Source organism: Macaca thibetana, chromosome 3 (genome assembly GCF_024542745.1).
Source record: "Macaca thibetana thibetana isolate TM-01 chromosome 3, ASM2454274v1, whole genome shotgun sequence".
Taxonomy (NCBI): Eukaryota; Metazoa; Chordata; class Mammalia; order Primates; family Cercopithecidae; genus Macaca; species Macaca thibetana.
This window is the reverse complement of record NC_065580.1, coordinates 126,281,132-127,434,564: the sequence shown is the minus strand read 5'-3', so window position 1 is coordinate 127,434,564 and position 1,153,433 is coordinate 126,281,132. Positions and strand designations below refer to the sequence as shown.

At 44.8% G+C, this 1,153,433-nt stretch overlaps 17 protein-coding genes, 8 long non-coding RNA genes, 4 other non-coding genes and 13 pseudogenes across 66 annotated transcripts; 26 read left to right on the top strand and 16 right to left on the bottom strand.

Moving 5' to 3' along the window:
• The first annotated feature begins 1,740 nt into the window (after positions 1-1,740).
• LOC126950277 (uncharacterized) lies at positions 1,741-11,357 on the top strand. 2 transcript variants are annotated; one of them, XR_007724135.1, is made up of 3 exons: positions 1,741-2,651; positions 8,001-8,461; positions 10,965-11,357. It is a non-coding gene; the product is annotated as an uncharacterized LOC126950277 (long non-coding RNA). The 2 variants fall into 2 exon arrangements; XR_007724134.1 differs by having other exon boundaries at positions 7,996-8,461.
• Positions 11,358-82,983: 71,626 nt separating this feature from the next.
• LOC126950235 (serine/threonine-protein phosphatase 2A 56 kDa regulatory subunit epsilon isoform-like) lies at positions 82,984-83,813 on the top strand (annotated as a pseudogene).
• Positions 83,814-97,114: 13,301 nt separating this feature from the next.
• Positions 97,115-97,871, bottom strand: LOC126950238 (exportin-T-like; annotated as a pseudogene).
• A 24,290-nt stretch (positions 97,872-122,161) lies between these two features.
• Positions 122,162-123,640, top strand: LOC126950224 (mesoderm-specific transcript homolog protein-like; annotated as a pseudogene). Its single transcript, XR_007724080.1, has 2 exons — positions 122,162-122,221; positions 122,345-123,640. The product of XR_007724080.1 is annotated as a mesoderm-specific transcript homolog protein-like (transcript).
• An 18,199-nt stretch (positions 123,641-141,839) lies between these two features.
• LOC126950904 (putative inactive beta-glucuronidase-like protein SMA3) lies at positions 141,840-165,677 on the bottom strand (annotated as a pseudogene).
• Positions 165,678-169,006: 3,329 nt separating this feature from the next.
• On the top strand, positions 169,007-181,747 carry LOC126950273 (uncharacterized). The gene is made up of 7 exons (XR_007724128.1): positions 169,007-169,371; positions 173,299-173,409; positions 174,482-174,612; positions 177,928-178,143; positions 179,027-179,203; positions 181,308-181,370; positions 181,602-181,747. It is a non-coding gene; the product is annotated as an uncharacterized LOC126950273 (long non-coding RNA).
• Positions 181,748-197,100: 15,353 nt separating this feature from the next.
• Positions 197,101-215,030, top strand: LOC126950263 (putative uncharacterized protein encoded by LINC00269; annotated as a pseudogene). The gene is made up of 8 exons (XR_007724084.1): positions 197,101-197,341; positions 204,107-204,225; positions 206,043-206,156; positions 206,550-206,690; positions 206,912-206,968; positions 207,564-207,628; positions 212,076-212,198; positions 212,947-215,030. The product of XR_007724084.1 is annotated as a putative uncharacterized protein encoded by LINC00269 (transcript).
• Positions 214,654-216,895, top strand: LOC126950903 (uncharacterized). The gene is given in 4 exon segments (XM_050784843.1): positions 214,654-214,772; positions 215,423-215,693; positions 215,887-216,662; positions 216,664-216,895. Coding segments are annotated over 4 exon segments (1,242 nt in total). The 3' UTR covers positions 216,740-216,895.
• A 2,166-nt stretch (positions 216,896-219,061) lies between these two features.
• On the top strand, positions 219,062-221,592 carry LOC126950902 (proline-rich protein 36-like; annotated as a pseudogene).
• Positions 221,593-225,138: 3,546 nt separating this feature from the next.
• LOC126950901 (SH3 and multiple ankyrin repeat domains protein 1-like) lies at positions 225,139-281,231 on the top strand. Its single transcript, XM_050784842.1, has 6 exons — positions 225,139-225,154; positions 232,527-233,149; positions 247,909-248,070; positions 265,712-265,808; positions 279,060-279,160; positions 281,173-281,231. The coding sequence occupies exons 1-6, from the start codon at positions 225,139-225,141 to the stop codon at positions 281,185-281,187; spliced, it is 1,014 nt and encodes a 337-aa protein (XP_050640799.1). The 3' UTR covers positions 281,188-281,231.
• A 12,078-nt stretch (positions 281,232-293,309) lies between these two features.
• LOC126950265 (uncharacterized) lies at positions 293,310-337,705 on the top strand. 16 transcript variants are annotated; one of them, XR_007724102.1, is made up of 7 exons: positions 293,310-293,963; positions 295,891-296,076; positions 298,231-299,622; positions 299,992-300,168; positions 301,554-301,634; positions 335,164-335,283; positions 335,469-337,705. It is a non-coding gene; the product is annotated as an uncharacterized LOC126950265 (long non-coding RNA). The 16 variants fall into 16 exon arrangements; XR_007724091.1 differs by lacking the exons at positions 335,164-335,283; positions 335,469-337,705 and adding an exon at positions 321,693-325,313 and having other exon boundaries at positions 298,231-298,481; positions 298,607-299,622; XR_007724089.1 differs by lacking the exons at positions 335,164-335,283; positions 335,469-337,705 and adding an exon at positions 321,693-325,313 and having other exon boundaries at positions 298,231-299,394; positions 299,529-299,622.
• LOC126950274 (uncharacterized) lies at positions 303,763-308,538 on the top strand. The gene is made up of 3 exons (XR_007724129.1): positions 303,763-303,925; positions 307,385-307,578; positions 308,411-308,538. It is a non-coding gene; the product is annotated as an uncharacterized LOC126950274 (long non-coding RNA).
• Positions 304,959-306,140, top strand: LOC126950285 (uncharacterized). The gene is made up of 3 exons (XR_007724145.1): positions 304,959-305,018; positions 305,707-305,797; positions 306,006-306,140. It is a non-coding gene; the product is annotated as an uncharacterized LOC126950285 (long non-coding RNA).
• Positions 337,706-407,027: 69,322 nt separating the features above from the next.
• Positions 407,028-864,403, top strand: MRPS17 (mitochondrial ribosomal protein S17). Of its 4 annotated transcripts, none has more exons than XM_050783547.1 (4): positions 407,028-407,032; positions 859,713-859,761; positions 860,725-860,865; positions 863,975-864,403. In XM_050783547.1, exons 3-4 carry the CDS (start codon positions 860,743-860,745, stop codon positions 864,242-864,244), a joined length of 393 nt encoding a protein of 130 aa, XP_050639504.1. In that variant the 5' UTR covers positions 407,028-407,032; positions 859,713-859,761; positions 860,725-860,742; the 3' UTR covers positions 864,245-864,403. The 4 variants fall into 4 exon arrangements, with proteins under 4 accessions (XP_050639504.1, XP_050639503.1, XP_050639505.1 ...); XM_050783546.1 differs by lacking the exon at positions 407,028-407,032 and adding an exon at positions 661,146-661,150; XM_050783548.1 differs by lacking the exon at positions 407,028-407,032 and adding an exon at positions 695,042-695,046 and having other exon boundaries at positions 859,692-859,761.
• Positions 431,839-434,655, bottom strand: LOC126950236 (60S ribosomal export protein NMD3-like; annotated as a pseudogene). Its single transcript, XR_007724081.1, has one exon. The product of XR_007724081.1 is annotated as a 60S ribosomal export protein NMD3-like (transcript).
• On the bottom strand, positions 435,040-435,151 carry LOC126951769 (U6 spliceosomal RNA). Its single transcript, XR_007724634.1, has one exon. It is a non-coding gene; the product is annotated as a U6 spliceosomal RNA (small nuclear RNA).
• Positions 451,751-459,236, top strand: LOC126950248 (intraflagellar transport protein 22 homolog). Its single transcript, XM_050783535.1, has 4 exons — positions 451,751-451,963; positions 454,296-454,372; positions 455,876-456,078; positions 458,264-459,236. The coding sequence occupies exons 1-4, from the start codon at positions 451,841-451,843 to the stop codon at positions 458,392-458,394; spliced, it is 534 nt and encodes a 177-aa protein (XP_050639492.1). The 5' UTR covers positions 451,751-451,840; the 3' UTR covers positions 458,395-459,236.
• On the bottom strand, positions 540,632-563,541 carry LOC126950900 (uncharacterized). Its single transcript, XM_050784841.1, has 3 exons — positions 563,536-563,541; positions 555,555-556,112; positions 540,632-540,793 (listed from the first exon to the last, which is right to left on the bottom strand). Exons 1-3 carry the CDS (start codon positions 563,539-563,541, stop codon positions 540,632-540,634), a joined length of 726 nt encoding a protein of 241 aa, XP_050640798.1.
• LOC126950899 (basic proline-rich protein-like) lies at positions 578,241-579,848 on the bottom strand (annotated as a pseudogene).
• Positions 583,222-600,899, bottom strand: LOC126950287 (uncharacterized). The gene is made up of 3 exons (XR_007724147.1): positions 600,847-600,899; positions 599,368-599,454; positions 583,222-583,248 (listed from the first exon to the last, which is right to left on the bottom strand). It is a non-coding gene; the product is annotated as an uncharacterized LOC126950287 (long non-coding RNA).
• Positions 600,966-601,065, bottom strand: LOC126951781 (uncharacterized; annotated as a pseudogene).
• On the bottom strand, positions 609,614-616,597 carry LOC126950282 (uncharacterized). 2 transcript variants are annotated; one of them, XR_007724141.1, is made up of 5 exons: positions 616,499-616,597; positions 615,438-615,614; positions 613,328-613,386; positions 610,992-611,474; positions 609,614-609,672 (listed from the first exon to the last, which is right to left on the bottom strand). It is a non-coding gene; the product is annotated as an uncharacterized LOC126950282 (long non-coding RNA). The 2 variants fall into 2 exon arrangements; XR_007724142.1 differs by having other exon boundaries at positions 610,992-611,203.
• On the top strand, positions 674,964-681,950 carry LOC126950898 (phosphoserine phosphatase-like). The gene is made up of 6 exons (XM_050784839.1): positions 674,964-675,133; positions 675,276-675,434; positions 676,688-676,822; positions 678,851-678,996; positions 681,054-681,276; positions 681,944-681,950. Exons 1-6 carry the CDS (start codon positions 675,126-675,128, stop codon positions 681,948-681,950), a joined length of 678 nt encoding a protein of 225 aa, XP_050640796.1. The 5' UTR covers positions 674,964-675,125.
• Positions 693,104-693,210, top strand: LOC126951765 (U6 spliceosomal RNA). The gene has a single exon (XR_007724631.1). It is a non-coding gene; the product is annotated as a U6 spliceosomal RNA (small nuclear RNA).
• SEPTIN14 (septin 14) lies at positions 697,296-768,720 on the bottom strand. Its single transcript, XM_050783501.1, has 10 exons — positions 768,575-768,720; positions 767,803-767,871; positions 753,645-753,765; positions 751,981-752,176; positions 750,400-750,586; positions 742,472-742,633; positions 725,132-725,228; positions 713,388-713,556; positions 711,558-711,690; positions 697,296-699,857 (listed from the first exon to the last, which is right to left on the bottom strand). Exons 2-10 carry the CDS (start codon positions 767,854-767,856, stop codon positions 699,678-699,680), a joined length of 1,299 nt encoding a protein of 432 aa, XP_050639458.1. The 5' UTR covers positions 767,857-767,871; positions 768,575-768,720; the 3' UTR covers positions 697,296-699,677.
• On the bottom strand, positions 714,121-720,228 carry LOC126949769 (borealin-like; annotated as a pseudogene).
• LOC126950245 (cell division control protein 42 homolog) lies at positions 778,393-779,175 on the top strand (annotated as a pseudogene).
• Positions 794,304-853,575, top strand: ZNF713 (zinc finger protein 713). 4 transcript variants are annotated; one of them, XM_050783495.1, is made up of 8 exons: positions 794,304-794,677; positions 813,545-813,673; positions 818,801-819,252; positions 819,830-819,886; positions 825,486-825,741; positions 829,263-829,389; positions 829,712-829,804; positions 846,397-847,575. In XM_050783495.1, the coding sequence occupies exons 5-8, from the start codon at positions 825,574-825,576 to the stop codon at positions 847,419-847,421; spliced, it is 1,413 nt and encodes a 470-aa protein (XP_050639452.1). In that variant the 5' UTR covers positions 794,304-794,677; positions 813,545-813,673; positions 818,801-819,252; positions 819,830-819,886; positions 825,486-825,573; the 3' UTR covers positions 847,422-847,575. The 4 variants fall into 4 exon arrangements, with proteins under 4 accessions (XP_050639452.1, XP_050639454.1, XP_050639455.1 ...); XM_050783497.1 differs by lacking the exon at positions 825,486-825,741 and having other exon boundaries at positions 846,397-853,575; XM_050783498.1 differs by lacking the exon at positions 825,486-825,741 and having other exon boundaries at positions 794,531-794,677; positions 819,812-819,886; positions 846,397-853,575.
• A 9,797-nt stretch (positions 864,404-874,200) lies between the features above and the next one.
• NIPSNAP2 (nipsnap homolog 2) lies at positions 874,201-913,118 on the top strand. 2 transcript variants are annotated; one of them, XM_050783516.1, is made up of 10 exons: positions 874,201-874,351; positions 887,047-887,186; positions 887,271-887,316; positions 890,986-891,080; positions 891,727-891,797; positions 893,568-893,708; positions 894,993-895,024; positions 906,841-906,935; positions 909,322-909,405; positions 911,949-913,118. In XM_050783516.1, the coding sequence occupies exons 1-10, from the start codon at positions 874,260-874,262 to the stop codon at positions 912,011-912,013; spliced, it is 861 nt and encodes a 286-aa protein (XP_050639473.1). In that variant the 5' UTR covers positions 874,201-874,259; the 3' UTR covers positions 912,014-913,118. The 2 variants fall into 2 exon arrangements, with proteins under 2 accessions (XP_050639473.1, XP_050639474.1); XM_050783517.1 differs by lacking the exon at positions 893,568-893,708.
• A 10,581-nt stretch (positions 913,119-923,699) lies between these two features.
• Positions 923,700-967,034, bottom strand: PSPH (phosphoserine phosphatase). Of its 7 annotated transcripts, none has more exons than XM_050783530.1 (9): positions 966,433-967,034; positions 959,504-959,576; positions 948,867-949,047; positions 944,907-945,038; positions 934,497-934,655; positions 933,110-933,244; positions 930,602-930,747; positions 928,398-928,546; positions 923,700-924,196 (listed from the first exon to the last, which is right to left on the bottom strand). In XM_050783530.1, the coding sequence occupies exons 5-9, from the start codon at positions 934,634-934,636 to the stop codon at positions 924,089-924,091; spliced, it is 678 nt and encodes a 225-aa protein (XP_050639487.1). In that variant the 5' UTR covers positions 934,637-934,655; positions 944,907-945,038; positions 948,867-949,047; positions 959,504-959,576; positions 966,433-967,034; the 3' UTR covers positions 923,700-924,088. The 7 variants fall into 7 exon arrangements, with proteins under 7 accessions (XP_050639487.1, XP_050639485.1, XP_050639483.1 ...); XM_050783528.1 differs by lacking the exon at positions 959,504-959,576 and adding an exon at positions 953,891-953,988; XM_050783526.1 differs by lacking the exon at positions 959,504-959,576.
• Positions 967,035-967,065: 31 nt separating this feature from the next.
• Positions 967,066-979,433, top strand: CCT6A (chaperonin containing TCP1 subunit 6A). Its single transcript, XM_050783493.1, has 14 exons — positions 967,066-967,418; positions 967,852-967,915; positions 969,780-969,914; positions 971,038-971,211; positions 971,720-971,823; positions 973,414-973,524; positions 973,785-973,944; positions 974,043-974,125; positions 974,972-975,068; positions 975,648-975,795; positions 976,193-976,326; positions 977,163-977,265; positions 978,120-978,192; positions 978,452-979,433. The coding sequence occupies exons 1-14, from the start codon at positions 967,282-967,284 to the stop codon at positions 978,522-978,524; spliced, it is 1,596 nt and encodes a 531-aa protein (XP_050639450.1). The 5' UTR covers positions 967,066-967,281; the 3' UTR covers positions 978,525-979,433.
• On the top strand, positions 970,786-970,919 carry LOC126951843 (small nucleolar RNA SNORA22). Its single transcript, XR_007724690.1, has one exon. It is a non-coding gene; the product is annotated as a small nucleolar RNA SNORA22 (small nucleolar RNA).
• LOC126951835 (small nucleolar RNA SNORA15) lies at positions 975,849-975,983 on the top strand. The gene has a single exon (XR_007724682.1). It is a non-coding gene; the product is annotated as a small nucleolar RNA SNORA15 (small nucleolar RNA).
• Positions 979,434-979,451: 18 nt separating the features above from the next.
• Positions 979,452-995,134, top strand: SUMF2 (sulfatase modifying factor 2). 3 transcript variants are annotated; one of them, XM_050783512.1, is made up of 9 exons: positions 979,452-979,831; positions 982,948-983,104; positions 988,067-988,181; positions 989,251-989,295; positions 989,645-989,795; positions 991,286-991,341; positions 992,574-992,658; positions 992,834-992,978; positions 993,996-995,134. In XM_050783512.1, exons 1-9 carry the CDS (start codon positions 979,768-979,770, stop codon positions 994,078-994,080), a joined length of 903 nt encoding a protein of 300 aa, XP_050639469.1. In that variant the 5' UTR covers positions 979,452-979,767; the 3' UTR covers positions 994,081-995,134. The 3 variants fall into 3 exon arrangements, with proteins under 3 accessions (XP_050639469.1, XP_050639468.1, XP_050639470.1); XM_050783511.1 differs by having other exon boundaries at positions 989,236-989,295; XM_050783513.1 differs by lacking the exon at positions 989,251-989,295.
• PHKG1 (phosphorylase kinase catalytic subunit gamma 1) lies at positions 994,723-1,007,559 on the bottom strand. 3 transcript variants are annotated; one of them, XM_050783507.1, is made up of 11 exons: positions 1,007,396-1,007,540; positions 1,003,307-1,003,423; positions 1,002,051-1,002,229; positions 1,001,443-1,001,497; positions 998,636-998,737; positions 998,125-998,190; positions 997,736-997,899; positions 996,616-996,706; positions 996,346-996,499; positions 996,083-996,208; positions 994,723-995,752 (listed from the first exon to the last, which is right to left on the bottom strand). In XM_050783507.1, the coding sequence occupies exons 2-11, from the start codon at positions 1,003,387-1,003,389 to the stop codon at positions 995,507-995,509; spliced, it is 1,266 nt and encodes a 421-aa protein (XP_050639464.1). In that variant the 5' UTR covers positions 1,003,390-1,003,423; positions 1,007,396-1,007,540; the 3' UTR covers positions 994,723-995,506. The 3 variants fall into 3 exon arrangements, with proteins under 3 accessions (XP_050639464.1, XP_050639462.1, XP_050639463.1); XM_050783505.1 differs by lacking the exon at positions 998,636-998,737 and having other exon boundaries at positions 1,007,396-1,007,559; XM_050783506.1 differs by lacking the exons at positions 998,636-998,737; positions 1,007,396-1,007,540 and having other exon boundaries at positions 1,002,091-1,002,229; positions 1,003,307-1,003,405.
• Positions 1,007,560-1,014,933: 7,374 nt separating this feature from the next.
• On the top strand, positions 1,014,934-1,015,025 carry LOC126951884 (uncharacterized; annotated as a pseudogene).
• A 1,134-nt stretch (positions 1,015,026-1,016,159) lies between these two features.
• On the bottom strand, positions 1,016,160-1,152,805 carry CHCHD2 (coiled-coil-helix-coiled-coil-helix domain containing 2). Its single transcript, XM_050783541.1, has 5 exons — positions 1,152,796-1,152,805; positions 1,020,902-1,021,033; positions 1,019,063-1,019,312; positions 1,017,436-1,017,580; positions 1,016,160-1,016,442 (listed from the first exon to the last, which is right to left on the bottom strand). The coding sequence occupies exons 2-5, from the start codon at positions 1,020,949-1,020,951 to the stop codon at positions 1,016,432-1,016,434; spliced, it is 456 nt and encodes a 151-aa protein (XP_050639498.1). The 5' UTR covers positions 1,020,952-1,021,033; positions 1,152,796-1,152,805; the 3' UTR covers positions 1,016,160-1,016,431.
• LOC126950279 (uncharacterized) lies at positions 1,021,119-1,023,876 on the top strand. Its single transcript, XR_007724137.1, has 3 exons — positions 1,021,119-1,021,487; positions 1,021,933-1,022,031; positions 1,023,210-1,023,876. It is a non-coding gene; the product is annotated as an uncharacterized LOC126950279 (long non-coding RNA).
• LOC126950258 (NADH dehydrogenase [ubiquinone] 1 alpha subcomplex subunit 2-like) lies at positions 1,029,792-1,030,249 on the bottom strand. Its single transcript, XM_050783551.1, has one exon. The coding sequence runs from the start codon at positions 1,030,229-1,030,231 to the stop codon at positions 1,029,932-1,029,934; it is 300 nt and encodes a 99-aa protein (XP_050639508.1). The 5' UTR covers positions 1,030,232-1,030,249; the 3' UTR covers positions 1,029,792-1,029,931.
• NUPR2 (nuclear protein 2, transcriptional regulator) lies at positions 1,030,333-1,032,114 on the bottom strand. Its single transcript, XM_050783545.1, has 2 exons — positions 1,031,601-1,032,114; positions 1,030,333-1,030,544 (listed from the first exon to the last, which is right to left on the bottom strand). The coding sequence occupies exon 1, from the start codon at positions 1,032,036-1,032,038 to the stop codon at positions 1,031,607-1,031,609; it is 432 nt and encodes a 143-aa protein (XP_050639502.1). The 5' UTR covers positions 1,032,039-1,032,114; the 3' UTR covers positions 1,030,333-1,030,544; positions 1,031,601-1,031,606.
• On the top strand, positions 1,070,066-1,071,102 carry LOC126950242 (ribonuclease T2-like; annotated as a pseudogene).
• Positions 1,102,989-1,104,283, top strand: LOC126950232 (nucleophosmin-like). Its single transcript, XM_050783515.1, has one exon. The coding sequence runs from the start codon at positions 1,103,098-1,103,100 to the stop codon at positions 1,103,965-1,103,967; it is 870 nt and encodes a 289-aa protein (XP_050639472.1). The 5' UTR covers positions 1,102,989-1,103,097; the 3' UTR covers positions 1,103,968-1,104,283.
• Positions 1,152,806-1,153,433: the final 628 nt, after the last annotated feature.

Here is a 1,153,433-nt window from a genome sequence, read left to right as displayed (position 1 = left end):
TGCAGCCCTGCAAGGGCCAGATGGGCTGGGTGGAAAAGTTGACCAAGTCTTCCTTCCTTCCAGCCAAATCTGGAAGAAAAGCCCCTTGCCTGAGCTGTGTTCCTGGTACCCAGGCCTCTGTGGGCATCCCTTGGCACAAAGACCCTCTCCAAGGGGGATGGGCCAGCCCTTCCAGGACCGCCGGCCCAGCTCCAGAAACCCATGGGTCACCCCCACCGTCACCTGACTGGGCTGGGGCCTAGCAGCATGAAGGGACTTCCACAGAAACCAGGGCAGTAGGCTGCTCTCTGGCGGCACTGGGGGCGCAGGGTCTGGCCAGCATGTCCCTGGCTCAGGACACATGCCTGGAAATTAGGATTTTCTCCTCTGCTCATCTCCTGAGTAAATCAATAATTACCCTCCCTCATGTCTCAAAATTCACATCCATGTAAAAGGCGCTGGTGGGGGTGACATTTCCAGGAAGCCAAAGGCCATGTCACCCCCCTGCAAAACGGCAGAGTTCTCCCAAAAGCGGGTGAACTGGCGCTCTGGCTGGAGGACGTGGAGGGCAGCAGCACAATGGACAGCGTCTGGGGCCTCAGGCCAGTTCCACAGCAGTTTAGGAAAGCAGGCGGCTCCCTGGGCCGAAGGAGGCGCGACGCTTTGGAGGGAAACCGAGCTGAGCAGCGGGAGGTGGAGTGAGGCTGAGACCCGCCCGATTTGGGCAAAGGCGAGGTGCACTTCGCAGCGTCACAACCACCTCACTACTCAGCTCAGACCTGCCTCTCAAGTCCCTCTCCGGACTCACTTCCCTTAGGTAGGGTGGCACAGAATCAGTGGCCAGCATAGGTTTGTAAGCAGACAGGCCCACACAGCCCTGCTCCTCCCTCTGGGGCTGCACACCACCCGCTAGCCCGGCGATTGCTGGGACTGTGGGCCGGTAGCCCCGCGACCAATGGCCGAAAGCGGTTAAAAAACTACTCCTCCCAGCATGCCTGACGAGGCGCGCACCGCCCTCCCCTTCCCGCCAAGTATCATCACAAACCCTACTCCCGTTGCATGCTGGGATTGTAGTCCCGCAGCCCTGCGAACAAAGGCCAAAAGCAGTTAAGAAACTACTTCTCCCAGCATGCCTCCCTCCAGGTGTCCTTACCAACCCCACTCCCGTTGCATGCTGGGATTGTAGTCCCGCAGCCCTGCGAACAAAGGCCAAAAGCAGTTAAGAAACTACTTCTCCCAGCATGCCTCCCTCCAGGTGTCCTTACCAACCCCACTCCCGTTGCATGCTGGGATTGTAGTCCCGCAGCCCTGCGACCAACGGCCGAGAGCGGCTAAGACACTACTCTTGCCAGCATGTCCTGCAGTAGGGCACCGCGCTATGTCTCCCTCCAGGGATCTGCACCACCTACAATCCCGTTTCACGCTGGGACTGTAGTCCTGCAAGCCTACAACTAACAGCTGGGTGCGGATAAGGGACTACAGTTCCCCTCATTCCCAGCAAAGGTCCCGCCGCCACCGAGCTCCTCCAGGATTCCAGTGCAGTTCCGCCGTGCGGAGGGAAGCTTGGCTGTTCACAAACCTCTCCTGCCCTCGAGGAGACAGCTTGGCAGAAGCGGCCGATCTCACCTTGTCATTGTGACACGGTGTCTCCCCAAAGTGCCGACTTCATGACTTGTTGTGCCCAAAGTTTAATTTCCCACAGAACAGGTAGAGGCCAAGAGCTTCTCGCAGCCTCCGCCGCAGGGTTGCCATGGTAACGTTCGTTTCTTCCCTCCCCGCCCCCCACCCGCCACTGGCCGTCTGGACCCCACCCCGTCCCTCTGAGGGGCCTCTCCTTTTAACCCCGCCGTCTATTGTCCCTCCCCTCGCTACATGCGCAGTGCTGCCACTTGGTCCCGCGAGGGAAGCTCCCTTTTGAGTGTCCGAAACCGTTAGTTTGCTGCCTCATGTGAAGGTACCCAGTCTCTGGTAACCTGGCACTTCACTTTTGAAAACCACCTTTTTTCCTGCACCTCTTTGCTCCCCAGATGCACCTACTGGACCCCGGGCTGGCTGTATGGCCCGCGTCTGGGTCAGGCCTCGCACGCAGACGCTCCTGCCACCGTGATGAAGAGGAGAAAATGTCCCAGGGGAAAGGCCTGACCTTGCTGCATTCAGTCAGGAAACAGCCATGGGGAAGGGACCCCCTTAAACTACTTTGGGAGCCACATCCACCACTTCTCTGCCCCCTACCCAGGCTGGTTCCCAGGCCTTGGGGTCCTAGTGTGGACCTCCCTGCTGTAATTAACGCAGGTGCAGGACCAGAGAGCGCCTTGGTCCCTCCGAACACATGAGGAAAGTTTGTGTGGTGAGGTTTGGACAGTGTCTGTGTTTCTGCCCTGAATAGGGTTCCCTAGAAAATCTTTATCCATTTTTAAATACTCTCTTTGGTACCACTTTTAAGACTTTGCCGGTGGAAATTAACAGTGATCATTTTTTTGAATCCATTTTTCTATTTGCTTTTTAAGATTAACTCTTAAGTACTCCACAGCTACACGCTTCTGAAACTGGCGGAGACACAGCGTCAGTTCTGTACAGGGCGGACGCAGCAGGACAGAATCTCCCTGGGCATCTTTCTGGAGCATCAAATTTACTGCAAGATTTTAAAGAAACATATTTAGTTGATTTCCAAGGTAAGAAATTAAACCTTGAAAACTAGATTAAAAAGTCATCTGCGCCTGACGTATCGGACTTTCTGCAGGAAGAAAACTCTAAGGGGAGCATATTGTCCATTATTATAAATAGTGAAAATGAGAAATCATAACAAGTCCCTTGAAAACCCTGCCCTGCCAGCCTTCTAATAGGGCCTTGGTGTGGTTTTATGTGGATTTTCTTTTTGAAGTGTGCTCACCTTTTGAATATACAAATTTGGGGGTTTGACTAAATTTTGCAAGTTTTCGGCTATTGTGTATTTGCTTTTGTATCATATTTAATTTTTCTGTCCTCCCTCTCCTCAGACTCAGTCATTCCACAGGTCTCTAAGGCACTTTTCATTTTCTTCAAACTTGTTTCACTCTTCAGATTGGATAATTTCTATTGCTGTCTTCTGTTTCTACTCTGTTTATAAACTCAACAGTCTTTTTAGTTTTTCGTTTCATTATCTCTCTATTCCATTCTTTTTATCATTTCCATTTCTCTGCTGAGGCTCCACGTGAGTTAATTCATTATGAGGATATTTTCTTTTATCCCCATGAACATACTTATAATAGCTGCTCTCAAACCCTTGTCTGCTGATGACATCGTCTTGGACATCTTAGAATTAGCTTCTGCTGCCTGCTTTTTATCTTGCGTATAGATTACATTTTAACATTTCTTCACACATTTCATGAATTTTGATATTGTGTACTAGAAATTATAAGTAGTAGTTATAGAGACTCTAAATTCTGTTGTATTCCTTTGAAGAGGATTGTTATTTGAAGAGGGGTTAATCTGATTGGATTCAAACAGCAATACCTACCTCACCTACAGTGGACACAGTTGAAATCCTCATTCTGTTACCGCACACACATACATGTATTATATATGGTTGTGCATTCCTATGTAACTGTACCTAATATTTTATCCAGATTTTATCATTGTTACCTGTGAGAGTGTTTAACAAGCAACTCTAGCATTACTGAAAGTCAGAACCTCACTTTTGTTTGCTTATTGGATTTGAACACGTAATACCTTTGTTTTCTTTTGTAACATTTTTCAATTTGAAGTCTTATTTGGTCTGATATTAATATAGCCAACGCAGATCTCTTTTGCTTATTATTTGCTTGAAGTACTGTTTTTCTCTTTTCACTTTCAACCTAGTTGTGTCTTTCAATCTAATGTGAGTCTTGCACAAACATGATAGTTGATCATGTTTTTGTTGTTGTTGTTGTTGTTGTTGTTGTTTTTTGAGACGGAGTCTGGCTCTGTAGCCCAGGCTGGAGTGCAGTGGCCGGATCTCAGCTCACTGCAAGCTCCGCCTCCCGGGTTCCCGCCATTCTCCTGTCTCAGCCTCCGGAGTAGCTGGGACTACAGGCGCCCGCCACCTCGCCCGGCTAGTTTTTTGTATTTTTTAGTAGAGACGGGGTTTCACCATGTTAGCCAGGATGGTCTCGATCTCCTGACCTCGTGATCCACCCGTCTCGGCCTTCCAAAGTGCTGGGATTACAGGCTTGAGCCACCGTGCCCGGCCGGATCATGTTTTTTAGTCTGTTCTGCTGATCTCTGCCTTTTAATTCGATAGTTCAATCCATTTACATTTAGAAGAATTATTCATAAGTAGACTTCTGTCATTATGTTATTTGTTTTCTGTATACTTTGTCTTTTTGTTTAACATTTTCTACATTATTTTCTTCTAATGTATTGGGTTGATTTTTTTTAGTAAAATATTTTAACTTTTTATTTTCCTTTGTGTATATTCTATAGCTTCTTTTTGTGATTACCATTATGGTGATGACATTTAACATCTGAATTTATTTATTTTAATTGCTGCATAGTAGTATATTCAATTATATGAACATAGTATAATTTTTAAATCTATTCTACTTTTGATAGTCATCATTGGGATATTTAATATGCTTTTTTTTTAGGTGAGTATTGAGTTTACATAAACATTGAGTGGAACTTACAGAGTTCCCATATATCCTCTCCCTACACCCAGCTTCTCCTCTATTATTAACACCTTACATTAGTGTAGCATATTTGTTACTCTTAATGAACTAATATAGAAGAGTTATTATTAACTAAAATCTAAAGTTTTCATTCAAATTCATGTTTTCTGTTTTACATTCTGTGGATTTTGACAAATGCATAATGACATGACACGTATCCATTATTGCATTATACAAAATAGTTTTATTGTCTTAAAATATCCACTGTACCCCATCTATTCATCTCACCCCTTTTTCCCCCAAACTTTTAGAAAGCACAGATCTTCTTACTGTGTCCATGGTTTTGCCTTTTACAAAATGTCATACGGTTGGAATCCTGTAGTATGTAGCCTTTTCAGACTGTCTTCTTTCACAGCCGTATGTATTTAAGGTTCCTCATGTCTTTTCAAGCCTTGAAATCTCATTTTTTAAAAATCAGTGGATAATGTTGTATGGTTGCACCACAACTAGTTTATTTATTTACCTATTGAAGAACATTATTTACCTATTAAGAACATTATTTACCTATTGAAGACCATCTTGTTTTGTTCCATGTTTTGGCAATTATGTATAAAACTGCTCTAAACAGTCACCTGCAGAGTTTTGTGCAGATGAAAGTTTTCACCTCTTGGATTAAGGCCAAAGAGTGTGATTGCTGGATTGTGTGTAAGTGTATATTTAGCTCTGTAAGAAACTGGCAAACTGTCTTCCAAACTAGTCATAAACTTTGCATTTTCACCAACAATAAATGAGAGCTCTTGTTACTCTATATCCTCACCAGCATTTAGTGTAGCCGCTGTTTTGGATTTTAGCCATTCTAATATGTGTGTGGCAGTATGCCGTTGTTCTTTTCAATTTCCCAATGATATATGCTGTTGAGCATATTTTCATGTGCTTATTTGCCATGCTTATATGTTCTTTAGTAAGGATCTGTATCATTTGCCATTTTATAATTGGGTTGTTCATTTCTTATTCTTGAGTTTTAAGAACTCTGGGATTTTTTTGCATATTTTTGATACCAGTCTTTTATCAGTTATGTGTTTGGCAAATATTTTCTCCCATTCTGCGGCTTGTCTTTTTATTTTTTAGCAGTGTCTTTGGCAGTGCAGAAATGTTATTTTTAATATGGCAATATTAAATACAACTAAGCTACTGGGTGAGCTCTATCAATGTGTTTTGAGGCAATCTTGACGTTAAGGACTCACGCTATCACATATTCAGCAGCTTAGACTAAAGGGAGGAAAGCAAGGTGCTTGAGAGGGCTCTCTTGCAAGTTCACTTATGTGTTAGGTCAAGTGCTTGGCTCTGGGATGGCAGGGGACATGGAGCATGACAACTGCAATTCTGTCTCCAGATGGGAAAGTAGAAGGGAGGATTTCTTCCCAACCTTCAAATTCTTCCAAGAGAGAATGCTGATTTGGAATCTTGTCTTTCTTTACCATTTATTTCAGAAAGGTTGGATCTCTAGGAAGCGTGGGTCATGCTCTTAGTTTTCTGGGTTTTTTTTTTTTTTTTTTTTTTTTTTTTTTTTTTTTTTTTTTTTTTTTTTTGAGACGGAGTCTCGCTCTGTCACCCAGGCTGGAGTGCAGTGGCCGGATCTCAGATCACTGCAAGCTCTGCCTCCTGGGTTCACGCCATTCTCCTGCCTCAGCCTCCCGAGTAGCTGGGACTATAGGCGCCCACCACCTCGCCCGGCTAGTTTTTTGTATTTTTTAGTAGAGACGGGGTTTCACCGTGTTAGCCAGGATGGTCTCGATCTCCTGACCTCGTGATCCGCCCATCTCAGCCTCCCAAAGTGCTGGGATTACAGGCGTGAGCCACCGCGCCCGGCCAATTTTCTGGGTATTGTCTTTTGTACATATCACATGCAGTTGGTGCTACTGATGGGGCCTGGACATTACCTAGCTCTGCTGAGCTCCTAGCTCAATGTACTAGACCATTGTATTGTATTGTATTGTATTTTTTGTTTCCAGCATTTTCTTTTCAAAGCTGGTGAATCCCAGGTTATGCAAACTTTCATTTAACAACATTCACATAATCCCTAAATTCAGCATGGTTTAGAACTTGTTAGGTCCGTTTGCTATATACAAATGCCATGCCTCCAGTTGGTACTGAGGAATGGTTCCCCACTCCTGGTTTAAAGGCATTAACACTGAGAATGGTGGAAAGAGAGCGTATTTCCCAACACTGCTTTGCAACATCTAAATCTTTCATAGTGGCCTAATCCACTCATTGCATGTTGGTTCTCAGTGTGGGGACAATGAGGGCATTACTGATTTTAGACTTGTTTTCATCAACTAGCTCATCTGTGTGGAGTTGAGTTTAGAAAAAAAACAAAACAAAACAAAACAAAACATAAAAGTTAATGCAACATGTGACACCCTCTGTGGAGGATACATTGAAAATACATCTTGGCTGGGCGTGGTGGCTCGTGGAAATGCAGTGGAATGGAAATGCTCAAGAGAGGGCTCCCAAGGGCTTCATCAGTAATAAATGTGCAGCCACAGACTGCTCTCGGAGGTGTCTTTCCCTTCAAAGCACACAGTGTCCAGGATCCTAGACCCCTGAGAGACAGGGACAGCCTCGTTTGTCTTCCAGGGCAGGACTGGGGTGGGCCAGGGTCTGAGAGGGGTCACCAGGACAGGCTTTGTTCCAGCCACAGCCCAGACCTCTGCCCTCCAGGGTGGGATGTAGAAGGCCTTCTTGTACCCTACCCATTGGCTGCATCTGGCCCCAGATTTGAGGCCCTGATAATGAAAGCCCCTGGATGGCTTCCTCTCCCCTCGTGGGGGGCAACTCCCCGATGGGGTTAATGAAGATGTCAGAAATGCAGCAGAGGCTGGAAGATGGGAGGACAGAGATTGCCCCAGGCTGTGACCCCTGGTAGGAGCTGGGGCTCACCCTGCTGGCCTGTCACCTGTATTGCAGAGCATTTGTGGGAGGACCCTCTTGTGGGAGGACCCTCATCTGCTGTCAGAGAGCCTGCAGTCTGGAAAGGACAATCTGAGAAGCATTGTCTTAGAGCAGACCCAAGACAAGCGTTCAGGGTCCTAAAGTTTTCCTGGGAGCTGATCCCGGGAGACACTTTCAGGGGAACCACTGAAACAAGGGAGGTATTTTGGACTAAATTGTGTCCCTGTTCAAATTTATATGTTGAAGCCCTAATCGCCAATAAGACTGTATTTGGAGATAGGGCTTTTAAGGAGATCATTAAGGTTAAGTGAGGTTATAAGGGTAGGTCCCTAATCTCATAGGTCTGATGTCCTTATAATAAGAGGAAGAGACACCAGAATCTCTCTCCCTCTCTCTCAATCTCTCTCTTTCTCTCTCTCTCTCTCTCTCTCCTTGAAAGCACAGAGGAAAGGCCATGTGAAGATGCAGCTAGAAGGTGGCCATCTGCAGGCCGGAAAGCAAGCCCTCACCAGGAACCAACCCTGACAGCACCTTGATCTAGACATCCAGCCTGCAGAACTGTGAGAAAATAAACTGCTGCTGCTTAACCACCCAATCTATGGCAGCCCTAGCCAAGTCATACAGGAGGGAAGGTGGCCAATAAAGAGTGTATTGTTAAGCCAGCTACCCCTGTAGGCAATGAAGGTTGGCCTACTGCAGAACTCTCTGGAACGTGTCATAAATGCTTCAGAGTTACCCACCCAAGAGGGCAGACTCATGCATTTATCAACTAACTCCTGAAAGTCACTAAGGATGACTTTCAGGAGGCGATAATGCCCTAGATGTGGAACAGCTTCAGAGAAAGCCCTAGGGCAAGGTGATGTGGCTACTGGCAGCGGGATATCAGGCCGGTGTGCAGTGAGAAGGTAAGTCCCAGGGAATATGGGCAGGCAGCAGTGAAATCTGCATGTGGCAGCCTAGCTGAGGTGGGAGCCTGGTGAAAAACGCAATGCACACTCAGAGGGCCCAGCTGAAAAGAGGTGGAGGAAAGGGCTGAGTACAGAGGTTTGAGTGGAGTTCATGGATAGTGAACACCCAGGATTTAGCATAAGTCAAAAGCTGTTACAACCTAGTGATAGGACAGGGCTGCCAGTCAATAGGAGAGTGTCAGAACCATGGCCAGGCAGGCAGGTAGGCAGTGGGGCAATATATACCCTAACCTTTCCTCCCACGTTGCCCAGGCTGGAGTGCAGTGTTGTGACCTCAGCACACTGCAACCTCTGCCTCCCAGGTTCAAACAATTCTCCCACCTTGGCCTCTGGAGTAGCTGGGATTACAGGCATGCACCACCATGCCCAGCTAATTTTTGTATTTTTTGTTAGAGGCGAGGTTTCACCATATTAGCCAGGCTGGTCTCAAAATCATGACCTCAGGTGATCCACCTGCCTTGGCCTCCCAAAGTGCTGGGATCACAGGTGTGTACTGCACCGGCCTATGCAAAAATTCCTAGAGAAGGGGTAGTAACTCGGGTCGTTGAGTCATTGTCATGGAAAGGGGCAGAAACTCCCAGGTGTTACCATGTCAGTGGTAAACTGACATGGCACACTGGTGGGTGTGTCTTATGGAAAGCTGCTTCTACCCTGTGCTTGTTTTTTGTTTTTTGGGTGTTTTTTTTGGCGGGAGACAGAATCTTACTCTGTCACCCAGGCTGGAATGCAGTGGTGCAATCTTGGCTCACTGCAACCTCAGCCTCCCAGGTTCAAGAAGTTCTTCCACCTCAGCCTCCCAAGTAGCTGGGATTACAGCTACTACTTAACCGGCCACCATGCCCAGTTAATTTTTGTATGTTTAGTAGAGATGGAGATTCACCATGTTGGCCAGGTTGGTCTCGAACTCCTGACCTCTGGTAATCCACCCGCCTCGGCCTCGCAAAGTGCTGGGATTACAGGTGTGAGCCAGCATGCCAGGCCCTGTCCCTGTTTTAACTAGTCCTCAGTTTGGTCTGGTGTCCAAGCCCCACCTCTCGAGTCAAGTCCCGCCTCCTACCTCTCTTTGAGAGGGTAGAGCAATGGCCTTTCCCCAAAACTGCCCTAATTCTGGCTGACAAGATCTTACAGTGTGCAAGGGGAGGGACGGAGAAGGATGGGGTTGCATGGAGAGGGTTTCTATTACAGCCATAAATCCTTTGTCTCTCGGAAATGTGGACACTCTTCCCGATAATAGGCATTTTTTCGGAACAGCATTTCTTTGAGAAGGTTTCTTTTCACAAGGCCAAGGCATGTCTCAGACGCTGTCTCCCCAGGCACTACAAGGCCATAAAGTTTCCAGTCTCCTCTCCCACTCTGTGAATTACAGCCTCTTCCTGCTCATTCATTATTCATTATTACGGTGACATATCCCGCCATCTAATTCATTGTCTCCAAATGCTGACTTCATCTCCTTCCTTAAAAGCTCATCCAGCTGGAATTTCTTCTGAGAAACTCCTGGGCCTCACACTGGTATTATCCTTTCCCGAACAGGCATGATTCACTTAGAACTTTATTGGAGATCGTGTGAAAGAGCCCTTCAGAAACAATCAGGGTCTTCATGTGTCACCAATCACTTAGCCCGCAGAGAGGACAAACAAATGCTAAATGCAATTGCTGGTTGCCGCGGCACTGTAGAGAAAATTGAAGGTGTCATCCTGCAGCTTCCCCAGGGTCAAGAAGGCTCCAAACACCACCACCCTCCCCCCACCACTCCAGATCCTAAGAGTCCATCCTGACCACCAAGGTCATGGGCTGCCTGGGGACAGTGGAGGATGGGTCAACATGTTGAATTCCCACAAGTAGGGAAGAGGCTGTCCACCAGCTGAGAAGTGACATGGAACATGAACGTCTTTTTAGGGGCCTGTGGATCCCACAGAATGGAAATTAAGGAAAATTCTGGTTTTTTCCAGGGAAATTCCAGGTATCTTGCTAGCCCCAGAAGTAAATAAGTCAATTGTTAAAACCAAAGGTAATAGTAGGGCTGGGCACAGTGGCTCATGCCTGTAATCCCAGCACTTTGGGAGGCCAAGGCGGGTGGATCACCTGAGGTCAGGAGTTCGAGACCAGCCTGGCCAACATGGTGAAACCCTGTCTCTACTAAAAATACAAAATTAGCTGGGCGTGGTGGTGCATGCCTATAATCCCAGCTACTTGGGAGGCTGAAGCAGAAGAATTGCTTGAACCCGGAAGGCAGAGATTGCCGTGAGCCAGTATCACACCGTTGCACTCCAGTCTGGGCAACAAGAGCAAAACTCTCTCAGGAAAAAAAAAAAAAAAGTAATAGTAGCCTAAAGCAATAAGCCAAGAAAGAAAGAAAGTTGGAGTTCCAGAGATGTTTGCTTTCCCTATAGAAACTAAAGATAACATCTTACCATACATATGTCCCTGTGTTGTGTTTCAGAAATTCGGACCTCCACTGAAGGCCTGAGATAAGAGGTAACTGAAGACTGAATTCTGAGCACTGTTCTTTAGTTAACATTTTTCTCTGCTGACCCCAAAGTTTTAAACAAAATTTCTCCTCCCTAACCAATTGCAAATCAGAAAATCTCTGAGTCTATGTATGACCAGTAAGCCCTCACCTCAAGATATCACACCCTTTTAGGCCTAAACCAATGTGTAATCTCCATGTATTCATTCACAATTTTGCCTGTAGCTTCTGCTTTTCTGAAATTTATCTCTGCCTTTAAAAACTTTTGCCTGTAAGCCATTGGTGAGGTCAGAATTTGAGCAAGTTGCTACCTGGTCCTTCTTGCTTGGGACCCTGCAAATAAATGCCCGCCTCCCTCCCTCCCTCCCTCCCTCCCTCCCTCCCCTTCCTTCCTTCCTTCCTTCCTTCCTTCCTTCCTTCCTTCCTTCCTTCCTTCCTTCCTTCCTCTCTTCCGTTGTTCCCTCTCCTTTCTTCCTTCCTTTTCTTTCTTTCCTTCTTTCTTTTTTCCTTCCTTCCTTCTCTCTTTATTTCTTTCCTTCTTTCTTCCCCTCTCTATCTCTCTTTCCTTCTTTTCTTTGACAGGGTCTCACTCTGTTGCCCAGGTTGGAGTACAGTGGTATGATCTCAGCTCACTGAAGCATCAACCTCTCCAGCTCGGGCAATCCTCCCACCTCAACCTCCCGGGTAGCTGGAACTACAAACACACACCACCACGCTAGCTAATTTTTTGTATTTTTTGTAGAAATGGGATTTTGCCGTGTTGCCCAGGCTGGTCTCGAACTCCTGACCTCAAGTGATTCACCCGCCTAGGCCTCCCAAAGTGCTGGGGTTACAGGCGTGAGCCACCTCGCTCAGCCTTTTTTTTTTTTTTTTAAGACAGAGTCTCACTCTGTTGCCCACACTGGAGTGCAGTGGTGCTATCTCAGCTCACTGCAGCCTCCATCCACCTCCCAGGTTCAAGGGATTCTCCTGCCTCAGCCTCCAAAGTAGCTGGGACTCCAAATACAAACCACCAAGCCTGGCTAATTTTATGTATTTTTTAGTGGAGTTAGGGTTTCACTATGTTGATGAGGCTGGTCTCAAATGCCTGACCTCAAGTGATCTGCCTGCCTAGGCCTCCCGAAGTGTTGTGATTGCAGGCATGAGTCACTGCACCCAGCCAATATATTTAGATACACAAATACTTACCATTGTGTTGCAATTGCATGCAGTATTCAGTGCAGTCACACACTGTGCAGGTTTGTAGCTTAGGAGCAATAGGCTACATCATCCAGCCTAGGTGTGTAGTAGACCACACGATCTAGGTTTATATCAATACACTCTATGATTTCACACAACCATGAAATCGTATAGCAATGCATTTCTCAGAAACTATTCTTGTCATTGAGCAACACATGACTCTCTACATGAGTTACTAAATATGTTAAAACTGATCAAATTGTATACATTTTTTTTTCCAAGATGGAGTTTCACTCTTGTTGCCCAGGCTGGAGTGCAATGGTGACATCTCAGCTCATTGCAACCTCCACTTCCCGGGTTCAAGAGATTCTCCTGCCTCAGCCTCTAGAGTAGCTGGGATTACAGGCACTCGCCACCACACCTGGCTAATCTTTAAAAAATATTTCCGGTATTACATACCGCAATTATACCTGAATCAAATTGGAGGAAAATAAAGTCAACTCAAGGAACTAGAATAAAACATTTTGAGAAGGAGAGCTTCACCTCCCCACTGGCCCTGAATTTCCATGTGTTTTAACCCATCTTCTAATTTTAGATAGAAAAGAAAGGAAAGGAAAAGAAAAAAAGACACCAAAGTGAGACATCACTTTAGAAAAGTGTTGAAAATACATTAAACACTGGGGTATTACCATAATAAATGAAATGAATAATTCCAGATGTCTTATCAAATATTTAAAAATATTTAAAATTAGCAAGTACAGAGAAAATTAATGTTGAGTAAATAATTTTAATGAATATATCCTATTGTGTTCTAAAGACGGTTTTTTAAATTTTGATTTTATTTTTGTAACAGAAGCTTTTCTTTCCAAGTCTTCTTAAAGGGACTTTATTATTCCATATGTTTAAGACACAATTTAAAGAGAGTGAATCAGTTTTAAACTAGATAATGAAGTTCCCACAGGGCACAGATATGTGCTCTGACTTGTCTCGTGTACAGACTTCTTACAAGGTCTTTCAGTTGATTCCCAGTCTCTCTCTTTCCTTCTTTCCTTCTTTCTTCTTTTCTTTTGTTCTTTCTTTTCTTTCTTTCGAGACAGGGTCTCACTCTATCACCCAGGCTGGAATACAGTGGTGCAATTACAGCTCACTGCAGCCTCAACCTCCCAGGCTCAAGTGATCCTCCCACCTAAACCTCCCAAGTAGCTGGGACTACAGGTGCATACCACCATGTTTGGCTAATTTTTTTGTATTTTTTGTAGAGATGGGGGTCTCACTATGTTGCCCAGGCTGGTCTTGAACTCCTGAGCTCAAGCAATCCCCCTGCCTCGGCCTCCCAAAATGCTGGGATTACAGGTGTGAGCCACCTCGCCTGGCCCTGTTTCTTTTCTGTTTTGAGGCCTTACACAAGTCACACTGCCACTCCGAGCCTCAGTTTCCCCATTTGTCACATGGAGACAATAATCCCTCAACCCCAAGTAGCCCGATGCATGGCACACACTATAGAGATGAAAGAGAGATTTCCTTCCTGTATAGCAAAAGCTGATACTTATTTGATGTGATATTCAATTAGCCCTAAAACTGTTATCTCCCAAAAGGATATCTGAAGGGAGAAAATGATCATGCTTGTTGCCTTCATTCAAGACTGAGTGCTGTTTACACAATAAACTAGGTACTTCTGGATGCAACATAAAACATTCTTAAAATAATCCCACCTTTCATTCCTCACCTGCCAGACAGCTGAACCACAGCTTTATGAAATATGAAGGGAGCCCACTTCTATGGCCAGGCATTCATCTTCAGGCTCCTTAGCATACAAGTCCCTTGGAGTTATTTTATTATTTCCAAGAAACTGTAATTGAGCCTTTTTATATACCTTCTGTTGTCGTAAGAGTGATCACACATCAAGTGCGTCAACCGAATCAGAGAAAGGCATTCTTCACCTGGTTTACTGTTTCCTTGAGACAGCTGCTCTTTGGGCTTGGTCGGTTGACAGCTTCGATAGGATTATTGAGCACAGCTTTTCATGCAAAAGAAACCTGGAGACCGAGGCAGTCCTCCATTGGTTGGTCCAGCCAAGGGGCTGGAGTTGACAGGAGGGTCTTCTCAGCAGACGGGGGTCCGGTGAGCCTGACCCAGAGGCCCCAAAGCTGCTCCTGGGTGCAGCCAACATGCTGGGCTTGGAGTAAATGCTTAACCACTGAGAGAGCAGTGAGGGTCTCAGCCACGCTTCCCTCTGTGTCTCCTGCCTTCCTCTGCTTCCAGCACAGCCTCCACTCCCGGTTGGGGTCAGTCATCTTGCCCCTTTTCAGCCAAAGGACCAGGTAAGATGTGTCTTCACAAGCAACAAGTCAGGGTACAAGTCTGTGCCCTGTAGTAACTTCATCATATAATTATTCAAATCTGATTTGTTCTCTCTTGCTCTCTTTTTTTTCTTTCTCTCTCTTTTTTTTTTTTTTTTTTAACAGACAGGGTTTCGCTCTGTCACCCAGGCTGGAATGCAGTGGTGCCATCTCAGCTCACTGCAACCTCTGCCTCCTGGGTTAAGCGATTCTCCTGCCTCAGCCTCCAAAGTAGCTGGGATTACAGACACGTGCCACCACACCCAACTAATGTTTTACTTTTGTAGAGACGGGGCCCCACTAAGTTGCCCAGGCTGGTCTCGAGCTTTTGGGCTCAAGCAATCCTCCTCCCTTGGCCTCCCAAAGTGCTGGGATAATAGGCATGAGCCACAGCACCCAGCCTTGTTCTCTTTAAATTGTGCTTTAAACATATGCAATAGTAAAGTCCCTTTAAGAAGACATGGAAATAAGAGCTTCTGTTACAAAAACAAAATCAAATTTTAAAAAGCCCCTCACTGAAACATAATAGGATATATTCATTAAAATTATTTACTCAATATTCATTTTCTCTGTACTTGCTAATTTTAAATATGTTTAACTATCTGATAAGACAGATCTAAAATGAGGCAGATCTGGCTCCAACTTGCCTCACTGGGCCTCAGTTTCCCAGTCTTTAAGATGGGGACAGAAAAAATGCTTTCAAAAAAAAGGATCAAATTAGACAGTGGCAGTGAACATGCTTTGTAAATTAGCCCAAGGCCTTGGTGGTTTACACCTGTAATCTTAGCACTTTGGAGGCCAAGGCGGGTGGATCACTTCAGATCAGGAGGTCGAGACCAGCCTGACCAACATGGTGAAACCCTGTCTGTATTAAAAATACAAAAATTGGGCCGGGCGCGGTGGCTCAAGCCTGTAATCCCAGCACTTTGGGAGGCCGAGACGGGCGGATCACGAGGTCAGGAGATCAAGACCATCCTGGCTAACGCGGTGAAACCCCGTCTCTACTAAAAGGTACAAAAAACTAGCCGGGCGTGGTGGCGGGCGCCTGTAGTCCCAGCTACTCGGGAGGCTGAGGCAGGAGAATGGCGTGAACCCGGGAGGCGGAGCTTGCAGTGAGCCGAGATCCGGCCACTGCACTCCAGCCTGGGCGACAGAGCAAGACTCCGTCTCAAAAAAAAAAAAAAAAAAAAAAAATACAAAAATTAGCCAGGCATGGTGGCATGCGCCTGTAATTCCAGCTACTTGGGAGGCTGAGACAGGAAAATCAGGTGAACCCAGGAGGCAGAGGTTGCAGTGAGCCGAGATCATGCCACCGCACTCCAGCCTGGGTGACAGAGCAAGACTATGTCTACAAAAACAAAAACAAAACAAAACAAAAAAACTTCCTCAGACTGGGTAATTTATAAAGGAAAGAGGTTTAATTGACTCACAGTTCTGCATGGCTGGGAGGCCTCAGGAAACTTACAATCATGGTGGAAGGTGAAAGAGAAGCAAATACCTTCTTCACAAGGCAGCAGAGAGAAAGAGCACACGGGGAAACTGCCACTTTTAAACCATCAGATCTTGGGGGAACTCCCTTAGTATCACAAGAACATCATGGAGGAAACCTCCCCCATGATCCAATCACCTCCTACCAGGTCCCTCCCTCACCACATGGGAATTACAATTCAATGAGATTTGGTTGGGGACACAGAGCCAAACCATATGAGCCCTCCAGCAAATTCCCCAAAATCAGGTCATAGGGGATGTCCCACAGGCAGTCCAGGAAAGAGAAGAGACTCATAGAAGGGGTTGGGCTCAATATCCCTCCAGTGGGTTCAGCTTTGGAACACAAAATAAGAAAGCCCCTAGGTTTCAGATGCCCCTTTCTCTATATCAGGCTCAGAGTGTGGGGTTTTGGGTGCACATACATGTAACATGGGCTCTTGTCCCCTTAAGATGTGTGCTTCCCTCTTGCAGTGTGGACTTGTGCTGCCCAACCAGGGACAACTATCTCCCAACCTCCCCTGCAGGTGGGTGTGGCCACATGGTCATATGACTGAGTTCCGACCAATGGAATGAGAGGACCTGGTCCAGGCAAATCTCCGCGTCCATCCTCCCATCTCTGACACATTGTCAGATGGGTAGTGATGACCATGGTGACCTTGGAGTGAGCTGGTGGCATTGGCAGAGACTCAGGAGCTCAAACCAACCACCCACACTGCAGCTCCAATTTGAGAAAGAAAAACACTTCTACTGTGTTTGGCCACAGAGCCTGTGGGGTTTGTCCTTAGCCTGGTCCTGCCCTCAAGGGGTTGCCAGTCTGGTGTCAACAGCAGTTGGCCATTCAGTGATAACAGTGAAACACTGAAGAAGGTGAATTCGGCCTCTTCCAGGATCATGAGAGTTATCAGGACAGTGGGAGGGGATTGTGGGGGAGAGAAAAGAAGAAGAGCATGAGCTGGGTGGGTGGCTCAGCCTGTAATCCCAGCACTTTGGGAGGCCAAAGTGGGTGGAACACTTGAGGTCAGGAGTTCGAGACCAGCCTGGCCAACATGGTGAAACCCCATCTCTACTAAAAATACAAAAATTAGCCAGGTGTGGTAGTGGGCACCTGTAATCCCAGCTACTTGGGAGGCTGAGGCAGGAGAATTGCTTGAACCTGAGAGGTGAAGGTAGCAGTGAGCTGATATCATGCCACTGCACTCCAATCTAGGTGACAGAGCAAGACTCTTTCTCAAAAAAAAGAAAAAGAAAAAAGAAAAAGAGCATGCCAGATGGAGGGAACAGCATATGCCAAGGGTTTCCCCCCAAAATGTGTCCCCTCAAAATGTCATATGTTGAAATCCCACACCAGAATGGGACCTTACTTGGAAATAGGGTTGATGCAGATGTCATTAGTCAAGATGAAGTTATAAGGGTGAGCCCTAATCCAATATGATGGGTGTCCTTAGAGAAAGAGAAAGTTTGGATACAGAGGTATGGATGCTAGAAGAACATTTCATCATTTCGTGAAGAGATACAGGGAGAAGATGGCCGTGTACAAGCCAAGGAAAGAAGCCTAGTATAGATGAGCCCAGCCGGCCAGGCGCAGTGGCTCACGCCTGTAATTCCAGCACTTTGGGAGGCCGAGGCGGGTGAATCACCTGAGGTTAGGAGCTCAAGACCAGCCTGCCCAACATGGCGAAACCTGGTCTCTACCAAAAATACAAAAATTAGCCAGGTGTGATGGCATGTGCCTGTAATCCCAGCTACTCGGGAGGCTGAGGCAGGAGAACCACTTGAACCTGGGAGGTGGAGGTTGCAGTAAGCTGAGATCACGCCACTGCACTCCAGCCTGGGTGAGAGTGAGACTCTGTCTCAAAAAATAAAATAAAATAAATAAAATAAAATAAAATAGCTGCTCCCAGCCCACAGGAGTGTCCCGTCCCGCAGGATCGTCAAAGCAGGCCCTGGAAGAGGGGGTGGGAATTTGGGGAGCAAGAGACACGAGAAATGGAGACAAGACAGTGTCCTGATCAAGTCTCATTTATTGGCGGCAATACAATGCCTTATATACGTTAGGAGGGGCAGGGGTTGGGCTAAGGCGGTGATGATCTCTCCGCGGTGGGCGTGGCCAGGTAGGTTTCGGTTTCTTCGGTCAGACGTCATGTTGCGCCTGCGCTGTCAAATAGTGATTTTCGCGGGCGCGGGAAAAATGGGTGAAGAAGCAGCAGGAAGAGCGCCATCTTTTTTATGGGATAATAGTACAGGGAAGAAGGTAGAACTAGGGAGGAGGTATAGAGTGGAAATGTATTTAGCTCAGGCGTCAATCGTCAATTATTACTCGCTATGGCCGGGGCACGCGGCTCCGGACAGGTCCCCCTTTTTATTGTTTTATGATAAGAAATGACCCCTCGGGAACTGTGCCTGTCTTAGGTTGGGTCAACTCATCCCCACCTTCTAAGCCCGTCATGGGATAAGGCAGCAGCAAGGGCGGCCCTCCTGTCTTAGGCTCTGATGGAGATAGTGTCCTCTTACCTGTCATTGACTGTCCAGTTCAGCTCACAGGGGAGGTGGTCTCATTAGGGCAAATAAGACTCACCATTTTCAGACATCTCAAGGCGATAATGGACCTGTATAGGTTTGGCCTGGAAGGCCTCGATTTGTCGCCTGACGAATGCCATAAGCTTATTAAGGATCATAGGCCCGAGAGTGAGGAAGAGTAGAAGAGTAAGTAAAGGACCAAGAAAAGGCAGGAGATAGGGGAGAAGTCCATCGAGTCCAGTCCACAATGGATTGGCGGCCAGGTCTTTTCTGCGCTTCTCTAGTTCTTCTTGTAAAGTCTTTATTTTATTTCTGACGATTCCGGATTTGTTAGCGTAAAAACAACATTTTTCCTGTAGGGCCAAACAGATCCCTCCCTGTTCTGCTGTTAGTAAGTCTAGACCTCTTCTATTTTGGAGAACTACTTCAGCTAATGAGTCTACTTGATCTTGTAGATCTTGTATAGTACTGGATAAGGTTTGTACATCTGAAATTAATTGATTGGATAATTTAGTATATTGGGTTAGTGAGACTCCTAGGCCTGTGGCTCCTGTAGTAAAAGCAGTGGTGATTCCTAGTCCAGCCAACAAGGGAATAAATTGTATGGCTCGTTTCGGCCTATATAAAAAATGTTCAATAGCAGGGATGGGGACAGGTTCATCTCCAGGGATGATATCAATATCGGGGAGAAGAGTGGCCAGAACACAAAGCCCTGTCCAATTTGTGGGTAGATAAGTATATGCCATGATGTTTCCACAGACAAAAACCGAGCCATTTACAGCACACAAAGGGCTGGTGGCATTGATTATGGAGGTGCAGTTGGTGAATACAACGTAACCTAGATCGATTTCTTCAGTGCTATTATATGACGGTGAAAAGAGGCAAGAAGAATTAGAAAACGTCATTGGTTGAACCAAGAGGGGAGAGATAATTGGACAGGAGTTATTGACTAAGGACTCACCCGAGTAATTGACATAGGATAATGAAAGGTTAGGTATAGCTAGAGGAGTAGGGGGACCCATTTTTAGACAAAGCCAACAATCATGGGCAAGGCTTGTATTGGACATTTGGAGTAAATTGTAAGTGGCATTAAGGATATCAAAAGTCTGAGCATCGATCATAAGGTTATCTCTAACTTTAGGCAGGGCCAAAGGGTGATATCGAAGTTCAGGATACAGGGCTTTATGAATTTCTTCTAATTTTTTCTGAACAGTTTTAATTCTTGCAGTATCTAATGGACCTCCTCCATCAGAGATGTGAATGGGGGCGGTAGTGCTCCAACAAACAGGCTGTCCTTTTTGGCCGTTACAAGGAGATTGTACAAGTTTATTGGTGGATCCTAATACTTGTACGTCATTGGTACCTCCAGTTTGTTTTTTAAGTAACATGGCCGTATAGTATGTTTTGTTGCCTGATTTGCATTGTTGATATGAGGTATAGCAAGAACTATGTACTGAGGACTGGAAAGAACTACAGGGGCATTCTTGGAGCGGCCCGCTAGGGGAGGTGTCTCTTGGGGTTGACTTACATTTCCATAGCTGGTTTGGCATTAAGTAAGCTGTCTTGCCCGAGCAAGTCACTTGGAAGATTCTGTCTGACGGAGGTTCAGATACTTGTCCTCCACTGCAGTCACAAGGCTGGCCGTGTTGTTTTCGTATTAGTTCGATTGCTTTACGAGGGTCATCAAAACCTGCATAGACTGTCACTATGTTATACAAAATGATTGTTTTCTAAAAGAATTTCATGTTAGGCTTCATTTTCTGAAAAACAAAAAGGAAGAAACTTCTCAGGGAGATTTATCTTCCCTGGATTGACAATGGTTATGATTCATTTGTCTTACCAATCTTTCAGGCAGCCATCTGGCTGCATCATTTTTTTGTGAGAAGATACATACTGAGCCTCTTCCCCAAATTAAAACTGGATCAGGGCCATGCCATGAATTATCAAGTGGATCTTTCCATTTTACCATTGCAAACTGTTTTTGAGATTCAGGATGCCAGAAACGGTCGGCAGCAGATTTTCCATGACTGTCCAAATTTAAAAAATTAAGGATAAAGAGGGCATGATTGAGTATGTTTCTGGGGGTACCCTTCACGGGGTATCAGCTCCCCCCTTTTAATTTTTTGATAGCAGTTTTTAATGACAGATGGGCCCTTTCTATTATACCTTGTTCTTGGGGATTGTAGGGAATGCCTGTGGTATGTTTAATTTGTAGAGTATTGTAGAATTGTAAGAAAGTTTTGGCTATGTAACCAGGGCCATTATCTGTCTTGATTTGTTTAGGTATTCCTAAGATGGAAAAGCAATGTAATAAATGAGTTATGACATGTTTGGTGGCCTCTCCTGTTTGGAGAGTTGCAATAATGAACCCACTATAGGTGTCTATGTATACATGAATATATTTTAGTTGATTAAATTCTAAGTGATGTGTAACGTCCATTTGCCAAATTTCGTTGGGGATGAGTTCTCGAGGGTTAACTCCTAGATGGGGAACGGGTAAACACGTTATGTAGTTGGCACATTGTTTAACTATTTGTTGAGCTTGTTCTCTGGTAAGTTTGAACATAAGTCTTAAGGTTTGGGCATTTAAATGATGTAGGGTATGTGCTTTTTGTGCTTGTTGTAAGTTGTCTGTAGTGACTGTGGCTATGGTTTTTGTTGTCGTGTCGGCTGTTGAGTTACCTTGTGCTAAAGGTTCTGGTAATCTTGAATGTGCTCTAATATGTCCAAGGAAGAAGGGAGTAGTTCTTTTTTGGATAAGTTGTTGACATTGTAGAAATAGGTTAGCTGTGTCTGAAATATGTTTAATTTGAGGCACGGTTTCTAAGAGGGGTATTGAATGAGCCAGGTAGGCGCTGTCTGTGTGTAATATTAAGCGGCTGACAAGGAAAAGCTGATAATACTGCAATTATGGCTTGCAACTCGACCAGCTGAGCTGATGTATAAGTGGTTTGGAATTTAACAATTGTACTATTGTAGGTGTAAGCAGCGAGTCTTGTGGAAGACCTATCAGTGAAAATTAGTAATGCGTCATTGAGAGGTTCTTTACTGGTAATATGAGGAAACACAAACGCATGAAGCTTGCAAAATTGAATGAGTTTATTGGTGGGTAATGGTTGTCAATTGTACCAGTGTAAGAAGCAAAAGCAATTGGCCAGGCTTCTGTATTTTGCAATAGCCAATGGATGTGTGATTGAGTGTAGGGTTGTATAATAGTAGAGGGTTCTATTCCAAAGTATTTTCTACTGTTTTCTCTTCCTAGGATAATGAGATCAGCTATGGCATTATAATAAGGCAACAAAACCTTTTTTGGAGAGGAGGGCAGGTGTACCCACATAATGGGATTGTTTTGCCAGACTAACCCCGTAGGGGTTATTGCTGTGTTAAAAATAATGAATATTAATGGCTGAGAATAGTTAATACTAGTAACAAATTGTGTTGCGATGGCATTTTTTACCTGTTGGAGTGCTGTTAATGCTTCTTTTGTAATGGACTTGGGGGATTTTGGATTAGAGTCTCCTTTTAATATATCGAAAAGAGGTTTTAACTCTCCTGTGGTAAGTTTTAATATGGTCGAAGCCAATTTATGTCTCCCAGTAATTTTTGGAAATCATTTAAGGTTTTTAAGTGATCACGACGTATGACAGCCTTTTGATTAATGATTTTGGGTCCATTAATTTGAAAACTAAGATAGGTGTATGGATCTTGTAGTTGTACTTTTTTTGGGGCTATTTGCAGTCCGGCTGTTGTTAACTCTTGTTTGAGTTGGGCAAAATACTGTAAGACTTGTTCGCCAATTTCTCCGGCTATTAAAATGTCATCCATATAATGTATAATATACATCTGTGTCCATGTTTTTCTGACTGGCTCTATAGCGGCAGCTACATATTTTTGACATAAGGTAGGACTATTGGCCATACCCTGAGGTAAGACTCTCCATTGATAACGTTTTATTGGCTGTCTAAAATTTGTAGATGGAAGACTAAAGGCAAATCTTTTTTGGTCAGCAGGATGAAGGGGAATTGTAAAAAAGCAGTCTTTAAGGTCAATAATGATTTTAAAATATTTTTGAGGAATCGTAACTGGTGAGGGCAATCTTGGTTGTAAGGCACCCATAAGGACCATAGTGATATTCACTGCCCTTAAATCTTGTAAGTCTCCATTTGCCAGACTTTTTCTTAATAACAAAAATAGGTGTATTCCAGGGGGAATTATTTTCTGTAATATGTCCTGCTACTAGTTGTTCCTGCACTAACTGTTGGGCAGCACTTAGCTTGTCATTGAGTAAAGGCCACTGATCAACCCAAATGGGCTCATCTGACTTCCAAGTAATGGGGTCAGCGCACCTTTGGGGTGCAGGTATGTCAGTGGCCTGAGCTAAAAATTTCCAAACCCCTTTTTATCAAGTTGTCCTGAGACTGGTATGGGTTGTGAAATACCATTTTCCTTTTTTCCAAGACCTTTGCCAGGGGTGTATTCCTGAGTTAACATTTGTGCCGTGACTATATCATTTGGACTGCACATTATAATTTTCATTTGAGAGAGTAGGTCTCGCCCCCAAAGGTTAACAGGTAGGTGAGGGATGATAAATGGCTTAATGAGGCCTGAATTGTTTTCTTTATCTGTCCATGTTAGGTATTTGGAACTTTGTTTAGGATTACTACTTTGTCCAATTCCTCTCAAGTGAGTTAAAGTCTCCGTAGTGGGCCAATGAGAGGGCCAATCTTCTTGTTTAATGATAGTTACATCGGCCCCTGTGTCTATTAGCCCAGTAAATGCCTTACCATCTAACCATAAGGTTAGAGAGGGTTTTTGATTTGTAATTGGTTGCACCCAATATATATCTGATGATCCAAAACCTTTGGTATTTCTGTTGGAATGTTGGATATTATTATTTGTTTTAACTAAGGGTAGCAGAATTAACTGAGCTATTCGAACTCCTTGAAGGACAGTAATAATGCTATCAATGGCTCTAGCCATGATTTTAATTTCTCTTTCATAATCATTATCGATAACTCCAGGGAGGACTTGTAGACCTTTCATAGTGACACTACTTCTTCCTAAGAGTAGTCCAAAAGTGTTAGGTGGTAAAGGCCCATATATTCCTGTATTTAAGGCTTGCGGTCCCATTTCAGGTGTTAGTACTGTGTGGGTGGTGGAACTGAGGTCCAGTCCTGCACTTCCTGGGGTTGCTCTACTAAGTTTTGAAATGGATTGTTGCTGCTGGCTGGAACAAAGCTGACTGCCCCATATGCTTGTTTCGGGGCCTGGGGCTGGCCCCTCACTCCGTTTCCCTGCCGGGGCGATAAGGGGTTTCCTTGATTATCAGTTTTAGATTTACATTCGTTTGCCCAGTGCCTTCCCCTCTTACACCTTGGGCAAAGGCCTGGAATTTTTGTTTCTGGATTTTTATTTTGGTTTTCATGGCAATCTTTTGCGAAGTGTCCTCTTTTACCGCATTTAAAACATCTTCCTTTATCTTTATTTTTGTTAGTGAGGAAGTCTCTTACTGTTTGACCGCTGAAGGCGGCAGCCATTGCTAGACCTTGTTGGTATGAAGGCCCAATATCTGAACAAAGGCGAATATATCCTGTTAAATCTGTTTTCTTTCGATAAGGTCTGATTGCCGCTTGGCAGGCGGGGTTGGCGTTTTCATATGCTAACTGTTTAACGTAATCTACACCCGTTTCTGCATTTCTAAAGATTCTACCTGCCGTGGTCATAAGTCTATGCACAAAGTCTGAAAATGGCTCATCGGGTCCTTGTTTAACTGCTGTGAGTGAGGCCCCTGGATCTCCTTTAACGGGGAGTTTTCTCCAGGCTTTTGTAGCAGCAGCCTGGATTTGTGAGAACAATCCAGGATCGTATTGCATTTGGGCTTCAGTGTCTGTATAGTTGCCTGAACCAGTTAACATATCAAAATCCCAGCCGTTTCCTGCCTGTTGATTTCTTTTAGCTGTGTCTCTACAATTTTTAAAAAACTCTGACTTCTAAATTAAGTGATCTCCTCCAGAAAGAACTGCCCTAACTAAGGTATTCCAGTCTGTAGGGGTGAGCCAATTATCGGCTACAGATTCCACTATAGCAAGAGTATATGGAGCAGTAGCCCCATACTGAGAGGCAGCAGTCTTTAACTCTTTTATGATAGTAAAGTTAAACCCAGTATGATGTCTCCAAGCCTGTCCTTGCCTATCTGTGGTTTCAGTGACCGGAAAAACGTCTTTGGGGGAGGAGTCTTCTCTGTGTCAGCTAGCAACTAACCCCCCTCTTGGAACATGTTGTCCAGGCCGCTGAGGTGGGTGGGGGGAACCCTCCATAACATCTGAGTTAGGTATTTTTTCATTTCCTGTTTTTAGTTTTTGGAGCCTAATTATCAATGATTGATGCAACTTTTCAAGTTTAATTTGTTCTTCTAGTTGAGCAATCTTTTGTTTTAATTCTTCTTTGGGATCTATTGCTGCCATAACAATGGGCGCAGAAGCCTCATTATGTGTCTTATTATATGGGGGCGGGCATGAAGTAAAGGGAGGCAAATCAGGGTTATGATATTTATCTGCCTCTTCCTCTAAATCATCCCAATTTATGTCTGATTGATCAGGCTTATTAGTTTCCTCCTCTTTTTGAAGCGTTTGTAAAACTGGGTATTTTTTTGTTTTATTTTTGTGCAGCATTTCTTTATCTGTTACTGAAGGAGACTTAATTTCGTCATTATCGCTCTCAAGGGAAATGAGATCCTCCTCCGTATCTTGCGGAGGCTTTGTGAGGTTAGAACGGGAGCTAACCTTTAAAATATGTTCTGTCTGAGTGACCGCAGCCATGACTTGTGGATCGACCTCCTTTTTATCTATTAAATCTTTGATAAGATTCCAATAAGAGAAGGCGGTCACAGGAATTTTTTCTGGGCCAAAAGTATTATAATAATCTTGAAAACAATCCCCTACTCTACGCCATCTTTTAATATCAATAGTTCCTTCCTGTGGAAACCAAGGGCAAGTGTCTTTTACAAAATCAAAAAATTTAAACAAATCATTACCTTTAACCTTTACTCCTCGTATCTTTAAAGCCTCTTTTAATTGTCCTACATAGATTTGATGTTGACTTAATTCTTGTCCCATTTCGGACGCGTCACTTACCTTCGATTCTGACGCGGCAGGTTCCCACGGTAATCGGAGGAGTTTAATTCCTTTTGTCTTTGTTAATGGTCGACCGTTCTTTTGCGTCCTCTTCCTCACGGAGTCCCTCATTTCCAAGCCCCACGTTGGGCGCCACGTGTCCCGTCCCGCGGGATCGTCAAAGCAGGCCCTGGAAGAGGGGGTGGGAATTTGGGGAGCAAGAGACACGAGAAATGGAGACAAGACAGTGTCCTGATCAAGTCTCATTTATTGGCGGCAATACAATGCCTTATATACGTTAGGAGGGGCAGGGGTTGGGCTAAGGCGGTGATGATCTCTCCGCGGTGGGCGTGGCCAGGTAGGTTTCGGTTTCTTCGGTCAGACGTCATGTTGCGCCTGCGCTGTCAAATAGTGATTTTCGCGGGCGCGGGAAAAATGGGTGAAGAAGAAGCAGGAAGAGCGCCATCTTTTATGGGATAATAGTACAGGGAAGAAGGTAGAACTAGGGAGGAGGTATAGAGTGGAAATGTATTTAGCTCAGGCGTCAATCGTCAATTATTACTCGCTATGGCCGGGGCGCGCAGCTCCGGACACAGGAGGAATCAACTGTGCTGACACCTCGATCTTGGACTTTTGGTCTCCTGAACTGTGAGAGAATAAATTTCTGTTGTTGAAGCCACCCAGTCTGTGGTACTTTGTTATGATAGTCCTGGTAAATGAATTCACCAAGTAAGTCACGGAGGTTGAAGTTGCACGCAGGTTGGGGGTGTGGGGTGGTCGGGGGACTGTAGACAATCTGTAGCAAAGTAGGAGGTGGCAGTGAGGGCAGATGAGGTAGGGAAGAGGGGAGTTCAGTGCCATGTTCAGGAGTTTGAGGTTTTTCTTTGGTTAATGGGGAGGCAGAGAGGTCTTCGAGCCAGGAGGGAAGGTGGTTGGTTTGAGCTTTATAAAAACCCACCCGGGCCAGGCGCAGCGGCTCACGCCTGTAATCCCAGCACTTTGGGGAACCAAGACAGGAGTGAGTATCACTTGAGCCCAGGAGTTCAAGACCAGCCTGGGCAACACAGTGAGACCCCATCTCTACAAAAAGTTTTTTAAATTAGCGAGGCGTGGTGGTGCACCTGTAGTCTCAACTGCTCAGGAGGATGAACATTGCTTGAGCCAGAGAGGTCAAGGCTGTAGTGAGCTGTGATCACACCACTGCACTCCAGCCTGGGCAACAGAGCAAGACCCTGTCTCAAAAAACAAAACACAAAAAACAAAAAAAAAAAAAAAAAAAAAAAGAGAGAGAGAAAAGAAAATAAGCCCAATGAGGCTTCAGAGTGAAGGAAGCTGCTATGCCCATCTAGGCGAGAGAAAGAGTTCTAGGGCAAAAGGGTGGAGAGAAGAGGGCAGCTCTGGGGTATTTGGGCAGTGACATTAACAGGATTCCACAGCAGTCTGTGGGGGCTAAAGGTGATACCCACCCACGCTTCTGTTGCTCATTATCATCCATGGGTGGATCACTTGAGGTCAGGAGTTTGAGACCAACCTGGCCAACATGGTGAAACCGTGCCTCTACTAAAAATATAAAATTTAGCCAGGCATGGTGGCACACACCTGTAATCCCAGCTACTCAGGAAGCTGAGGCAGGAGAATTGCTTGGACTCGGGAGGCGGAGGTTGCAGTGATCTGAGATCACACCATTGCATTCCAGCCTGAGTGAAAGAGTGAGACTCTGTCTCAAAAACAAAACAAAACAAAAAACAGAAAAGATGGCTGGGCGTGGTGGCTCACACCTGTAATTCCAGCACTTTCAGAGGCTGAGGTGGGGCAATCACTTGAGGTCAGAAGTTCAAGACTAGCCTGGCCAACATGGGGAAAACCCGTCTCTACTAAAAACATAAAAATTAGCCAGACGAGGTGACGCACACCTGTAATCCCAGGTATTCAGGAGGCTGAGGCACAAGAATCACTTGAACCTGGGAAGCAGGGGTTGCAGTGAGCCAAGATCGCACCACTGCACTCCAGCCTGGGCGGTAGAGTGAGACTCAAAACAAACAAGCAAACAAACAAAACACTGGAAGCCTTGTGCACTGCTAGTGGGAGAGCAAAATGGTGCCGCTGCTGTGGAAGACAGTATGGCGCTTCCGCAAACAAATTAAAGCAGAATTACCATATGATTCAGCAGTTCCACTTCTGGGTATATAAGCAAAAGAATGCAAGCAGGGTGTCAAAGAGATATTTGTACACTTTGTGTGTACTGGCGTTATTTACAATAGCCAAAAGGTAGAAGCATTCAAGCATGGATGGATGGATGAATGAATGAATGAATGAATGAATGAATGAACAAAATGTGGTCTCATCCATACAATGGAAGATTATTCAACCTTAAAAAGGAAGGAAGCTGGACACAGTGGCACTCACCTGTAATCCCAGCTACTCAGGAGGCTGAGGCAGGAGGATCCCTACAGCCCAGGGGTTCAAGGCTGCAATGAGCTGTGATTGTGCCACTGCACTGCAACCGGGCAACAGAGCAAGACCTCATCTCTAAGAGAAAGAAAAAGGAAGGAAGGAAGGAAGGAATTCTGACACATGCTACGATATGGATGAACTTTGAGGACATTATGCTAAATGAAATAGGTCAGTCACACAATACTGTATAATTCAATTTATTTATTTATTTATTTAGAGACAGAGTTGCACTCTGTTGCCCAGGCTGGAGTGCAGGGGTGTGATCTCAGCTCACTGCAACCTCAGCCTCTGGATTCAAGCAATTCTCCTGTCTCAGACTCCCGAGTAGCTGGGATTACAGGCACACACCACCAGGCTCGGCTAATTTTTGTATTTTTAGTTGAGATGGGGTTTTGCCATGCTGGTCGGGCTGGTCTCAAACTCCCGACCTCAGGTAATCCACCCACCTCGGCCTCCCAAAGTGCTGGGAGTACAGGCAAAAGCCACTGTGCCCAGCCTGTATAATTCAATTTACATGAGGTCTCTAGAGCAGTCAGACTCACAGAGACAGAAAGTTGAATGGTGGTTGCCAGGGGCTAGGGGAGGAGGAATGGGGAATTTTTAATGGGGACAAAGTTTCAGTGTGGCCAGATGACAACAATGTGAATATGTTTAACGCTGCTGAACTGCACACTTAAAAGTGGTTCGGGCCAGGTGCAGTGGCTCACATCTGTAATCCCAGCATTTTGGGAGGCCAAGGCAGGAGAATCACTTGAGGACAATTGAAGACTAGCCTGGGAAATATAGCAAGACCCCATCTCTACATATCATTTAAAAATTAGCCAGGTGTGGTGGCACGTGCCTGTAGTCCCAGCTACTCAGGGGGCTGAGGCGGGAGGATCATTGAGCTCAGGAATTGGAGGCTTCAGTGAGCTATGATTGCACCACTGCACTCCAGCCTGGGCAAAGAGTGAGACCCTGTCTTAAATAAATAAATAAACAGTCTAAATAAATATTCATTATATTATATATTTTTAATAGTGTAGATGATAAACTTCCTGTTATGTGTCTTTTACTATAGTTTTAAAGAAAAGACTACAAGACAGGGTAAAAGGAGAAGCCAGGGAATTTCTCCTGCCCTCTCTCCCTCTGGGTAAAGCCTCTGGCCATGCCTTAACCACAGCCCCTGCTGCACAATCCCTCCCTCCGTGGTCCCAGCTCCCTATGGTCAGCCCCTGCCATAGCTCCGCCCCCAACCCCATTGCCCAGATTCTTGGCTCCAGTCAATCCACTTCCGCCCTGGGTCTTACCAACCCTAGGGGTGCTTGCGGCTTCCTGTGTTGCTAATCTCTGGCTTGCCTCATTTTACCCTTTTTGTTTCTTAACTCCCTACTCTACCAGGGTAAGCAACAAGTTCACTCTGAAATACCCACAGTGGTTTCTCTTTTCCTGACTGGGCCTTGTGTGTTACACACCTTCATGAATGGCTCCCTGGCAGAAGCCCCTCTTAGCCCAGTGGCCAGTGTGGGCAAAGGGGTCCCTGGCAGCAGGCGTCTGAACCTTGCTGGTCCCTAAAGGAAGCCCACCCCGGCCACTCCCCTGAGAAGGAAGTCGAGCTCCCGCCTTGGTTCCTAAAATAGGAACTTCTGCCTCCCCAGCAGATACTCCTGTGGGGGTGACAACCTAGCTCTCTTTCCTTTTCCATTCCTGTCACGTTCAGTGAGTGACCACTGTGATTGTGAGATTGGCAAGGGCTGGTACTACCAGGAGACCAGAGACTGCTGCACCTGTTCTCTAGGCAGAGACCTCAGGGATCAGGAAGAAAAGACAGTCCTTCTTGCCTCCCTCCTCTTCCAGCCCATGGACATGTGAGGCAGGATCCACTGGCTCTCCACTCAGCCCCAGAAACATACTGTCTTACAGTCCCGGAGGCTGGAAGTCCAAGGTCTCAGCAAGTTGGTTCCTCCTGAGGCCTCTCTCCTTGGTTTGCAGACGGCTGTCTTCTTGCTGGATCTTCCCATGGTTCTCCCTCTGTACTTCTATGTCCTAATCTCTTCTTCTTAGAACAGTTTATATTGGGTTAGTGCCCATGTTAATGATCTCATTTTAACTTAAACACCTCTTTGGAGGTCTCCAAATATAGTTACTGGGGGTGATGGCTTCAGTGAATGAATATGGGGAGAGAGTGACACAGTTCAACCCGCAACAGATTGGCTCAGTAGGCAGCTCAGTTGGCGTCAGCCCTTCAGCATAGCCTGTTCCCAGTCTATGGTCATTACTGTCCGGCCAGGTGGACCTCAGGACTCATTCTTGACATCCTGGGCCAGAGTGTCTCCCTGTTTACCCAGATGGTGTGGTATGAAGTTGTGGTGACACAGATGATTTGGACCCAGGAAGAGGAGCCATCCTGGGGATAAAGCTTTGATCACAGAAAGCAAAGCAGAGATAGGAAGAAACCCTCATGACACTGGACTTACCAAATGAAACCCATGCTGGCACCCACCCTGCCTCTGGTCTTTCAGTCAAAAAATCTCCTCTAAAGTTTGAGCCAGAGTGAATGCAAACAGCTGAACTTATTTTGATGAATGTGGCTGTGTCTTTGCGGTTCCTATCAAATATCATTCCCAGGCACCGCCATGCTCCCTGGGGAGGTATTGGGCCAATAGTCATAGGGGAACAGCTATTCCACCCCCTTGGGTTTCTTTCCTGGAAACTTATCATATCCTGATGGACATTCAAAACATTATCTTTTTACAAATCTATATAGAGCTTCTCTGAGCATCCTTTGGAGTTTACACAACAGGACATCCCAGAGCAACAACTGCTAGACCTTTATTCCCTTGCGTAACCTGTATATATCTGGCTGTTCTCATGGACCAGTCTTTGCAATGTATACTCAACTCATGTAAATCTTTCATATTAGCTTCATCAAAAGGGAGGCCCAGGGGCTTTAGACAAATTCTTTCATGGACATTTTCTGAAAATCCTCACCGGACATCTCTTTCTCTCTCCAAATTTTCACTACTGGCATCTGCTAAAATAGCTCTACAGCTTATTCATGCAGCACCCTGGCTACCATTTATTTCTCCCCCCTCCTCTCTGGGGCCCTCAATCCACCCTGCATTTCTGAATTTCTGCCCTGTGACTCTCCTCTAATATGTCCTCTTTCTATTGTTCCTATTCTTGAGAACTAGCTCTTTCTTAAGGAATAGTAAATCAGGATCTCACCCATGCTCTCAATCCACGCACACCACCTCACACGTTCAAGCATACACTCACACATACACACATACTTACAAATGCACACACTCAAAGTTCACGTACACGTATATTCATATATCCCACACATTCCCTCATGCACTCACACAGACTCACACAAATGCATGCACACGTATACACAATGCACACATTCAAACATATGTGTACCCATTATGTGCACATGTTCAAAAATGCATGTATCCATTATATGCATGAATTCAAACATATATGTACCCATTATATGCACACATCAAACATACATGTACCCACTCACACTCACAATACACCCACGCCCCTTCATACAAGGCTCACATTAGTCACTCGCACTCACACCTACACACACACTGCTGCCTGCACACATATACTTATATGTACTCACACACATATACACTGACACACACAACTTACTCACACTCAAGCTCACACACATTTACACACTGGTACAGAGTGAATGTGTCCCCCAAAATGCATATGTTTAAACCTTAATCTCCAATGTGATGGTTTTAAGAGAGGGGCCCTTTGATAGGTCAATAGGTCATGAGGGAAGAGTCCCCATGAATAGGATTAGTGCCCTTATAAACAAGGCCCCAAAGAAACTCTCACCCCTTCTGCCACATAAGAACATCGCAAGAAGGGGGCTGTCTATGAACCAGAAAGTGGGTCCTCACAAACCAACGAATCTGCCAGTGTCTTGATCTTAGACATTCAGCCTCAGTAACTGTGGGTAATAAACTTCTATTGTTCAGAAGCCACCCAGTCTGTGGCATTGTGTTATAGCAGACTCAATGGACTAAGACAGAAACTCACAGTTATGTATCCCTACACTCACATAGACACACACATCCTACTCACACACAGACACCTAGACACACTCATGTGCACATTTGCCCTTCCTCTCAGGGGCCTCTAGAATGCCACCAAACTCCATCAGGGTGGCTTCATATATCCCACACCTTCCCTCATGCACTCACACAGACTCACACAAATGCACACACATATATACACAATGCACACATTCAAACATGTGTACTCATTATGTGCACATATCCAAACATGCATGTATCCATTATATGCATTTCCTCCCAGAAGGTGGCGAGTTTGGCATCTCAGGGGATGCCAGTCCCTTGGTGTCAACACTCCTTCTCCAGCCCCCAGGATCTGTGCCCGGGTAAAGAGGAAGATGCTTCATACAGCTCTCCTTTCCCTGGTGGGGACTGTCAGCCATGGGATGTTTCTTGCTTCCAGACCTGAAAAAAGTATGCCCGGATTTTTGAACAGCCCCTGAGCGGTCACTAAGTCTGTCTCATTCATGGTGGGTCTGTGAAACACCAGAGGATGGGAGAACAGACCATCCAGTGATGCTGCTGCTGATGCCCCCACCACCCCGGAAGCATGCTGGGGACATGGCAACTCCCTCTAGCCCCAACAGGTTCTAGGAGGATTTCTGTCTGCCCCCACCCACTGGCACTGGCTTGTAGAGGTTGCCTTCAGAGCTTGGGTACACCTGCATCATTCCCGGCTCCCCAGGCCTGCCCACTGCACTTTAGTCATTGATCCTGGGGGCTGCTGGAAGGGTTATTTTTCTTCCCCAGTTTGTGACTCTAACAGTGAGAATTCGGGACAAACTACATTTTGTTATTTTGTTTTGTTTTGTTTTGTTTTTTGAGATGGAGTCTCGCTCTGTCTCCCAGGCTGGAGTACAGTGGTACAATCTCGGCTCACCGCAAGCTCCGCCTCCCGGTTCACGCCATTCTCCTGCATCAGCCTCCCAAGGAGCTGGGACTACAGGTGCCTGCCACCATGCCTGGCTAATTGTTTGTATTTTTAGTAGAGACGGGGTTTCACCATGTTAGCCAGGATGGTCTTGTTCTCCTGACCTTGTGATCCGCCTGCCTCAGCCTCCCAAAGTGCTGGGATTACAGGCATGAGCCACTGTGCCCAGCCAGGACCAACTCCATCTTGCAACAAAATCCTGATTTACCCAGCCATTCTTGCTTCCAAGGGGTTCTGACAAGCACCTGGCCCACCATGTCTGAATGTTCAGACTTAATTCAACCATTACCAATGGGTGGGCCTCGGGGATCCATTTTCCCCTTCTATTGAGATGCTCTTTAACAAATGAAGGCCAGCCAGATGCTCATCTTGGCAGTGAAACTGTCCACCTCAGAAATGGAGGCAGTGGCCAGACACATGGCTCATGCCTGTAATCCCAGCACTTCGGGAGGCCCAGGTGGGAGGCTTCTCACTTGAGACCAGGAGTTTGAAAACGGCCTGGGCAACAAAGCCAGATCCCATGTCTAGAAAACAATAAAAAATTAAATTAGCCAAGCATGGCCAGGAGCGGTGGCTAACACCTGTAATCCCAGCACTCTGGGAGGCCGAGGCGGGTGGATCGCACAGTGAGGAGTTCGAGACCAGCCTGGCCAACATGGTGAAATCCTGTCTCTACTAAAACAAAATACAAAAATTAGCCGGGTGTGATGGTGCATGCCTATAGTGCCAGCTACCCGGGAGGCTGAGGTAGGAGAATCGCTTGAACCCGGGAGGTGGAGGTTGCAGTGAGCTATGACCATGCCACTCCATTACAGCAAGGGGGACAGAGCAAGACCCTGTCAAAAAAAGAAGAAAGAAAGAATTGAAAGAATTAAAAAAAAGAAAAGGAAGAAGGAAGAAGAAAGAAAGAAAGAAGGAAGAAGGAGAAAGAAAGAAAGAAAAGAAAGAAAGAAAGAAAGAAAGAAAGAAAGAAAGAAAGAAAGAAAGAAAGAAAGAAAGAAAGAAAGAAAGAAAGAGAGAAAGAGAGAAAGAAAGAAAGAGAAAATAAAGAAAGGAAGAGAGCAACGAAGACCAAAGAAAGAAAAAGAAGAGATTTCCCAAGCCCAAGTTGGATTTTATTTTTATTTTTTGTTGTTGTTTTTTCCTTTTTTTTTTTTTTTTTTTTGGGATGGAGTCTAGCTCTGTCACCCAGGCTGGAGTGTAGTGGTGCGATCTTGGCTCACTGCAACCTCTACCTTCCAGGTTCAAGCAATTCTCCTGTCTCAGCCTCCAGAGCAGCTGGGATTATAGGTGTGTGCTACCACACTTGGCTGATTTTGTATTTTTAGAGATGGGGTTTTACCATGTTAGCCAGGCTGGTCTCAAACTCCTGACCTCAGGTGATCCACCTGCCTCAGCCTCCCAAAGTGCTGGGATTACAGACATGAGCAACCGTGCCTGGCCTAACCTGGATTTTAGAAGACATTTGTTCCTGTCTCCTCTGACACCCTCCCACCTGGTTGGTAACAGTAATCCATACTTGCGCAGTGATATGAAAATCAAAGTGAGAACACAGATCATCTCATTTAATGTGAGCTTTACGTGCCCCTGAATGGTCCATAAAGCAAATGCCACTCACTCCCGCCATTACAGAGGGAAAGCATTGTAGCTTCACAACAGGGACTTGCCTGAAGTCCCACGGCAGAGAGATGTCAGAGCCAGACTCTAGCCCGGATCTTCTGACCCTGAGACTGGACATATCCAAAAGACCAGGTTGAGAAGTCACGTGTAAAACCTGTCCCGGAAGGATCCTCAATTCTTCAAGCCAAAATGCAACCACATTTATTCTACTCCGTAGACATTCTTGTTATTTTTTAGTATAAATCTGAAAGTTTCAACCAGGGGGGTGCTCCTGATGATCTCTCAACTAATGAGAACCAGACACCCAGTACTCCCCCTACCCACCCATCCCCTGAGCCCTCTGCATCTTGGGAGTAATAAGTATGAATTCCAGTTTCTAGCCAATTCTGTTTTCAAAAAACATTTTTTTTTTTTTTGAGACAGAGTTTTCATTCTTGTTGCCCAGGCTGGAGTGCAATGGCACTATCTCAACTCACTGCAACCTCTGCCTCCCAGGTTCAAGTGATTCTCCTGCCTCAGCCTCCCAAGTAGCTGGGATTACAGGTGCACGCCACCACACCTGGCTAATTTTTGTGTTTTTAGTAGGGACAGGGTTTCACCTTGTTGGCCAGGCTGATCTCAAACTCCTGACCTTGTGATCCGCCCGCCTCAGCCTCCCAAAGTGCTGGGATTACAGGTATGAGCCACTGTTCCCATCCTGTTTTCCAAATTTCTAACGAATCCAGGCACCCATGATTTGGAATGAAGGGCAGATAGACTATGTGCCTGCCTGGCTTGATTGTAAACTGCAGCCCTCAGACTGCAGAAGAAGAAACTTCTAGATTTTCTGGGTCATTCTCCTCCACAATTTAACTAACCTGAAAAGAGATGCAGACCAGTCATGGTGACTCATGCCTATAACACTAGCACTTTGGGAGGCTGAGGTGGGAGGACTGCTTGAAACCCAGAATTCAAGACCAACCTGACCAAGACGAGAGCCCATCTCTTAAAAAAAAACAAAAAAAAAAAAGGAAAAAAAGGCCGGGCGCGGTGGCTCAAGCCTGTAGTCCCAGCGCTTTGGGAAGCCAAGACGGGCGGATCACGAGGTCAGGAGATCGAGACCATCCTGGCTAACCCGGTGAAACCCCGTCTCTACTAAAAAATACAAAAAACTAGCCGGGCAAGGTGGCGGGTGCCTGTAGTCCCAGCTACTCAGGAGACTGAGGCAGGAGAAGGGCGTAAACCCGGGAGGTGGAGCTTGCAGTGAGCTGAGATCCGGCCACTGCACTCCAGCCTGGGTGACAGAGTGAGACTCCGTCTCAAAAAAAAAAAAAAAAGAGAGAGAGAGAGATGCAGCAAAGGGTGCCCTTTCCTACACAGGGGCCTCTGTTGCCCAGGCTGGAGTGTACTGGCAAGATAGTGATCATAGTTCACTGCCGTCTCAAACTCCTGGGCTCAGGTGATCCTCCTTCCTTGGCCTCCTTAGTAGCTGAGACTACAGGTGCACACCACCACCTAGCTAATTTTTTTTTTTAAGAGACAAGGTATCAGTATGTTTCCCGAACTGGTGTTAAACTCCTGGCCTCAAGCAATCTTCCCATCTCAGCCTCCCAAAGTGCTGGGATTATAGGCATGAGCCACCATGCCTGGCCTCTCCGGTATATTTTTCTTTTTTCTTTTTTTTCAAAATAGAGTCTCTCTTGTCTCCAGGGCTGGAGTGCAATGACCCAATCTCAGCTCACTGCAACCTCCGCCTCCCAGGTTCAAGCTATTCTCCTGCCTCAGCCTCGCAAGTAGCTGGGATTACAGGCAACTGCCAGCACGCCCAGCTAATTTTTTGTGATTTTAGTAGAGACGGGGTTTCACCATGTTGACCAGGCTGATCTTGAACTCCCGACCTCAGGTGACCCACCCGCCTCGGCCTCCCAAAGTGCTGGGATGACAGGCATTAGCCATCGTGCCTGGCCCCTGGTATATTTTTCAACAGCACTTTTCTGCCTTTGAAAGGGGCTGAATGCACAGTTTCTCTCGGAAAAGCAGACATAAAGGCAGTATGACAAGTGGAAATCCAATCTCCACAACTCACTGGGTAATCAGAGATGAGTGCTGGGTCTTGCTGAGCTGTTTCTCTGCCCCTAAATTGGAGGCCAGGACAATTCCTTTGCCCAATCCCATTCTTTGGGCTGCTGTGAGAATCCCGTGTGGCCACGCAGGCAAAGGGCCATCAATGCAGCCTCTGGTTTTCCTCAGGAATTCTCCTTGCAGCAGATTCCACAGCTTCCAGGACTGCGTGTGGTGGCTCACACCTGTAATCCCAGCACTTTGGGAGACCGAGGCAGGCGGATAACCTGAGGTCAGGAGTTTCAGAACAGCCTGGCCAACATGGCAAAACCTCATCTCTACTAAAAATACAAAAAATTAACCAGGCATGATGGCAGACACCTGTAATCCCAGTTACTCAGGAGGCTGAGGCAGGAGAATCGCTTGAACCCGGGAGGTGGAAGTTGCAGTGAGCTGAGCTTTTGCCACTGCACTCCAGCCTAGACAACAGGAATGAAACTCTGTCTCCAAAATAAATAAATAAATACAATTTTTAAAAAATACAAAAATTAGCCAGGTGTGGTCACATGCCTGTAGTCTCAGCTACTTGGAAGGCTGAGGCAGAAGAATCGCCTGAACCTGGGAAGTGGAGGTTGCAGTGAGCCGAGATCGTGCCACTGCACACCAGCCTGGGCAACAGAGAGAGAGACTCTGTCTGATTGTTAAAAATTAAAAAAATTTTTAAAAAGACTCCACAGTCTCTAGATGTCAATTTGTTGTGCTCCTGACAGCCCTGGGAGCCCTTCCGGGAAGGGTTGAGGGCCTACACGCCACCCCTCAACCCAGCAAGCACCCACAGGCCATGGGGCCAGCCGCCATTGCTCCTACCAGCAGCTCAGGCCAAAGCCAGCAGAGACAAGCTCTTCACAACCCTCACTCCCTCCTCTGTGGGGACAGACAGGGCCTGTGAAAGACTCCAATCACTCCAGCTTCCAGTGATCCTACAAGCCTTTCTGCTATACCCAATCTCTAAAGGAGAGCTGAGAAATACAACATATGCATTCTTTCAACCCCAGTGCCCCTACCCTGGGATGGGATGCTAAGGGGCAGCCGGGCCACTCAGATGTCCAGCTGGGATCAAACTGGCAGAGCCCATCAACAGATGAGTGGATAAAGAAAAATGTGGTGTGTATATATTATGGAATACTACTCAGCCATTAAAAAAATAATAAAGAGGTCGGGCGCAGTGTAATCCCAGCACTTTGGGAGGCTGAGATGGTGGATCACTTGAGGCCAGGAGTTTGAGACTAGCCTGACTAACATGGTGAAACCCCATCGCTACTAAAACTACAAAAATTAGCCAGGCATGGTGGTATGTGCCTGTAGTCCCAGCTACTAGGGAGGCTGAGGTGGGAGGATTACTTAAACCCAGGAGACGGAGGTTGCAGTGAGCCAAGATCGTGCCACTGCACTCCAGCCTGGGTGACAGAGCAAGATTCCATTGCAAAAAAAAGAAAACATGAAATAGGGGCAGGGTGAGGTGGTTCATGCCTGAAGGTCTAGCCCTTTAGGAGGCCAAGACAGGAGGATTGTTTGAGGCTAGGAGTTTGACACTAGCCTGGGCAACATAGTGAGACCCCCACCTCTACAAAAAATTTAAAAAGTATTCGGGCATGGTGGTGCACACCTGTAGTCCCAGCTACTTGGGAGGCTGAGGTGGGAGGATTGCTTGAACCTGGGAGGTCAAGGCTGCAGTGAGCCGTGTATTGCTGCACTTCAGCCTGGATGACAGAGAAAGACCCTGCCTCAAAAAAAAAAAAAAAAAAAAAAAAAAGAAAGAAAGGAAAGAAAAGAAAAAGAAATAATGTCTTTTACAGCAACTTGGATGAAACTGGAGGCCATGATCCTTAGTGAAGTACTCAGGAACAGAAAACCAAATACTGCATATTCTCACCAGTAAGTGGGAGTTAAGCTATAGCTACACAAAGACTTACAGAGTAGAGACAATGGAGACTAAGAAGCAGGATGATGTTAGGGGGCGATGGATGAAAAACTACTTATTGAGTACAAAGTACACTACTCAGGTGACAGATACACTAAAATCCTAGACTTTACCACCATACAATTCTTCCATGTCTCCAAAAACCACTTGTACCCCTCAAGCTATTGAAATGAAAAAACTTACAAATAAATTTTTGGCTAGGTGTGGTGGCTCATGCCTGTAATCCTAACACTTTGGGAGGCCGAGGCAGGTGGATCACCTGGTGTATGGAATTCGAGACCAGCCTGGCCAACATGGCAAAACCCCATCTCTACTAAAAATACAAAACTTAGCCAGGTGTGGTGGCACGCGCCTGTAATTTCAGCTACAGTGGAGGTTGAGGCAAGAGAATCGCTTGAATCTGGGAGGCAGAGGTTGCAGTGAGCCAAGATTGCGACACTGCACTCCAGCCTGGGCGACAGAAAGTGACTCCATCTCAAAAATAAATAAATAAATAAATTTTTTTGAGACAGAGTCTTGCTCTGTTTCCAAATTGAAGGGCAGTGGTGCTATCATGTCTTACTGCAGCCTCAACCTCCTGGGCTTAAATGATCCTCTCACCTCAGCCTCCTGAATACCTTGGAATACAGGCTTGTGCCATCACACCTCGCTATTTTTTGTAATTTTTGCAGGCATGGGGTCTCATTATGTTTCCTAAACTGGTCTTGAATTCCAGGCTCAAGGGACCCTCCTGCCTCGGCCTCCCAGCTAACTGAGACTACAGGCACGCACCAGCACACCTGGCTAATTTTTTTATTTGTTGTAGAGATGGAGTGTCACTATATTGCCCAGGCTGGTCTCAAACACCTGGCCTCAAACAATCCTCCCACCTCGGTCTCCCAAAGTGCTGGGATTATGGGCATGAGCCACCATACCTGGCCAAAAGTTTTTTTAAAAAGAAAAAATAGGCCGGGCGCGGTGGCTCAAGCCTGTAATCCCAGCACTTTGGGAGGCCGAGGCGGGTGGATCACGAGGTCAGGCGAGACCATGGCTAATCCCCGTACTTTGGGAGGCCAAGGCTAGTGGATCACCTGAGGTCAGTGAGCCGAGATTGAGCACTCAGCCACAGCCAACAGGGGAAAACCCTTTGGGAGGCCGAGACTCTACTAAAAAAACCCCGACTACAAAAAAATTAGCCTAGCGTGGTGGCGCTCACCTGTAATCCCAGCTACTCAGGAGACTGAGGCAGGAGAATCGCTTGAACCCAGAGGGGCAGAGGTTGCAGTGAGCTGAGATAGTGCCACTACACTTTAGCTTGGGCGTCAGAGAGAGACTCTGTCTCAAAAATAAATAGATAGATAGATAGAAAAATAAATTGACAGAGTCACATCGAGTATAAGAAATTCATCAGATCTCTTCAGCTAGAAAACCAATTTTGCACAATTGTGTCCATTTTCCCCCCAAGGAGTTTCACACCTTGATGCAAACGGGGAGATTGTGGGAAAGTGGAATTAATGTTAATTTGCATTTCTGACCTTGGAGGCGTAGGTGAAATGCGCCTTCTTTTCTATGGCATAGATAAGACAGTGGCACTCTGAGAGGCTCAAAAGGAAGCTTCCTCCCCCAAAAGCCATCCCCAGCATAACCTGTAAAACAAAAATGGCGCATCTCAGAAGGACCTTGGTGGTGTCGTTGGAAGGTTGATCAACAAGAATGACACATGCAAGCTGTAATTGCACTTGCATTCCCTGACATACGGTAGGTGCCCCATAAACATCTGATGGGATGAATTAATAAGCGAATGAGCTCTTTACTCAATGGTCCAACCCCAAACCAGCATCCCTCAACCAGTCTTTCCATAACCATCTAGGTGAGGGGGGGTTGTTGATGGAAAAAGGCAGAACCAAATTTGCAAACTCCCCTGTTGGCTTCACAATAATTCATGCTCATCTGCATCTAATAAAATATGGAAGCAATTTTACAGGAACATTTTGTGCTTTAGCGATTCATTTAACTCTTTCCTCCAGGGGGCAAGTCATATATCCTCATCCAGATATGTGGGCAGTTCCATGAATACATCTGCAAATATCTTATGATGAGATGCTCTTCTCCTCGCTGGAAGCCTGACTCTAATGAAGGAAAACTTGAAGGTGAACACCAACAGGGCTTATGCTGACCTCCTCTCCTACCCATGGTTTCGTGCCCCTGTGTCTGTCCCACTGCCAAAGTAACCTGAAATTACTAGAGGAGGTGAGCGCTGAAGTCAATGTCCTCAGAGCCAAGGACATTGTCCTCTAGAGCCAAGTTCACCCCTTTACTTGGCAGGGCCTCCAAGAGATGAGTTGCTGTCCACCCCATCAGCCCTCACCACCAGACCACCAGGAAGGACAGACGCTCAGGTGCCAGAGCTGCTGCCACCGTCCCCCAAGACACCACAAACAGTCCCTTCACTGTTTCCAACTGTGTCCGCCTCTGCGCGCTGCCCCCAAACTCCTTGCAGATTTGAGAACTGATGAAAAAAAATGAGTAACACCTGCCCCGAGCCGCCTGTTGCTCCATTCACGTCCTGATCTTCTGGGAAACCAGTATTTTTAAATTGAACTTTTCATTTTCAGATGATTGTAGATTCATATGCGGTTGTAAGAAATAATACAGAGAGCTCATGAACTCCCTTACCTGGTTTCCCCACAGTGGTAGCATCTTGCAAAACTGTAGTACAAATTGAGTCACTTTTTTTTTTTTTTGAGACAGAGTCTCGCCCTGTCTGGAGGCTGGAGTGCAGTGGCATGATCTCAGCTCACTGTAACCTCCACCTCCCAGGTTCAAGTGATTCTCCTGCCTCAGCCTCCCAGTTAGCTGGGATTACAGGTGCCCACCACCACCCCTGGCTAATGTTTTTATATTTTTAGAAGAGATGGGGTTTCACCATGTTGGCCAGGCTGGTTTCAAACTTCTGATCTCAGGTGATCCACCTGCCTCAGCCTTCCAAAGTGCTAAAATTACAGGTGTGAGTCGCCGCACCTGGCCCAATTTTTTTTTTTTTTTTTTTTTTTTTTTTTTTTTTTTTTAGGAGACAGGACCTTACTCTGTGGCCCAGGCTGGAGTGCAGCAGCATAATCATAGCTCACTGCAACCTATACCTCCTGGGCTTAAGCAGTCCTCCCCAGCTTCAGCCTTCCAGGTAGCTGGGACTACAGGTACGCACCACTATGCTCGGCTAATTTTTAAATATTTTTTGTAGAGATGGGGTCTTGCTATGTTGCCCAGGCTGGTCTCAAACTCCCGGCCTCAAGCGATCCTCCCACCTTGGCTTTCCAAAATGTTGGGATTACAGGCATGAGCCACCACACCTGGCTAGTCAGCAATTTTTTAAAAATGTAATATCCTATCCTTATTTTATAATATTTGGTAGGAAGCTTATTTTCGCCAAACAGATTCTTGACCCCACCTGCCCACTCTAAAATCTGCTTGACTTGTTTACCCGATGTTTCCCATCTGGATAAAGGGCGCTCGTTGCGCAAGTCCCAGCCCACATGCAGGAGTGATTCCTCTCTTCCCTGCTTTCTCCCACTCAAATCCCAAATATCAGCCAGTCTTACGGATCCTAGCCAAAAAGTCCGGAATTCACCCACTTCTCACATCCTCTTCCACGATGACCCTGACGTTACCCACTGGCCCCGCCCTTCAGCAGAACTCCCTGTGGAACTTCTGGGGCCCAGTGAAAAACCAACACAGGGAGCCCCCTGTACAAAAATTATTAAGAATTTTAAGCCAGGCATGGTGGCCTCAACCCAGGAGTTCAAGACCAGCCTGGGCAACATAGCAAGACCCCCACCTCTAAAAAGAAATTATTTTAATTAACTGGGCGTGGTGGCCGCACCTGTAGTCCCAACTACTCAGGAAGCTGAGGCAGGGGATTCATTGGAGCCCAGGAGCTTGAGGCTGCAGTGAGCTGTGATCACGTCACTGCAGTCCAGCCTGGGCAACAGAGAAAGAGACCCTGTCTGTAAAAAAATTAAAAGAATTCAATATGGTGGCATCCAAGCATTAATCTGGTCCAGGGATTAATCCTTCTACATCCCTGACTCTGTGGATTGCACAGGTCCACACACATGAAGCTGGCCCTGCCCCTCCAAGACCACCAGGAACACACTGACAGCTGAACAAAGTGGGTTTATTGATGCCATACAAGAAGTGCACACAGACCATGGACACCCCTAGGGCACCTCAGTAAGGATGTATTTAGGATTCATGCTGGTGTTGTATGTTTTGGAAAATAGCTCAAGGAAGCAAGGCTTTGCTCTGGATTGTGTGCTCTTAAGAACCAGGTCATTCCACAATTGAGCACCTTTTTTTTTCTTTTTTTAAATTTAATTTTATTTTGTGTTCCAGGATACATGTGCAAAACATGCAGGTTTGTTACGTAGGGAAATGTGTGCCATGGTGGTTTGCTGCACCTATGGAACCATAGGTATTAAGCCTCACAAGCATTAGCTGTCTATCCTGTGCTCTCCCTCCCCTGCCCCTCCAACAGGCCCTAGTGTATGGTGTTCCCCTCCCTGTGCCCATGTGTTCTCATTGTTCAGCTCTCACTTATAAGTGAGAAATACAGTGTTTGGTTTTCTGTTCCTGCATTAGTTTGCTGAGGATAATGGCTTCCAGTTCCATCCATATCTCTGCAAAGGACATGATCTCATTCCTTTTTATGGCTGTGTAGTATTCCATGGTGCATATGTACCACATTTTCTTTATCCAGTCTGTCATTGATGGGCATTTGCGTTGATTCCATGTCTTTGCTATTGTGAAGAGTGCTGCAATGAACATAACGTGTGCATGTATCTTTATAATAGAATGATTTCTATTTCTTTGGGAATATACCCAGTAATGGGATTGCTGGGTCAAATGGTATTTCTGCTTCTAGGTCTTTGAGGATTCGCCACACTGTCTTCTACAATGGTTGAACTAAGTTACATGCCCACCAATGGTGTGAAAGTGTTCCTATTTCTCCACAGCCTCACCAGCATCTGTTGTTTCTTGACTTTTTAATAATTGCCATTCTGACTAGTATGAGATGGTATCCACAATTGAGTATCTTGGTAATTTTTTTTTCTTTTTTAGACTGAGTCTTGCTCTGTTGCCCAGGCTGGAGTGCAGTGGCACAACTACAACTGTAGCTCTCTGCAGTCTCAACCTCCTGGGCTCAAGTGATCCTCCTGCCTCAGCCTCCCAGAGTACTGATATTACATGTACTATCAGTACATGTAATAGTACTAATACCACCACACATGACCATCTTGATCATTCTCATCTAGAAGATGAGAATAATGGAGCAAGGCTAGAATTGTGAGTATTTCTTTCTTTCTTTGTTTGTTTATTTATTTATTTATTTTCGAGACAGAATCTCACTCTGTTGCCCAGCCTGAAGTGCAGTGGCACAATCTCAGCTCACTGCAACATCCACCTCCTGGGTTCAAGCAATTCTCCCACCTCAGCCTCCCAAGTAGCTGGGATTACAGGAGTGCACCACCATGCCAGGCTAATTTTTGTATTTTTAGTAGAGACAGGATTTCATCATGTTGGCCAGGCTGGTCTCAAACTCCTGACCTCAAGTGATCCACCTTCTTCGGCCTCCCAAAGTGCTGAGATTATAGGCATGAGCCACCACGCCCAGCCCATTTTTATTTTTTTGATACAGGGTCTCATTCTGTAATCCAGGCTAGAGTGCAGAGGCATGATCATGGCTCACCGTAGCCACTTGACTTCCTGGGTTCAAGCGGTCCTCCCATCTCAGCCTCATGAGTAGCTGGGATTACAGACACAGGCCCCCATGCCCAGGTAATTGTTTATATCTTTTGTAGAAATGAGACGGGGTCTCGCCATGTTGCTTAGGCTTGATTGATTTAGAAAAAAAAAGAGGCTGGGCATGGTGGCTCACGCCTTTAATCCCAGTACTTTGGGAGGCTGAGGTGGGTGGATCACCTGAGGTCAGGTGTTCAAGACCAGCCTGGCCAACATGGCAAAACCCCATCTCTACTAAAAATACAAAAATTAGCCGGGCGTGGTGGTGCGCGCCTGTAGTCCCGGCTACTCAGGAGGCTGAGGCAGGAGAATCACTTGAACCTGGGAGGCAGAGGTTGCAGTGAGCTGAGATTAGACCACTGCACTGCAGCCTGGCAACAGAGCGAGACTCCATCTCAAAAAAAAAAAAAAAAAAAAAGGAAAATTCCAAGGTTCAGTCTCTGCTGCTAGCCTCGATGAGGCATGTTTGGTCAATGCTGTGGCTCAGACACTGTCCACATTTTGTTGGTTTTCAGACATGATTTCAGAGGGGGTCTGACTACTACCTCGATTCGTCATGGCCACAGAGTGGCCTTCCCTGACACTGATGATCTGTGAAATCATTTACATCTAACGGAAGAATACCCAGGCCCAGCCGTGAGAGTCCATGAGTCTGTGACACTTTTCTCTTTCTCACCATCATCCCTGGCCCAGCTTCCTGCAATGGCCCCATCTCCCACCTCCCCCCTTTAGCCTAATCGCCATACAGCAGCCAGTGAGATCTGTTCTATCAGCAATGAGATCATGCCAGTCCTCTTCATAAATTACCAGTACCTTCTGTTGCAGATTGAATTGTGCCTCCCAAAAAGATATGGTCAAGACTTGACCTCTGGTATCTGTGAATGTGACCTTATTTGGAAATAGGGTCTTTGCAGATATAATTAAGTTAAACATCTTGAGATGATATCATATTGGATTTGGGCCCTACATCCAAAGATTGTTTGTTTGTTTGTTTTGTTTTGTTTTGTTTTTTGACACAGAGTCTCTCTGTGTCACTCTGGCTGGAGAGTACAGTGGCATGATCTCAGCTCACTGCAATCTCTGCCTCCTGAGTTCAAGTGATTCTCCTGCCTCAGCCTCCCAAGTAGCTGGGATTACAGGCTACTGCCACCACACCCGGCTAATTTTTGTATTTTTAGTAAAGACAAGGTTTTGCCAAGTTGGCCAGGCTGGTGTCAAACTCCTGACCTGTGGTGATCCACACGCCTTGGCCTCCCAAAGTGCTGGAATTACAGGTGTGAGCCACCACGCCCAGCCTAGTGTCTTTTTAAGAAGAGAAGATGGGCCAGGTGTGATGGCTCACATCTGTAATTCCAGCACTTTGGGAGACTGAGGTGGATGGATCACCTGAGGTCAGGAGTTCGAGACCAGCCTGGCCAATATAGCAAAACGCCATCTGTACTAAAAATAAAAAAAGTCAGCTGGGCGTGGTGCTCCACACCTGTAATCCCAGCTACTCTGGAGGCTGAGACAGGAGAATCGCTTGAACCCAGGAGGCAGAGGTTGCAGTGAGCTGAGATCACACCATTGCACTCCAGCCTGGGCATCAGAAGCAAGACTCCATAAAAAAAAAAAAAAAAAAAAAAAAAAAAAAAAAAAAACAGAGAAGATGGCTGGGCTCAGGTGGTGTCTCAGGCCTATAATCCCAGCACTTTGGGAGGATGAGGCAGGAGGATTGCTTGAGGCCAGGAGTTTGAGACCAGCCTGGGCAACATAGTGAGACCCCATTCCTACAAGAAAAAAAAAATCTTTTTAAAAGAAGAGAAAACTGAGACACACAGCGAGAAGTCCATGTGATGATAAAGACAGAGATTGGAGTGACACAGTCACAAGTCATGGGATGCCTGGGGGCACCAGAAACTGGAAGAGGCAGGAAATATCCTCTCCTAGAGTCTTTAGAGGGACCATAGTCCATCCAACACCATGATCTTAGAATTCTGGGCTCCAGAATGATGAGATAATGCATTTCTGTTGTTCGAAGCCACCAAGTTTGTGGTCACTTGCTGCTGCAGACCTGGGGGGCTAACACAGTCTCCTGTTGTAATTGGAAAAGAAGCTCAGTTTCTTGTTGGGATCCTTGGGTTCCATGGGACCTGGGCCTGCTTCTCTTTGTCTCTCTGTCCTGCACTCACCCCAGGCCCCTGCCCTGTCTTCCAATCCACAAGCTGTTGCACAAGCTGTTCTTGCTGCCTGGAATTTGCCTTTCTAATCTTTATTTTTACTTTTAATTTTTTTGAGACAGGGTCATGCTGTGTTGCCCAGGCTGGAGTACAGCGGTGCAATCACAGCTCACTGTAGCCTCAAACTCCAGGGCTCAAACAATCCTCCTGCCTCAGCCTCCTGAGTAGCTGGAACTACAGGCACATGCCACCACACCTGGCTAATTTTTTAACATTTTGTAGAGACAGGTGGGATCTCACTATGTTGCAAATGCTGGTCTCAAACTCCTGGGCTCAAGCAATTCTCTCGCCTTGGCCTCCCAAAGTGCTGGAATTACAGATGTGAGCCACTGCACCTGGCCCATTCTGGTCTTTCTACAGCTGATCGTTGTCATCATTTAGGGCTCTGTGTAGTCCCTCCCCAGCCCTGTAAGACCTTCCCTGACTTCCTTGGTTAAAATAACACTCCTCCACCCCAGCCTCCCCCTGCTACGTACACTTTATCCTATTGCTGGTTCAATGTTCCTCATGACTCTTCAATTTGATCTTTTTTTTTTTTTTTTTTTTTTTTTTGAGACAGAGTCTTGCTCTGTTGTCCAGGCTGGAGTGCAATGGCATGATCTCAGCTCACTGCAACCTCCACCCCCGGGGTTCAAGCAATTCTCCTCCCTCAGTCTCCCAAATAACTGGGATTACAGATATGCACCACCACGCCCTGTTAATTTTTTTTGTATTTTTAGTAGAGACGGGGTTTCACCGTGTTGGCCAGGCTGGTTTTGAACTCGTGACCTCAAGTGATCTGCCCACTTTGGCCTCCCAAAGTACTGCGATTACAGGCATGAGCCACCACACCTGGCCTTGATCATTTATTTGTTCACATGTTTATTGTTTGTCTCTGCCCCTCTACATGAAGCCTCTGTCGAGTCCGGGACATCCCTGTTTTTCTCAGCACCTAAAACAGCGTATTTTCATTGAACAAACACCCATATCATGTCTACTGTATGCCAGGCACTCCTATAAATGCTTTACAAGATTACCTCATTTAATCTTCATGAATAAGATATTACTATTGCTATTCTCACTTCACAGAGAGAACCGAAGCACAGAGAGGTTAAGTCACTTGCCTGAAGTCACTCAGCTTGTAAGTGGTGAAGCCAGGGTTTGAACCCAGACAGTCTGCCCCAGAGTCGGTGGGCTTAAATGATCTGCTTGATACACAGAAGGGTGAGAAGGAATATCCCCTGAATGAATGAATGAATGAATGAGCACATGCCCCTTGAAGGGAACCTATCAGGCTGGAGTGAAGAGGACCCCAGAGTTTCTCCTAGATCCGTGGCTCACCGACTGAGCCTCCCCAAAGCTTCCCATCAAGGCTTGGGGGATAAATGGAGGAGGAGAGAGCAACAAAGAAATAAGGGTGGTACTTACTGCAGAGGGTTCTAGAATAACTGCAAGCACCCCAGGTACGAGCCAGCTCCCAAGGTGTCCAGCTCCTCTCTGTCCCCACCCCTCCTCATGCCTCTCTGCAAAGAACAAGGTGTGCACCCACCTCCCGGTGTGCCCTGAGCTTCTAGGCATGAGGGGCTCGATGCTGACCAGGGGTTCCCTCGTGCTGGGACCTCTCCATGCCCTCTGACTCCTGCTGAGCCAGCCCACCAGGACCTGAGCTGCCCCGACACCCAAGCACCCACAGGGGCCTTCAGGGGCTTAGGCCACAGTCCACCTTCCTGTAGCCACAGATCCTGGGGCTGCTGAGTACAGGGGACAGGGGATCTTCTCTGTTTTCTGGCAACTTTGCTATAACATTAGCATTTCATTGTGTCAGTAAACAATCCCAGGATGCAAAAGTGAAGGGAGTGGATCAAGAAATCAACTTTCTAAGCCAGGTGTTGTGGTGTGTACCTGTGGTCCCAGCTGCATGGGAGGCTGAGGTGGGAGGATTGCTTGAGCCCAGGAGGTTGAGGCTGCATTGAGCTAGGATCGCACCACTGCACTCCAATCTGAATAACAGAGCGAGGCCTTGTCTATTAAAAACAAACTTTTAAAATTACAAATTACAAAAGGAGGCTGGGCACGGAGGCTCATACCCATAATTCTTGCACTTCACGAAGCTAAGGCAGGAGGATCTCTCTCTTTTTTTTTTTGACACAGAGTCTCGCTCTGTCACCCAGGCTGCAGTGCAGTGGCCCCATCTCTGCTCACTGCAACCTCTGCCTCCTGGGTTCACACCATTCTCCTGCCTCAGCCTCCCAAGTAGCTGGGACTACAGGTGCCCACCACCACACCCAGCTAATTTTTTTTTTTTTTGTATTTTCAGTAGAGACGGGGTTTCACCATGTTAGCCAGGATGGTCTCGACCTCCTGACCTCATGATCTGTCTGCCTTGGCCTCCCAAAGTGCTGGGATTACAGGTGTGAGCCACCGCACCCGGCTAGGAGGATCTATTGAGACCAGGAATTTGAGACCAGCCTGGGCAACACAGCAAGACCCCGTCTCTACCACCCTCAAAATAGAAAAATTAGCCGGGCATGATAGCGCACACCTATACTCCCAGTTACTCAGGAGGCTGACATGGGAGGATCACCTGAGCCCAGGAGAGTGAGGCTGCAGTGAGCCATGATCATGCCACTACACTCTAGCCTGGGTGACACAGCAAGACCCTGCCTAAAATAAATAAAAATAAAATTTTAAAAGGAAATTAAATTTCTAAAAAGGAAAGGAAGTTATCAGAATGAATTAGAATCAGAAAAGACAGCAGGGTACAACAGCTCACACCTGTAATTCCAACACTTTGGGAGGCTGAGACAGGAGGATCACTTGAGGCCAGGAGTTCAAGATCAGCCTGGGCAACATTGTAAGACCCCATCTCTACAATTAAAAAAAAAAAAAGATTAGCCAGGCATGGTGGTGCACACTTGTAGTCCCAGCTACTTGGGAGGCTGAAGTGGGAGGATCATTTGAGCCCAGGAGGTGGAGACTGCAGTGAGCTGTGACTGAGCCACTGCACTGCGGCCCGAGCAACAGACCCTCCGGAGTAGCTGTTTCAAAAAAAAAAAAAAAAGGAAGGATCAGAAAAGAGAATATGAGCAGCTGAGCATGGTGGCTCATGCCTGTAATCCCAGCACTTTGGGAGGCTGAGGCAGGTGAATCACCTGAGGTCAGGAGTTCAAGACCAGCCTGACTAACATGGTGAAACGCAGTCTCTACTAAAATTACAAAGTTAGCTGGGTGTGGTGGCACATGCCTGTTGTCCCAGCTACTCAGGGAGCTGAGGCAGGAGAATTGCTTGAACCCAGGAGGTGGGGTTTCAGTGAGCCGAGATTGCACCACTGCACTCCAGCCTGGGGAACAAGAGTGAAACTACCTCTCAAAACAAAACAAAAAAAAAGAGAGTGAGAGAGAGAGAGAGAACATTAGAAATGCTCAGAAAGAAATTGGAGATAGGCAAGATTGAAAATGAATGAGAAAAGGGAAAATAAACTTCTCCACCAACGAAGCTGGAGGCCTGGCCTGGAAGGGCCCATAATGACCCCGCGATCTCCAAACCTCCCCTCTCCTCCTCCTGGTGGAAGACAGGACCTTGTGGTCAGTACAGGCTTAGGATTTTTACATCAGCAGTGATTTTCTGTTTTCAAGTTTAAAAAAAAAAGGAAAAGAAAATAGAATAGAATAACTCTGGTTTATTTGGCAACCCTCTTCTCCTCCGTGGTCCTCTCATCCCCTAGAATGCTTTAAATGGAGTTTATGGCTGCAACTGGCTTCTCTCTCAAGCCTTAGGAGGTTGTATTTCTGTTTGTTGCTAGGTAGCGGCGAAGGTGAGATTTTGGATCCAGAGCAGCCTCTGCCCCAGAGGCATCAGACGCAGCTGGTTCAATGCCAACTGGGAGGACCTTTTAGAAAAATTCTTCCATCTGCCCGGTCCATAGAAACAACGATTTGGGAAAAACATCTACCAGCTTGTTGTTGATGTGAAAGAAGGTCTTTCTCAAATCTCACAATTAGGCAGGGCACAGTGGCTCTGGCCTGTAATCCCAGCACTTTGGGAGGCTGAGGCAGGCAGATCAGCTGAAGTCAGGAATTTGAGACCAGCCTGGGCAACATGGTGAAACCCGGTCTCTACTGAAAATAAAATAAAAAATTAGCTGGGTATGGTGGCGCATACCTGTAATCCCAGCTTCTCAGGAGGCTGAGGTGGGAGAATCGCTTGAACCTGGTAGGTAGACATTGCAGTGAGCCCAGATCGCACCACTGCACTCTAGCCTGGGTGACAGAGCAAGACTCTCTCAAAAAAAAAAGAAAAGAAAAGAAAAATCTCACAATTAGCACCTGCCCTAAAAAGTCAGCATCCAGTAAAGCAAGATGTGACTGATGAACCCTCCCTAAGGTTGGAATTAACCCTCCCTGGGGCCTTAGAATTAAGGCCTCTCCTCCCATCTCTTTTATTTATTTATTTTTTTACTTTTAAGTTCAGTGGTACAAGTGCAAGTTTTTTACCTAGGTAAACTTGTGTCATGAAGTTTTGTTGTACAGATTATTTTATCACCCATGTATTAAGCCTATACCCATTTGTTATTTTTCCTGATCCTGCCCCTCTTCCCAACCTCCACCCTCCAATGGACCCCAGTGCATGTTGGTCCCCTCTTTCTGTCCATGTATTCTCATTATTTAGCTTCCACTTCTTTTTTTTTTTTTCTTTTTTTTTGAGATGGAGTCTTGCTCTGTCACCCGGGCTGGAGTGCAGTGGCTGGATCTCAGCTCACTGCAAGCTCCGCCTCCCGGGTTTACGCCATTCTCCTGCTTCAGCCTCCCAAGTAGCTGGGATTACAGGCACCTGCCATCATGCCTGGCTAATTTTTGTATTTTTAGTAGAGACGGGGTTTCACCATGTTGGCCAGGCTGGTCTTGAACTCCTGACCTTGTGATCTGCCCACCTCGGCCTCCCAAAGTGCTGGGATTACAGGCTTGAGCCACCGCGCCCGGCCAGCTTCCACTTCTAAGTGAGAACATGTGGTATTTGGTTTTCTGTTCCCATATTAGTTTGCTGAGGATAATGGCCTCCAGCTCCATCCATGTCCCTGCAAAGGACATGATCTCATGATTTTCTGTGACTGCATAGTATTCCACGATGTATATGGACCACATTTTCTTTTCCAGTCTATCATTGATGGGTGCTTAGGTGGATTCTATGATATAGGAAATGTTTTACTATTTCTTTCTTTTTGAGATAGTCTCATTCTGTCGACCCGGCTGGAGTGCAGTGGTGTGATCTCGGCTCACTGCAACCTCCACCTCACAGATTCAAGTGATTCTCCTGCCTTGGCCTCCCAAGTAGCTTATATTACAAGCATGCGCCACCACATCCAGCTAATTTTTGTATTTTTAGTAGAGACAGGCTTTCACCATGTTGGCCAGACTAGTCTTGAACTCCTGACCTTAGTAATCCACCCGCCTTGGCCTCCCAAAGTGCTGGGATTACAGGTGTGAGCCACCGTGCCCAGCCAGACGTTTTAGTATTTACAAAGCAGTTTTGCAAACACGGTTTTCACTACAGTCTCCTAGGGTGAAAACTCACTCATGAATCTTCCCTAACATGACCCCAGCCCTGTGTGTGTGAGGGGAGAGGTTGCTGCGTGGAGTTGGTCTGGTTTGGGGCTCATTTGCTAGTGCATAGGTGCCTGTGCCTCAGAGGGCTCTCGTGTTTTCCATATATTCTGCTCTCTTTTGACATAAGTTCCTACTGTATTTTAGCAGCAGGTGGGGACAATGTAGGGATGATGGCACACAGGTCACACAGGCCATGCCTCCTCATCAGCCTCTGGAGCCAGCCCCTCCACTTTGCTCTCTTTTCTCTCAAGGGGCAGCCAGGCTGGCAGACCAGGCCATTAGGTCTTAGGTACTGGGCACCAGTATTATTCTGTCTCGCTCTCTTCCTCTCTGTTTGCATCCTCTGGGGCAGGTGGATTTGAATCATGAGGCTTTTATCCCCAATTCCTGAACCTGAGGAAGGAGGGGGCTCTGTAGGATCCAGCCTGCATCACAGACTTTCAGCACTGGGATTTGGGACCCCAGGCTAGAGACACTTTCTTCCTTAGGGGCTGTATCAGAGAGGGGGAGATTCATGAGGCCAGATGAGGGCATTGCTCTATTTCCTGATGTATCAGTCAGGAAAGGTTAGGTTATGCTGCAGTAACACATAGCCCCAGAAATCTCAGTGGGGAAAGAGGGAAGGAAGCAGGAAATGAAAGAAAGAAGAAAGAAAGGGAGGCAGGGAGGAAGGAGAAAACTAAGTAGGGAGGAAAGGAAGGAGGAATAGAAGGAGGAAATAAAGAGGAAAGAAAAAAGGAAGAAAGAAAGGAAAGGAAGAAGGAAGGAAAGAAGAAAAGAAAGAAAGAAAAAAGCAAGAGAAAGAGAGAGAAGAGAGAGAAAGAAAGAAAGATGGAAGGAGGGAGGGAGGGAAGGAAAGATGAGGGAAGGAAGGAAATAAGGAAAGAAGGAACGAAGCAAAGCTGGAAGGAAGGATGGAAAAAAGGAAGGAAGGAATGGGAGGAGGAAGATAGGCAGGGAGGTGTGTTTCTCACCACCATAGTTGTCAATTGCAGATCAGCAGTGAATTTTCTCCCTGTAATCCTTATTCTACAACCAGGACTAAAGGGGCGGCCCTGATCTAGAATGTGCTGGTTTCACGGCAGAGGAGAAGGGCTCATGGCAGGATGAGAAAATGGCTTGTGAAGTTTCTACTCTAACACAGCACAAATCACCTCTGCTCTCATCTCACAGCTGATCCTGACGTTGGTGGACTGGGAGGTACAGTAACCTCTCAGTGACAGGGCTATAGAGAGATGACATTATGATGATTAAACAGCCTGAGATGTGAGACAAACAGACCTTGATTCTCTCCAGGTACTGAGAGCCTAACACATTCCAGAGACCCAGGAAATCGGGCCACACAGCAGGGCAGTGGTGATGCTGGGAGGGGACCCCCCAGTGTCCCAGTGTGAGTTCCCCCAACCGTAGAGCCTGTGACAAGGATCGGGTGCGATTAATTCACCTGCAAGGAAAGAGGGCTGTGATAAATGTTATTTGCATTGCTCTAAAGGAATACCTGAGGCCAGGTCATTAATAAAGAAAAGCAGTTTAATGGGCTCAAGATTCTGCAAGCTGTACAGGAAAAATGTCAGGCACATCTGCTTATGTGGGGGGCCTCAGGAAGCTTCCAATCATGGCAGAAGACAACGGGGAGATATTGTTTTTTGTTGTTGTTGTTTTGAGATGGAGTCTCAAAAAAAAAATGGAGTCAGGAGTTCAAAACCAGCCTGGCCAGCATGGTGAAAACCCATCTCTACTAAAAATACAAGTATTAGTCAGCCATGTTGGCAAGCACCTATAATCCCAGCTACTTGGGAGGCTGAGGCAGGAGAATCGTTTGAACCCAGGAAGTAGAAGTAGCAGTGAGCCAAGATGATGCCACCACACTCCAGCATGGGCAACAGAGTGAGACTCTGTCTCAAAAAAAAAGTTAAAATGGACAGAATTTCTAGAAGGTTCTATAAGGATCCATCACCTCCACACCCCCCAGTCTTCCTCTTCGGCCACCAAGGCCGCCTGGCCACTTTCAGCACAAAGCTGCCATGTAACATTCATTTTTGCTCTTTTTAAGGCCAATTCACATCTTTCTCACTTAGCGGGCATAATTTTTCTTTTTGCAACTAAAAATTCCTCATTTTTTACAAGATTTTTTTCCCTCCTTCCTCTCAGCTTGTCATCAGTATTCTGTAAAGAGCCCAAGGCAGAAAGCGATTAATTCACCTGCAAGAAACAGGAAATTCCTATTCAAAGATTAGACTTTTGCCCTCTTTTCTAACTAGAAAGTTCTGTAGAGAACCACCCGGGCTTCATTTGTATAAAAATGACAGTGATTTTCCAAATTTCAGATTAATCCCATGAAAGGGTCTGACATTTGTCCCCTGGCTGTGAAAACTAAAGTTCTCACCTGCAAACAGAAGCCCATCCTGTTTAAACTACAGTCTAATGAGAATGTCACATCCCAGTGGGTTTTTCTACATAAAAGGAGAGAAAACTTCAACTTTCCTCATGAGGGTCAGAGAACACAGCTTTCTCTCTAAGCATTTTCCTCCAGTCTAGCTTTTGTTTTGTCCTTTTAGAGTTGGGCTATGTTGCTCAGGCTAGTCTTGAACTCCTGGTCTCAAGTGACCCTCAAGTGCTGGGATTACAGGTATGAGCCACTGCAACCAGCTTTTTATGTTTGTTTTGTTTTGTTTTGTTTTGTTTTGTTTGAGACAGGGTCTTCCTCTGTTCACCCTGGTTGGAGTGGAGTGATGCCATCATAGCTCGCTGCAGCCTCAAACTCCTGGGCTCAAGCAATCCTCCCACCTCCGCCTCTCAAAGTGCTGTGACCACAGGTGTGAGCCACCACACCCAGCCAAGTGTAGCCTAAATGAGAGTCACTCTAACAAGAAATAACCTGGCCAGAGCTTCTGGGGAGGTGCAGCCCACCTCTCCCTTCTTCACCATCCAGTACCCTCTGCTCCTGCCACCTTCAGCAGGCCATGGGTGGGGCAGTAGCCCACCAATACCCCAAAAGCCAACTGCATGCATCTCTTCCCAGATGCCCATTTGGTGGAACCGTGTGGGTGGCTTGGAGCCAGCGTGATGGGAGAATTAACAAGGCAGAGTCAGTGGGCCAGGCACAGTGGCTCATGCCTGTAATCCCAGCACTTTGGGAGGACAAGGCAGGCAGGTCACTTGAGTTCAGGAGTTCGAGACCAGCCTGGCCAACATGGTGAAACCCTGTCTCTAATAAAAATACAAAAAAAATCAGCCAGGCATGGTGGTGGGCACCTGTATTCCCAGCTACTCAGCAGGCTGAGGAGGGAGAATCACTTGAATTCGGGAGGTGGAGGTTGCAGTGAGCCAAGATCATACCACTTCACTCCAGCCTGGGTGACAGAGGGAGACTCTGACTCAAAAAAAGAAAAAAAAGAAGCCAGCAGCATGCTACAAGTTGGCATTTTGGGGTGACAAGCAGGTGCGGGTTCACCAGCACATCACTCTTCTGGGGAAGCTCTTTGGTGCAGACCACAAGGGACCACCAACAAGAAGAATCAAGCTGCCCCCAGACTCTGCCAGGCCCAGCTCTCACTATCTTTGGGGCTCCGGGCAGTAAGAAACCACCCCTTCTCGGTCCCACGTCACAGGCAGGTGGGCCCCATCCTTCTCCTAAAGAGTGTCCTCACCCACACTGGACCCGGCTAGCCCATCTGGCTCCACAAGAGCGGGCTAACCAGACCTTAGGAATTCAGGAACCAAGCCAGGGTCTCTGTGTCTAGAGGTAGGATGGTCCCAAATGTTACCAGAAGGAAATGGGGAAATATCCAAATAGGCAGTAATGAGGAGTGGGAGACCAGGGCCGTGTCTTTTCTTTGTAATGGTTGAGACTTCAGGTGTGGTCCCAATAAAGAATGGCCTCTTGGCTTTTTTTTTTTTTTTTTTTTTTTTTGAGATGACGTCTCGCACTGTCATCTGGGCTGGAGTGCAATGGTGCGATCTCTGCTCACTGAAACCTCCATCTGCTGGGTTCATGCAATTCTCCTGCCTCAGTCTCCTGAGTAGCTGGGATTACAGGCACACGTCACCACAACAGCTAGTTGTTTTGTATTTTTAATAGAGTTTAGTGTTTTACTATGTTGGCCAGTCTGGTCTCGAATTACTGACCTCGTGATCCACCCCCTTCAGCCTCCCAAAGTGCTGGGATTACAGGCATGAGCCACCGTGCACGGCCTGGCCTCTTGGCTTTTACCAAATAATGTTTGCTTCTGAGGAAGCTGGAAGCTGCAGCCACGATGGGCCTTTGCAGGGGAGCATGAGAGCCACAGGTAAGGACAACTGAGATAGACAGGATTGATGGGGCCTAGGGGGAGGACAGGGTACATCACATTCTCCCACCTAGACCCACAGGCCACAGCATCATGGCCTCATGCAAGGCCCCACTCCTGTCTGTCTGTCTGTCTGTCTGATTGTGTGATTCCCAGTTATTCCCATTCCTCCAACAGATAACATTCCAATGGGTTCAATGCATACACTTTTATTAAATCTCACTCTGTCACCCAGGCTGGAGTGCAGTGATGCAATCATAGCTCACTGCAGCCTCCAACTCCCAGGCTCAAGTAATCCTTCCACCTCAGCCTCCTGAGTAGCTGGGACCATAGGTGTCCACCACCATACTCCGCTAAATTTTAATTTTTTGTAGGGACAGGGCCTTGCTATATTGCCCAGGCTGGTCTCAAACTCCCAGCCTCAAGCGATCCTCCCACCTCAGCCTCCCGCAGTACTGTGATTACAGGGATGAGCCACTGCCCTTGGCCTAAATGTGTTCTTAAACACCTGTGTTGTTATTTTGTACATGAGTATTTTAATGTACACAAATGGCAATGAGCTGTGGCCTTATGGCATTGCTTTCTGTTTTCAGGCAGTGCTAGGCTTTTTTTGTTTTGTTTTGTTTTGTTTTGTTTTGTTTTGTTTTGTTTTTTTGAGATGGAGTTTCACTCTGTCACCCAGGCTGGAGTGCAGTGGCATGATCTCGGCTCACTGCAACCTCTGCCTCATAGGTTCAAGCAATTCTCAGCCTCCTGAGTAGCTGGAACTACAGGCATGCACCACCAGGCCTGGCTAATGTTTTTGTATTTTTAGTAGAAATGGGGTTTCACCATGTTGGTAAGGCTGATCATGAACTCCTGACCTTAAATGATCCACCTGCCTCAGCCTCCCAAAGTGCTGGGGTTACAGGTGTGAGGCCAACACTAGATTTTTTTAATGATGCTATGTGTTCATCTAGCCTGTCACGTCTCACTGCTGTACCACCTTCCATGTTTCTACCCAGCTCACCTGCCCACGATCCTAGTGAGGAACCCCAGGGCACCTCCACCTCCCAGAGCACAAATGTCATTAAGATGAGCAGCTTGGGACATGGTATGGGCCTATGCGGAGGTGTCCCTAGATAATGATGGCATCAGAGTGAGAGGCTGGATGAGGATGTGGCTGGGGGAGCTTCGAGGTGCTGTGATGTGTAAGAGATCATTAATTCCAGGATGTCACCCCAAGGTGAATATGCGTGGACCAAAGATGCGGGGTCCCCAGACTCCATCCCTAGTCAGGCTCCCTGCTAAGTGGCAATTAGAAAAATTCCTCTTTACAGAAAACAAAATGCCAATTAGGTCCCCAACTACAGAGCCAGTCCTCTACCCTCTAGTGAAAGCTTCTGGTAGACAAGAAAAGCTTGGGAAAGCCACAAGGAGTAGGAACCACAGCTGAGGCCGGGCAGCAGCTTCATAAATCGAAAGGACAATTCTTTTTGTTTTTTTAAGAGATAAGGTCTCACTCCATTGCCCAGGCTGGTGTGCAGTGACCCAATCATGGCTCACTGCAGCCTTGAACTCCTGGGCTCAAGTGATCCTCCCAGCTCAGCCTCCTGAGTAGCTGGGACCACCGGCGCACACCACCACGCCTTACTAACTTTTATTTTTATTTTTTTAATTTTTTAAAAAATGTTTTGAGATGCAGTCTTGCTCTGTCACCCAGGCTGGAGTGCAATGGCATGATCTCGGTTCACTGCAACCTCTGCCTCCCGAATTCAAGTGATCCTCCTGCCTCAGCTTCCCAAGTAGCTGGAATTATAGGCACACACCACCAAGCCCTGCTAATTTTTGTATTTTTGTAGAGACAGGGTTTCACCATGTTGGCCAGCATGGTCTTGAACTCCTGACCTCAGGTGATTCGCCCGCCTCAGCCTCCCAAAGTGCTAGGACTACAGGTGTGAGCCACCGCACACACACCCTTGCTAATTTTTAAACTTTTTTTGTGGAGATGGAGTCTCACTATGTTGCCCAGGCTGGTCTCAAGCTCTCGGTCTCAAGCAGTCCTCCCACCTCAGCCTCCCAAAGTGCTGGGATTACAGGAATGAGCCACCATGCCCAGCCCCAGAAGGTCAATTATTACACAGTGACAGTGGAAGGAACAGAGACACAGTCGGTGGGTGGTGGGAAGATAAGAATATCCACTCTGAAGCCTTCTAATAATGTGAGAGAAGTGAGCTTCAGCTGAGCAGAAGGGAGGGCGGGAAGCAAGCCCAGGAGGTTTGAGGAGAGAGAGAGAGAGGAAGTATGAAACCGCTGTTGCACACCTCCTGGGGGAATGTAGAGGGGTTGCCAGGCAGCCCACTTGAAGTCTGAATTTAAAGTGAAAGTCCAGCCAGGCTGGGGACAGTGACTCACGCCTGTAATCCCAGCACTTTGAGAGGCCGAGGTGGGTGAATCACCCGAGGCCAGGAGTTCAAGACCAGCCTGACCAACATGGTGAAACCCCATCTCTACTTAAAATATAAAAGTTAGCCAGGCATGGTTGTGGTCGCCTGTAATCCCACCTACTCAGGACGCTGAGGTGGGAGCATCACTTGAACACAGGAGGCAGAGATTGCAGTGAGCGGAGATCACGCCACTGCACTCCAGCCTGGGCAGTACAGCCAGACGTGGTGGCTCACACCTGTAATCCCAGCACTTTGGGGGGTTGAGGTGAGGAGCATTGCTTGAGGCCAGGAGTTCAAGAGCAGCCTGGGCAACATGGTGAGACCTCATCTCTACAGAAAATTAGAAAATTAGCTGGGTGTGGTGTGGTGCACGTCTGCGATCCTAGCTCCCAGCAAGGCTGAGGTGGGAGGATCGCTTGAACCCAGGAGGTAGAGGCTACAGTGAGCTCTGATCACACCACTGCACTCCAGCCTGCATGACAGAGTGGGAAGCTGTCTCTAAAATAAATAAATAAATAAATAAATAAATAAATAAATAAATAAATAAAAGTAAAAGTTCAGCTGAGTGTGTGCTTTCCCAGTGATGCTTGGCTGTCCAGGTGCAGATGCAAAAGATCCAGCCCGTTCATGTCACCCTTGCTGAGGGGAACAAAGTCAGGAGAGAGAGAGACAAAGGAGTTGAATTTTTTTTTTTTTTTTTTTTTTTTTGAGATGGAGTCTCCCTCTGTCACCCAGGCTGGAGTGCAGTGGTGTGATCTCAGCTCACTGCAACCTCCTCCTCCCGGATTCAAGCGATTCTTCTGCCTCAGCCTCCCCAGTAGCTGGGATTACAGGTGCCCACCGCCACACCTGGTTAATTCTTGTATTTTCAGTAAAGACGGGTGTTTCACCATGTTGGTCAGGCTGGTCTCGAACTCCTGACCTCAAGTGATCCACCCACTTTGGCATCCCAAAGTGCTGGGATTACAGGCGTGAACCACCTTGCCTTCCAGGAGTTGATTTTAATTATGAACCATGATTAAGGAAGGCAGTGGCTACAGAGAGAGTGACAGTGAGGTGGTGAGGCCAAGTGGAGAGTTCTGGAACAAGAGAGGAGAGGTCAGCGGGGAGGTCTGAAGTCTCCTTTCTGGGTGATGGAGGGTCCTAGGTGTGACCACAGACAGGGAGAGGTGGCTGAGAGGCACGCTGGAAAAGCTCACTGGAGCTGTAGCAGTCCTGGTGCCCAGAGAGGTGGGGAGTAGCCTGGCCTGTCCATGTGGGTGACATCACCCTTGGGGAGTAGCCTGGCGTGTCCACTTGGGTGACGATGCCAACATCTTGTATGAAATTGCTGTTGCAAACCTCCTGGGGGAATGTTGCCAAGGAGCAACCCCTCTACGAGACGGCAAGAAGGATGGAAAACACAGTCAACAGGGAGCCCAAGTCCTCAATGCATGAGGAGGTGCAAGCAGAAGACCAGCAGACAGCAGTCACCGAGAGGGACAGCAAGTGACTCCGCTGCCTTTGGAAGAGAAATGTCTTGGATGTGACCACAGGAAACATGGAGGATATAGACCTTACTTTAGATTCCGTGGTACGTGCAGTATAGGAGAAAAAAGAGTCCCTGCACCAGACGGTGCCAGCGGAATTGGGATCCTGAGGGGCCAGCAGGGTTGGAGGGAGGGGACCCTCCTGCAAGAGGCTGAGTGGCGGCTCCAGAGCCAGTGATGTCATCAGAGGAGCTGGGTCAGGATGTGGGATGAGGAGGAGAATCCAGTCATATTAGGCAATGCATAGATCTGGGGGAAGGGCTCATGGCACAGAGGCTCTGTCCTTTGAGGGTGACTGAACCAACAGGGGAAAGCGAGGCATGATGAAAATAGCCATGGATGGCCAGCAGAGGTGATTCACACCTGTAATCTTAGCACTTTGGAAGGCGGAGGAGGGTGGATCACCTGAGGTCAGGAGTTCGAGACCAGCCTGGCCAACATGGGGCAGCCCTGTCTCTACTAAAAATACAAAAATTAGCCAGGCATGATGGCAGGCACCTGTAATCCCAGCTACTTGGGAGGCTGAGGCAGGAGAATCGCTTGAACCCAGGAGGCAGAGGTTGCAGTGAGCCAAGATTGCACTATGGCACTCCAGCCTGGGCAACAAAAGCAAAACTCTGTTTGGAAGGGGAGAAGAGGGGAGAGAAGGGGATCCCCCCCCCCCCCCCCCCCCCCCCCCCCCCCCCCCCCCCCCCCCCCCCCCCCCCCCCCCCCCCCCCCCCCCCCCCCCCCCCCCCCCCCCCCCCCCCCCCCCCCCCCCCCCCCCCCCCCCCCCCCCCCCCCCCCCCCCCCCCCCCCCCCCCCCCCCCCCCCCCCCCCCCCCCCCCCCCCCCCCCCCCCCCCCCCCCCCCCCCCCCCCCCCCCCCCCCCCCCCCCCCCCCCCCCCCCCCCCCCCCCCCCCCCCCCCCCCCCCCCCCCCCCCCCCCCCCCCCCCCCCCCCCCCCCCCCCCCCCCCCCCCCCCCCCCCCCCCCCCCCCCCCCCCCCCCCCCCCCCCCCCCCCCCCCCCCCCCCCCCCCCCCCCCCCCCCCCCCCCCCCCCCCCCCCCCCCCCCCCCCCCCCCCCCCCCCCCCCCCCCCCCCCCCCCCCCCCCCCCCCCCCCCCCCCCCCCCCCCCCCCCCCCCCCCCCCCCCCCCCCCCCCCCCCCCCCCCCCCCCCCCCCCCCCCCCCCCCCCCCCCCCCCCCCCCCCCCCCCCCCCCCCCCCCCCCCCCCCCCCCCCCCCCCCCCCCCCCCCCCCCCCCCCCCCCCCCCCCCCCCCCCCCCCCCCCCCCCCCCCCCCCCCCCCCCCCCCCCCCCCCCCCCCCCCCCCCCCCCCCCCCCCCCCCCCCCCCCCCCCCCCCCCCCCCCCCCCCCCCCCCCCCCCCCCCCCCCCCCCCCCCCCCCCCCCCCCCCCCCCCCCCCCCCCCCTAAGAAGGAAGGATAGAAGGAAAGACGGAAAGAAGGAAGGAAGGAAGAAAGAGGAAAGAAGGGAGAGAGGGAGGGAGGGAAGAAGGAAGGAAGGAGCAAAGGAGAAAAAGAAAGGAAGGAAGGAAGGAAGGAAGGAAGGAAGGAAGGAAGGAAGGAAGGAAGGAAGGAAGGAAGGAAGGGAGGGAGGGAGGGAGGGAGGAAGGAAGGAAGGAAAGAAAAAAGAAAAAGAAAAGAAGGAAAGAAAGAAAATGAAAGAAAGAAGAAAGAAAGAAGGAAGGAAGAAGGAAAGAGAATGAAAGGAAAGAAAGAAAGAAGGAAAGAGAAAGAAAGAAAAGAAAGGAAGAAAGAAAGAAAAGAAAGAAAAGAAAGAAAAAGAAAGAAAGAAAGAAAGAAAGAAAGAAAGAAAGAAAGAAAGAAAGAAAGAAAGAAAGAAAGAGAAAGAAAGAAAGAAAGAGAGAGAAAATAACTGTGGGTGACCTCAGATGGCCACAGGTGACATTTCAAGCTGTGAGTTTGAAGAGTGTGGGCGCTCCAGGCAACTGTGTGGTGACTTCTCTCCCTGGTGGCCATATATGGCTAAAGCACATACAAGTCCAGACAGCTGGAGAACAGGTGCCATCGCCTGAAAGCAACAGTAACCACGACAACAAGGCCAGGTGCAGAACCCAGGTCTCTCCCCCACCATTATTAGAACCTGTGGAGAGATCATGAATGTATTCCTCGATAAGTTCATTTTCAGGGGTAAAAAAAAAAAAAAAAAAAAAAACCAATCTCCCATAGTGTCACTTCTCCCAGGAATATGTCTACGTGAATGGCTTAACAACTGCTGCCCTTGACAAGAAATGTTATCAATTTCCAATGATAGAATATTTAATTGAGGAAAGATCCCATTAACACATGTGAGTGTAGGGTCTCAGCATCAGAATCTCCCTTCAATGTTTTATTATAAAAATGCCTGCGGTGTGGGGCTTACACCTGTAATCCTAACACTTTGGGAGGATGAGATGGGAGGCTCACTTGAGGACAAGAGTTTGAGACGAGCCTGGGGAATTAGCCAAATGCGGCGGAGCACACTTGTGGTCCCAGCTTCCTGGGAGCTGAGAAGGGAGCATCCCTTGAGCCCAGGAGTTCAAGGCTGCAGTGAGCTAGGATCACATCACTGCACTCCAGCCTGGGAAACAGAGCAAGACCCTGTCTCTAAAAAATAAATTAATTAACATTTTAAAGAAATGTTCAAACTTAATGAAAAGTTGAAAGAATTTTGCAGTGAACATCCATACCCACCCCTGAAGTCTACAATTAACATTTCATTATGCTCAGTTTATCATATAATCTATTCAACTATCCATCCCTCAAACCATTCTATTTGGAGGCATTTCAAAATGAATTGTGGCATTAGTACATTTTACCCCTAAACACTTCAGCACACATATTATAACAAGACTCTCATATTTATTTATAGTCGTTTTTTCTTTGGACATAAAATACGCATATAAGTCAGGTGCGGTGGCTCACGCCTGTAATCCCAACTCTATGGGAGGCCGAGGCGGGTGGATCACTTGAGCTCAGGAGTCCAAGAACAGCCTGGGCAATATGGTGAAACCCCGTTTCTACTAAAAATACAAAAATTAGCTGGGCATGGTGGCACACGCCTGTAATCCCAGCTACTCGGGAGGCTGAGGTGGGAAAATCACTCAAACCCAGGAGGCAGAGATTGAAGTGAGCCGAGATGGCACCACTGCACTCCAGCCTGGGTGACAGAGCGAGACTCTGTCTCCAACAAAGAAGAGAGAAGGCACATAAGTCTCTTCCTTTTTGCTTCAATGTGTTGCTGAGGATCATGTTGCAATGTAGATCATACTTTTCCAATGAATAAACTTGCATCCCAGACCAGAGACAGAGCATCTTCTAAATCATGGCTTTAAATAATAACATAGCACGAAAGAAAATAATCAAATATTCTGGGCTGGGCATGGTGGCTCATGAAATCCCAGCACTTTGGGAGGCCAAGGCGGAAGCCCAGGAGTTCAAGACCAGCCTGGGCAACATAGTGAGACCCCAGTCTCTACAAAAAAATGTTTTGATGCATATAGTAAAATGTAAAAATCTTATGTGTACCACTCAATAAATTGTAACAAATGCATGCACCCATGTAACCCATATTCCCCTCAAGACAGAACATCACAATCATCCCAAAAAAACTTCCCCTTTATACCTTCTCAGTCGATCCACTCCCACCCTCCCCCCAGGCAACCACTGATCTGATTTTTCCCATTATAAATTAGTTTTGGCCTATTCTACAACTTAATATAAATTGAATCATAAAGGATGGACTCTGGAGTAGCAGCATCAGAATTCAAAAAGCTACCCAGAGGCCGAGTGCAGTGGCTCACACCTGTAATCCCAGCATTTTGGGAGGCCATGATGGGCGGATCACTTGAGGTCAAGAGTTTGAGACCAACTTGGCCAACATGTCGAAACCCTGTCTCTACTAGAAATACAAAAATTAGCCAGGTGTAGTGATGTGTGCCTGTAGTCCCTGCTACTCAGGAGGCTGAGGTGAAAGAATTACTTGAACCTGGGAGTCAGAGGTTGTGGTGAGCTGAGATCGCACCCCTGCACTACAGCCTGGGTAACAGAGTGAGACCCTGCCTCAAAAATGAATGAATAAATAAATAAATAAATAAAAAGGTTCTCAGGTGATTAAAGGCTGGGAACTTTTGCTCAGATCCAGGCCTTTTCCCCTGTTCCAGGTGACAGCAACTTGGCTCTGGTCTGAGGTCACAGCTAATTGGCTACAGATCTGTGAGTAGATCTCAGGTTTCCTTGCTGTTCACCCTCTGTTTACTATACAACAACAGGGTTTCTTTTAGAACAGTGGTTCTCAGTGTTCGCACCCATTATAATCTCTGGAGGACCATACCTCCGGGATAGGGCTCAAGAGTCTGCATTTTTGGCCAGGTACAGTGGCTTACACCTGTAATCCCAGCACTTTGGGAGGCCGAGGTGGGAGGATTGCTTGAGCCCAGAAGTTCGAGACCAGCCTGACCAGTAGAAACCCCGTCTCTACTGAAAATACAAATTTAGCCAGGCATGGTGGTGCATGCCTCTAATCCCAGCTACTCGAGAGGTTGAGGCAGGAGAATCACTTGCATCCAGGAGGCAGTGGTTGCAGTGAGCCGAGATCGTGCCTCTGCACTCCAGCCTTCGCAACAGAGCAAGACTCTACCTCAAAAAAATAAAAATAAAAATAATAAAATAAAAGCCAATTGCAGTTACTGTTGGATTTCTATTGGAATGACTGTTGGAAACGAACCTGTCATTTCTACATCACAACAAGAAAGAATTGGGGTGAGCTATTAGCTAATGGTGACCATGTGACAGTGAGGAGTCCTCACCCCAAGCTTCCTGAAGATCTTTCTTAACATCCTTGCTCAGCAATCATTCAACAAGACTTTCTTGCATATGTTTCAGCAAAAGTGTTCCCACCTTGCCTCATTTTCTTTTTATTTTTAAAATTTTTATTTATTTATGTTCTGAGACAGAGTTTCACTCTTGTTGCCCAGGCTGGAGTGCAATGGTGTGATCTCGGCTCACTGTAGCCTCTGCCTCCTGGGTTCAAGCAATTCTCCTGCCTCGGCCTCCCAAGTAGCTGGGATCACAGGTGTGCGCAACCACACCTGGCTGATTTTCTATTTTCAGTGGATACGGGGTTTCACCATGTTCGCCAGGCTAGTCTAAAACTCCTGACCTCAGGTGATCTGCCTGCCTCAGCCTCCCAAAGTGCTGGAATTACCAGCGTGAGCCACCACACCCAGCCAGCCTCATTTTCTCTTTAACTGGGGGGAGTCTTCCTCCTCTCCCTGCTGATCCATTGACAAGCATATCTCGCTGTGGCCAGGTTTCCTCTCCCATTCAGCCTAGTTAATCTACTTCCAAGGGCTGGGAGCAGCCCAGTGCAGACTCATCGCCCAGGAAAGAGCACCCCACCACTGCTCCATGGGCAACATGGGGTGAAAGAGAGAGTTTTTGGGTAACACACTATACTTTTTTTTTTTAGTTGGAGTCTCGCTCTGTTGCCCAGGCTGCAGTGCGGTGGTATGATCTCATCTGGCTGCATCCACCACCTCCTGGATTCAAGCAATTTTCACATCTCATCCTCCTGAGCAGCTGGGACTACAGGCACACACCACCATATCCAGCTAATTTTTGTATTTTTAGTAGAGATGGGGTTTCGCCCTGTTGGCCAGGCTAATCTCAAACTCTTGACCTCAGGTGATCCTCCTGCCTCAGCCTCCCAAAGTGCTGGGATTACAGGTGTGAGCCACTGTGCCCAGTTCCATACTATTTTTTTAAATACTTTTGAATTGATTTTAATGCACCTTAGGAAAATAGCAAACACATGAATTCACACACACTGTATATTATTTAAACTGTTTCCTCTCTAAATAAATTTAAGTTTTAAAAAGAAATTGATTGGAAATACCAATATTGATGGACGTATAACAACAGGAGCCTGAGTTGGGCCCAGTGGCTCACACCTGTAATCTAGGATCTCTGACAGGCTGAGACAGGAAGATTGCTTGAGACCAGGAGTTTGAGACCATCCTGGGCAACATAGCAAGACCCCATTTCTTCCAAAAGACATAAAATAATTAGCTGGGCATGGTTGCTTATGTCTAGTCCCAGCTGCTCAGGAGGCTGAGGAGGGAGGATTCCTTGAGCCCAGGAGGTCGAGGCTGCAGTGGGTTATGATTTCACCACTGCACTCCAGCCTGGGCAACACAGCAAGACCCTGTCTCAAAAACAAACAACAACAACAACATCAGAGACTTGCAGGGATGTCAAAAAGTGAAAGGATAAGTTTGCCCATGATCTGAGAATTCCCGCCTCAGTGGATTCCAGGGAAAGGTGAACATGGAGACTCAAAGAGTGGTGTCTCCTGTTAGGAAAACTCATGTTCTTTTCCTGCAAGGCTGCAAGCTTTAAGTCATTTCATGAAGACATAAAAGCAATTCTAATTATTTTGCATTTGTATTTTGTGACTTCCTTTGCATATTATTCTCAATAACTCACAATAGCATACTTATTTGCCTTAAAATATGTGAATTTACATAGATGCTGCAATTTTAAAGTATAATTTTTATAACATTTTGGGACTAGAACTCTTTTTCCTGAAGGGACACATTTTCTGTTTTATAATGAAAGTCAGCTGGAATATAAGATTCTGCACACAACAGATTACTTAACAGACAAATTTTCAGTATCTTTTCACCTATAAATGAGTTATGTTGTTATTAAAAAGCAACTTTATTCAATTATGTTTATTTCTTTATTTTGTACTCTGCCTCATTTCGTGTCGATCTGAGACAACTTAGAGTGAGACTACATATGATAAAATAAAAATTAGAAAACAAAAACTGGGAGTTAAAAGTAAGAAGTCAAGGTAAGGCAAAATAAAACCAACACAAACTCTCCAGACCCAAGTGGTTAAGAGTTGAGTTTCAGGAAGGGGGCAGTGGCTCATGCCTGTAATCCCAGCAGTTTGGGAGGCTGAGGTGGGCAGATCACAAGGTCAGGAGATCAAGACCATCCTGGCCAACATGATGAAACCCCGTCTCTACTAAAAATAAAGAAATTAGCTGGGCGTAGCGGCACATGCCTGTAATCCCAGCTACTTCGGAAGCTGAGGCAGGAGAATCGCTTGAACCCAGGAGTCGGAGGTTGCAGTGAGCCGAGATCATGCCACCGCACTCCGGCCTGGCTACAGATCAAAACTCCGTCTCAAAAAAAAAAAAAAGAAAAAGTTTATAAAGAGAACAATGGGTGTTTTGTTTTATTTTGTTTTGTTTCATTTTGTTTTGTTTTGTTTTGTTTGAGACAGAGTTTCACTCTTGTTGCCCAGGCTGGAGTGCAGTGGCATGATCTGGTCTCAAACTCCTGACCTTGTGATCCACCCGCCCTGGCCTCCCAAAGTGCTGGGATTGCAGGTGTGAGCCACCACGCCCAGCTCCATCGGTATAATTTTTAAAATATTTATTCATGTTGTAGCATGTATCAGTAATTCTTTTTTTTTCCTATCTATAAGTAAAGAAGCATAGGCTCTGAGAAGTGATACTTTCTGCCCAGGACACAGAGCTTTACGTGCAGGACCTGGGTTGCATGGAGAAGCCATCTGGCTCTTTAAGCCACAGCTACACATAGCCCTAAACTCCATGAGGCCTTTGAAAAAAATACAAAGAGTTCTGTACTCCTACCTTTAAATACAAACTCACTGCTTTCAGACCCAATTAGGAGCAGGCAATTACCCGTGGGAAGTGGGGAGCTGGGCTGTCTGCTGGATCCACACAGAGAGTTCGTGAGCTAGAGTCCGTGAGCTAGTCTTTTCTCTTTATCAATAAAATGCTACAACAAAATCCTTAGTTGGCAACGTGTTCATTTAATGGTCCGTCCCACAGGCCCAGGATGGAAAGCAGCCACGATCGACCCTCTGCAACACCACGTTGCATTGCGGGGGTTGCCATTGCTGCCCATTTGGAGTAGAGATGTGTCCTGTTAGAGGATGATCCAATTTTCCTTGACTTCTGAACAATCTTATAGCCCTGGGTCCCTCTTGCCTGGAGTTCCTAGTCCCTTATTTATAGTCTCAGTGTTGATTGGGCCCTGAAATGACCTTAAGCAAGGCATGTGGATGTCCCCTGCCTGAGTGAGGGACAGGGGGCATTCGTGGAGTTACTGGCCCCACGCGTCAGATATACCGGCATGAACCCCCTGTCATCCCGGTGCTCAATAGATTTCATGAGTTCAGTATACCTGGGCTTCCAGCTCAGCTTTCCTGCCCAGCCCTACAGGTGCCTTCCAGGAATATATGCTCTGCCTGGATTGCAGTCTGCTTAATGATGAGGTCTGCTAGACATACTTTGACTCTCCCAGAGAACTGGAGTCTGCTCTCAGCCCACCTTCAACAATCATGATTCTGAGTATTGTCTGTCTCCTGGTCACAGACACCGGCCAGAACCACACCTGAGCTTGCTGAACCTCTTATCTCCAGGCACCAGCTGCTTGGCTGAACACATAAGTGCCAAGCCATAAATGAGTCACTTAGTCCTGCCTTCCTCCCAAGACACAGGCCTGAGCCACAGGGTTCCAGTATGCTTAATTGCAAGAGCCAGAGCATCCTCCCTGCATCTTCCCCCTGCTTAGCTAGAGTGGCATGACTGCCTGCTTGAAGTACATTTGAAAGTCACTGAGTGAGCAAGGAATGCTTTGATGTTGCTTGCTCCTTTCTGCCCTGGGGCCCTTTCAGTCCGGGCAACTTCCCACCATTTAACTTGTTCCATGAAACAGAAATATAATAGCAGTGCCCAGGTGGGCTGACACAATGGCAGAGTCCGCGGTATCACATGAGACAGCTGGCTCCCTCTATTTACTCTGGTTGGGGAAAGAGCCAGAATGTGGTTTGCCATTAGCAGAGAGTTTTCCATTTGGGGAACCACCATAATGAGCTGCAAGAAACGATGGACTAGGGGAAGGCGTTGCCACCCCTGGCTATCACACATTCCTCAGGCTTCATTTCTCATTCAAATGGAAGCATGAATCACACTTACTCAATAGCAGGCTCCGTGTGAGGGATGAGATAAGGAGACTGACAAGGTCCTCGTACTCCCAGCTCGGGGAGTGCCCTTGATACTCCAGCCTTCTGTCTTGACTTTAACCAACTACAACCATCAATTCTCCTTTTGTCTTCAGTCTAGACCAGTACTAGCAAAGCCAGAGCTCTCTAAATTCAACGCGAATGTATGTCAAAGCAAAGGAATGGATTCCACAGATGCTCCAATGAGTCACATGCTCCAAGAACTCAAGGGGACTTCTTAGGAAACCAGTAAAGAGACTGGAACATTTGCTAATTCTATCAGATCATCCCTTTATTGTAGATTACTCTGGATCCATACTATTTCCGTCAAGAGAATTTTTTTTTTTTTTTTTTTTTTTGCATAATGTCCCAATGACTAATCAAATTTGGTGTGGTGTAGAACCTTCGTGGAACCTTGTATTAGTTCATTCTAACACTGCTATAAAGAAATACCCAAGACTGGGTAATTTATAAAAGAAAGAGGTTTAATTGACTCACAGTTCTGACTGGCTGTGGAGGCCTCCGGAAACTTACAATAATGGCGGAAGGCGAAGGAGAAGCAAGTACCTTCTTCTCATGGTGCAGGAAAGAGAACAAGAGCAAAGTGGGAAGAGCCCATTAGAAAACCATCAGATCTCTTAAGAACTTACTCACCATAACAAGAACAGCAGGGGGGAACTGCCCCCATGATCCGATCACCTCCCACCAGGTGTCTCCCTCAACACGTGGGGATTACAAATTGAGATGAGATTTGGGTGGAGACACAGAGTCAAACCATCTCAAGCGTCAAGCCCAGAAATTCTACTGCAGGCACTGGATGTCTTGATTCTTTGCCCAATAATTGATTGGAAAACACAAAATCAAATTTCCTTCTTTTCCATGGTCTAACCAAAATCTTGGTATGACCCAAACTACAGAACTAGTGTTTCTTGAGACTCATACTATTAGAATGCCCTAATAGGCTATCTAATTTTACTTTACAGTGAGGGCAGGAACCTGAGAATGATACATCTATCTGGTTGGAATACCTCTTGTAATAGGAAGCTCACTCCGAAGTGTCAGCCCGTTCCACTGTGGAGTTCTTCCACGTGCCAGAAAGCTCTTCTTCATCATGGGCTGAAATCTGCTTCCTGGGAACATTTACCCAGTTGATTCGGCACCACACACCACATGAAGTGAGTCCTGATTCCTCTTCCTTATGAAAGCTGTTAAACTGTCTAAAGACGGCCATTCTGTCCCTTTGAGTCACTTCATCTGATACAGAGCTCCAGTTTCTCTACCTGTTCATTCCCAGGCAAAGCTTCCAGCACTCAGCACTTCACTGGCTAGGCTTTCATGTTTGCAAAGGCGCTGACGCATCTCATCTTTCTATGTCCATGAAAGAAAATAGACAGTTCAGAGCGGACCTGCAGTTACAAAGAGGAACGAGGCCTGTTTGCGGTGGATATGATTGTACGGCCAGGACAGGCAGCCAGGACCTGGAAGAAAAGCAAACAAAATGAGTTTTTCAAAAAGTTAGATGACAGTGGAACAATGCAGAGATCAAAAACAGTGCAACAGGTAACTAGGAAAGCAGAAAACAGAAATAGTGTAATTTTAGAACATTAACAGGGGTAACATGACATTAGTGACATTTCACAGGGGATATTGGTCAGTGCCTGCAGCAAAATGTTTGAATGCCTTTTAATTGCAAAATTAATGCTTGCATAAGTTTTCTTTGTTAAAAAATGAAAACAATTCAGTTAAGTCTAAAATGTCCCTAGTCCCTACTGTCCTTCCTTCCCTACCCAATTCCAGAAGTGTGTGTGTACGTGCAAGTGCATGGGTGAGCATTTGTGTGTGTGTATATTTGTGTGTGTGTGTGTGTGTATATATATGTGTGTGCATATATATACACATATATATGTATTTATGTGTCTATATACATGATGTACACATATGGTAAGGAATATGTGTGTATACATAGATTTATGTATGTATATGTACAAGTATATATCTCTCTATATGTATACACATGTATACAGGTGTATAGACACGTATATACACGTGTATATATACACCTATATACATATATACATATATGTGTAGATACGCATATATGTGTACATAAATATATGTATGTATACATATCTACATATACATATCTCTATATATGTATGTATACATACACAGACATATAGAGAGAGACAGACAGAGAAAGAAAGAGAGAGAATAGAGAGAGATTTATTGTAAGGAATTGGTAAGGAATATGTGTGTATACATAAATTTATGTATGTATACATACATGTATTTATCTATATATATTTATATGTGTGTGTGTGTATATATAGAGAGAGAGAAGGACAGAAAGAGAGAGAAGAGAGAGAGATTTATTGTAAGGAATTGGTAAGGAATATGTGTGTATACATAAATTTGTGTATGTATACATACATGTATATATCTATATATATTTGTGTGTGTGTGTGTGTATATATAGAGAGAGAGAGAAAGAGAGAGAAGGACAGAAAGAGAGAGAAGAGAGAGAGATTTATCGTAAGGAATTGGGTCACACAATTGTGGAAGCTGGCAAGTCCAAAATATGCAGACAGGGTAGCTCCCCCCATCAGTGTGGAGACCCAGGGAAGAAGTGATGTTGCACCTTGAGTCCAAAGAAAGCCTGAAGGCATAATTCCTCATTCCTTGGGGGAGGTCAACCTTATTTCTTTTAAGGCCTTCAGCTAATTAAGTGAGGCCCACCCCAGTATGGAAAATAATCTGTTTTACTCAAAGTACACTGATCTAAATGTTAGTCTCAACTAAATAATGCCTTTACAGCAACATGTAAGATAGTATTCAGCCATGGCCTAGCCATGTGATATTTAAAATTAACTGTTGCAATATGGAATGCATATAAACATTCCTATATAATTAACATATGCTATATTTCGTGTGCATTATTTAAATGTTATTATAGCATAGAACCTGCTTTTATCACTCTGCATTATGATTAGAGTTATTTCTTTAATAGGAAATAAAGGAATACCTCATTCTTTCTCAATGTTATGCTTAGAGGTATTTCCTTAAGAAGAAATAAAGGAATACTTCATTCTTTCTCGCTTTCTACATAGTATTCTGTTCTATGGCTATATCCTGATTTATATACCCATTACTCCAAAAATTGGCATTATATTATTCCCAGCTGGTGAGCTGCTTGATCATGAATTCAAGCACACTTCTCGAATTCTTTTAAAATAACAGTCAATATTCTGTTCCTGGGCAGGTGTGATGGCTCATGCCTGTAATCCCAGCACTTTGGGAGGCCAAGGTGTAAGGATCACTTTAGGCCAGGGGTTTGAGACTGGACTAGGCAACGTGGTGAAATCCTGTTTCTACAAAAAATACAAAAATTAGCTGGGCATGGTGGCATGTACCTGTAGTCCCTGATACTGGGAGGCTGAGGTTGGAGGATTGCTTGAGCTTAGGAGGTCAAGGCTGCAGTAAGCCATGTTCACTGCACTGCACTCCAGTCTGGACACTGGAGTGAGACCTTGAAAAAAAAAAAAAGGAAAGAAGGAAGGCAGGAAGGAAGGAAGGAGGAAGGAAGGAAGGAAGGAAGGAAGGAAGGAAGGAAGGAAGGAAGGAAGGAAGGAAAGGAAAGGAAAGGAAGGGAGGGAGGGAGGGAGGAAGGAAGAAGGAAGGAAGGAAGGGAGGAAGGAGAGAGAGAAAGAGAAAGAAAAGGAAGGAAGAAAGAAAGAAAGAAGAAAGAAAGACAGACAGAAAGAAAGAAAGAAAAAGAAAGATTGATTGATTTTGTCTCAGGAAGAGGGCTGGCCTGATGTAGGCCAGTAAACTGACACAGGCCAAAGTGTGCATGTTACAAAGAAGAAGATTGGGAGGGTGTCAGGACTTTCAAAAATCCTGGAGCAGATTCTGGACGCCCACCTGTTGCCAGTGATGTGGCAGATCCCAGCATATCAGGAGCACAGGAGAGATGATCTTCTTCTGGCTCTGAGAGTCCATAATGCTTTGAGGAAGATTTAGCAACAGGTACGTTCTCACATTTATTCAATCTTTAACACCCCTACTGCCTAGGTATTCTTAACTGCATATCACGAATGAAGGACCCAAGGCCAGAGAACTAAAGGCTATGCCTGGCCTAATACCTTTTCCACTACAGTGCTCCCTGATGGTGGACTTTCATATCAACAAAGCACAAGTAGTATAAGCAGTAGCAGTAATAGAAGTAAAAATGATGGCAATAGGCCGGGCGCGGTGGCTCACACTTGTAATCCTAGCACTTTGGGAGGCCAAGACGGGCAGATCACAAGGTCAGGAGATCGAGACCATCCTGGCTAACAAGGTGAAACCCCATCTCTAGTAAAAGTACAAAAATTATCCAGGCGTGGTGGCGGGTGCCTGTAGTTCCAGCTATTCGGGAGACTGAGGCAGGAGAATGGCATGAACCTGGGAGGCGGAGCTTGCAGCGAGTGGAGACTGCACCACTGCACTTCAGCCTGGGCAACAGAGCAAGACTCCATCTCAAAAAAAAAAAAAAAAGATGACAATAATGCCATGCAATAAAATGCTTATTATATGCCCAGCTGGGTTCTCAGTGATTTGCGTGTAGCAACTCAATGAATTTCTGCAACAGCCTCATCAAGTAAGTACTATTATTAATTCCATTTTGCAGATTAAGAAACTAAGTGTGGCTGAGAATATAGATGGCGGGCATTTCCTTCAGATCTTACAACTTATAAGGACTCTGGATAATTTACAATAGCTAGTACCTGTGTCTCTTTTCCTGGGGGCCTTTACTGATGCCAGGAGGGTTGCTCTACCAGGCAAAGAGAAGTATTACTATTCCCTGTGAATAACCTCAGGCAGTGTCCAATGTGAGTTAGATACATTTCCAACTTCCTTGCCTCTTGGGAGAGAAAGCTTTTATTTTCTTTTTTTCTTGAGATGGAGTTTCACTCTTGCTGCCCAGGCTGGAGTGCAATGACACGATCTCAGTTCATGGAAACCTCTGCCTCCTGGGTTCAAGGGATTCTCCTGCCTCAGCCTCCCGAGTAGCTGGGATTACAGGCATGCGCCACCATGCCCGGCTAATTTTGTGTTTTTAGTAGAGACGGGGTTTCTCCATGTTGGTCAGCTAGGTCTCGAACTCCCGACCTCAGATGATCTCCCCGCCGTGGCCTCCTGAAGTGCTGGGATTACGGGCATCAGCCACCGCACCAGGCCTGGGAGAGAAAGCTTTTAAGTGAACTTGCATTAGTCCATTCTCACACTGCTATAAAAACATTACTGAGTCTGGGTAATTTGTAAAGAAAAGAGGTTTAATTGGCTTGAGGTTCCCAACTGAAGACATTAAGGCTTACAGGCTTCTGCTTCTGGAGAGGCCTCAGAAAATTTACAATCATGGCAGAAGGTGAAGGGGAAGGAGGGATATCTTCACATGGCCGCAGGAGGGAAAGAGAGTGAAGGGGGAGGTGCTACACACTTTCAAACAACCAGATCTCGTGAGAACTCTATCACGAGAACAGCAAGGAGAAAAGTCTGCCCCCATGATTCAATCACCTCCCTCCAGGTCCTTCCTCCCACACCGGAGGTACAGTTAGACATGAGATTTGGGTGGGGACACAGAGAATTCTATATCAGAATTTCTCCACCATTACCCAGCACTCCCTGGTAGGCTCCACAGTGGTAAGTGGCTTTATTAGTATACTTTCCTTCTCTGCCTAGTCTTCTACTGGTGTTTCCTGTATTTTTCTGTGCTAAAATACTTGTCTCCGAGTCTACTTCTGGGAGAACTCAACAGAAGACATTAAGGCATAGAGAAGCTAAATAAATTGTGCAAGTCACCCTGATGTAAATGGAGACACCTCATAACTTTGAGTTACATTGTAACTTTACTTACAATGCTGCCTTCTACTCAACCCCAGCCTGAGACTACCCTCAGGGTACTTTGTCTAAGGGGACATTTATCCTCTGGCTGAACATAAAGCAGTAAGACAATGTTAGGCCTTGCTGTCTGTTTCTATGCTCACCTCAGGCTGGGCCTGTGGGAATTCTCTACCGAAGGATGTTTGCAAAGCTGCTTCTGTTCAGTCCTGAACATCAGTATAGAGGCATGAGGGGAATATGGGAAAACACAAAATTCTGCACGACAGGAAATCATGTTAGAAAACTGTGAAAATCATGTATCCTTTTGAGGCATAATGGTTTTAATTTTCTTAGGCCCTGATCTTCCTGGCAACAATTTAGAAGTGCGTAAGCATTCATGAATCAGAGTGGGGCACGTCTGCATATTTAATTTCATGTCACTGGGTGGAAACTTTCCTTTTGATCTTAGCATTTAAGGGGATTTACACTTTAACAATTACATTTTTTTTTCCTCCTCAAAAGTCAGTGTGAGTTATCGAATAGTGTCAGCATACTTGGGGGTAGGGGAAGGATGCTGAGAAAGCCAAGAGGATTTCGCTTCTGTCTTGGATGTAGTGTCACACTGTCTACATGCTCCTATTCTTGAGAAAGGGGGAAGCTGTGAGGGTCTCACCAAGCAGGCCCCTTACCCACTCTGGAAGAGGTTGGGCCAGTAAACACCAGGACTTAGATAGAAGACAGGCTGCAGTTTCTTTACCTTGTTCAACAGTGAGCCCTGATGATCCTCCAAGCCTTTGCGTAGACAGATTAATGCTACATTCGGAATGAGTATCAGTGGTTGTCAGAGACAAATGGAAGATTCTCTACCCTCAATAGAATTTGAATTGCTTTTCCTTCCTTTTCTAAACCTTCTCTTTTCTCCTTTCCTTCACCTCCACGTCTTCCATCTTCTCCCCCTATTATCAGAAAGGGGTCTCGATCCAGACCCCCGGAGAGAATTATTGGATCTCACATGAGAAAGAATTCAGCGTGAGTCCACAGAGTAAAGGGAAAGCAAGTTTATTAAGAAAGTAAAGGAATAGGCCGGGTGCGGTGGCTCACGCCTGTAATTCCAAGACTTTGGGAGGCCGAGGCGGGTGGATCACAAGGTCAGGAGATTAAGACCAGCTTGGATAACACGGTGAGACCCCGTTTCTACTAAAAATACAAAAAAATAGCCAGGCATGGTGGCGGGCGCCTGTAGTCCCAGCTACTCGGGAGGCTGAGGCAGGAGAATAGTGTGAACCCAGGAGCCAGAGCTTGCAGTGAGCTGAGATGGTGCCACTGCACTCCAGACTGGGCAAAGGAGCAATACTCCGTAAAAAAAAAAACAAACCTGAAGGAATAAAAGAATGGCTGCTCCACAGACAGAGCAGGACATTCCCAAAAGCAAAAGGAAGAACGCGCCCACCTTAGTTACAATGTTTGCTCAAATATAAGATAAAAATGTCAAAAACTCACGGGGTGGTGGCTCTACTACAAGGTGCTGGGATAAAGGTTTCTCGTCTTTCTGTAACTACTGTTTTCTGCAAGATCTGTATTACTATATTTAAAGCAAAACTCATTCTGTTCTTCTTATTATTATTATTTTGAGACAGGGTCTTGCTCTGTCACGCAGGCTGGAGTGCAGTGGTGTGATCAAACTCACTACAGCCTCAACCTCTTGAGCTCAAGCGATCCTCCCATCTCAGCCTCCCAAGTAGTTAGGACTACAAGGTGCACCATCATGCCGGACTAATTTTTTTATTTTTCACAGGGACAGGGTTTCCTAGGCTGGTCTCAAACTACCGGGCTCAAGCAATCCGCCCACCTCTGTCTCCCAAAGTGCTGGGATTGCAGGCCAAGCTGCAAAACTTATTCTTAAACAAATCATGCTTTTGATATCAAGACATCAGGCCATTTCCTGGGTCTGTTAAATCCTCAGTCTGTTTAGCAAACAATATTAACCTGTTCCCTTAACCATAAACATCCTGTGACTAAGAATGCCTAGCCTGCTGGGAATGCAGTCTAGCAGCTCTCAGCCTCATTTTACCCAGCCCCTGTTCAAAATGGAGTCACTCTTGGTTCGAACGCCTGACACCCCACCCCACTTACTTATTTTCTTCCTTCCTCTTTCCCACACATAATGTATTTCAGTGATTTTTCTGAGCCATCCATTAGGGATACATATGTAAAAGACTTGTCAGGAACTCGTAAGGTCCGGATGGCGGAAATGTCTAACCCTTTCCATGAGGAATCATTTGTGTCCAGAAGTATATACCACTGATTCAAGGATTGTTACTATCCATGTTCCTTCCTCATAAGAACTGACCAGACCTGAGCAGTTATTCAGCTCTGTATTCACTCAGACAGGTACTCTTCTATTGAACATTATTTAACACAGTTTTAATGCCAATGTCATAAGGCTGTAAGGCCAGGATATTTGGGTTTTCTCCTGACCCCACTGTGTACAAATTTTTTGCCTTCACTATGCCTCAGTTTTCTATCTGTAAAATGGGCATGATCAACCCTCAGTGAGTTAAACTGATGATTAAAACAGATTCAATAGGGTAGGTTCGGTGGCTCACGCCTATAATCCCAGCATTTTGGGAGGCCGAGGCAGGTGGATCATCTGAGGTCAGGAGTTCCAGACCAGCCTGGCCAACATGGCAAAGCCCCATCTCTACTGAATACATAAAAATTAGCTGGACGTGGTGGCATATGCCTATGATCCCAGCTACTCGAGAGGCAGAGGCAGGAGAATCGCTTGAACCCAGGAGGTGGAGGTTGTGACAAGCCAAGATCATTCCACTGCATTCCAGCCTGGGAGGCAGAGTGAGATCCATCTCAAAATAGTAATAATAATAATAATAAAACAGATAATAATTTGAAGTACATGGTTTAGTTCCTGGACATAACAAGCCACTCCCACACTTAGTGACTTAAAGCAAGGTTTGCAAGCTTTTTTTGTGAAGAGACAGAAAGTCAATATTTTAAGCTTTGCAGGCCATATGGTGTTCATTGCAACTATTTAGATCTGTTATCATATGAAAGCAACTATAGATAATACATAAAGGAAGAGTGAGGCTCTGTTCCAACAAAATAATATTGACAAAAACAGGAGACAGGCCAGATGTGGTCCACAGGCCATAGTTTGCCAACTCTTGACTTAAAACAACAACTATTTATTTGCCTTTTGTTGGTTTATAATTTGGATGAGGCTCAGCTAGGCTGGCTTACGTGTCTGAAGTCAGCTGCTGGGCCAGTTGGGCTGGTTGATCTTGGATGACCTCAAGCTGGAAGGACATGGCTCTGCTCCATGTGGGCTTTCATCCTCCAGTAAGCTAGTTGGGGCTTGCTCAAATGGAGACTGCTCAGGGTTCCAGGAAACTGTAGAAATATGCAAGGTTTCAGGGCTGGGTGTGGTGGCTCACGCCTGTAATCCCAGCACTTTGGGAGGCCGAGGCGGGTGGATCACCTGAGGTCAGGAGTTTGAGACCAGCCTGGCCAACACGGTGAAATCCCGTCTCTACTAAAAATATTGAAAACTAGCCAGGCATGGTGGCGGGCGCCTGTAATCTCAGCTACTCAGGAGGCTGAGGAAGGAGAATTTCTTGAACCTGGGAGGCAGAGGTTGCAGTGAACTGAGATAGCACCACCACACTCCAGCCTGGGCAACAAGAGCTTAATTCCATCTAGAAATACAAAAGAAAAGAAAAGAAAAGAGAAGAGAAGAGAAAAAAAAAGAAAAGTAAAGAAAAGAAAAAGAAAAGAAATATGCAAGGATTCTTGAGGTCTAGGCATAATGTCTGTCACATGCTCTTGGTCAGACTAAGCCACAAGGCCATCCTAGATGCCATGGTTGGGGAAACTGACTCCATTACTTGGGGAAAATGCTGCAGATTCATACTGCAAAGGAAAATGCATAAAGGGAGGGAAATTAGCACAACCGTGTTTGCAAACCACTTACACATTAGCGCATAAGAAGTGCTCCCTAAATGTTAACTAGCAGCCTGGACCTACTCTGTAGCTTGTAGAAATAGAAGAGATGATAAAGCTTTAAAATCTAAGGTTTGAGATGCTTACAGTCCAAAATGTGAAATAAGCTTTGTCCACAAATAACTATAACAAAGAATAAAAACAAGAAATTCTTAATTTCTGAATTCTTCAGTTTGGAATTCAGAGCTTAAGAAATATTAGCAACTACGATGTAGGAGATAAAAAGTTCTGATAAGTTTGCTGAGAGTGGTGGCCTCCAGCTTCATCCATGTCCCTGCAAGGGACATGAACTCAGAAAACCAAACACCGCATGTTCTCACTCGTAAGTGAGAGTTGAACAATGAGAACACATGGACACAGAGAGAGGAACATCACCCATCGGGGCCTGTTGGGGCGTGGCAGGCAAGGGGAGGGAGAGCATTAGAACGAATACCTAATGCATGCGGGGCTTAAAACCTAGATGATGGGTTGATAGGAACAGCAATCCACCATGACACATGTATACCTATGTAACAAACCTGCATGTTCCACACAGGTATCCCAGAACTTAGAGTAAAATAAATTTTAAAAAAGTTCTGGGCTGAGTGCAGTGGCTCATGACTGTAACCCAGCACTTTGGGAGGCCGAGGCGGGCAGATCACAAGGTCATGAGATCAAGATCATCCTGGCCAAAATGATGAAACCTTGTCTCTACTAAAAAAAATAAATTAAAAATAAAATCAGCCAGGCGTGGTGGTGGGTGCCTGTAATCCCAGATACTTGGGAAGCTGAGGCAGGAGAATCACTTGAACCCAGGAGGCAGAGACTGCAGTGAGCTGAGATTGCACCACTGCACTCCAGCCTGGTGACAGAATGAGACTCCACCTCAAAAAAAAAAAAAAAAAAAAAAGAAGTTCTGTTAAGTTTATGGGCCACATAGGGACTATGTCTCAAAACTCTTCATGACAAAATAGACTTATATAGTTTTCTAGGTCCCAGATGCCTCCATGGATAGTGATATAGCCCTCAATCTCATGATGGCAGACTCCCCACCAGGGTCGCCTTCCACAGTCACCCCTGTTTTATTTCATTTGGCTGTTATACTAAAGTAACATAGACTTGGTGGCTTACAAGCAAGGGAAATTTATTTCTTACAGTGTCGGAAGCTTGAAGTCCAAGATCAAGGTGTCTGGCCTCTCTTCTGATTTATCAAAAGAAATCAAGAATTTATTTTTGGCATAAGATATCTGTTAATGTAAGTGGTAAGGGTGAGATCTGGTGGTGCTGAGATCTTTGAGGCTGGTGGTGCCACTGGAGATAGGGTAGACTAGGGAAGGAGTTAAGTTTGGGGAAAGAAATCAAGAATTTACTTTTGGCATAAGATACCTGTTAATGTAAGTGGTAAGGTGAGATCTGGTGTCTAGTGAGAGCCAATTCCTGATTTATATTAATAGAAAACTGTATTTTTGCTATGTACTCACATGGCAGAAGGAATGAGAGGATACTTTGCATTAATTTGTGTGGGTACATAATAGGTATATATATTTATGGGGTACATGAGATGTTTTGATGCAGGCATGCAATGTGTAATAATTACATCATGGAGAGCGCGGTATTCATCCCCTCAAGCATTTTTCTTTTTTATTACTTTTTGAGATAGAGTCTCGCTCTTGTCACCCAGGCAACCTCCACCTCCTGGGCTCAAGTGATTCTCCTGCCTCATCCTCCTTGGTAGCTGGGATTACAGGCAAGTACCATCACACCTGGCTAATTTTTGTATTTTTAGTAGAGACGGGGTTTCACCATGTTGGCCAGGCTGGTCTCAAACTCCTGACCTCAAGTGATCTGCCCACTTCGGCCTCTCAAAGTTCTGGAATTACAGGCATGAACCACTGCACCTGGCCCCTCAAGCATTTTTGATGAGGGCACTTATCCCACTCACTACAGCTCCGCCTTCATGACCTAATCACTTCCCAAAGGCCCTGCCTCCAAATACTATCCCCTTAGGGATTCAGTTTCTACCTATGAATTTTGCGGAGGCATAAACATAAGTCTTTGGCACCTCCCCATATCTGGAGGAGAGCCCCAGCATTCTCCCTGCCATTAATTTTCTTATCTCTACTACAGCAGAAGGAAGCAAGGGTGTCCAAGGGAGAAAATACTGTTATGGGTTCTTAGTTTCTGTTTCTTGTGGGGTCACTAAAACCCCTTCCTTATCCCTCTTTTCCACTTATCACTAGAGACAGAAACTAAAAATCATGACTTCAGGCTACCAAAAGCCTAAAACAAAACAGAACAACAACAACAACAAAATAATGTGAGTTAGACAAGCTTGGCAAGGAAGCCGTAAGGTGAGAACCATGAAAATGGAAGTGATCACCTGCAACTCAACAGCATTTCAGATGGAGAGGCATTTCAAAGACCTCAAGGTGAACGCACGCTTGGCTTGTCCCAGGAACAATTAAGATATGAGTGCAGCTGGATCGGAGTGAGAGAGTAGGACAGCAGTGACAGACACAGTTAGAGAATAGATAGGACCAGATCATGCAATGAGGGGTTAGACTATGGGAAGACAGACGTAAAAGCAGGAAGATCAATTAGAAGAGGTGATAGGCCGGGTGCGGTGGCTCATACCTGTAACCTCAGCACTTTAGAAGGCTGAGGCAGGCGGATCACGAGGTCAAGAGATCAAGACCATCCCGGCCAACATGGTGAAACCCTGTCTCTTCTAAAAAAGCTGGGCGTGGTGGCACACGCCTATAGTCCCAGCTACTCGGGAAGCTGAGGCAGGAGAATCACTTGAACCTGGGAGGCGGAGGTTGCAGTGAGCCGAGATAGTGCCACTGCACTCCAGTCTGGTGACAGAGTGAGACTCTGTCTCAAAAAAAAAAAAAAAAAAAAAAAAAAAAAAAGAGATGCTGATGGCTTGGTCTAGGATGGTTGAGATGGGATGGGGAGACATTGTTGGATTCTGGATACATTTCACGTGTAATAATAGGTAGGATTTGCTCACGCCTTTGTTCTACAGAGTGAGAGAGAAGAATTTAGAACATCTCCAAGGTTGGTCTGAGCAACTTTAAGGCTGGAGGTGCCATTGAAGATAAGATAGACTAGGGCAGGAGTTAAGTTTGGGGAAAGAAATCAAGAATTTATTTTTGGAATAAGATACCTGTTAATGGGCTGGGTGCAGTGGCTCACGCCTGTAATACCAGCACTTTGGGAGGCCGAGGCAGGCAGGTCACGAAGTCAGGAGTTCGAAACCAGTCTGGCCAACATAGTGAAACCCGATCTCTATTAAAAATACAAAAATGGTATTTAGAATATCAGTAGGTAGTATAGTGCAGTGGTTGAGATCATGGACTTTTGGCGTTAACTGCTGGGGTTCAAATTCTAGCTTTACCACCTATTAGCTGTGAGACCATGGGCACATTCATTAACCCTTATGTGCCCCAGTTTCCTCTTCTGTAAAAGGGGGACAAAACTACACCTCCTCGGGAGGATTAATAAGTAGATTGCTTGGAAAATTGCCTGATGATCTCACTTCTGGAGCTATTTGACAGCGAAGACCCTCGGGAATGGGACTACTTTAAAAACAGTCTTAACATAGAATTTATGGCAAATTTCTCAGTCTTAGAGCATTCATCTGAAAACAGATTAACAATATTTTCCTAAGGTTTGTTTATGAAACGGAACACTTCAATGGTGTAGCTGAACTGCTGGAAATACTAGAAAGTATTATCAATGGCTTTGCTTTACCTCTTAAGGCAGAACACAGTTTCCGGTGAAAGTATTGGTCCCCTTACACACTGTCAGGAGCTTCTCACTCTGCCATGCACAGCTGGCATATTGTATAGTGCAGTTTCTGGAGAAAGATCCTTCACTCACAGAACCAGTTATCAGGGGGTTAATGAAGTTTTGGTCTAAAACATGTAGTCAGAAAGAGGTCATGTTCCTTAGGGAACTGGAAGAAATACTGGATGTGATTGAACCTTCACAATGTGTTAAAATCCAAGAACCTTTGTTCAAACAAATCACCAAGTGTGGATCCAGCCCTCATTTTCAGGTGGCAGGAAGAGCACTCTAGTATTGGAATAATGAATACATCATGAGTTTGATAGAAGAAAACCCTAACGTCATCCTTCGCATCATGTTTTCCAGGCTTTACAGGATTTCGAAAGAACGTTAGAATCCGGCTATTGTGGCGTTGGTGTACAATGTGTTGAAGGCATTTATAGAAATGAACAGCACCGTGTTTGACGAGCTGACAGCCACATACAAGTCAGATCGTCAGCGTGAGAAAAAGAAAGAAAAGGAGCTGAAGAATTGTGGAAAAAATGGGAAGATCTGGAGTTAAAGAGAGGTCTTAGATGTGATGGAATAATTCCAACTTAACAAAAACAATGACAGCAACATTGCTAATTGGTGGAGTCACACATTTATGTAGCAGAAGATGGAGCAACAGTTTTCTGTATTGTGCAACTTTACGGTAGATTTTGCATTTGTTTCATTATTACAACAGCACTGTATATACCTGTCTCTAAGTAAAGGAAAAAAAATAAGGACTTCAATCCACAGTTTGGACAGCAGATGGACTTCTCAAAACTTTGCAAACATAATCACTGTTCTAACCCTCTTAAAAAAATCGGGCTTCAAAGATTTGTTAATGAAATTGCTATGTTAAAATTCCATTATTGGGAGTTCTTTATCACTCGCAGAGAGTATGATACAATTTTCAAATGTGAACAGTCTTAAATTTAGCTTGTCTTTCTGCTAAGCTGTTAAATGTATTTATAGTAAAGGAAGAAAAAAAGACTGTCATTTCCTTATAAGTTTGTGTAACATCCTCCTCTGGATAACTTGACTGTAATTTGACATCTTTTTCTTTTGCACATCTTCCTGAGTTGAATGTCCACGTGGAATGGGGTCATGAATTATAAAGGTCCCTGATAAAAGTTCTGTTTACTGGGGTGAACATCTTTCCAGTAACCAGGTAGTCCTGGTACTCCTTTAGTTTTAAAATTAGGAGTTAAAAGAGAAGAGGTGATAAACATAGTAGGGAAGGGAATTTTGAATTCATGCATCAGTTTATGGTGAATCCAAATCAATGGCTTGAATCCTTTGAAAACAGGCACTGGGACATCACAGATTTCAGTACCTACCAGTATTAGCTGCATGTATCATTGAACACATATACCAGAGATGTTCTAGGGTAGGTAAAGTGCTAATAAAACTTGTGTACAGTATGTACTTACCTAATGCAGTTGCATTATTGCATACTGAAAGATATATGTTTGAGTTATTTCCAGGATGCATTTGCTTGTTATGGACATGGCAGCAGTGAGCTGGTAATCCTAAACCATCACTTCCAGCAGTATTCATGGTATAGAGCTGATTCTGTGTTCATGCGTTGAAATACAATATAAATATGGGCTTGTATATTTTCTTCCTTACATTTAAATATAAAGTAGAATGTGAAGTTTTATTGTTTTCAAGAAAAAGGAAAAAAAGCTGCTGACTTTCTCTCCCATAAAGTTTTTCAGGATTATCAGGTCACAGTGTGTACATAAGAGTCAGCTATTTATGGATATTGTTATCTCAGTAACTTTGTAAAATAAAAAAAACAAAAACAAAAACAAAACTGGCATCGTTAATTCCTTAAAAAAAAAAAAAAAAAAAAAACCAGCAGTAAAAAAAAAGTCATACGCAACACTAGACACAACATGGTTTAATGGAATTAATAGATTTTTTTTTAAAAAAGAACATTGATGGGGATTCACTGTAAGGTTGGCAGAGGCTGCCAAAGACAAAACAACTGACTTTAAAAATGCTGGAACAAAGTGATAAAAAATAAATTTGTAACGAATCTTCTTCTTTTTAGTCCTTGTCATTTTAGCCCTTTAGGTTCAACTCCGCGTTATATCTATTTTTGATGGTGTAAACTTTTGTTTGCTGTTAATTCATCTTTTTCGGTAGAAGACATTAAAATCACAGGTTTATGAAGAATCTCTGTCCATTGGGAGGAAATGCAGTCATTTGAAATGAGAAAGGCCGGGATCCTTTTTTGCACCTTACCCTGTCTTCGAGAGTAAAGGTGAACACTTACAGCTCTCCTCCCTGATATCAATTTTGTATGTTGATCATTCCAAACTGAGAAGAATAAAGCCAAATTTTAGACATATTTAAAGAATCAATTAAAGCTATATGTCTAAAATTCATAGGGCAACTTCTGTGAAGGAACATTGTCTTTTTCTTTTTTAATGGAAAGTGACAGCCTGACATTAGTCATGTTGTGTGCGGTGACACAGAGTAACTGAGGTAATCTGACTGTTGCACTATGTGACATATTTCAGGACTTACTTGCTGCATTTGCAGCAGCCCTCTCTCTCTGCCCATTCCCACAATTCTGCTGTTGCTGCAACTTGAGTTAATTGTGACAAATGCATCTTTGTGTTATATTTTGTTTGCTTCATAATTTCCAGAACTATATATAAACATAAGTTTTAAAATAGCAAATACTGTAGTTAGCGAGTGATGATCACTCCAACCTTATCCTTACCATATGGGTTTCAGGGATAGGATTAAGAGTGTCTTTGGAAGAGAAAAATACACACAACCCTGTGGTTTAGAAGGATGCTGAGGCCTTAGGCTGTGGGCCTAGAACAATTATGTGAGTGAATTCTCCCATCTCATGCTTTGAATCAAGCATGCATTTCTTTTTCTCATTGTGCAAGTATCCTCAGTTGTTTTCCTTCAGTGTTGAGTTTTTGTCCTTTTGAATTTTATTATATGTTGCTCTCCCTAACATTTGACTGCTTTTTATAAGAGAAAAGAAAAAATAAAAAAATAAGAAATAAATAATACCCTCGATGCCACTGGACACTCACAAGCAGGGTTATGCTCCTTCGTCTTGGGCTTGTTTGCCCAAATGAAAGGGTTTAATTTATTTTGTACCTCCTATGCGTGGGATAGTCCAGGGTGCAGAGCCAGGACTTGCTTGTAATTGCACCTGCTATACTTAAATGTATAGGCTTAGGCTCAACCACACTATGCAAAGAAACAACAAAAAAAGTATATTTAGAGCTTTAAAAGCTTTTTTATTTTTTGTGGGGATGAGGGTGGGATGGGAAAGGGATGTATGGATGTTACTGGCATTTTTAAGTGTTTAGAGTTTTGGGAGGTTTGGGGTGTTTTTTTTCCCTCGTTTTCCTTTTTTCCTTTTAATTGGATGCACTGACCTGCCCAGGAAATGAAGAGATTCTCTTTTGATGCTATTACCAATGTTATCATAAGGTGACAGTCACCTGTAACAAAACGGTGGCACCAGACATGATCACTGATGTTTTATTTGCACATCAATATTTTTATTTTCGTATTCTGGCTCAGCTGCTTCTCTGAGTGGAGTTAAGAAATGAGCCACAAAGGATTTTTGTAGTAGGTATATTGGCATTGCATTTTATATTCCTCTATATTTAATTTTGAAAATCTAAAAGAAGAATTGTGCATCTTGAGAGAAAGTTGAGCAAATTGTGATCTAGCGGAATGTGAATTCGTGCTGCTTCTTGTGCACGATAGCAGCAATAGTATCTCTCTTGGAAATAAACATCCCATATTATGATGTCTACGAATATAGATTTCCTTTTCTTCCTTCCCTCCCTCCTTTCTTCCCCCACCTTTCTCTTTTTCTCTCTCTCTCTGAGCTTCTCTTTTCCTCCGTCCCTCTTCCCTTCCTCTTTCTTTACTTTTTTTGAACTCACTTATTGTAAATAAATTGTAATCCAAACCTCATGAATCAATGATGAACTTTCTTTTTTTTTTTTTTTTTTTTTTTTTGAGACGGAGTCTGGCTCTGTCACCCAGGCTGGAGTGCAGTGGCCGGATCTCGGCTCACTGCAAGCTCCGCCTCCCGGGTTCACGCCATTCTCCTGCCTCAGCCTCCCGAGTAGCTGGGACTACAGGCGCCCGCCACCTCGCCCGGCTAGTTTTTTGTATTTTTTAGTAGAGACGGGGTTTCACCATGTTAGCCAGGATGGTCTCGATCTCCTGACCTCGTGATCCGCCCGTCTCGGCCTCCCAAAGTGCTGGAATTACAGGCTTGAGCCACCGCGCCCGGCCTGAACTTTCAAATATATATATTACCAATGCATTTTCTGGTTGTTGTCTGATTTTTTACTGAAGTATAATGAGAATGACATGTCTGTTGCTATTGGTTTGAGGACTTCACTTTAGCTTCATAAATCTTTTGGTATTTTAGTATTTCATTGTTTTAGCAGGAAAGGGCAGCGAAAGTTCATTTTCTGTGTTAGTAATGCTGTGGTTCATGATCGGTTTTAAATTTAGCTGTGCGTGTGTGTGTGTGTGTGTGTGTGTGTGTGTGTGTGTGTGTGTTTTTAAACAGCATCTCTTTGTGAGTAGAGGTAAAAATGAAACATTTATTTATTTATTTATTTATTTTTGAGACAGAGTCTCGCTCTGTTGCCCAGGCTGTAGTGCAGTGATGTGATCTCAGCTCACTGCAAGCTCTGCCTCCCAGGTTAAAAGTGAAACAGTTTTGACATGAAAAATTGCATATGAAAATTATAGACCTGTTCAACCAGACAGTGAAGACTTCTGATCCACATCAAACTTAAGATGTCACAAAACTATCTTCCACCTCTGGCTAAAACATGCTACGTCCTTTTCAAACACAACAAAATGCAAGCTGAGTCTTAAGCACTTGGAATTTAAAATGTTCTTCTTTGGAAATGATTTGCTTTCTTCAAGGTGGTAACAGAAACAAAAATGAAGGTGCTCCCCAAAAAGAAATGTAACCTTCCCCTTTCACGGATGTGTGAGAAGTTCTGTACTGTGGGTACATCATAATAAAGAAGCAGTGAAGAGTCAAAAAAAAAAAAATACAAGAATTAGCCGGATGTGGTGGTGCGCACCTGTAGTCCCAGATACTTGGGAGGCTGAGGCAGGAGAATTGCTTGAATCTGGAAGGTGGAGGATGCAGTGAGCCGAGATCACACCACTGTACTCCAGCCTGCATGACAGAGTGAGACTTTGCCTCAAAAATAAATAAATAAATAAAATAAAATAAAGCTACCTGTTAATATAAGTGGTAACATTAAGTACTTGCAGTTTTGGGGAGAGGTTGGGTATTAATTTAGAATCCATCAATGAATATATATGACATTGAAAGCCTTAGGGTGTATGAAATCTCCTGTGTGGAAGTGAATATAAAAGAGAGAAGGCAGGTGGGGACTGAGCCCTGGGCACTATGGTGTTGAAAAATCTGAAGAGGCCAGGCAAGGTGGCTCACGCCTGTAATCCTAGCACTTTGGGAGGCTGAGGTGGGTGTATCACTTGGGTTCAGGAGTTTGAGACCATCCTGGACAAGATGGGAAACCCCATTTCTACAAAAAATACAAAAATTGGCCTGGTGTGGTGGTGCACGTCTGTAGTCCCAGCTACTTGGGAGGCTTGAGCCTAGGAGGTCGAGGCTGCAGTAAGCCAAAATTGTGCCATGTCACTCTAACTTGGACAACAGAGCAAGCCTCTATCTCAAAAAAAAAAAAAAAAAAAAAAAAAATCAGGAAGACTACAAGAATGTAACAAAAAGTCTAAGAAGGAGTAGCCTCCGAATTAGGTAGGAGGGGTAGAACTGAGAAAGTGGTATTCTGGAATCCAAGGGAAGAAAGTTAAGAAGGAGAGAGGGATCAGCTGCATCAAGCATTGTTAAGTAAGATGGGAACTGAGACTTCTATTACATTTAGCAACGTGAAGCCACTGTTGACCTTAACAATAGAAGTTTCGGTTCAGTTGTGGAGAAGAAAGTCCACATGGTGGGTCCAAGAGAGAATAATATGGAGACTAATTGGAGGTACACAGAAAGTTACTGAGGATTTTGCTCTGAAGGAAAAGCAGAGAAATTAATTGGCAGCTAAATAAATACGTGAGATCAAGTGAGGAGTTTCCCCAAAGAGGAGATATTGCAGGATGTTTGCATGTTTAGGAGAAAAAAACAAAAGGGCAATTGCAAAAGCACGGTTCTTATCTTGTAGGCAAGAAGGGATAAGACAAATGCACAGGAAGATTGGCCGTGGGTTGGAGCAGAGATCCACCACCATTGTAATAAGGGAGAATGTGGGTGGACATAAAGATAATGCGTACACTTGCGTACGCATAGTAGTAATGCATAGTAGGAAGATGATGTGGTCCTTTTCAGTTTGTTTCTTATTTCCCAATGAAATGTGAGGTTAGGTTAGTACAGTGGTTCTCAAAGCGTGGTCCTCAGACCAGCAGTATCAGCATCACCTGAGAATTTGTTAGAAATACGAATTCCTGGGCCCCACTGCAGGTCTACCCAACCACAACCACAACCTGGAAAGAGGTTCCAGAATCTGCATTTGAATGAGCCTTCCAAGGCCAGGTGCAGTGGCTCATGCCTGTAATCCCAGCATTTTGGGAGGCCGGGGCAGGAGGATCACCTGAGGACAGGAGTTCGAGACCAGCCTAGCCAAGATGGTGAACCCCCAGGTCTACTAAAAATACAAAATTAGCCAGGTGTGGTGACGAGTGCATATAATCCCAGCTCCCCAGAGGCTGAGACAGGAGAATCATTTGAACCTGGGAGGCAGAGGTTGACGTGAGCTGATATCCCACCACTGCACTCTAGCCTGGGGAAGACAGAGCAGAACTCCATCTCAAAAAAAGAAAAAGAAAAAAGAAAAAAAAAAGAATGAGCCTTCCAAGTGATGATGATGTGTGCTCAAGCTAGAGAACCACCGGATTAGTGTGAAGAGGAAGAAAGTGGGGTGAATCAGAGGTTTGAGAAAATACAAGATGAAATAGTTTTTCCAGATCATGGAGGAGTGTGTTGACTAGGGAATTGTTATGGGATTGCTAAGCAGGGTGGAGGACTCACTTTTGTGGTCATTAATTTTAAAAATGAGACCAACTAGCAAGATTGGTTTTGTTTACTCTTTCTATATTCAGCTTTTCAGGGTCAAGAGTGGAGTATGCAGAGCTGGATTTTCATCAGGCTTGGTGTTTTACTGGACAATTGTGACAAAGGAAAGGAGAAAAAATGGTGGAATACTTGGGCCTAAAAGTTGAGAGTGCATGCAAAAGAGTGTCTCTGGAGATGAGCCAGAGAACACAAGGAGGGTGGTCTGTGTGTGAGGATCAATGGATTGGATGTCTGGGTGGAGTAGAAGGACTCTTAGAGGGTTGGTTTTAGAAAGAATGGGTCAAAAAGGTGGGATGTGGTGGTCAGACCCAGATTTTGGAGAATTACAGTGAGTGACAATGGCATCTTGGCTATCCCTGAGGCTGCAAGTTGCATAGGTGGGTCAAAAGCAACCATGAGAGATGAGAAAACCAAGGAACTGTAAGGTCAAATGATTAGAAGGATCATTTGCATAGTTGCAGAAACAACCAAAAAACGCAATGGGACTATTGGTGGAGAGGAAGGTGTCAATCCAGAAACTAAACTCTTCCAAGAGCGAAGAAGAAGGGAAGCCTGCAGAGCTGTAGATGGTCACAACAACAGTGTGGTCTTATAGAATAAGCTCCCCAAAAGATGGAGACTTTATGGAGAGGCTGAAAGGAGTAACCTAGAAGCAGTGATCATGATTGGGTACAGCTGGGCGCGGTGGCACACGCCTGTAATCCTAGCACTTTGAAAGGCCAAAGTGGGCATATCATTTGAGGTCAAGAGTTTGAGACGAGCCTGGCCAACATGGTGAAACGACGTCTCTACTAAAAGTACAAAAATTAGCTGGGCATGGTGGCATGTGCCTATAATCCCAGCTATCCAGGAGGCTGAGGCAGGAGAATCACTGGGACCTGGGAGGCAGAGGCTGCAGTGAGCTGAGATCGCGCCACTGCATTCCAGCCTGGGTGACAGAGCAAGACTCCGTCTCAAAATAATAATAATAATAATAATTTGGTAGGATGTTGGGTGGGGAGAAAGCATTGTTGTTTGATAGGGTTGCACAGGCATCTCTCAGGCGACGGTTTAAATTTAGTAAGACCAAGAGGCTAAAAAAAACATTGGCAGACAGCTTTAACACGAAGGGGTTTTGGCTGATGCCACATTGTTTCAGAGAAAACAGTGGAAGGATTTGGAAGGTCAGGGGAATGTAGGGGTTTGCATCACATAAAGAGATGAGAGGCCGGGTGTGGTGGCTCATGCCTGTAATCCCAGCACTTTGGGAGGCTGAGGTGGGTGGATCACAAGGTCAGGAGATTGAGGCCATCCTTGTTAACATGGTGAAACCCTGTCTCTGCTAAAAATACAAAAAATTAGCCAGGCTTGGTGGCACGCGCCTATTATCCCAGCTACTTGGGAGGCCGAGGCAGGAGAATTGCTTGAACCCAGGAGGCGCAGGTTGCAGTGAGCTGAGATTACTCTATAGCACTCCAGGCTGCGCAAGAGAGTGAGATTCCGTCTAAAAAAAAAAAAAAAAAAAAAAAAAAGATGAGAGTCCACTGCTGATATTGTCATGCATATCTTTGGTTCTCCTAGTGGCAAAAGTAAACAGAGAAGAAAGACATGATAACATGGACTCTGATGATATTGGTATCTTAGGAATAAAGAATTGATTCTAATATAGCCTCCTTCTTGAGATTAGTTGTTTTGCCACATTGTGGGGTTAAGACCACAGTAAGGGCATAGGAGTATGGGCATGGTGGCTTATGCCTGCAACCTCAGCATTTTGGGAGACTGAGGCAGGAGGATCCCTTGATTTCAGGAGTTTGAGACCAGCCTGGCCAACATGGTAAAACCGTGTCTCTAATAAAAGTACAAAAATTAGCCAGGTGTGGTGGTACACTTCTGTAATCCCAGCTACTCGGGAGGCTGAGGAATGAGAATTGCTTGAACCCAGGAGGTGGAGGTTGCAGTGAGCCAAGATCCAAGACTCTGCAGCACTGAAAACCAGCAGCCCCTCCTCTCTTCTGCATCTCAGGGCAGATTCAGGGGTGCCCTAGTCTAAACAGTTCCCCCTGTGCATTTCCTCTGTAGCACTTTCCATAGTGTGTCCTTAAATTTTCAGCTAATTATTTTCTCTTCTGTCTCTTCCATAGCAAAGTCAACTCCAAGACAACAGGAACCATATTTACTCTTTAATCGTTGTATGGTCACTAAATATTTGCTGAACAAGTGAACAAAAAACCTGGTGGTGGGGAAATTAGACTAACTCTTAATGTCACCAGGAGGTGCAGGTAAGTTGAAGGAATAGAATGGACCTAAGAAAAGGGCTGGGTGGTGGCTTATGCCTGTAATTCCAGCACATTGAGAGGCTGAGGTGGGTGGATGACGAGGTCAGGAGATGGAGACCATCCTGACTAACATGGGGAAACCCCTTCTCTACTAAAAAATACAAAAAATTAGCCAGGGGTGGTGGTGGGCACCTGTAGTCCCAACTACTCAGGAGGCTGAGGCAGGAGAATGGCATGAACCCGGGAGGAGGAGCTTGCAGTGAACAGAGATCGCACCACTGCACTGCAGCCTGGGCGACAGAGCAGGATTCCATCTAAAAAAAGAAAAGAATGGACCTAAGAATAATTTGCTAATCATTACACTGGTATAGTCACAGGACTATCTGCCTCCTAGGGAAGGAGCTCTCACTTTGCCACAGTTTTAAACCAGAGCTGTGTGTTCAGGCTGCTGGTCATGTGATTTCCTGCATCAAGCCAAAAGTTGGGTAAGATGAATCATCAAAGGCCTTGACAGTTCTAGAATTCAATGAAATGAAAGCATTCGCATATTACTTGTGAGTGGTGTCATATCTTTATTCTTCATGAAAAAAGTCCAATGAAATACTCATTCCCTGGTGTTACTCACAAGAGCTTGAATTCAATCATTCACCCACCACACATCCATTCATCCATCCTCCTTCATCCATCCATCCACCACTCATCCATTTATCTATCCTCCTTCATTCATTCATACTCTTTTATCCATCTATCTCTCCATTCATCTGTCCATCTATCCATCCATTAAACTATCCATCCATTCATTCATCTATTCATCCATCCATCCATTCATCCATCCAACCATCATCAAACAACATTAATATGTCACTCCTCAAAGCCATGTCCTATGGAACAACAGATCAAACATATGTGGTCTTTGAAGAATTTGCATATCCATGGGGGAGAAATACATGCTAATAGAAATAATAACAATAATATCCAATACCTATATAGTACTTTCTATATGACAGGCACTGTTCTAAGAGTTCTACAAATATTAATTCGTCTGTCTCCAGAAGAATCCTAAGAGGTAGGTACTATTATTGTTGTCAATTCATATGTGAGAAAAGTGTGCTTAGAATTTGCACTAAATTTAGAATTTGGGATGCTATAAAAACAGCCCTGGTTTAGCCTACGCCATGTGGATGTGAAACAAATGCTTTTAAGAATGAACTTGCTGCTGTGGTGGAGGTGGCTGTTTTGAGTGACAATATCCTTTCCAGCCATCATTGTAGAGAGGAAAGAATATTGTTCTAAAATTCAAGAATCTGGATGTTAGTCTTGTTCTGCGGTTAGCTGTGTGGCTTTGAACAACTTGCTTTGCTCTTCTGGGCCTCCCTTTCCTCCTCTGTAAAAGGATCCTAGATCTGTGTGTGAGGAAGGGCAAGGGTAGTAATGACTAGATTCAGCAGAATCCCCGCATACAGTTGTATAAGGTGCGCACTGCACAATCCCAGGGGCCGCCACGTACATAGGCTAAATGTGAATGGAGCCACCTGGAATTGTTCTACATGGTGACCTGTCTCTCATGTGCCTTCTGCCTCTAATGATTTTGCAATTCACTGATGGTTTTCTTTTATCCAGATATGAAACACTATTCTTTGTTTGAAGGATGGAACCACATTTACCTCCCCAATATTTTCTAGCCTATCTGGTTTTGAGTACAACTTAATTGCACCCGGAACTGTCCATGTAAAAATCAATCTTCTCCAAACTCCTCTAGCATCTCCATTTGCTTTCAGCTTTTCCCTAGAGAACCCTCCCTGCTGTGTTGATGTCTGTGCATAGGCAGGCAAATCTGAAATTCTGTGTCTTCACAGATGGATAATTTCAAGACAGGTCCAAAGTACATTGCAGAGGAATGGGGAAGAAATCTACAAGGAAGCCATGTAAGCAGCCTTAAGCAAGAGAAAAGTAGGTGATTCTGATAATGCTACAAGTTCCAGGAACCCAAAAAGAATCAGAATGATTAAAAGTATATATTTAATCAAATTAAGTTTTTCCTATTATAAAAGTCTGATATGCTCATTTTAAAAATAAAAGTTTTAACATAGTGTATTTTACCTCCTTTTGACTTTTCCATTCTTCTTTATTTATTTATTTTTTTTTGAGATGGAGTCTCACTCTGTTGCCCAGGCTGGAGTGCAGTGGCACAATCTTGGCTCACTGCAACCTCCACCTCCTGGGTTCAAGCAATTCTCCTGCCTCAGCCTCCTGAGTAGCTGGGACTGCAGGTGCCCGCCACCACGTCCAGCTAATTTTTGTATTTTTAGTACAGACATTCACCATTTTGGCCAGGCTGGTCTTGAACTCCTGACCTTGTGATCCTCCCACCTTGGCCTCCCAAAGTGCTGGGATTACAGGCGTGAGCCACCATGTGTGGCATTTGTTTTTTTTTTTTTTTTATTTATTTATTTTTTTGAGACAAAGTCTTACTCTGTTGCCCAGGCTGGAGTGCAGTGGCCTGATCTCCGCTCACTGCAACCTCCACCCCCCGGGTTCAAGCTATTCTCTTGCCTCAGCCTCTGGAGTAGCTGGGATTACAGGTGCCTGCCACTGTACCTGGCAAATTTTTGTATTTTTAGTAGAGACAGGGTTTCACCATCTTGGCCAGGCTGGTCTGGAACTCCTGACCTCGTGATCCACCCGCCTCAGCCTCCCAAAGTGCTGGCATTACAGGCTTGAGCCACTACGCCCAGCCTCTTCCTTTAATTTTACGTTTTTGTTGTTGTTGTTGTTGTTGTTGCTGTTGTTTTTGAGATGGAGTTTTGCTCTTGTTGCCTAGGCTGGAGTGCAATGGCACAATCTCGGCTCACTGCAATAACCTCCGCCTCCCAGGTTCAAGCGATTCTCCTGTCTCAGCCTCCCAAGTAGGTGGGATTACAGGCACCTGCCACCACGCCCCAGCTAATTTTTGTATTTTTAGTAGAGACAGGGTTTCAACATTTTGGCCAAGGTAGTCTTGAACTCTTGACCTCAGGTGATTCACCTGCCTCAGCCTCCCAAAGTACTAGGATTACAGGAGTGAGCCACCGTGCCCCAGCCTAATTTTACATTTTATACCCTTTGTATTTTGCTTTATTTGAATCTGTTTAATGTAAGTATAATCATGCTGTAGGTAAATTTCACGAATATTTTAGCGTTTTAAGCTTACGGCTATTTTACAAACAATTTATCTCATACTATCACAACCACTTTTTAAACATAATGTTTAGTTAAGTTTTTTTTGGCCAGGCGCGGTGGCTCATGTCTGTAATCCCAGAACTTTGGGAGGCCAACGTGGGCGGATCGCAAGGTCAGGAGATCCAGATCAGCCTGGCTAATACGGTGAAACCCCGTCTCTATTGAAAATACAAAACATTAGCCGGGCGTGGAGGCGGGCGCCTGTAGTCCCAGCTACTGGGGAGACTGAGGCAGGAGAATCACTTGAACCCGGGAGGCGGAGGTTGCAGTGAGCCAAGATGGCGCTATTGCACTCCAGCCTGGGCACAGAACAAGACTCCCTCTCAAAAAAAAGAAAAAAATAAAAGTTTTGTTTTTTGGTTTTTGGGAATTTTTTAGATTTCACTACGTAAAATGTATGTGTATATATATATTTTACAAAGTGTAACACTGGAGCCTAAAACCACTCTCTTTTGTAGAATACATATTGGCATCGAAACAGTTTAAAACAATGAAATGGCTATCTACGAAAGGCTAATTTTGATTGTTGTATTCCCCCCATACTTCATGTGTCTTCACACATAAAGAAAATTTTCAAACATTTTATATTCAGTAATTTTTTTAAAAGTGCACTGTTTTCTACTGCCATGGTCTTTACAAAGGACTTGACTTAAAATTTCAAATAAAAAAGAATTAAGGTTCTAAGATAACTCTGTGTCTTTCAAGGGCATCTTTATACAGAACAATTTGGACCAGCATGCAGGCAACTTCTTTTGTTGCTACATACCTGTATTAGGAAAATTACACCCATTTTACAGAAAAATCCCCAAACTTATACTGCAATAAGCTCAAAACAATGTGAAAAAGACCAGTGTGAATGGCACACTAAAATCGCTTTTTTTTTTTTTTTTTTGAGACGGAATCTCGCTCTGTCACCCAGGCAGGAGTGCAATGGCGTGATCTCGGCTCACTGCAAGCTCCGCCTCCCGAGTTCACACCATTCTCCTGCCTCAGCCTCCTGAATAGCTGGGACTACAGGCACCCACCACCACACCTGGCTAATTTTTTGTATTTTCGGTAGAGATGGGGTTTCACTGTGTTAGTCAGGATGGTCTCGATCTCCTGACCTCATGATCTGCCTGCCTCGGCCTCCCAAAGTGCTGGGATTACAAGTGTGAGCCACCATGCCCAGCCAAAATCACTTCTTTATAAACTAACTGGAATTCCTGATCTTAGTAGGCACAGGGAAATCCAGTCCTTAGGGTTTTGCTCTCTGGAAGAACACCTTTAAGTAATTTTTTAAAACTTTAGCATCAGGCTGCTGAAGTGCTTGATAAAACTCTTGAATTATTTCTGGAGCTACTCGCAAGGAGGGCAGGTATTCTTGTTGAAGATACTGAACACATTCTGGGCCCCATTTGAGATGAATTGTTTTCAGTGTCGCTGCACACTCAGATAAAGACAATACTGTTTGTGCATCTGCCAGGTCAAAGGTTTATTTTAAAGGTGCTAGGAAACGTGGGGACAATGTGCTTATAAACAAAATCAACAAATCCCACTGGTCCATCTTTACCTCTCCAGAGTTCTACCAACTTTGAGTGGATGATAAAACATGTTTTCTGTGCAATTGGATCTGCATATTCAAGTACTCCTTGGATAACAGTAACCAGCACTCTTTCTACATTTTCTGCACCTTGATTTGCTATAGCTTCGCTCATCCCACTGCCTGTGACTGTTCGCAGGAAAGCAAAGTAACTCCTTCGCAACATCTGCTTCTCTAAAGCAGCAGACTAGTCATTTTCTTCCGCTGGCCAGAGAAGCACTTCAAACATTGCATGAAGCAGGGGCATAAATATCTGTGGTGAAAACGGGGATACCTGTGTCTTCAATTTGGCCGTAATCTGGGTGGTAAGAGGAATGAACTCCTGGAGGTCTTTTGCTTCACAATCTTTGAGCATATGTTCTGAAGCAGATGGGATGAACGGAAGAACTTCTTCCTCCAGGCAAATAATCATTCAATGCTTCATGGATTTTAATGCTCTGTTCTTTGGTCCATACACATTTGGGATCAGTAAGTCTTCCTTGAGAATTGATCTGTTTACCGTATATAATAATGATATGTCTCTCTTTGTAGTAATTTCCTTTGCTATGAGTCTACTTTAACAGAGAGTACTATAGCCACCCTTGATTTTCTTTTATTATTTCCTGTATATTTTCCATCCTTTTACTTTTGACCTACCTATGTCTGGATTTGATGTGAGTTTCTTGTAAACATCATATAGTTGTGTCACAATGTTTTTATCTACCCTACCAATGTCTACATTTTGTTGATGATATGTTAAGGCCACTTTCAGTGAAAGTAATTATTGACTCATTAGTGCTTAAATATATCTTTTTTTCCTGATTGTTCCCTCTGTTTTTCTTTTCTTGTCTTACTTTCCTGAGGACCACTTGAATGTTTTTTTAAATATCCCATCTCAGTTAATTTATAATGTTTTTGACTGTATTTCTTTGTATAGTGTTTTTGTTTGTTTGTTTTGATGGAGTCTCATTCTGTTGCCAGGCTGGAGTGTAGTGGTGCAAGCTCAGCTCACTGCAACCTCTGACTCCCTGGTTCGAGCAATTCTCCTGCCTCAGCCTCCTGTGTAGCTGGGATTATAGGCACACACCACCACGTCTAGCTCATTTTTGTATTTACAGTAGAGATGGGGTTTCACCATGTTGGCGAGGATGGTCTCCATCTCCTGACCTCATGTTCCACTCACTTTGGCCTCCCAAAGTGCTGGGATATGTGAGCCACGGCACTTAGCTGTGTATAGTATTTTAAGTGGTTGCTATGGAAATTAAAATATATATAATGTGACTTATCATGGTCTAAGGGTACCAGAATTTCACTAATTTAAGTGAAGGATGAAAATCTTACTTTCAGTTGGGTCCCTCTACCTTCTCTACCTTTTAACATGTCAGTCCTGAGTATCAGATGGTTTCATGATTTTTGTTGCAGTCATCAAATATAATTTACAAAGCTCATGAGGAAAACAATAGTCTATTGCATATACCCAGATTTGCTCTTTCCATTGTTCTTTTTTCCATCCTGATGTTCTAAGATTTCTTCTTTTACCATTTTCTTTAGTATGAAGAACTTCTTTTAGCCAGTTCTTTAAGTCAGGGACTATTTTAAAAAGTTTTCTTTACTATGAGAATGTTATTTCTCCTTCCTTGCCAAAGAATACTTTTGCGGGATATAGAATTTTTGACTGTTACTTCTATTCTTTCAGCACTCAAAAAATATTCTGCCACTTTTTTCTGGCCTCCAGGGGTTCTGATGTGAAATTCAATTATTATAGTTGGTATTCTCTTATAGGTAATGTGTTGTTTCTATCAGGCTTTTTTCAAGATATTTTGTCTTTAGTTTGCAGAAGATTATTTATGATGTGTCTTGGCATGATTTTTTTTGTGTGTGTATTTATGCTGTTTGGGGCTCTCTCAGTTCCATGAATCTGTAAGTTTTTCTTTGTGCCAGATTTTGAAAGTTTTTATTCATTGTTTTTGCAAATGGTTCTTTAGTCTTACTGTGTTTTCCCTCTCTTTCTAAGACTCTGATGGTATGAATAACAAATCTTGTGTTAGTGTTCCATAGGTCTCTGAGGCCCTGGCTCTTTTCATTTTTTTCAGTCTGTTTTCTGTATATTGTTCAAACTGAACAAATTTCATTCGCTTATCCTTAAACCCAAATGATTCTATGCTTTGTCCAACTTTCTATGGTTTATCAACTCCTCTATTGAGCCCACTGAGCAAATTATTTTCTGTTGTATTTTTAAGTTCTATAATTTCCGTTTGATTCTGATACGGTTTGACTGTGTCCCCACTTAAATCTCATCTTGAATTGTAGCTCCCATAATCCCCATGTGTCATGGGAGGGACCCAGTGGGAAGAAATTGAATCATGGGGGCAGGTTTTTCCCATGCTGTTCTTGTGACAGTAAATAAGTCTCATGAGATCTCATGGTTTTATATAGGGCAGTTCCCCTGCACACTCTCTCTCGCCTGCTGCCATGTAGGACGTGCCTTTCTCCTCCTTGCCTTCCAACATGATTGTGAGGCCCCCCCAAGCCATGCGGAACTGTGAGTCCATTAAACCTCTTTCCTTTATAAATTACCCAGTCTCAGGTATTTCTTCATAGTAGTATGAAAATGAACTAATACATATTCCTTTTCATAACTTCCATTTCTTTGCTGAGAATTTATATTTCTTCATTTGTTTCAAGAAAATTTGTCACTGGTAACTGAACATTTTTTATGACAACAGCTATAGAATCCTTATCAGATAATTGAAACAGTGGATTCACATCACTATTGTTATCAGTTAACTGTATTTTCTCATTCAGGTTGCATTTTTTCTAATAGTTCTTAATGTAATGAGTGATTTTCTATAATATCCTAGCCAGTTTGTCTGTTATACTGGAAAACTCTGGGGTCTAGCTTTAATCTTTCATTTTAGCAGGATACCACCTTATTGAGGTTTAGACATGGGTCCTGGCCTACTTTTGTGGGCTGTGGTTCCAATGACATTTTGAGTTTTAGAGCTTTTGTGGTATTATTTTATTCTTTTTGCTTTATCTGGTGCTGCTGAGATCCTCTTGTTCTTGCCAGTGTTGCCTGAGGGGATGAAAAGGGCTTCCTCAGGATGGACTACTCAGTGTCTCTTGGTAGAAGAGTCTCAGGCCTTGGGCATGAAGAAGCTTCCCTGGCTGAGTACTGCACTGGTGGCATGTCCCCTTCTCATGAGGGTCCAGGAATGCTTCCTGGACCAGAGACACTTCTTGTGGTTAGATTCCTCCTTCTGTTTCCCCACAGTTCCCCAACATCTCTAAGTGGTGAAGGATAGTCTCACGTCCAGGAGGCAAAAGAGCTTCCTGAGCTGGGTTGTTTATTATGAAGGGTCTCTTCTTCCAGTGCCACCTCTCTGTCCCAATATCTCTCAATGGGGAGGGGGAGTCTCTAGCCCAAGGCAAAAGTCAGTTATTTCCTTGGCCATTTATTAGCAGGTCACTTGATCAGCCCCCCTGCAGTCATGCCATCCTCACCTGGTGTGGCCCGTAGGACTTCAGTTCAATCCCAGGAAAGAATCAGTCTACCCAGGCTGCCATCTGATGTTTGGTTGGAGGTTGAGAAATACAGGTCTAAGTTGCCTTGTACTGGGTTGGGGGACATAAGACACCCTGCTACTGTGATTTACCTTCAGTGCTGGGATACTAAATCAGTTTGCTTTCCTCTTTCCACCTTTTAGAGTTTTTCTTTGGTTGCCTCTTACATTGTTTTCAGAGTTTACAGTTGTACTTAATGGGGAGGAACAGAAAGCTATGAATATGTCATTTGTCCAGACCAGAAATCCTAGAGCATATATATATATATATATATATATATATATATATTTTTTTTTTTTTTTTTTTTAATGGCATCATCATAGCTCATTATATGGCTTTAGAATGGGTTTGTGGTACAAATATAGAGAAACTTTTTTTCCCAATATTTTATTGTTAAAAAATCTCTATAAAACAATTTTTTCCAAATTTTGGGTTCTATATTATAGGATGTATGACCAGAACAGAAACAGTGTTCAAAGAGCACAAACATTCTTAAAGTATCTTTAATAGTGCATCTTGATAGTGTGATGATTTCCTACAGCTGTGTCACAAACCACCATACACTTTGTGGCATACAACAGCAGTGATTCTGTTTCATAATCTCCCATGTTGCTGGGCTCAGCTGGGCAGTTTTCACTCAGGGTCTCTCATGGAGTTGTAGTCAAACCATAGCTGAGGCTTCCTTACTCCCATGCCTGATGGGTGATGCTAGTTGTGGTCTGAGCCATGCTTTGGTCAGATCACTGATGAGTTTTTTCTATGTGGCCTGAGATCCAGGATGGTGGCTGGGTTCTGAGAACAAAGGTTCCAAATGATTCCAAGCTGATGCTGTATTGTCTTTTATGATTTAGTTCTGAATGTCATGCATCACTTCTGCAATATTTTATTTTTGAGAAGTGATTCATTAAGATCAGCTCATGTTCCGGACCTGATGGCTAGAAACGTCAACGAATTTGGATACCTGTCTTAAGACCACTACATATGAAAAGGAAAAGAGGGATGAATGTCTGGTCAGATATGAGAAACCCATGTCAGCTGGAGCTATTATAAGTTGTCAGTGGCCAACTCTGTATACAAGATAAGAAAAGGAATGATACATCTCATCTACTGCAGGAGAGGGCTTGGCAGGGGAGCTGTGGGAGTAACTCTCTGCCATTTGTACATGACATTCAGGAATTATAAAATCTCTTGACATGAAAAAGTGGCTTATTTCAACCAAATGCAGAATTCTGCATTTGTTTTTAAATAGGCAGACTATGTTTCTCCAGAAATTTGAGGGTATGAGAAAGAAAATATATGGCTACAGTATGTTTTTCTGCACACCAGTGCTTTCACTAGCTATAAAACCGTATTATATTTCTTAAAGAAATCAGTGACAGGGTATTGAATGTAACACTCTGAACAGAACATTTCCAGTGTTATGTAACATTATAAGAGTACAACAGGGACATTGTGAGATTGAGACTAAGATGGCCTAAGTGTTAGAATATTTTACCCCTTCAGTGACTCATGAGAATGTTTTTAGGTGGCAGGAAGCAGGCATGACAGTTTGTGCTAACAGTTTTCCCATATGTAAAAACTCAGGCCGGGTGTGGTGGCTCATGCCTGTAATCCCAGCACTTTGGGAGGCTGCCTACTCTAGACATAGAGGCCATTCTGACAGAGCTCCTTCTCTGACTGACAGCCAGGTGTGAGACTGCAAGCCCCTTTCTGCAGCTCAGTAACAAGCGAGTCAGATGCCTGGTTCCCTATGGTGTTCCAACCCCCGAGCCACACAGAATACCCCCAGATGGCTTTCTTCTAGCCCCCTCTTTTGCCCTGAGGCTCCCATAGGGAGCGGAGATATGGCATACTAACAAGTCTCTCCAGAGAAATCCTCCATACCCTTCTTAATCCATTCCTATATAAGCAGCCTGTCACAGGACCAGTGCTGGCTGAAGTGGTTTGGCATCTCTTAGCATGTCCTGAGCATGGTCTGGGCCCTTAATTAAGGATGTTTGTGTCTTTGACAGATTTCATGCTGTCTTGGCCTTTGTGATCTCTGCCAAAACTCTGAGCACACAGTAGCATCTATTTAAGCAAAATTGTTATTTAACACTTCATTTTACTGGCATTTTTTTTTTTTTTTGAGACAAAGTCTCACTCTTGTCACCCAGGCTGGAGTGCAATGGCGCAGTCTCAGCTTACTGCAACCTCCACCTCCTGGGTTCAAGCGATTTTCCTGCCTCAGCCTCCTGAATAGCTGGGATTACAGGTGCCCGCAACCATACCTGGCTAATTTTTGTACTTTTAGTAGAGACAAAGTTTTGCCATGTTGGCCAGGCTGGTCTTGAACTCCTGACCTCAGGTGATCCGCCTGCCTCAACCTCCCAAAGTGCTGGGATTACAGGCATGAGCCACCATGCCTGGCCTTTACTGTCAATATTAACTAGGAAACTAGAGAAAGATTAAATGTCAGGATGTTAATGAAACCTTACTACCTCTTTCAAGCCTCAGACATATCATTTCATACTATGATCTTTTTGTTTCTTTTTTTGTTTGTTTTTTGAGATGGAGTCTCACTCTGTCGCCCAGGCTGGAGAACAGTGGTGCAATCTGGCCTCCCTGCAAGCTCCTCCTCCAGGGTTCACGCCATTCTTCTGTCTCAGCCTCGTGAGTAGCTGGGACTACAGGCGCCCGCCACCATGCCCAACTAATTTTCTTTTGTATTTTTAGTGGAGACGGGGTTTCACCATGTTAGCCAGGATGGTCTCAATCTCCTGACCTTGTGATCCACCCGTCTCGGCCTCCCAAAGTGCTGGGATTACAGGCGTGAGCCACCACGCCTGGCCTGTTTCTTGGTTTTTGAGATGGAGTCTCGCCCTGTCGCCTAGGCCGAGTGCAGTGGCGCTATCTCGGCTCACTGCAATCACTGTCTCTGGGGCTCAAGTGATTCTTGTGCCTCAGTCTCCTAAGTAGCCGGGACTACAGGCATGTGCCACCAAGCCTGGCTAATTTTTGTGTTTTTAGTAGATACAGGGTTTCACCATATCAGCCAAACTGATCTCAAACTCCTGACCTCAAGTGATTCAACCACCTTAGCCTCTCAAAGTGTTGGGATTACAGGTATGAGCCACCATGCTCAGCCTGTGCAATGATCTTAAACATCCAAGGAAGTGTGAGCTCATTGCAGAACTCATCTGCCTCCTGAGATCTAGCACTGCAAATGACCAAGAACTGATAGATTCTGCAGCTTTCATTTGTAGCTAGGACACAGGTAAGGTCTCTGCCACACACGTCAGAGCTGAATCACAATTGCAGTTCCTTTCATTATAAATATTTAAACATGGACATAGAGTGTAGAATGATAGAAAATGGAGACTGAGAAGGGTGAGAGGGTGAGACGAAGGGCAGATAATGGATACGATGTATGTTATTTGAGTGATGGATACCCAAAAAGCTCTGACCTTACTATGCAATCTATGCATGTAACAAAATCACATTTGTACCCCATGAATCTGTACAAATAAAAAAATTAATAAAAAGTTAAAAAAAAACCCACAAATATTAAATAAATTACTTTTACAAGTGTGTATCAAGGACTCTGCTTTCCAGCCAAATGAATTCCAGCTGGGGAAAACTTACATTGACTGTCCCATGGAAATAACTGGAATTTCAAATAACTCCTGGCAGCTCTCTACTAGGATATTATTTTGTAAATGCCTTTAATAAGGAAACTTTCAGAGGCTGCAACCTAGAAACTCAGCCTAGTGTTGGCAACAGGCAGGCACTTAATCAAGTTGTAAAATGCATTCTAGGCCGGGCGCGGTGGCTCAAGCCTGTAATCCCAGCACTTTGGGAGGCCGAGGCGGGCGGATCACAAGGTCAGGAAATCGAGACCACAGTGAAACCCCGTCTCTACTAAAAATACAAAAAATTAGCCGGGCGCGGTGGCGGGCGCCTGTAGTCCTAGCTACTCAGGAGGCTGAGGCAGGAGAATGGCGTGAACCCAGGAGGCGGAGCTTGCAGTGAGCCGAGATCGCGCCACTGCACTCCAGCCTGGGCAACAGCGTGAGACTCCGTCTCAAAAAAAAAAAAAAAAAAAAAAAAAATGCATTCTAATGTAAAAGGAGAAGAATCGGTGGACAGCTGGCAGGGACTCAGTCCCCTGGCCAGGCTCTGGAAGGCCCTGCTGGGCATCTTTAACAGGTTGCAGCCAAGAAACAAAAAATGGGCCAGCGGTTCCTAGGAGAAGTGCTTGGGTAAACAGAATTCTGGTCCTACCCACCTCTTCGTGACATCTTTTCAGCAGATGCAGTTTCAAATGGAGTGATTGATTCTACCTTTTCGTCCCCACTCCACCCACTTCAGGCAGAGCCAGCCAACTAGTTTAGACATTTCTATTAAATTAGGAGCCAGGAAATGAGAAAAATCCTGTCTCACAAGGGAGCTCTTCTCAGGTCACATGGCTGCTTGGCAGAAATGCAGAGAAAGCCAGGCGCGTTGGCTCACGCCTGTAATCTCAGCACTTTGGCAGGCCCAGGCGGGTGGATGGCCTGAGGTCAGGAGTTCGAGAGCAGCCTGGCCAACATGGTGAAACCCTGACTCTACTGAAAACACAAAAAATTAGCTGGAAGTGGTGGTGCGTGCCAGTAATCCCAGCTACTCGGGAGGCTGAGGCAAGAGAATCACTGCAACCTGGGAGGCAGAAATTGCAGTGAGCCAAAATCATGCCACTGTACTCCAGTCTGAGTGACAGAACAAGACTGTCGAAAGAAAGAAAGAAAAGAAAAGGAAGGAAAGAAGGGAGGGAGGGAGGGAGGGAGAATGTTTCATTTGGGGGGCAGGGGACCCAATGACTGACCACTTTTGTAATTTCTTTGTTCCTTCTACCACCTCATAGTCTCTGTCCCCCTTTGCAACGTTTCTATTCCTGCACAGCCATTCTATGCAGTCTGTGAACACTGCAACTTTAGAATCATTCACAGGGGCTGGGCATGGTGGCTCACACCTATGATCTCAGCACTTTGGAAGGCTGAGGTGGGTAGATTACCTGAGGTCAGGAGTTCAAGACCACTTTGGCCAACATTGCAAAACTCCATCTCTACCAAAAATCCAAAAATTAGCTGGGTATGGTGGCGTGTGCCTGTAATCCCAGCTACTTAGGAGGCTGAGGCAGGAGAATCACTTGAACCCGAGAGGCAGAGGTTACAGTGAGATGTAGCGCCACTGCACTCCAGCCTGGGTATCAGTGATACTCCGTCTCAAAAAAAAAAAAAAAAAAAAAAGAATCATTTATAGGACCATTAAAGCAAAGAATCTTAGAATCACAGAATGTGACATGCTTGATGTTATAGAATTGAATTGAGCAGAAAGAAGATATGCTGTTCATTAGCTGCGTGAGTAGGAAAACTGCCTAGCCTCTCAAAGCCCTGGTTTCCTTGTCTGTGAAATGGGAACAATGACCAGAATGATCAAACTGGAGAACATAGCCACAGCATCATATACTATAGTGCTTAGAATATGGTAGGAATTCGACAACCCCAAGCCCCTTTATTTTTTATTTCTATTTTATTAATTTATTTATTTACAGACAGGATCTTGCTTGTTGCCCAGGCTGGGGTGCAGTGGCATGATCATAACTCACTGCAGCCTCCAACCCCTGGGGTCAAGTGATCCTCCTGCTTCAGCCTCCTGAGTAGCTGGGATACAGGTGCACACCACCAGGCCTAGCTATTTTTAAAAAATTTTTGTAGCGATGAGGTCTTGCTATGTGCCCAGGCTGGTCTTGAACTCCTGGGCTCAAGTGATCTTCCAACCTTAGCCCCCCAGAGCACTGGGGTTACAGGTATGAGCCACTATGCCAGGCCCCACATTCCTTTAAGCTATATTTTCACAAACTTGAAATCCTGGAATATTAAAGATTAAAAAACTAGTCACTTGCTAGTTCAATTTCCTATACCATTTATTAATGTCCTCTAAACAATATGTAAGCTGCCTGTGTTCCTTTTAAATATAGTATTTAAATCTGAACTTTTCTGGCCCATGGACAATAAGGCAGGTCTCTACACAACTAAACATCAGAATAAAAAACCTTTGTTGAGCCAGTCAAAACCAATGAGTCAAAGCTGAGTTCCCTGTTTGATATTTGTGCAATTGTTTTTAGAACTAAAGTGAAGAAGTTTGCATTTATATCTACTACATTCCATATCATCAGGCTTGGCCCATGAGCTCAGGCTGGAGGGACACTATTTCATTCCCCTTTATACCCTTCCACATTCAGAGTAGGGGAAGAATCTCAGGGAATTGCATTGCAACCCGCTGACCGGCCACATTTGCTGAAGAAAGTTGCTTTATGTGGCCCGTCTCTTGTTTCTTGGCTGCAACCTGTTAAATGTGCCCAGCAGGGCCTTCCAGAGCACAGCCAGGGCACAGCGTACCTGCCAGCTGTCCACCTATTCTTCTCCTTTTGCATTAGAATGCATTTTACAACTTGATGAAGTGTCTGCCTGTTGCCAACCCTAGGTTGTGTTTCTAGGTTGCAGCCTCTGAATGTCTCCTTATTATTTTTATTTTTTTGAGGTGGAGTCTCACTCTATTGCCCAGGCTAAAGTGCAGTGGTGCATCTTGGCTCACTGCAACCTCCAACTCCCGGATTCAAGTGATTCTCCTGCCTCAGCCTCCCAAGTAGCTGGGATTACAGACATGCACCACCATGCCCAGCTAATTTTTCTGTATTTTAGTATAGATAGGGTTTCACCATGTTGGCCAAGATGGTCTTGATCTCCTGACCTCGTGATGCGCCCGCCTCGGCTTTCCAAAATGCTGGAATTATAGGTATGAGCCACCGCACCCAGCCAAATTTTTGTATTTTTAGTAGAGACAGGGTTTCACTATGTTGGCCAGGCTGGTCTTGAACTCCTGACCTCAGGTAAGCCACCTGCCTCGGCCTCTCAAAGTGCTTGGACTACAGATATGAGCCACTGCACCTGGCCAGCACTGACAATCTTTTTTTTTTTTTGAGACAGAGTCCCGCTCTGTCGCCCAGGCTAGAGTGCAGTGACACGATCTCATCTCAGCTCACTGTAGCCTCTGCTTCCCAGGTTCAAGAAATTCTCCTGCTTCAGCCTCCCAAGTAGCTGGCACTACAGACGTGCTCCATCTTACTTGGCTAATTTTTTTTGTATTTTTAGTAGAGATGGGGTTTCACCATGTTGGCCAGGCTGGTCTTGATCTCCTGACCTCGTGATCCACCCGCCTCGGCCTCCCAAAGTGCTGGCATTACAGGCATGAGCCATTGCGCCCGGCCAGCACTGACAATCTTCATGAATATGTCCTCTGATTCTCCATTGGGACTGGCAGGTATAGGAAATTGGGCTCTAATGTGAAGAAGTTAATACCTAAGAATTTAGGAAAAATGTTTTAACTTGTTCAATAGAGCTTATCCGAGCTCTGAATTGGGGTCTAGGACCTAGGTCCAGCTATTCTTAGTCATGTTGTTTTTGTTTTTTTCTTCTTTTTTTTCTTTTCTTTTTTTTGGCTTTGCCCCTCAAGTGAGGACATCTCCTTCTGAAACTCACCATTGAAGCAGCGTTGTTGTCTGGAGTAAATACCTGCGGTTTGTCGTCTTGCACCAAGAAATTTAGGACATGGACACACACGAGGAGTTTAGGAGCAGAGGTTTTATAGGAAGAGGAGGCCGGGCATGGTGGCTCATGCCTGTAATCCTAGCACTTTGGGAGACCAAGGTAAGCAGATCACAAGGTCAGGAGATCAAGACCATCCTGGCTAACATGGTGAAACCCCATCTCTACTAAAAATACAAAAAAATTAGCCAGGTGTGGTAGCAGGTGCCTGTAATCCCAGCTACTCAGGAGGCTGAGGCAGGAGAATCGCTTGAACCTCAGAGGTGGAGGTTGCAGTGAGCCCAGATCGCACCACTGCACTCCAGCTGGGTGACAGTGAGACTCCATCTCAAAAAAAAAAAAAAAAAAAAAAAAAAAATTTTGATGCTGCTTTTCATTAAAAAGGAAAACCTTATCAAGGACTCCTGTACCTTTATTATCTGCCTAAGTAATTTCTTCTTAACTTCTTTTTTTTTTTTTTTTTTTTTTTTTTTGAGACGGAGTCTCGCTCTGTCGCCCAGGCTGGAGTGCAGTGGCGCGATCTCGGCTCACTGCAAGCTCCGCCTCCCGGGTTCACGCCATTCTCCTGCCTCAGCCTCCCGAGTAGCTGGGACTACAGGCGCCCACAACCGCGCCCGGCTAATTTTTTGTATTTTTAGTAGAGACGGGGTTTCACCGTGGTCTCGATCTCCTGACCTTGTGATCCGCCTGCCTCGGCCTCCCAAAGTGCTGGGATTACAGGCGTGAGCCACCGCGCCCGGCAATTTCTTCTTAACTTCTATATCACCATGATGAGTGATTAGGGCATTGGACAAAATTAGAGCATTCTTAGACCCTAAACACACTATCACTATCACATTATCCTGGTATTGGCTGGGTGCAGTGGCTCATGTCAGTAATCCCAGCACTTTGGGAGGCCAAAGTGGGTGGATCACTTGAGGTCAGGAGTTCGGGACCATCCCAGCCCAAACCAACATGGTGAAACCCATCTCTACCAAAAAATACAAAAATTAGCCAGGCATGGTGGCACATGCCTGAAATCCCAGCTACTCAGGAAGCTGAGGCACAAGAATTACTTGAACCCAGGAAAGGGAGGTTGCAGTGAGCCGAGATCACGCCACTGCACTCCAGCCTGGGTGACAGAGTGAGACTCTGTCTCCAAAAAAGAAAAAATGATCTTGGTATTTCAACTCGTTAAGAATGGTCAAAGTCTTTACCAATGGTTGAACAAGGTAGTGTAAGTTTAGTTCCTATAGAATATAGCCAAAGAATGACCCTTTTCCCCTTATAATTATGGAAACTTTGTTTTGGAAGAGACTTTTCCAGAAACTGACCTTTACCGCCCTTGAGTAATATTCTGTTCAGGTGATCATTCACCATCTACTTGGATATGGCTAATTGTAGAAAGATCACTATTTCGTAGAAATTCCCATAACATCTCACTAATAGCTAAATTCTACTTTAAATAGAAAAAGGGTCCATATTCCCATAATTAGGAGTGTTAGATAATGCCTTCGCTGCACGGAGTCACTTTGCATTTGAACTACTCCCTGCTGTGTAGTAGATGACTTTAATGTGCATAACAGATGCTCAGTAAATATGTGTTTAATCTATAAATTCAGTAGTGTTGAGTATTGCCCAGAAGTCATGGTGAGTAAGATTTATATAATGGGCCAGTCATGTCAGGAGTTTTGAAAGATGTATTAAGTCAACATAAGCAAACTCTTTTTTCTTTTAGTTTTCTGAATGTTAAAAAAAAGCAGGCCAGGCGCGGTGGCTCAAGCCTGTAATCCCAGCACTTTGGGAGGCCGAGACGGGCGGATCACGAGGTCAGGAGATCGAGACCATCCTGGCTAACACGGTGAAACCCCGTCTCTACTAAAAATACAAAAAAACTAGCCGGGCGAGGTGGCGGGCGTCTGTAGTCCCAGCTACTTGGGAGGCTGAGGCAGGAGAATGGCGTGAACCCGGGAGGTGGAGCTTGCAGTGAGCTGAGATCCGGCCACTGCACTCCAGCCTGGGTGACAGAGCAAGACTCCGTCTCAAAAAAAAAAAAAAAAAAAAAAAAAAAAAAAAAAACCCTTCCTCCTAGGCATTACAAAATATGCTGGAACAAAATAAGATTAATAAATGTCCCTTGATGTTGAGGATCCTAAATTCTCAAGGAAAGAGAAGTGATATATACACAGTTAGTTATTTTGACAACATAACTGAGTTATACAGAGCAATGTACCAAGTGTATACACCGCAGGAGAGTGGGAAGCAGAGAAAATTTCAATACCTACGCATAGAACTGACTCAGAACACAGAGGACGAGGACGTTGATATCAACTCAATGTTGCAATAACTATAGCCACGTGTGCTCACTTTATTATCACTCTGTTTCTGTCCTCAACCATTGGTCTAAGTTGGCTCAATGGTTAAAACCATGGAGCACCCTGATCGCCAACTCCTTGTTCTCCTTGGTGTGGGTAGATACAGTGCCCAGGGCTATGGTCAGGAAACCTCAACCTTGCACGTTCTGGCCATTAGCAAACATGGGACACCTCCAGTGTTTCAAGCATGAAGCCACAGGGAGAGGTGGGGGGCAAAGGGATGTCATCAACAAAGTCCTTGTCCTCAGAGGACAGAGTCTGATCCTGAAAACTCACATAGAATTAAACATGTCAGACACAGAGTAATAAAACCAAAGCAGAGACATAATGCCTAAATTTATGTTTTCCCAACTGTCAGTTTAATTATATGAAAAGTATATAGTCGACACTATTTATTACCTCACCTATAGCCAATCCTCACTTTTTTTCCTAATGAAATCTCCATGTTGAGTGCAGGTAGTAGGATCTCATCCTTTGATCTCAAGAAGGAATGTCGCTCATCCACAATGTGGTATGAATCATAATTTGTCTATGCCAGTCATGGTGTGGTAGAGACGCAAGCTGCAACCAAACTCTTCTACACATCTATTGCTATAGTTGTAGCAGACCTGTGTCCAGCTTGGGACTGCATTTTCCAGCCCTGTTTCACTAGGCTGACCTGCTGGTGGAACTGGAAACAAAGTAATATGTGCAATTTCTGCCTCATTTACTGAAAAGGAAATTCGGGGGTCTAAACTTCCATACTTTCCATCTTCCCACTGGCAGGAAAGGTGACACTCAGAGTAACTTTTGAGGCCATCAGCCTGAATTCCGGAGCTACTACATGGAGTAAAGCTTCCTGTTACCCTGAAATGCATGCCTGGAAACTTCTACTTTATTTATTTATTTATTTATTTGTTTGTTTGTTTGTTTGTTTATTTTTGAGATGGAGTTTCGCTCTTGTTGCCCAGGCTGGAGTGCACTGGTGCGATCTCAGCTCACTGCAACCTCTGCCTCCCAGATTCAAGCAATTGTCCTGCCTCAGCCTCCCAAGTAGCTGGGATTACAGGTGTCTATCACCATGTCTGGCTAATTTTTTGTATTTTTAGTAGAGACGGGGTTTCACCATGTTGGCCAGGCTGGTCTCAAACTCCTGACCTCAGGTTATCTACCCACTTCGGCCTCCCAAAGTGTTGAGATTACAGGCGTGAGCCACCACACCAGGCTGAAATCACCTGAGGTCAGGAGTTTTAGACCAGTCTGGCCAACATGGTGAAACCCCGTCTCTACTAAAAATACAAAAAATTAGCTGAGCGTGGTGGCAGGCACCTGTAATCCCAGCAACTCAGGAGGCTGAGGCAGGAGAATTGCTTGAACCCAGGAGGTGGAGGTTGCAGTGAGCCAAGATCACTCCATTGCACTGCAGCCTAAGCAACAAGAGTGAAACTCCATCTCGAAGAAGAAGAAGAAGGAGAAGGAGAAGGAGAAGGAGAAGGAGAAGAAAGGGGGGGAGGAGGAGGAGGAGGAGGAGGAGGAGGAGGAAGAAGAAGAAGAAGAAGAAGAAGAAGAAGAAGAAGAAGAAGAAGAAGAGGAAGAGGAAGAGGAAGAGGAAGAGGAAGAGGAAGAAGAAGAAGAAGAAGAAGAAGAAGAAGAAGAAGAAGAAGAAATTTATATGTATTTAATAATGAAACCTTTAGATTATTTAGGTTACTTTATGTTGGAGTCCTTTTGATAGCAGCTTGACACAACCAACAAGTATATATAGAACTTCTCTTTGCTAGTGATATGATTTAGCTCTGTGTCTCCACCCGAATCTCATCTTGAATTGTAATCCCCATGTGTAGAAGGGGGGATCTGGTGGGAGGTGATTGGATCATGGAGGTGGTTTCCCCCATCCTATTCTTGTGACAGTGAGTGAGTTCTCACAAGATCTGATGGTTTAAAAGTGGCACTTCCCCTTTCACTCTCTCTTTCTCCTGCCGCCATGTAAGATGTGCGTTGCTTCCCCTTCACTTTCCACCATGACTGTAAGTGTCCTGAGGCCTCCCCAGCCAGGCAGAACTGTGAGTCAATTAAAACTCTTTCCTTTGTAAATTACCCAGTCTCAGGTAGTTCTTTAGAGTAATACGAAGATGGACTAATACAGCTAGATTCTAACTTTCTAACTTTCCCTTGTCACATGGACATGTGACACGAATCTACCAAATGAAGTCAAAAAGGAAAACTTGAAAATGTTTCCTTCTCTGCCTTTCAAGGAAAAGGTGTGTAAAAGGAACCTGCTGAAGAAAATTCAGTTTTGCTTTAGATACTTTCTTTCAGTTTAAGATTCCTGTGTGTGATGTTGATGACTGGAGCTGCAGCAACTGTCTTGTGACTGTGAGGAAAAACCAAGAGAAAGCAGAGAAGTCCTGGTTGTTCCGGAGGCTAAGGCAGGAGGATTGCTTGCAATGCACTGTAGCCTGGGCAGTAGAGCAAGACCAAGGAAGGAAGGAAGGAAGGGAAGGAAGGAAAGGAACAGAAGGAAGGGAGGAGGGGAGGAGGGAAGGAGAGAGGGAGTGAGAGAAGGAGAGAGGGAGGGAGGGAGGGAAAGAGAAAGAGAGAGAGAGGGAGGGAGGGAGGGAGGGAGGAAGGAAGGAAGGAAGGAAGGAAGGAAGGAAGGAAGGAAGGAAGGAGGAAGGAAGGAAGGAAGGAAGGAAGGAAAGAAGGAAGGAAGGAAGGAAGGAAAGAAGGAAGGAAGGAAGGAAGGAAGGAAGGAAGGAAAGAAGGAAGGAAGGAAGGAACAGAGATGGGGAGGGAGGGAGGAAAGGAAGGAAGAAAGGAAGGATTAAGAAGGAAGAAAGGCCAGCACCCTGATGCCACTGAGCTGATGAACCCACCCTGGAAGAATCTACCTACAACTTTTTGGTATGTGAAAAGTGTAATGGCTTTCTTGCTTTGGCTACCATTAGTTTGATTTCACGTTACATGTAGTCAAAAGCATTATTAAATGATTCCAAAGTCTTAGATGTAAACATAAAATTTCTTTCTGGTCAGACGTGGTGGCTCACGCCTGTAATCCCAGCACTTTGGGAGGCCAAGGCGGGCGGATCACCTGAGGTCAGGAGATTGAGACCAGTCTGGCCAACATGGTGAAACCCCGTCTCTAGTAAAAATACAAACATTCACTGGGCATGGTGATGGGTGCCTGTAGTCCCAGCTACTCGGGAGGCTGAGGCAGGAGATTTCCTTGAGCCTGGGAGGCAGAGGTGGCAGTCAGCCAAAATCACGCCACTGTACTCCAGCCTGGGCGACAGAGCAAGACTCCATCTTAAAAAAAAAAAAATCTTTTTATGTTATCTATTATATTATCTGTTATACAAAATTACATGGAAAAAGTCAAATTTGCTGTACATATAAATAAGAAATGTACATGGTCCCTTTCATCATTCACATCTACAGAGGACAGGAGGCACCATTACACTCCTTTTTTGGAAAATCTCAGCTTGTTCACTTGTTAGTTTTGTAGACTAGATTGACTAAGTCATTATTTCCAGAAATACAGAATTTCTAATATAGTAGCAGTATATAAGAAAATGTAGGTTGAGTGCAGTGACTCATGCCTATAAACCCTACACTTTGGAACCCCAGGGCAGAAGAATCACTTGAGGTCGGAAATTTGAGGCCAGCCTGGGTAACATAATGAGACCCCTCATCTCTACACAAAATAAAAAAAATAAAAAAAATAAAAAAAAAAAAAAAAACAAGCCATGCATGTGTGGCAGACCTCTAGTCCCAGCTACTTGGGAAGGTGAGGCAGGAGGATTGCTTGAGCCCAGGAGTTCAAGGCTCCAGTGAGCTACCATCACACTACTGCTCTCCTGCCTGAGGGACAGAGTAAGACCCTTGTTGCAAAGAAGGGAAGAAAGAGAAAAAGAGAAAGAGGAAGAGAGAGAGAGCCAGAAGGACAGAGGGAGAAAGAAACAGGGGAAGGAAGGGGGGAAGGAAGGGAGGAAGGAAGGAAGGAAGGAAGGAAGGAAGGAAGGAAGGACGGAGAGGAGGAAGAGGAAGAAGAAGAAGGGGAGAGGGAGGGGGAGGGGGGAGGGGGGATGGGAGGGAAGGAGAGGAAGGGGAGAAGGAGGAAGGGGGGGAAGAGAAGAGAAGGGAAGGGAAAGGAAGGGAAGGGAAGAGAGAAAGAAGAAAGAAAGAAAATGTAATTGAGTATAACACTGCACTGAAACATCCGGATTACAAAGCACATTCTATGTAGAACGTGTGTATTTTGCATTACACATGTGGTTGTCTAGCTCACCTGCAATGATGTATGAATTTCCATGTCAGTGACTGCTCATGGAGAATTCAAATGCCTCCTGCCCCCACCGCACTGCTGAAGCAGCAGTCACAGCATAAAACTTCTGACAGATAACAGACCTTCCTTAAAGAGCACTAGGCAAGTTTGGCCGGGTGCAGTGGCTCACGCCTGTAATCCCAGCACTTTAGAGGCCAAGGCAGGCGGATCACCCGAGGTCCAGAGTTTGAGACCAGCCTGGCCAACATGGCGAACCAAAAATACAAAAATTAGCTGGACTGGGATCCCCACCTGTAATCCCAGCTACTCAGGAGGCTGAGGCAGGAGAATCATTTCAACACAAGAGGTGGAGGTTGCAGTGAGCCAAGATTGCACCACTGCACTCCAGCCTGGGTGACAGAGTGACCAAAAAAAAAAAAAAGTGATATAGTCATATGCATCAAGGCAAGCAGTAATAGCTTTCCCGTTACTTAGAATCTCTAGGGGCCAGGCACAGTGGCTCATGCATGTAATCCTAGCACTTTGGGAGGCCGAGGTAGGCAGATCACTTAAGGTCAGAAGTTCGAGACCAGCCTGGCCAACATAGTGAAAACCTGTCTCTACTATAAAACAAACAAACAAAAATTTAGCTAAGCTTGGTGGCTTGTGCCTACAGTGTTTTTAGGATTTTTAGTATCAAAAAGTGTTATGGGCTAGGCGCAGTGGCTCATGCCTGTAATCCCAGCACTTTGGGAGGCCAAGATAGGCAGATCACTTGAGGTCAGGAGTTCGAGACCAGCCTAGCCAACGTGGCAAAATCCTGTCGCTACAAAAAATTCAAAAAATAGCCAGGCGTGGTGGTGTGCACCTGTAATCCCAGCTACTCAGGAGGCTAATACAGGAGGAATGCTTGAGCTCAGGAGTTGGAGGCTGCAGTGAGCTATCATCGTACCACTGCACTCCAGCCTGAATGACAGAGCATCAAAAAAAAAGAGTATCTTATATTGGTGATATTGCTCTCTGTACGCCTTTGTTTCACCATGATTTGAAAGTATTCGTTAGTCCTCTAAGAGCTAGTTTTTCTTAGTGCTATTTAATAGTATGGATTTTTTCATTTACTGGAGTGCAGAAAAGGGATTTACTTTTTTTCCCAAATAAAAAATGCCTCTCTCCATGAATCAAGTGCATTCTTGCTACTTGACAACAGTTTCAGGTGCAAGCCTTCCATCAAGGATTCGCAATAAATTTTGTGACAGGCATAATCATCCGCCCTTGCCAGGAAAGTCCTGAGTAACCCTTTGGAGGAAGCAGCCACTGGTGTCGGAAGTGCTGCCCTTCTGTAGGGTCAGGCGGAGAGAGGTGCCTGCATCAGGCTGCCTGGCACTGACTGGCAGAAGCTGAAATTCTCAGTAAGTGACATCTTGATGTGCTGGAAAGCAGGTTAGCTGTGAGAACACAGGAACAAACAGTGGGGGATTCAGGAGGGCCTTAGAAGACAGCCTTCAGGACTGGGCAAAGTGGCTCATGTCTGTAATCCTAGCACTGTGGGAGGCCGAGGTGGGTGGATCAACTGAGGTCAAGAGTTCGAGCGCAGCCTGGCCAACATGGTGAAACCTTGTCTCTACTGAAAATACAAAAAAAATTAGGGGGACGTGGTGGCAGGTGCCTGTGATCCCAGCTACTTAGGAGGCTGAGGCATGAGAATTGCTTGAACCCAGGAGGTGGGGAGGTTGCAGTGAGCTGAGATAATACCATTGCATTCCAGCCTGGGCAACAGAGCAAAAACTTCATCTGAAAAAAAAAAAAAAAAGAAGAAGAAGAGGGAGGAAACAATGAAAGACAACCGAGGCTGGGTTCCAGCCCCAAGGTTCAGCTGTGATGACAATTTCTTGATGCCAGGTTTGCTGGGGCACCTGATAGGGGTAGAGTAAGAAGGTGAAACCTAGGACCAGAATGAGGAGGTGGTGAGCCAGGTCAGATTTAGGAGATCAGCAGGGAACAGCAAAAGATGTTGCAGGAGGGTGAACACTTAATATTTTTATTTTATTTTATTTTATTTTATTTTATTTTATTTTATTTTATTTTTTGAGACAGGGCCTTCCTCTGTCGCCCAGGCTGGTGCACAGTGGTACAAGTGCTACCTGGGAGGCTGAGTGAGGCTGGAGGATGGTTTAAGCCCAGGAGTTCCAGGCTGCATGGCTCACTGCTGGCTCACTACAGCCTGGAATTCCTGGGCTCAAGCCATCCTCCAGCCTCACCCTCCCACGTAACTGTGAATACAGGCATGCACCACCACACCCAGCTAGTATTTTTATTTTTTGTAGACCTGGGGATCTTACTATGTTGCCCCAGCTGGTCTTAAACTCCTGGCCTCAGGCAATCCTCCTGCCTAGGCCTCCCGAAGTGTTGGGATTACAGGTGTGAGCCACTGTGCCCAGCTGAATATTTAATTAAAAAGCCCAAGTCTGAATATACATTGGTAAGGCAGGAATGGGTGGACATTAAATGGCCCAGTTAGAGGCAGGAACAGGATCCAATGGTGGGACATACTGAGGCCTAAATCAAAGTGTGAACGCAGGCATAGGATGACACTATACTAAACAATCAGGTTGACAGGAGAAGGTTATGGAAAGACAGTCTGGCGCAGGAATGCTTGCTCAGCTCAGAACCCAGGCAGCGATCCTCAGCACGTGCTGGGTTGGTCATATCTTCCCTTTATACCTGAGCCAGCCTGCAGAACCATGAGTTCGATTATTATTATTATTATTATTATTTTTGTAGTGAGTCTCCCTCTGTCTCTCAGACTGGAATGCACTCTCAGTTCACTGCAACTTCTGCCTCAGCGCTAGTTTATTCCTTTTTTCCTGGATCCTCTAAGTCTTCCTCTGGTGTTGTGTCCCTAGCCTTTGCTATGTAACAAGCCACCCAAACATTAGTGCTTTAAAACAATTACACTTCTATGCATTGGGTGCAAGTTTACTTTACTGATTTTTCCTGGGCTCTTTCATCTGGCTATAATTATTTTTTCTTTTTTAAAATTGTGCTAAAATAAAATATAAAATTTACCATCTAATAGGATTTGGATGTGTGTCTCCTCCAATTTCATGGTGAAATGTGATCTCCATTGTTGGAAGTGAGGTCTGGCAGGAGGTGTTTGGGTCATGTGGGTGGATCCTTTGTGAATGACTTGGTGCCCTCCCCATGGTGATGAGAGAGTTCTCATTCTGTTAGTTCACACAAGAGCTGGGTGTTTCAAGGAGCTGGCACCTCCTTCTCTCTCTTTCTCTCTCTCTTCCTCCCTCTCTCTCCGTCTCTCTCCATGTGATGTGCCTGCCTGTTCTCTTTTCACCTTCTACCATGAGTAAGTTTCCTGAGGCCTCACCAGAAGCCTAGCAGATGCTAGTGTCATGCATGTAAAATCTGCATGTACAACCTGTAGAACCTTGAGCCAAATAAACCTCTTTTTTTTTTTTTTTTAAGACAAGGCCTGGCTCTATCACCCATGATAGAGTGCTGCAGTGGTGTGATTATAGCTCACTGCAGCCTCAAACTCCCAGGTTCAAGCCATCCTCCCACCTCAGCCTCCCAGGTAGCTGGGACTACAGGCATGCACCACCACACTTGGCTAATATTTGTCTTTTTTGAAAAGACAGGGTTTCACCATGTTGCCAGGCTGGTCTCAAACTCATGAGCTCAAGCAATCCTCCAGCCCCAGTCTCCCAAAGCACTGGGATTACAGGTGTGAGCCTCTTTTCTTTGTAAGTTACCAGCCTCAGGTATTCCTTTACAGCATGGCAAAACAGACTAACTCACCCGTTCTTAAGTGTACATTTTGGTAGCATTAAATACACTTATAATGTACAACCTTTATTACCGCCCACTTCCATAATTCTTTTCATCTTTAGAAACTTAAATTTTATATACATTAAACAAGAATTCCCCATTTTCCTGTCTCCCCTGTCCCTGGAAATTGCCAATCAACTCTCTGTCTATATGATTGCGACTACTCTAAGTACCTCATATAAATGGAATTATACAGTATTTGCCTTTTAGGGGCTGGCTTATTTCACTTAGCATGATGTCCTTAAGTTTCATCCAGGTTATATATAGCATGTGTCAGAATTTTCCTTATTTTTAAAGCTGAATGGTATTTCATTGTGTTAAATGAACATTGTGTTTATTCATTCATGTGCAATGGACACTTGGGTTGTTTCCATGTATTAGCCATTGTAAATAATTCCACTCTGAATGTGGCTGCACAAGGATCTCTGAGTCCCTGCTTTCAATTTTTTTGGGTATATAACCAGAAGTAGAATTGCTGCATCATATGGTAATTTTATTTATTTATTTATTTTTTTGATGGAGTCTCTCTCTGTGGCCCAGGTTGGAGTGCAGTGGCATGATCTCGGCTCACTGCAACCTCCGTCTCCCAGGTTCAAGCGATTCTCCTGCCTCAGCCTCCCGAGTAGCTGGGATCACAGGCACCTGCCACTACGCCCAGCTAATTTTTGTATTTTTTAGTAGAGACGGTTTCACCATGTTGGCCAGGCTGGTCTTGAACTCCTGACCTCAGGTGATCCGCCCGCCTCAGCCTCTCAAAATGCTGGGATTACAGGCATGAGCCACTGTGCCTGGCCAATTGTACTTCTAATGTTTCGAGGAACCACCACACTGTTTTCCACAATGGCTGTACTGTGTTACATTCCTACCAATATTCACAAGGGCTTCAATATCTCACATGACTGTAATTTATGGGCATATCAATTGCACAAGAAGGTCCAAGCTGGCCTTACTCAAAGGTCCAACAGTTAGTGCTGGCCATTAGCTGGGCACCTACAGTTCCTCAATGGTGCCTGTGTCAATCCTGGTATTCCAAGCAGATGCTAAGTCTGGATTTATTTGAGAAAACTCTAACAAGAGTGTAAGTAATTTATTAGGGAAAGTTCTGCAAGAGAAAATGGGAAGGGAGCCAGCAAAGTCCAGGAGAGTCATCAGACCTCAGTGCATGTCTAGCACCAGTGGAGAAGGGAAAGATGGGAACACAGTGCAGGGCAAGACTTCACACGAGGTTCTGCAGAAGCTTCTGCAAAGCTAATGGGGAGCCCATGACAGGAGTGGTGCATTTCCCAGGAGTGGGCTTGCCTGAGAATCCTGCCATGCTCAATCACTGCCTGGGAGCAGTCGGGAAAGCTTGGCTTCCATGGAAACACGGTGATTGGTAGATTTCTGAGCACAGCAGCTGGGTCAATTCATCCCCTGTGCTCCAACATCTGAGGAAGATAAGTGGGAAAAGGATTGGTATAAAGAACTGCACCTGCTTTGTAACTTCATCCCATTCACATGAAGGCAGAACAGCTTCTCTTTACATGGAAATTATTGCAGTGTATTGCAGTAGGCCTCTGGCAGGGCCTACTTCAATAGTGATACTTCTTCCCTGGACCTCTGCTGCAGCCTCCAGCACCACTCAAGGTCTCTATTCAAATGCCATCCTCTGCATAGGTTCTTCCCTGATGACCCATTTAAAATCTGAAACACCTCTACCCCAGTTACATTTCTTGCCCTACTTCCCTGCCTTATTTCCTTCTATGGCGGGTGTTGCCTTCTATATATTATGATTCATGTTTGGCTCCTTCACTAGAATATCAGTTCTACAACTGCAGGGGTTTGTCGGTTTTATTCAGTGTTATATCCTTAGCATTTACAAGTGGGATGGCCAAAGAATGTGCTCAGTGAAACAGACTTTTACTGAATAAAGAATAGTGGCTCATGTCTGTAATCCTAGCACTTTGAGAGACCAAAGCGTGAGGATCACTGGAGGCCAGAAGTTTGAGACCAGCCTGGGCAGCATGGCAAGACGCTATCTCTACAAAATTTTTTTTTTAAAAATCTAAGCATGATGACAAATACCTGCTTGAGCCCAAGAATTCCAGGCTGCAATGAACTATGATCACACCAGTGCACTCCAGCTTGGGTGACAAAGTGAGACTTCATCACTAAAAAAGAAAAAACAAAAAAAGAATGAAAAAAGTCTTTGACCTATTATGCAATGTCTTGCAGACTCTATTCATCTATGTATCATCTATCTATCCATCCATCCATCCATCCATCCATCCATCCATTTATCCATCTACATATCTGTATATCATCTATCCATTCATCCATCCATTTATCCATTCATCCATCCAACTATCCATCAAGCTACCTATTCATTCATCCATTTATTCATTCATCCATCTATCCATCCATCCATCCATCCATTTATCCATCCATCCATTTATCCATCCATTTATCCATCGATCTAGCCATCCATCCATCCATTTATATATAATCTTATACAATTTATATAAAATTTAATCCATTTATATATAATCTTATATAATTTTTCTCTACTTTGTTGTTATCCTTCAGTTACTAAGAGCTAGAACACTCACATAATGTGTATGGGGTCACTCAATTGTGAGTGCTGGACCTTGGATGGGAACCCACGCCTGTCTCCAAATCTACTATATTTCCCAGTAACATGCATGGCCTCATTACAGAGATACAGACAGAGAAAATGAGGAAGGAAGTGAGGGAGGAGGAAGGAAGTGACAACATCCACATATACCTAAACCCTGCTAAATTCAAGTAGAGTATTCCAAGTCCCGTAACTAGAAAACCATCTTGACTGTTTATATTGTTTTGTTTATCCACTGAAATGTCCAACACTTTAGCATAGCTTCAACAAAGTGCTTTTAACGATGTGCCTCCATTATAAGGGCAGAGGGAGAATCTTCATGAATTTGAGTGATTTCTGCTTTGGAATCACACATCCGCATCTGGGTGGCTTCTCTGAGCTATAAATAGATGAAAGAACTGCAAGATTCTGCACTTGCTAGTCCACCTGAGGAGAAAGCTTCCCAGCAAATTGAAGCTCTTTAGAATCCTTCTTGAGAAAATGCAGGCAACGGGTTCTCCCAAACATGGAGTCCTGTAGCCCAGGTCTTACCTGAATCAGGTAAGAGGCGGGGAGGAAGGAGTGATCTCCCCGTGCACCCTCGCAGCCCGCTTCAGGACTGGAACTAGCGCTCCTTGGTGGGTGTGGCTCGTGTGCGTGGGCCACACCAGTCCTGGGGGGCAGGATGAGGGAGTGGTGGGTCCAGGTGGGGCTGTTGGTTGTGCCCCTGCTTGCTGCGTACCTGCACATCCCACCCCCTCAGCTCTCCCCTGCCCTTCACTCATGGAAGTCTTCAGGTAAGTTTTTCACTTACAAGGGACTGTGTATCTTCTACCAAGACTCTGTGGGTGTGGTTGGAAGTCCAGAGATAGTTGTGCTTTTACACGGTTTTCCAACATCCAGCTACGATTGGTACAAGATTTGGGAAGGTCTGACCTTGAGGTTTCATCGGGTGATTGCCCTTGATTTCTTAGGCTTTGGCTTCAGTGACAAACCGAGACCACATCACTATTCCATATTTGAGCAGGCCAGCATCGTGGAAGCACTTTTGCGGCATCTGGGGCTCCAGAACCGCAGGATCAACCTTCTTTCTCATGACTATGGAGATACGGTTGCTCAGGAGCTTCTCTACAGGTACAAGCAGAATCGATCTGGTCGGCTTACCATAAAGAGTCTCTGTCTGTCAAATGGAGGTATCTTTCCTGAGACTCACCGTCCACTCCTTCTCCAAAAGCTACTCAAAGACGGAGGTGTGCTGTCACCCATCCTCACACGACTGATGAACTTCTTCGTGTTCTCTCGAGGTCTCACCCCAGTCTTTGGGCTGTATACTCGGCCCTCTGAGAGTGAGCTGTGGGACATGTGGGCAGGGATCCGCAACAATGACGGGAACTTAGTCATTGACAGTCTCTTAGGGTACATCAATCAGCGGAAGAAGTTCAGAAGGCGCTGGGTGGGAGCTCTTGCCTCTAACTATCCCCATTCATTTTATCTATGGGCCATTGGATCCTGTAAATTCCTATCCAGAGTTTTTGGAGCTGTACAGGAAAATGCTAATGTGGTCCACAGTGTCGATTCTGGATGACCACATTAGCCACTATCCACAGCTAGAGGATCCCATGGGCTTCTTGAATGCATATATGGGCTTCATCAACTCCTTCTGAGCTGGAAAGAGTAGCTTCCCTGTATTACCTCCCCTACTCCCTTATCTGTTGTGTATTCCACTTAGGAAGAAATGCCCAAGAGAGGTCCTGGCCATCAAACATTATTCTCTCACAAAGTCCACTACTCAAATTGGTGAACAGTGTATTGGAAGAAGCCAGCAGGAGCTCTGACTAAGGTTGACATAATAGTCCACCTCCCATTACTTTGACATCTGATCAAATGTATCTTGGCTTTGTTTTTGTGTTATTAGGAAATTCTGATGAGCATTACTATTCACTGATGCAGAAAGACGTTCTTTTGCATAAAATACTTTTTAACACTTTGGATTTCTCTGAAATATTTAGAAGTGCTCATTTCTGGCCCAGCACCAACCGGAATTCTATAGTAAGGAGGAGTCTCCTTGAGTGACTTTATGGGCACATGCCTTTTAAAAGTTCTTTAAGCAACACAGAGCTGAGTCCTCTTTGTCATACCTTTGGATTTAGTTTCATCAGCTGTTTTTAGTTATAAACATTTTGTTAAAATAGATATTGGTTTAAATAATATAGTATTCTAGGTATTTGATTTAAGACTATGATTTACCTATACATTATATATATTTTATAAAGACAGTAAACCAGCATACCCTTACTCTGCCAGAGTAGCGAAGCTAATTAAACATGTTTGATTTCTGAATAAATTGAACTAAATCCAAACTACTTCCTAAAATCACAGGACATTAAGGACCAATAGCATCTGTGCCAGATATTTACTGTTATTAGCTGGGAAGACCAATTCTAACAGCAAATAACAGTCTGAGACTCCTCATACCTCAGAGCTTAGAAGCATGTTTCTCTTGAGCTACTATAGAGGGGAAGGGATTGTTGTGTAGTCCAAGTCACCATGCTGAATGTACACTGATTCCTTTATGATGACTGCTTAACTCCCCATTGCCTGTCCCAGAGAGGCTTTCCAATGGAGCTCAGTAATTCCTATACTTTACAGACAGGAAAGTTCCAGAAACTTTAAGAACAAACTCTGAAAGACCTATGAGCAAATGGTGCTGAATGCTTTTTTTTTAAGCCATATTTCATTGTCTTAGTCAAAGCAGGATTAAGTGATTATTTAAAATTCATTTTTTATTTTTATTTTTATTATTTTTTTTTATTTTTTATTATTATTTTTATTATTTTTTTTTGGAGACGGAGTCTCGCTCTGTTGCCCAGGCTGGAATACAGTGGCCGGATCTCAGCTCACTGCAAGCTCTGCCTTCCGGGTTTACGCCATTCTCCTGCCTCAGCCTCCCGAGTAGCTGGGACTACAGGCACCCGCCACCTCGCCCGGCTAATTTTTTGTATTTTTTTAGTAGAGACGGGGTTTCACCGTGTTCACCAGGATGGTCTCGATCTCCTGACCTCGTGATCCGCCCGTCTCGGCCTCCCAAAGTGCTGGGATTACAGGCTTGAGCCACCGTGCCCGGCCTTAAAATTCATTTTTTAAAATTAGCAACTTGAAGTATAACAGCTTTGAAACTGGAATAAGTGTTTATTTTCTATTAATAAAAATGAATTGTGACCAAAAAAAAGAGAACATACATGATTAATGAGCCATGTAGAACACATGCCAGAATCCACATGCTTTCTAAGTGCGTTCTGCATAGAAGCAGGGATTGTTGGTATCCAAGATATAAGGGCCTCTGTACACAGGATTCCTCTTGTTCCAGAAAAGAGAGGAGATGAAAAAATGCATCTAAGGCTAAAGAGGCCTGGAAAACAGAGGTTGCTTTGAGAGAAGTATGATGTAACTGTGAAAGGAAAATAAATCTGGGGGCCCCAAATCATTAAGCTAAAGGGAAAAGTCAAGCTGGAAACTGCTTAGGGCAAACCTGCCTCCCATTCTGTCCAAAGTCAGTCCTCTGCTCACTGAGATAGAAGCATATCTGATTGCATCATTTGAAACAAAGGCTCATCAGGAACTCAAAAAAAACCAACCATTTGTCTCTTACCTACCTATGACCCGAGTCGCCTGGCCTTTGCCTCCAGCCATCCCACCTTTCTGGACTGAACTAATGTACATCTTACACATATTGATTGATGCCTCATGTCTCCCTAAAATGTGTGAAATCAAGCTGTACCCTGACCACCTTGGGCACATGTCGTCGGGACCTCCTGAGGCTGGGTCACGGGTGTGCACTCTCAACACTGGCAAAATCAACTTTCTCAATTAACTAAGACCTGTCTCACATTTTCAGGTTCACATAACCTTCCTGCAAAAGAATTTGAATGCCTCTAGTTTGACAGTTTTCATGTTTAGCAGCATAACTAACACTTCTGTTAGCACTATGAACAAGGAACTCCTTATTGAAAATAGAAAGCTAACTGAGATTCTGAAGGGCTTGTTTAGTTTACAGACAAAAGCAAATACCCCATCAACACAAGATTGACAGCACCTGAAGGCCCACTGTGTGCTGCTTTGAAATCCACCTCATCTCTGAGTGATAAAGCACACTCTGAAGAGACTGCAAGACCAGCTTTTCCGTAAGTGGACTGTGGGTTATTTATAGTCACTCTGCACATGTGCTAATGAGCCATGGCCGCCTGGCAGACATAATTTAACTTTCTATGGTTCTTTGTTTTCTCATCTGTAAAATTACAAGGTCGGACAAGTTTAATTCTAAGAACTGTTGAACTGACCGGGCATGGTGGCTCATGCCTGTAATCCCAGCACTTTGGGAGGCTGCAGATCACGAGGTCAGGAGTTCGAGACCAACCTGACCAACATGGTGAAACCCCGTGTCTATTAAAAATGCAAAAATTAGCCGGGCGTGGTGGCATGTGCCTGCAATCCCAGCTACTCGGGAGGCTGAGGCAGGAGAATCATTTGAACTCGGGAGACAGAGGTTGCAGTGAGCCGAGATTGTACCATCGCACTCCAGCCTGTGTGACAGAGCTAGACGCTGTCTCAAAAAATAAATAGATAAATAAATAAAAACTAAGAACCGTTGAACTAAAACATTCCCTGCTCTCAGGACACTGTGGTTAAAATAGTAAGTTATTCTGACTTCTTCGTAACCCTGACTGTCCTTCTTCCCTATTGATTCTCAACAGAGATTTTCTGCCTGCTCTAACTTACCCAAAACATTAGCGCAGCTGATGATCTGACACGCTGAACAATGACTAAACAGTGACTGAGAAAAGGCCACTTGCTAAATGTATGTAGGTAAGTGTTCTAACCTCTCTAGGTCTCAATGCTAGTGTACGGAAGACATACTTGATAGCAATAACTTAAGCCTGAAAATAATGCTATGGTCTAAGGAAATGTGTGTTCAAAGTTCCAAGCTAAGGAATCCAGAAGTGGCCAACCTGAAGATTCACTCCTTATCTGTGAAGCACATCAGAAGCCCTGGCCCATCCCCTTGAAATGCAGGCTCTACAGGGGCTCGAGGCCCTTTGTTTTGGGTTACATACAGGTTGCTAGGTGGGGGTTGCCAAGTGAAAAAACGTTATAACCTGCATACATTTTTGTAAAAGGTAGGGAGTCTCCTGTCCAGCCTGCCACTCCTGGACTGCACCATTTGTAAGTCCTCAATAAACCCTTTTGTCACAGGACTCTTTGGGTGCCGCTTCGCCAGCTGGAAACCTCTGTGGCTGGCAGCACCTCTGCCTGAGCTTTGCTTATGACCGCTGGGTTGGCTCTGCCCACTCAGCCCAGCAGGCTGTGCTGAGCTGGCTGTGCTCGGCTCTCAATACCGGCCCAGATCCCACACTCGCTGTGAGTGAGCCAGGTGCAGAGTGGCGAGGGGTGTGTGAGCGAGTAAGCATGGGGCACAGCCATGGCGTAGTCAAGTGCACCGCCTGCTAAGGTGGGGTGGGCAGCTCCAGGCACCAGGCATAAGCTCTGTACAAGGCTGTGGCTGGACCAGATGTGCCTCAAGTGGCTTCCGCCTTGGGTGCTGGCATCTGGATAAGGGGAATATGTTGGTGCCTGAAAATTCAGAGACACCACCAACCACAGAGGCCTAAGTGCATGTTACACCATGTCACAGCTCTGGATCAGGGAGTCCCAAGACCTGGGCCCCCAGAAGGTTTACCGCTCTTCCCTTGTAGTCCAGCAAATGAGTGTGTCACCACCCACTTCTTGGCTGGCCAGCCAGGAACTTGCTACAGCCCTTTTCGCTCCTGCCATTTAGCAAGCTCTGGGTTCTTGTCCCATGACCGAGAATAAGGTTATGTGGACAACCGGAGAGAGCAAGGTGGAGAAGAGTTTTATGGAGCAACATAACAGCTCTCAACATGAGAGGGGAACCTGAAGTGTAGCCCCTTCCCCAAGGCAGGTAGTCCCAGTGTGTGGCTGAGTCTGGGGTTTTATGGGCTCAGAATGGGGGAGTGCGTGCTGATTGATTCATGGGTGGGCCTGGAAAAAGCATCATTTGATTGTCTAAAAAGGCATAGCGGAAGTTCTCACTCTAGCCCTGGGCTGTAATAGCTATGTTTTCAGGCTTTGAGCTGTCTTTGGTTTGAAGGTCAGACTTCACCAGGGACCTGCCTCTGGCTGCCTAGGAATTTGTCTTCCTCCTGCCACTGACATTATGTCACCTTCACTGGCTCCGGGTCTTCTCTTTGGCTTCTGGGACATGGTGCCATCTCTACTGGAGTCAACAAGGGTCCGGCGCAATAGCTGGAAATTTGCAGAAGAAAAGAAAAGTTGCTCAAGGATGGGTGATGAAACAAATAACAAGGATGAAGCTAACAAATAGCATTCTATTTCTCAAGATTATAACAGCCCAAGATTATTGAAAGGAAATCACATTTGGATCTGTCTCTCTGGGCTAGTTTGCTGGCAGATCTGCATGGTGGACCACACTGTCACCTGTCTTTTGTGTCCTTCAGCATGATGAACTCTGCTGTACGCGTCCTGGTGCTGGATCTGCTATTACCAACAAGCTAATTGAGTTTGCTGGCCTTGAAAATGCATCCCTGTAGGTAATGTGATGATGTAATGCTGTGTTCCTGCCCTCTGGATTTCCTCCTGCCATTACGGAGGCCTTATTTATAAGAATGGAAAGAAAATCAAAAACAAAAAAAACAGGATCACCTTTTGATGTGACTTAAACAAGGCTGGAACAGAGCCTGAGGCTTAGCTTTCCACATGCCCCTGAGATGCCAGGACTCAAGTGAAGCAGGAAAATCCCAGAAAGTAGGTGGGGGTCCATGAGAGTCTGGTGGACACAGGTCTGAGGAGGACAGGAACATAGGTGCAGGGAGGATGCCTGGAAGAAGGGTGAGCAAATGGCAAATGCTGGATGCACAAGCACCACTTATGAACAGAAGGAGGATGGAGCTAGGTCAAATAATCCAGCAGACACTGAGATGAGTTTGGAGGGAAGGCAGGACCCCTCTGAAGTCTAAGGAAAAAGAGCATGACAGACTGCCCAGGGCAGGTGGTATGCCCAACACAGGACAAGCTGGAGACAGACGGGGAAGTCCATCTGGGCTGTGCAAGGGAAAGCTAGAAACTATCACAGCTGGTCAGCTACTGGAAATTCAGTGAGCCCCTCTGTGCCAGAGGTGGGGCTGTGGAAAGCCAGGCAAGCCACCTGCCCTCATGGAACTAACCTTCTAGTGCTGTAAATCAACCGATAGGGCAAGAAGACAGACACACAGACCAGTGGAATAGAATCAAGTCCAGAAATAAACCCTTGTATATGTAGTCAAATGACTTAGAACCAAAAGCATTCAGTGCTGAAAGGACTTTTTTTTTTTTTTTTTTTTTTTTTTTTTACTTTTTTGAGATGGAGTCTCACTCTGTCACCTCGGCTGAAGTGCAATGGCACGATCTGCAACCTCCGCCTCCTGAGTTCAAGTGATTCTCCTGCCTCCACCTCCCAAGTAGCTGGGGTTACAGGTGCCCACCACAATGCCCAGCTGTTTTTTGTATTTTTGGTAGAGACAGGGTTTCACAATGTTGGCCGCTGGTCTTGAGCTCCTGACCTCAGGTGATCTGCCTGGCTTGGCCTCCTAAAGTACTGGGATTACATGTCTGAGCCACTGGACCAGTCCTTGAGCTATACAACTTTCTGAAAGCTGCTCAATTGTAAATTTAGGTGCTCAATTGCTATAAACTTAGGTCCCTTAATCAGTCTGCTTTTTTTTTTTTTTTTGAGACAGGGTTTTACTCTGTCACACAGGCTGAAGTATAATGGTGCAATCATGGCTTACCACAGCCTGAAACTTCGGGGCTCCAAGGATTCTCCTGCCTTAGCCTCCTGAGTAGCTGTGGCTACAGGTGTGCACCACCACACCTGGCTATTTTTTTTTTTAATCTTTTGTAGAGATGGGGTTTTGCTATGTTGCCCAGGCTGGTCTCAAACTGCTGGCCTCAAGTGATCCTCCCAATTTGGCCTCCCAAAGTGCTGGGATTACTGGTATGAGCCACTGCACCTTGCTACTAAGGCTGCTTGAAGCGGAACAGAGACAATGAAATAAAGTGGTTATTACCTGGCAGACACAGTGCGTCCGAGAAGATATTCGTGTTACTTCAGTCTCTTTTGTCAAAAAGCTTTCTGATAAAAGTCAAAATGAATTATGAATTTTCATCATGAATCCTCTCCTCCTTTCTCCCGGTGCAGTGAACAGAGCCTCTAAAGTTGCCCTTGGGGTATCTCTTATCATACCGTTTTGCTCTTCAACATTCCCACCATAATTAACTACTTTTTGTGTTGCCTTTCATTTAGAGCTACGCCCAGTGCAATGACTGCCTCCTAGCAAATACTTCATGTCCTCAGCAGCACAATGAAGTTAGAAAAAAATGCAAAAATACTTCCTGAGTGAGTAAATGACTATGTTTTTTGTAATGCAATGCACACACAGACACACACCACTTCCAATGAAGGGAATCATTAAAATATTTTTAACCCCTTTCACATCAATATTGTCCATGTTAACTGAATCACTACTTGGCAAAATGAATATATATATATCACTAAATTGGACTGTGAGAGCTGAGCATAAACACGTTGCAGAAGAAAAGTCCTGGTTTGTGATGACAGGTGAAAGGAAATAGTGCTTGCCTCCTAATGGAAGAGAAATTTCCCAGGAAGGGAAAGAATAAAAGCAACCTGGAACAAAAGCAACATGAATCAATTTCATTCTGAAAGGAACACAGTGAAACAATGTTGCTAAATGAGACACAATTTCCGACAAAGATCTTCTCTGTTCTCCAAGAACTTTTATTGTGCTGTGCTTACCAAGAAGTATGTGTTTTCTTCCCAAAAAGAGACAATGTACTTTATTTTATGCGTGGTACCTCTCTTTGTCTCTTCTCCCCACTTGCTGCAATTTAAGCTGTCTATTGTAGTGCTCTATCTCTAATCAGCCCTAAATATCTGAAAAGTCCTGAGTTTGCAAGAATTAAAAAAAAAAAAAAAAATAGGGCCTCAGGTTTGACAGCAATAGATCCTACTGTCCCCTCGGGATGACATTCCCGCACTGTGAAGACCACAGATCCTCCAGTAACAAACAGTAGCTCCTGGTTGCCTCATGTCTTTGTGTAGAGGTCACAATACCTGCAAGGGAAAGGGCATTGCTGGGAGAGCCTGGGCTACTTTTACGAAACACAGCAGGGGCAGCTTCATGTTAGAGGCAACGTTTGGGTGAGAGGGAAGGTAGAGATACAGTCCTTGAACTCAAGGACGTCACAATGGAAAGCAAACTTTACGATGCAAAAATGACCCTTTAAACTTAACCCCAAATTGCTATAAGCGACTTTCTTTATTTTTGGAGACAGGGTCTCACTGTGTTGCCCAGGCTGAAGTGTGGGCAATGGCGTGATCATAGCTCACTGAAGCCTCAAACTCCTGGGCTCAAGTGATCCTCCTGCCTCAGCCTCTGAGCAGCTGGTACGTAGGCGTGTGCCACCAGGCCCAGCTAATTTTGTAAATATTTATTTTTTGTAGAGATGTTTCCCAGGCTGGTCTGGAACTCCTGGCCTCAAGTGATCCTCTCTTCTCGGCCTCTTGAAGTGCTGGGATTACAGGCGTGAGCCACCGTGCCCAACTGCTATTCAGCTACTTTCAAGCACTGTGCCCTTGCCTCCTTAAACCTCGGTTTCCTCATCTCTAAAATGGGATAACAGTAACATCAGCTGCAAAGGATTGCTGTAGGGAGCAAATCATATCATACACGCAAGGCTAGTATCACTGTGGTAAGAGCTGGAGAAATACCACTTCTTGTTGTTATTATTTGTATAGTGAGCTTTTTATACCTTAGCATTCCTTGGTGTAGTGAGTGATTAATACCGTCTTATTTTTAATGAATGAACAATTAGAACCCAATTAAGCAAAGAGAATTGCATTACTTTTCTGATTAAAAGCCTGATACCAAAGGATGAAATTTGAACTCTGTCGCGTGGCTTTCCATCTGGCGCCACGCTCACCCACTGGCCTCTTCCCTGTCAGTACAAGCTCTGCTGAGCCACCTGAAATTACACACACTCACTGAACATTCACCGCATTTGAACTTGACTTGTGCCTGTGGGTCCGAACATAGCATGTGCTCAGTCCTTTCCTCTATGACCAACAAATGGCAGATGGGAGTGGGTCGGAGAATTCCTATGTGATCTTCAATGCCCAACCCAGATGCCCCTTTCCCTGTGAAGCCATCCCTTGGCGCCCTCCTCCGGGTTCACACCATATTTGATGCCAGTGCTTCTCAAATTGTGGTCCCTGGACCAGAAGCAGCAGCATCATCTGGGCACATATTAGGCCAGTATCACTCTAATAGAGGCTGGAGAAATACCACTTGTTGTTGTTGTTATTATTATAGTGAGCTTTTTGTACCTTAACATGTGTTAGAAATGCAAATTACTTGGCTCCATCGTGGACCCACTGAACCAGAAACTCTGGGGCTGGGACTCAGCAACCTGCGCTTTAAGGAGCCTTTCCCATGATTCTGATGCACACTCACATTAGAGAACCATAGCTCGATGCAAACTTCCACTTTACCATACCTCCTGCACTTTCAAAATCACGTGCTTAAACATATGACTCTGTCCTACAAGAGTTAGCTTTTAGCCAACTTCTTTTACTTTCCTGCGTCCTAATTTTCCTCATCTTTTAAAAGTAGGAATGATCATTTTACTTTACAGGAATGCTTAAAATTAGCATTAATATATATAAACTGTGATCTATAATATCTCAAACAGTAGTGTCCTCCAGATCCCTCCACCCTCACCTCTCAACTGTTTATTCATGATTGCCTAGTGTAATGGTCTGCATATAAAACTGCCCATTGCTTTGCCAAAGAGACCCACCCAAGAGGTATAATTCCAGGTGGAGAGTCTGCTAGGCTTTGGGAACTGAGCGATCTATCGCAAACATCAACAAAAATGACTGAACTATTACAAATGAGTGAACCATGAGTAAACTCTTCAGCATGAGGTAGAGATGGCAGGAAAGGGAAGAAAGATTTATGGCTAGCTCCTAGAGAGGATGAATCAAGCCAGGGCCAAGAAAGGATAAGTTAGAGGGATGGATATAGAACTTTGCAATCAACTTACTGTGATTGTGCCCTTGGGGTGGCTGCGTTGTATGTGAGTTGAGTTTTCTCTCCGTTGCAAAATGAGTATGCATAAAGATCCCAGAAATTGCACCATTTTGCCCATGAGCCTGGTTCTATACACATGGAAGGGCCTGCATGATGGATAACTGAAGGAGGCGTGGTGGCCACAGTGACATCACCTATGTGGCTCACGTACCAGATAAAAATGTGTCAGAGGCTCCATGCAGCTTTCCTGGCTGGAAGAGTTCTACAGATTTGGTGAACACATACTAAATGTTTTAGGAGTCAGGCAGGGCTTGCAGTCATCAGGGAAGGCTTCCCAGAAGTGAGCCATGGGTTTAAAGAGATCTGGGGTTCAGATTGGCAGACAGCGTTCAATGAATATTTCAGCCAAGGGAATAGCTGAGCACCCCCCACTAAGTGCTCTCATAAAACACCATTTGTTTATCTCATAGCACTTTTCACAATTTGTAATTATTGTTCATTTATTTAGGGTTGGTTTCATCCTTCTCCTATACATGCTAGTTGGGCAAGGGCCACATCTAACCTTTTTTTTAAAATTATTTTATCCTGAGCATCTTAGAACTGGACCTAGTATGGGGTAGGTTCTCAATATATGTTTTTAATGTTCATCTCAATGAACACTGTTTAAATGAATGAATGAGTCAGGCCAGCTGACCAGGTAAGGCAGTGCCTAGTTCCAGAAGGCTCTGACATCTTTGCTGGAAAATCTGCTCTTAATATCATAGTCAGTAGACAATTGTGAGCTCCTGGAAAACAAAAATTATTGGCCAGGCATAGTGGCTCATGCCTATAATCCCAGCACTTTGGGAGGCTGAGGCAGGTGGATCACTCGAGGTCAGGAGTTCAAGACCAGCCTGTCCAACAGGGTGAAACCTTGTCTCTACTGAAAAATACAAAAATTAGCCAGGAATGGTGGTGGGCGCCTGGAATCCCAGCTATTCGGTAGGCTGAGGCAGCAGAATCGCTTGAACCCAGGAGGGAGAGGTTGCAGTGAGCTGGGGTTGTGCCACTGCACTCTAGCCTGGGCAACAGAGTAAGACAATGTCTCAAACAAACAAACCAACCAACCAAGATTTCCCAATAATCATTAATTCAGTGAATTTATTCAGTAGTAGACTGTGCCAGACACCATATAAAGTTTAATCAGAGAGCACCCCTACATTAAAGGAGACCAGACTCTGAATGTGGGCAGGGATTGGCTGTGTACATGAGCAGCAATAACACAGAACAGGAAGGATGCCTGCTGCATGGGAGAGGTAGGAGTTCAGTGTGGAGAGATGGAAGGACAGAGAGCTTCAAGTCTGTCTAGAGACAGCTTGTTGATGTGGAGCTGGGGAGACCGGGAGAGAGACCGGGAGAGAGCAGGTGGTTGAGTTTGGCTACATCCTCTTTGCCTCCCGCACAATGTTTAGCATACTGCATTGCACACTGCTGGCATTTAATGACAGTAATGTCTGTTGCATTATTACTTACTTCCTTGATCAAGGACGTGACAGAAGGCAACTGCGAATATTTTAAATGCAACTTTATCCAAACGGGAACTTGTTTTTTTTCACTAACCAAATTAACATTCAATTTAAAACAGGTCCTAAAGGTTCATCCATCAAAGGGGGATAGAAAGGATGATTTGTGTGTGTGTGGAGTATTGAGTCGTTTATCATTGCCTGAGAATTTGTAAGAGTTATGCAAGTAGGCAAAGACGGCCCATGTATGGCTCACATTCTGTCAAGGGCTTCATCCTAAAAGCAGCCTTTGGACAGTTTTAAAACTGGGGCATTTGGTCAGAACCTGCGTTTTAGGAAGATCACCTGTATGGTTTTCTTTGTTTTGTTTTTGAGATGGAGTCTCACTCTGCCACCCAGACTGGAGTACAGTGGCACAATCTTGGCTCACTGCAACCTCCACCTCCCAAGTTCAAGCGTTTCTTCTGCCTCAGCCTCCTGAGTAGCTGGGATTATAGGTGTGCGCCAACATGCCTGGCTAATTTTTTGTATTTTTAGTAGAGACAGTGTTTCACCATATTGGCCAGGCTGGTCCTAAACACGTGACCTCGTGATCCACCCGCCTCAGCCTCCCAAAGTGCTGGGATCACAAGCATGAGCCACCATGCCCGGCCTCACTTGCAAGGTTTTTGAGGGATGGGTTGGTGGTAGGAATGGCTAGTCTTCCTCCCTGCTCCAATAGTAACTACACTTCTCCCCTCTCTCATTGCAAGCCTCTCATGGAATAGGATTGTAATTATTGGCTCATGTGTCCTTCCTCCCACCAGAGAGAAGGGCAAGTTTTTGAGGTCATGGAGTGGGGCCTTATTCTTAGCAATCTCTCAGTATTGCATTAGCTAGCAAATTGTCAGGAGGGAAAACAAATGACAAACAATTTCAGTAATTCTGGCAATAAATGAGGCTAGCCTGAACTAAGGTAACATTTGTAAAACATGGAGGGCAGGCACAGTGGCTTACGCCTGTAATCCCAGCACTTTGGGAGGCCATGGTGGGAGGCTCACAAGGTCAGGAGATCGAGACCATCCTGGCCAACATTGTGAATCCTTGTCTCCACTAAAACTACAAAAATTAGCTGGGCATGGTGGCACGTGCCTGTAATCCCAGCTACTCGGGAGGCTGAGGCAGGAGAATTGGTTGAACCAGGGAGTCAAAAGTTGCAGTGAGCTGAGATCATGCCACAGCACTCCAGCCTGGCGACAGAACAAGACTCTGTCTCAAAAAAAAGAATGGAATGTGGGCATCAGATGTCTGCTACGCTTTAGCTGGAAGATATACAGGACTTTGTCACAGACGGTGGGGGTGAAGGAGGAGGAGTCAGGGATTTAAATGACTTAGGTAGAGAATGATGGGTGGCTCTTTGGGACAGGGCACAGAGGAGGAGAAACACATTTAGAGAAGCATAGCACAGGTTCAGTTTGGGACATGTTGTATTTAACAAACCAATGGATCTTTGAAGCAGAGATGTCTAAAATGGGTTGGATTTGCATGTATAAGGTTCAGAAACAAAGTTGAGCTAAGGAATTCGATGACTCCAAAAATCAATAGAGTGATAAAGACAGAGAAAGACATGAAGTCAGTCATCTGCTGTACAATATTTGGTATTGTCTAATTTTTGCCAACTGGGCCATTATAAGACAGCATCTCAATGCTGTTCTACTTTTCATTTATGTATTTATCTATATTATTTTTTGCCTACCAGAGCTCCTTCTTCCGCGAATTGCCTTGAAATATCTTTGGCCTATTTTTCTACTTTTTTTCTGTCCTTTTGTCATTGGAGGATTTCTTTGTATACTCTAGAAATTATTCCCTTGACTGTTTTAGGCACTGGGAATATCTTCCCATACTCTGCGGTCTATTTAATTTGTATTTGCAGTTTCTAGCTTATGCCAGGGGAAGTAATGCATTAACTGAGCCCCAGAAATACAGTGGAAGAAGCACATTTCAGAGTAAGGTAAGGTTGGAGAGTAGACATATTGATTGAAGAGTGTAGGAATTTGACAGGCAAAGCCAAATATGTACCAACTGATGGGAATGGCATGTTTTTATGGGCTGTAATGTGGTTTGGATGTGTGTTCCCACCCAAATCTCATGTTCAATTGTAATTCCCCGTGTTGGATGTGGGGCATGGTAGGAGGTGATTGAGTCATGGGGGTGGATTTCTCATGAATGGTTTAACACTAAACTTGGTGCTGTTCTCATGATCATGAGTTATTTCGAGATCTGGTGGTTTAAAAGTGTGTAGCACCGCCCCCACCCTCCTCCCCCGCTCTTGCTCCTTCTCCAGCCATGTGAAGTGCCTGCGTCCCCCTTTGCTTCCCGCCATTATTGAAAGCTCCCTCAAACCTTCCCAAAAGCAGATTCCTCCATGCTTCCTATACTTCCTGCAGAACCAGGAGCTCTTCTTTATAAATTACCCAGTCTCAGGTATTTCTTTATAGCAAAGCGAGAATGGCCTAACACAGGGCACAGTTACAGAAAAGCCCAGGTGTGGGGGTGTGATAGGGTGGAGAGCCGCAGGGAGGAAGAGTGAGCACGAATGAGATGTTCATGTTGACAGAAAGCCAGGGGAGAGGGATAGGGGGAGCTTGAACCACAGTCTATAAAGAGCAGCAGATGTCAGTCTAAACATCTGGGGGTGGTGGAAGTTAAGCAGAGACCTGGCCAGAGATTTCCTTTAGTAAGCTTAGCCTGGAAGTGGCACAGAAGGCGCTCAGAACAGGGGAGACTAGAATTGGGATGCCAATTTAGGGAACCTGGCAACAGGGTAGGGTGGTGAGTTTTATGTGTCAACCTGGTTAGGCTGTGGTACCCACTTATGGAATCAAACACTAATCTAGGTGTTTCTGTGAAGGTGTCTTGTGGATGTGATTAACAGCTTCAATCCGTTGACTACTTCTTATTTTTGAGACGGAGTCTTGCTCTGTTGCCCAGGCTGGAGTGCAGTGGCATGATCTCGGCTCACTGCAACCTCCGCCTCCCAGGTTCAAGCGATTCCCTGCCCCAGGTGATCCCCCGCCTTGGTCTCCCAAAGTGCTGGGATTACAGGTGTGAGCCACCACACCTGAATAATCCATAGACTTTAAAGTAGCTTTAAGTGAAGGGGGCTTAAGTAAAGTCTGTGAAATGGGTGGATTCCTCTTCCCACCCATGGATTCTTCTTTCAGTTGAAGGCCTGAAGAGTAAAACTGAGGGCCAGGCACAGTAGCTCACACCTATAATCCCAGCACTTTGGGAGGCCAAAGCAGGCAGATCACCAGAGGTCAGGAGTTCAAGACCAGCCTGGCCAACATGGCGAAACACCATCTCTACTAAAAATACAAAAATTAGCTGGGCGTGGTGGCGGGCACCTGTAATCCCAGCTACTCAGGAGGCTGAGACAAAAGAATCACTTGAACCGGGGAGGCAGAGGTTGCAGTAAGCTGAGATCGTGTCATTGTACTCCAGCTCAGGCAACAAGAGTGAAACTCCATCTCTGAGGTTTTCTGGAGAAGAACAAACTCTACCTCAAGACTGTGACAGACTAATTCTGCCCCAGTTTCCAGCCTGCCCTTATACATTTTGGACTTACCAGTCCCTACAATCATATAAGCCAATTTCTTCAACTCTCTTTCTCTCTCTCTCATAACACTCATCCCTAGGGGAGAGAGAAAAGATAAATAAATCCTATCAGTTCTCTTTCTCTGGAGAACTGACTGACACAGGAGGTAGGTTATTGGCCTTTGAAGCTTTCTGTTGTTGCACGCCATCAACTGAAAATTAAATTTTAAAAGACACACACAATTCAATATATGTATATTTTTATTTAGAAATTATTTACATGTACCCAAGTACTAATATGTTGTATATATTACAAAACAGGAAAATAGAAGAATTTTAAAGAATGAACTACGGGTCGTGCATGGTGGCTCACGCCTGTAACCCCAACACTTTGGGAGGCTGAGGCGGGGTGGTCTCAAACTCCTGACCTCTTGATCTGCCTGCCTTGACCTCCCAAAGTGCTGGGATTATAGGCATGAACCACCATGCCCGGCCTCACCTGCATAGTTTTTGAGGGATGGGTTGGTGGTAGAATTGGCTAGTCTTCCTCCATGATCCCATAGTAACTATGCTTCTCCCCTCTCTCATTGCAAGCCTCTCATGGGATACGATTGTAATTATTTGCTCATGTGTTCTTCCCTCCCACCAGAGAGAAGGGTAAGTTTTTTGAGGTCATGGAGTGGGCCTTATACTTAGAAATCTCTCAGTAGTATATTAGCTAGCAAAATTGTCAGGAGGCAAAACAAATGACAAACAATTTCAGTGATTCAGGCAAGACATGAGGCTGACCTGAGGCAAGGTAACATTTGTGAAAAATGGAAGCCAGGCACAGTGGCTCACTCCTGTAATCCCAGCACTTGGGGAGACCATGGCGGGAGGATCACGAGGTCAGGAGATCGAGACCATCCTGGCCAACATGGTGAAACCCTGTCTCTACTAAAACTACAAAAATTAGCTGGGCGTGGTGGCATGTGCCTGTAATCCCAGCTACTCGGGAGGCTGAGGCAGGAGAACTGCTTGAACCAGAGAGTCGAAGGTTGCAGTGAGCCGAGACTGAGCCACAGCACTCCGCATGGTGACACAGCGAGACTCTGTCTCAAAAAAAAAAAAAAAAAAAAAAAAAAAAAGGAATGGAACGTGGGGAACAGTTGTCTCAAAATATACGGGACTTTGACACAGACAGTGGGGTGATAAAGGAGAAGGAGTAGTCAGGGATTTGAATGACTTAGGTAGAGAATGATGGGTGGCTCTTTGGGACAGAGCACAGAGGAGGAGAAACGCGTTTAGAGAAGCTGAGGCAGGAGGATCACTTGAGTCCAGGAGATTGAGACTGCAGTGAGCTATAGTTGTGCCACTGCACTCCAGCCTGGGCAACAGAGCAAGACACAGTCTCAAAAAAAAAAAAAAAAAAAAAAAGAATTATCAAGATACTCAATTGTGGATACCATCTCAGGCCAGTCAGGATGGAATTATTAAAAAGAAACAACAGATGCTGGTGAGGCTGTGGAGAAATAGCAATGCTTTTACACTGTTGATGGGAAGGTAAATTAGTTCAACCATTGTGGAAGATAGTGTGGCGATTCCTCAAAGACCTAGAACCAGAAATACCATTTGATCCAGCAATCCCATTACTGGGTATATTCCCAAAGAAACAGAAATCATTCTATTATAAAGATACATGCACACGTATGTTCATTGCAGCACTCTTCACAATAGCAAAGACATGGAATCAACCTAAATGCCCATCAATGATAGACTGGATAAAGAAAATGTGGTACATATGCACCACGGAATACTACACAGCCATAAAAAGGAATGAGATCATGTCCTTTGCAGAGATATGGATGGAGCTAAGCCATTATCCTCAGCAAGGAACAGAAAACCAAACACCGCATTTCTCACTTTTATGTAGGAGCTGAACAATGAGAACACATGGACACAGGGAGGGGAACATCACACACTGGGGCCTGTTGGAGGGGCAGGGGAGGGAGAGCACCAGATAGACAGCTAATGCATGCGGGGCTTAATACCTATGGTTCCATAGGTGCAGCAAACCACCATGGCACATATTTAACCTGCATGTTCTGCACATGTATCCCAGAACGTAAAATAAAATTAAATTAAAAAAAAAAAAAAAAAAAAAAGATGCTCAGTTGTGGAATGACCTGGTTCTTAATAACATGCAATCCAGAGCAAAGCCTTGCTTCCTTGTGCTATTTTCCAAAGCATACAACACCAGCATGAATCCTAAATACATCCTTACCGATGTGCCCTAGGGTTTTCCATGATCTGTGTGCTCTTCTTGCATCGCATCACTTTGTTCAGCTGTCAGTGTGTTCCTGGTGGTCTTGGAGGGGCAGGGCCAGCTTCATGTGTGTGGACCTGTGCAATCCACAGAGTCCTGGGCTTAGAAGCATTAATCCCTTGACCAGATTAATGCTTGGCTGCTGCCATATTGAATTCTTTTAAATATTTTAGAGACAAGGTCTCTTTCTCTGTTCCCCAGGCTAAACTGCAGTGACGTGATCACAGCTCACTGCAGACTCAAGCTCCTGAGCTCAAGCGATCCTCCTGCCTCAGCCTCCTGAGTAGTTGGGACTACAGGTGCGGCCACCATGCCCAGTTAATTAAAATAATTTCTTTTTAGAGGTGGGGGTCTTGCTATGTTGCCCAGGCTGGTCTTGAACTCCTGGGTTGAGGCCACCATGCCTGGCTTGAAATTCTTAGTAATTTTTGTACAGGGGGCTCCCTGTGTTGGTTTTTCACTGGGCCCCAGAAGTTCCACAGGGAGTTCTGCTGAAGGGCAGGGCCAGTGGGTAACGTCAGGGTCATTGTGGAAGAGGATGTGAGAAGTGGGTGAATTCCGGACTTTTTGGCTAGGATCCGTAAGACTGGCTGATATTTGGGATTTGGGTGGGAGAAAGCAGGGAAGAGAGAGGAATCACTCCTGCATGTGGGCTGGGACTTGCGCAATGAGCGCCCTTTATCCAGATGGGAAATATCGGGTAAACAAGTCAAGCAGATTTTAAGAGTGGGCAGGTGGGGTCAAGAATCTGTTTGGTGAAAATAAGCTTCCTACCAAATACTATAAAATAAGGATGGGATATTACATTTTAAAAAAATTGCAGACCAGCCAGAAGTGGTGGCTCATGCCTGTAATCCCAATACTTTGGGAAACCAAGGTGGGAGGATCCTTTGAGGCTAGGAGTTTGAGACCAGCCTGGGCAACATAGCAAGACCCCATCTCTACAAAAAATTTTTAAACAGTAGCCGAACATAGTGGTGCGTACCTGTAGTCCCAGCTACCTGGAAGGCTGAAGCTGGGGAGGACTGCTTGAGACCAGGAGGTAGACGTTGCAGTGAGCTATGATTGTGCCACTACACTCCAGCCTGGGTGACAGAGTAAGGCCCTCTACCAAAAAAAAAAAAAAAAAAAAAATTGGGCCAGGCACAGTGATTCACGCCTGTAATCCTACACTTTGGGAGGCCAAAGCGGGCAGATCACCTGAGGTCAGCAGTTTGAAACCTGCCTGGCCAACATGGTGAAACCCCGTCTCTACTAAAAATACAAAAACATTAGCCAGGTGTGGTGGCGGGCACCTGTAATCCCAGCTCCCTGGGATTATGACGCAGGAGAATTGCTTGAACCTGGGAGGTGGAGGTTGCAGTGAGCTGAGATCATGCCACTGCACCCCAGCCTCCAGACAGGGCGAGACTCCATCTCATAGCAAAACAAAACAAAACAACCACAAAAAGATAACCCAATATTGTACTATAGTTTTGCAAGATGCTACCACTGCAGGGGAAGCAGGGAAGACAGTTCAAGAGCTCTCTGTAGTACCTCTTACAACCACATGTGAATCTACAATCATCTGAAAATGAAAAGTTTAATTTAAAAAAACTGGAAAATTGGTGACCCAGAAAATCAGGATGTGAATGGAGCAATAGGCGGCTCAGGGCAAGCGTTGCTCATTTTTATTCCTCAGTTTTCAAATCTGCAAGGAGTTTGGGGGCAGCGCGCAGAGGCGGACACAACTGGAAGCAGTGAAGGGACTGTTTGTGGTGTCTTGGGGGACGGTGGCAGCAGCTCTGGCACCTGAGCGTCTGTCCTTCCTGGTGGTCTGGTGGTGAGGGCTGATGGGGTGGACAGCAGCTCATCTCTTGGAGGCCCTGCCAAGTAAAGGGGTGAACTTGGCTCTAGAGGACAATATCCTTGGCTCTGAGGACATTGACTTCAGCGCTCACCTCCTCTAGTAATTTCAGGTTACTTTGGCAGTGGGACAGACACGGGCACGAAACCATGGGTAGGAGAGGAGGTCAGCGTAAGCCCGGTTGGTGTTCACTTTCAAGCTTCCCTTCACTACAGTCAGGCGCCCGGCGGGGAGAAGAGCATCTCATCATAAGATATTTGCAGATGTATTCACGGAACTTCCCACATATCTGGATGAGGATATACGACTTGCCCCCTGGAGGAAAGAGTTAAATGAATCGCTAAAGCACAAAATGTTCCTGTAAAATTGCTTCCATATTTTATTAGATGCAGATGAGCATGAATTATTGTGACGCTAACAGGGGAGTTTGAAAATTTTGTTCTTACCTTTTTCCATCAACAACCCCCCCTCACCTAGATGGTTATGGAAGGACTGGTTGAGGGATGCTGGTTTGGGGTTGGACCATTGAGTAAAGAGCTCATTCGCTTATTAATTCATCCCATCAGATGTTTATGGGGCACCTACCGTATTTCAAGGAATGCAAGTGCAATTACAGCTTGCAGGTGTCATTCTTGTTGATCAACCTTCCAACGACACCACCAAGGTCCTTCTGAGATGCGCCATTTTTGTTTTGCGGTTATGCTGGGGATGGCTTTTGGGGGAGGAAGCTTCCTTTTGAGCCTCTCAGAGTGCCACTGTCTTATCTATGCCATAGAAAAGAAGGCGCATTTCACCTACCCCTCCAAGGTCAGAAATGCAAATTAACATTAATTCCACTTTCCCACAATCTCCCCGTTTGCATCAAGGTGTGAAACTCCATGGGGGGAAAATAGACACAGTTGTGCAAAACTGTTTTTCCAGCTGAACAGATCTGATTAGTTTCTTACACTCTGTGTGGCTCTGCCAATTTATTTTTTCTATTTATTTATGGGACAGAGTCTTACTCTGACACCCAGGCTAAAGAGCAGTGGCACGATCTCGGCTCACTGAAACCACTGTCCCCCAAATTCAAGCGATTCTCCTGCCTCAGCCTCCTGAGTAGCTGGGATTACAGGCAAGAGCTACCACACTTGGCTAAGTTTTGTATTTTTAGTAGAGACGGGGGTTACCATGTTGGCCAGGCTGGTCTCGAACTCCTGACCTCAGGAGATCCACCTGCCTCGGTCTCCCAAAGTGCTGGGATTACAGGTGTGAGCCACCATTCCCGGCCACTAGTTTTTCTTTTTTAAAAAAAATTTTTGGCCAGATGCGGTGGCTCACACCTGTAATCCCAGCATTTTGGGAGACCAAGGTAGGAGGACTGCTTGAGGCCAGGAGTTTGAGACTAGCCTGGGCAATATAGTGACAGCCCACCTCTACAACAAATAAAAAATTAGCCAGGTATGGTGGTATGTGCCTGTAATCCCAGTTAGCTGGGAGGCCAAGGCAGGAGGGTCACTTGAGCCTGGAGTTCAAGACCAGCTTAGGCAACATAGTAAGACCCCATCCCTGCAAAAATTACAAAAATTAGCCAGGTGTGATGGCACGAGCCTGTAGTCCAAGGTATTCAGGAAGCTGAGGTGAGAGGATCACTTGAGCCCAGGAGGTTGATAGCACCGCTGCCCTTCAACTTGGGAAACTGAGCAAGACTGTCTCAAAAATTTTTTTTTTTTTTTTTGAGACGGAGTCTCGCTCTGCCACCCAGGCTGGAGTGCAGTGGCCGGATCTCAGCTCACTGCAAGCTCCGCCTCCCAGGTTCACGCCATTCTCCTGCCTCAGCCTCCCGAGTAGCTGGGACTACAGGCGCCCGCCACCTCGCCCGGCTAGTTTTTTGTATTTTTTAGTAGAGACGGGGTTTCACCGTGTCAGCCAGGATGGTCTCGATCTCCTGACCTCGTGATCCGCCCGTCTCGGCCTCCCAAAGTGCTGGGATTACAGGCTTGAGCCACCGCGCCTGGCCTAAAAATTTATTTATTTATTTATTTTTGAGATGGAGTCTCGCTCTGTTACCCAGACTGGAGTGCAGTAGCACAATCTTGGCTCACTGCAACCTCCATCTCCCAGCAATTCTCCTGCCTCAGCCCCTACAGTAGCTGAAATTGCAGGCGCATGCCACCGTGCCCAGCTAAGTTTTTAGTAGAGACAGGGTTTCGCCATGTTGGCCAGGCTGATCTCGAACTCCTGACCCCAGGTGATCCACCTGCCTCAGTCTCCCAAAGTGTTAGGATTACAGGCATGAGCCACTGTGCCCTGGCAAAAATTTACTTATTTATTTTTATTTTTTGAAATGGAGTCTCGCTCTGTCCCCCAGGCTGGAGTGCAGTGGCACTATCTCGGCTCACTGCAAGCTCCGCCTCCCAGGTTCACACCATTCTCCTGCCTCAGCCTCCCAAGTAACTGGGACTATAGGCACCTGCCAAACCTGGCTAATTTTTTGTATTTTTAGTAGAGTGTTTCACCGTGTTAGCCAGGATAGTCTCGATCTCCTGACCTCGTGATCTGACCGCCTCGGCCTCCCAAAGTGCTGGGATTACAGGCGTGAGATACCGTGCCCAGCCGCAAAAATTTATTTTTAAGTTTTTCCATTTCAATAGCTTGAAGGGTACAAGTGGTTTTTGGAGACATGGAAGAATTCTATCGTGGTGAAGTCTAGGATTTTACAGCATCTGTCACCTGAGTAGCGTACTTTGTATCCAATAAGTAGTTTTTCATCCGTCACCACCTAACATCATCCTCCTTCTGAATCTCCAATGTCCCCACTCTGTATGTCTTCTTTGCGTACCCATAGCTTAACCGCCACTTACTGGTGAAGAATGTGCAGCATTTGGTTTTCTGTTCCTGAGTTACTTCACTAAGGACAATGGCCTCCAGTTTCATCCAAATTGCTGCCAAAGACATCATTCTTTCTGTTTTGGAGACAGGATCTTTCTCTGTCACCCAGGCTGGAGTGCAGCAGTACATGATTCACTGCAGCCTTGGCCTCCCAGGTTCAAGCAATCCTCCCACCTCAGCCTCCCAAGTAGTCCCAAGACTACAGGTGTGCAACACCACACCCGGCTAATTTTTAAATTTTTCGTAGAGATGGGGGTCTCATTATGTTGCCCAGGCTGGTGTTGAATTCCTGGCCTCCCAAAGTGCTGGGACTTCAGACATGAACCACCTCACCCTGCCTCTATTTCATTCATTCATTCATGCATTCATTTATAGATGAAATCTTGTTCTGTCACCCAGGCTAGAATGCAGTGGCATGATCTTGGCTCACTACAACCTCTGTCTCCTGGGTTCAAGTGATCCTCCCACCTCAGCCTCCCTAGTAGCTGGGACTACAGGCATGTGCCACCACGCCTGGCTAATTTTTGTAATTTTAGTAGAGATGGGGTTTCACCATGTTCATCAGGCTGGTCTCAAACTCCTGGCCTCAAGTGATCCACCTGCCTTAGCCTCCCAAAGTGCTGGGATTACAGGTGTGAGCCACCACACCCGGCCTCATTTTTTTTTTTTTTTTTTTAGGCTGAGTAGTATTCCATAATATATACACACTACATTTTTCTTTATCCACTCATCTGTTGATGGGCTCTGCCAGTTTGATCCCAGCTGGACATGTGAGGGGCCTGGCTGCCCCTTAGCACCCCATCCCAGGGTAGGGGCACTGGGGATGAGAAAATGCATATGTTGTATTTCTCAGCTCTCCTTTAGAGATTGGGTATAGCAGAAAGGCTTGTAGGATCACTGGAAGCTGGAGTGATTGGAGTCTTTCACAGGCCCTGTCTGTCCCCACAGAGGAGGGAGTGAGGGTTGTAAAGAGCTTGTCTCTGCTGGCTTTGGCCTGAGCTGCTGGTAGGAGCAATGGCAGCTGGTCCCATGGCCTGTGGGTGCTGGCTCAGTTGAGGGGTGGGGGGTAGGCCCTAAATGCACCTAGGAGGGCTTCCAGGGCTGTCAGGAGCACAACAAATTGATATCTAGAGACTGCGGAATCTTTTTTTTTTTTTTTTTTTAAACAATCAGACGGAGCCTCTCTCGGTCGCACAGGCTGGAGGGCAGTGGCACGATCTCAGCTCACTGCAACCTCCACCTCCGAGGTTCAGGCGATTCTCCTGCCTCAGACTTCCGAGCAGCTGAGACTACAGGCGTGTGACCATGCCTGGCTAATTTTTGTGGGTTTTTAAAAAATTTTATTTATTTTTTTGGAGACAGTTTCACTCTTATTGCCCAGGCTGGAGGGCAGTGGCATGATCTTGGCTCACTGCAAACTCCACCTCTCAGGTTCAAGTGATTCTCCTGCCTCAGCCTCCTGAGTAGCTGGGATTACAGGCATCTGCCACCATGCCCAGCTAATTTTTTGCATTTTTAGTAGAGATGAGATTTCGCCATGTTGGCCAGGCTGTCTCATACTGCTAACCTCAGGTGACCCACCTGCTTTGGCCTCCAGAAGTGCTGGGATTATAGGCATAAGCCACCACACGCGGCCGTGGAAGCTGTGGAATCTGCCACGAGGAGAATTCCTGAGGAAAACCAGAGGCCACATTGATGGCCCTTCACCTGCGTGGCCACATGGGATTCTCACAGCAGCCCAAAGTAGGGCCTTGAGCAAGGGAGTTCTCCTGGCCCCCAATTTAGGGGCAGAGAAACAACTCAGCAAGACCCAGAACTTACCTCTGATTACCCAGTGAGTTGTGGAGATTGGATTTCCACTTGTCATACTGCCTTTACATCTTGGCTTTTCAGCGAGAAGCTGTGCATTCAGTCCCTTTCAAAGGCAGAAAAGTGTTGCCGAAAAATGTACCAGGGGCCAGGCACAGTGGCTCACGCCTGGAATCCCAGCACTTTGGGAGCCTGAGGCGGTTGAATCACCTGAGGTCGGGAGTTCAAGACCAGTCTGGCCAACATGGTGAAACCCGTCTCTGTAAAGACAAAAAATTAGCCAGGCTTGGTGGCAGGTGCCTGTAATCCCAGCTACTCAGGAGGCTGAGGCAGGAGAATCACTTGAACCTGGCAGGCGGAGGTTGCAGTGAGCTGAGACTGGGTCATTGCACTCCAGCCCTGGAGACAAGAGAGACTCCATCTCAAAAAAAAAAAAAAAAAAAAAAGATAACTATACCACAGTGGCTCATGCCTATAATTCCAGCACTTTGGGAGGCTGAGATAGGAGGATTGCTTGAGGCCAGGAGTTTAACACCAGCTTGGGAAATATACTGAGACCCTGTCTTGTAAAAAGAAAAAAAAAATTAGCTAGGTGGTGGTGTGCACCTGTAGTCTCAGCTACTCAGGAGGCCAAGGAAGGAGGATGACCTGAGCCCAGCAGTTTGAGGCTGCAGTGAACTGTGATCACTATCATGCCAGTACACTCCAGCCTGGGCAACAGAGGCCCCTGTGTAGAAAAGGGCACCCTTTGCTGCATCTCTCTCACTCTCTCTTTTTTTTTTTTTTTTAAGATATGCAGTCTCGTTGTGTTGGCCAGGTTGGTCTCGAACTCTTGGTCTCCAGCAGTCCTCTCACCTCAGCCTCCCAAAGTGCTAGTGTTGCAGGCATAAGTCACCATGACTGGCCTGCATCTCTTTTTGTGTTAAATGGTGGAGAATGACCCAGAAAATCTACAAGTTTCTTCTTCTGCAGTCTGAGGGCTGCAGTTTATGATCAAGCCAGGCAGGCACACAGGCTATCTGCCCTTCATTCCAAATTGTGGGTGCCTGGATTGCTCAGAAATTTGGAAAACACGCTGGGAACAGTGGCTCACACCTGTAATCCCAGCACTTTGGGAGGCTGAGGCGGGCGGATCACAAGGTCAGGAGTTTGAGATCAGCCTGGCCAACATGGTGAAACCCCGTCTCTACTAAAAACACAAAAATTAGCCAGATGTGGTGGCGTGCACCTGTAATCCCAGCTAGTCAGGAGGTTGAGGCAGGAGAATCACTTGAACCCGGGAGGCGGAGGTTGCATTGAGCCGAGATAGTGCCACTGCACTCCAGCCTGGGCAAATGAAAACTTCACCTCAAAAAAAAAAAAAAAAAAATTGGAAAACAGAATTGGCTAGAAACTGGAATTCACACTAATTACCCCCAGGATGCAGAGGGCTCAGGGAATCGGTGGGCAGGGGGAGTACTGGGTGTCTGGTTCTCATTAGTTGAGAGATCATCAGGAGCACCCCCCTGGTTGAAACTTTCAGATTTATACTAAAAAAAATACCCAGAATGTCCATGGAGTAGAATAAAGGTGGCTGCGTCGTGGCTGGACGAAATGAGGATCTTTCTGGGGCAGGGTTTTACACGTGACTTCTCAACAGAAGACCCGTGCTAGAGTCTGGCTCTGACATCTCTCTGCCGTGGGACTTCAGGCAAGTCCCTGTTGTGAAGCTACAATGTTTTCCCTCTGTAATGGCGGGAGAGAGTGGCATTTGCTTTATGGACCATTCAGGGACATGTAAAGCTCACATTAAATGAGATGATCTGTCTTCTCACTTTGATTCTCACATCACTGTGCAAGCACACATTACCATTACCAACCAGGTGGAAGGGTGTCCGAGAATACAGGAACAAATGTCTTCTAAAATCCAGGTTAGGCCAGGTGCGGTGGCTCACATCTGTAATTCCAGCATTTTGGGAGGCTGAGGCAGGTGGATCACCTGAAATCCGGAGTTTGAGACCAGCCTGGCTAACATAGTAAAACCCTGTCTCTACTAAAAATAGAATATCAGCCAAGCGTGGTAGCACACTCCTATAATCCCAGCTGCTCGGGAGGCTGAGACAGGAGAATTGCTTGAACCTGGAAGGTAGAGGCTGCAGTGAGCTGAGATGGCACCATTGCACTCCAGCCTAGGCAACAGAGCTAGACTCCGTCTCAAAAAAAAAAAGGAAAAGAAAAACAAAACCTAAAAATAAAATCCAGTTCAGGCTTAGGAAGTCTCTTATTTTCTCTTTATATGTCTCTTTCTTTCTTCTTTTTTTTGACAGGGTCTTGGTCTGTCCCCCATGCTGGAGTGCAGTGGTGCAATCACAGCTCACTGCAGCCTCGACCTCTAGGGCTCAAGAGATCCTCCCGCCTCAGCCTCCTGAATAGCTGGAACCACAGGAACATGCTACCATGCCTGGCTAATTTAAATTTTTTTTTTTTTTAGAGACAAGGTCTCCCCCTAATGTTGCCCAGGCTGGTCTTGAACTCCTGGCCTCAAGCCATCCTCCCACCATGACTTCCTAAAGATCTGGGATTACAGGTGTGAGCCACTATGCCTGGCCTGGTCTCCTCTTTTCATCTGTGAGTTGGAGGCACAGTCTTTGGTAGCTCAGCTCCCTGGGAGAGGGAATGAAACACTGAGCATGCCTGGGGCCTGGGTTAGGGCAGAATTCTTGGTGGATGTGGGAGGAAGGGGGTGAAGTGAGGAATCTGGGCAGCTGTCAAGATGAGGAATTCAAAGTGTCAAAGGATAGAGAAAGATCTACAAGAAGCACTAACATGTAATCTTTTTTTTTTTCTTTTGAGATGGAGTTTTGCTCTTATTGCCCAGGCTGGAGTGCAATGGCGTGATCTTGGCTCACTGCAACCTCCGCCTCCCACTTTCAAGGGATTCTCCTGTCTCAGCCTCCTGAGTAGCTGGGATTACAGGCGCCCACCACTACACCCAGCTAATTTTTGGTATTTTTAGTAGAGACAGGGTTTCACCATGTTGGCCAGGCTGGTCTCGAACTTCTGACCTCAGGTGATCTATCTGGCTCGGCCTCCCAAAGTGCTGGGATTACAGGCGTGAGCACCCAGCCTAACGTGTAATCTTAATTGAGAGCCATAAGCATTCATTCATCAGATAACATTTGGTTTTTATTTAACGAGTATATTTCTTTGAAGGTGATGCCTCATTGGAACTGGGTCCCATGGGATTAATTTGGGTTATATTTAGGGATTCATCATCAGAATTCTGGAACTCAGCTGTTGTGTTCAGTTGAATCACTTATTAACATAACCACCCAAAGCTAGGTGCAGTGGCTCATACCTATAATCTCAGCACTTTGGGAGGCCAAGGCAGGAGGATCATTTGAGCCCAGGAGTTAGAGACCAGCCTGAGCAACATAGTGAGAACCCATCTCTACCAAAAAAAAAAAAAAAAAAAAAAAAAAATTAGCCAGTCCGGGTGTGGTGGCTTGCATCTGTAGTCCCAGTTATGCAGGAGGCTGAGAGGGGAGGATGGCTTGAGTCTGGGAAGTTGAGGCTGCAGTAAGCCATGATCACACCACTGCACTCCAGCCTGGGTAAAGAGCAAGACCCCAACTCAATAAAATAAAATAATCATGCAAGATCTGAGCTGTTGTATAATTAAAAATTTGTTCTAGAATGGGCCAGGCACAGTGGCTCACATCTGTAATTCCAGCACTTTGGGAGGCCAAGGCAGGCGGATCATGAGGTCAGGAGATCAAGGAGATCAAGACCATCCCGGCTAACATGGTGAAACCCCATCTCTACTAAAAATACAAAAAAATTAGCTGGGCATGGTGGCGGGCACCTGTAGTCCCAGCTACTCTATGTCCTCCAAATAGAGAGAGAGAGAGAAAAAAAAAAAATGAGAATAAAAACTGGAATAGTTGGAGAAATCTATGTGGAAAAGGCAATCCTAAATCACGTATTAAAAATAAGGGCCAAGCGCGGTGGCGGCTAACACCTGTAATCCCGGCACATTGGAAGGATGAGGCGGGCAGATCATGAGTTCAGGAGATCGAGACCATCATGGCTAACACGGTGAAACCCCATCTCTACTAAAAATACAAAAAATTAGCCAGGCATGATGGCACACGCCTGTAGTCTCGCTACTCAGGAGGCTGAGATAGGTGAATCGCTTGAACCCAGGAGGTGGAGGTTGCAGTGAGCCGAGATCACGCCACTGAACTCCAGCCTGGGCAACAGAGCAAGACTCTGCCCCCCGCCAAAAAAAGATTTCCATTTCTAGCCATGAAAGTAAAACAGGGATCAGAGTTCCACTCCAACCTTAAATGCCTAGAACATCAGATAAACGGAAGAATCAAGGGTTTTCAGATACTGAACAATAGACAACACAGGACATTGATCCCTGAAAGAAGACCAGCAAATTATGTGAGCTGTAGGAGTGCCCCAACTCACCACCTTCTGAGAGGTGCCATGGCTAATCCCAATGGACAGGGAGCACAGCAAAGCCAGGTGGCCTTGCAGAATCGAGGGGACAGAGTGTGGTTCTAAGGCAGGAGGCTGGAGTTGGCATGGATGCTTCCTGGAGATAAGGAGGCCAAGCCAGAGACAGAGAGAGTGATTCATAGACCAGCCTGAACACGGCGAAACCGTCTCTACTAAAAATTAGCTGGGCATGGTGGTGCACACCTGTAATTCCTACTACTCAGGAGGCTGAGGCAGGAGAACTGCTTGAACCCTGAGGGGAGTGGAGGTTGCAGTGAGCTGAGATCGCGTCACTGCACTCCAGCCTGAGTGACAGAAGGAATGAGTCTCTGCCTGAATCTTTGAACACTGCTTTGTGCATGTGTATAAAGAAACTACTCAAACTGGGGGGTGGGGAGTGGGCATCCCTATCCTTCCCAACCTGGTTCACTGTTCTAATGGTAGGGGTGGAGGATCATTCTAGGTAAACATTGAAGTGGTGATCAAAGTCTTCCCTAAAGTGTTCCCCTTCAGTGATATCCAACTGTCCCCCTACTCACTGGCAAATCTGTATTTACCTGGAACACCAACCCCAGATCTTTTTTTCTTTTCAGGCAGCATCTCCCTCTGTCACCCAGGCTGGAGTGCAGTGGCATGATCAGAGATCACTGCAGCCTTGACCTCCTGGGTTCAAGTGATCCTCTTACCTCAGCCTCCTGAGTAACTGGGACCACAGGCATGCCTCGCCATGTCCAGCTCATTTTAAAAAATTACTTTTTGTAGAGATGGGGTCACCCTATATTGAGAAAGCAAGTCAGGGTCTTGCTCTCTCACCCAAGCTGGAATACAATTGTGCAAATATAGCTCACTGCAGCCTCCAGCTCCTGAGCTCAAGCAATTCTCCTGCCTCAGCCTTTCAAGTAGCTAAGACGACAGGTGTGCACACTATGCCTTGTTATGCCCAGACTGTTTGTTCCCCAAAGAAGACCACCAGAGTCCAGAGTCAAAGCCAAGCGGCAAGGATCTTTACTACAAGTTCGAACTTGGTCCCTCCTTTACACAGTATACAAGAGGGCCCCGAACAATGCGAGCGTTTGCTTTTTATAGCCCGAAAGTTGTAGGGGAACAAAGAAATTCTTTTGGCTCCTGCGCTTTCAGTAACCTTGAACGGCTGTCTCCTTATCGGAGACTTTCCAGGTGGTGTTTGTACTGGGCTCAGGGAGTTTGAGAGATATATGGTGGTGGGATGGGAGGATGGGATGTGTTTGTGCTAGGCTCAGGGAGTTTTGAGCCCGGGGCTGAGGAATGTGCCCAGCTCCTTTCATTCCCCCCTTCTTTTCAGGTATCTTTAGAGCCAATCTTGGGTCTTATAAGTCTGATTCTGTTTCAGCGTTTACAGGTTGGTATTGGGCTCTGAGGACCATGAGTTGTACGGTGTCAAATCTCTCCCTAACAAATTGTAAAATTCTGTTAACAACACAAGGTCCTACGGTAAGCAGAAATAGTAGACTTAGCAGGGGTCCAAGGAAGGGGGCTAACAGAGAAAACATAGAGGAATTCCACCATTGGTCTGCAGCTGAAGCAAACTGCCGTGTTTTTACTTCAGTGCTTAACTTGCGTAACTGTTGGACCCGGTCCTCTACAAGTCCTGATTCATTTATGTAGAAACAACAGTCTTCTTTTAGAAATATACATGTACCACCTTTTTCTGCAGTGAGTAGGTCTAGGGCCCTCCGGTTTTGCAAGGTTACCTGAGCTAGGGACGTGAGCTGCCGCTGAAGGGAGGCAAGGGACTCAGCCGACTCCTCCATAGCAACGGCAAATTGTTGGTATAACTTGTTACTTTCTATGAGGGTGTGACCTAGGGCTCCCCCCGCCAGTCCGGCCGCAATGAAGGATGCGGTGAGGGAGATTCCTGCAATGAGGGGGAGAAATATGGCTCGTGCAGGTCTTGGTCTAGGGTCTGGGTGAATAACAGCACTAGTCCAGTTACCGGTATACCCTAGGAACTCGCCAGCAGTTAGTAGAGTCAACCGGGGAACTAATGTGACAGGGAGACATAGTAGGTTATTAACAGAAGGACTAGGTAGGTTTTTAGATAAGGTTCCATTACACCAGAATATGCCTGATGGAGCCCTTAAGGTGATATTAGGGGGCGTTGCAGTGATGCTGCAGAGGCTGGAATTGGTTCCTGAGAAACAGTAGGGAAACTTCTCCTGACTGGGGTTTAGGTATAGGGGCACGTTCAGGATAGGAGCATACGAGAGGTTTCGGAGGTTGTTAGCTTGGGCAAAGGTAGAGGATCCCCATGGCAGAAGGACAGTGGTTAGCGGTGGACGTCCTAGAGTGGCGCACAGGAAGCAGCCAGACAGGCTATGAAGTCCTGTAAGGTTAGCAAGTTCTAGTCCTTCTTGTAATAACTTTAACCAGGAGAAAGGACGTAAGTCTTGTGTTAGTCTGTTTTCCTGTCGTTGGATATTCCCGTGGACCAGGGGCAGTACTTGCACTAGGCCTCGCCACAGATAGAGGTGACTGCTAGGCCATGTGGAGGAGGGGGAGTAGTATACAGCCCCATGTTGAGGTGTGGTCCAGCGGGAGTTCCAGGGGTCTCTAACTATCCAGGTATATGGAAAGTCTCTATCCCGTCTACGATAGAAGGGCCATTTAGGGTCTAACTGTTTTCTCTCTCCCCAATAACGGGGTCTGTGGATGTTACAATAGTTATAAGGACAGCCAGCATTTTGGTGCCACCAATAGTGTTTACAATTGTATTTAGTCCGATCAAACTCAAAGCATATTATTGGTGTCATAGGTTTGGCTATTTGAAAACCAGTAAAATTTAGTAGAATTGGGCTGTTGCACCCTGAGGAAGGGCAATCAGCACTGGCCAATAATTTTCCGGGCTTATGAGGTTGCCCAGGGTGGGTTCGGTTTTCATAAAGCCAGAATCTCCAGACAAAGGGATTATGAGCTGGTTTTGTGATTTCTCCAGCGGCCACTAGGGCGACTAACGTTAGGGTTAGACTACCTAACTGCATGTTTGCAGTGAGCTATGCTGCCGGCGCAGGGTGAGTTTTAAGGGGTTGTTCCTAGCTCTGTCCACAGTCCACGTGTCCGGTGCTTCAGCCGCCGCCGTGATTGGTCCCAGAAGATCGGAGGTTGGGTCCACTGGCTTGACGTGGGTGTAGTGGATCCACGATGCGATGCCTTCTACCTTCAGGGCGGTGGGTGTGGTTAGGAGTACCTGGAGTGGTCCTTTCCACCTGGGTTCTAGGGTCTCTTGTCGGTGTCGCTTGACCAGGACCCAGTCTCCCGGCTGGTACGGATGGGGTGTCGGCGGGGGACCGGTCTCATATAGTTCCTTCAGCTTGGGCCAGATTTCTTGATGAATTTTCTGCAAGGCTTGTAGGGAAAACAAGAGTTCAGAGACATTTTCTGTTTCGGACTTGAGCAGATCATCTTTTAGGCCGGGAACTAAGGGTGGGGGGTCTGCCATACATAATTTCATAAGGAGTAAGGCCCAGTCTGTAAGGGGTGTTACGGGCCCGGAACAGAGTGTAGGGGAGAAGGACCACCCAATTAGCGCCAGTCTCCATAGTTAATTTAGTTAAGGTCTCTTTTAAGGTCCGATTCATTCTCTCTACCTGTCCTGAACTCTGGGGCCTGTAAGTGCAATGTAGTTTCCAATTTGCCCCAAGGATGGAAGCCAAATCCTGACTTACCTTAGCAACGAAGGCCGGCCTATTATCTGACCTTATCTGGACAGGGAAGCCATACCTGGGGAGGATATCTTCCAGGATTTTCTTTGCTACAACCTGAGCAGTCTCTTTCTTGGTGGGGAATGCTTCAGTCCACCCTGAAAAAGTATCTACAAAGACAAGTAAGTACCGATACCCGTATTTTCCTGGCTTTATCTCAGTAAAATCTACTTCCCAGTAGATACCGGGCCTGGTTCCCCTAAGCCTTGTTCCCGTTGTAGCCTGGGATTGGGGGTAGGCGTTGTTAAGCTGGCAGACTTTGCAACTTGTCACGATGTTGCTGGCCATCTCGGCTGTATGTCTGAATTTGAGCTTAGAGCGTCTGATCAGGTCTATCATCCGCCGAGCACCCAGGTGGGTGGTTCGGTGGATGTGTTTCTAACATTTGTTGTCCTAATTTTTCTGGTAGGATGGTTTGGTCATTAGTATCAGTCCACCACCCATTCTGGATCTGTTTCAGGGGAAGCTTGTCAATCCACTGGAGATCTTGTTCTGAATAATCAGGGAAATATGGCAAGTCCCGGGGGCCCGGGTCAGGGAGCTGGAGTGCAAGGAGTTGGCTGGGAGCTTCGCCACCTTTCTTGCAGTTTGGTCCGCCAGAAAGTTGCCTTGAGCAGTTGGAGTAGTTAGTTTCTGATGCCCTGGGCAATGCATAATGGCTAACTTTTCTGGCCTCCATAAGGCTGTTAGCAGGGCTAGGATTTCTTGCTTGTTTTTTATTTCTTTTCCTTCAGCCGTCAGTAACCCCCGCTCCCTGTAAATGGCCCCATGTATATGCGCTGTTGCAAAAGCATATCGGCTGTCTGTATATACCGTCAGCTTTTTCCCCGCCCCTAAGGTAAGAGCTTGGGTGAGCGCTATTAATTCGGCCTTCTGGGCCGATGTCCCCGGGGGCAGGGGTTCCGCCCAGATTACCTCAGTCTCTGGTTACTGCCGCTCCAGCGTATCTCTGGCCCTGATGCATGAAGCTGCTCTTATCAGTGAACCAGACGAGGTCGGCGTCAGGAAGTGGGCGATCCTGCAGGTCTTCTCGAACTCCGTGCACCTGAGCTAGTACCTCGGTGCAGTCGTGGAGTGGGGCGTCCAGGTCCGGGTTGGGCAGTAGTGAGGCAGTCTCTTACCCAGTGGCCAGCCTCCTTGCAGTAGGCACATTGGTCTTTTTTCAGATTATCATGCCTGGGGGGCCGCCTAGGTTGGGTGTACTCTGGCTGTAGATGTTCTTTCTGTACTACTGCTGCCAGGACCTTGGTCATTTTTTCAGTGGCCTTAAATTGCCTTTCTTCTGGAGTATCTCTGTTATTGTAAACCCGCTGGGCTATCTGAAGGAGGTCCTGAATCCGCTTTCCTTCCAAGTCTTCTAATTTCTGGAGTTTTCTTTTAATATCTGGGGCTGCCTGATTTACGAATGACATTACAACAGCTGTCTGACTTTCTGGAGCCTCTGGATCTATGGGGGTGTACTGTCTAAAAGTTTCTATTAATTTTTTTAAGTAGGTGGCTGGGCTCTCTGTCTTTTCTTGCCGAATAGAATATATTTTAGCCAAATTAGTGGGCTTGCAAGCAGCTGCCCGGAGACCTGCCATTAGAGTCTGGCGATAAAGGTGTAGCCGTCCCCTACCTTCTGCCGTGTTGTAGTCCTACGCCGGCCTGGTCAGAGGAAAGGTCGCGTTTATGAGGTCAGGGTTGGCAGTCGGTTGACCGTCGTCCCCCGGGACCAGCTTTCCAGCTTTTACCTGTATTCCCTCTTGCTCCTCCGTGGTAAACAAGATTCGGAGGAGCTGCTGACAATCATCTCAAATGGGCTGGTGGGTGAACATGACACTATCCAGTAAAGCCAGTAAATCTTTGGGGTTGTCTGAAAACCGAGCACTCTGAGTCTTCCAGTTATACAGATCACTGGTGGAGAATGGCCAGTACTGGAGCTTGGGGATTCCTGTGTCATCTGGGGGTTTTATTTCCCGAAGGGGTAAAGCCACCGTGGAGTCAGGCGGCTGGGGGGGGGGGGGGGCTAGTCCGCGAAGTGCGCCCTCGCGTCCGCCCCCCCAGCCTTTTAAAGTTACTTTCCCTTTCAGCGAGCCCGCCTCCCCTCCGCCTGCTCCCTCCCTCTATCTCTCTCTCTAATCTTTCCGTTTCTGTCTAAATCTTTGATTGACATACTTACAGGGTCTTTTCTTTAAGTTTCTATCTCATTCGCGCGCACTTTCTCTCTCTCTGTCTCTCTGTCATCCCGTGTCCTTTCTCCTTTATACTCAGTCTCTTTCTCTGACTCTCCATGTCTGCCGTTTTCTCCCCTTTCTCTTTCTGATTTCCCTTCTCACTTTCTCCCTTTCCCGTCTCTATGGTCTCTCTCTCACTTATTTTCTCTTCTCCCCAGTCTCACTTTCTGTGTCTCTTTTTGTAAAGGAATGTGGCTTAGAATTAGGTTGTGGGTTGGAATCCCTGTAAAGGAAATCCGCGCTGGAAGCCGGGAGCCCGGGGACCGGGGCCGCGGGCGCGGCGCCGAAAGCGCGCGCCAGAAGCCGGGAGCCCGGGGACCGGGCGCGGCGCCGGAAGCCAGGAGCCCGGGGACCGGGCCGGGAGCGCGGCGCCGGAAGCCGGGAGCCCGGGGACCGGGCCGGGAGCGCGCGCCGGAAGCCGGGAGCCCGGGGACCGGGGCCGGGAGCGCGGCGCCGGAAGCTGGGAGCCCGGGGACCGGGCCAGGGAGCGCGGCGCCGGGGCAAGCCGGGAGCCCGGGGACCAGGGCAATTCAGACAGTGAGCGCGCACCCGGGGACCGGGGCAATTCAGACAGCGAGCGCGCGCACCGGGGTCAGATTCAGACTGCGACCGGGGCAATTCAGACAGCGAGCGCGCGCACCCGGGGACCGGGGCCAGATTCAGACAGCGAGCGCGCACCCGGGGACCGGGGTCAGATTCAGACTGCGAGCGCGCACCCGGGGACCGGGGTCAGATTCAGACTGTTGCCCGGATCGCGAACCCGCTCCGGCAACTCAGATCGCAATTTAAATCAGAAGAGAGCCAGGGGACGTCTCCCACCGGTCTCCACTGGCCGTCCTATAGCGCGTCCGCCAGGACTGTGCCAGCCTCAGTTTCAGACCTCGCGAGTCAGAGATTCAGATTCAGAACAGACACACAGACACAGACAGACAAACGGAGACGAGCCAGCTCACCTATCAGTAGATCGATCCTAGCAGATCCGTTGACCAGGGGTCTGGTGGGCTTGGGGAATCCCGGACGGGCCCCCAGATGTTATGCCCAGACTGTTTGTTCCCCAAAGAAGACCACCAGAGTCCAGAGTCAAAGCCAAGCGGCAAGGATCTTTACTACAAGTTCGAACTTGGTCCCTCCTTTACACAGTATACAAGAGGGCCCAGAACAATGTGAGCGTTTGCTTTTTATAGCCCGAAAGTTGTAGGGGAACAAAGAAATTCTTTTGGCTCCTGCGCTTTCAGTAACCTTGAACGGCTGTCTCCTTATCGGAGACTTTCCAGGTGGTGTTTGTACTGGGCTCAGGGAGTTTGAGAGATATATGGTGGTGGGATGGGAGGATGGGATGTGTTTGTGCTAGGCTCAGGGAGTTTTGAGCCCGGGGCTGAGGAATGTGCCCAGCTCCTTTCAGCCTGGCTTATTTTGTTTTCCTGTGTGTGTATGTAGAGATGGGGTCTTGTTATGTTGCCCAGGTTGATCTCAAACTCCTGGCCTCAAGAAATCCTCTCACCTAGGCCTCCCAAAGTGCTGGGATCACAGGCATGAGGCACCACACCCAGTCTGAGCCCGAATCTTCCTATGTCTATACTGCTTTCCCTACAAATGCAAGAACCTAAAAATACATTCAGCCCAAAGCTATATCCTGACCACAAATACATAAAAACCACCATAAACACAACTATGGCCTTCTCCATTCAGTATTGGGGACTGAAATATTTGTTGTTGTTGTACACATAATATTTTATTCGTTCCTAATAATGATGCTGTGAATGCAGGATGGTAAATGTTGCCTACTTTAAGAAACCCAGTACCCAGAGACATTATTAACTTTCCAAATTCGCACAGCAAGATAATGGGAGAAGTGGAACCAGAATTCCACTTCTCTTAAGTAGTACTTAAGTTGATTCTTCCCATGAAATCTAAAATAAACTTGTAGGCTGGGTGCAGTGGCTCACACCTGTAATCCCAGCACTTTGGGAGGCCAAGGTGGGTGGATCACTTGAGGTCAGGAATTTGAGACTAGCCTGGCCAACATGGTGAAACCCCGTCTCTACTAAAAATACAAAAATTAGCCAGGTGTAGTGGTGCACTCCCAGCTACTATTATTTAGCACGTGCTGTGTCAGACATCGCAGAGTACCTGGGAAGCAACAATAAATAGAACTCTTTCTCTCTCCTGAGCCCACAGTCCAGTCAAATAGAGGCAAAGAAATAATGACAGTGCCTGGCGAGAACGCTGGGAGAGCCAGGTTCGGGCTGCAACAGGGGCAGAGCACGGGGAAGCCTCCCTCAGCCTGGAGCAGGCGGGGTAAACCTCCCCACAGCGGGACAGCTGTGAGGAGACTCGGCCAGTGAACAGAAATCTTTTCAGTCATGCATCGTGTGACTCACGCTCGTATTCCCAGTACTTTGAGAGTCCGAGGTGAGAATCACTAAGGCCAGGAGCTCAAGATCAGCTTGAGAGCGAGACTCCATCTCTACAAAAAAAAAAAAAATTTTTTTTGAGACGGAGTCTCGCCCTGTCACCCAGGCTGGAGTGCAATCGCGCAATTTCGGCTAACTGCAACCTCTGTCCGGCTAATTGTTTGTATCTTTAGTAGAGACGGGCTTTCACCATGTTAGCCAGGCCAGTCTCGAACTCCTGACATCGTGATCTGCCCACCTCAGCCTCCCAAAGTGCTAGGACTACAGGTGTGAGTCATGGCGCCTGGCCCCCAAAATTTTAAAAATAGGCTGCCCATGGTGGTTCATGTCTGTTGTCCCAGCTACTCAGGAGGCTGAGGTGGGGGAATCACTTCAGCCCAGGGGTTTAAGGCCGCAGTGAGCTATGATGACACCACTGCACTCCAGCCTGGACAACAGAATAAGATCCTGTCAAAAACCAAAAAAAAAGGCTAGCACAGTGGATCACACCTCTAACCTCAGCACTTTGGGAGGCCAAGGCAGGAAGATCAATTGAGTCCAGGAATTCGAGACCAGCCTGGGCAACATAGTAAGAACCTATCTCCAAAAACATAAACAAAAAGAAAAGGATATTTTAGTTGGTGATTATTGTGTGGAAAAGAAAGAGAGATCAGACTGTTACCGTGTCTATGTAGAAAGAAGTAGACATAAGAGACTCCATTTTGTTCTGCATTTGAGATGCTGTTAATCAGTGACCCTACCGCCAACCTTGTCCTTACAAGAGACACGTGCTGTGGTGACTCAAGGTTTAAAGGATTTTGGGCTGTGCAGGGTGTGCTTTGTTAAACAAGTGCCTGAAGGCAGCTTGCTGGTTAAAAGTCATCACCATTCTCTTAATCTCAAGTACCCAGGGACACGTACACTGCCAAAGTTCGCAGGGACCTCTGCCTAGGAAAGCTAGGTATTGTCCAAGGTTTCTCCCCATGTGATAGTCTGAAATATGGCCTCATGGGAAGGGAAAGACCTAATCGTCCCCCAGCCTGACACCCGTGAAGGGTCTGTGCTGAGGAGGACTAGTATAAGAGGAAAGAAGGCCTCTTGGCAGTTGAGATAGAGAAAAGCATCTGTCTCCTGCCCGACCCTGGGCAATGGAACATCTTGGTGTAAAACCCGATTGTATGTTCTGTTTACTGAGAAAGGAGAAAACCGCCTTAGGGCGAAAGGTGGGACTTGCTAACCAATGCTGCTCTTTATCCACTAAAAAGGTTTATGGAGATGTTTGCATATGCCTATCAAGGCACAGCACTTTTCCTTAAACTTATGTCAGAGATCTTTATTCATATGTCTTACTGTTGACCTTCTCCCTATGATGATCCTATTATCCTGCCACTTCCCTTTTTCTAAGATGGTAAAGATAATTATCAATAAATACTAAGGGAACTCAGAGACCGGTGCCAGCGTGGGTCCTCTGTATGCTGAGCGCCGGTCCCCTGGGCCCACTTTTTCTTTCTCTATACTTTGTCTCTGTGTCTCATTTCTTTTCTCAAGTCTCTCATTCCACCTAATAAGAAACGCCCACAGGTGTGGAGGGGCAGGCCACCCCTTCAATTATGGTGCCAACATGGGCATTCCAGGCAGAAGAAACAGCTTAAGCAAGAGCAGGAGAGCAACGAGGGCAGTGGAAACAGATCAGTGGCTGGGAGTGAGGAGAGAAGAGGATGAAAATCCAGGAGAGAGCAGGGGACACTGAGTGTCCTGACCAGGGATTACGGCTTTGTCCTGTGGGCCTGGGGGAGCCAATCACAGGACTCCCAAATTTTAATCTGTGGCCGGGCACAGTGGCTCACACCTGTAATCCCAGTGCTCTGTGAGGGTGAGACAGGAGGAACACTTGAGCCCAGGAATCAAGATCAGCCTGGGCAACACAGCAAGACCCCATCTCTATGAAAGTAAAAAAATTAGCCAGGCATGTTGGCATGTGCCTATGATCCCCGCTACTCAGAGGCTGAGGTGGCAGCATCGCTTGGGCCCAGGAAGTTTAGGTTGCAGTAGCAGTGATCATACCACCACACTCCAGCCTGGGTGACAGAGAGAGACCCGGTCTCAAAAGCAAACAAATACAAATTTGGATTTTTTAGAAAGGCCACTTGGGCATGGGTGATAGGAGGCTGTCTGGAAACAAGGCTGGTAAGGAGGCCACCTCTGAGGACCAAGCGAGTGGGGCAGAGGCCTGGCTGCTGGCAGGAAGGGAATATGGATGGGACAGAGGGAGGTGAGCCCAAAGCTGAAGTGAGGGGAACAGTGCAGTGGGCGCAGGGCAGGCCGGGGGAGGCGAGTGACATCTCTGTCCCGAGATAACACATAAGCAGAAAGTTCAATAGCACTTACCTAATGAAACCCTGCAATCATTTCCGCTCTGTACTTGCTCTGAATAATGGGTTTCTGAAACATCTTTCACCACTTCTCAAACTGGGTGGCCAGCTGCAGCTGAATCAACTCCAGGTGCCTGTAGTCATGATACCAAGAGTAGCAGCTGTTCACACAGATCACATCCACATACGGAGCCTAGGACCAGAGCAGGAGAGCCCGTTCAGCACCCAGAAGACTGCATGATTCAGAACTCACATGCTTTGGGGGCTCTTCTGGCAGAGAAGGTAAGAAGAGGATGTAATCGAGGCACTCAGGGAGGCTGAGGCAGGAGGATGGCTTGAGGCCAGGAGTTCGAGACCAGCCTGAGCAACACATCAAGACCTCAGCTCTAAAAGTATAGTAGTAAGACAATTAATAGGGCACAGTAGCTCATGCCTGTAATCCCAGCACACTGGGAGGCCAAGGTGGGAGGATCGCTTCAGCACGGAAGTTTGAGACCAGCCTGGGCAACATCGCATGACCCCATTTCTACAAAACATACAAACAAAAAAACTAGAAGAGGAAGAGCTGCCTCTCGGGACTGAGAACATCCAAGTTCGCCAATTTAGATCCTGAAATTACCCTGCCCCACAGGCAGGAAACGGTCACAAAGTAGCTCAAAGGAGGCAGGCCTGTGACTCTGCACTGACGTGCGCAGCTGAAAAGGACTGTGAGAGGCAGAGCAGCTGCCAATGCGCAGTCCTCAGCCAAAGCCGAGGGCCCCCGCCACTGGAGCTGACTCCTCTCCAGGCAGCAGTCCCATCACTGGGACTTGCCCTGGACTTACCTTGCCCTGGAGAAGCGCTCCAACCTGAGGGGCCGATGCAGTCATTCTCACAGAAAATCTTTTTCTGTTTTGTTTTGGATACAGAGTCTCACTCTGTTGCCCAGGCTAGAATGTAGTGTCATCATCTCGGCTCACTGCAACCTCTGCCTCCCACAATCAAGTGCTTCTCATGCCTCAGCCTCCCAGGTAGCTGGGATTACAGGTGCGTGCCACCACATCCAGCTAATTTTTTGTATTTTTTGTAGAAACAAGGTTTCACCAGCTGGCTGGTCTGGTCTCTAACTCCTGACCTCAAGTGATCCACCCGCCTTGACCTCCCAAAATGTTGGGATTGCAGGTGTAAGCCACTATGCCCGGCCATCACAGAGAATCTTTTTTTCTTTTTTTTGAGACAGACTCTTGCTCTGTCGCCCAGGCTGGAGTGCAGTGGCCGGATCTCAGCTCACTGCAAGCTCCGCCTCCTGGGTTTACGCCATTCTCCTGCCTCAGCCTCCTGAGTAGCTGAGACTACAGGCGCCCGCTGCCTTGCCCGGTTAGTTTTTTGTATTTTTTAGTAGAGATGGGGTTTCATCGTGTTATCCAGGATGGTCTCGATCTCCTGACTTGGTGATCTGCCCATCTCAGCCTCCCAAAGTGCTGGGATTACAGGCTTGAGCCACTGCGCCCGGCCCATCACAGAGAATCTTGAGGCAGCTTTCATAAGGCGGCACTGTGGGCTGCAGAGGGCCTGAAAGAGTCCCACCTAGGAGCGGGGCAGAGATGACCAAGTAGGACCACCATCAGCTTCAGCAAACTGGTGCTCAGGGCTGAGCAGCAGATGCTTCTGTGTCCAACTGGCTAGTTTCTAATGCGTCCTGAACACACTACTTTCTAGTAAGAATGCTGGCTGGGTGCGGTGGCTCATGCCTGTAATCCCAGCACTTTAGAAGGCCAAGGTGGGTGGATCACCTGAGGTCAGGAGTTCGAGACAAGCCTGGCCAACATGGCAAAATCCTGTCTCTACTAAAAAATATAAAAATTAGGCAGGCGTGGTATCGTGTGCCTGTAATCCCAGCTACACTGGAGGCCGAGGCAGGAGAATTGCTTGAACTCGGGCAGAGGAAGTTGCAGTAAGCCAAGATTGCACCATTGCACTACAGCCTGGGCAACAGAGCAAGACTCCATCTCCAAGAAAAAAAAAAAAAAGAATGCTAATGTCAGCCAGGCATGGCAGCTTGTGTCTGTAATCCCACCACTTTGGGAGGCCAAGGCTGGAGGATCACTTGAGCTCAAGAGTTTGAGACCAGCCTGGGCAATATAGTGCAATCCCATCTCTGCAAAAAGATCTAAAATTAGCCCAGCACACCTGAAGTCCCAGTTACTCGGGAGGATGAGGCGGGAGGATGAGGCAGGAGTATCTCTTGGGCCCAGTAATTCAAGGCTACAGTGAGCTGTGATTGCACCACTGCACTCCAGCCAGGGCAACAGAGTAAGACCTTGCCTCTACAGAAGAAAAAGAAAAATGCAGGCTCCAACTTTGGAGTTACTGAATCAGGATCTCAGAATGCAGAGATCTGCCATTTCGAAAAAAATTCCCCTAGAGATTCTGAACATCCAGGTGTGGGCCAGATGAACTCTAAGCCCCCTTAAACCTTTGACATTCTATGACTCTATTAAATCAAAGTGCAAAAAACGCTGAGTCCAAACTGAGCAAACAAATCCCATCTCCCTATGCCCAGCCTCCCTGAATTCAGAAAGCCACCTGCCTGGCGAGTAAGCAGGGAGAGAATTCTCATTAACCCAAAGACCATCTATGAAAAAAGACTGGCTGCAGCTGAGTGCGGTGGCCGACACCTGTAACCCCAGCCCTTTGGGAGGTTGAGGCAGGAGGATCGCTTGAGCCCAGGAGTTCGAGACCAGTCTGGGCAACATGGCAAGACCTTGTCTCTATCTTTTCAAGTAAAAAAACAAAATAAAAAATCCCTGGCTGGCAGCTCATGGTCCTTTCCAGCTGTTCCCATGAGCAGACTTCAGGACAAGCCCAGGCAAAGGTGGGGAAAAATGGGGTAGGGACCCCCAGGCTCACCCCTTTGTCCGCTGCATAGTTGGAGTTGGTCACAAAGGTCACAGGCCGGGAGGGGTCCAAGGCTTTGGCGTGAGCAATCACCATCCTGTCCACAGAAGGCAGAAGACACAGGTTCCGTCAGTCCAGGAAGGGCTCGAACACCCTCCCATCCTCCCCCATCAGAACACAACACGGGGCCAGGCACGATGGCTCACACCTTTAATCTCAGCAGTTCGGGAGGCCAAGGCGGGTAGATCACTTGAGGTTGGGAGTTCAAGATCAGCCTGGCCAACATGGCAAAACCCTGTCTCTACTACAAATACAAAAATTAGCCAGGCATGGTGGCACATATCTGTTTAACACCAGCTACTTGGGAGGCTGAGGCATAAGAATTGCTTGAACCCAGGAGGTGAAGGTTGCTGTGAGCCAGGATCACACTGCAGTCCAGCCTGATCCATAGAGCCGGGTCCATAGAGCCCTGTCTCAAAACACACACACACACACACACACACACACACACACACACACCCCCCCACCATAAAGCCACTGCTTTCTTTCTACACACACACACACACACACACACACACACACACACCATAAAGCCACTGCTTTCTTCCCTAACTTGAAATGTATTTTACATAAGGGCACATGATCCTCTAGAACCCAGGAGGTGAAGGTTGCTGTGAGCCAGGATCACACTGCAGTCCAGCCTGATCCATAGAGCCGGGTCCATAGAGCCCTGTCTCAAAACAAACAAACAAACACACACACACACACAGCCGGGTCCATAGAGCCCTGTCTCAAAACACACACACACACACACACACACACACACACACAGCCGGGTCCATAGAGCCCTGTCTCAAAACACACACACACACACACACACACACACACACACACACACACAGCCGGGTCCATAGAGCCCTGTCTCAAAACACACACACACACACAGCCGGGTCCATAGAGCCCTGTCTCAAAACACACACACACACACACACACACACACACACACCCCCCATAAAGCCACTGCTTTCTTCCCTAACTTGAGATGTATTTTACATAAGGGCACATGATCCTCTAGTCCTAGACCAAGCTCTCTAACATCACTCTTTCTCCCCCCGCCTCCGAATCCTATCCCCCCAGAGGAGAGCCACCCTTCGAGGCACACAGAGCTGAGGTCAGTGGGCTGGACACTGCCATAAATGAGGTTGACTCCCTGAAACAGCTCTTGAACACAGGAGTGGATGGGTGCAGATTTGGGTGGGATATTTATTAATGCATCAAGCAAACAGGGAGTGCAGACTCTCAGATGGGAAGTTTCAAAGCCTTGTGACAGCCTGGCTGAACCTCTCCAGGCTGGGCGGCTCCCTCCAATTCCTGCCCCAGCAAACAGACATCTCCTCTGGCCACCTCCCAAAGAAGCCTGTCTGTCAGGCACCTGCTCCTGGAAGCCTGTGCTCTTCACCTTCGCAACAAAGGTCCTGTCCACCCAGTCCTGCTGAGCACACCCCTGTGCCCCAGAGCTCTGAACTGTTCTTTGTCCAGGCTGGGACGACTTCTCAGAGCCTTCTGCCTACTGCAGACTTGGCTCAGCCCAAAGCACTCCATGAAATCGGGGTGTAGTGTCTGCCTCAAGGAGCATTTCCAAAACCTCTACTGCCTCTGCTGCAAGTGAAAAATCTACCTCTGGGCCAGGCGCGGTGGCTCAAGCCTGTAATCCCAGCACTTTGGGAGGCCGAGATGGGCGGATCACGAGGTCAGGAGATCGAGACCACTCTGGCTAACACGGTGAAACCCCGTCTCTACTAAGAAATACAAAAAATAGCCGGGCGAGGTGGCAGCGCCTGTAGTCCCAGCTACTCGGGAGGCTGAGGCAGGAGAATGGCGTGAACCCGGGAGGCGGAGCTTGCAGTGAGCTGAGATCCGGCCACTGCACTCCAGCCTGGGCTACAGAGCGAGACTCCGTCTCAAAAAAAAAAAAAAAAAAAAAAAATCTACCTCTGAATGCTGAGTTAGAACTGCATGATTGTAAGGAATAAAGGGGGCCCGGGCACGGTGGCACACACCTGTAGTCTCAGCACTTTGGGAGGCTGAGGCAGGTGGATCACTTAAGGCCAGGAGTTCAACGCCAGTCTGGCTAACATGGTGAAACCCCGCCTCTACTAAAAATACAAAAATTAGCCGGGCACAGTGCCTCATGCCTGTAATCCTAGCACTTTGGGAGGCCAAGGCAGGTGGATAACCTGAGGTCAGGAGTCCAAGACCAGCCTTGCCAACATGGTGAAACACAGTCTCTACTAAAAAAAATGCTAAAGTTAGCTGGGCATGTTGGCATTAGTGTTGTGGTGCGATCTCGGCTCACTACAACCTCTGCCTGCTGGGTTCAAGCGATTCTCCTGCCTCAGCCTTCTGTGTAGCTGGGATTAGAGGCATGCATGAGCCACTGCACCTGGCCTGTGCAACAGAGCAACACCCTGTCTCAAAGAAGAAAACACACACATACACACACACAAACAGAAAACAAAACAGAATAGCATCATTTCCTTATCATTAGCTTGAAGGAAGTGAATTGCCTGTAAAAGTTTCCATTTTCAAAAAAAGCATTAAAATACAGTGTAATCCCCGCACTTTGGGAGGCTGAAAAGGATTGCCTGAGCCCAGGAGGTGCAGCCTCCACCTCCTGGACTCAAGCGATCCTCCCACCTCAGCCCTGCAAGCAGCAGAGACTACTACAAGCGCGTGCTAATTTTTTGTATTTTTGTAGGGACAGGGTTTCACCATGTTGCCCAAGCTAGTCTGGAACCCCTGAGCTCAAGCGATCCACCGCCACGGACTCCCAAAGTATGGGATTACGGGCGTGAGCCACTGGGCCCGGTCCAATTACTTTCTTCAGTCTGAGCATGAGCGCTGGAAGAAAAGCTCTCACTTGCATGTAAGTTTTGAGACACAGAGTATCCTTCTGTCACACAGGCTGGAGTGCAACGGCGCAATCTCATCTGATTGTAACCTCAACCTCCCGTGCTTGATCTTTTATACAATCTCGGCTCACTGTAATCTCAACCTCCCGGGCTCGATCGCATACTCGCATGCGCGCGCGCGCGCGCGCGCGCGCACACACACACACACACACACACACACACACACACACACACACACTTGTTTAGACAAAGTCTCGGTCTGTCGCGCGCGCGCGCGCGCGCGCACACACACACACACACACACACACACACACACACACACTTGTTTAGACAAAGTCTCGGTCTGTCGCCCAGGCTGGAGTGCAGTGGTGTGATCTGGGCACACTTCAACCTCCGCCTCCCGGGTTCCGGGTTCAAACAATTCTCTGCCTCAGCCTCCCGAGTAACTGCAATTACAGGCGCCCGCCACCACGCCCGGCTAATTTTTGTACTTTTAGTAGAGATGGGGTTTCACCATGCTGGCCAGGCTGGTCTTGAACTCCTGACCTCGTGATCCACCCGCCTCGACCTCCCAAAGTGCTGGGATTACAGGCGTGGGCCACCGCGCCCGACCGATCGCTTATATTTTTAAAAAGATGTTTTCTTCGTTTTCTAGCCCCTTTTACACCGCTACAAAGTTTCAAAGGCTTAATGCGATTACAACGGCCCCTGAGAGGTCGAGCTCGGCGATGCAGCTCCCTAATGCGGGGCAACCTCAGAGGGGGCCTACCCTGCCCAGGATGAGCCGCGCCAGGTGGCGGGGGACGCTCCCGGGGGTCCTCGGGCCCTGGCTGGGGGAGGTGTTGTGGGATGCACGTACCCGGGATCAGGTAAGACGAGTGCACGGCGGAGGCTGCAGCTGCCGCTGGCCATTGAGGAGCTTCTCCGCAACGGGCCCGCCAGGAGCCGGCCGGTTGGGGCGCAGCGCCTGCTCGTGACGCGTCTGGTCCTTGCTACGCCCGGCCCTGCAGGCGGGGAAGTCGTAAAGCTCCTCCCGGTAGCTTATGGGCGGCGGCAGCCGGGCCGAAGCTTGCAGACACAAAAATGCCAGCTCAGCTGCCGGTTATATCCCCCCGGCGGCCTGTGGCCAGCCGTCCGCGCACAAGCGCTCCTGGAAAACCCGCAGCCCCGTCGCCAGTTCCGATCGGCTCCGCGTGAGTAGCGGGCTTCTGCGACGTCACAAGCGCGCGCCTTCGGTGACGTCACAAGGATGGGCCTTGGGGCGACGTCACAGGCTGGGGTGTTCGGCGGTGTCACGGAGTTGGTAGTGTCAGTAGCTGAGCAGTTTTCTCCTGAGAGTGGAGCCTGGTAACCGCGACCTCCCCTCCAGGTCCTGTGTGTTGCTGGCTGGAGAAGGGTAGTTGACAAACTCTGACCCAGCGCAGTGTTTATGTCGGTCAAAAATACAAAAATATGTCCAGGCGCGACCAAGGCGGGAGGATCCCTTCAGGCCACGAGCAGTCTAGCAACATGGCGCGACCCTGTCTCAGTAGTCCTACCTCAGCCCCCCAGCTACTTGAACCCCAAGGTTCAAGGCTCCAATGAGCTATGGTCCCACCACAGCATTCCAGCCTGCGAGACTGAGGTAAACCCTGTCTAAAAACGTAAAAAAAAAAACCTAAGTGTGCAACAGGGAGGGACTGCCAAATAAAACTGCCATCCCAGTACTTTGGGAGGCCGAGGCGGGAGGAGTTCTAGACCAGGCTGGGCAACATGAAGAAACCTCGTCTCTACAAAAGATACAAAAATTGGCCGGGGGCGGTGCTCACGTGCCTAATTTTTGTAGAGATGGGGGTCTCGCTGTGTTGCCCAGGCCAGTTTCGAGCTCCTGGGTTCAAGCGGTCTTCTCACCTTGGCCATCAGAGTCGTCAGGATTACAGGCGTGAGGGACTGTGCCCCGCCTGGGTTAGGCTGTTTAATAACAAGAAAGTGCTTGGCCAGGCTCGGTGGCTCAAGCCTGTAATCCCAGCACTTTGGGAGGCCGAGGTGGGTGGATCACCTGAGGTCAAGAGTTTGAGACCAACCTGGCCATGGTGAAACTCAGTCTCTACAAAAAGTACAAAAATTAGCCGGGTGTGGTGGCACATGCCTGTAGTCCCAGCTACTCCTTGAACCCAGAAGGCGGAGGTTACAGTGAGCCGAGATTGCACCACTGCACCCCAGCCTAGGCAACACAGCGAGACTCCAAAGTATGACACCAGCCTGGGCAATGTAGTGAAACCCTGTCTCTACAAAACAAAAAACCCAGGTGTAACTGTGTCCACCTGTGGCCCAGGCTACTTAGGAGGCTGAGGCAGGAGGACCACTTGAGGCCAGGAATGAAAGCATGTCTCTAGATAGTTAACTAGCTAGCTAGCTATATATGTAGTTTTCAATTTTTTCCCCTAGATTTGAACATGTTTTTCTAAAGTAGCATTCAACACATCAGCATTTTACAGTGTTATTAGTTGTTAATATGATTCTGTTTTTCTGAAATACAGTATCCTTCACAAGCAGTTTTGTCTTTCAAAGTACATAGATAGGTCCTTAAGTGAATTTGTCTGATGTTGGCGACCTTGGTACCATTTTCTCCAGTTGACTGGAATAGTCAGTCAATAATTTCAGGTTACTGTTGGCCTGAGAAGAAGAGCCCAAAGGCAACAAGCAAATGTGCTGGTGTCCAATCACCTTCTAGAAACATTTTCACTTTCCTGTAAGGTTTCCCTTGATGAACATAGAAGTAGTGTATGTAGAACTGACCCAGTGCTGCTGTGGCAACTTCGTATATTAGGCCAAATTTACATTTCTTACCTTTGCGAGAGGCACCCTGGTAGGCTAGTGGAGTTACACATGAAGTCTGATCTCAGCTGCACTGTCCAGAGATACAACATGGTCCAATCAAATAACATTCTCTGAGCCTGTTTCTAAAGCTGTAAAATAAGAATAACAATTAATATGTGTCTAAAAAGACAGCTTACTGTATTTGAGTGGTCTTTTATTTTCTACGAAGCTGTGTTTAACACGGTAATTATTTTTATTTCCGTACCACATTTGTGTTTTGTTTTGCTTTTCTTTTTGTTTTGAAATTGGGTCTGTTTTTGTTTTTTTTTGAGATGGAGTTTTGCTGTTGTCTCCCAGGCTGGAGTGCAGTGGCAAGATCTCCGCTCACTGCAACCTCCACCTCCCAGGGTCAAGCGATTCTCCTGCCTCAGCCTCCTGAGAAGCTGGGATTACAGGTGCCCACCACCACACCCAGCTAAATTTTTTTATATATATATATATATCTTAGTAGAGATGGGGTTACATCATGTTGCCCAGGCTTGTCTCAAACTACTGATGTCAAGTGATCCACCGGCCTCTGCTTCCCAAAGTGCTGGGATTATAGGCGTGAGCCACCACACCTGGCTTGTTTTTAAATAAGGGTTTCTTGGCCAGGTGCGGTGGCTCACGCTTGTAATCCCAGCACTTTGGGAGGCCAAGGTGGGTGGATCACCTGAGGTCGGGAGTTGAAGACCAGCCTGACCAACGTGGAGAAACCCTGTCTCTACTAAAACTACAAAATTAGCCGGGCATGGTGGTGCATGCCTTCTATCCCAGCTACTCGGGAAGCTGAGACAGGAGAATTGCTTGAACCCAGGAAGTGGAGGTTGCAGTGAGCCGAGATCGCACCGTTGCACTCCAGCCTGGGCAACAAGAGCAAAAGTCCCGTCTCAAAATAAAAAAAAAAAGATTTTTTAAAATGATATTTTCAGTATTTTATAGATATGTGAGCAGCAATCTTAATAGGACGTTACCTGACACTTTGCGGGACTAGACGATGACAGAGGCAGCTGATTTGATCCAGATGTCTAATTTATTTTTTTTTCTTTCTTTCTTTTTTTTTTTTTTTTTTTTGAGACAGTCTTGCTCTGTCACCCAGGCTGGAGTGCAGTGGCACGATTTTGGCTCACTGCTACCTCCATCTCCCAGGTTCAACCGATTTTTCTCCCTCAGGATCCCGAGTAGCTGGGATTACAGGCACATGCCACCAGGCCAGGCTAATTTTTGTATTTTTGATAGAGACAGCAGTTCACCATGTTGGCCAGTCTGGTCTCGAACTCCTGACCTCAGGTAATCTACCTGCCTCAGCCTCCCAAAGTGTTGGGATTACAGGCATGAGCCACTGTGCCTGGCCCAGATGTCTCTAATTTTAACAAGAGATGTATTGCAGGATCATAGCAGATTGAGTTGCTGGTGTATCCAGAAGGAAGTAAGCATGGAACTCAGGATAGCTGTCCTGAGTAGTGTGTGTGTGCTGTGCTTGAATATCTCACTGCTCATTTATACACAGACTTTCTTGTGACCGAGTCAACAGTATCTGTTTCATAAATAATGTAGCTTGCTTGCTTTCTTGCTTGCTTTCTCTCTTTCTTTCTTTTTTTTTTTTGAGACAGGGTTTTACTCTGTTACCCAGGCTGAAGCGTAGTGGTGCGATCACAGCTCACCGCAACTTCAGCCTCCCAGGTTCAAGCAATTCTCCTGCCTCAGCCTCCCAAGTAGCTGGGATTACATGTGCCACCACTCTTGGCTAATTTTTGTTCTCTTTTTTTTTTTTTTGAGACGGAGTTTCACTCTTGTTGCCCAGGCTGGAGTGCAATGGTGCGATCTTGACTCACCGCAACCTTTGCCTTTCGGGTTCAAGCGATTCTCCTGCCTCAGCCTCCCAAGTATCTGGGTTTACAGGCATGCGTCACCATGCCCAGGTAATGTATTTTTTAGTAGAGACAAGGTTTCTCTATGTTGGTCAGGCTGGTCTCAAACTCCTGACCTCAGGTGATGTACCTGCCTTGGCCTCTCAAAGTGCCGGCATCACAGGTGTGAGCCACCGCTCCTGGCCTAATTTTTGTATTTTTGGTAGAGATGGGGTTTCACCATGTTGGCAAGGCTGGTCTCGAATTCCTGACCTCAAGTAATCAGCCTGCCTCGGCCTCCCAAAGTGTTGGAATTATAGGCGTGAACCACCATGCCTGGCCAGCCCTATTTCTTTAAGCCTCCACATTTTGCACTTGTTAAAATTATTTTGAACTTACAATTACCCAGCTTCCCTTGTTTATGTGTGCTTGAATTTTGTACAATCTTAAATATTTTTTTCCAATCTAAGCTTTATTTTACCCCGTTTCTTCTATATTTGTGTAACTTTAGGTGGCTGTCTTCATTGGAAGTTTTTTCTCAAAAGCCTTAAAATAGATTATTGTTCTTGGCAGCAAGTTGAAAGCTATTTGAGGAGGAGACTTATGATGATTCAAATGAAGCAAACTAAAAAGTAATGAAGCAAGACAGAAGAAAAAGCAGTATTCACTTGCGCACATCCCAAAAGAATAACATTTCAAATATAACTAGAAAAAAGTATGCTGAAGTTCGCAATACAGAAATAATTATTAATACTCAAAATAGCTTTAAAGCCCTGCTCAGATTTTGAATGTTGGGAATTGACCCGGAGGTGGCTGTAACCTAAGAAAGTTCCTTCAGTAATGAGCATATGTTCTTTTTCAAGATGATGATGATTCTCCACCTTCTAAGAGACCAAAGACCATTGAGACACCACAGCCACCAGTCCCGTAACCTGCCAATGCTGGGCAACAGAGAGTGAGGGAGTTCAACTCTGGTAAGTTCTCAGTGAAATCCACTACCTTTTCCTTCATCTTCTGGACTCTCAGTGTGACTGATGAAAGTTACAACATTCTCTGCAGGGGGAAATGTTTTAGCATGTATTACTACATTTTAATCACATCTTTGTAAAGCCAGGAGCATTTTGAAAGTCACATTACAGACATTGTTTAAACATAGTTTGTATTTGCCAAAACATAGGACACTGTGTCATCTCATATTAATTAGTTAGTTGGCTCAAAATTAGTGCTAATGACTTAGTAATTCAATGATTTCTCTTAGCTTTAAAACCCTTTTTATTTCAGAACTAATTCACCTCTTGGTTTTCATTTTTTCTATGTGTCACTGCCTGCCAGCTGCTAATTTATTAACTCCCAGTGAATCATGTGTCCTGTGAAGGGACTGAATGAGATGTTAGTGGCAAATTATGTTGATGATTTGTATTTTGAATAGTTTGAATAAATAGAACATTAAGCTTGTATACATTTTGAAAATAGTATTTTAATATTCTACTGTCATAGTCACAATGATTGGATATATATTGAATTTATATGTACTTTAGGATATATTTTGAATTTGCATGTATATCTGTGAAGTTTTTTTTTTTCTCCACGAAAATTAGACTCTGATTTATTGAGGCATCTGTTTGATGCCACGTTAGGTGGCCCAGGCTCTGTGTAGGGGGTGAGGTTAAAGCAAGAAGAAGGGTGGTGAGAGGCAGGGGTGCCAGGTTTAGGTTGGAATACCTGGGGGTACTCTGAGGCTCCCAAAGTTTCCTTGGTCCTGGCCGGCTGTGCTGCTGGCCTGGGTATCTGATGAGCCTGCAAGGGTGACTCCCAAGAGGTGAGTGATCCAGGTAGGGCAGGGACTTTCGAGTCATGCTGTTTGTTGGCTTTGAATCCAGACTCATACACTTGATAGCTGTGAACTCTCCATGCCTCAGGGACCTGCAGAACTGAGCTCTGTCTGAGCCAGGTTCCATCCAGGCACTGCAGATCCATCCAGAGGGAAACCGCCCCAAGTTGCTCACTATTCAGTGCCTTCTCAAGCAGACCCTTGTCTCCTTCTAGGCCCTCACAATCCAGTGGAGGAGACGAAACTCATCTGCCTCTGTCCCTCTGGGCGCACCTCATGCCGGTGCATCTGTGGACCTGGGCCATGCTCCTGGGCTTCCGAAGTTGGAGAAAGCTGCCAGGCTCAGGTGGGTACCTCAGAGCAGCTGCTGCCCTCTGGACACAGTGACAAAAGAACCCTGTGGGTCTGGAGCCCTGGTCTGGGGCATTGGGCATTGGGCAAGGCTCTTGCACTTCTCTGAGCCCATTTCCCCATCTGGATAGTGTGCTGATTCTATCTCCCTGTGGGCACTGAGGGCTCAGTGTTAGAGAGTCAGGATCTGGGGTTTGGGCTGTAATTCCCCTTCAGCCCCGTAGCTGGGGGGAGCCAGGGACTTTATCGGGATTAACCTAGGTGTCATTCTAGCTTCCTGCCCCTGGCTTGGGTTCAGCATATGAAGTAGTCTAGGCGGCAGGTGGTCCTGGTGGGGGTTGGGGCTTTTCCCCATTCTGAGGTCACACCCAGAGCCAGAAATGTTGGTGCCTGCTCTGGGCAAAAGTGGCAGCCTGTGCGACAAGAGCGAAACTCCGTCTCAAAAAAAAAAAAAACAAAAAAACCTTCCACCATTTCAAGGGGCTCACATCTCCCTAAGGGCCCGGTAATTGGCCTGATCTGGCCTGCACTTGGCCCCCAGGGTGCAGGTAACACCCCACCTTACCTGGTTTCTTTCTGCCAGGGCCAATCTTCAGACCTCAGGACTTTCCAGCCTATCCCACCTCCCTCTCTGGCCAGCCTTGAGCCCTTGTGGGTCCAGCACATTTTCCAGGCTGTCTCCTGGTTGTCCTTCTGCCTCAAGGTCTGGATCATGCTGCTCCCCCTCCCATTCACCAAGACCCACAAGGACCACTCCACACCCAGCTCAGCCCCATCCCCTTGGATAGTCCTTTCTCTTTCCTCAGGTGGCCAGGTGCATATCTTGGTGTCAGGACCTTCACTGCACCTGGGAATGCCTACTGGTCACCTCGGTGACAGAGACCAAGGCATTTACTTGATATGACTACCCTGGTTCACTGTCTACATGGCCAGGGAAGAAGTCAGTAATAGGCTTTTGACTTGCTGAAAGGATCAGTTCTCCTGGCCCCATGGTCTAGGGATGGAGGATGCTGCAGGAGATGCACCCCTCACTTCCCAGCTGAGGACTGTGGGTCATCTCAGGGCAATTTCACAGTCCCCACGTGCCCCACCCCCTCAGCTCTGCAAATACCAAGCAGTGCAGCCTGCCTAGGGGACAGTGGGCTCAGGGGTGCCCAGGTAGTCCCCAGAATGCCCTTGGCAGGCCCCTCACCTAGGTGCTCCCACAGCTCTGTAGCAAGAGTTCTAACCTTTTCTGACTGTGGAGCCTGCTGAGAATAAGCTGTGGACTGTTTTCCAGAAAGGCATGTACATGCTCTCCATGCAAAACCTTGCATTGTGGCCAAGCGTAGTGGCTCACGCCTGTGATCCCAGAACTTTGGGAGGCCGAGCCGGTCGGATCACCTGAGGTCAGGAGTTCGAGACCAGCATGCCCAACATGGTGAAACCCCATCTCTACTAAAAATGCAAAAAATTAGGCGTGGTGGCAGCCACCTTACTGGTGGCCTTACACCTTACAGCCTACTCTGGAGGCTAAGGCAGGAGATTCACTTGAACCCGGGAGGCAGAGGTTGCAGTGAGGTGAGATTGTACCACTGCACTCCAGCCTTGGTGACAAGAGCGAAACTCCATCTCCAAAAAAAAAAACTTGCATCCTTTCAGGGGGCTCACACTTCCCTAAGGGTCCGGTAGTTGAACCCCTTGGACCTGAGGGTGAGAAACCTTGCTTCAGTTCTTCCCTGGGTGATCAGCCCAGGGTAAAGAAGGAGAAGCCAAAAAGGAGGACCCATGAGAAGGGCCCCCTCCAGGAGTTTGAGGCCCACTCCCTCCTCCCCTGCCTGTCCTCTGTCCAGGTCTCCTCCCTGCTGTGCCCCACTCCTGGGGCCATAACCATTTGGAGCTGTGTTTTTCTACAGGCTTCTGGGCACAAAGTGGGCAGGCTCACCTGGAGGGGATCAGAGTAACATGGCAGGAAATGAGGGGGAAAGCTGCCCTGGAACCGCGCCTCTCTTCCCCCTCATGTCACTGGGGTGCACTCCTCCCTCACCTCACTCAGGCAGTGACATGGGTTCCATGTGAGTGCTGTCCTGCTTCCTCTGCTGCCTCTTTTTTTCCTTAGGGCTATCATAAAACTTTCTCTTTCCCAGCTCTGCCAATCTGGTGGGACATTGGGCTTCCCTCTCACAGGGTCCTGGGGATAGGCCCATCCTGTATCATACCTGCAGAGAGACCCTGTTTTTCTCCAGGGCCTGGGGAGCAGCCAGGTTCCATGAGTGAAACGCAGATCTGAACCATACCAAGCTGGGGTTGGGGTCCACACTCCTCTACTGAGAAGGAGCTAGGGATTCCAGCTAGATGAGAGGGAGAGTGGGCAGAGCCAGACCAGACCAGGACTGATCCCCTGGAAAAAGCCTGCCTTGGTGAGTGCTGGGTGCGGTGGCTCACTCCTGTAATCCCAGCAGTTTGGGAGGCTGAGACAGGTGGATCACTTGAGGTAAGGCGTTCAAGTCTAGCCTGGGCAACATGGCAAAACCCCATCTCTACTAAAAATACAAAAATTAGCTAGGCGTACTATGTTCCTGTAATCCCAGCTTCTCAAGAGGCTGAGGCAGGAGAATTGCTTAAACTGGGGAGGCAGAGGTCGAAGTGAGCCGAAATTGTGCCACTGCACTCCAGTCTGGGAGACAGAGTGAAACTGTGTCTCAAACAAAAACAAAAACAAAAAACACCATAATATGGCTTTGGCAGAGAGCCTGGCCCGGCAGTGCCTTCCCTTGGGTTTCTCCTGGGTAGGCCTCTGCCAGGAGGAGGTGCTTCGTTTTGCCTGTCCATGGCCCACAGCAATGGAATGTCTGCTTCTGAGGGTTGGGTGGGGGACTCCTGGCAGAACTGGAAACTTCTTCAGGTGGGTTTTTTGTTTTGTTTTGTTTTTGTTTTCGAGATGGAGCCTTGGTCTGTCACCCAGGCTGGAGTGCAGTGGTGCAATCTCAGCTCATTGCAGCCTCCACCCCCCAACCCCGGGTGCAAACAATTCTCATGTCTCAGCCTCCTGAGTAGCTGAGATTACAGGTATGTGCCACCATTCCCGGCTAATTTTTGTATTTTTTGTAGAGACAGCATTTCACCACGTTGGCCAGGCTGGTCTCGAACTCCTGACCTCAAGTGATCTGCCCTCCTCAGCCTCCCAAAGTGTTGGGATTACAGACATGAGCCACCGAGCCCAGCCCCTTCAGATGGGTTTTGAGGCTTCACTACAATACTAGTTTCCCGTGGCTGCTGCAGCAAATTACCACACAGTGACTTAAAACAACACGAATGTATTCCCTTACAGTTCTGAAGACCAGAATTCTAAAGTAAGTCCCACTGAAGCAAGGTGGGAGCAGGGTTGTTGCCTTCCGAGGCTCTGCAGGAGATTCTGTCTCCTGGCCCTGGAGGCGGCCTGCACTTCTCAGCTTGTGCTGCACGTCCTGAATGACTGGAGTTTCCTGCTTCCGTCACTACACCTCCCACCCTCTCCATCACCTTCTCTGCTCTTATAAGGATCCGGGTGAGTACATTAACCCCGCCAGTACAAGCCAGCCAAAGACCCTTAACTTCATTATATCTGCAAAGCCCCTTTTGCCATACAAGGTCATGTTCACCAGTTCGCGGGATTAGGATATGGGCATCTTGGGGGCATCAGCCTGCTACAGCTAGGCTGCAAAACTGTTACACCCTCCTGGTGTTGCAAAGATTGAGAGAAAAAGGGTTGGCATTTTTTGCTTAGGGGTCCCTCTTAAACTTGTACCTTTAAGGTCTGGGGTCCCTTTTAACCTTGTTTTTGTTTTTGTTTTTTCTTTTTTGAGGTGGAGTGTTGCTCTGTCGTCCAGGCTGGCAGTGGCATGGTCTCGGCTCACTGCAACGTCTGCTTCCTGGGTTCAAGTGATTCTCCTGCCTCAGCCTCCTGAGTAGATGGGACTATAGGCGCCCACCACCATGCCTGGCTGTTTTGTATTTTTGGTAGAGATGGGTGGGGGTGGGGAGGGGGGTTTTGGCTATGTTACCCTGAGCTCAAAGCCATCTGCCTGCCTCTGCTGCCGAAGTGCTAGGATTACAGGCCTGCACCACCACACCCGGCTGCTGTAAAGACTTATTTCCACACAGTTGAGACATGTTTTAGGAAGTTTGCTAAAAGACCCCTGGAGACCTCCTCTTTGTGGCCTCCCTGTTACCGTGTTTAATTTGATTGAACTTTTCTGCCCTCCTGCTTTTCAACTTCTCTAATAGTCTCTCATTAAACCAATTCTAAGAACCACCAAAAAAGGGAAAAAATTTTTTGAAAGCAGTAAAATGATGTGGACTGTTAGAATGTAAAATATATGAAATAAGTTCTTACATGTTAGTGCTGCTCTGACATAGGGACATATTATTGAGAATCAGCTTTTGCTCAGTTTTCAGAGAAATGGAATAATCATATTGCTGATCTACATAAGCAAGTTGAAGAATTGTCTGAAAGAAAATATGGTATGTCTAAACTGGAAAATTCCTGTAATCCTGTGTTCATGAGCATTTACACAGTGGAGTTACTCTTCATCATGGGGGTACCATGGACAGGCCCAGGGCTGCTGGTGAGTCATGCCTCCTTACATGTTTCTCCTTGTCAGGTGCTTTGTAGTGTCTAAATATTGGAAACATTCTCTGTTTCTAAATTGCTGCAAAGCTAAGGAAAAGTTGTGTTTCTTTAATTATTAGCATTTCTTTTAAACTTTCAGCATGGAGATTGGGAATTTATTTACATATTTATTGCAAAGCCTTTCATCTTAGGGATTTCATTGAATTATTATTATTATTATTATTTTTTGAGACAGAGCCTCACTCTGTCGCCCAGGCTGGAGTGCAGTGGTGTGATCTCTGCTCACTGCAACCTCTGCCTCCCGGGTTCAAGCAGTTCTCTGCCTCAGCCTCCTGAGCAGCTGGGATTACAGGCGCCAGCCACCACGCCTGGCTGATTTTTGTATTTTTAATAGAGATGGTATCATGATCTTGGCCAGGCTGGTCTTGAACTCCTGACCTCCTGATCCACCTGCCTCAGCCTCCCAAAGTGCTGGGATTACAGGTGTGAGCCACCGTGCCTGGCCAAATGTTATTTTTTTAAATGAATTGTTTCTCTTAGTCTGCTTCATTAAATTTGGTATTCATCCAGGTGTGGTGGCTCACACCTGTAATCCCAGCATTTTGGGAGGTCGAGACAGGCAGATACTTGAGATCGGGAGTTCAAGACCAGCCTGACCAACATGGAGAAACCCCATCTCTACTAAAAATACAAAATTATATGGGCGTGGTGGCACATGTCTGTAATCCCAGCTACTCGGGAGGCTGAGGCAGGAGGATCGCTTGAACCCGTGAGGCAGAGGTTGTGGTGAGCCGAGATTGCACCATTGCACTCTAGCTTGGGCTAAAGGAGCAAAACTCCATCTCCAAATAAATAAATAAATAAATAAAAATTCAGTACTCACCAAGGTGCCCCTATTGTCTCTACCTTTATCTTGCTGCATCACTGAGTTGACATTAGATTTCAAATTCGTCATTGCACTTATACTATTCTATCCTGAAGCCACCTTTATATAATGATGAAAGAAATTAGCAATTTGTTATTATCCTCTGTCTGTTGGTATATATCAAGTGCTTACCTAAAAAGAGCAATAACCAAAGTGCTTACCTAAAAAGAGCAATAACCAGTGGAAAACATCATGTGTTTTACTGTTTTTATTTGGATGACTACTTGTAACCTACTAGCAAACTATAAAATTGTATGAGATGCAGAATTTTAACTGAATTGCTTTAAGTGAACGTTTAAACATGATAAACCATATTGATGGTATTTATGTTAATATACTTAAAGTGAACATTTTTTTCTTCATCATGAATAATATAACCTACTCCTCAATGAAAATCTAGAATTAAATTTGCTAGTGAATTCAGTAACATTTCCATAATATTTTTAGTTATGTGCTTAAGGTTCTCTTAGTGTTTCTCCCACTTTTTAATAGCTTATGCCTTTTTTGCGTTTGTTTTTTTTTGGTTCATTTTAAAGTAAAAATCTCACAACATGTGATACCTGGAAGCAGTGTAACGGTCTCACCTGGTGGTAAGACTGTAGGCTCTGGGGGCACAGGCTGGCCATGTCTCTTCTCCTGTCTGAGCTTTAGTGTCCTCTTTTGTGGTCATGAGAACTGAAGATCTATCCTGAAGATTTGATAAGACACTAAAGTGCTTCATATAATACCAGGCATATACATGCACAGTAAATGCTTCTTCCTTACATTTTTATTGATTGATTGATTGAGACAGAATCTTGCTGTTTCACCCAGGCTGGAATGCTGTGGTGTGATTGTTGTTTCTGCAACATCTGCCTCCTGGGTTCAGGCAATTCTCCTGTCTCAGCCTCCTGAGTAGCTGGGCTTACAGGTGCCTGCCACCATGCGTGGTTAATGTTTGTATTTTTAGTAGAGACAGGATTTCACCATGTTGGCCAGGCTGGCCTCGAACTCCTGACCTCGTGATCTGCCTGCCTCAGCCTTCCAAAGTGCTGGGATTAAAGGCATCAGCCGCCGTGTCCAGCCTGTCTTTTCTTATCAAAACCACCCTTGGTGATGAAATGTTAAATAAGTACTAGTGGATATTATTTTGCTTAATGTTGCCTAGTGAATATTAAGTATTCTTACCTTTCAGAAATGAACTTATGAATTCAACAGGTGAAGATTTACAACTTGATTAAACAGCTTCAGGAGGTAGGTCTTCAATCTTAAGTCAGATTAGAAGATTATGTGAAATAATTATTTAAGGTTTAACATTGAATTCTTTTAATGGTACCCTCCACATGAAATAATATGCCTCTAAGTATTAATTATGTGCCAGGACAAGAGAATTCCTGTTGTCAAAATTCTCATACTCTCTAGAACAGTGAACTCATTTTCTTTTTGTTAACCCATTACAAATACATGTAAATATTGCATTTACAGGTAGACAGAACTGGAAGAACAGTATTTGTCCTACTTTTGAGATGCAAGATTTATCTGGCGTAATGCATTGAACAGATTATTATTGAAGTCTACACCGGTCAACTGAACAAGCATTCGTCAAATGTCCATGATACGTAGGACAGAAGGTTTTTTTTTTTTTTTTTTTTGAGACGGGGTCTCGCTCTGTCACCCAGGCTGGAGTGCAGTGGCCGGATCTCAGCTCACTGCAAGCTCCGCCTCCCGGGTTTACGCCATTCTCCGGCCTCAGCCAGCCTCCCGAGTAGCTGGGACTACAGGCGCCCGCCACCTCGCCCGGCTAGTTTTTTGTATTTCTTAATAGAGACGGGGTTTCACCGTGTTAGCCAGGATGGTCTCGATCTCCTGACCTCGTGATCCGTCCGTCTTGGCCTCCCAAAGTGCTGGGATTACAGGCTTGAGCCACCGCGCCCGGCCAGAAGGTTTTCTTTTAGGGTGTGGAGCCATGCATATTATCTTTTAATTAGATTTAGTTGATATGTTTTTAAAGAAATAGAAGTATAATTGATTTTCTTGTTTTGGCTCTGGAGTGGGGACGAAACAGAATGGAATGACACTGTTTAGATTTACTAAAATGGAAGGCTAACCAGTGAGATCATATCCCATCTCCCTGGACCTTTGGCTTTTACAGGTTGAGCTATAAGAACAATTAGAAAAATGGATATCATTTAAACACAGTATGTAGAAAAGAATAATTTCTACATATTGTGAATAATTGCACCTGCTAGCAGTTCTTTTTATTTTATTTTTTTTTTAGATGGAGTTTTGTTTTGTTGCCCTTGCAGTGCAGTAGTGTGATCTCAGCTCATGGCAAGTTCTACCTTCTGGGTTTAAGCAATTCTACCTGCCTCAGCCTCCCAAGTAGCTGGGATTACAGGCACCTGCCACATGCCTTCCTAATTTTTGTAATTGTAGTAGAGTTGAGGTTTCACCGTGTTGACCAGGCTGGTCTTGAACTCCTGACCTCATGTGATTTATTCACATTGGCCTCACAAAGCGCTGGGATTATAGGCATGAGCCACTGGGCTTGGCCATAATTTTTTTAATAATGTTGTTTTATTTTAGGAAAGTAAATACAATGAGTAGGACTTAGCTCCAGTTTTCTCTTACTGTTTTTTGTTTGTCTGTTTTGTTTTGTTTTGAGATAGAGTTTAGCTCTTGTTGCCTGGGCTGGCGTGCAATTCCGTGATCTTGGCTCACTGCAGCCTCCGCCTCAAGCGATTCTCCTTCTTCAGCCTCCTGAGTAGCTGGGATTACAGGCGCCCTCCCCAATGTCTGGCTACTTTTTGTATTTTTACTAGAGATGGGTTTTCACTATTGGCCAGGCTGGTCTCGAACTCCTGATCTCAGGTGATTCACCCACCTTGGCCTCTCAAACTGCTGGGATTACGGGTGTGAGTCACTACAACCGGCTTTAATGGGATATTTCACTACAGACTTTGATAAACAGAATATTAGCATTTTTGCTGTTGTTTTTATTTCAGTCATTATTTAAGGTTTAACATTGAATTCTTTTAATGGTACCCTCCACATGAAATAATATGCCTCTAAGCATTAATTATGTGCCAGGACAAGAGAATTCATGTTGTCAAAGTTATCATACTCTCTAGAACAATGAACTCATTTTCTTTTTATTAACCCATTACGAATACATGTAAATATTGCATTTACGGGTAGACAGAACTGGAAGAACAGTATGTGTCCTACTTTTGAGATGCAAGATTTATGTGGCGTAATGCATTGAACAGAGTATTGTTCAATGTTTTGAACAATAATATTTTTATTTTATTGCTATTTTTCTTTAGACTCAATTATATTAACAGAAGTAAAGATAAAAGTATAAAAGTTAAAGACCAATACAAATTTAATAGTTATTCTATTCTACATATTGTGTTTAAATGATATCCCTTTTTCTTTTTGTCGTTATAACTCAAGCTGTAAAAGCAAAGGTCCAGTGATGATCCCATACCCTTTTTTCCAGTGTCATGTTGAAGATCTTTATGTAGAAGGCCGTTCCAAAGGAACTCTTTTTGTGTGGTGGGGGATGGGGTTTTCATTCTTCTTGCTCAGGCTGGAGTTCAATGGCGTTATCTTGGCTCACTGCAACCTCTGCCTCTTGGGTTCGTGTGATTCTCCTACCTCAGCCTCCCGAGTAGGTGGGATTACAGGCGCCCACCATCATGCCAGCCTGATTTTTGTAATTTTAGTAGAGGCGGGGTTTCAGCATGTTGGCCAGGCTGGTCTTGAACTCCTGACCTCAGATGATCCTCCTGCGTCAGCCTCCCAAAGTGCTGGGATTACAGATGTGAACCACCATGCCCTGCCAGAAATTTTTTTTAAGAAGACTGTCTACTAATGGAATTCTTGGCCTGGAGAGGATATTGCTGTCAAAGGAATGGATTCATTTTTTTATTAAAAGGTAAGACTCTTGGATTCTTATTGGACTCTCCTCTCTGTTCTGAGTAATAAATTTTTTTATTGTTGACAAATATTTATTCACCACCAGGGTTATATTTAATTAAGTTTGAGTTATTTTATGGTTTTTTTTTTTTTTTTTTGAGATGGAGTTTTGCTGTCCTTGCCCAGGCTGGAATGCAGTGGTGCGATCTCGATTCCATGCAATGTCTGCCTCCTGGGTTCAAGCGATTCTCCTGCCTCAGCCTCCCGAGGAGCTGGGATTACAGGCATGTGCCACTATGCCTGTCTAATTTTGTATTTTTAGTAGAGTTGGGGTTTGTCTATGTTTGTCAGACTGGTCTTGAACTCCCGACCTCGGGTGATCTCAGCCTCCCAAAGTGCTGGGATTACAGGCTTGAGCCACTGCACCTGGCCTATTTTAGGTATTTTTATCTTCTACTTTTTAATTTATCTGGGTCCAACATTGAGTAAGTCATGCCGGTGTTAGCTTTTAAAATGTGAAGACTGCCCTCACCTGACTGGCACGCAATTGACATTTTCTTTCACAGTTTTCTGCTACTTTTGCTAAAGAAAATAGTATCCATGTCTTGTTTTTAAGCCTGAGATTTTAAAGCCTATGTGGGAATAAATGATTTTTATAGATGTGTAGAGAAAGATAGTCTTGAATGCAATGTGATATTAAAGGATCCCATTTAAGATTATTGTAATATGTTTCAAAGACCTGTGGGTTGCAAAGTTACCAGTTTACTTGTGAGGACACATCCTCCACGAAGTACCTGATGAGACCATTTGCAATTATTATTTTGTTTGGTTACTGTATAGAAACCTCAAAAGAAGATTTAGTTGTGCTCAAGCATCCCGATTGTCTTTTCTTTTCTTAATTAAGTAATTAATTATTTTTTTCCCTCCTGAGATGGAGACTTGATCTTTCACTTAGGCTTAGAGTTCAGTGGCATGATGTTGGCTCCCTGCAATCTCTGCCTCCTGGGTTCAGGCAATTCTCCTGCCTCAGCCTCCTGAGTATCTAGGATTACAGGCATCTGCCACCACACTTGGCAAATTTTTGTATTTTTAGTAGAGACGGGGTTTGACCATGTTGGTCAGGCTGGTCTCGAACTCCTGACCTCAAGATCTGCCTACCTCGGCCTCCCAAAGTGTGAGCCACTGTGCCCAGTCTGTCTTTTCTTTTCACACCCACCCTTGGTGATGAAATGTTAAATATGTACTAGTGGATATTACTTTGCTGAATATTGCCTAGTGAATTATTCTTATCTTTCAGAGATGAACTTATGAATTCAACAGGTGAAGATTTACAACTTGATAAATCAGCTTTGTGAGGTAGGTCTTCAGTCTTTAGTCAGGTTAGAAGATTATGTGAAGTAACGTTTAACATTAATTTCTTTTAATGGTAGCTTTCACATGAAATAATATGCCTCTAAGTATTAATTATGTGCCAGGACAGGAGAATTCATGTTTTCAAAATTCTCATACTCTCTAGAACAAACTCATTTTCTTTTTATTAACCCATTTTTAAATACGTGTAAATACTACATTTTGGGTAGACAAAACTGAAAAAACAATATTTGTCCTACTTTTGAGATGCAAGATTAATGTGGCGTAATGCATCGAACAGGTTATTATTGAAGTCTACACCAGTCAACTGAACAAGCATTCATCAAATGTCCATGATACTCAGGACATAAGAAGTTTTTATTACTAGTATGGAGCCGTGCATATTATCTTTTAATTAGATGATTTAGTTAGATATGTTTTTAAAGAAATAGAAATATAATTGATTTTCTTGTTTTGGCTCTGGAGTGGAGTGGGGACAAAACAGAATGGAATCACACTGTTTGCAATTATTAAAATGGAAGGATTGCAGCAAGATCATATCCCTAGTCTCCCCATAGCAAATGTCATGTGCTAGCTGTTTTGTGTATGTGTGTGTGTGTGTGTGTGTGTGTGTGTTTTTTTTAAGATGGAGTTTTGTTCTGTCGCCCATGCTAGAGTGCAGTGGTGTGATCTCAGCTCATGGCAAGCTCACCTCCTGAGTCCAAGCAATTCTCCCTGCCTTAGTCTCCTGAGTAGCTGGGATTACAGGCCCCTGCCACCACGCCTGCCTAATTTTTGTATTTGTAGTAGCGTTGGGGTTTCACCATGTTGACCAGGCTGGCCTCGAACTCCTGACCTCAGGAGATTCACCCGTCTCAGCCTCCCAAAGTTCTGGGATTATGGGTGTGAGTCACTGCACTTGGATTTAATGGGATATTTCACTGCAGACTTTGATAAACAGAATATTAGCATTTATGGTGTTCTTTTTATTTTACTCATACTATTTTTCTTTGGACTCAATTACAATAACATAATTAAAGATCAAAGTATAAAAGTTAAAGACCAATACAGATTTAATAATTATTCTTTTCTACATATTGTGTTTAAATGACATCCTTTTTTCTTTTTGTTCTTACAGCTCCAACTGTAAAAGCCAACGGTCCGGGGATGATCCCATACTGTTTTTTCCAGTCTCATGTTGAAGATTTTTATGTAGAAGTTCTTCCCAAAGGAATTTTTTTTTTTTTTGGAGACAGAGTTTTCACTCTTGTCGCCCAGGCTGGAGTGCAATGACGCGACCTTGGCTCACTGTAACCTCTGCCTCCTGGGTTCAAGTGATTCTTCTGCCTTAGCCTCCCGAGTTGCTGGGATTATAGGTGCCCAGCACCATGCCAGGCTAATTTTTGTATTTTTAGTGGAGATGGGGTTTCGCCATGTTGGCCAGGCCGGTCTTGAACTCCTGACCTCAGGTAATCTTCCTGCCTCAGCCTCCCAAAGTGCTGGGATTAGAGGCGTGAACCCATGCCCGGCCAGAAATGTTTTTTTTAAGAAGGCTGTCTACTAGTGGAGTTCCTGGCCTGAGAGGATATTACTTTCCAAGGAAAGGATTTCTTTCATTATTTAAGGGTAAGATTCCTGGATTCTTACTGGACTCTTAATCTCTGTTCTGAGTAATCCATCTTTTTTATTGTTGACCAGTAGTCATTCACCACTAGGGTTGTATTTAATGAAATCTGAGTTATTTTATGGCTTTTTTTTTTCTTTTGAGACCGAGTTTTGCTCTCATTACCCTGGCTTGAGGGCAATGGTGTGATCTCAGGTCATCACATTCTCTGCCTTCTGGGTTCAAGCTGTTCTCCTGCCCGGCCTCCTGAGTAGCTGGGTTTACAGGCATGCGCCACAATGCCCAGCTAAGTTTTTGTATTTTTAGTAGAGCTGGTGTTTCACCAGGTTGACCAGGCTGGTCTCGAACTCCTGACCTTGGGTGATCCACCCGCCTCATCCTCCCAAAGTGCTAGGATTACGGCACTTTAATCCTAGCACCGTGCCCGGCCTGGGCCTGCTTCTTTCATTCTCTTTTTCTTTTTTTTTTCATTAGCAGTTTAAAATTGGTGACTTATTCAGACACAAGCAAAAGAATATTGGCCCAGCTTTGGAAAAGGTGTGAGCCCATGTATGATTTTCCTAGTTTCTCCTCCCCCTTCGCTTTTTGCTCTCTTGTTAGTATGTTAATTGTTTTCTCTCTCTCAATCTTTTTTCCCCATTTCTTTGGCAGACATTTTTACTTGTCTTGGAAGAGTAGGCGAAGAGCTGTTTTTAGGACTCTTTGAAAGGGTACAGTATGGATGACAGTCTTGGCTAATGGCAACCAGATCCAGGGAGCCGGGGTCAGTGTGAGCTGGAATCAGTTCAAATTAGCAAAGCACTGGTACTCAGTGGCAGGAATACAAGCGACCGCAAATTGTTTAACACATCTGGAAAGGGATACTGACATCATCCTCAGAATCTGTGGGGAATACACATAGCCTGTAAGACACATTCCTCTTTGACCCTAAAAAGATTCTTTGAAGAATAATACCCTTAGCAATTTTCTAGCCGGCTTGCCTGCTTATTTATCTTTGAGGACAACATGCCTCGTGGAGCTCCACAGGCCCCAGAGGATTCTGCATTTGAAAGTGCTGAAGCTGAGAGACTGGGTCTTGGTGGACCCCAAGAGGTCTGCTTTTCCTCTACTCATTGTTCCTTTTTTTTCCCAGCAACTGGCATTGCTGTTTAAATGGGTTGTTCTTTGCCGTTTAATTTGTTTGGTAGTGGTGTGTCAGGATTTGAGTTTTCTGGATAGTTTCCCAGCTGGTGACTTGAGTGGTGGTTAGGGAGGAGCTGTTTTAGGGCTGTTCTGGAGCTATTGAGTTAGGTGTATGGATACTCACAGCTCGTCTGTTGAGGAGAATGCTGTTCTCATTGTGCTGCCTTTGGTGGTGCTGTGTGTGGCCCTTTAGATGTGGGTGGAGGTGAGTTGGGGCAGTTAATGAGATCTTTTTTAGGTGCTTTTGATAAAGTAGCCTGCACTACAGGATTCACTGTGACTTTTTTCCTTAACTTGTGCGTATTTCTCTCCTAGCCTTTGCTGTCTTTCTCATGCCTTTGATTTTCCCAGCTCCTCGTGGTTGAAATTACATAAGTCCTCTGCTGTGGTTTAAGTGTGTCCCCCAAAGTTTATGTGCTGGAAACTCAATCCTCAATGCAACAGTTGGGATGTGGGGCCTAATAAGAGAGCCTTCATGAATGAGTTAATGTTGTTATTATGGTAATAGATAAGTAATCACAGAGTGGTCTTATTATAAAAGAGAGTTCAGCCCCTTTTGCCCTCTTGCTGTCTTGCACTCTCTTGTCCTTCTGCCTTCTGTCGTGGGATGATGCAGCAAGAAGATCCCTACTAGATGCAGGCCCCTCAACCTTGGATTTCATAGCATCCAGAACTACAAGAAATAGTTTCTTCCTTTCACCTTTTCCTTTCCTTTCCTTTCTGTTCCGTTCCGTTCTGTTCTGTTCCATTCCATTCCTTTCCGTTCCCTTCGCTTCCCTTCCCTTCCCTTCCCTGTTTTTCCGTTCTCTTCCCTTCCCCTCCCTTCCTCTCTCTCCGCCTCCCACCTTCCTTCCCTTCCTCCTTCCCTCTTTCCCTCTTTCCCTTCCTTCTCTTCCTTCCCTTCCCTTCCTTCCCTTCCTTCCCTTCCTCCCCTTCCTCCTTCCCGCCTTCCCTTTTTCCCTCCTTCCTTCCCTTCCCTTCCCTTCCCTTCCCTTCCCTTCCCTTCCCTTCCCTTCCTCCCTTCCTCCCTTCCTCCCTTCCTTCCTTCCTTTTTTCCTTCTCGTAAATTATGCAGTCTGTGGCATTCTTTTATAGCAGCATGAAATGGACAAAGACCAACTCCATTTTCAAGAGCAAGCCCTTTTGTAGTTTCTGAGCCAATTATGACTACAAAGGAAGTTCTGTAGGTAGCCTCAGATCTACCACCTAGGAAGCATGGTACCAAGCAGTCCTAGCATCTAGGATTCGATCAAGTGCTGGGCAACATGATACCTCTGCAATTTAGCACCTCCCTATATACCTCCAGTTAGCTCAGCCCATCAGGGCTAAAACTACCCCTCATATCCTAGTGTCTCTTGTAGGCAGAAGCCTTGCCTAAACCCTAAGCTGCTTGGCTCACATTCTGTCTTGTGCTTTTTTTGTAGGGGGTTCAAACATACACAAAAGAAATAGGATGAACCTCCATGTACCCAACCCTCCGATTAAGCATTTACCTCCATTTTTCCAGATTTGTTTCATCTACTTTAATCTCCCTAAAAATTTATGTTTGTAAGGGAAAAACTGAATAAATAGCTCCACACTACCTCTCATTTTAAGTCACTTTTCAGAGTAGTAAGTTAGTGACCTAGTAACCTTCCCTTTAGTGACTAATAGCTTTTTTTTCTGAATATCATCATGAACTCATAGATTATTGTTTGCATTTGATGTATTTCAGGCCATTGTTGTCTTTATTGTTTTGGATGCTTACATTGTCTCATCGAGGTTAATAATTATCTCTTCAAGTTGACTCTCCTGTCTTTTTGATGTGATGCTGTTGCACTTTGATGACTTCCTTGCTTTCTGGCAAAAAAGATGTTCCAGGATCAATATACTGTACCATACATGGAGTCAGCCATTTCTCTAGGGGGCCTTAATTCCTGTTATTAGAGAACACAGTTTGGGGTCTTGGACTGAATGACTTTTCTGAACCTCCTCTTCTGAGACTACAGCCTGCGTCCCTGCATATAACCCATTTGGAGCTCTTGCTGGGCACCAGCAGATCTCCTGAAACTGCTATATAGTTCTGCCTCACTCTTACAAAGATTCATCTCTTGAGAGTTTTGTGCTCTGTCCCCAGATATAGTCTTTCTGGTTCTGAAGCTTTTGTTTCAGTCCCCCTGAATTCCACCAGCCCTATGCATGCCATACCTTGGATTGCTAACCCAACCCCAGTGGAGCCTCTTTGGTTCTTTGGTTAGAATAGTTGCCACACCCCGTGCCTAGTACTCTAGTAAACAAGGTTCTACCTGGGCTTAGGTTAAATTTTGCTCCTTTGGGCCCTGTGTTCTACCAGCATTTCATTTATCTGAAACTCCCCCCTCACCTCCAGACCTTAATTGTTCTTTAATGGTTTACTGCTGCTTCCTGGGTTCTCAAGAACCCAGTTCAGGAGTTTCTGTTTTAGTTTGAGATCTTACAGGCCTGTCTTATCACGTTGGTGTCAGTCCAGCTAGGATTAGGCAGAATTGGGTGGGGGTTGTAGTGCATTTTTGGCCCAGCATGTACCTGTCTGACTAATTATCTGTCTTTTCTTTCCTGTTGCAATTCATGGGCCTTAGCATCTTCTAAATGGTGTTTAGTAGGTCATCCTGTTGATTTCCTGCTAGGGAGTAGCATACTCTGGCTCTGTACCATTGGCCAAGGGACTTAAGGATAGATGACAGGCTGCAGTTTTGTTAAATGGAACAATATGAAGAGATGGCATTTTGGCAGCAGGGCCTATTTGAATGGTTGGTCCTTTGTCCCTGTGTTGATATAGGCAGATCCTTGACGGGAATTTGGAATGATCCCAAATATTGTAGATCACTGGTACATCAAGTTATCCTCAAGGCTGTCTTTCTAACAGTCTTGAATGATATTTTGTGAATTTTTGGAGATTCTCTGTGTAGGGTTTAATCGTTTAGTTTTTTTAGTCGTGCCTGTTTAGTTTCTTTGCAAAGAAATAAGAAATCTGAAAGAGATGGCAGGCATTAGGGAAAAAAGCCAGGAGCCTTGTTCCCCCACCCTCTACTTAGGTTCTGGAACTGTACTCATAGGTGAGTAGTGAGGAGCTGGGCCCAAGCACATTAATCCTAGATGTAGCTCTGCTTTGCGCTCGCTCCAGTACTTGTATCAAATTCACTTCAAGTCACCCAGAGTAATATGTAGAGGAGTCATTCAGGAGCATGCTTATACTTCATTATATCAAATGGGAGATCCTGTAATTTATAGCCTATTATTTCTGGAGTCTGGAGATGGCTCTGCATAAGCTTTGCTGAAGCAGATTTTATTACATTAGAAGAGAACCTAGCTGGCTGCATCCTACACTGGAAGCTTTTAGATGCTAATAAGGAGGTCACAGAACGTAAAGGTCACAGAATGACTCTGGAATCCATTCCCTGCCAAGAAAGAATAATGACGCTCTAGGTTGGCCTCTTTTCATTTCCCTTTGATTTTGAGTAATACATTATCTCCTCACTTCCCAGCTGAACAGTTTGGGAGTCTCTATTCCCTAGAAAGACTCTGGTCACATGCCCATCAGATTAAATTAGGTGACAACTCTTTGACCTTAATGAATGTTGAAGGATTTCAAAGGGCTAATGGAAATTCTTCTAGAAGTAATTGCAACCTCCGCCTTCTGGGTTCAAGCGATTTTCCTGCCTCAGCCTCTGAAGTAGCTGGGATTACAGGCGTCCACCACCATGCCCAGCTAATTTTTGTAGTTTTAGTAGAGGCGGGGTTTCACCATGTTGGCCAGGTTTGACCTCAGATGATCCATCCGCCTCGGCCTCCCAAAGTGCTGAGATTACAGGCGTGAGCCACTGCGCCTGGTTAAACTCCAGTTTTTCGTGTTCCCTGCATAGGTCAAGGTCTTAGGGAGTGATTCATTCTAGCAGAACTCCCTGGATTTTAAGGCAGGTGTTCCATTTATTAATTGACAAAGGAGGCATATTTCTCCCCTGGTAACCTAAAGATTTAGGTTGTTTTCCCAGGGACTCTGTTTTCACTGTGAGGGTTCTTGGAAACTAAGCAGAGGATGAGGAAAAGGCTGTGAACAAGCTTGCTGGTCTCTCCCTGTCCTATAAAAGAGCATACTTCTTCTGTAACCAGAAGACCCTTTTGATTAGTCAAGGCTGGACAGACTGAGATGAGGGGGTGTGTGTGTGTGTGTGTGTGTGTGTGTGTGTGTGTGTGTGTGTGTGTGTGTGTGTGTGTGTGTCTGTGTGAGACAGGGTCTCACTCTGTCACCCAGGCTGGAGTTCTGTGGTGAGATCAGAGCTCACTGCAGCTTCTACTTCCTGGGCTCAAGGGTTCCTCCTATTTCAGCCTCCAGAGTAGCATGGAGTATAGGAATGTGTTACCACACCCAGCTCATTTCGTAATTTTTTGTAGAGATGAGGTTTCACTGTGTTGCCCAGGCTGGTCTTGAACTCCTGGCCTCACGGGATCCTCCTGCCTTTGTCTCCCAGTGGCTGGCATTATAGGTATGAGCCACCTCACCTGACCTGCAATGATTTTTCAACAATATACTTTCTCTTTTACAGAGCCACTTAAGCTAAAGATTCCCTTGAGAACAAGTACTGTCCTGTGGTTTCATGGCCTTTCTTCCATTTGTGGTTCTTGCCAAGTGGTATTTCAATGACCTCTTATCAAGATGGATAAACCCAAGTTTCCCAGTGCTGGAATAGAGAAAATGGATGGACAAGTAAGTCCCACTCAGCACCCATAGCCCAGGCATGGGGACCTCAACACACCTGAGCCCCAGACGTCACCTTTCATTGTGAGTAGCTCTGAGATGACACTTCTGGTTGGTAAATGCCTACTGGCAATAGTTTATGTAACGGCAAGTGAAGGAATAAATAGTCACCAAAACGTTTTCTGTCCCCAACTCCAGCATTAATTGGATTAGATAGTTATTTTATGAAAAATTTTCCTATGCCGCAGTCCTGACCATATCTTCAAGTGAACAGAAAAATTCTATTAAAAAGTGAACCTTCTGTCTCACTCTGTTGCCCAGACTGGACTGCAGTAGTGCAATTATGGCTCACTGCAGCCTCAACCTCCTGGGTTCAAGCAGTCCTCCTGCCTCAACCTCACAGGTAGCTGGGACTACAGGTGCTTGTCACCGCACCTCACTAATTTTCCCATTTTTTAAATATTTGGATTCCACAGGACTGACTTCAAAAACTTGAGTACGCATGGATTTTGGTATACACAGAAATGGGGTAGCTGGAACTAATTCCCCCATATACCAAGGGACAAATTGTATCTGTTTTTACAATTATAGTGTAGGATACATTATGTTCCATGACAATGGTAATTTTTAATGACAATTTTTAATTGAGTGAAATTACCATAAAAATAATAATTTGCTGAGCTGTTACTAGGTGCCTATAAGTACCACAGATTTTTTTAAATTCCCCATATCTCTTCCTTATTTCACTTAACCACTCTATCTTAAATTACTCATGCTTGCTTCAGTGGCACATGTACTTAAGTTGGAACAATAGGCCTCTGTGAAAGAATGATATGCAAATTTGTGAAGCATTCCATATTTTTTAAAAAATGAGAAAAAAATTACTCCCAGATTTTCACTGTGTTTGTGCATATCACCTTTCGTTTAGGTTGAATTATATCCAAAGATGATATTTCCGGAAGTGAGATTACTGTGAGTGACAGGGTATGAGCATTCTTATTACCCTTGATGTAAATTGCCAAGCTTTCAGGCATGGTGGCTGTCAGCCTATAATTCCAGCACTTTGGGAGGCTGAGGTGGGAGGATTGCTTGAGGCCAGGAGTTGGAGGAGGCAGTATAATGAGTAACTGTCTGTATTATTTTAAAAAAATGTCCAAGCTTTATCCTGGAAGGTTTATATACAATGTAAACACCACTGATAGTACAAGAAAATGGCCATTTCACTGCACTTTCACTGGCACAGGTATTATAATTTAACAAGTTACTTTCTGTGTGATAAATAAAAGAATTCATATTACTTTGTCACCTTTTTTTTTTTTTTTTTTTTTTTTTTTTGAGACACAGTCTCGCTCTGTCACCCAGGCTCTAGTGTAGTGGTATGATCTTGGTTCACTGCAACCTCTGCCTCCCAGGTTCAAGCAATTCTGCCTCAGCCTCCTGAGTAGCTGAGATTACAGGCACACACCACCATGCTTGGCTAATTTTTGTATTTTTAGTAGAGATGGGGTTTCACCGTATTGATCAGGCTGGTCGCAAACTCCTGACCTCGTGATCTACCCGCCTCGACCTCCCAAAGTGCTGGATTACAGGCGTGAGCCACGTACCCGGCCTATTTGTCACACGTTTTATCTTTCCTTGTGTTAGCTTCTTAGCTTTATTTCTTTATTGTCCTTTTTTTTTTTTTTTTTTTTTTTTTTGAGATGAAGTCTCGCTCTGTCTCCCAGGCTTGAGTGTAGTGGCACAGTCTCAACTCACTGCAGTCTTGACCTCCTGGTCTCAGGTGATCCTTCCACCTCAGTACTTGGGTTTATGGGCACATGCCACTATGCCTGGCCAGTTTTTTTTTTAATTTTTAGTAGAGACGAGGTCTTGCTTTGTTTCTTAGGCTGGTCTGGGACTCCTGGCCTCAAGCGATCCCCCCACCACCCCCTCCCAAAATACTAGTATTATAAGCGTGAGCCACCATGCCTGAGCTGTCCATGTCTTTTCCATTTATTTATGGAATTAATTTGTCTTTTACTAATGCGATGATCTGTTTAATCTTTTATTAAATTATAAAAATAGTAAATACTTTTAAATAAATAAGTGAAAAATTTCCTTCAGTCTTTAGACCCATAATCTTATCTCAGGAAATAATTGCTATTGAGAAAATGGGCCATATCCTTCAAGACACATACATGGTGATTGAACATCACTTCACATTTTCATATTTCGTGGACATTTGTGCCAATACCTATTGATCTATCTTAATCCTTTTCATGGTTGCATAATATTTTGTTATATAGATGTATCACAGTTTACTCATCAGCTGCTGTAGGCATTTAGGCTCCTTCTAATATTTGCTTTGAGTTCTTTATATAATTAAAAATTAACCCCCTCAGCCAGGTGTGAGGTCACACCTCTGTGGTGTTACAGGCAGGTCACACCTGTAATCCCAGCACTTTGGAAGGTTGAGGTGGGAGAACTGCCTGAGTGTGGGAGATCACCACCAGCCTGGTCACCATAGCGACACTTTGTCTCTACTAAAAATTAAAAAAATATTGAGCTACACATTGCACTGTACACCTATAGTCCCAGCTACTGGGGAGGCTAAGACTGGAGGATCACTTGAGCCTAGAATGTTGAGGCTGCAGTAAGCTATGATCACACCACTGCACTTTAGCTTTGGTAAGAGCAAGACTGTTTCTTAAATAAAATAAAAATTAGATGGGAATATTGCTCGAGCCCTGGAGGTTGAGGCTTCAGTTAACTGTGATTGCACCACTGCAGTCCAGCCTAGGCGATAGAGCAAGACCCTTTTTCTAAAAATAAAATAAAAAGTAACCTTCTGTTATATTTCCCAGTAACACTTTCCCTCCTATGTTTCTGCTGGAAGCCCTTGCATTTTGTTTGTTTTTCACATACCATTTAAAACTTTTAAGTACTGATGTATGTCTGTGTCATCCCTCTTTTTTCTTTTCTTTTTTTTTTTTTTTTTTTTTTTTTTTTTTTAGAATGTGTTTTTGTCACTCCAGCTGGATCTACCATGAAAGACTTCTGAATCCAGGAAGAGAGACTGACTGGGCAACATGTTATTCAGGTACAAAAAGACTTGGACTATAACTCAAAAATGATCAAATAATAGTGCGTGCATCAAGTGCAATGGGAAGCTCTTCTGGAGGGTGAGAGAAGCTTCCAGTTAAGGTGACATTGAAGCCAGGTCCTGAAAGATGAGGAAGAGTTGTATGAGAGTGGGGAGGGAAGAGGGACGTGGAGGGATGAGGAATGGGCTGGGATGGGATGGAGTGAGCAGCCCAGGCAGGGAAACCAGCACTGTACAGACCTGGACAATGAAGATGGCACATTTTGTTCAGGGAATGGTGAATTAAGTGTGGCAGGAATGCTTTGTAGAGACAGTAATTTGCTTGTATGGAATTTTGCCCGAGACCTCATTACAGTTTCTAAATTTTTGTGTTATCATGCATCACTGTCCTTGTCAAACAGTGTGATGATCACAATAACATCAAGCATAGTATTTCATTAATTCTCACAAAAACAGGTAGGTGCCACAGTTATCCCCATTTTATGCATGAAATGATGAAGACTTGGGGTTAATGAGCGATTTGCCCAAGCTCACATGGATATTAAGACTGAGTCAAATGTTAGGTCTGGTCAGACTTTAATGCTTGCCTTGTTCATGAGCACCATGCATTGTCTCTCCTATGCAGTTAAGCAGGTAGACAGGTGAGAGAATAACTCATGTTTTTCTCTACTCAAACACTTCTAACCAAATGTATGTGTGGAGTTTCTACACCGGTTCTCCAACTCTCTGGATACCAACTGCGTATTCCACAATTCCATTCCAACACTACCTGGGGTTAGTGCAGACCTCACAGGTTAGGGGCTCAGTCCCACAAGACCACCCTTACTTCAGATGCCAATCGCAAGTCCTAGGTTGTCACCTGTATTTCGACCAACCAGTTAGAAATCAGGGTTTCCCATGACTCTCTTCTTCAGTTTAGTTATTTGCTAGAACAACTCACAGAACTTAGAAAAACAGGTTTTTCCTTTTCTTTCTTTTTTTTTTTTTTTTAAAAAAGACAGGGCCTTGCTCTGTTGTCCAGGCTGGCGTGCAGTGGTGCAATCATAGCTCATTGAAGCCTCAACCTCCAGGGCTCAAGTGATTCTCCTGTCTCAGCTTCTCAAGTAGCTGGAATTACAGGGTTCCCACCACCACATCTGGCTAATTTCTTTTATTTTTTGTATAGATGGGGTCTTGTTATGTTGCCCAAGCTGGTCTCAAATTCCTAGACTCAAGTGATTTCCCCCCACCTCTGCCTCCCAAAGTGCTAGGATTACAGGCATGAGCCACCTCATCTGGCCAGCTTATTTTCTGTTACTGGCTCAATGTAAAGGCTCCATCTCAGGAACAGCCAGTGAAAGAGACGCACAGGGCAAGGTAAGTGGGGAGAGGCACAGAGCTTCCATGCCCTCTGTTGAGCACACTACCCTCCCAGCACCTCCTTGTGTTCAGCGACACAGAAGTTCTCCAAACCCTGTTGTTTGGGTTTTTATGGAGGCATGATTGATTGACCATTGGTAGCTAAGTCAATCTCCAGTCCCTTTTGCCTCCTGGAGTTCGGCAGGTGAGGCTGAAAGTTCCAAGCCTCAAGAAATGTGGTTGGGACTGGGTGCAGTGGCTCATGCTGTAATCCTAGCACTTTGGGAGGCCGAGGCGAGCAGATCACTTGAGGTCAGGATTTTGAAACCAGCCTGACCAACATGGTGAAAACCCATCTCTACTAAAAATACAAAAATTAGCTGGGCATTGTGGCACATCCCTATAATTCCAGCTACTCAGGAGGCCGAGGTAGGAAAATTGCTTGAATCTGGGAGGTGGAGGTTGCAGTGAGCTGAGATTGTGCCATTGCACTCCAGCCTGGACTACAAGAGCCAAACTCTGTTCAAAAAAAAAATGTGGTTGGTTCCTCTGGCAGCCAGCCCTCCTCCTGAAGCAGTCTGGGAGCTTGCAGCCACTCTGTCAGCTCAACAGCATCCCACATGCATTCTTACCATGCTGCAGATCTGAAAGACCTCAGAGGCCCTTGTGTCAGGAACCTGGGACTAAGACTGAATATTAAAACAGAAAATGCTCCTATTACCTCCGTCACTAAGGACTTTATAAGAGCTTTAGAAGTTCTATGCCAGGAACCAGGGGCAGAGACCAAATGTATATTTCTTTTCTTATATTTGAGATAGAGTCTCGCTCTGCCACTGAGGCTGGAGTACAGTGATGTGATCATAGCTCACTGCAGCCTTGACCTCCTAGGCTAAAGCGATCCTCCACCTTAGCCTGTCCAGTAGCTGGAACTACAGGCGTGCATCACCATGTCCAGCTGATTTTAATTTGAATTTTATAAAGGTGGGGTCTTCTTATGTTCCCCAGGCTGGTCTTGAACTCTTGGCCTCAAGCGTTCCTTTCTCTTTGGCCTCCCAAAGTGTTGGGATTACAGATGGGAGCCCCCATGCCCACCAATCAAGGATCTTTATAAGAGAAAGGAGGAGGTAGGAGAGTCAGAATTAGAGAAGGAGATGTGGTGATGGAAGAAGAGGTCAGAGAGGGAGATTTGAAGATGCTGCACTTCTGGCCTTGAATATGGAGTCAGGGGCCATCTTCAAGATGAGTCAAGGAATGGGGGTGGCTTCTAGAAGCTGGAAAAGGCAAGGGAGCACATTCTCTCTAGAGCCTTCAGAAGGAATGCAGCCCTTCTGACACCTGACTTTAGCCTTAATAGACCTAGTTGGGCTTCTGGACCCCAGAACTGTAAGGTGGTAGATTTGTGGTGTTTCAAGCCACTAAATATAGGGTAGTTTGTTGTAGCAGCAAGAAAAAGTGAACATGAAGCTGGGGCTTTATGTTACAGTTGCTCATGCCTGTAATCCCAGCACTTTGGGAGGCTGAAGTAGGAGGATCTCTTGAGCCCAGGAGCTTAAGACCAGCCTGGACAACATAATGAGACCTCATGTCTAAAAAAGTTTTTTTTAAAAAAGGCTGGGCGCGGTGGCTCACATTTGTGATCCCAGCACTTTTAGGAGGCTGAGGGGGTTGGATCATGAGGTCAGAAGTTCAAGACCAGCCTGGCCAAGATGGTGAACCCCCATCTCTACTAAAAATACAAAAATTAACCAGGTGTGGTGCCTGTAATCCCAGCTACTCGGGAAGCTGAGGCAGAGAATCACTTGAACCTGAAAGGCAGACTTTGCAGTGAGCCGAGATCGCGTTGTTACACTTCAGCCTGGATGACTGAGACTCTGTCTCAAAAAAAAAAAAAAAGCCAGACATTGTGGCATGCAGCTGTAGTCTCAGTTCCTAGGGAGGCTGAGGTGGGAGGATTGTTTAAGCCCGGGAGGTTGAGGTTGCTGTGAGCTATGATTGCACCACTGTACTCCAGCCTGGGCAATAGAGCAAGACCTTGTTTCAAAAAGAAAGAAAGAAATGAGCATGATGGGAATGGGGACAAAGGGCAATGTTGAGTAGAGTGGTCAGTGTTGGCCTCATAAGTGAATATTGAGCAAAAGTTTGAGGCAGATGATGGAGCTGGCCAAGGTGCTGAGGGAAGAGCTCTGTAGGCTGAGTCAACAGGATAAAGGCATTAGGAGGAAACTCCCTGGTGTGTCTGAGGCTCTGGAAGGAGGCCAGTGGAGCAAAGAGAGAGAGGGAGCGAAGTTGGTGAGGAGGCCAGGAAGTTGCTGGGCTGGGATCGGTACAGATCGTGTAAGCCCTGGGACGCTATTCCTGGGGCTTTGGCTTTTACTCTGACTAAAATGGGAACCACCGAGGGGTTCTGAGCAGAGAGGCGACATGATCTGTCTCCTGATTTAAAGCACGCCCTGGCTGCCAAGTTGAGAAAGACTCTGGGAAGATTTGTGTAGAAGCATGGGGGCCAAGCTGTGGCAACATCCCAGTGAGAGATGATAGTGGTCCTGACCTGGTGCACAGTGGTAGTGAGAGATGGTCAGAGCCTGGATACATGTTGAAGTCAGTCAATAGGATTTCCTGACAGACTGGATGTGAGCTGTGAGAGAAGGCAGGGGTCAAGGTTGAGTTTGATTCTAATTGAATTATTAAGTAATTAAAAAAAAAAAAAACCCTACTGCCTTTCCCAATCCTACGAAGTAAAGGATGCTAGATAAAAAAAATCCTAAGTCAGGCCAGGGGCAGTGGCTCACACGTATAGTTCCAACAGTTTGAGAGGCAGAGATGGGAGTATGTTTTAAGGCCATGAGTTTGAGAGCAGCCTGGGCAACATAGTAAGACCTCCTCTCTCCAAAAATAAAAGAAAGAAATTTGATAAAATAAAATAAATATAGCGGCGCATGGTGGTGTATACCTACTCAGGAGGCTGAGGTGGGCAGATCTCTTGAGGCTAGGAGTTTGAGGCCAGCTTGGGCCACATATTAAGACTTCTCTCTCTAAAAAAATTAATAATGATTTTAAAAAGCCTGACATGGTGGTACTTGCCTGTATTTCCAGGTATTGGGGCAGCTGAAGCAGGAGCATCTCTTGAGCCCAGTTGGTCAAGGCTGCAGTGAGCTATGATTATACCACTGCACTCCATCCTGGGTGACACAGTGGGACCCTGTCTCAAAATACAAATACAAATGAAATGAAATCCCAAGTCAGACCAGTCCCTTCTAGGCTATGTAGGCCTTGCAACCCCAGAGTGGCATGATCGGGTTTGTGTGGCTGTGGATGAGGAGACCCCTGCCCAACTGTTGTTGGCTTTATAATCAGTTTATTTTTCAGTATAGTAATCAAATATATTTCATCATATTTGATGGTCTCAGATATGTGTGGGTTTTGGAATTCCCCTTGGAACAGGTTGTAACATCTTATTTGCCCCATCATTCCATAATTTTAAAAATCTGATCATTGTTTAATAAGATCGGAATTGATATTAGACTACCTAGTCAGTTTTGATTATTGAGAAAATGAAATTGTATTGTTTGTACTTTATCCAAGATTGGTGTCATATTGGGTAAATCTAATCAATACTTGAACAAATGCAAAATTAGAGCTTTATCATGAAAAACTATGTCATTCTTGAAGAAGATGCCATTTCTTTTTTTCTTTTTTTTTTGTTTAAGATAGAGTCTTGCTCCTGTCGCCCAGGCTGGAGTGCAGTGGTGCAATTTTAGCTCACTGTAACCCTTGCCTTCTGGGTTGAAGCAGTTCTCCTGCCTCAGCCTCCCGAGTAGCTGGGATTATGGGTGTCCGCCACCATACCCAGCTAATTTTTGTATTTTTAGTAGAGACACGGTTTCACCATGTTGGCCAGGCTCATCTTGGACTCCTGACCTCAGGTGATCTGCCTGCCTCAGCCTCCCAAAGTGCAGGGATTACAGACGTGAGCCACCAGGCCCAGCCTCCATTTCTTTTTCGTAGTCTTTAATAAATAGCTGGTATTGTTGCAGACTTGCTATTTAGGCACTTAGGAATTTTTCACTAGAAGGCATGTAAAGAAAGACCATGGGCATTTGTAATGAATTTAGCATTCATTCTTTGCATGACTGTCCCCAGAGCTGTAACTTTACTAATGAATTGTTTACAAACCACTTAGCTAGCAACGGAGCCTAACCAGCCACTCACCCTCCTTATTCAGTGCTCTTTTGTTCTTGTCTGTTTCTCCTCCAACTTGGCTGCACTCACAAAGTGATACAAACTTGCATTTGTTTTCCTTCCTTTTTAGAGACAGGGTCTTGCTCTGTTGCTCAGTATGCAGTACAATGACATGGTCATGGTTCACTGTAGCCTCAAACTCCTGGACTCAAGCAGTTCTCCCACTTCAGTCTCCGAAATAGCTGGGACTCCAGGCATGTGCCACCATGCCCAGCTAATTTTTTCATTTTTTATCATAGAGATGGGATCTTGCCAGGTTGCTCACACTAGGCTCAAAACTCCTGACCTCAAGTGATCCTCCTGACTAAGCCTCCCAAACTGCTGGGATTACAGGCAGGCATGACTACCTGTGCTATTATTTTAAATAATAGCTTTATTAAAATATTATTCACATGCCATTCACTTTATTTATTGAAATCTGCAATTCAGTAGGTTTTAGAATACTCAGAGAGCTGTGCATCGATCACCACAGTCACTTTTAGAATCTTTTATTACCCTATAGAGAAATCCATACCCCTTAGCCACTACCTCCTACTCCCCCCACCTGCCTTGGCCCCCAGCCTTAGGCAACCATTGATTCATTTTTTTGTCGCTATAGATTTGCCTAATCTGGACAAATAGAATTGTACAATATGTGATCTTTTGTGGCTTTTTTTCCCTCTTAGCACAATGTTTTCAAAGTTCCTTTATGTCATAGTGTGTATCAACATTTCATCGTCCTATTGCTGAGTAATACTCCGTGGTAGAGACACGCTGCATTTTGTTTATCTGTTCATCAGTTGGTGGACATTTGGGTTGTCTTCATGTTTTGGCCATTATGAATAATGCTGCTCTGAAGATTGTTGTACAATATATATTTGTGTGGATATGTATTTTTATTTCTCTGGGATATATGCCTAGGAGTGAAGTTGTTGCATTATATGATGACTGTACATTTTGAGAAACTGCCAGACTGTTTTCTTAAGTGGCTACACCAGTTGGGTGTGATGGCTCACACCTGTAATCCCAGCTACTCAGGAGGCTCCGATGGGAGGAATTGAGCCCATGAATTCAAGACCAGCCTGGGCAAGATAGTGAAACCCTGTCTTGATTAAAAAAAAAAAAAAAAACAAAAACAAAAACCAATTGAAATGACAGGAAAAGAAATACCCAAAGTGTTTACACGCTTTTATGTTCCCACCAGTAATGTATGTGGGTTCCAATTCCTCCACATCTTCACTGACATTATTTTTTTTTTAGATAGGGGCTTCTGTGTCTCTTAGGCTGCAGCCCAATGACACCATCACAGTTCACTGCAGCCTTGACCTCCCAGGCACAAGTGATTCTCTCATCTCAATGCCTGGCTAATTTTTATATTTTTTTGGAGTGATCGGATTTTACCGTGTCACCCAGGCTGGTCTCATACTCCTGGCCTTGAGTGATCTACCGACCTCAGCCTCCCAAAGTTCTGGAATTACAGGCTGAGCCACCATGCCTGGCCTTCACCAACATTTGTCATTATGTTTTGTTTTTTCTTTTATACCTTAAAGCAGTATAAGAACAAGTGTCTTCAATTACAGGAAACAATATAATCCCAGGGCATTGGGAGGCTAAGACAGGAAGATGTGTTGATGCCAGGAGTTTGTTTTCTGTTTTTTTTTTCAGACAGAGTCTCACTCTGTGGCCCAGAGTGGAGTGCAGTGGTGCGATCTTGGCCCACTGCAACCTCCGCCTCCCAGGTTCAAGTGATTCTCCTGACTCAGCCTCCCAAGTAGCTGAGACTACAGGTACACGCCACTACTGCCTGGCTAATTTCGTATTTTCAGTAGAGTCGGAGTTTCACCATGTTGGCCAGGCTGGTCTCGAACTCCTGACTTCAGGTGATTTGCCTGCCTCAGCCTCCCAAAGTGCTGGGATTACAAGCATGAGCCCCCATGCCCAGCCTGATGCCAGGAGTTTTAGACCAGCCTGGGCAACCTAGCAAGACCTTGTCTCTACAGAATATTTAAAAATTAGCCAAATGTGGTGGTGCCTGCCTATAGTCTCTCTCTCTCTCTCTTTTTTTTTTTTTTTTTTTTTTTTTAACTTTTTGAGACATGGTCTGGCTCTGTCTGAAACTCCTGGGATCAAGTGATCAGTCCTCCCACCTCATCCTACCAAGTAATAGGGACCACAGGTGCATGCCACCGAGGTCTTGCTATGTTGCACAGGCTGGTCTTGAGCTCCTGGCCTCAAACAATCCTCTCACCTTGGCCTCCCACAGTACAAGGATTACAGGTATGAGCCACCATGCCTGGCCCCTACCCTGCCTGTTGAGAACCAAAAGAAGGATCCAAATTCTCCTTAGCTCAACTCGAGCCATTTCCTGATTGCATCATCAGCAAGGAGCTGGTTATTGGGCTGTCCAGACCTCCCAAGTGGCACAGAAATGAGGTGAGGGAGTTTTCCTGCTCCTCCACTCTGTGAGGAGTTGGAAGATGATGTTTACTCGTTTGCAGAGAGAGATGCCTTGTAGGCACCTTAGGATGGAGGGGACCCTGATTCCAATGTCATTTTTTTCTTTAGAAACAGGACCTTGCCTTGTCACTCAGGATGGAGTTCAGTGGTCCAATCACGGCTCACTGTAGCCTCAAACTCAAGCAATCCTGCCACATCAGCCTTCCCAGTAGCTGGGACCACAGGTGAGCACCATGACACTCTGTGAATCTTGTTGTGATTTTTTTTGTAGAGATGGGGCCTCAAGTGTGTTGCCAGAGCTGACCTTGAACTCCTGCACTCAAGGGATTTTCCTGCCTTGGCCTCCCAAAGTATTGGTATTACAGGCATGAGCCATTGTGCCCACTATCTCTGGTTCTTAACCTTCTGCCTCCCTCTTCCACTTTTAAAGAATGCTTGTAATTACATGGACTCTTCTAGATATTCCAGGATAATCTTGTTTTAAGGTCAGCTGATTTTCAACATTAATTTTATCTGCACTCTTAATTCCCCCTTCCTATGTAATTGTGCTGTGTAACATAGGACATGAACAATTGGTGGGGGTGGGGGTTATTACTTTGGCCACCACAGTAACTGTTTTGTGCTAGGTACTGAGCTAAGCACTGGTGAATTAAGCATGAATAACACACTCTCCCTAATCTCCATCCATTCACGGGAGGAGCACCTCACCTGCCATGCTCCTGAGAATCTGGGGAGTCAAGGAAGTCTTCCGTGAGGAGGTGATGCCAAAGCGGACAAGTGACAGAGGAGCTGAAGCTAGCCAGGAAGAGAGTAGAGGTTTAAGGGGAAGCGTATTATAAGCAGAGGGTATCACCCACTTCAGAGAGTCCCAGAGGAGAAAGATGAGGCTCAGCTGGACTCCATAGTAGGTGAAATGGAGAGGGGCAAGCAGTGAGGCTGCCTTGCAAGGCAGGGCAGAGCAGGGGCTGTTAAGGAGTCTGGACTTAATCCCGGAGGCAAGGAGAAGTGATGTAAATGGGGGAGTAACGTGATGAGATTCACGGATTAGAGACATGGTTCAGGCTGCTATAGCGAAGGCACCAGGAGGAGCAGATGGCTCAGTGGGTGTGCAGGAGACCTCTCACTGAGTTTAGGAAGAGGTTTTTAAAATAGAAGAAGTTTGAGTAATTTAAATGATGGTGGGAAGGAGCTAAAAGTGGGGGATAGGTTAAAGATACAGGAAAGTGGGAGGAAGAACTGACAAGTGAGGTTCCTGAGAGGGCAGGAGAAGAGGAGATTCCCATAGGGGGATTAATACTTTCTTTTCTTTTTCTAAGACAGGGTCTTACTCTGTCACCTAGGCTGGAGTTCAGTGGCATGATCTTGGCTCACTGTAGTGTAGACTTCCCAGGCTCAAGGGATCCTCCCACCCCAGACTCCCAAGTAGCTGGAACTACAGGTGTACACCACCACCACACCTGGCTAATATTGTTCTTTTTTTTGGGTAGACACAGCGTCTCACTATGTTGCTCTGACTGGTCTCCAACTCCTGGCCTCAAGCGATCCTGCTGTCTAGGCTTCCGAAATTGCTGGGATTACAGGCATGAGCCATAATGCCTGACCTCTGCTAGTTCTGTATTCTCTAGAGATGTCTTTACTTCGTGCTAGTGTGTCCCTCATTATGCTGATCCTCTGTTAAAATTAATACCTTTTTTTCTTTTGAGATGGAGTTTCACTCTTGTTGCCCAGGCTGGAGTGCAATGGCGCTATCTCGACTCACCGCAATCTCCGCCTGCCGGGTTCAAGTGATTCTCCTGCCTCAGCCTCCTGAGTAACTGGGATGACAGCCATGTGCCACCATGCCCAGCTAATTTTGTATTTTTGGTAGAGACTGGGTTTCTCCGCGTTGGTCAGGCTGGTCTCGAACTCCTGACCTCAGGTGATCTGCCTGCCTTGGCCTCCCAAAGTGCTGGGATTACAGGCATGAGCCATTTCGCCTGGCCAAAATCAATACTTTTATATTAAATTGACATATATGTATTTTTTTCTTTTTGATACCGGGTCTTCACGCTGTCACCCAGGCTGGAGTGCAGTGGCACAACCTCTGCTCATCGCAGCCTCCACCTGCCAAGCTCAAGCAATTCTCCTGCCTCAGCCTCCCACGTTGCTGGGATTACAGGTAAGTCCCACCACGTAGCTAATTTTTGTGTTTTTTGTAGAGATGGGATTTCACCATATTTCCCAGACTGGTCTCGAACTCCTGAGCTCAAGGCAATCCACCCACCTTGGCCTTCCAAAGTGCTGAGATTACAGGTGTGATCCACCTTGCTCATTCCAGTTTAAACTTTTGAGTTGTTTGTGTCTCCTGATTGGACTCCTACAAATACAGAATTGATGCTAGGAAGGGTACCAGGAGATAGACCCACACAGATAGGATTTGGGAATAGGTTTGGTTATCCAAGGAGCAGTGCTGAACTCCTTCCTAATGGGATATAGGATGCTGGTGATTTCCAGGAAGTGACCTCACAATGACTCAAGCTACCACTTACTGTTGATTGTGGTGAAATGCCAGGTGAAGCGTATGCCCTGTGAGCTTAGGGGTGCTACAGTTGACCACTGCCACAGTAAAGATGACTCTGAAGAATGGCATGGGATGGATCCTTTCGAATGCACTTGAGCAGCGGTCTCCAACCAAAGGGCCATAGAACCGGAGGTGAGCAGCAGGCGAGTGAGGGGAAACTTCATCTGTATTTCTAGCCCCTCCTATCGCTTGTATGACCACCGGAGCTCCGTGTCCTGTCAGATGAGCAGCAGCATTCGATTCTCATAGAAGCACGAACCCTGTTGTGAAGCATGCATGCGAGGGATCTAGGTTGTGCACTCCTTATGAGAATCTAATGCCTGATGTTCTGTCACTGTCTCCCATCACCCTAGATGGACAGTGTCGTTGCAGGAAAACAAGCTCAGAGATCCCACTGAGTCTACATTATGGTGAGTTGTAGAATTATTTCGTTATATATTACAATGTAGTAATAATAGAAATAAAGTGCACAGTATATGTAATGCATTTGAATCATCCTGAAATTATTCCCTCCACTCCCAGTCTGTGGAAAAATTGTCTTCCACACATTCACTCTGTTTTTTGGTAGAGACAGGGTCTTAATATATTGCTCAGGCTGATCTCAAATTCCTGGCCTCAAGTAATATACCTCTCGGCCTCCCAAAGTGCTGAGATTACAGGCGTAAGCCACCACCCTCAACCAAGACTTATTCCTTAAACCAAATAAAAATTAAGTGAGATGACTTGAGACCAGGTGGTCGAGGCTGCAGCGAGCCCTAATTGCACCACTGCACTCCAGCCTAGGTGACAGAAAATAAAAAATAAAATAAAAATAATGTCTCAAAAAATAAAATAAAATACAAATTAACCTTTTATGACATTCCCAGTAACTTTCCCTCCTAAATGTTCCCCACAAGTCTTTGAATTTTGTTTAATTTTCACACGCATACCATTTAAGACGTTTAAAACTTCCGTCTATCTGTGTCATCCCTTTATTTCAAAAGAATGTCTTTTTGTCACTTCCAGCAGGATCTACCATGAAAGACTTCTGAATCCAGGAAGAGAGACTGACTGGGCAACATGTTATTCAGGTACAAAAATACTTGCACTGTAACTCAAAAATGATCAAATAATAGTGCATGCATCAAGTGCAGTGGGAAGCTCTTCTGGACAGTGAGAGAAGCTTCCAATTAAGGTGACCCTTGAAGCCAAGTCCTGAAAGATGAGGAAGAGTTGTATGAGAGTGGGGAGGGAAGGGGGAGGTGGAGGGATGAAGAATGGGCTGGGATGGGATGAAGTGAGCTGCTCAGGCAGGAAGACCAGCACTGTACAGACCTGGACAATGAAGATGTCACATTTTGTTCAGGGAATGATGAATTAAGTGTGGCAGGAATGCTTTGTAGAGACAGTAGTCTGCTTGTATGGAATTTTGCCTGAGAGACCTGACTACAGTTTCTAATTTTTTGATGTTATCATCCATCACAGTCCTTGTCAGATAGTTTGGAATAGGTATAATGATCACAATAACACCAAGCATAGTATTTCAGTAATTCTCACAGAATCACAGGTAGGTGCCACAGTTATCCCCATTTTATGAATGAAGTGATCAAGACGTAGGAATAATGAGTGATTTGCTCAAGCTCACCTGGATATTAAGACTGAGTCAAATGTTGGGTCTGGTCGGACTTTAATGCTTGCTTTGTTCATGAGCACCACATATTGCCTCTCCTATGCATTTAAGCAGGTAGACAGGTGACAGAAAAGCCCGTGTTTGTCTCTACTCACACACTTCTGACTGAATGTATGTATGGAGTTTCTACACCAAATTCTCCAGTGCTCTGGATATTAACTGGGTATCCCATGATTTTATTCTGATACTACCTGGACTTAGCACAGACTCCACAAATTAGGGGCTCAGTCCCACGAGACTGTCCTCACTTCAGATGCCAGTGGCAAGTCCTAGGTTGTCACCTGTACTTTTGACCAACCTGTTACAAATCAGGGGTTCCCATAACTCTCTTCTTGGGTTTAATAATTTGCTAGAACAGTTTACAGAACTCAGAGAAACAGTTTATTTTCTTTTTTTCTGAGAGAGACGGTCTTATTTTGTTGCCCAGGCTGGTGTGCTATATTTCTTTTCTTTTTCTTTTGAGACAGAATCTCCCTGTGTCATCCAGGCTGGGGTGCGATGATGTATCATAGCTTAGTATAGCTTTGACCTCCTGAGATCAAGCGATTCTCCCACCTCAGCCTCCGAAGTAGCTGGGACTACACATGCATGTCACCCATGCCTAGCTCATTTTTGTAGTCGGTGTTTCACCATGTTGGCCAGATGGGGTCTTGTTGTGTTGCCCAGGCTGGCCACAAATTCCTGGGCTCAAGTGATCCTCCCACCTCATCCTTGTAGAGATGGGATTTAGTTTATGTCGCCCAGGCTGATGTCAAACTCCTGGGCTAAATCGATTGTCTCACCTCAGCTTGTCAAGTAGCTGGGACTACAGGCACACACCACCATGTCGGGCTAATATTTATTTTTATTTTTTTCTAGAGGTGGGTCTCACTATGTTGTTCATGCTAGTTTCAAACTTCGGGCCTCAAGTGTTCCTCCTGCCTTGACCTCCCAAAGTGTTGGGATTATGGGTGGTAGCCACCATGCCCAGCAATCGCAGGGTCTTTATGAAAGAAAGAGGGTAGGAGATTCAGAAGTGGAGCAGGAGATGTGGTGATGGAAGCAGAGGTAAGAGAGGGAGATTTGAAGATGCTTCACTTCTGGCTTTGAAGATGGAGTCGGGGCCATGATCCAAGGAATGGGAGTGGCTTCTAGAAGGTGAAAAAGCCAAGGGAGCACTTCAGAGTCTCCAGAAGGAATGCAGCCCTGCTGACACCTTGACTTTAGCCTTAATAGACCTAGTTTATGTTTCTGGCCCCCAGAACTGTAAGATGGTACATTTGTGGTGTTTTAAGCCACTGAATGTAGAAAACTGCAAACTATATTGCAGCAGCAAGAAGAAATGAACATGAAGCCAGGCATGATGGCTCATGCCAGTAATCCCAGCACTTTAGGAATTTAGGCAGGAGGATTACTTGAGGCCAGGAGTTCAAGACCAGCCTGGGCAACATAGTAAGACCCTGTCTCTACAAAAAATGAAAAAATTGGCCAGGCATGGTGGCTCACGCCTGTAATTCCAGCACTTTGGGAGACCGAAGTGGGCAGATCACCTGAGGTCAGGAGTTCGAGAGCAGCCTGGCCACATTGCGAAACCCTGTCTCTACTAAAAATACAAAAATTAGCTGGGCATGGTGGCACGCACCTGTAATCCCAGCTACTTGGGAGGCTGAGGCAGGAGAATCACGTGAATCTGGGAGGTGGAGGTGGCAGTGAGCTGGGATTCCACCATTGCACTCCAGCCTGGGCAAGAAGAGTGAAACTCTGTCTCAAAATAAAATAAAATAAAATAAAATACTAAAAAAATTAGCCAGGCATGATGGCATGAACCTGTAGTCTCAGCTACTCGGGAGGCTGAGGTGGGAGGATTGCTTGAGCCTGGAAATTTGAGGTTGCAGTGAGCTGTGATTGTGTCAGTGCACTCCAACCTTGGTGACAGTGAGATCTTGAAAAAAAGAAGGCAGAAAGTAAAGAAGAAATGAGCATGGTGGGCATGGGGACAGATGGCAATGTTAAATATTACGGTCAGGGGTGGCCTTCTAAATGAAAATTGAGCAAAGACTTGGAGGGGAAGGAGCTGGCCAAGGTGCTGAGGGAAGAGGATTGTAGGCAGAAACAACAGAATAAAGTGTCCGAGGTGTGTCTGAGGCTCTGGAAGGAGGCCAGTGGAGCAGAAGGAGAGAGGGAGAGAATTAGGGGACGGGGCCAGGGAGTTGCTGGGTGGGGATCAGTACAGATCACGTAAGCCCTGGGAGGTTATTGCTGGGGCTTTGGCTTTGACTCTGACTCAGATGGGAACTGCAGGAGGGTTCTAAGCAGAGAGGCGACATGATCTGTCTCCCAGTTTAAAAGCATTCTCTGGCTGCTGAGTTGAGAAAGACTGTGGGAAGATTTGGGTAGAAGCATGGGGGCCAAGTTATGGCAACATCCAGGTGGGAGATGATTTTGGTCCTGACCAGGGTCATGGTGGTGTAGAGAGATGGTCAGAGGGGAGAAGTAGGGGAGGAGGCCAGGGAGTTGCTGGGTGGGGATCTTTAGTGTGTGTTGAAGACAGTCAACAGGATTTCCTGACAGACTGGATGTGAGAGAAGGCAGAGGTCAAGGTTGAGTTTGATTCTTACTGAATTATTAAGTAATTAAAAAAAACACTACTGCCTTTCCCAATCCTAGCAAGTACGGGATGCTAGATTAAAGAAATCTCTTCAAGTTCATTTCAGTGGCTCATGTCTGTAGTCCCAGCTGTTTGGGAAGCAGAGATGGGAGTATCTTTGAAGGGCAGGAGTTCAAGACCAGCCTGGGCAACACAGCAAGATCTGCTCTTTACAAAAATATTTTTCAAAATTAAATAAATGTAGCCAGGCATGGTGATGTGTACTTGTAGTTTCAGCTACTCAGGAGGCTGAGGTGGGCAGATCTCTTGAGGTCAGGAGTTTGAGGCCAGCTTGGGAAACATAACAAGACCCTCACTCTACAACAAAATTAAAAAAATAGCCAGGCATGGTGGCACTCAACTGTAGTACCAGCTGCTGGGGAGCTGAGGCAGGGAGATGGCTTGAAGCCAGGAGGTTGAGGCTGCAGTGAGCTGTAAGTGCACAGCTGCACTCTAGTCTGGGTGACAGAGCAGAACCTGTATCACAGTACAAATAAAAAAATGAAATCTCAAGTCAGAGCCTTTCAGCTCTACAACCCTTGCAAACCCTGAGCCATGCAGTAGGGTTTGCATCGCTGGGAATGAGGAGACCCTTGCCCAGTGTTGTTGCCTGACTAATCAGTGTTTTAAGCATTTATTAATCAGGGTGGGCGCGGTGGCTCACGCCTGTAATCCCAGCACTTCAGGAGACCCAGGCGGGTGGATCACCTGAGGTCAGGAGTTCAAGACCAGCCTTGCCAACATGGCTAAACCCTGTCTCTACTGACAAAATACAATAATTAGCCGGGCATGGTAGTGGGCGCCTGTAATCCCAGCTACTTGGGAGGCTGAGGTAGGAGAATCGCTTGAGCCTGGGAGGCGGAGGTTGCAGTGAGCTGAGATTACGCCACTTCACTCCAGCCTGGGCGAAAGAGCGAGTATTATATCAACATGTAATGGTTTTATTATTAATATGTAATGAATGTTAAATATTTTAAGAATCTTGTATTGTATCAACATGTAATGGCTTTATATGTGAATATTTTTAAAATTCTGTCTTATTTTCTAGTTTTAATATACTTATTTATATAAAGAAATAGTCTTAGAGGTCTTTAATAAAGTTAAAAAATGTAAAGACATCCTAGACCCCAAAAGATTGAGAACTTCTAGTTTAGAAATATTCAGAATAAGCCACATACAACTTGCTACTTGAACTATTTTTTTTCTTTGTTTTTTATTTTAGGAGATGAGGTCTCACCCTGTCACCCAGGCTGGAGTACAGTAGTACTATCACAACTCACTGCAGTCTTGAGCTCCTGGGCTAAGGATCCTCCTGCCTGAGCCTCCTGAGTAGCTGGGACTATAGGTATACATGACGACACTTGGCTAATTTTTAAATTGTTTTGTGGACATGGGGTCTCACTTTGTTGGCCTGGCTGGTGTCAAACTTCTGGCCTTAAGTAACCCTTTCACCCCTGCCTCCCATCCTAGAGGTATGAGCTGCCACAACGAGCACTTGTTCAATTTTCTAAACAAATAAAACATTTCTAAAGTAAGGCTGTAGGATGATGGCAGGAAGATAAAAATAGAAAAACAGAAGAATAAGTTCAGATGACTTACACATATTCTTTTGACAGCAAGAAGAACTTTTAGTATATACATTCCTTGCAAACAAACATAAGGCAAATAAACAGTGTTGTATAGGAACGTCAACACACACTACAATATTCCCACTTTGCTGACATGAGTTATGGAAATTTTGTGGTTTACTTGAGTATCGCTATCAGTATTTTGCTTCTCTGATCATTTTTATGAACTTCCTCATCTGTTAACTTCTCTCCAAGGTATGTCATATCGTGACATACTGCTGCTGCACAAACATGGCCAGTGTCTTCCTCTTAAACATGTTGAATGCTTTCTTAATTTCTTTTACCCTCTGTCTCTGTGTTTTGCATTTTTCTTACCTTTATTGTCAGAAACTCGAGAAAGTCAGTCATACTAATTTATCGCCATTTGCTTTATTAATTTATACTTTTCTTATACGGAATTTTGCCCAACAGGCCTCATTACAATTTCTAACCTGTTTTGTTTTATTTTGTTTTTTTCTGAGGCAGAGTCTCGTTCTGTTGTCCAGTCTGGAGTGTAGTAGTGCTATCACAGTTGACTGCAGCCTCAACCTCCCAGGCTCAAGCAATCCTCCCGTCTCAGCCTCCCACGTGGCTGAGACTATAGGTGCTTGCCACTATGCCCAACTAATATTTGGAATTTTCCTATACGTGGGTTCCAGAGGGATGACGACGAAACGTGAGTCAGCATGGATTTTGGTATATGCAGAGATGGGGGGCTGGAACTAATTCTGTCTGTATACCGAGGGACGACTGTATATGTTTTTACAATTATGCTGTAGGACACATAGTATTACATAGCCTTGAAAATAATAATTTTTAACTGAGTGGAGTAATGATAATATTGATAAAAGTAGCAGCTGGCCAGGTGTGGTGGCTTACACCAGTAATCACAACACTTTGGGAGGCTGAGGCAGGAGGATGGCTTGAGGCCAAGAGTTTGAGACAGGCCTTGGAAACAAAGGGAGTCACCATCCCTACAGAAAAATACATGAATTAACCTAGTGTGGTGGCATGTTCCTGTAGTCCCAGCTACTTGGGAGGCTGAGGTGGGAGGATCGCTTGAGCCCAGGGAGGCTGAGACTGCAGTGAGTCATGATCAGGCCTCTGCACTCCAGCCTGGGTGACAGAGTGAGATACTGTCTCAAAACAACAAAAAAGTAGCAGCTAACATCAACTGAGCTTTTACCAGTTGCCTGTTAATACCATGGTTTAATTTCTTATAACTGTTTCTTATTTCACTTAACCACTCTGTCTTCCGTTACTCCCAGATTTTCACTGTGTTTGTACAGATGACCTTTGTTTAGATTGAATTGTCTCCCCAAGGTATTTGCAGAAGTAAGATTACTGTGAGTCATGGTGAATGGACATTCTCATTACCCTTGATGTCAATTGACAAGGTTTTGGGTGCCTCCCAGCTATAATCTCAGCACTTTGGGAGGCTAAGACAGGAGGATTGCTTGATGCCAAGAGTTGGAGGAGGCAGTTTGGCAGTATGGTGAGACCCTGTCTCTATTATTTTAAAAAATTGTCAAGCTTTACCCTGGAAGGCTTATATACAATTTAAACACCCCTCATAGTATAAGAAAGTGCCCATTTCACTGCATCTTTGCCAGCACAGGGTATTAAAATTTAATGTCATTTTTTGTTTTTTTAAATTGGTAAAAGACCTCATATTACTTTACTTGTCACATTTCTACATCTTTCCTTAGCTTATTAGCTCTATTTCTTTTCTGTCTGTAAATGGTTGTTGTTGTTTTGTTCTTTGAGACAGGGTCTTGCTCTGTCACCCAGGCTTGACTGTAGTGGCATAATCATGACTCACTGCAGCCTTGATCTCCCAGGATCAAACTTCAGCTTCCTGAGTAGCTGAGACTACAAGTGTGCACCACCACTCCCAGCTAATTTTTTTCTTTTTTTGAATAGAGACAGGGTCTCACTGTGTTGTCCAGACCGGTCTCTAGCTCCTGGCCTTAAGCAGTCCTCCTGTGTTAGCTTCTCAAATTGCTGGAATTTTGGGTATGAGCCACCATGCCTGGCCTGGGCTAGTCCTGATTTCTCTAGAGTTCTCTTTACTTTGTGCTAGCCAATCTCTCATTATGCTGTTCCCCTGTTACAATGAATAATTCTCTGGATTAAATTTTACCACTTTAAACTTTTGAGTGGTTTATGTCTCCTGATTGGACTCTGACTAATATGCTCGGAAGGGTCCCAGGAGAGAAACTCACACAGATGGGATTTGGGCATAGGTTTGATTTTCCAAGGGACAGTGCTGAGTTCCTTGCCAATGGGAAATGGGATGCTGGTGATTTCCGGTAAGTGACCTCACAGTGACTCAAGCTACCACTTACTGTTGATTGTGATGAAATGCCAACTGAGGCACATGCCTTGGGAGCTAAGTGGTTGCTGCAGTTGACCACTATGAAGACTGGTGTGGGAAGGGTCCTTTTGGATGCACTTGAGCGGGGGTCCCCAACCCCTGAGCCATGGAGCTGTAAGGAGCCACACAACAGGAGGTGAGTGGTGTCGAGTGAGGGAAGCTTCATCTGTATTTACAGCCACTCCCCTTTGCTCACATTCCCGCCTGAGCTCCACCTTCTCTCAGGTCAGCAGCAGCATTAGATTCTCATAGGAGCACGCACCCTGTTGTGAACCGTGCATGCGAGGCATCTAGGTTTTGCTGTCCCTATGAGAATCTAATGCCTAATGATCTGTCACTTTCTCCCGTCACGCTCAGATGGGACCATCTAGTCGCAGGAAAACAAGCTTAACATGCCCACTGATTCTACATTATGGTGAGTTCTATAATTACTTTCCTATATATCACCATTTAATAATGGAAATAAAGTACCTAATAAATGTAACATACTTGAATCTTTTGGCCCAGGTCTTGCCTCCCGGCAGCCTCTGCAGCCTCTCCAGGCCCCAAACTTTCTCCAGTCGGCCTCTACAGACCAAGCTCATGACTCACAGTGGTCTATTTAGGCCCGTACCCTACCTCACAGCGGTCTCCGCGGATAAGGCTACTGCCTCACAACAGCCTCCACAGGCCCAGCTCCATCGTTACCACGGCCTCTTTAGAGCCAGCTCCTGCCTCCCAGTCTTCTCTCCAGGCCCAGAACTTTCTCAAGTCGACCTCACCAGACCTAGCTCCTGCCTCTCATTGCCCTCCCAAGGGCCAGCTTTTGCCTCACGGCCACCTTCCGAGACCCAGCTCCTGTTTTACAGTGGCCTCATGAGGCCCATCTTCTGACTCCCGGCAGCCTGTACAGGCCCAGCTCCTGCCTCTTTGCAGGAGGCCCAAATGTCCTCAACTCCAGGCCACAAAATCCAGGCCCAAAATGTCCACAAGTCGGCCTCTGAAGGCCCCGCTCCTGCCTTTCGTTGGCCTCTCCAGGCCCAGCTGCTGTCCCCAGGTGACCTCTACAGGCTGCGCTTTTACTTCTGGCTGTGCCTGGAGGCCCAACTCCTGCCTCAGAACAACCTCTTTTGGCTCAGCTCCTGCCCAGTTCCTGGTGGCCTTTGAAGGCCCAAAAGTGCCTCAAGTCAAGCTTTCCAGGCCCACCCTCTGCCTCCCAATGGCCTGGACAGGCCCAGCTTTTGCCTCACGGACATGTTCTCCAAACAAGCTCCTACCTGCCTCCCGGCCAGCTCGATGGGCCCAGATCCTGCCTCACACTAACCTCGTTAGGCCCAGCTCATGCCTCACTGTGGCCTGTCCAGGCCCAGGTCCTGCCCCCCGACAGGCTGTCTGTGCCCAAAACTTCCTCAAGTCAGCCTCTCCAGTCACAGCTCCTGCCCAACATTGGCCTCTTTAGGCAGGACTCATGCCTTGATGGCCTCTCCAGGCCTCTCCAGGCCCAGCTCCTGCATCCTGGCAGCTTCTCTAGACCAAGAACTTTCTCAGGTCTGCCATTCCAGGCCCAACTCCTGCCTCCCGTCAGCCTCCATAGGCTCAACCTCTGCCTCGCAGGAGACTTTCCTGGCCACCTAGGCCAAGCTCCTGCCTTTCAGCAGCCTCTACAGGCCCAGCTCCTGCCTCTCAATGACCTCTCTAGAGCAAGCTCATGCCTCACAGCGGCCATTCTGGCTCGACTTTTGCCTGTCGGCAGCATCTCCAGGCCCAGAACTTCCTCAAGTGGGCCTCTTCAGGCTCAGCTCTTCCTCCTGACTGCATCTCCAGGCCCGTCTCCTACGTCACAACAACCTCTTTCAGCTCAGCTCTTGCCCAGCTCCTGGCAGCCTTTATAGGCCCAAAGCTTTCTCACATCAGGTTCTCTAGCACAACCTGCCTCCCAGCAGCTTAAATAGGTCCAGCTCCTGCGTGACCATGGCCTCTCCAGGCTCAGCTCTTGCTTAACGGGGTCCGTCCTTGGCCAAGTTCCTGCCTGCCTCCCAGCAGGCTCGAAAGGCCCAGCTCCTGCCCCCGACAGTCTCTCCAGACCAAAATCTTCCTCAAGTCAGCCTCTACAGGCTGGTCTCTTGCCTCACACTGGCCTCTCCAGGCCCAGCTCTTGCCTCGTGGCAGCTGCCCCAGGCCAAGTTTCTGACTGCCTGCCAGCAGCCTCAACAGGCACAGCTCCTCCCTCACACTGGCCTGTTTAGGTCCAACTCCTGACTGTCAGGCCCTATCCAGGCCCAGTGCCTGCCTTCTGACTGACTCTTGAAGCCCAAAACGTCCTCAAATCAGCCTTTTTAGGCCCACCTTCTGTCTACTGTCGGACTCTATAGGCCAGCCTCTGCCTCACAGTGGACTCTCCAGACCCAGATCATGTCTTACTGTGGCATCCTCAGGTGAAGATCCTGCCCTTTGGCAGCTTCTACAGGGCCATCTCCTGCCTTGCAATGGCCTCTTTAGGCCAAGCTCATGCCCCATGGTGACTTTTCCAGGCACAGATTTTGCTTTTTGCAGCCTGTCCAGGCCCAGAATATCCTGAACTTGGCATCTCTGGGACGAGCTCATTCTCCCGGCTGCACCTACAGGCCCATTTCCTGCCTCAAAACAACTTCCTTTGGCCCAACTCCTGCCGAGCTGCTGGCAGCCTCTGTAGGCCACAGACTTCTTAATGTAAAGCTTTCCAGGCCCACCTTCGGCCTCCCGGCAGCCTCAGCAATCAAAGTATTCCCTCATGGCAGCTACAAAAAGCCAAGTTTCTCCCTGCCTCACGGAATCCTCCAAAAACAGCATTTGCCTCATGGCAGCCTCCTCAGGCCACAAATCTGCCTGTCTCCCAGCAGTCTTGACAAGTCCAGCTGATGCCTCACAATGGCCCCTTTAGGCCCAGCTCATGCCAAAAGGTGGACTCTCCAGGCATAGCTCTTGCCTCCTGGCAGCCTCTGCAGGCCCCAATTCTCTAAAAGTTGCCCTCTCCCAACCCAGCTCCTGCCTCACGAGGTCAGCCTACAGAGGCCCAAACTCTACCACACAGTGGCCCTTCCAGGCCCACCAGATCATGGCCTCCTCAGGTGAAACTCCTGCCTCACAATGGCCTCTGTAGGCCAAGCTCACATCTCCCGGTGGCCTTTCCTAGCTTAACTTTTGCTTTTTGACGCATACTCCAGGCCCAAAACTTCCTCCATTCAGCCTGTCCAGGCCAAGGTCTTCCTCCCAAAGGCCTCTGCAGTCCCAAATCGTCCTGAAGTCAGCCTCTGCAGGCCCAGGTCCTGCCTCCCAGTGCTGTGTAGGTCAAGCTAATGCCTCACAGCGGACTTTCCAGGCCAAGCGTTTGCTTTTGTGCATCGTCTCCATGCCCTTAAATTACTCCAGTCGGTCTTTCCAGGCCCAGCTCTTCCTCCCAGCAGCCAAATTGTCCTCAATTTGCCCTCTCCAGGACCAACTCCTGTCTTCTGGTGGCTTCTGCAGGCTAAAATTGACCTCACGTCAGCCTCTCTAGGCCCGGCTCTTGCCTCTAAGTAGACTCTCCCAGGTGCACAACTGCCTGAAGTTAGCCTCTCCAGGCCCAACTCCTGCCTCCCAGTGGACTCTTCAGGACCAGCTCATTCTACATAATGGATTTTACAGGCCCAGTTTTTCCCTGTTGATGGCTTCCCAAGGCCCAGAACGTCCTCAAATCGGACTCTCCAGACCCATTTGCTGCCACATGGTGGTCTCTCCTGGCCCAGATCTTCTTCCCGGCTGTGTTTATACGCTCAATCCAACCAGACAACAACCTCTGTGGATGTCCCTTTTGCCAAGCTCCTGACGGCCTATATAGGCCCAAAACTTCCTCAACGCAAGCTCACCAGGACAAATTCCACCCACATGGGGGACTCTGCAGGCCCAAACCATCCTGAAGTTGGGTCGTCCAGGTCTAGCTACTGCCTCCTGACGACCTTTGCAGGCCCAGACTCTGTCTCATGGCAACCTCGACAGGCCAAGGTCTTCCACCGGCTGCATATACAGGCCCAACTCCTGCCTCTGAAAACACAACTTTTGTCTCAGCTCCTGCATATATCCTGCCAGCGTCTTTAGGCCAGATACTGTTTCCAATCAAGCTCTTTCGGCCTCCGCAGTCCAGAGGTGCTCCTGACTTGCGGCAGTTTCGACAGGCACCACTCCTGCCTTCCAGTGGCCGCTTTAGGCCCCGCTCATTCCTCTCGGGGAATGGCCTTTCCAGGCCCACTCTTTGCCTTCTGGCGGCCTCTCCAGGCCCGAAACTTCCTCAGGCCGGCCTCTCCAGGCCAAGTTGCGGCCTCCCGGCCTCCCGTCCAGGCCCAGCTCCTCCTGCTCCCGGCAGCGGCCGCGGGCCCTACCCCGGCCTCACGACAACCTCTTTGGACTCGGCTCCGGCCCAGCTCCCGCTCCGCGGCCTTTGTAGGCCCCAAACGTCCTGAAGCCGGGCCCCACGGTGGACTCTCCGGGCCCGGCTCCTGCCCTCCGTCGTCATCTCCGCGCACCAGACTTCCTCCAGCCAGCCTCTCCAGGCCCAGCTCCTCCTCCCGGCGGCCTCTGCAGGCCCACGCTGGCCTCGAGTCGGCCTCTCCAGGGCTCGCTCCTGCTCCCGGCGGCCCCTACTGGCCCAACTCGTCGCCCAGTCGGCCTCCGCCAGCCCAGCTCCTGTCTCTCCGCGGCCTCTCCAGCTGCCAGACTTCCTCAGTTCAGCCTCTCCAGGCCCAGCTCCTCCTGCCTGCCACTGGCCTCTTGAGACCCAGCCCCGCTCACGCCTCTGGGCGGCCTCCTCAGGCCCAGGAGTTGACCTCCAGTCGGCCTCGCCAGGCCCAGCCTCCTGCCTCCCGAAGGCCTGCACGGGCCCAGCCTCTTCCTCCCAGCGAACTCTCCACGCCCAGCTCTCACCTGACTGCGGCCTCCCAAGGCCAGAGCTCCTCCTGCCTTTCGGCAGCTCTGCCGAGCCCCGCTCCTGCCTCCCAGTGGCCTCCTTAGGCCCGGCTCATTCGTCACGGGGAACGGCCTTTCCAGGCCCAGCCTTTGCCTTTTGTCGGCCTCTCCAGGCCCCGAACTTCCTCAGGTCGGGCTCTCCAGGTCCCGTTGCGGCCTCCCGGCCTCCCGTCCAGGCCCAGGTCTAGCTGGTTCCGGCTGCGGCCGCAGGCCCAGCCCCAGCCTCACGACAACCTCTTTGGACTCGGCTCCGGTCCAGCTCCCGCTCCGCGGCCTTTGTAGGACCCAAACGTCCTGAAGCCGGGCCCCACGGTGGCCTTTCCGGGCCCGGCTCCTGCCCTCCGACTGCGTCTCCACGTCCCAGAGTTCCTCCAGGCAGCCTCTCCAGGCCCAGCTCCTCCTCCCGGCGGCCTCTGCAGGCCCACGCTGGCCTCGAGTCGGCCTCTCCAGGGCTCGCTCCTGCTCCCGGCGGCCCCTGCGGGCCCAACTCGTCGCCCAGTCGGCCTCCGCCGGCCCAGCTCCTGCCTCTCCGCAGCCTCTCCAGCGGCCAGACTTCCTCAGGTCAGCCTCTCCAGGCCCAGCTCCTCCTGCCTGCCACTGGCCTCTTGAGGCCCAGCCCCGCTCACGCCTCTGGGCGGCCTCCTCAGGCCCAGGACTTGACCTCCAGTGGGCCTCGCCAGGCCCAGCCTCCTGCCTCCCGAAGGCCTGCACGGGCCCAGCCTCTGCCTCACAGCGGACTCTCCATGCCCAGCTCTCGCCTGACTGCGGCCTCCCCAGGCCAGAGCTCCTCCTGCCTTTCGGCAGCTCCGCCGGGCCCCGCTCCTGCCTCCCAGTGGCCTCACTAGGCCCCGCGCATTCGTCACGCTGAACGGCCTTTCCAGGCCCAGCCTTTGCCTTTTGGCGGCCTCTCCAGGCCCCGTTGCAGCCTCCCGGATTCCCGTCCAGGCCCAGCTCCTCCTGCTCCCGGCTGCGGCCGCGGGCCCAGCCCCGGCCTCACAACAACCTCTTTGGACTCGGCTCCGGCCCAGCTCCCGCTCCGCGGCCTTTGTAGGCCCCAAACGGCCTGAAGCCCGGCCCCAGGGTGGCCTCTCCGGGCCCGGCTCCTGCCTTCCGACAGCGTCTCCTCGCCCCCGAACTTGCTCCAGCCAGCCTCTGCAGGCCCAGCTCCTCCTGCCGGCGGCCTCTGCAGGCCTATGCTGGCCTCGAGTCAGCCTCTCCAGGGCTCGCTCCTGCTCCCGGCGGCCCCTGCGGGCCCAACTCGTCGCCCAGTCGGCCTCCGCCGGCCCAGCTCCTGCCTCTCCGCGGCCTCTCCAGCTGCCAGACTTCCTCAGGTCAGCCTCTCCAGGCCCAGCTCCTCCTGCCTGCCACTGGCCTCTTGAGGCCCAGCCCCGCTCACGCCTCTGGGCGGCCTCCTCAGGCCCAGGACTTGACCTCCAGTGGGCCTCGCCAGGCCCAGCCTCCTGCCTCCCGAAGGCCTGCACAGGCCCAGCCTCTGCCTCCCAGCGGACTCTCCACGCCCAGCTCTCGCCTGACTGCGGCCTCCCCAGGCCAGAGCTCCTCCTGCCTTTCGGCAGCTCCGCCGGCCCCACTCCTGCCTCCCAGTGGCCTCACTAGGCCCCGCGCATTCGTCACGGGTAACGGCCTTTCCAGGCCTAGCCTCTGCCTTTTGGCGGCCTCTCCAGGCCCCGAACTTCCTCAGGCCGGCCTCTCCCGGTCCCATTGCGGCCTCCCGGTCTCCCGTCCATGCTCAGCTCCTCTTGCTCCCGGCTGCAGCCGTGGGCCCTACCCCGGCCTCACGACAACCTCTTTAGACTCAGCTCCGGCCCAGCTCCCGCTCTGCGGCCTTTGTAGGCCCCAAATGTCCTGAAGCTGGGCCCCACGGTGGCCTCTCCGGCCGGATCGGATCCTGCCTCTCCGACGGCGTCTCCACGCGCCAGACTTCCTCCAGCCAGCCTCTCCAGGCCCAGCTCCTTCTCCCGAGGGCCTCTGCAGGCCCACGCTGGCCTCGAGTCGGCCTCTCCAGGGCTCGCTCCTGCTTCCGGCGGCCCCTGCGGGCCCAACTCGTCGCCCAGTCGGCCTCCGCCGGCCCAGCTCCTGCCTGTCCGTGGCCTCTCCAGCTGCCAGACTTCCTCAGGTCAGCCTCTCCAGGACCAGCTCTTCCTGCCTGTCACTGGCCTCTTGAGGCCCAGCCCCGCTCACGCCTCTGGGCGGCCTCCTCAAGCCCAGGACTTCACTTCCAGTCCGCCTCACCAGGCCCAGCCTCCTGCCTCCCGAAGGCCTGCACAGACCCGGCCTCTGCCTCCCAGCGGGCTCTCCACGCCCAGCTCTCGCCTGACTGCGGCCTGCCCAGGCCAGAGCTCCTCCAGCCTTTTGGCATCTCCGCCAGGCCCCGCTCCTGCCTCCCAGTGGCCTCATTAGGCCCAGCTCATTCTTCACGGGGAACCGCCTTTCCAGGCCCAGCCTTTGCCTTTTGTGGCCTCTCCAGGCCCAGAACTTTCTCAGGCCGGCCTCTCCAGGCCCAGTTACGGCCTCCCAGCCTCCTGTCCAGGCCCAGCTCCTCATGCTCCCGGCTGCGGCCGCAGGCCCTGCTCCGGACTCCCAACAACTTCTTTGGACTCGGCTGCAGCCCAGCTCATGCTCAGCGGCCTTTTTAGGCCCCAAACGTCCTGAAGCCGGGCCCCATGGTGGCCTCTCCGGGCCCGGCTCCTGCCCTCCGATGACGTCTCCATGCCCCAGACTTCCTCCAGCCAGCCTCTCCAGGCCCATCTATTCCTCCTGTCGGCCTGTGCTGGCCCGTACTGTCCTCGAGTCGGCCTCTCCGGGGCTCGCTCCTACCCCTGGCGGCCCCTGCAGGCCCAACTCGTCCTCCAGTCGGCCTCCGACGGCCCAGCTCCTGCCTCTCCATGGCCTCTCCAGCTGCTAGACTTCCTCAGGTTAGCCTCTCCAGGCCCAGCTCCTCCTGCCTGCCACTGGCCTCTTGAGGCCCAGCCCCGCTCACGCCTCTCGGCGGCCTCCTCCGTCCCTGGACTTGACCTCCAGTCGGCCTCTCCAAGACCAGCCTCCTGCCTCCCGAAGGGCTGCACAGGCCCAGCCTCTGTCTCCCAGCGGACTCTCCACCCCTAGCTCTCTCCTCACTGCGGCCACCACAGGCTAGAGTGCCTCCTGCTTCTCCGCTGCTCCGACCGGCCCTGCTCCTGCCTCCCAGTGGCCTCTTTTTACCGAGCTCATTTTTCACGGGGAATAGCCTCTCCAGCCCCCGTCTTTGCCTTTTGGTGGCCTCTCCAGGGCCAGACGTTTTTTAAGCCGGCCTCTCCAGACCCAGTTGCTGCGTCTCATCATCCCCTTCTTGCCCAGGTCTTCCTCCCAGTTTTGGCTGGTGCTTAAATTTTTCCTCACCACAATCTGTTTGGACTCAACTCCTGTCCAGCTCCTCGTGGCCATTTAGACCGAGAAGTTTCTCAAGTCCAGCCCTCCAATTTCACTACCTTACTTGTGGCAGCATGAGCTGTCACAGCTTTTGCCTATTTCTTCTCCAAGCTGCCTTAGCATTCTCACATTGGTGTTTCTAGGCCCAGATGCTGCATTTTGCTTTTTTCACGTTGCCCGTCTCTTTCCTTGTGCCTGCCTCCCAAGTCCCAGCTCCTGTCTTATTGTGTTGTGTGTTATACTAGCTCCTGTCTCACGATGGCCTCTTCTGGCCCACCTTCGGCGTTATAGTGGACAGTCAAGCCCATCCTCTGCCTCTTCGTGGCCTTTTCTCCCTTTCCTCTTGCCCCACAGTCACCTCTTCTGGATCCATCTTTTTAATCTTTGGTGGTCCAGAGTATCAAGGAACCTAAAGCTTCTCTGGACTCTTATTTATTGGTAACTTTAAAGCAGAGTGCTTTAGCAAAACACCTGCCTCTTCTTTTAACCTTGACAATGGATTTGTGACAAATTTATAATAAATTCTACCTGCGTGGTTTCATACTGAGTTTTGTTTTATTTAGTGTCTCATCATTTTTCTTTTCTTTTTTTGGTGGGAATGGGAATGAGCCTCTGCTCGGGCCCTTTTTCTTCACTCTGGACATGGTAGCTTCTCACTTCATGTCTTCTGTATTTATGTTGTTTACAGTTACTTTTTTTTAGGGTCTTGCTCTGTCACCCAGGCTGGAGTGGAGTCGTGTGATCATGGCTCACTGCAGCCTTGGCCTTTTGGCCTGAAGTAATTCTCCCAACTCAGCATCTTGAGTAGCTGATACTACAGGCACATGCCACCATGCCTGGCTAATTTCTGATTTTTTCTGAGAGATTGGTTCTCACTATGTTGCTCAGGCTGTTCCCAGACTTTTGGACACAAGCAATCCTTTTGCCTGAGCCTCCCAAAGTGCTGAGATTACAAGCATAAACTACCATACCTGGCTTGCTATTTGCTTGTCATGAACTATTAAGAGTTTGCTTTTTGATTAATATACTATTTCTGTATAGATTTATGTAGATATAGACAGTTTAAATTTTTCATGGATACCAATTTTTTCCCTTTCTTTGAGGCAAAGTACCACTTTTCCTTCAGGATGGAGTGCAGTGGTATAATCCTGGCTCACCACAACCTCTTCTTTCTTGGCTTAAGTGATCCTCCCCCCTCAGCCTGCTGAGTAGCTGGGATCCCAGGTTCGAGCTGCCATAGCCAGGTAATTTGTATATTTCTTGTAGAGAGGGGGTCTCACCGTGTTTCCCAGGCTGGTTTCAAACTCCTGGACTCAAGCGATCCTCCCCCCTCAGCCTCTTACAGTGCTGGGATCACAGGTGGGAGCCACCACTCCTGGCCTACCATTTTCTTTTCATGGATCATTAAGAATTTACTTTATGCCAGCACAGTGACTCACGCCTATAATCCCAGCACCTTAGGAGGATGAGGTGTGTGGATTACGAGGTCAGGAGTTCAAGACCAGCCTGTCCAAGGTGGTGAAACCCCATCTCTACCAAAAGTTAGCCAGGTGTGGTGGCAGGTGCCTATAATCCCAGCTACTCCAGAGGGTGAGGCAGGAGAATTGCTTGAATCTGGGATGCGGAGGTGGCAGTGAGCTGAGATTATGCCACTGCACTCCAGCCTGGGTGACAGAGTGAGACTCTATCTCAAAAAAAAAAAATTACTTTTTTTTAGTATAATGTAAATATATAAATATGTGTGTGTATGTATTCGTATGTGAATATATGTGTGTATATATTTTCATAGCATACACACATGCACATATACAGTGTGAAATAGATATTTGAATACCTAGAAATTGATAAGCTTCTTCCTGGTTTTGAAACCACCTTTAGCACAAACACGAAAGAAGTACAAACTATCATTATTAATGACAATGGACCAAGATGACCGTGAGTCAATAGTACTTTGCACCTCAACCACCTTCCAGCAGAGCATCTCAAAGGGCTGGGTATATCTGAAAATCACACCCTTTCACATAGACTAGGATGATTTGTAATTCTAACTTATTTTAAGACCTCATTGTGATCCTTGTCAGAATGAAATCAAACCATTTCTCAAATCACAGAGATACTGAATAACAGGTTTGGTCAGGAAATAGGTATTGCATTTGGTTTGTCATGACAAGCTCCTGGCCTAGGCAGATGGAATATAGCAGAAATGTGTGTGTGTGAACATTCTTGCTCACAGATGTGGCTGAGGAAGTGGGGGGTAGAATTTGATAAAACCAGCAGGGAGCAGGCTTCTGGGAAGAGGGCACTTGTTTTGGCAGCAGCTGTGTAACTCTAGAATGAACAAAGGCTTGTAATCCACAGTTTTTCCTCCTGGAAAATAAAGATTATAATTCTTGCCTTGATATGTGGACTATGTGATTTGCTATATGCAAAATATCTAGTATATAATAGGTGCTGAATTAATATTACTTTCTGTGGCTCATTCTTAATCACTGCTTAATTTTAAAAAGTTTAGAATGACTATTGCTTTTGTAAAAATTGTTTGTAGTTATTATATAAAATCTAAGTCCTATAGAAAAGTACAAAGCAGGCCGGGTGCTATACCTTACACCTGTCATCCCAACACTTTTGAAAGGCAGGGTAGAAGGATTGCTCAAGGCCAGGAGTATGAGACCAGCATGAGGAACATAGCAAGATCTCATCTCTATAAAAAATTAAAACCCAGTTATAATATGCACCTGTAGTCTCAGGTACTCGGGAGGCTGAGGCATGTGGATCACTAGAACCCAGGAGTTTGAGACTGCAGCCTACGTAACAGAGTGAGACCCTGTCAGAGAGAGGGAGGGGGAGAGAGAGAGAAGAGAGAGAGAGAAAAAAAAAAGTACAAAGAAGCCAGTAATAAATCATGAAATTTTCAGCCACCAAGAAATAACTCAACATTAAGTGATATCGCCAGGCCTGGTAGCCCATGCCTGGCTGAGGCACAAGAATCACTTGAGCCTCGGAGGCAGAGGTTGCAGTGAGTCAAGATTACATCATTCCACTCCAGCCTGGGCAACAGAGACAGACTCTGTCTCGGAAAAAAAAAAAAAAAAAAGTTGATAATTTATACCCCTTTTTTTGCAAATAGGCAGTTAGGTAAGTTGATATATTAATGCATTAAAAATAACTTTGCCTGGTGTGGTGGCTCAGGCCTGTAATCTCAGCACTTTGGGAGGCCAAGGTGGGCAGATCATGAGGTCAGGAGTTAGAGATAATCCTGGCCAACATAGTGAAACACTGACTCTACTAAAAATACAAAAATTAGCTGGACATGGTGATGGGTGCCTGTAATCCCATCTTCTTGGGAGGGTGAGGCAGGAGAATCGCTTGAACCTGGGAGGCGTAGGTTAGATTGAGCTGAGATCACACCACTACACTCCAGCCTGGCAATAGAGCGACACTCTAAAAAAAAACAAATAACTTTACGTATTTTGTATGTGTTTTAGTTCAAATATATATAACTTTCATTTTGCTTGATACAACAGAAGCTGAAGAAACTAAAGTAAGAAGCTGAAGAAACTAAAGTAAGGTGGGAGAAATTCTGAACTTCAGATAAATGCCTATGTGAAAGTGATATCTTTTTATTCAACATTCATTAAAATTATGAAAAAAGATAATAAAAGTATCATGATTCTTTTTAATCTGCAGTTTCTATTTTTACCTACAGCTGCTGTATTTTTTGAATTGGTGCATGTTTGAGAGTTTCTGTTTAATGCGTTTGTACTTGGATAGCTATTTCTTTTTATTTTTATTATTTATTTATTTATTTATTTATTTATTTTTTGAGACAGAATCTTGCTCTGTCGCCCAGGCTGGAGTACACTGGGGCGATCTCGTCTCAGTGTAACCTCCGCCTCCCGGGTTCAAGCGATTCTCCTGCCTCAGCCTCCTGAGTAGCTGGGATTACAGGTGCACACTACCACGCTTGGAAATTTTTGTTTTTTAGTAGAGATGATGCTTCACCATCTTGACCAGGCTGGTCTCGAACTCCTGACCTCAGGTGATCTGCCCGCCTCGGCCTCTCAAAGTGCTGGGATTGCAGGCGTTCAGCCATCGCGCCTGGCCTGGGAGAATATTCTTGATTCATTTTCCTTTTCTTCAGTTTTTCCTTTAACTTCTGACTTTATTGTCATCTAGCTTTGGCTGGGGTTATGGGAAGCTCTGAGGCTGGCTGGAGGTTCTTCCCACATGTACTTATGTTTTCCTGCCCAAAGGCCACTGGAATACTTTCTTTATCATTGAAATTCAATAGTTTAGCCAGGGTTGGCTCCAGGCCAGTCATTCTGTACTAGTTTTTCCAGGTATACGGTTTGCCCTTTGATTACTATGTACTTCTCTATCTCTGCACACAATCTTCTCTCTCTTTCTTTCTTTCTTTCTTTCTTTCTCTCTCTTTCTTTCTTTCTTTTTCTTTCTTTCTTTCTCTTTCTTTCTTTCTTTCTTTCTTTTTTCTTTCTTTCCTTCCTTCCTTCCTTCCTTCCTTCCTTCCTTCCTTCCTTCCTTCCTTCCTTCCTTCCTTCTTCCTTTCTTTCTTTCCTTCCTTCTTTCTTTTTTCTTTCTTTTCTTTTTTTCTTTCTTTCTTTCTTTCTTTCTTTCTTTCTTTCTTTCTTTCTTTCTTTCTTTCTTTCTTTCTTTCTTTCTCTTTCTTTTCTTTCTTTCTCCTTCTTTCCTTTTCCTTCCTTCCTTCCTTTCATTGTTTTTTTCTCTCTCAACAGGAAAAAAAAAATCTAATAATCTGATTTTAAAATGGACAAAAGATCAGAATAGACATTTCTCAAAAGAAGACATACAAATGACAAATGGGTATTTGAAAATGTGCTCAACATCATTGATCATCAGAGAAACAGAAATCAAAACTACAATGAGCTATCATCCCACCCCAGTTAAAAATGCTTTATATCCAAAAGACAGGCAATAACAAATTCTATTGAGGATGTGGAGAAAAGGGAACCCTGGTACACTGTTGGTGGGAATGTACATTAGTACAACCACTACAGAGAACGGTTTGGAGTGTCCTCAAAAGGCTAAAAGTAGAGCTACTTTATAATCCAGTAATCCTACTGCTAAGTATATATCCCAAAGAAAGAAAATCAGTATATTGAAGAAATATCTGCATTTCTGCATTTATTGCAACACTATTCACAATAGCTAAGACTGGAAGCAATCTAAGTGTATATCAACAGGTAAATGGATAGAGAAGATGTGTTACATACACACAATGGAGTATTATTCAGCCATGAGAAAGAATAGAATCCTGTTATTTGCGGCAACGTGGGTAGAACTGAAGATCATTATGTTAATTAAAATAAGCCAGACACAGAAATGCAAATTTTGCATGTTCCCAGTCATTTGTGGGTGCTACAAATTAAAACAATTGAACTCAAAAATAGAGAGTAGAATGATGATTACCAGAATCTGGGAAGGGTAGTGGGCTGGAGGGGGTGCACAGGAATCATTAATGGGTACAAAAATACAGTTAGAATGAATAAGATGTAGTATTTGGTAGTACAACAGGGTGACTGTAGTAAACAATAATTTATTGCATATTTAAAAATAGCTAAAAGAGGTCAGATGTGGTGGCTTATGTTTGTAATCCCAGCACTTTGGGACGCCAAGGCAGGGGGATCACCTGAGGTCAGGAGTTCGAGACCAGCGTGACCAACATGGCAAAACCCAGTCTCCACTAAAAATACAAAAATTGGCCAAGTGTGATGGCACACACCTGTAGTCCCAGCTACGCAGGAGGCTGAGGCAGGAGAATCGCTTAAACCTGGATGAGGGGGGTGGAGGTTGCAGTGAGCCAAGATCACACCACTGCACTCCAACCCAGGTGACAGAGATAGACTCCATCTCAAAACAAAACAAACAAAACAAAGCAAAAAAGCGATAAGAGCGTAATTGGATTGTTTGTAAAGCAAAGAAAGGACAAACGCTTAAGGTGATGGGTATCCCAGTAACCCTCCTGTGATTATTACACATTACATGCCTGTATCAAAACATCTCATGCACCCCATAAATATATATACCTACTAAGTACCCACAAAAATTAAAAGTAAAGCATTTAAAACTCCCTATCTTGGCCAGATGTGGGACATCCACCTGTAATGCCAGTGTTTTTTGGGGCCAGGATGGGATGATCACTTGAGTCTGGGAGTTTGAGACCGAGACCCACCTAGGCAACATAACAAGACTCCTGTCTCTAATAATAAAAAACTTAGCCAGGCATGGTGGGGCTCATGCCAGTAGTCCCAGCTCCTTGGGAGGCTGAGACAACAGGATCCCTTGAACCCGGGAGGTTGAGGCTGCAGTGAGCTATGATTGCCCCACTGCACTCCAGCCTGGGTGATAGAGCGAGACCATGTCTCTTAAAAAAACAAACCAATCCTAGCATGATCTGACCCTGCCTGCCACCCTCTATTCTTTTCCTCTTGCTCATTGTGCAGCAGGCATCTGGGCTGCTTTTCTACTCCTGTAAATGCCAAGTGGTTTCCCTCTTCAGGACCTTTGCACATGCTCTCCCCTGCCCGAAATGGACTTCCCATACCTCCTGCTGAAGCTGGATATTTCTCATGTTTCAGACCTCAGCTCCCATATCACCTTGGCAGAGAAATCCTCCCTCATCCTGTGGAGGGGGAATCATCCTGCTTTTCATTGCCTCCACCTGCCGGGTTTTCCCAAAGCAGATATCACACTCAAAATTCAGCTTGCTATTTATTGAATTGCTTGTCTGTATGTCCTCCTCCCAAACTCACACCAAATCAGAACAGAGGCTCCCTGCGGCAGGAGTCCCATCTTATTCACTCTCAGAACCTAATACAGTACTTGGCACATAGTAGGCACACAATAAATGTCATTAGAATGAATAAGTATCAAGGGGCCGGCTGTAGTGGTTCATGCCTGTAACCCCAGCATTTTGAGAGGCCGAGGCAGGTGGATCACCTCGGGTTAGGAGTTCGAGACCAGCCTGGCCAACATGGTGAAACCTCGTCTCTGCTAAAAATACAAAAATTAGCTGGGCATGGTGGTGCACACTTGTAATCCCAACTACTGGGGAGGCGGAGGCAGGAGAACCACTTGAATCTGGGAGGTGGATATTGCAGTGAGCTAAGATTGTGCAACTACACTCCAGCCTGAGTGACAGAGTGAGACTCCATCTCAAAAAATAAATAAATAAAAAGAACAAAAAAAGAATGAATAAGTATCAAGGAAGGAAGATTTTGTGATTTGCCATCTTTACATGGAAATCCTGCTTAACATTGACATTTTCTATTTGATGGTATTTCTATAATAAGAAATTGAAACTGAGCTAATTGAAAGAGAATGAGTTTGGGCACGGTGACTCATGCCTCGAATTCTAGCACTTTGGGAGGCTGAAGGGGTAGGATCATGTGAGGGTAACATTTCGAGACCAGCCTGGGCAACGTACAGAGAACCCTGTCTCTGCAAAAATAACATTTAAAAACTGAACCAGGTGTGCCAGGTGCAGTGGCTCATGCCTGTAATCCCAGCACTTTGGGAGGTTGAGGCTGGTGGATCACCTGAGGTCAGGAGTTCAAGACCAGTCAGGCCAACATAGTGAAACCCCATCCCTACTTAAAATACAAAAATTAGCCAGTGTGATGGCGAATGCCTGTATTTCCAGCTATTTGGGAGGCTGAGACAGGAGAATTGCTTGAACCTGGGAGGCAGAATTTGTAGTGAGCTGAGATCAGGCCATTGCACTCCAGCCTGCATAGCAAGAGAAAACCTTCATCAGATGTGGTGGCACGAGCCTGTAGTGCCAGTTCTCAGGAGGCTGAGAGGGGAGAATCACTTGAGCCCAGGAGATAGAGGCTGCAGTGAGCCATGGTTGCACCACTGCACTCCAGCCTGAGGGACAGAACTAGACCTTATAGCAAAAAACAAAAAACAAAATAATCAAATGAAAAAAACCAGGCACGGTGGCTCATGCCTGTAATTCCAGGACTTTGGGAGGCCAAGGCGGGTGAATCACCTGAGGTAAGGAGTTCAAGTCCAGCCTGGCCAACATGGTGAAACACTGGATGTCTCCAGCCCACAGCCAGAGAGAACCTGAGGCCTGCCAGCAGCCGCGGAAGGGGGTTTGAAAGAGGATTCTGAAGCCTTGAGAGAGCTGCAGCCCTGGCTGACAGCTCGATTGTATCCTGGTGAGAGCCTGAGCCAGAGGACACAGCTAACCTCACCCAGATTCCTAGCCCATGGAAACTGTGAGAAAAAAAAAAGTTTATTGTTTATTAAGCTGCTGAATTGGGAGCAATTTTTACCCAACAAGAGATAACGATTACAAGGATATTGCTTATTACTCAAAATCACTATATAAAGCCCCTGAAAAATTGAAAGCTGCAACCAGGGAAACACTGAAAATCTCCAAGAACACTGTGTTTCTTCTTGAAGACAGTGAGAAAGCATATACATTTGTTTCCCTTTTAGTTTTGGCCACCAGGAAGCTCAGAGCCAAATTTACGACGCAATTTTAATAATTTTGTAAGCCCCTATAGCCTGCTTATCTGTGTTCTGATTCCTGGCCTTTCATTTTATTCTGACTTTTGGTTTTCTTTGTCCTGATTGTATTAGCTCATCTTTATATTTTTCTATATGATTTGAATTATGGCAAACCACCTCAAATTCAGCTTATAGAGAAGCAAGGCATTCGTAAGTTGTTGTTGTTGTTGTTGAGTCTTTCACTCTATCACCCAGACTGGAGTGCAGTGGCACGATCTCTGCCTCCTGGGTTGCAGCAATTCTCATGCCTCAGCCTCCCGAGTAGCTGGGATTACAGGCGCCCACCACTACACTCGGCTTTTTTTTTTTTTTTTTTTTTTTTTTTTAATTAGAGATGGGGGTTTCACTATGTAGACCAGGCTGGTCTCGAACTCCTGACCTCAAGTGATCCACCTGCCTCGGCCTCCCAAAGCGTTGGGATTACAGGCTGTGAGCCACCCCGCCAGCCCATAAATCATTTTGTAAAAACAGTTTTTTAATTCAAAACATACTTTTGCACATTAAAAAAAAAAAGTTTTGCACAGGTTGAACACAGAGTGCCCAGAGTTGGTAGTGGGAAGATGAGGTCATAGGAGTGTGGCTCTAAATTTCCCAGCATTGCCAGGGTTGATTTGGATTGGGTCAGAAATATCAACTGATAACGACGAAAAAGGGAAAAAGGATGACAATCCAGAGGGAGGGGCCGAGGTCTCCCCCAGTCACCCACAGTAGCATCCTTGCAATGTGTTCCTTGCACCGGTCCCCTAAGTCCCTCCCGCGCTAGCCGCCCGGTCCCGCCCGGCCCCGCCCCACCGGGGCCCTGCCCCTCCAGACCCCGCCCTTCACCGCCCCGCCCCTCTCTCGCCCGGGCCCCACCCCTTCCCGGGCCCCACTCCTGGAGCGCACCTTTCCCGCGCGCCCGCCTCAGTCTTTGCCGGCCATCCGGCCTCCCGGGGGTTGCGTGCTCCGCCCCCTCCCTCCGCGACGGCGCTCGCCTTCCCCGCCCCGCAGGCCTCACTTGGTTCAGGGCGGTTGGCCGCACGCCTGTCGGGGCGGGGCTGGAATGGGCGACCGAACCAATGGGGCGCGGCGGCGGCGGCGGTGGCTGTTGCGGTGGCGGCTGTGTGGGACCCAGACGGGCTGAGATGGAGGCAGAGGGAGGCGGAGGGAGGCGGCGTCGGCGGCAGCGGCGGAGGGAGGAAGGTGGCGGCGCCCGTCCTGCTGAGAGTGTCGGTGCGGCGGTGGGAGAGAGTAACCGACATGCAGTGTGCCTCGCCGCCGGGATCCTGCTCTCCATCTGCGCCTACCATGTGGAGCTGGAGAAGAAGCGGGACCACGGGCCCTCTGCGACCTGGGACCGTGGATGAAGTGCTCCGCTGCGCTTGCCTCCAGGTAGCCGGCGTTGGGGAGTGGGGCCGGGAGCGGCCGAGCGGGGCGAGCGCGGAGGCCGAGGCCGGGGAGCGCGCGGCTGGAGCTCGGGACTGGAGGCCGCGGGGACCGGGCCGCGCGGGGGACTGACGTGGTCGGGCCGGGCGGGGGGCCACCCGAGCCCAGGTCGCGGGGAGGAGGTGGCGGTGCCGCGAGGCAGCCGGGGAGGAATGAGGTGGCAGAGTGCAGCCGGGAGGCCAGGGGCAGAAGGGGAGCGGTCGGGCGGGCTGGGGCCGGGCTGGGCAGGAGCGCGAGGGGGCTGCGGAGGGTGGGTCTCGGCCGGCTTGACAGGTTTCCTGGTTCTCGGGAGGCGGCCGGGGGTGTGGGACCCTGTCCGCCGCACCCGCGAGACCAGCGGCCACCTCTTGTCCCCACCATCGCTGCAGCCGATGCTCTGGGGCCGGCTCCGACCCAAGGAGGGTTGCATTTCCCACTGTCTTCGTGATGCTGGGTCAGGTGTTTCCGTGGTCAGGCCTCTTTGTACTCCAGCGCTGGTGAGAATTTGCAGACTTACTGGGACGGTGACATTTGCGGATAAACACGAATTTGACCCTATTCTGGAAGAAGTTTCCGGCACTTAACATATCTGATTTCTTGGATTCCCCCTCGTATATTTCAGTGTGCCAGGAAGGGGGAAATGGTCTGAGTTCGAGTCTAGTTTAAGCTTCATTGGAGTAAAGGACAAGTATGTTATGTTTATGGCGGTGTTTTAGGCATTGGGATGACTTTTAAACATTGTTGCTTATTAATATAATAGGATACCCATAACGGATTAAAAACACACGCTTTGCTATACTGGAGCTATTGGTTTGGTTACTGATCATTTTAGTTTTTTTTTTTTTTAATGTTGTAATTGGTTTGTCTGTTAGGTTTTATTTTAATGCATTAAATTTCCCTAGGCAAGTTACTTTGAAAAAGGGGGGAATTTACATTTTAAAAGAGGCTGCTTTTTTTTGTTTTATGGGGTGATTAAAAACATAACAAAAGGGGGGGGCGGAGCAAGATGGCCGAATAGGAGCAGCTCCAGTCTCCAACTCCCAGCGCGAGGGACACAGAAGACCGGTGATTTCTGCATTTTCAACTGAGGTACTGGGTTCATCTCACTGGGGAGTGCCGGATGATCCGTGCTGGTCAGCTGCTGCAGCCCGACCAGCGAGAGCTGAAGCAGGGCGAGGCATTGCCTCACCTGGGAAGCGCAAGGGGGAAGGGAGTCCCTTTTCCTAGCCAGGGGAACTGAGACACACAACACCTGGAAAATCGGGTAACTCCCACCCCAATACTGCGCTTTAAGCAAACAGGCACACCAGGAGATCATATCCCACACCTGGCCGGGAGGGTCCCACACCCACGGAGCCTCCCTCATTGCTAGCACAGCAGTCTGTGATCTACAGGCAAGGCAGCAGCGAGGCTGGGGGAGGGGCGCCCGCCATTGCTGAGGCTTAAGTAGGTAAACAAAGCTGCTGGGAAGCTCGAACTGGGTGGAGCTCACAGCAGCTCAAGGAAACCTGCCTGTCTCTGTAGATTCCACCTCTGGGGACAGGGCACAGTAAACTAAACAAATGCAGCCGAAACCTCTGCAGACACAAACGACTCTGTCTGACAGCTTTGAAGAGAGCAGTGGATCTCCCAACACGGAGGTTGAGATCTGAGAAGGGACAGACTCCCTGCTCAAGTGGGTCCCTGACCCCTGAGTAGCCTAACTGGGAGACATCCCCCACTAGGGGCAGTCTGACACCCCACACCTCACAGGGAGGAGTACACCCCTGAGAGGAAGCTTCCAAAGCAAGAATCAGACAGGTACACTCGCTATTTAGAAATATTCTATCTTCTGCAGCCTCTGCTGCTGATACCCAGGCAAACAGGGTCTGGAGTGGACCTCAAGCAATCTCCAACAGACCTACAGCTGAGGGTCCTGACTGTTAGAAGGAAAACTATCAAACAGGAAGGACACCTACACCAAAACCCCATCAGTACATCACCATCATCAAAGACCAGAGGCAGATAAAACCACAAAGATGGGGAAAAAGCAGGACAGAAAAGCTGGAAATTCAAAAAATAAGAGCGCATCTCCCCCGGCAAAGGAGCGCAGCTCATCGCCAGCAACGGATCAAAGCTGGACGGAGAATGACTTTGACGAGATGAGAGAAGAAGGCTTCAGTCCATCAAATTTCTCAGAGCTAAAGGAGGAATTACGTACCCAGCGCAAAGAAACTAAAAATCTTGAAAAAAAAGTGGAAGAATTGATGGCTAGAGTAATTAATGCAGAGAAGGTCCTAAACGAAATGAAAGAGATGAAAACCATGACACGAGAAATACGTGACAAATGCACAAGCTTCAGTAACCGACTCGATCAACTGGAAGAAAGAGTATCAGCGATTGAGGATCAAATGAATGAAATGAAGCGAGAAGAGAAACCAAAAGAAAAAAGAAGAAAAAGAAATGAACAAAGCCTGCAAGAAGTATGGGATTATGTAAAAAGACCAAATCTACGTCTGATTGGGGTGCCTGAAAGTGAGGGGGAAAATGGAACCAAGTTGGAAAACACTCTTCAGGATATCATCCAGGAGAACTTCCCCAACCTAGTAGGGCAGGCCAACATTCAAATCCAGGAAATACAGAGAACGCCACAAAGATACTCCTCGAGAAGAGCAACTCCAAGACACATAATTGCCAGATTCACCAAAGTTGAAATGAAGGAAAAAATCTTAAGGGCAGCCAGAGAGAAAGGTCGGGTTACCCACAAAGGGAAGCCCATCAGACTAACAGCAGATCTCTCAGCAGAAACTCTCCAAGCCAGAAGAGAGTGGGGGCCAATATTCAACATTCTTAAAGAAAAGAATTTTCAACCCAGAATTTCATATCCAGCCAAACTAAGTTTCATAAGTGAAGGAGAAATAAAATCCTTTACAGATAAGCAAATGCTTAGAGATTTTGTCACCACTAGGCCTGCCTTACAAGAGACCCTGAAGGAAGCACTAAACATGGAAAGGAACAACCGGTACCAGCCATTGCAAAAACATGCCAAAATGTAAAGACCATCGAGGCTAGGAAGAAACTGCATCAACTAACGAGCAAAATAACCAGTTAATATCATAATGGCAGGATCAAGTTCACACATAACAATATTAACCTTAAATGTAAATGGACTAAATGCTCCAATTAAAAGACACAGACTGGCAAACTGGATAAAGAGTCAAGACCCATCAGTCTGCTGTATTCAGGAGACCCATCTCACACGCAGAGACATACATAGGCTCAAAATAAAGGGATGGAGGAAGATTTACCAAGCAAATGGAGAACAAAAAAAAGCAGGGGTTGCAATCCTAGTCTCTGATAAAACAGACTTTAAACCATCAAAGATCAAAAGAGACAAAGAAGGCCATTACATAATGGTAAAGGGATCAATTCAACAGGAAGAGCTAACTATCCTAAATATATATGCACCCAATACAGGAGCACCCAGATTCATAAAGCAAGTCCTTAGAGACTTACAAAGAGACTTAGACTCCCATACAATAATAATGGGAGACTTCAACACTCCACTGTCAACATTAGACAGATCAACGAGACAGAAAGTTAACAAGGATATCCAGGAATTGAACTCATCTCTGCAGCAAGCAGACCTAATAGACATCTATAGAACTCTCCACCCCAAATCAACAGAATATACATTCTTCTCAGCACCACATCATACTTGCTCCAAAATTGACCACGTAATTGGAAGTAAAGCACTCCTCAGCAAATGTACAAGAACAGAAATTATAACAAACTGTCAGACCACAGTGCAATCAAACTAGAACTCAGGACTAAGAAACTCAATCAAAACCGCTCAACTACATGGAAACTGAACAACCTGCTCCTGAATGACTACTGGGTACATAACGAAATGAAGGCAGAAATAAAGATGTTCTTTGAAACCAATGAGAACAAAGATACAACATACCAGAATCTCTGGGACACATTTAAAGCAGTGTGTAGAAGGAAATTTATAGCACTAAATGCCCACAAGAGAAAGCAGGAAAGATCTAAAATTGACACTCTAACATCGCAGTTAAAAGAACTAGAGAAGCAAGAGCAAACACATTCGAAAGCTAGCAGAAGGTAAGAAATAACTAAGATCAGAGCAGAACTGAAGGAGATAGAGACACAAAAAACCCTCCAAAAAATCAATGAATCCAGGAGTTGGTTTTTTGAAAAGATCAACAAAATTGACAGATCACTAGCCAGACTAATAAAGAAGAAAAGAGAGAAGAATCAAATCGACGCAATTAAAAATGATAAAGGGGATATCACCACCGACCCCACAGAAATACAAACTACCATCAGAGAATACTATAAACACCTCTACGCAAATAAACTGGAAAATCTAGAAGAAATGGATAATTTCCTGGACACTTACACTCTTCCAAGACTAAACCAGGAAGAAGTTGAATCCCTGAATAGACCAATAGCAGGCTCTGAAACTGAGGCAACAATTAATAGCCTACCAACCAAAAAAGTCCAGGACCAGATGGATTCACAGCTGAATTCTACCAGAGGTACAAGGAGGAGTTGGTACCATTCCTTCTGAAACTATTCCAATCAATAGAAAAAGAGGGAATCCTCCCTAACTCATTTTATGGGGCCAACATCATCCTGATACCAAAGCCCGGCAGAGACACAACAAAAAAAGAGAATTTTAGACCAATATCCCTGATGAACATCGATGCAAAAATCCTCAATAAAATACTGGCAAACCGGATTCAGCAACACATCAAAAAGCTTATCCACCATGATCAAGTGGGCTTCATCCCTGGGATGCAAGGCTGGTTCAACATTCGCAAATCAATAAACATAATCCAGCATATAAACAGAACCAAAGACAAGAACCACATGATTATCTCAATTGATGCAGAAAAGGCTTTTGACAAAATTCAACAGCCCTTCATGCTAAAAACGCTCAATAAATTCGGTATTGATGGAACGTACCTCAAAATAATAAGAGCTATTTATGACAAACCCACAGCCAATATCATACTGAATGGGCAAAAACTGGAAAAATTCCCTTTGAAAACTGGCACAAGACAGGGATGCCCTCTCTCACCACTCCTATTCAATATAGTGTTGGAAGTTCTGGCTAGGGCAATCAGGCAAGAGAAAGAAATCAAGGGTATTCAGTTAGGAAAAGAAGAAGTCAAATTGCCCCTGTTTGCAGATGACATGATTGTATATTTAGAAAACCCCATTGTCTCAGCCCAAAATCTCCTTAAGCTGATAAGCAACTTCAGCAAAGTCTCAGGATACAAAATTAATGTGCAAAAATCACAAGCATTCTTATACACCAGTAACAGACAAACAGAGAGCCAAATCAGGAATGAACTTCCATTCACAATTGCTTCAAAGAGAATCAAATACCTAGGAATCCAACTTACAAGGGATGTAAAGGACCTCTTCAAGGAGAACTACAAACCACTGCTCAGTGAAATAAAAGAGGACACAAACAAATGGAAGAACATACCATGCTCATGGATAGGAAGAATCAATATCGTGAAAATGGCCATACTGCCCAAGGTAATTTATAGATTCAATGCCATCCCCATCAAGCTACCAATGAGTTTCTTCACAGAATTGGAAAAAACTGCTTTAAAGTTCATATGGAACCAAAAAAGAGCCCGCATCTCCAAGACAATCCTAAGTCAAAAGAACAAAGCTGGAGGCATCACGCTACCTGACTTCAAACTATACTACAAGGCTACAGTAACCAAAACAGCATGGTACTGGTACCAAAACAGAGATATAGACCAATGGAACAGAACAGAGTCCTAAGAAATAATACCACACATCTACAGCCATTTGATCTTTGACAAACCTGAGAGAAACAAGAAATGGGGAAAGGATTCCCTATTTAATAAATGATGCTGGGAAAATTGGCTAGCCATAAGTAGAAAGCTGAAACTGGATCCTTTCCTTACTCCTTATACGAAAATTAATTCAAGATGGATTAGAGACTTAAATGTTAGACCTAATACCATAAAAATCCTAGAGGAAAACCTAGGTAGTACCATTCAGGACATAGGCATGGGCAAAGATTTCATGTCTAAAACACCAAAAGCAATGGCAGCAAAAGCCAAAATTGACAAATGGGATCTCATTAAACTAAAGAGCTTCTGCACAGCAAAAGAAACTACCATCAGAGTGAACAGGCAACCTACAGAATGGGAGAAAATTTTTGCAATCTACTCATCTGACAAAGGGCTAATATCCAGAACCTACAAAGAACTCAAACAAATTTACAAGAAAAAAACAAACAACCCCATCAGAAAGTGGGCAAAGGATATGAACAGACATTTCTCAAAAGAAGACATTCATACAGCCAACAGACACATGAAAAAATGCTCATCATCACTGGCCATCAGGAAATGCAAATCAAAACCACAATGAGATACCATCTCACACCAGTTAGAATGGCAATCATTAAAAAGTCAGGAAACAACAGGTGCTGGAGAGGATGTGGAGAAATAGGAACACTTATACACTGTTGGTGGGATTGTAAACTAGTTCAACCATTATGGAAAACAGTATGGCGATTCCTCAAGGATCTAGAAGTAGAAGTACCATATGACCCAGCCATCCCATTACTGGGTATATACCCAAAGGATTATAAATTATGCTGCTATAAAGACACATGCACACGTATGTTTATTGCAGCACTATTCACAATAGCAAAGACTTGGAATCAACCCAAATGTCCATCAGTGACAGATTGGATTAAGAAAATGTGGCACATATACACCATGGAATACTATGCAGCCATAAAAAAGGATGAGTTTGAGTCCTTTGTAGGGACTTGGATGCAGCTGGAATCCATCATTCTTAGCAAACTATCACAAGAACAGAAAACCAAACACCGCATGTTCTCACTCATAGGTGGGAACTGAATAATGAGATCACTTGGACTCAGGAAGGGGAACATCACACACCGGGGCCTATCATGGGGAGGGGGGAGGGGGGAGGGATTGCATTGGGAGTTATACCTGATGTAAATGACGAGTTGATGGGTGCAGCACAGCAACATGGCACAAGTATACATATGTAACAAACCTGCACGTTATGCACATGTACCCTACAACTTAAAGTATAATAATAAATAAATAAATTAAAAAAAAAAACATAACAAAAGTCGAAGGAATGATTTCAAAATTGGTAGGTTAGGATTTTAATAGAGACTATGTCTGATATTTAGATGTTTGTTAACAGTAGTCACATTTGAGCGATTTCTTCCCCTCCTGTTGATTGGTAAATTGGTATGTATCAGAAATGTATAGCTCACTAGTTTATTTCGACTCACATATTGTTGATTACATAACAAGGTAGCATTGGTGTCTTGTTATTGGTTACAAACTTTAGGGAGCTGATCTTTCCACTTAGCTTTTTTCATAGACCAGATACTCTCTCGTTTGCTCTTAAACAAAAATCGTGTCGCTTTTTACAGGGGAAATAATTATCTTAGGGCCAAATGAAACATTTTAAAAATGCATTTAAAATGTAGGTATCAGGTTACAGGGGAAAATACACGGATGTGACAAAAAGCTCACATTTGTTGTTGGTTATTTAGACCAAGGTTAATAGGCTGATTAGACTCTCAGATACTCTTTGAGAACCATTGAGTGTCTTTTATGCAAATGTTTTTATGTTATTTCCACTGTCAGAAAGGACTTTTAAACTTTAAGTACCTTACACCCAAAGTTAGTTGAATGAATAAATACATAAGAAAAACATGTAGCAACACATTTCAAGTATTTAAGAAACAAGAAGAGCTAAAAATAACTTTTGATCCTAGTTTAATATGGAATTTAAGCAGAATTTTTACCAATTTTTGATTTTTTTTTCAAACAAGTAGTCTATATTAGATGGACCTTTTAACATTGGGGCATGGAAAGAATACTTTACTGTATGCTTAAGTTGTTTTATTTTTTGAGAGGGAGTCTTGCTCTTGTCGCCCAGGCTGGAGTGCAATGGCGCGATCTTGGCTCGCTGCAAACCTCCGCCTCCAGGATTCAAGCGATTCTCCTGCCTCAGCCTCCCCAATAGCTGGGATTACAGACTCCCGCCATCATGCCAGGCTAATTTTTGTATTTTTAGTATAGAGGGGGTTTCTCCATGTTGGCCAGGCTGGTCTCAAACTCCTGACTTCGGTTGATCCGCCTGCCTCCGCCTCCCAAAGTGTGGGGTTACCACGGTGAGCCACTGCGCCCGGCCTTAAGAATTTTAAGTTCTTAAAATTGCCGTTTCTTGGCTGGGCACGGTGGCTCACGCCACAATCCCTGCCCTCTGGGAGGCTGAGGCAGGCGGATCAACTGAGGTCAGGAGTTTGAGACAGGCCTGGCCAACGTAGTGAAACCCCATCTCTAGTAAAAAATACAAAAATTAGCCGGGCGTGGTGGCGCATGTCTGTAGTCCCAGCTTCTCGGTAGGCTAAGGCAGGAGAATATCTTGAACCCAGGAGGCAGAGGTTGCAGTGAGCCGGGATCGCGCCATTGCACTGCAGCCTGGGCGACAAGAGTGACTCCATCTCAAAAAATAAAAAAATAAATAAAAAAAAATAAGAATGAACTTTTCTTTAAAAAAGAGAGTTTCGAACCATTTAATAAGCATACACTCTTAAGTATTCTCATAGTTATATATCCTGCAAGAGCTCTGTGTTTGTGCACCATAAAACATCAAGTAGTATATTAAAAGTATATATAAGTACATGTAAGACTAAAGGTAACTGGATCTCTTCATAGTTTTCAATAGTTTTAATATGTTGTGACTGAAAGTGATGTTTCGTTGTATAGCTGTGGACATAAAATAGTTTAACTTAGATGCTTGCTAAAGGAGGACGGGTAAAAATAAGATACGCTAATAAGAAGAGTAAATAACTTATTTGCCAGCTATACAGTGAAATTATTTTAAGAAATTTGTTCAATTTGATGAGCCTGTTTATAAACTACTTGCAAAAATCAAGTAGTTTATAAACTAATGATTTCATAAATGAATTTACAAATCAACTTGTTTTTCAAGTAGTTTATAAACAGGCTGATCAAAATCACATGTGTGTATATACATATATAATCACATATATTTGTACATGTATAGACTCATTTTCTTTTGGAAGTTGGTAGACAAAATATTGAAAGTTTTTATTTTGTCAACCTGAAAGAGACTTTAGATGAAAGCTGATTATTGGAGACCTCAAGTTAGTTTATTATGATAGTGATTGCCATGTAGCAGTACTATTCCAAATGTGACTGTTTTAGGAAAAGACAGTTTGAGCCCAGAGGAAAGTTAACAGATGAAAAAGATTCCGAAGAAAGTAATCTTCGAGGATCTAGAGTCAGCACGTGGTTTTGGATTGCTTAAACTCACTTTATTCTCACTTCACAATCCCTAAATGTCTTAACCCAAACAGAATAAGGTAGAGATTAATGAGAGAATCTTGAGGGGCATCTGTGTTTTAAGTAAAGTCCTCTATTATTCTGGGGAGGCATAATGATGGGAAGTTCCAGACTTTTAGATTTCTAAAGAAATATTTTCCCCAAATTAGGAGGCTACAATAGAAATGCTGATTTTTTAATTCTACCAGGTACAGCCAATAAAAAGAGTAACACACCACTATCTCCTATCACCATCATTTCATTTAACAAGAGGATATTTCCATTCAAACAATTTGAAAGAACAGAATCTCTCAGAATAAAAGATCTTTAAATGGGGAATCATTTAGCTCTATGGAAAAGTTTACTTTCAGACCAGCCTGGCCAACATGCTGAAAGCCCGTCTCTAGTAAAAATACAAAATTATCTGAGCGTGGTGGCATACACCTGTAATCCCAGCTACTCCAGAGGCTGAGGCAGGAGAATCACTGAAACCCTGGAGGCCGAAGTTGCGGTAAGCTGAGATCGCACCATTGCACGCCACCCTGCGTGACACAGCGAGACTCGGTCTCAAAAAAAAAAAAAAAAAAAAAGTTTACTTTCATGTTCTTACTATTTCCCATAAATCATTGAAAACTCTGCTGCAAACCTGCACCAGCCTGCCAGCTAACATTAAGTTAGCACTCCCTGCCCCCTTGGTTTGGTACACTGAGCTCAAATCTAAGGAATCTGTGTGGGCTTCCAGCCCTCCCAGTTCTTAGACTTGTAGCCTTATCTTCATGATGCCTCAGTTTCTTATCTTAATTAGGGATTTTAACATCTACTTAGGGCCTGGTGCAGTGGTTCACACCCATAATCCCAGCACTTTGGGAGGCTGACACCTGGCAGACCTCTTGAGCTTAGGTTTCAGACCAGCCTGGGCAACAGGGCAAAACCCTGCCTGTGCAAAAAATACAAAAGTTAACCAGGCATGGTGGCGCATGCCTGTATTTCCAGCTTCTTGGGAGGCTGAGGTGTGAGGATCACTTGAGCTTGGGAGGCCGAGGTCCATAGTGAGCTGTGATGGTGCCACTGCACTCCTGCCTGGTTGGTAGAGAGAGACCCTGTCTCAAAAAAGAAACAAATAAACCAAAAGAACCTACTTTGCTAGATGAGTGTTAGGATGAAAAGTGATACATGTATGTTCCTGAAATAAAGTTTGTCCTCAGTTGTAGCTGTCACCATTGATTGGAGATGTTCCTTTTTTTTTTCAGTGTTTGATAATAAGTGCCTTTAAGTATAATAAGTTTCTTGTATATACTTGTTTATATATTTGGATATTAATTGTTTTAATGTAGCTTATTGCTGACATAAAGACGTGTTCATTTAAAACAATTTTGAAGTTGTTTTTGAAGAGAAAGTAATATGCGGAATTTTTTTTTTTTTTAGATGGAATCTTGCTCTGTCACCCAGGCTGGAGTGCAGTGGTGCGATCTCAGTTCACCTCAACCTCTGCCTCGTGCGTTCAAGTGATTCTCCCATCTCAGCCTCCCGAGTAGCTGGGATTTCAGGCACCTGCCACTATGCTTGGGTAAGTTTTGTATTTTCAGTGGAGACAGGGTCTCGCCATGTTGGCCAGGCTGGTCTTGAACTCCCGACCTCAGGTGATCCACCTGCCTCAGCCTCCCAAAGTGCTGAGATTACAAGCGGCATCCACTGTGCCCGGTTTTAATATGCAAAATATTCTATGTAAGTATTTCCTGTATATTAGACCCCCTCTACGAAGGGTTTCTATGTAAGCATAGTACAAATGATCTGGAAAGGCTCATAGACTTGGCAAATCTATGTTTCTTAAAACTATAAAAATAGTCCGTTGTCCTATGGTATATGTATTAGACATATACTATAGGGGATTGGTTCCAGGACCCCTGTTTTTACCAAAATCCTGGCATAGTCAAGCCCCCACTGTGGGCCCTGCAGAACCTGGGTATATGAAAAGTTGGGCCTCCATATATGCAGGTTTCATTCTGCATTTGGTTGAAAAAGATCCACATGTAAGTGGGCCCATGCAGCTTAAACCTGTGTTGTTCAAGGGTGTACTGCATTTGAAAATCAAGTCCACAAAAAAGTTGCCATGTTTTACAAAATGTTGAATTTTACTATCTCCCCCATATCAAAATGTTGGATTATTACCTCTCCTGTATCTTAAAGTGCAATCTATTTACTACCCCATTGAGATAATGAGACTTTTAGAATTAGAATAGAACCTTGAGCCGGACATGTTGGTTCACACCTGTAATCCCAGCTGATGTGGGTGGGTCACTTGAGTTTAGGAGTTTGAGACCAGCCTGGCCAACACAGTGAAACCCTCTCTCTACTAAAATTGCAAAAAAATTAGCTGGGTATGGTCGTGGGTGCCTGTAATCCCAGCTACTCAGGAGGCTGAGGCAGGAGAATCACTTGAACCTAGGAGACAGAGGTTGCAGCGAGCTGAGATCACACCACTACACTCTAGCCTGGGCAACAAGAGCCTTAAAATAAAAAAGCCGGGTATGGTGGCAGGCACCTGTAATGCCAGACAGGAAAATCACTTGAACCTGGGAGGAAGAGGCTGCAGTTAGCCGAGATCGCGCCATTGGACTCTAGCCTGGGCAACAAGAGAAAACTCCATCTCCAGAAAAAAGAACGTAGAAGTATTTACTGCTCCTTGCTTTGTCTGAGATTCACAGGTTAAGTGACTTGCCCAACACAGGTTGTTGTTATCTTGGGCAGGATATCTTGGACAAATTGAGACTTGACACCTGGCTTCCAGAGTCCCCTTTGCACCCTACTGCCTGAGCCTGGAAGTTCTAGATGAGTTTGAACAACATAGTGAGGCCCTGTCTCTACAAAAAATAGCCAGGCATGGTAGCATGTACTTGTAGTTCTAGCTACTCAGGAGGCTGAGGTGGGAGGATCGCTTCAGCCTGGGAGGTTGAGGCTGCAGTGAGTTGTGATCACGCTACTGCACTGCAGAGAGGGCCACAGAGCAAGACCCTCTCTCTCTCAAAAAAAAGAAAGGGTTAAAAGTATGTCTTCTTTTTAAAAAATAGAAGGCCAGTATAGATATAACAGAAATTGTCATATTGTCAGATTCTTTTCTGTACTCAGCCCTAACAAAACATGCTGTCTTCAACTTTACTTAGTTGAAGACAACTTTAGTTGAAGACAGAAAAGGTTCTAATTTGGGTTCCCTTTATCCAAGGAGTCTCCACTTTTGCTGTGTATTGTTCAAACTGAAAAGAGACTTTGTATTTAATCTCAGATGTCATTAAGTACTTGAAATAAATTAGATTTCTAGTTAAATTAAGAGCTGCTTCAGGTTCTTAATTAGTAGTACATTCAATAGTCAGGAATACACACCGTTGTTGTTGAGACGAAGTTTCGCTCTTGTTGCCCAGGCTGGAGTGCAGTGGCATGAACAAGGCTCACAGCAGCCTCGACCTTTCAGGCTCAAGGGATCCTCCCACCTCAGCCTCAAGTTTCTCGGACCACAGGTGTGTGACCACACGCCTGGCTCATTTTTAGTTTTTTGTAGAGACGGGGGTCTTGCCATATTACCTGGATGGGTCCGGAACTCCTGGGCTCAAGTAATCTGCTGGCCTCAGCCTTCTAAAGTGCTGGGATTAAAGGCATGGGCCACCGTGCCCTGCTTGTCTTCTTTTTCAAGTTGGTCAGTTCTCCTTGCAATGAATGCCTTTCCCCTTAAATTTGAAAACCTGAGGAATTACTGACATAGAAAATTTCCGTTTCTTTCTCTCTCTCTCTTTTTTTTTTTTTTTCCTGAGATGGAGTCTCACTCTGTCACCCAGGCTGAAGTGCAGTGGCTCGATCTCAGCTCACTGCCACCTCGGCCTCCTGGGTTCAAGCGATTCTCCTTCCTCAGTCTTCCGAGTAGCTGGGACTATAGGTGCCCACCACCATGCCCAGCTAATTTTTGTATTTTTTAGTAGAAACAGGGTTTTCACCATATAGGCCAGGCTGGTCTCGAACTCCTGACCTCAGGTGATCCACCTGCCTCAGCCTCCCAAAGTGCTGGGATTATAGACTATGAGCCACCGTGCCTGGCCTGTCCATGGATTTTTTTAAAAAATGTGCTTTGAGCAATCTAAAACGAAAGCAGTCTGCCTAAAATTTATATTCATATATTTCTACTATATTACAGATATTGATTTTGTGGAGCTATGATTTAATAAGATATTTTAACAGTAATGAAACATTTTATAATTTTATATATTGTTATTTTCTAAAAAGTTTAGTTATTTAAGTGCAAATGCAAAGGACAGGAGTGATCATATTGAAGCACTAGGAGAAGACTGTGGGTAAAAATTCAACCTCAAATATGCAAATATTTAACTTCCTATGTGGAAATAATGTCGTTTTACAAAAGAAAAATGAACATATTTGTTTGCAGGGTGTTCTTATACACACACACACACACATATACACACACACACACGTGCGCGCCTTTAGAAATGGTAACCAGGCCGGGTGCAGCGGCTCACGCCCGTAATCCTAGCACTTTGGGAGGCCAAGGTGGGTGGATCACCTGAGGTTAGGAGTTTGAGACCAGCCTGGCCAACATTGTGAAACCCTGTCTCTACTAAAAATACAGAAATCAGCTGGGTGTGGTGGCATGCGCCTGTAATCCCAGCTACTCGGGAGGCTGAGACAGGAAATTGCTTGAACCTGGGAGGCGGAGGTTGCAGTGAGCCTAGATTGCACCATTCTACTCCAGCCTGGGCCACAGAGCAAGATTCTATCTCAAAAAAAAAAAAAAAAAAAAAAAAAGAATATGGTAACCAATCTATATTCTTTTTAGGTGATCTTTGAAAAACAAAAGCAAAGCAAATCTATCTGCAAACACATCTAGGTGGGGCAAGAGTGTGTGAAAATGGGACATTAATTAAGACTGATTGATGGAATAAGTGATGTAGAAAGCAGACAAAGTCCCTTCCACAATTTTGATGAAAGTTCTTTCAATTTGTCTCATCACTCAGCTTAATAAGAAATAAAATCGAAAATAATTTACATTGTCCTACTATTTACATTTTACTAACTCCGTATCTGTAGAGGTATAAGGGATTTTTAGAAGAGAAACAAGGTTGAGACTTTTAAATGTGAATTTGGATAAAAGATGAATCTTCAAAAGTATTGATAATTTTGGAAAATAATTTTTAAGAAAGGCATGACAGCCAGTGATTATCTAGTTAGGCAATTTGTTGCCAGGGATTGTGAAGCTTTACTATAAAAACTGTAGGATGAACAATGAATCCTTGATGCTGAGATTTTATTTGTCTTCTTTTTTAATAGGTGGACATTATACCACTGATTACCAAAGCAGACACAATTTCTAAACATGATTTACAGATGTTTAAGAGTAAGATAATGAGTGAATTGATTAGCAGTGGCATCCAGATATATCAGCTCCCAACAGATGAAGAAACTGCTGCTCAAGCAAACTCCTCAATTAATGTAAGTTTCAGTAACAATATCTGACAAAGAGGCTATAAATGAGTGTTTATTTTATCCAGAATCTAGTGTGAGAAGTTTTACATTTTCTTCATTTTGAAAAGTGTCTGCTGAGAATTGATTCTTTGTAAGCAGATTTATTTAGATTTAATTCAAACACCGTGTTCCTCAAGGATACTGGCCTATAATTTTCTTCTTGGAAGTATACTTTCTTGCTTTGATATCAAGGGGATGCTGCCTCATAAAATGACTCTGAAGGTGTTACCTCTTTTTTCTATTTTTTCAAAGAATTTGAGGATGTTTTATATTAAAATTTCTTTGAGTGTTTGGTAGAATTTACCCATGAAGTAATCTGGTCCTACGCTATATTTTGGAGTTTTGAAAAATTACTTCTTTAGGTTCTCTATTTGTTATTGGTCTCTTTAAGCTCTCTATTTATTCTCCATTCAGTCTTGGTAGGTTATATGTTTCTAGTCATTTCACCATTTCTTCCAAGTTGTCAAATTGGTTGATTTATAATTGTTCATAATTGTCCAGTATAATTCTGTTTATTTCTGTAAGAAATAAATTTCTGTAATAAGTTGTAATATCTTCTCTTTCATTTCTTATTTTATTAACATGTTCTCTATTTTTGCCCTTAGTCAAGGTAAGGGCTTTGATTTTGATTTTTTTTCCCCAAAATCAACTCTTAGCTTAATTGCTTAATGTTTTTGTTTTATTTTTTGAGACAGAGTCTCACTGTGTTGCCCAGGCTGGAGTGCAGTGGCACAATCTTGGCACACTGTAACCTCCATCTCCTGGATTCAAGCGATTCTCCTGCTTCAGCCTCCTGAGTAGCTGGGATTACAGGAGCATGCCACCACGCCTGGCTAATTTTTGTATTTTTAGTTCAGACAGGGTTTCACCATGTTGGCTGGGCTGGTCTCGAACTCCTGGCCTCAAGAGATCTCCTAGGATTACAGGCGTGAGCCACCGTGCCTGGCCGATTAAAACTTTTTAAATTCTCTATTTCATTTATTTATGCTCTAATCTTTATTATTTCTTTCCTTCTGCTAATTTTTTTTTTTTTTTTTTTTTTTTTTTGTAAGGTTAGGGTGTTTATTTGAGATCTTTTTGGTTTTTTTTGAGACAGAGGCTCCCTCTGTCGCCCAGGCTGGAGTGCAGTGATGCAATCTTGGCTCACTGCAATCTCCACCTGCCAGGTTCAAGCAATTCTCCTCCCTCAGCCTCCCGAGTAGCTGGGACTACAGGCATGTACCACCATACCCAGCTAATTTTTTTTTTGTATTTTTGGTAGAGACGGTGTTTCACCATGTTAGCCAGGCTGGTCTTGAACTCCTGACCTCAGGCAATCCACCTGCCTCGGCCTCCCAAAGTGCTGGAATTACAGGCATGAGCCACCATGCACAGGCGAGATCTTTTTTTAAGAGATGTAGGTGTTTACTACTATAAACTTCTTTTGTTTTTTATTTTAGATTCAGAGGGTGTAAGTGCGTATTTGTCAAATAGATATATTGCATAATGGTGAGGTTTGGCTTCTAGTGTAACTATCCTGAGATAGTAAACTTTGTACCCAACAGATCTTTTTTTTTTTTTTTTTTTTTGAGACATGGTCTCACTCTGTTGTCCCAGCTGGTGTGTAGTGCCGTGATCACATCTCATTACCAGTAGATAATTTTTTGACCATCAACCTCCTTCCAATCTCTGCCTTTTGGAGTCTTGTTATCTGTTGTTTCCATCTTTATGTCCTTGTGTACTCATTGTTTAACTCCTGCTTATGAGAACATGTGGTACTTGATTTTCTGTTTCTGAGTGATTTCACTTAGGATTATGGCCCCCAACTCCATCCATGTTACTGCACAGAGCATGATTTCTTTTTTTTATGGCTGCATAGTATTTCATGGTGTAGATGCACTACATTTAAAAATTCCAGTCAACTGTTAATGGACATTTAGGTTAATTCCATGACTTTACTATTATAAGTAGGAATGTAATACACATATGAGTGAAAGTGACTTTTGTATATAAGGTTTACTTTCAGGTAGATGCCTAGTATAATCACTGGGTCGAATGGTAGCTCTGTTTTTAGTGCTTTGAGAAATCTCTATATTGTTTTTCATAGAGTTTGTGCTAATTTATGGTCCCACCAATAGTGAATAAGCATTCATTATTCTCTGCATCCACACCAACATCTGTTGTGTTTGCAGTAATAGCCATTCTGACTATGTAAGATGATATTGTGTGTGCGTGTGTGTGTGTGTGTGTGTTTGAGTGTTTGAGAGAGTCTCGCTCTGTCACTCAGGCTGGAGTGCAGTGAAATGATTTCAGCTCATTGCAACCTCCGCCTCCTGGGTTCAAGCGATTCTCCTGCCTCAGCTTCCGGGGTAGCTGGGATTACAGGTGCTCACAACCAAGCCCAGCTAATTTTTGTGTTTTTAGTAGAGTTGGGGTTTAACCTTATTGGTCAGGCTGTTCTGAAACTCCTGACCTCAGGTGATCCACTCGCCTTGGCCTCCCAAAGTGCTGGGATTACAGGTGTGAACCACTGTGCCCAGCCTTTATTGTGGCTTTAATTTGCATTTCTCTGATGATTGGTGATGTTGAGCAAGTTTTCATATGTTTGGTGGCCACTTGTATGTCTTCTTTTGAGAAATGTCTGTTCATATCCTTTGTGGTCTTTTTATTTTATTTTTTTTATTTATTTATTTTTTTGAGACGGAGTCTCACGCTGTTGCCCAGGCTGGAGTGCAGTGGCGTGATCTCGGCTCACTGCAAGCTCCGCCTCCCGGGTTCCCGCCATTCTCCTGCCTCAGCCTCCTGAGTAGCTGGGACTACAGGCGCCCGCCACCGCGCCCGGCTAATTTTTTGTATTTTTAGTAGAGACGGGGTTTCACTGTGGTCTCGATCTCCTGACCTTGTGATCCGCCCGCCTCGGCCTCCCAAAGTGCTGGGATTACAGGCTTGAGCCACCGCGCCCGGCCCCTTTGTGGTCTTTTTAATGGGGTTGTTTATTCTTGGCTGTTGTTGAGTTGTTTGTGTTCTTTGTAGATTCTGTGTATTAGTCCTTTTTCAGATGCAAAGTTTGCAAATATTTTTTGTTTCTATTGTGTAGATTGTCTGTTTACTCTGTTGATCATTTCTTTTGCTGCGCTCTTTAGTTTCAGTCCCATTTGTGTATATTTGGTTTTGTTGCATATGCTTTTCAGGACTAATTTATGAATTATTTGCCTAGGCCAATATCTAGAAGAGTTTTTCCTACATTTTCTTCTAGGATTTTTATAGCATCTGGTGTTTCATTTAAGTCATTAATGCATCTTGGGTTAAAGTTTGCATATGGTAAGAGATGGGGATTCAGTTTCATTCTTTTGCCTATGGGTAGCCAATTTTCCCAGCACGATTTATTAAATAGAATGCCCTTTCCCCATTGTTTATTTTTGCCAACTTTGTCAAAGATCACTTGTATGTAGGCATGTGGCTTTATTACTGGTTCTTTATTCTCTTTTCTTTCACAATTTTTTTCTCCCTTTTTTAGCTGTATCCTTCCTAGCAACGGACTGTTTATTCTGTTCTATTAATCAGTCCGTTTTTGTACCAATGCCATACTGGTTTATTTAGTATTGCATTATAGTATAATTTGAAGTCAGACACATGGTGCCTCTGGCTTAGTTCTTTTTGCTTAGGATTACTTTGGCTATTTAGATGCATTTTTTGTTCCATATGATATTTAGGATCATTTTTTTTCTAATCCTGTAAAAAATGTTATTGGTAATTTGATAGGCATTGTGGTGAATCTTTAGGTTGCTTTAGTTAATATGGTCTCGGTAATGTTATTGATTCTTCCAATCGAAAAATTCCATAAATTTTTGGAATAGTTTCAGTAAGATTGATACCAGCTCTTCATTGTACTTCTGGCAAAATTTGGCTGTAAACCCATTTGTTCTTGTTTTTTTTGTTTGTTTGTTTGTTTGAAATTATTTTATTACTGAATCTATTTCATTACTTGTTATTGGGCTATTTAGGATATCTATTTTTTTCCTGGTTCAGTCTTAAGAGGTTGTATGTTTCCAGGAATTTATCCATTTTCTTTCTTTCTTTTTTTTTTTTTTTAAGGAATATAAAACCATTATTGACAGCTGTTCACCAGTATTTACAATAAGGTAAACAACATACATTGGATAACATTCTCGTTACCACAAAGTTGTTTATCCTGGCTTTTACTAAACCAGTAAAGCAAATGCTGAAAAGATTGAGTCTACATGTAAGGAATGAGTTGGGGTAAAGAAAAACATGTATGTCTTTTAGTTTACTTTTGTAATTTAAGCCATGAAGAGGCTTTTTTTTTTTTTTTTTTTTTTTTTTTTTTTTTTTGAGACAGAGTCTCGCTCTGTTGTCCAGACTGGAGAGCAGTGGTGCCATCTCAGCTCACTGAAATATCTGCCTCCCGGGTTCAAACAATTCTCTAGAAGAGGCCATTTTTTATTGCAGACTTGAAGAGCTATTATTCACTGGCTCCAAGCTGCTCTGGGTTGAAGGTCTGCGGCATCTCGCCCTGTGTGCCTCCAGCTCGAGCCACATCTGAGCAGGGAGGGATAAATTTAACGATTTTATCTAGGTTCTCTAGTTTGTATGCATAGAGATATTTTATTAGTTTCTGATGATCTTTTGTTTTCTGTGGTATCAGTTGTAATGTCAATTTTATCACTTCTGATTGTGCTTGTGCTTACTTGAATCTTCTTTTTTCCTGGTTAATCTAGCACCACATCAATTTTCTTTCTTTTCTTTTCTTTTTTTTTTCTGAGACAGAGTTTCACTTTGTTGTCCAGGCTGGGTGCACTGGCATGATCTTGACTCACTACAACCTCTGCCTCCCAGGTTTGAGCAATTCTCATGCCTCAGCCTCCTGAAGCTGGGATTACAGACACCTGCCCCCATGTCCAGCTGATTTTTTGTATTTTAGTAGAGACAGGGTTTCCCCATCTTGCCCAGGCTGGTCTTGAACTTCCTGAGCTCAGGCGATTCACCTGTCTCATCCTCCCGAAGTGGTAAGATTACAGGCATGAGCCACTGTGCCTGGCCTAACACCATATCAATTTTCTTATCTTTTTCAAAAAACAAAACAGGTCTTTTGAACTAACACAGGTAAAAAATAAAGAAAATTTAAATAAATAAGAGGTCAAGAAATAGGAAATTATGTAAAGCAACCCAACTTATGAGTTGTAGGCATTCCTGAGAGAGAAGAGGAAAAGGTAAAAAGATTTGAAACATATTTGAGGGAATAATCAGAAAAACTCTCTTGGCGTTGCTAGAAAGGTACACATTCAGATGCAAGAAGCTCAGAGAATACCTGGAAATACTTTGCAAAATGAACTTCACCAGACTGTCTAAAGTCAACTAGAAGGAAAATACTCTGAAAGAAGCAGGAGAGAAATTTCAAATCACCTATAAAGGAAATCACATTAGACTAACTACAGACTTCACAGAAGAAATTTTACAAGCCAGAAGTCAGTGGGATTCTATTTTCTGTCTGTCTTCTGCTTAGTCTAGCCTATTGTTAAAGCTTTCAACTGTAAATCGGTCCTTCAGTGTGTTTTTCGTTTCTAGAAATTCCGTTCTTTTAATTTATAGATATCTGTATTTAATTCACATTCTGCATTGCTCTGATATCTTTGTGATGATTTTCAATGTTCTCTTGGATCTCATTGAGCTTCCTTATAATCCATATTTTGAATTCATTATCTTTCATTTCAGAATTGTCATTTTGGTCAGTTAGGATCCATTGCCAGAGAGCTAGTGCGTCCTTTGGTAGCGTCAAAACATTCTGCTTTCTTTTTTTTTTTTTTTTAAATTCATGATGCCAAAGTTCTTATGATGGTTTCTTCTCATCTGGGAAAGTTGTCACTTCTTGTTTTTGAATTTACTTTAATTTAGATGGGGCTTTCCCCCCTTGTGGGTGTAACTATAGCATCTATTGGGTAGGGGGCTTTGGCTTTGTTTCTTTAGCCCTGTGCCCTTCTGTCAGTAGACTTTTTATTGGTTTGTGCCCTTTAACCTTCATGCCAGTAAGTGGCACTCATGAGTAAGAGCCAGCTATGGCAGAAGCAGATGGTGTGTGTTTGATCTTTGTTTACTGTGATTTCGTCTCTGTTGTTTCAGGTGATAGGCTGGTCTATGTAATGCCTAGACTCTGAGTTGCCTGTTCACTCCAGAGGGGAAGACAAAGCTGGGCAGAACTGGACTACAAAGCTTACTCACCAACATCTCAAGATGAACGTGAACAGTAGCCTTTACGGGGGTGGCTGGGGCAGCTCCTGTTGAAATGCTCACAGGTCTCTGTAGGGAGGGAGGAGCTGTACCAGCTCTGCCTCCTATGTAGGTAGGAACATGATCTGTTTCCCTATCCTACCCCTGTCCCACAGAGCTCATGACTGTTAGTTCAGACAGACACTGTCATCTACCTCCAGGTCATAATGTAGCCAAGAGCCATTGAAAATGCCTGTCTGATGACTCTTCATAGTAGCAACCTCAGGGTAGGAGGTTGCTCAGCCCAATACAGACAGCCCTGTGGCTTGCCTGTTCTCTCATGCAGGAACGCTGCTACTTTGTGTACACAGGGGAAGCAGCTTCACCTTTCAGCACAGGAGGGTGGGTTTCAGCTGCTGTAGTGTCGGCCGCCTGGGTCAGCACAGCCTTAGTCTCCAGAGGGAGTGATCAGGTGCCAGTGGTGGACTGGGCTAGCCATTTTCTTGATTCTCAGATCCCAAATGGTGTTCTGGATGGTATGCATAAGTACTGGAGGGACTGGATCAGAAACAGGCTGGCATATGTGTCCTCAGGTACCCAGGGTTCAGATGCTGGCTGTGATAGAGAGGGGCAGGCTGGCCCCCACACAACTGGCAGAAAACTTAGGCAGGGGCAGGAAGAATGCTCAGGCAACTGCAGAATGCTAAAGCGACAGCAGTGCCAGGGCTGATTGCAAGTACCTGGGGCTGGGCTCTCAGAAGAGTGCCAGGCCACAGCTGAAATGATCAGATGGGAACATTGTTCTTAATTCTTTTTCTTTGAGACAGAGTTTTGCTCTTGGTGCCCAGGCTGGAGTGCAATGATGGGGCCTCAGCTCACTGCAGCCTCTGCCTCCAGGGTTCAAACAATTCTCCTCCCTCAGCCTCCTGAGCAGCTGGCATTACAGGCACCTGCCATCACACCAGCTCATTTTTGTATTTTTAGTAGAGACGGGGTTTTGCCACATTTTCCAGGCTGGTCTTGAACTCCTGACCTCAGGTGATTTGCCTTCCTCAGCCTCCCAGAGTGCTGGGATTACAGGCGTGAGCCACTGCACCCAGCCTGTCCTTTATTCTTAAAGGACAGTTTTTGGGGGGTAAAGTATTCATTTTGGTCTTTCTCTTTCTTCCAGTACATTGAATCATCCCACTGTTTCTTGACCTGCAAGGTTTCTGTGGAGATATCCATTGATAGTCTTATGCAGGCTCCCTTATATGGGACAAGATGTTTTTCTCTTGCTGCTTTCAGAATTCTCTTTGTGATATAGGTCAGAGTATACAAAGATTCAGTTTGCAAAATGAGTAATTTCTTTTTCTTTCTTTTCTTTTTTTTTTTTTTTTTGAGATGTATTCTCACTATGTTGTCCAGGGTGGGGTGCAGTGGCAGTGATCTTGGCTCACTGCAAGCTCTGCCTCGTTCTGAGATTTCTATAATGCGTACATTGGTTTTCTTGATGATTTTCTGTAAGTTCCATATGCTCTCTTCACTTTTTCCATCCTTTTTGTTTTTGTTTATCTAATGATAATTTCAAATACTTTGTTTTAGAGTTCACTCGTTCTTTCTTCTGCTTGATTGAGTCTTGCCTTGAAGCTGTCCACTAAAATTCTCAGTGCAATTATTTTACTTTGTAGAGCCAGAATTTTTGTGTGTTTTTTTCTTTCTTTATTGAACTTCTAATTTTGTTCATGTATTGTTTTCCTGATTTCATTTTGTCATTTATCTGTATTTGCTTGAAGCTTATTTAGCTTTTTTTTTTTTTTAGACAATGATTTTGAATTTTGCTGGGTGTGGTGGCTCACACCTGTAATTCCAGCACTTTGGGAAGCCGAGATGGGTGGATCACCTGAGGTCAGGAGTTTGAGGCTAGCCTGGCCAACATGGTGACACCCCGTCTCTACTAAAGTACAAAAACTAGCTGAGCATGGTGGTGCGTGCCTGTAGTTCCAGCTACTCGGGAGGCTGAGGCAGAATCGCTTGAACTTGGGAAGTGGAGGTTGCAGTGAGTTGAGATCACACCACTGTACTCCAGCCTGGGTGACAGAACGAGACAAACAAACAAACAAACAAACATAATTATTTTGAATTCTTTTCAAGTAGCTTCATGGATCTTCATTATTTTAGGGCCTGTTAATGGCTCCGTATTGGGGATTTTTTTTCTCTTTTTTTTTTTTTTTTTGTGGGGTCATGTTTGACTTATTCCTCATGATCTTCATAGTCTTGCATTGGTCTTTGCTTATTTAAAGGAGCAATCTTGTCTTCTTGTCTTTAAAGACTCATTTTATTAGGTAAAGACACTCTCATCTTAGGCTCCCAACTGGTGTAACTACCTTAGGGACCATAGTTATGTAGGATTGATCGGGTCCTGGTCTTCTGTGGGTTCTGTAGTCAGTCTGTATGTGGGTGAAGCTCATGGAAGGAATTTGGACAAGGAGCTTCAGTGCTTCGGGCATGTGGGGTTGGAGCCAAGTCCACAGAGAAATGCGGATGCTTATAGGTCTGCTGAGTCTGCATTTAGTGTGTTTGCTTCTAAGGTGTGAGCCTGTCTTCTTAAAGCGGCTTTCCTTGGTCTTCAAATGTACTAGAATATCATAATCTGCTATCTGGATCCCAAAGCTCCCACAATGGCACTTTTGTCCATAGATATTGCCAAATTAGCATTTTCTCGGGAGATAAGAACTGGGATCTCCTAGTCTCTTATCTTGCAGATGTCACTCTCCTTTAATTCTTTAATGTTGGCTTCTCTTATATCTGTGGACCTAATTATAATGACTATTAGAAATAAAATATTTTTTGGATAAATCCAACATCTGTGAACAGTCTCAGAGCCAGTTTCTGTTGACCACTTTGTTTCTTTTTTTTTTTTTTTTTTTTTTTTTTGAGATGGAGTCTCGCTCTGTCGCCCAGGCTGGAGTGCAGTGGCCGGATCTCAGCTCACTGCAAGCTCTGCCTCTCGGTTTTATGCCATTCTCCTTCCTCAGCCTCCCGAGTAGCTGGGACTACAGGCACCTGCCACCTTGCCCAGCTAGTCCTTTGTATTTTTTCGTAGAGATGGGGTTTCACCGTGTTAGGATGGTCTCGATTTCTTGACCTCGTGATCCACCCGTCTCGGCCTCCCAAAGTGCTGGGATTACAGGCTTGAGCCACCGTGCCCGGCCTGTTTCTTTTTTTAAGGGTATATTTTGTTTTATACATTGCATGTAATATTTTGTTACAAATGGGGTATTTTAGATACTGCATTGTGACAACTTGGGATGCGAGTTCTATCTCTTCCCCTAGAGCTTGTTATGTATTTGTTCAGTAACTGGCAGAATTGTTTGAGTAAAGTCTGTTTCTCCTCCTACAATGTTAAGCCTCTGATGTTGCTCCTCGTTAAGGTGCAGTTTTAGGCAGGCCCATAGACACACTGAATGAAGTGGTTTTGGTTGCCCTCTCTCTTTTCCCATGATTGTACCCAGCTGATAAGCTCCACTAATTGCCAGCTGATTGCTCAATTGTTTGCAGCACTGCCTTGTTAACGATATTGTTCTCTAAATGAATTCTATCAAATTGTCTCCTTTTAAGGAATGATTTCTGAAGTCAGTGTTTGACGTTTATTGCAACCCAAGGATGCCTCCTCCCAGCTTTCTTATTATTTGTTTCTGTCTTGCAAACTAGTTGGACTACAATTTAGCCTTTATTGGAATCTCCTTATAATTTTATTTCACCCCAACCTCCATCCTTCTTTTGTGTGTGTGTGTGTGTGTGTGTGTGTGTGTGTGTGATGGAGTCTCATTCTGTTGCCCAGGCTGTAGTGCAGTGGCATGATCTCGGCTCACTGCAACCTCTGCCTCTGAGGTTCAAGCAATTCTCCTGCCTCCGCTTCCTGAGTAGCTGGGATTACAGGCGCCCACCACCACGCCTGGCTAATTTTTGTATTTTTAGTAGAGACAGGGTCTCACCACATTGGCCAAACTGGTCTCAAACTCCTGAGCTCAAATGATCCACCCACCTCGGCCTCCCAAAGTGCTGGGATTACAGGTGTGAGCCACAAGCCCGGCCCCATCCTTCTTTTTAAATGTAAAATATTTTTTTTTTTGAGTAGTTGTACATTTGTAGAAAAATTGAGCAGATAGAACAGAGAGATCTTAAGGCCCTCCCTTGATTTTCTTCTATTATTAACATCCTGCCTGAAGTGTGGTACATTTGTTACACTTAATGAGGCAATACTGGTAAGTTGTAAACTAAAGTTCGTATCTGACAAGTCTTCAGTGTTCGTGTTGAACATTGTATGGGTTTGAACAGATGTCTAGTGACCTCTATCCCATACTACAGTAACATTCACCGTAGTTTCACTGCCCTAAATATCACCTGTACTTGACCTATTCATTTCTGTCTCCTTCTCTTCCCTTTACCCTTGGCAACTATTGATCTTTTTACTCCATAATTTTCCATTTTGGGAATATCATATAGGTGGAATCATAGTTCGTGTAGAACTTTCAGATTGGCTTCACTCTACTTAGAAATAAGTATTTAAGGTTTCTCTGTGTCTTTTTTTGTGGCTTGATAGCTGATTTCTTGTTGTCATTGAATAATATTTCATGTTTAGGTACGCCACAGATTGTTTATCCACTCACCGATTGAAGGACATCTTGGATGCTTTCAAGTTTAGCAATTATGAACAAAGTTGCTATAAACATTTGTGTGCGGGCTTTTGTACAGACGCAAGTTTTCAACTTATTTGGATAAATACTGATGAGTGCACTTCTGGATCATATGGTAAAAGTACGTTTAATTTTGAAAGAAACTGCCCAAGAGTCTTACAATGTGGCTATGCCATTTTGCATTCCCACAGGCAATGAGTGATAGTTCCTGCTGCTCTCTATCTTTCCCAGGATTCTGTGTTGTCAGTGTTTTGGATTTTGGAAATTAAAAAAAAAATTTTTTTCTTCTTGAGATGGAGTCTCATTCTTGTCACCCAGGCTGGAGTGCAGTGGTGTGATCTTGACTCACTGCAACCTCCACCTCCCGGGTTGAAATGATTCTCCTGCCTCAGCCTCCCAAGTATCTGGGATTACAGGTGTGCACCACCACAGCTGGCTACTTTTTTGTGTGTGTTTTTAGTAGAGATGGGGTTTCACCACGTTGGCCAGACTGATCTCGAACACCTCACCTCAGGTGATCCAACCACCTCAGCCTTTCAAAGTGCTGGGATTAACAGTGGGGAGCCACTGTGCCTGACCTAAAAATTTTTTTTAACTTTTATTTTAGATTCAGTGGGTGGAAATTTAATAATTGTGTAGTATCATGTATTTTTCTTTTAATTTGCAGTTCCTTGAGGATGTATGATGTTGATCATCTTTTTTACATGCTGATTTGTTATCTGAATATCTTTTCTGTTGACGTGGCTGTTTGGATCTTATGCCCATTCTTAATTGGGTTGTTCATTTTCTTGTTGAGTTTTAAGAGTTCTTTGTATATTTTGGACATCAGTCCTTTATCAAGTGTGTGTTGTGTAAAGATTTTCTCTCAGTCTGTGGCTTATCTTGTTATCTTTAAAGGTGTCTTTTGCTAGCAGAAGTTCTAGTTTTAATGAAGTCCAACTCATCAATTCTTTCCATTCATTGATGATGTCTTCAGTATTATATCGATGAAGTCATTGCTAAACCCAAAGTCACCTACATTTCCTTTTATGTTATCTGTTGCGAGGGAGTGATGACTATCTGGACTGGTGTAGGCATAAAAGAATTTACTGGCCGGGCTTGGTGGCTCATGCCTGTAATCCCAGCACTTTGGGAGGCCGAGGTGGGTGGATCACCTGAGGTCGGGAGTTTGAGACTAGTCTGACCAACATCGTGAAACCCTGCCTCTACTAAAAATGCAAAATTACTGGGCGTGGTGCTGCATGCCTGTAATCCCAGCTACTTGGGAGGCTGAGGCAGGATAATCACTTGAACCTGGGAGGCGGAGATTGCTGTGAGCCGAGATCACTCCATTGCAGTCCAGCCTGGTTAACAGGAGCGAAACTCCATCTCTAAAAAAAAAAAAAAAAAAAAAGAATTTACCTCATTGAGGCAAAGGTTGCAGTGAGCCAAGATTGCACCACTGCCCTCCAGCCTGGGTGACAGAGTGAGAGTCTCTCAAAGAAAAGGAAAAAAAAAAAGGAAAATTTTAGCTTGTTATAGGTAGGGAAGGTAGACTTATTAAAGAAAGTAGGAAAATACATTGCTAGGGAGGCAATGGGCGGCTTGCAACAAAGAAGCTGACTGCAAACAAAGGATTGCCCGAGATTTTATAGGCTAATTCTTAGGCTCTATGCTGAAGAGGGCTTTGTGTAGCGCTGATAATGCCAAGGTTGTGATGCAAGATTCTTAGTCATTTTGCCAGCCAAAGACCTCTGGCCAGTGACACCGCCACCTGGGCCTTGCTTGGGCATGCTACCTGCCACACAGGAGGCTCCCCATCCACTTGGCCCAGTCTGGCTTGCACAGCAACTCAGCCTGCGGCTGGACCAGCATGCTCCAGCCTGCCTGTGTTATAGCTTCTACCTGAGATGGGGGGTTCACCAGCTCTTTTCTCACATCCAAGAAGAATGAGGATGCCCTGACAATTGAAGGATTAGGAAGGTAGAGAGAATTTTATTGAGTGATGGAACAGCTTTCAGTGGAGAGAGGACCTGGGGGCAGTTTCTCTCCTTGTGTGGCTAAGCCCAGGGCTTTTATGGGCTCAGAACAGGGGAGTGCATGCTGATTGGTTTGTGCATGTGCAAAAAGGTTAAAACAAAGGCACCACCCAAAGGTGGGCACAGCATTGTGAAAAAAAACAATTAGGAAGTGTAGGTGTATGTAAACCAGGTGAAGGGCGGGGATCAGTCAGAGGAAAGAGCACCAGGCAGGGAGTCAGCTTCTCAGTTCAGTCCGTGGATTTGACTCGTAGCTTGGCTTTTAGGCTTTAAATTGTCCTTGGCTTGGAGGTGGGATTTCCCTGGGGACTTGGCCCTATCTTTCTAGGCATTTGTCTGCCTCCTGCCACTATCAGTGCAGTGAGCTAACTTGCAATTTTTTTTTTTTTTTTTTTTTTTTTTTTTTTTTTTTGAGGCGGAGTCTCGCTCTGTCGCCCAGGCTGGAGTGCAGTGGCGATCTCCGCTCACTGCAAGCTCCGCCTCCCGGGTTCCCGCCATTCTCCTGCCTCAGCCTCCCGAGTAGCTGGGACTACAGGCGCCGCCACCACGCCCGGCTAATTTTTTTGTATTTTTAGTGGAGACGGAGTTTCATTGTGTTAGCCAGGATGGTCTCGATCTCCTGACCTCGTGAACCGCCCGTCTCGGCCTCCCAAAGTGCTGGGATTACAGGCTTGAGCCACCGCACCCGGCCGGCAACTTGCAATTTTTTATGTCAACCGAGGGTCTGCTGGTAGCCAGGCACAGGAAGATTATGAGTTGTTTGTGCAGTAGGGCTGTGTGTTCCAGATTATGAAGAAAGGCAGACTTGTAGCTTATCTGCTTCCCTTTTTTTTCGGTTTCCCCTGCTCCCACGAGTCTGACTCCCCTTCCCTAATTAGGACTCTACATTATCTTCTAGGAATGATCTGGTTTGAGTTAATTTTGTGAAATATGTAAGGTCTATTTATAGATTCTTATTTTTGCATGTAAATACCCAGTTCCAGCACCATTTATTGAAAAGAATATCTTTTCTCCATTGAATTCCCATCGCTTCTTTGTCAAATATCAATTGACTATATTTGTGTAGGCATATTTCTGGGCTCTCTATTCTGTTCTATTGATCTGTTTGTCTATCATTTTGCCTATGCCATGCTGTTTTGATTACTATGGATTTGTAGTAAATCCTGAGGTTGAATAGTATGTCTTCCAACTTGGTTCTTCCTCAATATTGTGTTGGCTATTCTAGTTCTTTTGCCTTTTCATATAAATTTTGGAGTTAGTTTATTATTCACAAAATAATTTGGTGAAATTTTGATTGGGATTGTGGTGAATCCATAGGTTAAGTTATAGAAAATTGACGTGTTGACAATAGTGAGTCTTTCTATCCAGGTACGTGGAATGGCTCCCCATTTATTTAGATAGTCCCTGAGTTTTTCTTTTCTTTTCTTTCTTTCTTTTTCTTCCTTTTTAAAAAAATTTTTTGATTTTTGTATTTTTGGTAGAGATGGGGTTGGCCATGTCAGCTGGCCATGTTGGCCAGGCTGGTTTTGAACTCCTGACCTCAGGTGATCCACCCCTTTTGGCCTCCCAAAGGACTGGGATTACAGGCGTGAGCCACCACGCCCAGCCTGTCTCTGATTTTTTCAATAGAGTTTTATAGTTTTTCTCATGTAGAACCGCTACGAATAACAATATGGTGGTGGAATGGTTTGGCTGTGTCTCCACCCAAATCTGAACTTGAATTGTATCACCCAGAATTCCCCCATGTTTTGGGAGGAACCCAGGGGAAGGTAATTGAATTATGGGGACCGGTCTTTCCCGTGCTATTCTCGTGATAGTGAATAAGTCTCACAAGTTCTGATGCATTAATCAAGGGTTTCTGCTTTTGCTTCTTCCTAATTTTCTCTTGCTGCTGCCATGTAAGAAGTGCCTTTCGCCTCCCACCATGCTTCTAAGGCCTCCCCAGCCATGTGGAAGTGTAAGTCCAGTTAAACCTCTTTTTCTTCTCAGTCTCGGATATATCTTTATCAGCAGTGTGAAAACAGACTAATACAGGTGGTTTCTCCAAAATTGAAAATAAAATTACTATATGATCTCACAATCCTGTTTCTGGGTATATATCTGAAAGAATTGAAAGCAGGGTCTTAGATATTTGCAAAGCCATATAAATTGTGTTATTATTCACAGTAGCTGAGAGCTGGAAGCAACCCAAATGTCTATCAACAGAAGAATAGGTAAGGGAGGATTAACTCTGGGCTCTGTATATGATTCCATTGGTCTAAATGTCTGTCTTTATGCTACTTCCAAACTATTTTGATTACTGTAGCTTTGTAATATGTTTTGAATTCTAGAAGTGTGAGGCCTCTAACTTTGGTCTTTCTTTTCAATATTTTTTTGGCTATTCAGGTCCCTTGGGATGACATTTAAATTTTTGGATGGGTTTTCTCGTTTCATGGCCTGTTTCCCCTCCAAGGCAAAATCTCTGAGGCAGTGTTCTGTAATGGTGGGTGGAAACAATGACAGGTTACCCAGCCCCCCCACCCCACCTTGAAACTTCAGGCACCCACTGGTAACTAACTGAGAGCTCATTGTGGAGGAGCAGCAGTCTGAGGTTCTTTGGATTGCTTCCCCACATAATGAGCCACTGCCTCATGAACTCGGCAAGGATGGTCAGGGCCCCCATCTTCTCCGTTTGCTGCATCTAAGGCAGGGCCCCTATTTCACAAGTAGGTCTTGAGTGTTAAAAGGGAGCCTCCAACTCTCAAATGCACTTGCCTCAAAACAAATAGATGGGGGTTGGATGCGGAATGCTGTGTTGTCTCTGGTTTTAGAATCAGGGCAGTAGTAAAGATGACTAAACTCTTTATTTGTATAAACCTTTTGTGGTAGTAAATACCTAAAATATTAGCTTAAACTTTGAAAGGTGATAATTTTTTTTTTTTTTTTTTTTTTTTTTTTTGATGGAGTCTTGCTCTTGTTGTTCAGGCCAGAGTGCAATGGCACAATCTCAGCTCACTGCAAGCTCTGCCTCCTGGATTCAAGCAATTCTCCTGCCTCAGCCTTCTGAGTAGCTGGGATTATACATGCCCATCACCACACCCAACTCATTTCTGTGTTTTTAATAGAGATGGGGTTTCACCATGTTGACAGGGCTGGTCTTGAACTCCTGGCCTCAGGTGATCTGCCCACCACGGCCTGTCAAAGCGCTGGGATTATAGGCATGAGCCACCATGCCCGGCTGAAAGATGATAAATTTTGAAAGTATGTAGATTTAGATTTCCATCCTATCTTCTCTACTTAAAAGTCAAGAGATCCTGCACAATTCACTCATCTTCCCTGAGACTGTTAACTTATCTATGCTATGGGACCAATGACACTTCCTTTTTTTTTTTTTTTTTTTTTTTTTTTTTTGGAGACGGAGTCTCGCTCTGTCGCCCAGGCTGGAGTGCAGTGGCCGGATCTCAGCTCACTGCAAGCTCCGCCTCCCGGGTCTACGCCATTCTCCTGCCTCAGCCTCCCGAGTAGCTGGGACTACAGGCGCCCGCCACCTCGCCCGGCTAGTTTTTTGTATTTTTTAGTAGAGACGGGGTTTCACTGTGTTAGCCAGGATGGTCTCGATCTCCTGACCTCGTGATCCACCCGTCTCGGCTTCCCAAAGTGCTGGGATTACAAGCTTGAGCCACCGCGCCCGGCCGACACTTCTTTTAAGGCTTCTTTTTTTTTTTTTTTTTTTTTTTTTTTTGAGGTGTAAGTGCCAAAATCTTTGTGAAGGATCTGAAACACAGAATCTAAACTGATAACTGTTAATTCCATTTCTTCCATTTCTCTTTTCTTATTATTTATACCTCTTTTATTTATTTTTTTTGTGAAATACCTCCTTTATTTTAAGATACTGCAAACAGTAAATAGATTTCTGAATTGAAATGCTAAGTACTGTAAAATGTAAAAAATTATTTTTGCTGGGCATGGTGGCTCATGCCTGTAATCCCAGCACTTTGGGAGGCTGACGTGGGTGGATCACCTGAGGTCAGGAGTTCAAGACCAGCCTGGCTAACATGGTGAAACTCAGTGTCTACTAAACAATACAAAAATTAGCCAGGCATGGTGGCGGGTGCCTGTAATCCCAGCTACTAGGGAGACTGAGGTAGGAGAATTGCTCAAAACTGGAAGGTGGAGGTTGCAGTGAGCCAAGCAGATACCACTGCACTCCAGCCTGGGTGACAGAGCCAGACTCTGTCTGAAAAAAACAAACGTAATTTATTGAGATATATACAGTATTGCTTATTAATACATTTTATATTGTATCCATTAATTATTCTAATAGTTGTAGTTATTTTTAATATTTTTGTCTTTTGACTTTATACTAGAGTTAAAAGTTATTTGTATGTTATTTCTTCAACATTCAGGGTAAAGATGGTTCAGGGTAAAGATAGTGGGAGAAAAATTATGTCTACTAAAAATCTTTTTACTTTGTGTTTCCCACAGCAGGATACCTTGCTTTAGGCTCTGCTCAGTAGACAGTGTCCAACTGTGTGCACAGCCTGAGGCTGAAGCTGACAGAAACCAATTAGTGCATATTGTTAAGTCTTAAAATGAGATGCAGGGTAGATCCCTAATTAAATATACTACAATATCATCATCACTGTCATTTTTATAACAGGATTGAGAGTAATAGAGTAAGCTCTATTGGTGCTAGAGAATTCAATTGATATCATTCTTGTTCTCTAGATGCTGTTACCCTTTGCTGTGGTGGGGAGTATGGGTGAAGTGAAAGTTGCAGAAAGGATGGTCAGAGGCCATCACTACCCTTGGGGAGTTTTGCAAGGTAAAAATGAAAGAGGGCAGGCTTTGGAATGATTAAGTTAAAGATATGTGTATCATTCATAGTCTCAAAGTAACATTTTAACTTGGGCTAATATTGGTAACTCTGGTAATGTGTAAGTTAACAGTTACTAATGAGGAACATAAACTCTGTTTTATTTAAACTAATGCTTACTCTAACCGTGATTCATTCTCATAGAAGTTTGCTGAACGCTGCTTTAAGCCAAAATCTACAGAGTCTGGGAAGAACCTCTTTGTTTATCCCAGTGTTCCCAATGCGCCATGTACATATTATCTGTCTCTGTATCAATCATGATATTGAGAATGCTGGAAAGCTCTTTAAACAAAATGGAAGCAAAAATACTAGTGTGTAGACATGTTACATAAACTCATTACTACCTAATGTAGAAACCATTTTAAACTGGTCACTAGAAAAAAGAGTGATAAACTTTTTAAAACAAGAAAGTACATTTTACCTTTGGCTAAAGATTATACCTTTGACATTTATATAATTATTTAGCGTCATACTAAGTTAGAATAGTGTAGTAAGCAGTAATTTATTGTCTGATTCATATACTTGTGGTACTAATTATTGGAGAATGGAAAATTTCTACTTGTACTGGTTTCCAAATGATATGGTTTTTTTTGTTTGTTTGTTTTTTGAGACAGAGTTTTGCTCTTGTCACCCAGGCTGGAGTGCAGTGGCACGATTTTGGCCCACTGCAACCTCCACTTCCTGGGTTCAAGTGATTCTCCTGCCTCAGCCTTCCTAGTAGCTGGGATTACATGCACCTGCCACCACACCTGGCTAATTTTTGTATTTTTAGTAGAGACAGGGTTTCACCATATTAGGCTGATCTTGAACTCCTGATCTCAGGTGATCCACCTGCCTCAGTCTCCCAAAGTGCTGGGATAAGGCATGAGCCACCGTGCCCAGCCCCAAATGATGTTTTTAGTAAATTGACATATTAGAGATTTAAAAATTTGTTAAACATACTTAAAACTTAATGTTTTAATATTTGTTGTATCATGTTGTATTACATATTAGTATATGTTATAAAATATATAACTACACTATGTGGATGTATAAAATTTGGTCACAGTATTAATCACAATAAACCATACATTGTAGTCAGTTTTCTGGACATGATAAATACAGGAGAGAGCCATATAAATTATTTTTCTTTAATCTTCATTGACAAAACTGTATGTACTTTTCATGTACAACATATTGTTTTGAAATACATATACATTGTGGAATGGTTACACTGATTTAATTAACATATGTGTTATCTCAATTATTTTGTGATGAAAACTTAACATCTATCTTAGCAATTTTCAAGAATATAAAATATTTTTATTAATATGGTCACTATGTTGTACAATAGATCTCTTTAACTTTTTCTTATCTAACTAAAATTTTGTAGCTTTTGACTAACATCTCTCCTACCATACCCTCTACCTAACTCACATAACCACCATTCTACTCTCTGTTTGTACAAGTTTAACTTTTAAAAATTTGATCTATTAGTGAGATCATTTACTATTTGTCTTTCTGTGCTTGGCGTATTCACGTAGTGTAAAGTCCTCCAGTTCCATCCATGTTGCTGCAAATGATAGGATTTCCTGACTTTTAAGGCTGAATAGTATTCCATTGCATATGTATGCCACAGTTTTTTCTTCATGCATCTATTCATGGACACTTAGATTGCTTCCATATCTTGGCTCTTGTGAATAATGGTAGTGTAGGTATCTCTCTGACATACTGACTTCATTTTTGGGAGGTAATATATCCAGTAGTGAGATGGCTGGATCATATGGTCGTTGTTTTATTTTTAATTTTTTGAAGAAACTCCATACTGTTTTTCTATCCTAAGTTACTGCTATCCTAATTTACATTGCCACGAACAGTGTACAAGGGTTCTCTTTTTTCCACGTCCTCACCAGCACTTGTCTTATTGATAATAGCCATTTTAGCATGGGTGAAGTAACAGCTTATTGTGTTTTTTTTTTTTTTTTTTTTTTTTTTTTTTTTTTGAGATGGAGTTTAGCTCTTGTTGCCCAGGCTGGAGTGAAATGGTGTGATCTTGGCTCACTGCAACCTCTGCCTCCTGGGTTCAAGCAATTCTCCTTCCTCAGTCTCCCAAGTAGCTGGGATTTTTTTTTTTTTTTTTTTTTTTTTTTTTTTTGTATTTTTAATAGCGACAGGGTTTTGGCATGTTGGTCACACTAATCTTGAACTCCTGACCTCAGGTAATCCACCTGCCTCAGCCTCCCAAAATGCTAGGATTATACGCATGAGCCACCACACTGGGCCTGTGTTTTTTAATTTTTAATTTTTATGGATACATAGTAGGTGTATATATTTATAGGGTGCATGAGACATTTGATACTGGCATTCAATGTGCAGTAATCACATCAGGGTAAATAGAGTACCCGTCAACTTAAGCATTTATCCTTTCTTTGTGTTATAAACAATCCAATTATACTCTTAGTTATTCTAAAATGTACAGTAAATTATTGTTGACTGTAGTCACCCTTTTGTGCTATCAAATACTAGATCTTATTCATTCTATTTATGTATTTGTACCCATCAACCATCCCCACTTCTCTCCCTCCCAATCGTTTGCTAGTTACTGGTGATTAACATTCCACTCTTTATCCCCATGGGTTCAATTGTTTTAATTTTTAGCTCCACAAATGAGTGAGGACATGTCTTCCTGTGTCTTGCTTATTTCACTTAACATCATGTCCTCGGTTCCATCCATGTTGTTGCAAATGACAGGATCTCATTATTTTTTATGACTGAATAGTACTCCATCATGTATATGTACCGCATTTACTTTATTCATTCATCTGATGATGGATACTTAGGTTGCTTTCAAATCTTGGCTATTGTGAATAGTGCTGTAACAAACACGGGAGTGGAGCTATCTCTTTGATATACTACTTTCCTTTCTTCTGGGTATACTCCTACTAGTGGGATTGCTGGGTCATATGGTAGTTCTATTTTTGTTTTTTTTTTTTTTTTTTTTTTAGGAAACTCCATACTGTTTTCCATAGAGACTGTACTGATTGACATTCCAACCAACAGTGTACAGGGATTCCTTTTTCTCCACATCCTCACCAGCATTTGTTATTGCCTGTCTTTTGGATAAAAGCTTTTTTAACTGGGGTGAGATGATATCTCATTGTAGTTTTTATTTGCCTTTCTCTGGTAATGAGTGATGTTGAAAACCTGTTCATTTGCTTGTTTGGCATTTTAAAAAACCCACAATGAGCAGTTACTTCACACATGTTAAAATGGCTGTTGTCAATAAGACAAAAGAAGACATTTGTATGTCTTCTTTGGAGAAATGTCTATTCAGATCTTTTGCCCATTTTAAATTGGATTATTAGATTTTTTCCTATTGAGTTGTTTGAGCTTCTTAAATATATTCTGGTTATTAATCTCTTGTCAGATAAATTGTTTGGAAATATTTTCTCATTGTGTAGGTTATCTCTTCACTTTGTTGATTGTTTCCTTTGTTTTGCAGAAGGTTTTTAACTTGAGATGGTCCCATTTGTCTATGTTTGCTTTGATTGCCTGTGCTCATAGGGTATTACTCAATAAATGTCCTAAAGAGTTTCCCCATTGTTTTTTGTAGTAGTTTCATAGTTTGGGGTCTTAAATTTAAGTCTTTAATCCTTTTGATTTGATTTTTATATGTGGTGAGAGATAAAAGTCTAGTTTCTTTCTTCTGCATATGGATATCCAGTTTTCCCAACACCATTTATTGAAGAGCTTATCCTTTCCCCAATGTATGTGCTTGGCACCTTTGTTGAAAATGAGTTCTCTGTGGCTGTATGGATTTATTTCTGTGTTCTCTATTCTGTTCAATGGGTCTATGTGTCTGTTTTTATACTGATACCATGCTGTTTCACTTATAGCTTTGTAGTATAATTTGAAGTCAGGTAATGCGATTCCCTCCAGTATTGTTATTTTTGCTCAGAATTGCTTTAAGTATTTTTTTTTTTGGTTCCATATACATCTTAGGATTGTTTTTTCTTTTTCTATGAAGAATGTCATTGGTATTTTGATAGGGATTGCATTTAATCTATAGATTGCTTTGGGTAGTATGGACATTTAACAATATTATTGACTCTTCCAATCCATGAACATGTTTTATGTCCTCTTGCATCAGTGTTTTATAGTTTTCATTGTAGAGATTTTTCATTTTTTTGTTCATGTTTATTTCTAGGTATTTTATTTTATTTATAGCTACTGTAAATTGGATCAGTTTTTATTTCTTTTTCAGATTGTTCACTTTTGGGTATAAAAATGCTACTGATTTTTGTAGGTTGATTTTTGTGTGTTGTAACTTATTAATTTTGTTTATCAGTTCTAATAGTTTTTTTTTGGTGGAGTCTTTAGGTTTTTCTGAATAGGAGATCAAATCATCTGCAAACAAGGATAATTTGACTTCTTCCTTTCCAGTTTGGATACCCTTTATATCTTCTCTTGTCTTATTGCTCTAGCTAGGACTTCCAGTTTAATAACGGCAATGAAAGTGGACATCCTTGTCATTTTCCAGACCTTAGAGGAAAAGCTTTTAGGTTTCTTTCCATTCAGTATGATACTAGCTGTGGGTCTGCGATACATGGCTTTTATTATGTGGAAGTATGTTCCTTCTATCCCCAGGTTTTTGAAATTTTTTATGATGAAGGGATATTGAATTTTATCAAATGCCCTTTCAGCATCAATTAAAATGATCATATGTTTTTTGTCTTTCATTCTGTTGATATGATGTACGATATTGATTGACTTTTGTGTGTTGAAGCATCATTGCATCCCTGGGATAAAGCCACTTGGTCATGAGGAATGGTTTTTAATGTGTTGTTGAGTTCAGTTTGCTAGTATTTTTTTGAGGGGTTTTTCATCAATGTTCCTCGGAGATATTGGCCTGGAGTTTTCTTGTTTTAATGTATCTTTATATGGTTTTGGTATCAGGGTAATACTGGCCTCGTTGAATGAGTTCTGATGCATTCCCTCCTCCTGTATGTTTTAGAATAGTTTGAGTAGAATTAATATTAGTTCTTTAAATGTTTGGTGAAATTCAGCAGTGAAGCCATCATATCCTGGACTTGTCTTTGCTGGGAGACTTCTTCTTATATCGGTTTTGATCTCATTACTTGTTATTGGTCCATTCAGGTTTAGAATTTCTTCATGGTTCAATCTTGATAGGTTGTATGCATCTAGGAATTCATCCATTTCTTCTACGTTTTTTAATTTATTGGCATATAATAGCTCATAGTAGCCTCTAATGAGCCTTTGGATTTCTGCGGCATCAGTTGTAATGCTTCCTTTTTCTTTTCTTTTTTTTTTTTAATTTTTTATTTTCAGAGATGGGGGTATCACAATGTTTCCCAGGTTGGTCTCAAACTCCTGGCTCAAGCAATCCTCCTGTCTCAGCCTCCCAAAGTTCTGAGATTACAGGCGTGAGCCACTGCACCTGGCCATAATGTCTCCTTTTTCATCTCTGAGTTTATTTATTTGGGTCTACTCTTTTTTTTTCCCCTAGTCTGGCTAAAGGTTTGTAGATTTTGTTTATGTTTTCAAAAAATAAACTTTTCGTTTCATTGATCTTTGGTATTTTTTCATTTTAATTTCATTTATTTCTGCTCTGATTTTTATTCTTTCTTTTCTTATACTAATTTTGGTGGTTGGTTTCCTCTTGCTTTTCTAGTTCTTTAATATGCATTGTTAGGTTGTTTATTTGATGTTTTTCTGCTTTTTTTGATGTAGGAACTTGTTACTATCAACTTTGTTCTTAGTACGGCTTTTGCTGTATCCCATAGGTTTTGGTATGTTATATTTCCATTTTCATTTGTTTCAATAAATTTTAAAATTACCTTCTTTATTTCCTCATTGACCCACTGGTCATCCAGGAACACATTACTTAATTTTCATGTGTTTGTGTAGTTTCCAAAGTTCCTCTTGTTATTGATCTATACCTTTATTCCTTTGTAGTCAGGGATAATACTTGATTTCATATTTTGAATTGTTTGAGACTTGTTTTGTGGCCTAACATATTCTGTATCCTTGAGAATATGCTACATGCTGAGGAGATGAATGTGCATTCTGTAGCCATTGTATGAAATGTCCTGTAACTGTCTTTTAGGTCCATTTGGTCCATACTGCAGATTAAGTCTAATGTTTTTGCTGTTTTTCTGTCTGGATGATCTGTCCAATGCCAAAAGTGGAGTGTTGAAGTCTCCAGCTATTATTGTATTATAATCTTTCTCTTTCTTTAGCTCTAATAATATTTCCTTCATATATCTAAGTGCTCCAATGTTGGGTACATACATATTTATATTGTTTATGGTCTCTTGCTGAATAGATTCTTTTATCAATAAGTAATGAATCTTCCTTGTCTGTTTTTACAGTTTTTGTCTTGAAATGTATTTTATCTGATATAAGTATACATTTTCGTGTTCTTTTTTGGTTTCCATTGGCATGGAATTATCTTCCCGTTCCTTTCTTTTTAGTCTATGTGTGTCTTTTTAGGTGAAGTGTGTTCTAGTAGGTAACAGATCGTTGTTGTTGTTTTTTTCTTTTTGGAAATCCAATCAGCTACTCTGTCTTTTCTTTTCTCTTTTTTTTTTTTTTTTTTTTTTTTGAGACAGAGTCTTGCTCTGTCACCCAGGCTGGAGTGCAATGGCACAATCTCGGCTCACAGCAACCTCCAACCTCCACTTCCTGGGTTCAAGTGATTCTCCTGCCTCAGCCAGCTGAGTAACTGGGATTACAGGCGCCCACCACCATGCCTGGCTAATCACTCTATATCTCTTGATTGGAGAGTTTAATCCATTTACATTCAATGTTGTTATTGATAAGTAAGGACTTACTCTTGTCATTTTGTTATTTGTTTTCTGGTGGGTTTGTGGTCTTCTCTTCCTTTTTACCTACTTTCTTGTCTTCTTTTTAGTCAAGGTGATTTTCTCTGATGGTATGCTTTAATTTCTATTTTTGTGTATCTTTGTACGTTTTTTGATTTGAGGTTACCATGGGGCTTGTATATAACATCTTATAATCCATTATTTTAAACTGATTACAACTTACCCCGATTGCATAAATGAACAAAGAAACTAACAAACAAGCAAAAACTAATAAAAACTTTACACTTCAATTTCATCCCTCCACTTTATTAACATTTTTAAAATTTCTATTTATATCTTATACTGTCTATGTCTTGAAAAGTTGTCATACTTATTATTTTTGATACATTTACTTTTTAGTATTTCTACTCCAGATATGAGTGCTTTACCCATCACAATAATCTTGTTTTAACATTCCATGTGTATCTGTATACTTACTATTAGGTTGGTGCAAAAGTAGTTGCAGTTTTTGCTATTAAAAGTTATGGCATTAAAAGTAATGGCAAAAAACACAGTTCCTCTTTTTTTCTTTGAGACGGAGTCTAGCTCTGTCGGCCAGGCTGGAGTGCAATGGCGTGATCTCAGCTCACTGCAACCTCCGCCTCCCGGGTTCAAGCAATTCTCCTGCCTCAGCCTTCTAAGTAGCTGGGATTACTTAGGTACTTAGGTGGGTGCCCACCACCATGCCCAGCTAATTTTTGTGTTTTTAGTAGAGATGGGGTTTCACTATGTTGACCAGGCTGGTCTCGAACTCCTGACCTCGTGAGCCTCAGCCTCTCAAAGTGCTGGGATTACAAGCACGAGCCACCGTACCTGGCCTGCAGTTCCTCTTGAATCAACCTAATATTACCAGTGAGTCTTGTACCTTCAAATGGTTTCATATATATATATGAATTCTCTTTAGTATTTATTTTAGGACAGTTTTGGTGTTAATGAAATCCTTCGACTTCTATTTGTCTAGGAAAGTCTTCATTTCTCCTTCATGTTTGTAGGATATTTTTGCTGGTTATACCATTCTTGGCTAAAAGGTTTTCTTCTTCAGCATTTTACATATGTCATGCCACTCTCTCTTGGCCTGTAAGGTTTTCACTGAAAAGTGTGCTGCCAGACACGTTGAAGCTCCATCGTATGTTGTTTGTTTGTTTTCTCTTGCTGCTTTTAGGATCCTTTCTTTATCCTTGACCTTCGGGAGTTTGATTATCACATGCATTGAGGTAGTCTTCTATGGGTTAAATCTGCTTGGTGTTCTATAACCTTCTTGTACTTGAACATTGATATTTTTCTCTAGGTTTGAGATGTTCCCTGATATTATCCCTTTGTCTCTCTGCCTCCTTTTTAAGGCCAATAACTCTTAGATTTGCCATTTTGAGGCTATTTTTAGATCTCGTAGGCACACCTTATTTTTAGTTTCATTTTTCTTTTCTTTTTTTTCTTTTTTTTTTTGAGATGGAGTCTCACTCTGTCGCCCAGGCTGGAGTGCAGTGGCACAATCTCGGCTTACTGCAAGCTCCGACTCCTGGGGTCGCGCCATTCTCCTGCCTCAGCCTCCCGAGTAGCTGGGACTACAGGCGCCCATCACCATGCCCAGCTAATTTTTTGTATGTTTTTTAGTAGAGATGGGGTTTCACCGTGTTAGCCAGGATGTTCTCGATCTCCTGACCTCGTGATCTGCCCATCTTGGCCTCCCAAAGTGCTGAGATTACAGGCGTGAGCCACCACATACGACCTCATTTGTCTTTTGTCTGCTCTAACTGTATTTTCAAATAGCTTTCTTCAAGTTCACTAATATTTTCTTCTGCCTGACCAGTTCTGCTGTTGAGAGACTCTGATGCATTCTTCAGTATGTCAATTAAATTTTTCAGTTTCATTATTTCTGCTTGATTTTTAAAATTATTTTAATCTCTTTGGTAAATTTGTCTAATGTAATTCTGGATTTCTTCTCTCTGTTATCTTGAATTTCATTGAGCTCTTCTAAAACAGCTATTTTGAGTTCTCTGAAAGGTTACATATCTCTGTCCTGAGATGTGTGATTGGGATTGGTCATTAGTGCCTTACATGGTTCATTTGGTGAGGTCATGTTTTCTGGGATGGCCTTGATGCTTGTCATTGTTCATCTATGTCTGGGCATTGAAGAGTTAGATATTTATTGTAGTCTTTGCCATCTGGGCTCAGTTGTGCCTGTTCTTCTTGAGAAGGTTTTCTAAGTATTCAAAGGGAATTTACTAGGGAGTACCCTAAGCCAAGTAGCACTGTGATTCTAGCAGACTCATACTGCCTCAGTGGTCTTGGATAATATCTGGGAGAATTCCTTGGATTATTAGGCAGAATCTCTCAAACTGCTTTCTTGCTTTCTCCCAAACTGAAGGAGTCTCTCTGTCTGTACTAGGTTACTTGGAGTGAGGGAGGGGTGACATAGTTGCTCCTGTGAACACCACAGCTGCTACTGTGCTGGGTCACATGTGAAGCCAGCAAATTACTAGGTCCTGCCCAAGGCCCATGGCAACTACTGCCTTGCTACTACTGATGTTTAAGGCCCAAGGGCTCTTTAGTCAGCAGGTGGTGAGTCCTGCCGGGCTGGGTCCGTCTCTTCAGTGCAGCAAGTTCCCTTCTGTCCCAGAGTGGGTCTAGAAATGTCCAGGAAGTAGGGCCTGGAATTGGGGGCTTCAGGAATCAGTTTAGTGGTGTATTTTCCTGTGGCTGAGCTGCTACTCAAGTTGTAAGACACAGTTCTCTTCTAATCTTCCTTCTCTTTCCCACAAGTGGAAGGAGTCTCTCTTTGAGCTGCACTGCCTGGAGTTGGGGGAGGTGTGATACAAGCACTTCTTGGCCACCAAAACTGATATCTCATTGGGTCATGCGCATTCCCATTCCACTGGCTCTGAGCAAGTTCAGCACCTGAATTTGCCCAAGGACTGCAGACCTGCAGACCTTGTGGTCTGACTGCCTTTCAAATTTATTCAGGACCTCAGGGCACTTTAATTAACTAGTGGTGGAGGCAGCTGGAACTGAAGTTCCTATCTGTCTCTGGCATGGGAGATTCCTCTTTAGTGGGAGCTAGGTTAAATGCTCCCTTTGGCCGGGCGTGGTGGCTCACACCTGTAGTCCCAGCACTTTGGGAGGCCAAGGCGGGCAGATCACCTGAGGTCAGGAGTTCGAGACCAGCCTGACCAATGTGGTGAAACCCTGTCTCAACTAAAAATACAAAAATTAGCTGAGCATGGTGTTGTGCAGCTGTAGTCCCAGCTACTCGAGAGGCTGAGACAGGAGAATCACTTGAATCTGGGAAGTGGAGGGTGCAGTAAGCCGAGATCATGCCACTGCACTCCAGCCTGGTTGAAAGAGCAAGACTCCATCTAAAAAAAAAAAAAATGCTCCCTTTGTGGGCACTAGCAGAATTCTGTCTGTGTTGTGTTCCACTGTGACAGGGCAGTCACTCAGTTCCAATGCAAAGTCCCATAATCACTTCACTCTCCCTCCCCAAAGCACACAGATTCTCTCTCTGTTCAGTATGGTGCTGCTGGGGGATGAATGTCAGATGGTATAGGCTATGCAAGACTCTCTTTACTGCAATCTTCAGTGCCTCTTTTCTTGATATAATATTAAAACCAGGTACTGAGATTGCTCACCTGATTTTTCGTTCTTACGAAGGTGCTTTTTTGCATGGATAATTGTTTAATTTGGTGTTTATGTAGGGGAATGATTGATGAGAGATTCTATTCAGCCATCTTGCTCCACCCCACTCCCCATTTTAGCAATTTTGAAATATATAGTGGCTTATTATTAACTATGGACACCATGCAATGCAATAGATCACTGAAGCTTATTCCTCCAGTCTAACTACAACTTTGTACCGTTTGATCAATATTTTCTGTTTCCCCATCCCTCTGTCTCCCTACTTTCCTCCACTCACCACCTGTCTACTCTCTATTTCTGTGAGACTTTTAGTTACCACATGTAAGTGAGATTATACAGTATTTGTCCTTCTGTGCCTGGTCTATTTCTCTTAGCATAATGTCCTACGGTTTCATTCATGTTTTACACATGACAGGATTTCATTCTTTTTAAAAGCTTTATAGTATTTTATTGTGTACCTTGTTGATGGGCACTTAGATTGTTTCCATATCTTGGCTATTGTGAATAATGCTGAAAAATAAAATGCTTAAGAATAAATCTAACCAAGGAAGTAAAATATCTGCACACTAAGAACAGTAAAACTTGGCCAGGCGCAGTGGCTCATACCTGCAATCCCAGCATTTCGGGAGGCTGAGGTGGGTGGATCACTTGAGGCCAGGAGCCTGAGACCAGCCTGGCCCACATGGCAAAACCACTTCTCTACTAAAAATACAAAAACTTAGCCATATGTGGTGGCGGACACCTGTAATCCCAGCTACTCAGGAGGCTGAGGCAGAAGAATCACTTGAACCTGGGAGGTGGACGTTGCAGTGAGCCGAGATTGCACTACTGCACTCCAGCCTGGACAACAGAATGAGTCTCTGTCTCAAAAAAAAAAAAAATGCTGGGTGCAGTGGCTCACACCTGTAATCCCAGCACTTTAGGTGACTTCCTACTGAGCAGCCTTCAGCCCTGAGGATGGACAGCAATAGGAGACCTTGGCATCCCACTGCTCCCTTATGCAGCTTCCTCCATCAGCAAAGCTTTTCCCATGTCCCTGCTCCTTACTGGAATCAAGGGACACCTGGTCAGCCAAGACCATGACCACAGCATCTCAATTCCAAGGAGCCTGGGATGTGTGGGAAATGGTGCCTTCAGGAGCAAGGGCTAGAAGACAGCCCAGGAGTGCCTCATGCACACTGCAGAGGGTTCTCCAAGGGGGGCAGCTGGAGCAAGAGCCTCAACAGGGCCTGCTCTACCCACCAGCGTCAGGGGGCTCTGTGTGCTGAAAAGCCCAGCTGGTTCCTGTTTGGCACCTACAAGAAACCATGAATCCAGCTCTTGGGATGAAGGTAGGGCCTGGAAAACCATCTGGATGGGCCCCTGGATAGACAGTGGGCACAGGCAGGCAGGGGAAGATGGGTGACCTGCATCACCACACACTCTCAGCATCCAGTTTATCAGCATGTCATCTACTGTCATCTCAAAAAACACCCCTGCCAGCCAATGACAGCAAGTGTCCACTTCCTAATGCACAGTATATAAACTGCAGAGACACACATCAAACCCAGGGGGTCTGACTGGATATTCAAAGACTGCCCAGGGTGACCTCATACTGGTAAGCCCCCAGGAACTACTCTATAGGGAACTTGACAGTGGCTTCCCTGAACCCGTTAGGTTAAAATGCAAAGTTGGCTTTAAAAACAAATAGAAGGCGTGGATGACAAGATTCTAGATAATGGTCCTGCCTAGGACCCGAGGCCCCCTTTGCAACACAAGTGGTCAGCTCAACTTGGTGCTGTTTTTCTCTTATGAGCTTGGATTTCCAGAAGTAGAACTCCTGCTGGCTTCCTTTAAAAATGCACACCCTCCTTTAAAAATGCACACCCTCCTTTAAAATGCACACCCTCCTTTAAAAATGCACACCCTCCTTTAAAAATGCACACTGTCTTGCGACACGTGTCAGGCATAGCTCCCACTACCGGAAGAAGTGACCTACTCTTTGGCTGAGAGAGCTTAGGCCATGGTCCTCACACTCCACTATGGGCCAGAAAGAAATTATTGCTCATTTTTAGGTGGGATAATAATATTATGGTTTTGTCTTTAAAAAGGCTCCCTTATGTTTTAGATTGGGGGACCTGTCTATGGATGAAATAATTTAATGTCTGGGATTTGATTCAAAATAATACTGGGGACAGTGAGTAGGAGTAGAGATGCAACAAGATTGGCCATCTATGGGTAACTGTTGAAGCCGGGCTGTGGGTGTATAGGGTTCATTTTACTATCCTGTCTACTTTTGTATATGTTTAAAGTTTTCTATAATAAAAGCAGAATGAGGAGGAGGAAGAAACACACAGCAAGGTGAAAACACAGCTCTTCAGGTTCTGGCACAGGAGTGCGAATGAAGGCTGAGGGCCCGTGAATCTGCTTTTCTCAGGCTCACTGCAGGCCAGTGAGAAACCTCAGCTTCAGGGTCCCAAAGCCTGCAGAGGCCAAGAGTCTGAGGCCAGAGGTCTGCTGGAGCAGCCCCTGAAAGGGTCCCTGTCTATAGTCAGCCATCATTTAGGCTGCAGTGGGCTCATCAGTGCCAGGAATATGAATGGCCTCACAGTCTATTTATTCTTGCCCAGCATCACTGTCAAGATCACAGTAAGCAGTGTGTCAGGATCTACGCACGGAGCTGGCTGAATCTTTATTAAAATCTTTTTTTTTTTTTTTCCCACAGTGTTCCCAATTTGTTTCTTTGTTCCTGGTATCTGGAGTCATGCAGTTTCTGATATTTGTCTTGGAGATGGAGGAAGTTTGACAAGTCATGGTGGTGGAAAGGTAGTATTTATATCCTGAAAAACCTTTTCCATCCAGCGAGAAATACCACCCCATAGTCCAGGCTGCTGTGTCCGAGCCGCCTCCAAGGCTCGTCATTTTGGAGGCCCTGGTGAGGTTCTCAGCATGGCTGGCAGGTGCTGTGGCCCAGAACGTAAGTGAAAGTCCAATCTGACTCACGTTTATCACCTAGAGCGGGTGTTCTACATGTATGTGTTCTTAGGACCCCAGGGCCGGAAGAGGTGACCCAGGGCCTCAGGCGCCACACACCTCCTACAACCCTTTGGCCAAAGCATCTGTCTCCTTACACGCTTTACTCACTAGGGGTCTAGGGATGGCCTTTTTTTTTTTTTTTTTTTTAAGGTTTCTGCTTCTTAAAAAACAAAACAAAACAAAAGATATTGGGAGGCCAAGACAGACAAATCTCTTGAGGCCAGGAGTTTGAAATCAACCTGGGAAACATGACAAAACCCCATCGCTACTAAAAATACAAAAATTAGCCAGGGATGGTGGTGTGCACACCTGTAGTCCCAGCTACTCCAGAGACTGAGGTGGGAGAACCTTGAGCCTGGAAGGTGGAGGCTTCAGTGAGCTGAGATCATGCCACTGCATTCCAGCCTGGATGATAGATCAAGACCCTGTCTCAAAAACAAACCCAAATTTTTTAAAGTTTGAAAAGCACTAATTTTGATATATGGGGAAGAAATGAAAATGTGGCAAGAGAGTATGTAGAACTAGAACCAGTGGGAATGTAAAATGGTACCACCACATAAAAGAGCTTAAAAATTCAATAGATGCCTACCCTTTGATCCAGCCATTCCACTCCTAGATATTTGTCAGGATAAATGAAGGCATGTGTTCATATAATGAGTTATACACAAATGTTCATAGCAACTTTATTTGTAAAATCCCCAAACTGGACCCAAACAACCCAAATGTCCACAGATGAACTGATAGATAGTGGCATATTCATGACAGGGAGCACGATTCAGCAGTGAAACAGAACAAACTATTGATATACACAACAACAGATGAATCTCAAAGTCATTCTCTTGAGTGAAAGAAGGCAGACAAAAAAATACAAACCATACAACTCCATCAACATATGATTTTAGAAAATACACATTCAACTGTCGTGACAGGAAGCTGATCTGTTTTGGAGTTTGTCGGGGAAAGGGAGGTAGAGATGACAAAGGGGCGTGGGCACCACTCAGGGGTGAAGAACATGTTCACTCTCTCGATTGTGGGGCGGCTTTACAGGTGTATACATATCTCACAATTCATCCAATTGCACACCTTAAATCAATTATACCTCAACACATTTGTGGGAAAAAATTTAGTAGGAAAAATAGCTTTAATAAAATGTGGTCAGGAAAAGAAAAACCCTCTCCAGGGCTGAGACAGAAATTCATTCCAAACCAGGTTTTTCCAGCGATCTATGTCTCCTGAGCCCCACAATGTGAATGGCACCCTGCTAGGTGCTGGAAGAGGCACAAAGCTAATGGTTTAATTGGGAAGATAAGATCTTGACACATCGGCCGGGCGCGGTGGCTCAAGCCTGTAATCCCAGCACTTTGGGAGGCCGAGACGGGTGGATCACGAGGTCAGGAGATCGAGACCATCCTGGCTAACACAGTGAAACCCCGTCTCTACTAAAAAATACAAAAAAAAACTAGCCGGGCGAGGTGGCGGGCGCCTGTAGTCCCAGCTACTCGGGAGGCTGAGGCAGGAGAATGGCCTGAACCCGGGAGGCGGAGCTTGCAGTGAGCTGAGATCCGGCCACTGCACTCCAGCAAGGGGGACAGAGTGAGACTCCGTCTCAAAAAAAAAAAAAAAAAAAAGATCTTGACACATCAACCGCCACAGGGCGACGTGACAGGTGTCTCATGCTTAAATCCGCAAAAGGGCGACGTACAGGTGTCTCATGCAGCGAGAGCTGCAGGTGTTATGACTTGAGATGATCAAAGAAGGCTCCTTGGGAGAAGCAACATTTGAGTTATGTCTTGAATATATAGAGTTTTGAAAGATGAAGATGGAGAAAGCCGTGTTCCAGGCGGAGAGACCAGCATGAAGAGATGTACAGATGGAGAAGGGCCACTGTTTTAAAAAAAAAAAAAAAAAAAAAAGGTAAATTCAGCAGCAGTGTTTTTCATCGAGAGGAATAATGGGAGGACATTATGGAGGCTGGATGATGGAAGTCCTTGAGTGCCAGATGACAGAGCCTGGATTTATAAGGCAGCCATGGAGGGCAGAGGAGAAACATGGCTCATTCATTAATGAAGCCTTTACTGCGAACCTGCCATGTGTCACGTCCAATGTGGGGGGCCTTGGGATACAAAGATGACCCCTGCCAGCAGAGCATGCATCTGGTGAGAGATCTTGATACGTAAACACATAAACAAAACCAGATGGTGTTGGTACCTCAAGCAGAGCCTCCAAGGGCACGTATTATCCAAGATTCTTTTACTTGAAGTGATAGACATTGAACTCCAATTGGCTTAAGTAAAAAGGAAAATTTACTGGCTCACATACATGAAAGTTCCTGGGGGCATCAGGTACAGTTGGATCCAGGAATTCCATCCATGTCATCAGCACTGCTCCTTGTCTCTCAGCCTTGCTTTCCTCTAGGTTGGAACCATCTCAGGTCAGCTTTCTTTAAGGGGTAGCCTGAGGATCTCAGCAGTTTATGCTATGCTTAAATCCAAACAAAAGATCTCTTTCCCAGTAGTCTCAACTGAAGTCCTGGAATTGAGTCTCATCATCTCTTAATTTCCCTAGCTTAGTCACATGCCCTTTCATGAAACAATCCCTGTGGCAAGAGCGATATCATGCTCTGATTGGTCATCAGTGACATGCCTGGAGTGGGGCGTCAAGCGAGGCTGTCCGCGGATGCCCCCACGCCCCCACCGCCGGACTCGGTTTTGGGAAATAGACAACCCCAAAGATTGCCATACTGGTCAAGTCTGCCGCATGTGCTGAGACTGGGGAGAAGTTTTCTATAGTAGACAGCATTGGCTGCATAACCCCACACCCTCGAGCTCCTTTTCTCTTTATCTCCATTTTGGAGGCTAGAAAAATGAAATGCTAGCCTTCCTCATCTCCTTTGCAGCTAGAGAGAATCTTAACACAGCTCTAGCTAATGAGATATAAATGGAAGTATGCTGGGGGCAACTGGAAAAACTTTGGCTTTTCTCATTAAAAAAAAAAAAAAAAAACAAATGCAAATTGTGCTTCCTTCCTCCATTCCTTCATCCTGCTTTGAGTGCTGATGTGATGCCTGGAGCTGCGAGCATGAGGATAGAAAGGCTGAATCAAAGCAGGCAACCACCTATCTTCAGACTTAGTGCTATGTGAATGAAATAAATCCTTATGTTGCAGCCACTCTGCGTCAGCTTTCTTATTTGCAGCTGAATGCATTCCTAACTTATCCATCCCCATATGAAAGTCTGGGTGCTGTCATCTGAGGAATGAGGAACTGGGGCTGGAGAGACAAAAACAATTTCAGGGAGGGTGCAGAAGAGGGCAAAGCCAGAGGAGGCTGCAGGCAGGTAGGAAGACGCAACTGTCTCTAGAAAAGAGGGACACATTCAAGAGAACCTGAGAAAGAAGAATTGTTAGGTAGAGGGAAAAAGCTAGGAAGGAGGTAATGACAAGGAAGGTTTGAGTCTGGACACCTAAACCATCCTCAGAATCCCTGGTCATGCAATAGAAGCATGAGCCATGAGCCGTTCCTAGGGCTGTAGATACACACAGAGACAGGATGACTTAGACCCAGCTCTTGTGCAACCAGGTGGGCATCACCTTCTCCCAATCTTCACACGTGGACTGGCAACCGCCCAGCCAGAGGGTAGTCTAACCCTAACGTTAGTCGCCCCTAGTGGCCGCTAGAGAAATCACAAAACCAGCTCATAATCCCTTTGTCTGGAGATTCTGGCTTTATGAAAACCGAACCCACCCTGGGCAACTCATAAGCCCGGAAAATTATTGGCCAGTGCTGATTGCCCTTCCTCAGGGTGCAACAGCCCAATTCTACTAAATTTTACTGGTTTTCAAATAGCCAAACCTATGATACCAATAATATGCTTTGAGTTTGATCAGACTAAATACAATTGTAAACACTATTGGTGGCACCAAAATGGGCTCCTGGCACCAATTGTAATGATGAGTAACATCCACAGACCCCGTTATTGGGGAGAGAGAAAACAGTTAGACCCTGGCCCTTCTATCGTAGACATAGAGACTTTCCATATACCTGGATAGTTAGAGACCCCTGGAACTCCCGCTGGAGGGGCTGTATACTACTCCCCCTCCTCCACATGGCCTAGCAGTCACCTCTATCTGTGGCGAGGCCTAGTGCAAGTACTGACCAAGAAGGACTAGATGAGTGCCAGTCTGACTCCCATCTTCATGATGGGCAACCGAGAGAGGTGGGGGAATCCCGATAGTCACATCTTCATGGACAAGAGAACTATCACAGGACAAGTCCTGCCATGAAATAACTTGCTTCCTCAGTTGTAAATCATAAGCTGTAAGGTAGCTCGTAATAAGAGCATTTATAGGCTGGGTGTGGCGGCTCATGCCTGTAATCCCAACACTTTGGGAGGCCGAGGCAGATGGATCATCTGAGATCAGGAGTTTGAGACCAGTCTGGCCAACATGGTGAAACCCTATCTCTACTAAAAATACAAAAATTAGCCATGCTTGGTGGCAGGCACCTGTAATCCCAGCTACTTGGGAGGCTGAGGCAGGAGAATCACTTGAACCCAGGAAGAGGAGGTTGCAGTGAGCCAAGACTGCACCATCACACTTCAGCCTGGGGGACAAGAGCAAGACTTCGTCTCAAAAAAAAAAAAAAGCATTTATAATAAACATAATAATGAGCATAATGATTGGCTTTTACTGAGCCTTCACCTGGTTCCAAAAACTTGTTAGGCATTCTACAGATACCACCTGATTAATAACCACAACAACCCTATAAAATAGTATCATTCCCATTGACAGATGAGGAAACTAAGGCTCAGAGAGATTAAGTAACTGGCCCTTTTTATACAGCTGGTAAGTGGCAGTTGGAGGACAGCACACACTCTTTTAGTTATTGGCATCACACGAGAGAAGTTGCTTCACTGCTGCCTTTGATGTAGTCGAAGAGATTAATCAAATTCTCTAGGTCAAGTTCCCCATTTTGGCTTGCTATTTCATAAAAGCACAGGCCTGGTTATCCTTCCATCAGCACCTTCCTGAAGAAGCATCGCTCCTCCCCTTTATACTTGTCACCACGTCCCTGGCAAGGCCACCTAGGTGGAGAATGGGAATTTGATAGATTTGTTAAAACGTTGCTGGGAAACAGGGAAGCTGTCCATCGAGCCTGGGCTTCCTCCATCTATGAAGTCCAATATGCATGGTCATTGCCACTCTTATCATAATAGTTAATACCCCTTGAGTGTTTTCTCTTTTTAAAAATGTATTAATTAACCTTCACACAATTCCTTGAGATTGATGCTATTATTATCTCATCTTACAAATGAGAACTAAGGCCTGGAGAGCTTAAATAACCTGCCAAAGATCACACAGCAAAGACAAAAGTTCTCAGGTAGAAGGGTCTCCTGCTCTAGTTACACACAGATCCTGTGTAGGCCTGGGCTAGTGTGTGTGTTTATGTCTTTGTTTTTTACAAAAAATTTTAAGCCAGACATGGATTACACCTGTAATCCAAGGCTTTGGGAAGCCAAGGCAGGAGACTACTTATGCCCAGGAGTTGGAGACCAGCCTGGGTAACATAGTGAGAGACCTTATCTCTACAAAAAATTTAAAAAATTAGCCAGGTGTGGTTGCGCACGACTGTGGTCCCAGCTACTTGGGAGGTTGAGACAGGAAGATTGCTAGAAAAAAAAATTTATTTTAAAGAACCAACCAAGGAAAAGTACATATGCAACGAAGCAAATGATGGCCCTCCAAAGAAATGAAAGGGGCACTCTCTAAATCTGGCCAGCATTTCCTTCCTTGAATGGAAATAGTGGTAGAGGGGATAGAAATCATGCAGCTTTTGATTGAATTTAGGAGAGAAAACACTTGGTAAAAATAATGGTATGAAAAGTAACCACTAGGACCCAAGCACCCCAGTACACCTACATGAAATAAATCATAGCTCACAGCTGCACGAGATTTGCAAGGTACCACAGAATGGGATGTGTTGGTAGCTTTGACCTGTGCTTGGTCAAGTGTTTCATGGCATGTCATGTGTCATCTTCCCTATGAGGATGGTGTGTGGGGATGTAGGAAATACAGTCAGAGCAGCGGCCAGCCTGTGAGTCCCCAGATGTCCATCCAGTTCCAGCAGAGCACAGCTCTTCCTTAGGGAGAGAGGTCCAAGCCTGCAGCAAGCTCACAAAATGCAAAGAAGGCACTTGATTAGAGTTTGACTTAGAAATGTCCCCAATCTAAAAGTCCTTGTCCCCTTTGGGGACAGCCATGTCTCCCATCACACAATGAATGCCAGAAAGCAGCTCTGGAATTCTCCTCCACATTCTTCTTTTCATGAAGACTGGAACTAGCTAGGCCAGATTATCAAGAGCTCCCAGCAGATGAAGCTCAGGGCTTGCTCAGACCTGGATGGGGCAAACGCGCCCACTGTACTGCAGTCACTGTCCTCCAGGCTGCCAGTAAGCCCCATACTCGGATCACCATGCAGAAGTTATGTGAGGCCCAACCCACTTGAATGAGTCTTGAAAAATAACCGTCAGCATTGTGGAGAAGATGTGATGAAAGATACTAATTAAAGGCGGGCGGGGGGGAGGTAATACTCTCCCAATCCGTCTCAGGAGCCCAGAGCAGAGAAGGTAGAGAATATCCTTTCAGAGAGGGGAGCTGGGGCAGACCCATGGGCTCCAGTCCCCCAACCCCTGACCACACAGCCCCAGTGTGTTGACTTACTAAACAGCTAACTGCAAGCACAGCTGTGGAGCTTCAGAAGAGCCACACGGGGCTGGTGACACGCATGCTCAGTCCCTACCTGAGTGAAGTCAGGGGGCCACATACAGCCACTGCCTTACTTGCTGGGGTTGTGCCCAGGCTCTAATCTTTCCAGGTCCATGAGGAACCACACTCTGAAATGGACATGGTTGGTCTGACTGGAAAGAAACGGGAAAATGAAGTCCACTTCCAGGTCTAGCTTAGCTGCCCAAGCATCCCAGGGTCCAGGAGCCCCATTAATGGTTCTAGGACTTTGTTGTAGAAACGGAAAAGCCCCCTAAAGAAAACACTGTCCTGAGGAAGAAAATGCCAAAAATATCGTCATCCCCTTCTGCCCCATATTCCTAAGAAGCCTCCCAAATTGAAGCCAATAGGCATTTGGCTAACACTGCCTGATGCCATTGGCCAGGCCCCTCCCGGCTCAGGGTCAAGGAGTCCAGGAAGGGAGGATGGCTGTCTCTGATCTCCCTCACCCCCACCACTTAGCCATGAGACCATAGAGCTCCAATATATACCCATAAACACACAAACCCCTAGCATCTAGGAAGGGAAATTCTGTCTCTTGCTTCTAACCGAGTTACTCCACTTTCTGACCTTAAAAAAGAACAGCAGGTTTCCTTCAAAGGATTCGGACCTCATTAGCCACAGTGGGAAATGATGCTTTAATGGGCCTGTGATGGTCTCAGCTTCAGGTGTCTGTGTTGCAACCATATTACTTAGCAACACCGTAGCCATTTAGGTTTAATTTCCTAGCTTGCCTGATAAGGAGGCTGCAAGTGTAATTTGTGATGCTGCAAGCTGGGCGAACTCACAGGGCTATTAGATGAGTCACTGGGTGATCCAGGCCGCTGGTCCCAGCTCTGCAGAAGAGAAATTAACTCTGACTCGTGGGGCTGATCACAATTTTCTAAGTGTCTGTGAGCTGTGCTTCCATCTCTCCTGCTTTCTGGTTTGGTGCCATTATTGATTAAGGGAAGCTTCACTCACCTCTCAACCCCTGTTAGTATCATCTTCCAGCTTTCTGAAATTCTCACGCAAACTCAAAGCCTGGCAAGGTAATAATAATAACAATATCAATAATAACAGCAATAACAATAATAGCTCACATTTCTGAATGCTATTTGAGTGCTACTCATAAGTTATCTCTGTTAATTTTCCTTACAGCCCCAGGAGGTAGGAACTACTCTTACTCCTATTTTCAAATGAGGAAATCAGGGCACAGACAGGATAGCAGTTGGCTGTAAGACAATGAGAGAGTAGGGGACTGAGCACGGCACACTTTACCGAAGAGCCGCACTGTTATTCATCACCACCCAGCATTGCCATATCTTTCACTTTTCCAAAAGATGCCGTAAATCCAGATTTTGATATAAACTCCCTAGAGTTTTAAACATCAACAACTAATTTCATTGTTTAATAAATATTGTGAGAACCAAACCAAACAGATTGGCCAGCCAGATTTGGCTCCTGAGCCACCAGTTTGCAAGCTCCACTTCATTCAAACAAGTAAGCATGTTCATCAATAAATACTCTCCAATTGTATAGCTTGGCTTCTGTGAGTTGCTGGTGGCCCAGCCCTTTGTTCCTCCCTCCCTCCAGCTGCATTCCCCCCAGAGCCTCCGTGAGAGCTCTATTCTTCCAGTTGCTCAGGCTAAAAATCTTAGGGTCATCTATGGCTCCTTTCCATCTCTCACACTTCAAATAATCTGTCAACAGATCCTGTCTGCTCTACTTTTAAAATTTATTCACAAGCCCTCCACTTTTCATACCCCTACCACGACCACTCTGGTTTCAAGCCACCAGCATCTCTTGCCTGGATATCATGAGCCGCCAGCTGACGTCACTTTCTCCCTTACCGTGTTCTCACCAGAGGAACTGGGGTATCTGTGTAAAACCTAAGTCAGATCCTGCGCTTCTCTGCTCAGCCCCTCCAACGGTTCCCATCTCACTCAGTGAAAGTCAGCATCCTAAATGACCCACAAAACCCTTCATGACCTGGCCCCTTCCCACCTCTCTCTGCTTCCCTCCCTGCACTACAGGCACGTGGCTTCCTCCTTGCTGTTGCTCAAATACACCAAATGTGCTCCAACCTCAGGCCTTAGGTACTCACAGCTCCCTCGGAAACTCTCCCCTCCGCTGTCTTCTTGACTTCTGCTCTCTTTTGCTCTGTTCAGTCTCTACCAAAGTAGAAACATCTTCCTGGACAACTTATCCAAACTGGTAATCTCCCAGTCACACCCCCTCCCCTTTCCCTTACCAAGCATCTCTGCTGCACAGCATACATTTATCTATTTCTGGTCCTCTCTCCTCCAACTGGAATGTATGCTCCGTAAAAGTAGGGAATGTGTTGAAAAAAAAAAAAAAAAAAAGCTGGGAATTTGTTTGCTTCTCTGCTCTATCCCTGGTATCTAGAACTGTGCCTGGTACATAGCCAAAATTCATTATAAATGTTTGTTAAAGAAAGAATGGTCCACATAATAGTGCCTTATGATAGACAGCTCCATTCTCCAAATGTTGCACACACTTTGCCCTCACTATTTCCTCTGCATTCCATCTGCACCTGAGAGAGAGGAGCACTCCCCACTAGCTATTATCACCTGCACCATGGCCATGGCCTAACAATGTGAGTGCAGTATCATGCCATGTTGATCACTGGCTGAAAAATGACAAGGAGGCAATCATTTCTCTCACCCACCTGCTATGTCAAATAGTAGCTTATGATTTGTGGGTGTCTTGCCCTTGATGGATACACAACAGCTCAATCATGAGGCTGATGAATTTTATAATTAGTCTTGCTGGCAGAGGTGGCAGATTTTATGTGAGGGTGAACCATTTTAATCCTTAATTATAAGGCTGGATGTAGCTGGGTGTGGTGGCATACGCCTGTAATCCCAGCTACTCGGGAGGTTGAGGCAGAAGAACTGCTTGAACTTGGGAGGCAGAGGTTGCAGTGAGCTGATATCACACCACTGCCCTCCAGCCTGGGCAACAGAGTGAGACTCTTTCTATAAATAAATAAATAAACAAATAAATAAGACTGAATAAAAGTGCTTTACTCATTTATCTGCAGATTTTGTGTATTTACTCTTTGACCTTATTTATTTATTTATTTTTGAGACCGGGTCTCGCTCTGTGACCCAGGCTGGAATGCAGTAGCACAATCACAGCTCACTGCAGCCTCAACCTCCTGGGCACACACCATGCCCCTGTTTCAGCTTCCCAAGAAGCTGGGACTACAGGCTCACACCATCACGTGTGCCTAATTTTTGAATTTTTTGTAGAGACGATCCCACTGTGTTGCCCAGGCTGGTCTCGAACTCATGGGCTCAAGCGATGCCCCCAATTCAGCTTCCCAAAGTGCTGGGATTAAAGGTGTGGGCCACTATACCAGGCAATTTTTATTTCTGTATTTATTTGAAAGCACATATATCCTAGGAAGGTAGATATGGTTCAGTCCTTCCTATTTTTTTCACATAGAGAAATATTGGCTAGATCTCAACTCCATCCAGGTCCTGCATAAAATCTGGACAAAGCTGCAATAATTTAGTGCAAGATCCCTCCATGGATACCATGGGTCTCTCGCATCCAGCACAGTATGATCAGCTCTTAGTGAGATCCAGACACACCTCGCTCTAGGGCAGGTCCTGCCTGATTAGCCACAGGTGATTCCCTGGATGCTTGTCCTTTCTTAGCCACCAAATGCTGTAGCTCAAAAAAGAGGGTAAACTAGGATGCCAGGATGCCCCTTTCTAACGCTGAATACTCAGGAAGGGAGGACGGCCACATCCAAGGGAGGGAAAAGCATCCAACTATCACTAAATTTGATAGAAGAGGCTCTAGGAAGATATTCAGAGGTATGGTCCACTTCTATGCAAGGGGCAGGGAATGCAGCTGGGCCACTTTTCTTTTTTTTTTCTTTTTTTTTTTTTTTTTTTTTTTTGAGACAGAGTCTCATTCTGTGACCCAGGCGGAAGTGTAGTGATGTGATCTCGGCTCACTGCAACCTCTGCCTCCTGGGTTCAAGCAATTCTCATGCCTCAGCCTCCCGAGTAGGTGGGGTTACAGGTGTGCACCACCACACCTGGCTAAGTTATTTTTAATTTTTAGTAGAGACAGGGTTCCACCATGTTGGCCAGGCTGGTCTCGAACTCTTGGTCTCATATGATCTGCCTACCTCAGCCTCCCAAAGTGCTGGGATTACAGGCGTGAACCATCGTGCCCAGCCAGCATTCAATCTTAATTATTAAATTGATTAATTAAGCTCTGCACTGTCAGTTGTATCCGCAGCTTCTATAGTGATCTGACAGCAGAATGGTTACACATATTTAAAAGGTTATAGGAGGATCTGTGAATATTCATGAAGGCGGTCCTGACACAGGTGTATTGAATCAATGAATATGCATGTAATACAGGATCCATGTTCATTTTGGGATGCAAACTTAACATTTAAATGTACAGTTAGATTTTATCTGTCAAAAGGTCTTTTCAGTACACAAAGGCATGCAGATGTGTAATTTCTGTCATTCAGCCAGAACTAGTGCATGGTCAGTGGGCGTTTATCAGGAGAAAGTTACTAGAGTCTCTTGTCTCATTAAAATTGTCATTATGGCTGGTGGGATAGGAAATGGGGATCAGTTGGTCAGCCTCTAGTGAAGCCATAAATTGTTTTTTTAGTTCATTTGTGTTTTTGTTTTGTTTTGTTTTGTTTTTTTGAGATGGAGTCCGGCTCTGTTGCCCAGGCTGGAGTGCAGTGGTGCAATCTCAGCTCACTGCAACATCCACTGCCCAGGTTCAGGCAATTCTTCTGCCTCAGCCAGGATTACAGGTGGTTGCCACCACGCCTGGCTAATTTTTGTATTTTTAGTCAAGATGGGGTTTCACCACCTTGGCCAGGCTGGTCTCGAACTCCTGACCTCACGTGATCCACCTGCCTTGGCCTCCCAAAGTGCTGGAATTATAGGCACAAGTCACTGCACCCGGACTTTGATCAGGCTTTCACCAAATACACAATGTACATCTGGGGGAATGGTCACTTATGCCTTTTTTGTTTTTTTGTTTTGTTTTGTTTTGTTTTGAGACAGAGTTTCACTCTTGTTGCCCAGGCTGGAGTGCAATGGTGCAACATCAGCTCATTGCAAACCTCTGCCTTCCACGTTCAAGTAGTACTCCTGCCTCAGACTCCTAAGTAGCTGGGATTGCAGGCACATTCCACCAAACCTGGCTAATTTTTACAGGCGTGGTGGCTTACGCCTGTAATCCTAGCACTTTGGAAAGCTGAGGCAGGTGGATCACCTGAGGTCAGGACTTTGAGACCAGACTGGCCAAGATGCTTCAAGATATCCCGCCTTTTGGGGCCAAACCATTTTATGGATTGATTGATGACTTTGCCTGTAACCTCAGCCTCCCTGCCTTTAAAAATCTTTCCATATGGGCTGGTGGGTCCCGTAATCCCAGCACTTTGGAGAGGCCTATAATCCCAGTACTTTTCAAAGGCCGAGGCAGGCAGATCACTTGAGGTCAGGAGTTCAAGACCAGCCTGGCCAACATGGTGAAGCCCCAACTCTTAAAAAAAAAAAAAAAAAAAAAAAACCTACAAAATTAGCCAGGTGTGGTGGTGCACATTTGTAGTCCCAGCTACTTGGGAGGCTGAGAAATTGCTTGAACCCAGGAGGCAGAGGCTGCAGTGTGCCACTGTACTACAGCCTAGGCAACAGAGCAAGACTCCATTTCCAGTATTAAGGTCCATTTTCAGAAGGTTGATTTGGTGAGCATTAAAAAAGGGAGTGGGGGAGTAATCGTACAAACAATTGTGTCCAGGCCAGGTTCCTAGGACCTGAGCGCCCCCTCTTTATGGCAGAGGCACCTGACATCCGTAACTAATGTGGACCCTGAGAATGACTTTATGGTCTAAGAAAAATGTGTGTTCAGAGCCCCAAGCTAAGGAATCAGGAGTGGCAAGATCCAGGAAGAATGCCAACCTATGAAACCCTGAGTCAAGAGGTTAAGCTGGGCACTTGGTTTCTCTGGTCGCCCACTTGGCCCTCTTCCAAGTTTTACTTTCTCTCTTTCCTATCCTTCCTGTTCTAAAGTTTTTTAATAAACTTTTTTTTTTTTTTTTTTTTTTGAAATGTTGTCTCACTCTTTAGCCCAGGCTCGAGTACAGTGGTGCGATCTCAGCTCATGCTACCTCTGCCTTCCAAGTTCAAGTGATTCTCCTGCCTCAGCCTCCCAAGTAGCTGGGATTACAGGCGCTGACCACCACGTCCAGCTAATTTTTGTATTTTTAGTAGAGATAGGGTTTCACCATGTTGGCCAGGCTGTTCTCAAACTCCTGACCTCAGGTAATCCACCCGGCTCAGCCTCCTGAAGTGCTGGGATTACAGGCTTGAACCACTGTGCCCGGCCTACGTTTTAACAAACTTTTACTCCTGCTCTGCAACTTGCCTCCATTTGGGTTTCTGCCTTATGACCCTCAGTCTGATTCTTTCTTCTGAGGAGGCAAGAATTGAGGTAGTTGCAGATGTGTACGGATTCATCACCAGGAACTTGGACACCTACCACCAGTAATGGGTAGAGGATGCTAGGTGAAAATGTTATGTAAGTTGCATGCTTTTTACAAATGGTAGTGCTTCTCATGTCCAGCCATGGCCACGGCACCTTCCCTGTATGAAAGTCCCCTCCATAAACCTACGTCTCCTTTGCCGTCTCCAGATCTCCTCCTCTACCCTCTTCCACACGGTGCCTTCCCTACTGGAGTAGGGTGGGGTCTCGCAGGAAACCCTCTCCCTGCAATGTTTTTTTTTTTTTTTTTTTTTGTTTTTTTTGTTTTTTGTGACAGAGTCTCGTTCTTTCGCCCAGAGCTGGAGTGCAGTGGTGTGATCTCGGTTCACTGAAACCTTCGCCTCCCGTATTCAAGCGATTCTCCAGCCTCAGCCTCCCTAGTAGCTGGAATTACAGGCACCCACCACCACGGCCATTTTTTTTCTTTTCTTTTCTTTTCTTTTCTTTTCTGTTTTTGTAGTAGAAACGGGGTTTCCACATTTTGTTCAGGCTGCTCTTGAACTCCTGGCCTCAAGTGATCCGCTTCGCTCGGGTTCCCAAAGTGCTGGTTACAGGCGTGAGCCACTGCGCCAGGCCCTCTCCCTGCATCCTTACGTGCCTGCAATGCCAGAGGGAGCTCTTGGCCCCCGGGTTAGGATCAGGGCCCCAGAGGCCCAGGGTCAAGGCTACGGGCCGCATCCCAAGGACGTGCATCCCTCCAAGAGGCTGCGTCCAACAGGCATAGAAGAGGCTCTGCTGGAGCCTGCTCGGAGTCCGGCTGGGGAAAGCCAGTGGAAGTGCTTCCTGAAGAAAGAGGGGAATCCCGCCTATCTCAGGGGTTCTGTCCTGGCCTGCAGCCCTGGATCGTCAGGACTGGGCCGAGGTGGGGAGCAGACTTCACCCTTCTTGGCTGGGGCTGAGGGTGAGGGTCCTGCTTGAAGGGCCTAGCCCTGGGTTCCCAGCCACCGACTCCACTCTGTAGCGCCTGGCCCCGCCCAGCCCCTCAAGGCCTGGCAGTCGCCCTCAACAAAGATGGCGAGGATGGCCTCAGGCGCGCCGGGCGTCGCGTCGCGCGAGATGCAGGGCTCCTCCCGCGCTGCTCTTAGACCCGTAGACGGCGGCCCAGGGAGGAGCGGAAAGTGTGGTCTGTGGGGCTGCCTGACACCTGGTAGGCGCTCGGGCCGCTCTTGTGGGGCTGCGCCGCAGGGCTGAATGTTATACCCCCGAGAGAGGCCATTGCGGGAGCGCAACGAGCTGGAGGCCTCTGGAGCTTCGGCGCCGACTTCTTCGACATCAGGTGCGGTGGTTTCTAGGAGCGGTGTTATCGGTGTCCCTTGCGAGAGGTGCGTGCTTGGGGCAGGGCCGGGAGGTCCCCGGAAGCCCGGGGGTGGGAGTGGAGGAGCCCGGGCCCCCCGGCAGGCTCCTTCACCTGGGCGTCCGGAGCTGGGAGCCCGGAGGAGGTTAAAGGTCAACGGGCTTGGGTGCGCCGGGTTGGGGGACAGGTGGACGGGGGGACCCAGGATGGCCGAGGAGGAGGAGGAAGCGCTTCTGCGAAATCCCCTCCGTGGGCGAAGGCTGAGACCGGGCAGTATCTATCTTTTTAGTGTTTATTTTTAATTTAAAAAAAATTTTTGAGACTGGGTTTGGCCCTGTCACCCATGTTGGAGCGCAGTGGTGCAATCCTAACTTCTGAGCTCAAGCGATCCTCCCACCCCAGCCTTGCAAGTTAGCTGGAGCCACCATCCCTGGCTAATTAAAAAAAAAGCCGAGGCCCGTCGCAGTGGCTCACACCTGTAATCCCAGCACTTTGGGAGGCCGAGACGGGCGGATCACGAGGTCAGGAGATTGAGACCATCCTGGCTAACACGGTGAAACCCTGTCTCTGCTTAAAAAAAAAGAAAAAAAAAAAAAGAAAAAAAGAAAATTAGCCGGGTGTGGTGGCGGGGCCTGTAGTTTCAGCTACTCGGGAGGCTGAGGTAGGAGAATGGCATGAACCCGGGAGGCGGAGCTTGCACTGAGCAGAGATCGCGCCACTGCACTCCAGCCTGGGCTACAGAGTGAGACTCTTGTCTCAAAAAAAAAAAAAAAAAAGAAAAGAAAAAATGTACCCGTGCTTGATGGCGCACGCCTGTAATGCCAGCACTTTGGGAGGCTGAGACGGGTAAATCACCTGAGGCCAGGAGTTCAAGACCAGCCTGGCCAACATGGTGAAACCCCATCTCCACTGAAAATAGAAAAACTAGCTGGGTGTGGTGGTGCATACCTGTAATTCCAGCTACTTGGGAAGCTAAGCCAGGAGAATCACTTGAACCCAGGAGGCAGAGGTTGCAGTGAGCTGAGATCACCCCACTGCACTCCAGCCTTGGTGACAGAGTGAGACTCTTGTCTTAAAAATAATATAACTTTTTTTTTTTTTTTTTAAGATATAGAGTCTCACTACGTTGCCCAGGCTGGTCTCGAACTTCTGGCCTCAAGCCATCCTCCCACGTTAACCTTCCAAAGCGCTGATTACAGGCATGAGCCACCCAGACACTGGGGGGCCAGAGCGGCAGGCGCTGCACAGAGCTGGGCCCAGGGATCGGGAGGAGGGGACAGTTTAGATGTCCTGAGGTCAGCTCTGCCAAGGCAGGAAGGTCCTTTGGTTTTCAAGGTTCAGATACAGGACAGGATGTGACAGGCCAAGGACGCCACCCCTGTTCCCCTCCTGACTTGGATGTGGCCAGGAGAGAAGTGGGACCGGGTAAGGTCTGGGCCACTTTTGCCTGGTCTGCATCCTCTTTTTCTGACTTTGTGGCATTCAGTACAGGAGGAAGAGAGGAGAGAACCGGGTGCTAGTGTGCGCCCCACTCAGTGTCCTAAGGAAAGCCCCCTCAAACCCCCCAACCACAGGGAGGAAGCTCCCTGTGACAGGCAGTGGGTCATCTACCTCTTAGTCACCAGTCTAAACCTTCTTGCCTCGAGCTGGGATGCGGCCCTGGGCTCACTCGTGTCTCGAGAGATATTGGGCCCCATCCACTCCGAGGATGGACTCCTGGCCCCGCTGGCCCAGGTGCACAAACCGCCCTGACAGTTGACCTGTCCTCAGCAAGTTATCTGTCTGTTTTGCTAAGATTCCCTGCTATGTGTCAGGGCTTGCGCTAGGCCTGGGGGCACAGCTGGTGCAGCACACTGGTCCTGGATCCCTTTGGGGGCCTAGGAGCTGAGACTGGCCCTTCTTTCCACAGTCGGGCCCCACCCTGGACATGCCGGTTCCTTCCAGCTTCAACGACATTGGCCAGGACTGGCGGCTGCGGCATTTTGTCAGCCAGGTGTAGTATGAACAGGAGGTGACTCTGCCGGAGCAATGAACCCAGGACCTGCGCACAAGAGTGGTGCTGAGGCTTGGCGGTGCCCACTCCTATGCCATCGTGGTCAGTGCAGCCAGGAGCAGGCAGGGCGGGTGGGTGGGCATGGCTGCTGAACAGCCTTTCTCCTGGGGTGGGACTGTGGGGGGCCCTGCCCTGCCCTGGGGGCTGTGCCCTGTGTAGGGGGATAGGTGGCCTGATCTACCCCATTGGGATGCCATTCTTCCCGTCTGACTGGCAGGCCCCTGAGCTCCATGCTGTAGTTTATGTGAGGGAGTGCCCAATAGCAGGGCCCCTCCTCATGCCCTGACCTGCCCCCCACCCTCCCCATATCCCCTGTGTCTACAGTGGGTAAATGGGGTCAATGCACTAGAGCATGAGGGGTCTACCTCCCCTTCAAGGCCGACATCAGCAGCCTTTTCAGGAGATGCCTGTTGCCTGTTTTCCCCGGGGCAGGAATTGAAGGGAGCCGTCCAGGCTGGAGTGGTTCAGCCGGGCTGTCACAAGCCTTTGAAGCTTCCCATCTTCAAGCCTGGCTGTTGGAGAGTGTGGGTTTGGAACTTGAGGATAGGGGGTTCTGTTCTGTCCTGTGCCAGCCACAGCCAGCTTTGAATGGGCAGAGCAATGATGGGGGGAGGGTGTAAAAGAAGAAATGAACTTAGGAAAGAGGAAAAGAGGCTTCAACAACAGTCTAGGCCGAACATGATGGCTCATGTCTGTAATCCCAGCACTTTGGGAGGCCCAGGTGGGTGGATCACTTGAGGTCAGGAGTTCAAGACCAGCCTGACCAACAGATAGTGAAACCCCATCTCTGCTAAAAATACAAAGATAAGCCGGGCATGGTGGTGTGCGCCTGTAATCCCAGCTACTCGGGAGGCTGAAGCAGGAGAATCACTTAAAACCAGGAAGGGGAGGTTGTACTCCAGCCTGGGCTACAGAATGAGACCCTGTCTCTAAAAAAAAAATAACTGTGGAGGCCTGGGGCGGGTGCTGGAAGCTCTGACCACAGGCTCGTCCCTCTGTTGGGTTTTTCTTCCGTTTATCCCTCCTGGTTAACTTGACCTGGCATAAAGGCTGTTTCTTCTAAGAGGCTGTCCCTGACTCTCCAGTCCAAGTTATGTTTATTGTCTTGCAGAGCCCAATTCCTGCCACCACTTGTCATTTCCATTTGCAACATTTCTTTCATTGTTTCTTTTTCAGAGTCAGAGTCTTGCTCTGTTGCCCAGGATGGAGTGCAGTGGTGCAGTCATGGCTTGTTGCCACCTCAACCTCCTGGGCTTAAGCTATCCTCCCCCTCAACCTCCCAAAGAGCTGGGAACACAGATGTGTGCCACCATGCCAGGCTAAGTTTAAATTTATTTTTTTCCCACTGAGAAAAAGTTTCTTGCTCTGTTGCCCAGACTGGAGAGCAGTGGTGCAATCTCGACTCACTGCAACCTCTACCTCCTGGGTTCAAGCAATTCTCTTGCCTCAGCCTCCCGAGTAGCTAGGATTACGGGCAGGTGCTACCAGGCCCAGCCAGTTGTTTTTTTCTTGTATTTTTTTGTAGAGATGGGGTTTCACCATGTTGGCCAGTCTGGTCTTGAACTCTTGACCTCGTGATCTACCTGCCTTGGCCTCCCAAAGTGCTGGGATTATAGGTGTGAGCCACCATGCCCCACCCTAATTTATACATTTGTTGTAGAAACGGTCTTGCTATGTTGCCCAGGCTGGTCTCGAACTCCTGGTCTCTAGTAAGCCTCCTGAAGTGCTGGGATTCTAGGCGTGAGCCACCTTGCCCGGCACTTGCACCATTTCTCTGTGCATGTTTCTCCATTCCCACTGCCCAGGACCTGTGGCCTTCGATTTGAGCCACTACTGAGCACCTCGCACCAAGCCCCATGCCTACCTCCCAGCCTGCACTCCCTGTTTGCTTGATGCATTAATAAATATCCCTCCTGAATCTGCACCCATCCGTTCCTGTGTTCAAGAGCTGTTTCAGGGAGTCAACCTCATTTTTGGCAGTGTCCAGCCCACTGACCTCAGCTCTGTGTGCCTGGAAGGGTGACTGCTCCTCTGGGGGGATAGGATTCGGAGGCAGGGGGAGAAAGAGTGATGTTAGAGAGCTCGGTCTAGGACTAGAGGATCATGTGCCCTTATGTAAAATACATCTCAAGTTAGGGAAGAAAGCAGTGGCTGCATGTTTTTTTTCTTTTTGTTTGTTTGTTTGTTTTGAGACAGGGTCTTCTTCTGTGGAGCAGGCTAGAGTGCAGTGGCGTGATCTTGGCTCACTGCAGCCTCCATGTCCCGGGTTCAAGCGAGTCTCGTGCCTCAGCTTCCGAGTATCTGGTGATACAGACGTGCCACCATGACCGGCTAATTTTTGTATTTGTAATAGAGACGGGGTTTTGCCATGTTGGCCACGCTGATCTTCAACCCCCGACCTCAAGTGATCTACCCTCTTTCGGCCTCCCAAAGTGCTGAGATTAAAGGTATGAGCCATCGTGCCTGGCCCCGTGTTGTGTTCTGATGGGGGAAGATGGGACAGAAAGGATGGGAGCGTGTCTGAGCCCTTCCTGGACTGACGGAACCTGTGCCTTCTGCCTTTTGTGGACAGGATGGTGATCGCTCACACCAGAGCCTTGGACCCTTCCCGGCCTGTGACCTTTGTGACCAACTCCAACTATGTAGCAGACAAGAGGGTGAGCCTGGGGGTCCCCACCCCATTTTTCCCCACCTTTGCCTGGCCTTGTCCTGAAGTCTGCTCATGGGAACAGCTGGAAAGAACCATGAGCTGCCAGTGTGGGATTTTTTATTTTGTTTTTTTACTTGAAAAAATAGAGACAGGGTCTTGCCATGTTTCCCAGGCTGATCTCGAACTCCTGGGCTCAAGCGATCCTCCTGCCTCAGCCTCCCAAAGGGCTGGGGTTACAGGTGTGGGCCACCGCACTCAGCTGCAGCCAGTCTGTTTTCAAAGATGGTCTTTGGGTTAATGAGAATTCTCTCCCTGCTTACTCGCCAGGCAGTGTGGCTTTCTGAATCCAGGGAGGCTGCACATAGGGAGATGGGATTTGTTTGCTCAGTTTGGACTCAGCGTTTTTTGCACTTTGATTTAATAGACTCATAGAATGTCAAAGGTTTAAGGGGGCTTAGAGTTCATCTGGCCCACACCTGGCTGATCAGAATCTCTAGGGGAAGTTTTTTTGAAATGGCAGATCTCTGCATTCTGAGATCCTGATTCAGTAAGTCCTGGGTTGGAACCTGAGTTTTCTTTTTCTTCTGTAGAGGCAAGGTCTTACTCTGTTGCCCTAGCTGGAGTGCAGTGGTGCAATCACAGCTCATTGCAGCCTTGAGGACTGTGGGCTCAGGAGAGAGAAGGAAGTCCTGTTTATTGTTGCTTCCAAGGTACTCTGCAATATCTGACACAGCATGCGGTAAATAATACCTATTGAGGGCATGGGTGAGATCTTAGAGCCACGTTTAATCACTCACTTTGTCCTGTTTTGTTTTTTTTTTTTTTTTTTTTTTTTGAGATGCAGTCTTGCTCTGTCACCCAGGCTGTAGTCCAGTGGTGTGCTCTCAGGGCTTCTCACCAAGGCCGAGATGGACCGGATACTACATGGCCTAGACAAGGTACTTGCCGTGGCCCAAGCCCCACCTGAGACCCCCTCCCTGTGGCCACAGGCTCCCACCAAATCCCTGAGCAAATAGTGCAGTGTTGCCAGTCTGTGGTTTCACTTTGAACTAAGTATATTCTCATGTGCTGTTTAACTGGGTGCCTTGATGACCACCTCTCTCCATCCTTTAATGACCCCTGTGGCCCATATGGCTCATGGGTAAAGGTGTGCAGGGCCCCAGATGCACCTTCTCAGGGTGCGCTTTCAGGACTCAGCTCCTGGACAGGAACAGTCAGTCATCACGGAGGGTGGGACCAGGGCAGGGGCCCTCTTGGCTGCTGATGCCTGCTCACCTGACCCCTGGCATTGCTGCTACCCGCTATAGGTGGCTGAGGAGTGGGCCCAGGGCACCTTCAAACTCAACTCCAATGATGAGGACATCCACACAGCCAATGAGCGCCGCCTGAAGGTACGACCCATGGAGCCCCACCGCTTTCCTGGCCTGCCCTCTCCACCTTGCCCGGGGCATCATTCTGTTTACTTCGTCATTGGCAGACAGCAGGTGAGACCTCAGGACATGGGCCAGGCGCGGTGGCTCATGTCTGTAATCCTAGCCACTTTGGGAGGCTGAGGTGGGAGGATCGCTTGAACTGGGGAGATGGAGATTACAGTGAGCGGAGATCACGCCATTGCACTCCAGCCTGTGTGACAGAGCAATACTTTATCTAAAAACAAAGGGAAAAAAACTGTTTCTTGAAACTAGTCAACTAGCAGCACCAGCATCACCTCAGAACTCCTGAGAAATGTGATGTGAGGCCCCACTCTAGATGGTTGAATCAGAGACTCTGGGGGTGGTCCCCAGGGATGTATATTTATTTTATTTATTTATTTTTTTGAGATGGAGTTTCACTCTTGTTGCCCAGGCTGGAGTGCAATGGCGTGATCTTGACTCACCGCAACCTCCGCCTCCCAGGTTCAAGCGATTGCCTCAGCCTCCCGAGTAGCTGTGATTACAGGCACGCACTACCATGCCTGGCTAATTTTGTATTATTAGTAGGGACGGGGTTTCACCATGTTGGCCACGCTGCTCTCAAACTCCCGACCTTAGGTGATCCGCCCGCCTCAGCCTCCCGAAATGCTGGGATTACAGGTGTGGGCCACCATGGCTGTCCAGTAATTTGTATTTTTCATAAATTCTCCAGTCACTATGCCTGGTGGCTCACGCGTGTAATCCCACCACTTTGAGAGGTTGAGGCAGGAGCATCGCTTGAGCCCAGGAGTTCAAAACCAGCCTGAGCAACATAGCGAGACCCTGTCTCTAAAATCAAAAAAATTAAATTAGCCAGTCATGATGGCGTGTACCTGTGGTCCTAGCCACTCTGGAGACTGATGTGGGAGGATCTCTTGAGCCCAGGAGGTCAAGGATGCAGAGAGCCATGATTGTGCCATTGCACTCCAACCTGGGTGACAGAGCAAGACCCTGTCTCAAAAAAGCCCAAATCAGCAACAACAACAAATTAGCTGGGTATGGTGCCGTGCGCACTTGTAGTCCCAGCTATTCAGGAGGCCAAGGCTGGAAGATCCCTTGAGTCCAGGCTGCAATGAGCTGTGATGGCCACTGCACTCCAGCCTGGGCAACAGAGCAAGACCCTGTCTCCTACAACAGAAAACAAATCCTCCAGGAACATCTGGTGCATGCTAAAGATAAGGACTCTTTGAAAACATAAAGGCCAGTAAAACCTACAGGCCAGTAAGCGTTAATAGTGTATGTAAATATTACCAGTAATTATGGAGAAGATGGTTCAAGCTGAGAGTGAGACAGAGCCGAGTGGGTAAGAGAGGATCTGCCCAAGGCAGGGACATCCTGGCAGAGGGACAGGTCCTGGGTTTGACAGCTTCAGACCCCAGGGTGCCCAGGGCTCACCACTTGCCCACCTGTGCCCCCAGGTTCACTGAGAGAACATAGGACAGGCCCTCAACCCTGACATACTGGCCACTGACCTCACCTACTACCTGGTCTGCAAAGAGGTGAGTGTGTATCAGCCAGGGGGAGGTTGAGGAGATGGGGTGCCCCTCAGAGGGTAGGGGAGCTCAGGGTGCAGGTTCCCTGGCCTGGTGGCTCACACCTGTAATCCCAGCACTTTGGGAGGCCTAGGTGGGTGGGTAAGTTGAGGTCAGGAGTTCGAGACCAGCCTGGTCAACATGGTGAAACCCCGTCTCTACTAAAAATACAACAGTTAACTGGGCGTGGTGGCACAGTCATATAATCCCAGCTTCTCAGGAGGCTAAGGCAGGAGAATCGCTTGAACCTGGGAGGTGGAGGTTGAAGTGAGGTGAGGTCGGGACACCACTCCAGCCTGGGCGACAGAGTGAGACTTTGTATCAAAAAAAAAAAAAAAAAAAAGGAAGAGGCGCAGGCAATGGAGGCAGATCAGGGCGTGGAGGAAGCTGCCTCAGTGCCACCTTCCTCCCCAGCACCCAGATGCCATTCTGCCAGGCCCACAAGGCCTCTGGGAAAGCCGTGTTCATGGCTGAGTCCAAGGGGGTTGCCCTCAACCAGCTGTCATTACAGGAGCTGCACATCATCAGGTGCGGCACACCCTTTTCCCGACACTGCCTTCTAAGAGGTGAGCTTGGGTGCCTGGAGGCCAGGGTAGCCTGGTGGCCTGGCCCACCTCTTCCTCTCTCCCCAGCCCCCTGTTCTCAGGTGACATGAGCCACGTGTGGGACTATGGGCACAGTGTGGGGCAGTATCGTGCCCTAGGTGGCACTGCGTGCTCCGGCATCAACAGGCAGATCTGCCAGGTGCGGGCACTATTGCAGGCACAGCAGGCTTAGGTCCTCCCATGCCTGGCCCCATATAAAGTGAGCACAAGAGGACGCTGCTGCGTGTTTCTTGCCCCAGCCTGGCTCCCTCATTGCTGCGCTTTCCAGGGCTGGCCAGTGGGGACAGTCAGAGACTGGAGAGGCAGGGCGGGGTGGCCTGTAATCCTAGCACTTTGGAAGGGCAAGGTGCAAGGATGCTGGAGGACAGGAATTTGAGACCAGCCTGGACAACACAGGGAGACTCCTGTGTTATTACCTGTACCTAATAATAAAACAAATAATTAGTCCAGCATGTGGGGCATGCCTGTAAGTCCCAGCTACTTGTAAGACTGCGGTGAGAGGATCATTTACGTTCAGGAGTGGAGCTGCAGTGAGCTATGATCATGCCGCTGCATTCCAGCCTGGACAACACAGTGAGACCCTGTCTCTAAAAGAAAAACTTAAAAAAATAAAATGGAAGCAGAGAAAACTGGGCAAAGGCAATGAGAATCATAGATAGGAAGGGAAGAAGGGGCTCCTGTCATAGCCTCCACCTGGTCCAGGCCCCATCCGCTTCAAACAGGGTATCACAGTGACCTCAGGCCAGGATCAGTGGCTCATGCCTGTAATTCTAGCACTTTGGGAGGCCTGGGCAACATAGCAAGACCTCAGCTAACACATTAAAAAAAAAAAATACCCAAGCGGGCGTGGTGGCTCACACCTATAATCTCAGCACTGTAGGAGGCTGAGGCTGGTGGATCATTTGAGGTCAGGAGTTCGAGACCAGCCTGGCCAACATGGTGAAACCCCGTTTGTACTAAAAATACAACAATTAGCTGGGTGTGCTGGTAGGATCCTGTAATCCCAGCTACTGGGGAGGCTGAGGCAGAATTGCTTGAACCCAGGAGGTGAAGGTTGCAGTGAGCCAAGATCGCGCCATTGCACTCTAGCCTGGGTGAAAAGAGCAAGCCTCTCTCTTAAAAAAATGAAGAAGACGAAGAAGAAACAGCCAGACGTGGTGGCTCACTCCTGTAAAGGAGGAGGAGACGGGAGGAGGAGGATGAAACAGCTAGGCATGGTGGCTTACGCCTGTAAAGGAGGAAGAGGAGGAAGAAACAGCCAGGAGCAGTGGCTCACACCTTTAAATGAGAAAGAGGAGGAGGAGGAAAAGAAAGAACCTTGTGAGGTGACTCACGCCTGTGGAGGAGGAAACACCCAGCTGCGATGACTCATACCTATAAAGGAAGAAGAGGAAACAGCCAGGCCTGGTGGCTCACACGCCTGTAAAAGAGGAGGAGGAGGAGGAAACAGCCAGGCGGGTGACTCACACACCTGTAAAAGAGGAGGAGGAGGAGGAGGAAACACCCAGGCGACCTGGCTCATGCTTGTAGAGGCAGAGGAGGAGGAGGAAACACCCATGTGCAATGGCTCACACCTGTTGAGGAGGAAGGAACAGCCAGGCGAGGTGACTCACACACCTGTAAAAGAGGAGGAGGAGGAAACAGCCAGGCGAGGTGACTCACACACCTGTAAAAGAGGAGGAGGAGGAAACAGCCAGGCGAGGTGGCTCACACACCTGTAAAAGAGGAGGAGGAGGAGGAAACAGCCAGGCGGGTGGCTCACGCCTGTAAAAGAGGAGGAGGAAACAGCCAGGCGGGTGGCTCACGCCTGTAAAAGAGGAGGAGGAGGAGGAAACAGCCAGGCGGGTGGCTCACGCCTGTAAAAGAGGAGGAGGAGGAGGAAAACAGCCAGGCGGGTGGCTCACGCCTGTAAAAGAGGAGGAGGAGGAGGAAAACAGCCAGGCGGGTGGCTCACGCCTGTAAAAGAGGAGGAGGAGGAGGACACAGCCAGGTGGGTGGCTCACGCCTGTAAAAGAGGAGGAGGAGGAGGAAAAGAGCCAGGCGGGTGGCTCACGCTTGTAAAAGAGGAGGAGGAGGAGGAAACAGCCAGGCGACCTGGCTCATGCTTGTAGAGGCAGAGGAGGAGGAGGAAACACCCATGTGCAATGGCTCACACCTGTTGAGGAGGAGGAAACAGCCAGGCGAGGTGGCTCACACGCTTATAAAAGAGGAGGAGGAGGAGGAAACAGCCAGGCGGGTGGCTCATGGCTGTAAAAGAGGAGGAGGAGGAGGAAACAGCCAGGCGGGTGGCTCACGCCTGTAAAAGAGGAGGAGGAGGAGGAGGAAACAGCCAGGCGGGTGGCTCACGCCTGTAAAAGAGGAGGAGGAGGAGGAAACAGCCAGGCGGGTGACTCACACACCTGTAAAAGAGGAGGAGGAGGAGGAAAAACACCCAGGCGACCTGGCTCATGCTTGTAGAGGCAGAGGAGGAGGAGGAAACACCCATGTGCAATGGCTCACACCTGTTGAGGAAGGAACAGCCAGGCGAGGTGACTCACACACCTGTAAAAGAGGAGGAGGGAGGAAACAGCCAGGCGGGTGACTCACACACCTGTAAAAGAGGAGGAGGAGGAAACAGCCAGGCGTGGTGGCTCACGCCTGTAAAAGAGGAGAAGGAGGAGGAAATAGCCAGGCGGGTGGCTCACGCCTGTAAAAGAGGAGGAGGAGGAGGAAACAGCCAGGCGGGTGGCTCACGCCTGTAAAAGAGGTGGAGGAGGAGGAAAGAGCCAGGCGGGTGGCTCACGCTTGTAAAAGAGGAGGAGGAGGCGGAAACAGCCAGGCGACCTGGCTCATGCTTGTAGAGGCAGAGGAGGAGGAGGAAACACCCATGTGCAATGGCTCACACCTGTTGAGGAGGAAACAGCCAGGCGAGGTGGCTCACACGCTTGTAAAAGAGGAGGAGGAGGAGGAAACAGCCAGGGTGGTGGCTCATGGCTGTAAGAGAGGAGGAGGAGGAGGAAACAGCCAGGCGGGTGGCTCACTCCTGTAAAAGAGGAGGAGGAGGAGGAAAGAGCCAGGCGTGGTGGCTCATGGCTGTAAAAGAGGAGGAGGAGGAGGAAACAGCCAGGTGAGTGGCTCACGCCTGTAAAAGGAGGAGGAGGAGGAGGAAACAGCCAGGCGTGGTGGCTCACACGCCTGTAAAAGAGGAGGAGGAGGAGGAAACAGCCAGGCGTGGTGGCTCATGGCTGTAAAAGAGGAGGAGGAGGAGGAAACAGCCAGGCGGGTGGCTCACGCCTGTAAAAGAGGAGGAGGAGGAGGAGGAAACAGCCAGGCGGGTGGCTCACGCCTGTAAAAGAGGAGGAGGAGGAGGACACAGCCAGGTGGGTGGCTCACGCCTGTAAAAGAGGAGGAGGAGGAGGAAAGAGCCAGGCGGGTGGCTCACGCTTGTAAAAGAGGAGGAGGAGGAGGAAACAGCCAGGCGACCTGGCTCATGCTTGTAGAGGCAGAGGAGGAGGAGGAAACACCCATGTGCAATGGCTCACACCTGTTGAGGAGGAGGAAACAGCCAGGCGAGGTGGCTCACACGCTTATAAAAGAGGAGGAGGAGGAGGAAACAGCCAGGCGGGTGGCTCATGGCTGTAAAAGAGAGGAGGAGGAGGAGGAAACAGCCAGGCGGGTGGCTCACGCCTGTAAAAGAGGAGGAGGAGGAGGAGGAAAACAGCCAGGCGGGTGGCTCACGCCTGTAAAAGAGGAGGAGGAGGAGGAGGAAACAGCCAGGCGGGTGACTCACACACCTGTAAAAGAGGAGGAGGAGGAGGAAACACCCAGGCGACCTGGCTCATGCTTGTAGAGGCAGAGGAGGAGGAGGAAACACCCATGTGCAATGGCTCACACCTGTTGAGGAAGGAACAGCCAGGCGAGGTGACTCACACACCTGTAAAAGAGGAGGAGGAGGAAACAGCCAGGCGGGTGACTCACACACCTGTAAAAGAGGAGGAGGAGGAAACAGCCAGGCGTGGTGGCTCACGCCTGTAAAAGAGGGGAAGGAGGAGGAAATAGCCAGGCGGGTGGCTCACGCCTGTAAAAGAGGAGGAGGAGGAGGAAACAGCCAGGCGGGTGGCTCACGCCTGTAAAAGAGGTGGAGGAGGAGGAAAGAGCCAGGCGGGTGGCTCACGCTTGTAAAAGAGGAGGAGGAGGCGGAAACAGCCAGGCGACCTGGCTCATGCTTGTAGAGGCAGAGGAGGAGGTGGAAACACCCATGTGCAATGGCTCACACCTGTTGAGGAGGAGGAAACAGCCAGGCGAGGTGGCTCACACGCTTGTAAAAGAGGAGGAGGAGGAGGAAACAGCCAGGCGTGGTGGCTCATGGCTGTAAGAGAGGAGGAGGAGGAGGAAACAGCCAGGCGGGTGGCTCACTCCTGTAAAAGAGGAGGAGGAGGAGGAAAGAGCCAGGCGTGGTGGCTCATGGCTGTAAAAGAGGAGGAGGAGGAGGAAACAGCCAGGTGAGTGGCTCACGCCTGTAAAAGAGGAGGAGGAGGAGGAAACAGCCAGGCGTGGTGGCTCACACGCCTGTAAAAGAGGAGGAGGAGGAGGAAACAGCCAGGCGTGGTGGCTCATGGCTGTAAAAGAGGAGGAGGAGGAGGAAACAGCCAGGCGGGTGGCTCACGCCTGTAAAAGAGGAGGAGGAGGAGGACAGCCAGGCGACCTGGCTCATGCTTGTAGAGGCAGAGGAGGAGGAGGAAACACCCATGTGCAATGGCTCACACCTGTTGAGGAGGAAGGAATAGCCAGGTGAGGTGACTCACACACCTGTAAAAGAGGAGGAGGAGGAAACAGCCAGGCGAGGTGGCTCACACGCCTGTAAAGGAGGAGGAGGAGTAGGAAACAGCCAGGCGGGTGGCTCACGCCTGTAAAAGAGGAGGAGGAGGACGAAACAGCCAGGCGGGTGACTCACGCCTGTAAAAGAGGAGGAGGAGGAGGAAAGCCACGCGACCTGGCTCATGCTTGTAGAGGCAGAGGAGGAGGAGGAAATACCCATGTGCAATGGCTCACACCTGTTGAGGAGGAAGGAATAGCCAGGTGAGGTGACTCACACACCTGTAAAAGAGGAGGAGGAGGAAACAGCCAGGCGAGGTGGCTCACACGCCTGTAAAAGAGGAGGAGGAGGAGGAAACAGCCAGGCGTGGTGGCTCATGGCTGTAAAAGAGGAGGAGGAGGAGGAAACAGCCAGGCGGGTGGCTCACGCCTGTAAAAGAGGAGGAGGAGGAGGACAGCCAGGCGACCTGGCTCATGCTTGTAGAGGCAGAGGAGGAGGAGGAAACACCCATGTGCAATGGCTCACACCCTTTGAGGAGGAAGGAACAGCCAGGCGAGGTGACTCACACACCTGTAAAAGAGGAGGAGGAGGAAACAGCCAGGCGAGGTGGCTCACACGCCTGTAAAAGAGGAGGAGGAGGAGGAGGAAACAGCCAGGCGTGGTGGCTCACGCCTGTAAAAGAGGAGGAGGAGGAGGAAACAGCCAGGCGTGGTGGCTCATGGCTGTAAAAGAGGAGGAGGAGGAGGAGGAAACAGCCAGGCGGGTGGCTCATGCCTGTAAAAGAGGAGGAGGAGGAAACAGCCAGGCTGGTGGCTCACGCCTGTAAAAGAGGAGGAGGAGGAGGAAACAACCAGGCGACCTGGCTCATGCTTGTAGAGGCAGAGGAGGAGGAGGAAACACCCATGTGCAATGGCTCACACCTGTTGAGGAGGAAGGAACAGCCAGGCGAGGTGACTCACACACCTGTAAAAGAGGAGGAGGAGGAGGAAACAGCCAGGCGGGTGACTCACACACCTGTAAATGAGGAGGAGGAGGAAACAGCCAGGCGAGGTGGCTCACACGCCTGTAAAAGAGGAGGAGGAGGAGGAAACGGCCAGGCGGGTGGCTCACGCCTGTAAAAGAGGAGGAGGAGGAGGAAACGGCCAGGCGGGTGGCTCACGCCTGTAAAAGAGGAGGAGGAGGAGGAAACGGCCAGGCGGGTGGCTCACGCCTGTAAAAGAGGAGGAGGAGGAGGAAACGGCCAGGCGGGTGGCTCATGCCTGTAAAAGAGGAGGAGGAGGAGGAAACAGCCAGGCGTGGTGGCTCATGGCTGTAAAAGAGGAGGAGGAGGAGGAAACAGCCAGGCGGGTGGCTCACGCCTGTAAAAGAGGAGGAGAAGGAAGAAACAGCCAGGCGACCTGGCTCATGCTTGTAGAGGCAGAGGAGGAGGAGGAAACACCCATGTGCAATGGCTCACACCTGTTGAGGAGGAAAGACCGCCAGGCGGGTGACTCACATGCCTGTAAAAGAGGAGGAAACAGCCAGGCGAGGTGACTCACACGCCTATAAAAGAGGAGGAGGAAACAGCCAGGCGAGGTGACTCACACCTGTAAAGGAGGAAGAGGAGAAAGAAATAGCCAGGCAGTGGCTCCTGCATTTAAATGCCGAGGAGGAAGAAAAGAAAGAACCAGTCAAGGTGGTTCAATCAAATGCGCATTTGTCTCAGATGAGCAGAGGAATGACTTAGAGTTCAGTAAAGTTTTCGGGGCTCACAAGGAATTTCCTAGCAGGCAAATTTGGTAGGAGGTATGTAGTGTTTTGTTTTGGTTTTTTCTTTTTTTGAGACAACCTAACTCTGTGGACCAGGCTGGAGTGCAGTGGCATGATCTCAGCTCTCTGCAACCTCCTCCTCCCAGCTTCAGGCGATTCTCCTGCCTCAGCCTCCCGAGTAACTAGGATTACAGGCAAGCACCACCATGCCCAGTTAATTTTTTATATTTTCAGTAGAGACAGGTGTATCACCAGGTTGGCTAACCTGGTCTCCAACTCCTGACTTCAGGTTATCCGCCCACCTCAGCCTCCCAAAGTGGGATGAGCCACTGCATTTGGCCCCTCTCCCTGTATCTTCATATGCCTGCAACCCCAAGAGAGGGCTCCTGGCTCCTTGGTTAGGGTCCGGGCCCCAGAGGCCCAGGGTCAAGGCTATGGCACCATCCCAAGAACATTCTTCTCTTCAAGTGGCTGCATCTGACAGGCATGGATGCTACAGGCTGGGGCCTGCTCGAATTCCTGCTGTGGAAGGCAAGAGAAGGTGCTCCTTGATGAACGAGAGATCCCACTGATCTCAGGAGTTCTGTCCTGGCCTGCAGCCCATCTTCGTCCAGTGGGTTCTGGGGTGGGGAGCCGACCTTGCCCTTCTTGGCTGGGGTTGAGGGTTCCGCTTACCCAAAGGTATAGCCTGGGGTTACAGCTGCAGTTCCCACTGGGCAGCACCGGGCCCCGCCCTGCCCCTGCAGGCCTGGCACTTGTCCTCAGCAAAGATGGCTTGGATGGCCCTAGGCGCCTAACGCAACCCTTCCGCTGGGCTCCTCCCGTGCTGCTCTTAGCCCCGCTGCTCTTAGCCCCATAGACGGCGGCCTAGCCGTGGAGCGGAAAGTGTGACCCGGTGGACAGGGTGGCCTGGACGGCGCTCTGGCCACTGTTGTATGGCTGCGCTTTGGCGCTGCAAGGCGGGATGCTGTACCCCTGGGAGAGCATGTTGCGGGAGCGCAAGGAGCTGGGTGGCCTCTGGAGCTTCTGCTCCGACTTGGACAACCGAAGCGGGGCATTAAGGAGCAGTGGTACCCCTGGCAGCTGCAGGAGGTGAGGACTCCGGGCAGGGCCGGGAGGCACTTCGTTGACTACCTACCCTGCCTTAAGATGTAGTTTGCTGTAGCCCCAAACTCCTGGCTCAAGCAATCCTTCCACTTCAGCCTCCCAAGTAGCTGGGGCTGCTGGGGCTGCAGGCAAGCACCACCAGACTTGGCTCATTTTTTGTATTTTTAGGGAAGAAGTGGTTTCCCTATGTTACCCAGGCTGGTCTTGAACTCCTGGGCTCAAGCGATCCTTCCATCTCAGCCTCCCCAAGTGTTAGGATTACAGGTGTGACCACTGCGCCTGGCCAAAAAAATCTTTTTTTCAATTAAAAAAAAAGTACTGGACACGGCGGCTAACGCCTGTAATCCCAGCACTTTGGGAGGCCGAGTCGAGTGGATTACCTGAGGGAGTAGGTGCGACTTCTACAATTGGTTTGGTGGAAATCAAATCCAAGTACAACTACAGCCGATGGCAAGGGGACCAGACCTTCTGCGATGGTGAGTGATAGCATCCCCAAAAGTTAAACATGCCAGTTGCATGACAGTGCTCCCGTGACTGGTTAATAGGGTGATAGTCACTAGTCTATCGAGGTGTCTTATTTAAGGGGAACGTGTGGACGATCTTAGTTTTATGACCCTGAGGTAAGAACCAGATGCCAGGTATAGTTTCCGTACAGTCACCCGCAAGTATTCCGAGCCCAGAGCGAGGAGGGTAACACGCCCGAGTGGGATGATGATTTCTCAGAGGTTGGTAGATTAAGAGACCAAAATTTGGTAGGAGATATCCATGTTGGTGAGGGTGGTTTTAACTGAAATATGCTATGTCCAATGAACAAATGAATGTACTATGTAATATTAAGAATTTTGAGTACTGGTCGATATCCATGTAGAACTAGTTCTGTGTGTAAGTGTAGTATTAAGTATGATAGTTAAGAAATTGTGAACACTTGCTTATATGCATGTGGAGCAAGCTTGTAATGTCATCTAATCTGTGAATGTACTGTGCACAATCAAGCATTAGCAGTACTATATATTCATGGGGACTAGCAGTAATGCACAAAGTACATAAAAGTATTAATGTATTAGTGCTGATGGTCAGTACTTACATAGAAATTAAAATGGGTGCTGAAAAGAATACAGAGAATAGTTTAATTAGAATCTCAGCTTTGGGTGTTGATGGTGAAGTGGGAATGCTTTTTCTCTGAGTTGCCCTGGGGAGGGACTCTCCATTTCTGGTTTACAAGACTGGCGTATTGGATTATACTACAAGGGCAGTTTCATTCAAGTAGTTTATTCTTGATTAGGGCAGTGAGTGGTATGAGAACAAGAATAATAGAGAAATATCTCATAGATGCTGTCTGTCCGATGGTAATGAAAGGATGTTCTTGGCTGTCCTCCGATCCATGTGAGTGTGAGTAGGTCGGTGACTGAGATTCAGAACAGATATTGCCTTAATGGGCAGAATATTATGCTTTGTTGTTTGGATGTGTAGAGTGCAGGAATAACTGCTAGAAGGAGAGTGGATAATAGAAGGGCCAGTACACCTCCTAGTTTATTGGGGATGGACCGTAAGATTGTGTATGCAAATAAAAAGTATCACTCTGGTTTAATGTGGGGCAGGGTATTTAGGGGGTTGACTAAGGTGTAATTATCTGTGTCACTCAGGAGGTCAGGTGAGAAACGATACTAGAATTATTAAAAGGAGGAGGAGAAAAATTAAACATAGAATAGCTTTGGTTGTATAGTAAGGGTGGAAGGTGATTTTGTTGGAATGTGATGGAATTTCTGAAGGGTTATTAGACCCTGTTTCGTGTAGGAATAAAAGGTGGAGAATTGTTAGGGCTATGATGATGAAAGGTAAGATGAAATGGAAGGTGAAGAATTGTGTAAGAGGGGCTTTGTCAACTGAAAATCCACCTCCGATTCATTGGACAAGGTCAGTTCCAGTGTATAGGATGGCTGATAGGTTTGTGATTACTGTAGCGCCTCAGAATGATATTTGGCCTCATGGAAGCACATAGCCTATAAATGCTGTTGCTGTGGTTGTGAGTAGGAGGATAATGCCAATATTTCTGGTTTCTAAATATCTGAATAACCCATAATATAAGCCTCCACCAACGTGTAGGAAGAGGCAGACGAAGAATGTTGAAGAGCTGTTAGTGTGAAAATAGCGGACTCTTCAGCTGTAGTCCACATCTTGGTTAATATGGGCAACAGAAGAGAAAGCAATTGAGGTATCGGGTGTGTAGTGTATGGCCAGAAATAACGCTGTGATGATCTGGAGGATTAAGCAGGTACCAAGAAGTGAGCCGAAGTTTCATCATATAGAGATATTAGATGGTGTGGGGAGATCAATGAATGAGTAATTAATGATTTTTATTAGTGGGCTTGTTTTACATATAATGGTCATTAGTGTTCTTATAGTTGAAGTACAGTGATGGCTTTTCATATCAGTCATGGCTATAATCCATGTGGGATAGTGACATAGGCTTTTTTCTTACTAAGTGTTCTTTTGTTATGGGATTTGTGGTTTTTTTCTAAACCTTCTCCTATTTATGGGGGCTTAGGGTTCATTCTTAGTGCTGCTGTAGGTTGTGTTATTGTGTTGAACCATGGTGGGGCTTTTATGGGATTAATAGTCTTTTTGATTTATTTGGGGGGGATGATGGTTGTTTTTGGTTATACTGTGGCAATGGCTATTGAGGAATACCCTGAGTAATGAGGATCAAGTATTGAAGTTTTAGAAACTTTATTATTGGGGCTACTAATAGAGTTGGTGTTACTTTGATGAATAGTGAGTATGATGGGGTGGTGATCATAGTTAATTTTGTGAGTGTGGGAAGTTGAATAATCTTTGAGGGTGAGGGCCCAGGGCTGATTCATGAGGATTCTGCGGGTGCGGGTGCTTTATATAATTATGGATGTTGATTGGTGGTAGTTGCTGGTTGAACATTGTTTGTTAGTATTTATGTTGCAATTGAAATTACTCAGGGTAATAGATAATTAAGAGCAAAGTTAGAAAGGATGGAATAAAAAAAGAGAGGAAATAAAATGTAATTAGGCCTCTTTGAGTAGTTATGGTAATGGAGGCTGTGATTTGGGTCTGTGAAATTGTCTTTGGTAAGGACTTTTCTAGTCAAATTAGGTCTAGCAGAAGTGCTGGCAGGTTTTGGCTTGTAGATAGGTTTGAGTGAGGGGTTGTGTGGTGAACTGTGATTGAGTAGAATCATAATATATTGGAGAAGCTGAATGTTTGTAATGGATATTTTATCTTAAGATTATTAGTTATAAAACTAAGTTCCATTGCCAGTAAGAGTCCTAGGATGGTTACCCCTTGGGCTGTGAGTTTTAGGGGAGGTGGTATTGTTGTTTGCAGGGGATGAAGTAGGGATTATGCTCTTGGTAATGAGAAAATCAGTGAAGATACTGCTGACTGTAAGGCATTTAATTGGGTTTATTAGGGAAGAGTTATTTACATCAATGCTGATTAGGGTTGGGAAATGGGGTTGTCCTATTAGAGCAAGGAAAATAATTTGGATACTACAGACACTTGTTAGGGAGGTGGCAATAAGAGTAGTAGAGAGGGCTCAGGCATTGGTATATGATGTGTTTGTGGTTTTGATAATGAGATCTTTAGAGTAAAATCCTGTGAGGAAAGGCATACCTGTAAATGCCAGGCTGCCAATAATAAGGGAGGAGGAAGTAAGGGGTAAAGTCTTAAATAGTCCTCCTATTTTTCGGATATCTTGTTCATCATTGAGGTTATGGATGATGGATCCTGAACATATAAATAATATAGGTTTAAAAAAGGCGTGGGTGTAGATGTGTAGGAATGCCAGGTGTGGTTGATTCATGCCAGTTGTAACTATTATAAGGCCTAGTTGACTTGAGATGGGGAATGCTACGATTTTGTTGATACCATTTTGTGTTAGAGCACAGATTGCTGTAAATAAGGTGGTAATAGCCCCTAAACACAGGGTAAGGGTTTGGATTAATATACTATTTTCTATTAAGGAGTAGAAGCGGATAAGCAGGAAAACTCCTGCTACAGCTGTAGTGCTACAGTGGAGTAGGGCTGAGACTGGGGTTGGGCCTTCCATGGTCAAAGGAAGTCAGGGATGGAGGCCAAATTGAGCTGATTTTCCTGCTGCTGCTAAGAGAAGGCCAATTAATGGAAGAAGATCGGGGGTAGGATTTAGGATAAATGCTTGTTGAGGTTCTCATATATTGGAGGAGAGAAATCATGCTATAGCTAAAATGAAGCCAATATCGCCAATGCGGTTATGCAGAATCGCTTGGAGGGCTGCTGTATTAGCATCTGCTCAGCTCTGTCATCAGCCAATTAGTAAAAAAGACTAATTCCTATGCCTTCGCATCCAATAAAAAGTTGAAAAAGATTGTTGGCGATAACTAGAATTAATATTTTGGTGAGGAAAATAAGTAAATATTTGAAAAATTGATGTTAGGATCTGATTTTATGTATCATATTGAGAATTCTCTAATAGATCAGGTGACAAATAGTGCTACTGAGATAAATATTATGGAGAAGTAGCCTAGTTTGAAGCTTAATGAGAGTTTGAGGGTTTGGATTGTTACTGGATGTCAGTTTGAGATGATGGCTTCTGGGTCTATATACACAAACATTGTGGGAATGAGGCTAATGGTGAAGGTGCATGAGATAGATATTTTCACATAATATGGGTACAAGTTCTTGTGAGGGTTGATTAAGATAGTAATAATTGGTAAGGTTAAGGAGATTAAGGTTATAGTAATGGAAAAATACATGATTATTACTTTTATTTGGAGTTGCACCAGTATTTTTGGTTCCTAAGACCTGTGGATAGCTCTTATCCTCTAAAACTTGAGAACGCCATGTTGTTAGGCATGGGGCCAGGAGTTAGCAGTTCTTGCATAATTTCTCAGTAAATAAGAAGTTGCAGACTTCTATCAGTAGACCCACAATCTAATGTTTTGATTAAAGTATCTTTACAGGGTATAAAACCTATAATAATCTTAAGGTTTAGGGATAATAGAATAGGTGCAAGGTGTGTAAGTATTAGTATATTTTCTCATGTAAAGGAAGTTTAATACTGTTAATGTAATATGTAAGTGTTCCTCGTTGTGTTGTGATAAGCATGTGTAGGGAATAAAGGGCTGTGATTAATATATTAAGTCCTATAAACATAATGGTGATGTTTGATCAGGAGAATGAAGCCACTATTACAAAGAGTTCTCCTATTAGATTAATGTTAGGGCCTAAGGCAAAGTCAGTAAGATTTGCTACAAGTCATCAAATTGTAGCAATTTGCGGGAGTTATGTGGGAGCGATTAGTGGGAGTAGTGTTTGAAGCCCTCGAGAGAGTAATATGATTCGGCTATGGATTCACTTGTAGTTTGAATTTGCTAGGCAGAATAGTAAGGACAAAGGAAGTCCATTGGCAATTATGAGGGTAATTGCACCGGTAAAGCTTCAGGGAGTTTGAATGAGAATAGCCATAATAACAAGTGCTACATGGCTTATGGAGGAATATGCAATAAGTGATTTTAGATCAGTTTGTCATAGAGAAATAGAGCTTATCATAACTATACCTCATAAGGATAACATGAGGAAGGGGTAGGCTGTATATTCTGTTGGGTGCTGAGGATAAGGGTAAGCGTATTATGCCATAGCTGCCTAGTTTTAGGAGAACCGCTACAAGTACTATTGTGCTGGCAATAGGAACTTCTGCGTGGGCTTTAGGAAGTCATAGGTGAAGTCCATATAGGGATAATTTTACTATACAACCCATAATACATGCTAATCATGTAAGGTTATTGGATCAGGAAATTAATAGTTCTTGGGTATTAAATATTATTATGTTCAGTAAACTGAGGGCATTTTGAGTATAAATAAGTATAATAAGTAGGGGGAGAGATCCCACTAGTGTATAAAATAAGAAATATGAACTTGCATTGAGGCATTCTGGTTGGTTACCCCAGAGGATGATGATAATTAAGGTAGGGATAGTGTAGCTTCAAAGAGAATATAAAATATAATTAGTTGTCTGGCTGTGAATGCCATAATTTTAAAAAATTGTAGGGAAATCAATAAGGAAATATAGAGCTTTTTCCATGGGGGTGACTCGTTGGAGAGGTGGTACTGGCTTGCTATACTTGCAAGAGGTAGTAGTCAGGCTGTTAAGATTAGAAGGGGTGATGTCAGCGATCAGAAGAGAAGGTTAATGAGAAGTTGAATAGATTGTCATTGAATTGATTAAAAAATAATAGGGCAATGAAGCTGATGATTAGGCTGTGAATAGTCTTATTGATTCAGATTATAGAGTTTTTAGAGAGTCATGTTATTGGTAGCAGTATAATTGTTGGAATAATAATTTTTAGCATTGAAGTAAATTTAGGTTATATACATAGTCTAGGCCATACGTGTTGGAGATTGAAACTGGTAAGGCAAAGCCCACTGCGGCTTCACAGGCAGCAAATACTAGGAGGGTAATAGGTATTATGAATGCTAGGGTGAAATGGATATTTAAGGTTATAAGGGTATTTATGATGAATAATCATAATAATATTCCTTCTAAGTGTAATCTCATAATCTAATGAGTCGAAATCATTTATTTTGGCTTAAACTATCTACCAATTCAGTTCAATCTAATCCTTTTTGAACTCATTCATAAGTTAACCCTAGGACTAAAATGATGACTAGTATAAGGGCTGTGCTGATTATTAGTGTCAGGTTGCTTGTTTGAAGGGCTCATGGCAAGAGTAGTAGTAGGGCAATTTCTAAGTCAAATAGGAATGTGATGGCTACTAGAACAAATTTTACGGAGAAAGGAATGCGGGTGGGTCAAATCTACATTCGTAGGGGCTGGATTTTTCTATATAAATATTAAATTGTGGGAGCCAAAATGTAATAACTGTTAGTGATAGGGCTGATAGGGTGTTGATTACTAGGGCTAGTATTAGGTTAATTACTCTTTTTCAGATGTCAAAACTAATTGATTGGAAGTCAATGGTACTGTTTATATTAAAAGAGTAAGATCCTCATCAGTAAATAGAAATATACAAGAATAGTCATACTACATCTACAGAGTGTCAGTATCAGGCAGCGGCTTCAAAGCCAACTTGATGGCTAGATGTAAAGTGGTATTTTAATTGGCAGAGGAGACAGATAGTGAGGAATGTTGATCCAATAATGACATGAAGTCCGTGAAAGCTTGTAGCTATAAAGAATGTTGAGCCATAAATTCCATCAGAAATAGCAAAGGGAGCCTCAAAGTATTCTGAGACTTGTAGGAGGGTGAAGTAAATCTAAGGTAATTGTGGTAAGTAATGCTTGAATTATTTGTTTTCGATTATTTTCTGTTAGGCTGTGATGGGCTCAAGTAATTGAAACCCCTGATTCAAGTAATACAGATGTATTCAGGAGAGGTACTTCCAGAGGGTCGACGGGAGAAATGCCTGTTGGGGGTCAGTGTCCTTCTAATTCTGGAGTAGGGGCTAGACTAGAATGGTAGAATGCCAGAAGAACCCAGCAAAGAACAATGCTTCTGAGATAACAAATAGGACTATTCCATATCGGAGGCCTTTTTGAACAATTGTATGGTGACCTTGAAATGTACTTTCTCAGATAGTGTCACATCACCATTGATATATAGTCAGTGTATTGGTTAGTAGGCCTAAGGTTAAAAGAGTAAAAAAGTTAAAGTGAAATCGTATAGCTAGGCTGGATGTTATTAGGAGAGCTGAGAGAGGCCCTGTTAAGGCCAAGGACTGGGTTTGATTAAATGATAGGTGTGTGTTTGGTGGGTCATTATGTGTTGTCATATAAATAAAGGCTTACTAATAGCATAAAGACATAAGCTTGGATAAGGGCCACAGCGAAGATAGAATTAGAATAATAAGGGTGACTGAAGCTGTGGGAAGGTTAATAGTTGATACTAGTGCAGCTCCTCCAATTAAGTGTATGTGTGACTGGCTGTAATGTTGACTGTTAAACGTACAGCTAGTGCCATTGGTTAAATAAGTAGACTAATGGTTCCGATGATTACTAGTATAGGGACAAGTGGTCTGGGTGTGCCTGATGGTAGGAAGTGAGCTAAGGAGTTTTTAGTTTTAAAGTAGAAGCCTGTGATTACTGTGCCTGCTCATAAGGGGATTGCTATACCTAGGTTTATTGATAGTTGGGTAGTTGGTGTAAATGAGTGGGGTAGAAGCCCAAGGAGATTGATTAAGGTAATAAAGAGAATTAGGGATATTAGTATAAGGGATCAGGTTCGTCCTTTAATATTATGTGTAATTATTACTTGTTTTAGAACAAGTTGAACTAGTCATTGTTGAATAGAAATCAATTGGTTATTGATTAGATAGTTGGAGGTTGGAAGGAGTGTGGTGAGAAACAAGATGATTAGTGCTGCTGTGTGTAAACCTAGGATTATCAGGGCAGTAAATGAGGTGAACAGATTTTCATTCATTTTAGTTCTCAAGCATTGTTACATTTTTGTGTTTTAATTATTTTTGGTGTGGGGGTGTATGGCAAATGAACTTTGATAGTTTTAATTGAATAATGGAGAATAAAGTTATGATTGTTGATATAATAATAATAGATCATGTGGAAAGTACCTAGTTGAGGCATTCACTGTAGAGAAGTGTGATTTCTCTCGGCCTTTAACTGAAAAGGTTAACGCTGGGGTAGCTTTACAGTGAGATTATAGTGTGGATATAGACCGAGTTTTGAACGTTTTTAATGGGACTAATTCTAGAACAACAGGTATAAAAACTGTGGTTAGATCCACAAATTTCTGAGCATTGTCCATAGTAGAGGCCTGGTCGTATAGCGGTTAAGGCAAATTGGTTTAAGTGTCCAGGTATTGCATCTGCTTTGAACCCTAATGAGGGAATAGTTCATGAGTGCAGGACATCTTCGGAGATTAACATGCGGATGGGAGTTTCTATTGAGAGGATTGTTTGGTTATTGAATTCGAGGAGTTGAAGTTCATCTGGTTTTAAGTTGGCTGTTGGAAGTATATAAGAATTGAAGCTTAATTCTTCATAATCTGTATACTCGTAGCTTCAATACCATTGATGTCCAATTGTTTTAACAGTGAGAGAAGGGTTATTGATTTCATCTGTTATATACAGGCTGTGTAGGGATGGGAGGGCAATTAAGATTAAGATGATAGCAGGCAAGATAGTTCAGACAGTCTCTATTTCTTAGGCATCTATGGTGCTAGTATGAATCAATTTTGTTGTGAGTATTAGAGAAATAATGTATAGAACCAGGGAGCTAATTAGGAAAATAATTATAAGAGTGTGATCATGGAAGGTAAGTAGTTCTTCTGTAATAGGGAATGAAGCGTCTTGAAGACCTAATTGAATTGGATGGGCCATTAAGATATATAGGGCTTAACCTACAACTTAACTTTGACAAAGTTATGAAATAACTTTACTAATAGGTTATTGAGAAAGTCATAGAGGTTGTGGGATTGGCTTGAAACAGTCTGTGGAGGTTCAATTCCTTCCTTTTTCGCTCAGGTCTTCATGTAGGTTGGTTGTTCAAATGCTTTATATTTTTGGAAAACCTGATAGGAGATAAAAGTAGGTCCCCAGTGAATTACCCATTTTATTATGATATAATATCCTTTTTTGTCTCGTGTGTTTTGACTTAAACTATATATTATAAAATATGACAGCTTTTGACTTAATATAATTCTCCACCTCTCATTTGGTTAACATTTGCATGGAATGTCTTTTTCCATCCTGCCACTTTCAGTCTATTTTCATCATTAGATCTGAGGTGAGTCTCTTGGAGACATGACATAGGTGGATTTTGTTTTCTAAATTAAAAAAAAAAAATCCCTTTATGTAATATTTGCCTTTTGATTGGGAAGTTTAGTCCATGCGTATTTTAATACTTTTCTGAAAGGAAATGACTTACAATTACCATTTTATTGTTTTATTTGACTGTTGTACCTATTTTGTCCCTATTCACTTTGTATTCCTTTGTGTCTTGTTGATATTTGTAGTGACATGCTTTGTTCTTTTATTTTCTGTTGTGTAGCTGCATTTTCTTGATGGTTCCCATGTAAATTACATAAAAATCTCTTAAAGTTACAACTGTATATTTTAAACTGGTAACAACTTGCCCTCAGTTGCATACAAAAATGCTTGCTCATTATATCTGCCCTTAACTTATAATGTCACTAAGTATATTATATATTAATGGGTGTTTTAATTTTCATGATGTCTTTCAGATTTTAAAGCACAATTGTTTTCTGCCTAATTATCATAATACTACAAAGTTTTACTTTTGTGTACGTGCATATCTTTCCCAGAGGGTCGTGTATTTTTATATGATTTGGTTTGTTTTCTATTATTTTAAATTTTGAATGGGAAAGACTTCTTTTTGCATTTCTTGTAGGACAGTTATATTGCTGATGTACTTTCTCAGCATTTAGTTATCTTGGAAAATCTTTATTTTAAAAAATTTTGTAGGACAGTTTTGCTAAAAGTTTTTTTTTTTTTTTTTACTTCAGCACTTGGAATATGTAACTCAACTCTCTTCTGCAGGGTTTTTGTTCAAAAATTCACTGATAATCTTGCAGGAGCATGCATATAGGTGATTCATCTCTTTTGTCTTTCTGCATTCAAGATTCTTTTCTGTGACTTTCAAAACTTTGCTCATATTATAGTGTCTTGTTATGTGTCTCTTTATCCCAGTTGGAGTTTGTTGAGCTTCAGTTTTTAATATTTTTTTCTTACATTAGATAATTTCTCAGTCATTTTTTGTATGTCTTCTCTAAAACTTGTTTCTTTTTGTCATTTTGTTGATATTCTTGTTTTTCTAGTTAACACTTAGTTGTCTGTGTTCCCATGTTAAACACTGAGCATAATTGAGATGGTTGTGTTGATTTTTTCAGATAATTTATACAGCTTAATTTCTTTACGGTTGATTTCTGCATACTTGTTTCTTTGATTGGGCCATCTTAGTCTGATACTTTGTATACATTCTAACATTTGGTTGAGAAATGAGCCAGACTCCATCTCAAAAATAAATAAATAAATAAATAAATAACCACCTATCACAGTCTGTATAAAGTGGCTTTCTTTCCTGCAGTGTCTGACACCAATTTACCAGGATAGATATTGAGAATTTCTCAAACCTGTTCTTAAGATGTCTCTTCCCTAGATTTGTGTTCCCTTTATTGGGTTCTATGGATTTGCCCATGTTTCTGCTTAAGAGCCTGTAATTAGCTGGTACCGGCTGTTTCTCTGTGGTCCTACAGTCTCTCTGCTGCTTTAAAATCATTTACCTTTTCTCTCACAGACACTACCCTGTCATTCAAAGTATAGCACCATTTCTTTCAGCACTCTGTGTCCCTGTAAACAGAAACCAGTCTTTGGAAAGACCCCACAAAGCCGGAAGTATGGACCCATGTGCCACTATTTTTTTTTTTTTTTGCTTTTTAGAGAGAAGCCAGGAGTTGAGAGTTTACACTTAAAGGCATTATTCTCTATTGGGGAGGAGGTGGGTAAATGTAACAAATGTTCCATTGTCTTTTATGTGGCTCTTAGCATAATTCTCATCTATGGCACTGCAATCTCTTAACTGGTTTTTAGAACTCTTACAAAGGCATTTTGGTTAATATATTTTTGTTATGTTTGCATGTCTATTAAGGAATTTGGGCATGTGGTATTATGCCATCTTATTGTGCTTGGTATAATTTTATATTTTGTATTTGTAAAGTGTATTCTCCTGAGTCTAATCAGTGGTACAATTCATTTTTATTTCTTTTAGCTGTATCCTCTCATTTTACTCCAGACCTTTTGCCTGAGCAAAGCATAAAACATTTATTCCCAAAAGTGATACTGAGAAGATATGAAAGCTATGGCACTGAAAATTTAAACTTAAGAAAAGACTGGACAAGTGTGGGTGAGTGTAAGGGACAGAAAAAAAGTTATAATGGACTTAACCAGTATTTATCAACTACTCTTAGCAAAATCTTCCAAAGCGATGAATGTAGCAAAGCTTTTAACTGGTGCTCAATCCTTAAGAGAATTTTCATACAGGAGAGAAACCATACAAATGTGAGGAATGTGGCAAAGCCGTTAGCTGGTTCTCAAACCTTACTCAAAATAAGATAATTCATACTGTAGGGAAACCCTACAAATGTGAAGAATATGGCAAAGCCTTTAATCAGTGCTGACACCTTATTGGACATAAAAGAATTCATACTGGAGAGAAACCTTACACATGTGAAGAATGTGGCAAAGCCTTCACCCAGGGCTTACATCTCACTGGACACAAGGCAACTCATACTGAAGGAAACCCTACGCATGTGAAGAATACGGCAGAACTTTTAGCTGGTTCTCATACTTTTCTCAATGTAAGGGAATTCATACTGAAGAGAAACACTACAATTGTGAAGAATGTGGAAAAGCTTTTATGCATGGCTCAATCATGACTAATAAACAAGAGGATTCATACTGTAGAGAAATGCTACAATGGTGAAGAATGTGGCAAAACCTTTAACCAGAGCTCACATCTTATTGGACATAAGAGAATTCATACTGGAAGAAAACCCTACAATGGTGAATAATGTGGAAAAGCTTTTATGCATGGCTCAATCCTTATTAAACATAAAAGAATTCATACTGGAGAGAAATGCTACAGATATGAAGAATGTGGCAAAGCCTTTAACCAGAGCTCACATCTTATTGGACACAAGATAATTCATACTGGAGAGCAACGCTATAAATGTGAAAAATGTGGCAAAGCCTTTAACTGGTTCTCAAACCTTACTAAACGTAAGAGAATTCATACTGGAGAGAACCCCTAGAATTGTAAAGAATGGGGTAAGTCTTTGACCAATGCTCAGTCCTTACTGAATATAAGATAATTCACATGATAGAGAACCCCTACAATTGTAGGGAATGTAGCAATAGTTTTAATTTGTGCTCAACTTTTACTGTAAGTGAATTCATTCTGGAGAGAAACCCTACCAAGGTAAAAAATGTGGCAAAACCATTAATGAATGCTGACATCACAATCTACAGCAATGATTTCATCCTAAATAAAAGTGGTATTAATGTAATGACTGTTGAAGGATCTTTCACAAAATAGAACCCTTAATGTGCATGAGATTATTTTGGTGAAGGAAAGCACTGCAAATATAAAGAAAGGCACAATACCTTACTTATACCACAGATTGTATTGTACACTGGAAAATTTATACTGAAGGGAAACTCTCCGGTAGTTCCTCAGACTTTCTGTTGGGGAGAAACCCTATGGATGTAATAAATGTGGAAAAACTTCTGTTCCATACATATACCTTAGAAAACACTGGAGAGTTTCTACTAGAATATATTATACAGATTTAGGAACTGTGAAAAATACATTAGAAACCAAGCCTAAGTAAACGTTATAGATTGACAGTAGAAAGCACCAAGGCAGTAAGAATTTGAGACATTGCTCTAATCAGTGTTGATTATAGATAATAATTTAAAATAGGTTGCTTACTTGTATGTAAGTTTAAATGGAGAAGGAGATTGATTTTCTCTTTGGACAGTTATAAATTACATTCAAATTATACTTTTGGGGATTGCAATAATTACAATTACTTTGAAAAGCAAATATTTATGTCAAGTAAACTCACAAATTTCTTGATGTTATATTGTCATTTCTAGTGCTCATGTGAAAGCACGTGGTTAATGGTTTCTGCATCAGAGCTCGGAGACATCTGCACCATTAATACACTTTTCCGTGGAACACTAAGGACACTTGAATATAAGACGCATGAAGAAAATCTAGGCGGAGAGGCCCTTTATAACAGTGTAGTAAGTGATTTGTGAGGTAGTTGTTCAGGATAATATGATTATGCATTGTAGGAGAAGAGAAACATTTTGAATCTTAGAAGTAAATTGTTTTACTAGTTACACATAAAAATAATGAAATACTGTGGAGTTTAAAATGCTTTTTGACATATTATTTGAACTTAATTTATTTTAATGGAACAAAGTTGTTTTTAATGTCTTAAGACTATTTTCCATTGAATGAAATGCATCTTACCACCAACATTAACCTATCCCACCTTATCCCATGTTGTAGGTAACTGATGGTCACAATATACTATTGGATAGCATAGTGGAGGGTAGCATAGTACAATGACATCTTTTGTAATCCCTCCTCTCAGTGGAATATTGTTACCAGAGGTAATATTTTTATTTTTTTCTTGTTTTTGTAACTATAGGATCATTATGATGGTTACAATAAAGATTACATAAGACTATAATAAAATATATTCACATATTTCTGAATTCTGATTATTTTAAAATTTTATTCTTTATTTTTTCTGAGTGTGCCCACTCTAGTCTGCAAAACACAGATTTTTAGTTTTGATTTACATGGGTTTACATATACAAATATATCACTTTATAGATAAACTTCAGGTGTAAGAGATTTGTGGTGAATGTAGTTATGTTTGTGTGTAAGTGTGTACCTATTTTGAGAAGAAAAACATCAGATCAATACAGATAAATTTTAAAAGTGTTGATAATTTACTAGGCAGGTCAAAACCTCAAAGATTCTGAAAACAAATCTGTTTTCTCTGCTTTGTATTGAATTCATTTATCTAAAATCTTATGGCCCCTTGGCTCAGAATCTCTTTGGAAATCCTTTGTGTTTTTCTTGCCTGTTTCTTATGCTGGACCTAGTATATAATTTTCTCATTCCAAGGTTCATGTAGTATTCTTTATATGATGTCCTCTGTGATTGTAAGAATGACTTTTATGAAATTTAATAGTGCTCAGAAATAACTTTTAGACGTTAGTGTTTCTACAGCGAGTGTTTTTAAGTTACATTCATTCTTTTTCTTTTCATTGGAGAACTCCATTTAAGCCACTTTTTCTTTTGTAATTGTTCTTTTTGTAATTGACATAATCAAGTTTATTGAGCTAATTTGTTTATGTAAACAATAGGAGGCTTCCTACACCATGAGGTTGTTTTGGCACATAAATGAACATACACAGGGCAGTGCTCGCTGTGTAATAGAAGCTCCATAATTAGCAGTAAACATGCAGAGGCCCAGGGACTGTCATTTGTTCACTGAATTATGCCAGGCATCTAGAAAACTGACTTTACACATTGTGCTGAAAGTATATGTCTTTAATAAACAAACCTCAACAAGAACCTCCTCAGATAGCTGAGTTGGGTAGGGACTCCTCTTTCAGCATCCTAGAAAGTTTGTCTTTCTGTGTCAAGGACAAAATCCAGCTAGAAAGAATCTCAAATGTGGTTTAACAATGCAAAAACAGCTTTGCTTTTTATGTGCATTTTCCAAATGTTGAGGGACACAGACCAATGAGGCAGAGGACTTCTTGGGCAAAAAGACAGGAAAAAAAAAAAAAAAAATATATATATATATATATATATATAAGCAACCAGAGCATCCTAAGTAGTCTTTGTACGGAGCCAGGCACCAGGCATCTGCTTACTGTGTCTTATGCCGTTTAGTCCCTATAATAACTCTGAGGTTCATCTTTCCGCTTTTCAGAGGCGTAGACAGGCTCAGAGAGCTGCAGTTATATCCTTAATACCCACCTGGTAGCTTGCAGAGTCACCACTGTTTCTTGGAGGAGACAGACACCTACTAAATAGCTGGCCTGGGAACTGTGCATTGGTGGTGAGGTCCTGGTAGGAGCCCAGGAAGGTGGTAAAGGAGAATATGGCTCAACCTGGAAGTCTAGTACCAGAGGCTCATTTAGCTTCTCCCTTGTACCTGGCTGGGAGTATCTGGATTATTCTCAAGGTTTCGGGTAGACTTATTTTTATATGGAGGGGAACAAGAAGAGGCATATGGTCAATGACAGCACTGTGAACCACTGGCCGTTTGGGGGCTGCGGCTTATACCAAGAAGGTCCTATTTTTCAGAGACTTGTGCATGTGGAGGACACAGGTGTCCGTGGTGAAGAAGGTTCTAGGCTTCCAAAGTTTTATGTGGGCCAGGTGCAGTGGCTCATGCTTGTAATACCAGCACTTTGGGAGTCCAATGTGTGTGGATCACCTGAGGTCAAGAGATCAAGACCAGCCTGATCAACACGGTGAAACCCTGCCTCTACTAATAATACAAAAAATTAGCCAGGTGTGGTGGCAGGCACCTGTAATCCCAGCTACTCAGGAGGCTGAGGCAGGAGAATCACTTGAACCCAGGAGGTAGAGGTTGCAGTGAGCCAAGATCGCACCATTGCCCTCCAGCCTGGGTGACAAGAGTGAAACTCCATCTGAAAATCAAAGAAACAAAGACAAGAAAGTTTTATGTGGCGGTGTTAAGCCATTAACACTGTCAAGGCATCTTCATGATACTTTGTCCTCTGTGGAGCACCAGCACCCACCTATATTAACAGCCTGTACAAAGAGAATTATCCCAGAGAGTCCTCAAAAAACGTCATTCTTATAGAGTTGGGAAAACACAGGTTCAACAGCACATGGGTCAGAACTGAGAATTGTAAACAGTGAGGCCTGCAAGAAATTTCCCTCAAGCTTCTGGAGACTGTCTGCTCCTCACGTGGATGGAAATGGCCTCAAGAAGCCTCATTTTTTATTTTAGAAACAGTGCACAGGGCAAGACAGCCTAGGAATACTTTTTTGACTTTAGCAATACAGTTTTTTAACATTAAAAGGAACTTTGCCAAACAACTACAATTCCAGACATGACAAGGGGGCATATGCTGGCAGAGTCCAGGATGGGAGAAAGCCCATTTAAAGGGCCAAGAATCGAAGCAGATGACTCAGGGAAAACACATATATATGAAGCAATTCAAAGATGACTCAAAAATTTCGGTCGGAAAACTGGAAATCAACATGATTTTATTTGCCACATGGATACCAGATTGGCAACAAATTAAAAGAAAGTGAACATCCGAGAGAATCTAGATTCAGGGAAGCAGCTACATTCAGACATTGCTGGTGGCAGTGTACCTTCCAAAGCCCTTTTGGAAAGTGATCGGTCTATAGCTATTACAATTTTACATGTGCATATCCTTCCACCGAGTAATCTCCTGGGAGTTTGTCATCTACAAGGGAATAATATGTCCAGTGGGCTGAGTGGTGTCCCCTCCCCAAAGTTCACGTTCTCACACTCAGTGCCTCAGAATGTCACTAGTTTTGAGTTTATTGGAGTGGACCCAAATCCAATATGACTGGAGTCCTTATTAGAAGAGACAGTAAGGACGCAGAGATAGAAGTCAGCTATCTACAAGCCAAGAAGAGAGTTCGCAGAGAAACCATCCCAGCTAACAGCTTGTTGGATTTCTATTCTCCAGAATTGTGGAAAACTAAGTTTCTGCTGTTAAAGTCCTTCAGTCTGCAGTGGTGTGTATGGACGCTCTACCAGATGGTTATAGACTACTGGGGCACATATAGGATGTTTCCTGAAGAGTGGCCGAAATTGAAACAGAAGATCATCATGTCCAGGCTCCACCTGCATTGCAAGGCTGAACTGCTGAGGGAAATGGCCTCCTTTATGGAATATTATGAAGCCATGTGAGGTTGCAGCTCCAGCCCTGATGGGGCTACAGGAATGAGTTCTGTGGGATAACCAATACATAGAGCAGCTTAACCATCCTTCCTCCCCCTTTTGGCTCCCTTTTTGTGTAAAAAGCATACTAGAGTGTGGACTTTTAAATCTTAAAGTTCTGGCAGGGCAGGGGGGTTGCCTGCTACAGGAAATACATGGGGTGGGTGTTTAAAACAATATAAATAGGCTGGGCATTGTGTTTCATGCTTGTAATCCTAGCACTTTGGAAGGCTGAGGCAGGCAGATCACCTGAAGTCAAGAGTCAGGACCAGCCTGGCTAACATGGTGAAACCCTGTCTCTCCTAAAAATACAAAAATTAGTTGGGTGTGGTGGCACCTGCCTGCAATCTCAGCTGCCTGGGAGGCTGAGGCAGTAGAATTGCTGGAACCTGGGAGGCAGAGGTTGCAGTGAGCAGAGATCGGGCCACTGCACTCCAACCTGGGTGACAGAGTGAGACCTCTGTCTCAAAAAAAAAAAAAAAAAAAAAAAAAACTATGTAGGTAGCAACATAAAAAGGCACTCACGGCCTAGTGTAAAAAAGACAAAACTATTTCTCTCCTCTTACTACAACTATGTGAGCAAGAACTTAGCATCAAACCAAATTTCTGTTGGAGACGAATGAAGGTCCAGTTCTTTTGGGCGGGAACTGTGGGTCACTTAGGTGTGAAAGCACTGAGGCAGAGGCAATGGAGTTTCCATATTTGAGTCTGGGTCCTGGGCCTGCCCTGATTTTCTTGGATTCCTGTCTGAGATGACCCCTCTGTTCCTACTGTCGCCCCCCAGCAGTGCTGGCCATGGGTGGTGGCATGGTGCTCCTGCCCTTTGTCCAAGGAGATGGAGTGGTTGAACCTATTACTTATTTTTACTGATCTGCGTGAAGCTGTGCAAGGAGAGTGCCCAGCAGCTGGGCCAAAAGGTGTCAGTAACCTGCCTGGCTATTTCTGCAGGGAGAAAGCCCAATTAAAAATTCTGCTCCCTAGATCAGACACATAAGAGCATCTGCATAGACTTCCAGCCAGAGAGAAAACCAGATTACAGTGTGAAGTCTTGGGGTTAGCATCTGAGTGGACAAACTTATTCCCCAACACTCACTTCTTATCCTGCCAGCCATGACCTGGAATGTGATCTTGGTAGACCCATCAGATTCCCAACACCTGACAGCCTGCTCCTGTCCAGGGAGGGAAGCCTCATCTCTGGCTCCCCTAACACATGGTGATGGGCAGGAATGTGGGGTTGCCCAGGTGGGATCTTAGGCGAGGTCTGGCCTGGATGAGTCTGCCCTGAGCTGCCCTGTGTTACCTATGGGTGCCCCCTGTCAAGTGACGCCCTCACTTCAAGCCTTCCACAGATGAGAGCCTCAGGAAGTCAGGATATAGCAGGAGAACATCTTGCTCTTGAGCGTCTCCATGAAATTAGCTTGATACAGGGCTGTGTCTAGAATAAGGGCTTCTGGTTACCAGAGTTTGAAGTTCTGGTGGGTCTGTCACCAAGGACATGAGGTTACTTGAAAGTTCCATCACCTGGGCCCCTTCCTTCAGTACGACCTGCTCACAGGCTCTGCTGGGGTCCTGACTACTCAGCCTCCTTAACCATATCAACTTCTAGAACTGTCTTAATTGCAAATGACATAATCTGTTATATAAAAACGTGTAAGAGTTTCACTAAAATACCACTAGAATTAATAAGTTAATCAGTGTCAGAAGATACAAGATACACATAAAAAATTATACTTAAAGCAACCAACAATGAAAATAAAATATATACATTTGATTTATAATAGCTTCAAAAATAATTAGAAAAAGTAATGTAAGTGCAACAATTTTACACTTTTTTTTTTTTTTTTTTTTGTGGACAAGATCTTGCTCTGTTGCCCAGGATGGAGTGCAGTGGTGTGATCACAGCTCACTGCAGTCTCGACCTCCTGGACTCAATTGATCCACCTGCCTCAGCCTCAGCAGTAGCTGGGACTACAGGTGTGTGCCACCATGCCTGACTAATTTTGTATTTCTTGTAGAGACAGGTTTCTCCATGTTCCCCACTCTGGTCTCCAACTAGGCTCAAGCAATCTGCCTGCTTCTGCCTACTATAGTGTTGGGATTATAGTCGGGAGCCACCATGCCTGGCCTACACTTAATTTTTATTAATGCTGAAAGAAATCAAGATCTGAAATAATTGAAAGGTGTCTAATTTTTAAGGATGAAAATACTTAATATTTCCAAGATAACAGTATCCCACAAATGGACCGAGAAATTCGATATAATCCCTTCAAATTCCCAACTATGTTTTTATGTAGAAATTGACAACTCTCTCCCCAGCAAAACCGATATAGATATGCACAGGAAACCAAATACAGGAAATGATCTTGAAGAACAAATGACTTCGACTTCCCAATACAAATTCTTATTGCAGGCCAGGCGTGGTAGGTCACACCTGTAATCCCAGGAATTTGGGAGGCCGAGGGGGGCGGATCACTTGAGGTCAGGAGCTTCAAATCAGTCTGGTCAACATGGTGAAACTCTGTCTCTACTAAAAATATAAAAATTAGGTGGGCGTGGTCGTGGGCGCCTGTAATCCCAGCTACTTGGCAGGCTGAGGCAGAAGAATTGCTTGAACCCAGGAGGAGGAGGTTGCTGTGAGCTGAGATCACAGCAATACACTGCATCATGGGTGACAGAGTGGGACTCCATCTCAAAAAAAAAAGAGAAAATCTTACTGCAAAGAATAATGGCTGTTACCTCACTTCCTCCCCACTTTTTTTCCTCTGTGAAGACAGTATTACAGAGTAACTTGAACACTCTTGTGATATGACCAGCTTCAGCTTCAGGTTTTTCCCTGCAGGCTTCAACCCAAGCCAGGGTCTGGACCATTCCCAGGTGCTGATAAAAATGTTTAGGATGTTGCCCACAGCATCGAAAGAAACTAGCCCTGGCCCGAGGCCAAATTCCTTAAACCTTCATGTGAACTCCATAACCAGACCCATCATTGCAGACATACTTGGATAGAATATCTCTGATTCGTGTCTTGCAAGGATACGCTGCAGCCCCCTCTGTGTTGGTTCCTCTAATGCATGCTTTGGACAGACCGCTCTGGGCTTCAGGGCTTCTTTCTTTGGAATTCCAACTGCCCCATTTCAGGATGGTTTGGGGTAGTGTCTTGTGGGAATTCCGCTTCTGTCACTTTTGGGGCAACTCCAGCCACTGGTTCAGCCTGAGGGAAGAGCTGGTGTAGTCGGCATTACTCTAAAGAATGGGCTGGGAGGCCGGGCATGGTGACTCACGCCTGTAATCCGAGCACTTTGGGAGGCTGAGGTGGGCAGATCAGGAGGTCAGGAGTTCGAGACCAGCCTGGCCAACATGGTGAAAGCCTATCTCTACTAAAAATACAAAAATTACCCAGGTGTGGTGATGGGTGCCTGTAATCCTAGCTACTGGGGAGGCTGTGGCAGCAAAATTGCTTGAACCTGGGAGGTGGAGTTTGCAGTGAGCCAAGGCCACTGTACTCCAGCCTGGGTCAGAGACTGTCTCAAAAAAAAAAAAAAAAAAAAAAAGAAAGAAAAGGGCTAGGGAAAACAGGACCCTTCTGGGGAGATCCCAGGATGCCTGCAAGTGCCTATGTGAGGCTCTGTCAGCCGCTGCCTGATGCCTGCAGGCTGCCCTGCCCTGTGAGTGCCAAGATGCTGTGAAAGCTCCAGCAGGCTAGAGGAGGCTGATGGGTTAAAAATTGCCAAGGAGCCCAGACCTCAGCGGGTGGAAAGGGGTTAGGTTGGCCTCTCCCATGGGCAGGCCACCTAAGAACAAAGGCTCTGCTGGGGGCCGAGAGCAAAGTCCCTGAGTTAGAGGAGGAGGAATTGCGCCTGGAGAAAGACCTGCCCACTGTCGCCCACTGTTAGTTGCCCCTGTGGAGGTTAAATGGAAGAAAGACTCTGTGGAGACGTGCTGGGGAGCCTGCAGCCTCAGGCCTACTTCTGAGGGTGGCTTTTGATGGTAGTGGCAGCAGGGGCTCTGAGTCCCGTTTTCTGTGGCAGGCAGAGAAAAAAGAGAAGCTGCACCACCTGCCCCACACTCACCTCAAGCTCACTGTGGCTCTAGGTGGTCTGAGGCGGTAGCTGGGCCAGGCCTTGAGGGGCAGGGCTGAGGGCCACAGCAGTGGCTGTTTTGGTGTAGACAGCAGGCATGGCTGATACTGGGACCCGTGCAGGCCAGGAGTAGAATTTTTGTGGCTGGGGATGGAGTGTGGGTGCCAGTGTGAGGAGCAGGCTGGTCTCGCCGCCTCTTCCCTCTCCCAGGAGGGGAGCAAACTCTGCAGCCCCCAACATGACAGGAAGGCCAATGTTCTCAATGTTGGGCCATTGAAGGGGACCAGAGGCCCCATGTGGCTAGAATGAGTCACTGGCCCCTTCAGAGCAAGCAATGAGATTTGTCTCTGAAGGGTCTACATCTTCCCAATACCCGAGCACATGCTGGAGACAAACATTCTCCTGAGAACTGTCCTTGAGGCAACCTTAGACAAGTTCTGTCTTTAGGTGAGGGTCGCAGAAGCCATGCTCTGAGGGGAAGCCAAAAGGAAACCAGTGACATTATCCTGCACAAGAGGAGTGGTGTGCATCAAACAATGTCACCTCCCAGGAGGGCACAGGAGATCATGGTTTTTTCTTTTTTTTTTTTTTTTTTTTTTTTTGACAGAGTCCCTCTGTCACCCAGGCTGGAGTGTATGGCATGATTTTGGCTCATTGCAGCCTTCACTTCTCAGGTTCAAGTGATTCTCTTGCCTCAGATCCCCAGTAGCTGGGATTACAGGCAAGCACCATGATGCCGGTAAGTTTTGTATTTTTAGTAGAGATAGAGTTTCACCATTTTGACCAGGCTGCTCTCAACCTCCTGACCTCAAGTGATCTGCCCACCTCAGCTTCCCAAAGTGCTGGGATTGCAGGCGTGAGCCACTGTGCTTGGCTTGAGATCATGGCTTCTGTTCAGGACTTCATAAGGATGGGGATTGCATGTCTGCACAGAGCCCATAAAACAGGTTTGTGTGGTTGGTGCCAAAGCCTGATGGCACCTGGAGTATGATAGTTGATTCTTGGGATATTATGACAGTTGATCATTGATTATTTGGAACTGAATAAGGTGACTGGCCATGCATGCTGCTGTCCCCCAAATGGCTCAAATCCTGGAAAAACTAAACACTTGCTCAGGTCCATGGCATACTGTCCTGAATTTGGCAAATGCTTTCTGCAGCATACCCTTAGACCCAAAGTCCCAGGACCATTTTGCCTTCAGCTGAGAGGACCAACAGTGTACCTTTTGGTTGCTCCCAGAGAAACTTACACAGCGCAACTCTCTGACATGGTTTAGAGTGACGCGAGACATTTTGGAGTGATTTGCCTGACATTCTCTGGGAAAACCATATGGATAATATTATTCTAACCTCTACAGATTGAAGTCTTTTGTAGAAACCTACCCAGAAACTCCTAGAGCATTTACAATCCAGAGGATGGGCCAGTCGTGCCCAGAAAGTCCAGGGACCATGGGACACCATAACATTCCCGGGCATGGTCGGGTTAAGTAAGACCCAAGTTGTGCCAACAGTTGTGATCATCAAAATCCAGCCATACCCACAGGCCTGTGTATAGTTTGGATCTGTGTCCCCACCTGAATCTCTAATTGTAATCTGCAGTGTTGGAGGTGAGGCCTGGTGGGAGGTGATTGGATCAGGGAGGTGGTTCCTCATGAATTGTTTAGCACCGTACCTTCCGTGCTGTTCTTGTGATAGTGAGAGCTCTCACAAGATCTAGTTGTTTAAAGTGTGTAGGCCAGGTATGGTGGCTCATGCATGTAATCCCAGCACTTTGGGAGGCCGAGGCAGGTGGATCACAAGGTCAGGAGATCGAGACCATCTTGGCTAACATGGTGAAACCCCATCTTTACTAAAAATACAAAAATTAACCAGGCATGGTGGCACGTGCCTGTAGTCCCAACTACTCAGGAGGCTGAGGCAGGAGAATTGCTTGAACCCGGGAGGTGAAAGTTGCAGTGAGCTGAAATCACACCGTTGCATTCCAGCCTGGGCGACAGAACAACACTCCCTCTCAAAATAAAATAAAATAAGTGTGTAGCACCTCTCCCCGCTCTCTCTTGTTCTTGCTCCAGTCATGTAACATATGCCTGCCTGCTTCCTCTTCCCCTTCCACCATGATTTTAAGCTCCCTGAGGCCTCTCCAGAAGCTGAGCAGAAGCCACTTAGCTTCCTCTACAGCCTGTGGAACTGTGAGCCAATACACCCAGTTCCACGTATTTCTTTATAGCAGTGTGAGCATGGACTAATATACCTTGTTTTATGAAAGGGATGTATCTGCAGAGAGATCCCCAACACAGGAGTCCAGAAATCAAAGAATGAGACAGACAAATCCAGTTTGTCAGTAAAAGGTAATTTATTGGGGGGAATTTGTGGACAGAAGCATGGTCTTGAGTGGTAGCATGACAGTAGTTCTCCAGGCTGTTACCCCCAAGATTTAGGGCTTACTTAGTGTAGGAAAAGAGTAAATATGCTCTATAAGGAATTTGCAGAGCAATTAAGACCAGCCTTCCAGAAAGAGAATGAGGTGCACATCGTAGCCTATAGTTTGTGTGATGACATCTAGGTAGCTTTGACCTAAGGAGAGGGCTTTCAGTAAGTATGTGCTCTTACACAAGAAAAAGCAGATCAAGTAGAAATCTTAAAGGAATTCCCAGAACTGGGGTTAACCCAAAGTCAACATGGTGGATTTGCATCCAAGATGGAGCTGCTGTAGCCTCCACAGAGCTCCCTCCCCAGACCCATGGAGCCCTTAGGGTTTACAGGACCAGCGTAGAAATTCTCATCCAGGCAGTTTGATCCTTTTGGTTCTCAAAAGGGAATGGAATGTACGTATCTGCTTATTATTCTCAAATAATTTCTTCTTTCACTTTATTATTTCTCAAATCTTTCCTTCTTTTCCCTCTCCACAGAAAAAGCTCCAGAAGATTTACAAGTCTTTTCAGAAAAGACAGTACACTGAGCAGGATTTGCACATCACGAAAAAGTAGAGATGGGAGATGGGAGTCAAGAGCTTTGTGGGGTAGAGAGAAAGATTAGGCTGGAAGGGGTACTGGACCAGGGGTGTGTGTGTGTGTGTGTGTGTGTGTGTGTGTGTGTGTGTGTGTGTGTGTGTGTGACCAGGGGTGTGTGTGTGTGTAGTGGTGTGTGACCAGGGGTGTGTGTGTGTGTGTGTGTGTGTGTGTGTGTGTGTGTGTGTGTGTGTGTGTGTGTGTGTGTGTGTGTGTGTGTGTGTGTGTGTGTGTAGTGGTGTGTGACCAGGGGTGTGTGTGTGTGTAGTGGTGTGTGACCAGGGGTGTGTGTGTGTGTGTGTGTGTGTGTGTGTAGTGGTGTGTGACCAGGGGTGTGTGTGTGTGTGTGTGTGTGTGTGTGTGTGTGTGTGTGTGTGTAACTTTCTCACTGAATGTTTACTTGAAAAACCAGCACTGTCTAGCCTGGATTAACAGAAGGATGTGTGTTTGCCCATGGGCAGGTAGGGGATTTGGGGGGCAAGTGACCCTGGTAATGAGATGGTGATGGCAGCTGGACTGTTGAGCAGGGCCCCAGTTTCCCCCCTCCCCAAGGGCCCTTCAGCATCTTCCATCCAGGCCCTGTCAGCCTCCTGTCCTTCCCTCTGGCTCCAGGAGATCAGAGTCCTCCAAGAAATGCAGCTGTTTCATGACAAGAGGGAATTATCATCTTCAGACTCAGGAGGACTCTGGGGTTTGTTTCAAGTCCATGGAGCAGCACAGTCCAATTGAGAGGTGAGAGCTTAGTGGACTGACAGAAGGTGGGTGGAGATTCTGTCTTGTGGTCAGTTTCAGACAGCCTGTGGCCACGGCTCCCTGGTCAGCAGCAGGCCCTGTTGAATGGGAGCCCTGGGCAGGCACTGGGAGGGAGGCCTGAGGTGTGGCTCCTGGAGCCTCACAGCTGCTACTCTGTCCTACAGCTACAGCCTATCCTGCCACTGAGCCCCCATCCCAGTATGCCAGCCATGCCCTCATGGCCAAGAAAACGAGGCCCTGAAGAATCTCAGGTCCACTGAGTGCCAGGGTGGCAGGGGCAGAGTGCCTCAGGGCTCAGTGAAGTTTGGACTGATATATCACAAATATCACAAATGTTCCGTAAAAGTAAGTAGACATAAAAGTATACATACTGTGTAATTTGATTTGTACAAAATCCAATAAGCAGACAAAACTGAGGTCCTGGCTTTCAGTAATACTGGAGTAGCTTGTTGAATTAACACAGATTATAATGATAACACCAGAATAATATATATTGTTATAGAAACACATCTGTATAATACAAGTATGACCTATGTGTGAGTAAGAACTGAATGGGGATTTCAGCTGTGCCCACTATAGGGGAGATAGATATTGAGGTTTGAATCCAGCCCAATTAACACCTTTTGTAAAACATACTGCTCTTCAAAGTTACACAACAGAATTGAGCATCTCTATAATGATTCTTTACAGTTTTAGAACACAATTTTAAAATTCATGAGACGTGTAGAAACATGAAAATGTAATCCATTCACAATTTAAAAAGCAGGCAGTAGAAGTGATCCTAAGATATTCAAGGTTTTCTAATTCAGGATGTTTAAAGGCAGCTATTATAAATCTGTTCATGGGGGTAAAGGAAAATATTCTAACAGTGAAGAGATGTGGAACCTCAGCAAAGAAATGGAAATTATGAAACAATAGAAAGATAAGGAAATTTAAAAAATACTTTTGAGCTTATTCAAAGATTAGAAACAGGAGACAGAGCAATAGAAATTGCCCATTCCGAATAAAAGAGTGAAAAAGCTTAAAGAAAATGAAGAGTCTTAGAGACCTATGGAGTGATTGAGTCCAAGTTGGAGGGGGGACAGAAAAATGAGGTACAAAAATACATCACCAACTAATAGCTGAAAACTTCCAAACATCAGTCAAAACCCCCCAATATTTATATCCAACACGTCAACAAACCCCTTCAAAAAATACAAATAAAACCATACCAAGGCCATATTGTGATTTCGGTGAATGGCAGGGCAGAGCTTTCTATTGATTTGCTGTGATTTCTAATTTTAGCTACTTAGAAGAATGAAAAATAGGTTCTCCTTAGAGTTTCTTTTTTTTTTTTTTTTTCTTGGAGAAAGTCTGACTTAGGCACAGATGACTGGCAGTTATTAAAGTCAGATGTCTTTCCAGCCTTCTCTTAAATTTGCAGTGTCTTACCTTGGAAATTATTTAAAGTTGTTACTTCCAAATCCCGCAGTAATACTGATGCTCCCAAAAGATGTCCCACAGAGATTTTTGCTCTTGTGCATCCATCCTGCCTAGTTGCATTAGCGTGTAGTCATGGGGTACTTCGAGTTAATCTGGAAAACTAAATGTTAAAATGGATTCAGGGCGCGGTAGCTCACGCCTGTAATCCTAGCACTTTGGGAGGCCTAGGCGGGCATATCACTGGAGGTCAGGAGTTCAAGACTAGACTGGCCAACATGTCAAAACCCCATCTGTACTGAAAATACAAAAATTAGCCGGGTGTGGTGGCGGGTGACTGTAATTTCAGCTACTGGGAAGGCTGAGGCAGGAGAATCGCTTGAACCCAGAAGGCGGAAGCTACAGTGAGCCCAGATCAAGTCATTGCACTACAACCTGGGCTGCAGAGCAAGACTCCATCTCTAAAAAGAAAAAAGAAAAATGGATTCAAAGAATAATCACTGCTAAGTTCCAGCAGCAAATTATTAAACGTGGTTCCAAAGGGATATTTAAAAAGGGAAATTAAAAGTGTTTCTAAGAAAGCCCTATTCACAGCAGCAGCGCAGACACGGTTCATGACCTCACCACACAAACTTCCCTCATGTGTTGGGAGGGACCAAGGGGCTCTCTGGTCCTGCACCTGCGTTAATTGTGGCCAGGAGGTCCACACTAGGACCCCAAGGCCTGGGAACCAGCCTGGGTCGGGGGGCAGGGAAGTGATGGATGTGGCTCCCATCCCTGTGGCTGTTTCCTGACTGGTTGCAGCAGGGTCAGGTCTTTTGCTGTGACATTTTCTACTCTATTAGAGTGACAGGAGTATTCCTGGGTGAGGCCTGACCCAGGTGTGGGCCAGGCAGCCAGCCCCGGGTCCAAGGGGCACTCCTGGCATGCAGAGGAGGATTTGTGACAGCCCAGAGGATAGAGGAAATGGTGGCTTTGAAAACGCAAGTGCCAGGTTGTCAGGGACCATGTATCTCCATTTCTGGTGGTAAATTGATGGTTTCAGACACTCATGAGAAAGCGGAGTCTAGCTCTTGTTACCCAGGCTTGAGTTAATGGTGCCATCTCAGCTCACTGCAACCTCCACCTCCTGGGTTTAAGCAATTCTCTTGTCTCAGCCTCCTGAGTAGCTGGGATTATAGGCATGCACCACCATGCCTGGCTAATTTTGTAATTTTAGTAGAGACGGGGTTTCACCATGTTGGTCAGGCTGGTCTTGAACTCCCGACCTCAGGTGGTCCGCCCATCTCTGCCTCCCAAAGTGCTGGGATTACAGGCGTAAGCTGCCACACCCAGTCTAGTATGAGTATGTCTTAAGGCTCCTCTAGTAATTCTATTATGCACCCGGGGTTGATAGATACTGGATTCAACAAGTAAGAGGTGATGATCTCGCCTAGAGGTTTTCAGGGAACAATGAAACAATGAGTTTTGGGTATTTCAGGTGGACTGATGGGAGTAGGGCACATAGATGGCTATGTCAAGTCATGGGCTGAGAGGTCACGTGCCATTTCTCATTGTGGGTGTTGTCAGCACTCGGAGCAGTTGTTCACTCTCTGCTCTGAGCACCCCCATATCTCCTCTACTGCACTCAACATTTTGTTTCCGTTTTGCTATCTCTAGAGATATGTGTCTATCTACTGACCATCTAGCTATCTATCCATCTGTCTGTCATATCTGTGTCTCTCCTATTGATTTTGTTTCACTGGACTACCTTGATAATACACAGTCAATCCGTAATTTGAGACAGACAAACTCAGTCTGGATGTGGTACCTTGAGCCTGTAATCCCAACATTTTGGGAGGCTGAGGTGAGAGGATCACTTGAGGCCAGAAGTTTCAGACCAGCCTAGACAGCATAGCAAGAAACTATATCTCCAAGAAAGTAAAAATAAAAGTTAGCCAAGCCCAGTGATGCATGCCTGTAGTCCCAGCTACTCAGAAGGCGGAGGTGGGAAAATTGCTGGAGTCCAGGAGTTTGAGGTTACAGTGAGCTGTGATTGCACTACGGCACTCCAGCCTGGGGACAGAGAAAGACCCAATCTCTAAAATATAAAATTATGAGAAAGGTTTGTCCAGACCCCTAAAATAATCTTGTAAAGATGTATTTGCTCTTTGTTCTCCTCACTTAATAAAGTGTGGGTTTCCCTTCTACTTTCTCAATTCAAACTTAACAAAACCCATTTGCTTCCTAGAATGTGTATGATCTTAGTCTTGACATAGTCATGCAGATTGAAAGGAAAGAGGGAGGATAAAAATAAAATAAGCAAAAGTTTCCATTCTTAAAGAGTTAGTGGGAAAAAATGGTTATGTTTTCAAATACCTATATGGCAGATTATATTTTTCAAAAATAGCAGCAACAGTATTTCCTTTCCCATATATTCTCCTGCAATGTAACTTTGCCATTTTCTCAACAAGAAGTGGAGTTTAATTTTCCTTCCTATAAATTTGGTTGACCTTAGTTACTTGCTTGACCAATATAATTCAGTAAATGTGATAGTCTGTGATTGTCCTGCCTCAGCCTCCCCCTTGACCAATACAAGTCAGTGAATATGATCGTCTGTGATTTTCCTGCCTCAGCCTCCCAAGTAGCTGGGACTACAGGCCCCTGCCACCATGCCTGGCTAATTTTTGTCTTTTAAGTAGAGATGGGGTTTTACCATGTTGGCCAGTCTGGTCTCGGTCTCCTGACTGCAGGCGATCCACTTGCTTCGGCCTTCCAAAGTGCTGGGATTACAGGAGTGGACCAGTGCACACGGCCAGGGCTTTATTTCTAATTTAAAAATGATTATGTGTTTTATTTGTGAAATGTGTGTTCATCCTAATGACATAGAAGAAACATGTTTTGAAGACCTGAAAAAAATAGATCTGTATCATCATGTTCTTTCATCAGTGTTCAAAATTATTACTATTATCATTATTTTTATATTACTCTCATTTTCTTGATTAACCCCATCTTATATAAATTCTTGATAATGTATCTCCTGTACTATTTTCTAAACCAAATAAATGTATGTATATATAATTATGAATCTCTCTATATAATAAATACATTTTCAATTTTGCCTGTCTAAGGTGCATACTATCTATGTTCCTCATGTACCTTGGCCTTCATCTCAGTAATCATATCCTTATTCTGTGTTCTCTCATTTTATATTTAGCACTTCAGTTGAGCATATAAAATGAATAGTATTTGTACAGTTGAATAGAATTAAATGTATGTTAATATGAAAAGACTCACTAAAACAATTAAAAATATATTCAGTTGAGTCTTTCTCGTGGTCTATCATTTTGATACAATTTGTTCATCATCACTCTTCCATGATTTTTGACCCTTGTGATTTTACTGGACTCACCATGATAAATTCATGATATTTCATCAGCATAATAGCAATATTCATCCTATCTGCACCCTTATCTTCTCTGTCATGAATTGTAATGTGATATCTTGGAATTCAAATGTCAATATCCTTATAGGGGCTGGGGGACGTTATTCTGCTTAATGAAACCCTAATTTACTGTATATAATATAGAAATGGTCCTGGCTATCTCTCAGTTTAGTTCATATCCCATAGATTTATTATGCAATCTCTCTTTATCTCAGAACACATTTTAAAATATTTTCCTCTCAGTTAACAACAAAATAAACTCTATTTTTTTTTTTTTTTAGACAGAGTCTTACTCTGTCACCCAGGTTGGAGTGCAGTGTTGTGATCTCTGCTCACTGCAAACTCTGCCTCCTGGGTTCAAGCAATTCTCCTACCTTAGCCTCCCAAGTGGCACTCACCCTACTACACCAGCTAAATTTTGTATTTTAGTAGAGAAGATTTCACCACGTTGGCCAGGCTGATCTCAAACTTCTGACCTCCCAAAGTGCTGGGATTACAGGCCTGGGCCACCGAGCCCGGCCACTACTTTTAATTACTTTGTTTCACCATAAAGTTGCATCAAAATAGTCACATGTTGGTCTTCTTCCTGAGACTTCACTTAAAACAGAGATACTCTACCAGCCTAGAAAAATACTTAAGTCTTAGTCTTAGTATTCAATAAGAATTCTAAGTCTTCAATAAGACTTGGTATTCAGTAAGATTTAAAAAAATACTTCAACTAGATCTTCAATAAGATAAAAACTACTTAGTCTTCAATAAGAAAGATAATTCCTCTCAAGTTTTCTTGGGATAACTTCAGATAAATTGTAAAATTTTGCAGAACAATTTTGCAGTTACCATTTCATGTTATTTGGCCAAGATTCAGAAGTCATTTATTATTTTACTTTAATCCAGGTCTAAGAACAGTTTAGCTTCATGACATTAAAAAAGTGAAACACCATTAAATTCACTCAGATTTTTTTTTTAAATGAAAGTGTGTCTGATTCGAGGTCACGTATTATACAATTCCATAAATAAAAATATATGAGATGATGCAAAAATGTTGACATTGAGTATCCTTGGATAATAATAAAAAATTAGTGACTGAGAAAAAGTTGCTCTAAAACCACCAGATATGTTTGATTTTATAAAGGAGACATTTAGTTGATTAAATGGTTATTATTCTTTCTACAAAACTTTAATAAGTAATTGCATTTATCCTGGAAACAATGAAAGATTTCCACCAGCATACATCTACACCATCAGCACAGTTCAGTTCTGCTATTGAGTTGAAATCAGGAAAAAAAAAAAAAGTAATTTTAAATTAAAGGCTTAATGGTATCCAAATTTAAAGGATCACATTTCAGTACTAGAAAAATATATTTGAACATGAGATAATAATATATGTATAATGAGTTTTTTTCTATATATCTGTATAGTTTTATTAATATAACCCTTATGAACCAAACACCAAAAGAAGATACAGGACAAAGAATTAGATTAAATAACATAGATAAGAATTTTAATATTTTATTTTTTCACCCTAAAAAAATCCAGTTTATGCTAAATCATTCTCTGTAAATAACCTAAACATACTGAAACGGAATAATCTTCTGCATGATCAGATGGTGTGTTTTTCCACTGAGGCTCTTGAGAGCATTGATGCTGATCCCAGACGAGATCAGCAATCTTGGCCGTCACGATCTTGGTTGTCATAAATTGGAGAACACAAATAGAGTATGATTGAATTGATTGTGTCTTCAAAAATTTTTCTCGGCCGGGCGCGGTGGCTCAAGCCTGTAATCCCAGCACTTTGCGAGGCCGAGTTGGGCGGATCACGAGGTCAGGAGATCGAGACCATTCTGGCTAACACGGTGAAACCCTGTCTCTACTAAAAAAATACAGAAAACTAGCCGGGCATGGTGGCGGGGGCCTGTAGTCCCAGCTACTCGGGAGGCTGAGGCGGGAGAATGGGGTAAACCCGGGAGGCGGAGCTTGCAGTGAGCTGAGATCCGGCTACCGCACTCCAGCCTGGGCGACAGAGCCAGACTCCGTCTCAAAAAAAAAAATTTTTTTTCTCACCTGCCAGAGCTAAACAATTGATAATTGGTTTTAATATATTGCAGAAGTCATTTTTAATTGAAATATTAAACTTAGCTGTGTTCTATATTGTTATTTGATAAGTCTGGCAACTACACCATAGAAGAATTATGGAATTTGCATTGATATGATGCCAAACTGGGTGAAACAAAATAGGGGAAAAATCCATAGATGCTACTTTTAGGTTGTTCAGAGTGCAAAAAAAAATTTGATTCTATGTGACCCGTTAAAAATTTCAAAATCTAACTGCAGAACTTAGCTCTCGCTATTAGAAGTGACAACCTAAGGCTGCTGGGGCTGAGGGTGAAGCTCCTGAGCACTGTCAATAAACACATAATGCAGCTCAAGTTTACTCTCATTATACTGCCTTTCACTTTAGTATATTCTCAATATTTGTAAGTCCCAAAATGTATAATCATGTATAATAGGGGAATAACACCATTATACAGACCAGGAATGAAAATCTGATCACAAAAAACATAAGCGACCTGGCATGGTGGCTCATGTCTGTAATCCCAGCACTTTGGGAGGCCGAGGCAGGCGGATCACGAGGTCAGGAGATCGGGACCATCCTGACTGACACGGTGAAACCCCCTCTCTACTAAAAATACAAAAAATTAGCTGGGCGTGGTGGCGGGCGCCTGTAGTCCCAGCTCCTCGGGAGGCTGAGGCAGGAGAATGGCGAACCCGGGAGGCGGAGCTTGCAGTGAGCCGAGATCGCGCCACTACACTCCAGCCTGGGCGACAGAGCAAGACTCTGTCTCAAAAAACAAAACAAAACAAAAACAAAAACATAAGCTTAGATCAGACATCTGAAGCAAAGATAAAGGGTGTATTAAAGGAAAAAGTCACAGAAATCCAAAAGCTGTTTTGTATATGATGGATATGTTATTTGTATTCATAAATAGAAGTTTGGTTTTTTGGTTTTTTTTGAGACGGAGTTTTGCTGTCGTTGCCCAGGCTGGAGTGCAATGGCGCGATCTCGAGTAAGCGCACTCTCCGCCTCCCAGGTTCAAGCAATTCTGTCTCAGCCTCCCGAATAGCTGGGATTACAAACATGCACCACCACGCCCGGCTAATTTTGTATTTTTGGTAGAGACGGGTTTCTCCATGTTGGTCAGGCTGGTCTGGAACTTCTGACCTCAGGTGATCCGCCTGCCTCGGCCTCCCAAAGTGCTGGGATTACAGGTGTGAGCCACTGCGCCCGGCTAAAATACAGTTTTTTAGTATTGTTATTTTATTAATAATATTCGAATAGTGATGTTTGCACTGTCCCTTGTGTAGATTTAAAATATAATATATATAAATGTAAAATGTTTTTAATTAATAACATTTAATTCTCAGCTTCCTCGAAGGAAAATATAAGCAGGAAAATTATTACTTTAAATGTAGGCAGTAGAAAAATACTAGAGGGTCTTGATCACAAATTCTATGCTACTAATTTTGAAAAAGCATAAAATCCTTTTGGAAGAGTGTTTCTTTCTGATTATTTCAACTGAGAAGACACCAGCTAAGTGTAACACTCATTTTCCTCTAAAAATTTGAAAGGTCTTGTACAATCATGCCCCTGTGCATCACAGTATAGACAAGAGTCTCACCAAATATGTCAAGTATTGAATTTGGAGGAGTATTTCCAAGTTGAAAATTCCAATTTGGAAAACCACATCTTCTATTCTTCACGTACACTTACTATGAGCAGTTGAGCTCCTTCCTCCCTAAATACATAAAATGCAGATATGTGAAGCACTTAGAAATGCTTTTTTTCCCTAATGTTCAGAGACACAGTGATTTTGTACTATTATATTTCGTTGAGGGCTTGATGCCCTTATGAGCCACAATTAGACAACCATTGCCAGGTGCGGTGGCTCACGCCTGTAATCCCAGCGCTTTGGGAGACAAAGGTGGTTGGATCACAAGGTCAGGAGATCTACACCATCCTGGCTAACATGGTGAAACCCTGTCTGTACTAAAAATACAAAAAATTAGCCAGGCGTGGTGGCGGGCGCCTGTAGTCCCAGCTATTCAGGAGGCTGAGGCAGGAGAATGGCGTGAACCCAGTAGGCAGAGCTTACAGTGAGCCGAGATCATGCCACTGCACTCCAGCCTGGGCGACAGAGCAAGACTGTCTCAAAAAAAAAAAAAAAAAAAAAAAATACACAACCATTATTGTTATCTTTTTCTTTTCTGTTTTGACTTCTCCGTACTCCTTCCTCTCTTTTATATGTTAAAAATCTCAGCACTAGAGAACATTATTTCCTAATAAAGTTAGACAAAATTACCTTATATATTTTAACAGCAAAATTAAAATATACTGGCCACATTCATGAATATTTTTTAATATGTAAATTGCAAATTTGAAACTTACAGAAAAAACTGTAAGAATGCAAAAGTTGGAGAATTTTTTATAAAGTTGTAGCTTAATAAAATATTTTAGCTGCTTATATTAATAAAATATAATACACTAAAGCTGAATTTGTTTTACAAATTTGTAATCATGCTTAGTATTACAAGCTTTTATATGTGTAATGTAGTGATTAACTCTACAAAATGTGATAAAAGAGGGATATTTGTTTTTCATGGTAACCAGAACCAAATCCCGTATGTGCCATAACCACACCACAATAAAACAAAATAATTTTATGGTCATTTACTGAAAGCTAATTAATGTAAAATATGAAATGGTAATCATGCTTTGAGATGACTCTAAACATTATAATATACTTAAGTGTTTTCAAATTCAAAAGAACAAAGAAGTATGACTAAATTCTTATGAATTAGTTCTGATTTCTTGTTTCAAAATATAACATTTTAGCTATGTATATACAGTAAGTTAAACTGAGAAAAAGCTAGTTTAATAATATTAATGTAAAACATTAAATAGTAACCATGCTTTGAGATGACTCTAAACATAATATACTTAAGTGTTTTCAAATTTAAAAGAACAAAGAAGTATGACTAAATTCTTATGAATTAGTTCTGATGTCTTGTGTCTCAAAATACAAAATTTTAGCTATGTATATACAATAAGTTGAACTGAGAAAAAGCTAGTATAATAACAAAATGCAATTACAATTCAAATACAATATTATAAAATTAACAAAGTATAAGATCGATATATTATGGCCTCAGTATTCATAAAGTTGCTTTTTTCATTTGGAATCATATTAGATACTTAGATATGATTGACTAAGACATGACTGAAATTATGAAAAGACAATGATCCTAGCTCTTCATTGAAAAAATTCTGCCTCATCCCACCACTCGCCTGAGTCTTGAGCTTTCACTGTTAATAATGCTGACCAACAGTCACCCAGCTGAGTCTTCAGAGTGAGTCCATGTTTGAGGGATGAGGCTCACAATATGTGGTTATAAGGAAGCAATGCCATCAGCCCATCCCCTCCAGGCCTGTAATTTTCACGTCAACTATAAAGATAGTACAAGCTCTGTTTTTGTGATTTTAAGAAAGGAACCACCAAGGGAAATGAAACTTTTTGATTCCTACAAAATACATTAGAAATAGCTGTGCTCCAACTTTTCCACTTGTAAGCTTATTTCCCCAGGTATATTCAGCCCAGTGGGTTGTATGGTGCCTGTTCTTGTAAACAAAACAGTAATTCCCAATTACCCTACCTTCAAAATCAGTAAAACACAATGTCAGATTTTCCACTGCATTACTACTGGTTCAAGTAATTCATGGTTGCCCTCACTAATGTTCCTCAGTAATCTCTGATTTTCATGAAGAAGTAGACCAAAAGCACCTTTGTGAGAATCAGAAAAAGTGCCACCTCTGTCAGACCTAAATGGGCAAAGTGCTCCATTTTCCAGAGGACGCAGTTCTGAGTCAGGGCACTAGACATGGGAGCAAAATGTAGGCTGCTTTATACCTCTCACTACTTTGTCCAGGTACATTTACAGAGTAAAGAAGTGCACATCTATTTCAAGCAATGAGTGTGTTTGGATTCAAACTGTCCATGCCAAGAGATTTTTTTTTTTTTTTTTTTTTTTTTTTTTAAGATATGGACTATCAAAGAGTTGTTCTACCATCCTGACCTTCAGGTTTCTTTGTGGCTTCCACTCACAGGAGTGCTTTACACACTCAGTAGTAGAGCACACATTATAACAAAGGCCTTTTTTTTTTTTTTTTTTTTTGGCTTCCGTGACACTGATCAAACATGATTCTATTAAAACTAAAGTTAACATTACTCATAATTATCACTGCCTATTTGTTTTCTTAGTCTAATAGTGTATGTTAAATTGTTATATGTTAAAATGGTGACTTCTATTTCAATGAACCTGTGGATCTCAGCACAGTGCAGGTGCTCAGCCTCTTTAGTTTCAGCGTGGCTGTGCTCTCATGCATCATCTTTCATTCTCTAAAAAGCATGCCCTCCGTTTGGCTTAAGTCAGGACCAAACAACTCACAGACCTATTGTCCACAAGTTTAATTCTTCCTGGTCTCTGCAACCCAGTCCAACATATCATCAGCTGTCATCAATATAATTTTATTTTCAATTTAAAAAGTTTCATTTCCATTTTTTTAGATCATAATTTAGTTGCCTTTTCTAAGCCTTTCAACTCCATTTAAATCTTTGTCTACTCATCGAAGAAAAACCGTCAAGAAGTAATTCTCTGAATGGGAAAGCTATCAATAAAAAATAAAGGCAACATAAGACCTTTCTAGGTAAACAAAAACTGAGTTGATTTCAACTAGGTAAAAATTCAAAAAATTACTGAGTGTGGTGGTGGGCGCCTGTAGTCCCAGCTACTCAGGAGGCTGAGGCAGAAGAACCCAGGAGGCGGAGATTGCAGTGAGCTGAGATCATGCCACTGAATTTCAGCCTGGGCGACAGAGGGAGACTCCGTTAAAAAAAAAAAAAAAAAAAGAAGAAAAAGAAGGAGAGGAGGAAGGAAGGAAAAAGAAAAAGTGAGGGAGAGAGAGAAAGAAAGAAAGGAAAAAAGAGGCCTGGCGTGGTGGCTCACACCTGTAAAACCCAGCTTGTAGTGAGTGGAGGTCGCGCCACTGCACTCCAGCCTGGGCGACAGAGTGAGACTCCATCTCAAACAAACAAACAAAAAGGCCGGGCGCGGTGGCTCACGCCTGTAATCCCAGCACTTTGGGAGGCCGAGATGGGTGAATCACGAGGTCAGGAGATCGAGACCATCCTGGCTAACATGGGTGAAACCCCGTCTCTACTAAAAAATACAAAAAAACTAGCCGGGCGAGGTGGCGGGCGCCTGTAGTCCCAGCTACTCGGGAGGCTGCGGCAGGAGAATGGTGTAATCCCGGAAGGCAGAGCTTGCAGTGAGCCAAGATCACCCCAGTGCACTCCAGCCTGGGCGACAGAGCGAGACTCCCTCTCAAAAAAAAAAAAAAAAAATCAACCAAAAATAATAATTTGAATCTACATGAAATGACAAAAGCACCAGTAATCACGTCATTGTAAAGACATCGTGCATACATTTTTTATTTCTTACATTGTTTTTAAAAATGAATGTGTAACAATATAAATAAAATTGTATTGTTGGACCAATTACAAATACGTGTAATATACTCACCAATAACTGAACAAAACAGGTGAGTTATAATATGTTTTGCAATAAAAATTAGCTGAATATTCTGGAACAAATGAGAAAATTCAGAAATGGGAAATAAAAAGGTTGATATCAAACAATTTGTAGCTATATCTGCTCTCTTTTCTCATTAAAAAATAAAATTATATAAAATAATAAGTGTAAAATATTGTTTATATTATATGTAGATGTAATAACTGTAAAATTTATATCACAAAATAAGCAGCAGAAATAAAAATACATAGAACATTTGTATAACTCATCAGTATTGTTATTATAAATGTAAAACAGATTCTGATTGATGAAGACATATATCAGAAGCCCTAAAAGAACAAGAAATAGCTCCAAATATATATTAAAAATTATTTTTAAAATTGCAATGTTACATAAAAATGCTTTCTTAATGCAAAAGAAGGCAAACTAGTAGGAAAAGAAAATACACTTGTGATATGTAGAAAAAATAATACAGAAAAAATAAATCCAGCTATATAAATACTAAATATAATAAGATTAATTAAATAAGAAAAACTGAGATTGTTAGACAGAATATAAAAATATGATACAAATATATGCTGTGTACAGCACAATTGCTTTGGATCCGAATAAACAAATTGTGTAGACGTGAAAGAATAAAGCTTGCAAAGAAGAGCCATAATAAAGTTGTAGTTGCAATTACACAAATAAAAAAGAATTTAGGCCGGGCGCGGTGGCTCACGCCTATAATCCCAGCACTTTGGGAGGCCAAGGCCGGCAGATCACCTGAGGTCCAGAGTTCAAGACCAGCCTAATACGGAGAAACCCCACCTCTACTAAAAATACAAAATTAGCCGGGCATGGTAATGCATGCCTGTAATCCCAGCTACTTGGGAAGCTGAGGCAGGAGAACCGCTTGAATCCAGGAGGCAAAGGTTGAGGTGAGCCAAGATTGCGCCATTGCACTCCAGCCTCAGCAACAAGAACGAAATGCCGTCTCAAAAAAAAAGGGGGAATTTAAAACAAATAAAAATAAAAACACATGCTTAGGTGTAAAGTGAGACATTCATTATTGACCAAAAAAGAGTCAATTCCTTAGGAAGATGTAACAATCATCAACCAATATGCAAATAAGGAATGAGAAAGAAAATACATGAGGCAAACAAAGACTGACAAAAATAAAGCAAGCAAGAAATAATCGAAAAATAACAGAGATTTAAATACTTCACTCTCAATAATGAATTAAAAAACAACAGGTCAAAGAGTAAACAGACTTGAAGAAAACAAAACCACTGAGATCTAAAAGACATGTGTAGTCGGATCCACCTGCCAGGAATAGGCTAGGCATTTTTAGTGCACATGGAATGTTCTTCGGAATAAACTATACTCTAGGTGATTAAATACACAAGAAAATTAAAAGAATTGTGAAATGCAAAGTATTTTCTCTGACTGCAATGGAATAAAATTAAAAATTAATGACATCAGGAAATTTTGGTAAGTCAGTTACGTGAAAATTAAGCAGTGAAATTCTAAATAGCCAATGTGTCAAAGAAAAATTTAACAATTAGAAAATATTTCACATAAATAAAAATGTTTACTCGACACAACAAAGCACGCCAGATACAGCAAATTTATAGCAGTCAATTTCTTCATGAAAAAAATGGATTTCAAATCAATAACCTTGGGCAAAGGAATTTCTTTGGGGCAAAAAGTAATCACACTGACATGCCCAACAGGAAAGAACGGAGAGTCAGTGCTTTGGGAATAAGATATTTGAGAATTGTCCACATAGTTAAGACAATCTAGCAGGCAATATACAGGATAAGGGCCAGCTGATGGCTCAGAAAAGACCTAGAAAGACCCTAATTTCTGATGTCTGTTTGATCTTCAATCAGTACAGGGAAAGGCCAAGTTGAAAACATTCTGGTAAACTGGAAAACGTATTCTACAAGAGACACACAGAACACAGCTTCAAAGAACTTGGAATTTTTTGCCTTGGTAAATTTATTTATTTAAGTTAGTAAGTTATTCTATAACTGTCACATAATTTCTTTTTTCTTTTTTTTTTTTTTTTTTTTTTTTTTTTGAGATGGAGGCTCGCTGTGTCTCCAGGCTGGAGTGCAGTGGCGCCATCTCGACTCACTGCAACCTCTGCCCCGTGGGTTCAAGCGATTCTCCTGACTCAGCCTCCGGAGTAGCTGGGACTACAGGCCCATGCCACTACACCCGGCTAATTTTTATATTTTTAGTAGAGACAGGGTTTCACCATGTTGGCCAGGATGGTCTCAATCTCCTGACTTCATGATCCACCCACCTCCGCCTCCCAAAGTGTTGGGATTACAGGCATGAGCCACCGTGCCAGGCCCTAATTTCAAATATTTATAGGGTATAGTGTAATGTTTTAAAACATATGTACATTGTGTCATAATAAAATTAGGGTAATTAGCATGTTCATGATCTCAAGCTATTATCCCTTCTTTATAGTGATAACTTTCAAGTTACTGTTTTCTAGCTATTATAAAATATATGTTGTTATTATACCATAGTTGTTAGAGTTACCCAACTGTGTAATAGAACACCAGAACTTATTTATTCTATCTAACTGTAACTTTGCACCAATGAATTACCTCTCTTAGTCTTTTTCTTCCCAGACCCTTCCCCAGACTCTGGTAACCACCAGTCTCTGCTTAACTTCTGCAAGATCAGCTTTCCTATATTCTACTTATTAGTGAGCTCATGCAATATTTGTCTTTCAGTCTATGCTTTATTTCATTGAACATTATATTATCTAGGTTCACACATATTGCCACAAATGACAGTATTTTGTTCCTTTCCGTAGTCAAATAGTATTCCATTGTGTATACATATACCACATTCTCTTTATCTATTTATTTACTGATGAACATGTTTTGATTTTATCTCTTGGCTACCATGAATAGTGCTAGAATAAATCTCTTAGTGCAAATATCTTTTTGACATACTGATTTTAATTACTTTGGCTGTATACCAGTAGTCAGTAATGAACCATATGTTAGTTCTATTTTTAACTTTTGGAGAACTCACCATATTGTCTTTTATAGTGATTGTACTAAGCTACATCCCCACCAACAGCGTCAAAGAGTTTTCCTCTCACTACATCCTCACGTGTATTTGTTATATTTTGTCTTCTTGATACTAGCCATTGTTACTAGGGTGGGATGGTATCTCGTGGCTTCAATTTTCATTTCCCTTATAGTTAGTAATGTTGAACATTTTGTTATAAACCTGCCAGTCATTTGCACACTTTTTTTTTGGAAGACTGTCTATTAAGGTATTTTGTCATTTTTAAATTGGATTATTTGTTTTGTTGTGTTGTTTGCTTGCTGGTTAGTCATTTGAATCCTTTATATACTCAGGATATTTGTATAGTTTGCAAATGTTTGTGCTCATTCTGTAGCTTGTGTCTTCACTATAGATTTTTTTGTTTTCTTTGCACCTTTTTAGTTTGCTATAATCTGTTTGCCTGTATTTTCTTGTGTTGCCTATGCTCTTGAGGTCCTACGCAAAAACTCCATTTAAAGATCAGTGTCATAGAGAATTCCCCATTTGTTTTCTTCAAGTAGTATCGTAGTTTTGGGTTGTATACTTAAGTTCTTAATGCATTTAAGTGGATTTTTGAATATGGTGAGAAATAAGGATCTGGTTTTATTAGCCTGCATGTAGATATACAGGTTTTTTCAGCATCATTTATTGAAGAGACTATTTTTCTCCAATGTGTATTCTTGTACCTTTGTCAAAAACTCAGTTGTCTTTTTAGTGTGGATTTATTTCTGGGTTCTCTAATCTGTTCCACTGATCTAAGTGTCTGTTATTATTGTCAATACCATGTAATTTTTGTTACCATAGATTTGTAGTATGACTTGAAGTCAGGTGATGCAATGTGTCCAGCTTTGTGTGTGTTCTTTCTCTCAAGAGTGCTTTGGCTATTTTTGGTATTTTTTTGTTTCATTTGAATTTTGTTATTTTTTTCTGTTTCCATGAAGAATTTCATTGACATTTTGATGAAAATTGTCATAATTATATAGATCATTTTGGGAAGTGCAAACATGTTAATTGTATTATTCTTCAAATATGAATGCAGAATATCGTTTTTGGTATCTTTAATTTTTTAACAGTGTTTTATATTACTGTTTACATTACTTTTTTTTTTTTTTTTTTTTGAGACAAGAGTCTCGCTCTGTTGCCCAGGCTGCAGTGCAGTGGCGCGATCTTGGCTCACTGCAAGCTCCGCCTCCTGGGTTCATGCCATTCTCCTGCCTCAGCCTCCCGAGTGGCTGGGACTACAGGCGCCCGCCACCACGCCCGGCTAATTTTTGTATTTTTAGTAGAGATGGGGTTTCATCGTGTTAGCCAGGATGGTCTCGATCTCCTGACCTCGTGATCCGCCCGCCTCCGCCTCCCAAAGTGCTGGGATTACAGGCGTGAGCCACTGCGCCCGGCCTGTTTACATTACTTTTAATGGCAAAAGCTGCAATTACTTTTCAAAAACCTAATAATTACTGTAGATATCTTACACTTCCTTGGTTAAATTTATTCGTAGATATTTTATTTTATTCTGTAGTAATTATATATAAGATTGCTTTCTTAATTTCTTTTTCAGATACTTTGTTATTGACATATAGAAATGCTACTTATTTTGTATGTTGATTCTGTATCCTGCCACTTTACTAAGTTAATGTATTAGTTCTAATAGTTTCTTAACAGAATCAAGATTTTCTATATACATAATCATGTCATCAGTGAAAACAACTTTACTTCCTTTTTACCAATTTAGATGTCCTTTTTTTCTTTCTCTTGCATAGTTGCTCTGGCTGGGACTTCAAGTACTATGTTGGAAAAAAAATGGTAGAAGTAGGCTTACTTGGTTTGTTACATATCTTGGGGAAGGGCTTTTAATTTTCCCCCATTTAGTATAATGTTAGCTATTGATTTTTCATATGTGGCTTTTTATTTTGTGGAAGTATGTTCCTCCAATATCTAAATTGTAGAGTTTTTATCTACAAAACTCTTTATGAATGGTGCTAAATTTTACTGAATACATGTTTTTGGATGCATTGAAATGACTATATAGTTTTTGACTTAGATTATGTTGTGATGAATCTTGTTTATTGATATGACTATATTGAACCATTTTTGCATCTTTGGGATAAACTCCACTGGTTCATGGTAAATAATCTTTTTAAAGTGTCATTGAGTTCAAATTCCTAATGTTTTTTCAAGTATTTTTGCACCTGTGTTCATGAGATATTGGTCCGTACTTTTACTTTTTGTTGTGATTTTGGTATCATGGTAATACTGGCCTTGTAGAATGAGTTTGGAGTAATTTCCTCCTCTTTCATATTTGGTAAAGATTTGAGAGGTATTAATTCTTCTTTAAATGTTTTCAGATGTTAACAGTAAAGCCATTAGTCCCTGGGCGTTTTTTTTTTTTTTTTTGAGAGTCTTTATTTCCAGTTTGATCTTGATACTAATTATTTGTCTGTTTATGTTTGCTGTTTTTTCATGATTTAATCTTACTAGATTGTATGTTACCACACATTTATCTATTTTTTTCCCAGTTTTTCATTTTGTTGACATACAGTTGATCTTAATGGTCTCTTGTGATCCTTTGTATGTCTTTTATTTATTTGAGTCTTCTCTGTTACTTTCTTAGTCTAGTAGGAAGTGTTGATTTTATTATTTCAATAAACCAACTCCATCATTCATATTTTCTATTTTTAATTCTCTATTTTATTTATTTTTACTTTGATTTTTGTGATTTATTTTCTTCTACTTTTTGACATTTGTTTCTTGTTTTGCTGGTTCTTTGAGATGTAATATTAGGCTGTTGATTTGAAATATCTCTTCTTTTTCATGTAGGTGTCTATTGTTATAAATTTTTATCATTGCTTTTGCTGTATCTCACTTTTTTTGATATGTGGTATTTTCATTTTCATTTGTCTCAAGAAACTTACCACTTTTCAATTTTTTCACCTACCTACTCATTGTTCTAGAGCCTGTCATTTAATTTCTATAAATTTGTATAGATTTCACCACCCCTTCTGTTATTCATTTTTAGTTTTCTTATATTTTGGTCACCTTTATTGTGATTTAACATATGGTCTATGCTAAAGAATATCCCATGTCCTGTCCAGAAAATTTTATATTTTGCTGATGCTGGAGGAAATGCTCAGTAAATGTCCTGTAGGTACATTTGGCATAAAGTGCAGTTTAACTCTATTTTTGTGTTGACATTTCCTATTATTATTGTATTATAGTTAATTTCTCCCTCTAAGCCTATTAATGTTTACTTTAGATATTTTGATGCCTCAGTGTTTAGTACATATTTCTTTACAATTGTTATAAACTCTTGTAGTATTGACCTCTTTATTATTTTATAATGGCACTTTACCATTCTGATTTAAAGTCAATTTTATCTAATATAACTATATCTACTCTTGCTCTTTCTGGGTTTTCACTTCATGCTATACCTTTTTCCATCACTTTAAGTCTATGTGTTTTTGCAGATTAAGTGACATTTTTGTAGACAGCATATATTTGGTCTTTTTTTAATCCATTCAACCATGCTTCATTTTTTAATTGAATAATATAATCCATTTACATTCAAGGTTATTATTTATAGGTAAGGGTTTTCCACTACCATTGTGTTACTTCTTTTCTGGTTTTTTTGTAAATCTTTTTTTTCTTTCTTCCTCTCTTACTGTCTTCCTTTGTGGTTAAATGATTTTCTCTAGTAGCATGCTATGATTTTATGCTATGTCTTATAATGTATCTATTATAGATTTTTGTTTTATAGATAACATAATGAATGCTTAACAAAACTTCTTATGGTTATAACATGTTCTTTTAAACTAATAACAACTTAACTTTAATTACAAATACAAGTAATATAAAACACTCTACACTTTAACACCATCCCTGTGACGTTCTTACTTTTTGATATTTTAAATTAACATCTTCTTATAAAACCTATCTCTTAACCAATTGTCATAATTATTCTTGAGGCTAGTACTTTTGTATTATGTCCATACTTATAATATAAGCAGTTTACCTGCCACAATTATAGCATTATTCAGATTTTTTCTGTATTCCTATTAATACTTCTACCCGTGAGTTTTATAACTTTAGATGTTTCTTTGTTACATGTCAGTGTTCATTCCTTTTAAAAAATTGTCCTTGGCATTTTCTGTAAGACTCATCTGGTGTCAAGAAATTCCCTCAGCTTTCAGTTGCCTGGGAAAGTCTTTATTTATTTTTTGTGTTTGAAGGCTAGCTTTGGTGGGCACAGTATTCTCGTTTTTATTTTTGAGACAGAATGTCTCTGTCATCTCGGATAAAGTGCCGCAGCAAGATCATAGGTCGCTGCAGCACTGAATTCTTGGTCCCAAGTGATCCTTCCATCCCAGCCTTCCAAATACTTGGGACGACACAGTTGTTTTAAATTATTCATAAAGCAAGACATAAATCTGTTTGTCTTTAGGCTTGTTTTCTGAAGGTTTATTTTATTTCTATTGAGCCACATTTTCCTGTTTTATATGCTTCATAATCTTTTTATGAGAGTTAACAATTTGCAGGAAAAAAAACAAGCACTTTATTCACTGTTATACACAGGCTTACTGCAGGAATAAACTGTCACTAGTCAGTGTGGTGTAGAGATGCTAGGAACTCACAAAACCTTCCTGAGCTTTTAGTGTATGTTTTTATTCCAGTTTCTGATAAATATGCTTCTCATGTCTCCTTTCAAGAGAGGGTCTAGGTTTGGGGCTGGCATCAGGCCAGAAGGAGTCTTCGTGGAGGGGTCTGTGCCTTCACCCTGTTTGTCCTGGGCACCTTGCACTGGGCAGTGCTGGTTCCTTTCTGGACACCCCTAGGATCCAGCTCTGCACAGGAGGCCACAGATCAGGGAGGCTCAGGCAGGGAAGCACTTGCCACACTCCTGCGTTTCATCTGAGTTGTGTCAGGGGTAGGTTCAGTTTCCAAGAGGACTCATGTTGCCCTGTCCAGCCCACCAGGCCTAGCTTGGCTTGGCCCTCCCTCTGGGCTAAAGCAGAGGGTCCTGTGGGAAGTGTGAGCTCTGCCCTTGGACCAGGTTTGTTGTGCTTGTGTGCTCCCCCTGGCACCTTCTGGTACATGGGGACAAGGTTCTATGCACTTTCAATGCTGCATGTGCCCTGGCTATGAGCGTGAGCTCGCCCTGCAGAAGGCAGATGTTCCAGAGGCTCAGGATAAGTTTATGATGAGCTTGAAGTGGGTTTGTGGGGACAGTAGGCATGGGAGGACCTGGCCCTTCAAGGCAGAGGGCTGGTGGCCTGAGCAGGGCCTACTGGGGCCTCAGTCTGTGGTGTCGGGGTCCCCCTCTGCATGGGATGAGGCTCCCCCAAGGAGGCTGGATCAGATAAGGTCCTGCAGCTGCTTATGGGGGTGTTCTCATCTCCATCAAAGGTGGCCCCTGACAAAAGGGGCTTCCCAAGTGCTCTCCCAAGATGAGTCCTGGCCCAGTCTGCCCAGGATGCTGGCCCTGAGTCCCAGCCTCAGCTGTGTGATGTCCCTTCTATGGCAGGGCATGGTTTACATGCCCTTCAAGGACCTGCCTCTACTTCCTGTGCAGAAAAGGGGCGCTGGATCCTTCTGCAGGAGCCAGACCCCTGGGCTGGGGAAACCAGGCCCTGTGGGGCAGCAAGGTCCCTGACCTGAGGTTTCCTGTGCATACTTGTCCCATCAATCAAGCACTGTAGGAGCCACTTTAAAGTGGCAGTCTGGGTGCACAGCATTTGCTTGTCTTCATGGAAGGAGCAGAGGTGCTAAGAACCTCCTGGACTGCCCTGGAAACCTTACTGTTTCAGGCCCTTCTGCAGACCCTTCCCAAGGCCAGATCTCCAGGCAGTAGGCTGGGCTATCACCCTCTTCTCTGAGACCCTACCCTGTCCTGAGACCTCCCCATTGTCCCTCAGATGCCCCATCCCTCCGGATTCCCCACCTCCCCTGGGACCCTCCAGGCCCCACCTGCCTTACTTGATGCTGCAGTGCTCTCTGAACATGGCGTGGCTTGTGAAGGTTTGGCTCACATCTAGGTCATTCTGGTGCATGTTCACTGAGGACATCTTGGCCTGCTCCATTTTCTATACAGCAGGGCCAAGCCTCAGAACAGACACAAGACTCACTGTCAAAACTGCTGTCATAAAACAACCATTATGCAAGGAAAGGAGGCTTTTTCTGCAGATACTTCATTTCCATAGCCAAGGAAAGTCAGCAGCGTGCATCTCACCTGTTTTTTCCACGCCACTGTCTGCCCAGGATGTGTGACTGATCCCTTCCACCCCCTTGGGGTTGACTTTCCCTCCATCTGGGTAACTGGGCTTCTGACACGGTCTGGCCTATGCATTCTGCTCTGGCTGGGACTGGAAGGACCAGAGCTGGTGTTTCCCTGGTTCTTGGCCTTCACCTTCTTGACATTCGGTAGGGGTGACCATACTGGACCCCAGACCTCTGTGAGGATTCCTTCGTAGACCCAATGAGACATCTGTGGACAGAAGAATGCTCTGGTGAGACAGGCCTCAGGGTGACCTCAAGGAGGATCTGAGCCTAAGGATTCTGGAAGCTTCCAACCTTTGGCTCCATGGTTCCTCAGGAGAGATTCAGTCTGCCAAGAACTGGGCCTCCCTTCCAGTGAAAAAAGAGTGGGCAAGAGCTCAGGTTGTGAACTCTGATCTGGATTTATTCCTTCCTTTGGAGTGACTAGAAGGTTCCTGTTCCTGGCTTAGAAGTGGCCCAGGCCCAGACATCAGGTTACTCCCAGCAAGATGATCCTTGCAGAGATGGGCAGGAAGGCTGGGGACCAGGCCTGTGGTCCTTTGAGTGAGGACAATGTGCCCTGCTCTGTCTGAGAGACAGGCAGCACCAGGCAGCAAAAGTGGGCACCTGTCCTAAACCCTGAAGAGCAGTCACAGGGACCCTCACTCACTGCTGCGCCTTTTCGCTCTTCCTAGATTTATTCCACCTGTTAAGCATTCATGGCCATTTATCTGTGCAGCTGATGCCGTGATGTTTTTGCTGTAGGTAAGAAGTGATGGAGTGAGCTGAGCTGCCAGGCTTCCTGGAGTGATTCTTGGATGCTGGGTCATGTGCTTAGAGGCCCCGATGGGACTGAACTGGAAGGAGCCACAATAGGACAGAACCCAGTCCCTGATGAGTGGGCACTGGTGGCCTGGCCTCATGACCACAGAACACACTGTTTCCAGGGCACAGACACCCTGGGCTTTGGTTGGGTCTTGGCCTCTTAACTTAGCTCAATGATGCTGTCTAACAGCTCTGCTTCATCTAGACTTTTGACTAGTTTTCTTAGTATCATCTGTGAACCATATATAAGAAGCTAATAACGATGTCCCAGAAAATATTGCATATTTGCAATACAAATCAAATAGGTGGTATGAAAAAAATCATGAGTGAGAGATCCTTCAACAAGGGTTAGATTGAGTTAAATGGAGTGTTTGGCACCTTTTTTTTGCAGTTATGTTGTAGAGGGGGAAAGACTGCAGTTATGCAGTTAACACACCAGCCTGATATAGCATTTCCAATATGGTATGATTCATTATGGATTCATGCCTTTGGACTGTTGAGAAAATAAAGGTACAATTTAAACAAAAATATGACTTACATTTGATATAACTACTGTTATCATTACCATTCAAATACTCTCCACATGGTTATTGGTAAAATTAACCCATTTTAAACTGTGATAGTGATTTCTGGAGTATGAAATTATAAACACACATGAACAGCAATTTCTTAGCCACTTAGGAAGGACTTCAATATATTGAAATATATAGATAGGACAATGACAATAGAACTTTGTGTCAACTTTTTTCTTAATGCTCTATACTAAAATAGGAATCAGACATGTAAGAAAATAGCTAACAATCCTAATTTTATTTAATTAATTATAAATGTTTCCAAATACCCCATTATTATTATTGTCAATCTGGACATTTACTTGATTTTAATTAGTCTTAGACTATTTCCAGAACACAAATGATCTTATGTAATAAAATACATCAGAATTAAAATGGCCAGAATTTTTCTCTCTCTGTTGTTTGTAATAAATGACTACTTCTTCCTCTCGGTTGTTTAAAAAGAATAATTCATGGAGAAATTTGTGTCAGTTAAAACTTCTAGACAAATTTTCATAAGATACTTGGCTTACTGTGTACCAGACACTATGGTAAGTGCTTTATATAGATTATCTCATTTAATACTATTAATATCCTATAAAATGTACTATTATTACCTTCCATTAGAAAAGAGAAACAGAGGCTTCAAGAATTCAAGTAATGTAGTCAAGGCAAAACACATGACAAGTCATGGAGATGAAACATGGACAAAGATTTATCATCATAATAATAGCTGTTTAAGACACTTAAAGCTAACAATAATTGAGCATATCCAATGTGCCAGCTCTCTGCAGGATACTTAACACGTATCAGTTAATGTAATCCTCAAAATTCTATATTATGTGTGTAATAAAGTGACATTATATCAGGCTCTGGGCATATAGACATGAAATCTCTGATGAATCTCTGAGTACAGTCAATATTTGGGTTACAACAGATATAGCCAGGAGAATTCATAACTCTGGATATGGGAAGGTGTGAAGCAAAGTGTTCAGAAAGAAAAGTTGTGTGATCATTGTAAAACATGTTCTAAAATTCTGACACCTAAGTAAAGAGGGAAGATCTATGTCACCTCCCTTTGAGTAACTAAACTTAATGACTTATCTGAAACCAATGGAAAGGAATGTAAATGATGCTGTGTGATTTCCAAGGCACAGTGTGATAAGGCAATGCAACTTTGGTCTTATTTGCTACAACACTTGCACTTGGGGCCCTGAGCCCCAACATGGAAAGTTCAACCTCAGATGCCAAGCAGTGAGGAGGTCAAACTACATGGAGAGGCCCCATGTGGCTATAGTTGGCCATCCTTGTCTTTAAGTTAACCCAGATTAGGCAACAGATACGTGAATGAACAAGATTCCAGAAGATTCTAGATCCCAGACATTGAGCCATTCCCAGTCAACAAGACTTACCTTCAAGGCTCTAGAACCTGTGGAGCAGAAACATGTCACCTCTGCTCTGCCTTCTCATATCCTGACCACAGAATCTATGAGCATAATAAAATGGTGATTTTACACTAATACGATTTGGGGTGACGACTTATGCAGCAATAGTAATTGGAGCAATGCTTTTAGAAATTTAAACAATAGTCATAATGATAAGATATCTCACTAATATTGGACATTTTTAGCCTGAAAGGAGAATATTACTGAAAATAACTTGAAAATATCTATAATTTGAATATTTATCCCTTTCAAATTTCACATTGAAATTTGATTCTCAGTGTTGGAGGTGGGACCTAATGGACAGTGTTTGGGTCATGGTGATGGATCCTTCACCAGGTGAGTGACTTCTTAATGTATTAGTAACCGTAAGAGCTGGTTGTTTAAAATACCCTGGCACCGCCCCCTCCCCCATTCCTTTCTCTGCATATGCTGGTCCACTTTGTCTTCCATTTTGAGTGGAAGCTGCCTAAGCTGCTCATCAGAAACTGAGCAGATGTCAGCACCCTCCTTCTTGTACAGCCTGCTGAACTGTAAGCCAAATAAACCTCTTTTATTTATAAGTTTTATTTATAAGTTACTTTGCCTCAGGTATTCCTTTATAATAACTCAAAATGGATTAAGACATAGACAATACAAATATATTTGCCATTAATTAATATTTCATTTGTTGACTTAATGAATAAATGAATGGAATGAAGATATTCCATTCATTGGGACAGAATGGAATGTCCCAATTTCTGCTGTCTTATATGATAACACAAGCCACAAGTGGCTATCAATCGAATAGAGATGTGCTGTACGTATAAAATACAAGTGTTTGAAGACAGTTTTTTTTTTTTGTTTTTGTTTTTGTTTTTTTTTTTGAGACGGAGTCTCACTCTGTCACCCAGGCTGGAGTGCAGTGGCCGGATCTCAGCTCACTGCAAGCTCCGCCTCCCGGGTTCACACCATTCTGCCTCAGCCTCCCGAGTAGCTGGGACTACAGGCGCCTGCCACCTCGCTCGGCTAAGTTTTTGTATTTTTAGTAGAGACGGGGTTTCACTGTGTTACCCAGGATGGTCTCGATCTCCTGACCTGGTGATCCGCCCGTCTTGGCCTCCCAAAGTGCTGGGGTTACAGGCTTGAGCCACCGCGCCCGGCCTGAAGACAGTTTTTAAACTTATCTCAATAATTTTACATTAACCATTGAAGTGATATTTTGGATATCTGAATAATTTTTATATTGATTACATGATAAAATAATATTTTGGATAGTGGGTTTGATAAAATACACTATGAAGATTAATTTCATCAGTTTGTTTTTTAAATTTTTATTAATTTGGTTCCTAGAAAATGTTAAATTTAACAGCAACTCATATCTGTGATTCATATTGTTTATCTATGTGACAGCACTAGACTGACCATTATTTTATCTTGGAAAATACTAAAACTATTGAAAGAAAATAGAATCTGATTAATAATTCTTATTTTGCATAATTTTCTCAAATTCCAAAAAGCGAGAAGATAGATATTAGTTTATCCAATCATTTATATAACCCAAGTAACTAAAATAATGACTTTGAGATGCTTGTCATTACAAAATAAGAAAGCAAAAAAGACTTGGTGTCAAAAACACATGCACAGTAAAGTTGATGGTACTGCTGATGCCAGCCCTGTCTGGAACTGCCGTTACTAAGATGTGGGCTGCACAGAGGAGGCACGACCAGGGTTACGCACTCCACAGAGTCAGCAGGTGACATGAACAGGCAGGATCCCTGCCCGCTACCAAGTCATCAGGGCTGGAGCCCCATTCTCCTTCCTGGGCACAGCTGCAACTGACTAGCCATGGCTTTGGACCCAGGCATCCCTGTGCTCTTGGGAACCCAGGAAGCCCCTTGCGCCTTCAGGTTTGAAAGGGCTTGCTCCCACTGCCTGTCCTCTGCCTGCTCCTGGCACCTGGGAGTGGGCAGAGGAAAGTTGTGGCCGAGCCTGGGTGCTGTTGCAACCCGGCCACATGTGTGCATGCTTGGCCCCCTCCAGACTTTGGGCACCGTTGATCATGGGAGGGAGGCCTAGGGGGGCTGAGGACTGCTTGGCATGGGCCTGCAGGTGCCCTTCCATATGAACAGCCTGGGCGCCATGGATGACATGTTGATGGTGGGAGGAGGCAGACAGGCTCCTGGGCAGAAAGGGGCGGTCTCCAGTGAAGCCTCACCTTCAAGCTGGAGAGAGCCTGAAGCCTGTGGGCTGAGCTGTCAGTTGCAGGTGTAGTCTGTGGCCCAGAGTGAGAACTTATGGTGCTTTTTCTGGTCCTGCCCATGTCTGCCTATGGACGAATCAGCATGCCCTTCCTCCCTTCTGAGCTCATAAAACCTCCAGACCCAGCCAGACTCACATAGACTTTAAGACCAACAGCTGCCCAAAGGAGCTAACCACTTTGGGTCTCCTTGACTTGTTGGGACAGCCTGCCTGTGAAAGGACCTACCCACTGCAGGTCATCTCTCCACTGAGAGCTGGAGGCTTGTTGGGACAACCTGCTTGTGGATAGGAGCTACCCACTTTGGGTCTCCTTTCTGCTGAGATCTGGACACTCATTGGGATGATCTGCTTGTGGAAAATTGGCTACCCACTTCAGGTCTCCTGAGAGCTGTTCTGTCATGCAATAAACCTCCTCTCCACCTTGCTAACCTACCAGTTGTCTATGTACCTCATTCTTCCTGGAAGTGGGACAACTGAAAGAGCTATAACACAAACAGGGCTGAAACACCACCCCTGACTTGCCACATTGCAGGCAACTAGAAGGAAAGAAGAGCTGCAGCCCAATAGGAGCCCAGACCTAGGTGAGATTGACTGTTTCCTTCCCTCAAGGAAGTGTATAACCCCTGAGCCAGGGCTGTGACACCCTCTTTGGGGCTCTGTGGTTGCAGCTCCAAGCTTCCGGGCACCACTGCCTTCCCCTTGACAAGATGTAGATGCCCACAGCAGAAGCTGCTTGTGGTGCATCTAATCCAGCCACAGGCTTGCACTTGGTGCCTGTGCTAGCACCCGGAGCTGCCCATCCCACTGCAGCAGCCGGTGCGCCTGGCTGTGTGCAGTGGCCAGACCTTGTGCTCACTTGCTCATGCATCCCTTGCCACTCTGTGCCTGGCTCACCCTTGGAAGGCATGAGATCTGGACAAGTAGCATGAGATGAGTGCACTTGCCAGGCTGAGTGGGCGGAAAAAGCCCAGCGGGCCCAAGCAAAAATTCAGGCAAAGGCATCACCGGCTACAGAGGTTTCTGGCTGGAAAAGCAATTCCCTAAGGTGCCCATGACAGTGTCACATTAGATGCTTTATTTTATTAAATTAAGGTTGCTCTATTTACTGTGTTTTATTAGACTATTCAAAATCTTGATTGGCTTAGAATCTCTTTTTCATTTTCACACAAAAATATAATGAATCAAAACTTTTCACAAATTTTCTGAAGTTTCTCATTACCTTTAAATTTATTTACTGTAATCTCTGCCCCTTTAACATGTAATTTATTTATACTTTCTCACATTTCCCTAGCTCTTAAAGCAGAGACTAGAGTGACAAAATGCAGTAAGTTACAATAATCTTTAGATAGAATCTCAACATCTTGAAAACTATTTAAAAAAAAGGAGGGGGGATTTATATTAACATTTCAAAAGTAAAGGGATTAAAAGTTATCATTTTAATAAAATTCTGACAGTTTTTCTTCGGACTGCTAAGATAATTTTGAACTCTTAAATCTATATATATTTTAGCCTTTCTATCCCTAATCAAACCCCATGCGTGCGCTGAGCACAGCCTAACTTCCTTTTCTGCCAGCAAACACAGTCTTCTCTTTACCACTCGCCATTCATCTGTCACTCTTAATTCCAGACTTCAGTCTACCTGCCATACTGCTACAGAGCTGCCACCAGTTTCATCTTAAAAGCCTGACATTTAGTCTTTCCTGCTCAGCTTCAGTCAGTCAACTACTTGAACTTTGTGAATGTATCTTGCAAAATATGTGGATAGTGTCAGCCTGACTAAAAACTGTGAGATTGACTGTTTCTTTCCCTCAAGGAAGTGTAAAATTATGCCAAATGCAACTGTTGGCCTGCTTATCTGATGGCGTTTCTGTCATACACTCTCCTCAGAAAGACCTAAAAACTGTCAGATAAAAGCTGTGTGAAGAGGTTGGTGTCACCTCTGGGAAAACACCTGTCAGCTTCTATGTACAAGTCAAAAACTCAGAACAAGAAGACACTCAAGGTGGTGGAATTACAATGAGAGAGATAGGTACTGTAAACTAACATGCAGCTTGATCAGGAGTTCTGTCAATAACCTCCAGTCATTTTGCTGTGGACCAGTGCCAAGGTCTGATTAAGGTTTAGAGTTGCAGTCACAAATTCAAACGTCTTCAGAAGCCAAGGAGGTAAGATGTATTTGTGGCGAGACCAGATATTACTCTTACTCTTACTACAACTATTACAATTATTGAGAACTTACTATATGCCAGGTTTTGTCTCAAGCAATAGATAGATGGATCCAGATCTAGATCTGGATCTTTATTTAACCTTTAAAAAATGCTACGAGTTAGGTACTGTGATTTTCATTACTTTATGGATAAGTATAGTGAGGTGTAGACCACATAAGCAAGAAGTGTGGCATTCAATTTAAACTACTTCTGGAGACTGTGTGCTAGAAGGAGTGGTGGCACTTGTGTCAATCTGAAGAGCAAATGTATTACCTTAAGGCATTCAATTTTGGCCACATAAAAAAAAAATGCATCTGCCATCCCAATTCAGCTAGTGATTTGTCTACAAAATCAAAGTTGGCACAATTTTTTTCTAAATTCCGGCCATGTGTGCTCATGCAACCTGAAATTAAATATAAATATTTAACTGTAAAACACAATTTTTTTGGTAGTAACCAAAACACGTGTTTTACTTACAACTTATTTACAGTATTCCTTAATGCTTAAGTTCAGTGCTTTTTTCATTTATATTTATAGGATAAAGAAGAAACATAAAAATTTCACAGTATATGAAAATGAATGTTGCTTACTTTCACAGTCTAAAATAGTTTTAATGTTTTGTTTTTAAACTAGCAAGTAAATGCTTGAAGAAAAAAATCACTGATTATTCCTTATTTTGTGGTCAAATATGTGACACTCTCCTTTTTAATATTAACCACTGGATATGCCATTGTGAAATATTCTTTTTACTTTATAATTAGGAAGGATGTGATAGAATAATGACTTGTTTCATATCCAATATTGTCATTCCTTTAAATCTGGCTGTGTTGCCCAGGCTGGTCTCTAACTCCTGGGCTCAAGCGTTCCTCCCACTGTGGCTTCCCAATTACCTGAGATTACAGGTGCACACCGGTGTGCCCAGCCTATATTCCCTTTTCTAAAACTGCAGGGTAATCAAAGCTAGAACTGCCTTCAATCACTTTCTGTCCCTGCAGAAGTCATCAGATTTAGGTTGCTGAAATCACTTATCTTAATTTTCAAGTAGAGACTCTTGGATATGCCAATGAGATAAAATCCCCTCCCATTAGTTTGACATGCTTAATCAAAAAGCAGAGGATATCCATGTCTGAACCTGTCATGGCACAGAGTTCCCATTGATGCCCCTGTGCAGTAAGAATGAGCCTTTGCTGTGTCAGCAAGATAAGTGCCAAAAGAATGATCTTTTATTGACTAAACTGTCTACCTCAATCTTGTGAGGAAGAACACTTTCCATGCTGCACTAGACAATTATTGACCAGCAGTAATGCATAAAAATGTAAATTGTTTCGTTAAAAATTTTATCCACAAGCTAAAGCAAACCAATTATACTGCTTCTATAATTCTATAGAAGAAAGTGAGTCTTTCAAATTATCTTAGGTTGTATTTAAAATTGTTTGAATAATCTTCACTATTTCATATGAAACATACATATCTCAAATACAAGATTTTATGTTTATTTTTTATTAGAAACAAGTAATAGGCACACATGTTTAGGTCTGGCTTATAAACAAGTGACAGGCACATGTGGGGTTTTAATGGGAGATTCAGTAGCACTGAAATAAATAGAAAAGACATATTTTTAATTTCTACTGCAGAATAAAAATGTAATGCTATAATTATAAACTGTAATCTTTTTTACAATTCAAAAATCTGAGGTTGAAGGTCTCTGTATCATCAAGGGGGAAGAAATGAAAGTAAAATCTTAGATTACTCTGGCACTGAAGGAAAACAGCCAGAACTTTGTGGATTCCAGAAATTTTTAGCTTACATGTCATGTAAACAACTATTTTTTTAAATTATAAATAAAAATATATGATGATTCTTACTAAATTTTAGTCTGATGTCATAAGAATGGAGATATAACCAAATATTTAATTTTATTAATGGTTAGAAATATTACAAATAAAACATTACTTAATTCTACTTTCAGCCATGACAGAGTCACTAAAATCACCTTGAGCCTACTGCCATAAATAACTACATTCAGTGACTATATATATAGGAAACAAACTGAGAACACAGGACAAGAAACATGTGAAGTATGTCCTGTGATATCACCCAAGCTTTCTGCCAGGAGGATTTTTCAGATCGTGGTGAAAAAAAGGTGTGAAGGGTAGAGAGAGGGATAATTAGTGACAATAGGCTTTCTGGGTCGAGGAGACAGAGAAAAGTGTTTGGGAAAATTGAGACATCTGGAATATCTTGGGCAAAGTGCTGGAGAAAAGGGAGCACTGTGGAAAAAGAATCCAAAAATCTGCATAGGAGTCTCCCTGAGAGTGTTACTGAATATTAAGCCATGCATATATATGGAAAAACTTCAGAAGGCCAGCCGAAGAACAACTATGGGAGCTATAAATGTGAGTTCAACAATTATCAGAATGCACAAAGGACTGGAGACATATTGGTTCTGATAAGTCTTTTTTAAACAACCAAAGAATTAAGGAGAGGCATTAGAAGAGTAATATTTTAATAGTAGGGTAAAAGTAGGTCATTTTGGAAAAGTTTTAAAATATGCCTCAAAAAGAAACAAGCTAATCTACAAGTAACTTTAGTTGCTTGTCAGATTAAAGCCTAACGCTCTTTAAAGACAACTAAACTCAACAATGACATCAACATAAATTTATAAGGCCCAGTATCCAATTAAAGCTTAACAGACATGGAAGAATCTAAATTTGTCATGAGTAGAAAGGTTAGTAGAAAAAGATACTTAGAAATGACAGAGCAGGTGGAGATACTATAAGCAAGCCTAAAATTAAAAGAAAAGCATGAAAATAATGAAGAGAGAAATGCAAAGTATATAAAAGAACAAATTGAACTTGTGTGGATGAAAAATACAATTATCAGAAGTGAAGAATTCTGTGGATGGGATTAATAGCTGATTTAACACAATTCAAAAAAGATCAGTGAAAATACAGCAATAGCAAATATCCAAAGTGAAGAACAGAGAAAGATAAATGGTGGGAACTGACAAGAACTTCAGTAAACAGCTTAAAAATATCAAGATGTTAAACATACATGAATTGGAGTTCAAAAAGAGAGAAAAATAAATACTTGAAAAATATTCCACATTCTATGAAACAAACTTACTGATTCAAAACCTGTTAAAAAAACCTTACTGGGTAAATCTAAAGACAATCATACCAAAGTATTTCCTAATGAAATTGTTGAAAACCAGTGAATGAAAGAAAATTTTGAAAGTAGCCAGAGGAGAAAAGACCTATTTTGTACATAGGAGCAAAGATTACCACAGTTTTTGCATCAAAAATTAAGTCAGAAATCAATTAAATTCTATTTTGAAAGACCTGATAGAAAAAAAAAAAAACTATAATACTAAAGTTCTATCCAGCAGAACTGTTCTTAAAAATGAGGACAAAGTAGCTGAGAGAATTTGCTGCTAGATCTGCAAGGTGTTTTTCACATGGAAAGAAAAGAACCCTAGAAGGAAATTTCCATTTACATAAAGGAATAAAAAATACCATAAATAATAAATATATGAATAAAAAATTTTTAAATTTATTTAAAAGACAAGTGATCATTTAAAGTAAAAAATAATATATATTGTGTTAATAATATACATAAAGTATAATGTGAAAATAGTAGGAAAAAACAATAAAAAGTTATGGAAGTACATTGTTGTAAGATTCTTACATTATATATGAAGTGAAATAATAGGATTTGAAGATACACTGGGATTATATAAAGTTGTAAATTTTAAACTGTAACCTGACCACTAAAAAAAGAAGCAAAAAAATCAAATAGCAGAGATAAAGTGATATTCTAAAAAATAATTATTGAGAAGATCGGAAAAAAAGGAAATAGAACAGTGAATAGAAAAATGAAGGCAGATAAGATAGTAAATTTAAATGCAACCATAATAATTTCATTATTATTTAAAGTGCAGATATCTTAAGATGGGATCATTTTCTTATATGTCATTGCAAAATTTTTCACTTCTTTTGCTCTTTCACTTATTCTAAAGTGCATCAAAATCAGAATTCTCTTCAAAATCTATATATGAATCAATCAGAACAAAGGATTCTATTTGTTATTGTAAATAGAAGAGGAGAGTGGTTAGAAGGGAAATGAGTTAAAATGATAAGAAAGATGATTTTCCAAATTTTGTGAATATCACTGTATAAGACAGGGTTCTACAGTGAAACAGAACCAATAGGTTGTGTACTTGTGCATATGTGTGTGTTTAATTTTAAGGAATTGATTGACACAATTGTGGGAGTTGGCTTATCTGAAATCTGTAGGGCAGGCCATCAGGCTGGAAATGTAGGCAAAAGTTGATGTTGTAGCCTTGAGACCACAATTCAAAGGCAGGCTGGAAAACTGAAAACTCAGGCAGAATTTATATGTTACAGTCTTGAGGCAAAATTTCTTATTTCTCCAGGAAACGTCAGTGTTTGCTCTTTATGCCTTCAGTTTAATGGATGGTTCCCACCAATGTTATTGAAGGTAATATCTTCTACTTATCAGTCAATTGATTGCAGATGTGATTAACATCTGCAAATATGTTAATGGCAACATATAGACTAGTGTTTGACAAAAAACAAAAAAACAAACAAAAAAAAAACACTGGGCACCACTGCCTAATCACATTGACACTGTCATGCTCAAGAGTGAACCCTATTTTATTCTCAAAGGAGGTCCAGTTTAGAGGACATATTAGTCAAAATGGGAGGTTCTCCTGACAGTTTGGCTGTAAATTATGACAATGGGTAAATCTTGACACATTAGAATCTTCTAGAGGGCTTGTTAAAAAATATAGCTATTTGAAACCAAAATCAAAGACACAACAAGAAAAGAAAGCTACATACAGACTGATCTGTTTTATGAAAATTGATGTAAATATCCTCCAGAAAATACTAGCAAATTGAATTCAGCAGTGTATTAAAAGAATTATAGAACATGACCAAGTTAGATTTATTTCTAGAATGTAGGGATGGTTCATTAAACAAAATTTGATCAATGTGATACTTTACATTCACAGAATGAATTAAAAAACATAAGATCATCTCGATTGATGCAGAAAAAGCATCTGACAAAATTCAATGGCCTTTCATGATTAAAAAAAAGGAATACAAGAAAACAATCTCAACATAAAAGCCATACATGTAAAACTCATAGTCAACGTTATACTTAATGGTGAAAGATTAAAAGATTTTTTTTTTTTTTTAAACAACAGGAACAAGGCACAAATGCATGCTTTTACTACTTCTATTCAACATGGCACTAGAAGTTCTAGCCAGAGCAGTTAGGAAAAAACAAAAAACAAAGCAAAAAAAGAAAGAGGCATCCACATTGGAAAAAAATACATAAAATTATCTCTTTTTTTCAATAATATGATCTTATATACAGAAAATACTGAAAATGCCACAAACAACTGTTAGAGTTAATAAATGAAATAAACATAGTATCAGGTAGCAGGATAAAAACTTGACCTACAAAAATCAATTGCAGACAATAAAAAAATCTAAAAAATTTGAAAAAACAATTCAATTCAACTTACAATAGTATCAAAAGAAATGAAAAACATAGAATTTAATTAAACCAAGGAGGTTAAAGACTCACCCAATGAAAATTACAGAATAAATTAAGACAAAGAAATGGAAACACATCCCATGTTCATAGATCGAGAGTCTTAATATTGTTAAGAGGTCCATATTACCCAAATCAATCTGCAGACTCAATGCAATCCCTGTCAAAATCCCAATGACATGCTTTTGCAGAAATAGAACCCATACTAAAATTCATGTGGAATGTGAAGCAACCCTGAATATACAAAACTATCTTGAAAACGAACAATAAAGCTGGAGGACTCATATTTCCTGATGTTAAAAGTTACTACAAGGCTATAATGATCTATACTATGTGGTACCGGCATAAAGACAGACATATCAACTAATGGAGTAGAATAGAGAACCCAGAAATAAATTCTTGCATATATGGTCAAGTGATATTTGACAAGGCTGCCAAGATCACTCAATGGGAAAAGAACAGTCTTTCTGACCAACAGTTCTGGGAAAACTGATACTCAAATGAAGAAGAATAGAACTCAACCCTTACCTAACATCACATACAAAAATTAACTCAAAATGGATTAAAGACCTAAATATAAGACCTCAAACTATAAAATTCTTAGATGAAAACATAAACAAAAACTTAAGAACACTGGATTTGGCAATAATTTCTTGGATATGACCCAAAGGCAAAAGCAGCAAAAGAAAAAACAGACAAATTGAGCATCATTAGATCAAAAACATTTTGTGCAACAAAAGGTAATATTGGGTTCTGGTGTTCAAGATGGCTGACTAGAAGCAGTTAGTGGGTGCCTCTCATGGAAGAGAATCAAAATAGTCAATAAATACTAACGCTTCAAGTGGATCAAGCATATTTGAATTCATTAGAGAAGTGATAGGATTTATGGAAAGCAGAGGAGAGTGAAGCCAGGCAGCCTATAGAGCTGGCACCACAGCGGAACTGGGAGAGGCTCCTTAATGTGGGCAAGGGGTGAATGAGTGAGAGACTCCCAGGGTTCCACACTTTCACCATGGACCTTTACAATCGTAGTTATAAGGGAGCCTCTTTGACCCCCTTGGACTTCCAGGTGAACACAGAGAGCTGCCTGAAGATTGTGTAGAGGCACTGCTCAAGACCAAGTGGAATATCACAGGCTTTTAATTCCCAAGTATCCTGGTGTCAGCTGTTGCCACCTGATAAGGGCAGAGTGGGGAGGACAGGCACTTTCACACATCCCAAAGACATATTGCAGACATGGTAGGAAGGAGTGGACAGACTACACTGCACAACTCCCTGCTTCCACTGTTGCCTGCTAAACAGGGCCCACCCACCTCAGCATTAGGCTCCCAGCACAGCTGCCTTGTTCCCACATGAGCACTATGGCTGCAGCTTCTTACAGTCTGATGTCCAGGCTGTAAGGACACCAGTAAGCCCTTCAGCTCCCCAAAAAGTCACTGCCACTACTACTACTGCCTCTGTTGTCCTTGGGCCAGGGAGTGAGCAGAGAGTCAGGGCACATTCATGCACTCCCAGCAATGAAATGCACTGCTGCTTCTGTGGGAGGGAAATGCCAGTCTCTATTGGTCCAATCGAGTGGGGCATGACTTCCCCAGTGAAAAGCCCACAGCATAACCACCATGCTACAACCTGACCATTTCAGCTGCAGCCTGAGCACTTCTGACAGTCCTCCTACCACAGGTTTGTGATCTGCCCTCAGGCTCCTACCACCTAAGCATTCTGCCTGCTCCCACCTTACAGTTCTTCGAGTGACCCTAGAGAACAGTGTTCCCTGCTCTAACACAGCCAGCACATGAATTCTTGGCCCCAGAGAGCAAGTCTGGTGGTGTGGTCCTGGTCCAGCCCTTTCAGGACATGTCTGGGCCATGCTATAGACCATCTAGGGGTCTGGGAATTGGAGAATTGCCTCGTCCAGTCCAACACTACTGGCATCTGACCACTGCCCCCAGGGGCTGAGGTTGGGCTGACCCAAGTAACAAGTACCACCACAACTGACATGACTTGTATGGAAGCTCAAGATGTGGACTATATGAAAGCTCAATGAAATGTAAGAGAAAGTTGAAAACCAACACAAAGTAACCACAAAAGCAATCCAGGAAATGAAAAAAGGATATATATTTAAAACAAACAAACAGAACTAGTAGAAATAAAAAATTCACTAAAGAAATTTCAAAATACAGTTAAAGTTTTAACAATCTACTAGACAAATCAGAAGAATTTCAGAACTTGAAGGTCAACCTTTCAAATTAACCCAGTCAGACAAAAATATAGAAAAAATAATTTTTAGAAAGGACTTTGATAAATATGGCATTCTGTAAAACAACAAAAGCTACTACTTGCAGGCATTCCTGAGAGAGAAAAAAAAGTAGTAAATCTAAAAAACATATTTGAGAGAATAATGCAGGAAAATTTCCCTGATCTTGTTAGAGATGTAGACATTCAGATCCAAGAAATGCAGAGAATGCCTGAAAGATACTGTACAAGACAAATATTACCAAGTTATATAGTCATCAGACTATCCAAGGTCAACATGAAAGAACAAATCTTAAAAGCAGTTAGAGAGTAATGTCACATCACCTATAAAAAGAATCCCACGAGACTAACAGCAAACTTCTCAGCAGAACCATTATAAGGCAGAAAAGAGTACAGGCCTATTTTCGGCCTCCATAAAGAAAATAATGGCAGCCAAGAATTTAATTTGCTCCCAAATCAATCTTCATAAATGAAGGAAAGAAAGTTAAGTCTTTCCCAGACAAGCAAACACTAAGGGAATTTATCACTATTAGATCAACCCTATAAGAAACACTCAAAGGAGTTCTAAACATGGAAATGGATGGATGATACTCACCATCATAAAAGAGCATGTAAGCACAAATATCACAGATCCCAAAAAGTAATTACACAAATGAAACTTCAAGGCAACTAGCTAACAACATTATGACTGGAAAAATTCTCACATATCAATATTAACCTTGAATGTAAATGGCCTAAATGCACTACTTAGAAGATAGAGTGGCTAAAGGATAAAAACCAACCAACCAACAACAACAACAACAACAACAAAAACCAAGACCCAAACGTCTGCTGCATACAACAGACCCACCTAATTGCTAAAGACATATACTGACTCAATTTAGGACTTAAACCAGACTACAGACCAAGTGGACACAATGGACATTTACAGAATATTCTACCCAACAAAGGCAGAATATACATTCTTTTCATATATGCATGGAACTTTCTCCAGAAATTGCCATATGCTTGGCCATAAAACAAGTCTCAAAAACATCAAATTCATATGAAATATATTCTCAGACTACAGTTGAATAAAATTCGAAATCAATTCCAAGAGGAGCTCTCAAAACTACAAAAATGCATGAGAACTAAACAATTTGCTCCTGAATGGCTTTTGAGTAAATAAAGAAATTAAAGCAGATATCAGAAAAATTTTTCAAAACAAATGAAAATAGACAAACTATAAACAAAAACCTCTGGAATAAAACAAAAGTGCTGCTAAGGGAAAAGTTTACTGCATTAACTGCCTACATAAAAAAGAAAGATCTAAAATTAAAACCTAATATCTAAAAACTTAACAACCTAATATCAAATAAATAACACCTTAAGAATCCCACTTTGGGAAGGCGGGCGGAAAAAGGAGATCAAGACTAAAAATACAAAAAATTAAACACACGGTGGCGGGCGCCTGTAGCCCAGCTACTCAGGAGGCTGAGGCAGGAGAATGGCGGGAACCCGGGAGGCGGAGCTTGCAGTGAGCCGAGATCGCGCCACTGCACTCCAGCCTGGGCAACAGCGTGAACAAAAAAAAAAAAAAAAAAAAAAGAAAATAAATAACAAAGATTAGAGGAGAACTAAATGAGATTGAGACAAAAAAAATTATACAAAGTACCAATGAAAGAAAAAGTTGGTTCTTTGAAATGATAAACAAAGTCGAAAGACCACTGCCTAGTTTAACCAAGAAAAAGAAGATTCGAACAAGTACAATTAGAAATTTTAAAGGTGATGTTAACAACTTATATCACAGAAATACAAAAGATCATCAGAGACTGCTATGAACACCCCTATTTGCACAAACTAGAAAACCTAAAGAAATGGATAAATTTCTAAAAACACAGCTAGCCAAGATTGAACCAAGAAGAAAAAGAAACCCTTAACAGACCAAAAATGAGTAATAAAATTGAATTGGTAATAAAAAAAATCTTCCAACAAAAGGAATCCCAACACTAGAAGGATTCATAACTGAATGTTATCAAACATAAAAGGAAGAACTATTTCAAAATATCAAGGGGGAAAGATTCCTCCCTAGCTCATTCTAAGAAATCAATATCACCCTGATTCCAAAATCAGACAACAAAAAAGAGAACTACAGGCCAACATCCATGATGAACCTAGATGCAAAACTCCTCAACAAAATACTAGCAAACAGAGTCCAACAGCACATAAGAATTAATTTGTCATGGTCAAGTGGGTTTTATTCCATGCATGCAAGATTGGTTAAACATACGCAAATCAATAAATGTGATTCATGACATGAACAGAATTAAAAATATATATATATGATCATCTCAATAGATGCAGAAGAAGCATCCAATAAAATCCAACATCCCTTCATGATTTAAAAAACCCACAAAAAAACAGGCATCAAAGGAAAATACCTCAAAATAATAAGAGCCATCCATGGCAGATACACAGCCAACATCATAGTAAATGGAGAAAAGTTGAAAGCACTCCCTCTAAGAACTGGCACAAGGCAAACATGTCCACTCTCCTCACTCCTATTCAACATAGTATTGGAAGTTCTAGCCAGAGCGATCAGGCAAGAGAAGGAAATAAAATGCATTCAAATTGGAAAAGAGGGAGTCAAATTATCTCTGGTCCTCATGACATGATTGTATACCTAGACAACCTTTGGTAGGAAATCTTAGAAATTCACTCTGTAGGGGGGGACGGAGCAAGATGCCCGAATAGGAACAGCTCCAGTCTCCAACTCCCAGCGCGAGCGACACAGAAGACCGGCGATTTCTGCATTTTCAACTGAGGTACTGGGTTCATCTCACTGGGGAGTGCCGGACGATCGGTGCTGGTCAGCTGCTGCAGCCCGACCAGCGAGAGCTGAAGCAGGGCGAGGCATTGCCTCACCTGGGAAGCGCAAGGGGGAAGGGAATCCCTTTTCCTAGCCAGGGGAACTGAGACACACAACACCTGGAAAATTGGGTAACTCCCACCCCAATACTGCGCTTTAAGCAAACAGGCACACCAGGAGATCATATCCCACACCTGGCCGGGAGGGTCCCACACCCACGGAGCCTCCCTCATTGCTAGCACAGCAGTCTGTGATCTACCGGCAAGGCAGCAGCGAGGCTGGGGGAGGGGCGCCCGCCATTGCTGAGGCTTAAGTAGGTAAACAAAGCTGCTGGGAAGCTCGAACTGGGTGGAGCTCACAGCAGCTCAAGGAAACCTGCCTGTCTCTGTAGACTCCACCTCTGGGGACAGGGCAATAGCAAACACAGCCAAAACCTCTGCAGACGCAAATGACTCTGTCTGACAGCTTTGAAGAGAGCAGTGGATCTCCCAACACGGAGGTTGAGATCTGAGAAGGGACAGACTCCCTGCTCAAGTGGGTCCCTGACCCCTGAGTAGCCTAACTGGGAGACATCCCCCACTAGGGGCAGTCTGACACCCCACACCTCACAGGGTGGAGTACACCCCTGAGAGGAAGCTTCCAAAGCAAGAATCAGACAGGTACACTCGCTGTTCAGAAATATTCTATCTTCTGCAGCCTCTGCTGCTGATACCCAGGCAAACAGGGTCCGGAGTGGACCTCAAGCAATCTCCAACAGACCTACAGCTGAGGGTCCTGACTGTTAGAAGGAAAACTATCAAACAGGAAGGACACCTACACCAAAACCCCATCAGTACATCACCATCATCAAAGACCAGAGGCAGATAAAACCACAAAGATGGGGAAAAAGCAGGGCAGAAAAGCTGGAAATTCAAAAAATAAGAGCGCATCTCCCCCGGCAAAGGAGCGCAGCTCATCGCCAGCAACGGATCAAAGCTGGACGGAGAATGACTTTGATGAGATGAGAGAAGAAGGCTTCAGTCCATCAAATTTCTCAGAGCTAAAGGAGGAATTACGTACCCAGCGCAAAGAAACTAAAAATCTTGAAAAAAAAGTGGAAGAATTGATGGCTAGAGTAATTAATGCAGAGAAGGTCCTAAACGAAATGAAAGAGATGAAAACCATGACACGAGAAATACGTGACAAATGCACAAGCTTCAGTAACCGACTCGATCAACTGGAAGAAAGAGTATCAGCGATTGAGGATCAAATGAATGAAATGAAGCGAGAAGAGAAAGCAAAAGAAAAAAGAAGAAAAAGAAATGAACAAAGCCTGCAAGAAGTATGGGATTATGTAAAAAGACCAAATCTACGTCTGATTGGGGTGCCTGAAAGTGAGGGGGAAAATGGAACCAAGTTGGAAAACACTCTTCAGGATATCATCCAGGAGAACTTCCCCAACCTAGTAGGGCAGGCCAACATTCAAATCCAGGAAATACAGAGAACGCCACAAAGATACTCCTCGAGAATAGCAACTCCAAGACACATAATTGCCAGATTCACCAAAGTTGAAACGAAGGAAAAAATCTTAAGGGCAGCCAGAGAGAAAGGTCGGGTTACCCACAAAGGGAAGCCCATCAGACTAACAGCAGATCTCTCGGCAGAAACTCTCCAAGCCAGAAGAGAGTGGGGGCCAATATTCAACATTCTTAAAGAAAAGAATTTTAAACCCAGAATTTCATATCCAGCCAAACTAAGTTTCATAAGTGAAGGAGAAATAAAATCCTTTACAGATAAGCAAATGCTTAGAGATTTTGTCACCACCAGGCCTGCCTTACAAGAGACCCTGAAGGAAGCACTAAACATGGAAAGGAACAACCGGTACCAGCCATTGCAAAAACATGCCAAAATGTAAAGACCATCGAGGCTAGGAAGAAACTGCATCAACTAACGAGCAAAATAACCAGTTAATATCATAATGGCAGGATCAAGTTCACACATAACAATCTTAGCCTTAAATGTAAATGGACTAAATGCTCCAATTAAGAGACACAGACTGGCAAACTGGATAAAGAGTCAAGACCCATCAGTCTGCTGTATTCAGGAGACCCATCTCACACGCAGAGACATACATAGGCTCAAAATAAAGGGATGGAGGAAGATTTACCAAGCAAATGGAGAACAAAAAAAAAGCAGGGGTTGCAATCCTAGTCTCTGATAAAACAGACTTTAAACCATCAAAGATCAAAAGAGACAAAGAAGGCCATTACATAATGGTAAAGGGATCAATTCAACAGGAAGAGCTAACTATCCTAAATATATATGCACCCAATACAGGAGCACCCAGATTCATAAAGCAAGTCCTTAGAGACTTACAAAGAGACTTAGACTCCCATACAATAATAATGGGAGACTTCAACACTCCACTGTCAACATTAGACAGATCAACGAGACAGAAAGTTAACAAGGATATCCAGGAATTGAACTCATCTCTGCAGCAAGCAGACCTAATAGACATCTATAGAACTCTCCACCCCAAATCAACAGAATATACATTCTTCTCAGCACCACATCGTACTTACTCCAAAATCGACCATGTAATTGGAAGTAAAGCACTCCTCAGCAAATGTACAAGAACAGAAATTATAACAAACTGTCTCTCAGACCACAGTGCAATCAAACTAGAACTCAGGACTAAGAAACTCAATCAAAACCACTCAACTACATGGAAAAACTGAACAACCTGCTCCTGAATGACTACTGGGTACATAACGAAATGAAGGCAGAAATAAAGATGTTCTTTGAAACCAATGAGAACAAAGATACAACATACCAGAATCTCTGGGACACATTTAAAGCAGTGTGTAGAGGGAAATTTATAGCACTAAATGCCCACAAGAGAAAGCAGGAAAGATCTAAAATTGACACTCTAACATCGCAATTAAAAGAACTAGAGAAGTAAGAGCAAACACATTCGAAAGCTAGCAGAAGGTAAGAAATAACTAAGATCAGAGCAGAACTGAAGGAGATAGAGACACAAAAAACTCTCCAAAAAATCAATGAATCCAGGAGTTGGTTTTTTTGAAAAGATCAACAAAATTGACAGACCACTAGCAAGACTAATAAAGAAGAAAAGAGAGAAGAATCAAAATGACGCAATTAAAAATGATAAAGGGGATATCACCACCGACCCCACAGAAATACAAAGTACCATCAGAGAATACTATAAACACCTCTATGCAAATAAACTGGAAAATCTAGAAGAAATGGATAATTTCCTGGACACTTACACTCTTCCAAGACTAAACCAGGAAGAAGTTGAATCCCTGAATAGACCAATAGCAGGCTCTGAAATTAGGCAATAATTAATAGCCTACCAACCAAAAAAAGTCCAGGACCAGATGGATTCACAGCTGAATTCTACCAGAGGTATAAGGAGGAGTTGGTACCATTCCTTCTGAAACTATTCCAATCAATAGAAAAAGAGGGAATCCTCCCTAACTCATTTTATGAGGCCAACATCATCCTGATACCAAAGCCTGGCAGTGACACAACAAAAAAAGAGAAATTTTAGACGAATATCCCTGATGAACATCGATGCAAAAATCCTCAATAAAATACTGGCAAACCAGATTCAGCAACACATCAAAAAGCTTATCCACCATGATCAAGTGGGCTTCATCCCTGGGATGCAAGGCTGGTTCAACATTCGCAAATCAATAAACATAATCCAGCATATAAACAGAACCAAAGACAAGAACCACATGATTATCTCAATAGATGCAGAAAAGGCTTTTGACAAAATTCAACAGCCCTTCATGCTAAAAACACTCAATAAATTCGGTATTGATGGAATGTACCTCAAAATAATAAGAGCTATTTATGACAAACCCACAGCCAATATCATACTGAATGGGCAAAAACTGGAAAAATTCCCTTTGAAAACTGGCACAAGACAGGGATGCCCTCTCTCACCACTCCTATTCAACATAGTGTTGGAAGTTCTGGCTAGGGCAATTAGGCAAGAGAAAGAAATCAAGGGTATTCAGTTAGGAAAAGAAGAAGTCAAATTGTCCCTCTTTGCAGATGACATGATTGTATATTTAGAAAACCCCATTGTCTCAGCCCAAAATCTCCTTAAGCTGATAAGCAACTTCAGCAAAGTCTCAGGATACAAAATTAATGTGCAAAAATCACAAGCATTCTTATACACCAGTAACAGACAAACAGAGAGCCAAATCATGAATGAACTTCCATTCACAATTGCTTCAAAGAGAATCAAATACCTAGGAATCCAACTTACAAGGGATGTAAAGGACCTCTTCAAGGAGAACTACAAACCACTGCTCAGTGAAATAAAAGAGGACACAAACAAATGGAAGAACATACCATGCTCATGGATAGGAAGAATCAATATAGTGAAAATGGCCATACTGCCCAAGGTAATTTATAGATTCAATGCCATCCCCATCAAGCTACCAATGAGTTTCTTCACAGAATTGGAAAAAACTGCTTTAAAGTTCATATGGAACCAAAAAAGAGCCCGCATCTCCAAGACAATCCTAAGTCAAAAGGACAAAGCTGGAGGCATCACGCTACCTGACTTCAAACTATACTACAAGGCTACAGTAACCAAAACAGCATGGTACTGGTACCAAAACAGAGATATAGACCAATGGAACAGAACAGAGTCCTCAGAAATAATACCACACATATACAGCCATCTGATCTTTGACAAACCTGAGAGAAACAAGAAATGGGGAAAGGATTCCCTATTTAATAAATGGTGCTGGGAAAATTGGCTAGCCATAAGTAGAAAGCTGAAACTGGATCCTTTCCTTACTCCTTATACGAAAATTAATTCAAGATGGATTAGAGACTTAAATGTTAGACCTAATACCATAAAAATCCTAGAGGAAAACCTAGGTAGTACCATTCAGGACATCGGCATGGGCAAAGACTTCATGTCTAAAACACCAAAAGCAACGGCAGCAAAAGCCAAAATTGACAAATGGGATCTCATTAAACTAAAGAGCTTCTGCACAGCAAAAGAAACTACCATCAGAGTGAACAGGCAACCTACAGAATGGGAGAAAATTTTTGCAATCTACTCATCTGACAAAGGGCTAATATCCAGAACCTACAAAGAACTCAAACAAATTTACAAGAAAAAAACAAACAACCCCATCAAAAAGTGGGCAAAGGATATGAACAGACATTTCTCAAAAGAAGACATTCATACAGCCAACAGACACATGAAAAAATGCTCATCATCACTGGCCATCAGAGAAATGCAAATCAAAACCACAATGAGATACCATCTCACACCAGTTAGAATGGCGATCATTAAAAAGTCAGGAAACAACAGGTGCTGGAGAGGATGTGGAGAAATAGGAACACTTTTACACTGTTGGTGGGATTGTAAACTAGTTCAACCATTATGGAAAACAGTATGGCGATTCCTCAAGGATCTAGAACTAGATGTACCATATGACCCAGCCATCCCATTACTGGGTATATACCCAAAGGATTATAAATTATGCTGCTACAAAGACACATGCACACGTATGTTTATTGCAGCACTATTCACAATAGCAAAGACTTGGAATCAACCCAAATGTCCATCAGTGACAGATTGGATTAAGAAAATGTGGCACATATACACCATGGAATACTATGCAGCCATCAAAAAGGATGAATTTGTGTCCTTTGTAAGAACATGGATGCAGCTGGAAACCATCATTCTTAGCAAACTATCACAAGAACAGAAAACCAAACACCGCATGTTCTCACTCATAGGTGGGAACTGAACAATGAGATCACTTGGACTCAGGAAGGGGAACATCACACACCGGGGCCTATCATGGGGAGGGGGGCGGGGGGAGGGATTGCATTGGGAGTTATACCTGATGTAAATGACGAGTTGATGGGTGCAGCACACCAACATGGCACAAGTATACATATGTAACAAACCTGCACGTTATGCACATGTACCCTACAACTTAAAGTATAATAATAATAAATAAATTAAAAAAAAAAAAAAAGAAATTCACTCTGTATTTTAAGCTTCCAGCACATCTCACTTAAGACCAGCCACATTCCAGGTGCCCTACGTGGTCAGCGGCTGCCACATTGAAGTGGAGTTCTGAGAGCGTTGGCTCCCCTGACTTCAGGGAAAGTGAAGGCCTGAACTCTCTCCTTTTCTGCCAGAGGCAAAGGAACACCCCCTTCCTACCAGCATCTCCCATCAGACTGATAGGTGAGAGAGGTGGTGCCCTGAGAGAGAGCAGGGGGCTCGCAAGCAGAAAGTGTCCACAGGTAGACAACTGCTACCCACCTGCTGCTTGAGAGTGGAGTGGGGCATCCTCCTTCTAGAAACCAGACAGTAAAAAAATAATAGTGAGGCTTCAGGAAGATGAAACCCCATGTCTTCAGATGTGTCCACAGTCCTGATCTTCAGAGTTTAGATGTGGAGGGAATAGATTAAAGACAAATTTCTTTCCTTTCTTTCCTTCCTCTCTTCCTCCCTCCCCCCCTCCCTCCCTCCCTCCCTCCCTTCCTTCCTTTCTTCCTTCTTTCCTTCCTTCCTTTTCTTTCTTTCTTTTTTGAGGCAGGGCTCACTCTGTCACTCAGGCTGGAGTGCCCTGGCACAATCATGGCTCACTGCAGCCTCAACCTTCCAAGTTCAAACGATCCTCCCACCTCAGCCTCTTAAGTAGCTGGGACCACAGGCACACACCACCGCATAAATAAGTGATATAGAAAATCAGTACATGTAATGTGCTGTTTGTCAGGGAACTTGTAATCAACCTGTTCTTGAATCCTGGCATCCTATCTGTAATGAAGGTATGTATTAGTTAACTATCCCTACATTTAAAAGAAAAACAAAGAAACAAAAAACACCCCAAGGCTGGGTGTGGTGGCTCACCCCTGTAATCCCAGCACTTTGAGGGGGCTGAGGCTGGCGGATCACCTGAGGTCAGGAGTTCAAGACTGAACTCCTGACCAACATGGTAAAACCCTGTCTCTACTAAAAATACAAAAAACAAAATTAGCTAGGCGTGGTGGCGGGTGCCTGTAATCCCAGCTACTTGGGAGGCTGAGGCAGGAGAATCTCTTGAACCCAGGAGGTGGAGGTTTCAGTGAGCCGAGACCACGCCATTGCACTCAAACCTGGGCAACAAGAATGAAACTGCATCTCAAAAAAAAAAAAAAAAATAATTAAAAAAAACAAAAAACCCAAGCCCGAGCATGGTGGCTCACGCCTGTAATCCCAGCACTTTGGGAGGCCAAGGCAGATCACAAGATCAGGAGATCGAGACCATCCTGGCTAATACGGTGAAAACCCATCTCTGCTAAAAATGCAAAAAATTAGCCAGATGTGGTGGCATGCACCTGTAGCCCCAGATACTCAGGAGGCTAAGGCAGGAGAATTGCTTGAACCTGGGAGGTGGAGATTGCAGTGAGCCGAGATTATGTCACTGCATTCCAGCCTGGGCGACACAGCAAGACTCCATCTCAAAAAAAAAAGAAAAAAACAAAAACAAACAAAAAAACCCAAAATTTGTTTTAGCTTGCATTTGAACTGCTAAGCCATTTAGGCTGACCTCAGCTGGGCCATTCTTCTGGTCTCATCTGGGATCCTTCAGGCATATGAGGTCAGCTGTTGGTTGAGGAGGCAGCTCTGTTTCTGTGAGTGAGCTGGCTGTCAACAGGGTCACCTTGATTCTCCTCCTCCCCATGGTATCTCATCCTCCACTGTGGGCCTCTTCTCGTGGTAATGGCAGGATTCCAAAAGAAAAGGCAGAAGCATTTAAGATCTTTTCAGCCTAGGCCCAAAGGTGGTACATTGTCATATTCACAGCTTTCTATTGGCCAGAAGAAATAAAGATGGACGGATTTAAGTTTTGAGAAACACACTCTACCTATTGATGGGAGTAGCTGAAAAAGCACATTCCAAAAGGCGTAGATATAGGGAAGGATGAAGAATAGCTGTCATTTGTGCAATCAGTATCACTTTACCTTTTCTTGAGGACAAGGTTTATATACATGTTCCAAGTCAAGAGACTTGTCCCAAACTGCACAACTACTAAACTGCTGGGCTGGGACTTAGGATCACCCTCACCTAATTTCAAAGTTCATGCACCTCCATAGGCCATGGTACTTACGCAGCATCCCTGGGCTTTCAAGGTTCTAGATAGTGAGTCTTCTGCAGAAGAAGCAGAATTCCATTGAGATTCTCATCCATCTAGTACCCTTCACTGCTGGGAATAATTCCTTCCAGAAAATGCTTCTGAAGATGATTGAAAGGACTTGAAATAATTTGGGGGAAATGGCTGAGTTTAGGAAATCAAGGCTGAATATTATATTTTTCATTTCTCACCATAAGAGAAATTTATTTATTTATTTGTTTATTATTATACTTTAAGTTCTAGGGTACATGTTCACAACGTGCAGCTTTGTTACCTAGGTATACATGTGCCATGTTGGTTTGCTGTACCCATCAACTTGTCATTTACATTAGATATTTCTCCTAATGCCATTCCTTCCCCATCAACCTCCCCGCTGGCAGATCCTGGTGTGTGATGTTCCCTGCCCTGTGTCCAAGTGTTCTCATTGTTCCCACCTATGAGTAAGAACATGTGGTGTTTGGTTTTCTGTCCTTGTGATAGTTTACTGAGACTGATGGTTTCCAGCTTCATCCATGTCCCTGCAGAGGACATGAACTCGTCCTTTTTATGGCTGCATAGTATTCCATGGTATATATGTGCCACATTTTTTTAATCTAGTCTATCATTGATGGACATTTGGGTTGGATCCAAGTCTTTGCTACTGTAAATAGTACCATAATAATCATATGTGTTCATGTGTCTTTATAGTAGCATGATTTATAATCCTTTGGGTATATACCCAGTAATGGGATCACTGGGTCAAATGGTATTTCTAGTTGTAGATCTTGAGAAATCGCTACACTGTCTTCCACAATGGTTGAACTTGTTTACAGTCCCACCAACAGTGTAAAAGTGTTCCTATTTCTCCACATCCTCTCCAGCACCTGTTGTTTTCTGACTTTTTAATGATCGCCATTCTAAGTGGTGTGAGATGGTATCTGATTGTGGTTTTGATTTGCATTTCTCTGATGGCCAGCGATGATGAGGTGTCTGTTGGCTGCATAAATGTCTTTTTTTGCTTTTTTTGAGAAGTGTCTGTTCATATCATTTGCCCACTTTTTGATGGGGTTGTTTGATTTTTTCTTGTAAATTTGTTTAAGTTCTTTGTAGATTCTGGATATTAGCCCTTTGTCAGATGGGTAGATTGTAAAAATATTCTCCCATTCTGTAGGTTGCCTGTTCACTCTGATGGTAATTTCTGTTGCTGTGCAGAAGCTCTTTAGTTTAATTGGATCCCATTTGTCAATTTTGGTTTTTTTTTGCCATTGCTTTTGGTGTTTGAGTCATGAAGTCCTTGCCCATGTCTATGTCCTGAATGGTATTGCCTAGGTTTTCTTCTAGGGTTTTTATGGTTTTAGGTCTAGCATTTAAGTCTTTAATCTGTCTTGAATTAATTTTTGTATAAGGTGTAAGGACAGGATCCAGTTTCAGCTTTCTACATATGGCTAGCCAGTTTTCCCAGCACAAGTTATTAAATAGGGAATCCTTTCTCCATTTCTTGTTTTTGTCCAGTTTGTCAAAGATCAGTTGGTCGTAGATGTGTGGTGTTATTTCTGAGGGCTCTGTTCTGTTCCATTGGTCTATATCTCTGTTTTGGCACCAGTACCATGCTATTTTGGTTACTGTAGCCTTTTAATATGATTTGAAGTCAGGTAGCGTGATGCCTCCAGCTTTGTTCTTTTGGCTTAGGATTGTCCTGGCAATGTGAGCTCTTTTTTGATTCCATATGAACTTTAAAGTGGTTTTTTCCAATTCTGTGAAGAAAGTAATTGGTAACTTGATGGGGATGGCATTGAATCTATAAATTACCTTGGGCAGTATGGCCATTTTCACAATATTGATTCTTCCTATCCATGAGCATGGAATGTTCTTCCATTTGTTTGTGTCCTATTTTATTTTGTTGAGCAGTGGTTTGTAGCTCTCCTTGAAGAGGTCCTTCGCATCCCTTGTAAGTTGGATTCCTGGGTATTTTATTCTCTTTGAAGTAATTGTGAATGGGAGTTCACTCATAATTTTGCTCTCTGTCTGTTACTGGTGTGTAAGAATGCTTGTGATTTCGCTCTCTGTTTGTCTGTTATTGGTGTATAGGAATGCTTGTGATTTTTGCACATTGATTTTGTATCCTGAGACTGTGCTGAAGTTGCTTATCAGCTTAAGGAAATTTTGGGCTGAGATGGTGGGGTTTTCTAAATATACAATCATGTCATCTGCAAACAGGGACAATTTGACTTCCTTTTTCACTGTAGGAAAAATTTAAAAGCATGTATAATGCACTCTATGTGCCTGCAAATTCTTGTCATCCCTTTGTAGTATTTGTAGGCTATTTACGACTTTCAACACAGACTAAATCAAAATACTGTGCCTGAAACAAACTGTTACTCTGAAAACAAGTGACATAAAAATAGAGCTGCCAAGAGAACATTTTCCCTTGCTACAATTTAGCCCAGACAACTGCTGAGTACATCTTCAAGTCATCTTTTTTTTTGTTTTTTTTGAGATGGAGTCTTACTGTGTTACCCAAGTTGGAGCACAATGGTACAGTTTTGGCTCACTGCAACCTCCACCTCCCAGGTTCAAGTGATTCTCCTGCCTCAGCCTCCAGAGTACCTGGGATTACAGGTGCACACCACCACACTCAACTAATTTTTGTAGTTTTAGTAGAGACAGGGTTTCTCCATATTGGTCAGGCTGGTCTCGAACTCCTGACCACAGGTGATAAACCTGCCTTGGCCTCCCAAAGTGCAGGGATTACAGGTGTGAGCCACGGTGCCTGACCCATCTTTTGATTTTAACAGGGCAGAACTGTTTTCCAGAAGCCAAAACTCAGGAGCATCCATGGGGGCAAATACCAGCAGTCCACATGGAAAACACGTACATTTAATGCATTCTTCACACTTAACCAAGGAATATTACCCTTGGTTTAACATCAGAATCACCGGAGGGTGTTAGGTGGGCCAAAAATCTCCCAAGGCCACGTTGCAAAAGACCAGTAAATCAGAATCCCTGAGTGAGTCCCAGGCACAGTGTTTTTTCTTTTTTCTTTCTTTTTTTTTGGGGGGGGGGTAGCATTCTGTGTCCCCCAGGCTGAAGTGCAATGGCGTGATCAAGGCTCATTGCAACCTCTGCATCCAGGGTTCAAGCCATTCTCTTGCCTCAGCCTCCAGAGTAGGTGGGATTACAGGTGCCTGCTACCACCAGGCAACAGTGTTTTTAAAGTTCTCCAGATGATTATGGTGTGCAGCCAAGTCCCTGAAACACTGCCTTACAGTAACATCTTCTGGTGAACTAGTTGTAAATGTTTTCTCAAATTAATGCAAAAACGTTGACTGTTGGATTTTGGTCTTCCAGCTGTACCTACATTACCTACTTAGTATTCTTGGTAGGCATTGACTTCTACTACTCATTTTGTTTCTGATTCAACCCAGTTCCACAAGTGCCCTACTGCATGCACAAGGCACTGTCCTAGATTCCCTAACCTTAGTGAGCATCATTATTGGGAGAGGACTTTGCTGGGGAGAAATGCATCCCCTAAAATCAACACCATACTACTTACCAAATGCAGGCAAAAATGGAAAGACCCAGGTCACTTGAATGTAAGAACATTAATAGATACTTCAAAATATTAAAATCCATCTCATGGTGACCTGAGCAAATGTGTTCCACTTTAAAACAAAACAAACGAATAAACAAAATGCTGCCATTATTCTGAGGTACTGAGTTAGGGTTTTTGTGCGAAAACATAATATTTTAAAATTTTATTGGTGGGGCAGATATGGTGGCTGATGCCTGTAATCTCAGCCATTGGGAGGCTGAAGTGGGTGGATTTCTTGAGCCCAGGAGTTCAAAACAAGCCTGAGCAACGTGGCGAAACCCTGTCTCTACAAAAAATACAAAAAAGCGGTATGTGGTGGCACGTGCCTGTAGTCCCAGCCACTCAGGAAGCTGAGGTGGGAGGATCCAGTGAGCCCAGGAGGTGGAGGCTGCGGAGAGCTGAAATCTTGCCACTGCACTCCAGCCTGGGCAACAGAGTGAGATTCTGTCTCAAAAAAATATTTATTGATGTATAACATGCATACAGAAATGCACGCGCAAAGCACTCATGTAAAGCTGAATGAATTATTACAAAGTGAATATATTTTTATAACCAAAAAATAGAATCACCCTCATGTATGCCCCCAACAATCATTTTCTTTCTCCTTCCCTTCCTCAACAAAGGTCACCAAGATCTTAAATATTAGTATTGTAGATGGATTTTGTCTTTTTATACAATTGTTTTACTACAGAACATTTTATTTATTTATTTATTTATTTATTTTTGAGAATGAGTCTCATTCTGCCACCCAGGCTGGAGTGCAGTGGGGCAATCTCAGCTAACTGCAACCTCCACCCCCTGGGTTCCAGCGATTCCCCTGCCTCAGCCTCCTGAGTAGTTGGGACTATAGGTACCCGCCACCGTGCTCGGCTAATGTTTGTATTTTTAGTAGAGATGGGGTTTCACCATGTTGGCCAGACTGGTCTCGAACTCCTGACTTCAAGCAATCTGCCCACCTCAGCCTCCCAATGTGCTGGGATTACAGGCGTGAGCCACCATGCCCAGCCCAACTTTACAGTTTTGAGAAATAAATACACCCCCCATGTAATCTTCACCTATTTTAAGAATAGAATGTTTTCGGCCCAGTGCGGTGGCTCATGCCTATAATTCCTGCACTTTGGGAGGCTGAGGTGGGTAGATCACCTGAAGTCAGGAGTTACAGACCAGCCTGGCCAACATGGCGAAATGCCATCTCTGCTAAAAATACAAAAATTAGCCAGGTGTGGTGGCAAGTGCCTGAAATCCCAGCTGCTTGGGAGGCTGAGCCAGGAGAATTGCTTGAACCCGGAAGGCAGAGGTTGCAGTGAACTGAGATCACACCATTACACTTCCATCTGGGTAACAGAGCGAGACTCTGTCTCCAAAATAAATAAATAAATAAATACAATAAAAAGAATAGAATGTTAATGTTTTCATCATCCTCAGAAGTTCCCTTTTGTTTTTTCCTTGGCAATTTTTTTTCTCCCAAGAGGCTATCTCTGCTATGATGATTTTTTTTTTCAACATAGGTTACTTTTGCCTGGAATCATACAGTCTGCATTATTTTATGTCCAGCCTGTCTCATTTAGCAAGTTTAGGAGAGTCATCCCAGGTCCATGCTTCAGTAGTTTGTTCCTTTGTACTGCTGAATAGTATCCTGTGGTATAAATGCCCTGCAATTTGTTCATCCACGTGGTTTTCTACTTGGGGCTATTATGACTAAAAGGTCTATGAACAACCTTACATAATTTCTAATATTTGATTTCTTTATTAGCATTTAAGTGACACCTCTTTGCATTTTTTAGCGGTTGCTCCAGGGATTGCAATATGCACTTTTTTTTTTTTTTTTGAGATGGAGTCTCGCTTGGTCACCCAGGCTGGAGTGTAGTGGCACAATCTTGGCTCACTGCAAGTTCATGCCATTTTCCCGCCTCACTCTCCTAAGTAGGTGGGACTACGGGCGCCCGCCACCGTACCTGACTAATTTTTTGTATTTTTAGTAGAGACAGTGTTTCGCTGTGTTAGCCAGGATGGCCTCCACCTCCTGACCTCGTGATCCGCCCACTTTGGCCTCCCAAAGTGCTGGGATTACAGGTGTGAGCCACTGCGCCCAGCTGCAATATGCACTTTTAACATACCACAATCTATGTAGAGTTAATACCGTGCAATTTTAATCAATGTACATTATAAAAACCTTGATATGAAACAATTTTATTGAACTCTTTCTACTTATCGTGCTACCGTTGTAAATTTAACATTTTCATGATTTAAATTCTACATTACAATGTTACAGTTTTTGCTTTAAATAGTCACAAGTTGGCTGGGCAAGGTGGCTCATGCCTGTAATCCCAGCACTTTGGGAGGCCAAGGCAGGTGGATCACCTGAGGTTGGGAGTTTGAGACCAGCCTGGCCAACATGGTGAAACCCTGTCTCTACTAAAAATACAAAAAATAGCCGAGCATCATGGCACATGTCTGTAATCCCAGGTACTCGGGAAGTTGAGGTGGGAGAATCGCTTGAACCCGGGAGGCAGAGGTTGCAGTGAGCTGAGATCATGCCACTGCACTTTAGCCTGGGTGACTGAGTGAGACTCTGTGTCCAGAAAAACAGCAACAAAAAAAGTCATAAGTCTTTTTGTAAAATTTAAAGAAAAATTAAATATCTGCCAGATATTTGGAGGCAGATGCTTTGGAACTATACAAATGTGCACCTTTCCTATAAATTTTAGTCACCATTTTCAAATTGTTCAGTGAATCTTGCTTACAATAATTATTACTGTGGTGTTCTAGCAGTAATTTTATTTCAGAATTATCTGCCTATACTGATTAGTATTTTGGAATTCTGCAAGGAAAATTTTAAACTTTCTTCCTTCCTTCCATCCTTCATTCTTTCCTTCTTTATTTACCTAATTTTTTTATATCAATATGGACTCATGGATATTTATTTTATTCTGTGAGTTGGAGTTCCATGTTATCATGATTTCGTTGTTCATATTATTCCAGCTTGGGCCATTGGGAGGTCTGCCAGGTTATCTCGTTTTGACATCTCTCTTTTTTGAAAAGCACTTTTCAGCTTTCTGGCTCTACAAGAAACTCTGCTCAACTTTTATTTTCCACTTTCAGTCTTTTTGACTGGATCTACAGTGGAGGCAGTTGGTGGGACCGAACCCTGAACTTGTGAGATCTGTGCTAAATCTGGGTGGTGACAGAATTGAATTGGTGGAGAACTTGTTTGTGTTGGATAATTGGTTTGTATGCAGCAAACTACACACATTTGCTGTCAGAAGTGTTGTCAGAAAAAAGACATCACAGGCTGGGTGTGGTGCCTCACACTTGTAATGCCAGCACTTTGTGAGGCAAAGACAAGTGGATGGCTTGAGCTCAGGAGTCTTAGACCAGCCTGGGTAACACGGGAAACCCCATTTCTATTAAAAATAGAGTAGCTGTGGTCCCAGCTACTCTGGAGGCTGAGGTGGGAGAATTGCTTAAGTCAGGGAAGCAGAGGTTGCAGTGAGTCCAGTTTGCACCACTGCACTCCAGCCTGGGTGACAGAGGGAGACCCCATCTCAAAAAAAAAAAAAAAAAAGAAAAGAAAAAAAATGGAAAGAAAGAAAAGAATAGAATAGAAAAGAAAAGAAAAGAAAAGAAAAGAAAAAAGAAAAGAAAAAAGACATCATAGGTGAGAACCTTAAACTGATTCCAGGTGAGTTTGACCACTGGTGAGAATCAGGTTTCTCTCACTCACCACCTAGAAATGAGCCACCCTGGGCTCCATCTTCATGGTCAGAGTGGTTACTAAGCTCGGGCTTAGTAATGTGTTTAATCTACATTATGGGGTTCCTTATGAACTGTGGATGAAACAGGCTGTTTCCCTTTTTGTTTTGTCTTCTTTTTCATTCTTTTTTTTTTTTTTTTTTTTTTTTTTTTTTTTTTGAGACAGAGTCTCGAATTCTTGCCCAGGCTGGAGTGCAGTGGAGCGATCTCAGCTCACTGCTACCTCGGCCTCCCAGGTTCAGGCAATTCTCCTGCCTCAGCTTCCCGAGTAGCTGGGATTACAGGCACCTGCCACCACACCCGGCTGATTTTTGTATTTTCAGTAGAGATAGGGTTTCACCATGTTGGCCAGGCTAGTTTCGAACTCCTGACTGCAGGTGATCCACCTGCCTTGGCCTGCCACAAGTGTTGGAATTACAGGCATGAGTAACATGCCTGGCTTTGTTTTCTTTATAAAAATCTTGCTGCAATATAATTCCAGTTTGCCCAAGTATTTAAGAGTTTTATTTATTAATTTAAGTGTAAGATTTTTATTTTCTTGGTTGAAAATCTAGCCAGGTTGAAGCAAGTGGATTGCTTGAGCCCAGCAATTCGAGGCAAACCTGGACAATGTATTGAAACCCTGTCTGTTCTAAAAATACAAAAATTCACTGTATGTGGTAGTGCATGCCTGTAGTCCTGGCGACTCAGGAGGCTGAGGCAGGAGGATTGCTTGAACCTGGGAGGTCAAGGCTGCAGTAAGCTGTGATGGTGCCACATAAAGATGGGAAGAGCAGACACTAGAGACCACTGGGTTGGGGGAGGGAGTGGGCCAAGGACTGAAAACCTATCTGTTGGGTATTATGCTCACTGCTTGGCTGATGGGATCAATCCTACCCTAAACCTCAACATCATGCAATCACCCATGTAACAAACCTGCACATGTAGCCCTTGAACCTATGAGTTGAAGTTTTAATAAAATCAAATATTTCCTCTTTATGGATGCCTAGTCATAGTTGAAAACTGTAGGTATCTAGAAGGATTCCATAGTGAACTATGTTTATCTGAGACTTTTTAGGTTAATGTGTTTTTAAATTTTTGTTTTGCAATTTTATGTCGATATCTCATGGTTTAGGATAGGCTACCTCATTTTAGTTAATTGTATTTTTGTTTTAATTTATATATTATAATTCCATATGACAATATTCAACTTCATACATTTTAACCCAGTGTATAGCAAAAGTCAAATATGAATCAGCCATACGTCTATTGCCACTATAATTATCTTTTTTTATCTTCATGTTTGTTTGCCTGTATAAATATTACCCACATTTTAAAAATAATTTGTATATAATTGTTATTTTGGTTGGTGATAGATGGTTATTTTCTCTCGCATCAATGAGTAGTTGTGGAAATTGTCTTAATTTCCACACCTGTTTATTGTTGAATATGTATTATCTTGGTGTGAGAGAAACATTTTGTGATTTGGAGCTATGTTTTGAAAAGCTTCCTAACTCTATCTTTTGTACGTTTATTTATTTTTATTTGTGAAAAATACACACCAAAATGTACAATCTTAAATACTTCAAATTATGTAGTTCAGTTTATATTACATGTAATGACACTGTTAGCAACATATATGTAGAATGTTTTCTATTTTTATGTTATTTCATTGAGACAGTCTCACTCTGTCACCCAGGCTGGAGTGCAGTGGTGGAATCGTGGCTCACTGCAATCTCCCAGGTTCAAGCTATTCTCCTGGCTAGCCTCCTGAGTAGCTGGGATTAAGGTGTGTGCCACCATGCCTGGCTAATTTTTGTAGTTTTAGTAGAGATGAGATTTTACCATGTTGGTTAGGCTGGTCTTGAACTCCCAACCTCATGTGATCTGCCTGCCTTGGCCTCCAAAGTGCTGGGATTACAGGCGTGAGCCACCATGCCCAGCTTAGAATGTTAGTATCTTGTGAAACTAATACACAGTCCACATGAATCCTGTTTCCCATTGCCTAGCCCTTTCCAAACATTATTCTATTTTCTCTTTTTAATGGTGTTACTACTTTAGATGCCCCATATAAGTGGATTCATATAGTATTTGTCTTTGTCTGGCTGGCTTATTAAATTTAACATAATGTCATCAAGATTTATGTTTATGGTAGATATTAGAAGATTTCTTGTTTGCTTTTAAAGCTGAATTATATTCCATTATTTTTACATACCAAATTATATTTATCCATTCATTTGGTGAGGGAAGTTTGGGTTGCTTTTACCTATTGGCTTTTGTGAATAATGCCACAATAAATGGTGTTAATAACTAATTTGGCCATACATATGAGAGTTTGTATCTGTGCTGTATTCTGTTTTGTTCGTGTGGGGTTTTCTTTTATGCCAGTATCAAAGTGCTTTGATTACCCTACATTTGTTTTGTATTTTGAAATCATTAAGCACGATGCCTCCAATATTGTTTTCCTTTTTTAAATAGTCAGACTTTTTGTGGGTTCTTGATATTCCATATGATTTCGGAGTTGTTTTCCTATGTTTGGGAAAGTGAAGTTTGGAATTTGAAAGGGATTGTATTGAATGTGTAGGCAGATCACTTTGGTCAGTATGGCCATCTTCACAGTATTCAGTCTTCCAACCTTTGAACACGAGCATTCTTAAGAGTGTATTGTTTAATTTTCATATTTTGTGATTTTTTTTGCCTTTCCTTCTGTTAATTATTTTTAGTTTCATTCAATTTGGCCAAAAATAATAGCATGTAATATTCAAGTTTAAAAATGAATTAAGACTTGTTTTGTGAGATAACAGGTGTTGTATCCAGGAGAATTTTCTTATAAGCTATTGAAAAGATTGTGGATTCTGCTATTGTGTGGTGTGTTCTGTATGTGTCTTTTAGGTGTAATTGTTTTACTTTGCTTTCAAGTCCTTTGTTCCCTTATTAATGTTCTGTCATGCTTTATTATTCATTACTGAAAGTATTGAAGTACTCTCCCACTGTTATATTACTTCATTTCTGTTAATGCTTACTTTATATATTTGGGAACCCTGATAGGAGATATAAATAGGTTCCCAGTGAACGAACCATTTTATTTTAATATAATGTCCTTGTTTGTCTCTTGTGAGTTTTGACTTAAACTATATTTTATAAAATATGACAGCTTTTGACTTAATATAATTAGTTCTCCACCTCTCATTTGGTTAATATTTGCATGGAATGTCTTTTCCATCCTGCCACTTTCAGTCTATTTTCATCATTAGATCTGAGGTGAGCCTCTTGGAGACATGACATAGGTGGATTTTGTTTTCTAAATTAAAAACAATCCCTTTTTTAAATGTATTTCTTTTGATTGGGAAATTTAGTCCATGAATATTTTAATACTTTTCTGAAAGAAAATGACTTGCAATTACCATTTTATTGTTTTATTTGACTCTTGTAGCTATTTTGTCCCTATTTACTTTGTATTCCTTTGTATCTTATTGATATTTGTAGTGACATGCTTTGCTTTTTTATTTTCTATTGCGTATCTGCATTTTCTTTATGGTTACCATTTAAATTACATAAAATCTCTTAAAGTTACAACTGTATATTTTAAACTGGTAACAACTTGCACTCAGTTGCACACAAAAATCTTTGCTTTTTACATCTGTGCTCAAATTACAGTATCACTGGGTATGTCATATATTAAAGGATGTTTTAATTTTCATGATGTCTTTCAAATTTTAAAGCACAATTGTTATATAATTATTATAATACTACAAAGTTTTATTTTTGTGTATGTGCATATTTTCCCAGAGAGTTGTGTATTTTTTTTTTTTTTTTTTTTTTTTTTTTTTTTTTTTTTTTGAGATGGAGTCTCGCTGTCTCACCCAGGCTGGAGTGCAGTGGTGTGATCTCGACTCTCTGCAAGCTCTGCCTCCCGGATTCACGCCATTCTCCTGCTTCAGCCCCCGAGTAGCTGGGACCACAGGGGCCCGCCACCATTCAAAGGTAATTTTTTGTATTTTTAGTAGAGACAGGGTTTCACCATGTTAGCCAGGATGGTCTCAATCTCCTGACCTCGTGATCCAGCCACCTCAGCCTCCAAAAGTGCTGGGATTACAGGCGTGAGCCACCATGCCTGGCCAAGTTGCGTATTTTTGTATGATTTGGTTTGTTTTCTTCATTTTAAATTTTCAATGGGAAAGGCTTCTTTTTGCATTTCTTGTAGGACAGTTATACTGGTGATGTACTTTCTCAGCATTTAGTTATCTTGGAAAATGTTTATTGTTTCAAATTTTTTAGGACAGTTTTGTTAGAAGTTTTTTTTCCTTCAGCACTTGGACTGTGTAACCAAAGCCCCCTCTTGTCAGCGGGGTTTTTGTTCAAAAATTCACTGGTAAAATTGCAGGAGCATGCATATAGATGATACATCTCTTTTGTCTTTCTACATTCAAGATCATCTTCTTTTCTGTGACTTTCAAAACTTTGCTTATATTGTGTCTTGTTATGGGTCTTTTTAGCTGAGTTGAAGTTTGTCGAGCTTCAGATTTTAGTATTTTTTTTCTTGCACTGGATAATTTCTCAGTCATTTTACGTATGCTTTTGCTCTACAATTTGTTTCTTTTTGCCATTGTGTTGATATTCTTATTTTCCTGATTACACTTAATTTTCTGTGTTCCCATGTTACACATTGAGAATAATTGAGATGATGATTTTTATTTTTAAAGGTAATTTATACGTCATCATTTCTTTAGGGTTGATTTCTGCATACTTGTTTCTTTGACTGGGCCATGTTAGTCTGATATTTGTATATTTTGTAACATTTGGTTGAGATATGGGCATTAAAAAGAAATAACCTATCACAGTCTGTATAAAGTGTCTTTCTTCCCTGCAGTGTCTGACACCAATTTATCAGGCTAGATATTGAGAATTTCTCAAACCTGTTAAGATGTCTCTTCCCTAGATTTGTGTTCTCTTTATTGAGTTATGTGGATTTGCCCATGTTTCTGCTTAACAACTTGTAATAAGTTGGTACACCTGCTGTTTCTCTGTGGTCCTGCAATCTCTCTGCTGCTATAACAATCATTTACCTTTTGTCTCACAGACACTAACCTGTCATTCAAAGTGTAGCACTATTTCTTTCAGCACTCTGTGTCACAGTAGACAGAAACCAGTCTTTGGAAAGATCCCTCAAAGCCAGAATTATGAACACATGTGCCACTATTTTTTTTCTCTTGTGAGAGAAAAGCCGGGAGTTGACAGTTTACACTGAAAGGAATTATTTTGTATTGGGGAGGAGGTATGGCTATGGTGGGTAAATGTAACTGTGGGTAAATGATCCTTTTTCTTCTGTGTGGCTGTTGACATTGTTTTCATTGTGGCACTGAAATCTCTTAACTGCTTTTTAGAGCTCCTACAAAAGCATTGTGGTCAGCATATTTTGTTAAGTTTACATGTCTATTAAGGAATTTGGGCTTGTGGTATTATATCATCTTATTGTGCTTGGTATAATTTTATACTTTGTATTCATAAAGTATACTCACCTGAGCCTAATAAGGGGTATATATTTTTTTTTTTTTAGCTATGTCCTCTCATTTTACTCCAGATCTTTTGCCTGAGCAAAGCATAAACCATTTATTCCAAAAAGTGATACTGAGAAGATATGAAGGCTATGGCACTGAAAATTTAAACTTAAGACTAGAAAAGTGTGGGTGAGTGTAAGGGACACACACAAAAAAGTTATAATGGACTTAGCCAATGTTTATCAACTATGCTTACCAAAATATTTCAATGTGATGAATGTGGCAAAGCTTTTAACTGGTGCTTAATCCTTACTCAACATAAAAGAATACATACAGGAAAGAAACCATACAAAAGGATTGTGGCAAAGCCAGTAATGGGTTCTCAAACCTTACTCAAAATAAGAGAATTCAAATTGTAGAGAAACCCTACAAATGTCAAGAATTTGGCAAAGCCTTGAACCAGTGCTCACACCTTATTGGACATAAGAGAATTCATACTGGAGAGAAATCTTACAAATGTGAAGAATGTGGCAAAGCCTTCAACCAGGGCTCACATCTCACTGGACATAAGATAACTCATACTGGAAGGAAATCCTACACATGTGAAGAATGTGGCAAAACTGGTAACTGGTTCTCATACTTTTCTCAACATAAGAGAACTCATACTGGAGAGAAATGCTACAATTGTAAAAAATGTGGAAAAGCTTTTATGCATGGCTCAATCCTGACTAAAAATAAGAGAATTCATACTGGAGAGAAATGCTACAAATGTGAAAAATATGGCAAAACCTTTAACCAGAGCTCACATCTTATTGGACACAAGAGAATTCATACTGGAAGGAAACCCTACAATTGTGAAAAATGTGGAAAAGCTTTTACGCATAGCTGAATCCCTACTAAAAATAAGAGAATTCATAATGGAGAGAAATGCTACAAATGTGAAGAATGTGGAAAAACCTTTAACCAGAGCTCACATCTTATTGGACATCAGAGAATTCATACTGAAATGAAACCCTACACATGTGAAGAATGTGGCAAAACTTTTAACTGGTTCTCATACTTTTCTCAACATGAGAGAATTCATACTAGAGAAAAACCCTACAATGGTGAAGAATGTAGAAAAGCTTTTATGCATGGCTCAATCCTGACTAAAAATAAGATAATTCATACTGCAGAGAAATGCTACAAATGTGAAGAATGTGGCAAAACCTTTAACCAGAGCTCACATCTTATTGGACGCAAGAGAATTCATACTGGAGAGCAACATTACAAATGTGAAAAATGTGGCTAAGCCTTTAACTGGTTCTCAAACCTTGCTAAACAGAAGAGAATTCATACTGGAGAGAAACTCAAGAAATGTGAAGAATGTGTTAAGTCTTTGATCAATGCTCAATCCTTTCTGAATATAAGATAATTCACATGATAGAGAACCCCTATAATTGTAAGGGAATGTAGCAAAGGTTTTATCTTGCGCTCAACTTTTACTATAAGTGAATTCATTCTGGAGAGAAATTTTACCAAAGAAAGAATGTGGTAAAACCATTAACAAATGTTGATATCACAATTTACATCAGTGATTTCATACTAAATAAAATTGATATAAATGTAATGACTGTTGAAGGGTCTTTCACAAAATACAACCCTTAAAATTCACAAGATTATTTTACTGAACAAAAACATTACAAATATAAAGAAAGGCACAATACCTTACTTATACCACAGATTGTATTGTACACTGGAAAATTTATACTGAAGGGAAACTCTCCAGGAATTCCTCAAACGTTATACTGGGGAGAAACCCTATGAATGTAATTAATGTGGAAAAACATTTTTCCATACATATACCTTAGAAAATACTGGAGAGTTTCTACCAGAATATATTATACAGATTTAGATAATGTGAAATTGTAAATTAGAAATCAGGCCAAAGAAACATCATAAATTGACAGTAAAAAGCACTAAGGCAGTAACAGTTTGAGACATTACTCTAAATCCATGTTGACTATACAGAATAATTTAAAATAGGTTGCTTACTTGTACGTAAGTTTAAATGGAGAAGGAGATTGATTTTCTCTTTTTTGGATAGTTATAATTACATTACAATTACACTTTTTGGAATTGAAATAATTTTAGTTATTTTGAAAAGCAAATATTTATGTAAATTAAACACAAATTTCTTGCTATTATATCTTCATTTCTAGTGCTTACATGAAAGCATGTGGTTTCTGTATCTGAGCTCTGAGACATGTTTCTCCATTAGGTGGGCACCACTAATACACTTTTCCATGGAACACTAAGGACATTTAAATGTAAGACACATGAAGAAAATCTAAGTGGAGAGGCTCTTTATAACAGTGTTATAAGTGATTCATGAGGCAGGTGTTCAGGGTAATATTATTTTGCACTGTATTAGAAAAGAAGCATTTTGAATCTTAGAAGTAATTTGTTTTACCAGTTCCACATTAAAACAATGAAATGCAGTGGAGTTTAAAATACTTTTTGAGATAATGTTTCAACTTTATTTTAATGGAATAAAATTGTTTTTCATGTGTTAAAACTGTTTTCAGAGGCATAGACAGGCTCAGAAATCTGCAGTGATATCCTTAGTACCCACCTAGTAGCTTGTAGAGTCACCACTGTGTCTTGGAGGAGACAGACACCTACTAAATAGCTGGCCCAGGAGCAGTGGATTGGTGGTGAAGTCCTGGTAGGAGTCCAGGAAGGTGGTAAGGAGAAGATGGCTCAACTTAGAAGTCTGGTACAAAAGCCTCATTCAGCTTCTCCCTTGTACATAGCTGGGAGTATCTGCATAATTCCCATCTCAAGGTTTCACGTAGACTATTTATTTATTTATTTATTTATTTATTTATTTATTTAGAGACGGAGTCTAGCTCTGTCGCCTAGACTGGAGTGCAGTAGCATACTCTCAGCTCACTGCAAGCTCTGCCTCCCGGGTTCACACCATTCTCCTGCCTCAGCCTCCTGAATAGCTGGGACTACAGGTGCCCACCACTATACGTGGCTAATTTTTTTTTTAGTAGAGATGGTGTTTCACTGTGTTAGTCAGGATGGTCTCAAGCTCCTGACCTCATGATCTGCCCACCTCGGCCTCCCAAAGTGCTGGGATTACAGGTGTGAGCCACCCGCGCCCAGCCAGAGTAGACTTATTTTTTATGGAAGGGAACAAGAAGAGACATATGGTCAATGACAGCACTGTGAACCACTAGCAGGTTGGGGGCTGGGCCTTATACCAGGAAGTTCCTATTCTTCAGAGACTTGTGCATGTGGAGGATACAGGTGTCCATGGTGAAGGTTCAAGGCTTCCAAAGCTTTATGTGGGCTAGCTTCAGTGGCTCATGCCTGTAATCCCAGCACTTTGGGAGACCGAGGTGGGTGGATCACCTGAGGTCAGGAGATCAAGATCAGCCTGGCCAACATGGTGAAACCTTGTCTCTACTATTAATACAAAAAATTAGCCAGGTGTGGTGGAGGGTACCTGTAATCCCAGCTACTCAGGAGGCTGAGGCAGGATAATTGCTTGAACCCAGGAGGTAGAGGTTGCAGTGAACCAAGATTGCACCATTGCACTCCAGCCTGGGTGACAAGAGGGAAATTCCATCTGAAAATCAAAGAAACAACGACAAGAAAGTTTTATGTGGAGGTGGACAATAATTAAGCCATTAACACCTTCAAGGCATCTTCATGATACTTTGTCATCTATGGAGCAACAGCACCCGTCTATATTAGTAGCCTGTATGAAGACAATTATCCCAGTAAGTCCTCAAAAAACGTCCTTCTTGTAAAGTTGGGAAAACACAGGTTTTGTAATGTCAAATGTCTGCTCAACAGCACATGGGTCAGAAGTGAGAACCGTAAACAGCAAGGGCTGCAAGAAATTTCCTTCAAACTGCTGGAGGCTCTATCTGCTCCTCACATATGGAAAGGGCCTCAAGAAGCCTCACTTTCTGTTTTAGAGACAGTGCACAGGGCAAGACAGCCTAGGAATACTTTTTTGACTTTGAGCAACACAATTTTTTAACATTAAAAAGAATCTTGCCAAACAGCTACAGTTACAGACATGACAAGGGGGCAAATGCTAGCAGAGTCCAGGATGGGAGAAAGCCCACTTAAAGGGCCAAGAATCTGAGCAGATGACTCAGGGAAAACATATTTGTATTAAGCAATTGAAAGATGACTCAAAAATTTCAGTCAGAAAACTGGAAATCAACACGAATCAACATGATTTTATTTGCCACATAGATACCAGATTGCCAGAACATTAGAAGAAAGTTAACATCCAGGACAAGGTGGATTCAGGGAAGCAGCTACATTCAGACATTGCTGGTGGCAGTGTACCTTCCAAAGCCCTTTTGGAAAGTGATCGGTCTATATCTATTACAATTTTACACATGCATATCCTTCCACTGAGTAATCTCCCAGGAGTTTGTCATCTACACGGGAATAATATATCCAATGGGTTGAGTGGTGTCCCCTTCCTCAAAGTTCACGTTCTAACACTCAGTGCCTCAGAATGCGACTGTATTTGGACATATGGTCTCCAAGAGGTTATAGGTTTTGAGTTTATTGGAGTGGACCCAAATCCAATATGACTGGAGTCCTTATTAGAAGAGGCAGTAAGGATGCAGAGATAGAAGTCAGCCATCTACAAGCCGAGGAGAGAGTTCTCAGAGAAACCATCCAACAGCTTGTTGTTGGATTTCTAGACTCTCGAATTGCGGGAAACTAAATTTCTGCTGTTAAAGTCCTTCAGTGTGCAGTGGTGTGTATGGACGCTCTAGCAATGGTTACAGACTATTAGGGCACACATAGGATGTTTCCTGAGAAGTGGCCGAAATGGAAAATAGAAAATGATCATGTTCAGGCTCCACCTGCATTGCAAGGCTGAACTGCTGAGGGAAATGGCCTCCTTTATGGAATATTATTATGGAATTATTATGGAATATATTCTTCAACACTCAAGTTCTTATCCTGCCAGCCACGACTTGGGATATGATCCTGGCAGACCCATCAGTCTCCAAACACCTTACCACCTGCTCCTGTCCAGGGAGGGAACCCTCAACTCTTGTTCCCTCAACACATGATGATGGGCAGGGATGTGGGGTTGCTCGGATGGGATCACAGGTGAGGTCTGGCCTGGATGGGTCTGCCCTGAGCTGCTCTGTGTTACCTATGGGTGTCTCCTGCCATGTGACCTGAGGATTTGTGGATGAGAGCTGGACCAATGTCTGCATCATTGGAAGATGCCCTCACTTCAAGCCTTCCACAGATGAGAGCCTCAGGAAGTCAAGATATAGTAGGAGAACATCTAGCTCTTGAGCATCTCCACAAAATTAGCTTGATACAGGGCTGTGTCTAGAATAAGGGTTTCTGGTTACCAGAGTTTTAAGTTCTGGAGGGTCTGTCACCAAGGAAGTGAGGTTACTTGAAGGTTCCATCATCTGGGCCCCTTCCTTCAGTGCGACCTGCCCACAGGCCCTGCTGGGGTCCTGACTGCTCACCCTCCTTCCCCGTGTCAACTTCTGGAACTGTCTTAATTGCACATGACATAATTCTTATATTAAAATGTTTAAGAGTTTCACTAAAATACCACTAGAATTAATAACTTGATCAGTGTCACAAGATACACATACAAAATTATACTTAAAGCAACCAACAATAAGAATAAAATGTAAATATTTGATTTATAATGCTTCAAAAATATTTAGAAAAAGTAATAGAAGTGCAAAAATTTTACACTTCATTTTTTTTTTTTTTTTTTTTTTTTTTTTTGAGACAAGGTCTTGCTCTGTCACCCAGGCTGGAGTGCAGTGGTGTGATCACAGCTCACTGCAGCCTCGACCTCCTGGGCTCAATTGATCCACCAGCCTCAGCCTCCTCAGTAGCTGGGACTACAGGTGTGTGTCACCATGCCTGACTAATTTTTGTATTTCTTGTAGAGACCGGGTTTCTCCATGTTGCCTAGGCCAGTCTCCAACTGGGCTCAAGCAATCTGCCTGCTTCTGCCTGCTAAAGTGTTGGGATTACAGGTGGGAGCCACCATGCCTGGCCTACACTTAATTATTTTTTAATGCTGAAAGAAATCAAGATATGAAATAATTTAAAGGTGTCTAATTTTCAAGAATAAAAATACTTAATATTTCCAAGATAACAATATCCCACAAATGGACTGAGAAATTCAAAACAATCCCTTCAAATTCACAGCTATAATTTTTGTAGAAATTGACAACTCTCCCCACACCAAAACCGATATAAATATGAACAGGAAGCCAAATACATGAAACAATCTTGAAAAACAACTGACTTCCACTTCCCAGTATAAATTCTTACTGCAGGCTAGGTGCAGTGGCTCACACCTGTAATTCCAGCACTTTGGGAGGCCGAGGGGGGCGGATCACTTGAAGTCAGGTTCGAGACCAGCCTAGCCAACATGGTGAAACCCTGTCTCTACTGAAAAAAAAAAAAAAAAAAAAAAAAAGCAAAATTAGCCAGGCATGGTGGCAGGCGCCTGTAATCCCTGCTACTTGGGAGGCTGAGGCAGGAGAATTGCTTGAACCTGGGAAGTGGAGGTTGCAGTGAGCTGAGATTGCACCAATGCCTTCTAGCCTGGGTGACAGAGTGGGACTCCATCTAAAAAAAAAATTCTTACAGCGAAGAATAATGTCTATTACCCCACTTCCTCCTCATTATTTTCTCTGTCCAGACTTAGAACTACAGGGTAACTTGACCACTCTGTGAAACAGCCAGCCGCAGGTTTTTCCCTGCAGGCTTAAACCCAAGCCAGGGTCTCAAACATTCACAGGCACTGATAAAAATGTTGAGGATGTTGCCCACAGCATTGATAGAAACTAGCCCTGGCCCTAAGCCAAATTTCTTAACCTTTATATAAGCTCCATAACCAGACCCACTCATTGCAGACATACCAGGGTAGAACATCTGTGTTTTGTCCCTTGCAAGGATACACTGCAGCCCCCTCTGTGTGTCTGCTCCTTTGATGTATGCTTTGGACAGACCACTCTGGGCTTTGGGGCTTCTTTCTTTGGAATTCCAACTGCCCCATTTCAGGACGGTTTGGGGCAATCTCTTGTGGGAACTCTCCTGCTGTCACATTTGGGGCAACTCCAGCCACTGATTCAGCCTGAGGAAAGAACTGGTGTAGTCGGCATTACTCTAAAGAATGGGCTGGGAGGCCAGGCGCAGGGGCTCACGCCTGTAATCCCAGCCCTTTGGGAGGCCGAGGTGGGTGGATCATGAGGTCAGGAGTTCAAGACCAGCCTGGCCAATGTGGTGAAACCCCGACTCTACTAAAAATACAAAAATTAGCTGGGCATGGTGGTAGGCACCTGTAATCTTAGCTACTTGGGAGGCTATGGCAGGAGAATCACTTGAACCTTGGAGGTAGAGGTTGCAGTGAGCCCAGATCATGCCACTGTACTCCAGCCTGGGCGACAGAGCAAGACTCTGTCGCAAGACTCTGTCTCAAACAACAACAACAACAACAAAACAAAACAAAAAAGAGAATGGCCTAGGGAAAACAGTATCCTACTGGGGAGATCCTGGGATGACTGCAAGCACCTATGTGAGGCTCTGTCACCCACCGCCTGATGCCTGCAGGCTGCCCTGTGAGTGCCAAGATGCTGTGAAAGCTCCAGAAGGCTAGAGGAGGCTGATGGGGGGTTTGAAATTTCCAAAGAGCCCGGAGCTCGTCAGGCAGAGAGGTGTCAGGCTGGCCTCTGCCACTGCAGTCCACCAGGGAACAAAGGCTCTGCTGGGGGCCAAGAGCAAGATCCCCGAGTTAGAGGAGGAGGAATGCACCTAGAGGAAGGCCTGCTGCTGCTGCTCACTCTGTTAGTTGCCTCTGTGGAGGTTAAATGGAAGAAAGGCTCTGTGGAGAGGTGCCGGGGAGCCTGCAGCCTCAGGCCTGCTTCTGAGGGTGGCTTTGGATGGTAGTGGCAGCAGATGCTCTGGGTCCCAATTTTCTGTGGCAGGTAGAGAAAAAAAGAGGAAAGAGAAGCTGCCCCACCTGCCCCACACTCACCTCAAGCTCACCGGGGCTCTAGGTGGTCGGTGGCGGTAGCTGGGCCAGGCCAGGCCTTGAGGGGCAGGGCTGAGGGCCAGAGCAGTGGCTGTTTTGGTGTAGACAGCAGACATGGCTGATGCTGGGACCTGTACAGGCTAGGAGTGGGATTTTTGGGGCTGGGGATGGAGTGTGGGTGCCAGTGTGAGGAGCAGGCTGGTCCCGCCGCCTCTTCCCTCTCCCAGGAGTGGAGCTAGCTCCACAGCCCCTACCATGACAGGAGGCCGATATTTCTTTCAATGTTCAGCTATTGAAGGGCACCAGAGGCCCATGTGGCCAGAATGAGTCACTGATCCCTTCAGAGCAAGCAACAAGTTTTGACTCTGAGGGGTCTACATCTTCCCAATCCCCCAGCACATGCTGGGACAAACACTCTCCTGGGAACGGTCCTTGAGGCAACCTTAGACAAGTTCTGTCTTTAGGTGAGGGTCACAAAAGCCATGCTCTGAGGGGAAGCCAATAGAAGCCGGTGACATTATCCCACACAAGAGGAGTGGTGTGCATCAAACAATGTTGCCTCCCAGGAGGGCACAGAACATCCAGGACATCATAGTTTTTTTTTTTTTTTTTTTAAACAGAGTCTCGCTCTGTCACCCAGACTGTTGTGTGGTGGCATGATCTTGGCTCACTGCAACCTTCACTTCTCAGGTTCAAGAGATTCTCTTGCCTCAGACTCCTGAGTAGCTGGGATTACAGTCATGTGCCATGACCTGGGCTAATTTTTGTATTTTTAGTAGAGATTGGGTTTTACCATACTGATCAGGCTGATCTTGACCTCCTTACCTCCAGTGATCCACCCACCTGAGCTTCCCAAAGCGCTGGGATTACAGGCGTGAGCAACCGTGCCTGACCTGAGATCATGTCTTCTTTTCAGGACTTGGAGAGGACGGGGATTGCATGTCTGCACAAAGCCCATAAAACAGCTTTGTGTGGTTGGTGCCAAAGCCTGATGGCACCTGGAATATGACAGTTGATTCTTGGGATATTATGACAGTTGATCATTGATTATTTGGAACTGAATAAGGTGACTCTGGCCATGCGTGCTACTGTCCCCCAAAGGCATCAAATCCTGGAAAACCTAAACACTTGCTCAGGTCCATGGCATATTGTCCTGAATTTGGCAAATGCTTTCTGCAGCATACCCTTAGACCCAAAGTCCCAGGACCATTTTGCCTTCAGCTGAGAGGACCAACAGTGTACCTTTTGGTTGCTCCCAGAGAAACTTACACAGCGCAACTCTCTGACATGGTTTAGAGTGACGCGAGACATTTTGGAGTGATGTGCCCGACATTCTCTGGGAAAACCATATGGATACTATTATTCTAATCTCTACAGATTGAAGTCTTTTGCAGAAACCTACCCAGAAACTCCTAGAGCATTTACAATCCAGAGGATGGGCCAGTCGTGCCCAGAAAGTCCAGGGACCATGGGACACCATAACATTCCTGGGCATGGTCGGGTTAAGTAAGACCCAAGTTTTGCCAACAGTTGTGATCATCAAAATCCAGCCATACCCACAGGCCTGTGTATAGTTTTGGATCTGTGTCCCCACCTGAATCTCAAATTGTAATCTGCAGTGTTGGAGGTGAGGCCTGGTGGGAGGTGATTGGATCATGGAGGTGGTTCCTCATGAATTGTTTAGCACCATACCTTCCGTGCTGTTCTTGTGACAGTGAGAGCTCTCACAAGATCTAGGTGTTTAAAGTGTGTATGCTGGGTGCGGTGGCTCACGTATGTAATCTCAGCACTTTGGGAGGCCGAGGCGGGCAGATAATAAGGTCAGGAGATTGAGACCATCCTGGCTAACATGGTGAAACCCCATCTCTACTAAAAATACAAAAATTAGCCGGGCATCGTGGCATGCGCCCGTATTCCCAACTACTTGGGAGACTAAGTCAGGAGAATCTCTTGAACCCAGGAGGTGAAGGCTGCAGTGAGCTGAGATCGCACCATTGCCTGGGCGACAGAGTGAGACTCCGTCTCAAAAAAAAAAAAAAATAAATAAAGTGTGTAGCACCTCTCCCCTCTCTCTTTTGTTCCTGTTCTAGTCAAGTAAGATGTGCCTGCCTGCTTCCTCTTCCCCTTCCACCATGATTTTAAGCTCCCTAAGGCCAGCAATGTGAGCACAGACCAATGTACCTTGTTTTAAGAAAGGGCTGTTTCTGCAAAGGGATCCCCAACACAGAAGGAGTCAGGAAACCAAAGAATGAGACAGACAAATACAGTTTGTCAGTAAAAGGTAATTTATTGGGGGGAATTTGTGGACAGAAACATGGTCTTGAGTGGTGGCAAGACAGGTAGTTCTCCAGGCTGTTACCCCCAAGATTTCGGGCTTACTTAGTACAGGAAAAGGGTAAATATGCACTATAGGAATGTGCAGGACATTTAAGGTCAGCCTTCCAGAAAGAGAATGAGGTGCACATCGTAGCCTATAGTTTGTGTGATGACATATAGGTTGCCTTGACTTAAGGAGAAGATTTACAGTAAGTATGTACTCTTACACAAGAAATAGTAGATCAAGTAGAAATCTTACAGGCATTCCCAGAACTGGGGTTAATTCAAAGTCAACATGGTGGATTCACATCCAAGATGGAGCTGCTTTAGCTTCCACTGAGCTCCCTCCCCAGACCCATGGAGCCCTTAGGGTTTACAGGACCAGCGTAGAAATTCTCATCCAGGCAGTTTGATCCTTTTGGTTCTCAAAAGGCAATTGAATGTACACATCTGCTTATTACTCTCAAATAATTTCTTCTTTCACCTTATTATTTCTCAAATCTTTCCTTCTTTTCCCTCTCCATAGAAAAAGTTCCAGAAAATTTAAAAATCTTTTCAGAAAAGACAGTACACTGAGCAGGATTTGCACATCAAGAAAAAGTAGAGACAGGAGATGGGAGTCAAGTGTTTGGAGGGGGGGGTAGAGAAAACATTAGGCTGGAAGGGGTACTGGGCCAGGTGTGGGAGTGTACAGATCTGTGTGTGTGTGTGTGTTTGTGTGTGTGTGTGTTTGGTGTGTAACATTCTCACTGAAGATTTACTTGAAAAACTCCAGCTCTGTCTAGCCTGGATTAACAGAATGATGTTTGGGGCAGGTTTGGGGCTTGGGGGCAGGAGACCCCGGAATGGGATGTGGTGTTGGCAGCTGGGCTGTTGGGCAGGTGAGATGAGCTGCAGAAGGAGCAGGGCTCTGGTTCCCATGCTCGTCCGTCCTGCTGGCATGGAGCGTCCTCCAGGCTGTGGGGTGGGTGTGGTAGGTGGGGCTTCCTTCCTTCCCCAGACTAGCCCAGCAATTCCCCAGGAAGCCAGGCCTCTGCCACTGCTTCTTTCTGCACCTCTACAGGGAGAGTCACCCTGTCTGCACCAAGGATGGGGACAGCAGAGGAATCTCACAGGCCAGGTGGGTCTCAATTGGTAAACGGGGGGGTGAACATACGTGTGTTTGCCGTAGCTCCCCACTCTGTCCTTTGCAGACATTGCTAATCAGTCACAGTCACAAGATCCTCACCCCAGTGCCCAATGAGCACTACCAAAAGCTCCACATGGTTTATAAGTATCTGGAGACTCTTGCATTCCCTGTGGATCCTTCCTGACCAGATCTCAGAACCTTCCCTGGAAATGAGGAAGTGGCATGTCACCGCCCAGTACCTTAGGAAGACCCTGCCCTGTCAGTCAGAGATGGCATCTTGGGTGGCCACTCCCTGAGTGGAGGAAGAGAGGGTTCTGTGCAGGGAGCTTCCTTGGTGGATCATGGGGTAAGTGATGCCTTTGGTCTGACACAAAGCCTGGCGTGTGGAGTAGAAATTCCAGTGGGGCTGGGACAAACAGGTGCTGCTCAACCAGGCCTCCAAATACACCTTGTCCCCCTCCCACCATAGCTGAGCCTGGATGGGAATGTGGATACCCATAGACTCCAGGGGATGGGACCCTGCTCAGTGGTGGTGTTGGGGTGTGGGGTGAAGGCAGATGGGACAGGGCCTCTGGGTGTGGGAGGAGCCAGCCTCTCCTGTGAGGGCCTGGGCACATCGCTGCCCTCTTTGGGCCTCTGTTTCCCCCTCTGGCAAATGTGCAAATGATGAGCCAGTTGTGCAGGCCCCACAGGGTCATGATGGGGTTCGGGGAGGATGGGAATTTGAGGGCACTTGTGCCTGGTTCTTCCCACAAAGGATGATGGTGACAGCCATGCTGAAACCCACATGAAACCGAGTCCTCAGGAGGCCCTGTGAGGATGGTGTGGTTCCCATCACACTTCTCTGACAAGAGGGAATTATGATGTTCAGACTCAGGAGAAATATGGGGTTTGTTTCAACTCCATGGAGCATCACAGTCCTTTTGAGAGGTGAGAGCCTAGCAGATTGACCTAGCGAATTGACAGAGAGTGGGCAGAGGCTCTGTCTTGTGGTCAGTTTCAGACAGCCTGTGGCCACGGCTCCCTGGTCAGCAGCAGGCCCTGTTGAATGGGAGCCCTGGGCAGGCACTGGGAGGGAGGCCTGAGGTGTGGCTCTTAGAACCTCACAGCTGCTGCTCTATCCTATAGCTACAATCTGTCCTGCTTCTGAGCCCCATCCCTGTAGGCCAGCCATGACCTCAAGGACAAGAAGACCAGGCCATGAAGAATCTCAGGCCCACTGAGTGCCCAGGTGGCAGGGGCAGAGTGCCTCAGGGCTCAGTGAAGTTTGGGCTGAGCGTGTGCTCTGGGAGTCAGACAGCTGCACAGGGCTCCCAGCTCCACCGTGACGTGACCAGTCCTGTGACTGGAGGAGGGGACTTACTGCTGTGGTACTTGAGCATCATTGTCATAAACTTAATGTGTCTGTCCAATCCTTTTGTCTTTTTATCTCTCTTCCTCTATAATCACCATATACTACTGATCTCTGTTAGTGATTGTGTTCAAATGAATAAACATATGTTACATAGGGTGTATTATACTTCCTCATTATTTCTTCACTATACTGTATGACTCCACTCATACGAGGTACTTGGAGTAGTTAAGTTTATAGAAACACAAAGTAGAAGAGTGGTTCCTGGGGCTACAGGAAGGTAGGTGAGGTGTTTAATGGGTACAGAGTTTTAGTTTTGCAAGATGAAAAACACCCCCTATAAATGTGGAGGATGCTCATAAAACCATGTGAATGTGCTTAATTCCTTTGACCTGCACTCTTAAAAATTGTTAAAATGAAAAAAAAAAATTCTTGGCCAGGCACAGTAGCTCAAGCCTGTAATCCCAACACTTAGGGAGGCGGAGGTGGACGGATTACCTGAGGTCAGGAGTTCAAGACCAGCCTGGCCAACATGGTGAAGCCCCGTCTCTAGTAAAGATACAAAAATTAGCCAGATGTGGCGGTGCATGCCTCTAATCCCAGCTACTTGGGAGGCTGAGGCAGAAGAATTGCTTGAGCCCAGGAGGTGGAGGTTGCAGTGAACCAACATTGTACCACCGCACTCCAGCCTGAGAAACAGAGCAAGACGCTGTCTCAAAAAAAGAAACAAAAATCCCAGCAACAACAAATATACCAGGCTATAGCTATCTGCAACAGCATGAATGAATATCACAAATATAATGTATAAAAGTAAGTAGATGTAAAAGTATACATACTATATAATTTTATTTATACAAAATTCAATAAGCAGACAAAACTGAGGTCCTGGTTTTCAGTAATACTGGAGTAGCTTGTTCAATTAACACAGATTATAATGATGACACCTGAATAATATATTTTATATATATATATATTTTATATATATATATATTTTTTTAATGGAGTCTCACTCTGTCACACAGGCAGGAGTGCAGTGGTGCAATCTCAGCTCACTGCAATCTCCACCTCCTGGGTTCAAGCAAGTCTCCTGCCTCAGCCTCCCAAGTAGCTGGGACTACAGGCGCATGCCATCATGCCCAGCTAATTTTTGTAATTTTAGTAGAGATGGGATTTCACCATGTAGGCCAGTCTGGTCTTGAACTCCTGACCTCATGATCTGCCCACCTCGGCCCCCCAAAGCACTGGGATTACAGGCATGAGCCACTGCACCCAGCCTATATTATATATTATCATAGAAACGCATCTGTATAATACAAATACGACCTATGTGTGAATAAGAACTCAATGAGGATTTCAGCTGTGCCCACTGTAGGGGAGATAGGTATTGAAGTTTGAATCCAGCCCAATTAAAACCATTTGTAAACAGTAACATCGCTCTTCAAAGCTAATACAACAGAATTGAGAGTCTCTATAATGATTCTTTACAGTATACAACTTTAAAATTCACTGAGACGTGTGAGGAAGCACGAAAATGTAATCCATATACAATTTAAAAAGCAGGCAGTAGATGTGATCCTAAGATATTCAAGGTGTTATAATTCAGCACATTTAAAGGCAGTTATTATAAATCTGTTAATGGGAGTAAAGGAAAATGTTTTAAGAGATGTGGAACCTAAGCAAAGAAATGGAAATTATGAAACAATAAGGAGATAAGGAAATTTAAAAAATACCTTTGAGCTTATTCAAAGTTTAGAAACAGAAGACAGAGCAATAGAAATTGCCGGTTCTGAATAAAAAAGTGAAAAAACTTAAAGAAAATGAAGAGTCTTAGAGACCTGTGGAGTGATTGAGTCCAAGTTGGAGGGGACAGGAAAATGAGGTACAAAAATAAATCACCAACTAATAGCTAAAAACTTCCAAAGATTGGCCAAATCCCCAGTTTTTATACCAACATGTCAACAAATCCCTCCAAAAAATGTAAATAAAACCATACCAAGGCCATATTGTGATTTAGGAGACTGGCAGGGCAGAGCTTTCTATTGATTTACTGTGATTTCTAATTTTAACTACTTAGAAGAACGAAAAATAGGTTCTCCTTAGAGTTTCTTTTCTTTCTTGGGGAATAAAAAAAGCACAGATGACTGACAGGTATTAAAGGCAGATGACGGCCCGGAGCGCGGTGGCCCATGCCTGTAATCCCAGCACTTCGGGAGGCCGAGGCGGGTGGATCACGAGGTCAGGAGATCAAGACCATCCTAGCTAACACGGTGAAACCCATGTCTACCGAAAATACAAAAAATTAGCTGGGCGTGGTGGTGGGCACCTGTAGTCCCAGCTACTTGGGAGGCTGAGGCAGGAGAATGGTGTGAACTCGGGAGGCGGAGCTTGCAGTGAGCCAAGAGCACCCCACTGCATTCCAGCCTGGGTGACAGAGCGAGACTCCATCTCAAAAAAAAAAAAAAAAAAAAAAAAAGCAGATGGCTTTCCAGCCTTCTCTTAAATTTCCAGTGTCTTATGTTGGAAATTATTTGGATTTGTTTCTTCCAAATCATGCAGTAATATTGATGCTCCAGAAAGGCGTCCCACGGAGATTTTTGCTCTTGTGCATCCGTCCTGCATGGAGCTGAGGTTGTGCCTCCTCTAGTTTCATTAGCGTGTAGTTGTGGGGAACTTTGAGTTAATCTGGAAAACGAAATGTTAAAATTGATTCAGTGCGTGGTGGCTCATGCCTGTAATCCTAGCACCTCGGGAGGCCGAGGTGGACGGATCACTTGAGATCAGGAGTTCCAGAACAGACTGGCAAACATGGCAAAACCCCATCTGTACTAAAAACACAAAAATTAGACAGGTGTGGTGGCGGGTGCCTGTAATTTCAGCTACTGGGAAGGCTGAGGCAGGAGAATCACTCGAACACGGAAGGCAGAGGTTGCAGTGAACCCGTATCCAGTCACTGCACTACAAGCTGGGCTACAGAGCGAGACTCCATCTCAAAGAAAGAAAAAGAAAAATGGATTCAAAGAATTATCGCTGTTAAGTTTCACCATCAAATTACTAAACGTGGTTCCAAAGGAATATTTAAAAAGGGAAATTAAGTGTTTCCAAGAAAGCCCTATTTACAGCAGAAACACGACACTGTTCATGACCTCACCACACAAACTTCCCTCATGTGTTGGGAAGGACCAAGGGGCTCTCTGCGTTAATTACCTCCAGGAGGTCCACACTAGGACCCCAAGGCCTGGGAACCAGCCCGGATCAGGGACAGAGAAGTGGTGAATGTGGCTTCAAGGGGCACTCCTGGGGTGCATAGGAAGATTTGTGACAGCCCAGAGGATAGAGGAAGTAGTGACTTTGAAAAGGCAAGTGTCAGGTTATCAGGGACCATGTATCTCCATTTCTGGCAGTGAACTGACGGTTTCAGACACTCATGAGAAAGCGTCCCACGTGGAAGGCCAAGAAGTCGGAGAACTGTCAGACGTCTGGACATTAGCCACATTCCTAAGCAAGGACTACACTGCGCATGTTCGAAGGGGCGTGTCAAGGGCGAGGCCAGGAGGAGGGGCAGTGCAGAAGGAGAGACGGTGCCGAGGGAAGGGGCGGGGCGAGGAGAAGGGGCGGAGCCGAGGGAAGAGGCAGGCGAGTTCGGCTCCAGTAGGAGGAGCGTTACTATGGGAACCCTGACGGGTTTGTGAGCAGCTCTCGGTCCCCTGCTGCTCTGTGAGAAATCAAACTTCTGGCACTGACGAAGCATGAAGCCAGCATCTTAGGGGGAGGTAGTGACATAATTACAAGATACCATTACAGACCCATTAGCGCCCTGGTCCCGCTGTCGCCTGGCAGGCAGGAGAGGTTTGGGAACAACCAGGCTCCCCTTGGCATGGCAGAACTGCTCCAGACACAGGGAGGTGTGGATTGGTAGGGGGGAGCTACGCCTGGCATACTTTGATTAAGCTTCCAGTTTTTTCATCCCAGGGCGACCGGATTACAATCCCAGTCAGCATGAGCAGGAGGCGGTGCGCAGTCCTGAAGGCGAAGTCCGGCTGTGCAGGCCTTGCCGTGCATGCTGAGAGCTGTATGTAGTCTCTTCACCGCTCCCGCCCTTTGTTTCAAGAGCTTCGGGACTACAATCCTAGCATGCCCCAGGCTCGGGAGCGGGGCGAAGTTCTCGGGGGGAGGAGCGAAGCGGCGCGCGCCTGGCCAGGCAGGCTGGAAACAGTAGCTCTTAACGGTTCCCTGCCCGTTGGTGGAAAGGCGGCTGGACTAGAATCCCAGCAGGGGACATGGCGAGGAGGCGGGCGGCCCAGGAGGGTTGGGCAGGGCAGTGTGGACCTCGCCTCTTCCACAGCGATGCTGGCTACCGATCGCGGGCACCTCCTTGCCATGGGAAGTGAGTCCAGTAGGGGACAGGAGGGGCAGGTCCAGGGTGGGCAGTGAGGAGGGCGTGACGCCGCGAAGTGCGCCTCGCCTTTGTCAAACTCGGACGGGTGTGGTCCTCATCCCACTTCCTGTTGCTCGGCTGAGTTCCTTCTCCCACCTGCACCCAGGGTCTTTCCTGGGCATCGCGCCTCCTCCAGCCCAGGGAGCCTCCTGCTTTCCTAAGTTGCTGTGGGAACTGGCCTGAGGTTCAGGCGCTGTCCATTGTGCCGCTGCCCTCTTTTCTCTCCAGCCAGAGCGCAGTGCAGCCACTATGGGGAGAAATCCGCCGCCTGACCCGCAGTGCAAAAGTTAAAAGCTTTGCAGGGGGTGATATGGACTGTGGCTTCGTGAAAATGTCACCCTCACTAGCGCCTTTTTTGCGAATGTTGAGGCGGCAGAAAGGGTCATTGGTTTACCTAGGAGGTGCTAAAATCCGAGGAGAAAATTTCACTTCCCAGGCGTGTGTCTCTGGTGCGCCATTTGTCACCAACCGATTTGGTGCAAAGTCCCCCAAATGGCTACCTAAAGATGGAGATGGTTTAGGTGTTTTCATTGGCACATCATCGGCCTCATCTCAACTGAGGCCTGACTGCGGCAGTGTCTCAAAGACACAGATGGCAACCTGATCTTCAAGAACAGGTAGTGTTCCAGCTTTGTGAGAGTGACTTTCAAGGTGTGGACCACCTGGGGAGTCTTTGAAATTCCTCAGGCTTCACATCTTTGCTTTGAATGGAAAGCTGATCACCCCCAGAACTCACAGAGGTAACTTTACTCTCTCGGGCTGATCTGTTGAATTTTTCTGTCTAACGGAAACTTCTGGAAGCACTTCTAGTTTTGTGTAGCTTCCTAATAGTTGATGTCCCTAAATTCCATATGTCCTCAGGGACAGTTGCTTTGATTCTGTAAGGGCGACAGCTTTTATGCCTTTATGTCTAATCCGTAAAAACTAAGGTGTTAGTCTACATGAAAATAAGGCATTGTTCATATTACACATTCCAACAGGCTTCATTTGTGATTCCTGAATGAGGGTTACTATAAATAAAAACCCCTAAAAACCCTGGTCATGGATATTAGACACTGTTATTGTACTTTGTGAAGAATTTACTCCTTCAGGATCAGTTACACATGGGCTCATCAGTGCCTTTGTAAATAAAGGAACAAGAACAATGTGGCATCTATGGTCAGGGCAAGATGAAGTATAGGGAGATGACAGCACAGCAGCTCTTCCCTTGTTTTCAGTAGAGTCTGTGGGGTCAAGGACCTGCGTTCCTCCCCCATCCCCCAATATTCTCATTCTACTCCTTACTGTTCCCTCTTTAGGTGGGAGTTTCTAAATACACTTGCCTGCAAGTGTTGGTGGGGATGTTGTAACATGAGGACATCCATCATCCATCACCTTAAAGGTGAAGGGAGAGGGTTTTGTGGTCTGTGTGCAAGAGGCACTGCTGTTGTTTGTGTGACTGCAAAAACACGTGATCTCAGCTGTCCCCAATAGCTGCCTCACAAGATTGGTCCTGATGCAGCCACAGTTCCTGTTCACAGAGCCAGGAGCTCCTTGCAGTTTGGTGTATTCTGCTGAGATTTGTGGCTCTGACCCTTCTCTACTCACCCCATTCCTGGTAGTATCTGCTCAACTGCCTGATTTGTTCCAGTGTTTCCTGGGAGCCTGTTGTGTAACTGCATTTCAGGGGGTCTTTGGGATTCCATCCTCACTTCACCAGTCACTCTACACTGGCCATGCACTTAGCTTCTTGGGGCCCCATGTGTGTCCTCTTCAGTGGAGCTGTGAAGAGTTCTAGTTAGGGAGAGACCTCATTCTCACGTGCTCAGGCTGCTTAGAAAACTGCTCATCTCCTCTTGGCCACATGAACATTCTTTCTTTTGTGTATTTGAAGTCCGATGCTGTTTTTTTGTTTGTTTGTTTGTTTGTTTTTAAATAAAGAGGATTCTTGCATTAACAGTCACCTTTAAATATCTTTGTGAATTTAACTCTGGCAACAACTTGATGTTGGCATGCGATCCCCATTTTATAAGTGAGGAAACTGACACTCGGAGAGGTAGAGTAGCTTTATTTACTTCACACAAGCTTTTCATGTATTTCAAGTCTCAACCTAGAAGTCTTCCTCTAAGGTATGATTATGGCATATTCTAGTTTGTGTTTCTCTGCCAGCATCCCGAAGGGGTCCACATCCCATTTTCTTCTTAATAACAGGAAACTTGCAGAAACACGCCTTTGGTTGGGGAGAGCACTTACTGGCACTTGACCTTCCTATCCTCCGCCTTCCCCTTGTCAGGGCGTAGATTTGATTTGAGGTGATTTGAGGGAGCTGGAGCAGCAGTAGATCCCGACCAACACTCACCTGGAACGCTTGTTGATATGTAAAGATAACACCGTCTCACTTTTTGAGGTGTGATTTTTTTTGTTCTAATTATTCCTCTGGGCCTTCTCTTTCAGGTTTGTGCTGTGTACTAACATGCAATACAAATACTGATGAAAACAAAACTATTGCCCTCTTACCAAATGGTAACAATGATTATATTTTTCCTCTTTTTCTAATTATAAAAGAAATGCATGCTGTTTTAAGAATGTCGATCATAGAAATATTTATGTAGTGAAAGTCTCCCATGTCTTCCTCTTCGTTCCAAATTCACTCGCTTCTTAGAAGTAATTATTATAGCTTGATGTTTATTCTTCTGGATGCTTTCTATAAATTTATAAATACACATAAAGTTGGCCAGGTGCGGTGGCTCACGCCTGTAATCCCAACCCTTTGGGAGGCTGAGGGGGGAGGATCCCTTGAGCTCAAGAGTTTGAGGCTGCAGTGAGCTGTGATCACATCACTGCACTCCCATCTGGGTGAGAGAGTGAGACCCTGACTCCAAAAAAAAAAAAAAAAAAAAAAAAGACAGATAAATAGATAAATACATGTACAGTTTTTGAACACAAATTATATCATACTATATTGTTTTTATTTTGCTATTTCATAAGCAATATATCACTTACATTATTCCAAATCAGTGCATGAGATTCTAATTCTCTATTTTTAATGTCTTAAATGTATTCCAAAGAATGGGTATACAAGATTGGTTTCACTGTTTATTTTTTGATAGAAATTTAGATTGGTTCTAGTTTCATTGTTGTTAAAAAATGCAGCAATAAGATTCTTGTACATAATTTATTACACTGATAATTAACTGCTCAGTTTATCTTGCCTTCTTTTAGGCAGAGAATATGTCATGAGTATAATATTTATTTTGTGATTTATTTCTTAGGGAAATTAATGTTATGACTGGATAAATTCAAGGTTGTCTATCTCTGTATTCTGATGGAAAAGCGTGGCGTTTAGAAGCATTGCTTGCTCCTTCAGTTTCTAACAGGTCAGTATTCTCATAGCAATTTAAATGTTTGAATTACTTCTCCTTCTCTGGTTCAGAATAAGTATGTTGTTTTTTTGTTTGTGAAACTTCTGACTCCGGGTTTTTTCAGTTGGGCTTTAGAGAGGGTAACTCCCATATTGCTGTTGTATCTATTTCTCTTCAGCATCTGGCTGCGTGTGATAAAGATCACATAGAATTAGACCTGGTCCTGTATGTATTTTGGGACCAAAAATTCAAAGTAATCAACTCAAGATAGGAGTCTCCAACTTTGATTCTTAATAAAAGATTTCCTTTGATATCCCCAAATCTTTATGATTCCTAGAAGAAATTCATCCATTGGTGAAGCATGTGGCTGAAGAAATTCACCCATGGGTGAAGCATGTGGTTCTGTTGAATAGTGTTTTTTGGGGGATTTCCACATCGAGTTTCATGAGGCATACTATTTTACAGGGTTTCTTTTTTGGTATTGCCTTTCTCTGATTCTATTGGACAGTAATACTAGCTTCCTAAAATATATTGGGAAATATTCACTCCTCTGCTACTTTTGGACAATATTATACTCATAATGACAAGTTTTCTTGTGAAAATGCTCTGAAAAAAACGTAGGGTGGGCCAGACACGGCGGCTCACACCTGTAATTCCAGCACTTTGGGAGGCTGAGGCAGGTGGATCAGGAGGTCAGAAGTTCGTGACCAGCCTGATTGACATAGTGAAACCCTGTCTCTACTAAAAATACAAAAATTAGCTGCGGTTGGTGGTGCGTGCCTGTAATCCTGCTACTAAGGAGGCTGAGGCAGGAGAATCACTTGAACCCAGGAGGCAGAGGTTGTAGTGAGCTGAAATTGCACTACAGCCTGGGTAACTGTCTCAAAAAAAAAAGTGTAGGGTGCCCTTTTCCCTTTTGTACCGGTAATATTATTTATTTTGATTGGTATTTACCCATATACGTGCCATTGGTTCAATGAGCCCCCATCTTCTACTCGCCAATCTTACCCCTACTTCAGCCACTCCTCCCTACTTTCTGGTACTCAGTCATATGTTTTTCTCTCCTCACATTCTCAACCCTGTCTCCTTAACATGTGGACTTCCATGCTCTTCCTATGTCCTCCCACCCTGCGCTGCCAGGAGGCTCTGCAGACTCTAAGCTGGGGCAGCAACGCAGCCCCCTCTCTTGATTTCAGCCTCCAGACCGCAGTCCTGTGCTCCTTGCAGAGGCTTCTAGTGTCTGGAAACGTCTGGTTCATGTGGTTGGTCTGGCTTCCTGTGTGTTTGGTGCCAGAGGGAGTCTGTTTCTTGCTCTTCCACCATACAGAGAAGGCAAAGCTCTGAATTGATTTTGAAATCAATTCTTGGTTATCTCTTTTGGACTGAAATAAATTGACTATTACTTTGTGATGACATAAATATTGTAGCTTAGTTTGTGGTAGTTATAATTTCATGTTTATTTATTGTTTTACAGGCCATGCCACCATGCCCAGCTAATGTTTTATTGTTTGGCAGAGGCATGGTCTCACTCTGTGGCCCAGGCTAGTTCCAATTCCTAGGTTCATGCAATTCTCCCTCCTTGGCCTCCCAAAGCACTGGGATTACAGGCATGAGCCACTGCGCTTGGCCAATAGTTAAAATTTTAGGTTATTATGTACAGTACTGTGATTAACCATATTTAACTTATTCACAGACAAGGCTTTAATAAAAATTACTTCATGCTAGTATATTTTGGTTTAATTTTTTTCAAATTAATTTTCATTTTTTCCCTAATCCTTTTGTTCTAGCCTCAGTCACCTTTACCCTGAGTTTCCATCCTGGGCGGCAGAGGCAGCTCCATGGTTGATGGGCCTGTGGCTCTGTGTACTTGGAGCTCTTACCAATTAAGACTTTGTGACCAGGAAGGGGCCACAGGCCTCTTTTCAGGACAGATCACCTGCCTGCACGTAAAACAAAGGAAGAGCCCTTCCAGGCCAGGAGAACTTAGCCAAAAGCTTTTTGCTTTTGAGGTTTCTTTTTGTTGGTTGTTTTTTTCTTTTCTTTTTTTTTTTTTTAAGATGGAGTCTCACTCCGTTGCCCAGGCTGGAGTGCAGTGGCGCGATCTTGGCTCACTGCAAGCTCCACCTCTCAGGTTGAAGCCATTTTCCTGCCTTAGCCTCTGGAGTAGCTGGGATTACAGGCAACCGCCACCACGCCCAGCTAATTTTTTGTATTTTTAGTAGAGACAGGGTTTCACTGTGTTAGCCACGATAGTCTCGATCTCTTGACCTCATGATCTGCCCTCCTTAGCCTCCCAAAGTGCTGGGATTATAGGCATGAGCCACCATGCCCAGCTGTTTTTTTTTTTTTTTTTTTTTTTTTTTTTTTGAGACAGCCCAGGCTGTTGACCAGGCTGGAGTGCGGTGGGGTTATCTTGGCTCACTGCAACCTCTGACTCCCGGGTTCAAATGACTCTCTTGCCTCAGCCTCTCAAGTAGCTAGGTTTGCAGTTCACACCACCATGCCCCGATAATTTTTATATTTTTAATAGAGATGATGGCCAGGCTGGTCTTGAACTCCTGACCTCAGGTGATCCACCTGCCTTGGCCTCCCACAGTGCTGGGATTAAGGGCATTAGCCACCGTGCCCCGTGAGTTTTTGAGTCTTTATCCACGATTGGACACAATAAATATCCAGACATACAGATGTTTCCCAACATAACTATGCGTTTAGAGATTGAACATTTCTTTTTCTAGTGATTCTGGTTCTTGACCTTCTCACTTAAGATTTTGTCATCTCCCAGCAGCAGACACAAGGTCTCCTTAAGCCCTGTAGGTGTAGAGGGAGGGTCTTTGAAAAGCACCAAGTATACACTGTATTTCAAAGTGCATTCACATTTCTCTGTCTCTTCCAGGCCAGTTCTTGGAGAGACCAGGAAGCCAAGAGTTTCCTCCAAGAATGGAGATTCCTTGGGAGCGAGGTTTGCCTTGAGTAAAGAAAGATGAATCACATGTAGTCAAAGGCAGTTGTCTCAAGAACACAGCCAGAAAGAACTGGGGCTGCCAGCATTGTGGGGGTCCTCTCTCCCACCTGAAAAGCTACTGCTGCCTGCCGACCGACCCTCTCAAGAGGAGACCTCTCTGGGCTCCAGCACCTAAAACAGACAAAACTGGGAGGACGCTTCTGTCTTCTGTGTCACACATGTCCTGGAGAAAATCCGTGTATCTGAATGACCAAAGGAAAACTATGAGAAAAAAATGCAAAATCTGTGCCTGGCCATTCAGTGTCTGGCTGGGGCTGTGTGGTGCACATGCATTCCAAGAAGACTGAAGGGTGCTGAGCCTGCAGAAAATGTCCCTCAGCCCCGCCTCTCACACCTGGAGTATGACTGCCCATCCAGGTTCATGATGCAGAACTGTCTTTAAAAGGCCACTGCAGAGATGGAGAGAGGATTTTCTAACCCTAATGGAACATGACCAGCTCTCCCGCTGGGGAAAGCCACATGCACCAGTGACACGCTGCCCAAACTGGCCCAGACCACACTCTGCTATCTAAGGAATAAGCCCTACATTTGCCCTTTACGGGTAAAGGGAGAGGGTGAGAGAGGAGAGGAGTGTCCGCACAGACATGAGAAGCCTGCAGATCCACATGACCCCCTTGCTGAACAGAATATTAAAGAACAACATGTGGAAACAATGACCCCGTAGCAGATAAGCTTCTAGAGCAGGCTTCAACCACGCTTCATCTGGACCCACCAGCAAGGAAGTCTGCCCGCCCTCTGTGTTGATGGTCTGGGGGATACCATTACTGAGACAGATTTAAGAAATGATCTCTACCTGTGGGCGAGATCCGGATGGTCACTGTTGTGCAGAGACAGCAGCGTGCTCTCATCAGCTTTCCACAGGGCAGGCTGCGGAAATGGCCACTGAGAAGTCCTTCTGTAAATTGATTGTCCATGGCTGCAGAATCACCATCTAATGGGGGGAGATTCCAAGTCCTCAAGGAAAAGGAGAAAGAGAAGGACAGAACAGCAGACTCTGGGATCCTGTCAGAGCCTATTTCAGGGCCACCAGGAGCCCCTCCTCCTGCTACAGCTCTGGTCTCCACTTTGGAGCCTCCTTCCAAGGAGTGAGACTACCTTTCTGACTTTTTCTGACCATAGACAACTTTTCTGACTATTTCTGTCCTTGACACCTGGCAAGGACAGTAGACCCAGGGACCTGGGCTCCTGGGCCCATTCTTGCACAGCTTCGTCTTGATCGTGCGATTTGAAGTCGTTCTTGTGCGGTGGAAGCAGGGCCCTAGGACCACCCGATAGATCAATGGTCTCTGGCCTCTGCCCCACCGATGGTCAGATGGTGGCCACTCAGGGTGCAGGAGTCCAGCCATCGCTGCTTCCTTGAGTTGAAGAGGTTGGATGCTGGTCCACTTGCTCCTATCCCACCCTTGGCGATGTGGATGGTTGCTCTTTGAGCCTGGTAACATCACTGACTTGGCCCTGCCAGGCATGCCCTGCCTTGTGGGGGCCCTGTGTACTCACACACTGCTTTAAGGGGCTTGCCCTTCCCTGGGCCAAATTCTAGTTTTGGCCAGTGCCCCAGGAAGCTCAGTCCCCTGTTTTGTTATCTTGGCTATTTCTGTGACACCCGTGGCTCCCCTGGGCCCCTTTTCTCCCAGGGCTTGGGCTGGGCTGGGCATCTGTAGGTCTGGGATGTTTGCCCTGTAAGGGAGGCTCTGTCACACCAGTGGGCAGGCATGGGGACACATGACAGGTTGCTGGCTGGCTAGGGCTCTGCAGATGCCACAATCCCCCTCCCCTCCAGCAGCCTCTGAGTCCAGCTTCCCCAGTGACACTGATTTCTCCGGGCTGAGGAGCTGTCTGGGGTTATCTGGGTGCAGTCTTGGCTCCTTTAAGGCTGTACTGGTCAGTGGCCCCTGAGAAAGGTCAAATCCAGGTGCCACCATGCAAGGGGAGTGTCTATGGCCCTACCGCTGGGTTTTCAGTGGGCTGGGCAAGGCCTGGTTGTTGGGGTCCTGATGGGGTTCAGTGCCAGGGCCTGTCCTATGGGGTGTCCAGGGAAGATGTAGAAAGAACAGGGGTTTGGAATCCCTTCTCAAAGTTACACTGTGGATACCATGAGTTCCGGATGTCCAGGTCCATGGGGTGTTTGGGAGAGAATTCCAACACAGAAATCGCCAAAAAAATCCCATGGTCTATCCTGAGATAGGAACAGGCTTGCCACATCTTGAGCCACTGGGCCCCCAGAGAGTGGCCTGCTGCCCTGGGCTCTGTGGAATTCTTCTTGTGCTGCTGGGCCTTGGCCTAAGGTCAGCTTCTGGGCTTCTGGAGCTGGGCTGGTGGGCCAGGGAGGGCCAGCCTGTCCTTGGGGAGGGTCTCCATGCTAAGGGATGCCCTCAGAGGACTGGGTGCCAGAGACACTCACTCCAGGACCAGGGCCTTCCTAGCTGAATGGAAAGCAAACTTGGTCCACTTCTCCCCGAAGCCCATCTGACTCTTGTACGGCTAGGCCCCAGATATCTGGGTCCTTGGAGTTTTGGGGTCTCTAGTAACCCACCTGGTCTGACACTGAAGAAACCCCTACAGGCTGCTGATCCCACAGTGAGGGGTGTGTACCGCCTGGGGTATGTATGGGCGCTCGTGAGTGAGTGTCCCTGCTGATCCCACAGTGGGGGTGTTTACTGCGTATAGTATAGGAACTCGTGAGTGGGGACCCCTACTGCACTCTGGCCCTGTTGGTGCTGGCAGCTATGGGTGTGAGCTAGCACAGACGGGACCGAGCCCTCCAGGGGCCTCCAGGGTTCTTCTAGGGCAGGAGGGGAAGTGTGTGGTGGGGGCTTGGAGGGGTCTTGCCCTCATCCCCTGCCCTGTTACTGAGGTGAGTCCAGCGCCTGCCCTGGGGCCCAGCTGGCCTGTTTTTAGAAGCTTCTTAGAGAAGGAAGAGGAGAAGGAAAAGGAAGGCTTGGGGAGCAGGGATGGAGGGTCCTGGGCACTCCCCACTATTTACTGTCTTAGATGGTGACTCAGGAGGGGACCTGGTGCTGGAGACCACGTTGGGGGCAGTGGTCACAGTGCATCTTTCTGAGCTCAGCCATGGAGGCCTGAAAGTGCTTCACAACCACATCATCATCCAGAGCCCAGGCCTGGGACAGTGCATCTTAGGAAAGCTCCCACAGGACAAACAGGGAGAGCTTCAGGAGAGGGGTCTAGGTTTGGGGCTGGGCATCAGGCCAGGAGGGGTCTCCTGGGAGGGGTCTGTGCCTTCACCCTGTTTCTGCCATGGGCACCTCACACTAGGCAGTGCTGGGTCCTTTCTGGACACCCCTGGGGTCCAGCTCTGCACAGGAGGCCACAAATGGGGGAGGCCCCGGCAGGGAAGTGGTCTCCACACTCATGGCTTTCATCCGAGTTGTGTCAGGGGTGGGTCCAGTTTCCAGGAGGACTCATGGTGCCCTGTCCAGGCCACCAGGCCTGACTTGATTTGGCCCTCCCTCTGGGTTAAAGCAGAGGGTCCTGTGGACAGTGTGAGCACCGCCCTCGGGCCAGGTTTTGTGTGCTTGTGTGCTCCCTCGGCACTCTCGGGCACATGGGGACAGGGTTCTGTGCACTTTCAATGCTGTATGTGCCCTGGCTATGAGCATGCACTTGCCCTACAGAAGGCAGATGTACCAGAGCCTCAGGATGAGCTTGTGATGAGCTTGAAGTAGGGGTTTGTGGGAGCAGCAGGCATGGGAGGACCTGGCCCTTCATGGTGGAGGGCTGGTGACCTGAGCAGGGCCTACTGGGGCCTCAGTCTGTGGTGTCGGGGTCCCCCTCTGCATGGGATGAGACCTCCCCCAGGAGGCTGGATCAGATAAGGTCCTGCAGCTCCTTATAGGGGTGTTCTCATGTCCATCAAATGTGACCCCTGAAAGAGGGGGCTCCCTAAGTGCTCTCCCAAGATGAGTCCTGGCCCAGTCTGCCCAGGATGCTGGCCCTGAGTCCCAGCCCCAGCCGTGTGATGCCCTCTCTCAGGCAGGGCATGGTTTGTGTGCCCTGCAGGGATCTTCCTCTGCCTCCTGTGCAGAGGAGGGGAGCTGGGTCCTTCTGGAGGAGCCAGACCCCTGGGCAGGGTCCCTGGACTGGGTTTCCTGTGCACACTTGTCCCATCAATCAAGCACTGTAGGGGCCACTTTAAGGTGGCAGTCTGGGTGCACAACATTTTCTTGTCTTCGAGGAAGGAGCAGAGGTGTTCAGAGCCCCCTGGACTGCCCTGAAAACCTCACTCTTCCAGGCCCCTCTGCAGACCCTTCTGAAGGCCGGATCTCCAGGCAGTAGGCTGGGCTGTCACCCTCTTCTCTGAGACCCTACCCTGTCCTGAGACCTCCCCACTGTCCCTCAGATGCCCCATCCCTCTGGATTCCCCACCTCCCCTGGGACCCTCCAAGCCCCACCTGCCTTACTTGACGCTGCAGCGCTCTCTGAACATGGCGTGGCTGTGAAGGTTTGGCTCACATCTAGGTCATTCTGGTGCATGTTCACTGAGGACATCTTGGCCTGCTCCATTTTCTATAGAGCAGGGCCAAGCCTCAGAACGGACACAAGAGTCACTGTCAAAACTGCTGTCATAAAACAGCCGTTCTGCAAGGAAAGGGGGCTTTTTCTGCAGATACTTCATTTCCATAGCCAGGGAAAGTCAGCAGCGTGCAGCTCACCTGTGTTCCCCACACCACTGTCTGCCCAGGATGTGTGACTGATCCCTTCCGCCCCCTTGGGGTTGACTTTCCCTCCATCTGGGTAACTGGGCTTCTGACACAGTCTGGCCTATGCATCCTACTCTGGTTGGGTGTGGAAGGGCCAGACCTGGTGTTTCCTTGGGTTCTTGGCCTTTGTCTTCTCGACATTCAGTAGGAGTGACTATGCTGGGCCCCAGACCTCTGTAAGTATTCATTTGTAGACCCAATAAGGCATCTATGGACAGAAGATGCTCTGGTGAGACAGACTTCAGGGTGACCCCAAGGGGGATCCGAGTCTAAGGATTCTGGAAGTTTCCAGTCTTTGGCTGCACAGTTCCTCAGGAGAGGTTCAGTCTGCCTAGGACTGGGCCTCTTCATGAAGAGTGGGCAAGAGCTCAGGTTGTGAACTCTGATCTGGATTTATTCCTTCCTATGGGGTGTCCAGAAGGTGTTCCTGTTCCTGGCTTAGAAGCGGCCCATGCCCAGGCATCAGATTCCTCCCAGCAAGGTGATCCTTGCAGGGATGGGCAGGAGGGCTAGGGACAAGGCCTGTTGTCCTTTTAGTGAGGAAAGTGTGTCCTGCCCTGTCTGAGAGGCAGGCAGCACCAGGAAGCAACAATGGGCGCCTGTCCTAAACCCCCATGAAGAGCAGTCATGGGGGACCCTCACTCACAGCTGCGCCTTCTTGTTGTACCTAGATTTATTCCAGTTAAGCATTTATAGGCATTTATCTGTATGTCTGATGCCCTGATGTTTTTGCTGTTGGTAAGAAGTGATGGAGTGAGCTGAGCTGCCAGGTTTCCTGGAGTGATTCTTGGATGCTGGGTCATGTGGTTAGCGGTCCCGATGGGACTGAACTGGAAGGAGCCAGAATAGGACAGAACCAAGCCCCTGATGAGTGGCCATTGGTGGCTTGGCCTTATGACCATAGGACACACTGTTCCCAGGGCACAGACACGCTGGGCTTTGGTTGGGTCTTGGCCTCCAGGTAGGGCCTGGTGGGCAGCGGGCAGCGACTCCTGAGACACTACTGTGATTCTCAGTGGTGGCTGTGGTACAAAGCCTGCAGGGCTAGAGTTTGGGGTGAGATTCAGCAGGAACTGTGGCCTCTCCCAGTGACGGTGTGTCACTCCCATTCCCAGCACGCATGCCCACAGGCCACAGCCTCCGCATCACACACCCCCTGCCAAGTCGCCCATCTATGGAGCAGCCCCCATACAGCAGGGTCAGGCTCTTACCTCCACCTCCAGGGCACAGACGGGCAGATCTGTCTCACTGTAAGGCAATGGAAGGAGAGCTGAGGACCTGGACCAGGCTGGGGGCCAGGTCTCAGCCCAGGAGCCTGCATAGGGAAGAAAGGACAGACAAGGCCTCCGTGCTGGCTGACACTCAGGAGGGGCTGGGGCAAAGGAGCAGAAGGAGTACAAGATCAGGCAGGGACTGCTCAGGATCCATGGGGGCTCGGGCTGCACAGTGGGGCTGCCCCTCCTGGGCTGCAGGCAGCATCCCCTGTGGGAGCTGAGCAAGTCCAGTCCCGAGATGGGACAGTGTTGCCCAGGGGTGTGTGGCTGGGCCCTGACAACAGTCTCCCCAAAAGTGACCACATCACCCGGCTCAATTCCAGGAAGGCTGAGAAGTGCCCAGTACACTGAGGATGCACCTGGAGCCCATCCTGTCTAATAGACTCTGACCATCGCACGTCCACCTGCCTCTCCTGCATATTGGCCACCACCCCTTCCCTTTTCCTCATTTCTCCATCGTGTCTGACCCAGAGACTGTGACCCTCTCTCCAGCCACAGTGGCCCTTCTTTTACCTTCATCCTGTAAAAGCCCTTGAGCAAGACTCCTCTGATCCATGAACATGCCTGCCTTGTCCACTTACTAATTGGGCTGCTGTGCACTGCTGCTGTGGCACCAGAGGTAATGAGGGTGACTGAGGGCCCCACAGGTGGCCAGCTTGGCCCTCTACCCAATTTCTAGCCTCAGGAGGTTCTCAGGGGCCCTGGCTTGGGGCACCTGGCTGTCCTCCTCCCACCATTCTTTTCTGACAACCTCACCCACCTGTCCTCTGTCCAAGGTGCTACTGAGCTTTGGGGACTGACCGAGGCTTCTCTGCTGAGGGGTCCCAAGTGAGTCGCTGCCCCTGGATCTACGTCATCCGCTGTCCTCTTCAGCACCATCCACTCCACCCCAGGCCGGCTCCATGCAGATGCATCCCCGAGTCACCAGTCTCAGGGTCCTCAGTTGTAGGATGCAGATTACTGTACCTGCTGTACACATATTTATTATGTGAAATAAATTATATATATAATATAGAAAGTAAATGAGGACTTTGATCTGCATTTTCCTGATGCATACTGATGTTGAGCACTTGTTAGCCATATTTATATCTTTTTTTTAAAGATAAATGTCTATTCAGGTTCTTTGCTTGTTTTTAAATCAGTTTATTAGATTTTGGTGAATATTCTCTTTTCTATTCAGTTGTGTGGGTTTCTTATGTATTTTGATATTAACCCCTTATGAGATATATTGTTACAAATATTTTCTCCGAGTTCATAAGCTGCTTTTTACTTTCATTGATTGGTTTCTCCTGTGCAGAAGCTTTAGGGTTAGATGTACTCCTACTTGTATTTTTGTTTTTTGTTTCTTGTGCTTTTAGTGTCATATTTAATAAGTTATTATCTGAACCAATGTCGAGGAGCTTTTGCCCTATGTTTTCTTGTAGGATTTTTACAGTTTCTGGTTAAATAACAATGAGATATCACCTCCCATCTGTTAGGATGGCTGTTATAAAAAGGACAATAAATAACAAGCATTGGTGATGGTGTGGAGAGAAGGGAACATTTGTACACTGCTGGTTAGAATTTAAGTACAGCCATTAAGGAAAACAGTATGAAGGTTCTGGAAATCTAAAAATAGAACTACTCTATGGGTCAGCAATCCCTCTCATAAATTATATATCAATAGGAAATGAAATCAGCATCTTGTAGAGATATCTGCATTCTCTTCCCCCTGCCCAACCGCAGCGTTGTTCCCAACAGCCAAGCCATGGGATCAAGTTACTGTTCATTGATGGATGAGTGGAGAAAGAAATTGTGGGGGAGGTGTTTGTGTGTGTGTGTATAATATATAATAATGTAAATATTTCAGCTTTTATATATATATATATATATATTTTTTTGAGACGGAGTCTCACTCAGGCTGGAGTGCAGTGGCCAGATCTCAGCTCACTGCAAGCTCCACCTCCCGGGTTCACGCCATTCTCCTGCCTCAGCCTCCCGAGTAGCTGGGACTACAGGCGCCCGCCACCTCGCCCGGCTAGTTTTTTATATTTTTAGTAGAGGTGGGGTTTCACCATGTCAGCCAGGATGGTCTTGATCTCCTGACCTTGTGATCACCTGCCTCGGCCTTCCAAAGTGCTGGGATTACAGGCGTGAGCCACCGCGCCTGGCTATTTCAGCTTTTAAAAATGAGAAGATACTGCCATTTGTGATAATATAAATGAACATGGAGGATATTAAGCTAAGTGAAATAGCTTAGGGAGAGAGAAAAATACTGCATAATTTCTGTTATATATGAAACTTTTAAAAAGTTTAAATACATAGAGACACGATAGAATGATGACTGGGGAGAGAAGAGACACAACGTTTCAGTTATATAAAATAAACGAAACTGGAGGAATAAAGTACAGTTTAAAGGTTATAGTTACTATTTTTATACTATATGCTGGTAATTTTTGAATAGGGTAAACTTTAGGTGCTTTGACACCAAAAGAAAACTACATGAGTTCATGCATATGTTAAATTGCTTTACTGTAATAATCATTTATATGTGTATGTATATATGAATATAATTATGGGCTCATTAAATTTAAATATTATAAATAGGTAACAAAGAATAAAGTTAATTGGAAAACTGTGTCATTAGACTTGATTTTGCCTAAATGACAAACTGAAAGTACCTCCTAAATATTAATATTTGTACATCACATAAATTTCATATATTGGAAATATGTTTAGAGAAAGGAATTATAAATTTTAATACACACAAAATGATGCAGTAAATGCAAAATGGTAGAAAGAGATGAAAATCTGATTAATCAGAGTGGTTAATTCTTAGATATTAATGATGTGTTAGCTGTAATTTCAAGCCATATGCATGTACATTTAATACCAAAGAGTTCACTGTGTACACAGAGATTAATTAAATGAAAAACTGATACATTTACAATGTTATTAATTGATTTTAAAATGATCACAGAAATCAACTGTCTGGTATAAAAAAAATAAAGAGTGTTAAGTAATTATCATAAAGTTTGAAACTAAAAAAAAAAAAGCCGGGGACAATGATCCTGCCTGTAATCCCAGCAATTTGGGAGGCCGAGGCAGGCAGATCATGAGGTCGGAAGTTCGAGACCATCCTGGCCAACATGGTGAAACCCAGTCTCTACTAAAAATACAAAAATTAGCTGGGCATGGTGGCGCATGCCTATAGTCCCAGATACTCAGGAGGCTGAGGCAGGAGAATTGCTTGAACCTGGGAGGCAGAGGTTGCAGTGAGCCAAGATTGTGCCACTGCACTCCAGCCTGGGGACAGAGCTAGACTTTGTCTCATAATAATAATAAAACCCAAAGTTTGAAACTTTATTAGAAAGTTAATAAGTGGAAAATTGATCAGCATTTTGGAGCACTAAACAGAGGATGGACAGAATTTTCTAATACCAAGAATATCATTTAATATTGCAAGGGTTTAAATCTAAATTAGTGTCTTTAACTTCACAAAGGCAGAACTCCCATAAGCAATGTTTCTTGAACACTGTAAAATGACAATAAAAATTAAAGTAACAAGTAACATGTAGCCACATGCAAATTTCCTTTCAGATTATTTTATTTTTTTAATTTTAGGCAAATTTTTATTTCAATAGGTGTTTGGGGAACAGGTGGTGTTTGGTTACAGGGATAAGTTTTTTGTGGTTATTTCTGAGATGTTGGTGCATCCATCACCTGAGCAGTGTACACTGTACCCAATGCGTAGTCTTTTATCCCTAAGATTGTTTTAAATGACATCTAGATTAAATAGAACGTTCAAACTGAGATGACTTTTATAGCACCAGAGAAATGCTAAGGAGGAAGCTTCATGACTGAAACTAAAAGACCTGAATTTGTATATTTAATTCTACTAATTAAGATTCTTAATTTTAGAGAAGAATAGCAATTCTGCCCACATGCAGGAGTTATGCATTACAGTGGAGCATGATCACTTCAGGTATTTGTCCAAAACATAAAAATTCTTCCAAGTATTAAGAAAATATTTACACTTCATAGATAATGTTAGTGTATAATACATGGGCATTGAATAAGAAAAATTAAAATTTCTCATGTGGCACTGTTCTACACAAAACATTTATGTAAAAATTTTTACTCACAACACGTGTGTACATTTGATGTTTTAGTATAGAATAACATATTCTCAAAGGTCATTTAATGTAGTAACTTAAAAATCTTTAAATTTTACAAGAATTCTAAAACTGCCCAGCATAGCTGGTAGAAAAATACGGGAACTTCCCAGGACCAGAAGTGAATCAAGAGACATACTAACAAGAGTCATGAAAGCGAGAAGTTAGAGCCGCCTTCAGATACTCAGATACGGCTCTGATTGCAGGGCTGATTACACAGACCTAAAGCCTGTGAGGATCGTCCACTCTGCCCCTTGGAATAAACAGAGAAAATTACTAAGTGGGGCCATCCCAAATGTGAGGTCTGTACAATGTAAGAACCAAATTGTAAATTATGAAGCACACAAAATAAGCTACCCAAAAAAGGGAAAGAAGAAATTATATATCACATAAACTTCATAGATTGAAAACATATTTAAAATAATTCAGTAACACAAATGGGGAAAGAGAATATCAAAATAATTTTGAAAACACATGAAGTTCTAAAGCGGGCACTGGGGGCAGTGGCTCATTCTGTACTCCCAGCACTTTGTGGGGGCCAAGGCAAGAGGATCACTTGTGGCCGGGAGTTTGAGACCAGCTTGGGCAACAAAGCAAAAGCTGTCTCTACAACAAATAGATGCAAAAAAAAAAAAAAAAAATAAGCCAGGCACGGTGGTGTGTGCCTGTAGTATCAGCTGCTGGGGAGGTGTAGGTGAGAGGGTCTCTTGAGACCAGGAATTTGAGGTTGCAGTGAGCTATGACCAGCACTGAACTCAAGCCTGGATGACAGAGAGATTCTTTCTCAAACACACACACACACACACACACACACACATACACTAAACAGGCATGTTTTGCGAAGACTGAAATAGAAATTGAACAACTGAAACTTAAATAAATTTAATATACAATGTATGGTTTAATTATTAAATGAGACCAAATTAATAACAACAGGATTAGTGAACTAGAATACTGAAATGAAGAAATAAAACAACTACGGAAAAACAAAATAACCACAATACAATTATGATTATACATGTACAAAGAATAAAATGAGATGAAATCAAACACATTGGTTTCACTAGCTTACATACAACTAACAAATCACACTAATAACAAATAGTTATAAATTTCTGAAACTGAATATCAGATGGGAACCCTTGAATGCGAAGTGTATTGTGATTAAAAGTGGCCACCAACAAAAAATACTCAACAGAAATAAAAGTCAAACTGTATAACACCCAAGAAAAGAAAAAAAAGTTAAAGCCATGAGAGAGAAGAGAGAACCAATGAAGGTGAGAGCAAACTCTCCAGAGCCGGTGTTCAGCCAGAAAACAGAGAAATAAGTAAGAGTGCTGGGAGAAGTTCCTGTTCAACAAATAATTAGAGACTTCACTAACATATTTTGAATAGGTAAGGATGCACTAAATGATTTCCAAAAGTAAAAAAAGGAGAAATCTTATTACCAACATGAGCTTATTAAGAATACACTTCAAAAAGAAAAAAAATTAAAATGAAGTTCAAGGAATTGAAATGCAACAAACTGCAAACATATTGGGCTATCAAATCACGGTGGACGATGAACTAAAGGATCCCTCAAGTCTTTGGCAGCATCAGTTTTCAAATGATTGACATAAAATAACAGTGTTAAACTCTATACATGTAATGAAATAAAATATCAAATTTTCTGATACTTGAATAATTTAACTGGTGTTAGAATCTCTTTTTCAGATAATTATTTTGAAAGAAAAAATATGTGATACTTCTGTCTCATCATTTGCAGAATATCAATTATCCTTTTTTCAGACCTTATTAGCAGCAAAGGGCTCACAGTGGCATAGGCACTGGTCACAAGCTTCTGGACACCCAGGATGGCTAGCTCATATCTTGATACCAGGATCGAGTAGGATGAGAGACTTAAATCCATCTGGTACATAACCACGAAGAAATTCACCAATGGCAAGATGGTCTTGGTGGCCTTTTTTTCTGGAGAGACTCTTGGGGAGATTGTTTTGTTTTTTGTTTGTTCGTTTGTTTTTTGACTTGCTCAATCTCTTGATTTAGTGGCACACATAGAATGAATGAATTAGCTCTTAGTTGTGGTATACTTAGTAAGTCTGATCTTGCTTGGAGAAACAGGATCTTAATACTTCAGTCTCAGAACACTTTAAAAACCAAGCCACAGTTTTTCTTTCAAGGATGTGGAAAGCATTCCTCATTCAAATCTGATTAATGGTTTTATAAAGTATGTACCTCATTTTTATTAGTCATTACCTTCATGCTGGATTCTAATATTCTTTCTGACAGTGGCGTGTTCAATGACAGAAACTTACAGAGAGAAAATTCCTTCCTTCTCAATTTATAAACAAACATTTTAAAAGCAACATTTTTGACCTGGTAGGAAGATATTTATATGACATACACAGCAACCACCTTAAATTGGCAAAAATAACAGAAGAAAAAAATTGTTATTTAATCTTTAAATAATGAGTCTCTATTTGCTACAAATCTACAAATATTTTAAATATATTTCCTTCTACTGCCATAAAAATTAAGATAACCCTCTGTTTAACAGCTTTTGAATATATTAATTTTATAAGGAAATAAAAAAGATTGACTTGCCTCCTGAATCATTCAGTGATAAACTGACCCTAATTTCCCTCCCTCAAGAACATAAAAATGATGTAAGGTGTATCAAAGTATGTAACAATATTAAAAATGATTTTTCATATGGTCTTTCACTAAAGTAATCAATGTAAAAAGAATATAAAAATGTGTTTTTGCTTGAAGATTTAGTGAATGTCCAAGGAATCACAATTTTTGAGCTTTTACATTCAGGGTACTATACTATGTGAAAATACTATAGTGCCTTATATAAAAAAACACAGTGATAAAATTTCACATAAAAATAGCCTAAATATCAATAATAATTACATTCTCCATAATCGTTTATTATCTAAAACTTCAAAGCCATTCATCTTTTTCAGTGCTTTGAGTGAGCAATCAAAACAATCATGTTTATTCAGGTTTAAAACTTAATTTCTCTGCTTGAAATCTGGAGGCATAGATGGAAGAGACACTTAAGGTAATTTTGTCTAACTTCTTAAGCCCACGTATGTTGAAACAGTCTATAGTGTCTCATTTGTCATCATTGATGCAACTTCACCAGTGGCATCGTGGGAAATATGAAGGTCTTCAAGCATCTCAGTCAGACTAATTCGAGGTGCTCCTTCATCATCATCACTTTCCACAGGGATGGTTGATTCTCTGTAAATGTTGACTTTTTTTTCTAATTGCCTCATCTTCTTCAAGATCTTCAAGAAAATCTTGGTATTGCCTTTCATCATCTGTATACATGTTCTCTCTCTCACAAGCTCTTTCAATTTCCAGTTTCTACATCACTGATGTTTGGTTCAGTCTTAGTTCTTCTTGATTAATACCACATCTGGAACTCTATCCGAGTTCATTTTGTTGACATGCTCATCATTTAAATTACAGCTGGCCAAATCAAACTGTAACACCAGGTCTCCAGGATTTAGAAGATGTCCCAAATGAGTACGACAAAAATACTGTTTATCTGTATTCATTTCAGATGTCTTCTGTACCCAGACTTCCCTGAGGGTATGCTTTTTTACATCATTCCAGCATCTGCACCACATTTTATATCTCGGACTATGCTGCATTCCATCACAATAAACTCCTCTAGCTGTCTGAGATGACATAAACTATTGAAAGGGTTACTCCAGAAAGTGCTCCCATCAGTATCTGCAACTTGTAGGGTGTTTGGATCAACGAGGTGAATGGCACTGGTTACTCGAATACACACACAAATCTGGTTCATATTTCGCAGGCTTTGCACCGGTTTTGGAGACAGACAGACATTTTCCTTACATATTGGAACAAGTGTGTGTATGTTTGTGTGTCTGTAGACATACACAAACATGTAAAGTAGACTCAGAATTGCTAGTCCATTTGGGAAGCATTTGCTACCCTTTTGGGAAGCAAATTGTTCAACTAGAATACAGTGTTTTTGTATAGTTCTTGAGTCTTACAGTATCCAATTAAAGTACTGTTTTCCAAAATTGCTTAGGTCAGGACCTTCCATTCTCACACATAGAATGGGATATAGTTAATCTTAAAAAAAAGAAAAAAAAAAAAGGCTGGGCATAGTGGCTCATGCCTGTAATCCCAGCACTTTGGGAGCCTGAGGCAGGCAGATCGCGAGGTCAGGAGTTCAAGACCAGCCTGGCCAATTTAGTGAAACTCCATCTTTACTGAAAATACAAAAATTAGCCGGGTGTGGTGGTGGGTGCCTGTAGTCCCAGTTACTCGGGAATCTGAGGCAGGAGAATCGCTTGAACTGGGGAGGCAGAGGTTGCCATGAGCTGAGATTGCACCACCGCACTCTAGCCTAGGTGACAGAGGGAGAGTCTGTCTCAAAAAAACAAACAAACAAACAAAAAACACCAAAAAATTTAACCATGCTACAACATGCATTAACCTTAAGGACAGTATGTCAAGTAAAATAAACTGATCACAAAACAACAAATTCTAAGTGGTTCAGCTTTTATGAGGTACCTGGCATAGGTAAATGCATGGAGACAGAAAGTACAATAGTGGTTGCCAAGGTCAGGGGGAGGGGAAAATGGAGATTGTTGTTTAATGGGTGCAGAGTTACACTTTTCCAAAACAAAAAATGTTCTGGAGGTGGATGGTTATGATGATTGCACAGTAATGTGAAAACATTTATTACTTCTAAAATGTACACTTAAAATAGATACAATGGTAAATTTTGTAGTATGTGTGTTTCATCACTATTTTAAAAAGGGAAGTTGTCAGCTTTAGTATAATAATAGGCAAATACTATAAATCTAAAAATAAAAAGTAATTATCATTGTGTAAGAATACACACAGCTCTTAAATAATATTTTAAAAAATATATTACTAACTGATAGGTGATTGATTCAAATACAAATAACATGAGAAAAACAAACTTAAGCATGAGAATTTTATATGATACTTGGGAGGGCTTCTGTAAGTATAAAATAAAACATCAAAGTAATTTAGGATAAGATTCGTACATTTGAATGTTATTTTTTCTAAAAGCTTAAACAGCAACAAAGTCAAAATTAATTAGAGACTATATAATGAATTACAGCGTATTCTGTATGCAGATAATTTATTTTAATAAAAACTCCAACAAAACAAAACTAACAAAAGTGGGCCAATTATTTGAAATACAAATAATATTGCCTAAAATGCTTCATGAATTTGCGTGTCATCCTTTCCCAGGTATCATGCTCATCTTCTCCGTGTCATGCCAATTTTAGTATATGTGCTGCTGAAGTGAGCACTGGTTGTGGATTTATTAGTTAATTTATTTTTGAGACAGGGCTTCACTGTGTCTTCCAGGCTGGAATACAGTGGCATGGTCATGGCTCACTGCAACCTCCGCTTTCCAGGGCTCAAGAAATCCTCCCGCCTGAGCCTCCCAAAGTGTTGAGATTACAGGCATGAGCCGCTGTGCCCAGCCTGGAATGTTTGTTGTACTAGACACTCCCACTACTTTTTTCTTTAAAAATTACTGATTTGTTCAGCTCCTTAAAAGGATCTTTGGTGTTTTATACATCAAAATATGTGAGGCCAGGCATGGTGGCTCAGGCCTGTAATCCCATCCGTTTAGGTGACCAAGGATCACTCTAGGCCAAGAGTTTGAGACCAGACTGGCTAACACAGTGAAACCACCATCTCTACAGGAAAAAAAAAAAAAAAAAAAAAAAAAAAAAAGCTGGGTGTGGTGGCACAAATTTGTAGTCCTAGCTACTTGGGAGGCTGAGGCAGAACTACTTGAGCCCAAAAGTTTGAGGCTGCAGTGAGCTATGATCGTGCCACTGCACTCCAACCGGGATGACAAGGCAAGACTCTGCCTCAAAAATAAATAAATAAAATCAAATAGACAATAGAATCTTCTGAGCTTTTCACCCTTTCCACAGGGTATAGGTGCCTGTAAGAAATAGTGAATGTTACAGGCTAGACATTTTTCATTGCAATGCAACTAGGATACCATTTCTAGCCTGTTCCTGTGCAGACATAGAATGAAAAGCCAGTCAACTGGGGCTGTAGCAGGAATTCAGGCATCGTGCAGATGGCTCAATTTGAAGGGCCTTTTCTTTTTCTTTTTTTTTTTTTGAGACGGAATCTTGCTTTGTCACCCAGGTTGGAGTGCAGTGGTGTGATCTCGGCTCACTGTCACCTCCATCTTCCAGGTTCAAGCAATTCTTATGCCTCAGCCTCCTGAGTAGCTGGGATTACTGCTGTGTGCCACCACGCCCAGCTAAGTTTTGTATTTTTAATAGAGATGGGGCTTCACCATTTGGCCAGGCTGGTCTTCAACTCCTGATATCATGTGATTCTCCAACCTCGGCCTCCCAAAGTGCTGGGATCACAGGCATGAGCCACCATGCCTGGCCGATACCCTCCTCTTAAGTCTGGATTAGACCTGCTGGCTTGCTTCTTTTTTGTTTTTTTTTTATAAGACAAGGTCTTGCTTTGTCCTCCAGGCTGCAGTGCAGTGGTACAATGGTTCACTATAGCCTCAAACTCCTGAGGTCAAGAGATCCTCTGGCCTCAGCTTCCCGAGTTACTGAGACCACAGGCACATGCCAGCACTCCCACCTAATTTTCTGTACAGGCAGGGTCTCACTATGTTGTCTAGGCTGGTCTTGAACTTCTGGCCTCAAGTGATCTCACTTCAGCCTCCCAAAGTGCTGGGATTACAGGTGTGAACCATGGTGCCGGCAAGAAATAAGAAGGTTTAATGTATTGGTGCGAGCTGTCTGGTTGGCTGTGCAGAGAGCTGCTGATGTGAGTGGGTTCGGGGCCAAGGTGAGAAGGTGTGATCCTTATGAGCTTCTCTGCACCTCCCCCTTCTGGAAAAGGGCAGGGTCCCCAGGGTCAGATTCCCTGCCAGCTCTTGGTGGGCCCTGACTCAACACCCTTCTGACTTGCTGTTATTGTGGTTCTTGGCATGTGGCACTAAGCACTATTTTTTTTTCTTTTTGAGTCAAGGTCTCACTCTGTTGCCCAGGCTGGAGTGCAGTTGTGCAATATCAGCTCACTGCAACCTTGACCTTCCAGGCTCAAGCAATCCTTCTGCCTCAGCCTCCAAAGTAGCTGGGATCACAGGTGCCCGCCACCACACCCAGCTAATTTTTGTATTATTATTTTTTTAGAGATAGTGGGTATCCCTATGTTGTCCAGGCAGATCTTGAACTCCTGGGCGATCCTCCCACCTCAGCCTCCCAAAGTGCTTAAGTTACAAATGTGAGTCATCACAACCTGGACAGAGTTTTTTTAAAAACTAAATTTAGATTTTATTTCAAAATGTAAACAAGATTTTTAAATGTTTAAATTAGGCTGGGTGCAGTGGCTCATGCCTTTAATGCTAGCACTTTGAGAGGCCAAGGCAGGCGGATTACCTGAGGTCAGGAGTTCGAGACCAGCCTGGCCAACATGGTGAAACCATGTCTCTACCGAAAATACAAAAATTAGCTGGGCATGGTGGCACATGACTGTAATACCAGCTACTTGGGAGGCTGAGGCAGGAGAATCTCTTGAACCCAGGATATGGAGGTTGCAGTGAGCTGAGATTGTGTCACTGCACTCCAGCCTGGATGACAGAGCAGGACTCTGTGTCAATAAATAGATAAATAAAATATTTAAATTATTTTCTTAGCTGGGCATGGTGGTGTGCACCTGTGGTTCTGGCCACTTGGGGGCCTGAGGTAGGAGGATGGTTTGAGCCTGGGAGATAGAGGCTGCAGTGAGCTATGATCATACCACTACACTTCCGCCTGGGTGACAGAGCAAGACCTTGTATCAAAAAACAAAAAACAAAAAAAACAAACAAACAAACAAACAAAAACTATTTTCCTCTCAGTCCCAGGTATTCTAACAAGCCTTGATGGCCCCCATTTTGAGATTATAGCCTGTGGCAAGGGCCTGGCAAACAGGTTCTCTGTGCAGAATTGAGGTTGTTATGGAGTAACCTTTCCTTGGGCTGCATCAGCCTGTGGGTGAAAGTAAAATTGGGTGCGGTGGCTCTCCCCTGGATTCCTTGATGCTTTTAACATCCTGAGTCCTCTACCCCACTCTGCATGAGTCACACTGACATTCGTGCACCAAGGTACGTGGTGTGGCCCCAGTGCCCACAGGATCGCTTGTGAGAACTGCTCCTTCGGCTCTACCTGTGGCCTCTCCTCTCGGGTAAAGTCTGGTTCCTGATGTTCATGCCACGCTCCTTCTCACCAGGGTGCACACGCATCACTGCCTCCAAAACACCTGATTGAAACCTGTTCCTGGTGGAGCCACCTCACCTCTCCAGGATGGCTTTCTCTGAAGCCAGTTTTTCCATTACAGGGGAAGTAAAGAAAATTATGAAAACTAGCAGGGAACAGTGGTTCACGCCTGTAATCCCAGCACTTTGGGAGTCTGAGGGGGGCAGATCACTCAAGGTCAGGAGTTCGAGACCAGCCTGGCCAACATGGCAAAACCTGATCTCTACTAAAAATACAAAATATTAGCTGGGCATGGTGGCGTGCACCTGTAATCCCAGTTACTCAGGAGGTTGAGGCATGAGAATTGCTTGAACTCAGAGGTGGAGGTTGCAGTGAGCGGAGATCATGTCACTGCACTCCAGCCTGGGCAACAGAGCAAGACTCTTTCTCAAAACAAATAAATAAAATTATGAAAACTCTCTTGAATATATGGGCACCTCCTGAACAGGAGGTGGTTGAGGGGAGGTCCTGGCAGGTGGGACAGTGTATCCTGGCAGGGCAGGAACTGGGACTTCAGTGTATTGTTTTTGGACCTCAATGGTGCCCTTTGTCACAAGTATCCATCTGCATCCACTGACTTATATGGGGGAACCTGGGGAAAAACCAATGATATGGTTTGATTGTTTCCCAACCAAATCTCATCTTGAATTTTAGCTCCCATAATCCCCACATGTTGTGGGAGGGACCCAGTAGGAGGTAACTGAATCATGGGAGTGGGTTTTTCCACTGCTGTTCTCTTGGTAGTGAATTAGTGAATAAGTCTCATGAGATATGATGGTTTTATATAAGGGCAGTTCCCCTGCACACGCTTTCTTGCATGCTGCCATGTAAGATGTGCCTTTGGTCTTCCTTTGTCTTCTGTCACAATTGTGAGGCCTCCCCAGTCATGCTGAACAGAGAGTCCATTAAACCTCTTTCCTTTATAAATTACCTAGTCTCAGGGATGTCTTTATTAGCAGCATGAAAATGCATGAATACAACCAACCTCAATAGCTTAAGTGGGTCCAGCCATCACTCCAGAAGATACAGGATCATAAACCATGGCGGCATCCACACAGTGCTAACTCAGCACATGTGCAGAGTACATGAGCTGTGGGGCTATGGTGGCCTCCGCCTAGATTTTTATAGTAGAGACAGGATTTCACCACATTGGTCAGGCTGGTCTGAAACTCCAGACCTCATGATCCACCTGCCTCAGCCTCCCAAAGTGCTGGGATTATAGGCGTGAGCCACCATGCCAGGCCAAAAATGCAGATTTATGAGTGTCTCCCAGTGCTCTGAATCTAAATTTCTGAATGTCTAAATCTCTGTATATCTAACTTTTAACAACTTTGCTCTCTATGTCTAATATCATTTTAACCTAGAAAATATGCACTCACCAACCCTTCAATCAATATTATTACCTGAGTCTTCCTGATCATAAAGGTCACTAGAGGGCTTGATAAACATACGCATTCTTGAGCTGGGCGTAGTGGCTCATGCCTGTAATCCCAGCACTTTGAGAGGCTGAGGCGGGTGGATCATGAGGTCAGGAGATCGAGACCATCCTGGCCAACAAGCTGAAACCCCATCTTTACTAAACATACAAGAAAGAAGGAAGGAAGGAAGGAAGGAAGGAAGGAAGGAAGGAAGGAAGGAAGGAAGGAAGGAAGGAGAGAAAGAAATAAATTACCTGGGTATGGTGGCACGTGCCTGTAATTCCAGCTACTTGGGAGGCTGAGGCAGGAGAATCGCTTAAACCCAAAAGGCAGAGGTTGCAGTGAGCCGAGATCGTGCCTCTGCATTCCAGCCTGGTGACAGAGCGAGACTCTGTCTCAAAACAAAACAAAACAAAACAAAAATCAAACACATTCTTAGGTCTCTCTGCTGGTGGGGATCATGTATAAAACAAAGCCCAAGAATCTACATTTGTTTATTTATTTTTTAAGTTTTTTTGCTTTTTTTGAGATGGAGTCCCACTCTGTCGCCCTGGCTGGAGTGCAGAGGCGTGATCTCAGCTCACTGCAACCTCTACCACCTGGGTTCAAGCGATTCTCTAGCCTCAGCCTCCTGAGTAGGTGGGATTACAGGTGCCCGAAAACATGCCTGATTAATTTTTCTATTTTTAGTAGAGACAGCGTTTTACCATGTTGGCCAGGTTGGTCTCGAACTCCTGACCTCAGGAGATGCACCCACCTTGGCCTCCCAAAGTTCTGGGATTAGAGGTGTGAGTCACCATGCCCAGCCAAGAATCTACATCTAAATGCAGTTGTTAAATGTTCTAAGTAACTACACACATTTATCTGTTTTGTGGAATTACTAGAATATAGATCAGTTAAATTTTGGATAGCCTTAACCCAATATGCTAATTTTAGTTTTTGAATAGCAGTTTATTTTAAGCTATTGGTTCTGGAAGAATTTAATCTGATCCAGTGTTGCATTTTTCTCTCACCCATAGATACAACAATGAAGATAATAGCTATAGCATTTAATGAGCATTAACTATGTGCCCGCCACCATGTAACTGAACCTCCTCAAACCCTCTGAGGCATGGACCACTGTACTACTGCCATCCCCATTTTATGGAGAAGATACTGAGGCAAAGCAGGGTTACGTATCTTCCTAGGCCAGGCAGTTACTAACATGGTAGAGTTGGAATTCCAAACTATTCTTGTAACCAACACAACACTGCGTCTCTGGACTTAATCCAGACCAATTTCTCTGATGCTCAAAATTTGCCTGCTTTGTGTGTGTGTGTGTGTGTGTGTGTGTGAGAGAGAGAGAGAGAGAGTTTCACTCTTATAGCCCAAGCTGGAGTGCAATGGTATGATCTTGGCTCACTGCAACCTCCGTCTCCTGGGTTCAAGAAATTCTCCTGCCTCACCCTTCCTGAGTAGCTGGGATTACAGGCATGTGCCACCATGCCCAGCTAATTTTGTATTTTTAGTAGAGACAGGATTTCTCCTTGTTGGTCAGGCTGGTCTCGAACTCCCAACCTCAGCCTCCATCTGCCTCGGCCCCCCAAAGTGCTAGGATTACAGGTGTGAGCCACTGCGCCTGGCCAATTAGCCTGCATTAAATGTGCTTGTGTGAAATATATATATATAGATAGATAGACAGATAGATAGATAGATAGATATAGAGATATAGAGATATAAATATATAGATATTTGAGATGGAGTATCTCTCTGTCACCCAGGCTGGAGTGCAATGGTGCAATCTTGGCACACTACAACCTCTGCCTCCCAGGTTCAAGCAATTCTCCTGCCTCAGCCTCCCGAGTAGCTGCAATTACAGGCACCCACCACCATGCTAATTTTTGTTATTTTTAGTAGAGATGGGGTTTCACCATGTTGGCCAAGCTGGTCTCGAAACCCTGACCTCAGGTGATCTGCCTGCCTCAGCCTCCCATATTACTGGGATTACAGGCAGGAGCCATTGTGCCCAGTCAAAACATATTTCTAATATAAAAGAGAAAGTTTTCCTTGCGCCACGTTCTACTCATGGCTAAAAGCTTCCTAAAATGGGCTGGGTGCGGTGGCTCACGCCTATAATCTCAGCACTTTGAGCAGCCAAGGCGGGCGGATCACCTGAGGTCAGGAGTTTGAGACCAGCTGTTCAACATGGCAAAATCCCGCCTCCACTAAAAATATAAAAAAATTAGCTGGCGTCGTGGTGGGTAACTGTAATTCCAGCTACCCGGGACGCTAAGGCAGGAGAATTGCTTGAACCCAGGAGGCAGAGGTTGCAGTGAGCCAAGATTACGTCATTGTACTCCAGCCTTGGTGACAGAAGTGAAACTCCATCTCAAAAAAAAAAAAAAAAAAAAAGTTTCTAAAATGGACCTTGTTCTTTTTTTCTCCTCCCCCTCCCTCTCTTTCTTCTTCTTCAGCTAGAAAGAACCTTCTTTTTAACCCAAACGAACTTCTTCTAAAAATATTTTCTGTATCAGTGAGACTAATTAAATTGGAAAAGATCACCAACTAAATGATAAAACAAGGTAAAGCCTTTTGCTAATTATTTTTGAATAATTTATTCCTGGGCTCCCTGTGACTTGTTGAGGAATTGGAAGATACTGGGAAGTCTCTAATTAGGGAGTTTTAGAATAAACAGAAGTATAAACATTCATAGGAGTTAGATTTGAAGACAACTGCTTTTAACACACAGACCCACCAGGAAGCGAGCATCTTGGCCAGGGTTATTTATTATGTGTTTTACTTTGAACAGAGCACATGCACATTGATTAGGTCAAAAATGTTCTTATCCTCGCATAGTGAAGAAAATGTAAGCAAGATAAGGATGAATGTGGTATGAAGGGAGATCCAGGCATGGCTGGTGTTTGGCTTTGCTGTTGGCTGTAATGTGGACTGTGGACTGTGGGCAAATTAACTCACCACTTTATGAGTGGGCCTTGGAGAGGGAATCCTAAAAGGATCCCAGGACTTGCAGCAGCCACACAGGAGATCGAGTATTCAAGGGAATAGAATGCTGGAGAACACAGAGACACTTAGGTTAGCTAAAGAAGATGAAAAATGAGGCTGGGCACAGTGCTTTATACCTGTAATCCCAACACTCTGGGAGGCCGAGGCAGGAGGATCACTTGAGCCCAGGAAGTTGAAGCTGGCCTGAGCGACATAGTGAACCCCATCTCCACAAAAAATAAAAAGAAAGCAATCAGGTAAAGTGGCATGCACCTGTGGTCTCAGCTACTCAGGAGGCTGAGGTGGGAGAATCGCTTGAGCCTTGGGAGGTGAGACCCTGTCTAAGAACAAGAGGAGGAGGAGGAGGAAGAGGAAGAAGAGGAAGAAGGAGGAGGAGGAGGAACAGGAAGAAGGAAAAGGAGGAGAAGGAGGAAGAGGAAGAGGTAGAAGAAGGAGAAAAAGAAGGAGGAGGAGGAGGAGGAGGAGGAAAGGGAAGAAGAAATAGAAGAAGAAAAAGAAAGAGTCTCTGAGCAGCCATGAAGAGTAGGAAGATAACCCAACCTATCTCTCACTGGGTCTATGGGGAAAACGTTGATTAAAACAGAGCAGGTCTTCAGAGAGAGACTAGGTTTGGTGAGTAAGAGATTCGAAAAGCTAGAGGAAATGGAGGATGTTTAAGTTACTCTTACGGCATAATACATAACCCCAAAACTTCAGGTGCTTAAAATAACAATCTTGCCGGGCGCTGTGGCTCACACCTGTAATCTCGGCACTTTAGGAGACCAAGGCAGGCGGATTACCTGAGGTTGGGAGTTCTAGACCAGCCTGATCAACATGGAGAAACCCCATCTCTATTGAAAATACAAAATTAGCTGGGCATGGTGGCACACGCCTGTAATCGCAGCTACTCAGGAGGCTGAGGCAGGAGAATCACTTGAACCCAGGAGGCGGAGGTTGAGGTGAACCGAGATCACACCATTGCACCCCATCCTGGGCAACAAGAGTGAAACTCCGTTTTAAAAAAAAAAAAAAAAAGATTTTTTTTTCATGGTTCTGGGAGTTGATGGGTTCAGGTAGGTGATTTTCACTCAGGGTCTCTCACGCTGTTGCAGTGGCTGGGGCTGGAGTCTTCGCAAAGCCTTCTTTAGTCCCATGTCCGGCAACTGATGTTGGCTGTCATCTGAAACCTGTGCTGGGACTGTTGATTAGAACATCAAAATGTGGCCTCTCCCTGTGATCTGGGCTTCCTCACAGCATGGTGACTGGGTTCAAAGAGCAAGCATCCCACGAAGACCACGGAGAAATGGTATCCCCTTTTATGACTCACCTGGAATCACTTCTGCCAGTCACAGACCTTCTTGAATTCAAGGGGAAGGAGAACAGACCTGACCTCACCATGGGAGCAATGTTAAGGTCATGTTGAAGAACAGCACACTCTATTATTATTATTATTATTATTATTACTATTATTATTATTATGTCTTGCTCTGTCACCCAGGCTGGAGTGCAGTGGTACAAACTCAATTCACTGCAACTTCCGCCTCCCGGGTTCAAGTGATTCTCCTGCCTCCGCCTGCTGAGGAGCTGGGATTACAGGCTCCTGCCATCAAGCCCAGCTAAATTTTGCACTTTTAGTAGAGATGGGGTTTCATTGTGTTGGCCAGGCTGGTCTCAAACTCCTGACCTCAAGTGATTCATCTGCCTCGGCCTCCCAAATTGCAGGGATTACAGGTGTGAGCCACCGCACCCAGCATATGCTATTACTAAAATGTCAGAAAACAGTCAGGTGTAGTGGTTTACACCTATAATTCCGCACTTTGGGAGGCTGAGGTGGGCAGATCACTTGAGGTCAGGAGTTCGGGACCAGCCTGGGCAAGAGAGGCCTGCATCTCTATAAAAATAAAAAATAAATATAAAATTTAAGTCAGAAAACCACAGATACTGGTGAGGATGAAGAGAAAAGGTAATGCTTATACACTATTGGTGGGAATGTAAATTATTACAACCATTACAGAAAACAGTATAGAGATTTCTCAAAGAAATAACAATAGAACTGCCGTTACAACCAGCAATCTCACTACTGGGTATCTACCCAAAGGGAAAGAAGTCAATACATCAAAAAGATTACAGGCTCATGCTTGTAATCCCAGCACTTTGGGAGGCTGAGGCAGGCAGACCTGTACTCACCTGTAATCCCAGCACTTTGGGAGACTGAGGCGGGAGGATCACCTGAGGTCAGGAGTTCGAGACCAGCCTGACCAATATCCCCATCTCTACTAAACATACAAAATTTAGCCGGGCATAGTGGTACCCGCCTGCAGTCCCAGCTACTCGGGAGGCTGAGACAGGAGAATCGCTTGAACCTGGGAGGTGGAGGTTGCAGTGAGCCGAGATCACGCCATTGCACTCCAGCCTGGGTGACAAGAGCAAAACTCCATTTCAAAAAATAATTTTAAAAAAGTACCTGTACTCATAGGTTTATCACAGCCCTATTCATAGTAGCAAAAATGTGGAATCAACCTAAGTGTCCATCAATGGGTGACTGGATAAAGAAAATGTGGTATATGTACACCGTGGAACACGACTCAACCACGTAAAGAATGAAATCATGTTTTTTGCAGTACCGTGGATAGAACTGGAGGCCATTATCCTCAGTGACGTAACTCAGAAACAAAATCAAATACTGAATGTTCTCATGCATGGGAGTTAAACAATAGATAGACATGGGGAACAACAGATATTGGAGACTCCAACAGATGGGAGAATGAAAAGAGGGCGAGGGGTGAAAATTTTCCTGTTGAGTACAATGTTCACTATCTGAATCACGGCTACACTCAAAGCCCAGACCTCAGCACTCCACAACATATGCACATAGAAAACCTGTACCTGTATCCCCTAAACAGATCAAACATTTTTTCAGTTTTATTTATTTAAAAATTCAACTGACTGGGCATGGTGGCTCACACCTGTAATTCCAGCACTTTGGGAGGCCGAGGCAGGTGGGTCACGAGGTCAGGAGTTCAAGACCAGCCTGGCCAAGATGGTGAAACCCCATCTCTACTAAAAATACAAAAATTAGCCGGGTGCAGTGGCAGGTGCCTGTAATCCCAGCTACTCAGGAGGCTGAGGCAGGAGAATCACTTGAACCAGGGGAGTAGAAGTTACAATGAGTCGAGATCATGCCCCTGCACTCCAGCCTGGGTGATAGAGTGAGACTCCCTCTAAGAAAAATAAATAAATAAATAAATTCAAGTTTTGCCAGGTGCGATGGCTCATGCCTGTAATCCCAGCACTTTGGGAGGCCAAGGTCGGTGGATCAATGGAGGTTGTGAGTTTGAGACCAGCCTGACAATATGGCAAAACCTTGTCTCTACTAAAAATAGAAAAATCAGTCGGCCTGTGGTGACATGCACCTGTATGACGTGAGCCGAGATTGTGCTGCTGCGCTCCAGCTTGAACGACAGAGCGAGACTTCGTTTTGAAAAAAAAAAAAAACTCTGGGCGTGGTGACACATGCCTTTATCCCAGCACTTTGGGAGGCCACCATGCCCGGCCTTAGTATATTAAATTTAAAATGTTAACATATAATCGCACCTAGAGGAAATTCCAGCTTATTTTTTTATCAATTATTTCTATTCTTACAGTAATTACCATACTCATTCTTGACTTCTTTTTTCATTTGGTTTTATAGTATCAGCCCTGTTTGCTGGGCGCAGTGGCTCACACCTGTAATCCCAGCACTTTGGGAGGCTGAGGTGCATGGATCACCTGAGGTCAGGAGTTCGAGATCAACCTGACGAACATGGTGAAACCCCGACTCTACTAAAAAAATACAAAAATTAGCCAGGCGTAGGGATGGGCACCTTTAATCCCAGCTACTTGGGAGGTTGAGGCAGGAGAATCGCTTGAACCCCGGGCGGCAGAGGTTGCAGTGAGCCGAGATCGAGCCATTGCACAGCAGCCGGAGCAACAGAGTGAGACCCTGTATCCAAAAAAGAAAAAAAAAAAAAAGGAATATTACTATCAGTCACTTCTTGATATAACTGGAGATCTCAGATATTATAACAGCTGTGGCACTGCTATGGACCAGAGAGGGGACAAGAGGCTTCCCCAAGAGCAGCTGTAATTCAGTAATCCATTAACAAAAGTCTTTCTTCTAAAATCTCTGTCTTTTTTTTTTTTTTTAAGACAGAGTTTCACTCTGTCACCAAGGCTGGAAGTGCAGTGGCGTGATCTAGGCTAACTGGAGCCTCTGCCTTCCAGCTTCAAGTGATTCTCCTGCCTCAGTCTCCTAAGTAGCTGGGACTACAGGTATGTACCACCATGCTCAGTTAATTTTTGTATTTTTTTTTAAGCAGAGTTGGGGTTTCACCATGTTGGCCAGGCTGGTCTCAAACTCCTGACCTCAAGTAATCCTCCCACCTCACACTCCCAAAGTGCTGGGATTACAGGCGTGAGCCACCGTGCCCAGCCAAAAGTCTCCTTCTTGAGTCTAAATTGCTTCAAATGCATAGAAGCTCCCATAAAGTTGAAATATAACATATAGCAAAGTAAGTCATAGGGGCTATGTAGGAATTAATGTTTCATGAAATGCACACATTTATGTACAGACAGGTGATGTTATAGATAATAAAGCTAGGACAGGTGATGACCTAAGTCTATTTTGCTGAGCAAAGGGTACCAAAGGGCAAAAGACATCAATTAAGAGGACCATTTATCTCAATATTTAACTCTGATGTGACTGTTTAAGTTGCATTCCAACAGACATTACCCAGAATACTGAATAATAGAACTGCTAAGAAAGGGAACGTGTTACCATTAACGTCTTACTGTTAAAGTAGAATTTCAGCCTATTGGCAAATACATTGGTTGCTGGGATACTGAGCTTTGAAGCAACATGCTCTACAATACTCCTAAAGCCACCAGATATTAGGAAAACCTGAACATTTCGCTCTCGTAGGCGACTTACCAGCTCCCTGAAAAAATAAAATGCAAAATATCAAACACTGAGTAACACAAAAAGAAAAAAAAAAAAAAAAAAAAACATGAAGAGGAAACTAAGATATATTTTCTTCTTCTGAATGCATTTTCCTGAGGTATATTTGACAAGGTATATTGCCTGGACAGTTAATGTTTTATATATGCTTTTCTTTCTCTTTCTTTCTTTCTTTCTTTCTTTCTTTCTTTCTTTCTTTCTTTCTTTCTTTCTTTCTTTCTTTCTTTCTTTCTTTCTTTCTTTCTTTCTCTTTCTTTCTCTCTCTCTCTCTCTCTCTCTCTCTCTCTCTCTCTCTCTCTTTCTTTCTTTCTTTCTTCATTTTTTTTTTAGATACAGTCTCCCTCTGTTGCCCCGGCTGCAGTGCAATGGCACAATCTTGGCTCACTGCAACCTCTGCCTCCTGGGTTCAAGTGATTCTCCTGCTGCCTTAGCCTCCTGAGTAGCTTGGATTACAGGCATGCACCACAATGCCCGGCTAATTTTTGTTTTTTATTTTTGAGACAGAGTCTTGCTCTGTCACCCAGGCTGGAGTGCAGTGGTGCAATCTTGGCTGACTACGACCTCCACCTCCCAGGTTCCAGCGATTCTCCTCCCTCAGTCTTCCAAGTATCTCAGATTACAGGTGCCCACCACCATGCCTGGCATGGTGGTGGGCGCCTGAAATCCCAATTACTTGGGAGGCTGAGGCAGGAGAATTGCTTGAACCCCGGAGGTGGAAGTTGCAGTGAGCCAAGATCACACCATTGCACTCCAGCCTGGGTGACAGAGCGAGACTCTGCCTCAAAAAATAGGTAGATAAATAAATAAATAAATATTTTAAAAATAATAATAAAATTTAAAAATGAAAATGAAAATAAACCACCCAGAGGGCGCTCTAAAGGAATAGTTAGATGCTCTCAGGAGAATGTGCCCCCCAACACTGGTGCTGAAATACACCTGGAGCAGGGGCTCCTCTTACCTTATTCCGGGGGTCAGGTGTGGGGGGTGCTCTGCTATGATTCTCTGCACCAGCTCCCTGGAGGGCTGGATGAGGGCTAAGCGCTCCGTCAGAGCAGCTTTGAAAGGCACTGCCCCACCCATGGCTCGCCGTGTCCTGGGAGGGAGACCCAACAGTCAGGCCAGCCAGGTTCGATGTCCTCGAGGTTAACATGCCTTACTGTCCCAGGTCTGCACAACATCCACCAACAGGAAGATGCTACCAAGAGCCCGTGCAACAGACAGGCTTTGCTGCTGTGAGAGCAAGGCCTTGGAATAAACTTTTGAAGGTTTGCTTGAAAATAACATTAATAAGTCAGGTGCAGTGACTCATGCCCATAATCCCAAACACTTTGGGAAGTTGAGGTGGGCAGATTGCCTGAAGCCAGGAGTTCAAGACCAGCCTGGCCAACGTGGTGAAACCACATCTCTACTAAAAAAAGGGCAAAAATTAGCCAGGCATGGTAGTACGTGCCTTTAATCCCAGCTACTTGGGAGGCTGAGGCAGGAGAATTGCTAGAACCCAGGAAGTGGAGGTTGCAGTGAACTGAGATCACACCGCTGAACCCCACCCTGGACAACTGAGTGAGACTCCATCTCAAAAAAAAAGAAAAAAGAAAGAAAAGAAAAAGTCACACGGCCTATCCATAGGTAGTTTTCTTGAAAGCCATGAGCTGTCATAAATCAAGAAAGAGACCAAAGGCTAAATGTTCTTCCATGAAGGGCAGTTTAAAACGAAATGGTGGCCGGGTGCGGTAGCTCATGCCTGTAATCCCAGCACTTTAGGAGGCCGAGGCAGGCAGATCATGAGGTCAGGAGATCGAGACCATCCTGGCCAACATTTTGAAACCCCATCTCTACTGAAAATACAAAAATTAGCTGGATATGGTGGTGTGCGCCTGTAGTCCCGGCTATTTGGGAGGCAGAGGCAGGAGAATCGCTTAATAAACTGGAGAGGGGGAGGTTGCAGTGAGCTGAGATTGCACCATTACACTCCAGCTTGACTCCCTCTCAAAAGAAAAAAAAAAAAGCACAGTAGGCTGGGTGTGGGGGCTCATGCCTGTAATCCTAGCACTTTGGGAGGCAGAGGCACGCAGATCACTTGAGCCCAGGAGTTCAAGACCAGCCTTGCCAACACGACAAAACCCCATCTCTACCAAAAATACAACAATTATCCAGGGATGGTGGTGTGTGCCTGTGGTCTCAGTTACTTGGGAGGCTGAAGTGGAAGGATCCCCTGAGCCCAGAAGGTCAAGGCTGCAGTGAGCTGAGATCATGCCACAGAACTCCAGCCTGTGTGACAGAGTGAAACCCAGTCTCAAAAAAAAAACAAAATTTTTTTTTAATTACTCCATTTAGCAGGAGCGCAGTTGCTGGTGCCTGTAATCACAGCACTTTGGGAGGCCAAGGCAGGCAGATCATTTGAGAACAAGAGTTAGAGACCAGCCTGGGCAACATGGTGAAATCACATCCCTTAAACAAACAAAAAATTAGCCGGGCACAACTGTGGTCCCAGCTACTTCGGAAGCTGAAGCACGATAATCGCATAAACCCGGGAGGTGGAGGTTGCAGTGAGCCGAGATTTTCGTCACTGCACTCTAGCTTGGGTGATACAGTGAGACACTCTCTCTGAACAAACAAAAACAAAAGATTATTTAATCAATCAACAATGACATCTTGAAATTGAGAACTCTTCCTTACTGTTCACTCAGCAGTTAGTTATATTTATTTATTTATTTATTTAGAGATGGAGTCTTGCTCTGTCACCCAAGCTAGAGTGCAATGGTGCCATCTCGGCTCACTGCAATCTCTGCCTCCCAGGTTCAAGAGATTCTCTTGCCTCAGCCTCCTGAGTAGCTGGGATTACAGGTGTGTGTCACCACACACAACTAATTTTTGTATTTTTAGTAGAGATGGGGTCTCACCATGTTGGCCAGGCTGGCCTCAAACTCCTGACCTCAAGTGATCCACCTACCTCAGCCTCCCAAAGTGCTGGGATTACAGGCGTGGGTCACTGCGGCCAGCCAAGAAGTTCTTTTCAATACAGACTATATATAACTACGTTACCAAAGGTTAAAAATTTGATAGTGGGTTGATGAGGCATTTTTGTCATGGCAGCCCTTTTGTGGGCTAGCATATTTTGCACCGGCACTCTGGGCACATAGACATTTAATATCATGGCCTTACCCGAAACTCTGACTTGACTCCGTATTTTCAGACTGACCTAACTGATTGAATTTAGCAGCAATGTTTCCAGACACCTGCGCTGACCAAACGATTCCAGTCATCATCATTTTTGGTTTCTCCCAGATCACAGGAGTGATAGTGAGTGGTGAATCCTTTTACAGAAACCAGACTTTTTCTAAGCTGGGCCACGGCTGTGATAAATCGGCTCCCAAGTGGACGGCCACAGTGATAAAGGAGTCAAAACCTGGTTCCAAGGCCCGCTTGCCACTTGTATGGCCTGTCTGTGCCCTCGGGATAATTGGGAGGAACAAAGATTTGGAAACGGCCATTCCGCCCCCTCCTGGAATCTTGCTTTCCGCGTCTCTACCAAGACTGGTGGAGTGTGCCTGCAGTCCCAGAATTTTGGGAGGTGGAGGTGGGAGGATCGTTTCAGCCCAGGAGTTCGAAAACAGCCTGGGAAACATAGCAAAATCCAGTCTTACAAATAAAAACATTTAAAAATGTAGTCGGGCGTGATGGCGCGTGCCTGTAGTGCCAGCTACTTGGGAGGCTGAGGCAGAAGGATCGTTTGAGACCAGAAGTTGGAGGCTGCAGTGAGCCGAGATCGCGCCACTGCACTCCAGCCTGGGCGACAGAGTGAGACCCTGTCTCTAAAAGAAATAGGCCAGGCCGGGCGCGGTGGCTCACGCCTGTAATCCCAGCACTTTGGGAGGCCGAGGCGGACGGATCACGAGGTCAGGAGATCGAGACCATCCTGGCTAACACGGTGAAACTCCCTCTCCATTAAAAATACAAAAAATTAGCCGGGCGTGGTGGCGGGTGCCTGTACTCCCAGCTACTTGGGAGGCTGAGGCAAGAGAATGGCCTGAACCTGGGAGGCAGAGCTTGCAGTGAGCCGAGATGCACTGCACTCCAGCCTGGGCGACAGAGCGAGACTCCGTCTCAAAAAAACAAAAACAAAAACAAACAAACAAACAAGCAAACAAAAAAGAAAAGAAATGGAGAGGCCAACCCGGAAGAACCGCGTCTGCAGCCCGGGTTTTGTGGCTTCTCTCCGACGCCCTCCCAGTTGCAGACGCGCCCACTTTCAGCCCTGTGCGCCGGAAGTGGCCGAGTCCCGTAGGCCCCTGCGGGTCGCTAGCCGTCGCCATGGAAACGACAGCGGCCAGGGAGTGCTCGGCTCGGACGCGGCAGCTCTGGTGGGCTCCGGCTGACTACGCCGCGGCAGACAGCGATGCTGAAGGCCAAGATCCTCTTCGTGGGGCCTTAGAGGTGAGGCCCGGCCCGGCGCGGCAGAGGGAGCGGGGAGCGGGAAGCGGGTCTCCGGGCCTGGGGGAGCGCAGGTCGCCACCCCTCTGGTCTGTGCCTTGTTCCTGGAGGTGGGAACCCGGGCCCACCGCGCCCATCCCGGCTGGCGACCCTGGCCTTTCCGTGAATTCCGTGCTTTCAGACCTTGATTCCAGCCACTGCCCGGAGGAGATAGTGGAGGCAAGCCCGGTGTTAATGAGCCCCGAAGGCCCAAGGTACTGAGTGGCATCGTTGGAACCACAGCCTAAGTCTGGTGACTCTTTCCTTTGCCCCCCGATATCCCCCTAATAAATGCGTCTGTGGGTCTGGACTTTTGAGACAGGGACTCTCACTGTCGTTTATGCTGGAGTGCAGTGTTGTGATCATAGCTCACTGCAGCCTCGACTTTCCTGGGCTCAAGCAGTCCTCCTGCCTCAGCCTCCTGAGTACCTGGGACTACAGGCGTGCACCACCATGCCCGACTGAGTTTCTTGTTTTTGTTTTGTTTTGTTTTGAGACAGAGTCTCGCTCTGTCACCCAGGCTGGAGTGCAGTGCCTTGATCTTGGCCCATTGCAGCGTCTGCCTCCTGGGTTCAAGGGATTCTCCTGCCTCAGCCTCCTGAGTAGCTGGGATTACAGGCGCACACCACCACCCCTAGGTAATTTTTGTATTTTTTGTAGAAATGGGTTTTCACCATGTTGACCAGGCTGGTCTCTAACTCCTGACCTCAAGTGATCCGCCTGCCTCGACCTCCCAAAGTGCTGGGATTACAGGGATGAGCCGCTGCGCCTGGCCTAAATTTGTTAATTATTTGTAGAGATAGGATCTCGCTATGTTGCTTAGTACCTAGGCTGGTCTCCAACTCCTGGGCTCAAACAGTCCTCCTGCCTCAGCCTCCCAAAGTTCTGGGATTACAGGCGTGAGCCATTGCTTGAGGCCTGAGCTTTTTACTATATGGTCCTGCAACCCTTGGCTATTAATGTGTGTGTCGGGGGAGTGATAGTGGGGAATCACATCTACATGTATACTTCACATCATCCACAGAAATAAAGCTCAGATGAACTAAAGCTAAATGCGTTAAAAATAAAAAATAATAAATAAAAAGTAAAAAGCCCAGGTGTGGCAGCTCATGCCTGTAATCCCAGCACTTTGTGAGGCCGAGGCTGGTGGATCACCTGAGGTCAGGAGTTCAAGACCAGCCTAACATGGTGAAACCCCATCTCTACTAAAACTACAAAAATTAGCCAGGCATGGTGGCACATGCCTGTAATCCCAGCTACTTGGGAAACTGAGGTAGGAGAATCACTTGAATCCGGGAGGCACAGGTTGCAGTGAGCCAAGATCGCACCATTGCACTCCAGCCTGGACAACAAGAGCGAAACTGTCTTAAGTCCTAGGCCAGGCACAGTGGCTAACGCCTGCCTGCACTTTGGGAGGCCAAGGTGGGGAGCTCACTTGTGCTCAGGCATTCAAGACCAGCCTGGGCAAGATAGGGAAGTGCATCTCTACAATACAAAAATTAGCCGGGCATGGTGGCGCACACCTGTAGTCCCAGCTGCTCAGGAGCCTGAGGCAGGAGGATCACTTGAACCCTGTAGATGCAGGCTGTGGTGAGCTATGATTGTGTTGCTCCACTCCAGCCTGGGCAACAGAGTAAGACCCTGTCTCAAAAAAAAAAAAAAAAAAAAAAAGCAATGTGGCAATGTGTATTACTCATATAATTGAGGTGGAGAAGCAGCTCCATGTGAGATTGTGAGACAACTAGTCACGAGTCCCTAGGCTGACTTGATCCTCTGTGTGACCTAAAAACTCCTTGGCCGGGCTCAGGGGCTCATATCTATAATTCTAGCACTTTGGGAGGCCAAGGCAGGTGGATCACCTGAGGTCAGGAGTTCCAGATCAACCTGATTAATATGGTGAAACCCGGTCTCTATTAAAACTACAAAAATTAGCTGGGTGTGGTGGCACATGCCTGTAATCCCAGCTACTCAGGAGACTGAGGCAGGAGAATTGCATGAACCCAGGAGGCAGAGTTGCGGTGAGCCAAGATCGCTCCATTGCACTCCAGCCTGGGCAACAAGAGTGAAACTCCATCTCAAAAAAAAAGAACTCCTTAATCCCATGCTCCCTGGGCCCCAGACCAGGCTGTGGCCACCATCCTAGAGCAGGAGAGTGAGGTCGTAACCACCCCAGTGATCTCACGGTGCCCGTTACCTCTACTGCATCACACCGATTCCAGGCCACCTCTTGGGGTGCTCTTTTTGGTTTTCTTTTCTGCCTTTCAGCAAAGACCTTTATTTGCTCTCATTTTCACAGAGTGGAAAAACTGTTCTGGCCAACGTTCTGACAGAATCTTCTGACATCACTGAATACAGCCCAACCCAAGGAGTGAGGTGAGCCCTGACAAATCTGTGTCCCAAAGAGTGCCCAACTGGCTGGGCAGGGAGGCTCATGCCTCTAATCTCAGTGCTCTGGAAGGCCAAAGCAGGAGGATTACTTGAACTTTGGGCAATATAGGGACACCCCATCTCAACTAAAAATAAAACATTAGCCAAGTGTGTTGGCATGTGTCTGTAGTCTCAGCTACATGGTAGACTGAAGCAGGAGGATCACTTGAAGCCCGGAGTTGGAGGCTGCAGTGAGCTATGATTGTGCCACAGCACTCCATCCTGGGTGACAGAGTGAGACCCTGGCCAGGGTCGGTGGCTCACGCCTGTAATCCCAGCACTTTAGGAGACCAAGGCAGGTGGATCACCTGAGGAGAAGAGTTCGAGACCAGCGTAGCCAACATTGCAAAACCCCGTCTCTACTAAAAATACAAAAAATTAGTCAGCATGGTGATGGGCACCTGTAATCCCAGCTACTTTGGAGGCTGAGGCAGGAGAATTGCATGAACCCGGGAGGCAGATGTTGCAGTGAGCCAAGATCGCGCCATTGCACTCCAGCCTGGGCAATAGAGGGAGGCTCTGTCTCAAAAAACAAAACAAAACAAAAAAATCAGCTGTCCACCAGGCATCATGGAGTTGGGCCTGGCATGTTTCCTGGCACGTATGAGAAGCTTGATAAATTATTTGCTGACATGCATTGCTTTATACACTTTAGTGATTAGGCTATGATGCAGTTAGCAGTCATCAACCTTGGCCGGGCATGGTGGCTCACGCCTGTAATCCCAGCACTTTTGGAGGCCGAGGCAGGCAGATTACCTAAGGTTAGGCGTTCAAGACCAGCCTGTCCAACATGATGAAATCTCATTTTTAAAATAAATATATAAATAAATAGGGGCCAGGCACCATGGAACACACCTGTAATCCAGTACTTTGGGAGGATGAGGCAGGCAGATCACCTGAGCTCAGAAGTTTGAGACCAGCCTGGCCAACATAGTGAAAACCCAGTCTCTACTAAAAATATAAAGCTTAGCCCAGTGTGGTGGTATGCACCTATAATCCCAGCTACATCAGGAGGCTGAGGCACGAGAATTGCTTGAACCTGGGAGATGTAGGTTTCAGTGAGTCAAGATCGTGCTACTGCACTCCAGCCTGGGCAACAGAGCCAGACACTTGTGTCAAATAATCATAATAATAAAATTTTTTTTAAATGAAGAAATCAGCCTTTACAAAAAATAAAATTGACCTGATATGGAGCACACCTGTAGTCCTAGCTACTCAGGAGGCTGAGTGAGGCAGAAGGACCACTTGGGCCCACATTGGAGGCTGCAGTGAGTTATGATCCCACAACTGCACTACAGCCTGAGAGACAGAGCAAGACCTTGTCTCTTAAAAAAAAAAAAAAAAAGGAAGTCATGGACCAACTTTTAATACTAAGATATTCTTTTTAAAGTCCACAGTTAGAAACCAGAATAACCTAAATTTCTCCCTTGTTCCTTTTCTTCCTCACAGGTTTGAGTCCTGCTGGCCAGCCCTGATGAAGGATGCTCACAGAGTAGTGATCGTCTTCAGTGCTGACATCCCAAGCCACCGGAAGGAAATGGAGATGTGGTATTCCTGCTTTGTCCAGCAGCAGTCGTTACAGGACACACAGTGTATGCTAATTGCACACCACAAACCAGGCTCTGGAGATGATAAAGGAAGCCGGTCTCTGTGTAAGGAAACTGGAATTTCTCTTCCTCTTTTGTCTTGAACATTTTGGACACCTACATATTGCCCCATGTCCTAGAAACCAGCAGCTCTGTCCAGTTACTGAGCACCTATGTACCCTAGGCAATTGTTGCCCTCTCCATGTGAGTCAGAATTGCCAGGTTTGGCCAGGTGCAGTGGCTCATGCCTGTAATCCCAGCACTTTGGGAGGCCGAGGCAGGTGGATCACCTGAGGTCAGGAGTTTGAGAGCAGCCTGGCCAACATGGTGAAACCCTGTCTCTACTGAAAATACAAAAATTAGCTAGGCATGGTGGCAGGCACCTGTAATCCCAGCTACTCAGGAGGCTAAGGCAGGAGAATTGTTTGAACCCTGGAGGTGGAGGTTGCAGTGAACTATTTCACCACTATACTTCAGTCTGGGTGACACGGCAAGACACCATCTCAGAAAAAAAGAAAAAAGACAAGGCCAGTTACGGTGACTCACACCTATAATCCCAGCACTTTGGGAGGCCAAGGCAGGTGGATAATCTAAGGTCAGGAGTTCGAGAGCAGCCTGACCAAATTAGTGAAAACCCATCTCTACTAAAGATATTTTAAAAATTAGCTGGGCATGGTGGCACACACTTGAAATCCTCTGAGCCAGGAGAATTGCTTGAACCTGGGAGGTGGAGGTTACAGTGAACGGAGATCACATCACACCATTGCACTCATCCTGGTTGGCAGAGTGAGACCGTCTCAAAAAAAAAAAAAAAAAAAAGGCCTGGTGCGGTGCCTCACGCCTATAATCCCAGCACTTTGGGAGGCCGAGGCAGGCGCATCACAGGGTCAGGAGATCGAGACCATCCTGGCTAACATGACGAAACCCCGTCTGTACTAAAAATACAAAAAATTAGCCGGGCGTGGTGGCACGCGCCTGTAGTCCCAGCTACTTGGGAGGCTGAGGCAGGAGAATTGCTTGAACCTGGGAGGCGGGGGTTGCAGTGAGCCGAGATCGCGCCATTGCACTCCAGCCTGGGTGACTGAGGGAGACTCCATCTCTAAATAAATAAATAAATAAAGTACTGTGTTACTGTGTGCTTGAATGAGAGTAAATATGTGCTTGTGTGTGAGTCTGAGTGCCTGTGGGAGTCTGTGAGGGGAATGACTGTATGTGTATGGGTGAGGGTGAGGGTGAGGGGAGTGGTGGGAGAAGACAAGGGGCTCTTTCAGGCCAGCTCAAAGAGTTTGGCTTCATCTTACAGGCATTACTGTGCCACTGACAGATTTTCACTGCAGATTAATGTGGCCAGAACTACATTTTAGAAAAACCCTTCTGACATCAACTTGGGGGCTGGACTGGGAAGAGAAGAAGACAAAGGGGATTAGGGGAGAGACTGCTGTAGTCCTGGTGAGGCCATGGGAGGAGAAAGGACCCTATGGGCAGAGAAGAAAATGGAGGACTCATAGATTCTCCTCTATGTCTAACTTGATGCTGATGCTGTATGAGCTTCCTGTTGCTGCTGTTGCCAATTACCACAAACTTAGTGGCATCAATTAGGAGAAATTAACTCTCTCATACTTAAGGAGGCCAGCAGTCTGGAATCAGCATCACTGAGCCAAAATTAAAGTGTCATCAAGGCCACATGGCCTCCAGAGGCTCCAAGGGAGAATCGCTGTCTTGCCCCCTGGTGGCTGCTGTCCTTTGCTTTGTGGCTGCTGTCATCACCCCAGCCTACAAGGCCATCTCTACTCGGTCCCCACATTGCCTTCTCTATGTGTCTGTCTCAGATTTCCCTCCCTCTCTCTTATGCTATTTTTTTTTTTTTTTGAGATGGAGTCTCACACTGTTGCCCAGGCTGGAGTGCAGTGGCGCCATCTTGGCACACTGCAAGCTCCACCTTCCAGGTTCAGGCGATTCTCTTGCCACCGCCTCCCAAGTAGCTGGGATGGCAATTATCTGCCACTAGGCTCGGCTAATTTTTGTATTTTTAATGGAGACAGGGTTTCACCATGTTGGCCAGGCTGGTCTTGAACTCCTGAAATCAAGTGATCCAACCGCCTCAACCTCCCAAAGTGCTGGGATTACAGGCGTGTGCCACTGCACCTGGCCCTTCATTTTCAAATATGCTGAATGATAGGATTTAATTAAAAGAGACATGATTAAACATCATCATGATAGCCAAAACAACCTTTGAAAAATTATTTTACAGCAGCAGTTCTCCGAGTGAAGTTCCTGGACCAGCAACAATCAGCATTATCCAGGAAATGTGAATCTTCAGGCCCTACCCAGATCTGTGGAAGCAGAAACTCTTGGAGTAGAGCTCAACAATCTGTGGGTTAAGAAGTCCTCTGGGTAATTCAAATGCATGGTAAGGTTGTGAGTCACTGTTGCCCACTGTTGTATCTCCCCTCACACCTTAAACTCCGTTGCATTATGAATGGGTCTGACACCCTCCCACGTGTGAGAACCTGACTGTTTACAAAGGAAGAGCTTTCCCACCCGCTGGCTCATTTGTTCTGATTGACACCCGGGCAGCCACACAGCCCTCTTAGCTACTTCTTATTGTTTCCTGTCTTTAAAATCTATCTCATGGAGTTTTCATCAGGTTATAATTCTACCTAGCAGAAGATTACAGGAGAAGAGGTAGAATGAGAAATGCGAGTGGGAGAGCTTCATGAGAAAAAGGACAAGAGATGGAGAGAGGTAGTTGGTTGATTTTTGCCAGCTGTTGCAGTCTCTTTCTCATTTATCTGTCATATTTATGTATCTGTCAATGTATGTATGTATGTATGATCTATCTTCTCTATTATCTATCTATCTATCTATCTATCTATCTATCTATCTATCTATCTACCTACCTACCTACCTACCTGTATTAGTCTGTTCTCAAGCTGCTATGAAGAAATACCTGAGACTGGTTAAAGAAAAGAGGTTTGATTCACAATTCCACATGGCTGGGGAGGCCTCAGGAAACTTACAATCATGGCAGACGGCACCTCTTCACAGGACAGCAGGAGAGAAAAAGAGTGAAAGCAGGGGAAATGCACGATGCTTATAAAACCATCAGATTTTGTGAGACTCACTCATTATCACGAGAACTGCATGGGGAAAGCTTCTCCCATGATTCAATTACCTCCAACTGGTCCCGTCCTTGACATGTGGGGATTATTGGGATTACACTTCAAAGTGAGATTTAGGTGGGGGCACAGAGCCAAATCATCTATCTATCTATCTATCTATCTATCTATCTATCTATCTATCTATCAATCATCAATCATCTATCTATCATCTATCTATCAATCAATCAATTAATTATCTATCATCTATCTGTCCTATTTATCGTCTCTATTATCTATGCTATTTATCATCTGTATTATCTATCATCTATTTATCTGTATATCATCTATCCATCTATTATCTGTTATCTCTCTGTTTGTCTACCTGCCTTTCTTCTATTTATCTAAGTATCCTAATGTGTGTCCTTCTGTTAGTCTATCTGTCCCTCTGTGTACCTGTCTCTTTGACTGTCAACCTATATGTCTGTATGTGTATCTATTCATGTATTTGCATTTTTTTTTGAGACAGAGTCTCACTGTGTTGCCCAGGCTGGACTCAAACTCCTAGCCTCAAGCGATCCTCCTGTCTTGGCCTCTCAAAATGCTGGGATTATAGGTGGGAGCCACTGTGCCAAGCTCCCCTTGGTTTTAGACAACCCCAGACTTCTCTGCTTGACTCCAAGGTCATGTATCATCTAGGTTCCACTGGTGTCTCCAATCTCCTGTTCTCTCACTCACTGTGCTCCAGCCACACTGGCCTGTTTCTCAGAGCAGGATGAGGAGCAAGACCAGATTGAGGATTGAGAGCTGGGGTCCTTGTCTGCAGGAGGAGGGTCCCCAGGATAGGGCAAGTAGAAAGGAAATGAGCTCACCTACTGCTGACTTGAGGGGATACGAGACCAGGGATCCTGGTGAGCTCTGAACTCCCCTTCATCCTGATTATACCTCACAGGGTCCATGACTGTAGTTTGGTCCTAAAAATGCAAACAGAGGGCCGGGCAAGATGACTCACACCTGTATAATTCCAGTGTTTTGGGAGGCTGAGGTGGGAGGATCGCTTGAGCCCAGGCATTCACAACCAGCCTGGGCAACGTACTGAGACCTCATCTCTAAATAAATTTTTTAAAATTAGCCAAGTGTGGTGGCATACACCTGTATTCCCAGCTACTTGGGAGACTGAGGTGGGAGGATTTCTTGAGCCCAGGAGTTGGAGACTGCAGTAAGCTATGATTGCACCACTGCACTCCAGCTTGGGTGACACAGTAAGACCCTGTCTCGAAGAACAAAAATGCAAACAGGAAGAATGAGATCATACTGAACACTGGTTTTTCCAGGGCTGCTGTCATCAAGAATGTGAACTGAGTCTGATTGTGGAGCTCTTCCCTTCAGTAAGCAATAATTAAACACCTGTGATGCACACAGCATCAGGCTAGAGCTGAAGACATATATCCCATCCATTCACTCATTTGTTCATTTGTCCACAAGTTCTTACTGAGCATCTTCTATGCATCAGGTATCAGTTTAGGTGCTTGGGTGTATTAGTCTGTTCTCATGCTGCTGATAAAGACATACCTGAGACTGGGTAATTTATAAAGAAAAAGAGGTTTAATGGACTCACAGTTCTACGTGGCTGGGGAGACTTCGCAATCGTGGCAGAAGGCGAAAGGCATGTCTCACATGGCAGCAGGCAAGAGAGAGCTTGTGCAGGGAAACTCCTGTTTATAAAACCGTTAGATCTCATGAGACTTATTCACTATCATGGGAACAGTAGGGGAAAGACCCACCCCCATGATTCAATTACCTTCCACTGGCCCGTTCCCATGACACATGGGAATTATGGGAGCTACAATTCAAGATGAGATTTGGGTGGGGACACAGCCAAAACATATCACTGGAATATGTCTGTGAGCAAAATAAAGATTTCCATTCACAAGGAGCTTACAGAGTGAGTGGAGAGAGAATAAATCTCCACTTAAAACAATAGATATAAATATGATACGTTTTTATAATATGATAAATGTAATAAAGATATATTATTTAATATATAATATAAAATACAATAAATATAGTAAATAAATTCATGTATAATAAATTATTCTGGGTAACATAGAAAGCACAGCAGGGTAACAGGAGTGCAGGGGTGAGGTGCAGTTTTAAATACAGTAGATAGGGTAGGCCTTGCTGAGAAAGTGACATTTGAGGAAAGTCTAACTGGAGGTGAATGAGTGATCCAGGCTGCTCTATGGCAGAAGAGCATTTAGGCAGATCCACCAGCCTTTGCAAAGGCTTTAGCACCCTAAAGATTTATTGAAAATCACTGACATAAGGCAGATTGATTAATAGGAGAAAAGGCATACAAATGTATTGAACACATATACACAAGAACCTTCAGAATAAAGACCCAACCTCCCAATGAGTTACAGAAGATTATATGCCACGTTGGCGGGGTGCAATGGCTCATGCTTGTAATCCTAGCACTTTGGGAGGACCAGGCAGGAGGACTGCTTGAGGTCAGGAGTTCAAGACCAGAAGCTTGTAGACTTGGAGGGTTACAGAATGAATGGGGGCCTGGATCCTGGTAAAACAGGTTATGGGAAAGGAGCACAGAGAATAATTCTGTTGAGGGGATTACTAGAGAGAATGAATGGATTGGGGAACTTGTTAATAGTTCTCTTTGGAATTTAAATGATCCTTGGAGACAATCTTTATACTTGTAAAAGGGTCTATTCAGGTGTGGTTACGTCTTGGTCTCCTTTTCTGCAATAGACAATGAGATACAGAAGGGAAGGAAAAACAGCTGTTCTCCCTCATGGTTCTGGATCTCAGGCAGATAAAGGAATTGCAGCTTCTCGGGTATGGAGGTGGGGAGGCCAGAGAGACCTTGAAGCTCCTTCATTTCAGCATGTCTAAATGCCATATTTTGGGACATTGGTTTCTGAGCCAGTGGGTGTGAGAGACAAGAGGCAGAACAACCATACTGAGAGTGTTCCAGTAGGCAGTCAGGCGGACATGAGCACGGCAGGAGAGGACACCCCCACTCCAAACCCAGCAACGTCAGGCGGCCAGCAGGTGGGTGGCTGTTACGCTGTCTCTCTAAAATATAACTGGTCGCAGCCAGTGCCAGGGAGAGGCAGTTTCCCCATAGACAGGAAAAACCTGAAACTGGTGATTAGCAGCTTCCCAATGAGACCTCAGGAGTTGGGTGAGTGGGCCCAAGCATGCACCCTAAGGGGCAAAATGGCCAAGCTTCACTAGTATATGACCTTCTTCTAGGAAAACTTGATTGATAAGGGAAGAACGCCTTAAGTGGGCATGTGTACAATTTCAGGAAACACACTGTGCACGCGGCCCCTCCCAGATGCTGGAAGGCCACTGTGCATGTGGACAGCCTACCCTACGGGAAGAATCAGGGGAGAAGGAATGCAACCCTCCGGAAGCAGGCCAACCTATAAAACCCCAAGTCTAAGGTCAAACTGCACTTGCTCTCGTCACTTGTGTGGTCCTCTTCCAAGTGTACTTTACTTCCTTCCGTTCCTGCTGTAAAGCTTTTTAATAAACTTTCATTCCTGCTCTAAAACTTTCCTCAATGTCTTCCTGTGCCTTATGTCCCTCGGTAGAATTCTTTCTTCCGAGGAGGCAAGAATTGAGGTTGCTGTGGACCCATGTGGATTCGTGGCTGCTAACAAAAGTGCCCCATGTACAGAGACTCCATGTATCTTGTTCACCTACTGTGTGCTTGGCACGTCGTAGGTGCTCATTAAATATTTCTGAAATGAATTAATCCATAGGATGTGGCTACTGATTGAATGTGGGGCAAGAGAGAAAGAACACAATGAGGAGAAGGCCATCCATTGCAGTAAAGACTCAAGCTACACTCAGGAGAAGTAGGAAATGAAGGAGAGAGGCAAACAAACGAAAACCAGAAAACAAAGGGGAACTAGAAATAAGAAGACAAAAACTCAACCACACATGACCAAAGACATGCGCTCTGACCCCCAGCTGGGACTTCTAGACCAGTGGGGTGTGGAGACCTGCATACTTCAAAGCTGAGTTTTTCTATAGAAAAGAACCCTAACCCGAGAGCCAGACTTCTTGGGTTGGAATCCCAGCTGAACCCTCTGCTAGCTGTGTGATTTTGGGCAAATATCTCATCACTGTCAGTGCCTCAGTTTCCCGGGGTGATTGTGAGGATGAAGAAAACAATACTTGCATAGGGCTTATGGCAGCACCTAGCATATAACAAGTGTCTGATGCACTTAGCTGCTCCTGTTAATTATTATTATTTTGAGATGGAGTCTTGCTCTGTTGCTCAGGCTGGAGTACAGTGGTGTGATCTTGGCTCACTGCAGTCTCCACCTCCTGGGTTCAAGCAATTCCCCTATGTCAGCCTCCTGAGTAGCTAGAATTACAGGTGTGTGCCACCACGCCTGGCTATTATTTATTTATTTAGTAGAGACGGGGTTTCACCATGTTGGCCAGGCTGGTCTCGAACTCCTGACCTTGTGATCTGCCCACCTCAGCCTCCCAAAGTGTTGGGATTACAGGCGTGAGCCATGGCACCTGGTTGTTAATAGTTATTACAAGAGAAGAGAGCCCAGTGCAAAGTGTAGAGGCATGGGACATCAACATAGGGCCACGGTGGGCTGATGGCTGCCAGAGGCTGTGGCTATGGGTTGCAGCATTGGTTTTGTCTGTCCTTGAACTCAACGTCCCAGGACAGATTGATGGGGCCAAGCAGTCTGCAGGACTGGGAGGCAGGAAGCAGCTTCTAGGTGTGTCAGAAGAAAGAAAAAGTGAGAAGGAAAATGACTGTTAATGAGCAGAAAAGGGGCCAGGTGTGGTGGCTCATGCCTGTAAGCCCAGCACTTTTGGGAGGCTGAGGTGGGTGGATGGCTTGAGCCCGGGAGTTTGAGACCAGTATGGGCAACATAGTGAGAAGCCATCTCTACGGAAGATTTTAGAAGTTAGCCAGGCATGGGTGTGTGCACCTGTAGTCCCAGATACTTGGGAAGTTGAGGCAGGAAGACTGCTTGAGGCTGGGAGTTCGAGAACAGCCTGGGCAACATAGTGAGACACCATCTTTAAAAATAAAAATGAAAACATTAGCCAGGAGTGGTGGAGCACACCTGTAGTGCCAGCTACTTGGGAGGCTGAGAAGGGAGGATTGCTTGAGCCCAGGAATTTGAGGCTGCCATGAGTTGTGATCGCACCACTCCACTCCAGCCTGGGAGACAGAGCAAGATCCTGTCTCTAAATAAAAACATGCATTAATTAAGTGGGAGAAAAGGGCTAGGCTCCTGAGCCCTGAGGATGGCAAGGAAATGAACCCATGGCTTCTGTAGTGAGGGTCTTTCTTGAGGGAGCAGAACAAACTTGCCCAGGCAGGTCAGCAGCTAAACTTCCCGAATGCCCAAGGGGTGGAAAACACTCCAGAGCTATGATTTCAACCAACAGCCTGAGCAGATGGGTTCAATAAAGCCAACGGTTATTTACATCAATGTGAACACTGCCTGTGTTTATTTCTGGCTCCTGGGGTCTGGAAAGGAAAAGGAATGACTGAAACAAGGAACGTGCTGAAAGGCAAAAACTGTACAATCTAACAAGAAAAAAAAAATGTCATGCTTAACGTAATCTCTTTCATCCCGGGGCCTCCGAGGGCTCAGTGAGGGGATCTGGTAAGCCCTCCAGAGATCTGACTCATGTCAGCTGGGATCCCAGGAGAGGGCCCTGGGAATCACTGTCTTATGGTCTGGGGAACATGGGTCTGGGAATCGGGGGAGAGTAGAAGGGATGCCTACTCAAGTGTGTGTCGCGGTTCAAATCTTGCCCCACCCTTTACTAGCTGTATGACACGGGGCAAGACCGGAATCAATCTGTGCTTCCGGGACCAGGCGTGGTGGTGCAGTCCTGAATCCCAGCACTTTGTGAGGCTGAGTTGGGAGGATCACTTGAGGTTGGGAGTTCAAGACCAGCCTGGGCAACATAGTGACATCCTCATCTCTACAACAAATAATAAAAATTAGCCAGGTGTGGCTACACACACCTGTAGATCCATGACTCGGGAAGCTGAGGAAGGAAGATTGTTTGAGCCCAGGAGTTTGAGGCTGCAGTGAGCTATGATTGCACCATTGCACACCAGCTTGGGTGACAGAGCAAGACCCTTTCTCTTAGAAAAATTCTGTACTTCTGTTCCCACATCTGCAAAGGGAGCACAGTAATGAAACATCCTTCGGAGGGTGACAGGACTTGCTATTACAGTTAGGGAAGTCTCATTTGGTCCTGTGGTAGAGGGACCTTCTTTGCCTCCTTGACAAGTTCATGCCACTGTAGGCATCTCCTGGGGGAACATAGGACTCACAGACCAATCTTGCACCAGCTTTTGTCTGGCTGCTTCCAGGATTTGGGAGTAAGAAAATGCAACCTGATATTGCTCCTAGCTGATGTGCCAAGCAGGCAAATCTAGGATCTAAGATGAGGAAATCTAGTCTCTAAGCCAATTCAAGCTCCCAGAGGCAGGGCTGGACTATGCTGGTTTAATGGGGAAACAGAGCCCAGCCTGATAGCTTGTCAGAGGCACTTGGGATGCTATCAGTATTGCTCCTGGTTTTAGAAAGTTCTGTGGGATTTCTGGCTAAAGTATGCTGTGTGTCCACAGGAAATACTGTTTTTCTCCCCATGCAAGGGAGCCTGGAACTGCCTCTCTTCTCCCATGTGAACAAATGGGAATGCTCTGGAGAGAGGCCATCAGGAGAGGAGGGCTGAGTCTCCCATAAATCAGGAGGTTCCACAAATCTCTTAACTCCTACTTTTCTCAGGGGAGAAGAAAAAAAAATTACAAGAGCATGCAGGGTTTTCTAAGTCTATAAACACTCTTGCTCATGGCTCTCAGGGGTTTCCATATGAATCAGGCCCCACCAGACTCAGTGCCAAGCACATAGCTATATAGGTATGACCTGGCAGCTCCTCCAACCAAGCATTTTAAGAGCTCTCTGATGCTGCGAATGCTACCACAGAGCCTCACTGTGGAAAAGCTGCCTCCCACTGATGCATCTGTCCTCAGACCCTGGGTGCTGGGAAGCTGGACCAGGCTGTTAGGCTGCCTCATGTCAACTGGAAACCACTAATGAGCTTAGAACCATCATTAAGCCAAGGTCTGGTCTGTTTCTTCATTTTGCCTCTTACAGTTCTGGTTGTAGAAATGCTTTTATATTATATTATATTATGTTTTTTTGCTGGGGGAGGATACTGACTCACTTGCCTGGTACCAGCTGTAGTCAGTGCTGGAGCCAGCATGCTAGTACTCTCTTGTTAGTAAATCTCCGCATGTGTACTCTTTTGCCTTTTTCAGACAACAGGGATTTCTGCATTGGGTGGCACCTATAAGGCATGCTCTGTTACTCACTCCTGAATCCCAGCAATGCCTGGCATGTGATAGGTGCTAATGAACATTGACGGAATGGATGAGTGCATAAAAGCAAGCTCTTTTGGCCAGGTGCGGTGGCTCATGCCTGTGATCCCAGCAATTTGGGAGGCCAAGGAGGGCAGATCACCTGAGGTCAGGAGTTTGAGACCAGCTTGGCCAACATGGTGAAACACCATCTCTACTAAAAATACAAAAATTAGCCAGGCCTGGTGGCGGGTGCCTGTAATCCCAGCTACTTGGGAGGCTGAGGCAGGAGAATTGCTTGAACCCGGAAGGCGGATGTTGCAGTGAGCCGAGATAGCGCCATTGCACTCCAGCCTGGGGGACAAGAGCGAGACTTCATCTCCAAACAAACAAAAACAAAACAACAACAACAACAACAAAAACAAGCTCTTTTGCAAAGTGGACCAAACCAGAGAAAGAAACAGTGGAGATTGTGGAGGGATTGGGGTGTGAGATGAATTAACCCGACTGCAGGGCTGGCTCTACAAGGGTATGGTGATGGGGAAAGAGAGAGCCATTTGTGTAAGTGACAGAGCCCAAGGGATACAGGTAAACTGACTTCATTGGGGCTGCCTGTAGTCCCCAAAGAATTCCCAAATGCAGGGGCTTTGGGTTTGCTGCAGAGGTCTTTGGAGAGTGACAATTATTAAAGTATGGTGAGTGTCAGGGCTTTGGTTGTAAATGTCTTATCCCATCTGGGCAGGAGTCTAGGCAGTAGCAAAGGCTTTCCAGGTAGGGTCCTGACTGCAGAAACATGGGTCTGGCAAGAATTAGACAAGGTGGGAAGGACCCAGCCAAGCTATCTGGGCTTCAAGGAAAGGTCTTTTTATGGGCTGAATGTTTGTGTCCCTCTCCATTCTCACAAATTCATATGTTGACATTCTAATCTCACTGTGATGGTATTCAGAAGTAGGGTCTTTGGGAGGTGATTAGATTTAGATGTGGCCATGAGTTGATGCCCTTATGATGGAATTAGTGTCTTTACAAGAAGAGGAAGAGGCCCAAGATTCAACTTCCCCTGCAATGTGTAGATTGAACAAGAAGGCAGCAGTCTGCAAACCAGGAAGAGAGCCCTCACAGGAACCAAACAGGCTGGCAACTTGATTTTGGACTTCTCAGCCTCCAGAATCAAGAGAAATGACTTATTGTTTAAGCTACCCAGTGTAGGTGTTCTGTTACAGCAGCCTGAACAGACTAAGACAAGTCTGATCCTAATGAGGAAACACATGGCCCATGAGAACCAGTCATATAGATGGGGCAAAGACAAAGGCAGTGGGGAATGGGGAGATGCAAGTGGACAGGCACATAGGTAAGCACATGCCTAGTGGACTTAGGGAACCAAGACCAACTGCAGACTTCACCTCTGATGTGAACATGTCTGTGTGTATATATGTGCTTAACATACTCTCTGAGGGTTTTACAACTGCCCAAGCCTCTGGTTCCTATTATTGTGTCAGGGTATGGACTCCCCAAATGAAGCTGGGGTTCACCATGATCCTAGGGATGCCATATGTCTAACTTCTGACAACTCTTTTATCCTCCTCCTTGCTCTGTCCCACTGTCTGAACTCCAGTCCTATTTTGCTCGTAGAAGAGATGCAGTGCACACATGTGGGGCATGGAGGCTAACGCAACTCCATCTTGGATGCTAATCCACCATGTTGACTTCTGATTAACCCTAGTTCTGGGGATACCTCTAAGATTTCTATTTTATCTACTGTTCCTTATGTAAGAGCATTTACTTACTGTAAATCCTGCCCTTAGGTCAAAGCAACCTTGATGTTATTATAGACACACACTTACTATTTATCTTGCCCTTAGGCAATACTCTATAGTACATAAGCCCTGGGTCTGGGGGGTAATAGTGTAGGGATCCAACCATCTCGAATCCTCCTGAGACATGGCTTCTGTTCATAAGTTCCTATTCAATGTTATTTTCTGAGAAGCTGGATTTATCTGCCTCTTTCTTTGGTCTCAGTTTCCATAGACTTTGGCGGTAGGTTTGCATAGATCTCACCACAGAACATGGGGCATTGCTTACTTCACTTTGGCCCACAGCTCTTCTGAGCACTTTGGCCCCACTAGCAGGTACCTGCATCTGGTTGTCTAAGAGTTGTCCCATCTGGAAGCAGCCTAGGCCGGAGCCGGGTGAGCTGGAGGTAGTTCTGCCCACATGTTCAGACAGGCCATAGAAGTTCTCTATCCTCTCACCAGCAACGCTTATGTAATAAAGATAGATAAATACCCCTAATCTTTCATGCCTCAGGTGGAATAAATCAAGAGATATCTCCCCGAGTACTCAGCAGGTGTATTAGTCTGTTTTCATGCTGCTGATAAAGATATACCTGAGATTGGGTAATTTATAAAGAAAAAGAGGTTTAATGGACTCACAATTCCATGTGGCTGGAGAGGTCTCACAATCATGTGGAAGGAGAAAGGCACTTTTTACAAGGTGGCAGCAAGAGAGAATGAGAATCAAGCGAAAGGGGTTTCTCCTTCTAAAACCATCAGATTGGTGAGACTTATTCATTATCACGAGGAGAAACTGCCTCCATGATTCAATTATCTCCCACTGGGTCCCTCTTACAACATGTGAGAATTGTGGGAGCTACAATTCAAGATGAGATTTGGGTGGGGACACAGCCAAACCATATCAGCTGGATTAAGCTTCAGTTGTGCAAAGTGGTAACTTGCTTGATAACATACCCTTTGTTGCTTCCTTTCTCCCCCCGTCTCATTTTCCCATTCTTCTAACTGTGCTTCCTGAGATTATCTCCCAAATATATTATATCTGTTTGAATCCTTGTCATAGACTACGTTGCTGGAGAAACCCAAACAAAGTCATGTGGTTTCAGCATCCTCTCCCTGTACACCAGTCTAACTATTCAGTGTTGGTTCAAGACCCAGGCAAAATAGAACTGAAACCCAATTTTAGGGGGCAGACAAAGAGACTTCATCTCCGGATAAGAGGAGCTGAAAAGTCACATTGCAAAGACTGGGGATTCAGGGTGGGGTGGAGAACTGGAGCTCTTTCTGCAAATGACTCCAGAGCCATCTTCAACTCCATCTACCTCTCATATCCAATTGGTTGCCAAGTGCTATTAAATCTACCTCTGTAGTATCTCTTGAATCATGCCCTCATTTCCATTTTCCCATTACTGCTATCCCTAATCTCTAGCTTGAATGTATGCAGCCACTTTCTAAATGGTTTCTGTGTCTCCCACCTCCCATCTCACCCCAATCTGCTTCCCCAGTGCTTCTGGAGTGATGTTTCTAAAGCACACCTGACTATGTTACTCTTTTGCTCAAGATACTTGCTGGCTTCCTAGTTCGTACAGGAAAACACTCAAATTCTTCAGCCTGACATTCAGGGCCCTCTGTGATTTGGTTTCCCACCAGCATTTCTTGGCATTTCCTACCCACATATTCCAGAAATACGAAGATTTTCTCCATTCCCTGGAATTTCTCATCACTTTCCCTTTTGCTCAAATACTTTCCTCCACTTTACTGACTGCCAGAGTCCTGATAATGTTACATAGTTGAGTGGAAGTATTTTCTCTTTGTGTAACATTTTCTAATTACTCTGGTCTCTGTGCCTATCTAGCACTGTGTTTATAGGTCATTGAGCAAACACTCATCCAATCAACTCTTGCATGTGCTGAGTACCATGGTTATAAGATGTGTATTGTTCTGTTTGCTTGTTTGCCTTTTTTTTTTAAATCACGAAATTGCAAGCCCCATAAATAAATGGAATATACCTTCTAGGGTGTGCCATAGTTTGGAATGAGAAGTAGGTGTTTAGTAAACCTTTGTAATTCAAATTGAGCTGAAATGAATCGGAACCTGGACAATAAGAGAGTCACCTTGTGCCTCCTATGAATGATCAAATTCTGTAGATGTGGAATAGAGTATAAAATGCGCTTAACACTAAAGTGCTACTGAACATAATTTAATCTTTCTTGGGTGATTCAAAGGCTCTCCAGGACCTTGTAGTGCTGGAGCGTCATCAATGTGAACATCGGTTCTCATTGTGTGAAGCTGCCAGTTTAGGGAGTGCAGGTTGATAGAGTTCTGGAGAAATCAGAATTCTTCTTCTTCTCTTTTAAGCCAACAATTTGCCTAAGTGTCTTTAAAGTGCATATTACAATCAAATCATTGATTAAAAAAAATTTTAAAACAGAGCAGGTTAATTCTGGTGAGCTGTTGAGTGGATAAGTGTATAAATAATAGTGATTATCTGGGAGATGAGTTTGTACAGTCCAGTCCTTGCTTAGGGTAAGGAGTTGAGGTGTCTGTCCTGAAAAATGTCAGTTATGTCCTGAAACAATGACACCAGTGTCACTGAGGTTGTAACCAACACCAAGCAGGGACTTCACTGTTCTTCTTGCTTTGTGCAAGTAACACTGTGTCTGGGGTCCTCAGATCAGATTGGAAGATTAAATGATCTCTTTCATGTGAGTTAGAGAATACCCTGTCTCTCTTTTTAGTCCAAAATTGGCTAGTTGGATGAAGCATGCCTGAACTGAGGCTTGGATGCTTTTGAAAATCAGCAAACACAACTACAGTCTCCGATGTAAACCAGTCTGCTGGACCACTTCCAATTTCAGCTCCAACACATGAAGAGCGTGGAAGTTATCATTCCCATCCTTCACAGAAAGTAAAAGCCAAACAAATGGAAAATTGGTGACTTTTCTTGGGTCCCTCAGAGAATAGAGGTTTCAGGCAAACTGCCACCTTGACATCTGGAGAGAGGAAAATTCAAAGAGACATAGCCAAGATCTGTTCACCTGAACCTGAAGACAACAGAACAATCACCTGGTAGAAAAATTAAATAATAATTTTAATGACTTGCTGGAGGCAGAGTGTGAACTTGCCTGAGAGTGCAAGACCTGGTATTTGGTGATTACAGCATATTGGCAAGTAAAATGAATGACGGCAATATAATAGGGGATGAGAAGGATAAATTGGGAAGATTCTAAGGTACCTGCACTACATGTGAAGTGATTTAGTGTTACTTGGAAGCTGACTTAATCAGTTAAAAATGTAAATCAGAAACTCTAGGACAACCACTAAAATGTTTTGAAAAAGAAGTATACTTGATATGCTAAGATATAAAATGCTTGATTAAAACCAGAAAAGGAAGAAAAAGAGGAAGGAAAAAGGAATAAAATATAATGAGTAGAAAATAGTTACAAACATGGTAGCTATGAATCCAATTAAATCAATAATCACTTTAAATGTCTAAATATATAAATTTAAAAGACAGAGTTTGTCATAGTAGATTTTTTAAAAACTCACCCAATTATATGTTGTTTACAGGAGACCTACTTTAAAGAGTTAAGTAGGTTAAAAGTAAATGTTTGAGGTGATGAATATACGAATTACCACGATTTGATCATTACACACTGTAGACATGTATTGACATGTCCCTCTATATCCCGTAACTATCGACAATTATTGCATGCCAACTAAAAATAAAGGATAAAAAAAAGAAAGAAAAAGCGAAGACACAAAAATATACCATGGTAATACTAGTCAAAGAAAAGCTAGAATAGCTCTGTTAATTTCAGACAAAGTCAACTTCAGAACAAGTAACTCGATTAAGGATGAAGAAAGGTATTACATTATGATAAGGAGGGCAGTTCTCTTGAAGTTAAGAAGACCTAACTATCCTAAATGTGTATATACATAATCACCAATGGAAATATGTAAGGCAAAAACTGAGAGAACTGCAAGGAGAAGTAGACAAATCCACTATTACAGTTGGAGACTTCAATATCCCTCTGTCAGTAACTGATAGACCAAGCAGGCAGACTCAGTAAGGATGTACTTGACCTAAAATAACCTGCTGAGTTACATGTGAAATATACTTTTCTGTTGTTTTTTATTTCCCTAACCTCTTACTTTTGTTTCTCAAACCTCTTTGAAATGTCTGAAGAGAAAAAGAGTAGAGTAAGTCTAGAAATATGACTGAAATTTAATTGACTAAAACAACAACCACCCAATTCTATTAAATAAAATAAGGACCTCCTCCTTTAGATTATAAGAAAGAAGATAATGGTACTTACATGACTTTTCATTTGTATAATCACTGTTTTATTTCAAAGTACTTTGTTTCCTAATTTTAAAAATTTCACTTATTTAATTTATTTATTTATTTTATAGAGACAGAGTCTTGCTATGTGCTCAGGCTGGTCTTGAATGCCTGGCCTCAAGCAAGCCTCCTACTTCAGTCTCTCAAAGTGCTGGGATTACAGATGTGGACCATTGCACCTAGACCAAAGTACTTTTATATGCCTTTAGTTTATATACCTTTATTTTATTTAGTAGAGACAAGGTCTTGCTGTATTGTTCAGGCTAGTCTTGAACTTCTGACCTCAAGCAAGCCTCCTACCTCAGTCTCTCAAAGTGCTGGGATTACAGGTCTGAGCCACGGAGCTTGGCCCAAAGTACTTTTATATGTCTTTAATTTGATCCTTACAACCATTATCCATAAAATGGGTACAAAAATACATGCCGTGTAGCCAGAGTAGGTGTTTTCACTCCCATTTTACCCACTCCATAATCCAAGATTCAAAGAGACGATGTGACTTGACTGTGATTACCCAGGTAGGAAGCGGCAGATCTGGATAGAGGACCCAATTATTTTGATTCTTACCCCACTATTCCATCCACTCCACGAAGTTTCCTCTCAAAATAACTGGGTTGGAGAGAGATTTCTTGGCATATTGCTGCTTTGGACTTCGTAGACATAGCATTAGGGGAGACACCTTCCAACCAACAATCTGAATAATATTCTCTTCCAAAGATGTTTTTGCAAATAGCAGCTAGTGTTTATGAAGTCATCCAAGATTTGAAAAGATACTGTCAAGTATTCAGTGTCTTTCCCCTCCTTGTTCTCTCTTCAACTCAGCACCACTCCCTCCTCCTCCACCTCCTTTGGACCACTATATTTGAGACTTCCATTGCTTCAAGAACAGAGGAAAAAAGACTTCAAATGTTTGGCTTTTAAGATGCATCCCTGGTATAAATCAGAGAGATTTTGGAGAATACATATTGTATCAGCATTTGTTATTTTATTGTTCGAGATGAGATTTTCTTTCTTTTTCTTTTTATTTTTATTTATTTATTGATTTATTTTTATTTGGAGACAGGATCTTGCTCTGTCACCCAGGCTGGAGTACAGCAGCACAATCATAGCTCACTGCAGCCTCACACTCCTGGGCTCAAGAGATCCTTCTGCCTCAGCCTCCCAAGTAGCTGAGACTGCATGTGTATGCCACTATGTCTCGCTATTTAAAAAAAAATTTTTTTTGTAGTAATAGGGTCTCACTATGTTGCCCAGGCTGGTCTCCAACTCCTGCCCTCAAGTGGTCCTTCCACCTCAGCCTCCCAAAGCGCTGAGATTACAGGCATAAGCACCTGCACTCCACCCAAGATGAGATTTTTAAAGGAAACTCTCACTGAGATGGGGGAGGAAAGAGAGGTAGGGCCATGATGTTACCAAATTTGGTAAGCAGGGTGCATTCAGTGTTGTATACTGCCTTTCCAGATCCTCTTCATGCCTCACTGCAAAAGGAAGGTGGGCAACAGAGCTCCCCAACACGCTTGAGCACCTGAGCACAGAGCAGGTGGCTGCTTTGCAGGAGTTGTTCACGGTGTGGTGCAGAAATAACTGCAGAAAGAGCCTGAGCTGGATGAAGAGAAACCAAGCTCCCTGTGGCCCTGAGCCATCAAGATGAGAGCAGCACAATCCTCAGAGCTCCAAAGGCAGGTGGTAGGTAGTGGAGAAAGGGGTGCTGGTAGACCAGAAAGCTCATCACCATGCAAAGGGGATGCTGCCATGCGGAGTGCAGCAGCCTTGGAGGAAACAGATTGTTGGGCGACTTAATGGCCGTCGCCATCTTCATTTCCTCTGCCACCTTCCACTACAGAGGTCAAAAGATTTTTCATTTTTAAAAAATTTATTTTTATTTTTATCTTTTAGAGCCAAGTTTTCACTCTGTGATATGGTTTGGCTGTGTCCCCACCCAAATCTCATCTTGAATTGTAGCACCCATAATCCCCACAAGTTGTGGGAGGGACCCAGTGGGAGTGAATTGAATCATGGGGGTGGCTCCCCATACTGTTCTTGTGAGTCCATTAAGCTTCTCTTTTTCTTATAAATAACCCAGTCTCGGGTATGTCTTTATCAGCAGCATGAAAATGGACTAATACGCTCTTTCACCCAGGTCGGAGTGTAGTGGTGCAATCATAGCTCACTGTAACCTCAAAATCCTGGGCTCAAGCCATCTTCCCATCTCAGTTTCCTGAGTAGCTGGGACTACAGGCATGCACCACCATGGTTGGCTAATTTATTTTTATTTTAAAGATGGGATCTCACTGTATTGCCCTGTTTGGTCTCAAACTCTTGGCCTCAAGTGATCTTCCCATCTTGGCCTCCCAAAGCTCTGGAATTACAGGCATGAGCCACTGCACCTGGCCAGCTGAAAGTGTTAATGGTTTTTCCTCAGCTTTCATTTCAGCTAGGTGGGGCCATGATGTTACCAAGTGGCAGTTCAGTGACCTCTGAACTTCATGTTCTGTGAAAAAAATAAACTCCCTTTGAGTGCTTCTCAAACTTGAGTTTGCCTCAGATCCACCTGAAAGGCTTGTTAGAGCACAGATTGCTGGTTCTGATTCTGTCATCTAGGGTGGAGCCTGAGAATTTTCTTTTTTCTTTTTTTTTTTTTTTTTTTGAGACAGGATCTCGCGCTGTCACTCAGGCTGGAGTGCAGTGGTGCAATCTAGACTCACTGCAGCCTCAACCTCCTGGGCTTAAGAAATCCTCCCCACTTCAGTCCCCCTGAATAGCTCGGACTACAGGCATGTGCCACCAAGCCCGGCTAACATTTTTGTATTTTTAGTAGAGATGGGGTCTCACCACATTTCCCAGGCTGGTCTTGAACTCCTGGATTCAAACGATCCTCCCACCTTGGCCTCCCAAAGTGCTGGGATTACAGGCGTGAGCCACCATGCCTGGTCGAGAATGTTCACTTCTAACAAACACTCAGGTGATGCTGTTGCTGCCAGTCTGGGGACCAGACATTGAGAACCATGGGTTTAACTCACTGTAAGTCAGGACAATTACTTGCAGTGGAACACAATCCTAACTGATACCATGCCATATCTGAGAGCAGAGACAATGACAGGACCTCCTCAACAAATGTCAGCATGCAGGGATGACCACACTTGAGAGAATGTTCCATCTCGAGAGGTGGAGAGTGGAAGGTCAGAATTTAAATAGTACAATGAGGAACCAGGGGCTGGTCAAAAAAATTAGCCCAGTGTGGTGGCAGGCAACTGTAATCCCAGCTACTCGTGAGGCTGAGGCTGGAGAATTGCTTGAACCTGGGAGGTTGAGGTTGCAGCGAGCTGAGATTGCTCCACTGCACTCCAGCCTGGGCCACAGAGTGAGACTCCATCTCAACAAAACAAAACAAAACACACACATAGAAGGGAGGGAAGAGAGGATTCTAGGCAGAGGCATGGCCTGGGCAAGAGTCTCAAGGCAGAAGAGTCTGGTGAGAGGTTTCTATAGGGGCAGATGAAGCAAGGAGAGAGGATAGAGAGGAACAGACGCTAGAATTGGCAGAGCCTTAGAAGCTGCATGAAGACTTGTGGTTTTGTGTCCCAAGGATGTTGGGGAGCCTTAGAAGGGTGTTGTTGTTGTTGTTTAAAATAGGCTAATGTTTTATTAGAAGGGAGAGGATACAACTCCAGAGCAGCAAGAGAGAGAGCCAAAAGGAAGGAGAAAAAGCAAATACAAAGCTTTAGGCTGGGTGCAGTGGCTCAAACCTGTAAAACTAGCACTTTAGGAGACTGAGGTAGGAGGATTGCTTGAGGCCAGGAGTTCAAGACCAGCCTGGGCAACATAAAGAGACTCTGTCTCTACAAAAATTTAAAAATTATCCAGGCATGGTGGCACATACCTGTAGTCCCAGCTACTCAGGAGGATGAGGTGGGATTGCTTGAGCCTGGGAAGTCAAGACTGCCATGAGTCATGACCACACCACTGCATTCCAGCCTGGGCTACAGAGTGGGACCCTGTCTCGAAAAAAAATAAAATATAAAAAATAAAAGGAAATTAAAAACCTCCCAAAATGGTGCATTAGGGAGCTGGCCACAGCTTCATGGGCTGCATGGTTGGGCCATATGGACCATAATTTATGGTGCACAGAGTGGTCCACCAAGGCCTGGGGGAGTCAATTCATTTGCTGGATTTTTTGCACCTCCTCTCTCTCTCTGGTCAGAGTAGACCCCACAGGGTGATAACTCTTGATATGGTTTGGCTGTGTCCCCCCACAAATCTCATCTCAAATTGTAGCTCTCAGAATTTCCACATGTTGTGGGAGGGACACAGTGGGATATAATTACATCATGGTGGCAGTTCCCCCCATACTGTTCTCATGGTAGTGAATAAGTCTCATGAGATCTGATGGTTTTATAAGGGGTTTCCCCTTTCGCTTGGCTCTGATTTTTCTCTCTTGCTTGCCACCATGTAAGGTGTGCCTTTTGCCTTCTGCCATGATTGTGAGGCCTCTCCAGCCACATGGAACTGTGAGTCCATTAAACATCTTTTTCTTTATAAATCACTCAGTCTCAGGTACGTCTTTATCAGCAGCATGAAAATGGACTAATACAACTCTCTAGCACTCCTGGGCTATGTCACCAAAGACCCCTCCGGGGGACCCTTGTAAGTCATAGCTGGAGTGAGGCACAGTGCTATCTCTGAGTCTGGAAAGGGTGGGAGGAGACAGAGACTCCATGGTCAAGGTCAGGGTGGGCTGGCTTGAGAACTGTTCTGGCAGGTGCAATGGAGATCGCACCTGAGAGGGTCCTTACAGCAGAGAAGACGAGCACAACCAGCACTGTCCATTTAGCAAGCAGCTTGTCAGCCAGTGAGGTAAATATGAGGAAGCACATTACAAAGTCCAATATGGGCTGGGCATGGTGGCTCACTCCTGTAATCCCGGCACTTTGGGAGGCTGAGGCAGAAAGATCCCTTGAGGTCAGGAGTTTGAGACTAGCCTGGGCAACATGGCAAGACCCCATTTCTACAAAATATTTTAAAATAAGCCCAGCTTGGTGGCGCACACCTGTAGTCCCAGCTACTTGGTGCTGAGATGGGAGGATCACTTGAACCCAGCAGTTGGAAGCTGCAGTGAGCTATGATATTAATAGCTTCACTGCACTCCATCCTGGTCAACAGAATGAGACCCCATCTCTCTCTTTATTTTATTTTATTTATTTATTTTTATTTATTTATTTATTTATTTATTTATTTATTTATTTTTTGGAGATGGAATTTCACTCTTGTTGCCCAGGCTGGAGTGTAATGGCACAGTCTTGGCTCACTGCAACCTCTGTCTCCTGGGTTCAAGCAATTCCCCTGCCTCAGCCTCCCAAGTAGCTGGGATTACAGGTGTACACCACTAAGCCAGGCTAATTTTTGTATTTTTAGTACAGACAAGGTTTCTCCATGCTGGCCAGGCTGGTCTCGAACTCCTGACCTTGTGATCCACCTGCCTCAGCCTCTCAAAGTGCTGGGATTACAGGTGTGAGCCACTGCGCCCAGCATGAGACCGCCATCTCTAAAAAAAAAAAAAAAAAAAAAAAAAAGTCTTGGGGCCGGGCACAATGGCTCATGCCTGTAATCCCAGCACCTTGGGAGGCCGAGGCAGGCAGATGACTTGAAATCAGGAGTTCAAGACCAGCCTGGCCAACATGGTGAAACCCTGTCTCTACTAAAAATACAAAAATTAGCTGGGCGTGGTGGTACACACCTGTAGTCCCAGCTACTCAGGAGGCTGAAGTAGGAGAATCGCTTGAACTGGGGAGGCGGAGGTTGCAGTGAGCTGAGATTGCATCACTGTACTCTGGCCTGGGTGACAGAGTGACACTCTGTCTCAAAAAATAAATGAATAAATGAATGAATGAATAAATAAATAAATAAATAAGTCCAGTACAGCATTAGAAGGGTTTTAAGCAGATGTTTGCGAAGGGGTTGAGCAGGTAGGGATGGGGAAGGGTGTGTAGCATGTGGAAATTGTGATTATGTGCATGTGTGTGTATATGATGTCATCACATATGTTTTTCAAAAGACAATTCAGTCATACTTTGAAATATGACCATTGGCAACAGACTTTCTACTTGTCCATTTCTTGGACAGCTTTCTTAATTAGAAAATAATTCCCTAAAATAGGCTCTACATCTTTGGATGTTTGAAGATAGCTAGCACGGACACAAACACTTTCTGAAGGCTAAGCGGCTCTGGTACTCCACCTGTTTCTCATTAGATTTGATCTGATGTCTTCTCACCACCTGGTATTCTTCCTCAAAACCTATTACTGTATGACTCCTAAGGTGTGAAGCTCAGAACGAACCCAGAACTATTGTATGGCCTGACTGCATCGCATGTATCACTGACTGCACTGCATGTATCACTTCTCTCATTCTGGAAACTACACATTCAGTGCAAGCTAAGATTGTGTTAATTGTTTTGGCAGTTGGATCACACTTTTGACCCGTGCTGAGCTTACTGACAAGTCTAACTCCCCAGGCTTTTGATACAAACTGCAATCACACCGGCTCCCTCTTCCCACACTTGTGCCTTTTGGACCCAAAGTCAGAACCTTACATTTGTTCCGATTAAATTTTATCTTGTTAGACACAGTTCATCACTCGATCCTGTCAAAAATGCCTGGAGCCCTTATTAGGTTTTCCAAAATACATGCTATAACTACCACAAGTTTCCACCTATCAATCTACACACAATTGAATGCCTCTTCTGTGTCAGTGCTGTTCTTGACATTGAAGATTTAGAGATGTTTGAGACTCTGTCATTGCCTTCAGAGAGCTCACAGACACACACAAAGGGGAAAAAAGTTGCAGTGCACGGGGTGCAATAAAAGAGAAACCAAGTTTGATGGAAGCAGGTAGAAGAGGTCCCTAATCTAGAACGGGTTAGAAATAGGGGGTGAGGGAAGGCACCCCTGCAGGGGTGACACCTACAATAAATCCTGTGTACAAAGTAGGAGAGCAGAAGATGTAGGATACTTTAAGGCCTGGACCACTTGAGAACCTGCAAGCACTTAGGGAATGGTGAGGTCAGATATGAAAGGCTGAAGACTTCAGACTTCAGACTTCATCCTCATGGGCAGTAGCCCCTCCACAAAGGGGCTTCTACATGTAGATTTGGGTTGAAGAAACACCACGTAGCTTGAGAGTGAAGAGGATTTGGCACATGGTACATACCTAGAGGTAGAGAGGACAGTGGAACTGTTAACCATGCTCCTGGTAAGAGTTGTTGGGGGTGATGATAAAGCAAGGTGGTGTGGATGGAAAGGACTGTATGTAGATCTGGGATTGAATCAGCAGGTCTTGGTCATGACTGGAAGGAAAGAGTGAAAGTTGGTACCAAGAATCTTGGCCTTAGCACCTACATAATGGCAGTCTCAATTTGGATAAGAAATTGAGAAGAGAAATTGGTTTCAGTATGGGTCTTTGATTTTGATGCACTGTGAGGCATCTAATTATAGATGTCCAGAAGACAGTTGAATACATCCATCCACATGGGCAGAAGTGAAGTGGACTGGAGATGCAGATTTAGGGATCATCTACCCTGAGATAATAAATATGGAGGGATGAAAATGTTTAGGGAAAGTGTAAAGAAAGGGCTAAAATGAAGCCTTTATGAGGTCAGCATCTATTCACTCATCTATCCATCCATCCATTCATCATTCACCTATCCATCTAACCATCCAACCACCCATCTATCCATCATCCATCCACCTACCCACTTACCTATCCATTCATTCATCCATCATCCACCCATTTATCCATCCATCTAACCACCCAATCATCAATCCATCCATCCATTCATTATCCTTCCATCTAACTACTTAACTATCCATCCATTCATTCATCCATCCAACCACCCAATCATCAATACCATCCTTCCATTCATTACCCATCCATCTAACCACCTAATCACCAATCCAGCCATCCATTCATCATCCATTCATCTTAACTACTTAACCATCTATCCATCCATCCATCCATTCATCCATCCATCTAACCACTCAATCATCAATCCATCCATCCATTCATCATCCATCCAACTAATTAACCATCCATCCATCCATTCATCTATTTATCCATCCATCCATCCATCCATCCAACCATCCAACCATCTGTCCACTTTTATCCATCCTTCTATTCCTCTATCCCTCCATCCAACCATCATCAATATAGCAAACAGAATACTTTCTATGGGCCAATGACAGCGACAAATGAAAAAAGGCAGAGTCCTCTATCTCTAAGGAGTTTGTATTCTGATGGCTGTGGTGGGAGACAGGCAATAAACATGTAGCAAATAAGGAAATGAGATAAGTATAGTTATCAAGTGGCACAAAGAAGATAAAATAGGGTGATGTGAAAGAGAACAACTAGGTGAGGCAGCATTAGCTGAGGTGGTAAGGAAAAGAGAAGGGGCATTTTGATTGAGACCTGAATGAGAATGAGGCAGTCTTATGTGACAATCTGGGGGATAAGCCTGGGATGACTAAAGAAGAACAGGTACAAAGATTCAGAGAGAGGAATCAACTTGGCCTTTGTGAATGAGAGAAGCTGGAACATCTGGACAGTAGTGAGCAAGAAGGGAAAGAATGAGCCATCAGAATACAAACTCCTTAGGGATAGAGGACTCTGCCTTTTTTCATTTGTCACTGTCATTGGCCCACAGAAGGTATTCTGTTTGCTAGATTGATGGATAGTGTGATTTGCAAGGATGATGTGAAGCAGGTGGTCAGGTGCCTTGTAGATTAGATAGGATCTTACAGACCTTGCTGAGGACTTTGGCTATGATGGGAAGATTGTTCATCAGGAACATACGTATGATTTGATTTATGATTTGGAAAAAATCATCCTTGTTGCTATGTGGATGATGTTTTGTAGTGAGGCAAAAGTGGAGGCAGGGAGACCAATTAGGAAAGTGGTCCAGGCAAGAGATAATGGTAGTTTGATGAGGAAGTAACAAGGGAGATGGAAGAAATGGTCATATTTGATATGAATTTTGGAGGCTTAGTGGGTAAAATATATTTGTGGATTAGATGTAGGGTGTGAGGAGAATAATCAGGAAACGCTTAGGTTCCGTGCATAAGAATTTGGATGATGGTGATGCTATTTGCTGAGATGAAGTCTTGAGGATGGAGCAATGCTTTCTTTTTGTGGGAGATAGGAGTAAATAGTTTGCTTGTTGTCAATTTAGATTTGAGTCTTCTTTTTGTCATTCAGATGAAGATGTTGGGCAGGATGTTGGAAATATGAATCAGTAGCAGGAGGAGAGATAGGGTTTAGAGATACACATTTGAATGTTGGGAGCACATACAGGGAGTCTTGAAGCCATAGGAATGAATGCACATTCCTAGCATAGAGAAAGAGAAAAGAGAAGATGACCAGCAGGGGAAGGAGGTCTGTGAAGAAGACTGGAAAGGGCCAGGTGCAGTGGCTCAGGCCTGTAATCCCAACAGTCTGGGAGGCAGAGGCAGGTGAATGGCTTGAGCCCAGGAGTTTGAGACTAGCCTGGGCCACATAATGAGACCTCATCTCTACAAAAATTTAAAAAATTAGCCAGGTGTGGTGGCACACGTCTGTGGTCCTGGCTACTCAGGAGGCTGAGATGGGAGGATCCCTTGAGCCCAGGAGTTCCAGGCTGCAGTGAGCCATGTTTGCATCCCTGTACTCCAGCCTGGGCAACAGAATGAGACCCTATCTCGATTAAAAAAAAAGGAAGAAGAAGACTGAGAAAGAAAGTTAGGTAGATACAAAGGCAGACGTTAAGAAGATAGCTCAATTAAAATGAAGAGTATTCACTTGCTTTAGCACAAGGCAGGGCACTGGTGGTGTTTACCAGAACATTTCAGTGGTACTGGGGGTTGAAGAGTGAGTGGGAAGTGAGAATATGGGGAAGTGTCTGCACATTTTTTTCAGTAACCTTTACTCTGAAATGAGGCAGAGAAATGTGGTAGTAGCTAAAAGGGGACCAATAAGTGTGAAGGCACTTCTTTAAAAATAATACTAATTTTAGTTTTTTTTTATGGAGATAGGGCAATGATCTGAACTTGGGCATGAGGTCAGGGACAGACTACAAGCAACAGTAACCTAATACTGAGCTCCAGAAATTGAGGCTCTTCCCTCTGGGTAGCATTGATCTTGGGTCCTTGGAGGGATGAGAGCAAGTGGGGAGGAAGTGGGTTCAGATGGGCAGATCAGAAAGGCTGCAACCCTAAGACCATGTGTGGCTATTATCAAGAAGCTTGTACCCAATGGGAAACTGGATGTGACGCTAACCTGGTATAGCAAAAAAAAAAAAAAAAAAAAAAAAAAAAAAAAAAAAAATTGAGACGAGGTCTCTTTGTCACACAGGATGGAGTGCAGTGGCACTATCAGAACTCACTGAAGCCTTAGCCTCCTGGGCTCTAGTGATCCTCCTGCCTCAGCCTCCTGAGTAGCTGGGATTACAGGCACAGGCCACTATGCCTGGCTAATTTTATAATTTTTATTGTTTAAGATGGGGTCTCAGTATATTGCCCAGGCTTCACTCAAACTCAGTGGGCTCAAGAGATGTTCCTGCCTCAGCCTCCTGAGTTGCTGGGACTACAGGTGTGCACCACCATGCCCAACCAATTTTTAATTTTTTTGCAGAGATGTGGTCTCACTGTGTTGCCCAGGCTGGTCTTGAACTCCTGGCCTCAAGTAATCTTCCTGCCTTGGCCTCCAAAGGGCTGAGATTATAGGCAAGGACCACTATGTCTGGTCCAGTATGGCAAGTTCTTAATGAAACTGTGCTTCTTCCTGTTTTAAGAGCTCAAAAACCATCTGCTCTATAACATTTCCTGGATCAATACAAAGGACACTTGTTTAGGCCCCTCTTGGGTTTAGAGGCAGCGTTCCAATCTCCTCTTTCAGAAAACTGGCAAAAGACACGTTCTCAGTTCTGAGTGTGAAAGTGAGGGGAACTTCCAAAAAGAGGACTAGCCAGCCATTGTCTTGAGCCCCTGGATGGCCCTGTTCCCCCTACCCTTCAAGCTCTCCTGGCCTCCCCACAGGTCTCTCTCACACGTCCAAGCTCCAGCAGGAAACTTCCTGAGTCCACTCCACCCCCAACCCTGCCTACCCCCAACCAAGCTCTGGCTACCAAAGGCTCAGCCCATCAGGGGGCCTCCAGGACTCCAGGCCAATGCTGCCTTCTGATTGGTCAGCGTTTTTGCCTTACAGGTGGTCAAATATATTTGAACATTACTCTTGCAATTTCTGGGAAGCAGAATTCAGCTTGTACATCTTCAGGTCTACTCTTCGTTGTTTCTGCTACTGGCTTGGTAGTCTAATAATAAGTTCTTAGCATTCCTTTGGAATCCATTCAGTTCAAGGGACTTGCACTCTTGAATGCCTAGGTGCTCGGTTGTAGAGTTCACTCCACTTGAGCTCTAATTCCTGCTTTTCATGGTTAATTCTGTATCTTGCTGAACAAAGATTACTCTCTCTGACAGGTACAAAAGAACAGAACAGGAGCTGGAAGGACAGAGGAAATTGCAGGTGGAGGAAATAGAATGAATTAATGCCTGGAAGTACTTGGGAAATGGTGAGAGGCCATTTTGAGTTCCAGGGTTGCAGCACACAGCCAGAGGCAAGAGGAAGCTTTGTGGGGAAATGGTCCTTTGGGGTCAATGCACACAGGACTCTTGAGTGTCAAACCTGGGGAACTTAGGGTTCATTCTGGGGCCATGAAGAATCCATGGAAGGCTCGGATTAGGACAGAGATATGATGAGCCCTTTGCCTGCAGAAGGTTGACTGTGGACTGTGGTGAGGAGGGGTTGTGGGTAGGAGAAGCATTAGGGGATTTTGCACAAGTCCAGAAAGGAGCCAGCCGAGGGCATGGGGTGGGCACGGAGGTGACAGCAGCCCTTCTTTAGGGTCACTGGAAGTGAGGAATGGCTGTTGAGCTTGGCAGCTCTGTGCTCCGGCAGGTTCCAGTAGTGTTGCTATGAAACCCACACTGATTTTGCTTGTGTCTAAAATCCATCACGTTAGCCAATTCCATATTGTGTTTGAATTGAAATTTCTGGTTTCTAACAAATGGTTTATTTAAATGACCTCTTTAGGGATTATTAAACATACTTGTAATTTTCCATAAGCTCCCTTGAGATCTTAAGTGTAAATGCAAGCAGAGCTTTAATCCTTTAACATAGTTTTACCCTGGTAATACTTCTCTCTCTCTCTCTCTTTCTCTCATAGTCACGTTTTTTTGGGGGGGATGTGGGTAGGTGGCTGAGATGATGTTCAGACATTCCTCAAGTTGACATCCTCTTCCACATCCGTGTCACACACAGGACACATCCCTGAGGCACACCACTGGTGTGTTCCTTCCACATCCATGTCACATACGGGACACATCCCTGAGGCATACCACTGGAGTGTTCCTTCAGACCACACACCTATCATCTCTAGTCCTGCATCCCGCCCCTTTCCATACTCCAGATTTTTCATTTTCACAAGAGACTCACTAACTGGGGAAACAGACGGGAAAGAAGAGGGGGAGGAAAAACTCGGTGTGATGGGTATTTCTAGTTCTGTCCCTTTGACTGGGTTGAGGCTCTTGGGTGCGGGTCCAAGAACAGGGCTGAGAGAACTCCTGCACATTCTTGCTGTGCAAAGCGTAGTTGGATAAGGAGCACCAGTACCTCCCTGGAGCTTGCAGCAATGCAGATTCCCAGGCCCAACCATTGACCGAACAAAATCAGAATCTGTATTTTAACCAGTTCTCTAGGTGATACCTCAGCGCATTAAAGTTTGAGAAGCAGCGGGGATAGTAGTTTTAAGCTCAGCTACACATTAGAAACAGCTGAGGAGATTGAGGAAGTCTTGATGTTGGCTAGATGCAGTGGCTCCTCCTTGTAATTGCAGCACTTTGGGAGGCAAAGTCAGGAGGATTGCTCAAGTCCAGAGTCCGAGATCTTCTGGGCAACATAGAGAGACCCCGTCTCTACAAAAGATAAGAAAATTAGCCAGGTATGCTGGGGTGTGCTTGTAGTCCCAGCTACTGGGGAGACTGAGGCAGGAGGATCCCTCGAGCCCAGGAGGTTGAGAAAGCAGCGAGCCATGATAGCACCATGAGACGTTGTTTCAAAAATAAAATAAAATAAACTCCGAATGCCTCTGCTGCACCCCACACCCATTAAATAAGACTCTCTGGGACCTGGGCATTTCTACCAAGTTGATACTCCAGGTCCATGGACCAGCCTTCAGCAGCAACATTCTAGAGAATGTACTGGCCTCTGATCACTATCAGGGCTGATGAGTAATGTGAAGCCAGGGAGGAATCTCCAAGGGTATCCAGCACTCCCTGGGCAGGCTGAGGAATAGCAACGTTGGGATCACCCCCAAGGAAACACCCTCGGCTTTTGCATGAGTTTCCCACACAGGGACTGTTACAGGGGCAGCTGCAATGCTCCCTTGAGGGGAATTACAATGGTGGAGTCCATGTGGGAGCCAGGGTGTTTGTGGGCTGCCAGAAATAACTGGAGGACCCTTGGATAAGGGTTAGTTTTCTTCTTGGGTAAGTTGAGAGGATTTAGATTCATTGTAATGTGACTCCATTTTACCTTTTCCAAATGGTGAAGCATGACATATTGGATAGAGATTTTTATCTGTCTGTCCATCCATCCATTCATCCATCCATCCACTCATCCATCCAGTCACCTACCATCCATTCGTCCACTCATCCATCCATATATCTATTCATCCATCCACCCACTTACCCATTATCCATCCATCCATCCATCCATCCATCCATCCATCCATCCATCCATCCATCCAATTAGTCATCTACCCACACTACTATGCACACAGTCTACCACTTTGCTTATTGTTAATGAACACCAGCTTGCTAATTGTTGCTCTCCAGAATAGTCTGAGATTAGCCATCATTGTTAAACTATCCTATGAGGATAGAAGGCAAGGCTCTAAAGAACGCATACAGAAACAAGCATTCATTCTTCACATGGGATGGCAGTTGCTGAGGTCAAAACTCTAGTACCATTAAGAAACATCCAAAATAGCCATTTGTGGGAGGCCACAAGGCCAAGCCTTTTAATGTTTTTTTGTTTGTTTGTTTTGTTTTGTTTTTGAGATGGAGTTTCACTCGTTTCGCAGGCTGGAGTGCAATGGCATGATCTCGACTCACCGCAGCCTCTACCTCCCGGGTTCAAGTGATTCTCTTGCCTCAGGCTCCCAAGTAGCTGGGATTACAGGCATGCAGCACCACACCCAGCTAATTTTGTATTTTTAGTAGAGATGGGATTGCATCATGTTGGTCAGGCTGGTCTCAAACCCCTGACCTCAGGTGATCCACCTGCCTCAGCCTCCCAAAGCTGGGATTACAGGTGTGAGCCACCACGCCCAGCCAAGCTCTTTACTATTAGTGCTCTGAATGCTTCAAGAATTCTTGGTGTGGTTAGAAGCTGTGTCTTGAAATAAAGCACTCTGTGTCTTTAGGACATGTGCAAATTTCTTGGAATTCCATGCAGACATCATGTTCGGCTATGGAAATCAGGCTTTCAGTAACAAGCAATCCTTGTTAGTCAGCACAAATGATCCACAAATGGCCACAGAGCAGCAGCTCATGGGCTTTGTGCAGTGGCAGATTGGCCCCCCTGGAAAGGTGTGCTAGAATGGGAGCACTGCACAACAGCCCTTGAGTCAGCCTGAAGCCTCGTCTCCCCACCCCCAAGCAGATGCAAGCCCTGCGTGAGTCCCTTGGCATTCTGTGATGCCGATGGTTTGATGGGCACAGCTGCCTGCACAACAGAAGTGATGATGCTGTGTGGATCTCACCCATACAGAAGAAAAGGAAAAAAACAGCCCCATGCCCTTCCTGCTACTCTCCTTCTGCGGTGCTATTACTCCTCTTCCCAGGCTGGAAACATTGCCACTGGCTCTGACTCTGCTGTCACTTTCCTCCTTCCTGTAGCTGTGGTTTGGCATAGCTTTGTCCAGAGACATCGTTGTCCTTGACAGACATTGGGTCATCCAGGATGGTGCAGGAGAGAGGGCACAAAAGGCAATCACGTAGGCCAAGGCAGGTGTGGGTGAAAGCCAACCTTAGCTCCAGAAACAATGTCTGAGGGCATTCATCAGTCTCATTATTAATTCTAGAAGTGGTGAGCTCCAAAGAATCCATCAGTCAAGGGAGCACAGCAGCAGGGTTTCTGGGTGGCAGCCAGTATGTAGCTGTGTATAGTATTAGGCAGCGGTTTGGGTAGGTATTGACTCATAAAGAATCATGAGAGCTTGTGGGCCAGGCTCTGGCCAGAGGCTTGTTCTTTTTTCTTTTTTAAATAGGGTCTCACTCTGTCATCCAGGCTGGAGTGCAGTGGCACAATCATAGCTCACTGCAGCCTCAACCTCATGGGCTCAAGTGGTCCTCCTGCCTCAGCCTCCCAAGTAGCTGGGACTACAGGCATGTACTACCATGCCTGGCTATTATTTTTTATTTGTTGTAGAAATGGGATCTTGCTGTGTTGCCCAGGCTCATCTTGGACTCAAGCAATCCTCCCACCTTGGCCTCCCAAAGTGCTGGGATTACAGTCATGAACCACAGTGCCCAGCCCAGAGTTATGTTCTGAAGTGCTTGGCAGTGTGTGATGAAGCCAAGGACAGGGCTGTCATCTGGCTCTGCAGCAGGGTCAGTGAGAGAAGAAGGAAAGGAAGCTGTTCCTGGGGGCTTCCCCATAGTATTGACTCCAGGTATGCTTGGCATCAATGAAGGATGTGGGGCTGAGACACTGGGTCCAAAGTTTGGGATCATGCCCGGATCCCAGAGCAGCAGAACTGTGGTTACTGATGGGTGTCATGACACTCAACAAGAGTGTCAACCTTTACGTGGGGGTTTTGGAGGCCATTGGTCATGAAAAGCTAGGAAGGTTGAGGTGGGAAAGGAAGTAGAGTTTGGCAGTCCCTCAGATCTTACTCTTACCCAGCTCCATTTCTTCCTTCAAAAAGCCTTTGCTCCTCGTCTTCATGGCGCCCACTCTAGGAGCTAGGTCCACTGCTTTATAGTCTCATTGCCACTCTACACATTCTCTGCCTCATGTTAATTCCCTGGAGAGGCAGTTCTGGGAAATCATTAAGAACCTGATTTAAATATCCCAGCTCTGTGACTTCGTGTATGTGACTTCATCTCCCTGTGCCTCAGTTTCTTCATCTGTGAAACTGAGATAATAATAATAAAATCTACTTCACAGGATTGCTGTGAGAATTAAATAATGATATAGTAAAGCCCTTAAAATAATGCTTGGTATATACTCTCATATATGTGTTTGCTGCTGAAGCTACTTCTGCTACCATTATATAACTCCTCCTGCTCCTCCTCTTCCTCCTCCACACAGTCCAATCCCTTTAAGCCTCCCTGCAGCCTCCAGATGCAAGCACTCCCCAAATCTTCTGATGTTTAACCCACAAGTCCCATCTCTCCTCCATTCCAATGGTCACCACCTCACTTCTAGTCCTCATTGCCTCTGGCCAAGCAATGGCCTTCAGATTGTCCTCCTTTCCTGCAGTTAAGTCCCCTTTTGAGTCATTTTCCAATCTGTCTCTAAGAGTTATTTTTAGAAAATGCAGGCTGGGCGTGGTGGCCCACGCCTGTAATCCCAGCACTTTGGGAGGCGGAGGTGGGTGGGTCAAGAGATTGAGACCATCCCAGCCAACATGGTGAAACCCCATCTCTACTAAAAATACAAAATTAGCCAGGCGTGGTGGCGCATGCCTGTAGTCCCAGCTACTCAGGAGACTGAGGCAGGAGAATCACTTGAACCCGGGAGACGGAGGTTACAGTGAGCTGAGATTGCACCACTGCACTCCAGCCTGGTGACAGAATGAGACTCCGTTTCAAAATAAAAAAAAAGAAAAGAAAAGAAAATGCAGATCAGATCATGTCATTTTGTCTATTTTCAGTAACTACATTGCCCATAGAATAAAGGTCAAACTTAATCTAACCCCAAGCCATCTTCTGAATTCTCTGTGTACCTTTTGCTCTAAATATATCCAAATTCTTGCTCTTCTCAAAACCTATTCATATTTTTCCTTGTGCCTAGAAGTAATGAACATTTCTTTCCCTCCCTTTCTCCCTCCCTTCCTTCCTTCGTTCGTTCGTTCCTTCCTTCCTTCCCTTTTCCTTCTTTCCTTCTTCTCTTCCTTCAGTCTCTCTCTCCCGTCTTTCCCTTTCTTCCTCCCCCCTCCCTCCCTCCTTCATTCCCTCCCTCATTCCCCTCATCTCCCTCCCTCCCTCCTTCCCTCCCTCCCTTCCTTCCTTCTTTCCTTCCTTCCTTTCTTCCTTCCTCCCTGCCAACTATACTTTTATTCAAACTTTAAAACCCAGATTGAGAGTCGTCTTCCCCCATTCCCTCTGCATATACACAGTAGATGGCAATCCTTGAAGGCAAGGACAGAATCTTATTCATGTGGCTCACACATTGGTAGAAATGAAACAAGTAAGTAGAAAATCAGATTCTGCCACATACGGGTGGTGTCTTAGTCCATTTTGTGTTGCCATAACAGAATACTTGAGACTGGGTAATTTATAAAGAAAAGAGGTTTATTTAGCTCCTAGTTCTGCAGGCTGGGAAGCTCAAGGGTGTGGCCCTGGCTTCTGACATGGCTTCTGTGCTGCATCATAACGTGGCAGAGGAGGTCAAAGGAAAAGCAGACATGTCCAAGGGGATAAAACCCAAGGGGCATCCTGGCTTTATACCAACCTGCACTTGAGGGAGCTAACCCAGTCTTGCCAGAGTGAGAACTCACTACCAGGAGAACGTACCAAGCCATTCATGAGGGGCCTCCCCCGGAAACAAACACCTCCCACTAGGCCCCCCCACACACACTGCCACACTGGGGATCAAATTTCAAGAAGAGTTTTGGTGGAGACAAACTGAAACTGTGGCAGACGTCATCTCTGAAAGTGAGTTATGGGAAGTAAGGTAGCTTCGGTAATTTATGACAGAGAGGGAAACTTTTCGGGTAGTGCTAAATAAGGATATTTCCTCTTTCTGTCCAAAATGTCAGGTACCTTGCAATAGCCAGAGAGAAAGCATTCCAAACGACAGCAGTGGCTACAGAGGAGTGGAACTATCTAGGTTTCTGCTTTGTCGGAAGTGTGCACTTTCAAGTCAGGAATACCTGGAGCAAGAGATTCAGGAAAACAGAAGCAGACAAACTCCAACTCAAGTCATTGTGTGCTGAACTGTGAGCAGCTAGGGATAGAGATCCGGGAACTGTTGGAGGGGAGGATGTCAGCCTTGATCCAAAGACATGGCCACGTGCACCTGAATTTGTGTTGGATGTGAAACATTGTGGGAACCAGAAAACAAGGGAAAAGCTGGTGGATTAAAGGTAAAAGGGCCTATGCAAGGCAGAGCTGAGCTATTCCAAGCTACCAGGAACTATGTTCTGTCACTATTGCTGCTGAACAAGTCATCCCTAGCCTTAGTAGGTGGTCATGAATTTGCCATTTTGTGCATGAATCTGCGACTGGACATGGTTCCTTGGGAAGGCTGGTTTTTGCTCTTTGTGGCATCAGCTGGGAGCTGGAGAATCCACTTTAGGACAGCTCTCTCATGTGGTTGGCAAGTTGGTTCTGGATGTGAGCTGGGAGCTCAGTGGGAGATGAGGGCCAGGAGTCTTGGTTTTCCTCCATCTGGGCCTCTCCACAAGCTGCTCAGGCTTCCTTACAACATGGTGGTTTAGTTCTGAGCGTGGGGTCACAAAAGAAGCAGGTGAAGCCGAGTGCTAGCAAATGTTGAACAATTGGTTTCCTGGGGTAGAAAAAGCCCTAATTTGTAGTGTTTGCTAATTTCCAGGGAGTAAATAATCCCACCATGGCTAATTTCAAACTACTGAACATAGAATTGGGAAGAGATGTATATAATTAGCTTTCAAGAGCTGGTATAATCTCCAGCATCTCACTGGGTGGAAACTGACCTAGCCTTGGAGGTCACATAGTGTCACTTGTACTGTAGTCCACAGACATGTCTAAATGCAAGAGAAAGGAACTTAGACCTCTATATCTTGATGGAAAGAGTATCAAAGTACCAATGTAAGAAGAACTGTGGGATGGGAGATATTTTTGCTACAATTTAGAAAGTACAGTAGGCTGCAGAATAGATATAGGCCTAGAGAAGCGAGGTAGAGAATGAAAATTGGTAGGGAGGTCAGATGTCAAGTGATGAGAGCAATTGACATGTGCCCTCCATGCCCTGGGAGAAGTAGGCGGGAAGGGCTGGGTGTGGTGGCTCCTGCCTGTAATCCCAGCACTTTGGAAGGCCAAGGTGGGCGGATCACTTGAGGCCAGGAGTTCGAGACCAGCCTGGCCAAGATGGTGAAATTGTGTCTTTACTAAACATTCAAAAAAATTAGCTGGATGTGGTGGTGCATGCCTGTAATCCCAGCTACTTGGGAGGCTGAGGCACAAGAATTACTTGAACACAGGAGGTGGAGGTTGCAGTGAGCTGAGATCACACCACTGTACTCCAGCCTGGGTGACAGAGGGAAACTGTCTCAAACAAACAAACAAAAAAGGCAGGCAGGGAGGAGGTGCTGGTGAATTGGAGACCACCCACGTTGGGTGAGCCAAACACTCAAACACTTCTGTGGACAAAGCCAGCCCTCAGGCAAGTTGTTGGCAACATTTAACACAGTCCCAACTCAGAGGAGACTACAGGAAATAAAATAGTTCTTATGTTTTTTAAAGCATATTAACTTGGCAGCCTGGATTTAAAAAAATAAATGGCTGAGTGCAGTGGCTCATGCCTGTAATCCCAGTACTTTGAGAGGGTGAAGAGGGAAGATCACTTGAGACTGTTGACCAGTCTGGGCAACATAGTAAGATCCCATCTCTACAAAAAATAAAAATAAATAGCTAGATGTGGTGGCACATGCCTGTAGTCCCAGCTACTGAGGAAGCTGAAGTAGGAGGATCACTTGAGCCCAGGAGTTCAAGATTGTAGTGAGCTATGGTAGAGTCACTGTACTCCAGCCTGGGTGACAGAGTGAGAACCCAACTCTAAAAACAGAAACAAAACGAAACAACCCCTGCCTTTTGGTTATCATTTTAAAAAGTCATCAGAAATGAGTAGACCCAAGTGCCATTCGCATTCAAGGCTCTGATAAATAGTTGCTGCTTAAATCAGTCCTATTTCATTTTGAGCATATCTAATATTTCCAAGGCACAGTGTTTGCTTTGTATGTATGTATAATATGCACACATGTTCTGTCAATGCACACATAGATATATACATGTATATGTATAATTAGCACATGTAATTAGCACATGTCACAGTGTGTGTGCAATAATATTTGCTAATTGAATGAAGTCAATTTGGCACTAGCTAGTGTGATTCTTGTACTATTTTCTTTTTTCTTTTCTTTTTCTTTTCTTTCTTTCTTTTTTTTTTTTGAGACAGAGTCTTGCTCTGTTGCCCAGGTTGGAGTACGGTGGCATGATCTTGGCTCACTGCAACCTCCGCCTCCTGGGTTCAAGCGATTCTTGTGCCTCAGTCTCCCAAGTAGCTGGAATTACAGGCGTGTGCCACCACGCCTGGCTAATTTTTGTATTTTTAGTAGAGACAGAGTTTCACCATGTTGTCCAGGCTGTGCTCAAACTCCTGACCTCAGGTGATTTGCCTGCCTTGGCCTCCCAAAGTGCTGGAATTACATGTGTGAGCCACCGCACCCAGCCTCTTGTACTATTTTCCACATGCATCTTTGCTGCAGAGCCCAGAATGAAGAAATGACAGCACAGTTGGCTGATTTAGATAAAGGTTACACATAGCTGGTGACCTGAGGGGTCAGAGTGGTATTATGGGTTGGAATTCAGGGTGGGGTCCTACAAATCCACTCTGTCCTTTGCCACCACACTGGGCAATGCTTCCTACGACTCGGAGTCAGGCTGCATTCTTTGCAGCCTGATTAGCTGTGATTAGCCAGTCCCCAGATCCTTCAAACCCTGGTTTTCCCTTCTCCGTGCTAAGATGACTTTTTTGGCAATGTTTGCCCCTGCCAGAGAAGAGGGGCAGGAACAACAGTGACATTCACAGTGGGAAATTTTCATACTGGCTGGAAGCATCCACTAAAATTAAATGTACGGATTATTTGTGGGTTTCATTTTTTAGACTATTTCTGTTGCCCACTGACACAAACAATTGGAAACTGACTATAGTAGCTCTTTGAGAAGATTATGGAAACACAGTGAACAACTTATGCAGCTGGATGAATTGGGAGCGTGGGTCTTCTGATTTTTGTATGTTAATTTTTTATGTTTTCAAGTTGGGATCTCACTCTGTCACCCAGGCTGGGGTGCAGTGGCGTGATCTCAGCTCACTGCAACCTCCACCTTCTGGGTTCAAGCGATTCTTCTGTCAGCCTCCCAAGTAGCTGGGATTACAGGCACCTGCCACCATAACTAGCCAATTTTTGTATTTTTAGTAGAGACAGGGGTTTCGCCATGTTGGCTGGTCTCGAACTCCTGGCCTCAGGTGATCTACCCACATCGACCTCCCAATGTGCTGGGATTACAGGCCTGAGCCATCACACTCAGCCCAGGTCTTCTGATTTTTGTATGTGTGTGCACTAATAAAAATTTTAGCATATAGCTTTCAATTAATTGATTCATGTTTACTGGGAACCTTCTATATTCAGTTAGGGAATTTGCAGTAGGCCATAGTCCCTGATCTCTAGGGAAGCAGGGTCTACCTGTGAGAGGTTATACAGCAATACAATGTCAGTAGCCACTCAATACAATGGTTTAAGCCAAGAAAGCACTAATGTTTATTTTAGGGTTATAGAGTATACAGTGCCTGATTGGAAGAGACATGAGAAATTGACAAATGGCCTGAACAAACTATGGATGAGGTAGAAAAATGTGTTTATCAGATATGGGAGGGCTTCAAGAGGAAAATTCTTCACAGCCTGAAGAGCAGGTGGGTAGCACCAGGGGGTGGAGGAGTGAGGGGCATGGGGGTGAGGGATTGGGGTGAGAAGAGCATTCCTGAGTAGAACCTCAAAAGCAAAACCTCAGAATGAAGAAAGTAGAAGACAATTTCTTCTTTGTCGCCTGGGGCTGGAGTGCAGTGGTGTGATCTCGGCTCACTGCAACCTCCACCTCCCGGGTTCAAGTGATTCTCCTGCCTCAGCCTCCTGAGTAGCTGGGACTACAGGCATGTGCCACCACGACTGGTTAATTTTTTTGTATTTTTAGTAGAGATGGAGTTTCACTGTGTTAGTCAGGATGATCTCGAACTCCTGACCTTGTGATCCACCCTCCTCAGGCTCCCAAAGTGTTGGGATTACAGGTGTGAGCCACCATGCCCATCCAGAAGACAATTTTTTTTAACGTAAAAGTTTGTTTTTGGATTTTTAGTTTCTTGAAATATGTACTTATTGACTCTAAATGGACTTATTATATTGGTAGATCTGCAAGAGAGTACTATTATTTTAAAATACAGGAAAAAGGCAACTTTTTTTTATCAGACCAGAGTGGCTGGAATGGAATGTTCTGGAAGGTGGGCAGCTGGCAGCAGGACTGAGTAAATTCCTTTGAACCAGACTGTGGTAGACCAGGTAACCTGGTCAAATAACAAAATGTTTTTCTAGGGCGAGATGCTGTTTTCATGAAAACATAGCATTGCTACATGTTTTGTTTATGCCCAAGTGTGCTGTCTGTGAAAAAATAAATTGCTTATTTATTTTTTGAATATGTATATGTTAACAAAAATTCAAAAGACACAAAAAGGTATGTAGCACCAATTAAGTCTCCTGCTCACCCCTGCCCCCTGGCAAGCCAGTTCTTTATTCTAAGACAATTTAGCAGGTTTTGTTAGGAGTTTTTGTTATACGCTATTTGCCAACATCAAAAAGGTCTCAGGGCTTAGAAAGAGCCAGTATTATCTGTATCATTTCGAGTTGTGCTCAGTTTTAAAATTCTAGTCCTCAACTGCAGCCCAAAGCCAGCACTGTGTCAAGTGAACACTGGTTGCAAGAATTGTCAACACTGCCCATGTGACATTTATTTATTTATTTTGAGATGGAGTTTCACTCTTGTTGTCCAGGCTGGAGTGCAATGGCACAATCTAGGCTCACTGCAACCTCCACCTCCCTGGTTCAAGCAATTCTCCTGCCTCAGCCTTCCAAGTAGCTGGGATTACAGGTGCCTGTCATCACGCCTGGCTAATGTTTGTATTTTTAGTAGACACAGGGTTTTGTCATGTTGACCAGCTGGGTTGACCTCAGGTGATTCACCCACCTTGGACTCCCAAAGTGCTGGGATTACAGGCGTGAGCCACCATGCTCGGCCAATGTAGCATTTAGTACATAAGTGCATGAGATTCTTTTGGGTTTTTGGGTTCTAAAGCATAGAACACAGTCAAACCATCTCAGGCCCAAAACGGAGCTGTTGTCTTGTAAAGAGATCTCACAGAATCAGAGCAAAGAAGTCGAAATAGAAGCAGTCTCTGGGGAACTGTGTCTGGCATCACAAACTGAAGTCTGTCTTCTCTTTCTCTTTCTTTTCCTGATTGTGTGCTGTGGGTTTGTGCAATTCATCTCTTTGTACAGATTAGGCCTTTTTTTGTTGAAAATAGTTTGCCCTCTTCCCTAAATCGATATGACCTTTCAGCTCTAGCGCTCACCACCCCTATTGGCAAAAACTTCTATGCCTTTTAGCTCAAATTCTGGTGAGAATTGAATTGTACCAGTTTGTCTCCCTGAGCCAGGCCACATACAAGCAATAGCTCACACTGGCTGTCTTTGGTCACATGTCCATCCCTGGTCCCCTGGGCTGTTATTTGAGCAGGAGCAAGGGAAGGTCAAATGGCAGGTTAGAGGTCCCTTTCAGGCAGTTCAGAATTACCCTTTTGACCTTATCTTGTTTCCACTGCTGTGTGTAACCTCCTTAAGGGCAAAGACCCTGAGGGTTTCTAGCTTGGTATTAAACACATAGTTTGATGCTTGGTACATATTCGTTGGTTTTATTGATTTTTGCCCCCCTCTTGGAAGATACTATCCTTCAGAAAGGACTGAAAAGCCTGCATTTTAGATATTTATTCAACTGCCATTAAAGGAGTATGGTGAAGCAGATAGGACTCAAAAGTTAGTTACTGCCAGGAGGTAATGATTTAAAGCTGTGTGTTCCTCTTTTGAACAGGATCAATGGATTATTTTCATTAGAAACACAAGGCAAAATAATAATAATAATCATCATCACACAGAGGCAGAGCAGCTAGAGCCTGGGATATGTCCTTTAGATAGAATTTAACTATATATCTACTCAGCCTCCTGAAAGTGTGACAGAGTAATAAACTCTTTTTTTTTTTTTTTTGAGACAGAATCTCGCACTGTCACCCGGGCTGGAGTGCAATGGCATGATCTCGGCTCACTGCAACCTCCACCTGCTGGGTTCAAGCAATTCTCCTGCCTCAGCCTCCCAAGTAGCTGGTATTACAGGCACCCGCCACCACATCTGGCTAATTTTTTGTATTTTTAGTAGAGATGGGGTTTCACTATGTTGGCCAGGCTGATCTCGAACTCCGGACCTCGTGATCCACCCGCCTCAGCCTCCCAAAGTGCTGGGATTTCAGGCATGAGCCACCGCACCCAGCCTGAGTAATAAACTCTTAATTGGAATATCTTGGAGGTGGCCAGCCCTAGTGAGTGAAAATTGTGAAATTTTGACAAGCATTTAGCCAAGTATAAGGCCTACTTTAATGACTAGATAAGAATCTTTGATAAGAGTAGAATGTTTACATGCAAGTGATGCTGATAATGTGATTGTCAAGTATCCAGAGTTAATTTTCTTAAGTAGATTCAACGTCCGTTTTCCAATTTTGTTAGAATTGATCATTTGATTTGCAAACATATTTCTAAAATCGCTACTAATTTCAGAAGAGCTGATTCTGGATGTGTCTTTTATTGGCTCATAAACATTTGCCATCTACTTGTGAATTTATAATTGCCAAAAATTAGGTTAAATTCGAATTGTTTTCTTGGGGAAAATGTTAGACAAGGGATGAATGAAGCACTTATGCTCTGCTAAGGTAAATATATGTGCATCATTTACATTTGGTACATAAACAAGAAGTGTTATCTGGCCAGGTGTGGTGGCTCATGCCTGCAATTCCAGCAGTTTGGGAGGCCAAGGTGGAAAGATCGCTCGAGGCCAAGAGTTGGAGACTAGTCTGGGCAACTAGCAAGACCTCGTCTCTACAACACATAAAAAAACTAGCCAGGTGTGGTGGCACACACCTGTAGTCCCAACAACTACTCAGGAGGCAGGGGCTGGAGGACCACTTCAGCCCAGGAGATTGAGGCTGCAGTAAGCTATGATAACAGGTTTTGCCATGTTGACCAGGCTGGTCTCAAACTCCTGACCTCAGGCGATTCGCCCACTTCAGCCTCCCAAAGTGCGGGGATTATAGGCGTGAGCCACCGCAATTCAGTCTGGATGATAGAGCAAGACCCCAGTCTTTAAAAAAAAAAAAAAAAAAAAAAAAAAAAAAAAAAGTGTCATTTGTTGGGAAGCACTAGGAAATGGAATTTTGGAAATCAAAGTCCAGACATGGAGCAAAGGTGACCAGGATAATCTCTCAGCCTGTTTTACCTTATCAGGAAGTGAAGAGTGTCCATCCCTTTGACCCCAAGCAGGCCTTGTCACTACTTTAATAAAGAGAGTACAGAAAATGACTCTGGGTCAGATCAGGCATAGCTCTTTGCTCACCTGGCAGCTTCCAGTTCCTGCCTCTTGGGAGCCATCTGCCTTAGAAGTGTGTTCACCATTAGGAAAAAGTCCGAGTGGAGAGGCCTGGAAGATGTGGCACCTGTAGAATGATGGAGGCCAAGGAGAGTACTGAGGCACCACACGTGAGAGGGAGGAAGCCCTCTTGGAAGCGGGTCCTCCAGGCCTCGCCTGCCCAACTTGTGACAGGGAAAGCAGAGATTCACCGTCGGCCGAGACTTGCGGACACACAACATCTTGAGCAGCTTAAATGGTGGTTTTAACTGTTGGGGTCATAAGTCACTTGTTTCTTCTGGGCCTCTATTGGTTCATCAGAAAAAGGTCAGTGGTACCTTTTTCTCTGTTTCATAGGGTTGATGTCAGATTTATCATGACGTCATGCTGAGACAACAGGTGTGAAAATTGTTTTATAGGTTACGAATGTTAAGAAATGGAGCACAGTGGGTAGGCTCAAAACATGTGAGTTAGCCAGGCATGGTGGTACGCCCCGGTAGCCTCAACTACTTGGGAGGCTGGGGCAAGAGGATCACTTGTGTCGAGGGGTTGGAGATGGCAGTGAGCTATGATTGCACTACTGTACTCCAGCCTGGGTGACAGAATGACACCCCGTCTCAAAACCAAACCAAACCAAAACAAAATAAAATATTTTGATTTAAAAAAAAATTTTTTTGAGATGGAGTCTCACTCTGTTGCCCAGGCTAGAGTACAGTGGCACAATCTAAGCTGACTGCAACCTTCACCTCCTGGGTTCAAGCAATTCTCCTGTTTCAGCTTCCCATGTAGCTGGGACTACAGGCACGTGCCACCATGTCCAGCTAATTTTTATATTTTTAGTAGAGACAAGGTTTCACCATGTTGGCCAGGCTGGTTTTGAACTCCTGACCTCAGGTGATCCGCGTGCCTCAGCCTCCCAAAGTGCTGGGATTGCAGGTATGAGCAACTGCGTCTGGCAAATTTTTTAAAAAATGTGATGTGTCCCAGTGTGCACGCTGAATGTGACAGATGCTGATTGTTCTTATGATCACAGCTCTTGAAGACCCTGGTATCATCTATCTTTTGTCCTCAGGTTCCCTTGCTGACTCCTACTCTTTCTCTTTTTTCAAAAAAATATTTTTGTTAGAGATAGAGTTTCCCTCTGTAACTCTGTCTGGAATTTAGTGGTGCGATCATAGCCCAGTGCAGGCCCGACCTCCTAGACTCAAGTGATTCTCCCCTCTTAGCCTCCTAGGTAGCTAGGACTACAGATGCGAATACCACCACTCCTGGGTAATTACAAAAAAATATTTAGAGGTGGGGTCTCACTATTGCCCAGGCTGGTCTTGAACTACTGACCTCAAGTGGTTCTCCTGCCTCAGATTTCTGAGTAGCTGGGACTCCAGGTGTGTACCACTGCAGCTGGCTAATGTAAAAAATTTTTAGAGATGGGGTCTTACTATATTGCCCAGGTTGGTCTTAAACTCCTGGCCTCAAGTGAGTCTCCTGCCTCAGTCTCCCAAGTAGCTGGGACTACAGGTGTGAGCCACCACACCCAGTTAGCTTCTATTCTCTAACCCAGTTACCTGTCATATGTCAGAGGCCCCCAGGGAAGGGTAGAGGAGATCCTGATTCTAGAATTCTGTTTTATGATTCTTGTGCTATTGACATACTGGCCACTCCAAAACACAAGGCTCAAGGAAACTGTGAAACTGTTAGTAGCCTTGTTCTTCCTAGGGTCCTTCCTTTTTTTTTTTTTTTTTGAGATGGAGTCTCACTTTGTCACCCAGGTTGGAGTGCAGTGGCATGATCTCGGCTCACTGCAAGCTCCGCCTCCTGGGTTCACGCCATTCTCCTGCCTCAGCCTCCCAAGTAGCTAGGACTACAGGCACCCGCCACGACGCCTGGCTAATTTTTTTTTTTTTTAAATTTTTAGTCAAGACGGGGGTTTCACCATGTTAGCCACGATGGTCTCGATCTCCTGACCTTGTGATCTGCCCACCTCGGCCTCCCAAAATGCTGGGATTACAGATGTGAGCCACCGCAATTGGCCAGGTAATTCCTTTTATTTGAATTTAGACTTGATTTTTGACTGAATACTTTTCCACATTTATTGCACCTGTAGATTTTTTTTCAGTATGAACTCTGATGTTTCCTCAGATGTACATTTTAGACAAAGTTTTTTCCATGTTTATTACATTTGTAGGTGTTCTCTACTATACAAATTCTCTGCTGAGTAAGATGTGAGAAAACATTAATGGTTTTACTACTGACTTTTCATTTTACCAACATTTGTAAAGCGTTTCTCCAATACAAATACTGTAGTGTTCTCTCAGGTATATGGACAAACTTCTTTCTAAATTCCTTACATGTATAAGGTTTCTGTCCAGCATTAATTCTCTGATGTTGGGTAAGTTGTGAACACCAGTTAAAGGTTCTGCCTCATGTTCTACACTTGCAGCATGTCTCTCCAGCATAAATCTTGTGTGTGTGGTAAGGTTTGAGCCCACAATAAAAGTTTGCCACATTCTTTACATTTTTAGGGTTTCTCTCTAGTGTTAATTTTCTGATGTTGAGTAAGACACAAGCAGTTAAATGCTTTGTCACATTTATTACGTTTGTAGGATTTCTCTTTGTGTATGGATTCTCTGGTGTTATGTAAGGTTTGAGTACCACTGAAAGGCTTTGACATATGTTTTATGTTTCAATGGTTTCTCTCCAATAAGAATTATCTTATGTCTATTTATATTTGATGACTGACTGAATACTTTCCCACATATTCTGCATCTGTATGTGATTTTTTCCAACATGACTTCTCTGCTGTTGAGTAAGTTTCGAGGACTCGCTCAAAGTTTCACCACATTCATCGCATTTGTAAGGCCTCTGTTGAATATGTATACTCTGATGGAAAATAAGGTTTCCACATTGGCAAAAGACTTTCCCACATTTCTCACATTGATAATGATTCCCTGGAAAATTAGTACTTTAATGTTTACTAGAATTTGACCTTGGTTAGAGTTTCTAAGTTTCATTACAATTGTTATGTTTCCAAAATTGATGTTAATGTTTACTTTAAAAAATATGGTTTTGGTTGGGCATGGTGGTTCATGCCTGTAATCCCAGCAGTTTGGGAGGTGAGGCAGGTGGATCATGAGGTCAGGAGTTCAAGACCAGCCTGGCGAGGATGAAGATGGTGAAACCCCATCTCTACTAAAAATACAAAAATTAGCAAGGTGTGGTGGCAAGTGCCTGTAATCCCAGCTACTTGGGAGGCTAAGGCAGAGAATTGCTTGAACCCAGGAGGCAGAGGTTGCAGTGAGCTGAGATCGCACCACTGCACTCCAGCCTGGGTGACAGAGCAAGACTCCATCTCAAAAAAAAAAAAAAGAAACAAAAAAATACATATATGGTTTTGTAGAAGTAGCTAACGTAAACTAAGTTTTTTTCTGAGATGCTGTATATTCCTAATTTTCTTTGGCAGTTAAATATTTGCTGTTGTAGTTGTTGCACATTGGTTATCTATAATAACATTCTCTCTGCCCTTAACGTTCACACAAATTTTCCCAGATTTTCCTTAAGAGTAAATTCTCATGGCCACAGCTTTTCTATCTTCCCAGTATCACTTTTTCAAATGAATGTATCCATTGCTCTGGCAAAAGGCCTTGATTGTAACGAGAAGAAATCATTGGAAAAATAAACATGATAAATTATTCTACTAACTAGATTCAGGGGAGTATACTTTACAAAGCTAATATAAAAATCATATAAAGTGAGAACATCACCAAGATGGCAGAATAGAAAACCACTGGCTCTCATTCCTCCATTGCTATATGAGTTTAACAATATGTTGACCAAATTGCCTATGTGAGAATGATCAAAACCAGTTAAGAATTTAAAACACCGCAGGTGAGCACAATGCTGAAAAGAAACATGTAGAAGAGGAAAGAAAGCTTGTTATATTTGCCCACCATGGCCCTATCTTCTCCTTAATACAGTATGGTACAAATAGAAGAAACTCCAACTACTGGGTTCTCCCTCAGAACTGAAATCAAAGAGTAAAACATGTTTACATTCTTGGCTTTTTAGGGGGCACTGTCCAAAGACTGCCTCTTTTTCTCCCCTCACAGAGTGCTAAAGGGAATGGCGGTTTATACTTAGACCTGCTGAGACCAAAGGTAAATGATTGTTTTGGCACCAAAGAGACTGCAGTACCATGTACCTACCACAGAGATAGCAAGAAATTATGGGTCATAAAGAAGAAACCTGGGCCAAACTTTTTAATTGGAAAATAAACACACAATTTCAAAGAAAACACATTCTTAAACAGGTTTCAGAGAACTCCAGAATCTATAGCCCAGCTGACTGGTGTCACACTTCTTGTGAACAAAGTCACTCCATAAATATCATGACATGGAATTTTTAAAGTGGCCAATTCTCAACAAAAGATCACAAGGCATGCAAAGAATCAGGGAACTATGGCCTAAATAAAAGAACAAAACAAATCTCCAGATACCAAACCTAAAAATGAAGATGCATAAATTGCCCAACAAAAATTCAAAATATACATCTTTATAATCCTTAATGATACTATCATACGAATAATACTAATACTTATCAAAAATATAGACAAATAAATGAATTCAGGAAAGAATATCAACCAAGTCATAAAAACTACAAAAAAAAAAAAAAAACAGATTGTAGAACTGAAGAATACAAAAAGAAATAATGTCTAATAAATTGTCAAATTTGCAGAAGAAAACAGACATAAAAATTCAGGAAGCTCAATGAACTCCGACTAGGATACACATAAACACACCTACAACAAGAAACATCATAAGAGTCAAACTTTCAAGAGTTGCAGACAAGGAGAGAATCTTGAAAGGAACAAGAGTATAATGACATGTTATCTATAACCATGCTCCTATGAGATTATCAATGGATTTATCAGCAGGACCCTTGCAAGCCAGAAAGAGTTGAGTGATATAGTCTAAGTGCTGAAATACTGAACACCACCAATTAAGAATATTAGATCAAATGAAATTGTCCTTCAAAATAAGGGAACAATAATAACTGCAAGATGAACAAAAGCTGCAAAAAGTTTATCACCATGAAACATATCCTATAAGAAATACTAGTTTCTTCCATTGAAAAAATAAAATGATGCTAGAAATAAATACAAAATTATATAAAAATATATTGTACTCACCAGGCTCGGTGGCTGATGCCTGTAATCCCAGCACTTTGGGAGGCCAAGGCGGGCTGATCACCTGAGGTCAGGAGTTCGAGACCAGCCTGGCCAACATAGTGAAACACCCTCTCTACTAAAAATACAAAATTAGCCAGGTGTGGTGTACATGCCTGTAGTCCCAGTTACCTGGGAGGCTGAGGCAGGAGAATTGCCTGAACCCAGGAGGCGGAGGTTGCAGTGAACCGAGATTGCACCGTTGCATGCTAGCCTGGACAACAAGGGCAAAACTACTCTCAAAAAAAAGAAAAAAGAAAAAAAGAAAAAAAAATTCGGGCTGGGCGCGGTGACTCATGCCTGTAATCTCAGCACTTTGGGAGGCCGAGATGGATGGATCACGAGGTCAGCAGATCGAGACCATCCTGGCTAACACGGTGAAACCCCGTCTCTACTAAAAATACAAAAAATTAGCCAGGCGTGGTGGCGGGCACCTGTAGTCCTAGCTACTCAGGAGGCTGAGGCAGGAAAATGGCATGAACCCGGGAGGCGGCGCTTGCAGTGAGCTGAGATCACGTCACTGCACTGCAGCCTGGGCGACAGAGTGAGACTCCGTCTCAAAAAAAAAAAAAAAAATATATATATATATATATATGAATTTATATATATGTAGTTCTATATAGCGTGTATACTGTATACTATATAGAGTTCTATATAGTGTGTATATTGTATACTATAGAGTTCTATATAGCGTGTATACTGTATACTATAGAGTTCTATATAGCATGCATACTGTATACTATAGAGTTCTATATAGTGTGTATACTGTATACTATAGAGTTCTACATAGTGTGTATATTGTAAACTATAGAGTTCTATATGTATAGTGTATACTGTATACAGAGTTCTATATGTATAGTGTAGTGTATACTGTATAGTGTATACTGTACACAGAGTTCTATATGTAGTGTATACTGTACACAGAGTTCTATATGTAGTGTATACTGTATACAGAGTCCTATATGTATAGTGTATACTCTATACAGTCCTATATGTATAGTGCATACTGTATATAGAGTTCTATATGTATAGTGTATACTATATAGAGCTCTATGAATAGTATATACTGTATACAGTCCTATATGTATAGTGCATACTGTATATAGAGTTCTATATGTATAGTGCATACTATATACTATATAGAGCTCTATGTATAGTATATACTATATAGAGTTCTACATACTATATAGAACTTCTCTGTATATAGTATATAGAGTTCATAGAGTTCTCTATATAGTATATACTATAGTTCTATACATAGTATATACTATATAGTTCTATATACTATATATAGTTCTCTATATAGTATATACTACATAGTATATATTATATATAGTTCTGTATACTATATATAGTTCTAGATATACTATATACTATATACTATATATAGTTCTAGATATACTATATATAGTTATATAGATATATACTATATATAATTACTATACGTAGTAAGTATATATAACATATGTATATGTATAGTTCTCTGGCAAAAGTATAAACATACACAAATACAGAATTCTTTATTGTCATACTGATGGTGCATAAAACACTTTCAATATTTCTGTAGAATTTGCAAAATAAAAGCACAAATATTAGAATTATCTGATAATGAATATACAATATAAAAATATATAATTTGCGACATTGATAACATAAAGTTGAGAAGAGATGCAAAGGCAAATAATTTTTGTATTCAGTTGAACTTAGGTTGTTGCCAGTTCAAAACAGATTGCTGAAACTTTAAGATATTTTATGTAGTGTCCACGGTAACTACAAATATAGTACCCGAAGAGAATAAAATTAATCAAAACATGTCACAACAAAAATCAATGAAACAAAAAGGAAGAAATAAGAGAAAAAGAATAACAAGATAGCTATGAGTAACAGAGAAAATATTTAACAAAATGGCAATAGTAAGTCTATAACTTCATAAATTTCTTTAAATACACATGGAGTAAAATTCTTGATCAAAATACAGAATTAGCTAAAGGGATTTAAAATGTGTTCAAACTTATGGTGTCTATAAAAGATTCACTTTAGTCTAAAAATTTAAAAAATGAAAATTTAAAATGTATTTATTTTTAAAAATTACATTATTACATATTCCAGCACTTTTTGTGTTTTTGTATGAATTCAAATTACTATCTGGGGATACTTGCACTCAGCTTCACTTAATGATTCTTGCAATGTGAGTCTGTTAGCAACACATTGCCTCAGTTGTTTTTTATTTGTTTACCTGTAATGTAATTGTTCTCTATTTTTCATAGATAGATTTTATTGGTACAGGACTCTGGATTGGCAGGGTTTTTATTTTCCTTTCTAACAGGAGTAAAAAATATTTTTAAAAATTTTAAATGCTTCTGGAGGGGCAAACAAATCAAGACCTAAAAAGTCACCAAGATGTATTAATGATAGCATAGTGACAGCAGCTGATTATAGAGTGGACTGGGTTGAAGACAGCAAGAAGACATAATGGCAGATGTTAAAAGCCTGCAGGGCAGGTGTCCAAGGTAAGACTGTTTGCTAGAGCATCAAAAATAAAATGTGAGACAGATACTTCAGAAAAAAACCAATTAGCCTGATCTCATAGTCAAGTGAAAGATCCTTTGGTTTATTAGAAAAAAAAAAATCACCACTTTAACACAAGATAGTGTTTGGTTAAGTAACTGGACCAAAACTATGACCATCGTAATAAACATTAAGTTGAAAGTTAGGGTTATTTTTAACACAGATGTAATTGGCGGGTGGTACAAAAGCAAAACCAAATGGTAGTGTCTAAAAAGCCAGTACTCAATTGCTGAGTGTGTGAGATCCAGTATCTCTTGAGTAGAAGGAACAGAGGAGACCAAGGATTGGGGATGGCAGAAAACACCGCCACAGGAGCCTAGGAGTCCATGTGTAAATAAGCTGTCTTATGAAAGGCAGTGCACATCCTAACCCTCAGTGTTGCTTGAATGGATGGCTTCTTTCTGCCCTCTCTAAACATAACTGATGAAATAAGTGGGAGAAATAAGTGCTAAAATTCAGCCTGTATTCTGATTCCAATGCCAGGTACCCTGGTGCAGGGCTGTATCACCTGAAGGGCAGAGTACTATACCTGACTAGGTCAGTCAGAGGAGACATTTTTCTCTTTTCCACAGTGGGTTTTATATTCTAGCTAGGACCCTGAGGCCACTGGATTACAATTATCATTTTATTTGCACAACATGGATGAAACTGGAGGACATTATGCTAAGAGGACCAGGAGAGAATCTTGAAAGGAACAAAAGTATAATGTCATGTTATCTATAATCATGTTCCTGTGAGATTATCAGTGGATTTAAGTGAAATAAGTGGATTTAAGTGAAATAAGCCAAGCACAGAAAGACAAATACTGTATGACTTCAGTATATGGAAGCTAAAGATGTTGAAGTGATAGAAAGAGGAGAAAGGTGATTACCAGAGGCTGGGATAGGGGGTGGAATTGGGTAAAGGAAAGATGTTGACTAAAGGGTGTAAGTTTCAGTTAGACTGAGGAAATACGTTTGGTGATCTATTGCAAAGCATGGTAACCACAGTTAATAATTTACTGTATATTTTAATACCTAAAAGAATAGGTGTTTAGCAAGTTGGTGAGGTGATAAATATATTAATTAGCTTGACTGGATCTTTCTATAGATCAAAACATGACATTGTACCACATAAATAGACAAAATTACTTTTGCCAATTAAAAAAATTATTCCTGTGCAAGACTTCCTATGGCTACGATAAACTTCAGTATTTACTAAGAAAATATTCTTAAATCACCAGAATCACAGTGGGAAGACTAAAATTAATGCTGACATTATATATATATATAGTGTGTGTGTGTATAAAGAAATACTTGTATAAAAATGCTGAAGCAGAATTTTCTAATTTATTTCACATCATAAGTGTTAATCAATTGGGAGAAATAAAAATGATTATGTTTGTGATCATTTTGAGTATAGACTTAACACTGATAATGCCTAATCTTTTTTCAGATACACAACTGTTTCCTCCTTGCCACTACAATGTACATACTTCCCATTTATCTTATTAAAAACTGCTCAGTTTTACAAGTTGCTGTTGGAATCTCAGCCAACAGCTTCCTCCTTCTACTTTGCATCTTTTCTCTCCTTCTAAATCACAGACTAAAACCCACTGACCTGACCACTTGTCACTTGTCCCTCATCCACATAGTGAAGTTCTTCACTGCACTATTATTGGGGTCTCCAAACCTGTTGGAGTCATTAAACTTCCAGAGGGACTTCAAGTGTAAGGCACTTTTCTACCTGAGCAGGGTGATGCGGGGCCTCTCCATCTGCACCACCTGCCTCCTGAGCATGTTCCAGGCCATCACCACCAGCTCCAGCACCTCCTGGTTGGCAAGATTTAAACATAAATCCGCAAATTACATTATCCGTGTTTCCTTCTTCTTATGGTTCCTCAACTTTCAGTAGTAACAGGATCTTCTACACTGTAGCTGCTTCCAATGTGACCCAGACAAATGTGCTGAATATAGATACGCATGCTCAATTTACCCCATGGGCTTCATTTTCAGGGGCATGATTTTTATTCTGACAATATCCAGGGATGTCTTTCTTGTAGGAATAATGCTGGTTGCTCTCAAGTGCCTACATGGTGATTCTCTTATTCAGGCATCAGAGGCGATCCCACCACCTTCGCAGCCGTGGCTTTTCCCCAGGAGCTTCCCCTGAAAAAAAAAAAAAAGCCACCCAGACCGTACTGCTGCTGGTAAGTTTCTTTGTGGTCATGTCCTGGGTGGACTTCATCATCTCATTCTCCTCTGCAATGTTATGGGCATATGGCCCAATCCCCTGGCGAGTTCCGCGTCTTGTGGTGAATGTCTGTGCCATGATCAGTTCTTTGATAACAGAAATAATTCTCTGAAAACTGGGTTTTTCTGCCATCAGTTAAATTACTCGAGGAGCAGATAATTTATTTATTTAATTAAAATGTGTAAAATTATACTTGTATTATATCTAAAGAATTTTGAAACTGATACTGCCAAAAACTTTGGTGGTTTTTTTTTTTTAAGTTTGATCTCCACAATGACTTGATGTCCCACATGTTTTAGAAGTTTCTTACATCTTATTTCAATTCTGTGAACTTTATAGAAGGAAACTTTTCTGTCTTCTTGAGGTATACTCTTAAGAAGCTCCTGCTGTTTATAAAATCTACCAATGTATTACTTTTTTTTTTACTTCTAAAAATACTTTAGGTTACTTTTAGTTACTCTTATTCACTAAACATATTTTAGCTAGATATTCAATTATAAGAACAATAATAATTTCTCTCAGCACTACTTGTCTGTTTTCTGGCTTTGGAGATTTTGCACTTACTTTTGTCAGTTCTTTCTTTTTTTGGCGGGGTGGGGGGGGGACGTGCGGACAGAGTTTTACTCTTGTCACCCAGGCTGGAATACAATGGCACAATCTCGGCTCACTGCAACCTCCGCCTACCAGGCTCAAGTCTCAGCCTCCTAAGTAGCTGGGATTACAGGAGCCTGCCATCACACCTGGCTAATTTTTGTATTTTTAGTAGAGACAGGGTTTCACCATGTTGGCCAGGCTGGTCTCGAACTCCTGACCTAAGGTGATCCACCCTCCTCAGCCTCGCAAAGTGCTAGGATTACAGACATGAGCCATCGTGCCCAGCCTCTTTCTTCTTTATCAAAGCTTTTATGATTTTTTCTTTTCTTTAGTGTGTTATAGTTTGTTACTTATGCTGAATAGTATTTTTATATATTTTTGTGATAGTACAGTAATGCATTTAAGAATTTGTTTCTGGTTTTAAATTTTAGAAATTTATAAATTATTTTGTGATTTATATTTATATATTCTAGTGAAGTTATCTTTATTCTATTTTAATAGGTATATTCATATTTTATTATCTTACTTTTGATCTGGTGATATTTATTCTACTTATTCTAATCTTTTTATTAGAAGTACATTGTGCATTAAATGTACTTAATTTTCAATTGTTCAATTTCTTTTTGGTTCTTTTCCAAATATGCTTGCTGGGTTTATAATTTTTTGCTTTGTCAACATTATTTTCATTTTCTACTTTTTTCCATTTACTTCACTTAAACATTTTAAATGCATTTTCCATATCTGACATTTATGTGATGTCTAATTTCTTTTAAACCTTCACCTTGGTAGCTTATTGTGTACTTTACAGCATATAAGAAATTACAATTTGAAAATAATTTTGTTTTTCTATTTGAGAGATTTTACATGGAATAACTTTAGTCAAGACTTTTCTTTGTTTATTCCAAGAAGGCAGCTGAATAATTCCCAAAACCTTGAGGTCCCTGTGATCATCCAGTAGCTGAAGGGGGCACTGGTTTCTTACTTTGATCACCCCTCTGGGTTCTTTTAATTTACTTCTGGTCCTGGAAAGGTCCCATCTTGTCCTATTAGCTTTGTTGGGTATGTTATGAATTCTTGTAACTTCTGAGTATGTTTTGATGTGTGCATCAAATAAGATTTGTAAATATATTTTTGTTCTAAAGCATCAAATGTTCACATTTAATACATAAGTAAAATATTTCACGTTGATATTTTGTTGCAGAATGTCTCATAAGAAATTCCAATTTTCTTCATTTAGAACTCCACCATCAATATCTGCTTTACGTGGAAATTATTTGTGCAGTGTAATTTTATTAAAACTTGAATGTATATTCATATTTTGCAAAAATTTAACAAAATACAGTCCTCCACGTTATGAAATAATACATGCTTATGGCCAGAATTATTGTTTTTAATATTAAGATAATGTTAGTAGAATTAATCATGTGAATTTAGGTCCTTTGGCTCCAGAGGAGGTGCTTCCTCCTTAGCAATACTCTGACTTTGTCAACATGATCTCATTTGGGTTTCCTACTTACTTTGGTATTTAAAAGATTTTTTAAAATTAAGATGTAGGGGCTGGGCATGGTGGCTCACGCCTGTAATCCTAGCACTTTGGGAGGCCAAGGTGGGTGAATCACTTGATGTCAGGAGTTCAAGACCAACCTGGCCAACAGGTGAAACCCCGCCGTACTAAAAATACAAAAAATTAGCTGGGCGTGGTGGCACACACCTGTAATCCCAGCTACTCAGGAGGCTGAGGCAGGAGAATCCCTTGAACCCAGGAGGTAAAGGTTGCAGTGAGTCGAGATCGCACCACTGCGCTCCAGCCTGGGAGACAGAGCAAGACTCCATCTCAAAAAAAATATTAATATGCGGTTAGATATTATTATTTGCTACAAATTTTCTTTATTCTTTGGTTGGTTACACTTTAACTGATAGTTTCTATATTTCATAATATATAGAAAATATTACTTGTAGAATTTCTGCTTTCATGGAGTTAATAATACATTTTCAAGCCTAAATCCCTGGAATTTTCAACAATTTTCTTTGGCACTTGGGAATTATTTTCATCTACTTTTTAGTGCCCCAAAATACTGTTTATTTGTCTCCCTGATGATTCAAATCTTTTAAAAGTTATTGAACACTTTTTATATTCATTTATTTGTTTTATTCCAGAACAGTTGTTTCTATGGCTTTTGTTTGCTTTAGAAGTGGGCTCTCATTCTGTCAGCCAGGCTGGAGTGGTGCAGACATGGCTCGCTGTAACCTCAAACACCTGGCCTGAAGCAATCCTTCCACCTCCACTTCCCAAGTAGCTAGGACAGGTGCATGCCAGTACGCCTGGGTAATTTTTACATTATTTTCTGTATATGGAATCTCACCATTGCCCTGGCTGGTCTCAAACTCCAGACCTGAAGTGATTCTGTCACCTTGGCTTCCCAAAGTGTTGGGATTGCAGGCATGAGCCACTGTGCCTGGCCTCTATAATCTTTTAAATGTCACCTAATATGATTATAAAGGTGTCAATGTCTCATTTACATGAAACTCCGAGTTACATATTAAACTCATTGTTATTAAATATATACACAAAATGTCTTGGAATTGTACCTAAAACATCATGTATCTTAAGTACTAACAACTCTGGAGCTGGGCACAGTGGCTCACACCTATAATCTCAACACTTTGGGAGGCTGTGACGGGATGCAGCACAGGAGTTCAAGACCAGGCTGGGAAACATTGTGAAACCTCATCTCTACACATTTATTTTTGTTTGTGTTAATTAGCCGAGCATGGGAGCACGTGCCTATGGTCCAAGCTACTCAAGAGGCTGAGGCGGGAGGAATGGAGGAATGCTTGAGCCCAGGGGTTTGAGGTCGCAGTGAGCTATGATTCTATTAGGCAAACAGTTCTTTCTATGATTTTGTTTAGGGAAAGTAGAAGTTTTCCGCCATGATTAAATTGTTTGAAAGCAAATGGACTGATTACACTGCCACGCAACTCCTTTTCCCATAGTTATTATCCAAACAAATATCTATGTAGTTTCTTAGTAGTTGACACAGTCTGTATATTTCTCCTTTCTAAATCTCATGTTGAAATGTGATCCCCAACGTGGAAGGTAAAATCTGGGGGGAGGTGTTTGGGTCACGGGTATGGATTCCTCATTAGTGGCACCCTTGCAATAATGAGTGACTTTTTACCCTATTTATTACTGTTCTGCTAAATCTGATTGTTAAAGAGTCTGACACCTTCTTTCCCTCTCTCTCTTGCTCCTTCTCTCACATATGTGACATCAGCTCTCCTTTCCCTTCCATCATGACTGGAAGTTATTGAGGCCCTTACCAGAAGCAGATGCTAGTGCCATAATTTTTCTACAGCTTACAGAATTATAAGTCAAATAAGCCTCTTTTTGTTATAAATTACTCAGCCTCAGGTATTCCTTTATAGCAATGCAAATGTATTAAGGAAGCACTGTTTCCAAGTTAACTATTTTGCAAACAGTGAATATCTACATCGCATTGAAGTACGTAGGTTTGATTTAAAACTTTCTAAAAATAAATAAATTTAAAGTTGCACTTATTTATTTTGTTTGCTTGTTTTAAAAATAGTATGACATGCTAAGATTGCCCCCAGAAATATTAACTTCTCTTGAGTGCAAATTACCTCAGATTTTTTCAAGATTTTTTGTACTGATCTTCAATGTTCTGCCTTCCCATTTGTTTGTTAAATTTTGAATATTTACAATACAAACAAATAATGCATGTTTAAAGTGGTGAGTATGCTGGTCACCTTGATTTGATCATTGCACAATGTATGCGTGTCTGAAAACACCACATTGTACACAATAAATATGTAAATTACTATTTGTCCATCAAAACCAAAATAAAACTGAAAAAAGATACCAACAAAAATAAAAATAATAACATTGTATACTGGGACAAAAAAATAAGTACATTAAAACCTGACTGAATGTTGGAACCTCCAACTACCACCTTTTCTTCCCTCACTCCCTACATTTCACATCCTTTGACTATCGTTCGGGAGTATACTTGCCTTTTCTTGGAATGATTAGTAAAGATTAATGAGATGCTTGCTTGGCTGCTTAAGCATGGATGTTATAACACCCAAAGAACAATGAAAATGCTGTTGAAAATGTATGGTGTGAAGGAACATGAATATCTTGTATTATTTTTCATTAACTCAGTGTTGAAGCCCTATTTCTTGTGTCTCCTGTATGTGAGGTAAAAATTTTGATGCCTGTATTAGTATTAAAAGTAACATTTAAAAAAATTAAAAAGAACAAACAAAAGTATCATTTAAGGAGGAAGAAAGTAGAGACCTCTGTGCACTTGAATGATAACTCACACATATTTCTGGGTTAAACTTTTAGGGGGAATAATGTCTATATTTCAGGCAGGAGCCTCTGAGAGTAAGTGCAATTGGGTAATAAGGCGGGAGAGCCTCAGGATGCTAATTTCTTCCTTTTCCCAGAATGGGCTATGTCATCATTCAGGGCTTTGTCCTTCACATGCTCTCTCTCTTTGCAATTGATGTCACAAAGTTCTGCTGACACTCTCTGTGACAGAGCTGTTTGGAACTTACCTTATGGCCCCATTCTGAGCTGCTAGCTCCCATCTCCCCACCCAGGAAGCAGCTCCTATGGCTGATCCCCAAGTGCAGGGGTCTCTGGGCTTCTCTCCTTCCTGATAAGACCAGATATGGGAGACAGAGAGCTCAGGGTGGGACTTGGGCTTCTTCCAGAATGAGGCTATGCCATAGGGCGGCACCTCAGCCTTAAGAACATGCTCAAAATGCCCATTTCTATATGTTGAATCAAGGACCTCTGGGGCAGACTGACTGACTGAAGTGAGGGTCACGCTTGTAAGTCTTGAAGACTTTTCATCAAGAATTTCTATTAAAATCTAAGGTCAAAAGCAACTACCATCCCACATATTATCAGGGTTTGCTGCCAGCCAACTGAATGACTTGGAGGAAGAACTTATTACTGCTGGGCCTGAGGAACAGGCTGGAAAGGATCTGGCTTCACCAGGGACTTTCCACAGGTGACCCTGGTTCTGCAGTGACAGAAGCTCCTATTCCCCTGGGCTGCAAAATTATTCAGAAAGAGCAAGCATAATGTGTCTACATTTTACTTTGAAACTGGCTGACAATTTACTTCTGGGGATTGTTTATTTTCTCTCTTCTCCAATGAATTTATAACCTATTATATCTTTTTTTTCTTTTCTGGAAATCACAGTATTTTTAAAAGACAGTTTCAGGAAAGAACTATGATTTTCTATCAGAGTGCTTGTTACAATTCCACTCTTCTGGTCTGTGAAAATGTGCCACTTGCCATTTTTTTTTTTTTTTAGATGGAGTCTCTCTGTGGCCCGAGTGCGGTGGTGCCATCTCAGCTCACTGCAACCTCCACCTCCAGAGTTCAAGCGATTCTCCTGCCTAAGCCTCCCCAGAATATCTACAAAAACTCTGCATCTATGCTCATACTAAATGCTGAAACACTAGCTGCCTTACTGCTAAGATCAGGAGCAAGGCAAATATATCTCCTGTCACCATTTTTATACAACATCATACTATAAGGCCTAGTTAATGCAATAAGACAAAAAAAGAAAAGGTACATAGATTGGAAAAGAAAAACTAAAACTGCCTTTTTTCACAGATGATATAATTGCCTATGCAGAAATCCCAAAGGATCACAAAACAAAACTCTTAGAATAACCAATTATAATCAGCTTATAGCGGAGGGGCAGAGCAAGATGGCCGAATAGAACAGCTCCAGTCTCCAACTCCCAGCGCGAGCGACACAGAAGACCGGTGATTTCTGCATTTTCAACTGAGGTACTGGGTTCATCTCACTGGGGAGTGCCGGACGATCGGTGCTGGTCAGCTGCTGCAGCCCGACCAGCGAGAGCTGAAGCAGGGCGAGGCATTGCCTCACCTGGGAAGCGCAAGGGGGGAGGGAATCCCTTTTCCTAGCCAGGGGAACTGAGACACACAACACCTGGAAAATCGGGTAACTCCCACCCCAATACTGCGCTTTAAGCAAACAGGCACACCAGGAGATCATATCCCACACCTGGCCGGGAGGGTCCCACACCCACGGAGCCTCCCTCATTGCTAGCACAGCAGTCTGTGATCTACCGGCAAGGCAGCAGCGAGGCTGGGGGAGGGGCGCCCGCCATTGCTGAGGCTTAAGTAGGTAAACAAAGCTGCTGGGAAGCTCGAACTGGGTGGAGCTCACAGCAGCTCAAGGAAACCTGCCTGTCTCTGTAGACTCCACCTCTGGGGACAGGGCAATAACAAACACAGCCGAAACCTCTGCAGACGCAAACGACTCTGTCTGACAGCTTTGAAGAGAGCAGTGGATCTCCCAACACGGAGGTTGAGATCTGAGAAGGGACAGACTCCCTGCTCAAGTGGGTCCCTGACCCCTGAGTAGCCTAACTGGGAGACATCTCCCACTAGGGGCAGTCTGACACCCCACACCTCACAGGGTGGAGTACACCCCTGAGAGGAAGCTTCCAAAGCAAGAATCAGACAGGTACACTTGCTATTCAGAAATATTCTATCTTCTGCAGCCTCTGCTGCTGATACCCAGGCAAACAGGGTCTGGAGTGGACCTCAAGCAATCTCCAACAGACCTACAGCTGAGGGTCCTGACTGTTAGAAGGAAAACTATCAAACAGGAAGGACACCTACACCAAAACCCCATCAGTACATCACCATCATCAAAGACCAGAGGCAGATAAAACCACAAAGATGGGGAAAAAGCAGGGCAGAAAAGCTGGAAATTCAAAAAATAAGAGCGCATCTCCCCCGGCAAAGGAGCGCAGCTCATCGCCAGCAACGGATCAAAGCTGGACAGAGAATGACTTTGACGAGATGAGAGAAGAAGGCTTCAGTCCATCAAATTTCTCAGAGCTAAAGGAGGAATTATGTACCCAGCGCAAAGAAACTAAAAATCTTGAAAAAAAAGTGGAAGAATTGATGGCTAGAGTAATTAATGCAGAGAAGGTCCTAAACGAAATGAAAGAGATGAAAACCATGACACGAGAAATACGTGACAAATGCACAAGCTTCAGTAACCGACTCGATCAACTGGAAGAAAGAGTATCTGCGATTGAGGATCAAATGAATGAAATGAAGCGAGAAGAGAAAGCAAAAGAAAAAAGAACAAAAAGAAATGAACAAAGCCTGCAAGAAGTATGGGATTATGTAAAAAGACCAAATCTACGTCTGATTGGGGTGCCTGAAAGTGAGGGGGAAAATGGAACCAAGTTGGAAAACACTCTTCAGGATATCATCCAGGAGAACTTCCCCAACCTAGTAGGGCAGGCCAACATTCAAATCCAGGAAATACAGAGAACGCCACAAAGATACTCCTCGAGAAGAGCAACTCCAAGACACATAATTGCCAGATTCACCAAAGTTGAAATGAAGGAAAAAATCTTAAGGGCAGCCAGAGAGAAAGGTCGGGTTACCCACAAAGGGAAGCCCATCAGACTAACAGCAGATCTCTCGGCAGAAACTCTCCAAGCCAGAAGAGAATGGGGGCCAATATTCAACATTCTTAAAGAAAAGAATTTTCAACCCAGAATTTCATATCCAGCCAAACTAAGTTTCATAAGTGAAGGAGAAATAAAATCCTTTACAGATAAGCAAATGCTTAGAGATTTTGTCACCACTAGGCCTGCCTTACAAGAGACCCTGAAGGAAGCACTAAACATGGAAAGGAACAACCGGTACAGCCATTGCAAAAACATGCCAAAATGTAAAGACCATCGAGGCTAGGAAGAAACTGCATCAACTAACGAACAAAATAACCAGTTAATATCATAATGGCAGGATCAAGTTCACACATAACAATCTTAACCTTAAATGTAAATGGACTAAATGCTCCAATTAAAAGACACAGACTGGCAAACTGGATAAAGAGTCAAGACCCATCAGTCTGCTGTATTCAGGAGACCCATCTCACACGCAGAGACATACATAGGCTCAAAATAAAGGGATGGAGGAAGATTTACCAAGCAAATGGAGAACAAAAAAAAGCGGGGTTGCAATACTAGTCTCTGATAAAACAGACTTTAAATCATCAAAGATCAAAAGAGACAAAGAAGGCCATTACATAATGGTAAAGGGATCAATTCAACAGGAAGAGCTAACTATCCTAAATATATATGCACCCAATACAGGAGCACCCAGATTCATAAAGCAAGTCCTTAGAGACTTACAAAGAGACTTAGACTCCCATACAATAATAATGGGAGACTTTAACACCCCACTGTCAACATTAGACAGATCAACGAGACAGAAAGTTAAAAAGGATATCCAGGAATTGAACTCATCTCTGCAGCAAGCAGACCTAATAGACATCCATAGAACTCTCCACCCCAAATCAACAGAATATACATTCTTCTCAGCACCACATCATACTTACTCCAAAATCGACCACGTAATTGGAAGTAAAGCACTCCTCAGCAAATGTACAAGAACAAAATTATAACAAACTGTCTCTCAGACCACAGTGCAATCAAACTAGAACTCAGGACTAAGAAACTCAATCAAAACCGCTCAACTACATGGAAACTGAACAACCTGCTCCTGAATGACTACTGGGTACATAACGAAATGAAGGCAGAAATAAAGATGTTCTTTGAAACCAATGAGAACAAAGATACAACATACCAGAATCTCTGGGACACATTTAAAGCAGTGTGTAGAGGGAAATTTATAGCACTAAATGCCCACAAGAGAAAGCAGGAAAGATCTAAAATTGACACTCTAACATCGCAATTAAAAGAACTAGAGAAGCAAGAGCAAACACATTCGAAAGCTAGCAGAAGGCTAGAAATAACTAAGATCAGAGCAGAACTGAAGGAGACAGAGACACAAAAAACTCTCCAAAAAATCAATGAATCCAGGAGTTGGTTTTTTGAAAAGATCAACAAAATTGACAGACCACTAGCAAGACTAATAAAAAAGAAAAGAGAGAAGAATCAAATCGACGCAATTAAAAATGATAAAGGGGATATCACCACCAACCCCACAGAAATACAAACTACCATCAGAGAATACTATAAACACCTCTACGCAAATAAACTGGAAAATCTAGAAGAAATGGATAATTTCCTGGACACTTACACTCTTCCAAGATTAAACCAGGAAGAAGTTGAATCCCTGAATAGACCAATAGCAGGCTCTGAAATTGAGGCAATAATTAATAGCCTACCAACCAAAAAAAGTCCAGGACCCGATGGATTCACAGCTGAATTCTACCAGAGGTACAAGGAGGAGTTGGTACCATTCCTTCTGAAACTATTCCAATCAATAGAAAAAGAGGGAATCCTCCCTAACTCATTTTATGAGGCCAACATCATCCTGATACCAAAGCCCGGCAGAGACACAACAAAAAAAGAGAATTTTAGACCAATATCCCTGATGAACATCGATGCAAAAATCCTCAATAAAATACTGGCAAACCGGATTCAGCAACACATCAAAAAGCTTATCCACCATGATCAAGTGGGCTTCATCCCTGGGATGCAAGGCTGGTTCAACATTCGCAAATCAATAAACATAATCCAGCATATAAACAGAACCAAAGACAAGAACCACATGATTATCTCAATTGATGCAGAAAAGGCTTTTGACAAAATTCAACAGCCCTTCATGCTAAAAACGCTCAATAAATTCGGTATTGATGGAACGTACCTCAAAATAATAAGAGCTATTTATGACAAACCCACAGCCAATATCATACTGAATGGGCAAAAACTGGAAAAATTCCCTTTGAAAACTGGCACAAGACAGGGATGCCCTCTCTCACCACTCCTATTCAACATAGTGTTGGAAGTTCTGGCTAGGGCAATTAGGCAAGAGAAAGAAATCAAGGGTATTCAGTTAGGAAAAGAAGAAGTCAAATTGTCCCTCTTTGCAGATGACATGATTGTATATTTAGAAAACCCCATTGTCTCAGCCCAAAATCTCCTTAAGCTGATAAGCAACTTCAGCAAAGTCTCAGGATACAAAATTAATGTGCAAAAATCACAAGCATTCTTATACACCAGTAACAGACAAACAGAGAGCCAAATCAGGAATGAACTTCCATTCACAATTGCTTCAAAGAGAATCAAATACCTAGGAATCCAACTTACAAGGGATGTAAAGGACCTCTTCAAGGAGAACTACAAACCACTGCTCAGTGAAATAAAAGAGGACACAAACAAATGGAAGAACATACCATGCTCATGGATAGGAAGAATCAATATCGTGAAAATGGCCATACTGCCCAAGGTAATTTATAGATTCAATGCCATCCCCATCAAGCTACCAATGAGTTTCTTCACAGAATTGGAAAAAACTGCTTTAAAGTTCATATGGAACCAAAAAAGAGCCCGCATCTCCAAGACAATCCTAAGTCAAAAGAACAAAGCTGGAGGCATCACGCTACCTGACTTCAAACTATACTACAAGGCTACAGTAACCAAAACAGCATGGTACTGGTACCAAAATAGAGATATAGACCAATGGAACAGAACAGAGTCCTCAGAAATAATACCACACATCTACAGCCATTTGATCTTTGACAAACCTGAGAGAAACAAGAAATGGGGAAAGGATTCCCTATTTAATAAATGGTGCTGGGAAAATTGGCTAGCCATAAGTAGAAAGCTGAAACTGGATCCTTTCCTTACTCCTTATACGAAAATTAATTCAAGATGGATTAGAGACTTAAATGTTAGACCTAATACCATAAAAATCCTAGAGGAAAACCTAGGTAGTACCATTCAGGACATAGGCATGGGCAAAGACTTCATGTCTAAAACACCAAAAGCAACGGCAGCAAAAGCCAAAATTGACAAATGGGATCTCATTAAACTAAAGAGCTTCTGCACAGCAAAAGAAACTACCATCAGAGTGAACAGGCAACCTACAGAATGGGAGAAAATTTTTGCAATCTACTCATCTGACAAAGGGCTAATATCCAGAACCTACAAAGAACTCAAACAAATTTACAAGAAAAAAACAAACAACCCCATCAAAAAGTGGGCAAAGGATATGAACAGACATTTCTCAAAAGAGGACATTCATACAGCCAACAGACACATGAAAAAATGCTCATCATCACTGGCCATCAGAGAAATGCAAATCAAAACCACAATGAGATACCATCTCACACCAGTTAGAATGGCGATCATTAAAAAGTCAGGAAACAACAGGTGCTGGAGAGGATGTGGAGAAATAGGAACACTTTTACACTGTTGGTGGGATTGTAAACTAGTTCAACCATTATGGAAAACAGTATGGCGATTCCTCAAGGATCTAGAACTAGATGTACCATATGACCCAGCCATCCCATTACTGGGTATATACCCAAAGGATTATAAATTATGCTGCTATAAAGACACATGCACTCGTATGTTTATTGCAGCACTATTCACAATAGCAAAGACTTGGAATCAACCCAAATGTCCATCAGTGACAGATTGGATTAAGAAAATGTGGCACATATACACCATGGAATACTATGCAGCCATCAAAAAGGATGAGTTTGTGTCCTTTGTAGGGACATGGATGCAGCTGGAAACCATCATTCTTAGCAATCTATCACAAGAACAGAAAACCAAACACCGCATGTTCTCACTCATAGGTGGGAACTGAACAATGAGATCACTTGGACTCAGGAAGGGGAACATCACACACAGGGGCCTGTCATGGGGAGGGGGGAGGGGGGAGGGATTGCATTGGGAGTTATAACTGATGTAAATGACAAGTTGATGGGTGCAGCACACCAACATGGCACAAGTATACATATGTGACAAACCTGCACGTTATGCACATGTACCCTACAACTTAAAGTATAATAATAATAAATAAATTAAAAAAAAAAATTAAAAACACAATAAGCTGTTACTTCACCCATGCTAAAATGGCTATTATCAATAAGACAAACAAGTGCTGGTGAGGACGTGGAAAAAAGAGAACCCTTGTACACTGTTCGTGGCAATGTCAATTAGGATAGCAGTAAATTAGGATAGAAAAACAGTATGGAGTTTCTTCAAAAAATTAAAAATAAATCAACGACCATATGATCCAGCCATCTCACTACTGGATATATTACCTCCCAAAAATGAAGTCAGTATGTCAGAGAGATACCTACACTACCATTATTCACAAGAGCCAAGATATGGAAGCAATCTAAGTGTCCATGAATAGATGCATGAAGAAAAAACTGTGGCATACATATGCAATGGAACACTATTCAGCCTTAAAAGTCAGGAAATCCTATCATTTGCAGCAACATGGATGGAACTGGAGGACTTTACACTACGTGAATACGCCAAGCACAGAAAGACAAATAGTAAATGATCTCACTAATAGATCAAATTTTTAAAAGTTAAACTTGTACAAACAGAGAGTAGAATGGTGGTTATGTGAGTTAGGTAGAGGGTATGGTAGGAGAGATGTTAGTCAAAAGCTACAAAATTTTAGTTAGATAAGAAAAAGTTAAAGAGATCTATTGTACAACATAGTGACCATATTAATAAAAATATTTTATATTCTTGAAAATTGCTAAGATAGATGTTAAGTTTTTCATCACAAAATAATTGAGATAACACATATGTTAATTAAATCAGTGTAACCATTCCACAATGTATATGTATTTCAAAACAATATGTTGTACATGAAAAGTACATACAGTTTTGTCAATGAAGATTAAAGAAAAATAATTTATATGGCTCTCTCCTGTATTTATCATGTCCAGAAAACTGACTACAATGTATGGTTTATTGTGATTAATACTGTGACCAAATTTTATACATCCACATAGTGTAGTTATATATTTTATAACATATACTAATATGTAATACAACATGATACAACAAATATTAAAACATTAAGTTTTAAGTATGTTTAACAAATTTTTAAATCTCTAATATGTCAATTTACTAAAAACATCATTTGGGGCTGGGCACGGTGGCTCATGCCTTATCCCAGCACTTTGGGAGACTGAGGCAGGTGGATCACCTGAGATCAGGAGTTCAAGATCAGCCTAATATGGTGAAACCCTGTCTCTACTAAAAATACAAAAATTAGCCAGGTGTGGTGGCAGGCGCATGTAATCCCAGCTACTAGGAAGGCTGAGGCAGGAGAATCACTTGAACCCAGGAAGTGGAGGTTGCAGTGGGCCAAAATCGTGCCACTGCACTCCAGCCTGGGTGACAAGAGCAAAACTCTGTCTCAAAAAACAAACAAACAAAAAAAACCATATCATTTGGAAACCAGTACAAGTAGAAATTTTCCATTCTCCAATAATTAGTACCACAAGTATATGAATCAGACAATAAATTACTGCTTACTACACTATTCTAACTTAGTATGACGCTAAATAATTATATAAATGTCAAAGGTATAATCTTTAGCCAAAGGTAAAATGTACTTTCTTGTTTTAAAAAGTTTATCACTCTTTTTTCTAGTGACCAGTTTAAAATGGTTTCTACATTAGGTAGTAATGAGTTTATGTAACATGTCTACACACTAGTATTTTTGCTTCCATTTTGTTTAAAGAGCTTTCCAGCATTCTCAATATCATGATTGATACAGAGACAGATAATATGTACATGGCGCATTGGGAACACTGGGATAAACAAAGAGGTTCTTCCCAGACTTTGTAGATTTTGGCTTAAAGCAGCGTTCAGCAAACTTCTATGAGAATGAATCACGGTTAGAGTAAGCATTAGTTTAAAGAAAACAGAGTTTATGTTCCTCATTAGTAACTGTTAACTTACACATTACCAGAGTTACCAATATTAGCCCAAGTTAAAATGTTACTTTGAGACTATGAATGATACACATATATTTAACTTAATCATTCCAAAGCCTGCCCTCTTTCATTTTTACCTTGCAAAACTCCCCAAGGGTAGTGATGGCCTCTGACCATCCTTTCTGCAACTTTCACTTCACCCATACTCCCCACCACAGCAAAGGGTAACAGCGCCTAGAGAACAAGAATGATATCAATTGAATTCTCTAGCACCAATAGAGCTTACTCTATTACTCTCAATCCTGTTATAAAAATGACAGTGATGATGATATTGTAGTATATTTAATTAGGGATCTACCCTGCATCTCATTTTAAGACTTAACAATATGCACTAATTGGTTTCTGTCAGCTTCAGCCTCAGGCTGTGCACACAGTTGGACACTGTCTACTGAGCAGAGCCTAAAGCAAGGTATCCTGCTGTGGGAAACACAAAGTAAAAAGATTTTTAGTAGACATAATTTTTCTCCCACTATCTTTACCCTGAACCATCTTTACCCTGAATGTTGAAGAAATAACATACAAATAACTTTTAACTCTAGTATAAAGTCAAAAGACAAAAATATTAAAAATAACTACAACTATTAGAATAATTAATGGATACAATATAAAATGTATTAATAAGCAATACTGTATATATCTCAATAAATTACGTTTGTTTTTTTCAGACAGAGTCTGGCTCTGTCACCCAGGCTAGAGTGCAGTGGTATCTGCTTGGCTCACTGCAACCTCCACCTTCCAGTTTTGAGCAATTCTCCTACCTCAGTCTCCCCTAGTAGCTGGGATTACAGGCACCCGCCACCATGCCTGGCTAATTTTTGTATTGTTTAGTAGATACTGAGTTTCACCATGTTAGCCAGGCTGGTCTTGAACTCCTGACCTCAGGTGATCCACCCACGTCAGCCTCCCAAAGTGCTGGGATTACAGGCATGAGCCAGCATGCCCAGCAAAAATAATTTTTTACATTTTACAGTACTTAGCATTTCAATTCAGAAATCTATTTACTGTTTGCAGTATCTTAAAATAAAGGAGGTATTTCACAAAAAAAATAAATAAAAGAGGTATAAATAATAAGAAAAGAGAAATGGAAGAAATGGAATTAACAGTTATCAGTTTAGATTCTGTGTTTCAGATCCTTCACAAAGATTTTGGCACTTACACCTCAAAAAAAAAAAAAAAAAAAAAAAAAAAAAAAAAAAAAAAAAGCCTTAAAAGAAGTGTCGGCCGGGCGCGGTGGCTCAAGCCTGTAATCCCAGCACTTTGGGAGGCCGAGACGGGCGGATCACGAGGTCAGGAGATCGAGACCATCCTGGCTAACACAGTGAAACCCCGTCTCTACTAAAAAATACAAAAAACTAGCCGGGCGAGGTGGCGGGCGCCTGTAGTCCCAGCTACTCGGGAGGCTGAGGCAGGAGAATGGCGTAGACCCGGGAGGCGGAGCTTGCAGTGAGCTGAGATCCGGCCACTGCACTCCAGCCTGGGCGACAGAGCGAGACTCTGTCTCCAAAAAAAAAAAAAAAAAAAAAAAAAAAAAGAAGTGTCATTGGTCCCATAGCATAGATAAGTTAACAGTCTCAGGGAAGATGAGTGAATTGTGCAGGATCTCTTGACTTTTAAGTAGAGAAGATAGGATGGAAATCTAAATCTACATACTTTCAAAATTTATCATCTTTCAGCCAGGCATGGTGGCTCATGCCTATAATCCCAGCGCTTTGACAGGCCGTGGTGGGCAGATCACCTGAGGCCAGGAGTTCAAGACCAGCCCTGTCAACATGGTGGTGAAACCCCATCTCTATTAAAAACACAGAAATGAGTTGGGTGTGGTGATGGGCATGTATAATCCCAGCTACTCAGAAGGCTGAGGCAGGAGAATTGCTTGAATCCAGGAGGCAGAGCTTGCAGTGAGCTGAGATTGTGCCATTGCACTCTGGCCTGAACAACAAGAGCAAGACTCCATCTCAAAAAAAAAAAAAAAACAAAAAAAAAATTATCACCTTTCAAAATTTAAGCTAATATTTTAGGTATTTACTACCACAAAAGGTTTATACAAATAAAGAGTTTAGTCATCTTTACTATTGCCCTGATTCTAAAACCAGAGACAACACAGCATTCCGCATCCAACCCCCATCTATTTGTTTTGAGGCAAGTGCATTTGAGAGTTGGAGGCTCCCTTTTAACACTCAAGACCTACTTGTGAAATAGGGGCCCTGCCTTAGATGCAGCAAACGGAGAAGATGGGGGCCCATCCTTGCCGAGTTCATGAGGCAGTGGCTCATTATGTGGGGAAGCAATCCAAAGAACCTCAGACTGCTGCTCCTCCACAATGAGCTCTCAGTTAGTTACCAGTGGGTGCCTGAAGTTTCAAGGTGGGGTGGGGGGGCTGGGTAACCTGTCATTGTTTCCACCCACAATTACAGAACACTGCCTCAGAGATTTTGCCTTGGAGGGGAAACAGGCCGTGAAACGAGAAAACCCATCCAAAAATTTAAATGTCATCCCAAGGAACCTGAATAGCCAAAAAAATATTGAAAAGAAAGACCAAAGTTAGAGGTCTCACACTTCTAGAATTCAAAACATATTACAAAGCTACAGTAATCAAAATAGTTTGGAAGTAGCATAAAGACAGACATTTAGACCAATGGAATCAAATACAGAGCCCAGAGTTAATCCTCCCTTACCTATTCTTCTGTTGATAGACATTTGGGTTGCTTCCAGCTCTCAGCTACTGTGAATAATAACACAATTTATATGGCTTTGCAAATATCTAAGACCCTGCTTTCAATTCTTTCAGATATATACCCAGAAACAGGATTGTGAGATCATATAGTAATTTTATTTTCAATTTTGGAGAAACCACCTGTATTAGTCTGTTTTCACACTGCTGATAAAGATATATCCGAGACTGAGAAGAAAAAGAGGTTTAACTGGACTTACACTTCCACATGGCTGGGGAGGCCTTAGAAGCATGGTGGGAGGTGAAAGGCACTTCTTACATGGCAGCAGCAAGAGAAAATTAGGAAGAAGCAAAAGCAGAAACCCTTGATTAATGCATCAGATCTTGTGAGACTTATTCACTATCACGAGAATAGCACGGGAAAGACCGGTCCCCATAATTCAATTACCTTCCCCTGGGTTCCTCCCAAAACATGAGGGAATTCTGGGTGATACAATTCAAGTTCAGATTTGGGTGGAGACACAGCCAAACCATTCCACCACCATATTGTTATTTGTAGCGGTTCTACATGAGAAAAACTATAAAACTCTATTGAAAAAAATCAGAGACAGGCTGGGCGTGGTGGCTCACGCCTGTAATCCCAGTCCTTTGGGAGGCCAAAAGGGGTAGATCACCTGAGGTCAGGAGTTCAAAACCAGCCTGGTCAACATGGCCAGCTGACATGGCCAACCCCATCTCTACCAAAAATACAAAAATCAAAAAATTTTTTTAAAAAGGAAGAAAAAGAAAGAAAAGAAAAGAAAAACTCAGGGACTATCTAAATAAATGGGGAGCCATTCCACGTACCTGGATAGAAAGACTCACTATTGTCAACACGTCAATTTTCTATAACTTAACCTATGGATTCACCACAATCCCAATCAAAATTTCACCAAATTATTTTGTGAATAATAAACTAACTCCCAAATTTATATAAAAAGGCAAAAGAACTAGAATAGCCAACACAATATTGAGGAAGAACCAAGTTGGAAGACATACTATTCAACCTCAGGATTTACTACAAATCCATAGTAATCAAAACAGCATGGCATAGGCAAAATGATAGACAAACAGATCAATAGAACAGAATAGAGAGCCCAGAAATATGCCTACACAAATATAGTCAATTGATATTTGACAAAGAAGCGATGGGAACTCAATGGAGAAAAGATATTCTTTTCAATAAATGGTGCTGGAACTGGGTATTTACATGCAAAAATAAGAATCTATAAATAGACCTTACATATTTCACAAAATTAACTCAAACCAGATCATTCCTAGAAGATAATGTAGAGTCCTAATTAGGGAAGGGGAGTCAGACTCGTGGGAGCAGGGGAAACCGAAAAAAAAGGGAAGCAGATAAGCTACAAGTCTGCCTTTCTTCATAATCTGGAACACACAGCCCTACTGCACAAACAACTCATAATCTTCCTGTGCCTGGCTACCAGCAGACCCTCGGTTGACATAAAAAATTGCAAGTTTGCCGGGCGCGGTGGCTCAAGCCTGTAATCCCAGCACTTTGGGAGGCCGAGACGGGCGGATCACGAGGTCAGGAGATCGAGACCATCCTGGCTAACACAATGAAACCCCGTCTCCACTAAAAATACAAAAAAATTAGCCGGGCGTGGTGGCAGCGCCTGTAGTCCAAGCTACTCGGGAGGCTGAGGCAGGAGAATGGCGGGAACCCGGGAGGCAGAGCTTGCAGTGAGCCGAGATCGCCACTGCACTCCAGCCTGGGCGACAGAGCGAGACTCCGCCTCAAAAAAAAAAAAAAAAAAAAAAAAAAAATTGCAAGTTAGCTCACTGCACTGATAGTGGCAGGAGGCAGACAAATGCCTAGAAAGATAGGGCCAAGTCCCCAGGGAAATCCCACCTCCAAGCCAAGGACAATTTAAAGCCTAAAAGCCAAGCTACGAGTCAAATCCACGGACTGAACTGAGAAGCTGACTCCCTGCCTGGTGCTCTTTCCTCTGACTGATCCCCGCCCTTCACCTGGTTTACATACACCTACACTTCCTAATTGTTTTTTCACAATGCTGTGCCCACCTTTGGGTGGTGCCTTTGTTTTAACCTTTTTGCACATGCACAAACCAATCAGCATGCACTCCCCTGTTCTGAGCCCATAAAAGCCCTGGGCTTAGCCACACAAGGAGAGAAACTGCCCCCAGGTCCTCTCTCCACTGAAAGCTGTTCCATCACTCAATAAAATTCTCTCTACCTTCCTAATCCTTCAATTGTCAGGGCATCCTCATTCTTCTTGGATGTGAGAAAAGAGCTGGTGAACCCCCCATCTCAGGTAGAAGCTATAACACAGGCAGGCTGGAGCATGCTGGTCCAGCCGCAGGCTGAGTTGCTGTGCAAGCCAGACTGGGCCAAGTGGATGGGGAGCCTCCTGTGTGGCAGGTAGCGTGCCCAAGCAAGGCCCAGGTGGGGGTGTCACTGGCCAGAGGTCCTTGGCTGGCAAAATGACTAAAAATCTTGCATCACAACTTTGGCATTATCAGCGCTACACAAAGCCCTCTTCAGCATACAGCCTAAGAACTAGCTTATAAAATCTCAGACAATCCTTTGTTTGCAGTCAGCTTCTTTGTTGCAAGCCGCCCATTGCCTCCCTAGCAATGTATTTTCCTACTTTCTTTAATAAGTCTACCTTCCCTACCTATAACAAGCTAAAATTTTCCTTTTTTTTTTTCCTTTTCTTTGAGAGACTCTCACTCTGTCACCCAGGCTGGAGGGCAGTGGTGCAATCTTGGCTCACTGCAACCTTTGCCTCAATGAGGTAAATTCTTTTTTTTTTTTTTTTTTTTTTTTTAGAGATGGAGTTTCGCTCCTGTTAACCAGGCTGGACTGCAATGGAGTGATCTCGGCTCACAGCAATCTCCGCCTCCCAGGTTCAAGTGATTATCCTGCCTCAGCCTCCCAAGTAGCTGGGATTACAGGCATGCAGCACCACGCCCAGCTAATTTTGCATTTTTAGTAGAGGCAGGGTTTCACGATGTTGGTCAGGCTAGTCTCAAACTCCCGACCTCAGGTGATCCACCCACCTCGGCCTCCCAAAGTGCTGGGATTACAGGCATGAGCCACCAAGCCCGGCCAGTAAATTCTTTTATGCCTACACCAGTCCAGATAGTCATCACTCCCTCGCAACAGATAACATAAAAGGAAATGTAGGTGACTTTGGGTTTAGCAATGACTTCATCGATATAATACTGAAGACATCATCAATGAATGGAAAGAATTGATGAGTTGGACTTCATTAAAACTAGAACTTCTGCTAGCAAAAGACACTGTTAAAGATAACAGACTGAGAGAAAATCTTTACACAACACACACTTGATAAAGGACTGATGTCCAAAATATACAAAGAACTCTTAAAACTCAACAAGAAAATGAACAACCCAATTAAGAATGGGCACAAGATCCAAATAGCCACGTCAACAGAAAAGATATTCAGATAACAAATCAGCATGTAAAAAAGATGATCAACATCATACATCCTCAAGGAACTGCAAATTAAAAGAAAAATACATGATACTACACAATTATTAAATTTCCACCCACTGAATCTAAAATAAAAGTTAAAAAAAAATTTTTAGGTCAGGCACAGTGGCTCCCCACTGTTAATCCCAGCACTTTGAAAGGCTGAGGTGGTTGGATCACCTGAGGTGAGGTGTTCGAGATCAGTCTGGCCAACGTGGTGAAACCCCATCTCTACTAAAAACACACACAAAAAAGTAGCCAGCTGTGGTGGTGCACACCTGTAATCCCAGATACTTGGGAGGCTGAGGCAGGAGAATCATTTCAACCCGGGAGGTGGAGGTTGCAGTGAGTCAAGATCACACCACTGCACTCCAGCCTGGGTGACAAGAATGAGACTCCATCTCAAGAAGAAAAAAATTTTTTTTTTAATTTCCAAAATCCAAAACACTGACAACACAGAATCCTGGGAAAGATAGAGAGCAGCAGGAACTATCACTCATTGCCTGTGGGAATGCAAAATGGCATAGCCACATTGTAAGACTCTTGGGCAGTTTCTTTCAAAATTAACGTACTTTTACCATATGATCCAGAAGTGCACTCATCAGTATTTATCCAAATAAGTTGAAAACTTGCGTCTGTACAAAAGCCCGCACACAAATGTTTATAGCAACTTTGTTCATAATTGCTAAACTTGAAAGCATCCAAGATGTCCTTCAATCGGTGAGTGGATAAACAATCTGTGGCGTACCTAAACATGAAATATTATTCAATGACAACAAGAAATCAGCTATCAAGCCACAAAAAAAGACACAGAGAAACCTTAAATACTTATTTCTAAGTAGAGTGAAGCCAATCTGAAAGTTCTACACGAACTATGATTCCACCTATATGATATTCCCAAAATGGAAAATTATGGAGTAAAAAGATCAATAGTTGCCAAGGGTAAAGGGAAGAGAAGGAGACAGAAATGAATAGGTCAAGTACAGGTGATATTTAGGGCAGTGAAACTACGGTGAATGTTACTGTAGTATGGGATAGAGGTCACTAGACATCTGTTCAAACCCATACAATGTTCAACACGAACACTGAAGACTTGTCAGATACGAACTGTAGTTTACAACTTACCAGTATTGCCTCATTAAGTGTAACAAATGTACCACACTTCAGGCAGGATGTTAATAATAGAAGAAAATCAACGGAGGGCCTTAAGATCTCTCTGTTCTATCTGCTCAATTTTTCTACAAACGTAAAACTACTCAAAAAAAAAAAAATATTTTACATTTAAAAAGAAGGATGGGGCCGGGCTTGTGGCTCACACCTGTAATCCCAGCACTTTGGGAGGCCGAGGTGGGTGGATCATTTGAGCTCAGGAGTTTGAGACCAGTTTGGCCAATGTGGTGAGACCCTGTCTCTACTAAAAATACAAAAATTAGCCAGGCGTGGTGGTGGGCGCCTGTAATCCCAGCTACTCAGGAAGCGGAGGCAGGAGAATTGCTTGAACCTCAGAGGCGGAGGTTGCAGTGAGCCGAGATCATGCCACTGCACTCCAGCCTGGGCAACAGAATGAGACTCCATCACACACACACACACACACAAAAAAAAAAAAAAAAAAAAAAAAAAGAAGGATGGAGGTTGGGGTGAAATAAAATTATAAGGAGATTCCAATAAAGGCTAAATTGTAGTCCAACTAGTTTGCAAGACAGAAACAAATAATAAGAAAGCTGGGAGGAGGCATCCTTGGGTTGCAATAAACGTCAAACACTGACTTCAGAAATCATTCCTTAAAAGGAGACAATTTGATAGAATTCATTTAGAGAACAATATCGTTAACAAGGCAGTGCTGCAAACAATTGAGCAATCAGCTGGCAATTAGTGGAGCTTATCAGCTGGGTACAATCATGGGAAAAGAGAGAGGGCAACCAAAACCACTTCATTCAGTGTGTCTATGGGCCTGCCTGAAACTGCACCTTAACGAGGAGCAACATCAGAGGCTTAACATTGTAGGAGGAGAAACAGACTTTACTCAAACAATTCTGCCAGTTACTGAACAAATACATAACAAGCTCTAGGGGAAGAGATAGAACTCACATCCCAAGTTGTCACAATGCAGTATCTAAAATACCCCATTTGTAACAAAATATTACATGCAATGTATAAAACAAAATATACCCTTAAAAAAAGAAACAGGCCGGGCACGGTGGCTCAAGCCTGTAATCCCAGCACTTTGGGAGGCCGAGACGGGTGGATCACGAGGTCAAGAAATCGAGACCATCCTAACACGGTGAAACCCCATCTCTACGAAAAAATACAAAGGACTAGCTGGGCAAGGTGGCAGGTGCCTGTAGTCCCAGCTACTCAGGAGGCTGAGGCAGGAGAATGGCATAAAACCGAGAGGCAGAGCTTGCAGTGAGCTGAGATCCGGCCACTGCACTCCAGCCTGGGCGACAGAGCGAGACTCCATCTCAAAAAAAAAAAAAAAAAAAAAAAAGAAACAAAGTGGTCAACAGAAACTGGCTGTGAGACTGTTCAGATGTTGGATTTATCCAAAAAATATTTTATTTCTAATAGTCATTATAATTAGGTCCACAGATCTAAGAGAAGCCAAGATTAAAGAATTAAAGGAGAGTGACATCTGCAAGATAAGAGACTAGGAGATCCCAGTTCTTATCTCCCGAGAAAATGCTAATTTGGCAATATCTATGGACGAAAGTGCCATTGTGGGAGCTTTGGGATCCAGATAGCAGATTATGATATTCTAGTACATTTGAAGACCAAGGAAAGCCGCTTTAAGAAGACAGGCTCACACCTTAGTAGCAAACACACTAAGTGCAGACTCAGCAGACCTATAAGCATCCGCATTTCTCTGTGGACTTGGCTCCAACCCCACATGCCCGAAGCACTGAAGCTCCTTGTCCAAAGTCCTTCCATGAGCTTCACCCACATACAGACTGACTACAGAACCCACAGAAGACCAGGACCCAATCAATCCTACATAACTATGGTCCCTAAGGTAGTTACACCAGTTGGGAGCCTAAGATGAGAGTGTCTTTACCTAATAAAATGAGTCTTTAAAGACAAGAAGACAAGATTGCTCCTTTAAATAAGCAAAGACCAATGCAAGACTATGAAGATCATGAGGAATAAGTCAAACATGACCCCACAAAAAAAAAAAAAAAAGAGAAAAAAAATCCCCAATACGGAGCCATTAACAGGCCCTAAAATAATGAAGATCCATGTGCTACTTGAAAAGAATTCAAAATAATTACGTTTGTTTGTTTGTTTGTCTCGTTCTGTCACCCAGGCTGGAGTACAGTGGTGTGATCTCAACTCACTGCAACCTCCACTTCCCAAGTTCAAGCGATTCTGCCTCAGCCTCCCGAGTAGCTGGAACTACAGGCACGCACCACCATGCTCAGCTAGTTTTTGTACTTTTAGTAGAGACGGGGTGTCACCATGTTGGCCAGGCTAGCCTCAAACTCCTGACCTCAGGTGATCCACCCATCTCGGCTTCCCAAAGTGCTGGAATTACAGGTGTGAGCCACCACACCCAGCAAAATTCAAAATCATTGTCTAAAAAAAAAAAAGCTAAATAAGCTTCAAGCAAATACAGATAAATGACAAAATGAAATCAGGAAAACAATACATGAACAAAATTAGAAGTTCAATAAAGAAAGAAAAAACACACAAAAATTCTGGCTCTACAAAGTAAAATAATTGCACTGAGAATTTTAGTGGACAGCTTCAAGGCAAGACTCAATCAAGCAGAAGAAAGAACGAGTGAACTCTAAAACAAAGTATTTGAAATTATCATTAGATAAACAAAAACAAAAAGGATGGAAAAAGTGAAGAGAGCATATGGAACTTACAGAAAATCATCAAGAAAACCAATGTACGCCTTATAGAAATCTCAGAACGAGGCAGAGCTTGCAGTGAGCCAAGATCACTGCCACTGCACCCCACCCTGGACAACATAGTGAGAATACATCTCAAAAAAAAAAAAAAAAAAAGAAAGAAAAAGAAATTACTCATTTTGCAAACTGAATCTTTGTATACTCTGACCTATATCACAAAGAGAATTCTGAAAGCAGCAAGAGAAAAACATCTTGTCCCATATAAGGGAGCCTGCATAAGACTATCAATGGGTATCTCCACAGAAATCTTGCAGGTCAAGAAACAGTGGGATGATTCAATGTACTGGAAGAAAGAGAAAGACCAAAATGAATACTTTACCCCCCAAAAACTGTCCTTTAAGAATAAAGGACAGGCTGGGTGCAGTGGCTCACGCCTGTAATCCCAGCACTCTGGGAGGCTGAGGAAGGCAAATCACCTGAGGTCAGGAGTTCAAGACCAGCCTGGCAAACATGGCAAAACCCCATCTCTACTAAAAATACAAAAATGAGCTGGTGTGATGGCAGGTGCCTGTAATGCCAGCTGCTCAGGAGGCTGAGGGAGGAGAATTGTTTGAACCCTGGAGGCAGAGGCTGCAGTGAGCTGAGGCCCCATCATTGCACTCCAGCCTGGGCACCAAGAGCAAAACTCTGTCTCAAAGAAAAAGAATTAAGAACAATGTTCCCATCTGATCATTTCAGCTGTGGCCTGGCACTCTTCTGAGAGCCCAGCCCCAGGTACTTGCAATCAGCCCTGGCACTGCTGTTGCTTTAGCATTCTGCAGTTGCCTGAGCATTCTTCCTGCTCCTGCCTAAGTTTTCTGCCAGTTGTGTGGGGGCCAGCCTGCCCCTCTCTATCACAGCCAGCATCTGAACCCTGGGTATCTGAGGACACATATGCCAGCCTGTTTCTGATCCAGTCCCTCCAGTACTTATGCATACCATCCAGAACACCATTTGGGATCTGAGAATCAAGAATATGGCTAGCCCAGTCCACCACTGGCACCTGAGCACTCCCTCTGGAGACTAAGGCTGTGCTGACCCAGGCGGCCGACACTACAGCAGCTGAAACCCACCCTCCTGTGCTGAAAGGTGAAGCTGCTTCCCCTGTGTACACAAAGTAGCAGCGTTCCTGCATGAGAGAACAGGCAAGCCACAGGGCTGTCTATTGGGCTGAGGGAAGAGGTCCTACCCTGAGGTTGCTACTATGAAGAGTCATCAGACAGGCATTTTCAATGGCTCTTGGCTACATTATGACCTGGAGGTAGATTACAGTGTCTGTCTGAACTAACAGTCATGAGCTCTGTGGGACAGGGGTAGGATAGGGAAACAGATCATGTTCCTACCTACATAGGAGGCAGAGCTGGTACAGCTCCTCCCTCCCTACAGAGACCTGTGAGCATTTCAACAGGAGCTGCCCCAGCCACCCCTGTAAAGGCTACTGTTCACGTTCATCTTGAGATGTTGGTGGGTAAGCTTTGTAGTCCAGTTCTGCCCAGCTTTGTCTTCCCCTCTGGAGTGAACAGGCAACTCAGAGTCTAGGCATTACATAGACCAGCCTATCACCTGAAACAACAGAGACGAAATCACAGTAAACAAAGATCAAACACACACCATCTGCTTCTGCCATAGCTGGCTCTTACTCATGAGTGCCACTTACTGGCATGAAGGTTAAAGGGCACAAACCAATAAAAAGTCTACTGACAGAAGGGCACAGGGCTAAAGAAACAAAGCCCAAGCCCCCTACCCAATAGATGCTATAGTTACACCCACAAGGGGGGAAAGCCCCATCTAAATTAAAGTAAATTCAAAAACAAGAAGTGACAACTTTCCCAGATGAGAAGAAACCATCATAAGAACTTTGGCATCATGAATTTAAAAAAAAAAAAAAAAGAAAGCAGAATGTTTTGACGCTACCAAAGGACGCACTAGCTCTCTGGCAATGGATCCTAACCAACCAAAATGACAATTCTGAAATGAAAGATAATGAATTCAAAATATGGATTATAAGGAAGCTCAATGAGATCCAAGAGAACATTGAAAATCATCACAAAGATATCAGAGCAATGCAGAATGTGAATTAAATACAGATATCTATAAATTAAAAGAATGGAATTTCTAGAAACGAAAAACACACTGAAGGACCGATTTACAGTTGAAAGCTTTAACAATAGGCTAGACTAAGCAGAAGACAGACAGAAAATAGAATCCCACTGACTTCTGGCTTGTAAAATTTCTTCTGTGAAGTCTGTAGTTAGTCTAATGTGATTTCCTTTATAGGTGATTTGAAATTTCTCTCCTGCTTCTTTCAGAGTATTTTCCTTCTAGTTGACTTTAGACAGTCTGGTGAAGTTCATTTTGCAAAGTATTTCCAGGTATTCTCTGAGCTTCTTGCATCTGAATGTGTACTTTTCTAGCAAGGCCAAGAGAGTTTTTCTGATTATTCCCTCAAATATGTTTCAAATCTTTTTACCTTCTCCTCTTCTCTCTCAGGAATGCCTACAACTCATAAGTTGGGTTGCTTTACATAATTTCCTATTTCTTGACCTCTTATTTATTTAAATTTTCTTTATTTTTTACCTGTGTTAGTTCAAAAGACCTGTTTTGTTTTTTGAAAAAGATAAGAAAATTGATATGGTGTTAGGCCAGGCACAGTGGCTCATGCCTGTAATCTTACCACTTCGGGAGGATGAGACAGGTGAATCGCCTGAGCTCAGGAAGTTCAAGACCAGCCTGGGCAAGATGGGGAAACCCTGTCTCTACTAAAATACAAAAAATCAGCTGGACATGGGGGCAGGTGTCTGTAATCCCAGCTTCAGGAGGCTGAGGCATGAGAATGGCTCAAACCTGGGAGGCAGAGGTTGTAGTGAGTCAAGATCATGCCAGTGCACCCAGCCTGGACAACAAAGTGAAACTCTGTCTCAGAGAAAAAAAAGAAAAGAAAAGAAAGAAAATTGATGTGGTGCTAGATTAACCAGGAAAAAAGAGAGAAGATTCAAGTAAGCACAAGCACAATCAGAAGTGATAAAATTGACATTACAACTGATACCACAGAAAACAAAAGATCATCAGAAACTAATAAAATATCTCTATGCATACAAACTAGAAAACCTAGATAAAATCGTTAAATTTATCCCTCCCTGCTCAGATGTGGCTCGAGCTGGAGGCACACAGGGCGAGATGCCGCAGACCTTCAACCCAGAGCAGCTTGGAGCCAGTGAATAATAGCTCTTCAAGTCTGCAATAAAAAATGGCCTCTTCTAGAGAATTGTTTGAACCCGGGAGGCAGATATTTCAGTGAGCTGAGATGGCACCACTGCTCTCCAGTCTGGACAACAGAGCGAGACTCTGTCTCAAAAAAAAAAAAAAAAAAAAAAAAAAAAAAGCCTCTTCATGGCTTAAATTACAAAAGTAAACTAAAAGACATACATGTTTTTCTTTACCCCAACTCATTCCTTACATGTAGACTCAATCTTTTCAGCATTTGCTTTACTGGTTTAGTAAAAGCCAGGATAAACAACTTTGTGGTAACGAGAATGTTATCCAATGTATGTTGTTTAGCTTATTGTAAATACTGGTGAACAGCTGTCAATAATGGTTTTATATTCCTTAAAAAAAAAAAAGAAAGAAAGAAAATGGATAAATTCCTGGAAACATACAACCTCTTAAGACTGAACCAGGAAAAAAATAGATATCCTAAATAGCCCAATAACAAGTAATGAAATAGATTCAGTAATAAAATAATTTCAAACAAACAAACAAAAAAAAAAAACAAGAACAAATGGGTTTACAGCCAAATTTTGCCAGAAGTACAATGAAGAGCTGCTATCAATCTTACTGAAACTATTCCAAAAATTTATGGAATTTTTCGATTGGAAGAATCAATAACATTACCGAGACCATATTAACTAAAGCAACCTAAAGATTCACCACAATGCCTATCAAATTACCAATAACATTTTTTACAGGATTAGAAAAAAATGATCCTAAATATCATATGGAACCAAAAATGCATCTAAATAGCCAAAGTAATCCTAAGCAAAAAGAACTAAGCCAGAGGCACCATGTGTCTGACTTCAAATTATACTATAATGCAATACTAAATAAACCAGTATGGCATTGGTACAAAAACGGACTGATTAATAGAACAGAATAAACAGTCCGTTGCTAGGAAGGATACAGCTAAAAAAGGGAGAAAAAAATTGTGAAAGAAAAGAGAATAAAGAACCAGTAATAAAGCCACATGCCTACATACAAGTGATCTTTGACAAAGTTGGCAAAAATAAACAATGGGGAAAGGGCATTCTATTTAATAAATCGTGCTGGGAAAATTGGCTACCCATAGGCAAAAGAATGAAACTGAATCCCCATCTCTTACCATATGCAAACTTTAACCCAAGATGCATTAATGACTTAAATGAAACACCAGATGCTATAAAAATCCTAGAAGAAAATGTAGGAAAAACTCTTCTAGATATTGGCCTAGGCAAATAATTCATAAATTAGTCCTGAAAAGCATATGCAACAAAACCAAATATACACAAATGGGACTGAAACTAAAGAGCGCAGCAAAAGAAATGATCAACAGAGTAAACAGACAATCTACACAATAGAAACAAAATATTTGCAAACTTTGCATCTGAAAAAGGACTAATACACAGAATCTACAAAGAACACAAACAACTCAACAACAGCCAAGAATAAACAACCCCATTAAAAAGACCACAAAGGGGCCGGGCGCAGTGGCTCAAGCCTGTAATCCCAGCACTTTGGGAGGCCGAGGCCTGCGGATCACAAGGTCAGGAGATCGAGACCACAGTGAAACCCCGTCTCTACTAAAAATACAAAAAATTAGCCGGGCGCGGTGGCGGGCGCCTGTAGTCCCAGCTACTCAGGAGGCTGAGGCAGGAGAATGGCGGGAACCCGGGAGGCGGAGCTTGCAGTGAGCGGAGATCGCGCCACTGCACTCCAGCCTGGGCAACAGCGTGAGACTCCGTCTCAAAAAAATAAAAAAAAAATAAAATAAAATAAAAAGACCACAAAGGATATGAACAGACATTTCTCAAAAGAAGACATACAAGTGGCTACCAAACATATGAAAACTTGCTCAACATCACCAATCATCAGAGAAATGCAAATTAAAGCCACAATAAAGGCTGGGCACAGTGGTTCACACCTGTAATCCCAGCACTTTGGGAGGCCAAGGCGAGTGGATCACCTGAGGTCAGGAGTTTCAGAACAGCCTGACCAATAAGGTTAAACCCCAACTCTACTAAAAAACACAAAAATTAGCTGGGCTTGGTTGTGAGCACCTGTAATCCCAGCTACCCCGGAAGCTGAGGCAGGAGAATCGCTTGAACCCAGGAGGCGGAGGTTGCAATGAGCTGAAATCATTTCACTGCACTCCAGCCTGAGTGACAGAGCGAGACTCTCTCAAACACTCAAACACACACACACACACACACACGCACACACAATATCATCTTACATAGTCAGAATGGCTATTACTGCAAACACAACAGATGTTGGTGTGGATGCAGAGAATAATGAATGCTTATTCACTGTTGGTGGGACCATAAATTAGCACAAACTCTATGAAAAACAATATAGAGATTTCTCAAAGCACTAAAAATAGAGCTACCATTCGACCCAGTGATTATACTAGGCATCTACCTGAAAGTAAACCTTATATACAAAAGTCACTTTCACTCATATGTGTATTACATTCCTACTTATAATAGTAAAGTCATGGAATTAACCTAAATGTCCATTAACAGTTGACTGGAATTTTTAAATGTAGTGCATCTACACCATGAAATACTATGCAGCCATAAAAAAAAGAAATCATGCTCTGTGCAGTAACATGGATGGAGTTGGGGGCCATAATCCTAAGTGAAATCACTCAGAAACAGAAAATCAAGTACCACATGTTCTCATAAGCAGGAGTTAAACAATGAGTACACAAGGACATAAAGATGGAAACAACAGATAACAAGACTCCAAAAGGCAGAGATTGGAAGGAGGTTGATGGTCAAAAAATTATCTACTGGTAATGAGATGTGATCACGGCACTACACACCAGCTGGGACAACAGAGTGAGACCATGTCTCAAAAAAAAAAAAAAAAAAAAGATCTGTTGGGTACAAAGTTTACTATCTCAGGATAGTTACACTAGAAGCCAAACCTCACCATTATGCAATATATCTATTTGACAAATACGCACTTACACCCTCTGAATCTAAAATAAAAAACAAAAGAAGTTTATAGTAGTAAACACCTACATCTCTTAAAAAAAGATCTCGCCTGTGCATGGTGGCTCATGCCTGTAATTCCAGCACTTTGGGAGGCCGAGGCAGTTGGATTGCCTGAGGTCAGGAGTTCAAGACCAGCCTGGCTAACATGGTGAAACACCGTCTCTACCAAAAATACAAAAAAAATTAGCTGGGTATGGTGGTACATGCCTGTAGTCCCAGCTACTCGGGAGGCTGAGGGAGGAGAATTGCTTGAACCTGGCAGGTGGAGATTGCAGTGAGCCAAGATTGCATCACTGCACTCCAGCCTGGGCGACAGAGGGAGCCTCTGTCTCAAAAAAAACCAAAAAGATCTCAAATAAACAACCTAACCTTACACCAAAAAAAAAAAAAAAAAAAAAAAAAATTCGCAGAAGGAAAGAAATAATAAAGATTAGAGCATAAATAAATGAAATAGAGAATTTAAAAAGTTTTAATCGGCCAGGCACGGTGGCTCACGCCTGTAATCCTAGGAGATCTCTTGAGGCCAGGAGTTCGAGACCAGCCCAGCCAACATGGTGAAACCCTGTCTGAACTAAAAATACAAAAATTAGCCAGGCGTGGTTGTACGCTCCTGTAATCCCAGCTACTCAGGAGGCTGAAGCAGGAGAATCGCTTGAATCCGGGAGATGGAGGTTACAGTGAGCCAAGATTGTGCCACTGCACTACAGCCTGGGCAACAGAGTGAGACTCTGTCTCAAAAAATAAAACAAAAACATTAATCAATTAAGCTAAGAGTTGATTTTGGGGAAAAAAAATCAAAATCAAAGCCCTTACTTTGACTAAGGGCAAAATAGAGAACATGTTAATAAAATAAGAAATGAAAGAGAAGATATTACAACTTATTACAGAAATTTATTTCTTACAGAAATAAACAGAATTATAAGGGACTATCATGAACAATTATAAATCAACCAATTTGACAACTTGGAAGAAATGGTGAAATGACTAGAAACATATAACCTACCAAGACTGAATGGAGAATAAATAGAGAGCTTAAAGAGACCAATAACAAATAGAGAAACTAAAGAAGTAATTTTTCAAAACTCCAAAATATAGCGTAGGACCAGATTACTTCATGGGTAAATTCTACCAAACACTCAAAGAAATTTTAATATAAAACATCCTCAAATTCTTTGAAAAAATAGAAAAAAGAGGTAACACCTTCAGAGTCATTTTATGAGGCAGCATCCCCTTGATATCAAAGCAAGAAAATATACTTCCAAGAAGAAAATTATAGGCCAGTATCCTTGAGGAACACGGTGTTTGAATTAAATCTAAATAAATCTGCTTACAAAGAATCAATTCTCAGCAGACACTTTTCAAAATGAAGAAAATGTAAAAATTCTCACACTAGATTCTGGATAAAATAAACACTCATTTATAGCCTCTTTGTCAGATATTGTTACTGAAACTTACATTAATTGAGGAGTTTGAGCAGCAGTTTCTTCATCTGTTGGGAGCTGATATATCTGGATGCCACTGCTAATCAATTCACTCATTATCTTACTCTTAAACATCTGTAAATCATGTTTAGAAATTGTGTCTGCTTTGGTAATCAGTGGTATAATGTCCACCTATTAAAAAAGAAGACAAATAAAATCTCAGCATCAAGGATTTATTGTTCATCCTACAGTTTTTATAGTAAAGCTTCACAATCCCTGGCAACAAATTGCCTAACTAGATAATCACTGGCTGTCATGCCTTTCTTAAAAATTATTTTCCAAAATTATCAATACTTTTGAAGATTCATCTTTTATCCAAATTCACATTTAAAAGTCTCAACCTTGTTTCTCTTCTAAAAATCCCTTATACCTCTACAGATACGGAGTTAGTAAAATGTAAATAGTAGGACAATGTAAATTATTTTCGATTTTATTTCTTATTAAGCTGAGTGATGAGACAAATTGAAAGAACTTTCATCAAAATTGTGGAAGGGACTTTGTCTGCTTTCTACATCACTTATTCCATCAATCAGTCTTAATTAATGTCCCATTTTCACACACTCTTGCCCCACCTAGATGTGTTTGCAGATAGATTTGCTTTGCTTTTGTTTTTCAAAGATCACCTAAAAAGAATATAGATTGGTTACCATATTCATTTTTTTTTTTTTTTTTTTTTTTTTTTTTTTGATAGAATCTTGCTCTGTGGCCCAGGCTGGAGTAGAATGGTGCAATCTAGGCTCACTGCAACCTCCGCCTCCCAGGTTCAAGCAATTTCCTGTCTCAGCCTCCCGAGTAGCTGGGATTACAGGCGCATGCCACCACACCCAGCTGATTTCTGTATTTTTAGTAGAGACAGGGTTTCACAATGTTGGCCAGGCTGGTCTCAAACTCCTAACCTCAGGTGATCCACCCACCTTGGCCTCCCAAAGTGCTAGGATTACGGGCTTGAGCCGCTGCACCCGGCCTGGTTACCATTTCTAAAGGCACGCACGTGTGTGTGTGTGTATATGTGTGTGTGTGTGTGTATAAGAACACCTTGCAAACAAATATGTTCATTTTTCTTTTGTAAAACGACATTATTTCCACATAGGAAGTTAAATATTTGCATATTTGAGGTTGAATTTTTACCCACAGTCTTCTCCTAGTGCTTCAATATGATCACTCCTGTCCTTTGTATTTGCACTTAAATAACTAAACTTTTTAGAAAATAACAATATACAAAATTATAAAATGTTTCATTACTGTTAAAATATCTTATGAAATCATAGCTCCACAAAATCAATATCTGTAATATAGTAAAAATATATGAATATAAATTTTAGGCAGACTGCTTTCGTTTTAGATTGCTCAAAGCACATTTTTTAAAAAATCCATGGACAGGCCGGGCGCGGTGGCTGATAGTCTATAATCCCAGCACTTTGGGAGGCCGAGGCGGGTGGATCACCTGAGGTCAGGAGTTCGAGATCAGCCTGGCCAATATGGTGAAAACCCTGTTTCTACTAAAAAATACAAAAATTAGCTGGGCATGGTGGTGGGCACCTGTAGTCCCAGCTACTCGGAAGACTGAGGAAGGAGAATCGCTTGAACCCAGGAGGCCGAGGTGGCAGTGAGCTGAGATCGAGCCACTGCATTTCAGCCTGGGTGACAGAGTGAGACTCCATCTCAGGAAAAAAAAAAAAGAGAGAGAGAGAAAGAAATGGAAATTTTCTATATCAGTAATTCCTCAGGTTTTCAAATTTAAGGGGAAAGGCATTCATTGCAAGGAGAACTGACCAACTTGAAAAAGAAGACAAGCAGGGCACGGTGGCTCATGCCTTTAATCCCAGCACTTTAGAAGGCTGAGGCCAGCAGATTACTTGAGCCCAGGAGTTCCGGACCCATCCAGATAATATGGCAAGACCCCCGTCTCTACAAAAAACTAAAAATGAGCCAGGCGTGTGGTCACACACCTGTGGTCCCAGAAACTTCAGGCTGAGGTGGGAGGATCCCTTGAGCCTGAAAGGTCGAGGCTGCTGTGAGCCTTGTTCATGCCACTGCACTCCAGCCTGGGCAACAAGAGCGAAACTTCGTCTCAACAACAACGGTGTGTATTCCTGACTATTGAATGTACTACTAATTAAGAACCTGAAGCAGCTCTTAATTTAACTAGAAATCTAATTTATTTCAAGTACTTAATGACATCTGAGATTAAATACAAAGTCTCTTTTCAGTTTGAACAATACACAGCAAAAGTGGAGACTCCTTGGATAAAGGGAACCCAAATTAGAATCTTTTCTGTCTTCAACTAAAGTTGTCTTCAACTAAGTAAAGTTGAAGACAGCATGTTTTGTCAGGGCTGAGTACAGAAAAGAATCTGACAATATGACAATTTCTGTTATATCTATATTGGCCTTCTATTTTTTAAAAAGAAGACATACTTTTAACCCTTTCTTTTTTTTGAGAGAGAGAGGGTCTTGCTCTGTGGCCCTCTTTGCAGTGCGGTAGCGTGATCACAACTCACTGCAGCCTCAACCTCCCAAGCTGAAGCGATCCTCCCACCTCAGCCTCCTGAGTAGCTAGAACTACAAGTACATGCTACCATGCCTGGCTATTTTTTGTAGAGACAGGGCCTCACTATGTTGTTCAAACTCATCTAGAACTTCCAGGCTCAGGCAGTAGGGTGCAAAGGGGACTCTGGAAGCCAGGTGTCAAGTCTCAATTTGTCCAAGATATCCTGCCCAAGATAACAACAACCTGTGTTGGGCAAGTCACTTAACCTGTGAATCTCAGACAAAGCAAGGAGCAGTAAATACTTCTACGTTCTTTTTTCTGTAGATGGAGTTTTCTCTTGTTGCCCAGGCTAGAGTCCAATGGCGCAATCTCGGCTAACTGCAGCCTCTTCCTCCCAGGTTCAAGTGATTTTCCTGTCTGGCATTACAGGTGCCTGCCACCATACCCGGCTTTTTTTATTTTAAGGCTCTTGTTGCCCAGGCTAGAGTGTAGTGGTGTGATCTCAGCTCGCTGCAACCTCTGTCTCCTAGGTTCAAGTGATTCTCCTGCCTCAGCCTCCTGAGTAGCTGGGATTACAGGCACCCACGACCATACCCAGCTAATTTTTTTGCAATTTTAGTAGAGAGAGGGTTTCACTGTGTTGGCCAGGCTGGTCTCAAACTCCTAAACTCAAGTGACCCACCCACATCAGCTGGGATTACAGGTGTGAACCAACATGTCCGGCTCAAGGTTCTATTCTAATTCTAAAAGTCTCATTATCTCAATGGGGTAGTAAATAGATTGCACTTTAAGATACAGGAGAGGTAATAATCCAACATTTTGATATGGGGGAGGTAGTAAAATTCAACATTTTGTAAAACATGGCAAGTTTTTTGTGGACTTGATTTTCAAATGCAGTACACCCTTGAACAACACGGGTTTAAGCTGTGTGGGCCCACTTACATGTGGATCTTTTTCAACCAAATGCAGAAGGAAACCTGCATATATGGAGGCCCAACTATTCATATACCCAGGTTCTGCAGGGCCCACAGTGGGGGCTTGACTATGCCAGGATTTTGGTAAAAACAGGGGTCCTGGAACCAATCCCCTATAGTATATGTCCTATACATATACCATAGGACAACCGGACTATTTTTATAGTTTTAAGAAACATAGATTTGCCAAGTCTATGAGCCTTTCCAGATCATTTGTACTATGCTTACATAGAAACCCTTCGTAGAGGGAGTCTAATATACAGGAAATACTTACATCGAATATTTTGCACATTAAAACCGGGCACAGTGGATGCCGCTTGTAATCTCAGCACTTTGGGAGGCTGAGGCAGGTGGATCACCTGAGGTCGGGAGTTCAAGACCAGCCTGGCCAACATGGCGAGACCCTGTCTCCACTGAAAATACAAAACTTACCCAAGCATAGTGGCAGGTGCCTGAAATCCCAGCTACTCGGGAGGCTGAGATGGGAGAATCACTTGAACGCACGAGGCAGAGGTTGAGGTGAACTGAGATCGCACCACTGCACTCCAGCCTGGGTGACAGAGCAAGATTCCATCTAAAAAAAAAAAAATTCCGCATATTACTTTCTCTTCAAAAACAACTTCAAAATTGTTTTAAATGAACACGTCTTTATGTCAGCAATATGCTACATTAAAACAATTAATATCCAAATATATAAACAAGTATATACAAGAAACTTATTATACTTAAAGGCACTTATTATCAAACACTGAAAAAAAAAGGAACATCTCCAATCAATGGTGACAGCTACAACTGAGGACAAACTTTATTTCAGGAACATACATGTATCACTTTTCATCCTAACACTCATCTAGCAAAGTAGGTTTTTTTGGTTTATTTGTTTCTTTTTTGAGACAGGGTCTCTCTCTACCAACCAGGCAGGAGTGCAGTGGCACCATCACGGCTCACTATGGACCTCGGCCTCCCACGCTCAAGTGATCCTCACACCTCAGCCTCCCAAGAAGCTGGAAATACAGGCATGCGCCACCATGTCTGGTTAACTTTTGTATTTTTTGCACAGGCAGGGTTTTGCCCTGTTGCCCAGGCTGGTCTGAAACCTAAGCTCAAGAGGTCTTTCAGGTGTCAGCCTCCCAAAGTGCTGGGATTATGGGTGTGAACCACTGCACCAGGCCCTAAGTAGATGTTAAAATCCCTAATTAAGATAAGAAACTGAGGCATCATGAAGATAAGGCTACAAGTCTAAGAACTGGGAGGGCTGGAAGCCCACACAGATTCCTTAGATTTGAGCTCAGTGTACCAAACCAAGGGGGCAGGGAGTGCTAACTTAATGTTAGCTGGCAGGCTGGTGCAGGTTTGCAGCAGAGTTTTCAATGATTTATGGGAAATAGTAAGAACATGAAAGTAAACTTTCTTTTTCTTTTTTTTTGAGACCGAGTCTCGCTGTGTCACGCAGGGTGGCGTGCAATGGTGCGATCTCAGCTTACCGCAACTTCGGCCTCCAGGGTTTCAGTGATTCTCCTGCCTCAGCCTCTGGAGTAGCTGGGATTACAGGTGTATGCCACCACGCTCAGATAATTTTGTATTTTTACTAGAGACGGGCTTTCAGCATGTTGGCCAGGCTGGTCTGAAAGTAAACTTTTCCATAGAGCTAAATGATTCCCCATTTAAAGATCTTTTATTCTGAGAGATTCTGTTCTTTCAAATTGTTTGAATGGAAATATCCTCTTGTTAAATGAAATGATGGTGATAGGAGATAGTGGTGTGTTACTCTTTTTATTGGCTGTACCTGGTAGAATTAAAAAATCAGCATTTCTATTGTAGCCTCCTAATTTGGGGAAAATATTTCTTTAGAAATCTAAAAGTCTGGAACTTCCCATCATTATGCCTCCCCAGAATAATAGAGGACTTTACTTAAAACACAGATGCCCCTCAAGATTCTCTCATTAATCTCTACCTTATTCTGTTTGGGTTAAGACATTTAGGGATTGTGAAGTGAGAATAAAGTGAGTTTAAGCAATCCAAAACCACGTGCTGACTCTGGATCCTCGAAGATTACTTTCTTCGGAATCTTTTTCATCTGTTAACTTTCCTCTGGGCTCAAACTGTCTTTTCCTAAAACAGTCACATTTGGAATAGTACTGCTACATGGCAATCACTATCATAATAAACTAACTTGAGGTCTCCAATAATCAGCTTTCATCTAAAGTCTCTTTCAGGTTGACAAAATAAAAACTTTCAATATTTTGTCTACCAACTTCCAAAAGAAAATGAGTCTATACATGTACAAATATATGTGATTATATATGTATATACACACATGTGATTTTGATCAGCCTGTTTATAAACTACTTGAAAAACAAGTTGATTTGTAAATTCATTTATGAAATCATTAGTTTATAAACTACTTGATTTTTGCAAGTAGTTTATAAACAGGCTCATCAAATTGAACAAATTTCTTAAAATAATTTCACTGTATAGCTGGCAAATAAGTTATTTACTCTTCTTATTAGCGTATCTTATTTTTACCCGTCCTCCTTTAGCAAGCATCTAAGTTAAACTATTTTATGTCCACAGCTATACAACGAAACATCACTTTCAGTCACAACATATTAAATTCACATTGAAAACTATGAAGAGATCCAGTTACCTTTAGTCTTACATGTACTTATATATACTTTTAATATACTACTTGATGTTTTATGGTACACAAACACAGAGCTCTTGCAGGATATATAACTATGAGAATACTTAGAGTGTATGCTTATTAAATGGTTCGAAACTCTCTTTTTTAAAGAAAAGTTCATTCTTATTTTTTTTTATTTATTTTTTATTTTTTGAGATGGAGTCACTCTTGTCGCCCAGGCTGCAGTGCAATGGCGCGATCCCGGCTCACTGCAACCTCTGCCTCCTGGGTTCAAGATATTCTCCTGCCTTAGCCTACCGAGAAGCTGGGACTACAGACATGCGCCACCACGCCCGGCTAATTTTTGTATTTTTTACTAGAGATGGGGTTTCACTACGTTGGCCAGGCCTGTCTCAAACTCCTGACCTCAGTTGATCCGCCTGCCTCAGCCTCCCAGAGGGCAGGGATTGTGGCGTGAGCCACCGTGCCCAGCCAAGAAACGGCAATTTTAAGAACTTAAAATTCTTAAGGCCGGGCGCAGTGGCTCACCGTGGTAACCCCACACTTTGGGAGGCCGAGGCAGGCGGATCAACCGAAGTCAGGAGTTTGAGACCAGCCTGGCCAACATGGAGAAACCCCCTCTATACTAAAAATACAAAAATTAGCCTGGCATGATGGCGGGAGTCTGTAATCCCAGCTATTGGGGAGGCTGAGGCAGGAGAATCGCTTGAATCCTGGAGGCGGAGGTTTGCAGCGAGCCAAGATCGCGCCATTGCACTCCAGCCTGGGCGACAAGAGCAAGACTCCGTCTCAAAAAATAAAACAACTTAAGCATACAGTAAAGTATTCTTTCCATGCCCCAATGTTAAAAGGTCCATCTAATATAGACTACTTGTTTGAAAAAAAAATCAAAAATTGGTAAAAATTCTGCTTAAATTCCATATTAAACTAGGATCAAAAGTTATTTTTAGCTCTTCTTGTTTCTTAAATACTTGAAATGTGTTGCTACATATTTTTCTTATGTATTTATTCATTCAACTAACTTTGGGTGTAAGGTACTTACAAGTTTAAAAGTCCTTTCTGACAGTGGAAATAACATAAAAATATTTGCATAAAAGACACTCAATGGTTCTCAAAGAGTATCTGAGAGTCTAATCAGCCTATTAACCTTGGTCTAAATAACCAACAACAAATGTGAGCTTTTTGTCACATCCGTGTATTTTCCCCTGTAACCTGATACCTACATTTTAAATGCATTTTTAAAATGTTTCATTTGGCCCTATGATAATTATTTCCCCTGTAAAAAGCGACACGATTTTTGTTTAAGAGCAAACGAGAGAGTATCTGGTCTATGAAAAAAGCTAAGTGGAAAGATCAGCTCCCTAAAGTTTGTAACCAATAACAAGGCACCAATGCTACCTTGTTATGTAATCAACAATATGTGAGTCGAAATAAACTAGTGAGCTATACATTTCTGATACATACCAATTTACCAATCAACAGGAGGGGAAGAAATCGCTCAAATGTGACTACTGTTAACAAACATCTAAATATCAGACATAGTCTCTATTAAAATCCTAACCTACCAATTTTGAAATCATTCCTTCGACTTTTGTTATGTTTTTTTTTAAAATTTATTTATTATTATTATACTTTAAGTTGTAGGGTACATGTGCATAACGTGCAGGTTTGTTACATATGTATACTTGTGCCATGTTGCTGTGCTGCACCCATCAACTCGTCATTTACATCAGGTATAACTCCCAATGCAATCCCTCCCCCCGCCCCCCTCCCCATGATAGGCCCCGGTGTGTGATGTTCCCCTTCCTGAGTCCAAGTGATCTCATTGTTCAGTTCCCACCTATGAGTGAGAACATGCGGTGTTTGGTTTTCTGTTCTTGTGATAGTTTGCTAAGAATGATGGATTCCAGCTGCATCCAAGTCCCTACAAAGGACACAAACTCATCCTTTTTGATGGCTGCATAGTATTCCATGGTGTATATGTGCCACATTTTCTTAATCCAATCTGTCACTGATGGACATTTGGGTTGATTCCAAGTCTTTGCTATTGTGAATAGTGCTGCAATAAACATACGTGTGCATGTGTCTTTATAGCAGCATAATTTATAATCCTTTGGGTATATACCCAGTAATGGGATGGCTGGGTCATATGGTACTTCTAGTTCTAGATCCTTGAGGAATCGCCATACTGTTTTCCATAATGGTTGAACTAGTTTACAATCCCACCAACAGTGTATAAGTGTTCCTATTTCTCCACATCCTCTCCAGCACCTGTTGTTTCCTGACTTTTTAATGATTGCCATTCTAACTGGTGTGAGATGGTATCTCATTGTGGTTTTGATTTGCATTTCTCTGATGGCCAGTGATGATGAGCATTTTTTCATGTGTCTGTTGGCTGTATGCATGTCTTCTTTTGAGAAATGTCTGTTCATATCCTTTGCCCACTTTCTGATGGGGTTGTTTGTTTTTTTCTTGTAAATTTGTTTGAGTTCTTTGTAGGTTCTGGATATTAGCCCTTTGTCAGATGAGTAGATTGCAAAAATTTTCTCCCATTCTGTAGGTTGCCTGTTCACTCTGATGGTAGTTTCTTTTGCTGTGCAGAAGCTCTTTAGTTTAATGAGATCCCATTTGTCAATTTTGGCTTTTGCTGCCGTTGCTTTTGGTGTTTTAGACATGAAATCTTTGCCCATGCCTATGTCCTGAATGGTACTACCTAGGTTTTCCTCTAGGATTTTTATGGTATTAGGTCTAACATTTAAGTCTCTAATCCATCTTGAATTAATTTTCGTATAAGGAGTAAGGAAAGGATCCAGTTTCAGCTTTCTACTTATGGCTAGCCAATTTTCCCAGTATCATTTATTAAATAGGGAATCCTTTCCCCATTTCTTGTTTCTCTCAGGTTTGTCAAAGATCAAATGGCTGTAGATGTGTGGTATTATTTCTGAGGACTCTGTTCTGTTCCATTGGTCTATATCTCTGTTTTGGTACCAGTACCATGCTGTTTTGGTTACTGTAGCCTTGTAGTATAGTTTGAAGTCAGGTAGCGTGATGCCTCCAGCTTTGTCCTTTTGACTTAGGATTGTCTTGGAGATGCGGGCTCTTTTTTGGTTCCATATGAACTTTAAAGCAGTTTTTTCCAATTCTGTGAAGAAACTCATTGGTAGCTTGATGGGGATGGCATTGAATCTATAAATTACCTTGGGCAATATGGCCATTTTCACGATATTGATTCTTCCTATCCATGAGCATGGTATGTTCTTCCATGTGTTTGTGTCCTCTTTTATTTCACTGAGCAGTGGTTTGTAGTTCTCCTTGAAGAGGTCCTTTACATCCCTTGTAAGTTGGATTCCTAGGTATTTGATTCTCTTTGAAGCAATTGTGAATGGAAGTTCATTCCTGATTTGGCTCTCTGTTTGTCTGTTACTGGTGTATAAGAATGCTTGTGATTTTTGCACATTAATTTTGTATCCTGAGACTTTGCTGAAGTTGCTTATCAGCTTAAGGAGATTTTGGGCTGAGACAATGGGGTTTTCTAAATATACAATCATGTCATCTGCAAACAGGGACAATTTGACTTCTTCTTTTCCTAACTGAATACCCTTGATTTCTTTCTCTTGCCTGATTGCCCTAGCCAGAACTTCCAACACTATGTTGAATAGGAGTGGTGAGAGAGGGCATCCCTGTCTTGTGCCAGTTTTCAAAGGGAATTTTTCCAGTTTTTGCCCATTCAGTATGATATTGGCTGTGGGTTTGTCATAAATAGCTCTTATTATTTTGAGGTACGTTCCATCAATACCGAATTTATTGAGCGTTTTTAGCATGAAGGGCTGTTGAATTTTGTCAAAAGCCTTTTCTGCATCAATTGAGATAATCATGTGGTTCTTGTCTTTGGTTCTGTTTATATGCTGGATTATGTTTATTGATTTGCGAATGTTGAACCAGCCTTGCATCCCAGGGATGAAGCCCACTTGATCATGGTGGATAAGCTTTTTGATGTGTTGCTGAATCCGGTTTGCCAGTATTTTATTGAGGATTTTTGCATCGATGTTCATCAGGGATATTGGTCTAAAATTCTCTTTTTTTGTTGTGTCTCTGCCAGGCTTTGGTATCAGGATGATGTTGGCCTCATAAAATGAGTTAGGGAGGATTCCCTCTTTTTCTATTGATTGGAATAGTTTCAGAAGGAATGGTACCAACTCCTCCTTGTACCTCTGGTAGAATTCAGCTGTGAATCCATCTGGTCCTGGACTTTTTTTGGTTGGTAGGCTATTAATTGTTGCCTCAATTTCAGAGCCTGCTATTGGTCTATTCAGGGATTCCACTTCTTCCTGGTTTAGTCTTGGAAGAGTGTAAGTGTCCAGGAAATTATCCATTTCTTCTAGATTTTCCAGTTTATTTGCGTAGAGGTGTTTATAGTATTCTCTGATGGTAGTTTGTATTTCTGTGGGGTCGGTGGTGATATCCCCTTTGTCATTTTTAATTGCGTCGATTTGATTCTTCTCTCTTTTCTTCTTTATTAGTCTGGCTAGTGATCTGTCAATTTTGTTGATCTTTTCAAAAAACCAACTCCTGGATTCATTGATTTTTTGGAGGGTTTTTTGTGTCTCTATCTCCTTCAGTTCTGCTCTGATCTTAGTTATTTCTTACCTTCTGCTAGCTTTCGAATGTGTTTGCTCTTGCTTCTCTAGTTCTTTTAACTGCGATGTTAGAGTGTCAATTTTAGATCTTTCCTGCTTTCTCTTGTGGGCATTTAGTGCTATAAATTTCCTTCTACACACTGCTTTAAATGTGTCCCAGAGATTCTGGTATGTTGTATCTTTGTTCTCATTGGTTTCAAAGAACATCTTTATTTCTGCCTACATTTCGTTATGTACCCAGTAGTCATTCAGGAGCAGGTTGTTCAGTTTCCATGTAGTTGAGCGGTTTTGATTGAGTTTCTTAGTCCTGAGTTCTAGTTTGATTGCACTGTGGTCTGACAGTTTGTTATAATTTCTGTTCTTGTACATTTGCTGAGGAGTGCTTTACTTCCAATTACGTGGTCGATTTTGGAGTAAGTATGATGTGGTGCTGAGAAGAATGTATATTCTGTTGATTTGGGGTGGAGAGTTCTATAGATGTCTATTAGGTCTGCTTGCTGCAGAGATGAGTTCAATTCCTGGATATCCTTGTTAACTTTCTGTCTCGTTGATCTGTCTAATGTTGACAGTGGAGTGTTGAAGTCTCCCATTATTATTGTATGGGAGTCTAAGTCTCTTTGTAAGTCTCTAAGGACTTGCTTTATGAATCTGGGTGCTCCTGTATTGGGTGCATATATATTTAGGATAGTTAGCTCTTCCTGTTGAATTGATCCCTTTACCATTATGTAATGGCCTTCTTTGTCTCTTTTGATCTTTGATGGTTTAAAGTCTGTTTTATCAGAGACTAGGATTGCAACCCCTGCTTTTTTTTGTTCTCCATTTGCTTGGTAAATCTTCCTCCATCCCTTTATTTTGAGCCTATGTATGTCTCTGCGTGTGAGATGAGTCTCCTGAATACAGCAGACTGATGGGTCTTGACTCTTTATCCAGTTTGCCAGTCTGTGTCTTTTAATTGGAGCATTTAGTCCATTTACATTTAAGGTTAATATTGTTATGTGTGAACTTGATCCTGCCATTATGATATTAACTGGTTATTTTGCTCGTTAGTTGATGCAGTTTCTTCCTAGCCTCAATGGTCTTTACATTTTGGCATGTTTTTGCAATGGCTGGTACCGGTTGTTCCTTTCCATGTTTACTGCTTCCTTCAGGGTCTCTTGTAAGGCAGGCCTAGTGGTGACAAAATCTCTAAGCATTTGCTTATCTGTAAAGGATTTTATTTCTCCTTCACTTATGAAACTTAGTTTGGCTGGATATGAAATTCTGGGTTGAAAATTCTTTTCTTTAAGAATGTTGAATATTGGCCCCCACTCTCTTCTGGCTTGTAGAGTTTCTGCTGAGAGATCTGCTGTTAGTCTGATGGGCTTCCCTTTGTGGGTAACCCGACCTTTCTCTCTGGCTGCCCTTAAGACTTTTTCCTTCATTTCAACTTTGGTGAATCTGGCAATTATGTGTCTTGGAGTTGCTCTTCTCGAGGAGTATCTTTGTGGCGTTCTCTGTATTTCCTGGATTTGAATGTTGGCCTGCCCTACTAGGTTGGGGAAGTTCTCCTGGATGATATCCTGAAGAGTGTTTTCCAACTTGGTTCCATTTTCCCCCTCACTTTCAGGCACCCCAATCAGACGTAGATTTGGTCTTTTTACATAATCCCATACTTCTTGCAGGCTTTGTTCATTTCTTTTTCTTCTTTTTTCTTTTGCTTTCTCTTCTCGCTTCATTTCATTCATTTGATCCTCAATCGCTGATACTCTTTCTTCCAGTTGATCGAGTCGGTTACTGAAGCTTGTGCATTTGTCACGTATTTCTCGTGTCATGGTTTTCATCTCTTTCATTTCGTTTAGGACCTTCTCTGCATTAATTACTCTAGCCATCAATTCTTCCACTTTTTTTTCAAGATTTTTAGTTTCTTTGCGCTGGGTACGTAATTCCTCCTTTAGCTCTGAGAAATTTGATGGACTGAAGCCTTCTTCTCTCATCTCGTCAAAGTCATTCTCCGTCCAGCTTTGATCCGTTGCTGGCGATGAGCTGCGCTCCTTTGCCGGGGGAGATGCGCTCTTATTTTTTGAATTTCCAGCTTTTCTGTCCTGCTTTTTCCCCATCTTTGTGGTTTTATCTGCCTCTGGTCTTTGATGATGGTGATGTACTGATGGGGTTTTGGTGTAGGTGTCCTTCCTGTTTGATAGTTTTCCTTCTAACAGTCAGGACCCTCAGCTGTAGGTCTGTTGGAGATTGCTTGAGGTCCACTCCAGACCCTGTTTGCCTGGGTATCAGCAGCAGAGGCTGCAGAAGATAGAATATTTCTGAATAGCAAGTGTACCTGTCTGATTCTTGCTTTGGAAGCTTCCTCTCAGGGGTGTACTCCTCCCTGTGAGGTGTGGGGTGTCAGACTGCCCCTAGTGGGGGATGTCTCCCAGTTAGGCTACTCAGGGGTCAGGGACCCACTTGAGCAGGGAGTCTGTCCCTTCTCAGATCTCAACCTCCGTGTTGGGAGATCCACTGCTCTCTTCAAAGCTGTCAGACAGAGTCGTTTGCGTCTGCAGAGGTTTCGGCTGCATTTGTTTAGTTTACTGTGCCCTGTCCCCAGAGGTGGAATCTACAGAGACAGGCAGGTTTCCTTGAGCTGCTGTGAGCTCCACCCAGTTCGAGCTTCCCAGCAGCTTTGTTTACCTACTTAAGCCTCAGCAATGGCGGGCGCCCCTCCCCCAGCCTCGCTGCTGCCTTGCAGGTAGATCACAGACTGCTGTGCTAGCAATGAGGGAGGCTCCGTGTGTGTGGGACCCTTCCGGCCAGGTGTGGGATATGATCTCCTGGTGTGCCTGTTTGCTTAAAGCGCAGTATTGGGGTGGGAGTTACCCGATTTTCCAGGTGTTGTGTGTCTCAGTTCCCCTGGCTAGGAAAAGGGACTCCCTTCCCCCTTGCGCTTCCCAGGTGAGGCAATGCCTCGCCCTGCTTCAGCTCTCGCTGGTCGGGCTGCAGCAGCTGACCAGCACGGATCATCCGGCACTCCCCAGTGAGATGAACCCAGTACCTCAGTTGAAAATGCAGAAATCACCGGTCTTCTGTGTCGCTCGCGCTGGGAGTTGGAGACTGGAGCTGCTCCTATTCGGCCATCTTGCTCCGCCCCCCTTTTGTTATGTTTTTAATCACCCCATAAAACAAAAAAAAGCAGCCTCTTTTAAAATGTAAATTCCCCCCTTTTTCAAAGTAACTTGCCTAGGGAAATTTAATGCATTAAAATAAAACCTAACAGACAAACCAATTACAACATTAAAAAAAAAAAAAAAAACTAAAATGATCAGTAACCAAACCAATAGCTCCAGTATAGCAAAGCGTGTGTTTTTAATCCGTTATGGGTATCCTATTATATTAATAAGCAACAATGTTTAAAAGTCATCCCAATGCCTAAAACACCGCCATAAACATAACATACTTGTCCTTTATTCCAATGAAGCTTAAACTAGACTCGAACTCAGACCATTTCCCCCCTTCCTGGCACACTGAAATATACGAGGGGGAATCCAAGAAATCAGATATGTTAAGTGCCGGAAACTTCTTCCAGAATAGGGTCAAATTCGTGTTTATCCGCAAATGTCACCGTCCCAGTAAGTCTGCAAATTCTCACCAGCGCTGGAGTACAAAGAGGCCTGACCACGGAAACACCTGACCCAGCATCACGAAGACAGTGGGAAATGCAATCTTCCTTGGGTCGGAGCCCGCCCCAGAGCATCGGCTGCAGCGATGGTGGGGACAAGAGGTGGCCGCTGGTCTCGCGGGTGCGGCGGACAGGGTCCCACACCCCCGGCCGCCTCCCGAGAACCAGGAAACCTGTCAAGCCGGCCGAGACCCACCCTCCGCAGCCCCCTCGCGCTCCTGCCCAGCCCGGCCCCAGCCCGCCCGACCGCTCCCCTTCTGCCCCGGCCTCCCGGCTGCACTCTGCCACCTCATTCCTCCCCGGCTGCCTCGCGGCACCGCCACCTCCTCCCCGCGACCTGGGCTCGGGTGGCCCCCCGCCCGGCCCGACCACGTCAGTCCCCCGCGCGGCCCGGTCCCCGCGGCCTCCAGTCCCGAGCTCCAGCCGCGCGCTCCCCGGCCTCGGCCTCCGCGCTCGCCCCGCTCGGCCGCTCCCGGCCCCACTCCCCAACGCCGGCTACCTGGAGGCAAGCGCAGCGGAGCACTTCATCCACGGTCCCAGGTCGCAGAGGGCCCGTGGTCCCGCTTCTTCTCCAGCTCCACATGGTAGGCGCAGATGGAGAGCAGGATCCCGGGGGCGAGGCACACTGCATGTCGGTTACTCTCTCCCACCGCCACACCGACACTCTCAGCAGGACGGGCACCGCCACCTTCCTCCCTCCGCCGCTGCCGCCGACGCCGCCTTCCTCCGCCTCCCTCTGCCTCCATCTCAGCCCGTCTGGGTCCCACACAGCCGCCACCGCAACAGCCACCGCCGCCGCCGCCGCGCCCCATTGGTTCGGTCGCCCATTCCAGCCCCGCCCCGACAGGCGTGCGGCCAACCGCCCTGAACCAAGTGAGGCCTGCGGGGCGGGGAAGGCGAGCGCCGTCGCGGAGGGAGGGGGCGGAGCACGCAACCGCCGGGAGGCCGGATGGCCGGCAAAGACTGAGGCGGGCGCGGGAAAGGTGCGCTCCAGGAGTGGGGCCCGGGAAGGGGTGGGGCCCGGGCGAGAGAGGGGCGGGGCGGAGAAGGGCGGGGTCTGGAGGGGCAGGGCCCAGGAGGGGCGGGGCCGGGCGGGACCGGGCGGCTAGCGCGGGAGGGACTTAGGGGACCGGTGCAAGGAACACATTGCAAGGATGCTACTGTGGGTGACTGGGGGAGGCCTCGGCCCCTCCCTCTGGATTGTCATCCTTTTTCCCTTTTTCGTCGTTATCAGTTGATATTTCTGACCCAATCCAAATCAACCCTGGCAATGCTCGGAAATTTAGAGCCACACTCCTATGACCTCATCTTCCCACTACCAACTCTGGGCACTCTGTGTTCAACCTGTGCAAAACTTTTTTTTTTTTAATGTGCAAAAGTATGTTTTGAATTAAAAAACTGTTTTTACAAAATGATTTATGGGCTGGCGGGGTGGCTCACAGCCTGTAATCCCAACGCTTTGGGAGGCCGAGGCAGGTGGATCACTTGAGGTCAGGAGTTCGAGACCAGCCTGGTCTACATAGTGAAACCCCCATCTCTAATTAAAAAAAAAAAAAAAAAAAAAAAAAAAAAAAGCCGAGTGTAGTGGTGGGCGCCTGTAATCCCAGCTACTCGGGAGGCTGAGGCATGAGAATTGCTGCAACCCAGGAGGCAGAGATCGTGCCACTGCACTCCAGTCTGGGTGATAGAGTGAAAGACTCAACAACAACAACAACAACTTACGAATGCCTTGCTTCTCTATAAGCTGAATTTGAGGTGGTTTGCCATAATTCAAATCATATAGAAAAATATAAAGATGAGCTAATACAATCAGGACAAAGAAAACCAAAAGTCAGAATAAAATGAAAGGCCAGGAATCAGAACACAGATAAGCAGGCTATAGGGGCTTACAAAATTATTAAAATGGCGTCGTAAATTTGGCTCTGAGCTTCCTGGTGGCCAAAACTAAAAGGGAAACAAATGTATATGCTTTCTCACTGTCTTCAAGAAGAAACACAGTGTTCTTGGAGATTTTCAGTGTTTCCCTGTTTGCAGCTTTCAATTTTTCAGGGGCTTTATATAGTGATTTTGAGTAATAAGCAATATCCTTGTAATCGTTATCTCTTGTTGGGTAAAAATTGCTCCCAATTCAGCAGCTTAATAAACAATAAACTTTTTTTTTTCTCACAGTTTCCATGGGCTAGGAATCTGGGTGAGGTTAGCTGTGTCCTCTGGCTCAGGCTCTCACCAGGATACAATCGAGCTGTCAGCCAGGGCTGCAGCTCTCTCAAGGCTTCAGAATCCTCTTTCAAACCCCCTTCCGCGGCTGCTGGCAGGCCTCAGGTTCTCTCTGGCTGTGGGCTGGAGACATCCAGTGTTTCACCATGTTGGCCAGGCTGGACTTGATCTCCTTACCTCAGGTGATTCACCCGCCTTGGCCTCCCAAAGTCCTGGAATTACAGGCATGAGCCACCGTGCCTGGTTTTTTTCATTTGATTATTTTGTTTTTTGTTTTTTGCCATAAGGTCTAGTTCTGTCCCTCAGGCTGGAGTGCAGTGGTGCAACCATGGCTCACTGCAGCCTCTATCTCCTGGGCTCAAGTGATTCTCCCCTCTCAGCCTCCTGAGAACTGGCACTACAGGCTCGTGCCACCACATCTGATGAAGTTTTTCTCTTGCTATCCAGGCTGGAGTGCAATGGCCTGATCTCAGCTCACTACAAATTCTGCCTCCCAGGTTCAAGCAATTCTCCTGTCTCAGCCTCCCAAGTAGCTGGAAATACAGGCATTCGCCATCACACTGGCTAATTTTTGTATTTTAAGTAGGGATGGGGTTTCACTATGTTGGCCTGACTGGTCTTGAACTCCTGACCTCAGGTGATCCACCAGCCTCAACCTCCCAAAGTGCTGGGATTACAGGCATGAGCCACTGCACCTGGCACACCTGGTTCAGTTTTTAAATGTTATTTTTGCAGAGACAGGGTTCTCTGTACGTTGCCCAGGCTGGTCTCAAAATGTTACCCTCACATGATCCTACCCCTTCAGCCTCCCAAAGTGCTAGAATTCGAGGCATGAGTCACCGTGCCCAAACTCATTCTCTTTCAATTAGCTCAGTTTCAATTTCTTATTATAGAAATACCATCAAATAGAAAATGTCAATGTTAAGCAGGATTTCCATGTAAAGATGGCAAATCACAAAATCTTCCTTCCTTGATACTTATTCATTCTTTTTTTGTTCTTTTTATTTATTTATTTTTTGAGATGGAGTCTCACTCTGTCACTCAGGCTGGAGTGTAGTTGCACAATCTTAGCTCACTGCAATATCCACCTCCCAGATTCAAGTGGTTCTCCTGCCTCCGCCTCCCCAGTAGCTGGGATTACAGGTGTGCACCACCATGCCCAGCTAATTTTTGTATTTTTAGCAGAGACGAGGTTTCACCATGTTGGCCAGGCTGGTCTCGAACTCCTAACCCGAGGTGATCCACCTGCCTCGGCCTCTCAAAATGCTGGGGTTACAGGCATGAACCACTACAGCCAGCCCCTTGATACTTATTCATTCTAATGACATTTATTGTGTGCCTACTATGTGCCAAGTACTGTATTAGGTTCTGAGAGTGAATAAGATGGGACTCCTGCCGCAGGGAGCCTCTGTTCTGATTTGGTGTGAGTTTGGGAGGAGGACATACAGACAAGCAATTCAATAAATAGCAAGCTGATTTTTGAGTGTGATATCTGCTTTGGGAAAACCCGGCAGGAGGAGGCAATGAAAAGCAGGATGATTCCCCCTCCACAGGATGAGGGAGGATTTCTCTGCCAAGGTGATGTGGGAGCTGAGGTATGAAACATGAGAAAAATCCAGCTTCAGCAGGAGGTATGGGAAGTCCATTTCGGGCAGGGGAGAGCATGTGTAAAGGTCCTGAAGAGGGAAACCACTTGGCATTTACAGGAGCAGAAAAGCAGCCCAGATGCCTGCTGCACAATGAGCAAGAGGAAAAGAATAGAGGGTGGCAGGCAGGGTCAAATCATGCTAGGATTGGTTTGTTTTTTTAAGAGACATGGTCTCGCTCTATCACCCAGGCTGGAGTGCAGTGGGGCAATCATAGCTCACTGCAGCCTCAACCTCCCGGGTTCAAGGGATCCTGTTGTCTCAGCCTCCCAAGGAGCTGGGACTACTGGCATGAGCCCCACCATGCCTGGCTAAGTTTTTTATTATTAGAGACAGGAGTCTTGTTATGTTGCCTAGGTGGGTCTCGGTCTCAAACTCCCAGACTCAAGTGATCATCCCATCCTGGCCTCAAAAATCACTGGCATTACAGGTGGATGTCCCACATCTGGCCAAGATAGGGAGTTTTAAATGCTTTACTTTTAATTTTTGTGGGTACTTAGTAGGTATATATATTTATGGGGTGCATGAGATGTTTTGATACAGGCATGTAATGTGTAATAATCACAGGAGGGTTACTGGGATACCCATCACCTTAAGCGTTTGTCCTTTCTTTGCTTTACAAACAATCCAATTATGCTCTTATCGCTTTTTTGCTTTGTTTTGTTTGTTTTGTTTTGAGATGGAGTCTATCTCTGTCACCTGGGTTGGAGTGCAGTGGTGCGATCTTGGCTCACTGCAACCTCCACCCCCCTCATCCAGGTTTAAGCGATTCTCCTGCCTCAGCCTCCTGCGTAGCTGGGACTCCAGGTGTGTGCCATCACACTTGGCCAATTTTTGTATTTTTAGTGGAGACTGGGTTTTGCCATGTTGGTCACGCTGGTCTCCAACTCCTGACCTCAGGTGATCCCCCTGCCTTGGCGTCCCAAAGTGCTGGGATTACAAACATAAGCCACCACATCTGACCTCTTTTAGCTATTTTTAAATATGCAATAAATTATTGTTTACTACAGTCACCCTGTTGTACTACCAAATACTACATCTTATTCATTCTAACTGTATTTTTGTACCCATTAATGATTCCTGTGCACCCCCTGCAGCCCACTACCCTTCCCAGATTCTGGTAATCATCATTCTACTCTCTATTTTTGAGTTCAATTGTTTTAATTTGTAGCACCCACAAATGACTGGGAACATGCAAAATTTGCATTTCTGTGTCTGGCTTATTTTAATTAACATAATGATCTTCAGTTCTACCCACGTTGTCGCAAATAACAGGATTCTATTCTTTCTCATGGCTGAATAATACTCCATTGTGTGTATGTAACACATCTTCTCTATCCATTTACCTGTTGATATACACTTAGATTGCTTCCAGTCTTAGCTATTGTGAATAGTGTTGCAATAAATACAGAAATGCAGATATTTCTTCAATATACTGATTTTCTTTCTTTGGGATATATACTTAGCAGTAGGATTACTGGATGATAAAGTAGCTCTACTTTTAGCCTTTTGAGGACCCTCCAAACCGTTCTCTGTAGTGGTTGTACTAATGTACATTCCCACCAACAGTGTACCAGGGTTCCCTTTTCTCCACATACTCAATAGAATTTGTTATTGCCTGTCTTTTGGATATAAAGCATTTTTAACTGGGGTGGGATGATAGCTCATTGTAGTTTTGATTTCTGTTTCTCTGATGATCAATGATGTTGAGCACATTTTCAAATACCCATTTGTCATTTGTATGTCTTCTTTTGAGAAATGTCTATTCTGATCTTTTGTCCATTTTAAAATCAGATTATTAGATTTTTTTTTCCTGTTGAGAGAGAAAAAAACAATGAAAGAAAGAAAAGAAGGAAGGAAGGAAGGAAAAGGAAAGAAGGAGAAAGAAGAAAAGAAAGAGAAAGAAAGAAAGAAAGAAAGAAAGAAAGAAAGAAAGAAAGAAAGAAAGAAAGAAAGAAAGAAAGAAAGAAAGGAAGGAAGGAAGGAAGGAAGGAAAAAAGAAAGTAAAAGAAAGAAAGAAAGAAAGAAAGGAAAGAAAGAAAGAAAGAAAGAAAGAAAGAAAGAAAGAAAAAAAAGAAAGAAAGAAAGAAAGAAAGAAAGAAAGAAAGAAAGAAAGAAAGAAAGAAAGAAAGAAAGAAAAAAGAAAGAAAGAGAAGATTGTGTGCAGAGATAGAGAAGTACATAGTAATCAAAGGGCAAACCGTATACCTGGAAAAACTAGTACAGAATGACGGGCCTGGAGCCAACCCTGGCTAAACTATTGAATTTCAATGATAAAGAAAGTACTCCAGTGGCCTTTGGGCAGGAAAACATAAGTACATGTGGGAAGAACCTCCAGCCAGCCTCAGAGCTTCCCATAACCCCAGCCAAAGATAGATGACAATAAAGTCAGAAGTTAAAGGAAAAACTGAAGAAAAGGAAAATGAATCAAGAATATTCTCCCAGGCCAGGCGCGATGGCTGAACGCCTGCAATCCCAGCACTTTGAGAGGCCGAGGGGGGCAGATCACCTGAGGTCAGGAGTTCGAGACCAGCCTGGTCAAGATGGTGAAGCACCATCTCTACCAAAAAACAAAAATTTCCAAGCGTGGTAGCGTGCACCTGTAATCCCAGCTACTCAGGAGGCTGAGGCAGGAGAATCGCTTGAACCCGGGAGGCGGAGGTTACACTGAGACGAGATCGCCCCAGTGCACTCCAGCCTGGGTGACAGAGCAAGATTCTGTCTCAATAAATAAATAAATAAATGAATAAATAATCAAAATAAAAAGAAATAGCTATCCAAGTACAAACGCATTAAACAGAAACTCTCAAACATGCACCAATTCAAAAAATACAGCAGCTGTAGGTAAAAATAGAAACTGCAGATTAAAAAGAATCATGATACTTTTATTATCTTTTTTCATAATTTTAATGAATGTTGAATAAAAAGATATCACTTTCACATAGGCATTTATCTGAAGTTCAGAATTTCTCCCACCTTACTTTAGTTTCTTCAGCTTCTTACTTTAGTTTCTTCAGCTTCTGTTGTATCAAGCAAAATGAAAGTTATATATATTTGAACTAAAACACATATAAAATACGTAAAGTTATTTGTTTGGTTTTTTTTAGAGTGTCGCTCTGTTGCCAGGCTGGAGTGTAGTGGTGTGATCTCAGCTCAATCTAACCTACGCCTCCCAGGTTCAAGCGATTCTCCTGCCTCACCCTCCCAAGAAGATGGGAGTACAGGCACCCATCACCATCTCCAGCTAATTTTTGTATTTTTAGTAGAGTCAGTGTTTCACTATGTTGGCCAGGATTATCTCTAACTCCTGACCTCATGATCTGCCCACCTTGGCCTCCCAAAGTGCTGAGATTACAGGCCTGAGCCACCACACCAGGCAAAGTTATTTTTAATGCATTAATATATCAACTTACCTAACTACCTATTTGCAAAAAAAGGGGTATAAATTATCAACTTTTTTTTTTTTTTTTTTTTCCGAGACAGAGTCTGTCTCTGTTGCCCAGGCTGGAGTGGAATGATGTAATCTTGACTCACTGCAACCTCTGCCTCCGAGGCTCAAGTGATTCTTGTGCCTCAGCCAGGCATGGGCTACCAGGCCTGGCGATATCACTTAATGTTGAGTTATTTCTTGGTGGCTGAAAATTTCATGATTTATTACTGGCTTCTTTGTACTTTTTTTTCTCTCTCTCTCTCTCTTCTCTCTCTCTCCCCCTCCCTCTCTCTGACAGGGTCTCACTCTGTTACGTAGGCTGCAGTCTCAAACTCCTGGGTTCTAGTGATCCACATGCCTCAGCCTCCCGAGTACCTGAGACTACAGGTGCATATTATAACTGGGTTTTAATTTTTTATAGAGATGAGATCTTGCTATGTTCCTCATGCTGGTCTCATACTCCTGGCCTTGAGCAATTCTTCTACCCTGCCTTTCAAAAGTGCTGGGATGACAGGTGTAAGGTATAGCACCCGGCCTGCTTTGTACTTTTCTATAGGACTTAGATTTTATATAATAACTACAAACAATTTTTACAAAAGCAATAGTCATTCTAAACTTTTTAAAATTAAGCAGTGATTAAGAATGAGCCACAGAAAGTAATATTAATTCAGCACCTATTATATACTAGATATTTTGCATATCGCAAATCACATAGTCCACGTATCAAGGCAGGAATTATAATCTTTATTTTCCAGGAGGAAAAACTGTGGATTACAAGACTTTGTTCATTCTAGAGTTACACAGCTGCTGCCAAAACAAGTGCCCTCTTCCCAGAAGCCTGCTCCCTGCTGGTTTTATCAAATCCTACCCCCCACTTCCTCAGCCACATCTGTGAGCAAGAATGTTCACACACACACATTTCTACTATATTCCATCTGCCTAGGCCAGGAGCTTGTCATGACAAACCAAATGCAATACCTATTTCCTGACCAAACCTGTTATTCAGTATCTCTGTGATTTGAGAAATGGTTTGATTTCATTCTGACAAGGATCACAATGAGGTCTTAAAATAAGTTAGAATTACAAATCATCCTAGTCTATGTGAAAGGGTGTGATTTTCAGATATACCCAGCCCTTTGAGATGCTCTGCTGGAAGGTGGTTGAGGTGCAAAGTACTATTGACTCACGGTCATCTTGGTCCATTGTCATTAATAATGATAGTTTGTACTTCTTTCGTGTTTGTGCTAAAGGTGGTTTCAAAACCAGGAAGAAGCTTATCAATTTCTAGGTATTCAAATATCTATTTCACACTGTATATGTGCGTGTGTGTATGCTATGAAAATATATACACACATATATTCACATACGAATACATACACACACATATTTATATATTTACATTATACTAAAAAAAAGTAATTTTTTTTTTTTGAGATAGAGTCTCACTCTGTCACCCAGGCTGGAGTGCAGTGGCATAATCTCAGCTCACTGCCACCTCCGCATCCCAGATTCAAGCAATTCTCCTGCCTCACCCTCTGGAGTAGCTGGGATTATAGGCACCTGCCACCACACCTTTCTAACTTTTGGTAGAGATGGGGTTTCACCACCTTGGACAGGCTGGTCTTGAACTCCTGACCTCGTAATCCACACACCTCATCCTCCTAAGGTGCTGGGATTATAGGCGTGAGTCACTGTGCTGGCATAAAGTAAATTCTTAATGATCCATGAAAAGAAAATGGTAGGCCAGGAGTGGTGGCTCCCACCTGTGATCCCAGCACTGTAAGAGGCTGAGGGGGGAGGATCGCTTGAGTCCAGGAGTTTGAAACCAGCCTGGGAAACATGGTGAGACCCCCTGTCTACAAGAAATATACAAATTACCTGGCTATGGCAGCTCAAACCTGGGATCCCAGCTACTCAGCAGGCTGAGGGGGGAGGATCACTTAAGCCAAGAAAGAAGAGGTTGTGGTAAGCCGGGATTATACCACTGCACTAAATCCTGAAGGAAAAGTGGTACTTTGCCTCAAAGAAAGGGAAAAAATTGGTATCCATGAAAAATTTAAACTGTCTATATCTACATAAATCTATACAGAAATAGTATATTAATCAAAAAGCAAACTCTTAATAGTTCATGACAAGCAAATAGCAAGCCAGGTATGGTAGTTTATGCTTGTAATCTCAGCACTTTGGGAGGCTCAGGCAAAAGGATTGCTTGTGTCCAAAAGTCTGGGAACAGCCTGAGCAACATAGTGAGAACCAATCTCTCAGAAAAAATCAGAAATTAGCCAGGCATGGTGGCATGCGCCTGTAGTATCAGCTACTCAAGATGCTGAGTTGGGAGAATTACTTCAGGCCAAAAGGCCAAGGCTGCAGTGAGCCGTGATCACACGACTCCACTCCAGCCTGGGTGACAATGCAAGACCCTAAAAAAAACGTAACTGTAAACAACATAAATACAGAAGACATGAAGTGAGAAGCTACCATGTCCAGAGTGAAGAAAAAGGGCCCAAGCAGAGGCTCATTCCCATTCCCACCAAAAAAAGAAAAGGAAAATGATGAGACACTAAACAAAACAAAAATCAGTATGAAACCACGCAGGTAGAATTTATTATAAATTTGTCACAAATCCATTGTCAAGGTTAAAAGAAGAGGCAGGTGTTTTGCTAAAGCACTCTGCTTTAAAGTTACCAATAAATAAGAGTCCAGAGAAGCTTTAGGTTCCTTGATACTCTGGACCACCAAAGATTAAAAAGATGGATCCAGAAGAGGTGACTGTGGGGCAAGAGGAAAGGGAGAAAAGGCCACGAAGAGGCAGAGGATGGGCTTGACTGTCCACTATAACGCCGAAGGTGGGCCAGAAGAGGCCATCGTGAGACAGGAGCTAGTATAACACACAACACAATAAGATAGGAGCTGGGACTTGGGAGGCAGGCACAAGGAAAGAGACGGGCAACGTGAAAAAAGCAAAACGCAGCATCTGGGCCTAGAAACACCAATGTGAGAATGCTAAGGCAGCTTGGAGAAAAAATAGTCAGGCAAAAGCTGTGACAGCTCATGCTGCCTCAAGTAAGGTAGTGAAATTGGAGGGCTGGACTTGAGAAACGTCTTGGTCTAAATGGCCACAAGGAGCTGTACAGGAGTTGAGTCCAAACAGATTGTGGTGAGGAAAAATTTAAGCACCAGCCAAAACTGGGAGGAAGACCTGGGCAAGAAGGGGATGATGAGACGCAGCAACTGGGTCTGGAGAGGCTGGCTTAAAAAACGTCTGGCCCTGGAGAGGCCACCAAAAGGCAAAGACGGGGGCTGGAGAGGCTATTCCCCATGAAAAATGAGCTCGGTAAAAAGAGGCCACTGGGAGGCAGGAGCAGGGCCGGTCGGAGCAGCGGAGAAGCAGGAGGCGCTCTGGCCTGTGGTGGCCGCAGTGAGGAGAGAGCTAGGGGTGGAGAGTCCGCTGGGAGACAGAGGCTGGGCCTGTGCAGCCCTTCGGGAGGCAGGAGGCTGGTCGTGGAGAGGCCAACTGGAGGTCAAGTCCAGGGACGGAGGAGGCCGCCGAGAGGCGTGAGCGGGGCTGGGCCTCAAGAGCCCAGTGGAAGGCAGGAGGAGCTGGGCCTGGAGAGGTTAACCTGAGGAAGTCTAGCAGCTGGAGAGGCCATGGAGAGGCAGGAGCTGGGCCGTCGGAGGCCGACTGGAGGACGAGTTAGGCCTGCAGGGGCCGCCAGGGGTAGGAGCGAGCCCCGGAGAGGCCAACTCGAGGACAGCGCGGGCCAGCACAGGTCGACAGGAGGAAGAGATGGGCCTGGAGAGGCTGGCTGGAGGAAGTCTGGGGCATGGAGACGTCATCGGAGGGCAGAAGCCAGGCCCAGAGAGGCCACCATGGGGCCCGGCTTCAGGAAGTTTGGGGCCTAAAAAGGCCGCTGAGCATGAGCTGGGCTGCAGCCGAGTCCAAAGAGGTTGTTGGGAGTCCGGAGCAGGGCCTGCGGCCGCAGCCGGAAACATGAGGAGCTGGGCCTGGACAGGAGGCGGGGAGGCCGTAACTGGGCCTGGATAGGCCGACCTGAGGAAGTCTGGCAGCGGGAGAGGCCGCGTAGAGGCAGGAGCTCGGCCGGCGGAGGCTGACTGGGCGACGAGTTGGGCCCGCAGGGGCCGCCGGGAGCAGGAGCGAGCCCTGGAGAGGCCGACTCGAGGCCAGCGTGGGCCTGCAGAGGCCGCCGGGAGGAGGAGCTGGGCCTGGAGAGGCTGGCTGGAGGAAGTCTGGGGCGTGGAGACGCCGTCGGAGGGCAGGAGCCGGGCCCGGAGAGGCCACCGTGGGGCCCGGCTTCAGGACGTTTGGGGCCTACAAAGGCCGTGGAGCGGGAGCTGGGCTGGAGATGAGTCCAAAGAGGTTGTCGAGAGGCCGGGGCTGGGCCCGCGGCCGCAGACAGGAGCAGGAGGAGCTGGGCCTAGATGAGAGGCCGCGAGGCCGCAACGGGGCCTGGAGAGGCCCGCCTGAGGAAGTTCGGGGCCTGGAGATGCCGCAAAAGGCAAAGGATGGGCCTGGAAAGGCCGTTCCCCGTGATGAATGCGCGGGGCCTAGTGAGGCCATTGGGAGGCAGGAGCGGGGCCCGGCGGAGCTGCCAAAGGGGTAGGAGCTCTGGCCTGGGGAGGCCGCAGTCAGGGAAGAGCTGGGCATGGAGAGTCCGCTGGGAGGCAGAGGCTGGGCCTGTGCAGGCCTTCGGGAGGCATTAGGCTGGGCCTGGCGAGGCCCACTGGATGTCAAGTCCTGGGCCTGAGGAGGCCGCTCATAGGTGTGAGCGGGCTGGGCCTCAAGAGGCCAGTGGCAGGCAGGAGGAGCTGGGCCTGGAGAGGCTGACCTGAGGAAGTCTGGCAGCTGGAGTGGCCGCAGAGAGGGAGGAGCTGGGCGGCGGAGAGCCGAATGTGGCGATGATTTGGGCACGCAGGGCCCGCCGGGAGCAAGAGCGAGCCCTGGAGAGGCTGACTGTAGGCCAGCGTGGGCCTGCAGAGGCCGCCGGGAGGAGGAGTTGGGCCTGGAGAGGCTGGCTGGAGGAAGTCTGGGGCGTGGACACGCAGTCGAAGTGCAGGAGCCGCGCACGGAGAGGCCACCGTGGGTCCCGGCTTCAGGACGTTTGGGGCCTACAAAGCCCGTGGAGCGGGAGCTGGGCCGGAGCCGAGTCCAAGGAGGTTGTCGTGAGGCCGGGGCTGGGCCCACGGCCGAAGCCGAGAGCAGGAGGAGCTGGGCCTGGACGCGAGGCCGGGAGGCCGCAACGGGCCAAGAGAGGCCGGCCTGAGGACGTACGGGGCCTGGAAAGGCCGCCAAAAGGCAAAGGCTTGGCCTGGAAAGGCCGTTCCCCGTGACGAATTCGCGGGGCCTACTGAGGCCACTGGGAGGCAGGAGCGGGGCCCGGCGGAGCTGCCGAAAGGCAGGAGGATCTCTGGCCTGGGGAGGCGGCAGTCAGGCGAGAGCTGGGCGTGGAGAGTCTGCTGGGAGGCAGAGGCTGGGCCTGTGCTGACCTTCGTGAGGCAGGAGCCTGGACCTGGCGAGGCCCACTGGAGGTCAAGTCCTGGGCCTGAGAATACTGCCCAAAGGCGTTAGCTGGGCTGGGCCTCAAGTGGCCAGTGGCAGGCAGGAGAAGCTGGGCCTGGAGAGGCTGACCTGAGGAAGTCTGGCAGCAGAAGAGGCCGCGGAGAGGCAGGAGCTGGGCCGGCGGAGGCCGACTGGGCGACGAGTTGGGCCCGCAGAGGCCGCCGGGAGCAGGAGCGAGCCCTGGAGAGGCCGAGTCGAGGCCAGCGTGGGCCTTCAGAGGCAGCCGGGAGGAGGAGCTGGTCCTGGAGAGGCTGGCTGGAGGAAGTCTGGGACGTGGAGACGCCGTCGGAGGACAGGAGCCGGGCCCAGACGGGCCACCGTGGGGCCCGGCTTCAGGATGTTTGGGGCCCACAAAGGCCGCGGAGAGGGAGCTGGGCCAGAGCCGAGTCTTAGGTTGTCGTGAGGCCGGAGGTGGGCCGGCGGCCGCAGCCGGGAGCAGGAGGAGCTGGGCCTGGACGGGAGGCCAGGAGGCCGCAACGGGGCCTGGAGAGGCCGGCCTGAGGACGTTCGGGGCCTGGAGTGGCCGGCAAAAGGCAAAGGCTGGGCCTGGAAAGGCCGTTCCCCGTTATGAATGGGTGGCGCCTAGTGAGGCCCTAGGAGGCATAGGAGCTGGCCTGGCAGAGCTGCCGAAAGGCAGGAGGAGCTCTGGCCTGGGGAGGCCGCAGTCAGGCGAGAGCTGGGCGTGGAGAGTCCGCTGGGAGGCAGAGGCTGGGCCTGTGCTGGCTTTTGAGAGGCAGGAGGCTGGGCCTGGCGAGGCCCACTGGATTTCAAGTCCTGGGCCTGAGGGGGCCGCCCAGAGGCGTGAGCCGGGCTGGGCCTCAAGTGGCCAGTGGCTGGCAGGAGGAGCTGGGCTTGGAGAGGCTGACCTGAGGAAGTCTGGCAGCTGGAGAGGTCGCGGAGAGGCAGGAGCTGAGCCGGCGGAGGCCGACTGGGCGACGAGTTGGGCCCCCAGGGCCCGCCGGGAGCAGGAGCGAGCCCTGGAGAGGCCGACTCGAGGCCAGCATAGGCCTGCAGAGGCTGCCGTGAGGAGGAGCTGGGCCTGGACGAGAGGCCGGGAGGCCAAAACGGGGCCTGGAGAGGACGGCTTGAGGAAGTTCGGGGCCTGCAGAGGCCGCCAAAAGGCAAAGGCTGGGCATGGAAAGGCCGTTCCCCGTGACGAATGCGTGGGGCCTAGTGAGGCCACTGGGAGGCAGTAGCGGGGCCCGGCAGAGCTGCCGAAAGGCAGGAGGAGCCCTGGCCTGGGGAGGCCGCAGTCAGGCGAGAACTGGGCGTGGAGAGTCCGCTGGGAGGCAGAGGCTGGGCCTGTGCGGGCCTTCGGGAGGCAGGAGGTTGGACCTGGCGAGGCCCACTGGATTTCAAGTCCTGGGCCTGAGGGGGCCGCCCAGAGGTGTGAGCGGGGCTAGGCCTCAAGAGGCCAGTGGCAGGCAGGAGGACCTGGACCTGGAGAGGCTGACCTGAGGAAGTCTGGCAGCTGGAGAGGTCGCGGAGAGGCAGGAGCTAGGCCGGCAGAGGCCGACTGGGCGACGAGTTGGGCCTCCAGGGACCGCCAGGAGCAGGAGCGAGACCTGGAGAGGCCGACTCGAGGCCAGCGTGGGCCTGCAGAGGCCGCCGGGAGGAGGAGCCGGGCCTAGAGAGGCTGGCTGAAGGAAGACAGGGACGTGGAGCCGCCGTCGGAGGGTAGGAGCCGGGCCCGGAGAGGCCACCATGGGGCCCGGCTTCAGGACGTTTGGGGCCTACAAAGGCCGCGGAGCGGGAGCTGGTCCGGAGACGAGTCCTAAGAGGTTGTCGTGAGGCCGGGGCTGTGCCCGCGGCCGCAGCCAGGAGCAGGAGGAGCTGGGCCTGGACGGGAGGCCGGGAGGCCGCAATAGTGCCTGGAGAGGCCAGCCTGAGGAATTTCGGTTCCTGGAGAGGCCGCCAAAAGGCAAAGGCTTGGCCTGGAAAGGCCGTTCCCCGTGACGAATGCGCGGGGCCTACTGAGGCCACTGGGAGGCAGGAGCGGGGCCCGGCGGAGCTGCCGAAAGGCAGGAGGAGCTCTGGCCTGGGGAGGCCGCAGTCAGGCGAGAGCTGGGCGTGGAGAGTCCCCTGGGAGGCAGAGGCTGGGGCTGTGCAGCCCTTCGGGAGTCAGAGGGCTGGGCCTGTCGAAGCCCACTGGAAGTCAAGTCCTGGGCCTGAAGAGGCCGCCCAGAGGGGTCAGCGGGCCTGGGCCTCAAGAGGCCAGTGGCAGGAAGGAGGAGCAGGGCCTGGAGAGGCTGACCTGAGGAAGTCTGGCAGCTGGAGAGGTCGCGGAGAGGCAGGAGCTGGGCCGGCGGAGGCCGACTGGGCGACGAGTTGGGCCCGGAGGGGCCACCGGGAGCAGGAGCGAGCCCTGGAGAGGCCGACACGAGGCCAGCGTGGGCATGCACAGGCCGCCGAGAGGAGGAGCTGGGCCTGGAGAGGCTGGCTGGAGGAAGTCTGGGGCGTGGAGACGCCGTCGGAGGACAGGAGCCGGGCCCGGAGAGGCCACCATGGGGCCCGGCTTCAGGACGTTTGGGGCCTACAAAGGCCGCGGATCGGAAGCTGGGCCGGAGCCGAGTCCAAAGAGGTTGTCGTGAGGCCGGGGTTGGGCCCGTGGCCGTAGCCAGGAGCAGGAGGAGCTGGGCCCGGACGGAAGGTCGGGAGGCCGCAACAGGGACTGGAGAGGCCGGCCTGAGGAAGTTCGGGGCCTGCAGAGGCCGCCAAAAGGCAAAGGCTGGGCCTGGAAAGGCCTTTCCCCGTGACGAATGCGCGGGGCCTACTGAGGCCACTGGGAGGCAGGAGCGGGGCCCGGCAGAGCTGCCGAAAGGCAGGAGGAGCCCTGGCCTGGGGAGGCCGCAGTCAGGCGAGAGCTGGGCGTGGAGAGTCTGCTGGGAGGCAGAGGCTGGGCCTGTGCAGGCCTTCGCGAGGCAGGAGCCTGGAGCTGGCGAGGCCCACTGGAGGTTAAGTCCTGGGCCTGAGGAGACCGCCCAGAGGCGTGAGCCAGGCTGGACCTCAAGTGGCCAGTGGGAGGCAGGAGGAGCTGGACCTGGAGAGGCTGACCTGAGGAAGTCTGGCAGCTGGAGAGGCCGCGGAGAGGCAGGAGCTGGGCTGTCGGAGACCGACTGGGCGACGAGTTGGGCCCGCAGGGGCCGCCGGGAGCAGGAGCGAGCCCTGGAGAGGCCGACTCGAGACCAGCGTAGGCCTGCAGATTCCGACGGGAGGAGGAGCTGGGCCTGGAGAGGCTGGCTGGAGGAAGTCTGGGGTGTGGAGACGCCATCGGATTGCAGGAGCCGGGCCGGGAGAGGCCACCGTGGGGTCCGGCTTCAGGACGTTTGTGGCCTACAGAGGCCGCAGAGCGGGAGCTGGGGTGGCGCCAAATCCAAAGAGGTTGTCGTGAGGCCAGGGCCGGGCCCGCGGCCGCAACTGGGAGCAGGAGGACCTGGGCCTGGACGAGAGGCCAGGAGGCCGCAACGGGGCCTGGAGAGGCCGGCCTGAGGAAGTTCGGGGCCTGGAGAGGCCGCCAAAAGGCAAAGGCTGGGACTGGAAAGGCCGTTCCCCGTGACGAATGCGCGGGGTCTACTGAGGCCATTGGGAAGCAGGAGCGAGGCCCGGCGGAGCTGCCGAAAGGCAGGAGGAACTCTGGCCTTCGTAGGCCGCAATCAGGCGAGAACTGAGCATGGAGAGTCTGCTGGGAGGCAGAGGCTGGGCCCGTGCACGCCTTCGGGAGGCAGGAGGCTGGGCCTGGCGAGGCCGACTGGAGGTCAAGTCCTGGGCCTGAGGAGGCCGCCCAGAGGCGTGAGCGGGGCTGGGCCTCAAGAGGCCTGTGGCAGGCAGGAGGTGCTGGGCCTGGAGAGGCTGACCGGAGGAAGTCTGGCAGCTGGAGAGGCCGCAGAGAGGCAGGAGCTGGGCCGGCGCGACGAGTTGGGCCCGTAGTGGCCGCCGGGAGCAGGAGCCAGCCTGGAGAGGCCGACTCATGGCCAGTGTGGGCCTGCAGAGGCCGCCGGGAGGAGGAGCTGGGCCTGGAGAGGCTGGGTGGAGGAAGTCTGGTGCATGGAGACGACAAAGGAGGGAAGGAGCCGGGCCCGGAGAGGCCACCGTGGGGCCCGGCTTCAGGACGTTTGGGGCCTACAAAGGCCGCGAATCGGGAGATGGGCCGGAGCCGAGTCCAAAGAGGTTGTCAAGAGGCCGGGGCTGGGCCCGCGGCCGCAGCCGGGAGCATAAGGAACTGGGCCAGGACGAGAGGCCGGGAGGCTGCAACGGGGCCTGGAAAGGCCTGCCTGAGGAAGTTCGGGGCCTGGACAGGCCGCCAAAAGGCAAAGACTAGGCCTGGAAAGGCCGTTCCCCGTGACGAATGCGCGGGGTCTAGTGAGGCCGCTGGGAGGCAGGAGCGGAGCCCGGCACAGCTGCCGAAAGGCAGGAGGAGCTCTGGCCTGGGGAGGCCGCAGTCAGGCGAGAGCTGGGCGTGGAGAGTCCGCTGGGAGGCAGAGGCTGGGCCTGTGCAGGCCTTCGGGAGGCAGGAGGCAGGGCCTGGCGAGGCCCACTGGATTTCAAGTCCTGTGCCTGAGGAGGCCGCACAGAGGCCAGAGCGGGGCTGGGCCTTAAGAGGCCAGTGGAAGACAGGAGGAGCTGGACCTGGAGAGGCTGACCTGAGGAAGTCTGGCACCTGTAATGGCCGCGGAGAAGCATGAGCAGGGCCTGCGGAGGCCGACTGGGAGACGATTTGTGCCCGCAGGGGCTGCCGGGAGTAGGAGCGAGCCCTGGAGAGGCCGACTCGAGGCCAGCGTGGGACTTCAGAGGCCGCCGGGAGGAGGAGCTGGGCCTGGAGAGGCTGGCTGGAGAAAGTCTGGGGCGTGGAGATGCCGTCGGAGGGCAGGAGCCAGGCCCGGAGAGGCCACCGTGGGGCCCGGCTTCAGGATGTTTGGGGCCCACAAAGGCCGCGTAGAGGGAGCTGGGCCAGAGCCGAGTCTTAGGTTGTCGTGAGGCCGGAGCTGGGCCCGCGGCCGCAGCCGGGAACAGGAGGAGCTGGGCCTCGACGGGAAGCCGGGAGGCCGTAACGGGGCCTGGAGAGGCCGGCCTGAGGAAGTTCGGGGCCTGGAGAGGCCGCCAAAAGGCAAAGGCTGGGCCTGGAAAGGCCGTTTCCCGTGACGAATGCGCGGGGCTAGTGAGGCCACTGGGAGGCAGGAACGGGGCCCGGCTGAGCTGCCGAAAAGCGTGAGGAGCTCTGGCCTGGGGAGGCCGCAGTCAGGCGAGAGCTGGGCGTGGAGAGTCCGCTGGGAGGCAGAGGCTGGGCCTGTGCAACCCTTCGGGAGGCAGGAGGCTGGGCCTGGCGAGGCCCACTGGAGGACGAGTCCTGGGCCTGAAGAGGCCGCCCAGAGGCGTGAGCGGGCCTGGGTCTCAAGAGGCCAGTGGCAGGCAGGAGGAGCTGGGCCTGGAGAGGCTGACCTGAGGAAGTCTGGCAGCTGGAGAGGCCACGGAGAGGCAGGAGCTGGGCCGGCGGAGGCAGCCTGGGCGACGAGACGGGCCCAGAGGGGCCGCCGGGAGCAGGAGCGAGCCCTGGAGAGGCCGACTCGAGGCCAGCATGGGCCTGCAGAGGCCGCCGGGAGGAGGAGCTGGGCCTGGAGAGGCTGGCTGAAGTCTGGGGCGTGGAGATGCCGTCGGAGGGCAGGAGCCGGGCCCGGAGAGGCCACCGTGGGGCCCGACTTCAGGACGTTTGGGGCCTACAAAGGCCACGGATAGGGAGCTAGGCTGGAGCCGAGTCCAAAGAGGTTGTCGACAGGCCGGGGCTGGGCCTGCGGCCGCAGCCGGGAGCTGGAGGAGCTGGGCCTGGACGAGAGGCCAGGAGTCTGTAACGGGGCCTGGAGAGGCCAGCCTGACGACGTTCGGGGCCTAGGAAAGGCTGCCAAAAGGCAAAGGCTTGGCGTGGAAAGGCCGTTACACGTGACGAATGCGCGGGGCCTACTGAGGCCACTGGGAGGCAGGAGCGGGGCCCGGCGGAGCTGCCGAAAGGCAGGAGGAGCTCTGGCCTGGGAGGCCGCAGTCAGGCGAGAGCTGGGCGTGGAGAGTTCGCTGGGAGGCAGAGGCTGGGGCAGTGCAGGCCTTCGGGAGTCAGGAGGCTGAGCCTGGCGAGGCCCACTGGAGGTCAAGTCCTGGGCCTGAAGAGGCCGCCCAGAGGCGTCAGCGGGCCTGGGCCTCAAGAGGCCAGTGGCAGGCAGGAGGAGCTGGGCCTGGAGAGGCTGGCTGAAGGAAGTCTGGCGCGTGGAGACCCCGTCGGAGGGCAAGAGCCGGGCACGGAAAGGCCACCGTGGGGTCCAGCTTCAGGACGTTTGGGGCCAACAAAGGCCGCGGAGCGAGAGCTAGGCCAGAGCCGAGTCCAAACAGGTTGTCGTGAGGCCGGGGCGAGTCCGCGGCCGCAGCCGGGAGCAGGAAGAGCTAGGCCTGGACGGGAGGGCGGGTGGCCACAACGGGGCCTGGAGAGTCCGGCCTGAGGAAGTTCGGGGCTTGGAAAGGCTGCCAAAAGGCAAAGGCTCGGCCTGGAAAGGCCGTTCCCCGTGACGAACGCGCGGGGCCTAGTGAGGCCACTGGGAGGCAGGAGGGGGCCCGGCGGAGCTGCCGAAAGGCAGGAGGAGCTCTGGCATGGGGCGGCCGCAGTAAGGCGAGAGCTGGGTGTGGAGAGTCCGCTGGGAGGCAGAGGCTGGGCCTGTGCAGGCCTTCGCGAGGCAGGAGGCTGGGCCTGCCGAGGCCCACTGGAGGTCAAGTCCTGGGCGTGAGGAGGCCGCCCAGAGGCGTGAGCCGGGCTGGGCCTCAAGAGGCCAGTGGCAGTCAGGAGGAGCTCGGCCTGGAGAGGCTGACCTGAGGAAGTCTGGCAGCTGGAGAGGCCGCGGAGAGGCAGGAGCTAGGCCGGCAGAGGCCGACTGGGCGACGAGTTGGGCCCCCAGGGGCCGCCAGGAGCAGGAGCGAGACCTGGAGAGGCCGACTCGAGGCCAGCGTGGGCCTGCAGAGGCCGCCGGGAGGAGGAGCCGGGCCTAGAGAGGCTGGCTGAAGGAAGACAGGGACGTGGAGACGCCGTCGGAGGGCAGGAGCCGGGCCCAGAGAGGCCACCGTGGGGCCCAGCTTCAGGACGTTTGGGGCCTACAAAGGCCGCGGAGCGAGAGCTAGGCCAGAGCCGAGTCCAAACAGGTTGTCGTGAGGCCGGGGCTGCGCCCGCGGCCGCAGCCAGGAGCAGGAGGAGCTGGGACTGGACGGGAGGCCGGGAGGTCGCAACAGTGCCTGGAGAGGCCGGCCTGAGGAATTTTGGGGCCTGGAGAGTCCGCCAAAAGGCAAAGGATGGGCCTGGAAAGGCCGTTTCCCGTGATGAATGCACAGGGGCTAGTGAGGCCACTGGGAGGCAGGAGCGGGGCCCGGCGGAGCTGCCAATGGCAGTAGGAGCTCTGGCCTGGGGAGGCCGCAGTCAGGTGAGAGCTGGAGTGGAGTGTCCGCTGGGAGGCAGAGGCTGGGCCTGTGCAGGACTTCAGGAGGCAGGAGGTTGGACCTGGCAAGGCCCACTGGAAGTCAAGTCCTGGGCCTGAGGAGGCCGCCCAGAGACGTGAGCGGGGCTGGGCCTCAAGTGGCCAGTGGCAGGCAGGAGGAGCTGGGCCTGGAGAGGCTGACCTGAGGAAGTCTGGCACCTGTAGTGGCCGCGGAGAGGCAGAAGCAGGGCCTGCGGAGGCCGACTGGGAGACGAGTCGGGCCTGCAGTGGCCGCCGGGAGCAGGAGAGAGCCCTGGAGAGGCCGACTCGAAGCCAGAGTGGGCCTGCAGAGGCCGTAGGGAGGAGGAGCTGGGCCTGGAGAGGCTGGCTGGAGGAAGTCTGGGGCGTGCAGACGCCGTCGGAGGGCAGGAGCCGGGCCTGGAAAGGCCCGTGGGGCCCACCGTGGGGCCCTGCTTCAGGACGTTTGGGGCCAACAAAGGCCGCGTAGAGGGAGCGAGGCCAGAGCCGAGTCTTAGGTTGTCGTGAGGCCGGAGCTGGGCCCGCGGCCGCTGCCGGGAGCTGGAGGAGCTGGGCCTGGACGGGAGGCCGGGAGGCCACAACGGGGCCTGGAGGGGCCGGCCTGAGGAAGTTCGGGGCCTGCAGAGGCCGCCAAAAGGCAAAGGCTGGGCCTGGAAAGGCCGTTCCCCGTGACGAATGCGCGGGACCTAGTGAGGCCACTGGGAGGCAGGAGCGGGGCCCGGCAGAGTTGCCTAAAGGCAGGAGGAGCCCTGGCCTGGGGAGGCCGCAGTCAGCCGAGAGCTGGGCGTGGAGAGTCTGCTGGGAGGCAGAGGCTGGGCCTGTGCAGGCCTTCGCAAGGCAGGAGAATGGCCCTGGCGAGGCCCACTGGAGGTCAAGTCCTGGGCCTGAGGATACCGCCCAAAGGCGTGAGCCGGGCTGGGCCTCAAGTGGCCAGTGAGAGGCAGGAGGAGCTGGGCCTCGAGAGGCTGGCCTGAGGAAGTCTGGAAGCTGGAGAGACCGCGGACAGGCAGGAGCTGGGCCGGCGGAGGCCGACTGGACGACGAGTTGGGCCCGCAGGGGCCGCCGGGAGCAGGAGCGAGCCCTGGAGAGGCCGACTCGAGGCCAGCGTGGGCCTGCAGAGGCCGCCGGGAGGAGGAGCTGGGCCTGGAGAGGCTGGCTGAAGGAAGACTGGGACGTGGAGACGCTGTCGGAGGGCAGGAGCCGGGCCCGGAGAGGCCACCGTGGGGCCCGGCTTCAGGACGTTTAGGGCCTACAAAGGCCGCGGAGCAGGAGCTGGGCCGAAGCCGAGTCCAAAGAGGTTGTCGTGAGGCCAGGGCTGGGCCCGCGGCCGAGCCGGGAGTAGGAGGAGCTGGGCCTGGACGGGAGGCCGGGCGGCCGCAACGGGGCCTGGAGAGGCCGAACTGAGGAAGTTCGGGGCCTGGAGAAGCCTCCAAAAGGCAAAGGCTGGGCCTGGAAAGTCCGTTCCACGTGACGAATGCGCGGGGCCTAGTGAGGCCACTGGGAGGCAGGAGCGGGGCCCGGCAGAGCTGCCGAAAGGCAGGAGGAGCTCTGGCCTGGGGAGGCCGCAGTCAGGCGAGAGCTGGGCGTGGAGAGTCCGCTGGGAGGCAGAGGCTGGGCCTGTGCAGGCCTTCGGGAGGCAGGAGGTTGGACCTGGCGAGGCCCACTGGAGGTCAAGTCCTGGGCCTGAGGAGGCCGCCCAGAGGCGTGAGCGGGGCTGGGCCTCAAGAGGCCAGTGGCAGGCAGGAGGAGCTGGGCATGGAGAGGCTGACCTGAGGAAGTCTGGCAGCTGGAGAGGCCACGGAGAGGCAGGAGCTGGGCCGGCGGAGGCCGACTGGGCGACGAGTTGGGCCCGCAGGGGCCGCCGGGAGCAGGAGCGAGCCCTGGAGAGGCCGACTCGAGGTCAGCGTAGGCCTGCAGAGGCCGTCGGGAGGAGGAGCTGGGCCTGGAGAGGCGGGCTGGAGGAAGTCTGGGACACGGAGACACCGTCGGAGGGCAGGAGCCGGGCCGGGAGAGGGCACCGTGGGGCACGGCTTCAGGAGGTTTGGGGCCTACAAAGGCCGCGGAGAGGGAGCTGGGCCGGAGCCGAGTCCAAAGAGGTTGTCGTGAGGCCGGGGCCGGGCCCGCGGCCGCAGCCGGAAGCAGGAGTAGCTGGGCCTGGACAAGAGAGGCCGTGAGGCCACAACGGGGCCTGGAGAGGCTGGCCTGAGGAAGTTCGGGGCCTGCAGAGGCCGCCAAAAGGCAAAGGCTGGGCCTGGAAAGGCCGTTCCCCGTGACGAATGCGCGGGGCCTAGTGAGGCCACTGGGAGGCAGGAGCGGGGCCTGGCGGAGCTGCCGAAAGGCAGGAGGAGCTCTGGCCTGGAGAGGCCGGAGTCAGGCGAGAGGTGGCCATGGAGAGACCGCTAGGAGGCAGAGGCTGGGCCTGTGCAGGCCTTCGGGAGGCAGGAGGCTAGGCCTGGCGAGGCCAAATGGAGGTCAAGTCCTGGGACTGAGGAGGCTGCCCAGAGGCCTGAGCTGGGCTGGGCCTCAAGAGGTCAGTGGCCCGTATGAGGAACTGGGCCTGGAGAGGCCAACGTGGGGCCCGGCTTCAGGACGTTTGGGGCCTACGAACTCCGCGGAGCGGGAGCTGGGCCGGAGCCAAGTCCAAAGAGGTTGTCAGGAGGCCGGGGCTGGGTCCGCGGCCGCTGCCGGGAGCAGGAGGAGCTGGGCCTGGTCGGGAGGCCGAGAGGCCGCAACGGGGCCTGAATAGGCCGGCCTGAGTAAGTTCGGGGCCTGCAGAGGCCGCCAAAAGGCAAAGGCTGGGCCTGGAAAGGCCGTTCCCCGTGACGAATGTGTGGGTCTAGTGAGGCCACTGGGAGGCAGGAGCGCGGCCCGGCGGAGCTGCCGAAAGGCAGGAGGAGCCCTGGCCTGGGGAGGCCGCAGTCAGGCGAGAGCTGGGCGTGGAGAGTCCGCTGGGAGGCAGAGGCTGGGCCTGTGCAGGCCTTCGCGAGGCAGGACCCTGGACCTCGCGAGACCCACTGGAGGTCAAGTCCTGGGCCTGAGGAGTCCGCCCACAGGCGTGAGCGGGGCTGGGCCTCAAGAGGCCAGTGGCAGGCAGGAGAATCTGGGCCTGGAGAGGCTGACCTGAGGAAGTCTGGCAGCTGGAGAGGTCGCGGAGAGGCAGGAGCTGGGCCGGCGGAGGCCGACTGGGCGACGAGTTGGGCCCGCAGGGGCCGCCGGGAGCAGGAGCGAGCCCTGGAGAGGCCGAATCGAGGCCAGCGTGGGCCTTCAGAGGCAGCCGGAAGGAGGAGCTGGTCCTGGAGAGGCTGGCTGGAGGAAGTCTGGGGCGTGGAGACGCCGTCGGAGGGCAGGAGCCCGGCCGGGAGAGGCCACCGTGGGGCCCGGCTTCAGGATATTTGGGGCCTACAAAGGCCGCGGAGCGGGAGCTGGGCCGGAGCCGAGTCCAAAGAGGTTGTCGTGAGGCCGGGGCTGGGCCCGCGGCCGCAGCCGGGAGCAGGAGGAGCTGGGCCTGGACGGGAGGCCGGGAGGCCGCAACGGGGCCTGGAGAGGCCGGCCTGAGGAAGTTCGGGGCCTGGAGAGGCCGCCAAAAGGCAAAGGCTGGGCCTGGAAAGGCCGTTCCCCGTGACGAATGCGCGGGGCCTAGTGAGGCCACTGGGAGGCAGGAGCGGGGCCCGGCGGAGCTGCCGAAAGGCAGGAGGAGCTCTGGCCTGGGGAGGCCACAGTCAGGCGAGAGCTGGGCGTGGAGAGTCCACTGGGAGGCAGAGGCTGGGCCTGTGCAGGCCTTCGGGAGGCAGGAGGCTGGGCCTGGCGAGGCCCACTGGAGGTCAAGTCCTGGGCCTGAGGAGGCCGCCCAGAGGCGTGAGCGGGGCTGGGCCTCAAGAGGCCAGTGGCAGGCAGGAGGAGCTGGGCCTGGAGAGGCTGACCTGAGGAAGTCTGGCAGCTGGAGAGGCCGCGGAGCGGCAGGAGTTGGGCCTCCAGGCACAGCCAGAAGTAACAGCGCAGCCTCTAGAGGTCACCTGGGGGCAGCAGCTGGGCCTGGAGAGGCCAACGAAAGGCAGGAGCGGGGCCTTGAGAGGCCGACTTGTGGACATTTTGGGCCTGGATTTTGTGGCCTGGTCTTGAGGCCATTTGGGCCTCCTGCAAAGAGGCAGGAGCTGGGACTAAAGAGGCCACTGTAAGGCAGGAGCTGGGCCTGTACAGGCTGCCGGGAGTCAGAAGATGGGCCTCATGAGGCCACTGTAAAACAGGAGCTGGGTCTTGGAAGGTGGCCATGAGGCAAAAGCTGGCCCTTGGGAGGGCAATGAGAGGCAGGAGCTGGGTCTGGTGAGGTCGACTTGAGAAAGTTCTGGGCCTGGAGAGAAGACTGGGAGGCAGGAGCTGGGTCTAAAGAGGCCGTTGTAATGATGTAGCTGGGCCAGTGGAGGCTGTTGTGAGGCAGTAGACTCATCCGCGGAGACTGCCGTGAGATAGGGTATGGGCCTAAATAGACCATTGTGAGTCATGAGCTTGGTCCAGTAGAGGTCGACTGGAGAAAGTTCGGGGCCTGGAGAGGTTTCCGAGGCTGTCGAGAGGCAAGACCTGGGCCAAAAGATTCAAGTATGTTACATTTATTAGGTACTTTATTTCCATTATTAAATTGTAATAGATGAAAAGTAATTATAGAACTCACCATAATGTAGAATCAGTGGGCATGTTAAGCTTGTTTTCCTGCGACTAGATGGTCCCATCTGAGCATAGAAGGTGACAGATTAGGCATTAGATTCTCATAGGGACATAAGCACAACCAAGATCCCTCGCATGCACGGTTCACAACAGGGTGAGTGCTCCTATGAGAATCTAATGCTGCTGCTGACCTGAGAGAAGGTGGAGCTCAGGCGGGAATGTGAGCAAAGGGGAGTGGCTGTAAATACAGATGAAGCTTCCCTCACTCGATACCACTCACCTCCTGTTGTGTGGCTCCTTACAGCTCCATGGCTCAGGGGTTGGGGACCCCGGCTTAAGTGCATCCAAAAGCACCCTTCCCACACCAGTCTTCATAGCGGTCAAGTGCAGCAACCACTGAGCTCCCCAGGCATGTGCCTCAGTTGGCATTTCATCACAATCAACAGTAAGTGGTAGCTTGAGTCACTGTGAGGTCACTTACCGGAAATCACCAGCATCCCATTTCCCATTGGCAAGGAGCTCAGCACCGTCCCTTGGAAAACCAAACTTATGCCCAAATCCCATCTGTGTGGGTTTATCTCCCAGGACGCTTTCAAGCATATTAGTCAGAGTCCAATCAGGAGACATAAACCACTCAAAAGTTTAAAGCGGTAAAATTTAATCCAGAGAATTATTCATTGTAACAGGGGAACAGCATAATGAGAGATTATGCTAGCACAAAGTAAAGAGAACTCTAGAGAAATCAGGACTACCCAGGCCAGGCATGGTGGCTCATACCCAAAATTCCAGCAATTTGAGAAGCTAACACAGGAGGACTGCTTAAGGCCAGGAGCTAGAGACCGGTCTGGACAACACAGTGAGACCCTGTCTCTATCCAAAAAAAGAAAAAAATTAGCTGGGAGTGGTGGTGCACACTTGTAGTCTCAGCTACTCAGGGAGCTGAAGTTTGAGCCTGGGAGATCAAGGTTGCAGTGAGTCATGATTATGCCACTACAGTCAAGCCTGGGTGATAGAGCAAGACCCTGTCTCAAAGAACAAAACAACAACAACAACCATTTACAGACAGAAAAGGAATAGAGCTAATAAGCTAAGGAAAGATGTCGAAATGTGACAAGTAAAGTAATATGAGGTCTTTTACCAATCTAAAATAAACAAAAAATGACATTAAATTATAATACCCTGTGCTGGCAAAGATGCAGTGAAATGGGCACTTTCTTATATTATGAGAGGTGTTTAAATTGTATATATGCCTTCCAGGGTAAAGCTTGACAATTTTTTAAAATAATAGAGACAAGGTCTCACCATACTGCCAAACTGCCTCCTCCAACTCTTGGCATCAAGCAATCCTCCTGTCTTAGCCTCCCAAAGTGCTGAGATTATAGCTGGGAGGCACCCCAAACCTTGTCAATTTACATCAAGGGTAATGAGAATGTCCATTCACCATGACTCACAGTAATGTTACTTCTGCAAATACCTTGGGGAGACAATTCAATCTAAACAAAAGGTCATCTGCACAAACACAGTGAAAATCTGGGAGTAACTGAAGACAGAGTGGTTAAGTGAAATAAGAAACAGTTATAAGAAATTAAACCATGGTATTAACAGGCAACTGGTAAAAGGTCAGTTGACGTTAGCTGCTACTTTTTTGTTGTTTTGAGACAGTGTCTCACTCTGTCACCCAGGCTCCAGTGCAGAGGCCTGATCATGACTCACTGCAGTCTCAGCCTCCCTGGGCTCAAGCGATCCTCCCACCTCAGCCTCCCAAGTAGCTGGGACTACAGGAACATGCCACCACACTAGGATAATTCATGCATTTTTCTGTAGGGATGGTGACTCCCTTTGTTTCCAAGGCCTGTCTCAAACTCTTGGCCTCAAGCCATCCTCCTGCCTCAGCCTCCCAAAGTGTTGTGATTACTGGTGTAAGCCACCACACCTGGCCAGCTGCTACTTTTATCAAGATTATTATTATTCCACTCAGTTAAAAATTATTATTTTCAAGGCTACGTAACAGTATGTGTCCTACAGCATAATTGTAAAAACATATACAGTCATCCCTCGGTATACAGACAGAATTAGTTCCAGCCCCCCATCTCTGCATATACCAAAATCCATGCTGACTCACGTTTTGCCGTCACCCCTCTGGAACCCACGTATAGGAAAATTCCAAATATTAGTTTGGCATAGTGGCAAGCACCTATAGTCTCAGCCACGTGGGAGGCTGAGATGGGAGGATTGCTTGAGCCTGGCAGGTTGAGGCTGCAGTCAACTGTGATAGCACTACTACACTCCAGACTGGACAACAGAATGAGACTCTGTCTCAGAAAAAAAATAAATAAAACAAAACAGGTTAGAAATTTTAATGAGGCCTGTTGGGCAAAATTCCATATAAGCAAAGTATAAATTAATAAAGCAAATGGCGATAAATTAGTATGATTGACTTTCTGGAGTTTCTGATAATAAAGGTAAGAAAAATGCAAAACACAGAGACAGAGGGTAAAAGAAATTAGGAAAGCATTCAACATGTTTAAGAGGAAGACACTGGCCATGTTTGTGCAGCAGCAGTATGTCACGATATGACATACCTTGGAGAGAAGTTAACAGATGAGGAAGTTCATAAAAATGATTAGAGAAGTAAAATACTGATAGCAATACTCAAGTAAACCATGAAATTTCCATAACTCATGTCAGCAAAGTGGGAATATTGTACGGTGTGTGTTGACGTTCCTATACAACATTGTTTATTTGCCTTATGTTTGTTTGCAAGGAATGTATATACTAAAAGTTCTTATTGCTGTCAAAAGAATATGTGTAAGTCATCTGAATTTATTCTTCTGTTTTTCTATTTTTATCTTCCTGCCATCATCCTACAGCCTTACTTTAGAAATGTTTTATTTGTTTAGAAAATTTAACAAGTGCTCGTTGTGGCAGCTCATACCTCTAGGATGGGAGGCAGGGATGAAAGGGTTACTTGAGGCCAGGAGTTTGACACCAGCCAGGCCAACAAAGTGAGACCCCATGTCCACAAAATAATTTAAAAATTAGCCAAGTGTCGTCATGTATACCTATAGTCCCAGCTACTCAGGAGGCTCAGGCAGGAGGATCCTTAGCCCAGGAGTTCAAGACTGCAGTGAGCTGTGATAGCACCACTATACTCCACCCTGGGTGACAGGGTGAGACCTCATCTCCTAAAATAAAAAACAAAGAAAAAAAATAGTTCAAGTAGCAAGTTGTATGTGGCTTATTCTGAATATTTCTAAACTAGAAGTTCTCAATCTTTTGGGGTCTAGGATGCCTTTACATTTTTTAACTTTATTAAAAACCTCTAAGACTATTTGTGTATATAAATAATTATATTAAAACTAGAAAATAAGACAAAATTTTAAAAATATTATTCATCACATATTAACAAAGCCATTACATGTTGATATAAGTAATACAAGTTTCTGAAAATATTTAATTCAGTATATATTAATAATAAAACCATCACATGTTGATATAATGTTCGCTCTTTCACCCAGGCTGGAGTGAAGTGGCGTAATCTCAGCTCACTGCAACCTCCGCCTCCCGGGTTCAAGCGATTCTCCTACCTCAGCCTCCCAAGTAGCTGGGATCACAGGCGCCCACTACCATGCCCGGCTAATTATTGTATTTTGTTAGTAGAGACAGGGTTTAGCCATGTTGGCAAGGCTGGTCTTGAACTCCTGACCTCAGGTGATCCACCCGCCTGGGTCTCCTGAAGAGCTGGGATTACAGGCGTGAGCCACCACGCCCACCCTGATTAATATACGCTTAAAACACTGATTACTCAGGCAACAACACTGGGCAGGGGTCTCCTCATTCCCAGCGATGCAAACCCTACTGCATGGCTCAGGGTTTGCAAGGGTTGCAGAGCTCAAAAGCTCTGACTTGAGATTTCATTATTTTATTTGTATTGTGAGACAGGTTCTGCTCTGTCACCCAGACTAGAGTGGAGCTGTGCACTTACAGCTCACTGCAACCTCAACCTCCTGGGTTCAAGCCATCTTCCTGCCTCAGCTCCCCAGCAGCTGGTACTACAGTTGAGTGCCACCATGCCTGGCTATTTTTTAAATTTTTTTGTAGAGTGAGGGGTCTTGCTATGTTGCCCAAGCTGGCCTCAAACTCCTGACCTCAAGAGATCCGCCCACCTCAGCCTCCTGAGTAGCTGAAACTACAAGTACACATCACTATGCCTAGCTACATGTATTTAATTTTGAAAAATATTTTTGTAAAGAGCAGATCTTGCTGTGTTGCCCAGGCTGGTCTTGAACTCCTGCCCTTCAAAGATACTCCCATCTCTGCTTCCCAAACAGCTGGGACTACAGACATGAGCCACTGCAATGAACTTGAAGAGATTTCTTTAATCTAGCATCCCATACTTGCTAGGATTGGGAAAGGCAGTAGTGTTTTTTTTTAATTACTTAATAATTCAGTAAGAATCAAACTCAACCTTGACCTCTGCCTTCTCTCACATCCAGTCTGTCAGGAAATCCTGTTGACTGTCTTCAACACACACTAAAGATCCCCACCCAGCAACTCCCTGGCCTCCTCCCCTACTTCTCCCCTCTGACCATCTCTCAACACCACCATGACCCTGGTCAGGACCAAAATCATCTCCCACCTGGATGTTGCCATAACTTGGCCCCCATGCTTCTACTCAAATCTTCCCACAGCCTTTCTCAACTCAGCAGCCAGAGAATGCTTTTAAACCGGGAGACAGATCATGTCGCCTCTCTGCTTAGAACCCTCCTGCAGTTCCCATCTGAGTCAGAGTCAAAGCCAAAGCCCCAGAAATAACCTCCCAGGGCTTACATGATCTGTACTGATCCCCACACCCAGCAAATCCCTGGCCCCCTCCCCTAATTCTCTTCCTCTCTCCTTCTGCTCCACTGGCTTCCTTCCAGAGCCTCAGACACACCTCGGACACTTTATTCTGTTGTTTCTGCCGACGAGCCTCTTCCCTCAGCACCTTGGCCAGCTCCTTCCCCTCCTTCAAGTCTTTGCTCAATTTTCACTTAGAAGGCCACTCCTGACCATAATATTTAACATTGCCATCTGTCCCCATGCCCACCATGCTCATTTCTTCTTTACTTTCTACCTTCTTTTTTTCAAGATCTCACTGTCACCAAGGTTGGAGTGCACTGACACAATCACCGCTCACTGCAACCTCAAATTTCCAGGCTCAAGCAATCCTCCCACCTCAGCCTCCCGAGTAGCTGGGACTACAAGTTCATGCCATCATGACTGGTTAATTTTTTTAGTATTTTATTTTATTTTATTTTGAGACAGAGTTTCACTCTTCTTGTCCAGGCTGGAGTGCAATGGTGCAATCCCAGCTCACTGCCACCTCCACCTCCCAGATTCAAGTGATTCTCCTGCCTCAGCCTCCCAAGTAGCTGGGATTACAGGTGCATGCCACCATGCCCAGCTAATTTTTGTATTTTTAGTAGAGACAGGGTTTCACAATGTGGCCAGGCTGCTCTCGAACTCCTGACCTCAGGTGATCTGCCCACTTCGGTCTCCCATAGTGCTGGAATTACAGGGGTGAGCCACCATGCCTGGCCAATTTTTTCATTTTTTGTAGAGACAAGGTCTTACTATGTTGCCCAGGCTGGTCTTGAACTACTGGCCTCAAGTAATCCTCCTGCCTAAATTCCTAAAGTGCTGGGATTACTGGCATGAGCCATCATGCCTGGCTTCATGTTCATTTCTTCTTGCTGCTGCAACGTAGTTTGTTTTCTATATTCAGTGGCTTAAAACACCACAAATGTACCATCTTACAGTTCTGGGGGCCAGAAACACAAACTAGGTCTATTAAGGCTAAAGTCAAGGTGTCAGCAAGGCTGCATTCCTTCTGGAGACTCTGAAGTGTTCCCTTGGCTTTTTCACCTTCTAGAAGCCACTCCCATTCCTAGGATCATGGCCCCTGACTCCATCTTCAAAGCCAGAAGTGAAGCATCTTCAAATCTCCCTCTCTTACCTCTGCTTCCATCACCACATCTCCTGCTCCACTTCTGAATCTCCTACCCTCTTTCTTTTATAAAGACCCTGCGATTGCTGGGCATGGTGGCTACCACCCATAATCCCAACACTTTGGGAGGTCAAGGCAGGAGGGACACTTGAGGCCCGAAGTTTGAAACTAGCATGAACAACATAGTGAGACCCACCTCTAGAAAAAAATAAAAATAAATATTAGCCCGACATGGTGGTGTGTGCCTGTAGTCCCAACTACTTGATAGGCTGAGGTGAGGCAATCAATTTAGCCCAGGAGTTTGAGATCAGCCTGGGAGACATAAACTAAATCCCATCTCTACAAGGATGAGGTGGGAGGATCACTTGAGCCCAGGAATTTGTGATCAGCCTGGGCAACACAACAAGACCCCATCTGGCCAACATGGCCAACCTGGCCAACATGGTGAAACACTGACTACAAAAATGAGCTGGGCATGGGTGACATGCACGTGTAGTCCCAGCTACTTGGGAGGCTGAGGTGGGAGAATAGCTTGATCTCAAGAGGTCAAAGCTATAATAAGCTATGATACATCATCGCACTCCAGCCTGGATGACACAGGGAGATTCTGTCACAAAAAAAAAAAAATATATAGCACACTAGCCTGTGCAACAAAATAAGACCGTCTCTCTCAGAAAAAAAGAAAATAAACTGTTTCTCTGAGTTCTGTAAACTGTTCTAGCAAATTATTAAACCCAAGAAGAGAGTTATGGGAACCCCTGATTTGTAACAGGTTGGTCAAAAGTACAGGTGACAACCTAGGACTTGCCACTGGCATCTGAAGTGAGGAGTCTCGTGGGACTGAGCCCCTAACTTGTGGAGTCTGTGCTAAGTCCAGGTAGTTTCAGAATAAAATTGTGGGATACCCAGTTAATATCTAGAGCACTGGAGAATTTGGTGTAGAAACTCCATACGTACATTCAGTCAGAAGTGTGTGAGTACAGACAAACACGGGCTTTTCTGTCACCTGTCTACCTGCTTAACTGCATAGGAGAGGCAATATGCGGTGCTCATGAACAAAGCAAGCATTAAAGTCAGACCAGACCCAACATTTGACTCAGTCTTAATATCCAGGTGAGCTTGAGCAAATCACTCATTATTCCTACGTCTTCATCACTTCATTCATAAAATGGGGATAACTGTGGCACCTACCTGTGATTCTGTGAGAATCACTGAAATACTATGCTTGGTGTTATTGTGATCATTATACCTATTCCAAACTATCTGACAAGGACTGTGATGGATGATAACATCAAAAAATTAGAAACTGTAGTCACGTCTCTCAGGCAAAATTCCATACAAGCAGACTACTGTCTCTACAAAGCATTCCTGCCACACTTAATTCACCATTCCCTGAACAAAACGTGCCATCTTCATTGTCCAGGTCTGTACAGTGCTGGTTTCCCTGCCTGAGCAGCTCACTTCATCCCATCCCAGCCCATTCTTCATCCCTCCACCTCCCACCTTCCCTCCCCACTCTCATACAACTCTTCCTCATCTTTCAGGACTTGGCTTCAAGGGTCACCTTAATTGGAAGCTTCTCTCACTGTCCAAAAGAGCTTCCCACTGCACTTGATGCATGCACTATTTGATCATTTTTGAGTTACAGTCCAAGTCTTTTTGTACCTGAATAACATGTTGCCCAGTCAGTCTCTCTTCCTGGATTCAGAAGTCTTTCATGGTAGATCCAGCTGGAAGTGACAAAAAGACATTCTTTTGAAATAAAGGGATGACACACACAGACGTAAGTTCTTAAACGTCTTAAATGGTATGTGAAAATTAAACAAAATTCTAAGACTTGTGGGGAACATTTAGGAGGGAAAGTTACTGGGAATGTCATAAAGGGTTAATTTGTATTTTATTTTATTTTTTGAGACATTATTTTTATTTTATTTTTTATTTTCTGTCACCTAGGCTGGAGTGCAGTGGTGCAATTAGGGCTCGCTGCAGCCTCGACCACCTGGGCTCAAGTAATCTCACTTAATTTTTATTTGGTTTAAGGAATAAGTCTTCGTTGAGGGTGGTGGCTTACGCCTGTAATCTCAGCACTTTGGGAGGCTGAGAGGTATATTACTTGAGGCCAGGAATTTGAGATCAGCCTGAGCAATATATTAAGACCCTGCCTCTACCAAAAAACAGAGGGAATGTGTGGAAGACAATTTTTCCACAGACTGGGAGTGGAGGGAATAATTTCAGGATGATTCAAATGCATTACATATACTGTGCACTTTATTTCTATTATTACTACATTGTAATATATAATGAAATAATTCTACAACTCACTATAATGTAGACTCAGTGGGATCTCTGAGCTTGTTTTCCTGCAACAACACTATCCATCTAGGGTGATGGGAGATAGTGATAGAACATCAGGCATTAGATTCTCATAAGGAGTGCACAACCTAGATCCCTCGCATGCACAGTTCACAACAGGGTTTGTGCTTCTAAGAGAACCGAATGCTGCTGCTCATCTGACAGGACATGGAGCTCAGGTGGTCATACAAGTGATGGGAGGGGCTAGAAATACAGATGAAGTTTCCCCTCACTTGCCTGCTGCTCACCTCCGGTTCTATGGCCCTGTGGTTAGAGACCGCTGCTCAAGTGCATTTAAAAGGATCCATCCCATGCCATTCTTCAGAGTCATCTTTACTGCGGCAGTGGTCAACCATAGCACCCCTAAGCTCGCAGGGCATATGCTTCACCTGGCATTTCACCACAATCAACAGTAAGTGGTAGCTTGAGTCATTGTGAGTTCACTTCCTGGAAATCACCAGCATCCTATATCCCATTAGGAAGGAGTTCAGCACTGCTCCTTGGATAACCAAACCTATTCCCAAATCCTTTCTGTGTGGGTCTATCTCCTGGTACCCTTCCTAGCATAAATTCTGTATTTGTAGGAGTCCAATCAGGAGACACAAACAACTCAAAAGTTTAAACTAGAATGAGCAAGGTAGATCACACCTGTAATCTCAGCACTTTGGGAGGCCAAGGTGGGTGGATTGCCTTGAGCTCAGGAGTTTGAGACCAGTCTGGGAAACATGGCGAAATCCCATCTCTACAAAAAACACAAAAATTAGCTGTGTGGTGGCAGTTACCTGTAATCCCAGCAACGTGGGAGGCTGAGGCAGGAGAATTGCTTGAGCCTGGCAGGTAGAGGCTGTGGTGAGCAGAGGCTGTGCCACTGCACTCCAGCCTGGGTGACAGCGTGAGACCTGGTATCAAAAAGAAAAAAATACATATATGTCAATTTAATATAAAAAGTATTAATTTTGGCCAGGCGCAATGGCTCACACCTGTAATCCCAGCACTTTGGGAGGCCAAGGCAGGCGGATCACCTGAGGTCAGGAGTTCGAGACCAGCCTGACCAACGCGGAGAAACCCCATCTCTACCAAAAACACAAAATTAGCTGGGCATGGTGGCACATGGCTGTCATCCTAGTTACTCAGGAGGCTGAGGCAGGAGACTCACTTGAACCCAGCAGGCGGAGGTTGCGGTGAGTTGAGATAGCGCCATTGCACTCCAGCCTGGGCAACAAGAGTGAAACTCCATCTCAAAAGAAAAAAAGGTATTAATTTTAACAGAGGATCAGCATAATGAGGGACACACTAGCACAAAGTAAAGACATCTCTAGAGAATACAGAACTAGCAGAGGTCAGGCATTATGGCTCATGCCTGTAATCCCAGCAATTTCGGAAGCCTAGGCAGCAGGATCGCTTGAGGCCAGGAGTTGGAGACCAGTCAGAGCAACATAGTGAGACGCTGTGTCTACCAAAAAAAAAGAAACATATTAGCCAGGTGTGGCGGTGGTGCACACCTGTAGTTCCAGCTACTTGGGAGTCTGGGGTGGGAGGATCCCTTGAGCCTGGGAAGTCTACACTACAGTGAGCCAAGATCATGCCACTGAACTCCAGCCTAGGTGACAGAGTAAGACCCTGTCTTAGAAAAAGAAAAGAAAGTGTAAATCCCCCTATGGGAATCTCCTCTTCTCCTGCCCTCTCAGGAACCTCACTTGTCAGTTCTTCCTCCCACTTTCCTGTATCTTTAACCTATCCCCCACTTTTAGCTCCTTCCCACCATCATTTAAATTACTCAAACTTCTTCTATTTTAAAAACCTCTTCCTAAACTCAGTGAGAGGTCTCCTGCACACCCACCGAGCCATCTGCTCCCCCTAGTGCCTTCTCTATAGCAGCCTGAGCCATGTCTCTAATCCATGAATCTCATCATGTTTCTCCCCCATTTACATCACTTCTCCTTGCCTGGGGGATTAAGTCCAAACTCCTTAACAGCCCCTGCTCTGCCCTGCCTTGCAAGGCAGCCTCACTGCTTGCCCCTCTCCATTTCACCTCCTATGGAGTCCAACTGAGCCTCATCTGTCCCCTGAATGCACACTTTCTCCTCTGGGAGTCTCTGAAGTGGGTGATACCCTCTGCTTATAATACGCTTCCCCTTAAACCTCTACTCTCTTCCTGGCTAGCTTCGGCTCCTCTGTCACTTGTCCACTTTGGCATCACCTCCTCACGGAAGACTTCCTTGACTCCCCAGATTCTCAGGAGCATGGCAGGTGAGGTGCTCCTCCCATGAATGGATGGAGATTAGGGAGAGTGTGTTATTCATGCTTAATTCACCAGTGCTTAGCTCAGTACCTGGCACAAAACAATTACTGTGGTAGCCAAAGTAATAACCCCCACCCCCACCAATTGCTCATGTCCTATGTTACACAGCACAATTGCATAGGAAGAGGGAATTAAGAGTGCAGATAAAATTAATGTTGAAAATCAGCTGACCGTAAAACAAGATTATCCTGGAATATCTAGAAGAGCCCATGTAATTACAAGCATTCTTTAAAAGTGGAAGAGGGAGGCAGAAGGTTAAGAACCAGAGACAGTGGGCACAATGGTTCATGCCTGTAATACCAATACTTTGGGAGGCCAAGGCAGGAAAATCCCTTGAGTGCAGGAGTTCAAGGTCAGCCCTGGCAACACAGTTGAGGCCCCATCTCTACAAAAAAATCAAAACAAAATTCACTGAGTGTCATGGTGCTCACCTGTAGTCCCAGATACTGGGAAGGCTGATGTGGTAGGATTGCTTGACCCTGGGAGTTTGAGGCTACAGTGAGCCGTGATTGGACCACTGAACTCCATCCTGAGTGACAGGGCAAGGTCCTGTTTCTAAAGAAAAAAACGACATTGGAATCAGGGTCCCCTCCATCCTAAGGTGCCTACAAGGTATCTCTCTCTGCAAACGAGTAAACATCATCCTCCAACTCCTCACAGAGTGGAGCAGCAGGAAAACTCCCTCACCTCATTTCTGTGCCACTTGGGAGGTCTGGACAGCCCAATAACCAGCTCCTTGCTTATGATGCAATCAGGAAATGGCTCGAGTTGAGCTAAGGAGAATTTGGATCCTTCTTTTGGTTCTCAATAGGCAGGATAGGGTCCAGGCATGGTGGCTCATACCTGTAATCCTTGTACTGTGGGAGGCCAAGGTGAGAGGATTGCTTGAGGCCAGGAGCTCAAGACCAGCCTGGGCAACATAGCCAGACGTGGGTGGCATGCACCTGTGGTCCCTAGTACTTGGTAGGATGAGGTGGGAGGACTGATTACTTGACCTCAGGAGTTTCAGACAGAGCCAGACCATGTCTCAAAAAGTAAAAAAAAAAAAAAAAGAGAGAGACTATAGGCAGGCACCACCACATTTGGCTGATTTTTAAATATTCTGTAGAGACAAGGTCTTGCTAGGTTGCCCAGGCTGGTCTAAAACTCCTGGTATCAGGCTGGGCATGGTGGCTGATGCTTGTAATCCCAGCACTTTAGAAGGCTGAGGCAGGCAAATCACCTGAAGTCAGGAGTTTGAGACCAGCCTGGCCAACATGGTGACTCCGACTCTACTAAAAATACAAAAATTAGCCGGGCAGTAGTGGTGTGTACCTGTAGTCTCAGCTACTTGGGAGGCTGAGTCAGGAGAATCACTTGAACCTGGGAGGCGGAGGTTGCAGTGGGCCAAGATCGTACCACTGCACTCCACCCTAGGCAACAGAGTGAGACTCTGTCTGAAAAAAAAACAGAAAACAAACTCCTGGCATCAACACATCTTCCTGTCTTAGCCTCCAAATGCCCTGGGATTATGTTGTTTCCTATAATTGAAGACACTTGTTCTTATACTGCTTTAAGGTATAAAAGGAAAAAAAAAAAAAATAATGACAAATGTTGGTGAAGGCCAGGCATGGTGGCTCAGCCTGCAATTCCAGAACTTTGGGAGGCTGAGGTGGGCAGATCACTCAAGGCCAGGAGTATGAGACCAGCCTGGGTGACATGGTAAAATCCGATCACTCCAAAAATATATAAAAATTAGCCAGGCGTTGAGATGAGAGAATCACTTGTGCCTGGGAGGTCAAGGCTGCAGTGACTGTGATGGTGTCCTTGGGCTGCAGCCTGAAAGACAGAGCAGCCCCTATCTAGAAAAAAAAATAATGGCAGTGAAGATGTGGAAGATGTGGAGGAATTGGAACCCACATACATTACTGGTGGGAACATAAAATCGTGTAAACACTTTGTTTGGGTATTTCTTTTCCTGTCATTTTAATTAGATTTTTTTTTTTTTTTTTTAAATCAAGACAGGGTTTCACTATCTTGCCCAGGCTGGTCTTCAATTCATGGGCTCAATTCCTCCCATCGGAGCCTCCTGAGTAGCTGGGATTACAGGTGTGAGCCATCACACCCAACTGGTGTAGCCACTTAAGAAAACAGTCTGGCAGTTTCTCAAAAAGTACAGTCAGCATATAATGCAACAATTTCACTCCTAGGCATATATCCCAGAGAAATAAAAATATATATCCACACAAATATATATTGTACAACAATCTTCATAGCAGCATTACTCATAATGGCCAAAACATGGAAACAACCCAAATGTCCACTAACTGATGAACAGATAAACAAAATGCAGCGTGTCTCTACCATGGAATATTACTCAGCCATAGGAGGATGAAATATTGATACACACTATGACATAAAGGAACTTTGAAAACATTGTGCTAAGAGGGAAAAAAAGCCACAAAAGATCACATATTGTACAATTCTATTTGTCCAAATTAGGCAAATCTATAGCGACAAAAAAATGAATCAATGGTTGCCTAAGGCTGGGAGCCAAGGCAGCTTGGGGGAGTAGGAGGTAGTGGCTAAGGGGTATGGATTTCTCTATAGGGTAATAAAAGGTTCTAAAAGTGACTGTGGTGATCGATGCACAGCTCTGAATATTCTAAAACCTACTGAATTGCAGATTTCAATAAATAAAGTGAATGGCATGTGAATAATATTTTAACAAAGCTATTATTTAAAATAATAATAATAGGGGGCTGGGCACAGGTAGTCATGCCTGCCTGTAATCCCAGCACTTTGGGAGGCTGAGGCAGGAGGATCACTTGAGGTCAGGAGTTTTGAGCCCAGTCTGAGCAACCTGGCAAGATCCCATCTCTACAATAAAAAATGAAAAAATTGGCACACGTCTGTAGTCCCAGCTACTTGGGAGACTGAAGTGGGAGAACTGCTTGAGCCCAGGAGTTTGAGGCTACAGTGAACCATGACCACGTCACTGTACTGCAGCCTGAGCAACAGAGCAAGACTCTGTCTCTAAAAAGGAAAGAAAACAAATGCAAGTTTGTATCCCTTTGTGAGTGTAGCCAAGTTGGAGGAGAAATAGACAAGAACAAAAGAGCACTGAATAACGAGGGTGAGTGGCTGGTTAGGCTTGGTTGCTAGTTAAGTGGTTTCTAAAGAATTCATTAGTAAAGTTACAGCTCTGGGGACAGTCATGCAAAGAATGAATGCTAAATTCATTACAAATACCCATGATCTTTCTTTACATGCCTTCTAGCGAAAAGTTCCTAAGTACCTAAACAGCAAGTCTGCAACAATAGCAGCTGTTTGCTAAAGACTACGAAAAAGAAATGGAGGCCGGCCATGGTGGCTCACATCTGCAATCCCTGCACTTTGGGAGGCTGAGGCAGGCAGATCAACTGAGGTCAGGAGTCCGAAAGACGAGCCTGGCCAACATGGTGAAACCCCGTCTCTAATACAAATACAAAAATTAGCTGGGTGTGGTGGTGGGCACCCATAATCCCAGCTACTCGGGAGGCTGAGGCAGGAGAACTGCTTGAACCCAGAAGGCAAGGGTTACAGTGAGCTAAAATCGCACCATTGCACTCCAGCCTGGGCGACAAGAGCAAGGCTCTATCTTAAACAAAAAAAAAGAAAAAAAGAAATGGCATCTTCTTCAAGAATGACATAGTTTCTCATGATAAAGCTCTAATTTTGCATTTGTTCAAGTATTGATTAGAATTACCCAATATGACACCAATCTTGGATAAAGTGCAAACAACATAATTTCATTTTCTCAATAATCAAAACTGATGAGGTAGTCTAATATCAATTCTGATCTTATTAAACACGGATCAGATTTTTAAAAATAATGGAATGATGGAGCAAATAAGATGTTACAACCTGTTCCAAGGGGAATTCCAAAACCCACGCATATCTGAGACCATCAAGTATGATGAAATATATTTGATTACTATACTGAAAAATAAACTGATTATAAAGCCAACAACAATTGGGCAGGGGTCTCCTATCCACAGCCACACAAACCCGATCATGCAGCTATGTGGTTGCAAGGCCTACATAGCCTAGAAGGGTCTGGTCTGACTTGGGATTTCATTTCATTTGTATTTATATTTTGAGACAGGGTCCCACTGTGTCACCCAGGATGGAGTGCAGTGGTATAATCATAGCTCACTGCAGCCTTGACCAAGTGGGCTCAAGAGATGCTCCTGCTTCAGCTGCCCCAATACCTGGAAATACAGGCAAGTACCACCATGTCAGGCTTTTAAAAATTATTATTAATTTTTTTAGAGAGAGAAGTCTTAATATGTGGCCCAAGCTGGCCTCAAACTCCTAGCCTCAAGAGATCTGCCCACCTCAGCCTCCTGAGTAGGTATACACCACCATGCCCCGCTATATTTATTTTATTTTATTAAATTTCTTTCTTTTATTTTTGTAGAGAGGAGGCCTTGCTATGTTGCCCAGGCTGCTCTCAAACTCATGGCCTTAAAACATACTCCCATCTCTGCCTCTCAAACTGTTGGAACTATAGGTGTGAGCCACTGCCCCTGGCCTGACTTGGGATTTTTTTAATCTACATTCCTTTACTTGGTAGGATTGCAAAAGGCAGTAGGGTTTTTTTAAAATCAATAATTTAATTAGAATCAAACTCAACCTTGACCCCTGCCTTCTCTCACAGCTCACATCCAGTCTGTCAGGAAATCCTATTGACTGACTTCAACATGAATCCATGCTCTGACCATCTCTCACCACCACTGTGCACCAGGTCAGGACCACTATCATCTCTCACTGGGATGTTGCCACAGCTTGGCCCCCATGCTTCTACACAAATCTTCCCAGAGTCTTTCTCAACTTGGCAGCCAGGGCGTGCTTTAAATCAGGAGACAGATCATGTCGCCTCTCTGCTCAGAACCCCTCGGTGGTTCCCATTTTAGTCAGAGTAAAACCAAAGCCCCAGCAATAGCATCCCAGGGCTTACGCGATCTGTACCGATCCCAGCCCAGCAACTCCCTGGCCTCCTCGCCAACTTCGCTCCCTCTCTCTCTTTGCTCCACTGGCCTCCTTCCAGAGCCTCAGACACACCAGGGAGTTTCCTCCTAATGCCTTTATCCTGTTGACTCAGCCTACAGAGCTCTTCCCTCAGCACCTTGGCCAGCTCCATCATCTGCCTCAAACTTTTGCTCAATATTCACTTATGAGGCCAACACTGACCACTCTACTCAACATTGCCCTTTGTCCCCATTCCCATCATGCTCATTTCTTTCTTTCTTTTTGAAACAAAGTCTTGCTCTATTGCCCAGGCTGGAGTACAGTGGTGCAATCATAGCTCACAGCAACCTCAACCTCCTGGGCTTAAACAATCCTCCCGCCTCAGCCTCCCTAGGAACTGAGACTACAGCTGCATGCAACAACACCTATCTAATTTTTTTTTTTTTTTTTTTTTGAGACAGAGTCTCAGTCATCCAGGCTGAAGTGTAACAGCGCGATCTCGGCTCGCTGCAAAATCTGCCTTTCAGATTCAAGTGATTCTCTGCCTCAGCTTCCTGAGTAGCTGGGATTACAGGCACCACACCTGGCTAATTTTCATATTTTTAGTAGAGATGGGGTTTCACCATATTGGCCAGGCTGGTCTTGAACTTTTGACCTTGTGATCCAACCCCCTCGGCCTCCTAAAAGTGCTGGGATCACAAATGTGAGCCACCGCGCCCGGCCTTTTTAAAAAAACTTTTTTAGACATGAGGTCTCATTATGTTGCCCAGGCTGGTCTTAAGCTCCTGGGCTCAAGCGATCCTCCTACCTCAGCCTCCCAAAGTGCTGGGATTACAGGCATGAGCAACTGTAACATAAAGCCCCAGCTTCATGTTCATTTTTTCTTGCTGCTACAACAAACTACCCTATATTTAGTGGTTTGAAACACCACAAATCTACCACCTTACAGTTCTGGGGTCCAGAAGCCCAACTAGATATATTAAGGCTAAAGTCAGGTGTCAAAGGGGCTGCATTCCTTCTGGAGGCTCTAGAGAGAATGTGCTCCCTTGCCTTTTCCAGCTTCTAGAAGCCACCCCCATTCCTTGACTCATCTTGAAGATGGCCTCTGACTCCATATTCAAGGCCAGAAGTGCAGCATCTTCAAATCTCCCTCTCTGACCTCTTCTTCCATCACCACATCTCCTTCTCTAACTCTGACTCTCCTACCTCCTTCTTTCTCTTATAAAGATCCTTGTGATTGGTGGGCATGGGGGCTCCCATCTGTAATCCCAACACTTTGGGAGGCCAAAGAGAAAGGAATGCTTGAGGCCAAGAGTTTGAGACTAGTCTAGGGAACATAGGAAGATCCCCCTGCCTTTACAAAATTAAAATTAAAATCAGCTGGACATGGTGATGCACGCCTGTAGTTCCAGCTACTGGACAGGCTAAGGTGGAGGATCGCTTTAGCCTAGGAGGTCAAGGCTGCAGTGAGCTATGATCACATCACCATACTCCAGCCTCAGTGGCAGAGCAAGACTCTATCTCAAATATAAGAAAAGAAATATACATTTGGTCTCTGCCCCTGGTTCCTGGCATAGAGCTTCTAAAGCTGTTATAGAGTCTTTAGTGACCGAGGTAACAGGAGCATTTTCTGTTTTAATATTCAGTCTTAGTCCCAGGTTCCTGACACAAGGGCCTCTGAGGTCTTTCAGATCTGCAGCATGGTAAGAATGCATGTGGGATGCTGTTGAGCTGACAGAGTGGCTGCAAGCTCCCAGACTGCTTCAGGAGGAGGGCTGGCTGCCAGAGGAACCAACCACATTTATTTTTTTAAACGGAGTTTGGCTCTTGTAGTCCAGGCTGGAGTGCAATGGCACAATCTCAGCTCACTGCAACCTCCGCCTCCCAGGTTCAAGCAATTCTCCTACCTCGGCCTCCTGAGTAGGTGGAATTATAGGGATGTGCCACAATGCCCAGCTAATTTTTGTATTTTTAGTAGAGATGGGGTTTCACCATGTTGGTCAAGCTGGTTTCAAAAGCCTGACCTCAAGTGATCCACATGCCTCAGCCTCCCAAAGTGCTAGGATTACAGGCATGAGCCACTGCGCCCAGCCCCAACCACATTTCTTGAGGCTTGGAACTTTCAGCCTCACCTGCCGAACTCCAGGAGGCAAAAGGGACTGGAGATTGACTTAGCTACCAATGGTCAATCAATCATGCCTCCATAAAAACCCAAACAACAGGGTTTGGAGAACTTCTGTGTCGCTGAACACAAGGAGGTGCTGGGAGGGTAGCGTGCCCAACAGAGGGCATGGAAGCTCTGTGCCCCTCCCCACTTACCTTGCCCTGTGCATCTCTTTCACTGGCTGTTCCTGAGATGGAGCCTTTACATTGAGCCAGTAACAGAAAATAAGCTGGCCAGATGAGGTGGCTCATGCCTGTAATCCTAGCACTTTGGGAGGCAGAGGTGGGGGGAAATCACTTGAGTCTAGGAATTTGAGACCAGCTTGGGCAACATAACAAGACCCTATCTATACAAAAAATAAAAGAAATTAGCCAGATGTGGTGGTGGTAACCCTGTAATTCCAGCTACTTGAGAGGCTGAGGCAGGAGAATCACTTGAGCCCTGGAGGTTGAGGCTTCAATGAGCTACGATTGCACCACTGCACGCCAGCCTGGACAAGAGAACGAGGCCCTGTCTTTAAAAAAAAAAAAAGAAAGAAAGAAAGAAAAGGAAAAACTCATTTTTCTAAGTTCTGTGAGCTGTTCTAGCAAATAACTAAACTCAAGAAGAGAGTCATGGGAAACCCTGATATCTAACTGGTTGGTCGAAATACAGGTGACAACCTAGGACTTGCAACTGGCATCTGAAGTAAGGGTGGTCTCGTGGGACTGAGCCCCTAATCTGTGAGGTCTGCACTAACCCCAGGTAGTGTCAAAATGGAATTGTGGAATACACAGTTGGTATCCAGAGAGTTGGAGAATTGGTGTAGAAACTCCACACACATATTTGGTTAGAGTGTGAGAAGAGAGAAACATGAGTTCTTCTCTCACCTGTCTACCTGCTTAACTGCATAGGAGAGACAGTGCACGGTGCTCATGAACAAGGCAAGCATTAAAGTCAGACCAGACCTAACATTTGACTCAGTCTTAATATCCAGGCGAGCTTGGGCAAATCGCTCATTAACCCCAAGTCTTCATCATTTCGTGCATAAAATGGGGAAAACTGTGGCACCTACCTGTTTTTGTGAGAATTAATGAAATACTATGCTCGATGTTATTGTGATCATCATACTGTTTGACAAGTACAGTGAGGCATGATAACATCAAAAACTTAGAAACTGTAATGAGGTCTTGGGCAAAACTCCATATACTGTCTCTACAAAGCATTTCTGCCACACTTAATTCACCATTCCCTGAACAAAATGTGCCATCTTCATTGTCCAGGTCTGTACAGTGCTGGTTTCCTTGCCTGAGCAGCTCACTCCATCCCATCCCAGCCCATTCCTCATCCCTCCACCTCCTCCTTCCCTCCCCACTCTCATACAACTCTTCCTCATCTTTCAGAAACTGGCTTTAATGTCACCTTAACTGGAAGCTTCTCTCACCCTCCAGAAGAGCTTCCCATTGCACTTGATGCATGCACTATTATTTGATCATTTTTGAGTTATAGTCCAAGTCTTTTCGTACCTGAATAACATGTTGCCCAGTCAGTCTCTCTTCCTGGATTCAGAAGTCTTTCATGGTAGATCCAGCTGGAGTGACAAAAATATATTCCTTGAAAAAAAAAAACAAGAAAATAAAAAAGAGGGATGACACAGACAGACATCAGTACTTAAAAGTTTTAAATGGTATGTAAAAAACAAACAAAATGCAAGAGCTTCCAGCAGAAACGTAGGAGGGAAAGTGTTACTAGGAAATATAACAGAAGGTTACTTTTTATTTTATTTTATTTTTAGAAAAAGGGTCTTGCTCTATTGCCTAGACTGGGCTGCAGTGGTGCAATCACAGTTAACTGAAGCCTCAACCTCCAGGGCTCGAGCAATATTCCCATCTAATTTTTATTTTATTTTATTTAAGAAACACAGTCTTGCTCTTACCAAAGCTAAAGTGCAGTGGTGTGATCATAGCTTACTGCAGCCTCAACCTTCTAGGCTCAAGTGATCCTCCAGTCTTAGCCTCCCCAGTAGCTGGGACTATAGGTGTACAGTGCAATGTGTAGCTCAATATTTTTTTAATTTTTAGTAGAGACAAAGTGTCGCTATGTTGACCAGGCTGGTGGTGATCTCCCACACTCAGGCAAGACCTCGTCTCTACTAAAAATTAAAAAAAAATTGGCCAGGCATAGTGGCATGTGCCCATAAACCCAACTACTGAGGTGGAAGGATCACCTGAGACCAGGAGGTCAAGACTGCAGTGAGTTGAGACTGTGCCACTACACTCAAGCCTGGGAGACAGAGCGAGACTTCATCTCAAAAAAAGAAAAAAAAAAAGGACAATAAAGAAACAAAGCTAATAAGCTAACACAACGAAAGATAAAACATGTGACAAACAGGCCAGGTACGTGGCTCACACCTCTAATCCAGCACTTTGGGAGGCCGAGGCGGGTAGATCACGAGGTCAGGAGTTTGAGACCAGCCTGATCAATACGGTGAAACCCCATCTCTACTAAAAATACAAAAATTAGCCAGGCGTGGTGGTGTGTGCCTGTAATCTCAGCTACTCAGGAGGCTGAGGCAGAATTGCTTGAACTTTGGAGGCAGAGGTTGCAGTGAGCCAAGATCATACCACTGCACTATAGCCTGGGTGACAGAGCGAGACTGTGTCTCAAAAAAAAAAAAAAAAAGGTGACAAAGTAATATGAAGTCTTTTATTTATCACACAGAAAATAACTTGTTAAATTATAATACCTGTGCCAGTGAAGGTGCAGTGAAATGGCCATTTTCTTGTACTATCAGTGCTGTTTAAATTGTATACAAACCTTCCAGGATAAAGCTTGGAAATTTTTTTAAAATAATACAGACAGTGACTCATTATACTGCCTCCTCCAACTCCTGGCCTCAAGCAATCCTCCCACCTCAGCCTCCCAAAGTGCTGGAATTACAGGCTGACAGCCACCATGCCTGAAAGCTTGGCAATTTACATCAATGGTAATAAGAATGCGCATACCATCACTCACAGTAATCTCACTTCCGGAAATATCATCTTTGGATATAATTCAACCTAAACGAAAGGTGATATGCACAAACACAGTGAAAATCTGGAAGTAATTTTTTTCTCATTTTTTAAAAAATATGGAATGCTTCACAAATTTGCATGTCATTCTTTCACAGAGGCCATGCCAAACTCTCTATTGTTCCAACTTAAGTACATGTGCTACTGAAGCAAGCATGAGTAATTTAAGATAGAGTGGTTAAGTGAAATAAGGAAGAGATATGGGGAATTTAAAAAATCTATAGTACTTATAGGCACCTAGTAACAGCTCAGCAAATTATTATTTTTATGGTAATTTCACTCAATTAAAAATTGTCATTAAAAATTACCATTGTCATGGAACATAATGTATCCTACACTATAATTGTAAAAACAGATACAATTTGTCCCTTGGTATATGGGGGGATTAGTTCCAGCTACCCCATTTCTGTGTATACCAAAATCCATGCGTACTCAAGTTTTCAAAGTCAGTCCTGTGGAATCCAAATATTTAAAAATGGAAAAATTAGTGAGGTGTGGTGACAAGCACCTGTAGTCCCAGCTACCTGTGAGGTTGAGGCAGGAGGACTGCTTGAGCCCAGGAGGTTGAGGCTGCAGTGAGCCATAATTGCACTACTGCAGTCCAGTCTGGGCAACAGAGTGAGACAGAAGGTTCACTTTTTAATAGAATTTTTCTGTTCACTTGAAGATATGGTCAGGACTGTGGCATAGGAAAATTCTTCATAAAATAACTATCTAATGCAATTAATGCTGGAGTTGGGGACAGAAAATGTTTTGGTGACTATTTATTCCTTCACTTGCTGTTATATAAACTGTTGCCAGTAGGCATTTACTAACCAGAAGTGTCATCTCAGAGCTACTCACAATGAAAGGTGACATCTGGGGCTCAGGTGTGTTGAGGTCCCTATGCCTGGGCTATGGGTGCTGAGTGGGACTTACTTGTGCATCCATTTTCTCTATTCCAGCACCAGGAAACTTGGGTTTATCCATCTTGATAAGATGTCATTGAAATTCCACTTGGCAAGAACCACAAATGGAAGAAAGGCCATGAAACCACAGGACAGTACTTGTTCTCAAGGGAATCTTTAGCTTAGGTGGCTCTGTAAAAGAGAAAGTATACTGTTGAAAAATCATTGCAGGTCAGGTGAGGTGGCTCATACCTATAATGCCAGCCACTGAGGGACAAAAGCAGGAGGATCCCATGAGGCCAGGAGTTGAAGACCAGTGAAATCTCTTGGGCAACACAGTGAAACCTCATCTCTACAAAAAATTAGAAAATGAGCTGGGTGTGGTAACACATTCCTATACTCCGAGCTACTCTGGAGGCTGAAATAGGAGGATCGCTTGAGCCCAGGAAGTAGAAGCTGTAGTGAGCTCTGATCTCACCACAGAACTCCAGCCTGGGTGACAGAGTGAGACCCTGTCTCAACACACACACACACACACACACACACACACACCCTCATCTCAGTCTGCCCAGCCTTGACTAATCAAAAGGGTCTTCTGGTTACAGAAGAGGTATGCTCTTTTATAGGACAGGGAAAGACCAGCAAGCTTGTTCACAGCCTTTTCCTCATCCTCTGCTTAGTTTCCAAGAACCCTCACAGTGAAAACAGAGTCCCTGGGAAAACAACCTAAATCTTTAGGTTACCAGGGGAGAAATATGCCTCCTTTGTCAATTAATAAATGGAACACCTGCCTTAAAATCCAGGGAGTTCTGCTAGAATGAATCACTCCCTAAGACCTTGACCTATGCAGGAAACATGAAAAACTGGAGTTTAACCAGGCGCGGTGGCTCACGCCTGTAATCCCAGTACTTTGGGAGGCTGAGGCGGATGGATCATCTGAGGTCAAACCTGGCCAACATGGTGAAACCCCGCCTCTACTAAAACTACAAAAATTAGCTGGGCGTGGTGGTGGATGCCTGTAATCCCAGCTACTCCAGAGGCTGAGGCAGGAAAATCGCTTGAACCCAGAAAAGGCGGAGGTTGCAATTACTTCTAGAAGAATTTCCATTAGCCCTTTGAAATCCTTCAACATTCATTAAGGTCAAAGAGTTGTCACCTAATTTAATCTGATGGGCATGTGACCAGAGTCTTTCTAGGGAATAGAGACTCCCAAACTGTTCAGCTGGGAAGTGAGGAGATAATTTATTACTCAAAATCAAAGGGAAACGAAAAGAGGCCAACCTAGAGCATCATTATTCTTTCTTGGCAGGGAATGGATTCCAGAGTCATTTTGTGACCTTTACCTTCTGTGACCTCCTTATTAGCATCTAAAAGCTTCCAGCATAGGATGCAGCCAGCTAGGTTCTCTTCTAATTTAATAAAATCTGCTTCAGCAAAGCTTATGCAGAGCCATCTCCAGACTCCAGAAATAACAGGCGATAAATTACTGGATCTCCCATTTGATATAATAAAGTATAAGCACGCTCCTGAATGACTCCTCTACATACTACTCTGGGTGACTTGAAGTGAATTTGATTCAAGTACTGGAGCGAGTGCAAAGCAGAGCTAGATCTAGGATTAATGTGCTTGGGCCCAGCTCCTCACTACTCACCTATGAGTACAGTTCCAGAACCTAAGTAGAGGGTGGGGAAACAAGGCTCCTGGCTTTTTTCCCTAATGCCTGCCATCTCTTTCAGATTTCTTATTTATTTGCAAAGAAACTAAACAGGCTCGACTAAAAAAACTAAATGATTAAACCCTACACAGAGAATCTCCAAAGATTCACAAAATATCATTCAAGACTGTTAGAAAGACAGCCTTGAGGATAACTTGATGTACCAGTGATCTACAATATTTGGGATCATTCCAAATTCCCGTCAAGGATCTGCCTATATCAACACAGGGACAAAGGACCAACCATTCAAATGGGCCCTGCTGCCAAAATGCCATCTCTTCATATTGTTCCATTTAACAAAACTGCAGCCTGTCATCTATCCTTAAGTCCATTGGCCAATGGTACAGTGCCAGAGTATGCTACTCCCTAGTAGGAAATCAACAGGATGACCTACTAAACACCATTCAGAAGATGCTAAGGCCCATGAATTGCAACAGGAAAGAAAAGACACATAATTAGTCAGACAGGTACATGCTGGGCCAAAAATGCATACAACCCCCACCCAATTCTGCCTAATCCTAGCTGGGCTGACACCAACCTGATGAGTCAGGCCTACAAGATCTCAAACTAAAACAGAAACTCCTGAACTGGGTTCTTGCAAACCCAGGAAGCAGCAGTAAACCATTAAAGAACAGATAAGGTCTGGAGGTGAGGGGGGAGTTTCAGATAAATGAAATGCTGGTAGAACACAGGGCCCAAAGGAGCAAAAGTTAACCTAAGCCCAGGTAAAACCTTGTTTACTAGAGTACTAGGCACGGGGTGTGGCAACTATTCTAACCAAAGAGGCTCCACTGGGTGTGGGTTAGCAATCCAAAGTATGGTATGCATAGGGCTGGTGGAATACAGGGTGACTGAAACAAAACTTCAGAACCAGAAAGACCACATCTGGGGACAGAGCACAAAACTCTCAAGAGATGAATCTTTGTAAGTGTGAGGCAGAACTATGTAACAGTATCAGGAGATCTGCTGGTGCCCAGCGAGAGTTCCAAACGGGCTATATGCAGGAATGCAGGCTGTGGTCTCAGAAGAGGAGGTTCACAAAAGTCATTCAGTCCAAGACCCCAAACTGTGTTCTCTACTAAAAGGAATCAAGGCCACCTAGAGAAATGGCTGACTCCATGTATGGTACAGTATATTGATCCTGGAACATCTTTTTTGCCAGAAAGCAAGGAAGTCATCAAAGTCCAACAGGATCACATCAAAAAGACGGGAGCGTCAACTTGAAGAGATAATTATTAACCTCGATGAGACAATGTAAGCATCCAAAACAATAAAGACTGCAATGGCCTGAAATACATCAAATGCAAAGAATAATCTATGAGTTCATGATGGTATTCAGAAAAAAAAACTATTGGTCACTAGAGGGAAGGTTACTAGGTCACTAACTTACTACTCTGAAAAGTGACTTAAAATGAGAGGTAGGGTGGAGAATTAGCTATTTATTCAGTTTTTCCCTTACAAACATAAATTTTTAGGGAGATTAAAGCAGATGAAACAAATCTGGAAAAATGGAGGTAACTGCTTAATCGGAGGGTTGGGTACGTGGAGGTTCATCCTATTTCTTTTGTGTATGTTTGAACCCCCTACAAAAAAAGCACAAGACAGAATGTGAGCCAAGCAGCTTGGGGTTCAGGCAAGGCTTCTGCCTACAAGAGACACTAGGATATGAGGGGTAGTTTTAGCCCTGATGGGCTGAGCCAACTGGAGGTACATAGGGAGGTGCTAAATTGCAGAGGTATCATGCTGCCCAGCACTTGATCAAATCCTAGATACTAGGACTGCTTGGTAGCATGCTTCCTAGGTGGTGGATCTGAGGCTACCTACAGAACTTCCTTTGCAGTCATAATTGGCTCAGAAACTACAAAAGGGCTTGCTCTTGAAAATGGAGTCGGTCTTTGTCCATTTCATGCTGCTATAAAAGAATGCCACAGACTGCATAATTTACGAGAAGGAAAAAAGGAAGGAAGGAAGGAAGGAAGGAAGGAAGGAAGGAAGGAAGGAAGGAAGGAAGGAAGGAAGGAAGGAAGGAAGGAAGGAAGGAAGGAAAGGGAAGGGAAGGGAAGGAAGGGAGGGAAGGAGGGAAAAAGGGAAGGCAGGAAGGAGGAAGGGGAGGAAGGCAAGGAAGGGAAGGAAGGGAAGGGAAGGAAGGGAAAGAGGGAAAGAGGGAAGGAGAAAAGGAGGGAAGGAGGGAGGGGGAGAGAGAGGAAGGGAGGGGAAAGGAAGAGAACGGAAGAACAGGGAAGGGAAGGGAAGCGAAGGGAACGGAAAGGAACGGAACGGAAAGGAAAGGAAAGGAAAAGGTGAAAGGAAGAAACTTTATTTCTTGTAGTTCTGGATGCTATGAAATCCAAGGTTGAGGGGCCTGCATCTAGTAGGGATCTTCTTGCTGCATCATCCCACGACAGAAGGCAGAAGGACAAGAGAGTGCAAGACAGCAAGAGGGCAAAAGGGGCTGAACTCTCTTTTATAATAAGACCACTCTGTGATTACTTATCTATTACCATAATAACAACATTAACTCATTCATGAGGGCTCTCTTATTAGGCCCCACATCCCAACTGTTGCATTGAGGATTGAGTTTCCAGCACATAAACTTTGGGGGACACACTTAAACCACAGCAGAGCACTTATGTAAATTCAACCACGAGGAGCTGGGAAAATCAAAGGCATGAGAAAGACAGCAAAGGCTAGCAGAGAAATACGCGCAGGTTAAGGAAAAAAGTCAGAGTGAATCCTGTAGTGCAGGCTACTTTATCAAAAGCACCTAAAAAAGATCTCATTAACTGCCCCAACTCACCTCCACCCACATCTAAAGGGCCACACACAGCGCCACCAAAGGCAGCACAATGAGAACAGCATTCTCCTCAACAGACGAGCTGTGAGTATCCATACACCCGACTCAACAGCTCCAGAACAGCCCTAAAACAGCTCCTCCCTAACCACCACTCAAGTCACCAGCTGGGAAAGTATTCAGAAAACCCAAATCCTACACACCACTACCAAACAAATTAAACGGCAAAGAACAACCCATTTAAACAGCAATGCCAGTTGCGGGGAAAAAAAAGGAACAATGAGTAGAGGAAAAGCAGACCTCTTGGGGTTCACCAAGACCGAGTTTCTCAGCTTCAGCACTTTCAAATGTAGAATCCTCTGGGGACTGTGGAGCTCCACGAGGCATGTTGTCCTCAAAGATAAATAAGCAGGCAAGCTGGCTAGAAAATTGCTAAGGGTATTATTCTTCAAAGAATCTTTATAGGGTCAAACAGGAATGTGTCTTACGGGCTATGTGTAGTCCCCACAGATTCTGAGGATGATGTCAGTATCCCTTTCCAGATGTGTTGAATAATTTGCGGTCACTTGTATTCCTGCCACTGAGTACCAGTGTTTTGCTAATTTGAACTGATTCCAGCTCACACTGACCCCGGCTCCCTGGATCTGGTTACCATTAGCCAAGACTGTCATCCATATTGTACCCTTTCAAAGAGTCCTAAAAAGAGCTCTTCACCTACTCTTCCAAGACAAGTATAAATGTCTGCCAAAGAAATGGGGAAAAAAGATTGAGAGAGAGAAAACAATTAACATACTAACAAGAGAGCAAAAAGCGAAGGGGAAGGAGAAACTAGGAAAATCATACATGGGCTCACACCTATTTCCAAAGCTGGGCTAATATTCTTTTGCTTGTGTCTGAGTAAGTCACCAATTTTAACCTGCTAATGAAAAAAAAAAGAAAAAGAGAATGAAAGAAGCAGGCCCAGGACGGGCACGGTGATAGGATTAAAGTGCTGTAATCCTAGCACTTTGGGAGGCCGAGGCGGGTGGATCACCCCAGGTCAGGAGTTCGAGACCAGCCTGGTCAACCTGGTGAAACACCATCTCTACTAAAAACACAAAAAATTAGCTGGGCATGGTGGCGCATGCCTGTAAACCCAGCTACTCGGGAGGCCGAGCAGGAGAACAGCTTGAACCCGGAACGTAGAGAATGTGATGACCTGAGATCACATCATTGCCCTCAAGCCAGGGCAATGAGAGCAAAACTCGGTCTCAAAAGAAAAAAAAAAGCCATAAAATAACTCAGATTTCATTAAATACAACCCTAGTGGTGAATGACTACTGGTCAACAATAAAAAAGATGGATTACTCAGAACAGAGATTAAGAGTCCAGTAAGAATCCAGGAATCCTACCCTTAAATAATGAAGGAAATTCTTTCCTTGGAAAGTAATATCCTCTCAGGCCAGGAACTCCATTAGTAGACAGCCTTTTTAAAAAAAACATTTCTGGCCGGGCATGGGTTCACGCCTCTAATCCCAGCACTTTGGGAGGCTGAGGCAGGAAGATCACCTGAGGTCAGGAGTTCAAGACCGGCCTGGCCAACATGGCGAAACCCCATCTCCACTAAAAATACAAAAATTAGCCTGGCGTGGTGCTGGGCACCTGTAATCCCAGCAACTCGGGAGGCTAAAGGCAGAAGAATCGCTTGAACCCAGGAGGCAGAGGTTGCAGTGAGCCAAGGTCGCGCCATTGCACTCCAGCCTGGGTGACAAGAGTGAAAACTCTGTCTCAAAAAAAAAAAATTCCTTTGGGAAGAACTTCTACATAAAAATCTCCAACATGAGATTGGAAAAAACGGTATGGGATCATCCCCGGACCTTTGGCTTTTACAGTTGGAGCTATAAGAACAAAAAGAAAAAAGGATGTCATTTAAACACAATATGTAGAAAAGCATAATTATTGAATCTGTATTGATCTTTAACTTTTATACTTTGATCTTTAATTCTGTTCTTGTTACTGAGTCCAAAGAAAAATAGTATGAGTAAAATAAAAAGAACACCATAAATGCTAATATTCTGTTTATCAAAGTCTGCAGTGAAATATCCCATTACATCCAAGTGCAGTGACTTACACCCATAATCCCAGAACTTTGGGAGGCTGAGGCGGGTGAATCTCCTGAGGTCAGGTGTCCAAGGTCAGCCTGGTCAACATGGTGAAACCCCAACTCTACTACAAATACAAAAATTAGGCAGGCGTGGTGGCAGGGGTCTATAATCCCAGCTACTCAGGAGGCTAAGGCAGGGAGAACTGCTTGAACCCAGGAGGTGAGCTTGCCATGAGCTGAGATCATACCACTGCACTTCAGCATGGGCGACAGAACAAAACTCCATCTTTTTTTTTTTTTTTTTTTTTTTTTTTTTTTTTTGAGACGGAGTCTCGCTCTGTCGCCCAGGCTGGAGTGCAGTGGCCGGATCTCAGCTCACTGCAAGCTCCGCCTCCCGGGTTCACGCCATTCTCCCGCCTCAGTCTCCCAAGTAGCTGAGACTACAGGCGCCCGCCACCACGCCCGGCTAGTTTTTTGTATTTTTAGTATAGACGGGGTTTCACCATGCTAGCCAGGATAGTCTTGATCTCCTGACCTCGTGATCCACCCGCCTCGGCCTCCCAAAGTGCTGGGATTACAGGCTTGAGCCACCGCGCCCGGCCCAAAACTCCATCTTAAAAAAAAAAAAAAAAAAAAGCTAGCACGTGACATTTGCTATGGGGAGACTAGGGATATGATCCTGCTGCAGTCCGTCCATTTTAGTAATTGCAAACAGTGTGATTCCATTCTGTTTCATCCCCACTCCACTCCAGAGCCAAAATAAGAAAATCAATTATATTTCTATTTCTTTAAAAACATATCTAACTAAATCATCTAATTAAAAGATAATATGCACGGCTCCATACTAGTAAAAACAACTTCTTATGTCCTGAGTATCATGGACATTTGATGAATGCTTGTTCAGTTGACTGGTGTAGACTTCAATAATAACCTGTTCGATGCATTATGCCACATTAATCTTGCATCTCAAAAGTAGGACAAATACTGTTCTTTCAGTTTTGTCTAGCCAAAATGTAGTATTTACACGTATTTAAAAATGGGTTAATAAAAAGAAAATGAGTTTGTTCTAGAGAGTATGAGAATTTTGAAAACGTGAATTCTTCTGTCCTGGCACATAATTAATACTTAGAGGCATATTATTTCATGTAGAAGCTACCATTAAAAGAAATTAATGTTAAACATTACTTCACATAATCTTCTAACCTGACTTAAGACTGAAGACCTACCTCACGAAGCTGATTTATCAAGTTGTAAATCTTCACCTGTTGAATTCATAAGTTCATCTCTGAAAGGTAAGAATAAATACTTAATATTCACTAGGCAATATTCAGCAAAGTAATATCCACTAGTACATATTTAACATTTCATCACCAAGGGTGGGTGTGAAAAGAAAAGACAGACTGGGCACAGTGGCTCACGCCTGTAATCCCAACACTTTGGGAGGCCAAGGTAGGCAGATCTTGAGGTCAGGAGTTCAAGACCAGTCTGACCAACATGGTCAAACCCCGTCTCTACTAAAAATACAAAAATTAGCCAAGTGTGGTGGCAGGTGCCTGTAATCCCAGCTACTCAGGAGGCTGAGGCAGGAGAATTGCCTGAACCCAGGAGGCAGAGATTGCAGGGAGCCAACCTCATGCCACTGTACTCTAAGCCTAAGTGAAAGATCAAGTCTCTATCTCAGGAGGGAAAAAAATCATTAATTAATTAATTAATTAAGAAAAGACAAGACAATTGGGATGCTAGAGCACAACTAAATCTTCTTTTGAGGTTTCTATACAGTAACCAAACAAAATAATAATTGCAAATGGTCTCATCAGGTGTTTCGTGGAGGATGTGTCCTCACAAGTAAACTGGTATCTTTGCAACCCACAGGTCTTTGAAACATATTACAATAATCTTAAATGGGATCCTTTAATATCACATTGCATTCAAGACTATCTTCCTCTACACATCTATAAAAACAATCATTTATTCCCACATAGGCTTTAAAATCTCAGGCTTAAAAACAAGACATGGATACTATTTTCTTCAGCAAAAGTAGCAGAAAACTGTGAAAGAAAATGTCAATTGCGTGCCAGTCATATGAGGGCAGTCTTCACGTTTTAAAAGCTAACACTGGCATGACTTACTCAATGTTGGACCCAGATAAATTAAAAAGTGGAAGATAAAAATACCTAAAATAGGCCAGGTGCAGTGGCTCACGCCTGTAATCCCAGCACTTTGGGAGGCCGAGGCAGGCAGATCACCCGAGGTCGGGAGTTCGAGACCAGTCTGACAAACATAGACAAACCCCAACTCTACTAAAAATACAAAATTAGACAGGCATAGTGGCACATGCCTGTAATCCCAGCTCCTCAGGAGGTTGAGGCAGGAGAATCGCTTGAACCCAGGAGGCGGACATGGCATTGAGTCGAGATCGCACCATTGCATTCCAGTCTTGGCAAGGACAGCAAAACTCCATCTCAAAAAAAAACAAAACAAAACCATAAAATAACTCAGACTTAATTAAATATAACCCTGGTGGTGAATAAATATTTGTCAACGATAAAAAAATTTATTACTCAGAACAGAGAGGAGAGTCCAATAAGAATCCAAGAGTCTTACCTTTTAATAAAAAAATGAATCCATTCCTTTGACAGCAATATCCTCTCCAGGTCAGGAATTCCATTAGTAGACAGCCTTCTTACAAAAAATTCCTGGCCAGACATAGTGGTTCACATCTGTAATCCCAGCACATTGGGAGGCTGAGGCAGAAGGATCATCTGAGGTCAGGAGTTCAAGACCAGCCTGGCCAACATGGTGAAACCCCGTCTCTACTAAAAATACAAAAATCAGGCTGGCATGATGGTGGGCGCCTGTAATCCCACCTACTTGGGAGGCTGAGGTAGGAGAATCACATGAACCCAAGAGGCAGAGGTTGCAGTGAGCCAAGATCACACCATTGCACTCCAGCCTCAGCAAGAAGAATGAAACCCCATCCCCCACCACAAAAAAAAGTTCCTTTGGAACAGCCTTCTACATAAAGATCTTCAACATGACACTGGAAAAAAGGGTATGGGATCATCACTGGACCTTTGGCTTTTACAGCTTGAGTTATAAGGACAAAAAGAAAAAGGGATATCATTTAAACACAATTATGTAGAATAGAATAACTATTAAATATGTATTGGTCTTTAACTTTTATACTTTTATCTTTATTTCTGTTAATATAATTGAGTCTAAAGAAAAATAGCAATAAAATAAAAATATTATTGTTCAAAAAATTGAACAATAATAATCTGTTCAACGCATTATGCCAGATAAATCTTGCATCTCAAAAGTAGGACAAATACTGTTCTTCCAGTTCTGTCTACCCGTAAATGCAATATTTACATGTATTTCTAATGGGTTATTAAAAAGAAAATGAGTTCATTGTTCTAGAGAGTATGAAAATTTTGACAACATGAATTCTCTTGTCCTGGCACATAATTAATACTTAGAGGCATATTATTTCATGTGGAGGGTACCATTAAAAGAATTCAATGTTAAACCTTAAATAATGACTGAAATAAAAACAACAGCAAAAATGCGAAATATCCCATTAAAACCGGTTGTCGTGACTCACACCCGTAATCCCAGCAGTTTGAGAGGCCAAGGCGGGTGAATCACCTGAGGTCAGGAGTTGGAGACCAGCCTGGCCAACACAGTGAAACCCCATCTCTAGTAAAAATACAAAAAGTAGCCAGACATTGGGGAGGGCGCCTGTAATCCCAGCTACTCAGGAGGCTGAAGAAGGAGAATCGCTTGAGGTGGAGGCTGCAGTGAGCCAAGATCACGGAATTGCACTCCAGCCCAGGCAACAAGAGCTAAACTCTATCTCAAAACAAAACCAAACAAACAAAAAACAGTAAGAGAAAACTGGAGCTAAGTCCTCTCATTGTATTTACTTTTCTAAAATAAAACAACATTATTAAAAAAATTATGGCCAAGCCCAGTGGCTCATGCCTGTAATCCCAGCGCTTTGTGAGGCCAATGTGGATAAATCACATGAGGTCAGGAGTTCAAGACCAGCCTGGCCAACATGGTGAAACCTCAACTCTACTACGATTACAAAAATTAGGAAGGCATGGTGGCAGGTGCCTGTAATCCCAGCTACTTGGGAGGCTGAGGCAAGTAGAATTGCTTAAACCCAGAAGGTAGAGCTTGCCATGAGCTGAGATCACACTACTGCACTGCAGGGGCAACAAAACAAAACTCCATCTAAAAAAAAAAAGAACCGCTAGCAGGTGCAATTATTCACAATATGTAGAAATTATTCTTTTCTACATATTGTGTTTAAATGATATCCCTTTTTCTAATTGTTCTTATAGCTCAACCTGTAAAAGCCAAAGGTCCAGGGAGACGGGATATGATCTCACTGGCTATCCTTCCATTTTAGTAAATCTAAACAGTGTCATTCCATTCTGTTTCATCCCCACTCCAGAGCCAAAACAAGGAAATTAATCATATTTCTATTTCTTTAAAAACATATCTAACTAAATCTAATTAAAAGATAATATGCATGGCTCCACACTCTAAAAGAAAATTCTGTCCTATGTATCATGGACATTTGACGAATGCTTGTTCAGTTGACCGGTGTAGACTTCAATAATAATCTGTTCAATGCATTACGCCAGATAAATCTTGCATCTCAAAAGTAGGACAAATACTGTTCTTCCAGTTCTGTCTACCCATAAATGCAATATTTACATGTATTTCTAATGGGTTAATAAAAAGAAAATGAGTTCACTGTTCTAGAGAGTATGAGAATTTTGACAACATGAATTCTCTTGTCCTGGCACATAATTAATACTTAGAGGCATATTATTTCATGTGGAGGGTACCATTAAAAGAATTCAATGTTAAATCTTAAATAATTATTTCACATAATCTTCTAATCTGACTTAAGATTGAAGACCTACCTCCTGAAGCTGTTTAATCAAGTTGTAAATCTTCACCTGTTGAATTCATAAGTTCATGTCTGAAAGGTAAGAATACTTAATATTCACTAGGCAACATTAAGCAAAATAATATCCACTAGTACATATTTAACATTTCATCACCAAGGGTGGTTGTGATAAGAAAAGACAGGCTGGGCACGGCGGCTGACGCTTTTAATCCCAGCACTTTGGAACGCTAAGGCAGGCAGATCACGAGGTCAGGAGTTCGAGGCCAGCTGGGCCAACATGGTGAAACCCTGTCTCTACTAAAAATACAAACATTAACCACGCATGGTGGCAGGCACCTGTAATCCCAGCTACTCAGGAGGCTGAGACAGGAGAATTGCCTGAACCCAGGAGGTGGATGTTGCAGAAACCACGATCACACCACTGCATTCCAGCCTGGGTGAAACAGCAAGATTCTGTCTCAATCAATCAATAAAAATGTAAGAAGGAAGCATTTACTGTGCATGTATATGCCTGGTATTATGTGAAGCACTTTACTGTCTTATCAAATCTTCAGGATAGATCTTCAGTTCTCATGACCACAAAAGAGGACACTAAAGCTCAGACAGGAGAAGAGACATGGCCAGCCTGTGTCCCCAGAGCCTACAGTCTTACCACCAGGTGAGACCGTTACACTGCTTCCAGGTATCACATGTTGTGAGATTTTTACTTTAAAATGAACCAAAAAAAACCAAAGGCAAAAAAGGCATAAGCTATTAAAAAGTGGGAGAAACACTAAGGGAACCTTAAGCACGTAACTAAAAATATTATGGAAATGTTACTGAATTCATTAGCAAATTTAATTCTAGATTTTCATTGAGGAGTAGGTTATATTGCTCATGATAAAGAAAAAAATGTTCACTTTAAGTATATTAACATAAATACCATCAATATGGTTTATCATGTTTAAACGTTCACTTAAAGCAATTCAGTTAAAATTCTGCATCTCATACAATTTTATAGTTTGCTAGTAGGTTACAAGTAAATAGTCATCCAAGTAAAAACAGTAAAACACATGATGTTTTCCACTGGTTATTGCTCTTTTTAGGTAAGCACTTGATATATACCAACAGACAGAGGATAATAACAAATTGCTAATTTCTTTCATCATTATACAAAGGTGGCTTCAGGACAGAATAGTGTAAGTGCAATGACGAATTTGAAATCTAATGTCAACTCAGTGATGCAGCAAGATAAAAGCAGAGACAATAGGGGCACCTTGGTGAGTACTGAATTTTTATTTATTTATTTATTTATTTTGAGATGGAGTTTTGCTCCTTTTGCCCAGGCTAGAGTGCAATGGTGCAATCTCGGCTCACCACAACCTCTGCCTCACGGGTTCAAGCGATCCTCCTGCCTCAGCCTCCCAAGTAGCTGGGATTACAGACATGTGCCCATCTAATTTTGTATTTTTAGTAGAGATGGGGTTTCTCCACATTGGTCAGGCTGGTCTTGAACGCCCGACCTCAAGTATCTGCCTGTCTCGACCTCTCAAAGTGCTGGGATTACAGGCGTGAGCCACCATGCCCGGACGAATTCCGAATTTAACGAAGCAGACTAAGAGAAACAATTCATTTTAAAAAATAACATTTGGCCAGGCACGGTGGCTCACACCTGTAATCCCAGCACTTTGGGAGGCCGAGGCAGGTGGATCAGCAGTTCAAGACCAGCCTGGCCAAGATCATGATACCGTCTCTTAAAAATACAAAAATCAACCAGACGTGGTGGCTGGCGCCTGTAAACCCAGCTGCTCAGGAGGCTGAGGCAGAGAACTGCTTCAACCCAGGAGGCAGAGGTTGCAATGAGCAGAGATCACACCACTGCACTCCAGCCTGGGTGACAGAGTGAGGCTCTGTCTCAAAAAATAATAATAATAATTCAGTGAAATCCCTAAGATCCAGGGCTTTGCAATAAATATGTAAATAAATTCCTAATCTCCATGCTGAAAGTTTAAAAGAAATGCTAATAATTAAAGAAACACAACTTTTCCTTAGCTTTGCAGCAATTTAGAAACAGAGAATGTTTCCAATATTTAGACACTACGAAGCACCTGACAAGGAGAAACGTGTAAGGAAGCATGACTCACCGGCAGCCCTGGGCCTGTTCACGGTACCCCCATGATGAAGAGTAACTCCACTGTGTAAATGCTCATGAACACAGGATTACAGGACTTTTCCAGTTTAGACATACCATATTTTCTTTCAGACAATTCTTCAACTTGCTTATGTAGATCAGCAATACGATTATTCCATTTCTCTGAAAACTGAGCAAAAGCTGATTCTCAATAATACATCCCTATGTCAGAGCAGCACTAACATATAAGAACTTATTTCATATATTTTACATTCTAACAGTCCACATCATTTTACTGCTTTAAAAAAAAAATTTCCCTTCTTTGGCGGTTCTTAGAATTGGTTTAATGAGAGACTATTAGAGAAGCTGAAAAGCAGGAGGGCAGAAAAGTTCAATCAAATTAAACACGGTAACAGGGAGGCCACAATGAGGAGGTCTCCAGGGGTCTGTTAGGAAACTTCCTAAAACTTGTCTCAGCTGTGTGGAAATAAGACTTTACAGCAGCCGGGTGTGGTGGTGCAGGCCTGTAATCCTAGCACTTCGGCAGCAGAGGCAGGCGGATGGCTTTGAGCTCAGGGTAACATAGCCAAAAACTCCCCTCCCCACCCCCACCCATCTCTACCAAAAATACAAAACAGCCAGGCATGGTGGTGGGCGCCTATAGTCCCATCTACTCAGGAGGCTGAGGCAGGAGAATCACTTGAACCCAGGAAGCAGACATTGTAGTGAGCCGAGACCATGCTACTGCCAGCCTGGATGACAGAGCAACACTCCACCTCAAAAAAGAAAAAACAAAAACAAAAACAAGGTTAAAAGGGACCCCAGACCTTAAAGGTACAAGTTTAAGAGGGACCCCTAAGCAAAAAATGCCAACCCTTTTTCTCTCAATCTTTGCAACACCAGGAGGGTGTAACAGTTTTGCAGCCTAGCTGTAGCAGGCTGATGCCCCCAAGATGCCCATATCCTAATCCCGGGAACTGGTGAACATGACCTTGTATGGCAAAAGGGGCTTTGCAGATATAATGAAGTTAAGGGTCTTTGGCTGGCTTGTACTGGCGGGGTTAATGTACTCACCCGGATCCTTATAAGAGCAGAGAAGGTGATGGAGAGGGTGGGAGGTGTAGTGACGGAAGCAGGAAACTCCAGTCATTCAGGACATGCAGCACAAGCTGAGAAGTGCAGGCCGCCTCCAGGGCCAGGAGACAGATTCGCCCGCAGAGCCTCAGAAGGCAACAACCCTGCTGCCACCTTGCTTCAGTGGGACTTACTTTAGAATTCTGGTCTTCAGAACTGTAAGGGAATACATTTGTGTTGTTTTAAGTCACTAAGTGTGTGGTAATTTGTTGCAGCAGCCACGGGAACCTAGTAGTAAAGCCTCAAAACCCATCTGAAGGGGCTGGGATCGGTGGCTCATGTCTGTAATCCCAACACTTTGGGAGGCCGAGGAGATCACTTGAGGTCAGGAGTTCGAGACCAGCCTGGCCAACGTGGCGAAGTGCCATCTCTACAAAAAATACAAAAATTAGCCGGGCATGGTGGCACATACCTGTAATCTCAGCTACTCAGGAGGCTGAGACATGAGAATTGTTTACACCTGGGGTTGGGGGGTGGAGGCTGCAATGAGCTGAGATTGCACCACTGCACTCCCGCCTGGGTGACAAGAGCGAGGCTCTATCTCGAAAACAAAAACAAAACAAACCAAAAAACCCACCTGAAGAAGGTTTCCAGTTCTGCCAGCAGTCCCCCACCCAACCCTCAGAAGCAGACATTCCATTGCTGTGGGCCATGGACAGGCAAAAGGAAGCGCCTCCTCGTGGCAGAGGCCTACCCAGGAGAAACCCAAGGAAAGGCACTGCCTGGCCAGGCTCTCTGCCAAAGCCATATTATGGTGTTTTTTGTTTTTGTTTTTGTTTTGAGACACAGTTTCACTCTGTCTCCCAGACTGGAGTGCAGTGGCACAATCTTGGCTCACTTCGACCTCTGCCTCCCCAGTTTAAGCAATTCTCCTGCCTCAGCCTCTTGAGTAGCTGGGATTACAGGAACATAGCACGCCTAGCTAATTTTTGTATTTTTAGTAGAGATGGGGTTTTGCCATGTTGCCCAGGCTAGACTTGAACACCTTACCTCAAGTGATCCACCTGTCTCAGCCTCCCAAACTGCTGGGATTACAGGAGTGAGCCACCGCACCCAGCACTCGCCAAGGCCTTTGATGGCAGGCTTTTTCCAGGGGATCAGTCCTGGTCTGGTCTGGCTCTGCCCACTCTCCCTCTCACCTAGCTGGAATCCCTAGCTCCTTCTCAGTAGAGGAGAGTGTGGACCCCAACCCCAGCTTGGTATGGTTCAGATCTGCGTTTCACTCATGGAACCTGGCTGCTCCCCAAGCCGTGGAGAAAAACAGGGTCTCTCTGCAGGTATGATACAGGATGGGCCTGTCCCCAGGACCCTGTGAGAGGGAAGCCCAATGTCCCACCAGATTGGTAGAGCTGGGAAACAGAAAGTTTTATGATAGCCCTAAGGAAAAAAACAGGCAGCAGAGGAAGCAGGACAGCACTCACATGGAACCCATGTCGCTGCCTGAGTGAGGTGAGGGAGGAGTGTACCCCAGTGACATGAGGGGGAAGAGAGGCGCGGTTCTAGGGTAGCTTTCCCCCTCATTTCCTCCCATGTTACTCTGATCCCCTCCAGTTGAGCCTGCCCACTTTGTGCCCAGGACCCTGTAGAAAAACACAGCACCAAATGGTTATGGCCCCAGGAGTGGGGCACAGCAGGGAGGAGTCGTGGACAGAGGACAGGCAGGGGAGGAGGGAGTGGGCCTCAAACTCCAGGAGGGGGCCCTTCTCATGGGTCCTCCTTTTTGGCTTCTCCTTCTTTACCCTGGGCTGATCACCCAGGGAAGAACTGAAGCAAGGTTTCTCACCCTCAGGTCCAAGGGATTCAACTACCGGGCCCTTAGGGAGGTGTGATGAGCCCCCCGAAAGGATGCAAGGTTTTTTTTTTTTTTTTTTTTTTTTTTTTTTTTTTTTTTTTTTTTTGGAGATGGAGTTTCGCTCTTGTCACCAAGGCTGGAGTGCAGTGGTGCAATCTCACCTCACTGAAACCTCTGCCTCCCGGGTTCAAGTGAATCTCCTGCCTCAGCCTCCAGAGTAGGCTGTAAGGTGTAAGGCCACCTGTAAGGTGGCCGCCACCACGCCTAATTTTTTGCATTTTTAGTAGAGATGAGGTTTCGCCATGTTGGGCACGCTGGTCTCGAACTCCTGACCTCAGGTGATCCGACCGGCTCGGCCTCCCAAAGTTCTGGGATTACAGGCGTGACCACTGCGCTTGGCCACAATGCAAGGTTTTGCATGGAGAGCATGTACATGCCTTTCTGAAAAACAGTCCACAGCTTATTCTCAGCAGGCTCCACAGTCAAAAAAGGTTAGAACTCTTGCTACAGAGCTGTGGGAGCACCTAGGTGAGGGGCCTGCCAAGGGCATTCTAGGGACTACCTGGGTACCCGAGCCCACTGTCCCCTAGGCAGGCTGCACTGCTTGGTATTTGCAGAGCTGAGGGGGTGGGGCATGTGGGGACTGTGAAATTGCCCTGAGATGACCCACAGTCCTCAGCTGGGAAGTGAGGGGTACATCTCCTGCAGCATCCTCCATCCCTAGACCATGGGGCCAGGAGAAATGATCCTTTCAGCAAGTCAAAAGCCTATTACTGACTTCTTCCCTGGCCATGTAGACAGTTGAACCAGGGCAGTCATATCAAGTAAATGCCTTGGTCTCTGTCACCGAGGTGACCAGTAGGCATTCCCAGGTGCAGTGAAGGTCCTGACACCAAGATATGCACCTGGCCACCTGAGGAAAGAGAAAGGACTATCTGAGGGGATGGGGCTGAGCTGGGTGTGGAGTGGTCCTTGTGGGTCTTGGTGAGTGGGAGGGGGAGCAGCATGATCCAGACCTTGAGGCAGAAGGACAACCAGGAGACAGCCTGGAAAATGTGCTGGACCCACAAGGGCTCAAGGCTGGCCAGAGAGGGAGGTGGGATAGGCTGGAAAGTCCTGAGGTCTGAAGATTGGCCCTGGCAGAAAAAAGCCAGGTAAGGTGGGGTGTTACCTGCACCCTGGGGGCCAAGTGCAGGCCAGATCAGGCCAATTACCGGGCCCTTAGAGAGATGTGAGCCCCTTGAAATGGTGGAAGTTTTTTTTTTTTTTTTTTTTTGAGACGGAGTTTCGCTCTTGTCGCACAGGCTGGCACCTTTGCCCAGAGCAGGCACCAACATTTCTGGCTCTGGGTGTGACCTCAGAGTGGGGAAAATCCCCAACCCCCACCAGGACCACCTGCCGCCTAGACTACTTCAGATGCTGAGCCCAAGCCAGGGTCAGGAAGCTAGAATGACACCTAGGTTAATCCTGACAAAGTCCCTGGCTACCCCCAGCTACGGGGCTGAAGGGGAATTACAGCCCAAACCCCGGAAGCTGACTCTCTAACACTGAGCCCTCAGTGCCCACAGGGAGATAGAATGAGCACACTATCCAGATGGGGAAATGGGCTCCGAGAAGTGCAAGAGCCTTGCCCGATGCCCCAGACCAGGGCTCCAGGCCCAGAGTATTCTTTTGTCACTGTGTCCAGAGGGCAGCAGCTGCTCTAATGTACCTACCTGAGCCTGGCAACCTTCTCCAACTTCGGAAGCCCAGGAGCATGGCCCATGTCCACTGATGCACTTGGCATGAGGCGCGACCAGAGGGACGGAGGCAGATGAGTTTCACCTCCTCCACTGGATTGTGAGGGCCTAGAAGGAGACAAGGCTCTGCTTGAGAAGACAGTGGATAGTGGTTTCCCTCTGGATGGATCTCCAATGCCTGGATGGGACCTGGCTCAGACAGAGCACAGTTCTGCAGGTCCCTGAGGCACGGAGAGTTCACAGCTACTAAGTGTAGGAGTCTAAATTCAAAGCCAATAGCGTGACTCCAAAGTCCCTGCCCTAGCCCCTGGACCACCCACCTCTCGGGATTCACCCTTGCAGGCTCATCAGATGCCCAGGCCAGCAGCACAGCCAGCCAGGACCAGGGAAACTTGAGAAGCCTCAGAGCACCCCCAAGTATTCCAATCTAATCCTGGCACCCCTGCCTCTCACCACCCTTCTTCCTGTTTTAACCTCACCGCCTACACAGAGCCTGGGCCACTTAACAGATGCCTCAATAAATCAAGAGTCTAATCTTCTTGGGGGGGGAAAAAAAAAAAACTTGACAGATATATAGTTGCAAGTCAGAATGCTAAAGAATATAAACATATAACAAGTTAATGTACGTATAAATTCAATATACATCCAATCATTGTGACTATGACACAGTAGAATATTAAAATACTATTTTAAAATTTTTACAAGCTTAATATTCTATTCATTCAAACTATTTATTTAAAATACAAATCATCAACATAATTTGCTACTAAAATCTCATGCAGTCCCTTCATGAACCACTGGGAGTTAATAAATTAGCAGCTGGTAGGCAGTGACACACAGCAAAAATGAAAACCAAGAGGTGAAATGGTTCTGAAATAAAGAAGGTTTTAAAGCTAAGAGAAATCATTGAATTACTAAGTCATTAGCACTAATTTTAAGCCAACTAATTAATATGAGATAATACAATGTCCTATGCTTTGGTAAATTCAAACTATATTTAAACACTGTCTGTAATGTGACTTTCAAAATGCTCCTGGCCTTACAAAGATGAGATTACAATGCAGTAATACATGCTAAAGCGTTTCCCCCTGCAAAGCATGTTGTAACTTTCATTAGTCACATTGAGAGTCCAGAAGATGAAGGAAAAGGTTGTAGATTTCGCTGAGAACTTACCAGAGTTGAACTCCTTCACTTTCCGTTGCCCAGCATTGGCGGGTTCCAAGAGTGGTGGCTATAGTGGCTCGTTGGTCTTTGGTCTCTTAGAAGGTGGAGAATCATCATCATCTTGAAAAAGAAAATGGTCATTATTGAAGGAACCATTGTAGAGTTACAGCCACCTCCTGGTCAACAACATTCAAAAGTTGAGTGGAGGTTTAAAGGTATTTTGAGTATTAATAATTATTTCTCTATTGTGACCTTCAGCACACTTTTTTCTAGTTACATTTGAAATGTTATTCTTTTGGGACGTGCTCAAGTGAATACTGCTTTTTCCTCCGTCTTGCTTCATTACTTTTGAGTTTGCTTCATTTGAGTCATCATTATAAATCTTCCCTTGTCCTCAAATAACTTTCAAATTGTTGCCAAGAACTGTATTCTATTTTAAGGCTTTTGAGAAAAATCTTTCAATGAAGACAGCCACCTAAAGCTATACGAATATAGAAGGGGATAAAATAAAGCTTAGATTGGAAAAAAATTCAAGATTATACAAAATTCAAGCATACATAAACAAGGGAAGCTGGATAATTGTATGTTCAAATACTTTTAATATGTGCAAAATGTGTAGGGTTAAAGAAATAGAGCTGGCCAGGTATGGTGGCTCACGCCTGTAATTCCAACACTTTGGGAGGCCAAGGCAGGCAGAGCACTTGAGGTCAGGAATTCGAGACCAGCCTGGCCTACACAGTGAAATCCCATCTCTACTAAAAATACAAAAATTAGGCTGGGCGCGGTGGCTCATGCCTGTGATCCCAGCACTTTGGGAGGCCAAGAAGGCTAGATCACCTGAGGTCGGGAGTTTAGAGACCAGCCTGACCAAAATAGAGAAATCCCGTCTCTACTAAAAATACAATATTAGCCAGGCGCGGTGGCGTATGCCTGTAAACCCAGCTACTCAGGGCACTGAGGCAGGAGAATCGCTTGAACCCAAAAGGCAAAGGTTGCAGTGAGACGAGATCGTGCCATTGCACTCCAGCCTGGGCAACAAGAGTGAAACTCCGTCTCAAAAGACAACAAAAATTAGCCAGGAGTGGTGGCACATGTAATCCCAGCTACTTGGGAAGCTGAGGCAGGAGAATCGCTTGAAACCGGGAGGCAGAAGTTGTGGTTAGCCGAGATCACATAACTGTACTCAAGCCTGGGTAACAGAGCAAGACCCTGTCTCAACAAAAAAGAAAAGAAAGAAGAAAAGAAGAAAGAAAAGGAAGGAAGGAAGGAAGGAAGGAAGGAAGGAAGGAAGGAAGGAAGGAAGGAAGGAAGGAAGGAAGGAAGGAAGGAAGGAAGGAAGGAAGATAGGGATACATTATTTATGAAACAGATACTGTTGACTCAGTTACCAGAAAGCCTGTGTATAAATGAGCAGTGAGGTATTCAAGCACAGCACACACACACTACTCAGGGCAGCTGTTGTGAGAGTTCCATGCTCATTTCCTTGTGGATATACCAGCAACTCACTCTGCTATGATCCTGCAATACATTTCACGTTAGCATTAGAGACATCTGGGCCAGGTGCGATGGCTCACACCTGAAATACCAACACTTTGGGAGGCCGAGGCAGACACATCACCTGAGGTCAGGAGTTCCAGGCCAGACCGGCCAACATGGTGAAACACCGTCTCTATCAAAAAAATACAAAAATTAGCCAGGTGTGGTGGCACGTGCCTGTAATCCCAGCTACTCAGGAGCCTGAGGCAGGAGAATCCCTTGAACCCAGGAGGTAGAGGTTGCAGTGAGCCGAGATTATGCCACTGCACTCCAGCCTGGGAGACAGAGCAAGGCTCCATCTCAAAAAAAAAAAGAGAGAATTAGAGACAAATGGATCAAATCAGCTGCCACCATCATCTTCTAGTCCTGCAAAGTGTCAGGTAACGTCCTATTAAGATTGCTGCACACACATCATCTATAAAATACTGAAAATATCATTTTAGGAATTTTTTTTTTTTTTAATTTTGAGATGGAGTTTCACTCTTATTGCCCAAGCTGGAATGCAACGGCCTGTTCTCGGCTCACTGCAACCTCCGCCTCCTGGGTTCAAGCAATTCTGCTGCCTCAGCCTCCCGAGTAGCTGGGATTACAGGCATGCACCACCATGTCTGTTTAATTTTGTATTTTTAGAAGAGGCAGGGTTTCTCTATGTTGGTCAGGCTGGTCTTGAACTCCCGACTTCAGGTGATCACCCACCTTGGCCTCCCAAAGTGCTGGAATTACAGGTGTGAGCCACCACGCCTGGCCAAGAAATCCTTATTTTAAAAAAAGGCCAGGCTCAGTGGCTCACGCCTATAATTTCAGTACTTGGGGAGGCCAAGGCGGGTGAATCACTTCAGGTCAGTAGTTTGAGAACAGCCTGGGCAACATGATGTAATCCCATCTCTACTAAAAATAATAATTTAAAAAAATTAGCTGGGTGTGGTGGTGGGCACCTGTAATCCCAGCTTCTCAGGAGGCTGAGGCAGGAGAATCTCTTGAATCTGGGAGGTGGAGGTGGCAGTGAGTGGAGATCATGCCACTGCACTCTAGCCTGGGCAACAACGCAAAACTTCATCTCAAAAAAAAAACAAAAACAAAAACAGACTCCATCTCAAAAAAAATCAAAAACAAAACAAAAAACAAATGTGGTATGGAAATGAAAATAATTACTGTGTTAAAGACAGTTTCATAGAAAATAAAAGACCACTCAAATACAATAAGCTGTCTTTTTAGATGAATATAATTGTTATTCTTACTTTACAGCTAAAGAAACGGGCTCAGAGAATGTTATTTGATTGGACCGTGTTGCATCTCTGGACAGTGCAGCTGAGATCAGACTGTGTGTGTAACTCCACTAGCCTACCAGGGTGCCTCTCACAAAGGTAAAAAATGTAAATTTGGCCTAATATACAAAGTTGCCAGGGCAGCACTGGGTCAATTCTACATACGCTACTTCTATGTTCATCAAGGGAAACTTTAGGGGAAGGTGAAAATGCTTCTAGAAGGTAACTGAACACCAGCACCCTTGCTTGTTGCCTTTGGGCTCTTCTTCTAAGACCAATAGTAACCTGAAATTATTGACTGACTGCTCCAATGAAGTGGACAAAAGGGTACCAAGGTCGCCAACATCAGACAAATTCACTTGAGGTCCTATCTATGTGCTTTGAAAGACAAAACTGCTTTTGTGAAGGATACTGTATTTCAGAAAAACATAATATTAACAATAACACTGTAAAATGCTGATGTGTTGAATGCTACTTTAGAAAAACATGTTCAAATCTAGGGGAAAAAACTATGATAGAAAACTACGTATCGATTATCTAGCTAGCTAGCTATCCAGAGACATGGTTTCATTCTGTTGCTCAGGATGGAAAGCAGTTGAGATGATCATAGCTCACTGCAGACTTAAGCTCCTGGCCTCAAGTGATTCTCCTGCCTCCTAAGTAGCTGGGGCCACAGGTGGACACAGTTACACCTGGGTCTTTTGTTTTGTAGCAACAGGGTTTCACTACATTGCCCAGGCTGGTGTCAAACTTTGGAGTCTCGCTGCGTCGCCCAGGATGGGGTACAGTGGTGGGATGTCGGCTCACTGCAACTTCCACCTCCTGGGTTCAAGCGATTCTCCTGTATCAGCCTCCCAAGTAGCTGGGACTACAGGAATGCTCTACCACACCCGGTTAATTTTTGTATTTTTTGTAGAGACTGGGTTTCACCATGTTGGCCAGGCTGGTCTCGAACTCCTGATCTCAGGTGATCCACCCGCCTTGGCCTCCCAAAGTGCTGGGATTACAGGCCTGAGCCACTTAACACTTTCTTATGCTATTAAATAGCCTAACCCAGGCGAGGCGCGGTGGCTCAAGCCTGTAATCCCGAAAACTCGGATGGCCAAGGTAAGAAGACCACTTGAACCCAGGAGTTCGAAACCGGCCTGGGCAACACAGCGAGACACCCCCCGCCCCCCCGCTCTACAAAAGATACAAAAACTAAGCCAGGCGCGCACCACGCTGGGCTAATTTGTGTATCTTTTGTAGAGACGGGGGTTTTGTCATGTTGCCCAGGCCGGTCTCGAACTCCTGCGCCCAAGCCATCCATCCTTCTGCTTCGGCCTCCCAAAGTGCTGGGATTACAGGGCCCAGCCAGCCTCATGTTTTCTTTAAGCAGTGCGCACTTGGTTAGTTTTCTTTTTTATTTTTTTAGACAGGGTTTACCTCAGTCTCGCAGGCTGGAATGCTGTGGTGGGATCATAGCTCACTGAAGCCTTGAACCTTGGGGTTCAAGTAGCTGGGGAGCTGAGGTAGGACTACAGAGATGGGGTCGCGCCATGCCGCTCTTGGCCTGAAGGGCTCCTCCCGCTGGCCGCGCCCGGACATAGTTTTCTATTTTTGACCACATAAACACTGTGAATGGGTCGGAGTTTGTCAGCCACCCTTTTCCAGCCAGCAACACACAGGACCTGGCGGGGAGGTCGCGGTTACCAGGCTCCACTCTGAGAAGACTACCTAACTCTAAGCACCGTACCGCCCAGGTGACATCGCCGAACGCCAGCCTGTAACGAAGCCGAAGGACCACCTTCATAACGTCACCGAAGGCCCGCCCCTGTGATGTCAACGGAGGCGCGCCCCTGTGACGGCGCAGAGGCCCGCCTCTCACGCGGACCCAATCGGAACTCGAGGTGGGGTTGCTGGATCTTCCAGGAGAGCGCATTCGCGGGCGGGTGGCCACAAGCTGCCAGACTGGCATCAGCTGAACTTGCCGATCATTGTCCGCGGGCTTTTGCCCGGCCGCCTCCGCCCATAAGCTACTAGGAGGAGCTTTACCACTTCCCGGCCTGCTGGAAGTGCCGGGCACGATCGCGAGGTAGCGCAGAAGCTCCTCAATGGCCAGCGCCAGCTGCAGCCCTGAGGCCACATGCGTCCCACAACACCTTCCCCAGCCAGGGCTCGGGGACCCCGGGAGAGTCTCCCGCCACTTGGCGCCGCTCATCCTGGGCAGGGTCGGCCCCTCTGAGGCTGCCACGTATTAGGGAGCTGCATCCCCGAGCTTGACCTCTGACGGCCGGTTGTAATAGCATTAAGCCTTTGAAACTTCGTAGCGGGGTAGACGGGGCTAGGAAACGAAGAAAACATCTTTTTAAAAATGTGAACGATGGGCCTGCATTGTAGGTGTGATCCACCGCGCCCGACGATTTTGCTTATTTTAGATACTAGAACTTTTTAATGTTTTTTTGCTGTTTTGGTTTGGTTTTGTTTGTTTGTTTGTTTTTCCTGAGACAGAGTCTCGCTTTGTCGCCAAGATGGAGTGCAGTGGTGTGATCTCAGCTCACTACAACCTCTGCCTCCTGGGTTCAAGCCATTGTCCTGCCTCAGCCTCTCAAGTACAGGCGCACGCCACCATACCTGGCTAATTTTTGTATTTTTAGTAGATACAGGGTTCTAGCATGTTGGCCAGGCTGGTCTCGAACTCCTGACCTCAAGTGATCCACCTGCCTCTGCCTCCCAAAGTGTTGGGATTACAGGCGTGAGCCATCACGCCTGGCCCCGGTACATATATTTTGAATGAATGAATGGACACTCAAAAAATATTAGCTGTTAGTATCTTTGCACAAACAATAGGCCCATAGCAAATATCTTTTCCCAAATAAAAAGGAAGTCCTCACCACAGAGATAATTTCACCACTCCAGAAAAATAGACAAAAGCTTTTAAAAGAGTGTTTTGTGGGCCCGGCATTGTGGCTCATACCTGTAATCCCAGCACTTTGGGAGGCTGAGGCAGGCAGATCACCTGAGGTCGGGAGTTCAAGACCAGCCTGACCAACATGGAGAAACTCCCATCTCTACTAAAAGTACAAAATTAGCCGGACGTGGTGGTGCATGCCTGTAACCCCAGCTACTCAGGAGGCTGAGGCAGGAGAATCGCTTAAACCCAGGAGGTGGAGTTTGCGGTGAGCCAAGATCGCGCCATTGCACTCCAGCCTGGGCAACAAGAGTGAAACTCCCGTCTCAAAACTCCCGTCTCAAAGAAAAAAAGTGTTTTGTGGTGGAGCACAGTGGCTCATGCCTGTAATCCCAATGCTTTGAGAGGCCAATGTGGGAGGATCAGTTGAGGCCAGGAGTTACAAACCAGCCTAGGCAACATAGCAAGAACCCATCTCTACAAAAAATGAAAATATAAAATTAGCCAGCCATGGTGGCACACACTGTAGCCGTAGCTATTCAGGAGACTGAGGCATAACGATCTAGCCCAGGAGTTCAAGGCTACATACAGTGAGCTATGATCACGCCACTGCACTCCAGCCTAGGAGACAGAGAAAGATCCTGTTTCTAAAAAAAAAATAATGAAATCATGTTTTGCCCTCTGTTCTCTGAAATCCTTCTACTTTCCTGAGCATGTCAGCATTCCACATGGATGAGCATGAATTCACCTGAAATCACCATCCCACATCTTCTTCAGCTCTGATGATCTTTGCTTCCACTCTCCTTAAGCCGCCACAGGAACGGCTCTTGTGATCCTTTTGGACAGCTAGATTTCTGAAATCTTAAGCTCCAACATTCTTTCTACTTGCCCTCTGTGGCAGATTATATTTTCCAAGGTAGCTGCAATAAGTTCTCCCATCCCGTGTACTCTTCTTTTTTTTAATTTTTAAATTTTATTTTATTTTTTATTTATTTATTTTTTGAGACTAGTATCTCACTCTGTCACCAAGGCTGGAGTGCAATGGTGTGATCTTGCCTCACTGCAACCTCCGTCTCCCAGGTTCAAGTGATTCTCCTGCCTCAGCCTCCCAAGTAGGTGGGATTACAGGTACATGCCATGCCACCACGCCCGGCTAATTTTTGTATTTTTAGTAGAGACAGGGTTTTGCCGTGTTGACCAGGCTGGTCTTGAACTCCTGACCTCGTGATCCACCTGCCTTGTGGGATTACAGGCGTCAGCCACCGCATCTGGCCCCATTAGTATGATTTTTCAAATATTTATCCATGTTGTAGCATGTATCGGTAATTCATTTCTTTTTATTACTGAGTAGTGTTCCATTGTAGTGATATACTACAATTTGTTTAGCTATTTATCTGTTAATGAACATTTGGGTTTTTTCTAGTGTTGGGTAGTCACAAAACTGCTACGAATATATGTTCGTTTCTCTTGGATAAAACTCCAAGATTGCGATTGCTGGGTCTTTTTTTTTTTTTTTTTTTTGAGACAGAGTTTCGTTCTTGTTACCCAGGCTGGAGTGCAATGGCGTGATCTCGGCTCACTGCAACCTCTGCCTTCCGGATTCAAGCAATTCTCCTGCCTCAGCCTCTCTAGTAGCTGGGATTACAGGCATGCGCCACCACACCTGGCTAATTTCGTATTTTTAGTAGAGATGGGATTTTACCATGTTGGTCAGGCCAGTTTCAAACTCCTGACCTCAGGTGATCTGCTTGCCTCAGCCTCCCAAAGTGCTGGGATTATAGGCATGAACCACCGCGCCTGGCCTTGCTGGGTCTTATGGTGAGTATATATTTATAAGAAACTGCAGGCCCAGCGTGGTGGCTCACAGCTGTCATCTCAGCACTTTAGGAGGCCGATGTGGGAGGATCCCTTGAGGCCATGAGTTCAAGGTCAGGCTGGGCAACATAGCAAGACCCTGTTTCTACAAAAAATAAAAAATTAGCTGGGCATGGTTGTGGTCATCTGTAGTCCCTAATATTCAGGAGGCTGAGGCAGGAGGATTGCTTAAGCCCAGGGGTTCTAGGCTGCAATGAGCTGTGATTGCACTGCTGCACTCCAGCCTGGGTGACAGAGCAAGACCCTGTCTCAGACACACACACACACACACACACACACACACACACACACACACACACACACACAGCAGTTGTCTTTGCTCCCTTGTAGTTGGGCAGCAGATTCTTCCTCTGATTCATCTTGGGATGCTGTTGTCTCTGTCCCCTCATTTTATTTATTTATTTATTTTTTTTTTTATTTTATTTTATTTTATTTTTTGAGATAGAGTCTTGCTCTATCACCCAGGCTAGAGTGCAGAGGCACGATCTTGGCTCACTGCAAACTCCGCTTCCGGGGTTCAAGCAATTCTCCTGCCTCAGTCTCTCGAGTAGCTGGGACCACAGCCATGTGCCACCTCACTTGGTGAATTTTTTTGTTTTTGATTTTGTTTTTGTTTTTTTGACAGAGTCTCACTCTGTCACCCAGGCTGGAGTGCAATGGTGCGATCTCAGCTCACTGCAACCTCTGCCCCTTGGGTTCAAGCGATTCTCCTACCTCAGCCTCCCAAAGTGCTGGGATTACAGGCATCAGCCACCGCACCCACTCCAGTCTGCTTCTTTGTCTATGCATTTAGTTCTCCCAAGAGATTCTCTTTCCCTCTCCCTCTCCCTCTCCCTTGCCTTTGTACCCTGCTAATCAGGCATATGTGATTTCCTGTCAGACCTGAACCTTGCAGGATTGAAGCCATAGAAAAGAGTATGTTGACTCTACAGTGATTAAAGGGGATAGGAGTAAAGCGTTTCTCAGAGGAAGCAAGCAGTCTTAGGAAATTTTGCCTCTGACCCGTTTTTGTGCTAGTCCCACCAGGAGAGAGAGTGAAGCTAGACAGTCTCCCTCTTTCCTGTTTTGTGTGTGGACTACGATGTTCATTTCCTCATTCTCTCTTTCTAGGCTCTTGCTCTTGCAGAATCCAACGGTCTTTCTTGAAGAAATGTGTAGTCAGAACTTTGTGCTGCATTTTTATCTTGGGAAGGAACAGAATAGTGTGGTCTAGAAATCTAGCGCTGGAGACACGTGAGTCTGATTTGTCTTTTTTCGGTTTTGTTTTGTTTGTTTGCTGTCATTGTAATGTTTTTATGCATTGGACTGTTAAATGTTTGTCTGCCAGCAGTTTACTCTTTTTTTTGAGACAGAGTTGTGCTCTGTCACCCAGGCTGGAGTGCAGTGGCGCAATCTTGGCTTACTGCAACCTCTACCTCCTGAGTTCAAGTGATTCTCCTGCCTCAGCCTCCTGAGTAGCTGGGATTACAGGTGCGGGCCACCACACCTGATTAATTTTTGTACGTTTAGTAGAGACAGGATTTCACTATGTTGGCCAGGCTGGTCTTGAACTCCCAACCTCAGGTCATCCATCCGCCTCAGCCTCCCAAAGTGCTGGGATTACAGGTGTGAGCCATCACACCCGACCTGCAGTTTACTCCTCACCTGAATTTTAAAAATTGATGTCAACTATGTGGCATGCAGAAGATCTCAGCTTCCCAGAATAGCTGGTTATATTACATATCATTTCAACTTTTATTTTAGCTTCAAGGAGTACATGTGCAGGTTTGTTACATGGGTATATCACATAATGCTGAGGTTTGGGGTACAATTGATCCCATCACCCAGGGTTTGAGCGCAGTACCCAGTAGGTCGTTTCTCAGTCCTTGCCCTCCTTCCGCTGCCTTCTTGTAGTCCTCAGTATCTGGTTCTGGTTTTGTTGTTGTTGTTTCACAAAGTCTCACTCTGTCGCCGAGGCTGGAGCACAATGGTGTGATCTCAGCTCACTACAACCTCCGCCTCCCGGGTTCAAGCGATTCTCCTGCCTCAGCCTCCTGAGTAGCTGGGATTACAGGTGCCTGCCACCATGCCCCACTAATTTTTGTATTTTTAGTAGAGATGGAGTTTCACCATGTTAGCCAGGCAGGTCTCGAACTCCTGATCTCAGGTGATTCGCCCACCTCAGCCTCCCAAAGTGCTGGGATTACAGGTGTTAGTCACCGTGCCTGGCCATCAGTGTGTGTTTTTCCCATCTTTGTATCCATGTGTACCCAGTGTTTAGCTCCCACTTGTAAGTAAGAACATGTGGTATTTGGTTTTCTGTTTCTGCGCTAATTCACTTAGGATAATGGCCTCTAGCTGCATTCATGTTGTAGCAAAGAACATAATTTCATTCTTTTTTATGGCTGTGCTGGCTTTTTTTTTTTTTTTTTTTTTTTTTAATCATAAAATATAGCATAAGGCCAGGTGTGGTGGCTCACACCTGTAATCCCAGCATTTTGGGAGGCTGAAGTGCGCAGATCACCTGAGGTCAGGAGTTCAAGACCAGCCTGGCCAACATAGTGAAACCCCATCTCTACTGAAAATACAAAAATTAGCCACTTGTGGCGGCGCATGCTTCTGATCCCAGCTATTCGGGAGGCTGAGATGTGAGAATTGCTTGAACCCGAGAGGCAGAGATTGCAGTGAGCCAAGATCGTACCACTGCACTCCAGCCTGGGTGACAGAGCAAGACTATCTAAAAAAAAAAGGATAAAATAAAATAGAGTGTAAGCGCATGGGCTGGGGACTTCCAGCCCTTGTTACAGGGAGCCTCTTTGACTGTCCTCTGATTCAGAACCTTTTCAGAATCTGCTGTGTACTCTTTCAATGCCTGGGGGCCTGAACAAATTTGTCCCTACTACCAAAGCAAGTAAGCTTAGTTCTCACAACTATGCGTGACCTTCACAACCTCCACACTGGCTTTTATTTTTTCCTTACACAGGTGAAGATAAGAGGTCAGTCCTAACAAAAGGTGAAGGAAGCAAGGTGATCTTAGAAGTCTCTTGAAAGATGCAGAGATTGAGAAGTTGGGAAAGCGTTTGTTTGGGCAAGGAACTTTTTTCCTCTTATCCAAAATCAGGCCTCCAAAGGCTGGCCCTGCAGGAAAACTTGCTTTTGTACTTTGGAACTATTGGCAAGAAGGCCTTGTCAGCAGTGACTTTTTTTTTTTTTAAATCAGTTGGTCCTTTGCTTGCCCCAGATGAAGTAGCTGGGGCCAGCCAGGCAGAAGTTCTGTTCTGAGCTGCAGAAGGCAGTGGTCTGGATGAGGCCTGGGAGCCACTGTGTCTGAGAATCTGAGAATAGACCTTCCCACCGGCATGTCTTCTACCCCTGGCCCTGCCCTCTCCCTCCCTGTTAGAGCCAAATATGAAGAATCCAGAGTCCATTCTCCGGCAATGATTTTTCTGTGTGTGGAATCCTGATGTACACAATTTACTTTGAAGCAACTGAACTTACTAGGCAGACTTTTTTTCCCCTATAGCCACAAGAATTTTAAACATGCATGGATTGTGAGTCACTCCTGGTAGAGACAATGAAAACAGGAGGAAATCGGCCAGGCGTGGTGGCTCACACCTGTCATCCTAGCACTTTGGGAGGTGGAGGCAGGTGGATCACTTGAGGTCAGGAGTTTGAGACCGGCCTGGCCAACATGGTGAAACTCTGTCTCTACTAAAAATACAAAAGAATTAGCCAGGCATGGTGGGGTGACAATCCCAGCTACTCGGGAGGCAGGAGAATTGCTTGAACCCGGGAGGCGGAGGTTGCAGTGAGCCGAGATCACATCATTGCACTCCAGCCTGGGCAACAGAGTGAGACCCCATCTCAAAAATAAAAATAAAAATAAAAATAAAAAAGGAGGAAATCAGAAGTACAGCATTTTGCAGAGCAGGATGGAAAGAGCTCAAAGGAGCTGTGGCCGAGTTTGCTCAGCTGCTCAATCAAGCAGGGAGGGAGCTGATAGTCTTGTAACCCAACGGGTAAAGGCCATCTCCCCTGGCCTGTCCATTTCATGGGCAGAGTTAAGGTCCTAAAATCCTGCTTGCTCTCCTAGGGAGGGTGTGGAAAAAGAATCAGCCTTCCAAGTAAATTCAATGTAAAGTGTGTCTCTAATGTTCTATTTTGGCCAGCACTGTGGCTCATGCTTATAATCCCAGCACTTTGGGAGGCAAGATGGGAGGATCATTTGAGGCCAGGAATTCAAGACCAGCCTGGGTAACATAGTGAGACCTCATCTCTGCAATAATAATAATGATAATATTAATAATAATAACTTAGCTGGGTGTGGTGGTGTGTGCCTGTAGTCTCTGCTACTCAGGAGGCTGAGGGGGGAGGATCACTTCAGCCCAGGAGGTTGAGGCTGCAGTGAGCTATGATTACACCATTGGCACTCCAGTGTGGGCGACAGAGTGAGACCTTGTCTCTAAAAAAAGAGCCAAAAATACTCTGTTTTCTCCTTGGGACCACATTACAACCCAGAAGGCAGGTGTCAACAATTCTGAGCTGTCTATTAGGCCTAGTGGTCAGCTGGGGATGTGTAAATCAGTTCTAACTTTTAGTGGAGGAAATGTAAATTTCCTTTCAAACTCAAGGCTGATGGTCTTGCTTTTTTTTTTTTTTTTTTTTTTTTGAGACGGTGTCTCACTCTGTCACCCAGGCTGGAGTGCTATGGCCTGATCTCGGCTCACTGCACCCTTGAACTCCTGGGCTCCAGCCATCCTACCACCTCAGGCTCTTGAATACCTGGGACCACAGGCGTGCACCACCATGCCCCACCAATTTTTTTTATTATTCTTTTAGAGAAGTAATCTCACTATATTCCCCAGGCTGGTCTCAAACTCCTGAGCTCAAGGGATCCTGCTGTCTCAGCCTCCCAAAGTGCTGGAATTATTACAAGTGTGAGCCACTGCACCCGGCCAGTCTCATTGAAGCTATTGCTAGTGTCAGTGGTTGGAAAGAGGTTCAAGTACCTGGTTTGTCTTTTTTTTTTTTTGAGACAGAGTTTCGCTCTTGTCACCCAAGCTGGAGTGCACTGGCACTATCTCGGCTCACTGCAACCTCCGCCTCCCGGGTTCAAGTGATTCTCCTGCCTCAGCCTCCTGAGTAGCTGGGATTACAAGCACCTGGCTAGTTTTTGTACTTCCAGTACAGATGGGGTTTCACTGTGTTGGCCTGGCTGGTCTCAAACTCCTGACCTCAGGTGATCCGCCCACCTCGGCCTCCCAAAGTGCTGGGATTACAGGCATGATCATCGCTCGCGGCCAAAGCACCTGGTTTTTCAAACATGGCCAGTAATTATTTGTCTGATCATCTCAACAACACTGGAAGCCTCTTGAAGATGGCGCCCATGCATTCCTCTCTCGGGTCTTGTGTCCGGGTCCTTGGGGACTGGCTTTGAGGTTCTGGTGCCCATCAGTCGTTCTCAGGAGCATTGCCCATTCTTAGTTCTGTTGTGTTGCCTCATGTACCTTCTTTTTTTTTTTTTTTTTTTTTTTGAGATGGAGTTTCATTCTTGTTGCCCAGGCTGGAGTGCGATGGTGCCATCTCGGCTCACCGCAAACTCCAATTCCCGGGTTCAAGCGATTCTCCTGCTTCAGCCTCCTGAATAGCTGTGATTACAGGCATGCGCCACCATGCCCAGCTAATTTTGTATTTTTACTAGAGATGGGTTTTCTCCGTGTTAGTCAGGCTGGTCTCAAACTCCCAACCTCAGGTGATCTGCCCTCCTCAGCCTCCCAAAGTTCTGGGATTACAGGCGTGAGCCACCACACTCAGCCTTCTCTTGCATCTTCTTAAAAAGTTCTTTAGCTTGTCCCACTTATCTCATTGTAGCTGCTTTTACACTATTTGTCTGTTTCTGGCTTCCTATTCACTCACTTATGCTTCATTCTCCATACTTAGTGGAATTGCATTACCGTAAGTGCTGTTTCTCTGCTGATAGACCTGCTGACTTCGACACCTTTACAGTGAGCCTACCTGGGCATGTAGTATGAATTAGCTTGATTCCTGCTGGACTGAAGCCAAATGACTGGTTTCTTTTTACTTTTTCTTTTTATTTTTTATCTTTTCTTATAGAGACAGGGTTTCACCATGTTGGCTAGGCTGGTCTGTAATCACAGCATTTTGGGAGGCTGAGGCAGGTGGATCACTTGAGGACAGGAGTTTGAGACCAGCCTGGCCACCATGGTGAAATCCCATCTCTACTGAGGACAGGAGTTTGAGACCAGCCTGGCCACCATGGTGAAACCCCATCTCTACTAAAATACAAAAATTAGCTGGGCGTGGTGGCATGTGCCTGTAATCCCAGCTACTCGGGAGGCTGGGGCAGGAGAATTGCTTAAACCTGGGAGGCAAGAGATTGTAGTGAGTCAAGATTGCGCCACTGCACTCCAGCCTGCGTGACAGAGTGAGACTCCTTAAAAAAAAAAAAAAAAAAAAAAAGAATTATTAATAGACACTGAAATTTGCATTTCATTTTTATTTATTATTATTACTTTTGAGACAGGCTCTCATTCTGTCACCCAGGCTGCAGTGCAGTGTCATGGTCGTAGCTCAGTGCAGCCTCAAACTCCTGTGCTCAAGCAATCCTTCTGCCTCAGCCTCCTGAGTAGCTAGGTCTGTAGGTGTGTGTCATCACACCTGGCTAATTTTAAAAATACGTTTGTAGAGATGGGGTCTTGCTATGTTGCCCAGATTGATGTTGAACTCCTGGCTTCAAGTAATCCTCCTGTCTCAGCCTCCCAAAGTGCTAGGATTAGCAGGCGTGAGCCACTGTAGCCAGCCTGAAATTTGAATTTCATTAATTTTTACATGTCAAAAAATACTATTCTTCTATTTGATTTTTTTTCAACTGTTTAAAATGTAAAAATCAGCCGGGCATGGTGGCTCACACCTGTAGTCCCAGCCACTCGAGAGCCCAAGATGGAAGAATCACTTGAGTCCAGGAGTTTGAAGCTGCAGCGAGCTATGATGGCACCACTGCACTCCAGCCTAGGTGATAGAATGAGATCCTGTCTCAAAAAAAGTAAAGTAAAATAAAATGTAAAAATCGTTCTTACTTGTGAGCCATACAAAACCAGGTGGCAGGGTAGATTTGGCCTACAAGCCATAGTTTGCTGACCCCTGACTTAAAAGATTTTTTTTTCCAGGTCAACTTTAAATGGCATTATTCTGCCAACTGCATTGGTTAAAAATCAGTTGAACAGTGGGTTGCTCAGCTGCTTTGAGTGTGTTTTTAACCACAGTCTATTCTAAATATAGATTATTTACATCATCTGTGTAGCCTTGTATTTGACATATTAGTCTCTGATGGGAGGCTGGTCTAGGCAACGTTGAGGATCCCTTTCACCCTAATTCTAGTCCAAAGATTTTCTAACAAATAAATGCCAGGTATGGGGGCCTCATGCCTGTAATCGCACCACTTTGGGAGATCTAGGTGGGAAGATTGCTTGAATCCAGGAGTTCAAGACCAGTCTGGGCACCATAGCAAGACCCCCATCTGTACAAAAAAAATTGTTTTTTTAATTAGCCAGGCATAGTGGCACGTGCCTGTAGTCTCTGCTACTTGGGAGACTGAGGCAGGAGGATCGCTTGAGCCCAGGGATTGGAGGCTGCAGTGAGCCACAATTGTACCACTGCACTCCAGCCTGGGTGACAGAGTGAGAACTTGTCTCAAAAAAAAAAAAAATTCTTTATGAATCTCTGTCCTCTGCAGCTTCTGTAGCAGTGTGCCTCCCAAAGTTTCTTCCTGTACCTTCACCATTTTCCTTCTTCCCAGGCTCAAGTCAGGACGTAAAGGTGGTGGTCCTGTAGGCTCTATCCTTAGCGCTCTTCTCTTCTCCCTCTTTCTGTTCTCCATGGACTTTATTTTTGTTATTTTTTATTTTCTTGAGACAGGGTCTCACTCTGTGGCCCCATGCTGGAGGGCAGTGGTGTGATCTTGGCTTACTACAATCTCCACCTCCAGGTTCAAGTGATTCTCCTGCCTCAACCTCCCAAGTAGCTGGGACTACTAGTGTACCCCACCCTGCCCAGCTGATTTTTGTATTTTTAGTAGAGATGGGATTTTGTCATGTTGGCCAGACTGGTCTTGAACTCCTGGCCTTAAGTGAACTTCCCGCCTCAGCCTCCCAGAGTGCTGGGATTACAGGCATGAGCCACTACGCCCAGCCTCTCCCTGGCCTTTAATCAGATCACGTCTTCAACTAGCACCTCTACATTGGCGACGTGTATATTTAGCCCTTATATTTAGCTCTGACCTTTCTTCTGAGGCTTAAAGTCTTTTCCAGTACCTGAAGCCTAATGTCTAAATTCCTTAGCCTGGCCCTAGGACCTGCTTAGTTTGAACTCCTGATGCACTGCCAGGCCCCTGGACCAAGCCATGGGGTAGCTTCCAGCAGGTCATCTGCTTCCTCCTCCTTGTCTTTGCTCACACTCCTCCCTCTGCCATCACAAGCCTCTCTCCTTGTCTCTACCTCCCTTCCTCTCCTCCCAGCACACACCAAATTGATACCCTGCCCTTTGACAAGCCACTCAGAGGGCCACTTACCTGTCAGATTCAGCTGAAATACCTGTGCCTCCTTGAAGCCTTCTTTCTTTTCTTTTCCTTTAGTTAGAGTCAGGATCTTGCTCTGTTGCCCATACTGGAGTACAGTGACACAATCTCAGCTCACTGCAGCCTCCACCTCCCAGGTTCAAGTGATTCTCCTGCCTCAGCCTCCCAAGTAGCTGGGATTACAGGTGTGCACCACCATGCCCAGCTAATTTTTTGTATTCTCATTTTTAGTAGAGACTCAGTCTCTCTGTGTTCCCCAGGCTGGTCTCGAACTCCTGGCCTTCAGCGATCTTCCTGCTTTAGCCTCCCAAAGTGCTGGGATTACAGGCATGAGCCACTGTGCCCAGTGTGAAGCCCTGTTTCATAGATAAGGCTAAACATTTTTCCTATGTGCTCATAGAGCCTTATGCACACCTCTACTTTAATGCTTGCTTTCTTTCTTCAATTAGGTCAAAAATAAATGAATATTGGTTCAACATCATATATATATTTATATTTATATTTATATTTGTTTATGTAGTTACCTTTTTTATATATATATATATATATTTTTTTTTTTTTTTTTCAGACAGTCTTGCTTTGTCTAACAGGCTGGAGTGCAGTGGTGCCATCTTGGCTCACTGCAGCCTCTGCCTCCCAGGTTCCAGTGATTCTCCTGCCTCAGCCTCCTGGGTAGCTGGGATTATGGGTGCTCACCACCATGCCCAGCTAATTTTTTTTTTTTTTTTTTTAGTAGATTTCACCATGTTGTCCAGGCTGGTCTCAAACTCCTGACCTCAGGTGATCTGCCAGCCTTGGCCTCCCAAAGTGCTGGGATTACAGGAGTGACCCACCGCACCCAGCCTCAACATCAAATATATTTAAAAGTTGGTACCAGCCAGGCGCAGTGGCTCACACCTGTAATCCCAGCACTTTGGCAGGCCGAGGTGGGCAGATCACCTGAGGTCAGGAGTTCAAGACCAGCCTGGCCAACATGGTGAAACCCCATCTCTAATAAAAATAAAAAAATAAAAAAATAAACAATTAGCCGGGTGTGGTGGCACATGCCTGTAATCCCAGCTACTCAGGAGGCTGAGGCACGAAAATCACTTAAACCAGGGAGGTGGAGGTTGCCGTAAGCCAAGATCATGCCACTGCCCTCCAGCCTGGGCAACAGAGTAAAACTCCATCTAAAAAAAATAGTAATAATAAAACAGAAAGAAAGAAGAAATTGGTATAGTGTGGGAAGCAAAAAAAAAAAAGGAAAAAGAAATGATTGAATTAATGAATACACTCTTATGGGGCCTGCACTGACTTTGACACAAATTAGGCTGGCTTAGTAGGCAAGGTGGGATCTTTTCATAATTTTATTTGATGTCTAAAATACATTTATCTTTTTTTCTTGTAGGAGGAAAATTCTTCCAAGGATGGTCTCCCACTCAGAGCTGAGGAAGCTTTCCTACTCAGCAAATGCTGTATGTTTTGATGTGGACAGCATGGTCATCAGAGAAGAAGGAATTGGTGAGCTAGCCAAAATCTGTGGTGTAGAGGATGTGGTGTCAGAAATGTAGGGATAGCATTTATTCACTTTACGAAATGATAAAGAATTTCTTTTCTGTTTTTTTTTTTTTTTTTTTTTTTTTTTTTTTTTTTTTTTTTTTGAGACAGAGTCTCACTCTCTTGCCCAGACTAGAGTGCAATGGCACAGTCTTGGCTCACTGCAACCTCCACCTCCCGGGTTCAAGCGATTATCCTGCCTCAGCCTCCTGAGTAGCTAGGATTACAGGCGTGTGCAACCATGCCCGGCTAATTTTTGTATTTTTAGTAGAGACGGAGTTTCACCATGTTGGTCAGGTGGTCTCAAACTCCTGACCTCGGGATCCACCCGCCTCGGCCTCCCAAAGTGCTGGGATTACAGGCGTGAGCCACCGCACCCAACCATGAAATGATAAAGACTTTCTAAAGAGTGGCTGTTTTGGATGAAGTGCTAGACCCTGGCTATGGAACATGAGTACTAGGCTTTTTCTTTCATTCCTTAGAGCTAAATTTGATATATTCATTCATTTATATAAATATTTATGGCAAACAAATATGGATAAGACATGTTCTTAGCTCGATCAGGGAAATGACAACCATCACTAACCAAAGAAGATGGCCTGGGAGGTGGGGTCCAAGTGTCCAGCGGCTTTGTGTCATAGTTGAAAGTGTGGCCTTGGTGGTTCCCTAGAAAGGTTCAGAGCCTCTTGGTGGATCCTGGGTCAGAGCCCCTCCCTCCCTCCCTCCCTCCTGCCCTCCCGCCTCCCGTCCTGCAGCTGGGCACCACCCTCTGCAGCCCCAGTCCCCCAGTAATGCACCATGTCATTTTCTTTCTTTTTTTTTTTTCAAGACAGTGTCTTGCTCTGTCACCAGGCTGGAGTGCAATGGTGCAATCTCGGCTTACTGCAACCTCCACCTCCTGGGTTCAAGCAATTCTCCTGTCTCAGCCTCCCAAGTAGCTGGAATTACAGGCGCGCACCACCACGCCCGGCTAAATTTTGTATTTTTAGTGGAGATGGTGTTTCACCATGTTGGCCAGCCTGGTCTTGAACTCCTAACCTCGTGATCTGCCCGCCTCGGCCTCCCAAAGTGCTGGGATCACAGGCATGAGCTACCACGCCTAGCCACCATTTTATTTTCCACTTCCTTTCATGGAAGAACGGTTAGCCTTTGGTCTCTTTCTTGATTTATGACAGCTCACAGCTTTCAAGAAAACTACCTATGAATAGACTGTGTAACTTTTTTTTTTTTTTTTTGAGATGGAGTCTCTGTCGTCCAGGCTGGGGTGCAGTGGCACGATCTCGTCTCACTGCAGCCTCCACCTCCCAGGTTCCAGCAACTCTCCTGCCTCAGCCTCCCAAGTAGCTGGGATTACAGGTGTGCACCACCACACCTGGCTGACTTTAGCATTTTTTTTAGTAGAGATGGGGTTTCGTCATGTTGTCCAGGCTGGTCTTGAACTCCTGGCTTCAGGTGATTTGCCCACCTCAGCTTCCCAAAGTTTTGGCATTATAGGCGTAAGTCATTGCGCCCAGCTTGTTAATGTTATTTTCAAGCAAAACTTCAAAAGTTTATTCCAGGGCCTTGCTCTCATAGCAGCAAAGCCTGTCTGTTGCACAGTGGGACTCTTGGTAGCATCTTCCTGTTGGTGGATGTTGTGCAGACCCGGGGCAGTAAGGCATGTTAACCTCAAGGACAGCGGACCTGGCTGGCCTGACTTTTGGGTCTCCCTCCTAGGACAAGGCGAACCATGGGCGGGGCAGTGCCTTTCAAATCTGCTCTCACGGAGCGCTTAGCCCTCATCCAGCCCTCCAGGGAGCAGGTGCAGAGACTCATAGCAGAGCACCCCCTACACCTGACCCCCAGCATAAGGTAAGAGGAGCCCCTGCTCCAGGTGTATTTCAGCACCAGTGTGGGAGGGGAGGGCAAGTCCTCCTGAGAGCATCTAACTATTGCTTTAGAGCGCCCTCTGGGTGGTTTATTTATTTTCATTTTTTAAAAATTTTATTTATGTATTTATTTATTTTATTTTTTGAGGCAGAGTCTCGCTCTGTCGCCCAGACTGGAGTGCAGTGGTATGATCTCGGCTCACTGCAACTTCTGCCTCCCTGGTTCAAGTGATTCTCCTGCCTCAGCCTCCCGAGTAGTTGGGGTTTCAGGCACCCACCATGCCAGGCTAGTTTTTGTATTTTTAGTAGAGACAGGATTTCACCATGTTGGTTAGGCTGGTCTCAAACTCCTGACCTCAGGTGATCCGCCCGCCTTGGACTCCCAAACTGCTGGGATTCTCCTGCCTCAGCCTCAGGAGTAGCTGTGATTACAGGCACCCACCACCACACCTGGCTAATTTTTGTATTTTTAGTAGAGATGGGTTTCACCATGTTGGCCAGGCTGGTCTCGAACTCTTCACCTCAAGTGATCTGCCTGCCTCGGCCTCCCACTGTACTGGGATTACAGGTGTGAGCCACCACACCCGGCCTATTATTTTTTTTTTAGAGTCAGAGTCTCATTCTGTTGCCCAGGTTAGAGTACAGTGGTATAATCATGTCCCACTGCAGCCTTGAACTCCTGGGGTCAGGTGGCCCTCCCACCTTAACGTCCTTAGTAGTAAGGACTACAGGTGCATGCCACCATGCCCAGCTAATTAAAAGAAATTTGTGTGTGTGTGTGTGTGTGTGAGGGTCTTGCTTTGTCACCCAGGCTGAAGTCCAGTGGCATGAACACAGCTCACTGCAGCATCAACCTTCTGGGCTCAAGGGATCCTCCTGCCTCCGCTTCCTAAGTAGCTGGGACTACAGACATAGGCCACCATGCCGGATTTTTTTATTTTTTATTTTTTTTATAGACACAGGGTCTCACTACGTTGCCCAGGCTGGTCTTGAACTTGTGGGCTCAAGTGACCATTTTCCCACCTCAGCCTCCCAAAGTGTTGGAATTATAGGTTTAAGCCACTATACCCAGCCTTTAAAAAATTTCTTGTAGAGATGGGGTCTTGCTATGTTGCCCAGGCTGTTCTCAACCTACTGTCCTCAAGTGATTTTCTACCTTGGCTTCCCAAAGTGCTGAAATTAAAGGTGTGGCCTGTGTGGTTCTTTTGGCACTTACAGGTGGTCTTTCTGGCCAGTTGTGTGGTCCTGTCTGTTTCTGCCTTTCCTCTTTCTCCAGGGAAAACCTAAGCTTTCCTTGTTTGTCCTCATCTTGTGTTTTTCTGGGTCCATGGGCACAGTAGAATTCTGGGACGGCGTGCTAAAGCAGCCAAGCCCTACCCATTGATTTCTAAGTGCATTTAGAAAAACACATGTAAGGCTGGGCATAGTGGCTCACGCCTGTAATCCCAGCACTTTCGGAGGCCAAGGCAGATGAATCACTAGGTCAGGAGTTTGAGACCAGCCTAACCAATATGATGAAACCCCGTCTCTACTAAAAATACAAAAATTAGGTTGGGCACGGTGGCTCACGCCTGTAATCCCAGCACTTTGGGAGGCCGAGATGGGTGGATCACCTGAGGTCAGGAGTTCGAGACCAGCCTGGCCAACATGGTGAAACCCAGTCTCTACTAAAAATATAAAAAAGTAGCTGGGCATGGTGGTGGGCGCCTATAATCCCAGCTACCTGGGAGGCTGAGGGAGGAAAATCACCGGAACCTGGGAGGCAGAGGTTGCTGTGAGCCAAGATCACGCCAGTGCGCTCCAGCTAGGGTGACAGAGCGAGACTCCATCTCAAAAAAAAAAAAAATATTAACCGGGCATTGTGGTACGGGCTTGTAATACTCAGGAGTCTGAGGCAGGAGAATCACTTGAACCCGGGAGGTGGAGGTTGCAGTGAGCCGAGATCGCACCCTTTCACTCCAGCCTGGGTGACAAGAGTGAAAATCTGTCTCAAAAGAAAAGAAAGAGAAAAACATATATAAAACATTAACACCCCAGGCAATAACCTTGTCAAATATACCTCAGGCAAATGCATTCAGGAGAAGAAAATGTATCTTAGTTTCCTCTTTGTGTTTCATTTTTTTTCCCTTTTGTATTACTCAGTGTTTGGTTGTATTTTATTTTTGCAGGGAGCTGGTAAGTCGCCTACAGGAGCGAAATGTTCAGCTTTTCCTAATATCTGGTGGCTTTAGGAGTATTGTAGAACATGTTGCTTCAAAGCTCAATATCCCAGGAACCAATGTATTTGCCAATAGGCTGAAATTCTACATTAAGATGTTAATTGTAACATGTTCCCTTTCTTAGCAGTTCCATTATTCAGTATTCTGGGTAATGTCTGTTGGAATGCAACTTAAACAGTCACATCAGAGTTAAATATTGAGATGAATGGTTCTCTTAATTGAAGTATTTTGCCCTTTGGTACCCTTTGCTCAGCAAAATAGACTTAGGTCATCACCTGTCCTAGCTTTATTATCTATAACATCACCTGTCTGTACATAAATGTCTGCATTTCCTGAAACATTAATTCCTACATCGCCCCTATGACTTACTTTGCTATATGTTGTATTTCAATTTTATGGGAGCTTCTATGCATTTGAAGCAATTTAGACTCAAGAAGGAGACTTTTGGCTGGGCATGGTGGCTCATGCCTGTAATCCCAGCACTTTGGGAGCCTGAGGCAGGGGGATCACTTGAGGTCAGGAGTTTGAGACCACCCTGGTCAAAGTGGTGAAGCCCCAACTCTGCTAAAAAAAAAAAAAAAAAAAAAAAAATTACTGGGCATGGTGGCACATGCCTGTAGTCCCAACTACTTGGGAGGCTGAGGCAGGAGAATCACTTGAAGTTGGGAGGTGGAGGTTGCAATAAGCCGAGATCACGCTACTGCACTTACACCCTGGGTGACAGAGTGAGACTGTCTTTAAAAAAAAAAAAAAAGACAGAGACTTTAGAAGGGAGACTTTTGTTAACGGATTACTGAACTACAGCTACCCTTGGGGAAGCCTCCTGTCCCCTTTCTGGTCCATAGCCGTGCCACAGCTGTTATATTATCTCAGATCTCCAGTTATATCAAGGAGTGACTGATAGTGATATTCTTTTCTTTTTTTTTTTTTCTTTTTTGAGACAGGGTCTCTGTTGCTCCTGCTGAAGTGCAGTGGCTCGATCTCGGCTCACTGCAACCTCTGCTGCCTGGGTTCAAGCGATCCTCCTGCCTCAGCCTCCTGAGTAGCTGGGATTACAGGTGCCCACCAACACGCCTGGCTAATTTTTGTATGGCGCCAGACGATACTTTTGTTTTAGACGGCTGATTTATCCTATAATCCCAGGACTTTGGGAGGCTGAGGCAGGAAAATCGCTTGAGCACAGAGGTTTGAGACCAGCCTGGGAAACATAGTGAGGTTGAAATCTCTACAAAGTAAATAAATAAAATAAAATAAAAACAGCTGATTTAGAACTACATAAGATTTAAAACAGGAATTACACAAAAACAACTCTCTTTACAAGATAAAAATTAAATAATAAAAACAAATTCAATCTTGTTGTATCAACTGACTTTATGCAAACCCAAGAAAAGTTATGAATAAGGAACTAAAAACCTTTTAAAACTTTTAACAATGCCTTATCCCTGTAGTATGGGCACCATCTTTTAGCCTAGGTGTGTGCTCAATAGGTTGGTTTCATTTCCCCAAATAATACCATCAACAACTCATAACCGAGATTTTAATATCATTTGATACTTTATATACTAGTTCCTCATACATTACCTTATTTAATCCTCATAGCAGCCCTGTGAAGTCAAATATTATGTTTTGTTCTGTTTTGTTTTTCTTAGACAGAGTCTCACTCTGTCACCCAAAGTGTTGGGATTACAGGCGTGAGCTGCCGCGCCCGGCTGATATTTTATTTTTAATAAATAATGGAAATTGTTCTGAATTCAAAAGGCACCAAAGGGCATGTGGTGGAATTAAATCTTCCTCCCACCTCTAGTTCAACACTAGAGACAAAGTTACCCCTGGATACTCTATGAATTTTCGGAATGCTTTCTGAATGTATAAACTTATATATGAATATAATCATTTCCTCACACAAATGGCAATTCATAATACACACTGTAGGGTGTGTTATACTTTAAGTGTCTTGGAGATTGTGCTATATCAAGACTAATGGGAAGTCCTCGGTAACAGCTGCGTGATGTTCTTTGTAAGAATGACACAACTAGGGGCCAGGGCTCAGTGGCTCACGCCTGTAATCCCGACACTTTCGGAGGCTGAGGCGGGGACATCACTTGTGCCTGAGAGTTCAAGATCAGTCGAGGCGACATAGCGAGACTCCAGCTATACAAAATATACAAAAATTAGCCGGGTGTGGTGCTGCACGTCTGTGATCCCAGCTACTTGGGAGGCTGAGGTGGGAGGATCGCTGGAATCTGGGAGGTGGAGGTTGCAGTCAGCTATGATCTTGCCACTGCACTTCAGCCTGGGCGACAGAGCTGACCCTGTCTCAAAAAGAATGACACAACTAACTGGTCACCTACTGACTAATGTTTAAGTTGTTCCCAATCTGCTATTCAGGCTGCAGTGAATATCTGGATATATGATGCTTTTAGGTGGGTTTGTGTATTTGAGAATCACAAAAACATCTATATATGTGACTAGTAGCACTGCACAATAGAAGATTAGTTATTAGTTCCATAGGCATTACATGGTGTGCATTCAGATTTATTATAACTGCTGTTAAAAATGTTATGAGGAGGCCAGACATGGTGGCGCATGCTTGTAATCCCAGCACTTTGGGAGGCCAAGGCAGGCGGATCACTTGAGGTCAGGAGTTCAAGACCATCCAGGCCAACATGGTGAAACCCCGTCTCTGTAACAATACAAACATTAGCCTAGCCTGGTGGTGTGCATCTGTGATCCAAGCTACTAGGGAGGCTGAGGCATGAGGATTGCTTGAACTCAGGAAGCAGAGGTTGCAGTGAGCCAAGATCATGCCACTGCACTCCAGCCTGAGTAACAGAGCCAGACTCTGTCTCAAAAAAAAAAAAAGGCCAGGCACAGTGGCTCACACCTGTAATCCCAGTACTTCGTGAGGCCGAGGTGGGCAGATGACTTGAGGTCAGGAGTTCAAGACCAACCTTGCCAACATGGTGAAACCCCATCTCTACCAAAAATATAAAAAGTTAGCTGGGTGTGGTGGCGCACGCCTGTAATCCCAGCTATTTAGGAGTCTGAGGAAGGAGAATCATTTGAATTCTGGAGATGGAAGTTGCAGTGAGCCAAGATCATGTCACTGCACTCCAGCCTGGGCAACAGAGCGAGACTCCTCAAAAACAAAAAGGCCAGGCACAGTGATTCACGCCTGTAATCCCAGCACTTTGGGAGGCCGAGGTGAGCGGATCACGAGATCAGGAGTTCGAGACCAGCCTGACCAACGTGGTGAAACCCGTCTCTACTAAAAATACAAAAAACAAATTAACTGGGCATGGTGGCCGGCGCCTGTAGTCCCAGCTACTCCGGAGGCTGAGGTGAGAGAATGGCATGAATCCAGGAGGTGGAGCTTGCAGTGAGCCGAGATGGTGCCACTGTACTCTAGCCTGGGCGACAGAGTGAGACTCTTTCAAAAACAAACAAAAAAAACCTAGAGGATGGGTTAATGGGTGCAGCAAGCCACCATGGCATATGTATATCTGTGTAACAAAACTGCACATTCTGCACGTTTCCCTGAATTTAAAAAAAAAAAAAAAAAAAAGCCAGGTGTCGTGGCGCATGCCTGTATTCCCACCTACTTGTGTGGCTGAGGCAGAATTGCTTGAACCTGGGAGGCGGATGTTACAGTGAGCCAGAATCGCAGCACTACACTCCAGCCTGAGTGATAGAGCGAGACCCTGTCTCAAACATAAAAAGAATTTGTAAAAAACAGTAAGAAGAATTCCCATACTCTACCCACAGATCCTTCTATTGTAAACATCACATTTAACCCTGAAATAAGAAATTAACATTGATGCAGGATCCAATCAATAGATTTCATTCAAATTTTGCTAATTATATCATGAATGTTCTATCTCTGGCCCAGGATTCTATTTATCTAGAATTACTCTTCACATTTACTTGTCACGTTCTTCAGTCTGGAACAGTTCTGCAATTTTTCAGTCTTTAATGATCTTGGCATTTTTTTTCAGTACTGTCCTGTTATTTTACAGACTGTTCCTTACCTAAGGGTTAGTTGATGTTTCCTTATGATTTTTTTTTTTTCCAAATTTTTTAAAGACAGTCTCGCTCTCGCTCTTTTGCCCAGGCTGGAGTGCAGTGGCGCTATCTCTGCTCTCTGCAGCCTCTGCCTCCCGGGTTCAAGTGATTCTCCTGCCTCAGCCTCCGGAGTAGCTGGGATTACAGGCACCCACCACCACGCTGGGCTAATTTTTGTACTTTTAGTAGAGTTAGGGTTTCGGCATGTTAGCCAGGCTGGTCTCAAACTCCTGACCTCAGGTCATCTACCTGCCTTGGCCTCCCAAAGTGCTAGGATTACATGCATGAGCCACTGCACCTGGCCTGATATTTTCTTATGTTTAAATGCAGGTTATGGCCGGATGCAGTGGCTCATGCCCGTAATCCCAGCCCTTTGGGAGGCCAAGGTGGGTGGACCATGAGGTCAAGAGATTGAGACCGTCCTGGCCAATATGGTGCAATCCCGTCTCTACTAAAAATACAAAAAATTAGCTGGGCATCGTGCTGCACGCCTGTAATCCCAGTTACTCAGGAGACTGAGGCAGGAGAATCACTTGAACCCGGGAGGCGGAGGTTGCAGTGAGTGGAGATCACGCCACTGCACTCCAGCCTGGGCTATAGAGCAAGACTCCGTTATCAAAAAAAACAAAAAAACAAAAAAAAAACCCAGGTTGTTCATTTTTGGCAAGAACACCAGAGAGTATGTGTCCTTTTCAAGGCATCATAGGAAGAGTCACATGATGTCAGTTTTTCTCATTCCTGGTGATGTTAACTTTGTTCACTTGGTTAATATTTGCCAGATTGCTCTACTTTAAAGTTACTAGCTTTTCTTTATATTTAATAAGCATTTAATAAACATTTTGTGGGAAAATATGTGACTGTTCTGTTTTTCATCATAACAGTGCCTACTAATTTAAGCATCCATCGATTTTGTTGTTGTTTTTGAGACAGGGTCTCACTGTGTCGTCCAGGCTGGAGTGCAGTAGCTCAATCACACAGCTTACTGCAGCCTGAACCTCCTGGGCTCAGCTTCTTATCTCAGCCTCCTGAGTAGCTGAGACTTCAGGTGTACACCACTATGCGTGGCTAATTTAAAACTTTTTTTTTTTTTTTTTAGAGATAAGGCCATGCTATGTTGCTTGGGTGAGTTTCAAACTCCTAGGCTCAAGCAGTCCTCCTGCCTCAGCCTCCCAAAGTGCTGGGGTTACAGGCATGAGCCACTGTGCCCAGCCCATCAATAATTTTTGCCTGAAACAATTATTACTGTGATCTTTGTACGAAAGTCCTCCATGGATCTGTTGCGTGCTTACATGTCTTGCTGTGTGTGCCAAGAATGCAAGGCCCAAGAATGCTCTTTATTTGGGGCTTTTCTCAGAGTTGTTTATACAGCTACTAATCTTCAGAGACAAGTTAATGTTTCCTCCTGGACAAAGAGCAGGCTTGCCCACTGCTTGGTATAAAAACAATAGATTTCAGCCTGGCATAGTGGCTCATGTCTATAAATCCAGCATTTTTTTTTTTTTTTTTTTTTTTTTTTTTTTGAGGCGGAGTCTCACTCTGCTCACTCTGTTGCCCAGACTGGAGTGCAGTGGCGCGATATCGGCTCACTGCAGCCTCCATCTTCTGTGTTCAAGTGATTCTCCTGCCTCATCCTCTTGAGTAGCTGGGACTATAGGTGCCCGCCACCACGCCTGGCTAATTTTTGTATTTTTGTAGAGACAGGGCTTCACCATGTTGGCCTGGCTGGTCTCAAACTCTTGACTTCAGGTGATTTGCCCCCCTTGGCCTCCCAAAGTGCTGGGATTACAGGTGTGAGCCACTGCGCCCAGCCATCCCAGAACTTTGGAAGGCGAAGGTGGAGGATCCTTTGAGGCCAGGAGTTCGAGACCAGCCTAGGCAACACAGTGAGACCCCATCTCTACAAAAATAAAACAATAAACGAGGTGGGCAGATCACCTGAGGTTGGGAGTTCGACACCAGCCTGACCAACATGGAGAAAACCCATCTCTACTAAAAAAATACACAATGAGCCAGGTGTGATGGCACTGTAATCCCAGCTACTGGGGAGGCTGAGGCAGGAGAATAGCTTGAACCCAGGAAGTGGAGGTTGCGGTAAGTCAAAATAGCACCATTGCATTCCAGCCTGGGCAACAAGAGCGAAACTCTATCTCTAAAAAATAAAAAATAAATAAAAAACAATAAAAAACAAAAACACAAACAGTAGATTCCCCGAGCTGAGTGTTCCTTAGCTGTAATCCAAACCCACCGTCTTTGAGGCATCCATCTGGGTCATGTCGTGTTACCCCATGGAAGTTGGAGGGAAAAGGGAAGTGATGCAATTATCCCACTGCCTGTGCTGCTTGCTGTGCTGTAAGCAATAAAGTTCTTTGAGACAGGAGACTTGTTTTTTTTTTTTTTTTTTTTTTTTTTGAGACAGAGTCTTGCTCTGTCACCCAGGCTACAGTGCAGGGGCACGATCTTGGCTCACTGCAGCTTCTGCCTCCTGGGTTTAAGTGATTCTCCTTGCCTCAGCCTCCTGAGTAGCTGAGACTACAGGCACGCGCCACCACACCCAGCTAATTTTGTATTTTCAGTAGAGACAGGGTTTCACCATGTTGACCAGGATGATCTCGATCTCCTGACCTCGTGATCCACCTGCCTCAGCCTCCCAAAGTCCTGGGATTACAGGTGTCAGCCATGGTGACTGACCTATTATCCGTGCTTGGCCAGGAGTCTTATTTCTTAGGCCACATCCATAAAACAAGCAAGAGGCTAATGTATTAGTTTGTAAGTAGGGTAAAATCAAATCTCAAACCTAACAGTTTGCAAGTGGTAATTTTCTATTCATTTTTTATTTCATATATATTTTTGAGATAGGGTCTCACTCTGGTGCCCAGGCTGGAGTGCAGTGGCGCAGTCACTGCTTACTGCAACCTCAACCTCCTGGGCTCAAGTGATCCACCATCGTGCCTGGCTAATTTTTTTTTAGAGACAAGGTCTCTGAAAAGCTGTGTTGCTCAGGCTGGTCTTGAATTCCTGCCTCAAGCGATCCTCCCACTTTGGCCTACCAAATTGCTAGGTAGGATTCAGAAGTGAGCCACTGCACCTGGCCAATTTTCTGCTTTCATCATTCATTTTACACTTATTGGTTGGAATTCTGCTGTAAGGAAGAACTTTCCCTTCTCCTCCATGAATGAGTGAATGAGTGAATGAATTTGTATCAGTATGGATTCAAGAATTCTTTTTTTTTTTTTTTGGAGACAGAGTTTCACTCTTGTTGCCCAGGCTGGAGTGCAATGGCGCCATCTCAGCTCACTGCAACCTCCACCTCCCGGGTTCAAGCGCTTGCCCTGCCTTAGCCTCCCGAGTAGCTGGGATTACAGGCATGCACCACCATGCCCAGCTAATTTTGTATTTTTAGTAGAGATGGTGTTTCTCCATGTTGGTTAGGCTGGTCTCGAACTCCCAACCTCAAGTGATCTGCCTGCCTGGATTATAAGCATGAGCCGCCACAACTGGCCCTTTTTATTTTTTTTTTTGAGATGGAGTCTCACTGTGTCACCCAGGCTAAATAAAGTGCAGCGGCGCAATCATTAGCTCACTGCAGCTTTGAACTCCTGGGCTCAAATGATCCTCTCACCTCAGCCTCCCAAGTAGCTAGCCTCAAGCGATCCTCCTGCCTCAGCCTCCCAAAGTGCTGGGATTACAGGTGCCAGCCATGGTGACTGACCTATTATCTGATTGTAGCCAGCAATGTTGTTTTTCTTAATATTATTCTTACACTGTTAATTAAATGTGATTTAAATAATCTTTTAACTCTCAGTTATTATAGATGAAACAGCCTGCAAAAACTCACCTTACTTTGTTTATTCCATAATCTTTGTCCTCCTAATTTTTCTATTGCATCATTTCTATATTGTCAGAGTAGATAACATTTACATTTTGTTTTTTCTCCCCAAAACCTGGGTTTGTTTAGTCTTAGTTTTGCAGTTCTATACACTCAGTGCTCCTGCTTGTCCCTTTGCTGAAGTTCCCTTTGCTATCCATTGGTGAGTAATGTTTATTCATTAGCAGTTTCCTCAAGAAAAACATTCCCATGGGAGGCCGGGCACAGTGGTCCATGCCTGTAATCCCAGCACTTTGTGAGGCCGAGGCGGGCGGACCACCTGAGGTCGGGAGTTTGAGACCAGCCTGACCAACATGGAGAAACCCTGTCTCTACTAAAAATACAAAAATAGCCAGGCGTGGTGGCACATGCCTGTATTCCCAGCTACGCAGGAGGCTGAGGCAGGAGAATCGCTTGAACCTAGGAGGCAGAAGTTTCGGTGTGCCAAGATCACGCCATTGCACTCCAGCCTGGGCAACAAGACGAAACTCTGTCTCAAAAAAAGAAAAATATTCCCATGGGAAAAATATCCCCAGAATTCCTGTATGTTCAAAACTATCGTTTGTAGCCTTTGTGTGTGAATGATGGCTTGGCTTGTTTTAAAACAAAAAATCACTGGCTCATACTTTATTCATTTATTTTTTTGAGACAGGGTCTTGCTCTGTTGTTCAGGCTGGAGTGCAGTGTCACGATCACAGCTCACCGTAGCTTCCACCCTGGGGCCCAAGCCATCCTCCCACCTTAGTTTCCCAACAGGTGTGCGCCACCACGCCCAGTGAATTTTTTTTTTTTTTTTTTTGTAGAGACAGGGGTTGGGTGGGTAGGGGGGTGTCTCATGTTGCCCAGGCTAGTCTTGAACTCCTGACCTCCAGTGATCCTCCTACTTTGGCCTCCCAAAGTACTGTACTAGGATTACAGGCATGAGCCACCACGCCTGACCTGTATATCTTTAAATATTTATTTATTTATTTATTTTTAGAGATGGGGAGTCTTACTCTGTTGCTGAGGCTGGCCTTGAACTCCTGGCCTCATGTGATCCTCCTACCTCAGCCTACCTCATAGCTGGGACTACAGGTTCAAGTCACCACACCCAGTTAAATACTTATTTGTTCTAATGTTTTGGTTATCTTCATTGGAAATTTCAATTGTGCATGTTGGCTGTCTTTGGTCTGTCTTCTATAGCTATATATATATATATATATATATATTTTTTTTTTTTTTTTTTTTTTGAGATAGAGTCTCACTTTATCGCCCAGGCTGGAGTGCAGTGGTGCTCACTGCAACCTCCCCCTCCCAAGTTCAAGCAATTCTCTTGCCTCAGCCTCCCAAGTAGCTGGGATTACAGGTGTGCACCACCTCGCCTGGCTAATTTTTGTATTTTTTGTAGAGACAGGGTTGGTCTTGTTGGCCAGGCTGGTCTTGAACTCCCAACCTCAGGTGATCCACCCACCTTGGCCTCCCAAAGTGCTGGGATTACAAGCGTGAGCCACTGCACCTGGCCAACTATCATTTTTTCTCTAATTACATTTAATTCTTTTGGTTTATATTGTTTGCTTTTCTTATTTTTATCCATATTGGTTAGTATATTTTTCATAGTGTCCACTTTTATTTTTGCTCCTTTTAGCTTCATCTTCACTTCTGTGATGGTTATTTTACCTGTTTTTTGGAGATGGTGTCTCAATATGTTTCCTAGGCCGGATTTGAACTCCTGGGCTCAAGTGATCCTCCTGCCTCAGCCTCCTGAGTAGTTGGCATTATAGGCACGTGCCACCATGCCCAGTGTGATAGTTATGTTTTTTCCTTCTACATCCTTTTTTTTTTTCCCTTTCGAGACAGGGTCCCATTCTGTCGCCCAAGCTGGAGTGCAGTGGCATGAACATGTCTCATGAACTGCATGAACTGCAGCCTCAACCTCCGGGGCTCAAGCTTTACTCCTACCTCAGCCTCCTGTGTAGCTGGGACCACAAGCACTTGTCACCATGCCTGGATGATTTTTTGATGTTTTGTAGAGACAGTGCTTCACTTTGTTGCCTATGCTGGTCTTGAACTCCTGGCCTCAAGCAATCCTTCTGCTTTGGCCTCCCAGACTGCTGAGATTACAGGTGCCTGGCTCCCTTCTGCTTCTTTCCTGGATTTTGTCAGTTTTGTCTTATTTTGTCATCTTTTCCATGAATCTCTATATTTGTATTTTTGTTTTTCCTTCTTGGAAATAATTCATTAAGTTTTTTTCAGACAGTTTTTTTTGTTTGTTTGTTTTTGTTTTTTTTTGAGACAGAATCTCGCTCTGTTGCCCAGGCTGGAGTACAGGGATCTTGGCTCACTGTAACGTCCACCTCCCGGGTTCAAGCAATTCTCCTGCTTTAGCCTCCCAAGTAGCTGGGATTATAGGTGCATGACACCACACCCTGCTAATTTTTGTAGTTTTAGTAGAGACGAGGTTTCACCCTGTTGGCCAGGCTTGTCTGGAACTCCTGACCTCAGATGATCCACCGGCCTCAGCCTCCCAAAGTGCTGGGATTACAGGCATGAGCCACTGTGCCCGGCCCAGATCTTTTTTTTTTTTTTTTTTTTTTTTTTTGAGACGGAGTCTCGCTCTGTTGCCCAGGCTGGAGTGCAGTGGCCGGATCTCAGCTCACTGCAAACTCTGCCTCCCGGATTTACGCCATTCTCCTGCCTCAGCCTCCCGAGTAGCTGGGACTACAGGCACCCGCCAACTCGCCCGGCTAGTTTTTTGTATTTTTTAGTAGAGACGGGGTTTCACTGTGTTAGCCAGGATGGTCTTGATCTCCTGACCTCGTGATCCGCCCGTCTCGGCCTCCCAAAGTGCTGGGATTACAGGCTTGAGCCACCATGCCCGGCCTCAGATCTTTTTTTTTTTTTGAGACAGAGTCTCGCTGTGTCGCCCAGGCTGGAGTGCAGTGGCACAATCTCAGCTGACCGCAACCTCTGCCTCCCAGTTCAAGCAGTTCTCCTGCCTCAGCCTCACGAGTAGCTGGGATTACAGGCGTGCACTACCACGCCGGACTAATTTTTGTATTTTTATTAGAGACAGTGTTTTGCCATGTTGCCCCAGCTAGTCTTGAACTCCTGGCCTCAAGTGATCTGTCTACCTCGGCCTCCCAAAGTGTTGGGATTGCAGGCATAAGCCACTGTGCCCAGCTCACTCACATGCTTCTGATGTCTCTCCATGTCCAAATTTTCTCTTCTTACAAGGACACCGGTCAGATTCGATTAGGGCTCACTCTGAAGACCTCATTTTAACATAATCACCTCTTTAAAGACATTGTCTCCAAGCCAGACCAGGTGGCTCACACCTGTAATCCCAGCACTTTGGGAGGCCGAGGCAGGCAGACCACAAGGTCAAGAGATCAAGATCATCCTGGCCAACATGGTGAAACCCTGTCTCTACTAAAAATACAAAAATTAGCTGGGCATAGTGGCAGGCACCTGTGGACCCAGCTATTCGGGAGGCTGAGGCAGGAGAATCGCTTGAATCCGGGAGTCAGAGGTTGCAGTGAGCTGAGATCGTGTCACTGCACTCCAGCCTGGGCCACAGAAAGATTCTGTCCCAAAAAAAAAAAAAAGAGAGAGAGAGTCTTACTATGATAACCAGGCTGGTCTTGCATTCCCGGGCTCAAGCAATCCTCTCGCCTTGGCCTCCCAAAGTGTTTGGATTACAGGTGTGAGTTTCCGTGCTGGCCAAAACAGAATGTTAGAGACACACATTGAATTTACTTGGAAGGCTGATTCTTTTCCCATGCCCTCCCTAGGAAGGTGAGCTGGGTGTTCGGACCTTAACCTTGGGTTACACCCCTTGGGCCTCTTCACCCCTTGGGTTACAAGGGTTTCAACTCCCTTTCTGCTTGATTGAGCCTTGCCCTCAGTTCTTTTTATCCCTGCTCTGCTCTGCTTGTTTCAAACAACACATGTTTGCACTGTGGCACGAACAGCTCATCTTCAGAGAGTCTATTTTTGCTGGTGTTTTCTGGGATCTGCATCTGCCTCTTCCCATGTAACTTTGGTAGCCCTTGTGCAGGTCTTGGAGTCTCCAGTGACTTTGTGTCTCCTAGTTTTGTTGAATATGGGATTTCTGCCTCATTCCCCCCTACCACCATATCTCCCTATCACTTTGCATAATTTCTAGGAGGAGGAAGGGGAAGATTCAGTCAAATATTGCCACAGTTCTTTTTTTTTTTTTTTTTTTTTTTTGAGACGGAGTCTCGCTCTGCCGCCCAGGCTGAAGTGCAGTGGCCAGATCTCAGCTCACTACAAGCTCCGCCTCCCGGATTTACGCCATTCTCCTGCCTCAGCCTCCCGAATAGCTGGGACTACAGGCGCCCGCCACCTCGCCCAGCTAGTTTTTTGTATTTTTTGGTAGAGACAGGGTTTCACTGTGTTAGCCAGGATGGTCTCGATCTCCTGACCTCGTGATCCGCCCGTCTCAGCCTCCCAAAGTGCTGGGATTACAGGCTTGAGCCACCGCGCCCGGCCTGCCACAGTTCTTATACTGTAATCATATCACTTTGTAATATAAATTTCTCCCACTTTTCCCATTATAAAGATAGCTCACAACAAAATCCCAGCGCTTGAACCCAGAAGGCAGAGATTGTAGTGAGTTGAGATTGCACCACTGAACTCCAGCCTGGACAGTGACAGAGCCAGACCCTGTCTCAAAAATATAAACAAATGAATAATGTTTCCTTTTTTATATAGGTATATAGACATGGATATATAACCATATACCATACCTGGATGTAGACACACATAGAGATTTCTTTGTTCAAAAATGGGGTCTCAAATGATATATATGTTCTGCAACTTCCTTTATTCATGTGACATATGGGCATATTTCCATGGCATGACTTATTTTGAATGACAATGTTTATATTAAATCACATTTCAAACTGTGTTCACTGTGCTCTTTCAAGACATTTATATTATTTTAATGTATTGGTTTTTTTTTTTTTTTGAGACGGCGTCTTTCCCTGTCACCAGGCTGGAGTGCAGTGGTGCAATCTTGGCTTACTGCAACCTCCGCTTCCTGGGTTCACACGATTCCCCTGCTTCGGCCTCCCGAGTAGGTGGGATTACAGGCACATGCCACCACGCCTGGCTAATATTTTGTATTTTGGTAGAGATGGAGTTTCACCATGTTGGCCAGGATGGTGTCCATCTCCTGACATTGTGATCTGCTCTGCCTCGGCCTCCCAAAGTGCTGGGATGACAGGCGTGAGCCACTGCGCCTGGACGGCAGTGTATTGGTATTTAATGTATTGATAAGAAATATTACATTTATTAGCAAATATTTTATACACACAGATATAAAAAGCATCTGTATACCTACCATCCTACTTAAAGGAACATTATTGTTATAGTATCATTATTAACTCTACATACCTTTTCTCAGTCTCATTTCCTTTCTTACTTTCAGAAGTAACTACTGTCCTGAATTTTATGTTGTAAGTTATCATTTATGACATTAAATGATAGTCTCTTTTTAAAGTTTCCGGTGGCTATTGGAGTATCACAGTAACTGAGAATGTTCACAGTACTGCTGTGAAAATTCTTACATATATGTGGCTCCTCCAGTCATACAAGTGTCAGTTTTTTTTTTTGTTTGTTTGTTTTTTTGAGACGGAGTTTTGTTCTTGTTGCCCAGGCAGGTGTGCAATGGCATAATCCTGGGTCACCACAACCTCCGCCTCCTGGGTTCAAGCGATTCTCTTGCCTCAGCCTCCTGAGTAGCTAAGATTACAGGTATGCGCCACTACACCCAGCTAATTTTGTATTTTTAGAGGAGACAGGGTTTCTCCATGTTGGTCAGGCTGGTCTCAAATTCCTGACCTCAGGTGATCTGCCCACCTCAGCTTCTCAGAGTACTGTGATTACAGGCATGAGCCACTGCACCCAGCCTCTTTTTTTTTTTTTTCTTTTTTTTGGGGGGTGGAGTCTCACTCTGTCACCCAGGCTGGAGTGCAGTGGCGTGATCTTAGCGCAGCCTCAACCTCCTAGGCTTAAGTCATCCTCCCACCTCAGCTACCCAAGTACTTGGGATTCGAGATGTGTGCCACCACGTCCAGCTAATTTTGTTTATTTTTTGTACAGATTAGTTCTCAATATGTTGCCCAGGGTGGTCTTGAACTCCTGGGCTCAAGGGATCCTCCCATCTAGGCCTCCCAAAGTGCTAGGATTAGAAGCATGAGGCACCACACCCAGCCAGCTTAATCATGCAAGTTTCTCCTGAGTGTCTTCCTCAGGTGGAATTGCTGGGTCGTAGAAATTGCTTGTGTTTAATGTTTTTTGTTTGTTTGTTTTTTAGATGGAGTCTCGCTCTGTCGCCCAGGCTGGAGTGCAGGGGTGCGATCTTGGCTCACTGCAGCTCCGCCTCTTGGGTTCATGCCATTCTCCTGCCTCAGCCTCCCGAGTAGCTGGGACTACAGGCACCTGCCACCACGCCCGGCTAATTTTTTTTTTTGTATTTTTAGTAGAGACGGGATTTTACCGTGTTAGCCAGGATGGTCTTGATCTCCTGACTTCGTGATCCGCCCACCTCAGCTTCCCAAAGTGCTGGGATTACAGGAGTAAGCCACTGCGCTCCGCCGCTTGTGTTCAATGTTACTGAATAACACCATATTGTTTCCGGAGGGCTTGTTTCAATTTACGATACTTTAGAAGGCTATTAGCACTGAATGACTTTTAAAAAGATTACATGATTCTAACATAATTAGCCATTAGAAAATTTGTGGCTGGGCACGGTGGCTCACTCCTATAATCCCAGCACTTTGGGAGGCCAAGGCGAGTGAATCACCTGAGGACAGGGGTTCAAGACCAGCCTGTCCAACATGGTGAAACCCCATCTGTACTAAAAATACAAAAATTAGCCGGGCATGGTGGTGCATGCTTGTAATCCCACCTACTTGGGAGGCTGAGGCAGGTGAATCGCTTGAACCCGGAAGGCAGAGGTTGCAGTGAGCTGAGATCACGCTGCTGCACTCCAGCCTGGGTGACAGAGAGAGACTCCATCTCAGGAAAAAAAAAAAAAAAAAAAAATGTTAGCTTACAAAAATGTGATCTATAGAAAATCTTTCAGAGCCGGGTAAAGTGGATCACGCTTGGACTTGAGCCCAGGAGTTGGAGACTAATGAGACCCAGGCTCTACTAAACATAAAAAAAAAACAGCCTCGTGTGGTGGCACACACCTGTGGTCCCACCTGCTCAGAAGGCTGAGGCAAGAGGATTGTTTGAGCCTAGGAGTTCGAAGCTTCAGTGAGCTATGATCATGCCACTGCACTCCAGCCTGGGTGACAGTGAGACCCTGTCTCAAAACAAAAAAAAAAGAAGAAAGAAAACCTTTAGGAACAGTAGTATGACCTGTATTACTTTTGACTAACCAATTGTGATTAAAACTTTGCAAAATAATTTGCTAATATTTTTATTATACCTTCATTATGCTGTATTGTATTTGGTTCTCACGTGCTATTATTCCAGTAATTATGCCTTCATTATGCTGTATTGTATTTGGTTCACTTGTGCTATTATTCCAGTAAGAACAGCATTGAAGCTTTTTTTTTTTTTTTTGCTTTTTGTGTTTTTAGACAGAGTCTGGCTTTGTCACCCAGGCTAGAGTGCAGTGGTGTAATCTCGGTTCACTGCAACCTCTGCCTCCTGGGTTCAAGTGATTCTTCTGCCTCAGCCTCCCCAGTAGCTGAGATTACAGGTGCCCGCCACCAGGCCTAGCTACTTTTTGTATTTTTAGTAGAGATGGGGTTTCATCATGTTGGCCAGGCTGGTCTCGAACTCGTGACCTCAGGTGATCCTCCTGCCTCGGCCTCCCAGAGTGCTGAGGTTACAGGCGTGAGCCACTCTGCCCAGCCTGATGAAGCATATTTTAATCTGTTTCACAGTTTTGCTTTCTCTGACAAGATTACCTCCTGGTTGTTATATGTGACCACTCATTAGTGTCTTCTAGGCAACTATATATATTTTTAATGTGATGTGCTCTAGCAAAACAATGTCTACAATACAGCCATCTCATGCCCACAAGTATTAATACAGGTGTGAGTGTGAGGTTGATTCCAGGACCATTAAAATTAATTAATTTTAATTAATTAATTTTTCAGAGACAAGGGCTTGCTCTATTACCCAGGGTGGAGAACAGTGGCATGATCACAGCACACTGTAACCTTGAAATCCTGAGCTCAAATGATCCTCCCGCCTCAGCCTCCCAAGTGGCTGGGACTGTAAGCATGCACCACCACACCCAGCCAGATTTTAGTAAATATAAATATTTTATCTGAAATTTTTAAGAATATTTAATATTTTAAGGAATATTTAATGTTAAACATTTATGAAACACAAATAGCATAAGTTAACTCTTCTAGCCTTCCACATTTACTTACTTGAGTTTCTTTTCCCCTCAAAATAAATTCTCAGTTACCACTTATACTTAGATACAAACATCTGGTGTTTAACATTTTGTTTCTTTTATTATGCTTTTGGTTTTTGTGTGTTTTTTTGAGATGGATTCTCATTCTGTTGCCCAGGCTGGAGTGCAGTGGCGTGATCTTACCTCACTGCAACCTCCACCTCCCAGGTTCAAGCGATTCACCTGCCTCAGCCTCCCAAGTAACTTGAGCCCAATGAGACCCAGTCTCTACTAAAAACACAAAAACTAGCTGGGCATGGTGGCGTGCGCTTGTAATCCCAGCTACTGGGGAGGTTGAGGCAGGAGACTCACTTGAACCCAGGAGGCGGAGGTTGCAGTGAGCTGAGATCACACCACTGCACTCCAGCCTGGGAAACAGTGAGACTCAGCCTCGGGAAAAGAAAAAAATTGTGTTTTGGTGAGGAGGGTCCTGTAGCTAAGGGCAGAGATGCTGTGACCAAGTGTCCCACCCCAGGGATTGCATCCTCTGTGTGGGTAAGCAACGTAGAGTGAGCCTGGAGTGCAGACTGTCAGCCTTTGAGGTTTCAGGTTGTGTTTTAGAGTGGACCTCGATGCCCAGCTCTAGCCAGCTAACTCTAGTGGTAAATGTTTGGGGGAAACACCCGTTATTTGTTGTAGTTACATGCAAGGAGCTGGGCAAGTGACACATGGAATTCATATATATATTTTTAAACCAGTCTTACTCTGTTGCTCAGGCTGTAGTGCAGTGGCACGATCGTGGCTCACTGCAACCTCCTTCCCCGGGGTTCAAGCAATTCTCCTGCCTCAGCCTCTCAAGTAGCCGGGACTACAGGCATGCACCACCATGCCCCGCTAATTTTGTATTTTTGCTCGAGACGGAGTTTTGCCATGCTGGCCAGGCTGGTCTGGAACGCCTGACCTCAGGTGATCCGCTTGCCTCAGCCTCCAAAAGTGCTGGGATTACAGGCTTGAGCCGCCGAGCCTGGCCAGAAAAATTTTAAAAAGAAATAGGCCGGGCGCAGTAGCTCACACCTGTAATCCCAAGACTTTGGGAGGCCGAGGAGGGAGGATCGCTTGAGCCCAGGAACGGGAGCCCCCCCATCTCTATTTAAAAACATAAATAAAAATTAAAAATAAAATAAAAACAAGGTGCAAAGACTCACTTTGTTACTCATGGTTGCATTTTAATTGAGAATATAAGTAGTCTTGGCCGGGTGTGGTGGCTCACGCCTGTAATCCCAACACTTTGGGAGGCCGAGGTGGGCGGATCACGAGGTCATCTTGGCTAATACGGTGAAACCCCGTCTCTACTAAAAATACAAAAAATTAGCTGGGTGTGGTGGCGGGCGCCTGTAGTCCCAGCTACTTGGGAGGCTGAGGCAGGAGAATGCTGTGAACCCAGGAGGCGGAGCTTGCACTAAGCCGAGATCGTGCCACTGCACTCCAGCCCAGGCGACCGAGAGAGACTCCATCTCAAAAAAAAAAAAAAAAAAATATAAGTAGTCTTTGAAGTTCTTTTGGGACCTACAGTGCTGCAAGCGCATAATGCCAAACGTGGATTTCAAAAGAGGCCCCCCGACGGGGTTTTATTAATTACAAAATCAGTGCAGCGGTCCCTTGCTTCCCTCACCTACCCTTAGATCCTAAGTGGTGGTGGCGGCAGCGCGGAGCAGCTTCTGAAGGTCCAGGAGCTTAAAGCGGAGGTGCCACGGGGCGCGGCTTTGCGGAAAAAGCAAAAGCTCACTCCGCACCGTGCACTTCTCGGAATACAGGCGCTGAGCCCCCGGAGGAGGAGGGGGGGGCTGGTTCCGGGAGCCCCTCCCCTGGGGCGGGGCCAAAGCGTCCTCCCAGCCCGGCTTTGCAGAACAGAGATCTGGTGTCTCCAGTTTACAGAAGCACTTGCAGAACTCATCAGAAGCCACCCTGCTTATCAGCAGATTTCAAGAGAGCGTTCAGTGGAGGCCCTGAGTCTGCACAGTTCACCTCCCTGGGAACTGCTCGCCTGAGCATTGGAGCCGGCGCTGGCCCCCTGCAGCCGAAAGGAGCCCCGGAGGCCCAGGACACAGCGTGAGTCCTGGCTTGTGCTTTCCCTGCACCCAACTTTCTGATTTTGCCGACTTTCCTTTTCCTCTTCCAGGCTTCCTCTCTGAGTCTACATTTCTTCTTAATCGCATAGGCAGATCATTTCCTAGAATCTTCAGGCTTGCTTTTCATTGATTTATGTTTTGGGTAACTTCACTTGTCTAATCTTACAGCAGCCGCATGTTGCCAAACAGCATGAATGAATGATGCAATCCCTTGCACACAGGAGCACCCTCAGTGCAAGACTGGGGCAATCCCCAAACTCAGAGTTGAAGTGTCCGAGTTTGTCTTCTTTCCCATTAGAATTAGAATTTTAAAATAAGTACTTACCAGATACATTGTTATAACGATACAACGTCAAGTTGGGAATTAAATCATGTTTTCATTCATTAAATATATTTACTATATTTTATTTTCTTTTTTAATTTTTTTTTTTTTTTTTGACAGAGTCTCATTCTGTTGCCCAGGCTAGAGTGCAGTGGCGCGATCTCGGCTCACTCCAACCTCCGCCTACAGGGTTCAAAGGATTCTCCTGCCTCAGCCTCCCGAGTAGATGGGTGTGGGCCACTATGCCCAACTAATTTTTTAATTTTTGTATTTTTAGTAGAGACAGGGTTTCACCATGTTAGCCAGGCTGGTCTCAAACTCCTGGCCTCAAGTGATCCACCTGCCTCTACCTCCCAAAGAGCTGGGATTACAAGCATGACCACTGTACCTGGCCACTATATTTTCTTTATGTATGATTTGCATATTATTACTTTTTAAATATTTGATGACTGATATTGGAATGAGGATCAGGGAGGAAAATAATAAAATCCAAGATTTCTGTATTACAGTGCCAAGTAGGTTTTCAATATCATGACCATAGGCCTGTCACTATCATGTTGGTGAAACAAAGTAGTCAGGACTTTTAAAATTTTCAAATGATTTAATATATGCCTTCCTTTCCTTCCTTCTTTTCTTTCTTTTTTTTTTTTTTTTAAGAGACAGGGTCTCACTTGGTCACCCAGGCTAGAGTGTAGCGGTGCAATCATAGCTCACTGGAATCTCAAACTCCTGAGCTCAAGTGATCCTCCTGCCTCAGCCTCCCAAGTAGCTGGGACTACAAGTATGCACCACCATGCCTGGCTCATTTATTTTATTTTTTGTAGAGATGGCGTTTCACTATGTTGCCCAGGCTGATCTGGAACTCCTGGGCTCAAGCGATCCTCCCTCCTCAGCCTCCCAAAGTGCTGGGATTATAGGTGTGAGTCCCCATGCCCAACCTTTTTTTTTTTTTTTTTTTCTTTTTTGAGATGGAGTCTTGCTCTGTCGCCCAGGCTAGAGTGCAGTGGTGAGATCTTGACTCACCGCAAGCTCTGCCTCCTGGGTTCACGCCATTCTCCTGCCTCAGCCTCCCTAGTAGCTGGGACTACAGGTGCCTGGTACCAGGCCTGGCTAATTTTTTTTTGTATTTTTAGTAGAGACGGGGTTTCACCATGTTAGTCAGGATGGTCCCGATCTCCTGACCTTGTGATCCGCCCATCTCGGCCTCCCAAATGGTGCTGGGATTACAGGCGTGAGCCACCACGCCCGGCCTTTTTTATTTTTTAGAAAATCCTAGGACTAGAATTAGGGTTAAAGGGATCCTCAAGGTTGCCTAGAGCAGCCTCCCATGAGAGACTTTTTTAAAACCAGTGTTTTATTGATATATAATTAAATGCAATAAAATGCACTCTTTAAGTGCACATTTTGATGAATTTTGATAAATTTATTCATGCTTGTAATTATCACCACAATAACATTTCCATCACCCATAAGTTTCCTAGGGCCTCTTTCCAGTCAGCCCCTTGTCCCAACTCCTAGCCCTACTGATCTGATCTTTGTCATTATAGCATTTGTATTTTCTAGTGTTTCTTCTTTTTTTTTTTTTTTTTTTTTTGAGACCAAGTCTCACTCTGTCACCCAGGCTGGAGTGCAATGGTGCAATCTCAGCTCACTGCAACCTCTGCCTCCTGGGTTCAAGAGATCCTCCTGCCTCAACCTCCCGAGTAGCTGGGACTACAGGCGCCCGCCACCACGCCTGGATAATTTTTTTGTATTTTTAGTAGAGACGTGGTTTTACCATTTTGGCCAGGCTGGTCTCAAACTCCTGACCTCGTGATCCACCCACCTTGGCCTCCCAAAGTGCTGGGATTACAGGCATGAGACACCGTGCCCAGCCTCTAGTGTTTCATATAACTGAAACCATACAGTATGTGCTCTTGTGTCTGGCTCCTTTCGATCAGTATAATTATTTATTTGTTTATTTATTTTGAGACAGAATTTTGCTCTTGTTGCCCGGGCTGGGGTGCAGTGGCGCGATCTCAGCTCACTGCAACCTCCGCCTTCAGGGTTCACCAATTCTCCTGCCTCAGTCTCCCTGGTAGCTGGGATTACCAGCATGGTGGCCCAGCTAATTTTGTATTTTTAATAGAGACAGGGTTTCACCATGTTGGTCAGGCTGGTTTCAAACTTTTGACATCAGGTGATCCGCCCACCTCGGCCTCCTAATGTGCTGGGATTACAGGCATGAGTCACCGTGCCCGGCCTTGCTGGGTCTTATGGTAAGTATATGTTTATAAGAAACTGCAGGCCCAGTGTGGTGGCTCACAGCTGTCATCTCAACACTTTGGGAGGCCGATGTGGGAGGATCCCTTGAGGCCATGAGTTCAAGGTCAGCCTGGGCAACATAGCGAGACCCTGTTTCTACAAAAAATGAAAAATTAGCAGGGCATAATGGTGTGCATCTGTAGTCCCTGCTACTCGGGAGGCTGATAATTGCTTAAGCCCAGGAGTTCTAGGATGCAGTAAGCTATGATTGCATGGCTGCATTCCAGCCTGGGCGACAGAGCAAGACCCTATCTCAGAGACACACACACACAAACCTGTTGTCTTTGCTCCCTTGTAATTGGGCAGCAGATCCTTTCTCTGATTCATCTTGGAAGGCTGTTGTCTCTGTCCCCTCCTTATATTTATTGTTTGTTTGTTTATTTATTTATTTATTTTGAGATGGAGTCTCGCTCTATCACCCAGGCTGGAGTGCAGAGGCACGATCTTGGCTCACTGCAGACTCTGCTTCCGGGGTTTATCAAGTAGTTCTCCTGCCTCAGCCTCCCGAGTAGCTGGGACCACAGGCATGTGCCACCATACCTGGCTAATTTTTTTTTTTTTTTTTTTTTTTTTGAGATAGAGTCTCTCTCTTGCCCAGGCTGGAGTGAAATGGTATGATCTTGGGTCACTGCAGCCTCTGCCCGCTGGGTTAAAGCGATTCTCCTGCCTCAGCCTTTCAAATAGCTGGGATTACAGGCACACACTGTTACCAGCAGGCTAATTATTGTATTTTTAGTAGAGATGGGGTTTTACCATGTTGGCCAGGCTGGTCTCGAACTCGTGACCTCAAGTGGCCCGTCTGCCTTGGCCTCCCAAAGTATTGGGATTACAGGCATCAACCACCGCACCCGCCCAAGTCTGCTTCTTTGTCTATGCATTTAGTTCTCCCAAGAGATTCTCTTTCCCTCTCCCTTGCCTTTGTACCCTGCTAATCAGGTATATGTGATTTCCTGTCAGACCTGAACCTTGCAGAATTGAAGCCATAGAAAAGAGTATGTTGACTCTACAGTGATTGAAGGGGGTAGGAGTAAAGCATTTTGCAGAGGAAGCAGTCTTAGGAAATTTTGCCTCTGACCCGTTTTTGTGCCAGTCGTACCAGGAGAGAGAGTGAAGCCAGACAGCCTCCCTCTTTCCTGTTTTGTGTGTGGACTACGATGTTCATTTCCTCATTCTCTCTTTCTAGGCTCTTGCTCTTGCAGAATCCACAGGTCTTTCTTGAAGAAATCTGTAGTCAGAACTTTGTTCTGCATTTTTATCTAGGGAAGGAACAGGAAGAGAAGAGTGTGGTCTACTAGAAATCTAGCACTGGAGACACGTGAGTCTGATTTGCCTTTTCTTGGTTTTTTTTTTTTGCTGTCATTGGAATGTTTTTATGCATTGAACTGTTAAACGTTTGTCTATCTGCTAGCAGTTCACTGTTTTTTGAGACAGAGTCTTGCTCTGTCACCTGGGCTGGAGTGCAGTGGTGCAACCTTGGCTTACTGCAACCTCCACCTCCTGGGTTCAAGTGATTCTCCTGTCTCAGCCTCCTGAGTAGCTGGGATTACAGGTGCGGGCCACCACACCTGATTAATTTTTATATGTTTAGTAGAGACAGGGTTTCGCCATGTCGGCCAGGCTGGTCTTGAACTCCCGACCTCAGGTCATCCATCTGCCTCGGCCTCCCAAAGTGCTGGGATTACAGGCATGAGCCACCGCGCCCAGCCGGCATTTACTCCTCACCTGAATTTTAAAAATTGATGTCAACTATGTGGCATGTAGAAGATCTCAGCTTCCCAGAATAGCTGGTTATATTACGTATCATTTCAACTTTTATTTTAGCTTCAAGGAGTATATGTGCAGGTTTGTTACATGGGTATATCACATGATGCTGAGGTTTGGGGTATGATTGATCCCCTCACCCAGGGTTTGAGCACGGTACCCAGTAGGTAGTTTCTCAGTCTTTGCCCTCCTTCCGCTGCCTTCTTGCAGTCCTCAGTATCCTTTTTTTTGTTTGTTTTTTGTTTTTACACAGTCTCGCTCTGTCGCCCAGACTGGAACACAATGGTGTGATCTTAGCTCACTGCAACCTCCACCTCCTGGGGTCAAGTGATTCTCCTGCCTCAGCCTCCTGAGTAGCTGGGATTACAGGTGCCCACCACCATGCCTGGCTAATTTTTGTATATTTAGTAGGGACAGGGTTTCACCATGTTGGCCATGCTGGTCTCGAACTCCTGATCTCAAGTGAGTTGCCCGCCTCGGCCTCCCAAAGTGCTGGGATTACAGGTGTGAGCCACTGCACGTGGCCATTACTGTGTTTTTCCCGTCTTTGTATCCACATGTACCCAGTTTAGCTCCCACTTTTAAGTGAGAACATGTGGTATTTGGTTTTCTGTTCCTGCGCTAATTCACTTAGGATAACGGCCTCCAGATGTATCTATGTTGCAGCAAAGGACATGATGTCATTCTTTGTTATGGCTGCGCTGGCTTTTTTTTTTTTTTTTAATCATAAAATATAGCATAAGGCCGGGCATGGTGGCTCACACCTGTAATCCCTGCACTTTAGGAGGCCGAGGTGAGCAGATCACCTGAGGTCAGGAGTTCGAGACTAGCCTGCCCAACATGGTGAAACCCGGTCTGTACCAAAAATACAAAAATTACCTGGGTGTGGTGGCACACACTTCTGATCCCAGCTATTTGGGAGGCTGAGGCGTGAGAATCACTTGAACCCGGGAGGCAAAGAGTGCAGTAAGCCGAAATCACACCACTGCACTCCAGCTTGGGTGACAGAGCAAGACTCCATCTCTAAACAAAAGATAAAATAAAATATAGTGTAAGTGCATGTGCTGAGGATCCCAGCCCTTGTTATAGGGAGTTCCCTGTTTGACTCTCCTCTGATTCAGAAGCTTTTCAAAATCTACTGTGTACTCTTTTTTTTTTTTTTGAGACGGAGTCTCGCTCTGTCGCCCAGGCTGGAGTGCAGTGTGGCACAATCTCGGCTCACTGCAACCTCTGCCTCCCAGGTTCAAGTAATTCTCCTGCCTTAGCCTCCCCAGTAGCTGGAATTGCACGCACGTGCCACCATGCCCGGCTATACTGTGTACTCTTTCAATGCCCAGGAACCTGAACAAATTTATCCCTATTACCAAAGCAAATAAGCTTGGTTCTCGCAATTGTGTGTGACCTTCACAACCTCTGTACAGGCTTTTAATTTTTCCTTACACAGGTGAAGGTAAGAGGTCAGTCCTAACAAGGTGAAGGAAGTAAGGTGATCTTAGAAGCCTGTTGAAAGATACAGAGATTGAGAAGTTGGAAAGCGTTTGTTTGGGCGAGGAGCTTTTTTCCTCTTATCCAAAATCAGGCCTCCGAGGCCTGGTCCTGCAGGAAAACTTGCTTTTGTACTTTGGAACTAGGGGCAAGAAGGCCTTGTCAGCAGTGACTTTTTTGTTTTGTTTTGTTTTTAAATCCGTTGGTCCTTTGCTTGCCCCAGATGAAGTAGCTGGGGCCAGCCAGGCAGAAGTTCTGTTCTGAGCTGCAGAAGGCAGTGGTCCGGATGGGGCCTGGGAGCCGCTGTGTCTGAGAATCTGAGAATAGACCTTCCCACCGGCATGTCTTCTACCCCTGGCCCTGCCCTCTCCCTCCCTGTTAGAGCCAAATATGAAGAATCCAGAGTCCATTCTCCGGCAATGATTTTTCTGTGTGTGGAATTCTGATGTACACAATTTACTTTGAAGCAACTGACCTTACTCAGCAGATTTTTTTCCTCTATAGCCACGAGAATTTTAAATACACATGGATTGCGAGTCACTCCTGGTAGAGACAATGAAAACAGGAGGAAATCGGCCAGGCGTGGTGGCTCACACCTGTCATTCCTACACTTTGGGAGGCTGAGGCAGGTGGATCACTTGAGGTCAGGAATTTGAGACTGGCCTGACCAACATGGTGAAACCCTGTCTCTACTAAAAAGTACAAAAGAATTAGCCAGGCGTGGTGGCAGGCGCCTGTAATCCCAGCTACTCGGGAGGCAGGAGAATCGTTTGAACCCAAGAGGCGGAGGTTGCAGTGAGCCGAGATCACATCACTGCACTCCAGCCTGGGCAACAGAGTGAGACCCCATCTCAAAAAAAGTAAAAATAAAAATAAAAAAGGAGGAAATCAGAAGTGTACAGGGAGGTACAGCATTTTGCAGAGCAGGATGGGAAGAGCTAAAAGGAGCTGTGGCCAAGTTTGCTCTGCTGCTCAATCAAGCAGGGAGGGAGTTGATACTCTTGTAATCCAAAAGGTAAAGGCCATCTCCCCTGGCCTGACCATTTCATGGGCAGAGTTAAGGTCCTAAAATCCAGCTCGCTGTCTTAGGGAGGGTGTGGAAAAAGAATCAGCCTTCCAAGTAAATTCAATGTAAAGTGTGTCTCTAATGTTCTATTTTGGCCAGCACTGTGGCTCATGCTTATAATCCTAGCACTTTGGGAGCCAGGATGGGAGGATCGTTTGAGGCCAGGAATTCGAGACCAGCCTGGGTAACATAGTGAGACCTCATCTCTACAAAAATATTAATAATAATAACTTAGCTGGGTGTGGTGGTGTGTGCCTGTAGTCTCTGCTACTCAGGAGGCTGAGGGGGGAGGATCACTTCAGCCCAGGAGGTTGAGGCTGCAGTGAGCTATGATTATACCATTGGCACTCCAGTGTGGGCGACAGAGTGAGACTTTGTCTTGAAAAAAAGCCAAAAATATTCTGTTTTCTCCTTGGGACCACATTACAACCCAGAAGGCAGGTGTCAACAATTCTGAGCTGTATATCAGGCCTAGTGGTCAGCTGGGGATGTGTAAATCAGTTCTAACTTTTAGTGGAGGAAATGTACATTTCCTTTCAAACTCAAGGCTGATGGTCTTGCTTTTTTTCTGAGACGATGTCTCACTCTGTCACCCAAGCTGGAGTGCTGTGGCCTGATCTCGGCTCACTGCACCCTTGAACTCCTGGGCTCAAGCCATCCTCCCGCCTCAGGCTCTTGAGTATCTGGGACCACAGGCGTGCACCACCATGCCCCACCAATTTTTCTTTTTCTTTTTTTTTTTTTTTTTAAAGAGAAGGAATCTTGCTATGTTCTCAAGAACTGATCTCAAACTCCTGGGTTCAAATGATCCTGCTGGGATTATTACAAGTGTGAGCCACTGTGCCCAGCCAATCTCATTAAAGTGTCATTGGTTGGAAAGAGGTTCAAGTACCTGGTTTGCCTTTTTTTTTTTTTTTTTTTTTTTTTTCCAGATGGAGTCTTGCTCATGTTGCCCAGGCTAGAGTGCAGTGGTGGGATCTCAGCTCACTGCAACCTCCGCCTCCCGGGTTCAAGCGATTCTCCTGGCTCGGCCTCCTGAGTGGCTGGAATTAGAGGCGCCCGACTAATTTTTGTACTTTTAGTAGAGATGGAGTTTCACCATGTTGGCCAGGCTGGTCTCAAACTTCTGACCTCGTGATTCACCCGCCTTGGCCTCCCAAAGTGCTGGGATTACAGGTGTGAGCCACCGCTCCTGGCCAAAGTCACTGGTTTTTCAAACATGACCAGTAATTATTTGTCTGATCATTTCGACAAGACTGGAAGCCTCTTGAGGATGGCGCCCATGCATTATGCATTCCTCTTTGGGTCTTGTGTCAGGGTTCCTGGGGACTGGCTTTGAGGTTCTGGTGCCCGTCAGTCGTTCTCAGGAGCATTGCCCATTCTTAGTTATTGTGTGTTGCCTCATTTGCCTCATGCATCTTCTTTTTTTTTTTTTTGGAGACGGAGTTTCACTCTTGTTGCCCAGGCTGGAGTGCAATAGTGCAAGCTCGGCTCACCGCAACCTCTACCTCCCAGGTTCAAGTGATTCTCTTGCCTCAGCCTCCTGAGTAGCTGGGATGACAGGCATGTGGCACCACATCCAGCTAATTTTGTATTTTTAGTAGAGACGGGGTTTCTCCCTGTTGGTCAGGCTGGTCTCGAACTCTCGACCTGAGGTGATCCACCCAGCTCAGCCTCCCAAAGTGCTGGGATTATAGGCATGAGCCGCAGCACCCGGCCTTCTCATGTACCTTCTTAAAAAGTCCTTTAGCTTATCCCATTTATTTTAGCTCCTCTTAAACCATTTGTCTGTTTCTGGCTACCTCTTCACTCACCTATGGTTCATTCTTCATTCTTAGTGGAATTATGCTACAGTAAGTGCTGCGTCTCTGCCAATAGACCTGCTGACTTCAAGGTCTTTACAGCGACCCTGCCTGGTCATGTAGTATGAATTAGCTTGATTCCTGCTGGACCAAAGCCAAATAACTGGTTTCTTTTTATTTTTTATCTTTTTTTTTTTTTTTTTTTAATAGAGACAGGGTTTCACCATGTTGGCCAGGCTGGTCTCAAACTCCTAGCCTTAAGCAATCCACCTGTCTTGGCCTCCCAAAGTCCTGGGATTACAGGTGTCAGCCACCATGCTGGCCCTTGTTGAGTTTTTTTTTGAAATGGAGTCTCGGTCTGTCGCCCAGGCTGCAGTGCAGTGCAGTGGTGCAGTGGTGCGATCTCGGCTCAATGCAGTCTCCACCTCTCTACCTCCCAGGTTCAAGAGATTCTCCTGTATTCAAGTGATTCTCCCGCCTCTGCTTCCCAAGTAGCTTGGATTACAGGTGGCTGCCACCATGCCTGGCTAATTTTTGTATTTTTAGTAGAGATGGGGTTTCACCATGTTGGCCAGGCTGGTCTCGAACTCCTGACCTCAAGTGATCCTCCTGCCTCGGCCTCCCAAAGTGCTGGGATTACAAGTGTGAGCCACTGCAGCCAACCCCTTGTTCAGTTCTTAATAACTGCTTAGGTTCCACTCTATTTAATTCATAAAATATTTAATTCATGAAATATTTAACACCTATTGAGTGCTGGGTGCAGTGATAGAAGATAATTCAACTGGAGTGATTGACTGATTTTCTGGGTTGATGGGGTGGAAATAATGTGGTATAGGGGAGGCCACTTGATCTACACCATGAAGAAGTAGGACTTGCTTCATGACATGGGGGATATGGTGATTCCAGGCAGAGAAGCAACATTTGAAAGGGTGTAGAGGAATAAAAACACATGACATAGGCTGGGTGCAGTGGCTCATGCCTATAATCCCAGCACTTTGGGAGGCCAAGACAGGCGGATCGCCTGAGGTCAGGAGTTCAAGACCAGCCTGGGCAACATGGTGAAACCCTGTCTCTACTCAAAATACAAAAATTAGCTGGATATGGTGGCATGCACCTGTAGTCTCAACTACTCAGGATGCTGAGGGAGGATAATTGCTTGAACCTGGGAGGGGGAGGTTGCAGTGAGCCGAGATTGTGCCACTGCACTATACTCCAGCCTGCGTGACAGAGCAAGACTCCGTCTCAAAAAAAAAAAAAAAAAAAAGTCCTTAGTATTCCTTGAGCCATAAATTGTGTGTTTGACCAGTCGCGATTGCTCACGCCTGTAGTCCCAGCACTTTGGGAGGCCGAGTCGCATGGATCATTTTAGCCCAAAAGTTTGAGACCACTCTGGGCAACATGGCAAAACACCATCTCTACTAAAAATACAGAAAATTAGCCAGACATCGTGCCTGCCTGTAGTCCCAAATGCTCAGGAGGCTGAAGTGGGAGAATCGCTTGAGCCAGGGAGGCAGAGGTTGCAGTGAGCTGAGATTGCACCACTGCACTCCAGCCTTGGTGACAGAGTAAGGCCCTAACTCAAAATTTAAAAAAGTGTGTGTTTGTGTATGTGTGTGCGTGTGCATGTGAATAATGTGTGTGTGTAAAAATGTGTGTGTGTGTATGTATATTTGTGGGGAATGAGGTTGGTAAAATACATAGGCATGGGAGCCAGATCATGAGGACATAAAGTGTGTAATAAAGACATTATGTTAATGGCTGGGTGCAGTGGCTCTGGTAGGGTACAGTGGCTCATGCCTATAATCCCAGCTCTTTGGGAGGCTGAGGCAGGAGGATCACTTGAGGTCAGGAGTTCGAGACCAGACTGGCCAACATGGTGAAACCCCATCTCTACTAAAAATACAAAAATTAGCTGGGCGTGGTGGCATGTGCCTATAATCCCAGCTACTTGGGAGGCTGAGGCAGGAGAATCACTTAAACCTGGGAGGCAGAGGTTGCAGTGAGTCAAGATTGTGCCACTGCACTGCAGTCTGGGTGACAGAGCGAAACTCCTTCTCAGAAAAAAAGAAAAAAAGGATTTATTAATAGACACTGAAATTTGAATTTCATTTTTACTTATTATTATTACTTTTAAGACAGGCTCTCATCTCACTCTGTCACCCAGGCTGGAGTGGAATTTCATGGTCGTAGCTCACTGCAGCCTCAAACTCCTGTGCTCAAGCAATCCTTCTGCCTCACCCTCCTGAGTAGCTAGGTCTATAGGCGCGTGCCACTACACCTGGCTAATTATAAAAATACTTTTGTAGAGATGGAGTCTTGGTATGTTGCCCAGATAGGTGTTGAACTCCTGGCTTCAAGTAATCCTCCCACCTCAGCCTCCCACAGTGCTAGGATTACAGGCGTGAGCCACTGTAGCCAGCCTGAAATTTGAATTTCATTAGTTTTTACGTGTCAAAAAATATTCTTCTTCTTTTGATTTTTTTTTCAACCGTTTAAAATGTAAAAATCAGCTGGGCATGGTGGCTCACACCTGTAGTCCCAGCTACTCTAGAGGCCAAGATGGAAGGATCACTTGAGCCCAGGAGTTTGAGGCTGCCACGAGCTATGATGGCACCACTGCACTCCAGTCTGGGTGACAGAATGAGATCCTGTCTCAAAAAAAGTAAAGTAAAATAAAATGTAAAAATCGTTCTTACTTGTGAGCCATACAAAACCAGGTGGCAGGGTAGATTTGGCCTACAAGCCATAGTTTGCTGACCCCTGACTTAAAAGATTTTTTTTCCCAGGTCAACTTTAAATGGCATTATTCTGCCAACTGCATTGGTTGGAAATCAGTTGAGCAGTGGGTTGGTCAGCTGCTTTGAGTGTGTTTTTAACCACAGTCTTTTCTAAATATAGATTATTTACATCATCTGTGTAGCCTTGTATTTGACATATTAGTCTCTGATAGGAGGCTGGTCTAGGCAATCTTGAGGATCCCTTTCGCCCTAAGTCTAGTCCAAAGATTTTATAAAAAATAAAGGCCAGGCATGGGGGCTCATGCCTGTAATCCCAGCACTTTGGGAGACCTAGGTGGGAGGATTGCTTGAGTCCAGGAGTTGAAGACCAGTCTGGGCAACATAGCAAGACCCCCATCTCTTCAAAAAAAAAAATTTAAAAATTAGCCAAGCATAGTGGCGTGCACCTGTAGTCCCAGCTACTTGGGAGGCTGAGGCAAGAAGATCGCTTGAGCCCTGGAGTTGGAGGCTGCAGTGAGCCATGATTGTACCACTGCACTCCAGCCTGGGTGACAGAGTGAGAACTTGTCTCAAAAAATAAATAAATAAATAAAAATTCGTTTTGGCTCCCTGTCCTCTGCAGTTTCTGTAGCAGTGTGCCTCCCAGAGTTTCTTCCTGTACCTTCACCATTTTCCCCTTCTCCTTCCCAGACTCAAGTCAGGACGTAAAGGTGGTGGTCCTGCAGGCTCTGTCCTTAGCGCTCTTCTCTTCTCCCTCTTTCTATTCTCCCTGGACTTTATTTTTATGATTTTTTATTTTCTTGAGACAGGGTCTCACTCTGTGGCCCCATCCTGGTGTAGTGGTGTGATCTTGGCTCACTGCAATCTCCACCTCCTAGGTTTAAGAGATTCTCCTGCCTCAGCCTCCTGAGTAGCTGGGACTACAGGTGCACGCCATCCTGCCCGGCTAATTTTTATTTTTTTTAGTACAGCTGGGGTTTTGCCATGTTGGCCAGGCTGGTCTTGAACTCCTGGCCTCATGTGATCCTCCCGCCTCAGCCTCCCAGAGTGCTGGGATTACAGGCATGAGCCACTACACCCACCCTCTCCCTGGACTTTAATCAGATCACGTCTTCAACTAGCACCTCTACATTGGCAATGTTGTGTATGTTAAGCCGTTATATTTAGCTCTGACCTTTCTTCTGAGACTTAAAGCCTTTCCCAGTATCTGGAAGTTAAAGTCTAAACGCCTTAGCCTGGCCCTAGGACCCGCTTAGTCTGAACTCCTGATGCACTGCCAGGCCCCTGGGCCAAGCCACGGGATAGCTTCCAGCAGGTCATCTGCTTCCTCCTCCTTGTCTTTGCTCATGCTCCTCCCTCTGCCATCACAAGCCTCTCTCCTTGTCTCTACCTCCCTTCCTCACCTCACAGCACTTGCCAAATCGATGCCCTGCCCTTTGACAACCCACTCAGAGGGCCACTTACCTGTCAGACTCAGCTCAAATACCTGTGCCTCCTTGAGCCGTCTTTTTTTTCCTTTTAGTTAGAGTCAGGGTCTTGCTCTGTTGCCCATACTGGAGTGCAGTGGCACGATCTCAGCTCACTGCAGCTCCACCTCCTGGGTTCAAGTGATTCTCCTGCCTCAGTGTCCCAAGTAGCTGGGATTACAGGCGTGTACTACCACACCCAGCTAATTTTTTGTATTATTATTTTTAGTAGAGACTTGAGCTCTCTATGTTGCCCACACTGGTCTCGAACTCCTGGCCTCAAGCAATCCTCCTCCTGCCTTAGCCTCCCAAAGTGCTGGGATTACAGGGATGAGCCACTGTGTCCAGTCTGAAGCCCTATTTCATCGATAAGGCAAAACATTTTTCCTATATGCCCATAGAGCCTTATGCACACCTCTGCTTTAATGCTTGCTTCCTTGCTACAATTAGGTAAAAAAAAAAAAAAAATATATATATATATATATATATATATGTGTGTGTGTGTGTGTATATATATATATAACTAAAAGAAAAGAGAAGGCTTCGAGGAGGCACAGGTATTTGAGCTACTCAGGAGGCTGAGGCACAAGAATCACTTGAACCCGAGAGGTGGAGGTTACAGTAAGCCAAGATCGTACCACTGCCCTCCAGCCTGGACAACAGAGTAAGACTCCACCAAAAAAAAAAAAAAAAAGAAGAGAGAAGAAATTGGTGTAGTGTGGGAAGTAAACAAAAAGGAAAAACAAATGAATCCGTGAGTACACTCTTATGTGGCCTGCACGGACTTCGACACAAATTAGATTGGCTTAGTAGGCAAGGTGGGATCTTTTCAGAATTGTATTTGATGTCTTTAAATACATTTATCTTTTAAATACATTTATCTTTTTTTCTTGTAGAAGGAAAATTCTTCCAACAATGGTCTCCCACTCAGAGCTAAGGAAGCTGTTCTACTCAGCAGATGCTGTATGTTTTGATGTTGACAGCACCGTCATTAGAGAAGAAGGAATCGATGAGCTAGCCAAAATCTGTGGCGTTGAGGACGCGGTGTCAGAAATGTAGGGATAGCATTTATCCACTTTATGAAATGATAAAGACTTTCTAAAGAGTGACTGTTTTGGATGAAGTGCTAGACCCTGGCTATGGAACATGAGCACTAGGCTTTTTCTTTCATCCCTTAGAGTTTAATTTGACATATTCATTCATTTATATAAATATTTATAGCAAACAAACATGGATAAGACATGTTCTTAGCTTGATCAGGGGAATGACGACCATCACTAACCAAAGAAGGTGGCCAGGGGAGCAGGACCCAGGTGTCCAGTGGCTTTGTGTCATGGTTTAAAGTGTGGCCTTAGTGGTTCCCTGTAAAGGTTCAGAGTCTCCTAGTGGATCCTGGAGCAGAGTCCCTCCCTCCCTCCCTCCTGCCCTCCCGCCCTGCAGCTGGGCATCTCCCTCTGCAGTCCCAGTCCCCCAGTCATGCACTGTGTCATTTTTTTTTTTTTCCCGAGACGGAGTCTCATTTTGTCGCCCAGGCTGGAGTACAGTGACACAATCTCGGCTCACTGCAACCTTTGCCTCCCGGGTTCCAGCAATTTTCCTGCCTCAGCCTCCCAAGTAGCTGGGATTACAGACGCGTACCCCCAGGCCCGTCGAATTTTTGCATGTTTTTTAGTAGAGATGGGGTTTTGCCATGTTGGCCAGGCTGGTCTCAAGCTCCCGGCTTCAGATGATCTGCCCACCTCAGCTTCCCAAAGTGTTTGGAATTATAGGCATGAGTCACTGCACACTGGCCTTTTAATGTTATTTTCTTTTTCTTTCCTTTTTTTTCTGAGACAGTTTCACTCTCGTTGCCCCGGCTGGAGTGCAGTGGCGTGATCTCGGCTCACCGCAACCTCCACCTCCGGGTTCAAGCAATTCTCCTGCCTCTGCCTCCTGAGTAGCTGGGATTACAGGCGTGTGCCACCATGCCCGGCTACTTTTGTATTTTTAGTAGACACGGTGTCTCTCCATGTTGGTCTGGCTAGTCTTGAACTTCCAACCTCAGGTGATCCGCCCGCCTCAGCCTCCCCAAGTGCTGGGATTACAGGCGTGAGCCACTGCGCCCGGCCTGTTAATGTTATATTCAAGCAGTCCTTCGAAAATTTATTCCAAGGCCTTGCTCTCATAGCAGCAAAGCCTGTCTGTTGTACAGTGGGACTCTTAGTAGCATCTTCCTGTTGGTGGATGTTGTGCAGGCCTGGGGCAGTAAGGTATGTTAACCTTGAGGACAGTGAACCTGGCTGGCCTGACTGTTGGGTCTCCCTCCTAGGACACGGCGAGCCATGGGCGGGGCAGTGCCTTTCAAATCTGCTCTCACAGAGCGCTTAGCCCTCATCCAGCCCTCCAGGGAGCAGGTGCAGAGACTCATAGCAGAGCACCCCCCACACCTGACCCCCGGCATAAGGTAAGAGGAGCCCCTGCTCCAGGTGTATTTCAGCACCAGTGTTGGGGGGCACATTCTCCTGAGAGCATCTAACTATTCCTTTAGAGCGCCCTCTGGGTGATTTATTTATTTTCATTTTTATTTTTAAATTTTATTATTATTTTTTAAATTTTTATTTATTTTTTCAAGATGAAGTCTCACTCTGTCACTCAGGCTGGAGTGCAGTGGTGCAATCTCAGCTCACTGCAACTTCTGCCTCCCAGGTTCATGCAATTCTCCTGCCTCAGCCTCCTGAGTAGCTGGGATTATAGGTCCCCACCACCACACCTGGGTAATTTTTGTATTTTTAGTAGAGATGGGTTTCACCATGTTGGCCATGCTGGTCTTGAACTCTTGACCTCAAGTGATCCGCCTGCCTGGGCCTCCCAAAGTGCTGGGATTATAGCTGTGAGCCACTGCACCCGGCCTATTATTTTTTTTTTTAGAGTCAGCGTCTCATTCTGTTGCCCATGTTGGAGTACAGTCATGGCTCACTGCAGCGTTGAACTCCTGGGGTCAAGTGGCCCTTCCACCTTAGCCTCCTTAGTAGTGGGGACTATAGGTGCATGCCACCATGCCCAGCTAATTAAAAAAAAAATTTTTTTTTGAGAGACAGGGTCTTGCTTTGTCACCCAGGCTGGAGTGCAGTGGCATGAATACAGCTCACTGTAGCATCAACCTTCTGGGCTCAAGGGATCTTCCTGCTTCAGCTTCCTAAGTAGCTGGGACTACAGATGTAGACCACCATGCCTAATTATTTTTTTAAAATTTTCTGTAGACACAGGGTCTCACTATGTTCACCAGGCTGGTCTTGAACATGTGGGCTCAAATGATCAATTTTCCCACCTCAGCCTCCCAAAATGTTGGAATTATAGGTTTGAACCACTATACCCAGCCTTTAAAATATTTTTTGTAGAGATGGGGTCTTGCTATGTTGCCCAGGCTGTTCTCAAGCTTCTGGCCTCAAGTGATTTTCTACCTCGGCCTCCCAAATTGCTGGATTTAAAGGCGTAGCCTGTGTGGTTCTTTTGGTACTTACACATGGTCTTGTCTGGCTGGTTGTGTGGTCCTGTCTGTTTCTGCCTTTCGTCTTTCTCCACAGAAAACCTAAGTTTTCCTTGTTTGTCCTCATCTTGTGTTTTTCTGGGTCCATGGACAGAGTAGAGTTCTGGAATGGTTTCCTGAAGTAGCCAAACTCTACCCATTGATTTCTAAGTGCATTTAGAAAAACATATATAAGGCTGGGCGTGGTGGCACATGCATGTAATCCCAGCATTTTGGGAGGCTGAGGCGGGCAGATCACCTGAGGTCAGGAGTTCAAGACCAGCCTGGCCAACATGGTGAATCCCCGTCTCTACTAAAAATGCAAAAAATGTTGGTCAGGCGTGGTGGCTCGCACTTCAGCACTTGGGGAGGCCGAGGCGGGCGGACCACAAGGTCAAGAGATGGAGACCATCCTGGCCAACATGGTGAAACCCTGTGTCTATTTAAAATACAAAAATTAGCTGGACATGGTGGCTGCGTCTGTTGTCCCAGCTACTTGGGAGGCTGATGCAAGAGAATCGCTTGAATCTGGTAGGCGGAGGTTGCAGTGAGCCGAGATCGCGCCACTGTACTCCAGCCTGGTGACAGAGCGAGACTCCATCTCAAAAAATAAAATAAAATAAAATAAAGTAGCTGGGTGTGGTGGCAGGTGCCTGTAATCCCAGTTACCCTTGAGGCTGAGGGAGGATAATTGCTGGAACCCTGGAGGCAGAGGATGCTGTAAGCCGAGATCACACCACTGCACTGCAGCCTGGGCAACAGAGCGAGACTCCATCTCAAAAAGAAAAAAAAAAGAAAAAGAAAAACATATATAAAACATTAACTCCCCAGGCAATATACCTTGTCAAATATACCTCAGGCAAATGCCTTCAGGAGAAGAAAATATATCTTAGTTCCCTCTTCATGTTTCCTTTTTTTTTTTTCTTTTTGTATTAGTGTTTGGTATTTTGTATATTATTTTTGCAGGGAGCTGGTAAGTCGCCTGCAGGAGCGAAATGTTCAGGTTTTCCTAATATCTGGTGGCTTTAGGAGTATTGTAGAGCATGTTGCTTCAAAGCTCAATATCCCAGGAACCAATGTATTTGCCAATAGGCTGAAATTCTACTTTAACGGTAAGACGTTAATGGTAACATATTCCCTTTCTTAGCAGTTCTATTATTCAGTATTCTGGGTAATGTCTGTTGGAATGAAACTTAAACAGTCACATCAGAGTTAAATATTGAGATGAATGGTCCTCTTAATTGATGTCTTTTGCCCTTTGGTACCCTTTGCTCAGCAAAATAGACTTAGGTCATCACCTGTCCTAGCTTTATTATCTATAACATCACCTGTCTGTACATAAATGTCTGCATTTCATGAAACATTAATTCCTACATAGCCCCTATGACTTACTTTGCTGTATGTTATATTTCAACTTTATGGGAGCTTCTGTGCATTTGAAGCAATTTAGACTCAAGAAGGAGACTTGGCTGGGCATGGTGGCTCACGCCTGTAATCCCAGCACTTTGGGAGCCTGAGGCGGGAGGATCACTTGAGGTCAGGAGTTCAAGACCAGCCTGGCCAACACAGTGAAACCCCAAGTCTGCTTAAAAAAAAAATACAAAAATTAGCTGGGCGTGGTGGCACATGTCTGTAGTCCCAGCTACTTAGGAGGCTGAGGCAGGAGAATCACATGAAGCTGTGTGAGCTGAGATCATGCCACTTCACTCCAGCCTGGGTGACAGAGTGAGACTCTGTCTTAAAAGCAAGAAAAAAAAAAAAAGACAACAAGACAGAGACTTTAAAAGGGAGACTTTTGTTAACGGATTACTGAACTACAGCCCTTGGGGAAGCCTCCTGTCCCCTCTCTGGTCCATAGCGTTGCCACAGTTGTTATATTATCTCAGATCTCCAGTTATATCAAGGGGTGACTGAGAGTGATTTTTTTTTTTTTTTTTTTTTTTTTGAGACAGAGTCTCACTCTGTTGCTCCAGCTGGAGTACAGTGGCTCGATCTAGGCTCACTGTGACCTCTGCCACCTGGGTTCAAGCAATTCTCCTGCCTCGGCCTCCTGAGTAGCTGGGATTACAGGTGCCCACCACCACATCTGGCTAATTTTTGTATTTTTTTTAGTAGAGTCGGGGTTTCACCATGTTTGTCAGGCTGGTCTCAAACTCCTGGCCTCAGATGATCCACCTCCCTCGGCCTCCCAAAGTATTGGGATTGCAGGCATGAGCCACCGCATGTTAATAGAACATTCTTGAGTGGTCTAGAGATAGAGATCATTGAAAAAAGAAGTCAAGAATGAGTGTGGTAATTACTGTAACAACAGAAATAATTGATCAAAAATAAGCTGGAATTTCCTCTTGGGTGACATAATATATTAACATTTTAAATTTAATATATTAAGACTGGGTGCGGAGGCTCACGCCTGTAATCCCAGAACTTTGGGAGGCCGAGGCAGGCTGATCATCTGTGGTCAGGAGTTCGAGACCAGCCTGGCCAACATGGCAAAACCCCATCTCTACTAAAAACACAAAACTTAGCCAGCATGGTGGCATGCACCTGTAATCCCAGCTACTTGGGAGGCTGAGACACGAGAATGGTTTGAACCTGGGAGGCGGATATTGCAGTAAGCGGAGATCAGGCCATTGCACTCCAGCCTGGGCAACAGAGTGAGACTCTGTCTCAAAAATAAATAATTATTAATTAATTTGATATATTACTATTGTATGGTGTTCTACTACCTCAACAAAGTTTGAGAATTACTGGAAGCTTGAAGGATACAACAAATTCACCCCTAGGTATTTATGACCTAATAGAGGTCATCTCTACAATTGATATTTGTAATTTAAAAGCAAAGGTTGGCTGGGTGTGGTGGCTCACACCTGTAATCCCAGCACTTTGGGAGGCCGAGGCAGGAGAATCACATGAGCCTAGGAGTTCCAGACCAACCTGGGCAACATGCCAAGACCCCATTTCTATAATCATAATCATAATCATAAAAGGAGAAAAAGTAAAGCTTGTTTATTCCCAGGAACAGGTGTGGAGCTCCAGGCTGTGCGACTTTACCCAGGGCCATTTTTAGCCTTCTCAGTGACATTTAAGTGAAGATATCATCTATGCAGAAAGCTGTCACTGGTAAGATACTTCTGTGGGTCTTTAACCTTGTTTTTATTGCTCTTTTAAGGTGAATATGCAGGTTTTGATGAGACACAGCCAACAGCTGAATCTGGTGGAAAAGGAAAAGTGATTAAACTTTTAAAGGAAAAATTTCATTTTAAGAAAATAATCATGATTGGAGATGGTGCCACAGACATGGAAGCCTGTCCTCCTGCTGTATGTATTAAGGATGCTAATATTTTTGCAGGTTGTACTTTTGTTTTTTTAATATATTTATTTATTATTTCTTTATTTTTTTTTTGAGACGGAGTTTCGCCCTTGTTGCCCAGGTTGGAGTGCAGTGGCATGATCTCAGCTCACTGCAATATCTGCCTCCCAGTTCAAACCATTCTGGTATCTCAGCCTCCCAAGTAGCTGGGATTGCAGGCACACGCCACCATGCTGGCTAAGTTTTGTATTTTTAGTAGAGACGGGGTTTCGTCACATTGGCCAGGCTGGTCTCGAACTCCTGACCTTGTAATCTGCCTGCCTTGGCCTCCCAAAGTGCTGGGATTACAGGCATGAGCCACCACACCCAGCCCTGGTTTTATTTATTTTTTGAGACGGGGTCTCGCTGTATCACCTAGGCCAGAGTGCAGTGGCGCGATCTCAGCTCCCAGACTCAAGCAATCTTCCCATCTCAGCCTCCTGAGTAGTTGGGACTGCTGGTGCATACCACCACACCTATCTAATTTTGTTTAGTTTTTGTAGAGATGAGGTCTCACTATGTTGCCCAGCCTAATTTTAAACTCCTGGCTCAAGTGATCCTCCTACCTTTGCCTGCTAGAGTGCTGGGATTATAGGTGTGAGCCAACATGCCCAGCCGGGTATTTTATTTCTAAGCATTTTAAAATCAATGCAGGAAACAAATGCTATATAGCAGGTGTCATAAATATCAAATGTGTCAATTTCACATAGGGCATAGCCTTTATCATGTTATTCTAACGTAAGAAAAACTACACCAAAAATATAGTGTAGCCAGGCGCAGTGGCTCACACCTGAAATCCCAGCACTTTGAGAGGCCAAGGTGGGCAGATCACCTGAGGCCAGGAGTTTGAGACCTGCCTAGGCAACATGGTGAAACCCCATCTCTACAAAAAATACAAAATAATTAGCTGGGAGTGGTGATGGGTGCCTATCATTGCAGCTACTCAGGAGGCTGAGGCATGAGAATCACTCAAACCCAGAAGGTGGAGGTTACAGTGAGCTAAGATCGCATCACTACACTCCAACCTGGGTAACAGAACAAGACTCTATCTCAAAAAAAAAAAAAAAAAAAAAAAAATATATATATATATATATATATGTGCTGAAGTTTTTACCACCTAGTTTCCTGAGATCTAAAAATAGGGATTGTCTAAAAAATAAAAATTAAAAAAAGATAGTCTTTGTGAATGATGAATGAAAAGGGGCTAAAAGGAACCTTTTTGACTGGATGCGAAGGTAACTCATGCCTGTAATCCCAGCACTTTTGGAGGCAGAGACAGCCGGATCACCTATGGTCAGGAGTTTGAGACCAGCCTGACCAGCATGGTGAAGCCCTGTTTCTACTAAAAATACAAAAGTTATCCAGGTGTGGTAGCAGGCGCCTGTAATCCCAGCTACTCGGGGGGCTGAGGCAGGAGAATCACTTGAACCCAGGAGGCGGGAAGTTGCAGTGAGCTGAGATCGCACCACTGCACTCTAGCCTGGGCATGACAGAGCAAGACTCCATCTCAAAAACAAAAGGTTCCAGCCAGGCTGGTCTCGAACTCCCGACCTCAGGTGATCTGCCTGCCTTGGCCTCCCAAAGTGCTGGGATTACAGGCATGAGCCACCGTGCCTAGCCTTTGAATCTTTTTGTTTTTCTTTTTTTTTTCTTTGACAGAGTCTCACTCTGTCACCCAGGCTGGAGTGCAATGGTGTGATCTCAGCTCACTGCAACCTCTGCCTCCCAGGTTCAAGCAATTCACTTGCCTCCACCTCCCAAGCAGCTGGGATTACAGGTGCCCGCCATCACGCCCAGCTAATTTTTTGTATTTTTAGTAGAGGCAGGGTTTTGCTATGTTGGCCAGGCTGGTCTCGAACTCCTGACCTCAGGTGATCCACCCACCTCAGCCTCCCAAAGTGCTACGATTACAGGCATGAGCCACCACACTGGCTGCTTTTGAATTGTTAGCTTAGATAATTTATAGCCAGTGTTGGGGTTGGCTAAGCAATGAACATTGGACTAGTTTAAGGAGAAATACTTAAAAGTAAAATGAAGAGTTTTCTCAGGGAGCTCCTAATCTCATTTTCAAGAAATGACAAAATGAGCCAGGAGCGGTGGCTCACGCCTGTGATCCCAGCATTTTGGGAGGCTGAGGCGGGAGGATTGCTTAAGCACAGAGGTTCAAGACCAGCTGAGCAATATGGCAAAACTCCATCTCTATATAAATTAGCCTGGGATTGTGGTACAAATGTCATCCCAGCTACTCAGAAGCTGAGGCAGGAGGATCACTTGAGCCCAGAAGTTCAAGGCTACAGTGAGCCATGACTGTGCCACTGCACTCCAGCCTGGGTGACAGGGTGAGACCCTGTCTCAAAAAACCAAAAAGGAATGACAAAATTGGTTGAGTGCAGAAGTACATACCTGTAATCCCAGCACGAGGAGTTTGAGAGCAGCCTGGCAACATAGCAAGACCCTACAGAAAATTTAAAAAGTAGCCAGGAGAGGTGGTGCACACCTGGAGTCTCAGCTACTTGGGAGGCTGAGGCACGAGAATCACTTGAACTCAGGAGGCAGAGGTTGCAGTGAGCCGAGATTGCGCCACTGCACTCCAGCCTGGGTGACAGAGCGAGACTGTCTTTTTTTTTTTTTTTTTTTTAGAACGGAGTCTCGCTCTGTCGCCCAGACTGGAGTGCAGTGGCGCAATCTCGGCTCACTGCAAGCTCTGCCTCCTGGGTTCACACCGTTCTCCTGCCTCAGCCTCCTGAGTAGCTGGGACTACAGGCGCCGCCACCACGCCTGACTAATTTTTTTGTATTTTCAGTAGAGATGGGGTTTCACTGTGTTAGCCAAGATCTCAATCTCCTGACCTCATGATCCACCCACCTCAGCCTACCAAAGTTCTGGGACTACAAGCGTGAGCCACGGCGCCTGGTCAGGCCATTCATAAAGTGGTGCGTTAATTTGCCCACAGTCCACAGTTCACATTGCAGCCAACAGCAAAGCCAAACGCCAGCCGTGCCTGGATCTCCCTGCTTACCACATTCATCCTTATCTTACATACATTTCCTTCACTATGTGAGGACAAGAACACTTTTGACCTAATCAACGCACATGTTCTCGGTTCAAAGTAAAACACATAATAAATAACCCCCGCCAAGATGCTCACTTCCTTGTGAGTCTGTGTGTTAAAAGCAATTTTCTTCAAATCTAACTCCTGTGAATGTTATACTTCTGTTTATTCTAAAACTCCCTAATTAGAGACTTCCCAGTATCTTGCAATTCCTCAACAAGTCACAGGGAGCCCAGGAATAAATTATTCAAAAATAATTAGCAAAAGGCTTTACCTTGTTTTATCATTCAGTTGGTGATCTTTTCCAATTTAATTAGTCTCACTGATATAGAAAACATTCTTAGAAGAGGCTTCTTTGGGTTAAGAACAAGACTTTTTCTAGCTGTTCTACAGAAGAAGTAGGAGGATGAGGAGGAGGAGGAAGGAGGAGAAGGAGAAGGAAGAAAAAGAAACAAGGCCCATTTGAGGAAACTTTTAGCCATGAGTAGAACACAGCCAAGGAAAACTTTCTCTTTTATATAAGAAATATATTTTGGCCAGGCGCAGTGGCTCCTGCCTGTAATCCGAGCACTTTGGGAGGCCAAGGTGGGCAGATCACCTGAGGTCAGGAGTTCAAGACCAGCCTGGCCAACATGGTGAAACCCTGTCTCTACGAAAAATACAAAAATTAGCTGGCATGGTGGTGGGTGCCTGTAATCGCAGCTACTTGGGAGGCTGAGGCAGAATTGCTTGAACCTGGGAGGTGGAGGTTGTGCCATTGCACTGCAGCCTGGGTGACACAGCAAGACTCCATCTCAAAAAAGAAAAAAAGAAATACATTTCACGAAAGCACATTTAATGCAGGCAGATTTTGAGCATCAGAGAAATTGGTCTGGATGAAGTCCAGAGACACAGCGTTGCTTTGGTTACAAGAATGGTTTGGAATCCCAGCTCTACCGCTTTAATAACTGCCTGCACCTAGCAAGGTACTTAACCCCTCAGTATTTTCTCCATAAAATGGGGATGGCAGTAGTACAGTGGTCTATGCCTCAGAGGTTTTGAGGAGAATCAGTTACATGGTGGTGGGCACATAATTAGTGCTCAATAAATGCTGTAGCTATTATCTTCATTCTTGTCTCTGTGGGTGAAAGAAAAATGCAACACTGGATCAAATTCTTCCAGAAGCTGGCCGGGTGTGGTGACTCACACCTCTAATACCAGAACTCTGGGGGGCCAAAGAGGGTAGATCACAAGGTCAGGAGTTCAAGACCAGCCTGGCCAGCATGGTGAAACCCTGTCTCTACTAAAAATACAAAAATTAACTGGGCATGTTGATGGGCACCTGTAATCTCGCTACTGAGGAGGCTGAGGCCAGTGAATTGCTTGAACCCGGGAGGCACATGTTGCAGTGAGCTGAGATCACGCCACTGCATTCCAGCCTGGGCGATAGGGAGAGACCCCATCTCAAGAAAAGCAAAACATATAAAAAATTTTTTTTAATGTAGATTTTTGGACTTTGTTTTATACATGATTCCCACCAGCAGAAAGACCTAAGAATGTGTACTTTTATCGAGCCCTCCAGTGACCTTTATGATCAGGCAAACCCAGGTAATAACATTGATTGGAGGATTGGTGAGTGCATATTTTCCAGGTTAAAATGATATTGGACATAGAGCAGTGGTTCTCAAATTTTAATGTGCTTAAGAATCACCAGGAAAGTTGTTAAAAATTAGATATCCAAGGCCAGGCGCGGTGGCTCAAGCCTGTAATCCCAGCACTTGGGGAGGCCGAGATGGGCAGATCACGAGGTCAGGAGATCAAGACCATCCTGACTAACCCGGTGAAACCCCATCTCTACTAAAAAATACAAAAAACTAGCCAGGCGAGGTGGCGGGCGCCTGTAGTCCCAGCTACTCGGGAGGCTGAGGCAGGAGAATGGGGTAAACCCAGGAGGCGGAGCTGAGATCCGGCCACTGCACTCCAGGCTGGGCGACAGAGCGAGACTCCGTCTCAAAAAAAAAAAATTAGATATCCAGAGATTTAGACATCCAGAGATTTAGATTCAGAGCTCTGGGAGACAATAAAAAATGTGCATTTTTAACCAGTTTCCTCTCTCCAGGGTAAATCATTCAGAGACACTTGTCTTCATCCATTCTGTGCTGCTATAACAGGTAATTTATAATGAACAGAAATTTATTTGGCTCTGGGTTCTGGAGGTTGATGAAGTCCAAGTAGAGGGGCTACATCTGGTGAGGGCCTTCTTGCTGTGTTGGACAATGGCAGAAAGTATCACATGATGAGAGAGAGCAGAAAGGGGACTGAGCTCATCCTTCATAAAGAACCCACTCCCACAATAACGGCATTCATCCATTCCTGAAGGCACAGTCTTCGTGACCCAATCACCTCTTAAAGGTCGCACCTGTCAACATTGTTGCATTGGGGATTAGGTTTCCAACACATGAACTTTGGGGAATACATTCAAGCCATAGCTTTCTGCCCCTGACCACCCAAATTCATGTCCTGCTCATGTGCAAAATACATTTGTTCTATCCCAATAGCTCCAAAAGTCTTAACTTGTTTCAGGAGGACCAACTCAAAAGTTTAAAGTTGAGTCTCATCTAAATCAGGTACGGGTAAGAACCAGGGCATGATTCATCCTGAGGCAAATCTTCCTCCAGCTGTGAGCATTTGAAATTTAAAAAAAAAAAAAAAAGTGATGTGCTTCCAAAGTACAATGGTAGGACAGATATAGGGTAGATGTTTTCTTTTCTTTCTTTTCTTTTTTTTTTTTTTTTTTTTTTTTTTTTTTGAGATGGAGTTTCGCTCTTGTTGCCCAGGCTGGAGTGCAATGATGCGATCTCGGCTCACTGCAACCTCCACCTCCCAGGTTCAAGCGACTCTCCTGCCTCACCCTCCTGAGTAGCTGGGTTATGGGTGTGAGCCACCATGCCCAGCACACGTTTTCATTTCAAAAAGGAGAAATAGGCCAAAAGAAGCAACAGGCCCAAAGTAAGTCCAAACCCAACAAGGCGGACAAATTAAATCTTAAGACCCAGAATAATCTTTTATTTCCTGCACTGCTACCTGGACACATTGGGTGGGTTGAGTCCCCAAAGCCTAGAGCAGCCCTGCCCCTCTAGAGCTAGCACTATAGGGCTACTATACTGCTGTGGCCACTGGGCTCAGTTCACGCAGCAGCTGTCATGGGTTGAAGTATCATGCCTTCAGCTCTCCCAGGCTGGAGTTGCACATTATTCACTCTATAGTTCAGCAAGGTGCAGTGGCTCATGCCTGTAATCCCAGCACTTTGGGAGGCCGAGGTGGACAGATCATCTGAGGTCAAGAGTTCGAGACCAGCCTGGCCAACATGGTAAAACCCCATCTCTACTAAAAATACAAAAATTAGCTGGGCATGATGGCACACACCTGTAATTCCAGCTACTCAAGAGGCTGAGGCAGGAGAATCACTTGAACCCAGGAGGTGGAGGTTGCAGTGAGCCAAGATTGTGCCACTTCACTCCAGCCTGGGTGACAGAGCAAGACTCTGTCTCAAAAAACAAAGAAACAAAACACTCTACAGTTCTTGGATCTCAGAGGTGGCCCCACTCTCACAGCTCCACTAGGCACTGCCCTGGTGGGGGCTTTCTGCAATAGCTCCACCTCTGGGACAAACTTCTGCCTGGGACTTCCCGGCTGCTCAATACGTTTGAAATCTAGGTGGAGGCCACCATAGCCCCACAGCTTATACTCTGCACATATGCTGAGTTAGCACTGTGTGGAGGCCACTATGGTTTATAATCCTTTATCTTTTGGAGTGGTGGCTGGACCCACTTAAGCTATTGAAGTTGGTTGTATTCGTCCATTTTCATGCTGCTAATAAAGACATACCTGAGACTGGGTAATTTATAAAGGAAAGAGGTGGGCACTCTGTTCAGCATGGCTGGGGAGGCCTCACAACCATGATGGAAGGCAAAGGAAGACCAAAGGCACATCTTACATGGCAGCAGGCAAGAAAGCATGTACAGGGGAACTGACCTTTTATAAAACCATCAGATGTCATGAGACTTATTCACTACAGCATGGGAAAAACCCGCTCCCATGATTTGATTACTTCCTACTGGGTCCCTCCCACAACATGTGGGGATTATGGGAGCTAAAATTCAAGATGAGATTTGGGTGGGGACACAGCCAAACCATATTATTGATTTTTCTCCAGGATCCCCCATATAAGTCAGTGGATGCAGATGGATACTTGTCACAGAGGGCACCACTGAGGTCCAGACACTGAATACACTGAAGTCTCAGCTCCCACCCTGCCAGGATACCCTGTCCCACCTGCCAGGACCTCCCCTCAGCCACCTCCCTGTTCAGGAGGTGCCCATATATTCAAGAGAGAGTTTTCATAATTTTCTTTTTTTCTTTTTCTTTTTTTTTTTTCCGACAGTCTTGCTCTGTCGCCCAGCCTGGAGTGCAGTGGCAAGATCTCAGCTCACTGCAACCTCCACCTCACGGGTTCAAGTGATTCTCATGCCTGAGTCTCCTTAGTAGCTGGGATTACAGGCGCACCACCATGCTCAGTTCATTTTTTGTATTTTTAGTAGAGACAGGGTTTTGCCATGTTCTCCAGGCTGATCTTGAACTCCTGACCTCGAGTGATCTGCCCCCCTTGGCCTCCCAAAGTGCTGGGATTACAGGTGTGAGCCCAGCCAGTTTTCATAATTTTCTTTACTTCCACTGTGATGGAAGAACTGGCTTCAGAGAAAGCCATCCTGGAGAGGTGAGGTGGCCCCACCAGGAACAGGTTTCAATCAGGTGTTTTGGAGGCAGTGATGCGTGTGCACCCTGGTGAGAAGGAGCGTGGCATGAACATCAGGAGCCAGACTTCACCCGGGAAAAGGAGAGACCACAGGTGGGGCTGAAGGAGCAGTTCTCATAAGCGATCCTGTGGGCACTGGGGCTACACCATGTACCTTGGTGCACGAGTGTCAATGTGGCTCGTGCAGAGTGGGGTAGAGGATTCAGGATATTAAAAGCATCAGGGAATGCAGGGGAGAGCCACCGCACCCAACTTTACTTTCACCCACAGGCTGATGCAGCCCAAGGAGATGTTACTCCACAATGACCTCAATTCTGCACAGAGAACCTGTTTGCCAGGCCCTTGCCACAGGCTATAATCTCAAAACGGGGCCGTCAAGGCTTGTTAGAATACCTGGGACTGAGAGGAAAAAAATATTTTTTTTTTGAGACAAGGTCTTGCTCTGTCACTCAGGCTGGAGTGTAGTGGTATGATCGTAGCTCACTGCAGCCTCTATCTCCCAGGCTCAAGCCATCTTCCTGCCTCAGCCTCCGAAATAGCCAGAACCACAGGTGCACACCACCATGCCCAGCTAAGAAAATAATTTAAATATTTTATTTATTTATTTATTTTGAGACAGAGTCCCACTCTGTTGCCCAGGCTAGAGTGCAGTGACACAATCTCGGCTCACTGCAACCCCATCTCCTGGGTTCAAGTGATTCTCCTGCCTCAGCCTCCCAAGTAGCTAGGATTACAAGTATGCACCACCACGCCCAAATAATTTTTGTATTTTTAGTAGAGACAGGGTTTCACCATGTTGGCTAGGCTGGTCTCGAACTTCTGACCTCAGGTAATCCTGCCGCCTCAGCCTCCCAAAGTGCTAAGATTACAGGTGTGACCCAATGCACCCAGCCTAATTTAAACATTTTAAAATCTTGTTTTAAATTTGAAATAAAATCTCAATTTGGTTTTTAAAAAGCTCTGCCTGAGTGGTGATGACTCACATCTGTAACTTCAGTACTTTGGGAGGCTGAGGTGGGAGGAACCCCCCAGAGTTCAAGACCACCCTGGGCAACATAGGGATACCCAGTATATCTAAAATAATAATAATAATACAAAAATTAGCCAGGTCTGGTGGCGGGCACCTGTGATCCCAGCTACTTTGGAGGCTGAGGCAGAAGGATCACTTGAGCCTGGGAGGTCAGGGTTGCAGTGAGCTGAGACTGCACAACTGCACTCCAACCTGGGCAACAGAGTGAGACCCTGACTCAAAAAAAAAAAAAAAAATAGTGCTTGGTGCCACATGCCAGGAACCACAATGACAACAAGTCAGAAGGGTGTTGAGTCAGGGCCAACCAAGAGCTAGCAGGGAGTCTGACCCTGGGGACCCTGCCCTTTCCAGAAGGTGGAGGTGCAGAGAAGCTCGAAAGGATCACGGCTTCTCACCCTAGCCCTCAACCCCCTTACATCAGCAGCTCTCAGCGTAAGCAACTGGACAGCTCACACCAATAAATTAAACCTTCTTATTTCTTGTCAGGCACAGTGGCTCATGCCTGGAATCCCAGCACTTTGGGAGGCCAAAGTGAGAAGATCACTTGAGGCCAGAAGTTCAAGACCAGCTTAGGCAACATAGTGAGACCCTGCCTCTACAGAAAATTAAGTGGAAGCTGTGGCATGTGCCTGTGATCCCAGTTACTCGGGAGGCTGAAGCGGGAGGATCTCTTGAGCTCAGGAGGTTGAGGCTGCAGTGGACTACCACACAACTGCACTCCAGCCTCGAGGACAAAGCAAGACCTTGTCTCATAACAAAACAAAAGAAGCAAGCCAGCAGGTCTAATCCAGACTTAAGAGGAGGGTATCAGCCAGGCACAGTGATACATGCCTGTGATCCCAGCACTTTGGGAGGCCAAGGTTAGCAGATCATGTGAGATCAGGAGTTCAAGACCAGCCTGGCCAACATGGTAAAACCCTGTCTCTACTAAAAATACAAAAATTAGCTGGGTGTGGTGGCATGCACCTGTAATTCCAGCTACTTGGGAGGCTGAGGCACGAGAATCACTTGAACTTGGGAGGTGGAGGTGGCAGAGAGCCAAGATCACGCCACTGCACTCCAGCCTGGGCGACAGAGCAAGACTCCGCCTCAAAAAAAAAGAAAAGAAAAGGCCCTTCAAACTGAGCCATCTGCACGATGCCTGAATTTACGTCTGCACGGAAACATGGTTAGAAAAGGTATCCTAGTTATGCTGCAATGAAAAATGTCTAGCCTGTAACATTCACTATTTCTTGCAGACACCTATACCCTGTGGAAAGGGTGAAAAGCTCAGAAGATTCTATTGTCTATTTGATTTTATTTATTTATTTTTGAGGCAGGGTCTCGCTCTGTCATCCTGGTTGGAGTGCAGCAGCACAATCATAGCTCACTGCAGCCTCAAACTCTTGGGCTCAAGTAGTTCTGCCTCAGCCTCCCAAGTAGCTAGGACTACACATTTGCACCACCACACCTGGCTATTTGGGTTTGTTTGTTGTTGTGTTTTTTTTTTTTTGGTAGAGAGAGGGATCTCACTATGTTAGCCAGTCTGGTCTCAAACTCTTAGACTAGAGTGATCCTCCCACCTTGGCCTCCCAAACAGATGATGGGATTGTAGGCCTGAGCCACCATGCCTGGCCATCTACTCTAAATGCTAGTTAACTGCTTTGATGGGCTGGGCACAGTGGTTCATTCCTGTAATCCTAGCACTTTGGGAGGCCAAGTCGAGTGGATCATGAGGTCAGGAGTTTGAGACCAGCCTGGTTAACACAGTGACACCCCATCTCTACTAAAAATACAAAAAATTAGCTGGGTGTAGTGGGCGCCTGTAATCCCAGCTACTTGGGAGGCTGAGGCAGGAGAATCGCTCGAACCTGGAAGGTTGCAGTAAGCCAAGATCACACCGCTGCACTCCAACCCAGGTGACAGTGAGAGACTCCATCTCAAAAGAAAAAAAAAAACAAAAAACCAAAAAACTGCTTTGACGAAAACTAAAGAGTAAACTGTAAATAAAAATTGGCCTAATTTTTTTTTGTTTGTTTTTTGTTTTTGTTTTTGAGATCAAGTCTCACTCTGTTGCCCAGGCTGGAGTGCAGTGGCACGATCTCGGCTCACTGCAGCCTCTGCCTTTCAGGTTTAAGTGATTCTCATGCCTTAGCCTCCCAAGTAGCTGGGATTACAGATGCCTGCCACCACACCAGGCTAATTTTTGTATTTTTAGTAGAGAGAGGCTTTCACCATGTTGGCCAAGCTGGTCTCAAGCTCCCAACCTCAAGCAGTCCACCCGCCTCGGCCTCCTAAAGTGCTGGGATTATAGGTGTGAGCCACCATGCCCAGTCAAGATTAGGCCTAATTTTTAAAGTTACCTGAAGCATAGAAAATGTTTCTCCGTTTATTAATCTACTTTTTATTTTTTTTTTGAGACAGGGTCTCACTCTGTCACCCAAGCTGGAGTGCAGTGGCATGATCATGGGTCACTAAAGCCTCGCCCTCTTGGGCTCAAGCAAGATCTTCCTGCCTCAGCCTTCCAAGGGCTGGGACTACATGCGAGCACCACCACACCCAGCTGATTTTTTAGTTCTTGTAGAGACAGGGGTCTCACCATGTTGCCCAGACTGGTTTTGAACTCTTGGGCTTGAGAGATCCTTCCACCTTGGCTTCCCCAAATGCTGGGATTACAGGCATGCGCCACCACACCTGGCCTCACATATTTTGATGTCTAAAACACCAAAGATATTTTTAAGGAGCTGAACAAACCAGTAATTTTTAAAGAAAAAAGTAGTGGGAGTATCTAGTACAACCAAAACCAGGCATCAAAGTCAGCAGTTAAACATTCCAGGCTGGGCACAGTGGTTCATGCCTGTTATCTCAACACTTTGGGAGGCCCAGGCGGGAGGATTGCTTGAGCCCTGGAAAGCGGAGGTTGCAGTGAGCCACGATCATGCCACTGTATTCCAGCCTGGAAGACACAGTGAAGCCCTGTCTCAAAAATAAATTAACTAATAAATCCAGAACCAGTGCTCACTTCAGCAGCACATAAATTAAAATTGGCATGACGTGGAGAAGATGAGCATGGTACCTGGGAAAGGATGACACACAAATTCATTAAGCATTTCATATTTTTAAAAAACATTTCAGAACCAAGAAAATAAATGAATCAAAAGAAAAGGGAAGACCCTGGTGATTACTTTGATATTAGAAAAAATCAGCTGGGCGTGGTGGCTCATGCCTGTAATCCTAGCAATTTGGGAGGCTGAGGTGGGTGGATCACTTTAGGTCAGGAGTTCGAGACCAGCCTGGCCAACATGGTGAAACTCTGTATCTACTAAGAGTACAAAAATTAGGCTGGGTGCGGCAGCTCATGCCTGTAATCCCAGCACTTTGGGAGGCCAAGGGGGGCGGATCATCTGAGGTGAGGAGTCCAAGACCAGCCTGGCCAACATGGCACCACCGCACTCCAGCGTGGGCAACAGAGTGAGACTCTGCCTCAATAATAATAATAATAATAAAACCAATTGCAGATAGACCATAGACCTAAATGTGAAAAGGTAAAAACAATAAATCTTTTAGAATTGCTCTGTTCATGTATGGCTATTGAGCACTTGAGATGTGCTATTAAGTGTAAAATTTGCACTGAATTTTAAGCACTTAGTAGGAAAAAATCCTAAAAATAATCTCAATTTTAACATTAAAATTTTGAAATAATAATTTGGTTATACTGAGTTAAACATTACTAAAATTAGTTTTATCTGATTATTTTTGTTCTCTTAATGTGGATACTAGACAATTTTAAATTGTATATGTGGCTTCTTGTTTTTATTGGACAGCACTAATCTAGAAGGTAAGAGAGACATATACCTTCAGGACATCAAATTAGGAAAAGATCTGTTAAATTGTATTTCAAAAGCATGAATCAGGGCAGGCGCGGTAGCTCACACCTGTAATCCCAGCACTTTGAGAGACCGAGGTGGGCAGATCACCTGAGGTCGGGAGTTCGAGATCAGCCTGATGAACACAGTGAAACCCCCTCTCTACTAAAAATACAAAATTAGCAGGGTGTGGAGGTGCATGCCTGTAATCCCAGCTACTCAGAAGGCTGAGGCAGGAGAATCGCTCGAACCCAGGAGACAGAGGTTGCAGTGAGCCGAGATCATGCCATTGCACTCCAGCCTGGGCAACAAGAGTGAAACTCCATCTCAAAAAAAAAAAAAAAAATGCATGAATCATAAAGGAAAAGACTAATAGATTAATATTTGACCACACTGAAATTTTGCTGTCAAAAGGACATAATTGAAAGAGTAAAAAGCCACAGAGAGGAAAATACATTTGTAGCGCCTACAAGTCTCAAAGGACTTATGTCAATAATATATAAACTCCAGCCAATCGATAAAGAAAAGGCAACCCAGTAGAAACATAGGAAAACATTTGGAACAGATGCTTCACAAAAGAGAATTGTTAAATGACCAGTAAACATGAAAAAGTGTTCAGCCTCATTAATAAATCAGAAAATGCACATTAAAACCATAATGAGATACCACTACAAACCCACCAGAATTACTACAATTAAAAGAGTCGACAAGATTGTAGAGCAACAAGAATATATATTTATTCTTGTTTTTAGATGTCTCTCTCTCTAAATATAAATGTGCAGCCAGAGACATCTAAAAACAATGGGCATGACAGTATTATTTGTAATAGCCCAGGTTGAAACAACCCAATGTCCATTTGCAGTTGAAGGACTAAATAAACTGTAGTGTATCACAGAAGGGCACAGCACATAGTAATGAAAAAAAAGAAACCACAGCTATATATAGCAGTGTAAATGAATCTCATAAGCATAATGTTGAGCAAAAGAAGCCCAACACAAAAGCATGCAAACTGCGTAATTCCATTTATATAAGGTAAAAACAAAAACAAACCCAGCTAAGGTGATCTACAGTGTTAGAAGTTAGGATGGGGGTTCCCTTGAGGAGGAAAGAGAAGACAATGTTGTCCGGGCACAGTGGCTCACGCCTGTAATCCCAGTACTTTGGGAGGCCAAGATGGGTGGATCACAAGGTCAGGAGATTGAGACCAGCCTGAAACCCGTCTCTACTAAAAATACAAAAAATTAGCCAGGCGTGGTGGCAGGCGCCTGTAGTCCCAGCTACTCGGGAGGCTGACACAGGAGAATGGCTTGAACCAAGGAGGAGGAGCTTGCAGTGAGCCAAGGTCATGCCACTGCACTCCAGCCTGGGTGACAAGTAAGATTCCGTCTCAAAAAAAAAAAAAAAAAAAAAAAGACAATGTTTGGGAAGGGGTATGAGGTATTCTGGGGTGCTGTTAATGTTCTATTTCTTGACTTGTGTGTTACAAATGTGTATTTTGGGCTGGGTGTGGTGGCTCACACCTGTAACCCCAGCATTTTGGGAGGCCAAGGCAGGTGGATCACCTGAGGTTAGGAGTTCAAAACCAGCCTGGCCAACATGGTGAAACCCCATCTCTACTAAAAATACAAAAAATTAGCTGGGCATGGTGGTGGTGCCTGTAATCCCAGCTACTCGAGCAGCTGAGGCAGGAAAATCACTTGAACCCAGGGGGCAGAGGTTGCAGTGAGCTGAGATCACAGGACTGCACCCTAGCCTGGGCAACAAAAGCGAAACTCTGTCTCAAAAAAAAAAAAAAGTGTATTTTATGATGAATTTGTATGATCCATGTATTTTTGAGGACAGCACCTTTTTGTGATACACAATAAAAAGGTTTTTATTTTGTATTATTTCAAAATATTTTTAAAATTTAATATCTAAATATGCTATTTTAGATATTCAAAATTTCTGATGATGGCTTCACTTTTCCATCGTAACATCTTTGCGATTAAATCAATTAATGTGATTAAATCAATCAATTTTTGTAGTTGGGTCGGTTCTGTGATTGAGTCTTTTTGTGCCCCAATAGTCTTTAAGAGTGCCAATATGTATATATACATGTAATTTCTAAAAATAATTGTATAATTTCAACTTTTATTTTAGATTCAGAGAGTCCATGTGCAGGTTTGTTACATGAGTATATCGCGTGATGCTGAGGTTTAGGGTATGAATGATCCCATCATCCAGATAGTGAGCATAGTACCCAATAGGTGGCTTTTCTGCCTTTGCCTTCCCCCTCTCTTCCCTCTACCCCCCCTAGTAGCACCCTGTGTCTGCTGTCCCCATCTTTATGTCCATATGTACCCAAAGTATGTCCATATGTCCCACTTGTAAGTAAGAACATGCAGCATTTGGTTTTCTGTTTCTACGTTAATTTTCTTAGGATGATGGCCTCTAGCTGTGTCCATGTTGCTGCAGAAGACATGATCTCATTCTTTTTTATGGCTGTGTAGTATTTTGCAGTGTAAATGTACCACATTTTCTTCATCCAGTCCACCACTGATGGGCATCTAAGTTGACTCCATGTCTTTACTGGTGTGAATAGCGCTGCGATAAACATACAAGTGAATGTGCCTTTTTTGGTAGAATGATTTATTTTCTTTTGGGTATATACCAAGTAATGAGATTGCTGGGTAAATGGTAGTCCTGGGCAGATTGCTTGAGGCCAGGAGTTTGTGACCAGCCTGGGCAACATAGCAAAACACCGTCTCTACTAAAAATACAAAGAAATTAGCTGTGCATGGTGGCACATGCCTGTAGCCCCAGCTACTTGGGAGGCTGAGATAGGAGAATCACTTGAACCCAAGAGACGGAGGTTTCAGTGAGCTGAGATCACACCACTGCACTCCAGCCTGGGTGACAAAGCAGGACTCTGCCTCAAAAAACAACAACAAAAAAAGACAATGTGAGAATCTTGAAAGCTCAGAGAGAAGAGCAACTCTCACAGACAAGGGATCCAGATAACATTAGCAGCTGATTTCTCAGCAGAAAACTTGGAAGGCCAGTAGGCAGTGGATTATATATTTAAAATAATGAAGAAATCTGTCAATTGAGAAATCTGTAGCTGGAAAACTTGTCCTTCAAAAATGAGGGAGAAATTAAGACATTTCCAGCTTTTTTTTTAAAGCTGAAAAAATCCATTTATCTCTAAATTTGCGATATAAGAAGTGTTAAAAGTCCTTCAGGTTGAAATAAATAAACTCTAGGCATTAATGCTATAAGTAAATAAGCAAGCTATATGAATATATAAAGCTCTCTGGTAAAGGTAAATACATAAACAAACATAAAAACAGTATTATTGTAATTTTGGTTCGTAACTCCACTTTTTATTTTCTATAAGATTTAAAAGAAAAATGCATAAAATGTAATTATAGATCTGTTAGGTGGTGTACAATGAATAAAGATATAATTTGTTACATCAATAACCTAAAAAGAGTAGAGCTATATAGCAGTAGAATTTTGGTATGTGATTGAAGTTAAGTTGAAATAAATTCAAATTAGAATGTTATAACTCTAGGATGTTATATGTAATTTTCATAGTAACCAAAAATGAAATATACATAGAATATACACAAAAGGAAATGAGAATAGAAACAAAACTTGTCACTACAAAAAAAATCAACTAAAGATAAAAGAAGTAAATAATTGAGAAAATGACTGGCAAAAATCAGTAACTCTGACTTATTAAAATTTTCCATGCTACATAAATCTGGAAATTCTATTTCACATAAAACTGGAGCTGAAAGAGACAAATATTTACTTACAAAGTTAAAAGTTATATGGAAAACAAACACTTTTTTAGAAAAAATTATGAAAACAGTAAAAATATGCCTTATACTATCATATAATATCATATTTTATAGCTCTTGGAAAATAGAAAATAAAATGTCTGTTAGCATGAATCCTTCTGTGCCCTCAAAAACCCTATGGATTATACCATTATTACCTAAAAAGTCTATTCTCAAATGCAGCAGAGTGATAATTTTTATAAGGTAGATATTATTTTTAAATATGAATAATATTGTTGATTTCAGTTTTAATAACATTGGGTTAAGATGAAAGAATGAGAAGATAAAGGTCCCTCAGCAATGTAACTCACAAACATGTTCAGAAGCAGTAAGAAGTTACATTAATTATCTTTTGAAAGTCAATAATCTACATCTTTAATGTATGCATATAGCATAGCTAATGTACTATTGCTGGGTCCATTTATTCAACAAATAATCGCCGCTATGTGTCAGATATTGTTCTAGGCCTAGGAAAGAATACATAAGTGAACAAAGCAAAGATTCTGGTTCTTGTAGAGTTTCCATTAAAAGACCATTTAGTAAAAGTTTTCTTCCCCCAAATTATAAAATCTGTAAGATGATTTAACAACATGTATAAAAGTCATTGTGGGCTGGGCATGGTGGCTCATACCAGGTGTGGTGACTCATAGCGCTCTGTCATTCAGGCTGGAGTGCAGTGGCACAATCTCTGCTCACTGCAACCTCTGCCTCCCGGGTACAAGCGATTCTCCTGCCTCAGCTTTCCGAGTAGCAGGGACTGCAGATGCACAACACCACACCTGGCTAACTTTAGTAGAAATGGGGTTTTGCCATGTTGGCTGGGCTGGTCTTAAACTCCTGACCTCAAGTGATCTGCCCACCTCCACCTCCCAAAGTGCTGGGATTACAGGTGTGAGCCACCTCACCCGGCCGTATTTTCTACAACTTTGATAACTTTAGCATATACTCCAAATCTGTAAGACATAATATTATCATTCAGATGCAACTCATGGCTTCTCACTGTACTCTGACTTTCTCTAGCTTTTGAATTCTTTATTCTAATATCAGTTTTAAGTCTGACACAAAAGCATGGGAGTTCTCATCAAAATCCAACCGTTTATCATAAAAACTATCAAATTATTAATAGAATTTAAAAAGGAAAATAGGCCTATTAATTAGATTTGTATAACTTAATATTTTATGCCTGTGAGTCCCCAACAAAGCCTCCAGCTTCTATTTGGATATAAAATGTAAGTCACTACTGGATCCACAAGCAGGACTATGGTAAAGAAATTTCTCCATCTAACCAGCTCCTTTTACACAATGTTACATGTTTCTTTTGTTTTTTCATTTTGGCAAAAATTGATTGACTATCATCTTCATGTTAGTCTGCGTCCTAAGTGCCGAGATACAGAATCTAAAAAGATGGACACAGGACCTGCCTTCTGGGAGTTCACACCTTTTTTTTTTTTTTTTTTTTTTTTGAGGCGGAGTTTTGCTCTTGTCACCCAGGCTAGAGTCCAATGGTGAGTTCTTGGCTCACTGCAACCTCTACCTCCGGGGTTCAAGTGATTCTCCTGCCTCAGCCTCCCAAGTAGCTGGGATTACAGGTACCAGTCACCACGCCCAGATAATTTTTGTATTTTTAGTAGAGACAGGGTTTCATCATTTTGGTCAGGCTGGCCTTGAACTCCTGACCTCGGGTGGTCCACCCGCGTCAGCCTCCTAAAGTGCTGAGATTATAGGCATGAGCCACCACGCCCTGCTAGGAGTTCACATTTAGTTGGGGAAAATATACAATAAGCAAGCCAATTTTTAAAATGAGAATTTCAATCAGAGTTAAATGCCACAAAGACAATCTCACAGAAAGTTGGGATGTAGAATGATAGGGCTCTCAAACAGAATAGTAAGAGAAACTATTATTTCTTACGATGTTTGTCTTTCTTTGTATCGGTACTCAGCTGAGTCTGCAGTGCTTCAGAGGCAGCTTTCATTTTATAAAAATCTATGATTTCTCCTTCCAGTTGTTTTTTCTCTTCCTCGAGCTTCCTTATCTCCTCCTGTTGAATCATTTTAAGATGCTCGAACTTGTCCTGCAGCTGTGAAACCAATGTGCAGTTGTGACACCAAAGCACAGTGTGGCCGAATAACCAGAAGAACATGCTTTTTTCTGATCAAACAAACCCAAATCATCAGAGGAGAGCATGATCTTAATAACAATCTCAAAAACTCAGGAGTAAACACTTAAATATGGAATTTTTCTTTTCTTTCTTTTTTCCTTTTTTGAGATGGAGTCTCACTCTGTTGCCCAGGCTGGAGTACAGTGGCACAATCTTGGCTCACTGCAACCTCCATTTCCTGGTTCCAATGATTCTCCTGCCTCAGCCTCGCGAGAAGCTGGGACTACAGGCACGCACCACCATGCCTGGCTAATTTTTGTACTTTTAGTAGAGACGGGGTTTCACCATGTTGGCCAGGCTGGTCTTGAGCTCCTGACCGCAGGTGATCCTCCTGCTTTGGCCTCCCAAATACTTTCTTTCTTTCTTTCTTTCTTTTTTTTAATATAGAGACAAGGTCTCACTATGTTGCCCAGGCTGGTCTCAAACTCCTGAGCTCAAGTGATCCTCCCACCTCAGCTTCCCAAAGTGCTGGGACTGACTGAATGCAGTGGCTTATGCTTGTAATCTCAGCACTTTGGGAGGCCAAGGCAGAAGGATCGCTTGAGCCCAGGAGTTCAAGACCAGACTGGGCAATATAACACAATAGTAAACTTCAACAGGAAAGAGCATCTGTAAAATTGAATATAGATCTTCTGAAATTATCCAGCCAGAGGACAAAGAATAAAATAATAAAAAAGAGAAAAGAAGACCAGGCGTGGTGGCTCACGCCTGTAATCCCAGCACTTTGGTAGGCCAAGGCAGGCAGATCACAAGGTCAGGAGTTCAAGACCAGCCTGGCCAACATAGTGAAACCCCATCTCTACTAAAAATACAAAAAGTAGCTGGGTGTGGTGGCACACACCTGTAGTACCAGCTACTTGGGAGGCTGAGGCAGGAGAATCACTTGAACCCAGGAGGCAGAGGTTGCAGTGAGCCAAGACTATACCAATACACTCCAGCCTGGGCAGCAGAGAGAGACTCCATCTCAAAAAAGAGACAGAGAGAGAGAGAGAGAGAAAAAGAAAGCCAATGAGACACGATTAGGCAAACCACTGTCAGGTTATGGGAGTTTGACAAAGAAAGTAGAGAAAGGAAAAGAAAGCTTATTTAAAGAAAGAATGGCTAAAAACTGCCTAAATCATGGGAAAGATTTAGACAACCAAATACATGAAGCCTAAAGATTCCTAAAGAGGTTCAAACCAAATAGATACTCACAAAGTCACAATATAATCAAATAGTCAAAAGTCAAAGATTTTTTAAAATGTTGAAGAGGCAAGAGAAAAGTGGCATGACACAGACAAGAGAATCTTCATTAGACTATCAGCAGATTTCTCACAAGAAACTTTGCAGGTCAAGAGAGAATCAAATAATACATTCAAAGTGCTGAAAGAAAAAAACTGCCAGCAACTAATACTATGTCTGACAAAGCTATCCTTCAGAAAGAAAGAAGAAATAACATGTTCCCTAGACAAACAAAGCTGAGGGAATTCAGGACCACTAGGTCTACCTTAAAAAAATGCTTAAGGGAGTTTTTCAAGTAAAAATCAAAGAATGAAGTTGTACGCAGTGGTTCATGCCTGTAATCCCATTTTGGGAGGCCGAGGTGGGTGGATCACCTGAGGTCAGGAGGTCAAGACCAGCCTGGCCAACATGGCAAAACCCCATCACTACTAAAAATACAAAAAATTAGCCAGGTGTGGTGGCGGCCGCTGAGATTGTGCCACTGCACTCCAGCCTGGGTGACAGGAGCCAAACTGCATCTCAAAAAAAAAAAAAAAAAAAAAAAAAAAAAAAAAACTTGAGGCCTGGCCTGCTACTCTCCTCCCACCCCCCTTCTCTGGGCCCAAGCCACCTTGGCTGAGGAGGGGGCTGAGGAGGTGTGAGCCCCTGCCAGGAACCCCCTGCCCAGACCATGCACTCAGCCCACAGGCCCCTGATGCTTGCATCCAGCGAGGCCTCCCGTGGCCTTGGCTCATTTGTGTAGAGGAACGTGGAACCTCACTCTGTGGCTGTGTTCCCCTGGCACTCTGTCCCCTTCCTGACCCCTCCCTGCAGTCACATGAGGCCCAGCAACCTGCCAGCCACTCAGTGGCCTCCAACCAGACAAAAGAACCTGCCGAGTTGGCAGCTGTTGCTCATGAGCATCCACCAGGTGGGACAGAGAGTGCTGACCCTGGGCGGCCCCCTGGAGCCACCTGCCCTGAAAGCCCAGGGCTTGGACCGCCATACACTTTGTGGGTGGTGGAACCTGGAAAGGGCCCACCTCCCACCACAGACGAGGAGCCCTGGGCCCCTCAGGGGAGCCCCTGCTAGACAGTGAGACAGAGACTGACCATGATGATGCTTTCCTCTCTGTTATGTCTCCTGACACCCAGTTGCCTCTAGCACCCAGAGGTGTCAGGCCCAGTCCCTCAGTGCCCTGCCCGAGGAACAGGACTCATCTGAGAAGGATGGATGCAGCCCCAACAAATGGGACAAGGACCACATCCAGTGGCCCATAAGTGGCAGTCATGATCTTCAGCAAGTAGCACCAGGCCCTGGTGGGGCCCACCAGTGTCACCCCAACCAGGACAACTGGACCATCAGCCAGATCCTGGGTGAGTGGTGGAACACCCTGGGGCCCAATGAGATGCAGAAGTACCATGACCTGACCTCCCAGGTGAAGGTGGCCCACTTGCAACAAGGACCGAACGAAGTCCAGCTCGGAGGCCAAGCCCACAAGCCAGGGGCTAGCAGGAGGGTACAAGGGCTTGCAGGAGCGGAGCATGTCAGAGACGGGCATTGCCACTGCCCCTGGGGTGTCCTCTGGCAGTTGTATCCCAGACACTCCTGAGCTGGGATACCAAGGAGCAGCTTCTGTGGGGCAGAAGAGCTGCACACAGGGAACCTGGCTCAGCCGGGCCCCAAGCCTTCTCCCACAGTGGGGTACGCAGCCTGGACGGCGGGGAAGTGACCATCAGGCACTACAGGAACTGATGCAGGTGGTGTCTGCCGCTGCATCGGACTCTGGCCCAAAGCCTTCTACCCAGTATGGAGCTCTAGGCCCCTTGGCAGCCCCTGGTGAGAGAGGTGCCTTGGTGGCCAGTGGGCAGCCCCGCTGCTGCCCACCTGAGCTTCTCATTCCCAGCATGTGGCCAGTGAGGACACAGCAAGTGATGAGGAGCACATGGTCATCCGTGAGGAGGAAGGGGTGATGATGTCATTGCTGATGATGGCTTCAGCACCACTGACATTGATCTCAAGTACAAGGAGCAGGTGACTGACAGTGAGAGTGCATACAGCTCTGGGGAGGACCCAGAGAGCAACAAGGGCTTTGGTGGGAAGGTGTTTGCACCTGTCATCTGTTCCTCCTTTATCCCCTGCCACCCCTTGCTGGACCCTGAGCCCCCAGGGTCCCCCGATCCACCTGCATCCTTGGCAAAGGCTATGGTCCCACCCTGTCCTCCTCCTCCATGTACTCGGATGCTTCCTCCTCAACTCGGCAGCCACCTCCTTCTCACTGGGCCCAGGAACGTTCAAGGCCCAGGAGTATGGTCAGGGCAGCAGAAAGGGCCCCCTATGGCCCTCACCCCTTGGGTAGAGAAACCGTACAGGTAGAGAAACCGAGGACTGGCTCAGGGAGCCGGAGTCTGAGAAGGTGCGGTCCTCCACACTGCGGGCGCTGGACCAGTGCGGGCCCTGGTCATGCAGCTCTTCCAGGACCACAGCTTCTTCCCATCCCCCAGGCCACAGCCACCCTCCAGGCCTGCTATGCATACATCTTCCCCTCCAAGGTTTGTGTGCAGAACATCCTGCCCACGCGGCCCCAGCAGCTTCAGGCTACACCTGCCCCAGCACCAGCCTCTGGGACCCAGGCAGTGGCTCCTAGCGGCCCCGCACCCACCACCAGCATCCGTTTCACCTGCAGTTGAAGATCCGTGAGGTGCCCAGAAGATCATGCAGTGGCCACTCCCACGGAGAAGCCCCCAGGGCTGAGGCTTCCCCCCCTGGACCGCCCCCGACTGGCACCATAGCTGCCTCTACCCAGACTCCCAGCCCCACGGGGGTCCTGACCCCACCTCACCCGGCTTGAATTCTGGCTCCGCCCAGGCCGCCCCACCACTGCTTCTGCCCCAGACAGCCTGGATAGCCTGGCTGAAAGGGGACTCCCCAGCTCTGCCCCCCACCTCTGGGTCCCTCACACAGCTACCACAGGTAGGTGGGGGACCCCGGAGAAGATCCCAGGACTCATAGTACCCTCTGAGGACACAGACAGTATGTGGGGATAGCATAGGATGGTTATCTCCTCCCGGGTAAAGCCATTTCATCCTTTCCAGTTTAGGACGGAATGAAGCCTGCTCCTTTTTTATATATCCCCTACCCCTGCAGCTCCCTCCTGGTGCCGGAGGCAGCTGGGGGCTGCAGGGGCAGTCTTCCTTCTCCGAGCCCCTGTACATAACCTAGAGTGTGTGACCTTCAGAGCTTTTCACTTAATGCAACATAGCTCCTGCCAGGGCTGCAAGCTGGAGTGTGGTGCAGGCCTTAGGCCACAGAAAGTACCTGTGGAATAGGGGTAGTTCATGCACCCCTTTTTTCCCCAGAGGGGCTGGACTCAGGTTAGTTTGGGGGTGGGGGCTCCTGCACTTTGCCACAGGCACCAGGAGGGTTTTCTGCCCACCCCTTCCTGCCCTTCCAACTTGAGTTGTACTTTCTAAGAAGGTGATTCCCCCTGCCCTTGCCCCCTTCCCCAGAACAGAACATGCTGATCATGTGCAGTATTTATTACTGTGCCGAGAAGCCACGATGACCAAGATTAAAGCTGTTTAACACCAAATAATAATAATAATAAAATCAAAACTTGACTTCACACTGGTTTGGCCTGATCTGTTGGGGCCTGGTGCAGAAACTCACCCCGAAACAATTACCACCCACAGTTTTTATATAATGGTGGCCACAATTCCAAAATTCCATACTTTTGTAATTGATACACAAAATATAAAGAAAAAATTAGAGGCCAGGACCAGAGGCTCATGCCTGTAATCCCAGCACTTTGGGAGGCCTGGGCGGTGGATCACCTGAGGTCAGAAGTTGAAGACTAGCGTGGCCAACATGGTGAAATCCCGTCTCTACTAAAAATACAAAAAGTAGCCGGGAATGATGTCGGGTGCCTGTAATCCCAGCATTTCAGGAGGCTGAGGCAGGAGAATACTTTGAACTGGGGAGGTGGAGGTTGCAGGGAGCTGAGACTTCGCCACTGCACTCCAGCCTGGGCAATAGAACAAGACTCGATCTCAAAAAATAAAAAAAAATTAGCCGGGCGTGGCGGTGCATGCCTGTAATCTCAGCTCTTTGGGAGGCTGAAGCAGGAGAATTGCTTGAACCAGGGAAGTGGAGGCTGCAGTGAGCCGAGATTGCACCATTGCACGCCAGTCTGGGCAACAAGAGCAAAACTCCATCTCAAAAAAAAAAAAAAAATCAAAGCCTACCACTACAAAAACACCAACAAATCACAAAGGAAGACAGAAAGAGAGAAACAAAGGAACCACAAAACAGTCAGAAAACAATTAATAAAATGATAATAGTAAGTCCTTACCTATAAAAATTACTTTAAAAGTAAATAGATTAAACCCACTAATCACAAGACACAAAGTAGCAGAATGAATAAAAAAACAATTCTCAATAATATGTGGCTTACAAGAGACTCACTTTTGCCTTAAAGACACACTTAGACTAAAAGTGAACGAATAGAAAAAGATGGCTGGGTGTGGTGGCTCCTGCCTGTAATCCCAGCACTTTGGGAGGCCAAGGCAAACGGATCACTTGAGGTCAGGAGTTCAAGACCAGTCTGGCCAACACAGTGAAACCTCATCTCTACTAAAAATAAAAAAAAAATAAAAAAAAAAAAAAAAATTAGCCATGCATGGTGGTGGGCACATTTAATCTCAGCTACTCAGGAGGCTGAGGCAGGAGAATCTCTTGAGTCAGGAGTTCAAGACCAGTCTGGCCAACACAGTGAAACCTCATCTCTACTAAAAATACAAAAAAAAAAAAAAAAAAAAAAAAAAAAATTAGCCATGCATGGTGGTGGGCACGTTTAATCCTAGCTATTCAGGAGGCTGAGGCAGGAGAATCTCTTGAATCCAGGAGGTGGAGGCTGCAATGAGCCAAGATCGCGCCACTGTACTCCAGCCTAGGTGATAGAGCGAGACTCTGTCTCAAAAAAAAAAAAAAAAAAAAAAGAAAAAGATATTCCACCCAAATTATAGGCAAAAGAGGACAGGGCAGGTATACTCATTGCAGACAATTAGACTTTTGGTCAAATTTTGTCATAAGAGACAAGATCACTATATAATAATAGATCAATTTATAAAGAGGTGTAACAATCGTCAAATACATGACAACATTGGAGCACCTAATATATAAAGCAAATATTAACAGAAATGAAGGAAGAAACTTACAGCAATATAAGAACAGTAGGGGACTACTGTATCCCACTTTCAGCACCAGAGAGTCCATCCAAACAGAAAGTAAGTAGGGAAACAGTAGATGTGAGTAACTATAGACCCAACAGACTGAAGAGGCATAGATAGATTATTTCACCAAACAGTAGAAGAATACATTCTTCTCAAGGGCACAGGAACATTCTCCAACATAGATCATATATTGGGCCACAAAACGACTCTTAATAAATTTTAAAAGTTTGAAATCATATTATGTATCTTTTTATCACAATAGTATAATATTAGAAATCAATAACAGAAAGATTTTATTATTGAAGCACTAGTCATAATAGCCAAAATTTGGAAGCAACCTAACTGTCCGCCAACAGATGACTGGATGAAAACAAATGTCACATATACACAGTGGACTACCATTCAGCCATAAAAAGAATGAGATCCTGTCACTTGCAACAACATGGATGGAACTGGAGGACCTTACGTTAAGAGAAATCAGCCAGGCACAGAACGATAAACTTCACATGTTCTCACTTACTTGTGGGAGCTAAAAATTAAAATAATTGAACTCATTCGGGTGCAGTAGCTCACGCCTGTAATCCCAGCATTTCAGGAGGCTGAGGCAGATGGATTACCTGAGGTCAGGAGTTCGATACCAGCCTGGCCAACATTGTAAAACTCCATCTCTACTAAAAATACAAAAATTAGCTGCGTGTGGTGGCGCATGCCTGTGATCCCAACCACTTGGGAAGTTGAGGCAGGAGAATCACTTGAACCCGGGAGGCAGATGTTGCAGTGAGCTGAGATCCCACAGCCGCACACCAGCCTGGGTGACAGAGCAAGACTTCATCTCAAAAAAAAAAATTAAACTCATGGAGATAGAGAATGAAATGATGATTACCAGAGGCTGGGAAGGGTGGTAGGGGTGGGGAGAAGTGAGGACATTTATTGGTATAAAAATATAGTTAGAAAGAATAAATAAGACCCAGTACTTGATAGTACAACAGGGTGACCATATGCAATAATAATTAATTGTACCTTTTAAAATGACTGAGTATCATTGGATTTCTTGTAACACAAAGGACAAATGCTTGAAGTGATAGGTATCCCATTTACCCTGATATGATTATTACACATTGTATGTGTGTATCAAAATATCTAATGTACCCCATAAATATGTATACCTACTATGTACCCACAGAAATTAAAAATTAAAAAATATACATATCTTGACACAAATGAAGATAAAAAGCAACATATCAACAGTTACGGGATACAGCAAAAGCAGTTTTAAGAGTGAAGTTTATTGCAATAAATGCCTATATTAAGAAAAAAGAAATAGATCAAATAATGTAATTTCACACCTCAAGAGAAAAAGAAAAACAAACCAAATGCAAAGTCAGTAAAAGCAAGAAAACAGTAAAGATCACAGCAGAAATAAATAAGATATAGACTAGAGAAACAATAGAAAAAAATCAATGAACTAAGTCTGTTTTTTTAAAAGATAAATAAATGAACAACCCTTAGAAAAACTAAGAAAAAAAGAGAGAAAACTCAAACAAATAAAATCAGAAATGAAAGGTGACACATTACCACTGATACCAAAGAAACACAAATGATCATGAGACTACTATGAAAAATTATAAGCCAATAAAATTTGATAACCTAAAAAAGAAATTGGATAACCTTGGTTATAGGAATAAATTCCTATAACCACACAATCTACAAAGATTGGATCATGAAGAAACTGAAAATCTGAAAAGACTACTAATAGGTAAGGAGATTTAATCAGTAACAAAAAATGCTACCAAAGAAAAGGCAGTACTAGGTGACTTTACTGGGGAAGGCTACAGAACATTTAAAATGGAAATAATAGGCCAGGTGCAGTGGCTCATGCCTGTAATCCCAGCAGTTTAGGAGGCTGAGGCGGGCAGATCACTTGAGCTCAGGAGTTCGAGACCAGCCTGGGCAACATAGTGAGACCCCATCTCTACTAAAAGTACAAAAAAATAGCCAGGCATGGTGCTACATACCTGCAGTCCTAGCTATTGGAGAAGCTGAGGTGGGAGGATCACTTGAGCCTGGGAGGTGGAAGTTGCAATGAGCTGAGGTCGCGCCACTTCACTCTAGCCTTGGTGACACAGCAAGATCTTGTCTTAAATAGATAAATAAAATGGAAACAATACAAAAAAGTCTTCCCAAAAGAATGGAAGAGGAGAGTATGCTTCTTTTTTTTTTTTTTTTTTGAGACAGAGTCTCGCTCTGTCTCCAAGGCTGGAGTGCAGTGCAGTGGTGTGATCTCGGCTCACTACAACCTTCACCTCCTAGGTTCAAGCAATTCTCCTGCCTCAGCCTCCTGAGTAGCTAGGATTACAGGCGCACACCACCACGCCTGGCTAATTTTTGTATTTTCAGTAGAGACAGGGTTTCACCACATTGTCCAGGCTGGTCTTGAACTCCTGACCTGAGGTGATCTGCCTGCCTCGGCCTCCCAAAGTGCTGGGATTACAGGCATGAGCCACCTCGCCCGGCCAGGAGAATACACTTCTAAATGCATTTGAAGAAGACATTATTACTCTGATACTAGAGTCAGAAGAGGACACTATGAGGAAAAAAAAAAAATTACAGGCCAATATTTGTGATGAGCCAACTAGCAAATCCTCAACAAAATACTAGCAAACTGAATTAGATCACACATTAAATACCAGATGGCCAAGTGGAATTTATTCTTAGAATGCAAGGATGATTCAAATACACAAATCAATAAATGTGACCACATGCAGAAAAACAAAATTAGATCTTATCTCAAACCATATGCAAATCTCAACTCAAAATGGATGAAAGACTTAACTGCTGTAAGGTCTAAAGCTGTACAACTACTTTAAATAATTAGGGATAAGTTCCTTAACTTGGGTCTGAATAATGATTTTTGGGATACAAACTCCAAAGCATAGACAACATAGGCAAAAATGGACAAATAAAATTATTTCAAACTAAAAAGCTCCTGCACAGCCAAAAAAACAATCGACAGAGTAAAGACTCAAACTATGAAATGTGAGAAAATATTTGCAAACTGTACATCTGATAAGGGGTTATCAGATATACAATAACCCCCAAATATACAATAGCCCCAAATATACAATAACTCAAACAATTCAATAGTATGAAAACAACCTCATTCCAAAAATGGGCAATGAACCTGAATTTTTTTTTTTTTTTTTTGAGATGGAGTCTCACTCTGTTGCCCAGGCTAGAATGCAGTGATGTGATCTGGGCTCACTGTAACCTCCATCTCCTGGGTTCAAGTGATTCTCCTGCCTCAGCCTCCTGATTAGCTGGGACTACAGGCGTATGCCACCACATCTGGCTAATTTTTGTATTTTTAATAGAGACAGGATTTCACCATGTTGGTTAGGCTGGTCTTGAACTCCTGACCTCAAATGATCCACCCACCTCCACCTCCCAAAGCGCTGGGATTACAAGCATAAGCCACTGCGCTTGGCTGAACCTGAACATTTTTTAAAGGAAGACATAAAAGGCATATAGGGATACGAAAAAATACTCAATCTCATTAATCATCAGAGAAATGCCAATTTAAACCACAATTAGATGGCACTTCATATCTGTTAGATAAACAGAAAGATAAGTGTTTACAAGAATGATTTTATAGAAAGAAAGATGTTTACAAGAATTTCGTAAAACGCTGATAAAAAAGTAAATCAGTACAATTATTATGAAAAATATGGGTATTCATTAAACAATTGAAAATAGAATAATCTTATGGTTCAGCAACCCCACTAATAGTCACATACTCAAAGGAAATAAAATCAGTGTGTCAAAGAGATATCTGCACTTTCATGTTTATTGCAGCATTAATTGACAATAATCAAGATATGTAATCAACCCTAAGAGAACACATAGTTGAGATATGGAAAATAAACTAATCTCCAGAAAGAAAGAAAAAAGAAGCAGACGTACAGGAATAAGGTTCATAACTAAGGGCAGTGACGTGGGAGAGAAAGAGAAAATTTAAATGGTTGCTTTTGGCTTCTGGTCACTTCCTAGTTTCAGCTTAAGTCTTCATGAGATCCAGCTATGTCTCTTGTCTTTGGATGCCATGACATACCCTTGTATACATCCAAACTTTTTCCTTTATGCCTAAGCTAATGGTTTTTTTTGCTTTGTTTTGTTTTGTTTTGTTTTGTTTGAGACAGAGTCTCACTCTATCGCCCAGGCTGGAGTGCAGCAGCGTGATCTCAGCTCACTACAACCTCCGCCTACTGGGTTCAAGCGATTCTCCTGCCTCAGCCTCCCGAGTAGCTGGAATTACAGGCATGCACCACCATGCCTGGCTAATTTTTATATTTTTAGTTGAGACGGGGTTTCACTGCATTGGCCAGGCTGGTCTCGAACTGCTGACCTTACGGGATGCGCCCACCTTCATCTCCCAAAGTGCTGGGATTATAGGTGTGAGCCACCACACCCGGCGGAATTTTTATTACTTACAATTCAACTGTCTTTGAGTGAGACATCTGGCCTATAGCACCTAATTACCATTTTGCTCTTATGAAAAAGGAAGTTTATGTTCCAATTTACCTAATTAAACTAAATGTTCTTAAACTAAAGCCACCTACACTTGAGAGAAAGAAATTATGGTTTCAAAAATATGCCTTTACCAAAAACATATTTGTGGCAAATAATTAAAACTATATTAATAGCCTTTTTTCCATTTTATTAGAAATGGCATGGAATAACATAAATAAATAATTTACATAATTTACCAACTTAAAATTTTCTCATTAATCAAGGCCAGCACTAGTCAACATTTGCTTATTTATAAAAGTGAAGACAATTTTCTAGTGTATTAATAGCATTAGACAGTATAAGACTCTTCTTAGAGTAAATAGCTTGGGTTTGTCACAAATTAAACTTTATGCATGAAAATTTAAATTATAAACAAAATAAATAATTTTTATAAAATTATCTTAAGGGTTATTTAAATAGAAAATTATCTAAATTTTATAGAAAAAAAAACTACAGACTATAATTTCGTAAAGGCCATATTCAAATCTACATGGTAAAAAGCTACTTTTTGAAAAATAGCAAGTATCCTCCAAAAACATCAACTAAACTCCTGAGATTAAAACCTCCAAATTAATAGGGCACCTAAAAATTAATGCAAATTATATCAAATGTCAGTACTGACCTCTTTTTCGGCTTCTTTAAATGTTGCTTCTTTCTCCTTGACTCGCTGCATAAATCTCTGTTTCAACTCTTCTTCTTCCCTCTGACATTGATCATAGAACTCTTGTCTTTTGGCTTCAAAGATTTCTTGAAAACTAAAGAGAAATGTTTTCTTAGTCTTATATTAAAATGAGGTAGGAGAATCGCTTGAACCCAGGAGGCAGAGGTTGCAGTGAATCAAAATCGTGCCACTGCACTCCAGCCAGGGAGACAGAGTAAGACTCCATCATTAAAAAAAAAATAAAAAATAAAAAATGCTAGTATAAACATGTAAAAAATATATATTGTATGTTACATCCTATATAAGGAAATTTACCAACATTCTCTCACGTTTAGCAGCACAAAATGGAAATTTCCATATCATAAGATGTAAAAACCAAGGCACAATACTTAAGATCAGAGTATATAGAGAGTACATGTAAAGAATACTAGAAATTTCCACTTATATAAGTAAATTCTTATCCCCACCACTTTCCAGCATATCATACTTCTTCACATCTTTTGACAACAAAATTCAGGGAAACCTCTAATGTATGAGACGATTTTCAAAAATCCTCTAAAACAAAACAAAAAGTCTTTCAAAATATCATTATCATTCATTTAAGATAGTTAAATTTTGGGTGTCTACAAAGACCAATGAATGATATAACTGGATTATATACATCACAGTGCCATACTTTTGCAGCACAAGTCCTATTCTTCCTTTTTTTTTTTTTTTTTTTTTTTTGAGACAGAGTCTTGCTTTATTGCCCAGGCTGGAGTGCAGTGGCACGCTCTCAGTTCACTGCAACCTCCGCTGCCCAGGTTCAAGCGATTCTCCTGCCTCAGGCTCCCAAGTAGCTGGGATTATGGGTACCCACCAACACACCTGGCTAATTTTTTTTGTATTTTTAGTAGGGACGGGGATTTACCATGTTGGCCAGGCTGATCTTGACGTCAGGTAATCCGCCTGTCTCGGTTTCCCAAAGTGCGGGAATTACAGGCGGGAGCCACCACACCCGGCTCTGTTCTTCTTCAAGTTAGAGCAATACACCTGCTCTCAAACTTTTCTCATTTAACTTCCAGGACACTGCACTACTGCTTTTCAGCTGGTTCCTCCATGAAACTCTTCTTGATATCTTTTGTCAAACTTTGCTAATATTTTTCCATTTTTTTCTATTCCTTTTTTTTTTTTTTTTTTTTTTAGATGGAGTCTTGCTCAGTTGGCCAGGCTGGAGTGCAGTGAGGTGATCTCGACTCACTGCAACCTCTGCCTCCAGGGTTCAAGCAGTTCTCCTGCCTCAGCTTCCCAAGTAGCTGGGATACAGGCGTGTGCCACTACGCCTGGATACGTTTTGTATTTTTCGTAGAGATGTGGTTTCACCATGTTGGCCAGGCTGCTCTCAAATTCCTGCTCAGATGATCCACCCACCTCAGCCTCCCAAAGTGCTGGGATTACAGGCGTGAGCCACCACGCCTGGCCTATCCTTTCTTTCATATAATATAGATACGTTTCATATAAATACAAAAAATACAACAAAATACTGGGTTTTTTCTTCAATACACATTTCAGCATATACACATACTGAATACACATATTTCAACATAAAAATGAGATCTCACATTATATTGTTCCTACTAACTATATCTTCATCAAAAGATGATAAAAAACACCTAACATTCAGGATGTTTTCTTTAGGATGGTTCAAGATGGGAGAAGTATAATTATTCTTATACCCAAATTATTGTACTTTGTGTTTGTAGGGGACTCCTACATTATCCATTTGGTTGTGCTAGCAATATTTTTACTCACCTAACTGGCTGGTTGTCTGGGCCCACATCTGTAAAGCCCATTTTCTCCAGTTTTTGGTACCTATAACACTCATAGTGCTGAGTGTGGGTTTTTTCTTTTAGATTTTCCATATTGGTACAAAGAAGCATATCTCGGAGCTTCACGAAGTCACAGTGATTTTCATTTTCCACTAGTAAAAAAAAAAAATGAATCAACAACATTCAGCATCAATCCCTGACAATCAGTAAATGTTCATGAATGAATACATGAATACAAAACACATTTAAAATAACATACAACTGAACAATTTGATTAATAGCTATAATTCTTATAACCATGTAAGTGTAGTTGTACTATACATACCAGTCATAGGCAGAGATTATTTATAGGTTAGCAAATTTGCTTTAAATTTATTACCTGAAGAATAAGCAGGAAATAGTGAAATAATATTTTATATGCATATATGCTATAGGTTTTTATTAACAATTATGTTAGTTATAAACTACCTCTGGGTATTTTGGAGTGCTAACAGAATATGTAATATAACATCACTAGTGTAAATAATTTTATCAGAATAAATTCTGCTAGCAAAAAGGCCTTACAATTGTAAATACTTTTGTTATAAAATTACATTTGTATATCATATTTAGGAGACACCGTTAGTCAATATTCAAAACCAATCAACAGATTCACATAGCTGTTCTAATGATACATACAGACTGACAGTGAAGACATGGAAAGATATTCCATGCAATTAGAAACTAAAAGAGGGAGCACAGAGAGCAATACTCCTATCACAGAAGACAGACTTGAAGTCAAAAACTGTAAAATGATATAAAGAAGGTCATCATATCATGATGAAGAGGTCAGTTCATTTAAAAAATAACAATTGTAAATATATATGCACCCAATATCACAGCTTTTAAATATATAAGGCAAATATTAGTAGACCTGAGGGGGAGATAGACTGTATTACAATAATAGTAAGGGACTTACATACCCTACTTTCAGCAATGGACAGATTATCCAGACAGAATATCGGTAAGAAAATGTCAGATTTAAACTACAGTTTAGACCAAATAGGCCTAATGGACATATGTGGAATATTTCATCCAACAGCAAAGTAATACACATTTTTCTCAAACAAACACAAGACATTCTTCAGGATAGATTATATGTTAGGCCACAAAGTAAGTCTTAATATATTTTGAAAGATTGAAATAAAAATGTGAGTGCATATGTCTTTTGACAGATCAATTTCATTCTACTAGGGTACATACCCAAAAGTGGTACTGCTGGATCATATGGTAATACTATTTTTAGATTTTGAGGAACCCTCATATTGTTTCCCAAAATGGCTGTACCAACTTAAATTCCCACCAATGATGTTTAAGAATTCCCTTTTCTCAGCTGGGCACGGTGGCTCGCGCCTGTAATGCCAGCACTTTGGGAGGCCGAGGTGGGCAGATCACGAGGTCAGGAGATCAAGACCATCCTGGCTAACATGGTGAAACCCCATCTCTACTAAAAATGCAAAAAGTTAGCTGGGCGGGTGGCGGGCGCCTGTAGTCCCAGCTACTCGGGAGGCTGAGGCAGGAGAATGGCAGGAACCCGGGAGGCAGAGCTCTCAGTGAGCCGAGATCAGGCCACTGCACTCCGGCCTGGGCTACAGAGTGAGACTCCATCTCAAAAAAAAAAAAAAAAAGAATTCCCTTTTCTCTTGGGAACATATATACACTGTTGGTGGGAATATAAATTAGTTCAGCCATTGTGAAAGTAGTTTGATAATTTCTTTTTTTCTTTTTTATTTTTATTTTTATTTTTGAGACAGAGTTTTGCTCCTCACCCAGGCTGGAGGGCAGCAGTGCGATCTCGGCTCACTGCAACCTCCACCTCCTGGGTTCAAGTGATTCTCTGGCCTCAGCCTCTCTAGTAGCTGGGATTACAGACATCCACCACCACGCCGAGCTAATTTTTGTATTTTTAGTAGAGACGAGTTTCACCATGTTGACCAGGATGGTTTCGAACTCCTGACCTCAGGTGATCCGCCCTCCTCAGCCTCCCAAAGTGCTGGGATTACAGGCATGAGCCACCGCACCCGGCCTGACAATTTCTTAAAGAAGTTAAAACAGAACTACCATTTGACCCAGCAATCCCATTACCAGGTTTATACCCAAAGGAAAATATATTGTTCTATCATAAAGACCCAGGCACGTGTATGTTCATCGCAGCACTATTCACAATAACAAAGACACAGAATCAATCTAAATGCCCATCAGTGGTAGACTGGATAGAAAAAAATGTACATATACACCATGGAATACTGCACAGCCTTAAAAAAAAAAGAACAAGATTGGGTCCTTTGCAGAAACATGAATGGAGCTGAAGCCATTATCCTAAGTGATGTAAGGCAGGAACAGAAAACCAAATACCACACACTCTCATTTGTAAGTAGGAGATAAATATTGAGAACACATGGACACAAAGAGGGAACAACAGACGCTGGGGCCTCCTTGAGGGTGGAGGATGGGAGGAGAGCGAGGACAGAAAAGCTACTATGGTTACTTTTTTTCTTTTTTCTTTTTTTCTTTCTTTTTTTTTTTTTTTTTGTTAGTATATGCGCTGCTGAAAAAAGCGAGTACTTTTTTTTTTTTTTTTGAGATGGAGTCTTGCTCTGCTGTCGAGGCTGGAGTGCAATGGCGCGATCTCGGCTCACTGCAACCTCCGCCTCCTGGGTTCAAGTGATTTCCTGCTTCAGCCTCTCAACTAGCTGGGATTACAGGAGCGCGCCACCAAAGCCGGCACATTTTTGTTATTTTTTAGTAGAGATGGGGTTTCGCCATGTTGGTCGGGCTAGTCTTGAACTCCTGACCTCAGGTGATCCACTCGCCTCAGCCTGCCAAAGTGCTGGAATTACAGACTTGAGCCACTGTGTCCGGCCAGTACTATGCTTACTATCTGCGTGATGAAATAATCTGTACACCAAACCCCCATGACATGCAATTTACCTACATAAATTTGCACACATACCCCTGAACCTAGAATAAAAATTTTTTAAAAAAAGAATTCTCTCTTCTCCATATGCTTGCCAGCACTGGTGATGGTTTGTCTTTTTGATGATAGTCATTCTAACAGGCATGAGGTGATACTTTATCACGTGTTTAATTCGCGTTTTCCTGATGATTAGAGATGCTCTTTTTTTTTCATGTTTCTTTTGGCCATTTGTATTTCTTCTTTTGAGAAGAGCCTGTTCAGATCCTTTGCCCATTTTCCCTTGTGTTATTTATTTTCTTGCTATTGATTTGTTAGAGTAATAGCAACAATATTATATATTTGGGACATTAGCCGCTTATCAGATGTATAAGTTGAAAATATTTTTTCCAATCTCCAGGTTGTATCTTCCTGCTATTGTTTCTTTTGGTTTTGTTGCTGGCGTTTTTGAAGTTTTTTGTTTTTTGAGGCGGAGTCTTACTCTGTCACCCAGGCTGGAGTTCAATGGCGTGATCTTGGCTCACTGCAACCTCCGCCTCCCGGGTTCAAGCGATTCTCCTGCCTCAGCCTCCCTCCTGAGTAGCTGGGATTACTGGCACCCACCACCATGCCCAGCTAATTTTTGTATTTTTAGTAGAGACGGGGTTTCACCATGTTGGTCAGGCTGGTCTGAAACTCTTGACCTCAGGTGATTCACCCGTCTCAGCCTCCCAAAGTGCTGGGATTACAAGTGTGAGTCACTGCACCTGAGCAGCTTTTGTTGCAAATCCACTCTCCTGTGGCAGAAGTGCACAGGCCAGGGATCATGAAGACCCTCGAGTCAAAACTGGGTATCAGGCTTCGAGTTGGTTTTACTATGGACACATTCAATCAGCCCAAAGCTGGGGTAACAGTGATAGCACAGCTTGACCTTTCCCTTCCGCCTTTTCCTTGTACAGACTGAGTTCTCTTCTTGGATGGAAGACACCTTTTGACTCTTGCAGTTTGAAGATTCTTATGTTTATTTTCTTCTTCTTCCTCTTCCACTATCATTACATCTATCATTGTATCACCTTTCGTGTTTTAGCAGATTTCAGGGGCGTTTGAATAGCTTCCGTGGTTAGTTTGTTTATTTCAGTGATATCCAGGTCAGCTGTTGCTGCCTCTTCCAAGCCCTGTTTGTTTCCTCCAAGGGAGAAGTAGTCGAGCCATTCATCTTTGCGCAATGCCTTGGGGAACCGCAGGATCTGGATGTTGTAGAGTTTATCCACCTCCTTGAAGAGGTTCTGCCTGTCTGACTCAATTGGCTTGATTCGTATTTCCACTTCACGGTCGAAGTCTTTAAGAAAGGAGGCGAGCTTCCACCTCCCTAAGGAGTTGTTCTTGGCCACACAACTGCTGCCCTCCTAGGAGTCATGGTGTTCGGTGGAGGCTGCAGGGAGTGACGGAGATGGGGCAGGAAGGCAAACTCTCCTCCAATTTTAAATCAAGTTTTACAGTTCTTTGTTTTTTTCCTTTTCTTTTTTTTTTTGAGACGGAGTCTTGCTCTGTTGCCCAGGCTGGAGTGCAGTGGTGTGATCTCGGCTCACTGCAACCTCCGCCTCCCAGCTTCAAGTGATTCTCCTGCCTCAGCGTCCCAGGTAGCTGGGACTACAGGCACGCACCACCACACCTGGCTAACTTTTCTATTTTTTTAGTAGAGAAGGGGTTTCGCCATGTTGTCTAGGCTGGTCTTGAACTCCTGACTTCAGGTGATCTGCCCACCTCAGCCTCCTAATGGGCTGGGATTACAGGTGTGAGCCACTGCACCCAGCATTTTTTTTTTTTTTTTTTTTTTTTTTTTTTTTTGAGACGGAGTCTCTCTCTGTCGCCCAGGCTGGAGTGCAGTGGTGTGATCTCGGCTGAGCAACATCCGCCTACCAGGTTCAAGTGATTCTGCTGCCTCACCCTCCTGAGTAGCTGGGATTACAGGCGCCCACCACCACACATGGCTAAGTTTTTGTATTTTTAGTAGAGATGGAGTTTTGCCACGTGGGCCAGGCTGGTCTCAAGCTCCTGGCCTCAAGGGATCCACCCCCCTCAGCCTCCCAAAGTGCTGGGATTACAGGCATGAGCCACCACGCCTGGCCAAGTTTTACAGTTCTTAGTGTGCAGATATTTTACTTCCTTGGTTAGATTTATTCCTAAGCATTTTATATTTCAGCCTTATTCACAATAGCCAAGATATGGCAGCAATCTAATCTAAATGCCCACCAACAAGGTATACAATAAAATACTAAAGATTTTTAAAATATTTTTAAAAACTCACGATTTTAAAAAGAATGAAATCCTGTCATGTGTAAAACATGAATGATACTGTAGGACATTATGCTAAGAGAAATAAACCAGGCACAGAAGGACAAATATTGTGTAGTCTCACTTATATGTGGTAACTAAAAATATCAATCTCACAGAAATAGAGAGTAGACAGGTGGTGAGTGGAGGAAAGTTGGGAGGCTGAGGGATGGGGAAATGAAAAATATTGATCAAACGGTACAAAGTTGTAGTTAGACTGGAGGAATAAGCTTCAGTGATCTATGGCACTGCATGGTGACTACAGTTAATAATAAGCTACGTATATTTCAAAATTGCTAAAATGGGGAGTGGGGTGGAGCAAGGTAGCTGAATAGAACCCCTCATCAATCATCCCCCTACATAAACACCAAATTGAACAATTATCCATTCAAGAAAGCACCTTCATAAGAATGAAAAATCAGGTGAGCAATCTCAGTACCTGGTTTTAATATTATATCAAGAAAAGAGGCACTGAAGATTGCAGTAAAGAGAGTCTTGCATAGCCTATACCATCTGACATTCATCCCCCAGCAGCACCATACTGAACTGAGAATCTGTGTGCTTTGGGGAGGGAGAGTGAAGTGATTATGGGACTTTGCATTGGAACTCAGTGACTGCCCTATCACAGTGGAACACAACACAGGGCAGAATTCTGCTAGTGCCCACAAAGGGAGCTCTTTTTTTTTTTTTTTTTTTTTTCTTTTTTTAGATGAAGTCTTGCTCTTTCAACCAGGCTGGAGTGCAGTGGCGCGATCTTGGCTCACTGCACCCTCCACTTCCCAGATTCAAGTGATTCTCCTGACTCAGTCTCCCGAGTAGCTGGGACTACAGCTGCACACCACCATGCTCAGCTAATTTTTGTATTTTTAGTTGAGACAGGGTTTCACCATATTGGTCAGGCTGGTCTTGAACTTCTGACCTCAGGTGATCCATTCACCTCAGCCTCCCAAAGTGCTGGGACTACAGGTGTGAGCCACCACTCCCGGCCAAAGGGAGCATTTAACCTAGCTCCCACTAAAGAGGAATCTCCCATGCCAGAGACAGATAGGAACTTCAGTTCCAGCTGCCTCCACCACTAGTTAATTAAAGTGCCCTGAGGTCCTGAATAAATTTGAAAGGCAGTCAGGCCACAAGGTCTGCAGTCCTTAGGCAAATCCAGGTACTGAACTTGCTCAGAGCCAGTAGAATGGGAATGCGCGTGACCCAGCGAGACACCAGGTTTGGTAGCCAAGAAGTGCTTGTATCACACCTCCCCCAACACCAGGCAGTGCAGCTCAAAGAGAGACTCCTTCCACTTGTGGGAAAGAGAAGGAAGATTAGAAGAGAACTGTGTCTTACCACTTGAGTAGCAGCTCAGCCACAGGAAAACACACCATTAAACTGATTCCTGAAACCCCCAATTCCAGGCCCTACTTCCTGGACATTTCTAGACTCACTCTGGGACAGAAGGGAACTTGCTGCACTGAAGAGATGGACCCAGCCTGGCAGGACTCACCACCTGCTGATTAAAGAGCCCTTGGGCCTTAAACATCAGTAGTAGCAAGGCAGTAGTTGCCATGGGCCTTGGACAGGACCCAGTAATTTGCTGGCTTCATATGTGACCCAGCACAGTACCAGCTGTGGTGGCCACAGAAGTGACTATGTCACCCTTCCCTCAACTCCAAGCAATCTAGCATAGAGAGACTCCTTCAGTTTGGGAGAAAGTGAGAAAAGAGTTTGAGAGATTCTGCCTAATAATCCAGGGAATTCTCCCGGATATTATCCAAGACCACTGTGGCAGTATGAGTCTGCTAGAATCAGAGTGTTACTGGGCTTAGGGTACTCCCTAGTAAATTCCCTTTGAATACTTAGAAAACCTTCTCAAGAAGAATAGAGCACAATTGAGCCCAGACTGCAAAGATTACAATAAATATCTAACTCTTCAATGCCCAGACATAGATGAACATTGACAAGCATCAAGACCATCCTAGAAAACATGACCTCACCAAATGAACCAAATAAGCCACTAATGACCAATCCCAATCACATATCTCAGGACAGAGATATGTAACCTTTCAGAGAACTCAAAATAGCTGTTTTAAAAGAGCTCAATGAAATTCAAGACAACACAGAGAAGAAATTCAGAATTCTATTAGCATTATTATATGCCAAGAGTGAACAATCTGAAAAAGAAATAAAAACTAATCCAATTTATGATAGCTATAAAATACCTAGAAATAAACATAACCAAAGAAATGAAAAATCTCTACAATGAAAACTATAAAATAATGATGCAAGAAATTGAAAAGGACACAAAACAATGGAAACATAGTTCATGTTCATGGATTGGAAGAATCAATAATAATGTTAAAATGTTCATACTACCCAAAGAAGTCTACAGATTCAATGCAATCCCTATCAAAACACCAATGATATTCTTCATAGAAAAAGAAAAAACAATTCTAAGATGTATATGAAACAAAAAAAATACTTAAAGCAATTCTGGGCAAAAATAACAACACTGGAGGAATCGCATTACCCAACTTCAAAATATACTACAAAGCTATAATAAGTGAAACTGCATGGAATCTGTGTAAAAACAGACACATAGACCAATGGAACAGAGTACAGAACCTAGAAATAAATCCACACAGCCACAGAGAACTCATTTTCAACCAAGGTGCCAAGCACATACACTGAGGAAAGGATAAGCGCTTCAATAAATGGTGTTAGGAAAACTGGATATCCATTTGCAGAAGAAAGAAACTAGACTTTTATCTCTCACCACATATAAAAAATCAAATCAAAATGGATTAAAGACTTAAACCTAAGACCTCAAACTATGAAATTACTGCAAAAAACATTGGGGAAACTCTTTAAGACATTTAGTGAGTAATACCTCACAAGCACAGGCAATCAAAGCAAAAATAGAAAAATGGGATCACCTCAAGTTAAAAAGCTTCTGCAAAACAAAGGAAACCATCAACAAAGTGAAGAGACCACCTACACAATGAGAAAATATTTGCAAGCTATTTATCTAACAAGAGATTAATAACCAGAATATACTTAAGAAGTTCAAACAACTCAATAGGAAAAAAATCTAATAATTTAATTTAAAATGGGCAAAAGATCTGAATATACATTTTTCCAAAGAAGACATACATACATCTTTTGTCTTATTGATAATAACTGTTTTAACATGTGTGAAGTAACTGCTCATTGTGGGGTTTTTTTAAATGCCAAATAAGCAAATGAAAAGGTTTTCAGCATCAATGATTACCAGAGAAAGGCAAATAAAAACTACAATGAGATATCATCTCACTCCAGTTAAAAAAGCTTTTATTTAAAAGACAGGCAGTAACAAATGCTGATGAGGATGTGGAGAAAAAGGAATCCTTGTACACTGTTGGTAGGAAAGTCAATCAGTACAGTCTCTGTGGAAAACAGTATGGAGTTTCCTCAAAAAACTAAAAATAGAACTATCATATGATCCAGCAATCTCACTAGTAGGTGTATACCCAGAAGAAAGGAAAGTAGTATATCAAAGAGATAGCTCCACTCCGATGTTTCTTACAGCACTATTCACAATGGCCAAGATTTGGAAGCAACCTAAGTACCCATCATGAGATGAATGAATAAAGTAAATGTGGTACATATACATGATGGAGTACTATTCAGTCATAAAAAATAATGAGATCCTGTCATTTGCAACAACATGGATGGAACCGAGGACATTGTGTTAAGTGAAATAAGCAAGACACAGGAAGGCAAACTTCACATGTTTTCACTCATTTGTGAAGCTAAAAATTAAAACAATTGAACCCCTGAGGGTAAAGAGTGGAATATTGATTACCAGGAGCTAAGAAAGGATTGGGGAGGGAGAGAAGTGGGGATGGTTGATGGGTACAAATATATAAATAGAATGAATAAGATCTAGTATTTGACAGCATGAAAGGGTGACTACAGTCAACAATAATTTACTGTACATTTTAGAATAACTAAAAGAGTATAACTGGATTGTTCGTGACACAAAGAAAGGATAAATGCTTGAGTTGATGGGTACTCTATTTACCCTGATGTGATTACTGCACATTTAATGCCAGTATCAAATATCTCATGCACCCTATAAATACATATACCTACTAGGTCTCCATAAAAATTAAAAATTAAAAAACACAGGCCTGGTACAGTGGCTCATGCCTGTAATCCTAGCATTTTGGGAGGCTGCAGCGGGCAGATCACCTGAGGTCAGGAGCAAGAGACTAGCCTGACCAACAAGTCAAAACCCTGTCTCTACTAAAAATAAAAAAAAAATTACCCAGGCATGGTGGTGTGTGCCTGTAATCCCAGCTACTTGGGAGGCTGAGGAAGGAGAATTGCTTGAATCCAGGAGGCAGAGGTTGTAGTGAGCTGAGATCACACTATTGCACTCCAGCCTGGGTAACAAGAGCTAAACTCCATCTCAAAAAAATTAATTAATTAATTAATTAAAAACACAATAAGCTTTTACTTCCCCCATGCTAAAATGGCTATTATCAATAAGACAAACAAGTGCTGGTGAGGACATGGAAAAAAGAGAACCCTTGTACACTGTTCGTGGCAATGTAAATTAGGATAGCCATTATGAAAAACAGTATGGAGTTTCTTCAAAAAATTAAAAATAAAACAACGACCATATGATCCAGCCATCTCACTACTGGATATATTACCTCCCAAAAATGAAGTCAGTATGTCAGAGAGATACCATTACCATTATGTACAAGAGCCAAGATATGGAAGCAATCTAAGTGTCCATGAAAAGATGAATGAAGAAAATAAGTGTGGCATACATATGCAATGGAATACTATTCAGCCTTAAAAATCAGGAAATCCTATCATTTGCAGCAACATGGATGGAACTGGAGGACTTTACACTAAGTGAGTATGCCAAGCACAGAAAGACAAATAGTAAATGATCTCACTAATAGTAAAAGTTAAACTTGTAGAAACAGAGAGTAGAATGGTGCTTACTTGAGTTAGGTAGAGGGTATGGTAGGAGAGATGTTGGTCAAAGGATACAAAATTTTAGTTAGATAAGAAAAAGTTAAAGAGATCTATTGTACAACATAATGACTATGTTAATAACAATATTTTATATTCTTGAAAATTACTAAGATAGATGTTAAGTTTTCATCGCAAAAATAATTGAGATAACACGTTAATTATATCAATTTAGCCATTCCACAATGTATATGTATTTCAAAACATCATGTTGTACATAAGTACATACAATTTTATTTGTCAATTAAGATTAATTAATTAATGAAAAATAATTTGTATGGGTCTCCTGTGTTTATCACGTCCAGAAGAGTGACCACAATATATGTTTTATTGTGATTAATACTGTGACCAAATTTTACACATCAACATATAGTATAGATATATACTTCATAACATATACTAGTATGTAATACAACATAATATAATAAATATTAAAACATTAAGTTTTAAGTATGTTTAACAAATTTTAAAATATCTAATATGTCAATTTTAAAAAAACATCATTTGGGGCTGGGCATGCCTGTAATCCCGGCACTTTGGGAGGCCAAGGCAGGTGGATCACCTGAGATCAGGAGTTCGAGATCAGCCTGGCTAATATGGTGAAACCCCGTCTCTACTAAAAATACAAAATTCAGCTGGGTGTGGTGGTGAGCGCATGTAATCCCAGCTACTTGGAAGGCAGAGGCAGGAGACTAGCTGGAACCCAGGAGGCGGAGGTTGCAGTGAGCCGAGATCATGCCACTGCACTCCAGCCTGGGCAACAAGAGTGAAACTCTGTCTTAAAAAGCAAACAAACAAACAAACAAAAAACATCATTTGGAAACCAGCACAAGTAGAAATCTTCCATTCCCCAATAATTAGTACCGCAAGTATATGAACAAGACAATAAATTACTGCTTACTACACTATTCTAACTTAGTATGATGCTAAATAACAATATAAATGTCAAAGGTATAATCTTTAGCCAAAGGTAAATTGTACTTTCTTGTTTTAAAAAGTTTATCACTCTTTTTTCTAGTGACCAGTTTAAAATGGTTTCTACATTAGGTAGTAATGAGTTTATGTAACATGTCTACACACTAGTATTTTTGCTTCCATTTTGTTTAAAGTGCTTTCCAGCATTCTCAATGTCATGATTGATACAGAGACAAATAATATGTACATTGCGCATTGGGAGCACTGGGATAAACAAAGAGGTTCTTCCCAGCCTCTGTAGATTTTGGCTTAAAGCAGCGTTCAGCAAACTTCTATGAGAATGAATCACGGTCAAAGTAAGCATTAGTTTAAATAAAACAGAGTTTGTGTTCCTCATTAGTAACCGCTAACTTACAGATTACAAGAGTTACCAACATTAACTCAAGTTAAAATGTTATTTTGAGACTACGAGTGATACACATATATTTAATTTAATCATTCCAAAGCCTGCCCTCTTTTATATTTACCTTGCAAAACTCCCCAAGGGTAGTGACGGCCTCTGACCATCCTTTTTCCAACTTTCACTTCATCCATACTCCCCACCACAGCAAAGGGTAACAGCGCCTAGAGAACAAGAATGACATGAATTGAATTCTCTAGCACCAATAGAGTTTTACTCTATTACTCTCACTCCTGTTATAAAAATGACAGGCCGGGCGTAGTGGCTCACGCCTGTAATCCCAGCACTTTGGGAGGCCAAGGCAGGTGGATCACGAGGTCAGAAGATCGAGACCATTCTGGCTAAACAGTGAAACCCCGTCTCTACTAAAAATACAAAAAATTAGCCAGGCGTGGTGGTGGGCGCTATAGTCCCAGCTACTCGGGAGGCTGAGGCAGGAGAATGGTGTGAACCCGGGAGATGGAGCTTGCAGTGAGCTGAGATCACACCACTGCACTCCAGCCTGGGCAACAGAGCAAGACTCCATCTAAAAAAAAAAAAAAAAAAAAAAAGACAAAGATGAAGATATTGTAATACATTTAATTAGACAGGGATCTACCCTGCATCTCATTTTAAGACTTGACAGTATGCACTAATCGGTTTCTGTCAGCATCAGTCTCAGGCTGTGCACACAATTGGAAACTGTCTACTGAGCAGAGCCTAAAGCAAAGTATCCTGCTATGGGAAACACAGAGAAAAAAGATTTTTAGTAGACATCACTTTTCTCACATTTTGGGAGGCCAAGGTGGGCAGATCACCTGAGGTCAGGAGTTTGAGACCAGCCTTGCCAACATGGTGAAACCCTGTCTCTACTAAAAATACAGAAATTAGCTGGGCGTGGTGGCAGGCACATGTAATCCCAGCTACTTGGGAGGCTGAGGCAGGAGAATTGCTTGAATCCAGAGGTGGAGGTTGCAGTGAACTGAGATTGTGCCATTGCACTTCGGCCTGAGCAACAAGAGTGAGACTCCATCTTAAAAAAAAAAAAGAAAGTTATCATCTTTCAAATGTAAGCTAATATTTCAGGTATTTACTAGCATAAAATATTTACACAAATAGAGTTTAGTCATCTTTACTACTGCCCTCCAAAACCGGAGACAATACAGCATTCCATATCCAACCCCCATCTACCTGTTTTTGAGGCTAAGTCCTTGGTAAGTTCATTTGAGAGTTGGAGGCTCCCTTTTACCACTCAAGACCTACTTGTGAAATAGGGGCCCTGCCTTGGATGCAGCAAACAGAGAAGATGGGGGCCCTGACCATCCTTGCCTAGTTCATGAGGCAGTGGTTCATTGTGTGGGGAAGTAATCCAAAGAACCTCAGACTGCTGCTCCTCCTCAGTGAGCTCTCAGTTACCAGTGGGTGCCTGAAACTTCAGAGGAGGGGGTAATATGCCATTGTTTCCACCCACAATTCCAGAACCTGCCTCAGAGATTTTGCCTTGGAGGAGAAACAGGCCATGAAACAGAGAAAACCCATCCAAAAATTTATATGCAATCCCAAGGGACCTGAATAGCCAAAAAAATATTGAAAAGAAAGACCAAAGTTAGAGGTCTCACACTTCTAGAATTCAGAACATATTACAAAGCTATAGTAATCAAAATAGTTTGGAAGTAGCATAAAGACAGACATGTAGACCAATGGAATCAAATACAGTATACAGAGTTAATACTTCCTAACCTATTCTTCTGTTGATGGACATTTGGGTTGCTTCCATCTCTCAGCTACTGTGGATAATAATGCAATTTATATGGCTTTACAAATATCTAAGTAAGACTCTGCTTTCAAAACTTTGAGATATATACCCAGAAAGAGGATTGTTAGATCATATGGTAATTTTATTTTCAATTTTGGACAAACCACCTCTATTAGTCTGTTTTCATGCTACTGATAGCATGGGAAGAAAAAGAGGTTTAAATGGACTTACAGTTCCACATGGCTGGGGAGGCCTTAGAAGCATGGTGGGAGGTGAAAGGCATTTCTTACATGGCAGCAGCAAGAGAAAATTAGGAAGAAGCAAAAGCAGAAACCCTTGATAAACGCATCAGATCTTGTGAGACTTATTCACTATCACAAAATAGCATGAGAAAGACCAGCCCCCATAATTCAATTACCTTCCCCTGGGTCCCTCCCAAATCTTGTGGGAATTCTGGGAGATATAATTAAAGCTGAGATTTGGGTGGAGACACAGCCAAACCATATCACCACCATACTGTTTTTCATAGTGGTTCTAGATGAGAAAAATGACAAAACTCTATTGAAAAAATCAGGGACTATCTAAATAAATGGAGAGACATTCCAGGTACATGGGTAGAAAGACTCAATATTGTCAAGATGTCAATTTTCCATAACTTAACTTATGGATTCACCACAATCCCAATCAAAAATTCACCAAATTATTTTGTGAATAATAACAAACTAACTCCAAAATTTATATGAAAAGGCAAAACAAAAACAAAAACAAAAAAAAACTAGAATAGCCAACACAATATTGAGGAAGAACAAAGTTGGAAGACATACTATTCAACCTCAGGATTTACTACAAAGCCATAGTAATCAAAACAGCATGGCATGGGCAAAATAATACATAAACAGATCAATAGAACAGAGTAGAGAGCCCAGAAATATGCCTACACAAATATAGTTAACTGATATTTGATAAAGAAGCAATGGGAATTCAATGTGGACAAGCTAATTCTTTTCAACAAATGGTGCTGGAACTGAATACTCACATGCAAAAATGAGAATCTATAAACAGACATTAAGCATAAAATGATAAAATTCCTAGAAGATAACGTAGAGTCCTAATTAGGGAAGGGCAGTCAGGCTGGTGGGAGCAGGGGAAACCAAAAAAAGAAAAAAAAAGAAGCAGATAAGCTACAAGTCTGCCTTTCTTCATAATCCAGAACACACAGCCCTCCTGCACAAATAACTCACAATCTTCCTGTGCCTGGCTACCAGCAGACCCTCGGCTGATACAAAATATTGCAAGTTAGCTCACTGCACTGACAGCGGCAGGAGGCAGACAAATGCCTAGGCAGAGAGGGGCAAGTCCCCAGGGAAACCCCACCTCCAAGCCAAGGACAGTTTAAAGCCTGAAAGCCAAGCTACAAGTCAAATTCACAGACTGGACTAAGAAGCTGTCATCCTGCTTGGTGCTCTTTCCTCTGACTGATCCCCACCCTTCACCTGGTTTACATACACCTACACTTCCTAATTGTTGTTGTTTTTTTTGTTTGTTTGTTTTTGTTTTTTTTTGAGACTGAGTCTTGCTCAGTTGCCCAGGCTGGAGTGTAGTGGCCCGATCTCGCTCACTGCAAGCTCTGCCTCCCGGGTTCACACCATTCTCCTGCCTCAGCCTCCCAAGTAGCTGGGACTATAGGCACCAGCCGCCATGCCCGGCTAATTTTTTGCATTTTTAGTAGAGACAGGGTTTCACCGTGTTAGCCAGGATGGTCTTGATCTCCTGACCTCATGATCCGCCCGCCTCGGCCTCCCAAAGTGCTGGGATTACAGGCATGAGCCACTGCGACCGGCCAATTGTTTTTTTTTTTTTACATTGTTGTGCCTACCTTTGGGTCATGCCTTTGTTTTAACCTTTCTGCATATTCACAAACCAATCAGCAAGCACTCCCCTATTCTGAGCCCATAAAAGCCCTGGGCTTAGCCACACGAGGAGAGAAACCACCCCCAGGTCCCCTCTCCACTGAGAGCTGTTCCATCACTCAATAAAATTTTTCTCTGCCTTCCTCATCCTTCAACTGTTAGGGTATCCTCATTCTTCTTGGATGTGGGAAAAGAGCTCGTGAACCCCCGATCTCAGGTAGAAGCTATAACACAGGCAGGCTGGGGCATGCTGGTCCAGCCGTAGGCCCAGCCACTGTGCAAGTCAGACTGGGCCAAGTGTATTGGAAGCCGCCTGTGTGGCAGGTAGCATGCCCAAGCAAGGCCTAGGTGGGGGTGTCACTGGCTGGAGGTCTCTGGCTGGCAAGATGACTGAGAAGAATCCTGCTTCACAACCTTGGCATTATCAGCACTACACAAAGCCCTCATCAGCCTCTACAGCCTAAGAACTAGCCTATAAAATCTCGAGCAATCCTTTGTTTGTAGTCAGCTTCTTTCTTGCAAGCTGCCTTTTGCCCCCCTAGCAATGTATTTTCCTACTTTGTTTAATAAATCTACCTTCCCTACCTACAACAAGGTAAATTCTTTTTTTTTTTTTTTTTTTTTTGAGAGAGAGTTTCACTCTGTCACCCAGGCTGGAGTGCAGTGGTGCAATCCTGGCTCACTGCAATTTCTGCCTGAACAAGGTAAATTCTTTTATGCCTGTGCCACCAATCCAGATAGTCATCACTCCCTCACAACAGATAACATAAAAGGAAATGCAAGTGACTTTGGATTTAGCAATGACTTCATCGATGTAACACTGAAAACATCATCAATGAATGGAAAGAATCAATGAGTTGAACTTCATTAAAACTAAAACTTTTGCTAGCAAAAGATACTGCTACAGATAACAAGATAAGCCACAGACTGAGAGAAAATCTTTGCAAAACACACACTTGATAAAGGACTGATGTTCAAAATATACAAAGAACTCTTAAAACCCAACAACAAGAAAATGAACAACTCAACTAAAAATGAGCACAAGATCCAAATAGCCACGTCAACAAAAAAGATATTCAGTTAAGAAATTAGCATGTAAAAAAGAAGATCAACATCATACATCCTCAAGGAATTGCAAATTAGAAGAAAAATACATGATACTACACAATTACTAAATTTCCACCCACTGAATCTAAAATAAAAGTTAGAAATTTTTTTTAGGCCGAGCACAGTGGCTCACATCTGTAATCCCAGCACTTTGGAAGGCTGAGGTGGTTGGATCACCAGAGGTCAGGAGTTCAAGACCAGCCTGGCCAACATGGTGAAATCCCATCTCTACTAAAAATACAAAAAAAATTAGCCAGGCATGGTGGTGTGCACCTGTAATCCCAGATACCTGGGAGGCTGAGGCAGGAGAATTGTTTGAACCCGGCAGGTGGAGGTTGCAGTGAGCCAAGATCATGCCACTGCACTACAGCCTGGGTAACAAGAATGAGACTCCATTTCAAAAAAAAAAAATTAAATTTCCAAAATCCAAAACACTGACAACACAGAATCCTGGGAAAGATAGAGAGCAGCAGGAACTATCACTCATTGCCTGTGGGAATGCAAAATGGCATAGCCACGTTGTAAGATTGTTGGGCAGTTTCTTTCAAAATTAAACGTACTTTTACCATATGATCCAGAAGTGCACTCATCAGTATTTATCCAAATAAGTTGAAAACGTGCGTCTGTACAAAAGCCCGCACACAAATGTTTACAGCAACTTTGTTCATAATTGCTAAACTTGAAAGCATCCAAAATGTCCTTCAATCGGTGAGTGGATAAACAATCTGTGGCATACCTAAACATGAAATATTATTCAATGACAACAAGAAATCAGCTACCAAGCCACAAAAAAAGACACAGAGAAACCTTAAATACTTATTTCTAAGTAGAGTGAAGCCAATCTGAAAGTTCTACATGATTCCACCTATATGATATTCCCAAAATAAAAAATTATGGAGAGTAAAAAGATCAATAGTTGCCAAGGATAAAGGGAAGAGGAGGAGACAGAAATGAATAGGTCAAGTACAGGTGATATTTAGGGCAGTGAAACTATGGTGAATGTTACTGTAGTATGGGATAGAGGTCACTAGACATCTGTTCAAACCCATACAATGTTCAACACGAACACTGAAGACTTGTCAGATACGAACTTTAGTTTACAACTTACCAGTATTGCCTCATTAAGTGTAACAAATGTACCACACTTCAGGCAGGATGTTAATAATAGAAGAAAATCAAGGGAGGGCCTTAAGATCTCTGTTCTTTCCACTCAATTTTTCTACAAATGTAAAACTACTCAAAAAACAAATAAAAGTATTTTACATTTAAAAAGAAGGACGGGGCCAGTCGTGTGGCTCACACCTGTAATCCCAGCACTTTAGGAGGCCGAGGCGGGTGGATCATTTGAGGTCAGGAGTTTGAGACCAGCTTGGCCAATGTGGTGAGACCCCATCTCTACTAAAAATACAAAAATTAGCCAGGCATGGTGGTGGGTGCCTGTAATTCCAGCTATTCAGGAAGGTGAGGCAGGAGAATTGCCTGAACCCTGGAGGCAGAGGTTGCAGTGAGCCGAGATCATGCCACTGCACTCCAGCCTGGGCGAGAAAGTAAGACTCCAACTCACAAAAAAAAAAAAAAAAAAAAAAAAAAAAAAAAAGAAGGATGGAAGTTGGGATGAAATAAAATTATAAGGAGATTCCAATAAAGGCTAAATTGTAGTCCAACTAGTTTGCAAGACAGAAACAAATAATAAGAAAACTGGGAGGAGGCATCCTGGGGTTGCAACAAATGTCAAACACTGACTTCAGAAATCATTCCTTAAAAGGAGACAATTTGATAGAATTCATTTACAGAACAATATCTTTAACAGGGCAGTGCTGCAAACAATTGAGCAATCAACTGGCAATTAGTGGAGCTTATCAGCTGGGTACAATCATGTGAAAAGAGAGAGGGCAACCAAAACCACTTCATTCAGTGCGGCTATGGGCCTGCCTAAAACTGCACCTTAACGAGGAGCAACATCAGAAGCTTAACATTGTAGGAGGAGAAACAGACTTTACTCAAACAATTCTGCCAGTTACTGAACAAATACATAACAATAACAAGCTTTAGGGGAGGAGATAGAACTCCTATCCCAAGTTGTTACAATGCATTATCTAAAATACCCCATTTGTAACAAAACGTTACACAGAATGTATAAAATAAAATATACCCCTAAAAAAGAAAGAAAGAAAGAGGTCAACAGAAACCGGCTGTGAGACTGCTCAGATGTTGGATTTACTAAAAAAATATTTTATTTCCAATAGTCATTATAATTTAGGTCCACAGATCTAAGAGAAACCAAGATTAAAGAATTAAAGGAGAGTGACACCTGCAAGATAAGAGACTAGGAGATCCCAGTTCTTATCCCCTGAGAAAATGCTAATTTGGCAAGCATCTAGTGCCATTGCGGGAGCTTTGGGATCCAGATAGGAGATTATGATATTCTAGTACATCTGAAGACCAAGGAAAGCCCCTTTAAGAAGGCAGGCTCACACCTTAGTAGCAAATACATTAAGTGCAGACTCAGCAGACCTATAAGCATCCACATTTCTCTGTGGACTTGGCTCCAACCCCACATGCCCAAAGCACTGAAGCTCCTTGTCCAAATCCTTCCATGAGCTTCACCCACATACAGACTGACTGCAGAACCCACAGAAGACCAGGACCCGATCCATCCCACATGACCATGGTCCCTAAGGTAGTTACGCCAGTTGGGAGCCTAACATGAGAGTGTCTTTACCTAATAAAACCAGTGTGTAAAGACAAGAAGACAAGACTGCTCTTTTAAATAAGCAAAGATCAATGCAAGACTATGAAGATTACAAAGAATAAAACATGACCCCACAAAAAAAAAGAGAAAAAATATCTCTAATATAGAGCCATTAACTGGCCCTAAAATAATGAAGATCCATGTGCTACTTGAAAAAAAATCAAAATAATTGTGCTTGCTTGCTTTGACAGTCTCGCTCTGTCGCCCAGGCTGAAGTACAGTGGTGTGATCTCAGCTCACTGCAACCTTCACTTCCCAGGTTCAAGTGATTCTCCTGCCTCAGCCTTCAAGTAGCTGGGATTACAGGCGTGCACCACCACACCTAGCTAGTTTTTGTATTTTTAGTAAAGACAGGGCTTCACCATGTTGGCCAGGCTAGCCTCAAACTCCTGACCTCAGGTGATCCACCCACTTCGGCCTCCCAAAGTGCTGGGATTACAAGCGTGAGCCACCGCACCCAGCAAAAATTCAAAATAATTGTCTAAAAAAAAAAGCTAAATAAGCTTCAAGCAAACACAGACAAACGACAAAATGAAATCAGGAAAACAATACATGAACAAAATTAGAAGTTCAACAAAGAAATGAAAAACACACAAATATTCTGACTCTAAAAAGTAAAATAATTGCACTGAGAATTTTAGTGGACAGCTTCAACACAAGACTCAATCAAGCAGAAGAAAGAATGAGTGAACTCTAAAACAAATTATTTGAAATTATCATTAGATGAACAAAAACAAAAAGAATGGAAAAAGTGAAGAGAGCCTACGGAACATACGGCAAATCATCAAGCAAACCAATGTATGCATTATAGAAATCACAGAAGAAAAGAGAGAAAGAAACAGAAATAGTATTTAGAGAAACAATGTCTGAAAACTTTTCACATCTAGGTAGAGAAATTAACATCCACATTCATGAAGCCCAAATATTCAAAACCCAAATAGGTAAACACTAAGACAAATTATAATTAAATTGTCAAATGTCAAAGACAGAATTTGGGGATTTGGAGGGGTTTTTTTTAATGATTCTCTCTCCTTTAAGTATTCACATCCCTCTGTGAATGAGTAATAAATACGTATTTGAGAAATAAAATTGTATATATTTCAGGTGTACAGCTTGTTTTAATATGTATATACATTGTGAAAAAATTGCCACAATTAAGTTATTTATCATATTTATTACCTCAAATAATTATTATTTTCTTTGCTTTTTTGGGGGATGAGAACATGTAGATCTACTCTTTTACCAAATTTCAAGTATACAATGTTGTATTGTTAACTATATTCACACTGCCGTACATTAGATTTTCAGAACTTATTCATTTTGAAAACTGAATCTTTGTATACCCTGACCTATATCACAAAGAGAATTTTGAAAGCAGCAAGAGAAAAACATCTTGTCCCATATAAGGGAAGCTGTATAAGACTATCAATGGATTTCTCAACAGAAATCTTGCGGGTCAAGAAACAGTGGGACGACTCAATGTACTAGAAGAGAAAGACCAAAAGGAATACTTTACCCCCAGAAAGCTGTCCTTTAAGAATAAAGGATGGGCTGGGCGCGGTGGATCACGCCTGTAATCGCAGCACTCTGGGAGGCTGAGACAGGCAGATCACCTGAGGTCAGAAGTTCAAGACCAGCCTGGCCAACATGGCAAAACCCCATCTCTACTAAAAATACAAAAATTAGCCAATGTGATGGAGGGTGCCTGTAATCCCAGCTACTCAGGAGGCTGAGGCAGGAGAATTGCTTGAACCCAGGAGGTAGAGGTTGCAGTGAACCGAGGCCATGCCATTGCACTCCAACCCGGACGACAGGAGCAAAACGCTATCTCAAAAAAAGAAAGAAAGAAAAAAAAAAGAATAAAGAAGAGTGCTCCCATCTGATCATTTCAGCTGTGGCCTGGCACTCTTCTGAGAGCCCAGCCCCAGGTACTTGCAATCAGCCCTGGCACTGCTGTCGCTTTAGCATTCTGCAGTTGCCTGAGCATTCTTCCTGCCCCTGCCTAAGTTTTCTGCCAGTTGTGTGGGGGCCAGCCTGCCCCTCTCTATCACAGCCAGCATCTGAACCCTGGGTACCTGAGGACACATATGCCAGCCTGTTTCTGATCCAGTCCCTCCAGTACTTATGCATACCATCCAGAACACCATTTGGGATCTGAGAATCAAGAAAATGGCTAGCCCAGTCCACCATTGGCACCTGATCACTCCCTCTGGAGACTAAGGCTGTGCTGACCCAGCCGGCCGACACTACAACAGCTGAAACCCACCCTCCTGTGCTGAAAGGTGAAGCTGCTTCCCCTGTGTACACAAAGTAGCAGCGTTCCTGCATGAGAGAACAGGCAAGCCACAGGGCTGTCTGTATTGGGCTGAGGGAAGAGGTCCTACCCTGAGGTTGCTCCTATGAAGAGTCATCAGACAGGCATTTTCAATGGCTCTTGGCTACATTATGACCTGGAGGTAGATGACATCGTCTGTCTGAACTAAGAGTCATGAGCTCTGGGACAGGGGTAGGATAGGGAAACAGATCATGTTCCTACCTACATAGGAGGCAGAGCTGGTACAGCTCCTCCCTCCCTACAGAGACCTGTGAGCATTTCAACAGGAGATACCCCAGCCACCCCTGTAAAGGCTACTGTTCACGTTAATCATTGAGATGTTGGTGGGTAAGCTTTTTGGTCCAGTTCTGCCCAGCTTTGTCTTCCCCCCTGGGCTGAACAGGCAACTCAGAGTCTAGGCATTACATAGACCAGCCTATCACCTGAAACAACAGAGAGGAAATCACAGTAAACAAAGATCAAACACACACTATCTCCTTCTGCCATAGCTGGCTCTTACTTATAAGTGCCACTTACTGGCATGGAGGTTAAAAGGCACAAACCAACAAAAAGTCTACTGACAGAAGGGCACAGGGCTGAAAAAACAAAGCCAGGCCAGGCGTGGTAGCTCACGCCTGTAATCCCAGCACTTTGGGAGGCCGAGGCAGGTGGATCACGAGGTCAGGAGATCGAGACCATTCTGGCTAACACAGTGAAACCCCATCTCTACTAAAAAAAATACAAAACATTAGCCGGGCGTGGTGGCGGGTGCCTGTAGTCCCAGCTACTTGGGAGGCTGAGGCAGGAGAATGGCGTGAACCCAGGAGGCGGAGCTTGCAGTGAGCCGAGATCGCACCACTGCACTCCAGTCTGAGCAACAGAGCGAAACTCTGTCTCAAAAAAAACAAAAAGAAAAAGAAACAAAGCCAAAGCCCCCTACCCAATAGACACTATAGTTACACCCCAAGGGGGAAAAGCCCCATCTAAATTAAAGTAAATTCAAAAATAAGAAGTGACAGTTTTCCCAGATGAGAAGAAACCATCATAAGAACTTTGGCATCATGAAGAAAAAAAAAAGGTAGAATGTTTTGACACTACCAAAGGACGCACTAGCTCTCTAGCAATGGATCCTAACCAACCAAAATGAAAATTCTGAAATGAAAGATAATGAATTCAAAATATGAATTATAAAGAAGCTCAATGAGATCCAAGAGAAAGTGGAAAATCAACACAAAGATACCAGAACAATGCAGAATGTGAATGAAGTACAGATATCTTTAAATAAAAACAATGGAATTTCTGAAAATGAAAAACACACTGAAGGGTTGGGTTACAGATGAAGGCTTTAACATAGGCTAGACTAAGCAGACAGAAAATAGGATCCCAGTGCCTTCTGGTGTGTAAACTTTCTTCTGAGAAGTCTGCTGTTAGTCTAATGTGATTTCCTTTATAGGTAATTTGAAAATTCTCTCTTGCTTCTTTCAGAGTATTTTTCTTCAAGTTGACTTTGGATAATCTGGTAAAGTTCATCTTGCAAAATATTTCCAGGTATTCTTTGAGCTTGTTGCATCTGGATATGTACCCCTCTAGCAAGGCCAAGAGAATTTTCCTGATTATTCCCTCAAATATGTTTCCAATCTTTTTACCTTTTCCTCTTCTCTCTCAGGAATGCCTACAACTCATAAGTTGGGTTGCTTTACATAATTTCCTATTTCTTTAACTCTTATTTAAATTTTCTTTTTTTTTTTTTTTTTTGTCTGTGTTAGTTCAAAAAACCTGTTTTGTTTTTTGAAAAGATAAGAAAATTAATATAGTGCTAGGCCAGGCACGGTGGCTGATGCCTGTAATCCTAGCACTTTCAGAGGCCAAGAGAGTTGGACTGCCTGAGCTCAGGAGTTCGAGACCAGCCTGGGCAAGATGGTGAAACCCTGTCTCTACTAAAATACAAAAAAACCCCGTCTCTACTAAAATACATGCTGTGCATGGTGGCAGGTGCCTGTAATCTCAGGTACTCAGGAGGCCGAGGCCTGAGAATTGCTTGAACCTGGGAGGCAGAGGTTGCAGTGAGCCAAGATCATGACACTGCACCCCAGCCTGGACAACAAAGCAAAACTCTGTCAAAAAAAAAAAGAAAAGAAAAAGAAAGAAAGAAAAGAAAAGAAGAAAAAGAAAAGAAAGAGAAAATTGATATGGTGCTAGCTAGATTAACCAAGAAAAAAGAAGATTCAAGTAAGCACAAGAACAATCAAAAGTGATAAAAGTGACATTACAACTGATACCACAGAAAACAAAAGATCATCAGAGACTAATAGGAATATCTCTATGTATACAAACTAGAAAACCTAGATAAAATGGTTAAATTCGTCCCTCCCTGCTCAGATGTGGCTCAAGCTGGAGGCGCAGAGAGCCAAAGATGCCGCAGACCTTCAACCCGGAGCAGCTTGGAGGCAGTGAATAATAGCTCTTCAAGTCTGCAATAAAAAATGGCCTCTTCCAGAGAACTATTTGAACCCGGGAGGAGGAGGTTACAGTGAGCCAAGATAGCGCCACTGCGCTCCAGTTTGGCCGACAGAACAGGACTCCATCTCAAAAAAAAAAAAAAAGAAAAAAAAAAGGCCTCTTCATAGCTTAAATTACAAAAGTAAACTAAAAGACGTACACGTTTTTGGCCAGGCGTGGTGGCTCACGTCTGTAATCCCAGCACTTTGGGAGGCCGAGGCAGGTGGATCACAAGGACAGGAGATCGTGACCATCCTGGCTAACACGGTGAAACCCCGTCTCTACTGAAAATACAAAAAATTAGCTGGGCCCATGGTGGCGGCGCCTGTAGTCCCAGCTACTGGGGAGGCTGAGGCAGGAGAATAGCATGAACCTGGGAGGCGGAGCTTGCAGTGAGCCGAGATCGCTGCCACTGCACCCCAGCCTGGGCTACAGAGTGAGACTCCATCTCAGAAGAAGAAAAAAAAAAAGACTTACATGTTTTTTAATTACCCTACTCATTCCTTACATGTAGGCTCAATCTTTTCAGTATTTGCTTTACTGGTTCAGCAAAAGCCAGGAAAAACAACTTTGTGGTAATCAGAATGTTACCCAACTGTATATTGTTTTTTGTTTTTTTGTGTGTGTTTGTGTGTGTGTGTGTGTGTGTGTGTGTGTTTTGTTTTGTTTTTGAGACGGTGTCTTGCTCTGTCACCCAGGCTGGAGTGCAGTGGCACGATCCCGGCTCACTGCAAGCTCCCTCTCCAGGGTTCACACTATTCTTCTGCCTCAGCCTCAGGAATCGCTGGGACTGGAGGTGGCCGCTACCATGCCTGGCTAATTTTTTGTATTTTTAGTAGAGACGGGGTTTCACCATGTTGGCCAGGATGGTTTCGAGCTCCTGACCTTGTGATCCACCTGCCTCGGCCTCCCAAAGTGCTGGGATTACAGGTGTCAGCAACCATGCCTGGCCCCAACTGTATATTGTTTACCTTATTGTAAATACTGGTGAACTGTGGTCAATAATAGTTTTACATTCCTTTAAAAAAAAAAAAAGAAAGAAAGAAAGAAAAGAAAATGGGTAAATTCCTGGAAACATACAACCTCCTAAGACTAAACCAGGAAAAAATAGATCTCCTAAATATACCAGTAACAAGTAATGAAACTGACTCAGTAATAAAATAATTTCAAACAAAGAAAAACAAGAACAGATAGGTTTACAGCCAAATTTTGCCAGAAGTACAACAAAGAGCTGGTACCAATCTTACTGAAACTATTCCAAAAATTTATGGAATTTTTGGATTGGAAGAATCAATATCATTACAAAGACCACACTAACTAAAGCAATCTACAGATTCAACACAATTCCTATCAAATTACCAATATCATTTTTTCACAGAATTAGAAAAAAGATCCTAAATATCATATGGAACCAAAAAAGCATCCAAATAGCCAAAGTACTTGTAAGCAAAAAGAACTAAGCCTGAGGCATCATGTGTTTGATTTCAAATTATACTATGATGCTATACTCAATAAAACGGCATAGCATTGGTACAAAAACAGACAGAGAGATTAATGGAATGGAATAGAGGGTCCATTGCTAGGAATGATACAGCTAAAAAAGAGAGAAAAATAATTGTGAAAGAAAAGAGAATAAAGAACCAGTAATAAAATCACATGCCTACAACAAAGTGATCTTCAACAAAGTTGGCAAAAATAAACAATGAGGAAAGGGCATTCTATTCAATAAATGATGCTGGGAAAATTGACTACCCATTGGCAAAAGAATGAAACTGAATTCCCACCTCTCATCACATACAAACTTTAACTCAAGATGCATTAATGACTTAAATGAAAAACCAGAAGCTATAAAAATTCTAGAAGAAAATTTAGGAAAATCTCTTCTAGATATTGGCCTAGGCAAATAATTCATAACTTAGACCTGAAAAGCAAATGCAGCAAAACCAAATATACACAAATGGGACTTAAACAGCACAGCAAAAGAAATAATCAACAGAGTAAACAGACAACCTACACAATAGGAACAAAATATTTGCAAACTTTGCATCTGACAAAGGAGTAATATACAGAATCTACAAAGAACACAAACAACTCAACAACAGCAAAGAATAAACAACCCCATTAAAGAGACCGCAAAGGATATGAACAGACATTTCTCAAAAGAAGACATACAAGTGGCCACCAAACATATGAAAAATTGCTCAATATCACCAGTCATCAGAGAAATGCAAATTAAAACCACAATAAAGGCCGGGGGCAGTGGCTTACACCTGTAATCCCAGCACTTTGGGAGGCCAAGGTGGGTGGATCACCTGAGGTAAGGAGTTTGAGACCAGCTTGACCAATATGGTTAAACCCCATCTCTACTAAAAATACAAAAATTAGCTGGGCATGGTGGCAGGCACCTGTAATCCCAGCTACTCAGGAAGCTGAGGCAGGAGAATCTCTTGAACCCAGGAGGCAGAGGTTGCAGTGAGCCAAGATCACGCCACTGAACTCCAACCTGAGTGACAGAGTGAGACTCCATCTCAAAAAAACACAATCACACACACACACAATAAGATTATCATCTTACGGCCAGGCGTGCTGGGTCACACCTGTAATCCTAGCACTTTGGGAGGCTGAGGTGGGTGGATCACCTGAGGTCAGGAGTTCGAGACCAGACTGACCTACATGGAGAAACCCCATCTCTACTAAAAATACAAAATTAGCTGGGCTTGGTGGCGCATACCTGTAATCCCAGCTACTTGGGAAGCTGAGGCAGGAGAATTGCTTGAATCTAGGAGGCGGAGGTTGCGGTAAGCCGAGATCCCGCCATTGCACTCCAGCCTGGGCAACAAGAGCAAAACTCCGTCTCAAAAAAAAAAAAAGATATCGTCTTACATAGAATGGCTCTTACTACAAACACAACAGATGTTGGTGTGGATGCAGAGAATAATGAATACTTATACACTGTTGGTGGGACCGTAACAACCTCTATGAAAAACAATATAGAGATTTCTCAAAGCACTAAAAATAGTGCTACCATTCAACTCAGTGATTATACTACTGGGCATCTACCTGAAAGAAAAGAAATAATTATATTAAAAAGTCACTTTCACTCAATGTATATTACATTCCTACTCATAATGGTAAAGTCATGGAATTAACCTAAATGTCCATTAACAGTGGACTGGATTTTTTTAAATGTGGTATATATACACCCTGGAATACTATGAAGCCAAAAAAAATGAAATCTTGCTCTGTGCAGTAACATGGATGGAGCTGGGGGCTGTTATTCTAAGTGAAATCACTCAGAAATAGAAAATCAAATACCACATGTTCTCATAAGCAGGAGCTAAACAGTAAGTACACAAGGACATAAAGATGGAAACAACAGACAGTGGGACTCCAAAAGGTAGAGACTGGGAAGAGGCTGATGGTCAAAAATTATCTACTGGTAGTGAGATGTGATCACGCCACTGCACACTAGCCGGGGCAACAGAGCAAGACCATGTCTCAAAAAAAAAATGATCTGTTGGGTACAATGTTTACTATTTCAGGATAGGTACGCTAGAAGCCAAACCTCACCATTATGCAATATATCTATTTGACAAATATGCACTTATACCCTCTGAATCTAAAATAAAAAAATGAAGGAAGTTTATAGTAGTAAACACCTGTATCTTTTTTAAAAAAAGATCTCGCCTTTGTGGTGGCTCACACCTATAATCCCAGCACTTTGGGAGGCCGAGGCAGGCAGATTGCCCAAGGTCAGGATTTTGAGACCAGCCTGGCTAACATGGTGAAACCCCATCTCTACTACAAATACAAAAAAATTAGCCGGGTGTGGTGGCACACGCCTGTAGTCCCAGCTAGTCGGGAGGCTGAGGGAGGAGAATCACTTGAACCTGGTAGGCGGAGGTTGCAGTGAACTGAGATTGCGCCACTGCCCTCCAGCCTGAGCGACAGAGGGAGACTCTGTCTCAAAAAAAAAAAAAAAAAAAAGATTTCAAATAAACAGCCTAACTTTACACCCCTCCAAAAAAAAAAAAAATTAGCAGAAGGAAAGAAATAACAAAGATTAGAGCATAAATAAATGAAATAGAGAATAAAAAAAATTTTAATCGGCCAGGCACGGTGGCTCACACCTGTAATCTCAGCAGATCTCCTGAGGCCAGGAATTGCAGACCAGCCTGGCCAACATGGTGAAACCCTGTCTGTACTAAAAACATAAAAATTAGCCAGTCGTGGTGGCACGCTCCTGTAAATCCAGCTACTCAGGAGGCTGAGGCAGGAGAATCACTTGAACCCAGGAGATGGAGGTTACAGTGAGTTGAGATTGTGCCACTGCACTCCAGCCTGGGCAACAGAGTGAGACTCTGTCTCAAAAAAGAAAACAACAAAAAAAAAGTAATCAATGAAGCTAAGAGTTGATTTGGGGAAAACAAAAATCAAAATCAAAGCCCTTACCTAGACTAAGAACAAAAAGAGAGACTATGTTAATAAAATAAGAAATGAAAAAGAAGACATTACAACTTATTACAAAGGTTTATTTCTTACAGAAATAAACAGAATTATAAGGGACTATTATGAACAATTGTACAGCAACAAATTTGACAACTTGGAAGAAATGGTGAAATGACTAGAAACATATAACCTACCAAGACTGAATGGAGAATAAATAGAGAGCTTAAAGAGACCAATAACAAATAGAGAAACTAAAGAAGTAATTTTTCAAAACTCCAAAATATAGCCTAGGACCAGATTACTTCATGAGTAAATTCTACCAAACTTTCAAAGAAATTTTAATATAAAACAACCTCAAATTCTTTGAAAAAATAGAAAAAAGAAGTAACACCTTCAGAGTCATTTTATGAGGCAGCCTCCCCTTGATATCAAAGCAAGAAAATATACTTCCAAGAAGAAAATTATAGGCCAGTATCCTTGAGGAACACGGTGTTTCAATTAAATCTAAATAAATCTGCTTACAAAGAATCAATTCTGAGCAGAAGCTTTTCAAAATAAAAAAAATTTTAAACTTCTCACACTGGATTCTGGATAAACACTCATTTATAGCCTCTTTATCAGATATTGTTACTGAAACTTACATTAATTGAGGAGTTTGCCTGAGCAGCAGTTTCTTCATCTGCTGGGAGCTGATATATCTGGATGCCATTGCTAATCAATTCACTCATTATCTTACTCTTAAACATCTGTAAATCATTTTTAGAAATTGTGTCTGCTTTGGCAATCAGTGGTATAATGTTCACCTATTAAAAAAGAAGACGAACAAAATCTCAGCATCAAGGAGTCATTGTTCATCCTATAGTTTTTATAGTAAAGCTTCACAATCCCTGGCAATAAATTGCCTAACTAGATAATCACTGGCTGTCATGCCTTTCCTAAAAATTATTTTCCAAAATTATCAATACTTTTGAAGATTCATCTTTTATCCAAATTCAGGTTGAAAAGTCTCAATCTTGTTTCTCTTCTAAAAATCCCTTACACCTCTACACATATGGAGTTAGTAAAATGTAAATAGTAGGACAATGTAAATTATTTAATTTATTTTCAATTTTATTTCTTATTAAGCTGAGTGATAAAAGACAAATTGAAAGAACTTTCATCAAAATTGTGGAAGGGATTTTGTCTTTCTACTTTTTACATCACTTTTTCCATCAATCAATCTTAATTAATGTCCCATTTTCACACACTCTTGCCCCACCTAGATGTGTTTGCAGATAGATTTGCTTTTGTTTTTCAAAGACCACCTAAAAAGAATATAGATATTTTTGGTTACCATATTCTTTTTTTTTTTTTTTTTTTGAGATGGAGTCTTGCTCTGTCACCCAGGCTGGAGTGCAATGGTACAATCTAGGCTCACTGCAACCTCCGCCTCCTGGGTTCAATCAAGTCTCCTGCCTCAGCCTCCTGAGTAGTTAGGATTACAGGCGCCCACCATTGCGCCTGACCGATTTTTGTATTTTTAGTAGAGACAGGGTTTCACCATGTTGGCCAGGCTGGTCTCGAACTCCTGACCTCAGGTGATACACTCACCTAAGCCTCCCAAAGTACTGGGATTACAGGTGTGAGCCACCACACCTGGCCTGGTTACCATATTCTAAAGGCCGTGTGTGTGTGCGTGTGTGTGTGTGTGTGTGTGTGTATAAGAACACCTTGCAAACAAATATGTTCATTTTTCTTTTGTAAAAAGACGTTATTTCCACATTGGAAGTTAAATAGTTGCATATTTGAGGTTGAATTTTTACCCACAAAGTTTTTTCCTAGTGCTTCAATATGATCATTCCTGTCTTTTGCATTTGCACTTAAATAACTAAACTTTTTAGGAAATAACAATATACAAAATTATAAAATGTTTTATCACTTTTAAAATATCTTATTAAATTATAGCTCCATAAAATCAATATCTGTAATATAGTAGAAATACATAAATATAAATTTTAGGCAGACTGCTTTTGTTTTAGATTGCTCAGAGCACATTTTTTTTAAAAATCCATGGACAGGCTGGGCATCGTGGCTCACGCCTGTAATCCCAGCACTTTGGGAGGCCAAGGCTGGCAGATCACCTGGGGCCGGGAGTTCAAGACCAGCCTGACCAACATGGAGAAACTCCGTCTCTACTAAAAATACAAAATTAGCTGGGCATGGTGGCTCATGTCTGTAATCCCAGCTACTCGGGAGGCTGAGGCAGGAGAATCACTTGAACCCAGTAGGCAGAGATTGCAGTGAGCCAAGATCGCGCCATTGCACTCTAGCCTGGGCAACAAGAGCGAAACTCCGTCTCAACAACAACAACAACAAAAGTGTATATTCCTGACTATTGAATGTACTACTAATTAAAAACTTGAAGCAGCTCTTAATTTAACTAGAAATCTAACTTATTTCAACTACTTAATGACATCTGAGATTAAGTACAAAGTCTCTTTTCAGTTTGAACAATACATAGTAAAAGTTGAGACTCCTCGGATAAAAGGAACCCAACTTAGAACTTTTTCTTTCTTCAACTAAATAAAGTTGAAGACAGCATGTTTTGTTAGGGCTGAGTGCAGAAAAGAATCTGATAATATAACAATTTCTGAAGGCCAACATGTATATTGGCCTTCTATTTTTAAAAAAGAGGATATACTTTTAACTTTTTTTTTTTTTTTTTTTTTTTTTTGCGAGAGAGAGGTGCCCTGTCTGCGATGCGGTGGCATGATCACGGCTCACTGTAGCCTCAACCTCCCGGGCTGAAGCGATCCTCCCACCTCAGCCTCCTGAGTAGCTAGAACTACAGGCACATGCTGCCATGCCTGGCTATTTTTTTGTATTTTTTGTAGAGACAGGGTCTCACTATGTTGTTCAAGCTGGTCTTGAACTTCCAGGCTCAGGCAATTCTGCCTCTTCAGCCTCCCAAAGTGCTGAGATTACAGGGGTGAGCCACCATGTCTGGCCCTTCTAAATTTTTTATGAAAAATAATTTTAGACTTATGGAACAGTTGCATGAGTATTACAGAGAAAGAAATTGAGGCATCATAATTTTCCCAAAGCCACACAGTGAGCAAGTAATAGGGTCAGGTTTGTGAAAGCAGGTAGCTTGAACCCACTGCCCATGCTTTTTTTTTTTTAATTTTATTTTGAGATGGAGTTTCACTCTTGTTGCCCAGGTTGGAGTGCAATGGCGCCATCCCGGCTCACTGCAGCCTCTGCCTGCAGGTTCAAGCAGTTATCCTGCCTCAGCCTCCCAAGTAGCTGGGATTACAGGCATGTGTCACCACGTCCAGCTAATTTTGTATTTTTAGTAGAGACGGGGTTTCACCATGTTGGTCAGGCTGTTCTCAAACTCCTGACCTCAGGTGATCTGCCCGCCTCGGCCTCCCAAAGTGTTGGAATTACAGGCGTGAGGCATGGCTCCTGGCCCACCCCATGCTTTTAATCACAGGAAGCGCTAGACATTTTTTCCAAGGTCACAGACACCTAGCAAGTGACAAAGCAAATATTCAAAAGCTGCTTCCACTGATGAGTCCTGTGACCTTTATATATACAAAAATTAAAATTCCTTCTGTACAAATAAATCTACAACATTGCACGTTCTGGGTTTCATAAACATTCAATGGACTGATTTTCTGTATAATAAAACTAAACTACAAAAAACTGCTGAATAATTAGAAAAATTAATCAAATGAACAGAGTCTCATATCGATTTTGAGATTTTGCTGAAGCCATGGGGCTTAAGCAGCCTATTGAAAGAAAGTCCTCGTGTGTCCCAGGTGTTTGCTGGAAAGAATTATGCTTTTCTTAGCTGTTTCTATATAACAAGCAGCAGCTGCCTGCAGGCTCTTGTATTGTGAATCCTCTGATACAATCTGTAACCAGGATCACAAAAGCTTTCTGTTTCACACTGTCGGTGGTACTAGTCAAACATCAGTGGGATTATTTTACAGTATCATATAGTACATTTTATTTTAAAAATACAGGCATCCCCCATTTTCCACAGTTTCTCTTTCTTCTTTCTTTTCCTTTCCTTCTTCTTTTTTCCTTCCTTCCTTCCTTTTCTTCCTTCCCTCCCTCCCTCTCTCCCTTCCTTCCTTCCTCTTCCTTCCTTCCTTCCTTCCTTCCTTCTTTTCTCTTTCTCCTTCTCTCTCTCTCTCTCTCTTTTCTTTCAACAGGGACTTGCTCTATTGCCCAGGCTGGAATTGCAGTGACATGATCTTGGCTCACAGCAGCCTCGAACTCCTGGGCTCAAGTGATCCCACAGGTGCAAACCACCATGCCTGGCTAATTTTTGTATTTTTTTGTAGAGACGGGGTCTCACTACATTGCTCAGGCTGGTCTTGAACTCCTGAGCTCAAGTGATCCTCCTGCCTTTGCCTCCCAAAGTGCTGAGATTACAGGCATGAGCCACAGAGCCCAGCCCAGTTGCACTTTCCACAATTTCCCATAATCAACAGCAGTCCAAAAATATTAAATGAAAGATTCTAGAAATACACAATGTACACGTTTTAAATTGCATGCCATTCTAAATACTGTGACGGAAAGTTATGTTGACCCACTCCATCTCACCCTGGATATGAATTATCTCACTGTTCACCTCATTTTATCTCAACGTGTGGGCATTGTATTATCTCACATCGTCATAAGAAGAATGAGCACAGTATAATAAGATATTCTGAGGCCAGGCACGGTGGCTCACACTTGTAATCCCAGCACTCTGGGAGGCCGAGGCAGGTGGATCACCTGAGGTCAGGAGTTTGAGACCAGCCTGGCCAACATGGTGAAACCTCATCTCTACTAAAAGTACAAAAAACTAGCCGGGCGTGGTAGCGGGCGCCTGTAATCCCAGCTACTCAGGAGGCTGAGGCAGGAGAATCACTTGAACCCAAGAGGCAAAGGTTGCAGTGAGCTGAGATCGCACCACTGCACTCCAGTCTGGGCAATAAGAGCAAAACTCTGTCTCTGGGGAAAAAAAAAAAAGGATATTTTGAGAGACACAGACAACATTCACATAACTTTTAGTACAGTGTATTGTTATAATTGTTCTCCTTTATTATTAGTAACTATTGTTAACTCCAGTCTGCATCTAAGAAACTAACAATAGTAACTAATAATAAAAGAGAACTGCATCTCATTTATAAATAAAACTTTACCATAGGTATGTATGCATAGAAAAAAGCATAGTATATATTGGGCTCTGTACCATGCATGCTTTCAGGCATCTACTGGGGATCTTGGAACTTACCCCCAAGGTGCTACTCTATAGGCAAATGGACATGATCTGGGAGGTAAGTCAAGGCTGAAATCTATCAAATGTGAATTGTCTCCCCCAGCAACCAAAAAATTTATATGTTGAAGCCCTAACCCCCAGTACCTCAGAATGTGACCTTAACTGAGATAAAGCCTTCAAAGAGGTGATTAAAAAGTGAGAATGGGTTGGGCATGATGGCTTACTCCTGTAATCCCAGCACTTTGGGAGGTCGAGGTGGGCAGATCACCTGAGATTAGGAGTTCGAGATCATCCTGGCCAACATGGTGAAACCTCGTCTCTACTAAAAATACAAAAATTAGCTGGGTGTGGTGGTACACGCCTGTAATCCCAGCTACTCAGGAGGCTGAGGCAGGAGAATCACTTGAACCTGGGAGATGGAGGTTGCAGCGAGCCAAGATCATGCCATTGCACTCCAGCCTGGGCAAAAAAAAAAAAAAGTGAGACTGTTACAGTGGGCCCAATCCAAACTGACTGGCACCCTTGTAAGAAGATAAAATGTGAGGCCGGGCACAGTGGCTTATGCCTGTAATCCCAACACTTTGGGAGGCCGAGGTGGGCAGATCACCTGAGGTCAGGAGTTCAAGACCAGCCTGGCCAACATGGTGAAACCCATCTCTGCTAAAAATACAAAAAATTGACCAGGTGCGGTGGCTCACACCTGTAATCCCACCACTTTGGGAGGCCTAGGCGGGCGGATTTACGAGGTCAGGAGATTGAGACCATCCTGGCTAACACAGTGAAACCCTGTCTCCACTAAAAATACAAAAAACTAGCCAGGTGTGGTGGCAGGCGCCTGTAGTCCCAGCTACTTGGGAGGCTGAGGCAGGACAACGGCGTGAACCCAGGAGGCGGAGCTTGCAGTGAGCCGAAATGGCACCACTGCACTCCAGCCTGGGTGACACAGTGAGATTCTGTCTTAAAAAAAAAAAAAAAAAAAATTAACTGGATGTGGTGGCGGGCACCTGTAATTCAACTACTCAGGAGGCTAAATAGGAGAACTGCTTGAACCCAGGAGGCAGAGGTTATAGTGAGCTGAGATCACGCCACTATACTCCAGCCTGGGCAATAAAAGCTAAACTCCGTCCAAAAAAAAAAAAAAAAGATAAAATGTGTACACCCAGGAGACACCAGGAGAAACACCATGTGAGAACACAGAGATAAGGTGGTCATCTGCCAGACAAGGACAGAGATTTCAGAAGAAAGCACATCTTCTGACACATTGATCTTGGACTTCTATCCTCTAAGACTGTGGGAAAATACATTTTCATTGTTTAAACCACCCAGTCTATGGCATTTTGCTATCCCAGCCCTAACACTCTAATGCAAATGCTTTAAATATTAACAGAAAAAAATAATTATGATATATATATATTATAAAATAACAGGTACAGTCATGGCATTTCAGTAAATGAGGGGCCACATATATGATGGTGATCCCATAATATGATAATACTATACCTTTGCTTTTTGTTGTTGCTGTTGTTATTTATTATTTATTCATTTATTTATACATGTATTTATTTATTTATTTATTTATTTATTTACTGAGTCTTGCTCTGTCACCCAGGCTGGAGTGCAGTGGCTTAATCTCAGCTCACTGCAATCTCTGCCTCCCTGGTTCAAGCGATTCTGCTGCCTCAGCCTCCCGAGTAGCTGGGATTACCGGCACCTGCTACAACACCCAACTAATTTTTTGTATTTAGTAGAGACAGGGTTTCGTCATGTTGGCCAGGCTGGTCTTGAACTCCGGACCTCAGGTGATCCGCCCACCTCAGCCTTCCAAAGTGCTGGGATTACAGGCGTGAGCCTCTGTGCCCAGCTATTTATAGATCTCTTTATTTAATTTCTGGATTCAGGGGATATATATGCAGGTTTGTTACTTAGATATATTGAATATTAGTGAGGTTTTGACCTCTAGTGTGCCCATCACCCAAATAGTGAGCACTGTACCCAATAGGTAATTTTTCAAATCTCAACCTCCTCCCACCCTTCCCCCTTATAAAGGGCCCAGTGTCTATTATTTGTCTAATACTGTACTTTTTTTATGTTTAGATACACAGACAAGGCCAGGCATGGTGGTTCGCACTTTGGGAGGCTGAGGCAGGCAGATCACTTGAGGTCAGGAGTTCAAGACCAGCCTGGCCAACATGGCAAGACTCCGTCTCTATTAAAGATACAAAAATTAGGCTGGGCGCAGTGGCTCACGCCTGTAATCCCAGCATTTTGAGAGGCTGAGGTGGGTGGATCACCTAAGGTCGGGAGTTTGAGACCAGTTTGACCAACATGGAGAACCCCGTCTCTACTAAAAATGCAAAATTAGCCGGGCATGGTGGCGCATGCCTGTAATCTCAGCTACTTGGGAGGCTGAGGCAGGAGAATCGCTTGAACCCAGGAGGTGGAGGTTGCAGTGAGCCCAGATCACACCATTGCACTCCAGCCTGGGTGACAAGAATGAAACTCCATCAAAAAAAAAAAATTAGCCGGGTGTGGCGGCACAGGCCTATCAGGCCTGTAGTCCCAGCTACTTGGGAGGCTGAGGCCAGAGAATCACTTGAACTCAGGAGGCGGAGGTTACAGTGAGCCGAGATCATGCCACTGCACTCCAGCCTTGGAGACAGTAAGACTCCGTCTCAAAATAAAATGAAATAAAATAGATACACAGATACTTACCATTGTGTTATAATTCTACAGTATTCCGTACAGTATCATGCTGTCCAGGTTTGTAGCCTAGGAGCAGTAAGCCATACCATCAAAGACTATCGTCTAGGTGTGTAGTAGGCTAGATCATCTAGGCATGTGTAGGTACACTCTATGATGTTTGCATAATGATGAAATCACCTAAAGATAGGTAACTACACTTGCATGCACGTGCCTTCAAGATGTGTTATTATCTCGAAATTAATATTACATCGTGAAAGGTTGGGACCAGGAACAATGGCTCACGCCTGTAATCCCAACACTCTGGGAGGGTGAGGTGGGTAGATCACTTAAGCCAGAAGTTCAAGTTCAGCCTGAGCAACATAGTGAAACCCTGTCTCTACAAAAAATACAAAAATTAGCTGATCTTGGTAGCACATTCCTGTAGTCCCGGTTACTCGGATGGCTAAGGTGGGAAGATTGCTTGAGTCCAGGAGGTTGAGGCTGCAGTGAGCTATGATGACACCACTGCACTCTAGCCTGAGTGACAAAGCAAGACCCTGTCTCAAATACAAAAAAAAAGAAAGAAAGAAAGAAAAAGAAAAGAAAGCTTGGTGGATTTACCAAACATACCTTACTGTCAAGGTTCTTCATTGTTAATAGATCAAGAGACTTCAGGGAATGTCCTGTAGGTGAAATGAAGTAAAGACACACGTGGATGCGAGAATCATGGTACTCAAACAAGGAACGTTTAATCTTCAGTTCTTCTTGAAGATAGGCCTCAAATTGGGCATCTATGTAGTCAACTATTGGTTGGTAGCTAAAAAAATAATTTATACATTTAACATAACAGACTTATAAAATCTAAAGCCTGCTTTTTGACGACTTAATGAACAGTTAACATGTATGTAAGCAGTTTGCTATAGTGATAAAAAAAAAGTTCATAACATGTCCATACAAAGATATTAATTCCAAACCAATAATTAGGTTCATGCTTTACTCTATGATTATGTAAAATGTAAACATAGAGGAAAGCTGGGGGCATCCGACAGGGGACTAGTATCCAGAATATAAAAAGAATGCAAGCAACTAAACAGCAACAAGAAGAACAAATAATCCCGTTAAAAAAGTGGGCAAAGGACATGAATAGACATTTTTCAGAACACCAAAATACAAAGTAAAATCACAATGAGATATCATCTTACCTCAGTCAGAACGGCTATTGTTAAAAAGATAAAAAATGGCTGGGCACGGAGGCCCACGCCTATAATCCCAGCACTTTGGGAGGCTGAGGCAGGTGATCATGAGGTTTGGAGTTCAAGACCATCCTGGCTAACATGGTGAACCCTCATCTCTGCTAAAAATACAAAAATTATCCAGGCCTGGTGGCGGGCGCCTGTAGTCCCAGATACTTGGGAGGCTGAGGCAGGAGAATGGTGAGGACCCAGGAGACTGAGCTTGCAGTGAGCCGAGATTGCGTCACTGCACTCTAGCCTGGGCTACAGAGCAAGACTCTGTCTCAAAGAAAAAAGATAAAAAATAACAGGCCAAGTAGAATGGCTCATGTCTGTAATCCCAGCACTTTGGAAGGCCAAGGTAGGAGGATCACTTGAGGCCAGGAGTTTGACACCAGCCTGGGCAACATAGCAAAACCCCATCTATACAAACAATTTTTGAAATTAACCAGGCATGGTGGCATGTGCCTGTAGTCCCAGTTACTCAAGAGGCTGAGGTGGAAGGACCACTTGAGCCTGGGAGGTCGAAGCTGCAGTGAGCTGAGCTTGTGCCACTGCACTCCAGCCTGGGTGATGGAATGAAAAACTGTCTCGAAAAATAATAATAATAATAAATAAATAATATAATTTGGCAAGGATACAGAGAAATGGGAACCCTTAAACACTGTTGGTGGGAATATAAATTAGTACAACCTCTACAGAAAATGTGTACAAATAAAGTCAAATAAAGAAATAAGGAAATAAGCTAAAACTAATAGAAGCTGTATTTAAAATTTTTTGCTATAACTGGTTAAATAAAAATCTTGTAAGAAAATCAATTATATACAAAAGTATTAATCTTGTAAGAAAAGAACATTGCTTAGGAAAATAATAAAATCTGGACGAAAGGGTATTACTTACACAAATTAGTCTATGGCAAAAGAAGTTGAATTCTTTGAAATAAGAAAACCTTTTTTAATTTAAATAAGAAAACACTAACCTGGCTTCTTTGTCTATTTGATCACCATATCCCACTGTCTCCACAACAGTCAATTTCAACTGAACATTGCTTTCCTGAAGCTCATATGTCTGAATTTGAAGTCCAACATTTGAGTAAAAATGTGAGGATTTGTTATCTTTCAAGTTAGTATTAAACAATGTGTCAATCAGCGTTGACTTTCCAATTCCAGTTTCCCCTGTAATAGACATAGATTCATTGTCATAGGGGCATAAAGGGGCTGAGAAGAAGCAACACTTTGAATTCCTACAGTGGTTTTTTAAAATCTTAGAAAGTTGAACTCATAGAAGTAGAGAGTAGAATACCGGTTACCAGAGGCTGGGGGAGCAGGGAGAAAGGAAAGGTGGACTTGTTGGTCAAAGGGTACAAAGTTTCTATTTTTTTTTTTTAACTTTTATTTTAGGTTTGGGGGTATACGTGCAGGTTTGTTATATAGGTAAGCTCATGTCATGAGGGTTTGTTGTACAGATTATTTCATCACCCTGGTACTAAGCTTGGTACCCCATCGTTATTTTATCTGATCCTCTCCCTCCTCCAAACCTCCACCCTTAAGTAGACATTAGTGTCTATTATTCCCCTTTTTGTGTCCATGTGTTCTCATCATTTCACTCCCACTTATAAGTGAGAACATGGCACATATTCTCAGCCATAAAAAAGAAAGAGATCATGTCCTTTGCAGGATCATGGATGGAGCTGGAGGCCATCATCCTTAGCACACCAACAGAGCTCATTGCAGCACTATTCACAGTAGCAAAGACATGGAATCAACCCAAATGCCCATCAATGATAGACTGGATAAAGAAAATGTAGTACAAATACACCGTGGAATACTACGCAGCCATGAAAAAGAATGAGATCATGTCCTTTGCAGGAACATGGATGGAACTAGAGGCCATCATCTTTAGCAAACTAACAGTTTCAAACAGACAGGAGAAAGAAGTTTTGAGATCTATTGCACAGCAGAGTGACTATAGTCAATGTATTGTATATTTCAAAATAAGAGAGTTAATTTCAAATGTCTCATCATAAAAAAAATGATAGGTAAACCAGGTAATAGATATGTTAATTCACTTGATTGAATCATTCCACATTGTAAACATTTATCAAAACCTTACATTGTATCCATACATGTAAATAACTATGATTTTTCAATTAAGAATAACATTAATTTTAAAAATAAATAAAGGGTTTCAAATACTTCAAAGACTGGGATGGCCTTGAAAGTATACATGCTAGCCCTGTTTCTCTCACTCATTAACATAATGGAGAAAGAAAGTATACACTAAGCTACATCAGACTTTTAAGAGCACAGGAATGTTCCAATTTTTAACAATCATTACAGGTCCAGTGTGGTGTTTATGCCTGTAATCCCAGCACTTTGGGAAGCTGAGGTGGGCGGATTGCTTGAGCCCAGGCAGCTGAGGCTACAGTGAGCCACAATCACACCACTGCACTCCAGCCTGGGCAACAGAGTGAGAACCTGTCTCAAAAAATAAAAGGATTACATAATATGGCTAAGATGAGAATCACTGTAAACATGAAGATATATTTGAATTAATAGCATCAATGTTACACTGCTTAAGATAAGTTGAAGTGAACATTGGGAAAAATGAAGGAATAGTTCAAATGAGGTGTCTGACACTTACCCACACAGAGAATATTAAAAGTGAATCCTTGTCGGATAGATCTGTTCACCAACTGATTGGGCAAACATTCAAAACCAAAATGTCCAATCGTAGTTAAACAACGAATATTATTTTCTTTTTGCTTAAATAAAACAAAAATTTAGAGTTTTGTGTTAGAATAGAAAATGAAGTCATTTGAAAGGAAAATTATTATAGTACATCAAAGAAGTTAGAATTGATTATCATTTGATTATCATACCTCAGACAAGATGCAAACATATTAAGTAAATTTGTGAAAATAGAAGTCTGTGTTCAAACACATAGATTTGGCTATTATTTTTATAAATAAAGTGAATCTATCTCTCAGCACACTCAAAGAGGCTCTGTTTCTAAATTTTAAAAGAAATGGGGGACAGGTACAGTGGCTCATGCCTATAATCCCAGCACTTTGGGAGGCCAAGGCAGGCGGATCACGAGGTCAGGAGTTCAAGACCAGCCTGGCCAACACTGTGAAACCCCATCTCTACTAAAAATACAAAATTAGCCAGGCATGGTGGTACATGCTTGTAATCCCAGCTACTCGGGAGGCTAAGGCAGGAGAATCACTTGAACCCGAGAGGCGGAGTTTGCAGTGAGGCAAGAGCGCACCACTGCACTCCAGCCTGGGCAAAAGAGTGAAACACTGTCTCAATAAACAAACAAATAAATAAATATATAAATAAAATAGGGAATTAAGGAAATACTACAAGAAACTCTAATATATTACTCTAACATAATAAATTCTTTCTTCCATAAGAAAAAGAAAAAAACTTTAACATCCTTTCATTCTGCTGCAGCATGTTAATATAGTGAGAAAATCCCACACATGTTAATCCAGATGCTTCTCAATTTATGATGAGGCTATGTCCCAAGAAACCCCTCCTAAATTGAACATATTGTAAGTCAAAACACCATTTAATACACGTAACAAAGCTGAACATTATAGCTCAGCCTTGTCTGCCTTAAAAACGCTCAGAACACTTACATTAGCCTACAATTGGGCAAAATCAATTAACGCAAAGCTTATGTTATAATAAAGTATTGAATATCTCATGTAATTTATTAAATAAAGTGAAAAACGGCACTATCATAGAGTCAACAATTTAAGTTGAATGATTGTAAGCTGGAGATCCTCTACATATGTGAGGAAACCAAAATCAATTTGAAATTTTTAAAAAATCAAATGATGTATACTTCAAATTTGTTATATACCCTCTGAGGACTCGTGTTATATCAAAGAAATCTACTACTAATAACCCCATTCCAGAAAATTTGAAATCCATCAGTATTATACACAAAGTTACCAACCGATCATTTTTAAAAGGTTAAAAGATAATTCACTTTTTATTTCTAAGCACTTTTATTTTAAAAATGGGAATTATACAACCCCCTCCACACCTAACAACACATTAAATACCACTTTGCAATGACAGCTCAGCATACTTCACAGTTCTTAACACTATTTTATGAGGAATACAAAATGCCTTTTTATCTAAATTAACAAGCTTTAAAATGTTTTAGTATATCTGAGAATAAAGGAATTATAAATCCGTAGGAAAGATGTTAACGTAGAAGCATCAACAATTAGCTCAATAGATGTTGTCTACATTTATTTTGTACCTTTATAAAACAAGAACATGCTAACCAGCCTGGGAGGTAGAGGTTGCAGTAAGCTGAGATCTCGACTCACTACAACCTCCATCACCCGGGCTCAAGCAATTCTCCAGCCTCCCGAAAAGCTGGGACTATAAGCATGCGCCACCATGACCAGCCAATCTTTGTATTTTTTGTAGAGAAGGGGTTTCACCATGTTGGCAAGGCTGGTCTTGAACTCCTGACCTTAGGTGATCCACCTGCCTGGGCCTTCCAAATTGCTGGGATTACAGGTGTGATCCACTGCACCTGGCTAATTTTTGTATTTTTGGTAGAGACGGGGTCACACCATGTTGCTCAGGTTGGTCTTGAACTCCTGAGCTCAAACAATCCTCCTGCCTTAGCCTCCAAAGGGCTGGGATTACAGGTGTGAGCCACTGGGCCCAATCTACTAACAGAGATTTTAAAACAGCTATTATAAACGTGCAGAGACATAAAGGAAAGTGTGCATACACAATGAGTAAAAAGACAAAAATCCCAGGAGAAAAACAAAAATTATAAAATTAAGATAAAAGCAGAAAGCATGGCCAGGCGCATTGGCTCACGCCTGAAATCCCAGCATTTTGAGAGACCAAGGCAAGTGGATCACTTGAGGTTAGGAGTTCGAGACCAGCCTGGCCAACAGAGTGAAACCCTGTCTCTACTAAATATACAAAAATGAGCTGGGCATGATGGTGGGAGCCTGTAATCCCAACTACTTGGGAGGCTGAGGCAGGCGAATCCCTTGAGCCAGGTAGGCAGAGGTTGCAGTGAACTGAAATTGGACCACTGCACTCCAGCCTGGGTGACAGAGGGAGATTACATCTCAAAAATAAATAAATAAAGCAGAAAGCAAAGAAACAGGAAATAAGTCTTAGAGAAAATTAAATAAGCAAAAATTTGCTGTTTTGAAAAGATTGATAAGATTGATAAACACCTAGCTGGACTAATAAAAACATCCAAAACAGCCGGGCACAGTAGCTCACGCCTGTAATCCCAGCACTTTGGGAGGCCGAGGCAGGGAGATCACCTGAGGTCAGGAGTTCGAGACCAGCCTGACCAACATAGAAAAACCCCCTCTCTACTAAAAATACAAAAATTAGCTGGGCATGGTGGCATGTGCCAGTAATACCAGCTACTCAGGAGGCTGAGGTAGGAGAATCGCTTGAACCCGGGAGGCAGAAGTTGCGGTGAGCCGAGATCGCACGACTGTACTCCAGTCTGGGCAACAGAGCAAGACTCCATCTCAAAAAAACAAAAATCAAACAAAAAAACACCCAAAACACAAATTGCTCATAGCAGAAATGAAAGAACATTACTACAGACCACACAGATAACAAAATTATAATAGACTACTATAAACACATTTATGAACACATTTTGCCAATAAATTTGAAATAACTCTTTTGCCAACAAACTTGAAAATAAATAAATTTCATTGGAAAAGAACAAATTATAAAAATGACACAACGGGAAATAGGAAATCTAAAGAGTCATATATCTATTGAAGAAATTACAGTCAAAAACCTTTCCACAAAGAAATCTTCAGGCCCTGGCCGGGCGCGGTGGCTCAAGCCTGTAATTCCAGCACTTTGGGAGGCCGAGGCGGGCGGCTCACGAGGTCAGGAGATCGAGACCATCCTGGCTAACACGGTGAAATCCCGTCTCTACTGAAAATACAAAAGAATTAGCCAAGCGCGGTGGCAGGCGCCTGTAGTCCCAGCTACTCGGGAGGCTGAGGCAGAAGAACGGCGTGAAGCCGGGAGGTGGAGCTTGCAGTGAGCCGAGATCGCGCCACTGCACTCCAGCCTGGGTAACAGAGCAAGACTCCGTCTCAAAAAAAAAAAGAAACTAGGCCCTGCTAGTTTCACTATTGAATTCTATCAACAAGCAGTTAAAGAAAAATTCACACAAACTCTCTACAAAACAGAAGAGAGGCGAATTTTTTCCAATGTATTTTATGAAACCAGATATAATGGCAATATAAACACCTGACAAGCCAGGCGCAGTGGCTCACGCCTGTATCCTAGCACTTTGCGAGGTCGAGACGTGTGGATAACCTGAGGTCAGGAGTTCGAGACCAGCCTGACAAACATGGTGAAACCCCATCTCTACTAAATATAAAAAATTAGCCAGGCATGGTGGCACGTGCCTGTAATCCCGGCTACTTTGGAGGCTAAGGCAGGAGAATCCCTTGAACCCAGGAGGCAGAGGTTGCAGTGAGCCAAGATTACACCATGCACTCCAGCCTGGGCGACAGAGTGAGACTCTATCTCAGAAAAACAAACAAACGAAGAAAAAACACCTGGCAAAGATATCACAAAAAGAGAAAATTATACATTAATTTCTGTCATGTGCATAACTGCAAAAATTCTTTTTTACTACCATAATTAAATTTAATTTTAATTGTACAACTAGTGAGTGTGCAAATAAATTTTTCTTAACAACTGAAATATTGACATGAAAGATAATATTCCATTTGACTATTCCCCACATCCTATCTCCTTCCTCTTTTCCCTATTTTTATGATTTTTATGATTCTAAACATTAAAAAATACTTTTATATACACAAATATAGAGGTATTAAATTTTAAAAACACATACATGGCCGGGTACAGTGGCCCACACCTGTAATCCCAGCAATTTGGGAGGCCGAGGTAGGCAGATCACCAGAGGTCAGGAGTTCAAGACCAGCCTGGCCAGTGTGGTGAAACCTGGTCTCTACTAAAAATACAAAAAAATATTAGCCAGGCATGGTGGCAGAGGCCTGTAACCCTAGGTACTTGGGAGGCTAAGACAGGAGAATTTCTTGAATCTGGGAAGCAGAGGTTGCAGTGAGCCGAGATCGCGCCATTGCACGCCAGCCTGGGCTACAAGAGTGAAACTCTGCAACTTTCTTTTTTCTACTAAAATTCTATATATGTTACTTAGCTAGCTTTATTGAGGAATAATTTATATATAATAAAAGTTACCAACTTTATGTGCACCATTTGATGAATTTTAACGAATGTGTATAGTAATGTAATCACCATCATGATCACCATATAGAACATTTCTGACATCCCTAAAGCTTTCCCTCTTATCCCTATTCAGTCAATTCATAACCCTCATCCCTCAATCCTGGCAACCTCTCATCTGTTTTCAGTTGCTATAATTTTACTTCTAGAATTTCATTTAGAAGAAATCATACTGCACGGAGTTTTTTTTTTGTTTAATCTTAAAAAACATTACCAAATCAATTCACTTGTATATAAAAAAGATTATATATTAAAACAATTGACATTTATTCTAGAAACGCAAGGTTAGTTCAGCACTCAAAAATCCATAAATGATAAACTATAAAATATTGATACAAGAAACTGAAGAGGATACAAAAAAATGAAAAGATATTCCATGTTTATGGACTGAAAGAATCAATATCATTAAAATGTTTGTACCACTGAAAGCGATCTACATATTTAACTCAATGCCTATCAAAATACCAATGACATTCTCCACAGAAATAGAAAAAAATAGGCCGGGAGCAGGGGCTCATGTCTGTAATCCCAGCCTTTGGGAGGCCAAGGCAGGCAGATCACGAGGTTAGGAGATCGAGATCATCCTGGCTAACATGGTGAAACCCCGTCTCTACCAAAAATACAAAAAATTTAGCTGGGCATGGTGGCAGGTGCCTTTAGTCCCAGCTACTTGGGAGGCTGAGGCAGGAGAATGGAGAATGGCGTGAACCTGGGAGACAGAGCCTGCAGTGAGCCGAGATCGTGCCACTACACTCCAGACTTGGCAACAGAGCGAGACTCTGTCTCAAAAAAAAAAAAAAAGAAAGAAATAGAAAAAGTAATCCTAAAATTTACATGTACCCACAAAGGACACAGAATATTCAAAGCAATGCTGAGTATTCTGGGTACACTGAAGGAATCACATTACTTGACTTCAAATTATAATACAGAACTACAGTAACCAAAACAGCATGGTACTGTCATGAAAACAGACATATAGACAAATGGAACAGAATACAGAACCCAGAAATAAATTCAAACATGTACAGTGAACTCACTTTTGACAAAGGTGCCAAGAGCATACAGTGGGGAAAGAAGAATCTCTTCAATAAATGGTTCTGGGAAAATTGGATATCCATACATAAAATAATGAAAACAGACTCCTATCTCTCATCATATATAAAAATCAAATAAAAATGGATTAAAGATATAAATCTAAGTCGTGAAACTATGAACCTACTAAAAGAAAACATTGGGGAAACTCTCCAGGATATTGACCTGGACAAATACTTCTTGGATAATGCCCTACAAGCACAGGAAACCAAAGCAAAAATGGACAAATGGGATCATATCAAATTAAAAAGCTTCTGCACAGCAAAGAAAGTGATTAACAAAGTGAGGAGACAACCCACCGAATGGGAGAAAATATTTGCAAACTATCCACCTGATAGGGGATTAATAACCAGAATATGTAAGAAGCTCAAATAGCTCAATAGGAAAAAATCTAATAATCCAATTTAAAAACTGGCAAGTGATTGGAACAGACATGTCTCAAAAGAAGACATACAAATGGCAAACAGGTATATAAAAAGGTGCTCAACATCATTGACCATCAGAGAAATTCCAATCAAACCTAAAATGATATATCATCTCACCTGAGTTAAAGTGTTTTTTACCCAAAAGACAGGCAATAACAAATGCTGGCAAGAATGTAGAAAAAAGAGAATCCTCTTACACTGTTGATGGGAATGTGAATTAGTATGGAGAACAGTATGGAGGTACCTCAAAAAACTAAACATAGAACTACTGTATGATCCAGCAATCCCACTGCTAGGTATATACCCAAAAGAAAGAAACTAGTACACCGAGGAGATCTCTACACTCCCATGTTTGTTGCAGCACTATTCACAATAGCAAAGATTTGGAAGCAAGCTAAATGTCCATCAACAGATAAATAGACAAAGAAAATGTGGTACATATACACAATGGAATACTATTCAGCCATCAAAAAGAATGAGATCTTGTCATTTCCAACAATATGGATGGAACCTAACAATATGTTAAGTGAAATAAGCAAGTCACGGAAAGACAAACTTCACATGTTCTCACTTATTTGTGGGAGCTAAAAATTAAAACAATTGAACTCATGGAGATAGAGAGTGGAAGGATGGTTATCAGAGGCTAAGAAGGGTAGTGAGGGTGGTGAGGGGATGGTTAATGGGTACAAGGATATAGTTAGATAGAATGAATAAGGTCCAGTATTTGATAGCACAACAGGGTGACTATAGTCAACGATAAATTGTACATTTTAGAAGAATGAAGAGTACAATTGAAATGTTTCTAACACAAAGAAATGAAAAATACTTAAGGTAGTGGATACCCCATTTATCCTGATATGATTATTACACATTATGTGCCTATAATAAAATATCTCATGTGCCCCATAAATATATAGACCTGCTATGTACCCATAAAAATTAAAAATTAAGGGCTGAGCATGGTGGCTCATGCCTGTAATCCCAGAACTTCGGGAGGCTGAGGCTGGAAGATTGCTTGAGCTCAGGAATTCGAGACCAGTCTGGGGAACATAGTGAAACCCTGTCTCTACTGAAAATAAAAATTAAAAAAATAGCTGGGTGTGGTAGTACATGCTCGTTGTCCCAGCTACTCCAGAGGCTGAGGCAGGAGGATCACTTAAGCCCAGGAGTTAGAGCTTGTGGTGAGCTATGATTGTGCCACTGCACTGCAGCCTGGGTAACAGAGTAAAACCCTGTCTCAAAAAAAATTAAAAATTAAAAAAATCAATAAACATATTTCACCATATTAATAGTATAAAGTAAAATCACCATATGACTGACTCAAAAAATGAAAAATATTATATTTGATGAATTGAATACCCATTTGTGATTTTTAAAGTCTATTAGTAAAATAGGAATTAAAGAGAACTTCCTCAATCTGATAAAAACTATATTAGAAAAAACTTTAAATCTAACATCAGACTTCATAGTAAACATCTGAGTGCTTTCCTCACAAAATAAAGCAGAGATGTCAGCTCTTGTCATTTTTATATATTTTACTGGAGGTTCTTACCAGTCAATAAGGCAAACAAAAAGCATAAATATTCAAAAGAGTTTGTTATTTTATATTGAAAAAAGGTAGAAAATATACAAGAATCTACAGAGCATCTACCAGAATTACTAAGAGAATATATCGAAATTAAAAGCTATAAAGTCAATATACGAAAATCAGTTATATTCATTTCTAGTTTCTGCTCAGAGATGTAGAGAGCAGAAAAAAGACATCACTACTAACACTACAGGAATAAAATAATGGACTAAGGCAAGATCACAACTTTTTTTTTAACTCATCCTAGTACTGATGTTTCAGGTCCAAAAATTGTTCCAGAATTGAAGGAGAGACAGAAACCCACAGGAAAAGACAAGATGGGAACATTAACTTTTCTAGGCAAGAAAGACACAGACATGAGAAGAGTTCTAAAGCAAGGACCTAATTGCTAGACCATGCCTTGGCAGACAAGTAAAAACTTTGAGCCATAAACAGGAATCATCTGTAGCTGCTTTTTTCTTTCTTTCTTTTGTTCTTTTTTTTTTTTTTTTTTTTTGAGACAGAGTCTCACTCTGTTGCCCAAGCTATAGTGCAGTGGCGCAATCTCGGCTCACTGAAACATCCACCTACCAGGTTCAAGCGATTCTCCTGACTCAGCCTCCTGAGTAACTGGGATTACAGCCGCGCCACCACGCCTGGCTAATTTTTGTATTTTTAGTAGAGATGGGTTTCACTATGTTGGCCAGGTTGGTCTTGAACTCCTCACCTCGTGATCCTCCACCTCGGCCTCCCAAAGTGCTGGGATTACAGGTGTGAGCCACTGCACCCAGCCCTGTAGCTGTTTTTTGTTTGTTTGTTTTCTGGTTTGGTTTTTATTTGTCCTTATTTGGAAATCTGTCATTCTAAGTAGAGAATAAAGAGTATATTAATTATATTTTTTAATTTATTAAGGTTTGATTTAACGTATGTATTTAATTTTTATTTGTAATTTCAACTTTTAGATTCAGAGAGTACATGTGCAGGTTTGTTATGCAGGGATATTGAATGTGCTGAGGTTTGAGGGTGTGAATGATCTCATCACCCAGGTACTGAGCATAGTACTCAACAGGTAGATTTTCTGCCCCTACCACCCCCTCAACCCTCTAGTAGTCCTCAGTGTCCATTGTTGCCATCTATGGCATGAGTCTCATACTCGTATGTTTATGAGTACCCAATGTTTACTCCCACTTGTAAATGAGAACATGTGGTATTTGGTTTTCTGTTTCGGTATTAATTTACTTAGGATAATGGCCTCCAGCAGCACCCATGTTGCTGCAAAGGACACATTTCATTTTTTATGGCTGCATAGTATTCCACGGTGTGTATGTACCACATTTTTTTTTTTTTTTTTTGAGACGGAATCTCGCTCTGTCACCCAGGCTGGAGCGCAGTGGTGCAATCTCAGCTCACTGCAATCTCTACCTCCCAAGTTCAAGCAATTCTCTCGCCTCAACCTCCTGAGTAGCTGGGATCACAGTTGCCCACCACCACGCCCAGCTAAGTTTTTGTATTTTTAGTAGAGACAGGGTTTCACCATGTTGGTCAGCCTGCTCTCAAACTCCTGACCTCAGACTATCCATCAGTCTCGGCCTCCCAAAGTGCTGAGATTACAGGTGTGAGCCACCGTGCCCAGCCATGTACCACATTTTTAATCCAATCTGCCATTGGTGGATACCTAGGTAGATTCAATGTCTCAGCTATTGTGAATAGAGCTGAGATGAAAACAAGTACAGGCCGGGTGCGGTGGCTCACACCCCTAATCCTAACACTTTAGGAGGCTGAGGCAGGCAGATCACTTGAGGTCAGGAGTTTGAGACCAGCTTGGCCAACATGGTGAAACCCTGTCTCTAGTAAAAATACAAACATTAGCTGGGCGCGGTGGTGCATGTCTGTCATCTCAGCTACTCAAGAGGCTGAGGTACGAGAATCGGTTGAACCAGGGAGGCGAAGTTTGCAGTAAGCCAAGATTGCGCCACTGCACTCCCGCCTGGGCGACAGAGCGAGACTCTGTCTCAAATTTTTAAAAAAGAAAACAGGACGGGTGTGGTGGCTCACACCTGTTAATCCCAGCACTTTGAGAGACTGAGGCAGGCGGATCACCTGAGGTTGGGAGTTTGAGACCAGCCTGACCAACATAGTGAAACCCTGTCTCTAATAAAAATAAAAATTAGCCAGGTGCAGTGGCACATGCCTGTAATCCCAGCTACTTGGGAGGCTGAGGCAGGAGAATCACTTGAACCCAGGAGGCAGAAGCTGCAGTGAGCCAAGATTGAGCCATTGCACTCCAGCCTGGGCAACAAGAGCAAAAACTCTATCTCAAAAAAAGAGAAAAGAGAAAAGAAGAGAAGAGAAGTGTGCATGTGTCTTTTTTGTAGAACAAAAAATAATCTGTAGCTCCTCAAAAACTTTTTCTCCTTGAACCCAACTAGACACTCAGTAAAAGATTGATAGAACTCTGAAAAAAAAAATCTCTCTCAAGTTACAGAACTGGGACATGCAACAGCAGCAATGCCGGCAAGAAGCTCCAATCAGAACTTTCTCCTCTACAGAATAAAAAAGCCTTCATCTATGGGTGAAGAGCCAAGAAGCACTCTCTTAGGGTGCGGTGAAAGCACATTGCTTCTGAAAGTAGGGAACACAAAAAAAGCTCGAAGCCCTAGAAGATGTACAGAAATTCACAATGGATTCAGAACCATGTCAGAAGAAGAGAAAGAGAAGGTCATACCCCTGGGGCCCAGAGGCAGAGTGCTTGCCTAAGACTGGCAATCAAATAAAAAAGTATTCTCACGTACCTTCATCACCAGGCTAACTGCTATCAAGATACATATTCTCTGCAAGAGATATTGCAAGAGACATACTCATTCTGAGACATAGCACCAAAGGAAGACTTAAGGTTGAGGGTGAAATCATCATCAGAAAAACATCCTCTGGCAAACCAACCCCTACCCTCAACACAAGGTATCACCAGAGACATTCAAAGCCCATAGGGTAGACCAGGCGCGGTGGCTCATGCCTGTAATCCCAGCACTTTGGGAGGCCGAGGCGGGCAGATCACCTGAGGTTGAGAGTTTGAGACCAGGCTGATCAACATGGAGAAACCCCATCTCTACTAAAAATACAAAATTAGCCGAGCATGGTGGTGCATGCCTATAATCCCAGCTACTCAGGAGGCTGAGGCAGGAGAATCGCTTGAACTCAGGAGGCAGAGGTTGCAGTGAGCCAAGATCGTGCCACTGCACTCTAGCCTGGGCAATAAGAGTGAAACTCCATCCAAAAAAAAAAAAAGCCCATAGGATAGTAAGAATCACACTATAGCAACAAATCTCAAGCCCAGCTTTACTCAGAGAAACACAAACCTCTGTACTAAAGGCCTAGTAAAAGAAAAGGCATGTCAGCTGCAGACATAAAATCTACTTATCTCAGTTTCTATGGTTCTACATAAGATGTCCAATTTTCAGCCCCCAGAATTAGCCGGGGGTGGTGGTGGGCTCCTATAATCCTAGCTACTTGGGAGGCTGAGGCAAGAGAATCGCTTGAACCCAGGAGGCGGATGTTGCAGTGAGCAGAGATTGTGCCACTGCACTCTAGCCGGGGCAACAAGAGCAAAACTCCGTCTCAAAAAAAAAAAAAAAAAAAAAAAAATTACTGTCAAGACCAATGTCAAGGACATTTTCCCCTATGTTCTCTCCTCAGAGTTTTATGATTTCAGGTCCTACTTTTAGGTCTTTTATCTATTTTGAGTTGGATTTTTGGTATAGTGTAAGATAATGGTCCAAATATCATTCTTTTGCCTGTAGAAATTCTGTTTTCCTGGAACCATTTAGTGAAGAGATGATTTTTTCCTCAGTATGTCCTCTTGGTGCCCTTTTCAAAAATTAGCTAACCATGAATGTTTGGATTTATTTCTCGGAGCTCTATTGTGTTTCACTGGTCTATGTTTCTGTTTCTATGATGGTGCCATACTATATTGATTACTATAGCTTTGTAATATAATTTTAAATCAGGATGTGTGATGCTCTGTGTTCATTGCAGCATTATTTACAATAGCTAAGATATGGAAACTTAAGTTCTATTATGATCCTAGTCACTCTTTTTTCAACCCCTCCCTTCACTTCTTGTATCCCTCTCTCCCTTCCTCCCTCTCCTTCTCTCATTCTTCGTTTCCAGTATAAATGGAACTACCATATGATCCAGCAATCCTACTACTTGGTATATACCCAAAGGAAAAAATATCAGTATATAGAAGAGATCTCTGCATCCCTGTGTTTATTGAACCAGTATTCACCACAGCAAAAATATGGAATCAACCTAAGTGTCCATCAACAGATATATGGATTTAAAAAGTTGTATATATACACATTTAAATACTATTTGGGGCCGGGTGTGGTGGCTCACACCTGTAGTCTCAGCACTTTGGGAGGCTGAGGCAGGTGGATCACCTGAGGTCAGGAGTTTGAAACCAACCTGGCCAACAGGGTGAAACCCCATCTCTACTAAAACTACAAAATTATCCAGGCATGGGGTTGCATGCCTGTAATCCCAGCTACTTGGGAGGTCGAGGCAGGAGAATTGCTTTAACCTGGGAGGCGGAGGTTGCAGTGAGCTGAGATCATGCCATTGCACTCCAGCCTGGGCAACAAGAGTGAAACTCCATCTCAAAAAAAAACAAAACAAAACAAAATAGAATTTGGCCACATAAAAAAAGGAAATCCTGTCATTTGCATTAACATGGATGGAAGTAGAGGTCGTTATGTTAAGTGAAGTAAGTCAGACACAGAAAGACAAATATGTCACTCATATGCGTCAGCTTAAAAGGTTGATCTCATAGAAGTAGGGTAGAATGATAGCTACCAGAGGCTGGGAAGGGTGTGTGAGTAGTAGGGGGATGAACAGAGGTTGGCTGGTGGGTTCAAACATTCAGTTAGGCAGAAAAAAATAAGTTCTAATGTTCTATAGTAGAGTAGGGAGACTACAGTTTATAACAATGTATTATATAAACAGCTAAAAGAAGGGACTTGAAATGTTCCCAAAACATAGAAATAATAAATATTCGAGGTAATAGATACATGAAGTACCCTGATTTGATTATTATATATTCTATGCATATAACAAAATATTGCCTATACCCCATCAATATGTATTAATATTACATATCATTTAAATGTTTAAAAAAACGGAGCCTTGGAGAGGTGATTAGGTCATACGGCTCCACCCACATGAATAGGACTACTGCATTTATAACAGAAGTTTGAGCGACATTGTTTGCTTCTCCTGCCATGTGAGGACACAGCTAGAAGCCATTTTTGAAGCAGAGAGTAAGCCCTCATCTAACACCAAACCTGCTGGTCCTTTGATCTTGGACTTCCCATCCTCTAAGAACTGTGAGCAATGCATTTCTATTGTTTATAAATTACCAAGTCTAATGTATTTTGTTATAGCTGCCCAAACAGATACTTGCTAAAGGATTTGTTGCTAGTTTTTCTATATCAGATTAATGTTTGACTATTTGGCTTTTGGGATCTCTTCTAATTCTAAAATTTTATGTTTTAGTGTCATGTGAACAAAGGAGTATTAACCATGATTTGATATACAACACAGCCCAAAGATAAAATGGAATGAGCATAGGCCAATGGTTCAGTCTCTGAGAAATTCCTCTCAGAGGATGATTATTTATGAAAAGCAATGACAGGCCGGGTGCAGTGGCCTGTAACCTGTAATCCCAATACTTTGGGAGACTGAGGTGGGTAGATCACCTGAGGTCAGGAGTTTGAGACCAGGATGGCCAACATGGTGAAACCCTGTCTCTACTAAAAAAATACAAAAGTTAGCCGGGCATGAAGGTGGGTGCCTGTAATCCCAGCTACTTGGGAGGCTGAAGCGGGAGAATTGCTTAAATCCAGAAGGCAGAGGTTGCAGTGAGCTGAGATTGCGCCACTGCACTCCAGCCTAAGCAACAGAGCCAGATTCCATCTAAAAAAAAAAAACTTGCTCTAACCTCACACTCAGTAAAGCAATCAGCAAGCAGTCATCCAACCATTTGCTAAAATATCTTCATTAAAAAATTATTTACTGTCAGTACATACATTCTGCAAATATATCCATCAAAACAGCACTGTTCTTCTCACTTATTGGGAGATTCAGAAGTTTTACTTTGAATTTCTTTGGTGTTAAATAGAAATAGTCTTTTGCACTGCTAATAAGGTCGTCGGACTCAAAAAAGATGTATTAATTATCTAAATCACCATTGATATTTAACTCCAATTAGTATAAAAGCTAATTCATGCCCAAACATAACAAACAAGACTTTATCATCTATGCCTACATCAGTTTACCAAGTCAATATTTTTAAGCTATATAATCTTACTGAAGTACAAAATGCAGAGTTATATTTGAAAGATATACTTAACTGTATCTCCATCAGCAGATATTTGTGTGGGCATATGCATTGTTCTTTCTGCCATGCTACACTAAAAGAGCTGGAAATTAAAAAAAAAAAATTTTTTTTAATTACTTACAAAAATTACTTAATTTTTAATTACTTAAAAATTTAATCTTACGACATAATTTAGATCAATTAGGGGGCATAATATAGGTATTTTCGCAAGATTTAGTTTTTAGTTAACATTATTAATCTGTTTTAAACTGTGACTGTCTTGCTAGATGGGCTTGTATATGATGAATAGTATGTAATATTCAACTTATAATGTAGAGTAATACATTTGACCATAAGCACATAAAAAGCACCTTAAAGTTAAATTCCCTTTGGAAATCAAGAGGATAAAAGCACTCTTCTTTAAATGACTCTATGGTCATAAGAAAGGAAAGTAGAAAATTTTGCTTTAAAAAATAGTTAAAAAAAAAAAAAAAAAAAAGCAAGACATTCATAAGCACTTAACTTTCCAGAGTAGCATACCAGAGGAGGCTTGAGCATTTGAATTTACCCATTGAAGGAGAATTGTGAAAGCAGACCTTAAAAACTCTAAACAAGTCCTTTAGACACTGAACTAAAATACTGATAATTCTCATTTATAAAGCATCTATTATGCACCCAGCATTGTGCTAAGGGTTTATGTGCTTTATTTACCTCTGTTAGTCCTCATAGTAGATCTGAGATACATGTATTTTCATTGCCATATGCCAGGTGAAAAAAATCAGACTCAGAAAGATTAAGTAACTTACTTTCCCCGGGATTCAGCTGTGCAGCAGACACAGGTTCGAACTGATTCCAAGCTGGTGTCCTTTCTACTGTCCCCAGTTGTGGACCAAATAAACATTCACTGTATTTGTAACAGTTGGGAACAGGGAGGAGAAGTACAAGAGAGCGTGCTGTGCTCATCTCCAAGTAGAACTGCCTGAGAAGGCCATACTACCCTACTTTCGAACACAGCACAAAGATACTAAGAATATGAGGCATGTTTCAAAAGGAAATAGTATATATTTGTAAAGCAAGTATTTGAAATATTTGAGAAGCAAACAGAATCAAAGAATGGTTCTGTGCCATAATCTCTTCACTTGCTCTATCCTGAGGATTATTGCACTTTAGTATACAAATGTGTATCATTTTCCCTAAAATTAAACAATGTTTTCTGATATGGATAGAGTTCTGTTTTGTGGTTTAGTTTAGTCCAGTATGTATGAAGGTTTTTTTTATTTATTTATCAGAAACTTAATGGTGGACATTGTAGTAATTTCCAGCCTTTTTTTTTTTTTTTTTTTTTTTTTTTTTTTTTTTGAGATGGAGCCTGACTCTGTCGACAGGCTGGAGTGCAGTGGTGCAATCTCGGCTCACTGCAAGCTCTGCCTCCCGGATTCACACCATTCTCCTGCCTCAGCCTCCCTAGTAGCTGTGACTACAGGTGCCTACCACCACACCTGGCTAATTTTTTGTATTTTTAATAGAGACGAGGTTTCACAGTGCTAGCCAGTATAGTCTTGATCTCCTGACCTCGTGATCCACCCACTTCAGCCTCCCAAAGTGCTAGGATCACAGGCATGAGCCACCATGCCTAGCCAGTAATTTCTAGCTTTTAATGGAAATCAGCAACAAATGAAACTAGGCCTCATAAAACTTAGAAACTAGGCCTCATATAGAAAAAATTAACACCAGGTGGCTCTGGATAGGGTCCCACCCTGCCTCGATAAGGACCCACCCTGATAGGGTCCCACCCTGCCAATTCCGGGAAACAACCTCATGGGGTCCCACCCTGCCAATTCCGGGGGTCCCACCCTGCCTCAAAGTTCCCGGAATCAACAACTCCAGGAAAAAACCTCATAAGGTCCTGCTCTAACCAATTAGTATAAGACACCTTGCTCAGGCCATAGCTAGACCCAATCATTTTGCGCCTTAAGCTTTGTTTGAATTTCGCGCCATAAGCTGTGTTTGAACTTGTGTTTGCCTATATAAACAGCCTGTAACAAGCAGTCGGGGTCCCAGGGCCAACTTAGAGCTTGGGACCCTAGCACGCTAGTAATAAATAACTCTCTGCTGTGAATCTCGTGTCGGTGATCCTTCGCGGCGACCCTTGCCCAGGAGGGAATCGACAGTTCGGTTCCAGCACAAACATTGTTGATTTAAGTCAACAATGTTTGGCCAGACACAGTGGCTAACACCTATAATCCCAGCACTTTGGGAGGCCAACGCAGGAGGATCACTTGAGGCCAAGAGTTTGAGACCAGACTGGCCAACATGGCAAAATCCCGTCTCTACTAAAAAACTTAGCCGGGCATAGTGGTGCAGGCCTGTAATCCCAGCTACTCAGGAGGCTGAGGCACAAGAATTGCTTGAACCCAGAAGGTGGAGGTTGCAGTGAATCAAGATCCCGCCACTGCATTCCAGCCTGGGTGACAGAACAAGACTCTGACTCAAAAAATAAATAAATAAATAATAATGTTTATTTAAATCAACAATAAATATTGTTTTTCAAATACTGTAGTATTTCAAGTAAATTACTACAAATTCAATTAATTTGAAGTAAATTACTACTACATTATACAGCGTATCTCTGTATAATGACTGAATTTTTGGCAAATCTGCCAAAAATTATTTGAGAACTAGAGACGCAACTTTTCTTGTATTTAAAAGCCTAATTAAGTGTCTTAAACAAATAGGGGTTTATTTCTTTCACATAAGTCTAGAGCAGAAGTTCTCAAAGTGTGATCACTGGGCACTGAGGATTCCTGAGACTCTTTGGGGGGACCCATGGGTTCAATTTTTTTCTAATAATACAAGGGTTTTTTGTTTTTGTTTTGGATAGAGCCTCACTCTGTCACCAAGGCTGGAATCCAGTGGCACAGTCGCAACTCACTGCAGCCTCAACCTCCCAAGCTCAAGCGATCCTCCCCACCTCAGCCTCCCAAATAGCTGGGATTACAGGCATCTGCCATCACACCCTGCTAATTTTTGCATTTTTTTGTAGAGATGGGGTTTTGCCATGTTGCCCAGGCTGATCTCATACTCCTGAACTCAAGTAATTCTTCTGCCTGGCCTCCCAAAGTGCTGGGATTACAGGTGTGAGTAGTATGGCCACTGCACTTAGCCCATACTAGGGTTTAATTTGCCTTTCCACTGTGTTGATATTTACACTGATGGTTCAAAAGCAATGGTGGTTAAAACTACTGCTACCTTCGGCTGGGCACAGTGGCTTACACCTGTAATCCCAACACTTTGGGAGGCCAAGGTGGGTGTATCACCTGAGGTCAGGAGTTCAAGACCAGCCTGGCCAACATGGTGAAACCCCGCCTCTACTAAAAATACAAAAAATGGCTGGGTGTGGTGGTGGGCACCTGTAATCTCAGCTATTTGGGAGGCTGAGGCAGGAGAATTGCTTGAGCCCAGGGGGCAGATGTTGCAGTGAGCAGAGATCGCGCCACTGCACTCCAGCCTGGGCAACAAGAGCGAGACACCGTCTCAAAACAAAACAAAAAAACCTGCTACCTTCATCAAAAAAAAGGCTCCAAATTGTATTATTAGTTATTGCACTATTCACCTCACATATTCACAACAACAAAAACCAATGAATACCCATAAAGCATTTATACTGTATAGAAGTATGATGGTTGTCTTGAGGAAAACAAGTTCCGTGATTGATTGAGTTTTGAGAAATAGGAACTCCTTTTTTCATGGAATATTATTAATTTCAAGTGCAATTGACAAACACTGATGATTTAAGCTTGGAGATTTCTAAGACAGATTCTTGAAAATGAATGAAGCATGGTTTGTAACATTAAGTGAAATAACTAAGCCAGGTGAGGTGGATCGTGCAATCCCAGCACTTTGGGAGTCTGAAGCAGGAGAATTGCTTGAGCCCAGGAGTCTGAAACTAGCCTGGTCAGCATAGCGAGACCCGGTCTCTACAGAAGAAAAATTTAAAAATTAGTCAGGATGGTGGTGCGTGCCTATAGTCCCAGCTACTCGGGAAGCTGAGACAGAAAGATTGCTGGAGCGCCAGAGTTTGAGGCTGCAGTGAGCTATGATTATGCCATTGCACTCCAGCCAGGGCAACAGAGTGAGATCCTGTCTAAAGAAACAAACAAGCAAAAAATAATGAATGAAAAGAAAAGATTAGAAAACTAACTGAAAATGTACTTCCTAAATGATAAAATTTACATTTTTGTAAATTTTGTAATAATGAGCTTTACAGCTAAAATTAGAGCTTTTGGAGAGATTCTATCAACCATCATGATCTTGACAGCTTCCCAACATTTAAAAACTTTTCTAAAAACATTGGTGGCGATATTAACAATGCAAACATTTGATTTTTTTTTTTTTTTTAGACAGTCTTGCTCTGTTGCCCAGACTGGAGTGTAGTGGCACAATCTCGGCTCACAGAAACCTCCGCCTCCCGGGTTCAAGAGATTCTCCTGTCTCAGCCTCCCAAGTAGCTGGAATTACAGGCATGTGCCACCACACCTGGCTAATTTTTGTATTTTTAGTAGAAACAAGGTTTTACCATGTTAACCAGGCTGGTCTTGAACTCCTGACCTCAGGTGATCTGCCCACCTCGGCCTCCCAAAGTGCTGGGATTACAGGTGTGAACCACCACGCCCGGCCAACAGTGCACAATTATTAAGTATATTCACCAACCTGTGCAATAGATCTCAAAAAATCCAAATCTTCCCAAACTAAATCTTTATATCCATAAAACAATAGCCACACTTTCTCCCCTATTTCTGGGACTCACAATTGTACTTTCTGTGTCTATGAACTTGACTACTTTAGGTACTTCATACAAATGGGATTCTGTAACATTTGTCCCTTTGTGACTGAATTATTTCACTTAGCATAATGTCTTCAAGGTTCATCTCTGTTGTAACGTGTCAGAATTTCCTTCCTTTTTAGGGCTAAATGATGTTCCACTGTACATACATACCATATATTGCTTATCCATTCATTTATCAGTGGACATTTGGGTTGCTGCCACCTGTTGGCTATTGTGAATAATGCTTCTATGAATATAAATTGTGCAAATATATTTTCTGGACCCTGCTTTCTATTCTTTGGGGCATATACCCTGAGGTGGAATTGTTGAATCGTATGGTAATTCTATGTTTAATGTTGTTGTTGTTGTTGCTGTTGTTGTTGTTTGAGACTAAGCCTCACTCTGTCACCCAGGCTGGAGCGCAATGGCGTGATCTCAGCTCACTGCAACCTCTGCCTCCCGGGTTCAAGCGATTCTCCTGCCTCAGCCTCCAGAGTAGCTGGGATTACAGGCGCACACCACCATGCCTGGCTACATTTTGTATTTTTAGTAGAGATAGGGTTTTGCCATGTTGGTCAGGCTGTTCTCAAACTCCTGATCTCAGGTGATCCACCTGCGTCAGCCTCCCAAAGTGCTCAGATTACAGGCGTGAGCCACCGCGCCCAGCATCTATGTTTAATTTTTAAAGAAAACACAAACACAGCAGTCACACCATGTCACTACATTCCCACCGGTCATGCACGAGGTGCCAACTTCTCCATGCCTTTACCAGCACATGTTACTGTGGTTTTGGATAGCAGTCATCCTAATGGGTATGTGAACCAAAAATATCTGAGAGAGGTCTCAATCAATTTAGAAAGTTTAGGCCGGGCACGGTGGCTCATTCCTGTAATCCCAGCACTTTGGGAGGCTGAGGTGGGTGGATTGCCTGAGGTCAGGATTCGAGACCAGCCTAGCTAACATGGTGAAACCCCATCTCTACTAAAAATACAAAAATTAGCCGGGCATGGTGGCAGGTGCCTGTAATCCCAGCTACTCAGAAGGCTGAGGCAGAAGAATTGCTGGAACCCAGGAGATGGAGGTTGCAGTGAGCCAAGATCACGCCCACTACACTCCAGTCTGGGTGACAGAGCAAGGCTCCATCTCCAAAAAAAAAGAAAGTTTATTTTGCCAAAGTTAAGGACACTCCTGTGACACAGCATCAGGAGGTCCTGATGACATGTGCCCAAAGTGGTCAGGGGTACAGTTTGCTTTTATACACTAGGGAGACATAATATACATCAATCAATATGTGTAAGATTTACATTGGTTTGGCTAAGCGTGGTGGCTCATGCCTGTAATCTCAGCACTTTGGGAAGCCGAGGCAGGTGGATCACGAGGTCAGGAGAACGAGACCATCCTGGCTAACACCGTGAAACCCTGTCTCTACTAAAAATACAAAAACAAAAATTAGCTGGGCGTGGTGGCGGGTGCCTGTGGTCCCAGCTACTCAGGAGGTTGAGGCAGGAGAATGGTGTGAACCTGGGAGATGGAGCTTGCAGTGAGCTGAGATGGTGCCACTGCACTCCAGCCTGAGCGACAGAGCAAAACTCCGTCTCAAAAAAAAAAAACGAAAAAAAAAGATTTACATTGGTTTGATCTGGAAGGGTGAGACAACTTGAAGTGGTGGGGGGAGGGGAGGTTCAAGGTCTTAAGTAGATTTTTTTTTTTTTTTTTTTTTTTTTTTTTTTGAGACGGAGTCTCGCTCTGTCGCCCAGGCTGGAGTGCAGTGGCGCGATCTCAGCTCACTGCAAGCTCCGCCTCCCGGGTTCACGCCATTCTCCTGCCTCAGCCTCCCGAGTAGCTGGGACTACAGGCGCTGCCACCACGCCCGGCTAGTTTTTTGTATTTTTAGTAGAGACGGGGTTTCACCGTGTTAGCCAGGATGGTCTCGATCTCCTGACCTCGTGATCCGCCCACCTCGGCCTCCCAAAGTGCTGGGATTACAGGCGTGAGCCACCGCGCCCGGCTTAAGTAGATTTTTAAATGTTCTGATTGGCATTTGGTTGAAAGAGTTGTTATTAATAGAAAGGAATGTCTAGGTTACAATAAAGGGTTCTTGAGACCAAGGTTTTATTGTGCAGATGAAGCCTCGAAAGTAGCAGGCTTCAGAGAGAACAGATTGTAAATGTTTCTTATCAGACTTAAAGTCTGTGTTGATGTTAATGCTGGTCAGTTTTTCCTAAATTCCAAAAGGGAAGAGGGTGTAATGAGGCACGTCTGACCTGAACTAGTTTCTCAGGTTAACCTTGGAATGTCCTTGGCTAAGAGGAGGGGTCCGTTCAGATGGTTGGGAAGACTTAGAATTCTTTTTTTGGTTTACAGGTGTGAAGTCCTATATCACTGTGGTTTTCTTGTTTGTTTGTTTTGAGACAGGGTCTCACTCTGTCACCCAGGCTGGAGTGCAGTAGCATGATCTCTACCTCCCAGATTCAAGTGATTCTCCCACCTCAGCCTCCCAGATAGCTGGAACTACAGGCATGAGCCACCACACCCAGATAATTTTTGTATTTTTATTTTTTATTATTTTATTTATTTTATTTTTTTGGATGGAGTCTCACTCTGTCACCCAGGCTGGAGTGCAGTGGTGCAGTCTTGGCTCATTGCAACCTCTGCCTCCCAGGTTCAAATGATTCTCCTGCCTCAGCCTCCTAAGTAGCTGGGACTCCAGACATGCACCACCACGCCCAACTAATTGTTGTGTTTTCTTAGTAGAGATGGGGTTTCACCATGTTGGCCAGGGTGGTCTTGAACTCTTGACTTCAGGTGATCCACCCGCCTTGGCCTCCTAAAGTGCTGGGATTACAGGTGTGAGCCACCGTGCCCAGCCAATTTTTGTATTTTTAGTAGAGACAGGGTTTCACCATGTTGGCCAGGCTGGTCTTGAGCTCCTGACCTCAGGTGATTGCCCTGAGTGCTAGGATTCCAGGTGTGAGCCACTGCACCTGGCCCCTATAAAAGTTTTGAAAAAAGGAGAAAAATTTCAGGACCTGGTGCTGGTGAAAAATTCTTAGACTTGACAACAAAGACAATACATAAAAGAAAAAACTGGTAAATTAAATATCATCAAAATTTAAAAATTAAAATTAAAAAATTAAAAATGCACTGTGAAAATTCTGGGTAAGCGATAAAAAGGCTGCAGACTGGGGGAAAATATTTTCACACCACACATTTAACACTGAATTTGAATCTAGAATACATAAAGACTTTTTTAAAACTCAAAAGCAGTCTGAGGTATAGGATACTGTGTGGGCTACAGTGCTGGGGACCTGGCCACACCATTGAGTCCAGCTGGTGTTACATCACTGCAGCCGTCCAGGAGGACATGAGGGGGATGTCAGTGGGGTTCCAGGAATGTGGAGATGCAGGAGCTTTTGGGCCCCAGGGCAGGATGCAGTCCGGCAGGTGCTTGCTCTGAAAATGGTGTCCTTGGAGGTTGGACACAGTGGCCCACGCCTGTAATCCCAGCACTTTGGGAGGCCAAGGCGGGTGATCACTTGAGGTCAGGAGTTCAAGACCAGCCTGTCCAACATGGTGAAACTCTGTCTCTACTGAAAAAAAAAAAAAAAATACAAAATTAGCCAGGCATGGTGGCAGAAGCCTGTAATCCCAGCTACTCAAGAGGCTCAGGCAGGAGAATCACTTAAACCAAGTAGGTGGAGATTGCAGTGAGCCGAGATTCTACCACTGCACTTCAGCCTGGGTGACAGAGTGAGACTCTGTCTCAAAAAAAAACAAACAAAACACTGTTCAGTAGTTTTGGGTTTTTTGGGAGAGCATTGAGGGGTTTGAGACAAGTCTTACTGGGATTATAGGCACAGGCCACCATGCCCAGCTAATTTTTATATTTTTAGTAGTGACAGGGGGATCTCATCATGTTGGCCAGGCTGGTTTCAAACTCCGGAGCTAAGGAATCCTCCCACCTTAGCCTCCCATAATGCTGAAATTACAGGCATGAGCCACCGCACGTGGCCTCTGTTTAGTACTTTTAGTTAACATGCAGTTACTATATAACCCAGAAATTACATTCCTAGCTATCTATTTAACGTAAACAAAAGCATATGTCTACAAAAACACTTACATAAGAATGTTAATAGCACCTTTATCAAAATAACCTAAAACTATAAACAACATGTCCAACAAGAGGCCGATAAACAATCTGCGATATATTTATTCAAAGAAGACTAGTTAGCAGTGGAGGAGTTTGTTTATATATGAAACAGAGTGGATGAATCTCAAAGTGAAGATACTGAGTAGAAAAAGCCAGACACAAAATTATCTGTACTATTTGATTTCATTCATGTGAAACTTCAGAAAAGGCAAAGCTATTCCAGGGCAAGAGGAATTTGAACAGTATAGCATTAGGAGATATACCTAATGTAAATGACGAGTTAATGGGTGCAGCACACCAACATGGCACAGGTATACATATGTAACAAACCTGCACGTTGTGCACATGTACCCTAGAACTTAAAGTGTAATAAAAAAAAAAAAAAAAAAAAAAAAATGAGAAGGCTGACTTGAAAGGGGCCTGAAGAAACTTTCTGGATTTAAATGTTGGTAAAAGCTCATTAAAATCCCTGCATTTTCCTGTGTACATTATATGTTGATTTTAAAAATAATGTTACACAAAGATAAAGCCTAAGTTGCCTGACACATTACTTCTCAGAAACCCAACAGGGCTTTTTGTAATCTGTTTCTTTTTCTTTTTTTGAGATGGAGTTTCATGCTTTTTGCCCAGACTGGAGTGCAGTGGCATGATCTCAGCTCACTGCAACCTCCACCTCCTGGGTTCAAGCAATTCTCCTGCCTTAACCTCTCAGGTAGCTGGGATTACAGGCATGTGCCACTATGCCCGGCTAATTCTGTATTTTTAGTAGAGATAGGGTTTCACCATGTTGGCCAGGCTGGTCTTGAACTCCTGACCTCAGGTGATCTGCCCACCTCGGCCTCCCAAAGTGCTGGATTACAGGTGTGAGCCACTGCGCCCAGCCTAAGTCTGTTTCTTTTCTTCCCTTTTCTTCCTTTTTTGAGACAGGGTCTCGCTCTGTCACCCAGGCTACAGTGCAATGGCATAAGCATGGCTCACACTGCAGCCTCAACCTCCCAGGCTCAAGCAATCCTCCCAACTTAGCCTCCCAAGTAGCTGGGACTACAGGTGCACACCACCATGCCTGGCTAATTTTTGTATTTTCTATAGAGATGAGGGTCTCACTACATTGCCCAGGCTGGTCTCAAACTCCTGGTCTCAAGCAGTCCTCCCACCTCAGCCTCCCAAAATGCTGGGATGACAGGTTTGAACCACTGCACCTGGCCTGTTTGCCTTTTGAGGAATGGCCACACTGTTTTTCAGAGCAGCCACAACCCCCACCAGCAATGTATGTGTTCCAGTTTCACCACCTTGCCAAAACTTATATTCTGTTTTTGGTTTTTCAGTAGCCATCCTAGTAAGTATAAAGTGGTAACTTTGCATTTTATTTCCCATTTGTATATTTTCTTTGGAAAAATGTCTATTCAAGTCCTTCATCCATTTTAGTTATTTCTCCTTTTTGCTGTTGAGTTGTAGGAGTTATTTATGTATTTTGGATATCATACCTTTATCACATATACAATTTGAAAATATTTTCACCCATTCTTTAAGTTGTCTTTTCACTTTCTTGATATTCTTGATATTGTCCTTCGATATGCCACTGCCACACAGTTTTGATTACTGTAGCTTTGTAGAAAGCTTTGAAACTGGGGAGTGCTGCCGATGCCCCAGTGGAGAAGCTGAGGTCAACATCAGATTTGAAATATTTAAAGTGGATACAAAACTATTTCAGCAATGCAGACAATTAAGTGTGTTGTTGTGGGCGATGGTGCTGTTAGTAAAACATGTCTCCTGATATCCTACACAACAAATAAATTTCCATCGGAATATGTACCAACTGTTTTTGACAATTATGCAGTCAGTTACGATTGGTGGAGACCCATATACTCTTGGGCTTTTTGATACTGCAGAGCAAGAGCATTATGACAGATTACTACTACTGAGTTATCCACAGACAGATGTATTTCTAGTCTGTTTTTCAGTGGTCTCTCCACCTTCATTTGAAAATGTGAAAGAAAAGTGGGTGCCTGAGATAACTCACCACTGTCCAAAGCCTCCTTTCTTGCTTGCTGGGACCCAAACTAATCTCAGAGATGACCCCCCTACTATTGAGAAACTTTCCAAGAACAAACAGAAGCCTATCACTCCAGAGACTGCTGAAAAGCTGGCCCATGACCTGAAGGCTGTAAGGTATGTGGAGTGTTCCGCACTCACACAGAAAGGCCTAAAGAATGTATTTGACAAAGCAATATTGGCTGCCCTGGAGCCTCCAGAACCGAAGAAGAGCCGCAGGTGTGTGCTGCTATGAACATCTCTCCAGAGCCCTTTCTGCACAACTAGTGTCGGCATCATACTAAAAGCAGTGTTTAAATCAAACTAAAGATTAAAAATTAAAGTTCATTTTTGGAATAATGACAAATGCCCTGCACTTACCCACATGCACTCATGTGAGACAAGGCCCATAGGCATGGCCCTTCCCCCTCCCAGGACTAGTTAATTTTGAGTTATTGTGTATTGTCAGAAAAGTGATTAGTACTAGTTTTTGTTTTGTTTCAAAAAATTTTTTTGTTGTTGTTTAAAAGCAAGGCATGGGCCGAGCGCAGTGGCTTACGCCTGTAATCCTAGCACTTTGGGAGGCTGAAGTGGGCAGATCATGAGGTCAAGAGGTCGAGACCATCCTGGCTAACACGGTGAAACCCTGTCTCTAGTAAAAATATAAAAAATTAGCTGGGCATGGTGGCACGTGCCTGTAGTCCCAGCTAATTGGGAGGCTGAGGTAGGAGACTCACTTGAACCCGGGAGGGGGAGGTTGCAGTGAGCCGAGGTTGCACCATTGCACTCCAGCCTGGGTGACAGGGCAAGACTCTATTTCACACACACACAAAAGAAGCAAGGCATGCTTGTGGATGACTTTGTAATAAACTAACTGCAGTTGTTGAAGCTGCTCCCTGGTTCCACTCTGGAGAGTAATCTGGGACATCTTAGTGTTGTTTTTTTTCCTCCTCTTCTTTGGGGGCAGTGTGTGTGGGGTTTGTTTTTCAGTACTGTTTTTTTAATTCATTAACCAGTGGATAGCCCTTAAAGGGAGGAGGACAGAATGATTCCACATTCCACTTCCTAGATCTAGTTGAGAAACCATGCTCCTCATCCGGTGCTCTTAGGAAGGAGTATAGGAAATGCCTCATTTAGTAACATGCTCCTTTTTGAAAGTTGCCTTTTCTCTCCACCCTCGAGTAGATTCAGTATTTGATGAAACTCATGAAAGTGGGTGGAGCCTGTCTTGCCCCTTCTCTTTTCTAGGATGCACTGTAGGTGACTGTGACTTTCAAGGACATTTGTTTGCCATTTGCTGATTTTTGGGGGAAGTTAATTTCTAACCTCTTTCACTGGTAAATGAAGAAAAGTATTGCACCTTTGAAATACACCAAATGAATCAAATGAATTGAGTTTGTAATGAAAATTTTTTTTCCCTGTCAGTCATTGTCTTATATGCTTAGCATAGATTTGCAACTCAGTAGTATATGGTGTTCCTAGAATGCAGCTGAAGAACTGGTATGTAGAGGAAATACGAGGGGTGGGTGGTGCTATAAGACAGACATCTGTGGAATGATTCACATCCTCTCAAGTTAGGAAGACGGAGGCCTGCTTCATTAAGAAGCTGGAGGTAGGGTGGGGATGTGGAGAACACTTAACAACATGGGGACCAGTCAGGGGAATCCCCTTATTTCTGTTTTGCATATGAGGAACCCTAAAGCAGCCAGGTAAGGCTCTCTAGTTTAATAAAAATCATGGAGACTTTTTTTTTTTTTGACATGGAGTCTCGCACTATCACCCAGGCTGGGGTGCAGTGGCCACGACCTCGGTTCACTGCAAGCTCCACCTCCTGGGTTCATGCTATTCTCCTGCCTCAGCCTTCCGAGTAGCTGGGACTACAGGTGCCTGCCACCACACCCGGCTAATTTTTTGTATTTTTAGTAGAGAAGTGGTTTCACTGTGTTAACCAGGATGGTTTCGATCTCCTGACCTCGTGATCTGCCCACCTTGGCCTCCCAAAGTGCTGGGATCACAGGCGTGAGCCACCAAGCCTGGCCTTTTTTTTTTTTTTTCTTTTTTTTGAGACGGAGTTTCGCTCTTGTTGCCCAGGCTGGAGTGCAATGGCTCTCAGCTCACCGCAACCTCTGCCTCCTGGGTTCAAGCAATTCTCCTGCCTTATCCTCCCGAGTAGCTGGGATTACGGGCATGCGCTACCACGCCCGGTTAATTTTATATTTTTAGTAGAGATGGAGTTTCTCCATGTTGGTCAGGATGGTCTCAAACTCTTAACCTCAGGTGATCCACCCACATCGGCCTCCCAAAGTGCTGGGATTACAGGCGTAAGCCACCACGCCCAGCCGGAAAGAGTCTTATGAAGACTCTCCATAAGTGTTAATAGGGATTTTATTAGTTTATTTTGGTTGCAGTTTCTAATTTTTAAAAACATTGAAGTAATTTTTTCCACCTTCCCAATCCTAATTCTTATAGATTCATTCTTGTTGAACTAATGCTTTCTCATGTCTCAATTCTTTGTATATACATTGTTTTCAGATGTATTAAACAAAAACCCTTTAAAAAAGAAAAAAAAAGCAAGCTTTGGAATTGGGAAGTGTGATTCCTCTGACTTTGTAATTCTTTATAAGCTTTTAGCTATTTGGAGCCCTTTATAATTATTCCATATGGATGTAAGCATTGTCTTACTTATTTCTGCATAAAAGGCTGTTGGGATATTGACTGGAATTAGGTTGAATCTACAGATCACTTTGAGTAATCTTGACATGTTAACAATACTGAGTCTTCCTACCCATGACATGATGTCTTTCTGTTTAGCCCTTCTTTAATTTATTTTTAGCCACATTGTGTTCTTTTTAGTGTATAAGTCATTCACCTCAAATTTATCCTATGTATTTTATTTTATTTTATTTTTTATTTTTATTTTTTGAGATGGAGTCTCACTCTGTCTCCCAGGCTGGAGTGAAGTGGCACGATCTTAGCTCACTGCAACCTCTGCCCTCCAGGTTCAGGCGATTCTCCTGCCTGACCCTCTCAAGTAGCTGGGACCACAAGCGCGCGCCACCATCCCCGGCTAATTTTTGTATTTTTAGTGGAGATGGGGTTTCACTATGTTGGCCAGGCTGGTCTTGAACTCCTGACCTCAGGTGATCCGCCTGCTTTGGCCTCGCAAAGTGCTGGGATTACAGGGGTAAGCCACTGCTCCCGGCCTGTATTTTACTTTTTAGATGCTATTGCAAATGGAATTACTTTCTTAACTTTTTTGTTTATTTATTTCAATTGTATGGAAACATAATGGGTTTTTGTGCATATGTTAATCTTGCATCCTGCAACTTTGCTGAATTCATTTATTAGCTCTAGTAGCCTTTTCATGGATTCTTTTGGATTTGCTATATATTTGGGATATGTATTCTCATCTGCAAATAAATATAGTTTGACTACTTCCTCTCCAATTTTGATACTTTTCATTTTTTTAATTGTCTAATTGTTCTTGTTGAAACTTCTAGTAGAATATTGAATAGCAGTAGTAAAACAGGGCATTAAAAACCTTCCAACAAAGTTAAGTCCACGAAAAAATGGCTTCACTGGTGAATTCTACCAAACATTTCAAAAAGAATTAACAGCAATCCTTCTCACACTCTTCCAAAAGGGAAAGAGGAAAAAACAATTCCTAACTCATTCTGTGAGGCCAGTATTATCCAAATATTAAAGCCAAATAAAAACATCATAACAGGCTGGGCATGGTGGCTCACACCTGTAATCCCAGCACTTTGAGAGGCTGAGGTGGGAGGATTGCTTGAGCCCAGGAGTTTGACCAGTCTGGGCAACACAGTGAGACTGCATCTCTACAAAAAATAAAAAATTAGCTCAGTGTGGTGATATATGCCTGTAGACCCAGCTACTCAGGAGGCTGAGATGGGAGAATAGCTTGAGCACAAGAGGTTGAAGCTTCAGTTAGCCATGATCGTGCCACTGCGCTCCAGCCTGGGTGACAGAGCAAGACCCTGTCCTCTGCTACCAAAAAAATAGTGTTTTGTTTTTAATTGTTTTAATGTTTTAATTGCATATGTTTGCAAATTTTTCAGTTTTCTTATGCTTATTGATATCTGGCATCACTCCATTGTGATCATAAAAGATACTTTGTATAATTCAATATTTTAAAAATGTGTTATGTGTTTTATGACCCAACATATGGTCTATTTTGAAGAATGTCACCCTTTCCCCCAAATGTTTATTTTTGTTTCTTTTTTTGTTTGTTTTTGAGAGACTAAGTCTCACTCTGTCGCCCAGGCTGAAGTGCAGTGGTGCAGTTTCAGCTCACTGCAACCTCTGCCTCCTGGGTTCAAGTGATTCTCCTGCCTCAGCCTCCCAAGTAGCTTGGATTACAGGCGCATGCTGCCACACTAATTTTTGTGTATGTTTTAGTAGAGACAGGGTTTCTCCATGTTGGCCAGGCTGGTCTCAAACTCCTGACCTCGTGATCCACCCGCCTCGGCCTCCAAAAGTGCTGGGATTACAGATGTGAGCCACTGCGTCCAACCTTTTATGTTTTTCAGACAGTCTCACTCTGTTGCCCAGGCTGGAGTGCAGTGGCTCGATCTCAGCTCACTGCAACCTCCCCCTCCCAGGTTCAAGCAATTCTCCTGCCTCAGCCTCTTGAGTAACTGGGACTACAGGTGCACATCACCACGCCTGGCTAATTTTTGTATTTTTGTAGAGATAAGGGTTTCACTATATGTTGACCAGGCTGGTCTTGAACTCATGACCTCAGGTGATCTGCTCACCTCAGCCTCCCAAAGGGTTGGGATTACAGGTGTGAGCCACTGACCCCAGCTTCAATACCTATTTGGCAATGGCCAGGCCAGAACCTGTCACTCCCAAGCCTAAGAATGCTCACTGACTCTTCCCTGTGCACAGAAGCAAACCCTGGCTCTTGGATATGGTGCTCTGGGCCTGACACCTCAGCTGTCTTGTGATGCCCCTGCTCCCTGTCACTCACCCTCCCAGGATCACCTGCCATGCTCTTTGGTCATTTGCAAGCTCCTATATGATAAGTTTACCTCTCCCTCTATCTCCCAAACAGAACACTCACTTTTGCTTGTTGAAATCCCAGCCAAATAGAGCACAGGCATAGACTGGAGGTCCTTCTTTCCAGGAAAACTTTCCTAACTCCTGTTAATTCGTATTTAGTCTTCTTTCTTTTTTTTTCTTTTTTTGGAGACAGGGTCTCACTCTGACACCTGGGCTGCAGTGCAATGACGCGATCTCGGCTCACTGCACTCTCCGCCTCCCAGGTTCAAGTGATTCTCCCGCCTCAGCCTCCCAAGTAGCTGGGATTACAGCACGTGCTGCCAGGCCCTACTTTTGTATTTTTAGTAGAGTTGGAGTTTCGCCACATTGGCCAGGCTGGTCTCAACTCCTGACCTCAGGTGATACACCCACCTCGCCCTTCGAAAGTGCTGGGATTACAGGTGTGAGCCACCGCACCTGGCCCAGTCTTTCTTCTTCCTGCTGCAATGAAACTTGATTTATGCTGATGCACCACCCTCAAGGCTCACAGAGCTGCACCTGGGTGTGTGTATGCTGCACGATGTGGAAAGGCAGGGGCCCACGAGAGAATGGTCACCCTTTACACACCACATACACATTGACACATAAATGCAAACAGCACACCACTGATGATGCACATTCCCCCAATGCACCACACAACCATACACCCCACACACACATACTCACATGCTTAGTTCACATGCTCCTCTCCACACAGACCATACACACCATCAGTCACACATCCACCCTGCCACACACACAAACATATGCATGTGCGCATGCACACACTCACCACAGAGGACACTTACCATACAGCTACTCACACCACCCCACGTGCACATGCAAACAGACAAATCACACATCACTGTGGGCACGGGTTGCCTCAATACACTACACAATCACACTCACCATCCCCCAAATACAGACAGACATACACACACACGGAGAGCACATGTTTGTCACACACAGACCACTAGTGACACACACAAACACACCCACCCTGCTGAGAGCGGATACCCCAACACACTCACACACACACACGTACAGAGTGGGCTCTGGGTACTTCCTCAGCCTTGGCCTTCCAAACCCACAAAGGTTGTCTTTGCATCCTATGTCCTCCAACCCAGGTTCTGTCCTGGGCATGGCTCCTCAGGCCACTTTAGCCCGTCTCACCTCCAAACCCCAAATTCTGGCCTAAGCCATGTCCCACTAAGCTCAGGCAACTGGATTGGACTGCACTCACAAAGTCAGTCTAGGAGCTAAATTTCCAGATGGCAGTCTGTTTTGCTGAGTAAGATATTCATGGTTGCCAAAACTAAAACTTTTCCTCACAATAGGTAGTGATGCCCTCCTTCTCTGCCCTCCTTCTCCACCCTCCTCCTTAGCAATGAGCAGCAGCTCATCAAAAGCCACCGGGCATGGTGGCTTATACCTGTAATCCCAGCACTTTAAGAGCCCAAGGCAGGAGGATCACTTAAGGCTAGGAGTTTGAGACCAGCCTGGGCAACATAGCAAGACTCCATCTCTACAAAAAATTTAAAAATTAACCAGGCATGGTGCATGCCTCTAGCTACTCAGGAGGCTGAAGAGGGAAGATTGTTTGAGCCAAGGAAGTCAAGGCGGTAGTGAGCTATGATGACACCACTGCACTTCAGCCTGGGCAACAGAGAGAGATCCTGTCTCAAAAAAAAAAAAAAAACAAAAAACAGTCATTTTTTTGGGGGGGAGACTGAGCAGTTTCCGGTCACACACCACATGAGTCCTAAGATGAGGTACGAGGGGAGCCAAGAATCTCCTTCCAACACGTCCCACAATGAATCTCCCCCTCCATGTCATTTATCCTGGTGGATTCTTTGGCAAGGAATAAGAACAATGAACTTCAAGTTACTTGAGTGAGCAAAATCCCATGGAAGTTGAAATATAATTCACTTTGTCTTTCATTAAAAAGTATCATGTCAATGTGTGTGTGTGTGTGTGTGTGTGTGTGTGTGTGTGTGTGACTTTTTTGAAGCTGAAGTTTTCTCTCGTTGCCCAGGCTAGAGTGCAGTAGCGCAGTCTCGGCTCACTGTAATATCTGCCTCCCAGGTTCAAGCAACTCTTGTGCCTCAGCCTCCCGAGTAGCTGGGATTACAGGCACCTGCCACCACACCAAGGTAATTTTTGTATTTTTAGTAGAGATGAGGTGTCACCATGTTGGCCAGGCTGGTCTTGAACTCCTGACCTCAGGTGATCTGCCCACCTTGGCCTCCCAAAGTGCTAGGATTACAGGCATGAGCCACCATGCCCAGGTGTATCATGTCAATTTTGCAGGTGGCCTGAAGAAAATTGATTCCGAAAAGGGGTGCAAGGACAGATATAAACAGGCACTTGACATACTCTAGACTAGCTCTGTCCAGTAGAAACATAAGGTGAACCACGCACGTAATTTAAAATTTTCTGATAGCTGCATAAAAAAGTGAGAAGCAGCAGGTGGAATTTATTTTGAAAAGTGTGGGGCTAAAGCAACTCCATCTTGGAAACCAATCCGCCATATTGGTTTCTGATTATCCCCTGTTCCAGAAAGACCTCTAAGATTTCCAGTTTATCTGTTATTCCTTGTGTAAGAGCAGGTGCTTTCTGTAAGTCCTGCTGTTGGGTCAAACAACCCTGATGCTATCACACTTTAATTGTCCAGCCCAACCCTTCTGAATCACCCTTTCCCTATGGTATACAAAGCCCTGGGTCAAGAGGGTGATGATGCTGGGATCCACCATCTTGTCTCACCACTGCCCAAAACACAGACATGGCTTCTGTTCATAAGTCCCTATTAAATGTTTCTTTTTAAGAAATTGGATTTGTCTGCTTTCCTTCCTGCCTTCCTTTCTTCCTTCCTTCCCCTTCCCTCCCTTTTTTCTTGTTCTCTCTCTTTTTCCTGACAGGGTCTCACTCTATCTCCCAGGCTGAGTGCAGGCGCAGTGCACTGCGGCCTCAACCTCCCAAGTTCAAGTAGCTGAGACTACAGGCATGCCCCACCAAGCCTGGCTAATTTTTAAAATTTTTTGTAAAGATGGGATCTTGCTATGTTTCCCAGGCTCGTCTCAAACTCCTGGGCTCAAGCGATTCACCCTCCTCGGCCTCCCAAAGTGCTGTCATTATGAGCATGAACCACCATTCCCAGCCAAAATGACTGTTTTGAAAATAGTTTCATGGTTGGGCCCAGGGACACAGTTTAATTATAAGGGTCTTCCAGGTGATTCTATTAATACTTTGACTTCTCCAGTTTGAAGTGAGCCTCAGAGGGTTACTTTGTTTAACCATCCTTTGGAGGTTCTAACCCTTCACGGAAGACCTTTTGGAATATCATCACAGATGGAGACAGGAAACTTCTGGACATTCTTGACTGCTGAGTGTGAACTTGAAAAGAATATAAATCTTAGAAATTCTCAAATGTTTCTAAAATCATTTTTTGCAAAGATCACATTTAGGAGACCCTTTCTTTCACCAAGGACAGCTGAGTCCCTGGCTGGTCCTTTTCAAAAAGGAACTCTCTTGAAATGTGTTCCTCAAAATGTTCTAGCTGCCACTTTATTTAATGTCCTTCTGTTCTTCCACACTGTGATTTCCTGTGCTCCTGTCTTAACTAACTCAATATGTTATTGCAGCAGCGCAGTCTCGGCTCACTGCAACCTCCGCCTCCCGGGTTCAAGCGATTCTCCTGCCTCAACCTCCAGAGTAGCTGGGACTACAAGCACCCGCCACCACGCTCAGCTAATTTTTGTATTTTTAATAGAGACGGGGTTTCACCATGTTGACCAGGCTGGTCTCGAACTCCTGACCTCAGGTAATCCGCCCACCTCGGCCTCCCAAAGTGCTGGGATTAGGGGTATGAGCCACCACGCCTGGCAGCAACTCAATCTTTTAAGATTCTCACCATCGCAGCTTCTGTATGCCAGTTAATGATGCCAAATTGTAACTATTTACTAATGAGTTATTCATTCTTGTTTGGGGTTTTTGTTTTTAAAATATTTGGGACACTATATCCTGGACCTTTGTAAGTGCACTTTAAAAAATTCATTTCTGGCCGGGCGCGGTGGCTCACGCCTGTAATCCCAGCACTTTGGGAGGCCGAGGTGGGCAGATCACCTAAGGTCAGGAGTTTGACACCAGCCTGGCCAACATGGTGAAACCCCGTCTCTACTAAAAATACAAAAATCAGCCAGGCGCAGTGGCAGGCGCCTGTAATCCCAGTTACTCCAGAGGCTTAGACAGGAGAATCGCTTGAACCTGGGAGGCGGAGGTTGCAGTGAGCCGAAATCGCACTACTGCACTCTAGCCTGGGCCACAGAGCAAGACTCCGTCTCAAAAATGAAAAAAATTCATTACTTTCACAATCACTCACCAAGACTGATTATACTATTTCCAGTTCTGCAGAGGACATCAATAACAAGGCACAGCCCATGCCTCGAACCTTTAAAGGAAGGAAAGAGACTCTAGGGTTTCAGATTGCAAAGCGAGTTTTAACTCAATTTTACCGCTCCCTACCGCCATCCTGTGGGCACATTTATAATCTTCATAGGTGCTCCATTTATTTTCGCTCCTACCCTGGCATGAGATGTCTGAATCAAAAGGCTAATATCCAGAATCTACAAGGAACTCAAACAAATTAGCAAGAATAACACAAACAATTCCATCAAAAATGAGCTAACGACACGAATAGTCTGTTCGCAAAAGAAGATAGGCAAATGGCCAATAAACGTGTGAAAAAATGCTCAATATCACTAATGATCAGGGAAATGCAAATCAAAACCACAATGTGATACCACCTAACTCCTGCAACAATGGTCATAATAAAAAAAAAAAGAAAATAGATGTTGGCATGGATGCAGTGGGCAGGGAACACTTCTACACTGCTGGTGGGAATGTAAACTAGTACAGCTGCTATGGAAAACAGTGCCCAGATTGCTTAAAGAACTAAAAGCAGAACTACCATTTGATCCAGAAATCCCACTACTGGATATCTACCCAGAGGAAATATTTGGGCTGTTTCCATAGTTTTGCAATTGCGAATTGTGCTGCTATAAACATGTGTGTGCAAGTATCTTTTTTGTATAATGTTTATAGCAGCACGATTCGCAATTGCAAAACTATGGAAACAGTCCAAATATCCATCAATCAATGAGTGGATAAAGAAATTGTGGTGGCTGGGCATGGTGGCTCATACCTGTAATCCCAGTACTTTGGGAGGCTGAGGCGGGCAGATCATCTGAGGTCAGGAATTCGAAACCAGCCTGGCCAACATGGCAAAAACCCATCTCTACTAAAAATACAAAAATTAGCTGGGTGTGGTGGTGTGTGCCTGTACTCCCAGCTACTTGAGAGGCTGAGGCAGTAGAATGTCTTGAACCCAGAAGGCAGAGGTTGCAGACAGCAGAGATTGCACCACTGCACTCCAGCCTGTATGACAGAGCAAGACTCCTTTTCAAAAAAAAAAAAGGAATTGTGGTATGTATATACCATGGAATACTATTCAGCCATACAAAGGAAAGAAATAATGGCGTTCACAGCAACCTGGATGGAATTGGAGACTATTACTCTAAGTGAAGTAACTCAGGAATGGAAAAACCAAACATTGTATATTCTCACTCATAAATGGGAGCTAAGCTATGAGGATGCAAAGGCATAAGAACAATACAGTGGACTTTCGGACTCAAGGGAAAGGGTAGAAGGGGGGTGAGGGATAAAAGACTACAAATTGGGTACAGTGTATACTGCTCGGGTGATGGGTGCACCAAAATCTCACTAAAGAACTTACTCATGCAACCAAACACCACCTGTTCCCCAAAATCCTATGGAAATAAAAAATAAAATAAAATAAAAACTCAATTTACCAAGGCAAAAAAAGGCTGAGTCTACACCTCGTTATTTTTTAAAATCAGGAGTCACCCTGGTGCTTTTAAAAAAAAAGACCAAGGCTAGCTCAGTGAGATGCAGCAGAAGTAAGAGAGATTAAGAGCACAGGAAGGACTTGACTGGCTATGGCTGGAGAGGGAGGGGCTCACATGGAAAACAGTCCCAGGAATGTGGGCGGCCTCTAGAGAAATATGGTTTGGATCTGTGTCCCTGCAAAAATCTCATGTCGAATTGTAACCACAAGTGTTGGAGATGGGTTTGGTGGGAGGTGATTGGCTCATAGAAGTGGTTTCTAATGATTTAGCACCATGTATCTAGTACCATCTTGTGATACAGTTCTCCTGAGACCGCTTGTTTAAAAGTGTGTCCCAGCAAAAGCTGTGGGGGCCTCACCTGTCCCCCAACCATGCTTAGCAAAAAAAATAAAATAAAAAATAAAAAAATAAGCATCTTACATGCTCCTGCCATGTAAGATGTGCTTGCTTCCCCTTCACCTTCTACCATGATTGTAAGTTTCCTGAGGCCTCCCCAGCCTTGCTTCCTCTATGGCCTGTGCAATTATGAACCAAGAGCCTCTTTTCTTCATAAATTGCCTAGTCTCGGGTAGTTCTTTTTTTTTTTCTTTTTAATAGAGATGGTGTTTCACCATGTTGGTCAGGCTGGTCTCGAACTCTTGACCTCAAGTGATCCATCTGCCTCGGCCTCCCAAATTTCTAGGATTACAGGGATGAGCCACCACGCCCAGCCTAAGGTAGTTGTTTATAGTAGTATGAGAACAAACTAATACAAGGAGCAAAGATCAGTTATTGGTGGCAGGCAGCAAGGAAAGACTTTAGTCCTACTATGGCAAGGAACTCAATTCTGTCAACAATCCGATTAAGACTGGAAGTAGTTTCATGCCCAGGGCCTCCAGCATGGAACACTGCCCTGCTGACATTTAATTTGGTCCTTGCAAGACTCGAAACAAAAGAGTCAACTGAATGACACCATACCTGAAGTTTTTACTTACGGAACTACTAGAGTGTTAATTGTAACCTGCAAGGAATCTGCCAAACCATCCACTCACTTTAGATCCCACCCACAAGCTGAATGCAGGCCAGAGAGTATCACGATAATTGTGTGAGGGAGCAACAATCAGAAAAATTAGAAAACTTGAAGTGGAATACAGTCGTCCTTCTGTATCCACGGAGGATTGTTTCCAGGACATCCTTGGATACCAAAATCCTGATATAAAATGGCATCATATTTGCATATAACCTATGCACATCCTCTTATACACCTTAAATCTTCTCTAGATTATAATACCTAACACAATGTAAAAGCTATATAATACATAGCATGTATCCAGTTGGTATACTGCATTGTTTAGGGAATAATCAAAAGAAAAAAAAAGTCTGTAAATGTTCAGTATAGATACAACCATCCATTTTCTTCCCAAATATTTTTGCTCTGTGGTTGGTTGAATCCACAGATGCAGAACTCACAAGTACACAGGGCAGACTGGATTTCTTTTTTTTTTTTTTTTTTTTTTTTTTTTGAGACGGAGTCTCGCTCTGTCGCCCAGGCTGGAGTGCAGTGGCCGGATCTCAGCTCACTGCAAGCTCCGCCTCCCAGGTTCACGCCATTCTCCTGCCTCAGCCTCCCGAGTAGCTGGGACTACAGGCGCCCATCACATCGCCCAGCTAGTTTTTTGTATTTTTTAGTAGAGACGGGGTTTCACCGTGTTAGCCAGGATGGTCTCGATCTCCTGACCTTGTGATCCTCGGCCTCCCAAAGTGCTGGGATTACAGGCTTGAGTCACCGCGCCCGGCTGGCAGACTGGATTTCTTACACCTGAATTTCCTACAAAGATTAAAACTGAAAACAAGGATCCAACTAAAGTACATTTGTTTGGCTCTTAATGAGTCAACATATGCCACCAATACTGTTCAATTTTTGGTCGTTTATTTAGGAGTCAGTTCAAATTTCAAAGTAACTGAAGAATTTGCTTTTATAAATAGTTCGTGTACAATAGAACAACTTCAGGGAGGAATATTTTTATTTTTTAATTATTTATTTTTTGAGGCAAAGTCTCACTTTGTCACCCAGACTAGAGTCCTGCCTCAGTCCCCCAGGTAGCTGGGACTACAGGCTCACACCACCATGCCTGGCTAATTTTTGTATTTTTTTGTAGAGATGGGGTTTTGCCATGTTGGCCAGGCTGGTCTTGAACTCCTGAGCCCAAGCAATTTGCCCACCTTAGCCTCCCAAAGTGCTAGGATTACAGGTGTGGGCCACCACACCTGGTCAGGCAAGAATATTTTTAAAGAAGTTAAGAAAACCCTAATGTATTATTAGGTTGGTACAAAAGTAATTGTGGTTTTTGCCATTACTTTTAATGCCAAAAACTACAATTGCTTTTACATCAACCTTATATAACCTTATCTTAGTCAGTTTGCAGAAAACAGACCAAGTAATTTATACAGTAAAGAAGTTCATTTTGGCTCATGGTTGTGGAAACTGGGAAGTCCAAGAGCATGGTGACAGCTTCTGGTGAAGGCTTTTATACTGTATCATAACTTGGCAAAAATGTGAAGGGAAAGTGAGCATGCATGCAGAAGAGACTGCAAGAATAAGTTAAGCTCACTTTTATAACAACCTGCTCTCATAAGAACTACTTCACTCCTAAGAAAACTAACTCCCTCCATAACACCATTAATCCATTAATGAGTGCTTAACCCAGGACCCAATCACCTGTTAAAGGCCCTACCTCCCAACACTGCAGCATTGGGAATTAAATTTCCAACACGTGAACTTTGGGGGGAACACATTCAAACCACAGCACAACTCAAGTGGAATTTGCTAAGCAGGTACTTTGTGGAAAATATTTGGGTCTGCCATAGGCTATTGAACCAGTAATGCCAACAGAGAGCTTCATTTGCTCTCGTTAACTTAGCCATTGTCAGTTTCATGAATTATTGTCAGAAATAGAAGCTAAATATCCTGACTTTCGTACAACACAGCAGTTTGATGCCTTGACAGTGGTAAAGATTTATCAAGATGTTTGTTTTTAGCTCAGGGCTGAGATTAAATATTTTTCTAAATGAAAAGAACCACCCCCAACCACTTGTAAAACACCAAACGGCTTCGGAAATTAGCTTTTGCTGCAGACTTGATAATATTACTTAATGAATTCAAACTAAAATTACAAGGCTAAAGTAACCTATAACTTATACTATCATAAAGTCATTTCAATGACCACATTGAATCACAAGTAATATCAAGCTGCTTTATATACTTTCAGTGCTATCTAAAGTTAAAACAGGAAGCAAGATCACCATCCCTACTCAAAATTAGCAGTGGCTGTATTTTCCATGCTCAATCTATAGTTCTGGTAGCATTTTTGGACCTCTATGCAAATGCAAAGCACATTTCTATATTTCAATATCCCTGTAACTGTGCAGTTGAGGAGTTCCCACCTAACCTTCAATTGGAAGTGATTAATCTGCCATATAATGACATGCTAAAGTGCAAATTTCAAGAGAAGAATATAACAGAACTCTATAAATGTCTTCCAAGCAATGAATATACTCAAGTTAAATCATATGTTCGTGGATGATCAGTATTTGGCAGTATGTATCTATCTTAAAAACATTTTCAAAGATGAAATATGTAAAATCTCATTATAACTGGTATAAACAGATGTACACAATTTTGATGCTGATGAACACTAACTCTGGGGCCTAGCACAGTGCTCACGACTGTAATCCCAGCACCTTGGGGGGCCTGAGGAGTAAGAATCCCTTGAGCCCAGGAGTTCTAGACCAGCCTGGACAACATAGTGAGATCCCCATCTCTACAAAAATGTTTTAAAAACTAGCGGGGCACAGTGGCTCAGGGTTGCTGTAGTCCTCGCTACCGGGGTGGCTGAGGCGGGAGGATGCTTGAGCCCAGGAGTTCAAGGCTGCAGTGAGCCATGATGGCACTACTGCCCTCCAGCCCGGGCGACAGAACAGGGCCCTGTCTGAAAAACAAAACAAAACAAAACTCACTAACTCTGAATTCCAATTAAGCAAAATGTTACGCCTAAAAAAAGAAAAATTCCATTCTTTGCATCAGTAGCATTACTATATAATGATATAATGAGATCATTATCTTTTTTTTTTTTTTTTTTTTGAGATGGAGTCTTATTCTGTTGCCCAGGCTGGAGTGCAATGATGTAACCTCCGCTCACTGCAACCTCCCCCTCCCAGGTTCAAGCGATTCTTCTGCCTCAGCCTCCCGAATAGCTGGGATTACAGGCGCCCGTCACCACGCCCAGCTAATATTTGTATATGTATTAGAGACGGGGATTTCACCATGTTGGCCAGGCTGGTCTCGAACCTCAAGTTATCCACCAAACTCAGCCTCCTAAAGTGCTGGGATTACACGCGTGAACCACCGCGCCCGGCCAATATCATCATCATTATATTTTGAGTTTTATCAATATGAAATTGATGGGAAGGAGGAGTGGTTCCACGATTGAGAGCAAGGCTTGTGTCGTCACCATGGAGACGGACAGTCCAACGCTTCTGATTGGCAGGGACCAAGGGACGGGTCCTCCGCCCGTCCCCCTCGACCCTCTCGGACCGGAAAGTCCTGGCAAGGCTCGAGGGCGCAGGGTCATGAAAAGCAGACCCGGGGAAGCTAGTGGGAGTCAGGACCCCGGGCGATGAGGGCGGTGATGAGGGAAGGAGGCTCCGGGCGCCGCCGGCGCATGCGTACTGGGGATCTGAGGCTAGTGCCTTGCGCCGCCATTGCAGAGAGGCTGTCGTCAGAGCTGTCCTGGCGCGCCGGCTGCTGGACCGGCCCCAGGAGCCCAGTCACCGGGCGTCATTGGCTCAGGCGGTGGGGCCCTCGGCACCTTCTCCCGCCCGGGTCCACCCTGGCGGCGGCGGCGGTGGCGGCGGCGTCAGAGGGCGGAGCCTGCCGGAGCGCCCTTTGTCTGCGGAGGTGAGTGCGCGCCGGGAGGAGGCGGAGGCGGGAGGTGGGAGGCGGCGGCCGGGGGAGAGGCGGCCGCTGTCCCCGCTGTCCCCGTTTCTGTCACCCGCCCCTTGTCCCTTTCGGATTTTTGGTCTTTTATAGGACGGTCTTACCCGTTCCAATATTACAAACACATTGTCCTCTACTATCTGCGAATGACTCTGAGGCTGAAAAAAAATTCGCAATTTATTTTTGGGCAAGCGTCCATAGGTGTCATTTGGGGAAAAGTTTTTCCTCATCTCAGGATTATGCAAACGTTCGCCTTTATTTTCTTTTAATACGTTTAAAGAATTGAAAAAATATTTTCTTTTTCTCCTTTTTATCTGTATTTCATTGAGTATGATATTTGTGGTAAGGGGTTAGTTAGGGAGTTACCTTTTTCTCTCATTGCCTTGCCGTTATCCGTTGAGTCACTTTTCCGCGGAATTGCGTGACACCTTTATTACATTTTGCAGGCGTGTGTATACTCAAATGTGTTTCTGTTTATGTTTTTGTTTTGAGACAGGATCTCACTTTATCACCCAGGCTGCAGTGCAGTGACACGATCATGGCACACTGCAGCCTCAAATGCCTGGACTCAAAAGCTCCACCTGCCTCGGCCTCCCCAGTAGCTGGGACCACAGGTGTGCACCACCACGCGCGACTCTTTGTTGTTGTAGTTAGCGACCAGGTCTCACCATGTTTCCCAGGCTGGTCTCGAACTCCTGAGCGCAAGTCATCCTCCCAGCTTGGCCTCTCAAAGTGCTGGGATTCCAGGCGTGAGCCACGGCGTTCGGTCAGATGTTTCTAGATTCTTTCACTGCCCTGACAGTTTCTGCAGTGAATATATATCCATATATACATACATACATACATTTTTTCATTTAAAATGTTTAGGCCGGTTGCGGTGACTCACGCCTGTAATTGCAGCACTTTGGGAGGCAGAGGCAGGAGGATCACTTGAGCTCATGAGTTCGAGACCAGCCTGGGAAATATGTCAAGACCCTGTTGCTACAAAAGGAACTAGAAACATTAACCGGGCTTGGTGGTGTGTGCCTGTAGTCCCCAGTTACTCAGGAGGCTGAGGTGGGAAGATGTCTTTGGCCCAGGAGATGAAGGTTGCAGTGAGCCAGCCACTGCACTCCAGCCTGGGCGATAGAACCAGACCTTGTCTCAAAAAATAAATGTTTTAAGCAAATCCCGCTTAATTATGTCCTTTCATGTAATGATATTTTTTTTAGACAAGTTTTGCTCCTGTTGCCCAGGCTGGAGTGCAATGGTGTGACCTCTGCTCACCGCAACCTCTGCCTCCTGGGTTCAAATGATTCTCCTGTCTCAGCTTCCCGATTAGCTGGGATTACAGGCACATGCCACCACACCTAGCTAATTTTTGTATTTTTAGTAGAGACGGAGTTTTATCATATTGGTCAGGCTGGTCTCAAACTCCTGACCTCAGGTGATCCGCCCACCTCAGCCTCCAAAGTGCTGGGATTACAGGCTTGAGCCACCGTGCCCGGCCTGATCTATTTCTTTTAACTTAAATTGTGAGGCATTTGAAAGATACAGAAAAGTAAAATAATAATAATAATAATTTTTTAAAAGGCAGGTTGTAGCACTTAGTAGGTTGTAGCCATTAGTAGGTTCTAAATAGATAGCTGTTCAGTGATGAATGTTGGTTGAAAGTCACTCTGTTGCTGAAAACTTGCGCGCAGCTCCCTGCTGCCATCAGGAAAATGTTCTAGTTCCTCAGTGATGCCCTCAAAGCCCTTTATGATCTTGATATTGCATCTGGCTTTGCCTTACACCCTTGCACTTTTTTTCACCCCAAAAAAGCAGTTTAATTTGAGTGCAGATTTGTATGTGAATTTCATTAGAAAAGAGGACTATATAAATCTATATGAGTTACAGCTCTTGTAATATGTTGGTGTCATTTTCATCTGATTGGAAATGTCAACTGTGAAGAGTATGCTTTTAATTTTTACCTTAGAGTATGCATCTTTGGCTGAGTGCAAACACAGAAATGTCATATCTCACAGTTCTAAAGGTGGTAAGTTCAAAATCAAAGTGCGTGCCCTGTTGGTTTCCAGTGAACCTCTCTTCTTGGCTTGCAGAAGGAGCTGGCTTTTCTCTGTGTCCTCTTCTGCTGGCCTTTGCACTGTATGCATGCACTCTTGGTGTCTCTTCATCTTCTTATGAGGACATTATTGCTATTGGATTAAGACCTCACCTTTATGATCTTATTTAACTTTAATTACAGGCCCAGCGCAGTGGCTCACGCCTGTAATCCCAGCACTTTGGGAGGCCAAGGCAGGTGGATCACCTGAGGTCAGGAGTTTGAGACCAACCTGGCCAACATGGTGAAACCCCATCTCTACTAAAAATACAAAAATTAGCCGGGTGTGCAGCACTTTGGGAGGCCGAGGCAGGCGGATCATAAGGTCAGGAAATGGAGACCATCCTGGCTAACATGGTGAAACCCTGTCTCTACAAAAAAAAAAAAAAATCAGCCGGGCATGGTGGTGGGTGCCTGTAGTCCCAACTACTCGGGAGGCTGAGGCAGGAGAATGGCGTGAACCCAGGAGGCGGAGCTTGCAGTGAGCCGAGATCGCGCCACTGCACTCCAGCCTGGGCGACAGAGCGAGACTCCGTCTCAAAAAAAAAAAAAAAATTAGCCGGGTGTGGTGGTGGGTGCCTGTAATCCCAGCAACTTGGGAAGCTGAGGCAGGAGAATTGCTTGAACTCGCGAGGTGGAGGTTGCAGTTAGCTGAGATCACGCCATTGCACTCCAGTCTGGGCAAGAGAGCGAGACTCTCTCTCCAAAAAAAAATACAACCTTTAAGGCCCTATTTCCAAATAAAGTCACATTGGGGGTTAGGACTTCAACATATTAATTTGGGGGAATATGTTATATGGAATTAATTATATGGAATATAATTTAGTCCATAATAGTTACAATATCAAAATGAGTTGAAAATTCTAATCTTCTGTAAGATTAAAACTGCCTCAAATCATTATTACAAGAAAAAAATGTATCCCTTAAGGGAATTCTGTATAAAGATCTAAGAAGAATTGTCCTGGTATCACAGATACAGAGGAGAATCAAATATTAAGGAGAGGCTGGATGTGGTGGCTTATGCCTGTAATCCCAGCTACTTGGGCGGCTGAGGCAGGAGAATCGCTTGAACCTGGGAGGTGGAGGTTGCAGTGAGCAGAGATCGCACCATTGCACTCCAGCCTGGGCAGCAAGAGCGATACTCTGTCTCAAAAACAAAACAAAACAAAAAGAGGTGTTGAAGGGCCCTCACATTTTACTCTATATATTCCCAAGTTTTTTCCCTTTTGAGTTTATATAAAAAATGTGTGGAACTTAAGTTTAAAAAATAATGTGTTTAACTTATATAAGGAATAAAAGAAGAAAACCCTCACGCACACTTAGGACCTCTACAGAGAGGAAAAACAAATTTTACAATGCAGACCTTTTACAAATTAACTCCTTTTAGAAAGCAGCAAAAATAAAAGACAAATGGTGGAATGGAGACTATATGTGTATGTGTGTTTGACAAGGGTTACTGTCTGTGTTCTTGGGTCCCCAATACCACCCTCTGGTTCAGTGATTTGCTAGAACTCCTAGAATTCAGCAAATACTGTGTTGCATTTATGGTAGAGTGTTAGAGTGAAAGGATGCAGATTAAAAGTCAGCAACATGCTGAGCGTGGTGGCTTACGCCTATAATCCCAGCACTTTGGGAGGCCGAAGTGGGTGGATCAGCTGAGGTCAGGAGATCAAGACTAGCGTGGTCAACATTGTGAAACCCCATCTCTACTAAAAATACAAAAATTAGCTGGCCGTGGTGGCAAGTGCCTGTAATCCCAGCTACTTGGGAGGCTGAGGCACGAGAATCGCTTGAACCTGGGAAGTGGAGCTTGCAGTGAGCTGAGATTCTGCTACTGCACTCCAGCCTGGGCAACAGAGTGAGACTCCATCTCAAAAAAGAAAACAGCAACAGACAAAAGCACATAGAGCAAGCTCCAAGGTCCAGGAGAGACCAAGTGCAGGCTTCCCATTGTCCTCTCTCTCTCTGGAATTTAACTGATAACCTTTAAATCTCCCAGGAACAGGCCGGGCGCAGTGACTCATGCCTGTAATCCTGGCACTTTGGGAAGCTGAGGCAGGTGGATCGCCTGAGGTCGGGAGTTCGAGACCAGCCTGACCAACATGGAGAAACCCTTTCTCTACTGAAAATGCAAAATTAGCCAAGCGTGGTGGTGCATGCCTGTAATCCCAGCTACTCGGGAGGCCGAGGCAGGAGAATCACTTGAACCCAGGAGGCATGGGTTGCGGTGAGCTGAGTTCACACCATTGCACTCCAGCCTGGGCAACGAGAGCAAAACTGTGTCTCAAAAAAAAAAAAAGGAAAAAAAAGAAAAAATCTCCCAGGAACGATGTGTGAGAGATTTGTGTTCATGCCATACAGAACCAGGGAAGCTCACTCTAGCTTGGTGTTCAGGGTTTTAATTGGGGGCTGGTGTAGGGGTGATCCCTTTTCTCCCTATCATAAGGGTCATGACAGAAAACCCTATAACAAAACACAGGTTAACAAGAGAAAAGCGTAACAAGTTTATTTGAAATAGTTTTATAACTTCCCCTTTGCCCTCCGAAGGTTTGCTGAAAAGCACTGACATACACACACACACACTCACACACACACACACACACACAAAAACACAAAAGCAGAATAGGCTGGGCGCGGTGGCTCACGCCTGTAATCCCAGCACTTTGGAGGCTGAGGTGAGCAGATCACCTGAGGTCGGGAGTTTGAGACCAGCCTGATCAACATAGAGAAACCCCATCTCTCCTGAAGATACAAAATTATCCGGGTGTGGTGGCGGGAGCCTATAATCCCAGCTACTCAGAGGCTGAGGCAGTAGAATTGCTTGAACCTGGAAGGTGAGGTTGCAGTGAGCCAAGATCACGCCATTGCACGCCATTCTGGGCAACAAGAGTGACACTGTTTAAAAAAAAAAAAAAAAGCAGAGTAATAGACAAGTCATACAAGTTTATTTGATTGTAGAGTTTTTGGTTTGTTTGTTTGTTTGTTTTTTGAGATGCAGTCTTGCTCTGTCACCCAGGCTGGAGTGCAGTGCCACAATCTCAGCTCCCTACAAGCTCCGCCTCCTGGGTTCACGCCATTCTCCTGCCTCAGCCTCCCTAGTAGCTTAGGCTACAGGTACCTGCCACCACGCCTGGCTAATTTTTTGTAGTTTTAGTAGAGGCGGGATTTCACTGTGTTAGCCAGGATGGTCTTGATCTCCTGACCTCGTGATCTGCCCGCCTCGGCCTCCCAAAGTGCTGGGATTACAGGTGTGAGCCACTGTGCCCGGACTCTTTGATCATAGTTTTATGTGACATGGGAGACTTCAGACTGAAGACCCAAAGGTACGGGGAAACATAAACATACAGTTTATGTTTAGGTGTGGACATCCGTGTAGAAATATGATTGGACAAAAAGGGTATGATCTCATGCTATAGATTGAATGGGGAAATGCAGCCAGACCTGGCTGTTCAGATTCTCCTTGTTCTCTTTGGGAAGTATTCCTTCCTACCCAGTGTGCGGTAGGACCACTATGGAATGAGGGTCTTATGACCTACAATGAAAGAAGGTAGGTCAGATAATTTATTTATAGCCAGTTATGATACAGAAGGCAGGGAATTAGGGTAATATTTTTAGGTTTTATGACTGGCTTTGGAGAAAAAGCGTTCCTGTTTTTTTGTTGTTGTTGTTTTGTTTTGTTTTTTGTTTGTTTGTTTTGAGACTGAGTTTTGCTAGTTGCCAAGGCTGGAGTGCAGTGTCATGATCTCGGCTCACTGCAACCTCCACCTCCCATGTTCAAGCCATTTTCGTGCCTCAGCCTCCCGAGTAGCTGGATTACAGGCACCTGCCACCACACCCGCCTAATTTTTGTATTTTTAGTAGAGAGAGGGTTTCACCATGTTGGCCAGGCTGGTCTCAAACTCCTGACCTCAAATGATCTGCCCACCTTGGCCTCCCAAATTGCTGGGATTACAGGCATGAGCCACCACGCTTGGCCAAGGGTTGTTGTTTCTATGACCTGCCTTGGGGAAGGGGTATTCTAGTTTCTAAGCCTAGTCTTGGGGGAAAATGAGGCGTGAGAGAAAGGAGGGCAGGAGAAGGCCAGAGAGAAATTTGTGCTTTTGAGGCCTTTAATTTGCAGTATCATTTTCTGAGCCCCAACGCTAGTCATGTAGGCTTGGCTGACCACCCTTGTGGCTGATCTTCATTCTCCAGCCCTTTCAGAGGAGGAGCTACCAGACGGCCTGCGGTTTTCCACATAACAGGGTCCCTTTGTTAGCATTAACATCTGGACATGTCCCATGGCCTCAGGCAAACAAAGACACCCTTAACTGGTAGGATATTCCAGGGCTTTAGAGGTTGTCTCACAAGGAGGCAGGCCAGGGTACCTTTCCTTGAAGTGTTCAGGGTTTGGACCATCCAGTTCTGCTGAGTTAATCCCCTAACTTCATGCTATCTTCTGTCTAAAGACCTCTTGTAAATCAGTAAGAAAAAGACAATAGTGGAAAAATGGACAGATGACATGAAAGGGTAATACATTTAAAAAATAAAGCTAAAAATATAAAAATTTCTGTCTCAATGTAAATACGTTTATGAATTTCAAAAGAACAAAGCCTGACATGGTTAATGGTCTCATATATCAGTGATGAGTATATAAATTGATCCAACCTTCCTGGACAGTGCTTTGCCTTTTCTTTGACCCTGCAATGACACTTTTCCTAAGGAACTAATCAGGCAAAATCATTCAAAAACTGTATGTCTAACAGTGTTTGCTATTGTCTATAAAAGCAAGCAAGGGGCCGGGCGCGGTGGCTCAAGCCTGTAATCCCAGCACTTTGGGAGGCCGAGGCGGGTGGATCACGAGGTCAGGAGATCGAGACCATCCTGGCTAACATGATGAAACCCCGTCTCTACTAAAAATACAAAAAACTAGCCCGGCGTGGTGGCGGGCGCCTGTAGTCCCAGCTACTCGGAGGCTGAGGCGGGAGAATGGCGTGAACCTGGGAGGTGGAGCTTGCAGTGAGCCGAGTGCCACTGCACTCCAGCCTGGGCAACAGAGCGAGACTCCGTCTCAAAAAAAAAAAAAAAAAAGCAAGCAAGGAAGCAAGAAAACAACCTAAAGGTCTATTAATAATGAAATAAATTTTGGTTATTCCATGCAAAGGAATATATTATGAATCTGTTAAGAAAATGAATGTTTTGACTTTTGTTTTCTGTCATGAAGTGAGATCCACAATATTGTCAATTAAAATGTAGATTTCTAAAAAGAAAATTATACATTTAATAATATATGCATGTGTATCCTTGTATGCATATACATGGAAAAAGCCTGAAAGGATAAATCCCAAAAATAAGGTAACTGGTTATCTCTAGGTGATATTATAGGTGATTTTCATTTTTTTAATATTTACTAAAATTTGTGTTTTAATATTTGCCAAAAAGTAAAATGAGGGTATTTCCATGATAGAGAGGGGTGTAGGAAAGATCACTCTGGCTGCAGTATGAAGAAAAGGTTAGACTAAAGTCAAGGAGACAAGTTAGATGGGAATGGCAGTAATCAAAGAGAGATGATGATGGTGGCTGAACCAACGTACTAGACATGAAGATTAAGACCAGAAACATTCACGATATACTGAAGGGAATATGTATACCAGAATGTGACATTGATTAGATAGAGAGCCTAAGGAAGAACGAGGGAGCTCAGGATGCCATTCAGGTTTCAGGCTTGGTGTTGCTATTCACTGAGATGGGGAATATGATAGAAGAGTTAGAATTAAGATATATCTCTCTATCTACTGCTTATTATGTGGTGTTATATTCTTTTTTTTTTTTTTTTTTTTGAGACAGTTTCGCTCTTATTGCCCGGGCTGGAGTGCAATGGCATGGCCTCGGCTCACTGTAACCTCCACCTACTGGGTTCAAGCGATTCTCCTGCCTCAGCCTTCTGAGTAGCTGGGATTACAGGCATGCGCCACCATGCCTGGCTAATTTCGTATTTTTAGTAGAGACGGGGTTTCTCCATGTTGGTGAGGCTGGTCTCGAACTCCCGACCTCAGGTGATCCCCCTGCTTTGGTCTCCCAAAGTGCTGGGATTACAGGCATGAGCCATTGCACCTGGCCTGTGCTGTTATATTCTAAATATTTACACATTTTCACTTTTCCTTAATCTTCACAACAAACCCACGGGTAGATACTATTATTCCTAGTTTTATAGATGAGGAAATGGAAGGCTGGAGAGGTTGAGTAATTTACCCAACCAGACTCATACAGCTGAAGTCATGGAGCTGGGAATCAAACCCAATTGGTTTGGTGTGGAGTCACCATTCTGACCTGCCTTACTGCATGGCAAATTAATGGCAAGAGACTTGAGAGAGAATGAGTTTTGGATATGTTAGGCTTGAGAAATATGAGGGACATCTACCTGGGGTTGTCCAGGAGGGTGGTTACATTTGTATGTTTTTCTGTAGCTCAGAAAGGATGAGCAGTGAAGCCAACGCAATGAGAGAAACCACCTGAGAATAAATACAATAAAAAATAGAGGAGACTATTAAACACTAATAAATTGGACCTAACTACATTACAAAGGAAGGATGTAACCACACTGAAAGAGGTGAGGAAGAAAAGAACTAGCCTTAAATAACTTTAGGAAACAGTATCTTAACTGGGTACTGTAAGGCTAAAGATGAAAAGAATTCCACATAAATGCTGTAATCAAGTCAGTAATTGTGTTTCTCACAAGGGTATGAGTTAGCAACTCTATTATAAAACTATGTTATATGTATATCATAATTGAACAAATAAGTAGATAATGAGAGCCACCAATTTTTTACTGTTGAAGAAGGAAGTTACCAGTAAGGAAAAAGGGAAGACTAAAGTGAACCTTGTGGTATTAGATTGGAATCGGATATCAGTATGAACTCATGGTATTTAATATATATATGTGTATATAGATATATACACACACACACAAACATGCACATAATCGATGTGTGTATATACATGGTTAGTATGTGCGTGTGTGTATATATATATATTATATATTTCCTAGCTATGTCTGCTAAGAGGGCCTAGAAGCAATGATACCCCAGTAGCAATAAGCACACCTAGCACCCAAATCTTTGTTTCTAAGTCCTCTTCTCCAGTAAAAGGAACCAGGGCACTTTGGAGAAACTGTTGATTCCAGGGCTGGGCAGGAAAAATGCAAGAGCCTGAAACATCTTACATTGCCAGGAAATGAGAAAGTGCTTAAGAAAGGAGAAAGCCTGGTTGAAATAACACAGGAGTCTCGTAATGGCCAAAGCTGGAACAATTTGTGCAATAAAATAAATAATAAAAGTATTTGACTTTTAATTCATAGAATATAATATTCATGAGTCTCTATAGATACAAAGAATCTAATAAACGAATGAATAGGGGATAAGCAGCAGCTCTTCCTTATGGAAAAATTCCAATACTAAATTAGTAAGAGGGAAATAGAAGAACACCATTAGGTAAACACCACATTAATAATTGTTGCAGATGAGATGAGATACACTGATGATGTAATTAATGGGTTTGAGAAGCAAGATATGTACATAATCTTTTTTCTTTTTTTTTTTTTTTTTTTTTTTTTTTGAGACAGGGTCTCACTCTTTCACCGAGGGTGGAATGCAGTGGCGTGATCATGGCTTGCTGGAGTGCAGTGGCATGATCACAGCTCATTGTAGCCTCCACCTTCCAGGCTCAAGCAACCCTCTCACCTCAGCCTCCCAAATAGCTGGGACTACAGACACTCACCACCAAACCCAGCTATTTTTTTCTTTTTTTTTTCATAGTGAAGGTCTCACTATGTTGCCTAGGCTGGTCTCAAACTCCTAGGCTCAAGCCATCCTCCCACTTCCACCTCCCAAAGTGTTAGGATTACAGGCATGAGCCATCCATCCTGTAGGTAGCCTTAAAGTGTCTTCCCCCAGGATATTTATTAGCAACAAAAGGAAAGATAGTAACTTTTACCATAGAGAAACCTAGTAGATACCACCTTGACCAAGTGATAATGGTAAATATTACCGTTAATGAGACATATTGCCATTAATGAGCCATATTACCATTAATGAGACATACTGACATTGTGAACATATTGACATTGTAAACATCGTAGACATATTGACATCGTACAGAGTAGATCTTCATGTCCAGTTCCTACCACAGAGCTCCTAAAACCCTCATCATTTTCTGAGTGATAGGGATGATAGAAGCATCTTTTGCTATTCATAACCAATGAGATGACTGGTGACTCCAAGTTCCTGCGTAGCTTCAGGATGGAGGCTAGTGGCTAAAGGAACCTACCTTGTAATTAGAGGGTTGAACTCTAAGTCCCAACCCCAAACCCCACCCCACCTCTGAGGAGAAGAGGGGGGTTGAAAAATAGAGTTAATCACCAATGGACAATCAACTCAAAATGGATTAAGGACTTAAACAGAAGACCTGAAGCTATAAAACTACCAGAGAGGAAAATGCTTCATGACATTTATCTAGACAAAGATTTCTTGCGGATATGACCACAAATGCAAAAGTAAACAAATAGGGTTGCGTCAACCTAAAAAGCTTTACACAGCAAAGGAAACAATCAATAAATGAAGAGAAAAACCAAAGATTGGGAGAAAATGTTTGCAAATGATACATCTGATATGGGACTGTATTAGTCTGTTCTCACACTGCTAATAAAGAACTACCTGAGACTGAGTAATTTATGAAGAAAAGAGGTTTAATTGACTCACGATTCCACAGGCTGTACAGTAAGCATGACTGGGAGGCCTCAGGAAACTTACAAGCATGGCAGAAGGCCAAGGGGAAGCAAGGACCTTCTTCATGTAGCAGGAGGAGAGAGTGCAAAGTGCCACATGCTTTTAAACCATCAGATCTCGTGAGAATTCACTCATCACGAGAACAGCAAGAGGGAAATCCACCCTGTGATCCAGTCGCCTTCCAATTCAACATGAGATTTGGTTGGGGGACACAAATCCAAACCATATCAGGGACTAATATCCAAAATATATAAGGAACTCAACAACGAGAAAACAAGTAACCCAATTTTAAGATGGACAAATGTCCTGAATATTCTCATTCACAGAAAATTAAATTCAAATTTTCCCATTTATTTCTAAAAAACAACAACATACAAATGGCCATCTGAGATATGAAAAAATGCTTATCACTGATCATGATGGAAATGCAGATTAAAACCACAATCAGAGAGCACTCGCCCCTTTTAGAATGGCTTATTATCAAAAAGACAAAAGATAACAAGTATTGGTGAGAGTGTGGAGAAAAGGGAACGCTTATGCACTGTTTGTGGGAATATAAATTAATACAGCCATCACAGCAAACTACAGGAGTTCCTCAAAAAACAAAAAATCGGAGGCTGAGATGGAGAATTGCTTGAACCAGGAGGTGGAGGTTGCAGTGAGCCGAGATGGCGCCACTGCACTCCAGCCTGGGCGACAGAGCGAGACTCCATCTCAAATAAATATAAAAATAATCAAACTACCATATGATCCAGCAGTTCCACTTCTGGGTATTCTTTTTTTTGAGACAGAGTATCATTCCATCAGCCAGCCTGGAGTGCAGTGGCACGATTTCAGCTCACTGCAACCTGTGCCTCCCAGGTTCAAGTGATTCTTGTGCCTCAGCCTCTCAAGCAGCTGGAATTGCAGACATGCGCCACGCCACACCCAGCCAATTTTTGTATTTATATTAGGGACAGGGCTTCACCATGTTGGCCAGGCTGGTCTTGAACTCCTGATCTCAGATGATCCACCCACCTCAGCCTCCCAAAGTGCTGAGATTACAGGTGTGAGCCACCACACCAGGACCTAAGTATATATTCAAAGGAATTGAAATGGGTATGCCAAAGAAATATCTGTACTCCTGTGTTTATTGCAACATTATTCACTGTAGTCAAGATATGGAAGCAACCTTGATGTCCACTGGATGAATGGATTTTAAAAATGTGGTCACCAGCCGGGCGCAGTGGCTCAAGCCTGTAATCCCAGCACTTTGGGAGGCCGAGACGGGCGGATCACGAGGTCAGGAGATCGAGACCATCCTGGCTAACCTGGTGAAACCCCGTGTCTACTAAAAAATACAAAAAACTAGCCGGGTGAGGTGATGGGCGCCTGTAGTCCCAGCTACTTGGGAGGCTGAGGCAGGAGAATGGCGTCAACCCGGGAGGCGGAGCTTGCAGTGAGCTGAGATCCGGCCACTGCACTCCAGCCTGGGTGACAGAGCGAGACTCCCTCTCAAAAAAAAAAAAAAAAAAGTGGTCACCAGGCGCTGTGACTTACCCCTATAATCCAAGCACTTTGGGAGGCTGAGGTGAGTGGATCACGAGGTCAGGAGTTTGAGATCAGCCTGACCAACATGGTGAAACCCCGTCTCTACTAAAAATACAAAAATTAACTGGGCATGGCAGCACATGTCAGTAATCCCTGCTACTCAGGAGGCTGAGGCAGGAGGATTGCTTGAACCTGGGAGGTGGAGGTTGCAGTGAGCCGAGATCGAACCACTGCACTCCAGCCTGGGCAACAGAGCAAGACTCTGTCTCAAAAAAAAAAAAAAAAAAAAAAAAGGCCGGGCGCGGTGGCTCAAGCCTGTAATCCCAGCACTTTGGGAGGCCAAGACAGGCGGATCACGAGGTTAGGAGATCGAGACCATCCTGGCTAATACGGTGAAACCCCGTCTCTACTAAAAAAAAAAAAAAAAAAAAAACTAGCCGGGCGAGGTGGCGGGCGCCTGTAGTCCCAGTTACTCGGGAGGCTGAGGCAGGAGAATGGCGCAAACCCGGGAGGCAGAGCTTGCAGTGAGCTGAGATCCGGCCACTGCACTCCAGCCTGGGTGACAAAGCGAGACTCTGTCTCAACAAAAAAAAAAAAAAAAAAAAAAAAAATGTGCTATATATACACAATGGAATATTATTCAGCCTTCAAAAAGAGGGAAATTATATTATTTGTGACAACATAGATGAACCTAGAGGACATTGTATTAAGTGAAATAAGCCAAGCACAGAAAAACAGAAACTGCATGATCTTACTTAAAACGTGGACTCTAAGAATGTTGAACTTGTATAGAGTGGAATGGTTGTTACTAGAATCTGGGGCTGTGTGGTAGGGGGCTAGAGAGATGTTGACCGAAGGGTACAAAGTTTCAGTGAGACAGAAGGTATAAGTTTTAGTGATCTGTTCCACAGAATGATGACTAAAATAATAAAATAACAATGCATTGTTTTCTTTTCTCTTTTCTTTTCTTTTCTTTTCTTTCTTTTCTTTTCTTTTCTCTTCGAGATGGGGTTTCAACATGTTGCCCAGGCTGGTCTCAAACTCCTGACCTCAAGTGATCCGCCCACCTCGGCCTCCCAAAGTACTGGGATTACAGGCCTGAGCCACTGCGTCTGGCTGATAATGCGTTGTATATTTCAAAATTACTAAAATAGTAGATTTTAAATGTTTTCACCACAAATAATTGAAAAGTATGTGAGGTGACAGATATGATAATTGGCTATTCCACAATGTGTATTAGTCTGTTTTCACGCTGCTGATAAAGACATACCCAAGACTGGGCAATTTACAAAAGAAAGAGGTTTAATGGATTTACAGTTCCCAGTGACTGGGGAGGACTCACAATCATGGTGGAAGGCAAGGAGGAGCAAGTCACATCTTACATGGATGGCAGCAGGCAGATAGAGAGAGAGAGAGAGAGAGCGTGCTTATGCAGAGAAACTCTAGCTTGTAAAGCCATAAGATCTCATGAGACTTATTCACTATCATGAGAACAGTATGGAAAAGACCTGCCCCCATGATTCAGTTACCTCCCACTGGGTCCCTCCCACAACATGTGGGAATTCAAGATGAGATTTGGGTGGGGACACAGCCAAACCACATCAACAATGTAAATATATATTAATGCATCACATTGTACTCTATAATATATACAATTACTATTTGTCAATTAGAAATTTTAAAAAATTTTAAAGTCACCAATGTCCAGTAGTTTAATCAATCTTGACTATATAATGCAACCTCCATAGAAACACTAAAAAAAAGGAGTCTGGAGAACTTCCAGATTGGTGAACACATACAGGGCTGGAGGTTGCCATGCCCAGAGAGGGCATGGAAGCTCTGCACCCACCAACCCTCCACCCCTTGCCCAATTTACCTCTTACATTTGGCTGCTCCTGAGTTAAGTGAACACAAGGGATTTAACCTTCATTAAACAGATCACATATTATGATTTCACTGCAGCCATGGTGCAGCTTATTAACTCTACAGAGCAAACCTTTGTATCACTTACTAACACGTGACATGTAGTTTGCTGCATCAACTGACATGACAATTACGAATGTCAATATGACTGAGCACAGTGGCTCATGCCTATAATCCCAGCACTTTGGGAGGCCAAGGCAGGCAGATCACCTGAGGTCAGGAGTTCGAGACCAGCCTGGTCAACATGGCAAAACCTCATCTCTACTAAAAATACAAAAATTAGCCAGGCTTGGTGACGCGTGCCTGTAATCCTAGCTGCTCAGGAGGCTGAGGCAGGAAAATCACTTGAACCTGGGAGGCAGAGGTTGCAGTGAGCTGAGGTTGCACCACTGCATTCCAGCCTGGGTGACAGAGTGAGACTCCATCTCAAAAAAATAAGAATAAAATAAGAATGTCAATATATAAAAAGGAATAGAAAGCTGATAGAATTTTACTCTTTTGCTAAAATACATTATATTGTATCTTTGAGATTATTCTAGTACAAAGTGTAATAAAACTAGGTGTTTATTAAACCATTTAAATCATTGGTAAGTATACAAGGGCACTGAAGCATTTAATAGACAAAGTAATGTTAATCTATTGGTTACTTGCTCCTGCATTGTCATGCTGTTATAATTTACTTCATCACCTTGCTATTTGATACATAGTGTGAATTTCTCTCGTCACCCCAACTATAGACAAATTTCATCTTACTACACAATCAAAATGGCATTGATGGGAATGAACTCCAGAGCCTGGGTCTGAACAGGGAGGTGGGCTCTCAGGCTTGATGCTCAGGCATATAACCTATATCTCTCCATTTTTGCCCTATCTCTTAAATATATGTAACATCATAAAATGCTTTTCAATCTTTTTAAAAAGTGTCAAGCTCATGAAAGACAGCCTAAGAAACTATTACAGATTGGAGGAAACTAAGGAAAAATAAAACTGAATGCAGTGTGTATTCTAGATCAGAGAAAGAACATTAGTGGAGAAAGAACATTAGTGAAATGTGAATAATTTCAGTTAATAATGTTGTACCAGTAGCCGGGTGTGGTGGTGGGTTCCTGTAATCCCAGCTACTTGGAAGGCTGAGGCAGGAGAATCTCTTGAACCAGGGAGATGGAGATTACAGTGAGCCAAGACCGTGCTGTTGCATTCCAGCTTGGACAACAAAAGCAAAACTCTGTCTCAAAAAAAAAAAATGTTCAAGTGTTAATTTCCTGGTTTTGCACATTATACTGTGGTTTTGTAAACTGTTAACATTAGGACAAGCAGAGTGAGTGGTATACAGGAACTCCACTATTTTGCAACTTTCCTGTAAGTCTAAAATGGGTTTAAAATTTAAAGTTTTTAAAAAATTAAAAAAAGAAAAGCAAACACCAGAATCCTTTCATTTACAAATGTAGCAAATATTTATTAAGTGCCTTTTATGTGCCAGGCACTGGACACTGAAAATATTAATAGAATAGTTAACCAGATAGACCAGGTTCCTACCATCATGGAGATTAACATAACACAATGGTGAGGTATAAAGATGGGTTATTAGACAAATAATTACAGTGATTAAAAAAAAAATGCTACCCATGGCCAGGTGTGGTGGCTCACACCTGTAATCCTAGCACTTTGGGAGGCCAAGGTGGGAGAATCACTTGAGGTCAGGAGTTCAAGACCAGACTGACCAATATGGTGAAACCCCGTCTCTGCTAAAAATACAAAAATTAGCCAGGTGTGGCACACACCTGTAATCCCAGCTACTCAGGAGGCTGAGGCAGGAGAATCATTTGAACCTAGAGGCAGAGGTTGCAGTGAGCTGAGACTGCGCCCCTGCACACCAGCCTGGGCAACAGAGCCGGACTGTGTCTAAAAAAAAGAGAGAGGAAAAAAAATGCTACCTAGAAAAGGAAGATGTAAATGAGCAACCTCACCTGGTCTATGATGTCAAAATCTTCCCTGAGACCTGAAAAAGGAGTAGATGTTGTCATGGGGGTGGAGGGCGGGCGCATGGCACGTTTCAGCACCTAAAAGTGGGTCAGTGTGAATGAAGCCTCGAGCAAACAGGAGAGTGACTGCAGAGAGCAGGAAGCAGTCAGTCATAGGATTCTTTATGGCTTTCTACTCTAGCCTAAGAGTGGCAGGATGCCCTGAATAATTTTAAGTGTGGGACTGATACGATCAGGTTTTTGTCTTTTTAAGATCCCTGTAAGTCAACTACAGAGAAACAAGAGTAGATCTTGGGAAAACCTAAGAAGCAGCAACACGGAAAAGGCAGGCAAAGGAAAAGAGATTAGATCACAGCTCCCTGAGAGAGACGGTGAAAGTAAAGCAAGAGTCACCAGTCACCAGTATCAGCTACTGTCTTGGAAGCAGTAATGAAGTCAGGCCAGGCCTGGTGGCTCACACCTGTAATCCCAGCACCAGGCCGAGGTGGGTGGATCACTTGAGCTAAGGAGTTTGAGACCAGCCTGGGCAACATGATGAAACCTCACCTCTACTAAAATTAGTCAGGTGTGGTAGCGTATACCTGTAGTCCCAGCTACTTGGGAGGCTGAAGTGGGAGGATGGCTTGGGTCCAGGAGGCAGAGGTTGAGGCAGAGGTTGCAGCGAGGTAAGGTCACACCACTGCACCCTAGGTAGGACGACAGAACCAGACTCAAAGAGAGAAAGAGAGAGAGAGAGGGAGGGAGGGAGGGAGGGAGAGAGGGAGAGAGAGAGAGAGAGAGAAAGAGAGAGAAAGAAAGAAGTAATGAGGTCCATTGCATGAACAACATAAAGGTTTTTGGTGGTCATAACCAGAGCAGTTTCAGCAGAGTACTAAGGGCAGAACAAAAGCCAGATTATAGAGAACTGAGAAATGGGCGATGAGGAAGTAGAGAAAGTATTGACAATTTTTTGAAGAGTTGTGACCTTGAAAAAAAGAAAGGATGGTAGTTGCAAAAGGGGTGTGTGGCCAGTGATAGTTTTTAATGTTGGAGACATTAAATTATTATTATTTTGAGACAGGGTCTCACTCTGTCACCCAGGCTGGAGTGCAGTGGCTTGATCTCTGCTCACTGCAATCTCCACCCACTCAGCTCAAGCATTTCTTGTGCCTCAGGCTCCTGAGTAGCTGGGATTACAGGCATGCACCACCATACCTGGCTAATTTTTATACTTTTAGTAGGGACGGGGTTTCACCATGTTGATCAGGCTGATCTTGAACTCCTGACCTCAATGATCCGCCCATCTCATCCTCCCAAAGTGCTGGATTACAGGTGTGAGGCACTGCGCTCAGCCTAATTTCTTTCCTTTTAAGCCACTCTTGTCTTCACTTCCTTCCCTATCCAGTCTAGATCCCACTGTCTAGTGCTTTCTAAGGTAACAAAGATTTCAGAAGGGGCATGACCTCCGAAGTGGGTGACTGAAGTAGAAAGATGGTGAAAAACATTGAGGTTGAGGAAGTCAAGGAAATGAAAGGCTCCAGTAGTTGTTCTGAACTCTGGCTTGGATCAAAATCACTTGTGGGGCATTTAAAAAATATGTAGATGGAAGATTTCACCTCTGCAGATTCTGACTTAAGAGCTCTTGGGTGGAACCTGGACGTCTATGTATTTACATCTGTGTATTTTAAAATCACTACAAGTGTGTCTAACGCACAGCTCAGACAGAACCACTGCACAGGCAGTGAGCTTCACTGGTATTCCTTAGGCATGGATTTTGGTATCCATGGAGGTTCTGGAACCAATGTAACAGATATAAAATACTAATTTAGCACACTTTGGGAAAACTACAATTAGGTAATCTCTGGATTACCTCTTCAGTTTGTACTGAAAAGAAAAATGGATCAGTCTGAGCTGTTCTGCACCCTGGGTGCAGAACATCGCCCCACTGCACCCATGCAGGGCGCACTTGTTTAGAGTCATTTTGTTCCAGACTCACCCATTATCTTCACATTCCTGGAATTTATGATACAAAAACAATGTATAGCCAAACAATACCTTATGTGATTTTGATATAGATTTTTGGTAAACAACTCAGGAACTGCTCGTTATTTTCTTTTAAAAATCCACTTAGGGCCAGGCGCTGTGGCTCATGCCTGTAATCCCAGCACTTTGGGAGTCTGGGACAGGCGGATCACCAGGTCAGGAGTTCGAGACCATCCTGGCCAACATGATGAAACCCCGTCTCTACTAAAAATACAAAAATTAGCCAGGCGTGGTGGTGCATACCTGTAGTCCCTGCTATTCAGGAGGCTGAGGCAGAAAAATCGCTTGAACCTGGGAGGCAGAGGTTGCAGTGAGCCGAGATTGCACCACTGCATTCCAGCCTGGGCGACAGAGCGAGACTCCGTCTCAAAAAAAAAAAGAAAAAAAAATCATTCACTTATAACTGCTGTTAAACAGAGTGTATTTTCATGGCATCTTGAATCTGTGCTCCCAAGTTGAAATCCTCAAGCTTGGCCCAAATAAGCTCTCCACTTAGATTAACTTTGCCTCAACTTCTTCCTTTTAGGTCAACATACCTGGTGTAAGGAGGCAGGATTGAGAGTGACTCTCACCCACCACTGGTGTTTCTCTTTGAAAGTGGCGCTTGGCACCAGCATGAACTGCCCGTCCTCAGCAGTCCCACCAGATATTTTTGGTAAGTTCTCCTGAATTCAGACCTCCCACTATTTGGGTGAAGTTGTAGACATTATTTGGGCTGTTTTTCAAATCTTCCCTTTTCCTTAAGAGTGAGGGCTTCGGTCTCTGTCTTTGGACGGGAGATTCAGGTCAAGATATCTGCAGAGAACTGCCTTTTTTTTTTTCTGTTTCTGTCACAGCAGAAAGTTCGGGTCAAAGTTTTTCTGCCTCTGCCTCGGGACAGGAGGTTAGCGTAAGGGATTGGCAGTGTGGCACCTATGGTCTCATTTTATAGAGCATGCTTTTAAGATTGCAGCTGTGTTTTATTTTTGGGGATTGGGGCTTGGTTTTACATTTGTGACCATCACCAGCTGGGTTTGTGTATGACACTTATGGGGCGTCCTCTTGTAAATATCTAGGAAAGTGGACCCACCTAACACGGGGTGGTCATAAGCAGCAGTAGCCAAAACGGGATCCTTTGAAATGTAAAGTAATTCATTTGCATGCACAATTAGGGGGGAAAAGCTGGTTTTAGAACCAGACAACCTGAAGAGGAGACCTATTTTAGGTTTGTCCTGGCTGAAATCTGATAAGAGATTTGGAAAGACTTTTTATGTTAGAGCTCTGTGGTCAGAAATCAGCTTAATTAAAAGCCTATATTTAGGTTATCACGTTTTCTGGAGCAAGAAAGTCTTCTCCACTTTTTTTCTCTTTTAGATCCTGTTTCTGGGAATTTTTTAGCCAGCCCTTTTTAAATGTGTTCTCTCCCTGTTTGCTTCCTATGTTGGCATTTTTGCTGAGAAAAGTGTAAAACTTCATTGGTCTTTTTGAAAGCTTTTGTAGCAAGGAGCACTGTGGATGCATTGCATAGCCTGGTATTGTGGTGTTTCCTTCTTTTTGGGGACTGGGGATTAAATATAGAAGTGAGATTTTTGATTTTTAAATATCTAGGTGTACTGCCTTCCAGTTGTGCCTGCCTTTCATGTATTTAAATATTAGGCCCTGGAAACTGCAGATACTTTCTTTGTCCTGTGTTCATTAAAGGGCTTCATCCTGAAGTCAGTTCATTCATGTTTCTGCAGAAGATATGATTTCATTATTTTTTGTGGCTGTATGGTATTCCACGTGCAAGTTTGTTACATAGACATGTTGCGTAGCAATGAGGTCTGGGTTTCTGATGTACGCATCATTCCAGTAGTGAACATTGCACCTGGTAGGTAATCTTTCAACGCTAACCCCTGTCCCATCCTCCCTCCTTTTGGAGTCCCCAGTGTCTGTTGTTCCCCTCTGTATGTCCACAGGCACCCGTTGTTTAGCTCCTACTTACAAGTGAGAATGTGCAGTCTTTGATTTTGTGTTTCTGCGTTATTTCACCTAGGATAACGGCCTCCAGCTCCATCCATGTTGCTGCAAAAGGCATGATTTCACTCTTTTTTATGACTGCATAGTATTCCATGTTGTATGTATATTACATTTTCTTCATTGAATCATCCATTGATGGACACTGAGGTTGATTCCATGACTTTGCTGTTGTGAATGGTGCTGTGATAAACATACAAGTACAGGTGTCTTTTTTTATATAATAATTTATTTATATTTGGATAGGTACCCAATAGTGGGATTGCTGGGTTGAATGGTAATTCTATTTTTAGTTCTTTGAGAAATCTCTGTGCTGTTTTTCATTGAGGTTATACTAATTTACATTCCCACCAGAGCGTGTACATGTTCCCACTTCTCTCCATCCTCACCAACACCTTTTTTTTTTTTTTGAGACAGAGTCTCGCAATGTCGCCAAGGCTGGAGTACAGTGTTGCAGTCTCAGCTCACTGCAACGTCCATCTCCCAGGTTCAAGCAATTCTCCTGTCTCAGCCTCCTGAATAGCTGGGATTACAGGCATGCGCCGCCATGCCTGGCTAATTTTTGTATTTTTTGTAGAGACAGGGTTTCACCATGTTGGTCAGGCTGGTCTCGAACTCCTGACCTCATGATCCACCTGCCTTGGCCTCCCAAAGTGCTAGAATTACAGGCGTGAGCCACCATGCCCGGCCAACATCTGTTGTTTTTTGGCTTTTTAATCATAGCCATTCTGACTGGTGTGAGATGGTATCTCCTTGTGGTTTGAATTTGCATTTTGCTGTTGATGAGTGATGTTAAGCATTGTTTCATATGTTTGTTGGCTGCTTGTATGTCCCACTTTTTGATGCGTTTTTTTTTTTTTTTTTCTTGTTGAGTTTCTTGTAGATTCTGGATATTAGTCCTTTGTCAGATGCATGGTTTGCAAATGTTTTCTCCTGTTGTTTATTGTGTTGAAAATTTCTTTTGCAGTGCAGAAGCTTCTTAATTTAAGTCCCAGTTCTTTATCTTTGCTTTTGTTGCGTTTGCTTTTGAGGTCTTAGTCATAAATTCTTTGCCTAGGCCAATGTCCAGAAGAGTTTTTCCTAGGTTTTCTTCCAGGTTTCTTATAGTTTCAGGTCTTATGCTTAGGTCTTAATGTAATACATCTTGAGTTAATTTTTGTAGACGGTAAAAGATAGGGGTCCTGGCTGGCGTGATGGCTCATGCCTGTAATCCCAGCATTTTGGGAGGCTGAGGCGGGTAGATCACAAGGTCAGGAGATCGAGACTATCCTGGCCAACATGGTGAAACCCTGTCTCTACTAAAAAATACAAAAAAATTAGCTGGGCATGGTGGCATGTGCCTGTAATCCCACTTACTTGGGAGGCTGAGGCAGGAGAAATCGTTTGAACCAGGGAGTCGGAGGTTGCAGTGAGCCGAGATCACGCCACTGCACTCCAGCCTGGTCAACAGAGCAAGACCCCGTCTTTAAAAAAAAAAAAAAAAAAAAAAAGATAGGGGTCCAGTATCATTCTTCTACATGTGGATATCCGAGTTTTCCCTCACCATTTATTGAATAGGATGTCCTTTCCCCATGTATATTTTTGTTAACTTTGTCAAAGACCAGTTGATTGTAGGTACGTGGCTTTACTTATGGATTATCTATTCTTTTCTGTTGATCTGTGTGTCTGTTTTTGTACCAGTACCGTGCTACTTTGTTTACTGTAGCCTTGTAGTATAATTTGAAGTCACATAATGTGATGCCTCTAGCTTTGTTCTTTTTGCTTAGGATTGCTTTGATTATTCAGGTTCTTTTTTGGTTCCCTATGAATTTTAGGATTGTTTTTTCTAATTCTGTGAAAAATGACATTGGTAATTTGATAGGAATTGTGTTGAATCTGTAGATTGCTTTGAACAGTGTGGCCATTTTAATGATATTGATTCTTCAAATCCATGAGCATAGAATGTTTTTTCATTTGTTTGTGTCATCTACCATTTCTTTCATCAGTGTTTGGTAATTCTCCTTATAGAGATCTTTCACAACTTTGGTTAAATGTATTCCTAGGTAATTTTGTGTGGCTATTGTAAATGGGATTGCCTTCTTGGTTTGGTTCTCAGCTTGAACGTTATAAGTCTATTGAAATATTACTGATTTTTTTACATTAATTTTTTTCTTATTTTTGAATATATATATGTATGTGTGTATATATGTGTATGTATTTTTTTAAACAGAGACAGGGTGTCATCATGTTGCCCAAGCTGGTCTTGAACTCCCAGGCTCAAGCTATCCTCCCACCTCAGCCTCCCAAAATGCTGGGATTATATGCATGAGCCACTGTACACTAATTTGTATCTTGAAACTTCTACTGAAGTCATTTATCAAATCTTTAGGGTTTTCTAGGTATAAGATCATGTCATCAGCAAACAGAGATCATTTAACTTACTCTTTTCCAGTGTGAATGTCCTTTCTTTCTTTCTCTTGCCTGATAGCTGTGGCCAGGACTTCCATTACTATGTTGAATAGGAGTGGTGAGAATTTGCATCCTTGTTTTGTTCCAGTTCTTTGGGGAATGCTTTCAACTTTTCCCCATTCAATATGATGTTGGCTGTGGGTTTGTCATATATGGCTTTTATTATTTTGAGGTATGTTCCTTTGATGCCTGGTTTGTTGAGGGTTTTTTAGTTTTGTTTTTGTTTTTTAAGACAGGGTCTTACTCTGTCGCCCAGGCTTCCGTACAGTGGCATGATCTTGGCTCACTGCAACCTCCGCCTCCCAGGCTCAAGCAATCCTCCCACCTCAGCCTCCCAAGTAGCTGGGACTACAGGTGCAAGCCACCACACCCAGCTAATTTTTGTATTTTTTGTAGAGACAGGGCCTCATCGTGTTGCCCTAGCTGGTCTCAAACTTCTGGCCTCACGTGATCTGCCTGCCTCGGCCTCCCAAAGTACTGGGATTACAGGCTTGAGCCGCCACGCCTGGCTCCACTGTGCCCCAGATTCTACCCGTGGGTTCTCTGACAGGTTCCAGCTCTCTTCCCTCGGCCTTCCCCTTCAGCCACAGTCATTCTCACCTGTAACTTTTGTTCTTTCTACAGACAACTGGCTCTGCCATCTCTAGTCGCCTATCTTGGGGGAAAACCCGTCTGCTTCTCCTGACTGTGGGGCTTCTTCCAAGCTTATGCTTGGGGAATGAAGAACCTATTTCTTAAAGTGCTTTTAAATCACTCCTGAAAAGTCTGCCTCTTAATGAAGGGGTTTTGAAATGTTAGATTCCTGCCATGCTTGGGCCATGAAAGGCTGCCTCATCTCACAGGACCATTTCACTGGAACTGCAGTTTTCTGTTTTAAAAAATTGCTCCTCAGAATGGCCTCCTTCTTTATTTCCGTCACTCAACATTTTAAAATAGATTTCTCAGGTCAACCTTTGTGAACAGAAAAAGAATGATTCCTTCATGATTATTAGCAAATAATACAATCTTACTCTGTTGTTGAAACATGTGATTTTCCATCTTTCTAAAGAAAACAGTCACTGTTTCTCAAGGCAGGGAGCATGTGTTCTCTGTTCTGGAAAAGGTTAGGAAAAAGGACTGAGGCTGAATTTGTTGTCATTGACACATGTACACATCTCTGCCTTTTGTAATGTGTGAATCTGAGAAATTCTAAAAGTGCTTTTTGATTAAAGAATGCCACACCTAACTGTGCTCTGTCTGTGTGAAGAATAGTTTGTATGTCTCTTTACAGACTCTGTAAGCCCCTAGGTGGCTGAGACTGCTGGATTTCTTCTGCTGACCCTGGTGCATCTCATTACAGGTCTTCAACCCAAAACTCTATCTTATAAGATCCCTGCCAGGATGCAGATTTGAATACCATAGTGAAGTCTGTACATGAGGAAGTGATGCCTTTAGGGAGGGGAAAAAACGGTAATAACAACCTTCAAGAGCCCCTACATCTCAACTCGGCATAAACAAGGCAAGATTCTGAGAGTGGCCACCCCTGGAAGCAGAAATCATTCTTGTGGCTATCCATTGGCTCCTGAGGCTCTCATCAGAGATGGGGCACCTTTAGTACCAGGGAGTGGCTGTTCCCCATAAGGTACTGGAAATCAACTTTCAAGAGCAGCCCCAGCTGCTGAAGCTACTGGTCCTGGTGCGTCTCCTGACTGTCATGTAGAAGATAGCAGAGCTTTGGCGACTTTACAACATAGGAACTGCAGAGAGGTGTAATCCCAGTGGAAGACTGAATCCAGAGACTCAAAAAGGAAGGTAAACATGTGGAAAAATGAGAATAGTGACATCTCCTTTGTATATTGGAAGGATCACCTTAGGGGAGAGGAGAGGCAGATCTCTGGAGTGTTCGCTTTGGGGTGAATTCATTCCTTGTGGGGGTAAAGAGTAAGAATGGGCCCTCACCCATGACCTCTCCATCGCCTCATCCTACTAGTTCTCATATACACTTAGAGTCACTTGGAGACTTTACAATTTAAAATGCTGTTGCTCAGACCCACCCTAGATCAATTAAATCCAAATCTCTGAGTGTAGGGCTTCTTTTCAAGTTGCCACCAGTATTTAGCCAGGGTTGAAAGCCCCCGAGCTCCCCTATGCCACAACAAGAGGAGTTGCACCCCAGAAGAGAGACAGTTCTGCATCGAATTCCCCAATGTCATAGAGAAGTAGAGACGTCACAGCCTTTAGGCTTATGTCTTAGAGGGCTTCTCAGTACTGTCTGCCATACCTACACAAAGCAGAATCTCCCAGATTAAATTTAGCCTTCGTGTCGTGTATTAACAAGATGCTTCTCTTTTTCTTGGTTATGCCTTCTCAGAATGCTGTTTTTTCTCAGGAGGGGAACATGGAGGAGAAAGAAATGAATGATGGCTCACAGATGGTGAGATCCCAGGTAAGTTCGGTTTTCCTCTCCTCTGAAATGCCATTGCAGTTCTCAGAATGTGGGCACTGTTACCTTTTCACTTCTCAGAAGTGCTGCGTCCCAAAAATCCAGAGCCCAGGAGATTCATGTGACAAATGATACACTCTCCACAGCACGTTTTCCATTCACCTGTGTAGCTCTTTCTAGCTCTTCCCTCCTTCCAGCATTTTCACCAGACTCAATTTCATGGATTTGTGCCTGTGCTGGACATTGTGAAGAAAACAAAAGAAAACAATGGACTGTCTTTTAATCATCCTTAAATAGCTCACTAAAATTTAAACAATGCTTGCATTCTCTCTGTAAACACAGTGACTGATGCCCAGGCCCCTAGGACTACTTGGAGCTAATGGGATTAATAAGTATGCCTGAGGGTAACATCAATCACAAATTAATGTTTCTCAAGCCTCTGTTGTATCTCTTCCAAAACCTGTTTAAGTCTGTTATGATTCCTCTTTTTTTTTTTTTTTTTTTTTTTTTTTGAGACAAAGTCTCACTCTGTTGCCCAGGCTAGAGTGCAGTGGCGCGATCTCGGCTCACTGCAACCTCCGCCTCCTGGGTTTAAATCATTCTCCTGCCTCAGCCTCCCAAGTAGCTGGGACTACAGGCACCCACCACTATGCCCGGCTAATTTTTGTATTTTTAGTAGAGATGGGCTTTCAGTGAGTTAGCCAGGATGGTCTCAATCTCCTGACCTCGTTATCCACCCACCTCGGCCTCCCAAAGAGCTGGGGTTACAGACGTGAGCCACCACGCCCGGCCTAAGTCTGTTATGATTCTATAATCTGATTGGGTATTATGTAAACTGATGAGTACGAGTGCAACAAGAATTGTTTCTATGAAAATTAGTCTGATGCTTTGGAAGGAGTTGATAAATGCTGTCACTTTTGAAAAACTGCTTTCAAATTAGGTGTTAGCAATACTACATCACTGAAGAAAAATCATAAAACTCTCAGGATTCCTCCACAAATATCATTTCCCATGTGTCAGTTGCTTATTCCAACTTCATGAAACAGAAACTGTTTCTTTATAGGTATGAGTACCCAGTCTTTAAAATCACTCATAGAAAAGGCTTAGCTGACTGTGTGCAGTGGCTCATGCCTGTAATCCCAGCACTTTGGGAGCCCGAGGCAGGCAGATCACAAGGTCAGGAGTTCCACGAGCAGCCTAATATGGTGAAACCCCATCTCTACTAAAAATACAAAAATTAGCCAGGCATGGTGGTGAGTGCCTGTCGTCCCAGCTACTCAGGAGGCTGAGGCAGGAGAACCGCTTGAACCCGGGAGGCAGAGGTTGCAGTGAGCTGAGATCATGCCACTGCACTCCAGTCTGGGCAACAGAGCAAGACTCCATCCCAAAAAAAAAAAAAATAGGCTTAGTTTTATTTTCAAAGATGAGAAAATGAATGCACATTTATATGTTTTAAATTAAAATAAAATGTTTAAGATCTATTTTATGGATCGCTAATTTAGCCATCTTTTTAAATTAACACATCAGACACCAGTCTCAATTGCTTCAGATAGGATTTCTATCATTCCAATAATATGTGATATCATTATTCTCATGTAGCCAATAAACTCATTGAAGGGGATTTTTTTTTTTTTTTTTTTTTTTTTTTGAGACGGAGTCTCACGCTGTTGCCCAGGCTGGAGTGCAGTGGCGCGATCTCGGCTCACTGCAAGCTCCGCCTCCCGGGTTCCCGCCATTCTCCTGCCTCAGCCTCCTGAGTAGCTGGGACTACAGGCGCCCGCCACCGCGCCCGGCTAATTTTTTGTATTTTTAGTAGAGACGGGGTTTCACTGTGGTCTCGATCTCCTGACCTTGTGATCCGCCCGCCTCGGCCTCCCAAAGTGCTGGGATTACAGGCTTGAGCCACCGCGCCCGGCCGAAGGGGATTTTTTTGGTTTGTTTTTTGTTTTTTGTAGAGACAAGCTTTCACTATGTTGCCCAAGCTGCTCTTAAACTCCTGGGCTCAAGCCATCCTCCCACCTCTCCCTGCTGAAGTGCTGGGATTGCAGGTGTGAGGCGCCACACGCAGCATGTTGGGGCTTGTTAAAACCCACATCATACAACTAATACTCAAAAATGCATAATGTTGGATGCTGCTGTGAATGCAAAAGAAAACAAATACAACAGGTGCTGGGAGAAGGGAGAAGTCTGATTGAGACTGTAGGGATGAGGGAAGACTTCATGAAAAAGGCAGAGTTTGAATTTGTGCCAATACCAGCAGGTAGGGTTTGGAGATTAGAGAAAATGGGGTACCATTGCAGACAGGAAATAAAACTTGAGCAAGAGCAGGGACAATAAGGAGACTGCCAGCTAGAGCTGAGCTTTTATTTGGTGTATATTAGTGCTTTGGGGTCTTTGGGTTTCAAGGGATAGATTCATTTGGTTTATTCTTTTTTTTTTTTTTTTTTTTTGAGACAGAGACTTACTGTGTCACCCAGGCTGGAGTGCAGTGGCACAATCTTGGCTCACTGCAACCTCCACCTCCCAGGTTCAAGTGATTCTCCTGCCTCAGCCTCCCAAGTAGCTGCGATTACAGGCACGCGCCACCACGCCCAGCTAATTTTTGTATTTTAGTAGAGATGGGGTTTCACCATGTTGACCAGGCTGGTCCACCCACCTCAGCCTCCCAAAGTATTGGGATTACAGGCATGGGCCACCGCACCTGGCCCATTTGGTTTATTCTTAATTAACTGTAAGACTCCCCAAAGACAAGAATAGAAAGACATTTAGAACTAAGGTGGCATGTCTGCTTTTCCACATTCTAGCCCCAGGAGTTAGTTTTAATTTTCTGGAACCATTTATTATGTTTAGAAGGAAGATGATTCATTCACTCAATAAATATTTTTTGAGCAGCTAGTATGTGACAGAAATTTTTTTTCTTTTCCTTTTTTCTTCTTATGGTCTACTGGTCATTTCATATGTGACAAAAATTACGCTTTTTAGCAGCTAGACATCACCGAGAAAAATAGACCTGACCCCAAATCCATGGAGCTTATTGAAAGACATTTAGCAACTATACTAATAAATTGCAAAAGAGATGTTTTTTAAACAAAATGAAAACAAGGTGCTATGAATACACATTAGGGAATCAGGGAAAAACTGTGGGGAAGTGAAATTTAAGATGAGAAAGAAAAGATACGTAGAACCTACAAAAAGTAAGTGGAAAAGAGCATTTTGGACATATGCTAAAAATCACCTGCAAAAAACATGGGTATATTTGAGAAATTAAAAGAAGGCCACTGTGGTTGGCGTGGAAGGAGGGAGAGAATGACTTGAAGTGAGCTTGGAGAGGTGAGCAGGGCTTAAATACACAAAGCCTGTGGCCATGAAAACAGGTCTGACTTTTACTCTGAGTGCAGTGGAAAGCCTTTGGGGGAATTTAAGCAGAAAGATAACATAATAAGTAATCCAGTTCTACATTAAAAATCATCCTGGTGCTATATATCTTAACTGAATTTGTGAGAGGCAGAAGTTGAAAGGGGAAAAACCAGTTAAGCTACTGTAGCATTTTCAATGATAGAAAATAGTGTAGTCATTGGAGGAAAGGAGGGAGATTTGAGTGCTTTCCTTTAGAAACAGCAGAGGTTAGCTAAGGGGTAAAAACAAAGGAAGAAAAAAGATGACTTCTAAGAATGGAACCCAGGAAATGGCACCATTGGTAATGGTAAATCAGATCATGTCATTCCTCTGCTCAAAGCACATGGCTCCCATTTCACTCAGAGTAAAACCCAAAGTCCTTATGATGGCCTAAACAGTCCTGTAGAATCTGGCCCTGTTACCTGTCGAATTTCATCATTTACTTTTCTTCCCCTTACTTCATTCTGGCCATCCTGGCCTCATTCTTCTTCCTTAAACGTGGCCGTGGGGCCTTTGCACTGTTAACCTGTCAAGCTTCTTTCTCAAATGTCATCTCTGCAGTGCCATCTTTCCTGACCACCCTATTTAAATGTGTAACTGCCCCACACCCACATTCTCGAACCGTTACCCTACTTTACTTTTATCTTCCGACATACTATATAATTTACGCAGTTATGCTGTTTGTTGTCTACTTTCTTTTCTAGAATATAAGTTTCATAAAGGCAGGGAGTTTTTGTCTCTTTTGTTCACTAGTGCATCCCAAGCACCATGCCTGGCATATATATAGGAAGCACTGAATAACCATTCATTAAACACATAGGGAATTTAGCATATGATAAAGGTAACATCTCAAACCGGTGATAAAAAGCTGCTTTGTTCAATAATTGATGTTGGGATTTCTGGGGAAACATCTGGAAAAAGATAAAGTTGGATCTCTACCTCATACTTTACATCAGAACAGTCTTCAAATGGATCAAAGATTTAAATATGAAAAATGAAACCACAAAAAGTTATGCAAGAAAAAAATGGGAGAATTCCTTTATAACTTTCACCAGAAAAACTTTCTAATTACAACTGAGAATCCAGAAGCCATAATTAAAAACACCAAAAGCATCCGGGTTCAATGGCTCATGTCTGTAATCCCAGCACTTTGGGAGGCCGAGGCAGACGGATCACAAGGTCAGGAGATCAAGACCATCCTGGCTAACACAGTGAAACCCCTTCTCTACTAAAAATACAAAAAATTAGCCAGGCGTGGTGGCAGGTGCCTGTAGTCCCAGCTACTCGGGAGGCTGAGGCAGGAGAATGGCGTGAACCCGGGAGGCGGAGTTTGCAGTGAGCCGAGATCACACCACTGCATTCCAGCCTGGGTGACAGAGTGAGACTCCGTCTTACAAAAAAAAAAAAAAAAAAAAAAAAAAAAAAAAAAAAAAAGCATCTGCATGGAAAAAAATTTAAAAACTATAAGCAAAGTAAAAATACATGTCAAATTGAAAAAAATATTTTGCCACTCAAATTACAGTAGTCTAATCTTTCTAATATATAAAATACTTCTCTAAATCAGCAAGAGATAAGGAGTCCAACAGAAAAAGATACAAAAGGCCAGGGACAGTGGCTCATGCCTGTAATCCCAGCACTTTGGGAGGCTGAGGTGGGCTGATCACTTGAGGTCAGGAGTTTGAGACAAGTCTGACTAACATGGTGAAACTTCATAAAAATTAGCTGGGGACTAATGGTGGTGTGTGCGCCTGTAGTCTCAGCTACACAGTAGGCTGAGGTCAGAGGATACTTGAGCCCAGGAGGTGAAGGTTGCAGTGAGCCGTGTTTGTACCACTGCACTCCAGGCTGGGTGACAGTGAGACCCTGTCTCAAAAAAAAAAGAAAAAATTTTGTAAAAATACAGTTTACAGCGAATAAAATTCAAATGGATCTTAAACACTGGAAAAGTGTTCATCTGTACTGAAAACAAGAGGAAATTTGTATTAAAACTAGAGAAAGCTGGATATTTTATCATCAGGCTTGATATTTGCCATGAGTTTCATATTTTCCGCAAGTGTAACATATTCTGTTAGCAAAGCTGTGGGGAAACAGACACCTTACACTGCTGGTGTGAATGTGACCGATTGCATTTTCAGAAAAATGGCCAAAATACCTCCCATCCCAAATGCTTTCTTTGCAAGTGACTTTGACACTCATCCCATTATAGATATGGAGGTCTGTGTGCCCTCCATTGGATCTCAGCAAGGCTGTGACTGGAAGATGCAAAGCTTTGTGACTTTCAAGGCAGATCATAAATGGCAGTAAGACTTCTACCTCATTCTGTTGGGATGTTTACTCTAAACCCGGCCACCTTGTCAGGAGGAAACCCGGACAGCCCATGGAAAAGCCCATATGGAGAGAAGCCAAGGCCTACAGCCCTAGCTGAGCTCCCAGCTGAAAGCCAGCACCAATTTGCCAGCCTTGTGAGTAAGCCATCTTGAAAGTGAATCCTCCAATCCCAGTCAAACCTTCCCACCTTGTCCTGCCCAAATTGCAGATTTATGAGTAAAGTAAATGATACTTGCTATTTTAATCCCCCAAGTTTTGGGATGGTTTGGTATGCAGCAAGATAATTGTTAGGGATTTTAGTACCTGAAAGTGGAGTGCTGCAAAAACAAAAACCTAAACCATAGGGCACTAGCTTTGGAACTGAGCACTGGGCAGAAGGTAGAAAACGAGTGAGGGCCTTTGTCAAAACTCAAAGGATAGTAAGGAGAATGTTATTAGAAGCTGGAGGATAGAAGACCCTCGAAGAAGAAATGTTGGATAACATTGTTACCTTCAGGAACAAGGAAAATAGAGGCCAGGCATGGTGGCTCACGCCTGTCATCCCAGCACTTTGAGAGGCTAAGGCAGGTGGATCACTTGAGATCAGGAGTTTGAGACTAGCCTGGCCGACACGGTGAAACCCCGTCTTTACTAAAAATACAAAAATTAGCTGGGCATGGTGGCTTGCACCTGTAATCCCAGCTACTCGGGAGGCTGAGACAGGAGAATCACCTGAACCCGGGAGGCAGAGGTTGCAGTGAACCAAGATTGCACCACTGCACTCTAGCCTGGATGACAGAGAGAAACTCTGCCTCAAAAAAAAAAAAAAAGGAAAATAGAGAATATAGTTAATGAACTCAGTGATCTACTAAGGAGATTCTCAAGTAGAAGACTGAAAGTGCCAACTGGCAGTTTCTGGCTGCCTAAAGTAAAATGTGAGGGAAAAAGATAAACTCAATGAAGAACTAGTAAATATAAGTGAACAATGAACTTCTGAGTTTGAAAAGAAAACTTTCTCATTCACATCTGTCCAAGCAGCAAATAATAACCAGATTCAGAAAGGGATTCACACCAAAGGTGGACTATAATACCCTGTGTCACAACTTCAGAAGGATCCAGGGCAGTGCCTCAGAGGACCTGTCCTCTCTTAAACACAAGGTTTCTAAGAATGGTTAAGGTGACGTGCCACTGCAGTCTCACAGGGAACCCAAAGGAGAGAATGGCTGATCTCAAAGAGATTTATGGGTGTGGTATTTGTATTGTAGTATAGCTGGATTATAAATTGGTAAACACTCCAGTTTGGTTTTTCTTTTGTTTTGTTTTGTTTTATTTTGTTTTTTTGAGATGGAATCTTGCTCTGTTGCCCAGGCTAGAGTGCAGTGGCTCGATCTTGGCTCACTACAACCTCCACCTCCCAAGTTCAAGCAATTCTCCTGCCCCAGCCTCCCAAGTAGGAGGGACTATAGGTGTGTGCCACCATGCCTGGCCAATTTTTTAAAAAATTTTTTACACTTTTATTGAAGTAAAGGAACATACAAAAATACACATACTATAAGTGTTAAAAACTCAATTATCACCAAGTGAATTCATCCATGCAATCTTAATCCAGATCAAGAAACAGAACATTACCAGTATCCCAGAAGATCCTTCTGTGTGTTCCCTCTTCAAATGTATTATTATTATTTTTTAATTATAGTTAATTATACTTTAAGTTCTGGGATATGTGTACAGGATGTGCAAGTTTGTTACATGGGTACACATACTATGAACAGCACTCATATAAAACAGCAACCTTAACTGATAAATGATGTGTGTTCTGACTGCTCCACCATCCGGCTGTTCCTCCATCGCCCTCTCCCCCAGCTTCCCTATTCCCTGAGACACAGCAATATTGAAATTAGGCCAAGTAATAACCCTACAATGGCCTCTGAGCATTCAAGTGAAAGGAAGAGAATCGCATTCTTCACTAAAAGGAACTAGGGATTTTTTGCCAGTTATGGATGAGCAAAGAAAGTGGTCTCTTGAGATGGAATCTACTCCTGGTGAAGATGCTTTGAACATTGTTGGAATGACAGTCAAAAGCTGAAAATGATTAAGATTAATGAGAAGAGCATGTCAAATGTATTTGAAATAGGCCAAAAGCTTGGCCTCTTGGGCCAAACAGCCAAGTCATGTGTACAAAGGAAAAGCTATTGAAGAAAAATAAAATTGCTACTCCAGTGAACATGTGAATGATAAGAAAGCAAAACAGCTGTGTTGCAGATATGGAGAAAGTTTTAATGGATTGGATAGAAGATCAAACCAGCCACAACATTCCCTTAAGCCAAAGCCTAATCCAGAACAAGGCTCTACCTCTCTTCAATTCTCTGAAGGCTGAAAGAGGTGAGGAAGCTGCAGAAGAAAAGTTGGAAGCTATAAGAGGTTTAAGGAAAGAAGCTGTCTCAGTAACATAAAAGTGCTAAGTGAAGCAGCAAGTGCTGATATAGTAGCTGCGGCAAGTTATCCAGAAGACCTAGCTAGGATCACTGATGAAGGTGGCTATACTAAACAACAGAGTTTCAGTGCAGATGAAATAGCCCTATATTGGAAGAAGATGCCATCTAGGACTTTATTTATTTATTCATTCCTTTTGTTTATTAGTAGAGACGGGGTTTCACTGTGTTGGCTAGGCTGGTCTCGAACTCCTGACCTCAAGTGATCCTCCTGCCTGTGCCTCCCATAGTGCTGGGATTACAGGCATGAGCCACCGTGCCCAGCCCGATCTAGGATTTTAATAGCTAGAAGGAGAAGTCAATGCATGGCTTCAAAAGACAGGCTGAGTCTTTTGTTAAGGGATAATGCACCTGGTGACTTTAAGATGGAGCCAATGTTCATACTATTCTAAAAATCCTAGGTTCCTTAAGAATTATGCTAAGTCTGCTTTGCCTGTGCGCTAGAAATGGATCAGCAAAGCCTGCATGACAGCAAATCTGTTTACTGCATGGTTTACTGAATATTTTAAACCCACTGTTAAGAACCACTGCTCAGGGAAAAAAAAAAAAAAAAAAAATCCCTTTAAAAATTACTGCTCATTGACAATGCACCTGGTTACCCAGGAGCTCTACTGGAGATGTACAAGAAGACTAATGCTGTTTTCATGCCCACTAACACACCAGGCATTCTGCAACCCACAGATCAAGGAGTAATTTTGACTTTCAAGTCTTTTTGTTTGTTTGTTTTTGAGACGGAGTCTTGCTCTGTCGCCCAGGCTGGAGGGCAGTGGCGTGATCTCAGCTCACTGCAAGCCCCACCTCCCTGGTTTATGCCATTCTTCTGCCTCAGCCTCCTAAGTAGCTGGTATTACAGGCACCTGCCTCCACGCCCAGCTAACTTTTTGTATTTTTTTTTTTTTTTTTTTTTTAGTAGAGATGGGGTTTCACCATGTTCTCCAGGATGGTCTCGATCTCCTGGCCTCGTGATCCGCCCGCCTCGGCCTCCCAAAGTGCTGGGATTACAGGTGTGAGCCACCGTGCCCGGCCCTAATTTTTTTAAAAGGAAAGTTTGACTTGAATGACTCAGAGTCCTGAAGACTATCAGCACAACGGCTTAGATATCCTGGTGCTACACTTTCACCCTCTCCCTGAGGGTCCCTGTAAGAACCATTTTTGCCTGAGCAGGGATGTGCTTGATGTTTCAGGAATCACTGACGTTTCAGGACGTGGCCGTGGACTTCACCAAAGAGGAGTGGGACCAGCTGTACCCTGCCCAAAAGAACCTCTATCGAGACGTGATGCTGGAGAACTACAGGAATCTGGTTGCACTGGGTGAGGATGGCATCCCTGTGAAACTGGAAGCCATTCACGTGGGTTTATTTCCTGAACTAGTGGAAGCCTCCAAAGCTTTTGTGAATATAGTTTGGGCTGGGACAGAAGACCACTAAGCAGTTTTGGAGTCAGAGACCTTTGTTTTCTGCTCTTTCTCCTCTGATGGAACGTCTTGATTGAGTTTGAGATGGGTAGCTTTATTTTGCTGCCTCTGAAGTCTCCCCTCCAGAGGCTCTAAAGACTGAAGAAGTTGGGAATGTGTCTGAGAGAGAATTTTGTTCCCAGTACAAACTCCTAAGATGTATGTTACTCCCATGAATAGGGTATCAGCTTTATAAGCCAGAGGTAATCGCGCAGTTGGAGCTAGAGGAAGAGTGGGTGATAGAAAGAGACAGCCTGCTGGACACTCATCCAGGTAAGTGCACGCTCTTGGGCACTGCTGCTTAATAAGGGAAAACAGCCACTTCTGAACCACTCAGTGGAGTGCTCCAAAAATCTCCCCTGGGATTTAAGGAATACTAAGCCTTTTGAAAAGAATCAGTTCATATTTGATATTTTTCTGAAGTTGAAATGGCTGCCTTATTTTTTCTCATTGAACAGATAATATATACTTATTGTTTTAAAAATGCACACAAAACAGAGGTTATTTTGAAGGTATCCATTTAAACACCCATAAATACCTTGATATTGCAGGTATCCACACAGCACTTTCTTCATATTTTTTTTGATATTGCAGATATCCACACAGCACTTTCTTCATATTTTTTATTTACACATCCCCTCTCAGTATTCTTTAAATCTTTCTTTTCCATGAGAGGTGATCCGAGAAGAAATTTTTTAAAAAGCTTTCTTTTCCATGTCAAAAATCTTCTGCCATTTTAATCTATTTTTCATCTTTTCTTTTTCCTTTTATCATCAAACTCTTGACACTTGTCTACAACCCACAGCCTAATTTCTAATTCTCTTGCTCTCCTTTGTGATACTACCCCGATTCCTACCTCTGCTACTAACATTGTTTTCTTGGAGATTACCACTAATTTCCTTCCAGTCAAATCGAGTGGCTACAAAGCCAGTTAGAATTGTGTTGACTTTCCCTTCTTGAAATGTTCTTCCACCCTGGCTTGTGATGCACACGATTCGTGTCTCCAGCCTCTCTCCGTATCTCCTCCTGCCCCTTTTCTGCATTTTCTTCCTCCTTATTCTCCTAAAGATATGTATCCCTATGGACTGGCTGTTCCACTCTGCAGTAAAGTGCTTTTAAGTAGCCCTTTTGTATCATTTTTCCATTTCTCCATTTCTAGTCCCAGTATTTTGTCCACATTCTCCTGTCAGAATTGAGATTATGGCTGGGCGCGGTGGCTCATGCCTGTAATCCTAGCACTTTGGGAGGCCTAGGCAGATGGATCACCTGAGGTCAGGAGTACGAGACCAGCCTGGCCAACATGGTGAAACCCACTCTCTACTAAAAATACAAAAAATTAGCCGGGCGTGGTGGCCTCGCCTGTAGGCCCAGCTACTCAGGAGACTGAGGCAAGAGAATTGCTTAAACCTGGAAGCAGAGGTTGCAGTGAGCCAAGATCATGCCACTGCACTCCAGCCTGGGTAGCAGAGCAGGTCTCTATCTCAAAAATAAAAAACAATTTAGATTATATTTTTGTTTATTAGTGTCATGCTGTCATTTTACTTAAATATTTCTTTTTTTGTTTTTTTTTTCCTGAGATGGAGTCTCGCTCTGTCGCCCGGGGTGGAGTGCAGTGGCGCGATATTGGCTCATTGCAAGCTCCACTTTCTGGGTTCACGCCATTCTCCTGCCTCAGCCTCCTGAGTAGCTGGGACTACAGGCGCCGGCCACCACACCCAGCTAATTTTTTGTATTTTTAGTAGAGACGGGGTTTCACCATGTTAGCCAGGATGATCTCGATCTCCTGACCTCGTGATCCGCCCGCCTCGGCCTCCCAAAGTGCTGGGATTACAGGCGTGAGCCACCGTGCCCAGCCTACTTAAATATTTCAAAACCTGGATCTGTTGGCTTTATAATGTCTTCTTTAAATCATTCCCTTAAATACGGAATTTCTTGACCCAAAAAAAAAAAAAAAAAATCCCAACCACCTTAGTTTCTTATTGCTGGCATACCACCTACAATGTTCTGCTTGACTGTTTTAACAAGGAGTGGACTGCTGACTGTACACCAGATGCTGAGTTAGGTAGTTTCTACTCTGGTCCATGACACCAGGTGAACCTACCCCATCTCTGTGAGTTCCCACTCTGGCTCTTTGCTCTGGTATCTGGCTTCATCATTTGGACTTGGTTTTCTGTCATTCAAACTCTTTGGCTTTTTCAAGTTGACTTTGACTTGGCTGTCCTTCTTGCTTTTAATGCTCTAAGTGATCTTAGGTAGAAAACCTTGTTCCTGGCTGGGCACAGTGGCTCACGCCTGTAATCCCAACACTTTGGGAGGCCGAGGCGGGCAGATCACGAGGTCAAGAGATTGAGACCATCCTGGCCAACATGGTGAAACCTTGTCTCTACTAAAAATACAAAAATTAGCTGGGCGTGGTGTCATGTGCCGGTAGTCCCAGCTACTTAGGAGGCCAAGGCAAGATAATCGCTTAAACCCAGGAGGCAGAGGTTGCAGTGAGCCGAGATCGCACCACTGCCCTCCAGCCTGGCAACAGAGTGAGACTCTATCTCACAAAAAAAAAAAAGAAAAGAAAAAGAAAAGAAAACCTTGTTCCTGTTTCAGCCTCCCTGAGATCTCTCAGCCCCACTGAACCAGAATTTTCACCTAACCAGTGCTCACATTCCATGAATAGAACTGGTAATTAAGACATTTTGTCAAGAAGCCCGGGCACCTTCCCTGACAATGCTGGGACATATTTCTACAGCCTTCCACATCCCCAAACCTGCGGAGTAGGAAACTAAGGGAACAAATTAGAGAACTCCCTTTTCAGGTAAATTTCCAGGGCGGGGCTATTCCTTCCCCCAGGCACATATGCTGTCATCGGTAGGACCCACGCTATCTCCTATTGTGTCCCTCTCCACAGACCCCCAACTCGAAAAAATAATTGCTAACTTAGGAAAACTTCCAGATTTTGGCCAGGCGCAGTGGCTCATGGCTATAATCCCAGCACTTTGGGAGGCTGAGAAGGACCATCACTTGAGATCAGGAGTTCAAGACAAGCCTGGCCAATATGGTGAAACCCCATCTCTACTAAAAATACAAAAATTAGGCACATGTGGTGGCATGTGCCTGGAATCCCAGCTACTCAGGAGGTGGAGGTAGGAAAATCGTTTGAATCTGGGAGGCAGAGGTTGCAGTGAGCCAAGATTGCGCCACTGCACTCCTGTTTGGACAACAGAGTGAGACTCCGTCTCCAAACAAATAAGCAGAAAATTTCCAAATTTCATTGTGCACCTATATGTGGATGCCCAAGGCTCTTGGTTCACAGATAAGCTTGAGCAAGTGTTTTTTTTTTTTTTTTTTCACATCTCTTATCAGGGACAGGCAGCCTAACCTCTTCTCTAAAGAGACTGCTTGCATTTCTTCAGTATCCTGTGAAACAAAGTCAGTGATTCCCCTGAGAGGATGTAGTAAAACATTTGTTTGTCAGGGGGCTAAGAGAATGACAGAGTTTATGCAGCCTAATTCTGCACGCCCACTAGGGTACTGCATGCCTCAATGTTACTGACATTTGCTGGTCCTTATTTATCTAAAATCTTTTCTTAAGCTGAGACCTGGAAAATACCCAGTAGATTTAGCAGCAAGAAGATTGGGAATTATATTATTGAGAGAAGTGATGGGGGATGATTAGAAGAACAGTCAGTTTGTACATTGTTGCATGAACAACAGGGGGAGGTTTAAAAAGAAAAAATTAGAGCTAGCAAGTGTGTAATATTCTTATAAGCAGCTAGAGTGAGAGCTGGGCACAGTGGCTCATGGCTCACACCTATAATCCCAGCACTTTGGGAAGCCAAAGCACATGGATCACAAGGTCAGGAGTTTGAGACCAGCCTGAGGTTCACCAACATGGTGAAACCCCATCTCTACTAAAAATATAAAACTTAGCCAGGCGTGGTGGTAGGTGCCTGTAATCACAGCTACTTGGGAGGCGGAGGCTGGAGAATCTCTTGAACCTGGGAGGCAGAGGTTGCAGTGAGCCGAGATTGCACTACTGCACTCCAGCCTGGGTGACAGAGTTAGACTCTGTCTCAAACAAACAAACAAAAAAGAAGCAGCAGCTAGCTAGAGTGAGGAGTGGGAAGAGGAAATAATAAAGAGGATATTAGCAGCCAGAATAAAAGGTAGTGTCAAAACAGGATTGTTCTAGGCCAGGCTCAGTGGCTCATGCCTAGCACTTTGGGAGACTGTGGAAGGATCCCTTGAGCCCAGGAGTTCAAGACCAGGCTGGACAACATAATGAGACCCCTGTCTCTACAAAAAATTTTAAAGTTAGCGGGATGTGGAGGTATGAGCCTGTAGTCTCCACTACTTGGGAGGCTGAGGTGGGAGGATCATGAGCCTAGGAAGTCGAGGCTGCAGTAAGTTATGATGGCACCACTGCACTCTAGCCTGGGCAATAGAGCGAGACTTTGTCTAGAAAAAACAAAAGAATTGTTCTAAGCAGGAACAATTTTACTTGTTTATAATGCTGACGGGAAGGAACCAGTAGAGAGGACAAGTTAAAAATAGATACAGCTGGGTGCGATGGCTCACGCCTGTAATCCCAGCACTTTGGGAGGCCAAGATGGACAGATCACTTGAGGTCAGGAGTTCAAGACCAGCCTGGCCAACATAGTGAAACCCCGTCTCTACTAGAGGTACAAAAATTAGCTGCATGTGGTGGCGTGCACCTGTAATCCCAGCTACTTGGGAAGCTGAGGCACTCGAATCACTTGAACCTGGGAGACAGATGTTGCAGTGACCCAAGATTGCACCACTGTACTCCAGCCTGGGTGACAGAGCAAGACTCTGTCTCAAAAAAAAAAAAAAAAAAAAAAAAAGCTACAAGAGATGGAGCAAGGTTCTAGAAGAGATGGGAGTGGGATTAGAGGGAAGGACATTAGGGTGACTATATATATCAGTAAATTTGTCGATGGAAGATTTGGGGGAGTTCATACATGATGACTTCTGTTTTCTTGGCAAATTAGGAAGCAGTGTCCTTTGTTGAGTGTAGGGGAATTGGGAAGGCAGGTAGAGGACTCATGGTGCATTTGCTGAAGCTTACAAGGGTCAATGGAAGCTGACCAAAGACAAGCAGAGGCAGCACTGAGCAGCGATGAAGGCCCCAGTGAGACTCTGCCCCATACAGCTGTGGTTTCTAATTTGCATGAGTATGCTCTTTCTCCTGTTTTATTTAGCACTTGAAAGGGTTTATAGGACAGGGGCTGAGGGTGTTAGATTTTGGGGACTATTGGAGGAAAACTGTGTGAAACTGTATGAGAGTTAATTCAAGTGATTTGACAAGTCTAAGAAGTGACAGGAAGTAGAATGAGGCCTGAAGAAGACTTAAAACTAGAAGACCAAGAGAGTCAAAGAAATGGAGATGTAGAAGAGGTCAGAAAGAGGCAGAATGTGAGTAAGGCAGAAGAGTGTTACAATGAGTTGGAGATTTCTTACATGGAGCAGGCAAGGTCCACAACATGAATGTATTACCATATAAGTAGACTGTTGAAGGTGGAACAAAGGTGAAGGCCCAAACAACTACCAGTTAGATTACAAGATGGAAGAGAAGCACCCATGTAACAGCAACTGAAAAAACACCTAGGAATAAACTTCAACACGAGATAGGCAGTACCTTCATAGAAGAAACTTAAATACTTCTGACAGACACAAAAATAAACTTGAATAAATAGGCATGCCAAGATGGCAATGTCCCTACTGTACATGTAATACAATTCCATAAAAAGTGCCCGCAGGCTGGGTGCTAGGATTCACACCTGTAATCCCAGCACTTTGGGAGACTGAGGCAGGTGGATTGCTTGAGTCCAAGAGTTTGAGACCAGCCTGGGCAACAGGTTGAGAGCCCATTTCTACCAAAAAAAAAAAAAGCCAAGTGTGGTAACGCACGCTGGTAGTCCCAGCTACTCAAAAGGCTGAGGCAGGAGGATCAACTGAGCCCTGGAGGTCAAGGCTGCAGTGAGCTATGATTGCACCACTGCACTCCAGCCTGGGCAACAGTGTGAGTCTGTCTCAAAAATAAAAAATGTGCCTACAAGAGTTTGAGAGGAAAGCTAGGTAAGCTTATCTAAAGTTCATGTGGAAAATCCAAAGCACAAAAATTATCAAGAAAATTCTGAAAAGGAAAATCAATAAGGGAGATTATTCCTATTAGATATTTAAAATATACGGTAAAATTTCATTAATGAAGTCAGACCAACTGAACAGAATAGACAAGTCAGAAGTAAACCCAAATACTTGTGGGCATTTAATAAAAAGACATTATTTTAAATAATGGCATCATTTCAAATTAGGAGGTGAAAAGTGGGCTTTATAGTAAAGTGTTGAGACAACTGGTGCTTTTGAAATGTGCACCTCTTCATATATGGTAGGTAGCCATCTAGAGAGAGACAAAATTGGATCTATAGCTTACCCCTTGAGCCAAGATAAGCTCCAAAGGAAACAGATTTTACACATAAAACATGAAACTATAAGAGATCTGTTAGAGGCTGGGTGCAGTGGCGCACACCTGTAGTCCCAGCTATTCAGGAGGCTAAGGCATGAGAACCGCTTTAGCCTGGAAGATGGAGGTCGCAGTGAACTGAGACTGCGCCACTGCACTCCAACCCGAGTGAGAGAGCAAGACCCTCTCTCAAAAAAAAAAAAGAGAGAGAGAGAGAGACCTGGAAGAAAACATGGGAGAAATCTTTTATAACCTTGAAATGGGGGAGTTTTTTCTGACTATGATTTAAAATCCAGAAGCCATTAAAGAGGAGATTCATATGGATTCAATACACACAAATCCAAAAATTCTGCATGGTATAAAATAATAATTCTGCATGAGGTAAAACAATAAACTAAGTAAAAAGATAACAATGGAGGAAAATATTTTCAACTTATGTCAGAAGAGCTCATCATCCATTAATGTTATAAAATGCTCCTCTAAATTAATAAGAGGCCAACAGCCCAATAAAAATAATATGAACAGTTATTTTTCTTTTTTTGAGACGGAGTCTCACTTTGTTGCCCAAGCTGGAGTGCAGTGACACGATCTCCTCTCACTGCAACCTCTGCCTCCTGGGTTATGAACAGTTCTTAAAGGAATCCAAATACATTTAACATATGAAAAAATGTTCAGTCTCAGTCATAATAAGAGAAATGCAAATTAAAGCTACACAAATTATCTTGTCTACCAGATTAGCAAGAGTCAAAAAGTTTGGCAATATACACCGCTGGGTCCATGAGGAGGAAAGCACTCTCGTACATTGCTGGGATCAGATGACCTGGAAGTCAGCATAAAGATGTCCTAGACCAGTCATGGGACTTCCTTTCCACATACCTTGTTTGGCTTTGTAGGCTCTTTGGATGAAAAATAATGTAGTCTAGAGTAACATGTTTTTGTAAATAAAGTTTTATGGGAACACAGCCACACTCATTCTTTTACATAAGAGGCGGGAGGATTGCTTGAGCTCAGGAGTTCAGGACCATCTTGGGCAACATGATAAAACCCATAGCCACAAAAAGTACAAAAATTAGCTGAGCATGGTGGTGCACACCTGTACTCCCAGCTACCCAGGAGGCTGAGTGTTGAGCCAAGAGGATCACTTGAGCCTGGGAGGCGGAGGTTGCAGTAAGCCGAGATTGCACCACTGCACTCCAGCCTAGGTGACAGAGAGAGACTGCCTCAAAAACAAAACAACCAAAAAAACTTTGTCTATGGATGCTTTCACCCTGCAACAGCAGAACTGAGTACAACAGAGACCATCTGGCTCAAAAAACTTAAAATATTTACTATCTGACCCTTTACAGAAAAAAACTTGTCAACCTTGCCAAAGCAATAGTTGTAAATTATTGTTGACCACCACTCATTAAAAAATGCATTTTTCGGCCGGGCACAGTGGCTCAAGCCTGTAATCCCAGCACTTTGGGAGGCCGAGACGGGCGGATCACAAGGTCAGGAGATCGAGACCATCCTGGCTAACACGGTGAAACCCCGTCTCTACTAAAAAATACAAAAAACTAGCCGGGCGAGGTGGCGGGCGCCTGTAGTCCCAGCTACTAGGGAGGCTGAGGCAGGAGAAGGGCGTAAACCCGGGAGGTGGAGCTTGCAGTGAGCTGAGATCTGGCCACTGCACTCCAGCCTGGGCGACAGAGCGAGACTCCCTCTCAAAAAAAAAAAAAAAATTTTTTTCTTGCCATCCATAAGATCTATATAATCTATGAAATCGAGGCCTGGTGCAGTGATGCATGCTTGTAATCCTAGCACTTTAGGAGATGAGGCAGGTGGATCACCTGTGGTCAGGAGTTTGAAGCTAGCCTGACCAACATGATGAAACCCTGTCTCTACTAAAAATACAAAAATTAGCTGGGCGTGGTGGCGGGCACCTGTAATCCCAGCTACTTGGAAGGCTAAGGCAGGGAATCGCTTGAACCTGAGAGGCTGAGGTTGCAGTGAGCCAAGATGGCGCCATTGCACTCCAGCCTGGGCAACAAGAACAAAACTCTGTCTCAAAAAAAAAAAAAAAAAAAATTGAAACAGAAGTGTTACCCAACAATATTTATCCTTATCACTGTGTCTGATGAACGCTAACATTTTCTGTCCTTTTTCAGCATATTCTTTTTGTTTCTAATTTGAATTTACTGAAGTCATAGCCCACTATAAATTGTGACACATTTTTAAATTAATAAAAGAGAACCAAAAATATGATGATGCTTTACATGTAAAAAGGATTAATATTTTTTCAAAAAAATTGTTTTCCCCCTTCCCTTTCTCCCTAATTCTCTCCTTCCTTTCCCTCTCTCCTTCTTTCCCTTCTTACTTCCTTGTTTCCTTCCTTCCTGTTTCCTAAACAATTTAGTTCAAAAGGCATGGATGGGCCTGAGCAGGGAAAACATCTGCTCAGCAAGGCATGCCCTGGTGCAGAGGCCCTGCAAGATGTTCTTCAGGTTGCCCAGTGGCATCACAGCATGCTCATACTGACCACAGGCCTGTCTAGAAGGTATCCATTCTTAGATACAAAGGAGGTCATAGGTGCCCCAGACATCTGATTTTACTAAAGACTCATACCCCTAAAGTGGATCCAGGGAATATAGAGTCAGTGGGGACAGATAATGGGCAAAAATAGTAGAGACATTGAGACTACAGTAATCTGTGCCAATCCCCAGTTTTTTGTTATTTTTTTATAAAGAGCCCTCAGGCAAGATTAATGGAAGCCCGATGAACACCTGCCATAAGCCAGAGGGCCTTAGTCTGTAGCTATGCCCGAGGTCTTACAATCACTTAACTTGGGATTTGGACACAAGTTAGATTTCATGTCATTCTCACTGTGGGCAAGGGAAGCTCCTCTGCTTCCACGTCTGAAAACAGTTTCTTCCCAAAGAGCACTTTGTCTATAATCTTAGACAACAGGCAGGTAGGTAGCATGAGATCTGATAGCAGACTTAGGTGAAAGTACAAAGAAGGGCTTGGAGGTTTCAGTGAATGATTGGGCCTCTAGCCAGGTGAGGCCAAACCAGGAAGGAAGTAGACAGTGGATAATGAGTGACCAGTATTTCTGCATGCTCCGTTATGCATGGCTTGGTGGGGGCTTTATCCTCCTCAATGCCCACCTTCCTTTTGAAAGCAGTTATAATCATATCTGCTAACACAGAGGACCTAGATTAGCTGAGGAACTGGGGCAAATAGAATAGTTTGTTCCTCAAAGCTGCCTAAAAGCCCAAGGCAGTCTTTGCCTCAATCTGCAATTTGGTGCTGGGATGTAGATGGGCCACCCTTTGATTGAAGATGTGAGTATGCCTTGGGACCGTCCTCAGTGAGTGATCAGCATCTCTACAGTGCATGCACAGGCTCTCCTGGTATCAGTAGATAGCAAGTGTGTCAGGCAGCTGCAGGAGTTTTTCCATTTCCCTCACGGAGGCAAGATGTGGAAGGAAGGAAATCAGCAAAAGTGGCCATGATCATCGTGATACAGCTGCCATGTTTCCAGGGATAAACTAAAGTTCTGGAAGCTAGAGCTTAGGCAATGAATGCCTTGAACTCCAGGCTGCTGGGCAGTAGGAGCCTAGAGGACCATACCTCCCTGTGAGTTCAGGAGCCAGGTCCACAGGCTACAGATTCAGTGCTAAGAGACCATGAGAGGCAGTCTGTAGAGCTCCAGCCATCATTTCAAACACTCGGGAGTCAAAGCCCATGTGCAAACAAGCCTTTTGGCTGAAAAGAAAGTGTTCCAGTTGATAGTTTGGTTGAAATAATACATTGGTTTAAAATTAATCTTCTCAATCAGGTATAACTGTAATCACATGTACTTTTAATTTTTCCACATGTAATTTAATCTTAGACCATAGTCATTTGTATATATTTTGTACATCTATTAATCTGTTTTCCATAACTTTTTGACTTGGACTTTTTTTTTTTCTTTTAAAAATTTGTGGCCAGGCACAGTGGCTCACACCTGTAATCCCAGCACTTTGGGAGGCCAAGGCAGAAGGATCACTTGAGCTCAGGAGTTTGAGACCAGCCTGGGCAACATAGGGAGACTTCGTCTCTACCAAAAAAAAAAAAAAAAAAAAAAGGCTGGGTATTATGGCACGTGCCTGTGGTCCCACCTACTCTGGAGGCTGAGGCAAAAGGATTACTTGAGCCCAGGAAGTCAAAGCTGATGTGAGCTATGATCACACCACTGCACTCCAGCCTGGGTGACAAAGCAAGACCCTGTCTCAAAAAAAAAAAAAAACACAAATCTAATATATGTTTGGCCAACTAACTACTCTTGTTGTGCTATTTGTAATAACAAGAAACTACAACCTAAATGTGAATCGGTTAAAAATACTTCGGTACTGACGGGGCGCGGTGGCTCACGCCTATAATCCCAGCACTTTGGGAGGTCGAGGCAGGCGAATCACAAGGTCAGGAGTTCAAGACCAGCCTGATTAACATGGTGAAACCCCATCCCTACTAAAAATACAAAAAATTAGCTGGGTGTGGTGGCAAGCGCCTGTAATACCAGCTACTCGGGAGACAGAGGTCACAATGAGCTGAGATTGCACCACTGCACTCCAGCCTGGGTGAAAGAGTAAGACCCTGTCTCAAAAAAAAAAAAAAAAAAACATTTCACACATAAGATCTTAAGTTCTACTTTTACTCCTATAATTTTTGTTTGTTTGTTTGTGACGGAGTTTCACTCTTTTTGCCCAGGCTGGAGTGCAATGGCATGATCTTGGCTCACTGCAGCCTCCGCCTCCTGAGTGCAAGTGATTCTCCTGCCTCAGCCTCCTGAGTAGCTGGGATTCTTGGCTAATTTTTTGTATTTTTAGTAGAGACAGGGTTTCACCATGTTGGCCAGGCTGGTCTCGAACTCCTGACCTCAGGTGATCCGCCCGCCTCAGCCCCCCAAAGTGCTTGGATTATAGGCATGAGCCGCTGCGCCCAGCCTCTTACTATAATTTTATGCTTGAATTTACTTATTTGACTTTATTAAATGAGTGGGAATAGTTTGTTGGCCATGCATAATCTAATTTTTGTTTTGTTTTGTTTTTGTCATTGTTGTTTGTGAGACAGGGTCTCACTTTGTCGCCCAGGCTGAAGTGCAGTGGCACAATCTCAGCTCACGGCAACTTCTGCCTCCCAGGCCCAAGCAATTCTCCCACTTCAGCCTCCCCAGTAGCTGGGGCTATAGGTGCGCACCACCACACCCGGATAATTTTTGCATCTTTTTGTAGAAACAGGGTTTTGCCATGTTGCCCAGGCTGGTCTTGAGCTCTTGGGCTCAAGCATTTGCCCACCTTGGCCTCCCAGAGTGCTGGGTTTACAGGAAAGAGCCACTGTACTGAGCCTAATTTTTTGTTAAGGATAATTTAAAAGGGTTGGGGCTACCAGATTTTGTGTGGGTGAACATGATGAAATCAATGACTTAGGAAGAATAATTTAGTTTTATTATGCTGAATAATGAAATAGGAGGAAAGACTGTTGGCAAAGAGACTAGGATATCCTTAAAACAGAGGCTCTTAAACTTTTTTTGAATCTTGAACCCCTTTGAAAATCTAATGAAAGTTGTGGTTCTCGCTCTAGAAAAATGTATGTAGGTACTTGCCCACAAAACTTTGTGTTCAATTTTAGCAGGTCTACAGATCCCCAGTACCACCAAAACATTCACAAAAGAAATAAACCAGCCCATAAATATATGGGGAAATGTTCAAGCTAACATAATGAAATAAATAAAAATTAAAGCATGGATGAGGTACCATTTTTCACCCATCAAATTGGCAAAATCAAAATGTTATCACATCCTATGTTGGGAATGGTGTGGGTGAAATGAGTTACATTTCACACTGTTAGGTGCATTTGGTAGAGCCTTATGTGTGTTTGGTCACCCAGGCTTAGGTGCAGTGGCACAATCATGACTCGCTGCAGCTCCAGCCTCCCTGGGCTCAGGTGGTCCTCTCACCTCAGCCTCCCTAGTAGCTAGGATGGCAAGCGCATGCCACCACACCTGGCTATGTTTTTTGTATTTTTTGTAGACACGATTTCGCTGTGTTGTCCAAGTTGGTCTCGAACTCCTGGCCTCAAGCAATCTGCCTGCTTTGGCCTTCCAAAATGCTAGGATTACAGGCGTGAGCCACTGTGCCCAGTCATGGTAGAGCCTTTTAAGAGAACAATTTGACAGAATTTATCAAAATGTATACTGTGCAAACCCTATGATCTGGCATTGCTTTTTTTTTTTCTGAGATGGAGTCTTGCTCTGTTGCCCAGACTGGAGTGCAGTGGCGCGATCTTGGCTCACTGCAACCTCTGCCTCCCAGGTTCAAGTGATTCTCCTGCCTCAGCCTCCCGAGTAGCTGGGATTACAGATATACACCACCACACCTGGCTAATTTTTTGTTTGTTTGTTTTTTGAGATGGAGTCTCGCTTTGTCGCCCAGGCTGGAGTGCAGTGGCGCGATCTCGGCTCACTGCAAGCTCCGCCTCCCAGGTTCATGCCATTCTCCTGCCTTAGCCTCCTGAGTAGCTATGACTACAGACGCCAGCCCCTATGCCCGGCTAATTTTTTTTTTTTTTTTTTTTTTTTTTTTATTTTTAGTATAGATAGGGTTTCACCGTGTTAGCCAGGATGGTCTCAATCTCCTGACCTCATGATCCGCCCGTCTCAGCCTCCCAAAGTGCTGGGATTACAGGCGTGAGCCACCACGCCCAGCCTAATTTTTGTATTTTTTTAGTAGAGGTGGGGTTTCACCATGTTGGCAAGACTGGTCTTGAACTCCTGACCTCGCAATCCACCTGCCTCAGCCTCCCAAAGTGCTGGGATTACAGGCATGAGCCACTGCACCTGGCCTGGCATTGCATATTGTCTGTCATATTGAAATACTAACTTAGGTCCATAAGATGTTTGTGTAAGGATGTTCATTGCATTATTGTATGAAATAGCAAAGAAAATTGGAAACCTAAAACTTAACAGCAGGAGAAAAGAGTTTTTAAAAGTAGGATATGCCCTTTGAAAAGAATGAAGTAGATCTATATATATATATATATATATATACACACACACATACACACACACACTCATTTAGAAAGAATATTGTTGAGTAACAAAGTTACATAGGCAATACATACATTATCCTGTTTTGGTTTAAAAATAAAACTATGTATGTATAAATACATACACAGTTACTCATATATATGTGTGTATTAGAAGGGACTCTTCCTTCCTGAGAGTTGACAGAAGATACCTGCGTACCAAAGTAGGTGTAGGAACCCTCACCCACATCTCCATGAGCATAGTAAATGACCTCATGAACCTCATCCCTCGGCCAGCCAGAGCAAGGCTATAAGAAAGATCTGAGAGAGGCCAGGCATGGTCGCTCACACTTGTAATCCCAGCACTTTGGGAGGACGAGGCAGGCAGATCATTTAAGGTCAGGAGTTCAAGACCAGCTTGGCCAACATGGTGAAACCCTGTCTCTACTAAAAATTTAAAAATTAGCCAGGCATGATGGTGTGCGCCTGTAGTCCCAGCTACTCGGGAGGCTGAGGTGGGAGAATCACTTGAACCCGGGAGGCAGAGGTTGCAGTGAGCTGAGATCACACCACTGCACTCCAGCCTGGGCAACAGAGTGAGGCTCTGTCTTAAAAAAGAAAAAAGAGAGAGAGAGATCTGAGAGGGACTTCTGTGAGGAGACTGGGTAAAGAGCAGAAAACCATGTTGTGAGTTCCTAACCCCCTTTTGAGGGAAGAGGTAGAAGGATGCATATTAAGGGTTGAGCCAAGATGGAATGGTTAGAAGTTTCCCCACCCAGTTTCCCTTGACAGTTCCTGCAGAATTAGTGATGATACTGCCATCAAGTGTCCCAATTAAGACAACAATTATCTGGTTACCCAGGTTCAAGGGGACCCCTCTGGCAGCTGTAATGTCTGTTCTCTGTGGTTGGAAGGTGAAGACTGGTGTGGACCTCATGTCTAAGAAAGCTGAAGCTGACCCTCTCAGAAAGTCCAAGACCAGGAAGAGATGACTTAAATGGCCTTTGTGGGTTAGCCAGGAGAAGCTGCTGAATTGGGATGAGTCTGTACTGCACAGCTTTGTTGGGGCAAGGTATCATCAGTGTTTCCTGTGGGTCAGCCAGCGTGGTCTTGGATCTTGTCAAGTAGGGTGCATGCCCAAAGTAGAGATCTATCTATCTAGGTTATGGAAATGACAAGGGGTGAAGGGAAGGTGTCTAGCAAGAGCCTCCCAAAAGTGGTAAAACTTCTCCAAAATGAAGCCATTTTAACCATCTGCAAGCTGAGAATGTGAAGCCACTCAGCCATACAAAAACAAGCCATTCTCTTCATCTCTTCTCCCTCCACACAGTCCCTAATCCTTAACTCTTGTTAGAAACTAAACTACAGTGAGTGGGCTGAGTGCGGTGGCTCATGCTTGTAATGCCAGCACTTGGGGAGGCCAAGGCGGGCAGATTATCTGAGCTTGGGAATTCGAGACCAGCCTGACCAACATGGCAAAACCCTGTCTCTACTAAAAATACGAAAGATTAACCAGGTGTGGTGGTGCATGCCTGTGGTCCCAGCTACTTGGGAGGCTGAGGCACGAGAATCGTTTGAACCCAGAAGGCAGAGGTTGCAGGGAGCCTAGAGCACACCACTGCACTCCAGCCTGGCCACAGAGCAAGACTGTCTCCAAAGAAAATTAAAATTAAAATTAAAAAAACTACAGTGAGAGAGTGAGGGCAGGGGTGAGCAGGGAAGTAGTAAAGTGGGGAAAGAAGCAAGAGAGTAAAGGCAAAGAGACTCATGGGGAGATGGTAGAGTGGGGGAGCAACTCAAGTAGGGAGAAAGATAGAACATGACCCTTTCTATAACCCATCCAGGGGAAGGGAAAGGAATTACTTTTGGGGTTTTGACTATTACCCAGGACTGATCATTTTAATTATTGTGTAGATACTGTGTTTGTGACAATGTAACAGTAGGAACATCTGTTACCTAAGAATTAAGGGGAGGCTGGCAGCAGTGGCTCACACCTGTAATCTCAGCACTTTGGGAAGCCCAGGCAGGAGGACTGCTTAAGGCCTAGAGTTCCAGACCAGCCTGGGAAACATAGTGAGACCCCGTCTCTAAAAAAAAATAAATAAATAAATCAAAATATTAGTCAGGCATGGTGGCACACACCTGTAGTCCTAGCTACTTGGGAAGCTGAGGTGGGAGTATTGCTTGAGCCCAGGACGTGGCTGCAGGGAGCTATGATCATGCACTACACTCCAGCCTAGGTGACAGAGTGAGATACTTTCTCAAAAAATAAGAATTAAAAGGCTGGGTGCAGTGGCTTATGCCTATAATCCCAGCACTTTGGGAGGCTGAGGCAGTCAGATCACCTGAGGTCAAGAGTTCGATATCGGCCTGGCCAACATGGTGAAACCCTGTGTCTACTAAAAATACAAAAATTAGCTGGGCGTGGTGGCGCACGCCTGTAATCCCAGCTCCTCCGGAGGTTGAGGCAGGAGAATTGCTTGAACCCGGGAGGTGGAAGTTGTGGTGATCCAAGATCTCGCCCCTGCACTCCAGCCTGGGTGATAGAGTGAGACTCCATCTCAAAAAAAAAAGAAAAAAAGGAGGGGAAAGCCATGGGACCTGTTCAAGTCTTCATCTAGAAGCAGAAGAAGAATACCTCCACTAAGTAAAGTTTAAAGAAGTTGTGGGAGACTAAAATGAAATTTAAAAATCATAATCCATAGGTCATGCTTGTCCAAAATATGGTTTTCATATATACCTGTGTGAACATAGGGAAAATCTGACAAGACAGGCTTCGAACTATTAACAAGGATTTCTTTTAATGGATGGGATTCTTTCTTTACACTTTACACATTCTCACATTATTTGAATATGTGTCTATCAGCAAGTATTAGTTTTATCATTTTAAACAAAAGATAAAAATAGGAAGAAATACTGTTTAAATGAACAAGTAGCTGGCATTACAATCAAGTCATCTGCATATGAGATTTATAAAGGCCTGGCCTCAGATCAGCCTTCTGTAATTAATCATTCCTCTGTCTCCCACCACTGATCAGAGACTTCTCCCTGATACACCTTATTCTTGTGTCCATCTGCTTTCAAGCGCGGATACTCCTGGGTGATCCCTTCTATGATTACTGCACATGTTTAAAAATTCCCTCTGCTCCTTGCTTCTTGTGACTTCTCATAGTCTTTCCCTTTGTGACGTGGCCACATTGGAAAACTTTCAATGCCATGTATGCCTTGTACACATTACTGTCAGTTTTATTTGGTAATTTGCTGTGCAATAATTTCTTCTTCCAATCATAGATAACATGAGAATATCGGAAAGTATTTGTATATTCTGAATTTCTTTTAGATGGAGAAAACAGACCCGAAATCAAAAAGTCAACCACAAGCCAGAATATTTCTGATGAAAATCAAACCCATGAGATGATAATGAAGAGACTCTCTGGAGACTGCTTCTGGTACTCCATCCTAGGAGGACTCTGGGATTTTGATTACCATCCAGAGTTTAACCAAGAAAACCACAAGAGATATTTAGGACAAGTAACTTTGACCCACAGAAAGATCACACAGGAGAGAAGCCTTGAGTGTAATAAATTTGCAGAAAACTGTAATCTGAACTCAAACCTTATGCATCAGAGAATTCCTTCTATTAAAATACCCCTGAATTCTGACACACAGGGAAACAGCATCAAACATAATTCAGACTTGGTTTACTATCAGGGAAATTATGTAAGAGAGACTCCCTATGAATACAGTGAGTGTGGAAAAATCTTCAATCAACATATTCTTCTTACTGATCATATTCATACCGCAGAGAAACCCAGTGAGTGTGGGAAGGCCTTCAGCCACAACTCATCTTTTACCCAGCCTCAGATGGTGCTTACAGGAGAGAAACCCTATAAGTGTGATGAATGTGGAAAAAGATTCAGCCAGAGGATACATCTCATTCAACATCAGAGAATTCACACAGGAGAAAAGCCTTTTATATGCAATGGATGTGGGAAAGCCTTCCGTCAGCATTCATCCTTTACTCAGCATCTGAGGATTCATACTGGAGAAAAGCCCTATAAATGTAATCAATGTGGTAAAGCTTTTAGCCGCATCACATCCCTTACTGAACATCATAGACTTCATACTGGAGAGAAACCTTACGAATGTGGTTTCTGTGGCAAAGCCTTCAGTCAGAGGACACATCTGAATCAACATGAAAGAACTCATACAGGAGAGAAACCCTATAAATGTAATGAATGCGGGAAAGCCTTTAGCCAGAGCGCGCACCTTAATCAACACAGGAAAATCCATACTAGGGAGAAATTATGTGAATATAAATGTGAGCAAACAGTTTGCCACAGTCCTTCACTTAGCAGCACATAACTTGTGGTGGGGGAAATAGATAAATATATAAATGTAGGAGATTTTTTGGTCAGACCTTTTTATCCCATTCAATATCAAATTATTCATAGTGGAGAGAAAGCTTATACATAAACTTTCTTTCTTTCTTTCTTTCTTTTTTTTTTTTTGGGGGGGGGCAGAGTCTCACTCTGTCACCCAGGCTGAAGTGCAGTGGTGCGATCTCGGCTCACTGCAGCCTCCACCTCCTGGGTTCAAGCAATTCTCTTGCCTCAGCCTCCCGAGTAGCTGGTACTACAGGTACGCACCACCACACCTAGCTAATTTTTTGTATTTTTAGTGGAGACGGGGTTTCGCTGTGTTGGCCAGGCTGGTCTCGAACTCCTAACCTCAGGTGATCTACCCACCTCAGCCTCCCAAAGTGCTGGAATTACAGGCGTGAGCCACTGCACCCGGTCATAAACTTTCAATGCATAGAAACCAAATTAATTTAAACCTTAAACTAGCAGCATATTACATTCCCAGGAGGGGTTATAAAAAGGAAAAACAATTTATTTTACAAATGAGATTATATTTGGAGTCATGTTCCAAATCTGATATAAAACTTTTTTAAAAATCAGAATTCCTTATCCAGGCATGGTGGTGCACAACTGCAATCCCAGCTACTCTGGAGACTGAGGCATGAGAATGACTTGAACATGGGAGGTGAAGGTTGCAGTGAGCTGAGATCATGCCACTGCACTCCAGCCTGGGCAACAGAGCAAGACTCTGTCTCAAAAAAAAAAAAAAAAAAAAAAAATCCTATAGGCAACAACTTGTAATTACTCACCTGTAAGTTTTATGGTATAAATTTTTTTTTTTTTTTTTGAGACGGAATCTTGCTCTGTCACCCAGGCTGGAGTGCAATGGCCCAATCTTGGCTCCCTGCAACCTCCGCCTCCTGGCTTCCAGCGATTCTCCTTCTTCAGCCTTACAGATGCGTGCCACCATGCCCGGCTGACATTTTTTTTCTAATTTTTAGTAGAGACAGGGTTTCATCATATTGACTAGGCTGGTCTCAAACTCCTGACCTTGTGATCCACCTGCCTCAGCCTCCCAAAGTGCTGGGATTACAGGCGTGAGCCACCGCACCTGGCAGTTTATGGTATAAAACTTTTAAATCTGAAATTTTGATTAATTAAAGACAGTGCTGGCTGGGGGCAGTGGTTCATGCCTATAATCCCAGCACTTTGGGAGGTCGAGGTGGGGCGATCACCTAAGGTCAGGAGTTTGAGACCAGCCTGGCCAACATGGTAAAAACCCCATCTCTACTAAAAATACAAAAATTAGCTGGGTGTGGTGGTGCACACTTGGACCACCTCCCAGCAGCTTGGGAGGCTGGCAGGAGAATTGCTTGAACCTGGTAGGCGGAGGTTGCAGTGAGCCAAGATCGTGCCAATGTACTCCAGCCTGGGCGACAGAGTGAGACTCTGTCTCAAAAAAAAAAAAAAAAGTAAAATTTAAAAATAAAGGCAATGCTGTAGTGCAACCAGTCACATTAACTTGAAATAAACATAAAAGAGTGGTATTTCACAAACATCAGTTATTTGTATGCTCTCTTTACAGTTTTTACCATATCTACTGTTTACCTAATATTCTTTATAAAGGGATGCAAAATTTTTCGCCTTCTCTTAGGAAATACTATTTAGCATATAAAACTAATAAGTTATATGCTAGTTTTATATGCTAATTAAATTTATTCTACTCTTCATCAAAATAGATACATAACCTTGAAATTAAAATTATTCATTGATGTACCACCCAAAATCTTGTGTGCCATTGTTTGAGAAACAGTGTGATAGTTTGTGGCAATATCCTGTGATGATTCTTTTTGCAATCTTGACATTATTTTCATCAAATGAATCCTAGGAACACTTTGAGAAGAGCCTTGAGGGAGACTTGAGGGTGCTATTGATGAACTTTGAAATACTGATTCAGAGAAGTCTGCTTTTCTATTTTGTTTTAGCTTTAAATTTCTCTGTGGCAAGTCTAGATTTTTTCAGTTAAAATTATTTCTGCTGTATTTGTAGGATAAAAGTTTTGGGTTTTTGTAAAATAATGACCAGAGGCTAAGAATCCCACGCCACCCTGTATCACTGTGGAAGATGCAGAAGTGAGGAACTGTATCTGTGGGTGAGCCCTGGTGCCATGTTGAGGGTGGGAATCAGGGGAGAGCTGCAGTGGCTTATATAAACACCTAAAGAAGTAGTCTAATTGGCTTAATCATTTATTTTATTTATTGAAATATATATCTGGGCCAGGCGCAGTGGCTCACGTATGTAATCCCAGCACTTTGGGAGGCCAAGGCAGGTAGATCACTTGAGGTTAGGTGTTCAAGACCAGCCTGGCCAACATGGTAAAACCGAGTCTCTACTAACAATTCAAAAATTAGCTGGGCGTGATGGTGTGCACCTGTACCCCCAGCTACTTGGGAGGCTGAGGCAGGAGAATTGCTTGAACCTGGGAGGCGGAGGTTGCAGTGAGCCGAGGTCGTGCCACTGCATTCCAGCCTGGGCAATAGAGCGAGACTCCATCTCAAAAAAAAAAAAAGAAAGAAAAAGTAAAAAAAGAAATACGTATCTGAACACTTTTTTCCAAAAATAATTCCTATTAGTTTGTTTGCATTGCTATAAAGGAATACCTGAAACTGGGTAGTTTATAAAGAAAAGAAGCTTTATTTGGCTTATAGTTCTGCAGGCTGTCCAGGAAGTATGGTCCTGGTGTCTGCTTCTGTTGACGGCCTCAGAACGCTTCCAATTATGGCGGAAGGTCAGTGGGAGCCAGCATATTACAAGACAAGAGAGGGGTCAAGAGAGATGGGGGAGGTTGCAAGCTCTTAAACACTCAGCTCTCACATGAACTACCAGAGTGAGAACTCATTCAATAACACAGGGAGGACACCAAGCCATTCATGGGGGATCCACCCCCATGGCCCAAATACCTCCCACCAGGCCCCACCTCCAACATTAGGGATCACATTTCAACCTGAGATTGGAAGGGACAAATATCCAAAGTATAATATATCAGAATTTAAGGTGATTTTGTTCAGTCTCCCAAGTATCTGGGATTACAGGTGCGCATCACCACGTCCGGCTAATTTTTGTATTTATAGTAGAGACAGGGTTTCACTGTATTGTATTGGTCAGGCTGGTCTCGAACATTTAATCTCAGGTGATCCATCCGCCTCAGCCTCCCAAAGAGTTGAGATTACAGGCGTGAGCCACTGAGCCCAGCCCCACATTTGATGTTTTAAAGCATTCAAAATGTAAACGGTCATAAACCATGAATGACTGCAAGTATAGGGACACTTTAGTTTCTTGGTTTTCAGGTTTCCTCTGTCTTCTCAGGCATGGTTGAAAAAACCGTAAGGTTAAGGCAGGAGTGCAATCTGCTTGCTTTCTCACCTTTCTTCTAACTTGAGCCTGGCTCAAGACTTCCCTGATTTCTTCTCCCCAAGAAAGGACTAGATTTTATAGGCCCTGAATCAAAGCTGAAATGATTTAAAGACTTTAAAAAACGAAAACACTAAAACCCCCAAAAAACCTCATTTCATTGTAGAAATTAAACTTTTCAAAAGCATTTTTGTCCCATGCAACAGTAGGTATGAAATAGTTAATGAAACCTTGAGTTGTTGTAGTCAGGGAGGCTTTCTAATAGTATTTTGTCCAAACATCTGTGCAGTGGCAATGCATTTTCAGGGCAACTCAATTCTGGAAGCATCCTCGCCCCAAAAAAGCCACATTTAACATTCATTTGCCATTATGAGGCAGGATATAAGGCACTCAGATTTCAGGAAGGGAGAGAGTGAGCAAAGGTGAAGTCTCAGCAGAGGTATGTACTTTTTTTTTTTTTTTTTTTTTTTGAGACTGAGTCTCGCACTGTCGCCTGAGCTGGAATGCAATGGCACTATCTTGGTTCGCTGCAATCTCCGCCTCCTGGGTTCAAGCCATTCCCCTGCCTCAACCTCCTGAGTAGCTGGGATTACAGGCGCCTGCCACTCCACCCGGCTAATTTTTTGTGTTTTTAGTAATGACGGGGTTTCACTATGTTGGCCAGGCTGGTCTCAAACTCCTGACCTCATGATCTGCCTGCCCTCGGCCTCCCAAAGTGCTGGGATTACAAGCGTGAGCCACCGTGCCCAGCCGTGTATGTTCTTTTTAAAAGTAATCATGCGTGTCATCCCAGCACTTTGGGAGGCTGAGGCGGGCAGATCACGAGGCCAGGAGATCGAGACCATCCTGGCTAATTCGGTGAAACCCTGTCTCTACTAAAAATAGAAAAAATTGGCCGGGCAGGGTGGCTCAAGCCTGTAATCCCAGGACTTTGGGAGGCCGAGACGGGCGGATCACAAGGTCAGGAGATCGAGACCATCCTGGCTAACACGGTGAAACCCCGTCTCTACTAAAAAATACAAAAAACTAGCTGGGCAAGGTGGCGGGCGCCTGTAGTCCCAGCTACACGGGAGGCTGAGGCAGGAGAATGGCGTGAACCCGGGAGGTGGAGCTTGCAGTGAGCTGAGATCCGGCCACTGCACTCCAGCCCGGGCGACAGAGCAAGACTCCGTCTCAAAAAAAAAAAAATACAAAAAATTAGCCGGGCGTGGTGGCGGGCGCCTGTAGTCCCAGCTACTCGGGAGGCTGAGGCAGGAGAATGGCGTGAACCTGAGAGGCAGAGCTTGCAGTGAGCCGAAATCGCGCCACTGCACTCCAGCCTGGGCGACAGAGCAAGACTCCGTCTCAAAAATAAAAATAAAAAATAAAAAATAAAGTAATGGTTAAGGCCGGGTGTGGTGGCTCATGCCTGTAATCCCAGCACTTCGGAAGGCCGAGGCGGGCGGATCACGAGGTCAGGAGACGGAGACCATCCTGACTAACATGGTGAAACCCCCTTTCTACTAAAAACACAAAAAATTAGCCAGGCGTAGTGGTGGGCACCTGTAGTCCCAGCTACTTGGGAGGCTGAGGCAGGAGAATGGCCTGAACCTGGGAGGCGGAGCTTGTAGTGAACCGAGATTACCCCACTGCACTCCAGCCTGGGCAACAGAGTGAGTGTCAAAAAAAAAAAAAAAAGGTTAATTACTCTTGGTAAAATCTTTGATCAAAGCTTAATTTTGTGGCTGGGCGCAGTGACTCATGCCTGTAATCCCAGCACTTTGGGAGGCCGAGGTGGGCAGATCATGAGGTGAGGAGTTCGAGACCAGCCTTGCCAGTATGGTGAAACTGTCTCTACTAAAAATACAAAAATTAGCCAGACGTGGTGGCACGCACCTGTAGTCCCAGCTATTGGTGAGGCTGAGGCAGAAGAATCACTTGAACCCGGGAGGCGGAGGTTGCAGTGAGCCAAGATCATGCCACTGCACTACAGCTTGGGTGACAGAGTGAGACTCCGTCTCAAAAAAAAAAAAGGCTTACTTTTGCAACCAGGAAAAAAAAGAAAAAAAATTTGCAAAGAGTTCTAAAGGCTCCAGTACAAGGCAGTGTATCTGTATCACAGCACAGGTGAAAAACAAGAACAAGATGGAATTCTCAGAAGAGGATAAGCAGAACTTGGACATCCCAGAAAAAAAGGTGTCTGGACTGAACCCGACCACAGTTGGCCAAGGACTTTCACCAATTCTTCATACATAGGAATTGTTCATTAGAATCCTATTATATATTCCTTAGGGTCATAAATGATTCTGTTTATGTTAATTATACAGTAAACTTGGTGCGGATTCATTCTCATATTGTCCTTTATTCTCTTCAAAATGTTCCAAGTTAAGGAGTGAAACCTAAATATGAATACTGGTACTCCCAGTATACGGGAACCAGAGGTGTACACATTCCAGTACTTGTTTGTTATGACTTGTTTCTATCTAGGAGAGTAATATATTACCATTTCACATGTATTAGTTTCTTTGGTCCATCCAACCAAGTGTTGTTGTCCTTTTTCTATGAGAAGAAATACTTAAGCTACACATAGTAGTAGATGATTTATTATTCAGGGTTTCTCTGACTGAAATGTCACTATAACATCAGTCATTTTACTCCTAATCCAGTAGATACAAACAGTGCCTGGAACAGTCTTTTATAACACTCTGAAAACATTTGGTAAATATATGAACTTTAATAAAAGGAAAGATTGCTGCTCAACACCAAAATCTGTGTGACTATTTCTCATAACCTCAGAGTATTAGTAAAGAATTGTCCTGTTGATTGGTTCTTTTATGTCCAAAGAGCTTGTTAGCATGGAGAAAAATACTGATATGATTTGGCTTTGTGTCCCCACCCAAATCTCATCTCAAATTGTAATCCCCATGTGTCAAGGGAGAAACCTAATGGGAGGTGATTGAATCATGGGGGCATTTTCCCCCATGCTGTTCTTGTGATAGTGAGTGAGTTCTCATGAGATCTGATGGTTTTATAAGGGACTCTTCCCGCTTCGCTCACTCACACTCTGTCTTGCCTGCTGACATGTGAGACATGCCTGCTTCCCCTTTTGCCATGATTGTAAGTTTCCCGAGGCCTCCCCAGCCATGTGTAACTGTGAGTCAATTAAACCTCTTTCCTTTATAAATTACCCAATCTTGGGTATTTCTTTATAGCAGTGTGAAAACAGACTAATACAAATACTCATTAGAATTTGTATTTTGATTAATGTTTGATGTATTTTTTTTTAGACAAGAGTCTCACTCTGTCGCCCAGGCTGGAATGCAGTGGCGCAATCTCAGCTCACTGCAGGCTCTACCTGCCCTCCCAGGTTCACGGTATTCTTGTGTCTCAGCCTCCCAAGTAGCTGTTACTACAGGCGCCCACCACCACGTCCGCCTAATTTTTTGTATTTTTAGTAGAGACGGGGATGTTAGCCAGGATGGTCTCGATCTCCTGACCTCGTGATCCACCTGTCTTAGCGTCCCAAAGTGCTGGGATTACAGGCATGAGCCACCGCACCTGGCCTTTTTTGTTCTTTTTTTTTTTTTAGAGACAGAGTCTCATGCCCAGGCTGGTCTTGAACTCCTAGGCTCAAGTGATCCTCCTGCCTCAGCCTCCCAAAGTGCTGGGATTACACGCATGAGGTATGACACCTAACCCCGTGTATTTAAGAAACCAATTGACATTCTTTAAACAGTCAGCATTCCTCTACTTATTTGGACATTTGCAACTAATAAATAAAAAATTAAGAATTTATAAAATTAGATATGCCCACTCTTTTAAACATTAACTTCAGATTTAAACAGATCTTAATGTTTCATTATATCCAAACCTAAACTGTCAGATTCTATTAAATGCTTTAAACACTTTAAGAAACAGAAAAGATATAACCAGAATGTCACAATCATTATACCAAAACCAGTTATAAAAATGTTAACTGTGTAGATTTCATTTTTTTTCTTATCTTTATTTGAACACTTTACGAGGGTTCCAATTTTCCACATATTTCTAGGTTTATGTTATTCTTTTTTTTTTTTTTTTTTTTTTTTACAGAGTCTTGCTCTGTCGCCCAAGCTGGAGTGCAATGGTGTGATCTCGGCTCACTGCAATCTCCACCTCCTGGGTTCAAGCAATTCTCCTGCCTCAGCCTCCCAAGGAGCTGGGATTACAGGTGCCCACCACCACGCCCAGCTAATTTTGTGTATTTTTAGTAGAGATGGGATCTCACCATGTTGGCCAGGCTGGTCTCGAACTCCTGACCTCAGGTGATCCACCTGCCTCGGCCTCCCAAAGTGCTGGGATTATAGGCATGAGCCACTGCATCCGACCTTTTTGTTTGTTTGTTTGTTTTTGAGACAGAGTCTTGCTCTGTTGCCCAGGCTGGAGTGCAGTGGCATGATCTCGACTCACTGCAACCTCTGCCTCCTAGGTTCAAGCAATTCTCCTGCCTCAGCCTCCCTAGTAGCTGGGATTACAGGCATGCATCACCAAGCCCGGCTAATTTTTTTTTTTTTTTTTTAGTAGAGATGGAGTTTCACCATATTGGCCAGGCTGGTCTCCAACTCCCGACCTTGTGATCCGCCTGCCAATCTTACCAGACCCAAAATAATTATACTCTCTCAAACTAAATTGTAGCATATGCATTAGCAATGCTTCATCCTTGGTCACGTCATCGTAAGACCTTGCATGGATGAAATAACTCTTCTTTGGTCTCCTTTTGTAACAAAATGTCACTTGTAATGTGTGAGACATTTTAAGACCTTTTGTATAAACTTTAAATTTTTGAGACTTGAACTTTCCCAAAAGCATCTAGCCATTGTCCAGTCATTTTTATAACAGGACATAATGATCTTTTTAGCTAGCATTATTCCAAAGCCTTTATATTCCTTATTTGTATAATTAAAAGGCCATCCAACTCCTTCTTCGTGAAGAATGCAGTTTTTGTAGTCAGCTTTTCATTGTAAAACATTTGGCTGCTTAATCATTTTGAAACACTGTTGAATCCTGCTTCTCCTTGGTTATTACTGTATGTAATCATTAGAGCTGATTAACTGTTAGATCATCTTTCTACTTTATTGAAGTAACTATTTTAACCGTTAGAACATCTTTCTACTTTGTTGAAGTAACTTTTTCCAAGATTACTGGACTTGCCTAGCACCCCTGTGTTTATTATTTCCTGATTAAACAGTTAAACAGGAACAAATCTATATACACATACATATATGTGTGTGTGTACATATGCTCGTACCTAGTAAGAAAAAATAGTTATTTTTATTTTTTAGGCCAATAATGAATGAGGCTGGGTGCGGTGGCTCACACCTGTAATCCCAGCACTCAGGGCAATCACCTGAGGCCAGGAGTTCAAGACCAGCCTGGCCAACAAGTTGAAACCCCGTCTCTACTAAAAATACAAAAATTAGCCGGGTATGGGAGCACACGCCTGTAATCCCAGCTACTCAGGAGGCTGAGGCAGGAGAATGGCTTGAACCCAGGAGGCAGAGGTTGCAGTGAGCTGAGAGTGTACCATTGCACTCCAGCCTGGGCAACAGAGCAAAAACTCCATCTTAATAATAGGCCAGGTGCAGTGGCTTACGCCTGTAATCCCAACACTTTGGGAGGCTGAGGCGGGCGGATCACCTGAGGTCAGGAGTTCCAGACCAGCCTGACCAACATGGAGAAACCTCATCTCTACTAAAAGTACGAAATTAGCCAGGCAAGGTGGCCCATGCCTGTAATCCCAGCCACTCGGGAGGCTGAGGCAGGAGAATCCCTTAAACCCGGGAGGCAGAGGTTGCCGGGAGGCAGAGGTTGCAGTGAACCAAGATCGCGCCATTGCACTCCAGCCTGGGCAACAAGAGCAAAACTCCGTCTCAAATAATAATAATAATAATAATAGGCCAGGTACGGTGGCTCTCACCTGTAATCCCAACACTTTGGGAGGCCGAGGCAGGCAGATCACCTGAGGTCAGGAGTTCGATATCAGCCTGGTCAACGTGGTAAAACTCCATCTCTACTAAAAATACAAAAATCAGCTGGATGTGGTGGCAGGCACCTGTAACTCCAGCCACTCGGGAGGCTGAGACAGGACAATTGCTTGAACCCGTAAGGTGGAGGTTGAGGTGAGCTGGGATCGTACCACTGCAGTCCAGCCTGGGTGACAGCCTGAGACTCAAAAAAACAAAACACACAATAATAATAATAATATCTGCCAATGAGTACCAAAATGTTTCTAGGTAGATCTCAACCTCCCAGTATGCTAATAAAGATGGATATTTCTTAGGTCCGTGTGTGGTACTTTTATATTCAGGATCAGATAATTAGGTGAACACCTACATTACATAATTCTAACATTTCAGCTAGGGAGAAATGTGAAAACAAAACTTTTTTTTTTTTTTTTTTTGAGACAAGTCTCGCTCTGTGGCCCAAGCTAGAGTGCAGTGGCACGATCTCGGCTCACTGCAAGCTCCGCCTCCTGGGTTCACGCCATTCTCCTGCCTCAGCCTCCCGAGTAGCTGGGACTACAGGCACCCGCCACCACGCCCAGTTAATTTTTTTGTATTTTTAGTAGAGACAGGGTTTCACCGTGTTAGCCAGGATGCTCTCAATCTCCTGACCTTGTGATCCATCCACCTCGGCCTCCCAAAATGTTGGGATTACAGGCGTGAGCTACTGCACCTGGCCCAACATTTTTTTTATTTTTTGAGACAGAGTCTCACTGTGTCACCCAGGCTGGAGTGCAGTGGCATGAGCATGGTGCTCACTGCAGCCTCAATCTTCTGGGCTCAAGCGATCCTCCTACCTCAGCCTCCTGAGTAGCTGAAACTACAGGCATGTGCCACCACCAACCCTGGATAATTTTTTTTTTCTTTTTTGTGGTTAAAATGGAGTCTCACTCTGTCGCCCAGGCTGGAGGGCAGTGGTGCGATCTCGGCTCACTACAACCTCTGCCTCCTGGTTCAAGAGATTCTCCTGCCTCAGTCACCCGAGTACCTGGGACTACAGGCGCACACCACCATGCCCGGCTAATTTTTGCATTTTTTTTAGTAGAGACAGGATCTCGCCATGTTAGCCAGGCTGGTCTCAAACTCCTGTCCTCAGGTGATCCACCCACCTCAGCCTCCCAAAGTGCTGGGATCACAGGCCTGAGCCACTGCCCCCAGCGTAATTTTTACATTTTTGTATATATTTCACCATGTTGCCCAGATTGGTATGGAACTCCTGAGCTCAAGCAATCCACTCACACCTCAGCCTCCCAAAGTAAAGCTAAACATTTTAATACAAAAGGGAACAAAATTTTTCATTCAAAGACATCATCCATAGAAAATAAAATAAACAGTCGGGCACAGTGGCTCCTGCCTGTAATCCCAGCACTTCGGGAGTCCGAAGTGGGATGGACTGCTTGAGGCCAGGAGTTCGAGACCAGCCTGGCCAACATGGGAAAATCCCATTTCTACTAAAAATGCAAAAATTAGCTGGGCATGGTGACCCACACCTGTAATCCCAGCTACTCAAAAATAATAATAATAATAATAATATAAAATAAAATTTTAAAAAAGATTTCCAGAATGAAATAATTACAGAATACAATAGAGAAGAGAGGAGAGACAATAAATTAAAGGACGGAAAGGAGAAAGGAGGCAGGAAAGGAAGGTAAGATAGAAATTTATCTGCACTGGCTAGGCAGGGTGGCTCACACCTGTAATCCCAGCACTTTGGAAGGCCAAGACAGGCAGATCACTTGAAATCAAGAGTTCAGGCCGGGCGCGGTGGCTCAAGCCTGTAATCCCAGCACTTTGGGAGGCCGAGACGGGCGGATCACGAGGTCAGGAGATCGAGACCATCCTGGCTAATATGGTGAAACCCCGTCTCTACTAAAAATACAAAAAACTAGCCGGGCGAGGTGGTGGGCGCCTGTAGTCCCAGCTACTCGGGAGGCTGAGGCAGGAGAATGGCGTAAACCCGGGAGGCGGAGCTTGCAGTGAGCTGAGATCCGGCCACTGCACTCCAGCCTGGGCGACAAAGCGAGACTCCGTCTCAAAAAAAAAAAAAAAAAAAAAAAAGAAATCAAGAGTTCAGACCATCCTGGAGAACACAGCGAGACCCTATCTACCAAAAATGCAAATACTGGCCAGACATGGTGGCGCGCCTGTGGTCCCAGATACTCGGGAGGCTGAGGTAGAAGGATCGCTTGAGTCCAGGAGGTCAAGTTGCAGTAAGCCACGATCACATCGCCATTGCACTCCAGCCTGAGCAACCGGGCAAGACACAACAACAACGAAAAAAAAAAAAAATGAGGCCAGGCGTGGTGGCTCAGCCTGTAATCCCAGCACTTTGCGGGGGCGAGTAGGGCGGATCACCTGAGCTCAGGAGTTCGAGACCAGCCTGGCCAACACGGCGGAACGCCGTCCCCACTAAAAATACAAAAATTAGCTGCGCGTGGTGGCGCGTGCCTGTAATCTGTAATTCCAGCTACTTGGGAGGCTGAGGCATGCGAATCGCTTGAACCCGGGAAGCGGAGGTTGCAGTGAGCAGAGATGGCCCCACTGCACACCCGCCTGGGCGACAGAGTGAGACTCCGTCTCAAAAATAAAAAAAAGAAAGAGAAAAAGAAAAGAAAACAAAAGAAAAAGAAAACAAAAGAATGAAAAAGAAAAGTCCGAAACCTCCTGCTCCACCGTCCGCTGGATGGGCGCGTTAGAAAAGGAGAGGTCAGCTACCCCCGCACAGCTACCGCCCCGGGTCCCTTTAAGGGAGAGTTCCGGAGGGGCGGGTCCTGCCGTTAACTCCGTCCGCGGCTAAGGAGTCGCACGGCCTATGAGAGGGGCGGTGTGGGGCGGAGCCAATGCGTACGGCGTGACGCCATCCCGCTGCGACCGGCGCTATCTGGGGCAGGTGGCTACATAGTAGTGGATGAGGTGAGCTGGGGCTCCGGGGTGTTGCTGCTGGGGGAGGAGTTGCTGGGGACCCGAGGCACCCTCGCGTGAGAGCCCTGAGAGGGGATGGCGTCGTCTGACCTCCGGGTTGTCCGGGGCGAAGGGACGAGTCACCCCAACCTTTCCGAAGCCCGGTGGAATGGACTCATTATGGACTGATCCCAAAAGCAGCCCGAGTCATCCGTCGCTGGGGCGGGGAGAGGGACACCGCGGCGGCTCCTCCGAGTGCTACCCGGGCAGTGAGCCTGTCGGGAGAGGAGGCCCAGCGGGGTGGAGAGAGATAAGGGACCAGTAACGGCCAGCGTTTATCCGTGGTATTGAGCGTTCTGTGGGTCAAATTCTCAAAGCACTCCTGCGAAATAGGCCCGCCCATTTTGCAAAAGGGGAACGTGAGGCTTCGCGAAGTTACCGCTTTGTAAGCGCTATAAAGACGAGAGGTTGGGTAGTGGGGAACGTGTAAGCATCTCTAAAATGGTGATTCAAGCCGGGCGCGGTGGCTCACGCCTCTTAATCCCAGCACTTTGGGAGGCTGAGGCGGGCGGATCACCTGAGGTCAGGAGTTCGCGACCAGTCTGGCCAACATGGCGAGACCCGGTCTTTACTAAAAATACAAAAATTAGCAGGGCGTGGTGGCGCAGGCCTGTAGTCGCGGCTACTCGGGAGACTGAGGGAGGAGAATCCCTTGAACCCGGAAGGCGGAGGTTGCAGTGAGCCGAGATCGGGCTGCTTCACTCCATCCTGGGCGAAAGAACTAAACTCTATCTCAATAAAAATAAATAATAAAATGGAGATTCAAGAACGCTAAGAAAACTGTTTCTGGGTGGAGGGGGGAACAAAAAAGAAAAAGAAAAAAACTGTTTCTGGACTAACTTGGACAGTTCTTGTGACAAAATTCATTTGGCATCATAACCACCAGAATATGAGACTTTGGAATTTGCTTTTCAGGTGATCAAAGCCACAGTAATGTCTGTAGTTCGTTCATCCGTCCATGCCAAATGGATTGTGGGGAAGGTAATTGGGACAAAAATGCAGAAGACTGCTAAAGTGAGAGTGACCAGGCTTGTTCTGGATCCCTATTTATTAAAGGTGAGAAACATTCTTGTTTCCGGGTGGCTTTGGTAAATCACCAACATGTCCTTGGTCCTGAGCAAAAAAACATTTCTCTCTCACTAAAGATGTCTTGTCTCTCATCTGCTTTGAGCTAGGCATTCTGCTGGTCTGTGAATATAACATGGTTCACACATTCCAAGAAAACAGAGTTAATGTCAGTCCACTCTAACTGTTGTAGTCATTCAGTATGCAAAGTACTGGCCGGATGAGGTGACTCACACCTGTAATCCCAGCACTTTGGGAGGCTGAGGCAGGTGGATCACCTGGGATCACGAGTTCGAGACCAGCCTGGCCAACATGGTGAAACCCCATCTCTACTAAAAATACAAAAATTAGCTGGGCATGGTGGAGCACACCTGTAATCCCAGCTACTCTGGAGGCTTAGGCAGGAGAATCGCTTGAACCCAGGAGGCAGAGGTTGCAGTGAGCCATGATTGTAGCATTGCACTCCATCCTAGACAAGAGCGAAACTCCGCCTTAAAAAAAAAAAAAAAACAGTACTGTGGGAGCAGAGAACAGAGCATCTCATTCTCCTATGAGTGCTGTAGGAAAGCAACCTTGATTAAGGGACATTTTAGCTGAATCTCAAAAAGGATTTTATCCAGCTGGGCAGTGACTCACACTTGTAATCCCAGCACTTTGGGAGGCTAAGGCAGGCAGATCACCTGAGGTGAGGAGTTCGAGACCAGCCTGGCAGCCTGTCCAACATGGCAAAACCCTGTCTCTACTAAAAATATAAAAAATAGCCTGACGTGGTGCCAGGTGCCTGTAATCCCAGCTACTCAGGAGGCCAAGGCAGGAGAATCACTTGAACTTGGGAGGCAGAGGTTGCAGTGTGCTGAGATCATGCTATTGCACTCCAGCCTGGGTGACAAGAGTGAAACTCCATCTCAAAAAAAAAAAAAAAAAAAAAAGATTTCATCCAAAGGACTCGGTGGGGGGAAGTCATTTCAGCTATGATGAGTGGTTTGTGGAAGTTCATTTAGCCATGATAGGGCATGACATTCTACAGGAACATAGTGGTTTGACAACATTGAGCCTAGAGCTTGGCATTTAGTAGGCATTCTTAAATGAATGACAAGGACAGTTGGGCTAGAATATGAAGGGTCTTTTGTGTTTTAGATTTCATCCTTATTTTTTTCTTGAGACGGGGTCTTGCTCTGTCACCCAGGCTGGAGTTCAGTGGTGCCATCTCAGCTCACTGCAACTTCCTGGTTCAACCAATTCTTATGCATCAGCTTCCTGAGTAGCTAGATTTCATCCTTTAAGCCAGCAGTCCTCAACCTTTTTGGCACCAGGGACCAGTTTCATGGAAGACAGTTTTTCCACAGAGGCAGGGTGGGGGGAGGATGAAACTGTTCCACCTCAGATCATCAGGAGTTAGTTAGATTCTCATAAGGAGCGCACAACCTAGACCCCTCCCATGCACAGTTCACAATAGGGTTTGTGCTCCTATGGGAATGTAATGCCGCTGCTGATCTGACAGGAGGCGGCGCGCAGGTGGTAATACTCATGGTGGCTCAACGCCGCTCACCTCCTGCTGTGCGGCCCTGTTCCTCACAGGCCACTGAATGATATCAGTCTGCTGTCCTGAGGGTTGGGGATCCCTGCTTGAACCCAAAGAAAGACAGGCTTGGAAACACGGGTAGGGATGAAGACTGGAGGAAAGGGAATGGGCAGAGAGGCTGCTGCAAAAGTCTAGGATGGAAATAAGGACCTGAACTAAAGTTGATGTAGTGGGGATGGAGTGGAAAAAATATTTCAGGAAGAAAGGACAGAGTCATTGATTTGTTTGCTGTGCCAGGGGGCGAATAGGTGCCGAGGATGGTTTCACATCCAAAGTTCGGCACACAGGTGGGTAGAAATGCTGTTCATTATCAAGGATTAGAAACACAGGAGTAAGCTGAAGAATTACTGCATGATCCTTGACCTTTGGGAGACCTTAGTTTGAATACTGACTCTTGTTTACCAGCTACACACATTGCTTAACCTCCCTGAACTTGTTTTCCTCATATGTAAAATGGGAATACCTGCTGCAGCAGGGTTGTTGTAAAGAATAGGTGATTCTAGGCCGGGCGCAGTGGCTCACGCCTGTAATCCCAGCACTTCGGGAGGCTGAGGCAGGTGGATCACCTGAGGTCAGGAGTTAGGGACCAGCCTGGCCAACATGGTGAAACCCCATCTCTACTAAAAAAAAAAATAATTAGCTGGGCATGGTGGCAGGCACCTGTAATTCTAGCTACGTGGGAGGCTGAGGCAGGAGAATCTCATGAACCTGGGAGGCAGAGGTTGCAGTGAGCCAAGATCGTGCCGTTGCACTCCAGCCTGGGCAACAGGAGCAAAACTCTGTCAATGAATCAGTCAATCAGTATAATAGGTGATTCTAGTTACCATTTGTAGTTTATTTGCAGTACTTTGAGCTAAGCATAGAGCTAAGTGCTTGATGTATATTATAACGTTGAATTGTCTTGATAACTTTAGAGGTGCAGGTATTAGAGCCTCATTTTATTGTGGAAAACGCTGAGCTTGGAGTGGTTAAGTGACTCACAGCTAGTGGTGAGGGTAGCATGCTTATAGGCTAGAGGGAAGGCTCCAGGGAAGGAAGAATATAAACAATATAGGAAGAGATGGTAACTGATAGAGCAAGGGTACTGAAGGGAATGACCTGGAGTGCTTAGTGAGAAGATCAACTCTGGAAATGTCATCCTGCTTTCCAAAAATTAAGCAGCTAATTTTGTGGGGTTTGTTTTTGACACAGGATAACTGTCACCCAGGCTGGAGTACAGTGGCATGATTCTAGCTCACTGCATCCTCAAACTCCTGGGCTCAAGCAGTCCTCCTGTCAGCCTCCTAGGAGGCCGATGCTAGAGGCATGTCACCATGCCTGGCAGTTGTTTTTTTTTTTTTAAGTAGAGAACGGGTGTCACTGTATCAGGCTCTAATTTTTGTACTAGAAGACTCCTTAAGTATCTTATCTTTTCCTAAGTCCTGGCTTGTTTTCCATGCGTTACTTTTTCATATTACATATTGCATTATCAGGTCACAGATGGGAACTACTGATTTGTTTCTCTCCCTCTCTCAACAGTATTTTAATAAGCGGAAAACCTACTTTGCTCACGATGCCCTTCAGCAGTGCACAGTTGGGGATATTGTGCTTCTCAGAGCTTTACCTGTTCCACGAGCAAAGCATGTGAAACATGAACTGGCCGAGATCGTTTTCAAAGTTGGAAAAGTCATAGATCCAGTGACAGGAAAGCCCTGTGCAGGAACTACCTACCTGGAGAGTCCGTTGAGTTCGGAAACCACCCAGCTAAGCAAAAATCTGGAAGAACTCAATATCTCTTCAGCACAGTGAAGGGGGAGTGGAAGAAGGAGCTAAAGGGGAAAATTGACATGTTTATGTTATGGAAAAAGAAATTTTTCTAAGTTTCATCACAAACTGTGTCCAATTTCTCTGTGGTGTTCGTGAAATAGCTAAAAGCAAATGAAGTAAAGGGCATATTATGGTTTTTCATAAAAGTTAATGGTTATGTTTCAAATTTTCATTTCAGTGAACATACTTCCACGTTACACTAAGTGTGCCTAGCAGTCTATTGCATTTTGTGAGCTCACTGTTTCAGAAGGTTTTTGTTTTTTGAGACAGGGTCTCGCTTTGTTGCCCGGTCTGGAGTACAGTGGTATAATCTTGGCTCACTGCAGCCTTGACCTCCCTGGCTCCAGCACCTTTCTACCCCAGCCTTCTGAGTAGCTGGGAACACAGGAGCGTGCCATTACACCTGGCTGATTTTTTGTAAATTTTGTAGAGACAAGGTCTCCCTGTGTTGCCCAGGCTGGTCTCGGAGCCCTGGGAGCGATTTGCCCATCTTGGCCTACAAAAGTGCTGGGATTACAGGCCTGAGCCAGTGTGCCCAGCCGGTTTCCTTATTTTCATTCAAAGGAATTTTGAATTTATCTTAGAACCTTTATTTTGAAGGAAGGAAGGAAGAAAGTTTGTTTGTTTGATTGTTTGAGATGGAGTTTCGCTGTTGTTGCCCAGGCTGGAGTGCAATGGCATGATCTTGGCCCACCACAATCTCCGCCTCCCAGGTCCAAGTAATTCTGGGATTACAGGCATGTGCTGGGATTACAGGCATATGCCACCATGCCTGGCTAATTTTGTATTTTTGGTAGAGACGGGGTTTCTCCATGTTGGTCAGGCGGGTCTTGAATTCCCAACCTCAGGTGATCCACCTGCCTTGGGCCTCAAAGTGCTGGGACTACAGGCATGAGCCACTGCACCCGGCCAGAAGAAAGCCTCTTAATATAAACAGATAAGACCACATTAAGTGAATATTGTTGATCCTATGTAGGCAAAATAAATATTTTATTTTTCTGATTTCACCAGTTCCAAAGAGAAATAACATGCTTATGGTCAGAATTCTTTCAATCAAGCTGTGTTAGTAAGAATGTTGATGTGTGGAAAATAAAATTTTATAATTCTGTGTCACTTTTCTTATATCCTAGGCTAGATTAAATAGGTATAAATTCCTAAAATCTGACACATTAAGTTGTAGGACTTCTCCCACATGCATTTGAGATGAAGAGTGAGTTTTGTTGCTATTCATTAATACACCACGATAACTTACATTTTGACTTAAGGAAGCATTGAGCAGTGTATTTCTTTTTTTCTTTTTCTTTTTCTTTTCTTTTCTTTTTTTTTTTTTTTTTTTGAGGTGGAGTCTCTGTTGCCCAGGCTGGAGTGCAGTGGCACAATCTTGGCTCACTGCAACCTCCGCTTCCTGGGTTCAAGCAATTCTGCCTCAGCCTTCTCAAGCAGCTGGGACTACAGGAGTACACCGCCACGCCCAGCTAATTTTTTTTGTATTTTTAGTAGAAACGAGGTTTCACCATGTTGGCCAGGCTGGTCTCGAACTCTTGACCTCAGGTGATCTGCCCAACTCAGCCTCCCAAAGTGCTAGGATTACAGGCATGAGCCGCTGCAACCGGCCAAAAGGGGAATATTTAAATCTTAGCTGATACACGTTTGTTTTGAGATGGAGTCTTCGCTCTGTTGCCCAGGCTAGAGCACAATGGCATGATCTCAGCTCACTGCAACCTCTGCGTCCCAGGTTCAAGCGCTTCTCCTGCCTTTGCCTCCTGGGTTCAAGCGCTTCTCCTGCCTCAGCCTCCCAAGTAGCTGGGATTACAGCCACCTGCCACCATGCCCAGCTCATTTTGTATTTTTAGTAGAGATGGGGTTTCAGCATGTTGGACAGGCTGGTCTTAAACTCCTGACCTCAAGTGATCCGTCTGCCTCAACCTGCCAAAGTGCTGGGATTACAGGCGTGATAAACTCCTGACCTCACGTGATCGTCCGTCTCAGCCTGCCAAAGTGCTGGGATTACAGGCGTGAGCCACCGTGCCCAGTCTTGATACATGTATTGTGTCAGCACAGGGTTCCCAGGATGATCACAGGCCTTGCCCGCCTCAGGGATCAATCTAGCTGGGGAAGTATGCACAGGTGCCTCCATGGCAAACAGGATATGGGTGAGGGTGAATTGAAGGTCACTTCCCAGGAGAGATGAGTTGGTGCTAGAAGTAAGCGTTGAAGCAAGAGTCTGCAGGACAGAGATGATGGGGTGGAAAGGACATTTGAGGCAGAGGAAAGGGAATGTAAAATCCACAAAGTGAATGAAAGTATAACCAGGGCTTCTGGAAGCAGATAATTGCTACGACATTTTCAGCAGTGGTGGAACTCAGAAATAGGTGAAAGTAACTAAGTAATAGTGGTTGAACGTTTTAAAGAGTGATAAAATTGCATTTGCATTTTAATAAAAGTGCATGATTGTAGAGAACGGACTGGAAGGGGACATGTTAGAGATGGGGAGACTGCAGTTCAAAGACTGGTCCTAAGACCCAAACTGAGTTGTGCAGGGAAGGACTGAATAACAGCAGTGAGGGATTGAATAACAGGTTCCAAGGTAGAACTGGTGCCAGGGTAGGTGAGTGAAAAAGGGAAGCATCTTAGACTGTCCAGATCTCCAGCAGGTGGGGCTGTGGGACTGCTTAGCCTGGAAGGGTACAGGAAAGTATCGGGTATCTCCCACACAAAAAAAAATGAGTTCGGCTGGGTGCTGCGGCTCATGCCTGTAGTCCCAGCACTTGGGGAGGCCGAGGCGAGCAGGTCATAAGGTCAGGAGTTCGAGACCAGCCTGATCAACATGGTGAAATCCCATCTCGACTAAAAATACAAAAATTAGCTAGGCATGGTGGTGGGCGCCTGTAATCCCAGCTACTCTGGAGGCTGAGGCAGGAGAATCACTTGAACCTGGGAGGTGGAGGTTGCAGTGAGCATTGCACTCCAGCCTGGTCAAAAAAAAAAAAAAAAGGCCAGGTGTGGTGGCTCACGCCTGTAATCTCAGCACTTTGGGAGGCCGAGGTGGGCGGATCATGAGGTCAGGAGATCAAGACCATCCTGGCTAACACGGTGAAACCCCGTCTCTATTAAAAATACAAAAAAAAAAAAAAATTAACCTGGTGTGGTGGCGGGCACCTGTAGTCCCAGCTACTCAGGAGGCTGAGGCAGAAGAATGGCATGAACCTGGGAGGCAGAGCTTGAAGTGAGCTGAGATCGCACCACTGCACTCCAACCTGGGTGACAGAGCGAGACTCCGTCTCAAAAAAAAAAAAAAGAGAATGAGTTCATGTCCTTTGCAGGGACATGGATAAAGCTGGCCATCATTCTCAGCAACATTTTCAGCAAATTAACACAGGAACAGAAAACCAAACACCACATGTTCTCACTTATAAGTGGGAGTTGAACAATGAGAACACATGGACACAGGGAGGAGAACTTCATACACGTGGACACAGGGAGGGGAACATCATATGTAACATAAGATTTGCAAGAAATCAAAAAGCAATTAAATATCCACACGGAAGTGAGGCAAGACTGATATTGTAGAAAAGTCAAATCAGTCGGGTGCGGTGGCTCACGCCTGTAATCCCAGCACTTTGGGAGGCCAAGGTGGGCAGATAATGAGGTCAGGAGTTCGAGAGCAGCCTGGCCAAAATGGTGAAACCCCGTCTCTACTAAAAATATAAAAATTAGCCGGGTATGGGGGCACACGCCTGTAATCACAGCTACTCAGGAGACTGAGGCAGGAGAATAGCTTGAACCTGGGAGGCAGAGATTGCAGTGAGCCAAGATCACCCCACTGCACTCCAGCCTGGGCAACAGAGCAAGACTCTGTCTCAAAAGAAAAAAAAAAAAAAGAAAAAAAAGAAAGGCAAATCAGTGATAGTAAGAATACACTTGAGAAGTTCTCTAAGAATGTAGAGGAAAAGGATAAAGGAATGGAAGTAATGAGACTGATAGTTCTGTGAGACTCAATTTTATTTTTATTTTTATTTATTTTTATTTTTTTTTTGAGACGAGTTCTCGCTCTGTCGCCCAGGCAGGAGTGCAGTGGTGGATCTCAGCTCACTGCAAGCTCTGCTTCCCGGGTTCACGCCATTCTCCTGCCTCAGCCTCCCGTGTAGCTGGGACTACAGGCGCCCGCCACCTCGCCCAGCTAGTTTTTTGGGGTTTTTTTGTATTTTTTAGTAGAGACGGGGTTTCACATTGTTAGCCAGGATGGTCTCGATTTCCTGACCTCATGATCCACTCGTCTCGGCCTCCCAAAGTGCTGGGATTACAGGCTTGAGCCACTGCGCCCAGCCGAGACTCAATTTTAAAACTCCAATATAAATAAAATAAAATTTTCAGATTAGAGTAGAACAAAAACAACAAACTAATGAAAAAAAATAGAAAACATTTTTTCTTTAGAAAAATCATGTTCTATAAAAAGAGATCCTCACAAAGACGTATCCTGGCAAAATATGTATTGAAATGCTGGAAAACTTTAAAACATTCCAGGATCTGAGAAAAGTACTTAGAACTGAAGGAAAATCAGACTGACCCTGTCTTTTCCTCTGTGATAGAAAGTTCAAAAAAACACCAGAATACCATCTACACAGTTGAGGGTAAGGGTTAGAAACCCAAGGAATAACCAGAGATTTTGAAAAAACACTTGTGTAGTCTGACATCTGTGAAAATAACATGCTTGGCTGTTTTTGCTTTGAGAGTACATATCACTAATAAGCAGCTTAAGAAAAAGATCACCTTAGTTCAACCATTGTGGAAGACAGTGTGGCGATTCCTCAAGAATCTAGAACAAGAAATACCATTTGACCCAGCAATCCCATTACTGGGTATATACCGAAAGGATTATAAATCATTCTACTATAAAGACATATGCACACATATGTTTATTGCAGCGCTACTTACAATAGCAAAGACTTGGAACCAACCCAAATGCCCATCAGTGATAGACAGGATAAAGAAAATGTGGCACATATACACTATGGAATACTATGCAGCCATAAAAAAGAATGAGTTCATGTACTTTGCAGGGACGTGGATGAAGCTGGAAGCCATCATTCTCAGCAAACTAACACAGGAACAGAAAACCAACACCACATGTTCTCACTCATAAGTGGGAGTTGAACAATGAGAATACATGGACACAGGGAAAGGAACATCACATACCAGGGCCTGTCGGGGGGCTGGGGGCAAGGGGAGGGAGAGCATTAGGACAAATACCTAATGCGTTTGGGGCTTAAAACCTAGATGACAGGTTGATAGGTGCAGCAAACCACCATGGCACATGTATATCTATGTAACAAACCTGCATATTCTGCACATGTATCCCAGAACTTAAAATGTAGAAAAAATTAAAAATAAAGCATCAGGGATCTCCAAGTTGTGCTCCTAGCATATGGTGACACATGTGTCACCAGCTCTGGGATGGAGTCCAAGCCATCTCTAAAATATTTCGAAGTTTAAATATTTAAACATTTATAAATAATCATCATTTATAAATATGTTAAAATATAAATGATGTTTAAGTACCAATGCAGAATTAAAGTATAAATATAAAATAAAAAGCATGTGAAAATATAAATAGTACCTAAGTATCATCAAAGGATGAAAATATAAATGATAATGGCCAGGCGTGGTGGCTCATGCCTGTCATTCCAGCACTTTGGGAGGCCAAGGAAGGTGGATCATAAGGTCAGGAGTCGGAGACCAGCCTAACCAACATGGTGAAACCCTGTTTCTACTAAAAATACAAAAGTTAGCCGGGCATGGTGGTACATGCATGTAATCCCAGCTACTCAGGAGACTGAGGCAGGAAAATCGCTTGAACCTGAGAGGCAGAGGTTGCAGTCAGCCGAGATCGCACCACTGCACTCTAGCCTGGGTGACAGAGCGAGACTCCATCTCAAAAAAATAAAAATAAAAATAAAATATAAATGATGTATAAGCATCATTGAAGTATTAAAATAGTACCATTGAAGCATTAAAATATAAGTGATACCTAAGTGTCATTGAAGTATTAAAATAGAAATGATACTTAAGTACCATTGAAGTGTTAACATATAAAGGATACTTGTTTATATTTTAACATATACTTTTTCCTGAGAGTCTTTGTATAAAACTTATGCTCCAGGAAGACTTGCTATGTTTATTCTATGGCTTCAAATATCTGAAGCCACACAGCTGTGAAATTGGAGTACCCTCCTTTTCCCCAGTGAAAAGTCCTGAATGAAATGGAACTCCACAGCAAAATGATAGTGGAGAAAAGCAATGCAGGCTAAGCAGCCTAATACTAAACAAAAAAGCAAGGTCAGCAAAGAAGTGTCTAGCTACACTATATTTCAGAATAAATTTAAAAGCAGGTGTCTCACGAAACAGAGCTGAGAAAATGGGGGCATGTGTGACAGTCACAGGAGCTCATCCACCCTTGAAGAGGCCTGGCCTCATGCTCTGTAGGGCTGGGCCAAGTCCTTGATACCCTGAAGAGAGCTTACTTCTCCCTCTCCTTGGAGTGTGAGAAACACACTCACCCATCCAAACCCAAAGAATGGACTTAGAGGCATGAAGAACAGTGAAAGTGAGACTTTTTTTTTTTTTTTTTTGAGACGGAGTTTCGTTCTTGTTGCCCAGGCTGGAATGCAATGGCACGATCTCAGCTTACTGCAACCTCTGCCTCCCGGGTTCAAGCAATTGTCCTGCCTCAGCCTCCCAAGTAGCTGGGACTACAGGCATGCGCTATCACGCCTGGCTAATTTTGTATTTTTAGTAGAGATGGGGTTTCTCCCTGTTGGTCAGGCTTGTCTTGAACTTCCGACCTCAGGTGATCTACCCGCCTCGGCCTCCCAAAGTGCTGGGATTACAGGCGTGAGCCACCGCGCCTGGCCAAGACTTATTTTTTTTTTTTTTTTGAGACTTAGTCTTGATCTGTCACCGAGGCTGGATGGAGTGCAACAGTGCGATCTCAGCTCACTGCAACCTCCGCCTCCCAGGTACAAGTGATTCTCCTGCCTCAGCCTCCCGAGTAGCTAGGATTAGAGGCATGCGCCACCACGCCCGGCTGATTTTTGTATTTTTAGTAGAGATGGGGTTTCACCATGTTGGCCAGGATGGTCTTGAACTTCTGACCTCAGGTGATGAACCCGCCTCGGCCCGCCAAAATGCTGGGATTATGGGCAAGAGCCGCGGCACCTGGACAAAAGTGAGACTTTTTATTAATGGTCTTGCAAGATTGGATGTGTGATGGGCAGGCACACCCAGTGCAGTTTCAACAAGCAATTTATCCCCTAGAGCACAGGTCCGTCCCTCCCCCGGTTCCTCACAGGCTGAGTAATATAGGGTTGCAGTCTTCCTGGACATCACCTAAGTTTCATTATCCCCTTATTAGGTTATATCTTGTCCCCTTCCCTACTTGAAGTTTCCATTTCCCAGTGGCAAAGCTTTCTTTCCTTTTATGGATTAGCCACCCCCGCCACTTTTCTCCCTCCCCTCTGACTTCTGTGAGTTTTATTACTCTTCCCAGATGTCTGTACCGTGCGGCTTGTCACATCCGAAAGGGAGCTGCCCAGACTTGCCCGCCTGTTTTTTGAAAATGGACCACTTAAAAAGTACTTCTTACAGGGTTCTCCACCGTTCTACTAAGCATACACTAGTTGAGGCCAGGAGGTCCTCAGCCACACAGCCTCTGGCCTCCTATCCTTGTGTTCCTTGGCCTCCATCCCACTGGCCTCCAAGGGACAGGTGCCTCTCCCTGCTCTGGGATAAAGCCCTCCTACATCCACAGGGTCCACCTCTGTCCTCCCTGGTGGCTCCTGACCATATTGACATGTTCAAATTCTACCCCAGTCAGAAAACTGCACCCCTTGAACCCTGATACTCCCTTGGCCCCCAAGATTACCAGCTTCAGGGAACCTCCCAGTTCCTACCCACCTTATGACCTCCAAACAACCCAGTCCTGAGGGCACTTTCCTCTCTGCCTCTGCAGCCCCACACGGGCCTGGAAATGGCTCCCTTTGGTGGCCAGAGCCCTTATTCCTCCCGGGTTCTCCCCCACCCCCAGGGTCCAGCTCCCTTCCTCCTGCCCTCGCCTTGGTTGCAGTATTCATGGTTATATTTGTGGCTTTTTTCTTTTTCTTTTTCTTTTTTGAGATGGAGTCTCACTCTGTGGCCCAGGATAGAGTGCAGTGGCGCGATCTCGGCTCACCGCACCCTCCACCTCCCAGGTTCAAGCGATTCTCCCACTTCAGCCTCCCGAGTAGCTGGGATTACAGGCACCCGACATCATGCCTAATTTTTGTATTTTTGTAGAAATGGGATTTCACCATGTTGGCCAGGCTGGTCTCAAACTCCTGACCTCAGGTGATCCGCCTGCCTCCCCCACCCAAGCACCCAAGGTGCTGGGATTACAGACATGAACCACCGGGCCCGACTACATTTGTAGCTTTTTTTTTATTTTTTATTTTTTGTCTTCCTGGAGGACACATTTTTCCCTCTACAGTGTCAGCCACCCAGATCCACACGTTTGCTTAAGTTATTTCCTCAGCCAGGGATGCCCTCCCTTCTTTCCCTGGGACTGATATGTCCTGCCAGCTCCTTGGGGAACTTTTTCCCCATCTATCCTCTAATTCACAGCCACCCCCGGTTACATGCTCTCTTTCCGTGCCTCTTTCACGTCTCATGAACCTGTCCATCTTGATGCTTACAACACACTCGGTCCAATCATCATTGTCATTCTGTCACCACTAGACCCGGACGGCCTTGAGGGTAGGTACCAAGGACTCCCATGGCCAGTGCCCACCGGTGCTGAAATGAATGGGAATGATGCCGTCCCAAGACCTAAAGAGAACCCTCCCAGTCCTTTCTCCTTAATTTTTTTTTGTGTGTATGTGTGTGGTTAAAATTTCTTCCTCACTTTCTTTTAAGGAAGGAGACCACTACTACGCCTGCTGCCCTCCTCCCCCCACCTTGCCTAGTTCACACGACAGGAGGAAAGAGAGAAAGAAACAAAAGTAAGATAAATAGCTAGACAATCTTGGCACCACCACCCAGCCCTAGGAGTTAAAAAAAGTAATACTAACAACATCAACCCCTGACCTAAACTACTTGTGTTATCTGTAAATTCCAGACACTGTATGAAAAAGCCATTGTAAAACTTTTTGTTCTGTTAGCTGATTTATGTAGGCCCCAGTCACGTTTTCCACGCTTGCTCTATTTGTCACGACCCTTTCACATAGACCCCTTAAAGTTGTAAGCCTTTAAAAAGGCCAAGTATTTCTTTTTTGGGGCGCTCCGCGCTTAAGACGTGAGTCTGCCGAGGCTCCCGGACGAATAAAAAACCTCTTCCTTCTCTAATCCGGTGTCTGAGGAGCTTTGTCTGTGGCTCCTCCTGCTACACTTTCTTTTCTTTTCTCTTTCTCCTTCCCTTCCCTTCCTTCCTTTCCTTCCTTCCTTCCCTGTCTTCCTTCTTTCTTTCTCTCTTTTTTTTTTTTTTGTGACAGGATGTCGCTGTGTTGCTCAGGCTGGAGCGTTGTGGGGCTTTTTGAAATGACAACATATTCCTATACTACAAAATTTAAAAGATATTGGCGGGGTGGTGTGGGGGGAACTCCACTGCCGCTGCCCCGCCCCAGGACCTGGATTCCCCTAGGCACAGTGTTACTCTTTCCTTGTGGAGTTTTCCCTGATCACTGAAGCTATGCCCTAGTCCCTTCTGCACCCGCGCTTCTGGGCACCGAACTCCTCTCGCTGGAAGTGATCGGCTTGCACTGACTGCGCTTGGGCTTCGCGCTTTCCCGCAGTGGCCGGACCTCGGCGCCGGGACAACCAGCCGACCCCCGCGGCCGGGCGCCCTGCTCCCCCTGGCGGCCGCGCCCCGCACTGCAGTGGCCGCGTCGGGGCCCGGCCGGGGGAGGGGTCGCGCGGCGGCGGCGTCAGCGGCGGCGCCCGGGTGGTGGGAGCCGAGGCGCCGAGCAAGATGGCGGCGCGAGTGCTACGCGCTCGCGGAGCGGCCTGGGCCGGTGGCCTCCTACGGCGGGCGGCCCCCTGCAGCCTCCTGCCCAGGCTCCGGTGAGCAGCGCCGCCCTTTCCGGGAGCTGTCGGGGAGGGGCCGCCGGGAGGCGGAGGGCGCGGGGTTTCCAGGCGCGGGTCTCCGCCCCGGCCCTGTCCCCACCGCGGGTGGCCGCCCGGTCTCGGGGCGGTGGGGCCAGACCTAGGTCCGGGTCGGGGCGCCCTCGGGCTCAAGGTCACGGCGGGGACGGGCCGCGCTGCAGCTCCGCCCTCGCCCGAGAAGGCGCCCGAGGCTTGGCGCGGAGGCCACATCCTCCCCGCGGCGCTGGCCTGGCCTGCAGGGCCCTGACCGGCGCAACCCGGGGCCGGGGACAGGGACAGCGCGCGCCTGAGGCCGCAGGCCCCAGACGCCGCCTGCTGGGTCCCCGCCGGAGGCTGCTCCAAGCCTGGGTGGCCGCCTCTGCTGAGGACGTTGGTGACCCTGGCCTCTGAGGTGCTGTGAGTAGGATATAAAAGCTTAAAGCATGGTCCCGGGCCAGCCCTACGCGGAGGGAGGGGGAAGTCAACGCTTGGAGGAGGTCAAAGCACTCACGTCTTTGACTTGAAATTTAAAGCCGGCCGTGGATCTAAAAGTACTTAGAGTTACCAGCACTAAGTGTTCAGGCGTGGGGCTCTTGTGTAAACTTCTTTTTTTTTTTCCTCTAACTTCAGTGGATTGGACGTTTGGTTGTCCAAATTTCACCTTGACGTTTGCGTGTGCTATTTTCCACATTCAAACAGCAAAGCCTATCCTAACTTACCCAGAGTTACTTTCTCATATTCATTGCTTTAGGTAGTTTAAATTACCAAGGGAACTGTGTGTTAAACTTACCATGGGCCAGGGAGCTTTCAATAACATGGTTTATTATTTTTTTTTGAGACGGAGTTTTGCTCTTGTTGCCTGGGCTGGAGTGCAATGGCACGGTCTTGTCTCTCTGCAACCTCCGCCGGGTTCAAGTGATTCTCCTGCCTCGGCCTCCCAAGTAGCTGGGATTACAGGCATGCACCACCACAGCCGGCTAATTTTTATATATTTAGTAGAGACGGAGTTTCACCATGTTGGTCAGGCTAGTCTCGAACTTATGAGCTCAGGTGATCCACCTGTCACAGCCTCCCAAAGTGCTGGGATTACAGTCGTGAGTCACCATGCCCAGCCTGATCTTTTTAAAAAGATGAGTCTGACTTGGGAGAGGGGGCAGAAATAAGGGTCGTGGCCAGCTGAATGGACGCTGGCACTGAGAGTTGAGAGTTTGCTGAGAGTTGTTTGTTCTGCCAAATATGAGTGTCAGGCACTGTTGACTGTTGAGAGACGTCAGTGAATAAGGCATGCAAGACCATCCGGGAGCTTACCAGTAATTCAGGAGCGCTGGGGAAGAAGAATTCAGAGCAGTTTAGGACCTGGTAAAGTTTGTGAAGGCTGTGTGCTATTCAAGTGGAAAAGCAAACAGACAGTTGGCTATATGACTCCTCAAAGGAGGTGTCTGGGCTACAGGTAACATTTGGGAGTTGTCAGTATATAGGAATGCTAAATGTTAATAGACACATGGATTTCATTATACTGTTTCATATTTGGTTTACATTTTTCACAATAAAGGCTGGGCGCGGTGACTCACACTTGTAATCTCAGCACTTTGGGAGGTTGAGGCAGGAGGATTGCTTGAGCCCAGGAGTTTGAGACCAGCCTGGGCAACATAGTGGAACTCTGTCCCTAATAATAAATAAGTACATAAATAAAAATTTGTGTAATGAAACTTTTTAAACCATAGGAAGCCAGGTGCAGTGGCTCAGGCTGTAATCCCAGCACTTTGAGAGGCCGAACTGGACTGATCGCTTGAGCTCAGGAGTTCGACACCATCCCTGGCAACATGACAAAACACATCTCTACAAAAAATACAAAAATTAGCCTGGCATGGTGGCACGCGCCTGTAGTCCCAGCTACTTGGGAGGCTGAGGTGGGAGTATAGCTTGAACCTAGGAGGTGGAGGTTGCAGTGAGCTGATCATGCCACTGCATTCCAGCCTAGGTGACAGAGCCAGACCGTCTCCAAAATAAAACAAAAAACCATCAGAATGTGTGAGATTGCTTGAGGCGTGAGTGTGGCGAGTGAAGGCCTGCAAAGCAAGCCCTGGGACGTGCAACATATACAGGTTGAATGTAGGAGGGGGAACTGGCTAGGTCATTGTTATATTACAGTGGCCAGGAGGAGGGAGGGAGTGCCATCTGCTGCCAAAGGGTTAGGTAAAATGATGGAAGAAAACAGAATTTGCCAACAGGGGTGTTGTGGGTGACCTTGCCGGATCAGTTTCAGCAAGCAAGAGGGGCATCCTCCTGGGAGCCTCATCCCTGCCTGTACATTAGCCAGCATATTTCACTTAGCGCTGCTTAGCAGCAAACTTGGAATCCCCAGCCGCTTCCTGGACGTTGAATGTCTCACAGGTGCTCAAAACACTGCTGTACCCAGGATTTAACTCCTCTTCCTTCCACGAAGCCTGCTTCTCTTGGATACTTTTTCTTCAGTCATGAAACATTTTCCATGTGGTGGCCCAGGCCGGAAGCCAGACTGTCTTCCCCAAGCCCATCCGTCTTTTTTCCCGCCATCTATCATTTACCAAATCTGTCAGTTCTGCCTCTAGTATGTCTTGAATCCACCCTCTCCATCGCCACTGCCCTAGCTCAACCCTCAGCAATACTCGTCTGGATTCCTATGAAGAATGTGGGCTCGGACCTGTTAGTGAAGGGGACGACTAAAGGATTTTTTTTTTTTTTCCTTAGATGTAGAGTCTTGCCCTTTGCCAAGGCTGGAGTTTAATGGCATGATCATGGCTCACTGCTGCCTTGACCTTGCGGGCTTAAGGGTTCTTCCCATCTCAGCCTCCCAAGTAGCAGGGACTACAGGCCCACACCACCATGCCCAGCTGCTATTTATTTATTTATTTATTTGAGACAGTGTCAGTCTGTTGCCCAGGCTGGAGTGCAGTGGTGCGATCTCAGCTCACTGCAGCCTCCACCTCCTAGGTTCAAGCAATTCTCCTGCCTCAGCCACCTGAGTAGCTGGGACTTACAGGTGTGCACCACCATGCCTGGATAATTTTTGCATTTTTAGTAGAGATGGGGTTTCTGCATGTTGCCCAGGCTGGTCTCAAACTCCTGACCTCAAGTGATCCTCTCACCTCGGCCTCCCAAAGTACTGGTATTAGAGGCATGAATCACCACACCTGGCTGCTAAGTTTTTTGTAGGAGGGAGGTCTTGCTCTGTTCTCCAGGCTAGTCTCGAACTCCTGGCCTCAAGCAGTCCTCCCACACTCCGCCTCCCAAAGTGCTGGGATTATAGGTGTGAGCCATTGTGCCCAGCCACACGTCTAAATAATTCTATCATTGTCTTCATTTTCTTAATAGAAAGAGCTCTATAACACAAACCTTGACTGGATCCTAATCCCTCCCTGTTTGCCCCCATTCCCCTACCCAAAAGAACAATGAAAGACAATTTGGGGAGAACTGGGGACATTTTAATAGGGAGTGGATATTAGATATGATGGAATAATTGTTTTTCTCAGATGTGATGATAGCATTGTAGTTCTGTCATTGTGTTTTGGAGATGCATGCTGAAGGATTTACGGGAGAAGTATCATTATGTCTAAACTCTACTTTTTTGTTTTCTTTTTTTTTTTTCCTGAGACGCAGTCTCACTCTGTCATCCAGGCTGGGGATCTCGGCTCACTGCAACCTCTGCCCTCGGGTTCAAGCGATTCTCCTGTCTCAGCCTCCTGAATAGCTGGGACTACAGGTGTGCGCCACCACAACCAGCTAATTTTTTTGTATTTTTAATAGAGATGGGGTTTCACCGTGTTGGCCAGGATGGTCTTGATCTCCTGACCTCGTGATCTGCCCGCCTTGGCCTCCCAAAGTGCTGGGATTACAGGCGTGAGCCACTGCGACCGGCCTAAAACTCTACTTTCAGATGGTTCAGTAGAAATTAAAACCAAATATAGGGCTGGGTGCGGTGGTTCACACCTGTAATCGCAGCACTGTGGGAGGCCAAGACTGACGGATCACGTGAGGCCAGAAGCTCAAGACCAGCGTGGACAACATGGTGAAACCCTGTCTCTTCTACAACTACAAAATTTAGCTGGGCGTGGTGGTGCAGGGCTGTAGCCCAGCTCTACAGGTGGCTGAAGCAAGAGAATTGCTTGAACCCACGAGGTGGAGGCTGAAGTGAGCCAAGATCACGCCACTGCACTCCAGTTGATGCGAGAGAACAATGCCCTGTCTAAAAAAAAAAAAAAAAGAAAGAAATTAAAAAGAAAATATATATAGAGAGAGAGAGAGAAAAAAAAAACTTTTAATGGTAAAATGTTCATTTTTTAAATCTAGATGCAGGGCAGAAAAGTCTTCATTGTCGTGGTTAAACTCTGGGTTTGAAGTTTCTGGAAATGAAAGGTGTGGGAACAAGTCTCTGGAGCAGCAGCGTGGAAGACAGGGGTACTAGGGCTGGAGGGAGTGTGGTGGTGGGGAGGGGAGTCAGGGAGCTGCTGCTTTAAGGCAGGACTCTTCTTGGCATGGGTCTGTCAACCTCCTCTCTCCCCCAGGCCTGTGCTTCCGAATGCTGGTGCTATTTGCACACTTGTGGCTTTGGTGGTCACTGGTTCTGCTTAGAATCTCCTTTCTTCCATGGGTGTCCACCTGACCATCTGTTCCTCTTCTTTCCAGTCTTCCACTCAACACATACTTCGTTAGTACTGGTCACCAAGCTGCCGTTACCCCTGCCACAACAGCTACCTACTACCTTGTGTCACCATTGAAGAGCTTGTCTCTGTTTCGGTTGTGATCGTGTTTGTCTGTCTGCCCTCACCAGCAAACTGAGCTCCCGTGAAGTCAGGGCCAGGTTCATCTGTACATCCTCAGTAGCTGACAGGTGTAGTGCACAGTCTTAAATAACGATGATCGTATGAATGAAGCACAGCATGCTCCTGCTGCCTCATCCTGTGGTCTCAGCATTAAGTCCTTTCCCTGCTTCAGTTTCCTCTTCCCTGCCTGATCGGCATCCACGAGCTGCTTTTGAATATGCTCCTTTCTCTTCATCCCCAGTGCCATCTTAACCCCACACCATCCAGTGAGTGTTTATTGGGTGCCTTCTGTATACCTGGGTGCTGCTGGGCATGGCAACCAGGGCGCCCTGGAAGCATGTTCCTGGCCTTCGTTGCTGCAGCCATATACCACGCCCCTGTCAGGCTACTTTTGACACTTAGTTTTTTTTTTTTTTTTTTTGAGACAGAATCTCGCACTGTCGCCCAGGCTGGAGTGCAGTGGTGTGATCTTGGCTCACTGCAACCTCCACCTCCCGGGTTCAAGTGATTCTCGTGCCTCAGCCTCCCGAGTAGCTGGGACTATGGGATGTCCACCACGACACCCGGCAAATTTTTTTGTGTTTTTTTTAGTAGAGGCAGGGTTTGGCCATTTTGCCCAGGCTGGTCTTGAATTCCTGACCTCAGATGATCTGCCTGCCTCAGCCTCTCAAAGTGCTGGGATTATAGGCATGAGGCACTGCGCTCATCCAAAACTTAGATTTTTTTGAAAACTTGACAGCATCTCACCCTGCATGGGTAAAGTTGCCCTTGTGTTGCCCTCCAGTTGTATCTCGCTGTCTTCCCACACGCCCTTCTGCCTTGCTAAACAACTTGCCATTCCAGACATGCCATTCAGTGTCATGACTCCATGTCCCTGTACATGTTGTTCCCATTGACTGGAATTAGCACCTGACTTGTCCACCTGTCTTGCTTGCCCTCTAAAACAGAGCCAGAATGCCCCTACTGGAGTCCCTAGTGCGCCTCCCAAGCCAAGCTGATGGTGGGTTCACTTGAGCTCCTGCTTTGTATGTTTAAGTTTACAGCATCTGTGGCCACTCTGACTGTTTACCGATAGGTTTTTCCTGTGAGATTGAACAGGCTTGGCGTCTGGTTTGTCTTTGTGTCCGTAGAGCACGACGTAGAATGCTGACTCGATTTCAAGTCTAGTGTTTTGCATCGTGCACCCTTCCTTATCCTCTGGAAAATGCCCCCTAACATCTTGGCAATGGTCACTGTCAGTTAAGAACCCAGCCCCAAGCCAGATCTTATCATTTGGGCAGCTGCTGGCATAGCTGCAACTCGAAAGACTAGATGGGCTGGGCGTATTAGGCAGCTTTGGTCACCTGACACTCAAAGATTTCAGTTTGACGGTTGGGGTAGTTCTGGGCTGGCTTGTTTTTCATTTGTCAAGACGATTGCTGCCCAAGTTCACAAGCACATGCCACTCAGAGGTCCTCGTGTGTGTGCTGTGTTGATTTAGTCTCACCCCTTGCTCTGCATTTTTCTATTACAAAGCATTTTCACATCCCTTAACCTCATTGTACCCACCCAAAGGGGAATCTCCCCTTTGGTATTATTATTTGTTTATTTTAGAGGCAGGGTCTTGCTCTGTTGCCCAGGCTGGAGTACAGTGCACGATCATAGCTCACTGCAGCACTGAACTCATGGGCTCAAGCGATCCTCCTGCCTCAGGCTAGGAGTAGCTAGGACTACAGGCATGAGCCACGATGCCCAGCTACTCTTTTTCTTTTTTTTTGTAGAGATAGGGTCTTGCTATGCTTCCCAGGCTGACTTTGGTGTTACTGAAATACAAAATAAATGCTCAACTGGGGAGATTTCTATTTCTTTTTTTTTTTTTTTTTTTTTTTTTTTTTTTTTTGAGACGGAGTCTCGCTCTGCCACCCAGGCTGGAGTGCAGTGGCCGGATCTCAGCTCACTGCAAGCTCCGCCTCCCAGGTTCACGCCATTCTCCTGCCTCAGCCTCCCGAGTAGCTGGGACTACAGGCGCCCGCCACCCCGCCCGGCTAGTTTTTTGTATTTTTTTTTTAGTAGACACGGGGTTTCACCGTGTCAGCCAGGATGGTCTCGATCTCCTGACCTCGTAATCCGCCCGTCTCGGCCTCCCAAAGTGCTGGAATTACAGGCTTGAGCCACCGCGCCCGGCCGAGATTTCTATTTCAAAGGCATCCTTTATTATTGAAAATATTATCTGTCTGTCTATAAATATACATAATTATGTTGGCTTCTGTATTTCTGGAAGGATATAATTAAAACTATTGGTCATTGCTTTAGTATTTCTTATTTTAAATGAAACTCCCTAGTCAGTATTTTTAGAAACTTTTTATTATATCCCTTTCTTAATTGTTCATAATTATTATTCTTAGCTTTTACAATTTATTTAACAAAAAAAAATTGTAGATACAATTTCTGTTTAATGAACTTAAAATCTAAAATAAACACAGGAATTGACTGGGCACAGCGAGTGGCTCACGCCTGTAATTCCAGCACTTTGGGAGGGTGAGGCAGGCAGATCACCTGAGGTCAGGGGTTCAAGACCAGCCTGGCCAACATAGTGAAAACCTACCTCTACTAAAAATACAAAAATTAGCTGGGTGTGCTGGTGGGCGCTGGTAGTCCCAACTGCTTAGGAAGCTGAGGCAGGAGAATCGCTTGAACCCAGTAGGTGGAGGTTGCAGTGAGCTGAGATTGTGCCATTATTGCACTCCAGCCTGGGCAACGGAGCAAGACTCTGTCTCAAAAAAAAAAAAAAAAAAAAAGAACACACAGAAATTATACATAGTCCCATAAACAAATCTTAAAACTTTCTACTTAGTGTATCACTGATTTTATATGGTTGCCTTAAAGTAATGGGTAAGTTTCTTTTTTCTTCTTTGAGACAGAGTTTCGCTCTTGTTGCCCAGGCTGGAGTGCAGTGGCATGATCTTGGCTCACCACAACCTCCGCCTCCCAGGTTCAAGCGATTCTCCTGCCTCAGCCTCCTGAGTAGCTGGCATTACAGGCATGCGCCACCACACCTGGCTAATTTTATATTTTTAGTGGAGACGGGGTTTCTCCATGTTGGTCAGGCTGGTCTCAAACTCCTGACCTCAGGTGATCGGCCCACCTCGGCCTCCCAAAGTGCTGGGATTACAGGCGTGAGCCACCGCGCCCGGCCAATGCTTTCTTAATTTTTAGAAATTTTATTGTATAGTAAATGCAAAATGGAAGCATCTTCAACTTACATCTGCAAATGCCACTTAATACTAAATGTTTTTATCTTATGCACTTTCAAGGAAAATTGCATTTACTGGTATTGTTATTTTTCTTGTTTAAAGTGAGTTTGCTTCTTTTTAATCTTTGAAGGATGTGAAAAAGTGCTTTTATGTTTCTTTATCATTATTTATAGAGTATGCTTTATTAATTTCTTTTTCTTTTTTTTTTTTTTTTTTTTTTTGAGATTGAGTCTTGCTGTATTGCCTAGGCTGGAGTAGAGTGGTGTGATCTTGGCTCACTGCAATCTCCACCTCCTGGGTTCAAGCTATTCTCCTGCCTCAGCCTCCTGAGGTGCTGGGATCACAGGCGTGTGCCACCACACCCACCTTTTTTTTTTTTTTTTGGATTGTTAGTAGAGACATGGTTTCACCATGTTGGCCAGGCTAGTCTTGAACTCCTGACCTCAGATGATCCGCCTGCCTTGGCCTCCCAGAGAGCTGGGATTTACAGGCGTGAGCCACCACTCCTGGCCAATATATTTGTATTTTTTATGTTTGTAAGTTCACGTCATTCAAAAATCTTTATATCCGGTTTCTACCTATTTGAGATCATATCCTATGAATTGGTTTTTAAATTAAAAAAAATCATATTGGGGAGAAAATTGTTCTGTAATGTTTGTTCAAGAAAGCAGCAAACTAGACTGGGTGCAGCGGCTCACGCCTGCAATCTCAGCACTCTGGAAGGCTGAGGCTGGCGGATCACTTAAGGCCAGGAGTTCAAGACCAACCTGGCCAACATGACGAAACCCCGTCTCTACTAAAAATACAAAGATTAGCCGGATATGGTGTCGTGCACCTGTAGTCCCAGATGCTCAGGGGGCCGAGGTGGGAGAATCGCTGGAACCTGGGAGGCAGAGGTTGCAGTGAGCCGAGATTGCACCACTGCACTCCAGCAAGTGCAGTGAGACCCAGCCTCAAAAATAAACAAAGCAGCAAACTGATTTTTTAAGCAAAAAAAAAAAGAAAAAAGAAAAAGGCTACCAGTATTGTGTGAAATTTAGAGCCCTACTTCTAAAATACTGTTGCTGCATAAGAATAGGAGTTTGTATTGTTGTATTATAAAATCCATATGTTCATTTCATGAAGTACTGGGGAATTTGCTCTGATGAGAGTTTCTCTTGTCCCTTGTTTAAATTCCTGGTCCCCCCTTTTAATACTTGGAGTTGCTCTCTGTTTTCCTCTTAATGTTTACCTGGTGGTATCTGGGTCCTTAAGCAAGTCTGCCAAGCAGATTAGAAATACTGTTGTAGGAAATCATCTAGTGTTTCTAAAGAGATCCCCAAGAAGAGGTTCACACTAGCTCATCAGCATCTGGACCTTTATGTCCAGAAGCACTAAGATTCTGGGCATTTATGCTAGCCATTTGGAATCCCAGCACATTACTGATCTCGGAAAAGGCAAAAAAGATCTATGTGTAGGTCAGTTAGAGAGCAAAAGTAGCTGGGCACGGTGGCTCACGCTTGAAATCTCAGCACTTCATGAGGTCAAGGCGGGAGGATCACTTGAGGCCAGGAGTTCAAGGCCAGCCTGGGCAACATGGCAAAACCCATTCTCTGCAGAAAATACAAAAATTAACCAGTTATGGTGGTGTGCATATGTGGTCCCAGCTAATCTGGAGGCTGAGGTGGGGAATCGTTAGAGCTCTGGGGGTCAAGGCTGCAGTGAGCCGTGATCACACCAGTATACTCCAGCCTGGGCAACAGAGTGAGACCCTGTCTCAAAAATAAAAAGAGAACAAAAGTGTAAAGGGTATGCTGTGATAGAACTGGCCAGAGGTAAGATAACCAGTTATAAAAGGGATTGTGCAGAAAGAAGGGACAGGAATTCAGAAGGCTACCTTCTGTATGATTCCATACATACGATGTTCTGGAAAAGGCAAAACTGAGGGACAAGGAACACAGCAGTGGTTGCTAGAGGTGGGGAGAGAGGTTGATTATAAAAGGAGGAACTTCAAGGGGTGAAGAAACTGTTGTGGTGGTGGTTACATGACTTTAGGCGTTTGTCAAAACTCATAGTACTGTCTGCCAAAAAAGTACGTTTTATTGTACATAGATGTGAACAAAAACCAAGAAGATGAAGGAAACGCAGTTTGTCATTTGATAATGGTTACATAAAGTTCAGAAGAGGGCTGAGCGCAATGGCTCACACCTGTAATCCCACCACTTTGGGAGACCAAGGCAGGCAAATCACTTGAGGTCAGGAATTCAAAACCAGCCTGGCCAACATGGTAAAACCTCATCTCTACTAAAAATACAAAAAATTAGCTGGGTGTTGTGGTGTGCGCCTGTTGTCTCAGCTACTAGAGAGGCTGAGGCAGGAGAATTGCTTGAACCCAGGAGGCGGAGGTTGCAGTGAGCCGGGATTGCAGCACTGCACTCCAGCCTGGGCAACACAGTGAGGCTCTGTCTCAAAAAAAAAAAAAAAAAAAAAAAAAAGTTCAGAAGAGGATGAGTCTCATCCAGGTTCTGTTCTTTAAAATCTTATTTTCAGTGGTTATAGGGAATTACCTTATCTGTAGAGGGATACTAAAACATGCACTTTTAGATATTTTGGCTATTGTTCAAATATAAAAATAGGCCAGGCGCAGTGGCTCACACCTGTAATCCCAGCACTTTGGGAGGCCAAGGTGGGCAGATCACTTGAGGTCAGGGGTTCAAGACCAGCCTGGCCAACATGGTGAAACCCTGTCTCTACTAAAAATACAAAAATTAACCATGCATAGTGGCACACCGTGTAGTCCCAGCTACTCAGAGGCTGAGGCAGGAGAGTCACTTGAACCTGGGAGGTGGAGGTTGCAGTCAGCCGAAATGGTGCCACTGCACTCCAGCCTGCGCGACAGAGTGAGACTGTCTCAAAAAAGTGTGTGTGTGTAGAAATTGTTCAGATAGTTCAGAAGGTTATACAATGAAAAGAAAAAACCTTTACTCCCACCCAGGCCCAGTCATGTTCCCCAGATGTCATCACTCTTTAACATTTTCCTCTGTATACGTATATATAGTGCTGTTCTGTGCTGGCTTTTTTACAGAATTTATCTCGGAGATGTCAGCACATCAGTGCATGTAAATCTACCTCATTCTTTTTATTGAGTGCATATTTTCTGACGTGGAGTATTTCCTAATTTATGTGAGCAATCTGCATTAATGGCTGTACGAATGGCCTGTGCCAGGAGAAAACTGGAAACAAGACAGCAATGAATATTTGTGTGCATTCAACTTTGTGCACCTGTCTAAATATAGCTGGCCATAGGACATCACCGCAAGTGTCATTATTGGGCTGAAGTCATACACGGTTTCCATTTTGATATGGATGATGCCATACCGCCCTCGAGGGAGGTCAACAAATTTGTATTCCTATTAGCTGGCATATGGGAGTTCAACATGCACATAGAAATTTGTGAGTAGGGCCAGTTGCAGTGGCTTACACCTATAATCCCAGCACTTTGAGAGGCTGAAGTGGGAGCATTGCTTGAGGCCAGGAGTTTCAGACCAACTTGGGCAACATAGCAAGACTCCATCTCTACAAAAAATTTTAAAAAATTAACTGTGCAAGATGATGTGTGCCTCTAGTCCCAGCTTCTTAGGGGACTGAGGTGGGACAATCACTTGAGCCCAGGAATTTGAGGCTACCGTGAGCTCTCGCACCACCACACTCCAGCCTGGGTGACAGGGCAAGACCCAGTCTCAAAAAAAGAAAGAAAAAAATTCATGGGTAAAGTATAGTTTGTGACTTGAGTCAAATTTATCCTCACTTTCTGAAAGCATTCATAATAGAAATTTAATTATAAGATGAAAATTAGCAAATTATGTGTTAATAAAGTTGGTATTCTGAGGTTTGTGGGGGCAGCTTTAAAAATCTTGATTTTTAAAGTTAATTTTTACAAATCTTGATTTTTAATTTACTTGAGTAAAATTTTTTTAAAGAAATTATTTCATTTTCCCTGTATTTTTTTATATTTTTATTGTGGTAAAACATGTAAAAATATACATAAAATTTGCCATTTAAACTATCTTAAATGCATAATTCAGTGGCATTATATTCACAGTGTTGTACAGTCATCACCACTATCTGTTTCCAAATCAAGCAATATTTTTTAAATTATGGCAAAATGTGCGTAACATAAAACTAACAATTTTAACCATTTTTAAGCATACAGTTCAGTGGCATTAAGTATATTCACATTTTGGGGAAACATCACTACCATTCATCTTGAGAATTTCTTCATCTTCCCAAACTGAAACTCCTTACCCCAACCTCCCCTTTCCTCACCTCCTGGCAACCTCCATTCTGCTTTCTGTCTCTGTGGTTTTATCTACTTTAGGTATCCATGTATATTTTTTCTATGTCAAAAATTGCTTTGAAAAACACATAGCACAGATTGCAAAGATAAATGTGGGCTCTCTTACAAGAATGCCACAAATTTTACATTTTTCTTTGCTTCTGCTTCTCGGAGTGCATGCTGTTGTCATGGAAAGCAGACATTCTGTGGTAGCCCAGATTCTGGAACAGTGCCTAGAATAGCTGCTCACCGTGTGTTTGCCAGGTGAACTGATGGATATATGAAAACAGTATACTGTGTGACAACACTTTTGTTATTCCATAGGACGTGGACATCTTCCAGCAACAGATCTCGAGAAGACAGCTGGCTAAAATCCTTATTTGTCCGGAAAGTTGATCCAAGAAAAGATGCCCACTCCAATCTCCTAGCCAAAAAGGAAACAAGCAATCTATACAAATTACAGTGTGAGTGACAGGTTTGCTATCTTCATAGTTGACTTTTTTTTCCGTTTGTTCCTAAGTTTATCGTTGAATTTTCTTTTGTTTCAGTTCACAATGTTAAACCGGAATGCCTAGAAGCATACAACAAAATTTGGTGTGTATACCAAACTCTCCTTTCCTTGGGGAAAATAATGACTTTATTTGTGAGTTAATTCCACTAACACTTGATAGCATAGAGAGAGAGCTTTTCATCCCTCTCTTTTGAAGTTGAACATTCAGAGGCTCTTAAACTGAGCTTCGTGTGGGATTGCCAAAGGCATTTTGATTTTAAGCACTCACACAGCTAAATCATCACATAGGCTATCAGACTTTAGAATGTTACCAGACTCTTATGTTTGGAGGAACTTTGCCAGGCTGTCTAGTCCATCTGCTTATCCAATGCTGGAGTCCTTTCCACAGACCGTCCTCACTGCCTGTCCTGAAGTAAGTTCCATCTCTGGACAGCTCTAAGTGTTAGGAGTAAGAATTCACATCTCTGAGTCCTTCATTGATTCCCCTTAGTAAAACTGCCCTGTGAGAGTACTGTGTGTATTTGAACATAGCTGCCATTTCTTCCCAACTCCTCTGTTCTCCAGGATCCAAGTCCCTTCTGCTGATTCTCCTATGATTTGAGATCTAAACCTGCTTACAGAATTTGTAAACTTAAGACGAAAGGGAGAACTAAGCTTACTGGCTTTTAAGTTAACAGAAATAGTATTTTAATAATCCATTGTGAGCAAATGTGAAGAAAAAGGTTTTTTTTTTAACCTTTAATATCTACTACTTTCATAAGAAAGCAAACAATTTTGTCCCTATAATCAGCTACTTTTTAGAAGAAAAACTTTTTGTTTATTGTTTTGTTTTTGAAGATAGCTTATGAAATGTAATAATAGTATTGAATTTCTTACTCATTCCAGCACCTCTTTATTAAAAAATGCCCTTAAAGCAGATATTTATTTTTAAGTCTTTTCTCATAAAATGGAATTTTTCCCTATGCTGATGTTTTCCTGGATTTTACCTTTTCTGTCCTGTTTTATCACTTCATCTCCTGTCTTGGATTTCTGGCTGTCTTCATATTTCTATTTGATGTCGTGCTCTCACTTCACACTCAGCATGTGGAATCACCTTGCTCTTCCAACTTCCCTGTCTGTGCCACTCACCTTGTTTTACTCAGCCTGTTCCTTAGTTGTTTGTCACCTAGAGCCGTGCATTCTTCATCGGACATGTATTTTGGTTCTCTTGTTTCCTTCTCCATCTCCCTCTCCAAGCCTCTCGAGCCCCATTCCCAAGTGCCTTTTTTCTGACTACCTTTCTGGGCTCCAAGCTATACCTGTATCTCTTCCCTGCCCTGCAATACATTACCCCAAAGTTTGTCAGATTGATCTGCTTGAGTTCTGCTTTCTTTTTTCATCACATTTTTTCTTTTCTCTGAAACTTTCAGCAGCTCCCTGTTTCCAGAACATAAAGACTTAACTCCTGCCTGGTTTTTAGGGGTCCCAATAATGGGATTCTGCCCAACCCATCCAGTTCTGGGTACAAGTACTGCCTGCCTTACAATCTCCATTCAGGTAAGGCCAGGACTCCCAAGAGCAGGTTTGGGGTCCCCAGCAAAGAGGAGTGGCTTCAAATCCACATGTAACTTTGTGTTGGTGAAAAACCTAGGCCCCGTTGCCAGACCCCTCTCTGGACCCCACCTGAGTCATGTGTACTGGGCTTGCTTCCTGGACACTGCCTCCAATGCAGGGTTGTCTCTTCCTGCTCATGTCATGCGACCAAAGGGAAATGTTGGACATACATTGCCCTAGCAGAATCCCTCTTTCCCTGTCTTCGATTTTCATGGATCCCATGTTATTTCTTTTTTTTTTTTTTTTTTTGAGACAGAGTCTCGCTCTGTCGCCCAGGCTGGAGTGCAGTGGCACGATCTCAGCTCATTGCAAGCTCTGCCTCCCAGGTTCACACCATTCTCCTGCCTCAGCCTCCCGAGTAGCTGGGACTACAGGCGCCTGCCACCACGCCTGGCTAATTTCTTTTTGTATTTTTAATAGAGACGGGGTTTCACCGTGTTAGCCAGGATGGTCTCTATCTCCTGACCTCGTGATCCGCCCGCCTCAGCCTCCCAAAGTGCTGGGATTACAGGCGTGAGCCACCATGCCCGGCCGATCCCATGTTATTTCTGAACATTCATGAGTCACGCATTAGATACATTTAATATCAGATCCTAATTTAAAAAGTAAAATGCTACTCTTCCAAAAGTACACATGATGTGGTCACTATACTGGGTCATAAAGATGTATGGGTTTTCAGTTAGTTAGACATAGACCATTTGGAACTTTTCTCTGTTAACCATTTATATATCCCTGGTCCTACGGAGGTCCAGTGGCGCAATCGGTTAGCACGTGGTGCTTATATACTCTCGGTCCTGTAGCCCCAGTGTCTGGTGGTGATCACTAGCTAAATATCAGTGTCAGCATATAATGTGAACAGGTTCCATTTCTTGCCCTTGATCCCCTTTTGCATCCATTGTTGAATTTGTATGATACTTTTTCATCATAATTTTTCTATTCAGGCCGGGCGCGGTGGCTCAAGCCTGTAATCCCAGCACTTTGGGAGGCCGAGACGGGCGGATCACGAGGTCAGGAGATCAAGACCATCCTGGCTAACATGGTGAAACCCCGTCTCTACTAAAAAATACAAAAAACTAGCCGGGCGAGGTGGCGGGTGCCTGTAGTCCCAGCTACTCGGGAGGCTGAGGCAGGAGAATGGCGTAAACCCAGGAGGCGGAGCTTGCAGTGAGCTGAGATCCGGCCACTGCACTCCAGCCTGGGCGACAGAGCGAGACTCCGTCTCAAAAAAAAAAAAAAAATTTTTTTCTATTCAGAAAGTGTGCAGGTTTTAGCTTTTCTCTTGGTATAAAACAGTTAACACTCTTCCCTTTGCCTTTCCCTGTACATTAGGGTCTATACCATAAGAAAGCTTCTATGGAACCAAGCTCCACTCTGACACCCCTGTTAAATTCATACACTGCCGTGACCTGTCATGGCTTTGCCCCTGTCCCCGCACAATGAGTGGAAATGAGTTCGTGTGTTCGGTGCGAGACTACATGACACCCCACCCATCCCCTTGGCCCACTGAATTGAGTAGAACGTAATTTATGCTTCGCGTTGTATCTTTAATTTTTATTCTTCTGCCATGTTGATGCCCTTGGGGACTGTTGGACGTCAGGGTCGCTTCCAGACTGTTGTGTTCCAGCTCTGCTTCTTGCTCCTTCCTGAAGGCCAGCTTGTTTTCTGCTCTTGTTACCTCTGCCTGCTGATGCTGCTTGTGTTGTCTGCCTCTGTCTTGAACATTACTTTCTTCCCTTTCCATCTTTCTTATTTCTTCCGTGTTCTTTTCTACTATTGCCCTCTCATTCTTCCTGTCTTTGGAACCAACAGAATGTTTTTTGGTGATGTTGTTTTTTTTCCCCCTCAAATGGAAAATAGTAGTCACGTAACTCCCAAAATCCTGGGACCTTTGGTTTTTCTTTATCATCTTTATACTGGTTCAGCAACTCCTCTAGATAGTTGGGGTATCAGAAACCTAAGCTTCTGATCAGCAGGGTGTTGGAGTACAACAGAATTCAGCCAAAAGGTTAATTCCACATGCCGTTTTATCATGAGGATGTGCTAAGGTCAGTTGTTAGAACACAGAGTAGGTGGTCTTTTTCCTGTTACTGATCAGGTGCTGTCCACCTGGTCAAATTTTGCTGGTTGTTTAATTAGTGTTGCTGTTTCTTCTCTTTAAGTCAAGAGGTGTTGCCAAAGATTCACGAAGATAAACACTACCCTTGTACTTTGGTGGGGACTTGGAACACGTGGTATGGCGAGCAGGACCAAGCTGGTAGGAAGCGAAGTCTTTGGAATAAACACTTCTTCCTTAAGCCTTATGTAACACTTAAGTAATTTTCTAATTTAATGCTTGTTCTTATCATCAAAGCTTTCCAAGTCTCAGTCTAATTTTATGATTAAAGTAGTTTCTTCAACAATTCATTGCAAAAACAGTTTTAAAATTGTTTTTAATGTTTGAATCTATTATTGAATCATTATGATGTAACTCATAGGCCAAAACATGGGGTATTACAGTTTTTTTGGTTTTTTTGTTTTTTGAGATGGAGTCTCGCTCTATTGCCCAGGCTGGAGTGCAGTGATATGTATCTAGGCTCATTGCAACCTCTGCCTCCCGGGTTTAAGCGATTCTCCTGCCTTAGCCTCCCAAGTAGCTGGAATTACAGGTGCCCACTACCACACCCAGCTAATTTTTGTATATTTAGTAGAGACGGGGTTTCACCTTGTTGGCCAGGCTGGTCTGGAACTTCTGACCTCAAGTGATCTGCCTGCCTCAGCCTCCCAAAGTGCTGGGATTACAGGTGTGAGCCACTGCACCCAGCCTACAGTTCTGTGCTGTGTTAACATTATACCTATCTAGAATATTTTCAAGTAGTATCATGAAATTCTAAATGTATACTATCTTTTAAAATGCATTTCAGTCCACCTCTGGAGGTATGAAGGAGGCTATCCAGCCCTCACAGAAGTCATGAATAAACTCAGAGAAAATAAGGTAATGATTTTGAAAAATGTTTACAGACTAATGATATATAGATGTTAGTATGGAATTAAATGACTTTTCTGTCTTCAGTTTTTGTTAATGAACTTCTTTTTTTGTAACAGAAATTGTATTGTTTGGACTCCTGAAGTTGTATTTAAATATAAACAGTTGTAATACTATTAAAATAACAATTCTGGCTGGGCGTGCTGGCGCACATCTGTAATCCCGGCACTTTGGGAGGCCAAGGCAGGCAGATCACAAGGTCAGGAGATGGAGACCATCCTGGCTAACACAGTGAAACTCCGTCTCTACTAAAAAAATACAAAAAAATTAGCCAGGCGTGATGGTGGGTGCCTGTGGTCCCAGCTACTCAGGAGGCTGAGGCAGGAGAATGGCGTGAACCTCGGAGGCGGAGCTTGCAGTCAGCCGAGATTGCGCCACTGCACTCCAGCCTGGGCAACAGAGTGAGACTCCGTCTCAAAAAAAAAAAAAAAAAAAAATCTTATTGTTCTTATTATAAAAGTCAATTATACTTTGAAACTGATAAGGTGGTACTTTGAAACTGGTGACTGGGCTGGGTGCGGTAGCTCACGCCTATAATCCCAGCCCTTTGGGAGGCCAACGCAGGCATATCAGTTGAGGCCAGGAGTTTGAGACCAGCCTGTACAACATGGCAAAACCTTATCTCTACTGAAAATACAAAAATTAGCCGAGCGTGGTGGTGCACGCCTGTAATCCCAGCTACTCGGGAGGCTGAGGCACGAGAATTGCTTGAACCCAGGAGGCAGAGGTTACAGTGAGCCGAGATCACACCACTGCACTACAGCCTAGGCAACAGAGTGAGAATCTGCCTCAAAAAAAAAAAACAAAAGAACAAAAAAACAAAAAAACTGGTGACTGGTGTATCAATCAGCATGGCACACACAATTAGCCCTCGATGACCTAAAACTGTCTACTTCAGGAACTGTCTGTCACACACATAGAGTTTATCTTGGGCTGACTTTGCTTTCCACCCACCCTTCACTAGCAGGTGCTTGTCGGTAGGGAGAAATGTAAAAGCCACACATCATTAACAAAGAAAATCTTTTGTATAGAGTCCCAGACAAATATAAATAGCTTTTGAATTATCTGCTGTTTTGTAGTCTGCATGCCACTTCTATTGATGTGCCATCAAACACTATTAGAAGAATCTAAAAGTATAGCAAGTTAAATTTGTTTGCATTGCCACCTAAATAATTAGGATGACCAAGTAATTTGTCATCTAAACCTGGACACTTTTTTTTTTTTTTTTTTTTTTTTTGAGAGGGAGTCTTGCTCTGTCGCCCAGGCTGGGATGCAGTGGCCGGATCTCAGCTCACTGCAAGCTCCGCCTCCCGGGTTTACGCCATTCTCCTGCCTCAGCCTCCCGAGTAGCTGGGACTACAGGCGCCCGCCACCTCGCCCGGCTAGTTATTTTTTGTATTTTTTAGTTGAGATGGGGTTTCACCTTGTTAGCCAGGATGGTCTCGATCTCCTGACCTCGTGATCCGCCCGTCTCGGCCTCCCAAAGTGCTGGGATTACAGGCTTGAGCCACCGCGCCCGGCCAACCTGGACACTTTTGAGAATGAAAAGGAATGCTGTTAATGATTATGCAAGCTCAACAGATATAAACTGGGACTGTCTCAGGCCATCTGGGACCTGTTGGTTACCCTATTACAGTATTCTGTAGGAACATAAATGTTACTGAAATGGACTTATGTAAGTATCAGAAGATTTCATGAGCATATTTTTTTCACTCAAAGGAATTTTTGGAATTTCGTAAGGCAAGAAGTGACATGCTTCTCTCCAGGAAGAATCAGCTCCTGTTGGAGTTCAGTTTCTGGAATGAGCCTGTCCCACGATCAGGCCCTAATATATATGAACTCAGGTCTTACCAACTCCGAGTAAGTACACAAATAGAAGTTTTTCCTTTTGCTCCTCTGTGAAGAAGCACAAGCACTTTGTAAGGCTGACAGCAGAACTTGTGTGTACATTCTGTGATGTGTGTTTAGCATTCTATATATATATATTTTTTTAAGACCGGGTCTCACACTGTTACCAAGGCTAAGCTCTTTTGCTTTTTATGGCCTTACACATAATGCTTATTATTTGAGATTTTTCTAAATAACATTTCTGTTTTTAAGAAGAAGGACTGGCCGGGTGCGGTGGCTCACACCTGTAATCCCAGCACTTTGGGAGGCCGAGGTGGGCGGATCACGAGGTCAGGAGATCGAGACTATCCTGGCTAACACGGTGAAACCCGTCTCTACTAAAAATACAAAAAATTAGCCGGGCGTGGTGGTGAGCGCCTGTAGTCCCAGCTACTCGGGAGGCTGAGGCAGGAGAATGGCGTGAACCCGGGAGGCGGAGCTTGCAGTGAACCGAGATTGCGCCATTATACTCCAGCCTGGGTGACGAGCAAGACTCTGTCTCAAAAAAAAAAAAAAAAAAAGAAGAAGGACCTAAAGTGCAGGATAAGGTACAATATGTAACATCTATTGTGGTTAAATGAGAGCAGGTAATAAACACTGTGACTGTTGAACAAATTATACAACATGATAAGAGTAAAAGGCAATAATATTTTATAACACTTTCTAGAAATTTTCCTACTAAGAACTAGAAAGAAAGCCCCATGTAGCAGCATTATTAAAGTGGCTAACGCCTGTAATCCCAGCACTTTGGGAGGCCAAGGTTGGAGGATCGCTTGAGCCAGGAAGTTTGAGACCAGCCTGAACAACATAGTGAGACTCTGTCTCTATTAAATTAAAAAATAAAGTTTTGGCTGGGTGCGGTGGCTCATGCCTGTAATCCCAGCACTTTGGGAAGTCAAGGCAGGTGGGTGACCTGAAGTCAGGAATTTGAGACCAGCCTGGCCGACATGGTGAAACCCCATCTCTTACTAAAAATACAAAAAATTAGCCAGGCCTGGTGACGGGTGCCTGTAATCTCAGCTACTCGGGAGGCTGAGGCAGGAGAATTACTTGAACCCAGGAGGCGGAGGTTGCAGGAGCTGAGATTGAGCCACTGCACTCTAGTGTGGGCAACAGAGCAAGATTCTGTCTCAAAAAAAAAAAAAAAGGGTTTTTGAGGTTAGTTTTGTCACTTAATGTTTTTTCTACTGCTGTTTGCTATTTCTGTATTTTTTTTTCACAGAAGAACTAACAAACCAAATCTAAATCTGTTTTCAGCCAGGAACCATGATTGAATGGGGCAATTACTGGTGAGTATATTACTGAATGGTGACTTTTTAAGTCTTGTGAATAGATTAGTTTAGGCCATAGTGTTAATTCTAGGGAAAAAAATCTGAGGATGATACCATGATTTGACACTACACTAATGTTTTATTGGATGTTTTTATTATGAGATTTTTCAAACATACAAAACAAGAGAATAATGTGGCTCCCCTTCCACATCCATTGCATAGCTTCAGTAGTTAACACATGGCCCATCTCGTTTAGGCCTAACTCCTTCAACCCAGATTGTTTGGCATTAAATCCCAGATAGCATTCTGTTTCATTCATAAATATTTCAGTACTGTATATATTTCTGAAAGGTTACACCTTTTTTTAAAAGCAAAACCAGTATTGCATAAAGTTAGTTTACATACTTCTTGGATATCATCTTTTCTGAAACATTACTTCTGTCACATATACACATCACATCAGTAATAGTTTCTTTTTTTTCCTTGCTAGCTAGAGTAGAAAAATAGCAATTTTTCCACAAGTTGATCTGTAGATTCAACAGAATCCCTATCAAAGTCCCAGCAGGCTTTAGAAATGCAAAAGACTAGCCAGGTGCAGTGTGGCTCATGCCTGTAATCCCAGCACTTTGGGAAGCCAAGGCAGGAGAATCACTTGAGTCCACGAGTTCAAGACAATCCTGGGCAACATAGCAAGACCCCACTGCCTCTACCAAAATAAATAAATTAATTAAACTAGCCAGGTGTGATGCCACATGCCTGAGGTCCCAGCTATTTGGGAGGCTGAGTGGGAGAATTGCTTAAGCCCAGAAGATGGAGTTTGCAGTGAGCCAAGATTGCACCACTGCACTCCAACCCGGACAATAGAGTGAGACCCTGTCTCAAAAAAAAAAAAAAATAGTCCAGGCATGTTGGCTCACACTTGTAATCTCAGCACATTGGGAGGCTGAGGTGGGCAGATCACCTGAAGTTAGGAGTTCGAGACCAGCCTCGCCAACATTGCGAAACCCCATCTCTACTAAAAATACAAAAATTAGCTGAGCATGGCGGTGCACTCCTATAATCCCAGCTACTTGGGAGGCTGAGGCAGGAGAATTGCTTGAACCCAGGAGACAGGGTTGCAGTGAGCTGAGATCGCACTACTGTGCTCCAGCCTAGGTGACAGAGTGAGACTCTTTTTCAAAAAAATAAAACTAAAAAGGCTGGGCATGATGGCTCATGCCTGTAATTCCAGCACTTTGGGGAGGCTGAGGGAGGAGGATTGCTTCAGTCCAGATGTTTGAGACTTTGAGACCAGCCTGGGCAACATGACGAAACCCTGACTACAAAAAAATACAAAAAGTAACCAGGCATGATGGCACACACTTGTAGTCCCAGCTCCTCAGGAGGCTGAGGTGGGAGAATCACCTGAGCCTGAAAGGTCAAGGCTGCAGTGAACCATGATTGTGCTAGTACTTTCCAGCCAGGAGAGAATAAGACTCTGTCTCAAAAAAATAAAAAATTAGGGCAGGGATGGTGGCTTACACCTGTAAATCCCAGCAGTTTGGGAGGCCAAGGTGGAAAGATCACTTGAGGTCAGGAGGTTGAGACCAGCCTAACCAACTTGGTGAAACCCTGTCTCTACTAAAAATACAAAAATTAGCCAGATATGGTGGTGTGCACCTGTAGTTCCAGCTACTCAGGAGGCTGAGGCAGGAGAATCACTTGAACCTGGGAGACACAGGTTGTAGTGAGCCGAGATCACCCCATTGCACTATAGCCTGGGTGAGAGCAAGACTGTCTCAAAACAGAACAAAACAAAAAATGCCTTACTCTCAGTGATACAAAAAAAATTTTTTTTAATTAAAAGAACAGGCTGGGCATGGTGGCTCACACCTGTAATCCCAGCACTTTGGGAGGCCAAGGCAGGCGGATCACAAGGTCAGGAGATCAAGACCATCCTGACTAACACAGTGAAACCCCATCTCTACTAAAAAATAAGCTGGGCGTGGTGGTGGGTGCCTGTAATCCCAGTTACTTGGGAGGCTGAGGCGGGAAAATGGTGTGAACCCGGGAGGCAGAGCTTGCAGTGAGCCGAGATCGTGCCACTGTACTCCAGCCTGGGCGACAGACCAAGACTCCATCTCAAAAAAAAAAAAAAAAAAAAAAAAGACAAGTCATATACTGGAATAAAATATTTGCAAATCATATATCTGATAAGCAAATTAAATTCAGAATATATAAAGAATTCTTACAACTCAATAAGAATACAGATAACCCAATTAAAAATGGGTAAAGAACTTGAAAAGACAGTGGCTGGGTGTGGTGGCTCACACCTGTAATCCTAGCACTTTGGGAGGCCAAGGCAGGAGGATCTCTTGATCCTGGGAGTTGGTGACCAGCCTGGGCAACACGGCAAAACCCTGTCTCTACAAAAAAAAAAAAAAAAAAAAAAAAACTTGCCGGGTGTGGTGGTGGCACATGCCTGTATTCTCAGCTATTCAGGAGGCTGAGGTTGGAGGATTGCTTGAGCCTGGGGAGGTGGAGACTGCCGTGAGCCATGATCATGCCACTGCACTCCCAATGAGACCCTGTCTCACAAAAATAAATACATAAATAAATTGAAAATGGAACCAGGCGTGGTGGCTCACGCCTGTAATCCCAGCACCTTGGGAGGCCGAGGTGGGTGGATCACAAGGTCAGGAGATTGAGTCTAGACCATCCTGGCTAACATGGTGAAACCCCGTCTCTACTAAAAATACAAAAAAAAAAATTAGTCGGGCGTGGTGGTGTGCGCCTGTAGTCCCAGCTACTCAGGAGGCTGAGGTAGGAGAATGGTGTGAACCCAGGAGGCGGAGCTTGCATTGAGCAGAGATCGCGCTATTGCACTCCAGCCTGGGCGACAGAGCGAGACTCCGTCTCAAAGAAAATAAATAAAATAAAATAATAAAAATAAATAAATTGAAAATGGAATTCAGTGTGATTCAGCAGTCCCACTTCTGGGTATATATCTAAATGAATTCAAAGCAGATCTCAAAAAGATTTGCATACCCATGTTTTTATCATAGCTTTATTTGCAGTAGCCAAGAGGTGGAAGCAACCAACGTATCTATCAATAGATGATAAAGAAATTGTGGGCTGGATGCGGTGGCTCACACCTGTAATCCCAGCACTTTGGGAGGCCGAGGTGAGCTGATCACCCGAGCTCAGGAGTTTGAGACCAGCCTGGCCAACATGGTAAAACCCCATCTCTACTAAAAATTAAAAAATTAGCCGGGTCTGGTGGCACGTGCCTGTATTCCCAGCTACTCGAGAGGCTGAGGCAGGAGAATCGCTTGAACCCGGGGGGCGGAGGTTGCAGCAAGCTAAGATCATGCCACTGTACTCCAGCCTGGGTGACAGAGAAACCCTGTCTCAAAAAAAAAAAAAAAAAAAGTGTGGTCTATACATAGAATATTACACATCCTTAAAAAAGAAGGAAGTCTTAGATCGGGCGCAGTGGCTCACGCCTGTAATCCCAGCACTTTGGGAAGCCAAGCAGGCAGATCACGAGATCAAGAGATCGAGACCATCCTGGCCAATGTGGTGAAACCCTGTCTCTATTAAAAATACAAAAATTAGCTGGGCCTGGTAGCGTGTGCCTGTAGTCCCAGCTACTTGGCAGGCTGAGACAGGAGAATCACTTGAACCCGGGAGGCGGAGGTTGCAGTGAGCCGAGATCGTGCCACTGCACTCCAACCTGGTGACTCCATCCCCGCCCCACCCCCACCTCACAAAAAAAGAAGGAAGTCCTGTCATGTGCTGCAATATGGTGAACCTTGAGGAGGATGTAATGCTAAGTGAAATAAGAGGACAAGTAGTGTATCATTCCCCTTATGCGAAGTATCCAGTGTTGCCAAAATCATAGAAACAGAAAGTAGAAACGTGGTTGCCAGGAGCTAGGCAGAGAGGGAATACGGAATTGGTGTTTAGTGAGTATAGAGTTTCAGTTTTACAAAATGAAAATGTTTTGGAGATGTGTGGTGTAACAGTATAAATATACTGGACACTACATAAAAATGGGTAAGATGGTAAATTCAATGTTATGTGTTTTTTACCACGATAAAAAAATGTTTAAAAAATTTTTAGGCCACGTGGCTCACAGCTACTTTGGGAGGCTGAGGTGGGCAGATCACCTGAGATCAGAAGTTTGAGACCGGCCTGGGCAACATGGTGAAACCCTGTCTCCACAAAAAATACAAAAATTAACCAGGTGTCGTGGTACATGCCTGTAATCTCAGCTGCTCGAGAGGCTGAGGCACGAGAATCACGAACCTGGAAGGCAGAGGTTGCAGTGAGCTGAGATTGTGCCACTGCACTTCAGCCTGGGCTACAGACCCTATATCCAAAAAAAAAAAAATTCATAAAATAAACTTTAAAAATGTTTAACAGGCAAAGGATTTGAATGGGTATTTCACCAAAGAAAATACATGAATGCCCATAAGCTTATGAAAAGGGACTGAACCTCCTTAGTCGTTATGGAAATGCAAAGTGAAACTACAATGAGATACCAGTTCCTGCCCACTGGGACAGCTATAACTTAAAAGAGAGCGATAATAACATCTGTTAGTGAGGTGAGGAAAAAGTGGACCCTTCCGATATTGCGGATGGGAATGTGAAATGGTGCAGTCACTTTGGAAACAGTCTAGTAGTCCCTCAAAATGGTAAACATGAAATTACATGTGGGCCAGACGCAGTGGCTCACGCCTGTAATTCCAGCACTTCACAAGGCTGAGGGGGCGGATCACCTGAGGTCAGGAATTCGAGACCAGCCTGACCAACGTGACAAGACCCCATCTGTGCTAAAAAATACCAAAAACGTAGCCGGGCGTGGTGATGGGCACCTGTAATCCCAGCTACTCAGGAGGCTGAGGCAGGAGAATCACTTGAACCCAGGAGGTGGAGGTTGCAGTGAGCCAAGATCGTGCCTCTGCACTCCAGCCCGAGTGACAGAGCAAGACTCTATCTCAAAAAAAGAAAAAAAAATTACATACGACCCAACAGTTTCATTCCTGGGTGTCTACCCAAAAGATATCATCCGCACAAACACTTATACATATGTGTATAAGTGAATTTTTCCTTTTCGGATCATCAAAGGCTAAATAATGCAAGTTAGAAAGCAAACATCCATGTAAACACTTATATAAGTGACCATAGCAGCATGTTTTATAATATCCTGCAAGTAGAAACAGCTTTGCCCATCAACAGAGGGTGGGATTAGCCAGAGGGCTAGTTCACTAGCCCTGATCAGCTCTCCATGTCCTCCCAGCAGCTACCTTAAATTCAAATACGAGACACACAAGCATGCTGATTACAACTATAACAAAATAACCACCTTTCACCATTAAGATTTAATACTGTTTTTGGAAATCCTGACTATTATGAGAAAAGACAGACATACAAAGCCTCAATAGTCCGGGTGCTGTGGCTCACACCTCTACTCCCAACACTTTGGGCGGCTGAGGTGGGAGGATCCCCTGAGCCCAGGAGTTCAAGACCAACCTTGGCAACATGGTGAAACCTCATCTCTACAAAAAATACTAAATTAGCCAGGTGTGGTGGTGCTCCTGCCTGTAGTCCCAGCTACTCTGGAGGCTGAGCAGGAAGATCACTTGAGCCCTCGCTGTTGAGGCTGCAGCGCACCATGATCATGCTACTCCGCTCCAGCCTGGGCAACAGAGCAAGACCCTGTCTCAAAAAAGCCTCAATAGTTAAGAGGGGTGCAAGAATAAATTATTGGCCATTGGGTAGCTGGTTAGTGCCTGGGACAGGAAATGGAAAGAAAAATGCTAGTGACATTTAGGGTTCTGTGATGGTGAGATTGTTGACGTTTTCTTTTTACCAGTTTCCATACTTACTTCATTATGGGATTTCTTTGGAAGCTAAAAATACTGCCTGGGCATGGTGGCTCACGCCTGTAATCCCAGCACTTTGGAAGGCTGAGGCAGACAGATCACTTGAGGTCAGGAGTTCGAGACCAGCCTGGACAACATGGTAAAGTCCTGTCTACTAAAAAAAAAAAAAAAAATAGCTGGGTATGGTGGCGGGCACCTGTAGTCCCAGCTACTCAGGAGACGAAGGCTGCAGTGAGCCAAAATGGCACTGCTGCACTCCAGCCTGGGCGACAGAGTGAGACTCCATCTCAAAATATATAATTTTGAAACATTGGGATAGTTTCCTAAAATAATCTGAAGCATACATCTATATCTAATTAAAATATTTTGAGCATTTTTTTCTTTGAAACTCAACGTATTTCTGTACCTTAAGTTTTGCTGTTTTTCTTTCTTTTTTTTTTTTTTTTTTTTTTTGAGACGGAGTCTTTCTCTGTCACCCAGGCTGGAGTGCGGTGGCGCGAACTCGGCGCACTGCAAGCTCCGCCTCCCTGGTTCACGCCATTCACCTGCCTCAGCCTCCTAAGCTCCGCCTCCCGAGTTCTCGCCATTCTCCTGCCTCGGCCTCCTGAGTAGCTGGGACTACGGGCGCCCGCCCTCACGCCCAGCTAATTTTTTTTTTTTATTTTCTAGTAGAGACGGGATTTCGCCGTGTTAGCCAGGATGGTCTTGATCTCCTGACTTCGTGATCTACCCGCCTCGGCCTCCCAAAGTGCTGGGATTACAGGTGTGAGCCACCGCGCTCGGCCTGCTTTTCTTTTTGGGGGGAGGTGTTTGTGTATATTTCTTTTAAGTGATTACGTGAACTCTTACTTTTCTTTGGCAACTTGCTATTTCTGTTTCCTAAACTGGCATTTCATAACTTTTTTTTTTTAACTTCAACTTATATCTTCTTTCTTTTCTTTTTTCTTTTTCTTTCTTTCTTTCTTTCTTTTTTTTTTTTTTTTTTTTTTTTTTTGAGACAGAGTCTTGCTCTGTTGCCTAGGCTGGAGTGCAGTGGCGCAGTCTCAGCTTACTCCAATCTCTGCCTCCTGGGTTCAAGTGGTTCGCCTGCCTCAACCTCCCAAGTAGTTGGGATTACAAGCGTGCACTGCAACTCCCGGCTATTTTTTTGTTTTTAGTAGAGACAGGGTTTCGCCATGTTGGCCAGGCTGATCTGGAACTCCTGACTTCAAGTGATCTGCCTGCCTCAGCCTCCCAAAGTGCTAGGATTACAGGCGTGAGCCGCTGCGCTCGGCCCCGTTTTTCTCTTTTTTTGGTTATGAAATTTCCTGATGTGCATGAAATAATTTCTAAGATCCCTTCTAGCTCCAACAAATAGTTCTATGATCTTTATTTCTAATGAATCTTTCCTCCTCAGAGGCTAAATAATGCAAGTTAGAATTTCTTTTCATTTGAAAACTAAGAAATACATATTTGGTTGTATGCTGCTATTATATACAATTTTTGCTCTTTTGTTTTTGGACTATTGCTGTTAATCATGTAGCTATTCACAGAATAGGATCACTCACTAGTTCAATTTTTGCACATTACTAATCAAGACTCGCTCGCTGTGGAATCCACAGGGACATACTGGGGTTATTCAGTTATTTAAAAATTTATTTGGCTGGGCGCGGTGGCTCACACCTGTAATCCCAGCACATTGGAAGGCCAAAATGGGCAGATCACCTGAGGTCAGAAGTTCGAGACCAGCCTGACCAACATGGAGAAACCCTGTCTCTACCAAAAATACAAAAATTAGCCGGGTGTGGTGGCACATGCCTGTAATCCCAGCTACTTGGGAGGCTGAGGCAGGAGAATTGCTTGAACCTGGGAGGCGGAGGTTGCAGTGAGCCAAGATCACACCATTGTAATCCACCCTGGGCAACAAGAGTGAAACTCCGTCTCAAAAAAAAAAAGAAAAAAGTATTTATAAAGCCAGTTTAGCATTCAATTTATATTTTGGCACATAGGTAACTAAGATGGTGACCACCTCGTCTGTACAGGCTTCTGATTGTTACCAGGCTCAGGCAAGTATGTTTTCTTTGCCTACCATAACTAAATTACAAAAATTCAGAATGAAATGAATAATCTGGAATATTTACCACTATCAGTAAAAGCCAGGTTTTTTTTCTTCCAAATAGAGTGCACATTGAAGTGATTTGCTTAATTTCAATAATCAGATTTGTAATTTCTGTGAAGATATTGATCACTTTATTCTCAATGTAAAGATTAAAGATGTCATCTTATTTGTGGCTAATCCATGGGGGCAATAGCAAGAAGTCCCTTTTTCACCATAAAGAAACCCAAGCACTTGGGTAAGGTCCCCATTGTGGCATTGAGACCATGGTGGATTAGAGCAGAGGTGTAGAGTGAGTTTAAGGAGACTGGATTGCTTGAGCCCAGGAGTTCGAAACCAGCCCAAGCAACATAGCAAGGCCCCGTCTCTTAAAAAAAAAAAAAAAAAAAAAAGGCCGGGCGCGGTGGCTCAAGCCTGTAATCCCAGCACTTTGGGAGGCCGAGACGGGCGGATCACGAGGTCAGGAGATCGAGACCATCCTGGCTAACACAATGAAACCCCGTCTCCACTAAAAATACAAAAAAATTAGCCGGGCGTGGTGGCGGCGCCTGTAGTCCCAGCTACTCGGGAGGCTGAGGCAGGAGAATGGCGGGAACCCGGGAGGCGGAGCTTGCAGTGAGCCCAGATCGCGCCACTGCACTCCAGCCTGGGCGACAGAGCGAGACTCCGCCTCAAAAAAAAAAAAAAAAAAAAAAAATTGGCTGTGCTTAGTGGCGCAAGCCTGTAGTTCCAGCTACTCAGGAGGCTGGGGCAGGAGGATCCCTCGAGCCCAAGAGTTCCAGGCTGCAGTCAGCTAAGATCATGCCACTGTACTCCAACCTGGGTGATAGAGTCTCTGTCTTAAAAAAGGAGACTGGCTTCATCACTCACAGGAAATCACTCTTTCTTGGATTTTTTCCCCCTTTTGAGTTATCATTCAGTATATATGAGGTTTGCCTCCAGGAAGAGAATGCTCAGCCAAGCCAACTCAAGCATCTTGTGCCTTGAGAGTGACATCTTTCACTGTCACTATTGGTAGGTTGCTATCCTTGTTTGTATGCTGCCAGCTCTTTTGAATGAATTAGAATGAATCTGTCTTCCCAAGTCTTGTCAACTGTGGGAACCTGATGTGACTGAGACTTCAGGCTAGAGCCTGGGCGGTGTGGTATGGATTTACTGAGTAACGCATGGTGTGTCATCTCTTGATAGACCTTAACTGTGCATCTTCTGCTGACCTCCCTACATCATTTGAAGCCCCTTCCTTTTCACCTTTGATTCTAGAAGACTGCTTTTGAAAAAATAGGCACATTTTTAAAACATTTTTAGGAATTCAGATGCATCACTAAATATTTTTTTAAAGTGTCTGGTGCAAGTATGAAAGGTGTTTAAATTAAAGGACTCTGAGCTGGGTGCAGTGGCTCACACCTGTAATCCCAGCACTTAGGTAAGCTGGAGTGGACAGATCACTTGAGGTCAGGAGTTCAAGACCAGCCTGGCCAATGTGAAATCCCATCTCCACTGAAAATACAAAAATTAGCTGGGCGTGGTGGTGCACACCTGTAATCCCAGCTCACAGGAAGCAGAGGCAGGAGAATAGCTTGAACCTGGGAGGCAGACGTTGCAATAAGCCGAGATCCCGCCACTGCACTCCTGGATGGCAGAGGAAGACTCCATCTAAAAAAATAAAGGGCTGTAGGCTGGCCTGGTGGCTCATGCCTGTAATCCCAGCACTTTGGGAGGCCAAGGCGGGGCAGATCGAGACCAGCCTGGCCAACATGGTGAAACCTCATGCCTACCAAAAACACACAAAATTAGCCAGATGTCATGGTGGGCACCTGTCATCCCACCTACTCCGGAGGTTAAGCAGGAGAATCACTTGAACCCAGAAGGTGGAGGTTGCAGTGAGCCAAGATTGCACCACTGCACTCCAACCTGGGCAACAGAGCGAGACTCCATCTAAAAAAAAAAAAAAAAAAAAAAAAAAAGCCGGGCATGGTTGCACATGCCCATAACCCCAAGTACTCAGGAGGCTGAGGCACGAGAATAGCTTGAACCTAGGAGATGGAGATTGCAGTGAGCTGAGATCGCACCACTGCACTCCAGCCTCGGAGACAGAGGAAGACTCTGTTTCAAAAAAAATTAAAGAGCTGATACCTTTGCAGTGGGAAATTCTTAAAAAGGAAAGTTTTAAGCCAAATGCCAATTTTTAACTGATCACAATGTGATGTTGTCCATAGAGGCACAATGTATATTAGTACTTTCTTCCATATTTAGTACATAATGAATGCCTTTGGTACTCATTTTCTGAATGGTTTGCTCTGGTAAGAAAGAAAAAAAAAGAGGCAGCTTTGCCTGCACTAGCGGTGGCAGCGAGGTTGTACCACCAAAAAGCTTCATTCCCATGGTTCCTCCCTCTGGCATCCAAGAAGTTGCAGAGTCCCTTGTGTAGTTCAGAGAGCAGGGGTGTTTCTCAGGATCTCGGAGTCATCAGCTGCTTTGAAGGTGTGCTTCTTTCACCTGTGTTTTAATGCCCTGCCCCAGGGTGGTCCCTGTCTCCCTTGGTTACAGTGCCCTGTGGCACCTTGGGTGCTCAAGTTCCAGGTTTGCCTCGCTTCTCTCAGGGTGTTCTGGAGAAACAATGCTTTTTAAGTTGACGGGTCCCATCCTCTGCCAGTTCTAGATTTTATTTCAAGAATCACCAGTGCAACTATATATACATTCTTAGATTGCTGTTTTTATTTTTATTTTTATTTATTTTTTTTTTTTTTGAGACGGAGTCTGGCTCTGTCGCCCAGGCTGGAGTGCAGTGGCGCGATCTCGGCTCACTGCAAGCTCCACCTCCCGGGTTCACGCCATTCTCCTGCCTCAGCCTCCCGAGTAGCTGGGACTACAGGCGCCCACAACCGCGCCCGGCTAATTTTTTGTATTTTTAGTAGAGACGGGGTTTCACCGTGGTCTCGATCTCCTGACCTTGTGATCCGCCCGCCTCGGCCTCCCAAAGTGCTGGGATTACAGGCGTGAGCCACCGCACCCGGCCTAGATTGCTGTTTTTATTTTTAATAATTATTAAATACTGTACATTTTCTCACAAAAATTAGTATAGCTACAGAAAAGTATGCTTACATTTCATATACATTAAAATGACTTTTAGACCAGGTGTGGTGGCTCATGCCTATAATCCCAGCACTTTGGGGGCTGAGGCGGGCGGATTACTTGAGTTTGAGACAAGCCTGGTCAACATAGGGAAATCTTGTCTCTACTGAAATTACAAAAATTAGCTGAGCATGGTGGTGGGTGCCTGTAATTCCAGCTACTCGGGAGGTTGAGGCAGGAGGATGACTTGAACCCAACAGGTAGCAGTTGCCGTAAGCTGAGATCCCACCACTGCACTCCAACCTGGGTGATAGAGCGAGACTCTGTCTCAAAAATAGGCCAGGTGCAGTGGCTCACGCCTGTAATCCCAGCACTTTGGGAGGCTGAGGTGGGCAGATAACCTGAGGTCAGGAGTTCGAGACCAGCCTGGCCAACACGATGAAGCCCCGTCTCTACTAAAAACACAAAAATTCGCCGGGTGTGGTGGTGGGCGCCTGTAATCCCAGCTACTCGGGAGGCTGAGGCAAGAGAATCGCTTGAACCCAGGAGGTGGAGGTTGCAGTGAGCTGAGATTGTGTCACTGCACTCCAGCTTGGGTGACAGAATGAGACTCCATCTCAAATAATAATAAAGTAAATAAAATAACTTTTGATTTGCGTTAGATAGCTTGATACCAATTTGATAAACAAGTCTTCATTTTAAACAGCCTGCCCTGAGTATGGCAAAGATTTAGTCTACTGATTCTCGTTAGTGTATCTAATTCAGTGTCTTAAACAAACATCACCTCACTCTTACAGGGCTCGTGCGATCCGCTTCAGACAGGATGGTAATGAAGCCGTCGGAGGATTCTTCTCTCAGATTGGGCAGCTGTACATGGTGCACCATCTTTGGGGTATCTGTTTTTTCCTTTTTGAGTTACTGGGATTTAAGAGTTCGTTACTAAGTTGTACTGGGCAGTAGAGCACATCTTGAGTCAGTAACCTTAACCACTACAGCAAATCCAGACGTCACAGAGGGACAGTCTGTACGGGGCTGTCTGGAACTAGCGAGGTCAACAGTACAAGTCCGTAGATTGGTGGCATTAGTGAGCTGAAAGTGAGTGGGGATGATGGGGAAAGGAATAAGGGGTGAAGCAAGCAGCCATGGAAGAAGGAGGCCAGGGAAGTCAGAGTGCCTTCCACAGAGTGGTCCCAGCCTTTCTTTGTAGACTGACTTCTTAATTCCTTGGCAGAGGCAGGCCTGCATTTTACCCAGAGCGGCAGCTTCCTGCACATACTCACTGTCTGCCTTTGTAGACGTGGTTCCACTGTCTCAGGACATGGACCCCCTCACCTTTTCCATCCCCACGCACTTTTATTTGGCACCATCTTTGGTATCTTTCCCGTCCTGCCCCAGATGTCACCCCTCCCCAGTAGTGAACATCATCACTCCTCCTGAGCCCCCAGAGCCCTGTGTGGTGCTGGTTATTACTGTTGCACTGTGTATGGTGTGCAACCCTCTCAGGCATCCCTGTCTATGAATAAGCACAGGTGCTAGAAGGGCCGGATTGGATGGAGGAAGTTTCCATCCCTTTGGCTCTTGGGCCGAGGTCAAGCCAGGTGCATGCTCCATTCACATCAGCACCTGTAGCTGCTTGCAGAGGGCCTCCCAGATGCAGGATCCTGGAATTGCAAACAGGCAGGCACCAGAGTGTGAGTGGCGGAGCTCTCACAGAGGCTGTGGGGAACATAGGGCAGACCTCCTGTCTCTGCCCTGTGGGGAGGACTCAAGGTTTCACAGAGCAACAGCAAGATGAAGAGGATTGCTTGAGGCCAGGAGTTTGAGGCAACAGTGAGCTATGACTGTGCCACTGCACTCCAGCCTGGGCAATACAGCAAGACCCTGTCTCAAAAAAAAGGTAATTAAGAAGATATTGGCTGGGCACAGTGGCTCATGCCTATAATCCCAGCACTTTGGGAGGCCGAGACAGGTGGATCACCTGAGGTCAGGAGTTAAGAGACCAGCCTGGCCAACATGGCGAAACCTCATCTCTACTAAAAATACAGAAAATTAGGCGTGGCGGTGCACGCCTGTAATCCCAGGTACACAGGAGGCTGAGGCAGAAGAATCGGTTGAACTCAAGAGGCGGAGGTTGCAGTGAGCTGAGATCGCGCCACTGCACTCCAGCTCGGGAAACAGCAAGACTCCGTCTCAAAAAAAATAAAAGGAAAGTAAAAAAGAAAGAAGGCATCTGGATGAGATACCTGTGAATTGTACCACGACACAGGTGATCCCCCTCCACCTGAAGTGCCTTTCTTCCCATTCCTACATCAGTGATGTCCTTTTCAACTTCAACACCCACCTGGTCAACTTGCACCTTTCCCACAGCTCTCCCATTGCCTGCCCTGCTCCCCTGTACACTGTGTCCTTGCATGGGCCACAGCACTCTCCACGGCTGATCTTGCCTGTCTCATATCCTGGGGCTTCACCACATGGAACACACCCGCTACCCAGATCAGTGTAGTGCGAGATAAATGTTGAGTAAAGTTGATCTGACATTGCTTATCTGTGGTCTCACAGTTTCTGGTCATGAATTTAACATGTTATTGGAGAAGTTCACTTGGTTTATAAAGGTATATCGTAGATTCACTAGATTTTAAAGCTTAAGAGGGAATTGTGGCCGGATGTGGTGGCTCACGCCTCAAATCCCAGCAGTTTTGGAGGCTGAGTCGGGAGGATCGCTAGAGTCCAGGTGTTTGAGACCAGCCTGGGCAACATAGTGAGACCCCATCTCAAACAAGCAAATAATTTTTTTTAACTTAAGAATGGGCCAGGTGTGGTGGCTCACCCCTGTAATTCTAGCACTTTGGGAGATTGAGGCGGTTTGATGATTTGAGCCCAGGAGTTTGATGTCTGCCTGGTCACAAAAAAATACAAAAATTAGCCAATGTGGTAGCGCTTTCCTGTAGTCCCAGCTATTCAGTGGGCTGAGGTAGGAGGATCACTTGAGCGTAGGAGGTCAAGGCCGTGGTGAACCATCATCATGCTACTGCGCTCCAGCCTGGCTGACAGAATGACCCTGTCTCAAAAAAAAAAAAAAAAAAAAAAGACTGAAAGTTTGCTTTTCCCACATGGCCTAATATAATTTTGCTCAGTGTTTCCCCAGCCCAGTATATTACACACCTGAAGTAGTCCCTGAGAAAACTAGATGCCCAGGTGAAGCAAGACCTTAACATATGTATGGGTGGAATGCAGGGTATATGTTTTAAGTCTTACTTCTCTGTGGGGTTATTTTTAAGCTTACAGGGATCTTCAGACCAGGGAAGACATACGGAATGCAGCATGGCACAAACATGGCTGGGAGGAATTGGTATATTACACAGGTAATCTCTTAATAGCCATGAAATAACGCTTTTTGTCTTACTGTTTCAATCATGTTCTTTCACCCTGACACTAATAGGTGGCTTTTATAAGTGTGTTACTAGGATAGTGAGTCATCAGGTTGGGAGGGGAAGGGAGATAGTCAATTTTTCTCTAATACTTACATGACGTTTTTCAATAAAGCAGAATATCCATTCTTTCAAATATGTTTATCATCTGTTACAGTTTTCAGACCCTTGGATGTTGTAAATTGTACATCATTACCTTTCTTTGTAGATTTCTATATTGTCTGAAAACTTATTACACAAATAAAATTTTTTTTTTTTTTTTTTTTTTTTTTTTTTTGAGACGGAGTCTTGCTCCGCCGCCCAGGCTGGAGTGCAGTGGCCGGATCTCAGCTCACTGCAAGCTCCGCCTCCCGGGTTCACGCCATTCTCCTGCCTCAGCCTTCCGAGTAGCTGGGACTACAGGCGCCCGCCACCTCGCCCGGCTAGTTTTTTGTATATTTTAGTAGAGACGGGGTTTCACCATGTTAGCCAGGATGGTCTCGATCTCCTGACCTCGTGATCCGCCCGTCTCGGCCTCCCAAAGTGCTGGGATTACAGGCTTGAGCCACCGCGCCCGGCCACAAATAAAATTTTTTCTAAGCTTTCCTTTTCCATCAAAATTGTTAGTATCCCAAATCAGAACTTAATATATCAATTAAAGAGTGATTTTGAAATTAGATAAATTAAACTTCCTGTATGTACAGTATGTATACATGGGTACATAATACATGCATGTGCACATACATAAGTATATTATGAAACCCTGTTTGCTTGATTTTTATAAGAAAACAGTTGGCTGAATATAACCCAGTGCATTGGTAGAGGTAATCAGTACCAGCCATGTTGCATGGCAAGTATATTTCTGGCCAGGCGCAGTGGCTCACGCCTGTATTCCTAGCACTTTGGGAGGCCGAGGCGGGCAGATCACCTGAGGTCGGGAGTTCGAGACCAGCCTGACCAACATGATGAAACCTGTCTCAATTTGAGAGGCTGAGGCAGGAGAATCGCTTGAACCTGGGAAGTGGAGATTATGCCACTGCACTCCAGCCTGGATGACAAAGCAAGACTCCGTCTCAAAAAAAAAAAAAAAAAAAAGTATATCTCAGCCCATATACTACCAAGAAAATAAAAGAGTAATTTCTCCTAGAAAGTAGATGTTACCTTGTCTTTTAGTTCAAGAGATTATATAACATATAATTGCATGTTATAATTATATAATTTGATTTGATTTTGCTGCTTATTCAAAGAACATTTGAGAAATCACCATTTTTCTCACAATAAGACAATACAGACTTTCCCCACCTCCTACAAATAAAACAAATCTCCAGGTAGCATCTGTTGTAATTTTTTCTTCCTTTTTTTTTTTTTTTTTTTTTTTTTTGAGACGGAGTCTTGTTCTGTCACCAGGCTGGAGTGCAGTGACGCGATCTCGGCTCACTGCAACCTCTGCCTCCTGGGTTCAAGCGATTTCTCCTGCCTCAGCCTCCTGAATAGCTGGGATTACAGGCAGGCGCCACCACACCCAGCTAAGTTTTGTATTTTTAGTAGAGACGGGGTTTCACCCTGTTGGCCAGGATGGTCTGGATTTCCTGACCTTGTGGTCCACCTGCCTTGGCCTCCCAAAGTGCTGGGATTACAGGTGTGAACCATCGCACCCAGCTGATGTGTTGTAATTTTTTTTTTTTTTTTTTTTTTTTTTTTTGAGACGGAGTCTCGCTCTGTCACCCAGGCTGGAGTGCAGTGGCCGGATCTCAGCTCACTGCAAGCTCCGCCTCCCGGGTTCACGCCATTCTCCTGCCTCAGCCTCCCGAGTAGCTGGGACTACAGGCGCCTGCCACCTCGCCCGGCTAAGTTTTTGTATTTTTAGTAGAGACGGGGTTTCACTGTGTTAGCCAGGATGGTCTCGATCTCCTGACCTCGTGATCCACCCGTCTCGGCCTCCCAAAGTGCTGGGATTACAGGCTTGAGCCACCTCGCCCGGCCGATGTGTTGTAATTTTAATAGCATCTTGTAGGATGCCAGCTGATACAGGGCCCACTTCTATATTTCTGCCCTTGAGGTTAATCCTGTATATTATGTTTTTTTTTTTTTTTTTTTTTTTTGACCGAGTCTGGCTCTGTGGCCCAGGCTGGAGTGCAGTGGCGCAATCTCAGCTCACTGCAAGCTCCAGCTCCCGGGTTCACGCCATTCTCCTGCCTCAGCCTCCCGAGTAGCTGGGACTACAGGCGCCCGCCACCTCGCCCGGCTAATTTTTTGTATTTTTAGTAGAGATGGCGTTTCACCTTGTTAGCCAGGATGGTCTCGATCTCCTGACCTCATGATCCGCCCGTCTCGGCCTCCCAAAGTGCTGGGATTACAGGCTTGAGCCACCGCGCCCGGCCTAATCCTGTATATTATGACATTCTCTTGTTTTCAAGCAGCACAATCTGTCTGTTAGTGTCATTTACCATAATGTGTTTAGAAAAGAACAAGTGCAGTAACCCTGATCCTATTTTCAGTTCCACTTATTCAGGAAATGGAATCCAGAATCATGATCCCACTGAAGACCTCGCCGCTCCAGTAAAGCTGTAGAGTTTCTATGTGCCTACATACATTTCTGTGACAAGTATTTGTCATAAATTAATTTTAATTGTATATCACGTGAAAAAGAAACACTGAGGTTTAAGCTGCTGTATATAGCTTGTGAGAAACCTCTTTTCTTTAAAATTTACATAATCACAAGAAAGGAAAGAATTACAGTTGGACTGATTGTGGCAGTGCCCTGTTGTCCTCTTTGAAACACCCCCGTGTTGTCCAGTGTACCTTATAACACTTAGCCACTTCTCCCCACCCTTCAGGAGGGGTCCACATTGAATTCTGAATCATCTTGAAAATAAGATTCCAACCACAAAAACAATTAGCCATTTCTTTACTAAAAAACAAAAAACAAATCTGTTTTATAATTACAGATTTTTAGACAAATTTCTTGTATCAGGAAGAAATACAAATTTTGTCATGTTTCTCAAGCAGTTTTTCTGAGTAGTTTCTGAGGAGGAACGAATTACGAGTGTGCCCAATAACTGAAAATGTTTTAACTCACTCTCATTTGTAAGCAGTCCACATAGTAGACAATGGGTTTTCCAAGCTGGGCAAGGTACATTTAATCAGTAAATCAGTTTCCTATCATGTATCGTGATGTTTCAGTGTGAGACACAAAAACAATGGCTTGAAACTTGTGTATCATATGTGATTTTGAAATGAACACCTTGAATAGCACTAATTTTTATTTGTGATATTTTTCTATAACAAAACAAGTAGCACTAGGAAAAGAGGTTTTATTTTGTAAACGATCATTTGTGACCTCAGACACTCTCTGGCTAATATTTTAATAAGCTCACAGCAGATTATTCTGAGATCATGGATGAGGGGTGGTGCATGTTGAGATTTAAATTGGCATAAAGCTGCATCCTTTTTGTCTAGCTGTTTGATTTCATCGTTTAATATGGTGTGCCAATTTCGTGACTGTTACCATGTGAAAGTCCTGTTGAAATGAACAATCATGTCTGCCCCACAATCAAGGATGCCTGTGTGAAGTGTGAGTCAATCTCATACCCAATGTCAGACTTTTACATGTCAATGATTTTCTCCAAGAACATAGAAAAGTCAATAAAATCCTCTTAATTTTCACATATCATGTTTGGATTTTTGTTTTTTTTAATTTGTTCTGAGAATGACAGACATTCTGAGAATGACAGACGTGCTGTGAATGACTCTGTCACTCTTGCAGAATAGCTTGTCACAAAGGATTAAAGGAAGTGAGGAAGTCAGCTGGCTTCTGGGGAAAATCCTTCCAAAGGAACAAAGTATGAGGCCCTGGGCAAGGTCATGTCTGGTATGTGCCGAGGGCAGCAGAAGCCAGTGGCGGAAGCAGACATGAGGGAGAGCGTGGTGGGACATGAGCTCAGAGCTCACAGGGCTGGATCCCTTGAGTGTTGGAGGCCATTAGAAAGACCCTAGTGGCCAGGCCCAATGGCTCACACTGGTAATTCCAACACTTTGGGAGGCCGAGGCCCAAGGATCCCTTGAGCGCAGGAGTTTGAGACCAGCCTGGGCAACATGAATGAAACCTCATCTCTACAAAAAATTGAAAAATTAGCTGGGCATGGTAGCATGTGCCTGTAGTCCCAGCTACTCAGGAGGCTGAGGCAGGAGGATTGCTTGAGCCCAGGAGGTTGAGGCTGTAATGAGCTGTGATCACGCCACTGCACTGCAGCCTGGGCAAGAGAGCTAGACCCTGAATCAAAAAAATAATAAGGCTGGGCGCAGTGACTCACGCCTGTAATCCCAGCACTTTGGGAGGCCAAAGCAGGCAGATGACTTGAGGCCAGGAGTTTGAGACCAGCCTGGCCAACGTGGAAAACCCTGTCTCTACTAAAAACACAAAAATTAGCCGGATGTGGTGGCGCATGCCTGTAATCACAGCTACTTGGGAGGCTGAGGTAGGAGAATTGCTGAACCTGGGAGGCAGAGATTGCAGTGAGCCAAGAACGTGCCACTGCACTCCAGCCTGGGCGACAGAGTGAGACCCCATCTGCAAACAAAAAATAATGAAAAGACCTTGGCTTTTATTATAAGGGAAATGGGAGATGAGATCCGCTGGAGGCTTTCAAGCAGAGGAAAGGCATGATCTGACTTCTATTTTCCCTTTTTTTTTTTTTTTTTTTTTTTTTTGAGATAGAGTCTTGCTCTGTCGCCCAGGCTGGAGTGCAGTGGCACAATCTCGGCTCACTGCAACCTCTGCCTCCTGGGTTCAAGCGATTCTCCTGCCTCAGCCTCCTAGTAGCTGGGACTACAGGCACGTGCCACCACACCTGGCTAATTTTTTGGTGTTTTTAGTAGAGACAAGGTTTTACCCTGTTAGCCAGGATGGTCTCGATCTCCTGACCTCATGATCCTCCCGCCTTGGCCTCCCAAAGTGCTGAAATTACAGGCGTGAGCCACCGTGCCCAGCCCTATATTTTCAATAGTAACTTCAATAAGGAGTAGCAGTAAAAGTAAGCAGAATGGGCCAGGCATGGTGGCCTGTAATCCCAGCACTTTGGGAGGCCAAGGCAAGGCAGATCACCTGAGGTCAGTTCAAGACCAGTCTGACCAACATGCAGAAACCCCATCTCCACTAAAAATACAAAATTAGCCGGGCGTGGTGGTGCATGCCTGTAATCCCAGCTACTTGGGAGGCTGAGGCAAAATAAACCCGGGAGGCAGAGTTTGCAGTGAGCCAAGATCGCACCATTGCACTCCAGCCTGGGCAACAAGAGTGAAACTCCGTCTCAAAAAATAATAAGTAGGCAGAATGGCCAGATTCTAAATATATTTTGATTGTAGAGCCAATGTGAATTCCTGAACAAGTGATTGTGGAGTGTGAGTGAAAGAAAAAAGTGATTTTATTTTTTGGCCCGAGCACTTGGAAGGCTGGGGAAGGTGGAACAGATTTGGGGGAATGAAGATCAGATATTCTATTCTACTCATGCTGAGTTGGAGATATCTCTGCACAGATCCAGGGGGAGATGTCAAGTAGGTCTTGGTTATGAGTCTGGAATTTAAGAGAGCCTTCTGGCCTGGAGATGCACATTTGCAAATTGTCCACATAAGTTGAAGTGAGGCAGCCAGATGTGGCTCACGCCTGTAATTCCAGCACTTTGGGAAGCCGAGGCGGGAGGATCACCTGAGGTCAGGAGTTCGAGATGAGCCTGGCCAACATGGTGAAACCCCGTCTCTACTAAAAATACAGAAATTAGCTGGGCATGGGGGTGGGCACCTGTAATCCCAGCTACTTGGGAGGCTGAGGCAGGAGAATCGCTTGAACCCAGGAGGTGGAGGTTGCAGTGAGCTGAGATCGCACCACTGCACTACAGCCTGAGTGACAGAGCGAGACCCTGTCTCAAAAAAAAAAAAAAAAAAAAGACAAGCTCACCAAGCGAGTGACTATAGTCAGATGAGAGGATCAAGGTGAGGAGGAACCTGCAAAAGAGACTAAGAAACCACCAGGGAACTCGGCAGACACTCAAGCAAGCGGAGTGTCATGAGTGTCAGGAAGTCGAGACCAGCCAGGCCAACAAAGCAAAACCCTGTCTCTACTAAAAATTCAAAAATGAGCCGGGTGTGGTGGTACACACCTGTAATCCCAGCCACTTGGGAGGCTGAGGCAGGATAATCACTTGAACCGGGGAGGCAGAGGTTGCAGATATTGCGCCACTGCACTCCAGCCTAGGGGACAGAGTGCGATTCCATCTCAAAAAAAAAAGAGGAGGAAGATTTTTAACTCAGTGTCTCAGAGGCAGTAGCTTCCCTCTGGGACAGCCCATACCGCAAGATAATCAGTTACTTCCCTGCCCTTTTAGTGTTCTATGAGTAACATTCTTAGAATGGCTTGTATTTCTAGGTGACTAAAACTAGATAGATAGATAGATGATAGATAGATAGATAGATAGATAGATAGATAGATAGATACAGATAGATGATAGATAGAGACAGATAGATAGATGATAGATAGATAGAAAGATAGATGATAGATAGATAGATAGATAGATAGATAGATAGATAGATAGATAGATAGATAGATGATAGATAGATAGATAGATATTCTCTTTCTTTGGATATTTACCTGACAAGCTTCCACTGATATCAAGTAGTGGTTTTGTTTTGTTTTAGAGACAGTCTTGCTTTGTCAGTCAGGCTGGAGTGCAATGGCTTGACAGCTCACTGCAGCCTCGACCTCCTAGGCTCAGGTGACCCTCCCACCTCAGCCTCTTGAGTAGCTGAGACTACAGTGCATGCACCATGCCTGGCTAAGTTTTAATTTTCTGTAGACACAGGGTTTCCTTACGTTGCCCAAGCTGGTCTCAAACTCCTGGGCTCAAGCAGGCCTCCTGCCTGGGCCTCCCAAAGTGTTGAGATTACAGGCATTAGCCACTGCGCTTGGCCACCCATTGCTTTAATTTAGGGCCTTTAAGATGGACAGCACCCCTCCAATGATTAGGAGAGGCCCAAGATGGAAATAAAGAGTTTATCACTTGGCCAGGCACGGTGGCTGATGCCTGTCCCAGCATTTTGGGAGGCCGAGGCAGGAGAATCACTTGAGTACAGGAGTTGGAGACCAGTCTGGGCAATTTCTATAGACCCTGTGTCTACAACAAATTTAAAAATTAGCCAGGTACAATGGTCTGTGTCTGTGGTCCCAGCTACCTGACAGGCTGAGGCAAGAGGATCACTTGAGCCTGGGACGTCAAGGCTGCAGTGGGCTGTGTTCGTGTCACTGTACTCTAGCCTGGGTGACGAAGCCAGAGCCTGTCAAAAAACAAACAATAAAACAAAAAACCAGTTTATCACTTAAAGTTCCTAGGGATACACAGTACTCCTGGAGGTCATACACAGGAGGTCAGAAAGAGACTTGGGGGCCAGTGCCTTTAGTGGGGTCCTGGGCGTCACCCAAACAGGTTTCCCCGTGGAGATTTTAATTGGTGGGTTTAAAGCAAGCAGGTGGCCGGGTGAGATGGCTCATGCCGGCAATCCCAGCACTTTGGGAGGCTGAGGCAGATGAATCACCTGAGGTCAGGAGTTTGAAACCAGCCTGGCCAGCATGGTGAAACCCCTGTCTCCACTAAAAATACAAAAATTAGCTGGGCGTGGTGGTGGGCACCTGTAGTCCCAGCTACTTGGGAGGCTGAGGTAGGAGGATCGCTTGAGCCTGGGAGATCAAGGCTGCAGTACGCTGAGATTGCACCACTGCACCCCAGCCTGGGCAACATAGACACACCCTGTCTCAAAAAATAAAGCAAGCAGTCACAAGTTCCAGGAGGTCTTGCAGTGACTGAATGGTGATCACTGCAGCATATCTGCCTAGTCTGTGTGGGGTGTGAGGGCCAGCAGGGCCACCTGAACAGACTGCATGGAACTGTCCCATGGGAAGGTGGCCCCCAGGGGGCAGTTGTGTAAGGCAGACTTCTGGATCCACCACACTGAGGAACTGGGGGGTCAGGGAGTAGAACTGGAAACAGTGTCAAGAGTGACCGAGTTGGCTGGGTGCTGTGGCTCACGCCTGTAATCTCAGCACTTTGGGAGGCTGAGGCAGGCAGATCACCTGAGGTCATGAGTTCGAGGCCAGCCTGGCCAATATAGTGAAACCCCGTCTCTACTAAAAATACAAAAATTAGCCGGGCATGGTGGTGCACGCCTGTGACTCCAGCTACTCAGGAGGCTGAGGCAGAAGAATTGCTTGAACCCGGGAGGCAGAGCTTGCAGTGAGCCGAGATCACACCACTGCACTCCAGCCTGGGCGACAGAGCAAGACTTCATCTCAAATAATAATAATAATAATAATTCACTAAAAAATTTTTTTTTAATTTTTTTTTTTTTTTTTTTTTTGAGACAGGGTCTCACTCTGTCACCCAAGAGTACAGTGGCAGGATCTCGGCTCACTGCAAGCTCCACCTCCCGGGCTCAAGCAATTCTCCTGCCTCAACCTCCCGAGTAGCTGGGATTACAGGCGTGCGCCACCAAGCACAGCTAATTTTTGCATTTTTTAGTAGAGTCTGGGTTTCATCATGTTGGCCAGGCTGGTCTTGAACTCCAGGCCTCATGTGATCTGCCTGCCTTGGCCTCCCAAAGAGCTGGGATTATAGACATGAGCCCACCATGCCTGGCCTACAAATGTCTTTTTCTTTTTCTTTTTGAGGTGAAGTCTCACTCTGTTGCCCAGGCTGGAGTGCAGTGGCATGATCTCGGCTCACTGCAACCTCCTCCTCCCAGGTTCAAGCAATTATTCTGCATCAGCCTCCCGAATAGCTGGGACTACAGGAATGCGCCACCATGTCTGGTTAATTTTTGTATTTTTAGTAGAAATGGGGTTTCACTATATTGGCCAGGCTGGTCTCGAACTCCTGACTTCGTGATCCGCCCACCTCGGCCTCCCAAAGTGCAGGGGTTATAGGCATGAGCCAACGTGCCCTGCTCTATAAATGTATTTCTTATTAAATTTATACTTTCAGTTTCTTTCTGGGACATCATAGATGTTCAATAATAAGATGAATCAACAAAAAGAAAGGGAAGAAGTAAAGGAGAGAGGGAGAGAGAAGGAAGGAGAAGAAAAAGTATAGAGACTCTCAGTTTTGGGGTTTTTTTTTTTTGGAGACAGGGTCTCACTCTGTCACCCAGGCTGGAGTGTAGTGGTGTAATTACAGCAGCCTCATCCTCCTGGGCTCAAGCCATCCTCCTGCCTTAGCCTCCTGAGTAGCTCAGACAGCAGGCATGAGCCACAACATCTAATTTTTGTATTTTTTGTAGAGATGAGTCTTGCTACATTGTAAGGCTGATCTTGAGTTCCTGAGCCCAACCTAATGAGACCCCCCATCTCTACAAAAAAATTTAAAAAATAGATGAAAACCACTTGAAGTTTTTGCAAAACAGGCTGTCCATCTCAGGGAGCAAAATTTCTCCATTGTATTCATATGTCAGCACTTGTGACCACAGTGTTAAGTATTCACTTGGGGTGGATAATCCTGGCCTGCTAAATTGTTAACTCTCTAATAATACTTACAAGATAAAGAATGGTGTGGAAATCATTGCCTCAGGTTCCAGCTCTGAATGTGATCTCACAGCTGTCATTAACTCTGGTGAGGGTATTTCCCAGCTGTTAAAGAGGACAGCAGGGCCAGGTGCGGTGGCTCACATCTGTAATCCCAGCACTTTGGGAGGCCGAGGCGGGTGGATCACTTGAGGCCAGGAGTTTGAGACCAGCCTGGGCAACATAGTGAAACCCAGTCTCTGTAAAAAATACAAAACTTAGCCAGGCATGGTGGCTGGTGCCTGTAATCCCAGCTATTCGGGAGGCTGAGGCAAGAGAATCACTTGAACCTGGGAGGCGGAGGTTGCAGTGAGCCCAGATCATACCACTGCACTCCAGTCCGAGTGACAGAGCGAGACTCCGTCTCAAAAAAAATAAATAAAATAAAGAGGACAGCAGTTTCTATACTGCTGACCTTAGGACTGTGAGAATCACATGAGGAGACATGAAAACACCTTGCAAAATGTGAAAATAAGCACTGTGACTCATGGTTAGGTTTTCTGAAGCTGCTCATAAAGGTTCTGAGGGTCGTAGGGTCAAAAGCCATCAGGTTTGTGTTACTGCTTCCTGAGGCCAGTCTCTGGAATCTGCAGCTCTCTCCTGGCCTTGCCCTTGGGAGCAGCAGCCCCAGTGGGCCTCCCTAGGTGCCGTGGAGACACACTTGTCCCCAGTAGAAGAGAGAGAAATGGAAGAATCATTAAACCAGCAGTTAGGTCTGGGCGCAGTGGCTCACACTTACAATCCCAACACTTTTGGAGGCTGAGAACAGAGGATCGTTTGAGGCCAGGGGTTCAAGACCAGCCTGGACAACATAGCAAGACCCCCATCTCCACAAAAAATTTAAATATTAGCCAGGTGTGGTGGTGTGCACCTGTGGTCCCAGTTACTCAGGAGGTCAAAGAAGAAGGTCCGCGTGAGCCCAGGAGTTCCAGGCTGCAGTGAGCTATGATCTTACCACTGCACTCCTGCCTGGGCGACAGAGCAAGACCCTGTCTCAACAAAAAAATAAAAATAAAAAATAAGCAGCAGTTAAACCAGGAGAGAATGGAGTGGGCGGGGGCATAAAGTCATTTTTTTTTTAAGTATATAAAAGCTTTAAAGGCCTTTTATTGTTTCACCTTAATACCCTGACAAATTTCTGCTCTTGGCTTCATGATCCCAAGTCTTAGCTCTTTCTGTTTACACAGGCGGTGTTCATAATCGGAATGAACAATGGCGTCACACGGACAATCAGCCATGCCTGAGTCCATCCTAGTGTAGGCATGGGCGTGACTCATGGGAGAGCTGTTCCGTAGCTGTTTCCAGTGAGTCCAGAATTCAAAAAGTATGAAAGGGGTTAGTGCAGTTCTTGCATAATTTCAAACTCACTCCTCGAACACAACAAAGCAGGGATTGTCTGAGACAGCAGCTTTTGGGTGGTTTGCTGAGAGCTGGGCAGCCTGTGGGACCAGCCCCTCCTATAATGGGTTCCATGCAGCCATCAGTATTTATCAGGGGATCAGATCCCTCTGACCCAAATTCATGTCCACCTTATGTTCGGCCCACAGCCCTGTGGATGTGCTCTGAAACCACCTTTGCATGCTTGTGAAAGATGGACCAGAAAAGAAAAATGAGAACCCAGGAGGCGGAGGTTTCAGTGAGCCGAGATTGTGCCACTGCACTTCAGCCTGGATGACAGAGCAAGACTCTGTCTCAAAAACAAACAAACAAACGAAAAACAGACACACACATACAAATGAAACCACGTCTGCAAAAACTCTAACAAAGTGAGATGTAAATTTAACCACCCCCCATCTTGCCTTTAGCCTTCAAACTGCCCTTAATCATATAGCTGGGCTTGGACCAAGCTAACCTGGGAGATGTTTAGTTTATAGCTTAAATGACAATAGCTTGGTGGGGTACGGCGTCTCACACTTGTAATCCCAGCACTTTGGGAGGCCGAGGCGGGAGGATCACGAGGTCAGGAGTTTGAGACCAGCTTGACCAACATGGTGAAACCCCGTCTCTACTGAAAACACAGAAAAAAATTAGCCGGGCATGGTGGCACATACCTGTAATCCCAGCTACTCAGGAGGCTGAGGCAGGAGAATCACTTGAACCCAGAAGGCGGAGGTTGCGGTGAGGCAAGATTGCGCCACTGCACTCCAGCCTGGGTGGCAGAGTGAGACTCATCTCAAAAAAAAAAAAAAGATAGTAGCCCTTCCCCAAAACTCAACCGCCTTCATAAAGCTAGTGAGAGACCACCAGGCTAGGTGGATGCGAGAAGCCTAAATTCTGCCAAGGTGTACACATAAACATCGTTTCCAGTTATTATTCCAGAGGGCAGGCACAAGATTTGCAACTGCCCGTTACTCCTGCAGGTTACATCACGACTGTAGAACCTAAGATTGGCCTTTTGAGATGTCTTTTCAGGTTTTCGCATTTCTTTTTTTTTGAGACAGAGTTTCACTCTGTCGCCCAGGCTGGAGTGCCGTGGTGTGATCTCTCCACTCACTACAGCCTCTGCCTCCTGGATTCAAGTGATTCCCCTGCCTCAGCCACCCAAGTACCTGGGATTACATAGGTGTCTTCCACCACGCCCTGCTAATTTTTGTATTTTTAGTAGAGATGGGGTTTCACCGTGTTGGTCAGGCTGGTCTTCAACTCCTGATCTCAAGTGATCTGCCTGCCTCGGCCTCCCAAAGTGCTGGAATGACAGGCGTGAGCCACCGTGCCTGGCCCAGGTTTTTGCATTTCTGACCATCAATGGCTCCACCTGGACCCGATGACCTCCTGCCCCCACCCCTGCCACCCCACCACCTCACCCCACCCTACCCCACAGCCCCAGCCAGAAGCGAATCCCCTGGCCTGCTGAAGCATCCTTGAAAAAGTCTAACCTCTGAATTTTTGGGGAGATTGATGTAAGAATAAAGCTCCGCCCTCCTGTTTGGCTGGTTCTGCATGAATTAATCTCTGTCTCTATTGCAATTCCCCAGTCTTAAGAAATGGGCTGTATCTGGGCCGCGGGCAAGAAGAACCCATGGGGCAGTAGCAGCTGTGACGGTCAGACGGTGAAAACCAGTGGGGGCTCGGTCCTCCCACCCGCCCACCAGTGGCCTGTCCCTGCCATGCGCACCAGGTGGTGCAGAGGCTGACGCCGTTTGCAGCACTTTTCAAGGTCCTGGCATGCCTGGTCCTGCCCAGGGCTTGGCACTGCTGAAAAGTGCAAACACCGCAAAACAGTTTCTAGGAGAGCGGCCAGGAGGCATTCACAGTTGGGAAGAACGGCCTCATTGTTTGGAATCTCATTTAAATGTTGCCAAACCTATTTCATGTCTCTCCTTCAGAAACTGATTTGGAAGGAAATTTGATTCATCTGATTTGCTTATGTGGCTGAATAATTATTTATTTGGCCAAATTTGGTTGAATGATAAATTTTTCCACTAATTCTCAATATTAAAACCTTATGGCTTTTTCTACTGAATTATCCAACAGTATCCACTTCCTAACCCCGTGGCTTTCCCCTCCCCCCATTTTTCCTCCAGGGAGGGTATAGACTCTCACACATTCAAAGCATGTTCTGAAATTTCCCTTGCTTGGCTCTGCTCAAAACAAACGTAAACCTGGCTTTCAAGTATTTCCAAGTCATCTATAAAAAAGAAATAGTTTATATAGGCTGATAGAAGTTATTAATATTTAATTCATTTAGGGGAAAATGCTGGCCTTTGTGATTGGTAAAACTTGTTTTTATTTCTTTTACTTTATGTGATTTTTGAATATCCTTTTTTTTTTTTAAGAGACGGGGTCTCACTGTCACCCAGGCTGGAGTGCAATGGCGCAGTCACAGCTCACTGCAGCCTCGAACTCCTGAGTTCAAGGAATCCTCCCATCTCAGCCCACCAAGTAGCTGGGACTACAGGTGCGTGTCACCACACCCAGCTAATGTTTTTATTTTTTGTAGAGACAGGGTCTTGCTGTGTTGCCCAGGCTGGTCTTGAACTCCTGTCCTCAAGTGATCCTCTTACCTTGTCCTCCCAGAGTGCTGAGATTACAGGCGTGAGCCCAAATATCTTTTTTTTTTTTTTTTTGGACAGAGTCTCGCTCTGTCACCCAGGCTGGAGTGCAGTGGCGCGGTCTCAGCTCACTGCAAGCTCCGCCTCCCAGGTTCACGCCATTCTCCTGCCTCAGCCTCCCGAGTAGCTAGGACTACAGGCGCCCGCCACCGTGCCCGGCTTATTTTTTGTATTTATTTTTAGTAGAGACGGGGTTTCACTGTGTTATTCAGGATGGTCTCCATCTCCTGACCTCATGATCTGCCCACCTCGGCCTCCCAAAGTGCTGGGATTACAGGCGTGAGCCACCGCGCCTAGCCCAAATATCCATTTTTAATCAGTACTTTTGTTTAAGACTCTATTGTTATATTGGAGGAAAAAAAAAAACCCTTTGTAACATTTCATATATGACAAATCCCAAGAAGTAAAAAAAGGACTTTCGAGGCCCCAGGGCTTCAGGAAGTGGGAGTGGGCTCATGGGGTGAGGACACTGTGCCTAGCACTAAGCAGAGTCTTAAGCCTGTTTCTTGCCTGGGGCTGTTTATGCTTCAACACAGTACCTGAAATATTGGGTATTCCAATATCCAAGAGGCAGAACTGCAAATTCCACAAATCCATTCTGACACATGGATAAACTTTTATTGATATACCAAAGAGAAACCAATATTCACCAAAAGCTGCCGAATCCATCTTTCTAAGAGTAAAGGTGTTTGTTTGACTCTCCACACTTAAAACACTTTGTATGAAATATAGCTAGGAATATACAGAAAGAATTCAGATTACAAAACTCTACAGCAAATCAATAGTCATCATATAATACTGGAACTACAGTTAAAAAAAAAAAAAAAAGCGATCTTCTAGGAGTCCTAACTGTAGTTTAAAGTATTGATCATCTGTGCCAACTCTCTATAGCAAGTGGTAATAGGCAATTGTAAGCAAACAGTATCAACCTGTATCACTTGTAAAAATCCATCCGAAGGTGTTCGGAGCTGTGTGACAGTGGATGTTATTCCTCCAGCTCTCCCACCAGCTCCACAAAATCAGTGATATACCATTTGGCGTTATCCTTGACTTGTTGCCTGATCACATTTCCTCCAAATCCAATGAAAGCATCCTAAGAAGGAAGAAAAGAGAGAGAAATTATTCTTATTTTTATTTTTTTATTTATTTATTGGAGTCTTGCTCTGTCGCCCAGGCTGGAGTGCAGTGGCACAATCTCGGCTCACCGCAACCTCTGCCTCCTGGGTTCAGGTGATTCTCATGCCTCAGCCTCCTGAGTAGCTGAGACTCCAGGTGTGCACCAACTTGCTGGGCTACTTTTTAAATTGTTTTGTAGGGTCGTTCTATGTTGCCAGACTGCTCTCAAACTCCTCCTGCTTCAGCTTCCGAAGTGCTGGGATTACAGTTATGTTCCACTGCACCCATCCAATTTTGTCGTTCTTTTTTTGTTTTTTGAGACAGGGTCTTACCCTGTCACCCAGGCTGGAGTGCAGTGGCACAGTCATGGCTCACTGCACCCTTGAACTTCTGAGCTCAATTGATCCTCCTGCTTCAGCTTCCTGAGTAGCTGGGATGACAGGTGCACATCACAATCCCTGAGTAATTTTTTAGAGACGGAGTTTTGCCATGTCGCTCAGCTGGTTTTGAACCTCTGTGCTTAAGCAATCCTCCCAAAGTGCTGGGATCACAGGCGTGAGCCACCACTTCTGGCTGATTTTGTCGTTTCTTGAAAACGAGATTGGGAGCTCCCTGAGAAATCTCTTCATTTTACTTTTATGTATTCCTCATTAAACTAGTAGCCCAATGTTCATTACTTAGACAACTCCAACATTGGTTATAAATTATCTAAGCTAACAATAAAAATACTCAAAGGTGGTTGGGTGTGGTGGCTCACGCCTGTAATCTCAGCACTTTGGGAGGCTGAGATGGGTGGATCACCTGAGGTCAGGAGTTCGACACCAGCCTGGCCAACATGGTGAAACCCTGTCTCTACTAAAAATACAAAAAATTAGCTGGGCGTGGTGGTGGGCGTCTGTAATCACAGCTACTTGGGAGGCTGAGGCAGGAGAATTGCTTGAACCCAGGAGGCAGAGGTTGCAGTGAGCCAAGATCACGCCATTTCATCCAGCCTGGGTGAGAGAGCGAGACTCTGTCAAAAAAAAAAAAAAAAAGGATTCAAAGGCTATGTGTGGTGTGGCTCATGCCTGTAATCCCAGCACTTTGGGAGGCCAAGGTGGGCAGATCACCTGAGGTTGGGAGTTTGAGACCAGCCTGGCTGGAACTTTTTATTTTTATTTTTTTTGAGATGGAGTCTTGCTCTGTCATGCCCAGGCTGGAATACAGTGGCGCGATCTCGGCTGACTGCAATCTCCCGCCTCCCGGATTCAAGAGATTCTCCTGCCTCAGCCTCACGAGTGCTGGGATTACAGGCGCCCACCAACATGCCTGGCTAATTTTTGTATTTTTAGTAGAGATAGGGTTTTGCCATGCTGGCCAGGTTGGTCTCAAACTCTTGACCTTAGGTGATCTGCCCATCTCTGCCTCCCAAAGTGCTGGGATTACAGGCATGAGTCACCTTCGTGCCTGGCCAAAAAGGTTCCTTTGAACCCTTTTTCTTTCATCATTCACAAAGAGTATGAATTTTTTTTTTTTTTAGACAATCCCTATTTTTAGATCTCAGGAAACTAGGAGTAAAAACTTCAGCACTATATATATATTTTTTTAAGATGGAGTCTCACTCTGTCATCCAGGCTGGAGCACAGTCACGCAATCTCGGCTCACTGCAACCTCCACCTCCTGGGTTCAAGTGATTCTCATGCTTCAGCCTCCTGAGTAACTGCAATAATAGGCACCATCACCACTCCCAGCTAATTTTTTTGTATTTTTTTGTAGAGATGGGGTTTCACCATGTTGCCCAGGCCGGTCTCAAACTCCTGGCCTCAGGTGATCTGCCTGCCTCAGCCTTCCAGAGTGCTGGGATTACAGGCATGAGCCACCGTGCCTAGCCACACTATATTTTGGTGTAGTTTTTCTTTTTTTTTTTTTTTTTTTTTTTGAGACAGAGTCTCGCTCTGTCGCCCAGGCTGGAGTGCAGTGGCCGAATCTCAGCTCACTGCAAGCTCCGCCTCCCGGGTTCACGCCATTCTCCGGCCTCAGCCTCCCGAGTAGCTGGGACTACAGGCGCCCACCACCTTGCCCGGCTAGTTTTTTGCATTTTTTAGTAGAGACGGGGTTTCACCTTGTTAGCCAGGATGGTCTCGATCTCCTGACCTCGTGATCCACCTGTCTCGGCCTCCCAAAGTGCTGGGATTACAGGCTTGAGCCACCGCGCCCGGCCGGTGTAGTTTTTCTTACATTAGAATGACATGACAAAGGCAAAGCCCTACGTGAAATGGACCCATTTGATATTTACGACACTTGCTATATATAGTATTTGATTTTTTATATATATATGGAGAGAGAGAGAGAGAGGGAGAGTGCACATGCGCGCATTGATTTTAAAATGCTTAGAAATAAAATCCCTGGCTGGGCATGTTGGCTCACACCTATAATCCCAGCACTCTGGCAGGCCAAGGCAGGAAGATCGCTTAAGCCAGGATTGAAGATTAGCCTGGGCAACATAGTGTGAGACCTCATCTCTACAAAACATAAACAAAATTAAATAGGTGTGGTGGCATGCGCCTGCAGTCCCAGCTACTCAGGAGGCTGAGATGGGAAGATTGCTTCAGTCTGGGAGGTCGAGGCTGCAACGAGCTAAGATTGCGCCACTGTACTCTGGCCTGGGTGACAGAGCAAGACCCCAAAAAATAAACAAAACCTCTGCTAGTCTCAGAAAATGAAGTTAGTTCAGAGGAATAAAATGCCGTGGTGGCGTGGGATGCAGTGGCGCACACCTGTAATCCCAGCTAACCAGGAGGCTGAGGTGGGAGGATCCTTTGAGCCCAGTAGTTCAGGGCTGTGATAAGCTATGATTGCACCACTGCACTTCAGCCTGGGCAACATAGCAAGACCCTGTGTCCAAAAAATAATAAATAAGTAAATAAAAAGAAAATGCTCTGATATGTTACAGATAAATCATATAATCTCTGCAAGCCTCAGTTCCCCTATCAGTAAGAAGAACACAATATTTGGCTAGGCATGGTGGTTCACACCTGTGATACCAGCACTTTGGGAGGCCAAGGCAGGGGAGATTGCTTGAGCTCAGGAGTTCAAGATCAGCCTGGGCAATATGGTGAAACTCTGCCTCTGCCAAAAACACAAAATCTTAGCTGGGTGTGGCAGAATGCGTCTGTGGTACCAGCTACTTGGGGGGCTAAGGTGGGAGAATCCCTTGAACCCAGAGGGCGGAGATTGCAGTGAGCTGAGAGTACACCACTGCACTCCAGCCTGGGTGACAGAGTGAGACTCTGTCTAAGAAAAACAAAACAGAACAAAACATAATATTTGACCTCACAGGGCTGCTATGAGGATTAAATGAGGTAATGTATGAGGAACTAGTATATAAAGTATCAAATGATGTTAAAATCTCAGTTATGAGTTGTTGATGGTATTATTTGGGGAAATGAAACCAACCTATTGAGCACACACCTAGGCTAAAAGATGGTGCCCATACTACAGGGATAAGGCATTGTTAAAAGTTTTAAAAGGTTTTTAGTTCCTTATTCATAACTTTTCTTGGGTTTGCATAAAGTTGACAAAACAAGATTGAATTTTTTATTATTTCATTTTTATCTTGTAATCAGAGTTGTTTTTGTTTAACTCCTGTTTTAAATCTTACATAGTTCTAAATCAGCTGTTTTTATTTTATTTTATTTATTTATTTTGTAGAGATGAGGTCTCACTATGTTGCCCAGGCTGGTCTCAAACTCCTGTGCTCAAGTGATCTGCCTGCCTTGACCTCCCAAAATGTTGGGATTATAGGATAAATCAGCTGTGAAAACAAAAGTACGGCCGAGCGTGGTGGCTCATGCCTGTAATCCCAGCACTTTGGGAGGCCAAGGCAGGCAGATCACCTGAGGTCAGGAGCTCAAGACCAGCCTGGCCAATGTGACGAAACCCCATCTCTACTAAAAATACAAAACTTGGCCAGCATGGTGGCGTGTGCCTGTAATCCCAGCTACTTGGGAGGCTGAGATACCAGAATGGTTTGAACTGGGAGGCAGATATTGCAGTGAGCTGAGATCATGCCACTGCACTCCAACCTGGGCAACAAAGGGCGAAACTCCGTCTCAAAAAAAAAATAAAGAAATAATAAATAAATATATTAAAAAAACAAAAGTACAACCTGCAAAAATATTAGCATCCTTAATACATACAGCAGGAGGACAGGCTTCCATGTCTGTGGCACCATCTCCAATCATGATTATTTTCTTAAAATGAAATTTTTCCTTTAAAAGTTTAATCACTTTTCCTTTTCCACCAGATTCAGCTGTTGGCTGTGTCTCATCAAAACCTGCATATTCACCTTAAAAGAGCAATAAAAACAAGGTTAAAGACCCACAGAAGTATCTTACCAGTGACAGCTTTCTGCATAGATGAGATCTTCACTTAAATGTCACTGAGAAGGTTAAAAATGGCCCTAGGTAAAGTCGCACAGCCTGGAGCTCCACACCTGTTCCTGGGAATAAACAAGCTTTACTTTTTCTCCTTTTATGATTATGATTATGATTATAGAAATGGGGTCTTGGCATGTTGCCCAGGTTGGTCTGGAACTCCTAGGCTCATGTGATTCTCCTGCCTCGGCCTCCCAAAGTGCTGGGATTACAGGTGTGAGCCACCACACCCAGCCAACCTTTGCTTTTAAATTACAAATATCAATTGTAGAGATGACCTCTATTAGGTCATAAATACCTAGGGGTGAATTTGTTGTATCTTTCAAGCTTCCAGTAATTCTCAAACTTTGTTGAGGTAGCAGAACACCATACAATAGTAATATATCAAATTAATTAATAATTTATTTATTTTTGAGACAGAGTCTCACTCTGTTGCCCAGGCTGGAGTGCAATGGCATGATCTCCGCTTACTGCAATATCCGCCTCCCAGGTTCAAGCCATTCTCGTGTCTCAGCCTCCCAAGTAGCTGGGATTACAGGCACATGCCACCATGCTGGCTAAGTTTTGTGTTTTTAGTAGAGATGGGGTTTTGCCATGTTGGCCAGGCTGGTCTCGAACTCCTGACCACAGATGATCAGCCTGCCTCGGCCTCCCAAAGTTCTGGGATTACAGGCGTGAGCCTCCGCACCCAGTCTTAATATATTAAATTTAAAATGTTAATATATTATGTCACCCAAAAGGAAATTCCAGCTTATTTCTGATCAATTATTTCTGTTGTTACAGTAATTACCACACTCATTCTTGACTTCTTTTTTCAATGATCTCTATCTCTAGACCACTCAAGAATGTTCTATTAACATGCGGTGGCTCGTGCCTGCAATCCCAATACTTTGGGAGGCCGAGGCAGGTGGATCATCTGAGGCCAGGAGTTTGAGACCAGCCTGACAAACATGGTGAAACCTCGACTCTACTAAAAAAAATACAAAAATTAGCCAGGCGTGGTGGTGGGCACCTGTAATCCCAGCTACTCAGGAGGCCGAGGCAGGAGAATCGCTTGAACCCAGGTGGCAGAGGTCGCAGTGAGCCGAGATCGAGCCACTGTACTCCAGCTGGAGCAACAGAGTGAGACTCTGTCTCAAAAAAAAAAAAAAAAAAAAATCACTCTCAGTCACCCCTTGATATAACTGGAGATCTGAGATAATATAACAACTGTGGCAACGCTATGGACCAGAGAGGGGACAGGAGGCTTCCCCAAGGGCTGTAGTTCAGTAATCCGTTAACAAAAGTCTCCCTTTTAAAGTCTCTGTCTTGTTGTCTTTTTTTTTTTTTTCTTGCTTTTAAGACAGAGTCTCACTCTGTCACCCAGGCTGGAGTGAAGTGGCATGATCTCAGCTCACGCAGCTTCATGTGATTCTCCTGCCTCAGCTTCCTAAGTAGCTGGGACTACAGACATGTGCCACCACGCCCAGCTAATTTTTGTATTTTTTTTTTTAGCAGACTTGGGGTTTCACTGTGTTGGCCAGGCTGGTCTTGAACTCCTGACCTCAAGTGATCCTCCCGCCTCAGGCTCCCAAAGTGCTGGGATTACAGGCGTGAGCCACCATGCCCAGCCAAGTCTCCTTCTTGAGTCTAAATTGCTTCAAATGCATAGAAGCTCCCATAAAGTTGAAATATAACATACAGCAAAGTAAGTCATAGGGGCTATGTAGGAATTAATGTTTCATGAAATGCAGACATTTATGTACAGACAGGTGATGTTATAGATAATAAAGCTAGGACAGGTGATGACCTAAGTCTATTTTGCTGAGCAAAGGGTACCAAAGGGCAAAAGACATCAATTAAGAGGACCATTCATCTCAATATTTCACTCTGATGTGACTGTTTAAGTTTCATTCCAACAGACATTACCCAGAATACTGAATAACAGAACTGCTAAGAAAGGGAATATGTTACCATTAACGTCTTACCGTTAAAGTAGAATTTCAGCCTATTGGCAAATACATTGGTTCCTGGGATATTGAGCTTTGAAGCAACATGCTCCACAATACTCCTAAAGCCACCAGATATTAGGAAAACCTGAACATTTCGCTCCTGTAGGCGACTTACCAGCTCCCTGCAAAAATAATATACAAAATACCAAACACTGAGTAATACAAAAAGAAAAAAAAAAAAAGGAAACATGAAGAGGGAACTAAGATATATTTTATTCTCCTGAATGCATTTGCCTGAGGTATATATATATATATATATATTTTTTTTTTTTGTTGTTGAGACGGAGTCTCGCTCTGTCGCCCGGGCTGGAGTGCAGTGGCCGGATCTCAGCTCACTGCAAGCTCCGCCTCCCGGGTTTACGCCATTCTCCTGCCTCAGCCTCCCGTGTAGCTGGGACTACAGGCGCCCGCCACCTCGCCCGGCTAATTTTTTGTATTTTTAGTAGAGACGGGGTTTCACCGTGTTAGCCAGGATGGTCTCGATCTCCTGACCTCGTGATCCGCCCGTCTCGGTCTCCCAAAGTGCTAGGATTACAGGCTTGAGCCACCGCGCCCGGCCTGCCTGAGGTATATTTGACAAGGTATATTGCCTGGGGAGTTAATGTTTTATATATGTTTTTCTTTTTCTTTTTTTTTTTTTTTTGAGATGGAGTCTCGCTCTGTTGCCCAGGCTGCAGTGCAGTGGTGTGATCTCAGCTTACAGCATCCTCTGCCTCCAGGGTTCCAGCAATTATCTTCCCTCAGCTTCAAGGGTAACTGGGATTACAGGAACCTGCCACCACACCCAGCTACTTTATTTTATTTTATTTTATTTTTTGAGATGGAGTCTCGCTCTGTCACCAGGCTGGAGTACAGTGGCGCGATCTCGGCTCACTGCAACCTCTGCCTACCAGATTCAAGCGATTCTCTTGCGTCAGCCTCCCAAGTAGCTGGGACAACAGACGCGGCCACCATGTCCAGCTAATTTTTGTATTTTAAATAGACACAGGGTTTCACCATGTTGGCCAGGATGGTCTCCATCTCTTGACCCTGTGGTCTGCCCGCCTTGGCCTCCCCAAGTGCTGAAGTGCGAACCACCACGCCTGACCAACTTTTTTTGCATTTTTAGTAGAGACGGGGTTTCACCATGTTGGCCAGGCTAGTCATGAACTCCTGACCTCAGGTGATCTGCCCGCCTCAGCCTTTCAAAATGCTGGGATTACATGCATGCGCCACCATGCTTGGCCTTATATATGTTTTTCTAAATGCACTTAGAAATCAATGGGTAGAGTTTGGCTACTTCAGGAAACCATTCCAGAACTCTACTCTGTCCATGGACCCAGAACAACACAAGATGAGGACAAACAAGGAAAACTTAGGTTTTCCATGGAGAAAGAGGAAAGGCAGAAACAGACAGGACCACACAACCAGCCAGACAAGACCATGTGTAAGTACCAAAAGAACCACACAGGCTACGCCTTTAAATCCAGCAATTTGGGAGGCCGAGGTAGAAAATCACTTGAGGCCAGGAGCTTGAGAATAGCCTGGGCAACATAGCAAGACCCCATCTCTACAAAAAATATTTTAAAGGCTGGGTATAGTGGTTCAAACCTATAATTCCAACATTTTGGGAGGCTGAGGTGGGAAAATTGATCATTTGAGCCCACAAGTTCAAGACCAGCCTGGTCAACATAGTGAGACCCTGTGTCTACAGAAAATTTTAAAAAAATAATTAGGCATGGTGGTCTACATCTGTAGTCCCAGCTACTTAGGAAGCTGAAGCAGGAGGATCCCTTGAGCCCAGAAGGTTGATGCTACAGTGAGCTGTATTCATGCCACTGCACTCCAGCCTGGGTGACAAAGCAAGACCCTGTCTCTCAAAAAAAAATTTTTTTTTTTAATTAGCTGGGCATGGTGGCATGCACCTATAGTCCCCACTACTAAGGAGGCTAAGGTGGAACGGCCACTTGACCCCAGGAGTTCAACGCTGCAGTGAGCCATGACTGTACTCCAACATGGGCAACAGAATGAGATGCTGACTCTAAAAAAAATAATAATAGGCCGGGTGCAGTGGCTCACAGCTATAATCCCAGCACTTTGGGAGGCCCAGGCAGGCGGATCACTTGAGGTCAAGAGTTCAAGACCAGCATGGCCAACATGGTGAAACCCATCTCTACTAAAAATACAAAAATTACCCAGGTGTGGTGGCGGGGACCTATAATCCCAGCTACTCAGGAGGCTGAGGCAGGAGAATTGCATGAACCTGGGAGGCAGAAGTTGCAGTGAGCTGAGATTGCACCACTGCACTCCAGCCTGAGTGACAGAGTGAGACTTCATCTTGAAAAAATAAATAAAAATTTAAAAAATAATAATAAAATTAAAAAATAAAAATGAAAATAAATAAATCACCCAGAGGTCACTCTAAAGCAATAGTTAGATGCTCTCAGGAGGACTTGTCCCCCAACACTGGTGCTGAAATACACCTGGAGCAGGGGCTCCTCTTACCTTATGCCGGGGGTCAGGTGTGGGGGGTGCTCTGCTATGAGTCTCTGCACCTGCTCCCTGGAGGGCTGGATGAGGGCTAAGCGCTCTGTGAGAGCAGATTTGAAAGGCACTGCCCCGCCCATGGCTCGCCGTGTCCTAGGAGGGAGACCCAACAGTCAGGCCAGCCAGGTTCGCTGTCCTCGAGGTTAACATACCTTACTGCCCCAGGTCTGCACAACATCCACCGACAGGGAGATGCTACCAAGAGCCCCACTGTACAACAGACAGGCTTTGCTGCTATGAGAGCAAGGCCTTGGAATAAATTTTCGAAGGACTGCTTGAATATAACATTAACAGGCCGGGTGCAGTGGCTCACGCCTGTAATCCCAGCACTTGGGGAGGCTGAGGCGGGCGGATCACCTGAGGTTGGAAGTTCAAGACTAGCCAGACCAACATGGAGAGACACCGTGTCTACTAAAAATACAAAAGTAGCCGGGCATGGTGGCACACGCCTGTAATCCCAGCTACTCAGGAGGCAGAGGCAGGAGAATTGCTTGAACCCGGAGGTGGAGGTTGCGGTGAGCCGAGATCACGCCACTGCACTCCAGCCGGGGCAACGAGAGTGAAACTGTCTCAGAAAAAAAAGAAAAGAAAAAGAAAATAACATTAAAAGGCCAGTGTGCAGTGACTCATGCCTATAATTCCAAACACTTTGGGAAGCTGAGGTGGGCAGATCATCTGAAGCCAGGAGCTTGAGACCAGCCTGGCCAACATGGCAAAACCCCATCTCTACTAAAAAAATGCAAAAATTCGACGGGCCTGGGGGTGCGCGTCTGTAATCCCAGCTACTTGGGAGGCTGAGGCAGGAAAATTGCTGGAACCCGGGAGGCAAAGGTTGCAGTGAGCCGAGATTGTGTCACTGTACTCCAGCCTGGGCGATAAAATGAGACTCCGTCTTGGGAAAAAAAAAAAAATGACACAGTGCATGACTGGGGGACTGGGACTGCAGAGGGAGATGCCCAGCTGCAGGGCGGGAGGGCAGGAGGGAGGGAGGGAGGGACTCTGCTCCAGGATCCACTAGGAGACTCTGAACCTTTACAGGGAACCACTAAGGCCACACTTTAAACCATGACACAAAGCCACTGGACACCTGGGTCCCGCTCCCCAGGCCACCTTCTTTGGTTAGTGATGGTCGTCATTCCCTTGATCAAGCTAAGAACATGTCTTATCCATGTTTGTTTATTATAAATATTTATATAAACGAATGAATATGTCAAATTAAACTCTAAGGGATGAAAGAAAAAGCCTAGTGCTCATGTTCCATAGCCAGGGTCTAGCACTTCATCCAAAACAGTCACTCTTTAGAAAGTCTTTATCATTTCATAAAGTGGATAAATGCTATCCCTACATTTCTGACACCGCATCCTCAACGCCACAGATTTTGGCTAGCTCATCGATTCCTTCTTCTCTAATGACGGTGCTGTCAACATCAAAACATACAGCATCTGCTGAGTAGAACAGGTTCCTTAGCTCTGAGTGGGAGACCATTGTTGGAAGAATTTTCCTTCTACAAGAAAAAAAGATAAATGTATTTAAAAGATAAATGTATTTAAAGACATCAAATACAATTCTGAAAAGATCCCACCTTGCCTACTAAGCCAATCTAAATTGTGTCGAAGTCAGTGCAGGCCACATAAGAGTGTACTCACGGATTCATTTGTTTTTCCTTTTTGTTTACTTCCCACACTACACCAATTTCTTCTTTCTTCTTTTTTTTTTTTTGGTGGAGTCTTACTCTGTTGTCCAGGCTGGAGGGCAGTGGTACGATCTTGGCTTACTGTAACCTCCACCTCTCGGGTTCAAGTGATTCTTGTGCCTCAGCCTCCTTAGTAGCTCAAATACCTGTGCCTCCTTGAAGCCTTCTTTCTTTTCTTTTAGTTATATATATATATATACACACACATATATATATATATATTTTTTTTTTTTTACCTAATTGTAGCAAGGAAGCAAGCATTAAAGCTGAGGTGTGCATAAGTCTCTATGGGCATATAGGAAAAATGTTTTGCTTTATCTATGAAATAGGGCTTCAGACTGGACACAGTGGCTCATCCCTGTAATCCCAGCACTTTGGGAGGCTAAGGCAGGAGGAGGATTGCTTGAGGCCAGGAGTTCGAGACCAGTGTGGGCAACAGAGAGAGATCAAGTCTCTACTAAAAATAATAATACAAAAAATTAGCTGGGTGTGGTGGTACACGCCTGTAATCCCAGCTACTTGGGACACTGAGGCAGGAGAATCACTTGAACCCAGGAGGTGGAGCTGCAGTGAGCTGAGATCGTGCCACTGCACTCCAGTATGGGCAACAGAGCAAGACCCTGACTCTAACTAAAAGAAAAAAAAAGACGGCTTCAAGGAGGCACAGGTATTTGAGCTGAATCTGACAGGTAAGTGGCCCTCTGAGTGGGTTGTCAAAGGGCAGGGCATCGATTTGGCAAGTGCTGGGAGGAGAGGAAGGGAGGTAGAGACAAGGAGAGAGGCTTGTGATGGCAGAGGGAGGAGCATGAGCAAAGACAAGGAGGAGGAAGCAGATGACCTGCTGGAAGCTATCCCGTGGCTTGGCCAAGGGGCCTGGCAGTGATCAGGAGTTCAGACTAAGCGGGTCCTAGGGCCAGGCTAAGGAGTTTAGACTTTAACTTCCAGATACTGGGAAAGGCTTTAAGCCTCAGAAGAAAGGTCAGAGCTAAATATAACGGCTTAACATACACAACATTGCCAATGTAGAGGTGCTAGTTGAAGACGTGATCTGATTAAAGTCCAGGGAGAGGCTGGGTGTAGTGGCTCATGCCTGTAATCCCAGCACTCTGGGAGGCTGAGGCGGGAGGATCACATGAGGCAAGGAGTTCAAGACCAGCCTGGCCAACATGGCAAAACCCCAGCTGTACTAAAAAAAATAAAAATTAGCTGGGCAGGATGGCGTGCACCTCTAGTCCCAGCTACTCAGGAGGCTGAGGCAGGAGAATCTCTTAAACCTAGGAGGTGGAGATTGCAGTGAGCCAAGATCACACCACTGCACCAGGATGGGGCCACAGAGTGAGACCCTGTCTCAAGAAAATAAAAAATCATAAAAATAAAGTCCAGGGAGAATAGAAAGAGGGAGAAGAGAAGAGCGCTAAGGACAGAGCCTGCAGGACCACCACCTTTACGTCCTGACTTGAGTCTGGGAAGGAGAAGGGGAAAATGGTGAAGGTACAGGAAGAAACTCTGGGAGGCACACTGCTACAGAAGCTGCAGAGGACAGGGAGCCAAAACGAATTTTTATTTATTTATTTATTTTTTGAGACAAGTTCTCACTCTGTCACCCAGGCTGGAGTGCAGTGGTACAATCATGGCTCACTGCAGCCTCCAACTCCAGGGTTCAAGCGATCTTCCTGCCTCAGCCTCCCAAGTAGCTGGGACTACAGGTGCACGCCACTATGCTTGGCTAATTTTTAAATTTGTTTTTTGAAGAGATGGGGGTCTTGCTATGTTGCCCAGACTGGTCTTCAACTCCTGGACTCAAGCAATCCTCCCACCTAGGTCTCCCAAAGTGCTGGGATTACAGGCATGAGCCCCCATGCCTGGCCTTTATTTTTTATAAAATCTTTGGACTAGTCTCAAAAAAAAAAAAAAAAAAAAAAAAAAAAAAAAAATCTTTGGACTAGACTTAGGGCAAAAGGGATCCTCAAGATTGCCTAGACCAGCCTCCTATCAGAGACTAATATGTCAAATACAAGGCTACACAGATGATGTAAATAATCTATATTTAGAAAAGACTGTGGTTAAAAACAGACTCAAAGCAGCTGACCAACCCACTGCTCAACTGATTTCCAACCAATGCAGTTGGCAGAATAATGCCATTTAAAGTTGACCTGGGAAAAAAAATCTTTTAAGTCAGGGGTCAGCAAACTATGGCTTGTAGGCCAAATCTACCCTGCCACCTGGTTTTGTATGGCTCACAAGTAAGAACGATTTTTACATTTTATTTTACTTTACTTTTTTTGAGACAGGATCTCATTCTGTCACCCAGACTGGAGTGCAGTGGTGCCATCATAGCTCGTGGCAGCCTCAAACTCCTGGGCTCAAGTGATCCTTCCATCTTGGCCTCTAGAGTAGCTGCGACTACAGGTGTGAGCCACCATGCCCAGCTGATTTTTACATTTTAAACGGTTGAAAAAAAAATCAAAAGAAGAAGAATATTTTTTGACACGTAAAAACTAATGAAATTCAAATTTCAGGCTGGCTACAGTGGCTCACGCCTGTAATCCTAGCACTGTGGGAGGCTGAGGTGGGAGGATTACTTGAAGCCAGGAGTTCAACACCTATCTGGGCAACATACCAAGACTCCATCTCTACAAAAGTATTTTTATAATTAGCCAGGTGTAGTGGCACGCGCCTATAGACCTAGCTACTCAGGAGGGTGAGGCAGAAGGATTGCTTGAGCACAGGAGTTTGAGGCTGCAGTGAGCTACGACCATGAAATTCCACTCCAGCCTGGGTGACAGAGTGAGATGAGAGCCTGTCTCAAAAGTAATAATAATAAGTAAAAATGAAATTCAAATTTCAGTGTCTATTAATGAATCCGTTTTTTCTTTTTTCTGAGAAGGAGTTTCGCTCTGTCACCCAGGCTGCAGTGCAGTGGCACAATCTTGACTCACTGCAACCTCTGCCTCCCAGGTTTAAGTGATTCTCCTGCCTCAGCCTCCCAAGTAGCTGGGATTATAGGCACATGCCACCACGCCCAGCTAATTTTTGTATTTTTAGTAGAGATGGGATTTCACCATGTTGGCCAGTCTGGTCTCGAACTCCTGACCTCAAATGATCCTCCTGCCTCAGCCTCCCAAAGAGCTGGGATTATAGGCATGAGCCACTGTACCCTACCAGAGCCACTGCACCCAGCCATTAACATAATGTCTTTATTACACACTTTATGTCCTCATGATCTGGCTCCCATGCCTGTGTATTTTACCAACCTCATTCCCCACAAATATACATACACACACACACATTTTTACACACACACATTATTCACATGCACACGCACACACATACACAAACACACACTTTTTTAAATTTTGAGTTAGGGCCTTACTCTGTCACCAAGGCTGGAGTGCAGTGGTGCAATCTCAGCTCACTGCAACCTCTGCCTCCCTGGCTCAAGCGATTCTCCCACTTCAGCCTCCTGAGCATTTGGGACTACAGGCAGGCACGATGTCTGGCTAATTTTTTGTATTTTTAGTAGAGATGGTGTTTTGCCATGTTGCCCAGAGTGGTCTCAAACTTTTGGAATAAAATGATCCATGCGACTCGGCCTCCCAAAGTGCTGGGACTACAGGCGTGAGCAATCGTGCCTGGTCAAACACACAATTTATGGCTCAAGGAATACTAAGGACTTTTTTTTTTTTTTTTTTTTGAGACAGAGTCTTGCTCTGTCACGCAGGCTGGAGTATAGTGCAGTGGCACAATCTCGGCTCACTGCAACCTCCCCCTCCCAGGTTCAAGCAATTATCCTCCCTCAGCATCCTGAGTAGTTGAGACTACAGGTGCATGCCACCATATCCAGCTAATTTTTGTATTTTGAGTAGAGACAGGGTTTCACCATGTTGCCCAGGCTGGTCTTGAACTCCTGACCTCAGGCGATCCACCTGTCTTGGCCTCCCAAAGTGCTGGGATTATAGGCATGAGCCACTGCACCCAGCCTATGTCATGTGTTTTTATTCCTCTACACCCTTTCAAATGTTGCTTCTCTGCCTGGAATCACCATATCCCCCATGTCATGAAGCAAGTCCTACTTCTTCATGGTGTAGATCAAGTGGCCTCCCCTATACCACATTATTTCCACCCCATCAACCCAGAAAATCAGTCAATCACTCCAGTTGAATTATCTTCTATCACTGCACCCAGCACTCAATAGGTGTTAGTTAAATATTTCATGAATTAAATATTTTATGAATTAAATAGAGTGGAACCTAAGCAGTTATTAAGAACTGAACCAGAGGTTGGCTGCAGTGGCTCACACTTGTAATCCCAGCACTTTGGGAGGCCGAGGCAGGAGGATCACTTGAGGTCAGGAGTTCGAGACCAGCCTGGCCAACATGGTGAAACCCCATCTCTACTAAAAATACAAAAATTAGCCAGGCATGGTGGCAGCCACCTGTAATCCAAGCTACTTGGGAAGCAGAGGCGGGAGAATCACTTGAATACAGGAGAATCTCTTGAACCTGGGAGGTAGAGAGGTGGAGACTGCATTGAGCCGAGATCGCACCACTGCACCACTGCACTGCACTGCAGCCTGGGCGACAGACCGAGACTCCCTTTCAAAAAAAAACTCAACAAGGGCCAGCATGGTGGCTGTCACCTGTAATCCCAGGACTTTGGGAGGCCAAGACAGGTGGATTGCTTAAGGCTAGGAGCTTGAGACCAGCCTGGCCAACATGGTGAAACCCTGTCTCTATTAAAAAAAAAAAAAAAAAAAAAAAGGATAAAAAATAAAAAGAAACCAGTCATTTGGCTTTGGTCCAGCAGGAATCAAGCTAATTCATACTACATGACCAGGCAGGGTCGCTGTAAAGACCTTGAAGTCAGCAGGTCTATTGGCAGAGACGCAGCACTTACTGTAGCATAATTCCACTAAGAATGAAGAATGAACCATAGGTGAGTGAAGAGGTAGCCAGAAACAGACAAATGGTTTAAGAGGAGCTAAAATAAATGGGATAAGCTAAAGGACTTTTTAAGAAGGTACATGAGAAGGCCGGGTGCTGCGGCTCATGCCTATAATCCCAGCACTTTGGGAGGCTGAGCTGGGTGGATCACCTCAGGTCGAGAGTTCGAGACCAGCCTGACCAACAGGGAGAAACCCCGTCTCTACTAAAAATACAAAATTAGCTGGATGTGGTGCCACATGCCTGTCATCCCAGCTACTCAGGGAGGCTGAGGCAAGAGAATCACTTGAACCTGGGAGGTAGAGGTTGCGGTGAGCCGAGCTTGCACTATTGCACTCCAGCCTGGGCAACAAGAGTGAAACTCCGTCTCCAAAAAAAAAAAAAAGAAGATGCATGAGGCAAATGAGGCAACACACCATAACTAAGAATGGGCAATGCTCCTGAGAACGACTGACGGGCACCAGAACCTCAAAGCCAGTCCCCAGGAACCCTGACACAAGACCCAAAGAGGAATGCATAATGCATGGGCGCCATCCTCAAGAGGCTTCCAGTCTTGTCGAAATGATCAGACAAATAATTACTGGTCATGTTTGAAAAACCAGTGACTTTGGCCAGGAGCGGTGGCTCACACCTGTAATCCCAGCACTTTGGGAGGCCAAGGCAGGTGAATCACGAGGTCAGAAGTTTGAGACCAGCCTGGCCAACATGGTGAAACTCCATCTCTACTAAAAGTACAAAAATTAGTCGGGCGCCTCTAATTCCAGCCACTCAGGAGGCCAAGCCAGGAGAATCGCTTGAACCCGGGAGGCGGAGGTTGCAGTGAGCTGAGATCCCACCACTGCACTCTAGCCTGGGCAACAAGAGCAAGACTCCATCTGAAAAAAAAAAAAAAAAAGGCAAACCAGGTACTTGAACCTCTTTCCAACCAATGACACTTTAATGAGATTGGCTGGGCACAGTGGCTCACACTTGTAATAATCCCAGCAGGATCATTTGAACCCAGGAGTTTGAGATCAGTTCTTGAGAACATAGCAAGATTCCTTCTCTTTAAAAAAAAAAAAAAAAAAAAAAAAGAAAAATTGGTGGGGCATGGTGGTGCACGCCTGTGGTCCCAGATACTCAACAGCCTGAGGCGGGAGGATGGCTTGAGCCCAGGAGTTCAAGGGTGCAGTGAGCCGAGATCAGGCCACAGCACTCCAGCTTGGGTGACAGAGTGAGACATCGTCTCAGAAAAAAAGCAAGACCATCAGCCTTGAGTTTGAAAGGAAATGTACATTTCCTCCACTAAAAGTTAGAACTGATTTACACATCCCCAGCTGACCACTAGGCCTGATATACAGCTCAGAATTGTTGACACCTGCCTTCTGGGTTGTAATGTGGTCCCAAGGAGAAAACAGAATATTTTTGGCTTTTTTTCAAGACAAAGTCTCACTCTGTCGCCCACACTGGAGTGCCAATGGTATAATCATAGCTCACTGCAGCCTCAACCTCCTGGGCTGAAGTGATCCTCCCCCCTCAGCCTCCTGAGTAGCAGAGACTACAGGCACACACCACCACACCCAGCTAAGTTATTATTATTAATATTTTTGTAGAGATGAGGTCTCACTATGTTACCCAGGCTGGTCTCGAATTCCTGGCCTCAAACGATCCTCCCATCCTGGCTCCCAAAGTGCTAGGATTATAAGCATGAGCCACAGTGCTGGCCAAAATAGAACATTAGAGGCCGGGCGCGGTGGCTCAAGCCTGTAATCCCAGCACTTTGGGAGGCCGAGGCGGGTGGATCACAAGGTCAGGAGATCGAGACTATCCTGGCTAACATGGTGAAACCCCGTCTCTACTAAAAATACAAAAAACTAGCCGGGCGTGGTGGCGGGCGCCTGTAGTCTCAGCTACTTGGGAGGCTGAGGCGGGAGAATGGCGTGAACCCGGGAGGCGGAGCTTGCAGTGAGCCGAGATCACGCCACTGCACTCCAGCCTGGGAGACACAGCGAGACTCCGTCTCAAAAAAAAAAAAAAAAAAAAAAAAAAAATAGAACATTAGAGACACACTTTACATTGAATTTACTTGGAAGGCTGATTCTTTTTCCACACCCTCCCTAAGACAGCGAGCTGGATTTTAGGACCTTAACTCTGCCCCTGAAATGGTCAGGCCAGGGGAGATGGCCTTTACCTTTTGGATTACAAGAGTATCAACTCCCTCCCTGCTTGATTGAGCAGCAGAGCAAACTTGGCCACAGCTCCTTTTAGCTCTTCCCATCCTGCTCTGCAAAATGCTGTACCTCCCTGTACACTTCTGATTTCCTCCTTTTTTATTTTTATTTTTATTTTTGAGATGGGGTCTCACTCTGTTGCCCAGGCTGGAGTGCAGTGATGTGATCTCGGCTCACTGCAACCTCCGCCTCTTGGGTTCAAACGATTCTCCTGCCTCCCGAGTAGCTGGGATTACAGGCGCCTGCCACCACGCCTGGCTAATTCTTTTGTACTTTTTAGTAGAGACAGGGTTTCACCATGTTGGTCAGGCCAGTCTCAAACTCCTGACCTCAAGTGATCCACCTGCCTCAGCCTCCCAAAGTGTAGGAATGACAGGTGTGAGCCACCACGCCTGGCCAATTTCCTCCTCTTTTCATTGTCTCTACCAGGAGTGACTCGCAATCCATGTGTATTTAAAATTCTCGTGGCTATAGAGGAAAAAAATCTGCTGAGTAAGGTCAGTTGCTTCAAAGTAAATTGTGTATATCAGAATTCCACACACAGAAAAATCATTGCCGGAGAATGGACTCTGGATTCTTCATATTTGGCTCTAACAGGGAGGGAGAGGGCAGGGCCAGGGGTAGAAGACATGCCGGTGGGAAGGTCTATTCTCAGATTCTCAGACACAGTGGCTCCCAGGCCCCATCCGGACCACTGTCTTCTGCAGCTCAGAACAGAACTTCTGCCTGGCTGGCCCCAGCTACTTCATCTGGGGCAAGCAAAGGACCAACGGATTTAAAAACAAAACAAAAAAAAACAGAAAAGTCACTGCTGACAAGTGCTTCTTGCCCCTAGTTCCAAAGTACAAAAGCAAGTTTTCCTGCAGTACCAGGCCTCGGAGGCCTGATTTTGGATAAGAGGAAAAAAGCTTCTCGCCCAAACAAACGCTTTCCAACTTCTCAATCTCTGTATCTTTCAACAGGCTTCTAAGATCACCTTACTTCCTTCACCTTGTTGGGACTGACCTCTTACCTTCACCTGTGTGAGGAAAAATTAAAAGCCTGTACAGAGGTTGTGAAGGTCGCACACAATTGCGAGAACCAAGCTTATTTGCTTTGGTAATAGGGATAAATTTGTTCAGGTTCCCGGGCATTGAAAGAGTACACAGTATAGCCGGGCATGGTGGCACGTGCGTGTAATTCCAGCTACTGGGGAGGCTAAGGCAGGAGAATTGCTTGAACCTGGGAGGCGGAGGTTGCAGTGAGCCGAGATTGTGCCACACTGCACTCCAGCCTGGGCGACAGAGCGAGACTCCGTCTCAAAAAAAAAAAAAGAGTACACAGTAGATTTTGAAAAGCTTCTGAATCAGAGGAGACTCAAACAGGGAACTCCCTATAACAAGGGCTGGGATCCTCAGCACATGCACTTACACTATATTTTATTTTATCTTTTGTTTAGAGATGGAGTCTTGCTCTGTCACCCAAGCTGGAGTGCAGTGGTGTGATTTCGGCTCACTGCACTCTCTGCCTCCCGGGTTCAAGTGATTCTCATGCCTCAGCCTCCCGAATTGCTGGGATCAGAAGTGTGTGCCACCACACCCAGGTAATTTTTGTATTTTTGGTACAGACCGGGTTTCACCATGTTGGGCAGGCTAGTCTCGAACTCCTGACCTCAGGTGATCTGCTCACCTCGGCCTCCTAAAGTGCGGGGATTACAGGTGTGAGCCACCATGCCCGGCCTTATGCTATATTTTATGATTAAAAAAAAAAAAAAAAAAAAAAGCCAGCGCAGCCATAAAAAACAATGACATCATGTCCTTTGCTGCAACATAGATACATCTGGAGGCCGTTATCCTAAGTGAATTAGCGCAGGAACAGAAAACCAAATACCACATGTTCTCACTTAAAAGTGGGAGCTAAACTGGGTACATGTGGATACAAAGACGGGAAAAACACAGTAATGGCCACGTGCAGTGGCTCACACCTGTAATCCCAGCACTTTGGGAGGCCGAGGCGGGCAACTCACTTGAGATCAGGAGTTCGAGACCAGCATGGCCAACATGGTGAAACCCTGTCCCTACTAAATATACAAAAATTAGCCAGGCATGGTGGTGGGCACCTGTAATCCCAGCTACTCAGGAGGCTGAGGCAGGAGAATCACTTGACCCCAGGAGGTGGAGGGTGCAGTGAGCTAAGATCACACCATTGTGTTCCAGTCTGGGCGACAGAGCGAGACTGTGTAAAAACAAAAAACAAACAAAAAAAAGGATACTGAGGACTACAAGAAGGCAGCGGAAGGAGGGCAAAGACTGAGAAACTACCTACTGGGTACCGTGCTCAATCCCTGGGTGAGGAGATCAATCATACCCCAAACCTCAGCATCATGTGATATACCCATGTAACAAACCTGCACATGTACTCCTTGAAGCTAAAATAAAAGTTGAAATGATATGTAATATAACCAGCTATTCTGGGAAGCTGAGATCTTCTGCATGCCACATAGTTGACATCAATTTTTAAAATTCAGGTGAGGAGTAAATGCCGGCCGGGCGCGGTGGCTCACGCCTGTAATCCCAGCACTTTGGGAGGCCGAGGCAGATGGATGACCTGAGGTCGGGAGTTCAAGACCAGCCTGGCCGACATGGCGAAACCCTGTCTCTACTAAACATATAAAAATTAATCAGGTGTGGTGGCCCGCACCTGTAATCCCAGCTACTCAGGAGGCTGAGACAGGAGAATCACTTGAACCCAGGAGGTGGAGGTTGCAGTAAGCCAAGATCGCACCACTGCACTCCAGCCCAGGTGACAGAGCAAGACTCTGTCTCAAAAAAGAGTGAACTGCTAGCAGATAGACAAACGTTTAACAGTTCAATGCATAAAAACATTCCAATGACAGCAAAAAAAACCAAGAAAAGGCAAATCAGACTCACGTGTCTCCAGTGCTAGATTTCTAGTAGACCACACTCTTCTCTTCCTGTTCCTTCCCTAGATAAAAATGCAGAACAAAGTTCTGACTACAGATTTCTTCAAGAAAGACCTGTGGATTCTGCAAGAGCAAGAGCCTAGAAAGAGAGAATGAGGAAATGAACATCGTAGTCCACACACAAAACAGGAAAGAGGGAGGCTGTCTGGCTTCACTCTCTCTCCTGGTGGGACTGGCACAAAAACGGGTCAGAGGCAAAATTTCCTAAGACTGCTTCCTCTGCGAAATGCTTTACTCCTACCCCCTTCAATCACTGTAGAGTCAACATACTCTTTTCTATGGCTTCAATTCTGCAAGGTTCAGGTCTGACAGGAAATCACATATACCTGATTAGCAGGGTACAAAAGCAAGGGAGAGGGAAAGAGAATCTCTTGGGAGAACTAAATGCATAGACAAAGAAGCAGACTTGGGCGGGTGCGGTGGTTGATGCCTGTAATCCCAATACTTTGGGAGGCCAAGGCAGACGGGCCACTTGAGGTCAGGAGTTCGAGACCAGCCTGGCCAACATGGTAAAACCCCATCTCTACTAAAAATACAATAATTAGCCTGCTGGTAACAGTGTGTGCCTGTAATCCCAGCTATTTGAAAGGCTGAGGCAGGAGAATCACTTGAACCCAGCGGGCAGAGGCTGCAGTGAGCCAAGATCATACCATTTCACTCCAGCCTGGGCAAGAGAGAGACTCTGTCTCAAAAGAAAAAAAAAAATTGGCCAGGTATGGTGGCACATGCCTGTGGTCCCAGCTACTCGGGAGGCTGAGGCAGGAGAACTACTTGATAAACCCCGGAAGCAGAGTCTGCAGTGAGCCAAGATCGTGCCTCTGCACTCCAGCCTGGGTGATAGAGCGAGACTCCATCTCAAAATAAATAAATAAATAAACAAACAATAAATATAATGAGGGGACAGAGACAACAGCCTTCCAAGATGAATCAGAGAAAGATCTGCTGCCCAATTACAAGGGAGCAAAGACAACAGGTGTGTGTGTGTGTGTCTCTGAGATAGGGTTTTGCTCTGTCGCCCAGGCTGGAACGCAGCCATGCAATCATAGCTTACTGCATCCTAGAACTCCTGGGCTTAAGCAATTATCCTGCCTCAGCCTCCCGAGTAGCAGGGACTACAGATGCACACCATTATGCCCTGCTAATTTTTCATTTTTTGTAGAAACAGAGTCTCGCTATGTTGCCCAGGCTGACCTTGAACTCATGGCCTCAAGGGATCCTCCCACATCGGCCTCCCAAAGTGTTGAGATGACAGCTGTGAGCCACCACACTGGGCCTGCAGTTTCTTATAAACATATACTTACCATAAGACCCAGCAAGGCCGGGCACGGTGACTCATGCCTGTAATCCCAGCACATTAGGAGGCCGAGGTGGGCGGATCACCTGATGTCAAAAGTTTGAAACCAGCCTGACCAACATGGTGAAACCCTGTCTCTATTAAAAATACAAAATTAGCTGGGCCACCATGCTGGTAATCCCAGCTACCAGGGAGACTGAGGCAGGAGAATTGGTGAACCCTGAAGGCGGAGGTTGCAGTGAGCTGAGATCGCGCCACTGCACTCCAGCCCGGGCAACAAGAGCAAAATTCTGTCTCAAAATAAATAAACAAATAAATAATTATACTGATGGAAAGGAGCCAGACACAAGAGCACATACTGTATGGTTTCAGTTATATGAAACACTAGAGGCCGGGCACGGTGTCTCATGCCTGTAATCCCAGCACTTTGGGAGGCCAAGGTGGGTGGATCACGAGGTCAGGAGTTTGAGACCAGCCTGGCCAATATGGTAAAACCCCGTCTCTACTAAAAATACAAAAAAATTATCCAGGCGTGGTGGCGGGCGCCTGTAGTCCCAGCTACTCGGGAGGTTGAGGCAGGAGGATCTCTTGAACCCAGGAGGCAGAGGTTGCAGTGAGCTGAGATTGCACCATTGCACTCCAGCCTGGGTGACAGAGTGAGACTTGGTCTCAAAAAAAAAAAAAAAAAAAAAAAAGAAAAACACTAGAAAATACAAATGCTATAATGACAAAGATCAGATCAGTAGGGCTAGGAGTTGGGACAAGGGGCTGACTGGAAAGAGGCCCTAGGAAACTTATGGGTGATGGAAATGTTATTGTGGTGATAATTACAAGCATGAATAAATTTATCAAAATTCATCAAAATGTGCACTTAAAGAGTGCATTTTATTGCATTTAATTATATATCAATAAAACACTGGTTTTAAAAAAGTCTCTCATGGGAGGCTGCTCTAGGCAACCTTGAGGATCCCTTTAACCCTAATTCTAGTCCAAGGATTTTCTAAAAAATAAAAAAGGCCGGGCGTGGTGGCTCACGCCTGTAATCCCAGCACCATTTGGGAGGCCGAGATGGGCGGATCACAAGGTCAGGAGATCGGGACCATCCTGACTAACATGGTGAAACCCCGTCTCTACTAAAAATACAAAAAAAAATTAGCCAGGCCTGGTACCAGGCACCTGTAGTCCCAGCTACTAGGGAGGCTGAGGCAGGAGAATGGCATGAACCCAGGAGGCAGAGCTTGCGGTGAGTCAAGATCTCATCACTGCACTCTAGCCTGGGCGACAGAGCAAGACTCCATCTCAAAAAAGAAAAAAGAAAAAAAAAAAAGGTTGGGCATGGGGACTCACACCTATAATCCCAGCACTTTGGGAGGCTGAGGAGGGAGGATCGCTTGAGCCCAGGAGTTCCAGATCAGCCTGGGCAACATAGTGAAATGCCATCTCTACAAAAAATAAAATAAATGAGCCAGGCATGGTGGTGCATACTTGTAGTCCCAGCTACTTGGGAGGCTGAGGCAGGAGGATCACTTGAGCTCAGGAGTTTGAGATTCCAGTGAGCTATGATTGCACCGCTACACTCTAGCCTGGGTGACCAAGTGAGACCCTGTCTCTTAAAAAAAAAAAAAAAAAGAAAGAAAAGAAGGAAGGAAAGGAAGGCATATATTAAATCATTTGAAAATTTTAAAAGTCCTGACTACTTTGTTTCACCAACATGATAGTGACAGGCCTATGGTCATGATATTGAAAACCTACTTGGCACTGTAATACAGAAATCTTGGATTTTATTATTTTCCTCCCTGATCTTCATTCCAATATCAGTCATCAAATATTTAAAAAGTAATAATATGCAAATCATACATAAAGAAAATATAGTGGCCAGGTACAGTGGTCATGCTTGTAATCCCAGCTCTTTGGGAGGTAGAGGCAGGTGGATCGCTTGAGGCCAGGAGTTTGAGACCAGCCTGGCTAACATGGTGAAACCCTGTCTCTACTAAAAATACAAAAATTAAAAAATTAGTTGGGCATAGTGGCCCACACCCATCTACTCGGGAGGCTGAGGCAGGAGAATCCTTTGAACCCTGTAGGCGGAGGTTGGAGTGAGCCGAGATCGCGCCACTGCACTCCAGCCTGGGCAACAGAATGAGACTCTGTCAAAAAAAAAAAAAAAAAAAAATTAAAAAAGAAAATAAAATATAGTAAATATATTTAATGAATGAAAACATGATTTAATTCCCAACTTGACGTTGTATCGTTATAACAATGTATCTGGTAAGTACTTATTTTAAAATTCTAATTCTAATGGGAAAGAAGACAAACTCGGACACTTCAACTCTGAGTTTGGGGACTGCCCCAGTCTTGCACTGAGGGTGCTCCTGTGTGCAAGGGATTGCATCATTCATTCATGCTGTTTGGCAACATGCGGCTGCTGTAAGATTAGACAAGTGAAGTTACCCAAAACATAAATCAATGAAAAGCAAGCCTGAAGATTCTAGGAAATGATCTGCCTATGCGATTAAGAAGAAATGTAGACTCAGAGAGGAAGCCTGGAAGAGGAAAAGGAAAGTCGGCAAAATCAGAAAGTTGGGTGCAGGGAAAGCACAAGCCAGGACTCACGCTGTGTCCTGGGCCTCCGGGGCTCCTTTCGGCTGCAGGGGGCCAGCGCCGGCTCCAATGCTCAGGCGAGCAGTTCCCAGGGAGGTGAACTGTGCAGACTCAGGGCCTCCACTGAACGCTCTCTTGAAATCTGCTGATAAGCAGGGTGGCTTCTGATGAGTTCTGCAAGTGCTTCTGTAAACTGGAGACACCAGATCTCTGTTCTGCAAAGCCGGGCTGGGAGGACGCTTTGGCCCCGCCCCAGGGGAGGGGCTCCCAGAACCAGCCCTCTCCTCCTCCGGGGGCTCAGCGCCTGTATTCCCAGAAGTGCACGGTGCGGAGTGAGCTTTTGCTTTTTCCGCAAAGCCGCGCCCCGTGGCACCTCCGCTTTAAGCTCCTGGACCTTCAGAAGCTGCTCCGCGCTGCCGCCACCACCACTTAGGATCTAAGGGTAGGTGAGGGAAGCAAGGGACCGCTGCACTGATTTTGCAATTAATAAAACCCCGTCGGGGGGCCTCTTTTGAAATCCACGTTTGGCATTATGCGCTTGCAGCACAGTAGGTCCCAAAAGAACTTCAAAGACTACTTATATTCTTTTTTTTTTTTTTTTTTTTTTTTTTGAGATGGAGTCTCTCTCGGTCGCCTGGGCTGGAGTGCAGTGGCACGATCTCCGCTTAGTGCAAGCTCCGCCTCCTGGGTTCACAGCATTCTCCTGCCTCAGCCTCCCAAGTAGCTGGGACTACAGGCGCCCGCCACCACACCCAGCTAATTTTTTGTATTTTTAGTAGAGACGGGGTTTCACCATGTTAGCCAAGATGACCTCGTGATCCGCCCACCTCGGCCTCCCAAAGTGTTGGGATTACAGGCGTGAGCCACCACACCCGGCCAAGACTACTTATATTCTCAATTAAAATGCAACCATGAGTAACAAAATGAGTCTTTGCACCTTGTTTTTATTTTATTTTTAATTTTTATTTATGTTTTTAAATAGAGATGGGGGGGCTCCCGTTCCTGGGCTCAAGCGATCCTCCCTCCTCGGCCTCCCAAAGTCTTGGGATTACAGGTGTGAGGTACCGCGCCCGGCCTATTTCTTTTTAAAATTTTTCTGGCCAGGCTCGGCGGCTCAAGCCTGTAATCCCAGCACTTTTGGAGGCTGAGGCAAGCGGATCACCTGAGATCAGGCGTTCCAGACCAGCCTGGCCAGCATGGCAAAACTCCGTCTGGAGCAAAAATACAAAATTAGCGGGGCATGGTGGTGCATGCCTGTAGTCCCGGCTACTTGAGAGGCTGAGGCAGGAGAATTGCTTGAACCCCGGGGAAGGAGGTTGCAGTGAGCCACGATCGTGCCACTGCACTACAGCCTGAGCAACAGAGTAAGACTGGTTTAAATATATATATATGAATTCCATGTGTCACTTGCCCAGCTCCTTGCATGTAACTACAACAAATAACGGGTGTTTCCCCCAAACATTTACCACTAGAGTTAGCTGGCTAGAGCTGGGCATCGAGGTCCACTCTAAAACACAACCTGAAACCTCAAAGGCTGACAGTCTGAACTCCAGGCTCACTCTACGTTGCTTACCCACACAGAGGATGCAATCCCTGGGGTGGGACACTTGGTCACAGCATCTCTGCCCTTAGCTACAGGACCCTCCTCACCAAAACACAATTTTTTTCTTTTCCCGAGGCTGAGTCTCACTGTTTCCCAGGCTGGAGTGCAGTGGTGTGATCTCAGCTCACTGCAACCTCCGCCTCCTGGGTTCAAGTGAGTCTCCTGCCTCAACCTCCCCAGTAGCTGGGATTACAAGCGCACGCCACCATGCCCAGCTAGTTTTTGTGTTTTTAGTAGAGACTGGGTTTCACCATGTTGGCCAGGCTGGTCTCAAACTCCTGACCTCAAATGATCTGCCCACCTCAGCCTCCCAAAGTGCTGGGATTACAGGCATGAGCCACCACACCCAGCCTGCTGTAGTTTTTTAAAAAGCATAATAGGCTGGGCACATTGGCTCACACCTGTAATCCCAGCACTTTGGGAGGCCGAGGCGGGTGGATCACCTGAGGTCAGGAGTTCAAGAACAGCCTGGCCAACAATTTGAAACCCTGTCTCTACTAAAAATATAAAAATTAGCCTGCCGTGGTGGCGCCTGCCTGTAATCCCAGCTACTTGGGAGGCTGAGGCAGGTGAATCGCTTGAACCTGGGAGGGGAGGTTGCAGTGAGGTGAGATCACGCCACTGCACTCCAGCCTGCGCAACAGAATGAGAATCCATCTGAAAAAAACACACAAAAACCAAAAGCATAATAAAAGAAACAAAATGTTAAACACCAGATGTTTGTATCTAAGTGGTAACTGAGAATTTATTTTGAGGGGAAAAGAAACTCAAGTAAGTAAATGTGGAAGGCTAGAAGAGTTAACTTATGCTATTTGTATTTCATAAATGTTTAACATTAAATATTCCTTAAAATATTAAATATTCTTAAAAATTTCAGATAAAGTATTTATATTTACTAAAATCTGGCTGGGTGTGGTGGTGCATGCTTGCAGTCCCAGCTACTTGGGAGGCTGAGGCGGGAGGATCATTTGAGCTCGGGATTTCAAGGTTACAGTGTGCTGTGATCATGCCACTGTTCTCCACCCTGGGTAACAGAGCAAGCCCTTGTCTCTGAAAAATTAGTTAATTAATTAAAATCTGTCACCTCTTCATGGTCCTGGAATCAACCCCACACTCACACCTGTATTAATACTTGTGGGCATGAGATGGCTGTATTGTAGACATTGTTTTGCTAGAGCACATCACATTAAAAATATATATAGTTGCCTAGAAGACACTAATGAGTGGTCACATATAACAACCAGGAGGTAATCTTGTCAGAGAAAGCAAAACTGTGAAACAGATTAAAATATGCTTCATCAGGCTGGGCAGAGTGGCTCACGCCTGTAACCTCAGCACTCTGGGAGGCCGAGGCGGGAGGATCACCTGAGGTCACGAGTTCGAGACCAGCCTGGCCAACATGATGAAACCCCATCTCTACTAAAAATACAAAAAGTAGCTAGGCCTGGTGGCGGGCACCTGTAATCTCAGCTACTGGGGAGGCTGAGGCAGAAGAATCACTTGAACCCAGGAGGCAGAGGTTGCAGTGAACCGAGATTACACCACTGCACTCTAGCCTGGGTGACAAAGCCAGACTCTGTCTAAAAACACAAAAAGCAAAAAAAAAAAAAAAAAAAAGCTTCAATGCTGTTCTTACTGGAATAATAGCACAAGTGAACCAAATACAGTACAGCATAATGAAGGCATAATTACTGGAATAATAGCACGTGAGAACCAAATACAATACAGCATAATGAAGGTATAATAAAAATATTAGCAAATTATTTTGCAAAGTTTTAATCACAATTGGTTAGTCAAAAGTAATACAGGTCATACTACTGTTCCTAAAGGTTTTCTTTCTTCTTTTTTTTTTTTTTTGAGACAGGGTCTCACTGTCACCCAGGCTGGAGTGCAGTGGCATGATCATAGCTCACTGAAGCTTCAAACTCCTAGGCTCAAACAATCCTCTTGCCTCAGCCTTCTGAGCAGGTGGGACCACAGGTGTGTGCCACCACACGAGGCTGTTTTTTTTTTATGTTTAGTAGAGCCTGGGTCTCATTAGTCTCCAACTCCTGGGCTCAAGTCCAAGCGTGATCCACTTTACCCGGCTCTGAAAGATTTTCTATAGATCACATTTTTGTAAGCTAACATTTTTTTTTTTTTTTTTTTTTTTTTTTTCCTGAGATGGAGTCTCTCTCTGTCACCCAGGCTGGAGTGCAGCAGCGTGATCTCAGCTCACTGCAACCTCTGCCTCCCGGGTTCAAGCGATTCACCTGCCTCAGCCTCCCAAGTAGGTGGGATTACAAGCATGCACCACCATGCCCGGCTAATTTTTGTATTTTTAGTACAGATGGGGTTTCACCATGTTGGACAGGCTGGTCTTGAACCCCTGGCCTCAGGTGATTCACTTGCCTTGGCCTCCCAAAGTGCTGGGATTATAGGAGTGAGCCACCGTGCCCAGCCACAAATTTTCTAATGGCTAATTATGTTAGAATCATGTACTCTTTTTAAAAGTCATTCAGTGCTAATAGCCTTCTAAAGTATAGTAAATTGAAACAAGCCCTCCGGAAACAATATGGTGTTATTCAGTAACATTGAACACAAGCGGCGGAGCGCAGTGGCTTACTCCTGTAATCCCAGCACTTTGGGAAGCTGAGGTGGGCGGATCACGAAGTCAGGAGATCAAGACCATCCTGGCTAATACGGTAAAATCCCATCTCTACTAAAAATACAAAAAAAAAAATTAGCCGGGCGTGGTGGCAGGTGCCTGTAGTCCCAGCTACTCGGGAGGCTGAGGCAGGAGAATGGCATGAACCCAAGAGGCGGAGCTGCAGTGAGCCAAGATCGCACCCCTGCACTCCAGCCTGGGCGACAGAGCGAGACTCCATCTAAAAAAAAAAACAAACAAAAAACATTAAACACAAGCAATTTCTACGACCCAGCAATTCCACCTGAGGAAGACACTCAGGAGAAACTTGCATGATTAAGCTGGCTGGGTGTGGTGCCTCATGCTTCTAATCCTAGCACTTTGGGAGGCCTAGATGGAAGGATCCCTTGAGCCCAGGAGTTCAAGACCACCCTGGGCAACATATTGAGACTAATCTGTACAAAAAATAAACAAAATTAGCTGGACGTGGTGGCACACATCTCGAATCCCAAGTACTTGGGTAGCTGAGGTGGGAGGATGACTTAAGCCTAGGAGGTTGAGGCTGCGCTAAGATCACGCCACTGCACTCCAGCCTGGGTGACAGAGTGAGACTCCACCCCCCAAAAAAAAGAAAAAAAAAAAAAAAAAAGAGGCTGGGTGCAGTGGCTCATGCCTGTAATCACAGTACTCTGAGAAGCTGAGGTGGGCAGATCACCTGAGGTCAGGAATTTGAGACCAGCCTGACCAACATGGAGAAACCCTGTCTCCTCTAAAAATACAAAATTAGCTGGGTGTAGTGGCGCATACCTGTAATCTTAGCTACTCAGGAGGCTGAGGCAAGAGAATCGCTTGAACCCGGGAGGCGGAGGTTGTGGTGACCCAGGATTATGCCATTGCACACCTGCCTGGGCAACAAGAACAAAACTCCGTCTCAAAAAAACAAACAAACAAACAAAAAAACTGACACTTGTATGACTGGAGGAGCCACATATATGTAAGAATTTTCACAGCAGTACTGTGAACATTCTCAGTTACTGTGATACTCCAATAGCCACCGGAAACTTTAAAAAGAGACTATCATTTAATGTCATAAATGATAACTTACAACATAAAATTCAGGACAGTAGTTACTTCTGAAAGTAAGAAAGGAAATGAGACTGAGAAAAGGTATGTAGAGTTAATAATGATACTATAACAATAATGTTCCTTTAAGTAGGATGGTAGGTATACAGATGCTTTTTATATCTGTGTGTATAAAATATTTGCTAATAAATGTAATATTTCTTATCAATACATTAAATACCAATACACTGCCGTCCAGGCACAGTGGCTCACACCTGTCATCCCAGCACTTTGGGAGGCCGAGGCAGAGCAGATCACAATGTCAGGAGATGGACACCATCCTGGCCAACATGGTGAAACTCCATCTCTACCAAAATACAAAATATTAGCCAGGCGTGGTGGCATGTGCCTGTAATCCCACCTACTCGGGAGGCCGAAGCAGGGGAATCATGTGAATCCAGGAAGCGGAGGTTGCAGTAAGCCAAGATTGCACCACTGCACTCCAGCCTGGCGACAGGGAAAGACGCCGTCTCAAAAAAAAAAAAAAAACCAATACATTAAAATAATATAAATGTCTTGAAAGAGCACAGTGAACACAGTTTGAAATGTGATTTAATATAAACATTGTCATTCAAAATAAGTCATGCCATGGAAATATGCCCATATGTCACATGAATAAAGGAAGTTGCAGAACATATATATCATTTGAGACCCCATTTTTGAACAAAGAAATCTCTATGTGTGTCTACATCCAGGTATGGTATATGGTTATATATCCATGTCTATATATCTATATAAAAAAGGAAACATTATTCATTTGTTTATATTTTTGAGACAGGGTCTGGCTCTGTCACTGTCCAGGCTGGAGTTCAGTGGTGCAATCTCAACTCACTACAATCTCTGCCTTCTGGGTTCAAGCGCTGGAATTTTGTTGTGAGCTATCTTTATAATGGAAAAAGTGGGAGAAATTTATATTACAAAGTGATATGATTACAGTATAAGAACTGTGGCAGGCCGGGCGCAGTGGCTCAAGTCTGTAATCCCAGCACTTTGGGAGGCCGAGACGGGCGGATTACGAGGTCAGGAGATCGAGACCATCCTGGCTAACACAGTGAAACCCTGTCTCTACCAAAAAATACAAAAAACTAGCTGGGCGAGGTGGCGGGCGCCTGTAGTCCCAGCTATTCGGGAGGCTGAGGCAGGAGAATGGCGTAAATCCGGGAGGTGGAGCTTGTAGTGAGCTGATATCTGGCCACTGCACTTCAGCCTGGGCGGCAGAGCGAGACTCCGTGGCCACTGCACTTCAGCCTGGGTGGCAGAGCGAGACTCCGTCTCAAAAAAAAAAAAAAAAAAAAAAAAAAACTGTGGCAATATTTGACTGAATCTTCCCCTTCCTCCTCCTAGAAATTATGCAAAGTGATAGGGAGATATGGTGGTAGGGGGGAATGAGGCAGAAATCCCATATTCAACAAAACTAGGAGACACAAAGTCACTGGAGACTCCAAGACCTGCACAAGGGCTACCAAAGTTACATGGGAAGAGGCAGATGCAGATCCCAGAAAACACCAGCAAAAATAGACTCTCTGAAGATGAGCCGTTCGTGCCACAGTGCAAACATGTGTTGTTTGAAACAAGCAGAGCAGAGCAGGGATAAAAAGAACTGAGGGCAAGGCTCAATCAAGCAGAAAGGGAGTTGAAACCCTTGTAACCCAAGGGGTGAAGATGCCCAAGGGGTGTAACCCAAGGTTAAGGTCCGAACACCCAGCTCACCTTCCTAGGGAGGGCGTGGGAAAAGAATCAGCCTTCCAAGTAAATTCAATGTGTGTCTCTAACATTCTGTTTTGGCCAGCACGGAAACTCACACCTGTAATCCAAACACTTTGGGAGGCCAAGGCGAGAGGATTGCTTGAGCCCGGGAATGCAAGACCAGCCTGGTTATCATAGCAAGACTCTCTCTCTTTTTTTTTTTTTTTTTTGGGGACAGAATCTTTCTGTGGCCCAGGCTGGAGTGCAGTGGCACGATCTCAGCTCACTGCAACCTCTGACTCCCGGATTCAAGCGATTCTCCTGCCTCAGCCTCCCGAATAGCTGGGTCCACAGGTGCCTGCCACTATGCCCAGCTAATTTTTGTATTTTTAGTAGAGACGGGGTTTCACCATGTTGGCCAGGATGATCTTGATCTCTTGACCTTGTGATCTGCCTGCCTCGGCCTCCCAAAGTGCTGGGATTACAGGTGTGAGCCACCTGGTCTGATTTGGAGACAATGTCTTTAAAGAGGTGATTATGTTAAAATGAGGTCTTCAGAGTGAGCCCTAATCGAATCTGACCGGTGTCCTTGTAAGAAGAGAAAATTTGGACATGGAGAGACATCAGAAGCATGTGAGTGTGCTGGGCACAGTGGCTTATGCCTGCAATCCCAACACTTTGGGAGGCCGAGGTAGACAGATCACTTGAGGCCAGGAGTTCAAGACTAGCTGGGGCAACATGGCAAAACACTGTCTCTAATAAAAATACAAAAATTAGTCCGGCGTGATAGTGCACGCCTGTAATCCCAGCTACTCGTGAGGCTGAGGCAGGAGAACTGCTTGAACTGGGAGGCAGAGGTTGCAGTCAGCTGAGATTGTACCACTGCACTCCAGCCTGGGTGACACAGCAAGACTCTGTCTCAAAAAAAAAAAAAGATCTGAGGCCGGGCGTGGTGGCTCAAGCCTGTAATCCCAGCACTTTGGGAGGCCGAGACGGGCGGATCACGAGGTCAGGAGATCGAGACCATCCTGGCTAACACAGTGAAACCCCGTCTCTACTAAAAAATACAAAAAACTAGCCGGGCGAGTTGGCGGGTGCCTGTAGTCCCAGCTACTCGGGAGGCTGAGGCAGGAGAATGGCGTAAATCCGGTAGGCAGAGCTTGCAGTGAGCTGAGATCCGGCCACTGCACTCCAGCCTGGGCAACAGAGCAAGACTCCGTCTCAAAAAAAAAAAAAAAAAAGATCTGGGCCGGGCACAGTGGCTCATGCCTGTAATCCCAGCACTTTGGGAGGCTGAGGCCGGTGGATCATCTGAGGTCAGGAGTTCCAGACAAGCCTGGCCAACAGGGTGAAACCTCGTCTCTACTAAAACTACAAAAATTAGCAGGGTGTGGTGTCATGCACCTATAATCCCAGCTACTTGGGAGGCTAAAGCAGGAGAATTGCTTGAACCCGGGAGGTGGACGTTACAGTGAGCCAAGATCCCTGTACTCCAGCCTGGACAACAGAGCGAGATTCTGTCTCAAAAAAAAACAAAAACAAACAAACAAAAAAAACTGTCTGAAAAAAACTTAATGAATTATTTCCAAGAAGGAAAAATAAAAATACAAATATAGAGATTCATGGAAAAGATGACAAAATAAGACAAAACTGACAAAATCCAGGAAAGAAGCAGAAGGGAGCCAGGCACCTGTAATCTCAGCAGTCTGGGAGGCCAAAGCAGAAGGATTGCTTGAGGCCAGGAGTTCAAGACCAGCATAGGCAACAAAGTGAAGCACTGTCTCTACAAAACATCAAAAAATCATTCAGGCATGGTGACAAGTGCTTGTGGTCCCAGCTACACAGGAGGCTGAGGTAGGAGTAAAGCTTGAGCCCCGGAGGTTGAGGCTGCAGTTCATGCAGTTCATGAGACATGTTCATACCACTGCACTCCAGCTTGGGCGACAGAATGGGACCCTGTCTCGAAAGGGAAAAAAAAAAAGGATGTAGAAGGAAAAAACATAACTATCACACTGGGCATGGTGGCACGTGCCTATAATGCCAACTACTCAGGAGGCTGAGGCAGGAGGATCACTTGAGCCCAGGAGTTCAAATCCGGCCTAGGAAACATATTGAGACACCATCTCCAAAAAACAGGTAAAATAACCATCACAGAAGTGAAGATGAAGCTAAAAGGAGCAAAAATAAAAGTGGACACTATGAAAAATATACTAACCAATATGGATAAAAATGAGAAAAGCAAAAAATATAAACCAAAAGAATTAAATGTAATTAGAGAAAAAATGATAGTTGGCCAGGTGCAGTGGCTCACGCTTGTAATCCCAGCACTTTGGGAGGCCAAGGTGGGTGGATCACCTGAGGTTGGGAGTTCAAGACCAGCCTGGCCAACAAGACCAACCCTGTCTCTACAAAAAATACAAAAATTAGCCAGGCGAGGTGGTGCACACCTGTAATCCCAGCTACTTGGGAGGCTGAGGCAAGAGAATTGCTTGAACTTGGGAGGGGGAGGTTGCAGTGAGCACCACTGCACTCCAGCCTGGGTGATAAAGTGAGACTCTATCTCAAAAAAAAAAAAAAAATATATATATATAGCTAAAGAAGACAGACCAAAGACAGCCAACATGCACAATTGAAATTTCCAATGAAGATAACCAAAACATTAGAACAAATAAGTATTTAACTGGGTGTGGTGACTTGAACCTGTAGTCCCAGCTATTAGGTAGGCTGAGGTAGGAGGATCACATGAGGCCAGGAGTTCAAGGCCAGCCTCAGCAACAGAGTAAGACTCCCCATCTCTAAATATAAATAAATAAATAAATATTTAAAGATATACAGGTCAGGCGTGGTGGCTCATGCCTGTAATCCTAGTACAGTACTTTGGGAGGCCAAAGTAGGAGGATCACTGGAGGTCAGGAGTTCAAGACTAGCCTGGGCAACATGAGACACCCCCCCACCCACCCAGCCCCTGTCTCTACAAAAAAAAAAAAAAAAAAAATTCACTGGGCGTGGTGGCGCACACCTGTTGGGAAACTAAGGTGGGAGGATGGCTTGGGCCCCAGGGTGGAAGCTACGGTGAGCTGTGATCGTGACACTGCACTCCAGCCTGAACAACAGAGCAAGACCCTGTCTCAAAAAAATAAATGAATAAAGTATGAGCCAGTGATTTTTTGTTTTAAAACAAGCCAAGCCATTATTCACACACAAAGGCTACAAACGATAGTTTTGAACATACAGGAATTCTGGGGATATTTTTCCCATGGGAATATTTTTCTTTTTTTGAGACAGAGTTTCGTCTTGTTGCCCAGGCTGGAGTGCAATGGCGTGATCTTGGCACACCGAAACTTCTGCCTCCTAGGTTCAAGCGATTCTCCTGCCTCAGCCTCCTGCGTAGCTGGGAATACAGGCATGTGCCACCACGCCTGGCTATTTTTGTATTTTTAGTAGAGACAGGGTTTCTCCATGTTGGTCAGGCTGGTCTCAAACTCCCGACCTCAGGTGGTCCACCCGCCTCGGCCTCACAAAGTGCTGGGATTACAGGCATGGACCACTGTGCCCGGCCTCCCATGGGAATGTTTTTCTTGAGGAAACTGCTAATGAATAAACATTACTCACCAATGGATAGCAAAGGGAACTTCAGCAAAGGGACAAGCAGGAGCACTGAGTGTATAGACCTGCAAAACTAAGACTAAACAAACCCAGGTTTTGGGGAGAAAAAACAGAATGTAAATGTTATCTACTCTGACAATATAGAAAAGATGCAATAGAAAAATTAGGAGGACAAAGATTATGGAATAAACAAAGTAAGGTGAGTTTTTGCAGGCTGTTTCATCTATAATAACTGAGAGTTAAAAGATTATTTAAATCACATTTAATTAACAGTGTAAGAATAATATTAAGAAAAACAACATTGCTGGCTAAAATCAGATAATAGGTCAGTCACCATGGCTGGCACCTGTAATCCCAGCACTTTGAGAGGCTGAGGCAGGAGGATCGCTTGAGGCTAGCTACTTGGGAGGCTGAGGTGAGAGGATCATTTGAGCCCAGGAGTTCAAAGCTGCAGTGAGCTAATGATTGCGCCGCTGCACTTTATTTAGCCTGGGTGACACAGTGAGACTCCATCTCAAAAAAAAAATAAAAAGGGCCAGGTGTGGCAGCTCATGCTTATAATCCAGGCAGGCAGATCACTTGAGGTTGGGAGTTCGAGACCAGCCTAACCAACATGGAGAAACACCATCTCTACTAAAAATACAAAATTAGCTGGGCATGGTGGTGCATGCCTGTAATCCCAGCTACTCGGGAGGCTAAGGCAGGGCAAGCGCTTGAACCCAGGAGGTGGAGGTTGCAGTGAGCTGAGATGGCGCCACTGCACTCCAGCCTGGGCAACAAGAGTGAAACTCTGTTTCCAAAAAAAAAAAAAAAAAAGAATTCTTGAATCCATACTGATACAAATTCATTCACTCATTCACTCATTCACGGAGGAGAAGGGAAAGTTCTTCCTTACAGCAGAATTCCAACCAATAAGTGTAAAATGAATGATGAAAGCAGAAAATTGGCCAGGTGCAGTGGCTCACTTCTGAATCCTACCTAGCAATTTGGTAGGCCAAAGTGGGAGGATCGCTTGAGGCAGGAATTCAAGACCAGCCTGAGCAACACAGCTTTTCAGAGACCTTGTCTCTAAAAAAAAATTAGCCAGGCACGATGGTGGATCACTTGAGCCCAGGAGGTTGAGGTTGCAGTAAGCAGTGACTGCGCCACTGCACTCCAGCCTGGGCACCAGAGTGAGACCCTATCTCAAAAATATATATTAAATAAAAAATGAATAGAAAATTACCACTTGCAAACTGTTAGGTTTGAGATTTGATTTTACCCTACTTACAAACTAATACATCAGCCTCTTGCTTGTTTTATGGATGTGGCCTAAGAAACAAGACTCCTGGCCAAGCACGGATAATAGGTCAGTCACCATGGCTGACACCTGTAATCCCAGGACTTTGGGAGGCTGAGGCAGGTGGATCACGAGGTCAGGAGATCGAGATCATCCTGGTCAACATGGTGAAACCCTGTCTCTACTGAAAATACAAAAATTAGCTGGGTGTGGTGGCGCGTGCCTGTAGTCTCAGCTACTCAGGAGGCTGAGGCAAGGAGAATCACTTAAACCCAGGAGGCAGAAGCTGCAGTGAGCCAAGATCGTGCCCCTGCACTGTAGCCTGGGTGACAGAGCAAGACTCTGTCTCAAAAAAAAAAAAAAACAAAAAACAAGTCTCCTGTCTGAAAGAACTTTATTGCTTACAGCATAGCAAGCAGCACAGGCAGTACGATAATTGCATCACTTCCCTTTTCCCTCCAACTTCCATGGGGTAACACGACATGACCCAGATGGATGCCTCAAAGACGGTGGGTTTGGATTACAGCTAAGGAACACTCAGCTCGGGGAATCTACTGTTTGTGTTTTTGTTTTTTATTGTTTTTTATTTATTTTTTATTTTTTAGAGATAGAGTTTCGCTCTTGTTGCCCAGGCTGGAATGCAATGGTGCTATTTTGACTTACCGCAACCTCCACTTCCTGGGTTCAAGCTATTCTCCTGCCTCAGCCTCCCCAGTAGCTGGGATTACAGTGCCATCACACCTGGCTCATTGTGTATTTTTTTAGTAGAGATGGGTTTTCTCCATGTTGGTCAGGCTGGTGTTGAACTCCCAACCTCAGGTGATCTGCCCACCTCGTTTATTGTTTTATTGTTTTATTTTTGTAGAGATGGGGTCTCACTGTGTTGCCTAGGCTGATCTCGAACTCCTGGCCTCAAAGGATCCTCCACCTTCACCTTCCAAAGTTCTGGGATGGCTGGGCGCAGTGGCTCACACCTGTAATCCCAGCACTTTGGGAGGCCAAGCGGGGGAAATCACCTGAAGTCAAGAGTTTGAGACCAGCCAGGCCAACATGGTGAAGCCCTGTCTCTACAAAAATACAAAAATTAGCCAGGCGTGGTGGCGGGCACCTATAGTCCCAGCTACTCAAGAGGATGAGGCAGGAGAATCACTTGAACCCAGAAAATGGAGGCTGCAGTGAGCCAATATCGCGCCACTGCACTCCAGTCTGGGCAACAGAGTGAGCAGAGTGAGACTCCACCTTAAAAAAAAAAAAAAAAAAAAAAAAAAAAAAAGCTGGAATTATAGACATGAGCCACTATGCCAGGCTGAAATCTATTGTTTTTATACCAAGCAGTGGGCAAGCCTGCTCTTTGTCCAGGAGGAAACATTAACTTGTCTCTGAAGATTAGTAGCTGTATAAACAACTCTGAGAAAAGCCCCAAATAAAGAGCATTCTTGGGCCTTGCATTCTTGGCACACACAGCAAGACATGTAAGCACGCAACAGATCCATGGAGGACTTTCGTACAAAGATCACAGTAATAATTGTTTCAGGCAAAAATTATTGATGGGCTGGGCACAGTGGCTCATGCCTGTAACCCCAGCACTTTGGGAGGCTGAGGCAGGAGGACTGCTTGAGCCTAGGAGTTTGAAACTCACCCAAGCAACATAGCATGACCTTATCTCTAAAAAAAAAAAAAAAAGTTTTAAATTAGCCAGGCATAGTGGTGTACACCTGAAGTCTCAGCTACTCAGGAGGCTGAGATAAGAAGCTGAGCCCAGGAGGTTCAGGCTGCAGTAAGCTGTGTGATTGAGCTACTGCACTCCAGCCTGGACGACACAGTGAGACCCTGTCTCAAAAACAACAACAAAATCGATGGATGCTTAAATTAGTAGGCACTGTTCTGATGAAAAACAGAACAGTCACATATTTTCCCACAAAATGTTTATTAAATGCTTATTAAATACAAAGAAAAGCTAGTAACTTTAAAGTAGAGCAATCTGGCAAATATTAACCAAGTGAACAAAGTTAACATCACCAGGAATGAGAAAAACTGACATCATGTGACTCTTCCTATGATGCCTTGAAAAGGACACATACTCTCTGGTGTTCTTGCCAAAAATGAACAACCTGGTTTTTTTTTTTTTTTTGATAACGGAGTCTTGCTCTATAGCCCAGGCTGGAGTGCAGTGGCGTGATCTCCACTCACCGCAACCTCCGCCTCCCGGGTTCAAGTGATTCTCCTGCCTCAGTCTCCTGAGTAACTGGGATTACAGGCGTGCAGCACGATGCCCAGCTAATTTTTTGTATTTTTAGTAGAGACGGGATTGCACCATATTGGCCAGGACTGTCTCAATCTCTTGACGTCATGGTCCACCCACCTTGGCCTCCCAAAGGGCTGGGATTACGGGCATGAGCCACTGCGCCCGGCCATAACCTGCATTTAAACATAAGAAACTATCAGGGGGCCGGGCGCGGTGGCTCACGCCTGTAATCCCAGCACTTTGGGAGGCCGAGGCGGGCGGATCACAAGGTCAGGAGATCGAGACCATGGTGAAACCCCGTCTCTACTAAAAATACAAAAAATTAGCCGGGCGCGGTTGTGGGCGCCTGTAGTCCCAGCTACTCGGGAGGCTGAGGCAGGAGAATGGCAGGAACCCGGGAGGCGGAGCTTGCAGTGAGCCGAGATCGCTCCACTGCACTCCAGCCTGGGCGACAGAGCGAGACTCCGTCTCAAAAAAAAAAAAAAAAAAAAAAAAGAAACTATCAGGCCAGGTGCAGTGGCTCATGCATTTAATCCTAGCACTTTGGGAGGCCAAGGCAGGTAGATGACCTGAGGTCAGGAGTTTGAGACCAGCCTGGCTAACATGCCGAAACCCTAACTCTACTAAAGTACAAAAATTAGCCCAGCATGGTGGTGGGTGCCTGTAATCTCAGCTACTCCGGAGGCTGAGGCAGGAGAATCACTTGAACCCGGGAGGCGGAGGCTGCAGAGAGCAGAGATAGCGCCACTGCACTCCAGCCTGGGCAAAAGAGCGAGAGCAAGACTCCGTCTTTAAAAAATTTGAAAAAAAAAAAAATCATAAGGAAACATTAACTAACCCTTAGGTAAGGAACAGTCTGTAAAATAACAGGACAGTACTGAAAAAAAATGCCAAGATCATTAAAGACTGAAAAATTGCAGAACTGTTCCAGACTGAAGAACGTGACAAGTAAATGTGAAGAGTAATTCTAGATAAATAGAATCCTGGGCCAGAGAGAGAACATTCATGATATAATTAGCAAAATTTGAATGAAATCTATAGATTGGATTCTGCATCAATGTTAATTTCTTATTCCAGGGTTAAATGTGATGTTTACAATAGAAGGATCTGTGGGTAGAGTATGGGAATTCTTCTTACTGTTTTTTACAAATTCTTTTTATGTTTGAGACAGGTCTCGCTCTATCACTCAGGCTGGAGTGTAGTGCTGCGATTCTGGCTCACTGCAACATCCGCCTCCCAGGTTCAAGCAATTCTGCCTCAGCCACACAAGTAGGTGGGAATACAGGCATGCGCCACGACACCTGGTTTTTTTTTTTTTTTTTTTTGCTTTAAATTCAGGGAAACGTGCACAATGTGCAGTTTTGTTACACAGATATACATATGCCATGGTGGCTTGCTGCACCCATTAACCCATCCTCTAGGTTTTTTTTGTTTGTTTGTTTTTGAAAGAGTCTCACTCTGTCTCCCAGGCTAGAGTACAGTGGCACCATCTCGGCTCACTGCAAGCTCCACCTCCTGGATTCATGCCATTCTCTCACCTCAGCCTCCAGAGTAGCTGGGACTACAGGCGCCGGCCACCATGCCCAGTTAATTTGTTTTTTGTATTTTTAGTAGAGACGGGTTTCACCACGTTGGTCAGGCTGGTCTCGAACTCCTGATCTCGTGATCCGCTCACCTCGGCCTCCCAAAGTGCTGGGATTACAGGCGTGAATCACTGTGCCTGGCCTTTTTTTTTTTTTTGAGGAGTCTCGCTCTGTTGCCCAGGCTAGAGTGCAGTGACATGATCTTGGCTCACTGCAACTTCCATCTCCAGAATTCAAATGATTCTCCTTCCTCAGCCTCCTAAATAGCTGGGATTACAGGCGTGCACCACCACACCCAGCTAACTTTTTATATTTTTGGTAGAGATGGGGTTTCACCATGTTGGCAAGGTTGGTCTTGAACTCCTGACCTCAAGTCATCTGCCCACCTCGGCCTCACGAAGTACTGGGATTACAGGTGTGAGCCACTGTTCCTGGCCTTTTTTTTTTGAGACAAGAGTCTGGCTCTGTCACTCAGGCTGGAGTGCAGTGGCATGATCTTGGCTCACTGCAACCTCTGCTTCCTGAGTTCAAGCAATCCTCATGCCTCAGCCTCCCTAGTAGCTTGGATCACAGATGCACACCACCAGGCTAGGCTAATGTTTGTATTGTTACAGAGACGGGGTTTCACCATGTTGGCCTGGATGGTCTTGAACTCCTGACCTCAAGTGATCCGCCCGCCTCGGCCTCCCAAAGTGCTGGGATTACAAGCATGCGCCACCATGTCTGGCCTCCTCATAACATTTTTAACAGCAGTTATAATAAATCTGAATGCACACCACGTAATGCCTATGGAACTAATAACTCATCTTCTATTGTGCAGTGCTACTAGTCACATATATAGATGTTTTTGTGATTCTCAAATACACAAACCCACCTAAAAGCATCATATATCCAGATGTTCACTGCAGCCTGAATAGCAGATTAGGAACAACTTAAACATTAGTCAGTAGGTGACCAGTTAGTTGTGTCATTCTTTTTGAGACAGGGTCAGCTCTGTCGCCCAGGCTTAAGTGCAGTGGCAAGATCATAGCTGACTGCAACCTCCGCCTCCCAGATTCCAGCGATCCTCCCACCTCAGCCTCCGAAGTAGCTGGGACCACAGACGTGCAGCACCACACCCGGCTAATTTTTGTATATTTTGTATAGATGGAGTCTCGCTATGTTGCCTCGACTGATCTTGAACTCTCAGGCACAAGTGATGCCCCCGCCTCAGCCTCCGAAAGTGCCGGGATTACAGGCGTGAGCCACTGAGCCCTGGCCCCTAGTTGTGTCATTCTTACAAAGAACATCACGCAGCTGTTACCGAGGACTTCCTATTAGTCTTGATATAGCACAATCTCCAAGACACTTAAAGTATAACACACCCTACAGTGTGTATTATGAATTGCCATTTGTGTGAGGAAATGATTATATTCATATATAAGTTTATAAATTCAGAAAGCATTCCGAAAATTCATAGAGTATCCAGGGGTAACTTTGTCTCTAGTGTTGAACTAGAGGTGGGAGGAAGATTTAATTTCCACTACATGCCCTTTGGTGCCTTTTGAATTCAGAACAATTTCCATTATTTATTAAAAATAAAATATCAGCCGGGCGCGGCAGCTCACGCCTGTAATCCCAACACTTTGGAAGGCCGAGGCGGGAGGATCACTTGAACTCAGGAGGATCACTTGAACTCTGAAGTTTGAGACCACCCTGGGCAACATAGTGAGACCCTATGTCTACAAAAATAATATAAATAAAGTAAAATATCACGTGTTACGGAATCCCTGGTATTTGGCGGGACACTGGATACTGGAAACAATTGTGGAGCTCTTTGGAAATTTACCTTAATAGGGAGTCCTCTCAAAGGCAGGAATGACTCTACAAGGGTGAGTTTTCAAATGTGCCATGGGGGCCTCGGGCCTCAGCAGCATCCAGAGCCCTACGGACGGGCAGGTTCTTACGTCTCAACTCCCATCGCACCAGTTCTGCAGCTTTCTAAAGGTATCCAGCACTTTCTACCTTGCATTCTATCTTCATCTTCGCTAGGCCTCACAGCACCGCATGATCCCGGGGCAGGGTGCTTATCAGACTCGCGTGTGTCTCCAAGCCACCTAGGGCACCGTCAAGCACAGGGTCCAGAAAGCTCCAATGAAAGAGATAAAAGCGCGAACCCGGGGGGCGGAGCTTGCAGTCAGCCGAGATCGCGCCACCGCACTCTAGCCAGGGCGACAGAGCGAGACTCCGTCTCAAAAAAAGAAAGAAAGGCATAAAATCAGCAAAGAAAGGAGACTGAGGAGCAAACCGCGAGAGTAGAGGCGGGAGGAGGCCCACCCTACGCCCTGCCCCCACGAAGCACAAGCCCCGCCTGCGTCCTGGGCTCCCGGGTCTACAAAGCTGGGCCCCGCTGAGCTGCGACACCGGAACCAAGGAGCACGGTCGGCCGGGAATAGGCTCCTCCCGTGCGCAATGACGCCGCGGCCGCCGCGCGAGGGGTGGGACCGTAGGCGCCGTGCAGCCACGGACCAATGGGCGGGCGCCGGACGACCTGTGGCCCAATGGCGGAGGCGCGCGGGCACGCTGGGGGCGGGCCGGACGCGCCGACTTTTCCAGAAGACCCGGATAGTTCCTCCTGGCCACGCCGCGCCGGCTCTGGGTTCTCAGCCTCGTTTGCTTTTCCTCCGCTGGAGCAGCGATGGCGGCGGTGAAAACCCTAAACCCCAAGGCCGAGGTGGCCCGAGCGCAGGCGGCCCTGGCGGTCAACATCAGCGCGGCGCGGGGTCTGCAGGACGTGCTAAGGACCAACCTGGGGCCCAAGGGCACCATGAAGATGTGAGGCGGGGCTGAAGGGAGGGCCGGGTGGGCACCGCGCGCCGCCACGCACCTGGCTGGTCCGGGACCACGGGCTGGAGCCCGCCGCCTCGGGGCTCCGCAGCCGCCCTTCTCCGCGTCCTTCGGGGTCGGTCCTGTTCTCTGCTAAGCCCCACCGTCCCAGCCATTTCTTCTAGCGTTCATGCCGTCTCTGGGGAGAACAAAGCGTCTCTAGAGCGCGGCGTTCCCCTCCCTTTGGGGCTTCCAGGCACTCTGAGGACTCGGCACAATCTCTGCGGGGACGGGGTGGGCACTACACCTGTTCCTCCAGCCTGCGGGAGATAACTAGCCCCATATCCCTGGCTCCGTAAGATCTGGGAAGAGCCCGTTTTCTAATGGGACTTTTAGTTATCGTTGAAAAGTCACTTCTGATTCATTTCTGTCCCTTAAACAGGCTCGTTTCTGGCGCTGGAGACATCAAACTTACTAAAGACGGCAATGTGCTGCTTCACGAAATGGTGAGAGGTGCTCTGCTCTAGGTCAGAAAGGTCTTGATTTTCCGTAGATTGTTTGCTTTGTGGAAAGATTTGCAGTGTCCGTTTTCAAGGCAGGAGAACATTTAGAAGTGGCATGTAATCAGTAATAGTACAGTGCCTGGAGTCTGACAGCTCTGCCTTTGAATTCCTGCTTTTTTGCTATTCACAGTCTGGGCTAAAGGACTGTAATTGTATATTAAAGTTAATTATTATAAAATTTGAAAAATTGAGAGGTTGACACAATCACATGGGCAAAATGCATGAGGATGATTTTTCTTTTTTTCTTTTTTTTTTTTTTTTTTTTTTAGTTTTTATTAGACGAAGTGTTGCTGTGTCGCACAGTGCCACAATCTTGGCCCACTGCAACCTCCACCTCCCGGATTCAAGCGATTCTTCTGTCTTAGCCGCCCAAGTAGCGAGGATTGCAGGCTCGGGCCACCACTCCCAGTTAATTTTTGTATTTTTAGTAGAGAGAGGATTTCACTGTGTTGGCCAGGCTGGTCTTGAACTCCTGACTTCAGGTGATCCGCCCGCCAAAAGTGCTGGGATTACTAGGCGTGAGCCACCGCACGCAGCCGGTTTTTCTCTTTTTAAAACAGCAATTTCTCCGTTAGGTCTCATCTGCATCTCCAAGTGGAGGGGATTGAAATCTGTCTCTTTGCAAGTCTTAGGGATGGAGAATATGAGATTATTGGGGGGAGTATGCGTTTTACTCATCCCCTGAATTCCCAAAACTTAGCAGTTCAAGAACAGGAAATGATTTCCTGCTGATTTGAGTTCAGAATAATACTTAGGGTTTTACTAGTAGCGTACCAAGCTATCAACATCCAAATGAAATATCTTTAGTAAGGACTTGGTAACCTAGGAGGTGTAGTGTTTGTTTTTAGTGGGCTCAATGGTGGCCCGTGTTGGAAAAGTGGAGCATAGTTAAACTTGATGTCGGAATTGTTTGGGGGCTGGGTGTGGTGGCTCATGCTTGTAATCCCAGCACTTTGGAAGGCTGAGGTAGGTGGCTCATTTGAGGCCAGGAGTTCACGACCAGCCCTGGCCAACGTGGTAAAACTCTGTCTCTACAAAAAATACAAAAATTAGCCGGACGTGGTCCTGCATGCCTGTTGTCTCAGCTACTCCAGAGGCGGAGGCAGGAGAATCGATTGCTTGAACCTGGGAGGCTGAGGTGTCATTGAGCCGAGTTTGTGCCACTGCACTCCAATGTAGGTGACAGAGACTGTCTCCAAAACAAAACAAAAAATTATTTGGGTTTTAGTGTGTGAGAAATACAGCATAAGTAGAGAGAAGCACGTTGAACATTTACAATTTAAGAAAAAATTATAAAATGGACACACACAACCACCACTGTAGCTAAGAAATAAATTGTTGCTACCACCTCTGAAGTCTCCTCCCACTGGAACCTCTCTCCAATCTCCAGAAGTCTTTCAGTTTTCTTTGAAAAAATTACAAACCTACAAAAATAATTACGATGTGTGTGCCCTTTAGGAGATACCTGACTTATTCTCACTAGAGCCATACACTTGCCATAAAGAGGCAAGGATGTAAAATTATGTTTTACTGTTAACTGGTAGCTCTGTCATTTTGAGTAAACTTTTACTTAGCCTCAAGCTTCCTCATCTGTAAAGTAGAGATAACCTGGGAAATAAATTACACATGAAAACGTTTCAATCATAATTGCATGTGCGTGATAGCTAATCGAAGTAATTTGTAGCCAAACACTTGGGTAGCTTTTTCAAGTAGATAGCACATAAAGAGGCCCTTCCTACATTTTGTTTGTGTTATATTTAGACTGCTTCATGTTGTTTTAAGTGATTCATTCTTTTTCTACTTTCAGCAAATTCAACATCCAACAGCTTCCTTAATAGCAAAGGTAGCAACAGCCCAGGATGATATAACTGGTGATGGTACGACTTCCAATGTCCTAATCATTGGAGAACTACTGAAACAGGCGGATCTCTACATTTCTGAAGTATGCACAACTCTTGTTTCTGTAATATTTTATTGTATATAGGAAGTGTCTGATACTTATTTATACAAATTGATGTGCTGTTAATAGCTGAGGCCATACAGTAGAACTAGGGGGCTTAAATCTGGGTCTTTGTCCTGGTCTAAAACAAATTGTGACCTTGGACAGGTTATGGAACCTTTCTTGGCCTGAAAATAATTTTGTAATGAAGTTGCATTGCCTATGTGATTTGTATCTGTCCTTAGTGTAGATTAATAATTTAGATCTAAAAGTGGAATGTTTAGGACTAGGAATATTTGTTAGGAAAAAAGCATCCAAAAGCTTATATTTGGATAAATTCCACTTTTTTAAGCCCTGACTAGTTCCAAGGTTAAAACAAACCTCAGTGAGTATGAATCTGTTGTCAGAATTTCCTGGAAAAAGAGAGCAGTCTTTATTAAATAATTAGTAAATGATGTGAATTAGTTTGAGATTACCTATAGAAAAGAGAATAGTCCAAGCGTGGTCGCTCACACCCGTAATCCCAGCACTTTGAGAGGCCGAGGTGAGCGGATCACCTGAGGTCGAGAGTTCGAGACCAGTCTGACCAACATGGAGAAACCCCATCTCTGCTAAAAATACAAAAATTAGCTGGGCATGGTGGCGCATGCCTGTAATCCCAGCTACTTGGGAGGCTGAAGTAGGACAATCGCTTGAACCCAGGAGGCAGAGGATGTGGTGAGTCGGGATCGTGCCATTGCCTCCAGCCTGGGCAACAAGTGCGAAACGCCGTCTCCAAAAAAAAAAAAAAGAAAGAAAGAAAAGATAGAATAATGTTACCATCTGCGAGTCCTTGGTTGGGACACAGTGTCAATTTTGAATGATTCAGAGTGGTTTGCACAGTGAATACCCAAGTGTGCTTTATAGTTTCCTTGGCTTTGACCCTGTGCTAGAGCATTACCTGTTCTTCTCCTCTGCATTGAAAGGAATATTTATCCTTTTAAATGTATTCTGAAAGCCAGCACATTATATTACCTCGTGTTCAAAGGTATGATGATCCAGAATACCCCTTCAGGAATTAACTGAACTTTGTCAGGAACTGTGGTTGTACCTACTTGATGCAAGTGTTAATGTGTGTTTATTGTAGGGCCTTCATCCCAGAATAATCACTGAAGGATTTGAAGCTGCAAAGGAAAAGGCCCTTCAGTTTTTGGAAGAAGTCAAAGTAAGCAGAGAGATGGACAGGGAAACACTTATAGATGTGGCCAGAACATCTCTTCGTACTAAAGTTCATGCTGAACTTGCAGATGTCTTAACAGAGGTATATATTAAATGTTGTCTGTGTCTGGTATAATACACCTATATAGAAAATCTCTGATAGTAGAAACATGAATATAATTCCCAATTTCAATTACAAGGTGCTGTATAGGTTCATTTTTGGGGCAATAATACCTAATTTGTGTCTCTAAAATGAGGAAATTCAAATAATAGTATACGTAACTGGGTTATAAAAGTAAAATTGAGGCTTTCATTAAAAGGTTTGTAAAGTGGAGATTTTGTTACTAGAAAGCTTCCAAGTTACCAGTATTTTTAATGAAACAGGAGAATTGTTAATGTTAATTAATGTTAATGTTTGGGAATTACAGATTGAGATTTCAGAAATGTAAATGGCTTCAGTTGTTGCTGTTTACATATATTCTGTTTGCTCATAGAAAAAGACTTAAATCAGTGTATAATTGTAAAATGAAACTGTCTAGCCTTCGGAAAAGCAAGATGTTTCTGCTGCTGCAAATTGAATTTACTTAATGGTTATGCTCCTCCAATTGCAGGCTGTAGTGGACTCCATTTTGGCCATTAAAAAACAAGATGAACCTATTGATCTCTTCATGATTGAGATCATGGAGATGAAACATAAATCTGAAACTGATACAAGGTAGGTGGTAGAATACTGTGAAATACTAATGATCAGGCATGGGGGCTTACTCCTGTAATCCCAGCACTTTGGGAGGCCGTGGCGGGCAAATCACCTGAGGTCAGGAGTTCAGACCAACCTGGCCAACATGGAGAAACCCCGTTTCTATTAAAATTACAAAAATTAGCTGGGTGTACCGGGCGTGGTGGCACGCACCTGTAATCCCAGCTACACGGGAGGCTGATGCAGCAGAATCGCTTGAATCTGGGAGGTGGAGGTTGCAGTGAGCTGAGATCACACCATTGCACTCCAGCCTGAGTGACAACAGTGAAACTCCGTCCCAAAAAAACAAAAAATAAACTGTGTTTAGAAATTTAGGGGTGCTTTGTACAATATATGGTTGGCTTTTTTTTTTTTTTTTTTTCCTAAGACCGAGTCTCACTCTTGTGGCCCAGGCTGGAGTGCAGTGGCACAATCTCTGCTCAACTGCAAGCTCTGCCTTCCAGGTTCACGTCATTCTGCTCCAGCTTCCTGAGTAGCTGGGACTACAGGTGTCCGCCATCACGCCTGGCTAATTCTTTTTGTATTTTTAGTAGAGAAGGGGTTTCACCATGTTAGCCAGGACGGTCTTAATCTCCTGACCTCGTGATTCGCCCGCCTCGGCCTCCCAGAGTGCTGGGATTACAGGCGTGAAATCGTTGGCAATTTTTAAAATATCTTTGGGTATAAAATGTTGTATATTTACCTGAAGATGTAAGCTGGATAAATTGCTAGATGAATATTGTTTTTACTTTTAGTAATATTTTCTCCTGAAATAAGGTGAATGTGATGTTATATTTATGGTTAGAGTGATTCTGAAAAGTGAATGACATCAGTCATTTGGCATTTATTGATGTGCTAGGTACGAAGCATAATGAGAAGTAGTAGAGAAATTTAAAAAATTTTTTTCAAAGACTTAGAAAATGTTTGTGTTTTTCTTTTTTGTGTGTGTGTGTGGAGAATGGAGTCTCCCTATGTTGCCCGGGCTGGTTTTAAATTCCTGGGATTAAGGCGTCCTCTCACTTCTGCCTCCCTAAGTGCTGGGATTACAGGCGCTTGGCAGAAAACATGTTTTTAAAGGACGTCATCACAGTTTGACAGCCTACTAGTGAGACTATCTCTGCAGACTTTTCTGTACAGCACGGGATCTTCAAGTAATTCAAGAAATAAGCTGGACACGGTGGCTCATGCTTGTAATCCCAGCACTTTAGGAGGCCGAGGCAGGCGGATCATGAGGTCAGGAGATTGAAACCATCCTGGCTAGGAGATTGAAACCCCGTCTCTACTGAAAATACAAAAAATATTAGCTGGGCATGGTGGTGGGCACCTGTAGTCCCAGCTACTCAGGAGGCTGAGGCAGGAGAATAGTGTGAACCCAGGAGGCGGAGCTTGCAGTGAGCCAAGACGACACCACTACCCTCCAGCCTGGGCGACAGAGCGAGACTCTGTCTCAAAAAAAAAAAAAAAAAAAAATGTGACTGCATGAAGTATCAATACCTTCTTAGTTGAGTGTTTAACATATTATATACCCATGTGAAAATCAATAACCGTAATTTTGTGTGTTTTGAACAGCTTAATCAGAGGGCTTGTTTTGGACCATGGAGCACGGCATCCTGATATGAAGAAAAGGGTGGAGGATGCATATGTCCTCACTTGTAACGTATCATTAGAGTATGAAAAAACGTAAGTTTATAGCCCCTTAACAGTGAAATCGAGGAACTTCGTATTTTAGGGGAGTTATTTTTTGTGAAACTTTGTTTCCCACTGTAAGGACAATAATGCTCAAATTGGTTTGGGGGAGTTACAGGAAACAGTCTCTGAAGATGTATAAGGGACAGGATTCGAGCTTAGTGAACTGTTAAATCTTAGGACTAAACCAGTTTCAGAAGCTACTTTCTTAGAATGTTTCCCTGTTTTCTGTAACCTTTTTTTTTTCTTAATAGAGAAGTGAGTTCTGGCTTTTTTTACAAAAGTGCAGAAGAGAGAGAAAAACTCGTAAAAGCTGAAAGAAAATTCATTGAAGATAAAGTTAAAAAAATAATAGAACTGAAAAGGAAAGTCTGTGGTGATTCAGATAAAGGATTTGTTGTTATTAATCAAAAGGTGAGAATGAAAACCCAATGTATAAACTAAATAGTATGTATCATCCTTTTTGCTTTTAAGGTGAAAGATGTTGAAATTAATTTTTATTTTTGTTATAGGGAATTGACCCCTTTTCCTTAGATGCTCTTTCAAAAGAAGGCATAGTCGCTCTGCGCAGAGCTAAAAGGAGAAATATGGAGAGGTATCCGAGTAATTTGACTTTTACTCATTTTGCAAGTGAATTAGGATTATTTTTCCTTACAATTTATTTTCGGGTTTTTCAACTGTACAATGAATTGTCGTTAACTATATTCACATTGTGCACCCCGTCAGCACTGTCCATCTCTAGGACTTTCTTCATCATCACAAACTGAAACTGTATACCCATTAAATAATTACTCCCCATTTCTCCCTCCCCCTTGCCCCTTGTAAACATTATTTTACTTTTTGTCTCTGAATTCAGTATACTGTTTCCCAAAGAGCTCACCACAATAAGAAGCTTTTTAAAAATTTTTTTTATTTTATTGTTATTTTTTGAGACAGTCTTGCCGTGCTGTGCAATGGCATGATCTTGGTTCATTGCAACTTCCACTTCCTGGGTTCATAGGATTCTCAGCCTCCCGAGTAGCTGGGATTACAGGTGTCTGCCACCATGCTCACTGAATTGTTTTGTGTTTTTTTAGTAGAGATGGGATTTTGCTGTGTTAGCTAGGCTGTTCTCAAACTCCTGGCCTCAAGTGATCCACCCACCTCAACCTCCCGAAGTGTTGGGATTACAGGTGTGAGCTACCATGCCTGGCTAATAAAGAGCTCTTGTCCACCTTTAGATTTCATTTGCTGACTTGGGGAGAGTGGTTTAAATGGAGGGTTAAGAGAAAATGCTAGTTTTCAGCTGGTTGATGGCAAATGGAAAGGCTTAGATTAAAGTACATTTTAAAATGTAATTTTGTGTGTAATTCTGGAAGATTCCTTCCTAAAAATTACTGGTCTTGTCTTTGAAATTCACTGGTAACATTGCTTATCCATCTCCCTTAAAATGCTATTTCAGGCTGACTCTTGCTTGTGGTGGGGTAGCCCTGAATTCTTTTGACGACCTAAGTCCTGACTGCTTGGGCCATGCAGGACTTGTGTATGAGTATACATTGGTAAGTGTATTTTCTTCTTCAAGGTAATAGAACCTTTTAGCTCATGAATTATTTTTGTTTGTGTGAGATGGGGTCTCACTCCTGCCCGGGCTGGAGTGCAGTGATGTGGTAACAGTTCACTGCAGCCTCATCTTCCTGGGTTCAAGTGATCCTCCCTCCTCAGGCTCCTGAGCAAATGGACCACAGACATGTGTGCTACCATGCCTGGCTAAATTTTTTTTTTTTTTTTGGTAGTTTTTGTAGAAATAAGTTCATACTGTGTTGCCCAGGCTGGTCTTAAACTCCCGGGCTCAGGCTGTCCTTCACCCTCAGCCTCCCAAAGTGCTGAGATTACAGGCATGAGCCACTGTGTTCATGAAGTCTTGAGCAGAAAAATTAATTGAAATTCAGGATCAGATTTTTGTTTGGGGAAAATCCCATTTCTTTTATATGTGATTTTTCAAAAGAAGATAATTTGCTTTAATGTGATCAAGTTTATTCCTTATTAATATGCTGCTTGTCATTCTCTGTAAGTCCCTCTTCTGTCTTCACTCTCTGCACAAATCCTGTTTTTGAAAATCATATTTTTTCTACACATAGGGAGAAGAGAAGTTCACCTTTATTGAGAAATGTAACAACCCTCGTTCTGTCACATTATTGATCAAAGGACCAAACAAGCACACACTCACTCAGATCAAAGATGCAGTGAGGGATGGCTTGAGGGCTGTCAAAAATGCTATTGATGATGGTAAGATCCTCACTGTATTTCAATTCTATTATATTGTTTTGCTGGTCTGAAAGGCATGGCCGAATACTGTGTTCTTTTATCAGTAGTTTACACAGCCAGACACCATGCAAAAGCAGTCTTCCCTTTAGAATGACCAATGGTATGCTAAGGTTTTTCATAGCATATCATTATTAAAGGTGAATACAGATAAATGAAATAATACTGATCTGTTGAAAGAGCTGCCAGCGGCTAGTGAAGCCATTCTGTTGAAACATTCTCCTATTTGATATGTTAGTCGCTTGTATTTTGTCATAGTAAATTTGTAAGAAATTAATGGCTTTCATATGTGTATTTTAGTTGTTGTTCATAATTAGTTCTGCAGTTTTCTTAGCATTTTTCCTTTTCCCCCATTCAACAGGCTGTGTGGTTCCAGGTGCTGGTGCTGTGGAAGTGGCAATGGCAGAAGCCCTGATTAAATATAAGCCCAGTGTAAAGGGCAGGGCACAGCTTGGAGTCCAAGCATTTGCTGATGCGTTGCTCATTATTCCCAAGGTGTGCACGCTTTTAACAGTCAATCTTCTAAAAGATTTAGCTGATCAAACCTTTTTGATAATGTAGGCTTTATTCATAATGTGGATTTTGGATAAGCCAAGTTTGATCAGTTTTCTTCCTGACTCTAGAACAGGTATTCCTCATCATCCAAATGTATTTGGTTTCTCTGGGAGGCCTGAATAACTGACGTTTCAGATAACAAGAGATAACCTGTAGTTTAATATTTGCAGTATTAGGGGTTATACTTGAGTACAAACTTGCTTTTTGCTTTTGTTTTAAACTGATACTATTTTCTATTATATACTAATTTTGAGGTATAATTTATGACTGGTATATTGCTGCTGGGTTTGAGGTAGATGAGAGAATTGATCAGTAACTTGTGTCTGGTTATTCTCTGAAGGAAGCATAAATGTTCTGTCTTCATGCAATGAGATTTTTTTGTTTGTTTGTTTGTTTGAGACGGAGTTTTGCTCTTATTGCCCAGGCTGGAGAGCAGTGGTGCGATCTCGGCTCACTGCAGCCTCAGCCTCTCAAGTAGCTGGGATTACAGGCACTTGCCACCACACCCAGCTAGGTTTTTGTGGGTTTTTTTTTTTTTTTTTTTTTTTTTTTTTTTTTTTTTATTTTTTAGTAGAGATGGGGTTCCACCATGTTGGCCAGGCTGGTCTCAAACTCCCAACTTCAGGTGATCCACCTGCCATGGCCTCCCAAAGTGCTGGGATTACAGGCATGAGCTACTGCACCAAGCTGAGATTTTCTTTTTCTTTTTTTTCTTATCTTTTTTTTTTTTAAACAGTTATTCCTGTTTTCTCAAGAATTAAATTTGTTTACTTTAGGTTCTTGCTCAGAACTCTGGTTTTGACCTTCAGGAAACATTAGTTAAAATTCAAGCAGAACATTCAGAATCAGGTCAGCTTGTGGGTGTGGACCTGAACACAGGTAAGAGAATGCAACTGTTGTAGAGGGAAAACTAGATGTAATACATGTGAGTTGAAGCCAGGAAAGATTGAAAATGGGGACCAAAAAAAAATGTTTTGCTTTGCAATTTGACACCACTACTATTAGGGAACTCTGGGTTCTAAAATATGATAAAATAGGATATTAATAAAAAATGGAATGACTAGGTATAATTAAGGGACTAGAGTAGGTAGACATGAGTAATTTGGGGATACAATTTTGGAGATGTTGAGTGGTGGTAGATGGTTCAGATTAATGTTGAAGGATTTTCATATTGTATTTGCCTTACTTAGTTTTTAATCAAGTACTATGATAAAATAGATTTGGTGATTATATTCCTGGATGAAAACCAGCTAAAGATAGCAATTAATGCCAGAAAAGGGGATCTCGAAATGTAGTGAAATGGTGACAGCCCTAATCTTAGGTTCCTGTAAACAAAACAACACAAATTAAGTACAAAGTAGGAGATGACAGGTACATCCATGCAGTATGTGCAAGACCTATTGTTGTCAGCATTATTATTTAATAGAAAAGGTTTCCGGAATGAGGGAAATGATCAGTCCATTTTAGCCAGATTATAGTTGAAGTGCTATACTTCAGTATGAGTAAACAAATCTATCCAGAAGAAGAGGGGGGCGGTGTTCAGGACTTCTCAGTAGAAGTCAGACACTCATCAAATATTGTGTTTAGAGTAGAAAATTGGGCTAACAGAGAAGCTTTGAACTCTCATAGTTAATGCTGGAAAAAATGAGTCATCAGTGATAAGCAAAGCCACACACAATATTGTTGGTTCTTATTGACTGAACTTACTTTAAGAAGATTTGGTTGCTTTTTAGGTGAGCCAATGGTAGCAGCAGAAGTAGGTGTGTGGGATAACTATTGTGTAAAGAAACAGCTTCTTCACTCCTGGTAAGTTTGGGAAAATGAAAACTAAACTGTTAGAGAATCATACTCTTCATTTGGTGTGTTCTGTTTAGTTGCTCCTTTTCCCCCCATGAATAATGTAATCAGCTGGAAGTATGGAAACTGAACTAGCCCTCTCTGATGTTTAGAGGGGAAGGGGAAAATTTAATTGGATGTAATGTGTGCAGCTTGGTTGGAAGTGGGAAATTGAGTCGAATTAGGACTCCTAATCATCTGAGCCATCTTATTTTTGTCCCCCTTTCAGCACTGTGATTGCCACCAACATTCTCTTGGTTGATGAGATCATGCGAGCTGGAATGTCTTCTCTGAAAGGTTGAATTGAAGCTTCCTCTGTATCTGAGTCTTGAAGACTCTGCAAAGTGATCCTGAGAGAATACAGCTGTGGAATTTTTGTCCAAGCTTCAAATGATTTCCAAAGGAATTTTCCCATATGAAAAAAGGAGAGAACACTGGCATCTGTTGAAATTTGGAAGTTCTGAAATTACAGTATTTTTAAAAATTGCACTGAAGCGTATACACATAAAGCAGCTCTTTTACCCAGTAAACAGGATGTTTTGCTTTAGCAGCAGTGACATAAAATTCCATGTTAGATAAGCATATGTTACTTGTTATTAAATATTCCTTGAAAAGCAAATTTTAATGGCTTAATTTTATGTAGACGTATGTTAAATTATCCAACAGTACCCTATTGTTAAACATTTGGTTTTAAAATTTTTATGCTAATATAAACAAGTAATTTAAAATTTTGAAAGCATCCTTGTTAGTATAAATTTCTGAGTAAATGCATTGGGTCAGTTGGACTTTGAATGCTTTTAAAATGGCTTTGCTAAAATGCTCCCCCCCTCCACAAAGTTAAGTTGTAGGAAATGGGAAGAGGAGTAAGCTAGAGGCGAGGGAGTTGAGAGAGCTGCAAGTGTAAAGAGGCAAAAACAGGCAGAGGTAAAAAGATGATACAAGGCGTGGTGACTAAGGGTTACGGTTATTGGGTGAAATTTGAGATTTGTAGGCCGACTGTGTTTTCAAGCTTCTGAACTTTTGCTTATGCAAAATATCCCAAAGCCTCTAGTGTCATATTTTTCTCACCCAAATTACTGCGTTCCACGAGATTATATAGTTGGTCTATCTCAGCAGCCCTTGAAGGTGAAGTTGTGTGTTACTAGGCTGTGTTTTGGGGGGTCAGCAGTGGCCTGAAGTGAGTTGTGCAATAAATGTTAAGTTGAAACCTCCTTTCTGGTCTTGAATGGTATGACGCACAAAAGCAATCTTAAGGGGAATGTAAACTGCCCAAAAGTTCAAAAAAGTAGTGAGGGGGTCTCTGGAACGGAAGGGACCCTTAAACGTGGTCTTCCTTAATTCGCTGGGCGGCCCTGAAGGTGGTGTGGTGAGTCCTCCGCCTCGCTCTGTAAGTTTCCCCCTGCTGAACTGTAGGGTAAGGGGTGGGTGGTGGGTGGTGGAGCAGTCTGCGCATGTGCATAGGGCTTGACCGCTGCAGTGAAGGAGGGCGCATGCGCAGTGGGGCCGCGCGTGTGCGCGGCGCAGCTCGCCAGTCCTGATTCCGGCATGGGTTGGTTAGTACCCCTCCTGTCCCTGCTGTTGCTCCTGGTCGGCGCATGGCTCAAGCTAGGTCAGTGAACCGGCCGTCCATCCCCGGGGCGCTGGGAAGGAGATGGGGTGCTCCGCCCTGGCGGGAGAGAGCCAGAGGCCCCTCTGCTCGCCTTCGGGATGCGGCTGCAGCAGTCGGCTGGGGAGGTCGCTCTTGGCGCCGGTGGCGTCTCACTGCCTTGTGCTTTCAACTTCGTGCGCTGGAATCTTTCAAACCTAAAAAAGGGAAAGAGAGGCCAGGCCCGGTGGCTCAAGCCTGTAATCCCAGCACTTTGGAAGGCCGAGGCGGGCAGATCACGAGGTCAGGCAGTTCAAGAGCAGCCTGGGCAATATGATGAAACCCTGTCTCTACTAAAAATACAAAAAATTGGCCGGGCGCGGTGGCTCAATCCTGTAATCCCAGCACTTTGGGAGGCCGAGACGGGTGGATCACGAGGTCAGGAGATCGAGACCATCCTGGCTAACACAGTGAAACCCCGTCTCTACTAAAAAATACAAAAAAACTAGCCGGGCGAGGTGGCGGGCGCCTGTAGTCCCAGCTACTCGGGAGGCTGAGGCAGGAGAATGGTCTGAACCCGGGAGGCGGAGCTTGCAGTGAGCTGAGATCCGGCCACTGCACTCCAGCAAGGGGGACAGAGTGAGACTCCGTCTCAAAAAAAAAAAAATACAAAAAATTAGCCGGGCGTGGTGGCGGGGGCCTGTAGTCCCAGCTACTCAGGAGGCTGAAGCAGGAGAATCGCTTGAACCCGAGAGGCGGAGGTTGCAGTGATCCGAGATCGGGCCACTGCGCTCCGACCGGGGCGACACAGCAAGGCTCCGCCTCAAAAAAAAAAAAAAAAGAAAAACTGAAAATGGATGAAATCAGTGTGAATGTGTCAGAATAAGAGAGCCAAAGATAGGATCTTGAGGAACATCAAAAGACGAGGACTCTGCCTTGAAAGAAGTTGTAGTGCTTAGACACTTTCTTGGAAAGACTGTGAAGTGGTGCATCAAGCTGAAGAAATGTGGCCTGTTGGAAACAGCACCGTAGAGAGACCTGAATCTAGTCCTGTCTCCTGCTAACTAGCTCTTTAAGTCATATTTCTTTTTCGAGTCTTGGTTTGCTCCTGTGGAATAAGGAGGTTGAAGCAAAGACCCTTTTTTGTTTATTATTTATTTATTTTGAGACAGAGTCTTGCCGTTACCCCCAGGCTGGAGTGCAGTGGCGCGATGTTGGCTCACTGCAACCTCTGCCCCCAGGTTCTAGTTATTCTCCTGCCTCAGCCTCCGGAGTAGTTGGGATTATAGGTGGACACCATCACACCTAGCTAATTTTTGGTTTTGTTTGTTTGTTTGAGACGGAATCTCACTGTTGTCACCTAGGCTGGAGTGCAGTGGTGTGATCTCAGCTCACTGCAACCTCTGCCTCCCGGGTTCAAGCGATTCTCCTGCTTCAGCCTCCTGAGAGCTGGGATTACAGGCACCTGACACCACGCCCGGCTAATTTTTGTATTTTTGATAGAGACGGGTTTTCGCCATGTTGGCCAAGCTGGTCTCGAACTCCTGACCTCAGGTAATCTGCCTGCCTGGGCCTCCTAGCATGGGATTCCAGGCGTGAGCCACTGCACCTGGCCCGTCCTTTTTAATTCCATGATTTTCTGAGGCATTCATACAAGTCTAAAGGTGCTCATTCAACTATTTGGCAATAATTGTGCACTTATAGCAGGAGCCAGGGATATACTGTCAAACATGTATGTATTATATGCTTCTCTTCTGGCTCATATAATGGTTAGAATCACTAATAACTGATAAGAGGTCAGTAAGTGGAGAGGAAGAGGCAGAGAAACAGCATAAGCAGAAGGATGGAAAGAAAGTGCTAGGTGTATTTTAGGGTAGAGTGTCTAAATTCGCCTAGCTGGGACAAGGGCTTGTGTAGAGGAAGAAAGAGGTACGTGCAAATCTACCATGTGGTCAACATTTCACCCATGCTATTTTATTGTTACTATTATCTTTTTATTTTTTATTTTTTGAGACAGGGTCTCACTGTGTCACCCAGGCTGGAGTGCAGTGACACAATGATAGCTCACTATGACCTTGAACTTCTGGGCTCAAGCAATTCTCCTGCCTTAGCCTCTGCACCCTGTCTCTGAGCCATTGTTCCTGGTTCCATGTTATTTTAATTGACACAGCTACTACCCAAGAGATAGTGAGATATTATCCCTATTTTTCATACTTATTATTTTTTCTTTTATTAACAAGCTATGGTCGTTCATAGATATTCCCATTTTTCAGATGAAGAAATTGAATCTCAGCTGGGCGTGTTGGCTCACACCTATAATCCCAGCACTTTGGGAGGCTGAGGTAGAAGGATCATTTGAGCTCAGGAGTTTGAGACCAGCCTGGGTGACACAACAAAACCCGATCTCTACAAAAAATACAAAAATTAGCCAGGTATGGTAGTGCACACTTGTGGTCCCAGCTACTCAGGAGGCTGAGGCGGGAGGATTGCTTGATCCGGCGGGGGCAGAGGTTGCAGTGATCCCAGATTGCACCACTGCACTCCAGTCTGGGTGACAGAGCGAAATCCTGTCACAAAAAGAAAAAAAAGAAAGAAATTGAATCTCAGATTAAGTAATTTGCCTAAGGTTTCCCAGCAAATCAAGTGGCAGAACAAGAATGTGAAGCCAAACAAAACGCAAAAGGAATTTTTTTTTTTTTTTTTGAGATGGAGTCTCACTCTGTTGCCCAGGCTGGAATGCAGTGGTGTGATCTTGGCTCACTGCAAGCTCCGCCTCCCAGGTTCACGCCATTTTCCTGCCTCAGCCTCCCGAGTAGCTGGGACTACCGGCGCTTGCCACCACATCCGGCTAATTTTTTTTTTTTTTTAATTTTTAGTAGAGAAGGGGTTTCACCGTGTTAGCCAGGATGGTCTTGATCTCCTGACCTTGTGATCCACCCGCCTGGGCCTCCAAAAGTGCTGGGATTACAGGGCGTAAGCCACCGCACCCAGCCCAAAAGGAATTTAAAGCCAGATTTTTAAGCCTCCACATTTTTTGTTGTGTTTTATTATACCATCATGAGTATTGCATACGATCCAAATATTACCACTTGTTTTATATATATGCATGTATTACTGATAACTCTCATTTTTCTTTGCAGGAAATGGACAGGCTACTAGCATGGTCCAACTGCCAGGTGGGAGATTCCTGATGGGAACAAATTCTCCAGACAGCAGAGATGGTGAAGGCCCTGTGCGGGAGGCAACAGTGAAACCCTTTGCCATTGACATATTTCCTGTCACCAACAAAGATTTCAGGTACATGAGGTGTTCTTCCAGGAGGAATGAAGGCCCTCTCTAATCTCATTATTTTTTCTTTCTTTTTTTTTTGAGACTTACTCACTCTGTCACTCAGGCGCTGGAGTGCAATGGCGCGATCTCGCTCACTGCAACCTCCGCCTCCTGGGTTCAAGCAATTCTCCTGCCTCCTCTCCAGACAGCAAAGATGGTGAAGGCCCTGGGCAGGAGGCGACAGTGAAACCCTTTACCCTTGACATATTTCCTGTCACCAACAAAGATTTCAGGTACATGAGGTGTTCTTCCAGGAGGAATGAAGGCCCTCTCTAATCTCATTATTTTTTCTTTCTTTCTTTCTTTCTTTTTTTGGAGACTTACTCACTCTGTCTCGCAGGCGCTGGAGTGCAATGGCGTGATGTCTCTCACTGCAACCTCCGCCTCCTGGGTTCAAGCAATTCTGCCTCCTGCCTCTGCCTCCGCAATTCCCAAGTAGCTGGAATTACAGGTGTTCACCACCACACCCAGCTAATTTTTTTTTTGTATTTTTTTAGTAGAGATGGGGTTTCACTATGTTGGCCAGGCTGGTCTCGAGCTCCTGACCTCAACTGATCTCCCCACCTCAGCCTCCCAGAGTGCTGGGATTACAGGTATGAGCCACTGCACCTGGCCTCATTCTTAATATCTAATATCTAAATCTAATATCTAAAGGAATACTAACTTGTTCACTGTCACGTGTCATCTTTGCAGTGTACTATGGGATAAGTGTTATATACGTTATTCAGATGAAGAACCTGAAATCCAAAGAGGTTTGACTGACTCAGTTAGTAGATGAGCTTGGCCTGGAACTCAAATCCCTGGGCTCTTGAGCCAGTGCATTTTCCATTACACTGGACATAGCACTGAGAAATACAAGCAAATGCCAGTCACTCAACAGAACCCTCTTCTACATGGGGAAAGGGATTGGGAGAAGGGACATCATAGTAGAGAGTCCTTTAAATTCCCCTTATAGGCTAGGTGTGGTGGCTCACACCTGCAATGTGAGCACTTTGGGAGGCCAAGGTGGGAGGATTGCTTGAGCTCAGGAGTTTGAGACCAGCCTGGCAACATAGGGAGACCTCTATCTCTGCTAAAATAAATGAATAAGTAAAAAATAAGTAAATAAGTATATAAATTTGTACATATTGTTATATATATAAATGTATATATATATAACAATCCATCTTACCCTGACAATCTGCCTGCTGAAACTTACTAAACCATACCAAAGTATATGAAAATTCATTTTATTATTATTATCATTATTATTTTTTTGAGACAGGGTCTGGCTCTGTCACCCAGGCTGAAGTTCAGTGGTATGATCTCAGCTCACTGCAGCCTCTGCATCCCGGGCTCAAACCATCCTCCCATCTCAGCCTCCTGAGTAGCTGGGACTACAGGTGCGCCCTACCACACCCAGCTTATTTTGTTTTGTGTTTTTGGTAGAGACAGGATTTTGCCCTGTTGCCCAGGCTGGTCTCGAGCTCCTGGGCTCAAGTGATCCTTCTGCCTTGGCCTCCCAAAGTGCTGGGATTATAGGTGTGACCCACCATGCCTGGCCTTGAAAATCCATTTTATTTTATTTTGTTTATTTATTTAGAGACGAGTTTTGCTCTTGTTGCCCTGGCTGGAGTGCAATGGTGCAATCTCAGCTCACCGCAACCTCCGCCTCCTGGTTTCAAGTGATTCTCCTGCCTCAGCCTCCTAAGTAGCTGGGATTACAGGCATGTACCACCACACCCAACTAATTTTTGTATTTTTAGTAGAGACAGGGTTTCTCCATGTTGGTCAGGCTGGTCTCGAACTCCTGACCTCAGGTGATCTGTCTGCCTTGGCCTCGTGAAGTGTTGGGATTACAGCTGTGAGCCACCACGTCCAGTCGAAAATCCATTTTAAAAGCCCAATTTTTCACTTCTATTTGGTTCAGTGTTTTTCATCTGTTAAATGGAGATAATAACAATAAAACCTGTTACCTACCTCTGATGACTGTTGTGAGATTAGATATGTGATGAAGGGCTGGATGCAGTGGCTCACGCCTGTAATCCCAACAATTTGGGAGGCTGGCATGGGAGGATCACTTGAGCCCAGGAGTTTGAGACCATCCTAGGCAACACAGACCCCATATCTACTAAAAATTTTTAAAAGGCTGGGCGCGGTGGCTCAAGCCTGTAATCTCAGCACTTTGGGAGGCCAAGACGGGTGGATCACAAGGTCAGGAGATCGAGACCATCCTGGCTAACACGGTGAAACCCTGTCTCTACTAAAAAATACAAAAAACTAGCCGGGCGAGGTGGTAGACGCCTGTAGTCCCAGCTACTCAGGAAGCTGAGGCAGAATGGTGTAAACATGGGAGGCGGAGCTTGCAGTGAGCTGAGATCCGGCCACTGCACTCCAGCCTGGGCGACAGAGTGAGACTCTGTCTTAAAAAAAAAAAAAAATTAGCCCCTCATGGTAGCATGCACTTGTAGTCCCAGCTAGTAGGGAGGTTGAGGCAGGAGGATCACTTGAGTGTGGAAGGTTGAGGCTGTAGTGAGCCATGATTGCACCACTGCACTCCAACCTGGGCAACATCCTTTCTCAAAAAGGAAAAAAAAAAAAAAAGATAGGTGCTGGAGACCTTTCAGAAAAGAGATGAATTCCCCACCCTTAAATCTCCTGCTCAGTGGCTTTATTCATGATCTCTAAAAACAGGAGATAACTCACATGATCTTCAGCTGGTAAGTGTATAAACAATATATGGTATGTCCATACAGTAAGATACTACTCATTGATAAAAAGGGACAGACTACTAATGGCAACAACATGGACGAATCTCAGAAGCATTTGCTAAGTGAAGGAAACCACAGCCAGACCCAGAAGACTACATACTATATGATTCAAGTTATATGGTATTCTGGGAAAGGCAAAACCATAGGGACAAAAAAACCTGGTCTGTGGTTGGTGAGTTGCAGAGAAATTTTTTTAGAGGTGACCAATGGAACTATTCTGTATCTTGATTATTGTAGTGACTATATGCTTTGTCAAACTCACAAAACTGCTGGGCGCAGTGGCTCATGCCTGTAATCCCAACACTTTGGGAGCCCGAGGTGGGTGGATCACTTGAGCTCAGAATTTTTAGACCAGCCTGGGCAACATAGTGAGACCCCATCTCTATAAAATTAGCCAGGCATGGTGGCATGCACCTGTAGTCACAGCTACTTGAGAGGCTGAGGAGGGAAAATTGCTTGAGCCCAGGAGGTCAAGGCTGCAGTGAGCTGTGATTGTGCCACTGCACTCCAGTCTGGGTGACAGAGTAAGACCCAGTCCAAAATATAAATAATTAAAATAAATCAGGAGGCTGAGGCACAAGAATCGCTTCAACCCAGGAGGTCGATGCTATAGTGAGCCATGGTTGCATCACTGCCCTCCAGCCTGGGTGACAGAGTGAGACCTGGTCTCAAAAATACAAATGATCGGCCGGGCACGGTGGCTCATCCCTGTATTCCCAGCACTTTGGGAGGCTGAGGCGGGCGGATCACAATGTCAGGAGTTCAAGACCAACCTGACCAACATGGTGAAACCCTGTCACTACTAAAAATACAAAAATTAGCAGGGTGTAGTGGCACGCACCTGTAATCTCAGCTACTCAGGAGGCTGAGGCAGGAGTATCGCTTGAACCCAGGAGGCAGAGGTTGCAGTGAGCTGAGATCACCCCACTGCACTCAAGCCTGGGCCACAGAGTGAGACTGTCTAAACAAAAATAAATAAATAAATAAATAATAAATAAATAAATGATTAAAATAAATAAAAGTTAATTTGGGCATGGTGGCTTACACCTGTAATCCCAGCACTTTGGGAGACCGAGGCGGGCAGATCACGAGGTCAGGAGTTCGAGACCAGCCTGGCTAACATGGTGAAACCCCGCCTCTACTAAAAATACAAAAATTAGCTGGGCATGGTGGTGTGCACCTGTAATCCCAGCTACTGGGGAAGCTGAGGCAAGAAAATCACTTAAACCCAGGAGGTGGAGGTTGCAGTCAGCCGAGATTACGCTACTGCACTCCAGCCTGGGCAGCAGAGCAAGAGTCTGTCTCAAAAAAAAAGAAAAAATTAGCCAGGTGTTGTGCCTCACGCCTGTAACCCCAACACTTTGGGAGGCCGAGGTGGCAGGATCACCTGAGGTTAGGAGTTCGAGACCAGCCTGGCTAACATTGCAAAACCCTATCTTTACAAAAAATGCAAAAATTAGCTGGGCATGGTGGTATGCATCTGTAATCCCAGCTACTTGAGAGACTGAGGCTGGAGAATCACTTGAACCCGGGAGGTGGAGGTTGCAGTGAGCTGAGATTGTGCCACTGCACTCTAGCCTGGGCAACAGAGTGAGACTTTGTCTCAAAAAAATAAATAAATAAATAGGCTGGGTGTGGTGGCTTACGCCTGTAATCCCAGCCCTTTGGGAGGCCGAGGCAGGTGGATCACTAGGTCAGGAGTTCGAGACCAGCCTGGCCAACATGGTGAAACCCTGTCACTACTAAAAATACAAAAATTACCTGGGCGTGGTAGCAGGCACCCATAATCCCAGCTACTAGGGAGGCTGAGGCAGGAGGATCATTTGAACCCAGGAGGTGGAGGTTGCAGTGAGCCGAGATCATGCCATTGCACTCCAGCCTGGGCAACAGAGTGAGACTCCATCTCTAAATAAATAAATAAACAAACAAATAAACAAATAAAAAATAAATTAACCTCACAGAACTAAACACTGAAGAGAATGAATTTTACTGTATGTGAATTTGTTGCATTCTAATTTAAAAGAAAATCGCCCAGGCTTCAGGTTAATTCTTTGGCGATCATGAACACTCTGTGGTGTGTAACTTACAGGACAGGGATATCTGAGGTTTCCTGGAGCAGGAGAAGATAGGGCGGGCACAGAACCTCACCAGCTGAACCAGCTGAACTATGTCTTTGCAGGGATTTTGTCAGGGAGAAAAAGTATCGGACAGAGGCTGAGATGTTTGGATGGAGCTTTGTCTTTGAGGACTTTGTCTCTGATGAGCTGAGAAACAAAGCCACCCAGCCAATGAAGGTGAGAGAACCTGGTCTTGCGGCTGAGGGGATAGGAGTGGGACCTGGACAGGGAATCCTGTGGGACATGGGTTACCTGGGACACAGTGGAGAATCAGACCTGAGAGCTGGAGGCAGAAAGGAAGCAAGAGAAACCCACCATGGAGCATCAGATCAATACACACTCCCAGGAAGTTAACCCTGAACTGAAGTTAGCTCTTGCCTAAAGGTCCAAGTCAGGATAGGGTTCAAGGAACTTGAATCAGGAGATCACCTTGGTGGGCTGGGTGTGGTGGCTCATGCCTGTAATCCCAGCACTTTGGGAGGCTGAGGTGGTGGATCACCTGAGGTCAGGAGTTCAAGACCAGCCTGGCCAACATGGCGAAACCCCGTCTCTACTAAAAATACAAAAATTAGGCGTGGTGGCACGCTCCTGTAATCCCAGCTACTCAGGAGGCTGAGGCATGAGAATCGCTTGAACCTGGGAGGCAGAGGTTGCAGTGAGCCGAGATGGCGCCACTGCACTCCAGCCTGGGTGACAGAGTGAGACTCTGTCTCCAAAAAAAAAAAAAAAAAAAAAAAATCCCCTTGGCAAGCCAACCTCTAATAAGGGTGGTGAGATTGGACTCTATAAAGATTCCAGTCTCAGCTGGGCACAGCAGCTCATGCCTGTAACCCCAGCACTTTGGGAGGCCGAGGTGGGACAATTGCTTGAGCCCAAGAATTCAAGACCAGCCTGGGCAACATAGATCCCATATCTACAGGAAAAAGAAAAAGAAAAGAAAGAAAGAAAATTAGCTGGGCATGATGATGTACACCTGTAGTCCCAGCTACTCAGGAGGTTGAGGGGGGAGGATCACCTGAGCCTAGGAGGTTGAGACTGCAGTGAGCGGTGATGGTGCCACTGCACTCTAGCCTGAGTGACAGAGCAATATCTTGTCTCAAAAAAATAAATAAATAAAATTTCAGCCACAACCTCACTTAGACTACCTGAGTCTCAGCCTGACGTCTCTGTTCTGCGTCCTGTGGCTCAGTCGGGGAGGCGCCTTTGCTGGGCCAGAGCATCTTGCAGTCAGTCTCCTTTTTTGCAGCCTGTACTCTGGTGGCTTCCAGTGGAAAAGGCATTTTGGAGGCAGGTAAGGGCTGATTCCACTACCTCATTTTCTACCCCTGCTTGACTCTTATTCTCCAGGCCCAGCCTCCTCTCTACCCCTCGTACATCCAGGAACACTGAGTTTCAAAGGAGGACAGGGGAATTTCAGGGAAATCGCTCAGCAGGCCTCCTTTTCCCGTTACCCATCCATTTCTCCCTTTTCAGCCTCCTGTAATCTTTTTTCTGACTCCGACCGCTCCTCACTCACCTGGCTGTCTTCCAGCTCTCTTCCTCCACCTAGTGGTAAAAGCTAAACGCGGGTGCCTTAAACCTAGCCTGCCTCCGACTTAATGCGCTCCCGGAAGCCTGTCTCACTTCATCCTGGCTGTCAGCCTGCAGGTCCTGGCTCTGGCATCCGAGAGAGACTGGAGCACCCAGTGTTACACGTGAGCTGGAATGACGCCCGTGCCTACTGTGCTTGGCGGGGAAAACGGCTGCCCACGGAGGAAGAGTGGGAGTTTGCTGCCCGAGGGGGCTTGAAGGGTATCCAGATGATGAGGCGATTTTCTTTCATTCTTCTCCCCATCCTGCCCTGCATGAGGGGCTTTAAAGAGTGGGAAGGGGCCGGGCGCGGTGGCTGATGCCTGTAATCCCAGCACTTTGGGAGGCTGGGGCAGGAGGATAGCTTGAGGCCAGCAGTGAAAGACCAGCCAGGGCAACATAAGGAGACCTCGTCTCTCCAAAAAATACAAAAATGAACTGGGCCTGGTGGCATGTGCCTCTAGTCCCAGCTACTCGGGAGGCTGAGGTGGGAGGATCCTTTGAGCCTAGGAGTTCAAAGCTGCAGCGAGCTATGATCACACCACGGCTCTCTGGCCTGAGTGGCAGAACAAGACCCTGTCTCAAGAAAAAAAGCGGGGGTTGGGGCAGGAAGGGTCTGTGTTCCCTAGTGCTTCTTAAGCTATCTGTGGTAGAGGACCAGGGTTTTTTTTATTATTTTTTCTAGTCCATCTCAGACTGATATATTTATGAAATACCATGAAAATTAGTAACTGGAGAAATTGAAAGAACAGACATAAAACATTTTGTTGGAAATTCCACAGACATATTACATTTTAATAAATATAACCAGAGCAACATGGCATAAGGAAAAAGAAGAATTACCAAGACTACACACTTCTGTCTCTGGGGTTAGACTACACACCTCTGCCCTTGGGGTACAGGGGTTAATGTTAAGAATCACTGTTTGCTCCTAACTCGGTCATTTGTCATTCCGCAATCCTAATTACACAGAAAGTTAGGACAGCAAAAAGCAACTCCCCACATTAAACCCCTCTACACAGTCTTTCAGTGAACACCAGGTACATCAACGATCAAAGTTTTTTTTTGTTGTTTGTTTGTTTGTTTTGAGACAGAGTCTGTTGCTCAAGGCTGGAGTACAGTGGCACGATCTCGGCTTACTGCAACCTCTGCCTCCCAGGTTCAAGCGATTCTTCTGCCTCAGCCTCCTGAGTAGCTGGGATTACAGGCACCTGCCACCATGCCTGGCTAATTTTTGTATTTTTAGTAGAGACGGGGGTTTCACTGTGTTGGCCAGACTGGTCTTGAACTCCTGACCTCGTGATCCACCTGCCTCGGTCTCCCAAAGTGCTGTGATTACAAGTGTGAGCCACCACGTGTGGCCAATGATCAAAGTTTTTAATATGACTTGTGAGGTTGCCTCTGGCTCGTTCGTTTATGCAATCTAAGTCCAATTTTCAAGTTTCTCAATTTCTGTACTTTTCTCAACATGAACTGATAAGAGATGCTTTATAAACTGGCTCAGATCCCAGAGCCCTGGAGCACATGAGGAGGCCAGGGCCTCTAATGCAATTCAGAGAGTGGCATGGGAAATAAAAGCAGGTCATCTCACTCTCTTTTTTTCTCATCTCCCTCTAACTTCCTTTTGGTTCCCTCACTCTTTCTGTGTTTTTGTTTTCCTTCCCTAATTCTTCACCTCCCCCTCCTCTGCTGCCTCCTTGCTCTCCTGGCAGGTCAAGTTTACCCATGGGGAAACCGGTTCCAGCCAAACCGCACCAACCTGTGGCAGGTAAGACCTACATTCCTCCTTTCACCAAGCATCCACAGAGACCTGCTAGAGGCTAGGTACTGTGTTGTTAGGCCGCGGCATCCAGAGAGCTTGGGTTCTAATGCAACTGATGACTCATAAGCTGGTAAAGCAAAAGACAATGGGTCATAAGTACTTTTTTTTTTTTTTTTTTGAGACAGAGTCTCTCTCTGTCACCCACACTGGAGTGCAGTGGTGCGAACTCGGCTCACTGCAACCTCCGCCTCCCAGTTTCAAGCGATTCTCCTGCCCCATTCTCCCAAGTAGTTGGGATTACAGGTCCCTGCCACCATGCCCAGCTAATTTTTTTGTATTTTTAGTAGAGATCAGGTTTTGCCATGTTGGCCAGGCTGGTCTCAAACTCCTGACCTCAGGTGATCCACCCGCCTCAGCCTCCTAAAGTGCTGGGATTACAGGCATAAGCCACCGTGCCCAGCCAGCATAAGTACTTTCTATTAAAGATTTGTAGGGCTGGGTGCAGTGGCTCATGCCTGTAATCCCAGCACTTTGGGAGGCCGAGGGGGTTGGATCACCTGAGATCAGGAGTTCAAGACCAGCCTGGCCAATATGGTGAAACCCTGTCTCTACTAAAAATACAAAATTAACTGGGCGTGGTGGCGGGCACCTGTAATCCCACCTGCTTGGGACTTGGGCAGGAGAATCACTCGAACCCAGGAGGCGGAGGTTGTAGTGAGCTAAGGTCATGCTGCCACTGCACTCCAGCCTGGGCGACAGAATGAGACCCTGCCTCAAAAAAAAAAGTGACTAAATAATAAATAAAACTAAAATAAGCAAATAAAAAAGCACTGTCCTGAGAAGGCCTGCAGGAGCAGGCTACAGTGCTCAGGCACGGGGCGTGGGGACAGGCTGCGGAGGAGCGTGGGAGAAGCTGTCTTCTCGAGGCTCCATGGCATGTGGGGTTCCGGGCAGAGGGCAGGATGTTGCTGAGAGTGGAGAAGTCAGGTGTGGCCTGGGCTTGACCTAGAGCCCTTTGGGTACAGGGGAAACACTCTTCCTAATCCAGCAGGGGGCGTCACCCTGGGGATGTGAGGTGATGGGTTTGGGAGCTCTGGATAGGAATCTTAGGTCACCGCCCCGTGCCCTTCCCCTTCCCCAGATGCGACAGCAAGACGACTTTGGTTTTCCTCTGGATAGGCATGAGGACCTGCCTTGGGACAGGTGGTAAATCTTTTACCCTCCCTTTCTCCCATCAGGGAAGGTTCCCCAAGGGGGACAAAGCTGAGGATGGCTTCCATGGAGTCTCCCCAGTGAATGCTTTCCCCGCCCAGAACAACTATGGTAAGAGCTCTCTTGGGCTTATGCCCATGCCCACGAACTGGCTGCTGGGACCATCGTGTCTAGAGAGGAGGCAGAGGGAAGCACCTCCCTTCCCTGAGTTGGCCCCAGGACCTCAGAGGGTAGGCGGGGTGGTCCGCGGGTCCCAGCCTGGCCTGACCCGCCGGTGGGGCTGCAGGGCTCTATGACCTCCTGGGCAACGTGTGGGAGTGGACAGCATCACCATACCAGGCCGCTGAGCAGGACATGCGTGTCCTCCGGGGGGCATCGTGGATCGACACAGCTGACGGCTCTGCCAATCACCGGGCCCGGGTCACCACCAGGTGAGGGGCTTTGTCCCAGGCAACGCGCGGCTTAGTAGCTGGGGCTGAGGTCTGAATCCCGGTCCCGGAGTGCCCCAACCTTCATACCACCAACCGTCTGTGTGCAGTGAGCTGGTCCCAGCACCTCCCTGAGCCTGTGCCCAGTTGTGGGTACAGAAAAGAAAGCCAGCAGCACTTGCTATGAAAAGCAAAGGGGCCCAGGACACCTTGTGACTCTCCTGCCAGCTCTTGGTACCCAGGGAGACTGTGTGTGGCATCTTAATTATGGGGTTTCTCCTCTTGTCCTTACCACTAGGTAGGCAAAGGGAGGGAAGTAGAATGACCACACCAGTAGGTCATTAGTGGTGGTCATAGACTTACTGACTCTTCAAACTGGTGGGCACGCGAAAAATCCTTTTTTTTTTTTTTTTTTTGGAGATGGAGTCTTGCTCTGTTGTCCACGCTGGAGTGCAGTGGTGCAGTCTCAACTCACTGCAGCCTCAAACTGCCAGGCTCTAGCGATTCTCCCACCTCAGCTCCTCAAGTATCTGGGACTACAGGCATGCACCACTATGCCCGGCTAATTTTTGTAGAGATGGGTTTTTGCCATGTTGCCTAGGTTTTTCTCATTTTCCCGGACTAAGCAATCAGCGTGCCTTGGCCTCCCAGAATGCTAGGATTACAGGCGTGAGCCACCGCACCTGGCCGCGATATTCTCATAGCTTGCAGACAGGTTTTCTCTACTGAGCTGTTCTCAACTGCTAACACAGAAGTTAGTCACTGTCTTTTCTGCCCTCCAGTGCTGTCTCTCGGGGCCACTGTCCCTCCCCCGACTCGTGCAAGGCCCCTTTTGTCCCAAAGCCCCTTCTTGTTCCCCTTCTCCCAGGACTGGCACAGGCTTCCTTCCAGACTATGCCCTCCCCAGCCCTCAAGCTCCCTGATCATGGCGAGCCCTGCGGGTGAGGCAGGGAAGATGGGTCAGCCCCCAGGCCTCTTTCTCAGGATGTGTCCTTCCTCTCTCCCCTCCTCTACTGGCAGGATGGGCAACACTCCAGATTCAGCCTCAGACAACCTCGGTTTCCGCTGTGCTGCAGACGCAGGCCGGCTGCCAGGGGAGCTGTAAGCAGCCGGGTGGTGACAAGGAGAAAAGCCCTCCAGGGTCACTGTCATTCCCTGGCCATGTTGCAAACAGCCCAATTCCAAGCTCGGGAGCTTCAGCCTCAGGAAAGAACTTCCCCTTCCCTGTCTCCCATCCCTGTGTGGCAGGCGCCTCTCACCAGGGCAGGAGAGGACTCAGCCTCCTGTGTTTTGGAGAAGGGGCCCAACGTGTTGAAGGTGGCTGGGAGCCAGGTGTTTCTCTTACAGGCCAAGTATTATTGACACAGGGGCAAACATGCAAACAATTAGAACAGAGGGCTCTGAAAGGCCATTTGTTAAGCATTTTAAAATCTATTCTCTCTCTTTCTCCCTGGATGATTCAGGAAGCTGACATTGTTTCCTCAAGGCAGAATTTCCCTTGTTCTGTTTTCTCAGCCAATTGTTGTGGAAGGAGAATGCTTTCTTGGTGGCCTCATCTGTGGTTTTGTGTCCCTCTGAAGAAGGAAACTAGTTTCCACTGTGTGACAGGCAGACGTGTAACTATTTAAAGCACAGTTCAGTCCTAAAAGGGTCTAGGAGAACCAAATGATGTATTAGGTGAAGCGGTGCATTGTGGGAATCACAAAGCAAATAGTACTCCAGAAAGACAAATATCAGAAGCTTCCCATTCTATTTTTTTTTTTTTTTTTTTGAGACAGGGTCTTGCTCTGTTGCCCAGGCTAGAGTGCAGTGGTGATCACTGCTCACTGTAGTGTTGAACTCCTGGGCCCAAGCAATTCTCCCATCTCAGCCTCCCGAGTAGCTGGGACTACTAAGTGTGCACCACCAGGCCTGGCTAAGTTTTTGAACTTTTGTAGTGATAGGATCTCACTGTGTTGCCCAGGGTGGTCTCAAACTCCTGGCCTCAAGCGATCCTCTCACCTCGGCCCCCCAAAGTGCTGGGATTACAGGTGTGAGCCACCTCGCCTGGGCCTCCTTCTCCATATGCCTCCAAAAATATGTCCCTGGAGAGTAGCCTGCTCCCACACTGTCACTGGATGTCATGGGGTCAATAAAATCTCCTGTGATTGTGTATCTCAGACATTTCTGTGTCTTTGATTCTCACCTTGGGACCATAGGAGGGCCCAAGTGTCAGTAACTCTGGGCCTCCCCTAAAGAGAAACGGAGATGGTGGCTCATCCAGGAAGTGAGGGAGCAGGCGGCTCCTGGTTCTCTGTGATCTCTGCCCACCCAGGGCCTGCCCCAGCCTGCAGGTATTGATGTGTGGTGGGAACACCCGCTTCCCTTGTGCACAGCCTTTGAGAGGAGATCATGACCTCAGCTCCAGGGGTTCCTGGCCAGGGCCAAGCACTCCTTCTGCAGAGGACTACACGCATCTCACCCCTTGGACTTACATTTCCGTGACTTCCCCTCCCCACCTGCCCCCCAGCCCTCCCTGACTGGCCAGCCCCTCAGTAGTCCTCCTCGGCCAGGGAGAGGAGCACGGCCTTGGGTGTGTTCTCGAAAAGGGCAGCCCGGTTCTGCTGCTGCCCCTTCTTCACCCAGTGGCCATAGATTCGGAAAGCGTAGGCGTCGATGAGCCGGCGCAGAGGCCGGAGGGCGTAGGGGTCTCGGATGACGATCTCCCGGGTCACCGGCTTCACTCGGCGGTACTGGTAGTAGATCCGCACTGAAGCCAGCACAGTGACAGCGATCACCTGCAGGGCCAGGTGGAGAAGCTGGGCTGCAGCTGCCCCCCTGCCAGGCCCTGCCCCTCCAGCACAGGAACGCTCTGGGCTCGTTTGCCACGAAGCCTTGGGTGGCTTCTGCGGGGCCCTCCTAGTGTCCTCCACTTCCCACCTGGCCAGCATCCATAGGGACAGAGCCAGTGGGCTGACACCTGCCATCTCTGAAGCCATCACAGGGCAGCTGGGAGGGGTAGGGTGGGTACTCTGGAAACCCACGGGGTGTAAGGACCCCTGGGAGAGGAGAGGGCTTAGAGGTTTGCACTTGGGGAGCTGGCGGGTCTGGGTCAGAACGCTTCATACCTTGAACTTCCCCCGAGGGCTGAAGTGCCGCACTTCCTCCACCACGTACTGCTGGAAGAAGGGGTGTGCCAAGGCCTCTTCCGCTGTGTAGCGGTTCTGGGGTTGCACCACCAAGAATCGGGAGACCTGGGAGGGGAGGAGAGGGGAACGGAGAACATCAAGGCAGGTCCCCTCCAGCATGTCAGGAGAGGCGGGGCCTCCCCGGGCAGGGGAGCCTGGCATCGCAGTCCTGAGCCCAGGAGCCAGTTGGCCTGGCCTCTTACCAGGTCCTTCACAGTGTCCGAGTAATCATCCCACTCGGGCGAGCCAAACTGGTAGTTGCCGCTCATGATCATCCTCAGCATCAGCATCTGCTTCCGGTGCCAGAAGGGCGGGGAGCCGGCCAGCAGTGTGTACATGATGACGCCAGTGCTCCACCTGGACGCGTGAGGGCCCAGGGCCACTTACCCAGCGCCAGGGGCACCGACCCAGCCCTGCCGGTTCCCTCCCTCGCCCAGCCCAGGCAGGTGATCCTCCTTCCTCGGTGCACTCACATGTCCACCTCCTTCCCATAGCCTGGGTGGTCCTCATTCATGGAGCACTCAATAATCTCAGGGGCCAGGTAACTGGGGGTCCCGCAGACCTCTGCAGGAACAGTCATCATCAAGACAGGTCAGCAGGGCACTCAGAAGAGGAAGTCCAGGCCAGTCGCAGTGACTCATTTCTGTAATCCTAGCAATTTGGGAGGCCAAGGCAGGCAGCTCACCTGAGGCCAGGAGTTCGAGACCACCCTGGCCAACATGGCAAAACTCCGTCTCTACTAAAAATACAAAAATTAGCCAGGTGTGATGGCACATGCCTATAGTCCCAGCTACTCAGGAGGCTGAGGCAGGAGAATCGCTTGAACCTAGAAGGCGGAGGTTGCAGTGAGCTGAAATCATCCCATTTCACTCCAGCCTGGGCAACAGAATGAGACTCTGTCTCAAACGAAAAAAAAAAAAAAAAAAAAAAAGAGGAAGTCCAAAGAGACAATGGAGATGGAACAGAAATAGAGCTTGGGCTGGGACTCCCCCAATATCCACCAACTTCAGGGCCCAGGGCAGGGCGGGGTACTGCCCACAGGGCCACCAGCTTAGGGCCGATTGCTTCCCTGGTCACTTCTAGCCATCCTGGCCTGGAACAAGGGTAATGGGAACCTAGGAGAGGACTTACCTGAAGAAATGTCTAGCCCTACCGGGCGTGGTGGCTCACGCCTGTAATCCCAGCACTTTGGGAGTCCGAGGCGGGTGGATCACAAGGTCAGGAGTTTGAGACCAGCCTGACCAACATGGTCTATGTCTACTAAAAATACAAAAATTAGCTGGGCGTTGTGGCGCGTGCCTGTAATCCCAGCTACTCAGGAGGTTGAGGCAGGAGAATCGCTTGAACTCGGGAGGCAGAAGTTGCAGTGAGTTGAGATTGCGCCACTGCACTCCAGCCTGGGTGACAGAGTAAGACTCCATCTCGGAAAAAAAAAAAAAAAAAAAAAAAAAAAAAAATCCTACCCCTTGAAATGGTGGAATTTTTATTCTGGGGAACAATTAAGTTAGGGGAGAAACCCAGGCCATCTCTATTCCGCGGAGGGTTGATTGAGCGCCCGAGGCCCAGACGTGGGCCAAGGCCATGTTACCAGACCTCGCAGCCTCTCTCCTGGCTCCAGCTGGCAGGAAAAGCCAAAATCTGTGAGCTTGATGTTCATGTTGTCATCCAAGAGGATGTTCTCGGGCTTCAGGTCCCGGTGCACAATGTTGAGTTTGTGCAAGGCGCAGATCACCTCCAGCAGAGCTCGCATGATCTTTCTAGGGTGGGGCACACACTTGTCACTCTTCCTCTGCGCAGAGTCAGGCGACAGGCAGGGAGACACAGCTCACATTTCAGCCACACTGCAAGGGAGCAGCACACACGCCCAGCCCAGACACATGCACCAGCCCAGACACATGCACGCCCTGCCTCCCCTGAGGCCCTAGTGCTTGTGGCCCTAGGCCAAGTGGGAGGGAGCGGAGAGGGGGCAAAGGGATGCTCACCTGGTTTCCTTCTCACTCAAAGTGACCTTCTCAGTGAGGTAGTCAAAGAGCTCCCCTCTCTTCATCCTGTGGAAACAGATGGTTGATAGCTGGGTCGGTCCCAAGACCACCACCCTCCTTACCCTGCTCCCAGAGAGCTGCCCTCTGCCCCGATACCCCTAGAAGCTAAGTGGGCCACTCCCCGTGGAGAACCACAGTCTGGGGAGAGGAACCGGGGAAGTGAGGAGAGAAGTGTTCTGGAAGAACTGGGAGAAAAGCAAAGGAGGCTGGAGAGAAGTGGCCCATGTCAGGGGCTCAGGCTCTCATCAACCCTCCGAGGAATAGAGATGGCCTAGGTTTCTCCCCTGACTTAATTTTTCCCCTGGAAAAGTTTTTCCCACCATTTCATGGGGTAGGCATTTCTTCAGCTAAGTCCTCTCCCCAGGTTCCCATTACCCTAGTTCCAAGCCAGAATGGCTGGAAGTGACCAGGGAAGCAATGGGCCCTGAGCTAGTGGCCCTGTGAGCAGTACCTCTCCCAGCCCTGGGCCCTGAAGTTGGTGGATTTGGGGGAGCCCCAGCCCAAGTGCCATTTCTGTTCCATCTCCATTGTTTCAGTGTGGGGGTTCTCCCATCTGTGGAAGTGACAGTGTGGACTGGGATGTATCGGGGCCTAAATGATGGCTGGAGGCTGAAAGAGAGGACCATGAACCACTGGCCCAGGAGCCGAGACCCAGATCAGAAGGACATGAGTATCCCGATTTTTTTTTTTTTTTTCCCCGAGATGGAGTTTTTGCTCGTCACCCAGGCTGGAGTGCAATGACGCAATCTCGGCTCACTGCAACCTCCGCCTCCCAGGTTCAAGCGATTCTCCTGCCTCAGCCTCCTGAGGAGCTGGGATTACAGGTGCCCACCACCACACCCAGCTAATTTTTGTATTTTTAGTAGAGACAGGGTTTCACCATGTTACCCAGGCTGGTTTTGAACTCCTGACCTCAGGTGATCACCTGCCTCGGTCTCCCAAAGTGCGGGGATTATAGGCGTGAGCCACGACACCCAGCTGAGTATCCCGATTTTTTCCCAGGAAACAAATGGGAAGAATCAGCTGTGCAAGAGTTGCAGGCGCAAAGTTTGCCAATTACGGGATTAAGAATTGAGGTTCAATCTTCTTACCTCCTGGGATGATCTAGAAAGAACTCTCTGCTAGAATCATCTAGTTATACCCTGGAGGGCTCCTCAGGGCAGCATTAAAAATAGCTTCCGCCAGCAACTTCTTCAAAGGTTAAAGACATTTGAGCTGCCCCCAAGAGCTATACAGGACAGTGCCACAGAGCAGAGTCAAGACAGCTGCTGCTGGTGAGTCTGGAGGGGTCCGAGAAAGTCTCCCTCTGTTGCCCAAGCTGGAGTGCGGTGGCTCAATCTCAGCTAACTGCAACCTCTGCTTTCTGGGTTCAAGCCATTCTTGTGCCTCAGCCTCCTGAGTGACTGGGATCACAGATATCTGTCCCCATGCTGGGCTAATTTTTGTATTTTTTGTAGAGATGGGATTTCGCCATGTTGCCCAGGCTGGTCTCGAACTCCCGGCTTCATCTGATCCGCCTGCCTCAGCCTCCCAAAGTACTGGGATTACAGGGGTGAACCAGCATGCCCGACCTTAATTTTATATTTTTTTGTAGAGATGGGGTCTCGCTTTGTTGCCCAGGCTGGTCTCAAACTCCTGGCCTCAAGCAATCCTTCCACCTCAGCCTCCCAAAGTGTTGAGACTACAGGTGTGAGGCACCGTGCCTGGCCGATAATAAGTCTGGAATCCACATTTCACAGAGTACTTTGTAGTGTTCACATTTGATGCTTAGCAATAACGGGCTCATCTTACTAATCCTATTGATGCAGAAGTAGGGGCATGATGATGGTGGTGATGGTGATGATGACATTAACCTTTGGACCACACCACAGGTGCAACCTCTACCACCTGCCTCTCTCCTCGATACTGCTGGCCTCCCTTTTTCCAATCCCGCCTCATTACAGTCGTGCCTAGATAATCAGTGAGATCTTTTCAAAAGGAAGTCAGGCTGGGCGCGGTGGCGCACGCCTGTAATCCCAGCACTTTGGGAGGCTGAGGCAGATGAATCACTTGAGGTCAGGAGTTCGAGACCAGACTGGCCAACATGGCGAAACCTTGTCTCTACTAAAAAAGTACGCACATAAAACATTTGCTGGGCATGGTGGTGGGTGGGTACCTGTAATCCCAGCTACTTGGGAGGCTGAGGCAGGAGAATCGCTTGAACCCGGGAGACAGAGGTTGCAGTGAGCCGAGATCACACCACTGCACTCCAGCCTGGGCGACAAGAGCAAAACTCTGTCTCAAAAAAAAAAAAAAAAAAGTAAATCAGATCACGTCAGCCGCCCAGTCTTGACCCTCCAAACTCCTTACCATGGCTAAAATGCCTGCAGGACCTGGTCTTTGGTGCTGACCGACCTTACATCCTGCCATCCTCTGCTTGGGTCACTTCCTGGACATGCCTTCCTGACCAGTCAGTCTAAGGAAGCCCCTGTCTCTTGCTAACCCTTGTTCTACTTTATATATGTCTACGGTTCTCCCTCTTTATCTGCAGGGGATATGTTCCAAGACCCCCAGTGGATGCCTGAAACCGTGGATAGCACTGAAGTCTATACTTACTATGTTTTTCCTATATGTACATACCTAAGATGAAGTTTATAAATTAGGCACAGAGATTAACAGCCAATAATAAAATAGAACAATTATATCAATATACCGTGCCAGGCATGGTGGCTTATGCCTGTAATCCCAGCACTTTGGGAGACTGAGGTGAGAGAATTGCGTGAGGCCAAGAGTTTTGGGGGGTTTTTTTTGTTTTATTCTGTTTTTGTTTTTGAGACAGAGTTTTGCTTTTGTAACCCAGGCTGGAGTTCAATGGCACGATCTTGGCTCACTTTAACCTCCACCTCCTGGGTTCAAGCGATTCTCCAGCCTCAGACTCCCAAAGTGCTGGGATTACAGTTGTGAGCCACTGTGCCTGGCCTGAGGCTAGTAATTATTAGCATTCACACTATGCCACTCACTGTGCTATTATCACTCCCATAATACTGATGAGAAGACCGAGATTTAAAGAAATGATCCAGCCCACAAGTGGTGAACCCAGGTTTCCAAATCCGGCAGCCGGACCCCAGGGGCTGATCTGTCTAAACACCGGGATTGTATTTGGCATCCTCAGCTCAGGAGCTGGCTGTGGTCTCCAGGCAGCCCTGGGGTTGGGGAGCGGATGACAGTTGGCAGTCGAGGTTCTCTCAGGTGTGGCTTGCTCCAGGGCTGGGTACTTACAGGTCAAACACCAAGAAGAAGAAAGTGTTGGTCTCATAAGTGTCCTTCAGCTGTACTGAAATGGAAATGGCTAGCTTGTCTCAAGTAGCAGGGGAGCCCAGGTAGGGGCAGCTGGGGCACAGGGGTCAGGGACTGAGGCTGCTGTGGGCTAACTTCAAAAGCTGACAGGGGAATCAGGAGGGTGCTCAAAGGACATCAACCCAGGGTGTGGGCAGCCCCAGGGACTTTATTATTATTATTATTATTATTAGAGACAGGATCTCACTGTGTCACCTAGGCTGGAATGTAGTAGTGCAATCATAACTCACTGCAGCCTCAAACTACCGGGCTCGAGTGATGCTCCTGCCTCAGCCTCCTGAGTGGCTGGGATTACAGGCATGCATCAGCACGCCTGGCTAATTCAGCCCAGGGACATCAAACCCCCATTCCCCTGCCTGCATCCATCCCAGCCTGGGACCCCTTCTGTCAGAGCAGTGAGGGTGGAGCTGGGAGCCTTGAGCCTGGGTGGTTCTAGCTGGCTATGTGGTGGGGTCACACTCCCTGGCTTGGGCTGTCAGGGCAGAATCACAGGGGGGCACCCCGTCATGTGACTTGGGGTCATCACTCACTGATGTTGGGGTGCCCTGAGACCTTGCGCAGGATATCCACCTCCTTCAGCGTGGCTTCTCGCAGCTCTCGCACCTCCTCGGGGCTGAAGCTGCCTCCACCGGTGACGTCGATAACCTTCACTGCGTACTCCTGGCTCGTGGGCTTGTGGATGCATCGCCTGACCACACTGCTAATGCCCCTGGAAGTGCAGAGGACAGATGGCCTCGGGGGGTCCCTCACCCCATGGGGAGTCCCAGATTCGAGGCTGCAGCAGAGATGTCCTGCCCTTGTCAATAGATTTACACTTTCCCCCAAGTTCCTCTGAGGTTTTGGAAATGGTGGATGAATAAATACAGGCACAGTCAGGTGATTTGCCCAGAGCTGGTGAGTAACAAGCCTGCTCTCAGGCCATGTAACTCCTAGTTCAGTGCTCTTTTTTTTTTTTTTTTTTTTTTTTTTTGAGAGAGAGAGTCTCACTCTGTCGCCCAGACTGGAGTGCAGTGGCACAATCTTGTCTCACTGCAACTTCCACCTCCCGGGTTCAAGCAATTCTCCTGCCTCAGCCTCCTGAGTAGCTGGGACTACAGGCGCCTGCCACCACGCAGAGCTAATTTTTGTATTTTTACTGGAGACAGGTTTCACCATGTTGGCCAGGCTGGTCTCAAACTCCTGATCTCAGGTGATCCTCCTGCCTTGGCCTCCCAAAGTGCTGGGATTGCAGGCATGAGCCACTGTGCCCGGCAGCTCCTCGCTTTTTTTTTTTTTTTTTTTTTTTTTTTTTTATAATAGAGATGGTTAGCCAGACCTGGTGGCACACACCTGTTGTCCCAGCTACTAGGGAGGCTGAGGTGGGAGGATCACTTGAGCCTAGGAGGCAGAGACTGTAGTGAGTCAAGATCATGCCACTGTACTCCAACCTGGACTACAGGGCAAGACCCTATCTTAAGAAAAAAAAAGAGATACGGAGTCTTGCTATGTTGCCCAGGCTGATCTTGAACTCTTGGCCTCAAGCAATCCTCCCACCTCAGCCTCCCAAAGTGCTGGGATTACAGGTGTGAGCCATTGCACCTACCCCTGGGAACTTTTTGCTGGGAAAGGTTTCTCTTATCTTTCCTGGCTTCAGGAGGGCAGGACCCCAAACCAAGGGTTTCTCCAAGAGAACAGCGCTTTGGGGATGAAAGTGGGGTCAGTACTCGGGGTGGAGCGGAGTTGGCTGTAGCCTACAGGGCCTGCTGGAGCCTAGGACAGCACTTCGTGGGGAGAGCTTGGGCCTTACCTGCCCAGGATCTCTTTGGGCTCGTAATTCTCATAGAAGTCCTGTGCAGAATGAGAGTCCGGCAGTGCCTCATCCCGGGTCATGCTCAGATCTTCAGCAGGGGAACTCTGAGTGGCTCTGAGAGGGGAACAGAAAGAAGCTGTCAGCCTTCCTGACCCAGGGGGTGTTCTCCTTGGGGCCTGGAACTGTTTCTCACTCATCCTTGTATCTGGCACCACACTGGCCTATAGTGAATGTTCCAAATAAATGTTTGTGAATTGAGGCCGGGCGTGGTGGCTCACACCTATAATCCCAGCACTTTGGGAAGCTGAGGCAGATAGATCACTTGAGGCCAGGATTTCAAGACCAGCCTGGCCAACATGGTGAAACCCCATCTCTACTAGAAATACAAAAATTAGCTGGGTGCAGTGGCACACGCTTGTAGTCTCAGCTATTTGGGAGGCTGAGGCAGGAGAATCACTTGAACCTAGGAGGCAGAGGTTGTAGTGAGCGGAGATCACATCACTGCACTCCCGCCTGGGCAACATAGCCAGACTCTGGCTCAAAAAAAGTAAATTCTTTGTAGAGATGGGGTCTTGCTCTGTTACCCAGCCGGGAGTGCAATGGTACCATCATAGCTCACTGCTGCCTCAACCACCTGGGCTCAAGTGATCCTCACACCCTAGCCGCCTGAGTAGCTGGGACTAAAGTACCCCCCAGGCTGGAGTGCAGTGGTGCAATCTTGGCCCTCGGCTCACTGCAACCTCCACCTCCCATGTTCAAGCGATTCTCCTGCCTCAGCCTCCCAAGTAGCTGGAATTACAGGCACCTACCACCACGCCTGGCTAATTTTTTCTATTTTTAGTAGACAGGATTTCACCATGTTGGCCAGGCTGGTGTCGAACTCCTGACCTCAGGTGATCCGACCGCCTTGGTCTCCCAAAGTGCTGGGATTACAGGCGTGAACCACCACGCCCAGCTCTAATATTTAAGTTTTTTTGTAGAGACGGGGTCTCCCTATGTTGCCCAAGCTAGTCTCAAACTCCTGGCCTCAAGCATTCTTCCCGCCTCAGCCTCCCAAAGAGATGGGATTATAGGCATGAGCCACCACTGGACCTGGCCACAATTTCCTTTTTAATAGGCCACTCCTGTAGCCTCTCCTTATCTCCCCTTGTTGTGACTGTGCTTCCTGAAAACACACCCCCTTCTAGGACAGGTTTCCTGTGCTCCATCCCACTGCTCCTTCCTCATGTTTTTTTTTTTTTTGTGTGTGTGTGTGTGTGTGTGTGTGTGTGTGTGTGTGTGGAGAGATGGAGTCTTGGTCTGTCACCCAGGCTGGAGTGCAGTGGTGTGATCTTGGTTCACTGCAACCTCCCCTTCCCGGGTTCAAGCAATTCTCCTGCCTCAGCCTTCAGAGTAGCTGGGATTACAGACACGCACCACCATGCCTGGCTAATTTTTTTGTATTTTTAGTCTAGATGGGGTTTCACCATGTTGGCCAGGATGGTCTCAAACTCCTGACCGCAAATGATCCACACACCTTGGCCTCCCAAAGTGCTGAGATTACAGGCGTAAGCCACTGCACCCGGCCCTTCCTCATGTATTCTATCCATAACTGGGACTTTCAAAATCACTCACTCACTCATTCATTACATCTCCATTCTGCAGACATTGAACACCCACTCTTTGCCAACCACTATGCTGGGTGCTCTGAGGGATGGAGAGCTGGGTGGGTCCATCCCGGTCCCTACCTCTGGTGTCATTCGCCAGTGTATGCTCTCACCTCCCCCGCTAGACTGTCACCTCTAGGATGTCCTAGCCGTCTCTGCCCCCCATACCCAGTGCGGGTGTCTGGCAGGGGCTATTCCTTGAATGTGAGTCAATGGTTGGGCAGGTACCCCTTTGGCGCTCAGGGTCCTGCTGGCAGAATGCCCCATGTCCTACCTAACAATGGCCAGTGAGCCCTGAGTGGCCCTGCTGCAGCATAGAGGCCGTACAGAGCCAGGACACTCAGGCCTGGACACAGAGGCGCTGAGCTACCCCGCCTTGCGTCAGGAACATGGAGGCTCCTACCAGGGAACTCCACTCCTGCTTCAGATGTAGGATTTAGGCCTGGCATGATGGCTCACACCTGTTATCCCAGCACTTTGGGAGGCTGAGGTGGGCAGATCACTTGAGGTCAGGAGTTCGAGACCAGCCTGGGCTACATGGCGAAACCCCATCTCTACAAAAAATACAAAAATTAGCCAGACATGATGGCTCTCGGACCTGTGGTCCCAGTTACTTGGGAGCTGAGGCAGGACGATCACTTGAACCCAGGAGGTGGAGGTTGCAGTGAGCTGAGATCGCACCACTGCACTCCAGCCTAGGTGACGGAGTGAGTGAGACTCTGTCTCAAAAAAACAAAACAAAACAGGCCGGGCACGGTGGCTCATGCCTGTAATCCCAACACTCTGGGAGGCTGAGGTGGGAGGATCACGAGGTCAGGAGATTGAGACCATCCTGGCTAACACGGTGAAACCCCGTCTCTACTAAAAAATACAAAACATTAGCTGGGTGTGGTAGTGGGCACCTGCAGTCCCAGCTACTCGGGAGGCTGAGGCAGGAGAATGGCGTGAACCCGGGACACGTTGCTTGCAATGAGCCAAGATCATGCCACTGCACTCCAGTCTGGGCAACAGAGCGAGACTCCATCTCAAAAACAAAACAAAACAAAAAAACAAGACAAAACAAAACAAAATCAGATGCAGGATTTGAGGAATGCAGAAAATACCATTTACCAACAGGGAAAAAGGCAGATAGAAAACAGGCCCAACCTGCCACTCAGCAGGGCCAAAGCTGCCTCCAACCCCCTTTTCCCCACTGCTTCTGGGCCTAAGAAGGCCTGGCCTCTCAAAGGAGCCAATTTGCTGACCAGCCAAGCAGCAGCTCTGGCTGCCTCCAGGATTGGGCAGGCTGTTCCAGGAATCCTGGTGGCCCCACTACTGGGTGCCTGGTTACCAGAGGAAGGTTTAGAATAACAAGTCCCCTCTGCTGGTGCCAGGCATCTGGGCTGCTCACGCACAGGCCTTCTCTGCCTGCCCCATCAGCAACTCGGCGGAGCCTGGGACTGTCTGTTTCCCATAAAAACAAGCCCATTTGCTGGTAAGTCCTTCTAAGTCCTCACAATGGGCATCTGTGCCTCATCACCTCCCAAAGCTGGGTAGTGCCAGCTCTCTCCTCTCCCCCAGCCCTCCATGAGCAGAAAGTACACCTGGAACCCCCTATGAGATGCCAGCCTAGGCCTAAGGCTCCAGTCCTTGGCACAGCCTACTTGGCCAAGTTGTGGCTACACTCACCTTTCCTGGGGTGCTGAGGAGTTGGTTATCTTGCCCCAGCTCCAGCTCTGACTGGGGCCAACTTAGTGCCCCTGTCTACTGCCCCACCCACCCCTCACACCTTTCCCAAGACCCCTGTGGACAGGGTTCCCACATGGGAGTAGGTAGCCCAGTCCTTTTTTTAGACAGAATCTCTCTCTGTCACCCAGACTGGGGTGCAGTCACTGCCTCCGCCTCCCGGGTTTAGGCCATTCTCCTGCCTCAGACTCCCGAGACTGGAGTGCAGTGGCGCGATCTCAGCTCACGGCAACTTCTGCTTTCCGGGTTCAAGCGATTCTCCTGCCTCAGCCTCCTGAGTAGCTAGGACTACAGGCATGAGCCACCATACCCAGCTAATTTTTGTATTTTTAGTAGATACGGGGTTCCACCATGTTAGCCAGGCTGGTCTTGAACTCCTGACCTCAAGTGACCCTCCCACCTTGGCCTCCCAAAGTGCTGGGATTACAGGTGTGAGCCACCGTGCCTACCTGGCCTGGTCCTTTTTGGCACATAACTTCCCTCCCCTGGACTCTGAAAGTCCAAAAAACCAGATCAGCCTCAGGACCTCTTTTCTGTAGGAAAGTCCCCAGATGGGGGTTTCAAGGGTCAGTGCTGCCACTCTCCCTGGTCCATCCGCCTTTAGAAAAGAGACATGGATAGAGTGGATGTGGGAGTTTCTATCTTCTCCACCCTCACTCCTCCCTGCTCCCTGCCTGTCACCTGGCTTTTGTCCATCAATGGGCTAGCTACTTACAGTTAAGTCCTTGCAGGCTCTTGAAGGAGCTTGACAAGAATCCCAAAGGCCTCAGAGCCCCCGGGGAGAGGGGACCACAGAGGGCTGAAGCCGTGTCCTGAGCAGACACTTGGAAGATATCGTCTGCTGTTGTTTTGGGTTTTGCTATTTGATGACCGGAGGCTAACGTGCCAAAAATAAATCACAACTGCAAACCCGGGAGGCAGGCCAAGGCTCCGCAGGGACAGGGCATGGGGCCGAGTATCACCAGGGGGGACCTCTGGTGGAGGATGAGGGAAACTCGGGTGGCCTGAGACCAGGCCAGACAGGATGTATTGATCCTCCCTCTGGAGCTCCCTTGGCTTCCAGGACCAGAGAACGTAAATCCAGCCTCGTGCGGAGGGCACTAGCTTCACGGGGAGCAATTTTGATTTCTGCGTATGCTGACAGCACTGCCCTGGAGGCTTTCTCAGTGAACGACTGCAGCAGCTGACTGCCCTGGCTGTCCCAGGGACATTTAGGGACAGTGTGCGTGATTACCCTGTATAATGCAGACCTGTACAGATTAGGGAGGCTGGGTGCAGTGGTGAAGAGGTGGCCTACCCTTCCACACCTGTGGGCGTTTCTCGTTAGGTGGAATGAGAGACTTGAGAAAAGAAATGAGACACAGAGACAAAGTATAGAGAAAGAAAAAGTGGGCCCAGGGGACCAGCGCTCAGCATACAGAGGACCCACATCGGCACTGGTCTCTGAGTTCCCTAGTATTTATTGATAATTATCTTTACCATCTTAAAGATAAGGGAGTGGCAGGATAATAGGATCATTGTAGGGAGAAAATCAGCAGTAAGACATACGAATAAAGATCTCTGTGACGTGAATAAATTTAAAGGAAAATGCTGTGCCTTGAGATGCATATGCAAACATCTCCATAAACCTCTTAGCAGCATTGCTCCAGCAAGTCCCAGCTTTTGCCGTAAGGTGGTTTTCCATTGCCCAGATGCTTTTCTCTATCTCAACTGCCAACAACCGCCAAAAGGCCTTCTTTCCTCTTGTACTAATCCTCCTCATCACAGACCCTTCACGGGTGTCAGGCTGGGGGACGATCAGGTCTTTCCCTTCCCACGAGGCCATATTTCAGACTATCACATGGGGAGAAACCTTGGACAATACCTAGCTTTCCTAGGCAGAGGTCCCTGCGAACTTTGGCAGTGTACGTGTCCCTGGGTACTTGAGATTAAGAGAATGGTGATGACTTTTAACCAGCAAGCTGCCTTCAGGCACTTGTTTAACAAAGCACACCCTGCACAGCCCAAAATCCATTAAACCTTGAGTCACCACAGCACATGTCTCTTGCAAGGACAAGGTTGGGGGTAGGGTCACAGATTAACAGCATCTCAAATACAGAACAAAATGGAGTCTCTTATGTCTACCTTTTTCTTTTTTTTTTTTTTTTTTTTTTTTTTTTTTTTTGAGACGGAGTCTCGCTCTGTCGCCCAGGCTGGAGTGCAGTGGCCAGATCTCAGCTCACTGCAAGCTCCGCCTCCCCTGGGGTTCCTGCCATTCTCCTGCCTCAGCCTCCCGAGTAGCTGGGACCACAGGCGCCGCCACCTCGCCCGGCTAATTTTTTGTGTTTTTAGTAGAGACGGGGTTTCGCCGTGTTAGCCAGGATGGTCTCGATCTCCTGACCTTGTGATCCGCCCGTCTCGGCCTCCCAAAGTGCTGGGATTACAGGCTTGAGCCACCGCGCCCGTCCATGTCTACCTTTTTCTATATAGACACAGTAACAGTCTGATCTTTCTTTCTTTTCCCCACACAGTGGCTCACACTCAGCACTTTGGGAGACCAAGGCAGGAGGATTATTTAAGTCCAAGAGTTTGACAGCAGCCTGGGCAACAAAGTGAGACCCTGGCTCTACAAAAAAATTAAAAAATTAGCCAGGTGTGGTGGCACACACCTGTGGTCCCAGCTACTCAGGCGGCTTACTGTGGAGGATCACTTGAACCTGGGAGGTCAAGGCTTCAGTGAGCTATGATCATGCCACTGCACTCCAGCCTTAGCAACAGAGACTCAGTCTCAATCAATCAATCAATCAATCAGTCAAAAAGGGACCTTCCCCTGCAGGAATCCACCTCTGATCTACCCTCCATAATTTCATGTAAAAAACCTTCCTTTGGCAGGGCGCGGTGGCTCAAGCCTGTAATCCCAGCACTTTGGGAGGCCGAGACGGGCGGATCACGAGGTCAGGAGATCGAGACCATCCTGGCTAACACGGTGAAACCCCGTCTCTACTAAAAAAATACAAAAAACTAGCCGGGCGAGGTGGCGGGCGCCTGTAGTCCCAGCTACTCGGGAGGCTGAGGCAGGAGAATGGCGTAAACCCGGGAGGCGGAGCTTGCAGTGAGCCGAGATCGCGCCACTGCACTCCAGCCTGGGTGACAGAGCCAGACTCCGTCTCAAAAAAAAAAAAAAAAAAACACCTTCCTTTAAGGCCAGGCACGGTGGCTCACGCCTGTAATCCCAGCACTTTGGGAGGCCGAGGCGGGTGGATCACCTGAAGTCAGGAGTTTGAGACTATCCTGGACAACATGACGAAACCATATCTCTACCAAGAATACAAAAATTAGCCAGGCATGGTAGTGAGCACCTGTAATCCCAGCTACTCAGGAGGCTGAGGCGGGAGAATCACTTAAACCTGGAAAGCAGAAGTTGCAGTGAGCCAAAGTCATGCCACTGCACTCCAGCCAGGGTGACAAAGCGAGACCCTGTCTCAAAACAAAAAACAAAAAACCTTCCTTTAATCTTACATCAGATGTGTGGGTTTTAAAAATTATTTATGTGTTTTATTTATTTTATTTTATTGAGACGGAGTCTTGCTTTGTGGCCTGTGCTGGAAGGCAGTGGTGTGATCTCAGCTCACTGCAACCTCTGCCTCCTGGGTTCAAGCGGTTCTCCTGCCTCAGCCTCCCATGTAGCTGGGATTACAGGCGCCCACCACCACACCCAGAAATTTTTGTATTTTTAGTACAGATGGGGTTTCGCCATGTTGGCCAGGATGGTCTTGAACTCCTGACCTCAGGTGATCCACCCGCCTCGGCCTCCCAAAGTGCTGAGACTACAGGTGTGAGCCACCACACCTGGCCTATTTTTTTTTTTTGAGATGGAGTCTCACTCTGTTGCCCAGGCTGGAGTGCAGTGGTACGATCTTGGCACACTGCAACCTCCACCTCCGGGGTTCAAGTGATTCTCCTGCTTCAGCCTCCTGAGTAGCTGGGATTATAGGCGCAAGCCACCAAGCCAGGCTAATTTTTGAATTTTTTTTTCTTTGGAAACAGTTTCACTCTCGTTGCCCAGGCTGGAGTGCAATGGCATGATCTCGGCTCACTGCAACCTCTGCCTTTCGGGTTCAAGCAATTCTCCTGCCTCAGTTCCCAAGTAGCTGGGATTACAGGTATGTGCCACCACACCTGGCTAATTTTGTATTTTTATTAGAGACGGGGTTTCTCCATGTTGGTCAGGCTGGTCTTGAACTCCTGACCTCAGGTGATTCGCCTGCCTTGATCTCCCAGAGTGCTGAGATTACAGGCTTCAGCCACCACACCTGGCTGTTTTTAATTTTATATGTATTTTTAATTTTTAAAATAGAGATGGGAGCCGGGGACGGTGGCTCACACCTGTAATCCCAGCACTTTGGGAGGCTGAGGTGGGAGGATCACCTGAGGTCAGGAGTTCGAGGCCAGCCTGGCCAACATGGTGAAACCCCATCTCTAATAAAAATACAAAAATTAGACTGGGCGTGGTGGCTCACGCCTGTAATCCCAGCACTTTGGGAGGCCAAGGCGGGCAGATCACGAGGTCAGGAGATTGAGACCATCCTGGCTAACACGGCAAAACCCCGTCTCTACTAACAATACAAAAATTAGCTGAGCGTGGCGGTGGGCACCTGTAGTCCCAGCTACTCAGGAAGCTGAGGCAGGAGAATGGTATGAACCCAGGAGGCAGAGCTGTACTCCAGCCTGGGCGACAGAGCCAGACTCCGTCTCAAAAAAAAACAAAAAACAAAAATTAGTCTGGCGTGGTGGTGGGTGCCTGTAGTCCCAGGTACTCTGGACACTGAAGCAGGAGAATCGCTTGAACCCAGGAGGCAGAGGTTGCAGTGAGCCAAGATCGTGCCACTGCACTCCAGCCTGGGTGACAGAGCAAGACTCTGTCTCTAAATAAATAAATAAATAAATAAATAAATAAATAAATAAATATAAAAATTTAAAAATAAAATAACAAAAGAGATGGGGGTCTCACGATGTTGCCCTGACAGGTCTCAAAGTTCTGGGTTCAAGCAATCCTCCTGTTTTGGTCCTCCCAAAGTGCTGGGATTACAGGCGTGAGAAACCACACTCGACCACAGATACCTAATTGATACACATTTTACAAAGCACTTCATAGTTTCACTTGGTCCACAAAACCCTGGTATTAAGCCAATTTTAGAGAGAGTGTGACTTGGTCAAGGTCGCCAAGTAGGTGAGTTGGAGAGCCTAGATTAACCGTGGATGTTGTGGGCACCAGCATTTCCTTATAATGCTGACCATCTGGCTGGCTGTGGTGGCTCACATCTGTAATCCCAGCACTTTGGGAGGCTGAGGTAGGCAGATCATGAGGTCAGGAGATCGAGACCATCCTGTCCAACATGGTGAAACCCTGTCTCTACTAAAAATACAAAAATTAACTGGGCACGGCAGCGCATGCCTGTAATGCCAACTACTCGGGAAGCTGAGGCAGGTGAATTGCTTGAACCCGGGAGGCATTGCAGTGAGCCAAGATCGCACCACTAAACTCCGGCCTGGTGACAGAGCTAGACTCCGTCTCAATAATAGTAATAATAATAATAATGCTGACCATCTATTTCTTTCACTTTGGGGAAAATTTTTGTTGAATTGTTTACATACAAATGAGCTGAAAAAGACTTTAGGGTATGAGTGCTAAGCATAAAAGCCTCCAACTTACATTGAAACACAAATTCTGCAAGGTTTAAAATACCTGGAACTCTTTAACTTACTGTTTTCTCTTTTGTTTTGCTTTTTAGACAGGTCTGGCTCTGTTGCCCAGGCTGGAGTGCAGTGGCGCAAACATGGCTCACTACAGTCTTGACCTCTTGGACTCAAGAGAGCCTCTTGCCTCAGGCTCCTGAATAGCTGGGACCACAAGCGGGCACCACCATGGCCAGCAATTGTCTTTTCTTTTTTTTTTTGAGATGGAGTTTCGCTCTTATAGCCCAGGCTGGAGTGCAATGGCACAATCTTGGCTCACTGTAACCTCTGCCTCCCGGGTTCAAGTGATTCTCCTGCCTCAGCCTCCTGAGTAGCTTGGATTACAGGCGTGCATCACCACGCCTGGCTAATTTTTTTTTTTTTTTTTAAGTAGAGATGGGGTTTCACCATGTTGGTCAGGCTGGGCTTGAACTCCTGACCTCAGGTGATCTGCCCACCTCGGCCTCCGAAAGTACTGGGATCACAGGCGTGAGTCACCGTGCCAGGCCTAATTTACTACTTTTTTTTTTTTTAAACAAGAGTCTCGCTCTAGTCACCTACGCTGGGATGCAGTAGCACGATCCTGGCTCACTGCAACCTCTGCCTCCAGGGTTCAAGCAATTCTCCTTGCCCCGGCCTCTTTGAGTAGCTGAGACTACAGGCGTGTGCCACCAGGCCTGGCAAATTTTTTTTTTTCTTTTTGAGACAGTTTTGCTCTGTTACCCAGGCTGGAGTGCAGTGGCGCAATCTCGTCTCACTGCAACCTCTGCTTCCCAGGTTCAAGCAATTCCCTTGCCTCAGCCTCCCAAATAGCTGAAATTGCAGGCACCCACCACCATGCCCTGCTAATTTTTGTATTTTTAGTAGAGATGTGAGTTCACTATGTTAGCTAGGCTGGTCTCGAACTCCTGACCTCAGGTGATCCGCCCTCCTTAGCCTCCCAACGTGCTGGGATTACAGGCATGAGCCACCACGCCCGGCCTAATTTACCGTTAATAGACCTATTTTCTCCCTCACATTTCTTTTTTTTTTTTTTTTTTTTTTTTTGAGACGGAGTCTCGCTGTGTCTCCCAGGCTGGAGTGCAGTGGCGTGATCTCGGCTCACTGCAAGCTCCGCCTCCCGGGTTCACGCCATTCTCCCGCCTCAGCCTCCCAAGTAGCTGAGACTACAGGCGCCCGCCACCACGCCCGGCTAGTTTTTTGTATTTTTTTAGTAGAGACGGGGTTTCACCATGTTAGCCAGGATAGTCTCGATCTCCTGACCTCGTGATCCACCCGCCTCGGCCTCCCAAAGTGCTGGGATTACAGGCTTGAGCCACCGCGCCCGCCCTCCCTCACATTTCTAAGCTACATATTTGACTCTTGCTGGCTTATGTTATCTTCAGGTGATTGGTTCCAAGGCTTCTATGGATAACAAAAATCCAGATGCTCACGTCCCTTATATAAAATGCCACATTATTTGCATATAACCTATGCATATCCTGCTGTATACTTTAAATAACCTCTAGATTACTTATAATACCTAGTATAATGCAAACAGGATATAAATAGTTGTTACACTGTATTGTTTAGGGAATGACAAGGAAAATAGTCTACATGTTTCCTACAGAAATGACCCTGAATTTTTTCAAAAAAAAATTATTTTGAGACAGGGTCTCACTCTGGGCTGGTGTTCCGTGGCGTGATCATAGCTCACAGCAATCTTGAACTGGGCTTCCGCGATCCCCCCACCTCAGCCTCCCTAGTGGCTGAGACTACAGGTACATGCTACTGCACCTGGCTGATTTATTTTTGTTGGGATCTCACTTTGTTGCACAGGCTTCAAATATTCTCAATCCTCGATTGGCTGAATCGATGGACGCGGAACTCAGGGAATTGGCACACTGACTGGACAATCAATGAATGCATCACAAAATCCTTTCTGACCTTAGGGCAAAAGGCCAGTGCCCCTAAAGGATTATTCCACACCTTTCTCCTTGTAGCAATGACTCCTACCAGGGAAAGGCAAGGCTAGTCACGCTTGCATTTTGTCACTTGTTCATTTCTCTTTGATTCAATGTATTTGAATCACCACTACACCTGGACACGAGGGACATCTGAGTATTAACACTACAGACTCACAGAAGTCCCGAGCATCCAGGAAAACGAGTAGAAGTGTCTTCTATAAACCCAGGAGGGAATGTGCTGGGGGACTGGCCAGGAGTGAACTCTGCTGAGGCCCTCTTTCTGAGTCTCTTTCAGGAACTGAATGTTTAGGCACTCCAGGAACACAGTTGATAGGAAGCAAGACGCAACTGGTTAATTCCCTCAATTACCAGCATCTCACTCACCTGGCAGTGATGTAGGGCTCTGAAACTCAGAAAAAAATCAGAAAACAGAACCTACGGAGGCCGGGTGGGTGGCTGATGCCTATAATCCCAGCACTTCGGAAGGCCGAGGCAGGTGGATCACCTGAGGTTGAGTTCTATACCAGCCTGGTCAACATAGTGAAACTGTCTCTGCTGCTCACTTTGGGAAAAAAAAAAAAAAAACCTGCTGATCCTTTTGTAGTTGATGACTGGGTTTTCACGCTCATAGATGAAGTGTGCCTCCCTCAAAACTGGTTACATTGACACATTACCCATCTGACATGAAAAAGCGGCCTACTCCAAACTGAATTCCATCCCCTTAAAGTTCTTCCCTAGCACGGAGTGGGGGATGGCAGCCTGAGTGTTTTAAGAGGAGGCGGCTACAACACCTTAAGCAGAGGAAATGCACCTTCAGGGGAACTGCACATATTAAGAATGCTTTTTTATCTTCAATCTGGGCGTCCAAGGGAGAAGGGAGAGAATACAGTCACCGGTTTAGTTACAGTTTATGGTTAGGGCCAGTAAAGTCCCTTCCTCATCCCTCTTTTCCACTTATCACTAGAGACAGAAACTAAGAACCATGACTCCAGGCTGCTAAAAGCCTAAAGCAAAAGAAAACAGAACAAAAGGTGGGTTGCACAAGCTTGCTTGGAAACAGTAGAGGAATAGTGACATGCAGTGCTGACCTGGCAACAGGGAACCGACCCCAAATAGACCTAGTCCTGTTTCCTTTATCATTCACCTGATTAAAACAATGTAATTTTTTTTTCTTGAGACAGTCTTGCTATGTCACACAGGCTGGAGTGCAGTGGCATGGTCTCGGTTCACTGCAACCTCCGCCTCCAGAGTTCAAGCGATTCTCCAGCCTCAGCCTCCCAAGTAGCTGGGATTACAGGCATCTGCCAGCACGCCTGGCTTAAAACAGTATTTTAAGCAGTTTCCTACTACTGCTCAGCTTACTTAATTCCAGACCCACAGCACCTGGAACCTTTGAATTGAGGACACGTTTGTGACTGAGTTACTCCTTATATAACCCCTCAGGGAGCTGTCAGATCTGGGAGGATGCTAATTTCTTTTTTTTTTTTTTTGAGACAGAGTCTCGCTCTATTGCCCAGGCTGGAGTGCAGTGGCGCGATCTTGGCTCACTGCAAGCTCCACCTCTTGGGTTCACGCTATTCTCCTGCCTCAGCCTCCAGAGTAGCTGGGACTACAGGTGCCTGCCACCATGCCTGGTTAATTTCTTGTATTTTTAGTAGGGACGGGGTTTCACCAGGTTAGCCAGGATGGTCTCGATCTCCTGACCTCATGATCCCCCATCTTGGCCTCCCAAAGTGCTAGAATTACAGGTGTGAGCCACCGCGCCTGGCTGAGGATGCTAATTTCATAACCAGAGACAATAGACTAAATGAACCACATCTTGGAAGAAAATGACTTTATTCTAATTAACTCACAAAGAATAAAATCATAACAGCTAGTTTAAGGAGGTAACACATTTTGCCCAGTCCCAAATTCTACAGAGTAGGAACACACCCCCTTCCATTTCAGTTCTGAAGCAAGGAAGCTAGGAATGACAGGAGAGGTTTAACTGATGGTTACACTTTATACCTTCACTATCAATTCTATTTTTACACTAAATTAACTTAAGGTATGAGAGCTGATTTTCCATCTCTCCAGGTTGAACTTCTTGATTAGGCCAATCCTGCAAACAGAAAAGATTAAGTTAGAAGAGTGCTGGCTTCATATACTCAACAAAACAGAAGACTTCCAAATTATGAAAGCAGCGACAAAAGGCCAAGGCTATGGCCTTTTTTTTTTTTTTTTTGGATAAAAAATAGAGATGATGTCTTGCTATGTTGCCTAGGCTGGTCTCGAACTCCTAGACTCAAGCAATCCTCCCACCTTGACCTTCCAGAGTTTCCACCAAGTTTATGGTTTTGTTTGTAAGCTACTGAAGGCATCCTACGACTAACAACACACCCTCAATCTCAAGAGTTCCCCTGAGGAACTTAATTAACTCCTTTCCCTCAATGAGGTACAGATACCAGGTATCAGTCTTTTCGTCTATTCCCGGATTCTGGTGACAACAGAATCTAATTTTATATCCACGGCCTTAAAGATAGGAAGTCACTCACATCCAGTAATCACAGTAAGATCTGGCATACTGATTTATACCTTCTTTTTTTTTTTCTTTTAAATTTGAGACAGAGTCTCGTACTGTTGCCCAGGCTGAAGTGCAGTGGCGAGATCTTGGCTCACTGCAACCTCTGCCTCCTGGGTTTAAGGGATTCTCCTGCCTCAGCCTCCTGAGTAGCTGGGATTACAGGTGCCTGCCACCACACCCAGCTAATTTTTGTATATTTAGTACAGACAGGGTTTTGCCATGTTGGCGAGGCTAGTCTCAAACTCCCGACATCAGGTGATCCACCCATCTTGGCTTCCCAAAGTGCTGGGATTACAAGTGTGAGCCACTGCGCCTGGCCTATACCTTCTAAAGGAAGAAGAAAACTCAGAAAATGACTAACAAAAATGACTAGAAACCTCTGGCCCAGTTGTTAGGAGTTAATTCTAGAGAAATTTCAACAAAGTCTTGTCTAATGTATTAATTTATTAAACATAGATTCCCCCCTAAGTTTTACAGGATCCAGGAATTCCACTGTGAATTAAGCAGATGTAAATTGGACAAATCACCTACCGTTTGCAAGTCGGCACTGTTTCAGCACCTCATTGAAACCCTCACAGAGCTTGATGTCACCCTGGTTCTGGGCACACTCCAGAAACTGTTTGATCTCATAGAAGCAAGGCTGCTGCTGCTGTGGCAGCTGGGTTCCCTGTGGCTCCTGTGAAGGCAAAACATTCAACATTGCTGAGAAAGAAAATCATACGTACGCCTAGACAATAAAGAGTATCCATCCTCTTTGAGGTTAACGGAAAATGGAACTAGCACCAGATGCAAATTAAAGTTTCCATCTATTAACATGGAAAGTGAAAACATTTATTTTTTTATTTTTTTTGACATGGGAGTCTCGCTCTGTCGCCCAGGCTGGAGTGCAGTGGCGGGATCTCAGCTCACTGCAAGCTCTGCCTCCCGGGTTCACGCCATTCTCCTGCCTCAGCCTCCCAAGTAGTTGGGACTACAGGCGCCCGCCACCTCGCCCGGCTAGTTTTTTGTATTTTTTAGTAGAGACGGGGTTTCACCGTGTTAGCCAGGATGGTCTTGATCTTGTGACCTCGTGATCCACCCGTCTTGGCCTCCCAAAATGCTGGGATTACAGGCTTGAGCCACCGCGCCCGGCCGGAAAGTGAAAACATTTAAATCTTCATTTACTTAAAAAATATTTTAGGCCGAACGTGGTGGCTCACACCTGTAATTCCAACACTTTGGGAGGCGAGGCCGAGGAGGGTGAATCACTTGAGGTCACGAGTTCGAGACCAGCCTGGCCCATATGGTGAAACCCCGTCTCAACTAAAAATACAAAAATGTAATCCAGCTACTCGGGAGGCTGAGGCAGGAGAATCGCTTGAACCCGGGAGGTGGAGCCTGGGTGACAGAGCACGACTCCACCTCCAAAAAAGAAAAAATTAAATAAATATTTTTAGTAAAGATAGGGTCGCGCTATGTTGCCTAACCTGGTCTCAAACTTCTGGCAAGCAATCCCCTCACTTCAGCCTCCCAATGTGCTGGGATTATAGGCATAAGTCTCTGTGCCCAGTCAAAAGTGAAAATATTTAAAAGCAGAGAGCCAACAGCTTTAACAAAATTCCAGTTATAACTAGAAAGATTCATAAAGATGCAAATAAACAAGAATTGTTATCTTGTGAAGCTTCAGGGAGGAAAAATGGCAGTATTATAGAAAAATGGATGGAGCAGTTTCAAGCACACCAGAAATACAAGAGCATATACACCTATGCTCATTAGACTAGAAAACCCATACACATCAGAAAGATGAGTAATGGCAAATATCAGGTAAAAGAGCACAGAACTACGCAAGATTTTTGATTCGTTAACTAAAATCAAGACAGGGTTAGTAAGAAGTGTCTCTGGGATGAAATATTCAAAGGGAAAAGTGGTTGTTTTTACAGTGAGTCAAGTGGACTGTTACAAGTCTACTCCTTGGGAAGTAGTACAATTCGTACAGTACTTGTTGGTGCTGGCCTAAGGCAATAACTCAACGACCAAATGTGGCTTTAAAACCCATTGTCTATTAACAGCACAGTGGGTTCTAAAATCAAAGACAAGTCCTACACATAAGGAACTTACAAACATCTGGGTTTTCTCATAAAATCCACCCATGGAAGGGAAATGCTGCCTAAATTCCCACCTGGTAAGTGATGTCAGGACTCGCAGGCTCAGCATTACTTCCTCCACTGAAGCCCCCAGTAATGGCATGACCCAGTGTGTGTCCCACAGCAGAGCCCACAGCCACGCCAGCTGCAGTGGTTGCCATCTGGGCCATCAGACCTGGCTGCCGGGGTGCAGCAGCAGAAGAGCCAACTGCAGATGGGGGTGCTGCTGCTGGTGGCTGAGCGACAGGTGCCGGCCTGGGTGCAGCTCTCATCTGAGGTGCCCGGCTATGAAAGAAAATAACAAAACATATCAAATTCCCAATTCCAACCAGTTTTGGAAATTGTCAACTTAACTTACATATTAAAATGGACCTCAAGATTTTCATTTCAAATTATTTACATCATTTTATCTCTTCAATTTTTTTTTTTTTTTGGAGACAGAGCTTCGCTCTTGTTTCCCAGGCTGGAGTGCAATGGCTTAATCTCAGCTCATTGCAACCTCTGCCTCCCAGACTCAAGCGATTCTCTTGCCTCAGCCTTCCAAGTAGCTGGGATACAGGCACCCGCCACCACGTCCGGCTAATTTTTTGTATTTTTAGTAGAGATGGAGTTTTACCATGTTAGCCAGGCTGGTCTCAAACTCCTGACCTCAAGTGATCCACCTGCCTGGGCCTCCGGAAGTGTTGGGATTACAGGCGTGAGCCACCACCCCCGGCCACTTTAATCTTTTCTTGTAACAGTAATAGCCTAGGACAAACTAGTTTTTCCTGCTTTTTTGCAACCATTTCCATGTATTCACATAGCCCACAGTATCTTTAAAGACATATCCAATATGTCATAAGAAATATAGACTATTAAAAGTTAGAAAGATTCTTACAGAATTCATTCATTCAAGTATTAGGTTAACTACAAGGCGCTGGTAATAAAACTGTGAACAACAGACAAAAATCTCTGCATTCATGGAGTTTACATTTTATTGAGGGATCGAGTAACTAAAAACAGGCTGGGGAGTGGTGGCTCTTGTCTGTAATCCCAGTGATTAGGGAAGTGGAGGCGAAAGGATCATTTGAGGCCAGGACTTTGAGACCAGCCAGAGCCACATAATGAGACCCTGTCTCTACTAAAATATAAAATAGAATAAAGTCGCCAGGTGTGGTGCACAGGTGGCGCACGCCTATAGTTCCAGCTACTCTGGAGGCTGAGGTGAGAGAATAGCTTGAGCCCAGGAAGTCAAGGCTGCAGTTAGCCATGATTACGTCACTCACTACAGCCTGAGTTAGAGTTAGCCTCTGACTCAAAATATAAATAAATATTCTAATTAAGACCTAAAGATGGTCAACTGGGGAAATAATCTAGTCCAATTCCTTCATTTTACACATTAGAAAACAAGACTGGCGAAAGTGACTCGTCTGAACTATTATACCAGAAGCAACTTCAACTATTCCTCATCTGTTCAACGTTCAGATGCTTTCAACAATTTTGAGACCCCCTTCTTAAATAACAAAAGACTAATTATGTCCTGCATGTATTTAAAAATCTCCATATGTATCACGCTCCCTCTGACCATTTCCGGATCATTTCCTTGGGTGCTCTTTTCCCCCAAATGAGGCTAGGTCAAAGGTTATGCCTTCCTAGCACCTGGCCATAACGCTATGCCTTTCCCGTTGTTTGGATAGGAAGCTTTTTCTGTAAATGAATTCCCTCCCCACACTCCCCTAACACACGTTTTACGCTCCATCTACCCCCGCCTGGCCGAGGCGAGCCCACGCCGCAGCCGGCCTTGGTTCGCCCCCGCCCGTGGCCTCCCTCTGCGTCATTGCCCCAGTAGGGTCCTGACGGCCACGCTTTGGTCTCAAACCCCGCGATGGTCTCACCTGGCCGGAGGGGCCATGCGGGAGGTGCGGCTTCGGCTTCCACGCGGCATCCTAGGTACTCGACGGCTCGGCCTCTAGACCTGTAACAACCCGCGAAGAGCTAAGCGACTTCTGAGAAGACCGGAAGACGGGAGGCGGAGCTGGCCTTAATGCGCAGCCAACCAGCACACAGGCAGAGGACTTCCGTTCTCCGACGTCTCCGCGGCCTGAAGGTCACTGGAAGAGGAGGACGTCACGGGGACGCCTCGTCCTTCGCGACCAACGTCATGAACTTGGCGCCAAGATCTTTAAAACCTGGAAGTTCCTGTGGTTGGTCCGCAAACTTTGTCCTCCGGTCCTCGCATCAGACCGCTTAGCATTTTGCTTCCTAGCGCAGCTGAACCATCGCTGCTTCCTTCAAACAGTTGTATTAAATCCAACCTTAAGAGTGCCTCACATCTGTGGCTGGATTGCCAGGGGACCTTGGGCAGATTGCTTAGCCTTTGTGAGCATTCAGTTATAAGGGCAAATATTTTTGGAGGCACAATGTGGACGCGTAGTATGAACTGAATGAAAGAAATCGTTTTCGCCAAGAATCGAGAGTTGAGTTAGTTCTATTTGGTATTTCTTTTTCTTTTTTTTTTTTTTTTTTGAGACGGAGTCTGGCTCTGTCACCCAGGCTGGAGTGCAGTGGCGCGATCTCGGCTCACTGCAAGCTCCGCCTCCCGGGTTTACGCCATTCTCCTGCCTCAGCCTCCCGAGTAGCTGGGACTACAGGCGCCCGCCACCTCGCCCGGCTAGTTTTTTGTATTTTTTAGTAGAGACGGGGTTTCACCGTGTTAGCCAGGATGGTCTCGATCTCCTGACCTCGTGATCCGCCCGTCTCGGCCTCCCAAAGTGCTGGGATTACAGGCTTGAGCCACCGCGCCCGGCCTTCTATTTGGTATTTCTTGTCTGTGGATCCAGTCAGCAAAAGTTTAATTCAGGCAGCAATAATGTTTTACATTTATGTGTTACTATTTATTTTCAGTTCCTTTTCGTATGTATTACAGAATTTGCGTCCAGAATTGGGATAGTAACCATACACTGGTAAATTCAACAAAAATTTACTGAGTGGCTAGCTAGGTTCTGGAGATACTTCACCAAATCAGGTAAGATTCTACCTTCACGAAGTTAAGTTTCACGGAGGGGAGACACAAACACCTATGTAAATCAGGTGGTGGTGACATGAAAAGCGAGGAAGGAGACTGGAAATTAAGAGGTTATGCAAGGCGGGGGTCATTTGAACCGAGGTCTTGAAGAGGTTGGGGGAAGCAAGCCATGTGTTTATGAAGGATAAGAACGTTACAGGAAGAGAGAACAGCAATTGCAAAGGCCCCAAGGATCTGTGCTTTAGTGATACTTGGTGTGAAATGCTTTTTTTCTTTTTTTTTTCTTTTGAAATGTAGTCTCACTCTGTCTCCCAGGCTGGAGTGCAGTGGCGCGTTCTCGACTCACTGCAGCCTCCGCCTCCCGGATTCAAGCGATTCTGCCTCAGCCTTCGGAGTAGTTGGAATTATAGGCGCACGTCAACACCCCTGGCTAATTTTTTATTTTAGTGGAAACGGGGTTTCACCATGCTGGTCAGGCTGGTCTCGAACTCTTGATCTCAGGTGATCCACCCACCTCGGCCTCCAAGTGCTAGGATTACAGGCATGAGCCACCAGGCCCAGCCTGAAATGCTTTCAACAGTTACATTAAGCATCGCTAAAGTAAGGGGAAATTTGACTAGTGGCATTTCATAATGGGCTCATGAGAAAGTCCCTTGCAGTTGGCAGTGAGGTTTATTGAGGAGAGGAAGCAGAGATGGAACCCCCATTTCTGCTTGATGTCAATCAGAAATTTCTCCCTTCCACCAGAGGAAGTGGAGTTTTAAAACAGCCTTCCCATGTCCCAGCAACAGCAGAATGTACTTGAAACTAAAGGGTGAATAATGTGGGAGCTAAGCTATGAGGATGCAAAGGCAAAAGAATGATATAATGCGCTCTGGGGATTTGGAGGGATGTGCTAGGGGGATAAGGGATAAAAGACTACACTGTTCAGTACGGTGAACACTGCTCGGGTGATGGGTGTATCAAAACCTCAGAATCACCACTAAATAACTTTTCTATGTAACCAAACACCACCTGTTCCCCCAAAACTATTGAAATAAAAAAAATTAAAAGATCGTTCGAACAAAAAAAGGGCGAATAATACAAAAACCTTTTGTAAAAAACAAAGCTTTATTATTACATAACTTCTTAAAGGAATGAATGCTTTACAAATAATATGACTTTTTACTTGCTTTTAGATAATTCATAAGCAGAGATGAAGAAAATGAGTCTTACATAGGATACATCCTGGCACAAGAGTTTAGAGTGAGGAGAACTTTGGACAATTCAAGACAGAAAGGAATCCAGACCAGAACAGACACCATTTTACTCAAACGTGGCTAAGTCATTCATTCCTAAATTGAAAGAATATTAGATGTTCATACAAGGTTATTTTGTGTTGGTAAGGGATTGAGAAAACCCAAATTCCTGCCAATAGAAAATTGGTTAAAAAAATAATGGCAGGCCGGGTGCGGTGGCTCACGCCTGTAATCCTAGCTCTTTGGGAGGCCGAGGCAGGCGGATCACGAGGTCAACAGATCAAGACCATCCTGGCTAACATGGTGAAACCTGTCTCTAGTAAAAATACAAAAATTAGTCAGGCGTGGGGGCACGTGCCTGTAGTCCCAGCTACTTGGGAGGCTGAGGCAGGAAAATGGCATGATCCTGGGAGGCAGAGGTTGCAGTGAGCCAAGATTGCACCACTGCACTCCAGCCTGGACGACAGAGTGAGACTCCATCTCAAAAAAAAAAAAAAAAAAAAAGGCATATTCACACAATAGGCAACTATAAAAAAAGAATGAGGAATCTTCTCTGTATATTAATATGAAATGATTTCCAAAATAAACTACAAGTGATAAAAAAGCAAGGGACAGAATTGAGTACAGTGTGCCATTATTTGTGTAAAACAGAACAAAAAGATCATATTGTATATGCATAAAATATCTGAAGTTGATAACACTGGTTGCCTTTAGGCAGTGGGACTGGGTGTCTGTGGTGGGGGTAGGGGCATTCAGTAGCTTTTGGATTTTGAAGCAGTTAATGTATTCTATCCAAAAAACAAATTAAGAAAAAGTTAATTAAAACAAAGAACAAAAAACTCAGAATTGAAAATACCAGAATTCTGCTACATATCATTTATAGTTTGCTGAGACAGATGTGTGAAGTTCACTCTGTTTTTTTGAGATGGAGTTTCGCTCTTGTTGCCCAGGTGCGATCTTGGCTTGCTACAACCTCTGCCTCACAGGTTCAAGCAATTCTCCTGCCTCAGCCTCCCAAGTAGCTGGGATTACAGGTGTGCACCAGCATACCCGACTAATTTTGTATTTTTAGTAGAGATGGGGTTTCACCATGTTGGTTAGGCTGGTCTCAAACTCCTGACCTCAAGTGATCCACCTGTCGCGGCCTCCCAAAGTGCTAGAATTACAAGTGTGAGCCACTGCGCCTGGCCAGTTCACTCTTTAGTAAAATTTCTATAGCAACTTCTCATTCCATGGTGATTTCAGTCACTCTCAACAAATTTACTTATAGTTACCAATATTTGAACTTTTGCAGGTGTTATCATAGATATGACATTGGCTGAATGGACTCTTGAATATTGTAGTAAACCTTCTGCTCGAATTAGGTAACAGGCATTTGAAGTTTTAAAATTATGCAAACTGTGTTCCAGAAATTTTACTTCTAGGAATTTAAGAAACTGTCATGATTATACCAATAAATGTGTTGTAGGGATGTTCATTTAACAAAATGTATAAAACAGGGAAAACTTGTAAACAACCTAAGTGTCCTATAATAGAATTCGTTAAATAAGTTACGATATATACATATGATGAAATGTATGCAGCCATGAAAAAATGTTATGAGGGGCTGGGCACAGTGGCTCAAATCTGTAATCCCAGCCCTTTGGGGAGCCAAGGTGGGCAGATCACTTGAGGTCAGGAGTTTGAGACTAGCCTGGCCAACATGGTGAAACCCCATCTCTACTAAAAATACAAGAAATTAGCTGGGTGTGGTGGCTCATGCTTGTAATCCCAGCTACTTGGGAGGCTAAGGCAGGAGAATTGCTTGAACCCAGGAGGTAGAGGTTGCAGTAAGCTGAGATTGCACCATTGCACTCCAGCCTGGGCGACAAGAAGGAAACTCCGTCTCAAGAAAAAAAAAAATTAGGAAAGAATATTTGACATGAAAGGAATTTTTACAATACATACATTGCGTGAAAGAGCAGATTACATGATAGTACACAGTGTATTTATATTTTGAGAAAGTAAATATATATTTTGAATATTGGAATTATATATACCCAACTAATAATGTTATCCATTGAGTCATGGAATTATAAGTGATTTTTTTTTTTTTGCTTGTCCCTATTTTCCAGTTTTTCTACAGTGACCATACTTGCAATAATTAAACATAGCATGGTAGTTTAAAATATGTCCACAAATTATTTGATACTCTCTTCAAAAGGTGGAGCCCAGTCCCTGTCCCCTTGAGTGTGGGCTGGGTTGCCTAATTCCCTTCTGACAGATAGTAAAAGCAAAAGTGATGGTTTGCAACTTTGCAAACTACATCATAAAAGGTACTGTGGCTTCCTCCTTGTTCACTGTTTGATTACTCACTTGGGAAAGCCAGCTGTCACACCATGACAGCTAAGCAGCCTGTAGAGAGGCTCATGTGACAGAAACTGAGCCCTCAGGTCAGCACTCACATAAGTGAGCCACCTTGGAAACAGGCTTTAGGTGACTGCAGTCTTAGTAGACAGCTTGACTGCAATGTCATGAGACACCCTGAGACCAAATGACCCAGCTATGCCACTCCATAATTCCTGACCCACGAAATGGAGATCCTAAGTATTTTTTTATATTTGTTTATTTTTGAGACAGAGTCTCACTCTGTCACCCAGGCTGGAGTACGGTGGTGAGATCTTGGCTCACTGCAACCTCTGCCTCCCGGGGTTAAGTGATTCTCCTGACTCAGCCTCCTGAGTAGCTGGGACCACAGGTGGGCACCACCACACCTGGCTAATTTTTGCATTTTCTGTAGAGATGGAGTCTCACGCTGTTGCCCAGCCTGGTCTTGAACTCCTGGACTCAAGTGATCTGCCCACCTCAGCCTCCCAAAGTGTTGGGATTATAGGCATGAGCCACTGGGCCCGGCCCTAAGTATTTATTTTAAGTCACTAGGTTTGGAGTAGTTTGTTACATAGCAGTAGATAAGTAATACACATATTTCCTACAGTGACCGCATTTATAATTTAAATTTAATTAAAAAGGCCAGGCACAGTGTCTCATGCCTGTAATCCCAGCACTTTGGGAGGCTGAGTCTGGAAGATCGCTTGAGCCCAGGAGTTTGAGACCAGCCTGGGCAACATGGCAAAACCCCTCCTCTACAAAATACAAAAAAGTTAGCTGGGTATGGTGGCGTGTACTTGTGGTCTCAGATACTTGGGAGACTATGATGGGAGAATCACTTGAGTCCAGGAAGTTGAGGTTGCAGTGAGCTGTGACTGTGCAACTGTACTGTAGCCTGCGGGACAGAGTGAGACTCTGTCTAAAAAAAAATGTGTTTTTGGCCAGGGGCGGTGGCTCATGCCTGTAATCCCAGCACTTTGGGAGGCCGAGGCGGGCATATCACAAGTTCAAGAGATCAAGATTATACTGGCCAACATGGTGAAACCCCATCTCTATTAAAAATACAAAAATTACCTGGGTGTGGTGGCACGCGCCTGTAGTCCCAGCTACTTGGGAGGCTGAGGCAGGAGAATCACTTGAACCTGGTAGGCAGAGGTTGCAGTGAGCCATCATGCCACTGCACTCCAGCTCATTTTTTAAAATTAAAATGTTCTAGTATCTAAATGAGCAACATCACCAGGTGCAGTTGATCACACTTGTAATCCCAGCACTTTGGGGTATAGAGGCGGGAAAATCATCTGAGGTCAGGAGTTTGAGACCAGCCTGCTGTGAGCAGAGATTGCACTACTGCACTCCAGCCTGGGAGACAGAGTGAGACCCCATCTCAAAAAAAAAAAAAAAAAAAAAAAAAAAAACAAAGAAAAACCCAAACATAAAAAACCAACAAATGCAGTTGAAAAGAACAGCATCAGCTAGGCACAGTGGCTCATGCCTGTAATCCCAGCACTTTGGGAGGCTGAGGGTGGAGGATGGCTGAGCCCAGGAGTTTAAGACCAGCCTGGGCAACATGGTGAAAACCTGTCTCGGCCGGGCGCGGTGGCTCAAGCCTGTAATCCCAGCACTTTGGGAGGCCGAGACGGGCGGATCACGAGGTCAGGAGATCGAGACCATCCTGGCCGACACAGTGAAACCCCGTCTCTACTAAAAAATACAAAAAAACTAGCCGGGCGAGGTGGCGGGCGCCTGTAGTCCCAGCTACTCGGGAGGCTGAGGCAGGAGAATGGCGTGAACCCGGGAGGCGGAGCTTGCAGTGAGCCAAGATCACGCCACTGCACTCCAGCCTGGGTGGCAAAGCAAGACTCTGTCTCAAAAAAAAAAAAAAAAAAAAAAAAAAAAAAAAAGAAAACCTGTCTCTACAAAAAATACAAAAGTTAGCCAAGCATGGTAGCATGCACTTGTAGTCCCAACTACTTGGCACGCTGAGGCGGAAGGATTGCCTGAGCCTGGGAGGTCGAGGCTGAAGTTAGCCATGATTGCACCACCACACTCCAGCCTGGGCAACAGAGCAAGCCCCTGTCTCTACAAACAAACGAACAAACAAAAAATACGTAAACACAAAACAGAACAGAATCATTTCCTTATCGATAGTTTGAAGGAAGTGAATTGCCTGTAAAAGTTTAGTGTGAGGCCAGGCATGATGGCTCATTCCTGTAATCCCAGTGCTTTGGGAGGTGGAAATGGATTGTCTGGGCCCAAGAGGTTGAGGCTGGTGCTTGTGCCACTGCACACCAGAAGCCTGGGCAACAGAGCTTGCCCCCGTCTCAGAACAACAAAACATGGTTTACCACAACCAACAGGACAATTCTGGATAAAACTATATATGAAATATTTACTGCTGTGCTCAACAAAGTAGTATAGAGGCCAAGGGCAAAAGTCCTGGGGTCAGGCTACCTGGTCTGCTATCTAATTAGCTGTGTCATCTTTGGAAAGGTACTTGAACTCTCTGTTCCTTAGAATCTCTTTTCTAAAATGTGGGCTGGGCACAGTAGTTCATGCCTGTAATCCCAGCACTTTGGGAGGCTGAGGTGGGTAGATCATCTGAGGTCAGGAGTTTGAGACCAGCCTGGCCAACAAGGTGAAACTTGGTCTTTAGGAAAAATACAAAACTTAGCCAGGCATGGTTGTGGGCACCTGTAATCCCAGCCACTTGGGAGGCTGAGTCTGGAGGATTGCTTGAAACCAGGAAGCAGAGGTTGCAGTGAGCCAAGATCATGCCACTGCACTCCAGCTTGGATGACAGAGCAAGACACTGTCTCAAAAAAAAAAAAAAAAAAATGTGGATAGCAGCATCTACCTCGAAGAATTGTTGTGGGATCAATAGTGTGGAGAACCTAGCAACTATAAAAAAAAGTTTCAGGACCCCATATAAATTTAGCACACCAAGGGGGAAGTTACACCCTGATTGAGTCGCATAGCATGTTTGTAACTTCTGGTTCTTAAATTATAATTTATTCTTTCCTTATTTTCATACTGTAAATGACTATGAGAGAGCAGAGACTAGACCTCCTCGCCTTCCAATCACTCATCTTTGTTTGAGATTAACTGCCTCCTTTATTGTTCTGTACCTAACTCACACCAGATGGCACAAAAGACCCCATGACTTACATATTCAGTGTGAAAGGTTAAACACACCTTTCCCGGAAAAAAGACCACCTCATCTGGGTGCAGTCACTCATGCCTGTAATCCCAGCACTTTGAGAGGCTGAGGTAAGTGGATCTCTTAAGCCCAGGAGTTTGAGAACGGCCTAGGCAATGTGGCAAAACCCCGTCTCTACAAAAAATACAAAAATTAATTGGGTGTGTTGGTGTGCGCCTGTAGTCCCAGCTACTAGGGATGCTGAGGTGGGAGGATGGCTTGAGCCTGAGAGGTTGAGGCTGTAGTGAGCTGCTATGGTGCCCCTGCACTCCAGCCTGGGTGACAGAGTGAAAGAAAGACCACCTGGACTAATCAGATTAACTATGTATTAACCCTTAAACGGAGAGATGCTTTAATTTGGCTAAGCTTCTCTAAACTTTGAAAGTGATCCCAAACTTCTAAGCCTCGGACCACTGACTTCCACTCTTCTGTATCTGTGCTTCCCAGATGGCCCTCCTAAAACTCTGTGCATGAATAAACTCCCTTTAGATTCTGACCCTTTTGATTATTTGAGATTGGCACGCCATGCAATATACATTTTAATATGCAAATATTAACCTTCAGAGTAGTCTATGACATTTTTAGGTAGAAATCTTTTTTTTTTTTTGAGATGTAGTCTTGCTCTGTCGCCCAGGCTGTAGCACAGTGGCATGATCTTGGCTCGCTGCAACCTTGGCCTCCCAGGTTCAAACAATTCTCCTGACTCAGGCCCCCAAGTAGCTGGGATACAGGCACCCACCACCACGTCCGGCTAATTTTTGTATTTTTAGTAGAGATGGGGTTTTGCCATGTTTGCCAGGTTGGTCTTGAACTCCTGACCTCAGGCGATCTGGCTGCCTCGGCCTCCCAAAGTGCTGGGATTACAGGAGTGAACTACTTAGTGTACTCCTAAACTACATTTAGGTAGAAATCGTACACATATTCCTATCTTTGGTCTCTCTCTGCTTATCTTTGTGACCTTTTCTTTTTTTTTTTTTTTTTTTTTTTATTTTACAGCACAAGCTTTATGAGGAATAGGGGAACACATTTTTTTCACATTATACTAAGTCCAGCAGAGCCCAGGCTCTGGGGCTGTTGCTCTTAATCCTCAGTGGAGGCTTCAGGCTTTACCACTTAGCACGTTCTCCAGGGCTCTGGTTACCTGATCAGCACTGAAGTTGTTCAAAGGGACATTCTTCTCTTGGCCAAATGCGTAGCCGGCCCACAGCTTGGGCTGCACATCGGAGCATTCGCGGATTAGGATGGGTAGGTCGGGATTCGCCTTCTTTAGCTCCACATAGCGTTTCTCAATGAAGTCCCTGACGCCCTGGCTGCCGGGCGAGCGCTGACATAAGTGGATGCGAATCTCACGCAGGCCCAGCTTTGCCCCGATTCCTCGACTCGCTGCGGCCGCCGCCATCTTGGCTAATACCCGACCTTTTCTTTACAGATAAGAACAAATCATTTGTGGACTTGAAAAGAGTTACCATAGTAACTGAAAAAAAACCAGGAGAGTTAAAATGCCATTCTTGCTGCTCTCTTTTAATTAATAAACCCTCAAAAGGCTAATCCACTTGGACACTACTTAATTAACAATCAAGTAAGGAAAAGATATGGAAGCAGTAAACAAGTGACAGGGAAAAATTCTGTTGACCAAACATGGATTCTCTCCTCCTCAGAAACAAGTTACAGTTGGAGTTACAGAAAATACTTTGAACAGGTCCTTCGGTATCCTGTAGGAAATCAGACAAAAACACAGATCAGTTACTTTTTTTGTTTTTCTTTTTTTGAACCAGGGTCTCACTGTCACCCAGACTGGAGTGAAGTGGGGCAATCATGGCTCACTGCAGCCTCAACCGCCTGGATTCAAGCAATCCTGCCGCCTCAGCCATGCAAGTAGGGGACTACAAGCACGCACTACTACGCCCAGATAATTTTTTGTATTTCTGTAGCAACGTGGTTTCACCATGTTGACCAGGCCAGTCTGGAACTCCTGAGCTAAAGCGATCCGCCGGCCTGGGCCTCCCAAAGTGCTGGTATTACAGGCCTGAGCCACTGGGCCCAGCCCAATTACTTTCTTCAGTCTGAGCATGAGCACCGGAAGAAAAGCTCTTACTTGCATATTTTTTTTTTAGAGACAGGGTCTCCCTCTGTCACCCAGGCTGGAGAGCAGTGGTGCAATCTTGGCTCACTGAAACCTCAACCTCCCGGGCTCGATCGCACACATATATATATATGTATATGTGTGTGTGTGTGTGTGTGTGTATATATATATATATTTTTTTTTTTTTTGGACGGAGTCTCTCTCTGTCGCCCGGCTGGAGTGCAGTGGCGCAATCTCGGCTAACTGCAACCTCCACCTCCCGGGTTCAAGCGATTCCCGTGCCTCAACCTCCCAAGTTGCTGGGACTACAGGCGCGCGCCACAATGCCCGGCTTTTTAAATATATATTTTAGTAGAGATGGGGTTTCATCATGTTGGCCAGGATGGTCTCGATCCCCTAACCTCGTGATCCGCCCGCCTCGGCTTCCCAAAGTGTTGGGATTACAGGCGTGAGCCACCGCACCCAGCTATCAATCGCTTATATTTTTAAAAAGATGTTGTCTTCATTTCCTAGCCCCTTCTATCCACCTCTGAAGTTCCAAAGGCTTTAATGCTATTGCAACGGCCGTCAGAGGCCAAGCTGGCGGGTGCAGTTCCCTAATGCAGCTCCCTCAGAGGCAGCCGATTCTGCCTAGGGCGAGTAGCGTCCCCGGGCCCTGGTTGGGGGAGGTGTTGGGCGCCCTTACCCAGGCTCAGGTGGGGCGAGTGCGCAGCCAGGTCTGCAGCTGGCGCTGGCGGCGCTTGCGCTGGCCATTGAGGAGCTTCTGCAGGACCTTGCGCTCGTGCCCGCCAGGTGCAGGCCGGTTGGTGCGCAGCGCCTGCTCGCGCCGAGTGCGGCCCTTGCTGCGCCCGGCCCCTGAGGCAGGGAAGTCGCGCAGGTAGTAGTAGTCCAGGCAGTCATAAAGCTCCTCCTCATTGCTTATGGGTGGTGGCTGCCGGGCCAGAGCCTGCAGACGTGGAAGGGCCCGCTCTGTGACCGCTGCCATCCTGCCCAGCGCCTGTGGCCACCTGTGGCCACCCGTGGCCACGCGCCCGTGTCTGGGCGCTCCTGGAAGACCCAGCAGCCCCGCCTCGAGTTCCGATGGGCTCCGCTTGTGAAGCAGGGGTGCCTTCGGCGGCGTCATAGAGGCAGACCTTCGAGGACGTCACAGTGGCGGTACAGTGCCTAGAGCAGGGCTGTCTTTTCCTTGGAGTGGAGCCCGGTAACCCGGACATCCCCGTCAGGTCCCGTAGGTTGCTGGAGAAGGGTAGTTGACAAACTCCAACTCAGCACAGGGTTTATGTTGGTCAAAAATAGGAAACTAGGCCGGGCGCGGTGGCTCAAGCCTGTAATCCCAGCACTTTGGGAGGCCGAGACGGGCGGATCACGAGGTCAGGAGATCAAGACCATCCTGGCTAACACGGTGAAACCCCGTCTCTACTAAAAAGTACAAAAAACTAGCCGGGCGAGGTGGCGGGCGCCTGTAGTCCCAGCTACTCAGGAGGCTGAGGCAGGAGAATGGCGGGAACCCGGGAGGCGGAGCTTGCAGTGAGCTGAGATCTGGCCACTGCACCCCAGCCTGGGCGACAGAGCGAGACTCCGTCTCAAAAAAAAAAAAAAAAAAAAAAAAAAAAAAAAGGAAACTATGTTCATGCGCGGCAGAGGCGGGAGCATCCCTTCAGGCCAGGCGATCAAGAGCAGCCTGGGCAACACGGGGCGACCCCATCTCTGAAGTCCCACCTCAGCCCCCCAGCTGCTTGAACCCCAAGGTTCAAGGCTTCAGTGAGCTATGATCCCACCACAGCACTGCAGTCTGCGAGACTGAGGTAAATTCTGTCTAAAAAAATAAAAAAGAAAACTATCCAAGTGTGCAACAGGGAGGGACTGCTTAAAGAAAACATGAGGCTGGCTGGGCCCTGTAATCCCAGCATTGTCAGAGGCCGAGGCAGGAGGATGGATGGCTTGTGCTTAGGAGTTCGAGACCGGCCTGGGCAACATGATGAAACCCCGTCCCTACAAATGATACAAAAATTAGCCGGAAGTGGTGCACGCCTGGCCTAATTTTTGTATTTTTTTGTAGAGACAGGGGTCTCGCTATGTTGCCCAGGCCGGTTTCGAACTCCTGGGTTCAAGCAATCTTCTCACCTTGGCCTTTAGAGTTGTTGGGATTATAGCTATGAGCCACCACACCCTTCCTGGGTTAGGCTATTTAATAACATAAGAAAGTGTGGTGGCTCACGCCTGTAATCCCAGTACTTTGGGAGGCCAAGGCCGGTGGATCACCTGAGGTCAGGAGTTCGAGACCATCCTGGCCCATGTGGTAAAACCTGGTCTCTACAAAAAAATGCAAAAATTAGCTGTGTGTGGTGGCACATGCCTGTAATCCCAGCTACTCAGGAAGCTGAGACGGGAGAATTGCTTACACCGGGGAGGTAGAGGTTGCAGTGAGCTGAGGTTGCGCCACTGCATCCCAGCCTGGGCGACAGAGCGAGACTCCAGAGTTTGAGACCAGCCTGGGCAATGTAGTGAAACCTTGTCTCTACAAAACAGACAGACAAAAAAAGCCAGGTGTACCTGTGTCCACCTGTGGCCCCAGCTACTTAGGAGGCTGAGGCAGGAGGATCACTTGAGGTCAGGAACTCAAGGCTGCAGTGAGCTATGATCATCCCACTGCTCTCCATCCCGAGCAATAGAATGAGACCATGTCTCTAGATAGCTAGCTAGATAACTGATACGTAGTTTTCTGTTGGAAATTTTTTTCCTAGATTTGAACATGTTTTTCTAAAGTAGCATTCAACACATCAGCATTTTACAGTGTTATTAGTTGTTAATATGATTCTGTTTTTCTGAAATACAGTATCCTTCACAAGCAGTTTTGTCTTTCAAAGTACATAGATAGGTCCTCAAGTGAATTTGTCTGATGCTGGCGACCTTGGTACCATTTTCTCCAGTTGACTGGAATAGTCAGTCAATAATTTCAGGTCACTGTTGGCCTTAGAAGAAGAGCCCAAAGGCAACAAGCAAATGTGCTGGTGTCCAATCACCTTCTAGAAACATTTTCACTTTCCTGTAAGGTTTCCCTTGATGAACATAGAAGTAGTGTATGTAGAACTGACCCAGTGCTGCCATGGCAACTTCGTATATTAGGCCAAATTTACATTTCTTACTTTTATGAGAGGCACCTTGGTAGGCTAGTGGAGTTACACACGAAGTCTGACCTCAGCTGCAGTGTCCAGAGATGCAACACGGTCCAATCAAATAACATTCTCTGAGCCTGTTTCTTAAGCTGTAAAATAAGAATAACAATTATATCTGTCTAAAAAGACAGCTTAGTGTATCTGAGTGGTCTTTTATTTTCTATGAAACTGTCTTTAACATAGTAATTGTTTTAATTGCAATACCACATTTGTGTTTTGTTTTTGTTTGAGATGGAGTCTATTTTTTTTTTTGAGATGGAGTCTTGCTGTTGTCGCCCAGGCTGGAGTACAGTGGCATGATCTTGGCTCACTGCAATGCCCGCCTCTTAGGTTCAAGTGATTCTCCTGCCTCAGCCTCCCGAGAAGCTGGGATTATAGGCGCCCACCACCACACCTGGCTAATTTTTTTTTTTTTTTTTTTTTTTAGTAGAGATGGGGTTTCATCATGTTGCCCATGCTGGTCTCAAACTTCTGACCTCAAGTGATCCACCCGCCCTGACCTCCCAAAGTGCTAGGATTATAGTTGTGAGGCACTGAGCCCAGCCTCTTTTTACATAAGAATTTCTTGGTTGGGCGTGGTGGCTCACGCCTGTAATCCCAGCACTTTGGGAGGCCAAGGTGGGAGGATCACCTGAGGTCAGGAAGCATTTATTATGTATTTATATGCCCGATATTATGCGAAGCACTTTTACTATCTTCTTTTTTTTTTTTTTTTTTTTTTTTTTTTTTTTTTGAGACGGAGTCTCACGCTGTTGCCCAGGCTGGAGTGCAGTGGCGCGATCTCGGCTCACGCAAGCTCCGCCTCCTGGGTTCACGCCATTCTCCTGCCTCAGCCTCCTGAGTAGCTAGGACTACAGGCGCCCGCCACCGCGCCCGGCTAATTTTTTGTATTTTTAGTAGAGACGGGGTTTCACTGTGGTCTCGATCTCCTGACCTTGTGATCCGCCCGCCTCGGCCTCCCAAAGTGCTGGGATTACAGGCTTGAGCCACCGCGCCCGGCCACTTTTACTATCTTCTTTACTACTTTACTATCTTATCAAATCTTCAGGATAGATTTTATCAAATCTTCAGGATAGATCTTCAGTTCTTGTGACTACAAGAGGATACTAAGGCTCTGACAGGAGAAGACATGTGGCCAGCCTGTGTCCCCAGAGCCTATGATCTTACCATTAGGTTACAGTGCTTCTAGGGAGCACATGTTGTGAGGTTTTTGCTTTAAAATGAACCAATAAAAAAACAAAGGCAAAAAAGGCATAAGCTATTAAAACGTGGGAGAAACACTAACAGAACCTTAAGCACATAACTAAAAATATTATGGAAATGTTATTGAATTCATTAGCAAATTTACTCTAATTCTAGATTTTCATTGAAGGATATGTTGTATTACTCATAATGAAGAAAAAATGTTCAAGTATATTAACATAAATACCATCAATATGGTTTATCATGTTTAAATGTTCATTTAAAGCAATTCAGTTAAAATTCTGCATATCATACAATATTATAGCTTGCTAGATTGCAAAGTAAATAGTCATCCAAATAAAAACACCAAAGCACATGATGTTTTTCACTGGCTGTTGCTATTTTTAGGTGAGCATTTGATATATACCAACAGATAGATAATAACATATTGCTAATTTTTTTTTTTTTTTTTTTTTTTTTTTGAGACGGAGTCTCGCTCTGTCGCCCAGGCTGGAGTGCAGTGGTCGGATCTCAGCTCACTGCAAGCTCCGCCTCCCGGGTTCACGCCATTCTCCTGCCTCAGCCTCCCGAGTAGCTGGGACTACAGGCGCCCGCCACCTCGCCTGGCTAGTTTTTTGTATTTTTTAGTAGAGACGGGGTTTCACTGTGTTAGCCAGGATGGTCTTGATCTTGTGACCTCGTGATCCGCCCGTCTCGGCCTCCCAAAGTGCTGGGATTACAGGCTTGAGCCACCGCACCCGGCCACTAATTTCTTTCATCGTCATATAAAGGTGGGTTCAGGATAGAATAGCATAAGGCAAAGAAGAATTTGAAATCTAACATCAGTTTGGTGATGCATCAAGATAAAAGTAGAGGCCGGGCATGGTGGCTCACACCTGTAATCCCAGCACTTTGGGAGGCCAAGGCAGGTGTATCATGAGGTCAGGAGTTCGAGACCAGCCTGGCCAACATAGTGAAACCCTGTCTCTACTAAAAACTACAAAAAAAAATTAGCTAGGCGTGGTGGCGGGCACCTGTAATCCCAGCTACTCAGGAGGCTGAGGCAGGAGAATGGGTTGATCCCGGGAGGCAGAAGTTGCAGTGAGCTGAGATCGCACCATTGCACTGCAGCCTGGGCAACGGTGCGAGACTCTGTCTCAAAAAAAAAAAAAAAAAAAAAAAAAAAAGATAAAAGTAGAGACAATAGGGGTATCTTGGTGAATACCAAATTTAACAAAGCAGATTAAGAGAAACAGTATAAAAAAATTCTATTAAATCCCTAAGATCCAGGGCTTTGCAATAAATATGTAAGTAAATCCCCAATATCCATGCTGAAAGTTTAAAAGAAATGATAATGATAATTAAAGAAATACAACTTTTCCTTAGCTTTGCAGTAATCTAGAAAGAAAGAATGTTTCTAATATTTAGACAGACACTACAAAGCACCTTACAAGGAGAGACGTGTAAGGATGGCATGATTCACCAGCAGCCCTGGTCTTGTCCACGGTACCCCCATAACGAACAGTAACTCCACTGTGTAAATGCTCATGAACAAAGGATTACAGGACTTTTCCAGTTTAGACATACCACATTTTCTTTCAGACAATTCTTCAACTTGTTTACGAAGATCAGCGATATGATTATTCCATTTCTCTGAAAACTGAGCAAAAGTTGACTCTCAATAATACTTCCCTATGTCAGAGCAGCACTAACATATAATGACTTATTTCCTATATTTTACATCCTAACAATCCATATCATTTTACTGCTTTTGAAAAATTTTTTCCCTTTTTTGGTGGTTCTTAGAATTAGTTTAATAGGAGACTGTAAGAGAAGTTTTAAAGTTTAGTATCTCTAAAAGCCTTTTAATTTCTGAAAAGCAGAAGGGCAGAGAAGATGAATCAAATTAAACACGACAACAGGGAGGCCACAATGAGGAGGTCTCCAGGGGTCTGTTAGCAAACTTCCTAAAACATGTCTTAGCTGTGTGGAAATAAGACTTTACAGTGGTCGGGTATGGTGGTGCAGGCCTGTAATCCTAGCACTTTGGGAGCAAGGGTGGGCAGATTGCTTTGGGCTCAGGGCAACAGAGAAGAAAACCCCCTCCTCCAACCCCACCCCCGCCCCCGTCCCCATCTCTACCAAAAATACAAAAGTGAGCCGGGCGTGGTGGCAGGTGCCTGTAGTCCCAGCTACTCAGGAGGCTGAGGCAGGAGAATCACTTGAACCCAGGAGGCGAACATTGCAGTGAGTCGAGACCGCACCCCACTGCCAGCCTGGGTGACAGAGTAAGACTCCGTCTCAAAAAAGAAAAAGGGGAAAAAAAAAGGTTTAGAGTGACCCAGACCTTAAAAATACAAGTTTAAGAGGGACCCTGGCTGAGTGTGGTGGCTCATGCCTGGGACTATGGGAGGCCGAGGCGGGTGGATCACGAGGTCAAAATATCTAGACCATCCTGGTCAACCTGGTGAAACCCCGTCTCTACTAAAAATTTATACAAAAAATTAGCCAGGCATGGTGGCACACAGTTGTAGTCCCAGCTACTCAGGAGGCTGAGGCAGGAGAATGGCGTGAACCCTGGAGGCGGAAGTTACAGTGAGCCAAGATCGCGCCACCACACTCCAGCCTGGCGACAGAGCGAGAGTCTGTCTCAAAGAAAAAAAGAGGGTCCCCAAAGCAAAAGCAAAAAAATCCCAACTCCAACACTTTTTCTCCCAATCCCAATCACTGAAACACCAGGAGGGTGTAATAGTTTTGAAGCCTAGCTGTAGTAGGCTGATAGTGACCCCCCAAAATGTCCATATCCCAATCCCAGGAATCGGTGAACATGACCTTATATGGCAAAAGGAGCTTTGCAGATATAATGGAGTTAAGAATCTTTGGCCGGGAGGATTATCCCAGCTTGTCCCTGCAGGGTTGATGTACTCACCAGGATCCTTATAAGAGAAAAGCAGGTGATGGAGAGGGTGGGAGGTGTAGTGATGGAAGCAGGAAACACGAGTCATTCAAAAAGGGCAGCAAAAGCTGAGGAGTGAAGGCGCCCCCAGGGCCAGGAAATGGATTCTCCCGGAGAGCCTTGTAAGGCACCAAACCTGCTCCCACCTTGACTCAGTGGGACTGACTAGAATTCTGACCTTCAGAACTCTAAGGGAATACATCTGTGTTGTTTTAAGCAACTAAGTGTGTGGTAATTTGTTGCAGCAGCAACTAGAAACTAGTATTGTAGTGAAGCCTCAAAACCCACCTGAAGGGGCGGGGAGTGGTGGCTCATGCCTGTAATCCCAGCACTTTCTGAGGCCAAGGTGGGCAGATGACTTGAGGTCAGGAGTTTGAGACCAGCCTGGCCAACATGGTGAAACCCTGCCTCTGCAAAGAATACAAAAATTAGCCGGGCATGGTGGCACATGCCTGTAATCTCAGCTGCTCAGGAGGCTGAGACATGGGAATTGCTTGAACCCGGGGGGTGAAGGTTGCAGTGAGCCGAGATTGCACCACTGCACTCCAGCCTGGGTGACAGAGGGAGAATCTGTCTTTAAAAAAAAAAAAAAGCAAAAAACAACCGATCGGAAGAAGGTTTCCAGTTCTGTCAGCTGTCTTCCACCCAACCCCTAGAAGCAGACTTTCCTTTGCTGTGGGCCGTGAACAGGCAGAAAGAAGCATCTCCTCATGCAGAGGCCTACCCAGGAGAAACCCAAGGGAAGGCACTGCTGGGCCGGCCCCTCTGGCAAGGCCATTTTCGTTACACAGTTTCACTCTCACTCTGTCTCTCAGAATGGAGTGCAGTGGCAAGATCTCAGCTCACTTCAACCTCTGCCTCCCCAGTTCAAGCGATTCTCTTGCCTCAGCCTCCCACGTAGCTGGGATTACAGGAGTGTAGCATGCCTAGAGGAGATGGGGTTTTGTGATGTCGCCCAGTCTGGACTCGAACTCCTCACCTCAAGTGATCCACCTGTCTCAGCCTCCCAAACTGCTGGGATTACAGGAGTGAGCCACCGCACCCAGCACTCGCCAAGGCCTTTGATGGCAGGCTTTTTCCAGGGGATCAGTCCTGGTCTGGTCTGGCTCTGCCCACTCTCCCTCTCACCTAGCTGGAATCCCTAGCTCCTTCTCAGTAGAGGAGTGTGGACCCCAACCCCAGCTTGGTATGGTTCAGATCTGCGTTTCACTCATGGAACCTGGCTGCTCCCCAGGCCCTGGAGAGAAAAACGGTCTCCCTGTGGGTATGATACAGGACGGGCCTGTCCCCAGGGCCCTGTGAGAGGGAAGCCCAATGTCCCACCGGGTTGGCAGGGCTGGGGAAGGGAAAGTATTATGGTAGCCCTAAGACTAGAAAGAGGCAGCAGAGGGAGCAGGACAGCGTTCCAATGGAACTCATGCCACTGCCTGAGTGAGCGGAGGGAGGAGTGCACCCAGTGACGTCAGGGGGCAGAGAGGCGCGGTTCCAGGGTGGCTTTCCCCCTCACTTCCTGCCATGTTACTCTGATCCCCTCCAGGCGAGTCTGCCCACTTTGTGCCCAGGGTTGCCGCTGGGGCCTGTATCAGAACGCAGACCCCTATAGCCATGGCCCCAGGAGTGGGGCAGAGCAGGGAGCAGTTCTGGACAGAGGACAGGCAGGCCAGGAGGGAGTGGGCCTCCAACTCCAGGAGGGGTCTCTTCCCATGGGTTCTGCTTTCCGGCCTCTCCTCCCTTTACTCCTGGGTTGATCAACTGGGGAAGAACTGAGGCAAGGTTTCTCACCCTCAGGTCCAGGGGTACAATGACTGGGCCCTTAGAAAGGTTGAGACCCCTGAAACAATGTAAGGTTTTGTTTTGAGAGCGTGCACATGCGTTTCTGGGAAAACGGTCCACAGCTCTTACTCTCAGCAGGCTCCACACTCAAAAAAGATTAGAACTCTTGCTACAGAGCTGTGGGGGCAGCTAGGTGAGGGGCCTGCTAAGGGCATTCTGGGGACTATCTGGGCACTCCTGAGCCCACTGTCCCCTAGGCAGGCTGTGCTGCTTGGTATTTGCAGAGCTGAGGGGGTGGGGCATGTGGGGACTGTGAAATCACCCTGTGAGATGACCCACAGTCCTCAGCTGGGAAGGGAGGGGTACGTCTCCTGTAGCGTCCTCCATCCCTAGACCGTGGGGCCAGGAGAACTGGTCCTTGCAGCAAGTGAAAAGCCTATTACTGACTTCTTCCCTGGCCATGTAGACAGTGAACCAGGGCAGTCATATCAAGTAAATGAGTAAATGCCTTGGTCTCTGTCACCGAGGTGACCAGTAGGCATTCCCAGGTGCAGTGAAGGTCCTCACACCAAGATATGCACCTGGCCACCTGAGGAAAGAGAAAGGACTATCTGAGGGGATGGGGCTGAGCTGGGTGTGGAGTGGTCCTTGCGGGTCTTGGTGAGTGGGAGGGGGAGCAGCATGAGCCAGGCCTCGAGGCAGAAGGACAACCAGGAGACAGCCTGGAACATGTGCTGGACCCACAAGGGTTCAAGGCTGGCCAGAGAGGGAGGTGGGGTGGGCTGAGAAGTCCCGAAGTCTGAAGATTGGCCCTGGAAGGCAGAAACCAGGTAAGGTGGGCAGTTACCTGCACCCTGGGGGCCAGGAGCATTCTTAGCCCAGAGCAGGCACCAAGATTTCTGGCTCTGGGTGTGACCTCAGTCTGGGGAAAAGCCCCAACCCCCACCAGGACCACCTGCTGCCCAGACTACTTCAGATGCTGAGCCCAAGCCAGGGGCAGGAAGCTAGCCTGATGCCTAGGGTATCCTGACAAAGTCCCTGGATCCCCCCAGCTCTGGGGCTAAAGGGGAATTATAGACCAAACCCCAGATGCCGGCTCTCAAACTAACACTGAGCCGTCAGTGCCCACAGGGAGATAGAATCAGTGCACTTTCCATATGGGGAAACAGGCTCAGAGAAGTGCAAGAGCCTCACCCAATGCCCCAGACCAGGGCTCCAGGCCCAGAGTGTTTTGTTTGTTTGTTTGTTTTTTGTTTTTTTGAGACAGAGTCTCACTCTGTCGCCCAGGCTGGAGGGCAGTGACATGATCTCGGCTCACTGCAAGCTTTGCCTCCCTGATTCAAGCGATTCTTCTGCCTCAGGCTCCTGAATAGCTGGGATCACAGGCGCCTGACACCACACCTAGCTAATTTTTGTATTTTTACTGGAGACAGGGTTTCCTATGTTGGTCAGGCTGGTTTCGAACTCCTGACCTCAGGTGATCTGCCCGCCTTGGCTTCCCAAAGTGCTGGGATTACAGGCATGAGCCACTGCGCCCGGCAGGCCAAGAGTGTTTTTTGTTACTGTGTCCGGAGGGCAGCAGCTGCTCTGATGTACCCACCTGAGCCTGGCAACATTCTCCAACTTTGGAAGCCCAGGAGCACGGCCCGTGTCCACAGATGCACCGGCATGAGGTGCACCCAGAGGGACAGAGGCAGATGAGTTTTGCCTCCTCCACTGGATTATGAGAGCCTTGAAGGAGACAAGGATCTGCTTGGGAAAGCCCTTGAGACTTAATGATCTATCGCATAAGGCTGGCAGTGAACAGTGAGCAACCTGAGGCAGTTTCCCTCGGGATAGATCCGCAGTGCCTGGATGGAACCTGGCTCAGACAGAGTTCAGTTCTCCAGGTCACTGAGGCATGGAGAGGTCACAGCTACCAAGTGTAGGAATCTAGATTCAAAGCCAACAGCGTGACTCCAAAGTTCCTGCCCTAGCCCCTGGACCACCCACCTCTCGGGAGTCACCCTTGCAGGCTCATCAGATGCCCAGGTCAGCAACACAGCTGGCCAGGGCCAGGAAAACTTGGGGAGCCTCAGAGAACCCCCAGGTATTCCAACCTATTCTTGGCACTCTTGCCCCTCATTACCCTTTTTCCTGCTTCAACCTCACTCCCTACACAGAGCCTGGGCCACTTAACTTGGCATCAAACAGATGGCTCAATGAATCAGAGTCTGATCTTGAACAACAACAAGAAACAAAAAAACAAAAAACAAAAAAAACCACTTAACAGATATACGGTTGCAAGTTAGAATGCTAAAGAACATAAACATATAACAACTTAATGTACATATAAATTCAACAGATATCCAATCATTGTGACTGTGACACAGTAAAATATTAAAATACCATTTTCAAAATGTATACAAGCTTAATGATCTATTCAAAATACAAATCATCAACATAATTTGCCACTAATATCTCGTTCAGTCCCTTCACAGGACACATGATCCACTGGGAGTTAAGAGATTAGCAGCTGGCAGGCAGTGATACACAGCAAAAACAAAAACCAAGAGGTGAAATAGTTCTGAAATAAAGAAGGTTTTAAAGCTAAGAGAAATTATTGAATTACTAAGTCATTAGCACTAATTTTGAGCCAACTAACTAATTACTATGAGATGATACAATGTCCTATGCTTTGGTAAATACAAACTATATTTAAACAATGTCTGTAATGGGACTTTCAAAATGCTCCTGGCTTTACAAAGGTAAGATTACAATGTAGTAATACATTTTAAAGCATTTTCCCCTCCAGAGCATGCTGTAACTTTCATCAGTCACATTGACAGTCCAGAAGACGAAGGAAAAGGTCGTGGATTTCGCTGAGAACTTACCAGAGTTGAACTCCCTCACTTTCCGTTGCCCAGCATTGGCAGGTTCCAAGAGTGGTGGCTGTGGTGTCTCAATGGTCTTTGGTCTCTTAGAAGGTGGGGAATAATCATCATCTTGAAAAAGAAAAAATGGTCATTACTAAAGGAACCATCTTAGAGTTACAGCCACCTCCGGGTCAATTCCCAACATTCAAAAGTTGAGTGGAGGTTTAAAGCTATTTTGAGTATTAATAATTATTTCTGTATTGTGAACTTCAGCATACTTTTTTCTAGTTACATTTGAAATGTTATTCTTTTGGGATGTGCTCAAGTGAATACTGCTTTTTCCTCTGTTTTGCTTCACTACTTTTTAGTTTGCTTCATTTGAGTCATCATTATAAATCTTCCCTTCTCCTCAAATAACTTTCAAGTTGATGCCAAGAACTATATTCTATTTTAAGCCTTTTGAGAAAAAACTTTAAACAGTCAGTCACCTAAAGTTATACAAATGTAGAAGAAAGGGGATAAAATGAAGCTTAGATTGGAAAAAATGTTTAAGCTTATACAAAATTCAAGCATACATAAACAAAGGAAGCTGGATAATTGTATATACAAATACTTTTAACAAGTGCAAAATATATAGGTTTAAAGAAATAGGGCTGCCTGGGCGTGGTGGCTCACGCCTGTAATTCCAACACTCGGGAAGGCCGAGGCAGGCGGACCACTTGAGGTCAGAAATTTGAGCCAGCCTGGCCAACATGGTAAAACCCCATCTCTACCAAAAGTATAAAAATTAGGCTGGGTGCAGTGGCTCGTGCCTGCAATCCCAGCACTTTGGGAGGCCGAGGCAAGTGGAACACCTGAGGTCGGGAGTTTGAGACCAGCCTGACCAACATGGAGAAATCCCCATCTCTACTAAAAATACAAAATTAGCCAGGAGTGGTGGCGCCTGCCTATAATCCCAGCTACTGGAGAGGCTAAGGCAGGATAATCGCTTGAACCCGGGAGGCAGAAGTTGTGGTGAGCCAAGATTGCGCCACTGCACTCCAGCCTGGGCAACAAGAGCAAAACTCCATCTCAAAAAACAAACAAAAACAAGAAACAAAAATTAGCCGGTCGTGGTGGCACCTGTAATCCCAGCTACTCGGGAGGCTGAGGCAGAAGAATCGGTTGAACCTGGGAGGAGGAAGTTGTGGTGAGCCGAGATCGCACCACTGCACTTCAGCCTGGGTTACAGAGCAAGACCCTGTCTCAAATAAATAAATAAGGCTACATTACTTATGAAACAGATACTGTTGACTCAGTCACCAGAAAGCCTATGTATAAATGAGCAGTGAGATATTCAAGCACAGCACACACACACTACTCAGGGCAGCTGTCATGAGAGTTCCATGCTCAGTTCCTTGTGGATACACCAGCAACTCACTCTGTTATGATCCTCCAATATACCTCATGTTAGAATTAGAGATATCTGGGCCAGGTGCAAGGCCGAGGCAGGCAGATCATCTGAGGTCAGGGGTTTGAAACCAGCCTGGCCAACATGGTGAAACTCCGTCCCTACTAAAAATACAAAAATTAGCTGGGTACTCACCTGTAATCCCAGCTACTTGGGAGGCTGAGCCAGGCGAATTTCTTGAACCCCGGAGGTAGAGGTTGCAGTAAGCCAAGATAGCAAGATAGTGCCACTGAACTCCAGCCTGGGCGACAGAGCAAGGCTCTGTCTCCAAAAAAAAAAAAAAAAAAAAAAAGCAAAACAAAACAAAACAAAAAAAGAGTTAGAGACATCTGGATCAAATCAACTGCCACTGTCATCTTCTAGTCCCACAAGTATCAGGTAACGTCCTATTAAGATTGCTACTCACACTCACATCTATAAAATACAGAAAATATCATTTTAAGAAATCTTTATTTATTTATTTATTTATTTTTATTTATTTATTTTCTGAGACGGAGTTTCGCTCTTATTGCCCAGGCTGGAGTGCAATGCTGCGATCTCGGCTTACCACAACCTCCGCCTCCCAGGTTCAAGCAATTCTGCCTCAGCCTCCCGAGTAGCTGGGATTATAGGCATGCATCACCACGCACAGCTAATTTTGTATTTTTAGTAGAGACAGGTTTCTCCATGTTGGTCAGGCTGGTCTCGAACTCCCGACCTCAGGTGATCCACCTCGGCCTCCAAAGTCCTGCCAGAGAGGAGGGGCAGGAACAATAGTTATGCACCTGGCAGAAGAGGTAATATTTTCCAAACATAAACATTAGCGTAACCTTATTGGACTTGTAAGAATTTTTTTTTTTTTTTTTTTTTAGTAACAGAAGCAGATTTTCCTGAACTGCATCATTTCAGCTAGCATTTATTTACTCAAGATTAAAATAATACAATAACTAAAAAAGTCAAGAGGTGGGCAGGCATAGTGCCTCAAACCTGTAACCCCAACACTTTGGGAGGCCGAGGTGGGTAGATTACCTGAGGTCAGGAGTTCGAGATGAGCCGGGCCAACGTGGTTCAAGAGATTCTCTTGCCTCAGCACCACAGTAGCTGGGATTACAGGCCTGTGCCACCATGGCCAGCTAATTTTTGTATTTTTAGTAGAGATGGGGTTTCACCATGTTGGCCAGGATGGTCTTGAACTCCTGACCTCAAGCGATCCACCCACCTCAGCCTCCCAAAGTGCTGGGATTACAAGCATGAGCCACCGTGCCCAGCCAGGATTGCTTTCTTTTTTTTTTTTTTTTTTTTTTTTTTTTTTTTTGAGACGTAGTCTTGCTCTGTGCCCCAGGCTGGAGTGCAGTGGCGTGATCTTGGCTCACTGAAAGCTTCGCCCCCCTGGGTTCACGCCATTCTCCTGCCTCAGCCTCCCGAGTAGCTGGGACTACAGGCGCCCGCCACCTCGCCCGGCTAATTTTCTTGTATTTTTAGTAGAGACGGGGTTTCACTGTGTTAGCCAGGATGGTCTCGATCTCCTGACCTCGTGATCCGCCCGTCTCGGCCTCCCAAAGTGCTGGGATTACAGGCTTGAGCCACTGCGCCCGGCCCAGTATTGCTTTCTTTTTTTTTTTTTTTTTTGAGACGGAGTCTCGCGCTGTCACCCAGGCTGGAGTGCAGTGGCCAGATCTCAGCTCACTGCAAGCTCCGCCTCCCGGGTTTGCGCCATTCTCCTGCCTCAGCCTCCCAAGTAGCTGGAACTACAGGCGCTCGCCACTTCGCCCGGCTATTTTTTGTATTTTTTAGTAGAGACGGGGTTTCACCGTGTTAGCCAGGATGGTCTCGATCTCCTGACCTCGTGGTCCGCCCGTCTCGGCCTCCCAAAGTGCTGGGATTACAGGCTTGAGCCACCGCGCCCGGCCAGGATTGCTTTCTTAGAGACCATCTGTGAGAATCAGAGATGTGGATCTACTCAAAATGTAGTAGGGGAAACCAATGGTCAAACCTCAGTGAGACAGAGTACAGTCATCAGGTCCAGAAAACTATTAATAGAAACAGGCTTGAAATCAAAGACTAAGACAGGGCTCTGGTCAGTAAATGTGTCTGGATCAGAGAAGACTCAGGATGTTACCAAATCGAACTGGCTCCCCTCACCCAGTGCAGTAAAGCCAAACATCCACATCGAGGTTTGGCAGCAGGAGAAAGGAGGGCATTTATTTGCAGGGCACCAAGCAAGGAGAATTGGGCAGCTCACACTTAAGACATGACCTCCCGATGGCTTGTAAGCAAGGATTTTTAAAGGCGGGTAAATTTCAGGAAAGTAGAAATTGCAGATAAAATTGTAAACCAATACATGGAGGCTATACTTTGATTTGGCCCAAAAAGGCAGGATATTTTGAAGTGGAGAGTCTTGCAGGCCAGAGGTGGATTCAAAGACTCTGATTTGTGATTGGTTAAGGAAGTGAAGCTTTGTCTAAAAACTTGGGGTCAGCAGAAAGGAACGTTAAAGCCTGGCCTGTGGTTGTGACTTCCTCTAGGCCCTGCAGGAAGAAATTTAGAACAAAGAGTAGCAGCAAACGTTCGGTCCTCAGCTCCCCCTTATCTGAGGTCTACACACCAGCAGATCTGTTTGGTGGGGCCTGGGTTTCTTCTGGGTTTCTTCTTCCTTATTAGGTTGCTCACTTCTCAGGGCTAGCTAGGCGCCTGGAATTTCCCTTAAAGGAACTCAAGATTTTCCTTTATTTCCATACTTGGGGGGCCCAGCAGGCTTCTCAGAGGGTTCCCTGCTCCTTCTCAGGGATGAGTGTGGTAAACATCTCTCAAGAAGCCCGTCTGCAGTGTGTGCTATCTCTCTGTAGGATAGCCAACTGTTTTTTGTTTTGTTTTGTTTTTTTGAGACAGGGTCCCACTCTGTCACCCAGACTGGACTGCAGTGGTTCCATATTGGCTCACTGCAACTTCTGCCTCTCAGGTTCAAGCAATTCTCCAGCCTCAGCCTCCAGAGTAGTTGGGGTTACAGGCATGCACCACTACACCCAGCTAATTTTTCGTATTTTTAGTAGAGATGGAGTTTCACCATGTTGGCCAGGCTGGTCTCGAACTCCTGACCTCAAGTGATCCACAGGCCTTGGCCTCCCAAAGTCCTGGGATTACGGGCATGAGCCACCGCGCCCGGCCTGGCCAACTGTTTTGTTTTGCCTGGGACATCCCTGGTTTTAGCACTGAAAAACTCATCTCCTGGGAAATCCCTCAGTCCTGGGCAAACTGGGATGGTTGGTCACCCTTGATACCTGACTTTTGCCTTGATTTAAAGGGTCAGAGGTGGGGCAGAAAGTATTAGACAGACACAACCTATATCAGAAAGGAGGCTGCTGGGGACCCAGCAGAGTGTATACTCCTTGTAGGGCCCATATATAATAGAACAAGGAGTTGACTGGCATGTATTCTGCTTTGTGACATTGCTAGTGAGGATGAAGAACGGCTCAGCACAATCAAGCCATGCAGAGCTGATTCAGCTACTTTCACACCTCCCTGGATCAGGGATTGTATATGACCCTGCTCATGCCTTTGCTGGTAAACCACTAGTACCCTTGGTAATAGCAGCCTCTGAATGTGGGCCATTGTGACAGGTCCTCCTACAGGAGTCTAACTTTGGAGAGTCCTATATCCCCAGTGGCAGAGAGCAAAAGCTGTGTGCTAGTGGGAAAGTGACCACAGATGTGATCCAGTGCTTCATATGCAGACTCATTTACTGACCTCAAAAGCAAATGCAACAAAACAAAACTTGACAACTGGGACCTAATTAAAAGCTTCTGCACAGCACAAGAAACTATCAACAGAGTAAACAGACAACTGACAGAATGGGAGACAATATTTGCAAATTATGCATCTGACAAAGGACTGATACTCAGATTCTATAAGAAACTTAAACACATCAACAAGAAAAAAAACCCCAGTTAACCCCATTAAAAAGGGAGCAAAGGACATAAACAGATACTTTTCAAAAGAAGACATACAAGTGACTAACAAACATGAAAAAATGCTCAACATCATCAGTCATTAGAGAAATGCAAATCAAAACTACAATGAGATACCACAGCACACCAGTAAGAATGGCTATTAATAAAAAGTCAAAAAACTCCACCAGATAATGGCAAGGTTGTGTAGGAAAAAAAAAAAAAAACCTACTTATACACTGTTGGTGGGAATGTAAATTAGTTCAGCCCCTGTGGAAAACAGTTTGGAGATTACTCAAAGGACTAAAAGTAGAAGTACCTTTTGACCCAGCAATCCCGTGACTGGGTATATGCCCGAAGGAAAATAAATTATTCTACCAAAAGACACCTGCATCTGTACGTTCTTTACAACCATATTCACAATAGCAAAGACCTAGAACCAACGTAGGTGCTCATCAACAGTGGACTGCATAAAGAAAATGTGATACGTATAAACCATAGAATACTATGCAGCCATAAAAAAAGCATGAAATCATGTCTGTTGTAGCAACACAGATACAGTTGAAGGCCATTACCCTAAAGGAATTAATGCAGAAACAGAAAACTGAATGCTGCCTGTTCTCATTTATAAGTGGGAGCTATTCACTAGGTATACATAGACGCAAAGACGGGAATGATGGACGCTGGAGACTCCAAAGGACGGGAGGGAGAGAGAAGTGAAGGGGTTGCAAAACTACATGTTGGGTACTATATTCACTCTTTGTGACTGGATCAACAGAAACCCAAACTTCAGCATCATGTAATATTCCCATGGAAGAAACGTGCACATGTACCCCCTGAATATAAAATAAAATAAAATAAAATAAATGTTTACTGATATTATATTAAGTCAGGTTCTCAAATGTTAGCATACACTAGAATCCCCTGGAGAGCTTGTTGAAACAGATTATTGGGTCCCATCTCCAGAGTTTCTGATTCAATAGAATTGGAAAAGGGCCTGAGAATCTGCATTTCTAACCAGTTCCAGGTTGATGCCAATGCTGCCAGTCTGGAGACCAAGTTTGAAAACCACTAGATTAGGTGCCAGGGACCCTGACATCTCAGGAAAAGCCCAGCAAGCAGGGAATCATTCCTGTTTTACAGAAAGAATGTATGTCGAGCAAAAGGGAAGAAATGGTTTGCTCAAAGTGGCCACCACTAAGTGACAGAGTTGGGAATTTAAATTCCTCTTTTCTGACTGCAACTCCAGGCTTTCTGTCTCCATCTGACTTCCTTCCCATTTGAAGGAGAAGCATGCCACGAATGGTTGTGCTCTTAACTTCCGAAGAAGTCCACATTTTCCAGGTTTCTACTTGATTTAATCCATTCTTCTCATATTCTACACTGAACTCCAGGTAGTGAATAAGAAGTCAAATTCAAGATTGAGGAGCTTTATCCCTATTGTAAAACATGCAACTTGTCCACTTTCTGAACTTGGTTTCCTTGACTCTATTTAACACCTCATCCTGTCTCCAATCTGATACCATTATTTGAATGCAAATTATAGGTCTTTGGGAAAGGTCAGTGTAGACACATTCTAATTCCTAATAGAGGCTGCCCATGCAGTTTGGAAATCAGTATTTTTGTAGAACTCTCTTCGTGCTCTAATGAAGACTGTGTCATGGAGATGAAGGCTTTTAGAATCCTGGTATCATGTTACCTGGATTTCAGAATGCTCAATTGGGAAGTACAATTTCACTGATTTTTGGAGTCAAATGTCCTGGGGCTGGACAGGGCATTAGTAATTAGAGTTCATTACTCTTTTTCAAAAGTAGAATTCTTGTATTTTTTCCTAGGTAGTTTTTTGTTAAATGAGATTGTAAAAGACAGAGCCTTGTAAACTGCACAGCCTCAAAGTATTATTATGACATTAATAATTGCATATGAATACATTCTGGAATCATTGACCTTAAAAGACATGGGAAGATGTATTATTACCCATTGCAAAGAGTTGTTCCTGGAAAGACCCATGAGTCAGATGAGCTAATGAGATGCACTAGTCCGTTCTCGCACTGCTATCAAGAACTACCTGAGACTGGTTAATTGATATAAAGAAAAGAGGTTTAATTGGCTCATGGTGGGCCGGGCGCGGTGGCTCAAGCCTGTAATCCCAGCACTCTGGGAGGCCGAGACGGGCGGATCACGAGGTCAGGAGATCGAGACCATCTTGGCTAACATGGTGAAACCCCGTCTCTACTAAAAAATACAAAAAAACTAGCCGGGCGAGGTGGCGGGCGCCTGTAGTCCCAGCTACTCGGGAGGCTGAGGCAGGAGAACGGCGTAAACCCGGGAGGCGGAGCTTGCAGTGAGCTGAGATCCGGCCACTGCACTCCAGCCTGGGTGACAGAGCAAGACTCCGTCTCAAAAAAAAAAAAAAAAAAAAAAAAAAAACTGGCTCATGGTTCCACAGGCTGTACACGAAAAATAACTGGGGAGGCCTCAGGAAACTTACAATCATAATGAAAGGTGAAGAGGAAGCAGGCATATCTTTCACATGACCAGAGCAGGAGGAAGAAAGTGAAAGAGGAGGTGCTACACACTTTTAAATAACCAGATCTCGTGAGAACTCACTATCACAAGAACAGCAAGCGGGAAATCCACCCACACGATCCAATCCCCTCCCACGAGGCCCCTTCTTCAACACTGAGGATTACAATTCGACATGAGATTTGGGCAGGGACACAGATCCAAACCACATCAGATGCTGATAAGCCAGTGTCATGTGCTTGTAAAAAAGTGACGCTAAACAGGAAAAAGAATAGATGTGCTAAGAAAAAAGGCATCTTCTACCAACTGCATTTAATTTTTTTTTTTTTTTTTTTTGAGACAGTCTCTCTTGGTTGCCCAGGCTGGAGTGTAGTGGCACAATCTCCACTCACAGCAGCCTCCGCCTCCTGGGTTCAAGTGATTCTTCTGTGTCAGCCTCTGGAACAGCTGGGATTACAGGCGCACACCACCATGCCCGGCTAATTTTTATATTTTTAGTAGAGATGGGGTTTCACCATGTTGGCCAGGTTGGTCTCAAACTCCTGACCTCAACCTCCCAAAATGCTGAGATTACACAGTGAGCAACTGCGCCTGGCACATTTAATTTTTTTGATGGAATATCTGTACTGTTGGATTGTGGAACTGTGGAATGTACATAGATTCTACCAAGGCATTTGATATCTTTCTAAGTTTGAAATTTGGGTTATATGGCATTACAACAACCACAGGGATTCAAAATAGATTAAACATCTGGACTAAAAAGATATTGATGGTGAATTAATGTCAGGCCAGAATGGAAGTTCAGGGGGATGAAATTCAGGGCTCCACTTAGAGCCACATCTGATGTCTTGGAATCAGTGACTTGGATGTTCTAGAAAGGGTGGCCATAGTCATCATGCTGGATGACACACTGGATAGTGAAATCCATCTCATGAGGTCAGAGTGGTGAGCTAAGCATAAAAATGTGGAATTTAGGCTGGGCGTGGTGGCTCACCCCTGTAATCCCAGCACTTTGGGAGGCCGAGGCGGGGGGATCACAAGGTCAGGAGATCGAGACCATCCTGGCTAACACGGTGAAACCCCGTCTCTACTAAAAATACAAAAAATTAGCTGAGCATGGTGGCGGGTGCCTGTAGTCCCAGCTACTCGGGAGGCTAAGGCAGGAGAATGGCATGAACCCGGGAGGCGGAGCTTGCAGTGAGCTGAGATTGCGGCACTGCACTCCAGCCTGGGCAACAGAGCGAGACTCCATCTCAAAAAAAAAAAATGTGGAATTTAATTGAAATCAATATGGAATCATGCATTTGCACCTTAAATCGCTCAGTTACAGCCTGAGAGAGACCTGGTTTAGCAGGTGTGAAACATTGAAAGGTTTTATTTATTTTATTTTATTTTTTTGAGACAGAGTCTTGCTCTGTTGCCTAGGCTGGAGTGCAGTGGTGCAATCTCAGCTCACTGCAACATCCACCTCCTGGGTTCAAGTGATTCTCCTGCTTCAGCCTCCTGAGTAGCTAGGACGATAAGTGTGTGCCAACACGCCCAGCTAATTTTTGTATTTTTAGTAGAGACAGGGTTTCACCATGTTGGCCAGGCCAGTCTCGAACTCTTGACCTCAGGTGATCCACCTGCCTCAGCCTCCCAAATTGCTGGGATTACAGGTGTGAGCCACCGCACTCGGCCTCATTGAAAGGTTTTAGTTGACTACAAGCTCAGTATGCATCCATGTCAAGAGTAGTTGGCCAAAAAGAGAAGGAAAGAAAAAAAAGCCCAATACAGCAATTATAGCTTGGATTAATAGAGGCAAATGGCCTGGAATGAGTAAGGCAACAGGTGCACTCTGCCCACCTTGCAGAGCCAGATAACTCCTGGAATACTGTGCTTGATTCTGGGCTGGACCCACCAACCTGGGACACATATTAGGAAGAGAGCCCCTACAGGCCCCTTGTTTGGAGTGTTCTGTAATCTCAGCTCCCAGCCTAGGCTTCCACGTTATGAGAAAAAGGCATTCATTCATTCATTCATTCAGCACTTACTCTCTCAAAAGCACCAGAATGTGTTCAAAGGTGGATCTACTTTGAAGCTGATGAAACTGAAGCTTCAAACTCCTTTCTTGCCTCAGTTTTTCTTCCAAGGTGTGTTGGATAAGCCTCAGCAATGTGTTTGCAACCTCATATGTTTTTGCTAAATTCATAAACCTAATACATTATAAGTGTCATTGTTACTGAATCAAACTTGGGTTCCCCTGCCCAATGCAGCAAAGCCAAACACTGACATGGGGATTTCAGTGAGAGAAAGCGAAGCGGTTATTGCAGGGCGCCAAGCAAGGAGAATCAGGCAACTCATGCGTAAGACCTGAACTCTGACGGCTTGCAGGGAGGGGTTTTTAAAGATGGGAAGGCAGAGGTTACAGGCAAAACCATAAATCAATGCATGGAGGCTCTACGTTGGTTTGACCTAAAAATGGGGGCTTGGGGGCACAGGTCATAGGTGGTTTCTGATTTCAAAGGTTTTCTGATTTGAAATTGGTTCAGGAGGCAAAGCTTTGTCTAAAAATTAGGGTTCAGTAGAAAACAATGTTAGGTCTGGCCTGTGAGCATGGCTTCCTCCAGGTCCCGCAGGAAGAAATTTAGAACAAACAACGGGGGTCAGGGTTCAGGCCTCAGCTTCCCCTCATCTGAGGCCTCTGTGTCAGCGGATCCATTTGGTGAGGGTCTGGGCTTCTGAAAAGCAACTTGGGGTCATATGTTAAGATGTTATCTTTAGTTTCCGTAGGGGACCAAACATCTCTTCACTGTAACTTCCTTGGCTATCATTTTAAGCCACTGTTACCTTCTTGCTTATCAAATTGTTCATTTACATCTCAGAGCTGGCTAGAATTCCCCTTGAAGGAACTCAAGATTTTCCTTCGGCAGGGGGCTGGGCATGGTGGCTCATGCCTATAATCCCAGCACTTTGGGAGGCCCAGGCAGGGGGATCACTTGAGGTCAGGAGTTAAGAGACCAGCCTGGCCAACATGGCGAAACCCTGTCTCTACTGAAAATACAAAAATTAGCTAGTGTGTTGGTGCTTACCTGTAATCCCAGCTACTCAGGAGGCTGAGGCAGGAGAATCACCTGAACCCAGGAGATGGAGGTTACAGTGAGCCAAGATCGTGCCACTGCACTCAATCTTGGGTGATGGAGCAAGACTCTGTCTCAAAAAAAAAAAACAAAAAACATGAAGGATACAACACTACTGCAATGAGAACATCTATGACACATTGGTAAACGAGGGTCATTGTAAAATTGTGATTTATAGTAAGACATATATATTACATTTCCCCATCTCCCTGCACATGGCTCCTAAAAGCCTTTGTAATCTCCAAAGTGAATTTTTTTTTTTTTTGAGACCAAGTTTCACTCTTGTTGCCCAGGCTGGAGTGCAGCCATGCCATCTCGGCTCATTGCAACCTCTACCTCCTGGGTTCAAGCAATTCTCCCACCTCAGCCTCCCAAGTAGCTGGGATTACAGGCGCCTGCCACCACACCTGGCTAATTTTTTGTATTTTTAGTAGAGACGGAGTTTCACCATGTTGGCCAGGCTGGTCTTGAACTCCTGACCTCAGATGATCTACCTGTCTCAGCCTCCCAAAATGCCGGGATTACAGGCGTGAGCCACCGTGCCCAGCCGCACTGTGTCTTTTTGCAGGTTAATATGATGATTGGTGGTTGCTGGCTCCTGCACAGCCTCAGAATGGGGCTGGTTGCCGGGGAAACAACCATGTGTTCAGAAGGTTGGAACTTTCAGCCCAACCCTCGACCTCCAGACAGGGGAGAGGGGTTGAAGGTTAAGTTGATCATCAGTGGCCAATGATGTGACCAATCATGCCTATGTCATGAAGCCTACATGAAAACCTTAAGGGACAGGGTTCAGGGGCCTTCTGGATAGTGGGACACGTTGGGGTTCCTAGAGGGTGGTAAGCCCAGAGAGCGCGCAGAAGCTCCCCGCCCCTTCCCACATGCCTGGCCTCATGCCCGTCTCCCATCTGGCTGTTCATCTCTATCCTCTGTAATATCCTTTGCAATAAATAGGTGAACATAAACATTTCCCTGAGTTCTGCAAGCTGTTCTGGCAAATTATCTCCAGATAGATAGCATCAGAACTGAATTGAATTGAATTATAGGACCTCCAGTTGCTGTCTGCTGGAGAATTGCTTGGTTCGTGTGTGGGGGAAACGCCCCCCTCCACATGCTACACATCTGATGTCAGAAGCGTTGTGTTGAGTGATGTGTGATTTTCCTTTTTTCCTGTCTCTCAGAGTCGTCAAGACAAAGAGTATTTGAAATTTGTCCCTGTGCAAGAAATGTCTCCAAATCTTACAGGAATCAAAGAAATTAACTTTATGAACATAACATCATTAACAAGTTATGATGCTCAAATAAACATTTGCAAACCCTCAATAATACGAAACTAGTTTTAGTCAACCGTGCTTGCTATCAAAAATGGTATTACAAATTTAAAAATCATTTCAAAAGGCAATCAAGGTTTATGTGCCCAAAAAATTGGAGGTTAAAAATATATTACAAAGGGGTGTCAGGTAGTTAAGAAATAAACATATCTATTATTTTCCTGGTTGTGTTGTATTTGTCTGTTTTTAAAATTTGTAATTGGCAGTGTGCTCTTCCTTCATTCTAAATAAATACTCATTTTGTACCAAATCTGGTGCTTATAATTTTAATTATTTTTCTTAAAGAAGGCTTTTCAAATTGTGTAAGTTACAGGATCCACAAAACCTACATCCACCCTGACTGAGTTTTAGAGAAATTTAAATACAAATGTGGCCAGTGACTGGCCAAGGAGTTTATCATATAGGAGGAGAGATGAGACAAATTCATCCAAGAAGAATGCTTGGCAGGATGTGACAAAAGTCTCAAGAAAAATGTTAACAATGATTTTGGGGGTTCAGGGGTCTCTGGGGACACCTTCACCAACATCTCAGCTCTCCCAGCCTTTTTTTTTTTTTTTTTTCTTCTAGAGACAGGTTCTTGCTTTGTCACCCAGGCTGGAGTGAAGTGGTGTGATCATAGCTCACTGTAACCTGAGCTCAAGCAATCCTCTCACCTCAGCCTCCCGAGTAGATGGGATGACAGGTGCACACCACCACACCTGGCTAATTTTTATATTTTTTTGTAGAGACAGGATCTTGCTATGTTGCCCAGGCTGATCTCAAACTCCTGGCTTCAAGCCCTCCTCCTGCCTCGGCCTCTCAAAGTGCTGGGATTACAGGCATGAGCCACTTCACTGGGCCCCTTCTTTTCAAAAAATTTTAGATTCAGGGGGTACATGTACATGTTTATGACATGGATATATTGCATAATGATAAGGATTAGGCTTCTAGTAAACGTGCCACCTAAATATTGAACATTGTACCCAATAGGTAGTTTTTCAACCTTTCCCTCCCTGTCCACTTTGGGAATCACCAGTGTCTATTATTTTCCATCTTTCTGTCCATGTATACCAAATGTTCGCCTCCCACTTATGAGTGAGAACAGCTTTCTGTTTCTGAGTTAGTTCACTTAGGATAATGGCCTCCAGCTCCATCCATGTTGCTGCAAAGGACATGGTTTCATTCATTTTAATGCCAGCCAGACCTTCTTGCATTCACAATACTCTTCCTAAAAGGAAGGCTCCTTAAAAAAAATCACCCTTCCATGTATAAACTACATGCTCAGAATGACACATCCATGTCTCTCTTATTCTGTTTTCCTGGCCTGTAATGTCCCTCCCCCAGAGGAATGTCCTGAGTCCACAGCAGTGTTATGGAGAGGCAATGGATTCCAGGCTTGAGACCTGGGCTCCCTTCCTCACCAGCTACATGACCTTGGCTAGCTCATTTGACTTTTCCTCACTTCTAAAGTAGGGACTAAAATACCAACCAATGCCAACCTCAAGCAGTATAGAAAGGCACTAAATGGGTTCATGCATGTAAAACACTTGTCAACTTTAAAGCTCTGAACAAATGTTACATGTCATTACTACCAATCCTTCAATACCCAATTCAAATGCTACCACCTTTACAGTCTCCCCCAGCCCTCATCCCATCAATCATCTCTTCTTCTGTGCATAATACTTGCTTCTCTGTTTTCTTTTTCTTTTTTTGAGACGGAGTCTCGCTCTGTTGCCCAGGCTGGAGTGCAGTGGCGCGATCTCGGCTCACCGCAAACTCCGCCTCCCAGGTTCACGCCATTCTCCTGCCTCAGCCTCCCGAGTTGCTGGGACTACAGGCGCCCGCCACCTCGCCCGGCTAGTTTTCCTGTATTTTTTTAGTAGAGACGGGGTTTCACCGTGTTAGCCAGGATGGTCTCGATCTCCTGACCTCGTGATCCGCCCGTCTCGGCCTCCCAAAGTGCTGGGATTACAGGCTTGAGCCACCGCGCCCGGCACAAACAGAATTTTTAAAATACATGATAGTTCTTCCAAAGAATTTAACACAGGTGATCTCAAAATCAATTCCTCTTACTCCATCCGTAAAGAATATAGAGGATGCTCTTATTTACATAGTACAACTGGGACTTTATTTTAAGCCCAAGCTCTCTATGTTCACTACTGATATATGTACTTATCCCTGCATTTCACATTGCATTTACTCAATTTGTACTTTCCAAAAATACTTGTTATATTGCTTACCTTTGAGCCACACCCACTGCCAAATAGAAGTTTTAAAGATTTCAACAAAAATGAGCTGGGCACAGTGGCTCATGCCTGTAATCCCAGTGCTTTTGGAGGCTGATGCAGGAGGATCACTTGAGGTCAGGAGTTTGAGACCAGCCTGGGCAACATAGTGAGAGCCCATCTCTACCAAAAAAGGTTTGTTTTAATTAGCTGAGCCACCTCACACCTAAAGTCCCAGTTACTCAGAAGACTGAAGTAGGAGGATCACTTGAGCCCAGGAGTTCAAGGTTACTGTGAGCTATGATTGAGCCACTGCAGTCCAGCCTAGTTGACGGAATAAGACCCTGTCTCAAAAAATATACCTACATTGGACGAAAGTGACAATGAGCTTTGAAAATATTTAAGTGACTCAAAAAGTGGATTTATAATTTAGAAGACAATGATATTGCAAGTAGAAGTAAAGTGTTTGTGTAAAATTTAACAAATTTTAAACATGTCTGATGGCATTCTATAATACTTCTGGAACATCCTGCATGCTCTCCAAATTGAACCACAAACTTGGGTCCCACTCTGAGGATGCCTGTCATCCTAGAGAGGTGAAATACAGCAAGCACAGACCCAATAAAGACACCAAGACATTAGCGCAGTTCATTGTTATCAAGCATCTTTTGACTTTTGGTTTATCTAGTTGCAAAGGTGCGAGGTCTAGGTCCCATGATCCCTTCTTTGGACAAAGCCACTAATACAGAGAGCAGTTAAGCAACACATCCAAGCTCCCAAGACTGAAACCCAGGTTCCCAGGACTGTTTTGTGACTGTTCATGAAGATAGTTAGAAATCACAAGGTCGGCAGGGTGCCATGGTTCACGCCTGTAATCCCAGCACTTTGGGAGGCTGAAGCGGGTGGATGACCTGAAGTCAGGAGTTCAAGACCAGCCTGGCCAACATGGCAAAACCCCATCTCTACTAAAAATACAAAAATTAGCTGTATGTGGTGCCACACACCTGTTATCCCAGCTATGTGGGAGGCTGAGGCCCAAGAATCACTTGAACTTGGGAGGTGAAGGTTGCAATGAGCCGACATTATGCCACTGCACTCCAGCTTGGGAGACAGAGGGAGACTGTCTCAAAAAAAAAAAAAAAAAAAAAAAAAAAAGAAGCGGGGCATGGTGGCTCACACCTATAATCCCAGCACTTTGGGAGGCCAAAGGGGGCAGATCACAAGGCCAGGAGTTGGAGACCAGCCTGGTCAACATGGCAAAACCCTGTCTCTACTAAAAATACAAAAACCAGCTTGATGTGGTATCGCATGCCTGTAATCCCTGCTACCTGGGAAGTTGAGGCATGAGAATTGCTTGAACCTGGGAGGCAAAGGTTGCAGTAAGCTGAGATCATGCCACTGCACTCCAGCCTAGGATGCAGAGTGAGATTCTGTCTCAAAAAACAAAAAACAAAAAAAGAAAAGAAATCACACAGGTCAAGCATTCATGAATCACAGTGGTAGTGTAACAGGAGGCAAGATATGCTTGTATTGGGGATGCTGTCATAGATATGCACTGAATGTTGGAGGTGCAACTGACCAAGACCCAGGACCAAACCCATCAGTGATGGTAGCAGTCGTCAGAAGGAGATGCAATGGAGCAAGCAATAGGCAGTCTACATTGGGGGACAGTCAGTATTTGCAAAGCATGACACTAGGCTGTTATTATCAGAGGTCTTGCAGAAAGGCAGAGCCCTAGATCAAGAAAGTCCATTGTGATGCAGGCAATAGGGTCTAACTTCCAGTAGAGCTACAAGTGTTCTGGACAAGGCTGAGTACTGGGCTCAGGACCTTGCAGGGTTTCAAGACCATCCACAGTCAGAAATCAAGCAGATTCCATTACAGGCATGTATTAAGGTGTTCACTTTTTTTCCCCCCCGAGACAGAGTTTTGATCTTGTCACCCAGGCTGGAGTGCAATGGCACAATCTCGGCTCACTACAACCTCCAACCCCCAGGTTCAAGAGATTCTCCTGCCTCAGCCTCCCAAGTAGCTGGGATTACAGGCTAATTTTTGTATTTTTTTTTTATGGAGATGGGGTTTCACTATGTTGTTCATGCTGGTCTCCAACTCCTGACCTCAGGTGATCCACCTGCCTTGGCCTCCCAAAGTGCTGGGATTACAGGTGTGAGCCACCACGCCTGGCAAGGTGTTCACTTTTCTAACCTCTCCCTTATATATGTGTGTGTATATATATGTGCATGCGTGTGTGTGTATGTGTGTGTATATATACGTGTCTCTATATTTATACACATATATATTATACTACGACAGAGACCCTGTCTTAAATATATATATATATGTGTGTGTGTGTGTATGTCACCATGCTCAGTATGGTGCTCGTATACGTATACGTATCTATAAATATATATAAATACATATACGTATATATATACGTATACGTATAATATATAGATACATATATACTTATAAATACATATATACACATATATACATATCTATAAATATATACATATACTGAGCATGGTGACATACACACATATATATATTTAAGACAGGGCCGGGCGCGGTGGCTCAAGCCTGTAATCCCAGCACTTTGGGAGGCCGAGACGGGTGGATCACGAGGTCAGGAGATCGAGACCATCCTGGCTAACACGGTGAAACTCCGTCTCTACTAAAAAATACAAAAAACTAGCCGGGCGAAGTGGCAGGCGCCTGTGGTCCTAGCTACTCGGGAGGCTGAGGCAGGAGAATGGTGTAAACCCAGGAGGCGGAGCTTGCAGTGAGCTGAGATCTGGCCACCGCACTCCAGCCTGGGCTACAGAGCCAGACTCCGTCTCAAAAAAAAAAAAAAAAAAAAAAAAGGCCGGGCGCGGTGGCTCAAGCCTGTAATCCCAGCACTTTGGGAGGCCGAGACGGGCGGATCACGAGGTCAGGAGATCAAGACCATCCTGGCTAACACGGTGAAACCCCGTCTCTACTAAAAAATACAAAAAAAAACTAGCCGGGCGCGGTGGCGGGCGCCTGTAGTCCCAACTACTCGGGAGGCTGAGGCAGGAGAATGGTGTGAACCCGGGAGGCGGAGCTTGCAGTGAGCTGAGATCCGGCCACTGCACTCCAGCCTGGGCGGCAGAGCGAGACTCCGTCTCAAAAAAAAAAAAAAAAAAAAAAAAAAAAAAAAAAAAAAGACAGGGTTGTGTCGCAGTGGCGCAATCACAGCTCAGCTCACTACAGCCTTGACCTCCCAGGCTCAGATGATCCTCCCACCTCAACCTCCCAAGTAGCTGGGACTACAGCTATGCGCCACCACACCTGGCTAATTTTTGTATTTTTTTGTAGAGACAGGGTTTCGCCACATTGCCCAGGCTGGTCTTGAACTCCTGAGCTCAAGAGATACTCCTGCCTCAGCCTCCCAAAGTGCTGGGATCACAGGCATGAGCCACCGTGCCCAGTCGTCTCTCCCATATAGTTTTGCATTTAACCCATCACCTCCCCATGCTGAGAAAGGCTTGTCCAAATAAGTCAACACCAGGAAGGGAGAGAGGGAGCAGACAAGTCATCAGTTCTTTGCCCCGCCACCTCTCCAGGATGACTGCTTGCCTCTTTCCCTCTGTTTAACATGAGCCTGTTCAATGAGCCACAATTTTCAGAAAAATTCAATCTCCTTGAATTAGAACCAGAGAAATACATTGTTCTTCAATATTTTCTGCTCCATCAGATCAGCCTTACCTTTCCCCTTCAACCATCTTTCCATTAAAATTTATTTTAAAATACACACAAAGGGGAAAAGGCAGCCCAGTGTGCATGCTAATTACACTGTGTTCATTTCTCCTCAAGCACAGCCTGCTAACAGAATCATGTTACACATTTGTTTCACACTCTGTTCTATTTTGTAATGCACAGTTGTTAGACTCTCGCTTGGCAGACATAGCAGAACCAACAGGATTATACACTTCACATCTGGAAATATTCCACAATCTTTATAGACCAAAATCTGTGTTGGGTTTCTTCCCTCCTATGCCAACCAGGTAAAACAAGAAAGAGAGAAGGATACATTTGCTCACCCAGAGAAGCCCCATCAGAGAAACCACCAGGATAATGGAAATCAGATGTTCTCAGGGCTGGTGACTTATTCTGGATGTGAAACCCACATGTGGCAAGTAAGCAAAGAGAACACTTGGAAAGGCTTAGGTGATAGGTTTTTAACGCTGTCAAGGGAAACATTGAAATCCTCCAATTTGTGAGTACTATGCCAGCACTTTTTTTCTCCAAAAACTGGAGCACAACTCCAGACCCTAAATGAGGCAGAGTCATAGAGAGACTAACTAACCAACCAATACTCAAATTCGAGGAAGTCAGCTGGGCTTACTGGTGTCGTCGTTCTCACCGCAGGTCTCACATAGGGCAGGTTTCTGATTCCCGCCTCTGCACAGATTTCTGCAACGCAAGGAGTTACGGGGCCACTCGAGGATAATGAAACCCACAAAAGTGAAATTGTCACAAGAAGAACTTAGCACCGTGGTGCTCAGCCTTTGACGTGCATCAGAATGGCTCTTTGAATGTCTGGGTGCAAACCTACCTAGTTGGAATCTCTGAGGATGGGATCCAGTGTGCCTAACTGTAAATGATGGCAGGCGTGAGTTGGCTGTGTCCCCTCCCCTTTTCAGAACAATGGTTTCTCAAAAAACATTGATATGCAGTTCCATTTATTTTTACATCTCACTCTACCATCTGTGATGAGTGATTTCTCTTTTGGACAGGACTTCATCACAGAAATATTCCATGGAAGGCCATCTCACTGTAGATTAAAATGGAGTGAAAAATGCAAGGGTCATATCTCCATGCCGAATCCATTAGCTCTTATTCCCAGCCCTTTCTCACCTCATCTCAACTCCAGTTGACTCGCAGCCAGTATAGAAAAGGCAATAGCTTTACGAAATCTAGTGTCCTCTTCTCAGGATTCAAATGCATAGAATTTTCCCTACCAAAAAGGAGCCAAGATTGTACAATCCTTATGTGCATGTGGACCCAAGCCAGATGCAAATCATGACCTGGCTCTGTTTGGAGAGCTGGCTGTGGTGAAGGGAAAGTAGCCCAAGCCCGAGAGTTCAGAGACCCAAAGCCATTTCTGTTTTCACCACTTAATAGCTTTGGGGCACTGGGCAAAGCGATCTCCCCTGAAAGCCTCAGCATCTTCAACTTGACACAGGGTTGTAATAAAATTATATAGCTTTCCATATAAAGACGAGTTCTTGCTATGTTGCCCGGGCTGGTCTCAGACTCCTGGCCTTAAGTTGATACTCATGCACTCATCTTCCCTCCCTATCTTCACCTTCTAATCTGCTCCATCCTCAGACTAGGAGCCTCACCAGGAGCACTGGAAGAACTTGTGGATGGGACAGAGCTTCACCCTTGGTTGGTGCTGCTTTGCTCTTAACTATTCCTTGACCCAGTTTTGTGACATTACTTCTGCTCTCTATGGCAAGCCTTGCTGGCTCTGACTGTGGCTGTTTGATCCCCCTCCTGACAGTCTCAGATCTGAACTGGTGCGGGAAGGAGAACTAACTCCCTCCAGGCCTCACTCTGACATTCAACCTCAGTTTCCCACCACCTAGGTGCCTCTGCCCCCATTTCTCAGGAGCATATTCTGATACCTAGACTTGCACCTTGTGCACCCAAACCAGGATCTACCTGGAGTCTCACCTTTTCATTTGTTTTCTGTTTTAGTCCAGCTCATAGTCACCCATTTAACATTCTAATTCTCATCTTGGACTGAAGCCCTAACCTTCAGTCCCAACCCAGTCAGTGAGTGACTCAGCCTGCTACCTATGGAAAAGCCTTATTTATTTATTTATTGTTTTGTTTTTTAGAGGCACAGCCCTGCTCTGTCACTCAGGCTAGAGTGCAGTACAGCACTTAGGCTAGGTATGATCATAGCTCACTGCAGAGTCCACCTCCTGGGCTCAAGCGAGCCTCCCACCTCAGCCTCCTGAGTAACTGAGAACACAGGCATGCCCAACTAATGTTTTTTATTTTTTGAAGAGACAGGATCTTGCCATGTTGCCCAGACTGGTCTCAAATTCCTGGCCTCAAGTGATCCTCCTGCTTTGGCCTCTCAAAGTGCTGGGATTACAGGCATGAGCCACCATACCCAGCCCCAGAGAGGCCTTCTTAATGCCAAGAGCCTGCAGGATTGTCCGGCTAGACACGCCCCACCCCCTTCCCAGGTGCCCTATCTCTGTGCACTGCCCACCTGCCAATCTTGTCCAAGCGTCAACTAGAGATGGCCTCACTTTTCTTCTATCTGCTGCTACTGTACCTACAGCTAGGCTGTTGGCCCCAGACTCTGGCTTACCCCAGGAAGCGGGCTTGGTGCCAAGACCCAACCCCTTCCAGCCTGGCTCACCCTTCCCATCCCTGGTCAACGAAGTCCCACCCCTTACTCTGAGCCTTGCCCTCACAACCTGTTGCCTCTACCCTAATTTAAAAAAATGCACACCCCAAGTTGACTTAGAGTACCACCCCATCTGCAGCCACCCATATGCCTGAGGCATTGAACTCTGCCAACCACTCCCTCTTTGGACAGTTTATTATACCCTTGGTGACTGTATTCTTTGCTTGTGTTGCTGTAACAAGTTACCACAAACTTAGTGGTTTAAAGGATGCAATGTGTTATCTTTCTTTATAAAGAAAAGGTGATAATGTGAGCCATGGGCAATGGCTGTAAATACAGATGAAGCTTTGCTTGCTTACTGGCCCAGTTCCTAACAGGCTACATACTGGTACCTTCCTTCCTTCCTTTCCTTCCTTTCATCCATCCTTCATTTGTTTTTTCTTTTTCTTTTTTTTTTTTTTTTGGAGACGGAGTCTCGCTCTGTCACCTACGCTGGAGTGCAGTGGTGCGATCTTGGCTCACTGCAACCTCCGCCTCCCAGTTCAAGCAATTCTCCTGCCTCAGCCTCCTGAGTAGCTGGGACTACAGGTGCATGCTGCCACACCTGGCTTTTTTTTTTTTTTTGTATTTTAGTAGAGACGTGGTTTCACCATGTTGCCCAGGCTGGTCTCGAACTTCTGAGCTCAGGCAATCTGCCCGCCTCGGCCTCCCAAAGTGCTAGGATTACAGGCATGAGCCACTGCACCCAGCCTCCATCCTTCATTCCTTCCATCCTTCCTTCCTTCCTTCTCCCCTTCCTTCTTTCCTTAGGTGAGGCAATATTTTTCCCATGCATGATTTTCTTTAACTTGCATAACAAATAGTTCCTATTCCTGGCTGTACATATCTGAAGGTATTCCTCCAGATCCAATAACTGAAAAAGCAAGGTTTAACCATACTATGAATTTATCCACGAATACAAGAATTGGTCAAGGACCTCCTTTATGGTAGCAAGTAAAAGATGAAACCAGTGCTCTAGATAAGAATAAATGACCCCATGTTGACCTGTTCATGGCTTTCATAGTGATAACATAAATAGGCAAGTATTCACTCCTGCTGTGCGGCCAGTTCCTAACAGTCCAAGGACTGGTGCCAGTTACCGTCTGTGGCCCCTGAGGAGGTGGACATCTTTGGGGGCCACTATTCTGCCTGCCACAGAGATGGGGACACTTCTCTCTCCTAGTTCTCTCTTCTTTGCTTTCTGACCACTCTGCCTCATTTCCCTTCATTGGCTTTTTATTCTTCTGTGATTTTTTTTTTCTTTAAGGCAGGATCTTGCCCTGTTGCCTAGGCTGGAAAGCCGTGGTGCAATTTTGGCTCACTGCAACCTTCACCTCCTGGGCTCAAGCAATTCTCCCACCTCAGCCTCCCAGGGATCTGGGACTACAGGTGTATCCCACCATGTCTTGCTAATTTTTGTACTTTTTTGGTAGAGACAGGGTCTCACCATGTTGCCCAGGCTGGTCTCAAACTCCTGGGCTCAAGCAATCTGCCTGCCTTGGCCTCTCAAAGTGCTGGGATTACAAGTGTGAGCCACTGCACCCGGCCCCGGTGAGCTCTTACATGTTGCCCCCCCACCACGATTTCACCGTGGCCCTGTTTCTGCTCTAAATCTCCCTGTGCACTCCTACCAATATGGCTTAGGTCATACACTGATGAATTCCTGAGTAGATATCTCCAGCCTAATCCTTTCTCCAAAGTTTCAGACCTATATGTCCAGTGGTCAGACCTCTCTGCCTGTGTAGACGGCAAGACCAGTGTTCCCAGGGGGTGGTATGCCCCAAAACAAAATAAAAAAATAGCTCATGTCAGAGCCTCAACAAGGGGACCTCTGGACATGATTTTGTCCCTTCTGGGTGCAATGAGCAAAAAGAGACAAGTTCATCCTTGCAGGAGAAATCAACATAGACAAGCAGAAGAAATAAACACGTATTAATTTTTTACTAATCTTCCTTTTCTGATATGTAAATAGTCCCATTTTCCCACATCTTACTTTCCTAGTACCTTCTCCATGAAAGAAAAAAAAAATACTTAAACATAATACGAGGAAGAAAACTACAGAGGATAAGAATGTAAATGGCTATCCCTTACTGGGAACTTATCAGGAATTTTGTAGAGCACAGTAAGTGAAATATTAAATATCCCATTTAATCCCCATGAGGAGCCAGTGAAGTATTTTAAAAATCAAATGAACAAAGTATGGCCTTGGAGGTTAAGTAACTCACCACGTTCATACCACTGTAAAGGAGGCTGAGCCCAGCCTTGAGCCAAGATCTGCCTGACAATGATGTCCATGCATCTTGAGGTAAGACAGAAGGCATATGTTCAAGAATAAAGAACATGTAAAAGCAAACAGGCAATAGCTTCTCTTCTTCCATAAGGCAACACTCATACTGTAGCAGGACAAGCCACAGACAAAACTCCTCAGACACCGGATTAAAGAAGGAAGAGGGTTTTTATTCGGCCGGGAGCGTCGGCAGACTCACGTCTTAAGAGCCGAGCTCCCCGAGAAAGAAATACTTGGCATGACCATCCTGGCTAACACGGTGAAACCCTGTCTCTACTAAAAATACAAAAAACTAGCCGGGCGAGGTGGCGGCGCCTGTAGTCCCAGGTACTCGGGAGGCTGAGACAGGAGAATGGCGTAAAACCCGGGAGGCGGAGCTTGCAGTGAGCTAAGATCTGGCCACTGCACTCCAGCCCGGGCAACAGAGCCAGACTCCGTCTCAAAAAAAAAAAAAAAAAAAAAAAAAAAAAAAAGGCTTACAACTTTAAGGGGTCCACGTGAAAGGGTCGTGATAAATCGAGGAAGCGTAGGAAACGTGACTGGGGGCTACATGCATCAGCTAACAAAAAGTTTTACAATGCTTTTTTCATACAGTGTCTGGAATCTACAGATAACACAAGTAGTTTAGGCCAGGGGTTGATGTTATTATTATTACTTTGTTTAACTCCTAGGGCCGGGTGGTGGTGCCAAGGTTGTCTGGCTATTTATCTTACTTTTGTTTCTTTCTCTCTTTCCTCCTGTCTTGAGAACTAGGCAAGGTTGGGGGAGGAGGGCAGCAGGAGTAGTAGTGGTCTCCTTCCTTAATACTTTCTGGTGTCTTTTATTTATTTATTTATTTTTTTGAGATGAAGTCTCTCTCTGTTACCTAGGCTGGAGTGCAGTGGCTTGAATTTGGCTCGATCTTGGCTCACTGCAACCTCCTCCTCCTGGGTTCAAACAATTCTCTTGCCTCAGCCTCCCCAATAACTGGGATTATAGGCTCACACTACCATGCCCAGATAATTTTTTTTTCTGGACACAGTCTTGCTCTTATCATCCAGGTTGGAGTGCAGTGATGCAATCTTGGCTCACTGCAACCTCCACCTCCCCGGTTGAAGCAATTCTCCTGCCTCAGCCTCCCCATTAGTTGGGATGACAGGTAAGCATCACCACGCCCAGCTAATTTTTTTTCATGTTTTTAGTAGAGATGGGGTTTCACCATGTTGGCCAGGCTGGTCTCAAACTCCTGACCTCGTGATCCAGTGGCCTCACCCTCCCAAAGTGCTGGTACTATAAGCATGAGCCACCGTTCCCCACCGTGTCTTTTAATTTTTAATTTGTATGGGTGCACAGCAGATGTATATATTAGGTTGGTGCAAAAATAATGGCAAAAAAGTGATCATTTTTGCACCAACCTAATATTTATGGGGTACCTGAAATATTTTGATACAGGCATGCAATGTGTAATACATCAGGGTGGATGGGGTATCCATCACCTCAAGTATCTATCCTTTCTTTGTGTTATAAATATTCCAAATATACTCCTTATTTATTTATTTATTGAGATGGAGTCTTGTTCTGTCGTCAGGCTGTAGTGCAGTGGCGGGATCTCAGTTAACTGCAACCTCCTCCTTCCAGGTTCAAGAGATTCTCCTCTGTAGCTGGGACTACAGGAGTGCGCCACCATGCCCAGCTAATTTTTTTGTATTTTTAGTAGAGACGGGGTTTCACTATGTTGGCCAGGACGATCTCGATTTCTTGACCTTGTGATCTGCCTGCCTCAGCCTCCCAAAGTGCTGGGATTACAGGCGTGAGCCACAGCGCCCAGCATAAGTTATTATTTAACGTACAATAAGTTATTGTGGACTGCAGTCACCCTGTTGTGCTGTCAAATACTAGGTCCTATTCATTCTATCTAACTATATTTTTATACCCATTAACCAACCCACATCCCCCCTACTACCCTTGCCTTCCCAGCTTATAACCATACTTCTACTCTATCTCCATGAGTTCAACTGTTTTGTTTTGTTTTGAGATGGAGTGGCATGAGCCATTGTGCCCAGCCAAGTCCAGTTATTGAATAATTTTTTATTAAGAGCCTACCATGACCAGGGCAGTGCCAGGCACTAGAGGTACCATGATAAACAAGACAGACATGCTCTCTACTCCGACAGCTTAAAATTCACTGATCATTCCATTTCATTGGGGACGCTGACAATGTAGAAAGTGTTCAGGAGAAGGCAGATGGGAACGAGGTCAATAAACCATATGGTGGGCTTAGCAAAAAAAATACTGGTAATTTTTGCCACTGGGTGATGAGCATGGGCGGAAGGGGTCATATTAGAATTATATTTTGAGGTGTTTTGGAAACTTCCGTAAGTCACGTGGAGTTGGCATGCTGAAATGAGGTAAACATGATGAGTGTTGCCCAAAAGGATACCCTTTAAATTTTTAGCACTTTCCAAACCAGTGTGGTCACAACCAATGCTAACAGGAGTGGTGTGAAGTAGGCAGGGGAGGTAATAACTATGCTTATTTTATGAATGAGGAAAACACTAGATTCGACTCATAGAGGCTTGGAGTTAGAAAGGACTTAAGAAGCCTGCTGTCAGTTTTCCATCCTAATGCTTAACTTGACAATGATCCCACCCAGCACAACACATTACATCAAAAGTTATAGGAAGGGCCAGGCGCAGTGGCTCACAGGCCTGTAATCCCAACACTTCAGTAGTCCTAGGCAGCCTAGCGCAGGCGAGGGGGAGGGAGGGGGAACGATGAGGACAGGGTGGGTGGGGAAAGGGGGAGGAGGCTGGGGGAGCAGAGGGGGACGGGGGTGGGTGGGGTTGGCGCGGGCGGTAGGGGGGGTCAGGGTGGGGACCCCGCGCCTTGGAGGGGCTGGGAAGGCCAGCATGTTGGGGGAGGCGCCCGGGCCTCTGGGACTGGGCCTGGCTGCGCCAAGTTGGGGCTGACATGAAGTCCCCTGCATTTTTGGGGGTGGCCCGTCCCTCTGGGAGAGGATCCCTCACAAGATGACTTCCCAAGTCGCGCTCCGAGGCGGCTCTTTGCGGACCCCACAGAGATGCCTTCTGGGCTCCTGGGGCCCGCGGGGAGAGGCAGGTGAGGCCCAGGGCTGGGTGAGGCCAGGCCTTTCTAGGAATGTTGGTGCTCCCAGCATCCAGAGGTTTCCAGGGAAGTGGCCCGAGTACGTCCCCGCCTAATTATGGAGCCATCCCTCGGGCTGCGCAGTGGAGCGCCGAGGTGACGGCTGCGGGGAGCCAGGGCAGCCAAGCACCGTCCGCAGTCAGGAGGTCCCGGGCAGCGTGCAAGGCGGTTGCGGCGTGCGGGCCGCATGCCTGCGGAGTGCGCGGGTTGGGCTGAGGGCTGTCCCTGGAGCGCCGGGTGGCCCTGGGGCCCGCACGCCCACTTGCTGGCGGGGGGTGGCGCAGACATGGGCGGTCACCCCGAGGGCGGTCCAGGGTAGCCCGAGCTAGCCTGGAGTAGGGGAGTGGCGCAGAGCTGCGTGGAAAGGCGCGGGGCGCCTGCGTGGCGAAGGAACTCACCTGCCTGACACGCCTGCAAAGCCTACGGAGCTGCTCGGGCCAAGACCTCTGTTGGCCAAACGCAGGGCGGGGCGTGAACGCCTGGCGGGGCCCTGGCGTCGGGTGGGGACCTGTCCGCCTGCGGGGGGCATGCTCTCCAGGGGGCGTGGCTCTCTGCTCCGGTGAAGGCCAGAGGGACTCCTTGGGCTGGGCGGAAACGCGACTGACTGTGGCTGCGGACAGGCGGTGACTGCAACGCGGAGGAGCTGAGGTCGCGGTGGGTCGCTAAGCCCAGCCCAGGACATGCGCGCTTGGCGCACGAGACTCAAGGGGAGCGCGGAGGGGTCCGGGTCGCCAGGGGCTGCTGGGCCCTTCCCTGAACCCGGCGCGGGGCACGCTAGGAGCTGGCTCAGGCGCACCCGGTGGCTGCAGCTGCCGCGGGAGGAGCTCGGCGGCTCGGGGTCCTCGGAGACAGCGTTTCTCCCGGAAGGCTTCCTGGGGCGGTGGGTGGGAAGTGGGGGCTGGGGCGGCAGCGGGAGGCGTCATGTCTCCGCAGGTGGGCACCATGCTCCCTGCAGCCCTGCGCGGGGCCCTGCTGGGCTGCCTCTGCCAGGCCTGGCCTGAGACAATATGTGAGAAAGTGCAGAACGACTGTGGGGCCTCTCCGGATTACTGAACAATACGTGGACTATGGCCCGATAAAAATGAAGGATGTAATGGATCGTGGCACTTTAATTTAGAAGAGATTAAGGATATTTTGCCGGAAATGAAGGCACACTGGCCTGATGTAATTCACTCGTTTCCCAATCGTAGCCACTTCTGGAAGCATGAGAGGGAAAAGCATGGAACCTGTGCCACAGTGGTGGACGCACTCAACTCCCAAAAGTACTTCAGCAGAAGCCTGGAACTCTACAGGGAGCTGGACCCCAACAGTGTGCTCCTAAAACTGCGTCTAAGCGCATCCATCAATTACTAACAAGTTGCAGATTTTAAAGATGCCCTTGTCAGAGTGTATGAAGTGATACCCAAAATCCAGTGCCTTCCGCGAAGCCAGGATGGGAAAGTATAGACAATTGGTCAGACAGAACCTTGCCTCGCTGAGCAAGACCAGTAGCTGCAAAACTGCATGGAGCAGTGCAGGTGGGGGGTGGGGTTGGAAAGCAGCCATCCCCCAAGTAGGAAGTTTGGCTGGCGGATGGGGCTGCCAAGAGCCAGGGTCTGAGGGTCTGTGAAGATGCCCCAGTGTTTTATTCCCCCACCTAAAAAAAGCCAGCATTGATGCCCAAGTTTGGGAAATACTCTGTTTTAAAAAGCAAGAGAAATTCACAAACTGCAGCTTTCTAAAAAAAAAAAAAAAAAAAAACAAACTGCAATTTCTTTTGCACCAACCTAATACAGTATATCTATAGATATATCTGTTAGTCAAATTACATATATCATATAATGTGTATATAACATATACCGTGTATATCTAATGTAAATTGTATATAATGTATATATAATGTGTAATGTATATATAAAATGTAATGCATATATCATATATAATGTATATGTAATGTGTGTATATTTATATATGAGAGGAGATTTATCATGGGAATTGGCTCACGGGATTATGGAGCCTGAGAAGTTCCACCATCCGCCAAGTGCAACCTGGAGACCACGAAAGCCCGTGGTGTAATTCAGTCTAAGTCTGAAGATCTGAGAATCACGGAAGCTGATGATGTTAACTCCAGGTTTAAATCTGAAGGCCTGAGAACTGGGGGTGCTGCTGATGTTAAGTCCTAGAGTTCAAAGGCCCAATCACCCAGAGCTCTGATGTCTGAGAGCAGAAGATGGATGTCTCAGCTGAAGAAGAAAGAGTTAATTTGCCCTTTCTCTACCTTTTTGTACCATTCGGGCCCTCAATAGATTGGATGGTGTCCTTCCACATTGGTGAGGGTCAATCTTCTTTACCCAGTCTACTGATTCAAATGCTAATCTCTTCCAGAAACATCTTCACAGATGCACCTGGAAATAATGTTTTACCAGCCATCTGGGCATCCCTTAACTCAGTCAAGTTGACACATAAAAGTAATCATCACAGTGGTATATGAAGAGGATTAAGTCACTCAATTTTGAATAGGTTTGTGAGTGCTGAACTTTCTTTGTCAAGGCTGATTCGAGTTCATAATGATCTGCTCACTGTGTCCCTGGAGAAGTAACATGGGAAATGATGCTCATGGATTGTCATGGTCCTTACTAGAGAAGACCTGTATTTCTTGTATTGTTTATGGGGGTACAATACAGTGATTGAGGGCATCTACTGTGGAGTTAGTCTGACATTACTGTTCGAGGTCTGTCATTTGTTTGCTCTGTGACTGTGGGTCAATTTCTCAACATTTTAAAGTCCTGCTTGCCTCATCCAAAACATAATAATATTTTACTTGAGAATTGCTGTGAAGTTCTGACAAGATAATGCATGTAACTAGCAAATAGTGAATGTCTGGTCAATAGTATTGTCTTAAGGTAGAGACAGAGACATAAAATTATCTACACAAGTGCACACACACATAATCACATACACATATACACAAATAATTACATACACATATATACATACACATTTTTACATGGATGACATGGTGTTTTATAACCTGTTTTTACTCAATACTATACCATGAATATCTGCCCAGAAAAATGTGTAGCTTTCTACCACTGTTTAAAGAACTGATAGTATGGATTTACCCATTATATGGATTTACCGTAGTTTAATTTGTCACAACTGATGGACATTTAGGTTGTTAGACAACTCTGCCTTTTAGCAAGACACAAAGATACAACATAACTAAGACTTCAGTTACCTTGATTCATCCACAGCCCTAACTCATCTTATGTTTCTTTCCATTTCCAGCCTCTGACTCTTCTCTTTGCCTTCTGAATTCTTACTCATTCCTTGCTCTGGTGGGAATCTCCTTTCCTCATGATATTATTCCTGTAGCAAACACATGATGCTCCCTGGCATTGACCCATCCAAGACCCTGGCTTCGTGTGGTTCTAGGTCCAGCCAGCATGAGTCCACATGGCCAGCATTTCTATTGTGTTTACCCAGCCTTACAGAAAGGAACCAACTGATAGGAAAGCCACCAATATTGTTTTAATGGTGGAATCATTCTACATCTCTGAATAAAATGCTACAGAATCTTTAGGGCTAGCAGCCATCTCAGAGGACTTCTGATGCAATCTTTTTCCTGTGGACTACCAGCAAAGAGAATAACCCTAAACCCAGATGTGATGATAAAACACTAAAGGTGATGTTCTACAAGGTAGAAAAAGAGATAATGGAATTTAGAATAGGGGAAACAGACTTGTCTCTGATTCAGAACCTAGGGCTGCAAAAGCCTTGTTACGGAAAAGGGTAATAAAAGGATTTCTTCCCTATGAAAATGATATGAAAATATATCTTACCAAGAGACCGAACTAGAAGTCTTACAAGCTGTCTTCTAGTGATCCTGAATTATCAGAGTTTATGTCTTCTATGAAAGGGGACTGGTAATATCAGATTCACAGTGTTATAAAGATTACCTAAAATAATGTACAAGACATTAATAATAATGTCTTTGTAAGAGAGACATTACTACTACTGTTATAAATAGTTTTAAGAACTATAACCTCAAAGTAGCTTCCAGTATGTTTACATTTTGCAGGGGCTCAATATATTAAACCAATAGACTAAACAATGTAAAAGGAGCTAGTTATTAAGGAAATTACCTAATTCAAAATTTTTTCCTCTTAGACTAGATGACAATTCTAAAATTCCAATTCTATGATTCATAATGGCCAAAAGGTGGAAACAGCTAATGTTCATTAGCTGAAGAATGGGTACACAAAATGTGGTCAATTCATGCAATGGAATAGTATTCAGCAATGAAAAGGAATGAAGCCCTGGTACATGCTACAAAATGAATGACTCACAAAAACACTATGCTGAGTGAAAGAAGCCAATCAAAAAAGACCACGTGCTGTATGACTCCATTCATATTATGTTCATAACAAGGAAATCTATTGAGAAAGTAAATTAGTGGTTGCTTAGAGCTGGGAAGGATGTGGGAATTGAAAGGTGATAGTGAAAGGGCATGGGGTTTTAGAGGTGACGAAATAGTTCTAAAATTGTGGCTATGGGTGCACAGATCTGTGAATATACTGAACACCATTGAAATGTACAGTTTCAATGGATGAATTGTATGGTACGTGAATTATATATAAATAAAGCTATTAAAAAATGATTGCCAAGTCAAAGACCCAATTCAGCCAGTTACAAAGTTAAGGCAGAGAGACAACTATTTTAGCTCACACCCTAAAAAATAAATGGGAAGGAACACCACTCCTGGGGAAAGGCAACTGCAAAGTAAACAGGGCTCCCAGGGCTATTCCAGGCCTGTCTGAGCCAATGGGGTATTAGGTAGCAGGACCACCCACAAACTCGACACAGGGTCCCCCAACTCCATTTATCAGTGACCTGGGACACAAGCCCATTACTGCCTCACTTGCTGACCATCTCTGACATGTTCTGGCTCTGCCACAGTGCATGGCTCTGGCTCTTACTGCGTTCGGAAACTGAACATCTCTGACCAGGTTAACCAGTGGGTTCCTAGGAGGTGTTGTCTCTGAAGGGCTGTTAAAATGACACAGGAAGGCTGAGGCAGGAGAAAGTAGCAGGAAAGAGTGTTTTGTGTACCATCTGTGTGATCCACATTTCTTGTTGCTTTTGCTCTAGTTTCTTGGGTCAGTGAGGGAAAAATCAAGTTTCTCACTTTCTTTTACAATGCCTGGGTTTTTCTTTTTGTGAAATGAGGTCTATGGAGCCCACAGATTACTGTTCCCTCTTCAGGCCCATTTGTCTTACAGTTGATGGAAATTTCTCTGAGATCTCTATGATAACCACAGGCATTTTAGAGGAAAACATAAAAAGGAACTATCAGAGCGTGCTGCCTGAGGCTTTTCCATTACATATCTTTTCTTCTTTTGAGACACAGTCTCGCTCTGTCACCAGGCTGGAGTGCAGTGGTGCCATCTCGGCTCACTGCAGCCTCTGCATCCCGGGATCAAACGATTATCCTGTCTCAGCCTCCCAAGTAGCTGGAACTGCAGGCAGGTGCCACCACGCCCAGCTAATTTTTGTATTTTTTTTGTAGAGATAGAGTTTCACCATGTTGGCCAGGATGGTCTCGATCTCTTGACCTCGTGATCCGGCCACCTTGGCCTCCCAAAGTGCTGGGATTGCCTCCAGTACATTTCTTAATATCAACATTAATGCTCCAAAGTGCTCTATTCTTCTATGATGATACTGTTCATTTTTTATTTGCTTTGGACAGGGCTTAGAGGGCAAATTTGCACACACGTTTAATTTTGGCTCTTTAAGATTTGGAATTCAAGTTTTCCAAACCCAATTTAATATTAATGGAATGCAACCACTTTGCACTTTGTTGTTTCAGAGCATTTCACAGATATGATTACATGAGATGATACAGGCAGAATGAGTGCTTGGGTCCGGAATCAGGACTTTTGGGCACTAGTTCTGGCTCTCCCTGCACACAGAGGGTGGGACATTGGAAGATCCACTTACTCTTCCTGGACCTCAGTTTTCCAGTTTCTAAAATAAAGGGGATCTGGACAGGCATGGTGGCTCATGCCTGTAATTTTAGCACTTTGGGAGGCCGAGGCAGGTGGATCACTTGAGGTCAGGAATTTGAGACCAGCCTGCCCAACATAGTGAAACCGTCTCTACTAAAAATACAAAAATTAACTTGGCCTGGTGGTGCATGCCTGTAATCCCAGTTTCTTGGGAGGCTGAGGGGGGAGAATCATTTGAACCTGGGAGGTGGAGGTTGCAGTGAGATGAAATTGCGCGACTGCACTTCAGTCTGGGAGACAGTGAAACTCAATCTCATAAATAAATAAATAAATAAATAAATGTAAATAAAGGGGATTGACTTGATGGTCACCGAAATTCCTTTCACATCAGATATTTTATGTCTCTGTGTTTATAACCAATGGTCATGTTGATTTAGCACAGGGAATGAGATAATTAGCCTCAAAGAAAAATAAGCAATCATTTGTGAATGATGAAATCTTCCTATTTAATGAAGACTTTAAAAGTTTTCCTTGTAAGTCAGAATAGAGCTTTGAGTTTTACTATCATCATTCTGTACTTTCAGCTTCATAAGATTAGAATTTCATTCCTCTTGTATGCTTTGCTTGTAATGAAAATAAACTGCTCCTAGTCCACTTAGGGTTCCTTGCTAGGGCCCAGGTCACAGCCGTGCTTTATTTAGAGCAGTAGTTCTCAGACTTACAGTGCATAACAGAATCACCTGAAGGGCTTGTTCAGATTGCTGGGCCTATTCCCAAGTTTCTAATTCAGCAGGTCGGGGTGGAGCCTGAAATGTGCATTTCTAATAAGTACACAGGTGATGCTAAGGCTCTGACCTGAGGACCACACTTTGAGAACTGTTGAGTTGGGGGTGTGTTGGCTTGCTTTGTTTTTCCTCTGTTGCCAGAGAAAATCTGAGTCTTCCGAAACAAGTACAGAAGAGGAATTAGCTTATGTTGGCCACTTCCTTCTCTCCTTGTCATTTTCTCTGATTAATTTCTAGTATGATCTGAGGCTCCCTGGGCTGTTATAGAATTTGCACCCCAGGGGCTGAGGCTGGGATGGATGGGCCATCTTACTCAAAATAGCCAGGAAAAGAAGGAGCCGTAAGAGTCACAGTAATGAATCTGGGAGTTGTATTTTTTACAACCAAGAAAAGCAATGGTGACAAGGGGAGAAGGCAGGAAAAATTTGCATAGCAGTATGTACTGGTGATGAAAGTTTCTAATGTTGTGGCAGACTTGTTCACCCACATGAGTGTTCTTTTCTTTTTCCTGAACACACAGCTAGACTTCACTCAAAGCTGAATATAGTCATGATTTAGTTATTTCCAATGAAATGTGAGTCGAAGTAATTAGTGCTCATCCTAGGCCAAGACTTTTAAGAGATTTTATCTCCTCCTTGTTCTCTTTCCTTTTTCCATCTTCTGGATGGAGACTCAAGGAGCCTAAGTCCTTGAATCACCACATGGAGGAGAGCTGCTTCTCTTTCAGCAGCTCTTGAACTTACACAAACTAGAAATATATGTCTGTTGTATTTGAGTCATTATAAACTTTTAGGTCTATTTTTTACTGCATACAAATGCTAACAGTAAGTCTTTCTTTCTTTCTCTCTCTCTCTCTCTTTCTTTCTTTCGAGATGGAGTCTTGCTCTGTCACCCAGGCTGGAGTGCAGTAGCATGATCTCTGCTTACTGCAACCTCTACCTCCCGGGTTCAAGCGATTCTCCCAACTCAGCCTCACAAGTAGCTGGGATTACAAGTGTACATCACCATGCCTGGATAATTTTTGTATTTTTAGTAGAGATGGGGTTTTGCCATGTTGGCCAGGCTAGTCTCAAACTCCTGGCCTCAAGCAATCCACCTGTCTCAGCCTCCTAAGTGCTGGAATTACAGGCATGAGTCACTGCCCCAGGCCTCCATTATTTCTTAAGGGTAGAGGACCAAGCTGTGGGGATGGGAGAAAACAGAAAATTATCACTAGATCAATGCATCTAAAATCCTTAAGAAGGAGCTGGGATCATTCAGTCACTCACAAGCCCCATAAGGGCCAGGACATCCCCTTCTCTGATGTAAACCTAGGTAAAGATTACCTAAAATAATGTCAAGGAGCTTTCTACAGGAAAGTTTTCTTACTACTACTGTTATAATTATTCCTAAGAACTATAACCTGAAAGTAGCTTCCAACACATTTTGCATTTTGCAGGGGATCAATATATTAAATCAATAGGCTAAACAATGTAAAAGTAGCCACTGATTAAGGGAATCTCATTCAGGTCATTCTGATATAAAGAAAAGGGGACATCCTGGCACTTATGAGGCTTGTGAGTAGAGCCCAAAGAAGTTCACATGAAATCTCCTCGAGAACCCCCCAATACAGGTATGCTTTCCTACTTTCAGGATGAGAACATTAAAGAATAATTCACATAGGCTAGGTGGAAAAAATGCTGAAAAATAAGAAAATGACAGAAGTTCTTGGTATACTAAGTAGAAAAATATAGTTCCAAAAATATTTACTGAAAGAACAAGGCAACCTTTTAGAAAAGTGTTTGGTGACCACAATATTTTCGGGAAGACTGCCTTGATCAAAGAGGAAGCAAAATTATAAAAAGGAAATGGAAGAGGTGAAGGGTTTAACAGGATGAGATTCAGATTTAATAAGCCAAGACAAACAGGAAGAAAAAGAAGTTAACAGAAGAAATCAAGGAAACTGATATACAGTATTAAGGTTAAAAAAACACAAGGACGTGGAAGACAAACTTGAGAAACTCTCAGAGTTCAGGAGAAAAAAACTAATAGATAAATGTCAGAAAAATTAGACAGATATGGATCATATATATAGAAAACTTGGCCGGGCGCGGTGGCTCAAGCCTGTAATCCCAGCACTTTGGGAGGCCGAGGCGGGCGGATCACGAGGTCAGGAGATCGAGACCATCCTGGCTGACACGGTGAAATCCCGTCTCTACTAAAAAATACAAAAAAAACTAGCCGGGCGAGGTGGCGGGCGCCTGTAGTCCCAGCTACTGGGGAGGCTGAGGCAGGAGAATTGCGTGAACCCGGGAGGCGGAGCCTGCAGTGAGCTGAGATCCGGCCACTGCACTCCAGCCTGGGCGGCAGAGCGAGACTCCGTCTCAAAAAAAAAAAAAAAAAAAAAAAAAAAAAAAAAACTTAAGAATGATAAGAGATTTCTGAGGAAAGAAACAGGCCAAAGGAACAAAATAAAAAATGTGTGTTTAAGGAATCTATATGAATTTGAAAAACATCTGAATTTAAAGATCAAAATGGTTTGTTATACTACAGGTAAAACACACACACAAACTCACTCATATTTTAGCAATAAAAAAAAATTCCAAGAATTAAAATAAGCCTCATAGGCCCAGTGTGGTGGCTTATGTCTGTAATCCCAGCACTTTGGGAGGTTGAGGCAGGAGGGTAGCTTGAGCCCAGGAGGTGGAGACCAGCCTGGGTAACGTGGTGAGACCCCCATCTCTACAAAAAATGAAAAAATTAACCAGGCATGGTGGCGCATGCCTAGTAGTCCCAGCTACTCAGGAGGCAGAGGCAGAGGAACACTTAAGCCCAGGATTTGGAGGCTGAAATGAGCTTTGTCTGTGCCACTGTACTCCGGCCAGGGTGACAGAGTAAGGCCCTGTCTCAACAACAACAACAAAAAAAAGCCATACAAGATTTTGAAAATATCTAGGAATATCTAGGCAGGAAAATACTCAAGTTTCACCACAGGACAACAAAATATCAGGTTGGTTTCAGACTTCTACTCCTTAATATGAAATGCAGAAAGGAATGGTATAATATCCCCCAGGTTTTACAGAAAAGATGTTTAGATCCATGGATTTTTTTTTTTTGAGATGGAGTCTCGCTCTGCCGCCCAGGCTGGAGTACAGTGGCGAGATCTCGGCTCACTGCAAGCTCTGCCTCCCAGGTTCACGCCATTCTCCTGCCTCAGACTCCGGAGTAGCTGGGACTACAGGCGCCCGCCACCATGCCTGACTAATATTTTTTGTATTTTTAGTAGACGGGGGTTTCACTGTGTTAGCCAGGATGGTCTCGATCTCCTGACCTCGTGATCCACCCACCTTGGCCTCCCAAAGTGCTGGGATTAGAGGCATGAGCCTAGCCAGATCCATGGATTTTAAACTGGCCTGAATTTGTATTTGTGGTTGAAGGTAGAAGCAAAATATTATAGAACATGTAAGGATCTAGGAAATCTACCAACTATTTGCTCTTTGTGGAGGAAAAAGTTGTTTTGGAAGACATTGTCTAATTGACCTAGAGCTAAATCAGTATTATGAACTCATAAAAATCAGTGCTCTGACACTCTTTGTATAGAAAATGATCCCTAGTCAGGCACAGTAGCTCATTCCTGTAATTTCAGACTTTTGGGAGGCTGAAGTGAAAGGATTGCTTGAGGCCAGGAGTTACAGGCCAGCTGGGGAAACATAGCAAGACCCCCTGTCCCTCCAAAATAACAATAAAAATTAGCCCAGCATGATGGTGTGTGCCTGTAGTCCCAGCTACTTGGGAGGCTGAGGTAGGAGGATTGCTTTAGCCTAGGACTTTGAGGTTGTAGTGAACTATGATTGCACTGCTGCACTCCAGCCTGGGCAACACGGTGAGACCCTGTCTCAAAAATGATCCTGGAGCTTCCACCTCATCCTTCATCCAGGCTGCTGGCCTAGGGGCCCATCTCAGCTCTGCAGAAGGCCCACTGATACAGTTTGGCTCTGTGTCTCCACCCAAATCTCACCTTGAATTGTAATAATCCCCATGTGTCAAGGGCAACACCAGGTGGAGGTAATTGAATCACGGAGGTGGTTTTCCTGATGCTGTTCTTGTGATAGTGAGTTCTCATGAGATCTGATGGTTTTATAAGGGACTTCCTCCTTTGCTCAGCATCCATTCTGTCTCCTGCCACCCTGTGAAGAGGTGCTTTCCGCCATGATTGTAAGTTTCATTTTTATATACAAAGTGTGTCAGAGCACTGACTTTTATGAGTTCATTATATTGATTTGGCTCTAGGTCAATTAGACAATGTCTTCCAAAACCATTTTCTTCCCACAAAGAGCAAGTAGTTGGTAAGTTTCCTAGGTCCTTACATGTTCTATAATATTTTGCTTCTACCCTCAACCATAAATAAAAACTTAGCCAAGTTTAAAATCCATGAATCTAAACATCTTAGGCCTCCCCAGCCACGCAGAACTATGAGTCAATTAAACCACTTTTCTTTATAAATTATCCAGTCTCAGGTATGTCTTTATAGCACCATGAGAACGGACTAATACACCCACCTTGCTCTGTCATACCCCTGGACAACCCGTTCGGCTCCCTACTGCATATCCTTGCTACCCGGGAACCCAGGACAGCTCAGGAGAGCCAAATCTCAGGGTGTTTCCCTGTCTGACTGATACTCTGCAAACAGATTCATGTGACTGCACCCCAAGATGGTGCTGGGGAAACATGAGAGGCAAGACTCAGAAGTAGAGTCGTAGATGAGAAATGTAGTCTGGGGTCTGCTTTGCACTCTGTAACACCTTCATTTATCCATATATCTGCCTCCTGTAGCACCTTCATTTATCTGTATAGCTGTCCTCCTCAGGCTGGAGAGAGGAAAATTGGCACATCTATATTAGAGGGCAAGATTTTCCCTTTCCTCTTTCTATCTGTATGTCTTTTAAATAAAAATCTACAATCTAAATGACAAAAATAGTTGGCTTGGGTTGTGTTAGGGTAGGGGAGATTATGAGATTTAGACATACCTTTCTTCAGAACATACCTCAGATTGTCTGATACAGGTATTGTATGATGCAGAATCCCATTTTTGAATTTCAAAAGCTGAGTTTTACTTCAGTTTACTCTATGCTTTCTTTCGATAATAAACTCCCTTCAGAGTTTACTACAAGCTGATTAGGGCTGACTAGGATGAGGATAGTTTATAGAGAAAAGCAACATGTTACTATGTTACCTTTAGATTAAATGACCCTAATATTTATATATTTTATCTAACATGTATGTCATATGTAAATATACAAAATTTAACAAGTTACGTATAATGATTTTTCCTAGTAGATAGTATTAGTAGTATACCGTTTTTTTCTTTATTTTAGCCTGAAATGTTATTTTTGTAAGTTCACTATAATGCATATGCATTGCTTCTATAATAAAAGCACAGTAAGTATTGCTTACAAATGTTGTAAAAGCAAGAAGTTTAGGAACTTACAATTGCCAAAGCAGATAATACATAACAAAATTCAAAATGGCAGTAATGGCCAGGTGCGGCGGCTGACGCCTGTAATCCCAGTACTTTGAGAGGCCAGTGTGGGAGGATCGTTTGAACTGAGGTGTTTGAGACCAGCCTGAGCAATATGGGGAAATTCCGTCTCTACAAAAAATACAAGAATTAGCCAGGTGTGGTGGTGCGCAGCTATAGTCCTAGCTACTGGGGAGGCTGAAGTGGGAGGACTGCTTGAGCCCAGGAGGCCAAGGCTGGAGTGAGTTGAGATCATGCCACTGCACTCTAGCCAGGGCAATGGAGGCAGACCCTGTCTCAAATTAAAAAAAAAAAAAAATGGCAGTAATAATTTGTAGGACAGAATTGTGAGACATAATATATTAACAAATGTATATACATAAGAGTCAAAATATAATTTTCTTTTAAAAACCCATATGTTGGGAAGTCAAAGGGAGCAGACTGCCTGAGCTCAGGAATTCAAGACCACCCTGGGCAACATGACAAAACCCCATCTCTACTAAAATACCAAAAAAAAAAAAAAAAAAAAAGAGGCCGGGCGCGGTGGCTCAAGCCTGTAATCCCAGCACTTTGGGAGGCCGAGACGGGTGGATCACGAGGTCAGGAGATCGAGACCATCCTGGCTAACACGGTCAAACCCCGTCTCTACTAAAAAAATACAAAAAACTAGCCGGGTGAGTTGGCGGGCGCCTGTAGTCCCAGCTACTCGGGAGGCTGAGGCAGGAGAATGGCGTAAACCCAGGAGGCGGAGCTTGCAGTGAGGTGAGATCCCGCCACTGCACTCCAGCCTGGGCGACAGAGCCAGACTCCGTCTCAAAAAAAAAATAAATAAAAAATAAAAAGAAAAAAAATTTAGCTGGACGTGGTGGTGCACACCTGTAGTTCCAGCTGCTTGGGAGGCCGAGATAGAAGAATCGTTTGAACCTGGGAGGCAGAGGTTACAGTGAGCTGAGATGGCTCTATTGCACTCCAGCCTGGGAGACAGCGAGACTCCATCTCAAAAACAAAATGAAACAAAACAAACAAAAGACAAAAGCCCATATGTGTTTTTAACTTTTAAATAGTCAGAATGTTCAGATGGAAAAGTCCACTCACTTGTTCATATGTTGCTATGGCTGGTCAGGGGACTTACGCAGACATGTTAAATAATACAGGTGGCATATTTGATGTAAATGGTCATGGTTTTGTCCATAGGAACAGTCTTTCTTTAAGCTGACCTCATTGTCTGTTTGTTTCTTCTTACCGAGGGCTGATTCTGGAAGGACAAAGCTAGAATTCTGTTCCAAAGCCTGGCTTTTATCACTGTTTTTCTCTCTCTTCAAAGAATGGAAGGGTGTTACAAAACAAGAACCATAGCTTGTTGGAGATGAATTACCAAGTGAGGAATCAAACCAGGGCCACTGATGGTGCCCTAAATCGTAAGAGTGGACTGTCAAGGGAAACCCCATAGGAGATTTAGGACTTGGCACCACCTATCCATCTCATCCAGGATGCATTTAGCGGACTCATGTACTCATGTGTCAAGTGGTATTTGGGGGCACAGATCTCTTGGGGCTCTTACCAAAAGCTTCTGTGACTAATTAGAAAGGAATCAGTCCCCCTACCTTTCTCTGGAACTGTGTGAATACTGTGAGGTGCTAGAAATGAATATATACATTTGTGGCATTCCAACTTTACCCCATTTGTTTAGAATAAGAGCTGGCTCTCTGTGGACTTCGCCATCTTTCTCTTGGAACTAACTAAAGGTCAGTTGAGCAGTACATCAACAGTTCTGTTCCTAAAAAACTGTGGATTATGAAAATAGGAATGAATTTTATATCGGGGAGAGTGCCAAGGTGTCATTGACTAATAATCCCACCTCACTAAATTCCCGTATGGAAAGACCAGATCACTGAGTTGGTTCCTTCTTCCTGTTTTCAAGGATTACCGCCTGAGCACTGGTGCTTAGGAAAAACCAGGCTCCACATGTTTTAGGATGGAATTTTCTAGAATCGCCTGGTTTTCTCTTGGGCACTTTCACCGTCTTGGTTTGGTATCTCTCTTCAATTGAAGTTGGCTTTCTGCCAGCAGCTCTTGTTTGGTTCTCTCCTGATTTCAGAACGTTCTGTTAACTCTCTTCTTCAACCAATTCCCAAGTGTCATCGTCAACAGTTTGAACTCAAGCAGGCATGTGAAGCTAGCACGCAGCAAAGTGGTTTGGAAAGTGATGATGTTAGGCAGAGTATGGGTAATTTTCAAAACAAACCAGCTGAATTCAGTCAAGCAACCAAGCAGTTTGTAACTGGTTGGTTGTGATCCAACTGTTGGAGGAGTTGTTATCTTTCAAAGCCATCTGCGTATATAGACATAAACTGACATCCTTATCATCATTCCTCTTTTTTTTTTTTCTGTGAGACGGAGTTTCGCTCTGTTGCTCAGGCTGGAGTGTAGTGGCATAATCTCGGCTTACTGCAACCTTTGCCTCCCTGGTTCAAGTGATGCTCCTGCCTCAGCCTCCCTAGTAGCTGGGATTACAGGCGCCTGCCATTGCACCTGGCTAATTTTTGTATTTTTAGTAGAGATGGGGTTTCACTATGTTGGCCAGGCTGGTCTCGAACTCCTGACCTTGTGATCCACCCGCTTTGGCCTCCTAAAGTGCTGGGATTACAGGCGTGAGCCACTGTGCCTGGCCCACCATTCCTCTTAATTGACACATTAATACTTCTTACCCTTTAGGTATTTTTTTCATGCTTGATGGTATATTTCATTAGGGAACTGATTTATTCAAGACACAATATTCTTCTGTTAAACCTGATTTCATCTATAAAATAGGTTCTTCAAGCATGATAGAATTTTACAAGCACAAGCAATTTCAATTGCAATGTCCTTCTAAGTCTGGGAACTGGAAATATAATTTGCAGTGAGCTCCGTCTTCTTCAATTTGTCCTCCTCCTTTTTTTCCTCCCCTCTTTCATTTTCCTTCAGGCTCTCAGCACATCACATTGCTAATCTAGATTCCAGAGGCTAAACATTGCTAGGAATGGGGAAAGAACATGAATCACCTCTTTCCCTCCTTTTTCTGCTCTAATTTTAAATACGTGAATCATAATCCTAGGAAAATATGCTGGGTAAACAAAGGAAGTATGTAGGGAAAGAGGGGGAAACACACACCTGGTCCAACTTCCAGCCAGCTTCTGCAAGGCAGCACCAGACAGGCTAAGAACCTAAGACAATGTCTGACAGGTTGCTATTTCGAGTTTGCTTTCCTGAAAATATTTTTGGGCCCAAAATATAGCAGCACCTACCTGCAATGTGAAATTCTAAAAGAAGACTCAGAGAAGGCAGAAAAGAGTGTCTAGTCACTCTTTTCTCTAGTAAAAGGATGACTTCTGATTTTGTCAATCTATTTCACAGCTTATACAAGTTATTGATTTAAATAATCTATGACAAGACTCCATGGGCTCAGTTTGCAGGGAACAATTTGCTAGCTAGATTTTTCACTAGATTCAATTGAAATTTTTCTTTTTTTTTTTTTAGAGACGGGGTCTTTCTATGTTGCCCAGGCTGGTCTCAAACTCCTGGCTTCAGGCAATCCTCCTGTCTCAGCCTCTGAAAGTGCTGAGATTATAGGCATGAACCACTGCACCCAGCCACTATGTTCAATTTTAATGACTTGTCACAGTGAACATTAATGTTTTACTTTTATTTCTCTGCTTATGACTTGCCTGGGCCCTATATGTTCTTGGACCCCTCAGCAGAGTTCTCCTCTGTTTGCTCTAATGCAACAGTCCCCAACCCTTTTGGCATCAGGGACCAGTTTCATGGAAAACAATTTTTCCATGGACAGCAGGGGTGAAGGGGATGGTTTCGGGATGACTCAAGTGAAATATGTTGATTGTTCACTTTATTTCTATTATTATTACATTGTAATATGTAATGAAATAATTCTACAACTTGCCATAATGTAGAATCAGTGGGAGCCCTGAGCTCGTTTTCCTGCAACTAGATGGTCCCATCTGGGGGTGATGGGAGACAGTGAGAGATCATCAGGCATTCGATTCTCATAAGGAGTGTGCAACCTAGATCCTTCACATGCACACTTCACAACAGGGTTCCCGCTATGAGAATCTAATGCCACCACTGATGTGACAGGAGGCAGAGCTTAGGCGGGAATGTGAGTGATGGGGATCAGCTGTATGGTACAGGTGAAGCTTCGCTCAGCTGCCCGTGGCTCACCTCCTGCTGTGAAGCCCGGTTCCTAACAAGCCATAGACCGGTACCAGTACTGGTGCTGGTCTGTGACCCAAGGGTTAGGGACCCCTGCTCTTATGGGCTTGCTTCCTAGGCCACAACCTGATCAGAGAAGACTGTTGTATTTCTGGCTTTCTACCTCCCAGAATGCTGGGAACCCACACCTTCTACACCCCTTTCTTCCCCTTGGCAGGTCCCAGGTGGTTCAAGCATAGACACTTATTGATAGTCACTGACGTTTTCTTGAGTTGTCCACAGTGCAGCTGCCTGGGTCATAGACCACTGACCTTGACTTCACTCATTGCTGAAGGAGTGCTACAACTCCTCTGTTAGACTCTCTGAATAGAGGCCCTGGTCCTTTTGCTTCCTTGTAACTCCCACTGTCCTGGAACAAATTCCATCGGGGCTGCTAGAAAAAGGCTCACAGAGCCACCATCTCCCTCTTGGAGGGCCAGGTCTTGCTGCTCCTCCAAAGTAAGAAGCTCTGGGGTATGTGGGGCACCTCATTACCAGTTAAAGAGAGAGAGAATACACTTTGGGAGGCAGAGGCAGGCAGATCACGAGGTCAGGAAATCGAGACCATCCCAGCTAACACGGTGAAACCCCGTCTCTACTAAAATACAAAAAATTAGCCGGGTGTGGTGGCGGGTGCCTGTAGTCCCAGCTTCTCAGAAGGCTGAGGCAGGAGAATGGCGTGAACCCGGGAGGCGGAGCTGGCAGTGAGCCGAGATCGCGCCGCTGCACTCTAGCCTGGGCGACACAGCGAGACTCCATCTCAAAAAAAAAAAAACAAAAAAAAGAGCCAGAATAAGGAATGGAAGGGTGTGGGGTCCCAGCATTCTGGGAGGTAGAAAGCTGGAGGTATAACTGTCTTCTCTGACCAGGCTGTGGCCCAGGAAGCAAGTCCATTAGAGCAGATAGGTCCCAAGAACATAACCGTTCCAGGCAAGTCACAAGCAGAGAAATACAAGTAAGAAATAAGCGTCCACTCTGGCAAGTCACTAAAATTGAACATGGTGGCCGGGTGCAGTGGCTCATGCCTATAATCCCAGTGCTTTGGAAGACCAAGCTAATAGAATCGCTTGACCCTGTTTCTACCAGAGAAAATAAACCAAAAAACAAAAACCCTATAATTGAATGTAGTGATAAGTCTGGCTAACAAATTGCTTCCTGAAGACAAGAGCCCACAAAGTCTTTTTTTTTTTTTTTTTTTTTTTTAAATGGAGTATCACTCTGTCGCCCAGGCTAGAATGCAGTGGCAGGATCTCAGCTCACTGCAACCTCCACCTCTCAGGTTCAAGTGATTCTTCTGCCTCAGCCTCCTGAATAGCTGGGATTACAGGCACACCCCAGCACACCTGGCTAATTTTTGTATTTTTAGTAGAGATGGGGTTTTACCATGTTGGCCAGGCTAGTCTTGAACTCCTGACCTCAAGTGATCCACCCTCCTTGGCCTCCCAAAGTGCTGGGATTATAGGTGTGAGCCACTGTGCCCAGCCACAAAGTCTTTTAATAGATAATTTAAATCAACAACTTCTATGAGCTGCAAAATAGACTGACAAAATCAGAAACCATCCTTTTTCTAGTCACTCTTTCTTGCCTTCTCTGAGTCTTTTGTGTAGCCAGCATTCCTCTGAATAGATGTTCTTGTCTCTTTAACTAGCAATGGGGTGTTTTCATCTATAGCAGAGCTTCTTACCTTGCAGGAGCAGCAAGACCTGGACCTCCAAGAGGGAGATGGTAGCTCTGTAAGCCATTTTCTAGTGGCTCCAGTGGAATTTGTTCCAAGAGAGTGGGAGTTACAAGGATGCAAAAGGACCAAGGCCACTATTTGGAGAGTCTAGCAAAGGAGTTGTAGCACTCTTGGAGGAAAGAACGAAGTTAAGGTTGGTGGTCCACCACCCAGGGCAGCTGCAATGTGGACAACTCAAGAAAACCTCAATGGTTATCAGAGGAATGCTGGCTACTGCACAGCCACTAGAAAGATGTTGAGACAGGGTACCAGGCAGCCCAGAAGGGCCATTGCTTAGAGCTGCTTACAATGAGTCTGCAGCTCCCAATGATTTACTGTATGATTTGCCTGGATCTCAGAAACTCTATTCTCCAGAGGCTGATGAAGGCGCTCCTAGGGCAATGCTTTATACTCCTGCATAGTATCTGTTTTCCATTTCTGTTCCCTATAAATGTGCGTTGTTGGTCACTTGCCTGCACTTGCCTCTCCCTGCACTCTCCCCTTCCTTTCTCTCCTCTAGATAGCTTTTCTCTTAGGAAGAACAGGATCATTTCTCTCCTGAACAGGTCTTCTCACAGAGGAAAATGCTGAACAATACCAAATGTGGCCTTTGGTATGTGGCTGCACCTGGGAGCTTGTCAGAGAACTGCCTCTGGAGTTTCTTCCCATTTTGCAGACACAGCCTCAGTTCATGCATTTCCAGTAGGACTTGAAATCGTCCCTATGACAGTGGTTCCAATGTTATGGGCAACGTGGGCAGCTTCTCATGTTACTTCTGGAGAATCACTTTCCAGGTTCTTCTCTCTCTCCCTCTCCATCCTTCCCCAATTCCCCTTTATCTTCACTTCTAATTGCAAAAATGGAGGAGGAAAGTATGGTGAAAGCAGACATCCTAAAATAGGTCAGGTCATCATGCAGGTTCTAAAAGAAACGTCATCAATGTGAAGTCATTGAACCATGTAGCCCAAGCTGACGGTGCCTCATGACCTGCTGTTCTGACGGGATTTTAAAGTCACAGAAAGCATCTGTGTTAGGGACTTACAAAAGAGCCTCCAAAAAAACAAAAACAAAAACAAAAACAGGGAAGGCAATTTTGGGATGAACAGGGAAGATGGGATAAGGGAAATGAAGAAAGACCCTGCCATACTAGGATTGAAGTGCAAACCAGAATGTGCCCTTTTGTAATCCACGTTGCTATTTTTGGTTATGAATGGGCTTGTGGCAGGTGGAAAGGAGAAGGAATAAATCCATCCTTGCTCCAGTGCAGGCCTGAACTTTATGAGGATGGAATGGTAAGCACATGACATAGGGTTTTATGCATCAGCACAACTTTGTGTTAAATTGTTCTCAGAGGGTATCTTGTAAGGGAATGTGAAAATGAATGGCTGTGTTCGTTCTGGAGGCTGAACTGCAATTACTGAGATATGATAGGAAAACTGGTCTTAACACTGCCCAGTAAAACAGTATCCCCCCACCCACACTTATGTATAGCACCTATGGTCCATTTAGTCCAACATACACAAAGTAATCTCTTTGGTAGTCCAACTCCCATGAGCCATCCAGAGTACACGGCAGAAAGAACTCTGTTGTCTAGCAACCAATGGAACACAACAACACTAGATAAATTGGATCAATATTGCTCTAAATATTGAACCCTTAGATGATGGAAAAACCCTCAAAGCCATGTCCATAACTCCTCTGCTCTTTCCTCTCCTAGACTTAGCGGCTGAGGAGAACCAGCTGGTGTTTTGACAATCTGTGGAGACCCAGGGGGAGGGAGGATTGGGGGAGAGCAGGCCAAGTTCCACAGGGGAACCCAGCAGTAGTCATTCCAGAAAGGAGATACCTGAAGGCTGAATCCCTAGGAATCTGGAGCCTCCTGTCCACCTTTGCAGCACTGGGTGGCCTGGAAGTGAGGTCATCATCCTGAGTTCCTGACCTGCTGGTGTCTGGTCAGCAATCACTGAAGTTGAAGAGATCAAGGTCACCACCAGTGGTTTTTAGAAAGAACACTTGAGTTGCTGGGCGCAGTGGCTCATGCCTATAATCCCAACACTGGGAGGCTGAGGTGGAAGGATCATTTGAACCCAGGAGATCAAGATCAACCTGGGCAATATAGTGAGATCCCCATCTCAAAAAATAAAAAAAATTAGCCAGGTGCGGTGGTGAACACTTGTAGTTCAAGCTACTCAGGAGGTTCATTTCTACCAAGGTGCAAGGGGCTAGTTAAAATAAAAGAGGTTTTAAGGGAAAGGAAGTTCCAATATGTCAATCTGAGGGTTGTGAGCAGACAGAGAAGGTGCAGTTCACCACTGGGGCTTGGTGAGGAGACAGGAAGATCACTTGAGCCCAGGAGTTGGAGGCTGCAGTGAACTGTGATTGCACCACTGCACTCCAGCCTGGGTGACAGAGAGAGAGCTTGTCTGTAAAAAAAAAAAAAAAAAAAAAAAAACACCCAAGGTTCAAGGTTGGTGCACAAGATGTCTTCCCATGAGACCCCCAAGGCCCTCCCCATCCCCTCCTCACCAAGCCCCAGTGGTGAACTGCATCTTCTCTGTCTGCTCACAACCCTCAGATTGACATATTGGAATTTCCTTTCCCTTAAAGCCTCTTTTACTTTAACCAGCCCCTTGCACCTTGGTAGAGATGAACCCAGTTTGGAAGGGGAGGGGGAACTTTGAACAAAGTCCAATCACTTTTTCCAATGAGTCACTTTTTCTTCCTGGAAATAATGCTAGATCATATTCCTAGAAACAATTTCCTGGCTGAGTAGCCTTTCTGAAGAGGCTCCATATGTCCCCTTGTGCAAAGCTTTCCTTGGGGTCCCAAATTTTAAGGTCCTGTCACGGTGCTGTTGGAAGCATTTTTTCACAGATGAACTGTGAGAGTTCACTTCAGTGAGAATTACTAAGAAGTGGAGGAGAGAAACCAACAATGTGACTCTTCACCACATACCAAGCACTGCAGAGGATGCCTTAATAAAACTGGAGCTGCTTGTTGAGGTGATGTGATACCCATATAGGGTAGGACCTATTCTTTCCATTTTGCAGATGGAGAAACTGAGACTTAGGTAACTTATCCTTAAGAGAGTTGTGGTATCCCAATGGGCAGTAATTCTGAGCTTCTCTGGTCTTTGTGTGGTCATTGGGAGGTATGTGGCTGAGCAATAGTCCCCTCTCTTAGTTCCAATGGGCCACACAAGGGCCATGTGTAAAGAGAGGATGAAGGCTAGGACCTACAAGGGCTCTGTGTCATTGTCATAATGTGGAGGATGGTCTCCACTGTGCAAGAGAAGAACCTCTCAAGTTATGAGACAAGACAGGAAAACAGATCTGTCTTCCTTCTAGACATCAGTGGTGCCATCACTGACAATGCATGTTTGCCCTTGGGAGTGGTGAAGTTTGAGTTTGTATAGTTTACTTTTACCTCCGGAACAGTTCAGGCAGGTCCCGCTTTTCATTATTCTCCTGACACTCTGTCCTCTGTCATATTATCACTCAAGCTTGGATTAGGCTGTGGATGTGGGGACTTGCAACATTGGAGGGAAAAACCTTAAAACTGTCAAGGATAATTTCTTCATAGCTCACCAGGAAGGCCTCCAGGAAGATAAACTCTCCACGGGGTCCCTTGTGGCACGTTCTTTTTTCCCTGCTGTTTTCTACCTTCAGGGTTTTTCCCTGTCCATCAACTGTCTCATTCTTCCAGTCTCCATGGGGTGCATCTCCATTTTCCTTTAGAGAAATCTATTAAGGGGCCGGGCGCGGTGGCTCAAGCCTGTAATCCCAGCACTTTGGGAGGCCGAGACGGGTGGATCACGAGGTCAGGAGATCAAGACCATCCTGGCTAACACGGTGAAACCCCGTCTCTACTAAAAAATACAAAAAACTGGCCGGGCGAGGTGGCGGGCGCCTGTAGTCCCAGCTACTCGGGAGGCTGAGGCAGGAGAATGGCGTGAACCCCGGAGGCGGAGCTTGCAGTGAGCTGAGATCCAGCCACTGTACTCCAGCCTGGGCGGCAGAGCGAGACTCCGTCTCAAAAAAAAAAAAAAAAAAAGAGAAATCTATTAAGTTGGTGCAAAACTAATTGTGGTTTTTTTCATTAAAAGTAATGCCCTTTGGCTGGGCATGGTGGCTCATGCCTGTAATCCCAGCACTTTAGGAGTCAGACATGGGCGATCACTTCAGGTCAGGAGTTCGAGATCAGCCTGGCCAACACGGTGACACCCCGTCTTTACTAAAAATACAAAAATTAGCCAGGCATGGTGGTGCGTGCCTGTAATCTGTTACTCAGGAGGCTGAGGCAGTAGAAACGTTTGAACGCAGGAGGCGGAGGTTGCAGTGAGCCGAGATGGTGCCACTGCACTCCAGCCTGGGTGACAGAGCGAGACTCTGTCTCAAAAAAAAAAAAAAAAGCCATTAAAAGTAATGGCAAAAACCGCAATTAGTTTTGCACCAACTTAATGCCTTCCTATCCTCAGGGAAATCCCTGAATCTCAAGAGCCATTACTGCTTTCCTCTATCCCACCCCAAAGGTGCATTGATCCAACAGTAGCTCATTAAATTCATGACAACACCTAGGACAGGAAAACTACTGCTTCTGCTATCCCAAGGCAGAAAAACCACAAATGTTCCATGTGGGGCTCAGGCAAGTTCATGCGACATCCCTTGTCTGAGTTCACTGTGCAGGTCTGTTTCTGGACAGGTGTCTAAGTCCACCATGCTCATTTTTCCTCATTGTCACCATCGTCACGGCTGTTTGTCACTCTGCTCCTACATGTCAGGCACTGTAAAATACGTATACCACTGCACGTCAGACATCATCAGCCCCATTTTGCAGAGGAGCGAATGAAAGCATAGAGAGTGCATGCAATTTGCCCAAGGACACCCAGCTAATGTGCGGTAACTGTGATTTGAATCAAGTTCCTCCGTCAGAAGTCAAGGCTGTTCTGGGGGTTCGGTTTTGCGGCAGCTGGAGAGGAGATAGCTTATAGCAAAGGCTCTAGGAGTGTAAGAGGGACACAGCAGGTGACTGGCAGAATCTTGGCTTCACTTGGAAAATCAGGAGACCTGGATTTTAGTCCCAGTTTTATTGAACTCCCAATTTTTTTTTTCATCATCTACAAAGTGAAGGAAGGCTGAGTGACCTGCCAGCTCTCAGTCTAATTCAGACCAATGGCCAGTTTCTGAGTCCAGGAGGCAAACTTTGGAACTGAATCCAAAGCCATACAGATCTCACATGTCTCTTCTTTCGTTCTGCAGTTGAAACAGATAAAAGACATAAGGCAATTTCTTCATGCACCACCAATCAGGGAACCACAGAACCGAGTGACCGAGGTCTCTTTCTGCCAGGCTGCCTAGAATGAAATCTTTCAGTCACTGTTTCCTTAGGTGTTATTTCTTTACATATGAATAAAAGTCTTGGTAGAAAAGCATTTCTGGTTTTAAGGAAGAATATCTAAATCTACAAAATGAACCAATTGGGGCTATGAATGTTTACATTACAAAAGAATTCTTAAGAATACCTCCATTTGTGCTATTCTGCATTTAATATTATTATTATTATGACATCAGGCTCAAGTCTTCATATAAAGTAGGCTCAAGTCTCCATATTAAAGTATTTTTTCCTGGAAAAGGACTGAATATTAAAAAATACATTTTATACCTGTAATTCTAGCACTTTAGGATGCCAAGGCAGGTGGATAACCTGAGGTCAGGCGTTCAAGACCAGCCTGGCCAACATGATCAAACCCCAACCCTACTAAAAATACAAAAATTAGCTGGGTATAGTAGCACACACCTGAAATCCCAGCGACTCGGGAGGCTGAGGCAGGAGAATCACTTGAACCCGGGAGGTGGAGGTTGTAGTGAGCCGAGGGTTGAGTGTTTCCAGTGAATGATATCAGGGTAGTCAAGGACATGTGGGTACCTGTGAATCACCCAGCATGGGTCAGGAAGGTCCTGGGCTGGAGGGAGACTGCAGGTGTCTTGAAGAATTGAGGCTCTGTTCTCCTGCACACAGTCTGTCACATCGTAAATTGTCCTATGATCTGATGTCTCTCCCAGGGTCAGTGGGGACTGGAGACACAGAGGAAATGAGTTCTGAGGGCAGATCCCTCCTCCATTCAGATGTCACCATATAATTCTGCCCACTCGCACACGCGCACACGTAGGTAACGATGTGGCCATGTAACCAGACCCAGGTTCAGCTGCTCACCACTTAAAAGCCAGAACACAAGAGGTGAGGGTTGATGGGAGGAAAAGCAGGTTTAATTGGAAAGTCAGAAAACCAAGAAGAGGGTGAGCTAGTGTTATAAAGTACCATCTTATATTTTAAAATTCACCGTAGGAGTTTTAAAGGGAAGCTTGGTGTGAGAGGCATGTGGGCGTGGTGCGGGGTGCAGCGTGCAGGTCTGTGGATCCTCTTCCAGCGGCTATCTAGGAGATTTGCCCTTCCGGAGGTCTGGTTGGTGATTACCTGACTTTGGCCTGATGGTGGTGGACTAATTGTGCCCAACGCCTCCCAAGTGGGAAAATTCCACAGTGGCTCCCTGCCTGATTTGTTTCAAGAGTAGTGTCTGGTTTTTTTGTTTGTTTGCTTGTTTGTTTGTTTTTTTGACAGGATCTCATTCTGTCGCCCAGGCTGGAGTGCAGTGGTGCAATCATGGCTCACTGAAGCCTTGACGTCCTGGGCTCAAGCAATCCTCCCATCTCAGCCTCCTGAGTAGATGGGACCACAGGTATGTGCCACTATGCCTGGCTAATTTTTAAATTTTTTTGTAGAGACAGGGCCTCCCTATGTTGCCCAGGCTGGTCTTAACCTCCTGGGCTCATGCAGTCTTCCTGTTTTGGTCTCCCAAAGTGCTGGGATTACACATGTGAGCCTGGGATTACATGTGTGAGCCACTGCACCTGGTCTGGAATGTTTTAAGTGCATAATTGGATAAGGAGGCATTGCCGAAGGGGAGTATCTAGAGAGGTTAGGAGTAAAGCGGTCAGAGGGGAGGGAAGGAAGTAAAAGAAAGAGGGTGATTTAAATAACTAAGGTCCCTGGTTACAAACTCCCCACTGTCAAGTTTCATTCTGTCTCTATGGAAAACAGGCAACTGATTCATTCTGGCTACTTCGTATTGAAAAGGGGCATAGTCAGGGGGCCACGGAATGAACTTATCCACCCAGAGTTGACAGCACTTGAAAGTCCCTGAACTTAGAGATCTGCTGGAGCGTCATGGGGAGTGTGTAACAGCAATACAGTCTGCAGCAGAAGAATAATCCTATCCCTGTAATCATGGCTATAATCACGAGCAACTTTTCCCACGAGGAAGCCTGATACAAATCATGAGGAGAGCCATTGATTTAAAGATATTGTGGGATCAGACAGAGTACTGGACTGGTTTGCTTGTGCATGTCTTGTAGGGCTGAGGATGTTTTCAGAGTTATCCTGGAAGTACACACAGCATTCAATCTTTTTTTCTTCTTTTTTTTTTTTTTTTTTTTTTGAGACAGAGTCTCATTCTGTGGCCCAGGTGGGAGTGTAGGGGTGTGATCTTGGCTCACTGCAACCTCTGCCTCCTGGGTTCAAGCAATTCTCGTGCCTCAACCTCCCAAGTAGCTGGGATTAGAGGTGTGCACCACCATGCCTGGCTAAGTTTTTAAAAAAACTTTTAGTAGAGATGGGGTTTCACCAAGTTGGCCAGGCTGGTCTCGAACTCCTGGCCTCATGTGATCCACCTGCTTCAGCCTCCCAAAGTGCTGAGATTATAGGTGTGAACCCCCATGCCTGACCAGCATTCAGTCTTAATTATTAAATTGATTAATAATTAAGTTCTGCACTGTCAGTTGTACCCGCAGCTTCTATGGTGATCTGACAGCAGAATGGTTACACATATTTAACAGGTTATAGGAGGAGCTGTGAATATTCATGAAGGCGGTCCTGACACATGTGTATTGAACCAATAAATATGCATGTAATGTAGGACTCATGTTCATTTTGGGATGCAGACTTAACTCTTAAATGTACAGTTAGATTTTATCTGTCAAACGTTCTTTTCAGGACACAAAGGCATGCAGATGTGTAATTTCTGTCGTTCAGCCAGAACTAGTGCATGGTCAGTGGGCGTTTATCAGGAGAAAGTTTTAACTAGAGTCTCTTGTCTCATTAAAATTGTAGTTATGGCTGGGGGGATAGGGAATGGGGATCAGTTGGTCAGCTTCTATTGAAGCCATAAATTTTTTGTTTGTTTGTGGGTTTTTTTGTTCGTTTGTTTTTTAGATGGAGTCTCACTCTCTTGCCCAGGCTGGAGTGCAGTGGTTCAAAGTTGGCTCACTGCCACATCCAGTGCCCAGATTCAGGCAACCCTCCTGCCTCAACTTCCCAAAGAGCTGGGATAACAGGTGTGTGCCACCATGCCTGGCTAATTTTTGTATTTTTAGTAGAGATGGGGTTTCACCATCTTGGTCAGGCTGTTCTCAAACCCCTGACTGCAGGTGGTGCACCTGCCTCAGCCTCCTGAAGTACTGGGATTACAGGCGTGAGCCACCATGCCCAGCCTTTGATCAGCCTTTCACCAAATACACAATGTGCATCTGGGGGAAGGGTAGAGGAATAGTCACTTATGCCTTTTCTTTTTTCTTTTTCTTTTTTTTTTTTTTTTTTCTGAGACAGAGTTTCACTCTTGTTGCCCAGGCTGGAGTGCAATGGTGCAACATCGGCTCACTGCAAACCTCTGCCTCCCACATTCAAGCGGTACTCCTGCCTTAGGCTCCTGAGTAGCTGGGATTACAGGTGCCTGTCACCATACCTGGCTAATTTTTGTATTTTTAGTAGGGACAGGGTTTCACCAGGCATGGTGGCTTACACCTGTAATCCAAACGGAGGGACTGGCTGGAGCCACAGCAGAGGAAACATAAATTGTGAAGATTTCATGGACATTTATCACTTCTCTAATAATACTCTTATAATTTCTTATGCCTGTCTTACTTTAGTCTCCTAATCCTGTTATCTTTGTAAACTGAGGATGTACGTCACCTCGGGACCCTGTGATGATTACATTAACTGTACAAATTGATTGTAAAACATATGTGTTTGAACAATATGAAATCTGATTATAAAACGTGTGTCTTTGAACAATATGAAATCAGTGCACCTTGAAAAAGAACAGAATAATGGCAATTTTAGGGAACAAGGGAAGATGACCATAAGGTCTGACTGCCTGTGGGGTTGGGCAAAAAGAGCCATATTTTTCTTTTTGCAGAGAGCCTATAAACGGACGTGCAAGTAGGAGAGATATCGCTAAATTCTTTTCCTAGTAAGGAATATATTAAGACCCTAGGAAAAGAATTGCATTCCTGGGGGGAGGTCTATAAACGGTCACTCTGGGAGTGTCTGTCTTATGCGGTTGAAATAAGGACTGAAATACACCCTGGTCTCCTGCAGTACCTTCAGGCTTATTAGGGTGGGGAAAAAAACCCACCCTGGTGAATTTGAGGTCAGACCGTTTCTTTGCTCTCGAATCCTGTTTTCTGTTGTTTGTTTATCAAGACAATACGTGCACAGCTGAACATAGACCCTTATCAGTAATTCTAATTTTGCTCTTTGCCTTGTGATCTTTGCTTTGCCCTTTGCCTTGTGATCTTTGTTGGCCTCAGAAGCATGTAATCTTTGTGACCTACTCCCTGTTCGTATACCCCCTTTCCTTTTAAAATCGCTAATAAAAACTTTCTGCTTTTGCAGCTCAGGTGGGCATCACGGAACCTACTGATGTGTGATGTCACCCCTGGCGGCCCACCTGTAAAATTCCTCTCTTTGTACTCTTTCTCTTTATTTCTCAGACCAGCCGACACTTAGGGAAAATAGAAAGAACCTATGTTGAAATATTGCAGGTGGCGTCCCCTGATACTAGCCCTTTGGAAAGCTGAGGCAAGATCACCTGAGATCGGGGCTCGAGACCAGCCTAGCCAAGAGGCTTCAAGATATCCTGCCTTTTGGGGCCAAACCATTTTATGTATTGATTGATGACTTTGCCTGTAACCTCAGCCTCCCTGCCTTTTAAAACCTTTCTATATGGTCCAGGTGTGGTGGCTCACACCTGTAATCCCAGCACTTTGAGAGGCCAAAGCAGGTGGATCACTTGAGGTCAGGAGTTCAAGACCAGCCTGGCCAACATGGTGAAATGCCAACTCTAATAAAAAAAAAAAAATACAAAAATTAGCCAGGTGTGGTGGTGTGCATCTGTAGTCCCAGCTACTTGGGAGGCTGAGGCAGGAGAATTGCTTGATCCCAGGAGGTGGAGGCTGCAGTGAGAAAAGATGGTGCCACTGTACTGCATCCTAGGCAACAGAGCAAGACTCTGTCTCAAAAAAGGAAAAAAAGAAGAGATGTGATTCCCAGTATTAGATTGACAATGAAAACGGAAGGTGTCAGCTGGGCATGGTGGTTCACACCTGTAATCCCAGCACTTTGGGAGGCTGAGGTGGGTGAATCACCTGAACTCAGGAGTTCGAGACCAGCCTGGCCGACATGATGAAACCCCATCTCTACTACAAATACAAACATTAGGGCATGCTGGTGCATGCCTGTAGTCCCAGCTACTCTGGAGGATAAGGCAGAATGATCTGTTGAGCCTTGGAGTTTGAGGCTAGGAAGGGTTAAGAATTCAAATCAATATATATAATTGACCTACTAAATGTAATAAGGGTGAAAGGAAATGACTCTGTACGAAAAGCATGCAAGGAATATAGGGTGTTTTTTATAAGAAAAGGTATGAGGTATGAAGGATATGTTTCCATTAATGAAAAAGAGATGGCCGAGCACGGTGGCTCATGCCTGTAATTCCAGCGCTTTTGGAGGCCAAGGTGGGTGGTTCACAAGGTCAGAAGTTCAAGACCAGCCTGGCCAAGATGGTGAAACCCCATCTTTACTAAAAATACAAAAATTAGCAGGGCATGGTGGCAGGTGCCTGTAATTTCAGCTACTCGGGAGGCTGAGACAGAGAATTGCTTGAACCCAGGAGGCAGAGGTTACAGTGAGCTGAGATCATGCCACTGCACTTCAGCTTGGGCAACAGAGTGAGACACTATCTCAAAAAAAAAAAAAAAAAAAAAAAAAAAAAGAATCATTTTGTCACAAAGTAGAATGAATTGTTCCAGAATGAGAAAGTGGAAAATGTAGAAGGAAAGAAACTTGTAAGAATATAAAACGTTGTATAGGCCGGTCCAGTGGCTCATGCCTGTAATCCCAGCACTTTGGAAGGCCGAGGTAGGCGGATTGTTCAAGAGTCCAGGAGTTCAAGACAACTTGGGCAACACAGTGAGACCCTGTCTTTACAAAAAATTTAAAAATTAGCCAGGTATGTTGGTGCATGCCTGTAATCCCAGCTCCTCGGGAGGCTGAGATGGAGGACTGCTTGAGCCTGGGAGGCGGAGGTTGCAGTGAGCCAAAACTGCACCACTGCACTCCAGCCTGTCAAAAAGACCAAATAAAATTAGCTGGGTGTGGTGTTGCAATCCTGTAGTTTCAGCTACAAAATGCTTAATGACAAGATAGTTTTAATAACTTTGAGATCCTATCAATGAACTAAGAATTCCCAGTTCTCTAGCAGAGAAGCTGACATTCATGAAACTGCTAACACAAGATCAAGCAGAACAAGAATTAATTACATGGGACTGAATGAACTAATAAAGCATAATTGTGGTTACTGTTTTGGAACGTTGCTGGTTTTTACTATTTTGTTTTCTAAATATAAGGAACTCCGCCGCTAGGTGCAGTGGCTCATGCTTATAATCCCAGCACTGTGGGATGGATCACCTGAGGCCAGGAGTTCAAAACCAGCCTGGCCAACATAGTGAAACCCTGTCTCTACTAAAAATGCAAAAAATTAGCCAGGCGTGGTCACATGCGCCTGCAGTCCCAGCTGCTCGGGAGGCTGAGGCAGGATAATCACTTCAATCAGGGAGGCAGAGGTTGCTGTGAGCCAAGATCATGCCACTGCACTCCAGCCTGGGTGACAGAGTCAGACTCTGTCTCAAAATAAATAAATAAAAAAAATAAAAACTACATTTCATATATATGTATATAAACACAGAGGATGAAAATTAGCAATTTGCTTTTCTCTCTCTGTATGAGTGCATAATAAAACCCATGACTCTGTCAATTCCTTCTTCAGGCATAAATTTGAAAGTGTGAGGCCAGGCATGGTGGCTCATGCCTGTAACCTCAACGCTTTGGGAGGCTGAGCTGGAAGGATTGCTTGAGGCCAGCATTTCAAGGCCAGCCTAGGCAATATAGTGAGACCCTGACTACAAAATGTTTTCTTTTTCTTTTTTTTTTTTGACATGGAGTTTCAGTCTTGTTGCCCAGGCTGGAGTGCAATGGCAGTGTCTCGGCTCACCACAATCTTTTCCTCCCAGGTTCAAGCAATTCTCCTTCCTCAGCCTCCCGAATTGCTGGGATTATAGTCGCCCGCCACCACGCCTGGCTAATTTTTGTATTTTTAGTAGAGACAAGGTTTCACCATGTTGGCCAGCCTGATCTCGAACTCCTGACCTAAGGTGATCCACCTGCCTCGGCTTCGCAAAGTGCTGGGATTACAAGTGTGAGCCACCGTGCCTGGCTTTTGAAAAAATTTTTGAGATGGAGTCTTACTCTGTTGCCCAGGCTGGAGTGCAGTGGTGCTATCTCGGCTCACTGCAACCTCCACCTCTTGGGTTCAAGGGATTCTCCTGCCTCAGCCTCCCAAGTAGCTGGGATTACAAGTGCCAGCCACCACGCCCAGCTAATTTTTGTATTTTTAGTAGAGATGGAGTTTCACCCTGTTGGCCAGGCTGATCTTGAACTCCTAACTTCAAGTGATCCCCCTGCCTCGGCTTCCAGAAGCACTGGGATTACAGGTGTGAGCCACAACACTTGGCCAATTCTCACTCTTAGTTCCTGCAAGAACTGGCTGGGTGCAGGGGCTCACACCTGTAATCCCAGCACTTTGGGAGGCTGAGACGGATAGATCACCTGAGGTCCGGGAGTTCAAGACCAGCCTAACCAACATGGAGAAACCCCATCTCTACTAAAAATACAAAATTAGCTGGGTGTGGTGGCACATGCCTATAATCCCAGCTACTTGGGAGGCTAAGGCAGGAGAATCGCTTGAACCTGGGAGGTGAAGTTTGCTGTGAGCGAAGATCATGCCATTGCACTCCAGCCTGGGCAACAAGAGCGAAACCCTATCAAAAAAAGAAAAAAAAAAAGTTAAAAAGTTAAAGAACTAGTTGTTGGAAGAGCTTGGCACCTCCGCTCTCTCGCTTCCTCCTTTGCCATGTGATCTGCACATAGCTCCCCTTCACCCTCTGCCATGAAAGCTTCCAAGGCTGCAGCAGAGGCAGATGCCAGGGGCCATGCTTCTAGTACAGCCTGCAGAACCGTGAGCCAAACAAATCTCTTTTTGACAAAAGAGAGACAAACGACCCACCCTCAGCCTCAGCTCTTCCTTTATAACAACCTAAGAGGACTAGCCACTTTATCGGGTTGTTGTAAGAAGTAGATGAGATAATACAGGTAGATGAGGGTCTATCTGGCACATGGTGTATCAGTCAAGATAGGCTAATTAGGCTGCAGTCACAAACTCCAAAACCTCAGTTGTTTGAGTCAATAAAGATTTATTTCTCATCCATGCTACACATCCATCACAGGTTGGAAAGGGGGCTATGATTTCCATAAGTTGCTCAGGGATCCCAGCTGAGGGATGCTTAAATTCACACATGCTTCCATGATCACCAAGGCAGGAAAAAGAGATGCAGAAAATCAGACATTGGCTCTTAAAAATATTGCTGTTTGCCGGGCGCGGTGGCTCATGTCTGTAATCTCAGCACTTTGGGAGACTGAGGTGGGTGGATCACCTGAGGTCAGGAGTTCAAGACCAACCTGGCCAATGTGGTGAAACCCCATCTCTGCTAAAAATACACAAAATTAGCTGGATGTGGTTGCACATGCCTGTAGTCCCACTTACTCGAGAGGCTGAGGCAGGAGAATCACTTGAACCTGGGAGCCAGAGGTTTCAGTGAGCCAAGATCATGCCACTGCACTCCAGCCTAGGCAACAGAGTGAGATTACACGTCAAAAAAATTTTTTTTTGCTGTTTAAGGCTGGGCATGGTGGCTCATGCCTGTAATCCCTGCACTTTGAGAGGCCAAGCGGGGCAGATCGCTTGAGCTTAGGAGTTTGAGACCAGCCTGGCAAACATGGCAAAACCCCATCTCTACAAAAAATTAGCCCAGCATGGTGGCATGCACCTGTAGTCCTAGCTATTCAGGAGATTGAGTTGGGAGGATTACTTGAGCCTGGGAGGCAGAGATTGCAGTGAGCTGAGACCATGCCACTGCACTCCAGCCTGGGTGACAGAGACCCTCTCTCAAAAAAAAAAAAAAAGAAAAAAAATTTGCTGTTTACATTTCATTGACCAAAAAAGTCACATGGTCACCCCTCACGTGACAGGGTCAAAGACACGCAATTCCACTTCATGTCTGAAAAAAGGGAGAAAGAAATATTTTGTGAACTTCTATGGTTAGTTGTCATAATTTAAAAAGTGGGCAGAGGGGAGCTCACTGAGGATGCCACATTTGAGTTGAGGCTTCAATGACGAGCGGAAATTATAGGAGCTACACATACGAAGTCTCTGAGGCAGGAATGGGCTTTTAAGGAAGAAAAAGTGGCTTGAATGTTTGGAGAACCGTGAATGAGAGTAAGAATTGAGCAGAGACTGGGTCACACAAAGCCTTCTTGGCAGTAGTAAGGAGTATGAATTATATTTCAAGTGCACCAAGAGACCAGGTAGGGTGGCTCACGCCTTTAATCCCAGCACTTTGGGAGGTGAGGTGGGAGGATCATTTGAGCCAAAAAGTTTCAGACAGACCAGCCTGAGCAACATAGACCCCAAAATGTCACCCAAAAATTTTAAAATGAGCAGGACATGGTGGTATATGCATGTGGTCCCAGCTACTTGGGAGGCTGAGATGGGAGGATCACTTGAGCCTGGAAGGTCGAGGCTGCAGTGAGATGTGATGGTGCCACTGTATTCCATCCAGGGCAACAGAGTGAGATCTGTCTCCAAGAAAAAAAAAAAATTGGCTGCGTGTGGTGGCTCACGCCTGTAATCCCAGCACTTTGGGAGGCTGAAGCGGATGGATCACTTGAGGTCAGGAGTTCGAGACCAGCCTGGCTAACATGGTGAAACACGGTATCTACTAAAAATACAAAAATTAGCCGGGTGTGGTGTTGCGTGCCTGTAATCCCAGCTACTTGGGAAGCTGAAGCAGGAGAATCGCTTGAATCCAGGAGTTGGAGGTTGCAGTAAGCCAAAATTGTGCCATTGTACTCCAGCCTGGGAGGCAGAGTGAGATTCCATCTCAAAAAAAGTGTGAACTGATATACTGGGCTGTGACTTCATGAAAAGATATTATCATTGTTTATAGTACTGGTACAAGTTTGTACCCTATAAACACAAGAATTGTAATAACTTCGCTGGTGTGATTCCGTCCTGCGCGGCTGTTCTCTGGAGCAGTGTTCGTTTGTCTCCGTCCGCCTTCTCTCCCACCTAAGTGCGTGACGCCACCTGATGGAAGATTCGATGGACATGGACATGAGCCCCCTGAGGCCCCAGAACTATCTTTTCGGTTGTGAACTAAAGGCCGACAAAGATTATCACTTTAAGGTGGATAATGATGAAAATGAGCACCAGTTATCTTTAAGAACGGTCAGTTTAGGGGCTGGTGCAAAGGATGAATTGCACATTGTTGAAGCAGAGGCAATGAATTACGAAGGCAGTCCAATTAAAGTAACACTGGCAACTTTGAAAATGTCTGTACAGCCAACGGTTTCCCTTGGGGGCTTTGAAATAACACCACCAGTGGTCTTAAGGTTGAAGTGTGGTTCAGGACCAGTGCATACTAGTGGACAGCACTTAGTAGCTGTGGAGGAAGATGCAGAGTCAGAAGATGAAGAGGAGGAGGATGTGAAACTCTTAAGTATATCTGGAAAGCGGTCTGCCCCTGGAGGTGGTAGCAAGGTTCCACAGAAAAAAGTAAAACTTGCTGCTGATGAAGATGATGATGATGATGATGAAGATGATGATGATGATGATTTTGATGATGAGGAAGCTGAAGAAAAAGCACCAGTGAAGAAATCTATACGAGATACTCCAGCCAAAAATGCACAAAAGTCAAATCAGAATGGAAAAGACTCAAAACCATCATCAACACCAAGATCAAAAGGACAAGAATCCTTCAAAAAACAGGAAAAAACTCCTAAAACACCAAAAGGACCTAGTTCTGTAGAAGACACTAAAGCAAAAATGCAAGCAAGTATAGAAAAAGGTGGTTCTCTTCCCAAAGTGGAAGCCAAGTTCATCAATTATGTGAAGAATTGCTTCCGGATGACTGACCAAGAGGCTATTCAAGATCTCTGGCAGTGGAGGAAGTCTCTTTAAGAAAATAGTTTAAATAATTTGTTAAAAATTTTCCGTCTTATTTCATTTCTGTAACAGTTGATATCTGGCTGTCCCTTTTTATAATGCAGAGTGAGAACTTTCCCTACCGTGTTTGATAAATGTTGTCCAGGTTCCATTGCCAAGAATGTGTTGTCCAAAATGCCTGTTTAGTTTTTAAAGATGGAACTCCACCCTTTGCTTGGTTTTAAGTATGTATGGAATGTTATGATAGGACATAGTAGTAGCGGTGGTCAGACATGGAAATGGTGGGGAGACAAAAATATACATGTGAAATAAAACTCAGTATTTTAATAAAGTAAAAAAAAAAAAAAAAAAACACACAAAAAAAAAACAACAAGAATTGTAATAACTTCTAGTGCACATAATTCTCATAAAAATGCAAACTCTATTTTAAAAAGTTAGCCAGATATGGTGGCATGCACCTGTGTCCAGCTACTCAGGAGGCTGTGGCAGCAGGGTTGCTTGAATCCAGGAGTTGGAAGCTGCAGTAAGCTATAATTGCACCATTGCACTCCAGTCTGGGTGCCAGAGCACATCCTGTCTCTAAAACATGTGAACAAAACAAAACAAAAACTCTATGTGTGTGAGATCTCACACACCAAATGATTGAGGCCATTCTGTTAGGAGTGATGATACATTACGACGAGGTATCAACAAGAATTAAATTATATGCTTACAATTGTACTTCTCTGATGACTCGAAATACTTCACACACATGAGCTTCTGGGTCCATATATATCCAATATTATTTCTTTTTTCTCTTTTTGTTTGTTTGTTTGTTTTTGAGACACAGTCTTGCTCTGTCACCCAGGCTGGAGCGTAGTGTCGCAGTCTCGGTTCACTGAAACCTCTGCCTCTGGGATTCAAGCGATTTCCCTGCCTCAGCCTCCCGAGTAGCTGGGATTACAGGTGTGTGCCACCACACCAGGCTAATTTTTTGTATTTTAGTAGAGACGGGATTTTGCCATGTTGGCCAGGCTGGTCTTGAACTCCTGACCTCAGGTGATCTGCCTGCCTTAGCCTCCCAAAATGCTGGTATTGCAAGCATGAGCCACTGCACCCAGACTTCTAATGTTACTTCTTCCTGTACTACCCATATATATATTTATTTTTATTTTTATTTTTGAGACAGGGTCTTGCTCTGTCCCCCAGGCTGCAGTACAGTGGTATGATGACAGCTCACTGCAGCCTCAACCTCTCATGCTCAAGCAATCCTCCCACATCAGCCTCCCAAGTAGCTGGGACTGCAGGTATGTGCCACCACGCCTGGCTAATCTTTGTATTTTTTTAGAGGTGGGGTTTTGCTATGTTGCCTAGGCCAGTTTCAAACTCCTGAGCTCAAGCAATCTTGAGCTCAGCCTCCCAAAGTGCTGAGATTACAGGCATGAGTCACTATGCCCAGCCAAAAAAAAAAGATAATTAAAAAAAAATAAAGTACTCTGCTTACCATGATCATGGGAACTGGGACGCCTAAGTCCAAGATCCTAATGTTATAAAGACTGGAAACAGATTACAAAACTTGGCCAGGTGTGGTGGCACATGCCTGGAGTCCCAGCTACTTGGGAGACTGAGGTGGAAAGATCTTTTGAGGGCTGGGCTTGGTGGCGGATCACGAGGTCAGGAGTTCGAGACCAGCCTAATAGGGCAAAACCCCATCTCTACTAAAAATACAGAAATTAGCCAGGCGTGGTGATGGCTGCCTGTAATCCCAGCTACTTGGGAGGCTGGGGCAGGAGAATTGCTTGACCCAGGAGGTGGAGATTGCAGTGAGCCGAGATCACACCATTGCATTCCAGCCTGGGTGACAGCAAGACTCCATCTCATAAAAAAAAAGATCATTTGAGACCACAATGAGCAACATAGTGAGATCCCATTTCTAAAACAAATGTTTTTAAAAATTTGCCTGGGCCGGGCACTGTGACTCAAGCCTGTAATCCCAGTACTTTGGGAGGCCGAGGTGGGCAGATCACATGAGGTCGGGAGATCAAGACCAGGTCACCCAACATGGTGAAACCCCATCTCTACTAAAACTACAAAATTAGCCAGGTGTGGTGGCACATGTCTGTAATCCCAGCTACTTGGGAGGCTGAGGGAGAATTGCTTGAACCCATTAGGGAGAGGTTGCAGTGAGCCGAGATCATGCTACTTCTAGCCTGGGCGACAGAGTGAGACTCTTGTCCCAAAAAAGAAAAACAAAAAGCCTTTTTTTTTTTTTTAAGATATAGGGTCTCACTACATTGTCCAGGCTGGTCTCAAACTCCTGACCTCAAACCATCCTCCCACGTTGACCTCCCAAAGTGCTGATTACAGGCATGAGCCACCCAGACACCCATCTGGCCAGAGTGGCACGTGCCGCACAGAGCTGGGCCCAGGGATCGGGAGGAGGGGACAGTTTAGGCATCCTGAGGTCAACTCTGCCGAGGCAGGAAGGTCCCTTGGTTTTCAAGGTTCTGATAGAGGACAGGATGTGACATCAGACCAAGGACACCACCCCTGGTCCCCTCCTGACTTGGATGTAGTCAGCAGAGAAGTGGCACCAAGTCTGGGCTGCTTTTGCCTGGTCTGCATCCTCTTTTTCTGACTTTATGGCATTCAGTACAGGAGGAAGAGAGGAGAGGGCTGAGTGCCAGTGTGCGCCCCACTCACAGTGTCTTAAGCAAAGCCCCCCCATCCTCCCAACCAGCCTTCCTCCCTGTGACAGGCAGTGGGTCATCTGCCTCTTAGTCACGGGTCTGAATCCTCTTGCCTCGGGCTGGGATGAGTCCCTGGGCTCTCACTTGTCTCGGGAGACAGTGGGCCCCATCCACTCCAAGGAGGAACTCCTGGCCCCATTGACCCAGGTGCACAAACCGCCCTGGCAGTTCACCTGTCATCAGCAAGTTATCTGTCCATTCCGCCAAGATTCCCCGCTATGTGTCAGGGCTTACACTAGGCCTGGGGGCACAGCTGTGCAGCATACTTGTCCTGGATCCCTTTGGGGGCCTAGAGCTGAACCTGGCTCTTCTCTCTGCGGTTGGGCCCCACCCTGGACATGTGGGTTCCCTCTAGCTTCAATGACATCGGCCAGGACTAGTGGTTGTGGCATTTTTTCAGGTAGGTGTGGTACGAAGGGGAGGTGACCCTGCCAGAGCAATGGACCCAGGATCTGCGCACGAGTGGTGCTGAGGATTGGCACTGCCCACTCCTATGCCATCGTGGTCAGTGCAGCCAGGAGCAGGCAGGGTGGGTTGAGTGGGCACGGCTGCTGAACAGCATGGGACCCCAACTGCCACTCACAGCCTGTCTCCTGCGGTGGGATGGTGGGGGACCCTGCGCTACCCTGGGGGCTGTGCCCTGTATAGGGGGATAGGTGGCCTGATCTACCCCATTGGGATGTCATCCTTCCTGCCTGGCTGGCAGACCCCTGAGCCCCATGCTGCAGGTTATGTGAGGGAGTGCCCGATAGCAGGGCCCCGCCTCTTGCCCTGACCTGCCATGCCCTCCCCGTATCTCCTGTGTCTGCAGTGGGTGAATAGGATCGACTCGCTAGAGTATGAGGGGCTGACATCAGCAGCCCGGTCGAGGTTGGGCCCCTGCCCTCCTGCCTCTGCGTCACTATTGCCATCAACAACATCCTCACGCCCTCCACCCTGCCACCAGGGACCATCCGCGACATGACCAGCACCTCCAAGTGGGTACCATCCTGTCTCCACCGCACACACCCACCTTCCCGTCCCACACCGTGGTCTTCCTGCTAGGCACAGGGTGGCCTTCGCAGAGTGGAAGCCCTGGATCTGGGGAGGCCAGTGAGCTGAGGTCAAGGGACCCAGGGTAAGGGCCCAGCAAACCTCAGTCCTCCCACGCTAGGTATCCCAAGGGTTACTTTGTCCAGAAAACAGACTTTGACTTCTTCAACTACGCGGGACTGCAGTGGTTGGTGCTTCTGTACATGACACCCACCACCTACATCGATGACATCACCATCACCACCGGCGTGGAGCACAACAGTGGTGAGGGCTTCTGGTAGGATCCTCCCTCAGTGGGGCCCAGGGTGGTTCTGTTTGTTTTCTGTTTGGAAAGCTCTCCCAGGAAAAAGTTCTCCCAGCATCTCCAAACCCTCACAGGTTCCCATCCACCTAAGAAGCTAAATCCAGGCTGTCTGAGCAGGCACAGGCTCCCGAAATCACCCATGTGTTTGACCTCGCTTGGAGAAGAAGGGTCTGGCCTAACGTCACACAGCTCAGGGTGGCGATCCTGTCCCTTCTCCATGGTGCTGCTCTCACTCCAGCTCCCCTTGCTACACATCGTGCTCAAGGAACAGGCAGCTTCGGGGGTTCGGGCATGGTGGCTCATGCCTGTCCTCTCAGCTCTTTGCAAGGAGGCCCTGGTAGGAGGATCACTTGAGGCCAGGAGTTCAAAACCAGCCTGGGTAACATAGCGAGACCATCACCACAAAAAATTAAAAAATTAGCCAGGCGTAGTGATGCATGCTGGTAGTCCCAGCTGCTGAGGCAGGAGAATCACTTGAGCCTGGGAGGTCAAGGGTGCAGTGAGCTATGACCGCGCCACTGCACTCCAGTCTGGGCAACAGAGGGAGACCCTTTATTTTTTGAGACAGGGTCTCACTGTTGCCCAGGCTGGAGGGCAGTGGTGCAATCTTGGCTCACTGCAACTCTACCTCCCGGATTCAAGCGATTCTCCTGCCTCAGCCTCCCGAGTAGCTGGGATTACAGGCACTTGCCACCATGCCTGGTTAATTTTTGAATTTGTTTAGTAGATACGGGGTTTCACCGTGCTAGCCTGGCTGGTCTTGAACTCAAGACCTCAGGTGATCCACCTGCCTTGGCCTCCCAAAGTGTAAGATTACAGGCGTGAGTCACCACTCCCAGCTGAGATACCCTGTCTTTTAGAAAAATTTTTTTAAGTTTTTTTTTTACTTTTTAAAAATGTATCTTTTTCTTTTTTTGAGATGAGGCCTTGCCCTGTGGCCCAGGCTGGAGTGCAGTGGCGAGATTATTGACAACTGTTGTGGAGCCACAGTTCTAAGTTTAAAAGAATTTAGGGCCGGGCGTGGTAGCTCACGCCTGTAATCCCAGCACTTTGGGAGGCCGAGACGGGCAGGAGATCGAGACTATCCTGGCTAACACAGTGAAACCCCGTCTCTACTAAAAAATACAAAAAAAATTAGCCGGGCGTGGTGGTGGGCGCCTGTAGTCCCAGCTACTTGGGAGGCTGAGGCAGGAGAATGGCGTGAACTTGGGAGGCGGAGCTTGCAGTGAGCCGAGATTGAGCCACTGCACTCCACCCTGGGTGATAGAGCGAGACTCCGTCTCAAAAAAAAAAAAAAGAATTTAGGCTTGGTGTGGTGGTGAGATTATTGACAGCTGTTGTGGGGCTGCAGTTCTAAGTTTAAAAGAATTTAAGCCAGCAGCACATCAAAAAGCTTATCCACCACGATCAAGTGGGCTTCATCCCTGGGATGCAAGGCTGGTTCAACATTCGCAAATCAATAAATGTAATCCAGCATATAAACAGAACCAAAGACAAAAACTACATGATTATCTCAGTAGATGCAGAAAAGGCCTCTGACAAAATTCAACAGCCCTTCATGCTAAAAACTCTCAATAAATTCGGTACTGATGGAACGTATCTCAAAATAATAAGAGCTATTTATGACAAACCCACAGCCAATATTATACTGAATGGGCAAAAACTAGAAGCATTCCCTTTGAAAACTGGCACAAGACAGGGATGCCCTCTCTCACCACTCCTATTCAACAGAGTGTTGGAAGTTCTGGCTAGGGCAATCAGGCAAGAGAAAGAAATAAAGGGTATTCAATTAGGAAAAGAAGTCAAATTGTCCCTGTTTGCAGATGACATGATTGTATATTTAGAAAACCCCATCGTCTCAGCCCAAAATCTCCTTAAGCTGATAAGCAACTTCAACAAAGTCTCAGGATACAAAATCAATGTGCAAAAATCACAAGCATTCTTATACACCAGTAACAGATAAACAGAAAGCCAAATCATGAATGAACTCCCATTCACAATTGCTTCAAAGAGAATAAAATACCTAGGAATCCAATTTACAAGGGATGTGAAGGAGAACTACAAACCACTGCTCAGTGAAATAAAAGAGGACACAAGCAAATGGAAGAACATACCATGCTCATGGATAGGAAGAATCAATATCGTGAAAATGGCCATACTGCCCAAGGTAATTTATAGATTCAATGCCATCCCCATTAAGCTACAAATGAGTTTCTTCACAGAATTGGAAAAAACTGCTTTAAAGTTCATATGGAACCAAAAAAGAGCCTGCATTGCCAAGACAATCCTAAACCAAAAGAACAAAGCTGGAGGCATCACGCTACCTGACTTCAAACCATACTACAAGGCTACAGTAACCAAAACAGCATGGTACTGGTACCAAAACAGAGATAGGCCAATGGAACAGAACAGAGCCCTCAAAAATAATACCACACATCTACAGCCATCTGATCTTTGACAAACCTGACAAAAACAAGAAATGGGGAAAGGATTCACTATTTAATAAATGATGCTGGGAAAATTGGCTAGCCATAAGTAGAAAGCTGAAACTGGATGCTTTCCTCACTCCTCATACAAAAATTAATTCAAGATGGATTAGAGACTTAAATGTTAGACCTAAAACCATAAAAACCCTAGAAGAAAACCTAGGTGATACCATTCAGGACACAGGCATGGGCAAGGACTTCATGTCTAAAACACCAAAAGCAATGGCAACAGAAGCCAAAATTGACAAATGGGATCTAATTAAACTAAAGAGCTTCTACACAGCAAAAGAAACTACCATCAGAGTGAACAGGCAACCTACAGAATGGGAGAAAATTTTTGCAATCTACTCATCTGATAAAGGGCCAATATCCAGAACCTACAAAGAACTCAAACAAATTTACAAGAAAAAAGCGAACAACCCCATCAAAAAGTGGGCAAAGGATACGAACAGACACTTCTCAAAAGAAGACATTCATACAGCCAACAGACACATGAAAAAATGCTCATCATCACTGGCCATCAGAGAAATGCAAGTCAAAACCACAATAAGATACCATCTCACACCAGTTAGAATGGCAATCATTAAAAAATCAGGAAACAACAGGTGCTGGAGAAGATGTGGAGAAACAGGAACACTTTTACACTGTTGGTGGAACTGTAAACTAGTTCAACCATTATGGAAAATAGTGTGGCGCTTCCTCAAGGATCTAGAACTAGAAATACCATTTGACCCAGCCATCCCATTACTGGGTATATACCCAAAGGATTATAAATCATGCTGCTATAACAACACATGCACATGTATGTTTACTGCAGCACTATGCACAATATCAAAGACTTGGAATCAACCCAAATGTCCATCAGTGACAGACTCGATTAAGAAAATGTGGCACATATACACCACGGAATACTATGCAGCCATAAAAAAGGATGAGTTCATGTCCTTTGTAGGAACATAGATGCAGCTGGAAACCATCATTCTCAGCAAACTATCGCAAGAACAGAAAACCAAACACCTCATGTTCTCACTCATAGGTGGGAATTGAATGATGAGATCACTTAGACACAGGAAGGGGAACATCACACACCGGGGCCTATTGTGGGGATGGGGGAGGGATAGCATTAGGAGATATGCCTAATGTAAATGACAAGTTAATGGGTGCAGCACACCAACATGGCACATGTATACATATGTAACCTGCACGTTGTGCACATGTACCCTAGAACTTAAAGTATAGTGAAAAAAAAAAGAATTTAGGCTGGGTGTGGTGGCTAATGCCTGTCACCACAAGCACTTTGGGAGGCCAAGGTGGGCGAATCGCTTGAGCTGAAAGTTCAAGATACACCTGGGCAACATAGTGAGACCCTGTCTCAAGAAAAATAAGTGAAATAAATAAGTAAATAAGAATTTAAACAAAAGTCACAGCAAAGGTGATGCAGCATAGAGCAATTTATTGCAATGGAAAAAGTGTTTCAACAGTTAAATACAGAATAGCCTAGGCGCAGTGGCTCATGCCTGTAATCCCAGCACGTTCAGAGGCCGAGGCGGGTGGATCACTTGAGCTCAGGATTTCAAACCAGCCTGGCCAACATTAGCTGGGCATGGTGGCGTGTTCCTGTAATACCAGCTACTGGGGAGGTTGAGATGGGAGAATTGCTTGAACTCGGGAGGTGGAGGTGGCAGTGAGCTGAGATTGCAACACTGCACTCCAGCCTGGGTGACAGAGCGAGACCTCTTCTCAAAAAAAAAAAAAAATAGTGAAGTGTAAAATACACGGTTCACCCTGAGAGAAAGAATTCAGGGCAGGCTGCTCGTAAGGATGAGACGGCGCTGATTATTACTGGCGAAACTCCCTTTCTGAGGGTCTTACTTGATGAATTTTAAGGAGCTGGGAAGAGGTGTTACTCTAAGCACGTTCTGGGTCATCCTCTTGGTGCACATGTGCAGTAGCTGTACTTGCTTGTTTACACGTCACATGTCTCAGCGCCGTGGTTGGCACATAGTCCCTTCCTTCACTACCTACCCTGCCTGAAGATCATAGCTCACTGCAGCCCTGAACTCCTGTCTCAAGCATTCTTCCTACTTCAGCCTCCCAAGTAGCTGCGGCTTCTGGGGCTGCTGGGGCTGCAGGCAAGCACCACCACACCTGGCTAATTTTTTGTATTTTTAGGGAAGAAGTGGTTTTCTTATGTTACCCAGGCTGGTCTTGAACTCCTGGGCTCAAGCGATCCTTCCACCCCAGCCTCCCCAGGTGTTGGGATTACAGGTGTGACCACTGCGCCTGGCCAAAAAAATCTTTTTTTCAATTAAAAGAAAAGGCACCAAACACGGTGGTTCACACCTGTAATCCTAGCAATTTGGGAGGCTGAGGCGGGAGGATCACCTGAGGTCATGTGTTGGAGACCAGCCTGGCCAACATGGCAAAACTCCATCTCTACTAAAAATACAAAATTAGCCAGGCATGGTGGTGCGCACCTATAATCCCAGGTACTTGGAAGGCTGAGGCAGGAGAATCACCTGAATCCCGGAGATGGAGGTTGCAGTGAGCCGAGATCACACCACTGCACTCCCAACATGGGGGACAGAGAGAGACTTTGTCTCAAAAAAAAAAAAAAAAAAAAAAAATTTATATTAAAAAAAAAGCAACAGAAACAAATGGCTGCCTGGGAGTGGTGGCTGTGGGGTACTCCTGTTTGTGTGGCCCAGGTCATATCCCTCCCTCAGCTCTGGTCTCTCTTGCCTCCTGTAGGGCCAGTGAATGACCAGATCTCCGTCAAGTGCAGTAAACAGTTCGAGTTGGAAGTGCGTCTTTTGGATGCAGAAAACAAAGTCATGGTCAATGAAGAGAGGACCCAGGGCCAGCTGAAGGTGCCAGTTGCCAGCCTCTTGTGGCCGTACTTGATGCACGAATGTTCCACCTATCTATACTCGTTGGAGGTAATGATGGCTGGGACTCGCTTAAGGGAGGTCTTTTGCTCCCATTTGGTGGCCCTGGCTTCAGCAGGAGCCCAGGACAGGTGAACAGGCAGGTGCTTTTCTCTGAGCTTTCTGATGTTTCCCACCCTTGGTGGGAAGCCCAGGTTTTTGTTTGTTTGTCTGTTTGTTTGTTTTCAGATGGTCTCACTCTGTCACCCAGGCTGGAGTGCAATGGCCTGATTACAGCTCACTGCAGCCTTGAGCTCCCAGACTGCAGCAATCCTCCTACCTTGGCCTCCTGAGTAGCTGGGACTACAAGCACATGCCACTATGCCTGGCTAATAGAAAAAAATTTTTTGTAGGTCAGGCATGGTGGCTCACACCTGTAATCTCAGCACTTTGGGAGGCCGAGGCGGGTGGATCACTTGAGGTCAGGAGTTTGGAAGCAGGCTGGCCAACATGGTGAAACCCTGTCTCTACTAAAAATACGAAAATTTGCTGGGCATAGTGGTGCACACCTGTAATCCCAGCTACTAAGGAGGCTGAGGCAGGAGAATTGCTTGAACTTGGGAGGCAGAGGCTGCAGTGAGTTGAGATCACGCCACTGCACTCCAGCCTTGGCAACAGAGTGAGACTGTCTTAAAAAAAAAAAAAAGAATTTTTTTTTTTTTTTTTTTTTTAATATAGAGATGGGGGTCTTACTCTGTTGCCAAGCTGGTCTTGAACTCCTGGACTGAAGTGATCCTCCTCCCTTAGCCTCCCAAAGCATGGGAACTCTAGGCATGAGCCACCTCATCTGGTCAAGGGGAAGGCCTGGATTTGAAGGACAGGTCCCAGGGTCAGCCAGGGAAAGGCAGAGCCTCTGTTTGCTGCATCTCTCTGCTTGCAGCCCTGAGGCAGCTGCTGGGGTACACGAGGGGCTTTCCTGCCGGAAGGCAGGCCGGATGGGGCTCAGGCTGTTGGGTGCTCACACCTGGCGCTTTGGCTGTCGTAGGTGCGGCTGACTGCACAGACGTCACTGGGGCCTGTGTCTGACTTCTACACACTCCCTGTGGAGATCTGCACTGTGGCTGTTATTGAGAGCCAGTTCCTCATCAATGGGAAACCTTTCTATTTCCACAGCATCAACAAGCACGAGGATGCAGACCTGCATTTGTGCCCCTGGGTCTTCGTGGGGGCTTCTGGTCACCTTCCACTTTCGCCTTCCCTGTGTCCCGCAGTTGAGGGCAGCTCAGGGCAATGAGGCAAATGGCTCCAAACTGCCCCATGGTGGTGCCGGTGCTTGGGCTGGAGAGGGGGCTCATGGGGTGGCTCTCCAGGGTCCTGGCTCTCGGAGGAAGTGCAGCTTCGACAGGGAAAGGGTCATTTGGCTCTGCTGTCTCCTAGATCCGAGGGAAGGGCTTCGACTGGCCACTGCTGGTGAAAGACTTCAGCCTGCTTCTCTGGCTTGGTGCCAACACCTTCCACACCAGCCACTGCCCCTAGGTGGAGGAAGTGCTGCAGATATGTGACCGCTATGGGATTGTGGTCATCAATGAGTAGTGTCCCACCGTGGGCCTGGTGCTGCCATGAGTCCCTACCACGCCCCCGCTCCACCTGCCCAGCCCATGGGCTGCACTGTGACCCTCTGTCCCTTTCCTCCTGGCCCGCAGGCAGCTCTTCAATCGTGTCTATGCATCAACACAAGTGGCTGATGGAGGAACTGGTGTGCAGGGACAAGAACCACCATGCTGTGGTGAAGTGGTCTATGGCCAACGAGCCTGCATCCTACCTGGAATCTGCCGGCTACTACTTCCAGTGAGTGCCCCCTGCCTGCCATGGGCTGGATCGGGAAGGAGACCCAGGCAGGTGGCTGGCTGGGGTGGGCGTATGCTGTTCAAGATCAGCCTCTTGTCCCAGTCCAATGGGAGGGCCGTCCATACCCGGACAGTTCAGGGGACCAAATATCTACTCACCCAAATTGTGGTTTTCTTTTTCTTTCTTTCATTTTTTTTTTGAGACAGAGTCTTGCTGTGTCACCCAGGCTGGAGTGTTGTGGCAGATATTATCCAAGACCACTGAGGCAGTATGAGTCTGCTAGAATCACAGTGCTACTGGACTTAGGGTACTCCCTAGTAAATTCCCTTTGAATACTTAGAAAACCTTCTCAAGAAGAACAGGCAAAACTGAGCCCAGAATGCAAAGACTACAATAAATATCTAACTCTTCAATGCCCAGACATAGATGAACAATGACAAGCATCAAGACCATCCCAGAAAACATGACCTCACCAAATGAACCATGTAAGGCACTAATGACCAATCCTAATCACATATCTCAGGACAGAGATATGTAACCTTTCAGAGAACTCAAAATAGCTGTTTTAGAAGAGCTCAATGAAATTCAAGATAACAGAGAAAAGAAATCCAGAATTACATTAGACAAATTTACCAAAGAGATTAAAATAATTTTTAAAAATCAAGCAGAAATACTGAAACTGAAAAATTTAATTGACATACTGAAGAATGCATCAGAGTCTCTTAACAGCAGAACTGGTCAGGCAGAGGAAACAATTAGTGAACTTGAAGAAAGCTATTTGAAAATACAGTTAGAGGAGACAAAAGAAGAGGCCGCGTGTGGTGGCTCACACCTGTAATCCCAGCACTTTGGGAGGCCAAGACGGGCGGATCACGAGGTCAGGAGATCGAGAACATCCTGGCTAGCACGGTGAAACCCCATCTCTACTAAAAAACATACAAAAAATTTGCCGGGCATGGTGGTGGGTGCCTCTAGTCCCAGCTACTCGGGAGGCTGAGGCAGGAGAATGGTGTGACCCCGGGAGGCGGAGTTTGCAGTGAGCCGAGATTGTGCCACTGCACTCCAGCCTGGGAGACAGAGCGAGACTCCATCTCAAAAAGAAAGAGAAAAAAAAGAAAAGAAAAGGAAAATGAAACTAAAAATAAAGTGCGCCTAAGAGATCTAAAAATAGCCTCGAAATGGCAAATCTAAGAGTTATTGGCCTTAAAAAGGAAGCAGAGAGAGAGAGAGATAGGAAGAGAAAGACTACTCAAAGGGATAATATCAGGGAACGTCTCAAACCTAGAGAAAAATATCAATGTTCAAGTACAAGAAGGTTATAGAACACCAAGCAGATTTAACCCATAGAAGACTACCTCAATGCATGTGATAATCAAACTCCCAAAGGTCAAGGATAAAGAAAGGATCCTAAAAGCAGCAAGAGAAAACAAACAAACAACATACGATGGAGCTTCAACGTGTCTGCCAGCACACTTTTCAGTGAAAACCTTACAGGCCAGGAGAGAGTGGCATGACATATGTAAAATGCTGAAGAAGAAAACCTTTTAGCCAAGAATGATATAACCAGCAAAAATATCCTACAAACATGAAGGAGAAATGAAGACTTTCCTAGACAAATAAAAGTTGAAGGATTTCATTAACACCAAACCTGTCCTAAAATAAATACTAAAGAGAATTCATATATATATATTATATATATATATAAAATATATATTATATATATATATGAAACCATTTGAAGGTACAAGACTCACTGGTAATATTAGGTTAACTCAAGAGGAACTGTGGGCCAGGCACAGTGGCTCATGCTTGTAATCCCAGCACTTTGAGAGGCTGAGGCTCACGAGGTCAGGAGTTCGAGACTAGCCTGGTCAACATAGTGAAACCCCATCTCTACTAAAAATACAAAAATTAGCTGGGCATGGTGGTGGGCACTCACCTAAGTACCTAAGTAATCCCAGCTACTCAGAAGGCTGAGGCAGGAGAATTGCTTGAACCTGGTAGGCGGAGGTTGCAGTGAGCTGAGATCGTACCATTGCACTCCAGCCTGGCCGACAGAGCTAGACTCCGTCTCAAAGAAAAAAAGAGGAACTGTGTTTTTTGCCATTACTTTTAATGCCATAACTTTTAATAGCAAAAACTGCAACTACTTTTGCACCAACCTAATAGTAAGTATACAGATACACATGGAATGTTAAAACAAGCTTATTGTGATGGGTAAAGCGCTCATATCTGGAGTAGAAATACTAAAAAGTAAACGTATCAAAAATAATAAGTACAACAACTTTTCAAGACATAGACAGTATAAGATATAAATAGAAATTTTAAAAATATTAATAAAGTGGAGGGATGAAATTAAAGTGTAAAGTTTTTATTAGTTTTTGCTTGTTTGTTAGTTTCTTTGTTCATTTATGCAGTCAGGGGTAAGTTGTAATCAGTTTAAAATAATGAGTTATAAGATGTTATATACAAGCCCCATTGTAACCTCAAATCAAAAAACATACAACAGATACACAAAAAATAAAAAGCAAGAAATTAAAGCATACCATCAGAGAAAATCACCTGGACTAAAAGGAAGACAAGAAAGTAGGTAAAAAGGAAGAGAAGACCACAAACCCACCAGAAAACAAATAACAAAATGACAAGAGTAAGTCCTTACTTATCAATAATAACATTGAATGTAAATGGATTAAACTCTCCAATCAAGAGATATAGAGTGATTAGCCAGGCGTGGTGGTGGGCACCTGTAATCCCAGCTACTTGGCAGGCTGAGGCAGGAGAATCGCTTGAACCCAGGAAGTGGAGGTTGGAGGTTGCAGTGAGCCGAGATTGTGCCATTGCACTCCAGCCTGGGTGACAGAGCAAGACTCTGTCTCAAGAAAAAAAAAAAAAAAAAAAAGAAAAGAAAAAAGAAAAGACAGAGTGGCTGATTGGATTTAAAAAAAAAAAAAAAAAAACCAATGATCTGTTACCTACTAGAACACACTTCACCTAAAAAGACACACATAGACTAAAAATAAAGGGACAGGAAGATAATTCCACACCAATGGAAACCAAAAAAGAACACGAAAATGTATACTTATATCAGATAAAATACATTTCAAGACAAAAACTGTAAAAACAGACAAGGAAGATTCATTACTTATTGATAAAAGGATCAATTCAGCAAGAGACCATAACCACTATAAATATGTATGTACCCAACATTGGAGCACTTAGATATATGAAGAAAATATTATTAGAGCTAAAGAAAGAGAAAGATTATAATATAATAATAGCTGGAGACTTCAGCACTCCACTTTTGGCATTGGACAGATCATCCAGACAGAAAATCAGCAAAAACATTAGACTTAATCTGCAGTATGGACCAAATGGACCTAAAAGATAGTTATAAGACATTTCATACAATGGCTACAGAATGCACATTCATCTCCTCAGCATTTAGCATATTCTCAAGGATACAGAATATGTTAGGTCACAAAACAAGTCTTAAACAATTCAAAATATGAAATCAAGTATTATCCCTGACTACAAAGGAATAAAAGTATAGATGAATAACAAGAGGAACTTTGGAAACTACACAAACACATGGAAATTAAGTAATGTGTTCCTGGATGACCAGTGGGTCAATGAGGAAATAAAGAAGGTAATTTTAAAATTTATTGAAACAAATGAAAATGGAAATATAACATACCAAAACCTATGGGATACAGCAAAAGCCGTACTAAGAACAAAGTTTATAGTAACAAGTTCCTACATCAAAAAAGCAGAAAAACATCAAATAAACAACCTAACAATGCATCTTAAAGAACTAGAAAAGCAAGAGCTAACCAACCCCAAAATTAGTATAAGAAAAGAAAGAATAAAAATCAGAGCAGAAATAAATGAAATTAAAATGAAAAAATACCAAAGATCAATGAAATGAAAAGTTTATTTTTTGAAAACATAAACATAATCTACAAACCTTTAGCCAGACTAGGGGGAAAAAAAAAGACGACCCAAATAAATAAATTCAGAGATGAAAAAGGAGACATTATGGCCAGGTGCAGTGGCTCACGCCTGTAATCCCAGCACTTTGGGAGGCTGAGACAGGAGGACTGCTTGAGCCAGGAGTTTGAGACCAACCTGGGAAACATTGTGATACCCCCATCTCTAAAAATAAAAAAATTTAAAAAAAAAAGAAAAAGGAGGCTTTACAACTGATGCTGCAGAAATCCAAAGGCTCATTAGAGGCTACTATGAGCTACTATATGCCAATAAATTAAAAAACGTAGAAGAAATGGATGAATTCCTAGACGCATACAACCTATCAAGATTGAATTATGAAGAAATTCTAAACCTGAATGGACCAATAACAAGTAATGAGATCAAAACCGATATAAGAAGAAGTCTCCCAGCAAAGACAAGTCCAGGATATGATGGCTTCACTGCTGAATTTCACCAAACATTTAAACAACTAATATTAATTCTACTCAAACTATTCTAAAACATACAGGAAGAGGGAATGCATCAGAACTCATTCAACAAGGCCAGTATTACCCTGATACCAAAACCATATAAAGACATATCAAAACAAGAAAACTCCAGGCCAATATCTCCGAGGAACATTGATGAAAAACCCCTCAAAAAAATACTAGCAAACTGAACTCAACACACATTAAAAACCATTCATCATGACCAAGTGGCTTTATCCCAGGGATGCAATGATGCTTCAACACACAAAAATCAATCAATATCGTACATCATATCAACAGAATGAAGGACAAAAACCATATGATCATTTTAATTGATGCTGAAAGGGCATCTGATAAAATTCAATATCCCTTCATCATAAAAAATTTCAAAAAACTGGGGATAGAAGGAACATACTTCAACATAATAAAAGCCATGTATCGCAGACCCACAGCTAGTATCATACTGAATGGGAAGAAACTTAAAGTTTTTCCTCTGAGGTCTGGAAAATGACAGGGATGTCCACTTTCATTGCTGTTATTAAACTGGAAGTCCTAGCTAGAGCAATAAGACAAGATATGAAGGGTATCCAAACTGGAAAGGAAGAAGTCAAATTATCCTTGTTTGCAGATGATTTGATCTCCTATTCAGAAAAACCTAAAGACTCCACCAAAAAAAAACTATTAGAACTGATAAACGAAATTAATGTTACAACACACAAAAATCAACCTACAAAAATCAGTAGCATTTTTATACACAAAAGTGAACAATCTGAAAAAGAAATAAAAACTGATCCAATTTACAGTAGCTGTAAACAAAATAAAATACCTAGAAATAAATATGACCAAAAAAATGAAAAATCTCTATAATGAAAACTATAAAACACTGATGCAAGAGGACACAAAACATGTTCATGGATTGGAAGAATCAATAATATTGTTAAAATGTCCATACTACCCAAAGCAATCTATAGATTAAATGCAATCCCTATCAAAATACCAATGCCATTCTTCATAGAAAAAGAAAAAACAATCCTAAGATGTATATGGAACCAAAAAAAAAAAAAAAACACTTAAAGCGATTCTGAGCAAAAATAACAATACTGGAGGGAATCGCATTACCTGACTTCAAATTATACTACAAAGCTATGATAAGTGAAACAGCATGGTATCAGTATAAAAACAGACACATAGACCAATTGAACAGAATAGAGAACACAGAAATAAATCCATACAGCCACAGAGAACTCATTTTCAACAAAGGTGCCAAGCACACACATTGGGGAAACAATAAGCTCTTCAATAAATGGTGCTGGGAAAACTGGATATCCATATGCAGAAGAAAGAAACTAGACTTTTATCTCTCACCACATATAAAAACCAAATCAAAAGGATTAAAGACTTAAATTTTATGACCCCAAACTATGAAACTACTACAAAAAACAATGGGGAAACTCTTTAGGACATTTATTGAGTAATACCCTACAAGCACAGGCAATCAAAGCAAACATAGACAAATGGGATCATCTCAAGTTAAAAACCTTCTGCAAAACAAAGGAAACAATCAACAAAGTGAAGAGATAACCTACACAATGAGAAAATATTTCCAAACAATTTATCTGACAAGAGATTAATAACCAGAATATATTTAAGAAGCTCAAACAACTCAATAGGAAAAAATCTAATAATCCGATTTAAAATGGGCAAAAGATCTGAATAGACATTTCTCCAAAGAAGACATACAAATGTCTTCTTTTGTCTTATTGACAACAGCCATTTTAACATGTGTGAAGTAACTGCTTATTGTGGGTTTTTTAAAATGCCAAACAAGCAAATGAAAAGGTTTTCAACATCACTCATTACCAGAGAAAGGCAAATAAAAACTACAATAAGATATCATCTCACCCCAGTTAAAAAAGCTTTTATCCAAAAGACAGGCAATAACAAATGCTGGTGAGGATGTGGAGAAAAAGGAATCCCTGTATACTGTTGGTTGGAATGTCAATCAGTACAGTCTCTATGGAAAACAGTACGGAGTTTCCTTAAAAAAAAAAAAAAAACAAACAAAAATAGAACTACCATATGACCCAGCAATCCCACTAGTAGGTGTATACCCAGAAGAAAGGAAAGTAGTATATCAAAGAGATAGCTCCACTCCCATGTTTCTTACAGCACTATTCACAATAGCCAAGATTTGAAAGCAACCTAAGTATCCATCATCAGATGAATGAATAAAGTAAATGCGGTACATATACATGATGGAGTACTATTCAGTCATAAAAAATAATGAGATCCTGTCATTTGCAACAACATGGATGGAACCAAGGACATTATGTTAAGTGAAATAAGCAAGACGCAGGAAGACATGTCCTCACTCATTTGTGGAGCTAAAAATTAAAACAATTGAACCCATGCGGATAAAGAGTGGAATGTTAATCACCAGTAACTAGGAAAGGATTGGGAGGGAGAGAAATGGGGATGGTAAAAATATATAAATAGAATGAATAAGATCTAATATTTGATAGCACAAAAGGGTGACTACAGTCAACAATAATTTACTGTACATTTTAGAATAACTAAGAGTATAATTGGATTGTTTGTAACACAAAGAAAGGATAAATGCTTGAGTTGACGGGTACTCTACTTACCCTGATGTGATTACTGCACATTGAATGCCAGTATCAAATATCTCATGCACCCTATAAATATATACACCTACTATGTATCCATAAAAATTAAAAATTAAAAAACACATGCCCAGTGTGGTGGCTCATGCCTATAATCCTAGCATTTTGGGAGTCTGAGGCAGGTGGATTACCTGAGGTCAGGAGTTCGAGATTAGTCTGACCAACATGCCAAAACCCTATCGCTACTAAAAATACAAAAAAAAAAAAAAAAAAAAAAAAAAAAAAAAATCCCAGTTACTTGGGAGACTGAGGAAGGAGAATTGCTTGAACCCAGGAGGCGGAGGTTGCAGTGAGCCAAGATCATACCATTGCACTCCAGCCTGGGCAACAAGAGCTAAACTCCATCTCAAAAAAAAAAAAAAAAAAAAACATTAAAAACACAATAAGCTGTTACTTCACCCATGCTAAAATGGCTATTATCAATAAGACAAACAAGTGCTGGTGAGGACATGGAAAAAAGAGAACCTTGTACACTGTTCGTGGCAATGTAAATTAGGATAGCCATTATGAAAAACAGTATGGAGTTTCTTCAAAAAATTAAAAATAAAACAACGACCATATGATCCAGCCATCTCACTACTGGATATATTACCTCCCAAAAATGAAGTCAGTATGTCAGAGAGATACCTACACTACCATTATTCACAAGACCCAAGATATGGAAGCAATCTAAGTGTCCATGAATAGATGCATGAAGAAAAAACTGTGGCATACATATGCAATGGAATACTATTCAGCCTTAAAAGTCAGGAAATCCTATCATTTGCAGCAACATGGATGCAACTGGAGGACTTTATACTGCGTTACTATGACAAGCACAAAAAGACAAATAGTAAATGATCTCACTAATAGATCAAATTTTTAAAAGTTAAACTTGTACAAACAGAGAGTAGAATGGTGGTTATGTGAGTTAGGTAGAAGGTATGGTAGGAGAGATGTTAGTCAAAGGATACAAAATTTTAGTTAGATAAGAAAAAGTTAAAGAGATCTATTGTACAACATAGTGACCATATTAATAAAAATATTTTATATTCTTGAAAATTGCTAAGATAGATGTTAAGTTTTCATCACAAAATAATTGAGATAACACATATGTTAATTAAATCAGTGTAACCATTCCACAATGTATATGTATTTCAAAACAATATGTTGTACATGAAAAGTACATACAGTTTTGTCAATGAAGATTAAAGAAAAATAATTTATATGGCTCTCTCCTGTATTTATCATGTCCAGAAAACTGACTACAATGTATGGTTTATTGTGATTAATACTGTGACCAAATTTTATACATCCACATAGTGTAGTTATATATTTTATAACATATACTAATATGTAATACAACATAATACAACAAATATTAAAACATTAAGTTTTAAGTATGTTTAACAAATTTTTAAATCTCTAATATGTCAATTTACTAAAAACATCATTTGGGGCTGGGCACGGTGGCTCATGCCTTATCCCAGCACTTTGGGAGACTGAGGCAGGTGGATCACCTGAGATCAGGAGTTCAAGATCAGCCTAATATGGTGAAACCCTGTCTCTACTAAAAATACAAAAATTAGCCAGGTGTGGTGGCAGGCGCATGTAATCCCAGCTACTAGGAAGGCTGAGGCAGGAGAATCACTTGAACCCAGGAAGTGGAGGTTGCAGTGGGCCAAAATCGTGCCACTGCACTCCAGCCTGGGTGACAGGAGCAAAACTCTGTCTCAAAAAACAAAGAAAAAATATATATATCATTTGGAAACCAGTACAAGTAGAAATTTTCCATTCTCCAATAATTAGTACCACAAGTATATGAATCAGACAATAAATTACTGCTTACTACACTATTCTAACTTAGTATGATGCTAAATAATAATATAAATATCAAAGGTATAATCTTTAGCCAAAAGTAAATTGTACTTTCTTGTTTTAAAAAGTTTATCACTCTTTTTTCTAGTGACCAGTTTAAAATGGTTTCTACATTAGGTAGTAATGAGTTTATGTAACATGTCTACACACTAGTATTTTTGCTTCCATTTTGTTTAAAGAGCTTTCCAGCATTCTCAATATCATGATTGATACAGAGACAGATAATATGTACATGGCGCATTGGGAGCACTGGGATAAACAAAGAGGTTCTTCCCAGACTCTGTAGATTTTGGCTTAAAGCAGCGTTCAGCAAACTTCTATGAGAATGAATCACGGTTAGAGTAAGCATTAGTTTAAAGAAAACCGAGTTTATGTTCCTCATTAGTAACTGTTAACTTACAGATTACCAGAGTTACCAATATTAGCCCAAGTTAAAATGTTACTTTGAGACTATGAATGATACACATATATTTAACTTAATCATTCCAAAGCCTGCCCTCTTTCATTTTTACCTTGCAAAACTCCCCAAGGGTAGTGATGGCCTCTGACCATCCTTTCTGCAACTTTCACTTCACCCATACTCCCCACCACAGCAAAGGGTAACAGCGCCTAGAGAACAAGAATGATATCAATTGAATTCTCTAGCACCAATAGAGCTTACTCTATTACTCTCAATCCTGTTATAAAAATGACAGTGATGATGATATTGTAGTATATTTAATTAGGGATCTACCCTGCATCTCATTTTAAGACTTAACAATATGCACTAATTGGTTTCTGTCAGCTTCAGCCTCAGGCTGTGCACACAGTTGGACACTGTCTACTGAGCAGAGCCTAAAGCAAGGTATCCTGCTGTGGGAAACACAAAGTAAAAAGATTTTTAGTAGACATAATTTTTCTCCCACTATCTTTACCCTGAACCATCTTTACCCTGAATGTTGAAGAAATAACATACAAATAACTTTTAACTCTAGTATAAAGTCAAAAGACAAAAATATTAAAAATAACTACAACTATTAGAATAATTAATGGATACAATATAAAATGTATTAATAAGCAATACTGTATATATCTCAATAAATTACGTTTGTTTTTTTCACACAGAGTCTGGCTCTGTCACCCAGGCTAGAGTGCAGTGGTATGTGCTTGGCTCACTGCAACCTCCACCTTCCAGTTTTGAGCAATTCTCCTACCTCAGTCTCCCTAGTAGCTGGGATTACAGGCACCCGCCACCATGCCTGGCTAATTTTTGTATTGTTTAGTAGACACTGAGTTTCACCATGTTAGCCAGGCTGGTCTTGAACTCCTGACCTCAGGTGATCCACCCACGTCAGCCTCCCAAAGTGCTGGGATTACAGGCATGAGCCACCATGCCCAGCAAAAATAATTTTTTACATTTTACAGTACTTAGCATTTCAATTCAGAAATCTACTGTTTGCCGTATCTTAAAATAAAGGAGGTATTTCACAAAAAAAAATAAATAAAAGAGGTATAAATAATAAGAAAAGAGAAATGGAAGAAATGGAATTAACAGTTATCAGTTTAGATTCTGTGTTTCAGATCCTTCACAAAGATTTTGGCACTTACACCTCAAAAAAAAAAAAAAAAAAGCCTTAAAAGAAGTGTCGGCCGGGCGCGGTGGCTCAAGCCTGTAATCCCAGCACTTTGGGAGGCCGAGACGGGCGGATCACGAGGTCAGGAGATCGAGACCATCCTGGCTAACACAGTGAAACCCCGTCTCTACTAAAAAATACAAAAAACTAGCCGGGCGAGGTGGCGGGCGCCTGTAGTCCCAGCTACTCGGGAGGCTGAGGCAGGAGAATGGCGTAGACCCGGGAGGCGGAGCTTGCAGTGAGCTGAGATCCGGCCACTGCACTCCAGCCTGGGCGACAGAGCGAGACTCCGTCTCCAAAAAAAAAAAAAAAAAAAAAAAAAAAAAAAGAAGTGTCATTGGTCCCATAGCATAGATAAGTTAACAGTCTCAGGGAAGATGAGTGAATTGTGCAGGATCTCTTGACTTTTAAGTAGAGAAGATAGGATGGAAATCTAAATCTACACACTTTCAAAATTTATCATCTTTCAACCGGGCATGGTGGCTCATGCCTATAATCCCAGCGCTTTGACAGGCCGTGGTGGGCAGATCACCTGAGGCCAGGAGTTCAAGACCAGCCCTGTCAACATGGTGAAACCCCATCTCTATTAAAAACACAGAAATGAGTTGGGTGTGGTGATGGGCATGTATAATCCCAGCTACTCAGAAGGCTGAGGCAGGAGAATTGCTTGAATCCAGGAGGCAGAGGTTGCAGTGAGCTGAGATTGTGCCATTGCACTCTGGCCTGAACAACAAGAGCAAGACTCCATCTCAAAAAAAAAAAAAAAAAAAAAAAAAAAAAAAATTATCACCTTTCAAAGTTTAAGCTAATATTTTAGGTATTTACTACCACAAAAGGTTTATACAAATAAAGAGTTTAGTCATCTTTACTACTGCCCTGATTCTAAAACCAGAGACAACACAGCATTCCGCATCCAACCCCCATCTATTTGTTTTGAGGCAAGTGCATTTGAGAGTTGGAGGCTCCCTTTTAACACTCAAGACCTACTTGTGAAATAGGGGCCCTGCCTTAGATGCAGCAAACGGAGAAGATGGGGGCCCTGACCATCCTTGCCGAATTCATGAGGCAGTGGCTCATTATGTGGGGAAGCAATCCAAAGAACCTCAGACTGCTGCTCCTCCACAATGAGCTCTCAGTTAGTTACCAGTGGGTGCCTGAAGTTTCAAGGTGGGGTGGGGGGGCTGGGTAACCTGTCATTGTTTCCACCCACAATTACAGAACACTGCCTCAGAGATTTTGCCTTGGAGGGGAAACAGGCCATGAAACGAGAAAACCCATCCAAAAATTTAAATGTCATCCCAAGGGACCTGAATAGCCAAAAAAATATTGAAAAGAAAGACCAAAGTTAGAGGTCTCACACTTCTAGAATTCAAAACATATTACAAAGCTACAGTAATCAAAATAGTTTGGAAGTAGCATAAAGACAGACATTTAGACCAATGGAATCAAATACAGAGCCCAGAGTTAATCCTCCCTTACCTATTCTTCTGTTGATAGACATTTGGGTTGCTTCCAGCTCTCAGCTACTGTGAATAATAACACAATTTATATGGCTTTGCAAATATCTAAGACCCTGCTTTCAATTCTTTCAGATATATACCCAGAAACAGGATTGTGAGATCATATAGTAATTTTATTTTCAATTTTGGAGAAACCACCTGTATTAGTCTGTTTTCACACTGCTGATAAAGATATATCCGAGACTGAGAAGAAAAAGAGGTTTAACTGGACTTACACTTCCACATGGCTGGGGAGGCCTTAGAAGCATGGTGGGAGGTGAAAGGCACTTCTTATATGGCAGTAGCAAGAGAAAATTAGGAAGAAGCAAAAGCAGAAACCCTTGATTAATGCATCAGATCTTGTGAGACTTATTCACTATCACGAGAATAGCACGGGAAAGACCGGTCCCCATAATTCAATTACCTTCCCCTGGGTTCCTCCCAAAACATGGGGGAATTCTGGGTGATACAATTCAAGTTCAGATTTGGGTGGAGACACAGCCAAACCATACCACCACCATATTGTTATTCGTAGCGGTTGTACATGAGAAAAACTATAAAACTCTATTGAAAAAATCAGAGACAGGCTGGGCGTGGTGGCTCACGCCTGTAATCCCAGTCCTTTGGGAGGCCAAAAGCGGTAGATCACCTGAGGTCAGGAGTTCAAAACCAGCCTGGTCAACATGGCCAGCTGACATGGCCAACCCCATCTCTACCAAAAATACAAAAATCAAAAAATTTTTTAAAAAAGGAAGAAAAAGAAAGAAAGAAAAGAAAAGAAAAACTCAGGGACTATCTAAATAAATGGGGAGCCATTCCACGTACCTGGATAGAAAGACTCACTATTGTCAACACGTCAATTTTCTATAACTTAACCTATGGATTCACCACAATCCCAATCAAAATTTCACCAAATTATTTTGTGAATAATAAACTAACTCCAAAATTTATATGAAAAGGCAAAAGAACTAGAATAGCCAACACAATATTGAGGAAGAACCAAGTTGGAAGACATACTATTCAACCTCAGGATTTACTACAAATCCATAGTAATCAAAACAGCATGGCATAGGCAAAATGATAGACAAACAGATCAATAGAACCGAATAGAGAGCCCAGAAATATGCCTACACAAATATAGTCAATTGATATTTGACAAAGAAGCGATGGGAACTCAATGGAGAAAAGATATTCTTTTCAATAAATGGTGCTGGAACTGGGTATTTACATGCAAAAATAAGAATCTATAAATAGACCTTACATATTTCACAAAATTAACTCAAACCAGATCATTCCTAGAAGATAATGTAGAGTCCTAATTAGGGAAGGGGAGTCAGACTCGTGGGAGCAGGGGAAACCGAAAAAAAAGGGAAGCAGATAAGCTACAAGTCTGCCTTTCTTCATAATCTGGAACACACAGCCCTACTGCACAAACAACTCATAATCTTCCTGTGCCTGGCTACCAGCAGACCCTCGGTTGACATAATGCAAGTTTGGGCCGGGCCGCGGTGGCTCAAGCTGTAATCCCAGCACTTTGGGAGGCCGTAGACGGGCGGGATCACGAGGTCAAAATTGCAAGTTAGCTCACTGCACTGATAGTGGCAGGAGGCAGACAAATGCCTAGAAAGATAGGGCCAAGTCCCCGGGGAAATCCCACCTCCAAGCCAAGGACAATTTAAAGCCTAAAAGCCAAGCTACGAGTCAAATCCACGGACTGGACTGAGAAGCTGACTCCCTGCCTGGTGCTCTTTCCTCTGACTGATCCCCGCCCTTCACCTGGTTTACATACACCTACACTTCCTAATTGTTTTTTCACATTGCTGTGCCCACCTTTGGGTGGTGCCTTTGTTTTAACCTTTTTGCACACACACAAACCAATCAGCATGCACTCCCCTGTTCTGAGCCCATAAAAGCCCTGGGCTTAGCCACACAAGGAGAGAAACTGCCCCCAGGTCCTCTCTCCACTGAAAGCTGTTCCATCACTCAATAAAATTCTCTCTACCTTCCTCATCCTTCAATTGTCAGGGCATCCTCATTCTTCTTGGATGTGGGAAAAGAGCTCGTGAACCCCCCATCTCAGGTAGAAGCTATAACACAGGCAGGCTGGAGCATGCTGGTCCAGCCGCAGGCTGAGTTGCTGTGCAAGCCAGACTGGGCCAAGTGGATGGGGAGCCTCCTGTGTGGCAGGTAGCGTGCCCAAGCAAGGCCCAGGTGGCGGTGTCACTGGCCAGAGGTCCTTGGCTGGCAAAATGACTAAAAATCTTGCATCACAACTTCGGCATTATCAGCGCTACACAAAGCCCTCTTCAGCATAGAGCCTAAGAATTAGCCTATAAAATCTCAGGCAATCCTTTGTTTGCAGTCAGCTTCTTTGTTGCAAGCCGCCCATTGCCTCCCTAGCAATGTATTTTCCTACTTTCTTTAATAAGTCTACCTTCCCTACCTATAACAAGCTAAAATTTTCCTTTTTTTTTTTCCTTTTCTTTGAGAGACTCTCACTCTGTCACCCAGGCTGGAGGGCAGTGGTGCAATCTTGGCTCACTGCAACCTTTGCCTCAATGAGGTAAATTCTTTTTTTTTTTTTTTTTTTTAGAGATGGAGTTTCGCTCCTGTTAACCAGGCTGGACTGCAATGGAGTGATCTCGGCTCACAGCAATCTCCGCCTCCCAGGTTCAAGTGATTATCCTGCCTCAGCCTCCCAAGTAGCTGGGATTACAGGCATGCAGCACCACGCCCAGCTAATTTTGCATTTTTAGTAGAGGCAGGGTTTCACGATGTTGGTCAGGCTAGTCTCAAACTCCCGACCTCAGGTGATCCACCCACCTCGGCCTCCCAAAGTGCTGGGATTACAGGCATGAGCCACCAAACCCGGCCAGTAAATTCTTTTATGCCTACACCAGTCCAGATAGTCATCACTCCCTCGCAACAGATAACATAAAAGGAAATGTAGGTGACTTTGGGTTTAGCAATGACTTCATCGATATAATACTGAAGACATCATCAATGAATGGAAAGAATTGATGAGTTGGACTTCATTAAAACTAAAACTTCTGCTAGCAAAAGACACTGTTAAAGATAACAAGATAAGCCACAGACTGAGAGAAAATCTTTACACAACACACACTTGATAAAGGACTGATGTCCAAAATATACAAAGAACTCTTAAAACTCAACAAGAAAATGAACAACCCAATTAAGAATGGGCACAAGATCCAAATAGCCACGTCAACAGAAAAGATATTCAGATAACAAATCAGCATGTAAAAAAGATGATCAACATCATACATCCTCAAGGAACTGCAAATTAAAAGAAAAATACATGATACTACACAATTATTAAATTTCCACCCACTGAATCTAAAATAAAAGTTAAAAAAAATTTTTAGGTCAGGCACAGTGGCTCCCCACTGTTAATCCCAGCACTTTGAAAGGCTGAGGTGGTTGGATCACCTGAGGTGAGGTGTTCGAGATCAGTCTGGCCAACGTGGTGAAACCCCATCTCTACTAAAAACACACACAAAAAAGTAGCCAGCTGTGGTGGTGCACACCTGTAATCCCAGATACTTGGGAGGCTGAGGCAGGAGAATCATTTCAACCCGGGAGGTGGAGGTTGCAGTGAGTCAAGATCACACCACTGCACTCCAGCCTGGGTAACAAGAATGAGACTCCATCTCAAGAAGAAAAAAATTTTTTTTTATTTTCCAAAATCCAAAACACTGACAACACAGAATCCTGGGAAAGACAGAGAGCAGCAGGAACTATCACTCATTGCCTGTGGGAATGCAAAATGGCATAGCCACATTGTAAGATTCTTGGGCAGTTTCTTTCAAAATTAAACGTACTTTTACCATATGATCCAGAAGTGCACTCATCAGTATTTATCCAAATAAGTTGAAAACTTGCGTCTGTACAAAAGCCCGCACACAAATGTTTATAGCAACTTTGTTCATAATTGCTAAACTTGAAAGCATCCAAGATGTCCTTCAATCGGTGAGTGGATAAACAATCTGTGGCGTACCTAAACATGAAATATTATTCAATGATAACAAGAAATCAGCTATCAAGCCACAAAAAAAGACACAGAGAAAACTCAAATACATATTTCTAAGTAGAGTGAAGCCAATCTGAAAGTTCTACACGAACTATGATTCCACCTATATGATATTCCCAAAATGGAAAATTATGGAGTAAAAAGATCAATAGTTGCCAAGGGTAAAGGGAAGAGAAGGAGACAGAAATGAATAGGTCAAGTACAGGTGATATTTAGGGCAGTGAAACTACGGTGAATGTTACTGTAGTATGGGATAGAGGTCACTAGACATCTGTTCAAACCCATACAATGTTCAACACGAACACTGAAGACTTGTCAGATACGAACTTTAGTTTACAACTTACCAGTATTGCCTCATTAAGTGTAACAAATGTACCACACTTCAGGCAGGATGTTAATAATAGAAGAAAATCAAGGGAGGGCCTTAAGATCTCTCTGTTCTATCTGCTCAATTTTTCTACAAACGTAAAACTACTCAAAAAAAAAAAAATTTTACATTTCAAAAGAAGGATGGGGCCGGGCTTGTGGCTCACACCTGTAATCCCAGCACTTTGGGAGGCCGAGGTGGGTGGATCATTTGAGCTCAGGAGTTTGAGACCAGTTTGGCCAATGTGGTGAGACCCTGTCTCTACTAAAAATACAAAAATTAGCCAGGCGTGGTGGTGGGCGCCTGTAATCCCAGCTACTCAGGGAGCGGAGGCAGGAGAATTGATTGAACCTCAGAGGCAGAGGTTGCAGTGAGCCGAGATCATGCCACTGCACTCCAGCCTGGGCAACAGAATGAGAATCCATCACACACACACACACACACACACACAAAAAAAAAAGAAGGATGGAGGTTGGGGTGAAATAAAATTATAAGGAGATTCCAATAAAGGCTAAATTGTAGTCCAACTAGTTTGCAAGACAGAAACAAATAATAAGAAAGCTGGGAGGAGGCATCCTTGGGTTGCAATAAACGTCAAACACTGACTTCAGAAATCATTCCTTAAAAGGAGACAATTTGATAGAATTCATTTAGAGAACAATATCGTTAACAAGGCAGTGCTGCAAACAATTGAGCAATCAGCTGGCAATTAGTGGAGCTTATCAGCTGGGTACAATCATGGGAAAAGAGAGAGGGCAACCAAAACCACTTCATTCAGTGTGTCTATGGGCCTGCCTAAAACTGCACCTTAACGAGGAGCAACATCAGAGGCTTAACATTGTAAGGAGGAGAAACAGACTTTACTCAAACAATTCTGCCAGTTACTGAACAAATACATAACAAGCTCTAGGGGAAGAGATAGAACTCACATCCCAAGTTGTCACAATGCAGTATCTAAAATACCCCATTTGTAACAAAATATTACATGCAATGTATAAAACAAAATATACCCTTAAAAAAAGAAACAGGCCGGGCACGGTGGCTCAAGCCTGTAATCCCAGCACTTTGGGAGGCCGAGACGGGTGGATCACGAGGTCAAGAAATCGAGACCATCCTAACACGGTGAAACCCCATCTCTACGAAAAAATACAAAGGACTAGCTGGGCAAGGTGGCAGGTGTCTGTAGTCCCAGCTACTCAGGAGGCTGAGGCAGGAGAATGGCATAAAACCGAGAGGCAGAGCTTGCAGTGAGCTGAGATCCGGCCACTGCACTCCAGCCTGGGTGACAGAGCGAGACTCCATCTCAAAAAAAAAAAAAAAAAAAAAAAGAAACAAAGTGGTCAACAGAAACTGGCTGTGAGACTGTTCAGATGTTGGATTTATCCAAAAAATATTTTATTTCTAATAGTCATTATAATTAGGTCCACAGATATAAGAGAAGCCAAGATTAAAGAATTAAAGGAGAGTGACATCTGCAAGATAAGAGACTAGGAGATCCCAGTTCTTATCTCCCGAGAAAATGCTAATTTGGCAATATCTATGGACAAAAGTGCCATTGTGGGAGCTTTGGGATCCAGATAGCAGATTATGATATTCTAGTACATTTGAAGACCAAGGAAAGCCGCTTTAAGAAGACAGGCTCACACCTTAGTAGCAAACACACTAAGTGCAGACTCAGCAGACCTATAAGCATCCGCATTTCTCTGTGGACTTGGCTCCAACCCCACATGCCCGAAGCACTGAAGCTCCTTGTCCAAAGTCCTTCCATGAGCTTCACCCACATACAGACTGACTACAGAACCCACAGAAGACCAGGACCCGATCAATCCTACATAACTATGGTCCCTAAGGTAGTTACACCAGTTGGGAGCCTAAGATGAGAGTGTCTTTACCTAATAAAATGAGTCTTTAAAGACAAGAAGACAAGATTGCTCCTTTAAATAAGCAAAGACCAATGCAAGACTATGAAGATCATGAGGAATAAGTCAAACATGACCCCACAAAAAAAAAAAAAAAGAGAAAAAAAAATCCCCAATACGGAGCCATTAACAGGCCCTAAAATAATGAAGATCCATGTGCTACTTGAAAAGAATTCAAAATAATTACGTTTGTTTGTTTGTTTGTTTGTCTCGTTCTGTCACCCAGGCTGGAGTACAGTGGTGTGATCTCAACTCACTGCAACCTCCACTTCCCAAGTTCAAGCGATTCTGCCTCAGCCTCCCGAGTAGCTGGAACTACAGGCACGCACCACCATGCTCAGCTAGTTTTTGTACTTTTAGTAGAGACGGGGTGTCACCATGTTGGCCAGGCTAGCCTCAAACTCCTGACCTCAGGTGATCCACCCATCTCGGCTTCCCAAAGTGCTGGAATTACAGGTGTGAGCCACCACACCCAGCAAAATTCAAAATCATTGTCTAAAAAAAAAAAGCTAAATAAGCTTCAAGCAAATACAGATAAATGACAAAATGAAATCAGGAAAACAATACATGAACAAAATTAGAAGTTCAATAAAGAAAGAAAAAACACACAAAAATTCTGGTTCTACAAAGTAAAATAATTGCACTGAGAATTTTAGTGGACAGCTTCAATGCAAGACTCAATCAAGCAGAAGAAAGAACGAGTGAACTCTAAAACAAAGTATTTGAAATTATCATTAGATAAACAAAAACAAAAAGGATGGAAAAAGTGAAGAGAGCATATGGAACTTACAGAAAATCATCAAGAAAACCAATGTACGCATTATAGAAATCTCAGAACGAGGCAGAGCTTGCAGTGAGCCAAGATCACTGCCACTGAACCCCACCCTGGACAACATAGTGAGAATACATCTCAAAAAAAAAAAAAAGAAAAGAAAGAAAAAGAAATTACTCATTTTGCAAACTAAATCTTTGTATACTCTGACCTATATCACAAAGAGAATTCTGAAAGCAGCAAGAGAAAAACATCTTGTCCCATATAAGGGAGCCTGCATAAGACTATCAATGGGTATCTCCACAGAAATCTTGCAGGTCAAGAAACAGTGGGATGATTCAATGTACTGGAAGAAAGAGAAAGACCAAAATGAATACTTTACCCCCCAAAAACTGTCCTTTAAGAATAAAGGACAGGCTGGGTGCTGTGGCTCACACCTATAATCCCAACACTCTGGGAGGCTGAGGAAGGCAAATCACCTGAGGTCAGGAGTTCAAGACCAGCCTGGCAAACATGGCAAAACCCCATCTCTACTAAAAATACAAAAATGAGCTGGTGTGATGGCAGGTGCCTGTAATGCCAGCTGCTCAGGAGGCTGAGGGAGGAGAATTGTTTGAACCCTGGAGGCAGAGGCTGCAGTGAGCTGAGGCACCACCATTGCACTCCAGCCTGGGCACCAAGAGCAAAACTCTGTCTCAAAGAAAAAGAATTAAGAACAATGTTCCCATCTGATCATTTCAGCTGTGGCCTGGCACTCTTCTGAGAGCCCAGCCCCAGGTACTTGCAATCAGCCCTGGCACTGCTGTCGCTTTAGCATTCTGCTGTCGCTTTAGCATTCTGCAGTTGCCTGAGCATTCTTCCTGCTCCTGCCTAAGTTTTCTGCCAGTTGTGTGGGGGCCAGCCTGCCCCTCTCTATCACAGCCAGCATCTGAACCCTGGGTACCTGAGGACACATATGCCAGCCTGTTTCTGATCCAGTCCCTCCAGTACTTATGCATACCATCCAGAACAACATATAGGGATCTGAGAATCAAGAAAATGGCTAGCCCAGTCCACCACTGGCACCTGATCACTCCTTCTAGAGACTAAGGCTGTGCTGACCCAGCCGGCCGACACTACAGCAGCTGAAACCCACCCTCCTGTGCTGAAAGGTGAAGCTGCTTCCCCTGTGTACACAAAGTAGCAGCGTTCCTGCATGAGAGAACAGGCAAGCCACAGGGCTGTCTGTATTGGGCTGAGGGAAGAGGTCCTACCCTGAGGTTGCTCCTATGAAGAGTCATCAGACAGGCATTTTCAATGGCTCTTGGCTACATTATGACCTGGAGGTAGATTACAGTGTCTGTCTGAACTAACAGTCATGAGCTCTGTGGGACAGGGGTAGGATAGGGAAACAGATCATGTTCCTACCTACATAGGAGGCAGAGCTGGTACAGCTCCTCCCTCCCTACAGAGACCTGTGAGCATTTCAACAGGAGCTGCCCCAGCCACCCCCGTAAAGGCTACTGTTCACGTTCATCTTGAGATGTTGGTGGGTAAGCTTTGTAGTCCAGTTCTGCCCAGCTTTGTCTTCCCCTCTGGAGTGAACAGGCAACTCAGAGTCTAGGCATTACATAGACCAGCCTATCACCTGAAACAACAGAGACGAAATCACAGTAAACAAAGATCAAACACACACCATCTGCTTCTGCCATAGCTGGCTCTTACTCATGAGTGCCACTTACTGGCATGAAGGTTAAATGGCACAAAACAATAAAAAGTCTACTGACAGAAGGGCACAGGGCTAAAGAAACAAAGCCAAAGCCCCCTACCCAATAGATGCTATAGTTACACCCACAAGGGGGGAAAGCCCCATCTAAATTAAAGTAAATTCAAAAACAAGAAATGACAACTTTCCCAGATGAGAAGAAACCATCATAAGAACTTTGGCATCATGAATTTAAAAAAAAAAAAAAAGAAAGCAGAATGTTTTGACGCTACCAAAGGACGCACTAGCTCTCTGGCAATGGATCCTAACCGACCAAAATGACAATTCTGAAATGAAAGATAATGAATTCAAAATATGGATTATAAGGAAGCTCAATGAGATCCAAGAGAACATTGAAAATCATCACAAAGATATCAGAGCAATGCAGAATGTGAATTAAATACAGATATCTATAAATTAAAAGAATGGAATTTCTAGAAACGAAAAACACACTGAAGGACCGATTTACAGTTGAAAGCTTTAACAATAGGCTAGACTAAGCAGAAGACAGACAGAAAATAGAATCCCACTGACTTCTGGCTTGTAAAATTTCTTCTGTGAAGTCTGTAGTTAGTCTAATGTGATTTCCTTTATAGGTGATTTGAAATTTCTCTCCTGCTTCTTTCAGAGTATTTTCCTTCTAGTTGACTTTAGATAGTCTGGTGAAGTTCATTTTGCAAAGTATTTCCAGGTATTCTCTGAGCTTCTTGCATCTGAATGTGTACCTTTCTAGCAAGGCCAAGAGAGTTTTTCTGATTATTCCCTCAAATATGTTTCAAATCTTTTTACCTTCTCCTCTTCTCTCTCAGGAATGCCTACAACTCATAAGTTGGGTTGCTTTACATAATTTCCTATTTCTTGACCTCTTATTTATTTAAATTTTCTTTATTTTTTACCTGTGTTAGTTCAAAAGACCTGTTTTGTTTTTTGAAAAAGATAAGAAAATTGATATGGTGTTAGGCCAGGCACAGTGGCTCATGCCTGTAATCTTACCACTTCGGGAGGATGAGACAGGTGAATCGCCTGAGCTCAGGAAGTTCAAGACCAGCCTGGGCAAGATGGGGAAACCCTGTCTCTACTAAAATACAAAAAATCAGCTGGACATGGGGGCAGGTGTCTGTAATCCCAGCTTCAGGAGGCTGAGGCATAAGAATTGCTCAAACCTGGGAGGCAGAGGTTGTAGTGAGTCAAGATCATGCCAGTGCACCCAGCCTGGACAACAAAGTGAAACTCTGTCTCAGAGAAAAAAAAGAAAAGAAAAGAAAGAAAATTGATGTGGTGCTAGATTAACCAGGAAAAAAGAAAGAAGATTCAAGTAAGCACAAGCACAATCAGAAGTGATAAAATTGACATTACAACTGATACCACAGAAAACAAAAGATCATCAGAAACTAATAAAATATCTCTATGCATACAAACTAGAAAACCTAGATAAAATCGTTAAATTTATCCCTCCCTGCTCAGATGTGGCTCGAGCTGGAGGCACACAGGGCGAGATGCCGCAGACCTTCAACCCAGAGCAGCTTGGAGCCTGTGAATAATAGCTCTTCAAGTCTGCAATAAAAAATGGCCTCTTCTAGAGAATTGTTTGAACCCGGGAGGCAGATATTTCAGTGAGCTGAGATGGCACCACTGCTCTCCAGTCTGGACAACAGAGCGAGACTCTGTCTCAAAAAAAAAAAAAAAAAAAAAAAAAAGCCTCTTCATGGCTTAAATTACAAAAGTAAACTAAAAGACATACATGTTTTTCTTTACCCCAACTCATTCCTTACATGTAGACTCAATCTTTTCAGCATTTGCTTTACTGGTTTAGTAAAAGCCAGGAAAAACAACTTTGTGGTAACGAGAATGTTATCCAACTGTATGTTGTTTACCTTATTGTAAATACTGGTGAACAGCTGTCAATAATGGTTTTATATTCCTTAAAAAAAAAAAGAAAGAAAGAAAATGGATAAATTCCTGGAAACATACAACCTCTTAAGACTGAACCAGGAAAAAAATAGATATCCTAAATAGCCCAATAACAAGTAATGAAATAGATTCAGTAATAAAATAATTTCAAACAAACAAACAAACAAAAAAAACAAGAACAAATGGGTTTACAGCCAAATTTTGCCAGAAGTACAAAGAGCTGGTATCAATCTTACTGAAACTATTCCAAAAATTTATGGAATTTTTCGACTGGAAGAATCAATAACATTACCGAGACCATATTAACTAAAGCAACCTAAGGATTCACCACAATTCCTATCAAATTACCAATAACATTTTTTACAGGATTAGAAAAAAATGATCCTAAATATCATATGGAACCAAAAATCCATCTAAATAGCCAAAGTAATCCTAAGCAAAAAGAACTAAGCCAGAGGCATCATGTGTCTGACTTCAAATTATACTATAATGCAATACTAAATAAACCAGTATGGCATTGGTACAAAAACGGACTGATTAATAGAACAGAATAAACAGTCCCTTGCTAGGAAGGATACAGCTAAAAAAGGGAGAAAAAAATTGTGAAAGAAAATAGAATAAAGAACCAGTAATAAAGCCACATGCCTACATACAAGTGATCTTTGACAAAGTTGGCAAAAATAAACAATGGGGAAAGGGCATTCTATTTAATAAATCGTGCTGGGAAAATTGGCTACCCATAGGCAAAAGAATGAAACTGAATCCCCATCTCTCTTACCATATGCAAACTTTAACCCAAGATGCATTAATGACTTAAATGAAACACCAGATGCTATAAAAATCCTAGAAGAAAATGTAGGAAAAACTCTTCTAGATATTGGCCTAGGCAAATAATTCATAAATTAGTCCTGAAAAGCATATGCAACAAAACCAAATATACACAAATGGGACTGAAACTAAAGAGCGCAGCAAAAGAAATGATCAACAGAGTAAACAGACAATCTACACAATAGAAACAAAATATTTGCAAACTTTGCATCTGAAAAAGGACTAATACACAGAATCTACAAAGAACACAAACAACTCAACAACAGCCAAGAATAAACAACCCCATTAAAAAGACCACAAAGGATATGAACAGACATTTCTCAAAAGAAGACATACAAGTGGCCACCAAACATATGAAAACTTGCTCAACATCACCAATCATCAGAGAAATGCAAATTAAAGCCACAATAAAGGCTGGGCACAGTGGTTCACACCTGTAATCCCAGCACTTTGGGAGGCCAAGGCGAGTGGATCACCTGAGGTCAGGAGTTTCAGAACAGCCTGACCAATAAGGTTAAACCCCAACTCTACTAAAAACACAAAAATTAGCTGGGCTTGGTTGTGAGCACCTGTAATCCCAGCTACCCCGGAAGCTGAGGCAGGAGAATCGCTTGAACCCAGGAGGCGGAGGTTGCAGTGAGCTGAAATCATTTCACTGCACTCCAGTCTGAGTGACAGAGCAAGACTTTCTCAAACACTCACACACACACACACACACACACACACACACACAAAATATCATCTTACATAGTCAGAATGGCTATTACTGCAAACACAACAGATGTTGGTGTGGATGCAGAGAATAATGAATGCTTATTCACTGTTGGTGGGACCATAAATTAGCACAAACTCTATGAAAAACAATATAGAGATTTCTCAAAGCACTAAAAATAGAGCTACCATTCGACCCAGTGATTAAACTAGGCATCTACCTGAAAGTAAACCTTATATACAAAAGTCACTTTCACTCATATGTGTATTACATTCCTACTTATAATAGTAAAGTCATGGAATTAACCTAAATGTCCATTAACAGTTGACTGGAATTTTTAAATGTAGTGCATCTACACCATGAAATACTATGCAGCCATGAAAAAAAGAAATCATGCTCTGTGCAGTAACATGGATGGAGTTGGGGGCCATAATCCTAAGTGAAATCACTCAGAAACAGAAAATCAACTACCACATGTTCTCATAAGCAGGAGCTAAACAATGAGTACACAAGGACATAAAGATGGAAACAATAGAAAACAAGACTCCAAAAGGCAGAGATTGGAAGGAGGTTGATGGTCAAAAAATTATCTACTGGTAATGAGATATGATCACGGCACTACACACCAGCTGGGACAACAGAGTGAGACCATGTCTCAAAAAAAAAAAAAAAAAAGATCTGTTGGGTACAAAGTTTACTATCTCAGGATAGTTACACTAGAAGCCAAACCTCACCATTATGCAATATATCTATTTGACAAATACGCACTTACACCCTCTGAATCTAAAATAAAAAACAAAAGAAGTTTATAGTAGTAAACACCTACATCTCTTAAAAAAAGATCTCGCCTGTGCATGTAATTCCAGCACTTTGGGAGGCCGAGGCAGGTGGATTGCCTGAGGTCAGGAGTTCAAGACCAGCCTGGCTAACATGGTGAAACACCGTCTCTACCAAAAATACAAAAAAAAAAATTAGCTGGGTATGGTGGTGCATGCCTGTAGTCCCAGCTACTCGGGAGGCTGAGGGAGGAGAATTGCTTGAACCTGGCAGGTGGAGATTGCAGTGAGCCGAGATTGCATCACTGCACTCCAGCCTGGGCGACAGAGGGAGCCTCCGTCTCAAAAAAAACCAAAAAGATCTCAAATAAACAACCTAACCTTACACCAAAAAAAAAAAAAAAAAAAAAAAAAAAAAAAAACAATTAGCAGAAGGAAAGAAATAATAAAGATTAGAGCATAAATAAATGAAATAGAGAATTTAAAAAGTTTTAATCGGCCAGGCACGGTGGCTCACGCCTGTAATCCTAGGAGATCTCTTGAGGCCAGGAGTTCGAGACCAGCCCAGCCAACATGGTGAAACCCTGTCTGAACTAAAAATACAAAAATTAGCCAGGCGTGGTGGTACGCTCCTGTAATCCCAGCTACTCAGGAGGCTGAAGCAGGAGAATCGCTTGAATCCGGGAGATGGAGGTTACAGTGAGCCAAGATTGTGCCACTGCACTACAGCCTGGGCAACAGAGTGAGACTCTGTCTCAAAAAATAAAACAAAAACATTAATCAATTAAGCTAAGAGTTGATTTTGGGGAAAAAAAATCAAAATCAAAGCCCTTACTTTGACTAAGGGCAAAAATAGAGAACATGTTAATAAAATAAGAAATGAAAGAGAAGATATTACAACTTATTACAGAAATTTATTTCTTACAGAAATAAACAGAATTATAAGGGACTATCATGAACAATTATAAATCAACCAATTTGACAACTTGGAAGAAATGGTGAAATGACTAGAAACATATAACCTACCAAGACTGAATGGAGAATAAATAGAGAGCTTAAAGAGACCAATAACAAATAGAGAAACTAAAGAAGTAATTTTTCAAAACTCCAAAATATAGCGTAGGACCAGATTACTTCATGGGTAAATTCTACCAAACACTCAAAGAAATTTTAATATAAAACATCCTCAAATTCTTTGAAAAAATAGAAAAAAGAGGTAACACCCTCAGAGTCATTTTATGAGGCAGCATCCCCTTGATATCAAAGCAAGAAAATATACTTCCAAGAAGAAAATTATAGGCCAGTATCCTTGAGGAACACGGTGTTTGAATTAAATCTAAATAAATCTGCTTACAAAGAATCAATTCTCAGCAGACACTTTTCAAAATGAAGAAAATGTAAAAATTCTCACACTAGATTCTGGATAAAATAAACACTCATTTATAGCCTCTTTGTCAGATATTGTTACTGAAACTTACATTAATTGAGGAGTTTGCTTGAGCAGCAGTTTCTTCATCTGTTGGGAGCTGATATATCTGGATGCCACTGCTAATCAATTCACTCATTATCTTACTCTTAAACATCTGTAAATCATGTTTAGAAATTGTGTCTGCCTTGGTAATCAGTGGTATAATGTCCACCTATTAAAAAAGAAGACAAATAAAATCTCAGCATCAAGGATTCATTGTTCATCCTATAGTTTTTATAGTAAAGCTTCACAATCCCTGGCAACAAATTGCCTAACTAGATAATCACTGGCTGTCATGCCTTTCTTAAAAATTATTTTCCAAAATTATCAATACTTTTGAAGATTCATCTTTTATCCAAATTCACATTTAAAAGTCTCAACCTTGTTTCTCTTCTAAAAATCCCTTATACCTCTATAGATACGGAGTTAGTAAAATGTAAATAGTAGGACAATGTAAATTATTTTCGATTTTATTTCTTATTGAGTGATGAGACAAATTGAAAGAACTTTCATCAAAATTGTGGAAGGGACTTTGTCTGCTTTCTACATCACTTATTCCATCAATCAGTCTTAATTAATGTCCCATTTTCACACACTCTTGCCCCACCTAGATGTGTTTGCAGATAGATTTGCTTTGCTTTTGTTTTTCAAAGATCACCTAAAAAGAATATAGATTGGTTACCATATTCTTTTTTTTTTTTTTTTTTTTTTTTTGAGATAGAATCTTGCTCTGTGGCCCAGGCTGGAGTAGAATGGTGCAATCTAGGCTCACTGCAACCTCCGCCTCCCAGGTTCAAGCAATTTCCTGTCTCAGCCTCCCGAGTAGCTGGGATTACAGGCGCATGCCACCACACCCAGCTGATTTCTGTATTTTTAGTAGAGACAGGGTTTCACAATGTTGGCCAGGCTGGTCTCAAACTCCTGACCTCAGGTGATCCACCCACCTTGGCCTCCCAAAGTGCTAGGATTACGGGCGTGAGCCGCTGCACCCGGCCTGGTTACCATTTCTAAAGGTGCGCACGTGTGTGTGTGTGTATATGTGTGTGTGTGTGTATAAGAACACCTTGCAAACAAATATGTTCATTTTTCTTTTGTAAAACGACATTATTTCCACATAGGAAGTTAAATATTTGCATATTTGAGGTTGAATTTTTACCCACAGTCTTCTCCTAGTGCTTCAATATGATCACTCCTGTCCTTTGCATTTGCACTTAAATAACTAAACTTTTTAGAAAATAACAATATACAAAATTATAAAATGTTTCATTACTGTTAAAATATCTTATGAAATCATAGCTCCACAAAATCAATATCTGTAATATAGTAGAAATATATGAATATAAATTTTAGGCAGACTGCTTTCATTTTAGATTGCTCAAAGCACATTTTTTAAAAAATCCATGGACAGGCCGGGCGCGGTGGCTCATAGTCTATAATCCCAGCACTTTGGGAGGCCGAGGCGGGTGGATCACCTGAGGTCAGGAGTTCGAGATCAGCCTGGCCAATATGGTGAAAACCCTGTTTCTACTAAAAAATACAAAAATTAGCTGGGCATGGTGGTGGGCACCTGTAGTCCCAGCTACTCGGAAGACTGAGGAAGGAGAATCGCTTGAACCCAGGAGGCCGAGGTGGCAGTGAGCTGAGATCGAGCCACTGCACTTCAGCCTGGGTGACAGAGTGAGACTCCATCTCAGGAAAAAAAAAAAAGAGAGAGAGAGAGAAAAAGAAATGGAAATTTTCTATGTCAGTAATTCCTCAGGTTTTCAAATTTAAGGGGAAAGGCATTCATTGCAAGGAGAACTGACCAACTTGAAAAAGAAGACAAGCAGGGCACGGTGGCTCATGCCTTTAATCCCAGCACTTTAGAAGGCTGAGGCCAGCAGATTACTTGAGCCCAGGAGTTCCGGACCCATCCAGGTAATATGGCAAGACCCCCGTCTCTACAAAAAACTAAAAATGAGCCAGGCGTGTGGCCACACACCTGTGGTCCCAGAAACTTCAGGCTGAGGTGGGAGGATCCTTTGAGCCTGAAAGGTCGAGGCTGCTGTGAGCCTTGTTCATGCCACTGCACTCCAGCCTGGGCAACAAGAGCGAAACTTCGTCTCAACAACAACGGTGTGTATTCCTGACTATTGAATGTACTACTAATTAAGAACTTGAAGCAGCTCTTAATTTAACTAGAAATCTAATTTATTTCAAGTACTTAATGACATCTGAGATTAAATACAAAGTCTCTTTTCAGTTTGAACAATACACAGCAAAAGTGGAGACTCCTTGGATAAAGGGAACCCAAATTAGAACCTTTTCTGTCTTCAACTAAAGTTGTCTTCAACTAAGTAAAGTTGAAGACAGCATGTTTTGTTAGGGCTGAGTACAGAAAAGAATCTGACAATATGACAATTTCTGTTATATCTATATTGGCCTTCTATTTTTTAAAAAGAAGACATACTTTTAACCCTTTCTTTTTTTTGAGAGAGAGAGGGTCTTGCTCCGTGGCCCTCTCTGCAGTGCGGTAGCGTGATCACAACTCACTGCAGCCTCAACCTCCCAGGCTGAAGCGATCCTCCCACCTCAGCCTCCTGAGTAGCTAGAACTACAAGTACATGCTACCATGCCTGGCTATTTTTTGTAGAGACAAGGCCTCACTATGTTGTTCAAACTCATCTAGAACTTCCAGGCTCAGGCAGTAGGGTGCAAAGGGGACTCTGGAAGCCAGGTGTCAAGTCTCAATTTGTCCAAGATATCCTGCCCAAGATAACAACAACCTGTGTTGGGCAAGTCACTTAACCTGTGAATCTCAGACAAAGCAAGGAGCAGTAAATACTTCTACGTTCTTTTTTTTTTCTGGAGATGGAGTTTTCTCTTGTTGCCCAGGCTAGAGTCCAATGGCGCGATCTCGGCTAACTGCAGCCTCTTCCTCCCAGGTTCAAGTGATTTTCCTGTCTGGCATTACAGGTGCCTGCACCATACCCGGCTTTTTTATTTTAAGGCTCTTGTTGCCCAGGCTAGAGTGTAGTGGTGTGATCTCAGCTCGCTGCAACCTCTGTCTCCTAGGTTCAAGTGATTCTCCTGCCTCAGCCTCCTGAGTAGCTGGGATTACAGGCACCCACGACCATACCCAGCTAATTTTTTTGCAATTTTAGTAGAGAGAGGGTTTCACTGTGTTGGCCAGGCTGGTCTCAAACTCCTAAACTCAAGTGACCCACCCACATCAGCTGGGATTACAGGTGTGAACCAACATGTCCGGCTCAAGGTTCTATTCTAATTCTAAAAGTCTCATTATCTCAATGGGGTAGTAAATAGATTGCACTTTAAGATACAGGAGAGGTAATAATCCAACATTTTGATATGGGGGAGGTAGTAAAATTCAACATTTTGTAAAACATGGCAAGTTTTTTGTGGACTTGATTTTCAAATGCAGTACACCCTTGAACAACACGGGTTTAAGCTGTGTGGGCCCACTTACATGTGGATCTTTTTCAATCAAATGCAGAATGAAACCTGCATATATGTAGGCCCAACTATTCATATACCCAGGTTCTGCAGGGCCCACAGTGGGGGCTTGACTATGCCAGGATTTTGGTAAAAACAGGGGTCCTGGAACCAATCCCCTATAGTATATGTCCTATACATATACCATAGGACAACCGGACTATTTTTATAGTTTTAAGAAACATAGATTTGCCAAGTCTATGAGCCTTTCCAGATCATTTGTACTATGCTTACATAGAAACCCTTCGTAGAGGGAGTCTAATATACAGGAAATACTTACATAGAATATTTTGCATATTAAAACCGGGCACAGTGGATGCCGCTTGTAATCTCAGCACTTTGGGAGGCTGAGGCAGGTGGATCACCTGAGGTCGGGAGTTCAAGACCAGCCTGGCCAACATGGCGAGACCCTGTCTCCACTGAAAATACAAAACTTACCCAAGCATAGTGGCAGGTGCCTGAAATCCCAGCTACTCGGGAGGCTGAGATGGGAGAATCACTTGAACGCACGAGGCAGAGGTTGAGGTGAACTGAGATCGCACCACTGCACTCCAGCCTGGGTGACAGAGCAAGATTCCATCTAAAAAAAAAAAAAAATTCCGCATATTACTTTCTCTTCAAAAACAACTTCAAAATTGTTTTAAATGAACACGTCTTTATGTCAGCAATATGCTACATTAAAACAATTAATATCCAAATATATAAACAAGTATATACAAGAAACTTATTATACTTAAAGGCACTTATTATCAAACACTGAAAAAAAAAGGAACATCTCCAATCAATGGTGACAGCTACAACTGAGGACAAACTTTATTTCAGGAACATACATGTATCACTTTTCATCCTAACACTCATCTAGCAAAGTAGGTTTTTTTGGTTTAGTTGTTTCTTTTTTGAGACAGGGTCTCTCTCTACCAACCAGGCAGGAGTGCAGTGGCACCATCACGGCTCACTATGGACCTCGGCCTCCCACGCTCAAGTGATCCTCACACCTCAGCCTCCCAAGAAGCTGGAAATACAGGCATGCGCCACCATGTCTGGTTAACTGTTGTATTTTTTGCACAGGCAGGGTTTTGCCCTGTTGCCCAGGCTGGTCTGAAACCTAAGCTCAAGAGGTCTGCCGGGTGTCAGCCTCCCAAAGTGCTGGGATTATGGGTGTGAACCACTGCACCAGGCCCTAAGTAGATGTTAAAATCCCTAATTAAGATAAGAAACTGAGGCATCATGAAGATAAGGCTACAAGTCTAAGAACTGGGAGGGCTGGAAGCCCACACAGATTCCTTAGATTTGAGCTCAGTGTACCAAACCAAGGGGGCAGGGAGTGCTAACTTAATGTTAGCTGGCAGGCTGGTGCAGGTTTGCAGCAGAGTTTTCAATGATTTATGGGAAATAGTAAGAACATGAAAGTAAACTTTTTTTTTTTTTTTTTTTTTTTTTGAGACCGAGTCTCGCTGTGTCACGCAGGGTGGCGTGCAATGGTGCGATCTCAGCTTACCGCAACTTCGGCCTCCAGGGTTTCAGTGATTCTCCTGCCTCAGCCTCTGGAGTAGCTGGGATTACAGGTGTATGCCACCACGCTCAGATAATTTTGTATTTTTACTAGAGACGGGCTTTCAGCATGTTGGCCAGGCTGGTCTGAAAGTAAACTTTTCCATAGAGCTAAATGATTCCCCATTTAAAGATCTTTTATTCTGAGAGATTCTGTTCTTTCAAATTGTTTGAATGGAAATATCCTCTTGTTAAATGAAATGATGGTGATAGGAGATAGTGGTGTGTTACTCTTTTTATTGGCTGTACCTGGTAGAATTAAAAAATCAGCATTTCTATTGTAGCCTCCTAATTTGGGGAAAATATTCTTTAGAAATCTAAAAGTCTGGAACTTCCCATCATTATGCCTCCCCAGAATAATAGAGGACTTTACTTAAAACACAGATGCCCCTCAAGATTCTCTCATTAATCTCTACCTTATTCTGTTTGGGTTAAGACATTTAGGGATTGTGAAGTGAGAATAAAGTGAGTTTAAGCAATCCAAAACCACGTGCTGACTCTGGATCCTCGAAGATTACTTTCTTCGGAATCTTTTTCATCTGTTAACTTTCCTCTGGGCTCAAACTGTCTTTTCCTAAAACAGTCACATTTGGAATAGTACTGCTACATGGCAATCACTATCATAATAAACTAACTTGAGGTCTCCAATAATCAGCTTTCATCTAAAGTCTCTTTCAGGTTGACAAAATAAAAACTTTCCATATTTTGTCTACCAACTTCCAAAAGAAAATGAGTCTATACATGTACAAATATATGTGATTATATATGTATATACACACATGTGATTTTGATCAGCCTGTTTATAAACTACTTGAAAAACAAGTTGATTTGTAAATTCATTTATGAAATCATTAGTTTATAAACTACTTGATTTTTGCAAGTAGTTTATAAACAGGCTCATCAAATTGAACAAATTTCTTAAAATAATTTCACTGTATAGCTGGCAAATAAGTTATTTACTCTTCTTATTAGCGTATTTTATTTTTACCCGTCCTCCTTTAGCAAGCATCTAAGTTAAACTATTTTATGTCCACAGCTATACAACGAAACATCACTTTCAGTCACAACATATTAAATTCACATTGAAAACTATGAAGAGATCCAGTTACCTTTAGTCTTACATGTACTTATATATGCTTTTAATACACTACTTGATGTTTTATGGTGCACAAACACAGAGCTCTTGCAGGATATATAACTATGAGAATACTTAGAGTGTATGCTTATTAAATGGTTCGAAACTCTCTTTTTTAAAGAAAAGTTCATTCTTATTTTTTTTTTATTTATTTTTTATTTTTTGAGATGGAGTCACTCTTGTCGCCCAGGCTGCAGTGCAATGGCGCGATCCCGGCTCACTGCAACCTCTGCCTCCTGGGTTCAAGATATTCTCCTGCCTTAGCCTACCGAGAAGCTGGGACTACAGACATGCGCCACCACGCCCGGCTAATTTTTGTATTTTTTAGTAGAGATGGGGTTTCACTATGTTGGCCAGGCCTGTCTCAAACTCCTGACCTCAGTTGATCCGCCTGCCTCAGCCTCCCAGAGGGCAGGGATTGTGGCGTGAGCCACCGTGCCCAGCCAAGAAACGGCAATTTTAAGAACTTAAAATTCTTAAGGCCGGGCGCAGTGGCTCACCGTGGTAACCCCACACTTTGGGAGGCCGAGGCAGGCGGATCAACCGAAGTCAGGAGTTTGAGACCAGCCTGGCCAATATGGAGAAACCCCTTCTATACTAAAAATACAAAAATTAGCCTGGCATGATGGCGGGAGTCTGTAATCCCAGCTACTGGGGAGGCTGAGGCAGGAGAATCGCTTGAATCCGGAAGCCGGAGGTTGCAGCGAGCCAAGATCGCGCCATTGCACTCCAGCCTGGGCAACAACAGCAAGACTCCGTCTCAAAAAATAAAACAACTTAAGCATACAGTAAAGTACTCTTTCCATGCCCCAATGTTAAAAGGTCCATTTATTATAGACTACTTGTTTCAAAAAAAAAATCGAAAATTGGTAAAAAATTCTGCTTAAATTCCATATTAAACTAGGATCAAAAGTTATTTTTAGCTCTTCTTGTTTCTTAAATACTTGAAATGTGCTGCTACTTGTTTTTCTTACATATTTATTCATTCAACTAACTTTGGGTGGAAGGTACTTACAAGTTTAAAAGTCCTTTCTGACAGTGGAAATAACATAAAAATATTTGCATAAAATACACTCAATGGTTCTCAAAGAGTATCTGAGAGTCTAATCAGCCTATTAACCTTGGTCTGAATAACCAACAACAAATGTGAGCTTTTTGTCACATCTGTGTATTTTCCCCTGTAACCTGATACCTACATTTTAAATGCATTTTTAAAAAGTTTCATTTGGCCCTATGATAATTATTTCCCCTGTAAAAAGCTACATGATTTTTGTTTAAGAGCAAATGAGAAAGAGTATCTGGTCCATGAAAAAAGCTAAGTGGAAAGATCAGCCCCCTAAAGTTTGTAACCAATAACAAGACAAACTCCAATGCTACCTTGTTCATGTAATCAACAATATGTGAGTCGAAATAAACTAGTGAGCTATACATTTCTGATACATACCAATTTACCAATCAACAGGAGCGGAAGAAATCGCTCAAATGTGACTGCTGTAAACAAACATCTGAATATCAGACATAGTCTCTATTAAAATCGTAACCTATCAATTTTGAAATCATTCCTTCGACTTTTGTTTTGTTTTTAATCACCCCATTAAAAAAAAAAAAGCAGCCTCTTTTAAAATGTAAATTCCCCCCTTTTTCAAAGTAACTTACCTAGGGAAATTTAATGCATTAAAATAAAACCTAACAGACAAACCAACTACAACATTAAAAAAAAAAAAAAACCTAAAATGATCAGTAACACAAACCAATAGCTCCAGTTTAACAAAGCATGTGTTTTTAATCTGTTATGGGTATCCTATTATATTAATAAGCAACGATGTTTAAAAGTCATCCCAATGCCTAAAACACCGCCATAAACACAACATACTTGTCCTTTACTCCAATGAAGCTGAAACTAGACTCGAACTCAGACATTTCCCCCCTTCCTGGCACACTGAAATATACGAGGGGGAATCCAAGAAATCAGGCATGTTAAGTGCCGGAAACTTCTTCCAGAATAGGGTCAAATTCGTGTTTATCCGCAAATGTCACCGTCCCAGTAAGTCTGCAAATTCTCACCAGCGCTGGAGTACAAAGAGGCCTGACCACGGAAACACCTGACCCAGCATCACGAAGACAGTGGGAAACGCAACCCTCCTCGGGTCGGAGCCGGCCCCAGAGCCTCGGCTGCAGCGACGGTGGGGACAAGAGGTGGCCGCTGGTCTCGCGGGTGCGGCGGACAGGGTCCCACACCCCCGGCCGCCTCCCGAGAACCAGGAAACCTGTCAAGCCGGCCGAGACCCACCCTCCGCAGCCCCCTCGCGCTCCCGCCCAGCCCGGTCCCAGCCCGCCCGACCGCTCCCCGTCTGCCCCGGCCTCCCGGCTGCACTCCGCCACCTCATTCCTCCCCGGCTGCCTCGCGGCACCGCCACCTCCTCCCCGCGACCTGGGCTCGGGTGGCCCCCGCCCGGCCCGACCACGCCAGTCCCCCCGCGGCCCGGTCCCCGCGGCCTCCAGTCCCGAGCTCCAGCCGCGCGCTCCCCGGCCTCGGCCTCCGCGCTCGCCCCGCTCGGCCGCTCCCGGCCCCACTCCCCAACGCCGGCTACCTGGAGGCAAGCGCAGCACTTCATCCAGGTCCCAGGTCGCAGACGGCCCGTGGCCCCGCTTCTTCTCCAGCTTCACATGGTAGGCGCAGATGGAGAGCAGGATCCCGGCGGCGGCGCACACTGCATGTCGGTTACTCTCTCCCACCGCCGCACCGACACTCTCAGCAGGACGGGCGCCGCCACCTGCCTCCCGCCGCCTCCCGCCGCCTCCCGCCGCCTCCCGCCGCCTCCCGCCGCCTCCCGCCGCCTCCCGCCGCCTCCCGCCGCCTCCCGCCGCCTCCCGCCGCCTCCCGCCGCCTCCATCTCAGCCCGTCTGGGTCCCACACAGCCGCCACCGCAACAGCCACCGCAACAGCCGCCGCCGCCGCCGCCGCGCCCCATTGGCTCGGTCGCCCGCTCCAGCCCCGCCCCGACAGGCGTGCGGCCCAACCGCCCTGAACCGAGTGAGGCCCGCGGGGCGGGGAAGGCGAGCGCTGGCGCGGAGGGAGGGGGCGGAGCACGCAACGGCCGGGACGCCGGATGGCCGGCAGAGACTGAGGACGCCGGGCAAGGCGCGCTCCAGGCTTGGGCCCCGGGGAGGGGTGGGACCCGGGAGGGAGAGGGGCGGGGCGGAGAGGGGCGGGGCGGGGAGGGGCGGGGCTGGGCGAGGCTGGGCGGCTGGCGCGGGAGGGACTTAGGGGACCGGTGCAAGGAACACATTGCAAGGATGCTACTGTGGGTGACTGGGCGAGGCCTCGGCCCCTCCCTCCGAATTTCCATCCTTTTTCCCTTTTTCGTCGTTATCACTTGATATTTCTGACCCAATCCAAATCAACCCTGGCCAATGCTCGGAACTTTAGAGCCACACTCCTATGACCTCATCTTCCCACTACCACCTGTAGGCACTTTGTGTTCAACCTGCGCGAAACTTTTTTTTTAATGTGCAAAACTATGTTCTAAATTAAAAAACTGTTTTTATAAAATGATTTATGGGCCGGGTGTGGTGGCTCACAGCCTGTAATCCCAACGCTTTAGGAGGCCAGGCAGGTGGCTCACTTGAGGTCAGGAGTTCAAGACCAGCCTGGTCTACATAGTGAAACCCCATCTCTAATAAAAATACAAGACAATACAATACAATAAAATAGCCGAGTGTATTGCTGAGCGCCTGTAATCCTAGCTACTCGGGAGGCTGAGGCATGAGAATTGCTGCAACCCAGGAGGCAGAGGTTGCAGTGAGCTGAGATCGTGCCACTGCACTCCAGTCTGGGTGACAGAGTGAAAGACTCAACAACAACAACAAAAACTTACGAATGCCTTGCTTCTCTGTAATCTGAATTTGAGGTGGTTTGCCATAATTCAAATCATATAGAAAAATATAAAGATGAGCTAATACAATCAGGACGAAGAAAACCAAAAGTCAGCATAAAATGAAAGGCCAGGAATAAGAACACAGATAAGCAGGCTATAGGGGCTTACAAAATTATTAAAATTGCGTCGTAAATTTGGCTCTGAGCTTCCTGGTGGCCAAAACTAAAAGGGAAACAAATGTATACGCTTTCTCACTGTCTTCAAGAAGAAACACAGTGTTCTTGGAGATTTTCAGTGTTTCCCTGGTTGCAGCTTTCAATTTTTCAGGGGCTTTATATAGTGATTTTGAGTAATAAGCAATATCCTTGTAATCGTTATCTCTTGTTGGGTAAAAATTGCCCCCAATTCAGCAGCTTAATAAACAATAACCTTTTTTTTTTTCTCACAGTTTCCATGGGCTAGGAATCTGGGTGAGGTTAGCTGTGTCCTCTGGCTCAGGCTCTCACCAGGATACCATTGAGCTGTCAACCGGGACTGCAGCTCTCTCAAGGCTTCAGAATCCTCTTTCAAACCCCCTTCCGCGGCTGCTGGCAGGCCTCAGGTCCTCTCTGGCTGTGGGCTGGAGACATCCAGTGTTTCACCATGTTGTCCAGGCTGGACTTGAACTCCTGACCTCAGGTGATTCACCCGCCTTGGCATCCCAAAGTCCTGGAATTACAGGCATGAGCCACCGTGCCCGGTTTTTTTCGTTTGATTATTTTGTTTTTTGTTTTTAGCTATAAGGTCTAGTTCTGTCCCTCAGGCTGGAGTGCAGTGGTGCAACCATGGCTCACTGCAGCCTCTATCTCCTGGGCTCAAGTGATTCTCCCCCCTCAGCCTCCTGAGAGCTGGCACTACAGGCACATGCCACCACATCTGATGAAGTTATACTCTTGCTATCCAGGCTGGAGTGAAATAGCCTGATCTCAGCCCACTATAAATTCTCCCTCCCAGGTTCAAGCAATTCTCCTGTCTCAGCCTCCCGAGTAGCTGGGACTACAAGCATTCGCCACCACACTGGCTGATTTATGTATTTTAAGTAGGGATGGGGTTTCACAATGTTGGCCCGACTCGTCTTGAACTCCAGACCTCAGGTGATCCACCAGCCTCAACCTCCCAAAGTGCTGGGATTACAGGCATGAGCCACTGCACCTGGCACACCTGGTTCAGTTTTTATTTATTTATTATTTTTTTTATTTTTTGAGACGGAGTCTGGCTCTGTCGCTCGGGCTGGAGTGCAGTGGCCGGATCTCAGCTCACTGCAAGCTCCGCCTCCCGGGTTTACGCCATTCTCCTGCCTCAGCCTCCCGAGTAGCTGGGACTACAGGCGCCCGCCACCTCGCCCGGCTAGTTTTTTGTATTTTTTAGTAGAGACGGGGTTTCACCGTGTTAGCCAGGATGGTCTCGATCTTCTGACCTCATGATCCGCCCGTCTCGGCCTCCCAAAGTGCTAGGATTACAGGCT

Excerpts from the sequence above, each read along its gene's own strand:
- LOC126950901 (XM_050784842.1), top strand. Across the intron at positions 248,071-265,711 it reads AAGCAAACTCCTCAATTAAT|ATGCTGTTACCCTTTGCTGT; the intron begins GTAAGTTTCAGT and ends CTTGTTCTCTAG. Across the intron at positions 265,809-279,059 it reads CCCTTGGGGAGTTTTGCAAG|TGTTCCCAATTTGTTTCTTT; the intron begins GTAAAAATGAAA and ends TTTTTCCCACAG.
- LOC126950248 (XM_050783535.1), top strand. The coding sequence starts at position 451,841 with ATGGAAACGACAGCGGCCAGGGAGTGCTCGGCTCGGACGCGGCAGCTC. Across the intron at positions 454,373-455,875 it reads AGCCCAACCCAAGGAGTGAG|GTTTGAGTCCTGCTGGCCAG; the intron begins GTGAGCCCTGAC and ends TCTTCCTCACAG. Across the intron at positions 456,079-458,263 it reads TAAAGGAAGCCGGTCTCTGT|CAGCAGTTCTCCGAGTGAAG; the intron begins GTAAGGAAACTG and ends ATTATTTTACAG.
- LOC126950900 (XM_050784841.1), bottom strand. Across the intron at positions 540,794-555,554 it reads TCCGCTGCGCTTGCCTCCAG|GTGGACATTATACCACTGAT; the intron begins GTAGCCGGCGTT and ends CTTTTTTAATAG.
- LOC126950898 (XM_050784839.1), top strand. Across the intron at positions 675,435-676,687 it reads GAGGACGCGGTGTCAGAAAT|GACACGGCGAGCCATGGGCG; the intron begins GTAGGGATAGCA and ends TCTCCCTCCTAG. Across the intron at positions 676,823-678,850 it reads CACCTGACCCCCGGCATAAG|GGAGCTGGTAAGTCGCCTGC; the intron begins GTAAGAGGAGCC and ends TTATTTTTGCAG.
- SEPTIN14 (XM_050783501.1), bottom strand. The coding sequence starts at position 767,856 with ATGGCAGAAAGAACAATGCATATGCCCACACAAATATCTGCTGATGGA. Across the intron at positions 742,634-750,399 it reads TGAAGAACCTTGACAGTAAG|GTGAACATTATACCACTGAT; the intron begins GTATGTTTGGTA and ends CTTTTTTAATAG. Across the intron at positions 713,557-725,131 it reads CCCTTGGGGAGTTTTGCAAG|TGGAAAATGAAAATCACTGT; the intron begins GTAAATATAAAA and ends TTTTTTTACTAG.
- ZNF713 (XM_050783495.1), top strand. The coding sequence starts at position 825,574 with ATGGCAGTAAGACTTCTACCTCATTCTGTTGGGATGTTTACTCTAAAC. Across the intron at positions 825,742-829,262 it reads AGCACCAATTTGCCAGCCTT|GAATCACTGACGTTTCAGGA; the intron begins GTGAGTAAGCCA and ends TTGATGTTTCAG. Across the intron at positions 829,390-829,711 it reads CAGGAATCTGGTTGCACTGG|GGTATCAGCTTTATAAGCCA; the intron begins GTGAGGATGGCA and ends TCCCATGAATAG.
- MRPS17 (XM_050783547.1), top strand. The coding sequence starts at position 860,743 with ATGTCTGTAGTTCGTTCATCCGTCCATGCCAAATGGATTGTGGGGAAG. Across the intron at positions 860,866-863,974 it reads TGGATCCCTATTTATTAAAG|TATTTTAATAAGCGGAAAAC; the intron begins GTGAGAAACATT and ends CTCTCTCAACAG.
- NIPSNAP2 (XM_050783516.1), top strand. The coding sequence starts at position 874,260 with ATGGCGGCGCGAGTGCTACGCGCTCGCGGAGCGGCCTGGGCCGGTGGC. Across the intron at positions 891,081-891,726 it reads TGGCGAGCAGGACCAAGCTG|TCCACCTCTGGAGGTATGAA; the intron begins GTAGGAAGCGAA and ends AATGCATTTCAG. Across the intron at positions 895,025-906,840 it reads ATTGAATGGGGCAATTACTG|GGCTCGTGCGATCCGCTTCA; the intron begins GTGAGTATATTA and ends TCACTCTTACAG.
- PSPH (XM_050783525.1), bottom strand. Across the intron at positions 933,245-934,496 it reads GAGGATGCGGTGTCAGAAAT|GACACGGCGAGCCATGGGCG; the intron begins GTAGGGATAGCA and ends TCTCCCTCCTAG. Across the intron at positions 928,547-930,601 it reads GCTGAAATTCTACTTTAACG|GTGAATATGCAGGTTTTGAT; the intron begins GTAAGACGTTAA and ends TGCTCTTTTAAG.
- CCT6A (XM_050783493.1), top strand. The coding sequence starts at position 967,282 with ATGGCGGCGGTGAAAACCCTAAACCCCAAGGCCGAGGTGGCCCGAGCG. Across the intron at positions 971,212-971,719 it reads TTGCAGATGTCTTAACAGAG|GCTGTAGTGGACTCCATTTT; the intron begins GTATATATTAAA and ends CTCCAATTGCAG. Across the intron at positions 975,796-976,192 it reads CAAAAATGCTATTGATGATG|GCTGTGTGGTTCCAGGTGCT; the intron begins GTAAGATCCTCA and ends CCCATTCAACAG.
- SUMF2 (XM_050783511.1), top strand. The coding sequence starts at position 979,768 with ATGGGTTGGTTAGTACCCCTCCTGTCCCTGCTGTTGCTCCTGGTCGGC. Across the intron at positions 989,796-991,285 it reads TGCCCGAGGGGGCTTGAAGG|GTCAAGTTTACCCATGGGGA; the intron begins GTATCCAGATGA and ends CTCTCCTGGCAG. Across the intron at positions 991,342-992,573 it reads ACCGCACCAACCTGTGGCAG|GGAAGGTTCCCCAAGGGGGA; the intron begins GTAAGACCTACA and ends TTCTCCCATCAG.
- PHKG1 (XM_050783507.1), bottom strand. The coding sequence starts at position 1,003,389 with ATGACCCGGGATGAGGCACTGCCGGACTCTCATTCTGCACAGGACTTC. Across the intron at positions 1,002,230-1,003,306 it reads CCCAAAGAGATCCTGGGCAG|GGGCATTAGCAGTGTGGTCA; the intron begins GTAAGGCCCAAG and ends CTGCACTTCCAG. Across the intron at positions 996,209-996,345 it reads CGGACACTGTGAAGGACCTG|GTCTCCCGATTCTTGGTGGT; the intron begins GTAAGAGGCCAG and ends CTCCCCTCCCAG.
- CHCHD2 (XM_050783541.1), bottom strand. The coding sequence starts at position 1,020,951 with ATGCCGCGTGGAAGCCGAAGCCGCACCTCCCGCATGGCCCCTCCGGCC. Across the intron at positions 1,019,313-1,020,901 it reads CGCATGGCCCCTCCGGCCAG|CCGGGCACCTCAGATGAGAG; the intron begins GTGAGACCATCG and ends TTTCTTTCATAG. Across the intron at positions 1,017,581-1,019,062 it reads GTCCTGACATCACTTACCAG|GAGCCACAGGGAACCCAGCT; the intron begins GTGGGAATTTAG and ends TTGCCTTCACAG.
- LOC126950258 (XM_050783551.1), bottom strand. The coding sequence starts at position 1,030,231 with ATGGCGGCGGCCGCAGCGAGTCGAGGAATCGGGGCAAAGCTGGGCCTG.
- NUPR2 (XM_050783545.1), bottom strand. The coding sequence starts at position 1,032,038 with ATGACGCCGCCGAAGGCACCCCTGCTTCACAAGCGGAGCCCATCGGAA.
- LOC126950232 (XM_050783515.1), top strand. The coding sequence starts at position 1,103,098 with ATGGAAGATTCGATGGACATGGACATGAGCCCCCTGAGGCCCCAGAAC.